Source organism: Gasterosteus aculeatus, chromosome 21 (genome assembly GCF_964276395.1).
Source record: "Gasterosteus aculeatus chromosome 21, fGasAcu3.hap1.1, whole genome shotgun sequence".
In the NCBI taxonomy this organism is placed as follows: Eukaryota; Metazoa; Chordata; class Actinopteri; order Perciformes; family Gasterosteidae; genus Gasterosteus; species Gasterosteus aculeatus.
In genome coordinates, this window is record NC_135708.1 from 3,728,704 (window position 1) to 4,827,317 (window position 1,098,614).

The 1,098,614-nt window shown below is 45.4% G+C and overlaps 22 protein-coding genes, 31 long non-coding RNA genes and 2 pseudogenes across 88 annotated transcripts; 35 read left to right on the forward strand and 20 right to left on the reverse strand.

Annotated features, from left to right (window-relative positions):
- Positions 1-835: 835 nt before the first annotated feature.
- On the forward strand, positions 836-15,347 carry LOC144390263 (protein NLRC3-like). The gene is made up of 9 exons (XM_078096730.1): positions 836-1,367; positions 5,310-5,904; positions 7,497-7,575; positions 7,690-7,900; positions 8,580-10,392; positions 10,480-10,653; positions 11,009-11,182; positions 13,931-13,977; positions 14,114-15,347. The coding sequence occupies exons 2-9, from the start codon at positions 5,837-5,839 to the stop codon at positions 14,698-14,700; spliced, it is 3,153 nt and encodes a 1,050-aa protein (XP_077952856.1). The 5' UTR covers positions 836-1,367; positions 5,310-5,836; the 3' UTR covers positions 14,701-15,347.
- A 20,620-nt stretch (positions 15,348-35,967) lies between these two features.
- LOC144390331 (protein NLRC3-like) lies at positions 35,968-114,112 on the forward strand (annotated as a pseudogene). Its single transcript, XR_013454353.1, has 13 exons — positions 35,968-37,255; positions 100,120-100,242; positions 100,331-100,444; positions 100,812-100,925; positions 103,542-103,589; positions 103,944-103,984; positions 104,142-105,945; positions 106,037-106,210; positions 106,913-107,086; positions 107,440-107,613; positions 112,696-112,742; positions 112,887-113,099; positions 113,383-114,112. The product of XR_013454353.1 is annotated as a protein NLRC3-like (transcript).
- Positions 39,450-54,920, forward strand: LOC144390280 (protein NLRC3-like). Its single transcript, XM_078096762.1, has 8 exons — positions 39,450-41,137; positions 41,513-41,626; positions 42,643-42,792; positions 45,113-45,191; positions 45,345-45,555; positions 45,713-47,513; positions 47,604-47,777; positions 48,133-54,920. The coding sequence occupies exons 1-8, from the start codon at positions 41,070-41,072 to the stop codon at positions 48,404-48,406; spliced, it is 2,871 nt and encodes a 956-aa protein (XP_077952888.1). The 5' UTR covers positions 39,450-41,069; the 3' UTR covers positions 48,407-54,920.
- LOC144390372 (uncharacterized) lies at positions 68,389-70,088 on the reverse strand. Its single transcript, XR_013454405.1, has 3 exons — positions 69,047-70,088; positions 68,803-68,905; positions 68,389-68,708 (listed from the first exon to the last, which is right to left on the reverse strand). It is a non-coding gene; the product is annotated as an uncharacterized LOC144390372 (long non-coding RNA).
- On the forward strand, positions 73,805-76,396 carry LOC120815136 (C-C chemokine receptor type 3-like; annotated as a pseudogene).
- Positions 77,550-80,368, reverse strand: LOC120815135 (ladderlectin-like). 2 transcript variants are annotated; one of them, XM_040170148.2, is made up of 7 exons: positions 80,189-80,368; positions 79,980-80,084; positions 79,865-79,900; positions 79,609-79,715; positions 78,294-78,428; positions 78,027-78,138; positions 77,550-77,885 (listed from the first exon to the last, which is right to left on the reverse strand). In XM_040170148.2, the coding sequence occupies exons 2-7, from the start codon at positions 80,038-80,040 to the stop codon at positions 77,824-77,826; spliced, it is 513 nt and encodes a 170-aa protein (XP_040026082.2). In that variant the 5' UTR covers positions 80,041-80,084; positions 80,189-80,368; the 3' UTR covers positions 77,550-77,823. The 2 variants fall into 2 exon arrangements, with proteins under 2 accessions (XP_040026082.2, XP_040026083.2); XM_040170149.2 differs by having other exon boundaries at positions 80,200-80,248.
- LOC144390402 (uncharacterized) lies at positions 86,383-86,826 on the reverse strand. Its single transcript, XR_013454440.1, has 3 exons — positions 86,765-86,826; positions 86,594-86,671; positions 86,383-86,497 (listed from the first exon to the last, which is right to left on the reverse strand). It is a non-coding gene; the product is annotated as an uncharacterized LOC144390402 (long non-coding RNA).
- A 12,896-nt stretch (positions 114,113-127,008) lies between the features above and the next one.
- Positions 127,009-207,027, forward strand: LOC144390253 (protein NLRC3-like). 2 transcript variants are annotated; one of them, XM_078096712.1, is made up of 11 exons: positions 127,028-127,197; positions 131,387-131,512; positions 131,592-131,699; positions 132,072-132,185; positions 134,790-134,868; positions 135,022-135,232; positions 135,390-137,193; positions 137,285-137,458; positions 137,817-137,990; positions 144,866-144,912; positions 145,057-146,310. In XM_078096712.1, the coding sequence occupies exons 2-11, from the start codon at positions 131,424-131,426 to the stop codon at positions 145,659-145,661; spliced, it is 3,405 nt and encodes a 1,134-aa protein (XP_077952838.1). In that variant the 5' UTR covers positions 127,028-127,197; positions 131,387-131,423; the 3' UTR covers positions 145,662-146,310. The 2 variants fall into 2 exon arrangements, with proteins under 2 accessions (XP_077952839.1, XP_077952838.1); XM_078096713.1 differs by lacking the exons at positions 135,390-137,193; positions 137,285-137,458; positions 137,817-137,990; positions 144,866-144,912; positions 145,057-146,310 and adding exons at positions 192,413-194,216; positions 194,308-194,481; positions 194,833-195,006; positions 205,913-207,027 and having other exon boundaries at positions 127,009-127,197.
- On the forward strand, positions 187,699-190,136 carry LOC144390367 (uncharacterized). Its single transcript, XR_013454401.1, has 2 exons — positions 187,699-189,243; positions 189,332-190,136. It is a non-coding gene; the product is annotated as an uncharacterized LOC144390367 (long non-coding RNA).
- On the reverse strand, positions 206,104-237,280 carry LOC144390410 (uncharacterized). Its single transcript, XR_013454448.1, has 2 exons — positions 233,916-237,280; positions 206,104-206,446 (listed from the first exon to the last, which is right to left on the reverse strand). It is a non-coding gene; the product is annotated as an uncharacterized LOC144390410 (long non-coding RNA).
- Positions 214,669-221,595, reverse strand: LOC120815461 (uncharacterized). 3 transcript variants are annotated; one of them, XR_013454383.1, is made up of 4 exons: positions 221,430-221,595; positions 217,919-217,969; positions 216,650-217,429; positions 214,669-216,553 (listed from the first exon to the last, which is right to left on the reverse strand). It is a non-coding gene; the product is annotated as an uncharacterized LOC120815461 (long non-coding RNA). The 3 variants fall into 3 exon arrangements; XR_013454385.1 differs by having other exon boundaries at positions 214,669-215,852; positions 216,394-216,553; positions 216,650-217,969; XR_013454382.1 differs by having other exon boundaries at positions 216,650-217,969.
- Positions 221,645-263,351, forward strand: LOC144390255 (NLR family CARD domain-containing protein 3-like). 4 transcript variants are annotated; one of them, XM_078096718.1, is made up of 11 exons: positions 221,645-221,739; positions 252,495-252,620; positions 252,709-252,822; positions 253,198-253,311; positions 255,507-255,585; positions 255,739-255,949; positions 256,107-257,910; positions 258,000-258,173; positions 258,863-259,036; positions 261,927-261,973; positions 262,118-263,351. In XM_078096718.1, the coding sequence occupies exons 2-11, from the start codon at positions 252,532-252,534 to the stop codon at positions 262,702-262,704; spliced, it is 3,393 nt and encodes a 1,130-aa protein (XP_077952844.1). In that variant the 5' UTR covers positions 221,645-221,739; positions 252,495-252,531; the 3' UTR covers positions 262,705-263,351. The 4 variants fall into 4 exon arrangements, with proteins under 4 accessions (XP_077952844.1, XP_077952842.1, XP_077952841.1 ...); XM_078096716.1 differs by having other exon boundaries at positions 252,498-252,620; XM_078096715.1 differs by lacking the exon at positions 221,645-221,739 and adding an exon at positions 248,864-248,966 and having other exon boundaries at positions 252,498-252,620.
- LOC144390358 (uncharacterized) lies at positions 243,578-417,114 on the reverse strand. Of its 3 annotated transcripts, XR_013454391.1 has the most exons (5): positions 416,811-417,114; positions 245,163-245,213; positions 244,529-244,673; positions 243,868-243,976; positions 243,578-243,771 (listed from the first exon to the last, which is right to left on the reverse strand). It is a non-coding gene; the product is annotated as an uncharacterized LOC144390358 (long non-coding RNA). The 3 variants fall into 3 exon arrangements; XR_013454390.1 differs by lacking the exons at positions 243,578-243,771; positions 243,868-243,976 and having other exon boundaries at positions 244,004-244,673; positions 416,811-417,113; XR_013454392.1 differs by lacking the exons at positions 243,578-243,771; positions 243,868-243,976; positions 416,811-417,114 and adding an exon at positions 248,632-248,857 and having other exon boundaries at positions 244,004-244,673.
- LOC144390385 (uncharacterized) lies at positions 283,432-284,225 on the forward strand. The gene is made up of 2 exons (XR_013454421.1): positions 283,432-283,908; positions 284,009-284,225. It is a non-coding gene; the product is annotated as an uncharacterized LOC144390385 (long non-coding RNA).
- Positions 284,232-378,461, forward strand: LOC144390350 (uncharacterized). The gene is made up of 2 exons (XR_013454376.1): positions 284,232-284,993; positions 374,055-378,461. It is a non-coding gene; the product is annotated as an uncharacterized LOC144390350 (long non-coding RNA).
- Positions 286,445-332,361, forward strand: LOC144390257 (protein NLRC3-like). The gene is made up of 10 exons (XM_078096719.1): positions 286,445-287,883; positions 287,972-288,085; positions 317,416-317,529; positions 321,127-321,205; positions 321,359-321,569; positions 321,727-323,530; positions 323,622-323,795; positions 325,010-325,183; positions 330,946-330,992; positions 331,137-332,361. The coding sequence occupies exons 1-10, from the start codon at positions 287,795-287,797 to the stop codon at positions 331,712-331,714; spliced, it is 3,384 nt and encodes a 1,127-aa protein (XP_077952845.1). The 5' UTR covers positions 286,445-287,794; the 3' UTR covers positions 331,715-332,361.
- On the forward strand, positions 290,443-293,749 carry LOC144390301 (protein NLRC3-like). Its single transcript, XM_078096790.1, has 4 exons — positions 290,443-290,620; positions 290,774-290,984; positions 291,142-293,210; positions 293,576-293,749. The coding sequence occupies exons 1-3, from the start codon at positions 290,528-290,530 to the stop codon at positions 292,947-292,949; spliced, it is 2,112 nt and encodes a 703-aa protein (XP_077952916.1). The 5' UTR covers positions 290,443-290,527; the 3' UTR covers positions 292,950-293,210; positions 293,576-293,749.
- Positions 354,978-368,792, forward strand: LOC144390258 (protein NLRC3-like). Its single transcript, XM_078096720.1, has 10 exons — positions 354,978-355,118; positions 355,494-355,607; positions 356,065-356,178; positions 357,326-357,404; positions 357,558-357,768; positions 357,924-359,727; positions 359,819-359,992; positions 361,070-361,243; positions 367,296-367,342; positions 367,487-368,792. Exons 1-10 carry the CDS (start codon positions 355,051-355,053, stop codon positions 368,074-368,076), a joined length of 3,375 nt encoding a protein of 1,124 aa, XP_077952846.1. The 5' UTR covers positions 354,978-355,050; the 3' UTR covers positions 368,077-368,792.
- Positions 377,986-381,308, reverse strand: LOC144390368 (uncharacterized). Its single transcript, XR_013454402.1, has 2 exons — positions 380,580-381,308; positions 377,986-379,613 (listed from the first exon to the last, which is right to left on the reverse strand). It is a non-coding gene; the product is annotated as an uncharacterized LOC144390368 (long non-coding RNA).
- On the forward strand, positions 386,519-402,928 carry LOC144390291 (NLR family CARD domain-containing protein 3-like). Its single transcript, XM_078096780.1, has 10 exons — positions 386,519-386,804; positions 386,893-387,006; positions 387,382-387,495; positions 389,453-389,531; positions 389,685-389,895; positions 390,052-391,855; positions 391,946-394,044; positions 394,381-394,554; positions 401,507-401,553; positions 401,698-402,928. Exons 1-7 carry the CDS (start codon positions 386,716-386,718, stop codon positions 392,127-392,129), a joined length of 2,595 nt encoding a protein of 864 aa, XP_077952906.1. The 5' UTR covers positions 386,519-386,715; the 3' UTR covers positions 392,130-394,044; positions 394,381-394,554; positions 401,507-401,553; positions 401,698-402,928.
- Positions 417,115-421,601: 4,487 nt separating the features above from the next.
- On the forward strand, positions 421,602-441,506 carry LOC144390296 (protein NLRC3-like). The gene is made up of 6 exons (XM_078096784.1): positions 421,602-421,954; positions 424,471-424,549; positions 424,703-424,913; positions 425,071-426,874; positions 426,966-427,139; positions 430,052-441,506. Exons 1-6 carry the CDS (start codon positions 421,887-421,889, stop codon positions 430,257-430,259), a joined length of 2,544 nt encoding a protein of 847 aa, XP_077952910.1. The 5' UTR covers positions 421,602-421,886; the 3' UTR covers positions 430,260-441,506.
- Positions 441,507-450,719: 9,213 nt separating this feature from the next.
- On the reverse strand, positions 450,720-561,817 carry LOC144390403 (uncharacterized). The gene is made up of 2 exons (XR_013454442.1): positions 558,819-561,817; positions 450,720-451,065 (listed from the first exon to the last, which is right to left on the reverse strand). It is a non-coding gene; the product is annotated as an uncharacterized LOC144390403 (long non-coding RNA).
- On the forward strand, positions 475,530-487,156 carry LOC144390272 (protein NLRC3-like). 3 transcript variants are annotated; one of them, XM_078096747.1, is made up of 10 exons: positions 475,530-477,186; positions 478,700-478,825; positions 478,914-479,027; positions 479,403-479,516; positions 480,527-480,676; positions 483,124-483,202; positions 483,356-483,566; positions 483,724-485,524; positions 485,615-485,788; positions 486,144-487,156. In XM_078096747.1, the coding sequence occupies exons 2-10, from the start codon at positions 478,737-478,739 to the stop codon at positions 486,415-486,417; spliced, it is 3,006 nt and encodes a 1,001-aa protein (XP_077952873.1). In that variant the 5' UTR covers positions 475,530-477,186; positions 478,700-478,736; the 3' UTR covers positions 486,418-487,156. The 3 variants fall into 3 exon arrangements, with proteins under 3 accessions (XP_077952873.1, XP_077952874.1, XP_077952875.1); XM_078096748.1 differs by having other exon boundaries at positions 475,530-476,058; XM_078096749.1 differs by lacking the exon at positions 480,527-480,676 and having other exon boundaries at positions 475,534-477,186.
- Positions 498,760-507,468, forward strand: LOC120811359 (collagen alpha-1(XXI) chain-like). 4 transcript variants are annotated; one of them, XM_078096808.1, is made up of 11 exons: positions 498,760-498,813; positions 501,611-501,694; positions 502,941-503,058; positions 503,218-503,354; positions 503,600-503,719; positions 504,629-504,745; positions 504,973-505,159; positions 505,660-505,825; positions 505,903-506,122; positions 506,782-506,955; positions 507,259-507,468. In XM_078096808.1, the coding sequence occupies exons 3-11, from the start codon at positions 502,980-502,982 to the stop codon at positions 507,466-507,468; spliced, it is 1,410 nt and encodes a 469-aa protein (XP_077952934.1). In that variant the 5' UTR covers positions 498,760-498,813; positions 501,611-501,694; positions 502,941-502,979. The 4 variants fall into 4 exon arrangements, with proteins under 4 accessions (XP_077952934.1, XP_077952935.1, XP_077952933.1 ...); XM_078096807.1 differs by lacking the exon at positions 498,760-498,813 and adding an exon at positions 501,402-501,462; XM_078096809.1 differs by lacking the exon at positions 501,611-501,694 and having other exon boundaries at positions 498,782-498,813.
- LOC144390317 (uncharacterized) lies at positions 508,352-532,239 on the forward strand. 4 transcript variants are annotated; one of them, XM_078096825.1, is made up of 14 exons: positions 508,352-508,666; positions 514,457-514,510; positions 514,627-514,680; positions 515,208-515,261; positions 515,354-515,407; positions 517,018-517,062; positions 517,242-517,295; positions 524,905-524,940; positions 525,658-525,702; positions 525,780-525,833; positions 527,223-527,285; positions 527,962-528,015; positions 529,161-529,232; positions 529,450-529,581. In XM_078096825.1, the coding sequence occupies exons 1-14, from the start codon at positions 508,664-508,666 to the stop codon at positions 529,471-529,473; spliced, it is 666 nt and encodes a 221-aa protein (XP_077952951.1). In that variant the 5' UTR covers positions 508,352-508,663; the 3' UTR covers positions 529,474-529,581. The 4 variants fall into 4 exon arrangements, with proteins under 4 accessions (XP_077952951.1, XP_077952948.1, XP_077952949.1 ...); XM_078096822.1 differs by lacking the exon at positions 529,450-529,581 and adding an exon at positions 530,118-532,228 and having other exon boundaries at positions 508,526-508,666; XM_078096823.1 differs by lacking the exons at positions 524,905-524,940; positions 529,450-529,581 and adding an exon at positions 530,118-532,239 and having other exon boundaries at positions 508,526-508,666.
- Positions 509,734-512,281, reverse strand: LOC144390345 (uncharacterized). Its single transcript, XR_013454369.1, has 3 exons — positions 511,263-512,281; positions 510,022-510,053; positions 509,734-509,883 (listed from the first exon to the last, which is right to left on the reverse strand). It is a non-coding gene; the product is annotated as an uncharacterized LOC144390345 (long non-coding RNA).
- Positions 543,330-742,728, forward strand: LOC144390270 (protein NLRC3-like). Of its 6 annotated transcripts, none has more exons than XM_078096745.1 (9): positions 543,330-543,636; positions 543,725-543,838; positions 544,214-544,327; positions 546,288-546,366; positions 546,520-546,730; positions 546,887-548,690; positions 548,781-548,954; positions 591,884-592,057; positions 741,850-742,728. In XM_078096745.1, the coding sequence occupies exons 1-9, from the start codon at positions 543,548-543,550 to the stop codon at positions 742,109-742,111; spliced, it is 3,021 nt and encodes a 1,006-aa protein (XP_077952871.1). In that variant the 5' UTR covers positions 543,330-543,547; the 3' UTR covers positions 742,112-742,728. The 6 variants fall into 6 exon arrangements, 2 of the variants coding, with proteins under 2 accessions (XP_077952871.1, XP_077952872.1); XM_078096746.1 differs by lacking the exons at positions 543,330-543,636; positions 543,725-543,838; positions 544,214-544,327; ... (3 more) ...; positions 548,781-548,954; positions 741,850-742,728 and adding exons at positions 575,463-575,636; positions 579,819-580,131; positions 580,507-580,620; ... (3 more) ...; positions 589,991-591,794; positions 592,946-593,145; XR_013454327.1 differs by lacking the exons at positions 543,330-543,636; positions 543,725-543,838; positions 544,214-544,327; ... (3 more) ...; positions 548,781-548,954; positions 591,884-592,057 and adding exons at positions 729,093-729,300; positions 734,138-734,263; positions 734,352-734,471; ... (3 more) ...; positions 737,522-739,325; positions 739,416-741,513 and having other exon boundaries at positions 741,850-742,023.
- LOC144390355 (uncharacterized) lies at positions 566,452-670,692 on the reverse strand. Its single transcript, XR_013454380.1, has 4 exons — positions 670,528-670,692; positions 569,075-569,125; positions 567,811-568,586; positions 566,452-567,714 (listed from the first exon to the last, which is right to left on the reverse strand). It is a non-coding gene; the product is annotated as an uncharacterized LOC144390355 (long non-coding RNA).
- On the forward strand, positions 573,260-575,133 carry LOC144390384 (uncharacterized). The gene is made up of 2 exons (XR_013454419.1): positions 573,260-573,926; positions 574,015-575,133. It is a non-coding gene; the product is annotated as an uncharacterized LOC144390384 (long non-coding RNA).
- On the forward strand, positions 593,494-602,165 carry LOC144390338 (uncharacterized). Of its 2 annotated transcripts, XR_013454361.1 has the most exons (3): positions 593,555-599,698; positions 600,035-600,782; positions 600,927-602,165. It is a non-coding gene; the product is annotated as an uncharacterized LOC144390338 (long non-coding RNA). The 2 variants fall into 2 exon arrangements; XR_013454359.1 differs by having other exon boundaries at positions 593,494-600,782.
- Positions 600,926-657,931, reverse strand: LOC144390413 (uncharacterized). Its single transcript, XR_013454452.1, has 2 exons — positions 657,842-657,931; positions 600,926-601,272 (listed from the first exon to the last, which is right to left on the reverse strand). It is a non-coding gene; the product is annotated as an uncharacterized LOC144390413 (long non-coding RNA).
- On the forward strand, positions 628,724-658,739 carry LOC144390232 (protein NLRC3-like). 5 transcript variants are annotated; one of them, XM_078096670.1, is made up of 13 exons: positions 628,724-629,040; positions 629,129-629,242; positions 629,618-629,731; positions 633,193-633,271; positions 633,425-633,635; positions 633,793-635,596; positions 635,688-635,861; positions 637,950-638,123; positions 638,479-638,652; positions 651,417-651,590; positions 651,945-652,118; positions 657,308-657,354; positions 657,499-658,739. In XM_078096670.1, exons 1-13 carry the CDS (start codon positions 628,952-628,954, stop codon positions 658,086-658,088), a joined length of 3,918 nt encoding a protein of 1,305 aa, XP_077952796.1. In that variant the 5' UTR covers positions 628,724-628,951; the 3' UTR covers positions 658,089-658,739. The 5 variants fall into 5 exon arrangements, with proteins under 5 accessions (XP_077952796.1, XP_077952798.1, XP_077952797.1 ...); XM_078096671.1 differs by lacking the exons at positions 628,724-629,040; positions 629,129-629,242; positions 629,618-629,731 and adding an exon at positions 630,621-630,863; XM_078096672.1 differs by lacking the exons at positions 628,724-629,040; positions 629,129-629,242; positions 629,618-629,731; positions 637,950-638,123 and adding an exon at positions 630,620-630,863.
- LOC144390366 (uncharacterized) lies at positions 644,226-649,063 on the reverse strand. The gene is made up of 2 exons (XR_013454400.1): positions 648,965-649,063; positions 644,226-648,888 (listed from the first exon to the last, which is right to left on the reverse strand). It is a non-coding gene; the product is annotated as an uncharacterized LOC144390366 (long non-coding RNA).
- LOC120813134 (uncharacterized) lies at positions 672,922-673,878 on the reverse strand. The gene is made up of 3 exons (XR_013454425.1): positions 673,354-673,878; positions 673,153-673,270; positions 672,922-673,045 (listed from the first exon to the last, which is right to left on the reverse strand). It is a non-coding gene; the product is annotated as an uncharacterized LOC120813134 (long non-coding RNA).
- LOC120814292 (uncharacterized) lies at positions 683,785-690,717 on the reverse strand. Its single transcript, XR_013454406.1, has 4 exons — positions 687,151-690,717; positions 686,851-686,999; positions 686,667-686,772; positions 683,785-686,529 (listed from the first exon to the last, which is right to left on the reverse strand). It is a non-coding gene; the product is annotated as an uncharacterized LOC120814292 (long non-coding RNA).
- Positions 694,240-700,647, reverse strand: LOC144390342 (uncharacterized). 2 transcript variants are annotated; one of them, XR_013454366.1, is made up of 4 exons: positions 700,343-700,647; positions 698,796-698,831; positions 698,025-698,296; positions 694,240-697,430 (listed from the first exon to the last, which is right to left on the reverse strand). It is a non-coding gene; the product is annotated as an uncharacterized LOC144390342 (long non-coding RNA). The 2 variants fall into 2 exon arrangements; XR_013454365.1 differs by lacking the exons at positions 698,796-698,831; positions 700,343-700,647 and having other exon boundaries at positions 698,025-698,048; positions 698,283-698,769.
- Positions 742,729-743,274: 546 nt separating the features above from the next.
- Positions 743,275-748,395, forward strand: LOC144390363 (uncharacterized). The gene is made up of 2 exons (XR_013454396.1): positions 743,275-747,023; positions 747,168-748,395. It is a non-coding gene; the product is annotated as an uncharacterized LOC144390363 (long non-coding RNA).
- A 7,142-nt stretch (positions 748,396-755,537) lies between these two features.
- LOC144390362 (uncharacterized) lies at positions 755,538-757,659 on the forward strand. The gene is made up of 3 exons (XR_013454395.1): positions 755,538-756,141; positions 757,340-757,371; positions 757,510-757,659. It is a non-coding gene; the product is annotated as an uncharacterized LOC144390362 (long non-coding RNA).
- Positions 757,660-765,403: 7,744 nt separating this feature from the next.
- Positions 765,404-766,301, forward strand: LOC144390390 (uncharacterized). Its single transcript, XR_013454428.1, has 2 exons — positions 765,404-765,722; positions 765,979-766,301. It is a non-coding gene; the product is annotated as an uncharacterized LOC144390390 (long non-coding RNA).
- A 345-nt stretch (positions 766,302-766,646) lies between these two features.
- LOC144390360 (uncharacterized) lies at positions 766,647-767,749 on the reverse strand. Its single transcript, XR_013454393.1, has 2 exons — positions 767,026-767,749; positions 766,647-766,946 (listed from the first exon to the last, which is right to left on the reverse strand). It is a non-coding gene; the product is annotated as an uncharacterized LOC144390360 (long non-coding RNA).
- Positions 767,750-769,763: 2,014 nt separating this feature from the next.
- LOC144390237 (protein NLRC3-like) lies at positions 769,764-788,251 on the forward strand. Of its 5 annotated transcripts, XM_078096679.1 has the most exons (13): positions 771,189-771,676; positions 773,451-773,576; positions 773,657-773,770; positions 775,039-775,158; positions 775,533-775,646; positions 776,348-776,426; positions 776,580-776,790; positions 776,948-778,751; positions 778,842-779,015; positions 779,720-779,893; positions 780,249-780,422; positions 786,821-786,867; positions 787,012-788,251. In XM_078096679.1, the coding sequence occupies exons 2-13, from the start codon at positions 773,488-773,490 to the stop codon at positions 787,602-787,604; spliced, it is 3,693 nt and encodes a 1,230-aa protein (XP_077952805.1). In that variant the 5' UTR covers positions 771,189-771,676; positions 773,451-773,487; the 3' UTR covers positions 787,605-788,251. The 5 variants fall into 5 exon arrangements, with proteins under 5 accessions (XP_077952809.1, XP_077952805.1, XP_077952807.1 ...); XM_078096681.1 differs by lacking the exon at positions 779,720-779,893; XM_078096680.1 differs by lacking the exon at positions 778,842-779,015.
- A 19,219-nt stretch (positions 788,252-807,470) lies between these two features.
- Positions 807,471-813,087, forward strand: LOC144390356 (uncharacterized). The gene is made up of 2 exons (XR_013454381.1): positions 807,471-809,330; positions 812,400-813,087. It is a non-coding gene; the product is annotated as an uncharacterized LOC144390356 (long non-coding RNA).
- Positions 813,088-813,771: 684 nt separating this feature from the next.
- Positions 813,772-824,866, forward strand: LOC144390260 (protein NLRC3-like). The gene is made up of 11 exons (XM_078096725.1): positions 813,772-813,854; positions 816,427-816,552; positions 816,641-816,754; positions 817,130-817,243; positions 819,163-819,241; positions 819,392-819,602; positions 819,760-821,560; positions 821,651-821,824; positions 822,527-822,700; positions 823,428-823,601; positions 823,957-824,866. Exons 2-11 carry the CDS (start codon positions 816,464-816,466, stop codon positions 824,228-824,230), a joined length of 3,204 nt encoding a protein of 1,067 aa, XP_077952851.1. The 5' UTR covers positions 813,772-813,854; positions 816,427-816,463; the 3' UTR covers positions 824,231-824,866.
- Positions 824,867-826,536: 1,670 nt separating this feature from the next.
- Positions 826,537-829,719, forward strand: LOC144390354 (uncharacterized). Its single transcript, XR_013454379.1, has 2 exons — positions 826,537-828,645; positions 828,790-829,719. It is a non-coding gene; the product is annotated as an uncharacterized LOC144390354 (long non-coding RNA).
- Positions 829,720-848,756: 19,037 nt separating this feature from the next.
- On the reverse strand, positions 848,757-849,281 carry LOC144390490 (uncharacterized). The gene is made up of 2 exons (XR_013454531.1): positions 849,177-849,281; positions 848,757-849,085 (listed from the first exon to the last, which is right to left on the reverse strand). It is a non-coding gene; the product is annotated as an uncharacterized LOC144390490 (long non-coding RNA).
- A 28,637-nt stretch (positions 849,282-877,918) lies between these two features.
- On the forward strand, positions 877,919-947,810 carry LOC144390247 (protein NLRC3-like). Of its 2 annotated transcripts, XM_078096705.1 has the most exons (12): positions 877,919-878,218; positions 881,187-881,312; positions 881,401-881,502; positions 881,875-881,988; positions 882,689-882,767; positions 882,921-883,131; positions 883,289-885,092; positions 885,183-885,356; positions 885,732-885,905; positions 919,153-919,326; positions 923,710-923,756; positions 946,796-947,810. In XM_078096705.1, exons 2-12 carry the CDS (start codon positions 881,224-881,226, stop codon positions 947,386-947,388), a joined length of 3,561 nt encoding a protein of 1,186 aa, XP_077952831.1. In that variant the 5' UTR covers positions 877,919-878,218; positions 881,187-881,223; the 3' UTR covers positions 947,389-947,810. The 2 variants fall into 2 exon arrangements, with proteins under 2 accessions (XP_077952831.1, XP_077952832.1); XM_078096706.1 differs by lacking the exons at positions 881,401-881,502; positions 881,875-881,988; positions 882,689-882,767; ... (5 more) ...; positions 923,710-923,756; positions 946,796-947,810 and adding exons at positions 936,640-936,753; positions 937,129-937,242; positions 938,232-938,381; ... (3 more) ...; positions 941,577-941,750; positions 942,102-943,324 and having other exon boundaries at positions 877,946-878,218.
- LOC144390337 (uncharacterized) lies at positions 885,993-913,513 on the forward strand. Of its 2 annotated transcripts, XR_013454357.1 has the most exons (4): positions 885,993-890,861; positions 912,690-912,815; positions 912,904-913,017; positions 913,381-913,513. It is a non-coding gene; the product is annotated as an uncharacterized LOC144390337 (long non-coding RNA). The 2 variants fall into 2 exon arrangements; XR_013454358.1 differs by lacking the exons at positions 912,690-912,815; positions 912,904-913,017; positions 913,381-913,513 and adding an exon at positions 890,942-891,895.
- On the forward strand, positions 892,867-895,736 carry LOC144390378 (uncharacterized). Its single transcript, XR_013454414.1, has 2 exons — positions 892,867-894,328; positions 894,473-895,736. It is a non-coding gene; the product is annotated as an uncharacterized LOC144390378 (long non-coding RNA).
- Positions 947,811-956,392: 8,582 nt separating the features above from the next.
- On the forward strand, positions 956,393-987,876 carry LOC144390236 (uncharacterized). Its single transcript, XM_078096678.1, has 14 exons — positions 956,393-957,412; positions 957,531-957,661; positions 972,134-972,259; positions 972,348-972,461; positions 972,837-972,941; positions 973,947-974,096; positions 976,720-976,798; positions 976,952-977,162; positions 977,320-979,123; positions 979,215-979,388; positions 980,091-980,264; positions 980,621-980,794; positions 986,443-986,489; positions 986,634-987,876. The coding sequence occupies exons 3-14, from the start codon at positions 972,171-972,173 to the stop codon at positions 987,227-987,229; spliced, it is 3,717 nt and encodes a 1,238-aa protein (XP_077952804.1). The 5' UTR covers positions 956,393-957,412; positions 957,531-957,661; positions 972,134-972,170; the 3' UTR covers positions 987,230-987,876.
- On the reverse strand, positions 986,634-1,078,139 carry LOC144390375 (uncharacterized). The gene is made up of 2 exons (XR_013454411.1): positions 1,078,008-1,078,139; positions 986,634-986,985 (listed from the first exon to the last, which is right to left on the reverse strand). It is a non-coding gene; the product is annotated as an uncharacterized LOC144390375 (long non-coding RNA).
- Positions 1,004,760-1,012,431, reverse strand: LOC144390320 (dual specificity calcium/calmodulin-dependent 3',5'-cyclic nucleotide phosphodiesterase 1C-like). The gene is made up of 4 exons (XM_078096830.1): positions 1,011,172-1,012,431; positions 1,009,302-1,009,368; positions 1,006,184-1,006,300; positions 1,004,760-1,006,022 (listed from the first exon to the last, which is right to left on the reverse strand). The coding sequence occupies exons 1-4, from the start codon at positions 1,011,246-1,011,248 to the stop codon at positions 1,005,750-1,005,752; spliced, it is 534 nt and encodes a 177-aa protein (XP_077952956.1). The 5' UTR covers positions 1,011,249-1,012,431; the 3' UTR covers positions 1,004,760-1,005,749.
- On the forward strand, positions 1,025,053-1,044,162 carry LOC144390330 (NACHT, LRR and PYD domains-containing protein 3-like). The gene is made up of 12 exons (XM_078096838.1): positions 1,025,053-1,025,226; positions 1,028,275-1,028,400; positions 1,028,489-1,028,602; positions 1,028,978-1,029,091; positions 1,030,103-1,030,252; positions 1,032,688-1,032,766; positions 1,032,920-1,033,130; positions 1,033,288-1,035,091; positions 1,035,183-1,035,356; positions 1,037,397-1,037,570; positions 1,043,054-1,043,100; positions 1,043,245-1,044,162. Exons 2-12 carry the CDS (start codon positions 1,028,312-1,028,314, stop codon positions 1,043,826-1,043,828), a joined length of 3,540 nt encoding a protein of 1,179 aa, XP_077952964.1. The 5' UTR covers positions 1,025,053-1,025,226; positions 1,028,275-1,028,311; the 3' UTR covers positions 1,043,829-1,044,162.
- LOC144390302 (protein NLRC3-like) lies at positions 1,067,828-1,078,913 on the forward strand. The gene is made up of 7 exons (XM_078096791.1): positions 1,067,828-1,068,420; positions 1,069,123-1,069,201; positions 1,069,355-1,071,526; positions 1,071,617-1,071,790; positions 1,072,160-1,072,333; positions 1,077,477-1,077,523; positions 1,077,668-1,078,913. Exons 3-7 carry the CDS (start codon positions 1,070,430-1,070,432, stop codon positions 1,078,264-1,078,266), a joined length of 2,091 nt encoding a protein of 696 aa, XP_077952917.1. The 5' UTR covers positions 1,067,828-1,068,420; positions 1,069,123-1,069,201; positions 1,069,355-1,070,429; the 3' UTR covers positions 1,078,267-1,078,913.
- A 12,094-nt stretch (positions 1,078,914-1,091,007) lies between these two features.
- On the forward strand, positions 1,091,008-1,092,531 carry LOC120812924 (uncharacterized). Its single transcript, XR_005710765.2, has 2 exons — positions 1,091,008-1,091,274; positions 1,091,472-1,092,531. It is a non-coding gene; the product is annotated as an uncharacterized LOC120812924 (long non-coding RNA).
- Positions 1,092,532-1,093,073: 542 nt separating this feature from the next.
- LOC144390380 (uncharacterized) lies at positions 1,093,074-1,094,220 on the reverse strand. The gene is made up of 2 exons (XR_013454415.1): positions 1,093,966-1,094,220; positions 1,093,074-1,093,381 (listed from the first exon to the last, which is right to left on the reverse strand). It is a non-coding gene; the product is annotated as an uncharacterized LOC144390380 (long non-coding RNA).
- Positions 1,094,221-1,098,614: the final 4,394 nt, after the last annotated feature.

Sequence of the window (1,098,614 nt, forward strand, 5' to 3'; positions counted from 1 at the left end):
GGGGGTCTGAAGAGCTGCAGGGGTCCTGTTATCAGCCCCTGGCATCAGGCCACGGGGGACCCCTATATGTTTGTGTTCTTCCTTTGTCCTCAGTGAAGAAACACGTGGTGAGGTTCATTAGCAGGGTGGAGGCCCAACATCCCCTTTGCATTAAAAGGTCACAGACATTTGTTTGTTTCTGATAACACATGTTACTAATTATGTGAATATTGTGCACGCGCATCCGCCCATCCCCCATCAAGCCACCATACTTATTCTACTCATTTCCAAGACAGGAGGACATCAGCATACTTCATCTATAAACAGAGACTCTGGGGAACCGGAGGAGCAAATCCTCTCTGAGCTCGTTTGAAGGTTTAAAAGTGAGATTTGAGTTTAGTGTCAAACAACAACTCTGCTTCTCTTCGTCTTTTTACCTCCATAAAAAGATCAGATGTTTTTATTACTACATGGAATAAATGAGTCTCTGAAGGAGGTGAAGACCTCTGTAGAACCTCTGGATCACCACTTCATCACTACATTAAGAGGAGCATCGTGGTGCAATGAGGTAGCACACTGGATGGTGCGTTCAATGTCACTGGGGTTTTCATCATTGAACTGAACACGATCATAGCTGTGCATTGGTGTTTATCTATTGATTAGTGTCAACGTGACAGCGGTGTCACACTATTCTCATGTCTTTATTGATCACATAGTGTCAGAATCAGGGCTGTATCCTGGTGTACACTAAATGCATTTTATTCATTGGTCTAATTCATGAAGCGTCGTCAGTCTGACTACTGTAACTCTCTCCTGCAGGTCTCCTGCTACCACCATTCCACCTCTGCAGCTCATCCACAATGCAGCAGCTCCACTGCTCTTTAACCTTCCTAAGTCCTCTAAACATGGTGCTCACGTACCGTGCTGTGAATGGATGGGGTCCAGCTTACATCCAGGACCTGGTCCAACCCGACATCCCGACCCGCACTCTCCGCTCTGCATGTGATAAACTGCTTGTTCCTCCTCACTGAGAGCAAAACACTCGACTAGATCTCCACTCTTTGCTGTCCTGCTCCTAAATGGTAGAAGGAGGTCTCTGAAGACATCAGGACCACAGAGAGCTTTCACATCTTCAGACTAAAGACACACCTCTTCAGACTCTACCTCCACTAACACACTAACTGTAGCACTTACATTGGACTTATAATGGTTCTTATCTACAGCAAGTTGTAAAGCGGCTTATTAGCGTCAGCTAATTGACATGTGATGTAATGAAGGTGTGAAGGTGTGGACTCTGCTATGAATCAGACTGAGGACCCAGAGGACGGAGTCCCTCCCTCTGAAGCCCCTCTGTGTGGGGAACATGACAGCCAGACCAAAGCTCAGAGGTGAGAGGACCATCTCCAACTGTCCTCCACTCGTCTCCATGTCCCAACGTCTCTGACTCACTGACTCTGCTTCTACATGTGTGACCAGGACCCATCAGAGACCAGGACCTGGACCTGGACCCAGCTGTGTGTCCATGAAGAGTGATCGGTCTAAAGGTCGACTGACTTCAAAGATGCACGTGGTTCTTATGAGCCTCACTAAGCTCTTGAACAGATGAAACAGATGAAGAACATGATCATTGGTTGTATTGTAACATTAAGTGAATATGGATTGGTGATGTCAGTGAGGGATTTCACATTCATTTGTGGTGTGAAAACATGCCAGGTCTCCCTGCTCGATGTCGCACCGTCTCATTCATTCACTTGGCTGATGACGTCCACATGAATGTTCCTCTTTGGCTAAAAAGTGTCCTAAATCGGTTGGGAAAGCTCGCATTGCCTGAAACTGCTCATTAGCGGCGTTTCCGGGCTGTTTTTAGTCGATCGGCAACGAGATAAAGACTGAAATGACAACCAAAGGTCGCACAAAGTCCAGCTGTTATTTAGATCACCGCACTGATATGAACGCTCAGGTCGATGTAAACAGGTAACATTACATTATGGCTCAATTCAGTGCACCTCGTGACTCACTCTCCACCAATCAGAACGCTTGATTTCACCCGTATTATAAAAGAATATACGATACGGGACATGAAACATAACCAGTAGTCCAAGTGCAAGCAGCCAGTTGATGGTGAATTTATGCTACTTTGTTGAATTCATATGTTTGTGAATGTGACTTTGAAAGCGTCAGAGCCTCCAGCCGCCAACCTCACCGGACGTCACTGCCAGCAGCTCTGTGAAAGGTCCAACCTCTAGTTTCAGAAGATCTAAGGAGACTTCTACAGGTCAGAGGACCGTCTGAAGAGCTTTGCAGTACTTTCATTAGACTTTGTATTTTCGATGCAGAGGTCTGCAGACGTTGTTTTTCTGACCCACAGTAAGGAGTAAAAACAGATGAAACTGATGACTAACTGTCACTCAACTAACAAACTGTCCATCGACAGTCTTCAGCATCTGGTTTTCATGATGATCAATGACAGAAGCTGGAGGAATTACAGTTTGTGTTCTACATTCAGTCACATCTTACTGTGTGCAAGCAGGCTGCTTTACTGGCTGTTCTTACCCACAATCCTTTGCACAGCAGGTATATGAGCCAGAGGGTTCAAGGTGCCATGTGATGAGGAAGTAGAACACTGCATGTAACAACATGTCCTTTGTGATTTGGCAGGCGGCTTCAGACTGATACGTGGGGAAGTTGTTCCGCCCCAACAGGTTCAACCTGATCATCAAAGTGGAGTGAAGAATAAAAACACTCTCAGCTCAGACTCTGTTGTCTTAGTGGATGTTTTTATTCAATATAAACTCTTCACTACATTTGTTACAAAGGTTTCTGCTTCATCACGTGTTCCCTACTAGTCTACATGTAGAAGAAGACCAGGTGACAAAGAGGGGCGTGCACGGGTCCTCTGAACCATCTGGTCCAACAACAGCATCCAGTCTGTTGTCATAGCAACTCTTTACAAGGTGGAAGGATCGTTCCACAGATGCTGGTTTTGATCATGAAAGACTCTTATTGAGCCGTGAGGAGGATTCTGTTCATGAGGACCTTTGACCCTGTGAACAGCACAGACTGAGACTCAGTCAACCAGTCCGACTGCATACTTTGATGGTGACGTGAGGACACACCCTCTCTGATGAAGAACAGCAAGCTGCAACACTTCACTCCGTCTGATGGAAGCTGAAGTGAAGCACGGAGCTCCTTTTCTACACGGACCTGCTGAGGACAGAAGAGAGCTGCTCACTGAGGAAGTTCATGTCTACGAGCTCAGTAAGTGCAGCTGTGATTGGTTGAATGACATCATTGATGGTCGTGAAGGTGTGATTGTTTAAAGCTGGGAAACAAGATGGCGCCTGTGTGAGCAGGCAGAGAGAAGCTGCTGTTAGTCTGAATGATGACGCTGTGATGAAGAAGAGGAGCTCAGTCTGATCTGGGGTCTGTGAGGACTGTTACTGATGAGGAGGGGAAGGTAGCAGACGGAGGGGCACTAGGACCCAGCAGGGACCACAGAGCTCACCTGGGCCTTTGTTCCTGAAACACACCTGAGAGACGCTCTGTTTGTCTCACCTGCTGCTTCAGTCCTTTAAGTCCACAAAGCTTCATGTTCATTTCTTCATCTGCTTTAAACACATTTAGTCACTTTTTAGTGTTTGACTGTGTTTGTTTTCTTTAGTCTTCAGTTTTTCTCTCATTGATCAGCAGGTTGTAGTCGACCTTTTACTAACTGATCACATGGTGAAGTGAAGCATCCCATCAGGAGAAAGCTTCCCCGTGTTACCGTGGTAACCACAGTGTTTCCATCAGGACAGCTACAGGTCACCTTACCGGTCTGTGTTTTACTGACTTCTGGACTCTAAAGAGGAGAAACAGCACAGCTCCATCTGCTGGAAGAAGAGTGATAACATTCATCTTGTAAAACACGACATTTATAGGATGAGCATTTTAACAGTTTAAGAGTTTAAAAAGGTAAAAGAAAGTTTGTCTTTCTCCAGAAGTCTAAACTTGAACAGACAACAAACTGAAACGCAGAAGCATAAACTAGGCTTAAGTGTGCGTGTTTATATTTTAATACTAAGCAGAACTGTCGGGAGGCGGATCAAAGTCAGGGAGGGTGCAGAGGCACATGGAGCAGAACATACAGATGCAATAGTCTTCTGGTCAGCGAGAGGTTTCATCTTTTTCTTAGGTGGCATTTTTGCCTTCTACTTTTCCTGCTGAAGGAAAAACGGGATCACGTGGGAAGCGGCATGTATGCGCAGACGGCGTGTGCGCATAACAAAATGGCGGCCGCCGTTCAGAGTGTTGTTCGTTGCCACACAGCCACCACCGGAATATGTTTTATTTATTCCACTACACACGTTAAAACATCACCGACCTGAGTAAACACCGCATAGAGCAGTTGAAACGTGAATTCATTTACTACTGAGAAGTTTGTATCTTTATTGTTGAAATGGAATCTGCGGTTACTGGCTAGTTGTTGTTGTAGCGGCTAAACTAGCATCTCGTTGAGAAATTGCCAATACTGGTTCAATAAAGAGAGAAGAACTTTTCAATCGCTACTAATCACGATAACTACGTAATAAATACCACCCGGAACGTATTTTATCTCCCTAGAAGTTCAATTTATTTCGGACTCGGAAATACGGAAGATAATTTAGACTCCGCTAAAAGTCGGACGTCTGTTTGTTATGAGAGAGGAGTGAGCGGGTATCGAACGTACGACGTTTACACTTCGCTAAAGTTGGAAATATATAAATATAATATATAAATAAATATATTATATAATATATACATATTATATAATATGTATATAAATATACACATTCACACTTCCTGGTTTAATAGCTGCTCAGTGAGACGTTGTTAAACTCTGTGTGACCGTATATATATATATATATATATATATATATATATATATACACACACACAAGGTCAATGATAGAAATATTACTAATATAAAATATGTTGTATGGTTTGAGTATAAACAACCTTTTGTTTGGTTTTACAGGACTGATCTTTGCACCACACTTTTGGTTCCCTTCCACCTATACTTACTTATAATATTGATATTATAAAACTATACATATCTCATGTTGTCATTCTGCATGCTGAGTTTTAGTAGCCTATATAGTGATTTAACATAAATAACGTCCTGATGGGCTGCTATGAATCAGGCTGAGGACCCAGAGGACGGAGTCCCTCCCTCTGAAGCCCCTCTGTGTGGGGAACATGACAGCCAGACCAAAGCTCAGAGGTGAGAGGACCATCTCCAACTGTCCTCCACTCATCTCCATGTCCCAACGTCTCTGACTCACTGACTCTGCTTCTACATGTGTGACCAGGATCCATCAGAGACCAGGACCTGGACCCAGCTGTGTGTCCATGAAGAGTAACCAGTCTATGGGTCCTCCTCCAGTCTTCAAAGATGTTGGTCCCTCTGTTGATGCAAGGTGAGGGTCTCAGGCTGATGATGAGGTGTTTCTACCAGACTCTCTGGTGGAGGTTCTGGGTTTCTTGCTCCAGGGCCCTTCAGCAGTGTCCAGTGAGGGAAGGAGAGCTCCATGGAGGACTTGGTGAGACCTGTTGGGACGAAACCAAACTAAACGGTGAAGAAAACAGTGAGCTGAAAGAGAGCTGTTGATTCTCAGTGGGACCAGCAGGACCAGTAGACCTAAACCACTACAGGGAGTCATGTGGTCCACATCCAGACCTCACGTCATGGACCTTTACCTTGTTTTGGTCTCTGTGAGGACGGACACCATGTGAGCTGATGCTTCATGATTAGATGATGATGTGATGATGTAATCTCAGTGTTTCTTTCAGTTCACATCAGCAGAGAGGAAAGTCTCCTGAACCCAGATGTTTGTCCATGAAGAGTGATCAGTCTATTGGTCGATGGATTGACTTAAAAGATGGACGCCGTTCTTATGACCCAGAGTAAGTTCTTAAACAGATGAAGAACTGTTCTGATCCTGGAAGGATTGGCGCTGTAGCTCAGCGCACCATCGGCCTGTTTAAGGGCAGATGGCGCTGCCTCGACTGCACTGGAGGGAGGTTATTGTTTACTCCTGAAAAGGTGTGAAACATTGTGCTGCGTGTGCTGTGCTACATGATGTGGCACAGCTTCCAAACGTGCCTCGACCCCCTGACGCCGATGTTGGCCCAGACCCTGTCCCCGATCCCCAATCACTGCCCCCAGTCTCTCATCAGGAGGGGACAGCTCCGGTGTCCCTTTCCCCCCCGTGGGGACACACTTTGGCGATGGCGCGCTAAACGCTTTTTTGCTTCCACTTTGATGTCAGACTATTTTTTCTTTGTCCGAGGTCGTGAGGCTGCAGCGTTGCTCTGCAACCTTTTGCCCCTCAGGTGTCTTGTTGGCATCAGTGATGTCCACACTGTGTCCTCCAAAGAGCATCTTACTTCTCCTTCCCACCTCCCAATGATCATTTCCACTTCACACTGAGTGAAGTTACGTTTCTTCGTTTTCCTCTCAGTGTTTGTCATGATTTCGCAATCGATGAATATTCTAATATTCATTTGTGGGCGTTCCACAGACTATATATGGGCAACTATGGGGGTGACATGAAGCCGCACAAGCTGGGCTGCATTTAGAAGTGATTGTGATTTATTAAGGGAAAACTGCGTAGGACGTTTTATAAGTCTGAATGTTTCTGTGCGTACGCACATCCTACGTTTCATCCGTACGCCACTTCTGGAGCAAATCCTACGCAAGCTTTTATAAATGAGGCCCCTGGTCCCCCTGGTCTAACACATGCGCTCACTCACAGAGTGCGACCCCCAGTGGACTGATTAGGAATTGCAGCTACTTTTATAGAAAAGCTATTTGTGTCTTTCTGTAATTCTCACAATAGTAAAGTCATCCAGCGGGCTGCATTGGACCCCCAGCAGACCAGATTTGGCCCTCGGGCCTTGAGTTAGACACCCATCATCTAACTGGTCTGTGTGTGTTTAAGTGTGAATCATTAACAGTAAACATCCTCAGATGTAAACACAATGTGAGCTAGTTCCTCCACATCAGGATCAGCAGAGGTCACATCTGGAGACAGCTGCAGGTTTCTGGAGACCGATGACTGGGACTGAACATGTGATAATAAACTCAGTGCTCTGTGGACCAGCTGACGTGGTCTCTGGACTCCATGCAGAGGTTTGGACAAAGTAATGTCAGTAGACTCTGTGAAAAGGTCCAAAGACTAGTTTCAGAAGAGCTAAGGAGACTTCTAGAGGTCAGGGGACGGACTAAAGAGGTTTGGAGTAGTTCCATAGGACTTTGGACCAAATGCAGACGAAGACGCAGACGTTGTTTTTATGACCCACAGTAAGAACTAAAACCAGATGAAACTGATGACTAACTGTTACTCAACTAATAAACTGTCCGTCATCATCGACAGTCTTCAGCATCTGGTTTTCATCATGACCAATCATGACAGAAGCCAATATCTTTAACTAATGTTGTATTGGTGTTGATGGTCCAAACACCATGTGAGCTGATGGTTCATGTTCCTCCTCAGAGAGGACCAGGAGAGCTCAGAGGTTCCCACAGGTCCGTCTGCCCAGCAGCATCAAACACACCTGGACTCCATCTTCATGGTGGGTACCATTGGATTTTCTGTCTGTCTATCCAATCTGGATGTCTGTCCAACATGGACCTGATGGTGGCTTCCATGTTCTAGTTTGTGTCATTCATAGAATGTTCTGTTCCAGCTGCTGGAGGAGAACATCCTCACTTTTGTGAAGAACGAGCTGAAGAAGATCCAGAAGGTTTTGAGTTCAGATTACCCAGAATGCTTAGAGAAAGAGGATGAGGAGGTGCTGGATGAGGAGCAGAGGAGGAGCAGAGAGGCCTTTGTGAAGATCTCAGTGCACTTCCTGAGGAGAATGAAGCAGGAGGAGCTGGCTGAGCGTCTGCAGAGCAGTAAGAGGATTTCTCTACAGACTTACCATGCTGATAAATGAGACCTTCACTAATGTCTCAAGAGATGGACAGAATATATTCATAGTCATTCTCTGAGGAAAGCACATTTTACAATCTATTCTTTGACTCATTGATCTTCTTTGTTGTCTGTGGTGGAAATTTGTGGATTTAGCCCATGTGAGAAATCAAAAGTATCTTGAGCTTGCTTTGTGATTAAGTATTTATTACTAACTAGAATATAGGAAAAAGATAAAGAATACAGAAATCATCAGCACAAGTCGTAAGCACAGACAGAAGTCAAATGACTACAATTCAGCTGAAAAGGGACAGATGTTCCTTCCCCCAAAAGGAGCAGGAAGATCTGACAAAGTTGAAGAGGAGAACAGGAGCTTATATACACTTCAGAGAGGTTTGTGGTGCCTCAGGACAGGACAGCCCACCCCTCAAAGAGGAGTGTTGGAAAAGTACCAGATGATGTAGGGGTGACCCTGTGACCCTCCCTTTATGGACCCAGACAATCAACAACATCTAAAAGGTCAGCCAGGGCACGTATGGTTTCATCTGTGTCTTATCTCACCCTGGACTGCCTTAAGTCACCGACTCACATCAAAGGTCACATTCCTGAGAGCCTCACCCCACGCAGGCTCAACAATTTTCCACCAACATTGTCTTCATTCAGGACTCCTTCCTGCAGATTGTCAGCGTGAACTCAAATCCAACCTGAAGAAGAAGTTCCAGTGTGTGTTTGAGGGGATCGCTAAAGCAGGAAACACAACCCTTCTGAATGAGATCTACACAGAGCTCTACATCACAGAGGGAGGGACTGCAGAGGTCAATGAAGAACATGAGGTCAGACAGATTGAAACAGTATCCAGGAGACCAGCCAGACCAGAAACAACCATCAGACAAGAAGACCTCTTCAAAGCCTCAGCTGGAGGAGAGGAACCAATAAGAACAGTGATGACTAAGGGAGTGGCTGGCATTGGGAAAACAGTCTTAACACAGAAGTTCACTCTGGACTGGGCTGAAGACAAAGACCACCAGGACATACAGTTCACATTTCCATTCACCTTCAGAGAGCTGAATGTGCTGAGAGAGAAGAAGTTCAGCTTGGTGGGACTTGTTCATCACTTCTTCAGTGAAACCAGAGCAGCAGGAATCTGCAGATTTGAAGAGTTCCAGGTTGTGTTCATCTTTGACGGTCTGGATGAGTGTCGACTTCCTCTGGACTTCCACAACAATGAGATCCTGACTGATGTCACAGAGTCGGCCTCAGTGGATGTGCTCCTCACAAACCTCATCAGGGGGAAGCTGCTTCCCTCTGCTCGCCTCTGGATAACCACACGACCTGCAGCAGCCAATCAGATCCCTCCTGAGTGTGTTGGCATGGTGACAGAGGTCAGAGGGTTCACTGACCCCCAGAAGGAGGAGTACTTCAGCAAGAGGTTCACAGATGAGGAGCAGGCCAGCAGGATCATCTCTCACATCAAGACCTCACAAAGCCTCCACATCATGTGCCACATCCCAGTCTTCTGCTGGATCACTGCTACAGTTCTGGAGGAGGTGTTGAAGACCAGAGAGGGAGGAGAGTTGCCCAAGACCCTGACGGAGATGTACATCCACTTCCTGGTGGTCCAGTCCAAAGTGAAGAAGGTCAAGTACGATGGAGGAGCTGAGACGGATCCACCATGGAGTCCAGAGAGCAGGAAGATGATCGAGTCTCTGGGAAAACTGGCCTTTGATCAGCTGCAGAAAGGCAACCTGATCTTCTATGAATCTGACCTGACAGAGTGTGGCATCGATATCAGAGCAGCCTCAGTGTACTCAGGAGTGTTCACTCAGATCTTCAGAGAGGAGAGAGGACTGTACCAGGACAAGGTGTTCTGCTTCGTCCATCTGAGTGTTCAGGAGTTTCTGGCTGCTCTTCATGTCCATCTGACCTTCTTCAGCTCTGGTGTCAATCTGCTGTCAGAAGAACAAACAACCTCCCAGCGGTCTAAACGCTTTAAACGCTCTAAACCCAATCCTGAACCACAGCATCTCTACCAGAGTGCTGTGGACAAGGCCTTACAGAGTCCTAATGGACACCTGGACTTGTTCCTCCGCTTCCTCCTGGGTCTTTCCCTGGAGACCAATCAGACTCTCCTACGAGGTCTGCTGACAGAGACAGGAAGTCAATCACAGACCAATCAGAGAACAGTCCAGTACATCAAGGAGAAGATCAGTGAGGATGTGTCTCCAGAGAAAAGCATCAATCTGTTCCACTGTCTGAATGAACTGAATGATGGTTCTCTAGTGGAGGAGATCCAACAGTCCCTTAGATCAGGACGTCTCTCTACAGATGAACTGTCTCCTGCTCATTGGTCAGCTCTGGTCTTCATCTTACTGTCATCAGAAGAAGATCTGGAGGTGTTTGACCTGAAGAAATACTCTGCTTCAGAGGAGGCTCTTCTGAGGCTGCTGCCAGTGGTCAAAGCCTCCAACAAAGTTCTGTAAGTACAGAGAGAGTTAATTCATACATCATAACGTAAATATGCCGCCATCTATTATACTCACTGCTTCTTCATCCCTCTCTTCAGACTGAGTGGCTGTAACCTCTCAGAGAGAAGCTGTGACGCTCTGTCCTCAGTTCTCAGCTCCCAGTCCTCTAGTCTGAGAGAGCTGGATCTGAGTAACAACCACCTGCAGGATTCAGGAGTGAAGCTGCTGTCTGCTGGATTGAAGAGTCCACACTGTGAACTGGAGACTCTCAGGTCAGGATTCAATTAATGTCCACTTGGTGTCTTTATTTTCATCCATGGTACATTTCCGACTTTCATAAGATTCTTTCCGCTTCCATGATTTAAATCAAACATGCATTTTCCAACTATTTCCATTAAATGTGTTTATTTTCAATAGAATGTAAATATTTGACATTCTAGAGTTAGTAGAAATGTAATCAGATTGTTGATGTATATTAGTGGGTGTTTAGTTGTGACTGGAAACCAGTCAGTAACTATGTTAATGTGACCCCTCTCTACCTGATAGTATCTCAGTACTGCAGTGACCTTCCAGCCCTCACAGCTCCCTCACATCATGTGACATGTGTTTTATTCTGTGTGTCTGCAGGCTGTCAGGCTGTCTGATCACAGAGGAAGGCTGTGCTTCTCTGGCCTCAGCTCTGAGCTCCAACCCCTCCCATCTGAGAGAGCTGGACCTGGGCTACAATCATCCAGGAGACTCAGGAGTGAAGCTCCTGTCTGCTGGACTGGAGGATCCTCACTGGAGACTGGAGACTCTCAGGTATGAAGAGGCTGAAGCCACAGACCAACAAGCTGGAAAACTTTTCTCTCCCTCACACTGTGAGTCTGGTTAATAAGACCCTGGCAAAATATGCTGCGCGCTTCTACTCCATTTGTGCGTCAGTAGATCTGTGATGGACACCGTGGTCCACTTAAGAAAGCCGTGGACGTGCACTTATCCCAGCTGTGTCCACCTGGAATGACACTTTTCTCCTTTTCCTTTAAATAATCCTCCGTCTTCAGAGCTTTGGCCTCAACGCTGCCCCCCCTTTACAGCTTCTTATGCCATCGTCACTGACGCCCAACATGTCCGTGTTTGTCCACTCGGTTTTGATGATCAATGGATGAGAGAGTCTCTGAGGACACCGTCCTTGTCTCTTCACAGTGTGTGTGTGTGTGTGTGTGAGCGTTGGCCTTGTAGTGTCTTTTTTTTTCCTTCACTAGTGTTTTTCACACTTTTCTTTTCCGTCTCCGTATTCTTTTTGTTTGTCTTTACTCTTCAGCCAAACGGAAGAAACACCAGTAATTGTTCTAATGGACCTCTAATGACGAGATGCTCAAACCAAAGTCAATCCGCAATACATTTTTCTCTCCACAACCAACAAAACCCACTATTTCATCACACTTGTTGGGTTAAACCAAATCTACTCCAACCGTGCTCCCACAGAGCAGCCTGCAAAATACCTTTCATTTATTTTATAATGACTGACGTGTTTTTTAGACCGTGACACCCTGTGGACTCTGGGAAAAGTCCCCAGTAACAAGACTTAGTCTGACACTAGAATTAAACTCTCATGGTCGCGTCCTTATTGTCCACAAACAATGTCCACTAAGGCCGTTAAAATGCTCAAAAATGACCTTTGAATATTCCCTTTAAAAAAACACATATATTTGAATATCTGGTTGCACATTAGACACGTCAATAACAGGACAAATGAATACGAGACAGAACTAGTTAATTTATTTAAGTTAAAACATATTTAACAACACATTACCTACACAAAATTAAGTAAATGAACTAATGGCCAAGACCTTGTCCTCTCTCTCTCTCTTTGCCGTCCACATTTGAAGGGGCCAGTGCTGACCTCTTTTTATTGACTATATTCCAGCGTTCAGAGCGGACTGCGGATCCGGGGATGGAGAGATATTTCTTTCCATCTGGGCGACGTGAGGGGATCTCCCATGTTTTAAAGGCAGTTGGACATTTGTCAGTTAAAAGTGCTTCTGTGGCCCCTTTAAAGGGTTGGAGGACCTCTTGTACCTGCAATGAATAAGTGAATATAATATGCGTTGATATTAGATTGACAGGTTTGCATTTATCCATGTGTTAATAATATTGAAACACAGTAAATACATGGGGGCCGTCCTTCTACCTATTGTTAGGACCGTTTGCATTTGTCCAGCCTGTCACGGTACATATTTCATACACTCTGCTCACCTTTTCCATTAGGGACCGTTGGCTTGTGCTCAGCTCCATTCTTGACAGTTTCTTCTCAAAGATGACAGCAGACACAGCTGCTTGCTGCTCCGATGCGCCGCAGATTGTTTCATATGTGCCGTTCCATCGCGTTGGACAGTCGTTGATCAGCTTCTCCCTTTTCAATCCTAGAGGTTGTTCCTGCTGGAGGAGGTATCTGTCGCCGGGACATTTGCTGCCACTTTCAGCCCACTAACAGGGATTTCAATGGCTCTGACCCCGAGCCCTTTACGCACAGCCAGGTCATTGTGTGCTCACACATGGTATATTTCCCCTGTGAAGACGTCACATAATCAGTGGCATCGTCCGTTGTGATGACAATCACTGAGCAGCATTACTCGTACTTACGTCTTTGGGGTCACAAACAGTTACTTTACACAAACACCGTCCTTCACTTCCATGGTCCTCTGGAAGGTTCCTGTGGGACAACGTCCACCCTCAGCAGCTCTCCTCGTCCCTCACAGACCGACAGCACCACTGCAGAGGACTAGAAAAGGTCTCCCTGCTTCCCTCTGATGACGTCTTGGCGTTGGGTCAGTGAGAGGAGAGGAGCAGCAGCTCTGGTGTCGGTCCGGCTCGTGGTCACTGGTAGCTCGCCAGATGTGGTGGATTCATTTCTTCCTAGTTTGAACTATTAACTGTGACTTTATCTGACTGGTGATGAGGACCCACGCGTCCTCACAGGGACTCTCAGTAACACACAGAACACACTGCACATCTCATCCTTCACTAAAGGATCCAAAAGGTCCAAAGCTTTGTGGTGCTGTAGTGATCTCAGGATACTTTCACCTTTACTTCAGAGAGACAACAGTCATTATTAAACCAACACAAGAGGTCCAACAATCAATACTTCTACACTGACCACAGATCAGCTGACTGTGGTGGAGATGAACCACAGAGAATAGTGGACTTCATCCATCAGGAGACACAGAGACTCCTGATGGACCATCATGTGGACGTGAACCTGCTGGATGTGGAAGCAGCTGCTTGATCTCATGTTCCACAGAACTACTGTAGAAGATGATCACATGTCACATGTTGTGTTTAAGCACAAGTGGACAAAGAAACCACTTGATGCAGGTTGAAACATTTGATTGACTGACTGCTGAAGGAAGCTGAGTGTGAAATGAAGATGATGGTCAGTATGATGCTGATGATGAATGAGTGAACAGGATGAGCTGTGGAAGAAGAAGAGGTGAAGGACAAAGCTGTGTGTGAGAGTGATGTAATGTCCATGTCTCCATGCTGCTCTGACCCCCCTCCTCCTTTCAGGGTGGAGCCTGATGGAGTCCTATGGTTGAGACCAGGTCTGAGAAAGTGTAAGTGTGCTTTGATTCATGACGATTCAACCATCTTCACATCACTCATTCACCTCTGTGACGTCATCATCAACGTGTCAGTAGATGAACACATGATTAATAACTGCAGCTGTATTGTGTCTTGTTCTCTCATCAGATTCCTGTGAACTCACAATCGACCCAAACACAGTAAACAAACACCTCAAACTGTCTGACAACAACAGGAAGGTGACACGTGTGGAGGAGGATCAGTCATATCCTGATCATCCAGACAGATTTGACTTCTGGTCTCAGCTGCTGTGTAGAACTGGTCTGACTGGTCGCTGTTACTGGGAGGTCGAATGGAGAGGATACGTTAATGTATCAGTGAGTTACAGAGGAATCAGGAGGAAAGGAGACAGTAGAGACTGTTTGTTTGGATGCAATGATCAGTCCTGGAGTCTGATGTGCTCTGATGGAGGCTACTCTGTCCTTCACAATAAGACAGTAACACGCATCACCTCCTCCTCCTCCTCCTCCTCTCATAGAGTAGCAGTGTATGTGGACTGTCCTGCTGGCTCTCTGTCCTTCTACAGAGTCTCCTCTGACACACTGATCCACCTCCACACCTTCAGCACCACATTCACTGAACCTCTTTATCCTGGGTTTGGATTCTGGTCTTATGGTTCCTCAGTGTCTCTGTGTCCTCTTCAGGAGGGAGAGTCTCCTCCTGGTGGAGAACCTTCCTCTCTGCTCACCACATAGTTCAGTCTGTAGAGCTGATGGTGGTTCATGTAGGTGTAGATGCAGGTGGAGCAGGTGAGGGGTACCTGAGCTGGTCTGGACTCTGGGGGGTCCACAGCTCTCTGGGACTCAGATGGAAGTGTGAAAGAGCTCAGCTTAATGCTGCTGTGCTCCTTCAATCAATAGATGATCATTTAGATATTGGCTCCTAATTAGGCTTTAATCTTCATCTTTATGTGTTCAAGAAGACATTTTATAAGACGCTCTTTCATCTGTCCCCCCATATGAGACAAATGTGTCCTTATGTGTGTGTGCGCTTCATCAGCAATAATAAAAACAAGGTGAAGAAGGAAAATATGAATGTGTAATTCTTTTTGAGCCCATTTTAACTTCAAATCTTTCTAAATCTGTTGAGTGAAATCAAATCTAATTTCACATAATCAGGTTTGTTTTGAACAAGAAGCTTTTTAATGGTTCAGCAAACCTCTCAAGGAAATATTGAATATGCGTTACTTGTGTTTTTATTCCCTATAATGTCATTTACAACATTTACTCCATGTGTTACTTTAACAGAAATAGAATTGTTTGGCTCTAATGTTAATAAATGACTTTTATTGGAAACAACTGTACATGTTTAAACAGGCCATCAAATAAAGATGCTTTCAACACGCTGTATTATTTCTTTTGACATGAAATACTCTGATCCTTTTTAAAGATGCTGTACTATTGACTTTTGTACTATTTCCTCCATAATATCTGTATTTATTCTACAGCCCTATTGCTGTGTCAATAGCACAGAGGAAACATTGGTGGTGCCGCATGTTGAAGAAGGAAGTGAGTAAATAAAGAAATGAGTAATGAATAAGTTGCTTTATTAACCTTATTAACCTTCACGCAGAGCCGTCTCACAACAACACAAACTACTGAGCTCGCTACTTCAGGTGCAACTTGAAGCTTTCATTCTGCACCAAATATCACACTTAAGTCACCAACAAAAACACACAAAGCACAAGCACACATTTGATAACAGGCTGGAGTTTATCTCCTCACAAAGTGGAGTATTGAAAGTGTGTGTTGGACAGAAATATATATATATATAAATAAAAGTGATCAAATCTGCTGGGTGTAAAATATACATACAGCAACATGAATTAGCAATTTTGGTGCCTTAGAACGTTGTGTCAATGCAATGAGCTTCATGGCCTCTTAACCTCTTGTGAGTGCTTATGAGTGACTACAGCTGGTGACTCTGAGGCTTTTAAATAGAGCTCATTGGATACAAACGCCCACAAACGCTACAATGGGAAAGTCAAAGGAGCTCAGCATGGATCTGACAAAGCGAATCATCGACTTGAACAAGTCTGGAAAGTGACTTGGAGCCATTTCAAAGCAGCTGCAGGTCCCAAGAGCAACAGTGCAAACAGTAGTTTGTAAGTATAAAGAGCACGACGCTGTTTTGTCACCATCAGGAAGAAAACACAAGCTATCACCTGCTGCTGAGAGAACATTGGTCAGGAGGGGGAAGAGTCAACAGAGAACCACCAAAATGCAGATCTGCCAAGAAGTAGAAGCTGCTGGAACACAGTGTCCATGTCCACAGTCGTGTTTGGCATCTCCATGGACTGAGAGGCTGCCGTGCAGGAAGGAAGCTCTTGCTCCAAAAGCGGCACCTTAAGGCTCGACTGAAGTTTGCTGCTGATCACGTGGACCAAGATGAGACCTTCTGGAGGAAAGTTCTGTGGTCAGACGAAACCAAAAAATGAATGAACTAACGCAGATCAGCTGTTCTGGAAGCGGATACTCAGAGTAAGTCAACTCGGAGTTCAGGGATAGACTCAGAGTTTGTTGAACCTCCTTTCTGGAATACCCCCCATGTCCACCGCCAAGCACGGTGGTGGTAGTATTATGCTGCCAATGGATCTGGTGCTGGTGGATGTGAACAATGCTGAAGAAACAAGTCCATGTCAGAGAGCCATCACATTTAACTGAACAGCACCAATTCTGTTGTCCAGAGGAGCGGTCAAAGATTCAACGAGAAGCTTGTGGACGGCCACCAAAAGCGCCTAATAGAAGTGAAAATGGCCAAAGGACAAATATTATCACTGCTGTATGTATATTTATGACCCAGCAGATTCTGTCATGTTCTCTGTTAACCCATAATTAAGTCCTAAAAGAACCAAACCTCATGAATGTTGTTGTGACAGAGTGATTGGAACAGATTCTTCTATCAGAGGAAAATCAGACTTGTAGGAATAAGGGGAAACTCAAGGAGAGCCATGACATCATGTTCTTTACAAGTGTATGTAAACGTTTGACCACAGCTGTAGTGGGTAGATATGTGTGTTTAGCTCTACAGGCTTCATGCTGTCCTGATATCCACATGTGAGGCCGTTGATGAGCGTAGCTGATTTCCTGTCACGCCACCTCATCACTGGCTCTGTCACAGGCACTTTGCTGGAGGCCCACTGGCACAGTTCTTGTTATCATCTCCTATTCTACATTCTCTCTCTACATAATAAATCACATCACAGTTTTTAAATACAATTAGCAGAGCCAGCTGTTTCCTGACACATTGTGTACAACTACAGGATCTTTACAGTAAACTGATGGAGATCAGATGTAAACATTTGATTATCATATAACCACAAAATACTCAATGTTAACATTGTAATGAGTTATTTAGACAAGATGATTTCAGACAATATCAGGAGAGAAGATTCAGCAGTGACACAAAATGAGAATATTACTGAACAGGAAAAACAATAGGAAAGCCTACTATATACAGAATAATATGTACAGTATTATACGTTAATTTCATCAACGTACATTTAAATAATAAAACCAAAAACACATAAGGAAATGATGTGAGAAGTCATTTAAGAGTAGCAGGTCCCCAAAAGGGAAAAAAGGAGAGGGACGTCAGCAGAACAAAGTGGGTGATGCAGAAACAGTTAAGGATACGTGTTTGAAATGAAGGAGACCCGTTGGATTGAGGACTTTATACCGTGGGCTCATTTCCGGCGACGCAGAGAGATGCGCTGCAGTCTCCTAGCTTTCCCCCTGGCATCAATGGGCCGCATCTCATTGACCTTTGACCTGACCATCCGGGAGTAGCTGGGTCTCTTGGCGTAATGCATCAGAGGGCGGTCAGGCTGAGGCCCTGCTGGGACGGAGAAATGGAAGTTATATTCTACTGCAAAGGCAGGGCACATGCATTCTGGTAGCTCTCCAAATTTTGATGCATTTGTTTGTATTCTTGTCATTACGTTTCATTTTTCTATTCTGTACATTGGGGCAAATGTCTTGCCATAGCTGCTCCACTAATCTGTAGGTACTGTTGGTCATTAATGTCAAAGTCATTTCTGGTTAGGCTAAGCTTGTCATGACGGGCGGCGATAACGCAGACCCGAACACCTTCCCGGGACGCTAGGAGAGCCGACTGCGTCTGCCAGGAAGCCAGCTGGCGTTCTCCCACGAGTTCCCCACAACTGGTTCTGGGGAACAAACTCTGCTGAGTCCTTGAAAGGTCGCGTCATTCTGTCAGGATGGCGGGAAAGGCAGGACTCAAACGCAGAGTTTCAAAAAACAAAGAGACATTATTGGTCAAAAAAATCCAAAAGCAAAAAAGGGGCAAAAACGGCGACAGGAACCAGGGAAACTCAGACATGGACTTCCGGACATTCAACAATGACGCGACAAGTGACACACACGGCTTAAATACACTAGGGAGGTGCAGGTCATTGGACACAGGTGGAAACAATCACATGGCTGCTTCAGCACTTCAGACTACATGTACAATCATCCTGTTGTTGTAATGTTTCCTCGCTGAGTGTATTCGGACTGTCGACATGTTTTCAGCCACAGTTCATCTCCTCCCCTCCCTACACGCCTTCCTCCTAAGTCATTGTCTCACATGAACAACCACTGACTGCCTGCTACTGGAGGACAAGTCCACCAGAAGGTGCTGAGCGTCTTCTACTACCTCATTACTAATTCACATGTACAAAGACTAAACCTTATTCTAATGAATGTATACAATCAACTATTGTTAGCAGGCGGTGAGCTGCGAGCGGCAGCGCTGGTTTATCTGATGTTACACCCAGAGTACTCGTCTGCTTATTTTACCTCTGAAAACAAACTAGGTCCAAACTTTGTCTTCTTCTTATTCGTCACTAGTGCAGAGCCATGTGGAGTACTGCATAAATGAAAAGGCCGCTCATTGATTCAAAGTGGTCACCTGTCTAAAGAACTCCTCCAGAAGGGATGTGGTCCAGCGATGATGGAGGTCCCAGCGTTTGGCAGGGTGGCTGATGTCAGCAGTGTGCAGTAGCAGGGACGAGGCCTTTGCTTTGTCGGGCCTGCAAGTCCAGTCCAGTCAGTGGACGCGGCGCGTGAAGGGTTGTAAAGCAGAAACAATCATGGTTTGATAGTTTCAGCATTGTGAAGGACTGGAGTGACTGGCAGCATGAGGCGGGACGGACCCAGACGTGAAACACTCACGCCTCATGTTGCTGCAGGTGGCTTTTCATCCCGTTGATCTGCTGGAAGTGGCAGGACATGTCTGTGGCCAACACCATCTCCACCACCAGAGCCCGAAGCTCTCTGAAAGAGGGCAGGCAGTAAAACATTCATGCTCCCTACAGAAGGAATCTTAGATGAAGCTTGGGGAAAGTTTAATCAGAGGAGACTGAGATGCTTTCATCCTGTTGCTGTCACTTCTATATTTCTGCAGCAATGCAGTGCCAGATCGATGCAACTCTGCCCCAAACTACTCAACTTGTCCCTAAAATGAGTCATTTGATTCTGCTTGACTGTAAAATAAGGTGATGTGTTACTCCCTGGTATCATCAGCTGTAGCTCCCTCTTAGCACCAGTAGGAGGCAGTATTTTAGAAGCAATGACTTGCACTGTAATCTGGGGGTTGTATTGTACAGTGAATTATTATTTCAAGTCATTGAATGGAAACAGCGGTAAAAAAGGACGTCCCTTCAGCTGCAGCGCTCTTCTCTTACCTCCACTCGTCTTTGGAGAGATTAGACAGAATGTTCATGTCATCACTGTGCTGTAGAAGGCGATATGCAGCACTGACGTGGTAGTTCTCCAGAACAGCTCGGTCATTGTACAACATGGCGGTGTCTGACCTGCGAATGCGACACGGCTACTTCAGGAATGATCACCCTCACCGTCATCGTGATAATGCCAACAATGTATGAGGTAAAGCTGCTATCATTCATAGTAGGCTTTTTATTAGGTCACCTGTTAGATCTCTCTTCATGCTCCAGTGTTGTCCACTGTCCTCAGAGACTGCAGGGATTGAAATGCTACAAACGATGCTACGTGGGAATTACCTTGTCTGAATATGGAAGTTATTGGTGGTCCCTGTGTAATCGTAGTCATGAATGGCAGCTGCAAAAATGATGGCATAGATCTCCAACTCACTGAGCCAGTGCTGAAGGAGAGAGGCAGACAGACGAGGAGGAACGTGTCAATCGGGAGATGAAGATTAAAAAAACGTCCTGCTTAACGTTGTGCGGTTCTCCTGCTGGAAGTGAACCAGCACAGAGTCTCTTTGCCAGTTGTCAGTGTGCCTGAACCACCTCGGTTGTTTTCCAGTAGCACCTCAACTCAAATGAAAGCAAATAGAGCTCTTCACCAAGAGGATCTGCTGCAAAGTGCCTCACTGAGTGCTGGAGGTCACTGTGCGAGGAGGCCAACAGGACAACATCACATCAGCACCAGCAGAGAGGAGATGGAGACCCCCGACCCGAGGTCCTCCACCCCCGGGTGCGCCTAGATATCCTGTCCATGAAAGTCACCAACTGGAGAGTCAAAAGCCTTCTAAAGCAGCAGAAAGAGAAGGAAGAGGACAGATAAGTGAGTTTAGCAGGATGTCACTCCAAGACAGAGTCAGAAAACTGATTTTTGAAGGTTGTTCAATTGGAGAAAAACTTTGATGCTAATTGAATTCCTTCAGAAAAAAATGCGTAATGCCGCATCTGTCAGCAGAGGATGAAGTTGACAAAGAAGGAGGACAGAGACCATTACAGCTGGTAATAACCTTTTAACTATTTTTATAAAACAGCGCCGTTGACTGAGCAGTTTTGTGCTTATTCTCTCTTTATTTAGCAGCCATTATAAGGGATGCAAATGGATTTGGAAGACGGATCCTAAACCAACATATTTGTTGGATGCATTTAGTTCACACAATTAAACCAGCGATCAGCCAAATGCTGGTGAAATATGCAAGTGACATTTCCTTCACTTACCAGCCAAAAACACAGTCATCTATTCAATGCCTTGTACAATGTGAACATCCACTTGCCGTATGTGTGTGTAACATTTACAGTGATTGATGCACAGTAATGATATTCTCTCAATCAGATCAATAACCTGTTTATTTACCGTGTGCTCTTATTAAGGACCAAGACAGTGAAATCAATTAGGGACAAATCTCTTTTCAGCAAGTCCAGACTTTCACTCTCTCAGTGGATGCAGTTTATTTATAGGTGATACATTTCAAAGTGCTACATTACTTAGGAAAAGCTTTGTTGAAAACAATGTAAGTAAACTCATGATGTGTGTGTGATGTATTCTATAGATTTGCACAGGGCCTTCGTCTCAGACAGGTTGATATGGTGGAGGACGATATTGCTGCAACCCTCTCCAAGATGGGCACAAAACTAAGGAAGGTCTGCAGACGGGCTGTTGAGAGGACGAGACGACAAAAAGGACAAAAAGGACGGCTCATCGGTGGACGGCGGCAATTTGTTGTAATTGATGAGTCATTTCCGCCATAAGAGAAAGGTGTGTAGAGCTGCAATAAAAGGCTTGCTGTAAATGGTTTGTGATGCTAAGTGATAAAACACCATCTCAATTAGTGGCTGGACAGCATTTTCATTAAAATGAATGTTTTTGGTTTCTTGTACCATAAAGCTTTCGCTCTCAGTCTACTTTCAGTCTGCATGTATAAGTATTCTCATATGGTTTTTCATATATGAAAAACTAAACAACCTTTGTCGTTATCATGTAATTTGTATATGATGACACTGCAAAAAGTAAAAATACTTTGATTTCTTACATTTAGTTCATCATAGGTCATCATGTTGTTGGTCAATACACCACATGAGCTATTTATGTTTCTTTCCATTGTTTTTAACAGTGTGGTAGAGGAAGAATGGGTGGCATGGAGAAGACGGAAATGGGTCTTCGGCGTGCTTGGTGTGCAGCAGCAGAGGAGCAAGAGAGCGAAGCCGGTGCTGCGCCTTGTAGAAAGAAGAGGACCTTGTCCCACTGAATGCACATCATGTCAGGATAGGATCAAACATCATTAGTGATGAATGGCGTGCTTATCGTTCCCTGCATGCACTTGGCTACAATCATATGACTGAATCATGCAAGGTGGCATGTAGATGCCCAAACAGGTGCCCACACACAGCACATAGAAAGAGGCGTAGCATTAAGGAGCAAGTGTGGAGGCAAAGAGGTAATCAAAGCGAATGCTTTGTGTCTGACCATCTTTGTCTTATAGAGGGACTCAATGGCTAAGCAGGAACACAGAGACGGTCCTCTTGGTAGGACACTACATGATGTAGCTAACAGGGTGGAGGCTACAATGGAGGCTAAATAGTGGGAGTGGATCACAGTTTCATTTCCATTGCTGCCCCTGAAAAGGTTTGCTGAGTTTAGAGATCAGAATACAGGAAAGCACATGGTGATTTTACTGGGAAACATCTAGATGCCGTCCATGACATGATGTTGTGCTGATGGACCATGTTTTAAAGAAAAGTTAAACCGTTAAATGTTCAGAGGAATTATATAATGATAATCTACCTCAGTTTTATCATGCACTTTATATGCCTCAATTTTTACAGATCCTGAGAGTGTTTTTATTTTTTACATTTGTAGTCCACAGCAATAAATAAAACTATTTTGGCCGTCACAGTTGAAACACTTGTACTATGTTTTTTTTTCTTCCCATTAAGTGAGGGACTGTAATGAAGCCATTTGTACTGCCTAAACCAAGTGTCCTGAAATCTGAGTGTCTTTTTTTTCAGGGACTGAGTTTCAATAAAGTGGGTATTGGGCTGGTGTGGGCAGGTACCGAGCTCCTCCTCTCGCTGATCTAAACCACTGCCTCCTGTGCCTGGTTCTGTCTCTCTTTCCCTGTCACTCTCCTGAAATATATGTATGTAACATGTAGCGTTGGAAAAACCACCAAGAAATCATACACAAGATGCAGGTCCCTGCAATGCCTTACTTAGCTACATACTTAAAATGACTGTCTATGTGCAACACTAAATTGCATTCATTTCACATTAATTTCTCACCTGATCATCTGCATGTCCAGAGCTTGTCCCTGTGTGGCCACTGCTTTTAACTTGCCTGTCTCTTTTCCCGTCTCTGTGACGCCTGCATTGTGACCACATGTCATTTTATCAGAAAAACAGCGACTCGTGCTGCCCACTTCGACCGAACGCGGGCCAAACCATTAACATGATAGGGAAGGGTGGCGGTGACGATCCGACCGGCCGGCGGTACGGTCGATGTATGTACATAGGTATATTTTACATATTGTCTGCTGTATATTGGGGGGGACAGATTGGTACCTTTTCAATATTGGGGGGGGGCACGACCCCCCCAAAGAATGCGTGGTTACGCCTATGGACCATCACATGTCCATCACATCCGGACTCCTGTCCATCAAACCACTTGTGCAGAGAACCCATCCAAACCACGGCGAAGGAGGAGAAGCTGCTGTTGGAGGACGTCCTCCTCATAGACATCCTCAGATATCTGCAGCAGCAGAAGCAAACAAGAGACAGCAAGACAGGAGACGACTGCAGGTGAGAGACAAACAGCCCCAATACCCCGTCCCCCCCAGAGGACAAATATCCAGCAGGTAGAGACCGTTCAATGGGTCTCCAGCAGACAACGTGGGGACAATAGAGGACATGGATGTTATATATGTGGACAGGAGGACCATTGGTGCAGAGAGTGTCCCAGGAGTTATGAAAGGGACATGCGACCAAACGCTCCACCACGGCTGTTCTATACAACACAGCCCGGCAGAACCAGAGGACGGGTCCACCTCCCCCCCCCCCTCATACAACCCCCATAACAACTAACTGGTGACACACCGACGCCCACTGCTTCCCAACAGCCCAGATAAGCAGCCTTAGTCTCCCCAGTTTACGACTCACATTCCAGGTAGAAGAAGGGAGAATAGAGAGTACAGACTATTGAGAGTGTCAGAAAATAGATTTACAACCAGTACGAAACATTGATTTACTAATAGAGGGAAACTGTCAGTAACAATGAGACACGGTTGTGAAAGATTTAAATGAGGAATGAAGGTGATGAGAATTGTTGTTCATAGTGTCAGTTTTTTGTAATAATGTTTGTAGTTTTTTAGTCTCCTCCTAAACTCAGAGATGGGCTGTAAATTGTTGAGTGCTGCTATTGAGTGTAAAGTGCACGATACACTTGATACAGTATCTGGATGATGGAAGCAAACGTCTGATCAAAGGAACATTGATAGCAGCAGTACATGAAATAGGGAAACTTGTTAGACGGTCATCCTGTAATGGTACAACAAGTAGTACACACTGGAAGCGAATGGCGTAAACAAACAGATGGTCGTCCTTGTTTCAGCCCACTCAGCTCTCTTTCCCTTTCTCACTCCGTTGAGACTTGGTCGAAAGTCTTTCGGAGACCCTTTTTAAAATCCTGGATGGAATTTGTTCCGAGCAGTAAGAGTTTTTATACACACATGTGAAGGCCATCCTCAGTGGCAGGTGCAAATTATAATTAATAGACCAAAAAAGAAGAAACGCGGATATGAATACCAAACAAGATGTGAACCGTCTATGAGATCGAGTCGACCGCCCTCCCTTCTCAGGACACAGCTAGTGGTGTGAATCTTGTGGTCTGAAAGCATTGCTGTGTGCTCACAAACCATGCGATCGTAGGCCGGCTCTTGATCTTGTAACCGGCGGCACATATTGGCCTCAGTGTCAATGAAGGCGCGCAGCTCGCTCACTGGCCTTTTCAGGTAGTGCACTTCATTGGGGGCACGAGAAAGTGCCATATTCACGTTGTATCCTGTCGGAGGAGTCCAGAGCAGTGAAGCGCCAGCTCCGGGTCTCCGGTTGTTTCCGTGGTACATGGTGAATATCAATAAAAAGACTTGTGGAAAGCCTGTAAAAAGGCGTTTGATAGACGGTAAACGACTCAGTGTAGTCTTTAAAAAGACCGGTGGAAAGCCTGTAAAAAGGCTCAAATCCTTGAAAAAGGTTTTTGTTTTGATGGTAAATGACTGACTGAATGTGGTCTGTGAAAAAGGGTGTTGAATCTTTCAAAAGGCTACTTAACTCTGTAACGGACAGATGTCGCTTATAAATTCTCTGGAGAAAATATCTGAACTGCTCCCTCTGAACTCAGTAAGACAATGAACAGAAACATCGGATTCCGTTTGCAAATATTCTGATTCCGTATGCAAATGAATGTTGGAATAATACGCACTCATGTGGGGCGAGCATTCCGTCACCATGGAGACGGGGTACAAACACGGCGCACAGTAAAATATGTATATATACACATCTCATAAGCAGCACGTTCAACAACGTCTCTAAAATTTCAGCCAATAACAAAGACTTTAATACAAGACATTGAATGACATTGTTCTGTATCACTATTGGTCAGAAAGTCACCTGTATTTAATTTGCCTACCTGAAACCCTTTGATGCTCACCTCAGAGTTCAGGGCCACCGTGATAGAGAGGGGGAGCTGCTGCTGTTCGGCTGTGCAGGAACCACTTCCTGTTGACCTGCAGACCACCGAGCCGCCACGCTGGAACACAGAAACCTGAGAGGAAAACACAAGTTTCATATAGAATATGACATAGGAAGTAACCCTCGCTGTGTGAATTGAGACTTTAACACTAACTGTGTCCAGGGTGACGGGCAGACCCAGAGTCCGGCCTCCTTTATGCGCCTTTGCAGTGAGGACGTCGTACCAAACCTAAAACACAAGCAGCCCTTCATGTAACAGGCGCCATGAGGTGACTTGTGAGTCACTAGAAGACGTTTGTTACCTGCTGCTTGATTTACCTCACCAGATCCAGGAAGAAGGACTCGCACAGCTTGAACACGCGGCTTGGTTACAGGACTGGCCAGCAGTGCTCCACCTACATACAATCAAAGACAGTTAAGATCATAAAAGTGAGAACTTCACCCAGTAAAAAAAGGTATTTATCACCAATCATATACTGGTGGTCCACAGCGAAGGTGCTCTGTTCTCCTGGGAACTCCACCCAGAGAGGTCTGTGCGCGTTTGAATAAAACAAGCATTTCCATAAGCTCTTCTTAAAAAGTGCATCTACTGATGTTTTAATGACCAACTTAAAACATGACAAACATGGACCTCTAGTGTCAGAAAGCAGAAGGTAAAGTGGACAAACAGCCTGCAGTACTTCCACTGGGCAGCAGAGGGAGGCAGACGGAGGTGTGAGCCAGGTGGAACAGAGTGAACCAGTAAGGCAGCAAACAGGACCTGAGGGCACAAGAGGCAACACTCGGATCATTACACACTGAACAAAGAGGACTGTGCACGTCCACGCTGATATTTAACAAGGCCACCTCCTCTTTGTCCACTAAGACACATTTTGACGATTCGTCCTGTTTATTGTTTTTTCACGCTAATTGAAAAAAGACCTAGGAGATGATATTCATTAAGGGAAAGCAGTCTTTCCTGGTGGATCCAAATGGCTGTGACTCATTTGACTGAAACAGTCAGAGAAGCTCTGTTGGATCGCAGTGCGGATGGCGGCGGTGACTTTCTCCCCAAACAGCTTCGTCCCCTTTGCAGAGTGACCTCTGAAGAACGGCTGCAGGGCGGCCGCCTGCTTCCAGCGCGGCAGCATCTCCGGCTCCGGGTCACGTTGCACGCCAGGTGAGGCATCGGCCCAAGACCAGCGCCCCCCTCAGGCCGCAAAGAGAGAGCGCTTTGCTGTGTTACCTCGACAATATCGCATGTAGAATCGTCAGGGTTTATTGTATATTCTTTCCTGCCTGATTAGGCTCTCGCCTCACAAGAAGAGAATGTATTTACTTGTTTATATCCTCTTTGTTGATCTGTCCTCATCGGTCTCCGGCTTAGATGAATGAACCTGTGTTTAATGTCACATTGCTGCAGTTCCCTGAGACCACGTCTGCAGAAATGCAGATGTCACGGTGTATGTTCTTTGGGGTACAGGCAGGACACAGCAGGTTTGGTAGACAATACTTTTATTTCGTTGCTTCAGTTGTCAACGCAGCGAGAGCTCCCGGCGTCTCGCTCGCTCTGCGGCTCTCTCCTCCTGATCGCCCTTACTGCATTTTAAAACCAGACCAACGCCATCAAAACACATTCAGCTCAGCTGAGGCCGATTGCCTCCACCTGCCACGTTCCCTGAGCCCCTCCCCTTCTCTCTCCCCCCTCTGCAGACGAGCAAAAACCACGGCCACCACCACAGCAGAGTTCTGGAACGTTTTTATAAAGGGCCTAAAATGTCTGCAAGAGAGAGGCCTCAACCACTCAACAGTTTGACACCGGGACAGAACATTCCAGTTCAATGTTACAGCACCAAAGTCCCTCATTGGGAGCAACTCTACTTCCATTTGACCATTTTAGACATAAACTCTATTCAGTCAGAGAAACATTACCAGGCCAACGAGACCCCTCATAGATCTGCCCGTCTCTGTTCTTGATGAAGTGCCCCCCATCTCTGGCCTCATTAGACAAACACCAACCGGGGTCGATCTTGATGTGAGGATCGGTTATCACGACCAGCTGACAGAGAAGAAAAAAATGCACCATAATGATTCGTGACACCCAAAAACAAACAAGGCCGACAATGTACGCTAAAAACTCACCTTCCTCTTCCTCTCCTCCAGGTGGCGCTGCAGGTTGGCCGGTTGGGGGGAAAAGCGCGGCGTCCCAGGTGAAGTAACGCTTCCCCTCCGTGTGCTCGATATCCATCCAGATAACGTCGCACGGGATGTCGTGGCGGTCGAATGCAGCGTCCACAGCCTTCACGTCAGCCTCTTCGTCGTAGATCCAGCGGCTCTGGTGGTACCCGAGAGGAAACAAAGGGGGCGGGGCTTGATATCCCGAGAGAGGGAGGAGAGACGAGTAGCCGTGACTTATGGATCATGTGAATATTGTCAACATGTGCAGAAACAAACTAAGAGGGGAAGTGATACAGAAAGCATCGTGTTCCTTCTCATTAATGTGTGTAATTTGCAACATACAAGACACAATAAACAGTAAACAACCTGATATCTGACGCTGCATCCTTATCATCCTTATCTAATCCTGTTGTGGGGGGTTTCTTTCCAAATGCAAATAGTCCAATATATTGTGTGCTGCACACTGGTACTGGGTGAACAGCTGCTGTGGACCGGGCCCGAGCAGAACCACGCTGTCCATCACACCTCTTTCTGTCAGTCTGTGGCTCCATGCGCCTCGTCTTCAGTGGGGGAGTTTGGCCGTGCTTAGAGAGGGAGGGGTTTGTAAAGTGGTTAAATGTGCATTTCTATATGTTTTCCAACATAAATGTAGTAATAAACGGGTTTATTGGCTGTTTGCCAGCAGGAGGACAAAAAGCAGCAGCAAAGTCTGCAGGACGGATCAATCGTTCCCAGTCACACAAACGGGATGAACTACGCAGCTGAAAGAAGAAGCTCTCTGACCGAGGACCAGATACTGTATGAGAAGCACACAGGAACAATACTCGCCCGAGGAGCCGACACGCTGTGACCCACGTTAACAAGCGTCTCAGGCGTTCAGCCAGAACACCCAAAGTCCGGTCTGGTTTGTGGGCCACTAACAGCGGAACAGAGGCGTACGGGCCGAGGCGGCTGTACAAGTCGTACGCAAAGACATCCGGCTCATACAGCCGGTGAGGGTCCCCGTCACTGCCACGGCACATGAACTAAAGATCATCAAGGGATTGTGAAAATGAAACATGGATGTTCCTGCTCGTGTCGTCTGCTTGTAGTTCATGTGTGTACCTGGTGTCTCTGGGCTGAAGGCCGTCGGCGTGCTCTGGTACACGAGGCTGAACTCGTGGAGACAGAGGTCGGACCCGATGCTGCTGGGACCTGGAGACGGACAACACGTTCATTTATACTTTAACTAAATATAGAAGGTATTTTAGCGAAGATCATGCTGGTGTTCCTCTCCGGTCCGATGCATCAGACGAGTGAAGATCTGTGGGAACTAAACTGTAAATATCTACAAGGCACAAGAGGAGTTTCAGTATCCGCCTCCATCAGAGAGCAGTGCAGCGCTACTCACATGAAAGGAGGAAGAACTTCTTTGCAGCTACAGAGACTTTAAGACATTTTGTCTCTCAGGTTTCATGTATTTTATTTCTTGTTTAGAGCGATAAACGGTTACGTTCATGCATTGTATCATTTTCCTATGATTCAGGAACACTGGAGTAAGATGGACTGTTGCACATATGTTGCTTATTACTTTGAGCTGGTGTGATTGTGTCATATTTTCTGATCATGTCATTGTGAGGAGTTGTGTGTTGTGAGTCTTGCCGTGTTCGTCCTGTGATGTTGTATGTGGGATGAATGCAGCGTCACTTCTTCTTCTTCTTATTCTTATTATTACTTTGGCCACAACACAAATGTAGGATGGAGAAAAGTGCATCACTGGGTTTTTGGGCCACAGTGTGACGAGCTGTAAAGAAAACATTGATAGGTATGAAAGCCAAACGGTTGCCAGTCAGTACACACCTGAGCCAAAGAGCAACACCAACACTAAGTGTCCACTAGTGTCCTGTTCCAGTCAACCGGATGCTTTGTCCAATATTCACTCTGCTTTTTGTTCTGTCTCTCTAGCTGCTAAATGCTCCACTTTGGTCCCCACGCAGTAATAAACGTTGTCTCTGGTGTGGGAACTTCTCAACTCTAAGATGCAAAAACCTGCTGCATTGATTCAGTGACATCACCTCATCTGGATGTCAGTTTCAGCTCGCTGTGTCTTTACTGTAGTTTCCTGTCACGCTTCCTCCTCTCCTCTTCCTCCCCCCTTGATCCCTCTGTCTTTGAGCTGATGTGTGAAAACCTTATTTGTTGATCACGGCACGTATGTGATGCTCCACAGAAGGATCGCACCAAGTATGTGCTACATTTCACCACCTCAGTTATGAGTTACACACAAATGATGCATTTTTCTATTTTGTTTATAAATGTCTTCATTTCTAAATTTTAATATCTTGGTTTTTTGTGAGATGTTTGCAATATGTATAATAACACGTTTTAGTTAACATAATTCAAAGGTAACCAAAGACATGGTATTATTTATTTGCAGCTTAACTGTGGCTATTTTCATCAATAACTTGTGCATTATTCTGCCAGCAGATCAAATTTAGCATCTCCTGAAAATGAGAATGCAAAGGAAGTTGTAGCGTGTGTATAAAGGCTCAGTGTTCAATGTGGGGGTTCAGGGTCCCTGCAGAGTCAGAATACAGCAGATGGACTCTACTACCCTTTCCACCACAGAGGGATGCTGCTGAGCCTTTGTTGTGGCTGTGCACTCGTGTCTTTCATCAGGACCTGACGTTTCATCATTCATCATTTTACCATAACATTTGTTGTCTTGGCCAAAGTCCGACAGTCTTGTGCATCATGATGTTCAGGGCAATGGGTCGACCACAGCAGGCAGTTGGATTTGAATCTTCTCATCTGCTGATGCAAAGATACTTAGAACATAAACACTGACAAACGCTTTTCACACGAGCTGGGAACCTTCAGGAGCCCCCAGTGACCCCCAGTGACTCTCAGTGACGCACCGCACCCACTTGTGTTCAAAAAATGAAGAAACTCCGGACAGACAGAAGACATATTGGACTGAAAAGTTCAAATGAAAAGCCTTTAATAAAAGAAAAGGTGTTGTGCTGAAAAGAAGATCTCAGCTGAGGATCCGCTGGTTTGTGCATCAACAGGCCACAGAGGAGCTCATTGACTATCACATAGTGACCGTCTCTTGCTTCCACCAACCAATCAAGAACAATGGGTGCTTACAGATATTTATAGAGTTCAGTAAAGGTGTGAGAAGCCGTGTCCACACCCCTGGACACGTGACGCCTCCTGGTGCGTTCAAGTTGACTAGTTATTTACAGAATATAGTGGTGCAATGAGGTATTACATTGGATGGCGCGTTCACTGTAACTCTCTGGGTCAATATAAGTGGTGCAAAGTATTACATGAATGCATTTTGATTGGTTACATTACATTGAACACAATCATAGCTGTGCATTGGTGTTATTCTATTGATTAGTGTCAACATGACAGCGGTGTCACACTATTCTCATGTCTTTATTGATCACATAGTGTCAGAATCAGGGCTGTATCCTGGTGGACACAAAATGCATTTTATCCATTGGTCTAATTCATGAAGCGTCGTAAGTCTGACTACTGTAACTCTCTCCTGCAGGTCTCCTGCTACCACCATTCCACCTCTGCAGCTCATCCACAATGCAGCAGCTCCACTGCTCTTTAACCTTCCTAAGTCCTCTAAACATGGTGCTCACGTACCGTGCTGTGAATGGATGGGGTCCAGCTTACATCCAGGACCTGGTCCAACCCGACACCCCGACCCGCACTCTCCGCTCTGCATGTGATAAACTGCTTGTTCCTCCTCACTGAGAGCAAAGGAACTCAAACAGTGAGTGTGATCCAGAATGCAACGACGTAACGGTGATCCTACAACACTGTTCTCCTCATCTGGAAACTTTCTTCATCCACTGCAAACCCTTTTATTCCCCCCGTGAGTTCGCTTCATTCATCCTGGTCGGTGTTTACATGCCGCCGGCGGGCAACGTGCACGAGGCTCAGCGGACACTCGCCAACCAGATACGGCGTGTGGAGCGGACCAACCCGGACTCTTTAGTTATTGTCCTCGGGGACTTTAACAAAGGAAATCTCACCCATGAACTTCCTAAATACAGACAGTTTATTAAATGCCCACCAGAGAGGAGAACACGCTGGATCACTGTTACACCACAGTAAGCAGGGCTCATCACGCCGTCCCTCGTGCTGCACTGGGACACTCTGACCACGTCATGGTCCATCTGATTCCTGCATACAGGCAGAAACTAAAGCTCTGCAAACCTGTGGTGAGGGAATTCAAGAAGTGGACCAGTGAGGCGCTGGAGGATCTTCAGCGTGCTTTGACTGCACAGACTGGGATGTTTTCAGCTACTGACAGTCTGGATGAGTTCACAGAGGCTGTAACTTCCTACATCGGCTTCTGTGAGGACAGCTGTGTACCATCATGCACCAGGGTGAGTTACAACAACGACAAACCCTGGTTCACAGCGGAGCTCTGAACACTACGCCTGCAGAAGGATCAGGCATTTAGGAGCGGGGACAAAGACTTGTACACAGAGGCAAAATACAAGTTTAGCAAGGCGGTGAGAGACGCTAAACGACTGTACTCTGAGAAACTCCGACAACAGTTCTCAGCAAGTGACTCTGCTTCGGTTTGGAGAGGCCTCAAACACCTCACTAATGTAATGGGAAAATGATATGTGACCCTTTTAAATGCTTCATTTGTATAACCAGTTTATTAGTTGCAAGTGCTTAGGTCACAAAGGCCCTGACATAAGAACTGATGTCTCCCACTTGGATTAGATGTTTCCAGCGTCATAGCTGTAGAGACTGAACAAAGTGTTTGTTATGTCTATGACCACCTTTGTTTTAGCATGTTGGGAGAGCAAGGACACGGTCAAAGAGCTGACGTGTCTCACATGGACAAGATGTTCCCAGTACCCTGGCTGTAGAGACTCAACAAGATGGTCAAAGGTTTCTGTTGACGCCACCGATATCTAAACTTAGGTATAAGAACTGCCTCGATGTGTGGGGGGAAAAAGGAGGTTCTTGACAGTCTACTGACCACGTAGCTGTTGTGACTCTTTTTCCCTTGCAAGGAAATAAACGGAGAAAAGACATACTTGACTCAGAGCCTTTGTTTCTTACTTAACGATTGTCTGTGCAAAATCTTCCACCACACCCTGGACAGAAGCTTGTAATCCACGCACAGTAGAGACACAGGGCGCCAGTTGCCGATGTCCTGTAGGTTCCCCTTCTTCGGCAGTAGCGTTATGACCGCTCTGCGGCAGGACATCGCCATGGAACCAGAGGCCAGACTCTCATTAAAAACCTCCAGGACATCAGGTGCAAATATATCCCAGAATGTCTTAAAAAATTCTGCGGCAAGGCCGTCGATGCCAGGAGCACGCCGTCCCTGCATGCCCTGCAAGGCGGCCTTCAGCTCCTGCACCGTTATGGGTCGGTCAAGCGCTTTGTTGGTCTCCTCAGAGACTTGAGGTAGTCCGCTCACGAACTCCTCCGTCAGTGCTTCCTCCTCCCTGTACTCACTGGTGTAGAGGGAGGAGTAAAAGCTGACCGCTCACCTCCTAATCTGGTTCCACCACCGGCAACCCTGTGTCTGCCAACAGCGCGTGGATCACCCTCCCCTGCCCACTCCTCCTCTCCAGGCCGAAGAAGAAGCTAGAGGGAGTGTCCATCTCCGTGATGGTCTGGAATCGGGACCTGACCAGTGCACCCTGAGCTTTAACGTCTAACAGGTCGGCCAGAGCCATTTTTTTGATCTTGAGGATTTCAAAATGTCCTCGCTCTCCTGTGGACTCGTTTAAACGCTCTAGTTCCACTATATCAGTCTCCAGGTCCTTCATAGATCTGGTGATGTCACGTTGAGAGTGTGCTGCTGACAAAGAAGCCTAATCTCGATCTTACCGCGGTCCCACCACTGCCTAAGACTACTAAAATCACTCTTCCTCAGCCTAAAAACACTCCAAAAATATGAAAGGACCGCTCTAAAATTCCTATCAAATGTTAAACCGGAGTTAAAATGCCAGTACGCGCCTTTTGGCAAAATGTTCCTAATAAAAACATTACACACTAGCAGGGAATGATCTGAAAAAACAGCAGGTACAATGGTACACATTTTGAAAATATTAAAATGGTGCTTAAAAACATAAAACCGATCAAGCCTGGCTGAGGAGATTCTACCTTCTCTGAGGTGGGACCACGTGTACTGTCGGCAGTCTGCATGCATCCTTCTCCACACATGAGGCCATGAGACCGGACCAGCTGCCTCAGAGCGTGCTGGGAAGCTGGATGTGGCTCTGCGTGGTTGCGGTCTATGGTCGCATCTTCTGTGCAGTTAAAATCCCCCCCCCAAGAATAAAAAATCCTCCGGGGCACAGCCATCTAAAAGATCATTAACTTTTGTTAAAAACAGCTTCCTCTCTGCACCGATTGTTGGAGCACATTGATAAAAACAACAGTAAAAAGGTGGAACCGTGCCTTGACTAAGAACAACCTCCCCTCGATGATGTGTTTGACCTCCAGGGAGACTGGCTTAGAGGACCTGGAGAAGAGGAAGCCCACTCCTCCACTGAGGTTGGTGTTGTGGCTCAGCAGGACTTCCCTCCGCCAGTCGGCCTCGTTGGTGCTGTCGCTGTGCGTCTCTTGCACGAAGAGAACATCAAGACGTTTCATTTTTTTTAATTCATGAATAGATGCCCTCTTCTTGGCATCTCTGGCTCCGTTCACATTCAGGCTTCCCACTTTTAAAGTATCCATGATAAAAATAAATAAAAATAAAACCAATAAATCAATTAAAATACACATTGGGGCTTTTTTCGTGATCATCGATTGCTCGTTTTGCTTTTAGCACAATTTTTTTTAGTCTAAAACCCTCTTGATCTGTGAAGCCAGACTCCTCTCGCTGGCTCATGCGGAGTCTGGCTGACTTATAAAAACACACCAGGTCGGGAAAAACTCCTCAATTTTCAGATTCCTCCTATTTTTGACTTTTTGTAGAAACATTTTGATTTGCTCTGCGGAGTAGAGCTTTTCCCGCTGGCTGCGTGTCAGACAGGCGCTGTGGATGTCGCTGCTGTCCGACACACAGCCCTCACTCTCGCTGCCGTCAGATGGCCCCTGACCCCCCATGGCCTCCTCTTCCTCCCCCACCTTGCTGGCTTTTGCCTCGCTGCCTGTATCTTGCCTCTTTTTTTTTCTTTTTGTCGCAGCTTTTTGTTCTCCTGCTTCCTCCTCCATCATCTCAACCTCCTCTGCCTGTTCCACCCCCCCATTCAGTCCTCCCCCCAACTGTGCCTCTATGGCACCTGACTCCTGTTCCACACTAACCCCCCCCTCACCCTTTTCCTTTCCTTCGTCTCCATCCTCACCCTGTGCCACCTCACCCAAAGCTCCTCTCTCACCCACCAAAACACCCTCATTCACACTGTGCACATCTTCCATACTCACCCCGTGTAGGTCAGGCACAGCAGCGCAACGGCCCGCGGCACCGGAACCGTAAACGGCCTCACGGACGCCGCAGCCACCTCCGCGGCTGGAGACCCCCCCGCAAGAACCGCGGCCGGAGGCTCCCCCGCAAGCGCCGCACCAGGCGGAGTCGGGTCCCCGCGCCTCGGGCAGGCACCCACGGTGTGCCCCTCCTCGCCGCAACCGAAACATTTCATCGCCGACGATGATGCTAAAATCACGTGTTCATAATCATCCACCTTCACGTGGAAGCGGAGGTTGAGCTCCACATTCCGGTTGTTAAGGATCATATTCAGGTGTCTGCGGTGAGACACCACGTGCTTCAGTAACTGAGACGTCCAGACAAGATCTTTTTGATCGGTGACACCACCTTTCCGTGTCTGGACAGCTCTCTGCTGAGGAACTCGTCGCTGATGAACGGAGGGACGTTCGATAGAACCACCTTCGTGGCCGGTTGCGTCAGTGGCAACACCTGCACAAACATTTCATTCACCGTGAGGCGCCTCGACGACTCGGTTCACCTTCTCCACCTGGTCCAGGAAGATGACCTCGCGCCGTTCATGCGCGAGGCCGACTTAACGCTGCCGTGCCCGACCTTCTCCCCCACAGCCCGATGTCCTCCACGCTGCACGGGAAGCCCGCGGCGATCTTGATGCCGTGCTTCCTCGTGAGCTGGGAGAACGTGTCTCCATTTACCATGGCGTCTAGAGACGCCGACCGGCGAGACACCGGCAGGAGAAAAGAAAAACCCCAACGACTAAAGTGAGAAACAACCACTAAACCACATTAAATTAATATATATGACTAAGGGAAAAAAAACAAATAGAGAAAACCGCTCAAAGACGCTCACACACGCTCACTCCCAGCATGCACCGAGAGAGAGAGAGAGAGAGAGAGAGAGAGAGAGAGAGAGAGAGAGAGAGAGGTTTGAGGTTTAAAGAATCCTTTATTCCACTTTTACAAAGGAGCCAGAACACAAAACATGAAAGAAAAACCAACAATAAACACACACAGTCCAACAAGCAGAAACAAAAGAGACAGAGTAAACAAACATCTGCATTCTAGCCTGAACAGTTGTTCCCCCCCAGGCTAAAGGCCGCCGCGTGTTTCTGCGTCTGCGTCGACGCGCTGGTTTCACTTCCTGCTTGTAAAGTCCTGCGTGTGTTGCAGAGCGATTCACCTCCAGAACAACAGGTGGAGTCACGTGTTTTGTTGAAGACGACCTGGAGAGTCACGTCTTTGTGTGTGGAAGTCGCTGGTGGCTTTATTTATTGATCATAGACTTTATTGCCCCGTGCATCCACACTGCTGCTTTTCATCAAGGACACGTTTGTCCCGTATTTTCCTCCACGACTTTGTTCCCTCGTTTGTGGAGATCTCCCTCCATGAATCAGAGGCCATCCGGCGTCCTCATAGTCCGCCAATGACGGCTCATATTTACGCATTTCTTCCCACAAAAGCTCTTGAGTCTGATCCGTTACCCTGGACCAAGACGTCGGAGCCCAAAGTGTAGCTGCAGATGAACACACACTGCGTTACGCCGCGTATCACACAGTGTGTGATGAGTCTGCTGCAAGGGGCCCTTTGTTTCCTTCTACTGCGCCTCGCCAGTATTCATCTGTGATTGGACGCCTTCTCCTTCCAGCTTTTCTCCTCCCTCCACTGCGGGAGATTCTGACTCTTGACTTGTTGTTGTTGTTTTCTCTGGGGGGGTTGTCTGCATAGTCTGTCAATCATGAATTAGTCGACATCTCATCACTATTAGATTGGATTGGTTTGTCAGGTAGGTGAGGGAGGAAAATCCACTTTGGCAAAGATAAGTTGTTGCAAAGGGCAAAAGGCTCATCGTTGCTTTTGGTTGTGGAAAGTCTTTGTGGCCAGAGATCCAGAACTGTGTGGTTTGGTTTGGTAAATGTTTCTGAACGTACGGTCAGTGGATAGTTGGATGAGCTGATCCTCCTCTGTCACTGTCAGGCGTGTGCCGTCTGCTGCGTTGTCTCTGGATGGAAACTGTCTCCAAGCCTTGTCCCTGCGCCGGGAGTCAGCCTCAGAAAAGTACTTCCCACATTGTCCTTCCAGCGCCTCTAAAGAACTGCGCGTGTTGCGGGAGGCGAGAGCACAGCAGCACAAACCGGAAGAAGACGTGAGGGAGACGCGTAGAAAGTCACCAAGCTTCACTTTAACGTCTTAAAGTGTCACATCGTGTGAGTATGTCCCGTGACACACAGCGTGTGTTTACTGTGTGTTTGTGTGTTAACGGGCCGTCAACCTTTGCAAAGTTCCTTTACCGTTTAGACGAAAAATACGGAAATAAAACGAAAATACGGAAATAACACCGTTTTATTTTAGTTTTTTCGCTTTAAACCAAAAGAGTAAATGTCCTTTTCTGTCCAAATCCAAACACGAAAAAACGACCGATCTGTTTTTCTGTAAATCCCTTTTTGTTTGTTCCTTTTAAAACGAAACCGAAGCGCAGCCGCTAAACCGGAAGTGCGCACATTTTAACAGTAAAACGCAATAGAACGTTTGTACGATAGAAATCCGTCTGTGACGCAACAATATCTATAATATAGCAGAGTAACATTAGAAGAATGAATATGAAACGTCATCGTGTGTTAACAACAGCAGTTGACTACACGCAGACACATTTACATTCATCCATGTACACAGATACTCGTTCATCTGTGCGCTGTTTGATGCAATATAGTTATTAATATAGTAACAACACATTTATTACTGTAGGTAATAACACAGTTTGTGGTGGCAGACTCGTTGCTGTTGGCTCTGATATTTATTTCCAGTATTGTTGTGTTGCTTCAGTGCTCAGAGACACTTTAAGGAGAGTAAACGTGTTCACATCTCCACCACTAGGGGGCAGAATACGACTATTTAAAGCAGTGGTTCTCAGCTGGTCTGGTGGCTCCGGGACCCACCATCACCCCTCAATGACAACCGACCCAAATCGAGGGACATCCTTCACTTCTCAGATGTATTTAATGAAAATATGGTGCAGTTTGAACCTGAGAGAGTGTGGAGACAGAACACGTATGACCACACAAAAACAAGTTTAATGAGAAAACAGCCAGCTGGTAGCGACGCTAGAGAGGGAACTATTCCCTTTACACTAAATGAGCTAAAACCCCAAAGTGCATCTTAAGGACACGAGGTATAACAACATACAACAATTAAGAATCTTCAGCCATTTCAAACAAAAAAGACTCAAATGACTTTAACAGATACGACAAACACTGTGTCTTGAGGAGCTTTTGCACAAATGCAAAATAAATTAAATTAAAAGTGCAATTCAAAAGGATTCAGATATAGAAAATGAGCGTTTCTTGTGATTACCTCATCAGGAGGTAAATCCTGAAAAACTTTGTGCTTTACAGAAATTAAGCAGCACTCACTTCAACCTGAGGTGAAAACTGACTTGAGTCTGGAGGAATTTCTACTGGGAGAACTGGGCATGTTTTTTGCTCTTGGCAAGAGTCTCAAAGTCTGGAGTTCTAGTGGACAAGGCCAGTCTGAGGTCAAGCTCGATGTCCAGTCTCTTCCTGTGTTTAGTCTCCAGCTGAACCAGAGCTGAGACGCACTCACAGAGACAGGCAGTGCTGAAGGGTAGCAGCACTTTGACTGCTCGAGTGGCGAGGGAAGGACACTCGCTGATCACGCTGCTGCACCACAACTGGGAGGGGCTCACCTCCGCCTACGGTCACATGACCGCTCCATCAGCTGACTCTCCGTTGCTTGGCAACGTGACACTTTCTATGTGGATTCCAAGCGGGTCACGTATCCAGTGGTCGTCCCTCTGTTTCTGGGGAAAGTATTCGTTAAACGGCTCCAGAAGTTTATTCAGATGCGCCGTGATTGTTTCTCCAGTACGTTCTTGTCTGCCGCGTCCAGCTGCTGTCCCTCATGACAGGCATTGGGGAACACGTCGAGTCGGCTTCTGGAAGCATGACTTGCCCACACAGAGATCTTTTTTCTGGAAGCATTGATTTTGTCCTGCTGTTGATGAATGTTGTTCCCCTTCCGCTGCAGAGACAGATTTAATCCGTTTAAAGGGCTCCACAGGTCTCTTTGTGAGAAGAGCGCTTACTTTCCAAATGCCGCTTCAGTTTGGACGGCTTCATGCTTCTTGTGCCAGAACCTCGCTGCACAAAACGCGCTGAGGTTTTTGCCCTCTTTTGTCCTCAATATAAGAAAACCCACATCTAACGTAGTCGGTGTCGTACTTCCGTTTCGCCATGTTTAATTAGAAAACTAAGTAGGAGGTTTAATTATCCCAAAAACCCAAAGTCTCCCCCAATTTTCTTTTTAATTATAATTTTTATTTTCCCAGGCAAAGGGGAAAACGCGAATTCCCAGGCCATTAAAAAGGGGTCCGCGACCCACCAGTTGAGAACCACTGATTCAAATCACAGATTGAATCATATTGAACGGTTGTTGTTTCTGGGACAGATGCATTGAATGCTTGTGTTTCCTTCATTTGATATTCATGCTTAGTTGTAAACATCATGTATGTTGATGTCGTGGAGGAGTGAACACGTGTTGTTCATGGATCAATAAATAAGAATAGAGACGTTTCTTTGTTTGTCACACTTCCATCCTAAATCAAGCTGTAGACCAAAGAGCTCAAAGGTCCAAGATGAGAAGATATAATGTTGGTCTGAAGAAAATGACTCGTGTGACTTTACGGCCTTCAGACATTTGGACTCTAGAACATTTGACACATTTTCCCAAATGTCACGAGACGAGAGCAGAAAAGAGAAGGATTGGTTCTCTTTCCTTCTTTGCTGCCATGTGACCTGTGACCTCAGAGGGACCTCTGGAGCTGTGGGCGGATGCACAGCGTACTTTTGATTAGTTTCCTCTCATCAGCAGTCAAAGGTCCATTTGTCCTGAGAACACTGTGGTGGCCTTAATAGAGGCTTCAATGATCCGATCCCCTTCCAGGTAGTGAGTGCTTGTGCTTCTATGAAAGCAGAATCATTCCCCTCCTTTAGCTTCAAGGTAACAAAGTCAAATCCACCTCTATGAGTTTCATATGGCAAATGTTTTACAGCTACAAATACTTGTAGAGCACCACGAGTGTCTCCACACTAGCTGAGCGTAACATCCTCTTTCCCTCAACATGTTCGGTTCCTCCACAGAGCAGTTGGGTCTGACACCCCCTGCTCCTCAACACCTGTAGAACTTCTTTAGCTTTCAAGTCCATGAAGGATTAAACAGCCACAAACCTGCCAAGAGGAGGAAGTCCACCCAAACTGACAAGCAGGACCAGGAGACAATGAATGAGGGGAAGATGGACGGAGCCAAATAGAGGACAAGAGGACAATGAGCCTAAACATGCAGCCTGGGCTACAGTGGAATAGTTCACATCAAAGCGTTCATGTTGTAAAACGGCCCAAAGCCCAAACCTCAACCACACCGATTGGTTCTTAAATGAGATGAACAGTCAAACGTTTGGACACGTTTACTCATTCGATTCAATGAGAAAGTGTCCAAACCTTTGGACTGAATTGGGCTACAAAAACATCTGTAATAACCGAGATCCATTTATATTCACTAGCTAACGTTTCTTCATATGCTACCCTGCTATACGCTTGATCACTGACGCATTTATACCCTACAAACCTTCCATTCCAGGACTTTTACTGTGAAAATGTGCACTTCTGGTTTAGCTGCTGCGCTTCCATTTGGTTTCATAGGAAAAACCCAAATTGGTGGTTTGTCAATAACGTGTGAGCTCTGCCAGCAGGTTGGTGTGAAGGTGTGAAGGTGTGGACTCTGCTATGAATCAGGCTGAGGACCCAGAGGACGGAGTCCCTCCCTCTGAAGCCCCTCTGTGTGGGGAACATGACAGCCAGACCAAAGCTCAGAGGTGAGAGGACCATCTCCAACTGTCCTCCACTCGTCTCCATGTCCCAACGTCTCTGACTCACTGACTCTGCTTCTACATGTGTGACCAGGACCCATCAGAGACCAGGACCTGGACCTGGACCCAGCTGTGTGTCCATGAAGAGTAACCGGTCTATGAATCATCCTATAGTCTTCAAAGACGTTGGTCCCCCTGTTGATGCAAGGTGAGGGTCTCAGGCTGATGATGAGATGTTTCTACCAGACTCTCTGGTGGAGGTTCTGGGTTTCTTGCTCCAGGGCCCTTCAGTAGTGTCCAGTGAGGGAGGGAGAGCTCCATGGAGGACTTGGTGAGACCTGTTGGGACTAAACCAAACTGACTGGTGAAGAAAACAGTGAGCTGAAAGACTGAGCTGTTGATTCTCAGTGGGACCAGCAGCACCAGTAGACCTAAACCACTACAGGGAGTCATGTGGTCCACATCCAGACCTCACGTCATGGACCTTTACCTTGTTTTGGTCTCTGTGAGGACGGACACCATGTGAGCTGATGCTTCATGATTAGATGATGATGTGATGATGTAATCTCAGTGTTTCTTTCAGTTCACATCAGCAGAGAGGAAAGTCTCCTGAACCCAGATGTTTGTCCATGAAGAGTGATCGGTCTAAAGGTCGTCTGATTAACTTCAAAGATGGACGCCGTTCTTATGACACAGAGTAAGTAGGGCCCTATAAAATCTGTTTCATTTTTTCTCAAGTTCCGGTTTAATTTTTCCCACAATTTTTTTTGGTCTTTTAATATTTGAGAATTCGGTTTTTAACATTTTACGCAGAGACAGTGAATTAAGAACTGAAATGTAGACAATATATTCAGTTAAAACTGAAAACTTCCATACATAGAACCTTATTTCAGGCAAAAACATGCTGCTTGATAAAAACATGGCAATATCTTTTCTTGTGTGTCCAAACAGAACAGTTATTCAAAAAAAAATTCAGATTTGTTGGTTTAAATTAAACAAAATACATGACTAAACAAAACATGCCGTTAGTTCTTTGTAAGATCAAACTAAGTAAGAATAGTCCTGTCAATATCTACTAACAAAGGTACATAAGAATTGCAACAGCCCGTGCAGTAAACAATAAAACATTTTGGAAATTCAACTTAACTTTGGTGGAAATATCAAAAACATTGTAAACTTCAATTCCAAGTGCAACTCGGAGCCTTAGCTTGCACAAACTCCTTGCTGATGAGGAAGCAGCATCTTCTCTTTCTAGCAGGCAGATCTCATCCATGTCACAATGGAGAATGATATGCAGAGCTGCCAGGTCTCACCCACCAGCGTGATGACATGGCAGAGGCAGGTTACATGTACGCTGTTGGGCAACACTCCTCTCAGAGCCTCCTGTATTCCTTCAGACAGTGAGCAGCATTATCAGTCACCACGGCCCAGACATCATCACGCTCACATTGTTGTGATTGACAGAGAATAGAATGGCTTTGGAAGTATTCGCATCTGTCCACGAAGACAACATCAATCAGAAAGTACTGTTGTCCAACGCCTACGATGAAAGATAGAAAATAATAATAACCATGATTAGTATTGTGTCACAACAAAAGGGTGAGATACAGCTAGACATAGACAGACGCTTTATTTGCTTTAATTCTTAATTCCCGATGTGAGAGTAGCTTTAATCTTGTGATCAATACATTTAATACATACATGTGTAACCAGGATCCATCAGAGACCAGGACCTGGAGCTGGACCTGATCCTGAACCTGGTCTGCAATCTGGACCTGAACCCAGATGTGTGTCCATGAAGAGTGATCAGTCTATTGGTCGATGGTTTAACTTCAAAGATGGACGCCGTTCTTATGACCCAGAGTAAGTTCTTAAACAGATGAAGAACTGTTCTGATCCTCAGTCATGAATTACATAAATGTTTGTTCATTGTTTAACGTGTTGTTTCCATGACGATCCATCATGACAGAACTCATTATCTTCATCTAACTCCAGGGTGTCAAACTCATCTTAGGTTTGGGTCAGATACTGTCCACTTTGATCTCAAGTGGGCCGGACCAGTAAAATCTTAGGCGATGGTCCGGTCGACGGGGGGCCGTCATTTCCAAGCGGGCGCTGCTGCCTGGAGGAACGCTGTGGTCTAAAAGGTCTAACACAGGGGAGCCCACACTTTATCACCTCGCAAGCTACTTGTCATCAACGCTTCAATCCAAGTCATGGCGATCGCCCGAATAATAACAACGAGCAGCAGCGGTAACCAAGGGAACAACAGCGCTGCAGACCGGGAGCACAAAACGAATCCATGTAAAGAAACAAGCAACAATAAGTTACTGCAGACGTTCTTGGTCGTTACCTCACTCCATGACTTGCACTGATGCATGCGTGGTGACCTGACGTGGTTCTTTCTTCAATGTTAGGTGATCTACCAGCACTGCGTTGGTGAAGGACCAGGGGCCTCATTTATAAACGTTGCGTACGCACAAAAGAAGGCGTACGCCGCTCTCTACGCAATAATTGGTATTTATAAAAAGCAAACTTGACGGAAAAATGTCCTTCACGCAAGCTCGGACCCCTGCGTACGCACAAAAACGGGTGAAATGAGAACCGTCGGCAAATGCAAGAAACACGCAAACGTGTGTGAAAGTGTGTAAAACTAGACTGTTGTAAAAGAAATGACGGACGGTAATAAAACGCCATGATGCCGTCACAATGTCACGTAATGACGCTGATGGCTGATCTTCGCTCTTAGAAGACGTGGCACATGGAAGGATTGGCGCTGTAGTGCAGCGCACCATCGGCCTGTTTAAGGGCAGATGGCGCTGCCTCGACTGCGCTGGAGGGAGGTTGTTGTTTACTCCTGAAAAGGTGTGAAACATCGTGCTGCATGTGCTGTGCTACATGATGTGGCAAAGCTTCCAAACGCGCCTTGACCCCCTGACGCCGATGTTGGCCCAGACCCTGTCCCCGATCCCCAATCACTGCCGCCAGTCTCTCATCAGGAGGGGACAGCTCCGGTGTCCCTTTCCCCCCCGGGCAGACACACTTTGGCGATGGCGCGCTAAACGCTTTTTTGCATCCACTTTGATGTCAGACCATTTTTTCTTTATTTGGATCCGAGGTTGTGAGGCTGCAGCGTTGCTCTGCAACCTTTTGCCCCTCAGGTGCCTTGTTGGCATCATTGATGTCCACACTGTGTCCTCCAAAGAGCATCTTACTTCTCCTTCCCACCTCCCAATGATCATTTCCACTTCACACTGAGTGAAGTTACGTTTCTTCGTTTTCCTCTCAGTGTTTGTCATGATTTCGCAATCGATAAATATTAATTTGTGGGCGTTCCACAGACTATATAAGGGCAACTATGGGCGTGACATGAAGCCGCAAAAGCTGCGCTGCATTTAAAAGTGATTGTGATTTATTAAGGGAAAACTGCGTAGGACGTTTTATAAGTCTGAAGATTTCTGTGCGTCCGCACGTCCTACGTTTCATCCGTATGACACTTCTGGCGCAAATCCTACGCAAGTTTTATAAATGAGGCCCCTGGTCCCCCTGGTCTAACACATGCGCTCACTCACAGAGTGCGACCCCCAGTGGACTGATTAGGAATAGCAGATACTTTTATAGAAAAGCTATTTGTGTCTTTCTGTAATTCTCACAATTGTAAAGTCATCCAGCGGGCTGCACTGGACCCCCCGGCAGACCAGATTTGGCCCTCGGGCCTTGAGTTAGACACCCATCATCTAACTGGTCTGTGTGTGTTTAAGTGTGAATCATTAACTGTAAACATCCTCAGATGTAAACACAATGTGAGCTAGTTCCTCCACATCAGGATCAGCAGAGGTCAGTAGACTCTGTGAAAAGGTCCAAAGACTAGTTTCAGAAGATCTAAAGAGACTTCTAGAGGTCAGGGGACGGACTAAAGAGGTTTGGAGTAGTTCCATAGGACTATGTACCAGATGCAGAGGTCTGCAGACGTTGTTTTTATGATCCGCAGTAAGAACTAAAACCAGATGAAACTGATGACTAACTGTCACTCAATTAATAAACTATCCGTCATCTTTGACAGTCTTCAGCATCTGGTTTCCATCATGATCCATCATGACAAAAGCCAATATCTTTACCTAATGTTGTATTGGTGTTGATGGTCCAAACACCATGTGGGCTGATGGTTCATGTTCCTCCACAGAGAGGACCAGGAGAGCTCAGAGGTTCCCACAGGTCCGTCTGCCCAGCAGCATCAAACACACCTGGACTCCATCTTCATGGTGTGTACATGTACAACTACTTTAACATCTCTCAGTTCACCATCATCTCCATGCTGCACTTTGTAGACCAGTGGATTGTCCGTCTGTCCAACATGGACCTGATGGTGGCTTCCATCTTCTAGTTGGTGTCATTCATAGAATGTTCTGTTCCAGCTGCTGGAGGAGAACATCCTCACTTTTGTGAAGAACGAGCTGAAGAAGATCCAGAAGTTTATGAGTTCAGATTACCCAGAATGCTTAGAGAAAGAGGATGAGGAGGTGCTGGATGAAGAGCAGAGGAGGAGCAGAGAGGCCTTTTTGAAGATCCCAGTGCACTTCCTGAGGAGAATGAAGCAGGAGGAGCTGGCTGAGCGTCTGCAGAGCAGTAAGAGGATTTCTCTACAGACTTACCATGCTGATAAATGAGACCTTTACTAATGTCTCCAGAGACGGACAGAATATATTCATAGTCTTTCTCTGAGGAGAGGAAATGTTGAAATCTATTCTGTGACTCATTGATCTTCTTTATTGTCTTCATTCAGGACTTCTTGCTGCAGTTTGTCAGCGTGAACTCAAATCCGACCTGAAGAAGAAGTTCCAGTGTGTGTTTGAGGGGATCGCTAAAGCAGGAAACCCAACCCTTCTGAATGAGATCTACACAGAGCTCTACATCACAGAGGGAGGGACTGCAGAGGTCAATGAAGAACATGAGGTCAGACAGATTGAAACAGCATCCAGGAAACCAGCCAGACCAGAAACAACCATCAGACAAGAAGACCTCCTCAAAGCCTCAGCTGGAGGAGAGGAACCAATCAGAACAGTGATGACTAAGGGAGTGGCTGGCATTGGGAAAACAGTCTTAACACAGAAGTTCACTCTGGACTGGGCTGAAGACAAAGACCACCAGGACATACAGTTCACATTTCCATTCACCTCCAGAGAGCTGAATGTGCTGAGAGAGAAGAAGTACAGCTTGGTGGGACTTGTTCATCACTTCTTCAGTAAAACCAGAGCAGCAGGAATCTGCAGGTTTGAAGAGTTCCAGGTTGTGTTCATCTTTGACGGTCTGGATGAGTGTCGACTTCCTCTGGACTTCCACAACAATGAAATCCTGACTGATGTCACAGAGTCGGCCTCAGTGGATGTGCTCCTCACAAACCTCATCAGGGGGAAGCTGCTTCCCTCTGCTCGCCTCTGGATAACCACACGACCTGCAGCAGCCAAACAGATCCCTCCTGAGTGTGTTGGCATGGTGACAGAGGTCAGAGGGTTCACTGACCCCCAGAAGGAGGAGTACTTCAGGAAGAGGTTCAGAGACAAGAAGCAGGCCAGAAGCATCATCTCTCACATCAAGACCTCACGAAGCCTCCACATCATGTGCCACATCCCAGTCTTCTGCTGGATCACTGCTACAGTTCTGGAGGAGGTGTTGAACACCAGAGAGGGAGGAGAGCTGCCCAAGACCCTGACTGAGATGTACATCCACTTCCTGGTGGTTCAGTCCAAAGTGAAGAAGGTCAAGTACGATGGAGGAGCTGAGACGGATCCAGTGTGGAGTCCACAGAGCAGGAAGATGATCGAGTCTCTGGGAAAACTGGCCTTTGATCAGCTGCAGAAAGGCAACCTGATCTTCTATGAATCCGACCTGACAGAGTGTGGCATCGATATCAGAGCAGCCTCAGTGTACTCAGGAGTGTTCACTCAGATCTTCAGAGAGGAGAGAGGACTGTACCAGGACAAGGTGTTCTGCTTCGTCCATCTGAGTGTTCAGGAGTTTCTGGCTGCTCTTCATGTCCATCTGACCTTCTTCAGCTCTGGTGTCAATCTGCTGTCAGAAGAACAAACTACCTGCCTGTGGTCTAAAGTCTTTAGAGACAAACCTAAACCAAAGTGTCTCTACCAGAGTGCTGTGGACGAGGCCTTACAGAGTCCTAATGGACACCTGGACTTGTTCCTCCGCTTCCTCCTGGGTCTTTCCCTGGAGACCAATCAGACTCTCCTACGAGGTCTGCTTATACAGACAGGAGGTCGCTCACAGACCAATCAGGAGACAGTCCAGTACATCAAGAAGAAGATCAGTGAAGATGTGTCTCCAGAGAAAAGCATCAATCTGTTCCACTGTCTGAATGAACTGAATGATGGATCTCTAGTGGAGGAGATCCAACAGTCCCTTAGATCAGGACTTCTCTCCACAGAGGAACTGTCTCCTTCTCAGTGGTCAGCTCTGGTCTTCATCTTACTGTCATCAGAAGATCTAGAGGTGTTTGACCTGAAGAAATACTCTGCTTCAGAGGAGGCTCTTCTGAGGCTTCTGCCAGTGGTCAAAGCCTCCAACAAAGTTCTGTAAGTACAGAGAGACTTAATTCATACATCAGAACTTAAATATGCTGCCATCTTTTATACTTACTGCTTCTTCTTCATCCCTCTCTTCAGACTGAGTTACTGTAACCTCTCAGAGAGAAGCTGTGACGCTCTGTCCTCAGTCCTCAGCTCCCAGTCCTCTAGTCTGAGAGAGCTGGATCTGAGTAACAACCACCTGCAAGATTTAGGAGTGAAGCTGCTGTCTGCTGGATTGAAGAGTCCACACTGTGAACTGGAGACTCTCAGGTCAGGATTCAATTAAAGTCCACTTGGTGTCTTTATTTACATCCATGGTACATTTCTGACTTTCATAAGATTCTTTCTGCTTGCATGATTTAAATCAAATATGCATTATCCAACTATTTCCATAAAATGTGTTTATTTTCAATATAATGTAAATATTTGACATTATAGAGTTAGTAGTAATGTCATCAGATTGTTGATCTACATTAGTGGGTGTTTAGTTGTGACTGGAAACCAGTCAGTAACCATGTGAATGTGACCCCTCTGTACCTGATAGTATCTCAGTACTGCAGTGCCTTTCCAGCCCTCACAGCTCCCTCACATCATGTGACATGTGTCTTATTCTGTGTGTCTGCAGGCTGTCAGGCTGTCTGATCACAGAGGAAGGCTGTGCTTCTCTGGCCTCAGCTCTGAGCTCCAACCCCTCCTATCTGAGAGAGCTGGACCTGAGCTACAATCATCCAGGAGACTCAGGAGTGAAGCTGCTGTCTGCTGGACTGGAGGACCCTCACTGGAGACTGGAGACTCTCAGGTATGAAGAGGCTGCAGCCACAGACCATCAGTCTGGTAGAGGAGGTAGAGCTGGAAACCTTTTCTCTGTCCCACTGTCAGCCTGGTTAATAAGACCCTGACACACCGAGCTGACCTCAAACTACCAGAGACTCATCAAAGTGTTTGTGTCCCACATGAGACCATCAACACAGACAGAAGTATTACATTACATTACATGTCATTTAGCTGACGCTTTCATCCAAAGCGACGTACAATAAGTGCATTCAACCATAGGGTACAAACTCAGGAGAACAAGAAACGAGAAAGTGCAATTTCCTCAAATAAGCCAATTTACAATTTGCTATAGATGAGTGACGTTACAAGTACAATTTAAGTGCTACAATTTGTTAGTCTTTAGTCGAGGTAGAGTCTGAAGAGGTGTGTCTTTAGTTTGCGGCGGAAGATGTGAAGGCTCTCTGCGGTCCTGATGTCTTCAGAGAGCTCGTTCCACCATTTCGGCGCAAGGACAGCGAAGAGTCGAGACCTAGTCGAGTGTTTTGCTCTCAGTGAGGGAGGGACGAGTAGCTTTGCAGATGCAGAGCGGAGAGTGCGGGTTGGGATGTAGGGTTTGACCATGTCCTGGATGTAAGCTGGACCCGATCCATTCACAGCATGGTACGTGAGCACCAGTGTTTTGAACTGGATGCGGGCGGCCACCGGTAGCCAGTGAAGAGAGCGGAGGAGTGGAGTAGTGTGGGAGAATTTCGGAAGGTTGAAGACCAGTCGAGCTGCTGCATTCTGAATGAGCTGCAGAGGTCGAATGGCGGTGGCAGGGAGACCTGCCAGGAGGGAGTTGCAGTAGTCCAGGCGGGAGATGACAAGAGCCTGAATCAGTACCTGCGCTGCCTTCTGAGTGAGAAGGGGACGGGAGAAGTAGTGAGGAACAGTAGCCAGGATGAGCCTGAACAGGGAGGAAGGTGATGAAAACCTTGTTTCTCTGGAGCTTTGTCTTGTCTCCAGGTTATAAGAGAGGACAGTGTCTCCTGACACGTTGACGCCATCATGGTGGGTTGATATGAGTCAACGTGGTCACGCTACAGGTGACAGTCGGCCACAGACGCTCAGTGAAGAACCAACAGCTGATGGTGGACCTGGAATTAGTTTCAACTATATCGTAGAAATGAACGGAACATACCAAAAACACCCTATCCAGATAAATGTTGACATCCGGATGGAGTGAATGTGATTGTGGTTGGATGGGAATTGTTGGGAGCGGCTAGGGGGTCGTATTAGGTTACAAGCAAATGAGGAACTAACTTATGGACATTAATAGAATTATTAATAATTACTAAGATACTTCTCAGAATGAATAAATAACGGAGCACCACCCTGAGCCAACAGGGACCAATAACCAATACTATAAATCAAGTCTCATAATTGATATTTACTCCTTAAGAGTGAAGATGTTGGAAGGAGTTAAGTTCGAGCACTGGCAATGTATGTCAACGGTTTAGGAGTGAAGACATGTTTCTTATTCTGTGTGAGAGGGGGGGGAGACGAGGGGGGTGCAGGGAAGGACGGCGGTGGGGTTGCGCGCAACAACAAGCGGAGTGCCGGTTATCACACTAGGGGGCGAGCGAGAGCAGCGGGGCGGAAGTGAGACCGTTAAATCAAACCACCGAGGAAGACGGGAACGTTAAACAGTGTAATACGACTACTGGACGCGAGGGGCGAGCGAGAGCGAGATGCAGGAAGTGTTCCACGTATTAAAGCAGGGGGGTCCAAACTTTTTTCACTGAGGGCCACAGACAGAAAAATATGTGAAAGGTTGAGCCGCTCACTAAAGTTAAGGTATATCACCTCTAGTGTATTAACAGTAATACAAATCAATCAATCAAATGTAGGTAAATTATGCTTGATAATGTATTATACTTACAGAAAAAACTGCATACATCACATCTTTCTATGTATGGGTTTTCATTTTTTTTACAAAAAGGGTTGGCAGCTCATCCTCAGATTGCTTCTTCGTCAGGATGGGGACCCCCTTCACAGCCCTGTATAAAGAGGGAAGGCTTTATTTAACCTACTTATGCAAATCATTCATCAGCTAACGTGTTTTAGAAAATGTTATCAACTTTAATTGACTGCATTTATTAAGTAATTGGGCTTTTGAACACATGAATACTGAGTAATATATTTGAACTCGCCTACAATGGGAACAGTGTTGCACTTAATGGGAGCAGTGATGCTGCTCTGGACTGAAGGACGGCTGGCAGGTCACGAGTAAGTTTGCTGGTTGAGATGTGAAGGACATCACAGAGATGGCTGTCGCTCATTTTGGTTCTCAATCTGCTTTTGTTCAGAGTTAACAGAGAAAATGTTTGCTCGCATATGTATGTTGTGCCAAACAGACTGGTCATTCTTTTTGCGTGGCGTCGCATCAGAGGAAACTTGGCCTTTTCCAAGCTCCGGTAGAAGTCGGGTAGGGAGAGGAGCTGCATCTCGACGAGTTCTAGTTGCAGACTCTCTTCCACTTCTTCTGCATCCAGCAGGAAGGGAGTTGAGAACAGCTTGATTTCTTTCTCAATGACAGAAACATCTTGGAAGCGCTGATTGAATTGTGTCATAAGAGTTGTGATCACAGAAACATATTTCCCCTTTTTAGCAGAGAGGTCGGCCTTTGGATGAGCACGTTTGATTTCGGACAGCGTAGGGAAGTGCGCAAGGTTGAAGTTGCGTAGTTGTGTCTCAAAAAGACGAAGCTTCGCACAGAAAGTTGTGGTACAAGCTGGTCTTTGCCTTGTAGGCTCTTGTTCAGTGAGTTCAGATGACCAGTAAGATCAACTAAAAAGGCAATAAGGGAATAAAACCGCTTCAGCACGGAGCCGCGACTAAGCCAGCGCACGTCACAATGATAGAGTACGTCCCCGTATTCAGCATCGACATCAGATAGGAAAGCTTAGTTCTCTGTGGTAGAGCCCTCGTGCTCGAATTATGTTGACAGTTTTCACAACTGTGGTCATCACATCGCCAAGCTGGACTGTCTTGGCACAGAGAGCTTCTTGGTGGATGATACAGTGCAATTTTACAGCCTCGCCTCCACTCTCTGGCACCTTGGCGCACACCATAGATGCCATTCCTTTGGGCTCGCCTGTCATAGCGGGAGCCCCGTTCGTTGCAACTCCACACAGCTCGTCCCATTTAAGTTCCATCTTGTCAATTGCACCTGACGCGGCTTCAAAAATGTCCTCACCCGTTGTTGTGCCCTTTAGACTCCGAAGATCAAGCAGCTCCTCCGTGATGCAAAAGTCATCGTCAACTCCCCGCAAAGAAATGAACAGTTGTGCGGCGTCTGTTGCATCGTTCATCACATGCAATGGAGTAAAAGTCAAAAGCACAAGCTTTATGTGACACTTGATTCTGTATGTTAGCTGACAAGTCTTCCATTCAACGCACAATTGTGTTTGTGGACATGCTCACGTTGTTGAATTCCTGCATCTTTTCCGGGCACATTATTCCAGCGACTTTAATGAGGCACTGTTTAACCAAGTCAGCGTCTGAGAAAGCTTTCCCGCGGCGCGCTATGAGTTGAGCTACCTCATAGCTAGCTATTGTAGCGTTTTCTTGTGTGTTGTTAGCAGGGTAAAAGTACTGTTGTTGAGCCTGTAGGTTAGCTGCCATGTGCTGGACTTTGTCCTCTCGCTCAGCAGCAGTGTAGGACGTGAAGGTCGGATGCTTGGTTTCGTAGTGTCGTCGTACATTGGACTCTTTCATCACTGCAACCGTTTCATTGCAAATCAAACAGACGCACTTCTCCTTGACTTCTTTGAAGAAATATTCATTTTCCCACCGTGTTTGAAATGTTCTGCATTCACTTGCTATCTTGCGTTTCTTTGGTTCTGCCATTTTGTCGTCGCGGAAATTTTTTATTTAAACATTTTTTTTGTGGAAAAGCTGCATTAGGACTGCAGCTAGTGAGTAGCTCCACCTACTGGTCAAACTAAGAACTACAATACAGTCAAGGGCAAGTTTCATGTGTGGGCCACATTCCATTCTATTTTTATAATTTGCTGCGGGCCAATAAAAAATGGATCCCGGGCCGCAGTTGGCCCGGGGGCCATACTTTGGACACCCCTGTATTAAAGCAACGAGGAAGACGACAGTTGCACTGCTATGGCAACGCTATCTGTTGCTAGGGACTACGGCTTGGACGAAGGAGGGGGGGGATACTTAGACGCGGCGCGAGGAGATTCTGTCCCGCGACCAGCGGAACGTAGATCAGCAACGTGAATCAGGATGGTCGGATCCATGTGTGTGCAGTTACAGAACCAACGATGTGGCTGGCGATACGAAATGAAACCACAGGCAAACGGATCTCACGGCGGAGACCCGGGAAAAGAAAAGAAAATAAGGAACTATTCTGACCATGAGACATCATTCAGCAGCGTAACACAGTTGGCGCTTTCACTCTCTTACAGCAAACGTATCACAGCATCAGATCAACAGGGGACATTACGACATTTGCAGGTACACATTCAAACATAAATCAAAGGTAGCGGATTCGTTGATCCGGACTCTATCGTACCACGTTATGACTGAACAAATCAAATAAACATCAAGTTCTTATCAACACGCTAAATTAGTCTGCCCAGAAAACCAGTCTTACTGTTTGATGGGCGTTGGTCATCAGCTTCCAGCTGACTGAGGACAGTTGAGCTCCGCGTAGGGAAACTCAGTGGATGAAGGCGATTTCGGCCGTGGGGTCCGAACTTCTCGTTGGGAACAGAGGCGGCGGGGGGTCAGAGAGCAGCTGTCTCTCCGGTCCTTTGGAGTCAACAGGAATGAAATCAAAAGGGAAAAGGAAGCGGGACGTAGTGGAGCGGGAGTCTTGAGTTCGTCCAGCGAGATTAAGACTGAAACTTGGGAAAACTTCTTTTCTGCTACACGTCTGTTCTGCCCTCAGGACGGGGGAAGTGGCGCCCCCTCCTGGCCCCTTCAACTTGGGTTGCTAGTTTGCATATATTTGTGACATGAAGTGGAAGTTTTAGATAGATGGTCTCAGGAAAATCATCCGCTGCCGTCCTTCATGTGTTCAACAGAACAAAAGGGAAAAGGAAGCGGGACGTAGTGGAGCGCGAGTCTTGAGTTCGTCCAGCGAGATTAAGACTGAAACTTGGGAATTGGAGGGAAAGAAAAGAAACCAAACAACGTTGTGTTGTCTCGATCCGTCACTAACGGTGACGGGACGGTTCACGTCCCATGAAGCTTGATCTGTAGCATGACGTCATTTCTCCCGTTTGAATTCACATCTGGTGAAAGTACAGTGACAGGTCCATTTCTTATTTGTTATCCATTCATCTTCTTCATGAATATATTCCAGCACCTCGTCGCTGTGTGACGCCTGACTGACAGTCTGTGGTCGTCTGTAAGTAGTGGTAGAAGAAGAAGAGGTGCTCCATGTGGACATGAAGGACAAAGCTGTGTGTGAGAGTGATGTAATGTCCATGTCTCCATGCTGCTCTGACCCCCCTCCTCCTTTCAGGGTGGAGCCTGATGGAGTCCGATGGTTGAGACCAGGTCTGAGGAAGTGTAAGTGTGCTTTGATTCATGAAGATTCAACCATCTTCACACTGTGACATCACTCATTCACCTCTGTGACGTCATCATCAACGTGTCAGTAGATGAACACATGATTAATAACTGCAGCTGTATTGTGTCTTGTTCTCTCATCAGATTCCTGTGAACTCACAATCGACACAAACACAGTAAACAAACAACTCAAACTGTCTGACAACAACAGGAAGGTGACACGTGTGGAGGAGTATCAGTCATATCCTGATCATCCAGACAGATTTGACTTCTGGCCTCAGCTGCTGTGTAGAACTGGTCTGACTGGTTGCTGTTACTGGGAGGTCGAGTGGAGAGGAGAAGTTACTGTATCAGTGAGTTACAGAGGAATCAGGAGGAAGGGAGACAGTTTAGACTGTGTGTTTGGATACAATGATCAGTCCTGGAGTCTGATCTGCTCTGATGTAGGTTACTCTGTCTGTCACAATAAGACAGAAACACGCATCACCTCCTCCTCCTCCTCCTCCTCTGGTAGAGTAGCAGTGTATGTGGACTGTCCTGCTGGCTCTCTGTCCTTCTACAGAGTCTCCTCTGACACACTGATCCACCTCCACACCTTCAGCACCACATTCACTGAACCTCTTTATCCTGGGTTCAGGTTCTGGTCTTATGGTTCCTCAGTGTCTCTGCGTCCTCTTCAGGAGGGAGAGTCTCCTCCTGGTGGAGAACCTTCCTCTCTGCTCACCACATAGTTCAGTCTGTACAGCTGATGGTGGTTCATGTGGGTGTAGATGCAGGTGGAGCAGGTGAGGGGTACCTGAGCTGGTCTGGACTCTGGGGGGTCCACAGCTCTCTGGGACTCAGATGGAAGTGTGAAAGAGCTCAGCTTAATGCTGCTGTGCTCCTTCAATCAATAGATGATCATTTAGATATTGGCTCCTAATTAGGCTTTAATCTTCATCTTTATGTGTTCAAGAAGACATTTTATAAGACGCTCTTTCATCTGTCCCCCCATATGAGACAAATGTGTCCTTATGTGTGTGTGCGCTTCATCAGCAATAATAAAAACAAGGTGAAGAAGGAAAATATGAATGTGTAATTCTTTTTGAGCCCATTTTAACTTTAACTTCAAATCTTTCTAAATCAAATCTAATTTCACATAATCAGGTTTGTTTTGAACAAGAAGCTTTTTAATGGTTCAGCAAACCTCTCAAGGAAATATTGAATATGCGTTACTTGTGTTTTTATTCACTATAATGTCATTTACAACATTTACTCCATGTGTTACTTTAACAGAAATAGAATTGTTTGGCTCTAACGTTAATAAATGACTTTTATTGGAAACAACTGTACATGTTTAAACAGGCCATCAAATAAAGATGCTTTCAACACGCTGTATTATTTCTTTTGACATGAAATACTCTGATCCTTTTTAAAGATGCTGTACTATTGACTTTTGTACTATTTCCTCCATAATATCTGTATTTATTCTACAGCCCTGTTGCTGTGTCAATAGCACAGAGGAAACATTGGTGGTGCAGCATGTTGAAGAAGGAAGTGAGTAAATAAAGAAATGAGTAATGAATAAGTTGCTTTATTAACCTTATTAACCTTCACGCAGAGCCGTCTCACAACAACACAAACTACTGAGCTCGCTACTTCAGGTGCAACTTGAAGCTTTCATTCTGCACCAAATATCACACTTAGGTCACCAACAAAAACACACAAAGCACAAGCACACATTTGATAACAGGGTGGAGTTTATCTCCTCACAAAGTGGAGTATTGAAAGTGTTAAACGGGATTTCCCGCCAAAATAAAAGACAAACAGCAGCAGCATTGCCACTAAATGCAATAAAACACGCGTTGTGCAGCGTGGACAGAAAGAGGAACGGCTTTAACTTTCCATCTCTTAATAACATGGTTATTGTAGCTGAAAGAAATGATTACAATAAAGTACATCCTCATTCTGCTCTAAAGCAGGTGTGTCAAACTCATCGTAGGTCACTTTGATCTCCAGCCATGTCCAGGGCTGATATGAAGGTCCAAGGTGATTCTATGTGGACGTTTCTCCAGGTTTCATGGCTCGGCTTCACCTCCTCACGCACAAACGCATGAGGACCGTCACCGACTACTTCCTGGCTCCCTGATGGGAAGCTTCCGGATGCTTCTCTTTTTGAGGTGAATGCTTTTAATTTGTGTCGTCAGTGAGATGGATTCATGAAGATGATTCAATGAGAGGACGATCGGGATCAATCTCTCTATGAATAAATGCTACTGACTGATTAATGCTCAAAACAAGCTCACATGGGACAGTATTACATATTATATTTGGACTTCCGTGACACTAATGCACACTTTATATGTATTTGTGTCATATGTATGTATATAACAGAGTTTGGGTAACCTTCAATATTTATCTCCATAAGATATTTCTGGGCTTTTTAGGAGCAAAGAACAAGTTCCTGTTGTCATGCAGAAGGAAGTATTAGAATGTGACTCCAAAGCTGAAGTCATTTAGTGAGTGTTACACACTAAATGAAGACATGTCCAGGGGGCCACATGTGAATTGAGTAGATGCATCTGATTGTTAGTGTTCATCTATTTTCATTTCAGGATGTTGCATTAATGCTCATTCAGGTTTATCGTCAGCTTGATGTGGGAGCTATTATTTAGTTACTTATTCTTGAATATAGTTGGATTAATTGTTTGGGTAATTGGATCACTAATTGCACCTGGAGGTTACTTAGGGGCACAGCCAGGTGGGACCAGCATGCACCTGGGTGACTAATAGTGTTTAGCAGTGAGACAGTGAGACAGAGCACTGCATAGGAAGGCAGACAAGTTGTATCGTATGTGTTGTGGATCCTGTGGAATAAAGGCGAAACAAAGGAAAAGATCGGCCAGACAATCCGCTTTCTTACTGCGTGACAGAAAACAAAAACTAGGTGCAGCAGTGACCCTTTGATTCACAGATGTGTTGGGAACAAGGACAAATGGCCACTACAATTAGCATGTTTAATAAAACAGTTGTAATATGAATCAAACACAATTCATAGTCATTTATGTGATATAATTACTGTACACATGAACAGCCACAATGTAACGTTAAGACCTGAGCAGCACAGCATTTCTACCTCCCATGTGCTCAGAGTGAGTTACTTCCTCTGTGGGGAAAAACTGTTAGATCATCAGCTGTTAACAGCCTCATATGGTTTGGAGGAGTAAGAACATGATGTAGAGTCAAAGGGAGAGAGAACAGTTTCATTTTCTCTTTAGTTCAACACTGATATACAGAGTGAAGGTAAAAGATGCAACTTACATTTTAAAATCAGAGTTTGTTGTGATTTCCATCATTGTGACCGTGGCACATGGAGTACAGAGGGTGTGCTGCAAACCGCAGGGTTGGTGGTTCAAATCCCAAGTCAAAACGTCCCTAAGCAAGACGGCCAAACCCCTAACTGCTCCCCAGGCGCCCTTATGTTGATTTGATTAAGGAAGTTATTATTGGATCATGCTTTGAGTTAAGGTTACATCATCACTACTAGTTAACGTTTGAATGGTATTCAACGTTTAAACATATCAGGATTTAATTCCTGATCGATTATCATTACAGGCTTAGACTTTTACTTTCTTAATTGGCTTTTTAGTTTGAATTTAATTATGACTTTAGGTATTTTACCTTAAGATGATCGGGTTTTGGGGGTTTCCTCTTCTCTCTCCTGTGGAAGCGTTTACGCCGTTTTGTATAAATTTAATCTCAGGTTTCATTGAGTTGGACTTTTATTTAGAATTTGCTCAAGTCATAACTGGTTTGATTTTCTTGGAGCAGTTTGAGATTTTTTTGGATAATTTGACCTGTATTGATAGTGTTTTGACCTGTATTGTAGTTATTACTTTGACTCAGCGTTTTCATTGACTGTCTCACTTTCAGATCCAGTAGTTTACTTTGCATTGCTGATTTCAGTTGTCAATCTGATTCAACATGTTTTGTAGGTTTCATTAGTTTAGACTTTACATCATTTGTCTCCTCATAGTCAGTGACACAATAGCTCCTGGGACAAAAGGGACAGCTCAGGGTTCTTTAGATACACCAGGTTGCATCATGGTTACTTTTACAAGGACCAGAGAGCAGATGAAGATCAGATGGAGCCCAGAGAAAGAGAAAGGGAGTGGAGGAGGATGAAGAGATGCTTGAGAAGATGGCAGAAGAATGGGTGGTTCCCAACCAGGTCACCACCTGTGGGTGAAGACAGGCGCAAGGTGTGGAGGGAGACTGTAGCAGCAGGAAACCAAGCCACTACGGCTTATGTGGGAGCCGGCCGCTTAGATAAGTAAGAAGAGACGTGTCTGCACCAAGCGGCTGCTCGCCTACTGGAGGGCAGTCCACCCAAACACCCCCAAACCTGCTGTTGGACTGGCAGAAGAAGAAGCAGATTGTGAGCCCGGTCAAGATGTCACCCCTCTCAGTGCAGACACCCATGCCCCCCCTCAGCTGTACCCAGAAATGACAGCAGCTGCACAGGAGAGGCCAGGTCCTTCCCGCCACATGCAGAGAAAAGGAGAACTTCAAACAGTCCCTTTGTGAAACCGAGCATCCAGAACAAGAACCTCTGTTCCATCTGAGAGGAGGAACGGGGGAAGTCGTGAGCAATGGAGAAGATGAGCCTGAGGGAAACAAGAAAAGATGACATCGTCACATGAGGGTCACGAGAGCGTGGTGGTGGAAATAGGAGAAGAGGAAGCAGGTAGCTGTGAACATGAACACCAGGGGGCCACAGAAGAGCTGTCCATCACATCAGGACTCCTGTCCATCAAACCACATGTGCAGAGAACCCATCCAAACCACAGCGAAGGAGGAGAAGCTGCTGTTGGAGGACGTCCTCCTCAGACATTCTCAGATATCTGCAGCAGCAGAAGCAAACAAGAGACAGCAAGACAAGAGACGACTGCAGGTGAGAGACAAACAGCCCCAATACCCCGTCCCCCCAGAGGACAAATATCCAGCAGGTAGAGACCGTTCAATGGGTCTCCAGCAGACAACGTGGGGACAATAGAGGACATGGATGTTATATATGTGGACAGGAGGACCATTGGTGCAGAGTGTCCCAGGAGTTATGAAAGGGACATGCGACCAAACGCTCCACCACGGCTGTTCTATACAACGCAGCCCGGCAGAACCAGAGGACGGGTCCACCCCCCCCCCCCCTCATACAACCCCCATAACAACTAACTGGTGACACACCGACGCCCACTGCTTCCCAACAGCCCAGATAAGCAGCCTTAGTCTCCCCAGTTTACGACTCACATTCCAGGTAGAAGAAGGGAGAATAGAGAGTACAGACTATTGAGAGTGTCAGAAAATAGATTTACAACCAGTACGAAACATTGATTTACTAATAGAGGGAAACTGTCAGTAACAATGAGACACGGTTGTGAAAGATTTAAATGAGGAATGAAGGTGATGAGAATTGTACATAGTGTCAGTTTTTGTATTAATGTTTGTAGTTTTTTAGTCTCCTCCTAAACTCAGAGATGGGCTGTAAATTGTTGAGTGCTGCTATTGAGTGTAAAGTGCACGATACACTTGATACAGTATCTGGATGATGGAAGCAAACGTCTGATCAAAGGAACATTGATAGCAGCAGTACATGAAATAGGGAAACTTGTTAGACGGTCATCCTGTAATGGTACAACAAGTAGTACACACTGGAAGCGAATGGCGTAAACAAACAGATGGTCGTCCTTGTTTCAGCCCACTCAGCTCTCTTTCCCTTTCTCACTCCGTTGAGACTTGGTCGAAAGTCTTTCGGAGACCCTTTTTAAAATCCTGGATGGAATTTGTTCCGAGCAGTAAAAGTTTTTATACACACATGTGAAGGCCATCCTCAGTGGCAGGTGCAAATTATAATTAATAGACCAAAAAAGAAGAAACGCGGATATGAATACCAAACAAGATGTGAACCGTCTATGAGATCGAGTCGACCGCCCTCCCTTCTCAGGACACAGCTAGTGGTGTGAATCTTGTGGTCTGAAAGCGTTGTTGTGTGCTCACAAACCATGCGATCGTAGGCCGGCTCTTGATCTTGTAACCGGCGGCACATATTGGCCTCAGTGTCAATGAAGGCATGCAGCTCGCTCACTGGCCTTTTCAGGTAGTGCACTTCATTGGGGGCACGAGAAAGTGCCATATTCACGTTGTATCCTGTCGGAGGAGTCCAGAGCAGTGAAGCGCCAGCTCCGGGTCTCCGGTTGTTTCCGTGGTACATGGTGAATATCAATAAAAAGACTTGTGGAAAGCCTGTAAAAAGGCGTTTGATAGACGGTAAACGACTCAGTGTAGTCTTTAAAAAGACCGGTGGAAAGCCTGTAAAAAGGCTCAAATCCTTGAAAAGGGTTTTTGTTTTGATGGTAAATGACTGACTGAATGTGGTCTGTGAAAAAGGGTGTTGAATCTTTCAAAAGGCTACTTAACTCTGTAACGGACAGATGTCGCTGATAAATTCTCTGGAGAAAATATCTGAACTGCTCCCTCTGAACTCAGTAAGACAATGAACAGAAACATCTGATTCCGTTTGCAAATATTCTGATTCCGTATGCAAATGAATGTTGGAATAATACACACTCATGTGGGGCGAGCATTCCGTCACCATGGAGACGGGGTACAAACACGCCGCACAGTAAAATATGTATATACACACATCTCATAAGCAGCACGTTCAACAACGTCTCTAAAATGTCAGCCATTAACAAAGACTTTAATACAAGACATTGAAGACATTGTTCTGTATCACTAATGGTCAGAAAGTCACCTGTATTTAATTTGCCTACCTGAAACCTTTGATTCTCACCTCAGAGTTCAGGGCCACCGTGATAGAGAGGGGGAGCTGCTGCTGTTCGGCTGTGCAGGAACCACTTCCTGTTGACCTGCAGACCACCGAGCCGCCACGCTGGAACACAGAAACCTGAGAGGAAAACACACGTTTCATATAGAATATGACATAGGAAGTAACCCTCGCTGTGTGAATTGAGACTTTAACACTAACTGTGTCCAGGGTGACGGGCAGACCCAGAGTCCCGCCTCCTTTATGCGCCTTTGCAGTGAGGACGTCGTACCAAACCTAAAACACAAACAGCCCTTCATGTAACAGGCGCCATGAGGTGACTTGTGAGTCACTAGAAGACGTTTGTTACCTGCTGCTTGATTTACCTCACCAGATCCAGGAAGAAGGACTCGCACAGCTTGAACACGCGGCTTGGTTACAGGACTGGCCAGCAGTGCTCCACCTACATACAATCAAAGACAGTTAAGATCATAAAAGTGAGAACTTCACCCAGTAAAAAAAGGTATTTATCACCAATCATATACTGGTGGTCCACAGCGAAGGTGCTCTGTTCTCCTGGGAACTCCACCCAGAGAGGTCTGTGCGCGTTTGAATAAAACAAGCATTTCCATAAGCTCTTCTTAAAAAGTGGATCTACTGATGTTTTAATGACTAACTTAAAACATGACAAACATGGACCTCTAGTGTCAGAAAGCAGAAGGTAAAGTGGACAAACAGCCTGCAGTACTTCCACTGGGCAGCAGAGGGAGGCAGACGGAGGTGTGAGCCAGGTGGAACAGAGTGAACCAGTAAGGCAGCAAACAGGACCTGAGGGCACAAGAGGCAACACTCGGATCATTACACACTGAACAAAGAGGACTGTGCACGTCCACGCTGATATTTAACAAGGCCACCTCCTCTTTGTCCACTAAGACACATTTTGACGATTCGTCCTGTTTATTGTTTTTTCACGCTAATTGAAAAAAGACCTAGGAGATGATATTCATTAAGGGAAAGCAGTCGTTCCTGGTGGATCCAAATGGCTGTGACTCATTTGACTGAAACAGACAGAGAAGCTCTGTTGGATCGCAGTGCGGATGGCGGCGGTGACTTTCTCCCCAAACAGCTTCGTCCCCTTTGCAGAGTGACCTCTGAAGAACGGCTGCAGGGCGGCCGCCTGCTTCCAGCGCGGCAGCATCTCCGGCTCCGGGTCACGTTGCACGCCAGGTGAGGCATCGGCCCAAGACCAGCGCCCCCCTCAGGCCGCAAAGAGAGAGCACTTTTCTGTGTTACCTCGACAATATCGCATGTAGAATCGTCAGGGTTTATTGTATATTCTTTCCTGCCTGATTAGGCTCTCGCCTCACAAGAAGAGAATGTATTTACTTGTTTATATCCTCTTTGTTGATCTGTCCTCATCGGTCTCCGGCTTAGATGAATGAACCTGTGTTTAATGTCACATTGCTGCAGTTCCCTGAGACCACGTCTGCAGAAATGCAGATGTCACGGTGCATGTTCTTTGGGGTACAGGCAGGACACAGCAGGTTTGGTAGACAATCCTTTTATTTCGTTGCTTCAGTTGTCAACGCAGCGAGAGCTCCCGGCGTCTCGCTCGCTCTGCGGCTCTCTCCTCCTGATCGCCCTTACTGCATTTTAAAACCAGACCAACGCCATCAAAACACATTCAGCTCAGCTGAGGCCGATTGCCTCCACCTGCCACGTTCCCTGAGCCCCTCCCCCTCTCTCCCCCCCCTCTGCAGACGAGCAAAAACCACGGCCACCACCACAGCAGAGTTCTGGAACGTTTTTATAAAGGGCCTAAAATGTCTGCAAGAGAGAGGCCTCAACCACTCAACAGTTTGACACCGGGACAGAACATTCCAGTTCAATGTTACAGCACCAAAGTCCCTCATTGGTAGCAACTCTACTTCCATTTGACCATTTTAGACATAAACTCTATTCAGTCAGAGAAACATTACCAGGCCAACGAGACCCCTCATAGATCTGCCCGTCTCTGTTCTTGATGAAGTGCCCCCCATCTCTGGCCTCATTAGACAAACACCAACCGGGGTCGATCTTGATGTGAGGATCGGTTATCACGACCAACTGACAGAGAAGAAAAAATGCACGATAATGATTCGTGACACCCAAAAACAAACAAGGCCGACAATGTACGCTAGAAACTCACCTTCCTCTTCCTCTCCTCCAGGTGGCGCTGCAGGTTGGCCCGTTGGGGGGAAAAGCGCGGCGTCCCAGGTGAAGTAATGCTTCCCCTCCGTGTGCTCGATATCCATCCAGATAACGTCGCACGGGATGTCGTGGCGGTCGAATCCAGCGTCCACAGCCTTCACCTCAGCCTCTTCGTCGTAGATCCAGCGGCTCTGGTGGTACCCGAGAGGAAACAAAGGGGGCGGGGCTTGATATCCCGAGAGAGGGAGGAGAGACGAGTAGCCGTGACTTATGGATCATGTGAATATTGTCAACATGTGCAGAAACAAACTAAGAGGGGAAGTGATACAGAAAGCATCGTGTTCCTTCTCATTAATGTGTGTAATTTGCAACATACAAGACACAATAAACAGTAAACAACCTGATATCTGACGCTGCATCCTTATCATCCTTATCTAATCCTGTTGTGGGGGGTTTCTTTCCACATGCAAATAGTCCAATATATTGTGTGCTGCACACTGGTACTGGGTGAACAGCTGCTGTGGACCGGGCCCGAGCAGAACCACGCTGTCCATCACACCTCTTTCTGTCAGTCTGTGGCTCCATGCGCCTCGTCTTCAGTGGGGGAGTTTGGCCGTGCTTAGAGAGGGAGGGGTTTGTAAAGTGGTTAAATGTGCATTTCTATATGTTTTCCAACATAAATGTGGTAATAAACGGGTTTATTGGCTGTTTGCCAGCAGGAGGACAAAAAGCAGCAGCAAAGTCTGCAGGACGGATCAATCGTTCCCAGTCACACAAACGGGATGAACTACGCAGCTGAAAGAAGAAGCTCTCTGACCGAGGACCAGATACTGTATGAGAAGCACACAGGAACAATACTCGCCCGAGGAGCCGACACGCTGTGACCCACGTTAACAAGCGTCTCAGGCGTTCAGCCAGAACACCCAAAGTCCGGTCTGGTTTGTGGGCCACTAACAGCGGAACAGAGGCGTACGGGCCGAGGCGGCTGTACAAGTCGTACGCAAAGACATCCGGCTCATACAGCCGGTGAGGGTCCCCATCACTGCCACGGCACATGAACTAAAGATCATCAAGGGATCGTGAAAATGAAACATGGATGTTCCTGCTCGTGTCGTCTGCTTGTAGTTCATGTGTGTACCTGGTGTCTCTGGGCTGAAGGCCGTCGGCGTGCTCTGGTACACGAGGCTGAACCCGTGGAGACAGAGGTCGGACCCGATGCTGCTGGGACCTGGAGACGGACAACACGTTCATTTATACTTTAACTAAATATAGAAGGTATTTTAGCGAAGATCATGCTGGTGTTCCTCTCCGGTCCGATGCATCAGACGAGTGAAGATCTGTGGGAACTAAACTGTAAATATCTACAAGGCACAAGAGGAGTTTCAGTATCCGCCTCCATCAGAGAGCAGTGCAGCGCTACTCACATGAAAGGAGGAACAACTTCTTTGCAGCTACAGAGACTTTAAGACATTTTGTCTCTCAGGTTTCATGTATTTTATTTCTGGTTTAGAGCGATAAACGGTTACGTTCATGCATTGTATCATTTTCCTATGATTCAAGGACACTGGAGTAAGATGGACTGTTGCACATATGTTGCTTATTACTTTGAGCTGGTGTGATTGTGTCATATTTTCTGATCATGTCATTGTGAGGAGTTGTGTGTTGTGTGTCTTGCCGTGTTCGTCCTGTGATGTTGTATGTGGGATGAATGCAGCGTCACTTCTTCTTCTTCTTATTATTATTATTACTTTGGCCACAACACAAATGTAGGATGGAGAAAAGTGCATCACTGGGTTTTTGGGCCACAGTGTGACGAGCTGTAAAGAAAACATTGATAGGTATGAAAGCCAAACGGTTGCCAGTCAGTACACACCTGAGCCAAAGAGCAACACCAACACTAAGTGTCCACTAGTGTCCTGTTCCAGTCAACCGGATGCTTTGTCCAATATTCACTCTGCTTTTTGTTCTGTCTCTCTAGCTGCTAAATGCTCCACTTTGGTCGCCACGCAGTAATAAACGTTGTCTCTGGTGTGGGAACTTCTCAACTCTAAGATGCAAAAACCTGCTGCATTGATTCAGTGACATCACCTCATCTGGACGTCAGTTTCAGCTCGCTGTGTCTTTACTGTAGTTTCCTGTCACGCTTCCTCCTCTCCTCTTCCTCCCCCCTTGATCCCTCTGTCTTTGAGCTGGTGTGAAAACCTTATTTGTTGATCACGGCACGTATGTGATGCTCCACAGAAGGAAAGCACCAAGTATGTGCTACATTTCAACACCTCAGTTATGAGTTACACACAAATGATGCATTTTTCTATTTTCTTTATAAATGTCTTCATTTCTAAATTTTAATATCTTGGCTTTTTGTGAGATGTTTGCAATATGTATAATAACACGTTTTAGTTAACATAAATCAAAGGTAACTAAAGACATGGTATTATTTATTTGCAGCTTAACTGTGGCTATTTTCATCAATAACTTGTGCATTATTCTGCCAGCAGATCAAATTTAGCATCTCCTGAAAATGAGAATGCAAAGGAAGTTGTAGCGTGTGTATAAAGGCTCAGTGTTCAATGTGGGGGTTCAGGGTCCCTGCAGAGTCAGAATACAGCAGATGGACTCTACTACCCTTTCCACCACAGAGGGATGCTGCTGAGCCTTTGTTGTGGCTGTGCACTCGTGTCTTTCATCAGGACCTGACGTTTCATCATTCATCATTTTACCATAACATTTGTTGTCTTGGCCAAAGTTCGACAGTCTTGTGCATCATGATGTTCAGGGCAATGGGTCGACCACAGCAGGCAGTTGGATTTGAATCTTCTCATCTGCTGATGCAAAGATACTTAGAACATAAACACTGACAAAGGAACTAGACAGTGATGTAGACGTTTTTCACTTTTTCACACGAGCTGGGAACCATCAGGAGCCCCCAGTGACCCCCAGTGACCCCCAGTGACCCCCAGTGACCCCCAGTGACTCCCAGTGACTCCCAGTGACCCCCAGTGACCCCCAGTGACTCCCAGTGACGCACCGCACCCACTTGTGTTCAAAAAATGAAGAAACTCCGGACAGACAGAAGACATGTTGGACTGAAAAGTTCAAATGAAAAGCCTTTAATAAAAGAAAAGGTGTTGTGCTAAAAAGAAGATCTCAGCTGAGGATCCGCTGGTTTGTGCATCAACAGGCCACAGAGGAGCTCATTGACTATCACATAGTGACCGTCTCTTGCTTCCACCAACCAATCAAGAACAATGGGTGCTTACAGATATTTATAGAGTTCAGTAAAGGTGTGAGAAGCAGTGTCCACACCCCTGGACACGTGACGCCTCCTGGTGCGTTCAAGTTGAGTAGTTATTTACAGAATATAGTGGTGCAATGAGGTATTACATTGGATGGCGCGTTCACTGTAACTCTCTGGGTCAATATAAGTGGTGCAAAGTATTACATGAATGCATTTTGATTGGTTACATTACATTGAACACGATCATAGCTGTGCATTGGTGTTATTCTATTGATTAGTGTCAACATGACAGCGGTGTCCCACTATTCTCATGTCTTTATTGATCACATAGTGTCAGAATCAGGGCTGTATCCTGGTGGACACTAAATGCATTTTATCCATTGGTCTAATTCATGAAGCGTCGTCAGTCTGACTACTGTAACTCTCTCCTGCAGGTCTCCTGCTACCACCATTCCACCTCTGCAGCTCATCCACAATGCAGCAGCTCCACTGCTCTTCAACCTTCCTAAGTCCTCTAAACATGGTGCTCACGTACCGTGCTGTGAATGGATGGGGTCCAGCTTACATCCAGGACCTGGTCCAACCCGACATCCCGACCCGCACTCTCCGCTCTGCATGTGATAAACTGCTTGTTCCTCCTCACTGAGAGCAAAGGAACTCAAACAGTGAGTGTGATCCAGAATGCAACGACGTAACGGTGATCCTACAACACTGTTCTCCTGATCTGGAAACTTTTTTCATCCACTGCAAACCCTTTTATTCCCCCCGTGAGTTTGCTTCATTCATCCTGGTCGGTGTTTACATGCCGCCGGCGGGCAACGTGCACGAGGCTCAGCGGACACTCGCCGACCAGATACGGCGTGTGGAGCGGACCAACCCGGACTCTTTAGTTATTGTCCTCGGGGACTTTAACAAAGAAAATCTCACCCATGAACTTCCTAAATACAGACAGTTTATTAAATGCCCACCAGAGAGGAGAACACGCTGGATCACTGTTACACCACAGTCAGCAGGGCTTATCACGCCGTCCCTCGTGCTGCACTGGGACACTCTGACCACGTCATGGTCCATCTGATTCCTGCATACAGGCAGAAACTAAAGCTCTGCAAACCTGTGGTGAGGGAATTCAAGAAGTGGACCAGTGAGGCGCTGGAGGATCTTCGGGCGTGCTTTGACTGCACAGACTGGGATGTTTTCAGGACGGCTACTGACAGTCTGGATGAGTTCACAGAGGCTGTAACTTCCTACATCGGCTTCTGTGAGGACAGCTGTGTACCATCATGCACCAGGGTGAGTTACAACAACGACAAACCCTGGTTCACAGCGGAGCTCAGAACACTACGCCTGCAGAAGGATCAGGCATTTAGGAGTGGGGACAAAGACTTGTACACAGAGGCAAAATACAAGTTTAGCAAGGCGGTGAGAGACGCTAAACGACTGTACTCTGAGAAACTCCAACAACAGTTCTCAGCAAGTGACTCTGCTTCGGTCTGGAGACAAACACCTCACCAACTACAAGCCAAAAACCCCCCACTCCATGAATGACCTCCGCCTGGCAGACGAGCTCAATGAGTTCTACTGCAGATTCAAAAGACACTCAGTGTGTTTACATGATGCTATAATTGGAATCTTTGCTTAGTCGGACTATGCTATCTTTCTGGGGGAGGTGCTATTATCCCAATATACATGGCAGTGAATAAATCGAATTATTGGCCAAAAGCATGTCATATATACGATACGATAGATGGCGATGTTTTCATTACAGCTAGTTGTGATACACACTGCATGAAAAGTGAGATTTTCGTCCCCGTAAACGCCCGGAAATCTCCCTAATTTCCGACAATTTGCAACCCGCGCACGTCGCGTTTGTCTGTGCCACAAATTGTCGGAAACGAACCATGACGTAGGTGGAGAGCTGGCGGAGGTGCGAATGGCCCAAATTAGCATATGAATGCAGCGAAGCCGCGGGTGGCCGAGCCGAGCGGGCTTGAATATCCTTACTCCTTATTGGAGGAAACCACAACTTACTAACAAATAAAATCACTCGTGATTGGCAGCAAAACCACACGTGGGCAGACCAGGCTTGAGTTTCTTTGTCTGTGATTGGATGAAACCACAACTTTCAATCACTCGTGATTGGTTGGCAGATCTGTCGCTATTGGTCACCCGCCTCATTTTATTTATATATTCATATTATGCTGTATATTCATTTCATGGTTATCATATGTAGGCTACTACACTATTATCAGGATACCAACCAGGACATCAATGAATTTATAGAGAAAACGAACATTTGCCTCATGTTTATGCAAAGAAAGAGCTTTATTAACAACACACAAACAACAACTACATACAAAGTGAGGATCTGCCCACACTTGGGTAACGGCGGTTTAAAAACTACAGCTCAGTAAACTGTCCGTTTGCCTCCTCGGGGTTGTAGACCGTCACTGGCGCCGTGTTTTCCGAGGCAGGTCTGTTGTGCAGGCGCCTCGTGTGCGTGTGGCGACCGTACAATCCATCCGAGACCCCGCCAACAACGCCGTCCCCTCCATCCGACGTGAGCTCTACGGTGGCGGATTTCCACCTCGTCATCAGCCAGCACACTTTGTCTCGATTCTAGCAGCTGTAAAAACAACACTGAATCAGTACTGTGCGATGCGTACGGACACAACACATCGATCAATGCACCTGAAACAAGTCAGCAAATAAACTCTGACCCGCTTTCTTCTCGCTCGACTCCGCGCTGAATCCTTCGCAGCTTCCGCCCGCAATGAGTGTTCCGGCTGAACCTGAAGCTCCTGCGTCCCGTCTCACAGGCGGCTGGAAAACAATTAAATGAGTGTGGTATGAATACAAAAAAAATCAAACGCAAGTCACAGTAACATTTAACAAGGAAGGAGAAACAGTGTCACCGCCTCATTATGAGGCGAGAAAACAAAATGTCATCGAACGTATTCTTACCGCTATCGTGGGATCGTGCGCCCGTCTCCTCTTCTTTGAGTCGGTTCCTCTCCTCCATGGACAGAAACCCGCAGAGTCCCGAACGCTCCAGTGGAGCGAACCGCTCGTTGATATCGGCAGTTTGTTGTTGGAGTTGACGAGACGATCCACTGAGAGCGTTCAGCAGCTTCTTCTCGTCTGTCTGTGGACTGGCCGAAAGTTGGTGACCGCGGAGAGGAGTTGAAGGCGAGTTGAATGCGAGACGTCGTCCAGCCATTATTCACGAAGCAGCAAAAACCAAACAAAGGAACTGGAGATACAGTTCTTCTGAATATAGTAACACACGTGTCTGTTTGTATGCTCGTCTTGCAAGTACTGCTGTATCAGTCATGCCTATGACCTCACACGTGATTGGACGAGGAGTCTAAGGGTTCTCCAATCACATACGAGGTTATTGTTATACGGAAGGACCAGTATTTTAGGAAGACAATTGGTTGGGACTTTGAAACAGCTGATATGCTTTATGTAAAGCAGTGTTTTGGTGTCAGCAGAACGACTTTCCCTAGAAAACTGTACAGTGGTGCCTCTTTCTCCATTCCACCAGACACTCTTGGATGAGTCTGACAGACATGCAATGTTGACAATGTATCATCAGATGTACCCGTGTGTCACTGAGGTTGAATGTTTTGCCGTGACATGTAAACGGGTAACATATATGAATGTAACTTACTCAATCGATAGATGCAGAGCATAAAGGTCAGCATGTGTTTATGCTAAGTGGTGTGGAAACACTAACAGTTTTGAGGAACCCGTCCTTGACCCTCTAGCAGAACTACAACCAGCCATTATAAAGCAGTTTATAGTTGTTAATGTTGTGTCAAAGGGTACGGCATTTAAACATGTTCTTGCACAAGTTTCATGGCTTCATCTCCACCCGGACAGACATTTTTATGGAAAGCCAATAGAAGTTTGGGGCTTGCAGGGAACAGACACGTCATACAGCATCATTTCTGCCAGTTGAGCGCATTGCTAGAAGATGTGTGGTTAATACATCCTCTGTGCATTTAAGCAAGACCAAAGAAAAGGTCACTGTAGTCCTGCCACTATGCACTGTAGTTGAGCTCTAGGAGACTGTGATCTCTGCAGACCCCTCATGCTGATTCAAATTTTGTTTGCATGGAATTTACGGCAGTTTTCGGCGTTGCCCGCAAATTGCCGCAAACCTGAAATTCCACGACAATTTACAGTGCCGCATACTGCCAAAAATCCCACTTTTCATGCAGTGCGATGAAGTGACAATGGGCTTAGAACCCCCCCAACAGGACATGATGGTGGGACACGTGGGGTGAAATGGGCCAGTTTGAGGAACACAGCAGAACAGAACAACTGTGGTTTCTTCGATGGCAGCCATTGATTTACACTCTCACTTCTACAGGGCTCGGCAGGGGAGTCGGGGTTTCCAGGGCTGCCGGGTGCCACGGGACTGTCTGGGTTCAAAGGTCACAAGGTGAAAGTCATCTATTATGGTACATGCACCATTTCAAATAACACCTGTATGGTTTGGTTTAGAACGAATGGTAACAGACGACACTATGAATGATTTATAGCCTTCGTTTGCCTGTTGGACTGTAGATAGTAATGGCTGCTATGATATATACTTGTTCATACGTTGCTTAGATGACATGATTCATTTCAATGGTGCTGAAGGTCGTCCTTCTCACTTCAAAAGCCGTGCGTGAAAGCTGATAAATAGGAGGCGCCCTGATCCTGATCAGTGGCTTTGCCGGCGTCCTGTGCGTCTCTGGTCACTCCCCATGCGGCTGACAGAGCGGACTCCTCCACCAGCCTCTATTTGGATGTGACACTTCCTGTAAGTTGGACGTCTTCTAATGTCCAACGTATCTGTAGGGGGGGAGAGGAGAGACGGGCCCTGGAGGACGCCAGGTATTACACCTCACACTCACGCTTCACTGTTCAACACACAAACTCACAACACTGGAGGAGTTATGGCATCAAGACCTCAGGTGACCTGCACAGGCTAGAAGTTCTGGTGTCGTCCTGAGATCAGTCCTACGGTATCTAAGCCCTTAGAGCGCAACCGGGTACAGTAGTCTCCCCCCCGATGGAGGGTCAAACTGGGACAGCTGGATAGGTTGGTTGGCAGCGGGCGTGCCGGCCCCTTTGAGCGAAAAGCTGTAGTCGGCCACAAGGTGACATCCGAGCCGACCGGGCTGGCGTCAAAACGGCAGCTTCAAGCTCCCAGCCCCGTGTCACGTGGCGGGGAAGGCAGGACCCAGACGCAGAGCTTTGGGAAACTAAAAGACTGATAGTCAAGACTTCAAATCAAAAAAAGGCCAAGGGATAAAAATGCTGACAGGAACCAGGAACCCTCAGACCCCGTTTACACGATGGGGAAACGTTTGGGCCTTTCATTTACACAAAAACTGAGGTTTTATCACGGAAAACGATCGTTTCTAAAAGTGGAGATTTCTGAAAAGTTTTTGTGTTTGCGTGTGAACTCGGTCCAACGGAGCTTTAGGTTGTCAAACGTCACAGTATGCGACTTGTTGTTGGTTTTGAGAATTCTGATTGGTTTGTCTTTATCCTTCTCGTTACACTGCCGACTACAGGTTTGGCGTAGTTATGATGGCGCCCGGGGACGTATTTTTGCGGGTTCATATAAACAGAAACTTTTTTGAAAACGGAGGGGCAGAAATATTTGTTTCTGTAAATACTGTAAAAACTGTAAATATGTGTAAATGTGGCCTCAGACTTGAACTTCCAGAACATTCATCAATGACGTGACACAAGACGCACACGGCTTGAATACACTGGGAGGTGCAGGTGATTGGACACAGGTGGAAACAATCATGACACGGCAGCCAATCATAGGACAAGGCAGGAAGTGAAGTTAACCAGGGACACAAGAGGCCAGAAACTACAAAATAAAACAGAACCCAAACCGTGACACCCTGCCTCGATTAGGTGAGGTGCGGCCTTCTGCAGAAGGATGTATTATTCCTGCAACATGGCAACAAATTACCTTTTTGTTGATGACATAATCAAAAAAAATCAAAAAAATCAAATCACTATTTGGTGATGAGGAAGCCAAGCTTCAAGCCAAGCTTTATGAAATCCATCTATCCATCGTCAAACCGCTTATCCTGCACACAGGGTCGCGGGGGGGCTGGAGTCCATCCCAGCCAACTTCAGGCAATAGACAGGGTACACCCTGGATTGGTCGCCAGCCAATCGCAGGGCAACACAGAGACACACAACCATTCACATTCACACAACTACGGGCAATTTAAAGTCCCCAATTAACCTGATCCCCAGAGCATGTCTTTGGACTGTGGGAGGAAGCCGGAGAACCCGGAGAGAACCCACGCAGACACGGGGAGAACATGCAGACTCCACACAGAAAGGCCACTGGGCGGAATCAAACCCAGGACCTTCTTGCTGTGAGGCGACAGTGCTAACCACCACGCCACCGTGGCGCCCTCAAGAACCTGCACCTCCCAGTGTATTTAAGCCCTGTGTGTCATGTGTCCTTTGTCGCGTCATTGAATGTTCAATCCTGAATGTCTTACGTTGAGTGTCTTGCCTGTTCTCGGTTCCCGTCTGCGGTTGACCCTTTTTGGAATTATATGTGAAGCATCATAATGAGCACAGAGTTAATATTGTTGGAATTTGGTTCTGGCACTTTTTTGGGGGGGGGTTTAAGTAATTAAAAGCTTTTTAATCTCATTGGGTGAAGTTATGGACCAATGAAGTTGGAAAAAATCAATCAAGAGTTTTCGTGCATTTACCTGTCTTTGGCCTGCCATCCATTTGTCGATTTTGTCTTTTTTTTTTTACCTAAGGAATGTTCTCAATTCTGGCCAATATTTGTTATTCATGATGATAGTGTAGGCCTTAAAGTGATTTTCAAAAAATTATAGCACAACCTATTGGCATAGGGAAATGCAAATGTTTTACACTTTGATGTCCTACTCCTAGCCATTTAATCTGATAAGACTTATTTTCACAAATTTGAGGTTGAAGACTATGGTGATAATTCGCCATAAATATTGTTTTTGAAAGACTGAAAAATGGTCACATGAAAGATCAAGCTGAAAAGTTAGGTCAGTGTCCTAGGTGACAAGTGCTGATGGGGAGTTTTTGCTCAAAAGAGGTGAAAATATTTGGACATATGTATAACGGGAAGACTTTAAAAAAGTATCCTGGAACTAGAATGAAAAAAGGTCAGCATGTGGATGTCCTGGGTTCAAATCCCATACTATAATTTTTTGTCCGTCTGTCGGGCACCCTCCCCCTTCGTCACGAAAGGGGAGGCTAAGGACCGTTCATCACGGCTCGCAGCTCTGATTCTTCTTAATTCTTCATTTTGAGGCAAGCCCATCTATCTATAGAGGTTTGTTCACATGTCGGACCCAAAATAATTGATGCAGGCTCCTGGCAAAATGCTCCTTTGGCAGATTTCTAACCACTAAATACATGGTCTGCAATACAATTAATACTAAAATGTGGTATAACTGTTTATTAATTCAACTTAGAAATTCTTCAGATTCAAAAATGTATATCATGTTGCTGTATTTTAAACTGTTATATCAATTTGACAAGTATCGGGTGATCATTGATACTCTTTGAAGCCACCTCAAGTCAGTGTGAAACATCAGTTTCAAAAGTGCTTATGAGACCGTTTAAGCATGTAGTCTTTGCTTTTACTTAAGTTAAGTTACAAATTTTACTTAATTTTAGTTCAAACCTAAAAACTAACTATTTTTTAGGTTTGAGAAGCTGACTACTGTGACCAACATCTTGCTGGTCAACCTGGTGATGTCCTCCTTGATCTTCATGAGCAGTCTCCCCTTCATGGGAGTCTACTTGCAGCTCTCCAACTGGATCTTCGGCAATGTCATGTGCAAGATTCATGGCACCGTGTACTATCTGGGCTCCTACAGCTCCGTCCTGTTTCTAACCCTTTTGACCTTCGATCGACACCTTGCAGTTGTTCACTCCCTGACCGCGTCGCGATTGAGAAGTCAAAGGTATGTGGCAGTATCCTGCGTGGTGGTGTGGTTGGTCAGCTGCCTGGCATGCATCAAGCCCATGATTCTACACAAGGCGTTTGTTGATTTCGAGAACACAACGTACTGTCAGGAGTATCCTAATGAAATACCTGGCATAGAAGGGAAGCTGCTGAGTGACTTTGGATTCTACATTCTTCTTATCCTTTTCTTGATCGTTCCTCTTGCTGTTACCATCTACTGCTATGTCAGGATTGCTATCACTGTCGTTTCATCCAAGATCGTCACCAAATTCAAGACAGTCAGGTTGATATTTGTCATTGTACTTCTATTTTTCACAAGCTGGACCCCATTTAACATTCTAATGCTGATGAATGATGAAGACGCTGACTGTGAAACAAGGCAGAAAATGGATTATGCTCTTGAAGTCACTCGTGTCATGGCCTACGCTTACTTTTGTATCAGTCTGTCTTTTACAAATTTGTTGGGAAAAAGTTTCAGAAGTATTTCCGACAGTTGCTGGTAAAAACCTTCCCAGGGTTTAAGAGGGATGTTTCTATCTGTCTGCAGAATAGGAGCAAGATGTCTACACAAAGCACACAAAATTAGCTCTAGGAATCAGAAGCCTTTTGATTTTAAGGACCTCTATGTGGCCAATATTAGGAATTTAAGCAAAAGAGCAACGTTAGAAATTATAATATCTGATCATAACTATTGTTAGAATTATAGTTTGTGTTCTTAGATATTATATTAGTATGTTATAAATAACTAATGCGAACACATTTTATAAGGCCTTTAATTACTGTACACATGAAATCCAGCCATAATGTAATGTTCAGCCTGCTAGAAGGACGCTTAAACTTTCCGCTATGGATTTCTGCCATATTTACTTCCAATGAAGGGTTTTAGCAAAAGAACGGATGAAGGAAAGCACTGACAGGCAATTGTTCTGATTTCTCATCATAAAATGTTATAAACTGTGATGATTTAAGATATCTTATGTAGAGTGTATTAGCTATTGGATGAGGATTATATTATGTTATGTTTACATGAAGAAGTTGTAGGCCAAAGGTTTATTCATTGAATGTGTTGAAATGTAGAAATAACAAGGGACAGTCCGGAGAGGGAGATTTCTGGTTCGGTTCCAGATTGGGTGGAGAGAAATGTCACAAAAACAACGTGGGAGGAGCTACGTTTGAATGTGCAGCCAATCACATCCGGCTGTGAAATGATGGACACACCACTAGAGATTTGAATCTAGTCATTAGGGTCACCAGATACACACCTGTCTCAAGAGTAAAGGAGGAATCATTGTTGTGCCATTGCCAAGCGGTATTTAATGTGCGCCGCCTCATATGTGAAAATACATTGCAGCTACATCGGGTACAGAGGGACCACATCGACAGCTTTAAATGATCAGATCGAGCCGATTGTGTATATCCTGAAGGTTCCATTTGCAATGGAGCTTATCAGGTCCGAAATTAAACTCATTTAAATGTACTAAATGTGCTTATGTGACGCCTTATCGTCCTTTTGACCTGGAACCTACACATGTCTGCTTGTCACTATAATTGCTTTGATTATTTCATTTGAATCCAAATATTTTGCTGTATATTAATACGTTGAGAATCAATCATGTCCTTTGTTAAACAGTTTTTGAATTTTGTAAAAACTTTGATTCATGTCTATTCAATTGTTGGCTTACAGTATATGAGGCAAATTTTTACATGGAAAAGGAGTCAAACTTTGTTGGTTGGTTTTTCTTTGAGTTGGCTCCTGCATTAAGCGGAGCAAATCAGTGGTGTTTGGTTGAATTAAACCTTTGAAATAATAGACTACATGTTTCTGTTTTTAGCATAACGTCAACTTCTTTGTTGAGGACACTCATTTTAGAAAACACAGTGACTAAAGGGCTGTAGTAGAAAGTAATTTTCATGTTTCATGGTCATGGTGAAAAGAGGAAGTTGCAGTTCTTATCTGCACAGTTTACCACATGAAAGTGAGAATTGTTCTCGAGTCATTGACATTGCTTCATCTATTTTCAACATACAACCTACAACACTATTTTTAGTTGTAATTCTAAAGAATTTGTTCATCCATTTCAAAAGTACGTTGTAGTTTTAAGATTTCAAAGGTTTAAAGGACGGGATAATATACCAAGACAGGTTAGTTTATCATTTCACCATTGATGGTTTAAACGCCATAATTGTATAGTGATTGTGTTATGTCTCTGGCACATCCGCTGTCAGATGAACTCTGCTTCACGCCTAATTCGTCCTTCTCTGTCAATGCTATATATTATTATATTGTACCTTGTGATAAATGATATCCCACACTTAAATTCCTGCTATTATTTCCACTGAAAGAACAAATCAAGCTGTCATAATAGTCTTCCATATTGTCTTCCCTCAATTTTCTTTCAGTTTGTTCTGTTGAGGTCAGGTTAAATTTAGTCTGACAGTTATATATATATATATATAATCCCAGTAATTATGTTGAGAATTGCAGGTTTGCAACTGAGTGCAACCTGCATATGAACAACAAGCTACCAGCTCACTGTTCATATCAAAACACATGCAAAAGTGCAACCAGAAAAATGTATTGCAAGTAAGACGTTTGTGAAATGTGGCAAAAGGTTTTTTTCAGGGGAAAAAAAAGGAAACATTTCTTACATTCTGAATATTTCATAACAACTTGGGACTAACTCATTTATGACTGAAAGCAAGATACTTTGATAGGCACAGTGTGGGAAAGGAAGTAAAGAATTACACTTACTTAGACTTACTAAGACAAAGTAAGTGCACTATAGCAAGATGATGACCAGCATGGATATGACTTGTTTGGGGGATCTGGCCAGGTACATTCTTATAGAGTCACTTTTAGAATGTTTCTACCTCCCTCTTTCACATAGTTGTGCTGTTAAATAACTAGTAAGCCCCTCAGCAACACGTGTACGGTGTACGGTGATGATGCTTTTGATCAAGAGTATATTTGCTGTATGTAAACTTTATCCTCTCAAATAGTTCATCTGAGGGATTTTAAGCACGTTGGTGCATCTCAGGTCGGACGGCACATAACAAGTCAACGGATCAGGAAGACAAATTACTGGCTAAACACAAATCAGTATACTGCATTATTTTTATGATTAGACTGCATTATTGCAGCTGGGCAGCTGTTACATTTACAGTTACTTTGAATTGTTTTAAGCAATGTTCTACTTTTTAATGGGATTGATTGAATTATTTTAAGCTCTACATGTAATGTAGTGTTTGCAATAGCACTTTACGGATATAACATTATATAGGAGAAACATGACCAAATCACTTATGTTGACACTCTCTTGGATAAATGAATACAAAAAAAAAATAATGAAATGTCACCATTTAACATATTAAGGTTGACTACTTTTATTTACTAAAAACCTCTGTATTGTAACAAACTAATGAGCTGTTTTCACTGCAAAGATTCATTCAGATTAACGACAGACCAGCTTGTTTCAATGCTCTAGCTTTTTATTAATGCATAAAGAAAGAAAGAATATGTGTAGAATATATGTAAGGTTGTGCTAGAAGCATTTTTTCCTCTTATTGAGGCTCAAGGCCTCAAACACCGTCCAGCTCGTGTCAGTTGTCGTATCTTATGTAGCGTTACAGCGACAGAAAAGAAAAGTATAAATGTGAAATACAATCGGATGTGTTTGAAAGCTTGCACCCCCTTTTTCCTAATCAAGGGGCACCTGAGGCTTCACTGCCAGTGAAGGGATCAGGTTCACTTGGCACAAATAGATGGAAGTTTAGTCAAGCAGTCCACGTCATCCCAGGCCTTCGCATCTGCCAGTACACAAACAAGTAGGGGAGTTAGTGAATTGAACACAAACCAATCAAACTTGTCAAAACGACTAAACAGCACCAACACCAGTATGAAGTGGATGTAATGGCTCAACACCTACAAGAAACACTGTGTTCTTTTACCTCCAAAATTCATTTGAATGCAATGCTGGTTACCCCCTAAGTTGTTAGGCTCTCCATTGGCCCAATTCGTGTAGTCAAATCTTATCCCATCACTCCAGAACCATTGCTTCTCCTGGAGGAAAACATTTGAGTTAGTATGAAATAATATATAATACAAGGTGATTAAAGCAAAAAAATGTAGATATGAGTAGATGTTGCACGATTAAAAGGAATTCAAATGTAAAACAGAATGAGTGCAATATTTGTAAGTAATGGTGAATAAAATACCTCTTGTGCATCAGAGCCTCCAATCCATGTGTTTGGATGATTGGAACTGGAGCTCAAAATGGCTGTCTGAATACCATGGTACTCCAGGACGCTGTGAACGGATGCAAGGTGTCCACCCAGAGAAAGACAGTTTTTCTACAGAGAGGAGACAGACCGATGTATTGGGGAGGGTTTGAACCAATTTACTCTTCAATTTAAAATCAGTGATACATTATGAGTAGTGATGGGCAAAGATAAAAAAATGTAAATGTGATTAACAGCGATTAATCGCAATGTAAGCAAAATCCATTAATACATTATAAATGTGTATTGCACGGTTTTATTTTAAAGTAACAGTATCAGAACAATATAAGAGCCACTCTCGGAGATCCTTTTCTTTCTGAACAGGTACCAGAAGAAAAATTATTCTTTTATCAAGGATCAACATAATGCAGAATATGTTCAGTAGTACGAGTCCCTGTTAGTGAGGTAAAGTGCTCTAGCATAAAAATGACACTTGAGTCAAATAAAAAAGCAACTTGTTTGATGTTGGTTGAGCAGTTACACAATGAGACAATTGACTTTTAATCTCCTCTTTTTGATCCGTTCCTCCGACTTTACATTTTCTTACTCCTCTGCACCGAGCCAGCTGCTAAGACACACAAGGTCATTTACGTTTCCAGATGATGAAGAACCTCTCTTCTTCTAAACAGTACGACCAGCAAGAGGGAACCAGCTTCCTCAGGTGCAGATGTTGTCCTTCAGACTGCTGTGAGTCTGCATGTCCTCAGTGAGAGAAGCAGCCGGTGCTCGTTGTGACGACGTCACTGCGTTTCAACTCCTGTGTTCTCCTCACGGCGTGCGTGATGCTGGAGGTTCGTACGCGCCTCAATCGTTTCTGTTCTAAGGACACTTTATTCTTCATGTGTTGGTTTAAAAATGCTGGTAACCCATGATAAAATCATTGTCAGCGTTAATGGATTGCTTCGTTAACTCATTTATAATGTGTTAACGCGCCCAACCCTTATTTTGAGATGAGTTTATTCATTTTTCTACATCTCAATGTAGTTGGTTTCCAAAATTTGTGTCATATTTAGTGTTAAAAGACTAACTAGATATGTAAACAGAGAGAGTCTGAGTACAGCGTATACATATATTTTGGTAGACTTCCATTTCTGTTCATATAAAAGTGCAGACATTTAGCTTTACCGAAGTTAAGTAGCAGTAAAGATTCTGAGAGCGATCCCAGTTAGTTGGCTGCAACTTTATGTCTGTTTTTAATATTTACAAAAACTACAGTCAACTGCAAACATTTTATCAAAGTCACCAGCATTACCTCAGCGTTAGTCCAAGTCATCGCTCTTGGAATGAAGCGGAAACAGCGACCGTTATAGCGAGTCCAACCGTGCCAACAAAAGAAAGACCGCTTGACCAGATGTCGCTCTGCAGAGAGAAATAAAGTTTCTGTATAACTTTTATATTACTGTATTAAACTGATTTTGATGGTGGGTAAATGTCATTACGCAATGCAAAACAAAGGATTATGTCCTTAAACAACAGTGAATCCAAATATCTCAGTGGAAGCTACTCACCATTGGGTTCTTCTCCAGACATTTCCTCTGGGAGAGCTGTGAAGTTATTGACCTGGATTATTGATATTCAATGACAACAAATGGATGCGTACCAGTAACTACATCTAATACTCACCAGCAGCTCCAGTCAGAGCCATGATGGCACACAGAAGGGCAGTCACAGTCAGCATCTTCATGGTGAAGGCAAAGAGATGATGCAGATGCTGGAGATGAAGACCACCTGTAATACAAAGACAGATATGATTACTCATACTTGTGAAGAGGACAGAGAAACATGCAAACAGTCAGACCTTAAAGTCAAAGGTGAGGACGTTTGCAGCAAACCTGATACTGACGTGTGTCAATCAGCCGTCCTGTGATGAGGTGAAGAAGGAGAGGAAGCCATAAATACTCTCCGTTATCTCCTCATCTCTCACAGAAGAGGGAAGTGAGGACAGATGTGTGAGGTGGTTAACCACGCCCCTTGAGTGAACAACATGGCGGACCATGTTGGATTCTTGAGTGAACGTCTCTCCTTCATGTTGGGTCTTTTGAGGGGGTTAGTGTTTAGTGAGAATAGTATTCTATTCTCACAATTTAACATTGATTTCTCGTTAAAAATGCAATCACGTTTATTTTACATCGTTAGACTTCACAAAGTGTGTTTACGGGGTGGAGGTCCCCATTCACTTTGAATAGGGTGACGTCATCAGTTGCAGTCCGTATTTATTTAGTATGTATCACTACGAATTTGTTTTTCAAGGAAAAATACAACTTGGAAAAGTAAATTTTTTTCAGATACTTGTGTACAGCAGAACTTTAAAAAAGTAATTAATTAATGGGTAACAATAGAACCTAATGAATGAAGATAAAATAACCGTGATCAGTGAAACTATGTGCAACACCGCGTTTTCTACTTCCTGTTCCACGTACCAGGGTGAATTTGGCTGCAAGAACCTTGTTCATTTCTTCATCACCCCAAAAATTAAGAGGTACTTCCCTACAATGAACCAATCATGCTGGACAAGATGTGGGGAAGAAAGAGCAAATCACTGCCATATACAGTACGTTGGGGCTGCCCCAAGATGCAAATATTCTGGGGGATATTTGGAGATCTATGCAGCATATCCCTGGGCAGCAGATCCTATATGTATATAATAAACAAAAACAATCAATCCATTAAACGCTCTAAACTAAAGTGAGGAGCTGTGGAGCTGTAAACAGCACAAGGACAACTAAGGCGACCACAAGGTGGCAAGCCCAGAGCAAAAACAGTGACCTGGGCATCCTGGGGCGGGTGTACAAGGCAAAAAGTACATGACACACTGGCACAGGACAAGGGGAGACGCAGGACACGATCAGGAATCAGGGGAGACAATCAGACTGGTGACACAAGAGGAAGAGCAAGGAACCTGAAACGAGAGGAGAGTTCATTTCCAAAATAAAACAGGAAGTCACAAAACAACCATGGAGACAGAACAGAAACCCAACTTGACCTACAGGATATATGGAGATAGTGTCATACCTGTATGTTTCTTCTAGTATCAAATCTTCTCCCTGCAGTTTAGAGTTTCTGAAATATTGTGTATTCTATCGAATCCTTACATTTTCTGAAGATGATATCTGTTAACATGATATGTACCATATAGGGCACATTTGGACAATAATGTCTGACTTACAGCTTAAGAAAGTATTACATGTTATCTATGTTGTTTTACTCTGGTAAATCTCAAGCGGCGCAGAAAAAACTAGTTGCAAATATGGTAAAAATACAGCATTTGATTCAAGCATAGATTAAGGAATAATATATGAATAACATACCATCTCCTTTTTAGGGTATGAGGAAATGAGTTTGTTTCATTTCTTTGTTGAATGTTGCTTCATTTGACTTGGGGGGGTATGACTCACCAATAAGAACTGTGTCATGAAGATGTGGTACAGGTTAACAGCCAGTCATCGGTCAAGACTCGTGATACATCAGTCAATGCCCATATAAAAGGCATAAAGCCTTAGAATGAAAATCCATTTGCCACATGTCTGGTTTGAATTTATCTCTTAACTGAAGATAAAGGTTTTTTGGGAGTGAAAAACAAATTTTTGTCTTTCATTCGTTCATTATATTAGTTATTTTGATTAAAGTTAAATGACTTTCCAGATGTGGAAGTAAATCAGTATTGATCTTATTAGTTTGTTAGAATGTAATAAACGTTGTTATACTTTAAAGAGCAGTTTGCATGATTACTTTGTTCGTGTATAATATGTCTATAATGCATACAGTGCTGCAAGTAGTACAATGGTGGTGGAGTCTGATGGTGATGTAGTCTGAAGAAACCGCAGCTTGACTTCTTTTTAAGGCTTCCTCAGAGTCTTGTGGCTCTCGAGGAGCTCTGGGGCAGCGAGATACAGCGGCTGTGGTGATGTGACAGTCATGCTGGCAACATTCAGCGCAACAGAAGGTCTTTCTAGCTCTTTGATGCAGACAAGATAAAGAATACTGACTAGCTAAATGAGCCCCTTTACACAATAAACCGTTGTTATGCAACAGCACAGGCTGAGTTCTTTTTTGGTAACAGCATCTTTGTTCAGAGATCAAAACAAACGGCTCAACTTCAGTATTTGGAAATCTGCTGAAATAAAAAATGTAGCCGGGCGTTTATTCATTATTTATTTATTAAAAGGTTAATAATGAAACAATCAAACACGGTGCTCCGTTTCTGTGCCAAAGTGGCAGCCACTTTATTTTCACTCAAACTCCTCCTAAATACCCTTTTCCCATTCCTCTCATTAAAATAACAGTTAGATTTATCAAGTTAATTTCCTATGACCGTGATTTCATTTTTTGGCCGTTTTTGGTAATTTTCGGTGGCAATCGCTGAAAAAAGAGCGTAAATGCCGCTAATGACCGGTTTCGGGCAATGCGAGCTTCCGCAACCAATTTGGACCGCCATTTAGCTAAAGACAAAATCAGGTGGACGTCATGAGCAACGTCAATGAATGATATCATGCAAGGAGATCTGGGATGTTGTTTGATAACGACATGAGACATATTCATGGCTCGTACTGACATGACTGTTAAGCTGAATCTTGACTAGGCTTCCCAGAGTGCACCAGCAGAAATCACTAACTGTGGAGCACCTGTGTAGAGGTCTTCATTCCCTTTTTAAACAGGCACAGCGGAGAAGAGACAAGTTACTCTACGGTTCGGTCCAAAGACGCCAATGGTCGGTGAGATTTCATTTACTTTTGTTAAAAATGCCGATTTATGTTTAAAGCATGGGAAACTGAGTAGATTACGGTGAATCATTGCAGCATCAAAATGTCAGAATTTGCTATATATATTATTTATATTTCATTAAATTTGAAAGTATAAGAAGTTTATTTAAGTGTAAACCCAGTTATAAACTTTTTGGGAATGTTTAATGTGAATGTTTAAGTTTAGAGGTAATTAATGTTCTTTGTTTTTAAAGGTTTACAACCTAACTCTGAACTGGCAAATCAATGGACAAAGGCAAAAGAAAAACTAAATAAAAGTGATTAAGCCAGAAACTTTGAGTTGTCCTCGTGTCCTTTGGATTGTGAGCTGGAGATAACTTGACAATGACCCTTCATCTGGGCTGTAAATAACTTATAATATTAATATTGTCCTCTTTTTTCAAGCTTTCTACAGTCCCCAGTCAGTAGTTAAACGTTATTACAAAATAGCTTTGTCCATAATTGTATGATTCATGTCCTACATCCTTTTAATGAGAAAGGAGGATGACGATTTGCATACAAATGAAGGCACTTTTCTACTTTTCAATCTTGCTTTTTGGATGGTAAGATCGAACTAGGGATATGAAGATTTGGAACATCTTGTGAGCTGATCGCAAAACCTGAAAGCAGCCGGAGTCCTCTGAACAATGTTGTTCATCTGGATTCACCCCGAGAGGTAAATGCGGAGCCCAAAACGACAGCTTATAAAGGCTGAGCAGCTCAAAAGACAGGAAGGACATATGCTATGTGTTCAGTCTGATTGTGTATCAAACTGTGGAAAATGCTCTGCAGGGCTATGACGATATGACCAAGTCTCTGACTCCAGGAATGTTGCATTTACAAGACTATGTGGGTTTAAGGGCCGAGCGAGGCTTCCGAGGCACTAGGACACTCAGCCCGTCTTCAAAGGGCCATGAAGCACAGTAAAAAGTGAACTGCACATAGGAAGTGCACAGGGAAGACTGTCACGGGATGCAGACCACAGGATCCAATATCGGGTAACATCATTTATTAGAGCACCAAACAGACGGATCACTCTGAGTCCCGTGGCTCGACACGGCAGGCGGGCAGGTAGGTGACAGTGTAAGTGCCGTGGCTTGAGACCGGAGGCGGGCAGGTAGGTGACGGTGTAAGTGCCGTGGCTCGACACCGGAGGCGGGCAGGTAGGTGACGGTGTAAGTGCCGTGGCTCGACACCGGAGGCGGGCAGGTAGGTGACGGTGTCATGATCTGACTGGCTTTGGAGGTGTTGTTTCAGGCTGGGAGAGCAGGTTTCCGTGGTTACCTGGGCGGAGTCTGGTGGCTGCCTGCTGTCACAGCTGTCCTGCATTTACCATCGTCAGGAACCCCTCTTAAGGAACAGCAGGAGCACCAGTCTTCGCCAGATCGTTTTGCCTTCCCAGTGGTAACTCGGCCAGCTCTCACCCGAGATCGATTCTCTAAGGAAAGAGTTTTTTGCATTGACCCCTTTTTTATGTTTTGGTCCCATCCCAGCCTGCTTCCCGGAACCTGACGGCTTCCCCTCTTGCCCTCCCCGGCTTGGGGGAACTCCTCCAGCCAGCCGGATCTTTTCCTCTCCCTCGAGCGTGGATTCTATCTACCGTACCGCTCCTGCCGCCTGGACCCCTGTGCCTCTCTGCCTCTCCAGCATCTTCTCCGGCCACGGATCCCGAACCAAGTCCCTCTGCTGGCAAAATAAAATCTTTTATTTTCTCTGAATCCCGCTTTTGAGTCCAACCCTCTTTCTGGCGACCACCCCCACAAACAACTCCAAGTTGCTTAAGACTGTGCCTTTGGTGGATGCTTAGGCAGTCGTGATGATGGTTTGGTAGCTTGTAGTCAGTACATGAATAAGCGAGGATGACGTGTTGAAGCGCTTTAGTGTCTGGGATATTATTATGGCAACGTTTAAGCACAGGTCGTTTCCCAGGTACATTCTCACCATCTCAATCTCCAAACAGGTCGCCTGATCTTCCTCCGGGCCACTTGCCGTTCCTTGGGCTGCCCGACCCCCTGCAGCCGGCACCCCCGAGCCCGGCTCCCATCCGCCCACGGGGCCGACCCCCGTGGACCGCCCAACGGAGTTCCCTAGGCTGCCTGACCTTCGTCCGCTGGTCCTCTGCGCCTCATCCTGTGGTCCGTTTTCTGCCCATCCCGCCCGCCCTTGTGTGTTTTAGTCTGTCTAGGATCTGTCCCTTGAAGGGGGGAGTGGGGGGGTACTATCACGGTTTGGGTTTGTTTTCTGTTTTATTTTGTAGTTTCCTGCCCCTTCTGTCCAACTTCACTTGTCCTGCCTTGTCCTGTCATCCGTGATTGTCTGATTGTTTCCACCTGTGTCCAAGAACCTGCACCACCGCCCAGTGTATTTAAGCCTTGTGTGTCATGTGTCCTTTGTCGCCACTGCATGAAAAGTGAGATTTTCGTCCCCGTAAACGCCCGAAAATCTCCCTAATTTCCGACAATTTCCGACAATTTGCAACCTGCGCACGTCGCGTTTGTCTGTGCCACAAATTGTCGGAAATGAACCATGACGTAGGACGAGAGCTGGCGGAGGTGCGAATGGCCCGAATTAGCATATGAACGCAGCGAAGCCGCGGGTGGCCGAGCCGAGCGGGCTTGAATATCCTTACTCCTTATTGGATGAAACCACAACTTACGAACAAATAAAATCACTCGTGATTGGCATCAAAACCACATGTGGGCAGACCAGGCTTGAGTTTCCTTGTTCATGATTGGATGAAACCACAACTTTCAATCACTCGTGATTGGTTGGCAGATCTGTCGCTATTGGTCACCCGCCTCATTTTATTTATATATTCATATTATGATGTATATTCATTTCATGGTTATCCTATGTAGGCTACTACACTATTATTAGGATACCAACCAGGACATCAATGAATTTATAGAGAAAATGAACATTTGCCACATGTTTATGCAAAGAAAGAGCTTTATTAACAACACACAAACAACAACTACATACAAAGTGAGGATCTGCCCACACTTGGGTAACGGCGGTGTTTTCCGAGGCAGGTCTGTTGTGCAGGCGCCTCGTATGTGTGTGGCGACCGTACAATCCACCCCGAGACCCCGCCAACAACGCCGTCCCCTCCGTCCGACGTGAGCTCCACGGTGGTGGAGTTCCAGAGTTCCACCTCGTCATCAGCCAGCACACTTTGTCTCGATTACAGCAGCTGTAAAAACACCAATGAATCAGTACTGTGCGATGCGTACGGACACAACACATCGATCAATGCACCTGAAACAAGTCAGCAAATAAACTCTGACCCTCTTTCTTCTCGCTTGACTCCGCGCTGAATCCTTCGCAGCTTCCGCTCGCAATGAGTGTTCCGGCTGAACCTGAAGCTCCTGCGTCCCGTCTCACAATACGTCTCACAGGGAGCTGGAAAACAATTAAATGAGTGTGGTATGAATACAAAAAAAATCAAACGCAAGTCACAGTAACATTTAACAAGGAAGGAGAAACAGTGTCACTTACACACAATGACGTTGTCTAAATCTGGACTTTTCCCGGAGCAAATACGAGGTCACCGCCTCATTATGAGGCGAGATTAGTCTGTGAAAACAAAATGTACAGTTATGATCGGTATCTATACGTATATATTCCCTTATACCGCAGAATGCTAAAGAAAGCATCTTTAAATCTGACCCTTGCTCCGGTTCGTAGCGCCTATAATTCGTCTCAGAGTTGTGAAGACGACGCAGCGCTTCCTGTAAACGACACGGCAAAGAAAATACACTTTAATAAAGCTGTTTCTGCTCACTCGTAAGGCTACTAGGCTACTCTTAGCTTAGCTTGAGGCTATGCTACTTTTAGCTTAGCTTGCAGTCATCGAACGTATTCTTACCGCTATCGTGGGATTGTGCTCCCGTCTCCTCTTCTTTGAGTCGGTTCCTCTCCTCCATGGACAGAAACCCGCAGAGTCCCGAACGCTCCAGTGGAGCGAACCGCTCGTTGATATCAGCAGTTTGTTGTTGGCGTTGACGAGACGATCCACTGAGAGCATTCAGCAGCTTCTTCTTGTCTGTCTGCGGATAGGCCGAAAGTTGGTGACCGCGGAGAGGAGTTGAAGGCGAGTTGAACGCGAGACGTCGTCCCGCCATTATTCACGAAGCAGCAAAAACCAAACAAAGGAACTGGAGATACAGTTCTTCTGAATATAGTAACACACTGTTTGTATGCTCGTCTTGCAAGTACTGCTGTCTGAGTCATGCCTATGACCTCACACGTGATTGGACGAGGAGTCTAAGGGTCCTCCAATCACATACGAGGTTATTGTTAAACGGAAGGACCAGTATTTTAGGAACAGACACGTCATATAGCATCATTTCTGCCAGTTGAGCGCATTGCTAGAAGATGTGTGGTTAATACATCCTCTGTGCATTTAAGTAAGACCAAAGAAAAGGTCACTGCCCCGTGTCACGTGGCGGGGAAGGCAGGACCCAGACGCAGAGCTTTGGCAAACTAAAAGACTGGTAGTCAAGACTTCAAATCAAAAAAAGGCCAAGGGAGAAAAATGCTGACAGGAACCAGGAACCCTCAGACCCCGTTGACACGATGGGGAAACCTTTTGGCCTTTCATTTACACAAAAACGGAGGTTTTATCACGGAAAACGATCATTTCTAAAAACTCCGGCCAAAGTGGAGATTTCTGAAAACTCAGATTTTGTGTTTGCGTGTGAACTCGGTCCAACGGAGTTTTAGGTTGTCAAACGTCACAGTATGCGACTTGTTGTTGGTTTTGAGAATTCTGATTGGTTTGTCTTTATCCTTCTCGTTACACTGCTGACTACAAGTTTGGCGTAGTTATGATGGCGCTTGGAGACGTATTTATGAGGGTTCATATGAACAGAAACTTTTTTTGAAAACAGAGGGGCAGAAATATTTGTTTCTGTAAATACTGTAAATATGTGTAAATGTGGCCTCAGACTTGAACTTCCAGAACATTCATCAATGACGTGACACGAGACGCACACGGCTTAAATACACTGGGAGGTGCAGGTGATTGGACACAGGGGGAAACAATCATGACACGGCAGCCAATCATAGGACAAGGCAGGAAGTGAAGTTACAGTGTTCATTTTGGCAGCTATTTTTGATTTAGTCTTAGTTTTAGACGAAAAATGCATATTAGTTTTAGTCACATTTAGTCATTTTAATCCTTCTTAGTTTTAGTCTAGTTTTCGTTGACGAAAACTAGACTAAAATGTAAGTAGTTTTAGTCCCATTTAATAGCTTTATTAAACTCCTTTTCTTCCCTTCTCAGGCCCAGGGACCCTGTGTTGTGTCTACAGCTGCATAATAGTCTAGCTTGCAGTACTTGGTTGTCCATTAGATGTCCCTCCTCTAGGACAGGTCTATAGATGTCCCTCCTAGGACAGGTCTATAGCAGGTCGGCAAACGTTTTGACTCGCGGCCACAATGGGCTGTAAAATGTGACGGAGGAGCCGGGCCAAGAACAAGTGGTGGAAGTGAAAAGATTTGGATTTTAACAAATAGCAAAGCATTTATTTGCAAGACAATTTAACAAATTGGCAAAGGTGTAACAACTTCATGAGGACCAGGGACCTAAACGTGTCAAGAGCAGCTCAGCCTACATGAGACACACTGTCAGGTCCAAATGCATCAGCAGTGAATTGAAAAGTGAAGTGAAAGTATTTTACTGCTGGAATGACATATTTTCGTCTCCATACAGACTTCCTAATACTTACTGGGTAAAATAAATATGAGCGTTTGCTCTACAGTGCGTTCTGTTCTCCCGGTGTCCTTCCTCATTCTCTGTGTGTTCTCCTCCGATCCGTTACGTCCACGTTAGGGGGAGTAGTAGGTCGACCCAAATGCACAAGCACAGCAGTTTGATTTGTAGCCAATGATTGTATTTCCCATACGACCTGGGAAGGGAAAAAGAAAAAAACAAACAAGGCAAATAGTCAAAAGGGGAACAGAAAGTGCTCTTCGGGCTCAACTGGAGTCGGGAGGGAAACTCCACCGACGTCTGTCAGGGGATAAAGCAGTTCCGGTGTGGAAACCCGAGGCCCGACACCATAACCAGAGTCTGATTAAAACGAGTCACGTGTACTCCGTGGGTCTGACACTGCAGGACATTAACATGCAAACTGGTGCGCTACATCTGACAAAATAAATACGAGGTGCCCTGATCCTGATCAGTGGCAAAAAAACAACAAAACAACAAAAAAACAACAAAACAAAAGCACAGACGGGTAAAAACTGCTAAGCAGATAGAGACCCTAACAGTCCGATCTTCAGCTCCTGCTGTCCATATTGGACAGTGTCCTCTGGCAGGATACGGACCCCCAGATTACTCTGAATGTTTCCCCGTTGGGGATTATTTCTGCTCCTGACGGGCAGGTGGCATCTGGAATGGCAGCAGGTGTCGACATGCACTTTGAGCTTTGAGTGGTGGAGACTGGAAAGGCGAAACCCAAACATACAGGGAAGGTGTTGACTTCCACGTTGTGGTGCATGGCTCAGAACGCTGCACACTCGGGGCCTCGTGGACCAGCGCTTTTGTGCCCACGCATATTTGTTCCGCAATGTGCGCGTTAAAGCGCGGCGAGGTACAAACAAGGCGCACGGAGGTAAAAGCGCAGACTGCCTGTCGCAGGAAGTGAAAAAGGCAAATTCTGCTTTTCCGTGTCATTTGTGACGCGTGTGGATTTTAGGATTCTGGAAGGACCACCGCAGGTTTGTTCAGCACACGTTTCTTTTATTTTCTGTTTCCGTCCACACATTTACATTTACACACTCGCGGCGTCCAGTTCGTGGTTTCTAACTACAACCTAACAAGAACCCATCTGAGGCTCACTGAGAGAATGAGCTGCCAACCTTTCAGTAAAAAATAAAATGAGATCTACTGATGGAGAGCTATGATGGAGGCTGTTTTTCTTCACACATGTTCAACTATCAAACCTAATTTACCTGCATTTGATTGATTTTTCCGATATCGGTGCATTAGAAGTGAGGCAGTATACATCACATCTAGTGAGGGGCCCAGTCCTTTGGATATTTTTCTGTATGTGGCCCTCGGGAAAACAGTTTGGACTACCCTGCTATGGACCCGGCGGTGCTGGCGGTCCGACCGGCAAACAATACAGCCGTCGAAGTGGGGGGGGGGGGCGCTGACGGTACGCCAAAGTCGGCCCACTCCTCGCCGTTGGCGGCGGGCGGCACCGGACGCTGGACTTTCAGACCCCTAATTCAATTCATTTCTTTTTTTTTTTGTACAGCCCAAAATCGCAAATTACAAATTAGCCTCAGAGGGCTTTACTGTCTGTACACATACAACATCCTCTGTCCCGAAACCCACCATCGGAACAGGAAACACTCCCCAAAAAAGGAAAAAACCCGTCCAAGAGGGAAAAGGGAAGAAACCTTAGGGAGAACGTCAGAGGAGGATCCCACTCCCGGGATGGACAGACTACAATGGATGCCATGTTTACAGAATGAACAATGTATAATACATGAGACTATATGACAGAAATGATTCAAGTAATTGTGAGTAGTAAGCCAGGCGCACAGCAGGACCACTGCAGGGACCACCACCATCAGATAGAACCACCATCAGATAGAACCACCATCCACAGAAGCCTGTGGGGAGGGAGAGCACAGAGACTTAAGGAGAGGGTAATGTTGGTTTACGAGTACAGTAATATGATTAATATGTAAAATAAGAAGCTGAATTAGTCAATTATGGTAGAACGTGAGCGTGAGAGAGGAGCACGGTGTGTCCTAAGAAGTCCCCCGCCAGTCTAAGCCTATAGCAGCTTAACTAAGGGCTGGTCCGGACTAACCTCAGCCAGCCCTAACTATAGGCACAATCAAAGAGGAACGTTTTAAGTTTTACTTTAAAAGAGCTGACCGAATCTGCCCCCCGGACTGAAAGTGGAACCTGGGTCCACAAAAGCGGAGCTTGATAACTGAAGGCTCTGGCCCCCAGCCTACTTTTTAAAACCATAGGAACAACAAGTAACCAGCATCTATGGAGCGCAGCTGCCTCGTAGGGCAGCAAGGTGTTACAAGCTCTTGAAGATACAACGGTGCCTCACCAGCAAGTGCCTTGTAGATGAGAAGAAGTACCTTAAAATCTATTCTTGATTTAACAGGGAGCCAGTGCAGAGAAGTTAATACAGGAGTGATATGATCCCTTTTCTTAGTTCTTGTTAATACACGTGCTGCAGCATTCTGAATCAACTGGAGAGGCTTAAGAGATTTATAAGAGCAGCCTGATAACAAAGAATTACAGTAGTCCAGGCTGGAAGTGACAAACGCATGAACTAATTTTTCTGCATCACTTTGAGACAGGAAGTTCCTGATTTTTGATATGTTACGTAGATGAAAATAGGTAGTGCTTGAAGTCTTCTTTATATGCGAGTTGAAGGTCATATCCTGGTCGAAGAGAACTCCCAGATTCCTGACGGTGCTGCTGGGTACCAGAGCAATTCCATCCATAAAAACTGTATCACTTCGAAGGCTCTCTGGGCCTATCAGGATAACTTCCGTTTTTTCTGAGTTTAGCATCAGGAAGTTGCCGGTCATCCAAGTTTTGATGTCTCCAAGACATTCTTGAAGTCTTAACTAGCTGGTCCGTCTCTTCTGGCTTGATCGACAGATACAGTTGAGTATCGTCTGCATAACAATGGAAGTTTATGCGGTGTTTCCTGATAAGATCGCCCAAAGGAAGCATATAGAGGGTAAATAAAATCAGTCCAAGTACAGAACCTTGTGGGACTCCGTGACCAACATTGGTGGTCTTTGAGGATTCACCGTTTACAAGCACAAACTGGGATCGGTCCGATAGGTAGGATTTAAATCAGCCGAGTGCAGTTCCTTTGATACCAATTAAATGTTCTAGTCTCTGCAACAGGATACAATGGTCTATGGTATCAAATGCGGCACTGAGGTCCAGCAAGACAAGAAAAGAGATGAGTCCTTGGTCCGATGCAAGTAGAAGATCATTCGTAATTTTCACCAGTGCTGTTTCTGTACTGTGATGCACTCGAAATCCTGACTGGAAATCCTCAACAAAGCATTGTTTTGTAGAAAGTCACATAATGGATTTGCGACGGATTTCTCAAGGATCTTAGAGAGGAAGGGAAGATTAGAGAGGTCTGTAGTTAGCCAACACCTCTGGAGCAAGAGTAGGTTTCTTAAGAAGAGGTTTAATTACAGCTACCTTGAAGGACTGTGGTACATGTCCTGTCAACAAAGACAGATTCATAATATCTAATAAGGATGTGCTATGGAAAAACTTCCTTAAGCAGCTTGGTCGGAATCGGATCCAAGAGACAAGTAGATGAAGAAGTCAGTTGATTTGGGTTGATGGAAGAGAAGGCCTCCAAACAGGCATCAGGGCCCACTGCTGCATCCAAGGTTCCTACATCGGAGGACAGGTTGGCACTGGTTGAAGGCAGGAGACCATCAATTTTCTCTTTGATAGTCAGAATCTTATCATTGAAGAAGTTCATGAAGTCGTTACTAGTGAGGTCCAAAGAGATACACGGCTCGACAGAGCTGTGACTCTCTGTCAGTCTGGCTACAGTGCTGAAGAGAAACCTGGAGTTGTTTTTATTTTTCTCTATTAATGATGAGTAATAAGATGCTCTTGCGTTACGGAGAGCCTTCTTATACGTTTTAAGGCTGTCTTGCCAAACTAGCCTAGATCCTTCTGATTTGGTGGAACGCCATAATCGTTCAAGTTTCCGCACAGTTTGCTTTAGGTTCCGTGTTTGAGGGTTATACCACGGAGCAGAATTCCTTCTTGTTGCTATTCTTCTTTCCAGAGGAGCAATAGCGTCCAGCGCCACTCTCAAAGAGCCTGTAGCAGAATCGACAAAATGATCGATCTGGGACGGACTGAGGTTCTCACAGGAGTCTTCTTGATCTATACAATGATAACTGCAATGTTCTATTCTCCACTGAACTGAAGAGCATTGCAGTTGTGTATATGAGCACATTTCACATGTGTGTGTGTGAGAGGGTATTGTGACTAATGTCCCTCACGGCCCCTCATACGTTCCTCTCTGGTTTTAAACACTGGAGCAGCGGCTTTCCTGATGCTTATTCGATGTAGTGTGTCTGCTGTGCTGAAGGGGGACGATGGAGTCGCGTTGCAGCAAACCAAAGTCTGCAGACTGAGTTGTTTGAGTCAAGTCTGCGCTCCTGCGTAAGGAACTATAATATTTAATGAAAACAAAAGTCACCCAGAAACCTAAAAATAAAAAAAGAGCCGAGCCGACGTAGAGGAAGTTGTTGTGAGTCACATGGCGTTTTTGGAGCATTCGTTTTTCATTCTGTTGTCTTGTATTTCGTAATTTGTCCCATTTTGGTTATTCTTGACAAATATATGTGTGTTTGTTGTACTTTTTAATGCTGTCATATACAGTAGTCTAATGAGCTGGCGCACATACGGTGTGTTAAACGGTAGTTAATGTTATGCCTGTAAAGGGAAACACAGTGATCCATTAAACCAGCGCGGAAAACCAAGAAGCCTCTAATGGATTTATATGGATGGATTTAAAGTCCCATTTTAAATTCATCTCATAGCACTTGGTTATTTCATTAGCTGTACTTAGATGTGGTGTATAGATTTACTTACATAATAACATAATTATTACATCATTTAATGGATAAGCTTTAAGTGAACATGGGGGCGTTTGTGAGCACAGAGTAGAGAACAAGTTCTGACAACAAATCCTGTTAAACTTTCTGATTTGTACTTTTCTTTATTTATAAATTATTACTTTCAAGGAGCAACCTGTGGATGTTTTGAAGCATTTTTGCAATGTGAAATTGCAGTTCTGTTTTAGAATAAAGGGTTGTGAATTAAATCTTTTTAATGCTGCTTTTTATCAGATTCATCGATTAATCAGAAATAATCGACCAATTAATCGATTATCAAAATAATCGTTAGCTGCAGCCCTAACTCACACCCAGTCATAGTATAGTTATATCTCATGTATAACCGTTAACTACACCTCACAGGGCTCCACAGTGGGACCAATTTCACCTGAATTTGTACGACTAAAATGTTTCCCAGGTCGCTCTGGTGCACCCGTCCTCACATCCGCTGCCTCTCCACGAACGAAGCCTTTGTTCTCCTTTGATGGAACTCACTCCTGGTTGGATCGTATGGTGGTCTAAACCAATCAGAGGCAGAGATGCGGCGGGTCTTTGCCTCTGATTGGCTGTGGTCCAGATACTCCTGCAGGCCTACGCTGCTCCGTGCTGTGTAATTAAAATTGTGACCTGAACACCAGCGAACCAGACGAGGAACAATGAAAAGAAATGGAGCCATGGATGTTATTAAAGAAAAGTAGGCCTGTTCCCCCCAACACTCTCCCGGTCAATGCTGCGACAATCGCCCAGACATGGAGCCACCAGTCTCCCCAGTTCCCGGTAAAGTCCCACGCCCTGGCCCTTCGTCAGAGATGGCATCCGACTCAGAGACGGAGGTAGAGCCGACCGAGCCTGAGCTAGCGACGCAAAATGAAAAGGAAAGAACATATTCCTTTAGTAACCAGCGCGCTTTTCACCTCAGTTTGGGTGACGGATCAAGTATATGGATATTTGCAGCAGGGGCGAAGGCTTTAATCACCTCTCGCTCTTTTGACCATACATGTGTTTGCCTTCACTGTGCATGTGGACAGAGCCCGGCAGGGAACAGTGCATGTGTGAAAGGATCAAAAACGTTTGGAACTGAAACGCTGAAAAACACAACATTTCCAAAACGCACACTTCATGCCGCGATACGTGTGTGACAATAAAGAAAGACGCACCAGTGCAACCTGGTACACAGTCCGTCTGGAGCCCTGCGTCACATCTCCCACATCCTGGAGCTTGTCGGGATCTCCGATCCCCCCGAGTTGGTTGATGAGAAGAATCGCAGCACGTTGATCAATTAAAGTCAAAAAGTTAACATTTATTTAGAAGAGAAAAAGATTACATGAGCAATTCTCCGCAGACATCTGGCTCTAACTGTTGCTTGCAAGCAGGAGGTCCAAAACTCCAGCACGTATCTCAGCGCTCGGCGTAATGACGTCTCCGAGCAGTAAAAACGCTGAGTTTTTATACACATGTGAAGAACATTCTCCGTGCCAGTTACGAGAAGCTACAAAGCAGGTTGAGATAAGAACCCAGGTGAAGCTGAGGGCAGCACACACACACACAAGATCCTCCTCAGTGGCCGCTGCAAATCATTATTAATTGACATAAAGCAAAAACGTGGATCCGGAACTTTCGTACCGAATAAGATATGAACCAAGGTCATGAACAGAAGTCCTTTGCTTTGAAGCGTCTATGACAGCGGTTCCCAAACTCAAGAATGCCGCGGCCCAATTTGAAATCTGAAAATCTGAAAATCTTTTGCGGCCCACCCAAACCTTTAATCACAACTCTGATCAAAACATAATGATTAATTGACCGTAAGAATTCAACCAAAATGAAACATCTGCGAGATATTTGCTCGCTTGCGAATCGAGACCTTCGTTGCTCGCGAGGAGAATCTCTGCTCGCGCTCGAAGGAGTTTTCTACGCGCTCGCTGTTGTTCTTTCTGACAGTAAGGGGGCGGAGCCAGTCACCATGGTCTCTACACCTGATTGGTTACAAACCCCGTCTTTGGATTGGCTGGAGTGATGCATTCACACAACTATAGAAGCCCATTTCCGCACTGAAGAAAGGGGATAGAAAGTCTAAATTATGAGATAAAACGTTGTGAAAACACAAACGCCACCTTTATGTAACCGTAGTGGAGCGTAGATGACAACCAGCTACAAGCATCATTTACCATCATTACCGGCACATTAAGACCGATGCGTCCAGCTCGCAGACCGGCTGGTGATTTGCCGCCATAGCCGTCAAACGTTTGGCGTCGGGGCGGGTGGATGGGGAGGTGGAGACGGTGCTTTCAGGGTCCGATCGATGCCGCGAGGTGCGTCCGCTCCCGCCGCCCCCCTCGCCAACCACGCCTTAAATCTTCGGCTGCTTTTAGAATAACTTATTTCCCCGTTAAGATGGTTCAGCTGCTGTAGAGAAAAGGGCGCCGTCTCTCGCTCTTTAATCTCATGAAGTGCTCGGCGAGAACGACGGCTTTGTTTCTCCAACGCGCCCTGAAAGCAGCTCCATATCTCACGCGCTTGAGCGCCGCTCAGCATCTCGCCGTCGTAGACGAGCTTTGGCGTGTTTGGCAGAGCACCTTGAGCGCCGTGTACAACCAGTATGGATCAACCGATTAACCAATTGATCCATATATATAAGGCGCTCCGGACTATAAGGCACTGTCGCTTTGTGAGGAAATTAAAGTCTTTTAAGTGCGCCTTGAAAATGCGGTATATTGACTTTAATACCACAAGAGGGCGCCGCGTTTGTTGAACAACGACAGGCGGACAAGAGCAGCCGTTTCCAGCGAGAGCCTTATTGTTTTATTATTATTTCTGTCCGTTTAAATTGTTTGTGCTTCATCAACTAATGTTTCACATAACTAATGTGCCGCATCATAAATATTTTTATAATAATTTCAAACTTTTCAAAATTGAAAATTACATTTTTTATTTATTTATTGTAAATGACCTCTCGCGGCCCACCTGCAGTACCTTTGCGACACACTTTGGGAATCGCTGGTCTATGAGATCGAGTCGACCACGCTCCCTTCTCAGGACACAGCTGCAAACTATCGTTCTGTAACATGTTGTTCGTTGCACATCAGGGTCAAATACAGGACACTGGAGACACGGCTTTAACGCAAAACAATGTTATAATATATTTTACCAGTTCATGCATCTCACAAGCTCTAGTTCTCAATGTGGACAAACTGACTACAGACGAGTCGCTCAAACAACTGACTCGTTGCCTGAAAAGTCCCAAAGTCACATCACGTGGATTAAATATAACGTTGTATTATTTCCCTCTGGCGTCGCTGCCTGTTGCTGAGGTGAAATGCATTCTGGGATATTTGGCTCTCACAAGTGTCTGCTCCGATGCATTGTGGGTGAAATGGGCGGGGCGAGTCACATCCGGGTAGTATGACCGTTCTCGCCCAGATGCGGACTTCCTGTGAGACTCTGAGGACAGAAACTGCAGAACAACACGAGCTTTCACGTCAGACGCCACAAAAGTCTCCAGTGAAACCAGATAAGGTCGCTGGTCGCTTTGACAAGAAGACACCGACAGGGTTCATGACGTCACTGCACCAAACGACCAGGGAGCCTGCGCATGCGCACACCTCAAGAAGTCAACATAACTTCCACTCTTCATGAGAAAGAGGCGGTTTCACGTCTCACACATGAAGCAGGAAGTGAAGCGGCTCGGGGACTTTCCTCACTGCAGAAACAGCAGATTAAATCCATAATTCCCGTGAGAAGCGGCAGAGGTAAGACGTGTGTGTGTGTGTGTGTGTGTGTGTGTGTGTGTGTGTGTGTGTGTGTGTGTGTGTGTGTGTGTGTGTGTGTGTGTGTCTTTGCTGGCTCGCTGTGTGTTTCACAGTAACTCTGCAGGCTTTGTCTCACTCAATGATTCATAATCCACCGATTCGCTGCTGTTCTTTGGCTCCAACGTCCGCGAGCTTCAAGCACCGACAAAATGTCCCACTCGGTCCAAAGGTTGTGGACAAACCTGCACGTCATATGTGACTCTTCCCCACCAGCTAAAGGTGTGTTTGGAGTATTTTAATGTGGATTCCAGCTTATTGTAGTCAGGACTCTGCCGAATAAAAAAAAGATAACGCGTTGATGTATTTTATCATGATATAAACCCTAAATAATGGTTTCCGGTACTGGTTCTGGTCCGGTTTTACGTCCACATGTCGAGCCCACCATCACGTGTTTTGGTTCTGTGAGATTAAACGTTCTTCTCTTTCCTCACATCTGTTTAAAAAGGTCGTGTTTATCAAAGTTAAAATGTGAACATGGTGGATAGAAAGTGTGGATTCATAGTTCTCACAGTGCCGACGTTTCCTGAAAGCAACACAGTTGAGGACACGCCCCTCACGTGATGCCACGCCCTCTAAGCAGATCAGGGCCAGAAGTCTGAGACAAAGCAGACGTCCTCTTTTACCCGGTAGTGATGGGAATTACGCCTCTTTTTAGAGAACCGGCTCTTTCGGCTCCCAAATGGCTCTTCTGATTTTTTGGTGCTTAAATTAATTTATCACCAACAATAATGTAAAATTATGCGCAATATGAATTACTAATGTAAAAAAACCACTGTCAAATGTTTTTATATAAATACTTTTATTTATACATTCTACAGAGTGATAAAAAAATGAATTAGTGCAAAAACAAACGTTTAACTATTTAAAAATGAACTTAACTAACTTTGAATTATTTTAAACTGTTTAATACTTAACAAATTTAAAGTGAAACAACATACAGAAGCTTACAGATTCACACAACAAAATATAAATTAAAATGTGTAAAACAAAAAGAAAAAAAATCAGCATGCAGAGTTTTGTCCTTCAGGGAAGATTTACATTGAGACCAAGTGGCTCCGCTTTGAGGGGCTGATCCTGTTTCTTCTCTCTGAAATTATCTGCCCTGTTTTGGAGAAGATAGAGATTTTAGTCTTGCAGACTCTACATTCTGCATTAGATGGATCAATGTCATTGACATGTGTCCAGATTTTGCTGCGTTTCCTGTTGACACTCACTTTCGTAACTTTCGCTCTGTTTCTCTCTTGACTCCTCCCTCCTGTTCGCTGCTGCTGTGCGTGTAAGTCCCGCCCCTCCGCCCTGTGCTCAACGCAGACACGCCCCCACACATACTGACCAATCAAATGCGGCTTGAGAGGGAGACACGCCCCCACACATATTGACCAATCAAATGCGGCTTGAGAGAGAGACACACCCCCACACATATTGACCAATCAAATGCGGCTTGAGAGAGAGACACACCCCCACACATATTGACCAATCAAATGCGGCTTGAGAGAGAGACACGCCCCCACACATATTGACCAATCAAATGCGGCTTGAGAGAGAGAGAGAAACAAAGCGGCTCCCGTCGTTCGCGTCAAAGAGTCGCTCTCAGAGCCGGTTCGTTGGCGACCGACACGTCGCTAGTATTTCTAGTACCGGTACACCGAGCAACACTCTTGTGGAATATTTCATTGTAACTAGTTCGGGAGAAGAGAATCATTTATTTCTATGTTATCTAATAAAAACAAAGTCTTGATGAATGATCAAAGTTGTAAAAGTCAATTGATTTCTTGCTAGCAGGAGGCCACTTTACAACTTGCTGTAGATAAGAACCATTATAAGTCCAATGTAAGTGCGGGATGTCGGGTTGGACCAGGTCCTGGATGTAAGCTGGACCCCATCCATTCACAGCACGGTACGTGAGTACCATGTTTAGAGGACTTAGGAAGGTTAAAGAGCAGTGGAGCTGCTGCATTGTGGATGAGCTGCAGAGGTGGAATGGTGGTATCAGGAGACCTGCAGGAGAGAGTTACAGTAGTCCCGGAGGGAGATGACAAGAGCCTGAATCAGTACCTTCTGAGTGAGAAGAGGACGTGTTCTCCTGATGTTGTAGAGCGTATCTACAGGATGGTGTTGTCAGTGATGATGGGAGTCAGGGAGAGTCGAGTGTCACGCCGAGGTTCACGCCTCACGACAAGAACTCACGAGTGTCACGAGTCACCTCACGAGTGTCACGCCTTTTTTACCTGGCATCTGTTTGACTGTCTGTGGGATAAACAATGCTTCATTTACTTGCATATAGAGTTTGATATTCTTAATATTGATATTCAGCATGTCAATTCATGAAATAATTATTTTTTTAACATAAATAACGTCCTGATGGATCGCTGCCTCCTGCCAAAGGAAAGCGCTTAAAAGAAACACAACATTTATAGAATGAGAATTTAAAATGACGTCTCTTGACACGTTGTCTCAAGACAACAACACAAAGTGTCCCATGAGAGTTTTAGTGTTGAGGTGAATGAGCTCTGTGTGTTTGTCCTGATGAAGATAATAACGTGTGAGCTCTCCCAGCAGGTTGTTGTGAAGGTGTGAAGGTGTGGACTCTGCTATGAATCAGGCTGAGGACCCAGAGGACGGAGTCCCTCCCTCTGAAGCCCCTCTGTGTGGGGAACATGACAGCCAGACCAAAGCTCAGAGGTGAGAGGACCATCTCCAACTGTCCTCCACTCGTCTCCTTGTCCCAACGTCTCTGACTCACTGACTCTGCTTCTACATGTGTGACCAGGATCCATCAGAGACCAGGACCTGGACCTGGACCCAGCTGTGTGTCCATGAAGAGTAACCAGTCTATGAATCCTCCTCTACTCTTCAAAGACGTTGGTCCCTCTGTTGATGCAAGGTGAGGGTCTCAGGCTGATGATGAGGTGTTTCTACCAGACTCTCTGGTGGAGGTTCTGGGTTTCTTGCTCCAGGGCCCTTCAGCAGAGTCCAGTGAGGGAGGGAGAGCTCCATGGAGGACTTGGTGAGACCTGTTGGGACTAAACCAAACTGACTGGTGAAGAAAACAATGAGCTGAAAGCCTGAGCTGTTGATTCTCAGTGGGACCAGCAGGACCAGTAGACCTAAACCACTACAGGGAGTCATGTGGTCCACATCCAGACCTCACGTCATGGACCTTTACCTTGTTTTGGTCTCTGTGAAGACGGACACCATGTGAGCTGATGCTTCATGATTAGATGATGATGTAATCTCAGTGTTTCTTTCAGTTCACATCAGCAGAGAGGAAAGTCTCCTGAACCCAGATGTTTGTCCATGAAGAGTGATCAGTCTAATAATCGATGGATTGACTTCAAAGATGGACGCCGTTCTTATGACCCAGAGTAAGTTCTTAAACAGACGAAGAACTGTTCTGATCCTCAGTCATGAATTACATAAATGTTTGTTCATTGTTTAACGTGTTGTTTCCATGACGATCCATCATGACAGAACTCATTATCTTCATGTAACTCCAGGGTGTCAAACTCATCTTAGGTTTGGGTCAGATACTGTCCACTTTGATCTCAAGTGGGCCGGACCAGTAAAATCTTAGACGATGGTCCGGTCGACGGGGGGGCCGTCATTTCCAAGTGGGCGCTGCTGCCTGGAGGAACGCTGTGGTCTAAAAGGTCTAACACAGGGGAGCCCACACTTTATCAGCTCGCAAGCTACTTGTCATCAACGCTTCAATCCAAGTCATGGCGATCGCCCGAATAATGACAACAAGCAGCAGCGGTAACCAAGGGAACAACAGCGCTGCAGACCGGGAGCACAAAACGAATCCATGTAAAGAAACAAGCAACAATAAGTTACTGCAGACGTTCTTGGTCGTTACCTCACTCCATGACTTGCACTGATGCATGCGTGGTGACCTGACGTGCTTCTTTCTTCAATGTTAGGTGATCTACCAGCACTGCGTTGGTGAAGGACCAGGGGCCTCATTTATAAACGTTGCGTACGCACAAAAGAAGGCGTACGCCGCTCTCTACGCAATAATTGGTATTTATAAAAAGCAAACTTGACGGAAAAATGTCCTTCACGCAAGCTCGGACCCACGCGTACGCACAAAAACGGGTGAAATGAGAACCGTCGGCAAATGCAAGAAACACGCAAACGTGTGTGAAAGTGTGTAAAACTAGACTGTTGTAAAAGAAATGCCAATACTGCCTCTCATAAATAACACGAACACCCGTTTGATCTGCAGCGTAAAACAAACAGAAATACAAATTAACACATTTTCAAAAAGAAAAGTGAAATATGTTCTGCAATAATATCGGCATGTTATTAAATTCATCCTCTAAACAGCTGTTGCTTGTCAGATGCAATCAGATGGACGGTATTAAAACGCCATGATGCCGTCACAATGCGTAATGACGCTGATGGCTGATCTTCGCTCTTAGGAGACGTGGCACATGGAAGGATTGGCGCTGTAGTGCAGCGCACCATCGGCCTGTTTAAGGGCCGATGGCGCTGCCTCGACTGCACTGGAGGGAGGTTGTTGTTTACTCCTGAAAAGGTGTGAAACATCGTGCTGCATGTGCTGTGCTACATAATGTGGCACAGCTTCCAAACGTGCCTCGACCCCCTGACGCCGATGTTGGCCCAGACCCTGTCCCCGATCCCCAATCACTGCCCCCAGTCTCTCATCAGGAGGGGACAGCTCCGGTGTCCCTTTCCCCCCCGTGGAGACACACGTTGGCGATGGCGCACTAAACGATTCTTTGCTTCCACTTTGATGTCAGACCAGTTTTTCTTTATTTGGGTCCGAGGTCGTGAGGCTGCAGCGTTGCTCTGCAACCTTTTGCCCCTCAGGTGCCTTGTTGGCATCAGTGATGTCCACACTGTGTCCTCCAAAGAGCATCTTACTTCTCCTTCCCACCTCCCAATGATCATTTCCACTTCACACTGAGTGAAGTTACGTTTATTCGTTTTCCTCTCAGTGTTTGTCATGATTTCGCAATCGATGAATATTAATTTGTGGGCGTTCCACAGACTATATATGGGCAACTGTGGGCGTGACATGAAGCCGCAAAAGCTGCGCTGCATTTAGAAGTGATTGTGATTTATTAAGGGAAAACTGCGTAGGACGTTTTATAAGTCTGAATATTTCTGTGCGTCCGCACGTCCTACGTTTCATCCGTACGACACTTCTGGAGCAAATCCTACGCAAGCTTTTATAAATGAGGCCCCTGGTCCCCCTGGTCTAACACATGCGCTCACTCACAGAGTGCGACCCCCAGTGGACTGATTAGGAATAGCAGCTACTTTTATAGAAAAGCTATTTGTGTCTTTGTAATTCTCACAATAGTAAAGTCATCCAGCGGGCTGCATTGGACCCCCGGCAGACCAGATTTGGCCCTCGGGCCTTGAGTTAGACACCCATCATCTAACTGGTCTGTGTGTGTTTAAGTGTGCATCATTAACTGTAAACATCCTCAGATGTAAACACAATGTGAGCTAGTTCCTCCACATCAGGATCAGCAGAGGTCACATCTGGAGACAGCCTCAGGTTTCTGGAGACAGATGACTGGGACTGAACATGTGATTAGAATAAGCTCAGTGCTCTGTGGACCAGCTGACGTGGTCTCTGGACTCCATGCAGAGGTTTGGACAAAGTATCGTCAGTAGACTCTGTGAAAAGGTCCAAAGACTAGTTTCAGAAGATCTAAGGAGACTTCTAGAGATCAGGGGACGGACTAAAGAGGTTTGGAGTAGTTCCATAGGACTTTGTACCAGATGCAGAGGTCTGCAGACGTTGTTTTTATGACCCACAGTAAGAACTAAAACCAGATGAAACTGATGACTAACTGTCACTCAACTAATAAACTGTCCGTCATCATCGACAGTCTTCAGCATCTGGTTTTCATCATGATCCATCATGACAGAAGCCAATATCTTTAACTAATGTTGTGTTGATGGTCCAAACACCATGTGAGCTGATGGTTCATGTTCCTCCACAGAGAGGACCAGGAGAGCTCAGAGGTTCCCACAGGTCCGTCTGCCCAGCAGCATCAAACACACCTGGACTCCATCTTCATGGTGTGTACATGTACAACTACTTTAACATCTCTCAGTTCACCATCATCTCCATGCTGCACTTTGTAGACCAGTGGATTGTCCGTCTGTCCAACATGGACCTGATGGTGGCTTCCATGTTCTAGTTGGTGTCATTCATAGAATGTTCTGTTCCAGCTGCTGGAGGAGAACATCCTCACTTTTGTGAAGAACGAGCTGAAGAAGATCCAGAAGGTTTTGAGTATAGATTACCCAGAATGCTTAGAGAAAGAGGATGAGGAGGTGCAGGATGAAGAGCAGAAGAGGAGCAGAGAGGCCTTTATGAAGATCTCAGTGCACTTCCTGAGGAGAATGAAGCAGGAGGAGCTGGCTGAGCGTCTGCAGAGCAGTAAGAGGATTTCTCTACAGACTTACCATGCTGATTAATGAGACCTTCACTGATGTTTCAAGAGACGGACAGAATATATTCATAGTCATTCTCTGAGGAAAGGACATGATGAAATCTGTTCTTTGACTCATGGATCTTCTTTGTTGTCTTCATCCAGGACTTCCTGCTGCAGTTTGTCAGCGTGAACTCAAATCCAACCTGAAGAAGAAGTTCCAGTGTGTGTTTGAGGGGATCACTAAAGCAGGAAACCCAACCCTTCTGAATGAGATCTACACAGAGCTCTACATCACAGAGGGAGGGACTGCAGAGGTCAATGAAGAACATGAGGTCAGACAGATTGAAACAGCATCCAGGAGACCAGCCAGACCAGAAACAACCATCAGACAAGAAGACCTCCTCAAAGCCTCAGCTGGAGGAGAGGAACCAATCAGAACCGTGATGACTAAGGGAGTGGCTGGCATTGGGAAAACAGTCTTAACACAGAAGTTCACTCTGGACTGGGCTGAAGACAAAGACCACCAGGACATACAGTTCACATTTCCATTCACCTTCAGAGAGCTGAATGTGCTGAGAGAGAAGAAGTTCAGCTTGGTGGAACTTGTTCATCACTTCTTCAGTGAAACCAGAGCAGCAAGAATCTGCAGGTTTGAAGAGTTCCAGGTTGTGTTCATCTTTGACGGTCTGGATGAGTGTCGACTTCCTCTGGACTTCCACAACAATGAGATCCTGACTGATGTCACAGAGTCGGCCTCAGTGGATGTGCTCCTCACAAATCTCATCAGGGGGAAGCTGCTTCCCTCTGCTCGCCTCTGGATAACCACACGACCTGCAGCAGCCAATCAGATCCCTCCTGAGTGTGTTGGCATGGTGACAGAGGTCAGAGGGTTCACTGACCCCCAGAAGGAGGAGTACTTCAGGAAGAGGTTCAGAGATGAGGAGCAGGCCAGCAAGATCATCTCTCACATCAAGACCTCACGAAGCCTCCACATCATGTGCCACATCCCAGTCTTCTGCTGGATCACTGCTACAGTTCTGGAGGAGGTGTTGAAGACCAGAGAGGGAGGAGAGCTGCCCAAGACCCTGACTGAGATGTACATCCACTTCCTGGTGGTTCAGTCCAAAGTGAAGAAGGTCAAGTACGATGGAGGAGCTGAGACGGATCCACACTGGAGTCCAGAGAGCAGGAAGATGATCGAGTCTCTGGGAAAACTGGCCTTTGATCAGCTGCAGAAAGGCAACCTGATCTTCTATGAATCCGACCTGACAGAGTGTGGCATCGATATCAGAGCAGCCTCAGTGTACTCAGGAGTGTTCACTCAGATCTTCAGAGAGGAGAGAGGACTGTACCAGGACAAGGTGTTCTGCTTCGTCCATCTGAGTGTTCAGGAGTTTCTGGCTGCTCTTCATGTCCATCTGACCTTCTTCAGCTCTGGTGTCAATCTGCTGTCAGAACAACAAATAACCTCCCTGGTGTCTAAAGCCTCTAAAGACGAACCTGAACCAATGTGTCTCTACCAAAGTGCTGTGGACGAGGCCTTACAGAGTCCTAATGGACACCTGGACTTATTCCTCCGCTTCCTCCTGGGTCTTTCCCTGGAGACCAATCATACTCTCCTACGAGGTCTGCTGACACAGACAGGAAATCACCCACAGAACAATCAGGAGACAGTCCACTACATCAAGGAGAAGATCAGTGAGAATGTGTCTCCAGAGAAAAGCATCAATCTGTTCCACTGTCTGAATGAACTGAATGATGTTTCTCTAGTGGAGGAGATCCAATGGTTTCTTAGATCAGGACCTCTCTCCACAGATGAACTGTCTCCTTCTCAGTGGTCAGCTCTGGTCTTCATCTTACTGTCATCAGAAGAAGATCTGGAGGTGTTTGACCTGAAGAAATTCTCTGCTTCAGAGGAGGCTCTTCTGAGGCTGCTGCCAGTGGTCAAAGCCTCCAACAAAGTTCTGTAAGTACAGAGAGAATCAGATTCATACATCAGGACTTAAACACGCTGCCGTCTTTTCTACTTACTGCTTCTTCTTCATCCCTCTCTTCAGACTGAGTGGCTGTAACCTCTCAGAGAGAAGCTGTGACGTTCTGTCCTCAGTCCTCAGCTCTCAGTCCTCTAGTCTGAGAGAGCTGGATCTGAGTAACAACCACCTCCAGGATTCAGGAGTGAAGCTGCTTTCTGCTGGACTGAAGAGTCCACACTGTGAACTGGAGACGCTCAGGTTAGATTAAGTTAGGTTGTCTTCAATGTTGCGTCTAGGGAACTCTGGAACCAGAGCATCTAATCTTAGAGACAAAACTTGGGGCTAAACGTCTTTTTTGTGAATTAATATCTGTGTTTCCATCACATCACGAGAACCTTGTAGACAAGACATATTTACCACATAGTAGCTTGAAAATAGACCGTCTGAAACACAATGTTCTTTCACAATAAAACATCACATGTTCATCATGTTGTTCCTGTTATTCAGGCTTTATGATGTCCTATTTCATATAATGAATGAATGAAAAGCAGAGGTGTGAAGAGACTGAAGATTTTAATGTGTGTCTCTACAGTGATGATCTGCTGAGTGATGGTTGATTATTTCTGATTTGATGAAGATTCATTCCACATTTACACTCACTTTGTTCTCTCTTTCTTTCTATGGAAGGAGTCAGAAGGAGGATAGAGAAGCCTAACTTTGAATTTAACTAATAAACAACAATAAATATCCCTGCTTCATCCTGATATTAATACCACAGTAATTCCTGTAAACAGAGCACAATAAACCTCCTTGTTCTATGTAGAACAAAATCAATTGTAAACACTTTCACTGAACATGTTTTTTCATGTTCTAACTGATCGTATTTTAGTCCAAACTCATCATCAGAGGATTCAATATGAATACAAATGTTATTTTTCTTGTTTATTGTTGTCTCTTCAGACTGAGTGTCTGTAACCTCTCAGAGAGAAGCTGTGACGCTCTGTCCTCAGTTCTCAGCTCCCAGTCCTCTAGTCTGAGAGAGCTGGACCTGAGTAACAACCACCTGCAGGATTCAGGAGTGAAGCTGCTTTCTGCTGGATTGAAGAGTCCACACTGTGAACTGGAGACTCTCAGGTCAGGATTCAATTAAAGTCCACTTGGTGTCTTTATTTACATCCATGGTACATTTCGGACTTTCATAAGATTCTTTCTGCTTCCATGATTTAAATCAAATATGTATTTTCCAACTATTTCCATAAAATGTTTATTTTCAATATATTGTAAATATTTTACATTATAGAGTTAGTAGTAATGTTATCAGGTTGTTGATGTACATTAGTGGGTGTTTAGTTGTGACTGGAAACCAGTCAGTAACCATGTTAATGTGACCCCTCTGTACCTGATAGTATCTCAGTACTGCAGTGACCTTCCAGCCCTCACAGCTCCCTCAGATCATGTGACATGTGTCTTATTCTGTGTGTCTCCAGGCTGTCAGGCTGTCTGATCACAGAGGAAGGCTGTGCTTCTCTGGCCTCAGCTCTGAGCTCCAACCCCTCCCATCTGAGAGAGCTGGACCTGAGCTACAATCATCCAGGAGACTCAGGAGTGAAGCTGCTGTCTGCTGGACTAGCGGATCCTCACTGGAGACTGGAGACTCTCAGGTATGAAGAGGCTGCAGCCACAGACCATCAGTCTGGTAGAGGAGGTAGGGCTGGAAACCTTTTCTCTGTCCCACTGTCAGCCTGGTTAATAAGACCCTGACACACCAAGCTGACCTCAAACTACCAGAGACTCATCAAACTGTTTGTGTCCCACATGAGACCATCGACACAGACAGAAGTAGTGAGGAACAGTAGCCAGGATGAGCCTGAACAGGGAGGAAGGTGATGAAAGCCTTGTTTCTCTGGAGCTTTGTCTTGTCTCCACGTTATAAGAGAGGACAGTGTCTCCTGACACGTTGACGGCATCATGGTGGGTTGATATGAGTCAACGTGGTCACGCTGCAGGTTTGTGGGCTCTTAACAACTCAAACAACACTTGGATATTTAGATGCTGGTCCTCTGCCTCCAGTGTGTGTTTGTCCTTTAGTCCAGACATTATTATTAAGAGACAAACAGTCAGAGAAACAATCTGTTCAAAGCGTCTTGATGGATCATCACAGGAGGAACGTTTGGTGTTTTAAAGGAGTTCAGCTTCACCTGCTTTTGGTGCTTTGCACTGAGAGACGGTTCCCTGGATGATAAGAGTGGACTTGTTGAAGCTACAGGTGACAGTCGGCCACAGACGCTCAGTGAAGAACCAACAGCTGATGGTGGACCTGGAATTAGTATCAACTATATCGTAGAAATGAACAGAACATACCAAAAACACCCTATCCAGATAAATGTTGCCATCCGGATGGAGTGAATGTGATTGTGGTTGGATGAGAAGTGTTGGGAGCGGCTAGGGGGTCGTATTAGGTTACTAGCAAATGAGGAACTAACTTATGGACATTAATAGAATTATTAGTAATCACTAAGATACTTCTCAGAATGAATAAATAACGGGGCACCACCCTGAGCTAACAGGGACCAATAACCAATACTATAAATCAAGTCTCATAATTAATATTCACTCCTTGAGAGTGAAGATGTTGGAAGGAGTTAAGTTCGAGCACTGGCGATGTATGTCAACGGTCACCATATAAATGCACAAGTAAACACAGGAAAACGGTTCTTTAAAGTATAACAGGGTTTATTAACTCACAGGAACACCGATCAAGATCACCTATAACTGCAACCAACAATCCCCATAACACTTATTTTAAACCTACTCACTAAACAAGCAATCAAAACCTGTGTGTGTGTGTGTGTGTGTGTGTGTGTGTGTGTGTGTGTGTGTGTGTGTGTGTGTGTGTGTGTGTGTGTGTGTGTGTGTGTGTGTGTGTGTGTGTGTGTGTGTGTGAGCACAGAGGGGGGTGAGGGAGAGAGGGGGGGAGACGAGGGGGGTGCAGGGAAGGAACGGCGGTGCGGTTGCGCAACAACAAGCGGAGTGCCGGTTATCACACTAGGGGGCGAGCGAGAGCAGCGGGGCGGAAGTGAGACCGTTAAATCAAACCACCGAGGAAGACGGGAACGTTAAACAGTGTAATACGACTACTGGACGCGAGGGGCGAGCGAGAGCGAGATGCAGGAAGTGTTCCACGTATTAAAGCAGGAGGGTCCAAACTTTTTTCACTGAGGGCCACAGACAGAAAAATATGCGAAAGGTTGAGCCGCTCACTAAAGTTAAGGTATATCACCTCTAGTGTATTAACAGTAATACAAATCAATCAATCAAATGTAGGTCAATTATGCTTGATAATTTATTATACTTACAGAAAAAACTGCATAAATCACATCTCTCCATTAATGGGTTTTCATTTTTTTTTTACAAAAAGCGTTGGCAGCTCATCCTCAGATTGCTTCTTCGTCAGGATGGGGACCCCCTTCACAGCCCTGTATAAAGAGGGAAGGCTTTATTTAACCTACTTATGCAAATGATTCATCAGCTAACGTGTTTTAGAAAATGTGATCAACTTTAATTGACTGCATTTATTAAGTAATTGGGCTTTTGAACACATGAATACTGTGTAATATATTTGAACTCGCCTACAATGGGAACAGTGTTGCACTTAATGGGAGCAGTGATGCTGCTCTGGACTGAAGGACGGCTGGCAGGTCACGAGTAAGTTTGCTGGTTGAGATGTGAAGGACATCACAGAGATGGCTGTCGCTCATTTTGGTTCTCAATCTGCTTTTGTTCAGAGTTCACAGAGAAAATGTTTGCTCGCATATGTATGTTGTGCCAAACAGACTGGTCATTCTTTTTGCGTGGCGTCGCATCAGAGGAAACTTGGCCTTTTCCAAGCTCCGGTAGAAGTCGGGTAGGGAGAGGAGCTGCATCTCGATGAGTTCTAATTGCAGACTCTCTTCCACTTCTTCTGCATCCAGCAGGAAGGGAGTTGAGAACAGCTTGATTTCTTTCTCAATGACAGAAACATCTTGGAAGCGCTGATTGAATTGTGTCATAAGAGTTGTGATCACAGAAACATATTTCCCCTTTTTAGCAGAGAGGTCGGCCTTTGGATGAGCACGTTTGATTTCGGACAGCGTAGGGAAGTGCGCAAGGTTGAAGTTGCGTAGTTGTGTCTCAAAAAGACGAAGCTTCGCACAGAAAGTTGTGGTACAAGCTGGTCTTTGCCTTGTAGGCTCTTGTTCAGTGAGTTCAGATGACCAGTAAGATCAACTAGAAAGGCAATAAGGGAATAAAACCGCTTCAGCACGGAGCCGCGACTAAGCCAGCGCACGTCACAATGATAGAGTACGTCCCCGTATTCAGCATCGACATCAGATAGGAAAGCTTAATTCTCTGTGGTAGAGCCCTCGTGCTCGAATTATGTTGACAGTTTTCACAACTGTGGTCATCACATCGCCAAGCTGGACTGTCTTGGCACAGAGAGCTTCTTGGTGGATGATACAGTGCAATTTTACAGCCTCGCCTCCACTCTCTGGCACCTTGGCGCACACCATAGATGCCATTCCTTTGCGCTTGCCTGTCATAGCGGGAGCCCCGTCCGTTGCAACTCCACACAGCTCGTCCCATTTAAGTTCCATCTTGTCAATTGCACCTGACACGGCTTCAAAAATGTCCTCACCCGTTGTTGTGCCCTTTAGACTCCGAAGATCAAGCAGCTCCTCCGTGATGCAAAAGTCATCGTCAACTCCCCGCAAAGAAATGAACAGTTGTGCGGCGTCTGTTGCATCTTTCATCACATGCAATGGAGTAAAAGTCAAAAGCACAAGCTTTATGTGACACTTGATTCTGTATGTTAGCTGACAAGTCTTCCATTCAACGCACAATTGTGTTTGTGGACATGCTCACGTTGTTGAATTCCTGCATCTTTTCCGGGCACATTATTCCAGCGACTTTAATGAGGCACTGTTTAACCAAGTCAGCGTCTGAGAAAGCTTTCCCGCGGCGCGCTATGAGTTGAGCTACCTCATAGCTAGCTATTGTAGCGTTTTCTTGTGTGTTGTTAGCAGGGTAAAAGTACTGTTGTTGAGCCTGCAGGTTAGCTGCCATGTGCTGGACTTTGTCCTCTCGCTCAGCAGCAGTGTAGGACGTGAAGGTCGGATGCTTGGTTTCGTAGTGTCGTCGTACATTGGACTCTTTCATCACTGCAACCGTTTCATTGCAAATCAAACAGACACACTTCTCCTTGACTTCTTTGAAGAAATATTCATTTTCCCACCGTGTTTGAAATGTTCTGCATTCACTTGCTATCTTGCGTTTCTTTGGTTCTGCCATTTTGTCGTCGCAGAATTTTTTTATTTAAACATTTTTTTTGTGGAAAAGCTGCATTAGGACTGCAGCTAGTGAGTAGCTCCACCTACTGGTCAAACTAAGAACTACAATACAGTCAAGTGCAAGTTTCATGTGTGGGCCACATTCCATTCTATTTTTATAATTTGCTGCGGGCCAATAAAAAATGGATCCCGGGCCGCAGTTGGCCCGCGGGCCGTACTTTGGACACCCCTGTATTAAAGCAACGAGGAAGACGACAGTTGCACTGCTATGGCAACGCTATCTTTTGCTAGGGACTACGGCTTGGACGAAGGAGGGGGGGGGATACTTAGACGCGGCGCGAAGAGATTCTGTCCCGCGACCAGCGGAACGTAGATCAGCAACGTGAATCAGGATGGTCGGATCCATGTGTGTGCAGTTACAGAACCAACAATGTGGCTGGCGATACGAAATGAAACCACAGGCAAACGGATCTCACGGCGGAGACCCGGGAAAAGAAAAGAAAATAAGGAACTATTCTGACCATGAGACATCATTCAACAGCGTAACACAGTCGGCGCTTTCACTCTCTTACAGCAAACGTATCACAGCATCAGATCAACAGGGGACATTACGACATTTGCAGGTACACATTCAAACATAAATCAAAGGTAGCGGATTCGTTGATCCGGACTCTATCGTACCACCTTATGACTGAACAAATCAAATAAACATCAAGTTCATATCAACACGCTAAATTAGTCTGCCCAGAAAACCAGTCTTACTGTTTGATGGGCGTTGGTCATCAGCTTCCAGCTGACTGAGGACAGTTGAGCTCCGCGTAGGGAAACTCAGTGGATGAAGGCGATTTCGGCCGTGGGGTCCGAACTTCTCGTTGGGAACAGAGGCGGCGGGGGGTCAGAGAGCAGCTGTCTCTCCGCTCCTCTGGAGTCAACAGGAATGAAATCAAAAGGGAAAAGGAAGCGGGACGTAGTGGAGCGCGAGTCTTGAGTTCGTCCAGCGAGATTAAGACTGAAACTGAAGGGAGGGAAAGAAAAGAAACCAAACAACGTTGTGTTGTCTCGATCTCGAATGGTCTGTATCTGCTTTATCTTTATGAAACAGTTTAATGTGAATGTTCCTTTGCACACGTCCCATGAAGCTTGATCTGTAGCATGACGTCATTTCTCCCGTTTGAATTCACATCTGGTGAAAGTACAGTGACAGGTCCATTTCTTATTTGTTATCCATTCATCTTCTTCATGAATATATTCCAGCACCTCGTCGCTGTGTGACGCCTGACTGACAGTCTGTGGTCGTCTGTAAGTAGTGGTAGAAGAAGAAGAGGTGCTCCATGTGGACATGAAGGACAAAGCTGTGTGTGAGAGTGATGTAATGTCCATGTCTCCATGCTGCTCTGACCCCCCTCCTCCTTTCAGGGTGGAGCCTGATGGAGTCCGATGGTTGAGACCAGGTCTGAGGAAGTGTAAGTGTGCTTTGATTCATGAAGATTCAACCATCTTCACACTGTGACATCACTCATTCACCTCTGTGATGTCATCATCAACGTGTCAGTAGATGAACACATGATTAATAACTGCAGCTGTATTGTGTCTTGTTCTCTCATCAGATTCCTGTGAACTCACAATCGACACAAACACAGTAAACAAACACCTCAAACTGTCTGACAACAACAGGAAGGTGACACGTGTGGAGGAGGATCAGTCACATCCTGATCATCCAGACAGATTTGACTACTGGCCTCAGCTGCAGTGTAGAACTGGTCTGACTGGTCGCTGTTACTGGGAGGTCGAGTGGAGAGGATACGTTTATGTATCAGTGAGTTACAGAGGAATCAGGAGGAAAGGAGACAGTGATGACTGTTGGTTTGGATGCAATGATCAGTCCTGGAGTCTGATCTGCTCTGATGAAGGTTACTATGTCTGTCACAATAAGACAGAAACACACATCACCTCCTCCTCCTCCTCCTCTGGTAGAGTAGCAGTGTATGTGGACTGTCCTGCTGGCTCTCTGTCCTTCTACAGAGTCTCCTCTGACACACTGATCCACCTCCACACCTTCAGCACCACATTCACTGAACCTCTTTATCCTGGGTTCTGGTTCAGTTCTGGTTCCTCAGTGTCTCTGTGTCCTCTTCAGGAGGGAGAGTCTCCTCCTGGTGGAGAACCTTCCTCTCTGCTCACCACATTGTTCAGTCTGTACAGCTGATGGTGGTTCATGTGGGTGTAGATGCAGGTGGAGCAGGTGAGGGGTACCTGAGCTGGTCTGGACTCTGGGGGGTCCACAGCTCTCTGGGACTCAGATGGAAGTGTGAAAGAGCTCAGCTTAATGCTGCTGTGCTCCTTCAATCAATAGATGATCATTTAGATATTGGCTCCTAATTAGGCTTTAATCTTCATCTTTGTGTTCAAGAAGACATTTTATAAGACGCTCTTTCATCTGTCCCCCCATATGAGACAAATGTGTCCTTATGTGTGTGTGCGCTTCATCAGCAATAATAAAAACAAGGTGAAGAAGGAAAATATGAACGTGTAATTCTTTTTGAGCCCATTTTAACTTCAAATCTTTCTAAATCTGTTGAGTGAAATCAAATCTAATTTCACATAATCAGGTTTGTTTTGAACAAGAAGCTTTTTAATGGTTCAGCAAACCTCTCAAGGAAATATTGAATATGCGTTACTTGTGTTTTTATTCCCTATAATGTAATTTACAACATTTACTCCATGTGTTACTTTAACAGAAATAGAATTGTTTGGCTCTAATGTTAATAAATGACTTTTATTGGAAACAACTGTACATGTTTAAACAGGCCATCAAATAAAGATGCTTTCAACACGCTGTATTATTTCTTTTGACATGAAATACTCTGATCCTTTTTAAAGATGCTGTACTATTGACTTTTGTACTATTTCCTCCATAATATCTGTATTTATTCTACAGCCCTGTTGCTGTGTCAATAGCACAGAGGAAACATTGGTGGTGCAGCATGTTGAAGAAGGAAGTGAGTAAATAAAGAAATGAGTAATGAATAAGTTGCTTTATTAACCTTATTAACCTTCACGCAGAGCCGTCTCACAACAACACAAACTACTGAGCTCGCTACTTCAGGTGCAACTTGAAGCTTTCATTCTGCACCAAATATCACACTTAAGTCACCAACAAAAACACACAAAGCACAAGCACACATTTGATAACAGGGTGGAGTTTATCTCCTCACAAAGTGGAGCATTGAAAGTGTTAAATGGGATTTCCCGCCAAAATAAAAGACAAACAGCAGCAGCATTGCCACTAAATGCAATAAAACACGCGTTGTGCAGCGTGGACAGAAAGAGGAACGGCTTTAACTTTCCATCTCTTAACAACATGGTTATTGTAGCTGAAAGAAATGATTACAATAAAGTACATCCTCATTCTGCTCTAAAGCAGGTGTGTCAAACTCATCGTAGGTCACTTTGATCTCCAGCCATGTCCAGGGCTGATATGAAGGTCCAAGGTGATTCTATGTGGACGTTTCTCCAGGTTTCATGGCTCGGCTCGACCTCCTCACGCACAAACGCATGAGGACCGTCACCGACTACTTCCTGGCTCCCTGATGGGAAGCTTCCGGATGCTTCTCTTTTTGAGGTGAATGCTTTTAATTTTTTGTCGTCAGTGAAATGGATTCATGAAGATGATTCAATGAGAGGACGATCGGGATCAATCTCTCTATGAATAAATGCTACTGACTGATTAATGCTCAAAACAAGCTCACATGGGACGGTATCACATATTATATTTGGACGTCCGTGACACTAATGCACACTTCATATGTATTTGTGTCGTATCTATGTATATAACAGAGTTTGGGTAACCTTCAATATTTATCTCCATAAGATATTTCTGGGCTTTTTAAGAGCAAAGAACAAGTTCCTGTTGTCATGCAGAAGGAAGTATTAGAATGTGACTCCAAAGCTGAAGTCATTTAGTGAGTGTTACACACTAAATGAAGACATGTCCAGGGGGCCACATGTGAATTGAGTAGATGCATCTGATTGTTAGTGTTCATTTATTTTCATTTCAGGATGTTGCATTAATGCTCATTCAGGTTTATCGTCAGCTTGATGTGGGAGCTATTATTTAGTTACTTATTCTTGAATATAGTTGGATTAATTGTTTGGGTAATTGGATCACTAATTGCACCTGGAGGTTACTTAGGGGCACAGCCAGGTGGGACCAGCATGCACCTGGGTGACTCATAGTGTTTAGCAGTGAGACAGTGAGCACTGCATAGGAAGGCAGACAAGTTGTATCGTATGTGTTGTGGATCCTGTGGAATAAAGGCAAAACAAAAAGATCGGCCAGACAATCCGCCAGACAATCCGCTTTCTTACTGCGTGACAGAAAACAAAAACTAGGTGCAGCAGTGACCCTTTGATTCAAAGATGTGTTGGTAACAAGGACAAATGGCCACTACAATTAGCATGTTTAATAAAATAGTTGTAATATGAATCAAACACAATTCATAGTCATTTATGTGATATAATTACTGTACACATGAACAGCCACAATGTTACGACCTAACGTTAAGACCTGAGCAGCACAGCATTTCTACCTCCCATGTGCTCAGAGTGAGTTACTTCCCCTGTGGGGAAACACTGTTAGATCATCAGCTGTTAACAGCCTCATATGGTTTGGAGGAGTAAGAACATGATGTAGAGTCAAAGGGAGAGAGAACAGTTTCATTTTCTCTTTAGTTCAACACTGATTTACAGAGTGAAGGTAAAAGATACAACTTACATTTTAAAATCAGAGTTTGTTGTGATTTCCATCCTTGTGACCGTGGCACATGGAGTACAGAGGGTGTGCTGCAAACCGCAGGGTTGGTGGTTCAAATCCCAAGTCAAAACGTCCCTAAGCAAGACGGCCAAACCCCTAACTGCTCCCCAGGCGCCCTTATGTTGATTTGATCTAAGGAAGTTATTATTGCATCATGCTTTGAGTTAAGGTTACATCATCACTACTAGTTAACGTTTGAATGGTATTCAACATTTAAACATATAAGAATTTAATTCCTGATCGATTATCATTACAGGCTTAGACTTTTACTTTCTTAATTGGCTTTTGAGTTTGAATTTAATTATGACTGTTACGTTCCCCAGTTTCTGTGTTTGGTGGTTTTGTGCCTTGACAGGTGATTGATTCCAGGAGCAGCAGTCCCCAGACTGGAGATCTGGCCCCACCCACTCGTCAGTGGCTGCACCTGGATTCCTTCCCTCGCAACACATAAAGTGGTGCCATTTTGTTGTGAAGCTCTCGCTCGTTGGGTGTGACTTGGAGTCTCGGTTAAATCTTGTTCTGTGTGCTTGTGAAATTTGTCATTTGTGTTTAATCCTGTTTTGTTTGTCTTTTGTTCCCAGGGAAAAGGGGAAGCACCTTGGGAGTGCGTAGGCAAGCTGCCCATGGGTCTACACCACCCGTAGTCATCCTCCTGTCTAGAAACACTAGGCAAGACCTGGGCGGACCACCCCCTGTATTTGGTTAGTGAGCCTTGCTAGTGCTCAAGGTAGGTTAGGGGGGGGGTGTTTCAGGTCAGATAGGCAAGAGGGACTATTTTGTTTTGTTCATTGTTTTGGTTCCGCCCAGCCCCTTTTCCCAAGCAACCCGTATTTATATATATATTAATAAACATTCCTTTTTACGGGCTATATGTGTTCTGGTCGTCCGTGTACCTACACGCACCACACCTCCTTCCCCCATACCACATTGAGATGACGAGCGGCGGGTCGTTGCGTTCCCTCCTCCACGAGGCGTGCGTAACAATGACTTTAGGTATTTTACCTTAAGATGATCGGGTTTTTGGGGGGTTTCCTCTTCTCTCTCCTGTGGAAGTGTTTACGCCGTATTGTATAAATTTAATCTCAGGTTTCATTGAGTTGGACTTTTATTTTGAATTTGCTCAAGTCATAACTGGTTTGATTTTCTTGGAGCAGTTTGAGATTTTTTGGGATAATTTGACCTGTATTGATAGCGTTTTGACCTGTATTGTAGTTATTACTTTGACTCAGCGTTTTCATTGACTGTCTCACTTTCAGATCCAGTAGTTTACTTTGCATTGCTGATTTCAGTTGTCAATCTGATTCAACATGTTTTGTAGGTTTCATTAGTTTAGACTTTACATCATTTGTCTCCTCATAGTCAGTGACACAATAGCTCCTGGGACAAAAGGGACAGCTCAGGGTTCTTTAGATACACCAGGTTGCATCATGGTTACTTTTACAAGGACCAGAGAGCAGATGAAGATCAGATGGAGCCCAAAGAAAGAGAAAGGGAGTGGAGGAGGATGAAGAGATGCTTGAGAAGATGGCAGAAGAATGGGTGGTTCCCAACCAGGTCACCACCTGTGGGTGAAGACAGGCGCAAGGTGTGGAGGGAGACTGTAGCAGCAGGGAACCAAGCCACTACGGCTTATGTGGGAGCCGGCCGCTTAGATAAGTAAGAAGAGACGTGTCTGCACCAAGCGGCTGCTCGCCTACTGGAGGGCAGTCCACCCAAACACACCCAAACACCCCCAAACCTGCTGTTGGACTGGCAGAATAAGAAGAAGCAGATTGTGAGGGGTCGGGTGCGCTGCTACAAGGGTGGCAGTGACAGTGGGGGTCTAGACGGAACAGACCTGGGCGGCAGATGCTGGCTCTGGGGACGTGGGACGTAACCTCTCTGGGGGGGAAGGAGCCGGAGCTTGTGGATAGGGGGTGGACTCTATTCTACTCCGGAGTGGCCCATGGTGTGAGGCGCCAGGCGGGTGTGGGGATACTCATAAGTCCCCGGCTAAGTGCTGCTACATTGGAGTTTACCCCAGTGGACAAAAGGGTCGCCTCCCTACGCCTTCGGGTGGTGGGGGGGGAAAACTCTGACTGTTGTCTGTGCATATGCACCAAACAGCAGCTCAGAGTATTCGGCCTTTTTGGAGACCCTGAATGGAGTCCTGCATGGGGCTCCTGTAGGGGACTCCATAGTCCTACTGGGAGACTTCAATGCGCACGTGGGCGACGATGGAGATAACTGGAGAGGCGTGATTGGGAGGAATGGCCTCCCTGATCTGAACCCGAGCGGGTGTTTGTTACTGGACTTCTGTGCTAGTCACGGATTGTCCATAACAAACACCATGTTCGAACATAAGGATGTTTATAAGTGTACGTGGTACCAGAGCACCCTAGGCCAAAGATCAATGATCGATTTTGTAATCGTATCGTCTGATCTGAGGCCGCATGTTCTGGACACTCGGGTAAAGAGAGGGGCAGAGTTGTCAACTGATCACCATCTGGTTGTGAGCTGGGTCAGAGGATGGGGGAAGACTCGGGACAGACCCGGTAAACCCAAGCGTGGAGTGAGGGTGAACTGGGAACGTCTGGAGGAGGCCCCGGTCCAAAAGATTTTCAACTCACACCTCCGGCGGAGCTTCTCTCACATTCCTGTGGAGGTAGGGGACATTGAACCAGAGTGGTCTATGTTCAAAACCTCCATTGCTGAAGCCGCGGCGGTGAGTTGTGGCCTCAAGGTCTTAGGTGCATCAAGGGGCGGTAACCCTCGAACTCCGTGGTGGACACCGGTGGTCAGGGAAGCCGTCCGACTAAAGAAGGAGGCCTTCCGGGTTATGATATCCGGTGGGACTCCAGAGGCAGTTGCAGTGTACCGACAGGCTCGAAGGGCAGCAGCCTCTGCCGTGATGGAGGCAAAGCAGCGAGTATGGGAGGAGTTCGGGGTAACTATGGAGAAGGACTTTCGGTCGGCACCAAAGTGTTTTTGGAAGACCATCCGGCACCTCAGGAGGGGGAAACGGGGAACCATCCAAGCTGTGTACAGTAAGGATGGGACCCTGTTGACCGCGACTGAGGAGGTTATCGGGCGGTGGAAGGAACACTTTGAGGAACTCCTGAATCCAACTACTACGCCCTCTTTGGTGGAGGCGGAGCTGGAGGCGGAGGAGGGATCATCGTCAATTAGCCTGGTGGAAGTCACTTAGGTAGTCAAACAACTCCGCAGTGGCAAAGCCCCGGGGATTGATGAGATCCGTCCAGAGATGCTAAAAGCAATGGGTGTTGGGGGGTTGTCTTGGATGACACGCCTCTTCAACATTGCGTGGAAGTCTGGGACAGTGCCAAAAGAGTGGCAGATCGGGGTGGTGGTACCCCTCTTCAAAAAGGGGGACCAGAGAGTATGTGCCAATTACAGGGGTACCACACTACTCAGCCTCCCGGGTAAAGTCTACTCTAAGGTGCTGGAAAGGAGGGTTCGGCCGATAGTCGAACCAAGGATTGAAGAGGAACAATGCGGTTTTCGTCCTGGTCGTGGAACAACGGACCAGCTCTTCACTCTTTCCAGGATCATAGAGGGGGCTTGGGAGTATGCTCAACCAGTCTACATGTGTTTTGTGGACTTGGAGAAGGCGTATGACCGGGTCCCCCGAGAGATACTGTGGGAGGTGCTGCGGGAGTACGGGGTGAGGGGGTCCTTGCTTGGGGCCATCCAATCCTTGTACGCCCAAAGCGAGAGCTGTGTTCGGGTGCTCGGCAGTAAGTCGAAGGCGTTTCCGGTGGGGGTTGGCCTTCGCCAGGGCTGCGCCTTGTCACCAATCTTGTTTGTGGTCTTCATGGACAGGATATCGAGGCGTAGTCGGGGGGAGGAGGGTCTACAGTTCGGGGGGCTGCGGATCTCATCGCTGCTTTTTGCAGATGATGTGGTCCTGATGGCATCTTCCGTCTGTGACCTCCAACTCTCACTGGAGCGTTTCGCAGTCGAGTGTGAAGCGGTCGGGATGAGGATTAGCACCTCTAAATCTGAGGCCATGGTTCTCAGCAGGAAACCGATGGATTGCCTACTCCAGGTAGGGAATGTGTCCTTACCCCAAGTGAAGGAGTTCAAGTACCTCGGGGTCTTGTTCACGAGTGAGGGGAAGATGGAGTGTGAGTTTGGCCGGAGAATCGGAGCAGCGGGGGCGGTATTGCACTCGCTTTACCGCACCGTTGTGACGAAAAGAGAGCTGAGCCGGAAGGCAAAGCTCTCGATCTACCGGTCAATCTTCGTTCCTACCCTCACCTATGGTCATGAAGGATGGGTCATGACCAAAAGAACTAGGTCTAGGGTACAAGCGGCCGAAATGGGTTTCCTCAGGAGAGTGGCTGGCGTCTCCCTTAGGGATAGGGTGAGAAGCTCAGCCATTCGCGAGGAGCTCGGAGTAGAGCCGCTGCTAATTGCGTCGAAAGGAGCCAGTTGAGGTGGTTTGGGCATCTGGTGAGGATGCCCCCTGGGCGCCTCCCTAGGGAGGTGTTTCAGGCACGGCCAGCTGGGAAGAGGCCCCGGGGAAGACCCAGGACTAGGTGGAGAGATTATGTCTCTGCACTGGCCTGGGAACGCCTTGGGATCCCCCAGTCAGAGCTGGTAGGTGTGGCCCGGGAAAGGGAAGTTTGGGGTCCCCTGCTGGAGCTGTTGCCCCCGCGACCCGACCCCGGATAAGCGGTTGAAGATGGATGGATGGAAGATTGTGAGCCCGCTCAAGATGTCACCCCTCTCAGTGCAGACACCCATGCCCCCCCTCAGCTGTACCCAGAAATGACAGCAGCTGCACTGGAGAGGCCAGGTCCTTCCCGCCACATGCAGAGAAAAGGAGAACTTCAAACAGTCCCTTTGTGAAACCCAGCATCCAGAACAAGAACCTCTGTTCCATCTGAGAGGAGGAACGGGGGAAGTCGTGAGCGATGGAGAAGATGAGCCTGAGGGAAACAACAAAAGATGACATCGTCACATGAGGGTCACGAGGGCGTGGTGGTGGAAATAGAAGAGGAAGCAGGTAGCTGTGAACATGAACACCAGGGGGCCACAGAAGAGCTGTCCATCCCATCAGGACTCCTGTCCATCAAACCACATGTGCAGAGAACCCATCCAAACCACGGCGAAGGAGGAGAAGCTGCTGTTGGAGGACGTCCTCCTCAGACATTCTCAGATATCTGCAGCAGCAGAAGCAAACAAGAGACAGCGAGACAGGAGACGACTGCAGGTGAGAGACAAACAGCCCCAATAGCCCGTCCCCCCAGAGGACAAATATCCAGCAGGGGGAGACCGTTCAATGGGTCTCCAGCAGACAACGTGGGGACAATAGAGGACATGGATGTTATATATGTGGACAGGAGGACCATTGGTGCAGAGAGTGTCCCAGGAGTTATGAAAGGGACATGCGACCAAACGCTCCACCACGGCTGTTCTATACAACGCAGCCCGGCAGAACCAGAGGACGGGTCCACCCCCCCCTTATACAACCCCCATAACAACTAACTGGTGACACACCGACGCCCACTGCTTCCCAACAGCCCAGATAAGCAGCCTTAGTCTCCCCAGTTTACGACTCACATTCCAGGTAGAAGAAGGGAGAATAGAGAGTACAGACTATTGAGAGTGTCAGAAAATAGATTTACAACCAGTACGAAACATTGATTTACTAATAGAGGGAAACTGTCAGTAACAATGAGACACGGTTGTGAAAGATTTAAATGAGGAATGAAGGTGATGAGAATTGTAGTACATAGTGTCAGTTTTTTGTATTAATGTTTGTAGTTTTTTAGTCTCCTCCTAAACTCAGAGATGGGCTGTAAATTGTTGAGTGCTGCTATTGAGTGTAAAGTGCACGATACACTTGATACAGTATCTGGATGATGGAAGCAAACGTCTGATCAAAGGCACATTGATAGCAGCAGTACATGAAATAGGGAAACTTGTTAGACGGTCATCCTGTAATGGTACAACAAGTAGTACACACTGGAAGCGAATGGCGTAAACAAACAGATGGTCGTCCTTGTTTCAGCCCACTCAGCTCTCTTTCCCTTTCTCACTCCGTTGAGACTTGGTCGAAAGTCTTTCGGAGACCCTTTTTAAAATCCTGGATGGAATTTGTTCCGAGCAGTAAGAGTTTTTATACACACATGTGAAGGCCATCCTCAGTCGCAGGTGCAAATTATAATTAATAGACCAAAAAAGAAGAAACGCGGATATGAATACCAAACAAGATGTGAACCGTCTATGAGATCGAGTCGACCGCCCTCCCTTCTCAGGACACAGCTAGTGGTGTGAATCTTGTGGTCTGAAAGCATTGTTGTGTGCTCACAAACCATGCGATCGTAGGCCGGCTCTTGATCTTGTAACCGGCGGCACATATTGGCCTCAGTGTCAATGAAGGCGTGCAGCTCGCTCACTGGCCTTTTCAGGTAGTGCACTTCATTGGGGGCACGAGAAAGTGCCATATTCACGTTGTATCCTGTCGGAGGAGTCCAGAGCAGTGAAGCGCCAGCTCCGGGTCTCCGGTTGTTTCCGTGGTACATGGTGAATATCAATAAAAAGACTTGTGGAAAGCCTGTAAAAAGGCGTTTGATAGACGGTAAACGACTCAGTGTAGTCTTTAAAAAGACCGGTGGAAAGCCTGTAAAAAGGCTCAAAGCCTGTAAAAAGGTTTTTGTTTTGATGGTAAATGACTGACTGAATGTGGTCTGTGAAAAAGGGTGTTGAATCTTTCAAAAGGCTACTTAACTCTGTAACGGACAGATGTCGCTGATAAATTCTCTGGAGAAAATATCTGAACTGCTCCCTCTGAACTCAGTAAGACAATGAACAGAAACATCTGATTCCGTTTGCAAATATTCTGATTCCGTATGCAAATGAATGTTGGAATAATACGCACTCATGTGGGGCGAGCATTCCGTCACCATGGAGACGGGGTACAAACACGGCGCACAGTAAAATATGTATATACACACATCTCATAAGCAGCACGTTCAACAACGTCTCTAAAATGTCAGCCATTAACAAAGACTTTAATACAAGACATTGAATGACATTGTTCTGTATCACTATTGGTCAGAAAGTCACCTGTATTTAATTTGCCTACCTGAAACCCTTTGATGCTCACCTCAGAGTTCAGGGCCACCGTGATAGAGAGGGGGAGCTGCTGCTGTTCGGCTGTGCAGGAACCACTTCCTGTTGACCTGCAGACCACCGAGCCGCCACGCTGGAACACAGAAACCTGAGAGGAAAACACACGTTTCATATAGAATATGACAGAGGAAGTAACCCTCGCTGTGTGAATTGAGACTTTAACACTAACTGTGTCCAGGGTGACGGGCAGACCCAGAGTCCCGCCTCCTTTATGCGCCTTTGCAGTGAGGACGTCGTACCAAACCTAAAACACAAACAGCCCTTCATGTAACAGGCGCCATGAGGTGACTTGTGAGTCACTAGAGGACGTTTGTTACCTGCTGCTTGATTTACCTCACCAGATCCAGGAAGAAGGACTCGCACAGCTTGAACACGCGGCTTGGTTACAGGACTGGCCAGCAGTGCTCCACCTACATACAATCAAAGACAGTTAAGATCATAAAAGTGAGAACTTCACCCAGTAAAAAAAGGTATTTATCACCAATCATATACTGGTGGTCCACAGCGAAGGTGCTCTGTTCTCCTGGGAACTCCACCCAGAGAGGTCTGTGCGCGTTTGAATAAAACAAGCATTTCCATAAGCTCTTCTTAAAAAGTGGATCTACTGATGTTTTAATGACCAACTTAAAACATGACAAACATGGACCTCTAGTGTCAGAAAGCAGAAGGTAAAGTGGACAAACAGCCTGCAGTACTTCCACTGGGCAGCAGAGGGAGGCAGACGGAGGTGTGAGCCAGGTGGAACAGAGTGAACCAGTAAGGCAGCAAACAGGACCTGAGGGCACAAGAGGCAACACTCGGATCATTACACACTGAACAAAGAGGACTGTGCACGTCGACGCTGATATTTAACAAGGCCACCTCTTCTTTGTCCACTAAGACACATTTTGACGATTCGTCCTGTTTATTGTTTTTTCACGCTAATTGAAAAAAGACCTAGGAGACGATATTCATTAAGGGAAAGCAGTCGTTCCTGGTGGATCCAAATGGCTGTGACTCATTTGACTGAAACAGTCAGAGAAGCTCTGTTGGATCGCAGTGCGGATGGCGGCGGTGACTTTCTCCCCAAACAGCTTCGTCCCCTTTGCAGAGTGACCTCTGAAGAACGGCTGCAGGGCGGCCGCCTGCTTCCAGCGCGGCAGCATCTCCGGCTCCGGGTCACGTTGCACGCCAGGTGAGGCATCGGCCCGAGACCAGCGCCCCCCTCAGGCCGCAAAGAGAGAGCACTTTGCTGTGTTACCTCGACAACATCGCATGTAGAATCGTCAGGGTTTATTATATATTCTTTCCTGCCTGATTAGGCTCTCGCCTCACAAGAAGAGAATGTATTTACTTGTTTATATCCTCTTTGTTGATCTGTCCTCATCGGTCTCCGGCTTAGATGAATGAACCTGTGTTCAATGTCACATTGCTGCAGTTCCCTGAGACCACGTCTGCAGAAATGCAGATGTCACGGTGTATGTTCTTTGGGGTACAGGCAGGACACAGCAGGTTTGGTAGACAATCCTTTTATTTCGTTGCTTCAGTTGTCAACGCAGCGAGAGCTCCCGGCGTCTCGCTCGCTCTGCGGCTCTCTCCTCCTGATCGCCCTTACTGCATTTTAAAACCAGACCAACACCATCAAAACACATTCAGCTCAGCTGAGGCCGATTGCCTCCACCTGCCACGTTCCCTGAGCCCCTCCCCCCCTCTCTCCCCCCTCTGCAGACGAGCAAAAACCACGGCCACCACCACAGCAGAGTTCTGGAACGTTTTTATAAAGGGCCTAAAATGTCTGCAAGAGAGAGGCCTCAACCACTCAACAGTTTGACACCGGGACAGAACATTCCAGTCCAATGTTACAGCACCAAAGTCCCTCATTGGTAGCAACTCTACTTCCATTTGACCATTTTAGACATAAACTCTATTCAGTCAGAGAAACATTACCAGGCCAACAAGACCCCTCATAGATCTGCCCGTCTCTGTTCTTGATGAAGTGCCCCCCATCTCTGGCCTCATTAGACAAACACCAACCGGGGTCGATCTTGATGTGAGGATCGGTTATCACGACCAGCTGACAGAGAAGAAAAAAATGCACCATATTGATTCGTGACACCCAAAAACAAACAAGGCCGACAATGTACGCTAGAAACTCACCTTCCTCTTCCTCTCCTCCAGGTGGCGCTGCAGGTTGGCCGGTTGGGGGGGAAAGCGCGGCGTCCCAGGTGAAGTAACGCTTCCCCTCCGTGTGCTCGATATCCATCCAGATGACGTCGCACGGGATGTCGTGGCGGTCGAATCCAGCGTCCACAGCCTTCACGTCAGCCTCTTCGTCGTAGATCCAGCGGCTCTGGTGGTACCCGAGAGGAAACAAAGGGGGCGGGGCTTGATATCCTGAGAGAGGGAGGAGAGACGAGTAGCCGTGACTTATGGATCATGTGCGGGAATATTGTCAACATGTGCAGAAACAAACTAAGAGGGGAAGTGATACAGAAAGCATCGTGTTCCTTCTCATTAATGTGTGTAATTTGCAACATACAAGACACAATAAACAGTAAACAACCTGATATCTGACGCTGCATCCTTATCATCCTTATCTAATCCTGTTGTGGGGGGTTTCTTTCCACATGCAAATAGTCCAATATATTGTGTGCTGCACACTGGTACTGGGTGAACAGCTGCTGTGGACCGGGCCCGAGCAGAACCACGCTGTCCATCACACCTCTTTCTGTCAGTCTGTGGCTCCATGCGCTTGATTTCACCCGTATCATAAAAGAATATACGATACGGGACATGAAACATAACCAGTAGTCCAAGTGCAAGCAGCCAGTTGATGGTGAATTTATGCTACTTTGTTGAATTCATATGTTTGTGAATGTGACTTTGAAAGAGTCAGAGCCTCCAGCCGCCAACCTCACCGCACGCCACTGCCAGCAGCTCTGTGAAAGGTCCAACGTCTAGTTTCAAAAGACCTAAGGAGACTTCTACAGGTCAGAGGACCGTCTGAAGAGCTTTGCAGTACTTACATTACAATTTGTATTTTCGATGCAGAGGTCTGCAGACGTTGTTTTTCTGACCCACAGTAAGAAGTAAAACCAGATGAAACTGATGACTAACTGTCACTCAACTAATAAACTGTCCATCGACAGTCTTCAGCATCTGGTTTTCATGATGATCAATGACAGAAGCTGGAGGAATTACAGTTTGTGTTCTACATTCAGTCACATCTTACTGTGTGCAAGCAGGCTGCTTTACTGGCTGTTCTTACCCACAATCCTTTGCACAGCAGGTATATGAGCCAGAGGGTTCAAGGTGCCATGTGATGAGGAAGTAGAACACTGCATGTAACAACATGTCCTTTGTGATTTGGCAGGCGGCTTCAGACTGATACGTGGGGAAGTTGTTCCGCCCCAACAGGTTCAACCTGATCATCAAAGTGGAGTGAAGAATAAAAACACTCTCAGCTCAGACTCTGTTGTCTTAGTGGATGTTTTTATTCAATATAAACTCTTCACTACATTTGTTACAAAGGTTTCTGCTTCATCACGTGTTCCCTACTAGTCTACATGTAGAAGAAGACCAGGTGACAAAGAGGGGCGTGCACGGGTCCACTGAAACATCTGGTCCAACAACAGCATCCAGTCTGTTGTCATAGCAACTCTTTACAAGGTGAAAGGATCGTTCCACAGATGCTGGTTTTGATCCTGAAAGACTCTTGTTGAGCCGTGAGGAGGATTCTGTTCACGAGGACCTTTGACCCTGTTAACAGCTCAGACTGAGACTCAGTCAACCAGTCAGACTGCATACTTTGATGGTGACGTGAGGACACACCCTCTCTGATGAAGGACAACAAGCTCTAACAAGCTGCAACACTTCACTCCGTCTGATGGAAGCTGAAGTGAAGCACGGAGCTCCTTTTCTACACGGACCTGCTGAGGACAGAAGAGAGCTGCTCACTGAGGAAGTTCATGTCTACGAGCTCAGTAAGTGCAGCTGTGATTTGTTGAATGACATCATTGATGGTCGTGAAGGTGTGATTGTTTAAAGCTGGGAAACAAGATGGCGCCTGTGTGAGCAGGCAGAGAGAAGCTGCTGTTAGTCTGAATGATGACGCTGTGATGAAGAAGAGGAGCTCAGTCTGATCTGGGGTCTGTGAGGACTGTTACTGATGAGGAGGGGAAGGTATCAAGCGGAGGGGCACTAGGACCCAGCAGGGACCACAGAGCTCACCTGGGCCTTTGTTCCTGAAACACACCTGAGAGACGCTCTGTTTGTCTCACCTGCTGCTTCAGTCCTTTAAGGCAAGGCAAGGCAATTTTATTTGTATAGCACTTTTCATACACAAGGCAGACTCAAAGTGCTTCACATCATAACATTTCATACAATAAAGTGAAATAAAATGCAGGAATTAAAAGAATTAAAAACAGCAAATAAAATTATAGATTAAAATCTTATTGAAATTGTTCAATTAAAGGCAGAGGTAAAAAGTGCAATGTAGGTCAAATTTAGCAGAAAGCGAAGCTGAACATAAAAGTTTTCAGTCTTGTTTTAAACGTGGTCAGAGTTGGGGCAAGTCTTAAATCTTCAGGAAGTTTATTCCAGCTGTTTGTTGCGTAGTAACTAAATGATGCTTTCCCATGATTTGTATTTACTCTGGGAATCACTAACAGATTGGTGTCAGAAGATCTTAGTGATCTTGAAGGCTTATGTAGTGGAAGCATATCAGTGATATACTTTGGGGGACTCCACACGTTACGTCGGTTGTTTCTGATACGAAGTCACCAATGGAAACAAAATAGTTCCTGTCTTGTAGATATGACCTGAACCAGCTTAAGACTGTGCCTGAGATCCCCACCCAGTTTTCCAACCTGTCCAAAAGTATTGAGTGGTCGACAGTATCAAATGCAGCACTGAGGTCTAATAGCATTAATATGGAAGTTTTGCCAGAGTCTGTGTTAAGACGGATGTCATTTACTACTTTAATAAGGGCCGTCTAGGTGCTATGAAGAGGTCGAAATCCTGACTGGAAGTTGTCGTGGCAGCCAGTTAAAGCCAGGAAGTGATTAAGTTGTTGTAGGACAACTTTCTCAATTATTTTACTTATAAAAGGTAAATTTGAAATTGGTCTGTAGTTGTTGATAATAGAGGCATCTAGGCTCCGCTTTTTTAGGAGAGGTTTAATAACTGCAGTTTTGAAAGCTTTTGGGAAATGGCCTGTCTGAATAGAGTTATTAACTATTTGCAATACTATATATTACTATAATAATATAATATATATATAATATATAATAATAATATAATAATAATAATAATAATAATAATATAATAATATATAATATAATACTATATATATATAATAATGTATAATTCTGCAATATACACTTTATTTCTATATTAAAAGCAGTAACTACTTTACTTTACTTTACTTTACTTTACTTTCCTCACTGCAGAAACAGCAGATTAAATCCATAATTCCCGTGAGAAGCGGCAGAGGTAAGACGTGTGTGTGTGTGTGTGTGTGTGTGTGTGTGTGTGTGTGTGTGTGTCTTTGCTGGCTCGCTGTGTGTTTCACAGTAACTCTGCAGGCTTTGTCTCACTCAATGATTCATAATCCACCGATTCGCTGCTGTCCTTTGGCTCCAACGTCCGCGAGCTTCAAGCACCGACAAAATGTCCCACTCGGTCCAAAGGTTGTGGACAAACCTGCACGTCATATGTGACTCTTCCCCACCAGCTAAAGGTGTGTTTGGAGTATTTTAATGTGGATTCCAGCTTATTGTAGTCAGGACTCTGCCGAATAAAAAAAAGATAATGCGTTGATGTATTTTATCATGATATGTACCCTAAATAATGGTTTCCGGTACTGGTTCTGGTCCGGTTTTACGTCCACATGTCGAGCCCACCATCACGTGTTTTGGTTCTGTGAGATTAAACGTTCTTCTCTTTCCTCACATCTGTTTAAAAAGGTCGTGTTTATCAAAGTTGAAATGTGAATATGGTGGATAGAAAGTGTGGATTCATAGTTCTCACAGTGCCGACGTTTCCTGAAAGCAACACAGTTGAGGACACGCCCCTCACGTGACGCCACGCCCTCTAAGCAGATCAGGGCCAGAAGTCAGAGACAAAGCAGACGTCCTCTTTTACCCGGTAGTGATGGGAATTACGCCTCTTTTTAGAGAACCGGCTCTTTCGGCTCCCAAATGGCTCTTCTGATTTTTTGGTGTTTAAATTAATTAATCACCAACAATAATGTAAAATTATTATGCGCAATATGAATTACTAATGTAAAAAAACACTGTCAAATGTTTTTATATAAATACAACTTTTAATTATTTTAAACTTTTTGATACTTAACGCGTAGACAAACCAGTAGGTTCAAAAACCAGTAGGCACGTAACACCGGTACACCGAGCAACACTCTTGTGGAATATTTCATTGTAACTAGTTCGGGAGAAGAGAATCATTTATTTCTATGGTTTTCTAATAAAAACAAAGTCTTGATGAATGATCAAAGTCGTAAAAGTCAATTGATTTCTTGCTAGCAGGAGGTCAAATACACGCGCACGTATTACAGAGCTCTGTGGAGACGCGTCTCCGAGCAGCGCTGAGCTTTTATACACACACATGAAGGTCGTCTCCAGTGGCCAGTATGACAAATTGCGAAGTGAGATATGAAGGTTGAGATGAAGTAACAGACAGTTCCTTTGTTCCAGCGTTTGTGTGAGAGCAAGTTGACTCGCCCTCCTTTCTTTAGACTCCGCTGCAAATGGAAACGTTGGGTCATTCTGCTTTTCACACGTCAAGCTTCAATATAGACAATCTTATGCTAAAAGTGATCATTATGTTCTAACATATTTGACCATGACACATGTCATGTGATACTGGACTCTTTTACTGACTTCTGGACTCTGAAGGAGATGAAGAGGAGAAACAGCACAGCTCCATCTGCTGGAAGATGAGTGCTAATGTTCATCTTTTAAATCATTACATGTCATTTAGCTGACGCTTTTATCCAAAGCCACTTACAATAAGAGCGTTTCAACCATAAGGACACAAACCCAGAAGAACAAGAAACAACAAAGTGCACTTTCATCAAATAAGCCGCTTTACAACTTGCTGTAGATAAGAACCATTATAAGTCCAATGTAAGTGCTACAGTTAGTGTGTTAGTGGAGGTAGAGTCTGAAGAGGTGTGTCTTTAGTCTGAAGATGTGAAGGCTCTCTGTGGTCCTGATGTCTTCAGAGACCTCCTTCCACCATTTAGGAGCAGGACAGCAAAGAGTGGAGATCTAGTCGAGTGTTTTGCTCTCAGTGAGGAGGAACAAGCAGTTTATCACATGCAGAGCGGAGAGTGCGGGTCGGGGTGTCGGGTTGGACCAGGTCCTGGATGTAAAATGGACCCCATCCATTCACAGCACGGTACGTGAGCACCAGAGGACTTAGGAAGGTTAAAGAGCAGTGGAGCTGCTGCATTGTGGATGAGCTGCAGAGGTGGAATGGTGGTAGCAGGAGACCTGCAGGAGAGAGTTACAGTAGTCCAGGAGGGAGACGACGAGAGCCTGAATCAGTACCTTCTGAGTGAGAAGAGGACGTGTTCTCCTGATGTTGTAGAGCGTATCTACATGATGGTGTTGTCAGTGATGGTGGGAGTCAGGGAGAGTCGGCTGTCGAGTGTCACGCCGAGGTTTCTAGCGGTTAAAGTGGGCGTCAACTAGATTTGTCACGACACCAAAATGATGACTTCGATACTATACCTGCCAAAATATTACGGTAACTGATACTTACGATACCACAAATACAATACTGAAATATTTATCTATGATAGTAATAAATAAAACATCTGTACAGTACCCTTTTTTACCTGGCATCTGTTTGACTGTCTGTAGGATAAACAATATAGAGTTTGATATTCTTAATATTGATATTCAGCATGTCAATTCATGAAATAATGATTTTTTTAACATAAATAACGTCCTGATGAACCGCTGCCTCCTGCCAAACGAAAGCGCTTAAAAGAAACACGACATTTATCGGATGAGGATTTAAAATGACGTCTCTTGACACGTTGTCTCAAGACAGCAACACAAAGTGTCCCATGAGAGTTTTAGTGTTGAGGTGAATGAGCTCTGTGTGTTTGTCCTGATGAAGATAATAATGTGTGAGCTCTCCCAGCAGGTTGGTGTCAAGGTGTGAAGGTGTGGACTCTGCTATGAATCAGGCTGAGGACCCAGAGGACGGAGTCCCTCCCTCTGAAGCCCCTCTGTGTGGGGAACATGACAGCCAGACCAAAGCTCAGAGGTGAGAGGAACTGTCCTCCACTCGTCTCTATGTCCCAACGTCTCTGACTCACTGACTCTGCTTCTACATGTGTGACCAGGACCCATCAGAGACCAGGACCTGGACCCAGCTGTGTGTCCATGAAGAGTAACCGGTCTATGAGTCTTCCTCTAAACTTCAAAGACGTTGGTCCCTCTGTTGATGCAAGGTGAGGGTCTCAGGCTGATGATGAGGTGTTTCTACCAGACTCTCTGGTGGAGGTTCTGGGTTTCTTGCTCCAGGGCCCTTCAGCAGTGTCCAGTGAGGGAGGGAGAGCTCCATGGAGGACTTGGTGAGACCTGTTGGGACTAAACCAAACTGACTGGTGAAGAAAACAGTGAGCTGAAAGACTGAGCTGTTGATTCTCAGTGGGACCAGCAGGACCAGTAGACCTAAACCACTACAGGGAGTCATGTGGTCCACATCCAGACCTCACGTCATGGAACTTTACCTTGTTTTGGTCTCTGTGAGGACGGACACCATGTGAGCTGATGCTTCATGATTAGATGATGATGTGATGTAATCTCAGTGTTTCTTTCAGTTCACATCAGCAGAGAGGAACGTCTCCTGAACCCAGATGTTTGTCCATGAAGAGTGATCAGTCTATTGATCGATATTTTGACTTCAAAGATGGACACCGTTCTAATGACCCAGAGTAAGTAGGGCCCGATAAAATCTGTTACATTTTTTCTCAAATTCCGGTTTATTTTTTCCCACAATTTTTTTTTTTTAAATTTTTTGAGAATTCGGTTTTTAACATTTTACGCAGAGACAGTGAATTAAGAACTGAAATGTAGAAAATATATTCAGTTAAAACTGAAAACTTCCATACATAGAACCTTATTTCAGGCAAAAACATGCTGCATGATAAAAACATGGCAATATCTTTTCTTGTGTGTCCAAACAGAACAGTCACTCAAAAAAAATTGTTAGTTTAAATTAAACAAAATACATGACTGAACAAAAAATGCCGTTAGTTCCATGTAAGATCAAACTAAGTAAGAATAGTCCTGTCAATATCTACTAACAAAGGTGCATAACAATTGCAACAGCCCGTGCAGTAAACAATAAAACATTTTGGAAATTCAACTTAACTTTGGTGGAAATATCAAAAACATTGTAAACTTCAATTCCAAGTGCAACTCGGAGCCGTAGCTTGCACAAACTCCTTGCTGATGAGGAAGCGCACCCATCTTCTCTTTCTAGCAGGCAGATCTCATCCATGTCACAATGGAGAATGATTTGCAGAGCTGCCAGGTCTCACCCACCAGCGTGATGACATGGCAGAGGCAGGTTACATGTACGCTGTTGGGCAACACTCCTCTCAGAGCCTCCTGTATTCCTTCAGACAGTGAGCAGCATTATCAGTCACCACGGCCCAGACATCATCACGCTCACATCGTTGTGATTGACAGAGAATAGAATGGCTTTGGAAGTTTTCGCATCTGTCCATGAAGACAACATCAATCAGAAAGTACTGTTGTCCAACGCCTACAATGAAAGATAAAAAATAATAATAACCATGATTAGTATTGTGTCACAACAAAAGGGTGAGATACAGCTAGACATAGACAGACGCTTTATTGGCTTTAATTCTTAATTCTTGATGGGAGAGTAGCGTTAACGTTGTGATCAATACATTTAATACATACATGTGTAACCAGGGACGCTGTTGTGATGATGATGCTGATGGCTGATCTTGCGCTCTTAGAAGACGTGGCACATGGAAGGATTGGCGCTGTAGTGCAGCGCACCATCGGCCTGTTTAAGGGCAGATGGCGCTGCCTCGACTGCACTGGAGGGAGGTTGTTGTTTACTCCTGAAAAGGTGTGAAACATCGTGCTGCATGTGCTGTGCTACATGATGTGGCACAGCTTCCAAACGCGCCTCGACCCCCTGACGCTGATGTTGGCCCCGACCCTGTCCCCGATCCCCAATCATTGCCGCCAGTCTCTCATCAGGAGGGGACAGCTCCGGTGTCCCTTTCCCCCCCGTGGAGACACACCTTGGCTTTTTTGCATCCACTTTGATGTCAGACCAGTTTTTCTTTATTTGGGTCCGAGGTCGTGAGGCTGCAGCGTTGCTCTGCAACCTTTTGCCCCTCAGGTGCCTTGTTGGCATCAGTGATGTCCACACTGTGTCCTCCAAAGAGCATCTTACTTCTCCTTCCCACCTCCCAATGATCATTTCCACTTCACACTGAGTGAAGTTACGTTTCTTCGTTTTCCTCTCAGTGTCATGATTTCGCAATCGATGAATATTAATTTGTGGGCGTTCCACAGACTATATATGGGCAACTATGGGCGTGACACGAAGCCGCACAAGCTGGGCTGCATTTAGAAGTGATTGTGATTTATTAAGGGAAAACTGCGTAGGACGTTTTATAAGTCTGAATGTTTCTGTGCGTACGCACGTCCTACGTTTCATCCGTACGCCACTTCTGGAGCAAATCCTACGCAAGCTTTTATAAATGAGGCCCCTGGTCCCCCTGGTCTAACACATGCGCTCACTCACAGAGTGCGACCCCTGGTGGACTGATTAGGAATAGCAGCTACTTTTATAGAAAAGCTATTTGTGTCTTTCTGTAATTCTCACAATAGTAAAGTCATCCAGCGGGCTGCACTGGACCCCCCAGCAGACCAGATTTGGCCCTCGGGCCTTGAGTTAGACACCCATGATCTAACTGGTCTGTGTGTGTTTAAGTGTGACTCATTAACAGTAAACATCCTCAGATGTAAACACAATCTGAGCTAGTTCCTCCACATCAGGATCAGCAGAGGTCACATCTGGAGACAGCTGCAGGTTTCTGGAGTCAGATCACTGGGACTGAACATGTGATTAGAATAAACTCAGTGCTCTGTGGACCAGCTGACGTGGTCTCTGGACTCCATGCAGAGGTTTGGACAAAGTATCGTCAGTAGACTCTGTGAAAAGGTCCAAAGACTAGTTTCAGAAGATCTAAGGAGACTTCTAGAGGTCAGGGGACGGACTAAAGAGGTTTGGAGTAGTTCCATAGGACTTTCTACCAGATGCAGAGGTCTGCACACGTTGTTTTTATGACCCACAGTAAGAACTAAAACCAGATGAAACTGATGACTAACTGTCACTCAACTAATAAACTGTCCGTCATCATCGACAGTCTTCAGCATCTGGTTTCCATCATGATCAATCATGACAGAAGCCAATATCTTTACCTAATGTTGTATTGGTGTTGATGGTCCAAACACCATGTGAGCTGATGGTTCATGTTCCTCCACAGAGAGGACCAGGAGAGCTCAGAGGTTCCCACAAGTCCGTCTGCCCAGCAGCATCAAACACACCTGGACTCCATCTTCATGGTGTGTACATGAAAAACTACTTTTACATCTCTCAGTTCACCATCATCTCCATGCTGCACTTTGTAGACTAGTGGATTGTCCGTCTTTCCAACATGGACCTGATGGTGGCTTCCATGTTCTAGTTGGTGTCATTCATAGAATGTTCTGTTCCAGCTGCTGGAGGAGAACATCCTCACTTTTGTGAAGAACGAGCTGAAGAAGATCCAGAAGGTTGTGAGTTCAGATTACCCAGAATGCTTAGAGAAAGAGGATGTGGAGGTGCTGGATGAAGAGCAGAGGAGGAGCAGAAAGGCATTTGTGAAGATCTCAGTGCACTTCCTGAGGAGAATGAAGCAGGAGGAGCTGGCTGACCGTCTGCAGAGCAGTAAGAGGATTTCTCTACAGACTTACCATGCTGATAAATGAGACCTTCGATGATGTCTCCAGAGATGGACAGAATATATTCATAGTCATTCTCTGAGGAAAGGACATAGTGAAATATGTTCTTTGACTCATGGATCTTCTTTGTTGTCTTCATCCAGGACTTCATGCTGAAGTTTGTCAGCGTGAACTCAAATCCGACCTGAAGAAGAAGTTCCAGTGTGTGTTTGAGGGGATCGCTAAAGCAGGAAACCCAACCCTTCTGAATGAGATCTACACAGAGCTCTACATCACAGAGGGAGGGACTGCAGAGGTCAATGAAGAACATGAGGTCAGACAGATTGAAACAGCATCCAGAAGACCAGCCAGACCAGAAACAACCATCAGACAAGAAGACCTCCTCAAAGCCTCAGCTGGAGGAGAGGAACCAATCAGAACAGTGATGACTAAGGGAGTGGCTGGCATCGGGAAAACAGTCTTAACACAGAAGTTCACTCTGGACTGGGCTGAAGACAAAGACCACCAGGACATACAGTTCACATTTCCATTCACCTTCAGGGAGCTGAATGTGCTGAGAGAGAAGAAGTTCAGCTTGGTGGGACTTGTTCATCACTTCTTCAGTGAAACCAGAGCAGCAGGAATCTGCAGGTTTGAAGAGTTCCAGGTTGTGTTCATCTTTGACGGTCTGGATGAGTGTCGACTTTCTCTGGACTTCCACAACAATGAGATCCTGACTGATGTCACAGAGTCGGCCTCAGTGGATGTGCTCCTCACAAACCTCATCAGGGGGAAGCTGCTTCCCTCTGCTCGCCTCTGGATAACCACACGACCTGCAGCGGCCAATCAGATCCCTCCTGAGTGTGTTGGCATGGTGACAGAGGTCAGAGGGTTCACTGACCCCCAGAAGGAAGAGTACTTCAGGAAGAGGTCCAGAGATGAGGAGCAGGCCAGCAGGATCATCTCTCACATCAAGACCTCACGAAGCCTCCACATCATGTGCCACATCCCAGTCTTCTGCTGGATCACTGCTACAGTTCTGGAGGAGGTGTTGAAGACCAGAGAGGGAGGAGAGCTGCCCAAGACCCTGACTGAGATGTACATCCACTTCCTGGTGGTTCAGTCCAAAGTGAAGAAGGTCAAGTACGATGGAGGAGCTGAGACGGATCCACACTGGAGTCCAAAGAGCAGGAAGATGATCGAGTCTCTGGGAAAACTGGCCTTTCATCAGCTGCAGAAAGGCAACCTGATCTTCTATGAATCCGACCTGACAGAGTGTGGCATCGATATCAGAGCAGCCTCAGTGTACTCAGGAGTGTTCACTCAGATCTTTAGAGAGGAGAGAGGACTGTACCAGGACAATGTGTTCTGCTTTGTCCATCTGAGTGTTCAGGAGTTTCTGGCTGCTCTTCATGTGCATCTGACCTTCTTCAGCTCTGGTGTCAATCTGCTGTCAGAAGAACAAACAACCTCCCTGTTGTCTAAAGTCTTTAGAGACAAACCTAAACCAAAGCGTCTCTACCAGAGTGCTGTGGACAAGGCCTTACAGAGTCCTAATGGACACCTGGACTTGTTCCTCCGCTTCCTCCTGGGTCTTTCCCTGGAGGCCAATCAGACTCTCTTACGAGGTCTGCTGACGCAGACAGGAAGTCGCTCAAAGACCAATCAGAGAACAGTTCAGTACATCAAGGAGAAGATCAGTGAGAATGTGTCTCCAGAGAAAAGCATCAATCTGTTCCACTGTCTGAATGAACTGAATGATGGTTCTCTAGTGGAGGGGATCCAACAGTCCCTTAGATCAGGACGTCTCTCTACAGAAGAACTGTCTCCTTCTCAGTGGTCCGCTCTGGTCTTCATCTTACTGTCATCAGAAGAAGATCCGGAGGTGTTTGACCTGAGGAAATACTCTGCTTCAGAGAAGGCTCTTCTGAGGCTGCTGCCAGTGGTCAAAGCCTCCAACAAAGTTCTGTAAGTACACAGAGAGTTAGATTCATGCATCATAACTTAAATATGCTGCAATCTTTTATACTTACTGCTTCTTCTTCATCCCTCTCTTCAGACTGAGTGGCTGTAACCTCTCAGAGAGAAGCTGTGACGCTCTGTCCTCAGTTCTCAGCTCCCAGTCCTCTAGTCTGAGAGAGCTGGATCTGAGTAACAACCACCTGCAAGATTCAGGAGTGAAGCTGCTGTCTGCTGGATTGAAGAGTCCGCACTGTGATCTGGAGACTCTCAGGTCAGGATTCAATTAATGTCCACTTGGTGTCTTTATTTACATCAATGGTACATTTCTGACTTTCATAGCTTTCTGCTTCCATGATTTAAATCAAATATGTATTTTCCAAATATTTTCAGGGAAATGTGTTTAATTTTTTTTGACAATTTTCCAATGTAAATATTTGAAATTATAGAGTTAGTAGTAATGTTATCAGGTTGTTGACATTAGTGGGTGTTTAGTTGTGACTGGAAACCAGTCAGTAACCATGTTAATGTGACCCCTCTGTACCTGATAGTATCTCAGTACTGCAGTGACCTTTCAGTCCTCACAGCTCCCTCAGATCATGTGACATGTGTCTTATTCTGTGGGTCTGCAGGCTGTCAGGCTGTCTGATCACAGAGGAAGGCTGTGCTTCTCTGGCCTCAGCTCTGAGCTCCAACCCCTCCCACCTGAGAGAGCTGGACCTGAGCTACAATCATCCAGGAGACTCAGGAGTGAAGCTGCTGTCTGCTGGTCTGGAGGATCCTCATTGGAGACTGGAGACTCTCAGGTATGAAGAGGCGTCAGTCTGATAGAGGAGGTAGAGCTGGAAACCTTTTCTCTGTCCCACTGTCAGCCTGGTTAATAAGACCCTGACACACCAAGCTGACCTCAAACTACCAGAGACTCATTAAACTGTTTGTGTCCCACATGAGACCATCGCCACAGACAGAAGTAGTGAGGAACAGTAGCCAGGATGAGCCTGAACAGGGAGGAAGGTGATGAAAGCCTTGTTTCTCTGGAGCTTTGTCTTGTCTCCACGTTATAAGAGAGGACAGTGTCTCCTGACACGTTGACGGCATCATGGTGGGTTGATATGAGTCAACGTGGTCACGCTGCAGGTTTGTGGGCTCTTAACAACTCAAACAACACTTGGATGTTTAGATGCTGGTCCCCTGCCTCCAGTGTGTGTTTGTCCTTTAGTCCAGACATTATTATTAAGAGACAAACAGTCAAAGAAACAATCTGTTCAAAGCGTCTTGATGGATCATCACAGGAGGAACGTTTGGTGTTTTAAAGGAGATCAGCTTCACCTGCTTTTGGTGCTTTGCACTGAGAGACGGTTCCCTGGATGATAAGAGTGGACTTGTTGAAGCTACAGGGGACAGTCGGCCACAGACGCTCAGTGAAGAACCAACAGCTGATGGTGGACCTGGAATTAGTATCAACTATATCGTAGAAATGAACAGAACATACCAAAAACACCCTATCCAGATATATGTTGCCATCCGGATGGAGTGAATGTGATTGTTGTTGGATGAGAAGTGTTGGGAGCGGCTAGGGGGTCGTATTAGGTTACTAGCAAATGAGGAACTAACTTATGGACATTAATAGAATTATTAATAATCACTAAGATACTTATCAGAATGAATAAATAACGGGGCACCACCCTGAGCTAACAGGGACCAATAACCAAAACTATAAATCAAGTCTCATAATTGATATTCACTCCTTGAGAGTGAAGATGTTGGAAGGATTTAAGTTCGAGCACTGGCGATGTATGTCAACGGTCACCACCATATAAATGCACAAGTAAACACAGGAAAACGGTTCTTTAAAGTATAACAGGGTTTATTAACTCACAGGAACACCGATCAAGATCACCTATAACTGCAACCAACAATCCCCATAACACTTATTTTAAACCTACTCACTAAACAAGCAATCAAAACCAGAGTGTGTGTGTGTGTGTGTGTGTGTGTGTGTGTGTGTGTGTGTGAGCACAGAGGGGGGTGAGAGAGAGAGAGGGGGGGAGACGAGGGGGGTGCAGGGAAGGAACGGCGGTGCGGTTGCGCGCAACAACAAGCGGAGTGCCGGTTATCACACTAGGGGGCGAGCGAGAGCAGCGGGGCGGAAGTGAGACCGTTAAATCAAACCACCGAGGAAGACGGGAACGTTAAACAGTGTAATACGACTACTGGACGCGAGGGGCGAGCGAGAGCGAAATGCAGGAAGTGTTCCACGTATTAAAGCAGGGGGGTCCAAACTTTTTTCACTGAGGGCCACAGACAGAAAAATATGTGAAAGGTTGAGCCGCTCACTAAAGTTAAGGTATATCACCTCTAGTGTATTAACAGTAATACAAATCAATCAATCAAATGTAGGTAAATTATTATTAATAATTGAATAAACTTAAAGAAAAAAAAGTGCATAAATCACATCTCTCCATTAATGGGTTTTCATTTTTTTTACAAAAAGGGTTGGCAGCTCATCCTCAGATTGCTTCTTCGTCAGGATGGGGACCCCCTTCACAGCCCTGTATAAAAAGGGAAGGCTTTATTTAACCTACTTATGCAAATAATTCATCAGCTAACGTGTTTTAGAAAATCAACTTTAATTGACTGCATTCATTAAGTAATTGGGCTTTTGAACACATGAATACTGTGTAATATATTTGAACTCGCCTACAATGGGAACAGTGTTGCACTTAATGGGAGCAGTGATGCTGCTCTGGACTGAAGGACGGCTGGCAGGTCACGAGTAAGTTTGCTGGTTGAGATGTGAAGGACATCACAGAGACGGCTGTCGCTCATTTTGGTTCTCAATCTGCTTTTGTTCAGAGTTAACAGAGAAAATGTTTGCTCGCATATGTATGTTGTGCCAAACAGACTGGTCATTCTTTTTGCGTGGCGTCGCATCAGAGGAAACTTGGCCTTTTCCAAGCTCCGGTAGAAGTCGGGTAGGAGAGGAGCTGCATCTCGATGAGTTCTAATTGCAGACTCTCTTCCACTTCTTCTGCATCCAGCAGGAAGGGAGTTGAGAACAGCTTGATTTCTTTCTCAATGACAGAAACATCTTGGAAGCGCTGATTGAATTGTGTCATAAGAGTTGTGATCACAGAAACATATTTCCCCTTTTTAGCAGAGAGGTCGGCCTTTGGATGAGCACGTTTGATTTTGGACAGCGTAGGGAAGTGCGCAAGGTTGAAGTTGCGTAGTTGTGTCTCAAAAAGACGAAGCTTCGCACAGAAAGTTGTGGTACAAGCTGGTCTTTGCCTTGTAGGCTCTTGTTCAGTGAGTTCAGATGAGCAGTAAGATCAACTAGAAAGGCAATAAGGGAATAAAACCGCTTCAGCACGGAGCCGCGACTAAGCCAGCGCACGTCACAATGATAGAGTACGTCCCCGTATTCAGCATCGACATCAGATAGGAAAGCTTAATTCTCTGTGGTAGAGCCCTCGTGCTCGAATTATGTTGACAGTTTTCACAACTGTGGTCATCAAATCGCCAAGCTGGACTGTCTTGGCACAGAGAGCTTCTTGGTGGATGATACAGTGCAATTTTACAGCCTCGCCTCCACTCTCTGGCACCTTGGCGCACACCATAGATGCCATTCCTTTGGGCTCGCCTGTCATAGCGGGAGCCCCGTCTGTTGCAACTCCACACAGCTCGTCCCATTTAAGTTCCATCTTCTCAATTGCACCTGACGCGGCTTCAAAAATGTCCTCACCCGTTGTTGTGCCCTTTAGACTCCGAAGATCAAGCAACTCCTCCGTGATGCAAAAGTCATCGTCAACTCCCCGCAAAGAAATGAACAGTTGTGCGGCGTCTGTTGCATCTTTCATCACATGCAATGGAGTAAAAGTCAAAAGCACAAGCTTTATGTGACACTTGATTCTGTACGTTAGCTGACAAGTCTTCGATTCAACGCACAATTGTGTTTGTGGACATGCTCACGTTGTTGAATTCCTGCATCTTTTCCGGGCACATTATTCCAGCGACTTTAATGAGGCACTGTTTGACCAAGTCAGCGTCTGAGAAAGCTTTCCCGCGGCGCGCTATGAGTTGAGCTACCTCATAGCTAGCTATTGTAGCGTTTTCTTGTGTGTTGTTAGCAGGGTAAAAGTACTGTTGTTGAGCCTGCAGGTTAGCTGCCATGTGCTGGACTTTGTCCTCTCGCTCAGCAGCAGTGTAGGACGTGAAGGTCGGATGCTTGGTTTCGTAGTGTCGTCGTACATTGGACTCTTTCATCACTGCAACCGTTTCATTGCAAATCAAACAGACACACTTCTCCTTGACTTCTTTGAAGAAATATTCATTTTCCCACCGTGTTTGAAATGTTCTGCATTCACTTGCTATCTTGCGTTTCTTTGCTTCTGCCATTTTGTTCTTCGCGGAAATTTTTTATTTAATATTTTTTTTTTTGGAAAAGCTGCATTAGGACTGCAGCTAGTGAGTAATGCTACGCTATCTGTTGCTAGGGACTACGGCTTGGACGAAGGAGGGGGGGGATACTTAGACGCGGCGCGAGGAGATTCTGTCCCGCGACCAGCGGAACGTAGATCAGCAACGTGAATCAGGATGGTCGGATCCATGTGTGTGCAGTTACAGAACCAACGATGTGGCTGGCGATACGAAATGAAACCACAGGCAAACGGATCTCACGGCGGAGACCCGGGAAAAGAAAAGAAAATAAGGAACTATTCTGACCATGAAATCATTCAGCAGCGTAACACAGTTGGCGCTTTCACTCTCTTACAGCAAACGTATCACAGCATCAGATCAACAGGGGACATTACGACATTTGCAGGTACACATTCAAACATAAATCAAAGGTAGCGGATTCGTTGATCCGGACTCTATCGTACCACGTTATGACTGAACAAATCAAATAAACATCAAGTTCATATCAACACGCTAAATTAGTCTGCCCAGAAAACCAGTGTTACTGTTTGATGGGCGTTGGTCATCAGCTTCCAGCTGACTGAGGACAGTTGAGCTCCGCGTAGGGAAACTCAGTGGATGAAGGCGATTTCGGCCGTGGGGTCCGAACTTCTCGTTGGGAACAGAGGCGGCGGGGGGTCAGAGAGCAGCTGTCTCTCCGGTCCTCTGGAGTCAACAGGAATGAAATCAAAAGGGAAAAGGAAGCGGGACGTAGTGGAGCGCGAGTCTTGAGTTCGTCCAGCGAGATTAAGACTGAAACTTGGGAATTGGAGGGAAAGAAACCAAACAACGTTGTGTTGTCTCAATCTGTCACTAACGGGACGTCAGGCGAAAGAGATCGATCCTTTGGCGCAATCTCTTCTTATGACCTTGAGGTCCATAAATAAATGTCACTGTCCTCGGCCAATGGGAGCGCTCGGTGTTCTTTGGTACGTCCTCTTTTTATGGCCAAGAGGGTCTGGAGAGCTGCAGGGGTCCTGTTACCAGCCCCTGGCATCAGGCCATGGGGGACCCCTATATGTTTGTGTTCTTCCTTTGTCCTCAGTGAAGAAACACGTGGTGAGGTTCATTAGCAGGGTGGAGGCCCAACAGAAGTATGAACATTTAGCATCCAGACACCCGATTGGTTTTCTCCGCCATGCGCCTGCAGATCAGAGCGACGGCGGGTGTGAAAAGTGGTCGGTGGAAGGATCCTTTGTCAGAAGCCACAAGCCGATCTCAGTTGGTATTTAGCGACATGGACCCTCCTCCTCCTCCTCATGCAGATTCCATGTAACGTTACATGAAGACCTTCATGACCATGAGTTTGTTGTTTTCTACCTTTATGGAGAATCTGCCACAACACAGCGACTTGCAAGTAGCGCAGCGCCTTAAATAAAGTCGCGTGTGTCTTTATGCGGCTTTAGAAATTAACACAAAGGGATTCTGTATTTGCTCATAAAGTCTGAAAAACGGCTTATTTGGCCGATGTTTTGATAAGCGACCGAAGCCAGTTCAGTGTTTCCATCATTATAACAGGGGTGCCCCCCCATGAAGTAGTACAACGGGGAGACACTGCAGTCCACCTGATCAATGGGACAACGTGGACGTCCTCCGACTCGCCTCATTCAGCCTCACTGGAAAATGGCTTCTGCTTTTATGTGTTACAGTTGTGTGATAAAGTGTTTGCTGCCTTCCTGATTCCTCATTTCTTTCATGTTCAGGCATGAAAATCCCTCACCTTTTTTGGGGGGGGGGTATGGCAGCAAATCACTGTCAAAATTCCAGAGCGCAAATCAGGTTGATGCGCGTAAATCAAACATCCGCGAGCAAATAAATAAATATATAAATACATAAATATCTCTCGTGAGACGGACTTTTGAACGTGAACTTCGTTGCTCGCGAGGAGAATCTCTGCTCGTGCTCGAAGGAGTTTTCTACGCGCTCGCTGTTGTTCTTTCTGACAGTAAGGGGGCGGAGCCAGTCACCATGGTCTCTACACCTGATTGGTTACAAACCCTGTCTTTGGATTGGCTGGAGTGATGCATTCACACAACTATAGAAGCCCATTTCCGCACTGAAGAAAGGGGATAGAAAGTCTAAATTATGAGATAAAACGTTGTGAAAACACAAACGCCACCTTTATGTAACCGTAGTGGAGCGTAGATGACAACCAGCTACAAGCATCATTTACCATCATTACCGGCACATTAAGACCGATGCGTCCAGCTGAAGACATTCAGTCACTTGAATATCCAGAAGAATATGGAAGAGATTCCACTGACAAGTGCTACAGGCGGAATATGTGGGGGGACGGTTACAGGCCAGTGGCTTTCTATTCAGAATGTTGGTCCCTGGGACAAAACCAGCTGAAAACCCCTAGAGGGGAAACATCCTTCTCACCTTTTTCACCCGTGACCCGTTTTCATGCCTGCATGTCACACTTAAATGTTTCAGATCATCAAACTAATGTAAATATTAGACACAGATAACGCAAGTAAACACAAAATGCAGTTTGTATTATTAAGGGGAGAAAAGAATCCAAACCTAAATGGCCCTGTGTGAAAAAGTGATGAAAACATAAATGAAGTGAGGTTCATCACATCTTTGGAAAGCCCAGTTCCATTTCTCCAGCCACAGCCGTTCTCAATCTAGAAATCACTTAAATAGGAGCTGCCTGACAAAGTGAAGTAGACCACAAGATCCTCACAAGCGAGACATCAGGCTGCGATCCAAAGACATTCAGGAACAAATGAGGAACAAAGTCATTGAGATCCATCAGTGTGGAAAAGGTGACAAAGCCATTTGTAAAGTTTTGGGACTCCAGCGAACCACAGGGAGAGACATTGTCCACAAATGGGGACAACATGGAAACATGCACATTGTGTGAATACTGAATGGTCTGTATCTGCTTTATCTTTATGAAACAGTTTAATGTGAATGTTCCTTTGCACACGTCCCATGAAGCTTGATCTGTAGCATGACGTCATTTCTCCCGTTTGAATTCACATCTGGTGAAAGTACAGTGACAGGTCCATTTCTTATTTGTTATCCATTCATCTTCTTCATGAATATATTCCAGCACCTCGTCGCTGTGTGACGCCTGACTGACAGTCTGTGGTCGTCTGTAAGTAGTGGTAGAAGAAGAAGAGGTGCTCCATGTGGACATGAAGGACAAAGCTGTGTGTGAGAGTGATGTAATGTCCATGTCTCCATGCTGCTCTGACCCCCCTCCTCCTTTCAGGGTGGAGCCTGATGGAGTCCGATGGTTGAGACCAGGTCTGAGGAAGTGTAAGTGTGCTTTGATTCATGAAGATTCAACCATCTTCACACTGTGACATCACTCATTCACCTCTGTGACGTCATCATCAACGTGTCAGTAGATGAACACATGATTAATAACTGCAGCTGTATTGTGTCTTGTTCTCTCATCAGATTCCTGTGAACTCACAATCGACACAAACACAGCAAACAAAAGACTCAAACTGTCTGACAACAACAGTAAGGTGATACATGTGATGGAGGATCAGTCATATCCTGATCATCCAGACAGATTTGACTCCGATCCTCAGCTGCTGTGTAGAACTGGTCTGACTGGTCGCTGTTACTGGGAGGTCGAGTGGAGAGGAGACGTTGATGTATCAGTGAGTTACAGAGGAATCAGGAGGAAAGGAGACAGTAGAGACTGTGTGTTTGGATGCAATGATCAGTCCTGGAGTCTGAGATGCTCTGATGGAGGTTACTATGTCCTTCACAATAAGACAGTAACACCCATCATCACCTCCTCCTCCTCCTCCTCCTCCTCCTCCTCCCCCTCTGGTAGAGTAGCAGTGTATGTGGACTGTCCTGCTGGCTCTCTGTCCTTCTACAGAGTCTCCTCTGACACACTGATCCACCTCCACACCTTCAGCACCACATTCACTGAACCTCTTTATCCTGGGTTCTTGTTCTGGTCTTATGGTTCCTCAGTGTCTCTGTGTCCTCTTCAGGAGGGAGAGTCTCCTCCTGGTGGAGAACCTTCCTCTCTGCTCACCACATAGTTCAGTCTGTACAGCTGATGGTGGTTCATGTGGGTGTAGATGCAGGTGGAGCAGGTGAGGGGTACCTGAGCTGGTCTGGACTCTGGGGGGTCCACAGCTCTCTGGGACTCAGATGGAAGTGTGAAAGAGCTCAGCTTAATGCTGCTGTGCTCCTTCAATCAATAGATGATCATTTAGATATTGGCTCCTAATTAGGCTTTAATCTTCATCTTTATGTGTTCAAGAAGACATTTTATAAGACGCTCTTTCATCTGTCCCCCCATATGAGACAAATGTGTCCTTATGTGTGTGTGTGCGCTTCATCAGCAATAATAAAAACAAGGTGAAGAAGGAAAATATGAACGTGTAATTCTTTTTGAGCCCATTTTAACTTCAAATCTTTCTAAATCTGTTGAGTGAAATCAAATCTAATTTCACATAATCAGGTTTGTTTTGAACAAGAAGCTTTTTAATGGTTCAGCAAACCTCTCAAGGAAATATTGAATATGCGTTACTTGTGTTTTTATTCCCTATAATGTCATTTACAACATTTACTCCATGTGTTACTTTAACAGAAATAGAATTGTTTGACTCTAATGTTAATAAATGACTTTTATTGGAAACAACTGTACATGTTTAAACAGGCCATCAAATAAAGATGCTTTCAACACGCTGTATTATTTCTTTTGACATGAAATACTCTGATCCTTTTTAAAGATGCTGTACTATTGACTTTGTACTATTTCCTCCATAATATCTGTATTTATTCTACAGCCCTGTTGCTGTGTCAATAGCACAGAGGAAACATTGGTGGTGCAGCATGTTGAAGAAGGAAGTGAGTAAATAAAGAAATGAGTAATGAATAAGTTGCTTTATTAACCTTATTAACCTTCACGCAGAGCCGTCTCACAACAACACAAACTACTGAGCTCGCTACTTCAGGTGCAACTTGAAGCTTTCATTCTGCACCAAATATCACACTTAAGTCACCAACAAAAACACACAAAGCACAAGCACACATTTGATAACAGGGTGGAGTTTATCTCCTCACAAAGTGGAGTATTGAAAGTGTTAAATGGGATTTCCCGCCAAAATAAAAGACAAACAGCAGCAAACGCATGAGGACCGTCACCGACTACTTCCTGGCTCCCTGATGGGAAGCTTCCGGATGCTGGTTTGCAACGTTCTTTAAGAGTTAAAGGTAACTGACCTTTAAAGGCCGACTAACCTGTGGGATCCATCTCTCATGGATATGTAGGTTTGTGCATCCTGCTGCTCCTTCACTGCACTATATTCTGTAGTGATGCTTTTACACTGATTATCCAACTTGATGTAATGCCTTTGGTACATCTGCTCATCCAGATGTGCAACGGCAGGGAAAGGCCAATCTATGGATGTAAACCAAAGTCGGTGTCTGGTGAGGCTGTGGTGCAGAACTTCAGCCTGTGCATCACGGCTCAGCTAACCGGCTCTCTGCTGTTTCCTGTCAATAAGCATCCAAACTGAAAGAACTCATTCCCCATGTGGGCCTGAGTTCCACAGTGAGTCCGTGCATCTGAAGCTCAGTCAATCAGCAAGTGTGACATGTGGGGAACAAAGAAGTTAGTGACAATACTACAGGCAGCCTGAATGTAGAACTTCTGGATGATCCTCCTTCCTCCAGCACATGAAGCAGCTGCAGAGTTACAAACATGAGTGTGAAAGGAAGGCCACACGTGTGCCTGTTTGCTGTGAAGGAGAGATGTTCAGGCCAGGAGATAACGTACAATATGGGGATTCTTGTTGGCCGTGGCGCTCAATGGTGCCTTTATGTTCCCTTTTATTCCCCATATGTGTGTTTTTACAAGTTAACCGGCCCTTAAAGTCCCAGTAAAAGTGAAGCAGAGCCATTTGACCTTCTGTATTTAGCTGCTCCAACAGCAGAAGATGCTTTGGGTGCATTTTGTGTCAATCATGTGAGTTAGAAAGTATTCTTCTTTCACACACGAGACGCTACATGTGGCTCATTGGGAGAATACAGTAGTACACGACTGTCTCACATTCACTTTATACTTCTCCACACTGGAGGACAAACAGAAGCTGATGGCGTGTTTCTACCCGTCAGAGGACACTTCTGTCTTTTCAGGGTGTCTCAGAAAAAGTCAAAAATCTCAAAGCTTTTCCTGGCAATGGAGAAAGGATCTCTTGGAAGAAGGAAAATCTCTTGAGGAGATTGAGATTGAAGGCATCTACCAGATTTATGAACTTTATTGGTTATTTTAAAAATGGTTACAAAGAGAATTACAGGAAGATAAATTCAACAACCAAGCAGTGTGACGGGGTGAGAGTGCTCATCAAACATGCTTTTCTTTAGATGAAGTGGAACCAGACGTCCAAGAGTTGGAGACGAATTGGAGATGATGAAGATCGAGACGATGACGACGATGATGTTGATGAAGATGGAAATGGTGAAACGTCTCATCCTGTCCATGGATTAAGAGCTATGTAATGAACATGTGGTCTTCTAGTGTCCATTAGTACAACATGTGAGATTGGACTCTGGAGCATACATACCAGACCATACTGGAGAAGATGGTGCTTCTCTGTCAAGCCATCGTTGGTAACATCAGAATAATGAAGTGAATTCTTATTCAGCTCCACCATGAGATGTTTTGTTGAGGGACACATGAGTAAAGGGCGACAGGGAGAAAGACCAGGCCATGTCCATCTCTGAGACCTGGTATGCCGTTAAAGACCACGGCACCAACTACTGCAACATCTACGAGCTCATCCAAGGTACTACAGAGTTATTAGACCCCTTGGGGGTGATAAAGGATGACTTTACCTGATATGAAGTGAACACTGCAAACACAAGCTTCTTTGATCGTAGCATTGTCCCAGTCTGCCCGTTTAAAGCCACAGACGTCGTCTATTTTTTTGAAAAGGATGAGATCCTGCAGGAATCCTAAAAAACTTGAGTCCACAACTGGTGCGATTTGCAGTCCACGACGCAACAAGTCGGCATTTTGAAGAGACAATGTTTCGTTTACACACGATCGCTGGAAGTTCACGGAACTTTCTGACCCCGACATGCGCACTACGCACATTTTCCTGTGACATCATCCGTGAAGGGGTCTATAAATACCTAATGAATATACTGTATAACTGTACCCAATATGCTCTATGTTGTCTTTGCTACGGTGTAGCAACCGCGGCTATTCAACTAGCTAAACTCTTCCTCCAAATGACGCGTTGAGTCGTAGTAGCTTCTCAAGCTGTTTACTGTGGCTCTTTATATCATGTCACAGACAGAAGAGTGAAAACTGTAACAAACACCAGGTACACAATAGTTTAGTCCTACGTAAACATATGTGAATAAAACGTTTTTAATTACAGTCATCAAATCCCCTTTTACTGTAAATATGCATCTTAACTTTTACATTACAATTAAAACAATGAAATGATCAACTTACGACGTTGCTTCTGCAGCATTTACGATGTGGATTGCCATGGATGACCAAAGCGTGTTGGCTAATTCTACCATCTTTCTCTAACCACTAACAGGAAACTAACCCCGGAACTCCTACGGCATGAAACCGTTTCAAAATAAAAGCTTGTACAAAATAAAAGCCTATTGCCTAAAAGGCAGCACATGCTCATGTCATGTATTTGTACACACTGATCACACATCATTCAGTAAGGACTCCCATGCACCTATTCCTCCCATGACATGAGATCTGCTGATGAGAGGATGAGAGGCATTTATAATGGGCCCTTATACCTTCAATTGACTCAGACAGAACAAATAGTAATTAACCAGTTGTGGGTTTGCAGCAGGTTCTGGTAACACAACGTAGTGTTTGACCTCATAGAAGACAAGACATTTTTTAGAGACTAAATAGAAACACGTTCAGGTTCTCCTGAAGTAAAATGCATCCCTTTGGATTCCTGTTGTTAAGCTCTAAACCTCTAGCAGCTTGTAGCATATTATAATACGGGTAGATGAAATGCAGCGCTCTGATTGGTTGAGAGTGAGTCACGGTGCATTATTGACCCATAATGTACAGTTGCTGGTCACATTGACCCGAGCGTTCCGTATCACTGCACACAAAGTAACGGGTCAGATTTTGTGCCGTTCGTTGACATTTCAGTGTTCAGCTCAGTGGCGATCGCCGAGAAGAGACCAGAAATCCCACAAATGATCAGTTTGGGTCAACGCGAGCTTCCACAACCGGACAATGAAGGTGGACGTCATGAGCGATGTGAATGAAGGAGACGCTGCAGCACCCGATGCTGTTTACCTGCACGTACGGGGACTATTTTGTCTCTAGACTCCTGAAATGAGACACACAACGTTTGTTGGCTACAACTGTTTAGTGCTGAAAGCAGCTATTTACTTACTATTCATAATGTGGCTGGTAACCGTATTATAAAAGCAGCACTTTATCTTCAATAATGTAAGAGTTGGGGGGCGTTGTTAGGCCCGACGCGCAGCGGAGAACTGCTCCGTCATTGGAGGATAAAGTACAGCCTATAAGGCGATGGGTTAGTTTAAACATAAAGGAATAAAAGTTACATTTCAACTTTAAGATAAAGTACAAATAAAGTACTCATGGTAAATAATAAAGCCTCATGGCTTTGTGTCCACAAAGCCATGAGGAGCTGTAACAAACTCTCTGTGGGGCCGGTTGAGCATGAGGAGTAACATGTCAGCTGATCACACTGGGCTGATCAGCTCCATCACCAAGAAGGCTCAGCAGAGGTTGTTCTTCCTGAGGCAGCTGAAGAAACTCAACCTGCCAAAGACGATGTTGGTCCACTTCTACAAGGCCATCATGCAGTCCATCCTCTGCTCCTCCATCACCGTCTGGTACGCTGCAGCCACAGCCAAGGACAAGGGCAGGCTGCAGCGTGTCCTCCGCTCTGCAGAGAGGCTGATCGGCTGCAATCTGCCGTCCCTGCAGGACTTGTTCGCTTCCAGGTCTCTGAAGCGAGCTAAAAAGATCGCGGCCGACCCCTCTCACCCCGGACAAAAACTGTTTGTGCCCCTTCCATCTGGCAGGAGGCTGAGGTCCATCAGGACTAAGACCTCCCGCCACACCAACAGTTTCTTCCCGTCAGCAGTCGGGCTCATTAACAGAGCCCGGTCCCCCACTGACTGACTATAACACTCCACCAGTCACTCCCCCTCACACTGCACATGTCACTTTAACTGCAATTCATCACTTTGTCACTTGTCACTTTGTCTCTTGTCTGTTACTTGTTTGTTAGTGCACTTTATGCTTAATATTTTTCTTTTTAACTTTTTAATATTTAAAATTTTTTCACTTTATTCCCTTGTTTTATACTAACCCATAGCCTTAGCCTTATTCTACTAACCCATTGCATTAGCATTTCATTCCACTTTATTTTATTACCTGTGCACTGTTGTCTTGTCTGTCTACTGTCGCGCACTAACCGCCAAGACAAATTCCTTGTATGTTTGACATATTTTGGCTAATAAATGTTTCCTGATTCCTGATTCCTGATGTTCACGACCAGTTTGATGTGAGACAATTCTGTTTGATCCCAGATGAGGCGGCTTTGGTGCAGTGGCGTCATGCAGACAGCAGCAACTCTGGTGTAAGAGACGTAAATGTCTTCACAGGAGCCATGACAACGGCCCACGCCAGGTTGATGCTTTACGACTTGCTCGATAAGCTGCAGGAGAGGCTGTTGTACTGCGACACAGACAGCGTTGTCTTTACATCAGGGGCCGGCGATCGGGTTCCCCCCCTTGGGCCACATCTTGGTGACTGACCAACTAAACATGTGATGTGTGTGTCCGGGCCGAAGAAGATGACGTCACACAGTTTGTATGTTACGCACACGACACGCTACAAGGTAAAACCAGCGTCGGATGCAAAGGCGTCGCGTTAAATGGCCGTAATGCGGCTGTTGTCCCGCCCCACGCGCTGATTGGTCTCGTTCCATCTGCTGTAGCCAATCACAGCACACATACGTTGACTGTCTGAAACCATCAAACGGGACAAGAAGAGGTTCCGTCTTAAAAAGGAAAGTCCAAGTGGTGAACAATAAGCGGCGGGTGTTGCCCGATTACACCACGCTGCCCTCTGGCTACTAATGGGGATCAAGGGTTTGATGCGCGGCTACAACATCCCTTTAGTTTGGTAGTGAGGACCATCGAATCCAGCAAAGACTCTTTATCAAGAATATTTCACAGCGTTTTGATAACATGGTGCACATTTATTCATGTTGGCAGCCTTTATATACGTTGTAGAGGGCTTACCAGAGTCTCTGTGATGATGTTTTACTACCACAGGACAAAGACAACCTACTCATCAGAGACCATTTAATGAATGCCAGCAGTAATGATATAGAAGTTATCAATGTTTTTACGAAATACGTACATCATAGAAATCTCAGCTGTATGTATTTAGTGCAGAATGTATTTATTCAGGGTAAAACTAGCCGCACTATTAGTTTAAACACTAACTATCTAATTTTGTCGCTCAGACACAGAATGTGGTCACGCATGTGGAGGAATGTGACTCTGTTAGAATCCATGTATGAATCCTCTCCCCATGTAAGGAGAGTCATTGTGGCTGATGCAAACAGAGATTGGATTAATGCACTGTGTGAGATCAACGTGTTAAGAGGTCAGATCCCGTTGACCGACAAACAGTTTGTGCTTTTAAAGAAGAAGAAGAATCTCATCAGACTGGTAGCCGATAAAAAGATCAGACTCAACAAGAAGGAAAAGAGGCTCAATCAGACGGGGGGATTTTTATTACCGTTACTTTTATAATTAACCTCGTCAACCAGGGGGAAGTCAAATGGAGCACGCTCAAATAATGTCTCTGGTCCCCTGCAGCAGATTGAATGGATGAAGCAGCAGCAACATGAGCAGCGCAGCTCTATAAGACCGGCCGTGCAAAATGAACCGATGTGTTGAAGCAACCTGACGCCGACATGTATGAAAAGGCCCAAACACATGGTGGTATTTTACAGAGACACTTGTCTGTGGTGCGACAGGGCGAGCGGGAGACGGGCGTATTGTCTCCATCACTACCACCCCATGAAAGCAGCTGTGCCTCAACAGATGTTGATGAAGGGCTCAGAAGAGATGTGATTTGGAGTAATGTCATCCGACACATGCCTAAAAAAAGTAGGAAACATGCTGAATGCACATAATGGACAGACGAGGGCGAGATTATCATCAGTGATCAAATGATCAAAGGCACACAGAAGTACGATGCACGTGAAGCTACAGAGGCTGCACCACATCTCCTGTCACCTGAAGAACCTCAGGGACAAAGGCAGGGACCGAGTCGGGTGATGGACAGATCCTCAGTGCAAACTGAAAGGGCCAGACGTGCCCTCATGTCACTGAGACAGTTAAATGTCTCATCAGTCTGGTTTTTATCCTGATGGCAGCAGTGCAATCAACTGTCCTGTAATTGAGCATTTCCTCCTAGAACTTCTGCTGTGTCCAACTATTCATTTAATTGATGGAAAGTTTAGATTTCCACCCTGATTCTACAGCATATGACTGTCGCAATGAGCATTATATTTAACTGTTTGCATAAAATGACTGGAGAGGTTTTTATTTCTCTTCCAGATGCACAACCTGATGGGGACAGAAGAGGCTTTGACTGTAGCCTCAGTAATCCAGCAGATGACGGTGAAGCTCACACACATCTGCTTCTGGAAGATGGGCAAGCATTCAGACTCACTGTGAAATGGTCTCATTTGTGTCTGAACATCATGCGTAACCACACTGTGTGTTACCCACGTGTCACTGCGTGCACACACACCATCACGTTCCAAGTACACACACATTATGAATATTTTAAACACTCCTGCAAACTGACATTACGTATGCTGCAGGACTCGATAGGAGTGTGATGAATAAGTGAAATAGTTGTTGGCAAGAGCATCGTTCTGTGATGTAATGTGTTTAACTTGTGCTCATTCTTTGTTTGTCTATTCTTTAGTAAAACAATGTTCCAGAATCATTTTATATTACAGCTTTTTATGCCACCTCATTATAACGTGAATAAACACACAACTATCTATTCACTGTGCTTTAATGTGATTATTTAAGAGTCCGCACGTGTTGAAGAATCAACACATGAGATGTGCATCAAGTATGTCAATTGGAAACGTCATCCAAACAGTGAAGCCAGTTGAGGGACATGCATGTAGATGTCCCGTCCAGAAGAAGAGGACTCTACGGCACTGCAGCAGGACCTTCATGGCCTTCTGCTACAGTGAGCCAGGCTGTGAGTCAGCAGTCAGGTTCCTCATGGTGTTCTGCCTGCAGGATCTGAGATGGACCAAACACATTCATCCATTATGACTATAGCAACATGCTAATATGTCTTCATTCAGGTCGGAGTGATATGGCAAATGATTGCATTGCATTTCTTTGTTATCGTGCTATATGTAGAGTACACACAGAAACTCCTGATTTAGGATATATATGTTTGGTCTCTCTCTGTTTGAGACAGAAGATGAAGACAATGAATGTTCCCACATCACTAGCAGGTCAACATTAAGCACGAGGATGATGACTGTTTGCAAATATGCAAACCAGAGCTACAAGACAAAGAGTCACAAGGTCAGTTGGTAGTTTAACTGTTATCCTGCATTAGAATTAGGTCACATTACAATATTCTCTTGGCGTTTTGAGAGGGAGAACCAATCCAGCCCAGTCTGCTCATTGCTGAATGCTCACTTCCTATAGTTTGAATTCCTCCACTATTGCTGTAGGCGGTAAAGTGTATTTCCCTCGTTGTTTTTCCTTATACTCCGTGTGATGCTCTGTATCTGACAGTAAAACCCTTGAGGACCTCGAGATGTCAAAGGCACCTCTGCTTGACTTGACTTTCATTGCCTCTCACCTCAAAGAATAAAGTTTGGATGAGGAGGATCAGGTGAACATGCATTGTGGTTGAAGTACTACTTCAAATCCAGTAAAAGCACATGCACTTCCTGGTGTGGACTTCCTGTTTCCTGCAGTTGAAAGGAAGTCCTTCCTTTTTAATTGTAATGTTCGTATTCTCCACTGAACCGTTATATTCCACATTATCATGCGAGAGCATTGCAGTTGTGTGTATGAGCACATTTCACATGTGTGAAACTTGAAATACATGAAGCGGCCTTCACACATTATTACTCTGCATTTATAGTTCAAGTGTCATTTCATTCTAGCGTAAACGTGCATGTTTATATTTAATACTCAACAGTAGAGTCGCGTTGCAGCAGACCAAAGTCTGCAGACTGAGTTGTGTGAGTCACCTTAGCTACAGCTGTGCTGTGTGTAGGTGAAGCGAACCCGGACATTGTCTCCAAGTACTTTGTGTAACTCGTCTTCAATGAGACCAACAAGCCCATTTCTGATTAATCACATTTTACAGATGTTTTCAAGCACTAACTTAATTCTCATCCTCCTGCCTATAGAGCAGGGGTGGGCAATTATTTTTCCCAGGGGGCCAAATGGGAAACTAAAAATAATTCGGAGGGCCGGGCCAAGATGCAGAACTCTTTTTATAATGTATAATTATGCAATATACACTTTATTTCTATATTAAAAGCAGTAAATGGCATTGTTTTGACTGCTGGTAAGAGTGTATGTTATTATTTGGAAATTAAAAGGTGAGGTTAGCTTTCAAAAAAATAATTTAGTCAAATATAATTTCCAAAATGATGAACAAAATATGAAATATTTGACTACTTTTTAGTCACGTTAATAACAAAGGGCATTTTGAGTGTCATATACTATTGAAACAAGGATGTTCCTTGTTTCAATAGTCATCACATCATCTTTGTAGCCAAAATAAACAAGACATGTCACTGAACTGTGTAACGCACACGATCACCAGCTTCCCCAGGCAGGAAAAACCGGTCACATGACGCTCAAGCTTTCTGATTGGCTCAAAAAACACCTGCCAGACTCCTGAGGCGGTTTCACGTCTCACACCTGAAGCAGGAAGTGAAGCGGCTCGGGGACTTTCCTCACTGCAGAAACAGCAGATTAAATCCATAATTCCCGTGAGAAGCGGCAGAGGTAAGACGTGTGTGTGTGTGTGTGTGTGTGTGTGTGTGTGTGTGTGTGTCTCTGCTGGCTCGCTGTGTGTTTCACAGTAACTCTGCAGGCTTTGTCTCACTCAATGATTCATAATCCACCGATTCGCTGCTGTTCTTTGGCTCCAACGTCCGCGAGCTTCAAGCACAGACAAAATGTCCCACTCGGTCCAAAGGTTGTGGACAAACCTGCACGTCATATGTGACTCTTCCCCACCAGCTAAAGGTGTGTTTGGAGTATTTTAATGTGGATTCCAGCTTATTGTAGTCAGGACTCTGCCGAATAAAAAAAAGATAATGCGTTGATGTATTTTATCATGATATATACCCTAAATAATGGTTTCCGGTACTGGTTCTGGTCCGGTTTTAGGTCCACATGTCGAGCCCACCATCACGTGTTTTGGTTCTGTGAGATTAAACGTTGCTAACGTAGCGACACGTCGCTAGTATTTCTAGTACCGGTACACCGAGCAACACTCTGGTGGAATATTTCATTGTAACTAGTTCGGGAGAAGAGAATCATTTATTTCTATGGTTATCTAATAAAAACAAAGTCTTGATGAATGATCAAAGTTGTAAAAGTCAATTGATTTCTTGCTAGCAGGAGGTCAAATACACGCGCACGTATTACAGAGCTCTGTGGAGACGCGTCTCCGAGCAGCGCTGAGCTTTTATACACACACATGAAGGTCGTCTCCAGTGGCCAGTATGACAAATTGCGAAGTGAGATATGAAGGTTGAGATGAAGTAACAGACAGTTCCTTTGTTCCAGCGTTTGTGTGAGAGCAAGTTGACTCGCCCTCCTTTCTTTAGACTCCGCTGCAAATGGAAACGTTGGGTCATTCTGCTTTTCACACGTCAAGCTTCAATATAGACAATCTTATGCTAAACGTGATCATTATGTTCTAACATATTTGACCATGACACATGTCATGTGATACTGGACTGTTTTACTGACTTCTGGACTCTTAAGGAGATGAAGAGGAGAAACAGCACAGCTCCATCTGCTGGAAGATGAGTGCTAATGTTCATCTTTTAAATCATTACATGTCATTTAGCTGACGCTTTTATCCAAAGCCACTTACAATAAGAGCGTTTCAACCATAAGGACACAAACCCAGAAGAACAAGAAACAACAAAGTGCACTTTCATCAAATAAGCCGCTTTACAACTTGCTGTAGATAAGAACCATTATAAGTCCAATGTAAGTGGTACAGTTAGTTTGTTAGTGGAGGTAGAGTCTGAAGAGGTGTGTCTGTAGTCTGAAGATGTGAAGGCTCTCTGTGGTCCTGATGTCTTCAGAGAGCTCCTTCCACCATTTAGGAGCAGGACAGCAAAGAGTGGAGATCTAGTCGCTTGTAGCTTATTGCATCAGGTGTGTATTTGGTACAATTGTGTGCATTCTGACCTCATGATCATAAAGGCCCACATGAGTGAGATTGTAGGTTGTTTTGCATGTTTATGTTTCTGCTGTCGGCTGCAGCTTCATCCCTGACAACATCTCACTCCAAGGTTTAGTGAAAAAGTCAAGTCAAGTCATTTTATTTTGTATAGCCCATTATCGCAAATTACAAATTTGCCTCAGAGGGCTTTACAGTCTGTACACATACAACATCCTCTGCCCCGAAACCCACCATTGGCACAGGAAAAACTCCCCAAAAAATGAAAAAACCCTTACAAGAGGGAAAAAAGGGAAGAAACCTTAGGAGAACGTCAGAGGAGGGATCCCACTCCCGGGATGGACAAACTACAATGATGCCATGTGTACAGAATGAACAATGTATAATACATGCAATTCCTATGACAGAAATGATAGTAATGAAGTAGTTGTGAGTAGTAAGCCAGGCGCACAGCAGGACCACTGCAGGGGCAACCACCATCACATAGAACCACCATCACATAGAACCACCATCCACAGAAGCCTGTGGGGAGGGAGAGCACAGAGATTTTAGGAGAGGGTAATGTCGGTTTATGAGTAAAGTAATATGATTAATATCTAAAATAATGATGATGATGATGATGGCAGCAGCAGGCGTCAGCATGGCCACGGTAGGTGTCAGGACCAGGGTCCCGAAGGAACCACGATCTACGGAGACCTGATAGGGAAGAAAGCACAAAAAAAACTCCCGGAAAGAAGCTGAATTAGTCATGTGCATTAATAAAATGTGAAGTATGGTAGAACAAGAGCGTGCAAGAGGAGCTTGGTGTGTCCTAAGAATTCCCCCGGCATTCTAAGCCTATAGCAGCTTAACTAAGGGCTGGTCCGGACTAACCTGAACCAGCCCTAACTATAGGCAGAATCAAAGAGGAACGTTTTAAGTTTTACTTTAAAAGAGCTGACCGAATCTGCCCCCCGGACTGAAAGTGGAACCTGGTTCCACAAAAGAGGAGCTTGATAACTGAAGGCTCTGGCCCCCAGCCTACTTTTTAAAACCATAGGAACAACAAGTAACCCAGCATCTATGGAGCGCAGTTGCCTTGTAGGGCAATACGGTGTTGCAAGCTCTTGAAGATACAACGGTGCCTCACCATCAAGTGCCTTGTAGGTGAGAAGAAGTACCTTAAAATCTATTCTTGAGTTAACAGGGAGCCAGTGCAGAGAAGTTAATACAGGAGTGATATGATCCCTTTTCTCAGTTCTTGTTAATACACGTGCTGCAGCATTCTGAATCAACTGGAGAGGCTTAAGAGATTTACAAGAGCAGCCTGATAACAAAGAATTACAGTAGTCCAGTCTGGAAGTGACAAACGCATGAACTAATTTTTCTGCATCACTTTGAGACAGGAAGGTCCTGATTTTTGATATGTTACGTAGATGAAAATAGGCTGTCCTTGAAGTCTTCTTTATATGCGAGTTGAAGGTCATATCCTTGTCGAAGAGAACTCCCAGATTCCTGACGGTGCTGCTGGGTACCAGAGCAATTCCATCCATAAAAACTGTATCACGTGACAGCTGGCTTCGAAGGCGCTCTGGGCCTATCAGGATAACTTCCGTTTTTTCAGAGTTTAGCATCAGGAAGTTGCCGGTCATCCAAGTTTTGATGTCTCCAAGACATTCTTGAAGTCTAACTAACTGGTCTGTCTCTTCTGGCTTGATCGACAGATACAGTTGAGTATCGTCTGCATAACAATGGAAGTTTATGCGGTGTTTCCTGATAAGATCGCCCAAAGGAAGCATATAGAGGGTAAATAAGATCGGTCCAAGTACAGAACCTTGTGGGACTCCGTGACCAACATTGGTGGTCTTTGAGGATTCACCGTTTACAAGCACAAACTGGGATCGGTCCGATAGGTAGGATTTAAACCAGCTGAGTGCAGTTCCTTTGATACCAATTAAATGTTCTAGTCTCTGCAACAGGATACAATGGTCTATGGTATCAAATGCGGCACTGAGGTCCAGCAAGACAAGAAAAGAGATGAGTCCTTGGTCCGATGCAAGTAAAAGATCATTCGTAATTTTCACCAGTGCTGTTTCTGTACTGTGATGCACTCGAAATCCTGACTGGAAATCCTCGAACAAAGCATTGTTTTGTAGAAAGTCGCATAATTGATTTGCGACGGATTTCTCAATGATCTTAGAGAGGAAGGGAAGATTAGAGATAGGTCTGTTGTTAGCCAACACCTCTGGAGCAAGAGCAGGTTTCTTAAGAAGAGGTTTAATTACAGCTACCTTGAAGGACTGTGGTACATGTCCTGTCAACAAAGACCGATTCATAATATCTAATAAGGATGTGCTAACTAAAGGAAAAACTTCCTTAAGCAGTTTGGTCGGAATCGGATCCAAGAGACAGGTAGAAGATTTAGACTTTGAAAATAAAGAAGTCAGTTGATCAAGGTTGATGGAAGAGAAGGCATCCAAACAGGCATCAGGGCCCACTGCTGCATCCAAGGTTCCTACATCGGAGGACAGGTCGGCACTGGTTGAAGGCAGGAGACCATCAATTTTCTCTTTGATAGTCAGAATCTTATCATTGAAGAAGTTCATGAAGTCGTTACTAGTGAGGTCCAAAGGAATACACGGCTCGACAGAGCATACAGACAGAGTATACAGAATGGAGATGCCGTCCCTCCTAAAAAACACTCTCAGCTCAGACTCTGTTGTCTCAGTGGATGTTTTTATTCAATATTAACTCTTCACTACATTTGTTACAAAGGTTTCTGCTTCATCACGTGTTCCCTACTAGTCTACATGTAGAAGAAGACCAGGTGACAAAGAAGGGGCGTGCACGGGTCCTCTGAACCATCTGGTCCAACAACAGCATCCAGTCTGTTGTCATAGCAACTCTTTACAAGGTGGAAGGATCGTTCCACAGATGCTGGTTTTGATCCTGAAAGACTCTTGTTGAGCCATGAGGAGGATTCTGTTCACGAGGACCTTTGACCCTGTTAACAGCTCAGACTGAGACTCAGTCAACCAGTCAGACTGCATACTTTGATGGTGACGTGAGGACACACCCTCTCTGATGAAGGACAACAAGCTGCGTCACTTCACTCCGTCTGATGGAAGCTGAAGTGAAGCACGGAGCTCCTTTTCTACACGGACCGTCTGAGGACAGAAGAGAGCTGCTCACTGAGGAAGTTCATGTCTACGAGCTCAGTAAGTGCAGCTGTGATTGGTTGAATGACATCATTGATGGTTGTGAAGGTGTGATTGTTTAAAGCTGGGAAACAAGATGGTGCCTGTGTGAGCAGGCAGAGAGAAGCTGCTGTTAGTCTGAATGATGACGCTGTGATGAAGAAGAGGAGCTCAGTCTGATCTGGGGTCTGTGAGGACTGTTACTGATGAGGAGGGGAAGGTAGCAGACGGAGGGGCACTAGGACCCAGCAGGGACCACAGAGCTCACCTGGGCCTTTGTTCCTGAAACACACCTGAGAGACGCTCTGTTTGTCTCACCTGCTGCTTCAGTCCTTTAAGTCCACAAAGCTTCATGTTCATTTCTTCATCTGCTTTAAACACATTTAGTCACTTTTTAGTGTTTGACTGTGTTTGTTTTCTTTAGTCTTCAGTTTTTCTCTCATTGATCAGCAGGTTGTAGTCGACCTTTTACTAACTGATCACATGGTGAAGTGAAGCATCCCATCAGGAGAAAGCTTCCCCATGTTACCATGGTAACCACAGTGTTTCCATCAGGACAGCTACAGGTCACCTTACTGGTCTGTGTTTTACTGACTTCTTTGACTCTGAAGAGGAGAAACAGCACAGCTCCATCTGCTGGAAGAAGAGTGATAACATTCATCTTGTAACACTACATTTATAGGAGGAGCATTTTAACAGAGTTTAAAAAGGTAAAAGGAAGTTTGTCTTTCTCCAGAAGTCTAAACTTGAACAGACAACAAACTGAAACGCAGAAGCATAAACTAGGCTTAAGTGTGCGTGTTTATATTTTAATACTAAGCAGAACTGTCGGGAGGCGGATCAAAGTCAGGGAGGGTGCAGAGGCACATGGAGCAGAACATACAGATGCAATAGTCTTCTGGTCAGCGAGAGGTTTCATCTTTTTCTTAGGTGGCATTTTTGCCTTCTACTTTTCCTGCTGGAGGAAAAACGGGATCACGTGGGAAGCGGCATGTATGCGCAGACGGCGTGTGCGCATAACAAAATGGCGGCCGCCGTTCAGAGTGTTGTTCGTTGCCACACAGCCACCACCGGAATATGTTTTATTTATTCCACTACACACGTTAAAACATCACCGACCTGAGTAAACACCGCATAGAGCAGTTGAAACGTGAATTCATTTACTACTGAGAAGTTTGTATCTTTATTGTTGAAATGGAATCTGCGGTTACTGGCTAGTTGTTGTTGTAGCGGCTAAACTAGCACGTCGCGATACTCAAGGGGATCATGTCTGCGCAGAGTTAATGCGCAAAGGCTTGAAGCGGCGCTTGTCAGGTCCGCTGACAGGTTTCTTTCTGCTAGTTACGGTGATTTTTATGGAAGTCCATTTCCGCCACAAAAAAAGAGTTAGAAAGTCGAAATTGTGACTTGAGATATGCGCATGCGCAGGCTCCTTCGTTGTTTGGTACATTGACTTTATAAACCCTCTTGGCGACTTCTGGTCAAAAGCGACCAGCGACCTTATCTGTTTTTATTGGAGACTTCTGTGGTGTCTGACGTGGCGTGACGTCACTGAAGCAGGAACCTGGCGGCTCGCAGCAGTCCAGCTGCAGTCAGAGGAGACACACGTCACGTGCAGGCTGAAATCAACGCGCGCATGCGCAAAGCCGCCGCCGATTCTGCAGCGTCTTTCCTCGTTGAGAAATTGCCAATACTGGTTCAATAAAGAGAGAAGAACTTTTCAATCGTTACTAATCACGACAACTACGTAATAAATACCACCCGGGACGTATTTTATCTCCCTAGAAGTTCGATTTATTTCGGACTCGGAAATACGGAAGATAATTTAGACTCCGCTAAAAGTCGGACGTCCCTGTTTGTTATGAGAGAGGAGTGAGCGGGTATCGAACGTACGACGTTTACACTTCGCTAAAGTTGGAAATATATTCACACATTCACACTTCCTGGTTTAATAGCTGCTCAGTGAGACGTTGTTAAACTCTGTGTGACCATATACATATATATATATATATATATATATATATATATATACAAGGTCTATAATAGAAATATTACTAATATAAAATATGTTGTATGGTTTGAGTATAAACAACCTTTTGTTTGGTTTTACAGGACTGATCTTTGCACCACACTTTTGGTTCCCTTCCACCTATACTTACTTATAATATTGATATTATAAAACTATACATATCTCGTGTTGTCATTCTGCATGCTGAGTTTTAGTAGCCTATATAGTGATTTAACATAAATAACGTCCTGATGGACCGCTGCCTCCTGCCAAAGGAAAGCGCTTAAAAGAAACACGACATTTATAGGATGAGGATTTAAAATGACGTCTCTTGACACGTTGTCTCAAGACAACAACACAAAGTGTCCCATGAGAGTTTTAGTGTTGAGGTGAATGAGCTCTGTGTGTTTGTCCTGATGAAGATAATAACGTGTGAGCTCTGCCAGCAGGTTGGTGTGAAGGTGTGAAGGTGTGGACTCTGCTATGAATCAGGCTGAGGACCCAGAGGACGGAGTCCCTCCCTCTGAAGCCCCTCTGTGTGGGGAACATGACAGCCAGACCAAAGCTCAGAGGTGAGAGGACCATCTCCAACTGTCCTCCACTCGTCTCCATGTCCCAACGTCTCTGACTCACTGACTCTGCTTCTATGTGTGTGACCAGGACCCATCAGAGACCAGGACCTGGACCTGGACCCAGCTGTGTGTCCATGAAGAGTAACCAGTCTATGGATCATCCTATGACCATCAAAGATGTTGGTCCCCCTGTTGATGCAAGGTGAGGGTCTCAGGCTGATGATGAGGTGTTTCTACCAGACTCTCTGGTGGAGGTTCTGGGTTTCTTGCTCCAGGGCCCTTCAGCAGTGTCCAGTGAGGGAGGGAGAGCTCCATGGAGGACTTGGTGAGACCTGTTGGGACTAAACCAAACTGACTGGTGAAGAAAACAGTGAGCTGAAAGACTGAGCTGTTGATTCTCAGTGGGACCAGCAGGACCAGTAGACCTAAACCACTACAGGGAGTCATGTGGTCCACATCCAGACCTCACGTCATGGACCTTTACCTTGTTTTGGTCTCTGTGAGGACAGACACCATGTGAGCTGATGCTTCATGATTAGGTGATGATGTGATGATGTAATCTCAGTGTTTCTTTCAGTTCACATCAGCAGAGAGGAAAGTCTCCTGAACCCAGATGTGTGTCCATGAAGAGTGATCAGTCTATTGGTCGATATATTGACTTCAAAGATGGACCCCGTTCTTATGACCCAGAGTGAGTAGGGCCCCATGAAATCTGATTCATTTTTCTCAAATTCCAGTTTAATTTTTCCCACAAATTCTCTTTGTTTTTTAATTTTTGAGAATCTGTTTTTTAACATTTTACGCAGAGACAGTGAATTAAGAACTGAAATGTAGACAATATATTCAGTTGAAACTGAAAACTTCCATACATAGAACCTTATTTCAGGCAAAAACATGCTGCATGATAAAAACATGGCAATATCTTTTCTTGTGTGTCCAAACAGAACAGTCATTCAAAAAATTCAGATTTGTTGGTTTAAATTAAACAAAATACATGACTCAACAAAAAATGCCGTTAGTTCTTTGTAAGATCAAACTAAGTAAGAATAGTCCTGTCAATATCTACTAACAAAGGTGCATAACAATTGCAACAGCCCGTGCAGTAAACAATAAAACATTTGGTGTAAATATCAAAAACATTGTAAACTTCAATTCCAAGTGCAACTCGGAGCCTTAGCTTGCACAAACTCCTTGCTGATGAGGAAGCGCACCCATCTTCTCTTTCTGGCAGGAAGATCTCATCCATGTCCCAATGGAGAATGATTTGCAGAGCTGCCAGGTCTCACCCACCAGCGTGATGACATGGCAGAGGCAGGTTACATGTACGCTGTTGGGCAACACTCCTCTCAGAGCCTCCTGTATTCCTTCAGACAGTGAGCAGCATTATCAGTCACCACGGCCCAGACGTCATCACGCTCACATTGTTGTGATTGACAGAGAATAGAATGGCTTGGGAAGTATTCACATCTGTCCATGAAGACAACATCAATCAGAAAGTACTGTTGCCCAACGCCTACGATGAAAGATAAAAAATAATAATAACCATGATTAGTATTGTGCGGCACGGTGGCGTGGTGGTTAGCACTGTCGCCTCACAGCAAGAAGGTCCTGGGTTTGATTCTGCCAAGTGGCCTTTCTGTGTGGAGTCTGCATGTTCTCCCCGTGTCTACGTGGGTTCCCTCCGGGTTCTCCGGCTTCCTCCCTGCGATTGGCTGGCGACCAGTGCAACCCCCAGTGGACTGATTAGGAATAGCAGCTACTTTTATAGAAAAGCTATTTGTGTCTTTGTGTAATTCTCACAATAGTAAAGTCATCCAGCGGGCTGCACTGGACCCCCGGCAGACCAGATTTGGCCCTCGGGCCTTGAGTTAGACACCCATCATCTAACTGGTCTGTGTGTGTTTAAGTGTGAATCATTAACTGTAAACACCCTAAGATGTAAACACAATGTGAGCTAGTTCCTCCACATCAGGATCAGCAGAGGTCACATCTGGAGACAGCTGCAGGTTTCTGGAGACAGATGACTGGGACTGAACATGTGATTAGAATAAACTCAGTGCTCTGTGGACCAGCTGACGTGGTCTCTGGACTCCATGCAGAGGTTTGGACAAAGTATCGTCAGTAGACTCTGTGAAAAGGTCCAAAGACTAGTTTCAGAAGATCTAAGGAGACTTCTAGAGGTCAGGGGGCGGACTAAAGAGGTTTGGAGTAGTTCCATAGGACTTTGGACCAGATGCAGAGAGCTGCACACGTTGTTTTTATGACCCACAGTAAGAACTAAAACCAGATGAAACTGATGACTAACTGTCACTCAACTAATAAACTGTCCGTCATGATCGACAGTCTTCAGCATCTGGTTTTCATCATGATCAATCATGACAGAAGCCAATATCTTTAACTAATGTTGTATTGGTGTTGATGGTCCAAACACCATGTGAGCTGATGGTTCATGTTCCTCCACAGAGAGGACCAGGAGAGCTCAGAGGTTCCCACAGGTCCGTCTGCCCAGCAGCATCAAACACACCTGGACTCCATCTTCATGGTCTGTACATGAACAACTACTTTAACATCTCTCAGGTCACCATCATCTCCACGCTGCACTTTGTAGACCAGTGGATTGTCCGTCTGTCCAACAAGGACCTGATGGTGGCTTCCATGTTCTAGTTAGTGTCATTCATAGAATGTTCTGTTCCAGCTGCTGGAGGAGAACATTCTCACTTTTGTGAAGAACGAGCTGAAGAAACTCCAGAAGGTTGTGAGTTCAGATTACCCAGAATGCTTAGAGAAAGAGGATGAGGAGGTGCTGGATGAAGAGCAGAGGAGGAGCAGAGAGGCCTTTGTGAAGATCTCAGTGCACTTCCTGAGGAGAATGAAGCAGGAGGAGCTGGCTGAGCGTCTGCAGAGCAGTAAGAGGATTTCTCTACAGACTTACCATGCTGATACATGAGACCTTCACTAATGTCTCCAGAGATGGACAGAATATATTCATAGTCATTCTCTGAGGAAAGACATGTTTAAATCTATTCTGTGACTCATGGATCTTCTTTGTTGTCTTCATTCAGGACTTCTTGCTCCAGTTTGTCAGCGTGAACTCAAATCCGACCTGAAGAGGAAGTTCCAGTGTGTGTTTGAGGGGATCGCTAAAGCAGGAAACACAACCCTTCTGAATGAGATCTACACAGAGCTCTACATCACAGAGGGAGGGACTGCAGAGGTCAATGAAGAACATGAGGTCAGACAGATTGAAACAGCATCCAGAAGACCAGCCAGACCAGAAACAACCATCAGACAAGAAGACCTCCTCAAAGCCTCAGCTGGAGGAGAGGAACCAATCAGAACAGTGATGACTAAGGGAGTGGCTGGCATTGGGAAAACAGTCTTAACACAGAAGTTCACTCTGGACTGGGCTGAAGACAAAGACCACCAGGACATACAGTTCACATTTCCATTCACCTTCAGAGAGCTGAATGTGCTGAGAGAGAAGAAGTTCAGCTTGGTGGAACTTGTTCATCACTTCTTCAGTGAAACCAGAGCAGCACGAATCTGCAGGTTTGAAGAGTTCCAGGTCGTGTTCATCTTTGACGGTCTGGATGAGTGTCGACTTCCTCTGGACTTCCACAACAATGAGATCCTGACTGATGTCACAGAGTCGGCCTCAGTGGATGTGCTCCTCACAAACCTCATCAGGGGGAAGCTGCTTCCCTCTGCTCGCCTCTGGATCACCACACGACCTGCAGCAGCCAATCAGATCCCTCCTGAGTGTGTTGGCATGGTGACAGAGGTCAGAGGGTTCACTGACCCCCAGAAGGAGGAGTACTTCAGGAAGAGGTTCAGAGATGAGGAGCAGGCCAGCAAGATCATCTCTCACATCAAGACCTCACGAAGCCTCCACATCATGTGCCACATCCCAGTCTTCTGCTGGATCACTGCTACAGTTCTGGAGGAGGTGTTGAAGACCAGAGAGGGAGGAGAGCTGCCCAAGACCCTGACTGAGATGTACATCCACTTCCTGGTGGTTCAGTCCAAAGTGAAGAAGGTCAAGTACGGTGGAGGAGCTGAGACGGATCCAGTGTGGAGTCCAGAGAGCAGGAAGATGATAGAGTCTCTGGGAAAACTGGCCTTTGATCAGCTGCAGAAAGGCAACCTGATCTTCTATGAATCCGACCTGACAGAGTGTGGCATCGATATCAGAGCAGCCTCAGTGTACTCAGGAGTGTTCACTCAGATCTTCAGAGAGGAGAGAGGACTGTACCAGGACAACGTGTTCTGCTTTGTCCATCTGAGTGTTCAGGAGTTTCTGGCTGGTCTTCATGTCCATCTGACCTTCTTCAGCTCTGGTGTCAATCTGCTGTCAGAAGAACAACAACAAACAACCTCCCTGTGGTCTAAAGTCTTTGGAGACAAACCTGAACCAAAGCGTCTCTACCAGAGTGCTGTGGACAAGGCCTTACAGAGTCGCAATGGACACCTGGACTTGTTCCTCCGCTTCCTCCTGGGTCTTTCCCTGGAGACCAATCAGACTCTCCTACGAGGTCTGCTGACACAGACAGGAAGTCGCTCACAGACCAATCAGGAGACAGTCCAGTACATCAAGAAGACGATCAGTGAGAATGTGTCTCCAGAGAAAAGCATCAATCTGTTCCACTGCCTGAATGAACTGAATGATGTTTCTCTAGTGGAGGAGATCCAACAGTCCCTTAGATCAGGACTTCTCTCCACAGAAGAACTGTCTCCTGCTCAGTGGTCAGCTCTGGTCTTTATCTTACTGTCATCAGAAGAAGATCTGGAGGTGTTTGACCTGAAGAAATACTCTGCTTCAGAGGAGGCTCTTCTGAGGCTGCTGCCAGTGGTCAAAGCCTCCAACAAAGTTCTGTAAGTACAGAGAGAGTTAGATTCATACATCAGAACTTAAATATTCTGCCATCTTTTATACTTACTGCTTCTTCTTCATCCCTCTCTTCAGACTGAGTGTCTGTAACCTCTCAGAGAGAAGCTGTGACGCTCTGTCCTCAGTTCTCAGCTCCCAGTCCTCTAGTCTGAGAGAGCTGGATCTGAGTAACAACCACCTGCAGGATTCAGGAGTGAAGCTGCTTTCTGCTGGACTGAAGAGTCCACATTGTAACCTGGAGACTCTCAGGTAAGATTAAGTTAGTTTGTCTTCAATGATGCGTCTAGGGAACTCTGGAACCAGAGGATCTAATCTTAGAGACAAAACATGGGGCTAAACGTCCTTTTTGTGAATTAATATCTGTGTTTCCATCACATCACGAGAACCTTGTAGACAAGACATATTTACCACATAGTAGCTTGAAAATAGACCGTCTGAAACACAATGTTCTTTCACGATAAAACATCACATGTTCATCCTGTTGTTCCTGTTATTCAGGCTTTATGATGTCCTGTTTCATATAATGAATGAATGAAAAGCAGAGGTGGGAAGAGACTGAAAATTATATTGTGTGTCTCTACAGTGATGATCTGCTGAGTGATGGTTGATTATTTCTGATTTGATGAAGATTCATTCCACATTTACACTCACTTTGTTCTCTTTCTTTCTATGGAAGGAGTCAGAAGGAGGATAGAGAAGCCTAACTTTGAATTTAACTAATAAACAACAATAAATATCCCTGCCTCATCCTGATATTAATACCACAGTAATTTCTGTAAACAGTAGAGCACAATAAACCTTGTTCTATGTAGCTTATTATAACTTATTATTTATTATTATAACAAAAATAATTGTAAACACTTTCATGTTTTTTCATGTTCTAACTGATCGTATTTTAGTCCAAACTCATCATCAGAGGATTCAATATGAATACAAATGTTATTTTTCTTGTTTATTGTTGTCTCTTCAGACTGAGTGTCTGTAACCTCTCAGAGAGAAGCTGTGACGCTCTGTCCTCAGTTCTCAGCTCCCAGTCCTCTAGTCTGAGAGAGCTGGATCTGAGTAACAACCACCTGCAGGATTCAGGAGTGAAGCTGCTGTCTGCTGGAGTGAAGAGTCCACACTGTGAACTGGAGACTCTCAGGTCAGATTAAGTTAAAGTCCACTTGGTGTCTTTATTTATATCCATGGTACATTTCTGACTTTCATAAGATTCTTTCTGCTTGCATGATTTAAATCAAATATGTATTTTCCAACTATTTCCATAAAATGTGTTTTTTTTCAATATAATGTAAATATTTGACATTATAGAGTTAGTAGTAATGTTATCAGGTTGTTGATGTACATTAGTGGGTGTTTAGTTGTGACTGGAAACCAGTCAGTAACCATGTGAATGTGACCCCTCTGTACCTGATAGTATCTCAGTACTGCAGTGACCTTCCAGCCCTCACAGCTCCCTCACATCATGTGACATGTGTCTTATTCTGTGTGTCTGCAGGCTGTCAGGCTGTCTGATCACAGAGGAAGGCTGTGCTTCTCTGGCCTCAGCTCTGAGCTCCAACCCCTCCCATCTGAGAGAGCTGGACCTGAGCTACAATCATCCAGGAGACTCAGGAGTGAAGCTCCTGTCCGCTGGACTAAAGGATCCTCACTGGAGACTGGAGACTCTCAGGTATGAAGAGGCTGCAGCCACAGACCATCAGTCTGGTAGAGGAGGTAGAGCTGGAAACCTTTTCTCTGTCCCACTGTCAGCCTGGTTAATAAGACCCTGACACACCAAGCTGACCTCAAACTACTCATCAGAGACTCATCAAACTGTTTGTGTCCCACATGAGGCCATCAACACAGACAGAGGTATTGAGGAACAGTAGCCAGGATGAGCCTGAACAGGGAGGAAGGTGATGAAAGCCTTGTTTCTCTGGAGCTTTGTCTTGTCTCCACGTTATAAGAGAGGACAGTGTCTCCTGACACGTTGACGGCATCATGGTGGGTTGATATGAGTCAACGTGGTCACGCTGCAGGTTTGTGGGCTCTTAACAACTCAAACAACACTTGGATGTTTAGATGCTGGTGCCTCCAGTGTGTGTTTGTCCTTTAGTCCAGATATTATTATTAAGAGACAAACAGTCAAGAGAAACAATCTGTTCAAAGCGTCTTGATGGATCATCACAGGAGGAACGTTTGGTGTTTTAAAGGAGTTCAGCTTCACCTGCTTTTGGTGCTTTGCACTGAGAGACGGTTCCCTGGATGATAAGAGTGGACTTGTTGAAGCTACAGGTGACAGTCGGCCACAGACGCTCAGTGAAGAACCAACAGCTGATGGTGGACCTTGAATTAGTATCAACTATATCGTAGAAATGAACAGAACATACCAAAAAAAAACCCTATCCAGATAAATGTTGCCATCCGGATGGAGTGAATGTGATTGTGTTTGGATGAGAAGTGTTGTGAGCGGCTAGGGGGTCGTATTAGGTTACTAGCAAATGGGGAACTAACTTATGGACATTAATAGAATTATTAATAATCACTAAGATACTTCTCAGAATGAATAAATAATGGGGCACCACCCTGAGCTTACAGGGACCAATAACCAATACTATAAATCAAGTCTCATAATTGATATTCACTCCTTGAGAGTGAAGATGTTGGAAGGAGTTACGTTCGAGCACTGTCGATGTATGTCAACGGTCACCACCATATAAATGCACAAGTAAACACAGGAAAACGGTTCTTTAAAGTATAACAGGGTTTATTAACTCACAGGAACACCGATCAAGATCACCTATAACTGCAACCAACAAGGGGGGTGAGAGGGAGAGGGGGGGGGGGGCGAGGGGGGTGCAGGGAAGGAACGGCGGTGCGGTTGCGTAACAACAAGCGGAGTGCCGGTTATCACACTAGGGGGCGAGCGAGAGCAGCGGGGCGGAAGTGAGACCGTTAAATCAAACCACCGAGGAAGACGGGAACGTTAAACAGTGTAATACGACTACTGGACGCGAGGGGCGAGCGAGAGCGAGATGCAGGAAGTGTTCCACGTATTAAAGCAGGGGGGTCCAAACTTTTTTCACTGAGGGCCACAGACAGAAAAATATGTGAAAGGTTGGGCCGCTCACTAAAGTTAAGGTATATCACCTCTAGTGTATTAACAGTCATACAAATCAATCAATCAAATGTAGGTCAATTATGTTAATTTATTATACGTACAGAAAAAACTGCATAAATCACATCTCTCCATTAATGGGTTTTCATTTTTTTTACAAAAAGGGTTGGCAGCTCATCCTCAGATTGCTTCTTCGTCAGCATGGGGACCCCCTTCACAGCCCTGTATAAAGAGGGAAGGCTTTATTTAACCTACTTATGCAAATCATTTATCAGCTAACGTGTTTTAGAAAATGTTATCAACTTTAATTGACTGCATTTATTAAGTAATTGGGCTTTTGAACACATGAATACTGTGTAATATATTTGAACTCGCCTACAATGGGAACAGTGTTGCACTTAATGGGAGCAGTGATGCTGCTCTGGACTGAAGGACGGCTGGCAGGTCACGAGTAAGTTTGCTGGTTGAGATGTGAAGGACATCACAGAGACGGCTGTCGCTCATTTTGGTTCTCAATCTGCTTTTGTTCAGAGTTAACAGAGAAAATGTTTGCTCGCATATGTATGTTGTGCCAAACAGACTGGTCATTCTTTTTGCGTGGCGTCGCATCAGAGGAAACTTGGCCTTTTCCAAGCTCCGGTAGAAGTCGGGTAGGGAGAGGAGCTGCATCTCGATGAGTTCTAATTGCAGACTCTCTTCCACTTCTTCTGCATCCAGCAGGAAGGGAGTTGAGAACAGCTTGATTTCTTTCTCAATGACAGAAACATCTTGGAAGCGCTGATTGAATTGTGTCATAAGAGTTGTGATCACAGAAACATATTTCCCCTTTTTAGCAGAGAGGTCGGCCTTTGGATGAGCACGTTTGATTTCGGACAGCGTAGGGAAGTGCGCAAGGTTGAAGTTGCGTAGTTGTGTCTCAAAAAGACGAAGCTTCGCACAGAAAGTTGTGGTACAAGCTGGTCTTTGCCTTGTAGGCTCTTGTTCAGTGAGTTCAGATGACCAGTAAGTAAGTTAGATCAACTAGAAAGGCAATAAGGGAATAAAACCGCTTCAGCACAGAGCCGCCACTAAGCCAGCGCACGTCACAATGATAGAGTACGTCCCTGTATTCAGCATCGACATCAGATAGGAAAGCTTAATTCTCTGTGGTAGAGCCCTCGTGCTCGAATTATGTTGACAGTTTTCACAACTGTGGTCATCACATCGCCAAGCTGGACTGTCTTGGCACAGAGAGCTTCTTGGTGGATGATACAGTGCAATTTTACAGCCTCGCCTCCACTCTCTGGCACCTTGGCGCACACCATAGATGCCATTCCTTTGCGCTCGCCTGTCATAGCGGGAGCCCCGTCCGTTGCAACTCCACACAGCTCGTCCCATTTAAGTTCCATCTTGTCAATTGCACCTGACGCGGCTTCAAAAATGTGCTCACCCGTTGTTGTGCCCTTTAGACTTCGAAGATCAAGCAGCTCCTCCGTAATGCAAAAGTTATCGTCAACTCCCCGCAAAGAAATGAACAGTTGTGCGGCGTCTGTTGCATCTTTCATCACATGCAATGGAGTAAAAGTCAAAAGCACAAGCTTTATGTGACACTTGATTCTGTATGTTAGCTGACAAGTCTTCCATTCAACGCACAATTGTGTTTGTGGACATGCTCACGTTGTTGAATTCCTGCATCTTTTCCGGGCACATTATTCCAGCGACTTTAATGAGGCACTGTTTAACCAAGTCAGCGTCTGAGAAAGCTTTCCCGCGGCGCGCTATGAGTTGAGCTACCTCATAGCTAGCTACTGTAGCGTTTTCTTGTGTGTTGTTAGCAGGGTAAAAGTACTGTTGTTGAGCCTGCAGGTTAGCTGCCATGTGCTGGACTTTGTCCTCTCGCTCAGCAGCAGTGTAGGACGTGAAGGTCGGATGCTTGGTTTCGTAGTGTCGTCGTACATTGGACTCTTTCATCACTGCAACCGTTTCATTGCAAATCAAACAGACACACTTCTCCTTGACTTCTTTGAAGAAATATTCATTTTCCCACCGTGTTTGAAATGTTATGCATTCACTTGCGTTTCTTTGCTTCTGCCATTTTGTCGTCGCAGAAATTTTTCATTTGAAACCTTTTTTTTGTGGAAAAGCTGCATTAGGACTGCAGCTAGTGAGTAGCTCCACCTACTGGTCAAACTAAGAACTACAATACAGTCATGTGCAAGTTTCATGTGTGGGCCACATTCCATTCTATTTTTATAATTTGCTGCGGGCCAAAAATGGATCCCGGGCCGCAGTTGGCCCGCGGGCCGTACTTTGGACACCCCTGTATTAAAGCAACGAGGAAGACGACAGTTGCACTGCTATGGCAACGCCATCTGTTGCTAGGGACTACGGCTTGGACGAAGGAGGGGGGGATACTTAGACGCGGCGCGAGGAGATTCTGTCCCGCGACCAGCGGAACGTAGATCAGCAACGTGAATCAGGATGGTCGGATCCATGTGTGTGCAGTTACAGAACCAACGATGTGGCTGGCGATACGAAATGAAACCACAGGCAAACGGATCTCACGGCGGAGACCCGGGAAAAGAAAAGAAAATAAGGAACTATTCTGACCATGAGACATCATTCAACAGCGTAACACAGTCGGCGCTTTCACTCTCTTACAGCAAACGTATCACAGCATCAGATCAACAGGGGACATTACGACATTTGCAGGTACACATTCAAACATAAATCAAAGGTAGCGGATTCGTTGATCCGGACTCTATCGTACCACGTTATGACTGAACAAATCAAATAAACATCTAGTTCATATCAACACGCTAAATTAGTCTGCCCAGAAAACCAGTCTTACTGTTTGATGGGCGTTGGTCATCAGCTTCCAGCTGACTGAGGACAGTTGAGCTCCGCGTAGGGAAACTCAGTGGATGAAGGCGATCTCGGCCGTGGGGTCCAAACTTCTCGTTGGGAACAGAGGCGGCGGGGGGTCAGAGAGCAGCTTTCTCTCCGCTCCTCTGGAGTCAACAGGAATGAAATCAAAAGGGAAAAGGAAGCGGGACGTAGTGGAGCGCGAGTCTTGAGTTCGTCCAGCGAGATTAAGACTGAAACTTGGGAATTGGAGGGAAAGAAAAGAAACAAAACAACGTTGTGTTGTCTCGATCTGTCACTAACGGGAAGTCAGGCGAAAGAGATCGATCCTTTGGCGCAATCTCTTCTTATGACCTTGAGGTCCATAAATAAATGTCACTGTCCTCGGCCAATGGGAGCGCTCGGTGTTCTTTGGTACGTCCTCTTTTTATGGCCAAGGGGGTCTGGAGAGCTGCAGGGGTCCTGTTATCAGCCCCTGGCATCAGGCCACGGGGGACCCCTATATGTTTGTGTTCTTCCTTTGTCCTCAGTGAAGAAACACGTGGTGAGGTTCATTAGCAGGGTGGAGGCCCAACAGAAGTATGAACATTTAGCATCCAGACACCCGATTGGTTTTCTCCGACATGCGCCTGCAGATCAGAGCGACGGCGGGTGTGAAAAGTGGTCGGTGGAAGGATCCTTTGTCAGAAGCCACAAGCCGATCTCAGTTGGTATTTAGCGACATGGACCCTCCTCCTCCTCCTCCTCATGCAGATTCCATGTAACGTTACATGAGGACCTTCATGACCATGAGTTTGTTGTTTTCTACTTTTATAGAGAATCTGCCACAACACAGCGACTTGCAAGTAGCGCAGCGCCTTAAATAATGTCACGTGTGTCTTTATGGGGCTTTAGAAATGAACACAAAGGGATTCAAGATGGCGCCGTCGATGGCCGCCTCGGTGCTTCGGTGCGCTTCGTTTTTTGTTGTTTTTGTTGTTAATTACGTTTGCTGCTGCGATTCCCAGAGCTCTTTCACCAGAGATGAGCTCTTGAACATCCGTGGAACAACTCCAGCGGAGTTACTTCCAACTTTCCTGCTTTCATCCGTGGAATTACTGGACATTCTAGTCAAAGGTGCGCTCACCTTTCGTCACGCGGTGAGACCCCGTAGGAGAGGAAAACGGGCCGGCTCGCTGGTGAGACTCCGCAGCGGGGGGTGCTAGTCCTGACCCGCCTGAAGTCCCTCACCGACCCCTCCTGGACCCCCTGCAGTTCGCCTACAGAGCCAACAGGTCTGTGGACGATGCTTACAACATGGCCCTCCACTACATCCTCCAGCATCTGGACTCCCCAGGAACCTACGCCAGGATCCTGTTTGTGGACTTCAGCTCTGCTTTTAACACTATCATCCCGTCTCTGCTGCAGGACAAACTCTCCCAGCTGCACGTGCCCGACTCCACCTGCAAGTGGATCACAGACTTCCTGTCAGACAGGAAGCAGCACGTGAAGCTGGGGAAACATGTCTCAGCCTCTCGGACCATCAGCACCGGTTCCCCCCAAGGCTGCGTTCTTTCCCCTCTGCTCTTCTCCCTGTACACCAACAGCTGCACCTCCAGTCACCAGTCCGTCAAGCTCCTGAAGTTTGCGGATGACACCACCCTCATTGGACTGATCTCTGGTGGGGATGAGTCCGCCTACAGGTGGGAGTCTGACCATCTGGTGTCGTGGTGCAGCCAGAACAACCTGGAGCTCAACGCTCTAAAGACAGTGGAGATGGTTGTGGATTTCAGGAGGAACAGAGCCCCACCCTCCCCCATCACCCTGTGTGACTCCCCCGTCACTATTGTGGATTCCTTCCGTTTCCTGGGCTCCATCATCACCCAGGACCTCAAGTGGGAGCTGAACATCAGCTCCATCACCAAGAAGGCTCAGCAGAGGTTGTTCTTCCTGAGGCAGCTGAAGAAACTCAACCTGCCAAAGACGATGATGGTCCACTTCTACACGGCCATCATCGAGTCCATCCTCTGCTCCTCCATCACCGTCTGGTACGCTGCAGCCACAGCCAAGGACAAGGGCAGGCTGCAGCGTGTCATCCGCTCTGCAGAGAGGGTGATCGGCTGCAATCTGCCGTCCCTGGAGGACTTGTTCGCTTTCAGGTCTCTGAAGCGAGCTAAAAAGATCGCGGCCCACCCCGGACATAAACTGTTTGTGCCCCTTCCATCTGGCAGGAGGATGAGGTCCATCAGGACTACGACCTAACTGCAATTCATCACTTTGTCACTTGTCACTTTGTCTCTTGTCTGTTAGTGCACTTTATGCTTAATATTTTTCAACTTCCATCCATCCATTGTCAAACCGCTTATCCTGCACACAGGGTCGCGGGGGGGCTGGAGTCCATCCCAGCCAACTTCGGGCGATAGACAGGGTACATCCTGGATTGGTCGCCAGCCAATCGCAGGGCAACACAGAGACATACAACCATTCACACTCACATTCACACATCTACGGGCAATTTAGAGTCCCCAATTAACCTGATCCCCAGAGCATGTCTTTGGACTGTGGGAGGAAGCCGGAGAACCCGGAGAGAACCCACGCAGACTCCACACAGAAAGGCCACTGGGTGGAATCGAACCCAGGACCTTCTTGCTGTGAGGCGACAGTGCTAACCACCACGCCACCGTGCCGCCCTATTTTTCAACTTTTTATATTTAAAATTTGTTGAACTTTATTCCCCTGTTTTATACTAACCCATAACCCTTAGCCTTATTCTTACTAACCCATTGCATTAGCATTTCATTCCACTTTATTTTATTACCTGTGCACTGTTGTCTTGTCTGTCTACTGTCGCGCACTAACCGCCAAGACAAATTCCTTGTATGTTTGACATATTTTGGCTAATAAATGTTTCCTGATTTCCTGATTCTGTATTTGCTCATAAAGTCTGAAAAACGGGTTATTTGGCCGATATTTTGATAAGCGACCGAAGCCAGTTCAGTGTTTCCATCATTATAACAGGGGTGCCCCCGCATGAAGTAGTACAACGGGGAGACACTGCAGTCCACCTGATCAATGGGACAACGTGGACGTCCTCCGACTCGCGACCCGTTTTCATGCCTGCATGTCACACTTAAATGTTTCAGATCATGAAACAAATGTAAATATTAGACACAGATAACGCAAGTAAACACAAAATGCAGTTTTTATCTTTAAGGGGAGAAAAGAATCCAAACCTAAATGGCCCTGTGTGAAAAAGTTATGAAAACATAAATGAAGTGAGGTTCATCACATCTTTGGAAAGCCCAGTTCCATTTCTCCAGCCACAGCCGTTCTCAATCTAGAAATCACTTAAATAGGAGCTGCCTGACAAAGTGAAGTAGACCACAAGATCCTCACAAGCGAGACATCAGGCTGCGATCCAAAGACATTCAGGAACAAATGAGGAACAAAGTCATTGAGATCCATCAGTGTGGAAAAGGTGACAAAGCCATTTGTAAAGTTTTGGGACTCCAGCGAACCACAGGGAGAGACATTGTCCACAAATGGGGACAACATGGAAACATGCACATTGTGTGAACACTGAATGGTCTGTATCTGCTTTATCTTTATGAAACAGTTTAATGTGAATGTTCCTTTGCACACGTCCCATGAAGCTTGATCTGTAGCACGACGTCATTTCTCCCGTTTGAATTCACATCTGGTGAAAGTACAGTGACAGGTCCATTTCTTATCTGTTATCCATTCATCTTCTTCATGAATATATTCCAGCACCTCGTCGCTGTGTGACGCCTGACTGACAGTCTGTGGTCGTCTGTAAGTAGTGGTAGAAGAAGAAGAGGTGCTCCATGTGGACATGAAGGACAAAGCTGTGTGTGAGAGTGATGTAATGTCCATGTCTCCATGCTGCTCTGACCCCCCTCCTCCTTTCAGGGTGGAGCCTGATGGAGTCCGATGGTTGAGACCAGGTCTGAGGAAGTGTAAGTGTGCTTTGATTCATGAAGATTCAACCATCTTCACACTGTGACATCACTCATTCACCTCTGTGACGTCATCATCAACGTGTCAGTAGATGAACACATGATTAATAACTGCAGCTGTATTGTGTCTTGTTCTCTCATCAGATTCCTGTGAACTCACAATCGACACAAACACAGTAAACAAACACATCAAACTGTCTGACAACAACAGGAAGGTGACACGTGTGATGGAGGATCAGTCATATCCTGATCATCCAGACAGATTTTACTGCTGGCATCAGCTGCTGTGTAGAACTGGTCTGACTGGTCGCTGTTACTGGGAGGTCGAGTGGAGAGGAGACGTTTATGTATCAGTGAGTTACAGAGGAATCAGGAGGAAAGGAGGCAGTAGAGACTGTTGGTTTGGACACAATGATCAGTCCTGGAGTCTGATCTGCTCATATGGAGGTTACTCTGTCTATCACAAGAAGACGGTAACACGCATCACCTCCTCCTCCTCCTCCTCCTCCTCCTCCTCCTCCTCTGGTAGAGTAGCAGTGTATGTGGACTGTCCTGCTGGCTCTCTGTCCTTCTACAGAGTCTCCTCTGACACACTGATCCACCTCCACACCTTCAGCACCACATTCACTGAACCTCTTTATCCTGGGTTTGGGTTCAAGTCTGGTTCTGGTTCCTCAGTGTCTCTGTGTCCTCTTCAGGAGGGAGAGTCTCCTCCTGGTGGAGAACCTTCCTCTCTGCTCACCACATAGTTCAGTCTGTACAGCTGATGGTGGTTCATGTGGGTGTAGATGCAGGTGGAGCAGGTGAGGGGTACCTGAGCTGGTCTGGACTCTGGGGGGTCCACAGCTCTCTGGGACTCAGATGGAAGTGTGAAAGAGCTCAGCTTAATGCTGCTGTGCTCCTTCAATCAATAGATGATCATTTAGATATTGGCTCCTAATTAGGCTTTAATCTTCATCTTTATGTGTTCAAGAAGACATTTTATAAGACGCTCTTTCATCTGTCCCCCCATATGAGACAAATGTGTCCTTATGTGTGTGTGCGCTTCATCAGCAATAATAAAAACAAGATGAATGAGGAAAATATGAATGTGTAATTCTTTTTGAGCCCATTTTAACTTCAAATCTTTCTAAATCTGTTGAGTGAAATCAAATCTAATTTCACATAATCAGGTTTGTTTTGAACAAGAAGCTTTTTAATGGTTCAGCAAACCTCTCAAGGAAATATTGAATATGCGTTACTTGTGTTTTTATTCCCTATAATGTCATTTACAACATTTACTCCATGTGTTACTTTAACAGAAATAGAATTGTTTGGCTCTAATGTTAATAAATGACTTTTATTGGAAACAACTGTAAATGTTTAAACAGGCCATCAAATAAAGATGCTTTCAACACGCTGTATTATTTCTTTTGACATGAAATACTCTGATCCTTTTTAAAGATGCTGTACTATTGACTTTTGTACTATTTCCTCCATAATATCTGTATTTATTCTACAGCCCTGTTGCTGTGTCAACAGCACAGAGGAAACATTGGTGGTGCAGCATGTTGAAGAAGGAAGTGAGTAAATAAAGAAATGAGTAATGAATAAGTTGCTTTATTAACCTTATTAACCTTCACGCAGAGCCGTCTCACAACAACACAAACTACTGAGCTCGCTACTTCAGGTGCAACTTGAAGCTTTCATTCTGCACCAAATATCACACTTAAGTCACCAACAAAAACACACAAAGCACAAGCACACATTTGATAACAGGGTGGAGTTTATCTTCTCACAAAGTGGAGTATTGAAAGTGTTAAACGGGATTTCCCGCCAAAATAAAAGACAAACAGCAGCAGCATTGCCACTAAATGCAATAAAACACGCGTTGTGCAGCGTGGACAGAAAGAGGAACGGCTTTAACTTTCCATCTCTTAATAACATGGTTATTGTTATGGAATGCCGTTTTAGTCTAAATTAAATAAATGAATAAACACATAAATACATGAAATATTCATTTGAAATACATCATGAAATAAATACATGAGGCAATAAATACATACATATTAAATACATTTAATTATTTCATGGTACTCTTATTTCATAATGACGTTTTACATTTCACGTTCTTATATGCAAATCAGGGGGCGTGGCTACATCTAACATTTAGAACAGACAACAGAGCCGTGTGCAGAAGAAGGCTGGCTGAGGGACGTGAGTGGAAGACATCGGTGGGCTCCGAGGTAGCATGCTAGCATTAGCAGATCAAATCGATCAACATGGGTTTTCTGCAGATACGATTCTGACACATATTGAGGGTTTTTTGGAAATACTAGGGCGGATAAGTGCTCTTTAAGATGTATACATAGACAACGAAGTTTTAAATAGTTTAATACTGATTGAGCACCGCGTGCGTGTGGAAGAGGTCCAAGTTGATGAAGTCAATATTTGCTGATACTACAAGCACAGGTGCTGGACGCCCGCCTCTGGATATTCCTGGCGACAAGCTGGCTAACTTTGTGTTGTCCGGTTTATCAACCCGAGAAATCGCAGATCTGTCTCGTGTGTCATCCAGCACGAGTCAGAGGAGATTGGCCGAAGAAGGCCTTGGGTAAGTTAACTTACTTATTGAGCTAAAGAGTAGGCTATGTTGGGCAGTGTGCAGTAAATGCAAACATTTAGGGATGTTTAAAGGTTTTAGAATATATGGGAAAGTATATAGTCTAGGATCCACAGCTCGTAAAGGGGGGCAACAAGCGCCAGTATTATAAATGTTTTTGCCCACCATCGGGCTGACTGAAGGGCAACGGCCATGTTGGAAGTGTTTTCCTAGCTTGCTCACAAGTGGAAGGTCAAGCTAAGTGTGTCCAGTGTTCAGGTTGTCTCTGGATGCTGGCGTGTGAGCTGAGCCCTCATATTTGGAGTATTCCCACAGCATACAACACTGCCTGCACATTGTGTCGTATCCATGTCCCTGTTAACCGCTCCCAAACAAGTCCAGATGTTTGATTTAAACGTGGTGAGTGTGGGACTGAAAGTGTGAAGAGGAGCCTGGAAACTGGAGGCTCTGGTTCCCATCCTGCTTTGGAGGCCTCTAGGAAGCACAAGGAAGCCAGCGTTCAGGAAGCGCTGCTCTTTATTCACATAATAAGGTACTATAAGCTTCATAAGACATGACTGTGCCTGAGAACTAGTGCTGAGGAGTTCATATTGTAGTTCATTCAACAGGGGCCAGTGCAGAGAAGCTAATACAGGAGTAGTATCGTCCCTCTCCTTGGTTTTCTCCTGTACACGAGCTGCAGCCTTGTGGATGCATGTTGTCTCTAAGACTTGGGACATACAATACAAAATGTACAGACATTCATTGTCTATTACAAAGCTAATCTCTAACTGACAGAATATCACTGAACTGTTGCTTATGTTTCCCATCTGTGTGTTGACGTGATGGACAGTTGTCCCCACTTTGGACTCTTTGGGGACGTCTGCTGGGTGGAAGCTGTCGCTGCTCTGTATGACATCACTGAACCATCGGGGATCCTGATCCTTCATGAGCGTAACTGCAGCGGCACAAATGCTGCAGGTGGGACGTGGACATTCTGTCCAGGGGGTCTTCACCACGAGGGGGAGGACATGAGGAACCTACACTCACATCCTCCTGGGAGGGCTGCGCTTGTCGGCCCCTGATGTGTCCCCAGCCTCCATGTCACTCCACCCCCTTACCTTATTTACTGTTCCCTTTCAGTCCAACCCCGTCTCCTCCACTCACTCACTGCCTCCACCCACCGTTACCTCCTCGTCCTCCTCGTCCTCCTCCCATTTACAGCTCCATGTGTTACTTTTCTCCATAACGGTTGATTCATTTCTGTACGAGGAGAAACAGCTGCCTGTTCATCTTTCCACAGACTGAGACGTGGGAGGAAGGTGGAGGAGGTCTGGATTTCTTATTTGTTGGTGAGGAACCGCTGACGCTCCGGCCTCCAACACTTTTACATGTGTGGTTGAGTATCAAAGACGAGTGTCTTTCATTTATTAACTCTGAGCAAGAGACAACTTCTCAGCCAGTCAGCAGTCAATGGTTTGTGTCTTCTGACTGCTGCTGTTAAATGACTGATAATTATTGCTATTTTATCCGCTGGGCGTAGACTGGTCTGATCCACATCCTCTCATCATATTCATGATGGTGCAGCTGTCCTACTTAAGGAAGGCGTCCATGTTTGGGACATTGTCTTTCTGTGAGTGTGTATGTATGAGCCCCCTCTGTCTCTCTCTCTAACCCGGTAATTAGACTCTCGCCCCATTCCTTGTCCATCAGTGTGGAGGCTTAAGGCGCTCGTCTATCGGCTTATCGTCCATCCAATCAGACAGTCTGTCTCCTGCCAGCAGTCCCTGAGTCCTGTTCTCCTGGTCTCCAGGATCACCTGCCTGCTCATCCAGCCTCTCCGGTCTGCCAAGTCCCCCAGCCAGCTCATTACACGGGTCTCCCTGTGCCAGGCCCCAACCCCCCTGTGCCCCCCTGAGGACTCCTTCTCACTCAGCTGCTGCTCTGCTGCTGGCGTTTGGGTCCAAGTGTCTCACAGGACGGCTCGTGTGACATCTGGAGAGATTTCTCCTTCTAAAGTCTGCAACACTTTGTCACGTCATTAGCTGACGTTAGCTTGTTTTTGCTGCTGTCCATCAACAAAAAACCCCAAAGGATTCTGGTCTATGAGCCTCGATCCAGCCCTCAGCGCATTGGAGAGCGCCGCATGGCGAGCCTCTATAGTGCTCCAGTCTTAAATAGGCCGTAAACACAACAGGACATGTGAAGCATACGATAAAAGGCCATCAAACCGCTGTACACAATGGCTACACAACCACACAACCTCTAGCCTGCTACACAAAGCTGAGTCTATCCAGGCGCTGTACTTCTTCATTCAAAGTAAAGGCTCTCTGGGCCTAAAACGCTGCTCCAGAACCTTCAGCCTTTGGACCCAGTTTGACTCCAGTAGATGCTTTGTTTGCAGAGCAGCGAGTCAGCTCCACATCTTTGAAAAGGCCCGTGAGACGCTGTTCAGCCTCCTTCATCAATGTCCAACCAGCGCTGTACCTGGCTGTCCAACATAAGCGTTTCGTTGGACCAAGTGTGGTGTCTCTTCTCTGCAGCTGGTGAAGTTCCAGACCAGGGAAATCTCTTCATCCAGCGTTTACAGTATTCTGGCTCCTGGAGACCCATCTGATGGAGAAAATATGGTCCAGCCTTCAATATCTGCACGTTGAGCTCAGCCGCTGCTTCCTGAAGCCACTTCTCTGAGAGCATCTGACTGCCAGTTCCAATCCATGGGCCGCTGCATGTTCCTCACGTGGTCTTGGAATCTGCCAAGTAGTCCACTTGTTTCCCCGGAGATGCGTCTTCAAAGCCCATCATGCATTCCTGCAGCATGTAGACTCCCTGTAGCGTGTTATACGATGGCCTCTCCTTTGCGCTGTGTGTGTGCTGCTAAAGTGTATTCTTGCTTCGTGTGAGTATTAAAGTCTGTAACTCAGTGAAGCTGCCACTGAAAAGTAGTCGTTTTCTCCAGAGGAGTCGCCCCCTGCTGGCCAGTAGAGAGTAAGGCCTTTATCCACTGGCTCAACGTTTCAGCCCGTCTGCCTTTTCTCTCATTGAGGTATTTTTGTGGTCGATGTCGTCATGGTGACACCAGTTCTTCTGGTAATAAACCATATTCACCAGTAGTCAGACATCACACACCACTTTTTGCTAATGAAGTATTTTGCTATCAGAATTCCCCTGTGGCTCCACGGGACGCCACCATTGTTTCTTCATTCAGCTCTGGGCTGTGGATGCAAAGCCCCGTGGAGACAAATCCAAACGCAGTCCCTCCTCCTCATTGGAGATGGTGATGAGAATAGTACATAGTGTCAGTTTTTTGTATTAATGTTTGTAGTTTTTTAGTCTCCTCCTAAACTCAGAGATGGGCTGTAAATTGTTGAGTGCTGCTATTGAGTGTAAAGTGCACGATACACTTGATACAGTATCTGGATGATGGAAGCAAACGTCAGATCAAAGGAACATTGATAGCAGCAGTACATGAAATAGGGAAACTTGTTAGACGGTCATCCTGTAATGGTACAACAAGTAGTACACACTGGAAGCGAATGGCGTAAACAAACAGATGGTCGTCCTTGTTTCAGCCCACTCAGCTCTCTTTCCCTTTCTCACTCCGTTGAGACTTGGTCGAAAGTCTTTCGGAGACCCTTTTTAAAATCCTGGATGGAATTTGTTCCGAGCAGTAAGAGTTTTTATACACACATGTGAAGGCCATCCTCAGTGGCAGGTGCAAATTATAATTAATAGACCAAAAAAGAAGAAACGCGGATATGAAAACCAAACAAGATGTGAACCGTCTATGAGATCGAGTCGACCGCCCTCCCTTCTCAGGACACAGCTAGTGGTGTGAATCTTGTGGTCTGAAAGCGTTGTTGTGTGCTCACAAACCATGCGATCGTAGGCCGGCTCTTGATCTTGTAACCGGCGGCACATATTGGCCTCAGTGTCAATGAAGGCATGCAGCTCGCTCACTGGCCTTTTCAGGTAGTGCACTTCATTGGGGGCACGAGAAAGTGCCATATTCACGTTGTATCCTGTCGGAGGAGTCCAGAGCAGTGAAGGGCCAGCTCCGGGTCTCCGGTTGTTTCCGTTGTACATGGTGAATATCAACACAAAAAACGGTTTCATATAGAATACAAGTTTCATATAGAATGTGACAGAGGAAGTAACCCTCGCTGTGTGAATTGAGACTTTGACACTAACTGTGTCCAGGGTGACGGGCAGACCCAGAGTCCGGCCTCCTTTATGCGCCTTTGCAGTGAGGACGTCGTACCAAACCTAAAACACAAGCAGCCCTTCATGTAACAGGCGCCATGAGGTGACTTGTGAGTCACTAGAAGACGTTTGTTACCTGCTGCTTGATTTACCTCACCAGATCCAGGAAGAAGGACTCGCACAGCTTGAACACGCGGCTTGGTTACAGGACTGGCCAGCAGTGCTCCACCTACATACAATCAAAGACAGTTAAGATCATAAAAGTGAGAACTTCACCCAGTAAAAAAAGGTATTTATCACCAATCATATAGTGGTGGTCCACAGCGAAGGTGCTCTGTTCTCCTGGGAACTCCACCCAGAGAGGTCTGTGCGCGTTTGAATAAAACAAGCATTTCCATAAGCTCTTCTTAAAAAGTGGATCTACTGATGTTTTAATGACCAACTTAAAACATGACAAACATGGACCTCTAGTGTCAGAAAGCAGAAGGTAAAGTGGACAAACAGCCTGCAGTACTTCCACTGGGCAGCAGAGGGAGGCAGACGGAGGTGTGAGCCAGGTGGAACAGAGTAAACCAGTAAGGCAGCAAACAGGACCTGAGGGACACAAGAGGCAACACTCGGATCATTACACACTGAACAAAGAGGACTGTGCACGTCGACGCTGATATTTAACAAGGCCACCTCCTCTTTGTCCACTAAGACACATTTTGACGATTCGTCCTGTTTATTGTTTTTTCACGCTAATTGAAAAAAGACCTAGGAGATGATATTCATTAAGGGAAAGCAGTCGTTCCTGGTGGATCCAAATGGCTGTGACTCATTTGACTGAAACAGTCAGAGAAGCTCTGTTGGATCGCAGTGCGGATGGCGGCGGTGACTTTCTCCCCAAACAGCTTCGTCCCCTTTGCAGAGTGACCTCTGAAGAACGGCTGCAGGGCGGCCGCCTGCTTCCAGCGCGGCAGCATCTCCGGCTCCGGGTCACGTTGCACGCCAGGTGAGGCCTCGGCCCAAGACCAGCGCCCCCCTCAGGCCGCAAAGAGAGAGCACTTTGCTGTGTTACCTCGACAATATTGCATGTAGAATCGTCAGGGTTTATTGTTGGAATGCATTAACGATGCATTCCAAGTATTGTTCTTCGAATCTTTATTTCTTCATCTTCATCTTCTTCTTCTATTTCTTCCGCGCCACCTTTCAACTCCTTCACACTTTCAGCTATTAAAATCCTTCAAATATTAAAATGTTCAGCTTCTTTCTGGCTTGGGGGCTATGACTTTTCAGCTTTCTACCTCTTAAGCTTGAATTTATATAAATCAATAATCGTTAATATTTTAACATGGTTTTCAAATGGAGTTTGCTTTTCAAATCCTCTTCAACTTCTTCAACTTTCAGATTTTTCAGCTTCGCCAATCTTTCAGCTACAGACACCATTTCAACTCTCAAATGTTCACACAAGTCTCAACTATTTTATGAAAAAAACTGCTTCTTGATATCTATTGTACTTTTTTCATAATCACTGATTATGTTTCACTAGTTTTTCGCTCCGTTTCTGACTTTTACATGAGTGTGTGTTGCGTCTGCTAGAGTGGAGAGCTCGAGGCTAGAGTGTGGGGCATCGCAGGAATCTGGTTAAAAAAGTATGGAACTTCTGTCCTTGCAGCCAAAGTATACACTCTAGAGGCTTCATTTCTTCAGATTAATGAGGGTATGGTTGTGCTGATTGGATTAATGTGTTCATGGAATCCCAGAGTTCTTTAGTTTTGGCGCAAGGAGTGTTTGAGTGACACAACCTCTGCCAAAAGCCCCATAGGCTCCAATACAAATCTGCCGACATATTTCTCACAAAAATCCACAAGGTACACGTTTTGTCAACGGCCATAGGAGCCGTATTTATTACCGGACAGACATAAAAAGCACATCCACGCGTTCGGTAGAGTCTTGGGTCTCATACAAACGCCGTATTTTTTAGATAGCTGTTATAGTTTTGCGCTGGTTCCCATTTGTTTGAGGTGTGGATTCTGTGTAACTTGCTGCCATGTCTCTGTCTTTTGCAGCAGATCGTTAATGATCACAGGTGCGTCGTTGTCGTGGTTACGAGCACTCACATGCTGCAGGATCTGTGTCTGTGACTCACAGCTGCTCCTTGTGACCTGATTAGTGGAGTCACATGACGCAGCTATGCTTTCTGTCAACAGACCAATATGATAAAGACACTCGCCCCCCCTCCCCCCTCCACCCTGACCTCTTCTCACTGTTTATCACTCAGTCAGTCAGTATGTCTGTCTATCTCTCCTCTCTCTCTCTCCCTCTATCTCTTCCTCACCACCCCTCCCTTCCTCACCCTCTCACCCTCCCTCCCTCTATCTACACCCCCCCACCCCACCCAATCCAATAATTTCAAAATAAAAGCCCCATGGAGGGAATTTTTACTGTAATGTTAGTGATGAGGCCTATTAATTAAAAACTTCTTAGTTTGAATAACAAACATTCTGTCTCCCAACCCCCCCTCACCCAATTCCATCATTACAAACTAAAAGCCTCAATGATTATCTGTACCTTAACCATGAAGCGGTTTCGTTGAAATACGCATTGCTCTTTCAAATACTACTATAACCACTACGAATATTACTAGTACCTCAGTAGAACTACAACTGATACTTCTACTACCATACTACTAGTATTTCTACTGCTATTAATACAACTACTACTAATGTTATTAAAAATACTACTATGGCTAATAGTATCAGTATTCCAGCTGTTTCTACTGCTATTGATACTAAACCGACTTCTACTGCTAGTACTGATACCCAAATTACAACTAACATTACTACAAACAATTTTAAACCTCTTTTTATTCATCTCAGCTTTTGTTATTTCTGTACTTTTTAAAATTCATTTAAGCTCCTGCAACTTCTGTTTTGCAATATTTCACATTTATTTCAGCTGTTTTCATTTCTGCTTTTTCAGCAAATCTATTCAAATTCCTTTCAGCTTCTCCCATTTCTGTATTTTCAGCTATTTCAAATTAATTTCAGCTTTTCTAATATCTTTTATTTCAGCAAATGTATTCAAATTCCCTTCAACTTTCTGTATTTTCAGCTATTTTTAAATATTCAGCAAATGTATTCAAATTCCCTTCAACTTTCTGTATTTTCAGCTATTTTTAAATATTCAGTGCAGCTTTCAGCTTTTTGCATTCCAACGCATTTTCAGCAGGAAATGCCTTTTCTAGTTGTAACTAGTTCGGGAGAAGAGAATCATTTATTTCTATGGTTATCTAATAAAAACAAAGTCTTGATGAATGATCAAAGTTGTAAAAGTCAATTGATTTCTTGCTAGCAGGAGGTCAAATACACGCGCACGTATTACAGAGCTCTGTGGAGACGCGTCTCCGAGCAGCGCTGAGCTTTTATACACACACATGAAGGTCGTCTCCAGTGGCCAGTATGACAAATTGCGAAGTGAGATATGAAGGTTGAGATGAAGTAACAGACAGTTCCTTTGTTCCAGCGTTTGTGTGAGAGCAAGTTGACTCGCCCTCCTTTCTTTAGACTCCGCTGCAAATGGAAACGTTGGGTCATTCTGCTTTTCACACGTCAAGCTTCAATATAGACAATCTTATGCTAAAAGTGATCATTATGTTCTAACATATTTGACCATGACACATGTCATGTGATACTGGACTGTTTTACTGACTTCTGGACTCTGAAGGAGATGAAGAGGAGAAACAGCACAGCTCCATCGGCTGGAAGATGAGTGCTAATGTTCATCTTTTAAATCATTACATGTCATTTAGCTGACGCTTTTATCCAAAGCCACTTACAATAAGAGCGTTTCAACCATAAGGACACAAACCCAGAAGAACAAGAAACAACAAAGTGCACTTTCATCAAATAAGCCGCTTTACAACTTGCTGTAGATAAGAACCATTATAAGTCCAATGTAAGTGGTACAGTTAGTTAGTGTGTTAGTGGAGGTAGAGTCTGAAGAGGTGTGTCTTTAGTCTGAAGATGTGAAGGCTCTCTGTGGTCCTGATGTCTTCAGAGACCTCCTTCCACCATTTAGGAGCAGGACAGCAAAGAGTGGAGATCTAGTCGCTTGTAGCCTATTGCATCAGGTGTGTATTTGGTACAATTGTGTGCATTCTGACCTCATGATCATAAAGGCCCACATGAGTGAGATTGTAGGTTGTTTTGCATGTTCATGTTTCTGCTGTCGGCTGCAGCTTCATCCCTGACAACATCTCACTCCAAGGTTTAGTGAAAAAGTGGCAGCTCTGTAGCTCACAGTAACATTACGAAGAAGCCATCGCGAGAGCCCTTAATACTAGCATCAATGTACGAGCGTGCTATAACAAGCTTATTAACATTGCTAACGAGGTGTCTTGCTAGCGGCTAAACGTAGCGATATATGATACACATCTCATGTTGTCATCCTGCATGCTGAGTTTTAGTAGCCTATATAGTGATTTAACATAAATAACGTCCTGATGGACCGCTGCCTCCTGCCAAAGGAAAGCGCTTAAAAGAAACACAACATTTATAGGATGAGGATTTAAAATGACGTCTCTTGACACGTTGTCTCAAGACAACAACACAAAGTGTCCCATGAGAGTTTTAGTGTTGAGGTGAATGAGCTCTGTGTGTTTGTCCTGATGAAGATAATAATGTGTGAGCTCTCCCAGCAGGTTGGTGCGAAGGTGTGAAGGTGTGGACTCTGCTATGAATCAGGCTGAGGACCCAGAGGACGGAGTCCCTCCCTCTGAAGCCCCTCTGTGTGGGGAACATGACAGCCAGACCAAAGCTCAGAGGTGGGAGGACCATCTCCAACTGTCCTCCACTCGTCTCCATGTCCCAACGTCTCTGACTCACTGACTCTGCTTCTACATGTGTGACCAGGACCCATCAGAGACCAGGACCTGGACCTGGACCCAGCTGTGTGTCCATGAAGAGTAACCGGTCTATGGATTGTCCTATAGCCTTCAAAGACGTTGGTCCCTCTGTTGATGCAAGGTGAGGGTCTCAGGCTGATGATGAGGTGTTTCTACCAGACTCTCTGGTGGAGGTTCTGGGTTTCTTGCTCCAGGGCCCTTCAGCAGTGTCCAGTGAGGGAGGGAGAGCTCCATGGAGGACTTGGTGAGACCTGTTGGGACTAAACCAAACTGACTGGTGAAGAAAACAGTGAGCTGAAAGACTGAGCTGTTGATTCTCAGTGGGACCAGCAGGACCAGTAGACCTAAACCACTACAGGGAGTCATGTGGTCCACATCCAGACCTCACGTCATGGACCTTTACCTTGTTTTGGTCTCTGTGAGGACGGACACCATGTGAGCTGATGCTTCATGATTAGATGATGATGTGATGATGTAATCTCAGTGTTTCTTTCAGTTCACATCAGCAGAGAGGAAAGTCTCCTGAACCCAGATGTTTGTCCATGAAGAGTGATCAGTCTAATGGTCGTCTGCTTAACTTCAAAGATGGACGCCGTTCTTATGACACAGAGTAAGTAGGGCCCTATAAAATCTGTTTCATTTTTCTCAAATTCCAGTTTAATTTTTCCCACAAATTCTCTTTGTTTTTTAATTTTTGAGAATTTGTTTTTTAACATTTTACGCAGAGACAGTGAATTAAGAACTGAAATGTAGACAATATATTCAGTTAAAACTGAAAACTTCCATACATAGAACCTTATTTCAGGCAAAAACATGCTGCATGATAAAAACATGGCAATATCTTTTCTTGTGTCCAAACAGAACAGTCATTCAAAAAAAAATTCAGGTTTATTGGTTTAAATTAAACAAAATACATGACTAAACAAAAAATGGCGTTAGTTCTTTGTAAGATCAAACTAAGTAAGAATAGTCCTGTCAATATCTACTAACAAAGGTGCATAACAATTGCAACAGCCTGTGCAGTAAACAATAAAACATTTTGGAAATGCAACTTAACTTTGGTGTAAATATCAAAAACATTGTAAACTTCAATTCCAAGTGCAACTCGGAGCCTTAGCTTGCACAAACTCCTTGCTGATGAGGAAGCGCACCCATCTTCTCTTTCTAGCAGGCAGATCTCATCCATGTCACAATTGAGAATGATTTGCAGAGCTGCCAGGTCTCACCCACCAGCGTGATGACATGGCAGAGGCAGGTTACATGTACGCTGTTGGGCAACACTCCTCTCAGAGCCTCCTGTATTCCTTCAGACAGTGAGCAGCATTATCAGTCACCACGGCCCAGACATCATCACGCTCACATCGTTGTGATTGACAGAGAATAGAATGGCTTTGGAAGTATTCGCATCTGTCCATGAAGACAACATCAATCAGAAAGTACTGTTGTCCAACGCCTACGATGAAAGATAGAAAATAATAATAACCATTATTAGTATTGTGCGGCAAGGTGGTGTGGTGGTTAGCACTGTCGCCTCACAGCAGAAGGTCCTGGGTTCGATTCCGCCAAGTGGCCTTTCTGTGTGGAGTCTGCATGTTCTCCCCGTGTCTGCGTGGGTTCTCTCCGGGTTCTCCGGCTTCCTCCCACAATCCAAAGACATGCTCTGGGATTAATTGGGGACTCTAAATTTCCCGTAGATGTGTGAATGTGAGTGTGAATGGTTGTGTGTCTCCGTGTTGGCCCTGCGATTGGCTGGCGACCAGTGGACTGATTAGGAATAGCAGCTACTTTTATAGAAAAGCTATTTGTGTCTTTGTGTAATTCTCACAATAGTAAAGTCATCCAGCGGGCTGCACTGGACCCCCCGCAGACCAGATTTGGCCCTCGGGCCTTGAGTTAGACACCCATCATCTAACTGGTCTGTGTGTGTTTAAGTGTGAATCATTAACTGTAAACATCCTCAGATGTAAACACAATGTGAGCTAGTTCCTCCACATCAGGATCAGCAGAGGTCACATCTGGAGACAGCTGCAGGTTTCTGGAGACAGATGACTGAGACTGAACATGTGATTAGAATAAGCTCAGTGCTCTGTGGACCAGCTGACGTGGTCTCTGGACTCCATGCAGAGGTTTGGACAAAGTATCGTCAGTAGACTCTGTGACAAGGTCCAAAGACTAGTTTCAGAAGATCTAAGGAGACTTCTAGAGGTCAGGGGACGGACTAAAGAGGTTTGGAGTAGTTCCATAGGACTTTGGACCAGATGCAGAGGTCTGCACACGTTGTTTTTATGACCCACAGTAAGAACTAAAACCAGATGAAACTGATGACTAACTGTCACTCAACTAATAAACTGTCCGTCATCATCGACAGTCTTCAGAATCTGGTTTCCATCATGATCCATCATGACAGAAGCCAATATCTTTAACTAATGTTGTATTGGTGTTGATGGTCCAAACATCATGTGAGCTGATGGTTCATGTTCCTCCACAGAGAGGACCAGGAGAGCTCAGAGGTTCCCACAGGTCCGTCTGCCCAGCAGCATCAAACACACCTGGACTCCATCTTCATGGTGTGTACATGAACAACTACTTTAACATCTCTCAGTTCATCATCATCTCCATGCTGCACTTTGTAGACCAGTGGATTGTCCGTCTGTCCAACATGGACCTGATGGTGGCTTCCATGTTCTAGTTGGTGTCATTCATAGAATGTTCTGTTCCAGCTGCTGGAGGAGAACATTCTCACTTTTGTGAAGAACGAGCTGAAGAAACTCCAGAAGGTTGTGAGTTCAGATTACCCAGAATGCTTAGAGAAAGAGGATGAGGAGGTGCTGGATGAAGAGCAGAGGAGGAGCAGAGAGGCCTTTGTGAAGATCTCAGTGCACTTCCTGAGGAGAATGAAGCAGGAGGAGCTGGCTGAGCGTCTGCAGAGCAGTAAGAGGATTTCTCTACAGACTTACCATGCTGATAAATGAGACCTTCACTAATGTCTCCAGAGATGGACAGAATATATTCATAGTCATTCTCTAAGGTAAGGACATGTTGAAATCTATTCTGTGACTCATTGATCTTCTTTGTTGTCTTCATTCAGGACTTCTTGCTCCAGTTTGTCAGCGTGAACTCAAATCCGACCTGAAGAAGAAGTTCCAGTGTGTGTTTGAGGGGATCACTAAAGCAGGAAACAGAACCCTTCTGAATGAGATCTACACAGAGCTCTACATCACAGAGGGAGGGACTGCAGAGGTCAATGAAGAACATGAGGTCAGACAGATTGAAACAGCATCCAGGAGACCAGCCAGACCAGAAACCACCATCAGACAAGAAGACCTCCTCAAAGCCTCAGCTGGAGGAGAGGAACCAATCAGAACAGTGATGACTAAGGGTGTGGCTGGCATTGGGAAAACAGTCTTAACACAGAAGTTCACTCTGGACTGGGCTGAAGACAAAGACCACCAGGACATACAGTTCACATTTCCATTCACCTTCAGGGAGCTGAATGTGCTGAGAGAGAAGAAGTTCAGCTTGGTGGAACTTGTTTATCACTTCTTCAGTGAAACCAGAGCAGCAGGAATCTGCAGGTTTGAAGAGTTCCAGGTTGTGTTCATCTTTGACGGTCTGGATGAGTGTCGACATCCTCTGGACTTCCACAACAATGAGATCCTGACTGACGTCACAGAGTCGGCCTCAGTGGATGTGCTCCTCACAAACCTCATCAGGGGGAAGCTGCTTCCCTCTGCTCGCCTCTGGATAACCACACGACCTGCAGCAGCCAATCAGATCCCTCCTGAGTGCGTTGGCATGGTGACAGAGGTCAGAGGGTTCACCGACCCCCAGAAGGAGGAGTACTTCAGGAAGAGGTTCAAAGATGAGGAGCAGGCCAGTAGGATCATCTCTCACGTCAAGACCTCACGAAGTCTCCACATCATGTGCCACATCCCAGTCTTCTGCTGGATCACTGCTACAGTTCTGGAGGAGGTGTTGAAGACCAGAGAGGGAGGAGAGCTGCCCAAGACCCTTACTGAGATGTACATCCACTTCCTGGTGGTTCAGTCCAAAGTGAAGAAGGTCAAGTACGACGGAGGAGCTGAGACGGATCCACACTGGAGCCCAGAGAGCAGGAAGATGATCAAATCTCTGGGAAAACTGTCCTTTGATCAGCTGCAGAAAGGCAACCTGATCTTCTATGAATCCGACCTGACAGGGTGTGGCATCGATATCAGAGCAGCCTCAGTGTACTCAGGAGTGTTCAATCAGATCTTCAGAGAGGAGAGAGGACTGTACCAGGACATGGTCTTCTGCTTCGTCCATCTGAGTGTTCAGGAGTTTCTGGCTGCTCTTCATGTCCATCTGACCTTCTTCAGCTCTGGTGTCAATCTGCTGTCAGAAGTACTAACAACCTCGCCGGTGTCTAAAGTCTCTAAAGACCAACCTGAACCAATGAGTCTCTACCAGAGTGCTGTGGACAAGGCCTTACAGAGTCCTAATGGACACCTGGACTTGTTCCTCCGCTTCCTCCTTGGTCTTTCCCTGGAGACCAATCAGACTCTCCTACGAGGTCTGCTGACACAGAAAGGAAGTCGCTCACAGACCAATCAGGAGACAGTCCAGTACATCAAGGAGAAGATCAGTGAGGATGTGTCTCCAGAGAAAAGCATCAATCTGTTCCACTGTCTGAATGAACTGAATGATTGTTCTCTAGTGGAGGAGATCCAACAGTCCCTTAGATCAGGACGTCTCTCCAAAAAGAAACTGTCTCCTGCTCAGTGGTCAGCTCTGGTCTTCATCTTACTGTCATCAGAAGAAGATCTGGAGGTGTTTGACCTGAAAAATTACTTTGCTTCAGAGGAGGCTCTTCTGAGGCTGCTGCCAGTGGTCAAAGCCTCCAAGAAAGTTCTGTAAGTAGAGAGAGAGTTAGATTCCTACATCAGAACTTAAATATGCTGCCATCTTTAATGTTTACTGCTTCTTCTTCATCCCTCTCTTCAGACTGAGTGGCTGTAACCTCTCAGAGAGAAGCTGTGACGCTCTGTCCTCAGTTCTCAGCTCCCAGTCCTCTAGTCTGAGAGAGCTGGATCTGAGTAACAACCACCTGCAGGATTCAGGAGTGAAGCTGCTTTCTGCTGGACTGAAGAGTCCACACTGTGAACTGGAGACTCTCAGGTCAGGATTCAAAGTCCACTTGGTGTCTTTATTTATATCCATGGTACATTTCTGACTTTCATAAGATTCTTTCTGCTTGCATGATTTAAATCAAATATGTATTTTCCAACTATTTCCATAAAATGTGTTTATTTTCAATATAATGTAAATATTTGACATTATGGAGTTAGTGGTAATGTTATAAGGTTGTTGATGTACATTAGTGGGTGTTTAGTTGTGACTGGAAACCAGTCAGTAACCATGTTAATGTGACCCCTCTGTACCTGATAGTATCTCAGTAATGCAGTGACCTTCCAGCCCTCACAGCTCCCTCAGATCATGTGACATGTGTCTTATTCTGTGTGTCTGCAGGCTATCAGGCTGTCTGATCAAAGATGAAGGCTGTGCTTCTCTGGTCTCGGCTCTGAGCTCCAACCCCTCCCATCTGAGAGAGCTGGACCTGAGCTACAATCATCCAGGAGACTCAGGAGTGAAGCTGCTGTCTGCTGCACTGGAGGATCCTCACTGGAGACTGGAGACTCTCAGGTATGAAGAGGCTGCAGCCACAGACCATCAGTCTGGTAGAGGAGGTAGAGCTGGAAACCTTTTCTCTGTCCCACTGTCAGCCTGGTTAATAAGACCCTGACACACCAAGCTGACCTCAAACTACCAGAGACTCATCAAACTGTTTGTGTCCCACATGAGACCATCAACACAGACAGAAGTAGTGAGGAACAGTAGCCAGGATGAGCCTGAACAGGGAGGAAGGTGATGAAAGCCTTGTTTCTCTGGAGCTTTGTCTCCACGTTATTAGAGAGGACAGTGTCTCCTGACACGTTGACGGCATCATGGTGGGTTGATATGAGTCAACGTGGTCACGCTGCAGGTTTGTGGGCTCTTAACAACTCAAACAACACTTGGATGTTTAGATGCTGGTCCTCTGCCTCCAGTGTGTGTTTGTCCTTTAGTCCAGACATTATTATTAAGAGACAAACAGTCAGAGAAACAATCTGTTCAAAGCGTCTTGATGGATCATCACAGGAGGAACGTTTGGTGTTTTAAAGGAGTTCAGCTTCACCTGCTTTTGGTGCTTTGCACTGAGAGACGGTTCCCTGGATGATAAGAGTGGACTTGTTGAAGCTAGAGGTGACAGTCGGCCACAGACGCTCAGTGAAGAACCAACAGCTGATGGTGGACCTGGAATTAGTATCAACTATATCGTAGAAATGAACAGAACATACCAAAAACACCCTATCCAGATAAATGTTGCCATCCGGATGGAGTGAATGTGATTGTGGTTGGATGAGAAGTGTTGGGAGCGGCTAGGGGGTCGTATTAGGTTACTAGCAAATGAGGAACTAACTTATGGACATTAATAGAATTATTAATAATCACTAAGATACTTCTCAGAATGAATAAATAACGGGGCACCACCCTGAGCTAACAGGGACCAATAACCAATACTATAAATCAAGTCTCATAATTGATATTCACTCCTTGAGAGTGAAGATGTTGGAAGGATTTAAGTTCGAGCACTGGCGATGTATGTCAACGGTCACCACCATATAAATGCACAAGTAAACACAGGAAAACGGTTCTTTAAAGTATAACAGGGTTTATTAACTCACAGGAACACCGATCAAGATCACCTATAACTGCAACCAACAATCCCCATAACACTTATTTTAAACCAACTCACTGAACAAACAATCAAAACCAGAGTGTGTGTGTGTGTGTGTGTGTGTGTGTGTGTGTGTGTGTGTGAGAGAGAGCGAGCACAGAGGGGGTGAGAGAGAGAGGGGGGGAGACGAGGGGGGTGCAGGGAAGGAACGGCGGTGCGGTTGCGCGCAACAACAAGCGGAGTGCCGGTTGTCACACTAGGGGGCGAGCGAGAGCAGCGGGGCGGAAGTGAGACCGTTAAATCAAACCACCGAGGAAGACGGGAACGTTAAACAGTGTAATACGACTACTGGACGCGAGGGGCGAGCGAGAGCGAGATGCAGGAAGTGTTCCACGTATTAAAGCAGGGGGGTCCAAACTTTTTTCACTGAGGGCCACAGACAGAAAAATATGCGAAAGGTTGAGCCGCTCACTAAAGTTAAGGTATATCACCTCTAGTGTATTAACAGTAATACAAATTAATCAATCAAATGTAGGTAAATTATGCTTGATAATTTATTATACTTACAGAAAAAACTGCATAAATCACATCTCTCCATTAATGGGTTTTCATTTTTTTTACAAAAAGGGTTGGCAGCTCATCCTCAGATTGCTTCTTCGTCAGGATGGGGACCCCCTTCACAGCCCTGTATAAAGAGGGAAGGCTTTATTTAACCTACTTATGCAAATCATTCATCAGCTAACGTGTTTTAGAAAATGTTATCAACTTTAATTGACTGCATTTATTAAGTAATTGGGCTTTTGAACACATGAATACTGTGTAATATATTTGAACTCGCCTACAATGGGAACAGTGTTGCACTTAATGGGAGCAGTGATGCTGCTCTGGACTGAAGGACGGCTGGCAGGTCACGAGTAAGTTTGCTGGTTGAGATGTGAAGGACATCACAGAGATGGCTGTCGCTCATTTTGGTTCTCAATCTGCTTTTGTTCAGAGTTAACAGAGAAAATGTTTGCTCGCATATGTATGTTGTGCCAAACAGACTGGTCATTCTTTTTGCGTGGCGTCGCATCAGAGGAAACTTGGCCTTTTCCAAGCTCCGGTAGAAGTCGGGTAGGGAGAGGAGCTGCATCTCGATGAGTTCTAATTGCAGACTCTCTTCCACTTCTTCTGCATCCAGCAGGAAGGGAGTTGAGAACAGCTTGATTTCTTTCTCAATGACAGAAACATCTTGGAAGCGCTGATTGAATTGTGTCATAAGAGTTGTGATCACAGAAACATATTTCCCCTTTTTAGCAGCGAGGTCGGCCTTTGGATGAGCACGTTTGATTTCGGACAGCGTAGGGAAGTGCGCAAGGTTGAAGTTGCGTAGTTGTGTCTCAAAAACACGAAGCTTCGCACAGAAAGTTGTGGTACAAGCTGGTCTTTGCCTTGTAGGCTCTTGTTCAGTGAGTTCAGATGACCAGTAAGATCAACTAGAAAGGCAATAAGGGAATAAAACCGCTTCAGCACGGAGCCGCGACTAAGCCAGCGCACGTCACAATGATAGAGTACGTCCCCGTATTCAGCATCGACATCAGATAGGAAAGCTTAATTCTCTGTGGTAGAGCCCTCGTGCTCGAATTATGTTGACAGTTTTCACAACTGTGGTCATCACATCGCCAAGCTGGACTGTCTTGGCACAGAGAGCTTCTTGGTGGATGATACAGTGCAATTTTACAGCCTCGCCTCCACTCTCTGGCACCTTGGCGCACACCATAGATGCCATTCCTTTGGGCTCGCCTGTCATAGCGGGAGCCCCGTCTGTTGCAACTCCACGCAGCTCGTCCCATTTAAGTTCCATCTTGTCAATTGCACCTGACGCGGCTTCAAAAATGTCCTCACCCGTTGTTGTGCCCTTTAGACTCCGAAGATCAAGCAGCTCCTCCGTGATGCAAAAGTTATCGTCAACTCCCCGCAAAGAAAGGAACAGCTGTGCGGCGTCTGTTGCATCTTTCATCACATGCAATGGAGTAAAAGTCAAAAGCACAAGCTTTATGTGACACTTGATTCTGTATGTTAGCTGACAAGTCTTCCATTCAACGCACAATTGTGTTTGTGGACATGCTCACGTTGTTGAATTCCTGCATCTTTTCCGGGCACATTATTCCAGCGACTTTAATGAGGCACTGTTTAACCAAGTCAGCGTCTGAGAAAGCTTTCCCGCGGCGCGCTATGAGTTGAGCTACCTCATAGCTAGCTATTGTAGCGTTTCTTGTGTGTTGTTAGCAGGGTAAAAGTACTGTTGTTGAGCCTGCAGGTTAGCTGCCATGTGCTGGACTTTGTCCTCTCGCTCAGCAGCAGTGTAGGACGTGAAGGTCGGATGCTTGGTTTCGTAGTGTCGTCGTACATTGGACTCTTTCATCACTGCAACCGTTTCATTGCAAATCAAACAGACACACTTCTCCTTGACTTCTTTGAAGAAATATTCATTTTCCCACCGTGTTTGAAATGTTCTGCATTCACTTGCTATCTTGCGTTTCTTTGCTTCTGCCATTTTGTCGTCGCGGAAATTTTTTATTTAAACATTTTTTTTGTGGAAAAGCTGCATTAGGACTGCAGCTAGTGAGTAGCTCCACCTACTGGTCAAACTAAGAACTACAATACAGTCAAGGGCAAGTTTCATGTGTGGGCCACATTCCATTCTATTTTTATAATTTGCTGCGGGCCAATAAAAAATGGATCCCGGGCCGCAGTTGGCCCGCGCGCCGTACTTTGGACACCCCTGTATTAAAGCAACGAGGAAGACGACAGTTGCACTGCTATGGCAACGCCATCTGTTGCTAGGGACTACGGCTTGGACGAAGGAGGGGGGGGATACTTAGACGCGGCGCGAGGAGATTCTGTCCCGCGACCAGCGGAACGTAGATCAGCAACGTGAATCAGGATGGTCGGATCCATGTGTGTGCAGTTACAGAACCAACGATGTGGCTGGCGATACGAAATGAAACCACAGGCAAACGGATCTCACGGCGGAGACCCGGGAAAAGAAAAGAAAATAAGGAACTATTCTGACCATGAGACATCATTCAGCAGCGTAACACAGTCGGCGCTTTCACTCTCTTACAGCAAACGTATCACAGCATCAGATCAACAGGGGACATTACGACATTTGCAGGTACACATTCAAACATAAATCAAAGGTAGCGGATTCGTTGATCCGGACTCTATCGTACCACGTTATGACTGAACAAATCAAATAAACATCAACTTCATATCAACACGCTAAATTAGTCTGCCCAGAAAACCAGTGTTACTGTTTGATGGGCGTTGGTCATCAGCTTCCAGCTGACTGAGGACAGTTGAGCTCCGCGTAGGGAAACTCAGTGGATGAAGGCGATTTCGGCCGTGGGGTCCGAACTTCTCGTTGGGAACAGAGGCGGCGGGGGGTCAGAGAGCAGCTGTCTCTCCGCTCCTCTGGAGTCAACAGGAATGAAATCAAAAGGGAAAAGGAAGCGGGACGTAGTGGAGCGCGAGTCTTGAGTTCGTCCAGCGAGATTAAGACTGAAACTTGGGAATTGGAGGGAAAGAAAAGAAACCAAACAACGTTGTGTTGTCTCGATCTGTCACTAACGGGAAGACAGGCGAAAGAGATCGATCCTTTGGCGCAATCTCTTCTTATGAACTTGAGGTCCATAAATAAATGTCACTGTCCTCGGCCAATGGGAGCGCTCGGTGTTCTTTGGTACGTCCTCTTTTTATGGCCAAGGGGGTCTGGAGAGCTGCAGGGGTCCTGTTATCAGCCCCTGGCATCAGGCCACGGGGACCCCTATATGTTTGTGTTCTTCCTTTGTCCTCAGTGAAGAAACACGTGGTGAGGTTCATTAGCAGGGTGGAGGCCCAACAGAAGTATGAACATTTAGCATCCAGACACCCGATTGGTTTTCTCCGCCATGCGCCTGCAGATCAGAGCGACGGCGGGTGTGAAAAGTGGTCGGTGGAAGGATCCTTTGTCAGAAGCTACAAGCCGATCTCAGTTGGTATTTAGCGACATGGACCCTCCTCCTCCTCCTCATGCAGATTCCATGTAACGTTACATGAGGACCTTCATGACCATGAGTTTGTTGTTTTCTACCTTTATAGAGAATCTGCCACAACACAGCGACTTGCAAGTAGCGCAGCGCCTTAAATAAAGTCACGTGTGTCTTTATGCGGCTTTAGAAATGAACACAAAGGGATTCTGTATTTGCTCATGAAGTCTGAAAAACGGCTTATTTGGCCGATGTTTAGATAAGCGACCGAAGCCAGTTCAGTGTTTCCATCATTATAACAGGGGTGCCCCCCCATGAAGTAGTACAACGGGGAGACACTGCAGTCCACCTGATCAATGGGACAACGTGGACGTCCTCCGACTCGCCTCATTCAGCCTCACTGGAAAATGGCTTCTGCTTTTATGTGTTACAGTTGTGTGATAAAGTGTTTGCTGCCTTCCTGATTCCTCATTTCTTTCATGTTCAGGCATGAAAATCCCTCACCTTTTTTTGGGGGGGGGTATGGCAGCAAATCACTGTCAATATTCCAGAGCGCAAATCAGGTTGATGCGCGTAAATCAAACATCCGCGAGCAAATAAATAAATAAATAAATAAATATCTCTCGTGAGACGGACTTTTGAACGTGAGCTTCGTTGCTCGCGAGGAGAATCTCTGCTCGCGCTCGAAGGAGTTTTCTTCGCGCTCGCTGTTGTTCTTTTTGACAGTAAGGGGGCGGAGCCAGTCACCATGGTCTCTACACCTGATTGGTTACAAACCCCGTCTTTGGATTGGCTGGAGTGATGCATTCACACAACTATAGAAGCCCATTTCCGCACTGAAGAAAGGGGATAGAAAGTCTAAATTATGAGATAAAACGTTGTGAAAACACAAACGCCACCTTTATGTAACCGTAGTGGAGCGTAGATGACAACCAGCTACAAGCATCATTTACCATCATTACCGCCACATTAAGACCGATTGGTCCAGCTCGCAGACCGGCTGGTGATTTGCCGCCGTAGCAGTCAAACGTTTGGCGTCGGGGCGGGTGGATGGGGGGGTGGGGAGGGGGAGACGGTGCTTTCAGGGTCCGATGGATGCTGCGAGGTGCGTCCGCTCCCGCCGCCCCCCTCGCCATCCACTCCTTAAATCTTCGGCTGCTTTTAGAATAACTTATGTTCCCCGTTAAGATGGTTGAGCTACTGTAGAGAAAAGGGCGCCGTCTCTCGCTCTTTAATCTCATGAAGTGCTCGGCGAGAACGACAGCTTTGTTTCTCCGACGCGCCCTGAAAGCAGCTCCATATCTCACGCGCTTGAGCGCCGCTCAGCATCTCGCCGTCGTAGACGAGCTTTGGCGTGTTTGGCAGAGCGCCTTGAGCGCCGTGTACAACCAGTATGGATCAACCGATTAACCAATTGATCCATATATATAAGGCGCTCCGGATTATAAGGCACTGTCTTTTTGTGAGGAAATAAAAGCCTTTTAAGTGCGCCTTGGAGTGCGGACAATGCGGTATATTGACTTTAATACCACAAGAGGGCGCCGCGTTTGTTGACCAACGACAGGGGGACAAGAGCAGCCGTTTCCAGCGAGAGCCTTATTGTTTTATTAATCTGTCCGTTTAAATTGTTTGTGCTTCATCAATTAATGTTTCACATAACTAATGTGCCGCATCTTAAATATTTTTATATTAATTTCAAACTTTTCAAAATTGAAAATTAAAAACGTTTTATTTATTTACTGTAAATAACCTCTCGTGGCCCACCAGGGGGCCGCGGCCCACACTTTGGGAATCACTGTCTTAAACTATCTACTCCACAGCATGAACATCATCATTGTTCATCAGGATTTCAGACTTCATAAAAACCTTTTTCCACCAGAAGATGAACCTTATCTATGGAGCCAGAAGATCTAATCTAAGAGACTAAACTAGGGACAAAAATCGGTTTATGTTTCCATCACATCATCGGATCCTCGTGGAACCAACACATTTGATACGGAGGGAATTAAAACATAATGTTGGCTCATGATAAATCATCACAGGGTCGTCCTATTAATCCTCTTATTCATGCTGTGTGATGTCATTTTAATATGGTTCATTGAGGAAAATGGGAAAAGCAGAGGTGTAAAAGAGACTGAAACTTGCATTTCTGGCGTACCTGATAGTATCTCAGTACTGCAGTGACCTTCCAGCCCTCACAGCTCCCTCAGATCATGTGACGTGTTATTCTGTGTGTCTGCAGGCTGTCAGGCTGTCTGATCACAGAGGAAGGCTGTGCTTCTCTGGCCTCAGCTCTGAGCTCCAACCCCTCCCATCTGAGAGAGCTGGACCTGAGCTACAATCATCCAGGACACTCAGGAGTGAAGCTGCTGTCTGCTGGACTGGAGGACCCTCACTGGAGACTGGAGACTCTCAGGTATGAAGAGGCTGCAGCCACAGACCATCAGTCTGGTAGAGGAGGTAGAGCTGGAAACCTTTTCTCTGTCCCACTGTCAGCCTGGTTAATAAGACCCTGACACACCAAGCTGACCTGAAACTACCAGAGACTCATCAAACTGTGTCCCACATGAGGCCATCAACACAGACAGAAGTAGTGAGGAACAGTAGCCAGGATGAGCCTGAACAGGGAGGAAGGTGATGAAAACCTTGTTTCTCTGGAGCTTTGTCTTGTCTCCACGTTATAAGAGAGGACGGTGTCTCCTGACGCGTTGACGGCATCATGGTGGGTTGATATGAGTCAACGTGGTCACGCTGCAGGTTTGTGGGCTCTTAACAACTCAAACAACACTTGGATGTTTAGATGCTGGTCCTCTGCCTCCAGTGTGTGTTTGTCCTTTAGTCCAGACATTATTATTAAGAGACAAACAGTCAGAAAAACAATCTGTTCAAAGCGTCTTGATGGATCATCACAGGAGGAACGTTTGGTGTTTTAAAGGAGTTCAGCTTCACCTGCTTTTGGTTCTTTGCACTGAGAGACGGTTCCCTGGATGATAAGAGTGGACTTGTTGAAGCTACAGGTGACAGTCGGCCACAGACGCTCAGTGAAGAACCAACAGCTGATGGTGGACCTGGAATTAGTATCAACTATATCGTAGAAATGAACAGAACATACCAAAAAAACCCTATCCAGATAAATGTTGCCATCCTGATGGAGTGAATGTGATTGTGGTTGGATGAGAAGTGTTGGGAGCGGCTAGGGGGTCGTATTAGGTTACTAGCAAATGAGGAACTACCTTATGGACATTAATAGAATTATTAATAATCACTAAGATACTTCTCAGAATGAATAAATAACGGGGCACCACCCTGAGCTAACAGGGACCAATAACCAATACTATAAATCAAGTCTCATAATTGATATTCACTCCTTGAGGGTGAAGATGTTGGAAGGAGTTAAGTTCGAGCACTGGCGATGTATGTCAACGGTCACCACCATATAAATGCACAAGTAAACACAGGAAAACGGTTCTTTAAAGTATAACAGGGTTTATTAACTCACAGGAACACCGATCAAGATCACCTATAACTGCAACCAACAATCCCCATAACACTTATTTTAAACCTACTCACTAAACAAGCAATCAAAACCAGAGTGTGTGTGTGTGTGTGTGTGTGTGTGTGTGTGTGTGAGCACAGAGGGGGTGAGAGAGAGAGGGGGGGAGACGAGGGGGGTGCAGGGAAGGAACGGCGGTGCGGTTGCGCGCAACAACAAGCGGAGTGCCGGTTATCACACTAGGGGGCGAGCGAGAGCAGCGGGGCGGAAGTGAGACCGTTAAATCAAACCACCGAGGAAGACGGGAACGTTAAACAGTGTAATACGACTACTGGACGCGAGGGGCGAGCGAGAGCGAAATGCAGGAAGTGTTCCACGTATTAAAGCAGGAGGGTCCAAACCTTTTTCACTGAGGGCCACAGACAGAAAAATATGCGAAAGGTTGAGCCGCTCACTAAAGTTAAGGTATATCACCTCTAGTGTATTAACAGTAATACAAATCAATCAATCAAATGTAGGTAAATTATGCTTCATAATTGAATGAACTTAAAGAAAAAACTGCATAAATCACATGTCTCCATTAATGGATTTTCATTTTTTTTACAAAAAGCGTTGGCAGCTCATCCTCAGATTGCTTCTTCGTCAGGATGGGGACCCCCTTCACAGCCCTGTATAAAGAGGGAAGGCTTTATTTAACCTACTTATGCAAATCATTCATCAGCTAACGTGTTTTAGAAAATCAACTTTAATTGACCTCATTTATTAAGTAATTGGGCTTTTGAACACATGAATACTGTGTAATATATTTGAACTCGCCTACAATGGGAACAGTGTTGCACTTAATGGGAGCAGTGATGCTGCTCTGGACTGAAGGACGGCTGGCAGGTCACAAGTAAGTTTGCTGGTTGAGATGTGAAGGACATCACAGAGATGGCTGTCGCTCATTTTGGTTCTCAATCTGCTTTTGTTCAGAGTTAACAGAGAAAATGTTTGCTCGCATATGTATGTTGTGCCAAACAGACTGGTCATTCTTTTTGCGTGGCGTCGCATCAGAGGAAACTTGGCCTTTTCCAAGCTCCGGTAGAAGTCGGGTAGGGAGAGGAGCTGCATCTCGATGAGTTCTAATTGCAGACTCTCTTCCACTTCTTCTGCATCCAGCAGGAAGGGAGTTGAGAACAGCTTGATTTCTTTCTCAATGACAGAAACATCTTGGAAGCGCTGATTGAATTGTGTCATAAGAGTTGTGATCACAGAAACATATTTCCCCTTTTTAGCAGAGAGGTCGGCCTTTGGATGAGCACGTTTGATTTCGGACAGCGTAGGGAAGTGCGCAAGGTTGAAGTTGCGTAGTTGTGTCTCAAAAAGACAAAGCTTCGCACAGAAAGTTGTGGTACAAGCTGGTCTTTGCCTTGTAGGCTCTTGTTCAGTGAGTTCAGATGACCAGTAAGATCAACTAGAAAGGCAATAAGGGAATAAAACCGCTTCAGCACGGAGCCGCGACTAAGCCAGCGCACGTCACAATGATAGAGTACGTCCCCGTATTCAGCATCGACATCAGATAGGAAAGCTTAGTTCTCTGTGGTAGAGCCCTCGTGCTCGAATTATGTTGACAGTTTTTACAACTGTGGTCATCACATGTCACTGTGTGAAAACGTGATGAAAACATAAATGAAGTGAGGTTCATCACATCTTTGGAAAGCCCAGTTCCATTTCTCCAGCCACAGCCGTTCTCAATCTAGAAATCACTTAAATAGGAGCTGCCTGACAAAGTGAAGTAGACCACAAGATCCTCACAAGCGAGACATCAGGCTGCGATCCAAAGACATTCAGGAACAAATGAGGAACAAAGTCATTGAGATCCATCAGTGTGGAAAAGGTGACAAAGCCATTTGTAAAGTTTTGGGACTCCAGCGAACCACAGGGAGAGACATTGTCCACAAATGGGGACAACATGGAAACATGCACATTGTGTGAATACTGAATGGTCTGTATCTGCTTTATCTTTATGAAACAGTTTAATGTGAATGTTCCTTTGCACACGTCCCATGAAGCTTGATCTGTAGCATGACGTCATTTCTCCCGTTTGAATTCACATCTGGTGAAAGTACAGTGACAGGTCCATTTCTTATTTGTTATCCATTCATCTTCTTCATGAATATATTCCAGCACCTCGTCGCTGTGTGACGCCTGACTGACAGTCTGTGGTCGTCTGTAAGTAGTGGTAGAAGAAGAAGAGGTGCTCCATGTGGACATGAAGGACAAAGCTGTGTGTGAGAGTGATGTCATGTCCATGTCTCCATGCTGCTCTGACCCCCCTCCTCCTTTCAGGGTGGAGCCTGATGGAGTCCGATGGTTGAGACCAGGTCTGAGGAAGTGTAAGTGTGCTTTGATTCATGAAGATTCAACCATCTTCACACTGTGACATCACTCATTCACCTCTGTGACGTCATCATCAACGTGTCAGTAGATGAACACATGATTAATAACTGCAGCTGTATTGTGTCTTGTTCTCTCATCAGATTCCTGTGAACTCACAATCGACACAAACACAGTAAACAAACACCTCAAACTGTCTGACAACAACAGGAAGGTGACAGATGTGAAGGAGGATCAGTCATATCCTGATCATCCAGACAGATTTGACTCCTGTCCTCAGCTGCTGTGTAGAACTGGTCTGACTGGTCGCTGTTACTGGGAGGTCGAGTGGAGAGGAAGAGTTAATGTATCAGTGAGTTACAGAGGAATCAGGAGGAAAGGATACAGTGATGACTGTTTGTTTGGATACAAGGATCAGTCCTGGAGTCTGATCTGCTCTGATAAAGGTTACTCTGTCTATCACAATAAGACAGAAACACGCATCACCTCCTCCTCCTCCTCCTCCTCTGGTAGAGTAGCAGTGTATGTGGACTGTCCTGCTGGCTCTCTGTCCTTCTACAGAGTCTCCTCTGACACACTGATCCACCTCCACACCTTCAGCACCACATTCACTGAACCTCTTTATCCTGGGTTCAGGTTCTGGTTTGGTTCTGGTTCATCAGTGTCTCTGTGTCCTCTTCAGGAGGGAGAGTCTCCTCCTGGTGGAGAACCTTCCTCTCTGCTCACCACATAGTTCAGTCTGTACAGCTGATGGTGGTTCATGTGGGTGTAGATGCAGGTGGAGCAGGTGAGGGGTACCTGAGCTGGTCTGGACTCTGGGGGGTCCACAGCTCTCTGGGACTCAGATGGAAGTGTGAAAGAGCTCAGCTTAATGCTGCTGTGCTCCTTCAATCAATAGATGATCATTTAGATGTTGGCTCCTAATTAGGCTTTAATCTTCATCTTTATGTGTTCAAGAAGACATTTTATAAGACGCTCTTTCATCTGTCCCCCCATATGAGACAAATGTGTCCTTATGTGTGTGTGCGCTTCATCAGCAATAATAAAAACAAGGTGAAGAAGGAAAATATGAATGTGTAATTCTTTTTGAGCCCATTTTAACTTCAAATCTTTCTAAATCTGTTGAGTGAAATCAAATCTTATTTCACATAATCAGGTTTGTTTTGAACAAGAAGCTTTTTAATGGTTCAGCAAACCTCTCAAGGAAATATTGAATCTGCGTTACTTGTGTTTTTATTCCCTATAATGTCATTTACAACATTTACTCCATGTGTTACTTTAACAGAAATAGAATTGTTTGGCTCTAATGTTAATAAATAGACTTTTATTGGAAACAACTGTACATGTTTAAACAGGCCATCAAATAAAGATGCTTTCAACACGCTGTATTATTTCTTTTGACATGAAATACTCTGATCCTTTTTAAAGATGCTGTACTATTGACTTTTGTACTGTTTCCTGCATAATATCTGTATTTATTCTACAGCCCTGTTGCTGTGTCAATAGCACAGAGGAAACATTGGTGGTGCAGCATGTTGAAGAAGGAAGTGAGTAAATAAAGAAATGAGTAATGAATAAGTTGCTTTATTAACCTTATTAACCTTCACGCAGAGCCGTCTCACAACAACACAAACTACTGAGCTCGCTACTTCAGGTGCAACTTGAAGCTTTCATTCTGCACCAAATATCACACTTAAGTCACCAACAAAAACACACAAAGCACTAGCACACATTTGATAACAGGGTGGAGTTTATCTCCTCACAAAGTGGAGTATTGAAAGTGTGTGTTGGACAGAAATATATATATAAATAAAAGTGATCAAATCTGCTGGGTGTAAAATATACATACAGCAACATGAATTAGCAGTTTTGGTGCCTTAGAACGTTGTGTCAATGCAATGAGCTTCATGGCCTCTTAACCTCTTGTGAGTGCTTATGAGTGACTACAGCTGGTGACTCTGAGGCATTTAAATAGAGCTCATTGGATACAAACGCCCACAAACGCTACAATGGGAAAGTCAAAGGAGCTCAGCATGGATCTGACAAAGCGAATCATCGACTTGACAAGTCAATGATTTTTATTTTAAATCCAAATATAGATAAATATTTATTGTCGCACCCAAAGCAGTTTCACCGTGATGATAAAGACACACAACTATTCACTGGAAATAAAAGAAAGAAAATAAATCATTTGCAACGTAGGCTATTTGCCATTTTATTTTGTTAATATATAGGCTATTTAATATGAACGAAATAAAACATACAGACACATTTAATAAAAAATTAAATGCATTGTATGCCTACTCACCAAAGACTGAGTATCTGACTGCTGCGCCATCAAAACACTGCCACAACTTTATCCACACTACATTCATTTCCCTCCAAGAAACGGAAAATAAGAGCGGCAATGTCATCAGCCCGCTGGCCGCTGGTCGCATCTTGAAATGGGATGAATCGCTCCTTGACTCCTGTGTCCGTCACATAACGCAGGACGAGTGGGAGCTGTGCTGCATTTCTCACATCTGTTGTCTGGTCCTCCATAACAGCAACAAAGGGAGCTTTTTAATCCCCATTCTGATCTCTTCTCCCATCACTTCAGCAATAGCATGAATTAGGTCATTTTGTATTTTGCCTGACGTCCCAATGAAGACTTGCTTAGTGGACAGGTGCTATCGTAAATCTGTGTTGCTTTCAGAAAAGAAAGAAAGAAGCTCCACGTAGTTCCCTTTGTTTGTGGAGTCAAACTTTCCTCGTGTCCCCTAAATGAACGTCACGATCAATGAGTCTTTTCAATATTTCCCTATTTTTCTTCACCTCTTCATGGTGCAGCTCCGTTGCCCTGCGCGCTGGTTCGTTGAGCTGTACATCCACTCGGGTGTCCCTAAAGGTTTTGAAAAGCACCGTTGCTTGTAAGTGTCCAGCCGTACTTTGGTGTCTGGTTGCTGCCTTGGTTAGACAACTCAAGTTAGCAAAGCCAGTGTGGCTCCAAACACCAACTCCATCACTGGCAAATAACAGGCATTCCCAGCAGTCCAGTTTGCAGAGCTTCTCGGGGCCTGTGAGCCGTTGATGGCGCTCGTAGTTGGAACGAAGAAAGTGGCGAACGAACCCCTTTCCCGCCTGTGACGGGCTTTGTAGCGTCGACCTCGGGCGACCTCTCGGTATCAAATCGGTATCTTCTCCTCCTTCTGCCATTGTGGGTTAGAAAAACAGCTTAGTAGACTACTAAGCTGTTCATTGGAATTAAGATTTAATAGTAGTACACAAATTAATTCAGTTTCCTAGTTCTGAGGTTCTGCATGGACCAGCTCATATAGGACCCGCCTCTCAATATTGGTAATCCAATCAAAAGACGTGCACGCACTACGAGGCCGACATACAAAACACATTCAACGTAACGACAAGAGACACACGTGCTTTAAACACACAGGGAAGGCGCAGGTGATTGGACACAGGTGGAAATACAGGTGGACACAATCAGGGACACGGCGGACAATCGCAGGGCAGGAAGTGAAGCTAACCCAGGGACACAAGAGGCAGGAAACTACAAACCCACACAAAGTCCTCTCTGGTAGAACGGGAGAGGAGGCCCTCATCCGGCCCAGTGGGATTAGGATATTTTCTAATGTCCCTTATCGCTTTCAGACCCAGTTGGGTCTCTACGTTGGTGTAGAGAGAATCAACGTCGATGGAGAAAAGCATAACACTAGATTAATAAAATGTTCCTAATCACTTCATAGGTGTCTTTTTATATATCTTTCATGCTTTTGGGACAAGCGGTTATTATGGATATCAATAAACTCTTCTACGAGACACAGTCTCTGCCGGTGGGAATCCGATGTGGGACCGTCCAGGTCTCTGGTCTAATTAAGGTGGTTCATGGGTTCTGGGGTAAGATTCCTTCAGGTGGATGAAGGGCTGGCGAGAGAACTCTGTGCTATAGTTGAAATGGTTCATCAGTTTAGATTTTCTGTGATAACTATAAAGGTCTCTGCAGAGCATCTATTTGTCCATCACTAGTGGAGCAGGAATGAAGTAGAAGCTCTTCTCCAGCAGTCCTTCATCCCCCTGATATAATAATCATCTTTTATCAGCATGTGGCTTGAATTAAATTGCACTGTTCTGATGACCATCTGGTGCTCGAATTCAAACCTTCAAACAGAACTTTGACTATTGACACATTGGGTGAACACCAACTCATTTATAGTCTGGTTATTGGCCCCTGATCCCAGGGTGGTGCCCCGTTATTATTTGTTAAATACTATTAATTTGAATAGTTTAATGTTTCTACCTGCTGATAAACAGGAACCTGCCAGATGTCAACAGGTGCCATTGCTTTTTAACTTTAATAATGTGTGATAGTTTGATAACAAATAAGCTTATTACACTTTTATTCACCACATTTGTGTGTAAATGTTGAATATTGAACCACAAATTAGTTTGATACCTTTTTACAGTATTTTTTACTAATTTCCTGAATGAACAAATACATACTGTGAAAATGAGTCAAAGTATAGTCCTACTAGTTTTAGTGTACCTGAGCACAGTACTACTAAGTACATTGTGGGGATGCTGACCACTGTGGCACGGCTGCTTCTCAGTGTGCTCCTCAGGCTTTGCCTCTGTGTTCTTTGGGCCTGATGCTGAAGGTCCACCTGGATTATTTCCTCCTTCCTCCTCTTTGGGCGTTTGTACCTCCTGCTGCACCCTGCTCTCCAACACCACCTGACCCTCCACATTTGTCTTCATCTCCTGTCCTGAATTGTGTCTCTTTGGCTGTGTCTCCTCTGCTGTGTCCTTCTCTTGCCAGCCACTCTCCCCTGCCTCCTTCTGGACCTTTTCCTCCAGGTCTTCCAGAACACCAACATGCATTAACAAAAGCAATATTCTCTATGATGTTGCTTCATTTGACATCACTGCAGCACTCAGAAGACGTTAGGATGAAGCTGCTGCTGCTCACAGGCTGATTCACATGATTATCAGAAGGAAGTAAAACCCAGACTGTACCTGTATTTGTCAGAAGGTAATTAGTCCATGGACATGCATTTATTAAATAAGGACATGATAAGGTAAGCAGTGCTACAATGTCTTCTCACAGCTAATACGCTTAGCTGCTTCTCACATGTGTGTTTGATAATGTGGCCCCCCGGACTGGAAGGAGCCCTGTAGAGAGTGACAGATGATACCAGGTGGTAAGTATGGGCACCTTTGGTTGCCTGGTTCTTCCACGTCTCCCTGTTGTGGTGAATCTCCTTGTTCCATGTGACCTTGAAGCCCTTGAAGTCCACCGTGGTCAGAGAGCAGCGGCCCTCTGAGCCTGTACTCTTCACACTGGACCTCTTTCCATCACTGCCACTGACACTGTGGTCACTGTGGACAGTGTAGACACGTGCACACAAACACACATCCTGTCAGACGTGTTGAGGTAGAAAGCTGGTGCCTCTTATTGGACAAAGCAACGCCGTCAACGTTACCCTTCAAAGTAAAAGCATCAACGTGTTGACATGTAAATGGATGTAAATATTGTTTCCTAGCGTGTTTAGATGATAATGCAGCCGTGCTCTTCATGCTTAAGGTTATAGTGTATTAAAGTACTAGTTTCCTTAAATAAACAGTGTGTAGCGTATCGGGGATCTGTTGATGGAAATTGAATAGATTCTTACTATATGCTGGTTTTTAATAGTGTTAAAACTATCTAGGGAGGGTGGTCATGTTCCTACGGTGGCCCAGAATGGACACATGGAAACAATTGAAATTGGGCCTTTTGAAGGTCTGTTTTAGTTTCTATCTGTGACTTCCTGTCTTGGTAGTAGCGATCTGATGAGATGAGGACGTCAGCCGATGGTCCGTGAGGGGAAGACGGGAGCAGGTTGGGGACGGCTGATCTACACCACAGGATCATCTAAAATAAGTGTTTGTAATCTTCTGTTTGTCACCTCCAGCGTCTGAAGGCAGCCGTTCCAGATCGCGATGCCTCCTCAACAAGCGGAGTCACAGTTTTCTCCATCATTTCTGTCAGCACTGTAAATGTTGGTTCCACCATGAAGTCAATGAATCCTGCCGGATACGGAAGACACGCCCACTTAACAGATTCACTTCACCTTGTTGATTCTAATTTGTGTCGACATGTTTTTACTATTTGATAGTAACTAAATAATCACTTAGTTTTCAAGCTACTTCCACACGCACAACAACTAGATACGAATGTTGGTCCAGCGTATAAACATCTGAACTTTTCTCCCAAATGAATCGATATACTGGGACAACGGTTTCCATAACAGAGGTACACTGGAGCAGACTGTTCATTAGATAGCAGATAAACAAACAAGCAGCTTTGTGGTGTAAATGATTCTTATTCGTCACTAGTGCAGAGCCATGTGGAGTACTGCATAAATGAAAAGGCCGCTCATTGATTCAAAGCGGTCACCTGTCTAAAGAACTCCTCCAGAAGGGATGTGGTCCAGCGATGATGGAGGTCCCAGCGTTTGGCAGGGTGGCTGATGTCAGCAGTGTGCAGTAGCAGGGACGAGGCCTTTGCTTTGTCGGGCCTGCAAGTCCAGTCCAGTTAGTGGACGCGGCGCGTGAAGGGTTGTAAAGCAGAAACAATCATGGTTTGATAGTTTCAGCATTGTGAAGGACTGGAGTGACTGGCAGCATGAGGCGGGACGGACCCAGACGTGAAACACTCACGCCTCATGTTGCTGCAGGTGGCTTTTCATCGCGTTGATCTGCTGGAAGTGGCAGGACATGTCTGTGGCCAACACCATCTCCACCACCAGAGCCCGAAGCTCTCTGAAAGAGGGCAGGCAGTAAAACATTCATGCTCCTACAGAAGGAATCTTAGATGAAGCTTGGGGAAAGTTTAATCAGAGGAGACTGAGATGCTTTCATCCTGTTGCTGTCACTTCTATATTTCTGCAGCAATGCAGTGCCAGATCGATGCAACTCTGCCCCAAACTACTCAACTTGTCCCTAAAATGAGTCATTTGATTCTGCTTGACTGTAAAATAAGGTGACGTGTTTCTCCCTGGTATCATCAGCTGTAGCTCCCTCTAAGCACCAGTAGGAGGCAGTATTTTAGAAGCAATGACTTGCACTGTAATCTGGGGGTTGTATTGTGCAGTGAATTATTATTTGAAGTCATTGAATGGAAACAGCGGTAAAAAAGGACGTCCCTTCAGCTGCAGCGCTCTTCTCTTACCTCCACTCGTCTTTGGAGAGATTAGACAGAATGTTCATGTCATCACTGTGCTGTAGAAGGAGATATGCAGCACTGACGTGGTAGTTCTCCAGAACAGCTCGGTCATTGTACAACATGGCGGTGTCTGACCTGCAAATGGGACACGGCTACTTCAGGAATGATCACCCTCACCGTCGTCGTGATAATGCCAACAATGTATGAGGTAAAGCTGCTATCATTCATAGTAGGCTTTTTATTAGGTCACCTGTTAGATATCTCTTGACTGCAGGGATTGAAATGCTACAAACGATGCTACGTGGGAATTACCTTGTCTGAATATGGAAGTTATTGGTGGTCCCTGTGTGCTCGTAGTCATGAATGGCAGCTGCAAAAATGATCAGGCAAAGATCTCCAACTCACTGAGCCAGTGCTGAAGGAGAGAGGCAGACAGACGAGGAGGAACGTGTCAATCGGGAGATGAAGATTAAAAACCATCCTGCTTAACGTTGTGCGGTTCTCCTGCTGGAAGTGAACCAGCACAGAGTCTCTTTGCCAGTTGTCAGTGTGCCTGAAACACCTCGGTTGTTTTCCAGTAGCACCTCAACTCAAATGAAAGCAAATAGAGCTCTTCACCAAGAGGATCTGGTGCAAAGTGCCTCACTGAGTGCTGGAGGTCACTGTGCGAGGAGGCCAACAGGACAACATCACATCAGCACCAGCAGAGAGGAGATGGAGACCCCCGACCCGAGGTCCTCCACCCCCGGGTGCGCCTAGATATCCTGTCCATGAAAGTCACCAACTGGAGAGTCAAAAGCCTTCTCCGTCCACAAAGCACATGTAGACTGGTTGGGCAAACTGCCAGGACCCCCCCAGTAGTCTTGGGAGGGTAAAGAGCTGGTCCACTGGTCCAAGACCGGGACGGAATGAGCACTACTCTGCTTGAGTCCAAGGTTCCATATGCTGTGATATGAGTCACTGCCTCCCCAGCATAGTCTTTCCCCAGAAAGGTGAAAGTGTGATATCCCCTTCAGCAACTCACGGCGAGTCCCATCCAGCCCCGGCCTTGCCCCCATGCAGCTTTCTGACCCCCGTAGTGACCCACAGGCACGTGGAGGCGGGGCTTGTACCTTTCAATAACACAATGTCTGCATTGTACATGTGGTGCTGCTATAGTCCCTAGACAGCCGGCATGAGGGATTGTTGATGCATTATTTCAACACAAATTAAGTTGGGTGGTGCTTGTGTTTGGGGGAGGGGCTTGAAAAAGGCCCCGTGGGCCTCTGTTTATTGCGGACTTGGTTACCTGAGAAGGAGTCTCATTTAGGTTTTAACCAAGATTTAAATCTATGTTTTGTCTTTACTTTACTGATTCACTGAACTCTTTCTTCAGTTGTTCTTTCTTTGCTGTAACAACCTACATGAATAAAAGTCACCAAAGTCACTTAAAGCTCCAGTTTGTCATGCAGCCTTTCATCCATTTACAGTCAGAGACACTAACTTTGCTATTGCATCATTATTATCTACCTGTCAGTCATCATTCATCCCGTTATCATCTTTATAGAATATGATTAAGGTGGACTCATGATAAGAATAGAGGGAATACACACATACATGCTGATTCACACACACATATTCAAACTCCTGGTTCTATATGGTGCGTTCATGATCCCCTCCTGCTCGTCAGCGGAGAAAAAAGAGCCTCTTCCTTTGAGTTGATTTGATCGACTCTTCCCCCTTTTGAAGTAGGACGCGGACACACAATTATCCTGATGACTGACGTCTGGTTCCAGTTGATGACATTAAGCTGGATCAGCTAGCATGGTTTCAGTCAGCGGGTTAGTTTGAGCTAAGAGGACATTTGATTGGCTTAGTTGCACCACGTACAAGTAACGCGTGTCCCTGCTGGCTTTGACCATCAACAGCAAACAATCACCCAGTGGAGTCCACCATGTTTGTACCCTATTCAGCTACGAGGATAATGCAGAGTTTTATTATTATTTCCAATGAACCCTTTATGTTATCTGTGTTATATCATTCATGTTAAATGGGAAAACCTTGAAACAAACATCACACATCATGACTAAACAACTATGAAGGGCCTAATATTCCACATGACTGTTGCATCAAATACACCAAACAAGCCAAACCTCTCCACAAAGATGCCGGCCTGCACTGCATGAACGATGCTGCGGAAGCGTGGCTTGTCCTCGTTACGGCGCAGCATCACAACCGTCTGCCGGGTGAAAGTGGAAGCCAGCCAGTCCCGAACCTCTGACGGCACCGAGTCCGACCGGATGTCACCCAGCTGGTCCTCTGGATCCACCAGCCGCCTGCAAGGAGACACGCATCAGACTAAAAGCCAGAAAAAAGATCACACCTTCTCGCCAAAGCTGCTGATTGATGATCTTCATCAACAAATTGAAGGATTGTCTTATTCACTACTCGATGAGCACACAATTCAATTATTGTGTAGAACGCGGCTTGTCAGATTTTCCCAACCGATTGTGTCACACGTCCACGTGGCTGATGGGACGCGTATTTACCAGCGTTCAGACACATTCACATTTAACTGAAACGTCCTGCCGTCATTTTGTTACAACTTCCACAAGACGAGAGTTGACTACTGGTTTACCTTCAGGTCGGCCATCTTTTGTGTAACTAACTAGTAACTGCCTGCTGGTCTTCTGTATTCATGTGCAGGGTCCCACTGTCCTATAAGGAATAAGGCTCGCAACATTGTGCAGAAATAATTTAAACAATTCTGGGTTAGAAACTTGGAAACCGTATTAAGCCATGAGTTACTCATTAAATTAAATATATTACTAACATACACATAGACTTAATGGAATCATTTAAATACTAATTAGTAGTAAAATAATATGAATGAATGATGATGTATGTAGTAATTGTCATGTATTTATCATCCATGGACGATCTTACTTACTAACATATAATATTTAATTCCCTTTCACCAATTTACGGGGTATTGCAGTTAATATAGTCTTAAGATGTTTAGAGTGCTTTACTTTAGCTTCAAAATGCTTAAGACGACGTAGCTTGTGTGTAAATGATCCCGTTGTGATTTATAAATGAGTGAGGAAGCCACCGTGCTACTGGAATGGCCCAGTACCGTGTGCCATTAAAACGCTGGGGGAGCCGCGCTCTGTTGATGAGCCGACTGCCGACGGGAAGAAACCCTTTGTGTCCATAAAGTCCTGCGTGCATGAGGATGATGTGTCAACCTGAACCTCACCTGCTTTCTGCTTTTACACTTCAATGTTTCCCCTTGGATTCTTTGGATTGTTGTACCTTTTGTGGACTCCTCTGCTCCACAGGTTGGTTTTTTAAGACAAACGTTTGCGTTTGGCCATTTCTCTACGTGCTCCTCCACCTCTGCTCAAAGGTCTATTTAGCTGCCGATCGTGAAAGAATTGAAGAAAATCATTTTAAAATCCCTTTTTCTTCATGTTCATGGATTATTTGAGAAAAGCAGAAGTGAAATCTCTCGCCTGGCTTCCTCAATGCACAGAGCTTCTAGGACTGAGGCGGCGTAGTCCAGGTTTCTCTTCAGCTCCACCACAGATGCCTCCCCCCTTTCCAGCTGCTTCACAGCGCGACCTGCAACACATAGAGGCCCAGCAGCATCTGCCCTCCATTCAGACCGTCCCAAACGCTGGATTGGGGAGCTGTACAATCTATAGATAGAATATATCTCCCACAGATGGTTTGGGAGTGATTAGCACAATCTGGGCTGTATAATACGTGCGCCCATATTACATGGCAGTGCAGTTGGTAATGTCAAAGTCAAATCAGCAGTTTCACAGTTAATGTCACTGCAAAGAAAGCTGCAGCGCTCTTTTCTAACTGGGTTCTGTCTCACTCAGTGGACGTAGATTGTGGGTTGAAGTCCCGTCTCAAAGCACATTCTAAACAATTGGCTAGAACGCCATGAAAGGAAGCGTAAAGCCTGTTCTATGTGTGGCGAGTAAAACTTAAAGTAAAGGACACCATCTGTTTAGCAAAGGCAGCAAGCAAAGCTCCTCTTCCACGTTTCCCTTCATCACAGCTTCATTTGGCATGTGAATGATACATTTACATGAAGCAAAGGCCGCTGTGTGTGTGTGTGTGTGTGTGTGTGTGTGACCTGCTGGCAGTCTTCTCCATGGTGTCCGGGGCACCAAGGACCGGCAGCTCATCCTTCAGGATCTCTTCATTCTGAACTCCTTTGTATTCAGTGATGCCAACAGCCGCTGGGACGGCAGTGCGCAGTGCATTCTGGGACCGTGAGCCTGAACGATGGACACAAAAGCGCCTGCTAGCATTTCCACGTGTGCAGCGTCCATGTTTTAATCCATCAAGGACAAAAGTGATTGACGCAGTCGGCCGTAAGACGGAGAGACGAGGACGTGTTTGAATGGACACGGAGGAGTGAACACAGTTGAAGGAAAAAGATGTGTCAACTACAAAGGAGGCTTAGACCCACTGCTGGAAAACACACACGTCAGAGGAGCAAATCCTGATGCTGCACAAAGAAAGTGGGGATAGTTAAAGAATGAAGTCTGAACAGAATCAGTAGAGTTTTCTGGCCGACTTGTTGTTGCCTCCAGTTGTGCGACTGTTTGGACTGACAGCCGGCTCAGTGTCCCCTTCTGCAGGGGACGTATTCATGGCGGGTCACATGTGCATGTGCCCCTCACGTGTGGACAGAAGCCCCCGTCACATGGTATTTACCTGCATTACAGAGGTCACTGTTTGAAACACAAGTTGGATGAACTCACGTGCCAAGTGGGCCGGTGGAAAGCGGGAGCTCGGCGCCGCCTCGTTGGCAACTGGACAAAAGAAGGAGAATTTCTGTCCTTTGACATTCTTACTGGTCATTTGGGTCCAATAAGCATGACTCCTATTGTCCAATGACAGCGCGGTGCTGGGGACACACACTGTGCTTACTCTCCTGGTCCACCTGGTACAGTGTGGGGACATTCGTCTCTAAAGTCACGTCCACTTTAGTGACCTCGTTCATTCCCAGGATACTTCTACCCAACCTGTGTTTAGTCACAGACGCCAACCTGCAGCCCCACGTTTTGTTTGTGTTGTTCAGCCGCTCGTGGAAGTAAACTTGCTTGTGTGTGAAACGTGTTTCCAACCAAGTGATAAGAACAAGAATAGAATCAGTAAAAGGAAACATAACACGTGACCTTCCCAACCCAGAGCCACTGGTCAGAGGATCAGAGTGTGTGTGTGTGTGTGTGTGTGTGTGTGTGTGTGTGTGTGTGTGTGTGTGTGTGTGTGTGTGTGTGTGTGTGTGTGTGTGTGCGTCATGGGGGTGCAGCTGGAATCAGGAAGTGAAGGAGGACATCAAGAAGCAGCCTCTTCATTAGTGACAATGACTCCCTGAGCTCCGCTGCCCAACAACTGACGACACACCAGTCGACATGACGTCACCTCCCAGTCTCCTGGTTGCCATGGAGACAGCAGCCTGTAAACACCACGCTGTGTGCTGTTCTCCGTACTCATCACATGGACTCCATCAGACAGTAACTACGCCCTCTTCACAGTGGGCCGGGCTACGTCGGCTGTTATGAGGCCGGCTGTGGACTTCAGTCCATCCCGATGTCTCCTGGAGCAGTTCCTACTGCGGCCGTGCCATCGGGGACAAACAAGGAGACACAAAGTGGGGAAGCGTTTCCTCTTGGAGCTGCTGTCAGCTGGTTGCAGGAGGAAAAGACGACTTGTCAACAAGGCAAAAGTGATGCTGATCAGGATGCTCGGCCTGCGCTTAGTGCTCCTAATGGCCTTTGGCACGTTTCACTGCGCCCAAAGGAAAGCCACCAATCAGAGCCTGGAGTCTCCAACACAGCTGTCAATCACTGCCAGTGACACGTTGACAATCAAACCGTCTGATCTAAACATCCTATTAGCTGTTTCAGAGGCATGTTTCAGCTACTGATGAGCAGTAAAACATGTTGGGACAGAAAGCAGTCGAGCCAGGACGTGTCTCCTTGTGGACGTGTAGATTATGTCTCGTGTTCTACAGTCAAGAGACAGTGAGACGTTTCATCGAAGTCACTAAATGTTGCTTTAAAGCCGTCATCACAAAGACATAGTTTCACTTTGTGTGTTTGTCTTGAAGGACACGCTACATCCAGACGGAGGAAGATGAAGCAGGTAAACGGCTACAAATAGAACACAATGAAGCTGAGTAACACACACACACTGAAACACAGAGCATCTCACCAATGGTGAAGCTGAAGCGTCCGTGCAGAAAGTAGCACTGCCGCCCTTTTTAAACGCCTGTTTGTTGGACGTTGGTCGTGTCGTTGGGCTCCTGATGTGCACGGTGTCCCTCAGTGGGTGAGGGGGGGCCGTTCTCTCTGTGCTGCTGTGGACGGGTGTTCAGGGTAAACACCGCCCTTTTCCTCTTTGCTCTTCGCCCCTCGAGGCTCTAACAACTCTGATCTGCTCCATTGAGACACTTTCATGTCTGATATTTATATTTACTGTGAATTAGTTTCCTCTGCTGCTCCGTCACACACAGCGTTTCTATTTGAAATGAGAAGCAAACTAAAGCGTGATAGTTAAACACCCGACAGTCAAGAAGCGTATTCAAATGTTTCAGAGCAGCTGACGTCATCGAGGCAGCTGCTGTCCCATGAAATGAGCGTCCTCTGTTGTCCCCGTGAGTCAGGACCCCCGAGTCTGTTCTCCCCAGAACGCAAGTCCGTCCTCTGCGTCCTATCGTTGAGAAAGGGCCCCACGTTGGGAGGTTAATACGAGCAGCGTGGAGATCAGGACCTTCAGCTGCTTCCACGTGTCGTCCAGTCAACAGGGGACACGAGGACAGAGGTCCCTCATGATGCAGCTGTGGACAGTCTTCTCGTATGTTTCTGTTGCTGCTTATTACCCGTCCATGACCAGCCGTTCTCCTGAAGCTTCCCCTGGACCGAGGCGCTAATGGAACCACTGAGCTCCACCACCGGGGCTCCCTGAAGACCTTTACTGGTGCTCTGAGTTCTCTCCGTTCTTCCTGCTGCAGGAACGTCTCCGCGCCCCTCAGCTGCTGTTCATACAGCTGTCAATCATGTTGAATGACACGTGAATGAAGGCGGCACGATGCAGCGCGCTGAGGCCATGCAGAGAAGCTCAAGTAGCGGTGAGCCTTCTAGTGACGTCATTGTCTTAACTCAGGTAGTGACGTGATGCCACCTGTCAATCACAGGTCAGTGGAGCCACGATAATGAAGTAACTGTTGTTCTTTGGTGACTAAAGAGCCTCTTCTTGTTCACAACAACGGGTTCAGTCATCGAGCAGCAGCACATGTGGGATTAGTTCACTTCCTGCTTGTAGTTCACTGAGAACGTCAGCGCCTCTGGACACGATGGACTAACATCTGGAGGGACAACGTCCCCTTGCTGGACATCAACACGAGTTCCCTCGTTGTCCTCTTACAGGACGTTGTCCCACACACGTCTCTGGTTTAGTTCAGTGTGTTGTGTTCTAGTGTCTTTTAAACACTTAAAACGCACTTATGTGACGTCACAGAACTAACCGGTGGCTCTGTGGGCCACAGCGCCCCCACGTGGGCAAACCAAGCAGCTGCTTATAAGCGCTCAGCCTGACGGTGACGTGTGCTGCAGAACTCTGTTCAGAAAGGGTTGAATTAAACAAACGCTGCTGCCTAACCGGCCCAAACATCACCACTAACATCAAGTAGAAGAGCCTTTGTGAACCACGCGGAGCTCATCTGTTATTCGGCAACACGAAATCACCTGAAGAACCAACGTGTCTGATAACAATCACACTCTGAGCCCTTTGGACATGTTGTCTCATCAGGAGACCGTAGCGGTTTATCGGCTCTCACGTTGAACTAACTTACATCCGGAAGACGTTTACAGCAACACGAGCCTTCGGAGTCTTTTCGCTTCCGTTTCTGTGTGTTTCTCCTCCATATTCCGGTGAACGGAGCTGCTAAAACGAGATGTTTCTACAAGGAGGTCTGGTGGAGAGGACAGAGACTCTCATTATGAAGGGATGAGGACAGACACGTTTATTATTCAGAGGACAAACGTAATTGTAATATTACTATAATATCATGATTAATGACATGTTTATGGATGCTGGAAGAGATGTTGGATCCCTGCTGTACGCGGAGAGAGGAGGTCATCATATCACGACTCAGTCACACAGGTCTGAACTCAACTCTGTTCGTAATGGCAACGAAACTGAAGATGTGGAGCGCGTCGTTACGAAGGGTCAAAATACAATAACGAAAGAAACCGATTGGAGGCTCACATTGTCCACCGGGGACGGAAGTGGAGTGTGGAGGGAGTCGTGTCAGTGGAGCAGGGTGGGCCCGACTGCTTTAGACCCCTGATGCGTCTCATAGAAGAGACGGGACCAGGTCGTAGGATCCAGGTAACAGCGGCAGGCTGAGCAATAAACCCTGAACCTGCACACTCCGGTACAGCAGGTCACGTGACGCTGGTTGCGACCCGCCAGAACAAACCGGAAGAAGAAGAAGAAGAAGAAGAAGAAGAAGACGTGAGGGAGACGCGTAGAAAGTCACCAAGCTTCACTTTAACGTCTTAAAGTGTCACATCGTGTGAGTATGTCCCGTGACACACAGCGTGTGTTTACTGTGTGTTTGTGTGTTAACGGGCCGTCAACCTTTGCAAAGTTCCTTTACCGTTTAGACGAAAAATACGGAAATAATACGGAAATAACACAATAACATTTAAACCAAAAGAGTAAATGTCCTTTTCTGTCCAAATCCAAACACGAAAAAACGACCAATCTGTTTTTCTGTAAATCCCTTTTTGTTTGTTCCTTTTAAAACGAAACCGAAGCGCAGCCGCTAAACCGGAAGTGCGCACATTTTAACAGTAAAACGCAATAGAACGTTTGTACGATAGAAATCCGTCTGTGACGCAACAATATCTATAATATAGCAGAGTAACATTAGAAGAATGAATATGAAACGTCATCGTGTGTTAACAACAGCAGTTGACTACACGCAGACACATTTACATTCATCCACGTACACAGATACTCATTCATCTGTGCGCTGTTTGATGCAATATAGTTATTAATATAGTAACAACACATTTATTACTGTAGGTAATAACACAGTTTGTGGTGGCAGACTCGTTGCTGTTGGCTCTGATATTTATTTCCAGTATTGTTGTGTTGCTTCAGTGCTCAGAGACACTTTAAGGAGAGTAAACGTGTTCACATCTCCACCACTAGGGGGCAGAATACGACTATTTAAAGCAGTGGTTCTCAGCTGGTCTGGTGGCTCCGGGACCCACCATCACCCCTCAATGACAACCGACCCAAATCGAGGGACATCCTTCACTTCTCAGATGTATTTAATGAAAATATGGTGCAGTTTGAACCTGAGAGCGTGTGGAGACAGAACACGTATGACCACACAAAAACAAGTTTAATGAGAAAACAGCCAGCTGGTAGCGACGCTAGAGAGGGAACTATTCCCTTACCGCTGCCTCCTGCCAAAGGAAAGCGCTTAAAAGAAACACGACATTTATAGGATGAGGATTTAAAATGACGTCTCTTGACACGTTGTCTCAAGACAACAACACAAAGTGTCCCATGAGAGTTTTAGTGTTGAGGTGAATGAGCTCTGTGTGTTTGTCCTGATGAAGATAATAATGTGTGAGCTCTCCCAGCAGGTTGGTGTGAAGGTGTGAAGGTGTGGACTCTGCTATGAATCAGGCTGAGGACCCAGAGGACGGAGTCCCTCCCTCTGAAGCCCCTCTGTGTGGGGAACATGACAGCCAGACCAAAGCTCAGAGGTGAGAGGACCATCTCCAACTGTCCTCCACTCGTCTCCATGTCCCAACGTCTCTGACTCACTGACTCTGCTTCTATGTGTGTGACCAGGACCCATCAGAGACCAGGACCTGGACCTGGACCCAGCTGTGTGTCCATGAAGAGTAACCGGTCTATGGAGCCTCCTCTAAACTTCCAAGACGTTGGTCCCTCTGTTGATGCAAGGTGAGGGTCTCAGGCTGATGATGAGGTGTTTCTACCAGACTCTCTGGTGGAGGTTCTTGGTTTCTTGCTCCAGGGCCCTTCAGCAGAGTCCAGTGAGGGAGGGAGAGCTCCATGGAGGACTTGGTGAGACCTGTTGGGACTAAACCAAACTGAACTGGTGAAGAAAGCAGTGAGCTGAAAGACTGAGCTGTTGATTCTCAGTGGGACCAGCAGGACCAGTAGACCTAAACCACTACAGGGAGTCATGTGGTCCACATCCAGACCTCACGCCATGGACCTTTACCTTGTTTTGGTCTCTGTGAGGACGGACACCATGTGAGCTGATGCTTCATGATTAGATGATGATGTGATGATGTAATCTCAGTGTTTCTTTCAGTTCACATCAGCAGAGAGGAAAGTCTCCTGAACCCAGATGTTTGTCCATGAAGAGTGATTATTCTATGGGTCGATATATTGACTTCAAAGATGGACGCCGTTCTTATGACACAGAGTAAGTAGGTCCCTATAAAATCTGTTTCATTTTTCTCAAATTCCAGTTTAATTTTTCCCACAAATTCTCTTTGTTTTTTTAATTTTTGAGAATTAGGTTTTTAACATTTCACGCAGAGACAGTGAATTAAGAACTGAAATGTAGACAATATATTCAGTTAAAACTGAAAACTTCCATACATAGAACCTTATTTCAGGCAAAAACATGCTGCATGATAAAAACATGGCAATATCTTTTCTTGTGTGTCCAAACAGAACAGTTATTCCAAAAAAAATTCAGGTTTATTGGTTTAAATTAAACAAAATACATGACTCAACAAAAAATGCCGTTAGTTCTTTGTAAGATCAAACTAAGTAAGAATAGTCCTGTCAATATCTACTAACAAAGGTGCATAACAATTGCAACAGCCCGTGCAGTAAACAATAAAACATTTTGGAAATTCAACTTAACTTTGGTGGAAATATCAAAAACATTGTAAACTTCAATTCCAAGTGCAACTCGGAGCCTTAGCTTGCACAAACTCCTTGCTGATGAGGAAGCGCACCCATCTTCTCTTTCTAGCAGGCAGATCTCATCCATGTCACAATTGAGAATGATTTGCAGAGCTGCCAGGTCTCACCCACCAGCGTGATGACATGGCAGAGGCAGGTTACATGTACGCTGTTGGGCAACACTCCTCTCAGAGCCTCCTGTATTCCTTCAGACAGTGAGCAGCATTATCAGTCACCACGGCCCAGACGTCATCACGCTCACATCGTTGTGATTGACAGAGAATAGAATGGCTTTGGAAGTATTCGCATCTGTCCATGAAGACAACATCAATCAGAAAGTACTGTTGTCCAACGCCTACGATGAAAGATAAAAAATAATAATAACCATGATTAGTATTGTGTCACAACAAAAGGGTGAGATACAGCTAGACATAGACAGACGCTTTATTTGCTTTAATTCTTAATTCCCGATGTGAGAGTAGCTTTAATGTTGTGATCAATACATTTAATACATACATGTGTAACCAGGATCCATCAGAGACCAGGACCTGGAGCTGGACCTGATCCTGAACCTGGTCTGCAATCTGGACCTGAACCCAGATGTTTGTCCATGAAGAGTGATCAGTCTATTGGTCGATGGATTACCTTCAAAGATGGACGCCGTTCTTATGACCCAGAGTAAGTTCTTAAACAGATGAAGAACTGTTCTGATCCTCAGTCATAAATTACATAAATGTTTGTTCATTGTTTAACGTGTTGTTTCCATGACGATCCATCAGGACAGAACTCATTATCTTCATCTAACTCCAGGGTGTCAAACTCATCTTAGGTTTGGGTCAGATACTGTCCACTTTGATCTCAAGTGGGCCGGACCAGTAAAATCTTAGGCGATGGTCCGGTCGACGGGGGGCCGTCATTTCCAAGCGGGCGCTGCTGCCTGGAGGAACGCTGTGGTCTAAAAGGTCTAACACAGGGGAGCCCACACTTTATCAGCTCGCAAGCTACTTGTCATCAACGCTTCTATCCAAGTCATGGCGATCGCCCGAATAATAACAACGAGCAGCAGCGGTAACCAAGGGAACAACAGCGCTGCAGACCGGGAGCACAAAACGAATCCATGTAAAGAAACAAGCAACAATAAGTTACTGCAGACGTTCTTGGTCGTTACCTCACTCCATGGCACTGATGCATGCGTGGTGACCTGACGTGGTTCTTTCTTCAATGTTAGGTGATCTACCAGCACTGCGTTGGTGAAGGACCAGGGGCCTCATTTATAAACGTTGCGTAGGCACAAAAGAAGGCGTACGCCGCTCTCTACGCAATAATTGGTATTTATAAAAAGCAAACTTGACGGAAAAATGTCCTTCACGCAAGCTCGGACCCATGCGTACGCACAAAAACGGGTGAAATGAGAACCGTCGGCAAACGCAAGAAACACGCAAACGTGTGTGAAAGTGTGTAAAACTAGACTGTTGTAAAAGAAATGCCAATACTGCCTCTCATAAATAACACGAACTCCCGTTTGATCTGCAGCGTAAAACAAACAGAAATACGAATTAACACATTTTCAAAAAGAAAAGTGAAATATGTTCTGCAATAATATCGGCATGTTATTAAATTCATCCTCTAAACACAGCTGTTGCTTGTCAGATGCAATCAGATGGACGGTAATAAAACGCCATGATGCCGTCACAATGCGTAATGACGCTGATGGCTGATCTTCGCTCTTAGAAGACGTGGCACATGGAAGGATTGGCGCTGTAGTGCAGCGCACCATCGGCCTGTTTAAGGGCAGATGGCGCTGCCTCGACTGCACTGGAGGGAGGTTGTTGTTTACTCCTGAAAAGGTGTGAAACATCGTGCTGCGTGTGCTGTGCTACATGATGTGGCACAGCTTCCAAACGTGCCTCGACCCCCTGACGCCGATGTTGGCCCAGACCCTGTCCCCGATCCCCAATCACTGCCGCCAGTCTCTCATCAGGAGGGGACAGCTCCGGTGTCCCTTTCCCCTCTGTGGAGACACACCTTGGCGATGGCGCGCTAAACGCTTTTTTGCATCCACTTTGATGTCAGACCAGTTTTTCTTTATTTGGGTCCGAGGTTGTGAGGCTGATGGTCCAAACACCATGTGAGCTGATGGTTCATGTTCCTCCACAGAGAAGACCAGGAGAGCTCAGAGGTTCCCACAGGTCCGTCTGCCCAGCAGCATCAAACACACCTGGACTCCATCTTCATGGTGTGTACATGAACAACTACTTTAACATCTCTCAGGTCACCATCATCTCCATGCTGCACTTTGTAGACCAGTGGATTGTCCGTCTGTCCAACATGGACCTGATGGTGGCTTCCATGTTCTAGTTGGTGTCATTCATAGAATGTTCTGTTCCAGCTGCTGGAGGAGAACATCCTCACTTTTGTGAAGAACGAGCTGAAGAAGATCCAGAAGGTAGTGAGTTCAAATTACACAGAATGCTTTGAGAAGGAGGACGAGGAGGTGGTGGATGAAGAGCAGAGGAGGAGCAGAGAGGCATTTGTGAAGATCTCAGTGCACTTCCTGAGGAGAATGAAGCAGGAGGAGCTGGCTGAGCGTCTGCAGAGCAGTAAGAGGATTTCTCTACAGACTTACCATGCTGATAAATGAGACCTTCACTAATGTCTCCAGAGATGGACAGAATATATTCATAGTCATTCTCTGAGGAAAGGACATGTTTAAATTGATTATGTGACTCATTGATCTTCTTTGTTGTCTTCATTCAGGACTTCTTGCTGCAGTTTGTCAGCGTGAACTCAAATCCAACCTGAAGAAGAAGTTCCAGCATGTGTTTGAGGGGATCGCTAAACCAGGAAACCCAACCCTTCTGAATGAGATCTACACAGAGCTCTACATCACAGAGGGAGGGACTGCAGAGGTTAATGAAGAGCATGAGGTCAGACAGATTGAAACAGCATCCAGAAGACCAGCCAGACCAGAAACAACCATCAGACAAGAAGACCTCCTCAAAGCCTCAGCTGGAGGAGAGGAACCAATCAGAACAGTGATGACTAAGGGAGTGGCTGGCATTGGCAAAACAGTCCTAACACAGAAGTTCACTCTGAACTGGGCTGAAGACAAAGACCACCAAAACATACAGTTCACATTTCCATTCACCTTCAGAGAGCTGAATGTGCTGAGAGAGAAGAAGTTCAGCTTGGTGGGACTTGTTCATCACTTCTTCAGTGAAACCAGAGCAGCAGGAATCTGCAGGTTTAAAGAGTTCCAGGTTGTGTTCATCTTTGACGGTCTGGATGAGTGTCGACTTCCTCTGGACTTCCACAACAATGAGATCCTTAATGACGTCACAGTGTCGGCCTCAGTGGATGTGCTCCTCACAAACCTCATCAGGGGGAAGCTGCTTCCCTCTGCTCGCCTCTGGATAACCACACGACCTGCAGCAGCCAATCAGATCCCTCCTGAGTGTGTTGGCATGGTGACAGAGGTCAGAGGGTTCACTGACCCCCAGAAGGGGGAGTACTTTAGGAAGAGGTTCACAGATGAGGAGCAGGCCAGCAGGATCATCTCTCACATCAAGACCTCACGAAGCCTCCACATCATGTGTCACATCCCAGTCTTCTGCTGGATCACTGCTGGAGTTCTGGAGGAGGTGTTGAAGACCAGAGAGGGAGGAGAGCTGCCCAAGACCCTGACTGAGATTTACATCCACTTCCTGGTGGTTCAGTCCAAAGTGAAGAAGGTCAAGTACGATGGAGGAGCTGAGACGGATCCACACTGGAGTCCAGAGAGCAGGAAGATGATCGAGTCTCTGGGAAAACTGGCCTTTGATCAGCTGCAGAAAGGCAACCTGATCTTCTATGAATCCGACCTGACAGAGTGTGGCATCGATATCGGAGCAGCCTCAGTGTACTCAGGAGTGTTCACTCAGATCTTCAGAGAGGAGAGAGGACTGTACCAGGACAAGGTCTTCTGCTTCATCCATCTGAGTGTTCAGGAGTTTCTGGCTGCTCTTCATGTCCATCTGACCTTCTTCAGCTCTGGTGTCAATCTGCTGTCAGAAGAACAAACAACCTACCTGTGGTCTAAAGTCTTTAGAGACAAATCTGAACCAAAGCGTCTCTACCAGCGTGCTGTGGACGAGGCCTTACAGAGTCCTAATGGACACCTGGACTTATTCCTCCGCTTCCTCCTGGGTCTTTCCCTGGAGACCAATCAGACTCTCCTACGAGGTCTGTTGACACAGACAGGAAATCGCCCACAGACCAATCAGGAGACAGTCCACTACATCAAGGAGAAGATCAGTAAGAATGTGTCTCCAGAGAAAAGCATCAATCTGTTCCACTGTCTGAATGAACTGAATGATGGTTCTCTAGTGGGGGAGATTCAACGGTTCCTTAGATCAGGACGTCTCTCCACAGAAGAACTGTCTCCTGCTCAGTGGTCAGCTCTGGTCTTCATCTTACTGTCATCAGAAGAAGATCTGGAGGTGTTTGACCTGAAGAAATACTCTGCTTCAGAGGAGGCTCTTTTGAGGCTGCTGCCAGTGGTCAAAGCCTCCAACAAAGCTCTGTAAGTACAGAGAGAGTTAGATTCATACATCGGAACTTAAATATGCTGCCATCTTTTATACTTACTGCTTCTTCTTCATCCTTCTCTTCAGACTGAGTGTCTGTAACCTCTCAGAGAGAAGCTGTGACGCTCTGTCCTCAGTTCTCAGCGCCCAGTCCTCTAGTCTGAGAGAGCTGGATCTGAGTAACAACCACCTGCAGGATTCAGGAGTGAAGCTGCTGTCTGCTGGAGTGAAGAGTCCACACTGTGAACTGGAGACTCTCAGGTCAGGATTCAATTAAAGTCCACTTGGTGTCTTTATTTACATCCATGGTACATTTCTGACCTTCATAAGATTCTTTCTGCTTCGATGATTTAAATCAAATATGTATTTTCCATGTATTTCCATAAAATGTTTATTTTCAATATAATGTAAATATTTGACATTATAGAGTTAGTAGTAATGTTATCAGAGTGTTGATGCACATTAGTGGGTGTTTAGTTGTGACTGGAAACCAGTCAGTAACCATGTTAATGTGACCCCTCTGTACCTGATAGGATCTCAGTACTGCAGTGACCTTCCAGCCCTCACAGTTCCCTCAGATCATGTGACATGTGTTTTATTCCGTGTGTCTGCAGGCTGTCAGGCTGTCTGATCACAGAGGAAGGCTGTGCTTCTCTGGCCTCAGCTCTGAGCTCCAACCCCTCCCATCTGAGAGAGCTGGACCTGAGCTACAATCATCCAGGAGACTCAGGGGTGAAGCTGCTGTCTGCTGGACTTGAGGACCCTCACTGGAGACTGGAGACTCTCAGGTATGAAGAGGCTGCAGCCACAGACCATCAGTCTGGTAGAGGAGGTAGAGCTGGAAACCTTTTCTCTGTCCCACTGTCAGCCTGGTTAATAAGACCCTGACACACCAAGCTGACCTCAAACTACCAGAGACTCATCAAACTGTTTGTGTCCCACATGAGACCATCGACACAGACAGAAGTAGTGAGGAACAGTAGCCAGGATGAGCCTGAACAGGGAGGAAGGTGATGAAAACCTTGTTTCTCTGGAGCTTTGTCTTGTCTCCACGTTATAAGAGAGGACAGTGTCTCCTGACACGTTGACGGCATCATGGTGGGTTGATATGAGTCAACGTGGTCACGCTGCAGGTTTGTGCGCTCTTAACAACTAAAACAACACTTGGATGTTTAGATGCTGGTCCTCTGCCTCCAGTGTGTGTTTGTCCTTTAGTCCAGACATTATTATTAAGAGACAAACAGTCAGAGAAACAATCTGTTCAAAGCATCTTGATGGATCATCACAGGAGGAACGTTTGGTGTTTTAAAGGAGTTCAGCTTCACCTGCTTTTGGTGCTTTGCACTGAGAGACGGTTCCCTGGATGATGAGAGTGGACTTGTTGATGCTACAGGTGACAGTCGGCCACAGACGCTCAGTGAAGAACCAACAGCTGATGGTGGACCTGGAATCAGTATCAACTATATCGTAGAAATGAACAGAACATACCAAAAAAAACCTATCCAGATAAATGTTGCCATCTGGATGGAGTGAATGTGATTGTGGTTGATAGGTCAAGATCACCTATAACTGCAACCAACAATCCCCATAACACTTATTTTAAACCTACTCACTAAACAAGCAATCAAAACCAGAGTGTGTGTGTGTGTGTGTGTGTGTGTGTGTGTGTGTGTGTGTGTGTGTGTGTGTGTGTGTGTGTGTGTGTGAGCACAGAGGGGGGTGAGAGAGAGAGGGGGGGAGACGAGGGGGGTGCAGGGAAGGAACAGCGGTGCGGTTGCGCGCAACAACAAGCGGAGTGCCGGTTATCACACTAGGGGGCGAGCGAGAGCAGCGGGGCGGAAGTGAGACCGTTAAATCAAACCACCGAGGAAGACGGGAACGTTAAACAGTGTAGTACGACTACTGGACGCGAGGGGCGAGCGAGAGCGAAATGCAGGAAGTGTTCCACGTATTAAAGCAGGGGGGTCCAAACTTTTTTCACTGAGGGCCACAGACAGAAAAATATGCAAAAGGTTGAGCCGCTCACTAAAGTTAAGGTATCTCACCTCTAGTGTATTAACAGTAATACAAATCAATCAATCAAATGTAGGTAAATTAAGCTTGATAATTGAATAAACTTAAAGAAAAAAACTGCATAAATCACATCTCTCCATTAATGGGTTTTAATTTTTTTTACAAAAAGGGTTGGCAGCTCATCCTCAGATTGCTTCTTCGTCAGGATGGGGACCCCCTTCACAGCCCTGTATAAAGAGGGAAGGCTTTATTTAACCTACTTATGCAAATCATTCATCAGCTAACGTGTTTTAGAAAATGTTATCAACTTTAATTGACTGCATTTATTAAGTAATTGGGCTTTTGAACACATGAAGGCAATAAGGGAATAAAACCGCTTCAGCACGGAGCCGCGACTAAGCCAGCGCACGTCACAATGATAGAGTACGTCCCCGTATTCAGCATCGACATCAGATAGGAAAGCTTAATTCTCTGTGGTAGAGCCCTCGTGCTCGAATTATGTTGACAGTTTTCACAACTATGGTCATCACATCGCCAAGCTGGACTGTCTTGGCACAGAGAGCTTCTTGGTGGATGATACAGTGCAATTTTACAGCCTCGCCTCCACTCTCTGGCACCTTGGCGCACACCATAGATGCCATTCCTTTGGGCTCGCCTGTCATAGCGGGAGCCCCGTCCGTTGCAACTCCACACAGCTCGTCCCATTTAAGTTCCATCTTGTCAATTGCACCTGACGCGGCTTCAAAAATGTCCTCACCCGTTGTTGTGCCCTTTAGACTCCGAAGATCAAGCAGCTCCTCCGTGATGCAAAAGTTATCGTCAACTCCCCGCAAAGAAATCAACACTTGTGCGGCGTCTGTTGCATCTTTCATCACATGCAATGGAGTAAAAGTCAAAAGCACAAGCTTTATGTGACACTTGATTCTGTATGTTAGCTGACAAGTCTTCCATTCAACGCACAATTGTGTTTGTGGACATGCTCACGTTGTTGAATTCCTGCATCTTTTCCGGGCACATTATTCCAGCGACTTTAATGAGGCACTGTTTAACCAAGTCAGCGTCTGAGAAAGCTTTCCCGCGGCGCGCTATGAGTTGAGCTACCTCATAGCTAGCTATTGTAGCGTTTTCTTGTGTGTTGTTAGCAGGGTAAAAGTACTGTTGTTGAGCCTGCAGGTTAGCTGCCATGTGCTGGACTTTGTCCTCTCGCTCAGCAGCAGTGTAGGACGTGAAGGTCGGATGCTTGGTTTCGTAGTGTCGTCGTACATTGGACTCTTTCATCACTGCAACCGTTTCATTGCAAATCAAACAGACACACTTCTCCTTGACTTCTTTGAAGAAATATTCATTTTCCCACCGTGTTTGAAATGTTCTGCATTCACTTGCTATCTTGCGTTTCTTTGGTTCTGCCATTTTGTCGTCGCGGAGATTTTTTATTTGAAACATTTTTTTTGTGGAAAAGCTGCATTAGGACTGCAGCTAGTGAGTAGCTCCACCTACTGGTCAAACTAAGAACTACATTACAGTCAAGGGCAAGTTTCATGTGTGGGCCACATTCCATTCTATTTTTATAATTTGCTGGGCCAATAAAAAATGGATCCCGGGCCGCAGTTGGCCCGGGGGCCGTACTTTGGACACCCCTGTATTAAAGCAACGAGGAAGACGACAGTTGCACTGCTATGGCAACGCTATCTGTTGCTAGGGACTACGGCTTGGACGAAGGAGGGGGGGGATACTTAGACGCGGCGCGAGGAGATTCTGTCCCGCGACCAGCGGAACGTAGACCAGCAACGTGAATCAGGATGGTCGGATCCATGTGTGTGCAGTTACAGAACCAACGATGTGGCTGGCGATACGAAATGAAACCACAGGCAAACGGATCTCACGGCGGAGACCCGGGAAAAGAAAAGAAAATAAGGAACTATTCCGACCATGAGACATCATTCAACAGCGTAACACAGTTACGAACCACAGTTATGAAACGAACCACAGTTTTGAAAAAGTGATGAAAACATAAATGAAGTGAGGTTCATCACATCTTTGGAAAGCCCAGTTCCATTTCTCCAGCCACAGCCGTTCTCAATCTAGAAATCCCTTAAATAGGAGCTGCCTGACAAAGTGAAGTAGACCACAAGATCCTCACAAGCGAGACATCAGGCTGCGATCCAAAGACATTCAGGAACAAATGAGGAACAAAGTCATTGAGATCCATCAGTGTGGAAAAGGTGACAAAGCCATTTGTAAAGTTTTGGGACTCCAGCGAACCACAGGGAGAGACATTGTCCACAAATGGGGACAACATGGAAACATGCACATTGTGTGAATACTGAATGGTCTGTATCTGCTTTATCTTTATGAAACAGTTTAATGTGAATGTTCCTTTGCACACGTCCCATGAAGCTTGATCTGTAGCATGACGTCATTTCTCCCGTTTGAATTCACATCTGGTGAAAGTACAGTGACAGGTCCATTTCTTATTTGTTATCCATTCATCTTCTTCATGAATATATTCCAGCACCTCGTCGCTGTGTGACGCCTGACTGACAGTCTGTGGTCGTCTGTAAGTAGTGGTAGAAGAAGAGGTGCTCCATGTGGACATGAAGGACAAAGCTGTGTGTGAGAGTGATGTAATGTCCATGTCTCCATGCTGCTCTGACCCCCCTCCTCCTTTCAGGGTGGAGCCTGATGGAGTCCGATGGTTGAGACCAGGTCTGAGGAAGTGTAAGTGAGCTTTGATTCATGAAGATTCAACCATCTTCACACTGTGACATCACTCATTCACCTCTGTGACGTCATCATCAACGTGTCAGTAGATGAACACATGATTAATAACTGCAGCTGTATTGTGTCTTGTTCTCTCATCAGATTCCTGTGAACTCACAATCGACACAAACACAGTAAACAAACACCTCAAACTGTCTGACAACAACAGGAAGGTGACACGTGTGGAGGAGGATCAGTCATATCCTGATCATCCAGACAGATTTGACTACTATCATCAGCTGCTGTGTAGAACTGGTCTGACTGGTCGCTGTTACTGGGAGGTCGAGTGGAGAGGAGGAGTTGATGTATCAGTGAGTTACAGAGGAATCAGGAGGAAAGGAGACAGTGAAGACTGTTTGTTTGGATCCAATGATCAGTCCTGGAGTCTAGACTGCTCTGGTGGAGTTTACCATGTCTGTCACAATAAGACAGTAACACGCATCACCTCCTCCTCCTCCTCCTCTGGTAGAGTAGCAGTGTATGTGGACTGTCCTGCTGGCTCTCTGTCCTTCTACAGAGTCTCCTCTGACACACTGATCCACCTCCACACCTTCAGCACCACATTCACTGAACCTCTTTATCCTGGGTTCAGGTTCTGGTCTTATGGTTCCTCAGTGTCTCTGTGTCCTCTTCAGGAGGGAGAGTCTCCTCCTGGTGGAGAACCTTCCTCTCTGCTCACCACATAGTTCAGTCTGTACAGCTGATGGTGGTTCATGTGGGTGTAGATGCAGGTGGAGCAGGTGAGGGGTACCTGAGCTGGTCTGGACTCTGGGGGGTCCACAGCTCTCTGGGACTCAGATGGAAGTGTGAAAGAGCTCAGCTTAATGCTGCTGTGCTCCTTCAATCAATAGATGATCATTTAGATATTGGCTCCTAATTAGGCTTTAATCTTCATCTTTATGTGTTCAAGAAGACATTTTATAAGACGCTCTTTCATCTGTCCCCCCATATGAGACACATGTGTCCTTATGTGTGTGTGCGCTTCATCAGCAATAATAAAAACAAGGTGAAGAAGGAAAATATGAATGTGTAATTCTTTTTGAGCCCATTTTAACTTCAAATCTTTCTAAATCTGTTGAGTGAAATCAAATCTAATTTCACATAATCAGGTTTGTTTTGAACAAGAAGCTTTTTAATGGTTCAGCAAACCTCTCAAGGAAATATTGAATATGCGTTACTTGTGTTTTTATTCCCTATAATGTCATTTACAACATTTACTCCATGTGTTACTTTAACAGAAATAGAATTGTTTGGCTCTAATGTTAATAAATGACTTTTATTGGAAACAACTGTACATGTTTAAACAGGCCATCAAATAAAGATGCTTTCAACACGCTGTATTATTTCTTTTGACATGAAATACTCTGATCCTTTTTAAAGATGCTGTACTATTGACTTTTGTACTATTTCCTCCATAATATCTGTATTTATTCTCCAGCCCTGTTGCTGTGTCAATAGCACAGAGGAAACATTGGTGGTGCAGCATGTTGAAGAAGGAAGTGAGTAAATAAAGAAATGAGTAATGAATAAGTTGCTTTATTAACCTTATTAACCTTCACGCAGAGCCGTCTCACAACAACACAAACTACTGAGCTCGCTACTTCAGGTGCAACTTGAAGCTTTCATTCTGCACCAAATATCACACTTAAGTCACCAACAAAAACACACAAAGCACAAGCACACATTTGATAACAGGCTGCAGTTTATCTCCTCACAAAGTGGAGTATTGAAAGTGTGTGTTGGACAGAAATATATATATAAATAAAAGTGATCAAATCTGCTGGGTGTAAAATATACATACAGCAACATGAATTAGCAGTTTTGGTGCCTTAGAACGTTGTGTCAATGCAATGAGCTTCATGGCCTCTTAACCTCTTGTGAGTGCTTATGAGTGACTACAGCTGGTGACTCTGAGGCATTTAAATAGAGCTCATTGGATACAAACGCCCACAAACGCTACAATGGGAAAGTCAAAGGAGCTCAGCATGGATCTGACAAAGCGAATCATCGACTTGAACAAGTCTGGAAAGTGACTTGGAGCCATTTCAAAGCAGCTGCAGGTCCCAAGAGCAACAGTGCAAACAGTAGTTTGTAAGTATAAAGTGCACGACGCTGTTTTGTCACCATCAGGAAGAAAACACAAGCTATCACCTGCTGCTGAGAGAACATTGGTCAGGAGGGGGAAGAGTCAACAGAGAACCACCAAAATGCAGATCTGCCAAGAAGTAGAAGCTGCTGGAACACAGTGTCCATGTCCACAGTCGTGTTTGGCATCTCCATGGACGGAGAGGCTGCCGTGCAGGAAGGAAGCTCTTGCTCCAAAAGCGCCACCTTAAGGCTCGACTGAAGTTTGCTGCTGATCACGTGGACCAAGATGAGACCTTCTGGAGGAAAGTTCTGTGGTCAGACGAAACCAAAAAATGAATGAACTAACGCAGATCAGCTGTTCTGGAAGCGGATACTCAGAGTAAGTCAACTCGGAGTTCAGGGATGGACTCAGAGTTTGTTGAACCTCCTTTCTGGAATACCCCCCATGTCTACCGCCAAGCACGGTGGTGGTAGTATCATGCTGCCAATGGATCTGGTGCTGGTGGATGTGAACAATGCTGAAGAAACAAGTCCATGTCAGAGAGCCATCACATTTAACTGAACAGCACCAATTCTGTTGTCCAGAGGAGCGGTCAAAGATTCAACGAGAAGCTTGTGGACGGCCACCAAAAGCGCCTAATAGAAGTGAAAATGGCCAAAGGACAAATATTATCACTGCTGTATGTATATTTATGACCCAGCGGATTCTGTCATGTTCTCTGTTAACCCATAATTAAGTCCTAAAAGAACCAAACCTCATGAATGTTGTTGTGACAGAGTGATTGGAACAGATTCTTCTATCAGAGGAAAATCAGACTTGTAGGAATAAGGGGAAACTCAAGGAGAGCCATGACATCATGTTCTTTACAAGTGTATGTAAACGTTTGACCACAGCTGTAGTGGGTAGATATGTGTGTTTAGCTCTACAGGCTTCATGCTGTCCTGATATCCACATGTGAGGCCGTTGATGAGCGTAGCTGATTTCCTGTCACGCCACCTCATCACTGGCTCTGTCACAGGCACTTTGCTGGAGGCCCACTGGCACAGTTCTTGTTATCATCTCCTATTCTACATTCTCTCTCTACATCATAAATCACATCACAGTTTTTAAATACAATTAGCAGAGCCAGCTGTTTTCTGACACATTGTGTACAACTACAGGATCTTTACAGTAAACTGATGGAGATCAGATGTAAACATTTGATTATCATATAACCACAAAATACTCAATGTTAACATTGTAATGAGTTAAAGATGATTTCAGACAATATCAGGAGAGAAGATTCAGCAGTGACACAAAATGAGAATATTACTGAATAGGAAAAACAATAGGAAAGCCTACTATATACAGAATAACATGTACAGTATTATACGTTAATTTCATCAACGTACATTTAAATAATAAAACCAAAAACACATAAGGAAATGATGTGAGAAGTCATTTAAGAGCAGCAGGTCCCCAAAAGGGAAAAAAGGAGAGGGACGTCAGCAGAACAAAGTGGGTGATGCAGAAACAGTTAGGGATACGTGTTTGAAATGAAGGAGACCCGTTGGATTGAGGACTTTATACCATGGGCTCATTTCCGGCGACGCAGAGTGATGCGCTGCAGTCTCCTAGCTTTCCCCCTGGCATCAATGGGCCGCATCTCATTGACCTTTGACCTGACCATCCGGGAGTAGCTGGGTCTCTTGGTGTAATGCATCAGAGGGCGGTCAGGCTGAGGCCCTGCTGGGACAGAGAAATGGAAGTTATATTCTACTGCAAAGGCAGGGCACATGCATTCTGGTAGCTCTCCTAATTTTGATGCATTTTTGTTTGTATTCTTGTCATTACGTTTCATTTTTCTATTCTGTACATTCTGTCTCTTTCGATCCAGTTCTGCATACTTAATGCTGTAGACTCATTGAGGACACAACATTTACCCGGAAGAGGATCCTTGTGGCCAACTCGACATCCGCCGCTACTGAACAAATCCTGTTCAATCTAATCAATAGTAATTTAACAATTTCCATGGTAATTATGTTTTGGGTGATAACTCGCGCCCCCAGAGGCTCAACGTGTTCCCGAGCGTCTTTAGAAGACCCCCAGATTTAGGCCATGTGAGTGGACCGAAAGCAGGTAAGCTATCCGCTGACGTTCCATCCTTCTTTCAGATGTGGACTAGTTGGGTCGGTTTGCCGGGCCCTGGAGGAATAGTTTGTGCACCCCATGCCTCGTGAAGTGTGACACCAGGAGTTGAGGACTTGTACCGGTGTGGTGACAGCCATCTGTCACCACACCGGTACAACCGATCTGTTAAAACCAGTTTTTGTGTCGCAACATGATGTCCTTTGGGATTTTGATCAATGGGTTCCTGGTGGTGACTTGCGGTTCTGGAAGAGGTGTACCAATGCATCCTGCATCCAGTTTGGGTTTCTTCCGTGGGCCGAGACAATGTCCAACAACGGAAACAGTGATGTGGGACCCAAGAGCCGGTCAAAGCTCCTTCTGGTGTTCCCGGTCGCCCATGCTGAAAAGTGGCTGTAAGTTTTAATGAAGCGGATCAAAGTGTTGTCCTGCCCCCCTGGGAGAGCGGCGGTTCAAAGGCGGAGATATCGCATAAACCTCCTTTCTAACTTTTCTAAGAAGGGATCGGGGGTAGCCCCTCTCTCCTCAGGCCTTGAATAAGATCTGTGTGGCCGGGCCTCAGTCCTGCGCCCGTGAGCAGATCCGTTCAAACCTCAATAATTGGGACTTCAGAATGAAGTCGTGAGGGTGATGGTTACCGGTGCGATATAGCAATAAGTGTGAATCTGTTGGTTTAAAAAAAACAAAAAACTTTAATTTAAAAGGGAGACAATGAGAAGTTGAGGCCCTTGAAGTGAAAAAGTCCAAAAAGCTCCCATTAGTTGGTGACAGCTGTAAGTTTAATGACCGGTGGTGTGAATTGAAGGTCTGGAGGAAGAAGTCAAACTCCTTTCCTGAGTGAGGCCAGACCCAGACTTCATCCAAATAGCTGTAGTAATGACTGGGACGTTTGGCGCACAAAGGGAGAATGGATTCTTCCCAAGTGGCCATGTAAATATCTGCATAGGCCGGGGCAAATTTCTTGCCATGGCTGCTCCACTAATCTGTAGGTACTGTTGGCCATTAATGTCAAAGTCATTTCTGGTTAGGCTAAGCTTGTCATGACGGGCGGCGAGAATGGCGACCCGAACACCTTCCCAGGACGCTAGGAGAGCCGACTGCGTCTGCCAGGAAGCCAGCTGGCGTTCTCCCACGAGTTCCCCACAACTGGTTCTGGGGAAAAAACTCTGCTGAGTCCTTGAAAGGTCGCGTCATTCTGTCAGGATGGCGGGAAAGGCAGGACTCAAACGCAGAGTTTCAAAAAACAAAGAGACATTATTGGTCAAAAAAATCCAAAAGCAAAAAAGGGGCAAAAACGGCGACAGGAACCAGGGAAACTCAGACATGGACTTCCGGACATTCAACAATGACGCGACAAGTGACACACATGGCTTAAATACACTAGGCAGGTGCAGGTCATTGGACACAGGTGGAAACAATCAGACAATCACATGGCTGCTTCAGCACTTCAGACTACATGTACAATCATCCTGTTGTTGTAATGTTTCCTCGCTGAGTGGATTCGGACTGTCGACATGTTTTCAGCCACAGTTCATCTCCTCCCCTCCCTACACGCCTTCCTCCTAAGTCATTGTCTCACATGAACAACCACTGACTGCCTGCTACTGGAGGACAAGTCCACCAGAAGGTGCTGAGCGTCTTCTACTACCTCATTACTAATTCACATGTACAAAGACTAAACCTTATTCTAATGAATGTATACAATCAACTATTGTTAGCAGGCGGTGAGCTGCGAGCGGCAGCGCTGGTTTATCTGATGTTACACCCAGAGTACTCATCTGCTTATTTTACCTCTGAAAACAAACTTTGTCTTCTTCTTATTCGTCACTAGTGCAGAGCCATGTGGAGTACTGCATAAATGAAAAGGCCGCTCATTGATTCAAAGTGGTCACCTGTCTAAAGAACTCCTCCAGAAGGGATGTGGTCCAGCGATGATGGAGGTCCCAGCGTTTGGCAGGGTGGCTGATGTCAGCAGTGTGCAGTAGCAGGGACGAGGCCTTTGCTTTGTCGGGCCTGCAAGTCCAGTCCAGTTAGTGGACGCGGCGCGTGAAGGGTTGTAAAGCAGAAACAATCATGGTTTGATAGTTTCAGCATTGTGAAGGACTGGAGTGACTGGCAGCATGAGGCGGGACGGACCCAGACGTGAAACACTCACGCCTCATGTTGCTGCAGGTGGCTTTTCATCCCGTTGATCTGCTGGAAGTGGCAGGACATGTCTGTGGCCAACACCATCTCCACCACCAGAGCCCGAAGCTCTCTGAAAGAGGGCAGGCAGTAAAACATTCATGCTCCCTACAGAAGGAATCTTAGATGAAGCTTGGGGAAAGTTTAATCAGAGGAGACTGAGATGCTTTCATCCTGTTGCTGTCACTTCTATATTTCTGCAGCAATGCAGTGCCAGATTGATGCAACTCTGCCCCAAACTACTCAACTTGTCCCTAAAATGAGAATCATATGATTCTGCTTGACTGTAAAATAAGGTGATGTGTTACCCCCTGGTATCATCAGCTGTAGCTCCCTCTAAGCACCAGTAGGAGGCAGTATTTTAGAAGCAATGACTTGCACTGTAATCTGGGGGTTGTATTGTACAGTGAATTATTATTTGAAGTCATTGAATGGAAACAGCGGTAAAAAAGGACGTCCCTTCAGCTGCAGCGCTCTTCTCTTACCTCCACTCGTCTTTGGAGAGATTAGACAGAATGTTCATGTCATCACTGTGCTGTAGAAGGCGATATGCAGCACTGACGTGGTAGTTCTCCAGAACAGCTCGGTCATTGTACAACATGGCGGTGTCTGACCTGCAAATGCGACACGGCTACTTCAGGAATGATCACCCTCACCGTCATTGTGATAATGCCAACAATGTATGAGGTAAAGCTGCTATCATTCATAGTAGGCTTTTTATTAGGTCACCTGTTAGATATCTCTTCATGCTCCAGTGTTGTCCACTGTCCTCAGAGACTGCAGGGATTGAAATGCTACAAACGATGCTACGTGGGACTTACCTTGTCTGAATATGGAAGCTATTGGTGGTCCCTGTGTGCTCGTAGTCATGAATGGCAGCTGCAAAAATGAGGGCAAAGATCTCCAACTCACTGAGCCAGTGCTGAAGGAGAGAGGCAGACAGACGAGGAGGAACGTGTCAATCGGGAGATGAAGATTAAAAACCCGTCCTGCTTAACGTTGTGCGGTTCTCCTGCTGGAAGTGAACCAGTACAGAGTCTCTTTGCCAGTTGTCAGTGTGTCTGAAACACCTCGGTTGTTTTCCAGTAGCACCTCAACTCAAATGAAAGCAAATAGAGCTCTTCACCAAGAGGATCTGGTGCAAAGTGCCTCACTGAGTGCTGGAGGTCACTGTGCGAGGAGGCCAACAGGACAACATCACATCAGCACCAGCAGAGAGGAGATGGAGACCCCCGACCCGAGGTCCTCCACCCCCGGGTGGGCCTAGACATCCTGTCCATGAAAGTCACCAACTGGAGAGTCAAAAGCCTTCTCCGTCCACAAAGCACATGTAGACTGGTTGGGCAAACTGCCAGGACCCCCCCAGTAGTCTCGGGAGGGTAAAGAGCTGGTCCACTGGTCCAAGACCGGGACGGAATGAGCACTACTCTGCTTGAGTCCAAGGTTCCATATGCTGTGATATGAGTCACTGCCTCCCCAGCATAGTCTTTCCCCAGAAAGGTGAAAGTGTGATATCCCCTTCAGCAACTCACGGCGAGTCCCATCCAGCCCCGGCCTTGCCCCCATGCAGCTTTCTGACCCCCGTAGTGACCCACAGGCACGTGGAGGCGGGGCTTGTACCTTTTAACAACACAGTGTCTGCATTGTACATGTGGTGCTGCTATAGTCCCTAGACAGCCGTCATGAGGGATTGTTGATGCATTATTTCAACGCAAATTAAGTTGGGTGGTGCTTGTGTTTGGGGGAGGGGCTTGAAAAAGGCCCCGTGGGCCTCTGTTTATTGCGGCCTTGGTTACCTGAGAAGGAGTCTCATTTAGGTTTTAACCATGATGTAAATCTATGTTTTGTCTTTACTTTACTGATTGACTGAACTCTTTCTTCAGTTGTTCTTTCTTTGCTGTAACAACCTACATCAATAAAAGTCACCAAAGTCACTTAAAGCTCCAGTTTGTCATGCAGCCTTTCATCCATTTACAGTCAGAGACAACACTAACTTTGCTATTGCATCATTATTATCTACCTGTCAGTCATCATTCATCCCGTTATCATCTTCATAGAAAATGATTAAGGTGGACTCATGATAAGAATAGAGGGAATACACACATACATGCTGATTCACACACACATATTCAAACTCCTGGTTCTATATGGTGCGTTCATGATCCCCTCCTGCTCGTCAGCGGAGAAAAAAGAGCCTCTTCCTTTGAGTTGATTTGATCGACTCTTCCCCCTTTTGAAGTAGGACGCGGACACACAATTATCCTGATGACTGACGTCTGGTTCCAGTTGATGACATTAAGCTGGATCAGCTAGCATGGTTTCAGTCAGCGGGTTAGTTTGAGCTAAGAGGACATTTGATTGGCTTAGTTGCACCACGTACAAGTAACACGTATCCCTGCTGGCTTTGACCATCAACAGCAAACAATCACCCAGTGGAGTCCACCATGTTTGGACCCTATTCAACTACGAGGATAATGCAGAGTTTTATTATTATTACCAATGAACCCTTTATGTTATCTGTGTTATATTATTCATGTTAAATGGGAAAACCTTGAAACAAACATCACACATCATGACTAAACAACTATGAAGGGCCTAATATTCCACATGACTGTTGCATCAAATACACCAAACAAGCCAAACCTCTCCACAAAGATGCCGGCCTGCACTGCATGAACGATGCTGCGGAAGCGTGGCTTGTCCTCGTTACGGCGCAGCATCACAACCGTCTGCCGGGTGAAAGTGGAAGCCAGCCAGTCCCGAACCTCTGACGGCACCGAGTCCGACCGGATGTCACCCAGCTGGTCCTCTGGATCCACCAGCCGCCTGCAAGGAGACACGCATCAGACTAAAAGCCAGAAAAAAGATCACACCTTCTCGCCAAAGCTGCTGATTGATGATCTTCATCAACAAATTGAAGGATTGTCTTATTCACAACTCGATGAGCACACAATTCAATTATTGTGTAGAACGCGGCTTGTCAGATTTTCCCAACCGATTGTGTCACACGTCCACGTGGCTGATGTGACGCGTATTTACCAGCGTTCAGACACATTCACATTTAACTGAAACGTCCTGCCGTCATTTTGTTACAACTTCCACAAGACGAGAGTTGACTACTGGTTTACCTTCAGGTCAGCCATCGTTTGTGTAACTAACTAGTAACTGCCGGCTGGTCTCCTGTATTCATGTGCAGGGTCCCACTGTCCTATAAGGAATAAGGCTCGCAACATTGTGCAGCAAGAATTTAAACAACTCTGGGTTAGAAACTTGGAAACCGTATTGAGCCACGAGTTACTCATTAAATTAAATATATTACTAACATACACATAGACTTAATGGAATCATTTAAATACTAATTAGTAGTAAAATAATATGAATGAATGATAATGTAATTGTAATTTATTTATCATCCATGAACGATCTTACTTACTAACATACAATATTTAATTGCCTTTCACCAATTTACGGGGTATTGCAGTTAATATAGTCTTAAGATATTTAGAGTGCTTTACTTTAGCTTCAAAATGCTTAAGACGACGTAGCTTGTGTGTAAATGATCCCGTTGTGATTTATGAATGAGTGAGGAAGCCACCGTGCTACTGGAATGGCCCAGTACCGTGTGCCATTAAAACGCTGGGGGAGCCGCGCTCTGTTGATGAGCGACTGCCGACGGGAAGAAACCCTTTGTGTCCATAAAGTCCTGCGTGCATGAGGACGATGTGTTAACCTGAACCTCACCTGCTTTCTGCTTTTACACTTCAATGTCTCCCCTTGGATTCTTTGGATTGTTGTACCTTTTGTGGACTCCTCTGCTCCACAGGTTGGTTTTTTAAGACAAACGTTTGCGTTTGGCCATTTCTCTACGTGCTCCTCCACCTCTGCTCAAAGGTCTATTTAGCTGCCGATCGTGAAAGAATTCAAGAAAATCCTTTTAAAATCCCTTTTTCTTCATGTTCATGGATTATTTGAGAAAAGCAGAAGTGAAATCTCTCGCCTGGCTTCCTCAATGCACAGAGCTTCTAGGACTGAGGCGGCGTAGTCCAGGTTTCTCTTCAGCTCCACCACAGATGCCTCCCCCCTTTCCAGCTGCTTCACAAGACAACCTGCAACACATAGAGGCCCAGCAGCATCGGCCCTCCATTCAGACCGTCCCAAACGCTGGATTGGGGAGCTGTACAATCTATAGATAGAATATATCTCCCACAGATGGTTTGGGAGTGATTAGCACAATCTGGGCTGTATAATACGTGCGCCCATATTACATGGCAGTGCAGTTGGTAATGTCAAAGTCAAATCAGCAGTTTCACTGTTAATGTCACTGCAAAGAAAGCTGCAGCGCTCTTTTCTAACTGGGTTCTGTCTCACTCAGTGGACGTAGATTGTGGGTTGAAGTCCCGTCTCAAAGCACCTTCTAAACAATTGGCTAGAACGCCATGAAAGGAAGTGTAAAGCCTGTTCTATGTGTGGCGAGTAAAACTTAAAGTAAAGGACACCATCTGTTTAGCAAAGGCAGCAAGCAAAGCTCCTCTTCCACGTTTCCCTTCATCACAGCTTCATTTGGCATGTGAATGATACATTTACATGAAGCAAAGGCCGCTGTGTGTGTGTGTGTGTGTGTGTGTGTGTGTGTGTGTGTGTGTGTGTGTGTGTGTGACCTGCTGGCAGTCTTCTCCATGGTGTCCGGGGCACCAAGGACCGGCAGCTCATCCTTCAGGATCTCTTCATTCTGAACTCCTTTGTATTCAGTGATGCCAACAGCCGCTGGGACGGCAGTGCGCAGTGCATTCTGGGACCGTGAGCCTGAACGATGGACACAAAAGCGCCTGCTAGCATTTCCACGTGTGCAGCGTCCATGTTTTAATCCATCAGGGACCAAAGTGATTGACGCAGTCGGCCGTAAGACGGAGAGACGAGGACGTGTTTGAATGGACACGGAGGAGTGAACACAGTTGAAGGAAAAAGATGTGTCAACTACAAAGGAGGCTTAGACCCACTGCTGGAAAACACACACGTCAGAGGAGCAAATCCTGATGCTGCACAAAGAAAGTGGGGATAGTTAAAGAATGAAGTCTGAACAGAATCAGTAGAGTTTTCTGGCCGACTTGTTGTTGCCTCCAGTTGTGCGACTGTTTGGACTGACAGCCGGCTCAGTGTCCCCTTCTGCAGGGGACGTATTCATGGCGGGTCACATGTGCATGTGCCCCTCACGTGTGGACAGAAGCCCCCGTCACACGGTATTTACCCGCATTACAGAGGTCGCTGTTTGAAACACAAGTTGGATGAACTCACGTGCCAAGTGGGCCGGTGGAAAGCGGGAGCTCGGCGCCGCCTCGTTGGCAACTGGACAAAAGAAGGAGAATTTCTGTCCTTTGACATTCTTACTGGTCATTTGGGTCCAATAAGCATGACTTCTATTGTCCAATGACAGCGCGGTGCTGGGGACACACACTGTGCTTACTCTCCTGGTCCACCTGGTACAGTGTGGGGACATTCGTCTCTAAAGTCACGTCCACTTTAGTGACCTCGTTCATTCCCAGGATACTTGTACCCAACCTGTGTTTGGTCACAGACGCCAACCTGCAGCCCCACGTTTTGTTTGTGTTGTTCAGCCGCTCGTGGAAGTAAACTTGCTTGTGTGTGAAACGTGTTTCCAACCAGGTGATAAGAACAAGAATAGAATCAGTAAAAGGAAACATAACACCTGACCTTCCCAACCCAGAGCCACTGGTCAGAGGATCAGAGTGTGTGTGTGTGTGTGTGTGTGTGTGTGTGTGTGTGTGTGCGTCATGGGGGTGCAGCTGGAATCAGGAAGTGAAGGAGGACATCAAGAAGCAGCCTCTTCATTAGTGACAATGACTCCCTGAGCTCCGCTGCCCAACAACTGACGACACACCAGTCGACATGACGTCACCTCCCAGTCTCCTGGTTGCCATGGAGACAGCAGCCTGTAAACACCACGCTGTGTGCTGTTCTCCGTACTCATCACATGGACTCCATCAGACAGTAACTACGCCCTCTTCACAGTGGGCCGGGCTACGTCGGCTGTTATGAGGCCGGCTGTGGACTTCAGTCCATCCCGATGTCTCCTGGAGCAGTTCCTACTGCGGCCGTGCCATCGGGGACAAACAAGGAGACACAAAGTGGGGAAGCGTTTCCTCTTGGAGCTGCTGTCAGCTGGTTGCAGGAGGAAAAGACGACTTGTCAACAAGGCAAAAGTGATGGTGATCAGGATGCTCGGCCTGCGCTTAGTGCTCCTAATGGCCTTTGGCGCGTTTCACTGCGCCCAAAGGAAAGCCACCAATCAGAGCCTGGAGTCTCCAACACAGCTGTCAATCACTGCCAGTGACACGTTGACAATCAAACCGTCTGATCTAAACGTCCTATGAGCTGTTTCAGAGGCATGTTTCAGCTACTGATGAGCAGTAAAACATGTTGGGACAGAAAGCAGTCGAGCCAGGACGTGTCTCCTTGTGGACGTGTAGATTATGTCTCGTGTTCTACAGTCAAGAGACAGTGAGACGTTTCATTGAAGTCACTAAATGTTGCTTTAAAGCCGTCATCACAAAGACATAGTTTCACTTTGTGTGTTTGTCTTGAAGGACACGCTACATCCAGACGGAGGAAGATGAAGCAGGTAAACGGCTACAAATAGAACACAATGAAGCTGAGTAACACACACACACTGAAACACAGAGCATCTCACCAATGGTGAAGCTGAAGCGTCCGTGCAGAAAGTAGCACTGCCGCCCTTTTTAAACGCCTGTTTGTTGGACGTTGGTCGTGTCGTTGGGCTCCTGATGTGCACGGTGTCCCTCAGTGGGTGAGGGGGGGCCGTTCTCTCTGTGCTGCTGTGGACGGGTGTTCAGGGTAAACGCCGCCCTTTTCCTCTTTGCTCTTCGCCCCTCGAGGCTCCAACAACTCTGATCTGCTCCATTGAGACACTTTCATGTCTGATATTTATATTTACTGTGAATTAGTTTCCTCTGCTGCTCCGTCACACACAGCGTTTCTATTTGAAATGAGAAGCAAACAAAAGCGCGATAGTTAAACACCCGACAGTCAAGAAGCGTATTCAAATGTTTCAGAGCAGCTGACGTCATCGAGGCAGCTGCTGTCCCATGAAACGAGCGTCCTCTGTTGTCCCCGTGAGTCAGGACCCCCGAGTCTGTTCTCCCCAGAACGCAAGTCCGTCCTCTGCGTCCCATCGTTGAGAAAGGGCCCCACGTTGGGAGGTTAATACGAGCAGCGTGGAGATCAGGACCTTCAGCTGCTTCCACGTGTCGTCCAGTCAACAGGGGACACGAGGACAGAGGTCCCTCATGATGCAGCTGTGGACAGTCTTCTCGTATGTTTCTGTTGCTGCTTATTACCCGTCCATGACCAGCCGTTCTCCTGAAGCTTCCCCTGGACCGAGGCGCTAATGGAACCACTGAGCTCCACCACCGGGGCTCCCTGAAGACCTTTACTGGTGCTCTGAGTTCTCTCCGTTCTTCCTGCTGCAGGAACGTCTCCGCGCCCCTCAGCTGCTGTTCATACAGCTGTCAATCATGTTGAATGACACGTGAATGAAGGCGGCACGATGCAGCGCGCTGAGGCCATGCAGAGAAGCTCAAGTAGCGGTGAGCCTTGTAGTGACGTCATTGTCTTAACTCAGGTAGTGACGTGATGTCACCTGTCAATCACAGGTCAGTGGAGCCACGATAATGAAGTAACTGTTGTTCTTTGGTGACTAAAGAGCCTCTTCTTGTTCACAACAACGGGTTCAGTCATCGAGCAGCAGCACATGTGGGATTAGTTCACTTCCTGCTTGTAGTTCACTGAGAACGTCAGCGCCTCTGAACACGATGGACTAACATCTGGAGGGACAACGTCCCCTTGCTGGACATCAACACGAGTTCCCTCGTTGTCCTCTTACAGGACGTTGTCCCACACACGTCTCTGGTTTAGTTCAGTGTGTTGTGTTCTAGTGTCTTTTAAACACTTAAAACGCACTTATGTGACGTCACAGAACTAACCGGTGACTCTGTGGGCCACAGCGCCCCCACGTGGGCAAACCAAGCAGCTGCTTATAAGCGCTCAGCCTGACGGTGACGTGTGCTGCAGAACTCTGTTCAGAAAGGGTTGAATTAAACAAACGCTGCTGCCTAACCGGCCCAAACATCACCACTAACATCAAGTAGAAGAGCCTTTGTGAACCACGCGGAGCTCATCTGTTATTCGGCAACACGGAATCACCTGAAGAACCAACGTGTCTGATAACAATCCCACTCTGAGCCCTTTGGACATGTTGTCTCATCAGGAGACCGTAGCGGTTTATCGGCTCTCACGTTGAACTAACTTACATCCGGAAGACGTTTACAGCAACACGAGCCTTCGGAGTCTTTTCGCTTCCGTTTCTGTGTGTTTCTCCTCCATGTTCCGGTGAACGGAGCTGCTAAAACGAGATGTTTCTACAAGGAGGTCTGGTGGAGAGGACAGAGACTCTCATTATGAAGGGATGAGGACAGACACGTTTATTATTCAGAGGACAAACGTAATTGTAATATTACTATAATATCATGATTAATGACATGTTTATGGATGCTGGAAGAGATATTGGATCCCTGCTGTACGCGGAGAGAGGAGGTCATCATATCACGACTCAGTCACACAGGTCTGAACTCAACTCTGTTCGTAATGGCAACGAAACTGAAGATGTGGAGCGCGTCGTTACGAAGGGTCAAAATACAATAACGAAAGAAACCGATTGGAGGCTCACATTGTCCACCGGGGACGGAAGTGGAGTGTGGAGGGAGTCGTGTCAGTGGAGCAGGGTGGGCCCGACTGCTTTAGACCCCTGATGCGTCTCATAGAAGAGACGGGACCAGGTCGTAGGATCCAGGTAACAGCGGCAGGCTGAGCAATAAACCCTGAACCTGCACACTCCGGTCCAGCAGGTGGCGCGATGCACCTGGTCACGTGACGCTGGTTGCGACCCGCCAGCACAAACCGGAAGAAGACGAAGAAGAAGAAGAAGAAGAAGAAGAAGAAGACGTGAGGAGACGCGTAGAAAGTCACCAAGCTTCACTTTAACGTCTTAAAGTGTCACATCGTGTGAGTATGTCCCGTGACACACAGCGTGTGTTTACTGTGTGTTTGTGTGTTAACGGGCCGTCAACCTTTGCAAAGTTCCTTCACCGTTTAGACGAAAAATACGGAAATAAAACGAAAAGACGGAAATAACACCGTTTTATTTGAGTTTTTTCGCTTTAAACCAAAAGAGTAAATGTCCTTTTCTGTCCAAATCCAAACACGAAAAAACGACCGATCTGTTTTTCTGTAAATCCCTTTTTGTTTGTTCCTTTTAAAAGAAACCGAAGCGCAGCCGCTAAACCGGAAGTGCGCACATTTTAACAGTAAAACGCAATAGAACGTTTGTAGGATAGAAATCCGTCTGTGACGCAACAATATCTATAATATAGCAGAGTAACATTAGAAGAATGAATATGAAACGTCATCGTGTGTTAACAACAGCAGTTGACTACACGCAGACACATTTACATTCATCCATGTACACAGATACTCATTCATCTGTGCGCTGTTTGATGCAATATAGTTATTAATATAGTAACAACACATTTATTACTGTAGGTAATAACACAGTTTGTGGTGGCAGACTCGTTGCTGTTGGCTCTGATATTTATTTCCAGTATTGTTGTGTTGCTTCAGTGCTCAGAGACACTTTAAGGAGAGTAAACGTGTTCACATCTCCACCACTAGGGGGCAGAATACGACTATTTAAAGCAGTGGTTCTCAGCTGGTCTGGTGGCTCCGGGACCCACCATCACCCCTCAATGACAACCGACCCAAATCGAGGGACATCCTTCACTTCTCACATGTATTAAATGAAAATATGGTGCAGTTTGAACCTGAGAGCGTGTGGAGACAGAACACGTATGACCACACAAAAACAAGTTTAATGAGATAACAGCCAGCTGGTAGCGACGCTAGAGAGGGAACTATTCCCTTTACACTAAATGAGCTAAAACCCCAAAGTGCATCTTAAGGACACGAGGTATTACAACATACAACAATTAAGAATCTTCAGCCATTTCAAACAAAAAAGACTCAAATGACTTTAACAGATACGACAAACACTGTGTCTTGAGGAGCTTTTGCACTAATGCAAAATAAATTAAATAGAAAGTTTATTCAAAAGGATTCGGATATAGAAAATGAGCGTTTCTTGTGATTACCTCATCAGGAGGTAAATCCTGAAAAACTTTGTGCTTTACAGAAATTAAGCAGCACTCACTTCAACCTGAGGTGAAAACTGACTTGAGTCTGGAGGAATTTCTACTGGGAGAACTGGGCATGTTTTTTGCTCTTGGCAAGAGTCTCCAAGTTTGGAGTTCTAGTGGACAAGGCCAGTCTGAGGTCAAGCTCGATGTCCAGTCTCTTCCTGTGTTTAGTCTCCAGCTGAACCAGAGCTGAGACGCACTCACAGAGACAGGCAGTGCTGAAGGGTAGCAGCACTTTGACTGCTCGAGTGGCGAGGGAAGGACACTCGCTGATCACGCTGCTGCACCACAACTGGGAGGGGCTCACCTCCGCGTACGGTCACATGACCATCAGCTGACTCTCCGTTGCTTGGCAACGTGACACTTTCTATGTGGATTCCAAGCGGGTCACGTATCCAGTGGTCGTCCCTCTGTTTCTGGGGAAAGTATTCGTTAAACGGCTCCAGTTTGATTGTTCCTCCAGTACGTTCTTGTCTGCCGTGTCCAGCTGCTGTCCCTCATGACAGGCATTGGGGAACACGTCGAGTCGGCTTCTGGAAGCATGACTTGCCCACACAGAGATCTTTTTTCTGGAAGCATTGATTTTGTCCTGCTGTTGATGAATGTTGTTCCCCTTCCGCTGCAGAGACAGATTTAATCCGTTTAAAGGGCTCCACAGGTCTCTTTGTGAGAAGAGCGCTTACTTTCCAAATGCCGCTTCAGTTTGGACGGCTTCATGCTTCTTGTGCCAGAACCTCGCTGCACAAAACGCGCTGAGGTTTTTGCCCTCTTTTGTCCTCAATATAAGAAAACCCACATCTAACGTAGTCGGTGTCGTACTTCCGTTTCGCCATGTTTAATTAGAAAACTAAGTAGGAGGTTTAATTAACCCAAAAACCCAAAGTCTCCCCAATTTTCTTTTTAATTATAATTTTTATTTTCCCAGGCAAAGGGGAAAACGCCAATTCCCAGGCCATTAAAAAGGGGTCCGCGACCCACCAGTTGAGAACCACTGATTCAAACCACAGATTGAATCATATTGAACTGTTGTTGTTTCTGGGACAGATGCATTGAATGCTTGTGTTTCCTTCATTTGATATTCATGCTTAGTTGTAAACATCATGTATGTTGATGTCATGGAGGAGTGAACACGTGTTGTTCATGGATCAATAAATAAGAATAGAGACGTCTCTTTGTTTGTCACACTTCCATCCTAAATCAAGCTGTAGACCAAAGAGCTCAAAGGTCCAAGATGAGAAGATATAATGTTGGTCTAAAGAAAATGACTCGTGTGACTTTACGGCCTTCAGACATTTGGACTCTAGAACATTTGACACATTTTCCCAAATGTCACGAGACGAGAGCAGAAAAGAGAAGGATTGGTTCTCTTTCCTTCTGTGCTGCCATGTGACCTGTGACCTCAGAGGGACCTCTGGAGCTGTGGGCGGATGCACAGCGTACTTTTGATTAGTTTCCTCTCATCAGCAGTCAAAGGTCCATTTATCCTGAGAACACTGTGGTGGCCTTAATAGAGGCTTCAATGATCCAATCCCCTTCCAGGTAGTGAGTGCTTGTGCTTCTATGAAAGCAGAATCATTCCCCTCCTTTAGCTTCAAGGTAACAAAGTCAAATCCACCTCTATGAGTTTCATATGGCAAATGTTTTACAGCTACAAATACTTGTAGAGCACCACGAGTGTCTCCACACTAGCTGAGCGTAACATCCTCTTTCCCTCAACATGTTCGGTTCCTCCACAGAGCAGTTGGGTCTGACACCCCCTGCTCCTCAACACCTGCAGAACTTCTTTAGCTTTCAAGTCCATGAAGGATTAAACAGCCACAAACCTGCCAAGAGGAGGAAGTCCACCCGAACTGACAAGCAGCACCAGGAGACAATGAATGAGGGGAAGATGGACGGAGCCAAATAGAGGACAAGAGGACAATGAGCCTAAACATACAGCCTGGGCTACAATGGAATAGTTCACATCAAAGCATTCATGTTGTAAAACGGCCCAAAGCCCAAACCTCAACCACACCGATTGGTTCTTAAATGAGATGAACAGTCAAACGTTTGGACACGTTTACTCATTCGATTCAATGAGAAAGTGTCCAAACCTTTGGACTGAATTGGGCTACAAAAACATCTGTAATAACCGAGATCCATTTATATTCACTAGCTAACGTTTCTTCATATGCTACCCTGCTATACGCTGGATCACTGACGCATTTATACCCTACAAACCTTCCATTCCAGGACTTTTACTGTGAAAATGTGCACTTCTGGTTTAGCTGCTGCGCTTCCATTTGGCTTCATAGGAAAAACCCAAATTGGTGGTTTGTCAATAACGTGTGAGCTCTGCCAGCAGGTTGGTGTGAAGGTGTGAAGGTGTGGACTCTGCTATGAATCAGGCTGAGGACCCAGAAGACGGAGTCCCTCCCTCTGAAGCCCCTCTGTGTGGGGAACATGACAGCCAGACCAAAGCTCAGAGGTGAGAGGACCATCTCCAACTGTCCTCCACTCGTCTCCATGTCCCAACGTCTCTGACTCACTGACTCTGCTTCTACATGTGTGACCAGGACCCACCAGAGACCAGGACCTGGACCTGGACCCAGCTGTGTGTCCATGAAGAGTAACCGGTCTATGGGTCATCCTCTAAACTTCAAAGATGTTGGTCCCTCTGTAGATGCAAGGTGAGGGTCTCAGGCTGATGATGAGGTGTTTCTACCAGACTCTCTGGTGGAGGTTCTGGGTGTCTTGCTCCAGGGCCCTTCAGCAGTGTCCAGTGAGGGAGGGAGAGCTCCATGGAGGACTTGGTGAGACCTGTTGGGACTAAACCAAACTGACTGGTGAAGAAAACAGTGAGCTGAAAGACTGAGCTGTTGATTCTCAGTAGGACCAGCAGGACCAGTAGACCTAAACCACTACAGGGAGTCATGTGGTCCACATCCAGACCTCACGTCATGGACCTTTACCTTGTTTTGGTCTCTGTGAGGACGGACACCATGTGAGCTGATGCTTCATGATTAGATGATGATGTGATGATGTAATCTCAGTGTTTCTTTCAGTTCACATCAGCAGAGAGGAAAGTCTCCTGAACCCAAATGTGTGTCCATGAAGAGTGATCAGTCTAATGATCGATGGATTGACTTCAAAGATGGACGCCGTTCTTATGACCCAGAGTAAGTTCTTAAACAGATGAAGAACTGTTCTGATCCTCAGTCATGAATTACATAAATGTTTGTTCATTGTTTAAAGTGTTGTTTCCATGACGATCCATCATGACAGAACTCATTATCTTCATCTAACTCCAGGGTGTCAAACTCATCTTAGGTTTGGGTCAGATACTGTCCACTTTGATCTCAAGTGGGCCGGACCAGTAAAATCTTATGTGATGGTCCGGTCGACGGGGGGCCGTCATTTCCAAGTGGGCGCTGCTGCCAAGCAACAAGCAACAATAAGTTACTGCAGACGTTCTTGGTCGTTACCTCACTCCATGACTTGCACTGATGCATGCGTGGTGACCTGACGTGGTTCTTTCTTCAATGTTAGGTGATCTACCAGCACTGCGTTGGTGAAGGACCAGGGGCCTCATTTATAAACGTTGCGTACGCACAAAAGAAGGCGTACGCCGCTCTCTACGCAATAATTGGTATTTATAAAAAGCAAACTTGACGGAAAAATGTCCTTCACGCAAGCTCGGACCCACGCGTACGCACAAAAACGGGTGAAATGAGAACCGTCGGCAAACGCAAGAAACACGCAAACGTGTGTGAAAGTGTGTAAAACTAGACTGTTGTAAAAGAAATGCCAATACTGCCTCTCATAAATAACACAAACACCCGTTTGATCTGCAGCGTAAAACAAACAGAAATACAAATTAACACATTTTCAAAAAGAAAAGTGAAATATGTTCTGCAATAATATCGGCATGTTATTAAATTCATCCTCTAAACACAGCTGTTGCTTGTCAGATGCAATCAGATGGACGGTAATAAAACGCCATGATGCCGTCACAATGCGTGATGACGCTGATGGCTGATCTTCGCTCTTAGAAGACGTGGCACATGGAAGGATTGGCGCTGTAGTGCAGCGCACCATCGGCCTGTTTAAGGGCAGATGGCGCTGCCTCGACTGCACTGGAGGGAGGTTGTTGTTGTTGGACCCTGTCCCCGATTCCCAATCACTGCCGCCAGTCTCTCATCAGGAGGGGACAGCTCCGGTGTCCCTTACCCCCCGTGGAGACACACTTTGGCGATGGCGCGCTAAACGCTTTTTTGCATTCACTTTGATGTCAGACCAGTTTTTCTTTATTTGGGTCCTGATGTCGTGAGGCTGCAGCGTTGCTCTGCAACCTTTTGCCTCTCAGGAGCCTTGTTGGCATCAGTGATGTCCACACTGTGTCCTCCAAAGAGCATCTTACTTCTTCTTCCCACCTCCCAATGATCATTTCCACTTCACACTGAGTGAAGTTACGTTTCTTCGTTTTCCTCTCAGTGTTTGTCATGATTTCGCAATCGATGAATATTAATTTGTGGGCGTTCCACAGACTATATATGGGCAACTGTGGGCGTGACATGAACCCGCAAAAGCTGCGCTGCATTTAGAAGTGATTGTGATTTATTAAGGGAAAACTGCGTAGGACGTTTTATAAGTCTGAATGTTTCTGTGCGTACACACGTCCTACGTTTCATCCGTACGCCACTTCTGGAGCAAATCCTACGCAAGCTTTTATAAATGAGGCCCCTGGTCCCCCTGGTCTAACACATGCGCTCACTCACAGAGTGCGACCCCCAGTGGACTGATTAGGAATAGCAGCTACTTTTATAGAAAAGCAATTTGTGTCTTTGTGTAATTCTCACAATAGTAAAGTCATCCAGCGGGCTGCACTGGACCCCCCAGCAGACCAGATTTGGTCCTCGGGCCTTGAGTTAGACAACCCAGATCTAACTGGTCTGTGTGTGTTTAGGTGTGAACCATTAACTGTAAACACCCTAAGATGTAAACACAATGTGAGCTAGTTCCTCCACATCCGGATCAGCAGAGGTCACATCTGGAGACAGCTGCAGGTTTCTGGAGTGAGATGACTGGGACTGAACATGTGATTAGAATAAACTCAGTGCTCTGTGGACCAGCTGACGTGGTCTCTGGACTCCACGCAGAGGTTTGTACAAAGTATCGTCAGTAGACTCTGTGAAAAGATGAAACTGATGACTAACTGTCACTCAACTAATAAACTGTCCGTCATCATCGACAGTCTTCAGCATCTGGTTTCCATCATGATCCATCATGACAGAAGCCAATATCTTTAACTAATGTTGTGATGGTTTTGATGGTCCAAACACCATGTGAGATGATGGTTCATGTTCCTCCACAGAGAGGACCAGGAGAGCTCAGAGGTTCCCACAGGTCCGTCTGCCCAGCAGCATCAAACACACCTGGACTCCATCTTCATGGTGTGTACATGAACAACTACTTTAACATCTCTCAGGTTACCATCATCTCCATGCTGCACTTTGTAGACCAGTGGATTGTCCGTCTGTACAACATGGACCTGATGGTGGCTTCCATGTTCTAGTTGGTGTCATTCATAGAATGTTCTGTTCCAGCTGCTGGAGGAGAACATCCTCACTTTTGTGAAGAACGAGCTGAAGAAGATCCAGAAGGTAGTGAGTTCAAATTACCCAGAATGCTTAGAGAAGGAGGATGAGGAGGAGCTGGATGAAGAGCAGAGGAGGAGCAGAGAGGCCTTTGTGAAGATCTCAGTGCACTTCCTGAGGAGAATGAAGCAGGAGGAGCTGGCTGAGCGTCTGCAGAGCAGTAAGAGGATTTCTCTACAGACTTACCATGCTGATAATTGAGACCTTCGCTAATGTCTCCAGAGACGGACAGAATATATTCATAGTCATTCTCTGAGGAAAGGACATGTTGAAATCTATTCTTTGACTCATTGATCTTCTTTGTCGTCTTCATTCAGGACTTCTTGCTGCAGTTTGTCAGCGTGAACTCAAATCCAACCTGAAGAAGAAGTTCCAGTGTGTGTTTGAGGGGATCGCTAAAGCAGGAAACCCAACCCTTCTGAATGAGATCTACACAGAGCTCTACATCACAGAGGGAGGGACTGCAGAGGTCAATGAAGAACATGAGGTCAGACTGATTGAAACAGCATCCAGGAAACCAGCCAGACCAGAAACAACCATCAGACTAGAAGACCTCCTCAAAGCCTCAGCTGGAGGAGAGGAACCAATCAGAACCGTGATGACTAAGGGAGTGGCTGGCATTGGGAAAACAGTCTTAACACAGAAGTTCACTCTGGACTGGGCTGAAGACAAAGACCACCAGGACATACAGTTCACATTTCCATTCACCTTCAGAGAGCTGAATGTGCTGAGAGAGAAGAAGTTCAGCTTGGTGGAACTTGTTCATCACTTCTTCAGTGAAACCAGAGCAGCAAGAATCTGCAGGTTTGAAGAGTTCCAGGTTGTGTTCATCTTTGACGGTCTGGATGAGTGTCGACTTCCTTTGGACTTCCACAACAATGAGATCCTGACTGATGTCACAGAGTCGGCCTCAGTGGATGTGCTCCTCTCAAACCTCATCAGGGGGAAGCTGCTTCCCTCTGCTCGCCTCTGGATCACCACACGACCTGCAGCAGCATATCAGATCCCTCCTGAGTGTGTTGGCATGGTGACAGAGGTCAGAGGGTTCACTGACCCCCAGAAGGAGGAGTACTTCAAGAAGAGGTTCAGAGATGAGGAGCAGGCCAGCAGGATCATCTCTCACATCAAGACCTCGCGAAGCCTCCACATCATGTGCCACATCCCAGTCTTCTGCTGGATCACTGCTACAGTTCTGGAGGAGGTGTTGAAGACCAGACAGGGAGGAGAGCTGCCCAAGACCCTGACTGAGATGTACATCCACTTCCTGGTGGTTCAGTCCAAAGTGAAGAAGGTCAAGTACGATGGAGGAGCTGAGACGGATCCACACTGGAGTCCAGAGAGCAGGAAGATGATCGAGTCTCTGGGAAAACTGGCCTTTGATCAGCTGCAGAAAGGCAACCTGATCTTCTATGAATCCGACCTGACAGAGTGTGGCATCGATATCAGAGCAGCCTCAGTGTACTCAGGAGTGTTCACTCAATTCTTCAGAGAGGAGAGAGGACTGTACCAGGACAAGGTGTTCTGCTTCGTCCATCTGAGTGTTCAGGAGTTTCTGGCTGCTCTTCATGTCCATCTGACCTTCTTCAGCTCTGGTGTCAATCTGCTGTCAGAAGAACAAACCACCTCCCTGGTGTCTAACGTCTTTAGAGACAAACCTAAACCAAAGCGTCTCTACCAGAGTGCTGTGGACGAGGCCTTACAGAGTCCTAATGGACACCTGGACTTGTTCCTCCGCTTCCTCCTGGGTCTTTCTCTGCAGACCAATCAGACTCTCCTACGAGGTCTGCTGACACAGACAGGAAGTCGCTCACAGACCAATCAGAGAACAGTCCAGTACATCAAGGAGAAGATCAGTGAGGATGTGTCTCCAGAGAAAAGCATCAATCTGTTCCACTGTCTGAATGAACTGAATGATGGTTCTCTAGTGGAGGAAATCCAACAGTCCCTTAGATCAGGACGTCTCTCCACAGATAAACTGTCTCCTGCTCAGTGGTCAGCTCTGGTCTTCATCTTACTGTCATCAGAAGAAGATCTGGAGGTGTTTGACCTGAAGAAATACTCTGCTTCAGAGGAGGCTCTTCTGAGGCTGCTGCCAGTGGTCAAAGCCTCCAACAAAGTTCTGTAAGTACAGAGAGTCAGATTCATACATCAGAACTTAAATATGCTGCCGTCTTTTCTACTTACTGCTTCTTCTTCATCCCTCTCTTCAGACTGAGTATCTGTAACCTCTCAGAGAGAAGCTGTGACGCTCTGTCCTCAGTTCTCAGCTCCCAGTCATCTAGTCTGAGAGAGCTGGATCTGAGTAACAACCACCTGCAGGATTCAGGAGTGAAGCTGCTTTCTGCTGGATTGAAGAGTCCACACTGTGAACTGGAGACGCTCAGGTAAGATTAAGTTAGTTTGTCTTCAATGATGCGTCTAGGGAACTCTGGAACCAGAGGATCTAATCTTAGAGACAAAACTTGGGGCTAAACGTCTTTTTTGTGAATTATTATCTGTGTTTCCATCACATCACGAGAACCTTGTAGACAAGACATATTTACCACATAGTAGCTTGAAAATAGACCGTCTGAAACACAATATTCTTTCACGATAAAACATCACATGTTCATCTTGTTGTTCCTGTTATTCAGGCTTTATGATGTCCTGTTTCATATAATGAATGAATGAAAAGCAGAGATGGGAAGAGACTGAAGATTTTAATGTGTGTCTCTACAGTGATGATCTGCTGAGTGATGGTTTATTTACATCCATGGTACATTTCTGACTTTTATAAGATTATTTCTGCTTGCATGATTTAAATCAAATATGTATTTTCCAAATATTTTCAGGGAAATGTGTTTAATTTTTTTTGACATGTTTCCAGTGTAAATATTTGAAATTATAGAGTTAGTAGTAATGTTATCAGGTTGTTGATGTACATTAGTGGGTGTTTAGTTGTGACTGGAAACCAGTCAGTAACCATGTTAATGTGACCCCTCTGTACCTGATAGTGTCTCAGTACTGCAGTGACCTTCCAGCCCTCACAGCTCCCTCAGATCATGTGACATGTGTCTTATTCTGTATGTTGCAGGCTGTCAGGCTGTCTGATCACAGAGGAAGGCTGTGCTTCTCTGGCCTCAGCTCTGAGCTCCAACCCCTCCCATCTGAGAGAGCTGGACCTGAGCTACAATCATCCAGGAGACTCAGGAGTGAAGCTGCTGTCTGCTGGACTGGAGGATCCTCACTGGAGACTGGAGACTCTCAGGTATGAAGAGGCTGCAGCCACAGACCATCAGTCTGGTAGAGGAGGTAGAGCTGGAAACCTTTTCTCTGTCCCACTGTCAGCCTGGTTAATAAGACCCTGACACACCAAGCTGACCTCAAACTACCAGAGACTCATCAAACTGTTTGTGTCCCACATGAGACCATCAACACAGACAGAAGTAGTGAGGAACAGTAGCCAGGATGAGCCTGAACAGGGAGGAAGGTGATGAAAACCTTGTTTCTCTGGAGCTTTGTCTTGTCTCCACGTTATAAGAGAGGACAGTGTCTCCTGACACGTTGACGGCATCATGGTGGGTTGATATGAGTCAACGTGGTCACGCTGGAGGTTTGTTGGCTCTTAACAACTCAAACAACACTTGGATGTTTAGATGCTGGTCCTCTGCCTCCAGTGTGGGTTTGTCCATTAGTCCTGACATTATTATTAAGAGACAAACAGTCAGAAACAATCTGTTCAAAGCGTCTTGATGGATCATCACAGGAGGAACGTTTGGTGTTTTAAAGGAGTTCAGCTTCATCTTCTTTTGGTGCTTTGCACTGAGAGACGGTTCCCTGGATGATAAGAGTGGACTTGTTGAAGCTACAGGTGACAGTCGGCCACAGACGCTCAGTGAAGAACCAGCAGCTGATGGTGAACCTGGAATTAGTATCAACCATATCGTAGAAATGAACAGAACATACCAAAAACACCCTATCCAGATAAATGTTAGCATCCGGATGGAGTGAATGTGATTGTGGTCGGATGAGAAGTATGAACATTTAGCATCCAGACACCCGATTGGTTTTCTGCGCCATGCGCCTGCAGATCAGAGCGACGGCGGGTGTGAAAAGTGGTCGGTGGAAGGATCCTTTGTCAGAAGCCACAAGCCGATCTCAGTTGGTATTTAGCGACATGGACCCTCCTCCTCCTCCTCATGCAGATTCCATGTAACGTTACATGAGGACCTTCATGACCATGAGTTTGTTGTTTTCTACCTTTATGGAGAATCTGCCACAACACAGCGACTTGCAAGTAGCGCAGCGCCTTAAATAAAGTGACGTGTGTCTTTATGCGGCTTTAGAAATGAACACAAAGGGATTCTGTATTTGCTCATAAAGTCTGAAAAACGGCTTATTTGGCCGATGTTTTGATAAGCGACCGAAGCCAGTTCAGTGTTTCCATCATTATAACAGGGGTGCCCCCCCATGAAGTAGTACAACGGGGAGACACTGCAGTCCACCTGATCAATGGGACAACGTGGACGTCCTTCGACTCGCCTCATTCAGCCTCACTGGAAAATGGCTTCTGCTTTTATGTGTTACAGTTGTGTGATAAAGTGTTTGCTGCCTTCCTGATTCCTCATTTCTTTCATGTTCAGGCATGAAAATCCCTCACCTTTTTTTGGGGGGGGGGGGTATGGCAGCAAATCACTGTCAAAATTCCAGAGCGTAAATCAGGTTGATGCTCGTAAATCAAACATCCGCGAGCAAATAAATAAATAAATAAATATCTATTGTGAGACGGACTTTTGAACGTGAACTTCGTTGCTCGCGAGGAGAATCTCTGCTCGCGCTCGAAGGAGTTTTCTACGCGCTCGCTGTTGTTCTTTTTGACAGTAAGGGGGCGGAGCCAGTCACCATGGTCTCTACACCTGATTGGTTACAAACCCCGTCTTTGGATTGGCTGGAGTGATGCATTCACACAACTATAGAAGCCCATTTCCGCACTGAAGAAAGGGGATAGAAAGTCTAAATTATGAGATAAAACGTTGTGAAAACACAAACGCCACCTTTATGTAACCGTAGTGGAGCGTAGATGACAACCAGCTACAAGCATCATTTACCATCATTACCGGCACATTAAGACCGATGCGTCCAGCTGAAGAGATTCAGTCACTTGAATATCCAGAAGAATATGGAAGAGATTCCACTGACAAGTGCTACAGGCGGAATATGTGGGGGGACGGTTACAGGCCAGTGACTTTCTATCCAGAATGTTGGTCCCTGGGACAAAACCAGCTGAAAACCCCTAGAGGGGAAACATCCGTCTCACCTTTTTCACCCGTGACCCGTTTTCATGCCTGCATGTCACACTTAAATGTTTCAGATCATCAAACTAATGTAAATATTAGACACAGATAACGCAAGTAAACACAAAATGCAGTTTTTATCATTAAGGGGAGAAAAGAATCCAAACCTAAATGGCCCTGTGTGAAAAAGTGATGAAAACATAAATGAAGTGAGGTTCATCACATCTTTGGAAAGCCCAGTTCCATTTCTCCAGCCACAGCCGTTCTCAATCTAGAAATCACTTAAATAGGAGCTGCCTGACAAAGTGAAGTAGACCACAAGATCCTCACAAGCGAGACATCAGGCTGCGATCCAAAGACATTCAGGAACAAATGAGGAACAAAGTCATTGAGATCCATCAGTGTGGAAAAGGTGACAAAGCCATTTGTAAAGTTTTGGGACTCCAGCGAACCACAGGGAGAGACATTGTCCACAAATGGGGACAACATGGAAACATGCACATTGTGTGAATACTGAATGGTCTGTATCTGCTTTATCTTTATGAAACAGTTTAATGTGAATGTTCCTTTGCACACGTCCCATGAAGCTTGATCTGTAGCATGACGTCATTTCTCCCGTTTGAATTCACATCTGGTGAAAGTACAGTGACAGGTCCATTTCTTATTTGTTATCCATTCATCTTCTTCATGAATATATTCCAGCACCTCGTCGCTGTGTGACGCCTGACTGACAGTCTGTGGTCGTCTGTAAGTAGTGGTAGAAGAAGAAGAGGTGCTCCATGTGGACATGAAGGACAAAGCTGTGTGTGAGAGTGATGTAATGTCCATGTCTCCATGCTGCTCTGACCCCCCTCCTCCTTTCAGGGTGGAGCCTGATGGAGTCCGATGGTTGAGACCAGGTCTGAGGAAGTGTAAGTGTGCTTTGATTCATGAAGATTCAACCATCTTCACACTGTGACATCACTCATTCACCTCTGTGATGTCATCATCAACGTGTCAGTAGATGAACACATGATTAATAACTGCAGCTGTATTGTGTCTTGTTCTCTCATCAGATTCCTGTGAACTCACAATCGACACAAACACAGCAAACAAACACCTCAAACTGTCTGACAACAACAGGAAGGTGACATATGTGATGGAGGAGGATCAGTCATATCCTGATCATCCAGACAGATTTGACTACAGGCCTCAGCTGCTGTGTAGAACTGGTCTGACTGGTCGCTGTTACTGGGAGGTCGAGTGGAGAGGAAGAGTTAATGTATCAGTGAGTTACAGAGGAATCAGGAGGAAAGGAAACAGTGATGACTGTTGGTTTGGATGCAATGATCAGTCCTGGAGTCTGAGCTGCTCTGATGAAGGTTACTATGTCTGTCACAATGAGACAGTAACACGCACCTCCTCCTCCTCCTCCTCTGGTAGAGTAGCAGTGTATGTGGACTGTCCTGCTGGCTCTCTGTCCTTCTACAGAGTCTCCTCTGACACACTGATCCACCTCCACACCTTCAGCACCACATTCACTGAACTTCTTTATCCTGGGTTTGGGTTCTGGTCTGGTTCTGGTTCCTCAGTGTCTCTGTGTCCTCTTCAGGAGGGAGAGTCTCCTCCTGGTGGAGAACCTTCCTCTCTGCTCACCACATAGTTCAGTCTGTACAGCTGATGGTGGTTCATGTGGGTGTAGATGCAGGTGGAGCAGGTGAGGGGTACCTGAGCTGGTCTGGACTCTGGGGGGTCCACAGCTCTCTGGGACTCAGATGGAAGTGTGAAAGAGCTCAGCTTAATGCTGCTGTGCTCCTTCAATCAATAGATGATCATTTAGATATTGGCTCCTAATTAGGCTTTAATCTTCATCTTTATGTGTTCAAGAAGACATTTTATAAGACAGTCTTTCATCTGTCCCCCCATATGAGACAAATGTGTCCTTATGTGTGTGTGCGCTTCATCAGCAATAATAAAAACAAGGTGAAGAAGGAAAATATGAATGTGTAATTCTTTTTGAGCCCATTTTAACTTCAAATCTTTCTAAATCTGTTGAGTGAAATCAAATCTAATTTCACATAATCAGGTTTGTTTTGAACAAGAAGCTTTTTAATGGTTCAGCAAACCTCTCAAGGAAATATTGAATATGCGTTACTTGTGTTTTTATTCCCTATAATGTCATTTACAACATTTACTCCATGTGTTACTTTAACAGAAATAGAATTGTTTGGCTCTAATGTTAATAAATGACTTTTATTGGAAACAACTGTACATGTTTAAACAGGCCATCAAATAAAGATGCTTTCAACACGCTGTATTATTTCTTTTGACATGAAATACTCTGATCCTTTTTAAAGATGCTGTACTATTGACTTTTGTACTATTTCCTCCATAATATCTGTATTTATTCTACAGCCCTGTTGCTGTGTCAATAGCACAGAGGAAACATTGGTGGTGCAGCTTGTTGAAGAAGGAAGTGAGTAAATAAAGAAATGAGTAATGAATAAGTTGCTTTATTAACCTTATTAACCTTCACGCAGAGCCGTCTCACAACAACACAAACTACTGAGCTCGCTACTTCAGGTGCAACTTGAAGCTTTCATTCTGCACCAAATATCACACTTAAGTCACCAACAAAAACACACAAAGCACAAGCACACATTTGATAACAGGGTGGAGTTTATCTCCTCACAAAGTGGAGTATTCAAAGTGTTAAACGGGATTTCCCGCCAAAATAAAAGACAAACAGCAGCAGCATTGCCACTAAATGCAATAAAACACGCGTTGTGCAGCGTGGACAGAAAGAGGAACGGCTTTAACTTTCCATCTCTTAATAACATGGTTATTGTGGCTGAAAGAAATGATTACAATAAAGTACATCCTCATTCTGCTCTAAAGCAGGTGTGTCAAACTCATTGTACGTCACTTTGATCTCCAGCCATGTCCAGGGCTGATATGAAGGTCCAAGGTGATTCTATGTGGACGTTTCTCCAGGTTTCATGGCTCGGCTTGACCTCCTCACGCACAAACGCATGAGGACCGTCACCGACTACTTCCTGGCTCCCTGATGGGAAGCTTCCGGATGCTGGTTTGCAACGTTCTTGAAGAGTTAAAGGTAACTGACCTTTAAAGGCCGACTAACCTGTGAGATCCATCTCTCATGGATATGTAGGTTTGTGCATCCTGCTGCTCCTTCACTGCACTATAGTCTGTAGTGATGCTTTTACAGTGATTATCCAACTTGATGTAATGCCTTTGGTACATCTGCTCATCCAGATGTGCAATGGCAGGGAAAGGCCAATCTATGGATGTAAACCAAAGTCGGTGTCTGGTGAGGCTGTGGTACAGAACTTCAGCCTCTGCATCACGGCTCAGCTAACTGGCTCTCTGCTGTTTCCTGTCAATAAGCATCCAAACTGAAAGAACTCATTCCCCATGTGGGCCTGAGTTCCACAGTGAGTCCGTGCATCTGAAGCTCAGTCAATCAGCAAGTGTGACATGTGGGGAACAAAGAAGTTAGTGACAATACTACAGGCAGCCTGAATGTAGAACTTCTGGATGATCCTCCTTCCTCCAGCACATGAAGCAGCTGCAGAGTTACAAACATGAGTGTGAAAGGAAGGCCACACGTGTGCCTGTTTGCTGTGAAGGAGAGATGTTCAGGCCAGGAGATAACGTACAATATGGGGATTCTTGTTGGCCGTGGCGCTCAATGGTGCCTTTATGTTCCCTTTTATTCCCCATGTGTGTGTTTTTACAAGTTAACCGGCCCTTAAAGTCCCAGTAAAAGTGAAGCAGAGCCATTTGACCTTCTGTATTTAGCTGCTCCAACAGCAGAAGATGCTTTGGGTGCATTTTGTGTCAATCATGTGAGTTAGAAAGTATTCTTCTTTCACACAGTGAGACGCTACATGTGGCTCATTGGGAGAATACAGTAGTACACGACTGTCTCAATGGGTGTTGGGGGGTTGTCTTGGATTACACGCCTCTTCAACATTGCTTGGAAGTCTGGGACAGTGCCAAAAGAGTGGCAGATCGGGGTACCCCTCTTCAAAAAGGGGGACCAGAGAGTGTGTGCCAATTACAGGGGTATCACACTACTCAGCCTCCCGGGTAAAGTCTACTCTAAGGTGCTGGAAAGGAGGGTTCGGCCGATAGTCGAACCAAGGATTGAAGAGGAACAATGCGGTTTTCGCCCTGGTCGTGGAACAACGGACCAGCTCTTCACTCTTTCCAGGATCATAGAGGGGGCTTGGGAGTATGCTCAACCAGTCTACATGTGTTTTGTGGACTTGGAGAAGGCGTATGACCGGGTCCCCCGAGAGATACTGTGGGAGGTGCTGCGGGAGTACGGGCTGAGGGGGTCCTTGCTTGGGGCCATCCAATCCTTGTACGCCCAAAGCGAGAGCTGTGTTCGGGTGCTCGGCAGTAAGTCGAAGGCGTTTCCGGTGGGGGTTGGCCTTCGCCAGGGCTGCGCCTTGTCACCAATCTTGTTTGTGGTCTTCATGGACAGGATATCGAGGCGTAGTCGGGGGGAGGAGGGTCTACAGTTCGGGGGGCTGCGGATCTCATCGCTGCTTTTTGCAGATGATGTGGTCCTGATGGCATCTTCCGTCTGTGACCTCCAACTCTCACTGGAGCGTTTCGCAGTGGAGTGTGAAGCGGTCGGGATGAGGATTAGCACCTCTAAATCTGAGGCCATGGTTCTCAGCAGGAAACCGATGGATTGCCTACTCCAGGTAGGGAATGTGTCCTTACCCCAAGTGAAGGAGTTCAAGTACCTCGGGGTCTTGTTCACGAGTGAGGGGAAGATGGAGTGTGAGTTTGGCCGGAGAATCGGAGCAGCGGGGGCGGTATTGCACTCGCTTTACCGCACCGTTGTGACGAAAAGAGAGCTGAGCCGGAAGGCAAAGCTCTCGATCTACCGGTCAATCTTCGTTCCTACCCTCACCTATGGTCATGAAGGATGGGTCATGACCGAAAGAACTAGGTCACGGGTACAAGCGGCCGAAATGGGTTTCCTCAGGAGCGTGGCTGGCGTCTCCCTTAGGGATAGGGTGAGAAGCTCAGCCATTCGCGAGGAGCTCGGAGTAGAGCCGCTGCTCCTTTGCGTCGAAAGGAGCCAGTTGAGGTGGTTTGGGCATCTGGTGAGGATGCCCCCTGGGCGCCTCCCTAGGGAGGTGTTTCAGGCACGGCCAGCTGGGAAGAGGCCCCGGGGAAGACCCAGGACTAGGTGGAGAGATTATATCTCTGCACTGGCCTGGGACGCCTTGGGATCCTCCAGTCAGAGCTGGTAGATGTGGCCCGGGAAAGGGAAGTTTGGGGTCCCCTGCTGGAGCTGTTGCCCCCGCGACCCGACCCCGGATAAGCGGTTGAAGATGGATGGATGGATGGACAAACACAAGCTGATGGCGTGTTTCTACCCGTCAGAGGACACTTCTGTCTTTTCAGGGTGTCTCAGAAAAAGTCAAAAATCTCAAAGCTTCTCCTGGCAATGGAGAAAAGATCTCTTGGAAGAAGGAAATCTCTTGAGGAGATTGAGATTGAAGGCATCTACCAGATTTATGAACTTTATTGGTTATTTTAAAAATGGTTACAAAGAGAATTACAGGAAGATAAATTCAACAACCAAGCAGTGTGACGGGGTGAGTGTGCTCATCAAACATGCTTTTCTTTAGATGAAGTGGAACCAGACTGGAGCATACATACCAGACCATACTGGAGAAGATGGTGCTTCTCTGTCAAGCCATCGTTGGTAACATCAGAATAATGAAGTGAATTCTTATTCAGCTCCACCATGAGATGTTTTGTTGAGGGACACATGAGTGAAGGGCGACAGGGAGAAAGAGTTTATCTGTGATCTTCATTCTTCTTACAGTCCCTGAGACAGAAGGGACATGTGGTGGGACATGTCGTCTTCTGTTGACACTCATTGGCTGACAGTTTGGAAGCCAAACAGAATTGAACATATATATATACATATATGTTGTGTTGTGACTAGAATGTGACCTGTAGCCTTTAAAGGCTTCCTAATAAAGATGAGACACAGTTGTCATGAAGCCTCAGACCAACATGTACAGCTAATGTCCACTAGATGGCGCCGTTTCATTTGCAAGCTGCAGTGTTGCGTGTTGACAAGCCGAGTGGTCCCGTGCACCTAAACACACGTTCAGTGAGCACGGTGCTGTATTTTCTCACGCAGGTACTTTGGGACACCTTGCAGAGTGGTTTATGAATCCCTGCTGTCACAGACTAACATGTGGAGAACCATGGCTGGCTGCACCATGGGAGGACACAGGTGTCTGTACCAGGTGTGTGTGGATGACGACGATAGTCCCAATTATTGGTCCCCACCAAAACAACCAGACACTGTCACATGACACAAACCATCTGTGAGAACAAGGCTGTTGCCTGGCAACGCTAATGACTGAACGTCCACAAACTCTTCTTGTGGTGCCGTCACAAGGTCTACATTCATGGTTCATATATTCAGGGTCACTACAGACTGAACTCCCAAGGCTTTCATGCTACTTTAATGGATTTCTAGGGGAGAACATATAGTAGCTAGTAAGAAAAGAGGAGAGCAGGCCAAGGATGGGCTTTATAAATACTAATGTGCCCCAAGTATCCAGAGACTAATGAAGGCCACTAAATGGTCCCCAACCATTGGTCAACTTGTGTTATTAAGTTGACAGAGGCTGACAAACACCAACCGATGAACTGCAGAGGATTTGATTACAATAAATAACGTGTAGAAGGTAGAAATTGAAGCGCTTCTCTTAAATAGTTTGAACAGGTCACTTTGTTTAAATAATGTGATTAAGGTGGTTGACCGTCAGCGACCTTGTGAAAACATGTGAGACCGTTGCTGTCTGTCTGTGACACACATACGTATTTCAGCTGAAAGTGTATTTAGTTCATGTCTTTTCAGTCTTTTATATGAAAGTGTAAGTGAGTGAAATGACTTTTAGTTAACTAGTACGTGTTCTCTGTGCAGCTGCAGTCTGCTTGTGTCCACTTCATAGCAGCCAAACACACCACTCCCTTCACACGCTACGTGGAGCACATCAACTACCGGCTGGCCTCCTGTCACTTCTTCTCCTGCTGTCACCTTTCCGTAGCTTTTCACTCCCAACTAAAGTGCTGACTCAGGTAATGATGCATGGCTGACGGGGAGATCACAGCGTTTTTACTGCAAAGCAGACACACCGAGCCAGACCAGGAAGCCAAGTCACATCACGTTGTTTTGTCATTTGTGAAGAGTCATAAACGGGAACATCAGCCAAAGAGACCAAAGACCTGCAATGTCTTTGTGAAAGGGAGTAAGGAAGAGGATCTTCTCCTGCAGCCAGCCGAGTGGCTGCAGGAGAAGCACAGTGTCTCTTTCTCTTTCATTTAACACAGAGCTGTAACTGTCTGCAGGCCATGTCCATCTCTGAGACCTGGTATGCCGTTAAAGACCACGGCACCAACTACTGCAACATCTACGAGCTCATCCAAGGTACTACAGAGTTATTAGTATTATGCTCAGAGGAAATCACATCACATTCATACATGGACTGATGGAGGTTGTTGCACCTCATGTCCCATTTTACAAAAGCAACATTAAACAATAATGTTAATAATAAATCAATGTGAATGAATGAGAGTGGTGATTAGCAGCATTAACCACACAGTCTGATGATCCTCATACCGCCGTCTCCTCTGTTGAACAGGAAGTGGTCTAACCCAAGCCAGAGGTCACAGAGAGGTCACCAGTGACTTCCTGTGTCCCCAACGCTCCTCTGCTAACTGATATTCAGCTTATACATCAACATGCTGCTTGTTACTGTTGTATTTGGGAGTTTGTTCTGTTTCCATTGAGGAATAAATACCTAATGAATATACTGTATAACTGTACCCAGTATGCTCATTTCATGTATTTGTACACACTGATCATACATCATTCAGTGAGGACTCCCATGCACCTATTCCTCCCATGACATGAGATCTGCTGATGAGAGGATGAGAGGCATTTATAATGGGCCCTTATACCTTCAATTGACTCAGACAGAACAAATAGTAATTAACCAGTTGTGGGTTTGCAGCAGGTTCTGGTAACACAACGTAGTGTTTGACCTCATAGAAGACGAGACATTTTTTAGAGACTAAATAGAAACACGTTCAGGTTCTCCTGAAGTAAAATGCATCCCTTTGGATTCCTGTTGTTAAGCTCTAAACCTCTAGCAGCTTGTAGCATATTATAACACGGGTAGATGAAATGCAGCGCTCTGATTGGTTGAGAGTGAGTCACGGTGCATTATTGAGCCATAATGTACAGTTGCTGGTCACATTGACCCGAGCGTTCCGTATCACTGCACACAAAGTAACAGGTCAGATTTTGTGCCGTTAGTTGACATTTCAGTGTTCAGCTCAGTGGCGATCGCCGAGAAGAGACCAGAAATCCCACAAATGATCAGTTTGGGTCAACGCGAGCTTCCACAACCGGACAATGAAGGTGGCCGTTGTAATATTTGTAGGTGAAGGAAGGGCACACAAAGACGTCTGTTTGCCGTTTACTTATAACTCGAATGCCGGTATACAGATAGTGAAGTGGCTCATACAGATACCGTAATTACCTTAATACTATGGCCAACATTACCGTAGTATATGTGAACTACTACACTCCTCCGTCCTAGATTATAACATATATAGCCAGACTACATACTTCATTGCATTAGTCATTCCTTAAACTACATATGCAGGGTTCAATTAACAGTAACATACCCTAAACTTCATAATCATAACAGTAAGCAGTCTGAACATAATTACTGACTAAATAAAGTCATTATCTCTACATGAACATTTAGAGATTCAGTCTTTCTGGTGCTGTTCGCTGTCTTTCAGGATAGCTGCGCTCCGGTTGAGCTTCCGGAGATGCACCAGCAGCTGCATCTTCTTGCTCCGTGCTTTCTGCTTGGTCCTCAGAGCTTGCTGTGCAGTCCAGGAAATCGCTGTCATCCATTCTGCTTGGACGTGTTGAAGCTTTAGATGCCCGAAGGTGATCCACATGCACCTTGACTACATAGGTCAGAGGTCCTTTCCGTTGCAGAATTTCCCCTGGAATCCACAGTTTCTTAGGATGTCTGAAATCTCGAACTAGCACCCTCTCTCCCAGATTAAACATCCGGAGAGGCTTTGCCCGCTTGTCATGAGCCTTTTTTTGTTGTAGCTGATGCTTGACCACCACTTCGGATATGTCCGGCTTCAGTAATGACAGGCGAGTGCGTGGTTGTCTTTTCAGCAAGCCGTAGATGGGGTGACACAGACTGTGCTTCCAGTCGCGTCCAGGCTTTCTTGAAAGTCTGTACCGCTCGTTCCGCTGCTCTGTTAGACGCAGGATGGTAAGGTGGTGTGAGAACATGGCGTACTCCGTTATTCTTGAGAAACTGCTCAAACTCTGTCGATGTAAAGGGAGGGCCATTGTCTGACACAAGCACCTTTGGCAGACCATATGACGCAAAGAGGTTCCTGAGAAGATTTGCAGTCTTCTCTGCTGTTGTTAGTTGTGTAGGCAGGACTTCTAGCCATTTGGAATAGACATCTACTACCACCAGGTAGTGCTGCTTGTTGATTTCAGCGAAGTCCACATGTATTCTTTCCCACGGTGTTGTAGCCCATGACCAAGGATGAAGAGGTGCTGCAGCAGGTCTGTTCAGTGTAGTCTCACACGCTGCACACTGACTCACGTGATTCTCTATCTCTTGGTCTAGTGCAGGCCACCACAGGAAACTTCTGGCTAATGCCTTCATCCGTGTCATTCCTGGATGTCCCTCATGCACATCTGACAGAAGACGTATAATTACCCTTGACCCCCAAATAATACATCCCTGGTCTGTAGACAACTGGTCCTTCCTCAAGTAAAATGGCTTGAGCTCTGGATTGGGCACAAACCTTGGCCATCCTGACAATGTCAGATCCAGGACCTTAGAGAGGATTGGGTCAAGTCTAGTCTCCTCTGCTATGTCTCTGGCAGACACGGGCAACTGCTCAACATGGGACACACAGAAGGCTTCATTCTCATCTGTGCTTTCATCAACGTCATGCTTGCATGGAAGACGTGACAACGCATCTGCATTGGCGTGGTCACTGGAACGTCTATACTGGATGTCATAGTCATATGCCAGTAGGATTAAGGCCCAGCGTTGCATGCGGAGTGCAGCAAGAGTTGGAACTGCTGATTTGGGGCCTAATATGGTCAAAAGTGGCTTGTGGTCGGTCAAAAGCACAAACTTCCTTCCATACAGGTACTTATGGAATTTCTTGACACCGAATATTATGCTCAATGCTTCTTTTTCAATTTGAGCATAATTCCGCTCACTTGATGAAAGAGTCCTTGATGCAAAAGCAATTGGTTGCTCTTCACCTGAGGGTAGCACTTGCGAAATTACTGCACCAACACCATATGGACTGGCGTCACATGCTAGCCTAAGAGGCTTCTCTGGGTCATAGTGTGCAAGACACTTACTGTTCAGGAGACGCTGTTTGCAGGCTTTGAATGCGTCTTCACATTTCTCTGACCATGTCCATGGTGTGTCTAGGTGTAGCAGCTGGTGAAGTGGATGCAGTAATGTAGATACATTTGCCAAGAACTTTCCATAATAATTAAGCAATCCCAGGAATGATATTAGCTCTGTCACATTCTGTGGAGCTGGTTCGTTTACTATGGCTTCTACCTTGCTTGCTGTTGGGTGAAGTCCTTGTGCATCAATTCTGTATCCGAGGTACTCCACTGAATCTTGCAAGAATGCACACTTTGATTTCTTGATCCTTATTCCATGCTTTTCCAGCCTTTTCATGACTTCATCTAATATTGCTAAATGTCTTTCTTTTGTAGGCGCTGAGACAAGAATGTCATCCATAAAGCACACTACATTTTCCATTCCATGAAGGATTTGGTCCATTGTGTGTTGGAACACTGCCGGAGCTGTGGAGACACCGTAGGCCAGACGGTGGTATCTGAAGAGGCCCTTGTGTGTGTGTATCGTCAGATACTGCTCTGATTCTAGATCAAGCTGCAATTGTTGATAAGCGAAGGACAGGTCAAGTTTACTGAAAACTATTCCGCCAACCAAAGTAGCAAATAAGTCCTCAGCGTTTGGTAGAGGATATTCCTCTGGGAGTATGCATCTATTCACAGTCACTTTGTAGTCACCGCACATCTCACAGTCTTGTCTTTCTTTGGTACTACGACGATAGGTGCAGCCCAATCACTCCTTTCCACTTGTGTAATGATTCCGTTCTTCTGTAAGCGCTCAAGTTCTTTTTCCACTGCTTCCCTCAACGCATACGGTACTGGTCGTGACTTGTGGAAGATGGGTTTGGCATTGCTCTGCACTCTAATCTTTGCTCGGAAGTCTTTAATCTTCCCATATCCATCCTTGAACAAGTCTTTGTGCTTTTCAAGCATGTCTTGCAGTGTGAGTGGTTCAGTTCTCTGAAGGCTGAAGATCTTGCCCCAGTTCAGCTTTATCTTCTGCAACCAATTTCTTCCCAGCAATGGCGGTTAACTGCCTTTAACCACCACAAGTGGCAACTTCCACTCTTGTTCCCCATACTTCACCGGCACCAGGACCTTCCCCAGCACAGGTATGATATCTCCTGTGTCTGAAGACAGGTGAATGGCAGCTGGTTTTAGTGGGCAATTCTTCAGTTGCTCCTGATAAAGGGACTCTGGAATCAAAGATACTGAAGCACCCGTATCCACTTGCATTTTCACTGGTTTCCCAGATAACTCCATGCTGACAAAAATGCCGTCTTTCTTTCCTTGTGCAGTGTATACTGTAAACAATTCCAGCTCATCGTCATCACCATCTTCCGAGTCATCCGTTTCCCTGGTTGCTATGACCATTGGCGCTTTGTCCCTCTGTCTTATTTTCTTGCAGACTCTTTTCAAATGTCCAACCTTCCCGCATCCATGGCGTGTTTCAGTGCGGTAGTGGCATTCAGTTGGTTGATGGTTATCTTTGCCACATCGATAGCACTGCCATTTCTCTGACACCCGTTGTTTTCCTCTAGAACAGGGGTCTCAAACTCGCGGCCCGCGGGCCAATTGCGGCCCTCGGGACGATATTTTGTGGCCCCATCCTTAATATGAAAGTGTAATGTTAGTGCGGCCCGCAAGTTGTATACTGTAACCCCACTGTCAGCTGCTGTGTGGGACATGTTATAATGTTCTGGTTTCCTACTGTGTGCTTGTCCAGTGAACGTGGCATGCATGTGACTGACATGGGGGGCGGGTTGTGTGTGTCGGCCGAGAGCAGGAGGGTGAAATTCAGTTTCCTGCCCTCTTTCGCGCAGGTGATCATGTGACTAACCGTTAGCATCGCTCGTTTAATAAAGTTTTCCTTTACGACTCACACTAACAACACATGAAGCATCTGACGTCACCGACGAGCGTCTCCGTCCATTACTACGCAGCTTCGATTCACGTAACTTCACGTTTGGCTATAAAGGAATTCCACGGTCACATGACCTTAGGTCTCCCCCGCTGAGTTAAAGGAGGACTAGTGTTCTAGTCTCATTCGGACCGATCCCCCAGGGTGGGGTTCAATGACTGCTTTTGAAAGTGAGTGTTAAGTCGTGTTATTGTCGACCATGCCGTTCGGACGCTAGTCTGGCCCGCGTTCGGTTGAAGTGGGCTGCATCTGGCCCGCAGCTGATTTGAGTTTGAGACCCCTGCTCTAGAACCATCCTGCCGGTCGTAACGTGAACTTTGACCTTTCATGTGATGTCGTCTTTCACTTGAAGTATTGAAGACTTTGTTAACTGCACCTTTTGGTTTCTCAGCATGTTCTCTCAATTCTTCTGTGTCCTTGTAGGCCGATTCTAGAGCAAGTGTAATTTCACAGGTCTTTTGGAAAGTGAGTTCTTTTGTAGTAGTGGAGTAGTAGTAGTAGAGTAGCCTTTTGCGATACCGCTCCCCTAAGAGGCCACATACAAACGTATCCCTGAGTGCATCATTGAGAAATTGTCCAAAGTCACAAGTGCTCGCAAGTTTCTTCAGTGCAAAGATATATTCAGAGACTGATTCATCTTGCTTTTGCTGTCATTTGTAGAATCTGAATCGCTCTGCTATCAAGATAGGCTTCGGCTTGAAATGCAGTGACATGGCTTTCGTGAGGCTATCGTAAATCTGACTTTTTTTGGTGCAACCAAATTTTTTAGTAATCCATATTCAGTCGGACCCAAAACACTCACGAATACATCAGCATTCTTCCCTGCATCAATGTCATTTGCAGACAGCCATCTTTCAAACCTTTTCAAATATGAATCAAAATCCTCTTTCTTATTGTCAAATTCCGGAACCTTTCCGATATTTGCCATTTCTGCAGTTGTAGTCTTATTTGAATGTCTCTGCAACTTTATAATTCCCCCTCTTTCAAGAAATCCTTCAGTTGACTTCCCTTTCAGTTAATCTCCGTTTTTCTTTGTCAATTTAAACCACTTTCTTTTTGTCTTGAACACAATTTTCCCTTTTTGTTACAGTCCCTCACCACAGGAGGGCGCTCTTGCACTTTCAAATGTTGTTCCCTGCTTAGCATCGATTCCAGCAGCTAGCATTTACAGTTTCTTCCGAAACAGAAAACATGGGAAATCTTGCATTTAGGAGAAGTTATACTCATCAAACACCTTTAGTTTTCATCACTGATGTGGATTCACTTTGTTACCTCGTCGCCACTGTAATATTTGTAGGTGAAGGAAGGGCACACGGAGACAGGGAGAAGATACGTCTGTTTGCCGTTTACTTATAACTCGAATCCCGGTATACAGATAGTGAAGTGGCTCATACAGATACCGTAATTACCTTAATACTATGGCCAACATTACCGTAGTATATGTGAACTACTACAGCCGTCATGAGCGATGTGAATGAAGGAGACGCTGCAGCACCCGATGCTGTTTACCTGCACGTACGGGGACTATTTTGTCTCTAGACTCCTGAAATGAGACACACAACGTTTGTTGGCTACAACTATTTAGTGCTGAAAGCAGCTATTTACTTACTGTTCATAATGTGGCTGGTAACCGTATTATAAAAGCAGCACTTTATCTCCAATAATGTAAGAGTTGGGGGGCGTTGTTAGGCCCGACGCGCAGCGGAGAACTGCTCCATCATTGGAGGATAAAGTACAGCCTATAAGGCGATGGGTTAGTTTAAACATAAAGGAATAAAAGTTACATTTCAACTTTAAGATAAAGTACACCAGCCAACAGAAAGTGACGAGTGAGGTGAGAAATAAAGTGAGCGGTGGAACGTCAGAGTCAGTCCGTGTTGATGAAGGCGGCGTTCTCCATGTTGTGTCACATGGAGCGTCGTTGGCCAGCGGCGTGCAAACCGTTCTCCACGCAGACGACTCGTACCATGTAGATCTGTTCATGTGCCGCAAAGTGACGATGACTCTGTAACGGACCATGAACTGGACATCGTGGTCTCCGTGGCAGGAAATGGAAGCGGAGGCGATGGGGCCCGTTTAAAACTAGGAAACATCCCCTATGATCAGATATTGTCTTCTGTACGCAGCAAACAACAGGGATAACAATCTGTGTTTAGCACGTTTCATCCGCCCAGACAAGGACGCTCCTTCTAAATGAACACATGCCGATGTAGCGGCTTTTGAAAGGTATCTGGGGCTGAAGGTCATCATCTTCCACCATGTGACAGGTCGTAAACGCCTGCAGGGCTTCAGAACACACGACACACCCCACCTGCAGACAGTGTGGCTCCATCTATACAATGAGCACCAGCACAGGATTGGAAATAAGACCGGATTGTTTGGGCTACATGTGTATGTCAGTATTGGTACCAGACATATGAGACCCGGCTCACTGGAAACAGCTGTTATACAACACAATGTCCAACACACACAACCAACACACAGAAACGCAGCGACTGTGAACGCAGATGTGAATCTAAATATGGTTTTGATCAGCACAAGCGTCCAGAAGCAATACACGCCGTCGTACCGTGTGACGCTATGAAATACTGTGAGGTGTGTGGAGAAACACACAGAGGCGGTAAAAAGCGCACACATGCAAGCCGACGTGTGTTTCCACTGTGGAGCCACAAATGGAGGGTGAGGACGAGCATGAATGCTTCATTCAACCCAGTGAAAAGAAAGAGCCTCAAACAGCACACATGTTGTATGACTGTGAGACACGCGTTCATAACGGTAAGCACCTTGTGAGGAACGACACAAGACCAGAACACACAGCTTATACATCCATAGCCCACAATGCATCTGGTTTGACAACTCTATCATCCTGGAGTATCGTGTAAAACAGAAGATCCGGCCCACGGTGGTCATGAGTGGGAGTCACGCTGATGTATGACAACGCAGACCAGCAGACATCAGAAGACTCACTTAGTTTTCTACGCATGCGTTTGGCACAAACACCCGCGGCGTTGGGGTTTGAGGATGTGGAAAAAGGTTATTTTCCACACAAGTTCAACAGGAGGGTGAGTGAATACTACGTTGGCAGAGACCCCGACCCGTCTCACTACGGGTACGAGACGTGTGACACTGAACAAACTTCATTCATGAGGTGGTGCAGCACAGTTTGTGGAGAGAAATGTGATTTCCAGGCAGAGCTCAGCCTGCTGTGTCAATGATGTAGAGGCGTTGTGGAGCGCGTGCTCCATTCATGGTGGAACATTCCTAGAACGCACGCAGCTCCACCCTGTTCCTCTCACCACTTTGCCATCCAGCTGTTTGGGTGTGTTCAGAACCTTGTTCCTCCCGCGGGACACGGTGGCTCTGACACACGAGGGGCTCCACAAGACACAAGAAGACGTATTGTGATGTTTCCATGCAGTGGCCTGAATACGTGTCCCACACGGAGAATATTGACATCAGACATGCACTCAACCACGGGGAGCACCAGTCTGCTCCGTTCTATGTGGACGGTTAGAATTCGCTTGTTATGAATCGGCCGGTTGTTTTTTTCCCGGATGTGTCAAATGTCGCGTACAGAGCGACATGAACCCCGTCACCAAAGTCCCGTATGGTAACAACACAAGGCGCTTATGGAGAGAACAGATGCCCTGCAGAAACAACAGGGTTTGAACGTTGTGCTGATGTGGGAGTGTGAGTGGGCCTCATCAGAACCATCCAGCTGTGGTGATTCTGATTTCTTGGCCTTCACTCATTTGGTATATTTTGATCCTGGGTGCTGGCTGGCGCTGCTGTGTTTTCAGGCTGGGCGGGACGGCCAAGAGGAGCGCTCTCTCACCACCCTCACCTCTGGCCAATCAGCGATCTGAACCCTCTCGTGTGCCGGATCCAGCCTTGACAACTCTCCACACTCATGTCACCACAGGCCAATTCCATTGCCTGTAAAAGATGTACCCTTGTATACGGGTTACGGTCATAGACCTTCCATCGCCACGCAGAGAAAAACTCTTCTATTGGGTTGAGGAAAGGGCTGCATGGTGGAAGGCAAACATTTAAGAATTGCTGGTTGATGTTGAACCACTCACGTACTCTGACACTACGGTGAAAGCTGACATTGTCCCAAACCACAACATAGACAGGATGCACTGCCTGCTGATGATCCTGCTGCTCACGTTCAAACCAAACATCCCGAAGACCACCCAGAAATGTAAGAAGATGGTCAGTGTTATACGGCCCCAGGGTTGCGTGATGGTGGAGACCCCCCCATTGCTTATGGCTGCACATAGGGGGACAATTATGTTCCGGCCTCTCCTTCTCCTCTTCGCCAGATTGAACCCTGCTTCATCTACAAAAATGTATTCATGAGGCCTTTCCATGGAATCCATTTCAAATACCCTCTATACGGTCCCTATAGGACACTGTTGATTGGTTCAAAGTTTACATTGTCTTCTACAACTCTTTGCTGTATTTCACGCAGTCGGATGGCATTGTGTTGACGAACCATATCAACAATGAGAAGCTCTTGCTGTTGGGTGAACAAAGGAGTCCTTCCACCCTCATTTGGTAGTCTTGCAATTCTACAAAAGGGAAAATGCTCTTACAAATGTATACATACAGTAACAATAGAAATGGACATGTATTGTAAATCTTTTTTTTCTCTAGTCAAAAACTTATGTACTGTATCAAATGTATACAGTAAACTTTTAGTCGCAGAAATGAGAAAAACAATACATTTACCTGTTCTCTTCCCTGAAGGTCCTGATCATGGTGGCCACAGAGCATCTGCTCAAATTGGGTTGTACTCTTTGTCCTGCTTCCCTCATTGTCATTCCATGAACAAGAACATGGTCGATCACAGTTAGACCATGAATATGATCTGAAATGACTATTCTTTGTCTTGCTCTTCGTTGTCCTTCTACTCCTCCTCTTTGCCCACCACCTCTTACACAAACTATTCCTCTTCCTCCTGCCTAGAGGCTGCACCACATGTCCCGTCACCTGAAGAACCTCAGGGACAAAGGCAGGGACCGAGTCGGGTGATGGACAGATCCTCAGTGCAAACTGAAAGGGCCAGACGTGCCCTCATGTCACTGAGCCAGTTAAATGTCTCATCAGTCTGGTTTTTATCCTGGTGGCAGCAGTGCAATCAACTGTCCTGTAATTGAGCATCTCCTCCTAGAACTTCTGCTGTGTCCAACTATTCATTTCATTGATGGAAAGTTTAGATTTCCACCCTGATTCTACAGCATATGACTGTCGCAATGAGCATTATATTTAACTGTTTGCATAAAATGACTGGAGAGGTTTTTATTTCTCTTCCAGATGCAACCTGATGGGGACAGAAGAGGCTTTGACTGTAGCCTCAGTAATCCAGCAGATGACGGTGAAGCTCACACACATCTGCTTTTGGAAGATGGGCAAGCATTCAGACTCACTGTGAAATGGTCTCATTTGTGTCTGAACATCATGCGTAACCACACTGTGTGTTACCCACGTGTCACTGCGTGCACACACACCGTCACGTTCCAAGTACACACACATTATGAATATGTTAAACACTCCTGCAAACTGACATTACGTATGCTGCAGGACTCGATAGGAGTGTGATAAATAAGTGAAATAGTTGTTGGCAAGAGCATCGTTCTGTGATGTAATGTGTTTAACATGTGCTCATTCTTTGTTTGTCTATTCTTTAGTGAAACAATGTTCCAGCATCATTTTATATCACAGCTTTTTATGCCACCTCATTATAACGTGAATAAACACACAACTATCTATTCACTGTGCTTTAATGTGATTATTTAAGAGTCCGCACGTGTTTAAGAATCAACACATGAGATGTGCATCAAGTATGTCAATACTTGTGGAGATTTACAGACTGTTTATAGACGCTGTTCACCAGACGTGGGGTTTTTGCTGCTGGAAGGCCGTCCCTACTATCTACCGAGGGAATTCACTGCTGTGTCTCAGGCTGCTGTTTACGTCCCCCGCGAGCCGACGCCACAGCTGCGCTCAGCAAACCCCATGACGTCATCAGCGCGGTAGAAACCGCTCACCCCGAGGTCGTCCTTATCGCCGCTGGAGACTTCAACCAGTGTAATTTACGGACTGTATTTCCCAAATATTACCAACACATCCACATCCCCACGCTGGATCACGTGTACAGCAACATACGCGGTGCATACAGGGCAGCTCCCCGCCCACACGTCGGACACTCTGACCACATCTCACTGTTCCTGTATCCAGCCTACAAACAAAAACTGAAACAATCCAACCCTGTCACCAAGTCAGTTAAGCTTCGGACCACAGAGACTGAGGGAATCCTGCAGGACGGTTTGGCTCAAACAGACTGGGATGTGTTCAAAGCTGCAGCCACAAGGGAGGACTCTTCTGTTAGCGTACAGGACTACGCAGAGTATGTGACCGGGTACATCTACACTTGTGTAGACAACATTGTGCCCACCATACAGGTCAGGAAGTTCCCCAACCAGAAGCCCTGGATTAACAGTCAGGTACGTCTCGCTCTGCTGCATTCAGATCAGGCATTGAGACGGAGTACAAAGCTGCTAAGTACCGACTGAGAAAAGCCGTCACAGCGGCAAAGAGGCAGTACAGAGAGAAGCTGGATGGCTTCTACTCCACTGCTGACTGCAGGCAGATGTGGCCTACAGCACACCACCGACTACAGGACCACCACCAGCTCCATCAGCACCACAGACAGCCTGCTGGAGGACCAGCTCTCAGGAAGATCAACCCCCGAAAGGCAGCAGGGCCAGACAACACCCCTGGGCGTGCCCTGAGAGCATGTGCAAATGAGCTGACTGATGTTCTCACCTCCATCTTCAACCTCTCCCTCAGCATGAGCACCGTCCCCACCTGCTTCAAGACCACGACCATCATTCCCCTCCCCCAAAAGAGCCCACCCACCTGCCTGAATGACTACAGGCCAGTAGCACTCACTCCAATCCTCATGAAGTGCTTTGAGAGAGTGATTCTGTCCCACATTCAGAGCAGCATACCGGACACCCTGGACCCCCAGCAGTACGCCTACAGGCGCAACAGGTCCACCTCAGACGCCCCAGCTGCTGCCCTCCACTACTCCCTCTCCCACCTAGGAAACAAGGACTCCTACATTAGGAGGCTCTTTGTCGACTACAGCTCCGCTTTCAACACGGTCGTCCCCCACAAACTCATCCATGAACTCTCCACACTCGGTCTGCACCCCACCCTCTGTGACTGGCTGTCTGACTTTGACTGGCAGGCCTCAGTGTGTCAGGATTGGAAACAGGACTTCATGTCATGTTGGTGCCTTTGTAATGTTGTAATGACTTACCTTGGCTGGGTGAAGCTCCAGGTTCCTCCTTATTCTCATGCAAGGCACGGTGAGGCCTCAGCATGGAGGAGGTGCTGTTATTGCACCCAAACTCCTCGGAGCACAATAAACACCTCACCTTTGAATCAAATAAGAAACTGAAAAGTACAGTTCTTGATAAGCAAATGTGTCTGAAATAGAGTGAGATTCAGCTCACCTTATTAGGAGTGATCTAATCACAGAGGAAGTCCTCCTCTTCCTAGCTGGCTCCATCTTATCACCTGACCTTCTCTCCTCACTCTCAACTATCTCTCTCTAAACTCTCCAAACGATGTAAACTATCCGAACCATCCAAACTCTAACTGACCAACTCTCCACCAACAACCCACATCTTGAATGGAGCCTGAGGGGTTTATACATGGAAGTAAATCTGAAGCCCTTCCCGAAGCGTCACGTGGTCCCGCCGGGCAGCGAGGCTTCGGATGCCATCGTTTATGGCTCCTCCCCTAAATGAAGCGAGCCTCGGTACGCGCTGCGAGGACACGCCCCCTCAGTTACTCGACACGCGCGAGGCGTCGGCACATCTGGTAACGTCACTAATTTTGACTATTAAAGTCTTTTTGTTTTCAAGCTCTGCGTCTGGGTGCTGCCTCTGCCTTCCCCCATCACCAACTGAGTAATATATGAACATATAGAAACATATAGATTATTAGTGTTAAACATAAATACAACAAACACGTAAACAGAATTACTTGTCAGTTGTAAAAAGGTCACAGCAGCTATATAATAAATAGCTGCTGTGACCTTTGACAGATAATATGAGGACTTTGGAAATGTGAAAAAAGACGTTCATGCCCCAACAAAATGGTCCATGTTGAATTTTGTGGCTCCTCCATCTATGTTTTTTCAAACAAAGAAACAAAAACATAATTCAAGTAAGCAGATGGCTCCATCAGCTAAAAACAAATGAAACGTACAACCATATTTTTTAGAGCAATGCAAATAAAGTTATACCTCTCCATGAAATAACTCACTCTGAATGGTCATTTGCATATTCCAGAAGGCCTGACTGACTCTCCACGTTCCACCTTCCGTGTTCTAACTTCCATGTCCATGTTCCGTTCTCCACAGCTTAAGAACACTCGCGGGTCAGGTAGTTAGCAGCCTTGGAACTGCACACAGGTTTTTTGCAGTGGGCGAACATTGAGAAAAGGCCACAATGACTCTGGGGCCCTAAAAGGACTCGAGGTAAGTGGGGAATCCAGACAGACGTCTGCATTAACTGGTGTTGGTGCTTTACTGGACTTGTCAGGTGGAGAAGTGGGTACCTGGAGATAAACCTCTGATTCACGCTGTTGGGACCTTTTTCTTACGGTGTCTTTAGTGTCTGAGCCGTGAAAGGATGAAATAAGACCATTTAACGCAGCCGGTGGCTTTAGTTCACTACAAATGTTCCCTTCTGTTTTTCCTCGTGTGTAGATGACGATGAAAGCTCTTGGGACAAAACGTCCTCATCCAAAGGGCGCATCCCAAAGAAGAGGGTCCGACGCCGTCAGAGACTTGACACCGGCGTCAGAGCGCCATTGCTCGCCCGATACGAAAGGCCCGAAAGCTCCGGGCAGCGTGTCAGCGTGACTCGAGCAATGAGGAAAGACCAAGAGGAAAGGAAGCACAATCAGAGGAGGCGAGAAGAGGATTAGCGTTTTGTTTACGCTAATTGTAGCCTCGGCTATTTTGGTGTTCTCCTAGTCCGGTAGTAGTTAAGCGCTATTTGGTGACTCTCTGGTGGGTCTTGTGCTTTCTGTACTTCGGGTAAAGGTTTGTATATATATATATATATATATATATATATATTGTTTGTATATATTAGTATGTATACGATGCACAAAGGTGCAGAAAGACATAGATAAGTGTGTGTTCCACTTCTTGGTAATGTACAGAGAATTGAAATACACAAACAAGGACACAAGTCAAACCTGAAAACAATAGTTTTATTCATATAGGAATCCATGTGTTTATTAGATGATTTATTGGTTCAACTTTTCATAATCAGAGATTGGGCCAAAATATACTGGTGGGCTGTTCGATACATTTGCACTACAAGTTTTCAACAGCAGACGTCATCATAGAGTTTGAGATGCATTGAATGAATGAACCTTTTTACGATACGATTGGCTGGAAAGCTTCACTGCTTCATAAAGCTTCATAAAGCTTCATCTGGCTTCATCTGGCCGTCACTAGTAAACAGCAGAATCAGAGGAACTGAAGTCACACAGAAAGAACTACAGAACAGGAGTTTGCTGGACAACACGAGCAGAGCTACTGAGCCACGTTACCACGTAGGAGTATTAACAAGGTGCCACTGGAGAGGTGAACAGCCCGGCTCTAAATACTGCAGGGGTGGATCATGGAATGTGGATCAGCTGTGTAGGAATGGAGCAGGATGAACGGCCACGCCTCCTCACCTGCTTCCTCTAGACACGCCCCTTTTCTCTTCTGGTTGATGCTTCAGCAAAACCAGAGCTACAAGACAAAGAGTCACAAGGTCAGTTGGTAGTTTAACTGTTATCCGCTATGTAGCGAACTAGCTGCTGTGTTTGTGATACTTGCTGCATTTCACTGTGTAGCAGCTTGGCAGAGTAACTTATCGCTTAGCTGAGTTCAATGTGAAAACAACTTGCCAACACAGTGTATTATTCACATGTAATTCAACAAAAGTAAGATACCTCTCGTATCTCATATCCCGCTTACTTACAATAAAGGCAACAGAACATCTGACCTTAGAATGGTTTGCAAACAAGCTTATTTACAATTTCAGCAACTTTGGTTCATCATCAACAATATTCATCAACATCGGAGTTTTGTTTAAGAAAGGTTATAAGAAATGTGAAGAAAGGAAATAAGCTTGAACTTCTTTGTGAAATGTTTTTTGTGTAGACTCTCCCAAATCTTCCGTTTTCATTTTGAATGTGAGGAAGAAGTGGCCTTGAGGAGAGATGGATTTACAGCGAGTGATTCATCAGTGCTTTGCTGTGAACACTTTGATGAGACAGGTCAGATTGTCCCACTCCGAGATGGTGTTATTCCATCAGTCTTCAGCTTCCCGGTTCACCTCCAAAAAGTAGGCTATTAGCATTAGCATTCATAAATGTACATATTCTATTATCGTCACAGGGCAGGGTGAGATACTTATATATATGTATTATGCTTCTTCATATCAGTTGGAGAAGGGCAGGTCTACCTCCAGAAGAGCTGATGAACGTCTGTCTGTGGCCTCTCAGGATTCCCAAGCAATGGCAACCTCACACCCACAGCCTCAGCCTAATGATGTGCATATTTCTACTTTAAACATCATATAATAATGTTTTGGACATATTAGAATCTCACTTGTTTGCTGCCACTCATATTAAACACACTTACAAATAAACCTTTTTTAAAATCCAACAACACAAGCTCCTGAGGCGTCGACAGTCACACACATCGTCCGAGAGGAGATTGGAACGGATGATGGTTTTTTGCTTGGGGAACACATGAAGAGACACAGTTTGGCATCGACAACCATCACTCAGACTTGTTGTCATTGGTTGTCAAGAAGCTCTGCAAGACAGTCCTATTCCAGGGGTGGGTGTGTGTGTGTGTGTGTGTGTGTGTGTGTGTGTGTGTGTGTGTGTGTGTGTGTGTGTGTGTGTGTGTGTGTGTGTGTGTGTGTGTGTGTGTGTGTGTGTGTGATAGTTAGTTAGACGCTCTTTTGGTGCAAACACCCGGCGTTCTGTTGAAGTTATTTGTGTGCGTGTGTGTGTGCTTGCAAATATTCAATTCATTTTATTTCTAATTCTATATTGTTTTTTAACGTATTAAATGTCTGACTTTACTGCTACTATCAAAATTATATTGTGTGATTTTCAAAATACCTCTCATAGTCTACATCACATCATATATCAGAATATAACATTACTGTTAAGTCCACAATGAATATTAAAATACGCCGAACTATGTGCCCTGTGTCATAGCTGCATGTATGAGCTTTGCAGCAAAAAAAACCCACGTGAAAATCCGTCGGGTATTCAGTGAGGTGTGTTACGTTATGTTATCTTATGTTAGTAGTTACGTTGGTTGCGACCCGCCAGAACAAACCGGAAGTAGACGTGAGGGAGACGCGTAGAAAGTCACCAAGCTTCACTTTAACGTCTTAAAGTGTCACATCGTGTGAGTATGTCCCGTGACACACAGCGTGTGTTTACTGTGTGTTTGTGTGTTAACGGGCCGTCAACCTTTGCAAAGTTCCTTTACCGTTTAGACGAAAAATACGGAAATGAAACGAAAATACGGAAATAACACCGTTTTATTTGAGTTTTTTTGCTTTAAACCAAAAGAGTAAATGTCCTTTTCTGTCCAAATCCAAACACGAAAAAACGACCGATCTGTTTTTCTGTAAATCCCTTTTTGTTTGTTCCTTTTAAAACGAAACCGAAGCGCAGCCGCTGAACCGGAAGTGCGCACATTTTAACAGTAAAACGCAATAGAACGTTTGTACGATAGAAATCCGTCTGTGACGCAACAATATCTATAATATAGCAGAGTAACATTAGAAGAATGAATATGAAACGTCATCGTGTGTTAACAACAGCAGTTGACTACACGCAGACACATTTACATTCATCCACGTACACAGATACTCATTCATCTGTGCGCTGTTTGATGCAATATAGTTATAATATAGTAACAACACATTTATTACTGTAGGTAATGACACAGTTTGTGGTGGCAGACTCGTTGCTGTTGGCTCTGATATTTATTTCCAGTATTGTTGTGTTGCTTCAGTGCTCAGAGACACTTTAAGGAGAGTAAACGTGTTCACATCTCCACCACTAGGGGGCAGAATACGACTATTTAAAGCAGTGGTTCTCAGCTGGTCTGGTGGCTCCGGGACCCACCATCACCCCTCAATGACAACCGACCCAAATCGAGGGACATCCTTCACTTCTCAGATGTATTTAATGAAAATATGGTGCAGTTTGAACCTGAGAGCGTGTGGAGACAGAACACGTATGACCACACAAAAACAAGTTTAATGAGAAAACAGCCAGCTGGTAGCGACGCTAGAGAGGGAACTATTCCCTTTACACTAAATGAGCTAAAACCCCAAAGTGCATCTTGAGGACACGAGGTATTACAACATACAACAATTAAGAATCTTCAGCCATTTCAAACAAAAAAGACTCAAATGACTTTAACAGATACGACAAACACTGTGTCTTGAGGAGCTTTTGCACAAATGCAAAATAAATTAAATAGAAAGTTTATTCAAAAGGATTCGGATATAGAAAATGAGCGTTTCTTGTGATTACCTCATCAGGAGGTAAATCCTGAAAAACTTTGTGCTTTACAGAAATTAAGCAGCACTCCCTTCAGCCTGAGGTGAAAACTGACTTGAGTCTGGAGGAATTTCTACTGGGAGAACTGGGCATGTTTTTTGCTCTTGGCAAGAGTCTCAAAGTCTGGAGTTCTAGTGGACAAGGCCAGTCTGAGGTCAAGCTCGATGTCCAGTCTCTTCCTGTGTTTAGTCTCCAGCTGAACCAGAGCTGAGACGCACTCACAGAGACAGGCAGTGCTGAAAGGTAGCAGCACTTTGTACACACAGTACTTCCGTTTCGCCATGTTTAATTAGAAAACTAAGTAGGAGGTTTAATTATCCCAAAAACCCAAAGTCTCCCCAATTTTCTTTTAATTATAATTTTTATTTCCCAGTCAAAGGGGAAAACGCCAATTCCCAGGCCATTAAAAAGGGGTCCGCGACCCACCAGTTGAGAACCACTGATTCAAACCACAGATTGAATCATATTGAACGGTTGTTGTTTCTGGGACAGATGCATTGAATGCTTGTGTTTCCTTCATTTGATATTCATGCTTAGTTGTAAACATCATGTATGTTGATGTCGTGGAGGAGTGAACACGTGTTGTTCATGGATCAATAAATAAGAATAGAGACGTCTCTTTGTTTGTCACACTTCCATCCTAAATCAAGCTGTAGACCAAAGAGCTCAAAGGTCCAAGATGAGAAGATATAATGTTGGTCTAAAGAAAATGACTCGTGTGACTTTACGGCCTTCAGACATTTGGACTCTAGAACATTTGACACATTTTCCCAAATGTCACGAGACGAGAGCAGAAAAGAGAAGGATTGCTTCTCTTTCCTTCTTTGCTGCCATGTGACCTGTGACCTCAGAGGGACCTCTGGAGCTGTGGGCGGATGCACAGCGTACTTTTGATTAGTTTCCTCTCATCAGCAGTCAAAGGTCCATTTATCCTGAGAACACTGTGGTGGCCTTAATAGAGGCTTCAATGATCCGATCCCCTTCCAGGTAGTGAGTGCTTGTGCTTCTATGAAAGCAGAATCATTCCCCTCCTTTAGCTTCAAGGTAACAAAGTCAAATCCACCTCTATGAGTTTCATATGGCAAATGTTTTACAGCTACAAATACTTGTAGAGCACCACGAGTGTCTCCACACTAGCTGAGCGTAACATCCTCTTTCCCTCAACATGTTCCGTTCCTCCACAGAGCAGTTGGGTCTGACACCCCCTGCTCCTCAACACCTGCAGAACTTCTTTAGCTTTCAAGTCCATGAAGGATTAAACAGCCACAAACCTGCCAAGAGGAGGAAGTCCACCCAAACTGACAAGCAGGACCAGGAGACATCGATTCAATGAGAAAGTGTCCAAACCTTTGGACTGAATTGGGCTACAAAAACATCAGTAATAACCGAGATCCATTTATATTCACTAGCTAACGTTTCTTCATATGCTACCCTGCTATACGCTGGATCACTGACGCATTTATACCCTACAAACCTTCCCTTCCAGGACTTTTACTGTGAAAATGTGCACTTCTGGTTTAGCTGCTGCGCTTCCATTTGGCTTCATAGGAAAAACCCAAATTGGTGGTTTGTCAATGACGTGTGAGCTCTGCCAGCAGGTTGGTGTGAAGGTGTGAAGGTGTGGACTCTGCTATGAATCAGGCTGAGGACCCAGAGGACGGAGTCCCTCCCTCTGAAGCCCCTCTGTGTGGGGAACATGACAGCCAGACCAAAGCTCAGAGGTGAGAGGACCATCTCCAACTGTCCTCCACTCGTCTCCATGTCCCAACGTCTCTGACTCACTGACTCTGCTTCTATGTGTGTGACCAGGACCCATCAGAGACCAGGACCTGGACATGGACCCAGCTGTGTGTCCATGAAGAGTAACCGGTCTATGAATCATCCTATAGACATCAAAGATGTTGGTCCCTCTGTTGATGCAAGGTGAGGGTCTCAGGCTGATGATGAGGTGTTTCTACCAGACTCTCTGGTGGAGGTTCTTGGTTTCTTGCTCCAGGGCCCTTCAGCAGTGTCCAGTGAGGGAGGGAGAGCTCCATGGAGGACTTGGTGAGACCTGTTGGGACTAAACCAAACTGACTGGTGAAGAAAACAGTGAGCTGAAAGACTGAGCTGTTGATTCTCAGTGGGACCAGCAGGACCAGTAGACCTAAACCACTACAGGGAGTCATGTGGTCCACATCCAGACCTCACGTCATGGACCTTTACCTTGTTTTGGTCTCTGTGAGGACGGACACCATGTGAGCTGATGCTTCATAATTAGATGATGATGTGATGATGTAATCTCAGTGTTTCTTTCAGTTCACATCAGCAGAGAGGAAAGTCTCCTGAACCCAGATGTTTGTCCATGAAGAGTCATCAGTCTAAAGGTTGTCCGATTAACTTCAAAGATGGACGCCGTTCTTATGACACAGAGTAAGTTCTTAAACAGATGAAGAACTGTTCTGATCCTCAGTCATGAATTACATAAATGTTTGTTCAGTGTTTAACGTGTTGTTTCCATGACGATCCATCAGGACAGAACTCATTATCTTCATCTAACTGGTCTGTGTGTGTTTAAGTGTGAATCATTAACTGTAAACATCCTCAGATGTAAACACAATGTGAGCCAGTTCCTCCACATCTGGATCAGCAGAGGTCACATCTGGTTATATAATAAAGGTGGTAATATGTTCTGCAATAATATCGGCATGTTATTAAATTCATCCTCTAAACACAGCTGTTGCTTGTCAGATGCAATCAGATGGACGGTAATAAAACGCCATGATGCCGTCACAATGCGTAATGACGCTGATGGCTGATCTTCGCTCTTAGAAGACGTGGCACATGGAAGGATTGGCGCTGTAGTGCAGCGCACCATCGGCCTGTTTAAGGGCAGATGGCGCTGCCTCGACTGCACTGGAGGGAGGTTGTTGTTTACACCTGAAAAGGTGTGAAACATCGTGCTGCATGTGCTGTGCTACATGATGTGGCACAGCTTCCAAACGTGCCTCGACCCCCTGACGCCGATGTTGGCCCAGACCCTGTCCCCGATCCCCAATCACTGCCGCCAGTCTCTCATCGGGAGGGGACAGCTCCGGTGTCCCTTCCCCCCCGTGGAGACACACCTTGGCGATGGCGCGCTAAACGCTTTTTTGCTTCCACTTTGATGTCAGACCAGTTTTTCTTTATTTGGGTCCGAGGTCGTGAGGCTGCAGCGTTGCTCTGCAACCTTTTGCCCCTCAGGTGCCTTGTTGGCATCAGTGATGTCCACACTGTGTCCTCCAAAGAGCATCTTACTTCTCCTTCCCACCTCCCAATGATCATTTCCACTTCACACTGAGTGAAGTTACGTTTCTTCGTTTTCCTCTTAGTGTTTGTCATGATTTTGCAAACGATGAATATTAATTTGTGGGCGTTCCACAGACAATATATGGGCAACTATGGGCGTGACATGAAGCCGCAAAAGCTGCGCTGCATTTAGAAGTGATTGTGATTTATTTAGGGAAAACTGCGTAGGACGTTTTATAAGTCTGAATATTTCTGTGCGTACGCACGTCCTACGTTTCATCCGTACGACACTTCTGGAGCAAATCCTACGCAAGCTTTTATAAATGAGGCCCCTGGTCCCCCTGGTCTAACACATGCGCTCACTCACAGAGTGCGACCCCCAGTGGACTGATTAGGAATAGCAGCTACTTTTATAGAAAAGCTATTTGTGTCTTTCTGTAATTCTCACAATAGTAAAGTCATCCAGCGGGCTGCACTGGACCCCCCGGCAGACCAGATTTGGCCCTCGGGCCTTGAGTTAGACACCCATCATCTAACTGGTCTGTTTGTGTTTAAGTGTGAATCTTTAACTGTAAACATCCTCAGATGTAAACACAATGTGAGCTAGTTCCTCCACATCAGGATCAGCAGAGGTCACATCTGGAGACAGCTGCAGGTTTCTGGAGACAGATGACTGGGACTGAACATGTGATTAGTATAAACTCAGTGCTCTGTGGACAAGCTGACGTGGTCTCTGGACTCCACGCAGAGGTTTGGACAAAGTATCGTCAGTAGACTCTGTGAAAAGGTCCAAAGATTAGTTACAGAAGATCTAAGGAGACTTCTGGAGGTCAGGGGACGGACTAAAGAGGTTTGGAGTAGTTCCATAGGACTTTGTACCAGATGCAGAGGTCTGCAGACGTTGTTTTTTTGACCCACAGTAAGAACTAAAACCAGATGAAACTGATGACTAACTGTCACTCAACTAATAAACTGTCCGTCATCATCGACAGTCTTCAGCATCTGGTTTCCATCATGATCCATCATGACAGAAGCCAATATCTTTAACTAATGTTGTATTGGTGTTGATGGTCCAAACACCATGTGAGCTGATGGTTCATGTTCCTCCACAGAGAGGACCAGGAGAGCTCAGAGGTTCCCACAGGTCCGTCTGCCCAGCAGCATCAAACACACCTGGACTCCATCTTCATGGTGTGTACATGTACAACTACTTTAACATCTCTCAGTTCACCATCATCCCCACGCTGCACTTTGTAGACCAGTGGATTGTCCGTCTGTCCAACAAGGACCTGATGGTGGCTTCCATGTTCTAGTTGGTGTCATTCATAGAATGTTCTGTTCCAGCTGCTGGAGGAGAACATCCTCACTTTTGTGAAGAACGAGCTGAAGAAGATCCAGAAGGTTGTGAGTTCAGATTACCCAGAATGCTTAGAGAAGGAGGATGAGGAGGAGCTGGATGAAGAGCAGAGGAGGAGCAGAGAGGCCTTTGTGAAGATCTCAGTGCACTTCCTGAGGAGAATGAAGCAGGAGGAGCTGGCTGAGCGTCTGCAGAGCAGTAAGAGGATTTCTCTACAGACTTACCATGCTGATAAATGAGACCTTCACTAATGTCTCCAGAGATGAACAGAATATATTCATAGTCATTCTCTGAGGAAAGGACATGATGAAATCTATTCTGTGACTCATTGATCTTCTTTGTTGTCTTCATTCAGGACTTCTTCCTACAGATTGTCAGCGTGAACTCAAATCCAACCTGAAGAAGAAGTTCCAGTTTGTGTTTGAGGGGATCGCTAAAGCAGGAAACCCAACCCTTCTGAATGAGATCTACACAGAGCTCTACATCACAGAGGGAGGGACTGCAGAGGTCAATGAAGAACATGAGGTCAGACAGATTGAAACAGCATCCAGAAGACCAGCCAGACCAGAAACAACCATCAGACTAGAAGACCTCCTCAAAGCCTCAGCTGGAGGAGAGGAACCAATCAGAACCGTGATGACTAAGGGAGTGGCTGGCATTGGGAAAACAGTCTTAACACAGAAGTTCACTCTGGACTGGGCTGAAGACAAAGACCACCAGGACATACAGTTCACATTTCCATTCACCTTCAGAGAGCTGAATGTGCTGAGAGGGAAGAAGTTCAGCTTGGTGGGACTTGTTCATCATTTCTTCAGTGAAACCAGAGCAGCAGGAATCTCCAGGTTTGAAGAGTTCCAGGTTGTGTTCATCTTTGACGGTCTGGATGAGTGTCGACTTCCTCTGGACTTCCACAACAATGAGATCCTGACTGATGTCACAGAGTCGGCCTCAGTGGATGTGCTCCTCACAAACCTCATCAGGGGGAAGCTGCTTCCCTCTGCTCGCCTCTGGATCACCACACGACCTGCAGCAGCCAATCAGATCCCTCCTGAGTGTGTTGGCATGGTGACAGAGGTCAGAGGGTTCACCGACCCCCAGAAGGAGGAGCACTTAAGGAAGAGGTTCAGAGACAAGAAGCAGGCCAGCAGGATCATCTCTCACATCAAGACCTCGCGAAGCCTCCACATCATGTGCCACATCCCAGTCTTCTGCTGGATCACTGCTACAGTTCTGGATGAGGTGTTTAAGACCAGAGAGGGAGGAGAGCTGCCCAAAACCCTGACTGAGATGTACATCCACTTCCTGGTGGTTCAGTCCAAAGTGAAGAAGGTCAAGTACGATGGAGGAGCTGAGACGGATCCACACTGGAGTCCAGAGAGCAGGAAGATGATCGAGTCTCTGGGAAAACTGGCCTTTGATCAGCTGCAGAAAGGCAACCTGATCTTCTATGAATCCGACCTGACAGAGTGTGGCATCGATATCAGAGCAGCCTCAGTGTACTCAGGAGTGTTCACTCAGATCTTTAGAGAGGAGAGAGGACTGTACCAGGACAAGGTGTTCTGCTTCGTCCATCTGAGTGTTCAGGAGTTTCTGGCTGGTCTTCATGTCCATCTGACCTTCTTCAGCTCTGGTGTCAATCTGCTGTCAGAACAACAAACAACCTCCCTGGTGTCTAAACGCTTTAAACCTAATCCTGACCCAAAGCGTCTCTACCAGAATGCTGTGGACGAGGCCTTAAAGAGTCCTAATGGACACCTGGACTTGTTCCTCCGCTTCCTCCTGGGTCTTTCCCTGGAGACTAATCAGACTCTCCTACGAGGTCTGCTGACACAGACAGGAAGTCGCTCCCAGACCAATCAGGAGACAGTCCAGTACATCAAGGTGAAGATCAATGAGGATGTGTCTCCAGAGAAAAGCATCAATCTGTTCCACTGTCTGAATGAACTGAATGATGGTTCTCTAGTGGAGGAGATCCAACAGTCCCTTAGATCAGGACCTCTCTCCACAGAAGAACTGTCTCCTTCTCAGTGGTCAGCTCTGGTCTTCATCTTACTGTCATCAGAAGAAGATCTGGAGGTGTTTGACCTGAAGAAATACTCTGCTTCAGAGGAGGCTCTTCTGAGGCTGCTGCCAGTGGTCAAAGCCTCCAACAAAGTTCTGTAAGTAAAGAGAGAATAAGATTCATACATCAGAACTTAAATATGCTGCCATCTTTTATACTTACTGCTTCTTCTTCATCCTTCTCTTCAGACTGAGTGTCTGTAACCTCTCAGAGAGAAGCTGTGACGCTCTGTCCTCAGTTCTCAGCTCCCAGTCCTCTAGTCTGAGAGAGCTGGATCTGAGTAACAACCACCTGCAGGATTCAGGAGTGAAGCTGCTTTCTGCTGGACTGAAGAGTTCACACTGTGAACTGGAGACTCTCAGGTCAGGATTCAATTAAAGTCCACTTGGTGTCTTTATTTACATCCATGGTACATTAATGACTTTCATAAGATTCTTTCTGCTTCCATGATTTAAATCAAATATGTATTTTCAAAATATTTTCAGGTAAATGTGTGTCTTTCTTTTTACAATTTTCCAATGTAAATATTTGACATTATAGAGTTAGTAGTAATGTTATCAGGTTGTTGATGTACATTAGTGGGTGTTTAGTTGTGACTGGAAACCAGTCAGTAACCATGTGAATGTTACCCCTCTGTACCTGATAGTATCTCAGTACTGCAGTGACCTTCCAGCCCTCACAGCTCCCTCAGATCATGTGACATGTGTCTTATTCTGTGTGTCCGCAGGCTGTCAGGCTGTCTGATCAAAGAGGAAGGCTGTGCTTCTCTGGCCTCAGCTCTGAGCTCCAACCCCTCCCATCTGAGAGAGCTGGACCTGAGCTACAATCATCCAGGAGACTCAGGAGTGAAGCTGCTGTCTGCTGGACTAGCGGATCCTCACTGGAGACTGGAGACTCTCAGGTATGAAGAGGCTGCAGCCACAGACCATCAGTCTGGTAGAGGAGATAGAGCTGGAAACCTTTTCTCTGTCCCACTGTCAGCCTGGTTAATAAGACCCTGACACACCAAGCTGACCTCAAACTACCAGAGACTCATCAAACTGTTTGTGTCCCATATGAGGCCATCAACACAGACAGAAGTAGTGAGGAACAGTAGCCAGGATGAGCCTGAACAGGGAGGAAGTTGATGAAAGCCTTGTTTCTCTGGAGCTTTGTCTTGTCTCCACGTTATAAGAGAGGACAGTGTCTCCTGACACGTTGACGGCATCATGGTGGGTCGTATTAGGTTACTAGCAAATGAGGAACTAACTTATGGACATAAATAGAATTATTAATAATCACTAAGATACTTCTCAGAATGAATAAATAACGGGGCACCACCCTGAGCTAACAGGGACCAATAACCAATACTATAAATCAAGTCTCATAATTGATATTCACTCCTTGAGGGTGAAGATGTTGGAAGGAGTTAAGTTCGAGCACTGGCGATGTATGTCAACGGTCACCACCATAAATGCACAAGTAAACACAGGAAAACGGTTCTTTAAAGTATAACAGGGTTTATTAACTCACAGGAACACCGATCAAGATCACCTCTTACTGCAACCAACAATCCCCATAACACTTATTTTAAACCTGCTCACTAAACAAGCAATCAAAACCAGAGTGTGTGTGTGTGTGTGTGTGTGTGTGTGTGTGTGTGTGAGCACAGAGGGGGGTGAGAGAGAGAGAGAGGGGGGGAGACGAGGGGGGTGCAGGGAAGGACCGGCGGTGCGGTTGCGCAACAACAAGCGGAGTGCCGGTTATCACACTAGGGGGCGAGCGAGAGCAGCGGGGCGGAAGTGAGACCGTTAAATCAAACCACCGAGGAAGACGGGAACGTTAAACAGTGTAATACGACTACTGGACGCGAGGGGCGAGCGAGAGCGAAATGCAGGAAGTGTTCCACGTATTAAAGCTGGGGGGTCCAAACTTTTTTCACTGAGGGCCACAGACAGAAAAATATGCGAAAGATTGAGCCGCTCACTAAAGTTAAGGTATATCACCTCTAGTGTATTAACAGTAATACAAATCAATCAATCAAATGTAGGTCAATTATGCTTGATAATTTATTATACTTACAGAAAAAACTGCATACATCACATCTTTCTATGTATGGGTTTTCATTTATCTATTTTCAAATAAAATCAATCAAATGTAGGTAAAATATGCTTGATAATTGAATAAACTTAAAGAAAAAAAAATGCATAAATCTGCATAAATCACATCTCTCCATTAACCAAAAGGGAGAGAAAATGTTTGCTCGCATATGTATGTTGTGCCAAACAGACTGGTCATTCTTTTTGCGTGGCGTCGCATCAGAGGAAACTTGGCCTTTTCCAAGCTCCGGTAGAAGTCGGGTAGGGAGAGGAGCTGCATCTCGATGAGTTCTAATTGCAGACTCTCTTCCACTTCTTCTGCATCCAGCAGGAAGGGAGTTGAGAACAGCTTGATTTCTTTCTCAATGACAGAAACATCTTGGAAGCGCTGATTGAATTGTGTCATAAGAGTTGTGATCACAGAAACATATTTCCCCTTTTTAGCAGAGAGGTCGGCCTTTGGATGCGCACGTTTGATTTCGGACAGCGTAGGGAAGTGCGCAAGGTTGAAGTTGCGTAGTTGTGTCTCAAAAAGACGAAGCTTCGCACAGAAAGTTGTGGTACAAGCTGGTCTTTGCCTTGTAGGCTCTTGTTCAGTGAGTTCAGATGACCAGTAAGATCAACTAGAAAGGCAATAAGGGAATAAAACCGCTTCAGCACGGAGCCGCGACTAAGCCAGCGCACGTCACAATGATAGAGTACGTCCCCGTATTCAGCATCGACATCAGATAGGAAAGCTTAATTCTCTGTGGTAGAGCCCTCGTGCTCGAATTATGTTGATAATTTTCACAACTGTGGTCATCACATCGCCAAGCTGGACTGTCTTGGCACAGAGAGCTTCTTGGTGGATGATACAGTGCAATTTTACAGCCTCGCCTCCACTCTCTGGCACCTTGGCGCACACCATAGATGCCATTCCTTTGGGCTCGCCTGTTATAGCGGGAGCCCCGTCCGTTGCAACTCCACACAGCTCGTCCCATTTAAGTTCCATCTTGTCAATTGCACCTGACACGGCTTCAAAAATGTCCTCACCCGTTGTTGTGCCCTTTAGACTCCGAAGATCAAGCAGCTCCTCCGTGATGCAAAAGTCATCGTCAACTCCCCACAAAGAAATGAACAGTTGTGCGGCGTCTGTTGCATCTTTCATCACATGCAATGGAGTAAAAGTCAAAAGCACAAGCTTTATGTGACACTTGATTCTGTATGTTAGCTGACAAGTCTTCCATTCAACGCACAATTGTGTTTGTGGACATGCTCACGTTGTTGAATTCCTGCATCTTTTCCGGGCACATTATTCCAGCGACTTTAATGAGGCACTGTTTAACCAAGTCACCGTCTGAGAAAGCTTTCCCGCGGCGCGCTATGAGTTGAGCTACCTCATAGCTAGCTATTGTAGCGTTTTCTTGTGTGTTGTTAGCAGGGTAAAAGTACTGTTGTTGAGCCTGCAGGTTAGCTGCCATGTGCTGGACTTTGTCCTCTCGCTCAGCAGCAGTGTAGGACGTGAAGGTCGGATGCTTGGTTTCGTAGTGTCGTCGTACATTGGACTCTTTCATCACTGCAACCGTTTCATTGCAAATCAAACAGACACACTTCTCCTTGACTTCTTTGAAGAAATATTCATTTTCCCACCGTGTTTGAAATGTTCTGCATTCACTTGCTATCTTGCGTTTCTTTGCTTCTGCCATTTTGTCGTCGCAGAAATTTTTTATTTGAAACATTTTTTTTGTGGAAAAGCTGCATTAGGACTGCAGCTAGTGAGTAGCTCCACCTACTGGTCAAACTAAGAACTACAATACAGTCAAGTTTCATGTGTGGGCCACATTCCATTCTATTTCTATAATTTGCAGCGGGCCAATAAAAAATGGATCCCGGGCCGCAGTTGGCCCGCGGGCCGTACTTTGGACACCCCTGTATTAAAGCAACGAGGAAGACGACAGTTGCACTGCTATGGCAACGCTATCTGTTGCTAGGGACTACGGCTTGGACGAAGGAGGGGGGGTTACTTAGACGCGGCGCGAGGAGATTCTGTCCCGCGACCTTATTTGGCCGATGTTTTGATAAGCGACCGAAGCCAGTTCAGTGTTTCCATCATTATAACAGGGGTGCCCCCCCATGAAGTAGTACAACGGGGAGACACTGCAGTCCACCTGATCAATGGGACAACGTGGACGTCCTCCGACTCGCCTCATTCAGCCTCACTGGAAAATGGCTTCTGCTTTTATGTGTTACAGTTGTGTGATAAAGTGTTTGCTGCCTTCCTGATTCCTCATTTCTTTCATGTTCAGGCATGAAAATCCCTCACCTTTTTTGGGGGGGGGTATGGCAGCAAATCACTGCCAAAATTCCAGAGCGCAAATCAGGTTGATGAGCGTAAATCAAACATCCGCGAGCAAATAAACAAATAAATAAATGAATAAATAAATATCTCTCGTGAGACGGACTTTTGAACGTGACCTTCGATGCTCGCCAGGAGAATCTCTGCTCGCGCTCGAAGGAGTTTTCTACGCGCTCGCTGTTGTTCTTTCTGACAGTAAGGGGGCGGAGCCAGTCTCCATGGTCTCTACACCTGATTGGTTACAAACCCCGTCTTTGGATTGGCTGGAGTGATGCATTCACACAACTATAGAAGCCCATTTCCGCACGGAAGAAAGGGGATAGAAAGTCTAAATTATGAGATAAAACGTTGTGAAAACACAAACGCCACCTTTATGTAACCGTAGTGGAGCGTAGATGACAACCAGCTACAAGCATCATTTACCATCATTACCGGCACATTAAGACCGATGCGTCCAGCTGAAGACATTCAGTCACTTGAATATCCAGAAGAATATGGAAGAGATTCCACTGACAAGTGCTACAGGCGGAATATGTGGGGGGGCGGTTACAGGCCAGTGGCTTTCTATCCAGAATGTTGGTCCCTGGGACAAAACCAGCTGAAAACCCCTAGAGGGGAAACATACGTCTCACCTTTTCCACCCGTGACCCGTTTTCATGCCTGCATGTCACACTTAAATGTTTCAGATCATCAAACTAATGTAAATATTAGACACAGATAACGCAAGTAAACACAAAATGCAGTTTTTATCATTAAGGGGAGAACAGAATCCAAACCTAAATGGCCCTGTGTGAAAAAGTGATGAAAACATAAATGAAGTGAGCTTCATCACATCTTTGGAAAGCCCAGTTCCATTTCTCCAGCCACAGCCGTTCTCAATCTAGAAATCACTTAAATAGGAGCTGCCTGACAAAGTGAAGTAGACCACAAGATCCTCACAAGCGAGACATCAGGCTGCGATCCAAAGACATTCAGGAACAAATGAGGAACAAAGTCATTGAGATCCATCAGTGTGGAAAAGGTGACAAAGCCATTTGTAAAGTTTTGGGACTCCAGCGAACCACAGGGAGAGACATTGTCCACAAATGGGGACAACATGGAAACATGCACATTGTGTGAATACTGAATGGTCTGTATCTGCTTTATCTTTATGAAACAGTTTAATGTGAATGTTCCTTTGCACACGTCCCATGAAGCTTGATCTGTAGCATGACGTCATTTCTCCCGTTTGAATTCACATCTGGTGAAAGTACAGTGACAGGTCCATTTCTTATTTGTTATCCATTCATCTTCTTCATGAATATATTCCAGCACCTCGTCGCTGTGTGACGCCTGACTGACAGTCTGTGGTCGTCTGTAAGTAGTGGTAGAAGAAGAAGAGGTGCTCCATGTGGACATGAAGGACAAAGCTGTGTGTGAGAGTGATGTAATGTCCATGTCTCCATGCTGCTCTGACCCCCCTCCTCCTTTCAGGGTGGAGCCTGATGGAGTCCGATGGTTGAGACCAGGTCTGAGGAAGTGTAAGTGTGCTTTGATTCATGAAGATTCAACCATCTTCACACTGTGACATCACTCATTCACCTCTGTGACGTCATCATCAACGTGTCAGTAGATGAACACATGATTAATAACTGCAGCTGTATTGTGTCTTGTTCTCTCATCAGATTCCTGTGAAGTCACAATCGACACAAACACAGTAAACAGACAACTCAAACTGTCTGACAACAACAGGAAGGTGACACGTGTGAAGGAGGAGTATCAGTCATATCCTGATCATCCAGACAGATTTGACTACTGTCCTCAGCTGCTGTGTAGAACTGGTCTGACTGGTCGCTGTTACTGGGAGGTCGAGTGGAGCGGAAGAGTTAATGTATCAGTGAGTTACAGAGGAATCAGGAGGAAAGGAAACAGTGATGACTGTTTGTTTGGATACAATGATCAGTCCTGGAGTCTGAGCTCCTCTGATGGAGGTTACTCTGTCTATCACAATGAGACAAGAACACGCATCACCTCCTCCTCCTCCTCCTCTGGTAGAGTAGCAGTGTATGTGGACTGTCCTGCTGGCTCTCTGTCCTTCTACAGAGTCTCCTCTGACACACTGATCCACCTCCACACCTTCAGCACCACATTCACTAAACCTCTTTATCCTGGGTTCTGGTCCGGTTCTGGTTCCTCATTGTCTCTGTGTCCTCTTCAGGAGGGAGAGTCTCCTCCTGGTGGAGAACCTTCCTCTCTGCTCACCACATAGTTCAGTCTGTACAGCTGATGGTGGTTCATGTGGGTGTAGATGCAGGTGGAGCAGGTGAGGGGTACCTGAGCTGGTCTGGACTCTGGGGGGTCCACAGCTCTCTGGGACTCAGATGGAAGTGTGAAAGAGCTCAGCTTAATGCTGCTGTGCTCCTTCAATCAATAGATGATCATTTAGATATTGGCTCCTAATTAGGGTTTAATCTTAATCTTTGTGTTCAAGAAGACATTTTATAAGACTGTCTTTCATCTGTCCCCCCATATAAGATAAATGTGTCCTTATGTGTGTGTGCGCTTCATCAGCAATAATAAAAACAAGGCGAATAAGGAAAATATGAATTTCACATAATCAGGTTTGTTTTGAAAAATATCCTTTTTAATGGTTCAGCAAACCTCTCAAGGAAATATTGAATATCCGTTACTTTTATTCACTATAATGTCATTTACAACATTTACTCCATGTATTACTTTAACAGAAATAGAATTGTTTGGGTCTAATGTTAATAAATGACTTTTATTGGAAACAACTGTACATTTTTAAACATGCCATAAAATAAACATGCCTTCAACATGCTGTATTATTTCTTTTGACATGAAATACTATGATCCTTTTTAAAGATGCTGTACTATTGACTTTTGTACTATCCATCCATCCATTTTCAACCACCTATCCGGGGTCGGGTCACGGGGGCAACAGCTCCAGCAGGGGACCCCAAACTTCCCTTTCCCGGGCCACATCTACCAGCTCTGACTGGGGGATCCCAAGGCGTTCCCAGGCCCGTGCAGAGATACAATGTATCCACCTAGTCCTGGGTCTTCCCCCGGAGCCTCTTCCCAGCTGGCCGTGCCTGGAACACCTCCCTAGGGAGGCGCCCAGGGGGCATCCTCACCAGATGCCCAAACCACCTCAACTGGCTCCTTTTGACGCAAAGGAGCAGCGGCTCTACTCCGAGCTCCTCGCGAATGGCTGAGCTTCTCCCCCTATCTCTAAGGGAGACGCCAGCCACTCTCCTGAGGAAACCCATTTCGGCCGCTTGTACCCGAGACCTAGTTCTTTCGGTCATGACCCATCCTTCATGACCAGAGGTGAGGGTAGGAACAAAGATTGACCGGTAGATCGAGAGCTTTGCGTTCCGGCTCAGCTCTCTCTTCGTCACAACGGTGCGGTAAAGCGAGTGCAATACTGCCCCCGCTGCTCCCATTCTCTGGCTAAACTCACACTCCATCTTCCCCTCACTCGTGAACAAGACCCCGAGGTACTTGAACTTCTTCACTTGGGGTAAGGACACATTCCCTACCTGGAGTAGGCAATCCATCGGTTTCCTGCTGAGAACCATGGCCTCAGATTTAGAGGTGCTAATCCTCATCCCGACCGCTTCACACTCGACTGCGAAACGCTCCAGTGAGAGTTGGAGGTCACAGACGGAAGATGCCATCAGGACCACATCATCTGCAAAAAGCAGCGATGAGATCCGCAGCCCCCCGAACTGTAGACCCTCCTCCCCCCGACTACACCTCGATATCCTGTCCATGAAAACCACAAACAAGATTGGTGACAAGGCGCAGCCCTGGCGAAGGCCAACCCCCACCGGAAACGCCTTCGACTTACTGCCGAGCACCCGAACACAGCTCTCGCTTTGGCCGTACAAGGATCGGATGGCCCCAAGCAAGGACCCCCTCACCCCATACTCCCGCAGCACCTCCCACAGTTTCTCTCGGGGGACCCGGTCATACGCCTTCTCCAAGTCATGAAAACACATGGAGACTGGATGAGCATACTCCCAAGCCCCATCTATGATCCTGGAAAGAGTGAAGAGCTGGTCCGTTGTTCCACGACCAAGACCGCATTGTTCCTCTTCAATCCATGGTTCGACTATCGACTTTTGTACTATTTCCTCCATAATATATGTATTTATTCTACAGCCCTATTGCTGTGTCAATAGCACAGAGGAAACATTGGTGGTGCAGCATGTTGAAGGAAGTGAAACGTTAGTGAGTAAATAAAGAAATGAGTAATGAATACGTTGCTTTATTGAAGAACTATTGTTCTTCGAATCTTTATTCAACTTATTCTATTTCTTCCGCGCCACCTTTACACTCCTTCACACTTTCAGCTATTAAAACCGTTCAAATGTTAAAATATTCAGCTCTTTCCCAGGAGGGGTGCTATGACTTTTCAGTTTTCTGGCTCTTAAGCTTGAATTTATATAAATCAGTAATCATTAATATTTTAACATGGTTTTCCAATGGAGATCGTTTTTCAAATCCTCTTAAACTTCTTCAACTTTCAGATTCGCCAATCTTTCAGCTACAGACACCATTTCAACTTTCAAATGTTGACACAAGTCTCAACTATTTTATGAAAATGAAACTGCTTGTTGATATCTATTGTACTTTTTTCATAATCACTGATTATGTTTCACTAGTTCTTCACTCCGTTTCTGAGTTTTACATGCGTGTGTATTGCGGTTGCTAGAGTGAGACCTCGAGGGCTAGAGTGTGGGGCAGCGTCAGAATCTGGTTAAAAAAATATGGAACTTCTGTCCTTGCAGCCAAAGTATACACTCTTGAGGCTTCATTTCTTCAGATTAATGAGGGCATGGATTGCTGATTGGATTCATGTGTTCATGGAATCCCAGAGTTCTTTAGTTTTGGCTTCCGGAGTGTTAAAGTGACACAACCTCTGCCAATAGCCCCATAGGCTCCAATACAAATCTGCCGACATATTTCTCAAAAAATCCAGAAGGTACACGTTTTGTAAACTGCGACAGGAGCCGTATTTATTACCGGACAGACATAAAAAACGCATCCATGCGTTCGGTAGAGTCTTGGGTCTCGCAGAAATGTCTAATTTTTTAGATAGCTGTTATAGTTTTGCGCTAAAGGACACTTGTTTGAGGTGTGGATTCTGTGTAACTCGCTGTCCTGTCTCAGCAGCTCGTTAATGAACCCAGGTGCGCCGTTGCCGTGGTTACTCGCACACACATGCTGCAGTATCTCTGTCTGTGACTCACAGCTGCTCCTATTACCTTATTAGTGGAGTCACATGACGCAGCTATGCTTTCTGTCAACAGACCAACATGATGAAGATACTCACCCCCCCCTCCACCCTCCACCCTGACCTCTTTTCACTGTTAATCACTCACTCCGTCTGTCTGTTTCTCCTCCCCTCTCTATCTCTTCCTCACCACTCCTCCCTTCCTCACCCTCCCTCCCTCTATCTACACCCCCCCCCCCCCCACCCCACCCAATCCAATAATTTCAATAATTTCAAAAAGCCCCATGGAGGGAATTTTTACTGTAATGTTTGTGATGAGGCCTATTAATTGAAAACTTCTTAATTTGAATAACAAACATTCTGTCTCCCAACCCCTCCTCACCCAATTCCATCATTTCAAAATAAAAGCCTCAATGATTATCTGTACCTTAACCATGAAGCTCAGAATGACTGAATGGTTTTCAGAATGAATGGTTTTGTTGAAATACGTATTGCTTTCAAATACTACTACAACCACTACGAATATTACTAGTACTTCTAGTACTACAACTGATACTTCTACTACCATACTACTAGTATTTCTACTGCTATTAATACTACAACTACTACTAATGTTATTACAAATACTACTATGGCTAATAGTATTAGTATTTCATCTGTTTCTACCGCTATTGATACTAAACCGACTTCTACTGCTAGTACTACTAATACCACAATTACAACTATAACTAATACTAAAATTACTACAAACAATTTAAAACCTCTTTATTCATTTCAGCTTTTGTTATTCCTGTATTTTTTTTAAATCCATTTAAGCTCCTTAAACTTTTGTATTTTTTAGAAATTCTATTGAAATTCAGCTTCCCCACTTCCTGTATTTTCAGCAGTTCTTTAAAATAATTTCAGCTTTTCTCATGCCTCTATTAAAAGCAATGTTTTAATATTAATTTCTGTATTTGTTTTGCAATATTTCACATTCATTTCAGCTTTTTTTTATTTCTGCTTTTTCAGCAAATCTTGTCAGGGTTGGGGGTGGAAGGCAGGACTCAAACGCAGACTTGTCAGGAAATCAAAAGACTTTAATAGTCAAAAGCCAAAAACACAGGAACCGGGAGGAAAAACAGCAGGCAAGAAACTACGGGGATAGCTCGGGGACACTGGAAACCTCCGGTGTAGTCGGCGGTAGCTCGGGGACACTGGAAACCTCCGGTGTAGTCGGCGGTAGCTCGGGGACACTGGAAACCTCCGGTGTAGTCGGCGGTAGCTCGGGGACACTGGAACGCCTCCGGGGTGGTCGGCGGCGGCTCGGGGACACGGAACGCCTCCGGGGTAGTCGGCGGCGGCTCGGGGACACGGAACGCCTCCGGGGTAGTCGGCGGCGGCTCGGGGACACGGAACGCCTCCGGGGTAGTCGGCGGCGGCTCGGGGACAGGGAACACCTCCGCAGTCGGCGGCTCAGCCCCCCCCCTCAAGGGCCGGATCCCAGACGGCCCTCAAATCACCAACGGGAGGGTGGGAGAGGACCATGGGATGGGAGGGAGGGAGCCTGAGTCTCGGAGCGGGGACTGGCCGAGACGGGGGCCGGTACCGGGGGCATGGAACGTGGGGCCGGTACTGGTCGGGTAGGGGGCATGGATCGTGGGGCCGGTACCGGGGTCGGACTGAGAGTCTCGGAGCGGGGACTGGCCGAGTCGGGGTCGGGACTGAGAGTCTCGGAGCGGGGACTGGCCGAGTCGGGGTCGGGACTGAGATCACTGCGGCGGCCCAGCGGGAGATCGCTGCGGCGGCCCAGGGGGGGGGAAGTCTGTTCTTCCTCTTGCCAGGGCTCCTCTTAGGATTAAGGAGGTCCCGGAGCTCGAGGCAGGCGAGCTGATAGCTCCTGGGACCAAAAACACAATTTGTTTTCCGCTGCCAGAAGGGACTTCTTACGTCCAGGTAGTCCGGACCGTAGTCTGGCAGCGGGTCTGCCGAGCCCTTCTTTGGTCGCGTCATTCTGTCAGGGTTGGGGGTGCAAGGCAGGACTCAAACGCAGACTTGTCAGGAAATCAAAAGACTTTAATAGTCAAAAGCCAAAAACACAGGAACCGGGAGGAAAAACAGCAGGCAAGAAACTACGGGGATCCACAACAGGAGACAAGAACATGCGTGACGAAAGACAATGACGCGACAAGTGACACAAGAGACACACGGCTTAAATACACAAGGGAGGTGCAGGTGATTGGACACAGGTGGAAACAATTAGACGATCACAGGGGATGACGGGACAAGGCAGGAAGTGAAGTTACCCGGGGACACGAGCGGCAGAAAACTACAAAATACAACAGGAAGTGAACCACACCGTGACAAAGCTATTGAAATTCCATGCAGCTTCTCCCTTATCTGTATTTTCAGCAATTTCAACTTTTCTAATATCTGTAATTTCAGCAAATGTATTCAAATTCCCTTCAACTTTCTGTATTTTCAGCTATTTTAAAAAACGCTTTTTGCATTCCAACGCATTTTCAGCAGGAAATGCATTTTCTAGTTAACCATATTAACCTTCACACAGAGCCGTCTCAAAACAACATAAACTACTGAGCTCGCTACTTCAGGTGCAACTTGAAGCACTAAATATCACCACTGCGGATATTTTGGCAACAAAAACACAAGCACACATTTGATAACAGGGTGGAGTTTATTTCCTCAGAAAATGGAGTATTGAAAGTGTTAAATGTGATGTAGTCTCTCAATGCACCCGCCAAAATAAAACAAACAGCAGCAGCATTCCCAAAAAATGCAATAAAACACGTGTTGTGCAGCCTGGACAGAAAGAGGAACGGCTATAACTTTCCATCTCTTAATAACATGGTTATTGTAGCTGAAAGAAATGATTACAATAGTAATCCTCATTCTGCTCTAAAGCAGGTGTGTCAAACTCATTGTAGGTCACTTTGATCTCAAGCCATGTCCAGGGCTGATATGAAGGTCCAAGGTGATTCTATGTGGACATTTCTCCAGGTTTCATGGCTCGGCCTCCTCACGCACAAACGCATGAGGACCGTCACCGACTATTTCCTGGCCCACTGATGGGAAGCTTCCGGATGCTGGTTCGCAAAGTTTTGAGAGTTAAAGGTAACTGAGCTGAGCTTAGTTTGGTGAAAGAGAATCCTAAGCTCAGAAGATGTAGGTTGTATGATTGTGTTTACTATGGAAAACATATGAACGTTAAAGTGAAGGCTGCTGCTTCTATTGATGATCCACTGGAGCTCAGTGCATCTGTGTAGATTCACAACTTCATGATCAGAAGTTATTTTTCCTTTTTCTCTGGTTTGTGCAGCAGGATGCAGCACTGTTACATTAAAGTAAGGCTGAGGACAAACAAGTGATCCAGTCATGAATAGACCTTTAAAGGCCGACTAACCTAATCCATCTCTCATGGATATGTAGGTTTGTGCATCCTGCTGCTCCTTCAATGCACTATATTCTGTAGTGATGAAAATAAACTGGTGAAGTGTGAAAGTGGGCATATGAGGGGTGTTATGCAAATGCATGGATGCATATAAGAAGTGTAGGTGTTGAGAGGTGTACTTAAACAAAACGCATACTCTTGAAGACACTCAAGCATCCGGATTCGGATCTCCTTCGCTGAGGTGAACATGCTCTTCAACTTCCTGAAGGCCCGGTCGGCCGCATCATTCCAACAGAGCCTCTTTGTGGCCCCTTTTAACAGAGACGTTAGGGGTGCGGCAACTGAACTAAAAGTGCGAACAAAGAGTCTGTATAAATTAGTAAAGCCCAGAAAACGCTGAAGCTCCTTAACGGTCTGGGGCTCGGGCCAGTTTACCACTTCCTTGACTTTACCCTCATCCATCTGGACCCCCTGGGAGGATATTCTGTACCCCAGAAACTATAATTCGGTCTTGTGGAACTCATACTTCTCCAGTTTGACAGACGGTTTTCAAGGAGCTTGTTGAGGACTTGGCGTACATGCTCACCCAGATCTGAGGAGTACACCAAAATTTCATCAATGTACACGTCAAACATTTGCAAATGTATTCAGAGAGAACTTGGTTAACAACAGCCTGGAACACTGGGGGCGTTGGATAATCCAAAGAGCATCACCAGATACTTATAATGGCCTGTCGTGTGAAAAGCCATCTTCCATTCATCACCGTCCCTGATGCGAATGAGGTTTTGTGTATATTTGTTCTAATGCTGCAGGCACCAAAGGCAAGGGATAGTGATACTTTACAGTAACAGAATTCACATCTCGATAGTCTATATATGGCCTGAGACCACCGTCCTGCTTTCCAACAAAAAAGAAACTCGAGGCTGCGGGGGATGTGGATGGGATAAAACCATTGGCGAGAGCCTCCTCTACATAGGATTCCATAGCTTGGGATTCAGGCAATGATTATGGATAGATCCTACCTCTGGGTGGAGTAGCTCCAGACACTAAGTCTATGGCACAGTCCCACGGCCTGTGTGGTGGCAGGTAGGTGGCGCTCCTCTTGCTGAAGACCGCTGCCAGGTCTAAATAGGCTGAGGGGACATCTGGTGTGACAGCAACTCGATGGTGGTTGCTCTGATGGGTGTAGCCAGACACTGGGAAACACACTTGCTACCCCAACGGAGCAGTTTGTTAGACCAGGAAATATGTGGTTCATGGTGAGAGAGTCAAGGTAACCCTAAAATGACATTATTCGTTATGTGATCTATAACTAAGATAATTTCTCAGAGTGAAGAACACCCAAAACCAGAGTAACCGGGACTGCAGCCTGGGTAATGAAGCCAGAACCACGGGGCTGATTGTCAACGGATGTAATCGGTAGTGGAGGAGAACAGGGTGACGTAGGCAGTTGAAGTTGTTGAACCAGGCGTTGACTTATGAAGTTTCCTGCAGACCCAGAGTCGATCAAGGCTGAAACTGTTGCCTGACCCATACTCCCAGAGACAGTGACAGGTAAAAGGCATTGGTGCTGAGAAATGTTCGGACAGAGAAGCGTACTCCCTCGTAGAGGCTGTTCTGATCCAGTCATCCGACGTGAGCAGGTGATCCGAAAGAGTCCGTCGTTCACGCTCCACAAGAGACAATCAGTTCCTCCTCCGGGACGGGGGCCGAAATAGAGACGGGATGTGAAGAGACCCTGGGACAATAGATATTGCTGCGCCTGGAACTCTTTTCCAGCTGTTGTTCTCTCATGCGGCGGTCCAGTTGAGCAGCCAGGTCGATGAGGTCCTCAAGGTTACCCCATTCCCGATTAACCAGCTCATCCTTAATGATGTCGTTGAGGCCGTAATAGAAGGTTGTCAGCAGAATCCTCCCACCTACTCTCTGCAGCCAGGGTCCTGAAATCTATGGCAAAGTCAGAAACTGACTGTTGTCCCTGGCGTAGATTCAGGAGGCGTTTAGCCGCTTCCTGCATGTTAGTGGGATGATCAATCACATGTTTTAACTGTTACATGAACATCACTGTCTGAACAAACTGGGTTCTGTTGATCCCACACTGCTGTGGCCCACTCCAGGGCTCTTCCTGTTAGTCTAGAGATAAGAAAAGCCACTTTAGCACGACCTGAGGCAAACTGTGGGTTACAGTTCAAAAACCAAAGAGCACCAAAGGAGGTTAGAAAACCTCTACAGGATTCAGGGCTGCCATCTTATCGCTGAGGTGGAGTTAGATGGAGTGCAGAGTGGCTTGTGCCGGGGGGGCTACGGCACCAGAATCCCCAGCTGAAACAGCAGGGGCACGGGTCTGAGCAGAAAGGTTAGGTTAGGATCACGAGATGTATGAAATCTTGAAAGACTGCTGCTAAATTAATGAGGGAGTCCCCGACTTGGCTGAGTCTATGACTGTCACGGAGCTACGTGGGGAAAACGTTTTTTGAGGGAAACAAAAAGGGACTTCAATCGTCAAAAAAACCCTCCTTAAACTCAAAACTCCAACAGGGCAAAAACGAGGTCAGGGAACAAGAACAAGGACACAGACCGGGGCTTCTGACATTTACCCGGGTGTCAAACTCTGGCCCGCGGGCCAAATTTGGCGAGGCAATATCAAATTACTATTAGAGCTGGCCCGCCGGTATTCCAGCGCATTCACCGCTAATACTACAAATCCCATAATGCTCGGCTGTTCTGTCAATCAGGTCAGTCATCTCCTCTGTGTCAGTAGCGATCCATAAAGCCCCGCCTCCCTCCCACACTGTCACGTTCCCTAAAAGGGCGATAAGAAAGTATATTTGTTTACCGGTTTTTCTTGTTGTCTTGCGCTGGGTAAAAAGGCAGGACTCAAATGCAGAGTTTGCGGGAAACAAAAAGGGACTTTAATTGTCAAAAAACTCCAACAGAACAAGAACAAGAACAAGAACAAGAACAAGAACAAGAACAAGAACAAGAACAAGAACAAGAACAAGAACAAGAACAAGAACAAGAACAAGAACAAGAACAAGAACACAGACCTGCACTTCTGACATTCAATAATGACACCACAAGTGACAACAGACACACATGGCTTAAATACACTAGAGAGGTGCAGGTGATTGGACACAGGTGGAAACGATTAGACGATCCCAGGGGACGACAGGACAAGGCAGGAAGTGACGTGACCCAGGGAGAACAAAGGCAAGAAACTACAAAATAAAACCAGACATGAACCCAAACCGTGACAGACTGTTTTGTTTGCAGGAAACCTCAGTCAAAAATAGCTCGTCACCTAAAGAATCACGAAAAAGAAGAGTCTGATGTTGCTCAAGCATTCTTGCTCCCTAAACATTCTAAAGAGAGAAATAAATTCACGGAATTCAAGGAATGATATGTTTATGTATTCTACATTCTTTGATACCAGATGTGTTGTATCAGGTTTTCATAGCAAAACGACTTCATATTGTAGAAGTCACATCTCAAGTATCTCTTCCACATGCACAATGAGTTTTAAATGGATTATTATTTATTGAAAGTATTAAATATGAGTTAGAATTAGAATTGACCCACTATTGACAATTATTTAGTAGCAGTATGTTCTCTACTCAGTAGTTTAGTTTACAATTGGGGGGTAAAAACATTCCTATTCATATTGGTGTGAAGGAAACAGGTTTATGCTCTGTGTAAAATGACGTGGGGAGAAATGAGGAAGGGATTGATTCAGGACGGCCAAGGAGGGAATTCTTGACGCTGCTGATGGAAACCATGGCCAGGTCACCCATGTTTGAGGGAGAAGAAAACAGCAAGAAGTCTTGACAGTGCTGGTAATGACCATTTTCATTCATGGGAACAACTTTTAGCCTTTGAACTGATTTACAATTTATTTAATAGCCCAATGTGTCGTGACTGTACATATGAGCCAGCACACAGAGACACCACACAGGACACAGAATATCAGGTCAAGTCATGTAATAAGAGTGAATCCTCAGAGGGAGACGAACAGTTGAGGCTGAGCTTGGAGGTCCTGGGAAGGGGCTGAAGCCTGAGGGAATCAGGCAGTGGCAGATCCGACGGAGTTCCACAGTGGAATCCAGGTGAAGCAGGTGGGGGTGTGTGAGTGGCGTGAGGCAGGTAAGAAACAGGTAAACAGCAGCGATGTGGCGAAGCTGGTGTCCAGTAATCCAGGAAGCTTTCTATGAAGCGCGTGTCGAGGCTCGTGGTGATGACGTATAACCCCTAACGCAGGCGTGTCAAACTCACATAATGTGGAATTAAACCAACAAACCTTTTAATATGAACCCAAACAAGTTTTACTTTAACATTGAATCAACCGTTTAGAAAACATTATTATTGCTCAGTTTGCGACATACGGATCTAATCTGAAGCCAGATACCTGGCATCTGTTCTTGGATGATAGTTCATCGATGTCTGGGCTCAGGCTCTGAGCTAAGGAAACCCTCACCAAGGTGCTCATCAGCCAGACGTCTCCTGTGAGATGTTTCTATCTTCATCCAGGAGAAACGTTGCTCACATAGATCAGTGCTGCCGAACATGGAGAGCGATTGAGCAGCTCGGATGCGGAGCTGAGGCGTTGTGTCGGGGATGAACTGTGCAAACTGTGCCAACAGCGTCATACTTTGACTTCAGCGTGTCGTTACACTGGAGCTCAATCAGCTCCATTTGGAGGCTGGTTGCTGCGTTTTCCACATCAACTGCGAAGGGATTGCTAAGCAGTTTCAAATCTACATTTCTAGACATGAAAGTTGGCAAATCGCCGGTAAACTCAACGCCGAGTACACGGAGTTGTTCAGCAAACTGTGCGCACACGGCGGCAGATATCTGTGTTTTTATGGTTTGGCAGCAGGGAAACTGGCCACGGTTTCCTTGCAGCATCTGATTCTCCCTCAGACACAGTTTAGTCTTAGAAGCTCTCACTGCTGCGTGCACGTCTGTGACCATGCAGCTGCAGGTTCAGAGCATCGAGATGCTTGAGATGTCCCTCAGAAACGTTTGGTCCCGGAGCTCTGCTGTGTCCTTCCCTTTGCTTTGCAGAAACTGACACGCAGCTCCAAACATCTGTTCAGTACTTTTAACTACTTAACCATCTCACCTGTGTGTGATGCGGCACGTCTGCGTATTCAGAACCACACCCGCCCAGAAAAGACTTAAACCGGCGGTGATTCAGAGCTTTGGCTCTTATGAAGTTAGCTTGTGTTACTGTGGTCATAACGTGTTCCATCTTTAGGGCTTCACCACACAGGGATTCTTCATGTATGATGCAGTGATGAACAGATTTCTCTTCCTGCCCACCATGTGGTGACGTTGGGAACCTTCCTGTCTGGGAACATTTTGAGCTGATCCTCATAATAAGGTGTGCACACGGTAACTAAATAACTAGCGTAAATAAATGTGACGTATCGCTTGTTCTAATGTCGTCTTATTCCTGGTGTTTTAAAAGGTGAAGTGTCTGTTGTGTTAAAGGAGCTTGGATACAACAGCTCATCTATGCTGAGGCATCATAGAGGCCTGCATGAGAACAAGGAGACCAACCAAGGTGGACCAAACCTTGGACGTTTGGAGAAGCTAAGAACATAAGAAGTGTATCCTCACTTGTATGAACTTGCTGTGACTTTGTTCCCCAGCTTCATCTGCTCCCTGTGAAAGTCTCTAAAGGTGAAACACTCTCAGGAAAAGAAACCGCCTGAAGCCCTGTGGACAGGTTGCTAGTTTTAAATGGAAATGAATGAAATGTTCTGCGTGTTACATGTTGTCACTAGTAACATAAGCACAGTCACAAACAAGTAGAATAAGTAGAGTCACAAACCTTTATCTTTATCAATATCACATTTCCTTTTATCCTGTTTGAAGCTCTAAGAGAGGACGGTACGACACAGCTGGCAGAGCCATTGCTGTAAGCTTGGTACATGGCGCTCCGCCAACAAACCTCCTCTCACCAACAGGGTTTTCTCTTCTGGTTGATGCTTCAGCAAAACCAGAGCTACAAGACAAAGAGTCACAAGGTCAGTGGGTAGTTTAACTGTTATCCTGCATTAGAATTAGGTCACATTACAATATTCTCTTGGCGTTTTGAGAGGGAGAACCAATCCAGCCCAGTCTGCTCATTGCTGAATGCTCACTTCCTATAGTTTGAATTCCTCCACTATTGCTGTAGACGGTAAAGTGTATTTCCCTCGTTGTTTTTCCTTATACTCCGTGTGACGCTCGGTATCTGACAGTAAAACCCTTGAGGACCTCGAGATGTCAAAGGCACCTCTGCTTGACTTGACTTTCATTGCCTCTCACCTCAAAGAATAAAGTTTGGATGAGGAGGATCAGGTGAACATGCATTGTGGTTGAAGTACTACTTCAAATCCAGTAAAAGCACATGCACTTCCTGGTGTGGACTTCCTGTTTCCTGCAGTTGAAAGGAAGTCCTTCCTTTTTAATCATAATGTTCGTATTCTCCACTGAACCGTTATATTCCACATTATCATGCGAGAGCATTGCAGTTGTGTGTATGAGCACATTTCACATGTGTGTTTGTGTGAGAGGATATTGTGACTAATGTCCCCCACGGCCCCTCATACGTTCCTCTCTGGTTTTAAACACTGGAGAGTGACGCCGGGTGCGAAAGTGGTCGGTGGAAGCTTCCTTTGTCCGGACGGCAGGTTCTGGTGGTCGGTGGCAGGTTCCCTTTTCAGAGCGGCAGGTTGCATTGGTCGGTTCTTCCGTTGGTCGGTGGAAGGATCCTTCTTCAGTAGAGACATGGACCCGCCTCCTCCTCATGCAAATGACATGTTAATGAGTATCTTCACGACCATGGGTTTGCCGTAAGTCATTTTCTCTAACTAACTTTAGGAGGCGGGTCCATGTCTCTACTGAAAAAGGATCCTTCCACGACCACCGGAAGAACCGACCACCGACCAATGAAACCTGCCGATCCGAAAAGGGAACCTTCCACCGACCACTTTTTGCACCCGGCCTCACTGACCCTGAAGCAGCGGCTTTCCTGATGCTTATTGCGTAGTGTGTCTGCTGTGCTGAAGGGGGACGGTAGTGTTGAGACGGACAAAAACAACTACAGCTGAATGTTTAAAGTCAAAGCGGATACTTTATTTTAACCCAAGGAGTATTGTGTCCTGCAGTCATACGTGCACGGACCTGTTTCAGGCAGTTCAACAACGACATGAAAAAAGGCGCATAATACAAAGTGCGCTCGTATTATATGGTCTCTAAGAGCATTTTGATTGGTTAGTAAGATGGAGGCGGCTCCTGCTTAGAACCTTCAGAGAGCCTCATTGGAGCACAGGGACGTCCATCCCTCTGGGCTCTCGGATCATCACGCCTCCGTTGTTCATGAGTTCTTCTTATCAGGATGTTTGGCAGATGTGTGCATGATGATTTGCATATGAGCGCTAGGCGTAGTTCTAGGTGTGGACATGTTATTCTTAGAAAGGGGAACAGGTGGTTCCAGTTGGACTGCATTTGACCCAGATAGTGCTGCATCTCTTTTCAACATGTTCGTGTGCTGGTTTTGTAACTTGAAATACATGTTGTTCGTGCCATCCGGCCTTTAAGCGGCCTTCACCCATTATTACTATGCATTTTTTTGAACTCTTTTTGTAATGTTTAATTATGCAATATACACTTTATTTCTATATTAAAAGCAGTAAATGGCTTTGTTTTGACCGCTGGTAAGAGTGTATGTTATTATTTGGAAAATAAAAGGTGAGGTTAGCTTTTAAAAATATAATTTAGTCAAATATAATTTTCAAAATGATGAACAAAATATGAAACATTTGACTAATTTTCAGTCACGTTAATAACAAAGGGCATTTTGAGTTTCATATACTATTGAAACAAGGATTTTCCTTGTTTCAATAGTCATCACATCATCTTTGTAGCCAAAATAAACAAGACATGTCACTGAACTGTGTAACACACACGATCGCCAGCTTCCCCAGGCAGGAAAAACCGGTCACATGACGCTCAAGCTTTCTGATTGGCTCAAAAAACACCTGCCAGACTCCTGAGGCGGTTTCACGTGTCACACCTGAAGCAGGAGGTGAAGCGGCTCGGGGACTTTCCTCACTGCAGAAACAGCAGATTAAATCCATAATTCCCGTGAGAAGCGGCAGAGGTAAGACGTGTGTGTGTGTGTGTGTGTGTGTGTGTGTGTGTGTGTGTGTGTCTTTGCTGGCTCGCTGTGTGTTTCACAGTAACTCTGCAGGCTTTGTCTCACTCAATGATTCATAATCCACCGATTCGCTGCTGTTCTTTGGCTCCAACGTCCGCGAGCTTCAAGCACCGACAAAATGTCGCACTCGGTCCAAAGGTTGTGGACAAACCTGCACGTCATATGTGACTCTTCCCCACCAGCTAAAGGTGTGTTTGGAGTATTTTAATGTGGATTCCAGCTTATTGTAGTCAGGACTCTGCCGAATAAAGAAAAAAAGATAATGCGTTGATGTATTTTATCATGATATATACCCTAAATAATGGTTTCCGGTACTGGTTCTGGTCCGGTTTTACGTCCACATGTCGAGCCCACCATCATGTGTTTTGGTTCTGTGAGATTAAACGTTCTTCTCTTTCCTCACATCTGTTTAAAAAGGTCGTGTTTATCAAAGTTGAAATGTGAACATGGTGGATAGAAAGTGTGGATTCATAGTTCTCACAGTGCCGACGTTTCCTGAAAGCAACACAGTTGAGGACACGCCCCTCACGTGATGCCACGCCCTCTAAGCAGATCAGGGCCAGAAGTCTGAGACAAAGCAGACGTCCTCTTTTACCCGGTAGTGATGGGAATTACGCCTCTTTTTAGAGAACCGGCTCTTTCGGCTCCGAAATGGCTCCTCTGATTTTTTGGTGCTTAAATTAATTTATCACCAACAATAATGTAAAATTATGCGCAATATGAATTACTAATGTAAAAAAAACACTCTCAAATGTTTTTATATAAATACACTTTTATTTATACACTCTACAAAGTGATCAAAAAAAAAAAATAGTGCAAAAACAAATGAATATACATACAAATGAACTTAACAAACTTTTATTTTAAACTTTTTAATACTTAACAAATTTAAAGTGAAACAACATACAGAAGCTTACAGAATCACACAACAAAATATAAATTAAAATGTGTAAAACAAAAAGAAAAAAAGTCAGCATGCAGAGTTTTGTCCTTCAGCGAAGATTTACATTGAGACCAAGTGGCTCCGCTTTGAGGGGCTGATCCTGTTTCTTCTCTCTGAAATTATCTGCCCTGTTTTGGAGAAGATAGGAGATTTTAGTCTTGCAGACTCTACATTCTGCATTAGATGGATCAATGTCATTGACATGTGTCCAGATTTTGCTGAGTTTCCTGTTGACACTCACTTTCGTAACTTTTATTTTACACACTGTGTGTGTGTCATCAAAGTCTTGATGAATGATCAAAGTTGTAAAAGTCAATTGATTTCTTGCTAGCAGGAGGTCAAATACACGCGCACGTATTACAGAGCTCTGTGGAGACGCGTCTCCGAGCAGCGCTGAGCTTTTATACACACACATGAAGGTCGTCTCCAGTGGCCAGTATGACAAATTGCGAAGTGAGATATGAAGGTTGAGATGAAGTAACAGACAGTTCCTTTGTTCCAGCGTTTGTGTGAGAGCAAGTTGACTCGCCCTCCTTTCTTTAGACTCCGCTGCAAATGGAAACGTTGGGTCATTCTGCTTTTCACACGTCAAGCTTCAATATAGACAATCTTATGCTAAAAGTGATCATTATGTTCTAACATATTTGACCATGACACATGTCATGTGATACTGGACTGTTTTACTGACTTCTGGACTCTGAAGGAGATGAAGAGGAGAAACAGCACAGCTCCATCGGCTGGAAGATGAGTGCTAATGTTCATCTTTTAAATCATTACATGTCATTTAGCTGACGCTTTTATCCAAAGCCACTTACAATAAGAGCGTTTCAACCATAAGGACACAAACCCAGAAGAACAAGAAACAACAAAGTGCACTTTCATCAAATAAGCCGCTTTACAACTTGCTGTAGATAAGAACCATTATAAGTCCAATGTAAGTGGTACAGTTAGTTAGTGTGTTAGTGGAGGTAGAGTCTGAAGAGGTGTGTCTGTAGTCTGAAGATGTGAAGGCTCTCTGTGGTCCTGATGTCTTCAGTGACCTCCTTCCACCATTTAGGAGCAGGACAGCAAAGAGTGGAGATCTAGTCGCTTGTAGCCTATTGCATCAGGTGTGTATTTGGTACAATTGTGTGCATTCTGACCTCATGATCATAAAGGCCCACATGAGTGAGATTGTAGGTTGTTTTGCATGTTCATGTTTCTGCTGTCGGCTGCAGCTTCATCCCTGACAACATCTCACTCCAAGGTTTAGTGAAAAAGTGTCAGCTCTGTAGCTCACAGTAACATTACAAAGAAGCCATCGCGAGAGCCCTTAATACTAGCATCAATGTACGAGCGTGCTATAACAAGCTTATTAACATTGCTAACGAGGTGTCTTGCTAGCGGCTAAACGTAGCGATATATGATACACATCTCATGTTGTCATTCTGCATGCTGAGTTTTAGTGGCCTATATAGTGATTTAACATAAATAACGTCCTGATGGACCGCTGCCTCCTGCCAAAGGAAAGCGCTTAAAAGAAACACGACATTTATAGGATGAGAATTTAAAATGAAGTCTCTTGACACGTTGTCTCAAGACAACAACACAAAGTGTCCCATGAGAGTTTTAGTGTTGAGGTGAATGAGCTCTGTGTGTTTGTCCTGATGAAGATAATAACGTGTGAGCTCTGCCAGCAGGTTGGTGTGAAGGTGTGAAGGTGTGGACTCTGCTATGAATCAGGCTGAGGACCCAGAGGACGGAGTCCCTCCCTCTGAAGCCCCTCTGTGTGGGGAACATGACAGCCAGACCAAAGCTCAGAGGTGAGAGGACCATCTCCAACTGTCCTCCACTCGTCTCCATGTCCCAACGTCTCTGACTCACTGACTCTGCTTCTACATGTGTGACCAGGACCCATCAGAGACCAGGACCTGGACCTGGACCCAGCTGTGTGTCCATGAAGAGTAACCGGTCTATGAATCTTCCTATAGAATTCAAAGATGTTGGTGCCTCTGTTGATGCAAGGTGAGGGTCTCAGGCTGATGATGAGGTGTTTCTACCAGACTCTCTGGTGGAGGTTCTGGGTTTCTTGCTCCAGGGCCCTTCAGCAGTGTCCAGTGAGGGAGGGAGAGCTCCATGGAGGACTTGGTGAGACCTGTTGGGACTAAACCAAACTGACTGGTGAAGAAAACAGTGAGCTGAAAGACGGAGCTGTTGATTCTCAGTGGGACCAGCAGGACCAGTAGACCTAAACCACTACAGGGAGTCATGTGGTCCACATCCAGACCTCACGTCATGGACCTTTACCTTTGGTCTTTGTGAGGACGGACACCATGTGAGCTGATGCTTCATGATTAGATGATGTGATGATGTAATCTCAGTGTTTCTTTCAGGTCACATCAGCAGAGAGGAAAGTCTCCTGAACCCAGATGTTTGTCCATGAAGAGTGATCAGTCTAATGATCATCTGTTTAACTTCAAAGATGGACGCCGTTCTTATGACACAGAGTAAGTAGGGCCCTATGAAATCTGTTTCATTTTTCTCAAATTCCAGTTTAATTTTTCCCACAAATTCTCTTTGTTTTTTAATTTTTGAGAATTTGTTTTTTAACATTTTACGCAGAAACAGTGAATTAAGAGCTGAAATGTAGACAATATATTCAGTTAAAACTGAAAACTTCCACACATAGAACCTTATTTCAGGCAAAAACATGCTGCATGATAAAAACATGGCAATATCTTTTCTTGTGTGTCCAAACAGAACAGTCATTCAAAAAAAAATTCAGGTTTATTGGTTTAAATTAAACAAAATACATGACTCAACAAAAAATGCCGTTAGTTCTTTGTAAGATCAAACTAAGTAAGAATAGTCCTGTCAATATCTACTAACAAAGGTGCATAACAATTGCAACAGCCCGTGCAGTAAACAATAAAACATTTGGTGTAAATATCAAAAACATTGTAAACTTCAATTCCAAGTGCAACTCGGAGCCTTAGCTTGCACAAACTCCTTGCTGATGAGGAAGCAGCATCTTCTCTTTCTAGCAGGCAGATCTCATCCATGTCACAATTGAGAATGATTTGCAGAGCTGCCAGGTCTCACCCACCAGCGTGATGACATGGCAGAGGCAGGTTACATGTACGCTGTTGGGCAACACTCCTCTCAGAGCCTCCTGTATTCCTTCAGACAGTGAGCAGCATTATCAGTCACCACGGCCCAGACATAATCACGCTCACATTGTTGTGATTGAGAGAGAATAGAATGGCTTTGGAAGTATTCACATCTGTCCATGAAGACAACATCAATCAGAAAGTACTCTTGTCCAACGCCTACGATGAAAGATAGAAAATAATAATAACCATGATTAGTATTGTGTCACAACAAAAGGGTGAGATACAGCTGGACATAGACAGACGCTTTATTTGCTTTAATTCTTAATTCCCGATGTGAGAGTAGCTTTAATGTTGTGATCAATACATTTAATACATACATGTGTAACCAGGATCCATCAGAGACCAGGACCTGGAGCTGGACCTGATCCTGAACCTGGTCTTCAATCTGGACCTGAACCCAGATGTGTGTCCATGAAGAGTGATCAGTCTATTGGTCGTCTCATTGACTTCAAAGATGGATGCCGTTCTAATGACCCAGAGTAAGTTCTTAAACAGATGAAGAACTGTTCTGATCCTCAGTCATGAATTACATAAATGTTTGTTCATTGTTTAACGTGTTGTTTCCATGACGATCCATCATGACAGAACTCATTATCTTCATCTATCTCCACGGTGTCAAACTCATCTTAGGTTTGGGTCAGATACTGTCCACTTTGATCTCAAGTGGGCCGGACCAGTAAAATCTTAGGCGATGGTCCGGTCGACGGGGGGGCGTTATTTACAAGCGGGCGCTGCTGCCTGGAGGAACGCTGTGGTCTAAAAGGTCTAACACAGGGGAGCCCACACTTTATCAGCTCGCAAGCTACTTGTCATCAACGCTTCAATCCAAGTCATGGCGATCGCCCGAATAATGACAACGAGCAGCAGCGGTAACCAAGGGAACAACAGCGCTGCAGACCGGGAGCACAAAACGAATCCATGTAAAGAAACAAGCAACAATAAGTTACTGCAGACGTTCTTGGTCGTTACCTCACTCCATGACTTGCACTGATGCATGCGTGGTGACCTGACGTGGTTCTTTCTTCAATGTTAGGTGATCTACCAGCACTGCGTTGGTGAAGGACCAGGGGCCTCATTTATGAACGTTGCGTACGCACAAAAGAAGGCGTACGCCGCTCTCTACGCAATAATTGGTATTTATAAAGAGCAAACTTGACGGAAAAATGTCCTTCACGCAAGCTCGGACCCACGCGTACGCACAAAAACGGGTGAAATGAGAACCGTCGGCAAATGCAAGAAACACGCAAACGTGTGTGAAAGTGTGTAAAACTAGACTGTTGTAAAAGAAATGATGGACGGTAATAAAACGCCATGATGCCGTCACAATGCGTAATGACGCTGATGGCTGATCTCGCGCTCTTAGAAGACGTGGCACATGGAAGGATTGGCGCTGTAGTGCAGCGCACCATCGGCCTGTTTAAGGGCAGATGGCGCTGCCTCGACTGCACTGGAGGGAGGTTGTTGTTTACTCCTGAAAAGGTGTGAAACATCGTGCTGCATGTGCTGTGCTACATGATGTGGCACAGCTTCCAAACGTGCCTCGACCCCCTGACGCCGATGTTGGCCCAGACCCTGTCCCTGATCCCCAACCACTGCCGCCAGTCTCTCATCAGGAGGGGACAGCTCCGGTGTCCCTTTCCCCCCCGTGGAGACACACCTTGGCGATGGCGCGCTAAACACTTTTTTGCTTCCACTTTGATGTCAGACCAGTTTTTCTTTATTTCGGTCCGAGGTCGTGAGGCTGCAGCGTTGCTCTGCAACCTTTTGCCCCTCAGGTGCCTTGTTGGCATCAGTGATGTCCACACTGTGTCCTCCAAAGAGCATCTTACTTCTCCTTCCCACCTCCCAATGTTCATCTCCACTTCACACTGAGTGAAGTTACGTTTATTCGTTTTCCTCTCAGTGTTTGTCATGATTTCGCAATCGATGAATATTAATTTGTGGGCGTTCCACAGACTATATTTGGGCAACTGTGGGCGTGACATAAAGCCGCAAAAGCTGCGCTGCATTTAGAAGTGATTGTGATTTATTAAGGGAAAACTGCGTAGGACGTTTTATAAGTCTGAATATTTCTGTGCGTACGCACGTCCTACGTTTCATCCGTACGCCACTTCTGGAGCAAATCCTACGCAAGCTTTTATAAATGAGGCCCCTGGTCCCCCTGGTCTAACACATGCGCTCACTCACAGAGTGCGACCCCCAGTGGACTGATTACGAATAGCAGCTACTTTTATAGAAAAGCTATTTGTGTCTTTCTGTAATTCTCACAATAGTAAAGTCATCCAGCGGGCTGCACTGGACCCCCCGCAGACCAGATTTGGCCCTCGGGCCTTGAGTTAGACACCCATCATCTAACTGGTCTGTGTGTGTTTAAGTGTGCATCATTAACTGTAAACATCCTCAGATGTAAACACAATGTGAGCTAGTTCCTCCACATCAGGATCAGCAGAGGTCACATCTGGAGACAGCCTCAGGTTTCTGGAGACAGATGACTGGGACTGAACATGTGATTAGAATAAACTCAGTGCTCTGTGGACCAGCCGACGTGGTCTCTGGACTCCATGCAGAGGTTTGGACAAAGTATCGTCAGTAGACTCTGTGAAAAGGTCCAAAGACTAGTTTCAGAAGATCTAAGGAGACTTCTAGAGGTCAGGGGACGGACTAAAGAGGTTTGGAGTAGTTCCATAGGACTTTGTACCAGATGCAGAGGTCTGCAGACGTTGTTTTTATGACCCACATTAAGAACTAAAAACAGATGAAACTGATGACTAACTGTCACTCAACTAATAAACTGTCCGTCATCATCGACAGTCTTCAGCATCTGGTTTTCATCATGATCCATCATGACAGAAGCCAATATCTTTAACTAATGTTGTATTGGTGTTGATGGTCCAAACACCATGTGAGCTGATGGTTCATGTTCCTCCACAGAGAGGACCAGGAGAGCTCAGAGGTTCCCACAGGTCCATCTACCCAGCAGCATCAAACACACCTGGACTCCATCTTCATGGTGTGTACATGTACAACTACTTTAACATCTCTCAGTTCACCATCATCTCCATGCTGCACTTTGTAGACCAGTGGATTGTCCGTCTGTCCAACATGGACCTGATGGTGGCTCCCATGTTCTAGTTGGTGTCATTCATAGAATGTTCTGTTCCAGCTGCTGGAGGAGAACATCCTCACTTTTGTGAAGAACGAGCTGAAGAAGATCCAGAAGGTTGTGAGTTCAGATTACCCAGAATGCTTAGAGAAAGAGGATGAGGAGGTGCAGGATGAAGAGCAGAAGAGGAGCAGAGAGGCCTTTATGAAGATCTCAGTGCACTTCCTGAGGAGAATGAAGCAGGAGGAGCTGGCTGAGCGTCTGCAGAGCAGTAAGAGGATTTCTCTACAGACTTACCATGCTGATAAATGAGACCTTCACTAATGTTTCAAGAGACGGACAGAATATATTCATAGTCATTCTCTGAGGAAAGGACATGATGAAATCTGTTCTTTGACTCATGGATCTTCTTTGTTGTCTTCATCCAGGACTTCTTCCTACAGATTGTCAGCGTGAACTCAAATCCAACCTGAAGAAGAAGTTCCAGTGTGTGTTTGAGGGGATCACTAAAGCAGGAAACCCAACCCTTCTGAATGAGATCTACACAGAGCTCTACATCACAGAGGGAGGGACTGCAGAGGTCAATGAAGAACATGAGGTCAGACAGATTGAAACAGCATCCAGGAGACCAGCCAGACCAGAAACAACCATCAGACAAGAAGACCTCCTCAAAGCCTCAGCTGGAGGAGAGGAACCAATCAGAACCGTGATGACTAAGGGAGTGGCTGGCATTGGGAAAACAATCTTAACACAGAAGTTCACTCTGGACTGGGCTGAAGACAAAGACCACCAGGACATACAGTTCACATTTCCATTCACCTTCAGAGAGCTGAATGTGCTGAGAGAGAAGAAGTTCAGCTTGGTGGAACTTGTTCATCACTTCTTCAGTGAAACCAGAGCAGCAAGAATCTGCAGGTTTGAAGAGTTCCAGGTTGTGTTCATCTTTGACGGTCTGGATGAGTGTCGACTTCCTCTGGACTTCCACAACAATGAGATCCTGACTGATGTCACAGAGTCGGCCTCAGTGGATGTGCTCCTCACAAATCTCATCAGGGGGAAGCTGCTTCCCTCTGCTCGCCTCTGGATCACCACACGACCTGCAGCAGCCAATCAGATCCCTCCTGAGTGTGTTGGCATGGTGACAGAGGTCAGAGGGTTCACTGACCCCCAGAAGGAGGAGTACTTCAGGAAGAGGTTCAGAGATGAGGAGCAGGCCAGCAAGATCATCTCTCACATCAAGACCTCACGAAGCCTCCACATCATGTGCCACATCCCAGTCTTCTGCTGGATCACTGCTACAGTTCTGGAGGAGGTGTTGAAGACCAGAGAGGGAGGAGAGCTGCCCAAGACCCTGACTGAGATGTACATCCACTTCCTGGTGGTTCAGTCCAAAGTGAAGAAGGTCAAGTACGATGGAGGAGCTGAGACGGATCCACACTGGAGTCCAGAGAGCAGGAAGATGATCGAGTCTCTGGGAAAACTGGCCTTTGATCAGCTGCAGAAAGGCAACCTGATCTTCTATGAATCCGACCTGACAGAGTGTGGCATCGATATCAGAGCAGCCTCAGTGTACTCAGGAGTGTTCACTCAGATCTTCAGAGAGGAGAGAGGACTGTACCAGGACAAGGTGTTCTGCTTCGTCCATCTGAGTGTTCAGGAGTTTCTGGCTGCTCTTCATGTCCATCTGACCTTCTTCAGCTCTGGTGTCAATCTGCTGTCAGAACAACAAATAACCTCCCTGGTGTCTAAAGCCTCTAAAGACGAACCTGAACCAATGTGTCTCTACCAAAGTGCTGTGGACGAGGCCTTACAGAGTCCTAATGGACACCTGGACTTATTCCTCCGCTTCCTCCTGGGTCTTTCCCTGGAGACCAATCATACTCTCCTACGAGGTCTGCTGACACAGACAGGAAATCACCCACAGACCAATCAGGAGACAGTCCACTACATCAAGGAGAAGATCAGTGAGAATGTGTCTCCAGAGAAAAGCATCAATCTGTTCCACTGTCTGAATGAACTGAATGATGTTTCTCTAGTGGAGGAGATCCAATGGTTTCTTAGATCAGAACCTCTCTCCACAGATGAACTGTCTCCTTCTCAGTGGTCAGCTCTGGTCTTCATCTTACTGTCATCAGAAGAAGATCTGGAGGTGTTTGACCTGAAGAAATTCTCTGCTTCAGAGGAGGCTCTTCTGAGGCTGCTGCCAGTGGTCAAAGCCTCCAACAAAGTTCTGTAAGTACAGAGAGAATCAGATTCATACATCAGGACTTAAACACGCTGCCGTCTTTTCTACTTACTGCTTCTTCTTCATCCCTCTCTTCAGACTGAGTGGCTGTAACCTCTCAGAGAGAAGCTGTGACGCTCTGTCCTCAGTTCTCAGCTCCCAGTCCTCTAGTCTGAGAGAGCTGGACCTGAGTAACAACCACCTCCAGGATTCAGGAGTGAAGCTGCTGTCTGCTGGACTGAAGAGTCCACACTGTGAACTGGAGACGCTCAGGTTAGATTAAGTTAGGTTGTCTTCAATGTTGCGTCTAGGGAACTCTGGAACCAGAGGATCTAATCTTAGAGACAAAACTTGGGGCTAAACGTCTTTTTTGTGAATTAATATCTGTGTTTCCATCACATCACGAGAACCTTGTAGACAAGACATATTTACCACATAGTAGCTTGAAAATAGACCGTCTGAAACACAATGTTCTTTCACAATAAAACATCACATGTTCATCATGTTGTTCCTGTTATTCAGGCTTTATGATGTCCTATTTCATATAATGAATGAATGAAAAGCAGAGGTGTGAAGAGACTGAAGATTTTAATGTGTGTCTCTACAGTGATGATCTGCTGAGTGATGGTTGATTATTTCTGATTTGATGAAGATTCATTCCACATTTACACTCACTTTGTTCTCTCTTTCTTTCTATGGAAGGAGTCAGAAGGAGGATAGAGAAGCCTAACTTTGAATTTAACTAATAAACAACAATAAATATCCCTGCTTCATCCTGATATTAATACCACAGTAATTCCTGTAAACAGAGCACAATAAACCTCCCTGTTCTATGTAGAACAAAATCAATTGTAAACACTTTCACTGAACATGTTTTTTCATGTTCTAACTGATCGTATTCTAGTCCAAACTCATCATCAGAGGATTCAATATGAATACAAATGTTATTTTTCTTGTTTATTGTTGTCTCTTCAGACTGAGTGTCTGTAACCTCTCAGAGAGAAGCTGTGACGCTCTGTCCTCAGTTCTCAGCTCCCAGTCCTCTAGTCTGAGAGAGCTGGACCTGAGTAACAACCACCTGCAGGATTCAGGAGTGAAGCTGCTTTCTGCTGGATTGAAGAGTCCACACTGTGAACTGGAGACTCTCAGGTCAGGATTCAATTTTTATTTACATCCATGGTACATTTCGGACTTTCATAAGATTCTTTCTGCTTCCATGATTTAAATCAAATATGTATTTTCCAACTATTTCCATAAAATGTGTTTATTTTCAATATAATGTAAATATTTGACATTATAGAGTTAGTAGTAATGTTATCAGGTTGTTGATGTACATTAGTGGGTGTTTAGTTGTGACTGGAAACCAGTCAGTAACCATGTTAATGTGACCCCTCTGTACCTGATAGTATCTCAGTACTGCAGTGACCTTCCAGCCCTCACAGCTCCCTCAGATCATGTGACATGTGTCTTATTATGTGTGTCTGCAGTCTGTCAGGCTGTCTGATCACAGAGGGAGGCTGTGCTTCTCTGGCCTCAGCTCTGAGCTCCAACCCCTCCCATCTGAGAGAGCTGGACCTGAGCTACAATCATCCAGGAGACTCAGGAGTGAAGCTGCTGTCTGCTGCACTGGAGGACCCTCACTGGAGACTGGAGACTCTCAGGTATGAAGAGGCTGCAGCCACAGACCATCAGTCTGGTAGAGGAGGTAGAGCTGGAAACCTTTTCTTTGTCCCACTGTCAGCCTGGTTAATAAGACCCTGACACACCAAGCTGACCTCAAACTACCAGAGACTCATCAAACTGTTTGTGTCCCACATGAGACCATCGACACAGACAGAAGTAGTGAGGAACAGTAGCCAGGATGAGCCTGAACAGGGGGGAAGGTGATGAAAGCCTTGTTTCTCTGGAGCTTTGTCTTGTCTCCACGTTATAAGAGAGGACAGTGTCTCCTGACACGTTGACGGCATCATGGTGGGTTGATATGAGTCAACGTGGTCACGCTGCAGGTTTGTGGGCTCTTAACAACTCAAACAACACTTGGATGTTTAGATGCTGGTCCTCTGCCTCCAGTGTGTGTTTGTCCTTTAGTCCAGACATTATGATTAAGAGACAAACAGTCAGAGAAACAATCTGTTCAAAGCGTCTTGATGGATCATCACAGGAGGAACGTTTGGTGTTTTAAAGGAGTTCAGCTTCACCTGCTTTTGGTGCTTTGCACTGAGAGAGGGTTCCCTGGATGATAAGAGTGGACTTGTTGAAGCTACAGGTGACAGTCGGCCACAGACGCTCAGTGAAGAACCAACAGCTGATGGTGGACCTGGAATTAGTATCAACTATATCGTAGAAATGAACAGAACATACCAAAAAAACCCTATCCAGATAAATGTTGCCATCCGGATGGAGTGAATGTGATTGTGGTTGGATGAGAAGTGTTGGGAGCGGCTAGGGGGTTGTATTAGGTTACTAGCAAATGAGGAACTAACTTATGGACATTAATAGAATTATTAATAATCACTAAGATACTTCTCAGAATGAATAAATAACGGGGCACCACCCTGAGCTAACAGGGACCAATAACCAATACTATAAATCAAGTCTCATAATTGATCTTCACTCCTTGAGAGTGAAGATGTTGGAAGGAGTTAAGTTCGAGCACTGGCGATGTATGTCAACGGTCACCACCATATAAATGCACAAGTAAACACAGGAAAACGGTTCTTTAAAGTATAACAGGGTTTATTAACTCACAGGAACACCGATCAAGATCACCTATAACTGCAACCAACAATCCCCATAACACTTATTTTAAACCTACTCACTAAACAAGCAATCAAAACCAGAGTGTGTATTTGTGTGTGTGTGTGTGTGTGTGTGTGTGTGTGTGTGTGTGTGTGTGTGAGCACAGAGGGGGTGAGAGAGAGAGAGAGAGGGGGAGACGAGGGGGGTGCAGGGAAGGAACGGCGGTGGGGTTGCGCGCAACAACAAGCGGAGTGCCGGTTATCACACTAGGGGGCGAGCGAGAGCAGCGGGGCGGAAGTGAGACCGTTAAATCAAACCACAGAGGAAGACGGGAACGTTAAACAGTGTAATACGACTACTGGACGCGAGGGGCGAGCGAGAGCGAAATGCAGGAAGTGTTCCACGTATTAAAGCAGGGGGGGCCAAACTTTTTTCACTGAGGGCCACAGACAGAAAAATATGCGAAAGGTTGAGCCGCTCACTAAAGTTAAGGTATATGACCTCTAGTGTATTAACAGTAATACAAATCAATCAATCAAATGTAGGTAAATTATGCTTGATAATTTATTATACTTACAGAAAAAACTGCATAAATCACATGTCTCCATTAATGGGTTTTCAATTTTTTTTTACCAAAAGGGTTGGCAGCTCATCCTCAGATTGCTTCTTCGTCAGGATGGGGACCCCCTTCACAGCCCTGTATAAAGAGCGAAGGCTTTATTTAACCTACTCATGCAAATCATTTATCAGCTAACGTGTTTTAGAAAATGTTATCAACTTTAATTGACTGCATTTATTAAGTAATTGGGCTTTTGAACACATGAATACTGTGTAATATATTTGAACTCGCCTACAATGGGAACAGTGTTGCACTTAATGGGAGCAGTGATGCTGCTCTGGACTGAAGGACGGCTGGCAGGTCACGAGTAAGTTTGCTGGTTGAGATGTGAAGGACATCACAGAGATGGCTGTCGCTCATTTTGGTTCTCAATCTGCTTTTGTTCAGAGTTCACAGAGAAAATGTTTGCTCGCATATGTATGTTGTGCCAAACAGACTGGTCATTCTTTTTGCGTGGCGTCGCATCAGAGGAAACTTGGCCTTTTCCAAGCTCCGGTAGAAGTCGGGTAGGGAGAGGAGCTGCATCTCGATGAGTTCTAATTGCAGACTCTCTTCCACTTCTTCTGCATCCAGCAGGAAGGGAGTTGAGAACAGCTTGATTTCTTTCTCAATGACAGAAACATCTTGGAAGCGCTGATTGAATTGTGTCATAAGAGTTGTGATCACAGAAACATATTTCCCCTTTTTAGCAGAGAGGTCGGCCTTTGGATGAGCACGTTTGATTTCGGACAGCGTAGGGAAGTGCCCAAGGTTGAAGTTGCGTAGTTGTGTCTCAAAAAGACGAAGCTTCGCACAGAAAGTTGTGGTACAAGCTGGTCTTTGCCTTGTAGGCTCTTGTTCAGTGAGTTCAGATGACCAGTAAGATCAACTAGAAAGGCAATAAGGGAATAAAACCGCTTCAGCACGGAGCCGCGACTAAGCCAGCGCACGTCACAATGATAGAGTACGTCCCCGTATTCAGCATCGACATCAGATAGGAAAGCTTAATTCTCTGTGGTAGAGCCCTCGTGCTCGAATTATGTTGACAGTTTTCACAACTGTGGTCATCACATCGCCAAGCTGGACTGTCTTGGCACAGAGAGCTTCTTGGTGGATGATACAGTGCAATTTTACAGCCTCGCCTCCACTCTCTGGCACCTTGGCGCACACCATAGATGCCATTCCTTTGGGCTCGCCTGTCATAGCGGGAGCCCCGTCCGTTGCAACTCCACACAGCTCGTCCCATTTAAGTTCCATCTTGTCAATTGCACCTGACGCGGCTTCAAAAATGTCCTCACCCGTTGTTGTGCCCTTTAGACTCCGAAGATCAAGCAGCTCCTCCGTGATGCAAAAGTCATCGTCAACTCCCCGCAAAGAAATGAACAGTTGTGCGGCGTCTGTTGCATCTTTCATCACATGCAATCGAGTAAAAGTCAAAAGCACAAGCTTTATGTGACACTTGATTCTGTATGTTAGCTGACAAGTCTTCCATTCAACGCACAATTGTGTTTGTGGACATGCTCACGTTGTTGAATTCCTGCATCTTTTCCGGGCACATTATTCCAGCGACTTTAATGAGGCACTTTTTAACCAAGTCACCGTCTGAGAAAGCTTTCCCGCGGCGCGCTATGAGTTGAGCTAGCTCATAGCTAGCTATTGTAGCGTTTTCTTGTGTGTTGTTAGCAGGGTAAAAGTACTGTTGTTGAGCCTGCAGGTTAGCTGCCATGTGCTGGACTTTGTCCTCTCGCTCAGCAGCAGTGTAGGACGTGAAGGTCGGATGCTTGGTTTCGTAGTGTCGTCGTACATTGGACTCTTTCATCACTGCAACCGTTTCATTGCAAATCAAAGAGACACACTTCTCCTTGACTTCTTTGAAGAAATATTCATTTTCCCACCGTGTTTGAAATGTTCTGCATTCACTTGCTATCTTGCGTTTCTTTGGTTCTGCCATTTTGTCGTCGCGGAATTTTTTTATTTAAACATTTTTTTTGTGGAAAGTTTCATGTGTGGGCCACATTCCATTCTATTTTTATAATTTGCTGGGCCAATAAAAAATGGATCCCGGGCCGCAGTTGGCCCGCGCGCCGTACTTTGGACACCCCTGTATTAAAGCAACGAGGAAGACGACAGTTGCACTGCTATGGCAACGCTATCTGTTGCTAGGGACTACGGCTTGGACAAAGGAGGGGGGGGATACTTAGACGCGGCGCGAGGAGATTCTGTCCCGCGACCAGCGGAACGTAGATCAGCAACGTGAATCAGGATGGTCGGATCCATGTGTGTGCAGTTACAGAACCAACGATGTGGCTGGCGATACGAAATGAAACCACAGGCAAACGGATCTCACGGCGGAGACCCGGGAAAAGAAAAGAAAATAAGGAACTATTCTGACCATGAGACTTCATTCAACAGCGTAACACAGTCGGCGCTTTCACTCTCTTACAGCAAACGTATCACAGCATCAGATCAACAGGGGACATTACGACATTTGCAGGTACACATTCAAACATAAATCAAAGGTAGCGGATTCGTTGATCCGGACTCTATCGTACCACGTTATGACTGAACAAATCAAATAAACATCAAGTTCATATCAACACGCTAAATTACTCTGCCCAGAAAACCAGTGTTACTGTTTGATGGGCGTTGGTCATCAGCTTCCAGCTGACTGAGGACAGTTGAGCTCCGCGTAGGGAAACTCAGTGGATGAAGGCGATTTCGGCCGTGGGGTCCGAACTTCTCGTTGGGAACAGAGGCGGCGGGGGGTCAGAGAGCAGCTGTCTCTCCGGTCCTCTGGAGTCAACAGGAATGAAATCAAAAGGGAAAAGGAAGCGGGACGTAGTGGAGCGCGAGTCTTGAGTTCGTCCAGCGAGATTAAGACTGAAACTTGGGAATTGGAGGGAAAGAAAAGAAACCAAACAACGTTGTGTTGTCTCGATCTGTCACTAACGGGAAGTCAGGCGAAAGAGATCGATCCTTTGGCGCAATCTCTTCTTATGAACTTGAGGTCCATAAATAAATGTCACTGTCCTCGGCCAATGGGAGCGCTCGGTGTTCTTTGGTACGTCCTCTTTTTATGGCCAAGGGGGTCTGGAGAGCTGCAGGGGTCCTGTTATCAGCCCCTGGCATCAGGCCACGGGGGACCCCTATATGTTGGTGTTCTTCCTTTGTCCTCAGTGAAGAAACACGTGGTGAGGTTCATTAGCAGGGTGGAGGCCCAACAGAAGTATGAACATTTAGCATCCAGACACCCGATTGGTTTTCTCCGCCATGCGCCTGCAGATCAGAGCGACGGCGGGTGTGAAAAGTGGTCGGTGGAAGGATCCTTTGTCAGAAGCCACAAGCCGATCTCAGTTGGTATTTAGCGACATGGACCCTCCTCCTCCTCCTCATGCAGATTCCATGTAACGTTACATGAGGACCTTCATGACCATGAGTTTGTTGTTTTCTACCTTTATGGAGAATCTGCCACAACACAGCGACTTGCAAGTAGCGCAGCGCCTTAAATAAAGTCACGTGTGTCTTTATGCGGCTTTAGAAATGAACACAAAGGGATTCTGTATTTGCTCATAAAGTCTGAAAAACGGCTTATTTGGCCGATGTTTTGATAAGCGACCGAAGCCAGTTCAGTGTTTCCATCATTATAACAGGGGTGCCCCCCCATGAAGTAGTACAACGGGGAGACACTGCAGTCCACCTGATCAATGGGACAACGTGGACGTCCTCCGACTCGCCTCATTCAGCCTCACTGGAAAATGGCTTCTGCTTTTATGTGTTACAGTTGTGTGATAAAGTGTTTGCTGCCTTCCTGATTCCTCATTTCTTTCATGTTCAGGCATGAAAATCCCTCACCTTTTTTGGGGGGGGGGTATGGCAGCAAATCACTGCCAAAATTCAGAGCGCAAATCAGGTTGATGCGTAAATCAAACATTCGCGAGCAAATAAATAAATAAATGAATATCTCTGGTGAGACGGACTTTTGAACGTGAACTTCGTTGCTCGCGAGGAGAATCTCTGCTGACACTCCTGTGAGAGTGATGTAATGTCCATGTCTCCATGCTGCTCTGACCCCCCTCCTCCTTTCAGGGTGGAGCCTGATGGAGTCCGATGGTTGACACCAGGTCTGAGGAAGTGTAAGTGTGCTTTGATTCATGAAGATTCAACCATCTTCACACTGTGACATCACTCATTCACCTCTGTGATGTCATCATCAACGTGTCAGTAGATGAACACATGATTAATAACTGCAGCTGTATTGTGTCTTGTTCTCTCATCAGATTCCTGTGAACTCACAATCGACACAAACACAGTAAACACACACCTCAAACTGTCTGACAACAACAGGAAGGTGACACGTTTGGAGGAGGATCAGTCACATCCTGATCATCCAGACAGATTTGACTTCTGTCCTCAGCTGCTGTGTAGAACTGGTCTGACTGGTCGCTGTTACTGGGAGGTCGAGTGGAGAGGAAGAGTTATTGTATCAGTGAGTTACAGAGGAATCAGGAGGAAAGGAGACAGTTTAGACTGTGTGTTTGGATGCAATGATCAGTCCTGGAGTCTGATCTGCTCTGATGGAGATTACTTTGTCTGGCACAATGGGACAGTAACACCCATCACCTCCTCCTCCTCCTCTGGTAGAGTAGCAGTGTATGTGGACTGTCCTGCTGGCTCTCTGTCCTTCTACAGAGTCTCCTCTGACACACTGATCCACCTCCACACCTTCAGCACCACATTCACTGAACCTCTTTATCCTGGGTTCTGGTTTGGTTCTGATTCCTCAGTGTCTCTGTGTCCTCTTCAGGAGGGAGAGTCTCCTCCTGGTGGAGAACCTTCCTCTCTGCTCACCACATAGTTCAGTCTGTACAGCTGATGGTGGTTCATGTGGGTGTAGATGCAGGTGGAGCAGGTGAGGGGTACCTGAGCTGGTCTGGACTCTGGGGGGTCCACAGCTCTCTGGGACTCAGATGGAAGTGTGAAAGAGCTCAGCTTAATGCTGCTGTGCTCCTTCAATCAATAGATGATCATTTAGATATTGGCTCCTAATTAGGCTTTAATCTTCATCTTTATGTGTTCAAGAAGACATTTTATAAGACGCTCTTTCATCTGTCCCCCCATATGAGACAAATGTGTCCTTATGTGTGTGTGCGCTTCATCAGCAATAATAAAAACGAGGTGAAGAAGGAAAATATGAATGTGTAATTCTTTTTGAGCCCATTTTAACTTCAAATCTTTCTAAATCTGTTGAGTGAAATCAAATCTAATTTCACATAATCAGGTTTGTTTTGAACAAGAAGCTTTTTAATGGTTCAGCAAACCTCTCAAGGAAATATTGAATATGCGTTACTTGTGTTTTTATTCCCTATAATGTCATTTACAACATTTACTCCATGTGTTACTTTAACAGAAATAGAATTGTTTGGCTCTAATGTTAATAAATGACTTTTATTGGAAACAACTGTACATGTTTAAACAGGCCATCAAATAAAGATGCTTTCAACACGCTGTATTATTTCTTTTGACATGAAATACTCTGATCCTTTTTAAAGATGCTGTACTATTGACTTTTGTACTGTTTCCTCCATAATATCTGTATTTATTCTACAGCCCTGTTGCTGTGTCAATAGCACAGAGGAAACATTGGTGGTGCAGCATGTTGAAGAAGGAAGTGAGTAAATAAAGAAATGAGTAATGAATAAGTTGCTTTATTAACCTTATTAACCTTCACGCAGAGCCGTCTCACAACAACACAAACTACTGAGCTCGCTACTTCAGGTGCAACTTGAAGCTTTCATTCTGCACCAAATATCACACTTAAGTCACCAACAAAAACACACAAAGCACAAGCACACATTTGATAACAGGGTGGAGTTTATCTCCTCACAAAGTGGAGTATTGAAAGTGTTAAATGGGATTTCCCGCCAAAATAAAAAACAGCAGCAGCATTGCCACTAAATGCAATAAAACACGCGTTGTGCAGCGTGGACAGAAAGAGGAACGGCTTTAACTTTCCATCTCTTAATAACATGGTTATTGTAGCTGAAAGAAATGATTACAATAAAGTACATCCTCATTCTGCTCTAAAGCAGGTGTGTCAAACTCATCGTAGGTCACTTTGATCTCCAGCCATGTCCAGGGCTGATATGAAGGTCCAAGGTGATTCTATGTGGACGTTTCTCCAGGTTTCATGGCTCGGCTTGACCTCCTCACGCACAAACGCATGAGGACCGTCACCGACTACTTCCTGGCTCCCTGATGGGAAGCTTCCGGATGCTTCTCTTTTTGAGGTGAATGCTTTTAATTTGTGTCGTCAGTGAAATGGATTCATGAAGATGATTCAATGAGAGGACGATCGGGATCAATCTCTCTATGAATAAATGCTACTGACTGATTAATGCTCAAAACAAGCTCACATGGGACAGTATTACATATTATATTTGGACTTCCGTGACACTAATGCACACTTCATATGTATTTGTGTCATATGTATGTATATAACAGAGTTTGGGTGACCTTCAATATTTATCTCCATAAGATATTTCTGGGCTTTTTAGGAGCAAAGAACAAGTTCCTGTTGTCATGCAGAAGGAAGTATTAGAATGTGACTCCAGAGCTGAAGTCATTTAGTGAGTGTTACACACTAAATGAAGACATGTCCAGGGGGCCACATGTGAATTGAGTAGATGCATCTGATTGTTAGTGTTCATCTATTTTCATTTCAGGATGTTGCATTAATGCTCATTCAGGTTTATCGTCAGCTTGATGTGGGAGTTATTATTTAGTTACTTATTCTTGAATATAGTTTGATTAATTGTTTGGGTAATTGGATCACTAATTGCACCTGGAGGTTACTTGGGGGCACAGCCAGGTGGGACCAGCATGCACCTGGGTGACTAATAGTGTTTAGCAGTGAGACAGTGAGACAGAGCACTGCATAGGAAGGCAGACAAGTTGTATCGTATGTGTTGTGGATCCTGTGGAATAAAGGCGAAACAAAGGAAAAGATCGGCCAGACAATCCGCTTTCTTACTGCGTGACAGAAAACAAAAACTAGGTGCAGCAGTGACCCTTTGATTCAAAGATGTGTTGGTAACAAGGACAAACGGCCACTACAATTAGCATGTTTAATAAAATAGTTGTAATATGAATCAAACACAATAGTCATTTATGTCATATAATCACTGTACACATGAACAGCCACAATGTAACGTTAAGACCTGAGCAGCACAGCATTTCTACCTCCCATGTGCTCAGAGTGAGTTACTTCCTCTGTGGGGAAAAACTGTTAGATCATCAGCTGTTAACAGCCTCATATGGTTTGGAGGAGTAAGAACATGATGTAGAGTCAAAGGGAGAGAGAACAGTTTCACTTTCTCTTTAGTTCAACACTGACATACAGAGTGAAGGTAAAAAATACAACTTACATTTTAAAATCAGAGTTTGTTGTGATTTCCATCATTGTGACCGTGGCACATGGAGTACAGAGGGTGTGCTGCAAACCGCAGGGTTTGTGGTTCAAATCCCAAGTCAAAACGTCCCTAAGCAAGACGGCCAAACCCCTCACTGCTCCCCAGGCGCCCTTATGTTGATTTGATCTAAGGAAGTTATTATTGCATCATGCTTTGAGTTAAGGTTACATCATCACTACTAGTTAACGTTTGAATGGTATTCAACGTTTAAACATATAAGGATTTAATTCCTGATCGATTATCATTACAGGCTTAGACTTTTACTTTCTTAATTGGCTTTTTAGTTTTAATTTAATTATGACTTTAGGGAATTTACTTTAAGATAATCGGGTTTTTGGGGTTTCCTCTTCTCTCTCCTGTGGAAGTGTTTACGCTGTATTGTATAAGTTTAATCTCAGGTTTCATTGAGTTGGACTTTTATTTTGAATTTGCTCAAGTCATAACTGGTTGAATTTTCTTGGAGCAGTTTGAGATTTTTTTGGATAATTTGACCTGTGTTGATAGCGTTTTGACCTGTATTGTAGTTATTACTTTGACTCAGCGTTTTCATTGACTGTCTCACTTTCAGATCCAGTAGTTTACTTTGCATTGCTGATTTCAGTTGTCGATCTGATTCAACATGTTTTGTAGGTTTCATTAGTTTAGACTTTACATCATTTGTCTCCTCATAGTCAGTGACACAATAGCTCCTGGGACAAAAGGGACAGCTCAGGGTTCTTTAGATACACCAGGTTGCATCATGGTTACTTTTACAAGGACCAGAGAGCAGATGAAGATCAGATGGAGCCCAAAGAAAGAGAAAGGGAGTGGAGGAGGATGAAGAGATGCTTGAGAAGATGGCAGAAGAATGGGTGGTTCCCAACCAGTTCACCACCTGTGGGTGAAGACAGGCGCAAGGTGTGGAGGGAGACTGTAGCAGCAGGAAACCAAGCCACTACGGCTTATGTGGGAGCCGGCCGCTTAGATAAGTAAGAAGAGACGTGTCTGCACCAAGCGGCTGCTCGCCTACTGGAGGGCAGTCCACCCAAACACCCCCAAACCTGCTGTTGGACTGGCAGAGGAAGAAGAAGCAGATTGTGAGTCCGGTCAAGATGTCACCCCTCTCAGTGCAGACACCCATGCCCCCCCTCAGCTGTACCCAGAAATGACAGCAGCTGCACAGGAGAGGCCAGGTCCTTCCCGCCACATGCAGAGAAAAGGAGAACTTCAAACAGTCCCTTTGTGAAACCCAGCATCCAGAACAAGAACCTCTGTTCCATCTGAGAGGAGGAACGGGGGAAGTCGTGAGCGATGGAGAAGATGAGCCTGAGGGAAACAACAAAAGATGACATCGTCACATGAGGGTCACGAGAGCGTGGTGGTGGAAATAGAAGAGGAAGAGGAAGCAGGTAGCTGCGAACATGAACACCAGGGGGCCGCAGAAGAGCTGTCCATCACATCAGGACTCCTGTCCATCAAACCACTTGTGCAGAGAACCCATCCAAACCACGGCGAAGGAGGAGAAGCTGCTGTTGGAGGACGTCCTCCTCATAGACATTCTCAGATATCTGCAGCAGCAGAAGCAAACAAGAGACAGCGAGACAGGAGACGACTGCAGGTGAGAGACAAACAGCCCCAATACCCCGTCCCCCCCAGAGGACAAATATCCAGCAGGTAGAGACCGTTCAATGGGTCTCCAGCAGACAACGTGGGGACAATAGAGGACATGGATGTTATATATGTGGACAGGAGGACCATTGGTGCAGAGAGTGTCCCAGGAGTTATGAAAGGGACATGCGACCAAACGCTCCAACACGGCTGTTCTATACAACGCAGCCCGGCAGAACCAGAGGACGGGTCCACCTCCCCCCCCTCATACAACCCCCATAACAACTAACTGGTGACACACCGACGCCCACTGCTTCCCAACAGCCCAGATAAGCAGCCTTAGTCTCCCCAGTTTACGACTCACATTCCAGGTAGAAGAAGGGAGAATAGAGAGTACAGACTATTGAGAGTGTCGGAAAATAGATTTACAACCAGTACGAAACATTGATTTACTAATAGAGGGAAACTGTCAGTAACAATGAGACACGGTTGTGAAAGATTTAAATGAGGAATAAAGGTGATGATAATTGTTCATAGTGTCAGTTTTTTGTATCAATGTTTGTAGTTTTTTAGTCTCCTCCTAAACTCAGAGATGGGCTGTAAATTGTTGAGTGCTGCTATTGAGTGTAAAGTGCACGATACACTTGATACAGTATCTGGATGATGGAAGCAAACGTCTGATCAAAGGAACATTGATAGCAGCAGTACATGAAATAGGGAAACTTGTTAGACGGTCATCCTGTAATGGTACAACAAGTAGTACACACTGGAAGCGAATGGCGTAAACAAACAGATGGTCGTCCTTGTTTCAGCCCACTCAGCTCTCTTTCCCTTTCTCACTCCGTTGAGACTTGGTCGAAAGTCTTTCGGAGACCATTTTTAAAATCCTGGATGGAATTGGTTCCGAGCAGTAAGAGTTTTTATACACACATGTGAAGGCCATCCTCAGTGGCAGGTGCAATTTATAATTAATAGACCAAAAAAGAAGAAACGCGGATATGAATACCAAACAAGATGTGAACCGTCTATGAGATCGAGTCGACCGCCCTCCCTTCTCAGGACACAGCTAGTGGTGTGAATCTTGTGGTCTGAAAGCATTGTTGTGTGCTCACAAACCATGCGATCGTAGGCCGGCTCTTGATCTTGTAACCGGCGGCACATATTGGCCTCAGTGTCAATGAAGGCGTGCAGCTCGCTCACTGGCCTTTTCAGGTAGTGCACTTCATTGGGGACACGAGAAAGTGCCATATTCACGTTGTATCCTGTCGGAGGAGTCCAGAGCAGTGAAGCGCCAGCTCCGGGTCTCCGGTTGTTTCCGTGGTACATGGTGAATATCAATAAAAAGACTTGTGGAAAGCCTGTAAAAAGGCGTTTGATAGACGGTAAACGACTCAGTGTGGTCTTTAAAAAGACCGGTGGAAAGCCTGTAAAAAGGCTGAAATCCTTGAAAAAGGTTTTTGTTTTGATGGTAAATGACTGACTGAATGTGGTCTGTGAAAAAGGGTGTTGAATCTTTCAAAAGGCTACTTAACTCTGTAACGGACAGATGTCGCTGATAAATTCTCTGGAGAAAATATCTGAACTGCTCCCTCTGAACTCAGTAAGACAATGAACAGAAACATCTGATTCCCTTTGCAAATATTCTGATTCCGTATGCAAATGAATGTTGGAATAATACGCACTCATGTGGGGCGAGCATTCCGTCACCATGGAGACGGGGTACAAACACGGCGCACAGTAAAATATGTATATACACACATCTCATAAGCAGCACGTTCAACAACGTCTCTAAAATGTCAGCCATTAACAAAGACTTTAATACAAGACATTGAATGACATTGTTCTGTATCACTATTGGTCAGAAAGTCACCTGTATTTAATTTGCCTACCTGAAACCCTTTGATGCTCACCTCAGAGTTCAGGGCCACCGTGATAGAGAGGGGGAGCTGCTGCTGTTCGGCTGTGCAGGAACCACTTCCTGTTGACCTGCAGACCACCGAGCCGCCACGCTGGAACACAGAAACCTGAGAGGAAAACACACGTTTCATATAGAATATGACATAGGAAGTAACCCTCGCTGTGTGAATTGAGACTTTAACACTAACTGTGTCCAGGGTGACGGGCAGACCCAGAGTCCCGCCTCCTTTATGCGCCTTTGCAGTGAGGACGTCGTACCAAACCTAAAACACAAACAGCCCTTCATGTAACAGGCGCCATGAGGTGACTTGTGAGTCACTAGAGGACGTTTGTTACCTGCTGCTTGATTTACCTCAACAGATCCAGGAAGAAGGACTCGCACAGCTTGAACACGCGGCTTGGTTACAGGACTGGCCAGCAGTGCTCCACCTACATACAATCAAAGACAGTTAAGATCATAAAAGTGAGAACTTCACCCAGTAAAAAAAGGTATTTATCACCAATCATATACTGGTGGTCCACAGCGAAGGTGCTCTGTTCTCCTGGGAACTCCACCCAGAGAGGTCTGTGCACGTTTGAATAAAACAAGCATTTCCATAAGCTCTTCTTAAAAAGTGGATCTACTGATGTTTTAATGACCAACTTAAAACATGACAAACATGGACCTCTAGTGTCAGAAAGCAGAAGGTAAAGTGGACAAACAGCCTGCAGTACTTCCACTGGGCAGCAGAGGGAGGCAGACGGAGGTGTGAGCCAGGTGGAACAGAGTGAACCAGTAAGGCAGCAAACAGGACCTGAGGGCACAAGAGGCAACACTCGGATCATTACACACTGAACAAAGAGGACTGTGCACGTCGACGCTGATATTTAACAAGGCCACCTCCTCTTTGTCCACTAAGACACATTTTGACGATTCGTCCTGTTTATTGTTTTTTCACGCTAATTGAAAAAAGACCTAGGAGATGATATTCATTAAGGGAAAGCAGTCGTTCCTGGTGGATCCAAATGGCTGTGACTCATTTGACTGAAACAGTCAGAGAAGCTCTGTTGGATCGCAGTGCGGATGGCGGCGGTGACTTTCTCCCCAAACAGCTTCGTCCCCTTTGCAGACTGAGAGCTCCCGGCGTCTCGCTCGCTCTGCGGCTCTCTCCTCCTGATCGCCCTTACTGCATTTTAAAACCAGACCAACACCATGAAAACACATTCAGCTCAGCTGAGGCCGATTGCCTCCACCTGCCACGTTCCCTGAGCCCCTCCCCCTCTCTCTCCCCCCTCTGCAGACGAGCAAAAACCACGGCCACCACCACAGCAGAGTTCTGGAACGTTTTTATAAAGGGCCTAAAATGTCTGCAAGAGAGAGGCCTCAACCACTCAACAGTTTGACACCGGGACAGAACATTCCAGTCCAATGTTACAGCACCAAAGTCCCTCATTGGGAGCAACTCTACTTCCATTTGACCATTTTAGACATAAACTCTATTCAGTCAGAGAAACATTACCAGGCCAACGAGACCCCTCATAGATCTGCCCGTCTCTGTTCTTGATGAAGTGCCCCCCATCTCTGGCCTCATTAGACAAACACCAACCGGGGTCGATCTTGATGTGAGGATCGGTTATCACGACCAACTGACAGAGAAGAAAAAAATGCACCATAATGATTCGTGACACCCAAAAACAAACAAGGCCGACAATGTACGCTAGAAACTCACCTTCCTCTTCCTCTCCTCCAGGTGGCGCTGCAGGTTGGCCGGTTGGGGGGAAAAGCGCGGCGTCCCAGGTGAAGTAACGCTTCCCCTCCGTGTGCTCGATGTCCATCCAGATAACGTGGCACGGGATGTCGTGGCGGTCGAATCCAGCGTCCACAGCCTTCACGTCAGCCTCTTCGTCGTAGATCCAGCGGCTCTGGTGGTACCCGAGAGGAAACAAAGGGGGCGGGGCTTGATATCCTGAGAGAGGGAGGAGAGACGAGTAGCCGTGACTTATGGATCATGTGAATATTGTCAACATGTGCAGAAACAAACTAAGAGGGGAAGTGATACAGAAAGCATCGTGTTCCTTCTCATTAATGTGTGTAATTTGCAACATACAAGACACAATAAACAGTAAACAACCTGATATCTGACGCTGCATCCTTATCATCCTTATCTAATCCTGTTGTGGGGGGTTTCTTTCCACATGCAAATAGTCCAATATATTGTGTGCTGCACACTGGTACTGGGTGAACAGCTGCTGTGGACCGGGCCCGAGCAGAACCACGCTGTCCATCACACCTCTTTCTGTCAGTCTGTGGCTCCATGCGCCTCGTCTTCAGTGGGGGAGTTTGGCCGTGCTTAGAGAGGGAGGGGTTTGTAAAGTGGTTAAATGTGCATTTCTATATGTTTTCCAACATAAATGTGGTAATAAACGGGTTTATTGGCTGTTTGCCAGCAGGAGGACAAAAAGCAGCAGCAACGTCTGCAGGACGGATCAATCGTTCCCAGTCACACAAACGGGATGAACTACGCAGCTGAAAGAAGAAGCTCTCTGACCGAGGACCAGATACTGTATGAGAAGCACACAGGAACAATACTCGCCCGAGGAGCCGACACGCTGTGACCCACGTTAACAAGCGTCTCAGGCGTTCAGCCAGAACACCCAAAGTCCGGTCTGGTTTGTGGGCCACTAACAGCGGAACAGAGGCGTACGGGCCGAGGCGGCTGTACAAGTCGTACGCAAAGACATCCAGCTCATACAGCCGGTGAGGGTCCCCGTCACTGCCACGGCACATGAACTAAAGATCATCAAGGGATTGTGAGAATGAAACATGGATGTTCCTGCTCGTGTCGTCTGCTTGTAGTTCATGTGTGTACCTGGTGTCTCTGGGCTGAAGGCCGTCGGCGTGCTCTGGTACACGAGGCTGAACCCGTGGAGACAGAGGTCGGACCCGATGCTGCTGGGACCTGGAGACGGACAACACGTTCATTTATACTTTAACTAAATATAGAAGGTATTTTAGCGAAGATCATGCTGGTGTTCCTCTCCGGTCCGATGCATCAGACGAGTGAAGATCTGTGGGAACTAAACTGTAAATATCTACAAGGCACAAGAGGAGTTTCAGTATCCGCCTCCATCAGAGAGCAGTGCAGCGCTACTCACATGAAAGGAGGAAGAACTTCTTTGCAGCTACAGAGACTTTAAGACATTTTGTCTCTCAGGTTTCATGTATTTTATTTCTTGTTTAGAGCGATAAACGGTTACGTTCATGCATTGTATCGTTTTCCTATGATTCAGGGACACTGGAGTAAGATGGACTGTTGCACATATGTTGCTTATTACTTTGAGCTGGTGTGATTGTGTCATATTTTCTGATCATGTCATTGTGAGGAGTTGTGTGTTGTGAGTCTTGCCGTGTTCGTCCTGTGATGTTGTATGTGGGATGAATGCAGCGTCAGTTCTTCTTCTCATTATTCTTATTATTACTTTGGCCACAACACAAATGTAGGATGGAGAAAAGTGCATCACTGGGTTTTTGGGCCACAGTGTGACGAGCTGTAAAGAAAACATTGATAGGTATGAAAGCCAAACGGTTGCCAGTCAGTACACACCTGAGCCAAAGAGCAACACCAACACTAAGTGTCCACTAGTGTCCTGTTCCAGTCAACCGGATGCTTTGTCCAATATTCACTCTGCTTTTTGTTCTGTCTCTCTAGCTGCTAAATGCTCCACTTTGGTCCCCACGCAGTAATAAACGTTGTCTCTGGTGTGGGAACTTCTCAACTCTAAGATGCAACAACCTGCTGCATTGATTCAGTGACATCACCTCGTCTGGATGTCAGTTTCATCTCGCTGTGTCTTTACTGTAGTTTCCTGTCACGCTTCCTCCTCTCCTCTTCCTCCCCCCTTGATCCCTCTGTCCTTGAGCTGATGTGTGAAAACCTTATTTGTTGATCACGGCACGTATGTGATGCTCCACAGAAGGATCGCACCAAGTATGTGCTACATTTCAACACCTCAGTTATGAGTTACACACAAATGATGCATTTTTCTATTTTGTTTATAAATGTCTTCATTTCTAAATTTTAATATCTTGGTTTTTTGTGAGATGTTTGCAATATTTATAATAACACGTTTTAGTTAACATAATTCAAAGGTAACCAAAGACATGGTATTATTTATTTGCAGCTTAACTGTGGCTATTTTCATCAATAACTTGTGCATTATTCTGCCAGCAGATCAAATTTAGCATCTCCTGAAAATGAGAATGCAAAGGAAGTTGTAGCGTGTGTATAAAGGCTCAGTGTTCAATGTGGGGGTTCAGGGTCCCTGCAGAGTCAGAATACAGCAGATGGACTCTACTACCCTTTCCACCACAGAGGGATGCTGCTGAGCCTTTGTTGTGGCTGTGCACTCGTGTCTTTCATCAGGACCTGACATTTCATCATTCATCATTTTACCATAACATTTGTTGTCTTGGCCAAAGTCCGACAGTCTTGTGCATCATGATGTTCAGGGCAATGGGTCGACCACAGCAGGCAGTTGGATTTGAATCTTCTCATCTGCTGATGCAAAGATACTTAGAACATAAACGCTGACAAAGGAACTAGACAGTGTTGTAGACGTTTTTCACTTTTTCACACGAGCTGGGAACCTCCAGGAGCCCCGAGTGACCCCCAGTGACTCCCAGTGACCCCCAGTGACCCCCAGTGACCCCCAGTGACTCCCAGTGACTCCCAGTGACGCACCGCACCCACTTGTGTTCAAAAAATGAAGAAACTCCGGACAGACAGAAGACATGTTGGACTGAAAAGTTCAAATGAAAAGCCTTTAATAAAAGAAAAGGTGTTGTGCTAAAAAGAAGATCTCAGCTGAGGATCCGCTGGTTTGTGCATCAACAGGCCACAGAGGAGCTCATTGACTATCACATAGTGACCGTCTCTTGCTTCCACCAACCAATCAAGAACAAAGGGTGCTTACAGATATTTATAGAGGTCAGTAAAGGTGTGAGAAGCAGTGTCCACACCCCTGGACACGTGACGCCTCCTGGTGCGTTCAAGTTGACTAGTTATTTACAGAATATAGTGGTGCAATGAGGTATTACATTGGATGGCGCGTTCACTGTAACTCTCTGGGTCAATATAAGTGGTGCAAAGTATTACATGAATGCATTTTGATTGGTTACATTACATTGAACACAATCATAGCTGTGCATTGGTGTTATTCTATTGATTAGTGTCAACATGACAGCGGTGTCACACTATTCTCATGTCTTTATTGATCACATAGTGTCAGAATCAGGGCTGTATCCTGGTGGACACTAAATGCATTTTATCCATTGGTCTAATTCATGAAGCGTCGTCAGTCTGACTACTGTAACTCTCTCCTGCAGGTCTCCTGCTACCACCATTCCACCTCTGCAGCTCATCCACAATGCAGCAGCTCCACTGCTCTTTAACCTTCCTAAGTCCTCTAAACATGGTGCTCACGTACCGTGCTGTGAATGGATGGGGTCCAGCTTACATCCAGGACCTGGTCCAACCCGACATCCCGACCCGCACTCTCCGCTCTGCATGTGATAAACTGCTTGTTCCTCCTCACTGAGAGCAAAGGAACTCAAACAGTGAGTGTGATCCAGAATGCAACGACGTAACGGTGATCCTACAACACTGTTCTCCTGATCTGGAAACTTTCTTCATCCACTGCAAACCCTTTTATTCCCCCCGCGAGTTCGCTTCATTCATCCTGGTCGGTGTTTACATGCCGCCGGCGGGCAACGTGCACGAGGCTCAGCGGACACTCGCCGACCAGATACGGCGTGTGGAGCGGACCAACCCGGACTCTTTAGTTATTGTCCTCTGGGACTTTAACAAAGGAAATCTCACCCATGAACTTCCTAAATACAGACAGTTTATTAAATGCCCACCAGAGAGGAGAACACGCTGGATCACTGTTACACCACAGTAAGCAGGGCTTATCACGCCGTCCCTCGTGCTGCACTGGGACACTCTGACCACGTCATGGTCCATCTGATTCCTGCATACAGGCAGAAACTAAAGCTCTGCAAACCTGTGGTGAGGGAATTCAAGAAGTGGACCAGTAAGGCTCTGGAGGATCTTCGGGCGTGCTTTGACTGCACAGACTGGGATGTTTTCAGGACGGCTACTGACAGTCTGGATGAGTTCACAGAGGCTGTAACTTCCTACATCGGCTTCTGTGAGGACAGCTGTGTACCATCATGCACCAGGGTGAGTTACAACAACGACAAACCCTGGTTCACAGCGGAGCTCAGAACACTACGCCTGCAGAAGGATCAGGCATTTAGGAGCGGGGTCAAAGACTTGTACACAGAGGCAAAATACAAGTTTAGAAAGGCGGTGAGAGACGCTAAACGACTGTACTCTGAGAAACTCCAACAACAGTTCTCAGCAAGTGACTCTGCTTCGGTCTGGAGAGGCCTCAAACACCTCACCAACTACAGGCCAAAAACCCCCCACTCCATGAATGACCTCCGCCTGGCAGACGAGCTGAATGAGTTCTACTGCAGATTCGAAAGACACTCAGTGTGTTTACATGATGGTATAATTATAATCTTTGCTTAGTCGGACTATGCTCTCTTTTGGGGGGAGGTGCTATTATCCCAATATACATGGCAGTGAATAAATCGAATCATTGGCCGAAAGCATGTCATATCCGATACGATAGGTGACGCTGTTTTCATTACAGCTAGTTGTGATACAGCCATTTCCGGTTGACCGCTTCACCACTACCAACAACAACAAAAACAACATCAACATTACGAGAAAGATGGCGAACATAGAGCGAGGTGAAGCTACATCCCTCTACTATCTGCATGATGTTAACAGGAGCACAGCGAATGCGAATGGCGCTATTGGCTGATTTGATAACGGAGAGAAGACGCCGTCAGGATCTCAAGGATGCGCAAAGACGCAAATTCCAGTTCCTCATCCGATTCACCGTTACATGCCGCAATAGTCGAACTATCACCTGGATCGGATCGAGTTATCCAGGGGTGTCAGTCGGATCGTAGTCGGACCGCACATAGTCGGACAAAGGTGTTTACATGAAACGGATAATTTGATTTCAGTCCGACTAAGCCAGTTATTCGAATCCATGTAACCACACTGAATGTCCTGATCCCATCCCCCACAGCTCCACCAACCTGCTGCAGTCCCCCACCCCTCCCTCCCCCAGCCCATCAGGGGCTCACGCCTCTTCATCTATATCACCTTCCCCTTCCCTCAGCCTCTCGGACCATCAGCACCGGTTCCCCCCAAGGCTGCGTTCTTTCCCCTCTGCTCTTCTCCCTGTACACCAACAGCTGCACCTCCAGTCACCAGTCCGTCAAGCTCCTGAAGTTTGCGGAATGTGGTGGAAATTGTGGACTTAGGCCTTGTGAGAAATCAAAAGTATCAGAGACTCGCTTATGATTAAGTATTTTACTAATTAGGATATAGGAAAAATCATAAGTATACAAGAATCATCAACACAAGCCGTAAGTACAGACAGAAGTCAAATGACTACAATTCAGCTGAAAAGGGACAGAATGTTCCTTCCCCCAAAAGGAGCAGGAAGATCTGACAAAGTTTCTGGGGGGAACCAGGAGCTTTTATACATCTCTGAAGGTCCGAGGAATGGTAACCAGATGTTGTTTCGAGAACCTCCGCGACACTCCCTTAGTGGGACCAAATCAATCATTTAGACAGAGAGGAAAACACAGGAGAAAGGTAAATAGAAGAACATGATATGGTCTGTCCAAGCCACATATGGATTTCATCGTAGACTAGGTCAGGTCACGAGTTTCCCAAGAAAGGTCACATACGAGTTCTTGAGACTCTCACAATATGCACCTCAACAAATTCTCCCCCGACACGGAATACACCACCCTCATTGGACTGATCTCTGGTGGGGACGAGTCCGCCTACAGGTGGAGTCTGACCATCTGGTGTCGTGGTGCAGCAAGAACAACCTGGAGCTCAACGCTTTAAAGACAGTGGAGATGGTTGTGGATTTCCGGCGGAACAGAGCCCCACCCTCCCCCATCACCCTGTGTGACTCCCCAGTCACTATTGTGGATTCCTTCCGTTTCCTGGGCTCCATCATCACCCAGGACCTCAAGTGGGAGCTGAACATCAGCCCCATCACCAAGAAGGCTCAGCAGAGGTTGTTCTTCCTGAGGCAGCTGAAGAAATTCAACCTGCCAAAGACGATGATGGTCCACTTCTACACGGCCATCATCGAGTGCATCCTCTGCTCCTCCATCAGCGTCTGGTACGCTGCAGCCACAGCCAAGGACAAGGGCAGGCTGCAGCGTGTCCTCCGCTCTGCAGAGAGGGTGATCGGCTGCAATCTGCCGTCCCTGCAGGACTTGTTCGCTTCTAGGACCCTGAAGCGAGCTAAAAAGATCGTAGCCGACCCCTCTCACTAACCCATAGCATTATTTTTTATTTCATTCCTCGTGCACTCTTGTCTTGTTGTCCATTGTTACACTGTCCACTGTCACGCACCAACCGCCAAGTCAAATTCCTTGTATGTCTGACATATTATGGCAATAAATCCTGTTTCTTATGAGCCTCACTAAGCTCTTGAACAGAAGAACCAGATGAAGAACATGATGATTGGTTGTGTTGTAAAATTAAGTGAATATGGATTGATGTCAGTGAGGGATTTCACATTCATTTGTGGTGTGAAAACATGCCAGGTCTCCCTGCTCGATGTCGCACCGTCTCATTCATTCACTTGGCTCATGACGTCCACATGAATGTTCCTCTTTGGCTAAAAAGTGCCCTAAATCGGTTGGGAAAGCTCGCATTGCCTGAAACTGCTCATTAGCGGTGTTTCCGCGGTGTCGATTTAGTCGATCGCCACCGACCTAAAGACTGAAATGACAACCAACGGTCGCACAAAGTCCAGCTGTTATTTAGATCACCTTACTGATATGAACGCTCAGGTCGATGTAACATCACATTATGGCTCAATTCAGTGCACTTCGTGACTCACTCTCCACCAATCAGAGCGCTTGATTTCACCCGTATTATAAAAGAATATACGATACGGGACATGAAACATAACCAGTAGTCCAAGTGCAAGCAGCCAGTTGATGGTGAATTTATGCTACTTTGTTGAATTCATATGTTTGTGAATGTGACTTTGAAAGAGTCAGAGCCTCCAGCCACCAACCTCACCGCACGTCACTGCCAGCAGCTCTGTGAAAGGTCCAACGTCTAGTTTCAGAAGATCTAAGGAGACTTCTACAGGTCAGAGGACCGTCTGAAGAGCTTTGCAGTACTTTCATTAGAATTTGTATTTTCGATGCAGAGGTCGGCAGACGTTGTTTTTCTGACCCACAGTAAGAAGTAAAAACAGATGAAACTGATGACTAACTGTCACTCAACTAATAAACTGTCCATCGACAGTCTTCAGCATCTGGTTTTCATGATGATCAATGACAGAAGCTGGAGGAATTACAGTTTGTGTTCTACATTCAGTCACATCTTACTGTGTGCAAGCAGGCTGCTTTACTGGCTGTTCTTACCCACAATCCTTTGCCCAGCAGGTATATGAGCCAGAGGGTTCAAGGTGCCATGTGATGAGGAAGTAGAACACTGCATGTAACAACATGTCCTTTGTGATTTGGCAGGCGGCTTCAGACTGATACGTGGGGAAGTTGTTCCGCCCCAACAGGTTCAACCTGATCATCAAAGTGGAGAGAAGAATAAAAACACTCTCAGCTCAGACTCTGTTGTCTTAGTGGATGTTTTTATTCAATATAAACTCTTCACTACATTTGTTACAAAGGTTTCTGCTTCATCACGTGTTCCCTACTAGTCTACATGTAGAAGAAGACCAGGTGACAAAGAGGGGCGTGCACGGGTCCTCTGAACCATCTGGTCCAACAACAGCATCCAGTCTGTTGTCATAGCAACTCTTTACAAGGTGGAAGGATCGTTCCACAGATGCTGGTTTTGATCCTGAAAGACTCTTGTTGAGCCGTGAGGAGGATTCTGTTCACGAGGACCTTTGACCCTGTTGACAGCTCAGACTGAGAATCAGTAAACCAGTCAGACTTTGGACTTGACGTGAGGACCCACCCTCTGTGATAAAAGATAAGAAGCTGATAAGAAGTCACTTCATTCCGTCTGATGGAAGCTGAAGTGAAGCACGGAGCTCCTTTTCTACACGGACCTGCTGAGGACAGAAGAGAGCTGCTCACTGAGGAAGTTCATGTCTACAAGCTCAGTAAGTGCAGCTGTGATTGGTTGAATGACATCATTGATGGTCGTGAAGGTGTGATTGTTTAAAGCTGGGAAACAAGATGGCGCCTGTGTGAGCAGGCAGAGAGGAGCTGCTGTTGGTCTGAATGATGACGCTGTGATGAAGAAGAGGAGCTCAGTCTGATCTGGGGTCTGTGAGGACTGTTACTGATGAGGAGGGGAAGGTAGCAGACGGAGGGGCACTAGGACCCAGCAGGGACCACAGAGCTCACCTGGGCCTTTGTTCCTGAAACACACCTGAGAGACGCTCTGTTTGTCTCACCTGCTGCTTCAGTCCTTTAAGTCCACAAAGCTTCATGTTCATTTCTTCATCTGCTTTAAACACATTTAGTCACTTTTTAGTGTTTGACTGTGTTTGTTTTCTTTAGTGTTCAGTTTTTCTCTCATTGATCAGCAGGTTGTAGTCGACCTTTTACTAACTGATCACATGGTGAAGTGAAGCATCCCATCAGGAGAAAGCTTCCCCATGTTACCATGGTAACCACAGTGTTTCCATCAGGACAGCTACAGGTCACCTTACTGGTCTGTGTTTTACTGACTTCTGGACTCTGACGAGGAGAAACAGCACAGCTCCACCTGCTGGAAGAAGAGTGATGACATTCATCTTGTAAAACACTAAATTTATAGGATGAGCATTTTAACAGAGTTTAAAAAGGTAAAAGGAAGTTTGTCTTTCTCCAGAAGTCTAAACTTGAACAGACAACAAACTGAAAACGCAGAAGCATAAACTAGGCTTAAGTGTGCGTGTTTATATTTTAATACTAAGCAGAACTGTCGGGAGGCGGATCAAAGTCAGGGAGGGTGCAGAGGCACATGGAGCAGAACATACAGATGCAATAGTCTTCTGGTCAGCGAGAGGTTTCATCTTTTTCTTAGGTGGCATTTTTGCCTTCTACTTTTCCTGCTGAAGGAAAAACGGGATCACGTGGGAAGCGGCATGTATGCGCAGACGGCGTGTGCGCATAACAAAATGGCGGCCGCCGTTCAGAGTGTTGTTCGTTACCACACAGCCACCACCGGAATATGTTTTATTTATTCCACTACACACGTTAAAACATCACCGACCTGAGTAAACACCGCATAGAGCAGTTGAAACGTGAATTCATTTACTACTGAGAAGTTTGTATCTTTATTGTTGAAATGGAATCTGCGGTTACTGGCTAGTTGTTGTTGTAGCGGCTAAACTAGCACGTCGCGATACTCAAGGGGATCATGTCTGCGCAGAGTTAATGCGCAAAGGCTTGAAGCGGCGCTTGTCAGGTCCGCTGACAGGTTTCTTTCTGCTAGTTACGGTGATTTTCATGGAAGTCCATTTCCGCCACAAAAAAAAGAAAGTCGAAATTATGACTTGAGATATGCGCATGCGCAGGCTCCTTCGTTGTTTGATACATTGACTTTATAAACCCTCTTGGCGACTTCTGGTCAAAAGCGACCAGCGACCTTATCTGGTTTTATTGGAGACTTCTGTGGTGTCTGACGTGTCGTGACGTCACTGAAGCAGGAACCCTGCGGCTCGCAGCAGTCCAGCTGCAGTCAGAGGAGACACACGTCACGTGCAGGCTGAAATCAACGCGCGCATGCGCAAAGCCGCCGCCAATTCTGTGCGAGAAATTGCCAATACTGGTTCAATAAAGAGAGAATAACTTTTCAATCGTTACTAATCACGATAACTACGTAATAAATACCACCCGGAACGTATTTTATCTCCCTAGAAGACTCGGAAATACGGAAGATAATTTAGACTCCGCTAAAAGTCGGACGTCCCTGTTTGTTATGAGAGAGGAGTGAGCGGGTATCGAACGTACGACGTTTACACTTCGCTAAAGTTGGAAATATATTCACACATTCACACTTCCTGGTTTAATAGCTGCTCAGTGAGACTTTGTTAAACTCTGTGTGACCGTAGTCACCAACCAAGTCATCATTTCTTATCACTTTTTATCTCATAATTTCCACTTTCTTAAGTCATCTTTTCACTATCCTATTTTCATTATTCATGCGTTCAGGACGCATGGATACCTAGCAATATATATATATATATATATACAAGGTCTATAATAAGAAATATTACTAATACAAAATATGTATAAACAACCTTGACTGATCTTTGCACCACACTTTTGGTTCCCTTCCACCTATACTTACTTATAATATTAGTTATAAGTACTAATATTAAACTATACATATCTCATGTTGTCATTCTGCATGCTGAGTTTTAGTAGCCTATATAGTGATTTAACATAAATAACGTCCTGATGGACCGCTGCCTCCTGCCAAAGGAAAGCGCTTAAAAGAAACACAACATTTATAGGATGAGAATTTAAAATGACGTCTCTTGACACGTTGTCTCAAGACAACAACACAAAGTGTCCCATGAGAGTTTTAGTGTTGAGGTGAATGAGCTCTGTGTGTTTGTCCTGATGAAGATAATAATGTGTGAGCTCTGCCAGCAGGTTGGTGTGAAGGTGTGAAGGTGTGGACTCTGCTATGAATCAGGCTGAGGACCCAGAGGACGGAGTCCCTCCCTCTGAAGCCCCTCTGTGTGGGGAACATGACAGCCAGACCAAAGCTCAGAGGTGAGAGGACCATCTCCAACTGTCCTCCACTCGTCTCCATGTCCAAACGTCTCTGACTCACTGACTCTGCTTCTATGTGTGTGACCAGGATCCATCAGAGACCAGGACCTGGACCTGGACCCAGCTGTGTGTCCATGAAGAGTCACCGGTCTATGAATCCTCCTCTACTCTTCAAAGATGTTGGTTCCTCTGTTGATGCAAGGTGAGGGTCTCAGGCTGATGATGAGGTGTTTCTACCAGACTCTCTGGTGGAGGTTCTGGGTTTCTTGCTCCAGGGCCCTTCAGCAGTGTCCAGTGAGGGAGGGAGAGCTCCATGGAGGACTTGGTGAGACCTGTTGGGACTAAACCAAACTGACTGGTGAAGAAAACAGTGAGCTGAAAGACTGAGCTGTTGATTGTCAGTGGGACCAGCAGGACCAGTAGACCTAAACCACTATAGGGAGTCATGTGGTCCACATCCAGACCTCACGTCATGGACCTTTACCTTGTTTTGGTCTCTGTGAGGACGGACACCATGTGAGCTGATGCTTCATGATTAGATGATGATGTGATGATGTAATCTCAGTGTTTCTTTCAGTTCACATCAGCAGAGAGGAAAGTCTCCTGAACCCAGATGTTTGTCCATGAAGAGTGATCAGTCTAATGATCGATGGATTGACTTCAAAGATGGACGCCCTTCTTATGACCCAGAGTAAGTTCTTAAACAGATGAAGAACTGAAGATCCTCCGTCATGAATTACATAAATGTTTGTTCCTTGTTTAAAGTGTTGTTTCCATGACGATCCATCACGACAGAAATCATTATCTTCATCTAACTCCAGGGTGTCAAACTCATCTTAGGTTTGGGTCAGATACTGTCCACTTTGATCTCAAGTGGGTCGGACCAGTAAAATCTTAGGCGATGGTCCGGTCGACGGGGGGGCGTTATTTACAAGCGGGCGCTGCTGCCTGGAGGAACGCTGTGGTCTAAAAGGTCTAACACAGGGGAGCCCACACTTTATCAGCTCGCAAGCTACTTGTCATCAACGCTTCAATCCAAGTCATGGCGATCGCCAGAATAATGACAACGAGCAGCAGCGGTAACCAAGGGAACAACAGCGCTGCAGACCGGGAGCACTCACTTACTCTGTTTCTACATGTGTGACTAGGATCCATCAGAGACCAGGACCTGGACCTGGACCCAGCTGTGTGTCCATGAAGAGTAACCGGTCTATGAATCCTCTTCTACTCTTCAAAGATGTTGGTTCCTCTGTTGATGCAAGGTGAGGGTCTCAGGCTGATGATGAGGTGTTTCTACCAGACTCTCTGGTGGAGGTTCTGGGTTTCTTGCTCCAGGGCCCTTCAGCAGTGTCCAGTGAGGGAGGGAGAGCTCCATGGAGGACTTGGTGAGACCTGTTGGGACTAAACCAAACTGACTGGTGAAGAAAACAGTGAGCTGAAAGACTGAGCTGTTGATTGTCAGTGGGACCAGCAGGACCAGTAGACCTAAACCACTATAGGGAGTCATGTGGTCCACATCCAGACCTCACGTCATGGACCTTTACCTTGTTTTGGTCTCTGTGAGGACGGACACCATGTGAGCTGATGCTTCATGATTAGATGATGATGTGATGATGTAATCTCAGTGTTTCTTTCAGTTCACATCAGCAGAGAGGAAAGTCTCCTGAACCCAGATGTTTGTCCATGAAGAGTGATCAGTCTAATGATCGATGGATTGACTTCAAAGATGGACGCCCTTCTTATGACCCAGAGTAAGTTCTTAAACAGATGAAGAACTGAAGATCCTCCGTCATGAATTACATAAATGTTTGTTCCTTGTTTAAAGTGTTGTTTCCATGACGATCCATCACGACAGAAATCATTATCTTCATCTAACTCCAGGGTGTCAAACTCATCTTAGGTTTGGGTCAGATACTGTCCAATTTGATCTCAAGTGGGTCGGACCAGTAAAATCTTAGGCGATGGTCCGGTCGACGGGGGGGCGTTATTTACAAGCGGGCGCTGCTGCCTGGAGGAACGCTGTGGTCTAAAAGGTCTAACACAGGGGAGCCCACACTTTATCAGCTCGCAAGCTACTTGTCATCAACGCTTCAATCCAAGTCATGGCGATCGCCAGAATAATGACAACGAGCAGCAGCGGTAACCAAGGGAACAACAGCGCTGCAGACCGGGAGCACTCACTTACTCTGTTTCTACATGTGTGACTAGGATCCATCAGAGACCAGGACCTGGACCTGGACCCAGCTGTGTGTCCATGAAGAGTAACCGGTCTATGAATCCTCCTCTACTCTTCAAAGATGTTGGTTCCTCTGTTGATGCAAGGTGAGGGTCTCAGGCTGATGATGAGGTGTTTCTACCAGACTCTCTGGTGGAGGTTCTGGGTTTCTTGCTCCAGGGCCCTTCAGCAGTGTCCAGTGAGGGAGGGAGAGCTCCATGGAGGACTTGGTGAGACCTGTTGGGACTAAACCAAACTGACTGGTGAAGAAAACAGTGAGCTGAAAGACTGAGCTGTTGATTGTCAGTGGGACCAGCAGGACCAGTAGACCTAAACCACTATAGGGAGTCATGTGGTCCACATCCAGACCTCACGTCATGGACCTTTACCTTGTTTTGGTCTCTGTGAGGACGGACACCATGTGAGCTGATGCTTCATGATTAGATGATGATGTGATGATGTAATCTCAGTGTTTCTTTCAGTTCACATCAGCAGAGAGGAAAGTCTCCTGAACCCAGATGTTTGTCCATGAAGAGTGATCAGTCTAATGATCGATGGATTGACTTCAAAGATGGACGCCCTTCTTATGACCCAGAGTAAGTTCTTAAACAGATGAAGAACTGAAGATCCTCCGTCATGAATTACATAAATGTTTGTTCCTTGTTTAAAGTGTTGTTTCCATGACGATCCATCACGACAGAAATCATTATCTTCATCTAACTCCAGGGTGTCAAACTCATCTTAGGTTTGGGTCAGATACTGTCCACTTTGATCTCAAGTGGGTCGGACCAGTAAAATCTTAGGCGATGGTCCGGTCGACGGGGGGGCGTTATTTACAAGCGGGCGCTGCTGCCTGGAGGAACGCTGTGGTCTAAAAGGTCTAACACAGGGGAGCCCACACTTTATCAGCTCGCAAGCTACTTGTCATCAACGCTTCAATCCAAGTCATGGCGATCGCCAGAATAATGACAACGAGCAGCAGCGGTAACCAAGGGAACAACAGCGCTGCAGACCGGGAGCACTCACTTACTCTGTTTCTACATGTGTGACTAGGATCCATCAGAGACCAGGACCTGGACCTGGACCCAGCTGTGTGTCCATGAAGAGTAACCGGTCTATGAATCCTCCTCTACTCTTCAAAGATGTTGGTTCCTCTGTTGATGCAAGGTGAGGGTCTCAGGCTGATGATGAGGTGTTTCTACCAGACTCTCTGGTGGAGGTTCTGGGTTTCTTGCTCCAGGGCCCTTCAGCAGTGTCCAGTGAGGGAGGGAGAGCTCCATGGAGGACTTGGTGAGACCTGTTGGGACTAAACCAAACTGACTGGTGAAGAAAACAGTGAGCTGAAAGACTGAGCTGTTGATTGTCAGTGGGACCAGCAGGACCAGTAGACCTAAACCACTATAGGGAGTCATGTGGTCCACATCCAGACCTCACGTCATGGACCTTTACCTTGTTTTGGTCTCTGTGAGGACGGACACCATGTGAGCTGATGCTTCATGATTAGATGATGATGTGATGATTTAATCCCAGTGTTTCTTTCAGTTCACATCAGCAGAGAGGAAAGTCTCCTGAACCCAGATGTTTGTCCATGAAGAGTGATCAGTCTAATGATCGATGGATTGACTTCAAAGATGGACGCCCTTCTTATGACCCAGAGTAAGTTCTTAAACAGATGAAGAACTGAAGATCCTCCGTCATGAATTACATAAATGTTTGTTCCTTGTTTAAAGTGTTGTTTCCATGACGATCCATCACGACAGAAATCATTATCTTCATCTAACTCCAGGGTGTCAAACTCATCTTAGGTTTGGGTAAGATACTGTCCACTTTGATCTCAAGTGGGTCGGACCAGTAAAATCGTAGGCGATGGTCCGGTCGACGGGGGGGCGTTATTTACAAGCGGGCGCTGCTGCCTGGAGGAACGCTGTGGTCTAAAAGGTCTAACACAGGGGAGCCCACACTTTATCAGCTCGCAAGCTACTTGTCATCAACGCTTCAATCCAAGTCATGGCGATCGCCAGAATAATGACAACGAGCAGCAGCGGTAACCAAGGGAACAACAGCGCTGCAGACCGGGAGCACTCACTTACTCTGTTTCTACATGTGTGACTAGGATCCATCAGAGACCAGGACCTGGACCTGGACCCAGCTGTGTGTCCATGAAGAGTAACCGGTCTATGAATCCTCCTCTACTCTTCAAAGATGTTGGTTCCTCTGTTGATGCAAGGTGAGGGTCTCAGGCTGATGATGAGGTGTTTCTACCAGACTCTCTGGTGGAGGTTCTGGGTTTCTTGCTCCAGGGCCCTTCAGCAGTGTCCAGTGAGGGAGGGAGAGCTCCATGGAGGACTTGGTGAGACCTGTTGGGACTAAACCAAACTGACTGGTGAAGAAAACAGTGAGCTGAAAGACTGAGCTGTTGATTGTCAGTGGGACCAGCAGGACCAGTAGACCTAAACCACTATAGGGAGTCATGTGGTCCACATCCAGACCTCACGTCATGGACCTTTACCTTGTTTTGGTCTCTGTGAGGACGGACACCATGTGAGCTGATGCTTCATGATTAGATGATGATGTGATGATGTAATCTCAGTGTTTCTTTCAGTTCACATCAGCAGAGAGGAAAGTCTCCTGAACCCAGATGTTTGTCCATGAAGAGTGATCAGTCTAATGATCGATGGATTGACTTCAAAGATGGACGCCCTTCTTATGACCCAGAGTAAGTTCTTAAACAGATGAAGAACTGAAGATCCTCCGTCATAAATTACATAAATGTTTGTTCCTTGTTTAAAGTGTTGTTTCCATGACGATCCATCACGACAGAAATCATTATCTTCATCTAACTCCAGGGTGTCAAACTCATCTTAGGTTTGGGTCAGATACTGTCCACTTTGATCTCAAGTGGGTCGGACCAGTAAAATCTTAGGCGATGGTCCGGTCGACGGGGGGCCGTTATTTACAAGCGGGCGCTGCTGCCTGGAGGAACGCTGTGGTCTAAAAGGTCTAACACAGGGGAGCCCACACTTTATCAGCTCGCAAGCTACTTGTCATCAACGCTTCAATCCAAGTCATGGCGATCGCCCGAATAATGACAACGAGCAGCAGCGGTAACCAAGGGAACAACAGCGCTGCAGACCGGGAGCACTCACTTACTCTGTTTCTACATGTGTGACTAGGATCCATCAGAGACCAGGACCTGGACCTGGACCCAGCTGTGTGTCCATGAAGAGTAACCGGTCTATGAATCCTCCTCTACTCTTCAAAGATGTTGGTTCCTCTGTTGATGCAAGGTGAGGGTCTCAGGCTGATGATGAGGTGTTTCTACCAGACTCTCTGGTGGAGGTTCTGGGTTTCTTGCTCCAGGGCCCTTCAGCAGTGTCCAGTGAGGGAGGGAGAGCTCCATGGAGGACTTGGTGAGACCTGTTGGGACTAAACCAAACTGACTGGTGAAGAAAACAGTGAGCTGAAAGACTGAGCATTTGACTTCTCCTTCCCAATTATCATTTCCACTTAACACTGAGTGAAGTTACGTTTCTTGGTTTTCCTCTCAGTGTTCGTCATGATTTCGCAATCGATGAAAATTAGTTTGTGGGCGTTCCACAGACTATATATGGGCAACTATGGGCGTGGCATGAAGCTGCAAAAGCTGCGCTGCATTTAGAAGTGATTGTGATTTATTAAGGGAAAACTGCGTAGGACGTTTTATAAGTCTGAATATTTCTGTGCGTACGCACGTCCTACGTTTCATCCGTACGCCACTTCTGGCGCAAATCCTACACAAGCTTTTATAAATGAGGCCCCTGGTCCCCCTGATCTAACACATGCGCTGACTCACAGAGTGCGACACCCAGTGGACTGATTAGGAATAGCAGCTTCTTTAATAGAAAAGCAATTTGTGTCTTTCTGTAATTTTCACAATAGTAAAATCCTCCAGGGGGCTGCAATGGACCCCCCGGCAGACCAGATTTAGACACCCATCATCTAACTGGTCTGTGTGTGTTTAAGTGTGAATCATTAACCGTAAACATCCTCAGATGTAAACACAATGTGAGCTAGTTCCTCCACATCAAAATCAGCATAGGTCACATCTGGAGACAGCTGCAGGTTTCTGGAGACAGATGACTGGGACTGAACATGTGATTAGAATGAACTCAGTGCTCTGTGGACCAGCTGACGTGGTCTCTGGACTCCATGCAGAGGTTTGGACAAAGTATCGTCAGTAGACTCTGTGAAAAGGTCCAAAGACTAGTTTCACAAGATCTAAGGAGACTTTGGAGACTGTCACTCAACTAATAAACTGTCCGTCATCATCGACAGTCTTCAGCATCTGGTTTTCATCATGATCAATCATGACAGAAGCCAATATCTTTAACTAATGTTGTATTGGTGTTGATGGTCCAAACACCATGTGAGCTTATGGTTCATGTTCCTCCACAGAGAGGACCAGGAGAGCTCAGAGGTTCCCACAGGTCCGTCTGCCCAGCAGCATCAAACACACCTGGACTCCATCTTCATGGTGTGTACATGTACAACTACTTTAACATCTCTCAGGTCACCATCATCTCCATGCTGCACTTTGTAGACCAGTGGATTGTCCGTCTGTCCAACATGGACCTGATGGTGGCTTCCATGTTCTAGTTTGTGTCATTCATAGAATGTTCTGTTCCAGCTGCTGGAGGAGAACATCCTCACTTTTGTGAAGAACGAGCTGAAGAAGATCCAGAAGGTTCTGAGTTCAGATTACCCAGAATGCTTAGAGAAAGAGGATGAGGAGGAGCTGGATGAAGAGCAGAGGAGGAGCAGAGAGGCATTTGTGAAGATCTCAGTACACTTCCTGAGGAGAATGAAGCAGGAGGAGCTGGCTGAGCGTCTGCAGAGCAGTAAGAGGATTTCTCTACAGACTTACCATACTGATAAATGAGACCTTCACTAATGTCTCAAGAGATGGACAGAATATATACATAGTCATTCTGAGGAAAGGACATGTTTAAATCTATTCTGTGACTCATTGATCTTCTTTGTTGTCTTCATTCAGGACTTCTTGCTGCAGTTTGTCAGCGTGAAATGAAATCCAACCTGAAGAAGAAGTTCCAGTGTGTGTTTGAGGGGATTGCTAAAGCAGGAAACACAACCCTTCTGAATGAGATCTACACAGAGCTCTACATCATAGAGGGAGGGACTGCAGAGGTCAATGAAGAACATGAGGTCAGACAGATTGAAACAGCATCCAGGAAACCAGCCAGACCAGAAACAACCATCAGACAAGAAGACCTCCTCAAAGCCTCAGCTGGAAGAGAGGAACCAATCAGAACAGTGATGACTAAGGGAGTGGCTGGCATTGGGAAAACAGTCCTAACACAGAAGTTCACTCTGGACTGGGCTGAAGACAAAGACCACCAGGACATACAGTTCACATTTCCATTCACCTTCAGAGAGCTGAATGTGCTGAAAGAGAAGAAGTTTAGCTTGGTGGAACTTGTTCATCACTTCTTCAGTGAAACCAGAGCAGCAGGAATCTGCAGGTTTGAAGAGTTCCAGGTTGTGTTCATCTTTGACGGTCTGGATGAGTGTCGACTTCCTCTGGACTTCCACAAGAACGAGATCCTGACTGATGTCACAGAAACAGCCTCAGTGGATGTGCTCCTCACAAACCTCATCAGGGGGAAGCTGCTTCCCTCTGCTCGCCTCTGGATAACCACACGACCTGCAGCAGCCAATCAGATCCCTCCTGAGTGTGTTGGCATGGTGACAGAGGTCAGAGGGTTCACTGACCCCCAGAAGGAGGAGTACTTCAGGAAGAGGTTCACAGATGAGGAGCAGGCCAGCAGGATCATCTCTCACATCAAGACCTCCCGAAGCCTCCACATCATGTGCCACATCCCAGTCTTCTGCTGGATCACTGCTACAGTTCTAGAGGAGGTGTTGAAGACCAGAGAGGGAAGAGAGCTGCCCAAGACCCTGACTGAGATGTACATCTACTTCCTGGTGGTTCAGTCCAAAGTGAAGAAGGTCAAGTACGATGGAGGACCTGAAACGGATCCACACTGGAGTCCAGAGAGCAGGAAGATGATCGAGTCTCTGGGAAAACTGGCCTTTGATCAGCTAAAGAAAGGCAACCTGATCTTCTATGAATCCGACCTGACAGAGTGTGGCATCGATATCAGATCAGCCTCAGTGTACTCAGGAGTGTTCACTCAGATCTTCAGAGAGGAGAGAGGACTGTACCAGGACAAGATGTTCTGCTTTGTCCATCTGAGTGTTCAGGAGTTTCTGGCTGCTCTTCATGTCCATCTGACCTTCTTCAGCTCTGGTGTCAATCTGCTGTCAGAAGAACAAACTACCTCCCTGTGGTCTAAAGTCTTTGGAGACAAACCTGAACCAAAGCGTCTCTACCAGCGTGCTGTGGACGAGGCCTTACAGAGTCCTAATGGACACCTGGACTTGTTCCTCCGCTTCCTCCTGGGTCTTTCCTTGGAGACCAATCAGACTCTCCTACGAGGTCTGCTCACACAGACAGGAAGTCGCTCACAGACCAATCAGGAAACAGTCCAGTACATCAAGGAGAAGATCAGTGAGGATGTGTCTCCAGAGAAAAGCATCAATCTGTTTCACTGTCTGAATGAACTGAATGATGTTTCTCTAGTGGAGGAGATCCAACAGTTCCTTAGATCAGGACTTCTCTCCACAGAAGAACTGTCTCCTGCTCAGTGGTCAGCTCTGGTCTTCATCTTATTGTCAACAGAAGAAGATTTGGAGGTGTTTGACCTGAAGAAATACTCTGCTTCAGAGGAGGCTCTTCTGAGGCTGCTGCCAGTGGTCAAAGCCTCCAACAAAGTTCTGTAAGTTCAGAGAGAGTTATTTTTATACATCAGAACTTCAATATGCTGCCATCTTCTATACTTACTGCTTCTTCTTCATCCCTCTCTTCAGACTGAGTGGCTGTAACCTCTCAGAGAGAAGCTGTGACGCTCTGTCCTCAGTTCTCAGCTCCCAGTCCTCTAGTCTGAGAGAGCTGGATCTGAGTAACAACCACCTGCAGGATTCAGGAGTGAAGGTGCTGTCTGCTGGACTGAAGAGTCCACACTGTGAACTGGAGACGCTCAGGTTAGATTAAGTTAGTTTGTCTTCAATGATGCTTCTAGGGAACTCTCCAGAGGATCCAGAGGATCTTATCTTAGAGACAAAACTTGGCGCTAAACGTCTTTTTTGTGAATTAATATCTGTGTTTCCGTCACATCACGAGAACCTTGTAGACAAGACATATTTACCACATAGTAGCTTCAAAATAGACCGTCTGAAACACAATGTTCTTTCACGATAAAACATCACATGTTCATCCTGTTGTTCCTGTTATTCAGGATTTATGATGTCCTGTTTCATATAATGAATGAATGAAAAGCAAAGGTGGGAAGAGACTGAAGATTTTAGTGTGTGTCTCTACAGTGATGATCTGCTGAGTGATGGTTGATTATTTCTGATTTGATGAAGATTCATTCCACATTTACACTCACTTTGTTCTCTCTTTCTTTCTATGGAAGGAGTCAGAAGGAGGAAAGGGAAGCCTAACTTTGAATTTAACTAATAAACAACAATAAATATCCCTGCCTCATCCTGATAAACAGTAGAGCACAAACCTCCTTGTTCTATGTAGAACAAAATCAATTGTAAACACTTTGACTGAATATGTTTGTTCATGTTCTAACTGATCGTTTTTTAGTCTAAACTCATCATCAGAGGATTCAATATGAATACAAATGTTATTTTTCTTGTTTATTGTTGTGTCTGTGTCTGTAACCTCTCAGTCCACACAGTGAACTGGAGACTCTCAGGTCAGGATTCAATTAAAGTCCACTTGGTGTCTTTATTTATATCCATGGTACATTTCTGACCTTCATAAGATTCTTTCTGCTTGCATGATTTAAATCAAATATTTCCATAAACAAAGAGAATAAACATAGAATTTTCAATACAATGTTTCAAAGTGAAATATGTCAGACTAATCATAGAGTTAGTAGTAATGTTATCAGGTTGTTGATGAACATTAGTGGGCGTTTAGTTGTGACTGGAAACGATGTTAATGTGACCCCTCTGTACCTGATAGTATCTCAGTACTGTAGTGACCTTCCAGCCCTCACAGCTCCCTCAGATCATGTGACATGTGTCTTATTCCGTGTGTTGCAGGCTGTCAGGCTGTCTGATCACAGAGGAAGGCTGTGCTTCTCTGGCCTCAGCTCTAAGCTCCAACCCCTCCCATCTGAGAGAGCTGGACCTGAGCTACAATCATCCAGGAGACTCAGGGGTGAAGCTGCTGTCTGCTGGACTGGAGGATCCTCACTGGAGACTGGAGACTCTCAGGTATAAAGAGGCTGCAGCCACAGACCAACAAGCTGGAAACCTTTTCTTTCCCTCACACTGTGAGCCTGGTTAGACCCTGACAAAATAGGCTGCGCGCTTCTTCTCCATTTGTGCGTCAGTAGATCTGTGATGGACACCGTGGTCCACTTTAGAAAGCCGTGGACGTGCACTTATCCCAGCTGTGTCCACCTGGAATGACGCTTTTCCCCTTTTCCTTTAGATAATCCTCCGTCTTCAGAGCTTTGGCCTTAATGCTGCCCCCCCTTTACAGCTTCTTATGCCGTCGTCACTGACGCCCAACATGTCCGTGTTTTTTTCCACTCGATTTTGATGATCAATGGATGAGAGAGTCTCTGAGGACACCTTCCTTGTCTCTCCACTGTGTGTGTGTGTGTGTGTGTGTGTGTGTGCGCGCGTTGGCCTTGTAGTGTCTTTTTTTTCCCTTCAATAGTGTTTTTCACACTTTTCTTTTCCGTCTCCGTAATCTGTTTGTCTTTATTCTTCAGCCAAACAGGAGAAACACCAGAAATTGTTCTAATGGACCTCTAATGACGAGATGCTTTAACCAAAGTCAATTCGCAATCCATTTTTATCCCCACAACCAACAACACCCATTATTTCATCACACTTGTTGGGTTAAACCAAATCTACTCCAACCGTGCTCCCACAGGGCAGCCTGCAAAATACCTTTCATTTATTTTATAATGATGGCTTGTTCACAACATGTTTTAAAGGCAGTTGGACATTTGTCAGTTAAAAGTGCTTCTGTTGCCACTTTAAAGGGTTGAAGGACCTCTTGTACCTGCAATGAATAAGTGAATATAATTTGCGTTATTAGATTGACAGGTTTGCATTTATCCATGTGTTAATAATATTGACACACAGTAAATAAATGGGGGCCGTCCTTCTACCTATTGTTAGGACCGTTTGCATTTGTCCAGCCTGTCACGGTACATATTTCATACACTCTGCTCACCTTTTCCATTAGGGACCATTAGCTTGTGCTCAGCTCCATTCTTGACAGTTTCTTCTCAAAGATGACAGCAGACACAGCTACTTGCTGCTCCGATGCGCCGCAGATCGTTTCATATGTGCTGTTCCATCGCGTTGGACAGTCGTTTATCAGCTACTCCCTTTTCAATTAAATTAAATTCATTTTATTTTGTATAGCCCATAATCGCAAATTACAAATTTGCCTCAGAGGGCTTCACAGTCTGTACACATACGACATCCTCTGTCCCGAAACCCACCATCGGCACAGGAAAATCTCCCCAAAAAATGAAAAAGCCTTTCCCAGAGGGAAAAAAGAAACCTTAGGGAGAACGCAGAGGAGGGATCCCACTCCCGGGATGGACAGACTATAATGGATGCCATGTGTACAGAATGAACAATGTATAATACATGCAATTCCTATGACAGAAATGATTCAAGTAACTGTGTGTAGTAAGCCAGGCGCACAGCAGGACCACTGCAGGGACCACCACCATCAGATAGAACAACCATCAGGTAGAACCACCATCCACAGAAGCCTGTGGGGAGGGAGAACACAGAGACTTAAGGAGAGGGTAATGTTGGTTTACGAGTATAGTAATATGATTAATATCTAAAATGATATTGATGATGATGGCAGCAGCAGGCGTCAGCATGGCCACAGTAGGTGTCAGGACCAGGGTCCCAAAGGAACCACAATCTACGGAGACCTGATAGGGGAGAAAGCAAAAAAAAAAACCTCCCGGAAAAAAGCTGAATTAGTCATGTGCATTAATAAAACGTGAATTATGGTAGAACGAGAGCGTGAGAGAAGAGCTTGGTGTGTCCTAAGAATTCCCCCGGCATTCTAAGCCTATAGCAGCTTAACTAAGGGCTGGTCCGGACTAACCTGAGCCAGCCCTAACTATAGGCACAATCAAAGAGGAATATTTTAAGTTTTACTTTAAAAGGGCTGACGTAATCTGCCCCCCGGACTGAAAGTGGAACCTGGTTCCACAAAAGAGGAGCTTGATAACTGAAGGCTCTGGCCCCCAGCCTACTTTTTAAAACCATAGGAACAAGAAGTAACCCAGCATCTATGGAGCGCAGCTGCCTTGTAGGGCAATAAGGTGTTACAAGCTCTTTAAGATACAACGGTGCCTCACCAGCAAGTGCCTTGTAGGTGAGGAGAAGTACCTTAAAATCTATTGTAGATTTAACCGGGAGCCAGTGCAGAGAAGTTAATACAGGAGTGATATGATCCCTTTTCTTAGTTCTTGTTAATACACGTGCTGCAGCATTCTGAATCAACTGGAGAGGCTTAAGAGATTGTCAAGTGTCTCACTTTTGTGAGGTTCAAACTGCAGCTCCCCACTTGAAAGGGCAGCTTGCTAAGAAGTGTAGACTAGATTCCCCTCAATGACCAAGATTCGGACTTCTTTGTTTTCTTGCTTTTTATTTTTAAAATTGTCCAGGTCAAACCAGGTGAAAAACCTTTAAATACAAACATGAATGTAAGGTCAAAGAAATATAACCCAAGAAACCATAATCAATTCACATACCCAAAATCACATACTTAATTTATAATCTACTGGAAATTAACCTCAAAATAAGTAGAAAGACAACCCAAATTGAAAGTATCCCAATACTAAATTAAATACATTTTTAAAACACTATTTAATGATGATTTTAACCGTTAAACTTTAGCAGATTTTAACTCCGCTGAGTACACACAAATCAATTTTTATCCAATTACTTTTAGCTTGAATACTTTTTAAAACACACACTAAATATATGAACATTTGATCTTGCATTTGATGCCATAAGTAGTCAGCCACTCAAAAGCTCACCGGCTCCTCCTTCAGTCTTTGCAAGCTTTATTCCTGCAGTCTCCTCTTTCCAAGCTCTTCAATCTCGCTTTCTCACACTGCTCGCTCTTCACTGTCCTGTGAGTGAGTGACTCCAACCCCCCTGATCGCCAGATCCTCTCCACCTAGTGCATTAAAATCTCCGCCTCCAGCCTGAGCGACACACCTAAACCTACCTCCCAGCCAGAGAGGGGCTCGGTCTGCAACTCAACTCAACAGAGATTTACAAGAGCAGTCTGATAACAAAGAATTACAGTAGTCCAGTCTGGAAGTGACAAACGCATGAACTAATTTTTCTGCATCACTTTGAGACAGGAAGTTCCTGATTTTTGATATGTTACGTAGATGAAAATAGGCAGTCCTTGAAGTCTTCTTTATATGCGAGTTGAAGGTCATATCCTGGTCGAAGATAACTCCCAGATTCCTGACGGTGCTGCTGGGTACCAGAGCAATTCCATCCATAAAAACTGTATCACGTGACAGCTGGCTTCGAAGGCGCTCTGGGCCTATCAGGATAACTTCCGTTTTTTCTGAGTTTAGCATCAGGAAGTTGCCGGTCATCCACGTTTTGATGTCTCCAAGACATTCTTGAAGTCTAACTAGCTGGTCCGTCTCTTCTGGCTTGATCGACAGATACAGTTGAGTATCGTCTGCATAACAGTGGAAGTTCATGCGGTGTTTCCTGATAAGATCGCCCAAAGGAAGATAGATAGAAATTTTGGAATCACAGCAGCATGTACAGGGAAGAAAATAGAATAAAAAGATACACATTATATACAATATAATAAGAGAAATATTAAATTATTAAATTAAATAAACTGAAACAAAAGAATAACCTTCCAAACGAGACAATAATAATAATTTGTAAAAGGAGAAGAGGAAGAGGAAAGAGCAGCAACATCACAGCAGTACAGGGTTATTATTGTCATTATTTAGCCAGGGATGATTTATTGTAAAGTGTTATTGCACTGGGCAGGAAAGATCTCCTGTAACGGTCCTTGTGACAGCGGAGCTTAAGGAGTCTGTCGGAGAACGTGCTCCGCTGTCCCTGTAGCAGGTGGTGGAAGGGGTGGTCAGGATTATCCAATATGGATAACAGCATATAGCATATAAAGGGTAAATAAAATCGGTCCAAGTACAGAACCTTGTGGGACTCCGTGACCAACATTGGTGGTCTTTGAGGATTCACCGTTTACAAGCACAAACTGGGATTGATCCGATAAGTAGGATTTAAACCAGGTGAGTGCAGTTCCTTTGGTACCAATTAAATGTTCTAGTCTCTGCAACAGGATACAATGGTCTATGGTATCAAATGCGGCACTGAGGTCCAGCAAGACAAGAAAAGAGATGAGTCCTTGGTCCGATGCAAGTAGAAGATCATTCGTAATTTTCACCAGTGTCGTTTCTGTACTGTGATGCGCTCGATATCCTGACTGGAAATCCTCGAACAAAGCATTGTTTTGTAGAAAGTCACATAATTGATTTGCGACTGATTTCTCAAGGATCTTAGAGAGGAAGGGAAGATTAGAGATAGGTCTATAGTTAGCCAACACCTCTGGAGCAAGAGTAGGTTTCTTAAGAAGAGGTTTAATTACAGCTACCTTGAAGGACTGTGGTACATGTCCTGTCAACAAAGACAGATTCATAATATCTAATAAGGATGTGCTAACTAAAGGAAAAACTTCCTTAAGCAGTTTGGTCGTAGAAGTAGAAGATTCAGACTTTGAAAATAAAGAAGTCAGTTGATCAAGGTTGATGGAAGAGAAGGCATCCAAACAGGCATCAGGGCATCAGAAGTTCATGAAGTCGTTACTAGTGAGGTCCAAAGGAATACACGGCTCGACAGAGCTGTGACTCTCTGTCAGTCGGGCTACAGTGCTGAAGAGAAACCTGGAGTTGTTTTTATTTTTCTCTATTAATCCACAACTTCTAGGATTGAAAATCTAGGATTGAAAATCCTGGAAGTTGTTGTTCCTGCTGGAGGAGGTATCTGTCGCCGGGACATTTGCTGCCACTTTCAGCCCACTAACGGGGATTTCAATGGCTCTGACCCCAAGCCCTTTACGCACAGCCAGGTCATTGTGTGCTCACACATGGTATATTTTCCCTGTGAAGATGTCACGTAATCAGTGGCATCGTCCGTTGTGATGACAATCACTGAGCAGCATTACTCGTACTTACGTCTTTGGGGTCACAAACAGTTACTTCCCACAAACACCGTCCTTCACTTCCATGGTCCTCTGGAAGGTTCCTGTGGGACAACGTCCACCCTCAGTAGCACTCCTCGTACCTCACAGACCGACAGCACCACTGCAGAGGACTAGAAAAGGTCTCCCTGCTTCCCTCTGATGACGTCTTGGCGTTGGGTCAGTGAGAGGAGAGGAGCAGCAGCTCCGGTGTCGGTCCGGCTCGTGGTCGCTGGTAGCTCGCCAGATGTGGTGGATTCATTTCTTCCTTGTTTGAACTATTTAACTGTGACTTTATCTGACTGGTGATGAGGACCCACACGTCCTCACAGTGACTCTCAGTAACACACAGAACACGCTGGACATCTCATCACGTTCACGTCAGACACTTATTGGAGCAACAGCACTCGAATAAACCCACTTCTTTCCTGAAAGACACCACCTGTCAACACCTGGATGTTTAGATGCTGGTCATCTGCCTCCAGTGTGTCTTTGTCTTTTAGTCCAAACCTTTGTGGTGCTGTAGTGATCTCAGGATACTTTCTCCTTTACTTCAGAGAGACAACAGTCATTATTAAACCAACACAAGAGGTCCAACAATCAATACTTCTACACTGACCACGGATCAGCTGACTGTGGTGGAGATGAACCACAGAGAATAGTGGACTTCATCCATCCGGAGACACAGAGACTCCTGATGGACCATCATGTGGACGTGAACCTGCTGGATGTGGAAGCAGCTGCTTGATCTCACGTTACACAGAACTACTGTAGAAGATGATCACATGTCACATGTTGTGTTTAAGCACAAGTGGACAAAGAAACCACTTGATGCAGGTTGAAACATTTGATTGACTGACTGCTGAAGGAAGCTGAGAGTGAAATGAAGATGATGGTTAGTATGATGCTGATGATGAATGAGTGAACATGATGAGCTGTGGAAGAAGAAGAGGTGAAGGACAAAGCTGTGTGTGAGAGTGATGTAATGTCCATGTCTCCATGCTGCTCTGACCCCCCTCCTCCTTTCAGGGTGGAGCCTGATGGAGTCCGATGGTTCAGACCAGCTGTGAGGAAGTGTAAGTGTGCTTTGATTCATGAAGATTCAACCATCTTCACACTGTGACATCACTCATTCACCTCTGTGACGTCATCATCAACGTGTCAGTAGATGAACACATGATTAATAACTGCAGCTGTATTGTGTCTTGTTCTCTCATCAGATTCCTGTGAACTCACAATCGACACAAACACAGTAAACAAACAACTCAAACTGTCTGACAACAACAGGAAGGTGACACATGTGGAGGAGGATCAGTCATATCCTGATCATCCAGACAGATTTGACTCCTGTTATCAGCTGCTGTGTAGAACTGGTCTGACTGGTCGCTGTTACTGGGAGGTCGAGTGGAGAGGAAGAGTTTATGTATCAGTGAGTTACAGAGGAATCAGGAGGAAAGGAGGCAGTGATGACTGTTTGTTTGGATGGAATGATCAGTCCTGGTGTCTGATGTGCTCTGATGGAGGTTACTCTGTCCGTCACAATAAGACAGTAACACGCATCACCTCCTCCTCCTCCTCCTCCTCTGGTAGAGTAGCAGTGTATGTGGACTGTCCTGCTGGCTCTCTGTCCTTCTATAGAGTCTCCTCTGACACACTGATCCACCTCCACACCTTCAGCACCACATTCACTGAACCTCTTTATCCTGGCTTCAGGTCCTGGTTCAGTTCTGGTTCCTCAGTGTCTCTGTGTCCTCTTCAGGAGGGAGAGTCTCCTCCTGGTGGAGAACCTTCCTCTCTGCTCACCACATAGTTCGCTCTGTACAACTGATGGTGGTTCATGTGGGTGTAGATGCAGGTGGAGCAGGTGAGGGGTACCTGAGCTGGTCTGGACTCTGGGGGGTCCACAGCTCTCTGGGACTCAGATGGAAGTGTGAAAGAGCTCAGCTTAATGCTGCTGTGGTCCTTCAATCAATAGATGATCATTTAGATATTGGCTCCTAATTAGGCTTTAATCTTAATCTTTATGTGTTCAAGAAGACATTTTATAAGACGCTCTTTCATCTGTCCCCCCATGTGAGACAAATGTCTCTGATAATAAATTGTCCTTATCTGTGTGTGTGCTTCATTAGCGTTCATGCTAATAAAATCAAGGCGTTGCTTTTTCAAGGATTGTTGGTGTGAAATCTAATTCCACGTAATCAGGTTTGTTGTGAACAAAAAGCTTTTGAAAGCTTCAGCAAACCTCTGAAGAAGGTTTAATGACAGATAATATCAGGTACTTGTGTTTTTATTACCGTTAGTATATAATAGTACAACGTTTAGTGCCTCCATGTGTTACTTTGGCTTCACAGGAATATAATTGTATGTTTGTAATGTGAATAAATGACTTTTATTGGAAACAACATGTGGTGCAGTGACTGGTCCTGGCCAGCAGGGGGACGTCAGCAATGGGATTAAACCAGTAAACATGATTCATATTCCCAACATGTATCACAGTGTGAATATAATAAAGACCAAATAACACCACCAGAGACGTTCGTGTTCATTTCTTTGTGATAATAACATGTTGATGTCGTACTGAACACAAACAGGAACAAGTGCTTTCACACGACTCTCCCTCTTTTCTCTCTCAACCTTTAACCAAACGTGACGCCCTTTGACCTCACAGCGTCTATTTAAGGAAGTTCTCCCAAGCTTCAAATCCACAGGAATCTGAATGTGTCAGTGAATTCTTCATCGCAACATCAAATAAAATAGACTCACAACAATCGTTCAGTTTGTCATGAAATAAATATGAAGCAACATCTCAGTCAGAATGCTGCACATGAACCTCACATGGTGATTTAAACCAAACAGGTAAAGGTGGATTATACTTTAATCCAATAAAAAATAAAACATACACAAAAACATGTAAATATACATTAGATTTACCAACCAAAAGATTAAAAACATAAGTTAAAAAAGAAAATCAAGTTTCAAACAAATCCAAAAGATTATTTAAATAAAGTCCAGATGAATGAAGAAATGTCAGGTTTCTAAAAGGTGCTGCACTTTATTGTGTGATTAATTGAAACAAATGTTGATGTTGATAATGTAGGAGACAGATAACAGGTCTGATGGACCAAACATAATGTGCAGAGGTGTCCTCTCTCCAGTAGTGATGGTGACTCTAGATGAAGACAACTTGTGGGAAACCAGTCAGAGATCCAGAGGGAGAAACCAGTCCTGTTTGGGGGGTCGTCTCATTGTTGATCCTCTAGTGACCTTGTTGTTGTTTGTTCCATCAACACCTGAAGCTGATGAACAGCCCCTCTGCTGCTCACCTGACCGACAAGAAGCTCATTCTGCTTCTACTTCTTACATCTCTCACTCTCACCAGTAGAGTGGTTACCATGGCGACGCACGCTAGCATCCGCCTGTTGCCAGGGGTGTTTATGAGAACCCCCCGTGACGCATGACCGTCGTGTGTGTGTTTAAACCTGCAGTGCGACCAGAAGGTGGAGCTAGAGGACCTTTGTGATGTCATCAGGGTGGAGACAAACAGAAAGATAAGTGTGTGTGTGTCTCAAAGGCTGCATCCTTGTAGCCTGCAGCCTTCAGCAGTCTTCTGGTCTACCTGGTCTGGTCCTCCAACAACTGCGTGGGCTGAACCGAGCGGCCTCTGAGATGGGACAGTCTGTCCTACGGGGGACTTCCTGCTTGCATCCTCTAAAAGTTGAAAGAATCAACCAACTGTCCTCTTCATTTTGATACCAGGCACAAGTGACGAATGTGCAAGAACTTTAATGGATTTGCTCCACCATTGATAGAAAACGTTTCACTCAACGCCGGTAAAATCATTGAACATGACGTTCATTAAACGCTTGCAGAGTTGACACGTACAAGTCTTCAAGTTATATAGTCTAAGGTGACAAACATCTCTGTCCTTGGGGGAGGTGTGGGGGTGCTGGATCAGCTCCTACTGGTCACCTCCACATTAAAAGGGGGGACAGCATTGTCATGCATGATTAAAGGAGACGTAAGAGACACCTAGTCAATAAAATATTACACTACAATACTCCTGTATTTATTTATACATTTATTTAATTATACTTAAGTCATTCTTGGTCCTCCATAGGACAGGACCCCCCTGGGAAATATATTCCCAATTGCATGGCACCATCCAAACGTCAAAGTATTCCATGAGATCAAATGAGTAGCTGACAGAGGAACCGACACACTGACAAAAGAGCCAAAAGCAAGGAGATGTTCCACCTGTAGGTGCAAACCACTGTGTCCTGTATCTCCTCCTCATCCCTTATGTGCGGTTGGCTCGTGTTGATCGTACTTACAGAGCTCACACTGACTCGCTGAGCAGCTCCAGCAGGGGGCGCCTTGTCCCTGTGCTCACACGTCATTGAGACAATGATGGAACGAGAACATCTGGAGGAGTGCTGTACGAAGAACATATCTCACACATAAGAAACACACAACTCTTGCTGGTAGGACACGTTCATCATTTTGTGTCTTCTCTTGAGATTAGTTTGTCAAGAAGACATTTGTAAAATAACGCCTCCATAATTCTCCCAATTTACCTGGATGGTGACCAGGCTCATGACAGTTTATTGCCTGAATGAAGTCCCTCAGCAGAAGATACAAACAATAGAAGACAATATGGAGCTGTGAACATCCTTTCTGCTGGTTAGACGATGCAGAGAAGTTTCATTTAGTTGAAGCGTGTTCTACGTGCAGGCAGGACCATCTCACCTGTCACTGCAAACGCTGGTGTTTCAGTCAAGGCTTCATCCTGGAGTGTGTCAGAGGTCCAACGTGTGCGACAGATGCTCTGTCGGGTGTCGCCGCGTTAGTTAAACTCCTGCAGTGCCGCTTGACCATGTGACTGCTATTCCTGTGTGTTGGGATAATTAAAGGGCTCAAATGCACAGTGACCGAAAAGGCTGAAAACTCTTTAAAAGCCTTTTGCATTTCAACGCTGTGCTCCGCCCACACATTGGACGTGTGTGTCCACATGAGGTGCTACTCTCAGTGGCGTCCCCTCCACCATTTGTAATGCTTGGCTTGAGCCTCCCACCCCTCCCACTGCCAACCAGAGGCAGGACTTCACCCTCCTCACTCTCCCTCATGGTTGCTGCTGCGGGCTGACAGAGGAAGGTAAGGCTTTGCCATCCTTTACTTCACTGTATGTGCTGCTGTGAAGACCTAGATGTTATATAAACTGTACGCATGTATCCAGCACAAAATAACATCTCAGGCTCGTCAGTAGCAAAGTTATATGGCTAATACAGAGTTTGGACACTTGTGTGTTACGTCGGTTGTTGTTTGATTTGCTGCTGCTGCATGTATGACGTGTATGACGCGTGTGACATGTATGTGCTTAGTAGCCTGTTCCGGACTTCATGTCAGCGCGCCATTGGTCTGTCCACCAGGGACTGTCCATCAGCACAAAGAGAAGGCTAAATATACAGTATAGGGCCAGTGATTATGGGTCAGCGAGTTGTCTGCCTCCGTGTCTCTCTGTGTGTTTTGGCATTTTCAAGCTCTGCTGTTCCTTAAGTGTGTGGTCTGAAATGACTGTTCAACGACTGAACCAGTTGGAGAGGATGGAGACGATGTTAGAAGATGGAGTGGACCTGTTTTTGCTACAGGACGCATAGTTCTGTCTGGCCAATAGGATGTCGCATGTGTACAGGATGTACTTTGTCATTCTGAGCTTGATGAAATGAATGGAAGACAGACAGAAAGTACGATGGAGCCACTTCTTACCCCTCTGGCATCAGTTATAGGTGATGTGCGTCAACATGTTACGTGCATATCGTCACACGGTTTAAGGACAGAACATTTCACTCACCCTTCAAACTGTCATCTGTGACAAATACAAGTTGTGAAATCACAGCATCATCTAAAGAACGGTGTAAATGACAGTAAACAAGCTTCAACGTGGAACAACACGGATCTTTTGAAAAGGTATTGGACTCAATTTGACTACGATCACACAGTAATATCCGGACGGACCGTACATCTTCTAATCTACCACAAGGACCAAAGGATCTTCTCAGGCGTCAGTCAGAAATACATGTGAGGAATAAATGTTTAGTCCTCTTTGTTCTGTGAAGCCACCAAAGGCGTTGAGCAATCCCACCAACATGTGTGCAGGAGGAACGCTGTGTGGTGCTGCAGCCAGCGGGGATGCTGGATGTGGTTGCTGTGCTGCACTTGTGGTTTGGAAGAACTTGGGTTCACTACCTGCAGATCCCCACTGTGTGTATTTAGAAAAGCAGCCTGCTTTAAAATGAAAGAGTGGGGCGCTGAGGAGAGGACGTGGAGATGGATCAAAGCAAGGATCCTGCTGGAGACATTTGTAGAAAAGGTTCTCCTGTGTTGTCTCGGTGTTGTTCTTTGGGCCTCCTGCTGCTTTACACCATGTTCTTCTCTCACACTGGGACCCATCTGTCCTGCAACAAACACCTGTAGGAGACACTGGATACCAACCAGAGGACATGTGACTTTTCAGGAGCACAAGTTCTGGTTTCCAAGCTCTCATGTGACACTTGGAGGACGGTGTGTTGCACTGAGACCTAAAGAAGTCAAGAAGAAGAAGAAAACCACAAACACGCCACGACAACCACGTCCATTTCTCACACACGGTTTATAGTTTTAGAGTGTGTCATTGGGGCCAATTCAGAGGGCAAGCTAAATGCTAAATGCTACTCAACCAAAGACACAAAGTGTGTTTCCATCCACCTGCGACACACACGCATGGAAAAGACCCGAGAGAAAATGATATGGACTCAGAAATAACGCTTGGCTGAGGTAGAGAGTCAAAGGAACTGATCATGTGACTTCAACATCCACTGAGGTTTGTGCTCTGCTCATGTCATCTCAAATAGTGGTGGATTCAAATGGCTCATCTCAAAGGACCTACTGCAAATAATTGCATGACGGTACTGGAGGGATAGAAACATACATGTGGAAGATTTCTTCACAGCTTTATTTGAATTTTAGGGGCAGTAACAAGTGGGTGGAAACCGAGTAACTGTCAATCATCTTCCAACACGTCCTTAAAACACATAAAACCCAGTAGGGGTCCATTCAATCATCCCATTTTGAGCACATATGGTCCCTCAGTCGTGCACACAAGCTGCAGTTCGGCCCTGTGGGGGCCTCACTGTTCACCTGTGTAAAGCCCATCTTAGCGACATGCAATTTGTGAGGGAGCAGGTTGACTGTGCATTTAGACACTACAATGACAAAGATAGTTGGTGTTATAGATTTATTCACCACATCTAGGCAGTGATCAACAACATTACCTGATATCATTCATAAATTCATTTATTTACTTTCTTAATGCACTTATAAGCAGGATACCATTCTCAACAGGTTTTGTATTATTTCAACTGTAGTCTTTTCCCATCGCGACGTTTACTTTATGCTGTTAACTAATTGTTTTGGAGGAAACAAATGAATTCAGAAATAGAAGCAGCTTGGTGTAAGAGAGAGAGAGACAATAGGCCGTGTCCTCCATCGTAACAGGCTGTGAATGAAATAAGTACATAAAGTACCTTTTGAGCGCAACTGAAAGAACTGCAAGCTCAGTATGTGCAAGAAAGTGTACAATCAGACACGTTTACTGTAATTCAGATTGTCTACAGTACCACATACTATGTACTCTTCAGTACATACAATGCATGTGAATCAGAAGTGGATACAGTCGGCCCAATTGAACTTTACAATATAGAGTCTCTGTACAACTTGCTGAATTCTACACACATTTGATTGTATTCCTAACAGACAATGTTTGACTTGGAATCCTTGGACAGACCCCATTTGTTGATGAAGCAGGCTTCAATCTCACAGAGGAGAAGGAGAGTAAGAAACGTGGTTGGACAGCGGGCCATTGTTGAAGTCCCTGGTCAATGAGGTGGCAATGTGACAATCTGTGCTGCTATCGGCAACCATGGTGTTGTACATCACCATGTTACACTCGGGCCATATAACACCCAGCATCTTCTACGATCTCTGCCCAATACAAGGCATTTTATTTGAGCAGCAGGTTCAAGAGCTAAACGAGAATCCCATTCCCACCCATGTGCTGGTGTTGGACAATGTTAGTTTCCACCGAGCTGCTCAGGTAAGGGAACGGTTTAACATCCACGGTCAGTTCATGACCTTGTACCTCCCTCCATACTCGCCTTTCCTGAATGCGATTGAGGAGTTTTTCTCCTCATGGAGATGGACAGTGTATGATAGACAACCCTGCACCAGAGTAGATCTGCTGCAAGCCATGGAATCAGCCTGTGGTGATGAGGAATCATGTCAGGGCTGGATCCATCACACAAGAGGCTTCTTCCCCCGTTGCCCAAGGAGAGAAAATATTGCTTGTGATGGCGACAAAGTGCTCTGGCCTGACTGAGCCCAAAGAGCAGAAGAAGCACATTGATGACATGTTGACTCCTTTGATTTGTGTCCCTTTTTCTGTAGTATTGTATACTGTAGTAGGCCTGCAGTGCATTGTAGGCTGTATAATGTACTATAAACACATTGTATGGCTTTGAACGCGGGGCTTTCTGTGGTGATTTTGTTTTGCTTGTTCTCCCCTTTCCCTTCGGTGTTCTCCTGTGTGTTTGTGTGTGGCTGACTGGTGGTTGTGTAGCAGTATAGAGCTGCCACCCTTTTGGCAATTAACGCCAGGTGGCTGCAATTAGGTGGGCCGGTTTAAAAGTGGCACGCCTCCACTAGCTCTTCCTCTTGCCCTCTATTCTGTGAGGTGCGTCAGTTCCGGGCGACGGGACGCGTGCCGCTCTGCGCGTTAACCTCTTGGTTTACTGCATGCTCAAAACATCACAGCATTGTTTATTAAGGCTGCTCACCTCGCATTTATCTTTTTATTTACAGGCCAAAGAAAAAGCCCCTCAAAACGTTTTAACACAAAGACGGGAAATTTGTGCAATAGAATTAGACATGTTTTTGTAAATGAGAGTAGAGTTTTTAAAAACCATTTTAATTCTTTAAGGGAGCAAAGATGTCTCGTAAAAGACCTTTGCCAGGCTCAGGACAAAAGGGAAGTCTGTTATTATATTTAAAGAACCAGCCAAGTCAGAAAAGACAGACCGACACTGTCAGACCAAATTATAGAAACAACAGGGCAACAGATAGAGGAGCAACACACAGGAGAAACTGACCAACAGTGCAGATGGAAGAAGACCCAGAGGGACAGAGGAGACTCCCCCAATCCAACAACCGGGCCATAAGAGCAACATATAGAACCCTCTTTAAAGTGAGTGGACCTCCACATGTCCCTTTATTACAAGAGGGAGCCTCAACACGCACTGCTGGTGTGCAGTGTGCCGTATTGAGAACTCATGTTGCCACCAGGGTGCGACCGAAGTAGTGCGCCACATACAAACTAAAGGCCTCCAAGAAAAGCAACGAGCTCTTCACTCCACAGCCAAAATATACAATGTTGGAGGGATGTCTGCACAAGAGGTCAAGGTATGATGTGTGTAATAGTGCTGTCCAGGTTCAGTCAAGAGTTTTGTGTCCTAGTTGAATACGGTAAATTCATGGTTGATAGTTTTGACTAATTTGTGGTTTGTATTTCAGTGTATTACAGTCCAACTTTCTTAATTTAAGATCTTTGTTGCTGAATGTGTTTTTTACCTGTGCCTTATTATGACAGGTGTCTATTTGAAATAAACTATGGTCTTTTGGGAAGATTAATAATTTTTATTTTCTTACAGACAAGAAGGGCTGAGGTCCAAATGACAGCTGGGTTGGTGGTGCATGATATTCCTCTAGCCTTTGCAGACCACCTGGGGCCTCTCCTTAAAGTTTGTTTTGGAGATTCTAAGACGGCGCAGGACTACAGGTGTGCCAGGACTAAATCATCCTGCATAGTTAATGAAGCTCTGGCGCCTTATTTCACCAAAGAGCTTGTGAAGGAGCTCAAAAACGGCGCATGCACCCTTGTTACGGATGGGTCAAATGACACGGGTATATCCCAAACTATTTATCTCCTACAAAACATTTGCTTTGTGTAAACATCAAACATGTACATTTGTATAATTCTAACTCGTCATTATAGGAGCGCAAAAGATGAACCCGCTCACTGTCTGGGTCTTCATGGGAGGCAAAGTTGTCGACCAATGTTTGGGCATGTGTACAACAAGTGGGAAGGTATGTGGAACAGCAAGCGAGATCTTCGCCATAATTAAGTCCACCCTAGAGGAGCATTGTATCCCTTGGGAGAACTGCGTGGCTATCAAGTCTAGAAGGCCCCTCAAGTCATGAGCAGATGAACATGAATCAGAATAAGTTCAGGCATACCACCCAAATCTACTGGAATGCATGAAATAACATCTACTTAAACCAACATGTCCTGGGGGTGGACCATCAGCTGTGTCTGCTTCACAGAATGTAACCAATGTTGTCCATCTCCAGTAGGCCGCCCCGATCAACCACTTTGGGCCCCACAAACCACCAGAATGCAGCGTACAACATGGGTACTACGCCAAATGAATGGTCAACAAAATTTTGGTCACCCCCGACAAGATCTCACTCCAAGGTTTTTTGAAGGTTTTTTGGCAGCTCTGTAAATGCCAGTGTCCTAGAACAGGAGTTGTGTTGATCAGCAGGGTGGGGTCGCTGCTGTTTTGTGCGTCCATGCACTCTTCTCCGCTGAAGCTCCACCTCCACGGAAGCTTAATCTCCGTGGCGTTCTCCTGACAGCCTTTACCCCCCCCCCCCCCCGGAAGCGTTGTCCTACCACACTGCGCTGTGTAGGACTGCGTGCGGTCTGTCTGCAGCTTGGCGTGCTGAATATCGGTCGCCACGCCTGGCATCCCCGCTTCATACCGGGCGCCAGATCAGTTCCTTTTTAAACCCTCATCACGTCTGTGTTTTAACCAGGGCCGTGTCCCTTTTGTATTGTTAGCTGGATGATATTTTATTGTAATTTTGTAAATTGTTTTTGTCTTTTTTTTAGTTGCTGGAGACTGGTGGTGCTGGTGGCCGGGTGGTGGTGTCCTACCCATTAGTTTACGGTGTCCTGGGAAGTGGGTTCCTCACTACGTCGAGGGGTTTTGAGTTGTTTTGAGTTTGTTTTCTTGATTTGGTGGGTTCCCCCCACCGCCTCTACACCTAGCGTTGTCCGCCCACCCAGCTCCAGCCCTCAAATTGTTCTAATGGATTTTCTTTTGATTTGAATTAAACTGGACTGATTTTAAAAGTATTTAAAATAAAGTTGTACTTGTTCTAAAACCGTGAACTGCGTCTCCTGCCTAATAAGAGTAAACTTACCTGTGGGCCTTGTACTGTCCAGGTTATTTCTCGGGGTGAAATTCCGGGTGGAGTTGTTGGTTTTTCTTTATTTAGTTGCATTCCCCTTTTTCACCCTATCCTCGCCACAGGACAAGGCACACCGGCATCCAATCCTTCTAATCATCCTCCTCCATATAAGCCTGGGCGTCTCATCACTTCGACGCCAGATTATTCCGTCCGCTACGGTAGCAAGGGATTAGCAGGATACTCGACCTCGTTGTCTTTTTGGATGTACACTAACCTTGTTGCTTCCTTCACTCAGAACTCTCGTGTGCCCCCTCGCTCGGCTCTTCATCCTCCCCGTTGCCAGGATCCACCAGCCAGCCAATAAACTGTTCGTATACCCTACTACAAACCACTGTCTGCTTTGGGGTCCGAACCTTCACTTCAACGTAACTATTTATTGGTGAATAGTTTACTGACTGCTCGATAGTGTATTATTTTGATCACTTTGTTTAAGGTAAAAAGGTTTTCAGGCAAGTTTGATTTTGCAAGAGGATTCAGAGGTTTTGTAAATAGTGCTTGAAGATGAGGTTTTGAGAAAAAGGGTTTAGTTTCAAGAAGTCTTAGTAATCAAAACTGTCATTTACAAATATTACAGGGTACATAATTCACGTTTCAAAAACACAAATACTGACTATTTGTAAAATGTATTTTGATATATATAATGAATAAATACTTTTCTTTTCCTCGCTCAAGGTGGCCCTTTATGTACCAGCTGCCACTGGTTGTTGTTGTATCCAATGTCCTTACTTTATGGAACCATTATGAAGCTAATGCAGTGTGATGTAACCACAGCCCTGAGTTAAATGGGTTATTTGTTTAATGACACGTGTACCAGGGACCTTTTTACAAATAAAAACCCTTCTGATTTCTGGACCAAGTGTTGCTTGTCTGCCTGCTACCGATCCGGAAGTCACTGTCTTGTATCCTCACATGTGGATGGAACCAGGGTTTAAAATATGTTACTGTTCATATGTCATTAGGTTCTCACATTTTCCCTGTTTACAGTTTTATTCCATCTGCTTAAGCACAATTTTGAAAACTGGGCTCAAGTTGTCAAAACACAACACGATTCACACAACTAGACACACAAGAAGCAGAACACCTCAAGTCTTTTGCAAAATGAAACACTTTGTTCAAAATGATACAATCATGTATAAAACCCCATTTCTGTCACCGTATGACACACACATGGTTCATAAAACTGGACTCTATTTGAACCAGTTACACACTGCTGTGCAAAATTTAAACGACTTCTAATGCAATAACCTGCTTGATTTTGTCAGATATTGTTACAGTAGAGTATGTAAAAGTACATGAATATGTTGACCAAACACAACACCAGTACTGCACACTAATGAAAATATATATTGTGATCTTCCACATTGTATGCATGTCTGCGTACACTACGTAAAGGTTGCATTTTGTACAGAAAATACAGATTTCAAGTTAAATACTGTAAACACAGCAAATCCATTTGTGGACACAAAAGAAAGCATACAGCTAATGAAATACAGAAAAAATCATTCCATCATCTCTTCGCCTGGCTGGATCGGGCCGTCGTCCACATCGCAGGCTACGTTCTCTCTCGCCAGACAGCGAGGGAAGAATCTTCTTGAATGGCGAATCCATCCTTGCACTGACCCTGCATCAGTCTGGTTGCACGCCTCCTCCATGGCTTGAATGAGGGGTATCCTGACATGGGGCTGGAGATCGTAAACCTTCCACCACCATGCAGAGAGAAACTCCTCAATGGGGTTAAGGAAGGGAGAGTTTGGTGGAAGGTACGGAACTGAAAATGACGGGTGCTGTTGAAACTAGTTTTGGACCTGAGCAGATCAGTGAAAAGATACATGGTCCCCGATGACAACGTATCTCATCTGCTCTGCCTCTATCTGGTCTTCTGGTGTGACAATGCCATGTGGCCGATGAGGTTTCTCCCTCTTCTTCTAACCTTTGTCAGGTTAAACTCAGCCTCATCTAAGAGTATGAATTCATGCCGGATTGCATCAGCATCCATTTGCAAAACTGTGAAAAAAACAGAACACAGCACGTTGTAGTTTACAGTAGGCCTCTGTAATGCGTATAGGCCTGTTGATGTATCAATGTACATGGAGGTTTAGTGTGAAGTGTCTTTGCACTTTACATATACAGTCAATACTGTAGTACAGCGGTTCCCAAACTGAAGAATGCCGCGGCCGAATTTGAAATCTGAAAATCTTTTGCGTCCCACTCAAACCTTTAATCACAACTCTGATCAAAACATAATGATTAATTGACCTTAAGAATTTAACCAAAATGAAACATCCGCGAGATATTTGCTCGCTTGCGAAACGTGAAAAAAGAATCTCTGCTCGCGCTGGAAGGAGTTTTCTACGCGCTCGCTGTTGTTCTTTCTGACAGGTGGAGACGGTGCATTCAGGGTCCGATCGATGCCGCGAGGTGCGTCCGCTCCCGCCGCCCCCCTCCCCATCCACGCCTTAAATCTCCGGCTGCTTTTAGAATAACTTATTTCCCCGTTAAGATGGTTCAGCTACTGTAGAGAAAAGGGCGCCGTCTCTCGCTCTTTAATCTCATAAAGTGCTCGGTGAGAACGACAACTTTGTTTCTCCGACGCGCCCTGAAAGCAGCTCCATATCTCACGCGCTTGAGCGCCGCTCAGCGTCTCGCCGTCGTAGACGAGCTTTGGCGTGTTTGGCAGAGCGCCTTGAGCGCCGTGTACAACCAGTATGGATCAACCCATTAACCAATTGATCCATATATATAAGGCGCTCCGGATTATAAGACACTGTCGCTTTGTGAGGAAATTAAAGGCTTTTAAGTGCGCCTTGGAGTGCGGACAATGCGGTATGTTGACTTTAATACCACAAGAGGGCGCCGCGTTTGTTGAACAACGACAGGCGGACATTGTACAATGGGTACAAACAATACTGATGTAGTGCCTATAGGCTGCATTTTACTGTACTGTAGACGGTAGAGAAAAGTGATTCTCACCTGTGCTCTTGGCGAAATGTCCGTATTACTGATGTTGGACAGTTTATCGGCTGAGGTTGAGCTGAACTCTCTGTCCAGCCTCTCAATGTCGCCCGAGTTTGATCAGTGTGTTCACATTTGTGGCGTTTTTTAAGGCAGTGTCTAAAAAGGCAATTAAGTGACATAATCTAAAATGTCTGTGTCTAATGTAGAAAAGTGTGTTGAGGGATACGGGACACACGGAAACACTGTGTAGTATTTTGCAAATAGTGTGAGTCTGAGAATGTGCTTATAGTTGTGCAGGTCTGGGCTTGTGTTTTGCTCCTTGAGTGTCAGGTTTCGTCCAAGCAGTCGTAAGAAAACAGGGGTGGACATTTTAGGACAATACTTCTTTTAGATATTTTTTCCCAATTGAACTTCTGAGACTGAGATCTTTGAGTTTTTTATATTAGGGGCCATTATGTGTTGTTGTTGGCAAAGTATATTTTGTTTGTTAGACTGTAATTTATTGCAGGCAATTGTATAAACAGATGAACATACCGGTTGAACGTGCTCCTATTGATGGTGGTCTGTCTTCGTGGTCTGGTGAGAACTGTCTGGTGCTCCCCTACCTGTCCCTCGCTTCCTGTCACCTACGTCCCTTATGTACACCCAGGTGCACCTAATCACCGCCACCTAGTGTCCAAAGTGTCAATATAAATACAGTCTAACAAACAAAATATACTTTGCCAACAACAACACATAATGGCCCCTACAAGCTGCTTGGACACTTTTGATGTGTGGAATCGGCCATTTGTTGCAGTATTGGTCGTCTAATTGTGTTCTAAATAAACCTGTCGTGTTAAGCGTAATTCGGGTGGACGTTTCTTGTCAGACGACTGAACTATTTACCAGTCTGAGTCTCCTCATGGAATATTCCCCTTTATTCTGTATATTCTGCACTGTCTCTAAGCGACAGCTGCAGGGGGTTACACGGACTGCAGAACTGGACCAGTACTCGGGCTGCGACGGGTGACGTTTGCTTCCACACTAGAAGGCCTATAGAGAAGGGCGAGTGGACTCCAGGGTGGATGTGGTGGACGGACGCTGGATCCGTCCTGAAGCCCACTGCTGTCTGGCTGCTATGAGAGCTCTATGACTCTGGGCCAGGAGAAGACGGGAATGAAATGAAAATGAATGTTCCAACATCACTAGCAGGTCAACCTTAAGCACAAGGATGATGACTGTTGAAGGTCCACAAATCCTCACTGGCCGTCCCACCACCAGGGTTGCTTCACGTGGTGGAGCAGTGAGAAGTAAGGATGAGCCCTGTACTAGTGTTGTTACCTCCCACCCTCCTGCTTCGAAGCTTGTGTTGAAATATGAACCAGTGCAGGCGAAGCAAACGTGTCGGTGCTCGATTTGTTCGCTGCTGATCACGTGATCAGTGACGTCCGAAGCTTCGTTCCTGCGTCACGTGACCGCTTCGATTTGATTCAATGGGCTGGAAACAGGGTTCGGGCTTGTCGGTTTGATACAGTCAAAGTCAGTGTTGTAGTAGTAGTAGTAGTACAACTAGTAGTTGTAGTAGTAGTAGCAAAGACCTGTGGCAGAGAGAGGTCGCTCCGAGATGTGGGAGCACTTTAATTTGATTTCCTCTAACAAGATTTGTAATAGGCAGACAAAGTCTGTCATTTGTATTGTGTAATTATGGATGTTTATTTTTATTGTGGAGACCACCCGATATTTGGCTGAATCAAACATTCATCGGAGTGAAGAACCGCTAAAATATTGGATCAAACACAAACACGTGTACCCACATCTATTTGTATTCAGCACGTGATCTTTTGAGTATTCCTGCCTCATCGGGCCGTGTGAGCGCCTTTTTTCAAAAGCTGGGGAAACAGTATCTAAGAAACCGACTCAACCCCAATACTGTGGAGAAATTGTGTTTCTCCATAAAAATCAATATCCTGTCATAAGAAACCTGTCAGCACAATCACTGCCCCTCTGACCTTTCCTCTGTGATCACTTCCCACATTCAAACAATTCACAGAAGTCCCTGTGACTGAACTGCACATGCAGTAGGAAGCACTTGCTGGTGTTTTAAATTATATTACCTACATATAACTCTATACTATATATAATCTATCTTCTATTAATTATTCTGCTAGTATGATCACAAACATACATGCACAAAGGTGCAGAAAGACATAGATAAGTGTGTGTTCCACTTCTTGTTAATGTACAGAGAATTGAAATACACAAACAAGGACACAAGTCAAACCTGAAAACAATAGTTTTATTCATAAAGGAATCCATGTGTTTATTAGATGATTTATTGGTTCAACTTTTCATAATCAGAGATTGGGCCAAAATATACTGGTGGGCTGTTCGATACATTTGCACTACAAGTTTTCAACAGCAGACGTCATCATAGAGTTTGAGATGCATTGAATGAATGAACCTTTTTACGATACGATTGGCTGGAAAGCTTCACTTTGCCATCAGTACATACAAGTCACATTGTGTATTGGTATTATTGTTTTTGTTGTTTCTTGTTCTTCTGGGTTTGTATCCTTATGGTTGAAATGCACTTATTGTAAGTCGCTTTGCATAAAAGCGTCAGCTAATTGACATGTGATGTAATGAAGGTGTGAAGGTGTGGACTCTGCTATGAATCCGGCTGAGGACCCAGAGGACGGAGTCCCTCCCTCTGAAGCCCCTCTGTGTGGGGAACATGACAGCCAGACCAAAGCTCAGAGGTGAGAGGACCATCTCCAACTGTCCTCCACTCGTCTCCATGTCCCAACGTCTCTGACTCACTGACTCTGCTTCTATGTGTGTGACCAGGATCCATCAGAGACCAGGAGAAGATCTAAGGAGACTTCTACAGGTCAGAGGACCGTCTAAAGAGATTTGCAGTACTTTCATTACAATTTGTATTGTCGATGCAGAGGTCTGCAGACGTTGTTTTTCTGACCCACAGTAAGAAGTAAAACCAGATGAAACTGATGACTAACTGTCACTCAACTAATAAACTGTCCATCGACAGTCTTCAGCATCTGGTTTTCATGATGATCAATGACAGAAGATGGAGGAATTACAGTTTGTGTTCTACATTCAGTCACATCTTACTGTGTGCAAGCAGGCTGCTTTACTGGCTGTTCTTACCCACAATCCTTTGCACAGCAGGTATATGAGCCAGAGGGTTCAAGGTGCCATGTGATGAGGAAGTAGAACACTGCATGTAACAACATGTCCTTTGTGATTTGGCAGGCGGCTTCAGACTGATACGTGGGGAAGTTGTTCCGCCCCAACAGGTTCAAGCTGATCATCAAAGTGGAGAGAAGAATAAAAACACTCTCAGCTCAGACTCTGTTGTCTTAGTGGATGTTTTTATTCTATATAAACTCTTCACTACATTTGTTACAAAGGTTTCTGCTTCATCACGTGTTCCCTACTAGTCTACATGTAGAAGAAGACCAGGTGACAAAGAGGGGCGTGCACGGGTCCTCTGAACCATCTGGTCCAACAACAGCATCAAGTCTGTTGTCATAGCAACTCTTTACAAGGTGGAAGGATCGTTCCACAGATGCTGGTTTTGATCCTGAAAGACTCTTGTTGAGCCGTGAGGAGGATTCTGTTCACGAGGACCTTTGACCCTGTTAACAGCTCACACTGAGACTCAGTCAACCAGTCAGACTGCATACTTTGATGGTGACGTGAGGACACACCCTCTCTGATGAAGGACAGCAAGCTGCGTCACTTCACTCCGTCTGATGGAAGCTGAAGTGAAGCACGGAGCTCCTTTTCTACACGGACCTGCTGAGGACAGAAGAGAGCTGCTCACTGAGGAAGTTCATGTCTACGAGCTCAGTAAGTGCAGCTGTGATTGGTTGAATGACATCATTGATGGTCATGAAGGTGTGATTGTTTAAAGCTGGGAAACAAGATGGCGCCTGTGTGAGCAGGCAGAGAGAAGCTGCTGTTAGTCTGAATGATGACGCTGTGATGAAGAAGAGGAGCTCAGTCTGATCTGGGGTCTGTGAGGACTGTTACTAATGAGGAGGGGAAGGTAGCAGACGGAGGGGCACTAGGACCCAGCAGGGACCACAGAGCTCACCTGGGCCTTTGTTCCTGAAACACACCTGAGAGACGCTCTGTTTGTCTCACCTGCTGCTTCAGTCCTTTAAGTCCACAAAGCTTCATGTTCATTTCTTCATCTGCTTTAAACACATTTAGTCACTTTTTAGTGTTTGACTGTGTTTGTTTTCTTTAGTCTTCAGTTTTTCTCTCATTGATCAGCAGGTTGTAGTCGACCTTTTACTAACTGATCACATGGTGAAGTGAAGCATCCCATCAGGAGAAAGCTTCCCCATGTTACCATGGTAACCACAGTGTTTCCATCAGGACAGCTACAGGTCACCTTACTGGTCTGTGTTTTACTGACTTCTGGACTCTGAAGAGGAGAAACAGCACAGCTCCACCTGCTGGAAGAAGAGTGATAACATTCATCTTGTAAAACACTACATTTATAGGATGAGCATTTTAACAGAGTTTAAAAAGGTAAAAGGAAGTTTATCTTTCTCCAGAAGTCTAAACTTGAACAGACAACAAACTGAAACGCAGAAGCATGAACTAGGCTTAAGTGTGCGTGTTTATATTTTAATACTAAGCAGAACTGTCGGGAGGCGGATCAAAGTCAGGGAGGGTGCAGAGGCACATGGAGCAGAACATACAGATGCAAGAGTCTTCTGGTCAGCGAGAGGTTTCATCTTTTTCTTAGGTGGCATTTTTGCCTTCTACTTTTCCTGCTGAAGGAAAAACGGGATCACGTGGGAAGCGGCATGTATGCGCAGACGGCGTGTGCGCATAACAAAATGGCGGCCGCCGTTCAGAGTGTTGTTCGTTGCCACACAGCCACCACCGGAATATGTTTTATTTATTCCACCACACACGTTAAAACATCACCGACCTGAGTAAACACAGCATAGAGCAGTTGAAACGTGAATTCATTTACTACTGAGAAGTTTGTATCTTTATTGTTGAAATGGAATCTGCGGTTACTGGCTAGTTGTTGTTGTAGCGGCTAAACTAGCACGTCGCGATACTCAAGGGGATCATGTCTGCGCAGAGTTAATGCGCAAAGGCTTGAAGCGGCGCTTGTCAGGTCCGCTGACAGGTTTCTTTCTGCTAGTTACGGTGATTTTTATGGAAGTCCATTTCCGCCACAAAAAAAAGAAAGTCGACATTATGGCTTGAGATGTGCGCATGCGCAGGCTCCTTCGTTGTTTGGTACATTGACTTTATAAACCCTCTTGGCGACTTCTGGTCAAAAGCGACCAGCGACCTTATCTGGTTTTATTGGAGACTTCTGTGGTGTCTGACGTGGCGTGACGTCACTGAAGCAGGAACCCGGCGGCTCGCAGCAGTCCAGCTGCAGTCAGAGGAGACACACGTCACGTGCAGGCTGAAATCAACGCGCGCATGCGCAAAGCCGCCGCCGATTCTGCAGCGTCTCTCCTCGTTGAGAAATTGCCAATACTGGTTCAATAAAGAGAGAAGAACTTTTCAATCGTTACTAATCACGATAACTACGTAATAAATACCACCCGGAACGTATTTTATCTCCCTAGAAGTTCGATTTATTTCGGACTCGGAAATACGGAAGATAATTTAGACTCCGCTAAAAGTCGGACGTCCCTTGTATATACACAAGGTCTATAATATAAATCTTACTAATATAAAATATGTTGTATGGTTTGAGTATAAACAACCTTTTGTTTGGTTTTACAGGACTGATCTTTGCTCCACACTTTTGGTTCCCTTCCACCTATACTTACTTATAATATTGATATTATAAAACTATACATATCTCATGTTGTCATTCTGCATGCTGAGTTTTAGTGGCCTATATAGTGATTTAACATAAATAACGTCCTGATGGACCGCTGCCTCCTGCCAAAGGAGAGCGCTTAAAAGAAACACGACATTTATAGGATGAGAATTTAAAATGACGTCTCTTGACACGTTGTCTCAAGACAACAACACAAAGTGTCCCATGAGAGTTTTAGTGTTGAGGTGAATGAGCTCTGTGTGTTTGTCCTGATGAAGATAATAATGTGTGAGCTCTGCCAGCAGGTTGGTGTGAAGGTGTGAAGGTGTGGACTCTGCTATGAATCAGGCTGAGGACCCAGAGGACGGAGTCCCTCCCTCTGAAGCCCCTCTGTGTGGGGAACATGACAGCCAGACCAAAGCTCAGAGGTGAGAGGACCATCTCCAACTGTCCTCCACTCGTCTCCATGTCCCAACGTCTCTGACTCACTGACTCTGCTTCTACATGTGTGACCAGGACCCATCAGAGACCAGGACCTGGACCTGGACCCAGCTGTGTGTCCATGAAGAGTAACCGGTCTATGGAGCCTCCTCTACTCTTCAAAGATGTTGGTCCCTCTGTAGATGCAAGGTGAGGGTCTCAGGCTGATGATGAGGTGTTTCTACCAGACTCTCTGGTGGAGGTTCTGGGTTTCTTGCTCCAGGGCCCTTCAGCAGTGTCCAGTGAGGGAGGGAGAGCTCCATGGAGGACTTGGTGAGACCTGTTGGGACTAAACCAAACTGACTGGTGAAGAAAACAGTGAGCTGAAAGACTGAGCTGTTGATTCTCAGTGGGACCAGCAGGACCAGTAGACCTAAACCACTACAGGGAGTCATGTGGTCCACATCCAGACCTCACGTCATGGACCTTTACCTTGTTTTGGTCTCTGTGAGGACAGACACCATGTGAGCTGATGCTTCATGATTAGATGATGATGTGATGATGTAATCTCAATGTTTCTTTCAGTTCACATCAGCAGAGAGGAAAGTCTCCTGAACCCAGATGTTTGTCCATGAAGAGTGATCGGTCTATGGGTCATCGGATTGACTTCAAAGATGGACGCCGTTCTTATGACCCAGAGTAAGTTCTTAAACAGATGAAGAACTGTTCTGATCCTCAGTCATGAATTACATAAATGTTTGTTCAGTGTTTAACGTGTTGTTTCCATGACGATCCATCATGACAGAACTCATTATCTTCATCTAACTGGTCTGTGTGTGTTTAAGTGTGAATCATTAACTGTAAACATCCTCAGATGTAAACACAATGTGAGCCAGTTCCTCCACATCAGGATCAGCAGAGGTCACATCTGGTTATATAATAAAGGTGGCAATATGTTCTGCAATAATATCGGCATGTTATTAAATTCATCCTCTAAACACAGCTGTTGCTTGTCAGATGCAATCAGATGGACGGTAATAAAACGCCATGATGCCGTCACAATGCGTAATGACGCTGATGGCTGATCTTCGCTCTTAGAAGACGTGGCACATGGAAGGATTGGCGCTGTAGTGCAGCGCACCATCGGCCTGTTAAAGGGCAGATGGCGCTGCCTCGACTGCACTGGAGGGAGGTTGTTGTTTACTCCTGAAAAGGTGTGAAACATCGTGCTGCGTGTGCTGTGCTACATGATGTGGCTCAGCTTCCAAACGTGCCTCGACCCCCTGACGCCGATGTTGGCCCAGACCCTGTCCCCGATCCCCAATCACTGCCGCCAGTCTCTCATCAGAAGGGGACAGCTCCGGTGTCCCTTTCCCACCCGGGCAGACACACCTTGGCGATGGCTAAGCGCTTTTTTGCATCCACTTTGATGTCAGACCAGTTTTTCTTTATTTGGGTCCGAGGTCGTGAGGCTGCAGCGTTGCTCTGCAACCTTTTGCCCCTCAGGTGCCTTGTTGGCATCAGTGATGTCCACACTGTGTCCTCCAAAGAGCATCTTACTTCTCCTTCCCACCTCCCAATGATCATTTCCACATCACGCTGAGTGAAGTTACGTTTCTTCGTTTTCCTCTCAGTGTTTGTCATGATTTCCCAATCGATGAATATTAATTTGTGGGCGTTCCACAGACTATATATGGGCAACTATGGGCGTGACATGAAGCCGCAAAAGCTGCGCTGCATTTAGAAGTGATTGTGATTTATTAAGGGAAAACTGCGTAGGACGTTTTATAAGTCTGAATATTTCTGTGCGTACGCACGTCCTACGTTTCATCCGTACGCCACTTCTGGCGCAAATCCTACGCAAGCTTTTATGAATGAGGCCCCTGGTCCCCCTGGTCCAACACATGCGCTCACTCACAGAGTGCGACCCCCAGTGGACTGATTAGGAATAGCAGCTACTTTTATAGAAAAGCAATTTGTGTCTTTCTGTAATTCTCACAATAGTAAAGTCATCCAGCGGGCTGCACTGGACCCCCGCAGACCAGATTTGGCCCTCGGGCCTTGAGTTAGACACCCATCATCTAACTGGTCTGTGTGTTTAAGTGTGAATCATTGACTGTAAACATCCTCAGATGTGAACACAATGTGAGCTGGTTCCTCCACATCAGGATCAGCAAAGGTCACATCTGGAGACAGCTGCAGGTTTCTGGAGACAGATGACTGGGACTGAACATGTGATTAGAATAAACTCAGTGCTCTGTGGACCAGCTGACGTGGTCTCTGGACTCCATGCAGAGGTTTGGACAAAGTATCGTCAGTAGACTCTGTGAAAAGGTCCAAAGACTAGTTTCAGAAGGTCTAAGGAGACTTCTAGAGGTCAGGGGACGTTTTAAAGAGGTTTGGAGTAGTTCCATAGGACTTTGGACCAGATGCAGAGATCTGCAGACGTTGTTATGACCCACAGTAAGAACTAAAACCAGATGAAACTGATGACTAACTGTCACTCAACTAATAAACTGTCCGTCATCATCGACAGTCTTTAGCATCTGGTTTTCATCATGATCAATCATGACAGAAGCCAATATCTTTAACTAATGTTGTATTGGTGTTGATGGTCCAAACACCATGTGAGCTGATGGTTCATGTTCCTCCACAGAGAGGACCAGGAGAGCTCAGAGGTTCCCACAGGTCCGTCTGCCCAGCAGCATCAAACACACCTGGACTCCATCTTCATGGTGTGTACATGTACAACTACTTTAACATCCCTCAGTTCACCATCATCCCCACGCTGCACTTTGTAGACCAGTGGATTGTCCGCCTGTCCAACATGGACCTGATGGTGGCTTCCATGTTCTAGTTGGTGTCATTCATAGAATGTTCTTTTCCAGCTGCTGGAGGAGAACATCCTCACATTTGTGAAGAACGAGCTGAAGAAGATCCAGAAGTTCATGAGTTCAGATTACCCAGAATGCTTAGAGAAAGAGGATGAGGAGGTGCTAGATGAAGAGCAGAGGAGGAGCAGAGAGGCCTTTGTGAAGATCTCAGTGCACTTCCTGAGGAGAATGAAGCAGGAGGAGCTGGCTGAGCGTCTGCAGAGCAGTAAGAGGATTTCTCTACAGACTTACCATGCTGATACATGAGACCTTCACTAATGTCTCCAGAGATGGACAGAATATATTCATAGTCATTCTCTGAGGAAAGACATGTTGAAATCTATTCTGTGACTCATTGATCTTCTTTGTTGTCTTCATTCAGGAATTCCTGCTGCAGTTTGTCAGCGTGAACTCAAATCCAACCTGAAGAAGAAGTTCCAGTGTGTGTTTGAGGGGATCGCTAAAGCAGGAAACCCAACCCTTCTGAATGAGATCTACACAGAGCTCTACATCACAGAGGGAGGGACTGCAGAGGTCAATGAAGAACATGAGGTCAGACAGATTGAAACAGCATCCAGGAAACCAGCCAGACCAGAAACAACCATCAGACAAGAATACCTCCTCAAAGCCTCAACTGGAGGAGAGGAACCAATCAGAACCGTGATGACTAAGGGAGTGGCTGGCATTGGGAAAACAGTCTTAACACAGAAGTTCACTCTGGACTGGGCTGAAGACAAAGACCACCAGGACATACAGTTCACATTTCCATTCACCTTCAGAGAGCTGAATGTGCTGAAAGAGAAGAAGTTCAGCTTGGTGGGACTTGTTCATCACTTCTTCAGTGAAACCAGAGCAGCAGGAATCTGCAGGTTTGAAGAGTTTCAGGTCGTGTTCATCTTTGACGGTCTGGATGAGTGTCGACTTCCTCTGGACTTCCACAACAATGAGATCCTGACTGATGTCACAGAGATCTCCTCAGTGGATGTGCTCCTCACAAACCTCATCAGGGGGAAGCTGCTTCCCTCTGCTCGCCTCTGGATAACCACACGACCTGCAGCAGCCAATCAGATCCCTCCTGAGTGTGTTGGCATGGTGACAGAGGTCAGAGGGTTCACTGACCCCCAGAAGGAGGAGTACTTCAGGAAGAGGTTCAGAGATGAGGAGCAGGCCAGCAAGATCATCTCTCACATCAAGACCTCACGAAGCCTCCACATCATGTGCCACATCCCAGTCTTCTGCTGGATCACTGCTACAGTTCTGGAGGAGGTGTTGAAGACCAGAGAGGGAGGAGAGCTGCCCAAGACCCTGACTGAGATGTACATCCACTTCCTGGTGGTTCAGTCCAAAGTGAAGAAGGTCAAGTACGGTGGAGGAGCTGAGACGGATCCAGTGTGGAGTCCAGAGAGCAGGATGATGATCGAGTCTCTGGGAAAACTGGCCTTTGATCAGCTGCAGAAAGGAAACCTGATCTTCTATGAAACCGACCTGACAGAGTGTGGCATCGATATCAGAGCAGCCTCAGTGTACTCAGGAGTGTTCACTCAGATCTTCAGAGAGGAGAGAGGACTGTACCAGGACAACGTGTTCTGCTTCGTCCATCTGAGTGTTCAGGAGTTTCTGGCTGGTCTTCATGTCCATCTGACCTTCTTCAGCTCTGGTGTCAATCTGCTGTCAAAAGAACAAACAACCTCGGCGGTGTCTAAAGTCTCTAAAGACGAACCTGAACCAAAGCGTCTCTACCAGAGTGCTGTGGACAAGGCCTTACAGAGTCCTAATGGACACCTGGACTTGTTCCTCCGCTTCCTCCTGGGTCTTTCCCTAGAGACCAATCAGAGTCTCCTACGAGGTCTGCTGACACAGACAGGAAGTCGCTCACAGACCAATCAGGAGACAGTCCAGTACATCAAGGAGAAGATCAGTGAGGATGTGTCTCCAGAGAAAAGCATCAATCTGTTTCACTGTCTGAATGAACTGAATGATGCTTCTCTAGTGAAGGAGATCCAATGGTTCCTTAGTTCAGGACGTCTCTCCACAGAAGAACTGTCTCCTGCTCAGTGGTCAGCTCTGGTCTTCATCTTACTGTCATCAGAAGAAGATCTGGAGGTGTTTGACCTGAAGAAATACTCTGCTTCAGAGGAGGCTCTTCTGAGGCTGCTGCCAGTGGTCAAAGCCTCCAAAAAAGTTCTGTAAGTACAGAGAGAGTAAATTCATACATCAGAACTTAAATATGCTGCCATCTTTTATACTTACTGCTTCTTCTTCATCCTTCTCTTCAGACTGAGTGGCTTTAACCTCTCAGAGAGAAGCTGTGACGCTCTGTCCTCAGTTCTCAGCTCCCAGTCCTCTAGTCTGAGAGAGCTGGATCTGAGTAACAACCACCTGCAGGATTCAAGAGTGAAGCTGCTGTCTGCTGGATTGAAGAGTCCACACTGTGAACTGGAGACTCTGAGGTCAAATTAATTTAGTTTGTCTGAATGTCTTAAACCAGCGCTTCCCAACCTCCAGAATGCCGTGACCCAATTTGAAAATCTTTTGCGGGCCACCTAAACCTTTAATTACAACTCTGATCAAAACATAATGATTAAATGACCTTAATAATTTAACCAAACGTAAATGTTTTAACCGACAATGTATGTTTTGTATACCATTTTCTCCGGAGCTCATGTGCCGTGTTTTCCGCACAATAAGGCGCATAAGATACTGCAGTTTATGGCGGCAAGTCATCGACTGACACAAAATTCGAGAGCGCAAATCAGGTCGATGCGCTCGAGTAAATCAGACATCCGCAGTCAAAAGTCTGTCTCGCGTGAGATATTTGCTCTCTCGCGGAGCGTGAACTTCCTCGCTCGCAAGGTTAGTCTCTGCTCGCGCTCGCTGTTGTTCTTTCTGACAGTAAGGGGGCGGAGCCAGTCACCATGGTCTCTACACCTGATTGGTTACAAACCCCGTCTTTGGATTGGCTGGAGTGATGCATTCACACAACTATAGAAGCCTATTTCCGCACTGAAGAAAGGGGATAGAAAGTGCATTCAGGGTCCGATCGATGCTGCGAGGTGCGTCCGCTCCCGCTGCCCCCCTCGCCATCCACGCCTTAAATCTTCGGCTGCTTTTAGAATAACTTATTTGCCCCGTTAAGATGGTTCAGCTACTGTAGAGAAAAGGGCGCCGTCTCTCGCTCTTTAATCTCATAAAGTGCTCGGTGAGAACGACAGCTTTGTTTCTCCGACGCGCCCTGAAAGCAGCTCCATATCTCACGCGCTTGAGCGCCGCTTAGCATCTCGCCGTCGTAGACGAGCTTTGGCGTGTTTGGCAAAGCGTCTTGAGCGCCGTGTATGGATCAACCGATTAACCAATTGATCCATATATATATAAGGCGCTCCGGATTATAAGGCACTGTCGTTTGTGAGGAAATTAAAGCCTTTTAACTGCCCCTTGGAGTGCGGACAATGCGGTATATTGACTTTAATACTAGAAGAGGGCGCCCCGTTTGTTGACCAACGACAGGCGGACAAGAGCAGCCGTTTCCAGCGAGAGCCTTATTGTTTTATTAATCTGTCCGTTTAAATTGTTTGTGCTTCATCAATTAATGTTTCACATAACTAATGTGCCGCATCATAAATATTTTTATATTAATTTCAAAGTCAATTACTCCACAGCATAAACATCATCATTGTTCATCAGGATTTCCGACTTCATAAAAACCTTTTTCCACCAGAAGATGAACCTTATCTATGGAGCCATAAGCTAAGAGACTAAACTATGGACAACAATCTGTTTATGTTTCCATCACATCATCGGATCCTTGTGGAACCAACACATTTGATACGGAGGGAATTAAAACACAATGTTGGCTCACGATAAATCATCACAGGGCCGTCCTATTAATCCTCTTATTCATGCTGCGTGATGTTATTTTAATATGGTTCATTGAGGAAAATGGGAAAAGCAGAGGTGTAAAAGAGACTGAAACTTGGATTTCTGGCGCTTCGGTGACAATCTGCTTGGAGTTTGATGGTTGCTCATTTAAGGTGTAGATGGTAACTGACATTAAATTAGCAAATAAAGATCCTTTTTAATCACTTTCCTGTTTTAATAGTCTATTCTACACTAGTACTTGTATAAACACTTAACTGATTTTATATGAAATAGGATTTAATTTTAACATCAATGTTATTTTTCTTGTTGATTGTTGTCTCTTCAGACTGAGTGTCTGTAACCTCTCAGAGAGAAGCTGTGACGCTCTGTCCTCAGTTCTCAGCTCCCAGTCCTCTAGTCTGAGAGAGCTGGATCTGAGTAACAACAACCTGCAGGATTCAAGAGTGAAGCTGCTGTCTGCTGGATTGAAGAGTCCACACTGTGAACTGGAGACTCTCAGGTCAGGATTCAATTAAAGTCCACTTGGTGTCTTTATTTACATCCATAAGATTCTTTCTGCTTGCATGATTTAAATCAAATATGTATTTTCCAACTCTTTCCATAAAATGTGTTTATATTCAATATAATGTAAATATTTGACATTATAGAGTTAGTAGTAATGTTATCAGGTTGTTGATGTACATTAGTGGGTGTTTAGTTGTGACTGGAAACCAGTCAGTAACCATGTTAATGTGACCCCTCTGTACCTGATAGTATCTCAGTACTGCAGTGACCTTCCAGCCCTCACAGCTCCCTCAGATCATGTGACATGTGTTCTTATTCTGTGTGTCTGCAGGCTGTCAGGCTGTCTGATCACAGAGGAAGGCTGTGCTTCTCTGGCCTCAGCTCTGAGCTCCAACCCCTCCCATCTGAGAGAGCTGGACCTGAGCTACAATCATCCAGGAGACTCAGGAGTGAAGCTGCTGTCTGTTGGACTGGAGGACCCTCACTGGAGACTGGACACTCTCAGGTATGAAGAGGCTGCAGCCACAGACCATCAGTCTGTAGAGGAGGTAGAGCTGGAAACCTTTTCTCTGTCCCACTGTCAGCTTGGTTAATAAGACCCTGACACACCAAGCTGACCTCAAACTACCAGAGACTCATCAAACTGTTTGTGTCCCACATGAGACCATCAACACAGACAGAAGTAGTGAGGAACAGTAGCCAGGATGAGCCTGAACAGGGAGGAAGGTGATGAAAACCTTGTTTCTCTGGAGCTTTGTCTTGTCTCCACGTTATAAGAGAGGACAGTGTCTCCTGACACGTTGACGGCATCATGGTGGGTTGATATGAGTCAACGTGGTCACCCTGCAGGTTTGTGGGCTCTTAACAACTCAAACAACACTTGGATGTTTAGATGCTGGTCCTCTGCCTCCAGTGTGTGTTTGTCCTTTAGTCCAGACATTATTATTAAGAGACAAACAGTCAGAGAAACAATCTGTTCAAAGCGTCTTGATGGATCATCACAGGAGGAACGTTTGGTGTTTTAAAGGAGTTCAGCTTCACCTGCTTTTGGTGCTTTGCACTGAGAGACGGTTCCCTGGATGATAAGAGTGGACTTGTTGAAGCTACAGGTGACAGTCGGCCACAGATGCTCAGTGAAGAACCAACAGCTGATGGTGGACCTGGAATTAGTATCAACTATATCGTAGAAATGAACAGAACATACCAAAAACACCCTATCCAGATAAATGTTGCCATCCGGATGGAGTGAATGTGATTGTGGTTGGATGAGAAGTGTTGGGAGCGGCTAGGGGGTCGTATTAGGTTACTAGCAAATGAGGAACTAACTTATGGACATTAATAGAATTATTAATAATCACTAAGATACTTCTCAGAATGAATAAATAACGGGGCACCACCCTGAGCTAACAGGGACCAATAACCAAAACTATAAATCAAGTCTCATAATTGATATTCACTCCTTGAGAGTGAAGATGTTGGAAGGAGTTAAGTTCGAGCACTGGCGATGTATGTCAACGGTCACCACCATATAAATGCACAAGTAAACACAGGAAAACGGTTCTTTAAAGTATAACAGGGTTTATTAACTCACAGGAACACCGATCAAGATCACCTATAACTGCAACCAACAATCCCCACAACACTTATTTTAAACCTACTCACTAAACAAGCAATCAAAACCAGAGTGTGTGTGTGTGTGTGTGTGTGTGTGTGTGTGTGTGTGTGTGTGTGTGTGTGTGTGTGTGTGTGTGTGTGTGTGTGTGAGCACAGAGGGGGAGAGAGAGAGGGGGGGGGAGGCGAGGGGGGTGCAGGGAAGGAACGGCGGTGCGGTTGCGCGCAACAACAAGCGGAGTGCCGGTTATCACACTAGGGGGCGAGCGAGAGCAGCGGGGCGGAAGTGAGACCGTTAAATCAAACCACCGAGGAAGACGGGAACGTTAAACACAGGCCGTTTCTCAATACCTAAGACGGCGAGAACGGACTCGCGTTCCCGCGAGAATAGACTCGGGAGACAGACTCGGGAGTCCTGACTCACGGGTACGGGAGAACGGAGAACGGACATTTCCGCAATCGGAACAGCAGCTGACTTGATGACGTCACCACAGTAGGCGGTCTTTGTTTACGCACGCAAGTAGAAATGTATAAAAAGCCAGCAGCGTGTTAACGGTTGTGGAAGGTGTTTGTTGAAATTGCAAAAGTATTCTGACTGAGTAGCTGGCAACGAAGAGCACAATAAAAACATATTGGTATTATTATATTTAATAATTCATTAATTTGAGTAGTAACTACATGGATCCGATACATATTGCTGTTGCGGTCGGCAAACTGTATATAGAAGCTGAAGAGGAGGCTGCCCAACTCAGGAGAAACATACGCAAGCGAAAATCCAAGATGAGGCGAAGGATGGCGAGGAGACGTGCCATAATAGCATGTCTCGCTTTCTTTGTAAGTTTAATTCGGTATAAAGCATTGATGATATGTAATCATTTATATTAATGTCAGCTGTGGTTTTCTCTGCTGTTTGACTGTTGTGGCTGATACTGCAAGGTGGTTGTAATACAGATTGTTTGGAGCAATGCCCTCAAAGGCACATTACAGAAAAGATACCTTCTACATACGAAACCTACAGATGTTATTAATGATAGGGCAGTTGTTATGTGTATCAAGGTTAGCTTAATCCAGGACTAATAAACCACCAGGTACAGAGGAGGTTTGATACAGTAACAGCATCTGACCATCGATTAGCCTACTAAAGCATACACACCTAATGGTCGTCTTGGTATTCAAACATTAAGAGGTTGGTATTCAGATGGACAGAGGCATAAACATCATTATGCGTTACTGCAAAACACAGCAAGACCTCATTCATTATGGAATCCATGGAAACGTTTTTATTAACTATATGAAATAGTCAAAGCATAATCGTAAAATGCAGCATTTCTTTAATATTACGAACTGAATAACCAATTTAACAATATTATCACAGTTGTTGCATTTGTTTATTACAGAACAAACATCCTGTTACTAAATATGCTGTGATGAAGAATGATGTCCCCATCAATATTTCAGATGGAGATGGCCCAAGACCCTGGCCCTCCTCATAATTACACACTGATAGAAGCTCAATACTCACTCCCATCCAGTCTTGCTGGAGTTTCGTTGGCCTGTGAACAGGCTTTCGTTGCCCGCACGCCACTCTATGAGGGCTTGGGTTTCCTCAGTTGTCCCTTATTGGAGATATCACGGTCATATTAGTTCAAATGCACAATGACACCCATTATTACAAGCCTGCACAATATGGATAGACAGCCAAACAATTTGGTCTAAGATATAAAGACCATGAAGTTCAATTTAAACATGCCGCTATGAATCTAAACTCCGTACTTTAACATATTTAACTAACGTTAAATGACCGAAAAATAAACTAACAGTAGACGTCATACAAAGCAAAACGAATTGTATGTGTCATGTTTAACTGCTACTTTAATACCAGCATCACATTAGAAGATGATTCTCGAGAATAGGCGGCTGGAATGAGCGCTGACCGCCCGGTGCGCGAGAGGTTACGTTATAACGGCTCCGTTAGATTTGGAGGCTTTTTTTTTAAATAGGCTGAATGTTGACCACACATTTGTTGCTTAAACCGCTAACTTGTATCCTTAAAAAGTGTTCACATCACATTCCGTTAATTAACAAAAGTGGTATTTAATAAAAGACGACTTACAGTTGTGCGTTTTCTCATCTGCCATCGCAGCTTGCTGAGGTGAAATGCATTCTGGGATATATGTCTCTCACAAGAACAGACGAGCCTGCTTCGATGCATGCCCGGTAAAATGGGCGGGGCGAGTCACATCCGGGTATTATGACCGTTCTCGGCCAGATGCGGACTTGAGAATTGGAACAGTACTCGGGCTGTGACTGATGACGTTTCACGAGTCCACGAGAACAAAAGTCCACACAAGAACGCATATTGAGAAACGGCCAGTGTATTACGACTACTGGACGCGAGGGGCGAGCGAGAGCGAGATGCAGGAAGTGTTCCACGTATTAAAGCAGGAGGGTCCAAACTTTTTTCACTGAGGGCCACAAACAGAAAAATATGTGAAAGGTTGAGCCGCTCACTAAAGTTAAGGTATATCACCTCTAGTGTATTAACAGTAATATCAATCAATCAAATGTAGGTAAATTATGCTTGATAATTTATTATACTTACAGAAAAAACTGCATAAATCACATGTCTCCATTATTGGGTTTTCATTTTTTTTACAAAAAGGGTTGGCAGCTCATCCTCAGATTGCTTCTTCGTCAGGATGGGGACCCCCTTCACAGCCCTGTATAAAGAGGGAAGGCTTTATTTAACCTACTTATGCAAATCATTTATCAGCTAACGTGTTTTAGAAAATGTGATCAACTTTAATTGACTGCATTTATTAAGTAATTGGGCTTTTGAACACATGAATACTGTGTAATATATTTGAACTCGCCTACAATGGGAACAGTGTTGCACTTAATGGGAGCAGTGATGCTGCTCTGGACTGAAGGACGGCTGGCAGGTCACGAGTAAGTTTGCTGGTTGAGATGTGAAGGACATCACAGAGATGGCTGTCGCTCATTTTGGTTCTCAATCTGCTTTTGTTCAGAGTTCACAGAGAAAATGTTTGCTCGCATATGTATGTTGTGCCAAACAGACTGGTCATTCTTTTTGCGTGGCGTCGCATCAGAGGAAACTTGGCCTTTTCCAAGCTCCGGTAGAAGTCGGGTAGGAGAGGAGCTGCATCTCGATGAGTTCTAGTTGCAGACTCTCTTCCACTTCTTCTGCATCCAGCAGGAAGGGAGTTGAGAACAGCTTGATTTCTTTCTCAATGACAGAAACATCTTGGAAGCGCTGATTGAATTGTGTCCTAAGAGTTGTGATCACAGAAACATATTTCCCCTTTTTAGCAGAGAGGTCGGCCTTTGGATGAGCACGTTTGATTTCGGACAGCGTAGGGAAGTGCGCAAGGTTGAAGTTGCGTAGTTGTGTCTCAAAAAGACGAAGCTTCGCACAGAAAGTTGTGGTACAAGCTGGTCTTTGCCTTGCAGGCTCTTGTTCAGTGAGTTCAGATGACCAGTAAGATCAACTAGAAAGGCAGTAAGGGAATAAAACCGCTTCAGCACGGAGCCGCGACTAAGCCAGCGCACGTCACAATGATAGAGTACGTCCCCGTATTCAGCTTCGACATCAGATAGGAAAGCTTAATTCTCTGTGGTAGAGCCCTCGTGCTCGAATTATGTTGACAGTTTTCACAACTGTGGTCATCACATCGCCAAGCTGGACTGTCTTGGCACAGAGAGCTTCTTGGTGGATGATACAGTGCAATTTTACAGCCTCGCCTCCACTCTCTGGCACCTTGGCGCACACCATGGATGCCATTCACTGTTTAACCAAGTCAGCGTCTGAGAAAGCTTTCCCGCGGCGCGCTATGAGTTGAGCTACCTCATAGCTAGCTATTGTAGCGTTTTCTTGTGTGTTGTTAGCAGGGTAAAAGTACTGTTGTTGAGCCTGCAGGTTAGCTGCCATGTGCTGGACTTTGTCCTCTCGCTCAGCAGCAGTGTAGGACGTGAAGGTCGGATGCTTGGTTTCGTAGTGTCGTCGTACATTGGACTCTTTCATCACTGCAACCGTTTCATTGCAAATCAAACAGACACACTTCTCCTTGACTTCTTTGAAGAAATATTCATTTTCCCACCGTGTTTGAAATGTTCTGCATTCACTTGCTATCTTGCGTTTCTTTGCTTCTGCCATTTTGTCGTCGCAGAAATTTTTTATTTGAAACATTTTTTTTGTGGAAACGCTGCATTAGGACTGCAGCTAGTGAGTAGCTCCACCTACTGGTCAAACTAAGAACTCCAATACAGTCAAGTTTCATGTGTGGGCCACATTCCATTCTATTTCTATAATTTGCTGCGGGCCAATAAAAATGGATCCCGGGCCGCAGTTGGCCCGCGGGCCGTACTTTGGACACCCCTGTATTAAAGCAACGAGGAAGACGACAGTTGCACTGCTATGCCAACGCTATCTGTTGCTAGGGACTACGGCTTGGACGAAGGAGGGGGGGGGATACTTAGACGCGGCGCGAGGAGATTCTGTCCCGAGACCAGCGGAACGTAGATCAGCAACGTGAATCAGGATGGTCGGATCCATGTGTGTGCAGTTACAGAACCAACGATCTGGCTGGCGATACGAAATGAAACCACAGGCAAACGGATCCGGTCTGAACTTGTCGTTGGGAACAGAGGCGGCGGGGGGTCAGAGAGCAGCTGTCTCTCCGGTCCTCTGGAGTCAACAGGAATGAAATCAAAAGGGAAAAGGAAGCGGGACGTAGTGGAGCTCGAGTCTTGAGTTCGTCCAGCGACATTAAGACTGAAACTTGGGAATTGGAGGGAAAGAAAAGAAACCAAACAACGTTGTGTTGTCTCGATCTGTCACTAACGGGAAGTCAGGCGAAAGAGATCGATCCTTTGGCGCAATCTCTTCTTATGAACTTGAGGTCCAGGTTACAGGCCAGTGGCTTTCTATTCAGAATGTTGGTCCCTGGGACAAAACCAGCTGAAAACCCCTAGAGGGGAAACATCCTTCTCACCTTTTTCACCCGTGACCCGTTTTCATGCCTGCATGTCACACTTAAATGTTTCAGATCATCAAACTAATGTAAATATTAGACACAGATAACGCAAGTAAACACAAAATGCAGTTTGTATCATTAAGGGGAGAAAAGAATCCAAACCTAAATGGCCCTGTGTGAAAAAGTGATGAAAACATAAATGAAGTGAGGTTCATCACATCTTTGGAAAGCCCAGTTCCATTTCTCCAGCCACAGCCGTTCTCAATCTAGAAATCACTTAAATAGGAGCTGCCTGACAAAGTGAAGTAGACCACAAGATCCTCACAAGCGAGACATCAGGCTGCGATCCAAAGACATTCAGGAACAAATGAGGAACAAAGTCATTGAGATCCATCAGTGTGGAAAAGGTGACAAAGCCATTTGTAAAGACTCCAGCGAACCACAGGGAGAGACATTGTCCACAAATGGGGACAACATGGAAACATGCACATTGTGTGAATACTGAATGGTCTGTATCTGCTTTATCTTTATGAAACCGTTTAATGTGAATGTTCCTTTGCACACGTCCCATGAAGCTTGATCTGTAGCATGACGTCATTTCTCCCGTTTGAATTCACATCTGGTGAAAGTACAGTGACAGGTCCATTTCTTATTTGTTATCCATTCATCTTCTTCATGAATATATTCCAGCACCTCGTCGCTGTGTGACGCCTGACTGACAGTCTGTGGTCGTCTGTAAGTAGTGGTAGAAGAAGAAGAGGTGCTCCATGTGGACATGAAGGACAAAGCTGTGTGTGAGAGTGATGTAATGTCCATGTCTCCATGCTGCTCTGACCCCCCTCCTCCTTTCAGGGTGGAGCCTGATGGAGTCCGATGGTTGAGACCAGGTCTGAGGAAGTGTAAGTGTGCTTTGATTCATGAAGATTCAACCATCTTCACACTGTGACATCACTCATTCACCTCTGTGACGTCATCATCAACGTGTCAGTAGATGAACACATGATTAATAACTGCAGCTGTATTGTGTCTTGTTGTCTCATCAGATTCCTGTGAACTCACAATCGACACAAACACAGTAAACAAACAACTCAAACTGTCTGACAACAACAGGAAGGTGACATGTGTGGAGGAGGATCAGTCATATCCTGATCATCCAGACAGATTTGACTACGATCCTCAGCTGCTGTGTAGAACTGGTCTCACTGGTCGCTGTTACTGGGAGGTCGAGTGGAGAGGAAGAGTTTTTGTATCAGTGAGTTACAGAGGAATCAGGAGGAAAGGAGACAGTGATGACTGTTGGTTTGGATTCAATGATCAGTCCTGGAGTCTGATCTGCTCTAATGAAGGTTACTCTGTCCGTCACAATAAGACAGAAACACGCATCTCCTCCTCCTCCTCCTCCTCTGGTAGAGTAGCAGTGTATGTGGACTGTCCTGCTGGCTCTCTGTCCTTCTACAGAGTCTCCTCTGACACACTGATCCACCTCCACACCTTCAGCACCACATTCACTGAACCTCTTTATCCTGGGTTCTGGTTCAGGTCTTATGGTTCCTCAGTGTCTCTGTGTCCTCTTCAGGAGGGAGAGTCTCCTCCTGGTGGAGAACCTTCCTCTCTGCTCACCACATAGTTCAGTCTGTACAGCTGATGGTGGTTCATGTGGGTGTAGATGCAGGTGGAGCAGGTGAGGGGTACCTGAGCTGGTCTGGACTCTGGGGGGTCCACAGCTCTCTGGGACTCAGATGGAAGTGTGAAAGAGCTCAGCTTAATGCTGCTGTGCTCCTTCAATCAATAGATGATCATTTAGATATTGGCTCCTAATTAGGCTTTAATCTTCATCTTTATGTGTTCAAGAAGACATTTTATAAGACGCTCTTTCATCTGTCCCCCCATATGAGACAAATGTGTCCTTATGTGTGTGTGCGCTTCATCAGCAATAATAAAAACAAGGTGAAGAAGGAAAATATGAATGTGTAATTCTTTTTGAGCCCATTTTAACTTCAAATCTTTCTAAATCTGTTGAGTGAAATCAAATCTAATTTCACATAATCAGGTTTGTTTTGAACAAGAAGCTTTTTAATGGTTCAGCAAACCTCTCAAGGAAATATTGAATATGCGTTACTTGTGTTTTTATTCCCTATAATGTCATTTACAACATTTACTCCATGTGTTACTTTAACAGAAATAGAATTGTTTGGCTCTAATGTTAATAAATGACTTTTATTGGAAACAACTGTACATGTTTAAACAGGCCATCAAATAAAGATGCTTTCAACACGCTGTATTATTTCTTTTGACATGAAATACTCTGATCCTTTTTAAAGATGCTGTACTATTGACTTTTGTACTATTTCCTCCATAATATCTGTATTTATTCTACAGCCCTGTTGCTGTGTCAATAGCACAGAGGAAACATTGGTGGTGCAGCATGTTGAAGAAGGAAGTGAGTAAATAAAGAAATGAGTAATGAATAAGTTGCTTTATTAACCTTATTAACCTTCACGCAGAGCCGTCTCACAACAACACAAACTACTGAGCTCGCTACTTCAGGTGCAACTTGAAGCTTTCATTCTGCACCAAATATCACACTTAAGTCACCAACAAAAACACACAAAGCACAAGCACACATTTGATAACAGGGTGGAGTTTATCTCCTCACAAAGTGGAGTATTGAAAGTGTGTGTTGGACAGAAATATATATACAAATAAAAGTGATCAAATCTGCTGGGTGTAAAATATACATACAGCAACATGAATTAGCAGTTTTGGTGCCTTAGAACGTTGTGTCAATGCAATGAGCTTCATGGCCTCTTAACCTCTTGTGAGTGCTTATGAGTGACTACAGCTGGTGACTCTGAGGCATTTAAATAGAGCTCATTGGATACAAACGCCCACAAACGCTACAATGGGAAAGGCAAAGGAGCTCAGCATGGATCTGACATTGACTTGAACAAGTCAATGATTTATATTTTAAATCCAAATATAGATAAATATTTATTGTCGCACCCAAAGAAGTTTCACCGTGATGATAGACACACAACTATTCACTGGAAATAAAAGAAAGAAAATAAATCATTTGCAACGTAGGCTATTTGCCATTTTATTTTGTTAATATATAGGCTATTTAATATGAACGAAATAAAACATACAGACACATTTAATAATAAATAAAATGCATTGTATGCCTACTCACCAAAGACTGAGTATTTGAACACAAAATCCATCCTCCTTTCTTTCCTCAAGAAGACTTCAATGACTCTATCAGTGCGTTTAGTTCCACCAATAAGTCCTTTTCTCTCGACATGGAGGCTGATGCTGAAAGCCCAGTCTGTCCAGTAGCATTTCTGGAATACGGTTTGATTTGCTTTGAGGCGGAGAATGAGCGCTCGACAGAAGCCGTGGACACAGATAGTCACTGTCACACATGCCAGTGTGTGAAGTCGCCCCGTGTCCTCATTCAGATGTTTCTGCTTAAGGAAATCAAGGAGATCAGACGGACTTTTCCCTTCAAAATGAGTAACAGCGCACATTACAGTCACTTCTGTTTTTAGCTTGGACAGGTCGAACAGTGTTCCGTGTCTCCCTGTTAAGCTGGAGGAGGCCGTTTGGGGGGATTTCTTCCGGTAGGTCTGGAAGTGCTGGGGGTCCAGGAGGGAGAGGAACATTCATTTTTCGTGGTCTTGAAACCGGTTTCGTATAAGAATGTTGTCCAGAATATTGCTGTGGAGTTGTTGGCGGTACGTGCGGTCTCCTTGTGCTGGGTGAACTGGAGACGCTGTGTCTTCGTAGATCGGACTGAACCTGCGCCTCTCTCGCTCAATCGTGTCACAAAACTCCTTCACCTTGTCGGGCAGAATTGTACATCCACAGTTTGTTTCTGTAGGATTCCAAAAAGCACATCCGAATAATGAAAAATCCCATTGAATGTTTCAAGCAAGAAACAAAACTCAAACTCATCCAGACGTTAAATCCATCAGGCATAAGCACAGTATTTACATTACAGGTCATTGAGCAGACGCTTTTACCCAAAGCGACTTACGTTACACTTTCTTTTTTACATTTGGCCCGGGGAGCAATGAGGGGTCAGGTGTCTTGCTCAGGGACACTTTGACTTGAGACACGGGGCAGCCGGGACTCAAACCTCCAACCTTGCGCTTCCCAGCACTCCTGCTGTACCCCCTGCACCACGAGGACCCGTCCCCGTCGTGGTCGTCATGGTGTTCCAGTAAGTGGGTAAAGGGCTCCTTTAGGGCAGCTCTCTTTTCAAAGACGGCATTGACCAGTCTAGATGTACATTGCCACCTCGTTGGTGCAGCCTTAGGAAGACGGCGCTTGCAGATGTCATCCAGCAGCTGTGTGCGCTTAGGGGATCGTGAGAGAAAGGCTGCAAGGCCGTTGAGGTTGGCCAAGAAGACCTTCTTTAAGCTCTGAGGCTCCGTGAGTCAGTACTAAATGGAATCGATGTGCATAGCAGTGAATGAATAAGGCCATCGGTGCCCTCTCCTTAACTTTAGCCTGCACCCCATTAAGGCCAGATGCCACGACTGCTGCGCCATCAAAACACTGCCACAACTTTATCCACACGACATTCATTTCCCTCCAAGAAACGGAAAATAAGAGCGGCAATGTCATCAGCCCGCTGGCCGCTTGTCACATCTTGAAATGGGATGAATCGCTCCTTGACTCCTGTGTCCGTCACATAACGCAGGACGAGTGGGAGCTGTGCTGCATTTCTCACATCTGTTGTCTGGTCCTCCATAACAGCAACAAAGGGAGCTTTTTAATCCCCATTCTGATCTCTTCTCCCATCACTTCAGCAATAGCATGAATTAGGTCATTTTGTATTTTGCCTGACGTCCCAATGAAGACTTGCTTAGTGGACAGGTGCTATCGTAAATCTGTGTTGCTTTCAGAAAAGAAAGAAAGAAGCTCCACGTAGTTCCCTTTGTTTGTGGAGTCACACTTTCATCGTGTCCCCTAAATGAACGTCACAATCAACGAGTCTTTTCAATATTTCCCTATTTTTCTTCCCCTCTTCATGGTGCAGCTCCGTTGCCCTGCGCGCTGGTTCGTTGAGCTGTACATCCACTCGGGTGTCCCTAAAGGTTTTGAAAAGCACCGTTGCTTGTAAGTGTCCAGCCGTACTTTGGTGTCTGGTTGCTGCCTTGGTTAGACAACTCAAGTTAGCAAAGCCAGTGTGGCTCCAAACACCAACTCCATCACTGGCAAATAACAGGCATTCCCAGCAGTCCAGTTTGCAGAGCTTCTCGGGGCCTGTGAGCCGTTGATGGCGCTCGTAGTTGGAACGAAGAAAGTGGCGAACGAACCCCTTTCCCGCCTGTGACGGGCTTTGTAGCGTCGGCCTCGGGCGACCTCTCGGTATCAAATCGGTATCTTCTCCTCCTTCTGCCATTGTGGGTTATAAAAACAGCTTAGTAGACTACTAAGATGTTCATTGGAATTAAGATTTAATAGTAGTACACAAATTAATTCAGTTTCCTAGTTCTGAGGTTCTGCATGGACCTGCTCATATAGGACCCGCCTCTCAATATTGGTAATCCAATCAAAAGACGTGCACGCACTACGAGGCCGACATACAAAACACATTCAACGTAACGACAAGAGACACACGTGCTTTAAACACACAGGGAAGGCGCAGGTGATTGGACACAGGTGGAAATACAGGTGGACACAATCAGGGACACGGCGGACAATCGCAGGGCAGGAAGTGAAGCTAACCCAGGGACACAAGAGGCAGGAAACTACAAACCCACACAAAGTCCTCTCTGGTAGAACGGGTGAGGAGGCCCTCATCCGGCCCAGTGGGATGAGGATATTTTCTAATGTCCCTTATCGCTTTCAGACCCAGTTGGGTCTCTACGTTGGTGTAGAGAGAATCAACGTCGATGGAGAAAAGCATAACACTAGATTAATAAAATGTTCCTAATCACTTCATAGGTTTCTTTTTATATGTCTTTCATGCTTTTGGGACAAGCGGTTATTATGGATATCAATAAACTCTTCTACGAGACACAGTCTCTGCCGGTGGGAATCCGATGTGGGACCGTCCAGGTCTCTGGTCTAATTAAGGTGGTTAATGGGTTCTGGGGTAAGATTCCTTCAGGTGGATGAAGGGCTGGCGAGAGAACTCTGTGCTATAGTTGAAATGGTTCATCAGTTTAGATTTTCTGTGATAACTATAAATGTCTCTGCAGAGCATCTATTTGTCCATCACTAGTGGAGCAGGAATGAAGTAGAAGCTCTTCTCCAGCAGTCCTTCATCCCCCTGATATAATAATCATCTTTTATCAGGATGTGGCTTGAATTAAGTTGCACTGTTCTGATGACGATCTGGTGCTCGAATTCAAACCTTCAAACAGAACTTTGACTATTGACACATTGGGTGAACACCAACAGTGAGACAACTCATTTATAGTCTGGTTATTGGCCCCTGATCCCAGGGTGGTGCCCCGTTATTATTTATTAAATACTATTAATTTGAATAGTTTAATGTTTCTACCTGCTGATAAACAGGAACCGGCCAGATGTCAACAGGTGCCATTGCTTTTTAACTTTAATAATGTGTGATAATTTGATAACAAATAAGATTGTTACACTTTTATTCACCACATTTTTGTGTAAATGTTGAATATTGAACTACAAATTAGTTTGATACCTTTTTACAGTATTTTTTACTAATTTCCTGAATGAACAAATACATACTGTGAAAATGAGTCAAAGTATAGTCCTACTAGTTTTAGTGTACCTGAGCACAGTACTACTAAGTACACTGTGGGGATGCTGACCATTGTGGCACGGCTGCTTCTCAGTCTGCTCCTCAGGCTTTGCCTCTGTGTTCTTTGGGCCTGATGCTGAAGGTCCACCTGGATTATTTCCTCCTTCCTCCTCTTTGGGCGTTTGTACCTCCTGCTGCACCCTGCTCTCCAACACCACCTGACCCTCCACCTCTGTCTTCATCTCCTGTCCTGAATTGTGTCTCTTTGGCTGTGTCTCCTCTGCTGTGTCCTTCTCTTGCCGGCCACTCTCCCCTGCCTCCTTCTGGACCTTTTCCTCCAGGTCTTCCAGAACACCAACACGCATTAACAAAAGCAATATTCTCTATGATGTTGCTTCATTTGACATCACTGCAGCACTCAGAAGACGTTAGGATGAAGCTGCTGCTGCTCACAGGCTGATTCACATGATTATCAGAAGGAAGTAAAACCCAGACTGTACCTGTATTTGTCAGAAGGTAATTAGTCCATGGACATGCGTGTATTAAATAAGGACATGATAAAGTAAGCAGTGCTACAATGTCTTCTCACAGCTAATACGCTTAGCTGCTTCTCACATGTGTGTTTGATAATGTGGCCCCCCGGACTGGAAGGAGCCCTGTAGAGAGTGACAGATGATACCAGGTGGTAAGTATGGGCACCTTTGGTTGCCTGGTTCTTCCACGTCTCCCTGTTGTGGTGAATCTCCTTGTTCCATGTGACCTTGAAGCCCTTGAAGTCCACCGTGGTCAGAGAGCAGCTGCCCTCTGAGCCTGTACTCTTCACACTGGACCTCTTTGCATCACTGCCACTGACACTGTGGTCACTGTGGACAGTGTAGACATGTGCACACAAACACACATCCTGTCAGACGTGTTGAGGTAGAAAGCTGGTGCCTCTTATTGGACAAAGCAACGCCGTCAACGTTACCCTTCAAAGTAAAAGCATCAACGTGTTGACATGTAAACGGATGTAAATATTGTTTCCTAGCGTGTTTAGATGATAATGCAGCTGTGCTGTTCATGCTTAAGGTTATAGTGTATTAAAGTACTAGTTTCCTTGAATAAACAGTGTGTAGCGTATCGGGGATCTGTTGATGGAAATTGAATAGATTCTTACTATATGCTGGTTTTTAATAGTGTTAAAACTATCTAGGGAGGGTGGTCATGTTCCTACGGTGGCCCAGAATGGACACATGGAAACAATTGAAATTGGGCCTTTTGAAGGTCTGTTTTAGTTTCTATCTGTGACTTCCTGTCTTGGTGGTAGCGATCTGATGCGATGAGGACGTCAGCCGATGGTCCGTGAGGGGAAGACGGGAGCAGGTTGGGGACGGCTGATCTACACCACAGGATCATCTAAAATAAGTGTTTGTAATCTTCTGTTTGTCACCTCCAGCGTCTGAAGGCAGCCGTTCCAGATCGCGATGCCTCCTCAACAAGCGGAGTCACAGTTTTCTCCATCATTTCTGTCAGCACTGTAAATGTTGGTTCCACCATGAAGTCAATGAATCCTGCCGGATACGGACGACACGCCCACTTAACAGATTCACTTCACCTTGTTGATTAGTAACTAAATAATCACTTAGTTTTCATGCTACTTCCACACGCACAACAACTAGATACGAATGTTGGTCCAGCGTATAAACATCTGAACTTTTCTCCCAAATGAATCGATATACTGGGACAACGGTTTCCATAACAGAGGTACACTGGAGCAGACTGTTCATTAGATAGCAGATAAACAAACAAGCAGCTTTGTGGTGTAAATGATTCTTATTCTATTTTACCAATCTGAGACTGTGCCACCGTGGTGGGTTTGTGGTCACAGAGAGGAGAGAACGGTAGACCCAGCTCCGCTTCTTTATCCCCCTAAAAACGAGTAGACAAAGCAGCGTTACAAGGTGCTGCCATCAAGGCTCACCAACACAACACGTCACCATCTGTTTGCTCGTTTCTCATTCCTTTCTTACACTAGTGTGTCATTTGTAGGTAGAATGTGGATTTGCCTTTACATGTAGTACATATTACTTCAGTAGCACTTCCGCAGCGTTATTAGTTAGTATCTCTTCCTTTTGTACTTAAGATGGTCTCAGTGTGACCAATGATCTTATCTGGACCCACATGGCTGCTTCAGCACTTCAGACTACATGTACAATCATCCTGTTGTTGTAATGTTTCCTCGCTGAGTGGATTCGGACTGTCGACATGTTTTCAGCCACAGTTCATCTCCTCCCCTCCCTACACGCCTTCCTCCTAAGTCATTGTCTCACATGAACAACCACTGACTGCCTGCTACTGGAGGACAAGTCCACCAGAAGGTGCTGAGTGTCTTCTACTACCTCATTACTAATTCACATGTACAAAGACTAAACCTTATTCTAATGAATGTATACAATCAACTATTGTTAGCAGGCGGTGAGCTGCGAGCGGCAGCGCTGGTTTATCTGAGGTTACACCCAGAGTACTCATCTGCTTATTTTACCTCTGAAAACAAACTAGGTCCAAACTTTGTCGTCTTCTTATTGGTCACTAGTGCAGAGCCATGTGGAGTACTGCATAAATGAAAAGGCCGCTCATTGATTCAAAGCGGTCACCTGTCTAAAGAACTCCTCCAGAAGGGATGTGGTCCAGCGATGATGGAGGTCCCAGCATTTGGCAGGGTGGCTGATGTCAGCAGTGTGCAGTAGCAGGGACGAGGCCTTTGCTTTGTCGGGCCTGCAAGTCCAGTCCAGTTAGTGGACGCGGCGCGTGAAGGGTTGTAAAGCAGAAACAATCATGGTTTGATAGTTTCAGCATTGTGAAGGACTGGAGTGACTGGCAGCATGAGGCGGGACGGACCCAGACGTGAAACACTCACGCCTCATGTTGCTGCAGGTGGCTTTTCATCCCGTTGATCTGCTGGAAGTGGCAGGACATGTCTGTGGCCAACACCATCTCCACCACCAGAGCCCGAAGCTCTCTGAAAGAGGGCAGGCAGTAAAACATTCATGCTCCCTACAGAAGGAATCTTAGATGAAGCTTGGGGAAAGTTTAATCAGAGGAGACTGAGATGCTTTCATCCTGTTGCTGTCACTTCTATATTTCTGCAGCAATGCAGTGCCAGATCGATGCAACTCTGCCCCAAACTGCTCAACTTGTCCCTAAAATGAGTCATTTGATTCTGCTTGACTGTAAAATAAGGTGACGTGTTTCTCCCTGGTATCATCAGCTGTAGCTCCCTCTAAGCACCAGTAGGAGGCAGTATTTTAGAAGCAATGACTTGCACTGTAATCTGGGGGTTGTATTGTACAGTGAATTATTATTTGAAGTCATTGAATGGAAACAGCGGTAAAAAAGGACGTCCCTTCAGCTGCAGCGCTCTTCTCTTACCTCCACTCGTCTTTGGAGAGATTAGACAGAATGTTCATGTCATCACTGTGCTGTAGAAGGCGATATGCAGCACTGACGTGGTAGTTCTCCAGAACACCTCGGTCGTTGTACAACATGGCGGTGTCTGACCTGCAAATGCGACACGGCTACTTCAGGAATGATCACCCTCACCGTCATCGTGATAATGCCAACAATGTATGAGGTAAAGCTGCTATCATTCATAGTAGGCTTTTTATTAGGTCACCTGTTAGATATCTCTTCATGCTCCAGTGTTGTCCACTGTCCTCAGAGACTGCAGGGATTGAAATGCTACAAACGATGCTACGTGGGAATTACCTTGTCTGAATATGGAAGTTATTGGTGGTCCCTGTGTGCTCGTAGTCATGAATGGCAGCTGCAAAAATGATGGCAAAGATCTCCAACTCACTGAGCCAGTGCTGAAGGAGAGAGGCAGACAGACGAGGAGGAACGTGTCAATCGGGAGATGAAGATTAAAACCCGTCCTGCTTAACGTTGTGCGGTTCTCCTGCTGGAAGTGAAACAGCACAGAGTCTCTTTGCCAGTTGTCAGTGTGCCTGAACCACCTCGGTTGTTTTCCAGTAGCACCTCAACTCAAATGAAAGCAAATAGAGCTCTTCACCAAGAGGATCTGGTGCAAAGTGCCTCACTGAGTGCTGGAGGTCACTGTGCGAGGAGGCCAACAGGACAACATCACATCAGCACCAGCAGAGAGGAGATGGAGACCCCCGACCCGAGGTCCTCCACCCCCGGGTGCGCCTAGATATCCTGTCCATGAAAGTCACCAACTGGAGAGTCAAAAGCCTTCTCCGTCCACAAAGCACATGTAGACTCACGGCGAGTCCCATCCAGCCCCGGCCTTGCCCCCATGCAGCTTTCTGACCCCCGTAGTGACCCACAGGCACGTGGAGGCGGGGCTTGTACCTTTTAATAACACAATGTCTGCATTGTACATGTGGTGCTGCTATAGTCCCTAGACAGCCGTCATGAGGGATTGTTGATGCATTATTTCAACGCAAATTAAGTTGGGTGGTGCTTGTGTTTGGGGGAGGGGCTTGAAAAAGGCCCCGTGGCCCTCTGTTTATTGCGGCCTTGTTTACCTGAGAGGGAGTCTCATTTAGGTTTTAACCATGATTTAAATCTATGTTTTGTCTTTACTTTACTGATTCACTGAACTCTTTCTTCTGTTGTTCTTTCTTTGCTGTAACAACCTACATCAATAAAAGTCAAAGTCACTTAAAGCTCCAGTTTGTCATGCAGCCTTTCATCCATTTACAGTAAGAGACAACACTAACTTTGCTATTGCATCATTATTATCTACCTGTCAGTCATCATTCATCCCGTCCCGATTGGATTTCGAGGTAGGAAAGCTGTGATGAGTGACTTGTAAGATCCACTGAGGGGGTCTGCAGGCACTTTTGAAAAGCGTATCGCATTGTGCTTTTACCCAACCCTGAACGTACCACCATGCCGGTCTTGAGGAGCAGGTAATGAATGGTCTGTGTGACATCAGCCGCATGCGTCAGGTTCTGATAGGGATTCTTGTGTTTGCTGTAGCCCACTTCCAACGAGTCCACGAAGGATATGAGGGCACAAACAGGGACCTTCAACAGAAGACAAGGAACAACCAGTTGCTTTGCAGAATTGTAGAAGCAATACAGAGAAGTTGTTCTGTTGAACCCAGTACGTCCCCATCAATACTTAGTTCTGCTGTCACTGACATTGTGCTCATTACATACACAGCGTCTTGTCAAAATGGACATACCTTGAAACGGTTGATCAAGTCATATCTGGTGAATAGCTCATAGAAGACAAATTTCAGAGCGTGGTCCCCACTAGCATCGTTCAGTGCAAACACATCAAAAGACCACATGTCCACATGCTAGAAAAGACACACAGAAGCTTTATTAGCACGTGAATGTCCACATAACGGTTCAACTGTTCATTGATGTGGGACCATTCATCCTGGTCCCACATCAAGTCCCTTCACGCTACCAGCAACCGGGAATCAATTAAGCATGTGGATTTTTTATTATCTTCTATTTGTGACTAAATAATTCATATCGTATCAATAAGGAACCTGACCGATAAGCAGTATGGACAGTAGCTGATAAAATCCTAACAAGTGTCCCTCGCCATTATGTCCAGAGTTAAGTCGTCCCACGTGATACCAATCGACCAATCGAGTCCTTGCATTCCAGGCAGGACGATGTGTCTCAACGGTGCATTTGTGTACATTGTTGGGATGCGGAGAACATGGGGAAAGCCGCTGCACGCCGCGCTGTTCCTGAAGTTTATTTGGCGCTTGAGAAACTTCTGGATGGTTCATTACATTCCCTGCCGATGTCCCAGTAAATGCAATCAAAGAGGGCTTTTATGGAACTGCAGGTAAATGAGTCATTCAGTGTTTCATCACTTATTGAAAAGGCGTTCCTATCACTATTCATTACGGAGCTTATCATCTTTATAGAATATGATTAAGGTGGACTCATGATAAGAATAGAGGGAATACACACACACATGCTGATTCACACACACATATTCAAACTCCTGGTTCTATATGGTGCGTTCATGATCCCCTCCTGCTCGTCAGCGGAGAAAAAAGAGCCTCTTCCTTTGAGTTGATTTGATCGACTCTTCCCCCTTTTGAAGTAGGACGCGGACACACAATTATCCTGATGACTGACGTCTGGTTCCAGTTGATGACATTAAGCTGGATCAGCTAGCATGGTTTCAGTCAGCGGGTTAGTTTGAGCTGGCTAAGAGGACATTTGATTGGCTTAGTTGCACCACGTACAAGTAACGCGTATCCCTGCTGGCTTTGACCATCAACAGCAAACAATCACCCAGTGGAGTCCACCATGTTTGTACCCTATTCAGCTACGAGGATAATGCAGAGTTTTATTATTATTACCAATGAACCCTTTATGTTATCTGTGTTATATTATTCATGTTAAATGGGAAAACCTTGAAACAAACATCACACATCATGACTAAACAACTATGAAGGGCCAAATATTCCACATGACTGTTGCATCAAATACACCAAACAAGCCAAACCTCTCCACAAAGATGCCGGCCTGCACTGCATGAACGATGCTGCGGAAGCGTGGCTTGTCCTCGTTACGGCGCAGCATCACAACCGTCTGCCGGGTGAAAGTGGAAGCCAGCCAGTCCCGAACCTCGGACGGCACCGAGTCCGACCGGATGTCACCCAGCTGGTCCTCTGGATCCACCAGCCGCCTGCAAGGAGACACGCATCAGACTAAAGATGTGGCTCTGCGTGATTACGGTCTTTCAAATCATTTTCCATACAGTTAAAATCCCCCCCAAAAATAAAAAATCCTCCGGGGCACAGCCATTAAAATCATTATCACTTTTTTGTAAAAACAGCTTCCTCTCTGCACCGATTGTTGGAGCACATTGATAAAAACAACAGTAAAAAGGTGGAACCGTGCCTTGACTAAGAACAACCTCCCCTCGATGATGTGTTTGACCTCCAGTGACGGTGGATTAAAGGACCTGGAGAAGAGGAAGCCCACTCCTCCACTGAGGTTGGTGTTGTGGCTCCACAACATTAAGATCGGGGAAGAAATCTATGACCTTTACCCCCTTTTTCCCTTTTGTTTTCTTTAAAAATATACTTATTTTCTCAGCACCGTACATTTTTTGTTGTTGGCTGTTACTTAAAAACCCCGTCGGGGCATCGCTGCAGTCCGACAAGCCCTCCTCACTGTCGCTGTCCTCTGACGGCCTCGGCCCCCGACCAGTCTGCGTGTCCTCCCCGCCCTGCTGGCCTTGGCTTCACTGCCTACGCTTTTCGCCTTATTTTTTCTTTTGGGGCAAATTTTTGCCCCCCGGCCCCACAGTCGTCGTCCTCCTCCTCCTCCATCTCTGCTTCTTCCACCTGCTCACCCCCCCCCACTCGTACTTTTATATCCCCCCCTCCCCTCCGCCACCCTGTTCTGCCTCTTCTACAGGCTTCCTACTTTGACCCGCTCCTATCTGACCCCCTCCCTCCTCACCATTTCCCCCTGTAGCCAAAGCCCCCCCCTACTGCCCTGGACACCATCACCATCACCGTTCACATTCATACTCACCCCGTGCAGGTCAGGCCCAGCAGCACCACTACCGTGCCCCCCGGGCCAGGCGGAGCAGGGACCCCGCGCCCCGGACAGGCTCTCACGGTGTGCCCCTCCTCACCGCAGCTGAAACATTTCATCGACGAGGATGCTGCAAAAATCACGTATTCATAATCATCCACCTTCACGTGGAAGCGGAGGTTGAGCTCCACATTCCGGTTGTTAAGGATCATATTCAGGTGTCTGCGGTGAGACACCACGTGCTTCAGTAACTGAGACGTCCAGACAAGATCTTTGATCGGTGACACCACCTTTCCGTGTCTGGACAGCTCTCTGCTGAGGAACTCGTCGCTGATGAACGGAGGGACGTTTGATAGAACGATTTTTGTTGCCAGTTGCGTCAACGGCAACACCTGCACAAACAATTCATTCACCGTGAGGCCCGCCTCCACGACACGGTTCACCTTCTCCACCTGGTCCAGGAAGATGACCACGGCCCCGTTCATGCGCGAGGCCGACTTAACGCTGCCGTGCCCGACCTTCTCCCCCACAGCCCGATGTCCTCCACGCTGCACGGGAAGCCCGCGGCGATCTTAATGCCGTGCTTCCTCGTGAGCTGGGAGAACGTGTCTCCATTTACCGTCTAGAGACGCCGACCGGCGAGACACCGGCAGGAGAAAAGAAACCCAAAGAAAAAACCCCAACGACTAAAGTGAGAAACAACCACTAAACCACATTAAATTAATATATATAACTAAGGGAAAAAAAACAAATAGAGAAAACCGCTCAAAGACGCTCACACACGCTCACACACGCTCACTCCCAGCATGCACCGAGAGAGAGAGAGAGAGAGAGAGAGAGAGAGAGAGAGAGAGGGGGAGAGAGAGAGAGAGAGAGAGAGAGAGGTTTGAGGTTTGAGGTTTAAAGAATCCTTTATTCCACTTTTACAAAGGAGCCAGAACACAAAACATGAAAGAAAAACCAACAATAAACACACACAGTCCAACAAGCAGAAACAAAAGAGACAGAGTAAACAAACATCTGCATTCTAGCCTGAACAGTTGTTCCCCCCAGGCTAAAGGCCGCCGCGTGTTTCTGCGTCTGCGTCGACGCGCTGGTTTCACTTCCTGGTTGTAAAGTCCTGCGTGTGTTGCAGAGCGATTCACCTCCAGAACAACAGGTGGAGTCACGTGTTTTGTTGAAGACGACCTGGAGAGTCACGTCTTTGTGTGTGGAAGTCGCTGGTGGCTTTATTTATTGATCATAGACTTTATTGCCCCGTGCATCCACACTGCTGCTTTTCATCAAGGACACGTTTGTCCCGTATTTTCCTCCACGACTTTGTTCCCTCGTTGGTGGAGATCTCCCTCCATGAATCAGAGGCCATCCGGCGTCCTCATAGTCCGCCAATGACGGCTCATATTTACGCATTTCTTCCCACAAAAGCTCTTGAGTCTGATCCGTTACCCTGGACCAAGACGTGGGAGCCCAAAGTGTAGCTGCAGATGAACACACACTGCGTTACGCCGCGTATCACACAGTGTGTTATGAGTCTGCTGCAAGGGGCCCTTTGTTTCCTTCTACTGCGCCTTGCCAGTATTCATCTGTGATTGGACGCCTTCTCCTTCCAGCTTTTCTCCTCCCTCCACTGCGGGAGATTCTGACTCTTGACTTGTTGTTGTTGTTTTCTCTGGGGGGGGTTGTCTGCATAGTCTGTCAATCATGAATTAGTCGACATCTCATCACTATTAGATTGGATTGGTTTGTCAGGTAGGTGAGGGAGGAAAATCCACTTTGGCAAAGATAAGTTGTTGCAAAGGGCAAAAGGCTCATCCTTGCTTTTGGTTGTGGAAAGTCTTTGTGGCCAGAGATCCAGAACTGTGTGGTTTGGTTTGGTAAATGTTTCTGAACGTACGGTCAGTGGATAGTTGGATGAGCTGATCCTCCTCTGTCACTGTCAGGCGTGTGCCGTCTGCTGCGTTGTCTCTGGATGGAAACTGTCTCCAAGCCTTGTCCCTGCGCCGGGAGTCAGCCTCAGAAAAGTACTTCCCACATTGTCCTTCCAGCGCCTCCACAAGAATTGCGCGTGTTGCGGGAGGCGAGAGCACAGCAGAATCCCCCAGCTCATCCACTGACAGAAACATGGAAGATATTCCCTCCCCGATGAGAAAGCCTTCCATTCTGTCACACAGCTGATGCCGTGTGTATTGCCACCTTGCATGGAACTGTTTAGTTGGTTCAACTCGGCGAAAACGTCAGCAAGATATGAAAGTTTGGTGACACATTGTCAGTGAAAAGTGCAGCCAGCTCTGTGCGCTTTTGGAAAAGTCAAAACTCCCCAATAGATTTGCGTAGTTCCCCGTGAAAGCCGTCGCACCTCAGAATGGTCCAGTAGCCCAGTGTGTTCTTCTCCCTCAGCAGCACGGAGATTAGAGAACAGACGCCTTTGCAAAGCACTCTTCTTGACTATATTTACAAGTTTACAACATAAGCAGAATGTTCAGGCTTCACGAGCAAATACAGAATCCCTTTGTGTTCATTTCCAAAGCCGCATTAAGACACACGTCACTTTATTTAATACGCTGCTTGCAAGTCGCTGTGTTGTGCCGGACTCTCAATCAAACATTTAGGACAAACCCACGGTCATGAAGATGCTCATCTAACGTTACATGGACTCTGCGTGAGGAAGAGGAGGAGGAAGAGGAGGAGGCGAAAACCAACCGGGTGTCTGGATGCTAAATGTTTATATTCTCATCCAACCACAATCACACTCACTGTCCGCATAGCGACGTTTATCTGGATTTATCTCGTTTTTTTGTCTTTGTGTTGTTGAACTGCGACAAGCCGGAAGTAACGAGGCTGTTTTTAAAATGTGAGGAGTAGAAAGTACAGATATTTGCGTGAAAGTGTAAAGAGTTGAAGTAAAAAGTGGTCTGAAAAAGAAATACTGCAGTAAAGTATAGATACCCAACATTTCTACTTGAGTACAGTAACAAAGTATTTGTACTTGGTTACTTGACACCTCTGTTGATGATGCTAATGCATGAACCCATGAATCCTTTAAACCATATAATGGTTAATATAAAACAGAAGGAGGTTTGCTTGGAATTGAACGCAGATGTGATGTGAATCCAGACGGGCTCGAGGCAGCAGCACAAATTCACCTCCTATTCCAACAGGGCTTCCACTGTTGAGGTCTAAAAAGCTGGATTTGTATGTCATCCTGCTGTGTGTGTGAGTGAGCGCAGGGAGGGAAGCTGCCTCCCTGTTTCTATAGAAACCAGTATTGTGTGATGGAACGCAGCGTTTGTGATGCGTAACCATGTGTGTGCTGTTCCATGTTGAAGTCCGGTCCTTCCTGGTCGTTTCAGGGCTGCTGTTGTTGTGGTGGTGTGTGATGATGATCAATGACAGAAGCTGGCGGAATTACAGTTTGTGTTCTACATTCAGTCACATCTTACTGTGTGCAAGCAGGCTGCTTTACTGGCTGTTCTTACCCACAATCCTTTGCACAGCAGGTATATGAGCCAGAGGGTTCAAGGTGCCATTTGATGAGGAAGTAGAACACTGCATGTAACAACATGTCCTTTGTGATTTGGCAGGCGGCTTCAGACTGATACGTGGGGAAGTTGTTCCGCCCCAACAGGTTCAACCTGATCATCAAAGTGGAGTGAAGAATAAAAACACTCTCAGCTCAGACTCTGTTGTCTTAGTGGATGTTTTTATTCAATATAAACTCTTCACTACATTTGTTACAAAGGTTTCTGCTTCATCACGTGTTCCCTACTAGTCTACATGTAGAAGAAGACCAGGTGACAAAGAGGGGCGTGCACGGGTCCTCTGAACCATCTGGTCCAACAACAGCATCCAGTCTGTTGTCATAGCAACTCTTTACAAGGTGAAAGGATCGTTCCACAGATGCTGGTTTAGATCCTGAAAGACTCTTGTTGAGCCGTGAGGAGGATTCTGTTCACGAGGACCTTTGACCCTGTTAACAGCTCAGACTGAGAATCAGTCAACCAGTCAGACTTTGGACTTGACGTGAGGACCCACCCTCTGTGATAAAAGATAAGAAGCTGATAAGAAGTCACTTCACTCCGTCTGATGGAAGCTGAAGTGAAGCACGGAGCTCCTTTTCTAACCCGGACCTGCTGAGGACAGAAGAGAGCTGCTCACTGAGGAAGTTCATGTCTACAAGCTCAGTAAGTGCAGCTGTGATTGGTTGAATGACATCATTGATGCTTGTGAAGGTGTGATGGTTTAAAGCTGGGAAACAAGATGGCGCCTGTGTGAGCAGGCAGAGAGAAGCTGCTGTTAGTCTGAATGATGACGCTGTGATGAAGAAGAGGAGCTCAGTCTGATCTGGGGTCTGTGAGGACTGTTACTGATGAGGAGGGGAAGGTAGCAGACGGAGGGGCACTAGGACCCAGCAGGGACCACAGAGCTCACCTGGGCCTTTGTTCCTGAAACACACCTGAGAGACGCTCTGTTTGTCTCACCTGCTGCTTCAGTCCTTTAAGTCCACAAAGCTTCATGTTCATTTCTTCATCTGCTTTAAACACATTTAGTCACTTTTTATTGTTTGACTGTGTTTGTTTTCTTTAGTCTTCAGTTTTTCTCTCATTGATCAGCAGGTTGTAGTCAACCTTTTACTAACTGATCACATGGTGAACCACCATCACATCAATAGAAAGCTTTCCCATGTTACCATGGTAACCACAGTGTTTCCCATCAGGGCAGCTACATGTCCCCTAACTGGTCTGTGTTTTACTGACTTCTGGACTCTGAAGGAGATCAAGAGGAGAAACAGCACAGCTCCATCTGCTGGATGAAGAGTGATAACATTCATCTTGAAAAACACTACGTTGAAAGGATGAGCATTTAAAATGACGTCTCTTGACATGTTAACAGGGTTTAAAGAAGGTAAAAGACAGTTTGTCTTTCTCCAGAAGTCTAAACTTTAACAGAAGACAATAACACAAAGTGTCCCATGAGAGTTTTAGTGTTGAGGTGAATGAGCTCTGTGTGTTTGTCCTGATGAAGATAATAATGTGTGAGCTCTCCCAGCAGGTTGTTGTGAAGGTGTGAAGGTGTGGACTCTGCTATGAATCAGGCTGAGGACCCAGATGACGGAGTCCCTCCCTCTGAAGCCCCTCTGTGTGGGGAACATGACAGCCAGACCAAAGCTCAGAGGTGAGAGGACCATCTCCAACTGTCCTCCACTCCTCTCCATGTCCCAACGTCTCTGACTCACTGACTCTGCTTCTATGTGTGTGACCAGGACCCATCAGAGACCCGGACCTGGACCTGGACCCAGCTGTGTGTCCATGAAGAGTAACCGGTCTATGGAGCCTCCTCCATTCTTCAAAGACGTTCGTCCCTCTGTTGATGCAAGGTGAGGGTCTCAGGCTGATGATGAGGTGTTTCTACCAGACTCTCTGGTGGAGGTTCTGGATTTCTTGCTCCAGGGCCCTTCAGCAGTGTCCAGTGAGGGAGGGAGAGCTCCATGGAGGACTTGGTGAGACCTGTTGGGACTAAACCAAACTGACTGGTGAAGAAAACAGTGAGCTGAAAGACTGAGCTGTTGATTCTCAGTGGGACCAGCAGGACCAGTAGACCTAAACCACTACAGGGAGTCATGTGGTCCACATCCAGACCTCACGTCATGGACTTTTACCTTATTTTGGTCTCTGTGAGGACGGACACCATGTGAGCTGATGCTTCATGATTAGATGATGATGTGATGATGTAATCTCAGTGTTTCTTTCAGTTCACATCAGCAGAGAGGAAAGTCTCCTGAACCCAGATGTTTGTCCATGAAGAGTGATCATTCTATTGGTCGTCTGTTTAACTTCAAAGATGGACGCCGTTCTTATGACACAGAGTAAGTAGGGCCCTATAAAATCTGTCTCATTTTTTCTCAAATTCCGGTTTAATTTTTCCCACAATTCTTTTTGTTTTTTAATTTTTGAGAATTCGGTTTTGAACATTTTACGCAGAGAAAATGAATTAAAAACTGAAATGTAGACAATATATTCAGTTAAAACTGAAAACGTCCATACATAGAACCTTATTTCAGGCCAAAACATGCTGCATGATAAAGACATGGCAATATCTTTTCTTTTGTGTCCAAACAGAACAGTCATTCAAAAAAAATTTGTTGGTTCAGATTTGTTGGTTTAAATTAAACAAAATACATGACTGAACAAAAAATGCCGTTAGTTCTTTGTAAGATCAAACTAAGTAAGAATAGTCCTGTCAATATCCACTAACAAAGGTGCATAACAATTGCAACAGCCCGTGCAGTAAACAATAAAACATTTTGGAAATTCAACTTAACTTTGGTGGAAATATCAAAAACATTGTAAACTTCAATTCCAAGTGCAACTCGGAGCCTTAGCTTGCACAAACTCCTTGCTGATGAGGAAGCGCACCCATCTTCTCTTTCTAGCAGGCAGATCTCATCCATGTCACAATGGAGAATGATTTGCAGAGCTGCCAGGTCTCACCCACCAGCGTGATGACATGGCAGAGGCAGGTTACATGTACGCTGTTGGGCAACACTCCTCTCAGAGCCTCCTGTATTCCTTCAGACAGTGAGCAGCATTATCAGTCACCACGGCCCAGACGTCATCACGCTCACATTGTTGTGATTGACAGAGAATAGAATGGCTTTGGAAGTATTCGCATCTGTCCATGAAGACAACATCAATCAGAAAGTACTGTTGTCCAACGCCTACGATGAAAGATAGAAAATAATAATAACCATGATTAGTATTGTGTCACAACAAAAGGGTGAGATACAGCTAGACATAGACAGACGCTTTATTTGCTTTAATTCTTAATTCCCGATGTGAGAGTAGCTTTAATGTTGTGATCAATACATTTAATACATACATGTGTAACCAGGATCCATCAGAGACCAGGACCTGGAGCTGGACCTGATCCTGAACCTGGTCTGCAATCTGGACCTGACCCCAAATGTGTGTCCATGAAGAGTGATCAGTCTATTGGTCGATGGATTACCTTCAAAGGTGGATGCCGTTCTTATGACCCAGAGTAAGTTCTTAAACAGATGAAAAATCATCCTCAGTTTTGAATTACAGAAATGTTTGTTCATTGTTTAAAGTGTTGTTTCCATGACGATCCATCATGACAAAACTCATTATCTTCATCTAACTCCAGGGTGTCAAACTCATCTTAGGTTTGGGTCAGATACTGTCCACTTTGATCTCAAGTGGGCCGGACCAGTATGATCTTAGGCAATGGTCCGGTCGACGGGGGCCGTCATTTCCAAGCGGGCGCTGCTGCCTGGAGGAACGCTGTGGTCTAAAAGGTCTAACACAGGGGAGCCCACACTTTATCAGCTCGCAAGCTACTTGTCATTCAACGCTTCAATCCAAGTCATGGCGATCGCCCGAATAATAACAACGAGCAGCAGCGGTAACCAAGGGAACAACAGCGCTGCAGACCGGGAGCACAAAACGAATCCATGTAAAGAAACAAGCAACAATAAGTTACTGCAGACGTTCTTGGTGGTTACCTCACTCCATGACTTGCACTGATGCATGCGTGGTGACCTGACGTGGTTCTTTCTTCAATGTTAGGTGATCTACCAGCACTGCGTTGGTGAAGGACCAGGGGCCTCATTTATAAACGTTGCGTACGCACAAAAGAAGGCGTATGCCGCTCTCTACGCAATAATTGGTTTTTATAAAAAGCAAACTTGACGGAAAAATGTCCTTCACACAAGCTCGGACCCACGCGTACGCACAAAAACGGGTGAAATGAGAACCGTCGGCAAACGCAAGAAACACGTAAACGTGTGTGAAAGTGTGTAAAACTAGACTGTTGTAAAAGAAATGACAATACTGCCTCTCATTAATAACACGAACACCCGATTGATCGATCTGCAGCGTAAAACAAACAGAAATACAAATTAACACATTTTCAAAAAGAAAAGTGAAATATGTTCTGCAATAATATCGGCATGTTATTAAATTCATCCTCTAAACACAGCTGTTGCTTGTCAGATGCAATCAGATGGACGGTAATAAAATGCCATGATGCCGTCACAATGCGTAATAATGCTGATGGCTGATCTCGCGCTCTTAGAAGACATGGCACATGGAAGGATTGGCGCTGTAGTGCAGCGCACCATCGGCCTGTTTAAGGGCAGATGGCGCTGCCTCGACTGCACTGGAGGAGGTTGTTGTTTACTCTTGAAAAGGTGTGAAACATCGTGCTGCATGTGCTGTGCTACATAATGTGGCACAGCTTCCAAACGCGCCTCGACCCCCTGACGCCGATGTTGGCCCAGACCCTGTCCCCGATCCCCAATCACTGCCGCCAGTCTCTCATCAGGAGGGGACAGCTCCGGTGTCCCCTTTCCCCCCCATGGAGACACACTTTGGCGATGGCGCACTAAACGCTTTTTTGCATCCACTTTGATGTCAGACCAGTTTTTCTTTATTTGGGTCCGAGGTCGTGAGGCTGCAGCGTTGCTCTGCAACCTTTTGCCACTCAGGTGCCTTGTTGGCATCAGTGATGTCCGACCTGTGTCCTCCAAAGAGCATCTTACTTCTCCTTTCAACCTCCCAATGATCATTTCCACTGAAGCCGCAAAAGCGGCGCTGCCTTTAGAAGTGATTATGATTTATTAAGGGAAAACTGCGTAGGTTGTTTTATAAGTCTGAATATTTCTGTGCGTACGCACGTCCTACGTTTCATCCGTACGCCACTTCTGGAGCAAATCCTACGCAAGCTTTTATAAATGAGGCCCCTGGTCCCCCTGGTCCCCCTGGTCTAACACTTGCGCTCACTCACAGACTGCGATCCCCAGTGGACTCATTAGGAATAGCAGCTACTTTTATAGAAAAGCAATTTGTGTCTTTCTGTAATTCTCACAATAGTAAAATCATCCAGCGGGCTGCACTGGACCCACAAGCAGACCAGATTTGGCCCTTGGGCCTTAAGTTAGACACCCATCATCTAACTGGTCTGTGTGTGTTTAAGTGTGAATCATTGACTGTAAACATCCTCAAATGTGAACACAATGTGAGCTAGTTCCTCCAAATCAGGATCAGCATAGGTCACATCTGGAGACAGCTGCAGGTTTCTGGAGACGACTGGGACTGAACATGTGATTAGAATAAACTCAGTGCTCTGTGGACCAGCTGATGTGGTCTCTGGACTCCATGCAGAGGTTTGGACAAAGTATCGTCAGTAGACTCTGTCAAAAGGCATCATCAGTAGACTCTGTGAAAAGGTCCAAAGACTAGTTTCAGAAGATCTAAGGAGACTTCTAGAGGTCAGGGGACGGACTAAAGAGGTTTGGAGGAGTTTCATAGGACTTTGTACCAGATGCAGAGGTCTGCAGACGTTGTTTTTATGACCCACAGTAAGAACTAAAACCAGATGAAACTGATGACTAACTGTTACTCAACTAATAAACTGTCCATCATCGATAATCTTCAGCATCTGGTTTCCATCATGATCAATCATGACAGAAGCCAGTTGTATTGGTGTTGATGGTCCAAACACCATGTGAGCTGATGGTTCATGTTCCTCCACAGAGAGGACCAGGAGAGCTCAGAGGCTCCCACAGGTCCGTCTGCCCAGCAGCATCAAACACACCTGGACTCCATCTTCATGGTGTGTACATGTACAACTACTTTAACATCTCTCAGGTCAACATCATCTCCATGCTGCACTTTGTAGACCAGAGGATTGTCCGTCTGTCCAACATGGACCTGATGGTGGCTTCCATGTTCTAGTTGGTGTCATTCATAGAATGTTCTGTTCCAGCTGCTGGAGGAGAACATCCTCACTTTTGTGAAGAACGAGCTGAAGAAGATCCAGAAGGTTGTGAGTTCAGATTACCCAGAATGCTTAGAGAAGGAGGATGAGGAGGAGCTGGATGAAGAGCAGAGGAGGAGCAGAGAGGCCTTTGTGAAGATCTCAGTGCACTTTCTGAGGAGAATGAAGCAGGAGGAGCTGGCTGAGCGTCTGCAGAGCAGTAAGAGGATTTCTCTACAGACTTACAATGCTGATACATGAGACCTTCACTAATGTCTCCAGAGATGGACAGAATATATTCATAGTCATTCTCTGAGGAAAGGACATGTTGAAATCTATTCTTTGACTCATTGATCTTCTTTGTTGTCTTCATTCAGGACTTCTTATTGCAGTTTGTCAGCGTGAACTCAAATCCAACCTGAAGAAGAAGTTCCAGTGTGTGTTTGAGGGGATCGCTAAAGCAGGAAACCCAACCCTTCTGAATGAGATCTACACAGAGCTCTACATCACAGAGGGAGGGACTGCAGAGGTCAATAAAGAACATGAGGTCAGACAGATTGAAACAGCATCCAGGAAACCAGCCAGACCAGAAACAACCATCAGACAAGAAGACCTCCTCAAAGCCTCAGCTGGAGGAGAGGAACCAATCAGAACAGTGATGACTAAGGGAGTGGCTGGCATTGGGAAAACAGTCTTAACACAGAAGTTCACTCTGGACTGGGCTGAAGACAAAGACCACCAGGACATACAGTTCACATTTCCATTCACCTTCAGAGAGCTGAATGTGCTGAGAGAGAAGAAGTTCAGCTTGGTGGAACTTGTTCATCACTTCTTCAGTAAAACCAGAGCAGCAGGAATCTGCAGGTTTGAAGAGTTCCAGGTTGTGTTCATCTTTGACGGTCTGGATGAGTGTCGACTTCCTCTGGACTTCCACAACAATGAGATCCTGACTGATGTCACAGAGTCGGCCTCAGTGGATGTGCTCCTCACAAACCTCATCAGGGGGAAGCTGCTTCCCTCTGCTCGCCTCTGGATAACCACACGACCTGCAGCAGCCAATCAGATCCCTCCTGAGTGTGTTGGCATGGTGACAGAAGTCAGAGGGTTCACTGACCCCCAGAAGGAGGAGTACTTCAGGAAGAGGTTCAGAGATGAGGAGCAGGCCAGCAGGATCATCTCTCACATCAAGACCTCACGAAGCCTCCACATCATGTGCCACATCCCAGTCTTCTGCTGGATCACTGCTACAGTTCTGGAGGACGTGTTGAATACCAGAGAGGGAGGAGAGCTGCCCAAGACCCTGACTGAGATGTACATCCACTTCCTGGTGGTTCAGTCCAAAGTGAAGAAGGTCAAGTACGATGGAGGAGCTGAGACGGATCCACACTGGAGTCCAGAGAGCAGGAAGATGATCGAGTCTCTGGGAAAACTGGCCTTCGATCAGTTGCAGAAAGGCAACCTGATCTTCTATGAATCCGACCTGACAGAGTGTGGCATCGATATCAGAGCAGCCTCAGTGTACTCAGGAGTGTTCACTCAGATCTTTAGAGAGGAGAGAGGACTGTACCAGGACAATGTGTTCTGCTTCGTCCATCTGAGTGTTCAGGAGTTTCTCGCTGCTCTTCATGTCCATCTGACCTTCTTCAGCTCTGGTGTCAATCTGCTGTCAGAAGAACAAAAAAACTCCCTGGTGTCTAAAGTCTTTAGAGTCAAACCTGAACCAAAGCATCTCTACCAGAGTGCTGTTGACAAGGCCTTACAGAGTCCTAATGGACACCTGGACTTGTTCCTCCGCTTCCTCCTGGGTCTTTCCCTGGAGACTAATCAGACTCTCCTACGAGGTCTGCTGACACAGACAGGAAGTCGCTCACAGACCAATCAGAGAACAGTCCAGTACATCAAGAAGAAGATCAGTAAGAATGTGTCTCCAGAGAAAAGCATCAATCTGTTCCACTGTCTGAATGAACTGAATGATGGTTCTCTAGTGGAGGAGATCCAACAGTCCCTTACATCAGGACGTCTCTCTACAGAAGAACTGTCTCCTGCTCAGTGGTCAGCTCTGGTCTTCATCTTACTGTCATCAGAAGAAGATCTGGAGGTGTTTGACCTGAAGAAATACTCTGCTTCAGAGGAGGCTCTTCTGAGGCTGCTGCCAGTGGTCAAAGCCTCCAACAAAGTTCTGTAAGTACAGAGAGAGTTAGATTCCTACATCAGAACTTAAACATGCTGCCATCTTTTATACTTACTGCTTCTTCTTCATCCCTCTCTTCAGACTGAGTGGTTGTAACCTCTCAGAGAGAAGCTGTGACGCTCTGTCCTTAGTTCTCAGCTCCCAGTCCTCTAGTCTGAGAGAGCTGGATCTGAGTAGCAACCACCTGCAGGATTCAGGAGTGAAGCTGCTGTCTGCTGGATTGAAGAGTCCACACTGTGAACTGGAGACGCTCAGGTCAGGATCCAATTAATGTCCACTTGGTGTCTTTATTTACAGCCATGCTACATGGAATTGAAACACAATGTTCATTCACAATAAAACATAACAGTGTCATCCTATTAATCTTCTTATTTATGCTACGTGATAATATCACTAATTGAGGAAAATGGGTTTGTCTTCAATGATTTAAATGTGTGTCTAAACTATCAGCTCCCTTCTTAAAATTATTTGTTTAAGATTTCAGGTTTCATAAAAATCTTTTTCACCAGGAAATAAACCAGAACTTTGTAAACAGAGGAAGTAATCTCAGGGACAAAACTTTGGCCCTTTTGTGAATGTATGTTTGTTTCCCTGACATTACAAGAACCTTTTAGACAAAACAAATTCAGTAGCTTAAAAAATAGACATTGCTGAAGCCGCGGCGGTGAGTTGTGGCCTCAAGGTCTTAGGTGCATCAAGGGGCGGTAACCCTCGAACTCCGTGGTGGACACCGGTGGTCAGGGAAGCCGTCCGACTGAAGAAGGAGGCCTTCCGGGTTATGATATCCGGTGGGACTCCAGAGGCAGTTGCAGTGTACCGACAGGCTCGAAGGGCAGCAGCCTCTGCCGTGATGGAGGCAAAGCAGCGAGTATGGGAGGAGTTCGGGGTAACTATGGAGAAGGACTTTCGGTCGGCACCAAAGTGTTTTTGGAAGACCATCCGGCACCTCAGGAGGGGGAAACGGGGAACCATCCAAGCTGTGTACAGTAAGGATGGGACCCTGTTGACCGCGACTGAGGAGGTTATCGGGCGGTGGAAGGAACACTTTGAGGAACTCCTGAATCCAACTACTACGCCCTCTTTGGTGGAGGCGGAGCTGGAGGCGGAGGAGGGATCATCGTCAATTAGCTTGGTGGAAGTCACTGAGGTAGTCAAACAACTCCACAGTGGCAAAGCCCCGGGGATTGATGAGATCCGTCCAGAGATGCTAAAAGCAATGGGTGTTGGGGGGTTGTCTTGGATGACACGCCTCTTCAACATTGCGTGGAAGTCTGGGACAGTGCCAAAAGAGTGGCAGATCGGGGTGGTGGTACCCCTCTTTAAAAAGGGGGACCAGAGAGTGTGTGCCAATTACAGGGGTATCACACTACTCAGCCTCCCGGGTAAAGTCTACTCTAAGGTGCTGGAAAGGAGGGTTCGGCCGATAGTCGAACCAAGGATTGAAGAGGAACAATGCGGTTTTCGTCCTGGTCGTGGAACAACGGACCAGCTCTTCACTCTTTCCAGGATCATAGAGGGGGCTTGGGAGTATGCTCAACCAGTCTACATGTGTTTTGTGGACTTGGAGAAGGCGTATGACCGGGTCCCCCGAGAGATACTGTGGGAGGTGCTGCGGGAGTACGGGGTGAGGGGGTCCTTGCTTGGGGCCATCCAATCCTTGTACGCCCAAAGCGAGAGCTGTGTTCGGGTGCTCGGCAGTAAGTCGAAGGCGTTTCCGGTGGGGGTTGGCCTTCGCCAGGGCTGCGCCTTGTCACCAATCTTGTTTGTGGTCTTCATGGACAGGATATCGAGGCGTAGTCGGGGGGAGGAGGGTCTACAGTTCAGGGGGCTGCGGATCTCATCGCTGCTTTTTGCAGATGATGTGGTCCTGATGGCATCTTCCGTCTGTGACCTCCAACTCTCACTGGAGCGTTTCGCAGTCGAGTGTGAAGCGGTCGGGATGAGGATTAGCACCTCTAAATCTGAGGCCATGGTTCTCAGCAGGAAACCGATGGATTGCCTACTCCAGGTAGGGAATGTGTCCTTACCCCAAGTGAAGGAGTTCAAGTACCTCGGGGTCTTGTTCACGAGTGAGGGGAAGATGGAGTGTGAGTTTGGCCGGAGAATCGGAGCAGCGGGGGCGGTATTGCACTCGCTTTACCGCACCGTTGTGACGAAAAGAGAGCTGAGCCGGAAGGCAAAGCTCTCGATCTACCGGTCAATCTTCGTTCCTACCCTCACCTATGGTCATGAAGGATGGGTCATGACCGAAAGAACTAGGTCACGGGTACAAGCGGCCGAAATGGGTTTCCTCAGGAGAGTGGCTGGCGTCTCCCTTAGGGATAGGGTGAGAAGCTCAGCCATTCGCGAGGAGCTCGGAGTAGAGCCGCTGCTCCTTTGCGTCGAAAGGAGCCAGTTGAGGTGGTTTGGGCATCTGGTGAGGATGCCCCCTGGGCGCCTCCCTAGGGAGGTGTTTCAGGCACGGCCAGCTGGGAAGAGGCCCCGGGGAAGACCCAGGACTAGGTGGAGAGATTATATCTCTGCACTGGCCTGGGAACGCCTTGGGATCCCCCAGTCAGAGCTGGTAGATGTGGCCCGGGAAAGGGAAGTTTGGGGTCCCCTGCTGGAGCTGTTGCCCCCGCGACCCGACCCCGGATAAGCGGTTGAAGATGGAGATGGAAAAAATAGACAGTCTGAAACACAATGTTCCTTCACAAAAAAACATCACAGGTACATCCTGTTGTTCCTCTCAAGCTTTGTTATGTTTTGTTTTGATGTATTTAATGGATGAAAAGGATAATAGAGTAGGAAAAGAGACTCAATACTTTTTTGTCTGATGGTTGTTTATTTGTCATTCAGGATGTAAAAAACACAAGATCACACAAAAAAGATTAATTTCTCATTAACACTCACTTTGTTCTCTCTCTTCATCTTTCTTTAAAATAAGTCAAATAGAGGATAGAGAAGCCTAATTCTGTATTTAGGTCTAATAAACAACATTAACTATCCCTGCCTCATCCTGATATTGATACTACAGTACTTACTATAAATTGTTCCTCTTGTTTAATATGGAGCTAAATACATTTTCTTTGGTCCTACTGATTTTATTTTAGTTCAAATACATCAAAGAAGATTTCATTTCATAACAATAATGTTATCTTTCTTCTTGTTGATTGTTCTCTCTTCAGACTGGATGGCTGTAACCTCTCAGAGAGAAGCTGTGACACTCTGTCCTCAGTTCTCAGCTCCCAGTCCTCTAGTCTGAGAGAGCTGGATCTGAGTAACAACCACCTGCAGGATTCAGGAGTGAAGCTGCTGTCTGCTGGATTGAAGAGTCCACACTGCACACTGGAGACTCTCAGGTATGAAGAGGCCTGCTGCAGTCACATACCATGAGTGTGTTAAAGGAGGTAGAGCTGGAAACCTTTTCTCTGTCAAACTCTCAGCCTGGTTAATGTGACACACCAAGCTGACCTCAAACTACCAGAGACTCATCAAACTGTTTGTGTCCCACATCAGACCTTAAATACAGACAGAGTAGATAGGGAACATTAGCCTTAATGAGCCTAATCAATGATGTTGATTCATTTATTCGTAGTTTTTAACCATTCACATCACATTCTCACAGACCAGGGACATTTAGTAACACACACCCATAGAACACAAATTATTACTACCTGGATATATAAATATAGCTATATCCCTACTTGCAAAATTCCCCAGACATGATTATAACATGAGCATATGGTGGACAATAAGAAACATTTTGATGAAAGGCTATTGGACGGTTAGTTGCTCGTCATCTGCCCCCAGTGTGTGTTGTCCTATTAATTAACAGTAACAACAATCAAACAGACAGCATGTTGGTTAATAAACAACAAAAAGAAACAATCTGTTCAAAGCGTCTTGAAGGATCATCACAGTAGGAATGTAGCACACATGGACAGACGTGAGGCGTGCGTTAGTTTTTAAGAAGTGCTTTATTCCTCCGTTAGAACAGGTAAGAAGTGCGCATCAGATACACAGGTACACTTTAGCTCACTATTTTCCTTCTTTCCTTACTTCTCCCAAGCGTGCAAAATCATCTCCCGCTTGACTCCTAAAACAATGACCCCTTTGGTGACCTCAGTGCTTGTTTGAGCATAACTCATTCTCACTTACCAACAGATTTACAGAGTATCTCTTCGCAAAAGAACATATGCTAGTTTAATGAACAAATAATTAGAAAATCAAATACATAAATAATGGAATATAGGTGGGTCTCCATTTACTGTAGCATCTCAACACTGTGGACTCCACACTGTCCCTTTCAAAATGAATGTTGAACCAACATTGGCTCTAAAGAGGAAGTTCTCAGGAAATTTATCTGCTGCCGTCCTTCATGTGTTAAAGCCTTCAAAAGTCTGCAAGTATTTGTTTAGCATAGAAGTCCTATTTTAGTCCTATTTTCTCCATTAGTATATTCTGTCAAAGTTCAGTGCATCTGGAGCTTGGACGCTACGTCCTGACTCCCGTATTCGTTTAAAAGGAGTTTGTCTTACTGCTGAATTGTGTAGCGAGCTAAATACGCACAAGGAGAGCAGAACCGCGTCTATGATGGTCTCACTGTGCAGCATCTGCAGAACATCTGTCTGAGTATCAGCAGGAGAAGGTGCTGCTGAGAGAGTGATTCTGATATTTATATTTCATAAAGCTTTGCCTCCATGTTGGATTTCCCTCTTTACAGCTTCCACCATGGATAGCGTGCTCATCGATTGTCACCAAGTGACTGCGGCTGACATGTTGAATTACATCATCTCCATGACGACGATATTTGACCGGATCACTACGGTCTCAATGTTGGGCATTTAGCTAGCTAACGTTAGCTCGGCTAGCTCGTAGGGAACGTTACCTCATCTGTGAAGAGCAAGCTAACATCGGCCGAGTTAACGGCACAACTTCCATCACACCACCATTCTCCCTGAGCTTCACTTTCACTTTAGAGGATTCACGTCTTAGGATTCAGTTTTAGCGAGTTGTTAGAGCAGTGTCAGGATCTCCGATCCCCCCGAGTTGGCTGATAAGAAGGATCGCAACACGTTGATCAATTAAAGTCAAAAAGTTAAAATTTATTTATCCTGTTTGCTTGCAAGCAGGAGGTCCAACACACCAGCACGTATCTCAGCGCTCGGCGTAATGACGTCTCCGAGCATTAAAAACGCTGAGTTTTTATACACATGTGGAGGACATTCTCCGTGCCAGTTACGAGAAGCTGCAAAGCAGGTTGAGATAAGAACCCAGGTGAAGCTGAGGGTAGCATTACATTACATTACATGTCATTTAGCGGACGTTTTTATCCAAAGCGACGTACAATAAGTGCATAGTGTGCATAGCACACACACACACACACACACACACACACACACACACACAAGATCCTCCTCAGTGGCCGGTGCAAATTATAATTAATTGACATAAAGTAAAAACATGGATCCGGAACTTTCGTACCGAATAAGATATGTACAGAAGTCCTTTGTTTTGAAGAGTCTATGAGCTCGAGTTCACCGTCCTCCCTTCTCAGGACACAGCTAACGAAACAAACTAACATTTTGTATCATGCTGCTTATTGCGCGTCAGGGTCAAAGACACTAGAGACACGGCTTTAGCACAAAACATTGTTATAATATATTTTATCAGTACATGCATCTCACAATTCCCCCTTCTGATCTCTTCAGAGATCACCCCAGCTGTTGGAGAACGTCTCCTGGATCAGCCTCCTCATCTTGCCTCCTTTCCAGGCCAATAATGGGATCGTGTCTTGTCCTTTCTTTTTTTCTTTTTGCTAAACTAAAGCGGAGAATTGAGAAAGATAGAACAGAGGAGAGGATAGTTATACACTTATTCTTGGTCTTCTTGGTTGTAGACAATCGACACAGATCACCATGCTCTGGGTGTCTGTCAGTCAACTACTGTTAAGGTTTCGGAAGCTCTCGAGGGAGGACTCAATCCTTTGTTCTCGTCCCGGCCGGAAACGAGGACACGAATGAGTCAATTCGTTTAAATTCAAAAATCAAAAGTTATTTAATAACTGAACAACGTAATAGGGATTACAATTACAAAGTGAAATACTAAGCGAACAGTGGAATATTTCGCGAAATAGAGAATCCTCTGAGCAAGTCTGAAGTGACTTATCAACGCGGCTGCAGGAGAAGTTCTAACAGTCTTTTCCCCGCCATGGTCCTTTGAAACCTCTTGAGGTGTGTCTTCTTTGGTGCATTTGAATGTCATTGGCCTCTTCTCCAAAGGGTCACCTCCTCCATTGTCCCCTTCACGTCGAGGTGTGAAGCTGCAGCTGTAACCTGAAACCTCTCTGTCCTAGCTGTCCCTCAAATTCCAATGCACTCAATGTAGATACAGTGGCTTTATGCCTCAATGAGTGAACCCAACAAAGCATACATCGTTTAAGTCTTCATCTTATAACTAGTATACTTTCATTACAACAACCCATCATTAATGATCACCGTTCATCACACTTCATCATAAGATCTAAGACAGTTCATGTGGTTCCATTCTCAAGACATTTGCCTCAGTTGGCTGCCTCGCAATAAGTTGTTCATTTTATTACCTGACAGGAGAAAAAACTCCCAAAAAACCCTCCTTGGGGATAAAATTGGGAGAAATCCATAAAGAACGGCAATTGGCATCCGTCCCCAGGTTTTAACATCACATTGTAACAGAATGTTAATGTGTGCAGTGTGTATATGATTTAAATGACTATGAATTGTGTTTGATTGAAATTGCATTCACTTCATCTAACATGTTAATGTAATAACTAATATCTAACATCACACAAACTATAATTCTAACACTAAACATTATTACACGTACTATAATTTCCTGACTAGGGGTGCACTTCTGGCTTAAATCCCTAACAATTCCCTCCTTGCTCACAGTTCACTGTGAGCATCCCTCAAAGACAGAAAAATTATCATACAGTCACATCCGTCAACAGTGATTGTCCCTCATCATCTACTCGCTACCGATTTCCCTGTATGCTAGTCTCACTAAACACAATATCGATCAATCCCTGCAGGAATCCAAGGATGCAGGAGATGCAGCTTCATCCGTAGTGGACTAGATCATGACTGTAACACAAGAAGGGTTAACGCAGACAGGAATGCACTTTTCCGTTGTGCTATAATACTGACAAACCCGTTGGTGAGAGGATTGTCGTCGCCTTAGTTGTCTGCCAGCTGCTGGTTCGAGCTGTCAGTCCAGCCAGTGCTTTGGACACCGATCCGTCAGACGCTGTATTATTGGGAATGAAAGTACAACAGGCAGATCCAAACATTCTACAGACTCCTCCCTTCTCTGCCAAGATCATGTCCAGTGCCATTCTATTTCGCCATGCCATCAAACTAGTCTTATCCAACTGCTCGTGGAGCCCTGTCTTGGCATCCCGGGTGAAATTTATGAATCGCTGCTGGTTGTAGTATATGTAATTAATCCAGTCTACATTTTTATTGATTGTCACCCACCAGAAGAAAAAGGATTCTATGCCGCTCGCAATTTGATTCCTGGCTTTAAACTCATCAGGCACCCCTCTGGGCACCCCAATGGCATCTAAGTACACATGACTATCAAATGAGCCCGCAGGACTAGTGGATCTCTTCGCTCTCCTGGCGACGTGAGGATGTGGTGAAATCAAGTCTTGAAATGTGGTCTCCTTCACTGGAAAGACATAGAATGGCATGATAAGCTGCACTAATGCACAAGTACCCGTCCAATTAGCTGGCAGCGTTGGATAAATAACCTTAGTTCCACACCACCACCAGAGGTCAGCTCTGGGAATCGTCTGATTCAACACACTTGAATATCGAGTGACATTAGCAAACTGAACTGTGGTACAGTTTACTCCTGCAATGTCACCTACTTTTATCCCTCCCGTTATCTCTGATACTATGCAATCAAATGTACCATCTGGAACCATAAATTGAGGTGGCGTGCTCAAGGTAGCTGGCGGATAATCCCATTGGAACTCTAGACAAGTATGGTGGACAGGCTGAGTCTGCAGGACAAAGAGCTCCAGTATACATTTGAATATAGGACTTATTGGTCTGAATCTGGAACGTACAGGAGTGGGCATAGGCCTAGGTTGAGAACACACTATACAATCTGTACTGTGCATGTTTGTGGCAGTATACTGTACCCATTGGAGCCATAGATTAGACTCCGAGAATCCAGTTTCCCGTCTTACCACACCCTCCCAAGAAGTGTCAGCTTCAGCTCCAACCTGATCAGCAGTGGATTCCTGTTTGTTAGCAGAGGGTTTAACAACAATCTTAAACAACCCTTGTGGGCTTTCAATATCGTATGTCCCTCCTTTCAACACGTATAGTCCACTGTCCCCCAATTCTGGATTTTTCAATGTGATTATTAGTGAATTGCACAACCCTCCCCCACATTTAGCCAAATCTGGATACCGGTTTTTCCGCATCGTTAAACGGGTTTGCAGCCCAGGTTTAGGACCAGTTTTAGATGACTTCATCTACCAGTGTGTGCGAACTTCCATTCTGCCTCCTCGCAGTCACAGCCGTACTGCTCCACTGGCTTACCAAACCTGACTCCTGGTCCACATCGGTTGGTGGTGGAACACAAGTATTGGTCCGACCTCCAAAACCTGAGGTCTCGGACTCCGCAGGCTGCAATATCACAATAATCAAATTGAACAGATGCAGATATATTTTCCTTGAATGTCAACGTGAGAGCAATTGCTGGTTGGATGTTAGGTGGTAAGGAAACATCTTGTCGACTGGGATGGGATAGATCACTTACAGACGTCATGTCATCGTCACCTGTGTGAACAGCTGCACTTCCCCGAGCTGAACTTGAACCCCCTACTACCAACTGATACTTACGCTGTGGGCGAGACATTTTCTGCTGCTTTGTTCCCTCCTGTGTCTTTTGGCTCTGAATTAACTTGCCTGGTATTTAATCGGGTCTCCGCAAGGGTTTGGCTTGGTGCCTTAGCAGGTGCACAATGTGTGAGATGATGCCAAGTGGCTCCCGCTTTACCTTTCACCTTTACCGAGTGTGACGTTGCCAATACTACCTCCCAAGGACCGGTCCACCTTGGATCACTCCACTTGCGTTTATGGGCCTTAATCCACACCCAGCTTCCTGGCGGTATGACTGGAACCTGCTTCCCTTGGCTGGCGGCTGTCTCTGCGTTCGTCACCTTCGTCTCCTTCCTAGCTACTTCTGCACAGTCATGACCACCCTCAGTAGGTGGCAATCCAGATGTCATATTCACACCTTCTGATGTGAAAGAGAGATGGGGCTGGGTCAATATACCAGATATCCTAGCCCCTCTCATAGCTGTCAGAGTGAAAGCTTGTGTGTCTAGATAAGCTACAACACCGTGGTCTGTGTGGACCTTCAAAGGATGACACATTACCAAGTATGCAGTCTTCTGTACCGCTCGAGCTATTGCGGCCAAATGTCTGGTGCAGCCTACTTGTCCTAGTTCTATGGGATCTAATTTAGAACTGTGATAAGCCAAAACCGCTCTCCCCTCCTTCTGTCCAAATGTTCCCCCGTGAATGTGTCTAATGCTGCTTAGTTTTATCTTGGTGATGCTTGGTCATTGCAACCGAATAGCCGCTCTGAATTCAAAATCCTCAAGTTCTGTTACTGTAATATCGTTGGCGTATGTTTGTTTGAACATTCTTATCATATGTGTTTATCAAGTGTCCCAGCAGTTCCCGTTCCTTCTCTAATCTGGAAATGGTGTGCCACATTAGCTCAGTGTTTGTGGATTCCTTCGTTGTATGTGTGTGCCTATACTTCTCCTCCTTGATGTTCCTCTGTTGGAACATCTGTTGTTGTCAGCGGTTTGGTCAGATGACACGTAGCTGTCATCCTAGACGTGTGATTAAGCTTCACGCTCCCTCCTTGAACCTCGGATCACCTCAGTTCCTGTGAGCAGACTACTCTGCTAACCGGAGGTCCCATTAGGACAAGATTCCTCAATCGGCTGTTGAATAGAGAAGCACAAGTGGTGCAGCTATGTGTGTGCGTGTGTGTAGGTGTGTCTAGATGTGCGTGTGAGTGTGTGTGTGTGCGTGTGTGTGTGTTCTCCCAATTCATGTTGCTCTTTCTTCTGGTTTACCAAACTCTTCAAGCAAACAAGTTCTACCATCTAGTGTGTGCATATTTAAACATAACTGGAACTCAACCTTTTACCCACTTATTTCCCAGGTTTAGCTATTTCTTTTAATGTGGAGTAATTGTATCATCTGTGTGTCTCATCAGTCCTTGTGCCTGTGAATGAGAAGAGCAATGTCATTACACATTCGTTCCAGGAAGAAAAGTTCAGGTTGGATATCCCTGCGTTGGCCATCGTCTGCTGTTATCCGTAAAATGCCACTTGAGTAGCTAAACTCTAACATCTAGTGTTTTCCTAAAAACATTCCAATCAATTCGTGAGAAGTTTCATTGATAGAAAGACTGATTGTTCTTCTTAACACCTTAAATCAATGTCATCTACACATCTCTGTTGTTTAGAATCTTATGATTGTGTTTTCACTGCATGCAATAATGTTCCCAAATCGGCAGATACTCTAGTTATATTCTGTTCTCCCCCAGTCCCTCATGTTGAGGTAGGTGTAAAAGCATCCCTTCACATAGCCTTTGGTGATGCTAATCAACCCCAGGCCACCTCCTGGCTTATCTAACAACGTCGTAAAACTCCCACAACGCCGTTTCTACTGGGTGTCGTTGCCGATCTGGACCGTCTCGCATTGGAGTCGCCTGTTCCTACTGAAAAGCAAAACATAGTTAACAATTGCCATGCACATGTATTCGAGGAAAAATGTGTCAGTAAATTTATCCTAGTGAAATAATTCCCCCCATACCAACCGTGTGTGATTCTTAAATGACTCTTAGATGACATACAACCTGTGGATGGATTTTATGGCTCCGACACTTCCCCAGGATTCCTCCTCTTATCAGTTGTTGTTTTAGGGAGGTCTGCTCACTCCCTCCTCGACCATGAGTCGCCATCACCTTTCAACCTCTGCATCCCCTCTGGAATCTATCCTCGTCCCTAATTCACTCCCATCTCAGCATCTGCCTATTGTTTCTCCTACTGGGAGCTAAACTCCCAACAAAGTCATCATTTGTCCTGACACCTGATGTTCACCTGATGGTGGAAGGAGTTCCCTAATGAACATAATAAACACACATACCTACCTACTACTACAACTGAAGAATTAGCACCTGGATGATACTCATAAATGTTGTTTTCTTAGAAGGAGAAATCCCTTCTTTGTTCTTGCTGTTCTGGTTCTGTTCCCTCTTGTTCAAATTCACTTCCTGCAAGTCACTTTGGATTAGAGCCTCAGCTGAATGAAGAATGTGATGCGTTGACGTAAAGAATGCCTCTGCATATCTTTATCTGCTCCTAGAGTATTTACACACTGTTTTGAAAAATTGCCTTTCTCAAACGGCCTTGTTTCCAACCGATTTGAGGAGCCATTCATATATAGAAATTTGGAATCTTTGACATAACTGATTATTGACCCCCATAGTCAACTCATGAAAAATTAACACCAATATTGCCTTCGCGTCCCCGTTCAATGATCTCTTTGAGTTTTTGCTTGTAGGTCTCACCCTCATGGTGTATGACTGTTCCATGTCTTCATCAACTAATTGACCAACCCAGTTATCTTTGTTCATTCTAACCTCGAAGCAATCTGCTCATTCCAAGTATACACAAAAATGTTACCTCACATTCTCACCTTCACAGTCAATTTCTTCTCCTTTTACCTTCAGCCTGTTTGCTCGGTCATGATGACCTTTGAAAACCTATGCATTACTGCATAACTCTTCAACCTGTTTTCCCATTTTTACCACTTCCCCATTAAAATAAACCATTCGATGGCCTCACTGAAGGCCTCCATCATTATAGTCAATTTGCTGACCTTTGTGACCACTTTCACAAGTGGTCGAGCATTTGCAGTATCAGTCTCTAAAACTTCAATCAATGTATCAGAATGTGAACCTCAAACCCCGGTGATATCAACAAAAGTTCTCCAAACCCTTCAGGGTCATAAAACAACAATGAAGAGTGTGAGTCCCTCGATCCCAAATAGTACCAGGAGATAATAAATCCACTTAGCATCAGACCCATCTGTTCCAGACCCCCCTCTTGTGTTAATCTCCACTTTTATTGCTCTTCAGCCCAACAGCAAAGCAGAGGGTGGGAGACGTGTCTGTTACCTGCAAACACAAACTCAGCTCATGCTTAGTTTGATCCAATCTATTCATTCATTACTGATAGATCACCAACCTCTCGTGGTTAGCGTATCCAAATGTAAGGGTGTACTACTTGTTGAACATTACAGGATGACCGTCTGTAACAAACTTTCATATTTCGTGATCTGGTGCTATAAATGTTCCTTTGATCAGACATTTGCTTCAATCATCAAGATACTGTATCAAGTGTATCGTGCACTATACACTCAATAGCAGCACTCAACAATTTACCGCCCATCTCTGAATTCAGGAGAAAACTCAAAAAACTACAAACATTAATCCAAAAAATTGACAATATATACAACAACTCTCCTAATTCCTTATCACCTTCATTCCTCATTTAAATCTTACACAACCTTGTATCTTAATTTTCAATGACTGATTTCCTCTTTTTAAAATCAATCTTCCCTACAGGTTTAAGTCTAGTTTCAGCTGACACTCTCAGCAGTGTATAATCTCTAGTCTCCTCTACCTGGAATGTGAGTCGTAAACCGTAGAGACTGAGGGTGCTTATCTGAGCTGTTGGAAAGCAGCGGGGGTCGGTGTGTCACCAGTTAGTTGTTTAGGGCTCGTCTGCTTTGTCTCCATCAAAGCAAGTGGCATCTGTTGCTGTGGTCACCACATATGGGGAGGTGGAGGCTGGGGTGTGCCCAACCTCTGGTTCTGCCTGGACTGCAGTGGGTTGGAAAACCTTCCTGGAGGAGCATTTGACCGTGTGTTCCCTTCATATTTCACTGGACACGTTCTCGACCAATGTCCCACCTGCCCACATATAAAACACACATCAACCCCATACCCTCCTTGGTAGTATCCACTCCCTCGGTTAGGTTCACGGCCTCTGTCTCTCCCTCTGTACTGTGATGGTTGCTGGTATCCTCTCAATTGGTTTCTCACTGCTGGACCTACGGTTGGATATGTGGCTTCTGGAGGAACAGGGCATTGAGGTTGTTCATCTCTCACCGACAGTTGTTTCCTGACTCTCTGTTTTTTCGTTGCTTCTGCATCTGCTGCTGCCAGTTGGATCTTCAGGAGTCGATGCGTCATCGTCCCCAGTTCTTCTTGCCTCCTTGTCTCCGCAGCTCTCTGTATTTTGTAAAAGTGGGTTAGATGGTCTCTCCATGTGCTTTCATCCATGTCGTCCAGTCCCACTACTCCCTCCAACGCTGTTTGAACAGCCTGGGGCAAGCCTTGCTGCACAGTGTGTCGCCAGGTTACTGCAGTAGATTTGTTATTGTCGTGTCTTTCTCTTGTGGTCAAATGCCATTCTGTTTCTGCTCTCCTCAGATATTGAGACATGTCTTCACCTTGTTTCATACTCAGACCCATCAGGATGGACATGCTTGGCTTTGTAGGCCAGATGTTTCGCATTGTGGCCCAAAATACTCCTCTGACCTTATCAAATGGAGCCTCATCCTCTTGGTTGGTGGTTCCCGCTCTTGCTTCTAAGGCTCTTAGGTTGACTGTTCCCTCTAGACGGGCTATTAAGGCTCTCATATCTCCAAGTGCCAACTTATCACCTATTGTGTATTTTTCAAAGAGCCGGATCCATGGGTTAGCTCCTTCTCCCAATGGCGGCAGTCCCTTTTCCAGCGCTTCCATGTCCCGATGACTCCAGGGCACAAACTCGCTCTGACCGTTGGCTTTTCTCAGTAGTGGGCACTGTGGGACAGGGGAGGCTGCAGGTGGCTCATTTCTTATAGGGAGAATATAGTCTGCATAGTGGTTTGGAGCCTTCTTCACCAGGATACAATGTCTATTGTGATGACGTCCTCCATCAGCAACCTCTCCTTCTTTGTCGTTGTTTGGATGGGTCCTCTGCACGTATATTTTGATAGACAGGAGTCCTGAAGTAATATACAGCTCCTCTGCGGCCTCCTGGTATTCACTTGGTGTTTTACGGCCATGTTCACAGCTACCTGCTTCCTCCTCTCTGGCCCTGACAAGCAGTTCCTGAGTCATAAGCGCAGCCATCATGCAACCTGGAATACTCTAAACAACCGCTATGCTGTCCCTTCTGTCCTAGGTGTTACTCTGTCACTAACTGTAAGAAAAACCCAAACTAAGTCACCCCTAGCAGCTGTCCGAGGAAATGTCAAATTGAACTATCGACCAGAATCGATACAGTAAAACAAATAACCAAATCTAAAAAGTAAGGAGGACAATTTACAACATCAAATCAGTTCAATAACTGCTGTGTAATTTACTAAACTATCTTGTTAGACCACTAGGTTAAATCAACTTATCAGTACCTCTAACCTCAAAATCAAATCAATCACGGAACTGTAAAAATTAGTATAATCAATGATCCACGCCAAAGACTATGATTACAATTAAACAGAGGAAAAAGAGAAAGAATTAACTATATCTCAAATCAAAACTCAATCTTCATTCAAAATTCAAAAGTCTAAAAATTAAACTTCAATAAAGTTAATCTTGATGTCTAAAAATGAATTACTCCAAATTATTAATCAAGGTTACAAAATTAATCAAAGTTATGATGATACAGTCAAACTGCCGGCAATATTAATCAGGAAGTATAGCAGAAGCACTCCCCCACAAATGTCGCCAGAGATTATACCACAATATAAACAATGATCCACCCCCAACCCAGAGACAATGCAATGACAGTCAATCCGGTTTCAGCTAAACATTGGAGATCGAAATCAAACAATTCACAACAGCTTCTCAAAAGCACCACATCAAAATTAAATCAACCTCCAATTCCAATCCAAAATCGATGCAGAACTATAGTACAAACCAAATTCAACGTAACATTACAGCACTTTAATGTTTCAAATAAACGTCAACACCAATCCAGATATCCGTCAAGTTGTCGTATCAATCTTTGCACTGTCCTATTAAGCAAAGGCAAATGTGCATCAAAGTCAACGTCCGAACACGGCAAGTGAAGAAATTGAACTCCCCCTCTTGTAATTCCCTCTTACACCCACCAGATGGCACACTCAGGGGCTTTCCCCTCACGATGTGCACTTACTCCAACCACATGAGGCGCTGTTCAGCCGATAGCTGAAGATCGAACACAGAACTACCAAAGAGGAAATGCCTCGACGCTTCCGGTCATGGATCGTAAAACGCCGTGTGCCGGCGTAGCGAAGAACAATGGGCTCAAGCTAACTGCTAACCCACAACGTGGTCAAGCTATCAGCACCCCGCAAGCCCCGCTATTACCCCAGTGGAATTACCAATGAGACCCCGTTAGCCGCTAGCAAGGCAGCCCACGTGGTCCGGGTTGGACTACTCACCAACACCTTAATATGCTACGGTTTTACAACCCGACGCCGGAGATGATCAGTCTCCAGTTCGGATTCTATACATATATATACACTGTTAAACAATCACATACACATAGTAAAACATAATTTGGAACATCCATACATCAATCAAGCACATGCACCCCGCAACTCAAACACTCACGCACCACGTACTAACACTCACTCACACTCACACCAGCATTCAGATGTATATACACTATCATTTACACTAAAGCGCATATCCGCCACCCACCCCCTTCTAGACAACCTATATACCTAATTCATAGGATTTCTAGGGAGTGGAAAATGTTAAGCAGATCTTACCAGTCGATGCTGGATTTCTCCTTTACTATAACCTCCACCAGTCGCCGCTGGATTATAACTTTACCAGTCGATGCTGGATTATCACTTTACCAGTCGATGCTAGATTATCACTTTACCAGTCGATGCTGGATTATCACTTTACCAGTCGATGCTGGATTATCCCGTATGCCAATCCCGTAGAGCAAGCTCCCCCCCCCCAATCTATTAAATCCTGCAATACCTAATTGTGAAGGACTTTATGCACAGAGAGGGGAAATGAAGAGAAGAGTCTTCCCTAAAGACGCCGTAATTATTGTGGGAAACCTAGTGGACAACATGCGCATCGTCACACCTCATGCGAACCCCCTAACCAATCCCATACGGGTCTACTTGTATGATTTTATCCTGCTGGTCTTTATGTCTCAGCAGACCAGTTCGCCGCCTGGATTTTTCTAACGCTCTAAGTGTGTACCTGAACGCACCAAACGCGCGTGTTTGGAATTTCTAAAAGCCGGCTCCCATTCGCATTCACTTTGCAAAAGTATGCCCCCACTGTCATTCAATATCAGCTTATTATATTCACCCAAGTCATTAATGTACTAGCCTTTAGTCTTTAGCATCTAAGGCCTTGCCTCATGGCCGACTGCCAGCACCACTCTAAGTCTTCCTAAACCTACCTATCACAGAATTCATGAAAAAGGTGGTTTTACCTTGTTTGTACCCGTGGTACTTGCAGTCAAACCTCTCAGCAACGCCTTCCCCCAACGAGAGCCCCACGTTGGGCGCCAACTGTTAAGGTTTCGGAAGCTCTCGAGGGAGGACTCAATCCTTTGTTCTCGTCCCGGCCGGAAACGAGGACACGAATGAGTCAATTCGTTTAAATTCAAAAATCAAAAGTTATTTAATAACTGAACAACGTAATAGGGATTACTATTACAAAGTGAAATACTAAGCGAACAGTGGAATATTTCGCGAAATAGAGAATCCTCTGAGCAAGTCTGAAGTGACTTATCAACGCGGCTGCAGGAGAAGTTCTAACAGTCTTTTCCCCGCCATGGTCCTTTGAAACCTCTTGAGGTGTGTCTTCTTTGGTGCATTTGAATGTCATTGGCCTCTTCTCCAAAGGGTCACCTCCTCCATTGTCCCCTTCACGTCGAGGTGTGAAGCTGCAGCTGTAACCTGAAACCTCTCTGTCCTAGCTGTCCCTCAAATTCCAATGCACTCAATGTAGATACAGTGGCTTTATGCCTCAATGAGTGAACCCAACAAAGCATACATCGTTTAAGTCTTCATCTTATAACTAGTATACTTTCATTACAACAACCCATCATTAATGATCACCGTTCATCACACTTCATCATAAGATCTAAGACAGTTCATGTGGTTCCATTCTCAAGACATTTGCCTCAGTTGGCTGCCTCGCAATAAGTTGTTCATTTTATTACCTGACAGGAGAAAAAACTCCCAAAAAACCCTCCTTGGGGATAAAATTGGGAGAAATCCATAAAGAACGGCAATTGGCATCCGTCCCCAGGTTTTAACATCACATTGTAACAGAATGTTAATGTGTGCAGTGTGTATATGATTTAAATGACTATGAATTGTGTTTGATTGAAATTGCATTCACTTCATCTAACATGTTAATGTAATAACTAATATCTAACATCACACAAACTATAATTCTAACACTAAACATTATTACACGTACTATAATTTCCTGACTAGGGGTGCACTTCTGGCTTAAATCCCTAACACTGCCCGTTGAGAGTGCGTTTGGGGACCTCCGGTGCCCGTTGCCGCCTCTTTCTCCTGATCCTTCAGGACGTCCTGGAGAGTGCGAGCAGGTTCCTCTGCGGTGGCGCACTGGCTCCAGTGGTACCAGGTATCACCTTTCCCTCTCAGCCTCACTGCATGTGAGGATCTCTCCTCCCCCTGGTATGGTCCGGTCCACCGCGGCTCCGACCACTTCCTCTTAATGACCCTAAGGAGGACCCAGGCTTCCGTGTGGGGGTTGTGGGCGTTCTGATCTCCCGTTTTGTCTCACACCTGGTCTGCAAAATCTGAAACGAGAGCTCGTACATCGTTATACGACATGCATACTCACCTGGTGGAGCTTCCGGGTTGGGCCTAAGCTTCAGGCCGGCACTGGGTCCAGGGAACTGTCTCTCGGTGGTCAGTTCGTACCCTGATTTACTGAGCTTCTAAGGACCATTAACAGATTTTAGCCAATTTTTGTTTGTGCCCCACATGAGCCATCCCATGTGCCTCCTGTAAACACTTGTTTCTGATGCCCGGCGGCATTACTGGGCGACCATCAGGGGACCTCCAGAGGCCTCCAACCTCTGTAGCCCCTCTTTGCTTCCACACCGTTTTCTCCTGAGGACACGCCCCCTTTTGGACTTCCTTAATTTGTTCCTCGTTAAGTTGTGGCCCCAACTGTCCCTCATCTTCTGCACTTACCATTTGGAGCCCAATTTGGTAACCTGCAGCCTGTTTTGCAGCTTGGTCCGCTGCCTGGTTTCCCTTGGCCACCATACTGTTGGAGTTCTCAAGTCTCGTGGCTGCACCACCCACTGACCATTTGTTTGTCCATTGTCATTGCAATGCAGAACCGTTCCATCCATTTTGGGTTTTTTGCAGTTGTTGTTGTAGTACCGTGAGTGACAGCATGGGGTCTGCCCTGCTCGGGGGTGTGTCACTGAGAGGCATCTGCCTCATAGCCCCAGTCCTCCAGTGTGGGGTACTGTCCTCCAGGGGGCGGTGCAGCATGTGCGTTGGGAGCCCATGCTTCCTGGGGTGGGACACCTCTACCCCTCCCCTGTCTTCTTTTACCAGGACACTCCTTAACCTGGTGCCAACAACCTCTTCCCCATCTGCGTCTGCCTCTTCCTCCTCCCCCTGCATATGGACCTCCTCAACACGCTCCTCCCCAGCAGTTACCTCCATAGCCTCCCCTGTAACCACCCCCTTGGGCTGTCCCATACGACGTCTCCTCCCATGGTGGGAGTGGATACAAATCAGGGGCGTTACCTCCAGCTGGGGCAGCCTGTGCAACCATCTATCGCTCGTCTTTCCCTTTCTGCTCCTTGTCGCTCACTTCCTGTCTTACTTTGGCGAGCTGGAGCTTCAGCAGTCGAGCCTGCAGCTCCTTTAACTGTTTATCTTCCCCTTTCGCTTCTTCTGTCGCGTCTTGTAAATGGTGTAACAAATGTCTCTCCCACACAGCAGAGTCACTACCTGGCAGGTCTGTGTTAGTCATCATTTTAGCTTTCACACTCTCTGGTACGCCCTCCAGTACCGCCTGTCTAAACCATTCCCTGTGCACTCCCGCAGTGCCTGGGTGATGACCTGTGTGTTTCACCCATGTTTCCTTACATTCGTTCAAATAAGCGCGCTGTGTTTTTCCCCAAAACAAATTTCTTTCCTGCTGCGCTGAATTGGTTTTCATGTTTATTTCTATTTGTTCTAATAATTTTTCATCATATTTTAAATCCTTGATTCAAGTGTTACACTTAAAAAGAAAGTAGTTCAGCGAAACTAAAAGTTGCAATGTCTCATCAACCTGTTAGTTGATTTCATAAAATCTACAACCCGCTTGTTCATGTAAAGGTTTTTGGCCGACCTTTGACAGCCCAGTAATGATGAGCTTATTCTTCTAAACTGAAAAGAAAACGGAACATTTATCCTCTTTATTCTTTATATATCATGGTATTCAAGAAAGATGCATAAACCTAATTATATCACTAAATGATGGCACTCAGGATTAACTTTATTCAACAGTATGTGTGTGCGCTTCTTAAAGTGAGGAGGTATAAAACCTTGTTGGCCTCCACCGTTGCTCCCACACATCTTCTCACTGCTGTGACCTTTTTACTCCCATAAAACCCCCGCTGCTTCAACAGAGATTTATTACGCTTATTCTAGCCGTTGTTGCTTTAAAGACTTTAAATCTTCTTTTTCTTTCTTCAATGCATGTCTACAATTCTACTACTTTTAAATCAAAAGTGTAGTAATAGCTTGGAGAGCTTAAAAAAAAGGCTCTGCAGCAGCAGACTTGTTGTTTGAGAATCAGTCTCTCCTTTTTTTTTTTTTTTCTACCCTCGTATGGAGGCGGTTTATCTGAATTACACCGTTCTCGGTTGTGTGACGTCACGAGAGGCGCCGCCGCTCTCTCCGGGGTAGTTCAAATAGTGCGAGGACACCGGGTTCAAAATGTAAACAAAGGTTTTAATTTACGTCCTTCAGATTCAACAGAAAACAGTCAAAACAGGGAGTAACTCAGGCTTCGGTCGATCTTTGCCGGTAAAACTTAACTAATGTCTTGTCTTTGGAGGGGAAACGGAAAACCTCTCGGTCTCTCCTGCATTCGGGAATCCTTCTGTCTTGGTCTGCTCTTCTGCAGCTCGTCTCTCCTCCCTCAGCGGTGTGTCTTCCGCCCTCATGGAGGCCTCCAGGTCGTCACACCCTGGTGGGTTTCAGGCATGAGGGGAATGCTCTTTCGGGGTTTCTGGGTGGAGTTCCTACCTCCACCAGCAGATGGAGCCATAGTAGTTACAGCCATCGCCGGTGAACGCGTCTCCCTTCCAAGACCGAGCCTCTCGTGACATCACAGTTGTTTTTGTCTACAGCTTTACTTTTTATCCAACACGAAAACCATACGGACCTGAAGTCCTCTATTTTGTCAATTTCTTTGTAAAGTTTCCTTTTTCCCCAAACATTCACCTTCTCACATTTTGCTATCAATGTTCCTTTGATCAGACGTTTGCTCCCATCATCCAGATACTGTATCAAGTGTATCGTGCACTTTACACTCAATAAGCAGCACTCAACAATTTACAGCCCATCTCTGAGTTTAGGAGGAGACTCAAAAAACTACAAACATTAATACAGAAATCGGACCCTATATACAACAATTCTCCTTATTTCTCATCTCTTCATTTTCAATGCCTGTTTCCCCTCTTTTTAGTAAATCAATCTCTCCGCCGCCGTCCTCCACTTCTCCATCGAATTCACCTTCCATTTATCAGCAGTCAACCAGTTTGGATGTATTTTACCGGAGCAGACAGCTGTGTTCTGAAAGTTTATACTAACCTAGAGTCAACGCGTCTGTGAGTTAATGTTAACCTCTCAGACTCAATTATTAAAGCCGCAAGTTTATGCTTTAACCTTTCGGTCTGTCTGCGTTCTCAATTCCTTAGAACGTACTTCCAAAACTTATTTCTTTAAGTGCATTTCTCCACACATTTATTTATTTATTAAATCACTCCTCTCTCTCCCCCTCCACACAAAGCGCGCTGTTTATTTTACTGTATCCCAGCACCTCTCCAAGGGCTGCACAAGTCTAGGAATCAAACATACGGTTTTTAAGGAACTCTCTAAACCTGGGTGACCAGCCCCCAGACCTTCGGGGGTCCCCAGATCCCCAGGAGTCCACACCTAGCAAAATCAGCCCTCGTCAGGGTTTGAAGGGGGGTTACCAAACCGGGGACCAGACCTTCGGGGGTCCCCAGATCCCCAGGAGCCCACACCTAGTGAAATCGGCCCTCGTCAGGGTCTGAGGGGGGTTACCAAACCAGGGACCAGACCTCCGGGGGTCCCCAGATCCCCAGGAGTCCACACCTAGCGAAATCAGCCCTCGTCAGGGTCTGAAGGGGGGTTACCAAACCAGGGACCAGACCTTCGGGGGTCCCCAGATCCCCAGGAGCCCACACCTAGTGAAATCGGCCCTCGTCAGGGTCTGAGGGGGGTTACCAAACCAGGGACCAGACCTTCGGGGGTCCCCAGATCCCCAGGAGCCCACACCTAGTGAAATCAGCCCTTGTCAGGGTCTGAAGGGGGGTTACCAAACCAGGGACCAGACCTTCGGGGGTCCCCAGATCCCCAGGAGCCCACACCTAGTGAAATCGGCCCTCGTCAGGGTCTGAGGGGGGTTACCAAACCAGGGACCAGACCTTCGGGGGTCCCCAGATCCCCAGGAGCCCACACCTAGTGAAATCAGCCCTTGTCAGGATCTGAGGGGGTTGCCAAACCAGAGACCAGGATATTGACTCTGAATCAATTCCCTTAATTTATGTCGGATTTACGATCCCGTGAAACCCGCAGGTATCCACTAAACCATAGTTAATTTATTTATTCCCAATCTTCAGCGCCCTTCGATTCCTTTCCTTTGATGGTACACCCAGGTACCCACTAAACAACAGTAATCACTTCTTTTCTGATTCCAGACCTTAAGCACTGCAGTACTTTTCCCGTACCCGGCAACACGCAAACAAACACTCGGCGGTGTTCAACCCATCGATGCATTTTTAAAATTCTTTTCTTTTTTCTTTTTAGAGAATAATATTAATTTGGCTCGTACACCACCAATCCACAACGTACTCCTTACTTCAGCTTATGCAATATGCAGAATTAGATGTAACAGGTTTCTGCTTACCTTGTTTTGAGGCCGACCTGGGAGTACGTTGCGTTCAGCAGGTGTAAGCGTTTTAGATCGAATCTGCCTGTGCACGAAAACCTCTCATCCCGGACGAGCCCCCAAATTGTCAGAGTCTCCGATCCCCCCGAGTTGGTTGATGAGACGAATCGCAGCACGTTGATCAATTAAAGTCAAAATTTAACATTTATTTAGAAGAGAGAAAGATTACATGAGCAATTCTCCGCAGACATCTGTCTCTAACTGTTGCTTGCAAGCAGGAGGTCCAACACACCAGCACGTATCTCAGCGCTCGGCGTAATGACGTCTCCGAGCAGTGAAAACGCTGAGTTTTTATACACATGTGAAGAACATTCTCCGTGCCAGTTACGAGAAGCTACAAAGCAGGTTGAGATAAGAACCCAGGTGAAGCTGAGGGCAGCACACACACACACAAGATCCTCCTCAGTGGCCGCTGCAAATCATTATTAATTGACATAAAGTAAAAACGTGGATACGGAACTTTCGTACCGAATAAGATATGAACCAAGGTCATGAACAGAAGTTCTTTGTTTTGAAGCGTCTATGAGATCGAGTTGACCGTCCTCCCTTCTCAGGACACAGCTGCAAAGCAACATTTTGTATCATGCTGCTCTTTGCACATCAGGGTCAAATACAGGACACGTGAGACACGGCTTTAGCACAAAACAATGTTATAACATATTTTATAGTACATGCATCTCACAGCAGCGATGAGGATCACAGAGCTTCATGGATTAGAGTCTCATGATGAAAACAACAGGGATCCATTTGAAGATGGTTGAATGCATTTACATAAGGATGTTCTGTAATATCACAGTAATAATGCAGAACGTGACGTCAGCAGTCGGTGCCTCTGTGGTGTGAAAAACCAAACAGGGAACTAAATAAACTAACTAGTGTGTTTCTTCTGTTTGTTTGTGTTCATAGTACATGTGTTGTTGGTTCATTGTTCATTTTGAAACATGGAAACATGCACATTGTGTGAATACTGAATGGTCTGTATCTGCTTTATCTTTATGAAACAGTTTAATGTGAATGTTCCTTTGCACACGTCCCATGAAGCTTGATCTGTAGCATGACGTCATTTCTCCCGTTTGAATTCACATCTGGTGAAAGTACAGTGACAGGTCCATTTCTTATTTGTTATCCATTCATCTTCTTCATGAATATATTCCAGCACCTCGTCGCTGTGTGACGCCTGACTGACAGTCTGTGGTCGTCTGTAAGTAGTGGTAGAAGAAGAAGAGGTGCTCCATGTGGACATGAAGGACAAAGCTGTGTGTGAGAGTGATGTAATGTCCATGTCTCCATGCTGCTCTGACCCCCCTCCTCCTTTCAGGGTGGAGCCTGATGGAGTCCGATGGTTGAGACCAGGTCTGAGGAAGTGTAAGTGTGCTTTGATTCATGAAGATTCAACCATCTTCACACTGTGACATCACTCATTCACCTCTGTGACGTCATCATCAACGTGTCAGTAGATGAACACATGATTAATAACTGCAGCTGTATTGTGTCTTGTTCTCTCATCAGATTCCTGTGAACTCACAATCGACACAAACACAGTAAACAAACACCTCAAACTGTCTGACAACAACAGGAAGGTGACACGTGTGGAGGAGTATCAGTCATATCCTGATCATCCAGACAGATTTGACTACTGGCCTCAGCTGCTGTGTAGAACTGGTCTGACTGGTCGCTGTTACTGGGAGGTCGAGTGGAGAGGAAGTGTTCATGTATCAGTGAGTTACAGAGGAATCAGGAGGAAAGGAAACAGTGATGACTGTTTGTTTGGACACAATGATCAGTCCTGGTGTCTGAGCTGCTCTAATGGAGGTTACTATGTCCGTCACAATGAGACAGGAACACCCATCACCACCTCCTCCTCCTCCTCCTCCTCCTCCTCCTCCTCCTCCTCCTCTGGTAGAGTAGCAGTGTATGTGGACTGTCCTGCTGGCTCTCTGTCCTTCTACAGAGTCTCCTCTGACACACTGATCCACCTCCACACCTTCAGCACCACATTCACTGAACCTCTTTATCCTGGGTTCAGGTTCTGGTCTTATGGTTCCTCAGTGTCTCTGTGTCCTCTGTAGGAGGGAGAGTCTCCTCCTGGTGGAGAACCTTCCTCTCTGCTCACCACATAGTTCAGTCTGTACAGCTGATGGTGGTTCATGTGGGTGTAGATGCAGGTGGAGCAGGTGAGGGGTACCTGAGCTGGTCTGGACTCTGGGGGGTCCACAGCTCTCTGGGACTCAGATGGAAGTGTGAAAGAGCTCAGCTTAATGCTGCTGTGCTCCTTCAATCAATAGATGATCATTTAGATATTGGCTCCAAATTAGGCTTTAATCTTCATCTTTATGTGTTCAAGAAGACATTTTATAAGACGCTCTTTCATCTGTCCCCCCATATGAGACACATGTGTCCTTATGTGTGTGTGCGCTTCATCAGCAATAATAAAAACAAGGTGAAGAAGGAAAATATGAATGTGTAATTCTTTTTGAGCCCATTTTAACTTCAAATCTCTCTAAATCTGTTGAGTGAAATCAAATCTAATTTCACATAATCAGGTTTGTTTTGAACAAGAAGCTTTTTAATGGTTCAGCAAACCTCTCAAGGAAATATTGAATATGCGTTACTTGTGTTTTTATTCCCTATAATGTCATTTACAACATTTACTCCATGTGTTACTTTAACAAAAATAGAATTGTTTGGCTCTAATGTTAATAAATGACTTTTATTGGAAACAACTGTACATGTTTAAACAGGCCATCAAATAAAGATGCTTTCAACACGCTGTATTATTTCTTTTGACATGAAATACTCTGATCCTTTTTAAAGATGCTGTACTATTGACTTTTGTACTATTTCCTCCATAAGATCTGTATTTATTCTACAGCCCTGTTGCTGTGTCAATAGCACAGAGGAAACATTGGTGGTGCAGCATGTTGAAGAAGGAAGTGAGTAAATAAAGAAATGAGTAATGAATAAGTTGCTTTATTAACCTTATTAACCTTCACGCAGAGCCGTCTCACAACAACACAAACTACTGAGCTCGCTACTTCAGGTGCAACTTGAAGCTTTCATTCTGCACCAAATATCACACTTAAGTCACCAACAAAAACACACAAAGCACAAGCACACATTTGATAACAGGGTGGAGTTTATCTCCTCACAAAGTGGAGTATTGAAAGTGTTAAATGGGATTTCCCGCCAAAATAAAAGACAAGCAGCAGCAGCGTTGCCACTAAATGCAATAAAACACGCGTTGTGCAGCGTGGACAGAAAGAGGAACGGCTTTAACTTTCCATCTCTTAATAACATGGTTATTGTAGCTGAAAGAAATGATTACAATAAAGTACATCCTCATTCTGCTCTAAAGCAGGTGTGTCAAACTCATCGTAGGTCACTTTGATCTCCAGCCATGTCCAGGGCTGATATGAAGGTCCAAGGTGATTCTATGTGGACGTTTCTCCAGGTTTCATGGCTCGGCTTGACCTCCTCACGCACAAACGCATGAGGACCGTCACCGACTACTTCCTGGCTCCCTGATGGGAAGCTTCCGGATGCTTCTCTTTTTGAGGTGAATGCTTTTAATTTGTGTCGTCAGTGAAATGGATTCATGAAGATGATTCAATGAGAGGACGATCGGGATCAATCTCTCTATGAATAAATGCTACTGACTGATTAATGCTCAAAACAAGCTCACATGGGACAGTATTACATATTATATTTGGACTTCCGTGACACTAATGCACACTTCATATGTATTTGTGTCATATGTATGTATATTACAGAGTTTGGGTAACCTTCAATATTTTTCTCCATAAGATATTTCTGGGCTTTTTAGGAGAAAAGAACAAGTTCCTGTTGTCATGCAGAAGGAAGTATTAGAATGTGACTCCAGAGCTGAAGTCATTTAGTGAGTGTTACACACTAAATGAAGACATGTCCAGGGGGCCACATGTGAATTGAGTAGATGCATCTGATTGTTAGTGTTCATCTATTTTCATTTCAGGATGTTGCATTAATGCTCATTCAGGTTTATCGTCAGCTTGATGTGGGAGCTATTATTTAGTTACTTATTCTTGAATATAGTTGGATTAATTGTTTGGGTAATTGGATCACTAATTGGCTGATGCTGTGCGCACCTGGAGGTTACTTGGGGGCACAGCCAGGTGGGACCAGCATGCACCTGGGTGACTAATAGTGTTTAGCAGTGAGACAGTGAGACAGAGCACTGCATAGGAAGGCAGACAAGTTGTATCGTATGTGTTGTGGATCCTGTGGAATAAAGGCGAAACAAAGGAAAAGATCGGCCAGACAATCCGCTTTCTTACTGCGTGACAGAAAACAAAAACTAGGTGCAGCAGTGACCCTTTGATTCAAATTGTTTGATTAGGATGATTTTTATGTGAATTATTTTCTTTTTCTGTTTTGTGTTGTACATTTTTGGTTTAATCCTCTTGTAACCTTCTTTTTTTGTCATCCTTCCTAGCGGCTGTAGGCTGGTGGTGGCGCCGGTGGTGTGGGTGGTGGTGGTCTTCCTCGTGTGTCGTGTCCCATTGGATTTTTGTGCGATCACTGGGTGAACTCTGGTTTGGTTTTCTCTAAGTTTGTTCTATTCATTTTCCTTCCCCTTCACCGGCGCTTCTCACCATTAGGCCTTAGCGATTAGTTTTCTTTTCTTATTTTGTGATGTTAGATTTTACGGTAATGTATATTTATAGAATAAAAATGTTTTTGTAAACTGGGAACCACGAGCCCTTGCCTGTTGAGTGGAACGAACCAGTGTGCTTTAAAAGCTCTTGGGCCAATCCCAAGTGGCGTTGCCGGTAGAATAGGAAACCATTTCACCACATTACTTTTACTTTCTTAATTGGCTTTATAGTTTGAATTTAATTATGACTTTAGGGATTTTACCTTAAGATGATCGGGTTTTGGGGGTTTCCTCTTCTCTCTCCTGTGGAAGTGTTTATGCCGTATTGTATAAGTTTAATCTCAGGTTTCATTGAGTTGGACTTTTATTTTGAATTTGCTCAAGTCATAACTGGTTTGATTTTCTTGGAGCAGTTTGAGATTTTTTTGGATAATTTGACCTGTATTGATAGCGTTTTGACCTGTATTGTAGTTATTACTTTGACTCAGCGTTTTCATTGACTGTCTCACTTTCAGATCCTGTAGTTTACTTTGCATTGCTGATTTCAGTTGTCGATCTGATTCAACATGTTTTGTAGGTTTCATTAGTTTAGACTTTACATCATTTGTCTCCTCATAGTCAGTGACACAATAGCTCCTGGGACAAAAGGGACAGCTCAGGGTTCTTTAGATACACCAGGTTGCATCATGGTTACTTTTACAAGGACCAGAGAGCAGATGAAGAGCAGATGGAGCCCAAAGAAAGAGAAAGGGAGTGGAGGAGGATGAAGAGATGCTTGAGAAGATGGCAGAAGAATGGGTGGTTCCCAACCAGGTCACCACCTGTGGGTGAAGACAGGCGCAAGGTGTGGAGGGAGACTGTAGCAGCAGGAAACCAAGCCACTACGACTTATGTGGGAGCCGGCCGCTTAGAAAAGTAAGAAGAGACGTGTCTGCACCAAGCGGCTGCTCGCCTACTGGAGGGCAGTCCACCCAAACACCCCCAAACCTGCTGTTGGACTGGCAGAAGAAGAAGCAGATTGTGAGCCCGGTCAAGATGTCACCCCTCTCAGTGCAGACACCCATGCCCCCCCTCAGCTGTACCCAGAAATGACAGCAGCTGCACAGGAGAGGCCAGGTCCTTCCCGCCACATGCAGAGAAAAGGAGAACTTCAAACAGTCCCTTTGTGAAACCCAGCAGCCAGAACAAGAACCTCTGTTCCATCTGAGAGGAGGAACGGGGGAAGTCGTGAGCGATGGAGAAGATGAGCCTGAGGGAAACAAAAGATGACGTCACATGAGGGTCACGAGAGCGTGGTGGTGGAAATAGAAGAGGAAGCAGGTAGCTGTGAACATGAACACCAGGGGGCCACAGAAGAGCTGTCCATCACATCAGGACTCCTGTCCATCAAACCACATGTGCAGAGAACCCATCCAAACCACGGCGAAGGAGGAGAAGCTGCTGTTGGAGGACGTCCTCCTCATAGACATTCTCAGATATCTGCAGCAGCAGAAGCAAACAAGAGACAGCAAGACAGGAGACGAGTGCAGGTGAGAGACAAACGGCCCCAATACCCCGTCCCCCCAGAGGACAAATATCCAGCAGGTAGAGACCGTTCAATGGGTCTCCAGCAGACAACGTGGGGGACAATAGAGGACATGGATGTTATATATGTGGACAGGAGGACCATTGGTGCAGAGAGTGTCCCAGGAGTTATGAAAGGGACATGCGACCAAACGCTCCACCACGGCTGTTCTATACAACGCAGCCCGGCAGAACCAGAGGACGGGTCCACCCCCCCCTCATACAACCCCCATAACTACTAACTGGTGACACACCGACGCCCACTGCTTCCCAACAGCCCAGATAAGCAGCCTTAGTCTCCCCAGTTTACGACTCACATTCCAGGTAGAAGAAGGGAGAATAGAGAGTACAGACTATTGAGAGTGTCAGAAAATAGATTTACAACCAGTACGAAACATTGATTTACTAATAGAGGGAAACTGTCAGTAACAATGACACACGGTTGTGAAAGATTTAAATGAGGAATGAAGGTGATGAGAATTGTACATAGTGTCAGTTTTTTGTATTAATGTTTGTAGTTTTTTAGTCTCCTCCTAAACTCAGAGATGGGCTGTAAATTGTTGAGTGCTGCTATTGAGTGTAAAGTGCACGATACACTTGATACAAGTCTTTCGGAGACCCTTTTTAAAATCCTGGATGGAATTTGTTCCGAGCAGTAAAAGTTTTTATACACACATGTGAAGGCCATCCTCAGTGGCAGGTGCAATTTATAATTAATAGACCAAAAAAGAAGAAACGCGGATATGAATACCAAACAAGATGTGAACCGTCTATGAGATCGAGTCGACCGCCCTCCCTTCTCAGGACACAGCTAGTGGTGTGAATCTTGTGGTCTGAAAGCATTGTTGTGTGCTCACAAACCATGCGATCGTAGGCCGGCTCTTGATCTTGTAACCGGCGGCACATATTGGCCTCAGTGTCAATGAAGGCATGCAGCTCGCTCACTGGCCTTTTCAGGTAGTGCACTTCATTGGGGGCACGAGAAAGTGCCATATTCACGTTGTATCCTGTCGGAGGAGTCCAGAGCAGTGAAGCGCCAGCTCCGGGTCTCCGGTTGTTTCCGTGGTACATGGTGAATATCAATAAAAAGACTTGTGGAAAGCCTGTAAAAAGGCGTTTGATAGACGGTAAACGACTCAGTGTAGTCTTTAAAAAGACCGGTGGAAAGCCTGTAAAAAGGCTCAAATCCTTGAAAAAGGTTTTTGTTTTGATGGTAAATGACTGACTGAATGTGGTCTGTGAAAAAGGGTGTTGAATCTTTCAAAAGGCTACTTAACTCTGTAACGGACAGATGTCGCTGATAAATTCTCTGGAGAAAATATCTGAACTGCTCCCTCTGAACTCAGTAAGACAATGAACAGAAACATCTGATTCCGTTTGCAAATATTCTGATTCCGTATGCAAATGAATGTTGGAATAATACGCACTCATGTGGGGCGAGCATTCCGTCACCATGGAGACGGGGTACAAACACGGCGCACAGTAAAATATGTATACACACATCTCATAAGCAGCACGTTCAACAACGTCTCTAAAATTTCAGCCATTAACAAAGACTTTAATACAAGACATTGAATGACATTGTTCTGTATCACTATTGGTCAGAAAGTAACCTGTATTTAATTTGCCTACCTGAAACCCTTTGATGCTCACCTCAGAGTTCAGGGCCACCGTGATAGAGAGGGGGAGCTGCTGCTGTTCGGCTGTGCAGGAACCACTTCCTGTTGACCTGCAGACCACCGAGCCGCCACGCTGGAACACAGAAACCTGAGAGGAAAACACACGTTTCATATAGAATATGACATAGGAAGTAACCCTCGCTGTGTGAATTGAGACTTTAACACTAACTGTGTCCAGGGTGACGGGCAGACCCAGAGTCCCGCCTCCTTTATGCGCCTTTGCAGTGAGGACGTCATACCAAACCTAAAACACAAGCAGCCCTTCATGTAACAGGCGCCATGAGGTGACTTGTGAGTCGCTAGAAGACGTTTGTTACCTGCTGCTTGATTTACCTCACCAGATCCAGGAAGAAGGACTCGCACAGCTTGAACACGCGGCTTGGTTACAGGACTGGCCAGCAGTGCTCCACCTACATACAATCAAAGACAGTTAAGATCATAAAAGTGAGAACTTCACCCAGTAAAAAAAGGTATTTATCACCAATCATATACTGGTGGTCCACAGCGAAGGTGCTCTGTTCTCCTGGGAACTCCACCCAGAGAGGTCTGTGCGCGTTTGAATAAAACAAGCATTTCCATAAGCTCTTCTTAAAAAGTGGATCTACTGATGTTTTAATGACCAACTTAAAACATGACAAACATGGACCTCTAGTGTCAGAAAGCAGAAGGTAAAGTGGACAAACAGCCTGCAGTACTTCCACTGGGCAGCAGAGGGAGGCAGACGGAGGTGTGAGCCAGGTGGAACAGAGTAAACCAGTAAGGCAGCAAACAGGACCTGAGGGCACAAGAGGCAACACTCGGATCATTACACACTGAACAAAGAGGACTGTGCACGTCCACGCTGATATTTAACAAGGCCACCTCCTCTTTGTCCACTAAGACACATTTTGACGATTCGTCCTGTTTATTGTTTTTTCACGCTAATTGAAAAAAGACCTAGGAGATGATATTCATTAAGGGAAAGCAGTCGTTCCTGGTGGATCCAAATGGCTGTGACTCATTTGACTGAAACAGTCAGAGAAGCTCTGTTGGATCGCAGTGCGGACGGCGGCGGTGACTTTCTCCCCAAACAGCTTCGTCCCCTTTGCAGAGTGACCTCTGAAGAACGGCTGCAGGGCGGCCGCCTGCTTCCAGCGCGGCAGCATCTCCGGCTCCGGGTCACGTTGCACGCCAGGTGAGGCATCGGCCCAAGACCAGCGCCCCCCTCAGGCCGCAAAGAGAGAGCACTTTGCTGTGTTACCTCGACAATATCGCATGTAGAATCGTCAGGGTTTATTGTATATTCTTTCCTGCCTGATTAGGCTCTCGCCTCACAAGAAGAGAATGTATTTACTTGTTTATATCCTCTTTGTCGATCTGTCCTCATCGGTCTCCGGCTTAGATGAATGAACCTGTGTTTAATGTCACATTGCTGCAGTTCCCTGAGACCACGTCTGCAGAAATGCAGATGTCACGGTGTATGTTCTTTGGGGTACAGGCAGGACACAGCAGGTTTGGTAGACGATCCTTTTATTTCGTTGCTTCAGTTGTCAACGCAGCGAGAGCTCCCGGCGTCTCGCTCGCTCTGCGGCTCTCTCCTCCTGATCGCCCTTACTGCATTTTAAAACCAGACCAACACCATCAAAACACATTCAGCTCAGCTGAGGCCAATTGCCTCCACCTGCCACGTTCCCTGAGCCCCTCCCCCTCTCTCCCCCCCCCTCTGCAGACGAGCAAAAACCACGGCCACCACCACAGCAGAGTTCTGGAACGTTTTTATAAAGGGCCTAAAATGTCTGCAAGAGAGAGGCCTCAACCACTCAACAGTTTGACACCGGGACAGAACATTCCAGTCCAATGTTACAGCACCAAAGTCCCTCATTGGGAGCAACTCTACTTTCATTTGACCATTTTAGACATAAACTCTATTCAGTCAGAGAAACATTACCAGGCCAACGAGACCCCTCATAGATCTGCCCGTCTCTGTTCTTGATGAAGTGCCCCCCATCTCTGGCCTCATTAGACAAACACCAACTGGGGTCGATCTTGATGTGAGGATCGGTTATCACGACCAGCTGACAGAGAAGAAAAAAATGCACCATAATGATTCATGACAACCAAAAACAAACAAGGCCGACAATGTACGCTAGAAACTCACCTTCCTCTTCCTCTCCTCCAGGTGGCGCTGCAGGTTGGCCGGTTGGGGGGAAAAGCGCGGCGTCCCAGGTGAAGTAACGCTTCCCCTCCGCGTGCTCGATATCCATCCAGATAACGTCCCACGGGATGTCGTGGCGGTCGAATCCAGCGTCCACAGCCTTCACGTCAGCCTCTTCGTCGTAGATCCAGCGGCTCTGGTACCCGAGAGGAAACAAAGGGGGCGGGACTTGATATCCTGAGAGAGGGAGGAGAGACGAGTAGCCGTGACTTATGGATCATGTGAATATTGTCAACATGTGCAGAAACAAACTAAGAGGGGAAGTGATACAGAAAGCATCGTGTTCCTTCTCATTAATGTGTGTAATTTGCAACATACAAGACACAATAAACAGTAAACAACCTGATATCTGACGCTGCATCCTTATCATCCTTATCTAATCCTGTTGTGGGGGGTTTCTTTCCACATGCAAATAGTCCAATATATTGTGTGCTGCACACTGGTACTGGGTGAACAGCTGCTGTGGACCGGGCCCGAGCAGAACCACGCTGTCCATCACACATCTTTCTGTCAGTCTGTGGCTCCATGCGCCTCGTCTTCAGTGGGGGAGTTTGGCCGTGCTTAGAGAGGGAGGGGTTTGTAAAGTGGTTAAATGTGCATTTCTATATGTTTTCCAACATAAATGTAGTAATAAACGGGTTTATTGGCTGTTTGCCAGCAGGAGGACAAAAAGCAGCAGCAAAGTCTGCAGGACGGATCAATCGTTCCCAGTCACACAAACGGGATGAACTACGCAGCTGAAAGAAGAAGCTCTCTGACCGAGGACCAGATACTGTATGAGAAGCACACAGGAACAATACTCGCCCGAGGAGCCGACACGCTGTGACCCACGTTAACAAGCGTCTCAGGCGTTCAGCCAGAACACCCAAAGTCCGGTCTGGTTTGTGGGCCACTAACAGCGGAACAGAGGCGTACGGGCCGAGGCGGCTGTACAAGTCGTACGCAAAGACATCCGGCTCATACAGCCGGTGAGGGTCCCCGTCACTGCCACGGCACATGAACTAAAGATCATCAAGGGATTGTGAAAATGAAACATGGATGTTCCTGCTCGTGTCGTCTGCTTGTAGTTCATGTGTGTACCTGGTGTCTCTGGGCTGAAGGCCGTCGGCGTGCTCTGGTACACGAGGCTGAACCCGTGGAGACAGAGGTCGGACCCGATGCTGCTGGGACCTGGAGACGGACAACACGTTCATTTATACTTTAACTAAATATAGAAGGTATTTTAGCGAAGATCATGCTGGTGTTCCTCTCCGGTCCGATGCATCAGACGAGTGAAGATCTGTGGGAACTAAACTGTAAATATCTACAAGGCACAAGAGGAGTTTCAGTATCCGCCTCCATCAGAGAGCAGTGCAGCGCTACTCACATGAAAGGAGGAAGAACTTCTTTGCAGCTACAGAGACTTTAAGACATTTTGTCTCTCAGGTTTCATGTATTTTATTTCTTGTTTAGAGCGATAAACGGTTACGTTCATGCATTGTATCATTTTCCTATGATTCAGGGACACTGGAGTAAGATGGACTGTTGCACATATGTTGCTTATTACTTTGAGCTGGTGTGATTGTGTCATATTTTCTGATCATGTCATTGTGAGGAGTTGTGTGTTGTGAGTCTTGCCGTGTTCGTCCTGTGATGTTGTATGTGGGATGAATGCAGCGTCACTTCTTCTTCTTCTTATTCTTATTATTACTTTGGCCACAACACAAATGTAGGATGGAGAAAAGTGCATTACTGGGTTTTTGGGCCACAGTGTGACGAGCTGTAAAGAAAACATTGATAGGTATGAAAGCCAAACGGTTGCCAGTCAGTACACACCTGAGCCAAAGAGCAACACCAACACTAAGTGTCCACTAGTGTCCTGTTCCAGTCAACCGGATGCTTTGTCCAATATTCACTCTGCTTTTTGTTCTGTCTCTCTAGCTGCTAAATGCTCCACTTTGGTCCCCACGCAGTAATAAACCTTGTCTCTGGTGTGGGAACTTCTCAACTCTAAGATGCAAAGACCTGCTGCATTGATTCAGTGACATCACCTCATCTGGACGTCAGTTTCAGCTCGCTGTGTCTTTACTGTAGTTTCCTGTCACGCTTCCTCCTCTCCTCTTCCTCCCCCCTTGATCCCTCTGTCCTTGAGCTGATGTGTGAAAACCTTATTTGTTGATCACGGCACGTATGTGATGCTCCACAGAAGGAAAGCACCAAGTATGTGCTACATTTCAACACCTCAGTTATGAGTTACACACAAATGATGCATTTTTATATTTTGTTTATAAAGTCATTTCTAAATTTTAATATCTTGGCTTTTTGTGAGATGTTTGCAATATGTATAATAACACGTTTTAGTTAACATAATTCAAAGGTAACCAAAGACATGGTTTTATTTATTTGCAGCTTAACTGTGGCTATTTTCATCAATAACTTGTGCATTATTCTGCCAGCAGATCAAATTTAGCATCTCCTGAAAATGAGAATGCAAAGGAAGTTGTAGCGTGTGTATAAAGGCTCAGTGTTCAATGTGGGGGTTCAGGGTCCCTGCAGAGTCAGAATACAGCAGATGGACTCTACTACCCTTTCCACCACAGAGGGATGCTGCTGAGCCTTTGTTGTGGCTGTGCACTCGTGTCTTTCATCAGGACCTGACATTTCATCATTCATCATTTTACCATAACATTTGTTGTCTTGGCCAAAGTCCGACAGTCTTGTGCATCATGATGTTCAGGGCAATGGGTCGACCACAGCAGGCAGTTGGATTTGAATCTTCTCATCTGCTGATGCAAAGATACTTAGAACATAAACGCTGACCAAGGTTACTAGACAGTGTTGTAGACGTTTTTCACTTTTTCACACGAGCTGGGAACCTTCAGGAGCCCCCAGTGACCCCCAGTGACCCCCAGTGACCCCCAGTGACGCACCGCACTCACTTGTGTTCAAACTCCGGACAGACAGAAGACATGTTGGACTGAAAAGTTCAAATGAAAAGCCTTTAATAAAAGAAAAGGTGTTGTGCTAAAAAGAAGATCTGAGCTGAGGATCCGCTGGTTTGTGCATCAACAGGCCACAGAGGAGCTCATTGACTATCACATAGTGACCGTCTCTTGCTTCCACCAACCAATCAAGAACAATGGGTGCTTATAGATAGTTATAGAGTTCAGTAAAGGTGTGAGAAGCAGTGTCCACACCCCTAGTCACGTGACGCCTCCTGGTGCGTTCAAGTTGATAGTTATTTACAGAATATAGTGGTGCAATGAGGTATTACATTGGATGGCGCGTTCACTGTAACTCTCTGGGTCAATATAAGTGGTGCAAAGTATTACATGAAGGCATTTTGATTGGTTACATTACATTGAACACAATCATAGCTGTGCATTGGTGTTATTCTATTGATTAGTGTCAACATGACAGCGGTGTCACACTATTCTCATGTCTTTATTGATCACATAGTGTCAGAATCAGGGCTGTATCCTGGTGGACACTAAATGCATTTGATCCATTGGTCTAATTCATGAAGCGTCGTCAGTCTGACTACTGTAACTCTCTCCTGCAGGTCTCCTGCTACCACCATTCCACCTCTGCAGCTCATCCACAATGCAGGCAACGAGCACGAGGCACAGCGGACACTCGCCGACCAGATACGGCGTGTGGAGCGGACCAACCCGGACTCTTTAGTTATTGTCCTCGGGGACTTTAACAAAGGAAATCTCACCCATGAACTTCCTAAATACAGACAGTTTATTAAATGCCCACCAGAGAGGAGAACACGCTGGATCACTGTTACACCACAGTAAGCAGGGCTCATCACGCCGTCCCTCGTGCTGCACTGGGACACTCTGACCACGTCATGGTCCATCTGATTCCTGCATACAGGCAGAAACTAAAGCTCTGCAAACCTGTGCTGAGGGAATTCAAGAAGTGGACCAGTGAGGCGCTGGAGGATCTTCGGCCGTGCTTTGACTGCACAGACTGGGATGTTTTCAGGACGGCTACTGACAGTCTGGATGAGTTCACAGAGGCTGTAACTTCCTACATCGGCTTCTGTGAGGACAGCTGTGTACCATCATGCACCAGGGTGAGTTACAACAACGACAAACCCTGGTTCACAGCGGAGCTCAGAACACTACGCCTGCAGAAGGATCAGGCATTTAGGAGTGGGGACAAAGACTTGTACACAGAGGCAAAATACAAGTTTAGCAAGGCGGTGAGAGATGCTAAACGACTGTACTCTGAGAAACTCCAACAACAGTTCTCAGCAAGTGACTCTGCTTCGGTCTGGAGACAAACACCTCACCAACTACAAGCCAAAAACCCCCCACTCCATGAATGACCTCCGCCTGGCAGACGAGCTCAATGAGTTCTACTGCAGATTCAAAAGACACTCAGTGTGTTTACATGATGGTATAATTGGAAGCTTTGCTTAGTCGGACTATGCTATCTTTCTGGGGGAGGTGCTATTATCCCAATATACATGGCAGTGAATAAATCGAATTATTGGCCGAAAGCATGTCATATCCGATACGATAGGTGGCGATGTTTTCATTACAGCTAGTTGTGATACACACTGCATTAAGAGTGAGATTTTCGTCCCCGTAAACGCCCGGAAATCTCCCTAATTTCCGACAATTTCCGACAATTTGCAACCCGCGCACGTCGCGTTTGTCTGTGCCACAAATTGTCGGAAACGAACCATGACGTAGGGGGAGAGCTGTCGGAGGTGCGAATGGTCCGAATTAGCATATGAATGCAGCGAAGCCGCGGGTGGCCGAGCCGAGCGGGCTTGAATATCCTTACTCCTTATTGGAGGAAACAACTTACTAACAAATAAAATCACTCGTGATTGGCAGCAAAACCACACGTGGGCAGACCAGGCTTGAGTTTCCTTGTTCATGATTGGATGAAACCACAACTTTCAATCACTCGTGATTGGTTGGCAGATCTGTCGCTATTGGTCACCCGCCTCATTTTATTTATATATATTTATATATTTATATTATGCTGTATATTCATTTCATGGTTATCCTATGTAGGCTACAACACTATTATTAGGATACCAACCAGGACATCAATGAATTTTACGGAGAAAATGAACATTTGACACATGTTTATGCAAAGAAAGAGCTTTATTAACAACACACAAACAACAACTACATACAAAGTGAGGATCTGCCCACACTTGGGTAACTACAGCTCAGTAAACTGTCCGTTTGCCTCCTCGGGGTTGTTGACCGTCACTGGCGGCGTGTTTTCCGAGGCAGGTCTGTTGTGCAGGCGGCTCGTGTGCGTGTGGCGACCGTACGATCCACCCGAGACCCCGCCAACAACGCCGTCCCCTCCGCCCGACGTGAGCTCTACGGTGGCGGAGTTCCATAGTTCCACCTCGTCATCAGCCAGCACACTTTGTCTCGATTCCAGCAGCTGTAAAAACAACAATGAATCAGTACTGTGCGATGCGTACGGACACAACACATCGATCAATGCACCTGAAACTAGTCAGCAAATAAACTCTGACCGTGTTTCTTCTCGCTCGACTCCGCGCTGAATCCTTCGCAGCTTCCGCCCGCAATGAGTGTTCCGCCTGAACCTGAAGCTCCTGCGTACGTCTCAAAATACGTCTCACAGGCGGCTGGAAAACAATTAAATGAGTGTGGTATGAATTTAAAAAAACCAAACGCAAGTCACAGTAACATTTAACAAGGAAGGAGAAACAGTGTCACTTACACAAATCTGGACTTTTCCCGGAGCAAATACGAGGTCACCGCCTCATTATGAGGCGAGATTAGTCTGTGAAAACAAAATGTAAAGTTATGATCGGTATCTATACGTATATATTTCCTTATACCGCAGAATGAAAGCATATTCTTTAAATCTGACCCTCGCTCCGGTTCGTAGCGCCTGTAGTTCGTCTCGTAGTTGTGACGACGGCGCAGCGCTTCCTGTAAACGACACGGCAAAGAAAACACACTTTAATAAAGCTGTTTCTGCTCACTTGTAAGGCTACTAGCAGAGCTGCCAACTTTTCAAAGAACCTTGGAGTGAGATTTTGTCGGGGGTGACCAAAATCTTGCCGCGCGCGCAGCCACACACGTTGGTGGCTCAAATATCAGGAAATTGGAATTCATTTGGCGTAGTACCCATGTTGTACCCTGCATTCTGGTGGTTTGTGGGGCCCAAAGTCTTGATAGGGGCGGCCTACTGGAGATGGACAACATCCTGTGAAGCAAAGACATAGCTGAAGGTCCACCCCCAGGACATTTGGGTTTAAGTAGATGTTATTTCATGCATTCTAGTGGATTTTGGGGTGGTATGCCTGAACTTATTCTGATTCATGTTCATCTCCTCATGACTTGTGGGGCCTTCTAGACTTGAGCTGGACATTCAACCAGAAAACTATTGCTGTGCCTCAATGACTGTCTATGTACCACAATATAGCCTAATTAATAGACCTGTGTTTAAGATTAGACCAATTTAGGTTGATTGACATTTGGATTACAATGGTATTCAACCAATTCTTAACTGAAAACTAACCTATATTGTTAATAATTGTATTCTTAAGAGCACTTAATGATTTATGTTCAGCAAAAAATGACAAGTTTAGTTAGGGAAAAATATTTTTCATTATCAAACAAAAAAGTGCAACAAATAAAGTGCTTAAAGTGCTTAAACAGTAGCCTTTCAAAGCAAAACAATGTATACACATAATATAAATACACATAAATAAAACAAAAATGAGGTATTAAGAAGGAGATCAGAAGCTGGTTAGTAATTTATTTATTAAGCATTGTTTATTAAGGCTGCTCACAGTGAGCAATTATGTTTTGAGCGTGCAGTATACCAAGAGGCTTGTTATGCCAGCTTACATTCACCACTCAAAATCACACTCACAAACACAACTAATAATTTCTTTCCAGATTTAAAGTTTAAGAGAGTGAGTACTTAATTGAACCACATGTCATTAACGTACCTTAGTCTTTGCTCCTCCTGAGTGTCTGTTTGAAAACCTTCTTCTGTTGCTGACTTCGGGACTCTTTGGGGTAAATAGGATGTCTATGCAGCGAATAGGTTCACAGACGCGCTCCTTAGCGCCATCTATTGTCGGGGAGTTTGAAAAGGAACGAACGCGCTTCGGCCCAAAATCAGAATTTTTTTTTTTGCCGTGAGAAATTGGTTGTGTGGCGTGAGTGCGTGTGAAAACATGCAAAAGCGTGTGTCACACGGCGAAACCGTGAGAGTTGGTAGCTCTGTACTAGGCTACTCTTAGCTTAGCTTGAGGCTACGCTACTTTTAGCTTAGCTTGCAGTCATCGAACGTATTCTTACCGCTATCGTGGGATCGTGCGCCCGTCTCCTCTTCTTTGAGTCGGTTCCTCTCCTCCATGGACAGAAACCCGCAGAGTCCCGAACGCTCCAGTGGAGCGAACCGCTCGTTGATATCGGCAGTTTGTTGTTGGAGTTGACGAGACGATCCACTGAGAGCATCAGCAGCTTCTTCTCGTCTGTCTGCGGACTGGCCGAACGTTGGTGACCGCGGAGAGGAGTTGAAGGCGAGTTGAACGCGAGACGTCGTCCCGCCATTATTCACGAAGCAGGAAAAACCAAACAAAGGAACTGGAGATACAGTTCTTCTGAATATAGTAACACACACGTGTCTGTTTGTATGCTCGTCTTGCAAGTACTGCAAGACGAGTCTGAGTCATGCCTATGACCTCACACGTGATTGGACGAAGGGTCCTCCAATCACATAAGAGGTTATTGTTATACGGAAGGACCAGTATTTTAGGAAGACAAATGGTTGGGACTTTGAAACAGCTGATATACTTTATGTAAAGCAGTGTTTTGGTGTCAGCAGAACGACTTTCCCTAGAAATCTGTACAGTGGTGCCTCTTTCTCCATTCCACCAGACAATCTTGAGTCTGACAGACATGCAATGTTGACAATGTATCATCACATGTACCCTTGTGTCACTGAGGTTGAATGTTTTGCCATGACATGTAAACGGGTAACATATATGAATGTAACTTACTCAATCGATAGATGCAGAGCAGAAAGGTCAGCATATGTTCATGCTAAGTGGTGTGGAAACACCAACAGTTTTGAGGAACCCGTCCTTGACCCTCTAGCAGAACTACGACCAGCCATTATAAAGCAGTTTATAGTTGTTAATGTTGTGTCAAAGGGTACGGCATTTAAACTTGTTCTTGCACAAGTTTCCTGGCTTCATCTCCACCCGGACAGACATTTTTATGGAAAGCCAATAGAAGTTTGGGGCTTGCAGGGAACAGATACGTCATACCCAGCATCATTTCTGCCAGTTGAGCGCATTGCTAGAAGATGTGTGGTTAATACATCCTCTGTGCATTTAAGTAAGACCAAAGAAAAGGTCACTGTAGTCCTGCCACTATGCACTGTAGTTGAGCTCTAGGAGACTGTGATCTCTGCAGACCCCTCATTCTGATTCAAATGTTGTTTGCATGGAATGCTCATTTTACCTTGATTAAAACTAATTTTTTAAAGAAGTTATTTTGTGTATCTTTTTTACATAACATTTGCCATTGCTAATGGCGTACACAGTAATCTAGCATATTTAAATTAAATAAATCAATTCAAGCCAAAATGTAAGAGTGTATAATTAGGCTCCTGAGCCTGATCTATTTGTACCAGAGATTTTCTTACCTTTTAAAAAAATGTCACCTGGGCTAAAACTCCCTCTGCGACCCTGATTTGCATTTGTATAGCTCACAGCATTTTCATTTACATGTCAAAGCCTCCCCTAGAATTAGGAGGAGGGGAGTGATGGGGGGACAACTGCCAAGGGAGGCCCACGTCAATTTCTGACAATTTACGGCAGTTTTCGGCATTGCCCGCAAATTCCACGACAATTTACAGTGCCGCATACTGCCGAAAATCCCACTTTTCATGCAGTGCGATGAAGTGACAATGGGCTTAGAACCCCCCCAACGCCGTACAGCTGCATTCAGCGTCGTCTGTGCTACCGATTGGTTTTGGGGTTTTGGGTTTTTAGCTTCTAGCTTCGATGGAAAAAGTTATCTGGACTCATTTGCAGAACATACGTTTACTAACGAACAGTGTGAAGCGTTCCTGTATCTGTTGGTGACGGGTACAGATTGTTCCTGTTGGAAGTCGCTTCTGGCTCGGTGACCTTTAGGGCGACCCCTGACCCTGAAGCAGCTGGCAAGTTTCTACACACAATAGGAGAGACACACCTGGAAAGAACTCCAGCGTTATTTTCCCCTGTAGGTGCTTCCTCTTTGGACATGATGGTGGGACACGTGGGGTGAAATGGGCCAGTTTGAGGAACACAGCAGAACAGCACCACTGTGGTTTCTTCGATGGCAGCCATTGATTTACACTCTCACTTCTATAGGGCTCGGCAGGGGAGTCGGGGTTTCCAGGGCTGCCGGGTGCCACGGGACTGTCTGGGTTCAAAGGTCACAAGGTGAAAGTCATCTATTATGGTACATGCACCATTTCAAATAACACCTGGATGGTTTGGTTTAGAACGAATGGTAACAGACGACACTATGAATGATTTGTAGCCTTCGTTTGCATGTTGGACTGTAGATAGTAATGGCTGCTATGATATGTACTTGTTCATACGTTGCTTAGATGACATGATTCATTTCAATGGTGCTGAAGGTCGTCCTTCTCACTTCAAAAGCCGTGCGTGAAAGCTGATAAATAGGAGGCGCCCTGATCCTGATCGGTGGCTTTGCCGGCGTCCTGTGCGTCTCTGGTCACTCCCCATGCGGCTGACAGGGCGGACTCCTCCACCAGCCTCTATTTGGATGTGACACTTCCTGTAAGTTGGACGTCTTCTAATGTCCAACGTATCTGTAGGGGGGGAGAGGAGAGACGGGCCCTGGAGGACGCCAGGTATTACACCTCACACTCACGCTTCACTGTTCAACACACAAACTCACAACACTGGAGGAGTTGTGGCATCAAACCAATGTTGGTAAAGACCTCAGGTGACCTCCACAGGCTAGAAGTTCTGGTGTCGTCCTGAGATCAGTCCTACGGTATCTAAGCCCTTAGAGCGCAACCGGGTACAGTAGTCTCCCCCCCCGATGGAGGGTCAAACGGAGGTTTTATCAAGGAAAACGATCGTTTCTAAAAACTCCGGGCAAAGTGGAGATTTCTGAAAACTCAGATTTTGTGTTTGCGTGTGAACTCGGTCCAACAGAGTTTTAGGTTGTCAAACGTCACAGTGTGCGACTTGTTGTTGGTTTTGAGAATTCTGATTGGTTTGCACGTCTTTATCCTTCTCGTTACACTGCCGACTACAGGTTTGGCGTAGTTATGATGGCGCCCGGGGACGTATTTATGCGGGTTCACATAAACAGAAACTTTTTTTGAAAACAGAGGGGCAGAAATATTTGTTTCTGTAAATACTGTAAATATGTGTAAATGTGGCCTCAGACTTGAACTTCCAGAACATTCATCAATGACGTGACACGAGACGCACACGGCTTAAATACCCTGGGAGGTGCAGGTGATTGGACACAGGGGGAAACAATCATGACACGCAGCCAATCACAGGACAAGGCAGGAAGTGAAGTTACAGTGTTCATTTTGGCAGCTATTTTTGATTTAGTCTTAGTCTTTAGACGAAAAATGCATATTAGTTTTAGTCACATTTAGTCATTTTAATCCTTCTTAGTTTTAGTCTAGTTTTCGTTGACGAAAACTAGACTAAAATGTAATTAGTTTTAGTCTAGTTTTAGTCCCATTTAATAGCTTTATTAAACTCCTTTTCTTCCCTTCTCAGGCCCAGGGACCCCTGTGTTGTGTCTACAGCTGCATAATAGTCCAGCTTGCAGTACTTGGTTGTCCATTAGATGTCCCTCCTAGGACAGGCCTAGAGATGTCCCTGTTAACATATATGAGTATATGCCCTCCATTGTCACAATCTGTTGTATTTACTTTCCTATACATTATATACAGTATTGTGTGTTAAGCGGTGGCCAATAGGATGCCCCTGAATGGACATGTGACCTAGGAGAGGTCAAATGGATCTGCGTTCAATAAAGACGACTCAGTTCAAGTCAAACAGCCATGATGCTCCACTTGTGTTACTTGTACTGCGATAATATTCGGCCTAGCATTGGGTATGAACGCCGGGACCGTTGAGCGAACCATCTCTGCTAACAGTCCCTCCTCCCGCCACAATGGGTTGTAAAATGTGACGGAGGAGCCGGGCCAAGAACAAATGGTGGAAGTGAAAAGATTTGGATTTTAACAAATAGCAAAGCATTTATTTGAAAGGCAATTTAACAAATTGGCAAAGATGTGACAACTTCATGAGGACCAGGGATCTAAACACAACACTTTGTTGTCTTTGTTTACTTGCAATGCTTTTGACACGGCCACCTGTCACGTGTGTGCGCGCCTCTATGTTGCTTAGTAACGAGCGTACGGTGGCCGAGACGGTTTAACCGTCTTCTCACGATGTGGCGCGTGAACTACAGTAGAAATGCGTGAGGCTTCAGAACCTGCAATGAGTTTATTACGTTAGACGCGTTTGTGACGGAGCGTCTCATCCAGCGAGGAAACGCTGCCTGCCGTCGCCAGAGACCAGAGCAGAAAAGTTCCGACAGTCTTTAAACGCGTCTTCATGTTTCTGTGAAGCAGCGCGGCTTCAGCCTGCTAACAGGCAGCTAACAGGCAGCTAACAGCCTGCTAACAGGCAGCTAACCCGAGACAGCCGAGCTAAACTAACGAAGCCACATTCAAACTCGCCGCAGCGTAAAATAGTCGTCGCGGTCCGTAGTCGGTGCACAAGAACCACCGCTGCGCCGCTGCGCGCGTTCTGGGTTGGTGGATGACGTCATCGTGACGCGTTAATAACCGCCGTACTTTTTCTGTCTGTTGTCTGTCGGCTGCGTGAGAATTTAGGGGGAAAAAGTATCGTGACTTCGTCAACCACCAACATGTTCGTCTCGTCTCGTTAACGAAAGTTAGAATAGATTTAGTCATAGTTTTTATTTTTTAAGATCGTTTTCGTCTCGTCTTAGTCTCGTTTTAGTCGTGGAAAAAAGCTTCGTTAACGAAAAATTTTTGTCATAGTTTTCGTCGACGAAATTCACACTGGAAGTTACCCAGAGGCCAAAAACTACAAAATAAAACAGAACCCAAACCGTGACACCCTGCCTCGATGAGGTGACACCTCCAGGTGGGTGAGTGCTGAAGCCTTCTGCAGAAGGATGTATTATTCCTTGAAATCCACAATTTGATAACAACACCACCACATGAGGAGCATTCAAGGAATAGATTAGCAAGAAGTGCTCACTGAGGCGTGCATCTTCTCCTATCCTAATAGGGTTTAGACAATGCGCGTGTGTGTTGAGGCCGAGTTGTGTAGTCTTGTTTGTGACACTTGAGACAGATAAAAGTGGATTTCTCAGTTTGCAGTCTAATGTTCCCACTCTGTACTTCCACAGTGTCAAGAGCAGCTCAGCCTACATGAGACACACTGTCAGGTCCAAATGCATCAGCAGTGAATTGAAAAGTGAAGTGAAAGTATTTTACTGCTGGAATGACAAATTTTCGTCTCCAGACAGACTTCCTAATACTTACTGGGTAAAATAAATATGAGCGTTTGCTCTACAGTGCGTTCTGTTCTCCTGGTGTCCTTCCTCATTCTCTGTGTGTTCTCCTCCGATCCGTTACGTCCACGTTAGGGGGAGTAGGAGGTCGACCCAAATGCACAAGCACAACAGTTTGATTTGTAGCCAATGATTGTATTTCCCATACGACCTGGGAAGGGAAAAAGAAAAAAACAAACAAGGCAAATAGTCAAAAGGGGAACAGAAAGTGCTCTTCGGGCTCAACTGGAGTCGGGAGGGAAACTCCACCGACGTCTGTCAGGGGATAAAGCAGTTCTGGTGTGGAAACCCGAGGCCCGACACCATAACCAGAGTCTGATTAAAAGGAGTCACGTGTACTCCGTGGGTCTGACACTGCAGGACATAAATATGCAAACTGGTGCGCTACATCTGACAAAATAAATACGAGGCGCCCTGATCCTGATCAGTGGCAAAAAAACAACAAAACACCAAAAAAACAACAAAAGCACAGACGGGGAAAAACTGCTAAGCAGATAGAGACCCTAACAGTCCGATCTTCAGCTCCTGCTGTCCATATTGGACAGTGTCCTCTGGCAGGATACGGACCCCCAGATTACTCTGAATGTTTCTCCGTTGGGGATTATTTCTGCTCCTGATGGGCAGGTGGCATCTGGAATGGCAGCAGGTGTTGACATGCACTTTGAGCTTTGAGTGGTGGAGACTGGAAAAGCGAAACCCAAACATACAGGGAAGGTGTTGACTTCCACGTTGTGGTGCATGGCTCAGAACGCTGCACACTCGGGGCCTCGTGGACCAGCGCTTTTGTGCCCACGCATGTTTGTTCCGTTTTAGGGTTCTGGAAGGACCACCGCAGGTTTGTTCAGCACACGTTTCTTTTATTTTCTGTTTCTGTCCACACATTTACATTTACACACTCACGGCGTCCAGTTCGTGGTTTCTAACTACAACCTAACAAGAACCCATCTGAGGCTCACTGAGAGAATGAGCTGCCAACCTTTCAGTCAAAAATAAAATGAAATCTACTGATGGAGAGCTATGATGGAGGCTGTTTTTCTTCACACATGTTCAACTATCAAACATAATTTACCTGCATTTGATTGATTTTTTTGCATTAGAAGTGAGGCAGTATACATCACATCTAGTGAGGGGCCCAGTCCTTTGGATATTTTTCGGTATGTGGCCCTCGGAAAAACAGTTTGGACTACCCTGCTATGGACCCGGCGGAGCTGACGGTCCGACCGGCAAACAGTACAGCCGTTGAGGGGGGGGGGGGCGCTGACGGTACGCCAAAGTCGGCCCACTCCTCGCCGTTGGCGGCGGGCGGCACCGGACGCTGGAGTTTGAGACCCGATTCAATTCAATTCATTTTATATTGTAGAGCCCAAAATCGCAAATTACAAATTAGCCTCAGAGGGCTTTACAGTCTGTACACACACGACATCCTCTGTCCCGAAACCCTCCATCGGCACAGGAAAAACTCCCCAAAAAATGAAAAAAACTTCCAAGAGGGAAAAAGGGAAGAAACCTTAGGGAGAACGTCAGAGGAGGGATCCCACTCCCGGGATGGACAGACTACAATGATGTCATGTGTACAGAATGAACAATGTATAATACATGAGACTATATGACAGAAATGATTCATGTAATTGTGAGTAGTAAGCCAGGCGCACAGCAGGACCACTGCAGGCACCACCACCATCCACAGAAGCCTGTGGGGAGGGAGAGCACAGACACTTAAGGAGAGGGTAATATTGGTTTACGAGTACAGTAATATGATTAATATGTAAAATAAGAAGCTGAATTAGTCATGTGCATTAATAAAACGTGAATTATGGTAGAACGAGAGCGTGGGAGAGGAGCTCGGTGTGTCCTAAGAAGTCCCCCGCCAGTCTAAGCCTATAGCAGCTTAACTAAGGGCTGGTCCGGACTAACCTGAGCCAGCCCTAACTATAGGCAAAATCAAAGAGGAACGTTTTAAGTTTTACTTTAAAAGAGCTGACCGAATCCGCCCCCCGGACTTAAAGTGGAACCTGGGTCCACAAAATAGCAGCTTGATAAATGAAGGCTCTGGCCCCCAGCCAACTTTTTAAAACCATAGGAACAACAAGTAACCCAGCATCTATGGAGCGCAGCTGCCTTGTAGGGCAGCAAGGTGTTACAAGCTCTTTAAGATACGACGGTGCCTCACCAGCAAGTGCCTTGTAGGTGAGGAGAAGTACCTTAAAATCTATTCATGATTTAACAGGGAGCCAGTGCAGAGAAGTTAGTTCTTGTTAATACACGTGCTGCAGCATTCTGAATCAACTGGAGAGGCTTCAGAGATTTACAAGAGCAGCCTGATAACAAAGAATTACAGTAGTCCAGTCTGGAAGTGACAAACGCATGAACTAATTTTTCTGCATCACTTTGAGACAGGAAGTTCCTGATTTTTGATATGTTACGTAGATGAAAATAGGCAGTCCTTGAAGTCTTCTTTATATGCGAGTTGAAGGTCATATCCTGGTCCTCCCAGATTCCTGACGGTGCTGCTGGGTACCAGAGCAATTCCATCCATAAAAACTGTATCACGCGACAGCTGGCTTCGAAGGCGCTCTGGGCCTATCAGGATAACTTCCGTTTTTTCTGAGTTTAGCATCAGGAAGTTGCCGGTCATCCAAGTTTTGATGTCTCCAAGACATTCTTGAAGTCTAACTAGCTGGTCCGTCTCTTCTGGCTTGATCGACAGATACAGTTGAGTATCGTCTGCACAACAATGGAAGTTTATGCGGTGTTTCCTGATAAGATCGCCCAAAGGAAGCATATAGAGGGTAAATAAAATCGGTCCAAGTACAGAACCTTGTGGGACTCCGTGACCAACATTGGTGGTCTTTGAGGATTCACCGTTTACAAGCACAAACTGGGATCGGTCCGATAAGTAGGATTTAAACCAGCTGAGTGCAGTTCGTTTGATACCAATCAAATGTTCTAGTCTCTGCAACAGGATACAATGGTCTATGGTATCAAATGCGGCACTGAGGTCCAGCAAGACAAGAAAAGAGATGAGTCCTTGGTCCGATGCAAGTAGAAGATCATTCGTAATTTTCACCAGTGCTGTTTCTGTACTGTGATGCACTCGGAATCCTGACTGGAAATCCTCGAACAAAGCATTGTTTTGTAGAAAGTCACATGATTGATTTGCGACGGATTTCTCAAGGATCTTAGAGAGGAAGGGAAGATTAGAGATAGGTCTGTAGTTAGCCAACACCTCTGGAGCAAGAGTAGGTTTCTTAAGAAGAGGTTTACAGCTACCTTGAAGGACTGTGGTACATGTCCTGTCAACAAAGACAGATTCATAATATCTAATAAGGATGTGCTAACTAAAGGAAAAACTTCCTCAAGCAGCTTGGTCGGAATCGGATCCAAGAGACAAGTAGAAGATTTAGACTTTGAAAATAAAGAAGTCAGTTGATTTGGGTTGATGGAAGAGAAGGCATCCAAACAGGCATCAGGGCCCACTGCTGCATCCAAGGTTCCTACATCGGAGCCAGGTTGGCACTGGTTGAAGGCAGGAGACCATCAATTTTCTCTTTGATAGTCAGAATCTTATCATTGAAGAACTTCATGAAGTCGTTACTAGTGAGGTCCAAAGGAATACACGGCTCGACAGAGCTGTGACTCTCTGTCAGTCTGGCTACAGTGCTGAGGAGAAACCTGGAGTTGTTTTTATTTTTCTCTATTAATGATGAGTAATAAGATGCTCTTGCGTTACGGAGAGCAGACTTCCTTCTTGTTGCTATTCTTCTTTCCATAGGAGCAATAGCATCCAGCGCCACTCTCAAAGAGCCTGTAGCAGAATCAACAAAATGATCGATCTGGGACGGACTGAGGTTCTCACAGGAGTCTTCTTGATCTATACAAGATAACAGCAATGTTCTATTCTCCACTGTTGTGTTTTCTGTGGAGTTTTTAATTCATGACGTTTTGTTATTTTGTATTTACATGTGTGATCAAATGTTTACCTGCCAGAGCTATACATATAAATGCCAGTAACATATGGAGAAACTTTGAGGTAGCAGCGCAATAGTGTAGTGTCCCTTTAAGAGAGGAGTGTGCTGTGAGGTCACGTGACCAGTGTTTACTGAGTGAAAAGAAAGCGCATTTCACTTAGTTGGTAACGACTTCCAACCCGGTGTGCAGCCACTTGGTAAGCTCTCTTAATTTCCAATGTTGTCTTGTCTCCTTTATAATGTACGCTTCATGTTGTCTGATGTCACCTTAATGTGTTGCTGCTGTGTTTACTTTCTTTGGCTTATATGTTTAAAGTATGAAACACGGACTGGTATGTGACGTGGGTACTGCATTTTGGGAGTTGTAGTTTCCTGCTAAGGAAAGACTGCATGCATTGTGAATGTGGTGCATAATGTTTGAATGTGTACATGCAAATAACGAAACTGATGATGGTGGATTATAGTATGTTAATAATGTTTATTTGTATTTTTGTTATTAAGATAAAGAACTGGGGAGCTGTGTTGGTTGTGGTGTGCACATGGAAATTGAAGCATTGCATTTCTTATTATTCCAGGTTTTTTACCTGATTCCCCTTTTTTTAGAAATAAACAAACAAATGAGGAATCTTGAGTAAAGTCTATGTATGCCGGGTTGCCCTTTCCGTGGGGAGAAAACGGAACATCCACTGAACTGAAGAGCATTGCAGTTGTGTGTATGAGCACATTTCACATGTGTGTGTGTGAGAGGGTATTGTGACTAATGTCCCTCACGGCCCCTCATACGTTCCTCTCTGGTTTTAAACACTGGAGCAGCAGCTTTCCTCATGCTTATTCGATGTAGTGTGTCTGCTGTGCTGAAGGGGGACGGTGGAGTCGCGTTGCAGCAAACCAAAGTCTGCAGACTGAGTTGTTTGAGTCAAGTCTGTGCTCCTGCGTAAGGAACTGTAATATTTAATGAAAGCAATTTGAAGTCACCCAGAAACCTAAAAATAAAAAAAGAGCCGAGCCGACGTAGAGGAAGTTGTTGTGAGTCACATGGCGTTTTTGGAGCATTCATTTTTCATTCTGTTGTCTTTTATTTCGTAATTTGTCCCATTTTGGTTATTCTTGACAGATATATGTGTGTTTGTTGTACTTTTTAATGCTGTCATGTACGGGAGTCTAATGAGCTTGCGCACTACGGTGTGTTAAACGGTAGTTAATGTTATGCCTGTAAAGGGAAACACGGTGATCCATTAAACCAGCAGGAGGTGAAGCGGCTCGGGGACTTTCCTCACTGCAGAAACAGCAGATTAAATCCATAATTCCCGTGAGAAGCGGCAGAGGTAAGACGTGTGTGTGTGTGTGTGTGTGTGTGTGTGTGTGTGTGTGTGTGTGTCTGTGTCTTTGCTGGCTCGCTGTGTGTTTCACAGTAACTCTGCAGGCTTTGTCTCACTCAATGATTCATAATCCACCGATTCGCTGCTGTTCTTTGGCTCCAACGTCCGCGAGCTTCAAGCACCGACAAAATGTCCCACTCGGTCCAAAGGTTGTGGACAAACCTGCACGTCATATGTGACTCTTCCCCACCAGCTAAAGGTGTGTTTGGAGTATTTTAATGTGGATTCCAGCTTATTGTAGTCAGGACTCTGCCGAATAAAAACAAGATAATGCGTTGATGTATTTTATCATGATATATACCCTAAACAATGGTTTCCGGTACTGGTTCTGGTCCGGTTTTACGTCCACATGTCGAGCCCACCATCACGTGTTTTGGTTCTGTGAGATTAAACGTTCTTCTCTTTCCTCACATCTGTTTAAAAAGGTCGTGTTTATCAAAGTTGAAATGTGAATATGGTGGATAGAAAGTGTGGATTCATAGTTCTCACAGTGCCGACGTTTCCTGAAAGCAACACAGTTGAGGACACGCCCCTCACGTGACGCCACGCCCTCTAAGCAGATCAGGGCCAGAAGTCAGAGACAAAGCAGACGTCCTCTTTTACCCGGTAGTGATGGGAATTACGGCTCTTTTTAGAGAACCGGCTCTTTCGGCTCCCAAATGGCTCTTCTGATTTTTTGGTGCTTAAATTAATTTATCACCAACAATAATGTAAAATTATGCGCAATATGAATTACTAATGTAAAAAAAACACTATCAAATGTTTTTATATAAATACACTTTTATTTATACACTCTACAGAGTGATAAAAAAAAGAGAATTAGTGCAAAAACAAACGTTTAACTATTTAAAAGTGAACTTAACTAACTTTTAATTATTTTAAACTTTTTAATACTTAACAAATTTAAAGTGAAACAACATACAGAAGCTTACAGATTCACACAACACAATTAAATTAAAATGTGTAAAACAAAAAAAAAAAAATCAGCATGCAGAGTTTTGTCCTTCAGCGAAGATCTACATTGAGACCAAGTGGCTCCGCTTTGAGGGGCTGATCCTGTTTCTTCTCTCTGAAATTATCTGCCCTGTTTTGGAGAAGATAGAGATTTTAGTCTTCCAGACTCTACATTCTGCATTAGATAGATCAATGTCATTGACATGTGTCCAGATTTTGCTGCGTTTCCTGTTGACACTCACTTTCTTAACTTTTACGAGTTAACGAGTTTTAGTAGCCTATATAGTGATTTAACATAAATAACGTCCTGATGGACCGCTGCCTCCTGCCAAAGGAAAGCGCTTAGAAGAAACACAACATTTATTGGATGAGAATTTAAAATGACGTCTCTTGACACGTTGTCTCAAGACAACAACACAAAGTGTCCCATGAGAGTTTTAGTGTTGAGGTGAATGAGCTCTGTGTGTTTGTCCTGATGAAGATAATAACGTGTGATCTCTGCCAGCAGGTTGGTGTGAAGGTGTGAAGGTGTGGACTCTGCTATGAATCAGGCTGAGGACCCAGAGGACGGAGTCCCTCCCTCTGAAGCCCCTCTGTGTGGGGAACATGACAGCCAGACCAAAGCTCAGAGGTGAGAGGACCATCTCCAACTGTCCTCCACTCGTCTCCATGTCCCAACGTCTCTCACTCACTGACTCTGCTTCTATGTGTGTGACCAGGATCCATCAGAGACCTGGACCTGGACCTGGACCCAGCTGTGTGTCCATGAAGAGTAACCGGTCTATGGAGCCTCCTCTAGTCTTCAAAGACGTTGGTCCCTCTGTTGATGCAAGGTGAGGGTCTCAGGCTGATGATGAGGTGTTTCTACCAGACTCTCTGGTGGAGGTTCTGGGTTTCTTGCTCCAGGGCCCTTCAGCAGTGTCCAGTGAGGGAGGGAGAGCTCCATGGAGGACTTGGTGAGACCTGTTGGGACTAAACCAAACTGACTGGTGAAGAAAACAGTGAGCTGAAAGACTGAGCTGTTGATTCTCAGTGGGACCAGCAGGACCAGTAGACCTAAAGCACTACACGGAGTCATGTGGTCCACATCCAGACCTCACGTCATGGACCTTTACCTTGTTTTGGTCTCTGTGAGGACGGACACCATGTGAGCTGATGCTTCATGATTAGATGATGATGTGATGATGTAATCTCAGTGTTTCTTTCAGTTCACATCAGCAGAGAGGAAAGTCTCCTGAACCCAGATGTTTGTCCATGAAGAGTGATCGGTCAAAAGGTCATATGATTAACTTCAAAGATGGACGCCGTTCTAATGACACAGAGTAAGTAGGGCCCGATAAAATCTGTTTCATTTTTTCTCAAATTCCGGTTTATTTTTTCCCACAATTTTTTTTTTTTAAATTTTTTGAGAATTCGGTTTTTAACATTTTACGCAGAGACAGTGAATTAAGAACTGAAATGTAGAAAATATATTCAGTTAAAACTGAAAACTTCCATACATAGAACCTTATTTCAGGCAAAAACATGCTGCATGATAAAAACATGGCAATATCTTTTCTTGTGTGTCCAAACAGAACAGTCACTCAAAAAAAAATTGTTAGTTTAAATTAAACAAAATACATGACTGAACAAAAAATGCCGTTAGTTCCATGTAAGATCAAACTAAGTAAGAATAGTCCTGTCAATATCTACTAACAAAGGTGCATAACAATTGCAACAGCCCGTGCAGTAAACAATAAAACACTTTGGAAATTCAACTTAACTTTGGTGGAAATATCAAAAACATTGTAAACTTCAATTCCAAGTGCAACTCGGGGCCTTAGCTTGCACAAACTCCTCGCTGATGAGGAAGCGCACCCATCTTCTCTTTCTAGCAGGCAGATCTCATCCATGTCACAATGGAGAATGATTTGCAGAGCTGCCAGGTCTCACCCACCAGCGTGATGACATGGCAGAGGCAGGTTACATGTACGCTGTTGGGCAACACTCCTCTCAGAGCCTCCTGTATTCCTTCAGACAGTGAGCAGCATTATCAGTCACCACGGCCCAGACATCATCACGCTCACATCGTTGTGATTGACAGAGAATAGAATGGCTTTGGAAGTATTCACATCTGTCCATGAAGACAACATCAATCAGAAAGTACTGTTGTCCAACGCCTACGATGAAAGATAGAAAATAATAATAACCATGATTAGTATTGTGTCACAACAAAAGGGTGAGATACAGCTAGACATAGACAGACGCTTTATTTGCTTTAATTCTTAATTCCCGATGTGAGAGTAGCTTTAATGTTGTGATCAATACATTTAATACATACATGTGTAACCAGGATCCATCAGAGACCAGGACCTGGAGCTGGACCTGATCCTGAACCTGGTCTGCAATCTGGACCTGAACCCAGATGTGTGTCCATGAAGAGTGATCGGTCTAAAGATGCTGTGATTAACTTCAAAGATGGACGCCGTTCTTATGACCCAGAGTAAGTTCTTAAACAGATGAAGAACTGTTCTGATCCTCAGTCATGAATTACATAAATGTTTGTTCATTGTTTAACGTGTTGTTTCCATGACGATCCATCATGACAGAACTCATTATCTTCATCTAACTCCAGGGTGTCAAACTCATCTTAGGTTTGAGTCAGATACTGTCCACTTTGATCTCAAGTGGGCCGGACCAGTAAAATCTTAGGCGATGGTCCGGTCGACGGGGGGCCGTCATTTCCAAGCGGGCGCTGCTGCCTGGAGGAACGCTGTGGTCTAAAAGGTCTAACACAGGGGAGCCCACACTTTATCACCTCGCAAGCTACTTGTCATCAACGCTTCAATCCAAGTCATGGCGATCGCCCGAATAATAACAACGAGCAGCAGCGGTAACCAAGGGAACAACAGCGCTGCAGACCGGGAGCACAAAATGAATCCATGTAGAGAAACAAGCAACAATAAGTTACTGCAGACGTTCTTGGTCGTTACCTCACTCCATGACTTGCACTGATGCATGCGTGGCGACCTGACCTGGTTCTTTCTTCAATGTTAGGTGATCTACCAGCACTGCGTTGGTGGAGGACCAGGGGCCTCATTTATAAACGTTGCGTTCGCACAAAAGAAGGCGTACGCCGCTCTCTACGCAATAATTGGTATTTATAAAAAGCAAACTTGACGGAAAAATGTCCTTCACGCAAGCTCGGACCCATGCGTACGCACAAAAACGGGTGAAATGAGAACCGTCGGCAAATGCAAGAAACACGCAAACGTGTGTGAAAGTGTGTAAAACTAGACTGTTGTAAAAGAAATGACGGACGGTAATAAAACGCCATGATGCCGTCACAATGCGTAATGACGCTGATGGCTGATCTTGCGCTCTTAGAAGACGTGGCACATGGAAGGATTGGCGCTGTAGTGCAGCGCACCATCGGCCTGTTTAAGGGCAGATGGCGCTGCCTCGACTGCACTGGAGGGAGGTTATTGTTTACTCCTGAAAAGGTGTGAAACATCGTGCTGCATGTGCTGTGCTACATGATGTGGCACAGCTTCCAAACGAGCCTCGACCCCCTGACGCCGATGTTGGCCCAGACCCTGTCCCCGATCCCCAATCACTGCCGCCAGTCTCTCATCAGGAGGGGACAGCTCCGGTGTCCCTTTCCCCCCCGTGGAGACACACTTTGGCGATGGCGCGCTAAACGCTTTTTTGCATCCACTTTGATGTCAGACCAGTTTTTCTTTATTTGGGTCCGAGGTCGTGAGGCTGCAGCGTTGCTCTGCAACCTTTTGCCCCTCAGGTGCCTTGTTGGCATCATTGATGTCCACACTGTGTCCTCCAAAGAGCATCTTACTTCTCCTTCCCACCTCCCAATGATCATTTCCACTTCACACTGAGTGAAGTTACGTTTCTTCGTTTTCCTCTCAGTGTTTGTCATGATTTCGCAATCGATAAATATTGTGGGCGTTCCACAGACTATATAAGGGCAACTATGGGCGTGACATGAAGCCGCAAAAGCTGCGCTGCATTTAGAAGTGATTGTGATTTATTAAGGGAAAACTGCGTAGGACGTTTTATAAGTCTGAAGATTTCTGTGCGTCCGCACGTCCTACGTTTCATCCGTATGACACTTCTGGCGCAAATCCTACGCAAGCTTTTATAAATGAGGCCCCTGGTCCCCCTGGTCTAACACATGCGCTCACTCACAGAGTGCGACCCCCAGTGGACTGATTAGGAATAGCAGATACTTTTATAGAAAAGCTATTTGTGTCTTTCTGTAATTCTCACAATAGTAAAGTCATCCAGCGGGCTGCACTGGACCCCCAGCAGACCAGATTTGGCCCTCGGGCCTTGAGTTAGACACCCATCATCTAACTGGTCTGTGTGTGTTTAAGTGTGAATCATTAACTGTAAACATCCTCAGATGTAAACACAATGTGAGCTAGTTCCTCCACATCAGGATCAGCAGAGGTCACATCTGGAGACAGCTGCAGGTTTCTGGAAACAGATGACTGGGACTGAACATGTGATTAGAATAAACTCAGTGCTCTGTAGACCAGCTGACGTGGTCTCTGGACTCCATGCAGAGGTTTCGACAAAGTATCGTCAGTAGACTCTGTGAAAAGGTCCAAAGACTAGTTTCAGAAGATCTAAAGAGACTTCTAGAGGTCAGGGGACGGACTAAAGAGGTTTGGAGTAGTTCCATAGGACTTTGTACCAGATGCAGAGGTCTGCAGACGTTGTTTTTATGATCCGCAGTAAGAACTAAAACCAGATGAAACTGATGACTAACTGTCACTCAATTAATAAACTATCCGTCATCATCGACAGTCTTCAGCATCTGGTTTCCATCATGATCCATCATGACAAAAGCCAATATCTTTACCTAATGTTGTATTGGTGTTGATGGTCCAAACACCATGTGAGCTGATGGTTCATGTTCCTCCACAGAGAGGACCAGGAGAGCTCAGAGGTTCCCACAGGTCCGTCTGCCCAGCAGCATCAAACACACCTGGACTCCATCTTCATGGTGTGTACATGTACAACTACTTTAACATCTCTCAGTTCACCATCATCTCCATGCTGCACTTTGTAGACCAGTGGATTGTCCGTCTGTCCAACATGGACCTGATGGTGGCTTCCATCTTCTAGTTGGTGTCATTCATAGAATGTTCTGTTCCAGCTGCTGGAGGAGAACATCCTCACTTTTGTGAAGAACGAGCTGAAGAAGATCCAGAAGTTTATGAGTTCAGATTACCCAGAATGCTTAGAGAAAGAGGATGAGGAGGTGCTGGATGAAGAGCAGAGGATGAGCAGAGAGGCCTTTTTGAAGATCTCAGTGCACTTCCTGAGGAGAATGAAGCAGGAGGAGCTGGCTGAGCGTCTGCAGAGCAGTAAGAGGATTTCTCTACAGACTTACCATGCTGATAAATGAGACCTTTACTAATGTCTCCAGAGACGGACAGAATATATTCATAGTCTTTCTCTGAGGAGAGGAAATGTTGAAATCTATTCTGTGACTCATTGATCTTCTTTATTGTCTTCATTCAGGACTTCTTGCTGCAGTTTGTCAGCGTGAACTCAAATCCAACCTGAAGAAGAAGATCCAGTGTGTGTTTGAGGGGATCGCTAAAGCAGGAAACCCAACCCTTCTGAAAGAGATCTACACAGAGCTCTACATCACAGAGGGAGGGACTGCAGAGGTCAATGAAGAACATGAGGTCAGACAGATTGAAACAGCATCCAGGAAACCAGCCAGACCAGAAACAACCATCAGACAAGAAGACCTCCTCAAAGCCTCAGCTGGAGGAGAGGAACCAATCAGAACAGTGATGACTAAGGGAGTGGCTGGCATTGGGAAAACAGTCTTAACACAGAAGTTCACTCTGGACTGGGCTGAAGACAAAGACCACCAGGACATACAGTTCACATTTCCATTCACCTTCAGAGAGCTGAATGTGCTGAGAGAGAAGAAGTACAGCTTGGTGGGACTTGTTCATCACTTCTTCAGTAAAACCAGAGCAGCAGGAATCTGCAGGTTTGAAGAGTTCCAGGTTGTGTTCATCTTTGACGGTCTGGATGAGTGTCGACTTCCTCTGGACTTCCACAACAATGAGATCCTGACTGATGTCACAGAGTCGGCCTCAGTGGATGTGCTCCTCACAAACCTCATCAGGGGGAAGCTGCTTCCCTCTGCTCGCCTCTGGATAACCACACGACCTGCAGCAGCCAAACAGATCCCTCCTGAGTGTGTTGGCATGGTGACAGAGGTCAGAGGGTTCACTGACCCCCAGAAGGAGGAGTACTTCAGGAAGAGGTTCAGAGACGAGAAGCAGGCCAGAAGCATCATCTCTCACATCAAGACCTCACGAAGCCTCCACATCATGTGCCACATCCCAGTCTTCTGCTGGATCACTGCTACAGTTCTGGAGGAGGTGTTGAAGACCATAAAGAGAGGAAAGCTGCCCAAGACCCTGACTGAGATGTACATCCACTTCCTGGTGGTTCAGTCCAAAGTGAAGAAGGTCAAGTACGATGGAGGAGCTGAGACGGATCCACACTGGAGTCCAGAGAGCAGGAAGATGATCGAGTCTCTGGGAAAACTGGCCTTTGATCAGCTGCAGAAAGGCAACCTGATCTTCTATGAATCCGACCTGACAGAGTGTGGCATCGATATCAGAGCAGCCTCAGTGTACTCAGGAGTGTTCACTCAGATCTTCAGAAAGGAGAGAGGACTGTACCAGGACATGGTGTTCTGCTTCGTCCATCTGAGTGTTCAGGAGTTTCTGGCTGCTCTTCATGTCCATCTGACCTTCTTCAGCTCTGGTGTCAATCTGCTGTCAGAAGAACAAACTACCTGCCTGTGGTCTAAAGTCTTTAGAGACAAACCTAAACCAAAGTGTCTCTACCAGAGTGCTGTGGACGAGGCCTTACAGAGTCCTAATGGACACCTGGACTTGTTCCTCCGCTTCCTCCTGGGTCTTTCCCTGGAGACCAATCAGACTCTCCTGCGAGGTCTGCTGACACAGACAGGAAGTCATTCACAGACCAATCAGGAGACAGTCCAGTACATCAAGAAGAAGATCAGTGAAGATGTGTCTCCAGAGAAAAGCATCAATCTGTTCCACTGTCTGAATGAACTGAATGATGGATCTCTAGTGGAGGAGATCCAACAGTCCCTTAGATCAGGACTTCTCTCCACAGAGGAACTGTCTCCTTCTCAGTGGTCAGCTCTGGTCTTCATCTTACTGTCATCAGAAGATCTAGAGGTGTTTGACCTGAAGAAATACTCTGCTTCAGAGGAGGCTCTTCTGAGGCTTCTGCCAGTGGTCAAAGCCTCCAACAAAGTTCTGTAAGTACAGAGAGAGTTAATTCATACATCAGAACTTAAATATGCTGCCATCTTTTATACTTACTGCTTCTTCTTCATCCCTCTCTTCAGACTGAGTGACTGTAACCTCTCAGAGAGAAGCTGTGACGCTCTGTCCTCAGTCCTCAGCTCCCAGTCCTCTAGTCTGAGAGAGCTGGATCTGAGTAACAACCACCTGCAGGATTTAGGAGTGAAGCTGCTGTCTGCTGGATTGAAGAGTCGATACTGTGAACTGGAGACTCTCAGGTCAGGATTCAATTAAAGTCCACTTGGTGTCTTTATTTACATCCATGGTTCATTTCTGACTTTCATAAGATTCTTTCTGCTTGCATGATTTAAATCAAATATGCATTATCCAACTATTTCCATAAAATGTGTTTATTTTCAATATAATGTAAATATTTGACATTATAGAGTTAGTAGTAATGTCATCAGATTGTTGATCTACATTAGTGGGTGTTTAGTTGTGACTGGAAACCAGTCAGTAACCATGTGAATGTGACCCCTCTGTACCTGATAGTATCTCAGTACTGCAGTGCCTTTCCAGCCCTCACAGCTCCCTCAGATCATGTGACATGTGTCTTATTCTGTGTGTCTGCAGGCTGTCAGGCTGTCTGATCACAGAGGAAGGCTGTGCTTCTCTGGCCTCAGCTCTGAGCTCCAACCCCTCCTATCTGAGAGAGCTGGACCTGAGCTACAATCATCCAGGAGACTCAGGAGTGAAGCTGCTGTCTGCTGGACTGGAGGACCCTCACTGGAGACTGGAGACTCTCAGGTATGAAGAGGCTGCAGCCACAGACCATCAGTCTGGTAGAGGAGGTAGAGCTGGAAACCTTTTCTCTGTCCCACTGTCAGCCTGGTTAATAAGACCCTGACACACCGAGCTGACCTCAAACTACCAGACACTCATCAAAGTGTTTGTGTCCCACATGAGACCATCAACACAGACAGAAGTATTACATTACATGTCATTTAGCTGACGCTTTTATCCAAAGCGACGTACAATAAGTGCATTCAACCATAGGGTACAAACTCAGGAGAACAAGAAACATGAAAGTGCAATTTCCTCAAATAAGCCAATTTACAATTTGCTATAGATGAGTGACGTTACAAGTACAATTTAAGTGCTACAATTTGTTAGTCTTTAGTCGAGGTAGAGTCTGAAGAGGTGTGTCTTTAGTTTGCGGCGGAAGATGTGAAGGCTCTCTGCGGTCCTGATGTCTTCAGAGAGCTCGTTCCACCATTTCGGCGCAAGGACAGTCGAGACCTAGTCGAGTGTTTTGCTCTCAGTGAGGGAGGGACGAGTAGTTTTGCAGATGCAGAGCGGAGAGTGCGGGTTGGGATGTAGGGTTTGACCATGTCCTGGATGTAAGCTGGACCCGATCCATTCACAGCATGGTACGTGAGCACCAGTGTTTTGAACTGGATGCGGGCGGCCACCGGTAGCCAGTGAAGAGAGCGGAGGAGTGGAGTAGTGTGGGAGAATTTCGGAAGGTTAAAGACCAGTCGAGCTGCTGCATTCTGAATGAGCTGCAGAGGTCGAATGGCGGTGGCAGGGAGACCAGCCAGGAGGGAGTTGCAGTAGTCCAGGCGGGAGATGACAAGAGCCTGAATCAGTACCTGCGCTGCCTTCTGAGTGAGAAGGGGACGGGAGAAGTAGTGAGGAACAGTAGCCAGGATGAGCCTGAACAGGGAGGAAGGTGATGAAAACCTTGTTTCTCTGGAGCTTTGTCTTGTCTCCAGGTTATAAGAGAGGACAGTGTCTCCTGACACGTTGACGGCATCATGGTGGGTTGATATGAGGCAACGTGGTCACGCTAAAGGTGACAGTCGGCCACAGACGCTCAGTGAAGAACCAACAGCTGATGGTGGACCTGGAATTAGTTTCAACTATATCGTAGAAATGAACGGAACATACCAAAAACACCCTATCCAGATAAATGTTGACATCCGGATGGAGTGAATGTGATTGTGGTTGGATGGGAATTGTTGGGAGTGGCTAGGGGGTCGTATTAGGTTACAAGCAAATGAGGAACTAACTTATGGACATTAATAGAATTATTAATAATTACTAAGATACTTCTCAGAATGAATAAATAACGGGGCACCACCCTGAACTAACAGGGACCAATAACCAATACCAATTGATATTTACTCCTTGAGAGTGAAGATGTTGGAAGGAGTTAACGTTCGAGCACTGGCAATGTATGTCAACGGTTTAGGAGTGAAGACATGTTTCTTATTCTGTGTGAGAGGGGGGGGGAGACGAGGGGGGTGCAGGGAAGGACGGCGGTGGGGTTGCGCGCAACAACAAGCGGAGTGCCGGTTATCACACTAGGGGGCGAGCGAGAGCAGCGCTGCTACAAGGGTGGCAGTGACAGTGGGGGGTCTAGACGGAACAGACCTGGGCGGCAGATGCTGGCTCTGGGGACGTGGAACGTAACCTCTCTGGGGGGGAAGGAGCCGGAGCTTGTGCGGGAGGTGGAGCGTTATCAGTTGGATCTGGTGGGGCTTACCTCTACGCACAGCCTCGGCTCTGGAACCAAACTCCTGGATAGGGGGTGGACTCTATTCTACTCCGGAGTGGCCCATGGTGTGAGGCGCCAGGCGGGTGTGGGGATACTCATAAGTCCCCGGCTGAGTGCTGCTACATTGGAGTTTACCCCAGTGGACAAAAGGGTCGCCTCCCTACGCCTTCGGGTGGTGGGGGGGGAAACTCTGACTGTTGTCTGTGCATATGCACCAAACAGCAGCTCAGAGTATTCGGCCTTTTTGGAGACCCTGAATGGAGTCCTGCATGGGGCTCCTGTAGGGGACTCCATAGTCCTACTGGGAGACTTCAATGCGCACGTGGGCGACGATGGAGATAACTGGAGAGGCGTGATTGGGAGGAATGGCCTCCCTGATCTGAACCCGAGCGGGTGTTTGTTACTGGACTTCTGTGCTAGCCACGGATTGTCCATAACAAACACCATGTTCGAACATAAGGATGTTCATAAGTGTACGTGGTACCAGAGCACCCTAGGCCAAAGATCAATGATCGATTTTGTAATCGTATCGTCTGATCTGAGGCCGCATGTTCTGGACACTCGGGTAAAGAGAGGGGCAGAGCTGTCAACTGATCACCATCTGGTTGTGAGCTGGGTCAGAGGATGGGGGAAGACTCGGGACAGACCCGGTAAACCCAAGCGTGTAGTGAGGGTGAACTGGGAACGTCTGGAGGAGGCCCCGGTCCAAAAGATTTTCAACTCACACCTCCGGCGGAGCTTCTCTCACATTCCTGTGGAGGTAGGGGACATTGAACCAGAGTGGTCTATGTTCAAAACCTCCATTGCTGAAGCCGCGGCGGTGAGTTGTGGCCTCAAGGTCTTAGGTGCATCAAGGGGCGGTAACCCTCGAACTCCGTGGTGGACACCGGTGGTCAGGGAAGCCGTCCGACTGAAGAAGGAGGCCTTCCGGGTTATGATATCCGGTGGGACTCCAGAGGCAGTTGCAGTGTACCGACAGGCTCGAAGGGCAGCAGCCTCTGCCGTGATGGAGGCAAAGCAGCGAGTATGGGAGGAGTTCGGGGTAACTATGGAGAAGGACTTTCGGTCGGCACCAAAGTGTTTTTGGAAGACCATCCGGCACCTCAGGAGGGGGAAACGGGGAACCATCCAAGCTGTCTACAGTAAGGATGGCACCCTGTTGACCGCGACTGAGGAGGTTATCGGGCGGTGGAAGGAACACTTTGAGGAACTCCTGAATCCAACTACTACGCCCTCTGTGGTGGAGGCGGAGCTGGAGGCGGAGGAGGGATCATCGTCAATTAGCCTGGTGGAAGTCACTGAGGTAGTCAAACAACTCCGCAGTGGCAAAGCCCCGGGGATTGATGAGATCCGTCCAGAGATGCTAAAGGCAATGGGTGTTGGGGGGTTGTCTTGGATGACACGCCTCTTCAACATTGCGTGGAAGTCTGGGACAGTGCCAAAAGAGTGGCAGATCGGGGTGGTGGTACCCCTCTTTAAAAAGGGGGACCAGAGAGTGTGTGCCAATTACAGGGGTATCACACTACTCAGCCTCCCGGGTAAAGTCTACTCTAAGGTGCTGGAAAGGAGGGTTCGGCCGATAGTCGAACCAAGGATTGAAGAGGAACAATGCGGTTTTCGTCCTGGTCGTGGAACAACGGACCAGCTCTTCACTCTTTCCAGGATCATAGAGGGGGCTTGGGAGTATGCTCAACCAGTCTTTTGTTTTTGTGGTCAGTGTTTTGTGGACTTGGAGAAGGCGTATGACCGGGTCCCCCGAGAGATACTGTGGGAGGTGCTGCGGGAGTACGGGGTGAGGGGGTCCTTGCTTGGGGCCATCCAATCCTTGTACGCCCAAAGCGAGAGCTGTGTTCGGGTGCTCGGCAGTAAGTCGAAGGCGTTTCCGGTTGGGGTTGGCCTTCGCCAGGGCTGCGCCTTGTCACCAATCTTGTTTGTGGTCTTCATGGACAGGATATCGAGGCGTAGTCGGGGGGAGGAGGGTCTACAGTTCGGGGGAATGCGGATCTCATCGCTGCTTTTTGCAGATGATGTGGTCCTGATGGCATCTTCCGTCTGTGACCTCCAACTCTCACTGGAGCGTTTCGCAGTCGAGTGTGAAGCGGTCGGGATGAGGATTAGCACCTCTAAATCTGAGGCCATGGTTCTCAGCAGGAAACCGATGGATTGCCTACTCCAGGTAGGGAATGTGTCCTTACCCCAAGTGAAGGAGTTCAAGTACCTTGGGGTCTTGTTCACGAGTGAGGGGAAGATGGAGTGTGAGTTTGGCCGGAGAATCGGAGCAGCGGGGGCGGTATTGCACTCGCTTTACCGCACCGTTGTGACGAAAAGAGAGCTGAGCCGGAAGGCAAAGCTCTCGATCTACCGGTCAATCTTCGTTCCTACCCTCACCTATGGTCATGAAGGATGGGTCATGACCGAAAGAACTAGGTCACGGGTACAAGCGGCCGAAATGGGTTTCCTCAGGAGAGTGGCTGGCGTCTCCCTTAGGGATAGGGTGAGAAGCTCAGCCATTCGCGAGGAGCTCGGAGTAGAGCCGCTGCTCCTTTGCGTCGAAAGGAGCCAGTTGAGGTGGTTTGGGCATCTGGTGAGGATGCCCCCTGGGCGCCTCCCTAGGGAGGTGTTTCAGGCACGGCCAGCTGGGAAGAGGCCCCGGGGAAGACCCAGGACTAGGTGGAGAGATTATATCTCTGCACTGGCCTGGGAACGCCTTGGGATCCCCCAGTCAGAGCTGGTAGATGTGGCCCGGGAAAGGGAAGTTTGGGGTCCCCTGCTGGAGCTGTTGCCCCCGCGACCCGACCCCGGATAAGCGGTTGAAGATGGATGGATGGATGGACATGTTTCTTATTCTGTGTGAGAGGGGGGGGAGACGAGGGGGGTGCAGGGAAGGACGGCGGTGGGGTTGCGCGCAACAACAAGCGGAGTGCCGGTTATCACACTAGGGGGCGAGCGAGAGCAGCGGGGCGGAAGTGAGACCGTTAAATCAAACCACCGAGGAAGACGGGAACGTTAAACAGTGTAATACGACTACTGGACGCGAGGGGCGAGCGAGAGCGAGATGCAGGAAGTGTTCCACGTATTAAAGCAGGGGGGTCCAAACTTTTTTCACTGAGGGCCACAGACAGAAAAATATGTGAAAGGTTGAGCCGCTCACTAAAGTTAAGGTATATCACCTCTAGTGTATTAACAGTAATACAAATCAATCAATCAAATGTAGGTAAATTATTATTAATAATTGAATAAACTTAAAGAAAAAAAAGTGCATAAATCACATCTCTCCATTAATGGGTTTTCATTTTTTTTACAAAAAGGGTTGGCAGCTCATCCTCAGATTGCTTCTTCGTCAGGATGGGGACCCCCTTCACAGCCCTGTATAAAGAGGGAAGGCTTTATTTAACCTACTTATGATCATCATTTATCTGCTAATGTGTTTTAGAAAATGTTATCAACTTTAATTGACTGCATTTATTAAGTAATTGGGCTTTTGAACACATGAATACTGAGTAATATATTTGAACTCGCCTACAATGGGAACAGTGTTGCACTTAATGGGAGCAGTGATGCTGCTCTGGACTGAAGGACGGCTGGCAGGTCACGAGTAAGTTTGCTGGTTGAGATGTGAAGGACATCACAGAGATGGCTGTCGCTCATTTTGGTTCTCAATCTGCTTTTGTTCAGAGTTCACAGAGAAAATGTTTGCTCGCATATGTATGTTGTGCCAAACAGACTGGTCATTCTTTTTGCGTGGCTTCACATCAGTGGAAACTTGGCCTTTTCCAAGCTCCGGTAGAAGTCGGGTAGGGAGAGGAGCTGCATCTCGATGAGTTCTAATTGCAGACTCTCTTCCACTTCTTCTGCATCCAGCAGGAAGGGAGTTGAGAACAGCTTGATTTCTTTCTCAATGACAGAAACATCTTGGAAGCGCTGATTGAATTGTGTCATAAGAGTTGTGATCACAGAAACATATTTCCCCTTTTTAGCAGAGAGGTCGGCCTTTGGATGAGCACGTTTGATTTCGGACAGCGTAGGGAAGTGCGCAAGGTTGAAGTTGCGTAGTTGTGTCTCAAAAAGACGAAGCTTCGCACAGAAAGTTGTGGTACAAGCTGGTCTTTGCCTTGTATGCTCTTGTTCAGTGAGTTCAGATGACCAGTAAGATCAACTAGAAAGGCAATAAGGGAATAAAACCGCTTCAGCACGGAGCCGCGACTAAGCCAGCGCACGTCACAATGATAGAGTACGTCCCCGTATTCAGCATCGACATCAGATAGGAAAGCTTAATTCTCTGTGGTAGAGCCCTCGTGCTCGAATTATGTAGACAGTTTTCACAACTGTGGTCATCACATCGCCAAGCTGGACTGTCTTGGCACAGAGAGCTTCTTGGTGGATGATACAGTGCAATTTTACAGCCTCGCCTCCACTCTCTGGCACCTTGGCGCACACCATAGATGCCATTCCTTTGAGCTCGCCTGTCATAGCGGGAGCCCCGTCCGTTGCAACTCCACACAGCTCGTCCCATTTAAGTTCCATGTTGTCAATTGCACCTGACACGGCTTCAAAAATGTCCTCACCCGTTGTTGTGCCCTTTAGACTCCGAAGATCAAGCAGCTCCTCCGTGATGCAAAAGTCATCGTCAACTCCCCGCAAAGAAATGAACAGTTGTGCGGCGTCTGTTGCATCTTTCATCACATGCAATGGAGTAAAAGTCAAAAGCACAAGCTTTATGTGACACTTGATTCTGTATGTTAGCTGACAAGTCTTCCATTCAACGCACAATTGTGTTTGTGGACATGCTCACGTTGTTGAATTCCTGCATCTTTTCCGGGCACATTATTCCAGCGACTTTAATGAGGCACTGTTTAACCAAGTCACCGTCTGAGAAAGCTTTCCCGCGGCGCGCTATGAGTTGAGCTACCTCATAGCTAGCTATTGTAGCGTTTTCTTGTGTGTTGTTAGCAGGGTAAAAGTACTGTTGTTGAGCCTGCAGGTTAGCTGCCATGTGCTGGACTTTGTCCTCTCGCTCAGCAGCAGTGTAGGACGTGAAGGTCGGATGCTTGGTTTCGTAGTGTCGTCGTACATTGGACTCTTTCATCACTGCAACCGTTTCATTGCAAATCAAACAGACACACTTCTCCTTGACTTCTTTGAAGAAATATTCATTTTCCCACCGTGTTTGAAATGTTCTGCATTCACTTGCTATCTTGCGTTTCTTTGCTTCTGCCATTTTGTCGTCGCGGAATTTTTTTATTTAAACATTTTTTTTGTGGAAACGCTGCATTAGGACTGCAGCTAGTGAGTAGCTCCACCTACTGGTCAAACTAAGAACTACAATACAGTCAAGGGCAAGTTTCATGTGTGGGCCACATTCCATTCTATTTTTATAATTTGCTGCGGGCCAATAAAAAATGGATCCCGGGCCGCAGTTGGCCCGCGCGCCGTACTTTGGACACCCCTGTATTAAACCAACGAGGAAGACGACAGTTGCACTGCTATGGCAACGCCATCTGTTGCTAGGGACTACGGCTTGGACGAAGGAGGGGGGATACTTAGACGCGGCGCGAGGAGATTCTGTCCCGCGACCAGCGGAACGTAGATCAGCAACGTGAATCAGGATGGTCGGATCCATGTGTGTGCAGTTACAGAACCAACGATGTGGCTGGCGATACGAAATGAAACCACAGGCAAACGGATCTCACGGCGGAGACCCGGGAAAAGAAAAGAAAATAAGGAACTATTCTGACCATGAGACATCATTCAACAGCGTAACACAGTCGGCGCTTTCACTCTCTTACAGCAAACGTATCACAGCATCAGATCAACAGGGGACATTACGACATTTGCAGGTACACATTCAAACATAAATCAAAGGTAGCGGATTCGTTGATCCGGACTCTATCGTACCACGTTATGACTGAACAAATCAAATAAACATCAAGTTCATATCAACACGCTAAATTAGTCTGCCCAGAAAACCAGTCTTACTGTTTGATGGGCGTTGGTCATCAGCTTCCAGCTGACTGAGGACAGTTGAGCTCCGCGTAGGGAAACTCAGTGGATGAAGGCGATTTCGGCCGTGGGGTCCGAACTTCTCGTTGGGAACAGAGGCGGCGGGGGGTCAGAGAGCAGCTGTCTCTCCGCTCCTCTGGAGTCAACAGGAATGAAATCAAAAGGGAAAAGGAAGCGGGACGTAGTGGAGCGCGAGTCTTGAGTTCGTCCAGCGACATTAAGACTGAAACTTGGGAAAACTTCTTTTCTGCTACACGTCTGTTCTGCCCTCAGGACGGGGGAAGTGGTGCCCCCTCCTGGCCCCTTCAACTTGGGTTGCTAGTTTGCATATATTTGTGACATGAAGTGGAAGTTTTAGATAGATGGTCTCAGGAAAATCATCCGCTGCCGTCCTTCATGTGTTCAACAGAACAAAAGGGAAAAGGAAGCGGGACGTAGTGGAGCGCGAGTCTTGAGTTCGTCCAGCGAGATTAAGACTGAAACTTGGGAATTGGAGGGAAAGAAAAGAAACCAAACAACGTTGTGTTGTCTCGATCCGTCACTAACGGTGACGGGACGGTTCACGTCCCATGAAGCTTGATCTGTAGCATGACGTCATTTCTCCCGTTTGAATTCACATCTGGTGAAAGTACAGTGACAGGTCCATTTCTTATTTGTTATCCATTCATCTTCTTCATGAATATATTCCAGCACCTCGTCGCTGTGTGACGCCTGACTGACAGTCTGTGGTCGTCTGTAAGTAGTGGTAGAAGAAGAAGAGGTGCTCCATGTGGACATGAAGGACAAAGCTGTGTGTGAGAGTGATGTAATGTCCATGTCTCCATGCTGCTCTGACCCCCCTCCTCCTTTCAGGGTGGAGCCTGATGGAGTCCGATGGTTGACACCAGGTCTGAGGAAGTGTAAGTGTGCTTTGATTCATGAAGATTCAACCATCTTCACACTGTGACATCACTCATTCACCTCTGTGATGTCATCATCAACGTGTCAGTAGATGAACACATGATTAATAACTGCAGCTGTATTGTGTCTTGTTCTCTCATCAGATTCCTGTGAACTCACAATCGACACAAACACAGTAAACAAACAACTCAAACTGTCTGACAACAACAGGAAGGTGACACATGTGGAGGAGGATCAGTCACATCCTGATCATCCAGACAGATTTGACTACTGTTATCAGCTGCTGTGTAGAACTGGTCTGACTGGTCGCTGTTACTGGGAGGTCGAGTGGAGAGGAGTCATTCATGTATCAGTGAGTTACAGAGGAATCAGGAGGAAAGGAAACAGTAGAGACTCTGTGTTTGGATCCAATGATCAGTCCTGGAGTCTGATCTGCTCTGATGTAGGTTACTCTGTCTGTCACAATAAGACAGAAACACGCATCACCTCCTCGTCCTCCTCCTCCTCCTCCTCCTCTGGTAGAGTAGCAGTGTATGTGGACTGTCCTGCTGGCTCTCTGTCCTTCTACAGAGTCTCCTCTGACACACTGATCCACCTCCACACCTTCAGCACCACATTCACTGAACCTCTTTATCCTGGGTTCAGGTTCTGGTCTTATGGTTCCTCAGTGTCTCTGTGTCCTCTTCAGGAGGGAGAGTCTCCTCCTGGTGGAGAACCTTCCTCTCTGCTCACCACATAGTTCAGTCTGTACAGCTGATGGTGGTTCATGTGGGTGTAGATGCAGGTGGAGCAGGTGAGGGGTACCTGAGCTGGTCTGGACTCTGGGGGGTCCACAGCTCTCTGGGACTCAGATGGAAGTGTGAAAGAGCTCAGCTTAATGCTGCTGTGCTCCTTCAATCAATAGATGATCATTTAGATATTGGCTCCTAATTAGGCTTTAATCTTAATCTTTATGTGTTCAAGAAGACATTTTATAAGACGCTCTTTCATCTGTCCCCCCATATGAGACAAATGTCTCTGATGATAAATTGTCCTTATCTGTGTGTGTGCTTCATTAGCATTCATGCTAATAAAATCAAGGTGTTGCTTTTTCAAGGATTGTTGGTGTGAAATCTAATTCCACGTAATCAGGTTTGTTGTGAACAAAAAGCTTTTGAAAGCTTCAGCAAACCTCTGAAGAAGGTTTAATGACAGATAATATCAGGTACTTGTGTTTTTATTACCGTTAGTATATAATAGTACAACGTTTAGTGCCTCCATGTGTTACTTTGGCTTCACAGGAATATAATTGTATGTTTGTAATGTGAATAAATGACTTTTATTGGAAACAACATGTGGTGCAGTGACTGGTCCTGGCTAGCAGGGGGACGTCAGCGATGGGATTAAACCAGTAAACATGATTCATATTCCCAACACGTATCAGTGTGAATATAATAAAGACCAAATAACACCAACAGAGACGTTCATGTTCATTTCTTTGTGATAATAACATGTTGATGTCGTACTGAACACAAACAGGAACAAGTGCTTTCACACGACTCTCCCTCTTTTCTCTCTCAACCTTTAACCAAACGTGACGACCTTTGACCTCACAGCGTCTATTTAAGGAAGTTCTCCCAAGCTTCAAATCCACAGGAATCTGAATGTGTCAGTGAATTCTTCATCGCAACATCAAATAAAATAGACTCACAACAATCGTTCAGTTTGTCATGAAATAAATATGAAGCAACATCTCAGTCAGAATGCTGCACATGAACCTCAGGTAACAGGTAAAGGTGGATTATACTTTAATCCAACTAAAAAGTAAGAAAACATACACAAAAACATGTAAATATACATTAGATTTACCGACCAAAAGATTAAAAACATAAAAGTTAAAAAAAGAAAATCAAGTTTCAAACAAACCCAAAAGATTATTTAAATTAAGTCCAGATGAATGAAGAAATGTCAGATTTCTAAAAGGTGCTGCACTTTATTGTGTGATTAATTGAAACAAATGTTGATGTTGATAATGTAGGAGACAGATAACAGGTCTGATGGACCAAACATAATGTGCAGAGGTGTCCTCTCTCCAGTAGTGATGGTGACTCTAGATGAAGACAACTGGTGGGAAACCAGTCAGAGATCCAGAGGGAGAAACCAGTCCTGTTTGGGGGGTCGTCTCATTGTTGATCCTCTAGTGACCTTGTTGTTGTTTGTTCCATCAACACCTGAAGCTGATGAACAGCCCCTCTGCTGCTCACCTGACCGACAAGAAGCTCATTCTGCTTCTACTTCTTACATCTCTCACTCTCACCAGTAGAGTGGTTACCATGGCGACGCACGCTAGCATCCGCCTGTTGCCAGGGGTGTTTATGAGAACCCCCCGTGACGCATGACCGTCGTGTGTGTGTTTAAACCTGCAGTGCGACCACAAGGTGGAGCTAGAGGACCTTTGTGATGTCATCAAGGTGGAGACAAACAGAAAGAAAAGTGTGTGTGTGTCTCAAAGGCTGCATCCTTGTAGCCTGCAGCCTTCAGCAGTCTTCTGGTCTACCTGGTCTGGTCCTCCAACAACTGCGTGGGCTGAACCGAGCGGCCTCTGAGATGGGACAGTCTGTCCTACGGGGGACTTCCTGCTTGCATCCTCTAAAAGTTGAAAGAATCAACCAACTGTCCTCTTCATTTTGATACCAGGCACAAGTGACGAATGTGCAAGAACTTTAATGGATTTGCTCCACCAACGTTAGAAAACGTTTCACTCAACGCCGGTAAAATCATCGAACATGACGTTCATTAAACGCTTGCAGAGTTGACACATACAAGTCTTCAAGTTATATAGTCTAAGGTGACAAACATCTCTGTCCTTGGGGGAGGTGTGGGGGTGCTGGATCAGCTCCTACTGGTCACCTCCACATTAAAAGGGGGGACAGGATTGTCATGCATGATTAAAGGAGACGTAAGAGACACCTAGTCAATAAAATATTACAATACAATACTTGTGTATTTATTTATGCATCCATTTAATAATAATTAAGTCATTTTTGGTCCTCCATAGGACAGGACCCCCCTGGGAAATATATTCCCAATTGCATGGCACCATCCAAACGTCAAAGTATTCCATGAGATCAAATGAGGAGCTGACCGAGGAACCGAAACACTGACAAAAGAGCCAAAAGCAAGGAGATGTTCCACCTGCAGGTGCAAACCACTGTGTCCTGTATCTCCTCCTCATCCTTCATGTGCGGTCGGCTTTGTAAAATAACGCCTCCATAATTCTCCCAATTTGCCAGGATGGTGACCAGGCTCATGACAGTTCATTGCCTGAATGAAGTCCCTCAGCAGAAGATACAAACAATAGAAGACAATATGGAGCTGTGAACATCCTTTCTGCTGGTTAGACGATGCAGAGAAGTTTCATTTAGTTGAAGCGTGTTCTACGTGCAGGCAGGACCATCTCACCTGTCACTGCAAACGCTGGTGTTTCAGTCGAGGCTTCATCCTGGAGTGTGTCAGAGGTCCAACGTGTGCGACAGATGCTCTGTCGGGTGTCGCCGCGTTAGTTAAACTCCTGCAGTGCCACCTGACCATGTGACTGCTCCTGTGTGTTGGGATAATTAAAGGGCTCAAGTGAACAGTGACCGAAAAGGCTGAAAACTCTTTAAAAGCCTTTTGCATTTCGACACTGTGCTCCGCCCACACATTGGACGTGTGTGTCCACATGAGGTGCTACTCTCAGTGGCGTCCCCTCCACCATTTGTAATGCTTGGCTGGAGCCTCCCACCCCTCCCACTGCCAACCAGAGGCAGGACTTCACCCTCCTCACTCTCCCTCATGGTTGCTGCTGCGGGCTGACAGAGGAAGGTAAGGCTTTGCCATCCTTTACTTCACTGTATGTGCTGCTGTGAAGACCTAGATGTTATATAAACTGTACGCATGTATCCAGCACAAAATAACATCTCAGGCTCGTTAGTATCAAAGTTATCTGGCTGACACAGAGTTTGGACACTTGTGCGTTTCGTCGGTTGTTGTTTGATTTGCTGCTGCTGCATGTATGACGTGTATGACGCGTGTGACATGTATGTATTTAGTAGCCTGTTCTGGACTTCATGTCAGCGCGCCATTGGTCTGTCCACCAGTGACTGTCCATCAGCACAAAGAGAAGGCTAAATATACAGTATAGGGCCTGTGATTATGGGTCAGCGAGTTGTCTGCCTCAGTGTCTCTCTGTGTGTTTTGCCATTTTCAAGCTCTGCTGTTCCTTAAGTGTGTAGTCTGAAATAACTGTTCAACGACTGAACCAGTTGGAGAGGATGGAGACGATGTTAGAAGATGGAGTGGACCTGTTTTTGCTACAGGACGCATAGTTCTGTCTGGCCAATAGGATGTCGCATGTGTACAGGATGTACTTTGTCATTCTGAGCTTGATGAAATGAATGGAATACAGACAGAAAGTACGATGGAGCCACTTCTTACCCCTCTAGCATCAGTTATAGGTGATGTGCGTCAACATGTTACGTGCATATCGTCACACGGTTTAAGGACAGAACATTTCACTCACCCTGCAAACTGTCATCTGTGACAAATACAAGTTGTGAAATCACAGCATCATCTAAAGAACGGTGTAAATGACAGTAAACAAGCTTCAACGTGGAACAACACGGATCTTTTGAAAAGGTATTGGACTCAATTTGACTACGATCACACAGTAATATCCTGACGGACCGTACATCTTCGAATCTACCACAAGGACCAAAGGATCTTCTCAGGCGTCAGTCAGAAATACATGTGAGGAATAAATGTTTAGTCCTCTTTGTTCTGTGAAGCCACCAAAGGCGTTGAGCAATCCCACCAACATGTGTGCAGGAGGAACGCTGTGTGGTGCTGCAGCCAGCGGGGATGCTGGATGTGGTTGCTGTGCTGCACTTGTGGTTTGGAAGAACTTGGGTTCACTACCTGCAGATCCCCACTGTGTGTATTTAGAAAAGCAGCCTGCTTTAAAATGAAAGAGTGGGGCGCTGAGGAGAGGACGTGGAGATGGATCAAAGCAAGGATCCTGCTGGAGACATTTGTAGAAAAGGTTCTCCTGTGTTGTCTCAGTGTTGTTCTTTGGGCCTCCTGCTGCTTTACACCATGTTCTCCTCTCACACTGGGACCCATCTGTCCTGCAACAAACACCTGTAGGAGACACTGGATACCAACTAGAGGACATGTGACTTTTCAGGAGCACAAGTTCTGGTTTCCAAGCTCTCATGTGACACTTGGAGGACGGTGTGTTGCACTGAGACCTAAAGAAGTCAAGAAGAAGAAGAAAACCACAAACACGCCACGACAACCACGTCCATTTCTCACACACGGTTTATAGTTTTAGAGTGTGTCATTGGGGCCAATTCAGAGGGCGAGCTAAATGCTAAATGCTACTCAACCAAAGACACAAAGTGTGTTTCCATCCACCTGCGACACACACGCATGGAAAAGACCCGAGAGAAAATGATATGGACTCAGAAATAACGCTTGGCTGAGGTAGAGAGTCAAAGGAACTGATCATGTGACTTCAACATCCACTGAGGTTTGTGCTCTGCTCATGTCATCTCAAATAGTGGTGGATTAAAATGGCTCATCTCAAAGGACCTACTGCAAATAATTGCATGACGGTACTGGAGGGATAGAAACATACATGTGGAAGATTTCTTCACAGCTTTATTTGAATTTTAGGGGCAGTAACAAGTGGGTGGAAACCGAGTCACTGTCAATCATCTTCCAACACGTCCTTAAAACACATAAAACCCAGTAGGGGTCCATTCAATCATCCCATTTTGAGCACATATGGTCCCTCAGTCGTGCAAACAGGCTGCAGTTCGGCCCTGTGGGGGCCTCACTGTTCACCTGTTTAAAGCCCATCTTAGCCACATGCAATTTGTGAGGGAGCAGGTTGACTGTGCATTTAGACACTACAATGACAAAGATAGTTGGTGTTATAGATTTATTCACCACATCTAGGCAGTGATCAACAACATCACCTGATATCATTCATAAATTCATTTATTTAGTTTCTTAATGCACTTATAAGCAGGAAACCATTCTCAACAGGTTTTGTATTATTTCAACTGCAGTCTTTTCCCATTGAGACGTTTGCTTTATACTGTTAACTAATTGTTTTGGAGGAAACAAATGAATTCAGAAATAGAAGCAGCTTGGTGTAATGTGACTCTAGAGAGAGAGAGAGAGCTGGGAGGAGACTGTCACAGAAAGGTTGTGGTGGCTGTTCTCTCTTCAGCTGACTGATCCTCCCCTGTCTTTAAAGCCTTTGCCAGACACTGCAGCCCTCTCTGCATTGCTTATATTTTCCGTTTCCCATCCCGGCATAGTGCTCACGTTGGTATTTTCCGGCCTAACCTTGTGGTCTGTGGAACCATGTTTGTGCTTCAAAATGAACACAGGGAGAAAACGCACTACGCTGCTGACCATACGTTGCGTGGCACAATATGGAAGCTTGGAAAAGGCTTTTACAAGGTATTCCTATATTAAATGCGACAAGTCAAAGCTTCAACGCAGCGTATTCATTAGTTCTAGAGAACAAAGGGAGTGGCCACTTTCATGGAGAGGGAGGTGCTCTCTAGCGTCGCCCGCCGCTAACTGTCTCCTCTGCCTTCTTGCCCAGGCCCATCTCAGCACCACCGACCATCTGGGTCTTTGCAACTTTTCGGAGAGCCGGGCGTTGGGATGTGTCATCAAGACTAAGAAGGTGACAATCGATGGAGATACCAGATATAGGCCGACTTGGCTTGGCAAGTCCTATCGGGGTCATGGCCGTATGAACTGACCGTTGTATGTAGGAGAGAAAAGAAGTGACCCTCTTTTCGTGTCTATGACCCCCCCTACGGTAAGCTGACTGGCTATACCCTTCCAGGATAACGTTAGCCTAGCTAGGACTCTAACCGGCACTAGGAACTAGACCGGCCCTGAAGGAGAGCCTTCCAAGCCACTGAACGTTTTTTACCATTTTTCATGCTATTTCATTATCAAACGCACTTGATGATTTTAAAAGGCAAGAAACCAACTGTAATTTAAAATACAGGAAGTCTAACAAAAATGTAAGGCCACGAGAAATATCTGGGGAAAAATGTGTAGTTCTTCATAACTCCAGCAGACCCTGCAGACCTCCCTGTGGGACAGAGCCAGATGGCTGAGAGACAAGCCCAGACCCGCCCAAGACATGTTGGAGAACCAAAGGGAGAGCTGGAGCCAATGGACGACTGCCTACTATTGTTTGTCCTCTAGTGCCAACGCACTCCTGATGGGGGCCTGCCCCCCCCCTCCCTCTCTAACTATCAATACCTCTCAGTCGGGTCAGAGCAGAGACAGTTTATCACATCTCTATTGTCATGAAGAATAACTTGACACAAGCAGAGTACCTTGTTTTGTCTAACCGAACAACAGGGTACAGTTTTACATAGGTTAGGTTGGGTATCCACAAGTGTCGGCGTAGAAGGGACATTTCCATTCAAATCCACGTAGCAACACGGTCTGAGCCCATTTCATGTGTACCACCGCCAGTGTGACCGTTGTACGCTTACTTCCACACAACTCAACAGACTTGTAGCAAGTGGTGGAGTCACTCAGGTGAGGTTTGCTATGAGGTTTAAAACAAGCAGCTTTCAAATGTTCTGCAGACCAAACGAGTCTGAGACAGTCAGTGCACAGCAATAACCATATTTAATATATTTAACTAACCGGCCAGGTCTCTGAGAAGACGTGGGCACCGACCTCCTGTTCTCGGGGGCGCCCGAGTTGTCCTGTGACTGGATATTAGCCAGGAGCCGGCTGGCAGGGGGAGTCTGCTAAAGGACTCATTTGAAGTGATTGTATTTTATTTTGACCATTGGTCAAAGACATTATCAATGAAAGGTTTGGTCAGTTGGAAAGGTCAGCCTCATGGGGGCGGAATAAAACGTCTTAAGGCCATTTTTGAAATTCTTGTTTTTTGCAAGGTTGGACTGGACCAAGGTAGACGGCTGTCCTATGCAGTGATGTTGCTGTGGTCACTGTGGAGTGCGATATTGCTGCTGGTCCCCCTTGAAGCTGCAGAGGAGGACAATGTCCGAGCAGGTAGAGTTCACTTATTATTACGCGTTAGACACTCAACTCTTGAGTCTGAAATGTTGATCATCTGTCCCTGCATTGTTAAGATGTGTCTTTGATTACACTGTGTATGTGTGTGTGTGTGTGTGTGTGTGTGTGTGTGTGTGTGTGTGTGTGTGTGTGTAGGCTGTAGCACAGCTGTCAATGACCTGGTCTATATTGTCGATGGCTCATGGAGTGTCGGCTTCTCTGACTTTGACACGGCCAAGCAGTGGCTCATCAACATCACCAGGCGGTTTGACGTCAGCTCCCATTACACACAGGTCATTTAAACCATGTGGAAAACCTTGTGACAAGATTGTTATTGCAATTAACATTTAGCGGTAACCTTCCTTTAACTCTCAGTTTGCTTACGGTTGCTCAATGGATTGTCTTCTCCTGTCGAATCAGGAACACTGTCATTCTGTTTCGGTTGTTAGCTTTGATGGATAAAAACATTCCATTGCTCCGTCGTGGTCGCGTTCCAAGCGCCTCGGAGCAATATCGGGTTTGTTTGTGTCTGCTGCAGGTGGCTGTGATCCAGTACAGTGACACGCCTCGAATGGAGATTCCTCTGGGGCAACACCAGAGCGGAGCGAAGCTCATCCAGGCCATACAGAGCATCAGCTACCTGGGAGGAAACACACAGGCAGGACAGCATGCTCTCTCTGCACCTCTGTGCCCATCTGCATGCAGGTGTTAGAAGAATATTCTACAATCAGGAAGTGTTGGGCTCCAGTCTTCTGGATAAAAACAGATTTGACAAAGTGTTTAAGGGCTGATGAATAAATCACACTAAGGGATAAGAAAGGAAAAAACACAGCTGGACAGTGTTCATGGACTGTGAAACCGTTTTATTATCAAAACAATTATTAATTGTTTAAATAATTAAATAATTCGCACATTCGTTGCGACTTATGAGGTCGAGTCCTGAGGAGAAGTACGCGGCTTTGAAGCAAATTTGGACCTGGTGGCAAAATGGTACAATTTCTGGCTCTTTGGGGAATGGAAAGATTTACATGGTATGTAATTGTATGAAAAATATCACAATGGCTTTAAAAAATGCAATTATTACATTTAGATGATTAATATAATTAAAACATTTCATGACAATGAATAATACTACTTATTTCAATTGATATTTGACACTTGACGCAATATATGTGCATATGTCCTCAATGAGCTGGTAGCTGCAACAATTGCCTCCCCGGGTTGATCGGGGCCTCGCATGCAGAAGACGGACAGCGAGCTACTTGTAAAACATTCTAAAGAGGAGCGACTCCACTCGAGCAGGTCAAAGGGTGCAAACATTCAGTTACCACAGGTGCACCACACAGCGATACCACAAGCACTTGTTTACAGGTTGTGCTGTTCCTACGGAGACTTTTAAAAGCATTTTTGTGTCCTTATAATTGTATTTGTACTCTGATGTGATGCAGCTGTCAATGGGTGGGAACCGGTGAGCATACCAGTTTACACACACACACAATCCCTCACAGCGTTGTGGGTTTTTCCGTCGGTTCTACCAGGTCCTCACTGTTCTCTGACTGTCTCCCAGACTGGCAGGGCCATCAAGTTTGCCGTGGACCACGTCTTCGCCTCCTCCAACAGAGCCAGGCAGGTCAAAAATCGCATTGCCGTCGTGGTCACTGATGGCAAATCTCAGGACGACGTGGTAAATGTCCCATTGCTGCGTTCAGGTGCCTCAGTGAAACCAAGTCATGGTTATTTGGGTGACCCATATTTGTAAGCCATGGAACCTCAAGGAGGGAGCAGCTCCCAGCATGTTGGGGAAAGCTGTAATATTATTAATATTACATCTCTGGCACTGTTTTTCCAGCATCCACTCTACGGTCTAAATGGAAGCCTCTCCACCATTCACTGCTGCCTGTGTCTCCTTAGGTGGATGCCAGTGTGGAGGCCCGAGCTCAGGGCATTACAGTGTTTGCTGTTGGAGTCGGCAGTGAGATCACCACCTCAGAGCTGGTATCCATCGCCAACAGGCCGTCATCTGCCTATGTCCTATACGCCGAAGATTACACCACCATTGACCTCATTCAAGGTTCCATGGAGCAGAAGCTCTGTGAAGGTTGATATCTAGTCCCTCTCTGTACTTGACATGTCTATAAGGACTCTTCTCAATTCTCTGTGTTACAAGTTCACGCCTTTCTTCAAACAATAACCTCGATGTGACTTGACAGATACATTCCATCATGCAGGTTGAAGTTGTGTCAATGAGTTTAGTCATAAGGGACTTGAGGAGCGCTGGGTACCTGGTAGTTCCTCCCACTTCCCATTACACTACATTATTATGCGTGTGTTAATTCCTTTAACAAGCACTTAATCATGTACCTCGTCCGCTTGCATTAGGTCAACATGTTCTAAGTTCTCACTGACTTGAGGGAAGAGCAGAGGGAAGCAGAGAGTAGCTGCAGACATTGTGTCCCCATGTAGGAGAAGCAGGACTTGACATCAATAAGGGCTTCATCTTCTTGCTTTCCCTGGACGTTCCATGTTTGCGTCATGGGTTGAGCTCAGGCTTTGGCGTGAGGTTTGCGTAGCTGACCGAATGACCTCTCTTCTTTCTAGAGTCTGTTTGTCCAACACGAATCCCGGTGGCCTCTCGGGATGAGAAAGGCTTTGAGCTGCTGCTGGGCATGAACATTCAGAAGAAGGCCAAGAAGATCCCTGGCTCTTTGATTTCGGAGGCCGCTTACGCTCTGACGGCCTCCACCGACATTACTGAGGACACCAGGTAGAATTTACAAATCCATCTGTTTACTCCATCAACTGTTGTGTGTATTTAGTATGTCGACCTCTTCCTCGTACCAGGGACATCTTCCCAGAAGGCCTCCCTCCTTCCTACGTGTTCATAGCCACCCTGCGTCTAAAGGGGACTTCTAGCCGGCTGACCTTTGACCTTTGGAGGGTGCTGTCCAAGGATAAGGAGATACAGGTCGCAGTGACACTGAGTGGAAAGGACAAAAGTGTCATCTTTACCACCACTAGCTTAACTGCAGAGGAGCAGAGAGTCACCTTCAGAGGCGTCCAGGTTGGTGTCGGGTGGAGTTTATAAATACGACAAAATACCAGAAACACAAAACATGTTACTGAACGATGAAGTAATAAAGTATTGTAATATCCGTTGCATGTCATTTTTTTATTTTATGTCAACGGTCCTCTGACAAAATGTAGTAATATATTACGTCTTCCCCGAATATTCATTCGTCACATACGTGACCTTTGGGCAGCAGAAGCCTGTGATGAAGCTGTGGTTCCCTCTCCAGTCAGAGCTGGAGGAGGAAGGAAGAAAGCTACAGTTCCTCCAGCAAGGGAAGTTAAGCCAGGAACACAAGGCAGGGAAATAGTAACTAAAAAAGGAAAGCCCAAACACTGTGGCAGCATTGTGGTAGGATCCTTCAATCAGTATGTATTATGAGTCGTGCTGTATTATACGGTCTGTTTGATGTATGAATCAAACCTGATCGTCTAAATCACTCAAATTATTCTAATGTATTATTTCACAATGTACACAGTATTTTGGACGTAGCGCGTATGATTTTGAAGGGTCTTGTTAAGCCAGGTATCCCAGCATATTATGTCTCAGCTCCTTTCAGTCGTCAGATGAAATGACTCCCAGTTAAGGATTTGTTGTACTTGAGAGGACCTTAAGAAATAAAGTATTTATGAAATATCTGTGCCTCATCTCAGACTCTTTATGACGGAAAGTGGCATCAGCTCAAAGTCCTGGTGAGACCACGTCAGGTCAGCAGTTTCCTGGACGATCTGCTGATCCAGGAAGAACTGCTGGAGCCGGTGGAGCCCATCTACATCAATGGGGAGACCCAGGTTGCTAAGAGACGGGGAACCAACCTCCCTGTGGCCGTGAGTACAAACGAGCCAACGTTTTGACTCAAAGTGCAGGGGACACGTGTGTCTGACTCACGGAGGAGTCAATCAGAGGGACGGATTCAGGTGTATCAAGCAACATTTAAACTGAGGAAATGAGATAATATTATACAAAGTGAATAACTGACTAGTCTGTGATAAAATAGGTGAAATCTCTCATTTGTCCTTCTGTAGCTCATCTGTTTGGCTCTCATAATAATTAAGTCATTTCATTAATAATCCACTACTTCTTACCCAAACAACATTTCCATTTTTCTGACCACTTGTCTTTTTATTCAGGTGGAGATTCAGAAGCTTCGTCTGTACTGTGACCCTCATCAGAGCGAGAGAGAAACGGCGTGTGAGATCTACTCTGTGGTGAGACAACTATCACCTCCCACCACATGTAGGCCCCTCGGTGTGCAGCACACGGCCTTGCAGCGGTCCTCACCCACCTGCCGGCGTCCAATCCAGAGCCACACGGTCCACACAGCTGTCTCACAGTCGTGACTGACGGAAGTCATGTGACCCTCGTGGCTCATTAGTCAGTCAAGTTCACGCCCACCAAAAGCATTTGTCCTTTCACGACGCCATAACCGAATGTCCTCTGAAGAAGGACGTTTTCCCAGCCTTCACGGTAGACCTGGTCTGGTCCTCCAACGGCCGCATAGGCCGAACAGAGCGGCCCCTGAAACGGGACGGTCTGTCCTGAGGGGGGACTTTACCTCCACTGCCCCCGTTGCCTTGACAGTAAAAGCCTCATAACAAAAATGTATAACATGCAGATAGAGAAGGTGATCTTCGGTGACTGCTCGGTCCTCATGAGGACGCACCCGCTGAAGTGAGACCAGCTAAGGAGTGGACAGTGACGAGCTGTCCCTGTATCCTGCTGGAGGGGAACCAGAGCGCCACAGATCAAGAGATGAATGTGTTCTTATCCACTGTAATCTGCCCTGTAAAGGTCACATTGTGTACTTCTGCATGTATCTGCGTGTGAGAGGCTACAATGATGATAATGACAATCACCTTTTTCTCTTGTCCTCTGTCTCATGCAGGACGATGAAAGGGTAAGTGCAGTGTCTGTCCTCTGTTCTCCTTTTGCAAATTACTGACATGCTGGATAAAGAAAATGAGAAGAGCTCATTAATAATGATACGGGGAGGAATATGAATGTGTTCTTATGAAGGCTGGATGTCACCCACGTCAATCAGTATTGATGCGGGTTTTATATTTGATTTGATTGCATTAATGTTTCAATTGGGATGTAGAATAAATATTTGAGCTGCTACAGTGTAAAAGTAATACTGCTGTTTAAAACCAAATTATTCTATTAATTTCAACTTTTGTTCATAAACTAGTACTTTTTAAACAAAAGTGCACTACTTTTGAACTCATTTGAATTGTGTGCATAAAAATCGACCTGCACTAGTTCTTATATCAACAAATAAATCCTAATATAATACATCTAAAACTCTCCTCGGCAAAACAACAACACTGTTTTTCTGATCGTGTGAAGCAAAGGTGAGTGCAGAGTGGAAATGACTCCATAAGTCTTACTGTTGGTGTCCTCCTGATGCTTTATTGTCCTCACGATGAAGCTTAGACTGTGTCTCCTCAGTGTCCTCTGAATCGAACAGCCACCGCGGACGAAGAAGACTGCGACTGTGTGGTTGGACCACAAGGGCAGCGTGGGGCGCCCGGTCCCATGGTAAGACGTGCGCACACGTCCTCACTCGTGTACTCGTGCACCCACACGTGACCTGAAGGAGGTAATGGACAGTACTGATACAACCACAGCTATTGGAACGCAATGCAGTTCTTGCACAACGTGCACACATTTCTTTTGTGGCAATAATACATCCGCTCCTATTGGAGTCAATGCTGCATCATTCAAATGGAGGTTATCATAACCACTAGTGTTAATGTACAAACTGGAATGTACTGACGTACAGTATATGGAGAGGAAGACAGATCCTCAAATGGAACACTGGAAAATAGAAAACATGCTGCTTCATAGCAGAAAAGTACTTTTCCCAACCTCAACTTCTGTCCTCCAATGGCCTCTAAGGACATCTAGTTGCTGTGAGTGACGCACTTCTAATGTTCACCCAGAGAGGTATTTGGAATCTCCTGGTGTACTTTATGGTGAGTTCCTTAAATATGAAGTACTGAAACACACCGTCCATTTCAACAATTTAGCGTAATCAAGTGATGTTTATTGTATAAGCAGCTTTTAGGTAGAAATATCTATCTGCTCATCCAGGTCAGAGGTCATCATGTAGGCAGGTCGAGGATGCCGCTCACCTCTGCAACACTTTCCAGCTCTTCTGGGGATCTCTAAGTTGCTGCGTCTTGACCAGATACGTACACAGTAAAATCGCCAGTGTTAATACAACACTTAAAGAGTCAATTTTAACACTACCTCAGTGAACATATGGTCCCTATCTACAGAGTGTTAAATGTACACTGAACACAGAGTTACATTTCCAGAGTCAATTTTACTCTGGTAAGAGTTAAAATTTTACACTAGGTGCAGTGTAGTGTAATAATATTAACTCTAAGAAGTGTCAATCAAGTTTTACACTATGTAAGAAGTAACACCCATAGTGTTATTCACATGTAACACTAAAGAGTTATAAAAGAAATAACCTTTCCAGTGTTAAACCTACTTTACACTATGTTGATTATGAAATCACTCCAAAGAGTGTTGATTTTTAACCAACTCCTACCAGTGTTGCATATCTATGCAGGGGGAAAAACACACAGACAATTGTATCCATACTGTAATACATATTTATTCCAAGTAAACATGAAATATTGGCATCAAAAGTAAACCTAAAACATGTAAAGCTCACATCTTATCACAGTGGCAAAGATCTTGGTTGGTGCTGGATGACAGGAATGTTTTGATCAACATGATGGTATCTGCAAAGACAGCAAACTGAAATCAACATTATGATCTACAACCCCATACAAGCTGACAACCTGAAAATACCCTATTTCAGCTTTAAAAATCACAAACACAACTACATTTTCGGTCAAGTACATCAACTTATTACTTACCACCAGAGCACCACAGTACATTAAAGAACAATCTGAAAGAAAAAAGGAAAATATACATATTAAGTAACTACGTAACTACGTAGACCCCTCCGCCGTAGCCTGACGTGCACCTCCGAAAAAATCTAACTGCGAGTCGAGTTGACGTGGACCGCAAGTGCTGTGATTGGTCCGCTCAGAACGTAATTTGCGGCAGTTGCTGACATTTGAAAGTATCGAAAGTGCATTTGCTCATCCAGGTCCCTCAGTGGGTGAACCAGTGTTGTAAATTCACGTCTTCTACGTAGCCTGCGCTTCAATATGAGATTCGGCTCACCAAGGATTCGGCACCCGCAGAAACACACAGCCACACCCGCCGCCGCCGTAACGTGGAAGCATAAATTAAGCTTACAGCAGCTACAGCCATAGACATAAAGAATAGACATCGACCGCTGCTGCCTAGTGGTGCTGACGAGCCGCGGGGCCGCCAGCTTGGACCGGTCACCCGCTCCACTCAGTGCCAGCTGGCGCAACGAAGTGTCAGCGCATCACTCGCTGAATACAAAAGCGGATGTTCACGGGATTTTGTAGGCATGACACCGAAAACATGATTCGGCGTATTTTAATATTCATAGTAGGCGTAACAGTAATATTATTCTGGTATATAATATAATAAAAACTATTTGTTTGCGCCTCAGCAGCCAATGCAGCGTCTACTCTTTATATGTCTATGGCTACAGCAGCAGCTAACGTGAACCGAGCCTCTCGGAGCCGCGGCTCGGTTCACGTTAACTGGGTCGACTCGGTGCATTCCGCCGTCTGCCGGTGAACTAGCGGGTCCTATGAGCCCGTCCGCATGTCCGCGACATGTCCCGCTATGCTCAACCAAATTGTGACACGCTAAAGCGATTTGCGCCGGCTCAAATAGAAATAATAAATATGACTGCTTCAACGAATTTTTGTCGTCATTTTACTGAAATAAATGTGCAAGCATGACACATAACACACCAGGACAGCTCGTCCTCGCTGACATTAACGTTACCTCGTGTCGTTTTTGTTCAGTTTGGTGTTGGTGGTCAGACATGTGGCTGCTACATTTAAGCTAACCGCCGACCCGATATCACGTTAGCCATTTGAAATTCGGTATTTGAAGACACGTACCCAACATTGACTAGTGTGGTGAATGAATACGTCCCTTTATTCTTATACAGATTCTACTCGAATGAAGAAAAACAACGGGAATAGTTAATAGTAGAAAGACTTACCACAGTATTTCGATGCGAGGAAGATGGCGATGCCAGAATCCACATTCTCAGTTTGACCGGGAAAGTTGGTGGGCGGGGCTCTCCAGAGTATTTTTTGTGATACTCTGGAAGGTATCTTGCTCTAATCAGTGTTGAATCAGGGCCTGAGAGAGTCAATAACACTGACAGAGTAAAACCTCTGTTAACTCCGATTATTTTCACCAACACTGGAAGTTTTCTGGTTCAATTTTACTCTGTCCATTGTTGGAAGAACTCCGGAAGAATTAAAATAGTTTGACACTGCCTTTTTGACACTGGTAAATTTACTGTGTAGTTCCTCCAGTATGTTCTCGGCCCACCTCGGCCATCTTACCAGTTGGACTTGACCGTAAAAAGTCAAAAAGGAGGCGTTTCAAGGTGAAGCAGCAGTGGCTGCACTCTGACTTCCCTTCAGACGTCTGAGCTCTTTGACCTCTGTCTAAGTCCAACCATCCCACAAATGAAGCAAATTCTGGCAGCTTTTAACATTCATCACATTGATCACTACCGGATGCTCATGACTATAGATACCATGCAGGGCATGTGTAGTGGCCATTTGTCCTTGGGATGAATGAACATTTGTGTCAAAGGGCCACTGGTGCACCACTGGTTAGTTTCTTTGACGCAGCAGGAGAGCGGATTGTCAGAGCAGACTTTCCTTTGGTTCCGTATTCATTTTGCTTACAAAACAAGCCAACAAACACATAAACTTTGGCTGCCTTTCCTAATATGCTCTCATACGCTGTGGCTGCTCTCCTATGCTGGTAAAAACAATACGTCACCCAGGTGCATGCTGGTCCTATAACTGGCTATTACCCATTTAATTAGTCGTCCAATTAACCAAAACGATGTGTACTCAATAACAAAAAGTGAATCTACTAAGAGTTTGGCGTTTGTTGTGGCCGATGCACGACTAGCGCTGATGTCCAACAGCAAAGCACCATTTGGGGTAAGATTAGGGAGGCAGTCCCAATAATCTCACTCTAGGTCAGTTTCTCAATGGTTCGCCAAACAGAACCATAGAGGACCAAGGGCACCACCCAGTGAGTCCGAGAGGGCGGAGTATGCAGAGCTGCTGATTCGCTGCATGAGCACAAGCAGTAGTAACAGAGTTTCTGTGCATGGCTCCAAATCACGTGACCCAAACGCATCTCCCTGCATGGAGGGGCTACAGCAGGGGTGAGACAACATTTTCGAGTTTGACAGACGGGTCGGGCCAGTAGCTGATGGATGGAGAGTGTGTGTGTGTGAACAAATATGAATTAGAAGTAAAAGCGATTACCTAAAACGTATAAGGTAACGTACTCTTAATTTCAGTGGGAGCAGTGTAGCTGGTCCCTTTTCTGCCAGAGCGTCAACGTTTGGTGTGTTTGCTTGTGGCAATTCTGATTCTGAGGGCAGATCTGAGGTGTTGATCACGCTAAACGTCTGCTCTCAGCCAAACACAGAATCCTCTGTGTTGATCGTTTGTTTAAATTTGTCTTGAGAATAAAGTCAACTTGGCTTTTTTCTCCTGTAGCTTCACCTTCAGTTCATGCATGTGTGTCAGTATGTCCACAGCAAACTCAAAATCACAAAGCCAAAGGGCGTCGCTCAGCCGTGGAGAATCCTCAGCTTTCCCGTTTAACTACTAAAAAATCTCCCCTTTGAGCTCCCACACTCGCCGACATGAGTTTTACAACATCACCACGCGGTCGAGTTGCAGTGCAGACAGAACTTCCTGGTGTAGTAAAAGCACATCCAGCTCAGGGTTTTCCCCTTTGCTTTTATCCTGGATTCTCTTCAGCAGCCCAGTGTTTTTTCCTCTTAAGTTTGGCGATCCATCAGTGGTGAAGTGTGCACCGAGGTTCAGCCTCTCGATGACCGCGGACACGGTGAGTCACTGTCCTGCTGCTCTCTGGACACAAGAGACCTGCTGTCTCTCCATGCATCCTTTCAAAAACTCAAAAGCTCCCCTTGCTGGCTTTTGATAATTAGACTTGTAGTAAATGACGTGCCTTGGTTCTTGAATAGCTGTTTGCCGTACAGTAGCCGTCCGTTCTCGCCTTGTCTGTTCACCGTACTTTGGTGAAGACATATTGAGGTGTCCACTCCTCATCACACACCCGGCACTCAGACGACTTTCTCTTTCTTTGGTCCACTCGTTGTTGCAGAAGGGTTCAATGCGGGGGCAGAGGTCAATTAGTGGCAATAGACCAGACTCTGGCAAAGGTCAATTGTGTCCGGCACCAGTTTGTCTGGTCTCCTCAGTGGAGAGCACGGTTGTCCTTCGGTCAGAAGATCGACGATTTGATTCCCGACGCCGTTAGTCTGCTAGTCAACGTGTCCTTGGGCAAGGCACCCGATATTCAATTCCAGTCATTTTACACAAATGACAAATTTGCCTCTGAGGGCTTTACAGTCTGTACACATGCGACATCCTCTGTCCCAAAACCCTCACATCGGCCAGGAAAAACTCCCCAAAAGTGAGAAACCCTTCCATGGGGAACAAAGGGAAGAGACCTTAGGGAGAACGTCAGAGGAGGATCCCTCTCCCAGGACGGACAGATGTTGCTCCTGTGACTACGGTGTATGAATGGGTGAATGTTGGTTGCTGTTGGGCAGGTGGCTCTGTGTGCTCCTGTATGCGTATGAATGGGTGTGTTGCATATCCCTCCCGACAGGTGGTCTGACGCTTTACTGCTTCATTGGGTGATTTATTCATTTAAATCACCCAAACAACCTTAACAGCTTTTGCCTTTCGGGGGGAGGGGTGGCACTAATACCGCCCGTTAACTGATCACCATTCGTTCCTTTTCCTTTCGCGGTCTTTTGTCAACCATTCACTTCCAGTTTTTTACCCAAGCCCCGCCATCAAAATAAAAGCATCAAACTCTAAACAGGAAATGCACAACAAAATCAACCCAATATGTAATAAAGGCAAAACATTCATCAATACTCACAAACTGGGTAAGTTACAGGGTGAATGATGACATATAGTGTAAAAGCAGTTTGGTTGGAAGATTAGAAAAGCGCTACTCAAGTGAAGCCAATTCACCATTTACAAAAATGAAAAGTCAGGGAATCACAAACGTTTTGGCCTCCATTCATTTTAAAGATCATTTTAAGACACTCCAAAATGTGAGAGACCCGGAGATCAACACTGCCTACCTCAAAGTATGTCATTTTTGTCTCAGGGTGTCCGAGGGGAGACAGGGAGGGATGGACCACCAGGGCCTGATGGTGTGCCTGTAAGTGTCCCCCCCTTTTCCCACTTTTTTTTACCCTGTCTTCTTGCTGCAGATCATTTTCAGGATACAATTTGTATGCAAATGATATTATCAGCTTATGTTATAACTCTCACCAGGGTTATGACGGGAAACCTGGGGAGTCTGGTGCTTCTGGATCACCAGGAATGAAGGTAAGAAGTAGCTTCTATTACAACATCTTCAAGGTACCACAAAGCAAGTCTCAATTTCTACTTACTGCATTTCATAATGGACAAAGTGTCTGAATGCGCTCACCTCTCCCTGTTAAGTTCCTTCCACGCGGTGTTATTCTACATTTAGATCCGTTATCTATCAGTTTGTCCACCTTTCTTGTTCCACCCAAACTATTTTTATTAGTCACTATCATTGATCTGCAACTAATTAGTGCAAAACAACGTGAAAGTAAACTTTACTATGCTTTTTCTTTTGTGCTGATCCGATTCGTGAGTTCCAAACCATGAGTTTTAGCATCAGGGGATGGATAACCCCGGATATCTCTCAGGTCATGATAACAACATCTCCAGGTTTCGCCCTGTTAAAAGTTCACTACTTGTATGAGGTCATTGCACTTGACCGTTATTAATGCAGAGGTATGGAAGAAAATGCTGAATGGATTTCATAACGTACTTCTAAAATGACTTTGACTACATGCTCTTACTTACTGTCATGCCTCTGACAGGGAGAAGGTGGTCCAGCAGGACCAAGAGGGGAGCCTGGTCTAGAAGGCATCAAGGTAGATCTTTAAAGAAACACTTGTTTCAGTGTCGTGGCTTTTCTAACCTGCTGACAGTACTGATAATAACTGAGTCTGCTGCCACTGCCCAGGGAGAGCGAGGGGAACCAGGCTTATCAGGAGATCCAGGACCCCCGGGACCCAAGGTGGGACTCCCTTAATACCAGTTGAGACAGAAACTGATCAGATGTTGTGCTAACCAGAATAATAACGGACTTTGGAGAGGGAGCAGGTGTCTCCGGCCAGCCGCAGGTGGCCGTGTTTCCTGTCAATCTTCTTGGATGTCAAACATTGTGCATATTCATGTTTTATTAATATGCAATGTATGAATGTATGTAACAGTGGAAATGAACCCGTTTGTTGCTACCAAACCTAATATGTTCCCAAATGAAGGACACTACTCACAGGGACAGAGGGACCATTTTCGCCTTGAACTACTGGTTCAATCAACAGAGTTATTTCAACGTGCAGAGCACTCACTATGATCATCAGAAAGATAAAGAGATTTGTATTCGTAAGACATCAAGCCTCGTCTGGCATCTCACCTCGTCTCCAAGTGTCCTGATGATTTCCTTTATTCTTTCAACATATGAGGCCAGATTACTATAAAAAAGCCAGAATGCAGAAGATTCATGTTAATCTCACGTGGCAATCTAATTAAATATTCATAATGAATTTGTACATACAAAAGCCAAATGTTGCATTCAACCTGATTAGTGTTGTGATTGGATGTTAGCGGTGCAGAGTAAGAGATGAAAACAAACGGAATCCACTTTGCTGTTGATCGATTAATTGATTGATCGATTTGCCACCTCTAATACGGAAACGTTTCAGGGTTTGCAGGATGTCTCCGTGTCCTGAGGGCTCATTTGTAAAACTGTGCGAAGGATTAACAATATTTGTTGTGTTCAAATGAAGAGATGTGGGTTTGCCAAATGATTCTGGTTCAAGAAACCTTTTATAAATGTACAGCATAAAAACTGCTAGAACCCGTCGATGGAAAGCTAGATGCTAACAGAGGAACCGAGACGCCAAACAGCAAGTGCATTCCACCCTGATTACGATGATATCTGAGACAAACCTTCCCAGTTATGGGGAAACAAACACCAAGCCGCCGAATCACATGACTGCTTGTCATCATAAATGCTCCTTTACTTTTCCATTTTCCAAGACAGAAATGTGTTATTCCAGGGATTTTTCAAATGACTTCATGGTCGGGGGGGAACTTTCACACTTGAGCGTGAAACGTCATCCGTCGCTCTGCACTGGCTGAGGAAGCTGTCACTCTTCCCCATATGTGTCTGCCCTGATTCCATTGGCTGTCGGTTGCAACAAGGGGCTTCACTTGAACATCGGCTCATGATTCGCTCAGATGTGAAAAAACTGCACTTTACTCGTCTGCAGCGACTCTCCTGTGAGGCCTCCACTAAAGCCTCTCTAGATTTGTTCTGCTTGACTCACAGTAAAACCTCTACACCGATACTGTGCTATCACAAAGGAGAGGATTAGCCAAGGTCCTTTTAAGGGATACAGCCCATGCAAATACTTATTTTACTTGTTTTCTGTGTGCCATAAAGAACTGGTAGTTATGCAGAGATATGGGAGTCTTAGTGAGTGGACTCTGAGCAGAGGCCAAAAACGCCTCAGTGCTAGAGAAGTTCTCAAAAGAATACAAAAAAAGACAAAGACCACTGATAGATACACAATGTGAATATATTGAACATCAGGACCTAATGTCATCATTATTTTTTTACAGGGCGAGAGAGGGGATCAAGGACCAGCAGGAGAAGCTGGACCAATGGTAAGATCTATTCATTTAACTATTTCTGTGTAAAGATAAAGTGAAGTAAAGTCCACCTTTAGCTGAGAATGAAGGCGCTCTTCTCTGTGTGTGTGTTGTCCTTTGTCTACATGGACGGGACAGTAATAGTGTTGAATCTGGCTGCCACTGCTCTCAGAGTGTGCTGATCATCCACACAGGGGGAGCCGGGATTAACAGGCACCGCTGGACCTGCTGGGCACCCAGGACCAAAGGTCAGTGCAGGCTGCTCCTGCTGTGGAGACAGATCAGTGTGTTGGAATTAAAAAGTAAAGACATTACACTCATTGATGGTTTAGAACCTTCGGCATTATTACTGTGTGCTGCTACAGGCTCTTTGGGGAAAACCTTACACCAGATGTTGACACCTGGAGGCAGCGATTGGCTCCCATTCAGCCCAAAGAGCGTCTGTCCCTTTTCCACCAACAAGAACCAGGTGCTGGTTCGGAGCCAGAGCTAGAGCCGGTTCGGAGTTGGTTCAACTGACGAGCCTCCAAAGAACCGGTTTGCTTTTCCACCGGCTAAAGAGCCAGCGCACTGAGCGCAGAGCCAAGTCCTACGTCACAGTTACGTCTCATCTTTCCCAGCAACGTTAGCGCGGCTGCGCCAAACACAAACACATCATCAACAATGGCGGACGTTGCTTTGCTATGGATGTTCATGGCTTTGCGGACCTACATCGACATCCAAACACGGCGGATCAAACATGTTCGCGCGGCTCGCCTTTTTGCCTAGTAGCGTCCATTGTGTTGTTGTTAACTGGTTGGGAGCTGGTGCTTTGGTGGTGGAAAACCAAAGAACCCATTTGAAACTAGGCTCTGGCTCCCAACTAGCACCAGTTCTGCCTTGGTGGAAAAGGGGTATGTGAGGTCTCACACAGACGTGAACAGACGTTCATACAGTTTTTTAACTTGTCTGCCTCTAGCGAATTGCATATTGCAGTTGCAAACGGCTCGTCTTGTGTGAAACTCTGTCTCCCTACAAATGCATGTTTTCCAACAGGGAATTATCTACATCCAACCAGACGTCTCCTCCATGTTTAATCATCACATGAGGGCTCCCATTCCAGGGTTTACTCTTAGGTGGAGAGCGAAGGGAGCCAGTCAGTGTTGGAACCATTGGTTGGTTGCAAGGTGATACTTTGGACTTTGTCTAGAGTGTAGCCTTCCAAGCGTATCTTTAGCCACACTCGGGGATGAGTGCTAATGGTGCTAATGATGCACTGGCATCCCCCATTTGGGCTCCAGTTTCTATAGGTTATCAAACTTCTGTACTTTATTTTTTAACACCGGGTTCTGCAAATGAAAAGGGAGCTTTTTGTGTGAGGAAGGACACAAATAATCTTTTCCCACGTCAACAAAGAGATTATCAAACAGACAAATGCTAAATTCAGACTGCAGATGAATTCCATTCATTCCTCGATTCAGAGCTTTAAGAGAGACCGTCCACACTGTTATTTGCCAGTGATCAGATTGTATTTATAGTTCCAGAAATCATTCATCTGATGAGTTGCTGTGGTAAAATGTAGGCTGATGACGCAGCTTTACAAACGGAAAGTGGCAGCAGATGATTTATTTCAGCTTCCGTTAGTGCTCTGCTCAGAACGTCTGCACTTTAAAAATGTAATCTGAGCATCCATAGCATCGGGAGGAAAAGGGATGTGTAGGATTGGAAAGCATTTCAAACCACCCCCACATGTGGTTTGGATCCGATTTTTTCAGATCCAAACTTACTAAACTCAATGTGGATGTGTGAAACAATAACTGGGAGAAAACGCTCCCCTTGTGTCACCAGTGCAGGAGCACACACCACATTCACATTGTGGGTGGGATGTGTGGTAAAGTAACTGGAAAAGGACCAGTGGCTTGATGAAAGAGCCCATGCACACAAGTGCAAACATGTGGACACGCCCACCAGCTCCAAGTGTGCGATGCTATTTTCAGATTTCCCTGAACTCCTTTGAGTGTTCCACCAGTTGTACTCGCCTGCTCAGTAATTTGTTATCAAAATAAGCTTCTTTCTCCCACAAATGTGCTCTGCACCAACTGGAGGATGGTGGCCCACGGTTGGAGCCCATATGTGTGCATGTGGAGGTGGGGGTACGATGACTGGCTTCTCTGTGTTCATTCAATCACTCCCCACAATTTGGGGAAAACTAAATGCTGTCAGTATTGTTTATTCTTTTTAAACTCAACACATCTAGAAAAGTTTTAGTACAATAACACAACGACACCCAACTGACACCTGTCCTTCCACCGGTGGTTTGATCCTCCTGATCCATGTGGATGTTTCCTCGGTCCAGACATTCAACCCCACACGGTTACTGCAGGCTTCCCTGTGTGCGTGAATGGGTATAAATGGGCAGGTACACGTATGGCAGCTCCTGTCATCTCTGTGTGAACGGCTGGTGGACAACATGAAGTACTTTGAGCCGTTGGAATACTCCAAAACAGAAGTAGAGTCCATTCAGTGAGATATTGAAGGTCTACCCCCTTACCTAGATCTGCTCTAAATGAATATCAGAATAAGTCCTGCTTGAAATGAAACATGTCAGCTGTTGTGTTGTCTGTAGGACCTGTGTGTGTGTGTGTGTGTGTGTGTGTGTACCATAAGTAGCTGTCTCACTCTCTGTCTCTTTGCTGGTTACGTTTTGACAGCAGCTAGAAGCCCATTTATGACCCTCTGAGAGAGTTAGCGTTATGGAGCCACAGGAGAGGTGTGTGTCAGTGTAGAGCCACAGTCGTGTTGTTTATCATCCGGCTCTTTAGCTGCTAAATACTCCACCATGTTCAGCAGCTAATCTCAAAGTGTATCGGCATGCTGCTTGGTGGGTAGTCTCCCTCTCCTCCGCTTCACATCCATGAAAACAGCTGCCTGCTGCTACTGGGAACAGGTCTGATTAGATACGAGTGAACCGGAACAGTAAAGCTGTGAGAAACAAAGCAGGGAGCAGAAAGACGCTTCATTTGCTGAACTGTGGAGCCTGTGATGCTTCTCTGTGGGTCCAGCAACCCTGGTTCCTGCCAATGACACCGCCATGGAACCAAGCTGCATACTCAGTTACGTTTAGAGGGAGACATGTTTTCTATCGGCACGGTCGTCCTCCAATCAGAGTTGGCACTTCGAACCCCGACTGACCCGCATGTGTCCTTAAGCCAACATTGCTCCTGTAGCTGTGACTAGTGTGTGGATGTTAGTTACTGATGGGCAGGTGGCTCTGTGTGTGGTTCTCCTGTCATCAGGGTATGAATGGATGAATGATGTCATGGTGTTAAAGCGCTTTGAGTGGTTGGAAGACTAGAAAGTAATGTCCATTTACCATCCTGACCAACACTGAGGGAACGATGATCTGGTCATGCTTGGTAAAAACATTGTGGTTCAACACTTAAAACGGCTGTAAGCATTTCTGTTATCCGTCACAAAGAGGAAGTCCACATGACGGAGTCTCCTCCGGTCCTCGGTGGAAACTAAGGGGGAGGGTTTGCATTGACGATATTGTTTGGGCCTTCAGACTGCAACATTCAATACATGGGATGGTAATGGTTCACTTCTCACACATTCATGGAGCAATCTAGACCTGACCTGAGGCCACTAGACCAACAAGCACACATCCCTCCTTCCTGCAGCTCAAGGGATCATTGAACATTCTACTGGTGCTTCTGCTGATACGACACAGAGCCAGACGTATGGCATTAAGGATCTCATTGTCATAAACCAAATTCTCCACACCGATCAGCAAACATGAAGGACTTTAGGTGCACATGTTAGCTACTCTCTAATATTTGTCTTGGAGACCTGTGACCATGCTTACACCACAGGTGAGCTGAGAGCGTCACAGTCGTACCAACCTTTTGATTCCGCCCAGACACCAGACTCCTCCTCAGCTGGTGACAGTAAGTCAATGTGGAGTATTTGACGAAGCAGAAACCCACACGACTCGACCAAACAGCGACATGCTGAGCTTTGTGCTGCAGGAGACGACTTCCACTGCTGTGTAGTGTTTGTCAGGTCGACCCGTTGGTCGGTGATCGGGCTCAGAGTTGTACACCTGCTCTCAGTATTCACTGCGCTGCTACTTTTTAGAAGCAAACACGCTCTTTCTCAGGGATCGGAGCTGCCATCACACTTAGTTCACTTAACAGCAGGTGGTCATGTGTGCTGCTTTACGTCCATAGGGGCCAGGAAGTGTTTCCCCTCCAGGGTCCTGGACCATGACGTCTAAATGGTGCCACTAAGACACCATTTGGGGAACTGGGAACGTAACCAGGGTCCACTGGATTTCCTTCCCCATGACGCCTGTGAAAGCCTCAGGTCAGGACCAGCAAACACGGAAGTCATGTCCTCTGTATTGTTTCTGGGAGTTTACCGGCTTTAATGACAACTATCGCACGGGGGATTTTTTCCAGGCAGATTGTTTGAAACGGCATTTGGACCACCATGCAGCATTATGCCAGTTACCATAGAACGGACAGGAATAGAACTTCACAGCAAGGGAGTCAAAAGCAGATGTTATCTGCTGCACTAAATGAGCACACAATGTGGTCTCCGCCTGAGGTCTCCATTGACTGTAAATCATTTCTGTCCACCCATCCATGACAGCTCCATTGAATGTTAATGAGCCCTACAGAAGCCTTGAGGCTTTCAGCTTGCTCTTTAATCCCAAACAGCCCCCCATGTAACACTGCTCTCTTTCATCCACATTAGCTTTCAAGCTCCACTGTTGGATTTGATGTTTCACACTCAAGTCAAACAAATTAAAAATAATCAGCTTGGTGTCAGCCTCTTATTATCAGGCACTGATTTTCCTGCACCCACATTTATAGATTTTCAGATGCAGCCATGTTTGGTTTCCACGTCACAGGGAGATTAAAATACGTTCTATCACACATTGCTTCCCTATAATTACTAGTAGTTTAACTGTTGGCTGTAAGACGACTTTGTAAAAGATGTTTTACTGATCAAATGGGAACGTTGTACAAATCAGAGGGAAGCCTTTTGGGTTTAATTTAATATAAATTCAGAGTAACTTCCTAAATTCATGTGCAGGTTCCAGCTTCTCCAGCTGCTGGATTACAGATGTAGTTAAATAAATACAAATACTAAAGGATGTGTTCTGTCTCCAAACTTTTCCAACTTTCTGGGATTATTATTTTAACAAAGCAAGCCTTGACGCTCGCATTCAAACCCATCGGTACAAGTTTGTTTTTCAAGACAAACTGGGGCATAAATGGTGTAAGTAAGTCTTTCTTTTTTTAAATGAAGAAAGTGATACATTTAGAAATCACGTTGAGATTATTTCTGACTACAAATAATATGATAATAATAATATGACTTCAGCTTGAATTCAAGGTACTCTTCAATGTGCATTTAACACTTTTGGCAGCAGATAAACAGACCTTTACTTTAAGAATCCTCGATACCACAAAGAGGATTCCCAGAATAACAATGTACACAATATACACATGTTTAAATTGTTATTCTGGGAATCCTTCCTGTCATTACTCAGTAAGCTATTTGATGAGGTGATTAATCATGGAGACGTTGCCGGTGCTGTTTTACTCAAGTACTAACAAGACGTGCAACACAGAGGCTTCCAAAGACAACTCACACAAAGCAGGCAGATGAAGAACCTTCTAGACCCCCCCAAACACACAGGAGGGGCTATTCATAATGACAGTTTACAGACATGCTGTCTGTGGTGGTGACGTCATTTGAGGTCAGAGTTAACAGGCGCTTGTGTAGCAGCTGGCCGCTTGTCTTAAGCTTCTTGGTTTTTCTTTTCTCAGCAAATCGTTTGTCTGAACATTTTTATATTAAAAACGATTCTTCCCATGTCGGCATGCATAACACGTGTAGAGCAACTTCATCTACTGGGGGCCGAGCATCTGGCTCACCATGGCTCTGCAGGCAGCCAGTAGCAGCGTCTGCCACCGTGGGGGGGATTTTGGAGGTGGTGGGCGGGTCAGCTACTACGTAGCTAGCTTTGAGAGCTCTCTTGTGACAGTTACCCGTCTCTCAGTCTGTGCACGCCGGGGGCCCAATAGTTCCTGTTGGTAAATGAGCGTGTTTGCTTTGGAGGGAACCTTTAAGCTTACTTGTGACCACAACACTGTTTGTTAGCTTCTCCCGACACACCAAACAAACAAAGTTCACGGTTTTCTTCACATATTCACATACTTCTTGCTGACTGTCTCGTCCCCTTTACCTCTCCTGCCACCATTTCATTCAGGATTGCGCTGCCTACTGGCGCCTTTCCCACAGTTTTTGGAGGGAATTTGTTATTTGGTGGACGGTTGTAATTTGACACACAAACCAACCCTTTAACCATGGTTGTCTTTTTTTAATTATGATGGGCATTGTATCTGCCTGCATTCTCATCAGATGGCCAAACCACATCAACTGGAGGATTTCTCCGTCTCTTTGTCCGTTGAATCTCTTCCTCGTGGATGAAGATACTTAACAATGTCTCCTGTTCCGTCTCTGCCTGGTGACCAAGCTTGAGTTTGATATAAAATGGGTTTTTTTATTGCATGGTTGTGCCAACTGTCGGTCTTCTACGTCCCCATTCTAGTTAGTGAGGCTCTGAGTCTCCTCAGGCTCTACCAGGCCCAAGCAGCAGCGTAGGCTGCTCACAGGTCAGTCAGCTCGCCTGCTGCTTCTCTATTTCCTCTTGTCCAGTCGTCCACCAGTGTGTCATCTGCTCATTTATTGGGCTGTGGTGGGCTTGTGTAACTATGGGATATGTGGCCCGTATGGCTTCGTGTACGTAGTGCGGCGAGACACTTCAGAGGTAAACAGACTCATTCAGTTGTGGTACGTTCTGTGACTGCAGAGAGTGAAACAAAAAGAAACTGCCTTCAACCTCATGGTGACGTACTTAAAGAACTGAACCAGCGCTACAGTTATTCTTATTTATAGAGCACATTTTTCCTCAACCTAACTCGGCGTCGAGCGCGTTCTATCCGCTGGTGGGTGGAGCCGCCGCGTGCAGCGAGTAGCGGGTAAATGTATAAGGTGGGAAAACGCTTGGTGACGCTTGGCAAATATGTCAAGAGGGACAAGCGCACGGAAGCGGAGAGAATCTGGTCAGTTCTCAAAATACTAAGTTACAGAACATATTTTACAGCTAGTTTCACGTGTACATTGCCAGCGGGCGTGTGTTAGCGTGTTAGCATGTTAGCGTGGCCCCCGCTGGAACACGTGGATGTTGCAAACAGTGTAGAGGGCTTTGCGATCTCGAGGATGGTTAAAACTTTATTGCGTGCTTTGTTGTGTCTGTTTATCTAAAAATGAGTTTATTTGCTGCTGTTCATTTTGGTTTTAACAAGCTCCCGCCTCACAAGATCTCCTCACCACACAACGTGTGCGTCAAACCCCCAAACAGTAACACAAGTTCACGACGGTTCCCTTTGTGTGACGTAGCTGAGACGAGAGGGAAGTTCTACACTCGAGCAAAAGTAGTAAACTAATGTGCACCGATCCGAGGCCCTGCAGCGCAACAGATAGGACAACTTTTATATGGATATATAATTCTGTATATAGTGTTTATTTACAAATATGTCATTCTTTGATGAGCTAATGTCTGGACAAAAGGGTTGTTGTATTTTACATGTGTAATAATAATAACTATTAAATCACACAACACGGAATCAATCTTTTGCATTGTCGTTACAGTTTGATGAATTCTATAAATACGTGTGAATTATATTCCACATTTTATCTTCTCAGTCGTGTTTTCCACAGGAACATGTGAATGAGCGATGATGATCACATGGCAAACCGCCTGTAAGGGGAGAAATACTCACGTGTCTGTTGTGTCTTCAGGGAGTGCAGGGTGCTGCTGGAGCTCAAGGCGCCCCGGTGAGTTGATGTGGATTTGATGCCCTACAGAAGGCTGGATGCAATGAGTGACTAAAATGTGATCATGTGATGCATGTCAAGAGTTAAGCGTTGAGAGTTGAGCGTTCTGTCCATATTACAAGCTACTGCTTTTTAACGACATAAGAGAGAGCTCCTATTTCATTGGTGCTTTTATACATCTCTGTGTTCTAGTAAAGCCACTTCTAGCCCGCCTACGCACACACAAACACACACGTGCACACACTAAGACACACGACGGACAAGGCCGTCCTTCGTCTTCTGGTCTGCACATGGACGATGAGACATTCCATGGTGAGCTTTGAGGAGTGTCGGCCTGTCAGCGCCGGCCTTTACGTTAGAGCTTTTATCCAATCATATGTCAGCCGTCATGTGGTCCAAGAGATGTGCCCGAGGCCGTCAGAATCAACAGTGCGGTCAGTTATAGTGCATTGTTGTCTAAATGAGAAGTTTCTGCAGCCGTGGCGTCATGATGAAGGTATTAGCAGGTGGACGCATTGAGGCAGGACTGTGTGGAACATCACTGAAGGCCTGAAGACAGGAGCTATGCACCTCAATCCAGTTCATTATATTTACCAGCGTTTTGATGTGAATGACAAATGTTCCAAATGATTAAGGATGAGGATACATAATACATCCACTAGTTGAAAAGATGGAGACCTCATGTATGTATTCACACCTTTACTGTGTCGTCCACAGGGTGTCCAGGGTTCTCCTGGTGAAAAGGGCCCAGAGGGACTTCAGGTACAGTAGGACTCGACAAGACTTGTTAGAATTGTCTTGAAGCTTTAATGGATTGTTTCCCTTTGATGCCTTTTCAGGGCGCGGGCGGCTTGCCGGGTCCAAGAGGACGACCTGGAACAAACGGGGCGCTGGTTGGTTCAACATCACCATCCCTCTTTTCCCAACATGCTGAAACAATGCGCTGGCGTCTCCTAGTATTGACCCTTGTTCATAGCCAACGCGATTCCTGCAGGAATCACTCCCCACCTTACTGCACTAGAGGATTGTGCTCGTTTGTCAGGGAACACGTTCTCAGTGGTCCGCGGGGGCTCCTCCACTTCCAGCTTCGCTCAGCGTTGGAAGCATTCTTGTCAAAACAACCTTCGACTGGAAGTTCACGTAGGTTTAAGGTGTACGGTAGTTACAGGACAAATCTGTGTCAACCTGTAAAGTGGGCCGGTTATTAAGATCTTACTTACTTTGTCCACATTTGAATCCTAAGGGGTTACCTATGAGTGAGTAAGGGGCCCCCTGTTCACCCATTAGTCTTCCAGCAGCACAATTCCCTTCATAATGAGATGATTCATTCAGCCCAGGCACCATGTGAGCCCATTTGATTTACTTAGCAATGCCATTAAGGTGGTGAGTGGCTGTTAATTTAGAGCCAGAGTCAGATGAGTGTGTGTGGGTTTACAGCTGTACACACAGTCAGGGCCCCCCCCCCCCCCCCCCCTCTGGTAAACAAGATTACACGTGGACACACACAATCACAGCACAGCAGTGTGAGTACACGCCTCCATGTGGTCCCTGGAAAGTATGCCTGTAGCTCGGTGCCCTCTTGTGGGGGGAGTGAGACAGCACAGATGTGTAATGAAGAGTGCAGTGACCACTGGATGGGAATGCATGCACATTAGCATGAAGGAAACCTGTGTAGATGAACACCCAACATGGCTCCATTACAGATTTGGGCCTTTTTTAGACTGCATTTGCTTCAAACTCTTTCTGTGACACAAAAACAGCTGATTGGGATTGACGGTTCTCTGTCCACGTCTCATATGCAGTCTGTGAGTTCTGCACACCTTGACAAGAGGAGCATGACATCGTACTCACAAATATCTGAAGATGTCAGATGTGGAACGTTGGTTAGTTGGTTTTCTACAGTTGTGCCATCGCGTTTCATCGATGAGGAGTATATACATCGTTATCTTTAGCTTGTTATTGACCTGGAGCTCATATCATACTTTTTATTTTCCCTCACAGTCAATCCGATTACGCCACTGTGGATTCATCGGTTCCTCTGGGAAAGGCACAATGCTTTCTTCAATATGCAAACGTGTGGATGTGCATGGGTTTGTTTGGGAGTGTGTGTGTGTGCATTGTGAGTGGACTTAAGGCATCTCATCTCCCCTCAGTACCTTCTGACTAAGCCATCACAGACTCTGCCACATCCAGCCCAGAGCTCTGTGCCTGTCTCCCATCTCACTCTCTCACCCCTTCCTTCCTCCCTTTCCTCCTCTCCCTCCATATCTCTCTCCGTCCAGGGAATCCAGGGAGCCCAGGGGCCTCAGGGGCCGCCCGGAGATTTTGGCCCAGATGGTCCCAAGGTCCGTACCTTATAATGAGTCTTTATGCTAATGTGCTGCTGCAACCCCCCCCTCCCACTTCTCTTGATGTTCCCGTAGAGAAAACAGTGTTTTGCTGAGAGGGAGGCAACTCGTTTGGAATGAAATTGTTTCTAAATAGAAGTGCTACACTGCCAAAGACTGTTCACATTTAGACAAATTGATCTTTTCCCATAAAGAACTCAAGTCAGGGGTGTAGCCACAGACCCAAGGGGAACTCCCATCATGTGTTGTTGCACTGTCGTGTAGTTTGGGGATTTGCAACTTGGTCTGATGGTCCGAACAGAGATGGGATATCATAACTTTCAGCCCTGGAGCGCAGACGGTGCATCGCTGAAAGGTTGGGAAGCAGAATGCTGCCTTTTCATGCATATGATGGTGAACTGTGCCGACAAGCAGCTCCAACCTGCGATGCACCGACCAGCTCAAGATCTGTTCAAGCAGCTGTGAAGAGAATGGTGGTTTTAAAAGGAAAACATTGCAAAGTGTTTGACCGGTAACAAATGACATCGTATCTTTCCTGCTTTGTGCTGGTTTCCGGTGGTGGGAAGTAGCTGAGTACGTCGACCCGAGCAGCTACTCTGCCTGAGTACACATGGGAGGCCCATCTGTGTCACCAACAGAAGGCCCTCACAAGTGTGTTATGTGTTTCATTTAGGGGAGGTGTGGAGACCCAGGAGCCACCGGACCTGCTGGTCCACCAGGCCAGAAGGTGAGGTTAGCCAGCACAATGGTCCCCCTCCCCCTCTGTCTGTCAGTCTGTCTTCAACGCTTTCTTTTGCTTTGTGTTTTCTTTGAGACCTACTTAATCGTCTCATAATTACAGGCATTCTCTCTTATATATCTAGTGTCACAGTATCATCTTCAGCTAGGTGTGCTGTGTCCAGGGAAATAACAAAGCTGCTGTTGCCCTTGATCGTAGTCTTTAGTGCACAGAGTGAAATCAGGGGTAACAACTACACACTGAACCGATGTGTGAAAGGGGGGCGGCTTTCAGTGCACGTGAACGTGCCCCATCTACAGCTTTACATTTTCTCTTTTCTAAACCAACATCACTCTCTCATCGTGCCAGAAAGTTCCTACTTCCCTTGGGGTCCTGCTGATCATTGACAGCTGGACTTTTATTGGAATCAAGTGACGCGTTTTCAGCAATTAAAAAGTCAACTTTGTTTTTAATTGTGAATCTCTTTTGCTATTTAAAAATCACGGTATATTTTACGAGTGAAGAAATAAATCACACAAAAAAACTTTTGAATTTTGAGAATCGCCTGAAAAAAAGTGTCACTGAGAGGGTATCAAGGCCTATAAAACATGGCGATACTGGGCTAAACACACATGCATGTGGTCGCCTAGCGTGTGGACGGTAATTGTGGAACGTTTTACCACCACAGAGTGAAGATGAAGTGACAATGGGCTTAGAACCCCCCCAACGGCGTACAGCTGCATTCAGCGTCGTCTGTGCTACCGATTGGTTTTGGGGTTTTGCGTTTTTAGCTTCTAGCTTCGATGGAAAAAGTTATCTGGACTCATTTGCAGAACATACGTTTACTAACGAACAGTGTGAAGCGTTCCTGTATCTGTTGGTGACGGGTACAGATTGTTCCTGTTGGAAGTCGCTTCTGGCTCGGTGACCTTTAGGGCGACCCCTGACCCTGAAGCAGCTGGCAAGTTTCTACACACAATAGGAGAGACACACCTGGAAAGAACTCTAGCGTTATTTTCCCCTGTATGTGCTTCCTCTTTGGACATGATGGTGGGACACGTGGGGTGAAATGGGCCAGTTTGAGGAACACAGCAGAACAGCACCACTGTGGTTTCTTCGATGGCAGCCATTGATTTACACTCTCACTTCTACAGGGCTCGGCAGGGGAGTCGGGGTTTCCAGGGCTGCCGGGTGCCACGGGACTGTCTGGGTTCAAAGGTCACAAGGTGAAAGTCATCTATTATGGTACATGCACCATTTCAAATAACACCTGGATGGTTTAGAACGAATGGTAACAGACGACACTATGAATGATTTATAGCCTTCGTTTGCATGTTGGACTGTAGATAGTAATGGCTGCTATGATATGTACTTGTTCATACGTTGCTTAGATGACATGATTCATTTAAATGGTGCTGAAGGTCGTCCTTCTCACTTCAAAAGCCGTGCGTGAAAGCTGATAAATAGGAGGCGCCCTGATCCTGATCGGTGGCTTTGCCGGCGTCCTGTGCGTCTCTGGTCACTCCCCATGCGGCTGACAGGGTAGAATCCTGTCCTTTATTAAACCACAACTAAATCAGGTACAGTACACACACACACACACACACACACAATACAATCAAATAATACCTCCTCTGTAAACAGACACATTATGACACTCGGCCTGTTTAAACATAAGTACAGTAATCCTGTTACAGCTGTGTGGACTTAAGGGTCTCAATGGCTTTGTATAATCTTCCATTGTCATATCATACCTTATATTAAGAGACTGACAGTAAATATACTACATAAAGTCCATCTCACATCATTAAGACATCAAACGTCTGAGCATCAACACAGAGGAAGCAATGAGCTCCGTTACTCCGTCGCTTCCTTCTTACGCGCTGTAATTGAAAAGAGGCGTCAGGAGCAGAGGAAGGAGCGCTGTGTGACAGTGCTGCAGGAAAAGAGATGGAAAGTCCGGCTTGTTAAAGGTCACCAGTAGCCAATTCCCCCCCTGTCCCTCCCCGGGCCGCTCCTATTGGCTGATAGTAGTAATCATGACCTTTTCACACAAAGCCAAACCAGCACGTGTGCAAACAAACATCTAATCCTGATGTATGTCTCTGCAGGGGGAGCGAGGCACAGATGGAGATCCAGGGACTCCCGGTGTACCTGTGAGTGTAGATTTGCACTCCCCCCACTGGGTGGCAGTGAAGCTTTTTTCAATGTTGAGATTCAGTTCTGTGTTTGAAATATATGTGCAGGTGTGCAGTGAGTTACAAGGACCAATGGATGGCAAGAACATCTCCACCCATCACTTTCAAGCAGCTAAATAGTGGTCGGAACTCGAGTTGTATTTAATCTCAACATCTGTCAGTTGTTAATAACAGAAATCTTCTGATAAAATCACAACAACTGGAATGAAGATGATATCAATACAAAACAAAAGTTACGTGAGTAACTACGGTTCTCTGAATCCTGGATGACCACAGATCTTTTGTCTCGTGGCTGCGCAGGTTGAGTATTTTATATAACAGCAAAGTCACCTGTGACCTCAGGTGACCTCCACAGGCTAGAAGTTCTGGTGTCGTCCTGAGATCAGTCCTACAGTATCTAAGCCCTTAGAGCGCAACCGGGTACAGTAGTCTCCCCCCCGATGGAGGGTCAAACTGGGACAGCTGGATAGGTTGGTTGGCAGCGGGCGTGCCGCCCCCTTTGAGCGAAAAGCTGTAGTCGGCCACAAGGTGACATCCGAGCCGACCGGGCTGGCGTCCAAACGGCAGCTTCAAGCCTCCCAGCCCCGTGTCACGTGGCGGGGAAGGCAGGACCCAGACGCAGAGCTTTGGGAAACTAAAAGACTGATAGTCAAGACTTCAAATCAAAAAAAGGCCAAGGGATAAAAATGCAGACAGGAACCAGGAACCCTCAGACCCCGTTTACACGATGGGGAAACGTTTTGGCCTTTCATTTACACAAAAACAGAGGTTTTATCACGGAAAACGATCGTTTCTAAAATCTCCGGCCAAAGTGGAGATTTCTGAAAACTCAGTGTTTGTGTTTGCGTGTGAACTCGGTCCAACGGAGTTTTAGGTTGTCAAACGTCACAGTATGCGACTTGTTGTTGGTTTTGAGAATTCTGATTGGTTTGCACGTCTTTATCCTTCTCGTTACACTGCCGACTACAGGTTTGGCGTAGTTATGATGGCGCCCGGGGACGTATTTATGCGGGTTCATATAAACAGAAACTTTTTTGAAAACAGAGGGGCAGAAATATTTGTTTCTGTAAATACTGTAAATATGTGTAAATGTGGCCTCAGACTTGAACTTCCAGAACATTCATCAATGACGTGACAAGAGACGCACACGGCTTAAATACACTGGGAGGTGCAGGTGATTGGACACAGGTGGAAACAATCATGACACGGCAGCCAATCACAGGACAAGGCAGGAAGTGAAGTTACCAGTGTTCATTTTGGAAGCTATTTTTGATTTAGTCTTAGTCTTTAGACGAAAAATGCATATTAGTTTTAGTCACATTTAGTCATTTTAATCCTTCTTAGTTTTAGTCTAGTTTTCGTTGACGAAAACTAGACTAAAATGTAAGTAGTTTTAGTCCCATTTAATAGCTTTATTAAACTCCTTTTCTTCCCTTCTCAGGCCCAGGAACCCCCTGTGTTGTGTCCATAACTGCATAATAGTCCAGCTTGCAGTACTTGGTTGTCCATTAGATGTCCCTCCTAGGACAGGTCTATAGATGTCCCTCATAGGACAGGTCTATAGATGTCCCTCATAGGACAGGTCTATAGCAGGTCGGCAAACGTTTTGACTCGCGGCCACAATGGGCTGTAAAATGTGACGGAGGAGCCGGGCCAAGAACAAATGGTGGAAGTGAAAAGATTTGGATTTTAACAAATAGCAAAGCATTTATTTGCAAGGCAATTTAACAAATTGGCAAAGGTGTAACAACTTCATGAGGACCAGGGACCTAAACGTGTCAAGAGCAGCTCAGCCTACATAAGACACACTGTCAGGTCCAAATGCATCAGCAGTGAATTGAAAAGTGAAGTGAAAGTATTTTACTGCTGGAATGACATATTTTCGTCTCCAGACAGACTTCCTAATACTTACTGGGTAAAATAAATATGAGCGTTTGCTCTACAGTGCGTTCTGTTCTCCTGGTGTCCTTCCTCATTCTCTGTGTGTTCTCCTCCGATCCGTTACGTCCACGTTAGGGGGAGTAGTAGGTCGACCCAAATGCACAAGCACAGCAGTTTGATTTGTAGCCAATGATTGTATTTCCCATACGACCTGGGAAGGGAAAAAGAAAAAAACAAACAAGGCAAACAGTCAAAAGGGGAACAGAAAGTGCTCTTCGGGCTCAACTGGAGTCGGGAGGGAAACTCCACCGACGTCTGTCAGGGGATAAAGCAGTTCTGGTGTGGAAACCCGAGGCCCGACACCATAACCAGAGTCTGATTAAAACGAGTCACGTGTACTCCGTGGGTCTGACACTGCGGGACATTAACATACAAACTGGTGCGCTACATCTGACAAAATAAATACGAGGCGCCCTGATCCTGATCAGTGGCAAAAAAACAACAAAACAACAAAAAACAACAAAACAAAAGCACAGATGGGGAAAAACTGCTAAGCAGATAGAGACCCTAACAGTCCGATCTTCAGCTCCTGCTGTCCATATTGGACAGTGTCCTCTGGCGGGATACGGACCCCCAGATTACTCTGAATGTTTCCCCGTTGGGGATTATTTCTGCTCCTGACGGGCAGGTGGCATCTGGAATGGCAGCAGGTGTTGACATGCACTTTGAGCTTTGAGTGGTGGAGACTGGAAAGGCGAAACCCAAACATACAGGGAAGGTGTTGACTTCCACGTTGTGGTGCATGGCTCAGAACGCTGCACACTCGGGGCCTCGTGGACCAGCGCTTTTGTGCCCACGCATATTTGTTCCTCAATGTGCGCGTTAAAGCGCGGCGAGGTACAAACAAGGCGCACGGAGGTAAAAGCGCAGACTGCCTGTCGCAGGAAGTGAAAAAGGCAAATTGTGCTTTTTCGTGTCATGCGAATGCATTTGTGACGCGTGTGGATTTCAGGATTCTGGAAGGACCACCGCAGGTTTGTTCAGCACACGTTTCTTTTATTTTCTGTTTCCGTCCACACATTTACATTTACACACTCGCGGCGTCCAGTTCGTGGTTTCTAACTACAACCTAACAAGAACCCATCTGAGGCTCACTGAGAGAATGAGCTGCCAACCTTTCAGTAAAAAATAAAATGAGATCTACTGATGGAGAGCTATGATGGAGGCTGTTTTTCTTCACACATGTTCAACTATCAAACATAATTTACCTGCATTTGATTGATTTTTCCAATATCATTGCATTAGAAGTGAGGCAGTATACATCACATCTAGTGAGGGGCCCAGTCCTTTGGATATTTTTCCTGTATGTGGCCCTCGGGAAAACAGTTTGGACTACCCTGCTATGGACCCGGCGGCGCTGGCGGTCCGACCGGCAAACAGTACAGCCGTTGAGTGGGGGGGGGGATCCGTCTCCTGATGGACAGACTACAATGATGCCATGTGTACAGAATGAACAATGTATAATACATGAGACTATATGACAGAAATGATTGAAGTAACTGTGAGTAGTAAACCAGACGCACAGCAGGACCACTGCAGGGACAACCACCATCACATAGAACCACCATCATAGAACCACCATCAGATAGAACCACCATCAGATAGAACCACCATCATAGAACCACCATCAGATAGAACCACCATCATAGAACCACCATCAGATAGAACCACCATCAGATAGAACCACCATCACATAGAACCACCATCCACAGAGGCCTGTGGGGAGGGAGAGCACAGAGATTTTAGGAGAGGGTAATGTTGGTTTACGAGTACAGTAATATGATTAATATCTAAAATAATAATAATAATGATGATGATGATGATGGCAACAACACGCGTCAGCAGGGCCACGGTAGCTGTCAGGACCAGGGTCCAGAAGGAACTACGATCTACGGAGACCTGATAGGGGAGAAAGCACAAAAAACTCCCGGAAAGAAGCTGAATTAGTCATGTGCGAATCGTGACCTTCGTTGCTCGCGAGGAGAATCTCTGCTCGCGCTCGAAGGAGTTTTCTACGCGCTCGCTGTTGTTCTTTCTGACAGTAAGGGGGCGGAGCCAGTCACATGGTCTCTACACCTGATTGGTTACAAACCCCGTCTTTGGATTGGCTGGAGCGATGCATTCACACAACTATAGAAGCCCATTTCCACACATGTGTGAAAACACAAACGCCACCTTTATGTAACCGTAGTGGAGCGTAGATGACAACCAGCTACAAGCATCGTTTACCATCATTACCGGCACATTAAGACCGATGCGTCCAGCTCGCAGACTGGCTGGTGATTTGACGCCATAGCCGTCAAACGTTTGGCGTCGGGGCGGGTGGATGGGGGTGTGGGGAGGTGGAGACGGTGCGTTCAGGGTCCGATCGATCCCACCGCCCCCCTCGCCAACCACGCCTTAAATCTTCGGCTGCTTTTAGAATAACTTATTTTCCCCGTTAAGATGGTTCAGCTGCTGTAGAGAAAAGGGCGCCGTCTCTCGCTCTTTAATCTCATGAAGTGCTCGGCGAGAACGACAGCTTTGTTTCTCCGACGCGCCCTGAAAGCAGCTCCATATCTCACGCGCTTGAGCGCTGCTCAGCATCTCGCCGTCGTAGACGAGCTTTGCCGTGTTTGGCAGAGCGCCTTGAGCGCCGTGTACAACCAGTATGGATCAACCCATTAACCAATTGATCCATATATATAAGGCGCTCCGGATTATAAGGCACTGTCGTTGTGTGAGGAAATTAAAGGCTTTTAAGTGCGCCTTGGAGTGCGGACAATGCGGTATATTGACTTTAATACTTCAAGAGGGCGCCGCGTTTGTTGAACAACGACGTTTTGAGCGAGAGCCTTATTGTTTTATTAATCTGTCCATTTAAATCGTTTGTGCTTCATCAACTAATGTTTCAAATAACTAATGTGCCGCATCATAAATATTTTTATATTAATTTCAAACTTTTAAAAATTGAAAATTAAAAACAATTTATTTATTGTAAATGACCTCTCGCGGCCCACCTGCAGTACCTTCGCGGCCCCCTGGTGGGCTGCGGCCCACACTTTGGGAATCGCTGCTGTAGTAGTTAGTTTGAACAAAAACCATCTGTAACTGTACTGTATCCACATTGAACGCACTCGGTGAAAAACCCACACAAAGTGTACATTTCTGTACTGACCTCAACATCTTCACCACGCAGGTTTTTCACTCTCTGAATTTCTTTCAAATGGCACTTTGTACAATTGTTTCATCTGTACATGATGTTTCTTAAGGATTCAGTGTTGATGTGGAGACCTGGTTGACATTACTGAAAAGCGCTTCATCATTGTGGATGTTTGTCATTGGCTAAAACCATGTTTATGATCTCTGTCTCATGTTCGTCTGAGAATATCCGGCCCCTTCCTCCATGACGTTGTCGGGCCTCAGTCCTGTGTTGAACAATCAAAATGTCAAATGTCACAGGCCAGACTTCTAGGCATTGTTTCAATGATGGACTGCAGTGAATGGGTACAAACAATACTGATGTAGTGCCTATAGGCTGCATTTTACTGTACTGTAGACAGTAGAGAAAAGTGATTCTCACCTGTGCTCTTGGCGAAATGTCCGTATTACTGATGTTGAACAGTTTATCGGCTGAGGTTGAGCTGAACTCTCTGTCCAGCCTCTCAATGTCGCCCGAGTTTGATCAGTGTGTTCACATTTGTGGCATTTTTTAAGGCAGTGTCTAAAAAAGGCAATTAAGTGACATAATCTAAAATGTCTGTGTCTAATGTAGAAAAGTGTGTTGAGGGATACGGGACACACGGAAACACTGTGTAGTATTTTGCAAATAGTGTGAGTCTGAGAATGTGCTTATAGTTGTGCAGGTCTGGGCTTGTGTTTTGCTCCTTGAGTGTCAGGTTTCGTCCAAGCAGTCGTAAGAAAACAGGGGTGGACATTTTAGGACAATACTTCTTTTAGATATTTTTTCCCAATTGAACTTCTGAGACTGAGATCTTTGAGTTTTTTATATTAGGGGCCATTATGTGTTGTTGTTGGCAAAGTATATTTTGTTTGTTAGACTGTAATTTATTGCAGGCAATTGTATAAACAGATGAACATACCGGTTGAACGTGCTCCTATTGATGGTGGTCTGTCTTCGTGGTCTGGTGAGAACTGTCTGGTGCTCCCCTACCTGTCCCTCGCTTCCTGTCACCTACGTCCCTTATGTACACCCAGGTGCACCTAATCACCGCCACCTAGTGTCCAAAGTGTCAATATAAATACAGTGTAACAAACAAAATATACTTTGCCAACAACAACACATAATGGCCCCTACAAGCTGCTTGGACACTTTTGATGTGTGGAATCGACCATTTGTTGCAGTATTGGTCGTCTGATTGTGTTCTAAATAAACCTGTCGTGTTAAGCGTAATTCGGGTGGACGTTTCTCGTCAGACGATTGAACTATTTACCAGTCTGAGTGTTGTTGTGTTCAAAAATGAAGAAACGCCGGACGGACAGAGGTCATCGCTGTTTAAAAGGTTAAATCAAATGTATTTAATAAAGGAGATGGCGTTGTGGTAAAAAGAACATCTCAGCTGAGGAGCCGCTGGTCTCAGCAACCAACAGGCCCCAGGTCAGTCCTTTGACCATCCCTAGTGCCCGTCTGTCGCCTCCACCAGTGAACTCCAGAACAATGGTTCCTACAGGTATTTATAACAATGCTTAAAGGTGTGAATGTTAGTGTCCACACCTCTGGGAGTCTTCTGGTGTAAGAATACGTGTTCAAGATTTGGAGCCTGGTCGGGGTTATCAAAAATTCAGACGAAACGACTTCTCTGGTTCTGGGAAATTTATTTGTCAGATCACAGGTCAAGTATCAGCGCTGCGTTTGCAAAGGCAGGAGCAGTTCAGGCAGCACACAGGCCGGAAGAACAACTAACTAACATCAGCAAGAACATCATGTTTTATAACCCTTGAAAGACAGAGAAGGAAAGATTTCTATTGGCCCTAAACTGGCGTAGAGGAGGACCTTCCACCTCCCGCATCTAAGATCCGGTCACATCCAATGTCCAGACTCCTGACTTAACGTAAACATCGTAAACAGAGTGTGTATGTTGAACAGTGTTGGTGTGTCTCTAACCCCCCTTTGGCTGGTAAATCTTCTAGTTGACCCGCAGACCTTACATTCCTCAGCCAGGACAGAAACTGACTCCCCATCCTGTCAGACTCGTGTCTGCCTGCTTGGCACATCCTGCTGTGCGCTTTACCTAACTCTTAAATCAAGACAAGACAGCAAACCCCCAACTAAGACCATGAAAATAACTTTTGATTATCACTGGTGAGTTCAATGTAACTCAGATTTTGAATGACCCTTAGTCAATATCAGTTGTTGTGCAAGTATTACATGCATGCATTCCAGTTGATTACATTAAATCAAATACAATCATAACTGCATTGGTATTATTCTATTACAGTTGCAGAATTACAGTGGTTTTACAATATTGTCATTACTTTATTGATTACACAGTTTCAGAATCATGGCTGTATTCTGGTGTACACTATATGCATTTTATTCATTTCATGAACCGGACCGTCAATTTGTTTCTAATATCCTAAAGTATGTTTACCATTAAGCCCACCTGACGCCCGAGTTTGATCAGTGTGTTCACATTTGTGGCGTTTTTTAAGGCAGTGTCTAAAAAAGGCAATTAAGTGACATAATCTAAAATGTCTGTGTCTAATGTAGAAAAGTGTGTTGAGGGATACGGGACACACGGAAACACTGTGTAGTATTTTGCAAATAGTGTGAGTCTGAGAATGTGCTTATAGTTGTGCAGGTCTGGGCTTGTGTTTTGCTCCTTGAGTGTCAGGTTTCACTAACTGTGTTATTTGACATTTTTGTGTCAAAGCAGTCGTAAGAAAACAGGGGTGGACATTTTAGGACAAAACCCCTTTTAGATATTTTTTTTCCAATTGAACTTCTGAGACAGATCTTTAAGTTTTTTGTATTATATATTATTATTACATATTAGCTGCTTGGACACTTTTGATGTGTGGAATCGGCCATTTGTTGCAGTGTTGGTCGTCTAATTGTGTTCTAAATAAACCTGTCGTGTTAAGCGTAATTCGGGTGGACGTTTCTTGTCAGACGATTGAACTATTTACCAGTCTGAGTCCCTCATGGAATATTCCCCTTTATTGTGTATATTCTGCACTGTCTCTAAGCGACAGCTGCAGGGGGGTTACACGGACTGCAGAACTGGACCAGTACTCGGGCTGCGACGGGTGACGTTTGCTTCCACACTAGAAGGCCTATAGAGAAGGGCGAGTGGACTCCAGGGCGGATGTGGTGGACGGACGCTGGATCCGTCCTGAAGCCCACTGCTGTCTGGCTGCTGTGAGAGCTCTGTGACTCTGGGCCAGGAGAAGACGGGAATGAAATGAAAATGAATGTTCCCACATCACTAGCAGGTCAACATTAAGCACAAGGATGATGACTGTTGATGGTCCACAAATCCTCACTGGCCGTCCCACCACCAGGGTTGCTTCACGTGGTGGAGCAGTGAGAAGTAAGGATGAGCCCTGTACTAGTGTTGTTACCTCCGACCCTCCTGCTGTGAAGCTTGTGTCGAAATATGAACCAGTGCAGGCGAAGCAAACGTGTCGGTGCTCGATTTGTTCGCTGCTGATCACGTGATCAGTGACGTCCGAAGCTTCGTTCCTGCGTCACGTGACCGCTTCGATTTGATTCAATGGGCTGGAAACAGGGTTCGGGCTTGTCGGTTTGATACAGTCAAAGTCAGTGTTGTAGTAGTAGTAGTAGTACAACTAGTAGTTGTAGTAGTAGTAGCAAAGACCTGTGGCAGAGAGAGGTCGCTCCGAGATGTGGCAGCACTTTAATTTGATTTCCTCTAACAAGGTTTGTAATAGGCAGACAAAGTCTGTCATTTGTATTGTGTAATTATGGATGTTTATTTTTATTGTGGAGACCACCCGATATTTGGCTGAATCAAACATTCATCGGAGTGAAGAACCGCTAAAATATTGAATCAAACACAAACATGTGTACCCACATCTATTTGTATTAGCACGTGATCTTTTGAGTATTCCTGCCTCCTCGTGCCGCATGAGCGCCTTTTTTCAAAAGCTGGGGAAACAGTATCTAAGAAACCGACTCAACCCCAATACTGTGGAGAAATTGTGTTTCTCAATAAAAATCAATAATCAATATCCTGTCATAAGAAACCTGTCAGCACAATCACTGCCCCTCTGACCTTTCCTCTGTGATCACTTCCCACATTCAAACAATTCACAGAAGTCCCTGTGACTGAACTGCACATGCAGTAGGAAGCACTTGCTGGTGTTTTAAATTATATTACCTACATATAACTCTATACTATATATAATCTATCTTCTATTAATTCTTCTGCTAGTATGATCACAAACATACATGCACAAAGATGCAGAAAGACATAGATAAGTGTGTGTTCCACTTCTTGTTAATGTACAGAGAATTGAAATACACAAACAAGGACACAAGTCAAACCTGAAAACAATAGTTTTATTCATATAGGAATCCATGTGTTTATTAGATGATTTATTGGTTCAACTTTTCATAATCAGAGATTGGGCCAAAATATACTGGTGGGCTGTTCGATACATTTGCACTACAAGTTTTCAACAGCAGACGTCATCATAGAGTTTGAGATGCATTGAATGAATGAACCTTTTTACGGTACGATTGGCTGGAAAGCTTCACTTTGCCATCACTACATACAAGTCACATTGTGTATTGGTATTATTGTTTTTGTTGTTTCTTGTTCTTCTGGGTTTGTATCCTTATGGTTGAAATGCACTTATTGTAAGTCGCTTTGCATAAAAGCGTCAGCTAATTGACATGTGATGTAATGAAGGTGTAATGGTGTGGACTCTGCTATGAATCCGGCTGAGGACCCAGAGGACGGAGTCCCTCCCTCTGAAGCCCCTCTGTGTGGGGAACATGACAGCCAGACCAAAGCTCAGAGGTGAGAGGACCATCTCCAACTGTCCTCCACTCGTCTCCATGTCCCAACGTCTCTGACTCGCTGACTCTGCTTCTACGTGTGTGACCAGGATCCATCAGAAACCAGAAGAAGATCTAAGGAGACTTCTACAGGTCAGAGGACCGTCTGAAGAGCTTTGCAGTACTTTCATTAGAATTTGTATTTTCGATGCAGAGGTCTGCAGACGTTGTTTTTCTGACCCACAGTAAGAAGTAAAAACAGATGAAACTGATGACTAACTGTCACTCAACTAATAAACTGTCCATCGACAGTCTTCAGCATCTGGTTTTCATGATGATCAATGACAGAAGCTGGAGGAATTACAGTTTGTGTTCTACATTCAGTCACAAATTACTGTGTGCAAGCAGGCTGCTTTACTGGCTGTTCTTACCCACAATCCTTTGCACAGCAGGTATATGAGCCAGAGGGTTCAAGGTGCCATGTGATGAGGAAGTAGAACACTGCATGTAACGACATGTCCTTTGTGATTTGGCAGGCGGCTTCAGACTGATACGTGGGGAAGTTGTTCCGCCCCAACAGGTTCAACCTGATCACCAAAGTGGAGTGAAGAATAAAAACACTCTCAGCTCAGACTCTGTTGTCTTAGTGGATGTTTTTATTCAATATAAACTCTTCACTACGTTTGTTACAAAGGTTTCTGCTTCATCACGTGTTCCCTACTAGTCTACATGTAGAAGAAGACCAGGTGACAAAGAGGGGCGTGCACGGGTCCTCTGAACCATCTGGTCCAACAACAGCATCCAGTCTGTTGTCATAGCAACTCTTTACAAGGTGGAAGGATCGTTCCACAGATGCTGGTTTTGATCCTGAAAGACTCTTGTTGAGCCGTGAGGAGGATTCTGTTCACGAGGACCTTTGACCCTGTTAACAGCTCAGACTGAGACTCAGTCAACCAGTCAGACTGCATACTTTGATGGTGACGTGAGGACACACCCTCTCTGATGAAGGACAGCAAGCTGCGTCACTTCACTCCGTCTGATGGAAGCTGAAGTGAAGCACGGAGCTCCTTTTCTACACGGACCTGCTGAGGACAGAAGAGAGCTGCTCACTGAGGAAGTTCATGTCTACGAGCTCAGTAAGTGCAGCTGTGATTGGTTGAATGACATCATTGATGGTCGTGAAGGTGTGATTGTTTAAAGCTGGGAAACAAGATGGCGCCTGTGTGAGCAAGCAGAGAGAAGCTGCTGTTAGTCTGAATGATGACGTTGTGATGAAGAAGAGGAGCTCAGTCTGATCTGGGGTCTGTGAGGACTGTTACTGATGAGGAGGGGAAGGTAGCAGACGGAGGGGCACTAGGACCCAGCAGGGACCACAGAGCTCACCTGGGCCTTTGTTCCTGAAACACACCTGAGAGACGCTCTGTTTGTCTCACCTGCTGCTTCAGTCCTTTAAGTCCACAAAGCTTCATGTTCATTTCTTCATCTGCTTTAAACACATTTAGTCACTTTTTAGTGTTTGACTGTGTTTGTTTTCTTTAGTCTTCAGTTTTTCTCTCATTGATCAGCAGGTTGTAGTCGACCTTTTACTAACTGATCACATGGTGAAGTGAAGCATCCCATCAGGAGAAAGCTTCCCCATGTTACCATGGTAACCACAGTGTTTCCATCAGGACAGCTACAGGTCACCTTACTGGTCTGTGTTTTACTGACTTCTGGACTCTGAAGAGGAGAAACAGCACAGCTCCACCTGCTGGAAGAAGAGTGATAACATTCATCTTGTAAAACACTACATTTATAGGATGAGCATTTTAACAGAGTTTAAAAAGGTAAAAGAAAGTTTGTCTTTCTCCAGAAGTCTAAACTTGAACAGACAACAAACTGAAACGCAGAAGCATAAACTAGGCTTAAGTGTGCGTGTTTATATTTTAATACTAAGCAGAACTGTCGGGAGGCGGATCAAAGTCAGGGAGGGTGCAGAGGCACATGGAGCAGAACATACAGATGCAATAGTCTTCTGGTCAGCGAGAGGTTTCATCTTTTTCTTAGGTGGCATTTTTGCCTTCTACTTTTCCTGCTTAAGGAAAAACGGGATCACGTGGGAAGCGGGATGTATGCGCAGACGGCGTGTGCGCATAACAAAATGGCGGCCGCCGTTCAGAGTGTTGTTCGTTGCCACACAGCCACCACCGGAATATGTTTTATTTATTCCACTACACACGTTAAAACATCACCGACCTGAGTAAACACCGCATAGAGCAGTTGAAACGTGAATTCATTTACTACTGAGAAGTTTGTATCTTTATTGTTGAAATGGAATCTGCGGTTACTGGCTAGTTGTTGTTGTAGCGGCTAAACTAGCACGTCGCGATACTCAAGGGGATCATGTCTGCGCAGAGTTAATGCGCAAAGGCTTGAAGCGGCGCTTGTCAGGTCCGCTGACAGGTTTCTTTCTGCTAGTTACGGTGATTTTTATGGAAGTCCATTTCCGCCACAAAAAAAAAGAAAGTCGACATTATGGCTTGAGATGTGCGCATGCGCAGGCTCCTTCGTTGTTTGGTACATTGACTTTATAAACCCTCTTGGCGACTTCTGGTCAAAAGCGACCAGCGACCTTATCTGGTTTTATTGGAGACTTCTGTGGTGTCTGACGTGGCGTGACGTCACTGAAGCAGGAAGCTGGCGGCTCGCAGCAGTCCAGCTGCAGTCAGAGGAGACACACGTCACGTGCAGGCTGAAGTCAACGCGCGCATGCGCAAAGCCGCCGCCGATTCTGCAGCGTCTCTCCTCGTTGAGAAATTGCCAATACTGGTTCAATAAAGAGAGAAGAACTTTTCAATCGTTACTAATCACGATAACTACGTAATAAATACCACCCGGAACGTATTTTATCTCCCTAGAAGTTCGATTTATTTCGGACTCGGAAATACGGAAGATAATTTAGACTCCGCTAAAAGTCGGACGTCCCTTGTATATACACAAGGTCTATAATATAAATCTTACTAATATAAAATATGTTGTATGGTTTGAGTATAAACAACCTTTTGTTTGGTTTTACAGGACTGATCTTTGCACCACACTTTTGGTTCCCTTCCACCTATACTTACTTATAATATTGATATTATAAAACTATACATATCTCATGTTGTCATTCTGCATGGTGAGTTTTAGTGGCCTATATAGTGATTTAACATAAATAACGTCCTGATGGACCGCTGCCTCCTGCCAAAGGAAAGCGCTTAAAAGAAACACGACATTTATAGGATGAGAATTTAAAATGACGTCTCTTGACACGTTGTCTCAAGACAACAACACAAAGTGTCCCATGAGAGTTTTAGTGTTGAGGTGAATGAGCTCTGTGTGTTTGTCCTGATGAAGATAATAATGTGTGAGCTCTGCCAGCAGGTTGGTGTGAAGGTGTGAAGGTGTGGACTCTGCTATGAATCAGGCTGAGGACCCAGAGGACGGAGTCCCTCCCTCTGAAGCCCCTCTGTGTGGGGAACATGACAGCCAGACCAAAGCTCAGAGGTGAGAGGACCATCTCCAACTGTCCTCCACTCGTCTCCATGTCCCAACGTCTCTGACTCACTGACTCTGCTTCTACATGTGTGACCAGGACCCATCAGAGACCAGGACCTGGACCTGGACCCAGCTGTGTGTCCATGAAGAGTAAACGGTCTATGAGTCATCCTCTACTCTTCAAAGATGTTGGTCCCTCTGTAGATGCAAGGTGAGGGTCTCAGGCTGATGATGAGGTGTTTCTACCAGACTCTCTGGTGGAGGTTCTGGGTTTCTTGCTCCAGGGCCCTTCAGCAGTGTCCAGTGAGGGAGGGAGAGCTCCATGGAGGACTTGGTGAGACCTGTTGGGACTAAACCAAACTGACTGGTGAAGAAAACAGTGAGCTGAAAGACTGAGCTGTTGATTCTCAGTGGGACCAGCAGGACCAGTAGACCTAAACCACTACAGGGAGTCATGTGGTCCACATCCAGACCTCACGTCATGGACCTTTACCTTGTTTTGGTCTCTGTGAGGACGGACACCATGTGAGCTGATGCTTCATGATTAGATGATGATGTGATGATGTAATCTCAGTGTTTCTTTCAGTTCACATCAGCAGAGAGGAAAGTCTCCTGAACCCAGATGTTTGTCCATGAAGAGTGATCGGTCTATTGGTCGTCCGATTAACTTCAAAGATGGACGCCGTTCTTATGACCCAGAGTAAGTTCTTAAACAGATGAAGAACTGTTCTGATCCTCAGTCATGAATTACATAAATGTTTGTTCAGTGTTTAACGTGTTGTTTCCATGACGATCCATCATGACAGAACTCATTATCTTCATCTAACTGGTCTGTGTGTGTTTAAGTGTGAATCATTAACTGTAAACATCCTCAGATGTAAACACAATGTGAGCTAGTTCCTCCACATCAGGATCAGCAGAGGTCACATCTGGTTATATAACAAAGGTGGTAATATGTTCTGCAATAATATCGGCATGTTATTAAATTCATCCTCTAAACACAGCTGTTGCTTGTCAGATGCAATCAGATGGACGGTAATAAAACGCCATGATGCCGTCACAATGCGTGATGACGCTGATGGCTGATCTTGCGCTCTTAGAAGACGTGGCACATGGAAGGATTGGCGCTGTAGTGCAGCGCACCATCGGCCTGTTTAAGGGCAGATGATGCTGCCTCGACTGCACTGGAGGGAGGTTGTTGTTTACTCCTGAAAAGGTGTGAAACATCGTGCTGCGTGTGCTGTGCTACATGATGTGGCTCAGCTTCCAAACGTGCCTCGACCCCCTGACGCCGATGTTGGCCCAGACCCTGTCCCCGATCCCCAATCACTGCCGCCAGTCTCTCATCAGGAGGGGACAGCTCCGGTGTCCCTTTCCCACCCGGGCAGACACACCTTGGCGATGGCTAAACGCTTTTTTGCTTCCACTTTGATGTCAGACCAGTTTTTCTTTATTTGGGTCCGAGGTCGTGAAGCTGCAGCGTTGCTCTGCAACCTTTTGCCCCTCAGGTGCCTTGTTGGCATCAGTGATGTCCACACTGTGTCCTCCAAAGAGCATCTTACTTCTCCTTCCCACCTCCCAATGATCATTTCCACATCACACTGAGTGAAGTTACGTTTCTTCGTTTTCCTCTCAGTGTTTGTCATGATTTCCCAATCGATGAATATTCATTTGTGGGCGTTCCACAGACTATATATGGGCAACTATGGGCTTGACATGAAGCCGCAAAAGCTGCGCTGCATTTAGAAGTGATTGTGATTTATTAAGGGAAAACTGCGTAGGACGTTTAATAAGTCTGAATATTTCTGTGCGTACGCACGTCCTACGTTTCATCCGTACGCCACTTCTGGAGCAAATCCTACGCAAGCTTTTATAAATGAGGCCCCTGGTCCCCCTGGTCTAACACATGCGCTCACTCACAGAGTGCGACCCCCAGTGGACTGATTAGGAATAGCAGCTACTTTTATAGAAAAGCTATTTGTGTCTTTCTGTAATTCTCACAATAGTAAAGTCATCCAGCGGGCTGCACTGGACCCCCGCAGACCAGATTTGGCCTTCGGGCCTTGAGTTAGACACCCATCATCTAACTGGTCTGTGTGTGTTTAAGTGTGAATCAATAACTGTAAACATCCTCCGATGTAAACACAATGTGAGCTGGTTCCTCCACATCAGGATCAGCAAAGGTCACATCTGGAGACAGCTGCAGGTTTCTGGAGACAGATGACTGGGACTGAACATGTGATTAGAATAAACTCAGTGCTCTGTGGACCAGCTGACGTGGTCTCTGGACTCCATGCAGAGGCTTGGACAAAGTATCGTCAGTAGACTCTGTGAAAAGGTCCAAAGACTAGTTTCAGAAGGTCTAAGGAGACTTCTAGAGGTCAGGGGGCGTTTTAAAGAGGTTTGGAGTAGTTCCATAGGACTTTGGACCAGATGCAGAGATCTGCAGACGTTGTTATGACCCACAGTAAGAACTAAAACCAGATGAAACTGATGACTAACTGTCACTCAACTAATAAACTGTCCGTCATCATCGACAGTCTTTAGCATCTGGTTTTCATCATGATCAATCATGACAGAAGCCAATATCTTTAACTAATGTTGTATTGGTGTTGATGGTCCAAACACCATGTGAGCTGATGGTTCATGTTCCTCCACAGAGAGGACCAGGAGAGCTCAGAGGTTCCCACAGGTCCGTCTGCCCAGCAGCATCAAACACACCTGGACTCCATCTTCATGGTGTGTACATGTACAACTACTTTAACATCCCTCAGTTCACCATCATCCCCACGCTGCTCTTTGTAGACCAGTGGATTGTCCGCCTGTCCAACATGGACCTGATGGTGGCTTCCATGTTCTAGTTGGTGTCATTCATAGAATGTTCTTTTCCAGCTGCTGGAGGAGAACATCCTCACATTTGTGAAGAACGAGCTGAAGAAGATCCAGAAGTTCATGAGTTCAGATTACCCAGAATGCTTAGAGAAAGAGGATGAGGAGGTGCTAGATGAAGAGCAGAGGAGGAGCAGAGAGGCCTTTGTGAAGATCTCAGTGCACTTCCTGAGGAGAATGAAGCAGGAGGAGCTGGCTGAGCGTCTGCAGAGCAGTAAGAGGATTTCTCTACAGACTTACCATGCTGATACATGAGACCTTCACTAATGTCTCCAGAGATGGACAGAATATATTCATAGTCATTCTCTGAGGAAAGACATGTTGAAATCTATTCTGTGACTCATTGATCTTCTTTGTTGTCTTCATTCAGGAATTCCTGCTGCAGTTTGTCAGCGTGAACTCAAATCCAACCTGAAGAAGAAGTTCCAGTGTGTGTTTGAGGGGATCGCTAAAGCAGGAAACCCAACCCTTCTGAATGAGATCTACACAGAGCTCTACATCACAGAGGGAGGGACTGCAGAGGTCAATGAAGAACATGAGGTCAGACAGATTGAAACAGCATCCAGGAAACCAGCCAGACCAGAAACAACCATCAGACAAGAATACCTCCTCAAAGCCTCAACTGGAGGAGAGGAACCAATCAGAACCGTGATGACTAAGGGAGTGGCTGGCATTGGGAAAACAGTCTTAACACAGAAGTTCACTCTGGACTGGGCTGAAGACAAAGACCACCAGGACATACAGTTCACATTTCCATTCACCTTCAGAGAGCTGAATGTGCTGAAAGAGAAGAAGTTCAGCTTGGTGGGACTTGTTCATCACTTCTTCAGTGAAACCAGAGCAGCAGGAATCTGCAGGTTTGAAGAGTTTCAGGTCGTGTTCATCTTTGACGGTCTGGATGAGTGTCGACTTCCTCTGGACTTCCACAACAATGAGATCCTGACTGATGTCACAGAGATCTCCTCAGTGGATGTGCTCCTCACAAACCTCATCAGGGGGAAGCTGCTTCCCTCTGCTCGCCTCTGGATAACCACACGACCTGCAGCAGCCAATCAGATCCCTCCTGAGTGTGTTGGCATGGTGACAGAGGTCAGAGGGTTCACTGACCCCCAGAAGGAGGAGTACTTCAGGAAGAGGTTCAGAGATGAGGAGCAGGCCAGCAAGATCATCTCTCACATCAAGACCTCACGAAGCCTCCACATCATGTGCCACATCCCAGTCTTCTGCTGGATCACTGCTACAGTTCTGGAGGAGGTGTTGAAGACCAGAGAGGGAGGAGAGCTGCCCAAGACCCTGACTGAGATGTACATCCACTTCCTGGTGGTTCAGTCCAAAGTGAAGAAGGTCAAGTACGGTGGAGGAGCTGAGACGGATCCAGTGTGGAGTCCAGAGAGCAGGATGATGATCGAGTCTCTGGGAAAACTGGCCTTTGATCAGCTGCAGAAAGGAAACCTGATCTTCTATGAATCCGACCTGACAGAGTGTGGCATCGATATCAGAGCAGCCTCAGTGTACTCAGGAGTATTCACTCAGATCTTCAGAGAGGAGAGAGGACTGTACCAGGACAACGTGTTCTGCTTCGTCCATCTGAGTGTTCAGGAGTTTCTGGCTGGTCTTCATGTCCATCTGACCTTCTTCAGCTCTGGTGTCAATCTGCTGTCAGAAGAACAAACAACCTCGGCGGTGTCTAAAGTCTCTAAAGACGAACCTGAACCAAAGCGTCTCTACCAGAGTGCTGTGGACAAGGCCTTACAGAGTCCTAATGGACACCTGGACTTGTTCCTCCGCTTCCTCCTGGGTCTTTCCCTAGAGACCAATCAGAGTCTCCTACGAGGTCTGCTGACACAGACAGGAAGTCGCTCACAGACCAATCAGGAGACAGTCCAGTACATCAAGGAGAAGATCAGTGAGGATGTGTCTCCAGAGAAAAGCATCAATCTGTTTCACTGTCTGAATGAACTGAATGATGCTTCTCTAGTGAAGGAGATCCAATGGTTCCTTAGTTCAGGACGTCTCTCCACAGAAGAACTGTCTCCTGCTCAGTGGTCAGCTCTGGTCTTCATCTTACTGTCATCAGAAGAAGATCTGGAGGTGTTTGACCTGAAGAAATACTCTGCTTCAGAGGAGGCTCTTCTGAGGCTGCTGCCAGTGGTCAAAGCCTCCAAAAAAGTTCTGTAAGTACAGAGAGAGTAAATTCATACATCAGAACTTAAATATGCTGCCATCTTTTATACTTACTGCTTCTTCTTCATCCTTCTCTTCAGACTGAGTGGCTTTAACCTCTCAGAGAGAAGCTGTGACGCTCTGTCCTCAGTTCTCAGCTCCCAGTCCTCTAGTCTGAGAGAGCTGGATCTGGGTAACAACCACCTGCAGGATTCAAGAGTGAAGCTGCTGTCTGCTGGATTGAAGAGTCCACACTGTGAACTGGAGACTCTGAGGTCAAATTAATTTAGTTTGTCTGAATGTCTTAAACCAGCGCTTCCCAACCTCCAGAATGCCGTGACCCAATTTGAAAATCTTTTGCGGGCCACCTAAACCTTTAATTACAACTCTGATCAAAACATAATGATTAAATGACCTTAATAATTTAACCAAACGTAAATGTTTTAACCGACAATGTATGTTTTGTATACCATTTTCTCCGGAGCTCATGTGCCGTGTTTTCCGCACAATAAGGCGCATAAGATACTGCAGTTTATGGCTCATCGACTGACACAAAATTCGAGAGCGCAAATCAGGTCGATGCGCTCGAGTAAATCAGACATCCGCAGTCAAAAGTCTGTCTCGCGTGAGATATTTGCTCTCTCGCGGAGCGTGAACTTCCTCGCTCGCAAGGTTAGTCTCTGCTCGCGCTCGCTGTTGTTCTTTCTGACAGTAAGGGGGCGGAGCCAGTCACCATGGTCTCTACACCTGATTGGTTACAAACCCCGTCTTTGGATTGGCTGGAGTGATGCATTCACACAACTATAGAAGCCTATTTCCGCACTGAAGAAAGGGGATAGAAAGTGCATTCAGGGTCCGATCGATGCTGCGAGGTGCGTCCGCTCCCGCTGCCCCCCTCGCCATCCACGCCTTAAATCTTCGGCTGCTTTTAGAATAACTTATTTGCCCCGTTAAGATGGTTCAGCTGCTGTAGAGAAAAGGGCGCCGTCTCTCGCTCTTTAATCTCATAAAGTGCTCGGTGAGAACGACAGCTTTGTTTCTCCGACGCGCCCTGAAAGCAGCTCCATATCTCACGCGCTTGAGCGCCGCTCAGCATCTCGCCGTCGTAGACGAGCTTTGGCGTGTTTGGCAAAGCGTCTTGAGCGCCGTGTATGGATCAACCGATTAACCAATTGATCCATATATATATAAGGCGCTCCGGATTATAAGGCACTGTCGTTTGTGAGGAAATTAAAGCCTTTTAACTGCCCCTTGGAGTGCGGACAATGCGGTATATTGACTTTAATACTAGAAGAGGGCGCCCCGTTTGTTGACCAACGACAGGCGGACAAGAGCAGCCGTTTCCAGCGAGAGCCTTATTGTTTTATTAATCTGTCCGTTTAAATTGTTTGTGCTTCATCAATTAATGTTTCACATAACTAATGTGCCGCATCATAAATATTTTTATATTAATTTCAAAGTCAATTACTCCACAGCATAAACATCATCATTGTTCATCAGGATTTCCGACTTCAAAAAAACCTTTTTCCACCAGAAGATGAACCTTATCTATGGAGCCATAAGCTAAGAGACTAAACTATGGACAACAATCTGTTTATGTTTCCATCACATCATCGGATCCTTGTGGAACCAACACATTTGATACGGAGGGAATTAAAACACAATGTTGGCTCACGATAAATCATCACAGGGCCGTCCTATTAATCCTCTTATTCATGCTGCGTGATGTTATTTTAATATGGTTCATTGAGGAAAATGGGAAAAGCAGAGGTGTAAAAGAGACTGAAACTTGGATTTCTGGCGCTTCGGTGACAATCTGCTTGGAGTTTGATGGTTGCTCATTTAAGGTGTAGATGGTAACTGACATTAAATTAGCAAATAAAGATCCTTTTTAATCACTTTCCTGTTTTAATAGTCTATTCTACACTAGTACTTGTATAAACACTTAACTGATTTTATATGAAATAGGATTTAATTTTAACATCAATGTTATTTTTCTTGTTGATTGTTGTCTCTTCAGACTGAGTGTCTGTAACCTCTCAGAGAGAAGCTGTGACGCTCTGTCCTCAGTTCTCAGCTCCCAGTCCTCTAGTCTGAGAGAGCTGGATCTGAGTAACAACAACCTGCAGGATTCAAGAGTGAAGCTGCTGTCTGCTGGATTGAAGAGTCCACACTGTGAACTGGAGACTCTCAGGTCAGGATTCAATTAAAGTCCACTTGGTGTCTTTATTTACATCCATAAGATTCTTTCTGCTTGCATGATTTAAATCAAATATGTATTTTCCAACTCTTTCCATAAAATGTGTTTATATTCAATATAATGTAAATAGTTGACATTATAGAGTTAGTAGTAATGTTATCAGGTTGTTGATGTACATTAGTGGGTGTTTAGTTGTGACTGGAAACCAGTCAGTAACCATGTTAATGTGACCCCTCTGTACCTGATAGGATCTCAGTACTGCAGTGACCTTCCAGCCCTCACAGCTCCCTCAGATCATGTGACATGTGTTCTTATTCTGTGTGTCTGCAGGCTGTCAGGCTGTCTGATCACAGAGGAAGGCTGTGCTTCTCTGGCCTCAGCTCTGAGCTCCAACCCCTCCCATCTGAGAGAGCTGGACCTGAGCTACAATCATCCAGGAGACTCAGGACTGAAGCTGCTGTCTGTTGGACTGGAGGATCCTCACTGGAGACTGGACACTCTCAGGTATGAAGAGGCTGCAGCCACAGACCATCAGTCTGTAGAGGAGGTAGAGCTGGAAACCTTTTCTCTGTCCCACTGTCAGCTTGGTTAATAAGACCCTGACACACCAAGCTGACCTCAAACTACCAGAGACTCATCAAACTGTTTGTGTCCCACATGAGACCATCAACACAGACAGAAGTAGTGAGGAACAGTAGCCAGGATGAGCCTGAACAGGGAGGAAGGTGATGAAAACCTTGTTTCTCTGGAGCTTTGTCTTGTCTCCACGTTATAAGAGAGGACAGTGTCTCCTGACACGTTGACGGCATCATGGTGGGTTGATATGAGTCAACGTGGTCACCCTGCAGGTTTGTGGGCTCTTAACAACTCAAACAACACTTGGATGTTTAGATGCTGGTCTGCTGCCTCCAGTGTGTGTTTGTCCTTTAGTCCAGACATTATTATTAAGAGACAAACAGTCAGAGAAACAATCTGTTCAAAGCGTCTTGATGGATCATCACAGGAGGAACGTTTGGTGTTTTAAAGGAGTTCAGCTTCACCTGCTTTTGGTGCTTTGCACTGAGAGACGGTTCCCTGGATGATAAGAGTGGACTTGTTGAAGCTACAGGTGACAGTCGGCCACAGATGCTCAGTGAAGAACCAACAGCTGATGGTGGACCTGGAATTAGTATCAACTATATCGTAGAAATGAACAGAACATACCAAAAAAACCCTATCCAGATAAATGTTGCCATCCGGATGGAGTGAATGTGATTGTGGTTGGATGAGAAGTGTTGGGAGCGGCTAGGGGGTCGTATTAGGTTACTAGCAAATGAGGAACTAACTTATGGACATTAATAGAATTATTAATAATCACTAAGATACTTCTCAGAATGAATAAATAACAGGGCACCACCCTGAGCTAACAGGGACCAATAACCAATACTATAAATCAAGTCTCATAATTGATATTCACTCCTTGAGAGTGAAGATGTTAGAAGGAGTTAAGTTCGAGCACTGGCGATGTATGTCAACGGTCACCACCATATAAATGCACAAGTAAACACAGGAAAACGGTTCTTTAAAGTATAACAGGGTTTATTAACTCACAGGAACACCGATCAAGATCACCTATAACTGCAACCAACAATCCCCATAACACTTATTTTAAACCTACTCACTAAACAAGCAATCAAAACCAGTGTGTGTGTGTGTGTGTGTGTGTGTGTGTGTGTGTGTGTGTGAGCACAGAGGGGGTGAGAGAGAGAGGGGGGGAGACGAGGGGGGTGCAGGGAAGGAACGGCGGTGCGGTTGCGCGCAACAACAAGCGGAGTGCCGGTTATCACACTAGGGGGCGAGCGAGAGCAGCGGGGCGGAAGTGAGACCGTTAAATCAAACCACCGAGGAAGACGGGAACGTTAAACAGTGGCCGTTTCTCAATACCTAAGACGGCGAGAACGGACTCGCGTTCCCGCGAGAATAGACTCGGGAGACAGACTCGGGAGTCCTGACTCACGGGTACGGGAGAACGGAGAACGGACATTTCCGCAATTGGAACAGCAGCTGACTTGATGACGTCACCACAGTAGGCGGTCTTTGTTTACGCACGCAAGTGGAAATGTATAAAAAGCCAGCAGCGTGTTAACGGTTGTGGAAGGTGTTTGTTGAAATTGCAAAAGTATTCTGACTGAGTAGCTGGCAACGAAGAGCACAATAAAAACATATTGGTATTATTATATTTAATAATTAATTAATTTGAGTAGTAACTACATGGATCCGATACATATTGCTGTTGCGGTCGGCAAACTGTATATAGAAGCTGAAGAGGAGGCTGCCCAACTCAGGAGAAACGTACGCAAGCGAAAATCCAAGATGAGGCGAAGGATGGCGAGGAGACGTGCCATAATAGCATGTCTCGCTTTCTTTGTAAGTTTAATTCAGTATAAAGCATTGATGATATGTAATCATTTATATTAATGTCAGCTGTGGTTTTCTCTGCTGTTTGACTGTTGTGGCTGATACTGCAAGGTGGTTGTAATACAGATTGTTTGGAGCAATGCCCTCAAAGGCACATTACAGAAAAGATACCTTTTACATACGAAACCTACAGATGTTATTAATGATAGGGCAGTTGTTATGTGTATCAAGGTTAGCTTAATCCAGGCCTAATAAACCACCAGGTACAGAGGAGGTTTGATACAGTAACAGCATCTGACCATCGATTAGCCTACTAAAGCATACACACCTAATGGTCGTCTTGGTATTCAAACATTAAGAGGTTGGTATTCAGATGGACAGAGGCATAAACATCATTATGCGTTACTGCAAAACACAGCAAGACCTCATTCATTATGGAATCCATGGAAACGTTTTTATTAACTATATGAAATAGTCAAAGCATAATCGTAAAATGCAGCATTTCTTTAATATTACGAACTGAATAACCAATTTAACAATATTATCACAGTTGTTGCATTTGTTTATTACAGAACAAACATCCTGTTACTAAATATGCTGTGATGAAGAATGATGTCCCCATCAATATTTCAGATGGAGATGGCCCAAGACCCTGGCCCTCCTCATAATTACACACTGATAGAAGCTCAATACTCACTCCCATCCAGTCTTGCTGGAGTTTCGTTGGCCTGTGAACAGGCTTTCGTTGCCCGCACGCCACTCTATGAGGGCTTGGGTTTCCTCAGTTGTCCCTTATTGAAGATATCACGGTCATATTAGTTCAAATGCACAATGACACCCATTATTACAAGCCTGCACAATATGGTCTAAGATATAAAGACCATGAAGTTCAATTTAAACATGCTGCTATGAATCTAAACTCCGTACTTTAACATATTTAACTAACGTTAAATGACCGAAAAATAAACTAACAGATTAGACGTCATACAAAGCAAAACGAATTGTATGTGTCATGTTTAACTGCTACTTTAATACCAGCATCACATTAGAAGATGATTCTCGAGAATAGGCGGCTGGAATGAGCGCTGACCGCCCGGTGCGCGAGAGGTTACGTTATAACGGCTCCGTTAGATTTGGAGGCTTTTTTTTTAAATAGGCTGAATGTTGACCACACATTTGTTGCTTAAACCGCTAACTTGTATCCTTAAAAAGTGTTCACATCACATTCCGTTAATTAACAAAAGTGGTATTTAATAAAAGACGACTTACAGTTGTGCGTTTTCTCATCTGCCATCGCAGCTTGCTGAGGTGAAATGCATTCTGGGATATATGTCTCTCACAAGAACAGACGAGCCTGCTTCGATGCATGCCCGGGAAAATGGGCGGGGCGAGTCACATCCGGGTATTATGACCGTTCTCGGCCAGATGCGGACTTGAGAATTGGAACAGTACTCGGGCTGTGACTGATGACGTTTCACGAGTCCACGAGAACAAAAGTCCACACAAGAACGCATATTGAGAAACGGCCAGTGTAATACGACTACTGGACGCGAGGGGCGAGCGAGAGCGAGATGCAGGAAGTGTTCCACGTATTAAAGCAGGAGGGTCCAAACTTTTTTCACTGAGGGCCACAGACAGAAAAATATGTGAAAGGTTGAGCCGCTCACTAAAGTTAAGGTATATCACCTCTAGTGTATTAACAGTAATACAAATCAATCAAATGTAGGTAAATTATGCTTGATAATTTATTATACTTACAGAAAAAACTGCATAAATCACATGTCTCCATTATTGGGTTTTCATTTTTTTTACAAAAGGGTTGGCAGCTCATCCTCAGATTGCTTCTTCGTCAGGATGGGGACCCCCTTCACAGCCCTGTATAAAGAGGGAAGGCTTTATTTAACCTACTTATGAAAATCATTCATCAGCTAACGTGTTTTAGAAAATGTGATCAACTTTAATTGACTGCATTTATTAAGTAATTGGGCTTTTGAACACATGAATACTGTGTAATATATTTGAACTCGCCTACAATGGGAACAGTGTTGCACTTAATGGGAGCAGTGATGCTGCTCTGGACTGAAGGACGGCTGGCAGGTCACGAGTAAGTTTGCTGGTTGAGATGTGAAGGACATCACAGAGATGGCTGTCGCTCATTTTGGTTCTCAATCTGCTTTTGTTCAGAGTTCACAGAGAAAATGTTTGCTCGCATATGTATGTTGTGCCAAACAGACTGGTCGTTCTTTTTGCGTGGCGTCGCATCAGAGGAAACTTGGCCTTTTCCAAGCTCCGGTAGAAGTCGGGTAGGGAGAGGAGCTGCATCTCGATGAGTTCTAGTTGCAGACTCTCTTCCACTTCTTCTGCATCCAGCAGGAAGGGAGTTGAGAACAGCTTGATTTCTTTCTCAATGACAGAAACATCTTGGAAGCGCTGATTGAATTGTGTCCTAAGAGTTGTGATCACAGAAACATATTTCCCCTTTTTAGCAGAGAGGTCGGCCTTTGGATGAGCACGTTTGATTTCGGACAGCGTAGGGAAGTGCGCAAGGTTGAAGTTGCGTAGTTGTGTCTCAAAAAGACGAAGCTTCGCACAGAAAGTTGTGGTACAAGCTGGTCTTTGCCTTGTAGGCTCTTGTTCAGTGAGTTCAGATGACCAGTAAGATCAACTAGAAAGGCAATAAGGGAATAAAACCGCTTCAGCACGGAGCCGCGACTAAGCCAGCGCACGTCACAATGATAGAGTACGTCCCCGTATTCAGCATCGACATCAGATAGGAAAGCTTAATTCTCTGTGGTAGAGCCCTCGTGCTCGAATTATGTTGACAGTTTTCACAACTGTGGTCATCACATCGCCAAGCTGGACTGTCTTGGCACAGAGAGCTTCTTGGTGGATGATACAGTGCAATTTTACAGCCTCGCCTCCACTCTCTGGCACCTTGGCGCACACCATGGATGCCATTCACTGTTTAACCAAGTCAGCGTCTGAGAAAGCTTTCCCGCGGCGCGCTATGAGTTGAGCTACCTCATAGCTAGCTATTGTAGCGTTTTCTTGTGTGTTGTTAGCAGGGTAAAAGTACTGTTGTTGAGCCTGCAGGTTAGCTGCCATGTGCTGGACTTTGTCCTCTCGCTCAGCAGCAGTGTAGGACGTGAAGGTCGGATGCTTGGTTTCGTAGTGTCGTCTTACATTGGACTCTTTCATCACTGCAACCGTTTCATTGCAAATCAAACAGACACACTTCTCCTTGACTTCTTTGAAGAAATATTCATTTTCCCACCGTGTTTGAAATGTTCTGCATTCACTTGCTGTCTTGCGTTTCTTTGGTTCTGCCATTTTGTCGTCGTGGAAATTTTTTATTTGAAACATTTTTTTTGTGGAAACGCTGCATTAGGACTGCAGCTAGTGAGTAGCTCCACCTACTGGTCAAACTAAGAACTACAATACAGTCAAGGGCAAGTTTCATGTGTGGGCCACATTCCATTCTATTTCTATAATTTGCTGCGGGCCACTAAAAAATGGATCCCGGGCCGCAGTTGGCCCGCGGGCCGTACTTTGGACACCCCTGTATTAAAGCAACGAGGAAGACGACAGTTGCACTGCTATGGCAACGCTATCTGTTGCTAGGGACTACGGCTTGGACGAAGGAGGGGGGGGGATACTTAGACGCGGCGCGAGGAGATTCTGTCCCGCGACCAGCGGAACATAGACCAGCAACGTGAATCAGGATGGTCGGATCCACGTGTGTGCAGTTACAGAACCAACGATGTGGCTGGCGATACAAAATGAAACCACAGGCAAACGGATCCGGTCTGAACTTGTCGTTGGGAACAGAGGCGGTGGGGGGTCAGAGAGCAGCTGTCTCTCCGGTCCTCTGGAGTCAACAGGAATGAAATCAAAAGGGAAAAGGAAGCGGGACGTAGTGGAGCGCGAGTCTTGAGTTCGTCCAGCGAGATTAAGACTGAAACTTGGGAATTGGAGGGAAAGAAAAGAAACCAAACAACGTTGTGTTGTCTCGATCTGTCACTAACGGGAAGTCAGGCGAAAGAGATCGATCCTTTGGCGCAATCTCTTCTTATGAACTTGAGGTCCAGGTTACAGGCCGCAGTGACTTTCTATTCAGAATGTTGGTCCCTGGGACAAAACCAGCTGAAAACCCCTAGAGGGGAAACATCCTTCTCACCTTTTTCACCCGTGACCCGTTTTCATGCCTGCATGTCACACTTAAATGTTTCAGATCATCAAACTAATGTAAATATTAGACACAGATAACGCAAGTAAACACAAAATGCAGTTTGTATCATTAAGGGGAGAAAAGAATCCAAACCTAAATGGCCCCGTGTGAAAAAGTGATGAAAACATAAATGAAGTGAGGTTCATCACATCTTTGGAAAGCCCAGTTCCATTTCTCCAGCCACAGCCGTTCTCAATCTAGAAATCACTTAAATAGGAGCTGCCTGACAAAGTGAAGTAGACCACAAGATCCTCACAAGCGAGACATCAGGCTGCGATCCAAAGACATTCAGGAACAAATGAGGAACAAAGTCATTGAGATCCATCAGTGTGGAAAAGGTGACAAAGCCATTTGTAAAGACTCCAGCGAACCACAGGGAGAGACATTGTCCACAAATGGGGACAACATGGAAACATGCACATTGTGTGAATACTGAATGGTCTGTATCTGCTTTATCTTTATGAAACAGTTTAATGTGAATGTTCCTTTGCACACGTCCCATGAAGCTTGATCTGTAGCATGACGTCATTTCTCCCGTTTGAATTCACATCTGGTGAAAGTACAGTGACAGGTCCATTTCTTATTTGTTATCCATTCATCTTCTTCATGAATATATTCCAGCACCTCGTCGCTGTGTGACGCCTGACTGACAGTCTGTGGTCGTCTGTAAGTAGTGGTAGAAGAAGAAGAGGTGCTCCATTTGGACATGAAGGACAAAGCTGTGTGTGAGAGTGATGTAATGTCCATGTCTCCATGCTGCTCTGACCCCCCTCCTCCTTTCAGGGTGGAGCCTGATGGAGTCCGATGGTTGACACCAGGTCTGAGGAAGTGTAAGTGTGCTTTGATTCATGAAGATTCAACCATCTTCACACTGTGACATCACTCATTCACCTCTGTGATGTCATCATCAACGTGTCAGTAGATGAACACATGATTAATAACTGCAGCTGTATTGTGTCTTGTTCTCTCATCAGATTCCTGTGAACTCACAATCGACACAAACACAGTAAACAAACACCTCAAACTGTCTGACAACAACAGGAAGGTGACATGTGTGGAGGAGGATCAGTCACATCCTGATCATCCAGACAGATTTGACTGCAGGCCTCAGCTGCTGTGTAGAACTGGTCTGACTGGTCGCTGTTACTGGGAGGTCGAGTGGAGAGGAAGAGTTAATGTATCAGTGAGTTACAGAGGAATCAGGAGGAAAGGAAACAGTAGAGACTGTTTGTTTGGATACAATGATCAGTCCTGGAGTCTGAGATGCTCTGATGGAGGTTACTCTGTCCTTCACAATAAGACAGTAACACGCACCTCCTCCTCCTCCTCCTCCTCCTCCTCTGGTAGAGTAGCAGTGTATGTGGACTGTCCTGCTGGCTCTCTGTCCTTCTACAGAGTCTCCTCTGACACACTGATCCACCTCCACACCTTCAGCACCACATTCACTGAACCTCTTTATCCTGGGTTTGGGGTCTGGTTCTGGTCTGGTTCCTCAGTGTCTCTGTGTCCTCTTCAGGAGGGAGAGTCTCCTCCTGGTGGAGAACCTTCCTCTCTGCTCACCACATAGTTCAGTCTGTACAGCTGATGGTGGTTCATGTGGGTGTAGATGCAGGTGGAGCAGGTGAGGGGTACCTGAGCTGGTCTGGACTCTGGGGGGTCCACAGCTCTCTGGGACTCAGATGGAAGTGTGAAAGAGCTCAGCTTAATGCTGCTGTGCTCCTTCAATCAATAGATGATCATTTAGATATTGGCTCCTAATTAGGCTTTAATCTTCATCTTTATGTGTTCAAGAAGACATTTTATAAGACGCTCTTTCATCTGTCCCCCCATATGAGACAAATGTGTCCTTATGTGTGTGTGCGCTTCATCAGCAATAATAAAAACAAGGTGAAGAAGGAAAATATGAATGTGTAATTCTTTTTGAGCCCATTTTAACTTCAAATCTTTCTAAATCTGTTGAGTGAAATCAAATCTAATTTCACATAATCAGGTTTGTTTTGAACAAGAAGCTTTTTAATGGTTCAGCAAACCTCTCAAGGAAATATTGAATATGCGTTACTTGTGTTTTTATTCCCTATAATGTCATTTACAACATTTACTCCATGTGTTACTTTAACAGAAATAGAATTGTTTGGCTCTAATGTTAATAAATGACTTTTATTGGAAACAACTGTACATGTTTAAACAGGCCATCAAATAAAGATGCTTTCAACACGCTGTATTATTTCTTTTGACATGAAATACTCTGATCCTTTTTAAAGATGCTGTACTATTGACTTTTGTACTATTTCCTCCATAATATCTGTATTTATTCTACAGCCCTGTTGCTGTGTCAATAGCACAGAGGAAACATTGGTGGTGCAGCATGTTGAAGAAGGAAGTGAGTAAATAAAGAAATGAGTAATGAATAAGTTGCTTTATTAACCTTATTAACCTTCACGCAGAGCCGTCTCACAACAACACAAACTACTGAGCTCGCTACTTCAGGTGCAACTTGAAGCTTTCATTCTGCACCAAATATCACACTTAAGTCACCAACAAAAACACACAAAGCACAAGCACACATTTGATAACAGGGTGGAGTTTATCTCCTCACAAAGTGGAGTATTGAAAGTGTGTGTTGGACAGAAATATATATATAAATAAAAGTGATCAAATCTGCTGGGTGTAAAATATACATACAGCAACATGAATTAGCAGTTTTGGTGCCTTAGAACGTTGTGTCAATGCAATGAGCTTCATGGCCTCTTAACCTCTTGTGAGTGCATATGAGTGACTACAGCTGGTGACTCTGAGGCATTTAAATAGAGCTCATTGGATACAAACGCCCACAAACGCTACAATGGGAAAGTCAAAGGAGCTCAGCATGGATCTGACAAAGCGAATCATCGACTTGAACAAGTCTGGAAAGTGACTTGGAGCCATTTCAAAGCAGCTACAGGTCCCAAGAGCAACAGTGCAAACAGTAGTTTGTAAGTATAAAGTGCACGACGCTGTTTTGTCACCATCAGGAAGAAAACACAAGCTATCACCTGCTGCTGAGAGAACATTGGTCAGGAGGGGGAAGAGTCAACAGAGAACCACCAAAATGCAGATCTGCCAAGAAGTAGAAGCTGCTGGAACACAGTGTCCATGTCCACAGTCGTGTTTGGCATCTCCATGGACGGAGAGGCTGCCGTGCAGGAAGGAAGCTCTTGCTCCAAAAGCGCCACCTTAAGGCTCGACTGAAGTTTGCTGCTGATCACGTGGACCAAGATGAGACCTTCTGGAGGAAAGTTCTGTGGTCAGACGAAACCAAAAAATGAATGAACTAACGCAGATCAGCTGTTCTGGAAGCGGATACTCAGAGTAAGTCAACTCGGAGTTCAGGGATAGACTCAGAGTTTGTTGAACCTCCTTTCTGGAATACCCCCCATGTCTACCGCCAAGCACGGTGGTGGTAGTATCATGCTGCCAGTGGATCTGGTGCTGGTGGATGTGAACAATGCTGAAGAAACAAGTCCATGTCAGAGTCCATCACATTTAACTGAACAGCACCAATTCTGTTGTCCAGAGGAGCGGTCAAAGATTCAACGAGAAGCTTGTGGACGGCCACCAAAAGCACCTAATAGAAGTGAAAATGGCCAAAGGACATGTGACCAAATATTATCACTGCTGTATGTATATTTATGACCCATCAGATTCTGTCATGTTCTCTGTTAACCCATAATTAAGTCCTAAAATAACCAAACCTCATGAATGTTGTTGTGACAGAGTGATTGGAACAGATTCTTCTATCAGAGGAAAATCAGACTTGTAGGAATAAGGGGAAACTCAAGGAGAGCCATGACATCATGTTCTTTACAAGTGTATGTAAACGTGTGACCACAGCTGTAGTGGGTAGATATGTGTGTTTAGCTCTACAGGCTTCATGCTGTCCTGATATCCACATGTGAGGCCGTTGATGAGCGTAGCTGATTTCCTGTCACGCCACCTCATCACTGGCTCTGTCACAGGCACTTTGCTGGAGGCCCACTGGCACAGTTCTTGTTATCATCTCCTATTCTACATTCTCTCTCTACATCATAAATCACATCACAGTTTTTAAATACAATTAGCAGAGCCAGCTGTTTTCTGACACATTGTGTACAACTACAGGATCTTTACAGTAAACTGATGGAGATCAGATGTAAACATTTGATTATCATATAACCACAAAATACTCAATGTTAACATTGTAATGAGTTATTTAGACAAGATGATTTCAGACAATATCAGGAGAGAAGATTCAGCAGTGACACAAAATGAGAATATTACTGAACAGGAAAAACAATAGGAAAGCCTACTATATACAGAATAATATGTACAGTATTATACGTTAATTTCATCAATGTACATTTAAATAATAAAACCAAAAACACATAAGGAAATGATGTGAGAAGTTAAGAGTAGCAGGTCTCCAAAAGGGAAAAAAGGAGAGGGACGTCAGCAGAACAAAGTGGGTGATGCAGAAACAGTTAAGGATACGTGTTTGAAATGAAGGAGACCCGTTGGATTGAGGACTTTATACCATGGGCTCATTTCCGGGGACGCAGAGAGATGCGCTGCAGTCTCCTAGCTTTCCCCCTGGCACCAATGGGCCGCATCTCATTGACCTTTGACCTGACCATCCGGGAGTAGCTGGGTCTCTTGGTGTAATGCATCAGAGGGCGGTCAGGCTGAGAATAATTGGGACTTCAGAATGAAGTCGTGAGGGTGATGGTTACCGGTGCGATATAGCAATGTGTGAATCTGTTGGTTTAAAAAAAAAAAACACTTTAATTTAAAGGGAGACAATGAGAAGTTGGGCCCCTTGAAGTGAAAAAGTCCAAAAAGCTCCAATTAGTTGGTGACGGCTGTAAGTTTAATGACCGGGTGGTGTGAATTGAAGGTCTGGAGGAAGAAGTCAAACTCCTTTCCTGAGTGAGGCCAGACCCAGACTTCATCCAAATAGCTGTAGTAATGACTGGGACGTTTGGCGCACAAAGGGAGAATGGATTCTTCCCAAGTGGCCATGTAAATATCTGCATAGGCCGGGGCAAATGTCTTGCCATGGCTGCTCCACTAATCTGTAGGTACTGTTGGCCATTAATGTCAAAGTCATTTCTGGTTAGGCTAAGCTTGTCATGACGGGCGACGATAACGGCGACCCGAACACCTTCCCGGGACGCTAGGAGAGCCGACTGCGTCTGCCAGGAAGCCAGCTGGCGTTCTCCCACGAGTTCCCCACAACTGGTTCAGGGGAACAAACTCTGCTGAGTCCTTGAAAGGTCGCGTCATTCTGTCAGGATGGCGGGAAAGGCAGGACTCAAACGCAGAGTTTCAAAAAACAAAGAGACATTAATGTTCAAAAAAATCCAAAAGCAAAAAAGGGGCAAAAACGGCGACAGGAACCAGGGAAACTCAGACATGGACTTCCGGACATTCAACAATGACGCGACAAGTGACAAGTGACACACATGGCTTAAATACACTCGGGAGGTGCAGGTCATTGGACACAGGTGGAAACAATCAGACAATCACATGGCTGCTTCAGCACTTCAGACTACATGTACAATCATCCTGTTGTTGTAATGTTTCCTCGCTGAGTGGATTCGGACTGTCGACATGTTTTCAGCCACAGTTCATCTCCTCCCCTCCCTACACGTCTTCCTCCTAAGTCATTGTCTCACATGAACAACCACTGACTGCCTGCTACTGGAGGACAAGTCCACCAGAAGGTGCTGAGCGTCTTCTACTACCTCATTACTAATTCACATGTACAAAGACTAAACCTTATTCTAATGAATGTATACAATCAACTATTGTTAGCAGGTGGTGAGCTGCGAGCGGCAGCGCTGGTTTATCTGATGTTACACCCAGAGTACTCATCTGCTTATTTTACCTCTGAAAACAAACTAGGTCCAAACTTTGTCTTCTTCTTATTCGTCACTGGTGCAGAGCCATGTGGAGTACTGCATAAATGAAAAGGCCGCTCATTGATTCAAAGTGGTCACCTGTCTAAAGAACTCCTCCAGAAGGGATGTGGTCCAGCGATGATGGAGGTCCCAGCGTTTGGCAGGGTGGCTGATGTCAGCAGTGTGCAGTAGCAGGGACGAGGCCTTTGCTTTGTCGGGCCTGCAAGTCCAGTCCAGTTAGTGGACGCGGCGCGTGAAGGGTTGTAAAGCAGAAACAATCATGGTTTGATAGTTTCAGCATTGTGAAGGACTGGAGTGACTGGCAGCGTGAGGCGGGACGGACCCAGACGTGAAACACTCACGCCTCATGTTGCTGCAGGTGGCTTTTCATCCCGTTGATCTGCTGGAAGTGGCAGGACATGTCTGTGGCCAACACCATCTCCACCACCAGAGCCCGAAGCTCTCTGAAAGAGGGCAGGCAGTAAAACATTCATGCTCCTACAGAAGGAATCTTAGATGAAGCTTGGGGAAAGTTTAATCAGAGGAGACTGAGATGCTTTCATCCTGTTGCTGTCACTTCTATATTTCTGCAGCAATGCAGTGCCAGATCGATGCAACTCTGCCCCAAACTACTCAACTTGTCCCTAAAATGAGTCATTTGATTCTGCTTGACTGTAAAATAAGGTGACGTGTTTCTCCCTGGTATCATCAGCTGTAGCTCCCTCTAAGCACCAGTAGGAGGCAGTATTTTAGAAGCAATGACTTGCACTGTAATCTGGGGGTTGTATTGTACAGTGAATTATTATTTGAAGTCATTGAATGGAAACAGCGGTAAAAAAGGACGTCCCTTCAGCTGCAGCGCTCTTCTCTTACCTCCACTCGTCTTTGGAGAGATTAGACAGAATGTTCATGTCATCACTGTGCTGTAGAAGGAGATATGCAGCCATGACGTGATAGTTCTCCAGAACAGCTCGGTCATTGTACAACATGGCGGTGTCTGACCTGCGAATGCGACACGGCTACTTCAGGAATGATCACCCTCACCGTCATCGTGATAATGCCAACAATGTATGAGGTAAAGCTGCTATCATTCATAGTAGGCTTTTTATTAGGTCACCTGTTAGATATCTCTTCATGCTCCAGTGTTGTCCACTGTCCTCAGAGACTGCAGGGATTGAAATGCTACAAACGATGCTACGTGGGAATGACCTTGTCTGAATATGGAAGTTATTGGTGGTCCCTGTGTGCTCGTAGTCATGAATGGCAGCTGCAAAAATGATGGCAAAGATCTCCAACTCACTGAGCCAGTGCTGAAGGAGAGAGGCAGACAGACGAGGAGGAACGTGTCAATCGGGAGATGAAGATTAAAAAACCGTCCTGCTTAACGTTGTGCGGTTCTCCTGCTGGAAGTGAACCAGCACAGAGTCTCTTTGCCAGTTGTCAGTGTGCCTGAACCACCTCGGTTGTTTTCCAGTAGCACCTCAACTCAAATTAAAGCAAATAGAGCTCTTCACCAAGAGGATCTGGTGCAAAGTGCCTCACTCAGTGCTGGAGGACACTGTGCGAGGAGGCCAACAGGACAACATCACATCAGCACCAGCAGAGAGGAGATGGAGACCCCCGACCCGAGGTCCTCCACCCCCGGGTGCGCCTAGATATCCTGTCCATGAAAGTCACCAACTGGAGAGTCAAAAGACTTCTCCGTCCACAAAGCACATGTAGACTGGTTGGGCAAACTGCCAGGACCCCCCCAGTAGTCTCGGGAGGGTAAAGAGCTGGTCCACTGGTCCAAGACCGGGACGGAATGAGCACTACTCTGCTTGAGTCCAAGGTTCCATATGCTGTGATATGAGTCACTGCCTCCCCAGCATAGTCTTTCCCCAGAAAGGTGAAAGTGTGATATCCCCTTCAGCAACTCACGGCGAGTCCCATCCAGCCCCGGCCTTGCCCCCATGCAGCTTTCTGACCCCCGTAGTGACCCACGGGCACGTGGAGGCGGGGCTTGTACCTTTTAACAACACAGTGTCTGCATTGTACATGTGGTGCTGCTATAGTTTCTAGACAGCCGCCATGAGGGATTGTTGATGCATTATTTCAACGCAAATTAAGTTGGGTGGTGCTTGTGTTTGGGGGAGGGGCTTGAAAAAGGCCCCGTGGGCCTCTGTTTATTGCGGCCTTGGTTACCTGAGAAGGAGTCTCATTTAGGTTTTAACCATGATTTAAATCTATGTTTTGTCTTTACTTTACTGATTGACTGAACTCTTTATTCTGTTGTTCTTTCTTTGCTGTAACAACCTACATCAATAAAAGTCAGCAAAGTCACTTAAAGCTCCAGTTTGTCATGCAGCCTTTCATCCATTTACAGTCAGAGACAACACTAACTTTGCTATTGCATCATTATTATCTACCTGTCAGTCATCATTCATCCCGTTATCATCTTTATAGAATATGATTAAGGTGGACTCATGTTAAGAATAGAGGGAATACACACATACATGCTGATTCACACACACATATTCAAACTCCTGGTTCTATATGGTGCGTTCATGATCCCTCCTGCTCGTCAGCGGAGAAAAAAGAGCCTCTTCCTTTGAGTTGATTTGATCGACTCTTCCCCCTTTTGAAGTAGGACGCGGACACACAATTATCCTGATGACCGACGTCTGGTTCCAGTTAATGACATTAAGCTGGATCAGCTAGCATGGTTTCAGTCAGCGGGTTAGTTTGAGCTGGCTAAGAGGGCATTTGATTGGCTTAGTTGCACCACGTACAAGTAACGCGTATCCCTGCTGGCTTTGACCATCAACAGCAAACAATCACCCAGTGGAGTCCACCATGTTTGTACCCTATTCAGCTACGAGGATAATGCAGAGTTTTATTATTATTACCAATGAACCCTTTATATTATCTGTGTTATATCATTCATGTTAAATGGGAAAACCTTGAAACAAACATCACACATCATGACTAAACAACTATGAAGGGCCCAATATTCCACATGACGGTTGCATCAAATACACCAAACAAGCCAAACCTCTCCACAAAGATGCCGGCCTGCACTGCATGAACGATGCTGCGGAAGCGTGGCTTGTCCTCGTTACGGCGCAGCATCACAACCGTCTGCCGGGTAAAAGTGGAAGCCAGCCAGTCCCGAACCTCTGACGGCACCGAGTCCGACCGGATGTCACCCAGCTGGTCCTCTGGATCCACCAGCCGCCTGCAAGGAGACACGCATCAGACTAAAAGCCAGAAAAAAGATCACACCTTCTCGCCAAAGCTGCTGATTGATGATCTTCATCAACAAATTGAAGGATTGTCTTATTCACTACTCGATGAGCACACAATTCAATTATTGTGTAGAACGCGGCTTGTCAGATTTTCCCAACCGATTGTGTCACACGTTGACCACGTGGCTGATGTGACGCGTATTTACCAGCGTTCAGACACATTCACATTTAACTGAAACGTCCTGCCGTCATTTTGTTACAACTTCCACAAGACGAGAGTTGACTACTGGTTTACCTTCAGGTCGGCCATCTTTTGTGTAACTAACTAGTAACTGCCTGCTGGTCTCCTGTATTCATGTGCAGGGTCCCACTGTCCTATAAGGAATAAGGCTCGCAACATTGTGCAGCAACAATTTAAACAATTCTGGGTTAGAAACTTGGAAACCGTATTGAGCCACGAGTTACTCATTAAATTAAATATATTACTAACATACACATAGACTTAATGGTATCATTTAAATACTAATTAGTAGTAAAATAATATGAATGAATGATAATGTAATTGTAATTTATTTATCATCCATGGACGATCTTACTTACTAACATACAATATTTAATTGCCTTTCACCAATTTACGGGGTATTGCAGTTAATATAGTCTTAAGATATTTAGAGTGCTTTACTTTAGCTTCAAAATGCTTAAGGCGACGTAGCTTGTGTGTAAATGATCCCGTTGTGGTTTATAAATGAGTGAGGAAGCCACCGTGCTACTGGAATGGCCCAGTACCGTGTGCCATTAAACGCTGGGGGAGCCGCGCTCTGTTGATGAGCCGACTGCCGACGGGAAGAAACCCTTTGTGTCCATAAAGTCCTGCGTGCATGAGGATGATGTGTTAACCTGAACCTCACCTGCTTTCTGCTTTTACACTTCAATGTTTCCCCTTGGATTTTTTGGATTGTTGTACCTTTTGTGGACTCCTCTGCTCCACAGGTTTGTTTTTTAGGACAAACGTTTGCGTTTGGCCATTTCTCTACGTGCTCCTCCACCTCTGCTCAAAGGTCTATTTAGCTGCCGATCGTGAAATAATTCAAGAAAATCATTTTAAAATCCCTTTTTCTTCATGTTCATGGATTATTTGAGAAAAGCAGAAGTGAAATCTCTCGCCTGGCTTCCTCAATGCACAGAGCTTCTAGGACTGAGGCGGCGTAGTCCAGGTTTCTCTTCAGCTCCACCACAGATGCCTCCCCCCTTTCCAGCTGCTTCACAAGACAACCTGCAACACATAGAGGCCCAGCAGCATCTGCCCTCCATTCAGACCGTCCCAAACGCTGGACTGGGGAGCTGTACAATCTACAGATAGAATATATCTCCCACAGATGGTTTGGGAGTGATTAGCACAATCTGGGCTGTATAATACGTGCGCCCATATTACATGGCAGTGCAGTTGGTAATGTCAAAGTCTAATCAGCAGTTTCACAGTTAATGTCACTGCAAAGAAAGCTGCAGCGCTCTTTTCTAACTGGGTTCTGTCTCACTCAGTGGACGTAGATTGTGGGTTGAAGTCCCGTCTCAAAGCACATTCTAAACAATTGGCTAGAACGCCATGAAAGGAAGTGTAAAGCCTGTTCTATGTGTGGCGAGTAAAACTTAAAGTAAAGGACACCATCTGTTTAGCAAAGGCAGCAAGCAAAGCTCCTCTTCCACGTTTCCCTTCATCACAGCTTCATTTGGCATGTGAATGATACATTTACATGAAGCAAAGGCCGCTGTGTGTGTGTGTGTGTGTGTGTGTGACCTGCTGGCAGTCTTCTCCATGGTGTCCGGGGCACCAAGGACCGGCAGCTCATCCTTCAGGATCTCTTCATTCTGAACTCCTTTGTATTCAGTGATGCCAACAGCCGCTGGGACGGCAGTGCGCAGTGCATTCTGGGACCGTGAGCCTGAACGATGGACACAAAAGCGCCTGCTAGCATTTCCACGTGTGCAGCGTCCATGTTTTAATCCATCAGGGACCAAAGTGATTGACGCAGTCGGCCGTAAGACGGAGAGACGAGGACGTGTTTGAATGGACACGGAGGAGTGAACACAGTTGAAGGAAAAAGATGTGTCAACTACAAAGGAGGCTTAGACGCACTGCTGGAAAACACACACGTCAGAGGAGCAAATCCTGATGCTGCACAAAGAAAGTGGGGATAGTTAAAGAATGAAGTCTGAACAGAATCAGTAGAGTTTTCTGGCCGACTGGTTGTTGCCTCCAGTTGTGCGACTGTTTGGACTGACAGCCGGCTCAGTGTCCCCTTCTGCAGGGGACGTATTCATGGCGGGTCACATGTCCATGTGCCCCTCACGTGTGGACAGAAGCCCAGTCACATGGTATTTACCTGCATTACAGAGGTCACTGTTTGAAACACAAGTTGGATGAACTCACGTGCCAAGTGGGCCGGTGGAAAGCGGGAGCTCGGCGCCGCCTCGTTGGCAACTGGACAAAAGAAGGAGAATTTCTGTCATTTGACATTCTTACTGGTCATTTGGGTCCAATAAGCATGACTTCTATTGTCCAATGACAGCGCGGTGCTGGGGACACACACTGTGCTTACTCTCCTGGTCCACCTGGTACAGTGTGGGGACATTCGTCTCTAAAGTCACGTCCACTTTAGTGACCTCGTTCATTCCCAGGATACTTGTACCCAACCTGTGTTTAGTCACAGACGCCAACCTGCAGCCCCACGTTTTGTTTGTGTTGTTCAGCCGCTCGTGGAAGTAAACTTGCTTGTGTGTGAAACGTGTTTCCAACCAAGTGATAAGAACAAGAATAGAATCAGTAAAAGGAAACATAACACCTGACCTTCCCAACCCAGAGCCACTGGTCAGAGGATCAGAGTGTGTGTGTGTGTGTGTGTGTGTGTGTGTGTGCGTGTGTGTGTGTGTGTGCGTCATGGGGGTGCAGCTGGAATCAGGAAGTGAAGGAGGACATCAAGAAGCAGCCTCTTCATTAGTGACAATGACTCCCTGAGCTCCGCTGCCCAACAACTGACGACACACCAGTCGACATGACGTCACCTCCCAGTCTCCTGGTTGCCATGGAGACAGCAGCCTGTGAACACGACGCTGTGTGCTGTTCTCCGTACTCATCACATGGACTCCATCAGACAGTAACTACGCCCTCTTCACAGGGGGCCGGGCTACGTCGGCTGTTATGAGGCCGGCTGTGGACTTCAGTCCATCCCGATGTCTCCTGGAGCAGTTCCTACTGCGGCCGTGCCATCGGGGACAAACAAGGAGACACAAAGTGGGGAAGCGTTTCCTCTTGGAGCTGCTGTCAGCTGGTTGGAGGAGGAAAAGACGACTTGTCAACAAGGCCAAAGTGATGGTGATCAGGATCAGCAGCTGACGTCATCGAGGCAGCTGCTGTCCCATGAAACGAGCGTCCTCTGTTGTCCCCGTGAGTCAGGACCCCCGAGTCTGTTCTCCCCAGAACGCAAGTCCGTCCTCTGCGTCCCATCGTTGAGAAAGGGCCCCACGTTGGGAGGTTAATACGAGCAGCGTGGAGATCAGGACCTTCAGCTGCTTCCACGTGTCGTCCAGTCAACAGGGGACACGAGGACAGAGGTCCCTCATGATGCAGCTGTGGACAGTCTTCTCGTATGTTTCTGTTGCTGCTTATTACCCGTCCATGACCAGCCGTTCTCCTGAAGCTTCCCCTGGACCGAGGCGCTAATGGAACCACTGAGCTCCACCACCGGGGCTCCCTGAAGACCTTTACTGGTGCTCTGAGTTCTCTCCGTTCTTCCTGCTGCAGGAACGTCTCCGCGCCCCTCAGCTGCTGTTCATACAGCTGTCAATCATGTTGAATGACACGTGAATGAAGGCGGCACGATGCAGCGCGCTGAGGCCATGCAGAGAAGCTCAAGTAGCGGTGAGCCTTGTAGTGACGTCATTGTCTTAACTCAGGTAGTGACGTGATGTCACCTGTCAATCACAGGTCAGTGGAGCCACGATAATGAAGTAACTGTTGTTCTTTGGTGACTAAAGAGCCTCTTCTTGTTCACAACAACGGGTTCAGTCATCGAGCAGCAGCACATGTGGGATTAGTTCACTTCCTGCTTGTAGTTCACTGAGAACGTCAGCGCCTCTGGACACGATGGACTAACATCTGGAGGGACAACGTCCCCTTGCTGGACATCGACACGAGTTCCCTCGTTGTCCTCTTACAGGACGTTGTCCCACACACGTCTCTGGTTTAGTTCAGTGTGTTGTGTTCTAGTGTCTTTTAAACACTTAAAACGCACTTGTGTGACGTCACAGAACTAACCGGTGGCTCTGTGGGCCACAGCGCCCCCACGTGGGCAAACCAAGCAGCTGCTTATAAGCGCTCAGCCTGACGGTGACGTGTGCTGCAGAACTCTGTTCAGAAAGGGTTGAATTAAACAAACGCTGCTGCCTAACCGGCCCAAACATCACCACTAACATCAAGTAGAAGAGCCTTTGTGAACCACGCGGAGCTCATCTGTTATTCGGCAACACGGAATCACCTGAAGAACCAACGTGTCTGATAACAATCCCACTCTGAGCCCTTTGGACATGTTGTCTCATCAGGAGACCGTAGCGGTTTATCGGCTCTCACGTTGAACTAACTTACATCCGGAAGACGTTTACAGCAACACGAGCCTTCGGAGTCTTTTCGCTTCCGTTTCTGTGTGTTTCTCCTCCATGTTCCGGTGAACGGAGCTGCTAAAACGAGATGTTTCTACAAGGAGGTCTGGTGGAGAGGACAGAGACTCTCATTATGAAGGGATGAGGACAGACATGTTTATTATTCAGAGGACAGTGGTGTCCGTTGAGGTTGGACAGGTTTAATAAAGACTTGAACTCACAGGGAGACGCCGCTCTGCTGCTGCAGTACCGACAGCGGCCGCGGTGGCGCCGTTTCACCACAAGTCACAACGTCTTTAATGGTTTAATAACCATAGAAAATCATAATTAATAACTAAAGACAATGAGGAACGCTTCACGGGTTTGCGTGTCCTCCTCTAGCTGGGACTTTGCTGCGTCACGATTGGCTGCTTCTCATTAATTGGAACGTGACACAATCTTACAGGTTTTATTCATCAGATAATCTTCACAGCTTCAAACGTTCACGTTCTCACCCTTTTCCTTTCATGCATCACTTATATAATATTTAACTAAGAAACTAAGACATATGCTCCATGTATCAGAGAGCTGGAGAAAAGATCTGCTTCATTCTTCCATTATTCCTCACTTCACACAATGAACATTTGGTACTAAAACAATAAAATGAAGGTGCTGTTGGTGAAAGCGTCCTCATGTTTGGTCCTGGGGAGGAAACAGTTTTAACAATGTGACCTACAGCTGATATCCGTATCTGAATAAAGATTATTAATATACGTTACGTACAAGTCACAAGTCATTAGAACAAGAGTCCTTTCTGCCGGTAATCGATTAGTTTGTGCTGTTAATCAGGACGCGTGTGATTGATTACTTTGATCCTCAAATGATCAGGCAGCAAAGTTCATGAGAAATAATAATACTTTACTTTTTATAGCACTTTTCTTGGTACCCAAAGACGCTTAAGAAGAAGAAGAGGAGAAGAAGAAGAGGACGATCTTGTGATGGATTACATAAACGTCACTATGACATCATCAGTGTGCAGCGCAGAAATATCAACATCTGTAAAAACGCAGGAAGAAATGTGACGTTTCTTCATGAGATCTCAGCGGCTGCAAAAACTAAAGGTTTCCTGAATGAAATCATTCTATTGTTTAATGCAGTAAAAGAAATGGACGTATTCACAAGGCTCTTATTGTCCAAGCAGCTAAAAGCAGCTATGAACCAACAGATTGAGATGGATGAAGCGATTGATTGATTGATGGATGGATTGATTGATTGATTGATTGATTGATTGATTGATGGATGGATCGATTGATTGATTGATAGATTGATTGATGGATGGATTGATTGATTGATTGATGGATTGACTGCGTAGGAGACGGACTTGGGACCTACAGGGTTGTCTTCTCCTGAGAACGTCATGGTCACATGTGAACAAGCCCTCTGCAAACACAAAGCATCAAAAACACATTTTTGCCATTTCAACAATCACACAAAAGGACGAACAAACAGCACTGAAGGTCAAACTAAGACAGGAAGTGGTCTCTGATGTCTCAGGAGGAAGACGATGCAGGAGGAAGCTGCGAGACTCTGGGGAACCGGAGGAGGAAATCCTCTCTGAGCTCGTTTGAAGGTTTAAACGTGAGATTTGAGTTTAGTGTCAAACAACAACTCTGCTTCTCTTCCGTCTTTTTACCTCCATAAAAAGATCAGATGTTTTTATTACTACATGTAATAAATGAGTCTCTGAAGGAGGTGAAGACCTCTGTAGAACCTCTGGATCACCACTTCATCACTTCATTAAGAGGAGCATCGTGGTGCAATGAGGTGTCACACTGGATGGTGCGTTCAATGTCACTGGGGTTTTCATCATTGAATTGAACACGATCATAGCTGTGCATTGGTGTTATTCTATTGATTAGTGTCAACATGACAGCGGTGTCACACTATTCTCATGTCTTTACTGATCACATAGTGTCAGAATCAGGGCTGTATCCTGGTGAACACTAAATGCATTTTATCCATTGGTCTAATTCATGAAGCGTCGTCAGTCTGACTACTGTAACTCTCTCCTGCAGGTCTCCTGCTACCACCATTCCACCTCTGCAGATCATCCACAATGCAGCAGCTCCACTGCTCTTCAACCTTCCTAAGTCCTCTAAACATGGTGCTCACGTACCGTGCTGTGAATGGATGGGGTCCAGCTTACATCCAGGACCTGGTCCAACCCGACATCCCGACCCGCACTCTCCGCTCTGCATGTGATAAACTGCTTGTTCCTCCTCACTGAGAGCAAAACACTCGACTAGATCTCCACTCTCTGCTGTCCTGCTCCTAAATGGTGGAAGGAGGTCTCTGAAGACATCAGGACCACAGAGAGCCTTCACATCTTCAGACTAAAGACACACCTCTTCAGACTCTACCTCCACTAACACACTAACTAACTGTAGCACTTACATTGGACTCATAATGGTTCTTTTCCACAGCAAGTTGTAAAGCGGCTTATTAGCGTCAGCTAATTGACATGTGATGTAATGAAGGTGTGAAGGTGTGGACTCTGCTATGAATCAGGCTGAGGACCCAGAGGACGGAGTCCCTCCCTCTGAAGCCCCTCTGTGTGGGGAACATGACAGCCAGACCAAAGCTCAGAGGTGAGAGGACCATCTCCAACTGTCCTCCACTCGTCTCCATGTCCCAACGTCTCTGACTCACTGACTCTGCTTCTACATGTGTGACCAGGACCCATCAGAGACCAGGACCTGGACCTGGACCCAGCTGTGTGTCCATGAAGAGTGATCGGTCTAAAGGTCGACTGACTTCAAAGATGGACGTGGTTCTTATGAGCCTCACTAAGCTCTTGAACAGAAGAACCAGATGAAGAACATGATGATTGGTTGTATTGTAACATTAAGTGAATATGGATTGATGTCAGTGAGGGATTTCACATTCATTTGTGGTGTGAAAACATGGCAGGTCTCCCTGCTCGATGTCGCACCGTCTCATTCATTCACTTGGCTCATGACGTCCACCTGAATGTTCCTCTTTGGCTAAAAAGTGACCTAAATCACTTGAGACAGGTAACATTACATTATGGCTCAATTCAGTGCACCTCGTGACTCACTCTCCACCAATCAGAGCGCTTGATTTCACCCGTATTATAAAAGAATATACGAAACGGGACATGAAACATAACCAGTAGTCCAAGTGCAAGCAGCCAGTTGATGGTGAATTTATGCTACTTTGTTGAATTCATATGTTTGTGAATGTGACTTTGAAAGAGTCAGAGCCTCCAGCCACCAACCTCACCGCACGTCACTGCCAGCAGCTCTGTGAAAGGTCCAACGTCTAGTTTCAGAAGATCTAAGGAGACTTCTACAGGTCAGAGGACCGTCTGAAGAGCTTTGCAGTACTTTCATTAGAATTTGTATTGTCGATGCAGAGGTCTGCAGACGTTGTTTTTCTGACCCACAGTAAGAAGTAAAACCAGATGAAACTGATGACTAACTGTCACTCAACTAATACACTGTCCATCGACAGTCTTCAGCATCTGGTTTTCATGATGATCAATGACAGAAGCTGGAGGAATTACAGTTTGTGTTCTACATTCAGTCACATCTTACTGTGTGCAAGCAGGCTGCTTTACTGGCTGTTCTTACCCACAATCCTTTGCACAGCAGGTATATGAGCCAGAGGGTTCAAGGTGCCATGTGATGAGGAAGTAGAACACTGCATGTAACAACATGTCCTTTGTGATTTGGCAGGCGGCTTCAGACTGATACGTGGGGAAGTTGTTCCGCCCCAACAGGTTCAACCTGATCATCAAAGTGGAGTGAAGAATAAAAACACTCTCAGCTCAGACTCTGTTGTCTTAGTGGATGTTTTTATTCAATATAAACTCTTCACTACATGTGTTACAAAGGTTTCTGCTTCATCACGTGTTCCCTACTAGTCTACATGTAGAAGAAGACCAGGTGACAAAGAGGGGCGTGCACGGGTCCACTGAAACATCTGGTCCAACAACAGCATCCAGTCTGTTGTCATAGCAACTCTTTACAAGGTGAAAGGATCGTTCCACAGATGCTGGTTTTGATCCTGAAAGACTCTTGTTGAGCCGTGAGGAGGATTCTGTTCACGAGGACCTTTGACCTTGTGAACAGCTCAGACTGAGACTCAGTCAACCAGTCAGACTGCATACTTTGATGGTGACGTGAGGACACACCCTCTGTGATGAAGGACAGCAAGCTGCGTCACTTCACTCCGTCTGATGGAAGCTGAAGTGAAGCACGGAGCTCCTTTTCTACACGGACCTGCTGAGGACAGAAGAGAGCTGCTCACTGAGGAAGTTCATGTCTACAAGCTCAGTAAGTGCAGCTGTGATTGGTTGAATGACATCATTGATGGTTGTGAAGGTGTGATTGTTTAAAGCTGGGAAACAAGATGGCGCCTGTGTGAGCAGGCAGAGAGAAGCTGCTGTTAGTCTGAATGATGACGCTGTGATGAAGAAGAGGAGCTCACTCTGATCTGAGGTCTGTGAGGACTGTTACTGATGAGGAGGGGAAGGTAGCAGACGGAGGGGCACTAGGACCCAGCAGGGACCACAGAGCTCACCTGGGCCTTTGTTCCTGAAACACACCTGAGAGACGCTCTGTTTGTCTCAACTGCTGCTTCAGTCCTTTAAGGCAAGGCGAGGCAATTTTATTTGTATAGCGCTTTTCATACACAAGGCAGACTCAAAGTGCTTCACATCATAACATTTCATACAATAAAGTGAAATAAAATGCAGGAATTAAAAGAATTAAAAACAGCAAATAAAATTATAGATTAAAATCATATTTAAATTGTTCAATTAAAGGCAGAGGTAAAAAGTGCAATGTAGGTCAAATTTATCAGAAGGCGAAGCTGAACATAAAAGTTTTACTGTCTTGTTTTAAACGTGGTCAGAGTTGGGGCAAGTCTTAAATCTTCAGGAAGTTTATTCCAGCTGTTTGTTGCGTAGTAACTAAATGATGCTTTCCCATGATTTGTATTTACTCTGGGAATCACTAACAGATTGGTGTCAGAAGATCTTAGTGATCTTGAAGGCTTATGTAGTGGAAGCATATCAGTGATATACTTTGGGGACTCCACACGTTACGTCGGTTGTTTCTGATACGAAGTCACCAATGGAAACAAAATAGTTCCTGTCTTGTAGATATGACCTGAACCAGCTTAAGACTGTGCCTGAGAGCCCCACCCAGTTTTCCAACCTGTCCAAAAGTATTGACTGGTCGACAGTATCAAATGCAGCACTGAGGTCTAATAGCATTAATATTGAAGTTTTGCCAGAGTCTGTGTTAAGACGGAGGTCATTTACTACTTTAATAAGGGCCGTCTCGGTGCTATGAAGAGGTCGAAATCCTGACTGGAAGTTGTCGTGGCAGCCAGTTGAAGCCAGGAAGTGATTAAGTTGTTGTAGGACAACTTTCTCAATTATTTTACTTATAAAAGGTAAATTTGAAATTGGTCTGTAGTTGTTGATAATAGAGGCATCTAGGCTCCGCTTTTTTAGGAGAGGTTTAATAACTGCAGTTTTGAAAGCTTTTGGGAAATGGCCTGTCTGAATAGAGTTATTAACTATTTGCAATACTATATATTACTATAATAATATAATATATATATATATATAATATATAATAATAATATAATAATAATACTAATAATATAATAATATATAATATAATACTATATATATATATATATATATAATAATGTATAATTCTGCAATATACACTTTATTTCTATATTAAAAGCAGTAAATGGCTTTGAAACAGCAGATTAAATCCATAATTCCCGTGAGAAGCGGCAGAGGTAAGACGTGTGTGTGTGTGTGTGTGTGTGTGTGTGTGTGTGTGTGTGTGTGTGTGTGTCTCTGCTGGCTCGCTGTGTGTTTCACAGTAACTCTGCAGGCTTTGTCTCACTCAATGATTCATAATCCACCGATTCGCTGCTGTTCTTTGGCTCCAACGTCCGCGAGCTTCAAGCACCGACAAAATGTCCCACTCGGTCCAAAGGTTGTGGACAAACCTGCACGTCATATGTGACTCTTCCCCACCAGCTAAAGGTGTGTTTGGAGTATTTTAATGTGGATTCCAGCTTATTGTAGTCAGGACTCTGCCGAATTAAAAAAAGATAATGCGTTGATGTATTTTATCATGATATGTACCCTAAATAATGGTTTCCGGTACTGGTTCTGGTCCGGTTTTACGTCCACATGTCGAGCCCACCATCACGTGTTTTGGTTCTGTGAGATTAAACGTTCTTCTCTTTCCTCACATCTGTTTAAAAAGGTCGTGTTTATCAAAGTTGAAATGTGAATATGGTGGATAGAAAGTGTGGATTCATAGTTCTCACAGTGCCGACGTTTCCTGAAAGCAACACAGTTGAGGACACGCCCCTCACGTGATGCCACGCCCTCTAAGCAGATCAGGGCCAGAAGTCAGAGACAAAGCAGACGTCCTCTTTTACCCGGTAGTGATGGGAATTACGCCTCTTTTTAGAGAACCGGCTCTTTCAGCTCCCAAATGGCTCTTCTGATTTTTTGGTGTTTAAATTAATTTATCACCAACAATAATGTAAAATTATGCGCAATATGAATTACTAATGTAAAAAAACACTGTCAAATGTTTTTATATAAATACAACTTTTAATTATTTTAAACTTTTTGATACTTAACGCGTAGACAAACCAGTAGGTTCAAAAACCAGTAGGCACGTAACACCGGTACACCGAGCAACACTCTTGTGGAAAATTTCATTGTAACTAGTTCGGGAGAAGAGAATCATTTATTTCTATGTTATCTAATAAAAACAAAGTCTTGATGAATGATCAAAGTTGTAAAAGTCAATTGATTTCTTGCTAGCAGGAGGTCAAATACACGCGCACGTATTACAGAGCTCTGTGGAGACGCGTCTCCGAGCAGCGCTGAGCTTTTATACACACACATGAAGGTCGTCTCCAGTGGCCAGTATGACAAATTGCGAAGTGAGATATGAAGGTTGAGATGAAGTAACAGACAGTTCCTTTGTTCCAGCGTTTGTGTGAGAGCAAGTTGACTCGCCCTCCTTTCTTTAGACTCCGCTGCAAATGGAAACGTTGGGTCATTCTGCTTTTCACACGTCAAGCTTCAATATAGACAATCTTATGCTAAAAGTGATCATTATGTTCTAACATATTTGACCATGACACATGTCATGTGATACTGGACTGTTTTACTGACTTCTGGACTCTGAAGGAGATGAAGAGGAGAAACAGCACAGCTCCATCTGCTGGAAGATGAGTGCTAATGTTCATCTTTTAAATCATTACAGGTCATTTAGCAGACGCTTTTATCCAAAGCCACTTACAATAAGAGCGTTTCAACCATAAGGACACAAACCCAGAAGAACAAGAAACAACAAAGTGCACTTTCATCAAATAAGCCGCTTTACAACTTGCTGTAGATAAGAACCATTATAAGTCCAATGTAAGTGCTGCAGTTAGTGTGTTAGTGGAGGTAGAGTCTGAAGAGCTGTGTCTTTAGTCTGAAGATGTGAAGGCTCTCTGTGGTCCTGATGTCTTCAGAGACCTCCTTCCACCATTTAGGAGCAGGACAGCAAAGAGTGGAGATCTAGTCGAGTGTTTTGCTCTCAGTGAGGAGGAACAAGCAGTTTATCACATGCAGAGCGGAGAGTGCGGGTCGGGATGTCGAGTTGGACCAGGTCCTGGATGTAAAATGGACCCCATCCATTCACAGCACGGTACGTGAGCACCAGAGGACTTAGGAAGGTTAAAGAGCAGTGGAGCTGCTGCATTGTGGATGAGCTGCAGAGGTGGAATGGTGGTAGCAGGAGACCTGCAGGAGAGAGTTACAGTAGTCCAGGAGGGAGACGACAAGAGCCTGAATCAGTACCTCCTGAGTGAGAAGAGGACGTTCTCCTGATGTTTTAGAGCGTATCTACAGGATGGTGTTGTCAGTGATGGTGGGAGTCAGGGAGAGTCGGCTGTCGAGTGTCACGCCGAGGTTTCTAGCGGTTAAAGTGGGCGTCAACTAGATTTGTCACGACACCAAAATGATGACTTCGATACTATACCTGCCAAAATATTACGGTAACTGATACTTACGATACCACAAATACAATACTGGAATATTTATCTATGATAGTAATAAATAAAACATCTGTACAGTACCCTTTTTTACCTGCCATCTGTTTGACTGTCTGTGGGATAAACAATGCTTCATTTACTTGCATATAGAGTTTGATATTCTTAATATTGATATTCAGCATGTCAATTCATGAAATAATTATTTTTTTAACATAAATAACGTCCTGATGAACCGCTGCCTCCTGCCAAAGGAAAGCGCTTAAAAGAAACACGACATTTATCGGATGAGGATTTAAAATGACGTCTCTTGACACGTTGTCTCAAGACAACAACACAAAGTGTCCCATGAGAGTTTTAGTGTTGAGGTGAATGAGCTCTGTGTGTTTGTCCTGATGAAGATAATAACGTGTGAGCTCTGCCAGCAGGTTGGTGTGAAGGTGTGAAGGTGTGGACTCTGCTATGAATCAGGCTGAGGACCCAGAGGACGGAGTCCCTCCCTCTGAAGCCCCTCTGTGTGGGGAACATGACAGCCAGACCAAAGCTCAGAGGTGAGAGGAACTGTCCTCCACTCGTCTCCATGTCCCAACGTCTCTGACTCACTGACTCTGCTTCTACATGTGTGACCAGGACCCATCAGAGACCAGGACCTGGACCCAGCTGTGTGTCCATGAAGAGTAACCGGTCTATGAGTCTTCCTCTAAACTTCAAAGATGTTGGTCCCTCTGTTGATGCAAGGTGAGGGTCTCAGGCTGATGATGAGGTGTTTCTACCAGACTCTCTGGTGGAGGTTCTGGGTTTCTTGCTCCAGGGCCCTTCAGCAGTGTCCAGTGAGGGAGGGAGAGCTCCATGGAGGACTTGGTGAGACCTGTTGGGACTAAACCAAACTGACTGGTGAAGAAAACAGTGAGCTGAAAGACTGAGCTGTTGATTGTCAGTGGGACCAGCAGGACCAGTAGACCTAAACCACTACAGGGAGTCATGTGGTCCACATCCAGACCTCACGTCATGGACCTTTACCTTGTTTTGGTCTCTGTGAGGACGGACACCATGTGGGCTGATGCTTCATGATTAGATGATGACGTGATGATGTAATCTCAGTGTTTCTTTCAGTTCACATCAGCAGAGAGGAAAGTCTCCTGAACCCAGATGTTTGTCCATGAAGAGTGATCGGTCTAATGATCGTCTGCTTAACTTCAAAGATGGACGCCGTTCTTATGACACAGAGTAAGTAGGGCCCTATGAAATCTGTTTCATTTTTTCTCAAATTCTGGTTTAATTTTTCCCACAATTCTTTTTTTTTTTTTATATTTGAGAATTCGGTTTTTAACATTTTACGCAGAGACAGTGAATTAAGAACTGAAATGTAGACAATATATTCAGTTAAAACTGAAAACTTCCATACATAGAACCTTATTTCAGGCAAAAACATGCTGCATGATAAAAACATGGCAATATCTTTTCTTGTGTGTCCAAACAGAACAGTCATTCAAAAAAAAAAATCAGATTTGTTGGTTTAAATTAAACAAAATACATGACTCAACAAAACATGCCGTTAGTTCTTTGTAAGATCAAACTAAGTAAGAATAGTCCTGTCAATATCTACTAACAAAGGTGCATAACAATTGCAACAGCCCGTGCAGTAAACAATAAAACATTTGGGAAATTCAACTTAACTTTGGTGGAAATATCAAAAACATTGTAAACTTCAATTCCAAGTGCAACTCGGAGCCTTAGCTTGCACAAACTCCTTGCTGATGAGGAAGCGCACCCATCTTCTCTTTCTAGCAGGCAGATCTCATCCATGTCACAATTGAGAATGATTTGCAGAGCTGGCAGGTCTCACCCACCAGCGTGATGACATGGCAGAGGCAGGTTACATGTACGCTGTTGGGCAACACTCCTCTCAGAGCCTCCTGTATTCCTTCAGACAGTGAGCAGCATTATCAGTCACCACGGCCCAGACATCATCACGCTCACATTGTTGTGATTGACAGTGAATAGAATGGCTTTGGAAGTATTCGCATCTGTCCATGAAGACAACATCAATCAGAAAGTACTGTTGTCCAACGCCTACGATGAAAGATAGAAAATAATAATAACCATGATTAGTATTGTGTCACAACAAAAGGGTGAGATACAGCTAGACATAGACAGACGCTTTATTTGCTTTAATTCTTAATTCCAGATGTGAGAGTAGCTTTAACGTTGTGATCAATACATTTAATACATACATGTGTAACCAGGATCCATCAGAGACCAGGACCTGGAGCTGGACCTGATCCTGAACCTGGTCTGCAATCTGGACCTGAACCCAGATGTGTGTCCATGAAGAGTGATCAGTCTAAAGGTCGTCTGATTAACTTCAAAGATGGACGCCGTTCTTATGACCCAGAGTAAGTTCTTAAACAGATGAAGAACTGTTCTGATCCTCAGTCATGAATTACATAAATGTTTGTTTATTGTTTAACTTGTTGTTTCCATGACGATCCATCATGACAGAACTCATTATCTTCATCTAACTGGTCTGTGTGTGTTTAAGGGTGAATCATTAACTGTAAACATCCTCAGATGTAAACACAATGTGAGCTAGTTCCTCCACATCAGGATCAGCAGAGCTCACATCTGGTTATATAATAAAGGTGGTAATATGTTATGCAATAATACTGGCATGTTATTAAATTCATCCTCTAAACACAGCTGTTGCTTGTCAGATGCAATCAGATGGACGGTAATAAAACGCCATGATGCCGTCACAATGCGTAATGACGCTGATGGCTGATCTTCGCTCTTAGGAGACGTGGCACATGGAAGGATTGGCGCTGTAGTGCAGCGCACCATCGGCCTGTTTAAGGGCAGATGGCGCTGCCTCGACTGCACTGGAGGGAGGTTGTTGTTTACTCCTGAAAAGGTGTGAAACATCGTGCTGCATGTGCTGTGCTACATGATGTGGCACAGCTTCCAAACGTGCCTCGACCCCTGACGGCGATGTTGGCCCAGACCCTGTCCCCGATCCCCAATCACTGCCACCAGTCTCTCATCAGGAGGGGACAGCTCCGGTGTCCCTTTCCCCCCCGTGGAGACACACCTTGGCGATGGCGATGGACCAACTATCGTCAGTAGACTCTGTGAAAAGGTCCAAAGACTAGTTTCAGAAGATCTAAGGAGACTTCTAGAGGTCAGGGGACGGACTAAAGAGGTTTGGAGTAGTTCCATAGGACTTTGTACCAGATGCAGAGGTCTGCAGACGTTGTTTTTATGACCCACAGTAAGAACCAGGGCTGTAGTGGAGGGTAAACGCACGTAAACGCCGTTTACGCATCTCTAGAATTAGGAAATAGCGTTTACGCACCTCTAAGTGGCGTTAACGCACCTCAAAGTTCCCTGCGCCTTGTATTCTTCCGTTGGAATAATCCGAAATAAACTTGGTGTAATTTTAAAACAGCTAAGACTACATTTCCTATTGTTGAACATATAAACGCCGTAGTCTGAATCATTTTCATCTGCGCTGTATTACGGTCTGTGAGCATCCAACCAGTGCCCTGCGGCTGCTGCAGCGACCAATCAGGATCCCGGAGGCAGATACACGTTGTGGATCAACCCAGAGGTCCCCAACCTTTTTTACCTCACGGACCGGTTTCATGTCAGACAATATTTCGCGGACCGGTCGAGAAGGTCCGACGGGGGGGGGTGTAGTAGTCGTTGGGGCGGAACGACTGACGGGGGGGGGGTAGTCGTCGTTGCGGGCGGAACGACCGACGGGGGAGGGTTAGTAGTCGCGCGCTCTGTGTTCGCCGGTCGTGCACGGTAAAAGGACAAGAAAAACGCCTGGTGACGCGTAGATTAGAAAACAAGTCAGTTCTCAATGTGAAAAAAACCATGCTGTATAGGCTATTTCCGATGACATAGGTAGTAAATGAGTGTTCCTTTAGCTTATGTTGTCAGTGTAATTGACAGGCTGCTTAACTGGTTAACTCTTAAATTCAACATATTTTTTCAGGCAGTGAGAGGACAGGCAATGATGCAGAGAGCACAGGGAGAGGAGAAACACCAGGTCCAATAGAGAGAGGAGAAGCACAGAGGAGCCATGGCTCATGGTTCATGGCTCTTCTGTGCAAGGCAGGACCTGACGTGGAGGACAGGGAGGCCCTCTGGGCACTACTGTAAAAAGGAGACTCCATATGTAGACAGTTCTTTATCTGCAATTGTGTTGTTGTGTTGTGTTGACATACTTTTCTTTACTGTTTTCTTAAATTTAATAAACTACAAACTACTAACACATGTATTCATTGTCATTGATTGTATATGACTTTTACTGATAACATAATGCAATATAGCCAGGACAGCCTTACAGAGTCGCGACGCTTTGTGTTGCGTTGCTTCGCATCGCGTCGAGGTCTGTATGATCACAAAATTCAGAGTTTACTCACCTCTAATTTTACCACTACAGCACTGGTAAGAACTAAAACCAGATGAAACTGATGACTAACTGTCACTGAACTAATAAACTGTCCGTCATGATCAACAATCTTCAGCATCTGGTTTCCATCATGATCAATCATGACAGAAGCCAATATATTTAACTAATGTTGTATTGGTGTTGATGCTCCAAACACCATGTGAACTGATGGTTCATGTTCCTCCACAGAGAGGACCAGGAGAGCTCAGAGGTTCCCACAGGTCCGTCTGCCCAGCAGCATCAAACACACCTGGACTCCATCTTCATGGTGTGTACATGAACAACTACTTTGGTGGCTTCCATGTTCTAGTTGGTGTCATTCATAGAATGTTCTGTTCCAGCTGCTGGAGGAGAACATCCTCACTTTTGTGAAGAACGAGCTGAAGAAGATCCAGAAGGTTGTGAGTTCAGATAACCCAGAATGCTTAGAGAAGGAGGATCAGGAGGAGCTGGATGAAGAGCAGAGGAGGAGCAGAGAGGCCTTTGTGAAGATCTCAGTGCACTTCCTGAGGAGAATGAAGCAGGAGGAGCTGGCTGAGCGTCTGCAGAGCAGTAAGAGGATTTCTCTACAGACTTACCATGCTGATACATGAGACCTTCACTGATGTCTCAAGAGATGGACAGAATATATTCATAGTCATTCTCTGAGGAAAGGACATGTTGAAATCTATTCTTTGTGTCACACATACGTCCACATCATAGTTTATTTTTCATCTTCACTGGGTGTTCACATCATAGTCTATTCATCTCCACTGCATGTTCACTAACTCTCCTGTCATTTCAGATCCTCCCACCTCGTCACCTGATTTCCTGCACCTGGTTCTCCTCACCCTCACCTGTGGTGCCTTCCCTCGTCAGTCACTCACTATTTAAGCCAGTCACATTCTGTTGCTCACTGCCAGATTGTCTTGTGTGTTCTACCAAGTTTTCCAGCGTTTCCCGAAACCATCCTGTTTTTCTCGATTCCGACCTCGTCTGTTCCTCGACCCCGATTTACCTGCCTGCCCCGTTTTGGATTTGTCTGCCTGTCTGTGTGCCCTCCTGATTCTGACCCTGCCTGTCCTCGTCTACGGATTACCTGCCTGCCCCTCTGGACTTGTTTGCCTCCTGACGGATCTCCCGGTTTTGACCCTGCCTGAACCTTGATTAAAACCCTCCTGTCTTGTCCATCGTGTACGAGTCGTGCATTTGGGTTCTCCCGTACTCCGGTATCAGTAACCGTGACAGTACAATCTGGCCAAACATGAACCCAGCCGACCAAGAACGTACCGAGCCCGAAACCCCGAATCCAAGCAACATGTTGCAGCGCCATGAGCAGCAGCTCCACTTCATGGCTGAGGCCATGCAGTCTATGTCGGCCCGCCATGAGAGCAGCATGGAGTCCCTCCGCGACCACCTGCGGAACCTCGCCGTGGTGACGCGTACTCCGGACGTCACCCCCGCTGCTGCCCAAGCACCCACCTCCGCTCCAATGTCCGACGCACGTCTTCCTCCACCCGAGCGTTGTTCCGGCGCTCCCGGTTCCTGTCGACCGTTCCTGGTACAGTGTTCGCTCGCCTTCGAGCTCCAGCCGTCCGCGTTTCCCACCGAGAGGTCCCGGGTAGCGTACATTGTTTCCTTGCTCACAGGGAGAGCAAGGGATTGGGGAACGGCCGAATGGGCTAAACAGACTTCTATCTGTTCCTCCGTCGCGTCGTTTTCCGAGGCGATGCAGAGGGTTTTTGACCATGCCACTCCCGGACGAGAGGCGGCCCGGGGACTGTTTGGTCTGCAGCAGGGAATACGATCCGTTTCCGACTATTCCATTGACTTTCACACCATGGCAGCGGAGAGTGACTGGAACCAAGCCTCGCTTCGCGATGCCTTCTACCACGGATTATCCAGCCGCGTAAAGGACGAATTGGCAGCTCGGGATCTCCCTGCTGGTTTAGACGAGCTGGTCGCCCTCGCCATTCGGATCGACGGGCGTCTGCGGGAGCGGAGAAGAGAGAGGGTCGCTTGCGCAGCTTCAGGATCACCGCCGCGCCAGTGGCCGGAACCGCGACGGGCACCAACCGAGGGTGGACCTTCTGAGTCTATCGCGGGGCCAGAGGCAATGCAGCTGGGACGGGCTCGACTCGCTCCGGCTGAAAGGCACCGCCGCCTGCAGGCCAACCAATGCATGTACTGCGGTCAAAGCGGTCATTATGTGAACGCTTGTCCAGTAAAAGACAGGGCTCACCAGTCAACCAGAGGGCGCTGGTGAGCCGGGAAGTTAGATTAGAAATGCCCTCTCGACCCCAAATCCATGCCCAGTTGTTTTTCCAGGATAAGAGCTACACTGTTCCGGTTCTGATTGACTCGGGTGCAGACGCCAATCTCCTCGACCAAGACCTGGCCTTCAAGATGGGGATTGAGCAAATCGCTTTGGAAAGACCCATCCGGGCCACGGCGTTGGACGGTCGGCTACTCTGCAGGGTGACTCATCAAACCACCCCGCTGCGCTTGGAGATGTCAGGTAACCACAGTGAAGCACTCACCTTTCATGTACTTCATGCACCTCAACAACCAGTCATTTTGGGGTTTCCATGGCTTAGGAGGCATAATCCGCACATTGACTGGGCTACTGGGACTATATTTGGGTGGAGTCCTCACTGTCACGCGGTTTGTTTAAAGCCGGCGTCTGCCATTAGCCGCTCCGTGTCTCCTGAGTCCCCAGATCTCACGGGCGTACCCGAGGATTACCACGATGTAAAGGAGGTGTTCAACAAGGCTCGGGCCACCTCACTACCGCCTCACCGCCCGTACGATTGTGCTATAGACCTCCTTCCGGGCACCTCGCCCCCAAGAGGGCGACTATTCTCTCTGTCGGCCCCTGAGACTAGGACTATGGAGAAGTACATCAGCGACTCCTTGGCTGCCGGTCTCATTAGACCGTCGTCATCCCCGGCCGGCGCGGGGTTCTTTTTTGTGAGCAAGAAGGACGGATCCCTGCGACCTTGTATTGATTACCGGGGACTCAATAACATCACCATCAAAAACAGGTATCCACTTCCACTCATCTCATCTGCTTTTGAGTTGCTACAAGGGGCAACCGTATTTTCCAAACTAGATCTACGCAACGCTTATCATTTGGTCAGGATCAGAGAGGGGGATGAGTGGAAGACGGCCTTCAACACTCCCAGTGGACATTATGAATATTTGGTCATGCCATTTGGCCTCACTAATGCCCCAGCTGTTTTCCAGGGGCTGGTAAACGACGTTCTCCGCGATCTGCTCAATGTCTGTGTTTTTGTCTATCTGGACGATATTTTGATTTTTTCCAAGTCTACACAGGAGCATGTGATACATGTACGGCAAGTCCTCAAGAGACTCCTTGAGAATCACCTCTTCGTTAAGGCAGAGAAATGCAGTTTCCACACCTCGGAAGTATCTTTTCTGGGCTTCGTCATCAAAGCCGGCAATATTCAGATGGACCCTGCGAAGACCAGGGCGGTGGCAGACTGGCCCCAACCCTCCACCCGCAAAGAACTGCAGCGTTTTTTGGGCTTCGCCAATTTCTATCGGCGGTTCATTCGGAACTACAGTGCTGTGGCTGCTCCTCTCACCGCTCTAACCTCCCCACAAGTGCCCTTTCAGTGGACCTCGGTAGCGGCCAGGGCATTCGGGGAATTGAAAACACGTTTTACCTCTGCCCCTATCCTTGTTTTCCCAGACCCTGCTCGCCAGTTTGTGGTGGAGGTGGATGCGTCGGACACCGGTGTAGGAGCAGTTCTCTCGCAGCGGTCGTCTACAGATCAGAAGGTTCATCCATGCGCCTTCTTCTCCCGGAAACTGTCTGCCACGGAGAGGAACTATGACATCGGGGATCGGGAGTTATTGGCGGTAAAGCTTGCACTGGAGGAGTGGAGACACTGGCTGGAGGGAGCTGACCAGCCGTTTATGGTATGGACTGACCACAAAAACTTAGAGTACATTCGCTCTGCCAAGCGGTTGAACTCCAGACAGGCAAGGTGGGCTCTATTTTTTAACCGTTTCGAGTTTACTCTAACTTACCGGCCGGGCACGAAGAATGCCAAACCTGATGCCCTGTCCCGTCAGTACCAGTCCAGGAGCTGCGTTCAGAGTCCGGAGAACATTCTCCCCCCTGAATGTGTTGTTGGGGCAGTGGCCTGGGAGGTGGAAGAGGAAGTAAAACAGTCTCATACAGCGCAACCGGCACCGAGTGCCTGCCCCGATAACCTTCTGTTTGTCCCAGCGAATCTGCGCTCAAAGGTCCTGCAGTGGGGTCACTCTTCCCGCCTGGCTTGTCACCCGGGAGTGATCCGCACGCTAGCTCTGCTGAAACAACGGTTTTGGTGGCCCACCATGGAGAAGGACGCTAGAGAATTCGTCAGTGCCTGCATTATCTGCGCTCAGCATAAGCCCTCTCACAAGGCTCCATCCGGCCTTCTTCACCCCCTGCCCATCCCTCATCGTCCCTGGTCCCACATTGCCTTGGATTTTGTAACCGGCCTACCCCCATCTGACGGTAACACAGTTATTCTAACGGTAATTGATCGCTTCTCCAAGTCTGCTCAACTCATCCCTCTACCTAAGCTGCCTTCTGCTAAAGAGACAGCAGAATTGCTATTACAGAAGGTGTTCCGCCTGCATGGTCTGCCCGTCGATGTGGTCTCCGATCGGGGGCCACAATTCACTTCTCATTTTTGGTCTGAGTTTTGCAGGCTACTGGGGGCCACAGTCAGCTTATCGTCTGGATTTCACCCACAGTCCAACGGTCAGGCAGAGCGGATGAACCAGGAGATGGAGACTTCTCTACGCTGCATCTCTTCCCGCAACCCCCGCTCTTGGTCCCAGCAACTCCTATGGGTCGAGTATGCCCACAACACACTCCCCAGTTCGGCTACCGGGCTCTCACCTTTCCAATGTTCTAGAGGATACCAACCTCCGCTGTTTCCGGAGCAGGAACTGGAGGCAAGCGTCCCTTCTGTCCAGGCGTTCATTCAGCGGTGTCGGCGCACCTGGAAGCAAGCCCGCTCCACGCTCCTGCGTACCTCGGACCGGTATCAACGGTCGGCTAATAGACGTCGCACCCCGGCACCCTGCTACGTCCCGGGACAACGTGTCTGGTTGTCCGCCCGGGACCTTCCACTCAGAGTGGAGTCCAAGAAGTTGGCGGCTCGATTTGTGGGTCCCTTTCCAGTCTCCAGGGTCGTCAACCCTGCAGCAGTCAGACTCCAGTTGCCGCGGGCCATGAAGGTCCACCCCACCTTTCATGTCTCCAGGCTAAAACCTGTCCTGGAGAGTCCACTTCAACCCTCCTCCAGACCCCCTCCGCCCCCCCAGCTCATTGACGGGGGCCCAACTTACACGGTCCGGCGCCTACTCAAGTCTCGTCGACGGGGTAGGGGGCTGCAGTATCTGGTGGATTGGGAGGGATACGGCCCAGAGGAGCGCTTGTGGGTCCCGTCACGCCACATACTAGACCCTTCCCTGATCAGGGACTTCCACAGAGCACACCCGGACCAGCCCAGTGGGACGTCGAGAGCCGTCCCTAGAGGGGGGAGTTCTGTCACACATACGTCCACATCATAGTTTATTTTTCATCTTCACTGGGTGTTCACATCATAGTCTATTCATCTCCACTGCATGTTCACTAACTCTCCTGTCATTTCAGATCCTCCCACCTCGTCACCTGATTTCCTGCACCTGGTTCTCCTCACCCTCACCTGTGGTGCCTTCCCTCGTCAGTCACTCACCATTTAAGCCAGTCACATTCTGTTGCTCACTGCCAGATTGTCTTGTGTGTTCTACCAAGTTTTCCAGCGTTTCCCGAAACCATCCTGTTTTTCTCGATTCCGACCTCGTCTGTTCCTCGACCCCGATTTACCTGCCTGCCCCGTTTTGGATTTGTCTGCCTGTCTGTGTGCCCTCCTGATTCTGACCCTGCCTGTCCTCGTCTACGGATTACCTGCCTGCCCCTCTGGACTTGTTTGCCTCCTGACGGATCTCCCGGTTTTGACCCTGCCTGAACCTTGATTAAAACCCTCCTGTCTTGTCCATCGTGTACGAGTCGTGCATTTGGGTTCTCCCGTACTCCGGTATCAGTAACCGTGACACTTTGACTCATTGATCTTCTTTGTTGTCTTCATTCAGGACTTCATGCTGCAGTTTGTCAGCGTGAACTCAAATCCAACCTGAAGAAGAAGTTCCAGTGTGTGTTTGAGGGGATCGCTAAAGCAGGGAACCCAACCCTTCTGAGTGAGATCTACACAGAGCTCTACATCACAGAGGGAGGGACTGCAGAGGTCAATGAAGAACATGAGGTCAGACAGATTGAAACAGCATCCAGGAACCCAGCGAGACCAGAAACAACCATCAGACAAGAAGACCTCCTCAAAGCCTCAGCTGGAGGAGAGGAACCAATCAGAACCGTGATGACTAAGGGAGTGGCTGGCATTGGGAAAACAGTATTAACACAGAAGTTCACTCTGGACTGGGCTGAAGACAAAGACCACCAGGACATACAGTTCACATTTCCATTCACCTTCAGAGAGCTGAATGTGCTGAGAGAGAAGAAGTTCAGCTTGGTGGAACTTGTTCATCACTTCTTCAGTGAAACCAGAGCAGCAGGAATCTGCAGGTTTGAAGAGTTCCAGGTTGTGTTCATCTTTGACGGTCTGGATGAGTGTCGACTTCCTCTGGACTTCCACAACAATGAGATCCTGACTGATGTCACAGAGACCTCCTCAGTAGATGTGCTCCTCACAAACCTCATCAGGGGGAAGCTGTTTCCCTCTGCTCGCCTCTGGATAACCACACGACCTGCAGCAGCCAATCAGATCCCTCCTGAGTGTGTTGGCATGGTGACAGAGGTCAGAGGGTTCACCGACCCCCAGAAGGAGGAGTACTTCAGGAAGAGGTTCAGAGATGAGGAGCAGGCCAGCAGGATCATCTCTCACATCAAGACCTCACGGAGCCTCCACATCATGTGCCACATCCCAGTCTTCTGCTGGATCACTGCTACAGTTCTGGAGAAGGTGTTGAAGACCAGAGAGGGAGGAGAGCTGCCCAAGACCCTGACTGAGATGTACATCCACTTCCTGGTGGTTCAGTCCAAAGTGAAGAAGGTCAAGTACGATGGAGGAGCTGAGACGGATCCACACTGGAGTCCAGAGAGCAGGAAGATGATCGAGTCTCTGGGAAAACTGGCCTTCGATCAGCTGCAGAAAGGCAACCTGATCTTCTATGAATCCGACCTGACAGAGTGTGGCATCAAAATTAGAGCAGCCTCAGTGTACTCAGGAGTGTTCACTCAGATCTTCAGAGAGGAGAGAGGACTGTACCAGGACAAGGTGTTCTGCTTCGTCCATCTGAGTGTTCAGGAGTTTCTGGCTGCTCTTCATGTCCATCTGACCTTCTTCAGCTCTGGTGTCAATCTGCTGTCAGAAGAAAAAAAAAACTCCCTGTTGTCTAAAGTCTTTAGAAACAAACCTAAACCAAAGCGCCTCTACCAGAGTGCTGTGGACGAGGCCATACAGAGTCCTAATGGGCACCTGGACATGTTCCTCCGCTTCCTCCTGGGTCTTTCCCTGGAGAGCAATCAGACTCTCCTACGAGGTCTGCTGACACAGACAGGAAGTCGCTCACAGACCAATCAGGAGTCCGTCCAGTACATCAAGGGGAAGATCAGTGAGAATGTGTCTCCAGAGAAAAGCATCAATCTGTTCCACTGTCTGAATGAACTGAATGATGGTTCTCTAGTGGAGGAGATCCAACAGTCCCTTAGATCAGGACGTCTCTCCACAGAAGAACTGTCTCCTGCTCAGTGGTCAGCTCTGGTCTTCATCTTACTGTCATCAGAAGAAGATCTGGAGGTGTTTGACCTGAAGAAATACTCTGCTTCAGAGGAGGCTCTTCTGAGGCTGCTGCCAGTGGTCAAAGCCTCCAACAAAGTTCTGTAAGTACAGAGAGTTAGATTCCTACATCAGAACTTAAACATGCTGCCATCTTTTATACTTACTGCTTCTTTTTCATCCCTCTCTTCAGACTGAGTGGCTGTAACCTCTCAGAGAGAAGCTGTGACGCTTTGTCCTCAGTTCTCAGCTCCCAGTCCTCTAGTCTGAGGGAGCTGGATCTGAGTAACAACCACCTGCAGGATTCAGGAGTGAAGCTGCTGTCTCCTGGATTGAAGAGTCCACACTGTGAACTGGAGACTCTCAGGTCAGGATCCAATTAATGTCCACATGGTGTCTTTATTTACATCCATGCTACATGGAATTGAAGCACAATGTTCATTCACAATAAAACATAACAGGGTCATCCTATTAATCTTCTTTTTTATGCTACGTGATAATATCACTAATTGAGAAAAATGGGTTTGTCTTCAATGATTTAAATGTGTGTCTAAACTATCAACTCCCTTCTTAAAATTGTTTGTTTAAGATTTCAGGTTTCATAAAAATCTTTTTCACCAGGAAATAAACCAGAACTTTGTAAACAGAGGAAGTAATCTCAGGGACAAAACTTCGGCCCTTTTTGTGAATGTATGTTTGTTTCCCTGACATTACAAGAACCTTTTAGACAAAACAAATTCAGTAGCTCAAAAAATAGACAGTCTGAAAGACAATTTTCCTTCACAAAAAAACATCACAGGTACATTCTGTTGTTCCTCTTAAGCTTTGTTATGTTTTGTTTTGATGTATTTAATGGATGAAAAGGATAATAGAGACTCAATACTTTTTTGTCTGATGGTTGTTTATTTGTAATTCAGGATGTAAAAAACACAAGATCACACAAAAAAGATTAATTTCTCATTAACCCTCACTTTGTTCTCTCTCTTCATCTTTCTTTAAAAGAAGTCAAATAGAGGATAGAGAAGCCTAATTCTGTATTTAGGTCTAATAAACATTAACAACAACATTAACTATCCCTGCCTCATCCTGATATTGATACTACAGTACTTACTGTAAATTGTTCTTCTTGTTTAATATGGAGCTAATTACATTTTCTTTGGTCCTACTGATTTTATTTTAGTTCAAATACATCAAAGAAGATTTCATTTCATAACATTAATGTTATCTTTCTTCTTGTTGATTGTTCTCTCTTCAGACTGAGTGGCTGTAACCTCTCAGAGAGAAGCTGTGACGCTCTGTCCTCAGTTCTCAGCTCCCAGTCCTCTAGTCTGAGAGAGCTGGATCTGAGTAACAACCACCTGCAGGATTCAGGAGTGAAGCTGCTGTCTGCTGGATTGAAGAGTCCACACTGTGAACTGGAGACTCTCAGGTCAGGATCCAATTAATGTCCACTTGGTGTCTTTATTTACATCCATGCTACATGGAATTGAAACACAATGTTCATTCACAATAAAACATAACAGGGTCATCCTATTAATCTCCTTATTTATGCTACGTGATAATATCACTAATTGAGGAAAATGGGTTTGTCTTCAATGATTTAAATGTGTGTCTAAACTATCAACTCCCTTCTTAAAATTGTTTGTTTAAGATTTCAGGTTTCATAAAAATCTTTTTCACCAGGAAATAAACCAGAACTTTGTAAACAGAGGAAGTAATCGCAGGGACAAAACTTTGGCCCTTTTTGTGAATGAATGTTTGTTTCCCTGACATTACAAGAACCTTTTAGACAAAACAAATTCAGTAGCTCAAAAAATAGACAGTCTGAAAGACAATGTTCCTTCACAAAAAAACATCACAGGTACATCCTGTTGTTCCTCTTAAGCTTTGTTATGTTTTGTTTTGATGTATTTAATGGATGAAAAGGATAATAGAGACTCAATACGTTTTTGTCTGATGGTTGTTTATTTGTAATTCAGGATGTAAAAAACACAAGATCACACAAAAAATATTAATTTCTCATTAACACTCACTTTGTTCTCTCTCTTCATCTTTCTTTAAAAGAAGTCAAATAGAGGATAGAGAAGCCTAATTCTGTATTTAGGTCTAATAAACATCAACAACAACATTAACTATCCCTGCCTCATCCTGATATTGATAATACAGTACTTACTGTAAATTGTTCCTCTTGTTTAATATGGAGCTAATTACATTTTCTTTGGTCCTACTGATTTTATTTTAGTTCAAATACATCAAAGAAGATTTCATTTCATAACAATAATGTTATCTTTCTTCTTGTTGATTGTTCTCTCTTCAGACTGGATGGCTGTAACCTCTCAGAGAGAAGCTGTGACGCTCTGTCCTCAGTTCTCAGCTCCCAGTCCTCTAGTCTGAGAGAGCTGGATCTGAGTAACAACGACCTGCAGCATTCAGGAGTGAAGCTGCTGTCTGCTGGACTGGAGAGTCCACACTGCACACTGGAGACTCTCAGGTATGAAGAGGCCTGCTGCAGTCACATACCATGAGTGTGTTAAAGGAGGTAGAGCTGGAAACCTTTTCTCTGTCAAACTCTCAGCCTGGTTAATGTGACCCTGACACACCAAGCTGACCTCAAACTACCAGAGACTCATCAAACTGTTTGTGTCCCACATCAGACCTTAAATACAGACAGAAGTAGATAGGGAACATTAGCCTTAATGAGCCTAATCAATGATGTTGATTCATTTATTCGTAGTTTTTAACCATTCACATCACATCCTCACAGACCAGGGACATTTAGTAACACACACCCATAGAACACAAATTGTTACTACCTGGATATATAAATATAGCTATATCCCTACTTGCAAAATTCCCTAGACATGATTATAACATGAGCATATGGAGAACAATAAGAAACATTTTGATGAAAGGCTATTGGATGGTTAGTTGCTCGTCATCTGCCCCCAGTGTGTGTTGTCCTATTAATTAACAGTAACAACAATCAAACAGACAGCATGTTGGTTAATAAACAACAAAAAGAAACAATCTGTTCAAAGCGTCTTGAAGGATCATCACAGTAGGAATGTAGCACACATGGACAGACGTGAGGCGTGCGTTAGTTTTTAAGAAGTGCTTTATTCCTCCGTTAGAACAGGTAAGAAGTGCGCATCAGATACACAGGTAAACTTTAGCTCACTATTTTCCTTCTTTCCTTACTTCTCCCAAGCGTGCGAAATCATCTCCCGCTTGACTCCTAAAACAAGGACCCCTTAGGTGACCTCTGTGCTTGTTTGAGCATAACTCATTTTCACTTACCAACAGATTTACTGAGTATCTCTTTGCAAAAGAACACATGCTAGTTTAATGAACAAATAATTAGAAAATAAAATACATAAATAATGGAATATAGGTGGGTGTCCATTTACTGTAGCATCTCAACACTGTGGACTCCACACTGTCCCTTTCAAAATGAATGTTGACCCGACATTGGCTCTAAAGAGGAAGTTCTCAGGAAATCCATCTGCTGCCGTCCTTCATGTGTTAAAGCCTTCAAAAGTCTGCAAGTATTTGTTTAGCATAGAAGTCCTATTTTAGTCCTATTTTCTCCATTAGTATATTCTGTCAAAGTTCAGTGCATCTGGAGCTTGGACGCTACGTCCTGACTCCCGTATTCGTTTAAAAGGAGTTTGTCTTACTGCTGAATTGTGTAGCGAGCTAAATACGCACAAGGAGAGCAGAACAGCGTCTATGATGGTCTCACTGTGCAGAATCTGCAGAACATCTGTCTGAGTATCAGCAGGAGAAGATGCTGCTGAGAGAGTGATCTCCTGAGCCTGATTCTGATATTTATATTTCATAAAGCTTTGCCTGCATGTTAGATTTCCCTCTTTACAGCTTCCACCATGGATAGCGTGCTCATCGATTGTCACCAAGTGACTGCGGCTGACATGTTGAATTACATCATCTCCATGACGACGATATTTGACTCATACGGTCTCAATGTTGGGCATTTAGCTAGCTAACGTTAGCTCGGCTAGCTCGTAGGGAACGTTACCTCATCTGTGAAGAGCAAGCTAACATCGGCCGAGTTAACGGCACAACTTCCATCACACCACCATTCTCCCTGAGCTTCACTTCCACTTTCGAGGATTCACGTCTTAGTGCCGTGCTGCTGGCTCACTGGCACATAACGGTTGGTCTTTGGCACCTTAGTGGCACCTTGGTGCCAGTTGGCGTCACAGCAGCTCAGAGAGAGAAAACAGCAGAGAGAAAGTCGACATTCTGCGACGCAGTTTGAGCGAGTTGTTAGAGCAGTGTCAGGATCTCCGATCCCCCCGAGTTGGCTGATGAGAAGGATCGCAACACGTTGATCAATTAAAGTCAAAAAGTTAACATTTATTTATCCTGTTTGCTTGCAAGCAGGAGGTCCAACACACCAGCACGTATCTCAGCGCTCGGCGTAATGACGTCTCCGAGCAGTAAAAACGCTGAGTTTTTATACACATGTGAAGAACATTCTCAGTGCCAGTTACGAGAAGCTACAAAGCAGGTTGAGATAAGAACCCAGGTGAAGCTGAGGGTAGCATTACATTACATTACATGTCATTTAGCGGACGCTTTTATCCAAAGCGACGTACAATAAGTGCATAGTGTGCGTAGCACACACACACACACACACACACACACTCACACAAGATCCTCCTCAGTGGCCGGTGCAAATCATAATTAATTGACATAAAGTAAAAACGTGGATCCAGAACTTTCGTACCGAATAAGATATGAACCAAGGCCATGAACAGAAGTCCTTTGTTTTGAAGAGTCTATGAGATCGAGCTGACCGTCCTCCCTTCTCAGGACACAGCTAACTAAACAAACTAACATTTTGTATCATGCTGCTCTTTGCACATCAGGGTCAAATACAGGACACTTGAGACACGGCTTTAGCACAAAACATTGTTATAATATATTTTATCAGTACATGCATCTCACAATTCCCCCTTTTGATCTCTTCAGAGATCACCCCAGCTGTTGGAGAACGTCTCCTGGATCAGCCTCCTCATCTTGCCTCCTTTCCAGGCCAATAATGGGATCGTGTCTTGTTCTTGGGGTTTTTTTTTTTTTGCTAAACTAAAGCGGAGAATTGAGAAAGATAGAACAGTTACCTCCATAGCCTCCCCTGTAACCACCCCCGTGGGCTGTCCCATACGACGTCTCCTCCTATGGTGGGAGTGGATACAAATCAGGGGCGTTCTTGTCGCTCACTTTCTGTCTTACTTTGGCGAGCTGGAGCTTCAGCAGTCGAGCCTGCAGCTCCTTTAACTGTTTATCTTCCCCTTTCGCTTCTTCTGTCGCGTCTTGTAAATGGTGTAACAAATGTCTCTCCCACACAGCAGAGTCACTACCTGGCAGGTCTGTGTTAGTCATCATTTTAGCTTTCACACTCTCTGGTACGCCCTCCAGGACCGCCTGTCTAAACCCTTCCCTGTGCACTCCCGCAGTGCCTGGGTGACGACCTGTGTGTTTCACCCATGTTTCCTTACATTCGTCCAAATAAGCGCGCTGTGTTTTTCCCCAAAACAAATTTCTTTCCTGCTGCGCTGAATTGGTTTTCATGTTTATTTCTATTTCTTCTAATAATTTTTCATCATATTTTAAATCCTTGATTCAAGTGTTACACTTAACAAGAAAGTAGTTCAGCGAAACTAAAAGTTGCAATGTCTCATCAACCTGTTAGTTGATTTCATAAAATCCCCTCTACAACCCGCTTGTTCATGTAAAGGTGTTTGGCCGACCTTTGACAGCCCAGTAATGATGAGCTTATTCTTCTAAACTGAAAAGCAAAAGGACCATTTATCCTCTTTATTCTTTATATATCATGGTATTCAAGAAAGATGCATAAACCTAATTATATCACTAAATGATGGCACTCAGGATTAACTTTATTCAACAGTATGTGTGTGCGCTTCTTAAAGTGAGGAGGTATAAAACCTTGTTGGCCTCCACCGTTGCTCCCACACATCTTCTCACTGCTGTGACCTTTTTACTCCCATAAAACCCCCGCTGCTTCAACAGAGATAAATTACGCTTATTCTAGCCGTTGTTGCTTTCAAGACTTTAAATCTTCTTTTTCTTTCTTCAATGCATGTCTACAATTCTACTATTTTTAAATCAAAAGCTTAGTAATAGCTTGGAGAGCTTAAAAAAAAAGGCTCTGCAGCAGCAGACTTGTTGTTTGAGAATCAGTCTCTCCTTTTTTTTTTTTTCTACCCTCGTATGGAGGTGGTTTTTCAGAATTACACCGTTCTTGGTTGTGTGACGTCACGAGAGGCGCCGCCGCTCTCTCCGGGGTAGTTCAAATAGTGCGAGGACACTTCTTTAAAGAGAGAACACCGTCCTCTCGGTCTCTCCTGCATTCGGGAATCCTTCTGTCTTGGTCTGCTCTTCTGCCGTGGGCCCAATCTGCAGCTCGTCTCTCCTCCCTCAGCGGTGTGTCTTCCGCCCTCATGGAGGCCTCCAGGTCGTCACACCCTGATGGGTTTCAGGTGTGAGGGGAATGCTCTGAGTTTCGGGGTGGAGTTCCTACCTCCACCAGCAGATGGAGCCATAGTAGTTACAGCCATCGCCGGTGAACGCATCTCCCTTCCAGACCGAGCCTCTCGTGACATCACAGTTGTTTTTGTCTACGCTTTACTTTTTATCCAACACGAAAACCATACGGACCTGAAGTCCTCTATTTTGTCAATTTCTTTGTGAAGTTTCCTTTTTCCCCAAACATTCACCTTCTCACATCTTGCTATCAATGTTCCTTTGATCAGACATTTGCTTCCATCATCAAGATACTGTATCAAGTGTATCGTGCACTTTACACTCAATAAGCAGCACTCGACAATTTACAGCCCATCTGAGTTTAGGAGAAGACTCAAAAACTACAAACATTAATACAGAAATTGGACCCTATATACAACAATTCTCCTTATTTCTCATCTCTTCATTTTCAATGCCTGTTTCCCCTCTTTTTACTAAATCAATCTCTCCTACGGTTTTAAGTCTAATTTCAGCTGACACTCTCAGCAGTCTATAATCTCTGGTCTCAGTGACGCTCTATCTGCCAAACCAGCGCCTTTCTCACCTCGTGTCCCGTGTGCTCCACAACATCATGGTTCTTTATCTCAGTGGTGTCTCCGCTCACCGCCACCAACACATCCTCAGTTGGTCATTTATTATTTTCCATCGATACCGCGGCGCTGGCTCCCAGCCGCCGTCCTCCACTTCTCCATCAAATTCACCTTCCATTTAACAGCCGTCAACCAGTTTGGATGTATTTTACCGGAGCAGACAGCTGTGATCTGAAAGTTATGTTAGTCTCGCAGAATGAATTTATGCCAAAAGTTTATACTAACCTTCTGGAGTCAATGCGTCTATGAGTTTATGTTAACCTCTCAGACTCAATTATCAAAGCCGCAAGTTTATGCTTTAACCGTGCGGTCTGTCTGCGTTCTCAATTCCTTAGAACGTACTTCCAAAACTTATTTCTTTAAGTGCATTTCTCCACACATTTATTTATTTATTAAATCACTCCTCTCTCTTACAACTCTCACAACGTACTCCTTACTTTAGCTTATTCAAAATGCAGAATTAGATGTAACAGCTTTCTGCTTACCTTGTTTTGAGGCCGACCTGGGAGTACGTCGCGTTCAGCAGGTGTAAGCGTTTTAGATCGAATTCGCCTGTGCAGGAAAACCTCTCATCCCGGACGAGCCCCCAAATTGTCGGGATCTCCGATCCCCCCGAGTCGGTTGATGAGACGAATCTCAGCACGTTGATCAATTAAAGTCAAAAAGTTAACATTTATTTAGAAGAGAAAAAGATTACATGAGCAATTCTCCGCAGACATCTGGCTCTAACTATTGCTTGCAAGCAGGAGGTCCAACACACCAGCACGTATCTCAGCGCTCGGTGTAATGACGTCTCCGAGCAGTGAAAACGCTGAGTTTTTATACACATGTGAAGAACATTCTCCGTGCCAGTTACGAGAAGCTACAAAGCAGGTTGAGATAAGAACCCAGGTGAAGCTGAGGGCAACACACACACACACACACACACACACACACACACACACACACACACACACACACAAGATCCTCCTCAGTGGTCGGTGCACATCATTATTAATTGACATAAAGTAAAAACGTGGATCCGGAACGAAAGCTCCGAATAAGATATGAACCAAGGCCATGAACAGAAGTCCTTTGTTTTGAAGCGTCTATGAGATCGAGTTGACCGTCCTCCCTTCTCAGGACACAGCTGCAAACAACTAACATTTTGTATCATGCTGCTCTTTGCACATCAGGGTCAAATACAGGACACTTGAGACACGGCTTTAGCACAAACAATGTTATAACATATTTTATAGTACATGCATCTCACAGCAGCGATGAGGATCACAGAGCTTCATGGATTAGAGTCTCATGATGAAAACAACAGGGATCCATTTGAAGGTGGTTGAATGCATTTACATAAGGATGTTCTGTAATATCACAGTAATAATGCAGAACGTGACGTCAGCAGTCGGTGCCTCTGTGGTGTGAAAAACCAAACAGGGAACTAAATAAACTAACTAGTGTGTTTCTTCTGTTTGTTTGTGTTCATAGTACATGTGTTGTTGGTTCATTGTTCATTTTGAAACATGGAAACATGCACATTGTGTGAATACTGAATGGTCTGTATCTGCTTTATCTTTATGAACCAGTTTAATGTGAATGTTCCTTTGCACACGTCCCATGAAGCTTGATCTGTAGCATGACGTCATTTCTCCCGTTTGAATTCACATCTGGTGAAAGTACAGTGACAGGTCCATTTCTTATTTGTTATCCATTCATCTTCTTCATGAATATATTCCAGCACCTCGTCGCTGTGTGACGCCTGACTGACAGTCTGTGGTCGTCTGTAAGTAGTGGTAGAAGAAGAAGAGGTGCTCCATGTGGACATGAAGGACAAAGCTGTGTGTGAGAGTGATGTAATGTCCATGTCTCCATGCTGCTCTGACCCCCCTCCTCCTTTCAGGGTGGAGCCTGATGGAGTCCGATGGTTGAGACCAGGTCTGAGGAAGTGTAAGTGTGCTTTGATTCATGAAGATTCAACCATCTTCACACTGTGACATCACTCATTCACCTCTGTGACGTCATCATCAACGTGTCAGTAGATGAACACATGATTAATAACTGCAGCTGTATTGTGTCTTGTTCTCTCATCAGATTCCTGTGAACTCACAATCGACACAAACACAGTAAACAAACAACTCAAACTGTCTGACAACAACAGGAAGGTGACATATGTGAAGGAGGATCAGTCACATCCTGATCATCCAGACAGATTTGACTTCTGTCCTCAGCTGCTGTGTAGAACTGGTCTGACTGGTCGCTGTTACTGGGAGGTCGAGTGGAGAAGAAGAGTTGATGTATCAGTGAGTTACAGAGGAATCAAGAGGAAAGGAGACAGTGAAGACTGTTTGTTTGGATACAATGATCAGTCCTGGAGTCTGATGTGCTCTGATGGAGGTTACTCTGTCTGTCACAATAAGACAGTATCACTCATCACCACCTCCTCCTCCTCCTCCTCCTCCTCTGGTAGAGTAGCAGTGTATGTGGACTGTCCTGCTGGCTCTCTGTCCTTCTACAGAGTCTCCTCTGACACACTGATCCACCTCCACACCTTCAGCACCACATTCACTGAACCTCTTTATCCTGGGTTCGGGTTCTGGTCTTCTGGTTCCTCAGTGTCTCTGTGTCCTCTTCAGGAGGGAGAGTCTCCTCCTGGTGGAGAACCTTCCTCTCTGCTCACCACATAGTTCAGTCTGTACAGCTGATGGTGGTTCATGTGGGTGTAGATGCAGGTGGAGCAGGTGAGGGGTACCTGAGCTGGTCTGGACTCTGGGGGGTCCACAGCTCTCTGGGACTCAGATGGAAGTGTGAAAGAGCTCAGCTTAATGCTGCTGTGCTCCTTCAATAATAGATGATCATTTAGATATTGGCTCCTAATTAGGCTTTAATCTTCATCTTTATGTGTTCAAGAAGACATTTTATAAGACGCTCTTTCATCTGTCCCCCCATATGAGACAAATGTGTCCTTATGTGTGTGTGCGCTTCATCAGCAATAATAAAAACAAGGTGAAGAAGGAAAATATGAATGTGTAATTCTTTTTGAGCCCATTTTAACTTCAAATCTCTCTAAATCTGTTGAGTGAAATCAAATCTAATTTCACATAATCAGGTTTGTTTTGAACAAGAAGCTTTTTAATGGTTCAGCAAACCTCTCAAGGAAATATTGAATATGCGTTACTTGTGTTTTTATTCCCTATAATGTCATTTACAACATTTACTCCATGTGTTACTTTAACAAAAATAGAATTGTTTGGCTCTAATGTTAATAAATGACTTTTATTGGAAACAACTGTACATGTTTAAACAGGCCATCAAATAAAGATGCTTTCAACACGCTGTATTATTTCTTTTGACATGAAATACTCTGATCCTTTTTAAAGATGCTGTACTATTGACTTTTGTACTATTTCCTCCATAATATCTGTATTTATTCTACAGCCCTGTTGCTGTGTCAATAGCACAGAGGAAACATTGGTGGTGCAGCATGTTGAAGAAGGAAGTGAGTAAATAAAGAAATGAGTAATGAATAAGTTGCTTTATTAACCTTATTAACCTTCACGCAGAGCCGTCTCACAACAACACAAACTACTGAGCTCGCTACTTCAGGTGCAACTTGAAGCTTTCATTCTGCACCAAATATCACACTTAAGTCACCAACAAAAACACACAAAGCACAAGCACACATTTGATAACAGGGTGGAGTTTATCTCCTCACAAAGTGGAGTATTGAAAGTGTTAAATGGGATTTCCCGCCAAAATAAAAGACAAGCAGCAGCAGCATTGCCACTAAATGCAATAAAACACGCGTTGTGCAGCGTGGACAGAAAGAGGAACGGCTTTAACTTTCCATCTCTTAATAACATGGTTATTGTAGCTGAAAGAAATGATTACAATAAAGTACATCCTCATTCTGCTCTAAAGCAGGTGTGTCAAACTCATCGTAGGTCACTTTGATCTCCAGCCATGTCCAGGGCTGATATGAAGGTCCAAGGTGATTCTATGTGGACGTTTCTCCAGGTTTCATGGCTCAGCTTGACCTCCTCACGCACAAACGCATGAGGACCGTCACCGACTACTTCCTGGCTCCCTGATGGGAAGCTTCCGGATGCTTCTCTGTTTGAGGTGAATGCTTTTAATTTGTGTCGTCAGTGAAATGGATTCATGAAGATGATTCAATGAGAGGACGATCGGGATCAATCTCTCTATGAATAAATGCTACTGACTGATTAATCCTCAAAACAAGCTCACATGGGACAGTATTACATATTATATTTGGACTTCCGTGACACTAATGCACACTTCATATGTATTTGTGTCATATGTATGTATATAACAGAGTTTGGGTAACCTTCAATATTTATCTCCATAAGATATTTCTGGGCTTTTTAGGAGCAAAGAACAAGTTCCTGTTGTCATGCAGAAGGAAGTATTAGAATGTGACTCCAGAGCTGAAGTCATTTAGTGAGTGTTACACACTAAATGAAGACATGTCCAGGGGGCCACATGTGAATTGAGTAGATGCATCTGATTGTTAGTGTTCATCTATTTTCATTTCAGGATGTTGCATTAATGCTCATTCAGGTTTATCGTCAGCTTGATGTGGGAGCTATTATTTAGTTACTTATTCTTGAATATAGTTGGATTAATTGTTTGGGTAATTGGATCACTAATTGCACCTGGAGGTTACTTAGGGGCACAGCCAGGTGGGACCAGCATGCACCTGGGTGACTAATAGTGTTTAGCAGTGAGACAGTGAGACAGAGCACTGCATAGGAAGGCAGACAAGTTGTATCGTATGTGTTGTGGATCCTGTGGAATAAAGGCGAAACAAAGGAAAAGATCGGCCAGACAATCCGCTTTCTTACTGCGTGACAGAAAACAAAAACTAGGTGCAGCAGTGACCCTTTGATTCAAAGATGTGTTGGTAACAAGGACAAACGGCCACTACAATTAGCATGTTTAATAAAACAGTTGTAATATGAATCAAACACAATAGTCATTTATGTGATATAATTACTGTACACATGAACAGCCACAATGTAACGTTAAGACCTGAGCAGCACAGCATTTCTACCTCCCATGTGCTCAGAGTGAGTTACTTCCTCTGTGGGGAAAAACTGTTAGATCATCAGCTGTTAACAGCCTCATATGGTTTGGAGGAGTAAGAACATGATGTAGAGTCAAAGGGAGAGAGAACAGTTTCATTTTCTCTTTAGTTCAACACTGATATACAGAGTGAAGGTAAAAGATACAACTTACATTTTAAAATCAGAGTCTGTTGTGATTTCCATCATTGTGACCGTGGCACATGGAGTACAGAGGGTGTGCTGCAAACCGCAGGGTTGGTGGTTCAAATCCCAAGTCAAAACGTCCCTAAGCAAGACGGCCAAACCCCTAACTGCTCCCCAGGCGCCCTTATGTTGATTTGATCTAAGGTAGTTATTATTGCATCATGCTTTGAGTTAAGGTTACATCATCACTACTAGTTAACGTTTGAATGGTATTCAACGTTTAAACATATAAGGATTTAATTCCTGATCGATTATCATTACAGGCTTAGTGTAGCAGTATGGAAATAGGATTGTCCTGCTACAGTTAACTGCGCCTGCCGACCACTAGGGCGGCGGTAGTATATAAAGGCTGCCCCCCTTCTCGCGCCCCACTGATGCATCATTTCCGGGTCAGGTGTCTGTCTGCGCAGAGTGGCGACAGAGTGCCCCGTGCTCCTTTTTGCTCTTGGGTCCTCTCAACCGGTGGTAGATGTCTTCCTGCCGTGTGGGTCTTTCTCTCCCTCCCTGTGCAGGTTGGACCTGGGAAACAGGGGATGCTCATCAGCTGGCCGAAATCCACAGGAGGTGATTGATGTGACAACGCTCAGTTGATTGGGGCCACTGCTGCTTAGTCTGCTGCTACATGTAACCTTGTCTGTAACTGTCTGCCCTGTTAAAAGCTGTTAAGTGCAGTTTGGTCTCCGGCGCGACGTACCTAGCAGGTCTACTGCCGGCACCAGACTTGGACCTGTGTAGTTGTTGATTCTAGCTTGACTGAGTAGTTAATCCTTTAGTTTGTATTTCTTTTGGTTTGTTTCACTTATTTTCTTTTTGTTTGGGTTACGTGAATTGTTTGATTAGGATGATTTTTATGTGAATTATTTTCTTATTCTGTTTTGTGTTGTAAATTTTTGGTTTAATCCTCTTGTAACCTTTTTTTGTCATCCTTCCTAGCGGCTGTAGGCTGGTGGGGGCGCCGGTGGTGTGTGTGGTGGTGGTCTTCCTCGTGTGTCGTGTCCCATTGGATGTTTGTGTGATCACTGGGTGAACTCTGGTTTGGTTTTCTCTAAGTTTGTTCTATTCATTTTCCTTCCCCTTCACCGCCGCTTCTCACCATTAGGCCTTAGCGATTAGTTTTTTCTTATTTTGTGATGTTAGATTTTACGGTAATGTATATTTATTGAATAAAAATGTTTTTGTAAACTGGGAACCACGAGCCCTTGCCTATTGAGTGGAACGAACCAGTGTGCTTTAAAAGCTCTTGGGCCGATCCCAAGTGGCGTTGCCGGTAGAATAGGAAACCATTTCGCCACATTAGACTTTTACTTTCTTAATTGGCTTTTTAGTTTGAATTTAATTATGACTGTAGGGATTTTACCTTAAGATGATGGGTTTTTGGGGTTTCCTCTTCTCTCTCCTGTGGAAGTGTTTACGCCGTATTGTATAAGTTTAATCTCAGGTTTCATTGAGTTGGACTTTTATTTTGAATTTGCTCAAGTCAAAACTGGTTTGATTTTCTTGGAGCAGTTTGAGATTTTTTTGGATAATTTGACCTGTATTGATAGCGTTTTGACCTGTATTGTAGTTATTACTTTGACTCAGCGTTTTCATTGACTGTCTCACTTTCAGATCCAGTAGTTTACTTTGCATTGCTGATTTCAGTTGTCAATCTGATTCAACATGTTTTGTAGGTTTCATTAGTTTAGACTTTACATCATTTGTCTCCTCATAGTCAGTGACACAATAGCTCCTGGGACAATAGGGACAGCTCAGGGTTCTTTAGATACACCAGGTTGCATCATGGTTACTTTTACAAGGACCAGAGAGCAGATGAAGATCAGATGGAGCCCAAAGAAAGAGAAAGGGAGTGGAGGAGGATGAAGAGATGCTTGAGAAGATGGCAGAAGAATGGGTGGTTCCCAACCAGGTCACCACCTGTGGGTGAAGACAGGCGCAAGGTGTGGAGGGAGACTGTAGCAGCAGGAAACCAAGCCACTACGGCTTATGTGGGAGCCGGCCGCTTAGATAAGTAAGAAGAGATGTGTCTGCACCAAGCGGCTGCTCGCCTACTGGAGGGCAGTCCACCCAAACACCCCCAAACCTCCTGTTGGACTGGCAGAAGAAGAAGCAGCAGATTGTGAGCCCCTCTCAGTGCAGACACCCATGCCCCCCCTCAGCTGTACCCAGAAATGACAGCAGCTGCACAGGAGAGGCCAGGTCCTTCCCGCCACATGCAGAGAAGAGGAGAACTTCAAAAAGTCCCTTTGTGAAACCCAGCATCCAGAACAAGAACCTCTGTTCCATCTAAGAGGAGGAACGGGGGAAGTCGTGAGCGATGGAGAAGATGAGCCTGAGGGAAACAACAAAAGATGACATCGTCACATGAGGGTCACGAGAGCGTGGTGGTGGAAATAGGAGAAGAAGAAGAGGAAGCAGGTAGCTGTGAACATGAACACCAGGGGGCCACAGAAGAGCTGTCCATCACATCAGGACTCCTGTCCATCAAACCACATGTGCAGAGAACCCATCCAAACCACGGCGAAGGAGGAGAAGCTGCTGTTGGAGGACGTCCTCCTCATAGACATCCTCAGATATCTGCAGCAGCAGAAGCAAACAAGAGACAGCAAGACAGGAGACCACTGCAGGTGAGAGACAAACAGCCCCAATACCCCGTCCCCCCCAGAGGACAAATATCCAGCAGGTAGAGACCGTTCAATGGGTCTCCAGCAGACAACGTGGGGACAATAGAGGACATGGATGTTATATATGTGGACAGGAGGACCATTGGTGCAGAGAGTGTCCCAGGAGTTATGAAAGGGACATGCGACCAAACGCTCCACCACGGCTGTTCTATACAACGCAGCCCGGCAGAACCAGAGGACGGGTCCACCTCCCCCCTCATACAACCCCCATAACAACTAACTGGTGACACCCCGACGCCCACTGCTTCCCAACAGCCCAGATAAGCAGCCTTAGTCTCCCCAGTTTACGACTCACATTCCAGGTAGAAGAAGGGAGAATAGAGAGTACAGACTATTGAGAGTGTCAGAAAATAGATTTACAACCAGTACGAAACATTGATTTACTAATAGAGGGAAACTGTCAGTAACAATGAGACACGGTTGTGAAAGATTTAAATGAGGAATGAAGGTGATGAGAATAGTACATAGTGTCAGTTTTTTGTATTAATGTTTGTAGTTTTTTAGTCTCCTCCTAAACTCAGAGATGGGCTGTAAATTGTTGAGTGCTGCTATTGAGTGTAAAGTGCACGATACACTTGATACAGTATCTGGATGATGGAAGCAAACGTCAGATCAAAGGAACATTGATAGCAGCAGTACATGAAATAGGGAAACTTGTTAGACGGTCATCCTGTAATGGTACAACAAGTAGTACACACTGGAAGCGAATGGCGTAAACAAACAGATGGTCGTCCTTGTTTCAGCCCACTCAGCTCTCTTTCCCTTTCTCACTCCGTTGAGACTTGGTCGAAAGTCTCTCGGAGACCCTTTTTAAAATCCTGGATGGAATTTGTTCCGAGCAGTAAGAGTTTTTATACACACATGTGAAGGCCATCCTCAGTGGCAGGTGCAATTTATAATTAATAGACCAAAAAAGAAGAAACGCGGATATGAATACCAAACAAGATGTGAAGCGTCTATGAGATCGAGTCGACCGCCCTCCCTTCTCAGGACACAGCTAGTGGTGTGAATCTTGTGGTCTGAAAGCATTGTTGTGTGCTCACAAACCATGCGATCGTAGGCCGGCTCTTGATCTTGTAACCGGCGGCACATATTGGCCTCAGTGTCAATGAAGGCGTGCAGCTCGCTCACTGGCCTTTTCAGGTAGTGCACTTCATTGGGGGCACGAGAAAGTGCCATATTCACGTTGTATCCTGTCGGAGGAGTCCAGAGCAGTGAAGCGCCAGCTCCGGGTCTCCGGTTGTTTCCGTGGTACATGGTGAATATCAATAAAAAGACTTGTGGAAAGCCTGTAAAAAGGCGTTTGATAGACGGTAAACGACTCAGTGTAGTCTTTAAAAAGACCGGTGGAAAGCCTGTAAAAAGGCTCAAATCCTGTAAAAAGGTTTTTGTTTTGATGGTAAATGACTGACTGAATGTGGTCTGTGAAAAAGGGTGTTGAATCTTTCAAAAGGCTACTTAACTCTGTAACGGACAGATGTCGCTGATAAATTCTCTGGAGAAAATATCTGAACTGCTCCCTCTGAACTCAGTAAGACAATGAACAGAAACATCTGATTCCGTTTGCAAATATTCTAATTCCGTATGCAAATGAATGTTGGAATAATACGCACTCATGTGGGGCGAGCATTCCGTCACCATGGAGACGGGGTACAAACACGGCGCACAGTAAAATATGTATATATACACATCTCATAAGCAGCACGTTCAACAACGTCTCTAAAATTTCAGCCATTAACAAAGACTTTAATACAAGACATTGAATGACATTGTTCTGTATCACTATTGGTCAGAAAGTCACCTGTATTTAATTTGCCTACCTGAAACCCTTTGATGCTCACCTCAGAGTTCAGGGCCACCGTGATAGAGAGGGGGAGCTGCTGCTGTTCGGCTGTGCAGGAACCACTTCCTGTTGACCTGCAGACCACCGAGCCGCCACGCTGGAACACAGAAACCTGAGAGGAAAACACAAGTTTCATATAGAATATGACAGAGGAAGTAACCCTCGCTGTGTGAATTGAGACTTTAACACTAACTGTGTCCAGGGTGACGGGCAGACCCAGAGTCCCGCCTCCTTTATGCGCCTTTGCAGTGAGGACGTCGTACCAAACCTAAAACACAAGCAGCCCTTCATGTAACAGGCGCCATGAGGTGACTTGTGAGTCACTAGAAGACGTTTGTTACCTGCTGCTTGATTTACCTCACCAGATCCAGGAAGAAGGACTCGCACAGCTTGAACACGCGGCTTGGTTACAGGACTGGCCAGCAGTGCTCCACCTACATACAATCACAGACAGTTAAGATCATAAAAGTGAGAACTTCACCCAGTAAAAAAAGGTATTTATCACCAATCATATACTGGTGGTCCACAGCGAAGGTGCTCTGTTCTCCTGGGAACTCCACCCAGAGAGGTCTGTGCGCGTTTGAATAAAACAAGCATTTCCATAAGCTCTTCTTAAAAAGTGGATCTACTGATGTTTTAATGACCAACTTAAAACATGACAAACATGGACCTCTAGTGTCAGAAAGCAGAAGGTAAAGTGGACAAACAGCCTGCAGTACTTCCACTGGGCAGCAGAGGGAGGCAGACGGAGGTGTGAGCCAGGTGGAACAGAGTGAACCAGTAAGGCAGCAAACAGGACCTGAGGGCACAAGAGGCAACGCTCGGATCACTACACACTGAACAAAGAGGACTGTGCACGTCGACGCTGATATTTAACAAGGCCACCTCCTCTTTGTCCACTAAGACACATTTTGACGATTCGTCCTGTTTATTGTTTTTTCACGCTAATTGAAAAAAGACCTAGGAGATGATATTCATTAAGGGAAAGCAGTCGTTCCTGGTGGATCCAAATGGCTGTGACTCATTTGACTGAAACAGTCAGAGAAGCTCTGTTGGATCGCAGTGCGGATGGCGGCGGTGACTTTCTCCCCAAACAGCTTCGTCCCCTTTGCAGAGTGAGAGCTCCCGGCGTCTCGCTCGCTCTGCGGCTCTCTCCTCCTGATCGCCCTTACTGCATTTTAAAACCAGACCAACACCATCAAAACACATTCAGCTCAGCTGAGGCCGATTGCCTCCACCTGCCACGTTCCCTGAGCCCCTCCCCCTCTCTCTCCCCCCTCTGCAGACGAGCAAAAACCACGGCCACCACCACAGCAGAGTTCTGGAACGTTTTTATAAAGGGCCTAAAATGTCTGCAAGAGAGAGGCCTCAACCACTCAACAGTTTGACACCGGGACAGAACATTCCAGTCCAATGTTACAGCACCAAAGTCCCTCATTGGGAGCAACTCTACTTCCATTTGACCATTTTAGACATAAACTCTATTCAGTCAGAGAAACATTACCAGGCCAACGAGACCCCTCATAGATCTGCCCGTCTCTGTTCTTGATGAAGTGCCCCCCATCTCTGGCCTCATTAGACAAACACCAACCGGGGTCGATCTTGATGTGAGGATCGGTTATCACGACCAACTGACAGAGAAGAAAAAAATACACCATAATGATTCGTTACACCCAAAAACAAACAAGGCCGACAATGTACGCTAGAAACTCACCTTCCTCTTCCTCTCCTCCAGGTGGCGCTGCAGGTTGGCCGGTTGGGGGGAAAAGCGCGGCGTCCCAGGTGAAGTAACGCTTCCCCTCCGCGTGCTCGATATCCATCCAGATAACGTCGCACGGGATGTCGTGGCGGTCGAATCCAGCGTCCACAGCCTTCACGTCAGCCTCTTCGTCGTAGATCCAGCGGCTCTGGTGGTACCCGAGAGGAAACAAAGGGGGCGGGGCTTGATATCCTGAGAGAGGGAGGAGAGACGAGTAGCCGTGACTTATGGATCATGTGAATATTGTCAACATGTGCAGAAACAAACTAAGAGGGGAAGTGATACAGAAAGCATCGTGTTCCTTCTCATTAATGTGTGTAATTTGCAACATACAAGACACAATAAACAGTAAACAACCTGATATCTGACGCTGCGTCCTTATCATCCTTATCTAATCCTGTTGTGGGGGGTTTCTTTCCACATGCAAATAGTCCAATATATTGTGTGCTGCACACTGGTACTGGGTGAACAGCTGCTGTGGACCGGGCCCGAGCAGAACCACGCTGTCCATCACACCTCTTTCTGTCAGTCTGTGGCTCCATGCGCCTCGTCTTCAGTGGGGGAGTTTGGCCGTGCTTAGAGAGGGAGGGGTTTGTAAAGTGGTTAAATGTGCATTTCTATATGTTTTCCAACATAAATGTAGTAATAAACGGGTTTATTGGCTGTTTGCCAGCAGGAGGACAAAAAGCAGCAGCAAAGTCTGCAGGACGGATCAATCGTTCCCAGTCACACAAACGGGATGAACTACGCAGCTGAAAGAAGAAGCTCTCTGACCGAGGACCAGATACTGTATGAGAAGCACACAGGAGACGTTACAACCTTGAACCAAAACAACACAACCCAGATACACACAGGGGGACCAGACATATCCGGACCAGAAAATCCCCAGAACCCCCCACAGGTTTTCTACTTTACTGGATGTAAAATGGTGCGTAAACACACACATGCATGTGTTCAGGTATTTGGAAGCATTTGGTCAGTTTTCAAACAACTTCTTTGCAGCTACAGAGACTTTAAGACATTTTGTCTCTCAGGTTTCATGTATTTTATTTCTTGTTTAGAGCGATAAACGGTTACGTTCATGCATTGTATCATTTTCCTACGATTCAGGGACACTGGAGTAAGATGGACTGTTGCACGTATGTTGCTTATTACTTTGAGCTGGTGTGATTGTGTCATATATCATGTCATTGTGAGGAGTTGTGTGTTGTGAGTCTTGCCGTGTTCGTCCTGTGATGTTGTATGTGGGATGAATGCAGCGTCACTTCTTCTTCTTCTTATTCTTCTTATTACTTTGGCCACAACACAAATGTAGGATGGAGAAAAGTGCATCACTGGGTTTTTGGGCCACAGTGTGACGAGCTGTAAAGAAAACATTGATAGGTATGAAAGCCAAACGGTTGCCAGTCAGTACACACCTGAGCCAAAGAGCAACACCAACACTAAGTGTCCACTAGTGTCCTGTTCCAGTCAACCGGATGCTTTGTCCAATATTCACTCTGCTTTTTGTTCTGTCTCTCTAGCTGCTAAATGCTCCACTTTGGTCCCCACGCAGTAATAAACGTTGTCTCTGCTGTGGGAACTTCTCAACTCTAAGATGCAAAAACCTGCTGCATTGATTCAGTGACATCACCTCATCTGGACGTCAGTTTCAGCTCGTTGTGTCTTTACTGTAGTTTCCTGTCACGCTTCCTCCTCTCCTCTTCCTCCCCCCTTGATCCCTCTGTCCTTGAGCTGATGTGTGAAAACCTTATTTGTTGATCACGGCACGTATGTGATGCTCCACAGAAGGATTGCACCAAGTATGTGCTACATTTCAACACCTCAGTTATGAGTTACACACAAATGATGCATTTTTATATTTTGTTTATAAATGTCTTCATTTCTAAATTGTAATATCTTGGCTTTTTGTGAGATGTTTGCAATATGTATAATAACACGTTTTAGTTAACATAATTCAAAGGTAACTAAAGACATGGTATTATTTATTTGCAGCTTAACTGTGGCTATTTTCATCAATAACTTGTGCATTATTCTGCCAGCAGATCAAATTTAGCATCTCCTGAAAATGAGAATGCAAAGGAAGTTGTAGCGTGTGTATAAAGGCTCAGTGTTCAATGTGGGGGTTCAGGGTCCCTGCAGAGTCAGAATACAGCAGATGGACTCTACTACCCTTTCCACCACAGAGGGATGCTGCTGAGCCTTTGTTGTGGCTGTGCACTCGTGTCTTTCATCAGGACCTGACATTTCATCATTCATCATTTTACCATAACATTTGTTGTCTTGGCCAAAGTTCGACAGTCTTGTGCATCATGATGTTCAGGGCAATGGGTCGACCACAGCAGGCAGTTGGATTTGAATCTTCTCATCTGCTGATGCAAAGATACTTAGAACATGAACGCTGACAAAGGAACTAGACAGTGTTGTAGACGTTTTTCACTTTTTCACACGAGCTGGGAACCTTCAGGAGCCCCCAGTGACCCCCAGTGACCCCCAGTGACTCCCAGTGACCCCCAGTGACCCCCAGTGACTCCCAGGGACGCACCGCACCCACTTGTGTTCAAAAAATGAAGAAACTCCGGACAGACAGAAGACATGTTGGACTGAAAAGTTCAAATGAAAAGCCTTTAATAAAAGAAAAGGTGTTAAAAAGAAGATCTCAGCTGAGGATCCGCTGGTTTGTGCATCAACAGGCCACAGAGGAGCTCATTGACTATCACATAGTGACCGTCTCTTGCTTCCACCAACCAATCAAGAACAATGGGTGCTTACAGATATTTATAGAGTTCAGTAAAGGTGTGAGAAGCAGTGTCCACACCCCTGGACACGTGACGCCTCCTGGTGCGTTCAAGTTGACTAGTTGTTTACAGAATATGGTGGTGCAATGAGGTATTACATTGGATGGCGCGTTCACTGTAACTCTCTGGGTCAATATAAGTGGTGCAAAGTATTACATGAATGCATTTTGATTGGTTACATTACATTGAACACGATCATAGCTGTGCATTGGTGTTATTCTATTGATTAGTGTCAACATGACAGCGGTGTCCCACTATTCTCATGTCTTTATTGATCACATAGTGTCAGAATCAGGGCTGTATCCTGGTGGACACTAAATGCATTTTATTCATTGGTCTAATTCATGAAGCGTCGTCAGTCTGACTACTGTAACTCTCTCCTGCAGGTCTCCTGCTACCACCATTCCACCTCTGCAGCTCATCCACAATGCAGCAGCTCCACTGCTCTTTAACCTTCCTAAGTCCTCTAAACATGGTGTTCACGTACCGTGCTGTGAATGGATGGGGTCCAGCTTACATCCAGGACCTGGTCCAACCCGACATCCCGACCCGCACTCTCCGCTCTGCATGTGATAAACTGCTTGTTCCTCCTCACTGAGAGCAAAGGAACTCAAACTCAAACAGAATGCAACGACGTAACGGTGATCCTACAACACTGTTCTCCTGATCTGGAAACTTTCTTCATCCACTGCAAACCCTTTTATTCCCCCCGTGAGTTTGCTTCATTCATCCTGGTCGGTGTTTACATGCCGCCGGCGGGCAACGTGCACGAGGCTCAGCGGACACTCGCCGACCAGATACAGCGTGTGGAGCGGACCAAGTCCAGTTCCTCATCCAATTCACCGTCACATGCCGCAATAGTCGAACTATCACCTGGATCGGATCGAGTTATCCAGGGGTGTCAGTCGGATCGTAGTCGGACCGCACATAGTCGGACAAAGGTGTTTACATGAAACGGATAATTTGATTTCAGTCCGACTAAGCCAGTTATTCGAATCCATGTAACCACGCTGAATGTCCTGATCCCATCCCCCACAGCTCCACCAACCTGCTGCAGTCCCCCCTCCCTCCCTCCCCCAGCCCATCAGGGGCTCACCCCTCTTCATCTATATCACCTTCCCCTTCCCTCAGCCTCTCGGACCATCAGCACCGTTTCCCCCCAAGGCTGCGTTCTTTCCCCTCTGCTCTTCTCCCTGTACACCAACAGCTGCACCTCCAACCACCAGTCCGTCAAGCTCCTGAAGTTTGCGGATGACACCACCCTCATTGGATTGATCTCTGGTGGGGACGAGTCCGCCTACAGGTGGGAGTCTGACCATCTGGTGTCGTGGTGCAGCCACAACAACCTGGAGCTCAACGCTCTAAAGACAGTGGAGATGGTTGTGGATTTCCGGCGGAACAGAGCCCCAACCTCCCCCATCACCCTGTGTGACTCCCCCGTCACTATTGTGGATTCCTTCCGTTTCCTGGGCTCCATCATCACCCAGGACCTCAAGTGGGAGCTGAACATTGTAATGGGAAAATGATATGTGACCCTTTTAAATGCTTCATTTGTATAACCAGTTTATTATTTGCAAGTGCTTAGGTCACAAAGGCCCTGACATAAGAACTGATGTCTCCCTCTTGGATTAGATGTTTCCAGCGTCATAGCTGTAGAGACTGAACAAAGTGTTTGTTATGTCTATGACCACCTTTGTTTTAGCATGTTGGGAGAGCAGGGACACGGTCAAAGAGCTGACGTGTCTCACATGGACAAGATGTTCCCAGTACCCTGGCTGTAGAGACTCAACAAGATGGTCAAAGGTTTCGGTTGACGCCACCGATATCTAAATTTAGGTATAAGAACTGCCTCGATGTGTTGGGGAAAAAAGGAGGTTCTTGACAGTCTACTGACCACGTAGCTGTTGTGACCCTTTTTCCCTTGCAAGGAAATAAACGGAGAAAAGACATACTTGACTCAGAGCCTTTGATTCTTACTTAACGATTGTCTGTGCAAAATCTTCCACCACAACATCAGCTCCATCACCAAGACGGCACAGCAGATGTTGTTCTTCCTGAGGCAGCTGAACAAATTCAAGCTGCCAAAGACGATGATGGTGCACTTCTACACGGCCATCATCGAGTCCATCCTCTGCTCCTCCATCACCGTCTCGTACACTGCAGCCACAGCCAAGGACAAGGGCAGGCTGCAGCGTGTCCTCCGCTCTGATTGATCTCTGGTGGGGACGAGTCCGCCTACAGGTGGGAGTCTGACCATCTGGTGTCCTGGTGCACTCTTGTCTTGTTGTCCATTGTTACACTGTCCACTGTCACGCACCAACCGCCAAGTCAAATTCCTTGTATGTCTGACATATTATGGCAATAAATGTTTCCTGTTTCTTATGAGCCTCACTAAGCTCTTGAACAGATGAACGAGATGAAGAACATGATCATTGGTTGTATTGTAACATTAAGTGAATATGGATTGGTGATGTCAGTGAGGGATTTCACATTCATTTGTGGTGTGAAAACATGGCAGGTCTCCCTGCTCGATGTCGCACCGTCTCATTCATTCACTTGGCTCATGACGTCCACATGAATGTTCCTCTTTGGTTAAAAAGTGCCCTAAATCGGTTGGGAAATCTCGCATTGCCTGAAACTGCTCATTAGCGGCGTTTCCGTGCTGTTTTTAGTCGATCGCCACCGAGCTAAAGACTGAAATGACAACCAACGGTCGCACAAAGTCCAGCTGTTATTTAGATCACCGCACTGATATGAACGCTCAGGTCGATGTAAACAGGTAACATCACGGCTCAATTCAGTGCACCTCGTGACTCACTCTCCACCAATCAGAGCGCTTGATTTCAGCCGTATTATAAAAGAATATACGATACGGGACATGAAACATAACCAGTAGTCCAAGTGCAAGCAGCCAGTTGATGGTGAATTTATGCTACTTTGTTGAATTCATATGTTTGTGAATGTGACTTTGAAAGAGTCAGAGCCTCCAGCCACCAACCTCACCGCACGTCACTGCCAGCAGCTCTGTGAAAGGTCCAACGTCTAGTTTCAGAAGATCTAAGGAGACTTCTACAGGTCAGAGGACCGTCTGAAGAGCTTTGCAGTACTTTCATTAGAATTTGTATTCCCGATGCAGAGGTCTGCAGACGTTGTTTTTCTGACCCACAGTAAGAAGTAAAAACAGATAAAACTGATGACTAACTGTCACTCAACTAATAAACTGTCCATCGACAGTCTTCAGCATCTGGTTTTCATGATGATCAATGACAGAAGCTGGAGGAATTACAGTTTGTGTTCTACATTCAGTCACATCTTACTGTGTGCAAGCAGGCTGCTTTACTGGCTGTTCTTACCCACAATCCTTTGCACAGCAGGTATATGAGCCAGAGGGTTCAAGGTGCCATGTGATGAGGAAGTAGAACACTGCATGTAACAACATGTCCTTTGTGATTTGGCAGGCGGCTTCAGACTGATACGTGGGGACGTTGTTCCGCCCCAACAGGTTCAACCTGATCATCAAAGTGGAGTGAAGAATAAAAACACTCTCAGCTCAGACTCTGTTGTCTTAGTGGATGTTTTTATTCAATATAAACTCTTCACTACATTTGTTACAAAGGTTTCTGCTTCATCACGTGTTCCCTACCAGTCTACATGTAGAAGACCAGGTGACAAAGAGGGACGTGCACGGGTCCTCTGAACCATCTGGTCCAACAACAGCATCCAGTCTGTTGTCATAGCAACTCTTTACAAGGTGGAAGGATCGTTCCACAGATGCTGGTTTTATCCTGAAAGACTCTTGTTGAGCCGTGAGGGGGATTCTGTTCACGAGGACCTTTGACCCGGTTAACATATCTCACACTGAGAATCAGTAAACCAGTCAGACTTTGGACTTGACTTGAGGACCCACCCTCTGTGATAAAAGATAAGAAGCTGATAAGAAGTCACTTCACTCCGTCTGATGGAAGCTGAAGTGAAGCACGGAGCTCCTTTTCTACACGGACCTGCTGAGGACAGAAGAGAGCTGCTCACTGAGGAAGTTCATGTCTACGAGCTCAGTAAGTGCAGCTGTGATTGGTTGAATGACATCATTGATGGTCGTGAAGGTGTGATTGTTTAAAGCTGGGAAACAAGGTGGCGCCTGTGTGAGCAGGCAGAGAGAAGCTGCTGTTAGTCTGAATGATGACGCTGTGATGAAGAAGAGGAGCTCAGTCTGATCTGGGGTCTGTGAGGACTGTTACTGATGAGGAGGGGAAGGTTTGCAGACGGAGGGGCACTAGGACCCAGCAGGGACCACAGAGCTCACCTGGGCCTTTGTTCCTGAAACACACCTGAGAGACGCTCTGTTTGTCTCACCTGCTGCTTCAGTCCTTTAAGTCCACAAAGCTTCATGTTCATTTCTTCATCTGCTTTAAACACATTTAGTCACTTTTTAGTGTTTGACTGTGTTTGTTTTCGAAACGCTCCGCTCCACTCCATCGAGTGTGAAGCGGTCGGGATGAGGATTAGCACCTCTAAATCTGAGGCCATGGTTCTCAGCAGGAAACCGATGGATTGCCTACTCCAGGTAGGGAATGTGTCCTTACCCCAAGTGAAGGAGTTCAAGTACCTCGGGGTCTTGTTCACGAGTGAGGGGAAGATGGAGTGTGAGTTTGGCCGGAGAATCGGAGCAGCGGGGGCGGTATTGCACTCGCTTTACCGCACCGTTGTGACGAAAAGAGAGCTGAGCCGGAAGGCAAAGCTCTCGATCTACCGGTCAATCTTCGTTCCTACCCTCACCTATGGTCATGAAGGATGGGTCATGACCGAAAGAACTAGGTCACGGGTACAAGCGGCCGAAATGGGTTTCCTCAGGAGAGTGGCTGGCGTCTCCCTTAGGGATAGGGTGAGAAGCTCAGCCATTCGCGAGGAGCTCGGAGTAGAGCCGCTGCTCCTTTGCGTCGAAAGGAGCCAGTTGAGGTGGTTTGGGCATCTGGTGAGGATGCCCCCTGGGCGCCTCCCTAGGGAGGTGTTTCAGGCACGGCCAGCTGGGAAGAGGCCCCGGGGAAGACCCAGGACTAGGTGGAGAGATTATATCTCTGCACTGGCCTGGGAACGCCTTGGGATCCCCCAGTCAGAGCTGGTAGATGTGGCCCGGGAAAGGGAAGTTTGGGGTCCCCTGCTGGAGCTGTTGCCCCTGCGACCCGACCCCGGATATGCGGTTGAAGATGGATGGATGGATGGATGTGTTTGTTTTCTTTAGTCTTCAGTTTTTCTCTCATTGATCAGCAGGTTGTAGTCGACCTTTTACTAACTGATCACATGGTGAAGTGAAGCATCCCATCAGGAGAAAGCTTCCCCATGTTACCATGGTAACCACAGTGTTTCCATCAGGACAGCTACAGGTCACCTTACTGGTCTGTGTTTTACTGACTTCTGGACTCTGAAGAGGAGAAACAGCACAGCTCCATCTGCTGGAAGAAGAGTGATAACATTCATCTTGAAAAACACTACATTTATAGGAGGAGCATTTTAACAGAGTTTAAAAAGGTAAAAGGAAGTTTGTCTTTCTCCAGAAGTCTAAACTTGAACAGACAACAAACTGAAACGCAGAAGCATAAACTAGGCTTAAGTGTGCGTGTTTATATTTTAATACTAAGCAGAACTGTCGGGAGGCGGATCAAAGTCAGGGAGGGTGCAGAGGCACATGGAGCAGAACATACAGATGCAATAGTCTTCTGGTCAGCGAGAGGTTTCATCTTTTTCTTAGGTGGCATTTTTGCCTCCTACTTTTCCTGCTGAAGGAAAAACGGGATCACGTGGGAAGCGGCATGTATGCGCAGACGGCGTGTGCGCATAACAAAATGGCGGCCGCCGTTCAGAGTGTTGTTCGTTGCCACACAGCCACCACCGGAATATGTTTTATTTATTCCACTACACACGTTAAAACATCACCGACCTGAGTAAACACAGCATAGAGCAGTTGAAACGTGAATTCATTTACTACTGAGAAGTTTGTATCTTTATTGTTGAAATGGAATCTGCGGTTACTGGCTAGTTGTTGTTGTAGCGGCTAAACTAGCACGTCGCGATACTCAAGGGGATCATGTCTGCGCAGAGTTAATGCGCAAAGGCTTGAAGCGGCGCTTGTCAGGTCCGCTGACAGGTTTCTTTCTGCTAGTTACGGTGATTTTTATGGAAGTCCATTTCCGCCACAAAAAAAAAGAAAGTCGAAATGATGGCTTGAGATATGCGCATGCGCAGGCTCCTTCGTTGTTTGGTACATTGACTTTATAAACCCTCTTGGCGACTTCTGGTCAAAAGCGACTAGCGACCTTATCTGGTTTTATTGGAGACTTCTGTGGTGTCTGACGTGGCGTGACGTCACTGAAGCAGGAACCTGGCGGCTCGCAGCAGTCCAGCTGCAGTCAGAGGAGACACACGTCACGTGCAGGCTGAAATCAACGCGCGCATGCGCAAAGCCGCCGCCGATTCTGCAGCGTCTGTCCTGGTTGATAAATTGCCAATACTGGTTCAATAAAGAGAGAATAACTTTTCAATCGCTACTAATCACGATAACTACGTAATAAATACCACCCGGAACGTATTTTATCTCCCTAGAAGTTTGATTTATTTCGGACTCGTAAATCCATCCATCCATCGTCAAACTGCTTATCCTGCACACAGGGTCGCGGGGGGGCTGGAGTCCATCCCAGCCAACTTCGGGCGATAGACAGGGTACACCCTGGATTGGTCACCAGCCAATCGCAGGGCCACACAGAGACACACAACCATCCACACTCACATTCACACCTCTACGGGCAATTTAAAGTCCCCAATGAACCTGATCCTCAGAGCATGTCTTTGGACTGTGGGAGGAAGCCGGCGAACCCGGAGAGAACCCACACATACATGGGGAGAACATGTAGACTCCACACAGAAAGGCCACTGGGCGGAATCGAACCCAGTACCTTCTTGCTGTGAGGCAACAGTGCTGACCACCACGCCACCGTGCCGCCGGACTCGTATATACGGAAGATAATTTAGACTCCGCTAAAAGTCGGACGTCCCTGTTTGTTATGAGAGAGGAGTGAGCGGGTATCGAACGTACAACGTTTACACTTCGCTAAAGTTGGAAATATATTCACACATTCACACTTCCTGGTTTAATAGCTGCTCAGTGAGACGTTGTTAAACTCTGTGTGACCGTATACATATATATATATATATATATATATATACACACAAGGTCAATAATAGAAATATTACTAATATAAAATATGTTGTATGGTTTGAGTATTAACAACCTTTTGTTTGGTTTTACAGGACTGATCTTTGCACCACACTTTTTGTTCCCTTCCACCTATACTTACTTATTATATTATTATAATAATTGAAAAGTTGGTCCACGTCCTCAGTGCAGACACCCATGCCCCCCCTCAGCTGTACCCAGAAAAGACAGCAGCTGCACAGGAGAGGCCAGGTCCTTCCCGCCACATGCAGAGAAAAGGAGAACTTCAAACAGTCCCTTTGTGAAACCCAGCATCCAGAACAAGAACCTCTGTTCCATCTGAGAGGAGGAACGGGGGAAGTCGTGAGCGATGGAGAAGATGAGCCTGAGGGAAACAACAAAAGATGACATCGTCACATGAGGGTCACGAGGGCGTGGTGGTGGAAATAGAAGAGGAAGAGGAAGCAGGTAGCTGTGAACATGAACACCAGGGGGCCGCAGAAGAGCTGTCCATCACATCAGGACTCCTGTCCATCAAACCACATGTGCAGAGAACCCATCCAAACCACGGCGAAGGAGGAGAAGCTGCTGTTGGAGGACGTCCTCCTCATAGACATTCTCAGATATCTGCAGCAGCAAACCAAAGACAGCGAGACGGGAGACGACTGCAGGTGAGAGACAAACAGCCCCAATACCCCGTCCCCACCAGAGGACAAATATCCAGCAGGTAGAAACCGTTCAATGGGTCTCCAGTAGCCCCCACCGCCCAGAGGCAGACGACCAAAACAGTACTAAACATTGATTTACTAATAGAGGGAAACTGTCAGTAAAAATGAAACAAGGTTGTGAAAGATTTAAATGAGGAATGAAGGTGATGAGAATTGTTGTACAAAGTGTTACGACCCCCGGATGGTCTAGGGGTGAGGGGACCATAAACATATGGGCAGAACCTGGTCGCTTGTAAAAGGTACTGTTTATTGCGAACCAGAGGTAGACAGGCAGGTAACAACAAACAAAAGGAGGGTGGATGAGGGTGCTGTGAAAAAGACAAACCAAGTTAAATAAAAGAGATCCCCAAAAGGAGGACTATGCCCGAATATACATTTAAACAAACAGAAGGCGCTTACCAAAAAACACAAAGAGCACAGCACCCACTACACCTATGACACTAACAGGCACAGAAACTACGTGTGGTGAATCAGTACAGACTCTTGCCCTAACTCCCCCCTTTTGTCAGCCCCGTGCTGGTAAAAACACACGAGGACCAAAACGCAGTACTTCACTCAGTTGCACACAAATACACACACAGAAGGCACACGAGTCAACTGGCCATGCGAGCCACTGGTGGGCTCTCCTTAAGAGCTGGAGGTAAGGCTGAGGTGGTGACGAGCCATTGGGTGCGCTGGGACAGGGTGGACCAATGGGTGGAGCTGGAGTGAACCTGACAGAGCTCCACCGAAACCAGGAAGTAGGCGGGGCTTCAGTCCACAGGGCCAGACAGCCTACTTGGTACAGACAAGACAAGACAGAAAAATACAAACCACGGTGACAATCGTGATAATAGTGTCAGTTTTTTGTGTTAATGTTTGTAGTTTTTTAGTCTCCTCCTAAACTCAGAGATGGGCTGTAAATTGTTGAGTGCTGCTATTGAGTGTAAAGTGCACGATACACTTGATACAGTATCTGGATGATGGAAGCAAACGTCTGATCAAAGGAACATTGATAGCAGCAGTACATGAAATAGGAAACTTGTTACAGACGGTCATCTTGTGATGGTTCAACAAGTAGTACACACATTTGTATACTCTAAACATGAGAGGTTGGTGATCTATCAGTGTTGTTATGAATGAATGTACTAGATCATAAGTTAAACATGAGAGGTTGGTGATCTATCAGTGTTGTTATGAATGAATGAATGTACTAGATCATAAGTTAAACATGAGAGGTTGGTGATCTATCAGTGTTGTTATGAATGAATGAATGAATGTACTTGATCATAAGTTAAACATGAGCTGAGTTTGTGTTGGCAGCTAACAGAACTTTGCTTTTGGGCTAAAGAGCAATAAAAGTGGAGATTAACACTCAGGCGGACGGGGAAAGAAGTGGGGTTTAATTTATTATCTTCTGGTTGTGTTCAGGATCAACGGACTCTCACTCTTCATTGTTGCTTTATGAGCCCTTACTTAGTGTTTGGAGAAGCTTTTGTTTACATCAGCGGGTTTGAGGTTAACATTCTGATCTACTGTTTAAAGCTGTAGCTTTCAGTCTATGATGACTGACACAACTTGGGACGGTACTTTACAAAGGTCAGCATGAAGTGACTGTAGTGACGGAGGCCCTCAGAGAGGCCATCAGATGGTTTATTTTGATGGGAAAGGAACAGAGAAGTAAGCAAAGAAGTGAAAAGAAAGTGTTTAAAAGTATGACAGAGGGTAAGTGGAAGTGTAAAGATGGAAAAAGAGGTTGAAGAGTCAAACAGTGACATGCAGATGATCACATATTATGACAGCGCAGACAGCCTGAAGGCAAAAGGAGAAAGAATTAACTGTACGGGTGGAGAAATGTGAGGGCGTATTTGTGTGTAATCCCGGCGTGAGCGGATCTATTACTTATATATCTTATATATATATATATTACTTATATCTCTATAACAAAGAGAACTTGATGAATTAGTTGATGAAGACATGGAACCGTCATATGACACCATGAGGATGAGACTTACAAGTGAGAACGCACAGAGAACATCGGGACATCAAGACAACATCTGTGTTCCCTGTTTGTGATTTGACAGGAATGAATGGCTCCTCAAACCCGTTGGAAACGAGTCTGGTTGAGAATTTACAAAGCAGTAGGTAAATACTGTAGGGGCAGATAAAGATATGCAGAGGCATTCTTTATATCACATGCATCACATTTTTCTAGATGTTCTAATATAAAGCGACTTGCAGTAAGTGAATTCAAACAAGAGGGAACAGAAGCAGCAGAAGGGATTTTTCTTTTGAGAAAGCAACATTCATGAGTGTCATCCACGTGCTAATTACTTCAGCTATAGTGGGTAGATATGTGTGTTTAGCTCTACAGGCTTCATTCTAACTGATATCATTAGGGAACTCCTTCCACCATTTGGGAGCCAGGACAAAGGAGGACTTTGTGGAGTGTTTAGCTCTCTGTGAAGGAACAATAAGCAGATGCAGGAGATACAGAGGTCAAAGGTGAAGACGAGTCGTGGTCGAGGAGGGAGTAAGCAGGACTCCCTAAAACAACAACTGGTATCTTGGGGACGTGTTGGAGCCAATAAATCCATCCACAGGTTGTATTTCCTCTCCACCAAGTTTAAGAATCGCATACGGTTTGAATGAAAGCATCATTTCACGATGAGACAATTCGCTTCAACATTTTCTCTCACATATATGTGCATGACAATTGTTAACTCTGTTTTGCTATTCAAAGGAACAGGCGATTCCAGGCGAGAAAGTCCAGGTCGGCAGCGACACCCAGTAGAAACTGTTGAGAGGTTTTAGGACGTTGTGGGATCAGGCAGGAGGAGGCTGCTGGGGATTCACTTTACTCCTTTTACACCTTTACTCACGCGGTGAGGAGAGGAACACGGCCTCGTTGGTGCGACTCCACAAGCGTGTGTCCTCGACGCAACAGCAGCTGGTGCAACGTAACGGTGATCCTACAACACTGTTCTCCTGATGTGGAATCCTTCAACATCAACTGTAAACCCTTTTACTCCCCGTGAGTTTGCTTCATTCATCCTGGTCGGTGTTTACAACGTGCACGAGGCACAGCGGACACTCGCCGACCAGATGCGGCGTGTGGAGCGAACCGACCTGGACTCCACAAAAACCAGACTATGTAGAGACACAAGGTCCACTCACCAAATCAAAAGCAAGGCGAGACTATTGAATCCTACATCAGTGACGTGAGGATCACAGCTAAAAGTTGTCACTTTGGAGATCTGACAGATGAACTGATTTGTGACAGAATAGTGTGGTATCAGAAATGACTGTATGAGAAAGGCTTTGCTGCAGTGAATTAACCCTGAACAAAGCTACTACAATCTCTGCATATGTGAAATGCCTGAGGAGAGTAACAAGGCTCTAGTCCAGCCCCAAACAGCTGCCGCTGTTGAGCAATTCAGCCAAACTCCAGTGGTTGGCACAACAGGTCGAGACTTGAACCTCAAGCAGGCCAACGTGATGCAAAATCCATTACAAACTGTGGAGGCAGCCACGCCACAAATGTCCTGCTTTCTGGCAGCAGTGCCACATCTGCAGGAAATTCAATCACTACACAAAATGCTGCAAGTACATGTCATACGGTCAAAGGAGAAGGGCTACATAAAGAGGAGGGACAGAGAAAGATCGGTGCACCAGCTAGAGCTACAAGAAGATCGCACAAACATTTAAACATCTCATGTTGGTCTCTGAGAGGATCCTCAGAGTAACTTTACTGTGGTTTTTAGAAGCAGGCAGGACATGTGTGTGTGTTCTGAAACCACATCAACAGACTTTACATTACCCAGAATAATATTAATATTTCACTATTGTCACAGTGAGTGGACACTCTAAAGATATGGATCATGGTAAAAAAAAAAGACCACCACTTTAGTAAATTAGATCATCCGACTTTTAGTCACAACTGATGATGCACAGAATCAGAGTCGGCATCAGAAAGGATCTTTTACTGTAAAGTTTATTTTTAAAACCCTTAGTGTATTTAATGATTTGTTGGACTTTTGTACAAAATTGCACATAAAGTGAAGAATACCTCTTTGTAAGATATCTGTTGGTTTCTTGGTTATTGTTAAAAGGATCGTAGGCTCCAGCCTTCTGGTCCTTCAACAGCCGCATAGGCTGAACCCAGCGGCCTCTGAAAGGGGACAGAGTGTCCTACGGGGGACTTCCTGCCTGCGTCATCAGCTGTACCTCCACCGCTCCCGTTGCCTAGCAACCTGCTGCGCTCAACAGTAAAAGCCTTACTAATAAAGGCTTCTTTTATTGTCTCTGAATTCTGATTTGGGCATTGCGATCTTTTACATTACAGGTCATTTAGCTGACGCTTTTATCCAAAGCGCCTTACGATACATTTTTAACCCATGGCTTTTAACATTTTGCCCAGGGAACAATTAGAGGTTATGTGTCTTGCTCAGGAACACTTTCGACATGGAACATGAGGCAGTCAGGACTCGAACCACCAACCTTGTGCTTCCCAGCACCTTCTCTACCCCCTGCGCCACGATAACCTTCTCTTTAATGGGAAAGTTCCCTGTCGTCTTGGTTAAAGTCATTCTTGCTTTACAGTTTTTAGAAACCCTGTCTGGAGCCTCACAGGAGACGACACTGAACTTTCAGACACATCTGACTGAAAAATGTTCTGCGGGGGTCTTCACTTTTTGACCCTCTGCTGACCCGAAGGCAGCGACAAAACCAAGCGCTCCTCACCTCTTGGGCTCCTAGAAGCAGTCTGGGGGGAACAGTCGGGCTCTATTAAGTCTCGACAACGAGGCTAACATCGCGACTTTTGTTGCAGATATTGTTGTGTTTCAAAAGTAAAGTCAGATTTAATTCAACAGCGATAAATGTCTGGGAAGAGTTGTGTTATTTTACTGTGAACACATATTTACATTTTACTTCCTAGGGTGAGATTACAGAGTACAGCACGCACCGCGAGTCCCTGAAGGGGAAGACCTTTGACCCTGTTTAAACAGCTCAGACTGAGTCAAGCAGTCGGAGTGCATACTTTGATGGTGACGTGAGGACACACCCTCTCTGATGAAGGACAACCAGCTCTAACAAGCTGCAACACTTCACTCCGTCTGATGGAAGCTGAAGTGAAGCACGGAGCTCCTTTTCTACACGGACCTGCTGAGGACAGAAGAGAGCTGCTCACTGAGGAAGTTCATGTCTACGAGCTCAGTAAGTGCAGCTGTGATTGGTTGAATGACATCATTGATGGTTGTGACGGTGTGATTGTTTAAAGCTGGGAAACAAGATGGCGCCTGTGTGAGCAGGCAGAGAGAAGCTGCTGTTAGTCTGAATGATGACGCTGTGATGAAGAAGAGGAGCTCAGTCTGATCTGGGGTCTGTGAGGACTGTTACTGATGAGGAGGGGAAGGTAGCAGACGGAGGGGCACTAGGACCCAGCAGGGACCACAGAGCTCACCTGGGCCTTTGTTCCTGAAACACACCTGAGAGACGCTCTGTTTGTCTCACCTGCTGCTTCAGTCCTTCAAGTCCACAAAGCTTCATGTTCATTTCTTCAGCTGCTTTAAACACATTTAGTCACTTTTTAGTGTTTGACTGTGTTTGTTTTCTTTAGTCTTCAGTTTTTCTCTCATTGATCAGCAGGTTGTAGTCGACCTTTTACTAACTGATCACATGGTGAAGTGAAGCGTCCCATCAGGAGAAAGCTTCCCCATGTTACCATGGTAACCACAGTGTTTCCATCAGGACAGCTACAGGTCACCTTACTGGTCTGTGTTTTACTGACTTCTGGACTCTGAAGAGGAGAAACAGCACAGCTCCATCTGCTGGAAGAAGAGTGATAACATTCATCTTGAAAAACACTACATTTATAGGATGAGCATTTTAAAAGAGTTTAAAAAGGTAAAAGGAAGTTTGTCTTTCTCCAGAAGTCTAAACTTGAACAGACAACAAACTGAAACGCAGAAGCATAAACTAGGCTTAAGTGTGCGTGTTTATATTTTAATACTAAGCAGAACTGTCGGGAGGCGGATCAAAGTCAGGGAGGGTGCAGAGGCACATGGAGCAGAACATACAGATGCAATAGTCTTCTGGTCAGCGAGAGGTTTCATCTTTTTCTTAGGTGGCATTTTTGCCTTCTACTTTTCCTGCTGGAGGAAAAACGGGATCACGTGGGAAGCGGCATGTATGCGCAGACGGCGTGTGCGCATAACAAAATGGCGGCCGCCGTTCAGAGTGTTGTTGGTTGCCACACAGCCACCACCGGAATATGTTTTATTTATTCCACTACACACGTTAAAACATCACCGACCTGAGTAAACACAGCATAGAGCAGTTGAAACGTGAATTCATTTACTACTGAGAAGTTTGTATCTTTATTGTTGAAATGGAATCTGCGGTTACTGGCTAGTTGTTGTTGTAGCGGCTAAACTAGCACGTCGCGATACTCAAGGGGATCATGTCTGCGCAGAGTTAATGCGCAAAGGCTTGAAGCGGCGCTTGTCAGGTCCGCTGACAGGTTTCTTTCTGCTTGTTACGGTGATTTTTATGGAAGTCCATTTCCGCCACAAAAAAAGAGTTAGAAAGTCGAAATGATGACTTGAGATGTGCGCATGCGCAGTCTCCTGCGTTGTTTGGTACATTGACTTTATAAACCCTCTTGGCGACTTCTGGTCAAAAGCGACCAGCGACCTTATCTGGTTTTATTGGAGACTTCTGTGGTGTCTGACGTGGCGTGACGTCACTGAAGCAGGAACCTGGCGGCTCGCAGCAGTCCAGCTGCAGTCAGAGGAGACACACGTCACGTGCAGCCTGAAATCAACGCGCGCATGCGCAAAGCCGCCGCCGATTCTGCAGCGTCTCTCCTCGTTGAGAAATTGCCAATACTGGTTCAATAAAGAGAGAAGAACTTTTCAATCGTTACTAATCACGATAACTACGTAATAAATACCACCCGGAACGTATTTTATCTCCCTAGAAGTTCGATTTATTTCGGACTCGGAAATACGGAAGATAATTTAGACTCCGCTAAAAGTCGGACGTCCCTGTTTGTTATGAGAGAGGAGTGAGCGGGTATCGAACGTACGACGTTTACACTTCGCTAAAGTTGGAAATATATTCACACATTCACACTTCCTGGTTTAATAGCTGCTCAGTGAGACGTTGTTCAACTCTGTGAACGTATACATACATATATATATATATATATATATATATAGGAGGTATATATATATAGAAGGTGTATATATATATGTATATATATATATATATATATATATATATATATATATATATATATATATATGTATGTATATATATATATATATATATATATATATATATATATGTATGTATATATATGTATATACAAGGTCTATAATAGAAATATGACTAATATAAAATATGTTGTATGGTTTGAGTATAAACAACCTTTTGTTTGGTTTTACAGGACTGATCTTTGCTCCACACTTTTGGTTCCTTTCCACCTATACTTACTTATAATATTGATATTATAAAACTATACATATCTCGTGTTGTCATTCTGCATGCTGAGTTTTAGTAGCCTATATAGTGATTTAACATAAATAACGTCCTGATGGACCGCTGCCTCCTGCCAAAGGAAAGCGCTTAAAAGAAACACGACATTTATAGGATGAGAATTTAAAATGACGTCTCTTGACACGTTGTCTCAAGACAACAACACAAAGTGTCCCATGAGAGTTTTAGTGTTGAGGTGAATGAGCTCTGTGTGTTTGTCCTGATGAAGATAATAACGTGTGAGCTCTGCCAGCAGGTTGGTGCTGAAGGTGTGAAGGTGTGGACTCTGCTATGAATCAGGCTGAGGACCCAGAGGACGGAGTCCCTCCCTCTGAAGCCCCTCTGTGTGGGGAACATGACAGCCAGACCAAAGCTCAGAGGTGAGAGGACCATCTCCAACTGTCCTCCACTCGTCTCCATGTCCCAACGTCTCTGACTCACTGACTCTGCTTCTACATGTGTGACCAGGACCCATCAGAGACCAGGACCTGGACCTGGACCCAGCTGTGTGTCCATGAAGAGTAACCAGTCTATGGATCCTCCTCTAAAATTCAAAGATGTTGGTCCCTCTGTTGATGCAAGGTGAGGGTCTTAGGCTGATGATGAGGTGTTTCTACCAGACTCTCTGGTGGAGGTTCTGGGTTTCTTGCTCCAGGGCCCTTCAGCAGTGTCCAGTGAGGGAGGGAGAGCTCCATGGAGGACTTGGTGAGACCTGTTGGGACTAAACCAAACTGACTGGTGAAGAAAACAGTGAGCTGAAAGACTGAGCTGTTGATTCTCAGTGGGACCAGCAGGACCAGTAGACCTAAACCACTACAGGGAGCCATGTGGTCCACATCCAGACCTCACGTCATGGACCTTTACCTTGTTTTGGTCTCTGTGAGGACGGACACCATGTGAGCTGATGCTTCATGATTAGATGATGATGTGATGATGTAATCTCAGTGTTTCTGTCAGTTCACATCAGCAGAGAGGAAAGTCTCCTGAACCCAGATGTTTGTCCATGAAGAGTGATCAGTCTATTGATCGATATTTTGACTTCAAAGATGGGCGCCGTTCTTATGACACAGAGTAAGTAGGGCCCTATAAAATCTGTTTCATTTTTTTGTCAAATTCTGGTTTAATTTTTCCCACAATTTTGTTTTGTTTTTTAATTTTTGAGAATTCTGTTTTTAACATTTTATGCAGAGACAGTGAATTAAGAACTGAAATGTAGACAATATATTCAGTTAAAACTGAAAACTTCCATACATAGAACCTTATTTCAGGCAAAAACATGCTGCATGATAAAAACATGGCAATATCTTTTCTTGTGTCCAAACAGAACAGTCATTCAAAAAAAATTCTGATTTGTTGGTTTAAATTAAACAAAATACATGACTGAACAAAAAATGCCGTTAGTTCTTTGTAAGATCAAACTAAGTAGGAATAGTCCTGTCAATATCTACTAACAAAGGTGCATAACAATTGCAACAGCCCGTGCAGTAAACAATAAAATATTTGGTGGAAATATCAAAAACATTGTAAACATCAATTCCAAGTGCAACTCGGAGCCTTAGCTTGCACAAACTCCTTGCTGATGAGGAAGCAGCATCTTCTCTTTCTAGCAGGCAGATCTCATCCATGTCACAATGGAGAATGATTTGCAGAGCTGCCAGGTCTCACCCACCAGCGTGATGACATGGCAGAGGCAGGTTACATGTACGCTGTTGGGCAACACTCCTCTCAGAGCCTCCTGTATTCCTTCAGACAGTGAGCAGCATTATCAGTCACCACGGCCCAGACATCATCACGCTTACATCGTTGTGATTGACAGAGAATAGAAAGGCTTTGGAAGTATTCGCATCTGTCCATGAAGACAACATCAATCAGAAAGTACTGTTGTCCAACGCCTACGATGACAGATAAAAAATAATAATAACCATGATTAGTATTGTGTCACAACAAAAGGGTGAGATACAGCTAGACATAGACAGACACTTTATTTGCTTTAATTCTTAATTCCCGATGTGAGAGTAGCTTTAATGTTGTGATCAATACATTTAATACATACATGTGTAACCAGGATCCATCAGAGACCAGGACCTGGAGCTGGACCTGGTCTGCAATCTGGACCTGAACCCAGATGTGTGTCCATGAAGAGTGATCGGTCTAAAGATGCTGTGCTTAACTTCAAAGATGGACGCCGTTCTTATGACCCAGAGTAAGTTCTTAAACAGTTGAAGAACTGTTCTGATCCTCAGTCATGAATTACATAAATGTTTGTTCATTGTTTAACGTGTTGTTTCCATGACGATCCATCATGACAGAACTCATTATCTTCATCTAACTCCAGGGTGTCAAACTCATCTTAGGTTTGGGTCAGATACTGTCCACTTTGATCTCAAGTGGGCCGGACCAGTAAAATCTTAGGCGATGGTCCGGTCGACGGGGGGCCGTCATTTCCAAGCGGGCGCTGCTGCCTGGAGGAACGCTGTGGTCTAAAAGGTCTAACACAGGGGAGCCCACACTTTATCAGCTCGCAAGCTACTTGTCATCAACGCTTCAATCCAAGTCATGGCGATCGCCCGAATAATAACAACAAGCAGCAGCGGTAACCAAGGGAACAACAGCGCTGCAGACCGGGAGCACAAAACGAATCCATGTAAAGAAACAAGCAACAATAAGTTACTGCAGACGTTCTTGGTCGTTACCTCACTCCATGACTTGCACTGATGCATGCGTGGTGACCTGACGTGGTTCTTTCTTCAATGTTAGGTGATCTACCAGCACTGCGTTGGTGAAGGACCAGGGGCCTCATTTATAAACGTTGCGTACGCACAAAAGAAGGCGTACGCCGCTCTCTACGCAATAATTGGTATTTATAAAAAGCAAACTTGACGGAAAAATGTCCTTCACGCAAGCTCGGACCCACGCGTACGCACAAAAACAGGTGAAATGAGAACCGTCGGCAAATGCAAGAAACACGCAAACGTGTGTGAAAGTGTGTAAAACTGACTGTTGTAAAAGAAATGCCAAGACTGGCTCTCATAAATAACACAAACACCCGTTTGATCTGCAGCGTAAAACAAACAGAAATACAAATTAACACATTTTCAAAAAGAAAAGTGAAATATGTTCTGCAATAATATCGGCATGTTATTAAATTCATCCTCTAAACACAGCTGTTGCTTGTCAGATGCAATCAGACGGACGGTAATAAAACGCCATGATGCCGTCACAATGCGTAATGGCGCGGATGGCTGATCTTCGCTCTTAGAAGACGTGGCACATGGAAGGATTGGCGCTGTAGTGCAGCGCACCATTGGCCTGTTTAAGGGCAGATGGCGCTGCCTCGACTGCAACAGCGTTGCTCTGCAACCTTTTGCCCCTCAGGTGCCTTGTTGGCATCAGTGATGTCCATACTGTGTCCTCCAAAGAGCATCTTACTTCTCCTTCCCACCTCCCAATGATCATTTCCACTTCACACTGAGTGAAGTTACGTTTCTTCGTTTTCCTCTCAGTGTTTGTCATGATTTCGCAATCGATGAATATTAATTTGTGGGCGTTCCACGGACTATATATGGGCAACTATGGCCGTGACATGAAGCCGCAAAAGCTGCGCTGCATTTAGAAGTGATTGTGATTTATTAAGGGAAAACTGCGTAGGACGTTTTATAAGTCTGAATATTTCTGTGCGTACGCACGTCCTACGTTTCATCCGTACGCCACTTCTGACGCAAATCCTACGCAAGCTTTTATAAATGTGGCCCCTGGTCCCCCTGGTCTAACACATGCGCTCACTCACAGAGTGCGACCCCCAATGGACTGATTAGGAATAGCAGCTACTTTTATAGAAAAGCTATTTGTGTCTTTCTGTAATTCTCACAATGGTAAAGTCATCCAGCGGGCTGCACTGGACCCCCCGCAGACCAGATTTGGCCCTCGGGCCTTGAGTTAGACACCCATCATCTAACTGGTCTGTGTGTGTTTAATTGTGAATCATTAACTGTAAACATCCTCAGATAGAAACACAATGTGAGTTAGTTCCTCCACATCAGGATCAGCAGAGGTCACATCTGGAGACAGCTGCAGGTTTCTGGAGACAGATGACTGGGACTGAACTTGTGATTAGAATAAACTCAGTGCTCTGTGGACCAGCTGTCGTGGTCTCTGGACTCCATGCAGAGGTTTGGACAAAGTATCGTCAGTAGACTCTGTGAAAAGGTCCAAAGATTAGTTTCAGAAGATCTAAGGAGACTTCTAGAGGTCAGGGGACGGACTAAAGAGGTTTGGAGTAGTTCCATAGGACTTTGTATCAGATGCAGAGGTCTGCAGACGTTGTTTTTATGACCCACAGTAAGAACTAAAACCAGATGAAACTGATGGCTAACTGTCACTCAACTAATAAACTGTCCGTCATCATCGACAGTCTTCAGCATCTGGTTTTCATCATGATCCATCATGACAGAAGCCAATATCTTTAACTAATGTTGTATTGGTGTTGATGGTTCCAAACACCATGTGGGCTGATGGTTCATGTTCCTCCACAGAGAGGACCAGGAGAGCTCAGAGGTTCCCACAGGTCCGTCTGCCCAGCAGCATCAAAAACACCTGGACTCTATCTTCATGGTGTGTACATGTACAACTACTTTAACATTTCTCAGGTCACCATCATCTCCATGCTGCACTTTGTAGACCAGTGGATTGTCCGTCTGTCCAACATGGACGTGATGGTGGCTTCCATGTTCTAGTTGGTGTCATTCATAGAATGTTCTGTTCCAGCTGCTGGAGGAGAACATCCTCACTTTTGTGAAGAACGAGCTGAAGAAGATCCAGAAGGTTGTGAGTTCAGATTACCCAGAATGCTTAGAGAAGGAGGATGAGGAGGAGCTGGATGAAGAGCAGAGGAGGAGCAGAGAGGCCTTTGTGAAGATCTCAGTGCACTTCCTGAGGAGAATGAAGCAGGAGGAGCTGGCTGAATATCTGCAGAGCAGTAAGAGGATTTCTCTACAGACTCACCATGCTGATACATGAGACCTTCACTGATGTCTCAAGAGATGGACAGAATATATTCATAGTCATTCTCTGAGGAAAGGACATGTTGACGTCTATTCTTTTACTCATTGATCTTCTTTGTTGTCTTCATTCAGGACTTCATGCTGCAGTTTGTCAGCGTAAACTCAAATCCAACCTGAAGAAGAAGTTCCAGTGTGTGTTTGAGGGGATCGCTAAAGCAGGAAACCCAACCCTTCTGAATGAGATCTACACAGAGCTCCACATCACAGAGGGAGGGACTGCAGAGGTCAATGAAGAACATGAGGTCAGACAGATTGAAACAGCATCCTGGAAACCAGCCAAACCGGAAAAAAACATCAGACAAGAAGACCTCTTCCAAGTCTCAGCTGGAGGAGAGGAACCAATCAGAACAGTGATGACTAAGGGAGTGGCTGGCATTGGGAAAACAGTCTTAACACAGAAGTTCACTCTGGACTGGGCTGAAGACAAAGACCACCAGGACATACAGTTCACATTTCCATTCACCTTCAGAGAGCTGAATGTGCTGAGAGAGAAGAAGTTCAGCTTGGTGGAACTTGTTCATCACTTCTTCAGTGAAACCAGAGCAGCAGGAATCTGCAGGTTTGAAGAGTTCCAGGTTGTGTTCATCTTTGACGGTCTGGATGAGTGTCGACCTCCTCTGGACTTCCACAACAATGAGATCCTGACTGATGTCACAGAGTCGGCCTCAGTGGATGTGCTCCTCACAAACCTCATCAGGGGGAAGCTGCTTCCTTCTGCTCGCCTCTGGATAACCACACGACCTGCAGCAGCCAATCAGATCCCTCCTGAGTGTGTTGGCATGGTGACAGAGGTCAGAGGGTTCACCGACCCTCAGAAGGAGGAGTACTTCAGGAAGAGGTTCAGAGATGAGGAGCAGGCCAGCAGGATCATCTCTCACATCAAGACCTCACGAAGCCTCCACATCATGTGCCACATCCCAGTCTTCTGCTGGATCACTGCTACAGTTCTGGAGGAGGTGTTGAAGACCAGAGAGGTAGGAGACCTGCCCAAGACCCTGACTGAGATGTACATCCACTTCCTGGTGGTTCAGTCCAAAGTGAAGAAGGTCAAGTACGATGGAGGAGCTGAGACGGATCCACACTGGAGTCCGGAGAGCAGGAAGATGATCGAGTCTCTGGGAAAACTGGCCTTTGATCAGCTGCAGAAAGGCAACCTGATCTTCTATGAATCCGACCTGACAGAGTGTGGCATCGATATCAGAGCAGCCTCAGTGTACTCAGGAGTGTTCACTCAGATCTTCAGAGAGGAGAGAGGACTGTACCAGGACAAGGTGTTCTGCTTCGTCCATCTGAGTGTTCAGGAGTTTCTGGCTGCTCTTCATGTCCATCTGACCTTCTTCAGCTCTGGTGTCAATCTGCTGTCAGAAGAACAAACAACCTCCCTGGTGTCTAAAACCTCTAAAGACGAACCTGAACCAATGCGTCTCTACCAAAGTGCTGTGGACAAGGCCGTACAGAGTCCTAATGGACACCTGGACTTGTTCCTCCGCTTCCTCCTGGGTCTTTCCCTGGAGACCAATCAGACTCTCCTACGAGGTCTGCTGACACAGACAGGAAGTCGCTCACAGACCAATCAGGAGACAGTCCAGTACATCAAGGAGAAGATCAGTGAGGATGTGTCTCCAGAGAAAAGCATCAATCTGTTCCACTGTCTGAATGAACTGAATGATGTTTCTCTAGTGGAGGAGATCCAACAGTCCCTTAGATCAGGACGGCTCTCCAAAAAGAAACTGTCTCCTGCTCAGTGGTCAGCTCTGGTCTTCATCTTACTGTCATCAGAAGAAGATCTGGAGGTATTTGACCTCAAGAAATTCTTTGCTTCAGAGGAGGCTCTTCTGAGGCTGCTGCCTGTGGTCAAAGCCTCCAACAAAGTTCTGTAAGTACAGAGAGAGTTAGATTCATACATCAGAACTTATTCATGCTGCCATCTTTAATACTTACTGCTTCTTCTTCATCCCTCTCTTCAGACTGAGTGTCTGTAACCTCTCAGAGAGAAGCTGTGACGCTCTGTCCTCAGTTTTCAGCTCCCAGTCCTCTAGTCTGAGAGAGCTGGATATGAGTAACAACCACCTGCAGGATTCAGGAGTGAAGCTGCTGTCTGCTGGAATGAAGAGTCCACACTGTGAACTGGAGACTCTGAGGTCAGATTAAGTTAGTTTGTCTGAATGTCTTAAACTAGCGGTTCCCAACCTCCCGAATGCCGTGACCCAATTTGAAAATCCTTTGCGGCCCACCTAAACGTTTAATTACAACTCTGAACAATACATAATGATTAAATGACCTTAATAATTTAACCGATTAAAATGTATTAAGCGACGATGTATGTTTTGTATACCATTTTCTCCGGAGCTCATGTGCCGTGTTTTCCGCAAAATAAGGCGCATAAGATACTGCAGTTTATGGCGGCAAATCACTGACTGACACAAAATTCGAGAGCGCAAATCAGGTTGATGCGCTCGCGTAAATCGAACATCCGCAGTCAAAAGTCTGTCTCGCGCGAGATATTCGCTCCCTCGCGGAGCGTGAACTTACTCGCTCGCGAGGTTAGTCTCTGCTCGCGCTGGAAGGAGTTTTCTACGCGCTCGCTGTTGTTCTTTCTGACAGTAAGGGGGCGGAGCCAGTCACCGTGGTCTCTACACCTGATTGGTTACAAACCCCATCTTTGGATTGGCTGGAGTGATGCATTCACACAACTATAGAAGCCCATTTCCGCACTGAAGAAAGGGGATAGAAAGTCTAAATTATGAGATAAAACGTTGTGAAAACACAAACGCCACCTTCATAACCGTAACCGTAGTGGAGCGTAGATGACAACCAGCTACAAGCATCATTTACCATCATTACCGGCACATTAAGACCGATGTGTCCAGCTCGCAGGCTGGTGATTTGCCGCCACAGCAGTCAAACGTTTGGCGTCGGGGTGGGTGGATGGGGGGATGTGGGGAGGTGGAGACGGCGCATTTAGGGTCCGATCGATGCGTCCGCTCCCGCCGCCCCCCTTGCCATCCACGCCTTAAATCTTCGGCTGCTTTTAGAATAAGTTATGTTCCCCGTTAAGATGGTTGAGCTACTGTAGAGAAAAGGGCACCATCTCTCGCTCTTTAATCTCATGAAGTGCTCGGCGAGAACGACAGCTTTGTTTCTCCGACACGCCCTGAAAGCAGCTCCGTATCTCACGCGCTTGAGCGCCGCTCAGCATCTCGCCGTCGTAGACGAGGTTTGGCGTGTTTGGCAGAGCGCCTTGAGCGCCGTGTACAACCATTATGGATCAACCGATTAACCAATTGATCCATATATATAAGGCGCTCCGGATTATAAGGCACTGTCGTTTTGTGAGGAAATTAAAGCCTTTTAAGTGCGCCTTGGAGTGCGGACAATGCGGTATATTGACTTTAATACTACAAGAGGGCGCCCCAATTGTTGAACAACGACAGGCGAACAAGAGCAGCCGTTTCGAGCGAGAGCCTTATTGTTTTATTAATCTGTCCATTCAAATTGTTTGTGCTTCATCAAGTAATGTTTCAAATAACTAGTGTGCCACATCATAAATATTTTTATATCTATTTCAAACTTTTCAAAATTGAAAATTAAAAACTTTTTATTTATTTACTGTAAATGACCTGGGGGCCGCAGCCCACACTTTGGTAATCACTGACTTAAACTATCTACTCCACAGCATGAACATCATCATTGTTCATCAGGATTTCAGACCTTATAAAAACCTTTTTTTCACCAGAAGATGAACCTCATCTATGGAGCCAGAAGATCTAATCGAAGAGACTAAACTAGGGACAAAAATCTGTTTATGTTTCCATCACATCATCGGATCCTTGTGGAACCAACACATTTGATACGGAGGGAATTAAAACACAATGTTGGCTCACGATAAATCATCACAGGGTCATCCTATTAATCCTCTTATTCATGCTGTGTGATGTTATTTTAATATGGTTCATTGAGGAAAATGGGAAAAGCAGAGGTGTAAAAGAGACTGAAACTTGGATTTCTGGCGTTTCAGTGACAATCTGCCTAGAGTTTGATGGTTGCTCATTTAAGGTGTAGATGGTAACTGACAATAAATTATCAAATAAAGATCCTTTTTAATCACTGTGCTTTTTTAGTAGTGTAGTCTACACTAGTACTTGTATAAACACTTAACTGATTTTATATGAAATAGGATTTCATTTTAACACAAATGTTATTTTTCTTGTTGATTGTTGTCTCTTCAGACTGAGTGTCTGTAACCTCTCAGAGAGAAGCTGTGACGCTCTGTCCTCAGTTCTCAGCTCCCAGTCCTCTAGTCTGAGAGAGCTGGATCTGAGTAACAACCACCTGCAGGATTCAGGAGTGAAGCTGCTGTCTGCTGGACTGAAGAGTCCACACTGTGAACTGGAAACTCTCAGGTCAGGATTCCATTAAAGTCCACTTGGTGTCTTTATTTGCATCCATGGTACATTTCTGACCTTCAAAAGATTCTTTCTGCTTCCATGATTTAAATCAAATATTTATTTTCCAACTATTTCCATAAAATGTTTTTATTTTCAATATAATGTAAATATTTGACATTATAGAGTTAGTAGTAATGTTATCAGGTTGTTGATGTACATAAGTGGGTGTTTAGTTGTGACTAGAAACCAGTCAGTAACCATGTTAATGTGACCCCTCTGTACCTGATAGGATCTCAGTACTGCAGTGACCTTCCAGCCCTCACAGCTCCCTCAGATCATGTGACATGTGTCTTATTTTGTGTGTCTGCAGGCTGTCAGGCTGTCTGATCACAGAGGAAGGCTGTGCTACTCTGGCCTCAGCTCTGAGCTCCAACCCCTCCCGTCTGAGAGAGCTGGACCTGAGCTACGATCATCCAGGAGACTCAGGAGTGAAGCTGCTGTCTGCTGGACTGGAGGATCCTCACTGGAGACTGGAGACTCTCAGGTATGAAGGGGCTGCAGCCACAGACCATCAGTCTGGTAAAGGAGGTAGAGCTGGAAACCTTTTCTCTGTCCCACTATTAGCCTGGTAAATGAGACCCTGACACACCAAGCTGACCTCAAACTACCAGAGACTCATCAAACTGTTTGTGTCCCACATGAGACCATCAACACAGACAGAAGTAGTGAGGAACAGTAGCCAGGATGAGCCTAAACAGGAAGGAAGGTGATGAAAGCCTTGTTTCTCTGGAGCTTTGTCTTGTCTCCACGAAATGTTGCCATCCGAATGGAGTGAATGTGATTGTGGTTGGATGAGAAGTGTTGGGAGCGGCTAGGGGGTCGTATTAGGTTACTAGCAAATGAGGAACTAACTTATGGACATTAATAGAATTATTAATAATCACTAAGATACTTCTCAGAATGAATAAATAACGGGGCACCACCCTGAGCTAACGGGGACCAATAACCAATACTATAAATCAAGTCTCATAATTGATATTCACTCCTTGAGATTGAAGATGTTGGAAGGAGTTAAGTTCGAGCACTGGCGATTGTGGTGGAAATTTGTGGATTTAGCCCATGTGAGAAATCAAAAGTATCATGAGCTTGCTTTGTGATTAAGTATTTATTACTAACTAGAATATATGAAAAAGATAAAGAATACAGAAATCATCAGCACAAGTCGTAAGCACAGACAGAAGTCAAATGACTACAATTCAGCTGAAAAGGGACAGATGTTCCTTCCCCCAAAAGGAGCAGGAAGATCTGACAAAGTTGAAGAGGAGAACAGGAGCTTATATACACTTCAGGGAGGTTTGTAGTGCCTCAGGAAAGGACAGCCCACCCCTCAAAGAGGAGTGTTGGAAAAGTACCAGATGATGTAGGGGTGACCCTGTGACCCTCCCTTTATGGACCCAGACAATCAACAACATCTAAAAGGTCAACCAGGGCACGTATGGTTTCATCTGTGTCTTATCTCACCCTGGACTGCCTTAAGTCACCGGCTCACATCAAAGGTCACATTCCTGAGAGCCTCACCCCCCGCAGGCTCAACAATTTTCCCCCAACAGCGATGTATGTCAACGGTCACCATATAAATGCACAAGTAAACACAGGAAAACGGTTCTTTAAAGTATAACAGGGTTCATTAACTCACAGGAACACCGACACTGGTTGTGTGTGCGTGAGCACAGAGGGGGGTGAGAGAGAGGGGGGGGAGACGAGGGGGGTGCAGGGAAGGAACGGCGGTGCGGTTGCGCGCAACAACAAGCGGAGTGCCGGTTATCACACTAGGGGGCGAGCGAGAGCAGTGGGGCGGAAGTGAGACCGTTAAATCAAACCACCGAGGAAGACGGGAACGTTAAACAGTGTAATACGACTACTGGACGCGAGGGGCGAGCGAGAGCGAAATGCAGGAAGTGTTCCACGTATTAAAGCAGGGGGGGCCAAACTTTTTTCACTGAGGGCCACAGACAGAAAAATATGCGAAAGGTTGAGCCGCTCACTAAAGTTAAGGTATATCACCTCTAGTGTATTAACAGTAATACAAATCAATCAATCAAATGTAGGTCAATTATGCTTGATAATTTATTATACTTACAGAAAAAACTGCATACATCACATCTTTCTACGTTTTGGTTTTCATTTATCTATTTTCAAATAAAATCAATCAAATGTAGGTAAATTATGCTTGATAATTGAATAAGCTTAAAGAAAAATAACTGCATAAATCACATCTCCATTAATGGGTTTGTGTCTCAAAAAGACGAAGCTTCGCACAGAAAGTTGTGGTACAAGCTGGTCTTTGCCTTGTAGGCTCTTGTTCAGTGAGTTCAGATGACCAGTAAGATCAACTAGAAAGGCAATAAGGGAATAAAACCGCTTCAGCACGGAGCCGCGACTAAGCCAGCGCACGTCACAATGATAGAGTACGTCCCCGTATTCAGCATCGATAGGAAAGCTTAATTCTCTGTGGTAGAGCCCTCGTGCTCAAATTATGTTGACAGTTTTCACAACTGTGGTCATCACATCGCCAAGCTGGACTGTCTTGGCACAGAGAGCTTCTTGGTGGATGATACAGTGCAATTTTACAGCCTCGCCTCCACTCTCTGGCACCTTGGCGCACACCATAGATGCCATTCCTTTGGGCTCGCCTGTCATAGCGGGAGCCCTGTCCGTTGCAACTCCACACAGCTCGTCCCATTTAAGTTCCATCTTGTCAATTGCACCTGACGCGGCTTCAAAAATGTTCAAGCCCCCATTGTTGTGCCCTTTAGACTCCGAAGATCAAGCAGCTCCTCCGTAATGCAAAAGTTATCGTCAACTCCCCGCAAAGAAATGAACAGTTGTGCGGCGTCTGTTGCATCTTTCATCACATGCAATGGAGTAAAAGTCAAAAGCACAAGCTTTATGTGACACTTGATTCTGTATGTTAGCTGACAAGTCTTACATTCAACGCACAATTGTGTTTGTGGACATGCTCACGTTGTTGAATTCCTGCATCTTTTCCGGGCACATTATTCCAGCGACTTTAATGAGGCACTGTTTAACCAAGTCACCGTCTGAGAAAGCTTTCCCGCGGCGCGCTATGAGTTGAGCTACCTCATAGCTAGCTATTGTAGCGTTTTCTTGTCTTTGTTAGCAGGGTAAAAGTACTGTTGTTGAGCCTGCAGGTTAGCTGCCATGTGCTGGACTTTGTCCTCTCGCTCAGCAGCAGTGTAGGACGTGAAGGTCGGATGCTTGGTTTCGTAGTGTCGTCGCACATTGGACTCTTTCATCACTGCAACCGTTTCATTGCAAATCAAACAGACACACTTCTCCTTGACCTCTTTGAAGAAATATTCATTTTCCCACCGTGTTTGAAATGTTCTGCATTCACTTGCTATCTTGCGTTCCTTTGCTTCTGCCATTTTGTCGTCGTGGAAATTTTTTATTTTAAAAACATTTTTTTTGTGGAAAAGCTGCATTAGGACTGCAGCTAGTGAGTAGCTCCACCTACTGGTCAAACTAAGAACTATAATACAGTCAAGGGCAAGTTTCATGTCAGGAATCAGGAATCAGGAAACATTTATTAGCCAAAATATGTCAAACATACAAGGAATTTGTCTTGGCGGTTAGTGCGCGACAGTAGACAGACAAGACAACAGTGCACAAGTAATAAAATAAAGTGGAATGAAATGCTGATGCAATGGGTTAGTAGAATTAGGCTAAGGCTATGGATTAGTATAAAACAAGGGAATAAAGTTAAAAAATTTTAAATATTAAAAAGTTAAAAAGAAAAATATTAAGCATAAAAGTGCACTAACGAACAAGTAACAGACAAGAGACAAAGTGACAAGTGACAAAGTGATGAATTGCAGTTAAAGTGGCATGTGCAGTATGAGGGGGAGTGACCGGTGGAGTGTTATAGTCAGGCAGTGGGGGACCGGGCTCTGTTGATGAGCCCGACTGCCGACGGGAAGAAACTGTTGGTCTGGCGGGAGGTCGTAGTCCTGATGGACCTCAGCCTCCTGCCAGATGGAAGGGGCACAAACAGTTTTTGTCCGGGGTGGGAGGGGTCGGCCGCGATCTTTTTAGCTCGCTTCAGAGACCTGGAAGCGAACAAGTCCTGCAGGGACGGCAGATTGCAGCCGATCACCCTCTCTGCGGAGCGGATGACCCGCTGCAGCCTGTCCTTGTCCTTGGCTGTGGCTGCAGCGTACCAGACGGTGATGGAGGAGCAGAAGATGGACTCGATGATGGCCGTGTAGAAGTGGACCATCATCGTCTTTGGCAGGTTGAGTTTCTTCAGCTGCCTCAGGAAGAACAACCTCTGCTGAGCCTTCTTGGTAATGGAGCTGATGTTCAGCTCCCACTTGAGGTCCTGGGTGATGATGGAGCCCAGGAAACGTCAGTGAACACCGGAGACAGCTGGTCAGCACAATGCTTCAGGGAGTGAGGGGAAAAGGAGTCCGGACCGGCTGCCTTACGGGGATTTAGTCTTCTAAAGAGCCGGTTAACGTCTCTCTCCAGAATAGAGAGGGTCGAATAGAGAGGGGGACTGCAGCAGGTTGGTGGAGCTGTGGGGGATGGGATCAGGACATTGTCTTTCAAATCTGCAGTAGAACTCATTGAGCTCGTCTGCCAGGCGGAGGTCCTTCATGGAGTGGGGGGTTTTTGGCTTGTAGTTGGTGAGGTGTTTGAGGCCTCTCCAGACCGAAGCAGAGTCACTTGCTGAGAACTGTTGTTGGAGTTTCTCAGAGTACAGTCGTTTTTTTTTTTACCACATTTTTTTTGTGGAAACGCTGCATTAGGACTGCAGCTAGTGAGTAGCTCCACCTACTGGTCAAACTAAGAACTACAATACAGTCAAGGGCAAGTTTCATGTGTGGGCCACATTCCATTCTATTTTTATAATTTGCTGCGGGCCAACAAAAAAATTGGATCCCGGGCCGCAGTTGGCCCGCGGGCCATACTTTGGACACCCCTGTATTAAAGCAACGAGGAAGACGACAGTCGCACTGCTATGGCAACGCCATCTGTTGCTAGGGACTACGGCTTGGACGAAGGAGGGGGGGGATACTTAGATGCGGCGCGAGGAGTTTCTGTCCCGCGACCAGCGGAACGTAGATCAGCAACGTGAATCAGGATGGTCGGATCCATGTGTGTGCAGTTACAGAACCAACGATGTGGCTGGCGATACAAAATGAAACCCCAGGCAAACGGATCTCACGGCGGAGACCCGGGAAAAGAAAAGAAAATAAGGAACTATTCTGACCATGAGACATCATTCAGCAGCGTAACACAGTCGGCGCTTTCACTCTCTTACAGCAAACGTATCACAGCATCAGATCAACAGGGGACATTACGACATTTGCAGGTACACATTCTAACATAAATCAAAGGTAGCGGATTCGTTGATCCGGACTCTATCGTACCACGTTATGACTGAACAAATCAAATAAACATCAAGTTTATATCAACACGCTAAATTAGTCTGCCCAGAAAACCAGTCTTACTGTTTGATGGGCGTTGGCCATCAGCTTCCAGCTGACTGAGGACAGTTGAGCTCCGCGTCGGGAAACTCAGTGGATGAAGGCGATTTCGGCCGTGGGGTCCGAACTTCTCGTTGGGAACAGAGGCGGCGGAGGTTCAGAGAGCAGCTGTCTCTCCGGTCCTCTGGAGTCAACAGGAATGAAATCAAAAGGGAAAAGGAAGCGGGACGTAGTGGAGCGCGAGTCTTGAGTTCGTCCAGCGAGATTAAGACTGAAACTTGGGAATTGGAGGGAAAGAAAAGAAACAACGTTGTGTTGTCTCGATCTGTCACTAACGGGAAGTCAGGAGAAAGAGATCGATCCTTTGGCACATCCTGAGTCTCCTGGATGATTGTAGCATCCAGACACCCGATTGGTTTTCTCCGTCATGCGCCTGCAGATCAGAGCGACGGCGGGTGTGAAAAGTGGTCGGTGGAAGGATCCTTTGTCAGAAGCCACAAGCCGATCTCAGTTGGTATTTAGCGACATGGACCCTCCTCCTCCTGTGGTGGAAGATTTTGCACAGTCAATCGTTAAGTAAGAAACAAAGGCTCTGAGTCAAGTATGTCTTTTCTCCGTTTATTTCCTTGCAAGGGAAAAAGGGTCACAACAGCTACGTGGTCAGTAGACTGTCAAGAACCTCCTTTTTTCCTCTCAACACATCGAGGCAGTTCTTATACCTAAACTTAGATATCGGTGGCGTCAACAGAGACCGTTAACCATCTTGTTGAGTCTCTACAGCCAGGGTACTGGGAACACCTCGTCCATGTGAGACACGTCAGTTCTTTGACCGTATCCTTGCTCTCCCAACATGCTTAAACAAAGGTGGTCATAGACATAACAAACACTTTGTTCAATCTCTACAGCTATGACGCTGGAAACATCTAATCCAAGGGGGAGACATCAGTTTTTATGTCAGGGCCTTTGTGACCTAAGCACTTGCAACTAATAAACTGGTTATACAAATGAAGCATTTAAAAGGGTCACATATCATTTTCCCATTACATTCCACTCTTTTGATTACATAATAATCACAAACTATGCAATCAATTTAGAATGACTACTCTAAAAATTTACCATCTGATATCTACCACATCAAATATCACAAAACATGAACATCCGGACATCGCTCACAAAACTTTTCCTGCCACAGAACAAAAACTCCCTACAAAAACCCTCCGAAATGGGAAAATAGGAAGAAATCTGTTAGGAGAAGATAAAGACTGGAAACCTTCTCACAGGATTTGAGCGTTACACCCCAGATGTCATGTGTACAGTATTGAAATAAAAAAGAAATGAGAACATGTTTAAATCACAATACCAGAACTTGATCCCCTTTCACACAATACAGATATAGAATATTGTGGAAAGGTCATTATATCAATCATATTTACGTTACATACTAATAAATGCAGGGATAAAAGCTGTTTTTGTGAGAATGTTATTTCTCATTGTTTTAGCAAGCTACTGTGAAACCAAAAACATTTAGAACACCAGGAATGCACACAGACAGTGTGTCACTATGTCACTATGCGTATGTGTCGAGGTCGTAAGTGTTCAGCTCGTCAAGGGAGTCCGAGTCACTGTTGGGGTTATTGTCAGAGTCGCGTCTAGGGAACAAGTTTGGTGGTGAGTCATCAGGTGACCCCAGGCTGTACATAGCCATTTGTTTCGCCAGGAGTTGGGCAATCGTATGACAGATCAATGGGATACCGCAAATTACGAATGCGAAGAGAACACAGAGGATAGTAGCTGCTTGTATTAGTGTTCCTTTCCATGAATACCACACCCGTGTGAGCCAATCTGGGGAGGGAGATTCATCTCTTGTCATAGATTCCCGAAGTTTTGTCATGTTTTGTATCGCCTGATGGATTATGCCTTCGTCTTTGTCATTCTCAGGGATAAACGTACAGCAATATTCTCCTACGATAGCACAAACACCTCCTTGGGCAGCGGTCAATTGGTCTAGTACCATGCGGTTCTGCATAATCATTAAACGCATGGCGGTCATTTCCTCGCGAATACCCTTAAGGCCAGCTAGAGTCATGTTTACAAAGCTTTTGAAACGGTAATCAACGGTTTCAAGTCGTAGCGTGTTTTTTCCCACTCCTGTCCATGGAAACAGTCCCCACAAAACTTTAACTGACGTACTGCCGTGTTTGAACTCGTCAGGCACATCGCTGCCCCAGATTGAGTCGTGTGGCGCAAAATTGACTTCCGGGTTAAGGCCAGTGTCCAATGCGGCCATTCGTTTTGTTCGTTTGCTTGTCCCTGTTGTAGCTGTGAGAATAAAAGTATGATCAGTAACGCGGACAGGAGTACATATTCCGCTCCACTGAGGGGGGAGAGACACGCGGAGGGTGGTGCCACACAGCCACCATCCCTCGGTCACTGGATAAGTACCGTTCTTCCCAGGGAGGAAAGTGAAATGGAAAACAGAACAATTAACATTGGGCGGGCAATCTCGTGGATTTACTGGAGTGAAAGTCCAGCCAGAACACGACCATTTTTGGAGATCAATGGGCACTTTTGCGGCCCTTTCTGCAGTGCCCTTAGCTTGGCAAAAGCTCCTGTTGTGGTTTTTGGCGCAGTCGTTTCGGAAAGTTGGGAAATGGTCTTTATTGCAATTTAAATCATTAAACGCATGGTTTCCTGCAATGAGGATCGTGTCACACCTTGCAGGGTCTGTTTTCCCCACTGGATGTGTCCCATCACGAGCATAGCAGAGAGGAAACCGTGTTCGGCTTTCCTGAGCCTGGAGTGCGAATGTAGACGTTTGGCTAGCCGTGTATCGTTTGATATCGTGAGATTGTGCACAGTCCAAATCATCTATTGTTTCCCATGGGGATAACTCATAAATAAACAAAGAATCTTTGTCGCTATCGTTGGATATATACAGGACTATGGGGGGCACATACCACCCACTAACCGAGAGCCCGCAGAAACATCCTTAAGACTTCCCCAGGGGGGCTACGGCTAGCCGTGGTTGATTAGTGCTGATGGGTAGCGGAGAACATACGTAACAGTCGGAAGCATTTTCTTTTGTCGCTACGTGTTGAGCATAGCGCCACCACATATTTGCAGAATATTTGTTCAATGGGTTCATCCCATTTTCGAACCGGTTGTCTAGGCGGGTCAGTGCTCGCTTGGTGCGGTTGCGAATGGTCGAGTTAGAGTGAGTTGAGTTGTTGCGTCGGTCAAGTAAGTCGTCTAAATGTTTCTGGTGGAGGACAAAATATGGAATCAACACAAATAAAGTGACACCTGCAAATAAACACATGGTTACACGAGTCCCCCCCAGTCGTCTGAGGGGGTTCCATGAACGCTGTCGTTCCATGATAAGAGAGACCCACTCTTTAGATAGCTGACTACGGAATCACAAAAAGATGCTGAGATATAATGAAACTGAAGCAAGCAATAATATGAATAAAACTGTCGTGGCACAAACGACTACTGTGTCTATGTGGAGGGGTCCTGGCCGTGTTCTTCTTCTTGTGTTGGTCCGCAGGTACACGTTGGGATGTGGAGTCTGCCAACCTTCTTTCTTGTGAGGCATCCGCGTTGTAGACAGTCAACACAGATCACAATGCACTGTGTGTCTGTCGGTCAACTGCCCGTCCGTGGTCACTGGATCGGTGGTGTCGGTTGATTGACACTTTTTGTGGAGGTAGGGTCGCCTGAGCCCAGTGCTGGTACTGGATCTGGAACCTTCTTGCAATGGGATGCGTGGACCCAAGTTGCTCTTTCAGCTACTTTGACCGCTGTTTGGGTGACCAGGAGAATCTGGAATGGACCCTGCCACCGTTTAGCTTTCCAACTTTTCCTCCTGAAGTCCTTCACCACCACGAAGTCACCTGGTTGCAGTCGGTGTAGTGGACCCGTTGCTTCTCTTGGAAGTGCAGCTACAACCTGTTTTCTTACATCAGACAAAGTGGAAGACAGTCGAATGCAATAGGTTAACATGTCATTCTCGCACATTGTGGTGGAAGGGAGTGGTGTTCCTGGAGCTTCCACACCTATATGGGGAGGAACTGCGAAAAGGATTTCAAATGGGCTTAGGTTGCTGCGTGTTCGTTTCCTCATCCGCATGTACATCAGAACCAAGGGCAGTGCTTTTGTCCACGGTAGACCTGTGTCTGTGCAACATTTGGCCAGTTTTGTTTTCAATGTTCCATTCTCTCTCTCTACCGCTCCTCCACTAGCTGGGTGGTATGCGCAGTGTGTTTTTAAGTCAATACCCAGGTATGCACTTAATTCTGTGATTGCTTGGTTGACAAAATGTGAACCATTGTCGCTAGATATTTTGCTTGGGATTCCCCAGCGGGGAATGATCTCTGAAATCAAGGCTTTAGCCACTGTGGAGGCTGTCTGCTTACTGGAGGGAAACACCTCAACCCATTTGGACCACATGTCTACCATTACAAGACAGTGTTTCTTACCTTCCGATGGGGAGAGTTCCACAAAATCCATCATTACATGTTCAAATGGTCTTGCAGGCGGTGGATGTGCTGCATGATGTGACACCTGTACTGAACGACCTACATTGTGAGTTGCACATGTTATGCATGCTTGGCAGAACCTTTGTGCGTAAGCTGCAAAACCTTTTGTGAACCATGTTGCATCAATGATACTTAACATTCCCCCTTTTGACACATGGTCTAACCCATGAGTCAATTTCGCATAGTGAGGGAAGAAATGTTTAGGTAAGCATGGATTACCATTCGGACCATACCAGATGCCGTCTATGAATTTGGAGCCTGAGGAGGACCCAAAACGTCTCTCATCTGAAGTAGAGAGGGACTGCACGGCTGCAAGAGAGGAGGGAAGAGAACACATGGCAGGAACTGGGCGTGATGGTTTGGGAAGAGGACGTCTAGCAGCCGCTTTTGCAGCTAAGTCTGCTCGCTCATTCCCCTTTGCGATGTCGCCTGTGCCGGATGTGTGCGCTGCACATTTACAAACGGCAATAGCTGTGGGCAACAAAATGGCATCCAATAGTTCTGCTATCAGAGTGTGGTGTAACACTGGTTTGCCATCCGATTTGAGAAAATTTCTGTGTCTCCACAGCGCGCCGAAATCATGAACCACGCCAAAAGCGTATCTGGAATCAGTGTGAATGGTTGTCGTTTTATCCTTAGCTAGTTTACAAGCTTCTGTTAGTGCGATTAATTCTGCTGCTTGGGCTGAGAGGTGACATGGAAGAGGGCCGGAACACAGAACAGCTGAGTCTGAAACAACAGAGAAACCCACAAGATTAGAACCAGTCAGGGGATCCCGTGTAGCAGATCCGTCAACATACATTACCATGTCACTGTTGAGCAGAGGTGTATCTGCGAGGTCTGGTCGAGGTGTGCACTGAGCTTCCAGCTCAGCCAAACAATTATGCTCCTCTCCATCCTCCGGAGTGGGATCATGCAGATTCCATGTAACGTTACATGAGGACCTTCATGACCATGAGTTTGTTGTTTTCTACCTTTATGGAGAATCTGCCACAACACAGCGACTTGCAAGTAGCGCAGCGCCTTAAATAAAGTCACGTGTGTCTTTATCCGGCTTTAGAAATGAACACAAAGGGATTCTGTATTTGCTCATAAAGTCTGAAAAACGGCTTATTTGGCCGATGTTTTGATAAGCGACTGAAGCCAGTTCAGTGTTTCCATCATTATAACAGGGGTGCCCCCCCATGAAGTAGTACAACGGGGAGATACTGCAGTCCACCTGATCAATGGGACAACGTGGACGTCCTCCGACTCACGTCATTCAGCCTCACTGGAAAATGGCTTCTGCTTTTATGTGTTACAGTTGTGTGATAAAGTGTTTGCTGCCTTCCTGATTCCTCATTTTGTTCATGTTCAGGCATGAAAATCCCTCACCTTTTTTGGGGGGGGGGTATGGCAGCAAATCACTGCCAAAATTCCAGAGCGCAAATCAGGTTGATGCGCGTAAATCAAACATCCGCGAGCAAATAAATAATTAAATAAATGAATGAATAAATAAATAAATATCTCTCGTGAGACGGACTTTTGAACGTGAACTTCGTTGCTCGCGAGGAGAATCTCTGCTCGCGCTCGAAGGAGTTTTCTACGCGCTTGCTGTTGTTCTTTCTGACAGTGAGGGGGCGGAGCCAGTCACCATGGTCTCTACACCTGATTGGTTACAAACCCCGTCTTTGGATTGGCTGGAGTGATGCATTCACACAACTATAGAAGCCCATTTCCGCACTGAAGAAAGGGGATAGAAAGTCTAAATTATGAGATAAAACGTTGTGAAAACACAAACGCCACCTTTATGTAACCGTAGTGGAGCGTAGATGACAACCAGCTACAAGCATCATTTACCATCATTACCGGCACATTAAGATCAATGCGTCCAGCTCGCAGACCTGCTGGTGATTTGCCGCCATAGCAGTCAAACGTTTGGCGTCGGGGGGGGGGTGGATGGGGGGTGGGGAGGTGGAGACGGTGCTTTCAGGGTCCGATCGATGCTGCGAGGTGCGTCCGCTCCCGCCGCCCCCCTCGCCATCCACGCTTTAAATCTTCGGCTGCTTTTAGAATAACTTATTTTCCCCATTAAGACGGTTCAGCTACTGTAGAGAAAAGGGCGCCGTCTCTCGCTCTTTAATCTCATGAAGTGCTCGGCGAGAACGACAGCTTTGTTTCTCCGACGCGCCCTGAAAGCAGCTCCATATCTCACGCGCTTGAGCGCCGCTCAGCATCTCGCCGTTGTAGACGAGCTTTGGCGTGTTTGGCAGAGCGCCTTGAGCACCGTGTACAACCAGTATGGATCAACCGATTAACCAATTGATCCATATATATAAGGCGCTCCGGATTATAAGGCACTGTCATTTTGTGAGGAAATTAAAGCCTTTTAAGTGCGCCTTAGCGTGCGGGCAATGCGGTATATTGACTTTAATACTTCAAGAGGGCGCCGCGTTTGTTGAATGACGACAGGCGGACAAGAGCAGCCGTTTCCAGTGAGAGCCTTATTGTTTTATCAATCTGTCAGTTTAAATTGTTTGTGCTTCATCAATTAATGTTTCACATAACTAATGTGCCGCATCATGAATATTTTTATGTTAATTTCAAACTTTTCAAAATTGAAAATTAAAAACGTTTTATTTACTTACTGTAAATGACCTCTCGCGGCCCACCAGGGGGCCGCGGCCCACACTTTGGGAATCACTGTCTTAAACTATCTACTCCACAGCATGAACATCATCATTGTTCATCAGGATTTCAGACTTCATAAAAACATTTTTTCACCAGAAGATGAACCTTATCTATGGAGCCAGAAGATCTAATCTAAGAGACTAAACTAGGGACAAAAATCTGTTTGTTTCTATCACATCATCGGATCCTTGTGGAACCAACACATTTGATACGGAGGAAATTAAAACACAATGTTGGCTCACGATAAATCATCACAGGGTCGTCCTATTAATCCTCTTATTCATGCTGTGTGATGTCATTTTAATATGGTTCATTGAGGAAAATGGGAAAAGCAGAGGTGTAAAAGAGACTGAAACTTGGATTTCTGGCGTTTCAGTGACAATCTGCTTGGAGTTTGATGGTTCCTCATTTAAGGTGTAGATGGTAACTGACATTAAATTAGCAAATAAAGATCATTTTTAATCTTTTTCCTTTTTTAGTAGTCTATTCTACACTAGTACTTGTATAAACACTTAACTGGTTTCATATGAAATAGGATTTCATTTTAACACCAATGTTTTTTTTCTTGTTGATTGTTGTCTCTTCAGACTGAGTGACTGTAACCTCTCAGAGAGAAGCTATGACGCTCTGTCCTCAGTTCTCAGCTCCCAGTCCTCTAGTCTGAGAGAGCTGGATCTGAGTAACAACCACCTGCAGGATTCAGGAGTGAAGCTGCTGTCTGCTGGATTGAAGAGTCCACACTGTGAACTGGAGACTCTCAGGTCAGATTAAGTTAAAGTCTACTTGGTGTCTTTATTTATATCCATGGTACATTTCTGACCTTCATAAGATTCTTTCTGCTTGCATGATTTAAATCAAATATGTATTTTCCAACTATTTCCATAAAATGTGTTTATTTTCAATATAATGTAAATATTTGACATTATAGAGTTAGTGGTAATGTTATCAGGTTGTTGATGTACATTAGTGGGTGTTTCGTTGTGACTGGAAACCAGTCAGTAACCATATTAATGTGACCCCTCTGTACCTGATAGGATCTCAGTACTGCAGTGACCTTCCAGCCCTCACAGCTCCCTCACATCATGTGACATGTGTCTTATTCTGTGTGTCTGCAGGCTGTCAGGCTGTCTGATCACAGGGGAAGGTTGTGCTTCTCTGGTCTCGGCTCTGAGCTCCAACCCCTCCCATCTGAGAGAGCTGGACCTGAGCTACAATCATCCAGGAGACTCAGGAGTGAAGCTGCTGTCTGCTGGACTGGAGGATCCTCACTGGAGACTGGAGACTCTCAGGTATGAAGAGGCTGCAGCCACAGACCATCAGTCTGGTAGAGGAGGTAGAGCTGGAAACCGTTTCTTTGTCCCACTGTCAGCCTGGTTAATAAGACCCTGACACACCAAGCTGACCTCAAACTACCAGAGACTCATCAAAGTGTTTGTGTCCCACATGAGACCATCGACACAGACAGAAGTAGTGAGGAACAGTAGCCAGGATGAGCCTGAACAGGGAGGAAGGTGATGAAAACCTTGTTTCTCTGGAGCTTTGTCTCCACGTTATAAGAGAGGACAGTGTCTCCTGACACGTTGACGGCATCATGGTGGGTTGATATGAGTCAACGTGGTCACGCTGCAGCTTTGTGGGCTCTTAACAACTCAAACAACACTTGGATGTTTAGATGCTGGTCATCTGCCTCCAGTTTGTGTTTGTCCTTTAGTCCAGACATTATTATTAAGAGACAAACAGTCAGAGAAACAATCTGTTCAAAGCGTCTTGATGGATCATCACAGGAGGAACGTTTGGTGTTTTAAAGGAGTTCAGCTTCACCTGCTTTTGGTGCTTTGCACTGAGAGACGGTTCCCTGGATGATAAGAGTGGACTTGTTGAAGCTACAGGTGACAGTCGGCCACAGACGCTCAGTGAAGAACCAACAGCTGATGGTGGACCTGGAATTAGTATCAACTATATCGTAGAAATGAACAGAACATACCAAAAACCCTATCCAGATAAATGTTGCCATCCGGATGGAGTGAATGTGATTGTGGTTGGATGAGAAGTGTTGGGAGCGGCTAGGGGGTCGTATTAGGTTACTAGCAAATGAGGAACTAACTTATGGACATTAATAGAATCATTAATAATCACTAAGATACTTCTCAGAATGAATAAATAACGGGGCACCACCCTGAGCTAACAGGGACCAATAACCAATACTATAAATCAAGTCTCATAATTGATATTCACTCCTTGAGAGTGAAGATGTTGGAAGGAGTTAAGTTCGAGCACTGGCGATGTATGTCAACGGTCACCACCATATAAATGCACAAGTAAACACAGGAAAACGGTTCTTTAAAGTATAACAGGGTTTATTAACTCACAGGAACACCGATCAAGATCACCTATAACTGAAACCAACAAGGGGGGTGAGAGGGAGAGGGGGGGGGGAGGGGGGACGAGGGGGTGCAGGGAAGGAACGGCGGTGCGGTTGCGCGCAACAACAAGCGGCGTGCCGGTTATCACACTAGGGGGCGAGCGAGAGCAGCGGGGCGGAAGTGAGACCGTTAAATCAAACCACCGAGGAAGACGGGAACGTTAAACAGTGTAATACGACTACTGGACGCGAGGGGCGAGCGAGAGCGAAAGGCAGGAAGTGTTCCACGTATTAAAGCAGGGGGGTCCAAACTTTTTTCACTGAGGGCCACAGACAGAAAAATATGCGAAAGGTTGAGCCGCTCACTAAAGTTAAGGTATATCACCTCTAGTGTATTAACAGTAATACAAATCAATCAATCAAATGTAGGTCAATTATGCTTGATAATTTATTATACTTACAGAAAAAACTGCATACATCACATCTTTCTACGTTTTGGTTTTCATTTATCTATTTTCAAATAAAATCAATCAAATGTAGGTAAATTATGCTTGAAAATTGAATAAACTTAAAGAAAAATAACTGCATAAATCACATCTCCATTAATGGGTTTTCATTTTTTTTACAAAAAGGGTTGGCAGCTCATCCTCAGATTGCTTCTTCGTCAGGATGGGGACCCCCTTCACAGCCCTGTATAAAGAGGGAAGGCTTTATTTAACCTTCTTATGCAAATCATTTATCAGCTAACGTGTTTTAGAAAATGTTATCAACTTTAATTGACTGCATTTATTAAGTAATTGGGCTTTTGAACACATGAATACTGTGTAATATATTGGAACTCGCCTACAATGGGAACAGTGTTGCACTTAATGGGAGCAGTGATGCTGCTCTGGACTGAAGGACGGCTGGCAGGTCACGAGTAAGTTTGCTGGTTGAGATGTGAAGGACATCACAGAGATGGCTGTCGCTCATTTTGGTTCTCAATCTGCTTTTGTTCAGAGTTAACAGAGAAAATGTTTGCTCGCATATGTATGTTGTGCCAAACAGACTGGTCATTCTTTTTGCGTGGCGTCGCATCAGAGGAAACTTGGCCTTTTCCAAGCTCCGGTAGAAGTCGGGTAGGGAGAGGAGCTGCATCTCGATGAGTTCTAATTGCAGACTCTCTTCCACTTCTTCTGCATCCAGCAGGAAGGGAGTTGAGAACAGCTTGATTTCTTTCTCAATGACAGAAACATCTTGGAAGCGCTGATTGAATTGTGTCATAAGAGTTGTGATCACAGAAACATATTTCCCCTTTTTAGCAGAGAGGTCGGCCTTTGGATGAGCACGTTTGATTTCGGACAGCGTAGGGAAGTGCGCAAGGTTGAAGTTGCGTAGTTGTGTCTCAAAAAGACGAAGCTTCGCACAGAAAGTTGTGGTACAAGCTGGTCTTTGCCTTGTAGGCTCTTGTTCAGTGAGTTCAGATGACCAGTAAGATCAACTAGAAAGGCAATAAGGGAATAAAACAGTTTCAGCACGGAGCCGCGACTAAGCCAGCGCACGTCACAATGATAGAGTACGTCCCCGTATTCAGCATCGACATCAGATAGGAAAGCTTAATTCTCTGTGGTAGAGCCCTCGTGCTCAAATTATGTTGACAGTTTTCACAACTGTGGTCATCACATCGCCAAGCTGGACTGTCTTGGCACAGAGAGCTTCTTGGTGGATGATACAGTGCAATTTTACAGCCTCGCCTCCACTCTCTGGCACCTTGGCGCACACCATAGATGCCATTCCTTTGGGCTCGCCTGTCATAGCGGGAGCCCCGTCCGTTACAACTCCACACTGTTGTGGAATATTTCAATAAAAGCTCGGTAGAAGAGAATGATTTGTCTGATAAAACAGAGTCTTGATGAATGATCAAAGTTGCAAAAAGTCTATTTATTGCTTGCAAGCAGGAGGTCAAATACACAGGCACGTATCACGGTGCTCTGTGGAAATGGCGTCTCCGAGCACAAAAGACGCTGAGTTTTTATACACATGTGAAGAACATTCTCCGTGCCAGCTACGAGAAGCTGCAAAGCAGGTTGAGATAAGAACCCAGGTGAAGCTGAGGGTAGCACACACACACAAGATCCTCCTCAATGCCTCAATACCCGCTGCAAATCATTGTTACTTGACATGAAAGTAAAACTTGGATCCAGAACTTTCGTGCAGAATAAGATATCAACCAAGGCCATGAAGAGGAGTCCTTTGCTTTGAAGCTTCTATGAGATCGAGTCAACCGTCCTCCCTTCTCAGAGCACAGCTGCAAACCAACATTTTGTATCATACTGCTCTTTGCACATCGGGGTCAAATACAGGACACTTGAGACACGGCTTTAGCACAAAACAATGTTATAACATATTTTACCATTACAACACAGCTCGTCCCATTTAAGTTCCATCTTGTCAATTGCACCTGACGCGGCTTCAAAAATGTCCTCACCCGTTGTTGTGCCCTTTAGACTCCGAAGATCAAGCAGCTCCTCCGTGATGCAAAAGTTATCGTCAACTCCCCACAAAGAAAGGAACAGTTGTGCGGCGTCTGTTGCATCTTTCATCACATGCAATGGAGTAAAAGTCAAGAGCACAAGCTTTATGTGACACTTGATTCTGTATGTTAGCTGACAAGTCTTCCATTCAACGCACAATTGTGTTTGTGGACATGCTCATGTTGTTGAATTCCTGCATCTTTTCCGGGCACATTATTCCAGCGACTTTAATGAGGCGCTGTTTAACCAAGTCAGCGTCTGACAAAGTTTTCCCGCGGCGCGCTATGAGTTGAGCTACCTCATAGCTAGCTATTGTAGCGTTTTCTTGTGTGTTGTTAGCAGGGTAAAAGTACTGTTGTTGAGCCTGCAGGTTAGCTGCCATGTGCTGGACCTCTCGCTCAGCAGCAGTGTAGGACGTGAAGGTCGGATGCTTGGTTTCGTAGCGTCGTCGTACATTGGACTCTTTCATCACTGCAACCGTTTCATTGCAAATCAAACAGACACACTTCTCCTTGACTTCTTTGAAGAAATATTCATTTTCCCACCGTGTTTGAAATGTTCTGCATTCACTTGCTATCTTGCGTTTCTTTGCTTCTGCCATTTTGTCGTTGCGGAAAATTTTTATTTGAAACATTTTTTTTGTGGAAACGCTGCATTAGGACTGCAGCTAGTGAGTAGCTCCACCTACTGGTCAAACTAAGAACTACAATACAGTCAAGGGCAAGTTTCATGTGTGGGCCACATTCCATTCTATTTTTATAATTTGCTGCGGGCCAATAAAAAATGGATCCCGGGCCGCAGTTGGCCCGCGGGCCGTACTTTGGACACCCCTGTATTAAAGCAACGAGGAAGACGACAGTTGCACTGCTTTGGCAACGCTATCTGTTGCTACCGACTACGGCTTGGACGAAGGGGGGGGGGATACTTAGACGCGGCGCGAGGAGATTCTGTCCCGCGACCAGCGGAACGTAGATCAGCAACGTGAACCAGGATGGTCGGATCCATGTGTGTGCAGTTACAGAACCAACGATGTGGCTGGCGATACGAAATGAAACCACAGGCAAACGGATCTCACGGCGGAGACCCGGGAAAAGAAAAGAAAATAAGGAACTATTCTGACCATGAGACATCATTCAACAGCGTAACACAGTCGGCGCTTTCACTCTCTTACAGCAAACGTATCACAGCATCAGATCAACAGGGGACATTACGACATTTGCAGGTACACATTCAAACATCAATCAAAGGTAGCGGATTCGTTGATCCGGACTCTATCGTACCACGTTATGACTGAACAAATCAAATAAACATCAAGTTCATATCAACACGCTAAATTAGTCTGCCCAGAAAACCAGTGCTACTGTTTGATGGGCGTTGGTCATCAGCTTCCAGCTGACTGAGGACAGTTGAGCTCCGCGTAGGGAAACTCAGTGGATGAAGGCGATTTCGGCCGTGGGGTCCGAACTTCTCGTTGGGAACAGAGGCGGCGGGGGGTCAGAGAGCAGCTGTCTCTCCGGTCCTCTGGAGTCAACAGGAAAGCTGTGTGTGAGAGTGATGTAATATCCATGTCTCCATGCTGCTCTGACCCCCCTCCTCCTTTCAGGGTGGAGCCTGATGGAGTCCGATGGTTGAGACCAGGTCTGAGGAAGTGTAAGTGTTCTTTGATTCATGAAGATTCAACCATCTTCACACTGTGACATCACTCATTCACCTCTGTGACGTCATCATCAACCTGTCAGTAGATGAACACATGATTAATAACTGCAGCTGTATTGTGTCTTGTTCTCTCATCAGATTCCTGTGAACTCACAATCGACACAAACACAGTAAACAAAAGACTCAAACTGTCTGACAACAACAGGAAGGTGACATGTGTGAAGGAGGATCAGTCATATCCTGATCATCCAGACAGATTTGACTGCAGGCCTCAGCTGCTGTGTAGGACTGGTCTGACTGGTCGCTGTTACTGGGAGGTCGAGTGGAGAGGAGGAGTTGATGTATCAGTGAGTTACAGAGGAATCAGGAGGAAAGGAAACAGTTATGACTGTGTGTTTGGATACAATGATCAGTCCTGGTGTCTGAGATGCTCTGATGAAGGTTACTCTGTCTGTCACAATAAGACAGTAACACGCATCACCTCCTCCTCCTCCTCCTCCTCTGGTAGACTAGCAGTGTATGTGGACTGTCCTGCTGGCTCTCTGTCCTTCTACAGAGTCTCCTCTGACACACTGATCCACCTCCACACCTTCAGCACCACATTCACTGAACCTCTTTATCCTGGGTTCTTGTTCTGGTTCAGTCCTGGTTCCTCAGTGTCTCTGTGTCCTCTTCAGGAGGGAGAGTCTCCTCCTGGTGGAGAACCTTCCTCTCTGCTCACCACATAGTTCAGTCTGTACAGCTGATGGTGGTTCATGTGGGTGTAGATGCAGGTGGAGCAGGTGAGGGGTAACTGAGCTGGTCTGGACTCTGGGGGGTCCACAGCTCTCTGGGACTCAGATGGAAGTGTGAAAGAGCTCAGCTTAATGCTGCTGTGCTCCTTCAATCAATAGATGATCATTTAGATGTTGGCTCCTAATTAGGCTTTAATCTTAATCTTTATGTGTTCAAGAAGACATTTTATAAGACGCTCTTTCATCTGTCCCCCCATATGAGACAAATGTGTCCTTATGTGTGTGTGCGCTTCATCAGCAATAATAAAAACAAGGTGAAGAAGGAGAATATGAATGTGTAATTCTTTCTGAGCCCATTTTAACTTCAAATCTTTCTAAATCTGTTGAGTGAAATCAAATAAATCTAATTTCACATAATCAGGTTTGTTTTGAACAAGAAGCTTTTTAATGGTTCAGCAAACCTCTCAAGGAAATATTGAATATGCGTTACTTGTGTTTTTATTCACTATAATGTAATTTACAACATTTACTCCATGTGTTACTTTAACAGAAATAGAATTGTTTGGCTCTAATGTTAATAAATGACTTTTATTGGAAACAACTGTACATGTTTAAACAGGCCATCAAATAAAGATGCTTTCAACACGCTGTATTATTTCTCTTGACATGAAATACTCTGATCCTTTTTAAAGATGCTGTACTATTGACTTTTGTACTATTTCCTCCATAATATCTGTATTTATTCTACAGCCCTGTTGCTGTGTCAATAGCACAGAGGAAACATTGGTGGTGCAGCATGTTGAAGAAGGAAGTGAGTAAATAAAGAAATGAGTAATGAATAAGTTGCTTTATTAACCTTATTAACCTTCACGCAGAGCCGTCTCACAACAACACAAACTACTGAGCTCGCTACTTCAGGTGCAACTTGAAGCTTTCATTCTGCACCAAATATCACACTTAAGTCACCAACAAAAACACACAAAGCACAAGCACACATTTGATAACAGGGTGGAGTTTATCTCCTCACAAAGTGGAGTATTGAAAGTGTGTGTTGGACAGAAATATATATATAAATAAAAGTGATCAAATCTGCTGGGTGTAAAATATACATACAGCAACATGAATTAGCAATTTTGGTGCCTTAGAACGTTGTGTCAATGCAATGAGCTTCATGGCCTCTTAACCTCTTGTGAGTGCTTATGAGTGACTACAGCTGGTGACTCTGAGGCATTTAAATAGAGCTCATTGGATACAAACGCCCACAAACGCTACAATGGGAAAGTCAAAGGAGCTCAGCATGGATCTGACAAAGCGAATCATTGACTTGAACAAGTCTGGAAAGTGACTTGGAGCCATTTCAAAGCAGCTGCAGGTCCCAAGAGCAACAGTGCAAACAATAGTTTGTGAGTATAAAGTGCACGACGCTGTTTTGTCACCATCAGGAAGAAAACACAAGCTATCACCTGCTGCTGAGAGAACATTGGTCAGGAGGGGGAAGAGTCAACAGAGAACCACCAAAATGCAGATCTGCCAAGAAGTAGAAGCTGCTGGAACACAGTGTCCATGTCCACAGTCGTGTTTGGTATCTCCATGGACGGAGAGGCTGCCGTGCAGGAAGGAAGCTCTTGCTCCAAAAGCGCCACCTTAAGGCTCGACTGAAGTTTGCTGCTGATCACGTGGACAAAGATGAGACCTTCTGGAGGAAAGTTCTGTGGTCAGACGAAACCAAAAAATGAATGAACTAACGCAGATCAGCTGTTCTGGAAGCGGATACTCAGAGTAAGTCAACTCGGAGTTCAGGGATAGACTCAGAGTTTGTTGAACCTCCTTTCTCGAATACCCCCCATGTCTACCGCCAAGCACGGTGGTGGTAGTATTATGCTGCCAGTGGATCTGGTGCTGGTGGATGTGAACAATGCTGAAGAAACAAGTCCATGTCAGAGAGCCATCACATTTAACTGAACAGCACCAATTCTGTTGTCCAGAGGAGCGGTCAAAGATTCAACGAGAAGCTTGTGGACGGCCACCAAAAGCGCCTAATAGAAGTGAAAATGGCCAAAGGACATGTGACCAAATATTATCACTGCTGTATGTATATTTATGACCCAGCAGATTCTGTCATGTTCTCTGTTAACCCATAATTAAGTCCTAAAAGAACCAAACCTCATGAATGTTTTTGTGACAGAGTGATTGGAACAGATTCTTCTATCAGAGGAAAATCAGACTTGTAGGAATAAGAGGAAACTCAAGGAGAGCCATGACATTATGTTCTTTACAAGTGTATGTAAACGTGTGACCACAGCTGTAGTGGGTAGATATGTGTGTTTAGCTCTACAGGCTTCATGCTGTCCTGATATCCACATGTGAGGCCGTTGATGAGCGTAGCTGATTTCCTGTCACGCCACCTCATCACTGGCTCTGTCACAGGCACTTTGCTGGAGGCCCACTGGCACAGTTCTTGTTATCATCTCCTATTCTACATTCTCTCTCTACATAATAAATCACATCACAGTTTTTAAATACAATTAGCAGAGCCAGCTGTTTTCTGACACATTGTGTACAACTACAGGATCTTTACAGTAAACTGATGGAGATCAGATGTAAACATTTGATTATCATATAACCACAAAATACTCAATGTTAACATTGTAATGAGTTATTTAGACAATATGATTTCAGACAATATCAGGAGAGAAGATTCAGCAGTGACACAAAATGAGAATATAACTTTATTATTTTTTCATGCCCAGCTGTCTTTCAGCAGTTTGAGCCAGTTTCACTAAACCTTCTTTCTGACATAGTCAAACAGCTTCGTCCAGCTAACTGCCTACTGGATAGTATCCCTGCACGCTTACTTAAAGATGTTTTTAACACTGTTGGGTCCAGTATTTTATCCTTGGTTAACTCATCTCTCAGCTCAGGGTGTGTTCCAGCCGCTTTTAAACATGCTGTTGTGCAACCACTCTTAAAAAAGAAAAATCTGGATCCGTTAGTTTTGTCTAACTTTAGACCTATTTCTAAATTACCTTTTTTATCCAAGGTCTTGAGAAGGTGGTTTTTGATCAACTTCAATCATTTTTAGATGATTTTAGTATTCATGAAAAGTTTCAGTCTGGCTTTAAGCCCCGCCACAGCACTGAAACTGCCCTTCTAAGAGTCTACAACGACCTCCTCTTAGCTGTAGATTCAGGAAATTCTGCTGTTTTAGTGCTCTTAGATTTGACTGCTGCCTTTGACACTGTCAACCACTCTATCCTTTTATCCCGACTCAAGCAAAGTGTTGGCATTACAGGTATAGCCTTAAAATGGTTTGAATCCTACTTGACAGATAGGAGTTTTTCTGTCCACATTGGTAACTGCTCTTCATCTGTTGCCCCTCTGTCCTGTGGGGTCCCCCAAGGTTCCATTTTGGGACCAATGCTATTTTCTCTGTATATGCTGCCCTTAGGGTCCATTTTTAAAAAACACAACATCTCTTTCCATTGTTTTGCTGATGATGTGCAAATTTACTTGCCTGTAAAAAACAATAAGAAGGACACTATCAAGCCGCTGATAAACTGCTTGAGTGATCTCAAAGTATGGATGGATCAGAATTTTCTCTGTCTTAATGACAGTAAGACTGAGGTTGTTGTGTTTGGACGTGCTGAACATCTCAGTGCCTGTGTAGATACTCTCAGTATTTTAGGCTCCCAAATTCGTCCTTTTACCAGAAATCTGGGAGTGATTTTTGACAGTGCTTTTAAACTTGACAAACAGATTAGTTCTGTTGTCAAAACTAGCTTCTTCCAGCTGAGACTTCTGGCTAAAGTCAAGCCCTACCTGCTACGCAAAGACTTTGAGAGGGTCATACATGCATTCATTACGTCCCGCTTAGACTACTGCAATTCACTGTATGTTGGGTTGGATCAGTCATCCCTTCGTCGCTTGCAGTTAGTCCAGAACGCAGCAGCTCGACTTTTGACCAGGACAAAAAAACGCGACCACATTACACCGGCTTTGGCCACCCTCCACTGGCTTCCTGTTTGTTTCAGGATTGAATTTAAAATTGTATTAATTGTTTTTAAAATTTTAAATGGGTTGTCGCCTTCCTACTTGTCGGAGCTCTTACATGTCCACACACCTATCAAAGCACTGAGGTCGTCTAATCAGATGCTCCTCGATGTGCCTGGATCCCGGTTAAAAACCAGAGGTGACCGAGCCTTTTCAGTGGCTGCTCCAAACCTCTGGAATAGTTTACCTATCCATGTAAGAACAGCTCGGACCATTGCAACGTTCAAGTCCCTCCTTAAGACCCACTATTATTCATTGGCTTTTAATTCTAGTTGAGCTTTGATATTTTGACTTTGTTCTTCTCTACTGTCAGATATTTTGTATTGTACATTGTGCTCTGTCTGTGTTTTATTGTATCGCTGCTTTTCGAACTTGTCAAGCACTTTGGTCAACTGAGGTTGTTTTTAAATGTGCTATATAAATAAAACTACTATACTATAACTATAACTGAATAGGAAAAACAATAGGAAAGCCTATTATATACAGAATAATATGTACAGTATAATACGTTAATTTCATCAATGTACATTTAAATAATAAAAACAAAAATACATAAGGAAATGATGTGAGAAGTCATTTAAGAGTGGCAGGTCTCCAGAAGGGAAAAAAGGAGAGGGACGTCAGCAGAACAAAGTGGGTGATGCAGAAACAGTTAAGGATACGTGTTTGAAATGAAGGAGACCCGTTGGATTGAGGACTTTATACCATGGGCTCATTTCCGGCGACGCAGAGAGATGCGCTGCAGTCTCCTAGCTTTCCCCCTGGCATCAATGGGCCGCATCTCATTGACCTTTGACCTGACCATCCGGGAGTAGCTGGGTCTCTTGGTGTAATGCATCAGAGGGCGGTCAGGCTGAGGCCCTGCTGGGACGGAGAAATGGAAGTTATATTCTCCTGCAGAGGCAGGGCACATGCATTCTGGTAGCTCTCCAAATTTTGATGCATTTTTGTTAATATTCTTGTCATTACATTTCATTTTTCTATTCCGTACATTTTGTCTCTTTCAATCCAGTTCTGCATACTTAATGCTGTAGACTTATTGAGGACACAACATTTACCCGGAAGAGGATCCTTGTGGCCAACTCGACATCCGCCGCTACTGAACAAATCCTGTTCAATCTAATCAATAGTAATTTAACAATTCCCATGGTAATTATGTTTTGGGTGATAACTCGCGCCCCCAGAGGCTCAACGTGTTCCCGAGCGTCTTTAGAAGACCCCCAGATTGAGGCCATGTGGGTGGACCAAAAGCAGGTAAGCTATCCGCTGACGTTCCATCCTTCTTTCAGATGTGGACTAGTTGGGTCGGTTTGCCGGGCCCTGGAGGAATAGTTTGTGCACCCCATGCCTCGTGAAGTGTGACACCAGGAGTTGAGGACTTGTACCGGTGTGGTGACAGCCATCTGTCACCACACCGGTACAACCGATCTGTTAAAACCAGTTTTTGTGTCGCAACATGATGTCCTTTGGGATTTTGATCAATGGGTTCCTGGTGGTTACTTGCAGAACCAGGGAAAACTCAGACATGGACTTCCGGACATTCAACAATGACGCGATAAGTGACACACGTGGCTTAAATATACTAGGGAGGTGCAGGTCATTGGACACAGGTGGAAACAATCAGACAATCACAGGGGATGACAGGACAAGGCAGGAAGTGAAGTTACCCACGGATACAAGAGGCAGAAAACTACAAAATAAAACAGGACGTGAACCCAAACCCTGAAAAAGCTTCAGGATCTCCTGGTCTGGTTTGGATTGTTCAGGGAATTGTAGCAGAATCTTAACTGCTGCCAGCCACATTGTTGTGTCGATGTTTGTATAGAGACTGTGCATATCCATGGTGAAGGGACGTGCCGTCCAAAGAGATGTTACGGACATTCTGGAGGAAATCATAAGTGTCCTTGAGGTAGCCGGCATGGAGGTTATATGGGGGGGTTTAGGTAGGGATCCAGGCATTACGCCACACAATAGCTTTCATCGTTACAGTCAGAGACTACAGGCGGCCTGGAGGCATTCTGTGGGGAACGGGCCCTGATTTCGGTGGTTTGTGAATCTTAGGTAAAAAATAAAAGTGTCTTACGAGGGGTGTGCGTAGTAGACAGGTAAGAGCCTTGTTTGGTAGCTGAGGTTCCTTTACGCACAACGGAGTTGAGAATGGTGCCGACCCAAACATAAATAGGTCATTTGTTGCACTTCAAAATAATTGGTTCCCAGTCCGCCATATAAATATTTGCTTAGGCTGGGCAAACTTTTAGCCCATGGTAGTCCCGTGGATCTGGAGGTACAATTCCAAATAGGCTGTCACGACGGGGTAGCGGAAGCAGGACTCAATAGCAGGTTTAGATCACAAAAATACTGAAATCCAAATGCCTAGGTCAATCAAATGTCCCATTATCCATCTCAAATTAACGAGATGATTGATGTCAGGCTATCTCGGTTCCTCAAAGGCTGATCGGCGCACAAACAGTCTCGGTGGTTTGAACCAGATGCCAGTCATCAGGATAATCGCCCGTGCACGTCCTACGTCAGAAGGATCGATCACCAAAACCAGGATATTTTAACAGTATAACGGCAAATAAACGCAAAGGAAGAGCGTCTTTTTACTATTAAAGTTTCTGATAATGATCTGGTGCTCGAAGTCAAAACTTTGACTATTGACGACACATTGGGTGAACACCAAAAGTGAGACAATTCATTTATAGTCTGGTTATTGGCCCCTGATCCCAGGATGGTGCCCCGTTATTATTTGTTAAATACTATTAATTTGAACAATTTAATGTTTCTACCTGCTGATAAACAGGAACCTGCCAGATGCCAACAGGTGCCATTGCTTTTTAACTTTTGATTGATATACGAGGGTGAAACAATAAACAATAAGATTGTTACTTTTATTAACCAAGTTTGGGTGTAAATGTTGAATATTGAACTACAAATTAGTATTTTAGCCGTTTATGATACCTTTTTACAGTATTTTTTACTGAATTTTTACTAATTTAGTGAATGAACAAATACATACTGTGAAAATTAGTCAAAGTATAGTCATACAAGTTTTAGTGTACCTGAGCACAGTACTACTAAGTACACTGTGGGGATGCTGACCATTGTGGCACGGCTGCTTCTCAGTGTGCTCCTCAGGCTTTGCCTCTGTGTTCTTTGGGCCTGATGCTGAAGGTCCACCTGGATTATTTCCTCCTTCCTCCTCTTTGGGCGTTTGTACCTCCTGCTGCACCCTGCTCTCCAACACCACCTGACCCTCCACCTCTGTCTTCATCTCCTGTCCTGAATTGTGTCTCTTTGGCTGTGTCTCCTCTGCTGTGTCCTTCTCTTGCCGGCCACTCTCCCCTGCCTCCTTCTGGACCTTTTCCTCCAGGTCTTCCAGAACACCAACACGCATTAACAAAAGCAATATTCTCTATGATGTCGCTTCATTTGACATCACTGCAGCACTCAGAAGACGTTAGGATGAAGCTGCTGCTGCTCACAGGCTGATTCACATGATTATCAAAAGGAAGTAAAACCCAGACTGTACCTGTATTTGTCAGAAGGTAATTACTCCATGGACATGCATGTATTAAATAAGGACATGATAAAGTAAGCAGTGCTACAATGTCTTCTCACAGCTAATACGCTTAGCTGCTTCTCAGATGTGTGTTTGATAATGTGGCCCCCCGGACTGGAAGGAGCCCTGTAGAGAGTGACAGATGATACCAGGTGGTAAGTATGGGCACCATTGGTTGCCTGGTTCTTCCACGTCTCCCTGTTGTGGTGAATCTCCTTGTTCCATGTGACCTTGAAGCCCTTGAAGTCCACCGTGGTCAGAGAGCAGCTGCCCTCTGAGCCTGTACTCTTCACACTGGACCTCTTTCCATCACTGCCACTGACACTGTGGTCACTGTGGACAGTGTAGACATGTGCACACAAACACACATCCTGTCAGACGTGTTGAGGTAGAAAGCTGGTGCCTCTTATTGGACAAAGCAACGCAGTCAACGTTACCCTTCAAAGTAAAAGCATCAACGTGTTGTAAATATTGTTTCCTAGCGTGTTTAGATGATAATGCAGCCGTGCTGTTCATGCTTAAGGTTATAGTGTATTAAAGTACTAGTTTCCTTAAATAAACAGTGTGTAGCGTATCGGGGATCTGTTGATGGAAATTGAATAGATTCTTACTATATGCTGGTTTTTAATAGTGTTAAAACTATCTAGGGAGGGGTGGTCATGTTCCTACGGTGGCCCAGAATGGACACAAGGAAACAATTGAAATTGGGCCTTTTGAAGGTCTGTTTTAGTTTCTATCTGTGACTTCCTGTCTTGGTAGTAGCGATCTGATGAGATGAGGACGTCAGCCGATGGTCCCTGAGTCCAGTCCAGTTAGTGGACGCGGCGCGTGAAGGGTTGTAAAGCAGAAACAATCATGGTTTGATAGTTTCAGCATTGTGAAGGACTGGAGTGACTTGCAGCATGAGGCGGGACGGACCCAGACGTGAAACACTCACGCCTCATATTGCTGCAGGTGGCTTTTCATCCCGTTGATCTGCTGGAAGTGGCAGGACATGTCTGTGGCCAACACCATCTCCACCACCAGAGCCCGAAGCTCTCTGAAAGAGGGCAGGCAGTAAAACATTCATGCTCCCTACAGAAGGAATCTTAGATGAAGCTTGGGGAAAGTTTAATCAGAGGAGACTGAGATGCTTTCATCCTGTTGCTGTCACTTCTATATTTCTGCAGCAATGCAGTGCCAGATCGATGCAACTCTGCCCCAAACTACTCACCTTGTCCCTAAAATGAGTCATTTGATTCTGCTTGACTGTAAAATAAGGTGATGTGTTACTCCCTGGTATCATCAGCTGTAGCTCCCTCTAAGCACCAGTAGGAGGCAGTATTTTAGAAGCAATGACCTGCACTGTAATCTGGGGGTTGTATTGTACAGTGAATTATTATTCGAAGTCATTGAATGGAAACAGCGGTAAAAAAGGACGTCCCTTCAGCTGCAGCGCTCTTCTCTTACCTCCACTCGTCTTTGGAGAGATTAGACAGAATGTTCATGTCATCACTGTGCTGTAGAAGGCGATATGCAGCACTGACGTGGTAGTTCTCCAGAACAGCTCGGTACAACATGGCGGTGTCTGACCTGCAAATGCGACACGGCTACTTCAGGAATGATCACCCTCACCGTCATCGTGATAATGCCAACAATGTATGAGGTAAAGCTGCAATCATTCATAGTAGGCTACAAACGATGCTACGTGGGAATTACCTTGTCTGAATATGGAAGTTATTGGTGGTCCCTGTGTGCTCGTAGTCATGAATGGCAGCTGCAAAAATGATGGCAAAGATCTCCAACTCACTGAGCCAGTGCTGGAGGAGAGAGGCAGACAGACGAGGAGGAACGTGTCAATCAGGAGATGAAAATTAAAAACCCGTCCTGCTTAACGTTGTGCGGTTCTCCTGCTGGAAGTGAACCAGCACAGAGTCTCTTTGCCAGTTGTCAGTGTGCCTGAACCACCTCGGTTGTTTTCCAGTAGCACCTCAATTCAAATGAAAGCAAATAGAGCTCTTCACCGACAGGATCTGCTGCAAAGTGCCTCACTGAGTGCTGGAGGTCACTGTGCGAGGAGGCCAACAGGACAACATCACATCAGCACCAGCAGAGAGGAGATGGAGACCCCCCGACCCGAGGTCCTCCACCCCCGGGTGCGCCTAGATATCCTGTCCATGAAAGTCACCAACTGGAGAGTCAAAAGCCTTCTCCGTCCACAAAGCACATGTAGACTCACGGCGAGTCCCATCCAGCCCCGGCCTTGCCCCCATGCAGCTTTCTGACCCCCGTAGTGACCCAAAGGCACGTGGAGGCGGGGCTTGTACCTTTTAACAACACAATGTCTGCATTGTACATGTGGTGCTGCTATAGTCCCTAGACAGCCGTCATGAGGGATTGTTGATGCATTATTTCAACACAAATTAAGTTGGGTGGTGCTTGTGCTTGGGGGAGGATCCTCTGTTTATTGCGGCCTTGGTTACCTGAGAAGGAGTCTCATTTAGGTTTTAACCATGATTTAAATCTATGTTTTGTCTTTACTTTACTGATTCACTGAACTCTTTCTTCTGTTGTTCTTTCTTTGCTGTAACAACCTACATCAATAAAAGTCATCAAAGTCACTTAAAGCTCCAGTTTGTCATGCAGCCTTTCATCCATTTACAGTAAGAGACAACACTAACTTTGCTATTGCATCATTATTATCTACCTGTCAGTCATCATTCATCCCGTCCCGATTGGATTTTGTGGTAGGAAAGCTGTGATGAGTGACTTGTAAGATCCACTGAGGAAGTCTGCAGGCACTTTTGAAAAGCGTATTGCATTGTGCTTTTACCCAACCCTGAACGTACCACCATGCCGGTCTTGAGGAGCAGGTAATGAATGGTCTGTGTGACATCAGCCGCATGCGTCAGGTTGTGATAGGGATTCTTGTGTTTGCTGTAGCCCACTTCCAACGAGTCCACGAAGGATATGAGGGCACAAACAGGGACCTTCAACAGAAGACAAGGAACAACCAGTTGCTTTGCAGAATTGTAGAAGCAATACAGAGAAGTTTGTTCTGTTGAACCCAGTACGTTCCCATCAATACTTAGTTCTGCTGTCACTGACATTGTGCTCATTACATACACAGCGTCTTGTCAAAATGAACATACCTTGAAAAGGTTGATCAAGTCATATCTGGTAAATAGCTCATAGAAGACAAATTTCAGAGCGTGGTCCCCACTAGCATCGTTCAGTGCAAACACATCAAAAGACCACATGTCCACATTCTAGAAAAGACACACAGAAGCTTTATTAGCATGTGAATGTCCACATATCGGTTCAACTGTTCATTTCTAGGATTCCTTTGTTAAGGTACCATCGAAAAGAAAACATAAACACACCAGTTACAATTTAGTCTGGAGGATTTTGTACTGATATAGATTTTAACAACTGGGAACTCGTTATTGAATTCTAGCTTCTTTTGTTATCCTGCACCTGCAAAATCTATGGATTTGTGTGTTGAGATCAGTTTATATGTTACTGAAACCTTGATGACGACCAATGTTGATCACGGAGTCCCACAGGGTTTTGTACTTGGACCAATTTTATTTCCCTTGTATGTTCTTTCTTTAGGCAGAAAACACTGCATACACTTCCATTGTTATGCTGACGATACTCAATTGTATCTATCTTGTATGTAAGTGAGACGAGTCCAGCCAGCTTGTTAGACTTTAAGTGTTTTTGAGTGACAGCATAGACTGCAAGCAGAAATCCCAAACAAATCCAAGTGGCAGCAGTGACTGTTTGAGTGTGAGGACAGAGATTCTAGGCAGACCATTACACCCTCAGAGATATAATCAGCGAGTCATGCTTTTAAATCAAAACAACATACTCTTGGTCATGTGATCTTCCACCTCTAAACTTGTGGATTGATCTTAAAACTCATCATTAATGTGTATAAAAACATATTTTAAACATGTATGAGTACATTTTATGTCATGAATTGATGAATAAGTGATCATAACCTTTCTACTTTAAACAAACACAAATGAATACCTTAAGTACCTTAAGCAAGTGGATCACAGACTTCCTGTCTGACAGGAAGCAGCACGTGAAGCTGGGGAAACATGTCTCAGCCTCTCGGACCATCAGTACCGGTTCCCCTCAAGGCTGCGTTCTTTCCCCTCTACTCTTCTCCCAGTACACCAACAGCTGCACCTCCAGCCACCAGTCCGTCGAGCTCCTGAAGTTTGCGGATGACACCACCCTCATTGGACTAATCTCTGGTGGGGACGAGTCCGCCTACAGGTGGGAGTCTGACCATCTGGTGTCGTGGTGCAGCCAGAACAACCTGGAGCTCAACGCTCTAAAGACAGTGGAGATGGTTGTGGATTTCCGGCGGAACAGAGCCCTGGACCAAGACGTCGGAGCCCAAAGTGTAGCTGCAGATGAACACACACTGCGTTACGCCGCGTATCACACAGTGTGTTATGAGTCTGCTGCAAGGGGCCCTTTGTTTCCTTCTACTGCGCCTCGCCAGTATTCATCTGTGATTGGACGCCTTCTCCTTCCAGCTTTTCTCCTCCCTCCACTGCGGGAGATTCTGACTCTTGACTTGTTGTTGTTGTTTTCTCTGGGGGGGGGGGTGTCTGCATAGTCTGTCAATCATGAATTAGTCGACATCTCATCACTATTAGATTGGATTGGTTTGTCAGGTAGGTGAGGGAGGAAAATCCACTTTGGCAAAGATAAGTTGTTGCAAAGGGCAAAAGGCTCATCATTGCTTTTGGTTGTGGAAAGTCTTTGTGGCCAGAGATCCAGAACTGTGTGGTTTGGTTTGGTAAATGTTTCTGAACGTACGGTCAGTGGATAGTTGGATGAGCTGATCCTCCTCTGTCACTGTCAGGCGTGTGCCGTCTGCTGCGTTGTCTCTGGATGGAAACTGTCTCCAAGCCTTGTCCCTGCGCCGGGAGTCAGCCTCAGAAAAGTACTTCCCACATTGTCCTTCCAGCGCCTCTAAAGAAGTGCGCGTGTTGCGGGAGGCGAGAGCACAGCAGAATCCCCCAGCTCATCCACTGACAGAAACATGGAAGATATTCCCTCCCCGATGAGAAAGCCTTCCATTCTGTCACACAGCTGATGCCGTGTGTATTGCCACCTTGCACGGAACTGTTTAGTTGGTTCAACTCAGCGAAAACGTCAGCAAGATATGAAAGTTTGGTGACACATTGTCAGTGAAAAGTGCAGCCAGCTCTGTGCGCTTTTGGAAAAGTCAAAACTCCCCAATAGATTTGCGTAGTTCCCCGTGAAAGACGTCGCACCTCAGAATGGTCCAGTAGCCCAGTGTGTTCTTCTCCCTCAGCAGCACAGAGATTAGAGAACAGACGCCTTTGCAAAGCACTCTTCTTGACTATATTTACAACTTTACAACATAAGCAGAATGTTCAGGCTTCACGAGCAAATACAGAATCCCTTTGTGTTCATTTCCAAAGCCGCATTAAGACACACGTCACTTTATTTAACACTTCCACTGTTGAGGTCTAAAAAGCTGGATTTGTACGTCATCCTGCTGTGTGTGTGAGTGAGCGCAGGGAGGGAAGCTGCCTCCCTGTTTCCATAGAAACCAGTATTGTGTGATGGAACGCAGCGTTTGTGATGCGTAACCATGTGTGTGCTGTTCCATGTTGAAGTCCGGTCCTTCCTGGTCGTTTCAGGGCTGCAGAAGGTTCACTTGAAGGCCTTGGACGGGCAGCGGTACTCCACCCTGGAGAGGCAGTGCTTGCAGAGTGGCCTGCTCTTTGAGACCCCCGCTTCCCCGCCATCGACCACTCGCCGTTCCACCACGCCAACAGGATGGGACGCGTGGTGTGGAAGAGGCCTCGGTGAGTGGGAACGTAGATTCAGGGTTTGAGGCTCCCTGTGGGTCTTTCTGATCAGTCATCAGGACCCAAACGCTTGAAATGATCCATTTAGGGGTCTCCTAACGTACAGTATCTGCCCAGGAACATATTATGAGAATGGGGTACGTAAGGGCACCGTGCTAAAGCTGCTTCGCCCCCAGCAGGAGCACCGTGTCTGTCTTGCCCGTTAGAGCGTCCCCCCCCCCGATGAGTTCTTCACGCCTGGTCAGCGGCCATCAAGCGCTTCTCCTCTCCCTTCTGTGGTCCTCTGGTGCAGGCCGGGCGACCGGACATATATTTCAGTGGCAGATGATACCGGATGCAGGGCCTCAGGACTCAGTGAGCCGACCCCCCCTGACATGATGCTCATGGACTACAAAGTGTACAGCTTCTCCCGGAGTGGCCTGATGAGCTGGTCTCACACTTCCAATGCTGCTGCAGGTGCCGGCTTTGTTATTTCTGAAGGGTGTGCTCCAGCATCTTCACGGGGGGGACGACTTTGGAGACAGACACATTGTCCTCTGCCGACAGCTCTACAGTGGATCATAGAAGGGAGACAGCAAAGAAAGGCACCCGCCAACAATGTGGAACCCTTCTGCTGTTAGGAAGGTGATGTCATGTTGCTCCTACTGGCTCCCTTTGCTCCACCAAACGCTGCAGCATCCAACATGTGCTGCTCCATCTGGCCTCCACTTCTTGCATTAGCTTCATGTTTGCCGTCCCCAGATGAAGTTGTGTCAGCTTCTCCTTTAAAGATACAGATGAGTAGCCATTGACTCACTGCAGTAGGAACACAGACAAACTCTCAGCGATATTAGAAAGTGGGATGAAGGGAAAGAGCAAACCTTAGCAGTGGTGCTGCTCCTAAAGAAGCCAACCAGCTTCCGTGCTTTGGCCCGGATGCCAGAGAGCACCGGCTGCTGCTCAGGTCCCTTCTTCACTGTCAGATTCAGTGTGCAACATAAAATATGGTGCCGAAGCTTCAGCTCTCACACAGGAAACCATATTGGGAGCACCATCAGTGACCACACACGTCACCTTATGATCGATTCCCCATTCCTCCATCAGGGAGGCTTTCACACGAGCTATATGTTCAGCAGTGTGTGATCGGGGGAAGCACTGAACCCAGTGTGGTTTTCTCCCCCACAAAGTGGCACCTTACAGCCAGGTAGGCATCCATACTGATGGATGTCCACATGTCAGAAGTAAGGCTAACAGCAGCCACCTTTTCCACTTTAGCCTTCTCCTTAGCCGACTCCTACTCAGCCTCCACCACGGCCTGCAGAGCCTAAAGGAAAACACATCTAGTGCTGAACTGTGAGACAATGAAGTGCTCATGTGTTTCATGCACCCACACATACCTGCCTTGTAGGGAGAACATGATGAGGATCCAGTTTGGACACAAATGCCCTGAATCATCCACAATACTGAAGGGCTGCGTGTCCTTCGCTGTCATGGAGACGAGGCTTCATCCAGCTCTTGTTTTAAAAGACAATGAACACAGTGTCTGTTACCTGTCTTTATTTGCACAATGAACAACAGTGAATAATTGTGTTGGTGCATTTGTAATATTGTAATGACTTACCTTGGCTGGGTGAAGCTCCAGTTTCCTCCTTATTCTCATGCAAGGCACGGTGAGGCCTCAGCATGGAGGAGGTGCTGTTATTGCACCCAAACTCCTCGGAGCACAATAAACACCTCACCTTTGAATCAAATAAGAAACTGAAAAATACAGTTCTTGATAAGCAAACCTAATGTGTCTGAAATAGAGTGAGATTCAGCTCACCTTATTAGGAGTGATCTAATCACAGAGGAAGTCCTCCTCTTCCTAGCTGGCTCCATCTTATCACCTGTCCTTCTCTCCTCACTCTCAACTATCTCTCTCTAAATTCTCCAAACGATATAAACTATCCGAACCATCCAAACTCTAACTGACCAACTCTCCACCAACAGCCCACATCTTGAATGGAGCCTGAGGGGTTTATACATGGAAGTAAATCTGAAGCCCTTCCCGAAGCGTCACGTGGTCCCGCCGGGCAGCGAGGCTTCGGACGCCATCATTTATGGCTCCTCCCCTAAATGAAGCGAGCCTCGGTACGCGCTGCGAGGACACGCCCCCTCAGTTACTCGACACGCGCGAGGCGTCGGCACATCTGGTAACGTCACTAATTTTGACTATTAAAGTCTTTTTGTTTTCAAGCTCTGCGTCTGGGTGCTGCCTCTGCCTTCCCCCATCACCAACTGAGTAATATATGAACATATAGAAACATACAGATTATTAGTGTTAAACATAAATACAACAAACACGTAAACAGAATTACTTGTCAGTCGTAAAAAGGTCACAGCAGCTATATAATAAATAGCTGCTGTGACCTTTGACAGATAATATGAGGACTTTGGAAATGTGAAAAAAGACGTTCATGCCCCAACAAAATGGTCCATGTTGAATTTTGTGGCTCCTCCATCTATGTTTTTTCAAATAGAGAAACAAAAACATAATTCAAGTAAGCAGATGGCTCCATCAGCTAAAAACAAATGAAACGTACAACCATATTTTTTAGAGCAATGCAAATAAAGTTATAGCTCTCCATAAAATAACTCACTCTGAATGGTCATTTGCATATTCCAGAAGGCCTCACTGACTCTCCACGTTCCACCTTCCGTGTTCTAACTTCCATGTCCATGTTCCGTTCTCCACAGCTTAAGAACACTCGCGGGTCAGGTAGTTAGCAGCCTTGGAACTGCACACAGGTTTTTTGCAGTGGCCGAACATTGAGAAAAGGCCACAATGACTCTGTGGCCCTAAAAGGACTCGAGGTAAGTGGGGAATCCAGACAGACGTCTGCATTAACTGGTGTTGGTGGTTTACTGGACTTGTCAGGTGGAGAAGTGGGTACCTGGAGATAAACCTCTGATTCACGCTGTTGGGACCTTTTTCTTACGGTGTCTTTTGTGTCTGAGCCGTGAAAGGATGAAATAAGACCATTTAACGCAGCCGGTGGCTTTAGTTCACTACAAATGTTCCCTTCTGTTTTTCCTCATGTGTAGATGACGATGAAAGCTCTTGCGACAAAACGTCCTCATCCAAAGGGCGCATCCCAAAGAAGAGGGTCCGACGCCGTCAGAGACTTGACACCGGCGTCAGAGCGCCATTGCTCGCCCGATACGAAAGGCCCGAAAGCTCCGGGCAGCGTGTCAGCGTGACTCGAGCAATGAGGAAAGACCAAGAGGAAAGGAAGCACAATCAGAGGAGGCGAGAAGAGGATTAGCGTTTTGTTTACGCTAATTGTAGCCTCGGCTATTTTGGTGTTCTCCTAGTCCGGTAGTAGTTAAGCGCTATTTGGTGACTCTCTGGTGGGTCTTGTGCTTCCTGTACTTCGGGTAAAGGTTTGTATATATATATTGTTTGTATATATTAGTATGTATATGATGCACAAAGGTGCAGAAAGACATAGATAAGTGTGTGTTCCACTTCTTGTTAATGTACAGAGAATTGAAATACACAAACAAGGACACAAGTCAAACCTGAAACCAATAGTTTTTTTCATATAGGAATCCATGTGTTTATTAGATGATTTATTGGTTCAACTTTTCATAATCAGAGATTGGGCCAAAATATACTGGTGGGCTGTTCGATACATTTGCACTACAAGTTTTCAACAGCAGACGTCATCATAGAGTTTGAGATGCATTGAATGAATGAACCTTTTTACGATACGATTGGCTGGAAAGCTTCACTGCTTCATAAAGCTTCACTGCTTCATCTGGCCGTCACTAGTAAACAGCAGAATGTGCACAGAGGAACTGAAGTCACACAGAAAGAACTACAGAACAGGAGTTTGCTGGACAACACGAGCAGAGCTACTGAGCCACGTTACCACGTAGGAGTATTAACAAGGTGCCACTGGAGAGGTGAACAGCCCGGCTCTAAATACTGCAGGGGTGGATCATGGAATGTGGATCAGCTGTGTAGGAATGGAGCAGGATGAACGGCCACGCCTCCTCACCTGCTTCCTCTAGACACGCCCCTTTTCTCTTCTGGTTGATGCTTCAGCAAAACCAGAGCTACAAGACAAAGAGTTTGGCGGCAAATCCGGTTGATGCGCGTGAATCAAACATCGTGGACGTGAACTTCCTCGCTCGCGAGGTTAGTCTCTGCTCGCGCTCGAAGGTGTTGTTATTGACAGCAAGGGGGCGGAGCCAGTCACCGGCATCTCCACGTCTGATTGGTTCCACTTTTCGTCCTTGGATTGGCTGGATTTCGTCCCTGTTGACCGTTGTGAATCCCCAGAACTGATGGAGCAGGATGAACGGATCGGATTAACGGTACCTGAGGTGTGCAAGTGGTACATGAAGACAGACAATGTCCCTCTCTGTCTTCTTCACAAATGGCTGTGGAAACCCCTCACGTGAGATCTATGTCACTTCCGTTTTACTTTCACTATGAGTCATTGCTGTAAATCACCGTTAGCTGAGTAGCACATTAGCTGCCATTAGATAGCTGGTATCAGCGTTTTCTGTCAACAACCTTTAAAAAACACTGCAGAGTCCAATCAAAGTTCTGATGAGATAATAATAATAATAATGCTATGATGTCATAACTGAATAAACTCATCATAGGAAAATATTTAAAAGTTAGCTAAATATCTACTGAATTAAACTTTCTTTACAAATACATGTAATATTAAAAGCAGCATCAAGGGTTTGCAGTCAAAATGATTCAGTTTTGATTTGACACAAGATTGAAAGAACTATCTTCACATGTTGTTGTTTTTATAAGCTAATATCCCCCACAACACGCTAGAGAGACGTTTTACAGCAGTCAATGAATATCTTTTTCCTAAAGTGGACATCATGGTTCTCCACAGCGTGTCCTCCGGCCTCAAACGTTGGAGCGTCTCCTGTCAAAACTGGAGCTCGCACTCATTCCAACACACTCCATATGGATTTCCTGCAGGAGGAAAAGACGACTTGTCAACAAGGCAAAAGTGATGCTGATCAGGATGCTCGGCCTGCGCTTAGTGCTCCGAATGGCCTTTGGCACGTTTCACTGCGCCCAAAGGAAAGCCACCAATCAGAGCCTGGAGTCTCCAACACAGCTGTCAATCACTGCCAGTGACACGTTGACAATCAAACCGTCTGATCTAAACGTCCTATTAGCTGTTTCAGAGGCATGTTTCAGCTACTGATGAGCAGTAAAACATGTCGGGACAGAAAGCAGTCGAGCCAGGACGTGTCTCCTTGTGGACGTGTAGATTATGTCTCGTGTTCTACAGTCAAGAGACAGTGAGACGTTTCATTGAAGTCACTAAATGTTGCTTTAAAGCCGTCATCACAAAGACATAGTTTCACTTTGTGTGTTTGTCTTGAAGGACACGCTACATCCAGACGGAGGAAGATGAAGCAGGTAAACGGCTACAAATAGAACACAATGAAGCTGAGTAACACACACACACTGAAACACAGAGCATCTCACCAATGGTGAAGCTGAAGCGTCCGTGCAGAAAGTAGCACTGCCGCCCTTTTTAAACGCCTGTTTGTTGGACGTTGGTCGTGTCGTTGGGCTCCTGATGTGCACGGTGTCCCTCAGTGGGTGAGGGGGGGCCGTTCTCTCTGTGCTGCTGTGGACGGGTGTTCAGGGTAAACGCCGCCCTTTTCCTCTTTGCTCTTCGCCCCTCGAGGCTCCAACAACTCTGATCTGCTCCATTGAGACACTTTCATGTCTGATATTTATATTTACTGTGAATTAGTTTCCTCTGCTGCTCCGTCACACACAGCGTTTCTATTTGAAATGAGAAGCAAACAAAAGCGTGATAGTTAAACACCCGACAGTCAAGAAGCGTATTCAAATGTTTCAGAGCAGCTGACGTCATCGAGGCAGCTGCTGTCCCATGAAATGAGCGTCCTCTGTTGTCCCCGTGAGTCAGGACCCCCGAGTCTGTTCTCCCCAGAACGCAAGTCCGTCCTCTGCGTCCCATCGTTGAGAAAGGGCCCCACGTTGGGAGGTTAATACGAGCAGCGTGGAGATCAGGACCTTCAGCTGCTTCCACGTGTCGTCCAGTCAACAGGGGACACGAGGACAGAGGTCCCTCATGATGCGGCTGTGGACAGTCTTCTCGTATGTTTCTGTTGCTGCTTATTACCCGTCCATGACCAGCCGTTCTCCTGAAGCTTCCCCTGGACCGAGGCGCTAATGGAACCACTGAGCTCCACCACCGGGGCTCCCTGAAGACCTTTACTGGTGCTCTGAGTTCTCTCCGTTCTTCCTGCTGCAGGAACGTCTCCGCGCCCCTCAGCTGCTGTTCATACAGCTGTCAATCATGTTGAATGACACGTGAATGAAGGCGGCACGATGCAGCGCGCTGAGGCCATGCAGAGAAGCTCAAGTAGCGGTGAGCCTTGTAGTGACGTCATTGTCTTAACTCAGGTAGTGACGTGATGTCACCTGTCAATCACAGGTCAGTGGAGCCACGATAATGAAGTAACTGTTGTTCTTTGGTGACTAAAGAGCCTCTTCTTGTTCACAACAACGGGTTCAGTCATCGAGCAGCAGCACATGTGGGATTAGTTCACTTCCTGCTTGTAGTTCACTGAAAACGTCAGCGCCTCTGAACACGATGGACTAACATCTGGAGGGACAACGTCCCCTTGCTGGACATCAGCACGAGTTCCCTCGTTGTCCTCTTACAGGACGTTGTCCCACACACGTCTCTGGTTTAGTTCAGTGTGTTGTGTTCTAGTGTCTTTTAAACACTTAAAACGCACTTATGTGACGTCACAGAACTAACCGGCGGCTCTGTGGGCCACAGCGCCCCCACGTGGGCAAACCAAGCAGCTGCTTATAAGCGCTCAGCCTGACGGTGACGTGTGCTGCAGAACTCTGTTCAGAAAGGGTTGAATTAAACAAACGCTGCTGCCTAACCGGCCCAAACATCACCACTAACATCAAGTAGAAGAGCCTTTGTGAACCACGCGGATCTCATCTGTTATTCAGCAACACGGAATCACCTGAAGAACCAACGTGTCTGATAACAATCCCACTCTGAGCCCTTTGGACATGTTGTCTCATCAGGAGACCGTAGCGGTTTATCGGCTCTCACGTTGAACTAACTTACATCCGGAAGACGTTTACAGCAACACGAGCCTTCGGAGTCTTTTCGCTTCCGTTTCTGTGTGTTTCTCCTCCATGTTCCGGTGAACGGAGCTGCTAAAACGAGATGTTTCTACAAGGAGGTCTGGTGGAGAGGACAGAGACGCTCATTATGAAGGGATGAGGACAGACACGTTCATTATTCAGAGGACAGTCGTAATTGTAATATTACTATAATATCATGATTAATGACATGTTTATGGATGCTGGAAGAGATGTTGGATCCCTGCTGTACGCGGAGAGAGGAGGTCATCATATCACGACTCAGTCACACAGGTCTGAACTACGAAGGGACAAAAATACAATAACGAAAGAAACCGATTGGAGGCTCAAATTGTCCACCGGGGACGGAAGTGGAGTGTGGAGGGAGTCGTGTCAGTGGAGCAGGGTGGGCCCGACTGCTTTAGACCCCTGATGCGTCTCATAGAAGAGACGGGACCAGGTCGTAGGATCCAGGTAACAGCGGCAGGCTGAGCAATAAACCCTGAACCTGCACACTCCGGTACAGCAGGTGGCGCAATGCACCTGGTCACGTGACGCTGGTTGCGACCCGCCAGAACAAACCGGAAGAAGACGAAGAAGAAGAAGAAGAAGAAGAAGAAGACGTGAGGGAGACGCGTAGAAAGTCACCAAGCTTCACTTTAACGTCTTAAAGTGTCACATCGTGTGAGTATGTCCCGTGACACACAGCGTGTGTTTACTGTGTGTTTGTGTGTTAACGGGCCGTCAACCTTTGCAAAGTTCCTTTACCGTTTAGACGAAAAATACGGAAATAAAACGAAAATACGGAAATAAAACGAAAATACGGAAATAACACCGTTTTATTTTAGTTTTTTTGCTTCAAACCAAAGGAGTAAATGTCCTTTTCTGTCCAAATCCAAACACGAAAAAACGACCGATCTGTTTGTCTGTAAATCCCTTTTTGTTTGTTCCTTTTAAAACGAAACCGAAGCGCAGCCGCTAAACCGGAAGTGCGCACATTTTAACAGTAAAACGCAATAGAACGTTTGTACGATAGAAATCCGTCTGTGACGCAACAATATCTATAATATAGCAGAGTAACATTAGAAGAATGAATATGAAACGTCATCGTGTGTTAACAACAGCAGTTGACTACACGCAGACACATTTACATTCATCCATGTACACAGATACTCATTCATCTGTGCGCTGTTTGATGCAATATAGTTATTAATATAGTAACAACACATTTATTACTGTAGGTAATAACACAGTTTGTGGTGGCAGACTCGTTGCTGTTGGCTCTGATATTTATTTCCAGTATTGTTGTGTTGCTTCAGTGCTCAGAGACACTTTAAGGAGAGTAAACGTGTTCACATCTCCACCACTAGGGGGCAGAATACGACTATTTAAAGCAGTGGTTCTCAGCTGGTCTGGTGGCTCCGGGACCCACCATCACCCCTCAATGACAACCGACCCAAATCGAGGGACATCCTTCACTTCTCAGATGTATTTAATGAAAATATGGTGCAGTTTGAACCTGAGAGAGTGTGGAGACAGAACACGTATGACCACACAAAAACAAGTTTAATGAGAAAACAGCCAGCTGGTAGCGACGCTAGAGAGGGAACTATTCCCTTACCGCTGCCTCCTGCCAAAGGAAAGCGCTTAAAAGAAACACGACATTTATAGGATGAGAATTTAAAACTAGAAAAGGCATTTCCTGCTGAAAATGCGTTGGAATGCAAAAAGCTGAAAGCTGCACTGAATATTTAAAAATAGCTGAAAATACAGAAAGTTGAAGGGAATTTGAATACATTTGCTGAATATTTAAAAATAGCTGAAAATACAGAAAGTTGAAGGGAATTTGAGTACATTTGCTGAATATTTGAAAATAGCTGAAAATACAGAAAGTTGAAGGGAATTTGAATACATTTGCTGAAATAAAAGATATTAGAAAAGCTGAAATTAATTTGAAATAGAAAATGCATTTCCTGCTGAAAATGCGTTGGAATGCAAAAAGCTGAAAGCTGCACTGAATATTTAAAAATAGCTGAAAATACAGAAAGTTGAAGGGAATTTGAATACATTTGCTGAATATTTAAAAATAGCTGAAAATACAGAAAGTTGAAGGGAATTTGAGTACATTTGCTGAAAAGATTAGAAAAGCTGAAATGAATTTGAAATTGCTGAAAATACAGAAATGGGAGAAGCTGAAAGGAATTTCAATAGATTTGCTGAAAAAGCAGAAATGAAAACAGCTGAAATAAATTTGAAATATTGCAAAAAAATACAGAAATGAAAATTAAAAAATTGCTGTTGATAGAGGCATAAGAATAGCTGAAATTATTTTAAAGAACTGCTGAAAATACAGGAAGTGGGGAAGCTGAATTTCAATAGATTTTCTAAAAACAGAAGTTGCAGGAGCTTAAATTTGTTTAAAATTGTTTGTAGTAATATTAGTAGTAGTATTAGTTATAATTGTGGTATTAGTAGTACTAGCAGTAATAGTAGGTTTAGTATCAATAGCAGTAGAAACAGCTGTAATACTATTAGCCATAGTCGTATTTGTAATAACATTAGTAGTAGTTGTAGTATTAATAGCAGTAGAAATACTAGTAGTATGGTAGTAGAAGTATCAGTTGTAGTACTAGAAGTACGAGTAATATTCGTAGTGGGAGACAGAATGTTTGTTATTCAAACTAAGAAGTTTTTAATTAATAGACCTCATCACAAACATTACAGTAAAAATTCCCTCCATGTGGCTTTTATTTTGAAATTATTGGATTGGGTGGGTTGGGGGGGTGTAGATAGAGGGAGGGAGGGTGAGAGGGTGAGGAAGGGAGGGGTGGTGAGGAAGAGATAGAGGGAGAGAGAGAGGAGGAGAAATAGACAGACATACTGACTGACTGAGTGATTAACAGTGAGAAGAGGTCAGGGTGGAGGGGGGAGGGGGGGCGAGTGTCTTTATCATATTGGTCTGTTGACAGAAAGCATAGCTGCGTCATGTGACTCCACTAATCACGTCATTGGAGCAGCTGTGAGTCACACACAGAGATACTGCAGCGTGTTTACGAGTAACCACGGCAACAGCGCACCTATTGGATTGGGTGGGGTGGGGGGGTGTAGATAGAGGGAGGGAGGGTGAGAGGGTGAGGAAGGGAATGGTGGTGAGGAAGAGAGGGAGAGGGGAGGAGAATTAGACTGACTGACTGACTGAGAGTGATTAACAGTAAGTAGAGGTCAGGGGGGAGGGGGGAGGGGGGGCTAGTGTCTTTATCATATTGGTCTGTTGACAGAAAGCATAGCTGCGTCATGTGACTCCACTAATCAGGTCGTAGGAGCAGCTGTGAGTCACAGACAGATCCTGCAGCATGTGAGTGCTCGTAACCACGACAACGCCGCACCTGTGCGGCTGCAAAAGAGCAGACACAGGACAGCGAGTTACACAGAATCCACACCTCAAACAAATGAGAACCAGCGCAAAACTATAACAGCTATCTAAAAAATACGGCGTTTGTATGAGACCCAAGACTCTACCGAACGCGTGGATGTGTTTTTATGTCTGTCCGGTAATAAATACGGCTCATATGGCCGTTGACAAAACGTGTACCTTGTGGATTTTTGTGAGAAATATGTCGGCAGATTTGTATTGGAGCCTATGGGGCTTTTGGCAGAGGTTGTGTCACTCAAACACTCCTTGCGCCAAAACTAAAAAACTCTGGGATTCCATGAACACATTAATCCAATCAGCACAACCATACCCTCATTAATCTGAAGAAATGAAGCCTCTAGAGTGTATACTTTGGCTGCAAGGACAGAAGTTCCATACTTTTTTAACCAGATTTCTGCGCTGCCCCACACTCTAGCCTCGAGCTCTCCACTCTAGCAGACGCAATACACACTCATGTAAAAGTCAGAAACGGAGCGAAGAACTAGTGAAACATAATCAGTGATTATGAAAAAAGTACAATAGATATCAAGAAGCAGTTTTTTTCATAAAATAGTTGAGACTTGTGTGAACATTTGAGAGTTGAAATGGTGTCTGTAGCTGAAAGATTGGCGAAGCTGAAAAATCTGAAAGTTGAAGAAGTTGAAGAGGATTTGAAAAGCAAACTCCATTTGAAAATATATTTAATAATAATAATAATAATATTTAAAATATTAACGATTATTGATTTATATAAATTCAAGCATAAGAGGTAGAAAGCTGAAAAGTCATAGCCCTCAAGCCAGAAAGGAGCTGAACATTTTAATATTTGAACGGTTTTAATAGCTGAAAGTGTGAAGGAGTTGAAAGGTGGCGCGGAAGAAATAGAAGAAGAAGATGAAGATGAAGAAATAAAGATTCGAAGAACAATACTTGGAATGCATCGTTAATGCATTCCAACAACTAGAAAATGCAACAATGAAGTCTCTTGACACGTTGTCTCAAGACAACAACACAAAGTGTCCCATGAGAGTTTTAGTGTTGAGGTGAATGAGCTCTGTGTGTTTGTCCTGATGAAGATAATAACGTGTGAGCTCTGCCAGCAGGTTGGTGTGAAGGTGTGAAGGTGTGGACTCTGCTATGAATCAGGCTGAGGACCCAGAGGACGGAGTCCCTCCCTCTGAAGCCCCTCTGTGTGGGGAACATGACAGCCAGACCAAAGCTCAGAGGTGAGAGGACCATCTCCAACTGTCCTCCACTCGTCTCCATGTCCCAACGTCTCTGACTCACTGACTCTGCTTCTATGTGTGTGACCAGGATCCATCAGAGACCAGGACCTGGACCTGGACCCAGCTGTGTGTCCATGAAGAGTAACCGGTCTATGAATCATCCTATAGACATCAAAGATGTTGGTCCCTCTGTAGATGCAAGGTGAGGGTCTCAGGCTGATGATGAGGTGTTTCTACCAGACTCTCTGGTGGAGGTTCTGGGTTTCTTGCTCCAGGGCCCTTCAGCAGTGTCCGGTGAGGGAGGGAGAGCTCCATGGAGGACTTGGTGAGACCTGTTGGGACTAAACCAAACTGACTGGTGAAGAAAACAGTGAGCTGAAAGACTGAGCTGTTGATTCTCAGTGGGACCAGCAGGACCAGTAGACCTAAACCACTACAGGGAGTCATGTGGTCCACATCCAGACCTCACGTCATGGACCTTTACCTTGTTTTGCTCTCTGTGAGGACGGACACCATGTGAGCTGATGCTTCATGATTAGATGATGATGTGATGATGTAATCTCAGTGTTTCTTTCAGGTCACATCAGCAGAGAGGAAAGTCTCCTGAACCCAGATGTTTGTCCATGAAGAGTGATTGGTCTAATGAGCATCTGATTAACTTCAAAGATGGACGGCGTTCTTATGACACAGAGTAAGTAGGGCCCAATAAAATCTGTTTCATTTTTTCTCGAATTCCGGTTTAATTTTTCCCACAATACTTATTGTCTTTTAATTTTTGAGAATTTGTTTTTTAACATTTTACGCAGAGACAGTGAATTAAGAACTGAAATGTAGACAATATATTCAGTTAAAACTGAAAACTTCCATACATAGAACCTTATTTCAGGCAAAAACATGCTGCATGATAAAAACATGGCAATATTTTTTCTTGTGTGTCCAAACAGAACAGTCATTCAAAAAAAAAAAATCTGATTTGTTGGTTTAAATTAAACAAAATACATGACTGAACAAAAAATGCCGTTAGTTCCATGTAAGATCAAACTAAGTAAGAATAGTCCTGTCAATATCTACTAACAAAGGTGCATAACAATTGCAACAGCCCGTGCAGTAAACAATAAAACATTTTGGAAATTCAACTTAACTTTGGTGGAAATATCAAAAACATTGTAAACTTCAATTCCAAGTGCAACTCGGAGCCTTAGCTTGCACAAACTCCTTGCTGATGAGGAAGCAGCATCTTCTCTTTCTAGCAGGCAGATCTCATCCATGTCACAATGGAGAATGATTTGCAGAGCTGCCAGGTCTCACCCACCAGCGTGATGACATGGCAGAGGCAGGTTACATGTACGCTGTTGGGCAACACTCCTCTCAGAGCCTCCTGTATTCCTTCAGACAGTGAGCAGCATTATCAGTCACCACGGCCCAGACATCATCACGCTCACATCGTTGTGATTGACAGAGAATAGAATGGCTTTGGAAGTATTCGCATCTGTCCATGAAGACAACATCAATCAGAAAGTACTGTTGTCCAACGCTTACGATGAAAGATAAAAAATAATAACTAGAAAATGCATTTCCTGCTGAAAATGCGTTGGAATGCAAAAAGCTGAAAGCTGAAATGAATATTTAAAAATAGCTGAAAATACAGAAAGTTGAAGGGAATTTGAATACATCTGAAATTACACATATTAGAAAAGCTGAAATGAATTTGAAATTGCTGAAAATACAGAAATGGGAGAAGCTGAAAGGAATTTCAATAGATTTGCTGAAAAAGCAGAAATGAAAACAGCTGAAATAAATGTGAAATATTGCAAAAAATAGCTAAAACAAATTTCAAAGACGGCTGAAAATACAGAAATCCAAAAATTTACCAACAAGCCGAAAAACTGAAATTAATTTAAAAAATGCTCATGATATAGAAATGACAATGTACCAGCAAGCTCAAAGATGAAATTAAGTTCAATTTCTGAAAATATTAAAATTTCCAATGGCTTTGCTGAATAAGTGTTAATGCCAAAAAGTGAAGACCAGCACAGCAAGAAAGCATAATATTTTAATTTCAAAATTGGCAGTGTGGAAAATGAAGTGCAGCATTTATCAAAGCTAAGAGTTGAAATACAACACAAAAGAAGATCCCGTCTTTACATCCTTTTTTGACTCATTATCTTCTATGGAAATATAATGAAATAATATAGATGAGTACAGTGCACAAGTACTGTTGTATTGGTCATAATTATTTTGAGTATTTCATGAAAGATAAAATCTTAGAGTGAGAAATGTATCAACACAGTTTTGTGAACATTGGTCCCTGTGTTATTCATGAATAAATGTACTATAGTTTCAATAGTTAACAATATGGTTCATTTCCTACAATCAAAGGTTTTTCACATCGTTTCCAGACTTAGGTTAATACTCAGTTCAAGACTTCAAGGTCCAGGAGCCCTGGACAGATAAGTCTTGTCAACATTGTCGTTTAGACTATCCCAGCGTTAAGCTCAGTTTACTGAGGCTCACAGACACACTGGGTTCTCCTTACTTTGATGGAACATTAGAGGTTAGAGTCACTTGTTGACTCAAGGTTAGGACCCAAGCTTTGTAGGATTTGTTTTCCTATTAAATCTTTTGACAAGGCTCTTTGCGCCAAGTCATGTTTTAGCCATCTGAAGATAAAACACTTGATGGATTTCACAGTCTTACAATTTAACACTGGGCAGCCTCAGTAGAGTTTAGGTTATCCTAAGGATCGGTGTACACATGTGAAAAACCTTGAATATACCTACCAGCTGAAACCCCATACTGATGACTCATTGTGATACAAATATGTCATTTCTTCAAGGTTAATTTGTCCATATGCACGAGGCAATCAAACAAACATTTTCATCCTTAATTTTCTCATAAATCTGACTGAAAAGGGACGGATGACAAATAAATAATAAATACATAAATAAATACAATCAACAACAAAAAAATGCGATGAAACATAAGGAAAACGTATATTGTTAGATCAAATACGGTAGAGATTAAACAAACGAAATAGACAGGTGTCCTGTAGTAATACTGTTCATGAGTTAGTAGTGTATGCTTTGAAGACTTGTAACATTATGACCTTTGACCTGTGCAGCGGCTGTAGATCCACTGCTCCAGTCATCACGTCAGGATAGTGTTACTATAGCTACATGGAGGAGGAGAGGCCTTAAAGACAGAAACAGGAGAAAATGTATTCATGTTGTTAAAAATGTAAACAGCACATGCAAGTAGTAAGACTACCAGGGGATTGTTTTGTTGTGGTCAGAGATATATTTTTAAAAAGATCTAATCCCAGTTGTTACCTTTACAGCTGGTTTAGGGAGGAGCTTGAAGCTGCATAAAGGTGGGGCTGTCACTGGGACAGTGATGACTGACTGATGACTCTTCCTTGCAGTCACACACCTGATCCTGACAAAAATAAAACAGGAAGTTATTGTTAGAAACTAAACTTTCTAAAAAGGTTTATAATTCACAGTAATGAAATACCTTGAACTCTGAGAGCAGTGCAGAGCAGATCAACATGTAGTCCAGTGAAACTGAATACGCTGCATGTTCAGCTTCTTTTATGTGTTCAGCGCTCTCTGCAGTCCTGAGTGTCTTCACTGTGAAGTGGAGGAATCACAAAGGAGGAAGACCTGAAGGAAGAAGTGGATATAAAATTAGAATGTTATATTGGATGAACAATTAGTGTTATTAAGAACACGCATTCATACAAAAGTAATACATGAATGATAACAAAATTAAAACAAAACATTAGAAATCACATATGAAATAAGAAAACAATACCTTATTATCTGTTGTGAAGAAACCTCAACACTGGCAGGGAGAACACACGTCTCTGTGGTCCAGCAAGTGTCCACTGATGATGAACAGTTAACACGGTGCTTCAACATCTGCTCTGCTGCTGCAGTGGTGGCAGGATGTCCTGGTCGTTATGAGCTGATCCAGAATCTCAGAGCCAGACAGGAAGTGAGGCAAAGACAGGCAGGTGTTTTCTCGTCCTTTGCTTTGAAGAAGGACGGGGACAGGCAGGAAGTCAAATGTGTCCCTATGAGGTCTAACTGTGATGGGTCCTCGGTTGATTGACAGTTCAGTTGGTGCTGCAGTCTTTGGCATGTCTTAGATGCTGTGAGCTGATCCTCACAGTGCAGAAGGAGGTGAGGCCAAGACTGGAAGGTGTCTTTACAGAGGACAAGGGAGGACTGTGTCTCCTGTCCATCAGAACGGAAACTTAACACTACATAGGAAACACGACAATTGTGTCTCCTGTCCAATACAAAGGAAACTTAACAGTACATAGGAAACACGACAATTGTGTCTCCTGTCCAATACAAAGGAAGCTTAACAGTACATAGGAAACATGACAATTGTGTCTCCTGTCCAATACAAAGGAAACTTAACAGTACATAGGAAACATGACAATTGTGTCTCCTGTCCAGTACAAAGGAAACTTAACAGTACATAGGAAACATGACAATTGTGTCTCCTGTCCAATACAAAGGAAACTTAACACTACAGAGAACACAGGATAATTAAAATGAAATTAATAGGGATGGAAGTGTGGGGTTTCAGCTGGTAGGTACATCAGAAAGTATGTGTTACACCTAGAACACATACTTTCTGATGTGCGTCTGCTACACTAAATGTCAGCAGCTATGTACAATGCATTTTACATTGTACACAGCTGCTGAAAGAGTTTTGGCCTGTGCATTTATCAACCCTGAACCAAACCCACCCTGATAAATGCACAGGCCAAAGTGTGTTAGAAATATTGCTAGAAAAAAACATGGTTACCTGGAAAACTATATGACCCATAATATTATCCAATATTGTGAACACTTAAAATTAGCCCATTCTACAATCTTATTACAGTGCAACAACTAGTTTGACCAGATGATTCAGTTTTCTTTACATTGACATAATCCCAGACTAACAACAATGTGGTATTGTTAAAAAAAAAGTACACGATTCTCAGTAGATTTTGGTCTTACCTGACAATTTTAAGACCTGTTGGAGGAATGTAGACAGAAAACATGATTGTGACAAGTGACATGTTTTTTACTGTACCAGAGTGGAGCCCCTGCTGTGGTGGAAAGATGGAAACGGCTGTATGGCGGATCCCCCTCCTCTGTATAATCATGCATAATTGTATTAAATCAATTTATATACAAGTACATTGCATTTTTCTTTAAAACTCACCTGATACCTTCATGGACTGATCGAGGACATGACACAATAGACAGGGTTGTGATAACTGTAATAGGTTCTCATCACACCAGAGAGGAGACAGCGTTGTGGTTGAGAGATGAAAATGAGGTCCAGCAGTGTGTTCTTGTCAGTGGTTGCATTAGTGATGACTTGTGCAAATCCTCTGGACTGGAAGAGCTCAAGGATTGGCTTACCAGTGTTGGAGAAGAGATTCTCGTTGAAATCACCACAGACAATGATGGGCTGACAGTCCATGATCTCCAATGAGTCCAGCAGGCTCCCCAGGTTGGACAGGAATGATCTCACACTGTAGTCTGGAGGTCTGTACACAGCTGCAATCAGGGCTCTCACTGGGGCTTCTACCTTCAGAGCCACAAACTCAAGATCGGTCACATTATGTACGTACTGTTTCTCACGCACCTGAATGTGGCTTTTCACATAAACAGCAACTCCACCACCACCTCTGTTGGCTATTTGTGGAACATTTGTGTAGGACAGGTGTCTGTTGCGTTTGAACATGTTGTAGCCCTCTAAATGGAGACTCTCTGCAACAAAGGAGCCTTGAAGGTGAGTTTCTGTGAGACACAAAACATCTGCAAGACACAGTTCATGATGGCTCCTGATGTCATTGATGTGAGATGGCAAACCTTCCGTGTTATGGTGAACAATGGTCAGAGTGTCATGTCTGCTCGATGTCTGTGTGATACGAAGAAGAGGCATCATGTCTTCCAAGTTGACTTGTCTCATGGTCTCGAGGGCTCCAGTGATTTCTGGGTTGGCATAGATTTTACTCTCATCCAGATCCAGCATGTGCAGTCCACTGAGAGAGGTCACTCTACTGATGGCTACGTAAGCCATGCCAGGTTCAAAAATGTGTTTCAGTGACACTACAGCTGATGTCCTCGTCATACCCTGAACCTTGTGTATCGTGCAGGCAAAGGCAAGTCTAACAGGAAACTGTCTGCGTACAACTCCTTTCTGTTTCAGATTGTCCTCTGCTCTCTCTATGTACACCACATCATCAGGGCCGCCCGGTGCTCTATTACGGTAATTCCTTCCAGCAGTTTGATCATCCATCTTGAGCCCGAGCATAGTGACATGTGCAACACCACTCTGTTCTGCGGTTATTACCCTGACTAGTGTAGCAAACGATCCATTCACCAATCCCTGAGACACGTCTATGTTTCTGGTGAGCATGACTCGAGCACCTTCAGCTACGTTTAGTGTGTCTGGTAACTCATTTCTGGTTCCTTTGTATGGTTGGGCTTGTCGAGCCATTCTTCCAGTTCGTGGGTCCTTCTTGTAGTCATCTGCATCGATCTTGGTGATATTAGAATGGAGCAGAGCTAATGTTACTGAGTTGTGTGAATCAACCTGTTTATTAGTTGCAAAGATGTGCAGGACATCAGGTGGACAAAGTGATGGTTCAGTGATGGTCTGTGACAACAAGGCTCTGTCTGCTAGAGACAACTCATCTGACTTTCCTTTCACACGGATCCGGTTCAACATCTCTGCAAAGGCAACATCATCCTTCTGCCGCATAATCTCAGTCAGGGTGATTGTCTGAAAGTGTTCCTGCCATAGGTCAATCTCACATGGCTCGTACACACAGAGGGTCTTTGACTGTCGCACTGGTGGTAGCTGATAAAAGTCTCCAACAGCTATTACTGACATTCCTCCAAAGGGTTTGGGACTACCTTTGATCTGTTTCAGTCTTGCATCCACATAAGCAAACAGGGGCTTTGATACCATAGACACTTCATCAATGATGAGGATTTCAGCATTTAAAAGTTCTGATCGGACTTCATCCAGTTGGTTACCAAGTCCTTGAAATGGAGGTTTCAGACTTCGTGGAAGCTTGAGCAGAGAGTGCAGTGTTGATCCTGATATATTGAAGGCTGCAGTTCCAGTGAAAGCTGTCAACAGGACCGTGGGGTTTGCTATGTCGACCTCCTCAGAATGGCTGGGCAGTTTGCACAGTATCTTAGATGCTTCTGAGTAGATGCATTTAATGAGATGTGACTTTCCTGTTCCAGCACCACCATTGACATAAAAGAAAAACTGCTCAGGATTTAGGCCACAAACACGCTTTACGCACCAGTCTCTAACTGCATAGAACACACATGCTTGTTTCTGGTTCAGGTTCTGATACATTTGTCGTAGCAGTGTGGGATCAAAGGCCGGAGGCTCTCTGATGGCTCTGGCTTCTGTTGCAGCATTACCTTGATTAGTGTATTCTGGAACATTTTCTTGAACATTTTCATGATCTGGCTCTCTTGCCTCGAGTTCTTCTATACATTCCAACCTTTCCACTTCAGATTCTGGAGCCAGATTGCACCATTCATCAATCACTCCTCTGTTTTGTTCAAATTCTTCCACTGCATTCTCAATGTCCTCACTGTTTTTCTCATATTTGTCTTTGTTTCGTTTCACAATGTGACGGACATACTCAGGATGGTCAGAACCTGGTAGTTGGACACAACCACTCTTGTAGAAGGACTCGTACGTGGGGAAATGCCGTCTTTTCAGTTCCAGGTCTGATCGGTGAGGAATGTACAGTTTCAGTAATGTGCCATAGAACTTCTCTGGATATTTTTCCTGTGAGCAGCGGTAAAATCTGATGATGGCAGGCTTATCGTTTTTACGCTTTTGCACAAATCCCATGTCATTGAGGAGAGGCAACACATCTTTTCCTTTTTTCTGCTGGCCGTAGACAATTCTGCAAGTAGCTGCGAAATCAGCCAAACACATTTGCTCAAACTCTGGTGTTTCTGGTCTGGATTTGTATTTGTCAGTCAAAGACGTCATCCACACATTTACACTTTCTAATGTTGTGTTCTCCAGGTAAGACATGGGGCGACTCATTTTCAGTGCGTTGTCATCTGTTGGTACGAATATGACACCACGTGAACACTTCTTCATGTTTATTCCACATGCGCGAGTCACACACTCCTGAGCACTGACCTCTCTCTTTTTAGAGTACGCCTGCATGATTTCCCTCATTTCATCACATTCATTGACGTGGTCTTTGGTGGAGTTTTCAATGACTGTTTTGAGGTACTCAGAAAGTCCAGATTCCTTTTTGGTGATGTAGCTGGTGAGATACATGATGCACGAATATGCATTGAGAATATAACTGACATCAATATTGGCATCCCAGGCTTCCAGTAGATGTACATTATATCCATTTACCCAGCAGTCCTTTGGCTCACGTTTCAGGATCACCGCACTGGATTTGTTGATGACATTGAGGCATCCTTCATACTCTTGGAGTGTTAAGTTGCATTTAGCAAGGAGCTGCTGCAAACTAAGTGAGGCAGTTTCAGGTTCATTCAGCAACAGGTTCAGTGGTTGGAGCTTGGACTTTGCTATTTGCAGTTGCAGTGGAGCAACGCCCTCACCAGGTCTCGATATTATTGTCTTTCTGGAAGGTGGTTTAGGAAATCCAAATCTGCAACCCGAGCTGGGGCTTCTGAAACATGTCCGTGAGTGTTTTTTGCTGTGTATTTGCACCTCTGTGACCTTCTTGTACAGTTCAGGTTGTGTGAGTTGGTCAGGTAGCTGAGCTGTGATGTATTTAGACACAAAATCCGAAACAGTCTTATCATCATCCTCCTCAAACACAGGCGCACCTTCTACCCATATGAGACAGTGAATGTGTGGACTTCCTCTGTGCTGAAACTCAACTCGGTAAAAGTAGTCAACGACTTTGCCAAGAGGCTGTGCAGGAGATAAGAGCACATCTCTGAATAAGGCCTCAACACGCTTATCAAACATGCGCATTGTTGTCACGGGATTGCTTCTCAGAATGTCACACTTTGCTGACCAGTCGAGTCCTTCAAAGTTCACCTCCTCACCTTGCTGTCTTTTTATTGCCTCAATCACTTCAGGCCAACGCATCTCAGCTGCAGAAAATGTACAAAAGAATGTGGGAGTTCCCAACTGTCTGATCATGGCAAAAAGGTCTCGTGTGGTTTTCTCCCAGTAGGCTGGTGTTCCTCTCAGCGGCTGCATGAATCTGACTGCATCTTTGTTCCTCACCAGTTTCTCTACCTCTCGTTTGTTTTGCAGCATACCAGACGTTATTTTTCGTCCATCTCGAGTCATTGGCTTTCCTTTCCTCAACTGTATCGTCATGCTGGATGTGGCCAAGTGTATTTCAGTCACAAACTGTGCAAAGAACAAGTAGTTTGTATCTCTGGCAAAACGATCATCAACACAGAAAAGCCTCGCTTTGAAATAACTGCTGGGTGTTACTTTCATACGTCTCCCTTCATCCAGTGTGTTTTGGCCTGTAGGGAACTGCACAGGGAAAGCCATCGCCTCAAGTTTAGGAGTTTTGAAGAAACCAACTGGACTGTTACTTTCTGCAGGGGCAACCGAGTAGATTCCTTCACTGAAACATAAGATCTCCTCTGAAACATCACACGGCTGAAGACATGATTCTAGAGCAAAACCACCGTTAGGCATTTCACCTTCCTGTTCTTCATCATCTCTCTGCTGCTCTGGCTGTTCACCATCACAAGACAACATGTCGACATCCTGCTCTACATCAAGCTCAGTTTCTGTCTCACACAGTGCACTTTTCTCACACATGTCAATTTCCTTTAAATCAGCATCATCATAGTCGTTGTCATCCATAGTGGCATCCTCATCATCATCATCATCATCTTCATCAGGAAGTGTTGGGTCACAAAGCTCGGCCTCATCTCTGATAGTGATGTCCTGATATTGTGGATGAATGCGTTTGAGTTTATGCAGCGCCTGCACTAGTTTAGACCAGGTGACAGTCTGGAACAGCTGATGTCCTCTGTAACACAATCGTCTCTTCAGCTTTACTCTCATCACTTGGGACTCACTTCTCAGTCTGGGTAACGCTTCCACTGTTTCCTGCACCTCAGACGGGACACAAACCACGTTGCCATGTATCGCTCTCTGTCGTCCTTTGGGAAGAGGAATAATCTTTGCAAACGCTATGCACTTGGCTATGAGATGTCTCTCCAATATGTTGAGGTCACACAGTTCAGGTGGAATGTCAGCGAGCTCCAAGTTGTTGGCTACAGCGAGTGTCGGCATGACTCCATCTTTAAGATGATTGTGGCAGGTGTGACAGATCCACTCTTCCTTTCTCTCATCAGGCACATTGCACTGTTGTTCATCTCTGCACTCATCATCACACACATGGACGTACTTTCCTGTCAGGCATGCTGCAACCACGTCTGGATTTCGTACATAGTTTAACCGTTTACAGGGTTTCACTTGGTTTGGAAATGCTGCTTTGTGACAGACGGTGCAAACATAAGTGGGACCGGACTTTATTTGTGACCTGAAAACAGATAAGGCCTCTTTGATCAAACTGTTGTCACTTTCTTCTGTTGGTTTATGTATCCCTCTGTACTTCCTTTTTATTTTCATGGCACATCTCATGTTCCGCATACTCTTATATGTAGGATTGTTTTTGTATCTGTCTTTCATTCGTTGTTTCATTAGTTGCTTGTGTCTCAGCCTGAACGCCTGGTCATGAGCGTAACGCTGAATAATGTGAGATCTCTCTTTCTCTCTCTTCTTTTGTCTAAAATTAATGCTGTTTTTATAAAAAGCAGTGAAGTACAGTTTTTTTTCCTTTCTAAACTCAGCACTGTCTCGGTAGCGGTCCGTATAGTGCTGTTTTTGTTTCTCTCTAAATTCTGGATTATTTCTGTAACGAGAGACCAAGATTTGTTTTTTTTTCTCTCTAAATTCAGGATTATTTCTGTAACGAGAGACAAAGATTTCTTTTTGTTTCTCTCTAAAATCAGGATTATTTCTGTAACGAGAGACCAAGATTTCTTTTTGTTTCTCTCTGAAATCAGGATTATTTCTGTAACGAGAGACCAAGATTTTTCTTTTGTTTTCTCTAAATTCAGGACTATTTCTGTAACGAGAGACAAAGATGTGTTTTTTTTTCTGTCTAAAATCAGCATTTTCTGTGTACCGGGAGGAAATGTACTCTTTCCATTTTTGCTTCAAGTCAACATTGTCTCTTGTATTATTTATTTTCTTTTGTCTAAATTCAGGGTTGTTCTGATATTGGCTTTTTGCATGAGATATCTTGTCTGCTTTATACGCTTTATTTGAAGCATATTTTTCCCTTTCCTTCCTTTTCTGAATCTCTTTTCTTTGTTGAGTTTTCACTGAGATCAGCAGTCTTCTCTTCATTTTTCTCCTTTCGTTTTTATCACACTTTGTTAGTTTGCATGAGATTCCGTGTAGTAGAACATCAGATAGATCACTGGCAACAGTATTTTCTACTGAGGAAGAAATACTTGGTTTATTGAGAGATGCATCATGTGATGGAAGGAAAGTGGATTGAATTGACAGTTCTGGTTCATTGGAGGCATCGGGGAATATGGCCTTTTGTCTCACCGATGATGTAAAAATGATGTCACTGGACTCTGCTGTCAATATGTCGTCAGATGGATCACTGAGAACAGGGTTTATCACTTGAGCGGTTGATTCTGATTCATTGTGAGGAGCATCATGTGATGATGTTGTGATGAAGACCTCTGGTTGATTTACAGCTGGAGTGTGAGGAGTCATTTCTGGTGAAGTAGTCTGATCAGTGGCTGTAGGTGAGTTTGATTCATCCACAGGGACAGCTGTAGGTCTGCAGTCTGTGTTTGGGAGACCACCGTTCAGGTTGACTGTGTTCACATTGTAGAACTCCACAGGCTTTAACTCGTAGTTACAGGAGGACTGTGTGTCCATCATTCTGTGGGACTTCTTGAGCCTGTCAATCATGTCACTGAGACGTGAGAATGTCACCATGACAGCAGTACCTGGTGTGCGTGAACCGGCTGGTAGGGGCAAACCTCTGGCTGTTCTGGAGTGTGGGTCAAAGAAACCGTATCTGCCCGACTTGGTTCTGAACACTGCGATACACAAGAGTCTCATCAACAGCAGAGCGTACTTCACATCTGACAACAAGCAGCTGAGTCCTGACTCCAGGTCCAGAAAGCTGTCCACAGCTCCAGGTAAAGGTTCTCCTAATGTGCCGTACCTTGAAAGCTGAGTCATGTCTGCATGGTGTGTAGCGCTGCGTGCAGGAACTTCATCAGTGAGCTCATCGGTGGTCAGATAGATGTGATTAGTGACTTGTTTCCTGGTTTCTCTATACATCGTGTTACCTTTATCCAAAACATGGTCCAGGTCTGCTCTGGTGATGCTTTCATTCTCATGGAGGAATGCAAGAAAGGTCAGTGAGTTACAGGTGCACTGCCGATTTCTGGATCTGCCGTATCTGATAGAAGCCTGGCTGTGGGATGCACGGACATGTTGTTCAGAAGGCTGATCTCCAGGGTCTACACGGTCTGCATTAGAAGGTCCTGCTGCACATGGTTCTTTACTGGGTTGTCCTCTCTTTACAGTATCAGATACCTGTGGTACACATGACTCATCACCTTGACCTCTAAGGTTTACCTGCCTGACATTAGAAGGTCCTGCTGCACATGGATCCTCACTGTGACGTCCACTCTTTACTGCGTCTGCATATGATACCTGTGACTCACTTGGAACTCCGTTTCACACTTCCAGCATGAGACTCTGCAGACATCTTTACCTCTTCACTGCTCTCAGGACCAACACATTCTGCTCCTTCAGTCGTTGTTGCACAGGGATTCTCTTTGGTCCGCTGAAAGCGCAGCCTCTGAGCTTGTGACCTCTTACTCTTTCTGGGCATTGTTGTGTTTCAAAACCACAAATGTTATTGTTTTACTTGTATTGTACACAACCAAGGTACTAAACACAATATTAATGGTAAAAGTAACTTAACAAAGCAGAATGTGAAAATAGATTAAACCTTTGTCTGCTTTTACTGATCAAGAACACCAAGAGAACAACTTATAATACTTGGGTTTATATTAAATCAGGAAGCGTTGTCGTGGCAACGTGATGATGGATGAAAGCTTCTGAACGTCGGGCCTGCAGACAGAAGGCAGCAACTCCCAATGAATCCACTTCCTCCTTATAGATGGCTTTGTTTTATTTCAATATGAACAAAGTGAAACAACTAAACACACAAATACACTGAATGTTTGAAATAATGTACGTTTATACAGGAAATTGTTATTACAGATTTCTAGAGTACTGCTACCAAAACAAAGCTTTGGGTACAAACCAGCGGAGCTCCAAAGCAACAACGATCAGGAAATTAACTATTCCTTTTATATGATATAGACTTTTACTACAATTGTTTTTATGTAAAGCAACAAGGGAGCAACTTTCTTGAATTATGTTAATGTAATGATTTACTCGAAATATATATTTGAAAATGTACCATTCAATTCTAAATGATAAAAGGTACTTTTTATCAATTACAACAAAATATGTAGGTTATGTGTGGTTTCTTTCAGTTTCTGAATTAACTTTTCAGTTTTGTTTAACCAATGTGTTGGGAAAAAGTCTCGGAAATAGTATAAATGCTTTGTCCGAGTTGCAAAAACAGCAATAGTGTTCTAGAGATAAGTGTATAAGTTGTAGATAGGAGAGGTAAGAGGTGAGGGTGAGAGAAGAGAGTCTCTCAGAGTATTCAAGTCAGATAGATTAGGTACCAGTAACCCAAGTCGAGCCAACAGAGCTTAGTCCAAAATTCAGTTCAGTTCAGAGAAAGGTTTCCAGAGTTTGTTCCATTCCATTGCCAAAGATTACCAACGTGAGAGTGGGATAGAGGGGGACACAAAGTGTGAGTTGCCATATGCAAAAGACAGAGCGGTAGATGTGACAGGATAGATAGAGAGCCAACTTGTAGACAGAGTGGATACAAGGTATAGGAGAGATAGAGAGCCAACGTGATAGAGGAGAGATGCTGCACAGCAGGACACCTGGAAGACACAATACAAAGACACTTTAGACAGCAGTTTGAAGATCAATTTAAGGAACATCTAAATGACCAGAATATCAACCATTCTACCTCGATAATACCTCACTTATTTATATGAAAAACAATGTTGACCATAAATGGATCATTGAGTAGACTGGTTCAGATGTCTCACAGCTTGCGTCTCTTTCCCAAGTTGTTTCACAGCGTCGCTGCTGCCACCTCTCCTTTTACAGGGTTTGCCTTTCATGATTACCAGTTTTCATTTTATTCTGAAGTATTGTTTATATAAATCATCTTATTTATTTTAAATATAAAATGTTTAAGAAGCATTGGAGTTTGTTCATAAGATGTTAACAATCCACAATTAAAAGATGATACTCTGAATTCATGGAGCCGTGAGAGTCACTGCCTTTTCCTGTTCACTGTTCTGAAACTATTTCAGAATAAAAGCCTTTTGTTAATAAGGGGATTCCTGGACAGGAATCTCGAAAAGAGACTCGGACTCACACAGGCAGTGCGGCTTGGAGTTTTTCATAACAACTTCACCATGTGTTTTAACAAAGTGTATTCGGTTTTCACTCATGTGTGAACTTACTGTGAAGTCACCAGCAGTGATGGTCTGTAGTTAAAGACAGAGAGGAAACAGGAAGAGTCGGGAGAGAAATACATTACATTTACATTCTTCTCAGAAAACCAGTGCATCACATCCCATTTGACTCCAGAACTGTTCTTACGGTCGGGTGATTATTGTTACGTACAGATAAGACAGATTATTATGATGGGAGGACATTTAAAAGCCAATGTAATATCAATTTACTTATAGCATTAACATTAACAATGTGTGTGAACTTACACTTCAGAGTCAGCCTGCAGGAGAGGAAGGAGGTGAGGGATGAAAAGAGAGAAAAAGACATTTTCAATTCACTTCAGAAAACCAACCTGAAGCTCATTTTAAATACTTTCAGGTTCCTTATTTATTATCAATGTATAATTTAAAATGGACATAGAAGTGTGTGTGTGACTGTGGGGATACCGACTGTTGTCAACAACATACAATCGTATCCCTTCAATATGCGTTATTGCCTGTCAAGGACTTTAAGAAATGCAGCTGGTTCTATAGCATAGGACACAACATTAACGCTGCCACCATCAATTATTCGTTACAGATTATGCAAGCTTTTTAAATGTTAATGTTTTCTGATTGAACAGATCTGATTTCTGGCTAAAACAGTACATCCACAATAGAAAGAAATACATATTGAAACTCATATTTTTTTAACAAAAAAGATCTACATATGCTAAACAGTGATTCACATTGAAGTTCTGTGGTCTGTTTTCAATTTAATGACAGCATTTCTAGACTTACCAACCAAAATGGAGATATGGATCGATGTTCTGTTGTCTGCCAGAGGAAACAATATGAAAAAAAGACAGTAAGCGGGTTAAAGCTTCAAGCCAAACACACACAAAAAAAACCTGTCTATTCAATATATTATCTATTCAATACATACATTACAGAGGTAGAATACTACTCTTTATTACTACCAGCATCATATGGGAAATCAAGAATTAACTCAACCGTTGTCATGCATTGTTTAAGTCTTCATTAGTTTGTGTGTGTGTAGCCTCTGGTTAAAAGAAACAAGCCAGGATTTCAAATGCAAAATACATCATAATAATAATTATAATAATATCTAGCCTCTTGCTCATCATATATACCACTATTCTTGCCATAAATGTTACTACATGCTGGTAACAGCTTAAACTGCTGGTAAACGACCTAAGGAGCATTAACAGTATTCATGTTAGAAATTAGCTTGTTCCTACTGACGTTTTTACTAATGTGTTGGCGGTTTAAAAGGCATGACATTGGTGTGTAACTCCTTCCTGTAACTACATAACATGACCGGAGGAGCTGGATATTCTCTGTGGGAATATTTGTGGGTTTTGGCGTCATGACGCACTGGAGGGGGATCAGCTATGGACAAATTAACTAAATTTCTGCGTTTTACGTGGTGTGGAAGGCCCACATTTGCCAGGTCTTTACGGATGGTAACGACATCCGTAGACGATCGAGCTGCACTATCACACGTAAGCACGGTATAGATCATGGCGACTGGTTACAGTGCAGCAGTAGGAGCCCAGAATAAAGAGATTTTACTTAATTGCAATAAACGAATAACATGCGAAATAACAGAATTATGTCGATTTTTTTTGTTCATGTTTTGTTACTTCTGTCGGCAAGACGGAAGAGCACCGAACTTTAAAATGCTCGTTTTCTGAATGGAGCCTGGATGGAGCAGTGCTAGCCTAAGCTAACATTGTAGCAGCTCCACCAACACTCGTACGGCGTCATTATATACACCATAGTGGTATGTACATAGTTTAATTCGTTCTGTACCAACATGTCTCATAGAGCTCTATGTGAACAAAGAAGCTACAATATAGTAAGAACAAGAGCAGCCTATAAACGCGTCATGTTGTAGGTTACGCTTTAACAATAGCACAAGAAATTTGCGCCACGTTGGGTGTGAACATGGCGTCATGACGTTAACGGTAAGCTAACACTAGCATATCGGCTAGCACTGACTTTAGCCACGTTAACTGATAATAGTAACGTTAGCTAGCTAACCGGTGACTTAGTTAGCTAACTACCGCGTCAGTTAACGTTAACTAAAAACGTGGCATACCCCCAACTCATATGTAACGTTAACTTAACATGCTAAAGTCACAATAGCTGCTATGCTAGTGTTAAGCAAGCGTCAGCATATGCAATACATGGGTAATATTTCACTTTCATCCATGTAGTTATACACTCTATGAGTTACCAACTAACCTCAACGGCTTTTTAAAACCTTATATTGTATTTATATCGATTAAATCATTCTCCGTTAGCGGATCACAATTACTTACCAGAGATGACGGCAGGACCGAAGGGTGCGCATGCGCAGTTCAGTTGTAGTGTTCACTGAGGCGTTCAGGGGGCACTCGGAAATTCAGAAGTCGAACGCAAAAGAAAATCATGTCTATTTCTGCAACAATCAATCAATGTCACACCAAGCACAAAGTGGAATTCAGTCAGAAAGCTCAATGGATTATTAATAAAAACATCATCTAGATAATATAAATCCAGTAAATAGATCCAATAAATAAATAAAGTAAAACTCAACCTTTGCATTTGTTTATTTGAACAGGCATTCATATTACACTCACATCTTCAAAATACTGGGGACGGGAGAAGGACATTTTTTGAGGGGGGTTGGGGGGAAAGAAAAGGGTTAGAAAGGGGGGGGTTGAGGAATGGAGAAGGCATCTCTTATGGGGGGGAGGCAGAGTTGAGAAGGAGGGGGCAGGGGGGGTGGCACTTAAATAACAAAAGCTGAGATGAATGGATAGAAGTCTTAAATTGTTTGTAGTAATATTAGTAGTAGTATTAGTTATGGTTGTAATTGTTGTATTATAGTACGAGCAGTAGAAGAAGTACTAGTAGGTTTAGCAGTAGCAGCAGTAGAAACAGCTGTAATACTAATACTATTAGCCATAGTAGTATTTGTAATAACATTAGTAGTAGTTGTACTGGGTGAGGGGGGTTGGGAGACAAAATGTTTGTTATTCAAGCTAAAAAGTTTTTAATTAATAGGCCTCATCACAAACATTACAGTAAAAATTCCCTCTATGGGGCTTTTATTTTTAAATTATTGGATTGGATGGGGTGGGGGGGTGTAGATGGAGAGAGGGAGGGTGAGGAAGGGAGGGGTGGTGAGGAAGAGATAGAGGTAGAGAGAGAGGAGGAGAAATAGACAGACATACTGACTGACTGAGTGATTAACATTGAGAAGAGGTCAGGGTGGAGGGGGGAGGGGGGGCCAGTGTCTTTATCATATTGGTCTGTTGACAGAAAGCATAGCTGCGTCATGTGACTCCACTAATCAGGTCATAGGAGCAGCTGTGAGCCACAGACAGATCCTGCAGCATGTGAGTGCTCGTAACCACGACAACGGCGCACCTGTGCTCATTAACGATCTGCTGCAAAAGGCAGAGACATGGCAGCAAGTTACACAGAATCCACACCTCAAACAAATGAGAACCAGCGCAAAACTATAACAGCTATCTAAAAAATACGGCGTTTGTATGAGACCCAAGACTCTACCGAACGCGTGGATGTGTTTTTATGTCTGTCCGGTAATAAATACGGCTCATATGGCCGTTTACAAAACGTGTACCTTGTGGATTTTTGTGAGAAATATGTCGGCAGATTTGTATTGGAGCCTATGGGGCTTTTGGCAGAGGTTGTGTCACTCAAACACTCCTTGCGCCAAAACTAAAAAACTCTGGGATTCCATGAACACATTAATCCAATCAGCACAACCATATCCTCATTAATCTGAAGAAATGAAGCCTCTAGAGTGTATACTTTGGCTGCAAGGACAGAAGTTCCATATTTTTTTAACCAGATTCCTGCGATGCCCCACACTCTAGCCTCGAGCTCTCCACTCTAGCAGACGCAATACACACTCATGTAAAAGTCAGAAACGGAGCGAAAAACTAGTGAAACATAATCAGTGATTATGAAAAAAGTACAATAGATATCAAGAAGCAGTTTTTTTCATAAAATAGTTGAGACTTGTGAACATTTGAGAGTTGAAATGGTGTCTGTAGCTGAAAGATTGGCGAAGCTGAAAAATCTGAAAGTTGAAGAAGTTGAAGAGGATTTGAAAAGCAAACTCCATTTGAAAACCATGTTAAAATATTAATGATATACAGCTGATGATACCTGGTATCATCAGCTGTAGCTCCCTCTAAGCATCAGTAGGAGGCAGTATTTTAGAAGCAATGACTTGCACTGTAATCTGGGGGTTGTATTGTACAGTGAATTATTATTTCAAGTCATTGAATGAAAACAGCGGTAAAAAAGGACGTCCCTTCAGCTGCAGCGCTCTTCTCTTACCTCCACTCGTCTTTGGAGAGATTAGTCAGAATGTTCATGTCATCACTGTGCTGTAGAAGGTGATATGCAGCACTGACGTGGTAGTTCTCCAGAACAGCTCGGTCGTTGTACAACATGGCGGTGTCTGACCTGCGAATGCGACACGGCTACTTCAGGAATGATCTCCCTCACCGTCATCGTGATAATGCCAACAATGTATGAGGTAAAGCTGCTATCATTCATAGCAGGCTTTTTATTAGGTCACCTGTTAGATCTCTCTTCATGCTCCAGTGTTGTCCACTGTCCTCAGAGACTGCAGGGATTGAAATGCTACAAACGATGCTACGTGGGAATTACCTTGTCTGAATATGGAAGTTATTGGTGGTCCCTGTGTGCTCGTAGTCATGAATGGCAGCTGCAAAAATGATGGCAAAGATCTCCAACTCACTGAGCCAGTGCTGAAGGAGAGAGGCAGTCAGACGAGGAGGAACGTGTCAATCGGGAGATGAAGATTAAAAAACCGTCCTGCTTAACGTTGTGCGGTTCTCCTGCTGGAAGTGAACCATCACAGAGTCTCTTTGCCAGTTGTCAGTGTGCCTGAACCACCTCGGTTGTTTTCCAGTAGCACCTCAACTCAAATGAAAGCAAATAGAGCTCTTCACCAAGAGGATCTGGTGCAAAGTGCCTCACTGAGTGCTGGAGGTCACTGTGCGAGGAGGCCAACAGGACAACATCACATCAGCACCAGCAGAGAGGAGATGGAGACCCCCGACCCGAGGTCCTCCACCCCCGGGTGGGCCTAGATATCCTGTCCATGAAAGTCACCAACTGGAGAGTCAAAAGCCTTCTCCGTCCACAAAGCACATGTAGACTGGTTGGGCAAACTGCCAGGACCCCCCCAGTAGTCTCGGGAGGGTAAAGAGATGGTCCACTGGTCCAAGACCGGGACGGAATGAGCACTACTCTGCTTGAGTCCAAGGTTCCATATGCTGTGATATGAGTCACTGCCTCTCCAGCATAGTCTTTCCCCAGAAAGGTGAAAGTGTGATATCCCCTTCAGCAACTCACGGCGAGTCCCATCCAGCCCCGGCCTTGCCCCCATGCAACTTTGTGACCCCCGTAGTGACCCACAGGCACGTGGAGGCGGGGCTTGTACCTTTCAATAACACAATGTCTGCATTGTACATGTGGTGCTGCTATAGTCCCTAGACAGCCGGCATGAGGGATTGTTGATGCACTATTTCAACACAAATTAAGTTGGGTGGTGCTTGTGTTTGGGGGAGGGGCCTCTGTTTATTGAGGCCTTGTTTACCTGAGAAGGAGTCTCATTTAGGTTTTAACCATGATTTAAATCTATGTTTTGTCTTTACTTTACTGAACTCTTTCTTCTGTTCTTTCTTTGCTGTAACAACCTACATCAATAAAAGTCACCAAAGTCACTTAAAGCTCCAGTTTGTCATGCAGCCTTTCATCCATTTACAGTCAGAGACAACACTAACTTTGCTATTGCAACATTATTATCTACCGGTCAGTCATCATTCATCCCGTCCCGATTGGATTTTGAGGTAGGAAAGCTGTGATGAGTGACTTGTGAGATCCACTGAGGAAGTCTGCAGGCACTTTTGAAAAGCGTGTTGCATTGTGCTTTTACCCAACCCTGAACGTACCACCATGCCGGTCTTGAGGAGCAGGTAATGAATGGTCTGTGTGACATCAGCCGCATGCGTCAGGTTGTGATAGGGATTCTTGTGTTTGCTGTAGCCCACTTCCAACGAGTCCACGAAGGATATGAGGACACAAACAGGGACCTTCAACAGAAGACAAGGAACAACCAGTTGCTTTGCAGAATTGTAGAAGCAATACAGAGAGGTTGTTCTGTTGAACCCAGTACGTTCCCATCAATACTTAGTTCTGCTGTCACTGACATTGTGCTCATTACATACACAGCGTCTTGTCAAAATGAACATACCTTGAAACGGTTGATCAAGTCATATCTGGTGAATAGAAGACACATAGAAGACACATTTCAGAGCGTGGTCCCCACTAGCATCGTTCAGTGCAAACACATCAAAAGACCACATGTCCACATGCTAGAAAAGACACACAGAAGCTTTATTAGCACGCGAATGTCCACATAACGGTTCAACTGTTCATTTCTAGGATTCCTTTGTTAAGGTACCATCGATAAGAAAACATAAAAACACCCGTTACAATTTAGTCTGGAGGATTTTGTACTGATATAGAATTTAACAACTGGGAAATGGTTATTGAATTCTAGCTTCTTTTGTTATCCTGCATCTGCAAAATCTATGGATTTGTGTGTTGAGATCAGTTTATATGTTACTGCTGAAGAAATATAGCAATATTCCACACAAATGGAACCACATTCAGCTGGTTCATGTCGTATTTATCAGATCGATCCCAGTTTGTGTTTGCTTATTACTGGTCAGATAGCGATGCTTCCTTAGTGTGTTAGAGGAAGCCTAAAATGATGATGCTTTAAGTTCCTTTGAGCATCGGTTTTGGACGGTTCAATGTTTAACGTTTAATTGACTGATTCTAAACTCTCAAGACTTCTAACCATCCACCACCACTTCCACTGACTCCAGTGGAATATCGCCCACTGGGGCTTTTAATATAATCTGAATATCTATGTTTGTGCATTATGTCCTTGACTCCGTGTCCTTACAGCGTCTCACAACTTGTCCCTTTTTTGCTGAACTGGATACAGTTTTCTTAATATTTTTGTGGACATGCTTTAAAAGGTGGACGGCTGAGTTCAAGGGAAGAGTTCTCTGTATAAGACAAAAAACTTAGAGAGGAACTTAAGATAATGGCTTTGGTGATGGAGAGTTTTTGGGCTGAGGCTGCAGCTGTGACCCAGCACGTCCAACCCCCCCTCTACCGTTCCTGGTCCCACATCAAGTCCCTTCACGCTACCAGCAACAGGGAATCAATTAAGCATGTGGATTTTTTATTATCTTCTATTTGTGACTAAATAATTCATATAGTATCAATAAGGAACCTGACCGATAAGCAGTATGGACAGTAGCTGATAAAATCCTAACAAGTGTCCCCCGCCATTATGTCCAGAGTTAAGTCGTCCCACGTGATACCAATCGACCAATCGAGTCCTTGCATTCCAGGCAGGACGATGTGTCTCAACGGTGCATTTGTGTACATTGTTGGGATGCGGAGAACATGGGGAAAGCCGCTGCACGCCGCGCTGTTCCTGAAGTTTATTTGGCGCTTGAGAAACTTCTGGATGGTTCATTACATTCCCTGCCGATGTCCCAGTAAATGCAATCAAAGAGGGCTTTTATGGAACTGCAGGTAATTGAGTCATTCAGTGTTTCATCACTTATTGAAAGGGCGTTCCTATCACTATTCATTACGGAGCTTATCATCTTTATAGAATATGATTAAGGTGGACTCATGATAAGAATAGAGGGAATACACACATACATGCTGATTCACACACACATATTCAAACTCCTGGTTCTATATGGTGCGTTCATGATCCCCTCCGGCTCGTCAGCGGAGAAAAAAGAGCCTCTTCCTTTGAGTTGATTTGATCGACTCTTCCCCCTTTTGAAGTAGGACGCGGACACACAATTATCCTGATGACTGACGTCTGGTTCCAGTTAATGACATTAAGCTGGATCAGCTAGCATGGTTTCAGTCAGCGGGTTAGTTTGAGCTAAGAGGACATTTGATTGGCTTAGTTGCACCACGTACAAGTAACGCGTGTCCCTGCTGGCTTTGACCATCAACAGCAAACAATCACCCAGTGGAGTCCACCATGTTTGTACCCTATTCAGCTACGAGGATAATGCAGAGTTTTATTATTATTACCAATGAACCCTTTATGTTATCTGTGTTATATTATTCATGTTAAATGGGAAAACCTTGAAACAAACATCACACATCATGACTAAACAACTATGAAGGGCCAAATATTCCACATGACTGTTGCATCAAATACACCAAACAAGCCAAACCTCTCCACAAAGATGCCGGCCTGCACTGCATGAACGATGCTGCGGAAGCGTGGCTTGTCCTCGTTACGGCGCAGCATCACAACCGTCTGCCGGGTGAAAGTGGAAGCCAGCCAGTCCCGAACCTCTGACGGCACCGAGTCCGACCGGATGTCACCCAGCTGGTCCTCTGGATCCACCAGCCGCCTGCAAGGAGACACGCATCAGACTAAAGATGTGGCTCTGCGTTATTACGGTCTTTCAAATCATTTTCCGTACAGTTAAAATCCCCCCCAAAAATAAAAACCCTCCGGGGCACAACCATTTAAAACATTATCACTTTTTTCGTAGAAACAGCTTCCTCTCTGCACCGATTGTTGGAGCACATTGATAAAAACAACAGTAAAAAGGTGGAACCGTGCCTTGACTAAGAACAACCTCCCCTCGATGATGTGTTTGACCTCCAGTGACGGTGGATTAGAGGACCTGGAGAAGAGGAAGCCCACTCCTCCACTGAGGTTGGTGTTGTGGCTCAGCAGGACTTCCCTCCTCCAGTCGGCCTCGTTGGTGCTGTCGCTGTGAGTTTCTTGTAAGAAGAGAACATCAATACACTTCAATTTTTTTAACTCATAAATAGATGCTCTCTTCTTCTCATCTCTGGCTCCGTTCACATTTAAACTCCCCAATGAAAAGAATTCATTGTGAGTAAGTTTGCACCAAAAATAAAAACCAATAAACTAATAAAAACCCACATTGGAGATTTGGACATTGTCCTTGTTGATTGCTCTGCGTACTTTCCCTATAGCAGCTTCTTTAGTCTGTAGCCCTCCTGCTCAGTGAGGCCGGACTCTTCCCTCCGGCTCATGTGGTGTCTGGCAGAAATATAAAACAAGTTAAGATCGGGGAAGAAATCTGTGACCTTTACCCCCTTTTTCCCTTTTGTTTTCTTTAAAAACACACTTATTTTCTCAGCACCGTACATTTTTTGTTGTTGGCTGTTACTTAAAAACCCCGTTGGGGCATCGCTGCAGTCCGACAAGCCCTCCTCACTGTCGCTGTCCTCTGACGGCCTCGGCCCCCGACCAGTCTGCGTGTCCTCCCCGCCCTGCTGGTCTTGGCTTCACTGCCTACGCTTTTCGCCTTATTTTTTCTTTTGGGGGCAAATTTTTGCCCCCCCGCCCCACAGTCGTCCTCCTCCTCCTCCTCCATCTCTGCTTCTTCCACCTGCTCAGCCCCCCCCCCCACTCGTACTTTTATATCCCCCCTCCCCTCCGCCACCCTGTTCTGCCTCTTCTACAGGCTTCCTACTTTGACCCGCTCCTATCTGACCCCCTCCCTCCTCACCATTTCCCCCTGTAGCCAAAGCCCCCCCCTACTGCCCTGGACACCATCACCATCACCGTTCACATTCATACTCACCCCGTGCAGGTCAGGCCCAGCAGCACCACTACCGTGCCCCCCGGGCCAGGCGGAGCAGGGACCCCGCGCCCCGGACAGGCTCTCACGGAATGCCCCTCCTCACCGCAGCTGAAACATTTCATCGACGAGGATGCTGCAAAAATCACGTATTCATAATCATCCACCTTCACGTGGAAGCGGAGGTTGAGCTCCACATTCCGGTTGTTAAGGATCATATTCAGGTGTCTGCGGTGAGACACCACGTGCTTCAGTAACTGAGACGTCCAGACAAGATCTTTGATCGGTGACACCACCTTTCCGTGTCTGGACAGCTCTCTGCTGAGGAACTCGTCGCTGATGAACGGAGGGACGTTTGATAGAACGATGTCCGGCAACACCTGCACAAACATTTCATTCACCGTGAGGCGCCTCCACAACTCGGTTTACCTTCTCCACCTGGTCCAGGAAGATGACCACGGCGCCGTTCATGCGCGAGGCCGACTTAATGCTGCCGTGCCCGACCTTCTCCCCCACAGCCCGATGTCCTCCACGCTGCACGGGAAGCCCGCGGCCATCTTGATGCCGTGCTTCCTCGTGAGCTGGGAGAACGTGTCTCCATTTACCGTCTAGAGACGCCGACCGGCGAGACACCGGCAGGAGAAAAGAAACCCAAAGAAAAACCCCAACGACTAAAGTGAGAAACAACCACTAAACCACATTAAATTAATATATATAACTAAGGGAAAAAACAAAGAGAGAAAACCGCTCAAAGACGCTCACACACGCTCACACACACTCACTCCCAGCATGCACCGAGAGAGAGAGAGAGAGAGAGAGGTTTTTTGATTTTTTTGAAAAACCTTTATTTTATACAAAACAACAAACATAATATACTCCGTCAATAGGCCGCCCCCCGCTCAGGATCCTCCTCAGCTGGAAGGACGCCTCACTCGGTCCCAGTACTGTTCCCTCTTTCCTTGGTGATCTTTAGGAGGAGCTTCCTCAGTCGGAAGACCTCCTGCTGGGTGTACTCCCCAGCTCCCTTTTTGGTGCTGCCACGCCGAGCAGAGCGAGTGAACATCTCCAAGTCGGAGAAGTATTCCTCCAGCTTCACTCCTCTCTCGTTCTTCGTGGCCTGCAGGAACTCCTTCACCTGCCTGCCCCGTACCTGCTGGTGACCGTCCGGCCCGAGGAGATGCTGACGGTAGAGCCCCATCCTGAAGAGGACCCTGACTCCCCACTTTCCACCTCCCCTCTGCTCGCCGCCCCCCCCCCCCCCTTTGCCTGAGAGCCTCCCCTGCTGGCCCCCGTCTTCCTCTTCAGGTGGGGGACCTTAAAGACCCCCCCCTCCTCCATATCCTCCTCGCTGTCCGAGCTTCCACCTCGGGCAGGACCCCCACCAACGAGCGCCCCCCGAGCTCCTCCACCTTCCAGTGTGACCCCCATCCCCTCTTTCACTCTGTCACACACACCTGCCCGCTGGGCTACATTCAACCCCCCATCCACTCCGACATTCATTCCCTCTGACCCCTCACCCCCCTGACCGACCGGCTGGGCCTCAGAGCCTGAGAGCCTGGTGATTAAGGTGAGGACCATGTGGGTCTGTCTCCTGTGAGAGACCACATGTCTCAGCAAAGGTGATTTGCCCCCTGAGGACGTCTTCCTTAGCGGGGACACCACCTTCCCGTGTTTCGCCAGTTCCTCTACCAGCGCTTCGTCCGGGACGAACGGCGGAACGTTCGCCGCCGTCACCCTGACGGCCGGCACCGCGAGCGGAAAAACGGGCACGTGCGCCCCGCGGACCACCATGCCGCTCGCCACCACCTCGCGCGCCTTCTCCACGCTGTCCACAAAAATGACCGCCGCGCGGTTCATCCACGCGGCGGACTTGACGCTCCCGTGAACCACCAACCCCCCCACGGCCAGACCGCAGTCCTCCACGGAGCACAATAAACACACACAGTCCAACAAGCAGAAACAAAAGAGACAGAGTAAACAAACATCTGCATTCTAGCCTGAACAGTTGTTCCCCCCCAGGCTAAAGGCCGCCGCGTGTTTCTGCGTCTGCGTCGACGCGCTGGTTTCACTTCCTGGTTGTAAAGTCCTGCGTGTGTTGCAGAGCGATTCACCTCCAGAACAACAGGTGGAGTCACGTGTTTTGTTGAAGACGACCTGGAGAGTCACGTCTTTGTGTGTGGAAGTCGCTGGTGGCTTTATTTATTGATCATAGACTTTATTGCCCCGTGCATCCACACTGCTGCTTTTCATCAAGGACACATTTGTCCCGTATTTTCCTCCACGACTTTGTTCCCTCGTTTGTGGAGATCTCCCTCCATGAATCAGAGGCCATCCGGCGTCCTCATAGTCCGCCAATGACGGCTCATATTTACGCATTTCTTCCCACAAAAGCTCTTCAGTCTGATCCGTTACCCTGGACCAAGACGTCGGAGCCCAAAGTGTAGCTGCAGATGAACACACACTGCGTTACGCCGCGTATCACACAGTGTGTTATGAGTCTGCTGCAAGGGGCCCTTTGTTTCCTTCTACTGCGCCTCGCCAGTATTCATCTGTGATTGGACGCCTTCTCCTTCCAGCTTTTCTCCTCCTCCACTGCGGGAGATTCTGACTCTTGACTTGTTGTTGTTGTTTTCTCTGGGGGGGGTTGTCTGCATAGTCTGTCAATCATGAATTAGTCGACATCTCATCACTATTAGATTGGATTGGTTTGTCAGGTAGGTGAGGGAGGAAAATCCACTTTGGCAAAGATAAGTTGTTGCAAAGGGCAAAAGGCTCATCATTGCTTTTGGTTGTGGAAAGTCTTTGTGGCCAGAGATCCAGAACTGTGTGGTTTGGTTTGGTAAATGTTTCTGAACGTACGGTCAGTGGATAGTTGGATGAGCTGATCCTCCTCTGTCACTGTCAGGCGTGTGCCGTCTGCTGCGTTGTCTCTGGATGGAAACTGTCTCCAAGCCTTGTCCCTGCGCCGGGAGTCAGCCTCAGAAAAGTACTTCCCACATTGTCCTTCCAGCGCCTCCACAACAATTGCACGTGTTGCGGGAGGCGAGAGCACAGCAGAATCCCCCAGCTCATCCACTGACAGAAACATGGAAGATATTCCCTCCCCGATGAGAAAGCCTTCCATTCTGTCACACAGCTGATGGCGTGTGTATTGCCACCTTGCATGGAACTGTTTAGTTGGTTCAACTCAGCGAAAACGTCAGCAAGATATGAAAGTTTGGTGACACATTGTCAGTGAAAAGTGCAGCCAGCTCTGTGCGCTTTTGGAAAAGTAAAAACTCCCCAATAGATTTGCGTAGTTCCCCGTGAAAGCCGTCGCCCCTCAGAATGGTCCAGTAGCCCAGTGTGTTCTTCTCCCTCAGCAGCACAGAGATTAGAGAACAGACGCCTTTGCAAAGCACTCTTCTTGACTATATTTACAACTTTACAACATAAGCAGAATGTTCAGGCTTCACGAGCAAATACAGAATCCCTTTGTGTTCATTTCCAAAGCCGCATTAAGACACACGTCACTTTATTTAATACGCTGCTTGCAAGTCGCTGTGTTGTGCCGGACTCTCAATCAAACATTTAGGACAAACCCACGGTCATGAAGATGCTCATCTAACGTTACATGGACTCTGCGTGAGGAAGAGGAGGAGGAAGAGGAGGAGGCGAAAACCAACCGGGTGTCTGGATGCTAAATGTTTATATTCTCATCCAACCACAATCACACTCACTGTCCGCATAGCGACGTTTATCTGGATTTATCTCGTTTTTTTGTCTTTGTGTTGTTGAACTGCGACAAGCCGGAAGTAACGAGGCTGTTTTTAAAATGTGAGGAGTAGAAAGTACAGATATTTGCGTATTTCCACTCCAACAATGTGGAACCCTTCTGCTGTAGGAAGGTGATGTCATGTTGCTCCTACTGGCTCCCTTTGCTCCACCAAACGCTGCAGCATCCAACATGTGCTGCTCCATCTGGCCTCCACTTCTTGCATTAGCTTCATGTTTGCCTTCCCCAGATGAAGTTGTGTCAGCTTCTCCTTTAAAGATACAGATGAGTAGCCATTAACTCACTGCAGTAGGAACACAGACAAACTCTCAGCGTTATTAGAAAGTGGGATAAAGGGAAAGAGCAAACCTTAGCAGTGGTGCTGCTCCTAAAGAAGCCAACCAGCTTCCGTGCTTTGGCCCGGATGCCAGAGAGCACCGGCTGCTGCTCAGGTCCCTTCTTCACTGTCAGATTCAGTGTGCAACATAAAATATGGTGCCGAACACAGGAAACCATATTGGGAGCACCATCAGTGACCACACACGTCACCTTATGATCGATTCCCCATTCCTCCATCAGGGAGGCTTTCACACGAGCTACATGTTCAGCAGTGTGTGATCGGGGGAAGCACTGAACCCAGTGTGGTTTTCTCCCCCACAAAGTGGCACCTTACAGCCAGGTAGGCATCCATACTGATGGATGTCCACATGTCAGAAGTAAGGCTAACAGCAGCCACCTTTTCCACTTTAGCCTTCTCCTTAGCTGACTCCTACTCAGCCTCCACCACGGCCTGCAGAGCCTAAAGGAAAACACATCTAGTGCTGAACTGTGAGACAATGAAGTTCTCATGTGTTTCATGCACCCACACATACCTGCCTTGTAGGGAGAACATGATGAGGATCCAGTTTGGACACAAATGCCCTGAATCATCCACAATACTGAAGGGCTGCGTGTCCATGAGTACTTTGGAAATGTGAAAAAAGACGTTCATGCCCCAACAAAATGGTCCATGTTGAATTTTGTGGCTCCTCCATCTATGTTTTTTCAAAGAAAGAAACAAAAGCATAATTCAAGTAAGCAGATGGCTCCATCAGCTAAAAACAAATGAAACGTACAACCATATTTTTTAGAGCAATGCAAATAAAGTTATACCTCTCCATAAAATAACTCACTCTGAATGGTCATTTGCATATTCCAGAAGGCCTCACTGACTCTCCACGTTCCACCTTCCGTGTTCTAACTTCCATGTCCATGTTCCGTTCTCCACAGCTTAAGAACACTCGCGGGTCAGGTAGTTAGCAGCCTTGGAACTGCACACAGGTTTTTTGCAGTGGGCGAACATTGAGAAAAGGCCACAATGACTCTGTGGCCCTAAAAGGACTCGAGGTAAGTGGGGAATCCAGACAGACGTCTGCATTAACTGGTGTTGGTGGTTTACTGGACTTGTCAGGTGGAGAAGTGGGTACCTGGAGATAAACCTCTGATTCACGCTGTTGGGACCTTTTTCTTACGGTGTCTTTTGTGTCTGAGCCGTGAAAGGATGAAATAAGACCATTTAACGCAGCCGGTGGCTTTAGTTCACTACAAATGTTCCCTTCTGTTTTTCCTCATGTGTAGATGACGATGAAAGCTCTTGGGACAAAACGTCCTCATCCAAAGGGCGCATCCCAAAGAAGAGGGTCCGACGCCGTCAGAGACTTGACACCGGCGTCAGAGCGCCATTGCTCGCCCGATACGAAAGGCCCGAAAGCTCCGGGCAGCGTGTCAGCGTGACTCGAGCAATGAGGAAAGACCAAGAGGAAAGGAAGCACAATCAGAGGAGGCGAGAAGAGGATTAGCGTTTTGTTTACGCTAATTGTAGCCTCGGCTATTTTGGTGTTCTCCTAGTCCGGTAGTAGTTAAGAGCTATTGTAAGGATGATAAGAATGATGTATTATTGTTGCATTGAATGGGTTAATATAAGGTAAAATATACTTAAAATGTTCATAAAAAGGTAAAAGTTAAAAGGCACTAATGGTCTGTAGATCAGTGATTCATTGTTCGGTGGTTTAAGTTTAGGTATCAGTGCAATCAGATTGATTGCTAATGCCTCATTCAGGGACGATCTGTGAGCGATTGCTAATGCCTCGTTTTGCCTATGAACGGAGCGTGTGGCGTACGGTCGTTCATTACAACTATGGCCGACACTGAGCTGCATCGTGTCCGTGTCGTTTGTCATATTTCCTCTTTTACAGAGGCGTAACATTTGGAGGCACCGCTGGGATAGTGTGCAGCGTGGTTTAGCGTCTTCAACAGATGTCCCCCGCCGTCACACATCCCCTTTAAACAACCCGGAACATCAGAAGCAGGTGGCGAATCAGCGATAGTGGAAGTCCGATTGTCTGGGGCAGCTTGCATGTGATCTGAGGTATTTCTGCATACCAGGAGAGCTGCTATTACTACCCGAAGATTAAAAGGTACCACTTCACTGCTAGCACCTACATCTGGCTGGGAAGATGGAGTCGACCGGATTAGAGGAGTTACAGCTTGAAGTAATAAGGGCATTGTGTCTGTTGCCCCGAGAGAGTTTGGTGGAGCTGTGTGACTATCTAATCATTGCCGGAGCAGAGTTTGAGCATGTTACCAACAAGGGCCGAACTGCTCTCATCACACTAATTTCAAACCACATACAGAGAGTAGAGCTAGAAGAGCTCGAGGATGAAGGTATGGCTGGCTTACTCCATCTTCAAGACAAAATTTCTGAGCTCCAGATAGCTGGTAAAGCTGGCCCATCAAAACCAGTAGGTGAGCAACAGGATGGAGAGGAGAAAAGAATATTGGAGGAAATTGAGGCCTTGCAGCTTCAGTTAGCAAGCACACAGAAACAGAGTCAGGAAAACAAGCCAGAAATGAAAGGAATTAAAAGCATTACCCCCACCAGACAATCACCACAGAGTGTAGTCCACAGTCCTGCACCTCACCCATGGCAAAAGGATTTTAAGATTGCTGGCCAAATCGGTGAGCCCGGTCAGAGAGACAAGCTGACTTTTTCGAGCCTAGCACGTCAAATTGAACATGGCTTAAGCAAGGGGTTTCTGGAACTCGAGATAGCAGATGCAGTGATAAGAGCGATATCTCCAGGCATGCAACTCCGCAGCTATTAAGAGGGCAAAACCAACCTAACCTTACCCATGCTGAGGCGAATACTCCGAAGTCATTATCAAGAGAAAAGTGCAACCGACCTTTATAAGCAGCTGACCTCAGAGGTGCAGGGCATCAAAGAAACCCCACAGAACTTCCTAATTCGCACTTTCGACCTGAGACAAAAAATTTTGTTCGCTTCGCAGGAATCTGAGTCAGGTCTCCAATATGACCCTGGGTTAGTGCAGAAGATGTTTCTTCACACTGTGCTAACTGGCCTGCAGAATGACAACATCAGGCGGGATCTTCAGCCTTACTTGGAGCAAACTGACATTGCTGATGAACTGTTGCTTGAGCGAGTGAATACAGCATGTGCTTATGAGACCGAGAGGCAGAACAAGAAAAAATTATCAGGACAACAAAGACCTGTTACCATCCATTCAGTGCAGTCCAGCGAAGCTTCTGCTGAAAAGAATGAAAATATACCAACTCAACAAAAGTCTAAAGTTTCCCCATCTGTTCTTTCCCAGCTTGAGGAAATTAAATCTGAGATGGCTCTGTTGAAAGATCTTAGAGCTGAAGTGTCTCACATTAGGGAGTCCATACAACCACCGCCAGCAGGGGGGGCCGATGGCGCATTAGGACTGCAATTCTCAGGTCAGCAGATGCAGGATCCGCCACAGGGCTACTGGTTTTCTGCGGGCTCCAGACACAGAGGAGGAACTGCTCAGTATCAGCAAAGGTTTGCCCCACAGCCCAACTTCCCCGCATCACGTCGTGATCAAAGGAGAAAATGTTTTAGTTGCCAACAGAGTGGCGCTGAAGATTATTGCACGCACTGTTATAGGTGTGGCAGTAGCGAGCACTTTCTGGCTGGTTGTCGAGCAAGGGGACAGAGACAGTTCGGAGGTGAGGCTTTAAACGGGGGAAGGTCACTCGCACAGGACAGGGAGTGACTAGTAATGTAGCAATGTCCCAGCAATGTGCATCCTGTAAGAAAGTGTTTTGCGAGTCTACGCCATGTCAAGTTGATAATTTGGCAGCACACAAAAGAGAATGTCAAGCACTCCCATGTATGACTACAAACACCGCTCCAAAGAAGGACAAAAGGGCAAAAAGGGCGCCATTGGTAGGAGGAAAACACATTGTTGATTGCTTCATCCAAGGCCAAAGTGTTCAGGCTCTGTGGGACTCAGGCTCCCAAGTGACCATAATTGATGAGAGATGGAAAGAAACACACCTGCCAAATGCAAGACTAAGAGGCATAACCGAAATTCTAGATACAACACAGACTTTTGACATACAGGCAGCAAATGGGGAGAGTATGCCATACACTGGTTGGGTCGAGGTAACTTTTAGATTAGCTTCAGGAGCTGCATCCAACACAGAAGTTATTGTCCCCACACTTGTAATGAAGGGTGGTAAGCTTGTCCAACCTATCATTGGGTCTAATGTGATTAGGATTATTATAGACAGTGAACTGAAACAGTCAAACACCACTGACAGGGAAGGGTTAAGTAGAACAGTAAGGGCAGCCTTTCCAGGACAAGCAGCAGCCTTTGTGGAGCAGGTAACTGCTGCGGTAGAACAAGTCAGCACCACACTAGGGGATGAGTATATTGTCAGGACAAAAAGGGGGAGGATTAACATACCAAAACGCACATCAGTCAGAGTTGAGTGTCATGTAAACATGGATTCTCCACATGAAGACAACATATTTCTCTTCGAGCCAGATGTGAACCCCCGCTGGGCAGAGGGACTTGAACTATGTGACATGCTGGTGAAAGTAGATAAGGACAGAAAAAAACCCTCTATTAGTGTAAGTGTGCAGAATATTACAGACCATGACATGATGTTACCAGGGAAAACTGTAGTCGGGACTGTCCAGCAGGTCCAAACAGTCTACCCCGCCTCCATACTAGAGGGGTCACGCCCTCCGCCTTCAGCTACAACAAATCACATCAGCGCTGAAAAGGATCTGACTACAGGCAATGTTTGGGATCCACCTGTGGATTTGGGCCACCTCAGTGAGCCAGAACGTGAGATAGTTAGCAAGATGTTACGAGAGGAGTGTGCCTCCTTTTCAAGAACAGAGGATGATATCGGTTGTATCGAAAAACTTCAACTCAGCATTTCCCTGAAAGACACGGAGCCTGTCGCAAAAGCATACCTCTCGGTGCCTAAGCCACTTTATCGGGAAATGAAAGACTACTTGAATGATCTCATCGCTCAGGGTTGGGTGGAGAAGTCTAATTCACCGTATGCATCACCAGTCGTGTGCGTTCGAAAGAAGGATGGGGGTCTCCGACTGTGCATAGACTTTCGCGAAGTGAACAGAAAGACCCTCCCTGACCGCCAGCCTATCCCCAGAGTGCAAGACATAATGGATGGCCTCGGAGGAAACTGTTGGTTCTCTCTGTTAGATCAAGGGAAAGCGTACCATCAGGGCTTTATGACGAAGGAGAGCAGACCCATAACCGCTTTTGTCACACCATGGGGTCTTTATGAGTGGATCAGAATTCCCTTTGGCCTGATGAATGCCCCAGCTGCCTTTCAACGTTGTATGGAAGAATGCTTGGAGGGGCTGAGGGATGAGATTTGTATCCCATATTTAGATGACACCTTGGTCTTTAGTAGAACCTTTGAGGAACACGTTGAGAATGTGAGAACAGTGCTACAGCGGCTACGGCAGTACGGTATAAAGTTGAAACCAAGCAAGTGTGTAGTGTTCAAGCGTGAGGTCCGCTACTTGGGGCGCATCGTGTCTGCTGAGGGTAGTAAGATGGATCCAGCTGATACTGCGGCTGTTAGGGCTCTAGAGGAAAAGAGGCCACGGACGGTGGGAGAACTGAGAGCAGTCATGGGGCTACTGAGTTATTACAGACAGTATATCAGAGACTTCTCCCGCATAGCCAACCCTCTTTATGCCCTAATGGAATTAGACCCTGGCCCAGACAAGCAGAAAGACCGGAACACCAAGACAAAAGCAGTGAAAGGAAAGTTTAAAGGGACACCGTCACACAAACCAATCACATGGACTGAAAAACATCAAGACATATTAGAGGGATTAATTGACTGCCTGGTTGAGCCACCAATACTTGGATTCCCAGACTTCAACAAATCGTTCATCCTACATACAGACGCTTCACAGCAAGGCTTGGGTGCAGTGCTATATCAAAAGCAAGAGGGTAAGCTTTGTGTAATAGCCTATGCATCTCGAACACTGACAAAAGCAGAAAGAAACTACCATCTACATTCAGGGAAACTTGAATTTCTGGCTTTGAAGTGGGCCGTTACAGAGCGATTTCGAGACTACCTAATCAGCTCATCTTGCACTGTGTATACGGACAACAACCCACTAACCTATGTGTTATCGACAGCCAAGCTGAACGCAACCGGACAGAGGTGGGTTGCTGAATTAGCCGACTTCGACATAACAATAACATATCGCCCAGGCAGAGAAAATGGTGATGCGGATGGCCTTTCACGAATGCCCTGTGACATAGAGACAATGATTGAAGAGTGTTCAGAGGAAATGTCCTCCCCTTCTGTGCAAACTACAGTACAAGCTGTGGAAGTGAATGTTTCACACACTGTTTGGTCCATTATGGCTGCTGAGTGTATAGAAACGGATGAGGACATGCCTACGCCCCTTTCAAGAGCAGCTCTCCGTCAAGCTCAAAAAGATGACAAAGATATTGGCCCCATCATCGCCTGTAAACAGTCAAATGAAAGACCTGTAGGACAGCAGTTAAAAGCATTCGGTGCACTGAGCAGGTGTCTCCTCCGTGACTGGGAGAAACTCGGCTTTGATGGAGATGGAATACTTCATAGAAAGACTGCAACCAGGACCCAACTGGTCCTCCCTGAAATATTCAAGTCAACAGTTCTGAGACAGCTCCACAATGACATGGGACATCAAGGTGTGGAACGCACAACGTCACTCGTCCGGGATCGCTTCTTTTGGCCACACATGCAGAGAGAGATTGAACACTATGTCACCCAAAACTGTACCTGCCTTAAACAAAAAAAACCCTGTCGAGAAACAAAAGCTCCACTCTCACCGATTGTCACCACTCAACCATTCGAGCTTGTATCCATTGACTTTCTCCATCTAGATAAGTGCAAAGGTGGATATGAATATATATTGGTAATCGTGGATCATTACACACGCTTTGCACAAGCTTACCCCACCATGTCGAAATCTGCCAAAACTGTAGCGGAAAAGATATTTAATGATTATGCAATGAAGTTCGGGTTCCCCCTGAGGATCCATCATGACCAGGGGGGAGAATTCGAAAACCAGTTGTTTGCACAGCTGAAGAAGAATTGTGGAGTGATGGGCTCAAGAACAACACCGTACCACCCACAAGGCAACGGACAGGTGGAACGCCTGAACAGAACACTGCTGCAAATGCTTAGAACGCTCACAGAAAGGCAGAAGTCAAATTGGAGAGAGTCACTGCCCAAGCTCATCTACGCATACAACAGCACTCGATGTGAAGTCACAGGTTTCTCCCCCTTCTACCTCTTGTTTGGAAGATCACCGAGGTTACCTGTGGACTTACTATTTGGCTTGACACAAGAGGCTGGAACCGCCGATCATCAGGAGTACATGAGAAGGTGGAAACAACAGATGCAAGAGGCATATGAGATTACAACGGCAAACGCAAAAAAATGTGCTGAAAAGAGTAAGAGAAACTACGACAGCAAAGTGAGGAGTTCTGTACTGCACGAGGGTGACCGGGTTCTCGTCAGAAACTTGACACCCAGGGGCGGAACAGGGAAGCTCCGAAATCACTGGGAAGATTGCGTTCACAAAGTTATCCGTCAGGTGGGAAAAGACATGCCCATATATGAAGTAATATCAGAACAAGGCAAGGCGAGAGGACGTAGGGTACTGCATCGTAACCTGCTTTTGCCGTGTGACCATTTGCCACTGGAAATACAATTGAAACCAGCTAAAGCAAAAAGACAAATCACAGCAGGGACCCGCAAGGGAAGGGAGCAACAACACCAAGATGCAGATGTTGAGGATAGTGATGAAGAGGACTATGGATACTATCCATCCAGAGATCAGCCTTTCCCTGTGATACAGCCCGAAGAAGATTCAGCCGGTCAGGAAGCTGAACAACTTTCACAGGATGCTGAACCTCAGCAACAGGAAAACCAGTTGGAACAGGATAGTGGAGATACACTGACAGAGAGGGACACATCGGAACAGCAGGAGATTATTGCTCACGAGGACACTGCTCTGGAGGAGAGACCGTCCGTAGTGCAGTCACCTGTTCAGAGTGGAACTCACTGGGGACATGAACAGCGATATCAGCGTCCGGTCAGGGACAGACGGCCTCCAAGATTCTTCACGTATGACCAGTTGGGCACTCCTGGTTGTTACAGCACTGGACTCACAGGTGAAGCCATGCAGTGGTACCCACCAGCACCTTATAGAGCCATGCAAGCAGCAGGTGCATGGATGACTCCAGTACAGCACTTTGGCTACCAGCCTGTCGTGGTACCAGGGTACTGACTTTGAAACACACTTGCACATTTGCTACACACGCATTGATGGACTGGGGAACAAGCCAAGCGCTAACACTTACACTATGCACTCCTGGACTTTTGAATAAGCTGTGTGCCTGTGTACGAACCGTTACAAGGGTGATCTGGAAATAATGTGTACTGTTTAACCTGCCTTCATCATTACCCATCTTTTGGTTGGGATGTCGGGGACGACATCTGTGTTGAAGGGGAGTATGTAAGGATGATAAGAATGATGTATTATTGTTGCATTGAATGGGTTAATATAAGGTCAAATATACTTAAAATGTTCATAAAAAGGTAAAAGTTAAAATGCACTAATGGTCTGTAGATCAGTGATTCATTGTTCGGTGGTTTAAGTTTAGGTATCAGTGCAATCAGATTGATTGCTAATGCCTCATTCAGGGACGATCTGTGAGCGATTGCTAATGCCTCGTTTTGCCTATGAACGGAGCGTGTGGCGTACGGTCGTTCATTACAACTATGGCCGACACTGAGCTGCATCGTGTCCGTGTCGTTTGTCATATTTCCTCTTTTACAGGTAAGAACGAGTGTTGTATTAGGGTTGATCAATGTATATATGTGTTTCAATGTGATTCAATGTGTTCAATCTGTTTAATGTGAAAAGGAAAGAGTCTTGTACTTTTTTTTCAAGGTTATTTTCCCATGTTGTTTTACGATGTTGCAAACATATTTGATATTTTGGTAACTCACTTTAAAGACTGGTTCAGGTCATTTGAGTAATATGGAGCCATAACTGATCGAATTGTATTTGTCTTAATTGTATAAGCTCTTATAAAGACATTACCGCAAAGGGAAAATAACATGTTTAAGTGCGATACTGAGTGTATAAATGTGTTATTATGCTTTTCATGTTCATTACAACTATGGCCGACACTGAGCTGCATCGTGTCCGTGTCGTTTGTCATATTTCCTCTTTTACAGGGGCGTAACACTATTTGGTGACTCTCTGGTGGGTCTTGTGCTTTCTGTACTTCGGGTAAAGCTTTGTATATATATATATATATATATATATATATATATATATATATATATATATATATATATATATATATATATATATATATATATATTGTTTGTATATAATAGTATGTATATAAGGCACGAAGGTGCAGAAAGACATAGATAAGTGTGTGTTCCACTTCTTGTTAATGTACAGAGAATTGAAATACACAAACAAGGACACAAGTCAAACCTGAAAACAATAGTTTTATTCATACAGGAATCCATGTGTTTATTAGATGATTTATTGGTTCAACTTTTCATAATCAGAGATTGGGCCAAAATATACTGGTGGGCTGTTTGATACATTTGCACTACAAGTTTTCAACAGCAGACGTCATCATAGAGTTTGAGATGCATTGAATGAATGAACCTTTTTACGATACGATTGGCTGGAAAGCTTCACTGCTTCATAAAGCTTCATAAAGCTTCACTGCTTCATAAAGCTTCATAGAGCTTCACTGCTTCATAAAGCTTCATGAAGCTTCACTGCTTCATCTGGCTTCATCTGTCCGTCACTAGTAAACAGCAGAATGTGCACAGAGGAACTGAAGTCACACAGAAAGAACTACAGAACAGGAGTTTGCTGGACAACACGAGCAGAGCTACTGAGCCACGTTACCACGTAGGAGTATTAACAAGGTGCCACTGGAGAGGTGAACAGCCCGGCTCTAAATACTGCAGGGGTGGATCATGGAATGTGGATCAGCTGTGTAGGAATGGAGCAGGATGAACGGCCACGCCTCCTCACCTGCTTCCTCTAGACACGCCCCTTTTCTCTTCTGGTTGATGCTTCAGCAAAACCAGAGCTACAAGACAAAGAGTTTGGCGGCAAATCCGGTTGATGCGCGTGAATCAAACATTGTGGACGTGAACTTCGGAAGGTGTTGTTATTGACAGCTAGGGGGCGGAGCCAGTCACCGGCATCTCCACGTCTGATTGGTTCCACTTTTCGTCCTTGGATTGGCTGGATTTCGTCCCTGTTGACCGTTGTGAATCCCCAGAACTGATGGAGCAGGATGAACGGATCGGATTAACGGTACCTGAGGTGTGCAAGTGGTACATGAAGACAGACAATGTCCCTCTCTGTCTTCTTCACAAATGGCTGTGGAAACCCCTCACGTGAGATCTATGTCACTTCCGTTTTACTTTCACTATGAGTCATTGCTGTAAATCACCGTTAGCTGAGTAGCACATTAGCTGCCATTAGATAGCTGGTATCAGCGTTTTCTGTTAACAACCTTTAAAAAACACTGCAGAGTCCAATCAAAGTTCTGATGAGATAATAATAATAATAATGCTATGATGTCATAACTGAATGAACTCATCATAGGAAAATATTTAAAAGTTAGCTAAATATCTACTGAATTAAACTTTCTTTACAAATACATGTAATATTAAAAGCAGCATCAAGGGTTTGCAGTCAAAATGATTCAGTTTTGATTTGACACAAGATTCAAAGAACTATCTTCACATGTTGTTGTTTTTATAAGCTGATATCCCCCACAACACGCTAGAGAGACGTTTTACAGCAGTCAATGAATATCTTTTTCCTAAAGTGGACATCATGGTTCTCCACAGCATGTCCTTCGGCCTCAAACGTTGGAGCGTCTCCTGTCAAAACTGGAGCTCGCACTCATTCCAACACACTCCATATGGATTTCCTGCAGGAGGAAAAGACGACTTGTCAACAAGGCCAAAGTGATGCTGATCAGGATGCTCGGCCTGCGCTTAGTGCTCCTAATGGCCTTTGGCACGTTTCACTGCGCCCAAAGGAAAGCCACCAATCAGAGCCTGGAGTCTCCAACACAGCTGTCAATCACTGCCAGTGACACGTTGACAATCAAACCGTCTGATCTAAACATCCTATGAGCTGTTTCAGAGGCATGTTTCAGCTACTGATTAGCAGTAAAACATGTTGGGACAGAAAGCAGTCGAGCCAGGACGTGTCTCCTTGTGGACGTGTAGATTATGTCTCGTGTTCTACAGTCAAGAGACAGTGAGACGTTTCATCGAAGTCACTAAATGTTGCTTTAAAGCCGTCATCACAAAGACATAGTTTCAGTTTGTGTGTTTGTCTTGAAGGACACGCTACATCCAGACGGAGGAAGATGAAGCAGGTAAACGGCTACAAATAGAACACGATGAAGCTGAGTAACACACACACACTGAAACACAGAGCATCTCACCAATGGTGAAGCTGAAGCGTCCGTGCAGAAAGTAGCACTGCCGCCCTTTTTAAACTGTTTGTTGGACGTTGGTCGTGTCGTTGGGCTCCTGATGTGCACGGTGTCCCTCAGTGGGTGAGGGGGGGCCGTTCTCTCTGTGCTGCTGTGGACGGGTGTTCAGGGTAAACGCCGCCCTTTTCCTCTTTGCTCTTCGCCCCTCGAGGCTCCAACAACTCTGATCTGCTCCATTGAGACACTTTCATGTCTGATATTTATATTTACTGTGAATTAGTTTCCTCTGCTGCTCCGTCACACACAGCGTTTCTATTTGAAATGAGAAGCAAACAAAAGCGTGATAGTTAAACACCCGACAGTCAAGAAGCGTATTCAAATGTTTCAGAGCAGCTGACGTCATCGAGGCAGCTGCTGTCCCATGAAACGAGCGTCCTCTGTTGTCCCCGTGAGTCAGGACCCCCGAGTCTGTTCTCCCCAGAACGCAAGTCCGTCCTCTGCGTCCCATCGTTGAGAAAGGGCCCCACGTTGGGAGGTTAATACGAGCAGCGTGGAGATCAGGACCTTCAGCTGCTTCCACGTGTCGTCCAGTCGACAGGGGACACGAGGACAGAGGTCCCTCATGATGCAGCTGTGGACAGTCTTCTCGTATGTTTCTGTTGCTGCTTATTACCCGTCCATGACCAGCCGTTCTCCTGAAGCTTCCCCTGGACCGAGGCGCTAATGGAACCACTGAGCTCCACCACCGGGGCTCCCTGAAGACCTTTACTGGTGCTCTGAGTTCTCTCCGTTCTTCCTGCTGCAGGAACGTCTCCACGCCCCTCAGCTGCTGTTCATACAGCTGTCAATCATGTTGAATGACACGTGAGTGAAGGCGGCACGATGCAGCGCGCTGAGGCCATGCAGAGAAGCTCAAGTAGCGGTGAGCCTTGTGGTGACGTCATTGTCTTAACTCAGGTAGTGACGTGATGTCACCTGTCAATCACAGGTCAGTGGAGCCACGATAATGAAGTAACTGTTGTTCTTTGGTGACTAAAGAGCCTCTTCTTGTTCACAACAACGGGTTCAGTCATCGAGCAGCAGCACATGTGGGATTAGTTCACTTCCTGCTTGTAGTTCACTGAGAACGTCAGCGCCTCTGGACACGATGGACTAACATCTGGAGGGACAACGTCCCCTTGCTGGACATCAACACGAGTTCCCTCGTTGTCCTCTTACAGGACGTTGTCCCACACACGTCTCTGGTTTAGTTCAGTGTGTTGTGTTCTAGTGTCTTTTGAACACTTAAAACGCACTTATGTGACGTCACAGAACTAACCGGTGACTCTGTGGGCCACAGCGCCCCCACGTGGGCAAACCAAGCAGCTGCTTATAAGCGCTCAGCCTGACGGTGACGTGTGCTGCAGAACTCTGTTCAGAAAGGGTTGAATTAAACAAACGCTGCTGCCTAACGGGCCCAAACATCACCACTAACATCAAGTAGAAGAGCCTTTGTGAACCACGCGGAGCTCATCTGTTATTCGGCAACACGAAATCACCTGAAGAACCAACGTGTCTGATAACAATCCCACTCTGAGCCCTTTGGACATGTTGTCTCATCAGGAGACCGTAGCGGTTTATCGGCTCTCACGTTGAACTAACTTACATCCGGAAGACGTTTACAGCAACACGAGCCTTCGGAGTCTTTTCGCTTCCGTTTCTGTGAGTTTCTCCTCCATATTCCGGTGAACGGAGCTGCTAAAACGAGATGTTTCTACAAGGAGGTCTGGTGGAGAGGACAGAGACTCTCGTTATGAAGGGATGAGGACAGACACGTTTATTATTCAGAGGACAGTGGTGTCCGTTGAGGTTGGACAGGTTTAATAAAGACTTTAACTCACAGGGAGACGCCGCTCTGCTGCTGCAGTACCGACAGCGGCCGCGGTGGCGCCGTTTCACCACAAGTCACAACGTCTTTAATGGTTTAATAACCATAGAAAATGATAATTAATAACTAAAGACAATGAGGAACGCTTCACGGGTTTGCGTGTCCTCCTCTAGCTGGGACTTTGCTGCGTCACGATTGGCTGCTTCTCATTAATTGGAACGTGACACAATCTTACAGGTTTTATTCATCAGATAATCTTCACAGCTTCAAACGTTCACGTTCTCACCCTTTTCCTTTCATGCATCACTTATATAATATTTAACTAAGAAACTAAGACATATGCTCCATGTATCAGAGAGCTGGAGAAAAGATCTGGTTCATTCTTCCATTATTCCTCACTTCACACAATGAACATTTGGTAGTAAAACAATAAAATGAAGGTGCTGTTGGTGGAAGCGTCCTCATGTTTGGTCCTGGGGGGGAAACAGTTTTAACAATGTGACCTACAGCTGATATCCGTATCTGAATAAAGATTATTAATATACGTTACGTACAAGTCACAAGTCATTAGAACAAGAGTCCTTTCTGCCGGTAATCGATTAGTTTGTGCTGTTAATCAGGACGCGTGTGATTGATTACTTTGATCATCAAATGATCAGGCAGCAAAGTTCATGAGAAATAATAATACTTTACTTTTTATAGCACTTTTCTTGGTACCCAAAGACGCTTAAGAAGAAGAAGAGGAGAAGAAGAAGAGGACGAGCTTGTGATGGATTAAATAAACGTCACTATGACATCATCAGTGTGCAGCGCAGAAACATCAACATCTGTAAAAACGCAGGAAGAAGTGTAACGTTTCTTCATGAGATCTCAGCGGCTGCAAAAACTAAAGGTTTCCTGAATGAAATCATTCTATTGTTTAATGCAGTAAAAGAAATGGACGTATTCACAAGGCTCTTATTGTCCAAGCAGCTAAAAGCAGCTATAAACCAACAGATTGAGATGGATGGATGGATTGATTGATTGATTGATTGATGGATGGATTGATTGATTGATTGATTGACTGCGTAGGAGACGGACTTGGGACCTACAGGGTTGTCTTCTCCTGAGAACGTCATGGTCACATGTGAACAAGCCCTCTGCAAACACAAAGCATCAAAAACACATTTTTGCCATTTCAACAATCACACAAAAGGACGAACAAACAGCACTGAAGGTCAAACTAAGACAGGAAGTGGTCTCTGATGTCTCACGAGGAAGACGATGCAGGAGGAAGCTGCGAGACTCTGGGGAACCGGAGGAGGAAATCCTCTCTGAGCTCGTTTGAAGGTTTAAACGTGAGATTTGAGTTTAGTGTCAAACAACAACTCTGCTTCTCTTCGTCTTTTTACCTCCATAAAAAGATCAGATGTTTTTATTACTACATGTAATAAATGAGTTTCTGAAGGAGGTGAAGACCTCTGTAGAACCTCTGGATCACCACTTCATCACTACATTAAGAGGAGCATCGTGGTGCAATGAGGTGTCACACTGGATGGTGCGTTCAATGTCACTGGGGTTTTCATCATTGAATTGAACACAATCATAGCTGTGCATTGGTGTTATTCTATTGATTAGTGTCAACATGACAGCGGTGTCACACTATTCTCATGTCTTTATTGATCACACAGTGTCAGAATCAGGGCTGTATCCTGGTGGACACTAAATGCATTTTATTCATTGGTCTAATTCATGAAGCGTCGTCAGTCTGACTACTGTAACTCTCTCCTGCAGGTCTCCTGCTACCACCATTCCACCTCTGCAGCTCATCCACAATGCAGCAGCTCCACTGCTCTTTAACCTTCCTAAGTCCTCTAAACATGGTGCTCACGTACCGTGCTGTGAATGGATGGGGTCCAGCTTACATCCAGGACCTGGTCCGACCCGACATCCCGACCCGCACTCTCCGCTCTGCATGTGATAAACTGCTTGTTCCTCCTCACTGAGAGCAAAACACTCGACTAGATCTCCACTCTTTGCTGTCCTGCTCCTAAATGGTGGAAGGAGGTCTCTGAAGACACCAGGACCACAGAGAGTCTTCACATCTTCAGACTAAAGACACACCTCTTCAGACTCTACCTCCACTAACACACTAACTAACTGTAGCACTTACATTGGACTTATAATGGTTCTTATCTACAGCAAGTTGTAAAGCGGCTTATTAGCGTCAGCTTATTGACATGTGATGTAATGAAGGTGTAAAGGTGTGGACTCTGCTATGAATCAGGCTGAGGACCCAGAGCACCGAGTCCCTCCCTCTGAAGCCCCTCTGTGTGGGGAACATGACAGCCAGACCAAAGCTCAGAGGTGAGAGGACCATCTCCAACTGTCCTCCACTCGTCTCCATGTCCCAACGTCTCTGACTCACTGACTCTGCTTCTACATGTGTGACCAGGATCCATCAGAGACCAGGACCTGGACCTGGACCCAGCTGTGTGTCCATGAAGAGTAACCGGTCTAAAGGTCGACTGACTTCAAAGATGGACGTGGTTCTTATGAGCCTCACTAAGCTCTTGAACAGATGAACCAGATGAAGAACATGATCATTGGTTGTATTGTAACATTAAGTGAAGATGGATTGATGTCAGTGAGGGATTTCACATTCATTTGTGGTGTGAAAACATGGCAGGTCTCCCTGCTCGATGTCGCACCGTCTCATTCATTCACTTGGCTCATGACGTCCACCTGAATGTTCCTCTTTGGCTAATAAGTGACCTAAATCGCTTGAGACAGGTAACATCACATTATGGCTCAATTCAGTGCAGCTCGTGACTCACTCTCCACCAATCAGAGCGCTTGATTTCACCCGTATTATAAAATAATATACGATACGGGACATGAAACATAACCAGTAGTCCAAGTGCAAGCAGCCAGTTGATGGTGAATTTATGCTACTTTGTTGAATTCATATGTTTGTGAATGTGACTTTGAAAGAGTCAGAGCCTCCAGCCACCAACCTCACCGCACGTCACTGCCAGCAGCTCTGTGAAAGGTCCAACGTCTAGTTTCAGAAGATCTAAGGAGACTTCTACAGGTCAGAGGACCGTCTGAAGAGCTTTGCAGTACTTTCATTAGAATTTGTATTTTCGATGCAGAGGTCTGCAGACGTTGTTTTTCTGACCCGCAGTAAGAAGTAAAACCAGATGAAACTGATGACTAACTGTCACTCAACTAATAAACTGTCCATCGACAGTCTTCAGCATCTGGTTTTCATGATGATCAATGACAGAAGCTGGAGGAATTACAGTTTGTCTTCTACATTCAGTCACATCTTACTGTGTGCAAGCAGGCTGCTTTACTGGCTGTTCTTACCCACAATCCTTTGCACAGCAGGTATATGAGCCAGAGGGTTCAAGGTGCCATGTGATGAGGAAGTAGAACACTGCATGTAACAACATGTCCTTTGTGATTTGGCAGGCGGCTTCAGACTGATACGTGGGGAAGTTGTTCCGCCCCAACAGGTTCAACCTGATCATCAAAGTGGAGTGAAGAATAAAAACACTCTCAGCTCAGACTCTGTTGTCTTAGTGGATGTTTTTATTCAATATAAACTCTTCACTACATTTGTTACAAAGGTTTCTGCTTCATCACGTGTTCCCTACTAGTCTACATGTAGAAGAAGACCAGGTGACAAAGAGGGGCGTGCACGGGTCCTCTGAACCATCTGGTCCAACAACAGCATCCAGTCTGTTGTCATAGCAACTCTTTACAAGGTGGAAGGATCGTTCCACAGATGCTGGTTTTGATCCTGAAAGACTCTTGTTGAGCCGTGAGGAGGATTCTGTTCACGAGGACCTTTGACCCTGTTAACAGCTCAGACTGAGACTCAGTCAACCAGTCAGACCGCATACTTTGATGGTGACGTGAGGACACACCCTCTCTGATGAAGGACAACAAGCTCTAACAAGCTGCAACACTTCACTCCGTCTGATGGAAGCTGAAGTGAAGCACGGAGCTCCTTTTCTACACGGACCTGCTGAGGACAGAAGAGAGCTGCTCACTGAGGAAGTTCACGTCTACGAGCTCAGTAAGTGCAGCTGTGATTGGTTGAATGACATCATTGATGGTTGTGAAGGTGTGATTGTTTAAAGCTGGGAAACAAGATGGCGCCTGTGTGAGCAGGCAGAGAGAAGCTGCTGTTAGTCTGAATGATGACGCTGTGATGAAGAAGAGGAGCTCAGTCTGATCTGGGGTCTGTGAGGACTGTTACTGATGAGGAGGGGAAGGTAGCAGACGGAGGGGCACTAGGACTCAGCAGGGACTACAGAGCTCACCTGGGCCTTTGTTCCTGAAACACACCTGAGAGACTCTGTTTGTCTCACCTGCTGCTTCAGTCCTTTAAGGCAAGGCAAGGCAATTTTATTTGTATAGCTCTTTTCATATACAAGGCAGACTCAAAGTGCTTCACATCATAACATTTCATACAATAAAGTGAAATAAAATGCAGGAATTAAAATAATTAAAAACAGCAAATAAAAGTATAGATTAAAATCTTATTTAAATTGTTCAATTAAAGGCAGAGGTAAAAAGTGCAATGTAGGTCAAATTTATCAGAAGGCGAAGCTGAACATAAAAGTTTTCAGTCTTGTTTTAAACGTGGTCAGAGTTGGGGCAAGTCTTAAATCTTCAGGAAGTTAATTCCAGCTGTTTGTTGCGTAGTAACTAAATGATGCTTTCCCATGATGTGTATTTACTCTGGGAATCACTAACAGATTGGTGTCAGAAGATCTTGAAGGCTTATGTAGTGGAAGCATATCAGTGATATACTTTGGGGACTCCACACGTTACGTCGGTTGTTTCTGATACGAAGTCACCAATGGAAACAAAATAGTTCCTGTCTTGTAGATCTGACCTGAACCAGCTTAAGACTGTGCCTGAGAGCCCCACCCAGTTTTCCAACCTGTCCAAAAGTATTGAGTGGTCGACAGTATCAAATGCAGCACTGAGGTCTAATACCAATAATGTTGAAGTTTTGCCAGAGTGTGTTAAGACGGATGTCATTTACTACTTTAATAAGGGCCGTCTCGGTGCTATGAAGAGGTCGAAATCCTGACTGGAAATTGTCGTGGCAGCCAGTTGAAGCCAGGAAGTGATTAAGTTGTTGTAGGACAACTTTCTCAATTATTTTACTTATAAAAGGTACATTTGAAATTGGTCTGTAGTTGTTGATAATAGAGGCATCTAGGCTCCGCTTTTTTAGGAGAGGTTTAATAACTGCAGTTTTGAAATCTTTTGGGAAATGGCCTGTCTGAACAGAGTTATTAACTATTTGCAATACGTCTGTTGCTAGGCAGTCAAAAACATTCTTAAAGAAGTTGGTAGGTAGAGCATCAAGACAGCAGCTGGATGGTTTTAAATTTGTCACCGTTTCCACTAGAGTTTGAGAGTCTATGGCATTAAAGCTTGTCATCATTGCTGTGTTACTTTTGCCTAAATAGGGTGGTGATCCAACATTTTTGTTTGAGATATTAATGGCGCGTCTGATGCCTTCAATTTTATCAGTATAAAAGAACACAAACTCGTGGCATTTCTGTGTGGAATGGAGTTCAGGTGGTATTTGTGTCGGGGGGTTGGTCAGTCTGTCAACAGTTTCAAACAGGGTTTTTGCCTTATTAGTGTTGTTGTTGATGATGTTGGAGAAGAATGTTTCCCTGGCACTTTTTAAGTCTAAATTGTAGGCCCGGAGGCGCTCTTCATAGATGTCATGGTGAATGTGAAGTTTTGTATTCCGCCAGATTCGTTCAGCCTTCCTGCGCTCTCTTCTCTGGGCTGTTACAACAGCAGCTTTTCTCCAAGGTGCCTTTTACTCACTAGAACTGGTTTTAACCGTAACAGGTGCAATGTCATCTATAACATTGTTTACAAGATTATCAGCATGACATGGGATTAGAGGTGGTAACGAGGAGATGACATTTTTAAGGGAAAGGGAACCTTCCAACGACCACTTTTCGCACCCAAGGAGTATTGTGTCCTGCAGTCATACGTGCACGGACCTGTTTCAGGCAGTTTAACAACGACATGAAAAAAGGCGCATAATACAAAGTGCGCTCGTATTATATGGTCTCTAAGAGCATTTTGATTGGTTAGTAAGATGGAGGCGGCTCCTGCTTAGAACCTTCAGAGAGCCTCATTGGAGCACAGGGACGTCCATCCCTCTGGGCTCTCGGATCATCACGCCTCCGTTGTTCATGAGTTCTTCTTATCAGGATGTTTGGCAGATGTGTGCATGATGATTTGCATATGAGCGCTAGGCGTAGTTCTAGGTGTGGACATGTTATTCTTAGAAAGGGGAACAGGTGGTTCCAGTTGGACTGCATTTGATCCAGATAGTGCTGCATCTCTTTCAACATGTTCGTGTGCTGGTTTTGTGACTTGAAATACATGTTGTTCGTGCCATCCGGCCTTTAAGCGGCCTTCACCCATTATTACTCTGCATTTATAGTTCAAGTGTCATTTCATTCTAGCGTAAACGTGCATGTTTATATTTAATACTCAACAGTAGAGTCGCGTTGCAGCAAACCAAAGTCTGCAGACTGAGTTGTGTGAGTCACCTTAGCTACAGCTGTGCTGTGTGTAGGTGAAGCTAACCCGGACATTGTCTCCAAGTACTTTGTGTAACTCGTCTCCAATGAGGACAACAAGCCCATTTCTGTTTAATCACATTTTACAGATGTTTTCAAGCACTAACTTAACTCTCATCTTCCTGCCTATAGAGCAGGGAATAATTTGGAGGGCCGGGCCAAAATGCAGAACTCTTTTTATAATGTATAATTATGCAATATACACTTTATTTCTATATTAAAAGCAGTAAATGGCATTGTTTTGACCGCTGGTAAGAGTGTATGTTATTATTTGGAAATTAAAAGGTGAGGTTAGCTTTCAAAAATATAATTTAGTCAAGTATAATTTTCAAAATGATGAACAAAATATGAAACATTTGACTAATTTTCAGTCACGTTAGTAACAAAGGGCATTTTGAGTTTCATATACTTTTGAAACAAGGATGTTCCTTGTTTAAAGTCAAAGCGGATACTTTATTTTAACCCAAAGAGTATTGTGTCCTGCAGTCATACGTGCACAGACCTGTTTCAGGCAGTTTAACAACAACATGAAAAGAGGCGCATAATACAAAGTGCGCTCGTATTATATGGTCTCTAAGAGCATTTTGATTGGTTAGAAACAAGGATGTTCCTTGTTTCAATAGTCATCACATCATCTTTGTAGCCAAAATAAACAAGACATGTCACTGAACTGTGTAACACACACCATCGCCAGCTTCCCCAGGCAGGAAAAACCGGTCACATGACGCTCAAGACGTGTGTGTGTGTGTGTGTGTGTGTGTGTGTGTGTGTGTGTGTGTGTGTGTGTGTGTGTGTGTGTGTGTGTGTGTGTGTGTGTCTTTGCTGGCTCGCTGTGTGTTTCACAGTAACTCTGCAGGCTTTGTCTCACTCAATGATTCATAATCCACCGATTCGCTGCTGTTCTTTGGCTCCAACGTCCGCGAGCTTCAAGCACCGACAAAATGTCCCACTCGGTCCAAAGGTTGTGGACAAACCTGCACGTCATATGTGACTCTTCCCCACCAGCTAAAGGTGTGTTTGGAGTATTTTAATGTGGATTCCAGCTTATTGTAGTCAGGACTCTGCCGAATAAAAAAAAGATAATGCGTTGATGTATTTTATCATGATATATACCCTAAATAATGGTTTCCGGTACTGGTTCTGGTCCGGTTTTACGTCCACATGTCGAGCCCACCATCACGTGTTTTGGTTCTGTGAGATTAAACGTTCTTCTCTTTCCTCACATCTGTTTAAAAAGGTCGTGTTTATCAAAGTCGAAATGTGAATATGGTGGATAGAAAGTGTGGATTCATAGTTCTCACAGCGCCGACGTTTCCTGAAAGCAACACAGTTGAGGACACGCCCCTCACGTGATGCCACGCCCTCTAAGCAGATCAGGGCCAGAAGTCTGAGACAAAGCAGACGTCCTCTTTTACCCGGTAGTGATGGGAATTACACCTCTTTTTAGAGAACCGGCTCTTTCGGCTCTCAAATGGCTCTTCTGATTTTTTGGTGCTTAAATTAATTTATCACCAACAATAATGTAAAATTATGCGCAATATGAATTACTAATGTAAAAAAAACACTGTCAAATGTTTTTATATAAATACACTTTTATTTATACATTCTACAGAGTGATAAAAAAATTAATTAGTGCAAAAACAAACGTTTAACTATTTACAAAAGAACTTAACTAACTTTTAATTATTTTAAACTTTTTAATACTTAACAAATTTAAAGTGAAACAACATACAGAAGCTTACAGATTCACACAACAAAATATAAATTAAAATGTGTAAAACAAAAAGAAAAAAAATCAGCATGCAGAGTTTTGTCCTTCAGGGAAGATTTACATTGAGACCAAGTGGCTCCGCTTTGAGGGGCTGATCCTGTTTCTTCTCTCTGAAATTATCTGCCCTGTTTTGGAGAAGATAGAGATTTTAGTCTTGCAGACTCTACATTCTGCATTAGATGGATCAATGTCATTGACATGTGTCCAGATTTTGCTGCGTTTCCTGTTGACACTCACTTTCGTAACTTTTTCGTGTTGTCATTCTGCATGCTGAGTTTTAGTAGCCTATATGGTGATTTAACATAAATAACGTCCTGATGGACCGCTGCCTCCTGCCAAAGGAAAGCGCTTAAAAGAAACACGACATTTATAGGATGAGGATTTAAAATGACGTCTCTTGACACGTTGTCTCAAGACAACAACACAAAGTGTCCCATGAGAGTTTTAGTGTTGAGGTGAATGAGCTCTGTGTGTTTGTCCTGATGAAGATAATAACGTGTGAGCTCTCCCAGCAGGTTGGTGTGAAGGTGTGAAGGTGTGGACTCTGCTATGAATCAGGCTGAGGACCCAGAGGACGGAGTCCCTCCCTCTGAAGCCCCTCTGTGTGGGGAACATGACAGCCAGACCAAAGCTCAGAGGTGAGAGGACCATCTCCAACTGTCCTCCACTCGTCTCCATGTCCCAACGTCTCTCACTCACTGACTCTGCTTCTATGTGTGTGACCAGGATCCATCAGAGACCAGGACCTGGACCTGGACCTGGACCCAGCTGTGTGTCCATGAAGAGTAACCGGTCTATGAGTCCTCCTCTAGACTTCAAAGACGTTGGTCCCTCTGTTGATGCAAGGTGAGGGTCTCAGGCTGATGATGAGGTGTTTCTACCAGACTCTCTGGTGGAGGTTCTGGGTTTCTTGCTCCAGGGCCCTTCAGCAGTGTCCAGTGAGGGAGGGAGAGCTCCATGGAGGACTTGGTGAGACCTGTTGGGACTAAACCAAACTGACTGGTGAAGAAAACAGTGAGCTGAAAGACTGAGCTGTTGATTCTCAGTGGGACCAGCAGGACCAGTAGACCTAAACCACTACAGGGAGTCATGTGGTCCACATCCAGACCTCACGTCATGGACCTTTACCTTGTTTTGGTCTCTGTGAGGACGGACACCATGTGAGCTGATGCTTCATGATTAGATGATGACGTGATGATGTAATCTCAGTGTTTCTTTCAGTTCACATCAGCAGAGAGGAAAGTCTCCTGAACCCAGATGTTTGTCCATGAAGAGTGATCAGTCTATTGATCATCTGATTAACTTCAAAGATGGACGGCGTTCTTATGACACAGAGTAAGTTCTTAAACAGATGAAGAACTGTTCTGATCCTCAGTCATGAATTACATAAATGTTTGTTCATTGTTTAAAGTGTTGTTTCCATGACGATCCATCATGACAGAACTCATTATCTTCATCTAACTGGTCTGTGTGTGTTTAAGTGTGAATCATTAATTGTAAACATCCTCAGATGTAAACACAATGTGAGCTATTTCCTCCACATCAGGATCAGCAGAGGTCACATCTGGTTATATAATAAAGGTGGTAATATGTTCTGCAATAATATCGGCATGTTATTAAATTCATCCTCAAAACACAGCTGTTGCTTGTCAGATGCAATCAGATGGACGGTAATAAAACGCCATGATGCCGTCACAATGCGTAATGACGCTGATGGCTGATCTTGCGCTCTTAGAAGACGTGGCACATGGAAGGATTGGCGCTGTAGTGCAGCGCACCGTCGGCCTGTTTAAGGGCAGATGGCGCTGCCTCGACTGCACTGGAGGGAGGTTGTTGTTTACTCCTGAAAAGGTGTGAAACATCGTGCTGCATGTGCTGTGCTACATGATGTGGCTCAGCTTCCAAACGTGCCTCGACCCCCTGACGCCGATGTTGGCCCAGACCCTGTCCCCGATCCCCAATCACTGCCGCCAGTCTCTCATCAGGAGGGGACAGCTCCGGTGTCCCTTTCCCACCCGGGCAGACACACCTTGGCGATGGCTAAACGCTTTTTTGCATCCACTTTGATGTCAGACCAGTTTTTCTTTATTTGGATCCGAGGTCGTGAGGCTGCAGCGTTGCTCTGCAACCTTTTGCCCCTCAGGTGCCTTGTTGGCATCAGTGATGTCCACACTGTGTCCTCCAAAGAGCATCTTACTTCTCCTTCCCACCTCCCAATGATCATTTCCACATCACACTGAGTGAAGTTACGTTTCTTCGTTTTCCTCTCAGTGTTTGTCATGATTTCGCAATCGATGAATATTAATTTGTGGGCGTTCCACAGACTATATATGGGCAACTATGGGCGTGACACGAAGCCGCAACAGCTGCGCTGCATTTAGAAGTGATTGTGATTTATTAAGGGAAAACTGCGTAGGACGTTTTATAAGTCTGAATATTTCTGTGCGTCCGCACGTCCTACGTTTCATCCGTACGCCACTTCTGGAGCAAATCCTACGCAAGCTTTTATAAATGAGGCCCCTGGTCCCCCTGGTCTAACACATGCGCTCACTCACAGAGTGCGACCCCCAGTGGACTGATTAGGAATAGCAGCTACTTTTATAGAAAAGCTATTTGTGTCTTTGTGTAATTCTCACAATAGTAAAGTCATCCAGCGGGCTGCACTGGACCCCCCGGCAGACCAGATTTGGCCCTTGGGCCTTAAGTTAGACACCCATGATCTAACTGGTCTGTGTGTGTTTAAGTGTGACTCATTAACTGTAAACATCCTCAGATGTAAACACAATGTGAGCTAGTTCCTCCACATCAGGATCAGCAGAGGTCACATCTGGAGACAGCTGCAGGTTTCTGGAGACAGATGACTGGGACTGAACATGTGATTAGAATAAACTCAGTGCTCTGTGGACCAGCTGACGTGGTCTCTGGACTCCATGCAGAGGTTTGGACAAAGTATCGTCAGTAGACTCTGTGAAAAGGTCCAAAGACTAGTTTCAGAAGGTCTAAGGAGACTTCTAGAGGTCAGGGTACGTTTTAAAGAGGTTTGGAGTAGTTCCATAGGACTTTGGACCAGATGCAGAGATCTGCAGACGTTGTTATGACCCACAGTAAGAACTAAAACCAGATGAAACTGATGACTAACTGTCACTCAACTAATAAACTGTCCGTCATCATCGACAGTCTTTAGCATCTGGTTTTCATCATGATCAATCATGACAGAAGCCAATATCTTTAACTAATGTTGTATTGGTGTTGATGGTCCAAACACCATGTGAGCTGATGGTTCATGTTCCTCCACAGAGAGGACCAGGAGAGCTCAGAGGTTCCCACAGGTCCGTCTGCCCAGCAGCATCAAACACACCTGGACTCCATCTTCATGGTGTGTACATGTACAACTACTTTAACATCCCTCAGTTCACCATCATCCCCACGCTGCACTTTGTAGACCAGTGGATTGTCCGCCTGTCCAACATGGACCTGATGGTGGCTTCCATGTTCTAGTTGGTGTCATTCATAGAATGTTCTTTTCCAGCTGCTGGAGGAGAACATCCTCACATTTGTGAAGAACGAGCTGAAGAAGATCCAGAAGTTCATGAGTTCAGATTACCCAGAATGCTTAGAGAAAGAGGATGAGGAGGTGCTAGATGAAGAGCAGAGGAGGAGCAGAGAGGCCTTTGTGAAGATCTCAGTGCACTTCCTGAGGAGAATGAAGCAGGAGGAGCTGGCTGAGCGTCTGCAGAGCAGTAAGAGGATTTCTCTACAGACTTACCATGCTGATACATGAGACCTTCACTAATGTCTCCAGAGATGGACAGAATATATTCATAGTCATTCTCTGAGGAAAGACATGTTGAAATCTATTCTGTGACTCATTGATCTTCTTTGTTGTCTTCATTCAGGAATTCCTGCTGCAGTTTGTCAGCGTGAACTCAAATCCAACCTGAAGAAGAAGTTCCAGTGTGTGTTTGAGGGGATCGCTAAAGCAGGAAACCCAACCCTTCTGAATGAGATCTACACAGAGCTCTACATCACAGAGGGAGGGACTGCAGAGGTCAATGAAGAACATGAGGTCAGACAGATTGAAACAGCATCCAGGAAACCAGCCAGACCAGAAACAACCATCAGACAAGAATACCTCCTCAAAGCCTCAACTGGAGGAGAGGAACCAATCAGAACCGTGATGACTAAGGGAGTGGCTGGCATTGGGAAAACAGTCTTAACACAGAAGTTCACTCTGGACTGGGCTGAAGACAAAGACCACCAGGACATACAGTTCACATTTCCATTCACCTTCAGAGAGCTGAATGTGCTGAAAGAGAAGAAGTTCAGCTTGGTGGGACTTGTTCATCACTTCTTCAGTGAAACCAGAGCAGCAGGAATCTGCAGGTTTGAAGAGTTTCAGGTCGTGTTCATCTTTGACGGTCTGGATGAGTGTCGACTTCCTCTGGACTTCCACAACAATGAGATCCTGACTGATGTCACAGAGATCTCCTCAGTGGATGTGCTCCTCACAAACCTCATCAGGGGGAAGCTGCTTCCCTCTGCTCGCCTCTGGATAACCACACGACCTGCAGCAGCCAATCAGATCCCTCCTGAGTGTGTTGGCATGGTGACAGAGGTCAGAGGGTTCACTGACCCCCAGAAGGAGGAGTACTTCAGGAAGAGGTTCAGAGATGAGGAGCAGGCCAGCAAGATCATCTCTCACATCAAGACCTCACGAAGCCTCCACATCATGTGCCACATCCCAGTCTTCTGCTGGATCACTGCTACAGTTCTGGAGGAGGTGTTGAAGACCAGAGAGGGAGGAGAGCTGCCCAAGACCCTGACTGAGATGTACATCCACTTCCTGGTGGTTCAGTCCAAAGTGAAGAAGGTCAAGTACGGTGGAGGAGCTGAGACGGATCCAGTGTGGAGTCCAGAGAGCAGGAAGATGATCAAGTCTCTGGGAAAACTGGCCTTTGATCAGCTGCAGAAAGGCAACCTGATCTTCTATGAATCCGACCTGACAGAGTGTGGCATCGATATCAGAGCAGCCTCAGTGTACTCAGGAGTGTTCACTCAGATCTTCAGAGAGGAGAGAGGACTGTACCAGGACAACGTGTTCTGCTTCGTCCATCTGAGTGTTCAGGAGTTTCTGGCTGGTCTTCATGTCCATCTGACCTTCTTCAGCTCTGGTGTCAATCTGCTGTCAGAAGAACAAACAACCTCGGCGGTGTCTAAAGTCTCTAAAGACGAACCTGAACCAAAGCGTCTCTACCAGAGTGCTGTGGACAAGGCCTTACAGAGTCCTAATGGACACCTGGACTTGTTCCTCCGCTTCCTCCTGGGTCTTTCCCTAGAGACCAATCAGAGTCTCCTACGAGGTCTGCTGACACAGACAGGAAGTCGCTCACAGACCAATCAGGAGACAGTCCAGTACATCAAGGAGAAGATCAGTGAGGATGTGTCTCCAGAGAAAAGCATCAATCTGTTTCACTGTCTGAATGAACTGAATGATGCTTCTCTAGTGAAGGAGATCCAATGGTTCCTTAGTTCAGGACGTCTCTCCACAGAAGAACTGTCTCCTGCTCAGTGGTCAGCTCTGGTCTTCATCTTACTGTCATCAGAAGAAGATCTGGAGGTGTTTGACCTGAAGAAATACTCTGCTTCAGAGGAGGCTCTTCTGAGGCTGCTGCCAGTGGTCAAAGCCTCCAAAAAAGTTCTGTAAGTACAGAGAGAGTAAATTCATACATCAGAACTTAAATATGCTGCCATCTTTTATACTTACTGCTTCTTCTTCATCCTTCTCTTCAGACTGAGTGGCTTTAACCTCTCAGAGAGAAGCTGTGACGCTCTGTCCTCAGTTCTCAGCTCCCAGTCCTCTAGTCTGAGAGAGCTGGATCTGAGTAACAACCACCTGCAGGATTCAAGGGTGAAGCTGCTGTCTGCTGGATTGAAGAGTCCACACTGTGAACTGGAGACTCTGAGGTCAAATTAATTTAGTTTGTCTGAATGTCTTAAACCAGCGCTTCCCAACCTCCAGAATGCCGTGACCCAATTTGAAAATCTTTTGCGGGCCACCTAAACCTTTAATTACAACTCTGATCAAAACATAATGATTAAATGACCTTAATAATTTAACCAAACGTAAATGTTTTAACCGACAATGTATGTTTTGTATACCATTTTCTCCGGAGCTCATGTGCCGTGTTTTCCGCACAATAAGGCGCATAAGATACTGCAGTTTATGGCGGCAAGTCATCGACTGACACAAAATTCGAGAGCGCAAATCAGGTCGATGCGCTCGAGTAAATCAGACATCCGCAGTCAAAAGTCTGTCTCGCGTGAGATATTTGCTCTCTCGCGGAGCGTGAACTTCCTCGCTCGCAAGGTTAGTCTCTGCTCGCGCTCGCTGTTGTTCTTTCTGACAGTAAGGGGGCGGAGCCAGTCACCATGGTCTCTACACCTGATTGGTTACAAACCCCGTCTTTGGATTGGCTGGAGTGATGCATTCACACAACTATAGAAGCCTATTTCCGCACTGAAGAAAGGGGATAGAAAGTGCATTCAGGGTCCGATCGATGCTGCGAGGTGCGTCCGCTCCCGCTGCCCCCTCGCCATCCACGCCTTAAATCTTCGGCTGCTTTTAGAATAACTTATTTGCCCCGTTAAGATGGTTCAGCTACTGTAGAGAAAAGGGCGCCGTCTCTCGCTCTTTAATCTCATAAAGTGCTCGGTGAGAACGACAGCTTTGTTTCTCCGACGCGCCCTGAAAGCAGCTCCATATCTCACGCGCTTGAGCGCCGCTCAGCATCTCGCCGTCGTAGACGAGCTTTGGCGTGTTTGGCAAAGCGTCTTGAGCGCCGTGTATGGATCAACCGATTAACCAATTGATCCATATATATATAAGGCGCTCCGGATTATAAGGCACTGTCGTTTGTGAGGAAATTAAAGCCTTTTAACTGCCCCTTGGAGTGCGGACAATGCGGTATATTGACTTTAATACTAGTAGAGGGCGCCCCGTTTGTTGACCAACGACAGGCGGACAAGAGCAGCCGTTTCCAGCGAGAGCCTTATTGTTTTATTAATCTGTCCGTTTAAATTGTTTGTGCTTCATCAATTAATGTTTCACATAACTAATGTGCCGCATCATAAATATTTTTATATTAATTTCAAAGTCAATTACTCCACAGCATAAACATCATCATTGTTCATCAGGATTTCCGACTTCATAAAAACCTTTTTCCACCAGAAGATGAACCTTATCTATGGAGCCATAAGCTAAGAGACTAAACTATGGACAACAATCTGTTTATGTTTCCATCACATCATCGGATCCTTGTGGAACCAACACATTTGATACGGAGGGAATTAAAACACAATGTTGGCTCACGATAAATCATCACAGGGTCGTCCTATTAATCCTCTTATTCATGCTGCGTGATGTTATTTTAATATGGTTCATTGAGGAAAATGGGAAAAGCAGAGGTGTAAAAGAGACTGAAACTTGGATTTCTGGCGCTTCGGTGACAATCTGCTTGGAGTTTGATGGTTGCTCATTTAAGGTGTAGATGGTAACTGACATTAAATTAGCAAATAAAGATCCTTTTTAATCACTTTCCTGTTTTAATAGTCTATTCTACACTAGTACTTGTATAAACACTTAACTGATTTTATATGAAATAGGATTTAATTTTAACATCAATGTTATTTTTCTTGTTGATTGTTGTCTCTTCAGACTGAGTGTCTGTAACCTCTCAGAGAGAAGCTGTGACGCTCTGTCCTCAGTTCTCAGCTCCCAGTCCTCTAGTCTGAGAGAGCTGGATCTGAGTAACAACAACCTGCAGGATTCAAGAGTGAAGCTGCTGTCTGCTGGATTGAAGAGTCCACACTGTGAACTGGAGAATCTCAGGTCAGGATTCAATTAAAGTCCACTTGGTGTCTTTATTTACATCCATAAGATTCTTTCTGCTTGCATGATTTAAATCAAATATGTATTTTCCAACTCTTTCCATAAAATGTGTTTATATTCAATATAATGTAAATATTTGACATTATAGAGTTAGTAGTAATGTTATCAGGTTGTTGATGTACATTAGTGGGTGTTTAGTTGTGACTGGAAACCAGTCAGTAACCATGTTAATGTGACCCCTCTGTACCTGATAGGATCTCAGTACTGCAGTGACCTTCCAGCCCTCACAGCTCCCTCAGATCATGTGACATGTGTTCTTATTCTGTGTGTCTGCAGGCTGTCAGGCTGTCTGATCACAGAGGAAGGCTGTGCTTCTCTGGCCTCAGCTCTGAGCTCCAACCCCTCCCATCTGAGAGAGCTGGACCTGAGCTACAATCATCCAGGAGACTCAGGAGTGAAGCTGCTGTCTGTTGGACTGGAGGACCCTCACTGGAGACTGGACACTCTCAGGTATGAAGAGGCTGCAGCCACAGACCATCAGTCTGTAGAGGAGGTAGAGCTGGAAACCTTTTCTCTGTCCCACTGTCAGCTTGGTTAATAAGACCCTGACACACCAAGCTGACCTCAAACTACCAGAGACTCATCAAACTGTTTGTGTCCCACATGAGACCATCAACACAGACAGAAGTAGTGAGGAACAGTAGCCAGGATGAGCCTGAACAGGGAGGAAGGTGATGAAAACCTTGTTTCTCTGGAGCTTTGTCTTGTCTCCACGTTATAAGAGAGGACAGTGTCTCCTGACACGTTGACGGCATCATGGTGGGTTGATATGAGTCAACGTGGTCACCCTGCAGGTTTGTGGGCTCTTAACAACTCAAACAACACTTGGATGTTTAGATGCTGGTCCTCTGCCTCCAGTGTGTGTTTGTCCTTTAGTCCAGACATTATTATTAAGAGACAAACAGTCAGAGAAACAGTCTGTTCAAAGCGTCTTGATGGATCATCACAGGAGGAACGTTTGGTGTTTTAAAGGAGTTCAGCTTCACCTGCTTTTGGTGCTTTGCACTGAGAGACGGTTCCCTGGATGATAAGAGTGGACTTGTTGAAGCTACAGGTGACAGTCGGCCACAGACGCTCAGTGAAGAACCAACAGCTGATGGTGGACCTGGAATTAGTATCAACTATATCGTAGAAATGAACAGAACATACCAAAAACACCATCCAGATAAATGTTGCCATCCGGATGGAGTAAATGTGATTGTGGTTGGATGAGAAGTGTTGGGAGCGGCTAGGGGGTCGTATTAGGTTACTAGCAAATGAGGAACTAACTTATGGACATTAATAGAATTATTAATAATCACTAAGATACTTCTCAGAATGAATAAATAACGGGGCACCACCCTGAGCTAACAGGGACCAATAACCAATACTATAAATCAAGTCTCATAATTGATATTCACTCCTTGAGAATGAAGATGTTGGAAGGAGTTAAGTTCGAGCACTGGCGATGTATGTCAACGGTCACCATATAAATGCGCAAGTGAACACAGGAAAACGGTTCTTTAAAGTATAACAGGGTTTATTAACTCACAGGAACACCGATCAAGATCACCTATAACTGCAACCAACAATCCACATAACACTTATTTTAAACCTACTCACTAAACAAGCAATCAAAACCAGAGTGTGTGTGTGTGTGTGTGTGTGTGTGTGTGTGTGTGTGTGTGTGAGCACAGAGGGGGTGAGAGAGAGAGGGGGGAGGCGAGGGGGGTGCAGGGAAGGAACGGCGGTGCGGTTGCGCGCAACAACAAGCGGAGTGCCGGTTATCACACTAGGGGGCGAGCGAGAGCAGCGGGGCGGAAGTGAGACCGTTAAATCAAACCACCGAGGAAGACGGGAACGTTAAACAGTGGCCGTTTCTCAATACCTAAGACGGCGAGAACGGACTCGCGTTCCCGCGAGAATAGACTCGGGAGACAGACTCGGGAGTCCTGACTCACGGGTACGGGAGAACGGAGAACGGACATTTCCGCAATTGGAACAGCAGCTGACTTGATGACGTCACCACAGTAGGCGGTCTTTGTTTACGCACGCAAGTGGAAATGTATAAAAAGCCAGCAGCGTGTTAACGGTTGTGGAAGGTGTTTGTTGAAATTGCAAAAGTATTCTGATTGAGTAGCTGGCAACGAAGAGCACAATAAAAACATATTGGTATTATTATATTTAATAATTAATTAATTTGAGTAGTAACTACATGGATCCGATACATATTGCTGTTGCGGTCGGCAAACTGTATACAGAAGCTGAAGAGGAGGCTGCCCAACTCAGGAGAAACATACGCAAGCGAAAATCCAAGATGAGGCGAAGGATGGCGAGGAGACGTGCCATAATAGCATGTCTCGCTTTCTCTGTAAGTTTAATTCAGTATAAAGCATTGATGATATGTAATCATTTATATTAATGTCAGCTGTGGTTTTCTCTGCTGTTTGACTGTTGTGGCTGATACTGCAAGGTGGTTGTAATACAGATTGTTTGGAGCAATGCCCTCAAAGGCACATTACAGAAAAGATACCTTCTACATACGAAACCTACAGATGTTATTAATGATAGGGCAGTTGTTATGTGTATCAAGGTTAGCTTAATCCAGGCCTAATAAACCACCAGGTACAGAGGAGGTTCGATACGGTAACAGCATCTGACCATCGATTAGCCTACTAAAGCATACACACCCAATGGTCGTCTTGGTATTCAAACATTAAGAGGTTGGTATTCAGATGGACAGAGGCATAAACATCATTATGAGTTACTGCAAAACGCAGCAAGACCTCATTCATTATGGAATCCATGGAAACGTTTTTATTAACTATATGAAATAGTCAAAGCATAATCGTAAAATGCAGCATTTCTTTAATATTACGAACTGAATAACCAATTTAACAATATTAATACAGTTGTTGCATTTGGTTATTACAGAACAAACATCCTGTTACTAAATATGCTGTGATGAAGAATGATGTCCCCATCAATATTTCAGATGGAGATGGCCCAAGACCCTGGCCCTCCTCATAATTACACACTGATAGAAGCTCAATACTCACTCCCATCCAGTCTTGCTGGAGTTTCGTTGGCCTGTGAACAGGCTTTCGTTGCCCGCACGCCACTCTATGAGGGCTTGGGTTTCCTCAGTTGTCCCTTATTGGAGATATCACGGTCATATTAGTTCAAATGCACAATGACACCCATTATTACAAGCCTGCACAATATGGATAGACAGCCAAACAATTTGGTCTAAGATATAAAGACCATGACGTTCAATTTAAACATGCCACAGAAATATTCATTTTCCCACCGTGTTTGAAATGTTCTGCATTCACTTGCTATCTTGCGTTTCTTTGCTTCTGCCATTTTGTCGTCGCGGAATTTTTTTATTTAAACCTTTTTTTTGTGGAAAAGCTGCATTAGGACTGCAGCTAGTGAGTAGCTCCACCTACTGGTCAAACTAAGAACTACAATACAGTCAAGGGCAAGTTTCATGTGTGGGCCACATTCCATTCTATTTTTATAATTTGCTGCGGGCCAATAAAAAATAGATCCCGGGCCGCAGTTGGCCCGCGGGCCGTACTTTGGACACCCCTGTATTAAAGCAACGAGGAAGACGACAGTCGCACTGCTATGGCAACGCTATCTGTTGCTAGGGACTACGGCTTGGACGAAGGAGGGGGGGGATACTTAGACGCGGCGCGAGGAGATTCTGTCCCGCGACCAGCGGAACGTAGATCAGCAACGTGAATCAGGATGGTCGGATCCATGTGTGTGCAGTTACAGAACCAACGATGTGGCTGGCGATACGAAATGAAACCACAGGCAAACGGATCTCACGGCGGAGACCCGGGAAAAGAAAAGAAAATAAGGAACTATTCTGACCATGAGACATCATTCAGCAGCGTAACACAGTCGGCGCTTTCACTCTCTTACAGCAAACGTATCACAGCATCAGATCAACAGGGGACATTACGACATTTGCAGGTACACATTCAAACATAAATCAAAGGTAGCGGATTCGTTGATCCGGACTCTATCGTACCACGTTATGACTGAACAAATCAAATAAACATCAAGTTCATATCAACACGCTAAATTAGTCTGCCCAGAAAACCAGTGTTACTGTTTGATGGGCGTTGGTCATCAGCTTCCAGCTGACTGAGGACAGTTGAGCTCCGCGTAGGGAAACTCAGTGGATGAAGGCGATTTCGGCCGTGGGGTCCGAACTTCTCGTTGGGAACAGAGGCGGCGGGGGGTCAGAGAGCAGCTGTCTCTCCGGTCCTCTGGAGTCAACAGGAATGAAATCAAAAGGGAAAAGGAAGCGGGACGTAGTGGAGCGCGAGTCTTGAGTTCGTCCAGCGACATTAAGACTGAAACTTGGGAATTGGAGGGAAAGAAAAGAAACCAAACAACGTTGTGTTGTCTCGATCTGTCACTAACGGGAAGTCAGGCGAAAGAGATCGATCCTTTGGCGCGATCTCTTCTTATGAACTTGAGGTCCAGGTTACAGGCCAGTGACTTTCTATTCAGAATGTTGGTCCCTGGGACAAAACCAGCTGAAAACCCCTAGAGGGGAAACATCCTTCTCACCTTTTCACCCGTGACCCGTTTTCATGCCTGCATGTCACACTTAAATGTTTCAGATCATCAAACTAATGTAAATATTAGACACAGATAACGCAAGTAAACACAAAATGCAGTTTGTATCATTAAGGGGAGAAAAGAATCCAAACCTAAATGGCCCTGTGTGAAAAAGTGATGAAAACATAAATGAAGTGAGGTTCATCACATCTTTGGAAAGCCCAGTTCCATTTCTCCAGCCACAGCCGTTCTCAATCTAGAAATCACTTAAATAGGAGCTGCCTGACAAAGTGAAGTAGACCACAAGATCCTCACAAGCGAGACATCAGGCTGCGATCCAAAGACATTCAGGAACAAATGAGGAACAAAGTCATTGAGATCCATCAGTGTGGAAAAGGTGACAAAGCCATTTGTAAAGTTTTGCGAACCACAGGGAGAGACATTGTCCACAAATGGGGACAACATGGAAACATGCACATTGTGTGAATACTGAATGGTCTGTATCTGCTTTATCTTTATGAAACAGTTTAATGTGAATGTTCCTTTGCACACGTCCCATGAAGCTTGATCTGTAGCATGACGTCATTTCTCCCGTTTGAATTCACATCTGGTGAAAGTACAGTGACAGGTCCATTTCTTATTTGTTATCCATTCATCTTCTTCATGAATATATTCCAGCACCTCGTCGCTGTGTGACGCCTGACTGACAGTCTGTGGTCGTCTGTAAGTAGTGGTAGAAGAAGAAGAGGTGCTCCATGTGGACATGAAGGACAAAGCTGTGTGTGAGAGTGATGTAATGTCCATGTCTCCATGCTGCTCTGACCCCCCTCCTCCTTTCAGGGTGAAGCCTGATGGAGTCCGATGGTTGAGACCAGGTCTGAGGAAGTGTAAGTGTGCTTTGATTCATGAAGATTCAACCATCTTCACACTGTGACATCACTCATTCACCTCTGTGACGTCATCATCAACGTGTCAGTAGATGAACACATGATTAATAACTGCAGCTGTATTGTGTCTTGTTCTCTCATCAGATTCCTGTGAACTCACAATCGACACAAACACAGTAAACAAACAACTCAAACTGTCTGACAACAACAGGAAGGTGACATGTGTGATAGAGGATCAGTCATATCCTGATCATCCAGACAGATTTGACTACTACAATCAGCTGCTGTGTAGAACTGGTCTGACTGGTCGCTGTTACTGGGAGGTCGAGTGGAGAGGAGGAGTTTATGTATCAGTGAGTTACAGAGGAATCAGGAGGAAAGGAGACAGTAGAGACCGTTTGTTTGGATTCAATGATCAGTCCTGGAGTCTGATCTGCTCTGATGAAGGTTACTCTGTCCGTCACAATAAGACAGTAAGATTCATCACCTCCTCCTCCTCCTCCTCTGGTAGAGTAGCAGTGTATGTGGACTGTCCTGCTGGCTCTCTGTCCTTCTACAGAGTCTCCTCTGACACACTGATCCACCTCCACACCTTCAGCACCACATTCACTGAACCTCTTTATCCTGGGTTCTGGTCTGGTTCTGGTTCCTCAGTGTCTCTGTGTCCTCTTCAGGAGGGAGAGTCTCCTCCTGGTGGAGAACCTTCCTCTCTGCTCACCACATAGTTCAGTCTGTACAGCTGATGGTGGTTCATGTGGGTGTAGATGCAGGTGGAGCAGGTGAGGGGTACCTGAGCTGGTCTGGACTCTGGGGGGTCCACAGCTCTCTGGGACTCAGATGGAAGTGTGAAAGAGCTCAGCTTAATGCTGCTGTGCTCCTTCAATCAATAGATGATCATTTAGATATTGGCTCCTAATTAGGCTTTAATCTTCATCTTTATGTGTTCAAGAAGACATTTTATAAGACGCTCTTTCATCTGTCCCCCCATATGAGACAAATGTGTCCTTACGTGTGTGTGCGCTTCATCAGCAATAATAAAAACAAGGTGAAGAAGGAAAATATGAATGTGTAATTCTTTTTGAGCCCATTTTAACTTCAAATCTTTCTAAATCTGTTGAGTGAAATCAAATCTAATTTCACATAATCAGGTTTGTTTTGAACAAGAAGCTTTTTAATGGTTCAGCAAACCTCTCAAGGAAATATTGAATATGCGTTACTTGTGTTTTTATTCCCTATAATGTCATTTACAACATTTACTCCATGTGTTACTTTAACAGAAATAGAATTGTTTGGCTCTAATGTTAATAAATGACTTTTATTGGAAACAACTGTACATGTTTAAACAGGCCATCAAATAAAGATGCTTTCAACACGCTGTATTATTTCTTTTGACATGAAATACTCTGATCCTTTTTAAAGATGCTGTACTATTGACTTTTGTACTATTTCCTCCATAATATCTGTATTTATTCTACAGCCCTGTTGCTGTGTCAATAGCACAGAGGAAACATTGGTGGTGCAGCATGTTGAAGAAGGAAGTGAGTAAATAAAGAAATGAGTAATGAATAAGTTGCTTTATTAACCTTATTAACCTTCACGCAGAGTTGTCTCACAACAACACAAACTACTGAGCTCGCTACTTCAGGTGCAACTTGAAGCTTTCATTCTGCACCAAATATCACACTTAAGTCACCAACAAAAACACACAAAGCACAAGCACACATTTGATAACAGGGTGGAGTTTATCTCCTCACAAAGTGGAGTATTGAAAGTGTTAAACGTGATTTCCCGCCAAAATAAAAGACAAACAGCAGCAGCATTGCCACTAAATGCAATAAAACACGCGTTGTGCAGCGTGGACAGAAAGAGGAACGGCTTTAACTTTCCATCTCTTAATAACATGGTTATTGTAGCTGAAAGAAATGATTACAATAAAGTACATCCTCATTCTGCTCTAAAGCAGGTGTGTCAAACTCATCGTAGGTCACTTTGATCTCCAGCCATGTCCAGGGCTGATATGAAGGTCCAAGGTGATTCTATGTGGACGTTTCTCCAGGTTTCATGGCTCGGCTTGACCTCCTCACGCACAAACGCATGAGGACCGTCACCGACTACTTCCTGGCTCCCTGATGGGAAGCTTCCGGATGCTTCTCTTTTTGAGGTGAATGCTTTTAATTTGTGTCGTCAGTGAAATGGATTCATGAAGATGATTCAATGAGAGGACGATCGGGATCAATCTCTCTATGAATAAATGCTACTGACTGATTAATGCTCAAAACAAGCTCACATGGGACAGTATTACATATTATATTTGGACTTCCGTGACACTAATGCACACTTCATATGTATTTGTGTCATATGTATGTATATAACAGAGTTTCGGTGACCTTCAATATTTATCTCCATAAGATATTTCTGGGCTTTTTAGGAGCAAAGAACAAGTTCCTGTTGTCATGCAGAAGGAAGTATTAGAATGTGACTCCAAAGCTGAAGTCATTTAGTGAGTGTTACACACTAAATGAAGACATGTCCAGGGGGCCACATGTGAATTGAGTAGATGCATCTGATTGTTAGTGTTCATCTATTTTCATTTCAGGGTGTTGCATTAATGCTCATTCAGGTTTATCGTCAGCTTGATGTGGGAGCTATTATTTAGTTACTTATTCTTGAATATAGTTGGATTAATTGTTTGGGTAATTGGATCACTAATTGGCTGATGCTGTGCGCACCTGGAGGTTACTTAGGGGCACAGCCAGGTGGGACCAGCATGCACCTGGGTGACTAATAGTGTTTAGCAGTGAGACAGTGAGACAGAGCACTGCATAGGAAGGCAGACAAGTTGTATCGTATGTGTTGTGGATCCTGTGGAATAAAGGCGAAACAAAGGAAAAGATCGGCCAGACAATCCGCTTTCTTACTGCGTGACAGAAAACAAAAACTAGGTGCAGCAGTGACCCTTTGATTCAAAGATGTGTTGGTAACAAGGACAAACGGCCACTACAATTAGCATGTTTAATAAAATAGTTGTAATATGAATCAAACACAATTCATAGTCATTTATGTCATATAATTACTGTACACATGAACAGCCACAATGTAACGTTAAGACCTGAGCAGCACAGCATTTCTACCTCCCATGTGCTCAGAGTGAGTTACTTCCTCTGTGGGGAAAAACTGTTAGATCATCAGCTGTTAACAGCCTCATATGGTTTGGAGGAGTAAGAACATGATGTAGAGTCAAAGGGAGAGAGAACAGTTTCATTTTCTCTTTAGTTCAACACTGATATACAGAGTGAAGGTAAAAGATACAACTTACATTTTAAAATCAGACTTTGTTGTGATTTCCATCATTGTGACCGTGGCACATGGAGTACAGAGGGTGTGCTGCAAACCGCAGGGTTGGTGGTTCAAATCCCAAGTCAAAACGTCCCTAAGCAAGACGGCCAAACCCCTAACTGCTCCCCAGGCGCCCTTATGTTGATTTGATCTAAGGAAGTTATTATTGCATCATGCTTTGAGTTAAGGTTACATCATCACTACTAGTTAACTTTTGAATGGTATTCAACGTTTAAACATATAAGGATTTAATTCCTGATCGATTATCATTACAGGCTTAGACTTTTACTTTCTTAATTGGCTTTTTAGTTTGAATTTAATTATGACTTTAGGGATTTTACCTTAAGATGATTGGGTTTTTGGGGTTTCCTCTTCTCTCTCCTGTGGAAGTGTTTACGCCGTATTGTATAAGTTTAATCTCAGGTTTCATTGAGTTGGACTTTTATTTTGAATTTGCTCAAGTCAAAACTGGTTTGATTTTCTTGGAGCAGTTTGAGATTTTTTTGGATAATTTGACCTGTATTGATGGCGTTTTGACCTGTATTGTAGTTATTACTTTGACTCAGCGTTTTCATTGACTGTCTCACTTTCAGATCCAGTAGTTTACTTTGCATTGCTGATTTCAGTTGTCAATCTGATTCAACATGTTTTGTACGTTTCATTAGTTTAGACTTTACATCATTTGTCTCCTCATAGTCAGTGACACAATAGCTCCTGGGACAAAAGGGACAGCTCAGGGTTCTTTAGATACACCAGGTTGCATCATGGTTACTTTTACAAGGACCAGAGAGCAGATGAAGATCAGATGGAGCCCAAAGAAAGAGAAAGGGAGTGGAGGAGGATGAAGAGATGCTTGAGAAGATGGCAGAAGAATGGGTGGTTCCCAACCAGGTCACCACCTGTGGGTGAAGACAGGCGCAAGGTGTGGAGGGAGACTGTAGCAGCAGGAAACCAAGCCACTACGGCTTATGTGGGAGCCGGCCGCTTGGATAAGTAAGAAGAGACGTGTCTGCACCAAGCGGCTGCTCGCCTACTGGAGGGCAGTCCACCCAAACACCCCCAAACCTGCGGTTGGACTGGCAGGAGAAGAAGAAGCAGATTGTGAGTCCGGTCAAGATGTCACCCCTCTCAGTGCAGACACCCATGCCCCCCCTCAGCTGTACCCAGAAATGACAGCAGCTGCACAGGAGAGGCCAGGTCCTTCCCGCCACATGCAGAGAAAAGGAGAACTTCAAACAGTCCCTTTGTGAAACCCAGCATCCAGAACAAGAACCTCTGTTCCATCTGAGAGGAGGAACGGGGAAAGTCGTGAGCGATGGAGAAGATGAGCCTGAGGGAAACAACAAAAGATGACATCGTCACATGAGGGTCACGAGGGCGTGGTGGTGGAAATAGGAGAAGAGGAAGCAGGTAGCTGTGAACATGAACACCAGGGGGCCGCAGAAGAGCTGTCCATCACATCAGGACTCCTGTCCATCAAACCACATGTGCAGAGAACCCATCCAAACCACGGCGAAGGAGGAGAAGCTGGTGTTGGAGGACGTCCTCCTCATAGACATTCTCAGATTGTCATGGGGTGATAGCCAGAACGAGGGTTGGACTCAAAAGCGGGATTCAGAGAAATAAACATATTTTATTTTTGGCAGCAGAGGGACTTCGGGATCCGTGGCCGGGGAAGATGCTGGAGAGGCAGAGAGGCACAGGGGTCCAGGCGGCAGGAGCGGTGCGGTAGATAGAATCCACGCTTGAGGGAGAGGTAAAGATCCGGCTGGCTGGAGGAGTTCTCCCAAGCCGCGGAGGGCGAGAGGGGAAGCCGGGGAATCCGTCAGGTTCCGGGAAGCAGGCTGGGATGGGACCGAAACATGAAAAAAAAAAAAAAAGGTCAATGCAAAAAAACTCTTTCCTTAGAGAATTGATCTCGGGTGAGAGCTGGCCAGGTTACCACTAGGCAAAACGATCTGGCGAAGACTGGTGCTCCTGCTGTTCCTTAAGAGGGGTTCCTGACGATGGTAAATGCAGGACAGCTGTGACAGCAGGCAGCCACCAGACTCCGCCCAGGTAACCACGGAAACCTGCTCTCCCAGCCTGAAACAACACCTCCAAAGCCAGTCAGATCATGACACAGATATCTGCAGCAGCAGAAACAAACCAAAGACAGCGAGACAGGAGACGACTGCAGGTGAGAGACAAACAGCCCCAATACCCCGTCCCCCCCAGAGGACAAATATCCAGCAGGTAGAGACCGTTCAATGGGTCTCCAGCAGCCCCCACCGCGCAGAGGCAGTTGACAAAAACAGTACGAAACATTGATTTACTAATAGAGGGAAACTGTCAGTAACAATGAGACACGGTTGTGAAAGATTTAAATGAGGAATGAAGGTGATGAGAATAGTACCTAGTGTCAGTTTTTTGTATTAATGTTTGTAGTTTTTTAGTCTCCTCCTAAACTCAGAGATGGGCTGTAAATTGTTGAGTGCTGCTATTGAGTGTAAAGTGCACGATACACTTGATACAGTATCTGGATGATGGAAGCAAACGTCAGATCAAAGGAACATTGATAGCAGCAGTACATGAAATAGGGAAACTTGTTAGACGGTCAACCTGTAATGGTACAACAAGTAGTACACACTGGAAGCGAATGGCGTAAACAAACAGATGGTCGTCCTTGTTTCAGCCCACTCAGCTCTCTTTCCCTTTCTCACTCCGTTGAGACTTGGTCGAAAGTCTCTCGGAGACCCTTTTTAAAATCCTGGATGGAATTTGTTCCGAGCAGTAAGAGTTTTTATACACACATGTGAAGGCCATCCTCAGTGGCAGGTGCAAATTATAATTAATAGACCAAAAAAGAAGAAACGCGGATATGAATACCAAACAAGATGTGAACCGTCTATGAGATCGAGTCGACCGCCCTCCCTTCTCAGGACACAGCTAGTGGTGTGAATCTTGTGGTCTGAAAGCATTGTTGTGTGCTCACAAACCATGCGATCGTAGGCCGGCTCTTGATCTTGTAACCGGCGGCACATATTGGCCTCAGTGTCAATGAAGGCGTGCAGCTCGCTCACTGGCCTTTTCAGGTAGTGCACTTCATTGGGGGCACGAGAAAGTGCCATATTCACGTTGTATCCTGTCGGAGGAGTCCAGAGAAGTGAAGCGCCAGCTCCGGGTCTCCGGTTGTTTCCGTGGTACATGGTGAATATCAATAAAAAGACTTGTGGAAAGCCTGTAAAAAGGCGTTTGATAGACGGTAAACGACTCAGTGTAGTCTTTAAAAAGACCGGTGGAAAGCCTGTAAAAAGGCTCAAATCCTTGAAAAGGGTTTTTGTTTTGATGGTAAATGACTGACTGAATGTGGTCTGTGAAAAAGGGTGTTGAATCTTTCAAAAGGCTACTTAACTCTGTAACGGACAGATGTCGCTGATAAATTCTCTGGAGAAAATATCTGAACTGCTCCCTCTGAACTCAGTAAGACAATGAACAGAAACATCTGATTCCGTTTGCAAATATTCTGATTCCGTATGCAAATGAATGTTGGAATAATACGCACTCATGTGGGGCGAGCATTCCGTCACCATGGAGACGGGGTACAAACACGGCGCACAGTAAAATATGTATATATACACATCTCATAAGCAGCACGTTCAACAACGTCTCTAAAATTTCAGCCATTAACAAAGACTTTAATACAAGACATTGAAGACATTGTTCTGTATCACTATTGGTCAGAAAGTAACCTGTATTTAATTTGCCTACCTGAAACCCTTTGATGCTCACCTCAGAGTTCAGGGCCACCGTGATAGAGAGGGGGAGCTGCTGCTGTTCGGCTGTGCAGGAACCACTTCCTGTTGACCTGCAGACCACCGAGCCGCCACGCTGGAACACAGAAACCTGAGAGGAAAACACACGTTTCATATAGAATATGACATAGGAAGTAACCCTCGCTGTGTGAATTGAGACTTTAACACTAACTGTGTCCAGGGTGACGGGCAGACCCAGAGTCCGGCCTCCTTTATGCGCCTTTGCAGTGAGGACGTCGTACCAAACCTAAAACACAAACAGCCCTTCATGTAACAGGCGCCATGAGGTGACTTGTGAGTCACTAGAAGACGTTTGTTACCTGCTGCTTGATTTACCTCACCAGATCCAGGAAGAAGGACTCGCACAGCTTGAACACGCGGCTTGGTTACAGGACTGGCCAGCAGTGCTCCACCTACATACAATCAAAGACAGTTAAGATCATAAAAGTGAGAACTTCACCCAGTAAAAAAAGGTATTTATCACCAATCATATACTGGTGGTCCACAGCGAAGGTGCTCTGTTCTCCTGGGAACTCCACCCAGAGAGGTCTGTGCGCGTTTGAATAAAACAAGCATTTCCATAAGCTCTTCTTAAAAAGTGGATCTACTGATGTTTTAATGACCAACTTAAAACATGACAAACATGGACCTCTAGTGTCAGAAAGCAGACGGTAAAGTGGACAAACAGCCTGCAGTACTTCCACTGGGCAGCAGAGGGAGGCAGACGGAGGTGTGAGCCAGGTGGAACAGAGTAAACCAGTAAGGCAGCAAACAGGACCTGAGGGCACAAGAGGCAACACTCGGATCATTACACACTGAACAAAGAGGACTGTGCACGTCGACGCTGATATTTAACAAGGCCACCTCCTCTTTGTCCACTAAGACACATTTTGACCATTCGTCCTGTTTATTGTTTTTTCACGCTAATTGAAAAAAGACCTAGGAGATGATATTCATTAAGGGAAAGCAGTCGTTCCTGGTGGATCCAAATGGCTGTGACTCATTTGACTGAAACAGTCAGAGAAGCTCTGTTGGATCGCAGTGCGGATGGCGGCGGTGACTTTCTCCCCAAACAGCTTCGTCCCCTTTGCAGAGTGACCTCTGAAGAACGGCTGCAGGGCGGCCGCCTGCTTCCAGCGCGGCAGCATCTCCGGCTCCGGGTCACGTTGCACGCCAGGTGAGGCATCGGCCACAGACCACCGCCCCCCTCAGGCCGCAAAGAGAGAGCACTTTGCTGTGTTACCTCGACAATATCGCATGTAGAATCGTCAGGGTTTATTGTATATTCTTTCCGGCCTGATTAGGCTCTCGCCTCACAAGAAGAGAATGTATTTACTTGTTTATATCCTCTTTGTTGATCTGTCCTCATCGGTCTCCGGCTTAGATGAATGAACCTGTGTTTAATGTCGCATTGCTGCAGTTCCCTGAGACCACGTCTGCAGAAATGCAGATGTCACGGTGTATGTTCTTTGGGGTACAGGCAGGACACAGCAGGTTTGGTGGACGATCCTTTTATTTCGTTGCTTCAGTTGTCAACGCAGCGAGAGCTCCCGGCGTCTCGCTCGCTCTGCGGCTCTCTCCTCCTGATCGCCCTTACTGCATTTTAAAACCAGACCAACACCATCAAAACACATTCAGCTCAGCTGAGGCCGATTGCCTCCACCTGCCACCGTTCACAGTATATTTGCCAGTGTCAAAAAGGCAGTGTCAAACTATTTTAATTCTTCCGGAGTTCTTCCAACAATGGACAGAGTAAAATTGAACCAGAAAACTTCCAGTGTTGGTGAAAATAATCTATTAGAGTTAACAGAGGTTTTACTCTGTCAGTGTTATTGACTCTCTCAGGCCCTGATTCAACACTGATTAGAGCAAGATGCCTTCCAGAGTATCACAAAGAATACTCTGGAGAGCCCCGCCCACCAACTTTCCCGGTCAAACTGAGAATGTGGATTCTGGCATCGCCATCTTCCTCGCATCGAAATACTGTGGTAAGTCTTTCTACTATAAACTATTCCCGTTGTTTTTCTTCATTCTAGTAGAATCTGTATAAGAATAAAGGAACGTATTCATTCACCACACTAGTCAATGTTGGGTTCGTGTCTTCAAATACCGAATTTCAAATGGCTAACGTGATATCGGGTCGGCGGTTAGCTTAAATGTAGCAGCCACATGTCTGACCGCAACACCAAACTGAACAAAAACGACACGAGGTAACGTTAATGTCAGCGAGGACGAGCTGTCCTGGTGTGTTATGTGTCATGCTTGCACATTTATTTCAGTAAAATGACGACAAAAATTCGTTGAAGCAGTCATATTTATTATTTCTATTTGAGCCGGAGCAAATCGCTTTAGCGTCACGTCACAATTTGGTCGAGCATAGCGGGACATGTCGCGGACATGCGGACGTGCTCATAGGACCCGCTAGTTCACCGGCAGACGGCGGAATGCACCGAGTCGACCCAGTTAACGTGAACGGAGCCGCGGCTCCGAGAGGCTCGGTTCACGTTAGCTGCTGCTGTAGCCATAGATATATAAAGAGTAGACGCTGCACTGGCTGCTGAGGCGCAAACAAATATTTTTTATTATATTATATACCAGAATATTATTACTGTTACGCCTACTATGAATATTAAAATACGCCGAATCATGTTTTCGGTGTCATGCCTACAAAATCCCGTGAACATCCGCTTTTGTATTCAGCGAGTGACGCGCTGACACTTCGTTGCGCCAGCTGGCACTGAGTGGAGCGGGTGACCGGTCCAAGCTGGCGGCCCCGCGGCTCGTCAGCACCACTAGGCAGCAGCGGTCGATGTCTATTCTTTATGTCTATGGCCGTAGCTGCTGCTTAATTTATGCTTCCACGTTACGGCGGCGGCGGGTGTGGCTGTGTGTTTCTGCGGGTGCCGAATCCTTGGTGAGCCGAAGCTCATATTGAAGCGCAGGCTACGGAGAAGCGTGAATTTACAACACTGGTTCACCCACTGAGGGACCTGGACGAGCAAGTGCACTTTCGATACTTTCAAATGTCAGCAACTGCCGCAAATTACGTTCTGAGCGGACCAATCACAGCACTTGCGATCCACGTCAACTCGACTCGCAGTTAGATCTTTTCGGAGGTGCACGTCAGGCTACGGCGGAGGGGTCTACGTAGTTACTTATTATGTATATTTTCCTTTTTTCTTTCAGGTTGTTCTTTAATGTACTGTGGTGCTCTGGTGGTAAGTAATAAGTTGATGTACTTGACCGAAAATGTAGTTGTGTTTGTTATTTTTAAAGCTGAAATAGGGTATTTTCAGGTTGTCAGCTTGTATGGTGTTGTAGATCATATTGTTGATTTCAGTTTGCTGTCTTTGCAGATACCATCATGTTGATCAAAACAGTCCTGTCATCCAGCACCAACCAAGATCTTTGCCACTGTGATAAGATGTGAGCTTTACATGTTTTAGGTTTACTTTTGATGCCAATATTTCATGTTTACTTGGAATAAATATGTATTACAGTATGGATACAATTGTCTGTGTGTTTTTCCCCCTGCATAGATATGCAACACTGGTAGGAGTTGGTTAAAAATCAACACTCTTTGGAGTGATTTCATAATCAACATAGTGTAAAGTAGGTTTAACACTGGAAAGGTTATTTCTTTTATAACTCTTTAGTGTTACATGTGAATAACACTATGGGTGTTACTTCTTACATAGTGTAAAACTTGATTGACACTCAGAGTTAATATTATTACACTACACTGCACCTAGTGTAAAATTTTAACTCTTACCAGAGTAAAATTGACTCTGGAAATTTAACTCTGTGTTCAGTGTACATTTAACACTCTGTAGATGGGGACCATATGTTCACTGAGGTAGTGTTAAAATTGACTCTTTAAGTGTTGTATTGACACTGGCGATTTTACTGTGTGTGAACGCAGATGTGAATCTAAATATGGTTTTGATCAGCACAAGCGTCCAGAAGCAGTACACGCCGTCGTACCGTGTGACGAAATACTGTGAGGCGTGTGGAGAAACACACAGAGGCGGTAAAAAGCGCACACATGCAAGCATGTTTCCACTGTGGAGCCACAAATGGAGGGTGAGGACGAGCATGAATGCTTCATTCAACCCAGTGAAAAGAAAGAGCCTCAAACAGCACACATGTTGTATGACTGTGAGACACGCGTTCATAACGGTAAGCACCTAGTGAGGAACGACACAAGACCAGAACACACAGCTTATACATCCACAGCCCACAATGCATCTGGTTTGACAACTCTATCATCCTGGAGTATCTTGTAAAACAGAAGATCCGGCCCACGGTGGTCATGAGTGGGCGTCACGCTGATGTATGACAACGCAGACCAGCAGACATCAGAAGACTCACTTAGTTTTCTACGCATGCGTTTGGCACAAACACCCGCGGCGTTGGGGTTTGAGGATCTGGAAAAAGGTTATTTTCCACACAAGTTCAACACGAGGGCGAATGAATACTACGTTGGCAGAGACCCCGACCCGTCTTACTACGGGTACGAGACGTGTGACACTGAACAAACTTCATCCATGAGGTGGTGCAGCACAGTTTGTGGAGAGAAATGTGATTTCCAGGCAGAGCTCAGCCTGCTGTGTCAATGATGTAGAGGCGTTGTGGAGCGCGTGCTCCATTCATGGTGGAACATTCCTAGAACGCACGCAGCTCCACCCTGTTCCTCTCACCACTTTGCCATCCAGCTGTTTGGGTGTGTTCAGAACCTTGTTCCTCCCGCGGGACACGGTGGCTCTGACACACGAGGGGCTCCACAAGACACAAGAAGACGTATTCTGATGTTTCCATGCAGTGGCCTGAATACGTGTCCCACACGGAGAATATTGACGTCAGACATGCACTCAACCACGGGGAGCACCAGTCTGCTCCGTTCTATGTGGACGGTTAGAATTCGCTTGTTATGAATCGGCCGGTTGTTTTTTTCCCGGATGTGTCAAATGTTGCGTACAGAGCGACATGAACCCCGTCACCAAAGTCCCGTATGGTAACAACACAAGGCGCTTATGGAGAGAACAGATGCCCTGCAGAAACAACAGGGTTTGAACGTTGTGCTGATGTGGGAGTGTGAGTGGGCCTCATCAGAACCATCCAGCGCTTCTGTACAGGCCTTTATGGCCACGTACAAACAGCACAAACGTCTGGATCCTACAAAGGCTCTTTGGCCGGCGTACAGATGCTATGAAGTTGTACCACAAGGTCTGCGATGATGAAAAAATCAGATACTAGGACTTTACAAGTCTGCATCCAACTGTACAGAGAAACAAACAGCATCCCGTTGGCCACCTCCAGATTATCGTCAGGGATTCTGAGTCCATGGATAATTACTACGGCTTCATAAAGTGCACAGTGCCCCCCCCCGAGGGCTGTTTCTCCCCGTCTTGCCGTACAGATGTCATGGAAAGCTCATGTTCCCGCTGTGCGGGTTGTGTGCTGACACTTTGAACCAACCTTGTGAGTGTGTTCACAGTGAGAGAGAGAGGCAGCTGTCTGGGGTTCGGGTCCCTGGAGCTACAGACGTCTGTGGAAAAGGGTCAGCGGATTGTGTCCACCCATGAAGTCTGGCATTCTCCCAACAAAACAAGCACATTGTTTAGTGGACATGTGAAGACGTTCATGAAATGCAAGCAGGAGGCATCAGGCTATCGGGGCCACGTCAAAACACAGGCTGATGGGGAGAAATAAAAGGAGGACATTCAGCTAAACCCAGACTAAATGTGTGTCCACAAAGCCATGAGGAGCTGTAACAAACTCTCTGTGGGGCCGGTTTAGCATGAGGAGTAACATGTGAGCTGATCACAGTTCATGTTCACGACCAGTTTGATGTGAGACAATTCTGTTTGATCCCAGATGAGGCGGCTTTGGTGCAGCGGCGTCATGCAGACAGCAGCAACTCTGGTGTAAGAGACGTAAATGTCTTCACAGGAGCCATGACAACGGCCCACGCCAGGTTGATGCTTTACGACTTGCTAGATAAGCTGCAGGAGAGGCTGTTGTACTGCGACACAGACAGCGTTGTCTTTACATCAGGGGCCGGCGATCGGGTTCCCCCCCTCGGGCCACATCTTGGTGACTGACCAACTAAACATGTGATGTGTGTGTCCGGGCCGAAGAAGACGCCGTCACACAGTTTGTATGTTACGCACACGACACGCTACAAGGTAAAACCAGCGTCACATGCAAAGGCGTCGCGTTAAATGGCCGTGACGCGGCTGTTGTCCCGCCCCACGCGCTGATTGGTCTCGTTCCATCTGCTGTAGCCAATCACAGCACACATACGTTGACTGTCTGAAACCATCAAACGGGACAAGAAGAGGTTCCGTCTTAAAAAGGAAAGTCCAAGTGGTGAACAATAAGCGGCGGGTGTTGCCCGATTACACCACGCTGCCCTCTGGCTACTAATGGGGATCAAGGGTTTGATGCGCGGCTACAACATCCCTTTAGTTTGGTAGTGAGGACCATCGAATCCAGCAAAGACTCTTTATCAAGAATATTTCCCAGCGTTTTGATAACATGGTGCACATTTATTCATGTTGGCAGCCTTTATATACGTTGTCGAGGGCTTACCAGAGTCTCTGTGATGATGTTTTACTACCACAGGACAAAGACAACCTACTCATCAGAGACCATTTAATGAATGCCAGCAGTAATGATATAGAAGTTATCAATGTTTCTATCAAATACGTACATCATAGAAATCTCAGCTGTATGTATTTAGTGCAGAATGTATTTATTCAGGGTAAAGTTAGCCGCACTATTAGTTTAAACACTAACTATCTCATTTTGTCGCTCAGACACAGAATGTGGTCACGCATGTGGAGGAATGTGACTCTGGTAGAATCCATGTATGAATCCTCTCCCCGTGTGAGGAGAGTCATTGTGGCTGATGCAAACAGAGATTGGATTAATGCACTGTGTGAGATCAACGTGTTAAGAGGTCAGATCCCGTTGACCGACAAACAGTTTGTGCTTTTAAAGAAGAAGAAGAATCTCATCAGACTGGTAGCCGATAAAAAGATCAGACTCAACAAGAAGGAAAAGAGGCTCAATCAGACGGGGGGATTTTTATTACCGTTACTTTTATAATTAACCTGGTCAACCGGGGGAAGTCAAATGGAGCACGCTCAAATAATGTCTCTGGTCCCCTGCAGCAGATTGAATGGATGAAGCAGCAGCAACATGAGCAGCGCAGCTCTATAAGACCGGCCGTGCAAAATGAACCGATGTATTGAAGCAACCTGACGCCGACATGTATGAAAAGGCCCAAACACATGGTGGTATTTTACAGAGATACTTGTCTGTGGTGCGACAGGGCGAGCGGGAGACGGGCGTATTGTCTCCATCACTACCACCCCATGAAAGCAGCTGTGCCTCAACAGATGTTGATGAAGGACTCAGAAGAGATGTGATTTGGAGTAATGTCATCCGACACATGCCTAAAGAAAGTAGGAAACATGGTGAATGCACATAATGGACAGACGAGGGCGAGATTATCATCAGTGATCAAACGATCAAAGGCACACGTTTGTATGACCTGGTGAAAAGTGTCACTGTATAACGTTTTAGACCCTTCTACACCCATCGGGTGGAGGTTTTGTATAAAAACACCCCTTCAGGCCTCATTCAGTCCATCTCTAGATAGCAGAACCTTTAAGACCCCAAAGGCCAAAAAGGCTAAATCTCATTGGCTGATGGATTATTCATGGTTAAACCTTTAAGATTTCATGTACACAGAGGCAAAATACAAGTTTAGCAAGGCGGTGAGAGACGCTAAACGACTGTACTCTGAGAAACTCCAACAACAGTTCTCAGCAAGTGACTCTGCTTCGGTCTGGAGAGGCCTCAAACACCTCACCAACTACAGGCCAAAAACCCCCCACTCCATGAATGACCTCCGCCTGGCAGACGAGCTCAATGAGTTCTACTGCAGATTTGAAAGACAATGTCCTGTTCCCATCCCCCACAGCTCCACCAACCTGCTGCAGTCCCCCTCCCCTCCCTCCCCCAGCCCATCAGGTGCTCACGCCTCTTCATCATTATCACCTTCCCCTCCCCCACCAGCATCGACCCTCTCTATTCTGGAGAGAGACGTTAACCGGCTCTTTAGAAGACTAAATCCCCGTAAGGCAGCCGGTCCGGACTCCGTTTCCCCTCACTCCCTGAAGCATTGTGCTGACCAGCTGTCTCCGGTGTTCACTGACATCTTCAACACCTCCCTGGAGACATGCCACGTACCAGCCTGCTTCAAGGCCTCCACCATCATCCCTGTCCCCAAGAAGCCCAGGATCACAGGACTCAATGACTACAGGCCCGTCGCCCTGACCTCTGTAGTCATGAAGTCTTTTGAACGGCTAGTCCTGTCCCACCTGAAGTCCCTCACCGACCCCCTCCTGGACCCCCTGCAGTTCGCCTACAGAGCCAACAGGTCTGTGGACGATGCTGTCAACATGGCCCTCCACTACATCCCCCAGCATCTGGACTCCCCAGGAACCTACGCCAGGATCCTGTTTGTGGACTTCAGCTCTGCTTTTAACACTATCATCCCGTCTCTGCTGCAGGACAAACTCTCCCAGCTGCACGTGCCCGACTCCACCTGCAAGTGGATCACAGACTTCCTGTCTGACAGGAAGCAGCACGTGAAGCTGGGGAAACATGTCTCAGCCTCTCGGACCATCAGCACCGGTTCCCCCCAAGGCTGCGTTCTTTCCCCTCTGCTCTTCTCCCTGTACACCAACAGCTGCACCTCCAGCCACCAGTCCGTCAAGCTCCTGAAGTTTGCGGATGACACCACCCTCATTGGACTGATCTCTGGTGGGGACGAGTCCGCCTACAGGTGGGAGTCTGACCATCTGGTGTCGTGGTGCAGCCAGAACAACCTGGAGCTCAACGCTCTAAAGACAGTGGAGATGGTTGTGGATTTCCGGCGGAACAGAGCCCCAACCTCCCCCATCACCCTGTGTGACTCCCCCGTCACTATTGTGGATTCCTTCCATTTCCTGGGCTCCATCATCACCCAGGACCTCAAGTGGGAGCTGAACATCAGCTCCATCACCAAGAAGCTCAGCAGAGGTTGTTCTTCCTGAGGCAGCTGAAGAAACTCAACCTGCCAAAGACGATGATGGTCCACTTCTACACGGCCATCATGGAGTCCATCCTCTGCTCCTCCATCACCGTCTGGTACGCTGCAGCCACAGCCAAGGACAAGGGCAGGCTGCAGCGTGTCCTCCGCTCTGCAGAGAGGGTGATCGGCTGCAATCTGCCGTCCCTGGAGGACTTGTTCGCTTCCAGGTCTCTGAAGCGAGCTAAAAAGATCGCGGCCGACCCCTCCCACCCGGACATAAACTGTTTGTGCCCCTTCCATCTGGCAGGAGGCTGAGGTCCATCAGGACTACGACCTCCCGCCACACCAACAGTTTCTTCCCGTCGGCAGTCGGGCTCATCAACAGAGCCGGTCCCCCACTGCCTGACTATAACACTCCACCGGTCACTCCCCCTCACACTGCACATGCCACTTTAACTGCAATTCATCACTTTGTCACTTGTCACTTTGTCTCTTGTCTGTTACTTGTTTGTTAGTGCACTTTATGCTTAATACTTTTCTTTTTAACTTTTTAATATTTAAAATTTGTTTAACTTTATTCCCTTGTTTTTTTTACTAACCCATAGCCTTAGCCTTATTCTACTAACCCATTGCATTAGCATTTCATTCCACTTTATTTTATTACCTGTGCACTGTTGTCTTGTCTGTCTACTGTCGCGCACTAACCGCCAAGACAAATTCCTTGTATGTTTGACATATTTTGGCCAATAAATGTTTCCTGATTCCTGATTCCTGATTATTCTTTGACATGTAATTGTGTTGTTTTTTTATAACAAATGTAGTGAATGCCTATTATTTTGTTTTATGTCACTTTTGAATATACTAAATCCACATTTTTTTGTTTTATGTATTGTATTATATCGGCAACAAGACTGATAAAATGAATAAAATTATATTTCGACATTAGATCGCACATTGTACACATGAAAAAGTATCCCCACAGCACACAGAGGGGTGTATTTTGTGAACAAAATGACAGACCATTGCATCGTTATTAACTAAATTATGTCCGTACAAGATTCCGTAGCAAGATTATTCTAGAATAAGACACGTCTGTGCAGTTATAATTGAGAAAATTAACAATTTCATGCGGGAATGCTTCATAATTTGGAGGGTTTCCAAAACTATCAAAGAAAAACCGTGCTTGTGCTTTGTGATATAAAGAGCCAACCTGGTGCGTGTTTACAATCATCATAGCCGGATACTTGTGCAATGCACGTTTAGGAAGTGGATCACAAGCTAGAACTCCCATAAAATCTGTGCCATTACCAACGCTTGTCAACTCTACGGTGTTCGTTGGGTTTTTTAGAAGTTATCTATCAACACTGGTCGCTGGTTTAATATCTCCATGAGTCAAAAACAGAATAACAAATGAGATTTATAGTCCGGGGCAGAGCTGTTCTCAAACGGACCTCCAATGGAACATTTCCTGTCTTAATTAGTGACCCGTTCCCCGAGTGGCCGTCGCCAGGCTCCAGATTAAAACAGAACAGGGAGTATCGGTGGCCAAAGTCATTCCGTGTTACTGCCAGCCGTCTGTCTTTCTAGTGTGCAGCTGCCACAGTCATCAGAGAGAATACGTATAAAGTGTAACAAGCTGCATGAATGTCTGCTGGGAATGGGGCAAAAAGGGATTTGGTATTTGAGGGTAATGGAAAAGGTTCCCTATGTTTAAAGCCCAGTATTGCCGCCAGATGTCCTTCAAAGGTCATAGTTGACTCCGACGCCACTCGCAGGAAGTAGATGGGATTTATAACACGGCTATAATGCATCGATACACCCGCCAGAGGAGGGTAACTACTAAGTGGTAAATGAATCGCTTTAGTTATTGCCTGTATAGAGTCACAAACCCCCACCCCACCTATAATTCCATATCTCATTCTTAGGATATACCTGGAATGAGGCGTTACTTGGTAGCGTGACATAAAGAGTGACCTCTTACGGTGTGTGCGTTTGTCTTTTTAATCACACGTCCACAATGTCTTTTTCTAAGACACACGTATTAAACTTATCCGGCCAGCCTCTCCATTTTACCATCACCTGCTTCTTAACTTCTGTCCAGGTTTTTTTTTTATTTTAAAGACTTTGTTTTTACCTATAATTACCTTTTGCAGCTCCCTCTCGTAAAACGCCCCTTTCACAGACTCACCCGCACAGTGTGTGAGCTTATAAACTGGTGCATCTCTGGCCATACACTGGTATTATAAAATGCTCATCGGGGAATGTTAGTTTATAACCCTTCCTAAACACCTCAGAGTTTTGATATTCTCACGGTGTCCCCCTTTAATTTGAAGCTAACAACCTTTTTATTGTCTTTGTTTACAGCCGATGGAGCCATTTCTATAGATCTGTGATGAGAGTTGTTCTACACGTCTACAAGATCTTGAACCACGTCCACATATCTGAGTGAACAGATGTTAAATATCTCCACATTCGTGTCTTGTATGTCCACCACACTTGCTTTGGTCTCGTTTGAGGTTGAAAAATGTGTCATTTTATGTGGATCCAACAGTCTCCTAAACGGCTTATTATAAGACTCTGTCCCTTGGTCAGTTTGCAGTTTCACTGGTATACGGCCCTCACTCAGAATGTCTTTAGAGGCTCTGGCGACAGTGGAGCCCGATTTGTTAGAAAGACATCTAACTCACACGTATTTGGAAAATACATCGATACTCTGCATATTCTCCCATATCAACAGGATCCATCTGAAACTGCCTGTCGATACCGCTGACCAACACCCTGTTCCTCGGACAATGTACGGCTGCCTCAGCGTGCAGCGGATACGCGTCCTGCTCCAATAAAAATGAATTCACCGCGGACATTGACGGCGTCGCCCCGGTTCCTTCGCTAACGGCAGTTCGGCCACACTGCCCAATCCTTCGGGATGTGCTGGATCATAATACATCTGCAGCGTCCCTTCCATGATAGTGTCAAAGTACCAATGAGCACAAATGTGTTTTATTTCTGTTATACAAAACATATCAGCGGTAGTCTGAAGAATAACCTTCGTTTTTAAAATCACGTTACAGGACACTCAAGATGTTCACTTCATTTTTTCTCTCAGCATGTTTGGTTTTTACACGTCAACGTCAGTCTCATCATCATCGGGTACCTCCCACTCCTCATTCTGCTCTCGTACTTCTTACCACCACTTGTCAAGCTTTGTTAGTTGATTCATTTTGTCTGACTTCCCCGTCCATTGTCTCATACAATTTTTGCATGGTATCATTGTCCACATAATTCAGATGGTTTAAAAGAACTTCCACAGCCTCCTGGATGTGGTACCAGTCGACATGAAGATGATCCACAGCCATAAACAGGGAGACGGCGGATATGAAGTTCTCATTCCACAAACTTTTCATTATCGGTTCAAAGTGTAGTTGGTAGAAGCAGTCGCATTGCTCCAAACAAGGATGTTTTTTCTGACTGGGATCATTTGTCTGACAGCCATAACCAATCTCTACATTGTATTTAAGCCAGACCTTGTTCAGCAGATGTAGCGCCCAGATTCTAACATATTCCAGAATCCTTAAACGCCTGGTGAGGTTCACAGGCCTTCTCTTCCTGTGTGTTCATAGGCCCTGGCTGTGGGAGTGTGTGAATCAGAGATGGAGGTGGTGGAGAAGAGGGGGGAGTTCATTGGAGGGACGCTGACGTTTTAAGCGTCTGAAAGTAAAAACATTTTTAGGATTCTGCATGATTGAACCCCGGTTACAGATCCACACAGAACAATTGAACAACCCACCTGTCGTTCTTTTAGATGATCAAGGGTTGGATGATTGTCGGTCTACACAAGGTAGCAGGCATACCAAGTTGCATAGCAACCGGTGTATTGTCGTAAACAAGACGTTTTCTAACAACCCCGTAAGCCTGACTCTGTCTCTCTTGATCGCTTCGTCAATTTGACTAAACCCTTTTAGCAAAGCGGGCCAGTCACACCACTGAACAAAGGAAATGAGCGGGAACCACGTGTTCTACGCTTTGTCTTGTGCCGTCACGAGAGGCGCCGCCGCTCTCTCCGGGGTAGTTCAAATAGCGCGAGGACAGAGTTCAAAAATGCAAACAAAGGTTTTAATTTACGTCCTTCAGATTCAACAGAAAACAGTCAAAACAGGGGGTAACTCAGGCTTCGGTCGATCTTCGCCGGTAAAACTTAACTAATGTCTTGTCTTTGGAGGGGAAACGGAAATCCACTTCTTTAAAGAGAGAACGCCGTCCTCTCGGTCTCTCCTGCATTCGGGAATCCTTCTGTCTTGGTCTGCTCTTCTGCCGCGGGCCCAATCTGCAGCTCGTCTCTCCTCCCTCAGCGGTGTGTCTTCCGCCCTCATGGAGGCCTCCAGGTCGTCACACCCTGATGGGTTTCAGGTGTGAGGGGAATGCTCTGAGTTTCGGGGTGGAGTTCCTACCTCCACCAGCAGATGGAGCCGTAGTAGTTACAGCCATCTCCGGTGAACGTAGCTCCCTTCCAAGACCGAGCCTCTCGTGACGTCACAGTCTGTAAGAGGGTACGGCTGTTCTCTCCTGCTCTTACGGCCTCTATTAGCCACCATTTGCTCGCGGTCTTCGCGGGCAGTCATAGAAATCATCCTGTCGTCTGTTGTGGTGTATTTTCTGTAGGGGGGTGCTCTGCCACACTCTCGCCCCCCCATTGTAAACTACTTTCTGATAACAGTTATATGTCTGGGCATCCTTCCAGAATGAATAAATAACGGGGCACCACCCTGAGCTAACAGGGACCAATAACCAATACTATAAATCAAGTCTCATAATTGATATTCACTCCTTGAGAGTGAAGATGTTGGAAGGAGTTAAGTTCGAGCACTGGCAATGTATGTCAACGGTCACCACCATATAAATGCACAAGTAAACACAGGAAAACGGTTCTTTAAAGTATAACAGGGTTTATTAACTCACAGGAACACCGATCAAGATCACCTATAACTGCAACCAACAATCCCCATAACACTTATTTTAAACCTACTCACTAAACAAGCAATCAAAACCAGAGTGTAGAGCAGCTGTCTCTCCGGTCCTCTGGAGTCAACAGGAATGAAATCAAAAGGGAAAAGGAAGCGGGACGTAGTGGAGCGCGAGTCTTGAGTTCGTCCAGCGAGATTAAGACTGAAACTTGGGAATTGGAGGGAAAGAAAAGAAACCAAACAACGTTGTGTTGTCTCGATCTGTCACTGACGGGAAGTCAGGCGAAAGAGATCGATCCTTTGGCGCAATCTCTTCTTATGAACTCGAGGTCCATAAATAAATGTCACTGTCCTCGGCCAATGAGAGCGCTCGCTGTTCTTTGGTACGTCCTCTTTTTATGGCCAAGGGGGTCTGGAGAGCTGCAGGGGTCCTGTTATCAGCCCCTGGCATCAGGCCACGGGGGACCCCTATATGTTGGTGTTCTTCCTTCAGTGAAGAAACACGTGGTGAGGTTCATTAGCAGGGTGGAGGCCCAACATCCCCTTTGCATTAAAAGGTCACAGACATTTGTTTGTTTCTGATAACACATGTTACTAACTATGTGAATATTGTGCACGCGCATCCGCCCATCCCCCATCAAGCCACCATACTTATTCTACTCATTTCCAAGACAGGAGGACATCAGCATACTTCATCTATAAACAGAGACTCTGGGGAACCGGAGGAGGAAATTCTCTCTGAGCTCGTTTGAAGGTTTAAAAGTGAGATTTGAGTTTAGTGTCAAACAACAACTCTGCTTCTCTTCCGTCTTTTTACCTCCATAAAAAGATCAGATGTTTTTATTACTACATGTAATAAATGAGTCTCTGAAGGAGGTGAAGACCTCTGTAGAACCTCTGGATCACCACTTCATCACTACATTAAGAGGAGCATCGTGGTGCAATGAGGTATCACACTGGATGGTGCGTTCAATGTCACTCAGGTTTTCATCATTGAATTGAACACAATCATAGCTGTGCATTGGTGTTATTCTATTGATTAGTGTCAACATGACAGCGGTGTCACACTATTCTCATGTCTTTATTGATCACATAGTGTCAGAATCAGGGCTGTATCCTGGTGGACACTAAATGCATTTTATTCATTGGTCTAATTCATGAAGCGTCGTCAGTCTGACTACTGTAACTCTCTCCTGCAGGTCTCCTGCTACCACCATTCCACCTCTGCAGCTCATCCACAATGCAGCAGCTCCACTGCTCTTCAACCTTCCTAAGTCCTCTAAACATGGTGCTCACGTACCGTGCTGTGAATGGATGGGGTCCAGCTTACATCCAGGACCTGGTCCAACCCGACATCCCGACCCGCACTCTCCGCTCTGCATGTGATAAACTGCTTGTTCCTCCTCACTGAGAGCAAAACACTCGACTAGATCTCCACTCTTTGCTGTCCTGCTCCTAAATGGTGAAAGGAGGTCTCTGAAGACATCAGGACCACAGAGAGCCTTCACATCTTCAGACTAAAGACACACCTCTTCAGACTCTACCTCCACTAACACACTAACTGTAGCACTTACATTGTTCTTATAATGGTTCTTATCTACAGCAAGTTGTAAAGCGGCTTATTAGCGTCAGCTAATTGACATGTGATGTAATGAAGGTGTGAAGGTGTGGACTCTGCTATGAATCAGGCTGAGGACCCAGAGGACGGAGTCCCTCCCTCTGAAGCCCCTCTGTGTGGGGAACATGACAGCCAGACCAAAGCTCAGAGGTGAGAGGACCATCTCCAACTGTCCTCCACTCGTCTCCATGTCCCAACGTCTCTGACTCACTGACTCTGCTTCTACATGTGTGACCAGGACCCATCAGAGACCAGGACCTGGACCTGGACCCAGCTGTGTGTCCATGAAGAGTGATCGGTCTAAAGGTCGACTGACTTCAAAGATGGACGTGGTTCTTATGAGCCTCACTAAGCTCTTGAACAGATGAACCAGATGAAGAACATGATCATTGGTTGTGTTGTAACATTAAGTGAATATGGATTGATGTCAGTGAGGGATTTCACATTCATTTGTGGTGTGAAAACATGGCAGGTCTCCCTGCTCGATGTCGCACCGTCTCATTCATTCACTTGGCTCATGACGTCCACCTGAATGTTCCTCTTTGGCTAAAAAGTGACCTAAATCGCTTGAGACAGGTTACATCACATTATGGCTCAATTCAGTGCACCTCGTGACTCAGTCTCCACCAATCAGAGCGCTTGATTTCACCCGTATTATAAAAGCATATACGATACGGGACATGAAACATAACCAGTAGTCCAAGTGCAAGCAGCCAGTCGATGGTGAATTTATGCTACTTTGTTGAATTCATATGTTTGTGAATGTGACTTTGAAAGAGTCAGAGCCTCCAGCCACCAACCTCACCGCACGTCACTGCCAGCAGCTCTGTGAAAGGTCCAACGTCTAGTTTCAGAAGATCTAAGGAGACTTCTACAGGTCAGAGGACCGTCTGAAGAGCTTTGCAGTACTTTCATTACAATTTGTATTTTCGATGCAGAGGTCTGCAGACGTTGTTTTTCTGACCCACAGTAAGAAGTAAAACCAGATGAAACTGATGACTAACTGTCACTCAACTAATAAACTGTCCATCGACAGTCTTCAGCATCTGGTTTTCATGATGATCAATGACAGAAGCTGGAGGAATTACAGTTTGTGTTCTACATTCAGTCACATCTTACTGTGTGCAAGCAGCCTGCTTTACTGGCTGTTCTTACCCACAATCCTTTGCACAGCAGGTATATGAGCCAGAGGGTTCAAGGTGCCCTGTGATGAGGAAGTAGAACACTGCATGTAACAACATGTCCTTTGTGATTTGGCAGGCGGCTTCAGACTGATACTGGGGAAGTTGTTCCGCCCCAACAGGTTCAACCTGATCATCAAAGTGGAGAGAAGAATAAAAACACTCTCAGCTCAGACTCTGTTGTCTTAGTGGATGTTTTTATTCAATATAAACTCTTCACTACATTTGTTACAAAGGTTTCTGCTTCCTCACGTGTTCCCTACTAGTCTACATGTAGAAGAAGACCAGGTGACAAAGAGGGGCGTGCACGGGTCCTCTGAACCATCTGGTCCAACAACAGCATCCAGTCTGTTGTCATAGCAACTCTTTACAAGGTGGAAGGATCGTTCCACAGATGCTGGTTTTCATCCTGAAAGACTCTTGTTGAGCCGTGAGGAGGATTCTGTTCACGAGGACCTTTGACCCTGTTAACAGCTCAGACTGAGACTCAGTCAACCAGTCAGACTGCATACTTTGATGGTGACGTGAGGACACACCCTCTCTGATGAAGGACAGCAAGCTGCGTCACTTCACTCCGTCTGATGGAAGCTGAAGTGAAGCACGGAGCTCCTTTTCTACACGGACCTGCTGAGGACAGAAGAGAGCTGCTCACTGAGGAAGTTCATGTCTACGAGCTCAGTAAGTGCAGCTGTGATTGGTTGAATGACATCATTGATGGTTGTGAAGGTGTGATTGTTTAAAGCTGGGAAACAAGATGGCGCCTGTGTGAGCAGGCAGAGAGAAGCTGCTGTTAGTCTGAATGATGAAGCTGTGATGAAGAAGAGGAGCTCAGTCTGATCTGGGGTCTGTGAGGACTGTTACTGATGAGGAGGGGAAGGTAGCAGACGGAGGGGCACTAGGACCCAGCAGGGACCACAGAGCTCACCTGGGCCTTTGTTCCTGAAACACACCTGAGAGACGCTCTGTTTGTCTCACCTGCTGCTTCAGTCCTTTAAGTCCACAAAGCTTCATGTTCATTTCTTCATCTGCTTTAAACACATTTAGTCACTTTTAGTGTTTGACTGTGTTTGTTTTCTTTAGTCTTCAGTTTTTCTCTCATTGATCAGCAGGTTGTAGTCGACCTTTTACTAACTGATCACACGGTGAAGCGAAGCATCCCATCAGGAGAAAGCTTCCCCATGTTACCATGGTAACCACAGTGTTTCCATCAGGACAGCTACATGTCACCTTACTGGTCTGTGTTTTACTGACTTCTGGACTCTGAAGAGGAGAAACAGCACAGCTCCACCTGGTTTCTTTCTGCTAGTTACGGTGATTTTTGTGGAAGTCCATTTCCGCCACAAAAAAAGTGTTAAAAAGTCGAAAGTGTTAAAAAAGAGTTAAAAAGTCGAAGTTATGACTTGAGATGTGCGCATGCGCAGGCTCCTGCGTTGTTTGGTACATTGACTTTATAAACCCTCTTGGCGACTTCTGGTCAAAAGCGACCAGCGACCTTATCTGGTTTTATTGGAGACTTCTGTGGTGTCTGACGTGGCGTGACGTCACTGAAGCAGGAAGCTGGCGGCTCGCACAGTCCAGCTGCAGTCAGAGGAGACACACGTCACGTGCAGGCTGAAATCAACGCGCGCATGCGCAAAGCCGCCGCCGATTCTGCAGCGTCTTTCCTCGTTGAGAAATTGCCAATACTGGTTCAATAAAGAGAGAAGAACTTTTCAATCGTTTCTAATCACGATAACTACGTAATAAATACCACCCGGAACGTATTTTATCTCCCTAGAAGTTCGATTTATTTCGGACTCGGAAATACGGAAGATAATTTAGACTCCGCTAAAAGTCGGACGTCCCTGTTTGTTATGAGAGAGGAGTGAGCGGGTATCGAACGTACGACGTTTACACTTCGCTAAAGTTGGAAATATATTCACACATTCACACTTCCTGGTTTAATAGCTGCTCAGTGAGACGTTGTTAAACTCTGTGTGACCGTATATATATATATATATATATATATATATATATATATATATATATACAAGGTCTATAATAGAAATATTACTAATATAAAATATGTTGTATGGTTTGAGTATAAACAACCTTTTGTTTGGTTTTACAGGACTGATCTTTGCACCACACTTTTGGTTCCCTTCCACCTATACTTACTTATAATATTGATATTATAAAACTATACATATCTCGTGTTGTCATTCTGCATGCTGAGTTTTAGTGGCCTATATAGTGATTTAACATAAATAACGTCCTGATGGACCGCTGCCTCCTGCCAAAGGAAAGCGCTTAAAATAAACACAACATTTATAGGATGAGAATTTAAAATGACGTCTCTTGACACGTTGTCTCAAGACAACAACACAAAGTGTCCCATGAGAGTTTTAGTTTTGAGGTGAATGAGCTCTGTGTGTTTGTCCTGATGAAGTTAATAATGTGTGAGCTCTGCCAGCAGGTTGGTGTGAAGGTGTGAAGGTGTGGACTCGGCTATGAATCAGGCTGAGGACCCAGAGGACGGAGTCCCTCCCTCTGAAGCCCCTCTGTGTGGGGAACATGACAGCCAGACCACAGCTCAGAGGTGAGAGGACCATCTCCAACTGTCCTCCACTCGTCTCCATGTCCCAACGTCTCTGACTCTGCTTCTACATGTGTGACCAGGACCCATCAGAGACCAGGACCTGGACCTGGACCCAGCTGTGTGTCCATGAAGAGTAACCGGTCTATGGATCATCCTCTACTCTTCAAAGATGTTGGTCCCTCTGTTGATGCAAGGTGAGGGTCTCAGGCTGATGATGAGGTTCCTTCCTCAATACCTGAGACGGAGAGAACGGACTCACAGGTACAAGAGAACGTTCATTTCCACATGTGGAACAGCAGCTGAGTTGTTTATTGATTGGACAGCAAGTCTGATCTGATAACTGAGATATTTGAGCCAATTGTATGTCTGATTGTGTATATACATATATATATACATATATCTATATAGATATATATATATATATATATATATATATATATATATATAGATATATGTATATATCCAATCGAACATCTTCCTAATGATGAAGAGGAGCAGCTGCAGTTTGTGGTGCTGCTGAACGTTACTGGATCACTCTGACAGGTGTAGATCTAATATATTATTGGATGGAAGAAACCCATCAAAACGTTACTGAGGTAAACATTTAATTGAGGGATGATGTATCACATCACACTGCATCAGCTTTATAAATGTTTCATAAAGTACAGAGACGGTTTGAGCAACAACAATGAATCAATTAATGTTCTTTTAGTTAATATAACCTACAGTTCAAACATGAAGAGGGTGATAATCAGTGTCCTCGTCCAGTTAAATGCACAAACACACAACTGTAAATGAATGTAAGTTTTATTTAAATTGTAGCTGAACCTCATCTGTGTGTCCACATCAATAGTGATTAACCTCATAGTATTTAATGTCTATGATACAGTGATCAATGAGGCTGCAGTAAGATGGGGGACATCATTAGTGATTAACCTCAGGGGAACACTTACACGCTCAAACAAGGAAACAACTAGAAACATTTTCACTTCATTGCATGTAGATGACCACACGTGAAAGATCTTATGGAGAAATACGCAATAATTCATATTTGGAAAATATGCGTTTATTATTATTACAGCTCAGAGTCCCTTTGAATGCACAATAATAGACAATAACAAGCTGCATACAGACAAGTTGTTAAAGTTTAATTTACAGATATGAATCTAAACTCTGATCTCAAAGAGACGAAACGTTACTGGTGAACGAACATCAGTCTGACAACAGATTAAACGTTATGAACACGCAACCTATTTATAGTCTATATCTCATGTGTATATATACATATATACTGTATGTGTATAAGCTGAATTATAGTATAGTTTCACCTCATGTATAACTTGAATACCAGCGGGTCATTTCAAGAAGACTCCCCGAGAACAGGCCGCACATTGAGAAAGAGCCCAGATGTTTCTATCAGACTTTCTGTTGGACAGACTCTGACTCTTTATGTGTGACCCAGGACTCATCAGAGACCAGGACCTGGACCTGGACCTGGACCCAGCTGTGTGTCCATGAAGAGTCCCCAGTCTATGGATCATCCTCTACTCTTCAAAGATGTTGGTCCCCCTGTTGATGCAAGGTGAGGGTCTCAGGCTGATGATGAGGTGTTTCTACCAGACTCTCTGGTGGAGGTTCTGGGTTTCTTGCTCCAGGGCCCTTCAGCAGTGTCCACTGAGGGAGGGAGAGCTCCATGGAGGACTTGGTGAGACCTGTTGGGACTAAACCAAACTGACTGGTGAAGAAAACAGTGAGCTGAAAGACTGAGCTGTTGATTCTCAGTGGGACCAGCAGGACCAGTAGACCTAAACCACTACAGGGACTCATGTCGTCCACATCAGACCTCACGTCATGGACCTTTACCTTTTTTTGGTCTCTGTGAGGACAGACACCATGTGAGCTGATGCTTCATGATTAGATGATGATGTAATGATGTAATCTCAGTGTTTCTTTCAGTTCGCATCAGCAGAGAGGAAAGTCTCCTGAACCCAGATGTCTGTCCATGAAGAGTGATCGGTCTAAAGGACAACCGATTGACTTCAAAGATGGACGCCATTCTTATGACCCAGAGTAAGTTCTTAAACAGATGAAGAACTGTTCTGATCCTCAGTCATGAATTACATAAACGTTTGTTCATTGTTTAAAGTGTTGTTTCCATGACGATCCATCATGACAGAACTCATTATCTTCATCTAACTGGTCTGTGTGTGTTTAAATTTGAATCATTAACTGTAAACATCCTCAGATGTAAACACAATGTGAGCTAGTTCCTCCACATCAGGATCAGCAGAGGTCACATCTGGAGACAGCCTCAGGTTTCTGGAGACAGATGACTGGGACTGAACATGTGATTAGAATAAACTCAGTGCTCTGTGGACCAGCTGACGTGGTCTCTGGACTCCATGCAGAGGTTTGGACAAAGTATCATCAGTAGACTCTGTGAAAAGGTCCAAAGACTAGTTTCAGAAGATCTAAGGAGACTTCTGGAGGTCAGGGGACGGACTAAAGAGGTTTGGAGTAGTTCCATAGGACTTTGGACCAGATGCAGAGGTCTGCAGACGTTGTTTTTATGACCCACAGTAAGAACTAAAACCAGATGAAACTGATGACTAACTGTCACTCAACTATAAACTGTCCGTCATCATCGATAGTCTTCAGCATCTGGTTTTCATCATGATCCATCATGACAGAAGCCAATATCTTTAACTGATGTTGTATTGGTGTTGATGGTCCAAACACCATGTGAGCTGATGGTTCATGTTCCTCCACAGAGAGGACCAGGAGAGCTCAGAGGTTCCCACAGGTCCGTCTGCCCAGCAGCATCAAAAACACCTGGACTCTATCTTCATGGTGTGTACATGTACAACTACTTTAACATCTCTCAGTTCACCATCATCTCCATACTGCACTTTGTAGACCAGTGGATTGTCCGTCTGTCCAACATGGACCTGATGATGGCTTCCATGTTCTAGTTGGTGTCATTCATAGAATGTTCTGTTCCAGCTGCTGGAGGAGAACATCCTCACTTTTGTGAAGAACGAGCTGAAGAAGATCCAGAAGTTTATGAGTTCAGATTACCCAGAATGCTTAGAGAAAGATGATGAGGAAGAGCTGGATGAAGAGCAGAGGAGGAGCAGAGAGGCATTTGTGAAGATCTCAGTTCACTTCCTGAGGAGAATGAAGCAGGAGGAGCTGGCTGAGCGTCTGCAGAGCAGTAAGAGGATTTCTCTACAGACTTACCATGCTGATAAATGAGACCTTCACTAATGTCTCCAGAGATGGACAGAATATATTCATAGTCATTCTCTGAGGAGAGGACATGTTGAAATCTATTCTGTGACTCATTGATCTTCTTTGTTGTCTTCATTCAGGACTTCATGCTGCAGTTTGTCAGCGTGAAATCAAATCCAACCTGAAGAAGAAGTTCCAGTGTGTGTTTGAGGGGATCGCTAAAGCAGGAAACCCAACCCTTCTGAATGAGATCTACACAGAGCTCTACATCACAGAGGGAGGGACTGCAGAGGTCAATGAAGAGCATGAGGTCAGACAGATTGAAACAGCATCCAGGAAACCAGCCAGACCAGAAACAACCATCAGACAAGAAGACCTCCTCAAAGCCTCAGCTGGAGGAGAGGAACCAATCAGAACCGTGATGACTAAGGGAGTGGCTGGCATTGGGAAAACAGTCTTAACACAGAAGTTCACTCTGGACTGGGCTGAAGACAAAGACCACCAGGACATACAGTTCACATTTCCATTCACCTTCAGAGAGCTGAATGTGCTGAGAGAGAAGAAGTTCAGCTTGGTGGGACTTGTTCATCACTTCTTCAGTGAAACCAGAGCAGCAGGAATCTGCAGGTTTGAAGAGTTCCAGGTTGTGTTCATCTTTGACGGTCTGGATGAGTGTCGACTTCCTCTGGACTTTTACAACAATGAGATCCTGACTGATGTCACAGAGTCGGCCTCAGTGGATGTGCTCCTCACAAACCTCATCAGGGGGAAGCTGCTTCCCTCTGCTCGCCTCTGGATCACCACACGACCTGCCGCAGCCAATCAGATCCCTCCTGAGTGTGTTGGCATGGTGACAGAGGTCAGAGGGTTCACTGACCCCCAGAAGGAGGAGTACTTCAGGAAGAGGTTCACAGATGAGGAGCAGGCCAAAAGGATCATCTCTCACATCAAGACCTCACGAAGCCTCCACATCATGTGCCACATCCCAGTCTTCTCCTGGATCACTGCTACAGTTGTGGAGGAGGTGTTGAAGACCAGAGAGGGAGGAGAGCTGCCCAAGACCCTTACTGAGATGTACATCCACTTCCTGGTGGTTCAGTCCAAAGTGAAGAAGGTCAAGTATGATGGAGGAGCTGAGACGGATCCACACTGGAGTCCAGAGAGCAGGAAGATAATCAAGTCTCTGGGAAAACTGGCCTTTGATCAGCTGCAGAAAGGCAACCTGATCTTCTATGAATCCGACCTGACAGAGTGTGGCATCGATATCAGAGCAGCCTCAGTGTACTCAGGAGTGTTCACTCAGATCTTCAGAGAGGAGAGAGGACTGTACCAGGACATGGTGTTCTGCTTCGTCCATCTGAGTGTTCAGGAGTTTCTGGCTGCTCTTCATGTCCATCTGACCTTCTTCAGCTCTGGTGTCAATCTGCTGTCAGAAGAACAAACAACCTCCCCGGTGTCTAAAGTCTCTAGAGACGAACCTAAACCAATGCGTCTCTACCAGAGTGCTGTGGACGAGGCCTTACAGAGTCCTAATGGACACCTGGACTTGTTCCTCCGCTTCCTCCTGGGTCTTTCCCTGGAGACCAATCAGACTCTCCTACGAGGTTTGCTGACACAGACAGGAAGTCGCTCACAGACCAATCAGGAGACAGTCCAGTACATCAAGAAGACGATCAGTGAGGATGTGTCTCCAGAGAAAAGCATCAATCTGTTCCACTGTCTGAATGAACTGAATGATGTTTCTCTAGTGGAGGAGATCCAACAGTCCCTTAGATCAGGACGTCTCTCTACAGAAGAACTGTCTCCTGCTCAGTGGTCAGCTCTGGTCTTCATCTTACTGTCATCAGAAGAAGATCTGGAGGTGTTTGACCTGAAGAAATTCTCTGCTTCAGAGGAAGCTCTTCTGAGGCTGCTGCCAGTGGTCAAAGCCTCCAACAAAGTTCTGTAAGTACAGAGAGAGTTAATTCATACATCAGAACTTAAATATGATGCCATCTTTTATACTTACTGCTTCTTCTTCATCCCTCTCTTCAGACTGAGTGGCTGTAACCTCTCAGAGAGAAGCTGTGACGCTCTGTCCTCAGTTCTCAGCTCCCAGTCCTCTAGTCTGAGAGAGCTGGATCTGAGTAACAACCACCTGCAGGATTCAGGAGTGAAGCTGCTGTCTGCTGGATTGAAGAGTCCACACTGTAAACTGGAGACTCTCAGGTCAGATTAAGTTAGTTTGTCTTCAATGATGCGTCTAGGGAACTCTGGAACCAGAGGATCTAATCTTAGAGACAAAACTTGGGGCTAAACGTCTTTTTTGTCAATTAATATCTGTGTTTCCATCACATCACGAGAACCTTGTAGACAAGACATATTTACCACATAGTAGCTTGAAAATAGACCGTCTGAAACACATTGTTCTTTCACGATAAAACTTCACATGTTCATCCTGTTGTTCCTGTTGTTCAGGCTTTATGATCTCCTGTTTCATATAATGAATGAATGAAAAGCAGAGATGGGAAGAGACTGAAGATTTTAATGTGTGCCTCTACAGTGATGATCTGCTGAGTGATGGTTGATTTTTTCTGATTGATGAAGATTCATTCCACATTTACACTCACTTTGTTCTCTCTTTCTTTCTATGGAAGGAGTCATATGGAGGATAGAGAAGCCTAACTTTGAATTTAACTAATAAAAAACAACAAATATCCCTGCCTCATTCTGATATTAATACCACAGTAATTCCTGTAAACAGTAGAGCACAATAAACCTCCTTGTTCTATGTAGAACAAAATCAATTGTAAACACTTTCACTGAACATGTTTTTTCATGTTCTAACTGATCGTATTTTAGTCCAAACTCATCATCAGAGGATTCAATATGAATACAAATGTTATTTTTCTTGTTTATTGTTGTCTCTTCAGACTGAGTGTCTGTAACCTCTCAGAGAGAAGCTGTGACGCTCTGTCCTCAGTTCTCAGCTCGCAGTCCTCTAGTCTGAGAGAGCTGGATCTGAGTAACAACCACCTGCAGGATTCAGGAGTGAAGCTGCTTTCTGCTGGACTGAAGAGTCCACACTGTGAACTGGAGACTCTCAGGTCAGGATTCAATTAAAGTCCACTTGGTGTCTTTATTTACATCCATGGTACATTTCTGACTTTCATAAGATTCTTTCTGCTTCCATAATTTAAATCAAATATTTATTTTCCAACTATTTCCATGAAATGTGTTTATTTTCAATATATTGTAAATACTTGACATTATAGAGTTAGTAGTAATGTTATCAGAGTGTTGATGTACATTAGTGGGTGTTTAGTTGTGACTGGAAACCAGTCAGTAACCATGTTAATGTGACCCCTCTGTACCTGATAGTATCTCAGTACTGCAGTGACCTTCCAGCCCTCACAGCTCCCTCAGATCATGTGACATGTGTCTTATTCTGTGTGTTTGCAGGCTGTCAGGCTGTCTGATCACAGAGGAAGGCTGTGCTTCTCTGGCCTCAGCTCTGAGCTCCAACCCCTCCCATCTGAGAGAGCTGGACCTGAGCTACAATCATCCAGGAGACTCAGGAGTGAAGCTGCTGTCTGCTGGACTGGAGGATCCTCACTGGAGACTGGAGACTCTCAGGTATGAAGAGGCTGCAGCCACAGACCATCAGTCTGGTAGAGGAGGTATAGCTGGAAACCTTTTCTCTGTCCCACTGTCAGCCTGGTTAATAAGACCCTGACACAGCAAGCTGACCTCAAACTACCAGAGACTCATCAAACTGTTTGTGTCCCACATGAGACAATCAACACAGACAGAAGTAGTGAGGAACAGTAGCCAGGATGAGCCTGAACAGGGAATAAGGTGATGAAAACCTTGTTTCTCTGGAGCTTTGTCTTGTCTCCACATTATAAGAGAGGACTTTGTCTCCTGACACGTTGACGGCACCATGGTGGGTCGTATTAGGTTACTAGCAAATGAGGAACAAACTTATGGACATTAATAGAATTATTAATAATCACTAAAATACTTCTCAGAATGAATAAATAACGGGGCACCACCCTGAGCTAACAGGGACCAATAACCAACACTATCAATCAATTCTCATAATTGATATTCACTCCTTGAGAGTGAAGATGTTGGAAGGAGTTAAGTTCGAGCACTGGCGATGTATGTCAACGGTCACCACCATATAAATGCACAAGTAAACACAGGAAAACGGTTCTTTAAAGTATAACAGGGTTTATTAACTCACAGGAACACCGATCAAGATCACCTATAAATGCAACCAACAATCCCCATAACACTTATTTTAAACCTACTCACTAAACAAGCAATCTGTGTGTGTGTGTGTGTGTGTGTGTGTGTGTGAACACAGAGGGGGGTGAGAGAGAGGGGGGGGAGACGAGGGGGGTGCAGGGAAGCAACGGCGGTGCGGTTGCGCGCAACAATAAGCGGAGTGCCGGTTATCACACTAGGGGGCGAGCGAGAGCAGCGGGGCGGAAGTGAGACCGTTAAATCAAACCACCGAGGAAGACGGGAACGTTAAACAGTGTAATACGACTACTGGACGCGAGGGGCGAGCGAGAGCGAAATGCAGGAAGTGTTCCACGTATTAAAGCAGGGGGTCCAAACTTTTTCACTGAGGACCACAGACAGAAAAATATGCGAAAGGTTGAGCCGCTCACTAAAGTTAAGGTATATCACCTCTAGTGTATTAACAGTAACACAAATCAATCAATCAAATGTAGGTAAATTATGCTTGATAATTGAATAAACTTAAAGAAAAAAAACTGCATAAATCACATCTCTCCATTAATGGGTTTTCATTTTTTTTACAACAAGGGTTGGCAGCTCATCCTCAGATTGCTTCTTCGTCAGGATGGGGACCCCCTTCACAGCCCTGTATAAAGAGGGAAGGCTTTATTTAACCTACTTATGCAAATCATTTATCATCTAACGTGTTTTAGAAAATGTTATCAACTTTAATTGACTGCATTTATTAAGTAATTGGGCTTTTGAACACATGAATACTGTGTAATATATTTGAACTCGCCTACAATGGGAACAGTGTTGCACTTAATGGGAGCGGTGATGCTGCTCTGGACTGAAGGACGGCTGGCAGGTCACGAGTAAGTTTGCTGGTTGAGATGTGAAGGACATCACAGAGATGGCTGTCGCTCATTTTGGTTCTCAATCTGCTTTTGTTCAGAGTTCACAGAGAAAATGTTTGCTCGCATATGTATGTTGTGCCAAACAGACTGGTCATTCTTTTTGCGTGGCGTCGCATCAGAGGAAACTTGGCCTTTTCCAAGCTCCGGTAGAAGTCGGGTAGGGAGAGGAGCTGCATCTCGATGAGTTCTAATTGCAGACTCTCTTCCACTTCTTCTGCATCCAGCAGGAAGGGAGTTGAGAACAGCTTGATTTCTTTCTCAATGACAGAAACATCTTGGAAGCGCTGATTGAATTGTGTCATAAGAGTTGTGATCACAGAAACATATTTCCCCTTTTTAGCAGAGAGGTCGGCCTTTGGATGAGCACCTTTGATTTCGGACAGCGTAGGGAAGTGCGCAAGGTTGAAGTTGCGTAGTTGTGTCTCAAAAAGACGAAGCTTCGCACAGAAAGTTGTGGTACAAGCTGGTCTTTGCCTTGTAGGCTCTTGTTCAGTGAGTTCAGATGACCAGTAAGATCAACTAGAAAGGCAATAAGGGAATAAAACCGCTTCAGCACGGAGCCGCGACTAAGCGCACGTCACAATGATAGAGTACGTCCCCGTATTCAGCATCGACATCAGATAGGAAAGCTTGATTCTCTGTGGTAGAGCCCTCGTGCTCGAATTATGTTGACAGTTTTCACAACTGTGGTCATCACATCGCCAAGCTGAACTGTCTTGGCACAGAGAGCTTCTTGGTGGATGATACAGTGCAATTTTACAGCCTCGCCTCCACTCTCTGGCACCTTGGCGCACACCATAGATGCCATTCCTTTGCGCTCGCCTGTCATAGCGGGAGCCCCGTCCGTTGCAACTCCACACAGCTCGTCCCATTTAAGTTCCATCTTGTCATTTGCACCTGATGCGGCTTCAAAAATGTCCTCACCCGTTGTTGTGCCCTTTAGACTCCGAAGATCAAGCAGCTCCTCCGTGATGCAAAAGTCATCGTCAACTCCCCGCAAAGAAATGAACAGTTGTGCGGCGTCTGTTGCATCTTTCATCACATGCAATGGAGTAAAAGTCAAAAGCACAAGCTTTATGTGACACTTGATTCTGTATGTTAGCTGACAAGTCTTCCATTCTATTCTACTCATTACGCTATGAGTTGAGCTACCTCATAGCTAGCTATTGTAGCGTTTTCTTGTGTGTTGTTAGCAGGGTAAAAGTACTGTTGTTGAGCCTGCAGGTTAGCTGCCATGTGCTGGACTTTGTCCTCTCGCTCAGCAGCAGTGTAGGACGTGAAGGTCGGATGCTTGGTTTCGTAGTGTCGTCGTACATTGGACTCTTTCATCACTGCAACCGTTTCATTGCAAATCAAACAGACACACTTCTCCTTGACTTCTTTGAAGAAATATTCATTTTCCCACCGTGTTTGAAATGTTCTGCATTCTTTTGCTATCTTGCGTTTCTTTGGTTCTGCCATTTTGTCGTCGCGGAATTTTTTTATTTAAACATTTTTTTTGTGGAAAGTTTCATGTGTGGGCCACATTCCATTCTATTTTTATAATTTGCTGGGCCAATAAAAAATGGATCCCGGGCCGCAGTTGGCCCGCGCGCCGTACTTTGGACACCCCTGTATTAAACCAACAAGGAAGACGACAGTTGCACTGCTTTGGCAACGCTATCTGTGGCTAGGGACTACGGCTTGGACGAAGGAGGGGGGGGATACTTAGACGCGGCGCGAGGAGATTCTGTCCCGCGACCAGCGGAACGTAGATCAGCAACGTGAATCAGGATGGTCGGATCCATGTGTGTGCAGTTACAGAACCAACGATGTGGCTGGCGATACGAAATGAAACCACAGGCAAACGGATCTCACGGCGGAGACCCGGGAAAAGAAAAGAAAATAAGGAACTATTCTGACCATGAGACATCATTCAGCAGCGTAACACAGTCGGCGCTTTCACTCTCTTACAGCAAACGTATCACAGCATCAGATCAACAGGGGACATTACGACATTTGCAGGTACACATTCAAACATAAATCAAAGGTAGCGGATTCGTTGATCCGGACTCTATCGTACCACGTTATGACTGAACAAATCAAATAAACATCAAGTTCATATCAACACGCTAAATTACTCTGCCCAGAAAACCAGTGTTACTGATTGATGGGCGTTGGTCATCAGCTTCCAGCTGACTGAGGACAGTTGAGCTCCGCGTAGGGAAACTCAGTGGATGAAGGCGATTTCGGCCGTGGGGTCCGAACTTCTCGTTGGGAACAGAGGCGGCGGGGGGTCAGAGAGCAGCTGTCTCTCCGCTCCTCTGGAGTCAACAGGAATGAAATCAAAAGGGAAAAGGAAGCGGGACGTAGTGGAGCGCGAGTCTTGAGTTCGTCCAGCGAGATTAAGACTGAAACTTGGGAATTGGAGGGAAAGAAAAGTAACCAAACAACGTTGTGTTGTCTCGATCTGTCACTGACGGGAAGTCAGGCGAAAGAGATCGATCCTTTGGCGCAATCTCTTCTTATGAACTTGAGGTCCATAAATAAATGTCACTGTCCTCGGCCAATGGGAGCGCTCGGTGTTCTTTGGTACGTCCTCTTTTTATGGCCAAGGGGGTCTGGAGAGCTGCAGGGGTCCTGTTATCAGCCCCTGGCATCAGGCCACGGGGGACCCCTATATGTTTGTTTTCTTCCTTTGTCCTCAGTGAAGAAACACGTGGTGAGGTTCATTAGCAGGGTGGAGGCCCAACAGAAGTATGAACATTTAGCATCCAGACACCCGATTGGTTTTCTCCGCCATGCGCCTGCAGATCAGAGCGACGGCGGGTGTGAAAAGTGGTCGGTGGAAGGATCCTTTGTCAGAAGCCACAAGCCGATCTCAGTTGGTATTTAGCGACATGGACCCTCCTCCTCCTCCTCATGCAGATTCCATGTAACGTTACATGAGGACCTTCATGACCATGAGTTTGTTGTTTTCTACCTTTATGGGGAATCTGCCACAACACAGCGACTTGCAAGTAGCGCAGCGCCTTAAATAAAGTCACGTGTGTCTTTATGCGGCTTTAGAAATGAACACAAAGGGATTCTGTATTTGCTCATAAAGTCTGAAAAACGGCTTATTTGGCCGATGTTTTGATAAGCGACCGAAGCCAGTTCAGTGTTTCCATCATTATAACAGGGGTGCCCCCCCATGAAGTAGTACAACGGGGAGACACTGCAGTCCACCTGATCAATGGGACAACGTGGACGTCCTCCGACTCGCCTCATTCAGCCTCACTGGAAAATGGCTTCTGCTTTTATGTGTTACAGTTGTGTGATAAAGTGTTTGCTGCCTTCCTGATTCCTCATTTCTTTCATGTTCAGGCATGAAAATCCCTCACCTTTTTTTGGGGGGGGGTATGGCAGCAAATCACTGTCAAAATTCCAGAGCGCAAATCAGGATGATGCGCGTAAATCAAACATCCGCGAGCAAATAAATAAATGAATAAATAAATAAATATCTCTCGTGAGACGGACTTTTGAACGTGAACTTCGTTGCTCGCGAGGAGAATCTCTGCTCGCGCTCGAAGGAGTTTTCTACGCGCTCGCTGTTGTTCTTTCTGACAGTAAGGGGGCGGAGCCAGTCACCATGGTCTCTACACCTGATTGGTTACAATCCCCGTCTTTGGATTGGCTGGAGTGATGCATTCACACAACTATAGAAGCCCATTTCCGCACTGAAGACAGGGGATAGAAAGTCTAAATTATGAGATAAAACGTTGTGAAAACACAAACGCCACCTTTATGTAACCGTAGTGGAGCGTAGATGACAACCAGCTACAAGCATCATTTACCATCATTACCGGCACATTAAGACCGATGCGTCCAGCTGAAGAGATTCAGTCACTTGAATATCCAGAAGAATATGGAAGAGATTCCACTGACAAGTGCTACAGGATGAATATGTGGGGGGGACGGTTACAGGCCAGTGACTTTCTATTCAGAATGTTGGTCCCTGGGACAAAACCAGCTGAAAACCCCTAGAGGGGAAACATCCTTCTCACCTTTTTCACCCGTGACCCGTTTTCATGCCTGCATGTCACACTTAAATGTTTCAGATCATCAAACTAATGTAAATATTAGACACAGATAACGCAAGTAAACACAAAATGCAGTTTGTATCATTAAGGGGAGAAAAGAATCCAAACCTAAATGGCCCTGTGTGAAAAAGTGATGAAAACATAAATGAAGTGAGGTTCATCACATCTTTGGAAAGCCCAGTTCCATTTCTCCAGCCACAGCCGTTCTCAATCTAGAAATCACTTAAATAGGAGCTGCCTGACAAAGTGAAGTAGACCACAAGATCCTCACAAGCGAGACATCAGGCTGCGATCCAAAGACATTCAGGAACAAATGAGGAACAAAGTCATTGAGATCCATCAGTGTGGAAAAGGTGACAAAGCCATTTGTAAAGTTTTGGGACTCCAGCGAACCACAGGGAGAGACATTGTCCACAAATGGGGACAACATGGAAACATGCACATTGTGTGAATACTGAATGGTCTGTATCTGCTTTATCTTTATGAAACAGTTTAATGTGAATGTTCCTTTGCACACGTCCCATGAAGCTTGATCTGTAGCATGACGTCATTTCTCCCGTTTGAATTCACATCTGGTGAAAGTACAGTGACAGGTCCATTTCTTATTTGTTATCCATTCATCTTCTTCATGAATATATTCCAGCACCTCGTCGCTGTGTGACGCCTGACTGACAGTCTGTGGTCGTCTGTAAGTAGTGGTAGAAGAAGAAGAGGTGCTCCATGTGGACATGAAGGACAAAGCTGTGTGTGAGAGTGATGTAATGTCCATGTCTCCATGCTGCTCTGACCCCCCTCCTCCTTTCAGGGTGGAGCCTGATGGAGTCCGATGGTTGAGACCAGGTCTGAGGAAGTGTAAGTGTGCTTTGATTCATGAAGATTCAACCATCTTCACACTGTGACATCACTCATTCACCTCTGTGATGTCATCATCAACGTGTCAGTAGATGAACACATGATTAATAACTGCAGCTGTATTGTATCTTGTTCTCTCATCAGATTCCTGTGAACTCACAATCGACACAAACACAGTAAACAAACAACTCAAACTGTCTGACAACAACAGGAAGGTGACACATGTGATGGAGGATCAGTCACATCCTGATCATCCAGACAGATTTGACTGTCATCAGCTGCAGTGTAGAACTGGTCTGACTGGTCGCTGTTACTGGGAGGTCGAGTGGAGAGGAGGAGTTGATGTATCAGTGAGTTACAGAGGAATCAGGAGGAAAGGAAACAGTTATGACTGTGTGTTTGGACACAATGATCAGTCCTGGAGTCTGAGCTACTATGATGATGATTACTATGTCTGTCACAATAAGACAGAAACACGCATCACCTCCTCCTCCTCCTCCTCCTCCTCCTCCTCTGGTAGAGTAGCAGTGTATGTGGACTGTCCTGCTGGCTCTCTGTCCTTCTACAGAGTCTCCTCTGACACACTGATCCACCTCCACACCTTCAGCACCACATTCACTGAACCTCTTTATCCTGGGTTCGGGTTCTGGTCTTCTGGTTCTTCAGTGTCTCTGTGTCCTCTTCAGGAGGGAGAGTCTCCTCCTGGTGGAGAACCTTCCTCTCTGCTCACCACATAGTTCAGTCTGTACAGCTGATGGTGGTTCATGTGGGTGTAGATGCAGGTGGAGCAGGTGAGGGGTACCTGAGCTGGTCTGGACTCTGGGGGGTCCACAGCTCTCTGGGACTCAGATGGAAGTGTGAAAGAGCTCAGCTTAATGCTGCTGTGCTCCTTCAATCAATAGATGATCATTTAGATATTGGCTCCTAATTAGGCTTTAATCTTCATCTTTATGTGTTCAAGAAGACATTTTATAAGACGCTCTTTCATCTGTCCCCCCATATGAGACAAATGTGTCCTTATGTGTGTGTGCGCTTCATCAGCAATAATAAAAACAAGGTGAAGAAGGAAAATATGAATGTGTAATTCTTTTTGAGCCCATTTTAACTTCAAATCTTTCTAAATCTGTTGAGTGAAATCAAATCTAATTTCACATAATCAGGTTTGTTTTGAACAAGAAGCTTTTTAATGGTTCAGCAAACCTCTCAAGGAAATATTGAATATGCGTTACTTGTGTTTTTATTCCCTATAATGTCATTTACAACATTTACTCCATGTGTTACTTTAACAGAAATAGAATTGTTTGGCTCTAATGTTAATAAATGACTTTTATTGGAAACAACTGTACATGTTTAAACAGACCATCAAATAAAGATGCTTTCAACACGCTGTATTATTTCTTTTGACATGAAATACTCTGATCCTTTTTAAAGATGCTGTACTATTGACTTTTGTACTATTTCCTCCATAATATCTGTATTTATTCTACAGCCCTGTTGCTGTGTCAATAGCACAGAGGAAACATTGGTGGTGCAGCATGTTGAAGAAGGAAGTGAGTAAATAAAGAAATGAGTAATGAATAAGTTGCTTTATTAACCTTATTAACCTTCACGCAGAGCCGTCTCACAACAACACAAACTACTGAGCTCGCTACTTCAGGTGCAACTTGAAGCTTTCATTCTGCACCAAATATCACACTTAAGTCACCAACAAAAACACACAAAGCACAAGCACACATTTGATAACAGGGTGGAGTTTATCTCCTCACAAAGTGGAGTATTGAAAGTGTTAAATGGGATTTCCCGCCAAAATAAAAGACAAACAGCAGCAGCGTTGCCACTAAATGCAATAAAACATGCGTTGTGCAGCGTGGACAGAAAGAGGAACGGCTTTAACTTTCCATCTCTTAATAACATGGTTATTGTAGCTGAAAGAAATGATTACAATAAAGTACATCCTCATTCTGCTCTAAAGCAGGTGTGTCAAACTCATCGTAGGTCACTTTGATCTCCAGCCATGTCCAGGGCTGATATGAAGGTCCAAGGTGATTCTATGTGGACGTTTCTCCAGGTTTCATGGCTCGGCTTCACCTCCTCACGCACAAACGCATGAGGACCGTCACCGACTACTTCCTGGCTCCCTGATGGGAAGCTTCCGGATGCTTCTCTTTTTGAGGTGAATGCTTTTAATTTGTGTCGTCAGTGAAATGGATTCATGAAGATGATTCAATGAGAGGACGATCGGGATCAATCTCTCTATGAATAAATGCTACTGACTGATTAATGCTCAAAACAAGCTCACATGGGACAGTATTACATATTATATTTGGACGTCCGTGACACTAATGCACACTTCATATGTATTTGTGTCATATGTGTGTATATAACAGAGTTTGGGTAACCTTCAATATTTATCTCCATAAGATATTTCTGGGCTTTTTAAGAGCAAAGAACAAGTTCCTGTTGTCATGCAGAAGGAAGCACTGCATAGGAAGGCAGAAAAGTTGTATCGTATGTGTTGTGGATCCTGTGGAATAAAGGCGAAACAAAGGAAAAGATCGGCCAGACAATCCGCTTTCTTACTGCGTGACAGAAAACAAAAACTAGGTGCAGCAGTGACCCTTTGATTCAAAGATGTGTTGGTAACAAGGACAAACGGCCACTACAATTAGCATGTTTAATAAAATAGTTGTAATATGAATCAAACACAATTCATAGTCATTCATGTCATATAATTACTGTACACATGAACAGCCACAATGTAACGTTAAGACCTGAGCAGCACAGCATTTCTACCTCCCATGTGCTCAGAGTGAGTTACTTCCTCTGTGGGGAAAAACTGTTAGATCATCAGCTGTTAACAGCCTCATATGGTTTGGAGGAGTAAGAACATGATGTAGAGTCAAAGGGAGAGAGAACAGTTTCATTTTCTCTTTAGTTCAACACTGATATACAGAGTGAAGGTAAAAGATACAACTTACATTTTAAAATCAGAGTTTGTTGTGATTTCCATCATTGTGACCGTGGCACATGGAGTACAGAGGGTGTGCTGCAAACCGCAGGGTTGGTGGTTCAAATCCCAAGTCAAAACGTCCCTAAGCAAGACGGCCAAACCCCTAACTGCTCCCCAGGCGCCCTTATGTTGATTTGATCTAAGGAAGTTATTATTGCATCATGCTTTGAGTTAAGGTTACATCATCACTACTAGTTAACGTTTGAATGGTATTCAACGTTTAAACATAAGGATTTAATTCCTGATCGATTATCAATACAGGCTTAGACTTTTACTTTCTTAATTGGCTTTTTAGTTTGAATTTAATTATGACTTTAGGGATTTTACCTTAAGATGATCGGGTTTTTGGGGTTTCCTCTTCTCTCTCCTGTGGAAGTGTTTACGCCGTATTGTATAAGTTTAATCTCAGGTTTCATTGAGTTGGACTTTTATTTTGAATTTGCTCAAGTCATAACTGGTTTGATTTTCTTGGAGCAGTTTGAGATTTTTTGGGATACTTTGACCTGTATTGATAGCGTTTTGACCTGTATTGTAGTTATTACTTTGACTCAGCGTTTTCATTGACTGTCTCACTTTCAGATCCAGTAGTTTACTTTGCATTGCTGATTTCAGTTGTCAATCTGATTCAACATGTTTTGTAGGTCATTAGTTTAGACTTTACTTCATTTGTTAATGGTAAATGGCCTGTAATTGTATAGCGCTTTTCTAGTCTTCTGACCACTCAAAGCGCTTTTACACTACATGACATCATTCACCCATTCACACCCATTCATACACTGATGACATGAGAACCATACACAGTGACACCTGCCATCAGTAACTAACATTCACACACTGTAGTCGCAGCTACAGGAGCAATGTTGGGTTAAGTGTCTTGCCCAAGGACACATCAACATGCAGGTTTGCTGGGCCTGGGATCGAACCGACAACCCTGTGATTGGAGGACGACCATGCTCCCCACTCACCCACAGTCGCCATTTGTCTCCTCATAGTCAGTGACAATAGCTCCTGGGACAAAAGGGACAGCTCAGGGTTCTTTAGATACACCAGGTTGCATCATGGTTACTTTTACAAGGACCAGAGAGCAGATGAAGATCAGATGGAGCCCAAAGAAAGAGAAAGGGAGTGGAGGAGGATGAAGAGATGCCTGAGAAGATGGCAGAAGAATGGGTGGTTCCCAACCAGGTCACCACCTGTGGGTGAAGACAGGCGCAAGGTGTGGAGGGAGACTGTAGCAGCAGGAAACCAAGCCACTACGGCTTATGTGGGAGCCGGCGGCTTAGATAAGTAAGAAGAGACGTGTCTGCACCAAGCGGCTGCTCGCCTACTGGAGGGCAGTCCACCCAAACACCCCCAAACCTGCTGTTGGACTGGCAGAGGAAGAAGAAGCAGATTGTGAGCCCGGTCAAGATGTCACCCCTCTCAGTGCAGACACCCATGCCCCCCCTCAGCTGTACCCAGAAATGACAGCAGCTGCACAGGAGAGGCCAGGTCCTTCCCGCCACATGCAGAGAAAAGGAGAACTTCAAACAGTCCCTTTGTGAAACCCAGCATCCAGAACAAGAACCTCTGTTCCATCTGAGAGGAGGAACGGGGGAAGTCGTGAGCGATGGAGAAGATGAGCCTGAGGGAAACAACAAAAGATGACATCGTCACATGAGGGTCACGAGGGCGTGGTGGTGGAAATAGGAGAGGAAGAGGAAGCAGGTAGCTGTGAACATGAACACCAGGGGGCCACAGAAGAGCTGTCCATCACATCAGGACTCCTGTCCATCAAACCACATGTGCAGAGAACCCATCCAAACCACGGCGAAGGAGGAGAAGCTGCTGTTGGAGGACGTCCTCCTCATAGACAGTCTCAGATATCTGCAGCAGCAGAAGCAAACAGACAGCAAGACGGGAGACGACTGCAGGTGAGAGACAAACAGCCCCAATACCCCGTCCCCCCCAGAGGACAAATATCCAGCAGGTAGAGACCGTTCAATGGGTCCACCCCCCCCCCATAACAACTAACTGGTGACACACCGACGCCCACTGCTTCCCAACAGCCCAGATAAGCAGCCTTAGTCTCCCCAGTTTACGACTCACATTCCAGGTAGAAGGGACAATAGACAATAGACAATAGAGTACAGACTATTGAGAGCGTCAGAAAATAGATTTACAACCAGTACGAAACATTGATTTACTAATAGAGGGAAACTGTCAGTAACAATGAGACACGGTTGTGAAAGATTTAAATGAAGAATGAAGGTGATGAGAATTGTTGTTCATAGTGTCAGTTTTTTGTATTAATGTTTGTAGTTTTTTAGTCTCCTCCTAAACTCAGAGATGGGCTGTAAATTGTTGAGTGCTGCTATTGAGTGTAAAGTGCACGATACACTTGATACAGTATCTGGATGATGGAAGCAAACGTCAGATCAAAGGAACATTGATAGCAGCAGTACATGAAATAGGGAAACTTGTTAGACGGTCATCCTGTAATGGTACAACAAGTAGTACACACTGGAAGCGAATGGCGTAAACAAACAGATGGTCGTCCTTGTTTCAGCCCACTCAGCTCTCTTTCCCTTTCTCACTCCGTTGAGACTTGGTCGAAAGTCTTTCGGAGACCCTTTTTAAAATCCTGGATGGAATTTGTTCCGAGCAGTAAGAGTTTTTATACACACACGTGAAGGCCATCCTCAGTGGCAGGTGCAAATTATAATTAATAGACCAAAAAAGAAGAAACGCGGATATGAATACCAAACAAGATGTGGCCTTTTCAGGTAGTGCACTTCATTGGGGGCACGAGAAAGTGCCATATTCACGTTGTATCCTGTCGGAGGAGTCCAGAGCAGTGAAGCGCCAGCTCCGGGTCTCCGGTTGTTTCCGTGGTACATGGTGAATATCAATAAAAAGACTTGTGGAAAGCCTGTAAAAAGGCGTTTGATAGACGGTAAACGACTCAGTGTAGTCTTTAAAAAGACCGGTGGAAAGCCTGTAAAAAGGCTCAAATCCTGTAAAAAGGTTTTTGTTTTGATGGTAAATGACTGACTGAATGTGGTCTGTGAAAAAGGGTGTTGAATCTTTCAAAAGGCTACTTAACTCTGTAACGGACAGATGTCGCTGATAAATTCTCTGGAGAAAATATCTGAACTGCTCCCTCTGAACTCAGTAAGACAATGAACAGAAACATCTGATTCCGTTTGCAAATATTCTGATTCCGTATGCAAATGAATGTTGGAATAATACGCACTCATGTGGGGCGAGCATTCCGTCACCATGGAGACGGGGTACAAACACGGCGCACAGTAAAATATGTATATACACACATCTCATAAGCAGCACGTTCAACAACGTCTCTAAAATTTCAGCCATTAACAAAGACTTTAATACAAGACATTGAATGACATTGTTCTGTATCACTATTGGTCAGAAAGTAACCTGTATTTAATTTGCCTACCTGAAACCCTTTGATGCTCACCTCAGAGTTCAGGGCCACCGTGATAGAGAGGGGGAGCTGCTGCTGTTCGGCTGTGCAGGAACCACTTCCTGTTGACCTGCAGACCACCGAGCCGCCACGCTGGAACACAGAAACCTGAGAGGAAAACACACGTTTCATATAGAATATGACAGAGGAAGTAACCCTCGCTGTGTGAATTGAGACTTTAACACTAACTGTGTCCAGGGTGACGGGCAGACCCAGAGTCCGGCCTCCTTTATGCGCCTTTGCAGTGAGGACGTCGTACCAAACCTAAAACACAAGCAGCCCTTCATGTAACAGGCGCCATGAGGTGACTTGTGAGTCGCTAGAAGACGTTTGTTACCTGCTGCTTGATTTACCTCACCAGATCCAGGAAGAAGGACTCGCACAGCTTGAACACGCGGCTTGGTTACAGGACTGGCCAGCAGTGCTCCACCTACATACAATCAAAGACAGTTAAGATCATAAAAGTGAGAACTTCACCCAGTAAAAAAAGGTATTTATCACCAATCATATACTGGTGGTCCACAGCGAAGGTGCTCTGTTCTCCTGGGAACTCCACCCAGAGAGGTCTGTGCGCGTTTGAATAAAACAAGCATTTCCATAAGCTCTTCTTAAAAAGTGCATCTACTGATGTTTTAATGACCAACTTAAAACATGACAAACATGGACCTCTAGTGTCAGAAAGCAGAAGGTAAAGTGGACAAACAGCCTGCAGTACTTCCACTGGGCAGCAGAGGGAGGCAGACGGAGGTGTGAGCCAGGTGGAACAGAGTAAACCAGTAAGGCAGCAAACAGGACCTGAGGGCACAAGAGGCAACACTCGGATCATTACACACTGAACAAAGAGGACTGTGCACGTCCACGCTGATATTTAACAAGGCCACCTCCTCTTTGTCCACTAAGACACATTTTGACGATTCGTCCTGTTTATTGTTTTTTCACGCTAATTGAAAAAAGACCTAGGAGATGATATTCATTAAGGGAAAGCAGTCGTTCCTGGTGGATCCAAATGTCTGTGACTCATTTGACTGAAACAGTCAGAGAAGCTCTGTTGGATCGCAGTGCGGATGGCGGCGGTGACTTTCTCCCCAAACAGCTTCGTCCCCTTTGCAGACTGAGAGCTCCCGGCGTCTCGCTCGCTCTGCGGCTCTCTCCTCCTGATCGCCCTTACTGCATTTTAAAACCAGACCAACGCCATCAAAACACATCCAGCTCATACAGCCGGTGAGGGTCCCCGTCACTGCCACGGCACATGAACTAAAGATCATCAAGGGATTGTGAAAATGAAACATGGATGTTCCTGCTCGTGTCGTCTGCTTGTAGTTCATGTGTGTACCTGGTGTCTCTGGGCTGAAGGCCGTCGGCGTGCTCTGGTACACGAGGCTGAACCCGTGGAGACAGAGGTCGGACCCGATGCTGCTGGGACCTGGAGACGGACAACACGTTCATTTATACTTTAACTAAATATAGAAGGTATTTTAGCGAAGATCATGCTGGTGTTCCTCTCCGGTCCGATGCATTAGACGAGTGAAGATCTGTGGGAACTAAACTGTAAATATCTACAAGGCACAAGAGGAGTTTCAGTATCCGCCTCCATCAGAGAGCAGTGCAGCGCTACTCACATGAAAGGAGGAAGAACTTCTTTGCAGCTACAGAGACTTTAAGACATTTTGTCTCTCAGGTTTCATGTATTTTACTTCTTGTTTAGAGCGATAAACGGGTACGTTCATGCATTGTATCATTTTCCTATGATTCAGGGACACTGGAGTAAGATGGACTGTTGCACATATGTTGCTTATTACTTTGAGCTGGTGTGATTGTGTCATATTTTCTGATCATGTCATTGTGAGGAGTTGTGTGTTGTGAGTCTTGCCGTGTTCGTCCTGTGATGTTGTATGTGGGATGAATGCAGCGTCACTTCTTCTTCTTCTTGTTCTTATTATTACTTTGGCCACAACACAAATGTAGGATGGAGAAAAGTGCATCACTGGGTTTTTGGGCCACAGTGTGACGAGCTGTAAAGAAAACATTGATAGGTATGAAAGCCAAACGGTTGCCAGTCAGTACACACCTGAGCCAAAGAGCAACACCAACACTAAGTGTCCACTAGTGTCCTGTTCCAGTCAACCGGATGCTTTGTCCAATATTCACTCTGCTTTTTGTTCTGTCTCTCTAGCTGCTAAATGCTCCACTTTGGTCCCCACGCAGTAATACACGTTGTCTCTGGTGTGGGAACTTCTCAACTCTAAGATGCAAAAACCTGCTGCATTGATTCAGTGACATCACCTCATCTGGACGTCAGTTTCAGCTCGCTGTGTCTTTACTGTAGTTTCCTGTCACGCTTCCTCCTCTCCTCTTCCTCCCCCCTTGATCCCTCTGTCCTTGAGCTGATGTGTGAAAACCTTATTTGTTGATCACGGCACGTATGTGATGCTCCACAGAAGGAAAGCGCCAAGTATGTGCTACATTTCAACACCTCAGTTATGAGTTACACACAAATGATGCATTTTTATATTTTGTTTATAAATGTCTTCATTTCTACATTTTAATATCTTGGTTTTTGTGAGATGTTTGCAATATGTATAATAACACGTTTTAGTTAACATAATTCAAAGGTAACCAAAGACATGGTATTATTTATTTGCAGCTTAACTGTGGCTATTTTCATCAATAACTTGTGCATTATTCTGCCAGCAGATCAAATTTAGCATCTCCTGAAAATGAGAATGCAAAGGAAGTTGTAGCGTGTGTATAAAGGCTCAGTGTTCAATGTGGGGGTTCAGGGTCCCTGCAGAGTCAGAATACAGCAGATGGACTCTACTACCCTTTCCACCACAGAGGGATGCTGCTGAGCCTTTGTTGTGGCTGTGCACTCGTGTCTTTCATCAGGACCTGACGTTTCATCGTTCATCATTTTACCATAACATTTGTTGTCTTGGCCAAAGTCCGACAGTCTTGTGCATCATGATGTTCAGGGCAATGGGTCGACCACAGCAGGCAGTTGGATTTGAATCTTCTCATCTGCTGATGCAAAGATACTTAGAACATAAACGCTGACAAACGAACTAGACAGTGTTGTAGACGTTTTTCACTTTTTCACACGAGCTGGGAACCTTCAGGAGCCCCCAGTGACCCCCAGTGACTCCCAGTGACCCCCAGTGACTCCCAGTGACGCACCGCACCCACTTGTGTTCAAAAAATGAAGAAACTCCGGACAGACAGAAGACATGTTGGACTGAAAAGTTCAAATGAAAAGCCTTTAATAAAAGAAAAGGTGTTGTGCTAAAAAGAAGATCTCAGCTGAGGATCCGCTGGTTTGTGCATCAACAGGCCACAGAGGAGCTCATTGACTATCACATAGTGACCGTCTCTTGCTTCCACCAACCAATCAAGAACAATGGGTGCTTACAGATATTTATAGAGGTCAGTAAAGGTGTGAGAAGCAGTGTCCACACCCCTGGTCACGTGACGCCTCCTGGTGCGTTCAAGTTGAGTAGTTATTTACAGAATATAGTGGTGCAATGAGGTATTACATTGGATGGCGCGTTCACTGTAACTCTCTGGGTCAATATAAGTGGTGCAAAGTATTACATGAATGCATTTTGATTGGTTACATTACATTGAATACAATCATAGCTGTGCATTGGTGTTATTCTATTGATTAGTGTCAACATGACAGCGGTGTCCCACTATTCTCATGTCTTTATTGATCACATAGTGTCAGAATCAGGGCTGTATCCTGGTGGACACTAAATGCATTTTATCCATTGGTCTAATTCATGAAGCGTCGTCAGTCTGACTACTGTAACTCTCTCCTGCAGGTCTCCTGCTACCACCATTCCACCTCTGCAGCTCATCCACAATGCAGCAGCTCCACTGCTCTTTAACCTTCCTAAGTCCTCTAAACATGGTGCGCACGTACCGTGCTGTGAATGGATGGGGTCCAGCTTACATCCAGGACCTGGTCCAACCCGACATCCCGACCCGCACTCTCCGCTCTGCATGTGATAAACTGCTTGTTCCTCCTCACTGAGAGCAAAGGAACTCAAACAGTGAGTGTGATCCAGAACGCAACGACGTAACGGTGATCCTACAACACTGTTCTCCTGATCTGGAAACTTTCTTCATCCACTGCAAACCCTTTTATTCCCCCCGTGAGTTCGCTTCATTCATCCTGGTCGGTGTTTACATGCCGCCGGCGGGCAACGTGCACGAGGCTCAGCGGACACTCGCCGACCAGATACGGCGTGTGGAGCGGACCAACCCGGACTCTTTAGTTATTGTCCTCGGGGACTTTAACAAAGGAAATCTCACCCATGAACTTCCTAAATACAGACAGTTTATTAAATGCCCACCAGAGAGGAGAACACGCTGGATCACTGTTACACCACAGTAAGCAGGGCTTATCACGCCGTCCCTCGTGCTGCACTGGGTCACTCTGACCACCTCATGGTCCATCTGATTCCTGCATACAGGCAGAAACTAAAGCTCTGCAAACCTGTGGTGAGGGAATTCAAGAAGTGGACCAGTGAGGCGCTGGAGGATCTTCGGGCGTGCTTTGACTGCACAGACTGGGATGTTTTCAGGACGGCTACTGACAGTCTGGATGAGTTCACAGAGGCTGTAACTTCCTACATCGGCTTCTGTGAGGACAGCTGTGTACCATCATGCACCAGGGTGAGTTACAACAACGACAAACCCTGGTTCACAGCGGAACTCAGAACACTACGTCTGCAGAAGGATCAGGCATTTAGGAGTGGGGACAAAGACTTGTACACAGAGGCAAAATACAAGTTTAGCAAGGCGGTGAGATGCTAAACGACTGTACTCTGAGAAACTCCAACAACAGTTCTCAGCAAGTGACTCTGCTTTCGTTTGGAGAGGCCTCAAACACCTCACTAATGTAATGGGAAAATGATATGTGACCCTTTTAAATGCTTCATTTGTATAACCAGTTTATTAGTTGCAAGTGGTTAGATCACAAAGGCCCTGACATAAGAACTGATGTCTCCCTCCTGGATTAGATGTTTCCAGCGTCATAGCTGTAGAGACTGAACAAAGTGTTTGTTATGTCTATGACCACCTTTGTTTAAGCATGTTGGGAGAGCAAGGACACGGTCAAAGAACTGACGTGTCTCACATGGACAAGATGTTCCCAGTACCCTGGCTGTAGATACTCAACAAGATGGTCAAAGGTTTCTGTTGACGCCACCGATATCTAAACTTATGTATAAGAACTGCCTCGATGTGTTCGGGCGAAAAGGAGGTTCTTGACAGTCTACTGACCACGTAGCTGTTGTGACCCTTTTTCCCTTGCAAGGAAATAAACGGAGAAAAGACATACTTGACTCAGAGCCTTTGTTTCTTACTTAACGATTGTCTGTGCAAAGTCTTCCTCCACACCCTGGACAGAAGCTTGTAATCCACGCACAGTAGAGACACAGGGCGCCAGTTGCCGATGTCCTGCAGGTTCCCCTTCTTCGGCAGTAGCGTTATGACCGCTCTGCGGCAGGACATCGGCATGGAAGACAGAGGCCAGACTCTCATTAAAAACCTCCAGGACATCAGGTGCAAATATGTCCCAGAATGTCTTAAAAAATTCTGCGGGGAGGCCGTCGATGCCAGGAGCACGCCGTCCCTGCATGCCCTGCAAGGCGGCCTTCAGCTCCTGCACCGTTATGGGCCTGTTGAGCGCTTTGTTGGTCTCCTCAGAGACTTGAGGTAGTCCGCTCACGAACTCCTCCGTCAGTGCTTCCTCCTCCCTGTACTCACTGGTGTAGAGGGAGGAGTAAAAGCTGACCGCTCGCCTCCTAATCTGGCATGGTTCCACCACCGGCAACCCTGTGTCTGCCAACAGCGCGTGGATCACCCTCCCCTGCCCACTCTTCCTCTCCAGGCCGAAGAAGAAGCTAGAGGGAGTGTCCATCTCCGTGATGGTCTGGAATCGGGACCTGACCAGTGCACCCTGAGCTTTAACGTCTAACAGGTCGGCCAGAGCCATTTTTTTGATCTTGAGGATTTCAAAATGTCCTCGCTCTCCTGTGGACTCGTTTAAACGCTCTAGTTCCACTATATCAGTCTCCAGGTCCTTCATAGATCTGGTGATGTCTCTGGTCACGTTGAGAGTGTGCTGCTGACAAAGAAGCCTAATCTCGATCTTACCGCGGTCCCACCACTGCCTAAGACTACTAAAATCACTCTTCCTCAGCCTAAAAACACTCCAAAAATATGAAAGGACCGCTCTAAAATTCCCATCAAATGTTAAACCGGAGTTAAAATGCCAGTACGCGCTTTTTGGCAAAATGTTCCTAATAAAAACATTACACACTAGCAGGGAATGATCTGAAAAAACAGCCGGTACAATGGTACACATTTTGAAAATATTAAAATGGTGCTTAAAAACATAAAACCGATCAAGCCTGGCTGAGGAGATTCTACCTTCTCTGAGGTGGGACCACGTGTACTGTCGGCAGTCTGCATGCATCCTTCTCCACATGAGACCGGACCAGCTGCCTCAGAGCGCGCTGGGAAGCTGGATGTGGCTCTGCGTGGTTGCGGTCTATGGCCGCATCTTCTGTGCAGTTAAAATCCCCCCCCAAGAATAAAAAATCCTCCGGGGCACAGCCATCTAAAAGATCATTAACTGTTGTTAAAAACAGCTTCCTCTCTGTACCGATTGTTGGAGCACATTGATAAAAACAACAGTAAAAAGGTGGAACCGTGCCTTGACTAAGAACAACCTCCCCTCGATGATGTGTTTGACCTCCAGGGAGACTGGCTTAGAGGACCTGGAGAAGAGGAAGCCCACTCCTCCACTGAGGTTGGTGTTGTGGCTCAGCAGGACTTCCCTCCTCCAGTCGGCCTCGTTGGTGCTGTCGCTGTGCGTCTCTTGCACGAAGAGAACATCAAGACGTTTTATTTTTTTTAATTCATAAATAGATGCCCTCTTCTTGGCATCTCTGGCTCCGTTCACATTCAGGCTTCCCACTTTTAAAGTATCCATGATAAAAATAAATAAAAATGAAACCAATAAATCAATTAAAACACACATTGGGGCTTTTCTCGTGATCATCGATTGCTCGTTTTGCTTTTAGCACAATTTTTTTTAGTCTAAAACCCTCTTGATCTGTGAAGCCAGACTCCTCTCGCTGGCTCATGCGGAGTCTGGCTGACTTATAAAAACACACCAGGTCTGGGAAAAACTCCTCGATTTTAAGATTCCTCCTATTTTTGACTTTTTGTAAAAACATTTTGATTTGCTGTGCGGAGTAGAGCTTTTCCCGCTGGCTGTGTGTCAGACAGGCGCTGTGGATGTCGCTGCTGTCCGACACACAGCCCTCACTCTCACTGCCGTCAGATGGCCCCTGACCCCCCATGGCCTCCTCTTCCTCCCCCACCTTGCTGGCTTTTGCCTCGCTGCCTGTATCTTGCCTCTTTTTTTTTCTTTTTGTTGCAGCTTTTTGTTCTCCTGCTTCCTCCTCCACCATCTTAACCTCCTCTGCCTGTTCCACCCCCCCATTCAGTCCTCCCCCCAACTGTGCCTCTCTGGCAGCTGACTCCTGTTCCACACTAACCCCCCCCTCACCCTTTTCCTTTCCTTCCCCTCCATCCTCACCCTGTGCCACCTCACCCAAAGCTCCTCTCTCACCCACCAAAACACCCTCATTTACACTGTGCACATCTTCCATACTCACCCCGTGTGGGTCAGGCACAGCAGCGCAACGGCCCGCGGAACTGGAAACGGCCTCACGGACGCCGCAGCCACCTCCGCGGCCGGAGGCTCCCCGCCGCAGCCGCGGCAGGCGGAGTCGGGTCCCCGCGCCTCGGGCAGGCCCCCACCGTGTGCCCCTGTTAAGGATCATATGCAGGTGTCTGCGGTGAGACACCAAGTGCTTCAGTAACTGAGACATCCAGACAAGATCTTTGATCGGTGACACCACCTTTCCGTGTCTGGAGAGTTCTCTGCTGAGGAACTCGTCGCTGATGAACGGAGGGACGTTTGATAGAACCACCTTCGTGGCCGGTTGCGTCAGTGGCAACACCTGCACAAACATTTCATTCACCGTGAGGCGTCTCCACGACTCGGTTCACCTTCTCCACCTGGTCCAGGAAAATGACCACGGCGCCGTTCATCCGAGCGGCCGACTTAACGCTGCCGTGCCCGACCTTCTCCCCCACAGTCCGATGTCCTCCACGCTGCACGGGAAGCCCGCGGCGATCTTGATGCCGTGCTTCCTCGTGAGCTGGGAGAACGTGTCTCCATTTACCGTCTAGAGACGCCGACCGGCGAGACACCGGCAGGAGAAAAGAAACCCAAAGAAAAACCCAACGACTAAAGTGAGAAACAACCACTAAACCACATTAAATTAATATATATAACTAAGGGAAAAAAACAAAGAGAGAAAACCGCTCAAAGACGCTCACACACGCTCACTCCCAGCATGCACCGAGAGAGAGAGAGAGACAGAGAGAGAGAGAGAGAGAGAGAGATTTTTTTGATTTTTTAGAAAAACAATTTATTTTACATATTTCAACAACTTTGTCAATGTGTTAAAAAAAGGTCACAGATTTCCTTCCTTTGTTAAAAAAAACAAGACAAAGCAACAACAAAACAAAACAAACAAAAGCAAAATTATATTTCATGCCATAAAAACGGGAGCAAACACCAATTTGTTCTTTTCCACTGAGCACACAACATTTTTAAAACACCAGCGTTGTTTAAAAGTGTCTACGTCCCCAATGTGTTTATAAAAGCGGAACTCTAGCCAGAGCCTGGCCCTGATGTTCACCAGCCACACTGCTCTGGCCTCCTGCCCCTCTCCGTCCTTCACTCTGGTCTTCCTGCTTAAATAAATGGCCATTTTGGCTTCCCCTGAAAGATAGTTGAGGAGCTGCCATTTTTCTTTTTCTGCTTTTTTGTAGGCAGCTCCCATGATAAAAATCTTTTCAGTAAAAACCACATTAAAAAGACTAAAAACCGATGTTAAAAGAGAGAAGAAACTCGTAAGTCTCTTGCACTCTGTAAAAACATGATAAATAGTCTCTCGGAGGTCACAGAAGGGGCATTTGCTCAGAACAGTGGGATTAATAACAGAAATAAAAGCGTTGGAGGCGACAGCACCGTGTAAAATTCTCCACTGGAGGTCGGCAGTCCGTTTCTTGAGGGGAGGTTTGTATAAAATCCTCCACTGTGGGCCCAGTCCATTTTGTCCCAGTCTGTTGGACCACACAGTGGGGAGCCTGTCGCACAGTCCGGACCGGTTTATGCTCTTCACACAGTTAAAATACAGAGTCTTCTTGTCTGCTTCGTGCAATGTCAGCGCTTCGGGGCGTGTTGTGGCGAGCAGGGGGCCGGTGAGTTCCCCTAGTCCTGGGCTCAGGTAGATCTCGGGGAAGGGGTCTGCAGGGTCCGGCTCCACATCTTTCTGGCTGTAGTCTGTGAGGTGGCTCCTTTCCTCCTCAGTCAGCCTCTGGTTCCACAGCTCCAGGAGCCTCCTCGCCATCCGGACGGAGTGCAGCCCCAGCAGAGAGCCCAGGGCCGGGGCGTCGCTCAGCGTCGGCCCCACTGCGTCCACCAGCTGCTGCAGGCACAGGACTCGTGCTTTCAGCAGCGCCCCCATCAGGCCTGGGGTACCACTGCTGCTGATGTCCAGCCTTGCTCTGTAGATCAAAGGTTCTCTCAACAACCAGTACAGAGAGAAAGACTGTGGGCACCTTTTATGATTAAAAAGGGCCCAAGACTTAAAAACACCCTGATAAAACGGAGGTAGCCCATTTAACTTTAAAAATTTAGAATCAATTAAAAACAGAGCAGTATCCAGCCCCAGGTTGTTTGCACGTCTAAAAATGCAGCTGGCCACGTCCCTCCATACTAAAAACTCCGGACCTGTGAGATATTTCTGTAAAAACTGGAGTCTAAAAGTGGTCGTCCGGCTGGCCAGGTGGACGAGGCCCTGTCCCCCCTCCTCTCTTGGTAAAAACAGCACCCCTTGTGGCACCCAGTGTAGACCCCCCCAAAAGAAATCCACCATTTTCTTCTGTAAGTTGGCAAGGAAGCCTGAGGGAGGGTCTAGGCAGGTAAGACGGTGCCACAGCTGGGATGCAATCAGGTTGTTTAAAACCAAAACTCTACCTTTAAAAGACATTTGAGGGAGCAGCCATTTCCATTTGGAAAGTTTCCCCTCTATCTTCTCTGTGACGCCCTCCCAGTTCTTCTGGACGATGCTCTCTTGTCCTAGATAAATCCCCAGATATTTAAAACCATCTTTCCTCCACACTAGGCTTTGGGGAAGAACCGGGAGGCCGCCACGCCATTCACCGACAGCGAGGGCTTCACTTTTTTTCCAGTTCACCCTCGCTGCCGATGCCTTACTAAAACTTTCCACGATGTTATTTAAAAGGTCTGCATCCCTCTGGTCTTTAATAAAAACAACAACATCGTCGGCATACGCCGATAAAATCATTCTTCTACTAAAACCAGGTAAAACCAGGCCCTCCAGGCTAGAGCGTATTTTGCCGAGAAGGGGTTCCAGGGAGAGTGCATAGAGCATCCCGGACAGAGCACAACCCTGCCGGACCCCTCTATACACTCTAAAAGGAGCACACAGACTGCCGTTTATCTTCAGCACACTCTCAACCTCGCTGTACAACACTTTGATCTTAGCTATGAAACCAGCGCTGAACCCAAACCTCCCCATGACCTTCCAGAGGAAGCTGTGCTCAACGCGGTCAAAAGCCTTTTCCTGGTCTAGGGAAATCAGACCAGTATTAATGCCTAACGAGCTGGCGACCTCCAAAACATCACGAATGAGGTAGACATTGTCTACCATGGACCTGCCGGGCACACAGTAGGTCTGGTCCCGATGGATGACCTGCTCCATAGCTTCCCTCAGCCTGGAGGCAAAGACCCTGGACAGAAGCTTGTAATCCACGCACAGTAGAGACACAGGGCGCCAGTTGCCGATGTCCTGCAGGTTCCCCTTCTTCGGCAGTAGCGTTATGACCGCTCTGCGGCAGGACATCGGCATGGAACCAGAGGCCAGACTCTCGTTAAAAACCTCCAGGACATCAGGTGCAAATATGTCCCAGAATGCCTTAAAAAATTCTGCGGGGAGGCCGTCGATGCCAGGAGCACGCCGTCCCTGCATGCCCTGCAAGGCGGCCTTCAGCTCCTGCACCGTTATGGGCCTGTTGAGCGCTTTGTTGGTCTCCTCAGAGACTTGAGGTAGCCCGCTCACGAACTCCTCCGTCAGTGCTTCCTCCTCCCTGTACTCACTGGTGTAGAGGGAGGAGTAAAAGCTGACCGCTCGCCTCCTAATCTGGCATGGTTCCACCACCGGCAACCCTGTGTCTGCCAACAGCGCGTGGATCACCCTCCCCTGCCCACTCTTCCTCTCCAGGCCGAAGAAAAAACTAGAGGGAGTGTCCATCTCCGTGATGGTCTGGAATCGGGACCTGACCAGTGCACCCTGAGCTTTGACGTCTAACAGGTCGGCCAGAGCCATTTTTTTGATCTTGAGGATTTCAAAATGTCCTCGCTCTCCTGTGGACTCGTTTAAACGCTCTAGTTCCACTATATCAGTCTCCAGGTCCTTCATAGATCTGGTGATGTCTCTGGTCACGTTGAGAGTGTGCTGCTGACAAAGAAGCCTAATCTCGATCTTAACGCGGTCCCACCACTGCCTAAGACTACTAAAATCACTCTTCCTCAGCCTAAAAACACTCCAAAAATATGAAAGGGCCGCTCTAAAATTCCTATCAAATGTTAAACCGGAGTTAAAATGCCAGTACGCGCTTTTTGGCAAAATGTTCCTAATAAAAACATTACACACTAGCAGGGAATGATCTGAAAAAACAGCCGGTACAATGGTACACATTTTGAAAATATTAAAATGGTGCTTAAAAACATAAAACCGATCAAGCCTGGCTGAGGAGATTCTACCTTCTCTGAGGTGGGACCACGTGTACTGTCGGCAGTCTGCATGCATCCTTCTCCACACATGAGGCCATGAGACCGGACCAGCTGCCTCAGAGCGCGCTGGGAAGCTGGATGTGGCTCTGCGTGGTTGCGGTCTATGGCCGCATCTTCTGTGCAGTTAAACCCCCCCCCAAGAATAAAAAATCCTCCGGGGCACAGCCATCTAAAAGATCATTAACTTTTGTTAAAAAAAGCTTCCTCTCTGTACCGATTGTTGGAGCACATTGATAAAAACAACAGTAAAAAGGTCGAACCGTGCCTTGACTAAAAACAACCTCCCCTCGATGATGTGTTTGACCTCCAGGGAGACTGGCTTAGAGGACCTGGAGAAGAGGAAGCCCACTCCTCCACTGAGGTTGGTGTTGTGGCTCAGCAGGACTTCCCTCCTCCAGTCGGCCTCGTTGGTGCTGTCGCTGTGCGTCTCTTGCACGAAGAGAACATCAAGACGTTTTATTTTTTTAAATTCATAAATAGATGCCCTCTTCTTGGCATCTCTGGCTCCGTTCACATTCAGGCTTCCCACTTTTAAAGTATCCATGATAAAAATAAATAAAAATAAAACCAATAAATCAATTAAAACACACATTGGGGCTTTTCTCGTGATCATCGATTGCTCGTTTTGCTTTTAGCACAATTTTTTTTAGTCTAAAACCCTCTTGATCTGTGAAGCCAGACTCCTCTCGCTGGCTCATGCGGAGTCTGGCTGACTTATAAAAACACACCAGGTCTGGGAAAAACTCCTCGATTTTAAGATTCCTCCTATTTTTGACTTTTTGTAAAAACATTTTGATTTGCTCTGCGGAGTAGAGCTTTTCCCGCTGGCTGTGTGTCAGACAGGCGCTGTGGATGTCGCTGCTGTCCGACACACAGCCCTCACTCTCGCTGCCGTCAGATGGCCCCTGACCCCCCATGGCCTCCTCTTCCTCCCCCACCTTGCTGGCTTTTGCCTCGCTGCCTGTATCTTGCCTCTTTTTTTTTCTTTTTGTCGCAGCTTTTTGTTCTCCTGCTTCCTCCTCCACCATCTTAACCTCCTCTGCCTGTTCCACCCCCCCATTCAGTCCTCCCCCCAACTGTGCCTCTATGGCACCTGACTCCTGTTCCACACTAACCCCCCCCTCACCCTTTTCCTTTCCTTCCCCTCCATCCTCACCCTGTGCCACCTCACCCAAAGCTCCTCTCTCACCCACCAAAACACCCTCATTTATACTGTGCACATCTTCCATACTCACCCCGTGTGGGTCAGGCACAGCAGCGCAACGGCCCGCGGCCCGCGGAACTGGAAACGGCCTCACGGACGCCGCAGCCACCTCCGCGGCTGGAGACTCCCCCGCAAGCGCCGCGGCCGGAGGATCCCCCGCCGCAGCCCCGCCAGGCGGAGTCGGGTCCCCGCGCCTCGGGCAGGCACCCACGGTGTGCCCCTCCTCGCCGCAACCGAAACATTTCATCGCCGACGATGATGCAAAAATCACGTACTCGTAATCATCTTCTTAACATGGAAGCGGAGGTTGAGCTCCACATTCCGGTTGTTAAGGATCATATTCAGGTGTCTGCGGTGAGACACCACGTGCTTCAGTAACTGAGACCTGCATCCAGACAAGATCTTTTTGATCGGTGACACCACCTTTCCGTGTCTGGACAGCTCTCTGCTGAGGAACTCGTCGCTGATGAACGGAGGGACGTTCGATAGAACCACCTTCGTGGCCGGTTGCGTCAGTGGCAACACCTGCACAAACATTTCATTCACCGTGAGGCGCCTCGACGACTCGGTTCACCTTCTCCACCTGGTCCAGGAAAATGACCACGGCGCTGTTCATCCGAGCGGCCGACTTAACGCTGCCGTGCCCGACCTTCTCCCCCACAGCCCGATGTCCTCCACGCTGCACGGGAAGCCCGCGGCCATCTTAATGCCGTGCTTCCTCGTGAGCTGGGAGAACGTGTCCCCATTTACCGTCTAGAGACGCCGACCGGCGAGACACCGGCAGGAGAAAAGGAGAAAAGAAACCCAAAGAAAAACCCCAACGACTAAAGTGAGAAACAACCACTAAACCACATTAAATTAATATATATAACTAAGGGAAAAAAACAAATAGAGAAAACCGCTCAAAGACGCTCACACACGCTCACTCCCAGCATGCACAGAGAGAGAGAGAGAGAGAGAGAGAGAGAGAGAGAGAGAGAGAGAGGTTTGAGGTTTAAAGAATCCTTTATTCCACTTTTACAAAGGAGCCAGAACACAAAACATGAAAGAAAAACCAACAATAAACACACACAGTCCAACAAGCAGAAACAAAAGAGACAGAGTAAACAAACATCTGCATTCTAGCCTGAACAGTTGTTCCCCCCCAGGCTAAAGGCCGCCGCGTGTTTCTGCGTCTGCGTCGACGCGCTGGTTTCACTTCCTGCTTGTAAAGTCCTGCGTGTGTTGCAGAGCGATTCACCTCCAGAACAACAGGTGGAGTCACGTGTTTTGTTGAAGACGACCTGGAGAGTCACGTCTTTGTGTGTGGACGTCGCTGGTGGCTTTATTTATGGATCATAGACTTTATTGCCCCGTGCGTCCACACTGCTGCTTTTCATCAAGGACACATTTGTCCCGTATTTTCCTCCACGACTTTGTTCCCTCGTTTGTGGAGATCTCCCTCCATGAATCAGAGGCCATCCGGCGTCCTCATAGTCCGCCAATGACGGCTCATATTTACGCATTTCTTCCCACAAAAGCTCTTGAGTCTGATCCGTTACCCTGGACCAAGACGTCGGAGCCCAAAGTGTAGCTGCAGATGAACACACACTGCGTTACGCCGCGTATCACACAGTGTGTTCTGAGTCTGCTGCAAGGGGCCCTTTGTTTCCTTCTACTGCGCCTCGCCAGTATTCATCTGTGATTGGACGCCTTCTCCTTCCAGCTTTTCTCCTCCCTCCACTGCGGGAGATTCTGACTCTTGACTTGTTGTTGTTTTCTCTGGGGGGGGTTGTCTGCATAGTCTGTCAGTCATGAATTAGTCGACATCTCATCACTATTTCATCCTCAGCGGAGGTTTTGTTCCTCCTCCACATGTTATTTCTCACCTTGTAGGAATGCTTTACACCAGGGGTCTTCAACGTTTTTCAGGCCAAGGCCCCCAAACTGATGGCGAGATGGAGCAGGGATTATTATATACTGGGCCTAGTGCCACATAAACATAGCCTGTTATTGTGCATCCAATACTAAGCTATTCAAATAATACACAGCTTCATATGTTCATTAAGATTTTTATTTAACATTGAATTGAACTTAACATTTAACATGAAAGGTACAGGGTGGCCGTGCCGCTGCCATTTAAAAACAGACATCTTGCAAACAACTCTGAGCTAAATATTAATAACAACTTATTACGATAGTTCACAGATTTCTGTTGTTATTTTAACACACATGAAGAAGGGACAGTGAATCCTCGAGCATCGGTGGATGGCACACATACTCCCTCATCAGTGAGCTGTCTGACCCTGATGTGCAGCACACGACTTATGTGACCTGGGACGGATGCACGTTGTCAGGCAGAGGGTTGTATCAGCCTCAGGCTGCAGCCTCGACCTGGATTGGTTTGTCAGGCAGGTGAGGGAGGAAAATCCACTTTGGCAAAGATAAGTTGTTGCAAAGGGCAAAAGGCTCATCATTGCTTTTGGTTGTGGAAAGTCTTTGTGGCCAGAGATCCAGAACTGTGTGGTTTGGTTTGGTAAATGTTTCTGAACGTACGGTCAGTGGATAGTTGGATGAGCTGATCCTCCTCTGTCACTGTCAGGCGTGTGCCGTCTGCTGCCTTGTCTCTGGATGGAAACTGTCTCCAAGCCTTGTCCCTGCGCCGGGAGTCAGCCTCAGAAAAGTACTTCCCACATTGTCCTTCCAGCGCCTCCGCAAGAACTGCGCGTGTTGCGGGAGGCGAGAGCACAGCAGCACAAACCGGAAGAAGACGTGAGGGAGACGCGTAGAAAGTCACCAAGCTTCACTTTAACGTCTTAAAGTGTCACATCGTGTGAGTATGTCCCGTGACACACAGCGTGTGTTTACTGTGTGTTTGTGTGTTAACGGGCCGTCAACCTTTGCAAAGTTCCTTTACCGTTTAGACGAAAAATACGGAAATAAAACGAAAATACGGAAATCAAACGAAAATACGGAAATCAAACGAAAATACGGAAATAAAACGAAAATACGGAAATAACACCGTTTTATTTGAGTTTTTTCGCTCTAAACCAAAAGAGTAAATGTCCTTTTCTGTCCGAATCCAAACACGAAAAAACGACCGATCTGTTTTTCTGTAAATCCCTTTTTGTTTGTTCCTTTTAAAACGAAACCGAAGCGCAGCCGCTAAACCGGAAGTGCGCACATTTTAACAGTAAAACGCAATAGAACGTTTGTACGATAGAAATCCGTCTGTGACGCAACAATATCTATAATATAGCAGAGTAACATTAGAAGAATGAATATGAAACGTCATTGTGTGTTAACAACAGCAGTTGACTACACGCAGACACATTTACATTCATCCACGTACACAGATACTCATTCATCTGTGCGCTGTTTGATGCAATATAGTTATTAATATAGTAACAACACATTTATTACTGTAGGTAATAACACAGTTTGTGGTGGCAGACTCGTTGCTGTTGGCTCTGATATTTATTTCCAGTATTGTTGTGTTGCTTCAGTGCTCAGAGACACTTTAAGGAGAGTAAACGTGTTCACATCTCCACCACTAGGGGGCAGAATACGACTATTTAAAGCAGTGGTTCTCAGCTGGTCTGGTGGCTCCGGGACCCACCATCACCCCTCAATGACAACCGACCCAAATCGAGGGACATCCTTCACTTCTCAGATGTATTTAATGAAAATATGGTGCAGTTTGAACCTGAGAGCGTGTGGAGACAGAACACGTATGACCACACAAAAACAAGTTTAATGAGAAAACAGCCAGCTGGTAGCGACGCTAGAGAGGGAACTATTCCCTTTACACTAAATGAGCTGAAACCCCAAAGTGCATCTTAAGGACACGAGGTATTACAACATACAACAATTAAGAATCTTCAGCCATTTCAAACAAAAAAGACTCAAATGACTTTAACAGATACGACAAACACTGTGTCTTGAGGAGCAGCTTTTGCACAAATGCAAAATAAATTAAATAAAAAGTTTATTCAAAAGGATTCAGATATAGAAAATGAGCGTTTCTTGTGATTACCTCATCAGGAGGTAAATCCTGAAAAACTTTGTGCTTTACAGAAAATTAAGCAGCACTCACTTCAACCTGAGGTGAAAACTGACTTGAGTCTGGAGGAATTTCTACTGGGAGAACTGGGCATGTTTTTTGCTCTTGGCAAGAGTCTCAAAGTCTGGAGTTCTAGTGGACAAGGCCAGTCTGAGGTCAAGCTCGATGTCCAGTCTCTTCCTGTGTTTAGTCTCCAGCTGAACCAGAGCTGAGACGCACTCACAGAGACAGGCAGTGCTGAAGGGTAGCAGCACTTTGACTGCTCGAGTGGCGAGGGAAGGACACTCGCTGATCACGCTGCTGCACCACAACTGGGAGGGGCTCACCTCCGCCTACGGTCACATGACCATCAGCTGACTCTCCGTTGCTTGGCAACGTGACACTTTCTATGTGGATTCCAAGCGGGTCACGTATCCAGTGGTCGTCCCTCTGTTTCTGGGGAAAGTATTCGTTAAACGGCTCCAGAAGTTTATTCAGATGCGCCGTGATTGTTTCTCCAGTACGTTCTTGTCTGCCGTGTCCAGCTGCTGTCCCTCATGACAGGCATTGGGGAACACGTCGAGCCGGCTTCTGGAAGCATGACTTGCCCACACAGAGATCTTTTTTCTGAAAGCATTGATTTTGTCCTGCTGTTGATGAATGTTGTTGGAAAACCGCCAATTTCCAGGCCATTAAAAAGGGGTCCGCGACCCACCAGTTGAGAACCACTGATTCAAACCACAGATTGAATCAAATTGAACTGTTGTTGTTTCTGGGACAGATGCATTGAATGCTTGTGTTTCCTTCATTTGATATTCATGCTTAGTTGTAAACATCATGTATGTTGATGTCGTGGAGGAGTGAACACGTGTTGTTCATGGATATATAAATAAGAATAGAGACGTTTCTTTCTCCTCCTCCTCCTCCTCTGGTAGAGTAGCAGTGTATGTGGACTGTCCTGCTGGCTCTCTGTCCTTCTACAGAGTCTCCTCTGACACACTGATCCACCTCCACACCTTCAGCACCACATTCACTGAACCTCTTTATCCTGGGTTCAGGTTCTGGTCTCCTAGTTCCTCAGTGTCTCTGTGTCCTCTTCAGGAGGGAGAGTCTCCTCCTGGTGGAGAACCTTCCTCTCTGCTCACCACATAGTTCAGTCTGTACAGCTGATGGTGGTTCATGTGGGTGTAGATGCAGGTGGAGCAGGTGAGGGGTACCTGAGCTGGTCTGGACTCTGGGGGGTCCACAGCTCTCTGGGACTCAGATGGAAGTGTGAAAGAGCTCAGCTTAATGCTGCTGTGCTCCTTCAATCAATAGATGATCATTTAGATATTGGCTCCTAATTAGGCTTTAATCTTCATCTTTATGTGTTCAAGAAGACATTTTATAAGACGCTCTTTCATCTGTCCCCCCATATGAGACACATGTGTCCTTATGTGTGTGTGCGCTTCATCATGCTTCATCAGGCATCATCATTGGTGTTACTAATGCGTTAGATTGTTGCTGTACCCATAAATATTATTGCATTTCACACTGAAGATACGTTTTTAAAGCAATGGGGGCTAAATACAGATTGCAAGGGTGAAGGGCTGAATTCAACAAGTTGTGGTCTGTAAACAAGAGGCCAACACATTGTAAGTTACTGCTGCATTAAAGCATGATACTGTGTAATATACCTGGACATGTTACTCTAGAAATACCATAAGTTGCAGATGAATTGTTATCTTGTTTATAATGTAATAAGTAAACCATCTATAAATGAGTGTTCTAACACACCTGCTGCTGTTATTATTATCAGTTTATTACTGTCATCATAAACCCAAATGACCAACTTTGCCTTTGTGCTTTCCCACCTCACAGGTTTCTGCGGGTGGTGGTTGCATCTGACGGAGGTTACATCTGACGGAGGTTACATCTGATGGAGGTTACATCTGATGGAGGTTACATCTGATGGAGGTTGTCCCTGCACTGGTCCTGCCTTACACCTGGTTTACTACTCTCAATATTAGAATAATTTCTGTCAAAGGATTTGAAAGCACTACATCTTTAAGTTGTTCATACACACCTCTACATTCCCTGCTGTTTTCTCCTCAGGTTTCTCCAGGTTGAAGGTTTTTTACATTTTGGGGTTTAGGGGACAGGATGTTGCATGTTTACAGATTGCAAAGATGAACAAAATAAAATGATTTGAATTGAATAAACATGTTGACCAGAAGAATCTGCAATTGAGGGCTGTTCTCTGCACTCTGACTCCCTTTACACAAAGAATCCTCAAGTGAGGATGAGGGAGATGATTTCAGGTATACTATCCCAACTCAAGTGACTCACAGCCACATCTTGTTACAGAATCTGAAAATTAAGATCCAATAATTCAGAAAAATGGGCTAGAAATACGAATTCTAAACTAACCTGTCCATGTTGTTTCTGCACTTTTAATTCCATAGTTTATTTCCCTGAAATATATATTTTATTTTTGTATTGTTTTTAATTAGGAAAAGTGTTGTTATATGTATAGTGTTATATTTATAATAAATACAAATTAATAAAATAATGGGGTTGTCCTTGTTAAGGGCTGTTAACATGACAACTGTGACTAAGTCTGTAACTTGTAAGTTTCCAGCGAGCAATTTATCCGTTGAAACACCGTTTAAAAGACGTCTGTGGCCCGACGTTGAAAACGCGTTGCAAATTGGTTCAAAAGTGAAAGTTGATTCAACGTCTATTCGTAGACGTTGAAAAGACGTTTGTTTAGACCCGTTTTCAACGTGATTTATAATATCGGTGGTAAACTTACAAATGTGGACGTAGTTTCTTTTTAAACCTCCAAAATAATAATATAGCACACAAGAGAGGACGAAATATTACCGTATAAAACATCACGTTGAAATGTGGTCTAAACAATGTGGTCTACGAATAGACGTTGAAACAACTTTCACTTTTAAACCATTTTGCAACGTCTTTTCAACGTCGGGCACAGACGTCTTTTCAACGTCTTTTCAACCAAAAAACGCTCACTGGGAAAGACCTGACGTGTACTGCATCCTCGTCTCCGTGCATTTGTATCGATTTAGATAACCCGCGTACAGGATACGACTATAACAGTGATTGTACATGTCGCATAAAGTCACAGCATGCAGCATCCTGCGCTCTTTCATCATGAGCGACGCGATGCGGTTTACGTGCACGTACGCGGCTTTTCTGTGACACACAACGTTTGGTGGCCACAACTTTTGGCAGGAAGTGAAGCGGCTCGGGGACTTTCCTCACTGCAGAAACAGCAGATTAAATCCATAATTCCCGTGAGAAGCGGCAGAGGTAAGACGTGTGTGTGTGTGTGTGTGTGTGTGTGTGTGTGTGTGTGTGTGTGTGTGTGTGTGTGTGTGTGTGTGTGTCTGCTGGCTCGCTGTGTGTTTCACAGTAACTCTGCAGGCTTTGTCTCACTCAATGATTCATAATCCACCGATTCGCTGCTGTTCTTTGGCTCCAACGTCCGCGAGCTTCAAGCACCGACAAAATGTCCCACTCGGTCCAAAGGTTGTGGACAAACCTGCACGTCATATGTGACTCTTCCCCACCAGCTAAAGGTGTGTTTGGAGTATTTTAATGTGGATTCCAGCTTATTGTAGTCAGGACTCTGCCGAATAAAGAAAAAAAGATAATGCGTTGATGTATTTTATCATGATATATACCCTAAATAATGGTTTCCGGTACTGGTTCTGGTCCGGTTTTACGTCCACATGTCGAGCCCACCATCACGTGTTTTGGTTCTGTGAGATTAAACGTTCTTCTCTTTCCTCACATCTGTTTAAAAAGGTCGTGTTTATCAAAGTTGAAATGTGAACATGGTGGATAGAAAGTGTGGATTCATAGTTCTCACAGTGCCGACGTTTCCTGAAAGCAACACAGTTGAGGACACGCCCCTCACGTGACGCCACGCCCTCTAAGCAGATCAGGGCCAGAAGTCAGAGACAAAGCAGACGTCCTCTTTTACCCGGTGGTGATGGGAATTACGCCTCTTTTTAGAGAATCGGCTCTTTCGGCTCCCAAATGGCTCTTCTGATTTTTTGGTGCTTAAATTAATTTATCACCAACAATAATGTAAAATTATGCGCAATATGAATTACTAATGTAAAAAAAACACTATCAAATGTTTTTATATAAATACACTTTTATTTATACACTCTACAAAGTGATAAAAATAAACGCCCCCACATATTGACCAATCAAATGCGGCTTGAGAGAGAGAGACACGCCCGCACGCATATCAACCAATCAAATGCGGCTTGAGAGAGAGAAACACGCCCCCACACATATTGACCAATCAAATGCGGCTTGAGAGAGAGAGAAACAAAGCGGCTCCCGTCGTTCGCGTCAAAGAGTCGCTCTCAGAGCCGGTTCGTTGGCGACCGACACGTCGCTAGTATTTCTAGTACCGGTACACCGAGCAACACTCTGGTGGAATATTTCATTGTAACTAGTTCGGGAGAAGAGAATCATTTATTTCTATGGTTATCTAATAAAAACAAAGTCTTGATGAATGATCAAAGTTGTAAAAGTCAATTGCTTTCTTGCTAGCCGGAGGTCAAATACACGCGCACGTATTACAGAGCTCTGTGGAGACGCGTCTCCGAGCAGCGCTGAGCTTTTATACACACACATGAAGGTCGTCTCCAGTGGCCAGTATGACAAATTGCGAAGTGAGATATGAAGGTTGAGATGAAGTAACAGACAGTTCCTTTGTTCCAGCGTTTGTGTGAGAGCAAGTTGACTCGCCCTCCTTTCTTTAGACTCCGCTGCAAATGGAAACGTTGGGTCATTCTGCTTTTCACACGTCAAGCTTCAATATAGACAATCTTATGCTAAAAGTGATCATTATGTTCTAACATATTTGACCATGACACATGTCATGTGATACTGGACTGTTTTACTGACTTCTGGACTCTGAAGGAGATGAAGAGGAGAAACAGCACAGCTCCATCTGCTGGAAGATGAGTGCTAATGTTCATCTTTTAAATCATTACATGTCATTTAGCTGACGCTTTTATCCAAAGCTCTGTAGCTCACTGTTGGAGCTATATTTTTATTTTTGTTTATTTTGGGTTTAAGTTAATTTATAGCCTTACTTATTTCTTTTTCTTTTCCTGTTAAAGTTAATTTGGTGTATTTTGTATTTATGCTTTACTCGTATTGTCGTTTATTGGTCACATGGTGTTATGTTCATTTGCATAAGTAGGTCAAGGTGGGAGGTACTTCAGGCACGAGGGCATATGGTTTTTTACCAGCGTGAGAGAGGCAGCAGAAATGTCTGTGAGCTTGCTTATGTGTGTGAATAAACCGCCTCAAACTCAATCTTGTTATGGACATTACTTTGCTTTGGTACCTCTGAACCTGCGTAAAGCCTAACCATGACGTAGCCTCGAGTGGCCATTTGAGAAGTTTGTTATTATTTGTTTTTGTTTAAGTTTATGGACAAATAGCCACTACACTCACAGTAACATTACAAAGAAGCCATCGCGAGAGCCCTTAATACTCGCATCAATGTACGAGCGTGCTATAACAAGCTTATTAACATTGCTAACGAGGTGTCTTGCTAGCGGCTAAACGTAGCGACATATGATACACATCTCATGTTGTCATTCTGCATGCTGAGTTTTAGTAGCCTATATAGTGATTTAACATAAATAACGTCCTGATGGACCGCTGCCTCCTGCCAAAGGAAAGCGCTTAAAAGAAACACAACATTTATAGGATGAGAATTTAAAATGACGTCTCTTGACACGTTGTCTCAAGACAACAACACAAAGTGTCCCATGAGAGTTTTAGTGTTGAGGTGAATGAGCTCTGTGTGTTTGTCCTGATGAAGATTATAATGTGTGAGCTCTCCCAGCAGGTTGGTGTGAAGGTGTGAAGGTGTGGACTCTGCTATGAATCAGGCTGAGGACCCAGAGGACGGAGTCCCTCCCTCTGAAGCCCCTCTGTGTGGGGAACATGACAGCCAGACCAAAGCTCAGAGGTGAGAGGACCATCTCCAACTGTCCTCCACTCGTCTCCATGTCCCAACGTCTCTGACTCACTGACTCTGCTTCTATGTGTGTGACCAGGACCCATCAGAGACCAGGACCTGGACCTGGACCCAGCTGTGTTTCCATGAAGAGTAACCAGTCTATGGATCCTCCTATATACTTCAAAGATGTTGGTCCCTCTGTTGATGCAAGGTGAGGGTCTCAGGCTGATGATGAGGTGTTTCTACCAGACTCTCTGGTGGAGGTTCTGGGTTTCTTGCTCCAGGGCCCTTCAGCAGTGTCCAGTGAGGGAGGGAGAGCTCCATGGAGGACTAGGTGAGACCTGTTGGGACTAAACCAAACTGACTGGTGAAGAAAACAGTGAGCTAAAAGACTGAGCTGTTGATTTTCAGTGGGACCAGCAGGACAAGTAGACCTAAACCACTATAGGGAGTCATGTGGTCCACATCCAGACCTCACGTCATGGACCTTTACCTCGTTTTGGTCTCTGTGAGGACGGACACCATGTTAGCTGATGCTTCATGATTAGATGATGATGTGATTATGTAATCTCAGTGTTTCTTTCAGTTCAAATCAGCAGAGAGGAAAGTCTCCTGAACCCAGATGTTTGTCCATGAAGAGTGATCAGTCTAATGATCGTCTGCTTAACTTCAAAGATGGACGCCGTTCTTATGACCCAGAGTAAGTTCTTAAACAGATGAAGAACTGTTCTGATCCTCAGTCATGAATTACATAAATGTTTGTTCATTGTTTAAAGTGTTGTTTCCATGACGATCCATCATGACAGAACTCATTATCTTCATCTAACTGGTCTGTGTGTGTTTAAGTGTGAATCATTAACCGTAAACATCCTCAGATGTAAACACAATGTGATCTAGTTCCTCCAAATCAGGATCAGCAGAGGTCACATCTCGTTATATAATAAAAGTGAAATATGTTCTGCAATAATATCGGCATGTTATTAAATTCATCCTCTAAACACAGCTGTTGCTTGTCAGATGCAATCAGATGGACGGTAATAAAACGCCATGATGCCGTCACAATGCGTAATGACGCTGATGGCTGATCTTCGCTCTTAGAAGACGTGGCACATGGAAGGATTGGCGCTGTAGTGCAGCGCACCATCGGCCTGTTTAAGGGCAGATGGCGCTGCCTCGACTGCACTGGAGGGAGGTTGTTGTTTACTCCTGAAAAGGTGTGAAACATCGTGCTGCGTGTGCTGTGCTACATAATGTGGCACAGCTTCCAAACATGCCTCGACCCCCTGACGCCGATGTTGGCCCAGACCCTGTCCCCGATCCCCAATCACTGCCCCCAGTCTCTCATCAGGAGGGGACAGCTCCGGTGTCCCCTTTCCCCCCCGTGGAGACACACCTTGGCGATGGCGCGCTAAACGCTTTTTTGCATCCACTTTGATGTCAGACCAGTTTCTCTTTAGAAACTCAGGTGCCTTGTTGGCATCAGTGATGTCCACACTGTGTCCTCCAAAGAGCATCTTACTTCTCCTTCCCACCTCCCAATGATCATTTCCACTTCACACTGAGTGAAGTTACGTTTCTTCGTTTTCCTCTCAGCGTCATGATTTCGCAATCGATGAATATTAATTTGTGGGCGTTCCACAGACTATATAAGGGCAACTATGGGCGTGACATGAAGCCGCAAAAGCTGCGCTGCATTTAGAAGTGATTGTGATTTATTAAGGGAAAACTGCGGAGGACGTTTTATAAGTCTGAATATTTCTGTGCGTCCGCACGTCCTACGTTTCATCCGTACGCCACTTCTGGAGCAAATCCTACGCAAGCTTTTATAAATGAGGCCCCTGGTCCCCCTGGTCTAACACATGCGCTCACTCACAGAGTGCGACCCCCAGTGGACTGATTTGGAATAGCAGCTACTTTTATAGAAAAGCTATTTGTGTCTTTCTGTAATTCTCACAATAGTAAAGTCATCCAGCGGGCTGCACTGGACCCCCGGCAGACCAGATTTGGCCCTCGGGCCTTAAGTTAGACACCCATCATCTAACTGGTCTGTGTGTGTTTAAGTGTGAATCATTAACTGTAAACATCCTCAGATGTAAACACAATGTGAGCTAGTTCCTCCACATCAGGATCAGCAGAGGTCACATCTGGAGACAGCTGCAGGTTTCTGGAGACAGATGACTGGGACTGAACATGTGATTAGAATAAGCTCAGTGCTCTGTGTGGACCAGCCGACGTGGTCTCTGGACTCCATGCAGAGGTTTGGACAAAGTATCGTCAGTAGACTCTGTGAAAAGGTCCAAAGACTAGTTTCAGAAGATCTAAGGAGACTTCTAGAGGTCAGGGGACGGACTAAAGAGGTTTGGAGTAGTTCCATAGGACTTTGTACCAGATGCAGAGGTCTGCAGACGTTGTTTTTATGACCCACAGTAAGAACTAAAACCAGATGAAACTGATGACTAACTGTCACTCAACTAATAAACTGTCCGTCATCATCGACAGTCTTCAGCATCTGGTTTTCATCATGATCAATCATGACAGAAGCCAATATCTTTAACTAATGTTGTATTGGTGTTGATGGTCCAAACACCATGTGAGCTGATGGTTCATGTTCCTCCACAGAGAGGATCAGGAGAGCTCAGAGGTTCCCACAGGTCCGTCTGCCCAGCAGCATCAAACACACCTGGACGCCATCTTCATGGTGTGTACATGAACTACTTTAACATCTCTCAGTTCACCATCATCTCCATGCTGCACTTTGTAGACCAGTGGATTGTCCGTCCGTCCAACATGGACCTGATGGTGGCTTCCATGTTCTAGTTGGTGTCATTCATAGAATGTTCTGTTCCAGCTGCTGGAGGAGAACATCCTCACTTTTGTGAAGAACGAGCTGAAGAAGATCCAGAAGGTTGTGAGTTCAGATTACCCAGAATGCTTAAAAAAAAAGGATGAGGAGGTGCTGGATGAAGAGCAGAGGAGGAGCAGAGAGGCCTTTGTGAAGATCTCAGTGCACTTCCTGAGGAGAATGAAGCAGGAGGAGCTGGCTGAGCGTCTGCAGAGCAGTAAGAGGATTTCTCTACAGACTTACCATGCTGATACATGAGACCTTCACTGATGTCTCAAGAGACAGACAGAATATATTCATAGTCATTCTCTGAGGAAAGGACATGTTGAAATCTATTCTGTGACTCATTGATCTTCTTTGTTGTCTTCATCCAGGACTTCCTGCTGCAGTTTGTCAGCGTGAACTCAAATCCAACCTGAAGAAGAAGTTCCAGTGTGTGTTTGAGGGGATCGCTAAAGCAGGAAACCCAACCCTTCTGAATGAGATCTACACAGAGCTCTACATCACAGAGGGAGGGACTGCAGAGGTCAATGAAGAACATGAGGTCAGACAGATTGAAACAGCATCCAGGAAACCAGCCAGACCAGAAACAACCATCAGACAAGAAGACCTCTTCAAAGCCTCAGCTGGAGGAGAGGAACCAATCAGAACAGTGATGACTAAGGGAGTGGCTGGCATTGGGAAAACAGTCTTAACACAGAAGTTCACTCTGGACTGGGCTGAAGACAAAGACCACCAGGACATACAGTTCACATTTCCATTCACCTTCAGAGAGCTGAATGTGCTGAGAGAGAAGAAGTTCAGCTTGGTGGAACTTGTTCATCACTTCTTCAGTGAAACCAGAGCAGCAAGAATCTGCAAGTTTGAAGAGTTCCAGGTTGTGTTCATCTTTGACGGTCTGGATGAGTGTCGACTTCCTCTGGACTTCCACAACAATGAGATCCTGACTGATGTCACAGAGTTGGCCTCAGTGGATGTGCTCCTCACAAACCTCATCAGGGGGAAGCTGCTTCCCTCTGCTCGCCTCTGGATCACCACACGACCTGCAGCAGCCAATCAGATCCCTCCTGAGTGTGTCAGCATGGTGACAGAGGTCAGAGGGTTCACTGACCGCCAGAAGGAGGAGTACTTCAGGAAGAGGTTCAGAGATGAGGAGCAGGCCAGCAGCATCATCTCCCACATCAAGACCTCACGAAGCCTCCACATCATGTGCCACATCCCAGTTTTCTGCTGGATCACTGCTACAGTTCTGGAGGACGTGTTGAAGACCAGAGAGGGAGGAGAGCTGCCCAAGACCCTGACTGAGATGTACATCCACTTCCTGGTGGTTCAGTCCAAAGTGAAGAAGGTCAAGTACGATGGAGGAGCTGAGACGGATCCACACTGGAGTCCAGAGAGCAGGAAGATGATCGAGTCTCTGGGAAAACTGGCCTTTGATCAGCTGCAGAAAGGCAACCTGATCTTCTATGAATCCGACCTGACAGAGTGTGGCATCGATATCAGAGCAGCCTCAGTGTACTCAGGACTGTTCACTCAGATCTTTAGAGAGGAGAGAGGACTGTACCAGGACAAGGTGTTCTGCTTCATCCATCTGAGTGTTCAGGAGTTTCTGGCTGCTCTTCATGTCCATCTGACCTTCTTCAGCTCTGGTGTCAATCTGCTGTCAGAAGAACAAACAACCTCCCCGGTGTCTAAAGTCTCTAAAGACGAACCTGAACCAAAGCGTCTCTACCAGCGTGCTGTGGACGAGGCCTTACAGAGTCCTAATGGACACCTGGACTTATTCCTCCGCTTCCTCCTGGGTCTTTCCCTGGAGACCAATCAGACTCTCCTACGAGGTCTGCTGACACAGACAGGAAGTCACTCACAGACCAATCGGAGAACAGTCCACTACATCAAGGAGAAGATCAGTGAGAATGTGTCTCCAGAGAAAAGCATCAATCTGTTCCACTGTCTGAATGAACTGAATGAAGTTTCTCTAGTGGAGGAGATCCAACAGTCCCTTACATCGGGACGTCTCTCCACAGATAAACTGTCTCCTGCTCAGTGGTCAGCTCTGGTCTTCATCTTACTGTCATCAGAAGATCTGGAGGTGTTTGACCTGAAGAAATTCTCTGCTTCAGAGAAAGCTCTTCTGAGGCTGCTGCCAGTGGTCAAAGCCTCCAACAAAGTTCTGTAAGTACAGAGAGAGTTCATTCATACATCAGAACTTAAATATGCTGCCATCTTTTATACTTACTGCTTCTTCTTCATCCCTCTCTTCAGACTGAGTGGCTGTAACCTCTCAGAGAGAAGCTGTGACGCTCTGTCCTCAGTTCTCAGCTCCCAGTCCTCTAGTCTGAGAGAGCTGGATCTGAGTAACAACCGCCTGCAGGATTCAGGAGTGAAGCTGCTGTCTGCTGGATTGAAGAGTCCACACTGTAAACTGGAGACTCTCAGGTCAGATTAAGTTAGTTTGTCTTCAATAATGCGTCTAGAGAACTCTGGAACCAGAGGATCTAATCTTAGAGACAAAACTTGGGGCTAAACGTCTTTTTTGTGAATTAATATCTGTGTTTCCATCACATCACGAGAACCTTGTAGACAAGACTTATTTACCACATAGTAGCTTGAAAATAGACCGTCTGAAACACAATGTTCTTTCACGATAAAACTTCACATGTTAATCCTGTTGTTGCTGTTATTCAGGCTTTATGATGTCCTGTTTCATATAATGAATGAATGAAAAGCAGAGATGGGAAGAGACTGAAGATTTTAATGTGTGTCTCTACAGTGATGATCTGCTGAGTGATGGTTGATTATTTCTGATTTGATGAAGATTCATTCCACATTTCCACTCACTTTGTTCTCTCTTTCTTTCTATGGAAGGAGTCAGATGGAGGATAGAGAAGCCTAAGTTTGAATTTAACTAATAAACAACAATAAATATCCCTGCCTCATCCTGATATTAATACCACAGTAATTCCTGTAAACAGAGCACAATAAACTTCCTTGTTCTATGTAGAACAAAAATAATTGTAAACACTTTCACTGAACATGTTTTTTCATGTTCTAACTGATGATATTTTAGTCCAAACTCATCATCAGAGGATTCAATATAAATACAAATGTTATTTTTCTTGTTTATTGTTGTCTCTTCAGACTGAGTGTCTGTAACCTCTCAGAGAGAAGCTGTGACGCTCTGTCCTCAGTTCTCAGCTCCCAGTCCTCTAGTCTGAGAGAGCTGGATCTGAGTAACAACCGCCTGCAGGATTCAGGAGTGAAGCTGCTGTCTGCTGGATTGAAGAGTCCACACTGTAAACTGGAGACTCTCAGGTCAGATTAAGTTAGTTTGTCTTCAATAATGCGTCACGGAACTCTGGAACCAGAGGATCTAATCTTAGAGACAAAACCTGGGGCTAAACGTCTTTTTGTGAATTGATATCTGTGTTTCCATCACATCACGAGAACCTTGTAGACAAGACTTATTTACCACATAGTAGCTTGAAAATAGACCGTCTGAAACACAATGTTCTTTCACGATAAAACTTCACATGTTAATCCTGTTGTTGCTGTTATTCAGGCTTTATGATGTCCTGTTTCATATAATGAATGAATGAAAAGCAGAGATGGGAAGAGACTGAAGATTTTAATGTGTGTCTCTACAGTGATGATCTGCTGAGAGATGGTTGATTATTTCTGATTTGATGAAGATTCATTCCACATTTCCACTCACTTTGTTCTCTATCCTCAATCTGACTCCTTCCATAGAAAGAAAGTTCTATGGAAAGAGTCAGATGGAGGATAGAGAAGCCTAAGTTTGAATTTAACTAATAAACAACAATAAATATCCCTGCCTCATCCTGATATTAATACCACAGTAATTCCTGTAAACAGAGCACAATAAACTTCCTTGTTCTATGTAGAACAAAAATAATTGTAAACACTTTCACTGAACATGTTTTTTCATGTTCTAACTGATGATATTTTAGTCCAAACTCATCATCAGAGGATTCAATATAAATACAAATGTTATTTTTCTTGTTTATTGTTGTCTCTTCAGACTGAGTGTCTGTAACCTCTCAGAGAGCAGCTGTGACGCTCTGTCCTCAGTTCTCAGTTCCCACTCCTCTAGTCTGAGAGAGCTTGATCTGAGTAACAACCACCTGCAGGATTCAGGAGTGAAGCTGCTGTCTGCTGGACTGAAGAGTCCACACTGTGAACTGGAAACTCTCAGGTCAGGATTCAATTGAAGTCCACTTGGTGTCTTTATTTACATCCATGGTACATTTCTGACTTTCATAAGATTCTTTCTGCTTGCATGATTTAAATCAAATATGTATTTTCCAACTATTTCCATAAAATGTGTTTATTTTCAATATAATGTAAATATTTGATATTATAGAGTTAGTAGTAATGTTATCAGAGTGTTGATGTACATTAGTGGGTGTTTAGTTGTGACTGGAAACCAGTCAGTAACCATGTGAATGTGACCCCTCTGTACCTGATAGTATCTCAGTACTGCAGTGACCTTCCAGCCCTCACAGCTCCCTCAGATCATGTGACATGTGTCTTATTCTGTGTGTCTGCAGGCTGTCAGGCTGTCTGATCACAGAGGAAGGCTGTGCTTCTCTGGCCTCAGCTCTAAGCTCCAACCCCTCCCATCTGAGAGAGCTGGACCTGAGCTACAATCATCCAGGAGACTCAGGAGTGAAGCTGCTTTCTGCTGGACTGGAGGATCCTCACTGGAGACTGGAGACTCTCAGGTATGAAGAGGCTGCAGCCACAGACCATCAGTCTGGTAGAGGAGGTAGAGCTGGAAACCTTTTCTCTGTCCCACTGTCAGCCTGGTTAATAAGACCCTGACACACCAAGCTGACCTCAAACTACCAGAGACTCATCAAACTGTTTGTGGTCCACATGAGACCATCAACACAGACAGAAGTAGTGAGGAACAGTAGCCAGGATGAGCCTGAACAGGAAGGTGATGAAAGCCTTGTTTCTCTGGAGCTTTGTCTTGTCTCCACGTTATAAGAGAGGACAGTGTCTCCTGACACGTTGACGGCATCATGGTGGGTCGTATTAGGTTACTAGCAAATGAGGAACTAACTTATGGACATTAATAGAATTATTAATAATCACTAAGATACTTCTCAGAATGAATAAATAACGGGGCACCACCCTGAGCTAACAGGGACCAATAACCAATACTATAAATCAAGTCTCATAATTGATCTTCACTCCTTGAGAGTGAAGATGTTGGAAGGAGTTAAGTTCGAGCACTGGCGATGTATGTCAACGGTCACCATATAAATGCACAAGTAAACACAGGAAAACGGTTCTTTAAAGTATAACAGGGTTTATTAACTCACAGGAACACCGATCAAGATCACCTATAACTGCAACCAACAATCCCCATAACACTTATTTTAAACCTACTCACTAAACAAGCAATCAAAACCAGAGTGTGTGTGTGTGTGTGTGTGTGTGTGTGTGTGTGTGAGCACAGAGGGGGTGCGAGGGAGAGAGGGGGGAGACGAGGGGGGTGCAGGGAAGGAACGGCGGTGGGGTTGCGCGCAACAACAAGCGGAGTGCCGGTTATCACACTAGGGGGCGAGCGAGAGCAGCGGGGCGGAAGTGAGACCGTTAAATCAAACCACCGAGGAAGACGGGAACGTTAAACAGTGTAATACGACTACTGGACGCGAGGGGCGAGCGAGAGCGAAATGCAGGAAGTGTTCCACGTATTAAAGCAGGGGGGTCCAAACTTTTTTCACTGAGGGCCACAGACAGAAAAATATGTGAAAGGTTGAGCCGCTCACTAAAGTTAAGGTATATCACCTCTAGTGTATTAACAGTAATACAAATCAATCAATCAAATGTAGGTAAATTATGCTTGATAATTTATTATACTTACAGAAAAAACTGCATGAATCACATCTCTCCATTAATGGCTTTTCATTTTTTTTACAAAAAGGGTTGGCAGCTCATCCTCAGATTGCTTCTTCGTCAGGATGGGGACCCCCTTCACAGCCCTGTATAAAGAGGGAAGGCTTTATTTAACCTACTTATGCAAATCATTCATCAGCTAACGTGTTTTAGAAAATGTTATCAACTTTAATTGAGTGCATTTATTAAGTAATTGGGCTTTTGAACACATGAATACTGTGTAATATATTTGAACTCGCCTACAATGGGAACAGTGTTGCACTTAATGGGAGCAGTGATGCTGCTCTGGACTGAAGGACGGCTGGCAGGTCACGAGTAAGTTTGCTGGTTGAGATGTGAAGGACATCACAGAGACGGCTGTCGCTCATTTTGGTTCTCAATCTGCTTTTGTTCAGAGTTCACAGAGAAAATGTTTGCTCGCATATGTATGTTGTGCCAAACAGACTGGTCATTCTTTTTGCGTGGTGTCGCATCAGAGGAAACTTGGCCTTTTCCAAGCTCCGGTAGAAGTCGGGTAGGGAGAGGAGCTGCATCTCGATGAGTTCTAATTGCAGACTCTCTTCCACTTCTTCTGCATCCAGCAGGAAGGGAGTTGAGAACAGCTTGATTTCTTTCTCAATGACAGAAACATCTTGGAAGCGCTGATTGAATTGTGTCATAAGAGTTGTGATCACAGAAACATATTTCCCCTTTTTAGCAGAGAGGTCGGCCTTTGGATGAGCACGTTTGATTTCGGACAGCGTAGGGAAGTGCGCAAGGTTGAAGTTGCGTAGTTGTGTCTCAAAAAGACGAAGCTTCGCACAGAAAGTTGTGGTACAAGCTGGTCTTTGAACTTCCATCCATCCATCCATTGTCAAACCGCTTATCCTGCACACAGGGTCGCGGGGGGGCTGGAGTCCATCCCAGCCAACTTCGGGCGATAGACAGGGTACATCCTGGATTGGTCGCCAGCCAATCGCAGGGCCACACAGAGACAGACAACCATTCACACTCACATTCACACAACTACGGGCAATTTAAAGTCCCCAATTAACCTGATCCCCAGAGCATGTCTTTGGACTGTGGGAGGAAGCCGGAGAACCCGGAGAGAACCCACGCAGACATGGGGAGAACATGCAGACTCCACACAGAAAGGCCACTGGGCGGAATCGAACCCAGGACCTTCTTGCTGTGAGGCGACAGTGCTAACCACCACGCCACCGTGCCGCCCTGGTCTTTGGTCTTTGAACTTGAGGTCCATAAATAAATGTCACTGTCCTCGGCCAATGGGAGCCACAAGCCGATCTCAGTTGGTATTTAGCGACATGGACCCTCCTCCTCCTCCTCATGCAGATTCCATGTAACATTACATGAGGACCTTCATGACCATGAGTTTGTTGTTTTCTACCTTTATAGAGAATCTGCCACAACACAGCGACTTGCAAGTAGCGCAGCGCCTTAAATAAAGTCACGTGTGTCTTTATGCGGCTTTAGAAATGAACACAAAGGGATTCTGTATTTGCTCATAAGTCTGAAAAACGGCTTATTTGGCCGATGTTTTGATAAGCGACCGAAGCCAGTTCAGTGTTTCCATCATTATAACAGGGGTGCCCCCCCATGAAGTAGTACAACGGGGAGACACTGCAGTCCACCTGATCAATGGGACAACGTGGACGTCCTCCGACTCGCCTCATTCAGCCTCACTGGAAAATGGCTTCTGCTTTTATGTGTTACAGTTGTGTGATAAAGTGTTTGCTGCCTTCCTGATTCCTCATTTCTTTCATGTTCAGGCATGAAAATCCCTCACTTTTTTTTGGGGGGGGGGTATGGCAGCAAATCACTGCCAAAATTCCAGAGCGCAAATCAGGTTGATGCGTAAATCAAACATCCGCGAGCAAATAAATAAATAAATAAATAAATATCTCTGGTGAGACGGACTTTTGAACGTGTACTTCGTTGCTCGCGAGGAGAATCTCTGCTCGCGCTCGAAGGAGTTTTCTACGCGCTCGCTGTTGTTCTTTCTGACAGTAAGGGGGCGGAGCCAGTCACCATGGTCTCTACACCTGATTGGTTACAAACCCCGTCTGTGGATTGGCTGGAGTGATGCATTCACACAACTATAGAAGCCCATTTCCGCACTGAAGAAAGGGGATAGAAAGTCTAAATTATGAGATAAAACGTTGTGAAAACACAAACGCCACCTTTATGTAACCGTAGTGGAGCGTAGATGACAACCAGCTACAAGCATCATTTACCATCATTACCGGCACATTAAGACCGATGCGTCCAGCTGAAGAGATTCAGTCACTTGAATATCCAAAAGAATATCGAAGAGATTCCACTGACAAGTGCTACAGGCGGAATATGTGGGGGGGCGGTTACAGGCCAGTGACTTTCTATTCAGAATGGTGGTCCCTGGGACAAAACCAGCTGAAAACCCCCTAGAGGGGAAACATCCTTCTCACCTTTTTCACCCGTGACCCGTTTTCATGCCTGCATGTCACACTTAAATGTTTCAGATCATCAAACTAATGTAAATATTAGACACAGATAACGCAAGTAAACACAAAATGCAGTTTTTATCATTAAGGGGAGAAAAGAATCCAAACCTAAATGGCCCTGTGTGAAAAAGTGATGAAAACATAAATGAAGTGAGGTTCATCACATCTTTGGAAAGCCCAGTTCCATTTCTCCAGCCACAGCCGTTCTCAATCTAGAAATCACTTAAATAGGAGCTGCCTGACAAAGTGAAGTAGACCACAAGATCCTCACAAGCGAGACATCAGGCTGCGATCCAAAGACATTCAGGAACAAATGAGCAACAAAGTCATTGAGATCCATCAGTGTGGAAAAGGTGACAAAGCCATTTGTAAAGTTTTGGGACTCCAGCGAACCACAGGGAGAGACATTGTCCACAAATGGGGACAACATGGAAACATGCACATTGTGTGAATACTGAATGGTCTGTATGTGCTTTATCTTTATGAAACAGTTTAATGTGAATGTTCCTTTGCACACGTCCCATGAAGCTTGATCTGTAGCATGACGTCATTTCTCCCGTTTGAATTCACATCTGGTGAAAGTACAGTGACAGGTCCATTTCTTATTTGTTATCCATTCATCTTCTTCAAGAATATATTCCAGCACCTCGTCGCTGTGTGACGCCTGACTGACAGTCTGTGGTCGTCTGTAAGTAGTGGTAGAAGAAGAAGAGGTGCTCCATGTGGACATGAAGGACAAAGCTGTGTGTGAGAGTGATGTAATGTCCATGTCTCCATGCTGCTCTGACCCCCCTCCTCCTTTCAGGGTGGAGCCTGATGGAGTCCGATGGTTGACACCAGGTCTGAGGAAGTGTAAGTGTGCTTTGATTCATGAAGATTCAACCATCTTCACACTGTGACATCACTCATTCACCTCTGTGACGTCATCATCAACGTGTCAGTAGATGAACACATGATTAATAACTGCAGCTGTATTGTGTCTTGTTCTCTCATCAGATTCCTGTGAACTCACAATCGACACAAACACAGTAAACAAACACCTCAAACTGTCTGACAACAACAGGAAGGTGACAGATGTGAAGGAGGATCAGTCACATCCTGATCATCCAGACAGATTTGACTCCTGCAATCAGCTGCTGTGTAGAACTGGTCTGACTGGTCGCTGTTACTGGGAGGTCGAGTGGAGAGGATACATTGATGTATCAGTGAGTTACAGAGGAATCAGGAGGAAAGGAGACAGTGGAGACTGTCTGTTTGGATACAATGATCAGTCCTGGAGTCTGGACTGCTCTGGTGGAGTTTACCATGTCTGTCACAATAAGACAGTAACACGCATCATCACCTCCTCCTCCTCCTCCTCCAGTAGACTAGCAGTGTATGTGGACTGTCCTGCTGGCTCTCTGTCCTTCTACAGAGTCTCCTCTGACACACTGATCCACCTCCACACCTTCAGCACCACATTCACTGAAACTCTTTATCCTGGGTTTGGGTTCAGGTCCTGGTCTGGTTCTGTATCCTCAGTGTCTCTGTGTCCTCTTCAGGAGGGAGAGTCTCCTCCTGGTGGAGAACCTTCCTCTCTGCTCACCACATAGTTCAGTCTGTACAGCTGATGGTGGTTCATGTGGGTGTAGATGCAGGTGGAGCAGGTGAGGGGTACCTGAGCTGGTCTGGACTCTGGGGGGTCCACAGCTCTCTGGGACTCAGATGGAAGTGTGAAAGAGCTCAGCTTAATGCTGCTGTGCTCCTTCAATCAATAGATGATCATTTAGATATTGGCTCCTAATTAGGCTTTAATCTTCATCTTTATGTGTTCAAGAAGACATTTTATAAGACGCTCTTTCATCTGTCCCCCCATATGAGACAAATGTGTCCTTATGTGTGTGTGCGCTTCATCAGCAATGATAAAAACAAGGTGAAGAAGGAAAATATGAATGTGTAATTCTTTTTGAGCCCATTTTAACTTCAAATCTTTCTAAATCTGTTGAGTGAAGTCAAATCTAATTTCACATAATCAGGTTTGTTTTGAACAAGAAGCTTTTTAATGGTTCAGCAAACCTCTCAAGGAAATATTGAATATGCGTTACTTGTGTTTTTATTCCCTATAATGTCATTTACAACATTTACTCCATGTGTTACTTTAACAGAAATAGAATTGTTTGGCTCTAATGTTAATAAATTACTTTTATTGGAAACAACTGTATATGTTTATACAGGCCATCAAATAAAGATGCTTTCAACACGCTGTATTATTTCTTTTGACATGAAATACTCTGATCCTTTTTAAAGATGCTGTACTATTGACTTTTGTACTATTTCCTCCATAATATCTGTATTTATTCTACAGCCCTGTTGCTGTGTCAATAGCACAGAGGAAACATTGGTGGTGCAGCATGTTGAAGAAGGAAGTGAGTAAATAAAGAAATGAGTAATGAATAAGTTGCTTTATTAACCTTATTAACCTTCACGCAGAGCCGTCTCACAACAACACAAACTACTGAGCTCGCTACTTCAGGTGCAACTTGAAGCTTTCATTCTGCACCAAATATCACACTTAAGTCACCAACAAAAACACACAAAGCACAAGCACACATTTGATAACAGGGTGGAGTTTATCTCCTCACAAAGTGGAGTATTGAAAGTGTGTGTTGGACAGAAATATATATATAAATAAAAGTGATCAAATCTGCTGGGTGTAAAATATACATACAGCAACATGAATTAGCAATTTTGGTTTGGGGGGATTTCTTCCGGTAGGTCTGGAAGTGCTGAGGGTCCAGGAGGGAGAGGAACATTCATTTTTCGTGGTCTTGAAACCGGTTTCGTATAAGAATGTTGTCCAGAATATTGCTGTGGAGTTGTTGGTGGTACGTGCGGTCTCCTTGTGCTGGGTGAACTGGAGACGCTGTGTCATCGTCGATCGGACTGAACCTGCGCCTCTCTCGCTCAATCGTGTCACAAAACTCCTTCACCTTGTCGGGCAGAATTGTACATCCACAGTTTGTTTCTGTAGGATTCCAAAAAGCACATCCGAATAATGAAAAATCCCATTGAATGTTTCAAGCAAGAAACAAAACTCAAACTCATCCAGACGTTAAATCCATCAGCCATAAGCACAGTATTTACATTACAGGTCATTTAGCAGACGCTTTTACCCAAAGCCACTTACGTTACACTTTCTTTTTTACATTTGTCCCGGGGAGCAATGAGGGGTTAGGTGTCTTGCTCAGGGACACTTCGACTTGAGACACGGGGCAGCCGGGACTCAAACCTCCAACCTTGCGCTTCCCAGCACTCCCGCTGTACCCCCTGCACCACGAGGACCCGTCCCCGTCGTGGTCGTCATGGTGTTCCAGTAAGTGGGTAAAGGGCTCCTTTAGGGCAGCTCTCTTTTCAAAGACGGCATTGACCAATCTAGATGTACATTGCCACCTCGTTGGTGCAGCCTTAGGAAGACGGCGCTTGCAGATGTCATCCAGCAGCTGTGTGCGCTTAGGGGATCGTGAGAGAAAGGCTGCAAGGCCGTTGAGGTTGGCCAAGAAGACCTTCTTTAAGCTCTGAGGCTCCTTGAGTCAGTACTAAATGGAATCGATGTGCATAGCAGTGAATGAATAAGGCCATCGGTGCCCTCTCCTTAACTTTAGCCTGCACCCCATTGAGGCCAGATGCCACGACTGCTGCGCCATCAAAACACTGCCACAACTTTATCCACACGACATTCATTTCCCTCCAAGAAACGGAAAATAAGAGCGGCAATGTCATCAGCCCGCTGGCCGCTTGTCACATCTTGAAATGGGATGAATCGCTCCTTGACTCCTGTGTCCGTCACATAACGCAGGACGAGTGGGAGCTGTGCTGCATTTCTCACATCTGTTGTCTGGTCCCCCATAACAGCAACAAAGGGAGCTTTTTAATCCCCATTCTGATCTCTTCTCCCATCACTTCAGCAATAGCATGAATTAGGCCATTTTGTATTTTGCCTGACGTCCCAATGAAGACTTGCTTAGTGGACAGGTGCTATCGTAAATCTGTGTTGCTTTCAGAAAAGAAAGAAAGAAGCTTCACGTAGTTCCCTTTGTTTGTGGAGTCACACTTTCATTGTGTCCCCTAAATGAACGTCATGATCAACGAGTCTTTTCAATATTTCCCTATTTTTCTTCCCCTCTTCATAGTGCAGCTCCGTTGCCCTGCGCGCTGGTTCGTTGAGCTGTACATCCACTCGGGTGTCCCTAAAGGTTTTGAAAAGCACCGTTGCTTGTAAGTGTCCAGCCGTACTTTGGTGTCTGGTTGCTGCCTTGGTTAGACAACTCAAGATAGCAAAGCCAGTGTGGCTCCAAACACCAACTCCATCACTGGCAAATAACAGGCATTCCCAGCAGTCCAGTTTGCAGAGCTTCTCGGGGCCTGTGAGCCGTTGATGGCGCTCGTAGTTGGAACGAAGAAAGTGGCGAACGAACCCCTTTCCCGCCTGTGACGGGCTTTGTAGCGTCGACCTCGGGCGACCTCTCGGTATCAAATCGGTATCTTCTCCTCCTTCTGCCATTGTGGGTTAGAAAAACAGCTTAGTAGACTACTAAGCTGTTCATTGGAATTAAGATTTAATAGTAATACACAAATTAATTCAGTTTCCTAGTTCTGAGGTTCTGCATGGACCTGCTCATATAGGACCCGCCTCTCAATATTGGTAATCCAATCAAAAGACGTGCACGCACTACGAGGCCGACATACAAAACACATTCAACGTAACGACAAGAGACACACGTGCTTTAAACACACAGGGAAGGCGCAGGTGATTGGACACAGGTGGAAATACAGGTGGACACAATCAGGGACACGGCGGACAATCGCAGGGCAGGAAGTGAAGCTAACCCAGGGACACAAGAGGCAGGAAACTACAAACCCACACAAAGTCCTCTCTGGTAGAACGGGTGAGGAGGCCCTCATCCGGCCCAGTGGGATAAGGGTATTTTCTAATGTCCCTTATCGCTTTCAGACCCAGTTGGGTCTCTACGTTGGTGTAGAGAGAATCAACGTCGATGGAGAAAAGCATAACACTAGATTAATAAAATGTTCCTAATCACTTCATAGGTGTCTTTTTATATGTCTTTCATGCTTTTGGGACAAGCGGTTATTATGGATATCAATAAACTCTTCTACGAGACACAGTCTCTGCCGGTGGGAATCCGATGTGGGACCGTCCAGGTCTCTGGTCTAATTAAGGTGGTTCATGGGTTCTGGGGTAAGATTCCTTCAGGTGGATGAAGGGCTGGCGAGAGAACTCTGTGCTATAGTTGAAATGGTTTATCAGTTTAGATTTTCTGTGATAACTATAAAGGTCTCTGCAGAGCATCTATTTGTCCATCACTAGTGGAGCAGGAATGAAGTAGAAGCTCTTCTCCAGCAGTCCTTCATCCCCCTGATATAATAATCATCTTTTATCAGGATGTGGCTTGAATTAAATTGCACTGTTCTGATGACGATCTGGTGCTCGAATTCAAACCTTCAAACAGAACTTTGACTATTGACACATTGGGTGAACACCAACAGTGAGACAACTCATTTATAGTCTGGTTATTGGCCCCTGATCCCAGGGTGGTGCCCTGTTATTATTTATTAAATACTATTAATTTGAATAGTTTAATGTTTCTACCTGCTGATAAACAGGAACCTGCCAGATGTCAACAGGTGCCATTGCTTTTTAACTTTAATAATGTGTGATAATTTGATAACAAATAAGATTGTTACACTTTTATTCACCACATTTGTGTGTAAATGTTGAATATTGAGCTACAAATTAGTTTGATACCTTTTTACAGTATTTTTTACTAATTTCCTGAATGAACAAATACATACTGTGAAAATGAGTCAAAGTATAGTCCTACTAGTTTTAGTGTACCTGAGCACAGTACTACTAAGTACACTGTGGGGATGCTGACCATTGTGGCACGGCTGCTTCTCAGTGTGCTCCTCAGGCTTTGCCTCTGTGTTCTTTGGGCCTGATGCTGAAGGTCCACCTGGATTATTTCCTCCTTCCTCCTCTTTGGGCGTTTGTACCTCCTGCTGCACCCTGCTCTCCAACACCACCTGACCCTCCACATCTGTCTTCATCTCCTGTCCTGAATTGTGTCTCTTTGGCTGTGTCTCCTCTGCTGTGTCCTTCTCTTGCCGGCCACTCTCCCCTGCCTCCTTCTGGACCTTTTCCTCCAGGTCTCCCAGAACACCAACACGCATTAACAAAAGCAATATTCTCTATGATGTTGCTTCATCTGACATCACTGCAGCACTCAGAAGACGTTAGGATGAAGCTGCTGCTGCTCACAGGCTGATTCACATGATTATCAGAAGGAAGTAAAACCCAGACTGTACCTGTATTTGTCAGAAGGTAATTAGTCCATGGACATGCGTGTATTAAATAAGGACATGATAAAGTAAGCAGTGCTACAATGTCTTCTCACAGCTAATACGCTTAGCTGCTTCTCAGATGTGTGTTTGATAATGTGGCCCCCCGGACTGGAAGGAGCCCTGTAGAGAGTGACAGATGATACCAGGTGGTAAGTATGGGCACCTTTGGTTGCCTGGTTCTTCCACGTCTCCCTGTTGTGGTGAATCTCCTTGTTTCATGTGACCTTGAAGCCCTTGAAGTCCACCGTGGTCAGAGAGCAGCTGCCCTCTGAGCCTGTACTCTTCACACTGGACCTCTTTCCATCACTGCCACTGACACTGTGGTCACTGTGGACAGTGTAGACATGTGCACACAAACACACATCCTGTCAGACGTGTTGAGGTAGAAAGCTGGTGCCTCTTATTGGACAAAGCAACGCCGTCAACGTTACCCTTCAAAGTAAAAGCATCAACGTGTTGTAAATATTGTTTCCTAGCGTGTTTAGATGATAATGCAGCCGTGCTGTTCATGCTTGAGGTTATAGTGTATTAAAGTACTAGTTTCCTTAAATAAACAGTGTGTAGCGTTTCGGGGGATCTGTTGATGGAAATTGAATAGATTCTTACTATATAATGGTTTTTAATAGTGTTAAAACTATCTAGGGAGGGGTGGTCATGTTCCTACGGTGGCCCAAAATGGACACATGGAAACAATTGAAATTGGGCCTTTTGAAGGTCTGTTTTAGTTTCTATCTGTGACTTCCTGTCTTGGTAGTAGCGATCTGATGAGATGAGGACGTCAGCCGATGGTCCGTGAGGGGAAGACGGGAGCAGGTTGGGGACGGCTGATCTACACCACAGGATCATCTAAAATAAGTGTTTGTAATCTTCTGTTAGTCACCTCCAGCGTCTGAAGGCAGCCGTTCCAGATCGCGATGCCTCCTCAACAAGCGGAGTCACAGTTTTCTCCATCATTTCTGTCAGCACTGTAAATGTTGGTTCCACCATGAAGTCAATGAATCCTGCCGGATACGGAAGACACGCCCACTTAACAGATTCACTTCACCTTGTTGATTCTAATTTGTGTCGACATGTTTTTACTATTTGATAGTAACTGAATAATCACTTAGTTTTCATGCTACTTCCACACGCACAACAACTAGATACGAATGTTGGTCCAGCGTATAAACATCTGAACTTTTCTCCCAGATGAATCGATATACTGGGACAACGGTTTCCATAACAGAGGTACACTGGAGCAGACTGTTCATTAGATAGCAGATAAACAAACAAGCAGCTTTGTGGTGTAAATGATTCTTATTCTATCTTACCAATCTGAGACTGTGCCACCGTGGTGGGTTTGCGGTCACAGAGAGGAGAGAACGGTAGACCCAGCTCCGCTTCTTTATCCCCCTAAAAACGAGTAGACAAAGCAGCGTTACAAGGTGCTGCCATCAAGGCTCACCAACACAACATGTCACCATCTGTTTGCTCATTTCTCATTCCTGTGTCATTTGTACATAGAATGTGGATTTGCCTTTACATGTAGTACATGTTACTTCAGTAGCAGCGTTATTAGTTAGTATCTCTTCCTTTTGTACTTAAGATGGTCTCAGTGTGACCAATGATCTTATCTGGACCCACATGGCTGCTTCAGCACTTCAGACTACATGTACAATCATCCTGTTGTTGTAATGTTTCCTCGCTGAGTGTATTCGGACTGTCGACATGTTTTCAGCCACAGTTCATCTCCTCCCCTCCCTACACGCCTTCCTCCTAAGTCATTGTCTCACATGAACAACCACTGACTGCCTGCTACTGGAGGACAAGTCCACCAGAAGGTGCTGAGCGTCTTCTACTACCTCATTACTAATTCACATGTACAAAGACTAAACCTTATTCTAATGAATGTATACAATCAACTATTGTTAGCAGGTGGTGAACTGCGAGAGGCAGCGCTGGTTTATCTGATGTTACACCCAGAGTACTCGTCTGCTTATTTTACCTCTGAAAACAAACTAGGTCCAAACTTTGTCTTCTTCTTATTCGTCACTAGTGCAGAGCCATGTGGAGTACTGCATAAATGAAAAGGCCGCTCATTGATTCAAAGCGGTCACCTGTCTAAAGAACTCCTCCAGAAGGGATGTGGTCCAGCGATGATGGAGGTCCCAGCGTTTGGCAGGGTGGCTGATGTCAGCAGTGTGCAGTAGCAGGGACGAGGCCTTTGCTTTGTCGGGCCTGCAAGTCCAGTCCAGTTAGTGGAAACAATCATGGTTTGTATTGTACAGTGAAGTATTATTTGAAGTCATTGAATGGAAACAGCGGTAAAAAAGGACGTCCCTTCAGCTGCAGCGCTCTTCTCTTACCTCCACTCGTCTTTGGAGAGATTAGACAGAATGTTCATGTCATCACTGTGCTGTAGAAGGCGACATGCAGCACTGACGTGGTAGTTCTCCAGAACAGCTCGGTCATTGTACAACATGGCGGTGTCTGACCTGCAAATGCGACACGGCTACTTCAGGAATGATCTCCCTCACCGTCATCGTCAACGACCCCCGGTCTTGTCTGTGTGTGTGTGTGTGTGTGTGTGTGTGTGTGTGTGTGTGTGTGTGTGTGTGTGTGGGTGTGTGGGTGTGTATGTGTGTGTGTAAGCAGGTGTAAGCTGTCAGCCGCCCGCTACCTTAAACCGGATTCTTCGGTTTTACTGTCTGCCTTCAAAGTAAAAGCTCAGTAGCGGGAAAAGAAGCGGAAAGAGAAGGAAGAGGACAAATAAGTGAGTTTAGCAGGATGACGTGTGTGTGACGTATTCTATAGATTTGCACAGGGCCTTCGTCTCAGACAGGTTGATATGGTGGAGGACGATATTGCTGCAACCCTCTCCAAGATGGGCACAAAACTAAGGAAGGTCTGCAGACGGGCTGTTGAGAGGACGAGACGACAAAAAGGACAAAAAGGACGGCTCATCGGTGGACGGCGGCAATTTGTTGTAATTGATAAGTCCTTTCCGTCATAAGAGAAAGGTGTGTAGAGCTGCAATAAAAGGCTTGCTGTAAATGGTTTGTGATGCTAAGTGATAAAACACCATCTCAATTAGTGGCTGGACAGAATTTTCATTAAAATGAATGTTTTTGGTTTCTTGTACCATAAAGCTTTCGCTCTCAGTCTACTTTCAGTCTGCATGTATAAGTATTCTCATATTGTTTTTCATATATGAAAAACTAAACAACCCTTGTCGTTAACATGTAATTTGTATATGATGACACTGTAAAAAGTAAAAATACATTGATTTCTTACATTTAGTTCATCACAGGTCATCATGTAGTTGGTCAATACACCACATGAGCTATTTATGTTTCTTTCCATTGTTTTTTAACAGTGTGGGAGAGGAAGAATGGGTGGCATGGAGAAGACGGAAATGGGTCTTCGGCGTGCTTGGTGTGCAGCAGCAGAGGAGCAAGAGAGCGAAGCCGGTGCTGCGCCTTGTAGAAAGAAGAGGACCTTGTGCCACTGAATGCACATCATGTCAGGATAGGATCAAACATCATTAGTGATGAATGGCGTGCTTATCGTTCCCTGCATGCACTTGGCTACAATCATATGACTGAATCATGCAAGGTGGCATGTAGATGCCCAAACAGGTGCCCACACACAGCACATAGAAAGAGGCGTAGCATTACGGAGCAAGTGTGGAGGCAAAGAGGTAATCAAAGCGAATGCTTTGTGTCTGACCATCTTTGTCTTATAGAGGGACTCAATGGCTAAGCAGGAACACAGAGACGGTCCTCTTGGTAGGACACTACATGATGTAGCTAACAGGTACAGGGTGGAGGCTACAATGGAGGCTAAATAGTGGGAGTGGATCACAGTTTCATTTCCATTGCTGCCCCTGAAAAGGTTTGCTGAGTTTAGAGATCAGAATACAGGAAAGCACATGGTGATTTTACTGGGAAACATCTAGATGCCGTCCATGACTTGATGTTGTGCTGATGGACCATGTTTTAAAAAAAAGTTAAACCGTTAAATGTTCAGAGGAATTATATAATGATAATCTACCTCAGTTTTATCATGCACTTTATATGCCTCAATTTTTACAGATCCTGAGAGTGTTTTTATTTTTTACATTTGTAGTCCACAGCAATAAATAAAACTATTTTGGCCGTCACAGTTGAAACACTTGTACTATGTTTTTTTTCTTCCCATTAAGTGAGGGACTGTAATGAAGCCATTTGTACTGCCTAAACCAAGTGTCCTGAAATCTGAGTGTCTTTTTTTTCAGGGACTGAGTTTCAATAAAGTGGGTATTGGGCTGGTGTGGGCAGGTACCGAGCTCCTCCTCACGCTGATCTAAACCACTGCCTCCTGGGCCTGGTTCTGTCTCTCTTTCCCTGTCAGTCTCCTGAAATATATGTATATAACATGTAGCGTTGGAAAAACCACCAAGAAATCATACACAAGATGCAGGTACCTGCAATGCCTTACTTAGCTACATACTTAAAATGACTGTCTATGTGCAACACTAAATTGCATTCATTTCACATTGATTTCTCACCTGATCATCTGCATGTCCAGAGCTTGTCCCTGTGTGGCCACTGCTTTTAACTTGCCTGTCTCTTTCCCCGTCTCTCTGTGACGCCTGCATTGTGACCACATGTCATTTTATCAGAAAAACAGCGACTCGTGCTGCCCACTTCGACCGAACGCGGGCCAAACCATTAACATGATAGGGAAGGGTGGCGGTGACATTTTGTCTGCTGTATATTGGGGGGGACAGATTGGTACCTTTTCAATATTGGGGGGGACACGACCCCCCAAAAGAATGCGTGGTTACGCCTATGGACCATCACATGTCCATGACATCAGGACTCCTGTCCATCAAACCACATGTGCAGAGAACCCATCCAAACCACGGCGAAGGAGGAGAAGCTGCTGTTGGAGGACGTCCTCCTCATAGACATTCTCAGATATCTGCAGCAGCAGAAGCAAACAAGAGACAGCAAGACAGGAGACCACTGCAGGTGAGAGACAAACAGCCCCAATACCCCGTCCCCCCCAGAGGACAAATATCCAGCAGGTAGAGACCGTTCAATGAGTCTCCAGCAGACAACGTGGGGACAATAGAGGACATGGATGTTATATATGTGGACAGGAGGACCATTGGTGCAGAGAGTGTCCCAGGAGTTATGAAAGGGACATGCGACCAAACGCTCCACCACGGCTGTTCTATACAACGCAGCCCGGCAGAACCAGAGGACGGGTCCACCTCCCCCCCCCTCATACAACCCCCATAACAACTAACTGGTGACACACCGACGCCCACTGCTTCCCAACAGCCCAGATAAGCAGCCTTAGTCTCCCCAGTTTACGACTCACATTCCAGGTAGAAGAAGGGAGAATAGAGAGTACAGACTATTGAGAGTGTCAGAAAATAGATTTACAACCAGTACGAAACATTGATTTACTAATAGAGGGAAACTGTCAGTAACAATGAGACACGGTTGTGAAAGATTTAAATGAGGAATGAAGGTGATGAGAATTGTACATAGTGTCAGTTTTTTGTATTAATGTTTGTAGTTTTTTAGTCTCCTCCTAAACTCAGAGATGGGCTGTAAATTGTTGAGTGCTGCTATTGAGTGTAAAGTGCACGATACACTTGATACAGTATCTGGATGATGGAAGCAAACGTCAGATCAAAGGAACATTGATAGCAGCAGTACATGAAATAGGGAAACTTGTTAGACGGTCATCCTGTAATGGTACAACAAGTAGTACACACTGGAAGCGAATGGCGTAAACATACAGATGGTCGTCCTTGTTTCAGCCCACTCAGCTCTCTTTCCCTTTCTCACTCCGTTGAGGTCGAAAGTCTTTCGGAGACCCTTTTTAAAATCCTGGATGGAATTTGTTCCGAGCAGTAAGAGTTTTTATACACACATGTGAAGGCCATCCTCAGTGGCAGGTGCAAATTATAATTAATAGACCAAAAAAGAAGAAACGCGGATATGAATACCAAACAAGATGTGAACCGTCTATGAGATCGAGTCGACCGCCCTCCCTTCTCAGGACGCAGCTAGTGGTGTGAATCTTGTGGTCTGAAAGCATTGTTGTGTGCTCACAAACCATGCGATCGTAGGCCGGCTCTTGATCTTGTAACCGGCGGCACATATTGGCCTCAGTGTCAATGAAGGCATGCAGCTCGCTCACTGGCCTTTTCAGGTAGTGCACTTCATTGGGGGCACGAGAAAGTGCCATATTCACGTTGTATCCTGTCGGAGGAGTCCAGAGCAGTGAAGCGCCAGCTCCGGGTCTCCGGTTGTTTCCGTGGTACATGGTGAATATCAATAAAAAGACTTGTGGAAAGCCTGTAAAAAGGCGTTTGATAGACGGTAAACGACTCAGTGTAGTCTTTAAAAAGACCGGTGGAAAGCCTGTAAAAAGGCTCAAATCCTGTAAAAAGGTTTTTGTTTTGATGGTAAATGACTGACTGAATGTGGTCTGTGAAAAAGGGTGTTGAATCTTTCAAAAGGCTACTTAACTCTGTAACGGACAGATGTCGCTGATAAATTCTCTGGAGAAAATATCTGAACTGCTCCCTCTGAACTCAGTAAGACAATGAACAGAAACATCTGATTCCGTTTGCAAATATTCTGATTCCGTATGCAAATGAATGTTGGAATAATACGCACTCATGTGGGGCGAGCATTCCGTCACCATGGAGACGGGGTACAAACACGGCGCACAGTAAAATATGTATATATACACATCTCATAAGCAGCACGTTCAACAACGTCTAAAATGTCAGCCATTAACAAAGACTTTAATACAAGACATTGAATGACATTGTTCTGTATCACTATTGGTCAGAAAGTAACCTGTATTTAATTTGCCTACCTGAAACCCTTTGATGCTCACCTCAGAGTCCAGGGCCACCGTGATAGAGAGGGGGAGCTGCTGCTGTTCGGCTGTGCAGGAACCACTTCCTGTTGACCTGCAGACCACCGAGCCGCCACGCTGGAACACAGAACCCTGAGAGGAAAACACACGTTTCATATAGAATATGACATAGGAAGTAACCCTCGCTGTGTGAATTGAGACTTTAACACTAACTGTGTCCAGGGTGACGGGCAGACCCAGAGTCCGGCCTCCTTTATGCGCCTTTGCAGTGAGGACGTCGTACCAAACCTAAAACACAAACAGCCCTTCATGTAACAGGCGCCATGAGGTGACTTGTGAGCCACTAGAAGACGTTTGTTACCTGCTGCTTGATTTACCTCACCAGATCCAGGAAGAAGGACTCGCACAGCTTGAACACGCGGCTTGGTTACAGGACTGGCCAGCAGTGCTCCACCTACATACAATCAAAGACAGTTAAGATCATAAAAGTGAGAACTTCACCCAGTAAAAAAAGGTATTAATCACCAATCATATACTGGTGGTCCACAGCGAAGGTGCTCTGTTCTCCTGGGAACTCCACCCAGAGAGGTCTGTGCGCGTTTGAATAAAACAAGCATTTCCATAAGCTCTTCTTAAAAAGTGGATCTACTGATGTTTTAATGACCAACTTAAAACATGACAAACATGGACCTCTAGTGTCAGAAAGCAGAAGGTAAAGTGGACAAACAGCCTGCAGTACTTCCACTGGGCAGCAGAGGGAGGCAGACGGAGGTGTGAGCCAGGTGGAACAGAGTGAACCAGTAAGGCAGCAAACAGGACCTGAGGGCACAAGAGGCAACACTCGGATCATTACACACTGAACAAAGAGGACTGTGCACGTCCACGCTGATATTTAACAAGGCCACCTCCTCTTTGTCCACTAAGACACATTTTGACGATTCGTCCTGTTTATTGTTTTTTCACGCTAATTGAAAAAAGACCTAGGAGATGATATTCATTAAGGGAAAGCAGTCGTTCCTGGTGGATCCAAATGGCTGTGACTCATTTGACTGAAACAGTCAGAGAAGCTCTGTTGGATCGCAGTGCGAACGGCGGCGGTGACTTTCTCCCCAAACAGCTTCGTCCCCTTTGCAGAGTGACCTCTGAAGAACGGCTGCAGGGCGGCCGCCTGCTTCCAGCGCGGCAGCATCTCCGGCTCCGGGTCACGTTGCACGCCAGGTGAGGCATCGGCCCAAGACCAGCGCCCCCCTCAGGCCGCAAAGAGAGAGCACTTTGCTGTGTTACCTCGACAATATCGCATGTAGAACCGTCAGGGTTTATTGTATATTCTTTCCTGCCTGATTAGGCTCTCGCCTCACAAGAAGAGAATGTATTTACTTGTTTATATCCTCTTTGTTGATCTGTCCTCATCGGTCTCCGGCTTAGATGAATGAACCTGTGTTCAATGTCACATTGCTGCAGTTCCCTGAGACCACGTCTGCAGAAATGCAGATGTCACGGTGTATGTTCTTTGGGGTGCAGGCAGGACACAGCAGGTTTGGTAGACAATCCTTTTATTTCGTTGCTTCAGTTGTCAACGCAGCGAGAGCTCCCGGCGTCTCGCTCGCTCTGCGGCTCTCTCCTCCTGATCGCCCTTACTGCATTTTAAAACCAGACCAACGCCATCAAAACACATTCAGCTCAGCTGAGGCCGATTGCCTCCACCTGCCACGTTCCCTGAGCCCCTCCCCCTCTCCCCCCCCTCTGCAGACGAGCAAAAACCACGGCCACCACCACAGCAGAGTTCTGGAACGTTTTTATAAAGGGCCTAAAATGTCTGCAAGAGAGAGGCCTCAACCACTCAACAGTTTGACACCGGGACAGAACATTCCAGTCCAATGTTACAGCACCAAAGTCCCTCATTGGTAGCAACTCTACTTCCATTTGACCATTTTAGACATAAACTCTATTCAGTCAGAGAAACATTACCAGGCCAACGAGACCCCTCATAGATCTGCCCGTCTCTGTTCTTGATGAAGTGCCCCCCATCTCTGGCCTCATTAGACAAACACCAACCGGGGTCGATCTTGATGTGAGGATCGGTTATCACGACCAACTGACAGAGAAGAAAAAAATGCACCATAATGATTCGTGACACCCAAAAACAAACAAGGCCGACAATGTACGCTAGAAACTCACCTTCCTCTTCCTCTCCTCCAGGTGGCGCTGCAGGTTGGCCGGTTGGGGGGAAAAGCGCGGCGTCCCAGGTGAAGTAACGCTTCCCCTCCGCGTGCTCGATATCCATCCAGATAACGTCGCACGGGATGTCGTGGCGGTCGAATCCAGCGTCCACAGCCTTCACGTCAGCCTCTTCGTCGTAGATCCAGCGGCTCTGGTGGTACCCGAGAGGAAACAAAGGGGGCGGGGCTTGATATCCTGAGAGAGGGAGGAGAGACGAGTAGCCGTGACTTATGGATCATGTGAATATTGTCAACATGTGCAGAAACAAACTAAGAGGGGAAGTGATACAGAAAGCATCGTGTTCCTTCTCATTAATGTGTGTAATTTGCAACATACAAGACACAATAAACAGTAAACAACCTGATATCTGACGCCGCATCCTTATCATCCTTATCTAATCCTGTTGTGGGGGGTTTCTTTCCACATGCAAATAGTCCAATATATTGTGTGCTGCACACTGGTACTGGGTGAACAGCTGCTGTGGACCGGGCCCGAGCAGAACCACGCTGTCCATCACACCTCTTTCTGTCAGTCTGTGGCTCCATGCGCCTCGTCTTCAGTGGGGGAGTTTGGCCGTGCTTAGAGAGGGAGGGGTTTGTAAAGTGGTTAAATGTGCATTTCTATATGTTTTCCAACATACATGTAGTAATAAACGGGTTTATTGGCTGTTTGCCAGCAGGAGGACAAAAAGCAGCAGCAAAGTCTGCAGGACGGATCAATCGTTCCCAGTCACACAAACGGGATGAACTACGCAGCTGAAAGAAGAAGCTCTCTGACCGAGGACCAGATACTGTATGAGAAGCACACAGGAACAATACTCGCCCGAGGAGCCGACACGCTGTGACCCACGTTAACAAGCGTCTCAGGCGTTCAGCCAGAACACCCAAAGTCCGGTCTGGTTTGTGGGCCACTAACAGCGGAACAGAGGCGTACGGGCCGAGGCGGCTGTACAAGTCGTACGCAAAGACATCCGGCTCATACAGCCGGTGAGGGTCCCCGTCACTGCCACGGCACATGAACTAAAGATCATCAAGGGATTGTGAAAATGAAACATGGATGTTCCTGCTCGTGTCGTCTGCTTGTAGTTCATGTGTGTACCTGGTGTCTCTGGGCTGAAGGCCGTCGGCGTGCTCTGGTACACGAGGCTGAACCCGTGGAGACAGAGGTCGGACCCGATGCTGCTGGGACCTGGAGACGGACAACACATCCATTTATACTTTAACTAAATAGAGAAGGTATTTTAGCGAAGATCATGCTGGTGTTCCTCTCCGGTCCGATGCATCAGACGAGTGAAGATCTGTGGGAACTAAACTGTAAATATCTACAAGGCACAAGAGGAGTTTCAGTATCCGCCTCCATCAGAGAGCAGTGCAGCGCTACTCACATGAAAGGAGGAACAACTTCTTTGCAGCTACAGAGACTTTAAGACATTTTGTCTCTCAGGTTTCATGTGTTTTATTTCTTGTTTAGAGCGATAAACGGTTACGTTCATGCATTGTATCATTTTCCTATGATTCAGGGACACTGGAGTAAGATGGACTGTTGCACATATGTTGCTTATTACTTTGAGCTGGTGTGATTGTGTCATATTTTCTGATCATGTCATTGTGAGGAGTTGTGTGTTGTGAGTCTTGCCGTGTTCGTCCTGTGATGTTGTATGTGGGATGAATGCAGCGTCACTTCTTCTTCTTCTTATTCTTATTATTACTTTGGCCACAACACAAATGTAGGATGGAGAAAAGTGCATCACTGGGTTTTTGGGCCACAGTGTGACGAGCTGTAAAGAAAACATTGATAGGTATGAAAGCCAAACGGTTGCCAGTCAGTACACACCTGAGCCAAAGAGCAACACCAACACTAAGTGTCCACTAGTGTCCTGTTCCAGTCAACCGGATGCTTTGTCCAATATTCACTCTGCTTTTTGTTCTGTCTCTCTAGCTGCTAAATGCTCCACTTTGGTCCCCACGCAGTAATAAACGTTGTCTCTGGTGTGGGAACTTCTCAACTCTAAGATGCAAAAACCTGCTGCATTGATTCAGTGACATCACCTCATCTGGACGTCAGTTTCAGTTCGCTGTGTCTTTACTGTAGTTTCCTGTCACGCTTCCTCCTCTCCTCTTCCTCCCCCCTTGATCCCTCTGTCTTTGAGCTGATGTGTGAAAACCTTATTTGTTGATCACGGCACGTATGTGATGCTCCACAGAAGGAAAGCACCAAGTATGTGCTACATTTCAACACCTCAGTTATGAGTTACACACAAATGATGCATTTTTCTATTTTGTTTATAAATGTCTTAATTTCTAAATTTTAATATCTTGGCTTTTTGTGAGATGTTTGCAATATGTATAATAACACGTTTTTAGTTAACATAATTCAAAGGTAACCAAAGACATGGTATTATTTATTTGCAGCTTAATTGTGGCTATTTTCATCAATAACTTGTGCATTATTCTGCCAGCAGATCAAATTTAGCATCTCCTGAAAATGAGAATGCAAAGGAAGTTGTAGCGTGTGTATAAAGGCTCAGTGTTCAATGTGGGGGTTCAGGGTCCCTGCAGAGTCAGAATACAGCAGATGGACTCTACTACCCTTTCCACCACAGAGGGATGCTGCTGAGCCTTTGTTGTGGCTGTGCACTCGTGTCTTTCATCAGGACCTGACGTTTCATCATTCATCATTTTACCATAACATTTGTTGTCTTTGTGGCCAAAGTTCGACAGTCTTGTGCATCATGATGTTCAGGGCAATGGGTCGACCACAGCAGGCAGTTGGATTTGAATCTTCTCATCTGCTGATGCAAAGATACTTAGAACATAAACGCTCACAAAGGAACTAGACAGTGTTGTAGACGTTTTTCACTTTTTCACACAAGCTGGGAACCTTCAGGAGCCCCCAGTGACCCCCAGTGACCCCCAGTGACTCCCAGTGACCCCCAGTGACTCCCAGTGACGCGCCGCACCCACTTGTGTTCGAAAAAATGAAGAAACTCCGGACAGACAGAAGACATGTTGGACTGAAAAGTTCAAATGAAAAGCCTTTAATAAAAGAAAAGGCGTTGTGCTAAAAAGAAGATCTCAGCTGAGGATCCGCTGGTTTGTGCATCAACAGGCCACAGAGGAGCTCATTGACTATCACATAGTGACCGTCTCTTGCTTCCACCAACCAATCAAGAACAATGGGTGCTTACAGATATTTATAGAGTTCAGTAAAGGTGTGAGAAGCAGTGTCCACACCCCTGGTCACGTGACGCCTCCTGGTGCGTTCAAGTTGAGTAGTTATTTACAGAATATAGTGGTGCAATGAGGTATTACATTGGATGGCGCGTTCACTGTAACTCTCTGGGTCAATATAAGTGGTGCAAAGTATTACATGAATGCATTTTGATTGGTTACATTACATTGAACACAATCATAGCTGTGCATTGGTGTTATTCTATTGATTAGTGTCAACATGACAGCGGTGTCACACTATTCTCATGTCTTTATTGATCACATAGTGTCAGAATCAGGGCTGTATCCTGGTGGACACTAAATGCATTTTATCCATTGGTCTCATTCATGAAGCGTCGTCAGTCTGACTACTGTAACTCTCTCCTGCAGGTCTCCTGCTACCACCATTCCACCTCTGCAGCTCATCCACAATGCAGCAGCTCCACTGCTCTTTAACCTTCCTAAGTCCTCTAAACATGGTGCTCACGTACCGTGCTGTGAATGGATGGGGTCCAGCTTACATCCAGGACCTGGTCCAACCCGACATCCCGACCCGCACTCTCCGCTCTGCATGTGATAAACTGCTTGTTCCTCCTCACTGAGAGCAAAGGAACTCAAACAGTGAGTGTGATCCAGAACGCAACGACGTAACGGTGATCCTACAACACTGTTCTCCTGATCTGGGAACTTTCTTCATCCACTGCAAACCCTTTTATTCCCCCCGTGAGTTCGCTTCATTCATCCTGGTCGGTGTTTACATGCCGCCGGCGGGCAACGAGCACGAGGCTCAGCGGACACTCGCCGACCAGATACGGCGTGTGGAGCAGACCAACCCGGACTCTTTAGTTATTGTCCTCGGGGACTTTAACAAAGAAAATCTCACCCATGAACTTCCTAAATACAGACAGTTTATTAAATGCCCACCAGAGAGGAGAACACGCTGGATCACTGTTACACCACAGTAAGCAGGGCTCATCACGCCGTCCCTCGTGCTGCACTGGGACACTCTGACCACGTCATGGTCCATCTGATTCCTGCATACAGGCAGAAACTAAAGCTCTGCAAACCTGTGCTGAGGGAATTCAAGAAGTGGACCAGTGAGGCGCTGGAGGATCTTCGGGCGTGCTTTGACTGCACAGACTGGGATGTTTTCAGGACGGCTACTGACAGTCTGGATGAGTTCACAGAGGCTGTAACTTCCTACATCGGCTTCTGTGAGGACAGCTGTGTACCATCATGCACCAGGGTGAGTTACAACAACGACAAACCCTGGTTCACAGCGGAACTCAGAACACTACGCCTGCAGAAGGATCAGGCATTTAGGAGCGGGGACAAAGACTTGTACACAGAGGCAAAATACAAGTTTAGCAAGGCGGTGAGAGACGCTAAACGACTGTACTCTGAGAAACTCCAACAACAGTTCTCAGCAAGTGACTCTGCTTCGGTCTGGAGAGGCCTCAAACACCTCACCAACTACAAGCCAAAAACCCCCCACTCCATGAATGACCTCCGCCTGGCAGACGAGCTCAATGAGTTCTACTGCAGACACTCAGTGTGTTTACATGATGGTATAATTATAATCTTTGCTTAGTCGGACTATGCTATCTTTCTGGGGAAGGTGCTATTATCCCAATATACATGGCAGTGAATAAATCGAATTATTGGCCGAAAGCATGTCATATATACGATACGATAGGTGGCGATGTTTTCATTACAGCTAGTTGTGATACACACTGCATGAAAAGTGAGATTTTCGTCCCCGTAAACGCCCGGAAATCTCCCTAATTTCCGACAATTTCCGACAATTTGCAACCCGCGCACGTCGCGTTTGTCTGTGCCACAAATTGTCGGAAACGAACCATGACGTAGGCGGAGAGCTGGCGGAGGTGCGAATGGCCCGAATTAGCATATGAATGCAGCGAAACCGCGGGTGGCCGAGCCGAGCGGGCTTGAATATCCTTACTCCTTATTGGATGAAACCACAACTTACTAACAAATAAAATCACTCGTGATTGGCAGCAAAACCACACCTGGGCAGACCAGGCTTGAGTTTCCTCGTTCATGATTGGATGAAACCACAACTTTCAATCACTCGTGATTGGTTGGCAGATCTGTCGCTATTGGTCACTCGCCTCATTTTATTTATATATTCATATTATGCTGTATATTCATTTCATGGTTATCATATGCAGGCTACTACACTATTATTAGGATACCAACCAGGACATCAATGAATTAATAGAGAAAATGAACATTTGACACATGTTTATGCAAAGAAAGAGCTTTATTAACAACACACAAACAACAACTACATACAAAGTGAGGATCTGCCCACACTTGGGTAACGGCGGTTTAAAAACTACAGCTCAGTAAACTGTCCGTTTGCCTCCTCGGGGCTGTAGACCGTCACTGGCGCCGTGTTTTCCGAGGCAGGTCTGTTGTGCAGGCGGCTTGTGTGTGTGTGGCGACCGTACGATCCACCCCGAGACCCCGCCAACAACGCCGTCCCCTCCGTCCGACATGAGCTCTACGGTGGCGGATTTCCAGAGTTCCACCTCGTCATCAGCCAGCGCACTTTGTCTCGATTCCAGCAGCTGTAAAAACAACAATGAATCAGTACTGTGCGACGCGTACGGACACAACACATCGATCAATGCACCTGAAAGTCAGCAAATAAACTCTGACCCGCTTTCTTCTCGCTCGACTCCGCGCTGAATCCTTCGCAGCTTCCGCCCGCAATGAGTGTTCCGCCTGAACCTGAAGCTCCTGCGTCCCGTCTCACAATACGTCTCACAGGCAGCTGGAAAACAATTAAATGAGTGTGATATGAATACAAAAAAAATCAAACGCAAGTCACAGTAACATTTAACAAGGAAGGAGACACAGTGTCACGGTGTGGTTCACTTCCTGTCTTATTTTGTAGTTTTCTGCCACTCGTGTCCCCGGGTAACTTCACTTCCTGCCTTGTCTCGTCATCCCCTGTGTTCGTCTAATAGTTTCCACCTGTGTCCAATCACCTGCACCTCCCTTGTGTATTTAAGCCATGTGTCTCTTGTGTCACTTGTCGCGTCATTGTCTTTCGTCTTGGATCGTCGTAGTCTCTTGCCTGTGTGCGTTTGCCCCCAGTTCCGGTGTTTTTTGATCCTTGTGACTATTCAAGTCTTTTTGTATTGGAAAACTCTGCGTCTGAGTCCTGCCTCCCACCCGCTCCCGTGACAGAATGACGCGACCAAAGAAGGGCTCAGCAGACCCGCTGCCAGACTACGGTCCGGACTACCTGGACGTAAGGAGTCCCTTCTGGCAGCGGAAAACAAACTGTGTTTTTGGTCCCAGGAGCTATCAGCTCGCCTGCCTCGAGCTCCGGGACCTCCTTAACCCTAGGAGGAGCAAGCGGAAGAAGCGATCTCCCGTTCCCGCTGGGCCGCCGCAGCGATCTCCCGTTCCCGCTGGGCCGCCGCAGCGATCTCCCGTTCCCGCTGGGCCGCCGCAGCGATCTCCCGTTCCCGCTGGGCCGCCGCAGCGATCTCCCGTTCCCGCTGGGCCGCCGCAGCGATCTCCCGTTCCCGCTGGGCCGCCCCGACTCTCACCCATGCCCCCGACCCGACCAGTTCCGGCCCCACGCTCCATGCCCCCGACCCGACCAGTTCCGGCCCCACGCTCCATGCCCCCGACCCGACCAGTTCCGGCCCCACGCTCCATGCCCCCGACCCGACCAGTTCCGGCCCCACGCTCCATGCCCCCGACCCGACCAGTTCCGGCCCCACGCTCCATGCCCCCGACCCGACCAGTTCCGGCCCCACGCTCCATGCCCCCGACCCGACCAGTTCCGGCCCCACGCTCCATGCCCCCGACCCGACCAGTACCGGCCCCACGCTCCATGCCCCCGACCCGACCAGTACCGGCCCCACGCTCCATGCCCCCGACCCGACCAGTACCGGCCCCACGCTCCATGCCCCCGACCCGACCAGTACCGGCCCCACGCTCCATGCCCCCGACCCGACCAGTACCGGCCCCACGCTCCATGCCCCCGACGCCCCCAGTCCCCGCTCCGAGACTCATGACCCCGACGCCCCCAGTCCCCGCTCCGAGACTCATGACCCCGACGCCCCCAGTCCCCGCTCCGAGACTCAGGCTCCCTCCCTCCCATCCCATGGTCCTCTCCCACCCTCCCGTTGGTGATTTGAGGGCCGTCTGGGATCCGGCCCTTGAGGGGGGGGCTACGGGGTGGGTTATGGGGGGGGCTGAGCCGCCGCAGACTGCGGAGTTGTTCCATGTCCCCGAGCTGGAGCAGACTGCGGAGGTGTTCCGTGTCCCCGAGCTGGAGCAGACTGCGGAGGTGTTCCGTGTCCCCGAGCTGGAGCAGACTGCGGAGGTGTTCCGTGTCCCCGAGCTGGAGCAGACTGCGGAGGTGTTCCGTGTCCCCGAGCTGGAGCAGACTGCGGAGGTGTTCCGTGTCCCCGAGCTGGAGCAGACTGCGGAGGTGTTCCGTGTCCCCGAGCTGGAGCAGACTGCGGAGGTGTTCCGTGTCCCCGAGCTGGAGCAGACTGCGGAGGTGTTCCGTGTCCCCGAGCTGGAGCAGACTGCGGAGGTGTTCCGTGTCCCCGAGCTGGACCTCACTACGGAGGTGTTCCGTGTCCCCGAGCTGGACCTCACTACGGAGGTGTTCCGTGTCCCCGAGCTGGACCTCACTACGGAGGTGTTCCGTGTCCCCGAGCTGGACCTCACTACGGAGGTGTTCCGTGTCCCCGAGCTGGACCTCACTACGGAGGTGTTCCGTGTCCCCGAGCTGGACCTCACTACGGAGGTGTTCCGTGTCCCCGAGCTGCGGACGACGACTACTACCCCGGACGTTTCCCGTGTCCCCGAGCTGCCGACGACGACTACAACCACGGACGTTTCCCGTGTCCCCGAGCTGCCGACGACGACTACTACCCCGGACGTTTCCCGTGTCCCCGAGCTGCCGACGACGACTACTACACCGGACGTTTCCCGTGTCCCCGAGCTGCCGACGACGACTACTACCCCAGACGTTTCCCGTGTCTCCGAGTCTGCCATTCTAGAGACGTTCCGTGCCCTGCAGTCGCCGCTCCGGAGCCGGATTGGTGACCGCCCGCCGGGCCGACCCCCAGAGGCTCCCCGCTCGTCTGGCCGCCCGCCGGGCCGACCCCCAGAGTTTCCAGGGTGGTCCGACCAACGTCTCTGGTTTCCCTCCCCACCCACCCCTTGTTCGCTCTAGTGTTGGCCGTCTGGAATTCGGCCCTTAAGGGGGGGGTACTGTCACGGTGTGGTTCACTTCCTGTCTTATTTTGTAGTTTTCTGCCACTCGTGTCCCCGGGTAACTTCACTTCCTGCCTTGTCTCGTCATCCCCTGTGTTCGTCTAATAGTTTCCACCTGTGTCCAATCACCTGCACCTCCCTTGTGTATTTAAGCCATGTGTCTCTTGTGTCACTTGTCGCGTCATTGTCTTTCGTCTTGGATCGTCGTAGTCTCTTGCCTGTGTGCGTTTGCCCCCTCATTATGAGGCGAGATTAGTCTGTGAAAACAAAATGTACAGTTATGATCGGTATCTATACGTATATATTCCCTTATACCGCAGAATGAAAGCATATTCTGTAAATCTGACCCTTGCTCCGGTTCGTAGCACCTGTAGTTCGTCTCGGAGTTGTGAAGACGGCGCACCGCTTCCTGTAAACGACACGGCAAAGAAAACACACTTTAATAAAGCTGTTTCTGCTCACTTGTAAGGCTACTAGGCTACTCTTAGCTTAGTTTGAGGCTACGCTACTTTTAGCTTAGCTAGCAGTCATCGAACGTATTCTTACCGCCATCTTGGGATCGTGCGCCCGTCTCCTCTTCTTTGAGTCGGTTCCTCTCCTCCATGGACAGAAACCCGCAGAGTCCCGAACGCTCCAGTGGAGCGAACCGCTCGCTGATATCGGCAGTTTGTTGTTGGAGTTGACGAGACGATCCACTGAGAGCATTCAGCAGCTTCTTCTCGTCTGTCTGCGGACTGGCCGAAAGTTGGTGACCGCGGAGAGGAGTTGAAGGCGAGTTGAACGCGAGACGTCGTCCCGCCATTATTCACGAAGCAGCAAAAACCAAACCAAGGAACTGGAGATACAGTTCTTCTGAATATAGTAACACACGTGTCTGTTTGTATGCTCGTCTTGCAAGTACTGCTGTATCAGTCATGCCTATGACCTCACACGTGATTGGACGAGGAGTCTAAGGGTCCTCCAATCACATACGAGGTTATTGTTATACGGAAGGACCAGTATTTTAGGAAGACAAATGGTTGGGACTTTGAAACAGCTGATATGCTTTATGTGAAGCAGTGTTTTGGTGTCAGCGGAACGACTTTCCCTATAAACCTGTACAGTGGTGCCTCTTTCTCCATTCCACCAGACAATCTTGAGTGTGACAGACATGCAATGTTGACAATGTATCATCAGATGTACCCTTGTGTCACTGAGGTTGAATGTTTTGCCATGTAAACGGGTAACATATATGAATGTAACTTACTCAATCGATAGATGCAGAGCAGAAAGGTCAGCATGTGTTCATGCTAAGTGGTGTGGAAACACTAACAGTTTTGAGGAACCCGTCCTTGACCCTCTAGTGATAATCAAAAGTTACTTTCATGGGCTTAGTTGGGGGTTTGCTGTCTTGTCTTGATTTAAGAGTTAGGTAAGGGGGAAGCAGGATCTGCCAAGCAGGCAGACACGAGTCTGACAGGATGGGGAGTCAGTTCATGTCCTGGCTGAGGAATGTAAGGTCTGCGGGTCAACTAGAAGATTTACCAGCCAAAGGGGGTTAGAGACACACCAACACTATTCAACATACACACTCTGTTTACGATGTTTACGTTAAGTCAGGAGTCTGGATATTGGATGTAACCGGATCTTAGATGCGGGAGGTGGAAGGTCCTCCTCTACGCCAGTTTAGGGCCAATAGAAATATTTCCTTCTCTGTCTTTCAAGGGTTATAAAACATGATGTTCTTGCTGATGTTAGTTAGTTGTTCTTCCGGCCTGTGTGCTGCCTGAACTGCTCCTGCCTTTGCAAACGCAGCGCTGATACTTGACCTGTGATCTGACAAATAAATTTTCCCAGAACGAGAGAAGTCATTCGGCTGAATTTTTGATAACCCCGACCAGGCTCCAAATCTTGAACACGTATTCTTACAATTTGGTGACCCCGACGTGATTTGCTGACCTGGACAAAGAAAGACGGGGACGTCCGTTTTCCGGACCGAGCCGAAAGGACCGGCGGCGTGGTTCAGCATTGACAACAGGCGCGCAAACAGAATCAGGTGAGCAGACAACCTTTTGTTCTAAATGAATAAAATGTCTGTGATTGGATACTTCTAAAAAGATTTGTTGTCAACTGCAGAATTCGTCTCTGTCCATTGACTGAATAAGGTCGTTATAAGACCATTAAATTTAAAACTAAATTTGAAAATTTCCTGTTGATCACATGTAAAGTATAAGCACATACTCACACTGAATTCAACGTTAGGGAAAGTGAATAAGTGTCCATAGGTTTAGGGATTTAGGTAAAAATATATATAATCTTAGTCGGTAGAAATCCAAGTTGCAATCCGTGTGGTACGTAGATACCTCTGGTAACTGCAGTCCCACGTTTGCATGCAGTGGACTGGCAGTTTAGAATAGTGTAGGGGTTTAGGTTTAGGTTTAGGTTTAGGTTTAGGGACTTAGGTAAATACATGAAGAGTTTAAAAAGGAATGACGGGGCTCACTTGAGTTCCCTGAGGTCGACTCTTAGTCTGTAGAAATCCAAGTTACAATCCGTGTGGTACGTAGATACCTCTGGTGACTGGGGTCCCACGTTTGCATGCAGTGGGCTGGCAGTTTAGAATAGAGCAGGGATTTATGTTAATCTTAGTCTGTAGAAATCCAAGTTGCAATCCGTGTGGTACGTAGATACCTCTGGTCCTGCAGTCCTACTCGTGTGATTCTTGGACTGGCAGGTTAGAATATTAGATGAAGAAATAAGGACACAGGGAAAGATTTGTTGTTTTTCATACTGGGAAATGTGTGGGTGGTTGGTGTAACTCCTGGTGTTTTACCGAACCTGGAAGCTGTGCGTATCAGGACTTGAAAAAGGACTGAGAATCCGACAGTGAAAAGTGTTTGACCGGATTACACATCTGTGGGGATATGTATTAAAGGGTAAAAGGGAAAATCATAGTTAAATGATGGTGGTATAAATACGAGAGAAATAAAACAATACGAGTGAACTGGTGTTATAAGCCTCAACAATCGAGCGCTGTATTCCTCTAATACAGTAGAAGGTTCTTGATTGGGTTCACAGTATTGGGCATTGAGTCCTTTCTCTTGTGTTCAAAAACCACGTGTGAATAAATAAATAACCTGTGATGAAAATGGAGGAAACCATAACGATATGGGAGAGGTGTAAAGAAGGACCATCTTAGGATGGCGAGAAGAGGAAAAGACCAAGCGCATGCGCTCCTTGCCGGTAAGGGGAGATTTTGTGGAAAAGAGAAGGAAAGTGCAGAAAAGGCAGATGAGTTCTTAGTGGACTGTAGAACATTTCTGGGAGAAATAAATGCGGTATTCGTGAGTAAGACGGCAATGCAGTTGCCGCAAACCAAAGCAGGAGAAGAGAAAGTGCATGAGACCGGTTGTAAATCTAGTGCGCCTCCTCCCTACTCGACAGGCCCATATGCGGAGGCTAATCGGTTGTTAAATGAACCACATCAGATGCCACTGAGGCAAGGGAAAGCTACTAATCCAGGAGAATCTCAGGTTTTGGTAGTTCAAAAAGGGTTGTTACAGGTAACTCCATATCCACATGAAGAGAATGATGGGGTGGAGAAGGTTTCTGCTTTTCTCTCAGAGACGCTACAATATTTGGAGGACAGGCCCCAGTTGGAACCTGTCGATTGGAGTAATCCTAACACACCACAGAGTCACTCGACAGTCGTAAAGAAGCGGCAACCCGAGCACAGACCTATGACCTCATTTAATGTAGGGGGAGGAAGAGTTGCAGGAGAAGAAACTTTGTTAGTCATAGCCCAGGCAGAGCGGCAATCAATCACCCGGCGTGGATAGGATGAGCGGGGGAGGCAGGTTGAGTCAGAGGAAGATGAGCCTGGCCCTGCAGATGATTGGGACGAGGAATTTCAGGAGCATGGAGCAGCGCTCGAGTCACAAAAAACACAGTCATCTACTCCGATGGAGCGCCATGAGACAGGGGTTAAGAGGTAATAGGAACAGATATTATCAGGGGAATGCAGCCAGAGCATATGTGCATCAATGTAATGATTTGAAGTCAAAAATCAGACGGGATGCTCAGGCCTCTCATCAACTACCACTGTTAACGGCTATTTGTAGAGACGGAAGTGAAAAAACAACATATGCGCCACTCGCATTGTCAGACCTAAGCATGATGGAGCTCGCATTACCTAAAATAGAGAAGGGTGGTGCAGCGTGGATTCGTGGGTTCCTTGCTCAGTGTGCGGGTAGTGTTCCCGGTTTGGGGGATCTTAGAAGAATTTTTCTGGCGTGTGCCTCACTAGCTGACCTCCAGAAGTTAGAGGGGGAAGCCGGGACCTCTGACCTCCCTGACGGGGAGCCTCTGGCAAATTGGGTGTCAGTGCTCTGGCCAAAGCTCAGACTCCAATATCCTGTGAAGGTGGCTACCACAGAACTCACTTATGTTCCCCCACACGACAGTGAGGGTGGAAATAGTTATTTAAGGAGAGTCGGAGAATTATGGGACAACAAGTTAGGGGAAGGTGTCATGGATGATCACAGAACCGAGCTTCTTTTTCGCGGCGCCATAGAGTCATCTGTCTCGGAGACAATGAAGAACCAACTAAGAGGAATAGTGGGGTTGTCTGACATGAATTTTGATGCTTGGTCCTCACAGATTAAACACTATGTGGACCGGAGCAAAGAAAAATATGATAAGGAAAAGGGTGAATTAAACAATATTCAGTTACAATTGGCGAAAGCACAGCTGGAGTAAAGCAGAGAGAAGGTGAACCAGGGCAAGAGTGAAGCCAAACAGATGACCCAAACAACAGCGCCATCTCAGGGGGAAGGGCCACCTCAATATGACCCTTATCCAGACCCCCCTCCCTTCCCATGTGCGCCAGCCTGCCAGCAGCCACAACAGGCCGTGTACACTCCTCCACAGGCTTACTATCCCCAACCTTATGCCCCGCAACCACAACACATGATGGGGGCCCCACTGTACGGTGGCTTCAGGCAACCGAAAAGACAGTGGGTAGGGGGAAATCGTGGCCGAGTTCCAAACAATTTAGGGCAGTTTAGACAACGACAGAATACTTGTTTCAGCTGTGGGCAGCTTGGACATTGGTCCGACGCATGCCCCCATCCACCTCAGGGTCAGAGGCCTCAGTCCAACCCAGCTCAATACCCTTATGATATCTACCCACCACAAGCACCACATACACTACAACAGGGTAATAGCCTGCGGCATCAGGCCCCAGGTCATCAGCAAATGCCATAGGGGTGCCCAGATCCGACGGCTGACGGTAACCTGTTCCCAGAACCCATGGTGACTCTGACAATCAACGGAAGAGACATTTTGTGTTCCCAAAATATCATTATGCAAATGACGAAGGGATGTATCACTGTAACATTCCCGGATGGGACACAGCAACGATGTGCCACACCCCACTCTTATGGCCACCAGTTGCTGCAAGCTGAAGTTCAACAGACGCTGAATGCAGAGGTCTGGTGGGGGAGAGTGGAGGACTATGATGGAACTGTTCTGCATGAGACTGTCCGCCGTTGGGGCCCATGGTTCAAGGTATTACACCCGACTGAACCACCTGCGGATCCTCCTCATTGCACGATGAACTATTCGCTGTCTCCGGATGAGAACTATGACACCCTGTGGAGTGGACTTGAGTTTGAAAGCAAGGTCCATGGACATCCTGCTGTTAAGGTCCGAGAGATCTATGTGGGGAAACAAGGTGTGGCAGCTGCGGTGGAACTAACCTCAGAGTTACAAGTTCTATATGCGCTACAAGAGACCTCTGCTCCTCACATCACCTTGCTCATCCAAAGCGGAGGAGAAGCCAAGAACATGGGGCCGATGGTTAAAGCGGGGGTTGATGCCACGGACTGGGTGCCCACTCAAGATGTTAACTTACATTACTCTCAGGCTAATGACATGTACCGTATTGCACATACCTCAGAAGTAAAACCTATACCAGAGAAACACCTGCTAAGCCGCACACATGGTAGGGAAAATACTGACCATGAGAACACACAGCTCATGCTAGATGATTTTCCTGATACATTTTGGACAAAAGGGGGAGCTGATGTGGGATTGATTCCAATGGCCCCAGTGGTAATTGAATTAAAAACCGGAACGGTCCCAATTTACCGTCCTCAGTACCCCTTAAGGGAGGAACAAATCGCAGGGATAGAAAAAACAATTGAAGGGTTGCTGCAGGCAGGTGTATTGGGGAGGACGGGGTCCCCCTGGAATACCCCGATTAACCCGGTCCCTAAACCCGGAAAGCCTGACTATAGAATGGTGCATGATTTGAGGCTCGTCAACAAAGTTGTAGTACCAACTCACTATGACACCCCAAATCCTTATACAATGTTAAATGCAATAGGCCCTGATAAAAGATGGTTCACCTGCATTGACCTGGCGAATGCTTTTTTCTGTGTCCCTCTAGCTGTGCGCTCGAGACAAATATTTGCGTTTACGTATAAGGGGCGCCAATATATATATATACGCGGTTACCACAGGGTTATGTGGACTCACCATTGATTTTTAACCATGTTCTGAAGACCATTTTGGCAGAGTTGGAACTACCAGAAGGAGTTGTTTTACTACAATATCTGGATGACATCCTGCTAGCAGGGACTAGTTCAGAAACGATAATGTCCGCTACCAGAACGGTTCTGCAGTGGTTACAGGAAAACGGCTTCAAAGTGTCTAAATTGAAATTGCAGATTGGGAGACAGAAGGTGAATTTTCTGTGGAGAATTGTGTCACCATCAGGGCAAGCTATGACTGACGCACAGAAGTCGTCCATTTTGCAACATCCTCGGCCCACGACGGTTAGAGAAATGATGAAATTCTTAGGACTTGTAACATGGAGCTAGAATATTATACCTGATTTCTTGGTGCAGGTGGCTCCCTTGAGGGCGCTAATATTGGGTGCAGGCTATAAAAACTACTCAAAGCCTTTGGTGTGGACCCGGGAGGCGGAGGCTGCATTTATTGCCACCAAGCAGGCCATGACCAGCGCAGCCACGTTTCACCCCCCTGACTACTCGAGACCCTTCCATCTGGATGTTGATGAAAAGAACGGATTTGTGAATTCCGTTCTGTTTCAAAAGGGGGAGGGTAACACAGATCGTAAGGTTTTGATGTCCTATAGTGGTAAGCTGGATAACGTGGAAATAGGGCATCCCTCGTGTGTCAGAAACGTAGCTGCTATTGGAAGAGCGTTGATTAAAACGGCCCATATAACAATGGAACACCAGACTGTTGTGCACACATCGCATGGAATAGTTGCGTTCTTACAGTCAAACGCGTTCACACTTTCCACAGCAAGACAATCAGTCATTAAAAATTAAGAGATAAGGTTGTGTAAGATTTAAATGAGGAATGAAGGTCATAAGGAATTAGGAGAGTTGTTGTATATATTGTCCATTTTTTGGATTAATGTTTGTAGTTTTTCGAGTTTTCTCCTAAATTCAGAGATGGGCGGTAAATTGTTGAGTGCTGCTATTGAGTGTATAGTGCACGATACACTTGATACAGTATCTTGATGATGGAAGCAAATGTCTGATCAAAGGAACATTTATAGCACCAGTACACGAAATATGGAAACTTGTTACAGACGGTCATCCTGTAATGTTCAACAAGTAGTACACCCTTACATTTGGATACGCTAACCATGAGAGGTTGGTGATCTATCAGTAATGAATGAATGGATTGGATCAAACTGAGCATGAGCTGAGTTGTATCTGCAAGTTACAGACATGTCTCCCACCCTCTGCTTTGCTTTTGGGCTGAAGAGCAATAAAAGTGGACATTAACACTGAAGGCTGGACTTGGAAGTTTCCCTGCCCCTATGGCACCATGGAAAGAGGTGGTAATTGACTTCACAGACATGGGAATGAAGAATCGAGTTGAGGGCAAGAGGTATTTGTTGGTATGCGTTGATCCTTTTTCTAGGTGGGTGGAGGCGATCCCCACGAAATCAGAAAGAGCAGCAGACGTAGTAAAATGGCTGACCAGAGAACTAATACCCAGATTTGTTATTCCAGTAGTCATACAATCGGATAATGGTTCACACTTCTCGAACGCTGAACTACAAGAAATAGAGAAAACGTTTGGGATCAAGCATAAATTTGGGGCAGTTTATCATCCTCAGTCTCAAGGGCTAGTTGAGAGAGCTAACAGAACCATAAAGGAAGGTTTGGCTAAAGTCTGTGCTGAAACGAAGCTGACGTGGGTGGCAGCCCTGCCGATAGTGCTGTATGGGATAAGATCATGTCCTAACTCTAAGTTAGGGATAAGCCCCCATGAGGTATGAACGGGAAGAAAGATGCTTTGTCCGTTAACAACCACTTTGCCTACCACTGTCAGCCCATTGCAGTACCAACATGTGGAAATATCTGACTATATGAATGTGTAATAATACTGTGATGAGTATCTCTCAACAGGTGACAGAGATCCTTTCTGAAGAAGAAGGAGAGTGTGCACCAGTGGAGGTGGATGACTGGGAACTACGTAAAGTAGCCAGATTCAGTTGGACTGATCCCCGCTAGGAAGGTCCATACAAAGTTGCAGAAGTAACCACGCACTGTGTGATAGTGTGCCGAGAGGGGTACCTGATCAATACAAGTTAACGGATCAGATAACGGCCGGATGGGAATCATTGTTCCCTTTTATAACTATAAACAAAAATGTGGATTGACTAAATTATGTACATTTCAATATCCAGCGGCTCACCAATATGACGAGAGATGCTCTGGAAGGGGTGCACAGCCAACTATCGGCCACCTCATTGATGACTTACCAGAACCGGGTGGCTTTGGATATGTTATTAGCTGAGAAAGGAGGAGTGTGTGCGATGTTTGGCCAAGCGTGCTGCACTTTTATCCCCAATAACACCGCCCCAGATGAATCCTTTACTAGAGCATTACACGGACTAAGAGCCATGTCTGTTGAATTAGCTGAACACTCTGGTATAGACGGCACCGTCGGTAATTGGTTTGGTAAATACTTTGGACAATGGAAGGGCTTCTTCCTGTCAGTTTTTCTGACCTTAGTAATCGCAATAGTGGTTTTTGCCCTTTGTGGATGCTGCTGCATCCCCTTTATCAGACAACTATGTCTCCGATGCATCACCTCTGCAATAGATGCTAAAATACCCCTGCCATACCAGATGGCTTTGTTACATGAAAGGATCCAATTGTTAGGGCCGGAGGAGATTGGAGAGGAGATAGGTATGGTAAGAACCGACTTCGAGGGACCTGAAGAAGAAATCCTTTTAGGTTCAACATTCCTGTCCGCGTGATCTGCTAACTGTTGCACACATCATATATAGTGGATGCATACACGTAGATGGTGTGATATTTCTAGGCTAGGATGTATTCTGTGTCTATTATACTCGGTTTAGATGTGGTGTAGTTTTTTGTACTGTTTAGGGATTTCCATGACTGCTGCATTCACCCGTATTCACTGATATAGATATTTAGCGTTTAGATTGGTGGTTTCTTTTGATTTTCTTTGGTTTACATAATGAATTATGTAAAAAGGGGGAATTGATGATCCAAAGTTATTTTCATGGGCTTAGTTGGGGGTTTGCTGTCTTGTCTTGATTTAAGAGTTAGGTAAGGGGGTAAGCAGGATCTGCCAAGCAGGCAGACACGAGTCTGACAGAATGGGGAGTCAGTTTATGTCCTGGCTGAGGAATGTAAGGTCTGCGGGTCAACTAGAAGATTTACCAGCCAAAGGGGGGTTAGAGACACACCAACACTATTCAACATCAGTCCTGGAGTCTGATGTGCGATGATGAAGGTTACTCTGTCTGTCACAATGAGACAGAAACATTCATCACCACCTCCTCCTCCTCCTCCTCTGGTAGAGTAGCAGTGTATGTGGACTGTCCTGCTGGCTCTCTGTCCTTCTACAGAGTCTCCTCTGACACTCTGATCCACCTCCACACCTTCAGCACCACATTCACTGAACCTCTTTATCCTGGGTTCTGGTTCCGGTTCGGGTCTTATGGTTCCTCAGTGTCTCTGTGTCCTCTTCAGAAGGGAGAGTCTCCTCCTGGTGGAGAACCTTCCTCTCTGCTCACCACATAGTTCAGTCTGTACAGCTGATGGTGGTTCATGTGGGTGTAGATGCAGGTGGAGCAGGTGAGGGGTACCTGAGCTGGTCTGGACTCTGGGGGGTCCACAGCTCTCTGGGACTCAGATGGAAGTGTGAAAGAGCTCAGCTTAATGCTGCTGTGCTCCTTCAATCAATAGATGATCATTTAGATATTGGCTCCTAATTAGGCTTTAATCTTCATCTTTATGTGTTCAAGAAGACATTTTATAAGACGCTCTTTCATCTGTCCCCCCATATGAGACAAATGTGTCCTTATGTGTGTGTGCGCTTCATCAGCAATAATAAAAACAAGGTGAAGAAGGAAAATATGAATGTGTAATTCTTTTTGAGCCCATTTTAACTTCAAATCTTTCTAAATCTGTTGAGTGAAATCAAATCTAATTTCACATAATCAGGTTTGTTTTGAACAAGAAGCTTTTTAATGGTTCAGCAAACCTCTCAAGGAAATATTGAATATGCGTTACTTGTGTTTTTATTCCCTATAATGTCATTTACAACATTTACTCCATGTGTTACTTTAACAGAAATAGAATTGTTTGGCTCTAATGTTAATAAATGACTTTTATTGGAAACAACTGTACATGTTTAAACAGGCCATCAAATAAAGATGCTTTCAACACGCTGTATTATTTCTTTTGACATGAAATACTCTGATCCTTTTTAAAGATGCTGTACTATTGACTTTTGTACTATTTCCTCCATAATATCTGTATTTATTCTACAGCCCTGTTGCTGTGTCAATAGCACAGAGGAAACATTGGTGGTGCAGCATGTTGAAGAAGGAAGTGAGTAAATAAAGAAATGAGTAATGAAGAAGTTGCTTTATTAACCTTATTAACCTTCACGCAGAGCCGTCTCACAACAACACAAACTACTGAGCTCGCTACTTCAGGTGCAACTTGAAGCTTTCATTCTGCACCAAATATCACACTTAAGTCACCAACAAAAACACACAAAGCACAAGCACACATTTGATAACAGGGTGGAGTTTATCTCCTCACAAAGTGGAGTATTGAAAGTGTGTTGGACAGAAATATATATATAAATAAAAGTGATCAAATCTGCTGGGTGTAAAATATACATACAGCAACATGAATTAGCAGTTTTGGTGCCTTAGAACGTTGTGTCAATGCAATGAGCTTCATGGCCTCTTAACCTCTTGTGAGTGCTTATGAGTGACTACAGCTGGTGACTCTGAGGCATTTAAATAGAGCTCATTGGATACAAACGCCCACAAACGCTACAATGGGAAAGTCAAAGGAGCTCAGCATGGATCTGACAAAGCGAATCATCGACTTGAACAAGTCTGGAAAGTGACTTGGAGCCATTTCAAAGCAGCTGCAGGTCCCAAGAGCAACAGTGCAAACAGTAGTTTGTAAGTATAAAGTGCACGACGCTGTTTTGTCACCATCAGGAAGAAAACACAAGCTATCACCTGCTGCTGAGAGAACATTGGTCAGGAGGGGGAAGAGTCAACAGAGAACCACCAACATGCAGATCTGCCAAGAAGTAGAAGCTGCTGGAACACAGTGTCCATGTCCACAGTCGTGTTTGGCATCTCCATGGACGGAGAGGCTGCCGTGCAGGAAGGAAGCTCTTGCTCCAAAAGCGCCACCTTAAGGCTCGACTGAAGTTTGCTGCTGATCACGTGGACCAAGATGAGACCTTCTGGAGGAAAGTTCTGTGGTCAGACGAAACCAAAAAATGAATGAACTAACGCAGATCAGCTGTTCTGGAAGCGGATACTCAGAGTAAGTCAACTCGGAGTTCAGGGATAGACTCAGAGTTTGTTGAACCTCCTTTCTGGAATACCCCCCATGTCTACCGCCAAGCACGGTGGTGGTAGTATTATGCTGCCAGTGGATCTGGTGCTGGTGGATGTGAACAATGCTGAAGAAACAAGTCCATGTCAGAGAGCCATCACATTTAACTGAACAGCACCAATTCTGTTGTCCAGAGGAGCGGTCAAAGATTCAACGAGAAGCTTGTGGACGGCCACCAAAAGCGCCTAATAGAAGTGAAAATGGCCAAAGGACATGTGACCAAATATTATCACTGCTGTATGTATATTTATGACCCAGCAGATTCTGTCATGTTCTCTGTTAATCCATAATTAAGTCCTAAAAGAACCAAACCTCATGAATGTTTTTGTGACAGAGTGATTGGAACAGATACTTCTATCAGAGGAAAATCAGACTTGTAGGAATAAGGGGAAACTCAAGGAGAGCCATGACATCATGTTCTTTACAAGTGTATGTAAACGTTTGACCACAGCTGTAGTGGGTAGATATGTGTGTTTAGCTCTACAGGCTTCATGCTGTCCTGATATCCACATGTGAGGCCGTTGATGAGCGTAGCTGATTTCCTGTCACGCCACCTCATCACTGGCTCTGTCACAGGCACTTTGCTGGAGGCCCACTGGCACAGTTCTTGTTATCATCTCCTATTCTACATTCTCTCTCTACATAAAAAATCACATCACAGTTTTTAAATACAATTAGCAGAGCCAGCTGTTTTCTGACACATTCTGTACAACTACAGGATCTTTACAGTAAACTGATGGAGATCAGATGTAAACATTTGATTATCATATAACCACAAAATACTCAATGTTAACATTGTAATGAGTTATTTAGACAAGATGATTTCAGACAATATCAGGAGAGAAGATTCAGCAGTGACACAAAATGAGAATATTACTGAATAGGAAAAACAATAGGAAAGCCTACTATATACAGAATAATATGTACAGTATTATACGTTAATTTCATCAACGTACATTTAAATAATAAAACCAAAAACACATAAGGAAATGATGTGAGAAGTCATTTAGGAGTAGCAGGTCCCCAAAGGGGAAAAAAGGAGAGGGACGTCAGCAGAACAAAGTGGGTGATGCAGAAACAGTTAAGGATACGTGTTTGAAATGAAGGAGACCCGTTGGATTGAGGACTTTATACCATGGGCTCATTTCCGGCGACGCAGAGAGATGCGCTGCAGTCTCCTAGCTTTCCCCCTGGCATCAATGGGCCGCATCTCATTGACCTTTGACCTGATCATCCGGGAGTAGCTGGTCTCTTGGTGTAATGCATCAGAGGGCGGTCAGGCTGAGGCCCTGATGGGACGGAGAAATGGAAGTTATATTCTACTGCAGAGGCATTCAAACCTCAATAATTGGGACTTCAGAAGGAAGTTGTGAGGGTGATGGTTACCGGTGCGATATAGCAATAAGTGTGAATCTGTTGGTTTAAAAAACAAAAACACTTTCATTTAAAGGGAGACAATGAGAAGTTGGGGCCCTTGAAGTGAAAAAGTCCAAAAAGCTCCCATTAGTTGGTGACGGCTGTAAGTTTAATGACCGGGTGGTGTGAATTGAAGGTCTGGAGGAAGAAGTCAAACTCCTTTCCTGAGTGAGGCCCGACCCAGACTTCATCCAAATAGCTGTAGTAATGACTGGGACGTTTGGCGCACAAAGGGAGAATGGATTCTTCCCAAGTGGCCATGTAAATATCTGCATAGGCTGGGGCAAATGTCTTGCCATGGCTGCTCCACTAATCTGTAGGTACTGTTGGCCATTAATGTCAAAGTCATTTCTGGTTAGGCTAAGCTTGTCATGACGGGCGGCGATAACGGCGACCCGAACACCTTCCCGGGACGCTAGGAGAGCCGACTGCGTCTGCCAGGAAGCCAGCTGGCGTTCTCCCACGAGTTCCCCACAACTGGTTCTGGGGAACAAACTCTGTCCTTGAAAGGTCACGTCATTCTGTCAGGATGGCGGGAAAGGCAGGACTCAAACGCAGAGTTTCAAAAAACAAAGAGACATTAATGGTCAAAAATTCCAAAAGCAAAAAATGGCAAAACCGGCGACAGGAACCAGGGAAACTCAGACATGGACTTCCGGACATTCAACAATGACGCGACAAGTGACACACATGGCTTAAATACACTCGGGAGGTGCAGGTCATTGGACACAGGTGGAAACAATCAGACAATGACATGGCTGCTTCAGCACTTCAGACTACATGTACAATCATCCTGTTGTTGTAATGTTTCCTCGCTGAGTGGATTCGGACTGTCGACATGTTTTCAGCCACAGTTCATCTCCTCCCCTCCCTACACGCCTTCCTCCTAAGTCATTGTCTCACATGAACAACCACTGACTGCCTGCTACTGGAGGACAAGTCCACCAGAAGGTGCTGAGCGTCTTCTACTACCTCATTACTAATTCACATGTACAAAGACTAAACCTTATTCTAATGAATGTATACAATCAACTATTGTTAGCAGGCGGTGAGCTGCGAGCGGCAGCGCTGGTTTATCTGATGTTACACCCAGAGTACTCGTCTGCTTATTTTACCTCTGAAAACAAACTAGGTCCAAACTTTGTCTTCTTCTTATTCGTCACTAGTGCAGAGCCACGTGGAGTACTGCATAAATGAAAAGGCCGCTCATTGATTCAAAGTGGTCACCTGTCTAAAGAACTCCTCCAGAAGGGATGTGGTCCAGCGATGATGGAGGTCCCAGCGTTTGGCAGGGTGGCTGATGTCAGCAGTGTGCAGTAGCAGGGACGAGGCCTTTGCTTTGTCGGGCCTGCAAGTCCAGTCCAGTTAGTGGACGCGGCGCGTGAAGGGTTGTAAAGCAGAAACAATCATGGTTTGATAGTTTCAGCATTGTGAAGGACTGGAGTGACTGGCAGCATGAGGCGGGACGGACCCAGACGTGAAACACTCACGCCTCATGTTGCTGCAGGTGGCTTTTCATCCCGGTGATCTGCTGGAAGTGGCAGGACATGTCTGTGGCCAACACCATCTCCACCACCAGAGCCCGAAGCTCTCTGAAAGAGGGCAGGCAGTAAAACATTCATGCTCCCTACAGAAGGAATCTTAGATGAAGCTTGGGGAAAGTTTAATCAGAGGAGACTGAGATGCTTTCATCCTGTTGCTGTCACTTCTATATTTCTGCAGCAATGCAGTGCCAGATCGATGCAACTCTGCCCCAAACTGCTCAACTTGTCCCTAAAATGAGTCATTTGATTCTGCTTGACTGTAAAATAAGGTGACGTGTTTCTCCCTGGTATCATCAGCTGTAGCTCCCTCTAAGCACCAGTAGGAGGCAGTATTTTAGAAGCAATGACTTGCACTGTAATCTGGGGGTTGTATTGTACAGTGAATTATTATTTGAAGTCATTGAATGGAAACAGCGTTAAAAAAGGACGTCCCTTCAGCTGCAGCGCTCTTCTCTTACCTCCACTCGTCTTTGGAGAGATTAGACAGAATGTTCATGTCATCACTGTGCTGTAGAAGGAGATATGCAGCACTGACGTGGTAGTTCTCCAGAACAGCTCGGTCATTGTACAACATGGCGGTGTCCGACCTGCAAATGCGACACGGCTACTTCAGGAATGATCTCCCTCCCCGACATCGTCAACGACCCCCGGTCTTGTCTGTGTTCTGTGTGTGTGTGTGTGTGTGTGTGTGTGTGTGTCGGTGTGTGGGTGTGTATGTGTGCGTGTAAGCAGGTGTAAGCTGTCAGCCGCCCGCTACCTTAAACCGGATTCTTCGGTTTTACTGTCTGCCTTCAAAGTAAAAGCTCAGTAGCGGGAAAATAAGCGGAAAGAGAAAGAAGAGGACAGATAAGTGAGTTTAGCAGGATGATGTGTGTGTGACGTATTCTATAGATTTGCACAGGGCCTTCGTCTCAGACAGGTTGATATGGTGGAGGACGATATTGCTGCAACCCTCTCCAAGATGGGCACAAAACTAAGGAAGGTCTGCAGACCTTTTCATTAAAATGAATGTTTTTGGTTTCTTGTACCATAAAGCTTTCGCTCTCAGTCTACTTTCAGTCTGCATGTATAAGTATTCTCATATTGTTTTTCATATATGAAAAACTAAACAACCTTTGTCGTTATTATGTAATTTGTATATGATGACACTGTAAAAAGTAAAAATACATTGATTTCTTACATTTAGTTCATCATAGGTCATCATGTAGTTGGTCAATACACCACATGAGCTATTTATGTTTCTTTCCATTGTTTTTAACAGTATGGGAGAGGAAGAATGGGCGGCATGGAGAAGACGGAAATGGGTCTTCGGCGTGCTTGGTGTGCAGCAGCAGAGGAGCAAGAGAGCGAAGCCGGTGCTGCGCCTTGTAGAAAGAAGAGGACCTTGTCCCACTGAATGCACATCATGTCAGGATAGGATCAAACATCATTAGTGATGAATGGCGTGCTTATCGTTCCCTGCATGCACTTGGCTACAATCATATGACTGAATCATGCAAGGTGGCCTGTAGATGCCCAAACAGGTGCTGAATCAACTGAATCATTCTGCCCTTTTCGATGCTCCTTTTCTCTTCTCATTTAAGTACCAGGAGGAGCTCTTCTTTCTGAGGGTGAACAAGATCCTCTGATTCCTCCACCTCGCGGTGCCTTTTGGAGAGTGACTTCTTTGTTGCTGCTGGCTGAATGATTGCTCATTCGTTCCTCCATGATGGGCCGGGCCTTGGAGGACTCAGCCCAGCTGTTCTGCATGTGCTCTTTGGTGGAAGCCCAGAAGAAGTCATGATGAAAATATCAAGGACTGTGCTGACCTCGATATCCGCAAGACAGTCAAAGTGGTAATGTACATTTTTACAGAAAGATTGGAATGATACCGATTTGGGGCAAGTAATACCTGATGTCAGATATATAACACTAAAAGCACACTGTTTGCTCATTTAAACCAGCGTGCTGAAGCAATATTTAAAGCATGTAATTATAGTGACTGATAATTAAGTAAAATGGGTTTTTGAGGATGTGACGAGAAATGAGATTATTTTACATGTGGTTTAAGATCTCAGGCTGTTGTCAGCCGTGTAATTGAATGTTATTGACAAGTTGTTCTATCGCAATTTATTCTATAGATTCTGAATATAATGCAAATCTTGAGAAATGAGACAATCTATTCTAATGGTCCTTATTAGCTGGAGGGTACAGAAGAATTGTCATCTGAAGGAAAGAACAATACTAATGAGTTGTCACTGTCTTGGGATTTGCCTCAAGTCACATGTGAGAACAGAAGATGCTGCTGGACAAGCTGATGCTCCACGCAGTGAGTATTCTCATCTGTACTTTAACAGATCATTTCAACCAGACAGACAAATGAGCGTTGAAGTTCACACTCACAATGTTCACATTGTGTCTTTTTTGTGCTTCACACAGATGTTGGTGAGTTGATTGTTTCGCGCTAGTTAAGTAGTTAAAGATTAGTAAGGCGGCTTTCCTTTTCGTAATGCAAATGCTTTGCAGGAACTTGGAAGAAGCTCAAGACGGGTTAAACAGTTACGAAGGGGCTTAAAAGAGACGCTGATCTGGCCTTTGCTAACTGAGAGGAAAGACACAATTCCCCTCCTCTTTCCAAGAGCATGTGATGTACAGCGCACACCACAGGTCAGTGACCCCGTGAACTCACACTAGTGACTTTCTCAGAAATGACATGCGTTTTCTACTCTCATGCAGACTTTGGTTAAAGTGAAGTTACTTACAATAAACAGGAACCTTTTGGGATCTGAAACGGGTTGCAGGGAAATAATCACATTCAGCTTTTGATCACTGGTTTCCTCCCTTTAAGTTAAACCTACATCACTGCATAAGCAAGTACTGCTCAGACATGGTTGTCCTGAAGTCTTTGCAAGTTGTGTTTCATAGAAATGAACTGACAGTAATTGCTGCCTCAAAGGAAGGAAACCAATTAAAGTGTTACCGTGTAAAAACCTCCACTGTTACATTACAGGTCATTTAGCAGACGCTTTTATCCAAAGCCACTTACATTACACTTTCTTTTTTACATTTGGCCCGGGGAGCAATGAGGGGTTAGGTGTCTTGCTCAGGGACACTTCGACTTGAGACATCACATCACATCACATGTCATTTAGCTGACGCTTTTATCCAAAGCGACTTACAATAAGTGCGTTTCAACCATAAGGACACAAATTCAGAAGAACAAGAAAGTGCAATTTCATCAAATAAGCCAATTTCCAACTTGCTGTAGATAAGAACCATTATAAGTACAATGTAAGTGCTACAGTTAGTGTGTTAGTAGAGGTAGAGTCTGAAGACGTGTGTCTTTAGTCTGAAGATGTGAAGGCTCTCTGTGGTCTTGATGTCTTCAGAGACCTCCGTCTGAGTAAGAAGAGGACGTGTTCTCCTGATGTTGTAGAGCGTATCTACAGGATGGTGTTGTCAGTGATGATGGGAGTCAGGGAGAGTGTCACGTCGAGGTTCCTAGCAGTCAAAGTGGGCGTTAACACGGAGCTGCTGAAAGTCAAGTCCTGGGTCGGAGAGTCTTTTCAGTCATGGGGCAGCCGGGACTCGAACCACCAACCTTGCGGTTCCCAGCACACCCGCTCTACCCCCCTGCGCCACGACGACTCCACTATGCTTCTTTAAAATAACAACAATGTCCTAATTGAATAAAAGTTGTACTATTATAATTGAAAATGTCTCAATGACCTTTCCGCTGTTATATTGTGCTTTCAATTCTCTTGTTTGGAAACAAGTGTCAACTCTTAGTATAAAATCAATCCGTCAGATGGTCTTGGAGAAGATAAAGTGTCCAACACAGGATGACGACGAAGACAGTGACGTCTCTTTGGAGGATACATGTCGGACCACAGGATTCCTTCGCTCATTTATTGAGTAAATGAATAGAACCTTTTGAAAGGTCTCCATAGGTTATTTAGCGGATACTCTACTTTTCTTTTTAACTATGAATTCTGAACAACTCAAAGCAGAAATGAACCTTTTTCCCCAATTAAAGTCCTTCTCTGCAGTAAAATAAATATTGTCTTTTCTGTTTAGCATCTGTCAGCATCCTTGAGAAACTCCTACAGTTGTGGATAGGATGGAATGTGCTCCCCAGACACCAGCTGGATATCAGCGTGGTGGAGAGCAACTTCTCCACTTCCTCCACCTGCTTCCACCAGCTGAAGCTTCCAGTACAAAGACTACTGCCACTCTGAAATGGACCTTCTTGCTGCTACTTGTAGGACACTGTGTTTGGGTTGGTCTAAGGACACTGTCCATCAAGATAACACTTTCGTGTCATATATTTTATGTCAGAGCTGCCGGTCATTTTCATTCAGCATTGCAATGCACTACCGTAAGTGCAGGGGGCAGTATGGCTTACATTGTCTATATGCACCAAGGCATAGACATACTTACACCAAGGCAAAGAAGAAGAACGATTTTGAATCACGGCGGAACAGAGCTCGACCGAGAGCTTCAAAAGTCTGGGAATATTTTACCAGCAAACAAAATAAAAAGTATTTGAGTAAAAATCTGCAAAATGAAATTAGCATTTCATTCCAGCACCACGGCAACGCATGATTTCATATCAACACAATTACGAGAGATCTACTCTAGCATTATACAAAACTGTGATACTATAGCCGACAACGTGATAATTAAAGCTTTGTGGTGTTTTCTCTTTCTCTTTTAGCACTAAGCAAAGGCGTGTGGACGAGTTTGTCCTGAAGAGGCGCTCATGAACCCCTCAGATGGCAGCAGTCTTGACGGAGAGCATCCTCAACATGCTTGTCAATGACATGAGACCTTTATCAATGGTAGAGGATGAGGGCTGTATGCAGATGGTCAACACATTTCATCCAGGTTACACCTTACCTTCCAGAACTCATTTTACAAAGCTCATGGAGCAAAAGTATGAAACTTCACTTGCCAAGGTTAAAGATGCTCTGAAAGCAACTGAGAACAAGATTGCCCTCACAACTGATGCTTGGACCAGTGTTGCCACGGAGGCATATCTTGGCATCACATGTCACTTTATAAGTGATGGCTGGGAGCTCACTAGCTTCTGCCTCACCACCATGCCACTTGAAGAGAGGCACACTGGACCCAACATTGCTGCATGGGTTGAGCAGGCTGTGGAAAGATTTGAGATCCCTACAAGCAAAATCGTGGCGGTAGTTCATGACAAGGGCTCCAATGTTGCGCTGGCTGCAAACATCTTCCAAGAAAAAAATGGGTGGGTGTCTGTCCGCTGCGCAGGCCACACTTCGCAATTAGTAATAAATCATGCGCTGAAAAACCCACTGATCAGCAAAGCACTTGGAGCTTCAAGAAGTCTCGTTGAGCACTTTAAAAGAAGTGAACTGGCTGCAAGCGACCTAAAATTGAAGCAAAAACAAATGGGGACTCCTGAACACAAACTTGTCCAAGATGTCGTACCAGGTGGAACAGCACCTATCACATGATTAGTCGCCTACTGGAACAGAGGTGGCCAGTCACTGCAGCCCTTTCTGACCCGGCCACACAGAGAGGGAAACAAAACCTGGACCTCAAAGCGATCAGTGGACCTTCTCGAAGAACTGGCCCAAGCTCTCCAGGCCTTTGAATGTGCCACTGTGTACTTGAGTGGTGAGAGTTATGTGACAGTCTCTGCACTGCCTCCTCTGGTCAAAGGGCTTCTGAAGTCCACCCACACTTCTTATGAGACCTGTGCAGGCCTTCCAGGCAGCTGCTTCAAAGGAAACCACTGCACGGTGGTCAGGAGAGGTCACCTTCACCGATGACAAACAGAGCAAACAGATCATTGCAGCCGCACTTGACCCACGATTTCTACAACTGAAATTCCTGACACCAGAGGAGAGGTTCAGTGTTCAAAACAAGGTACAAGCTCTGGCACTACAGCACATGGATAGGAGTACTGGGAACCAAGATGCCACAGCATCAGCTGAAAAGGGATCTCCAAATAGGAGGACTGTTTCAGTACTGGATTCACTGCTTGGATCAGACTCCACAGACAGTGACAATGACGACAGTGAAGAGGACGCGCACAACCAAAAGATCCGTAATGAGGTGCTGATGTATTTTGGAGAGCAGCCTCTGTCAAAGACAGAAAGTCCCCTGTCTTGGTGGAAGTCGAATGAGATTAGATTAGATTCAACTTTATTGTCATTGCACAGGGTACAAGTACTGAGGCAACGAAATGCAGTTTAACATCCAACCAGAAGTGCAAAATGGCAAAAAGTGCAGAGTATGTGCATATGTAAAGTGTAATAAGTGAATAGATAGATATGAACAGTAAGAAATAGTTATGCATAATGAACAGTAAGAAATGGATATGCAATAACAGTCAAATGTTCAGTGGCTGGCGGAGGGTGTGGCAGTCAAGCCAGGGTGGAGGGGGGAGAATGAGGCAAGGTTTCCAGCTCTGGCATCACTAGCCAAATCATTCTTGTGCATTCCAGCTACGTCTACTCCCTCTGAGCGGCTCTTCTCAGCAGCTGGGAACATCGCCTCCAAGAAGAGAGCCAGCCTCAGTCCAGAGCACGTCAATATGCTCACCTGTTACATTGCAATTTGAAACGTGTATGAATGGTGTGTTCCCCTGAAGTCATTTGGATTTACTTTTAAACCCTTACTTGCACTTTAATTGTCGGGAAAGATGGACTATTTTTTTTAGTTTTGGACTTTGAATGTTAGAGTTATTTTGCACTTGCAGAGGCTTGATTGTTATTTTGAGTTATTTTTAAAACTTTATTTGCACTTTACTTTTAAAAGCATATTTGCACTTTAATTTGTATTACTATTTTGTTTATTTATAATGATGTTTACACAACTTGTTACTCAAATACATTTGAATTCAAATTTCTACATTGAAGTCAATATTTTTTGGGGGGGGAAATAATCATTAGATTAGTCGATTATTAATTAATAGTCGATTACCAAAATAATCGTTCGTTGCAGCCCTAATGTGGGTACTGTGAAACCTTCAGTTTCAATCACTGAATGAAGCCTGACGCATGAGGGACCAGAATCACGACTCTTGATCAGCGCGTTTGTGAGAGATCTGCGGTCTTCAGTTCATTTACTTATTTTTGTGTAGGTAATATGTTTCAACTTAAATGACCTTTACAAGTAGTTGTGTCCCGTTGTTTTCATGTGCATGTCATTTCATTTCATGTTTTCAGTGTCTGAGGCATTGCGCAGCCAAAAGGCATCAGGTGGGACAGAAGCAGAGACGTCAGAAGCTCTGGACGTAAGAGGGACCTGCCAGTGTCCCTTCAGCAGGTCCAGCGTTGTGACGTAGGTAGCTGCACCCATACGGTCTGCACCGTCCTCCATACGAGGCCACGGAAACGGCTCTGCTACGTGACGGCCTTCACTTACGTTGGTCTGTGCAGAAACGCGGGGAACCATCCGACTCGGGTCAATGGGCCCAAACACGAGGTTTATTTTAGTGGTAAAGTTCAGTCACACGTGACTCAATGACATATAAGGCTGAACAAATAGAACTACATGCATTCATTCACCCTCAACAGCTCAATCAGTTTAGACCAGAAATAGTTCTCATGAAGAAAAACCGACGCACAGCAGTGACGTTGCACGCGCCCAATTTATTGTGTTAATATCCGACACATTGAACCCAGACAGCAAGGGGGGACCTGCAGTAAGACATGAGATGTTAGCTCTCAGCTCAGGGAAGCACTTTGAAATGTGTCATTTGGGGTAAAATGTTTTACTTTGGCAGCAGTGAAGCACTTTAAACATTTTTCATTAGATTTTAATATACAGGACTGTCTCAGAAAATTAGAATATTGTGATAAAGTTCTTTATTTTCTGTGATGCAATTAAAAAAAAAAAACATGTCATGCATTCTGGATTCATTACAAATCAACTAAAATATTGCAAGCCTTTTATTCTTTTAATATTGCTGATTATGACTTACAGCTTAAGAAAACTCAAATATCCTATCTCTAAATATTAGAATATTTCCTCAGACCAAGTAAAAAAAAAGATTTATAACAGCAAAACAAAATCAAACATTTGAAAATGTCCATTAATGCACTCAGTACTTGGTTGGGGATCCTTTTGCACGGATTACTGCATCAATGCGGCGTGGCATGGAGGCAATCAGCCTGTGGCATTGCTGAGGTTTTATGGATGCTTCAACAGCGGCCTTCAGCTCATTTGCATTGTTGGGTCTGGTGTCTTTCAGCTTCTTCTTCACAAAACCCCACAAATTCTCTATGGGGTTCAGGTCAGGGGAATTGGCAGGCCAATCGAGGGCAGTAATGCCACGGTCAGTACACCAGTTACTGGTGGTTTCGGCACTGTGGGCAGGTGCCAGATCATGCTGGAAAATGAAATCCTCATCTCCACAGAGCTTCTCAGCAGACGGAAGCATGTAGTGCTCTAAAATCTCTTGGTACACAGCTGCATTTACTCTGGACTTGATGAAACACAGTGGACCAACACCAGCAGCTGACATGGCTCCCAAACCATCACTGACTGTGGGAACTTCACACTGGATTTCAAGCAACTTGGATTTTGCTCCTCTCCAGCCTTTCTCCAGCCTCTGGCGCCTTGACTTCCAAATGAACACTTGCTTTCGTCTGAAAAGAGGACTTGACCACTCTGCAACTGTCCGGTGCTTTTCCACAGCCCAAGTCAGACGCTTCTTCCGTTGTCTTGAGTTCAGAGGTGGCTTGACCACGGGAACACGGCTATTGGAGCCCATTTCCCCGACACGTCTGTGAACAGTGGCTTTTGATACCTGGACTCCAGCTTCAGTCTTTGAAGCTCCCCCAAATTCTGGAAGCGACTCTTCTTCACAATGTTCTTAAGGCTGCGGTCGTCTCTCTTGGTTGTGCAGCGTTTCCTGCCACATTTCACCTTCCAACAGACGTTTGTGGATGTGCTTTGAAACTGCACTCTGTGAACAGCTTGCTCTTTGAGAAATGTCTTTTGTGTCTTACCCTCCTGATGGAGGGTGTCAATGATGGTCCTCTGGACAGCAGTCAGATCAGCAGTCTTCCCCATACTTGTGATTTAGTTTACTGAACCAAGCTGAGTGTTTTTCAAGGCTCAGGAAACCCTTGCAGGTGTTGAGTTAATTAGACGATTCAAGTGATTAGTTGAATACCCTACTAGTATACTTTTGCATGATATTCTAATATTTAGAGATAGGATATTTGAGTTTTCTTAAGCTGTAAGCCATAATCAGCAATATTAAAAGAATAAAAGGCTTGCAATATTTCAGTTGATTTGTAATGAATCCAGAATGCATGACATTTTTGTTTTTTTAATTGCATTACAGAAAATAAAGAACTTTATCACAATATCCTAATTTCCTGAGACAGTCCTGTACAGTATAGTTGTGCTTCAACTATAAACTGTATTATTCACCGACACCTCATGCTTGTTTTAAATGATTTACATAGTATATATATATGAATGAATATGGCGCGTGATCAACAAATGACCGTGACATTGTGTCGTTAAAGGCGGCGCGAGGGAGAACGTGTGTGCGGCTGAATGAAGACGCACCAGTCAGCTGGTAGACGGTCCGTCTGGAGCCGCGCGTCACATCTCCCACCTGCTGGAGGTCATAGTTCTCAATGTGGACAAACTGACTACAGACGAGTCGCTCAAACAACTGACTCGCTGCCTGAAAAGTCCCAACGTCACATCACGTGGATTAAATATAACGTTGTATTATTTCCCTCTGGCGTCGCTGCCTGTTGCTGAGGTGAAATGCATTCTGGGATATTTGGCGCTCACAAGAGCGGACAAGCCTGCCGCGATGCATTGTGGGTGAAATGGGCGGGGCGAGTCACATCCGGGTAGTAAGACCGTTCTCGGCCACATGCGGACTTCCTGTGAGACTCTGAGGACAGAAACTGCAGAACAACACGAGCTTTCACGTCAGACGCCACAAAAGTCTCCAGTGAAACCAGATAAGGTCGCTGGTCGCTTTGACAAGAAGACACCGACAGGGTTCATGACGTCACTGCACCAAACGACCAGGGAGCCTGCGCATGCGCACACCTCAAGAAGTCAACATGACTTCCACTCTTTATCTCATCATTGGGGCTTTGACCCTTCTTGTTTGTGCTGTTTGCTGTTGCTGTTATTATTACTAGTTTATTACTGTCATCATAAACCCAAATGACCAACTTTGCCTTTTCCTTGAAGTCTTTGTGCTTTCCCACCTCACAGGTTTCTGTGGGTGGTGGTTGCATCTGACGGAGGTTACATCTGATGGAGGTTGTGCCTGCACTGGTCCTGCCTTACACCTGGTTTACTACTCTCAATATTAGAATAATTTCTGTCAAAGGATTTGAAAGCACTGTACATCTTTAAGTTGTTCATACACACCTCTACACACCTACTTCTCTGCTGTTTTCCCCTCAGGTTTCTCCAGGTTGAAGGTTTTTTACATTTTGGGGTTTAGGGGACAGGATGTTGCATGTTTACAGATTGCAAAGCTGAACAAAATAAAATGATTTGAATTGAATAAACATGATGACCAGAGGAATCTGCAATTGAGGGCTGTTCTCTGCACTCTGACTCCCTTTACACAAAGAATCCTCAAGTGCGGATGAGGGAGATGATTTCAGGTATACTATCCCAACTCAAGTGACTCACAGCCACATCTTGTTACAGAATCTGAAAATTAAGTTCAAATAATCCAGAAAAAGGGGCAAGAAACACGAATTCTAAACTAACCTGTTCATGTTTTTTCTGCACTTTTAATTCCATAGTTTATTTCCCTGAAATATATATTTTATTTTTGTATTGTTTTTAATTAGCAAAAGTGTTGTTATATGTATAGTGTTATATTTATAATAAATACTAATTAATAAAATAATGGGTTTGTCCTTGTTAAGGGCTGTTAACATGATAACTGTGACTAAGTCTGTAACTTGTAAGTTTCCAGCGAGCAATTTATCCGTTGAAACAACGTTTAAAAGACGTCTGTGGCCCGACGTTGAAAACACGTTGCAAAGTTGTTTCAACGTCTATTCGTAGACGTTGAAAAGACGTTTGTTTAGACCCGTTTTCAACGTGATTTATAATATCGGTGGTAAACTTACAAATGTGGACGTAGTTTCTTTTTAAACCTCCAAAATAATAATATAGCACACAAGAGAGGACGAAATATTAGCGTATAAAAAATCACGTTGAAATGTGGTCTAAACAAACGTCTTTTCAACGTCGGGCAAAGACGTCTTTTCAACCAAAAAACGCTCACTGGGAAAGACCTGACGTGTACTGCATCCTCGTCTCCGTGCATTTGTATCGATTTAGATAACCCGCGTATAGGATACGACTATAACAGTGATTGTACATGTCGCATAAAGTCACAACATGCAGCATCCTGCGCGCTTTCATCATGAGCGACGCGATGCGGTTTACGTGCACGTACGCGGCTTTTCTGTGACACACAACGTTTGGTGGCCACAACTTTTTGCAGGAAGTGAAGCGACTCGGGGACTTTCCTCACTGCAGAAACAGCAGATTAAATCCATAATTCCTGTGAGAAGCGGCAGAGGTAAGACGTGTGTGTGTGTGTGTGTGTGTGTGTGTGTGTGTGTGTGTGTGTGTGTGTGTGTCTTTGCTGGCTCGCTGTGTATTTCACAGTAACTCTGCAGGCTTTGTCTCACTCAATGATTCATAATCCACCGATTCGCTGCTGTTCTTTGGCTCCAACGTCCGCGAGCTTCAAGCACCGACAAAATGTCCCACTCGGTCCAAAGGTTGTGGACAAACCTGCACGTCATATGTGACTCTTCCCCACCAGCTAAAGGTGTGTTTGGAGTATTTTAATGTGGATTCCAGCTTATTGTAGTCAGGACTCTGCCGAATAAAAAAAAGATAATGCGTTGATGTATTTTATCATGATATATACCCTAAATAATGGTTTCCGGTACTGGTTCTGGTCCGGTTTTACGTCCACATGTCGAGCCCACCATCACGTGTTTTGGTTCTGTGAGATTAAACGTTCTTCTCTTTCCTCACGTCTGTTTAAAAAGGTCGTGTTTATCAAAGTTGAAATGTGAATATGGTGGATAGAAAGTGTGTTTCATAGTTCTCACAGTGCCGACGTTTCCTGAAAGCAACACAGTTGAGGACACGCCCCTCACGTGACGCCACGCCCTCTAAGCAGATCAGGGCCAGAAGTCTGAGACAAAGCAGACGTCCTCTTTTACCCGGTAGTGATGGGAATTACGCCTCTTTTTAGAGAACCGGCTCTTTCGGCTCCCAAATGGCTCTTCTGATTTTTTTGGTGCTTAAATTAATTTATCACCAACAATAATGTACTAATGTAAAAAACCCACTGTGAAATGTTTTTATATAAATACACTTTTACACTTTTATTTATACATTCTAAAGAGTGATAAAAAAAAATAGTGCAAAAACAAACGTTTAACTATTTACAAATGAACTTAACTAACTTTTAATTATTTTAAACGTTTTAATACTCAACACATTTAAAGTGAAACAACATACAGAAGCTTACAGAATCACACAACAACATATAAATTAAAATGTGTAAAACAAAAAAAAGTCAGCATGCAGAGTTTTGTCCTTCAGGGAAGATTTACATTGAGACCAAGTGGCTCCGCTTTGAGGGGCTGATCCGGTTTCTTCTCTCTGAAATTATCTGCCCTGTTTTGGAGAAGATAGAGATTTTAGTCTTGCAGACTCTACATTCTGCATTAGATAGATCAATGTCATTGACATGTGTCCAGATTTTGCTGCGTTTCCTGTTGACACTCACTTTCGTAACTTTTATTTTACCGCTCTGTTTCTCTCTTGACTCCTCCCTCCTGTTCGCTGCTGCTGTGTGTGTAAGTCCCGCCCCTCCGCCCTGTGCTCAGCGCAGACACGCCCCCACACATATTGACCAATCAAATGTGGCTTGAGAGAGAGAGAGAAACAAAGCGGCTCCCGTCGTTCGCGTCAAAGAGTCGCTCTCAGAGCCGGTTCGTTGGCGACCGACACGTCGCTAGTATTTCTAGTACCGGTACACCGAGCAACACTCTGGTGGAATATTTCATTGTAACTAGTTCGGGAGAAGAGAATCATTTATTTCTATGTTATCTAATAAAAACAAAGTCTTGCTGAATGATCAAAGTTGTAAAAGTCAATTGATTTCTTGCTAGCAGGAGGTCAAATACACGCGCACGTATTACAGAGCTCTGTGGAGACGCGTCTCCGAGCAGCGCTGAGCTTTTATACACACACATGAAGGTCGTCTCCAGTGGCCAGTATGACAAATTGCGAAGTGAGATATGAAGGTTGAGATGAAGTAACAGACAGACAGTTCCTTTGTTCCATCGTTTGTGTGAGAGCAAGTTGACTCGCCCTCCTTTCTTTAGACTCCGCTGCAAATGGAAACGTTGGGTCATTCTGCTTTTCACACGTCAAGCTTCAATATAGACAATCTTATGCTAAAAGTGATCATTATGTTCTAACATATTTGACCATGACACATGTCATGTGATACTGGACTGTTTTACTGACTTCTGGACTCTGAAGGAGATGAAGAGGAGAAACAGCACAGCTCCATCTGCTGGAAGATGAGTGCTAATGTTCATCTTTTAAATCATTACATGTCATTTAGCTGACGCTTTTATCCAAAGCTACTTACAATAAGAGCGTTTCAACCATAAGGACACAAACCCAGAAGAACAAGAAACAACAAAGTGCACTTTCATCAAATAAGCCACTTTACAACTTTACAGCTGTAGATAAGAACCATTATAAGTCCAATGTCAGTGCTGCAGTTAGTTAGTGTGTTAGTGGAGGTAGAGTCTGAAGAGGTGTGTCTTTAGTCTGAAGATGTGAAGGCTCTCTGTGGTCCTGATGTCTTCAGAGACCTCCTTCCACCATTTAGGAGCAGGACAGCAAAGAGTGGAGATCTAGTCGCTTGTAGCCTATTGCATCAGGTGTGTATTTGGTACAATTGTGTGCATTCTGACCTCATGATCATAAAGGCCCACATGAGTGAGATTGTAGGTTGTTTTGCATGTTCATGTTTCTGCTGTCGGCTGCAGCTTCATCCCTGACAACATCTCACTCCAAGGTTTAGTGAAAAAGTGTCAGCTCTGTAGCTCACAGTAACATTACAAAGAAGCCATTGCGAGAGCCCTTAATACTAGCATCAATGTACGAGCGTGCTATAACAAGCTTATTACCATTGCTAACGAGGTGTCTTGCTAGCGGCTAAACGTAGCGATATATGGTACATATCTCGTGTTGTGATTCTGCATGCTGAGTTTTAGTAGCCTATATAGTGATTTAACATAAATAACGTCCTGATGGACCGCTGCCTCCTGCCAAAGGAAAGCGCTTAAAAGAAACACGACATTTATAGGATGAGAATTTAAAATGACGTCTCTTGACACGTTGTCTCAAGACAACAACACAAAGTGTCCCATGAGAGTTTTAGTGTTGAGGTGAATGAGCTCTGTGTGTTTGTCCTGATGAAGATAATAACGTGTGAGCTCTGCCAGCAGGTTGGTGTGAAGGTGTGAAGGTGTGGACTCTGCTATGAATCAGGCTGAGGACCCAGAGGACGGAGTCCCTCCCTCTGAAGCCCCTCTGTGTGGGGAACATGACAGCCAGACCAAAGCTCAGAGGTGAGAGGACCATCTCCAACTGTCCTCCACTCGTCTCCATGTCACAACGTCTCTGACTCACTGACTCTGCTTCTACATGTGTGACCAGGATCCATCAGAGACCTGGACCCAGCTGTGTGTCCATGAAGAGTAACCGGTCTATGGATCGTCCTCCACTCTTCAAAGACGTTGGTCCCTCTGTTGATGCAAGGTGAGGGTCTCAGGCTGATGAGGTGTTTCTACCAGACTCTCTGGTGGAGGTTCTGGGTTTCTTGCTCCAGGGCCCTTCAGCAGTGTCCAGTGAGGGAGGGAGAGCTCCATGGAGGACTTGGTGAGACCTGTTGGGACTAAACCAAACTGACTGGTGAAGAAAACAGTGAGCTGAAAGACTGAGCTGTTGATTCTCAGTGGGACCAGCAGGACCAGTAGACCTAAACCACTACAGGGAGTCATGTGGTCCACATCCAGAACTCACGTCATGGACCTTTACCTTGTTTTGGTCTCTGTGAGGACGGACACCATGTGAGCTGATGCTTCATGATTAGATGATGACGTGATGATGTAATCTCAGTGTTTCTTTCAGTTCACATCAGCAGAGAGGAAAGTCTCCTGAACCCAGATGTTTGTCCATGAAGAGTGATCGGTCTAATAATCGATGGATTGACTTCAAAGATGGACGCCGTTCTTATGACCCAGAGTAAGTTCTTAAACAGATGAAGAACTGTTCTGATCCTCAGTCATGAATCACATAAATGTTTGTTCATTGTTTAAAGTGTTGTTTCCATGACGATCCATCATGACAGAACTCATTATCTTCATCTAACTGGTCTGTGTGTGTTTAAGTGTGAATCATTAACTGTAAACATCCTCAGATGTAAACACAATGTGAGCTAGTTCATCCACATCAGGATCAGCAGAGGTCACATCTGGAGACAGCTGCAGGCTTCTGGAGACAGATGACTGGGACTGAACATGTGATTAGAATAAACTCAGTGCTCTGTGGACCAGCTGACGTGGTCTCTGGACTCCATGCAGAGGTTTGGAGAAAGTATCGTCAGTAGACTCTGTGAAAAGGTCCAAAGACTAGTTTCAGAAGATCTAAGGAGACTTCTAGAGGTCAGGGGACGGACTAAAGAGGTTTGGAGTAGTTCCATAGGACTTTGGACCAGATGCAGAGGTCTGCAGACGTTGTTTTTATGACCCACAGTAAGAACTAAAACCAGATGAAACGGATGACTAACTGTCACTCAACTAATAATGTTTGTCATCATCGACAGTCTTCAGCATCTGGTTTCCATCATGATCCATCATGACAGAAGCCAATATCTTTAACTAATGTTGTATTGGTGTTGATGATCCAAACACCATGTGAGCTGATGGTTCATGTTCCTCCACAGAGAGGACCAGGAGAGCTCAGAGGTTCCCACAGGTCCGTCTGCCCAGCAGCATCAAACACACCTGGACTCCATCTTCATGGTGTGTACATGAACAACTACTTTTACATCTCTCACTTCACCATCATCTCCATGCTGCACTTTGTAGACCAGTGGATTGTCCATCTGTCCAACATGGACCTGATGGTGGCTTCCATGTTCTAGTTGGTGTCATTCATAGAATGTTCTGTTCCAGCTGCTGGAGGAGAACATCCTCACTTTTGTGAAGAACGAGCTGAAGAAGATCCAGAAGGTTGTGAGTTCAGATTACCCAGGATGCTTAGAGAAAGAGAATGAGGAGGAGCTGGATGAAGAGCAGAGGAGGAGCAGAGAGGCCTTTGTGAAGATCTCAGTGCAGTTCCTGAGGAGAATGAAGCAGGAGGAGCTGGCTGAGCGTCTGCAGAGCAGTAAGAGGATTTCTCTACAGACTTACCATGCTGATACATGAGACCTTCACTTATGTCTCAAGAGATGGACAGAATATATTCATAGTCATTCTCTGAGGACAGGACATGTTGAAATCTGTTCTTTGACTCATGGATCTTCTTTGTTGTCTTCATCCAGGACTTCATGCTGCAGTTTGTCAGCGTGAACTCAAATCCAACCTGAAGAAGAAGTTCCAGTGTGTGTTTGAGGGGATCGCTAAAGCAGGAAACCCAACCCTTCTGAATGAGATCTACACAGAGCTCTACATCACAGAGGGAGGGACTGCAGAGGTCAATGAAGAACATGAGATCAGACAGATTGAAACAGCATCCAGGAAACCAGCCAGACCAGAAACAACCATCAGACAAGAAGACCTCCTCAAAGCCTCAGCTGGAGGAGAGGAACCAATCAGAACAGTGATGACTAAGGGAGTGGCTGGCATTGGGAAAACAGTCTTAACACAGAAGTTCACTCTGGACTGGGCTGAAGACAAAGACCACCAGGACATACAGTTCACATTTCCATTCACCTTCAGAGAGCTGAATGTGCTGAGAGGGAAGAAGTTCAGCTTGGTGGAACTTGTTCATCACTTCTTCAGTGAAACCAGAGCAGCAGGAATCTGCAGGTTTGAAGAGTTCCAGGTTGTGTTCATCTTTGACGGTCTGGATGAGTGTCGACTTCCTCTGGACTTCCACAACAAGGAGATCCTGACTGATGTCACAGAGTCGGCCTCAGTGGATGTGCTCCTCACAAACCTCATCAGGGGAAAGCTGCTTCCCTCTGCTCGCCTCTGGATCACCACACGACCTGCAGCAGCCAATCAGATCCCTCCTGAGTGTGTTGGCATGGTGACAGAGGTCAGAGGGTTCACTGACCGCCAGAAGGAGGAGTACTTCAGGAAGAGGTTCACAGATGAGGAGCAGGCCAGCAGCATCATCACCCACATCAAGACCTCACGAAGCCTCCACATCATGTGCCACATCCCAGTCTTCTGCTGGATCACTGCTACAGTTCTGGAGGAGATGTTGAAGACCAGAGAGGGAGGAGAGCTGCCCAAGACCCTGACTGAGATGTACATCCACTTCCTGGTGGTTCAGTCCAAAGTGAAGAAGGTCAAGTACGATGGAGGAGCTGAGACGGATCCACACTGGAGTCCAGAGAGCAGGAAGATGATCGAGTCTCTGGGAAAACTGGCCTTTGATCAGCTGCAGAAAGGCAACCTGATCTTCTATGCACCCGACCTGACAGGGTGTGGCATCGATATCAGAGCAGCCTCAGTGTACTCAGGAGTGTTCACTCAGATCTTTAGAGAGGAGAGAGGACTGTACCAAGACAAGGTCTTCTGCTTCATCCATCTGAGTGTTCAGGAGTTTCTGGCTGCTCTTCATGTCCATCTGACCTTCTTCAGCTCTGGTGTCAATCTGCTGTCAGAAGAACAAAAAACCTCCCTGTGGTCTAAAGTCTTTAGAGACAAACCTGAACCAAAGCGTCTCTACCAGAGTGCTGTGGACAAGGCCTTACAGAGTCCTAATGGACACCTGGACTTGTTCCTCCGCTTCCTCCTGGGTCTTTCCCTGGAGACCCATCAGACTCTCCTACGAGGTCTGCTGAGACAGACAGGAAATCGCCCACAGACCAATCAGGAGACAGTCCACTACATCAAGGAGAAGATCAGTGAGAATGTGTCTCCAGAGAAAAGCATCAATCTGTTCCACTGTCTGAATGAACTGAATGATGGTTCTCTAGTGGAGGCGATCCAACAGTCCCTTAGATCAGGACGTCTCTCCACAGAAGAACTGTCTCCTTCTCAGTGGTCAGCTCTGGTCTTCATCTTACTGTCATCAGAAGAAGATCTGGAGTTGTTTGACCTGAAGAAATACTCTGCTTCAGAGGAGGCTCTTCTGAGGCTGCTGCCAGTGGTCAAAGCCTCCAACAAAACTCTGTAAGTACAGAGAGAGTTCATTCATACATCAGAACTTAAATATGCTGCCATCTTTTATACTTACTGCTTCTTCTTCATCCTTCTCTTCAGGCTGAGTGTCTGTAACCTCTCAGAGAGAAGCTGTGACGCTCTGTCCTCAGTTGTCAGCTCCAAGTCCTCTAGTCTGAGAGAGCTGGATCTGAGTAACAACCACCTGCAGGATTCAGGAGTGAAGCTGCTTTGTGCTGGACTGGAGAGTCCACACTGTGAACTGGAGACTCTCAGGTCAGGATTCAATTAAAGTCCACTTGGTGTCTTTATTTACATCCATGGTACAATAATGACTTTCATAAGATTCTTTCTGCTTCCATGATTTAAATCAAATATGTATTTTCCAAATATTTTCAGGGAAATGTTTTTTTTTTTGACAATTTTCTTTGACAATTTTCCAATGTAAATATTTGACATTATGGAGTTAGTAGTAATGTTATCAGGTTGTTGATGTACATTAGTGGGTGTTCAGTCGTGACTGGAAACCAGTCAGTAACCATGTTAATGTGACCCCTCTGTACCTCATAGTATCTCAGTACTGCAGTGACCTTCCAGCCCTCACAGCTCCCTCAGATCATGTGACATGTGTCTTATTCTGTGTGTCTGCAGGCTGTCAGGCTGTCTGATCACTGAGGAAGGCTGTGCTTCTCTGGCCTCAGCTCTGAGCTCCAACCCCTCCCATCTAAGAGAGCTGGACCTGACCTACAATCATCCAGGAGACTCAGGAGTGAAGCTGCTGTCTGCTGTACTGGAGGATCCTCACTGGAGACTGGAGACTCTCAGGTATGAAGGGGCTGCAGCCACTGACCATCAGTCTCTGGTAGAGGAGGTAGATTTGGAAACCTTTTCTCTGTCCCACTGTCAGCCTGGTTAATAAGACCCTGACACACCAAGCTGACCTCAAACTACCAGAGACTCATCAAACTGTTTGTGTCCCACATGAGACCATCAACACAGACAGAAGTAGTGAGGAACAGTAGCCAGGATGAGCCTGAACAGGGAGGAAGGTGATGAAAACCTTGTTTCTCTGGAGCTTTGTCTCCGTGTTATAAGAGAGGACAGTGTCTCCTGACACGTTGACGGCATCATGGTGGGTTGATATGAGTCAACGTGGTCACGCTGCAGGTTTGTGGGCTCTTAACAAGTCAAACACCACTTGGATGTTTAGATGCTGGTCCTCTGCCTCCAGTGTGTGTTTGTCCTTTAGTCCAGACATTATTATTAAGAGACAAACAGTCAGAGAAACAATCTGTTCAAAGCGTCTTGATGGATCATCACAGGAGGAACGTTTGGTGTTTTAAAGGAGTTCAGCTTCACCTGCTTTTGGTGCTTTGCACTGAGAGACGGTTCCCTGGATGATAAGAGTGGACTTGTTGAAGCTACAGGTGACAGTCGCCCACAGACGCTCAGTGAAGAACCAACAGCGGATGGTGGACCTGGAATTAGTATCAACTATATCGTAGAAATGAACAGAACATACCAAAAAAACACCCTATCCAGATAAATGTTGCCATCCGGATGGAGTGAATGTGATTGTGGTTGGATGAGAAGTGTTGGGAGCGGCTAGGGGGTCGTATTAGGTTACTAGCAAATGAGGAACTAACTTATGGACATTAATAGAATTATTAATAATCACTAAGATACTTCTCAGAATGAATAAATAACGGGGCACCACCCTGAGCTAACAGGGACCAATAACCAATACTATAAATCAAGTCTCATAATTGATATTCACTCCTTGAGAGTGAAGATGTTGGAAGGAGTTAAGTTCGAGCACTGGCGATGTATGTCAACGGTCACCACCATATAAATGCACAAGTAAACACAGGAAAACGGTTCTTTAAAGTATAACAGGGTTTATTAACTCACAGGAACACCGATCAAGATCACCTATAACTGCAACCAACAATCCCCATAACACTTATTTTAAACCTACTCACTAAACAAGCAATCAAAACCAGAGTGTGTGTGTGTGTGTGTGTGTGTGTGTGAGCACAGAGGGGGTGAGAGAGAGAGAGAGGGGGGGAGACGAGGGGGGTGCAGTGAAGGAACGGCGGTGCGGTTGCGCGCAACAACAAGCGGAGTGCCGGTTATCACACTAGGGGGCGAGCGAGAGCAGCGGGGCGGAAGTGAGACCGTTAAATCAAACCACCGAGGAAGACGGGAACGTTAAACAGTGTAATACGACTACTGGACGCGAGGGGCGAGCGAGAGCGAGATGCAGGAAGTGTTCCACGTATTAAAGCAGGGGGGCCAAACTTTTTTCACTGACGGCCACATACAGAAAAATATGTGAAAGGTTGAGCCGCTCACTAAAGTTAAGGTATATCACCTCTAGTGTATTAACAGTAATACAAATCAATCAATCAAATGTAGGTCAATTATGCTTGATAATTTATTATACTTACAGAAAAAACTGCATACATCACATCTTTCTACGTATGGGTTTTCATTTATCTATTTTCAAATAAAATCAATCAAATGTAGGTAAATTATTCTTGATAATTGAATGAACTTAAAGAAAAAAAACTGCATAAATCACATCTCTCCATTAACCAAAAGGGAGAGAAAATGTTTGCTCGCATATGTATGTTGTGCCAAACAGACTGGTCATTCTTTTTGCGTGGCGTCGCATCAGAGGAAACTTGGCCTTTTCCAAGCTCCGGTAGAAGTCGGGTAGGGAGAGGAGCTGCATCTCGATGAGTTCTAATTGCAGACTCTCTTCCACTTCTTCTGCATCCAGCAGGAAGGGAGTTGAGAACAGCTTGATGTCTTTCTCAATGACAGAAACATCTTGGAAGCGCTGATTGAATTGTGTCATAAGAGTTGTGATCACAGAAACATATTTCCCCTTTTTAGCAGAGAGGTCGGCCTTTGGATGAGCACGTTTGATTTCGGACAGCGTAGGGAAGTGCGCAAGGTTGAAGTTGCGTAGTTGTGTCTCAAAAAGACGAAGCTTCGCACAGAAAGTTGTGGTACAAGCTGGTCTTTGCCTTGTAGGCTCTTGTTCAGTGAGTTCAGATGACCAGTAAGATCAACTAGAAAGGCAATAAGGGAATAAAACCGCTTCAGCACGGAGCCGCGACTAAGCCAGCGCACGTCACAATGATAGAGTACGTCCCCGTATTCAGCATCGACATCAGATAGGAAAGCTTAATTCTCTGTGGTAGAGCCCTCGTGCTCGAATTATGTTGATAATTTTCACAACTGTGGTCATCACATCGCCAAGCTGGACTGTCTTGGCACAGAGAGCTTCTTGGTGGATGATACAGTGCAATTTTACAGCCTCGCCTCCACTCTCTGGCACCTTGGCGCACACCATAGATGCCATTCCTTTGGGCTCGCCTGTCATAGCGGGAGCCCCGTCCGTTGCAACTCCACACAGCTCGTCCCATTTAAGTTCCATCTTGTCAATTGCACCTGACGCAGCTTCAAAAATGTCCTCACCCGTTGTTGTGCCTTTTAGACTCCGAAGATCAAGCAGCTCCTCCGTGATGCAAAAGTTATCGTCAACTCCCCGCAAAGAAATGAACAGTTTTGCGGCGTCTGTTGCATCTTTCATCACATGCAATGGAGTAAAAGTCAAAAGCACAAGCTTTATGTGACACTTGATTCTGTATGTTAGCTGACAAGTCTTCCATTCAACGCACAATTGTGTTTGTGGACATGCTCACGTTGTTGAATTCCTGCATCTTTTCCGGGCACATTATTCCAGCGACTTTAATGAGGCACTGTTTAACCAAGTCAGCGTCTGAGAAAGCTTTCCCGCGGCGCGCTATGAGTTGAGCTACCTCATAGCTAGCTATTGTAGCGTTTTCTTGTGTGTTGTTAGCAGGGTAAAAGTACTGTTGTTGAGCCTGCAGGTTAGCTGCCATGTGCTGGACTTTGTCCTCTCGCTCAGCAGCAGTGTAGGACGTGAAGGTCGGATGCTTGGTTTCGTAGTGTCGTCGTACATTGGACTCTTTCATCACTGCAACCGTTTCATTGCAAATCAAACAGACACACTTCTCCTTGACTTCTTTGAAGAAATATTCATTTTCCCACCGTGTTTGAAATGTTCTGCATTCACTTGCTATCTTGCGTTTCTTTGCTTCTGCCATTTTGTCGTCGCGGAAATTTGAAACATTTTTTTTGTGGAGAAGCTGCATTAGGACTGCAGCTAGTGAGTAGCTCCACCTACTGGTCAAACTAAGAACTACAATACAGTCAAGGGCAAGTTTCATGTGTGGGCCACATTCCATTCTATTTCTATAATTTGCAGCGGGCCAATAAAAAATGGATCCCGGGCCGCAGTTGGCCCGCGGGCCGTACTTTGGACACCCCTGTATTAAAGCAACGAGGAAGACGACAGTTGCACTGCTATGGCACCGCTATCTGTTGCTAGGGACTACGGCTTGGACGAAGGAGGGGGGGGATACTTAGACGCGGCGCGAGGAGATTCTGTCCCGCGACCTTATTTGGCCGATGTTTTGATAAGCGACCGAAGCCAGTTCAGTGTTTCCATCATTATAACAGGGGTGCCCCCCCATGAAGTAGTACAACGGGGAGACACTGCAGTCCACCTGATCAATGGGACAACGTGGACGTCCTCCGACTCGCCTCATTCAGCCTCACTGGAAAATGGCTTCTGCTTTTATGTGTTACAGTTGTGTGATAAAGGGCCGGTTTCGGAGACAGGGCTTAAATCAAGACTGAAGTAGGCCTAAATCAGACTAGTTAATCCTGGCTATTTAAGTGGCTTGCATGAACATGGCATAAATTTGGCTTAGTTAGTCTGAGACTATGGAGTCCTGGAGTAAGCTTAATGAGAACACCTGGTTCAAGCCTCATTAGACTAAGTGGAAGCACAGGCTGTTGGTCCAATTGTGCTCATGAAAACCTGAAATGGAGTATGAAACACCATTGTTGCAGTGAATTTTGAGACAACACAATGTCAGAGGCAAAGAGAATTCGCTCCAAAAATTATAGTGAGCATGAAAAAGCACTACTAAAACTAATTGTATCGAACCATCCAGTCATTGAAAGCAAAATCCATACTGCTGCTATTGAACATAAGAAAAGAAGTGCTTGGACTGCAATTGGCAAAGAATTCAATGCAAATGAAGATGTCACCACAAGAACAGTACAACAACTGCAGGTGAGTTAATCTTCATTATTAGGCACAAAAATATGTGTTTGTTTCCTGTTGCCTATACCCTGCTTATTTATGGCCTACCCAAATACAATACTCCTGCTGCTTGTAGCATTCACATTGAATGAATATCCTGTTTAAAAGGATAGTAACCTATTTTAAAGGGGCATATGCATGTTAAACATGGTGGTAGAGTAAGATATGTTGCACAAAGGAAAATCCATACCTATATGTGAGGGGGAAAGAAATATACAATCATTTCTCCACCATGACCTAAATTATCAGGAGACAAACTTATTTTTATTATGCCTTATCAGTACCAGTATTTCAGATTTCCCATATTACTATTTTTGTGACATCAAAAAAGAAAACTAATGAATGATATCTGCCTTCATAGGTTCTATGGAAGAACATTAAACTGGGATTAAAAAAAGAGAATGCAGCAAGCAGAAGAGAGCGATTTATTACAGGTGGTGGACCACCAATAAAGGACACATGTGATGAATTGGGTGACTTGCTGTCTGGTATAATAGAGCACCAGCAACCTCTGGATGGTATACCAGACAATGACCATTTGGACAGTGAACATGGAGAACTGAGCACAAATGGTAAATATACCTTAGGAAGTAAATTGGTTACAGGACCATATTAGTTGATTTGAGTTTGGAACAGTGGTCTTTTTTTCCAGAGGAAACCAATCAAGAGCCAGTTCACAACGAGCCTGAACCCTCCACATCTGCTATGGCACCCCTGGGAGATGAAGCGGCTACCATCCAACAGAGACCAAAAAAGATAACTATGCATGAAAAGTTAGCCAGAGAATTTCATGAGCGTAAAATTGAATATTTAAAAGAAGAACATGAAATGAAAATGAGAATTCTAGAGGTTGAACTGGATATGAAATTGGGAGAGAGGGCTATAAAAAGAATTCTGCATACTAGTAGCCATGGTGAATATGAGGAATTGTGAAAAATAAAAATAAATGTATTGTCATTTGGCGTGTGAGTGAGTATTAATCATCACAAACTACATTTTACCCGACTTGGTTCACTAGTTTAATTTTGCTACATTATTGTAATTTTGTACAGAAACAGTATGCAAGCACCACCATACCATAATGGATACATTCCATATTTAAATGCTGAAGTGCTGCACTGTGAAAGCAGCTCTGTGTGCAAGTCCTCGCTGGTCATTGGCTGCCTCTGCCACCATGGGCACATCTGCATCATCCTGATCTTCCATTGGCAGGTCAGGACAGCCATGCTGCTTCAGGTAGTTGTGCAGCACAGCTGTAGCAATGATCACTTTGCAGCATCTTCTTGGCTTGAAACGAATCGTATTTCGTAAGCACTGGAATCGAGTTTTCCATACTCCAAACATACGCTCGATCATCCCTCTAGTACGGATATGAGCTCTGTTGTACCTTTGCTGCTCAGCTGTTGTGGGATTTAGATGTGGTGTGAATAAATAGTTACTCTGACCATATCCACTATAACCAAGTAGTAGTCCACTATGTTGTCCACTCTCAAATTGTGCACACAATGAAGAGTTGAGAAAAATCCTTGAATCATGGGTTGCACCTTTCCAACGGGCAACAATGTTTGAAAACTCCAAATTAGGAGTGCATACACCCTGAACATTGATTGAAAAACAGTTCTTACGATTCCTGTATTCCTCTGCATCAGGAGTTGATGGACACTTGATGGGAACATGACATCCGTCTATACAGCCAATCACTCCTGGAAAGTGCCCATATTCATAGAATTGCACTTTATAGTTGGCTTGCCCAGCAGCATCAGGGAACTTGATGTAAAGACTCCTCAGTTCACAAATGGCACTGCAGACTTTGTGAACTATTCTACATACAGTTGGTTCACTGACACCACACAAATCACCAGTTTCACGATGAAAGATTCCACATGCCAAGAACCTCAAAGTGATCAGAACTTGCAGTTGATTGGACACAGGCCTTCCTCTTTGAGACAGAGAGGAAAGTCTAGGCTCAAGCAAAGTAATTATCTCCAATGCATTTTCCTTGTGCATACGAAAGCGGTCTCGAAAAGTTATTTCATCAAACTGATTCAATGGATCACTCCTATCCAGCAGTATTCGTCTGGCTGGCCTTTGTCGTGCATGTTGGTCCTCATTTAGATATTCCAAATAGTCCATGCTCCCAAACAATCCAAGCTCAGTTTCACAAACAGTAGCCTAGCCTACTAAGCGGGAGTTAAACCTGCCTCCTTGGCAGATTAGTTTAAGCTTCAATTCAGTCCAATTTAGTCCTGGAGTAGCTCTAATGCTCAATTTTGCAATCGGCTTTGTTTAATCCAGAACAGGCTTAATCCACGAGTATTTTAAGCTACGTCTGTGCAAGTGAATTTCAGTTAAGCCAGCTCAAACAGCATTTTAGTCTGGGACTAGGCTTGAGCCTTGTCTCCGAAACCGGCCCAAAGTGTTTGCTGCCTTCCTGATTCCTCATTTCTTTCATGTTCAGGCATGAAAATCCCTCACCTTTTTTTGGGGGGGGTATGGCAGCAAATCACTGCCAAAATTCCAGAGCGCAAATAGGGTTGATGCGCGTAAATCAAACATCCGCGAGCAAATAAACAAATAAATAAATAAATAAATATATAAATAAATAAATATCTCTCGTGAGACGGACTTTTGAACGTGACCTTCGTTGCTCGCGAGGAGAATCTCTGCTCGCGCTCGAAGGAGTTTTCTACGCGCTCGCTGTTGTTCTTTCTGACAGTAAGGGGGCGGAGCCAGTCACCATGGTCTCTACACCTGATTGGTTACAAACCCCGTCTTTGGATTGGCTGGAGTGATGCATTCACACAACTATAGAAGCCCATTTCCGCACTGAAGAAAGGGGATAGAAAGTCTAAATTATGAGATAAAACGTTGTGAAAACACAAACGCCACCTTTATGTAACCGTAGTGGAGCGTAGATGACAACCAGCTACAAGCATCATTTACCATCATTACCGGCACATTAAGACCGATGCGTCCAGCTGAAGAGATTCAGTCACTTGAATATCCAGAAGAATATGGAAGAGATTCCACTGACAAGTGCTACAGGCGGAATATGTGGGGGGGCGGTTACAGGCCAGTGACTTTCTATTCAGAATGTTGGTCCCTGGGACAAAACCAGCTGAAAACCCCTAGAGGGGAAACATCCTTCTCACCTTTTCACCCGTGACCCGTTTTCATGCCTGCATGTCACACTTAAATGTTTCAGATCATCAAACTAATGTAAATATTAGACACAGATAACGCAAGTAAACACAAAATGCAGTTTTTATCATTAAGGGGAGAAAAGAATCCAAACCTAAATGGCCCTGTGTGAAAAAGTGATGAAAACATAAATGAAGTGAGGTTCATCACATCTTTGGAAAGCCCAGTTCCATTTCTCCAGCCACAGCCGTTCTCAATCTAGAAATCACTTAAATAGGAGCTGCCTGACAAAGTGAAGTAGACCACAAGATCCTCACAAGCGAGACATCAGGCTGCGATCCAAAGACATTCAGGAACAAATGAGGAACAAAGTCATTGAGATCCATCAGTGTGGAAAAGGTGACAAAGCCATTTGTAAAGTTTTGGGACTCCAGCGAACCACAGGGAGAGACATTGTCCACAAATGGGGACAACATGGAAACGTGCACATTGTGTGAATACTGAATGGTCTGTATCTGCTTTATCTTTATGAAACAGTTTAATGTGAATGTTCCTTTGCACACGTCCCATGAAGCTTGATCTGTAGCATGACGTCATTTCTCCCGTTTGAATTCACATCTGGTGAAAGTACAGTGACAGGTCCATTTCTTATTTGTTATCCATTCATCTTCTTCATGAATATATTCCAGCACCTCGTCGCTGTGTGGCGCCTGACTGACAGTCTGTGGTCGTCTGTAAGTAGTGGTAGAAGAAGAAGAGGTGCTCCATGTGGACATGAAGGACAAAGCTGTGTGTGAGAGTGATGTAATGTCCATGTCTCCATGCTGCTCTGACCCCCCTCCTCCTTTCAGGGTGGAGCCTGATGGAGTCCGATGGTTGACACCAGGTCTGAGGAAGTGTAAGTGTGCTTTGATTCATGAAGATTCAACCATCTTCACACTGTGACATCACTCATTCACCTCTGTGACGTCATCATCAACGTGTCAGTAGATGAACACATGATTAATAACTGCAGCTGTATTGTGTCTTGTTCTCTCATCAGATTCCTGTGAACTCACAATCGACACAAACACAGTAAACAAACAACTCAAACTGTCTGACAACAACAGGAAGGTGACATGTGTGAAGGAGGATCAGTCATATCCTGATCATCCAGACAGATTTGACCGCTGGGATCAGCTGCTGTGTAGAACTGGTCTGACTGGTCGCTGTTACTGGGAGGTCAAGTGGAGAGGATACATTGATGTATCAGTGAGTTACAGAGGAATCAGGAGGAAAGGAAACCGTGATGACTGTATGTTTGGACACAATGATCAGTCCTGGAGTCTGATCTGCTCTGATGGATTTTACTATGTCCGTCACAATAAGACAGAAACATTCATCACCTCCTCCTCCTCCTTCTACTCCTCCCTCTTATCCTCCTCCTCCTCCCCCTCTGGTAGAGTAGCAGTGTATGTGGACTGTCCTGCTGGCTCTCTGTCCTTCTACAGAGTCTCTTCTGACACACTGATCCACCTCCACACCTTCAGCACCACATTCACTGAACCTCTTTATCCTGGGTTCAGTTTCAGGTCTTATGGTTCCTCAGTGTTTCTGTGTCCTCTTCAGGAGGGAGAGTCTCCTCCTGGTGGAGAACCTTCCTCTCTGCTCACCACATAGTTCAGTCTGTACAGCTGATGGTGGTTCATGTGGGTGTAGATGCAGGTGGAGCAGGTGAGGGGTACCTGAGCTGGTCTGGACTCTGGGGGGTCCACAGCTCTCTGGGACTCAGATGGAAGTGTGAAAGAGCTCAGCTTAATGCTGCTGTGCTCCTTCAATCAATAGATGATCATTTAGATATTGGCTCCTAATTAGGCTTTAATCTTCATCTTTATGTGTTCAAGGAGACATTTTATAAGACGCTCTTTCATCTGTCCCCCCATATGAGACAAATGTGTCCTTATGTGTGTGTGCGCTTCATCAGCAATAATAAAAACAAGGTGAAGAAGGAAAATATGAATGTGTAATTCTTTTTGAGCCCATTTTAACTTCAAATCTTTCTAAATCTGTTGAGTGAAATCAAATCTAATTTCACATAATCAGGTTTGTTTTGAACAAGAAGCTTTTTAATGGTTCAGCAAACCTCTCAAGGAAATATTGAATATGCGTTACTTGTGTTTTTATTCCCTATAATGTCATTTACAACATTTACTCCATGTGTTACTTTAACAGAAATAGAATTGTTTGGCTCTAATGTTAATAAATGACTTTTATTGGAAACAACTGTACATGTTTAAACAGGCCATCAAATAAAGATGCTTTCAACACGCTGTATTATTTCTTTTGACATGAAATACTCTGATCCTTTTTAAAGATGCTGTACTATTGACTTTTGTACTGTTTCCTCCATAATATCTGTATTTATTCTACAGCCCTGTTGCTGTGTCAATAGCACAGAGGAAACATTGGTGGTGCAGCATGTTGAAGAAGGAAGTGAGTAAGTAAAGAAATGAGTAATGAATAAGTTGCTTTATTAACCTTATTAACCTTCACGCAGAGCCGTCTCACAACAACACAAACTACTGAGCTCGCTACTTCAGGTGCAACTTGAAGCTTTCATTCTGCACCAAATATCACACTTAAGTCACCAACAAAAACACACAAAGCACAAGCACACATTTGATAACAGGGTGGAGTTTATCTCCTCACAAAGTGGAGTATTGAAAGTGTGTGTTGGACAGAAATATATATATAAATAAAAGTGATCAAATCTGCTGGGTGTAAAATCTACATACAGCAACATGAATTAGCAATTTTGGTGCCTTAGAACGTTGTGTCAATGCAATGAGCTTCATGGCCTCTTAACCTCTTGTGAGTGCTTATGAGTGACTACAGCTGGTGACTCTGAGGCATTTAAATAGAGCTCATTGGATACAAACGCCCACAAACGCTACAATGGGAAAGTCAAAGGAGCTCAGCATGGATCTGACAAAGCGAATCATTGACTTGAACAAGTCTGGAAAGTGACTTGGAGCCATTTCAAAGCAGCTGCAGGTCCCAAGAGCAACAGTGCAAACAGTAGTTTGTAAGTATAAAGAGCACGACGCTGTTTTGTCACCATCAGGAAGAAAACACAAGCTATCACCTGCTGCTGAGAGAACATTGGTCAGGAGGGGGAAGAGTCAACAGAGAACCACCAAAATGCAGATCTGCCAAGAAGTAGAAGCTGCTGGAACACAGTGTCCATGTCCACAGTCGTGTTTGGCATCTCCATGGACGGAGAGGCTGCCGTGCAGGAAGGAAGCTCTTGCTCCAAAAGCGCCACCTTAAGGCTCGACTGAAGTTTGCTGCTGATCACGTGGACCAAGATGAGACCTTCTGGAGGAAAGTTCTGTGGTCAGACGAAACCAAAAAATGAATGAACTAACGCAGATCAGCTGGTCTGGAAGCGGATACTCAGAGTAAGTCAACTCGGAGTTCAGGGATAGACTCAGAGTTTGTTGAACCTCCTTTCTGGAATACCCCCCATGTCCACCGCCAAGCACGGTGGTGGTAGTATTATGCTGCCAATGGATCTGGTGCTGGTGGATGTGAACAATGCTGAAGAAACAAGTCCATGTCAGAGAGCCTTCACATTTAACTGAACAGCACCAATTCTGTTGTCCAGAGGAGCGGTCAAAGATTCAACGAGAAGCTTGTGGACGGCCACCAAAAGCGCCTAATAGAAGTGAAAATGGCCAAAGGACAAATATTATCACTGCTGTATGTTTATTTATGACCCAGCTGATTGTGTCATGTTCTCTGTTAACCCATAATTAAGTCCTAAAAGAACCAAACCTCATGAATGTTGTTGTGACAGAGTGATTGGAACAGATTCTTCTATCAGAGGAAAATCAGACTTGTAGGAATAAGAGGAAACTCAAGGAGAGCCATGACATCATGTTCTTTACAAGTGTATGTAAACGTTTGACCACAGCTGTAGTGGGTAGATATGTGTGTTTAGCTCTACAGGCTTCATGCTGTCCTGATATCCACATGTGAGGCCGTTGATGAGCGTAGCTGATTTCCTGTCACGCCACCTCATCACTGGCTCTGTCACAGGCACTTTGCTGGAGGCCCACTGGCACAGTTCTTGTTATCATCTCCTATTCTACATTCTCTCTCTACATAATAAATCACATCACAGTTTTTAAATACAATTAGCAGAGCCAGCTGTTTTCTGACACATTGTGTACAACTACAGGATCTTTACAGTAAACTGATGGAGATCAGATGTAAACCTTTGATTATCATAGAACCACAAAATACTCAATGTTAACATTGTAATGAGTTATTTAGACAAGATGATTTCAGACAATATCAGGAGAGAAGATTCAGCAGTGACATAAAATGAGAATATTACTGAACAGGAAAAACAATAGGAAAGCCTACTATATACAGAATAATATGTACAGTATTATACGTTAATTTCATCAACGTACATTTAAATAATAAAACCAAAAACACATAAGGAAATGATGTGAGAAGTCATTTAAGAGTAGCAGGTCCCCAAAAGGGAAAAAAGGAGAGGGACGTCAGCAGAACAATGGGCCGCATCTCATTGACCTTTGACCTGACCATCCGGAGTAGCTGGGTCTCTTGGTGTAATGCATCAGAGGGCGGTCAGGCTGAGGCCCTGCTGGGACGGAGAAATGGAAGTTCTGTTCTCCTGCAGAGGGGCACAAGCATCTTTGGGGAGAGACAGATGGACTCTTCTCTATCGCAGAGGGACTTCGTCTGTCTCTCTAAAGCAGGGGTGTAAAACTCATTTCAGGTTCGGCCCACTTGGATGGAACGCTGGCCGGACCATTAAAATCATATGGAGGGGCTGACGTTCAATATAAAAGGAGCAGAAGTGGCTGCGCATGCGTGAGGACCGTTCTGTGATTCTCACAATAAGTCATCCGGCGGGAGACTTTGACATATGTGCTCTAAAGGTTTCTTCCCTTTGTTGATGCTTTTTCATCTTTCCTGAGCCGATGTGAGAGTTTCAGGACAGAGGATGTCGCATGTGTACAGACTGTGAAGCCTTCTGAGGCCAATTTGTGTTCTTGTGCTGTAGAAAACGATGTGAGTTGAGTAATCATGGCACAACCCCCCTGCAAGGACCACACGCCTGGCAAAGCATCGCAGACAAAGTAAATGCGTGAGTGTAATTCATAGGCTCATTTTAATGCGTCTGCTGGCAGAAGGCGTCATGGATGCATCATCATCCAATGAGATGTTGCTGGAGAAAATAATGATCTCAACTCTTTCAGAATAAGAAGATAAAAACAAGCCCAAAGACACAGTACGTACATCCTCATAACTATTCATTGGTATCGGCTCATGGGTCACATCCATCTGTATATATATATATATATATATCTATATCTATATATATATATATATATATATATATATATATATCTATATCTATATATATATATATATATATATATATATATATATATATATATCTATATATCTATATCTATCTATCCATATATCTATTATGTATATATATATATATATATATATATATATATATATCAGTGGCGTGCCGTGGGCCTTCAGTGAGGTCCTATGAATGAAGTAGAAGCTCTTCTCCAGCAGTCCTTCATCCCCCTTATATAATAATCATCTCAAAACTCTTCTATGAATTCAAACCGTCAAACAGAACTTTGACTATTGACGCATTGGGTGAACACCAACAGTGAGACAACTCATTTATAGTCTGGTTATTGGCCCCTGATCCCAGGGTGGTGCCCCGTTATTATTTATTAAATACTATTAATTTGAATAGTTTAATGTTTCTACCAGCTGATAAACAGGAACCTGCCAGATGTCAACAGGTGCCATTGCTTTTTAACTTTAATAATGTGTGATAATTTGATAACAAATAAGATTGTTACACTTTTATTCACCACATTTGTGTGTAAATGTTGAATATTGAACTACAAATTAGTTTGATACCTTTTTACAGTATTTTTTACTAATTTCCTGAATGAACAAATACATACTGTGAAAATGAGTCAAAGTATAGTCCTACTAGTTTTAGTGTACCTGAGCACAGTACTACTAAGTACACTCTGGGGATGCTGACCATTGTGGCACGGCTGCTTCTCAGTGTGCTCCTCAGGCTTTGCCTCTGTGTTCTTTGGGCCTGATGCTGAAGGTCCACCTGGATTATTTCCTCCTTCCTCCTCTTTGGGCGTTTGTACCTCCTGCTGCACCCTGCTCTCCAACACCACCTGACCCTCCACCTCTGTCTTCATCTCCTGTCCTGAATTGTGTCCCTTTGGCTGTGTCTCCTCTGCTGTGTCCTTCTCTTGCCGGCCACTCTCCCCTGCCTCCTTCTGGACCTTTTCCTCCAGGTCTTCCAGAACACCAACACGCATTAACAAAAGCAATATTCTCTATGATGTTGCTTCATTTGACATCACTGCAGCACTCAGAAGACGTTAGGATGAAGCTGCTGCTGCTCACAGGCTGATTCACATGATTATCAGAAGGAAGTAAAACCCAGACTGTACCTGTATTTGTCAGAAGGTAATTACTCCATGGACATGCGTGTATTAAATAAGGACATGATAAAGTAAGCAGTGCTACAATGTCTTCTCACAGCTAATACGCTTAGCTGCTTCTCAGATGTGTGTTTGATAATGTGGCCCCCCGGACTGGAAGGAGCCCTGTAGAGAGTGACAGATGATACCAGGTGGTAAGTATGGGCACCTTTGGTTGCCTGGTTCTTCCACGTCTCCCTGTTGTGGTGAATCTCCTTGTTCCATGTGACCTTGAAGCCCTTGAAGTCCACCGTGGTCAGAGAGCAGCTGCCCTCTGAGCCTGTACTCTTCACACTGGACCTCTTTCCATCACTGCCACTGACACTGTGGTCACTGTGGACAGTGTAGACACGTGCACACAAACACACATCCTGTCAGACGTGTTGAGGTAGAAAGCTGGTGCCTCTTATTGGACAAAGCAACGCAGTCAACGTTACCCTTCAAAGTAAAAGCATCAACGTGTTGACATGTAAACGGATGTAAATATTGTTTCCTAGCGTGTTTAGATGATAATGCAGCCGTGCTGTTCATGCTTAAGGTTTTAGTGTATTAAAGTACTAGTTTCCTTAAATAAACAGTGTGTAGCGTATCGGGGATCTGTTGATGGAACTTGAATAGATTCTTACTATATGCTGGTTTTTAATAGTGTGAAAACTATCTAGGGAGGGTGGTCATGTTCCTACGGTGGCCCAGAATGGACACATGGAAACAATTGAAATTGGGCCTTTTGAAGGTTTGTTTTAGTTTCTATCTGTGACTTCCTGTCTTGGTAGTAGCGATCTGATGAGATGAGGACGTCAGCCGATGGTCCGTGAGGGGAAGACGGGAGCAGGTTGGGGACGGCTGATCTACACCACAGGATCATCTAAAATAAGTGTTTGTAATCTTCTGTTTGTCACCTCCAGCGTCTGAAGGCAGCCGTTCCAGATCGCGATGCCTCCTCAACAAGCGGAGTCACAGTTTTCTCCATCATTTCTGTCAGCACTGTAAATGTTGGTTCCACCATGAAGTCAATGAATCCTGCCGGATACGGAAGACACGCCCACTTAACACATTCACTTCACCTTGTTGATTCTAATTTGTGTTGACATGTTTTTACTATTTGATAGTAACTAAATAATCACTTAGTTTTCATGCTACTTCCACACGCACAACAACTAGATACGAATGTTGGTCCAGCGTATAAACATCTGAACTTTTCTCCCAAATGAATCGATATACTGGGACAACGGTTTCCATAACAGAGGTACACTGGAGCAGACTGTTCATTAGATAGCAGATAAACAAACAAGCAGCTTCGTGGTGTAAATGATTCTTATTCTATGTTACCAATCTGAGACTGTGCCACCGTGGTGGGTTTGCGGTCACAGAGAGGAGAGAACGGTAGACCCAGCTCCGCTTCTTTATCCCCCTAAAAACGAGTAGACAAAGCAGCGTTACAAGGTGCTGCCATCAAGGCTCACCAACACAACACGTCACCATCTGTTTGCTCATTTCTCATTCCTGTGTCATTTGTACATAGAATGTGGATTTGCCTTTACATGTAGTACATGTTACTTCAGTAGCACTTCCGCAGCGTTATTAGTTAGTATCTCTTCCTTTTGTACTTAAGATTGTCTCAGTGTGACCAATGATCTTATCTGGACCCACATGGCTGCTTCAGCACTTCAGACTACATGTACAATCATCCTGTTGTTGTAATGTTTCCTCGCTGAGTGGATTCGGACTGTCGACATGTTTTCAGCCACAGTTCATCTCCTCCCCTCCCTACACGCCTTCCTCCTAAGTCATTGTCTCACATGAACAACCACTGACTGCCTGCTACTGGAGGACAAGTCCACCAGAAGGTGCTGAGCGTCTTCTACTACCTCATTACTAATTCACATGTACAAAGACTAAACCTTATTCTAATGAATGTATACAATCAACTATTGTTAGCAGGTGGTGAGCTGCGAGCGGCAGCGCTGGTTTATCTTATGTTACACCCAGAGTACTCGTCTGCTTATTTTACCTCTGAAAACAAACTAGGTCCAAACTTTGTCTTCTTCTTATTCGTCACTAGTGCAGAGCCATGTGGAGTACTGCATAAATGAAAAGGCCGCTCATTGATTCAAAGTGGTCACCTGTCTAAAGAACTCCTCCAGAAGGGATGTGGTCCAGCGATGATGGAGGTCCCAGCGTTTGGCAGGGTGGCTGATGTCAGCAGTGTGCAGTAGCAGGGACGAGGCCTTTGCTTTGTCGGGCCTGCAAGTCCAGTCCAGTTAGTGGACGCGGCGCGTGAAGGGTTGCAAAGCAGAAACAATCATGGTTTGATAGTTTCAGCATTGTGAAGGACTGGAGTGACTGGCAGCATGAGGCGGGACGGACCCAGACGTGAAACACTCACGCCTCATGTTGCTGCAGGTGGCTTTTCATCCCGTTGATCTGCTGGAAGTGGCAGGACATGTCTGTGGCCAACACCATCTCCACCACCAGAGCCCGAAGCTCTCTGAAAGAGGGCAGGCAGTAAAACATTCATGCTCCCTACAGAAGGAATCTTAGATGAAGCTTGGGGAAAGTTTAATCAGAGGAGACTGAGATGCTTTCATCCTGTTGCTGTCACTTCTATATTTCTGCAGCAATGCAGTGCCAGATCGATGCAACTCTGCCCCAAACTACTCAACTTGTCCCTAAAATGAGTCATGTGATTCTGCTTGACTGTAAAATAAGGTGACGTGTTACTCCCTGGTATCATCAGCTGTAGCTCCCTCTAAGCACCAGTAGGAGGCAGTATTTTAGAAGCAATGACTTGCACTGTAATCTGGGGGTTGTATTGTACAGTGAATTATTATTTGAAGTCATTGAATGGAAACAGCAGTAAAAAAGGACGTCCCTTCAGCTGCAGCGCTCTTCTCTTACCTCCACTCGTCTTTGGAGAGATTAGACAGAATGTTTGTGTCATCACTGTGCTGTAGAAGGCGATATGCAGCACTGACGTGGTAGTTCTCCAGAACAGCTCGGTCATTGTGCAACATGGCGGTGTCTGACCTGCAAATGCGACACGGCTACTTCAGGAATGATCACCCTCACCGTCATCGTCAACGACCCCCGGTCTTGTCTGTGTGTGTGTGTGTGTGTGGGTGTGTACGTGTGTGTGTAAGCAGGTGTAAGCTGTCAGCCGCCCGCTACCTTAAACCGGATTCTTCGGTTTTACTGTCTGCCTTCAAAATAAAAGCTCAGTAGCGGGAAAAGAAGCGGAAAGAGAAGGAAGAGGACAAATAAGTGAGTTTAGCAGGATGATGTGTGTGTGACGTATTCTATAGATTTGCACAGGGCCTTCGTCTCAGACAGGTTGATATGGTGGAGGACGATATTGCTGTAACCCTCTCCAAGATGGGCACAAAACTAAGGAAGGTCTGCAGACCTTTTCATTAAAATGAATGTTTTTGGTTTCTTGTACCATAAAGCTTTCGCTCTCAGTCTACTTTCAGTCTGCATGTATAAGTATTCTCATATGGTTTTTCATATATGAAAAACTAAACAACCTTTGTCGTTAACATGTAATTTGTATATGATGACACTGTAAAAAGTAAAAATACATTGATTTCTTACATTTAGTTCATCATAGGTCATCATGTAGTTGTTCAATACACCACATGAGCTATTTACGTTTCTTTCCATTGTTTTTTAACAGTATGGGAGAGGAAGAATGGGTGGCATGGAGAAGACGGAAATGGGTCTTCGGCGTGCTTGGTGTGCAGCAGCAGAGGAGCAAGAGAGCGAAGCCGGTGCTGCGCCTTGTAGAAAGAAGAGGACCTTGTGCCACTGAATGCGCATCATGTCAGGATAGGATCAAACATCATTAGTGATGAATGGCGTGCTTATCGTTCCCTGCATGCACTTGGCTACAATCATATGACTGAATCATGCAAGGTGGCATGTAGATGCCCAAACAGGTGCTGAATCAACTGAATCATTCTGCCCTTTTCGATGCTCCTTTTCTCTTCTCATTTAAGTACCAGGAGGAGCTCTTCTTTCTGAGGGTGAACAAGATCACCTGATTCCTCCACCTCGCGGTGCCTTTTGGAGAGTGACTTCTTTGTTGGTGCTGGCTGAATGATTGCTCATTCGTTCCTCCATGATGGGCCGGGCCTTGGAGGACTCAGCCCAGCTGTTCTGCATGTGCTCTTTGGTGGAAGCCCAGAAGAAGTCATGATGAACATATCAAGGACTGTGCTGACCTCGATATCCGCAAGACAGTCAAAGTGGTAATGTACATTTTTACAGAAAGATTGGAATGATACCGATTTGGGGCAAGTAATACCTGATGTCAGATATATAACACTAAAATCACACTGTTTGCTCATTTAAACCAGCGTGCTGAAGCAATATTTAAAGCATCTAATTATAGTGACTGATAATTAAGTAAAATGGTTTTTTTGAGGATGTGACGAGAAATGAGATTATTTTACATGTGGTTTAAGATCTCAGGCTGTTGTCAGCCGTGTAATTGAAGGTTATTGACAAGTTGTTCTATCGCAATTTATTCTATAGATTCTGAATATAATGCAAATCTTGAGAAATTAGACAATCTATTCTAATGGTCCTTATTAGCTGGAGGGTACAGAAGAATTGTCATCTGAAGGAAAGAACAATACCAATGAGTTGTCACTGTCTTGGGATTTGCCTCAAGTCACATGTGAGAACAGAAGATGCTGCTGGACAAGCTGGTGCTCCACGCAGTGAGTATTCTCATCTGTACTTTAACAGATCATTTAAACCAGACAGACAAATGAGCGTTGAGGTTCAGACTCACAATGTTCACATTGTGTCTTTTTTGTGCTGCACACAGATGTTGGTGAGTTGATTGTTTCGCGCTAGTTAAGTAGTTAAAGATTAGTAAGGCGGCTTTCCTTTTCGTAATGCAAATGATTTGCAGGAACTTGGAAGAAGCTCAAGACGGGTTAAACAGTTACGAAGGGGCTTAAAAGAGACGCTGATCTGGCCTTTGCTAACTGAGAGGAAAGACACAATTCCCCTTCTCTTTCCAAGAGCATGTGATGTACAGCGCACACCACAGGTCAGTGACCCCGTGAACTCACACTAGTGACTTTCTCAGAAATGACATGCGTTTTCTACTCTCATGCAGACTTTGGTTAAAGTGAAGTTACTTATTGATCACTGGTTTCCTCCCTTTAAGTTAAACCGACATCACTGCATAAGCAAGTACTGCTCAGACATGGTTGTCCTGAAGTCTTTGCAAGTTGTGTTTCATAGAAATGAACTGACAGTAATTGCTGCCTAAAAGGAAGGAAACCAATTAAAGTGTTACCGTGTAAAAACCTCCACTGTTACATTACAGGTCATTTAGCAGACGCTTTTACCCAAAGCCACTTACATTACACTTTCTTTTTTACATTTGGCCCGGGGAGCAATGAGGGGTTATGTGTCTTGCTCAGGGACACTTCGACTTGAGACATCACATCACATCACATGTCATTTAGCTGACGCTTTTATCCAAAGCCACTTACAATTTGACCTGATCTAATTAGATCAGGTCAAACCCTAGCAGAGTTAGGAGGGCACACTGGCAGTTAACTTAATAGTAGAATCTAGAACACAAACTGGCACTAAAAGACTGAAAGAGCTTGAGCAAACTAGCAACCAAGATAACTTCAAACAAAGAGAACTGGTCGTGAGACGACAAAAACTAAAGCAAATCAGCAATCAAATTAACTTAAGACACTAGAATCAACAGCAAGTTTAGCAGACTAGCTTGGTTTAAAGAAAGAGATACTTAGTCCGATTTCAGGTCGCCTGGATGTCTGGTGGCCTTGTAGAAGAGATGCACACTGGCTAACTAACCTGTCCATGTTTTTTCTGCACTTTTAATTCCATAGTTTATTTCCCTGAAATATATATTTTATTTTTGTATTGTTTTTAATTAGGAAAAGTGTTGTTATATGTATAGTGTTATATTTATAATAAATACAAATTAATAAAATAATGTGTTTGTCCTTGTTAAGGGCTAACATGACAACTGTGACTATGTATGTACAAGTATGTAACTTTTCCAGTTTCCAGCGAGCAATTTATCCGTTGAAACAACGTTTAAAAGACGTCTGTGGCCCGACGTTGAAAAGACGTTGCAAAATGGTTTAAAAGTGAAAGTTGTTTCAACGTCTATTTGTAGACGTTGAAAAGACGTTCACGTATAGACCCGTTTTCAACGTGATTTATAATATCGGTGGTAAACTTTGTCCTAAATAAAAACAATACAAAAGTAAAATATATATTTCAGAGAAATAAACTATGGATTTAAAAGTGCAGAAACAACATTTCTGTGTTCAACAACAACAATTCTGTGTTTGTAGACCATTTTTCTGAATTATTTGAACTTCATTTTTAGATTCTGTAACAAGATGTGGCTGTGAGTCACTTGAGTTGGGATAGTATACCTGAAATCAGCTGCGTCTCCCTCATCCTCACTTGAGGATTCTTTGTGTAAAGGGAGTCAGAGTGCAGAGAGCAGATTCCTCTGGTCAACATGTTTATTCAATTCAAATCATTTTATTTTGTTCAGCTTTGCAATCTGTAAACATGCAACATCCTAAACCCCAAAATGTAAAAAACCTTCAACCTGGAGAAACCTGAGGAGAAAACAGCAAGGCAGTAGGTGTGTAGAGTATGAACAACTTACAGATGTACAGAACATCCAATTCCTACAACAGAAATGATTCTAATATTGTGGATTACTAAGCCAGGGGTAAGGCAGGACCAGTGCAGGGACAACCATCATCAGACGTAACCTCCATCAGATACAACCACCACCCACAGAAACCTGTGAGGAGGGAAAGCACAAAGGCAAAGTTGGTCATTTGGGTTTATGATGACAGTAATAAACTAATAATAATAACAGCAGCAGGTGTTAGAACCCTCATTTATAGATGGTTTACTTATTACATTATAAACAAGGTAACAATTCATCTGCAACTTATGGTATTTCTGGAGTAACATTTCCAGGTATATTACACAGTATCATGCTTTAAGCAGCAGTAACTTACAATGTGTTGGCCTCTTGTTTACAGAGCACAACTTGTTGAATTCAGCCCTTCACCCTTGCAATCTGTATTTAGCCCCATTGCTTTAAAAACGTATTTTCAATGTGAAATGCAATAATATTTATGGGTACAGCAACAATCTAACGCATTAGTAACACCAAACACACGAAAAATATTCTGGGATGTTTACTTTTGGTCCAGGTCGTCATGCTGCACGCTAGCATGCTAACTAGCAAACTACCTGCGCTAACGCTAACTAGCTTAACAAAAAGGGATGTCCTTCCCGTATCGGGTGGGCAGCACAAGTAAAACACCCGGTTATAGTTCCATGTGTGCTTCATCCAAACACTCCCGTACTTACAGAGCAGTGGAGCCGGTAGTCGTGGTTCTATCAGCCCGTTCATGTCGCTCTGCTGCCGTAACTTCGCCTCGTGCTGCGTCCGCTCGGAGCTCTGCAGGCGTCTAAGAACTCGCGCATGCGCGTTACAGATGTGAGCGGAGTCACGTGTTTACAAGTAATGTTTGAACCTGCCCGCATTATTATGTCTTAAACGCATCTTATTAACAGCACGCAGTCCGTAGTTTCATATTTATGACGTTTTAAGTGAAATATTAAATACGTTGAAATTACACCTTCGCGTAGTCCAAATTTCGCCGTTATGACGTTTTAAGTGAAATATTAAATACGTTGAAATTACACCTTCGCGTAGTCCAAATTTCGCCGACCAGTTCATTAATTATTATGAAAATCTTAACGTTAATATCGTCCATATTTCAACCTTACGTTACATCATGACACATATGCAAACAAATTGACGTTTTCTGGCACGTTGATGTTTCATCCCATTTTTAGTCGGTTGAAAAGACGTTGAAATGAGGTCTTAGACGTTCAGACCTCATTTCAACCCGATTTCAACCATATTTCAACGTTGAAATTACGTCTTGTGCTCACCGGGCTAACTTGCACTGCATCCTCGTCTCCGTGCATTTGTATCGATTTAGATAACCCGCGTATAGGATACGACTATAACAGTGATTGTACATGTAGCATAAAGTCACAACATGCAGCATCCTGCGCTCTTTCATCATGAGCGACGCGATGCGGTTTACGTGCACGTACGCAACTTTTCTGTGACACACAACGTTTGGTGGCCACAACTATTTAGTGCTGACAGGCAGCTGTTTACTTACTATTCGCCCTCCGCTTCGCGTCACAAAACAGAGTAACGCGAGTAACGAACTCGTTTCAATCTCAGTAATTGTAACTCCGTTAATTTATTTATAAAAATACTTCGTTACATGCTCGTTACCTCTAAAAGTAGTGGAATTACAGTAAAGCGTTACTTTGTAACACGGCCAGGACCCCTCCACATAGACACAGTAGTCGTTTGTGCCACGACAGTTTTATTCATATTATTGCTTGCTTCAGTTTCATTGTATCTCAGCATCTTTTTGTGATTCCGTAGTCCGCTGCCTAAAGAGTGGTGCAAGGTGTGAAAGGGGATCAAGTTCCCGTATTGTGATTTAAACATGTTTTCATTTCTTTTTATTTCAATACTGTACACATGACATCTGGGGTGTAACGCTCAAATCCTGTGAGAAGGTTTCCAGTCTTCTTCTCCTAACAGATTTCTTCCTATTTTCCCATTTCGGAGGGTTTTTTTAGGGAGTTTTTGTTCTGTGGCAGGCAAAGTTTTGTGAGCGATTTCCAGATGTTCATGTTTGTGATATTTGATGTGGTAGATATCAGATGGTAAATTTTTAGAGTAGTCATTCTAAATTGATTGCATAGTTTGTGATTATTATGTAATCAAAAGAGTTGAATGTAATGGGAAAATGATATGTGACCCTTTTAAATGCTTCATTTGTATAACCAGTTTATTAGTTGCAAGTGGTTGGATCACAAAGGCCCTGACATAAGAACTGATGTCTCCCTCTTGGATTAGATGTTTCCAGCGGCATAGCTGTAGAGACTGAACAAAGTGTTTGTTATGTCTATGACCACCTTTGTTTTAGCATGTTGGGAGAGCAAGGACACGGTCAAAGAGCTGACGTGTCTCACATGGACAAGATGTTCCCAGTACCCTGGCTGTAGAGACTCAACAAGATGGTCAAAGGTTTCTGTTGACGCCACCGATATCTAAACTTAGGTATAAGAACTGCCTCGATGTGTTGGGGGCAAAAAGAAGGTTCTTGACAGTCTACTGACCACGTAGCTGTTGTGACCCTTTTTCCTTTGCAAGGAAATAAAAGGAGAAAAGACATACTTGACTCAGAGCCTTTGTTTCTTACTTAACGATTGTCTGTGCAAAGTCTTCCACCACATTATTACTGAACGAGATTCAAAAAACCGAGTCGGTAAAATGATCCGAACTTCCCATCACTACTGCGCATATCTCAAGTCATAACTTCCACTCTTTATCATTTGGACTTTGACCCTTCTTGTTTGTGTGGTAGAAATGGTTCCATTAGTCCACGAGGACAAAAGTCCACACATGAGCGCGTCATGAGAAAGAGGCGGTTTCACGTGTCACACCTGAAGCAGGAGGTGAAGCGGCTCGGGGACTTTCCTCACTGCAGAAACAGCTGATTAAATCCATAATTCCCGTGAGAAGCGGCAGAGGTAAGACGTGTGTGTGTGTGTGTGTGTGTGTGTGTGTGTCTTTGCTGGCTCGCTGTGTGTTTCACAGTAACTCTGCAGGCTTTGTCTCACTCAATGATTCATAATCCACCGATTCGCTGCTGTTCTTTGGCTTCAAGCACCGACAAAATGTCCCACTCGGTCCAAAGGTTGTGGACAAACCTGCACGTCATATGTGACTCTTCCCCACCAGCTAAAGGTGTGTTTGGAGTATTTTAATGTGGATTCCAGCTTATTGTAGTCAGGACTCTGCCGAATTAAAAAAAGATAATGCGTTGATGTATTTTATCATGATATATACCCTAAATAATGGTTTCCGGTACTGGTTCTGGTCCGGTTTTACGTCCACATGTCGACCATCACGTGTTTTAGTTCTGTGAGATTAAACGTTCTTCTCTTTCCTCACATCTGTTTTAAAAGGTCGTGTTTATCAAAGTTGAAATGTGAATATGGTGGATAGAAAGTGTGGATTCATAGTTCTCACAGCGCCGACGTTTCCTGAAAGCAACACAGTTGAGGACACGCCCCTCATGTGATGCCACGCCCTCTAAGCAGATCAGGGCCAGAAGTCTGAGACAAAGCAGACGTCCTCTTTTACCCGGTAGTGATGGGAATTACGCCTCTTTTTAGAGAACCGGCTCTTTCGGCTCCCAAATGGCTCTTCTGATTTTTTGGTGCTTAAATTAATTTATCACCAACAATAATGTAAAATTATGCGCAATATGAATTACTGATGTAAAAAAAACACTGTCAAATGTTTTTATATAAATACACTTTTATTTATACACTCTACAGAGTGATAAAAAAATAAATTAGTGCAAAAACAAACGTTTAACTATTTACAAATGAACTTAACTAACTTTTAATTATTTTAAACTTTTTAATACTTAACAAATTTAAAGTGAAACAACATACAGAAGCTTACAGAATCACACAACAAAATATAAATTAAAATGTGTAAAAAAAAAAGAAAAAAAATCAGCATGCAGAGTTTTGTCCTTCAGCGAAGATTTACATTGAGACCAAGTGGCTCCGCTTTGAGGGGCTGATCCTGTTTCTTCTCTCTGAAATTATCTGCCCTGTTTTGGAGAAGATAGAGATTTTAGTCTTGCAGACTCTACATTCTGCATTAGATAGATCAATGTCATTGACATGTGTCCAGATTTTGCTGCGTTTCCTGTTGACACTCACTTTCTTCACTTTTATTTTACCGCTCTGTTTCTCTCTTGACTCCTCCCTCCTGTTCGCTGCTGCTGTGTGTGTAAGTCCCGCCCCTCTGCCCTGTGCTCAGTGCAGACACGCCCCCACACATATTGACCAATCAAATGTGGCTTGAGAGAGAGACACGCCCCCACACATATTGGCCAATCAAATGCGGCTTGAGTGAGAGACACGCCCCCACACATATTGACCAATCAAATGCGGCTTGAGAGAGAGAGAAACAAAGCGGCTCCCGTCGTTCGCGTCAAAGAGTCGCTCTCAGAGCCGGTTCGTTGGCGACCGACACGTCGCTAGTATTTCTAGTACCGGTACACCGAGCAACACTCTGGTGGAATATTTCATTGTAACTAGTTCGGGAGAAGAGAATCATTTATTTCTATGGTTATCTAATAAAAACAAAGTCTTGCTGAATGATCAAAGTTGTAAAAGTCAATTGATTTCTTGCTAGCAGGAGGTCAAATACACGCGCACGTATTACAGAGCTCTGTGGAGACGCGTCTCCGAGCAGCGCTGAGCTTTTATACACACACATGAAGGTCGTCTCCAGTGGCCAGTATGACAAATTGCGAAGTGAGATATGAAGGTTGAGATGAAGTAACAGACAGTTCCTTTGTTCCAGCGTTTGTGTGAGAGCAAGTTGACTCGCCCTCCTTTCTTTAGACTCCGCTGCAAATGGAAACGTTGGGTCATTCTGCTTTTCACACGTCAAGCTTCAATATAGACAATCTTATGCTAAAAGTGATCATTATGTTCTAACATATTTGACCATGACACATGTCATGTGATACTGGACTGTTTTACTGACTTCTAGACTCTGAAGGAGATGAAGAGGAGAAACAGCACAGCTCCATCTGCTGGAAGATGAGTGCTAATGTTCATCTTTTAAATCATTACATGTCATTTAGCTGACGCTTTTATCCAAAGCCACTTACAATAAGAGCGTTTCAACCATAAGGACACAAACCCAGAAGAACAAGAAACAACCAAGGTGCACTTTCATCAAATAAGCCGCTTTACAACTTGCTGTAGATAAGAACCATTATAAGTCCAATGTAAGTGCGACAGTTAGTTAGTGTGTTAGTGGAGGTAGAGTCTGAAGAGGTGTGTCTTTAGTCTGAAGATGTGAAGGCTCTCTGTGGTCCTGATGTCTTCAGAGACCTCCTTCCACCATTTAGGAGCAGGACAGCAAAGAGTGGTGATCTAGTCGCTTGTAGCCTATTGCATCAGGTGTGTATTTGGTACAATTGTGTGCATTCTGACCTCATGATCATAAAGGCCCACATGAGTGAGATTGTAGGTTGTTTTGCATGTTCATGTTTCTGCTGTCGGCTGCAGCTTCATCCCTGACAACATATCACTCCAAGGTTTAGTGAAAAAGTGTCAGCTCTGTAGCTCACAGTAACATTACAAAGAAGCCATCGCGAGAGCCCTTAATACTAGCATCAATGTACGAGCGTGCTATAACAAGCTTATTAACATTGCTAACGAGGTGTCTTGCTAGCGGCTAAACGTAGCGATATATGATACACATCTCGTGTTGTCATTCTGCATGCTGAGTTTTAGTGGCCTATTTAGTGATTTAACATAAATAACGTCCTGATGGACCGCTGCCTCCTGCCAAAGGAAAGCGCTTAAAAGAAACACGACATTTATAGGATGAGAATTTAAAATGACGTCTCTTGACACGTTGTCTCAAGACAACAACACAAAGTGTCCCATGAGAGTTTTAGTGTTGAGGTGAATGAGCTTTGTGTGTTTGTCCTGATGAAGATAATAACGTGTGAGCTCTGCCAGCAGGTTGGTGTGAAGGTGTGAAGGTGTGGACTCTGCTATGAATCAGGCTGAGGACCCAGAGGACGGAGTCCCTCCCTCTGAAGCTCCTCTGTGTGGGGAACATGACAGCCAGACCAAAGCTCAGAGGTGAGAGGACCATCTCCAACTGTCCTCCACTCGTCTCCATGTCCCAACGTCTCTGACTCACTGACTCTGCTTCTACATGTGTGACTAGGATCCATCAGAGACCAGGACCTGGACCTGGACCCAGCTGTGTGTCCATGAAGAGTAACCGGTCTATGAAGCCTCCTATAGTCTTCAAAGACGTTGGTCCCTCTGTAGATGCAAGGTGAGGGTCTCAGGCTGATGATGAGGTGTTTCTACCAGACTCTCTGGTGGAGGTTCTGGGTTTCTTGCTCCAGGGCCCTTCAGCAGTGTCCAGTGAGGGAGGGAGAGCTCCATGGAGGACTTGGTGAGACCTGTTGGGACTAAACCAAACTGACTGGTGAAGAAAACAGTGAGCTGAAAGACTGAGCTGTTGATTCTCAGTGGGACCAGCAGGACCAGTAGACCTAAACCACTACAGGGAGTCATGTGGTCCACATCCAGACCTCACGTCATGGACCTTTACCTTGTTTTGGTCTCTGTGAGGACGGACACCATGTGAGCTGATGCTTCATGATTAGATAATGATGTAATCTCAGTGTTTCAGTTCACATCAGCAGAGAGGAAAGTCTCCTGAACCCAGATGTTTGTCCATGAAGAGTGATCGGTCTATTGAGCATTGGATTGACTTCAAAGATGGACGCCGTTCTTATGACACAGAGTAAGTAGGGCCCTATAAAATCTGTTTCATTTTTCTCAAATTCCAGTTTAATTTTTTCCACAAATTCTCTTTGTTTTTTAATTTTTGAGAATTCGGTTTTTAACATTTTACGCAGAGACAGTGAATTAAGAACTGAAATGTAGACAATATATTCAGTTAAAACTGAAAACTTCCGTACATAGAACCTTATTTCAGGCAAAAACATGCTGCATGATAAAAACATGGCAATATCTTTTCTTGTGTGTCCAAACAGAACAGTTATTCAAAAAAAAATTCAGGTTTATTGGTTTAAATTAAACAAAATACATGACTCAACAAAAAATGCCATTAGTTCTTTGTAAGATCAAACTAAGTAAGAATAGTCCTGTCAATATCTACTAACAAAAGGTGCATAACAATTGCAACAGCCCGTGCAGTAAACAATAAAACATTTTGGAAATTCAACTTAACTTTGGTGGAAATATCAAAAACATTGTAAACTTCAATTCCAAGTCTCACCCACCAGCGTGATGACATGGCAGAGGCAGGTTACATGTACGCTGTTGGGCAACACTCCTCTCAGAGCCTCCTGTATTCCTTCAGACAGTGAGCAGCATTATCAGTCACCACGGCCCAGACATCATCACGCTCACATTGTTGTGATTGACAGAGAATAGAATGGCTTTGGAAGTATTCGCATCTGTCCACGAAGACAACATCAATCAGAAAGTACTGTTGTCCAACGCCTACGACGAAAGATAAAAAATAATAATAACCATGATTAGTATTGTGCGGCAAGGTGGCGTTGTGGTAGCACTGTCGCCTCACAGCAAGAAGGTCCTGGGTTCGATTCCGCCAAGTGGCCTTTCTGTGTGGAGTCTGCATGTTCTCCCCGTGTCAGCGTGGGTTCTCTCCGGGTTCTCCGGCTTCTTCCCACAATCCAAAGACAGGCTCTGGGATTAATTGGGGACTCTAAATTTCCCGTAGATGTGTGGATGTGAGTGTGAATGGTTGTGTGTCTCTGTGTTGGACCTGCGATTGGCTGGCGACCAGTGCGACCCCCAGTGCACTGATTAGGAATAGCAGCTACTTTTATAGAAAAGCTATTTGTGTCTTTGTTTAATTCTCACAATAGTAAAGTCATCCAGCGGGCTGCACTGGACCCCCCGCAGACCAGATTTGGCCCTCGGGCCTTGAGTTAGACACCCATCATCTAACTGGTCTGTGTGTGTTTAAGTGTGACTCATTAACTGTAAACATCCTCAGATGTAAACACAATGTGAGCTAGTTCCTCCACATCAGGATCAGCAGAGGTCACATCTGGAGACAGCTGCAGGTTTCTGGAGTCAGATGACTGGGACTGAACATGTGATTAGAATAAACTCAATGCTCTGTGGACCAGCTGACGTGGTCTCTGGACTCCATGCAGAGGTTTGGACAAAGTATCGTCAGTAGACTCTGTGAAAAGGTCCAAAGACTAGTTTCAGAAGATCTAAGGAGACTTCTAGAGGTCAGGGGACGGACTAAAGAGTTTTGGAGTAGTTCCATAGGACTTTGTACCAGATGCAGAGGTCTGCACACGTTGTTTTTATGACCCACAGTAAAAACTAAAACCAGATGAAACTGATGACTAACTGTCACTCAACTAATAAACTGTCCGTCATCATCGACAGTCTTCAGCATCTGGTTTCCATCATGATCCATCATGACAGAAGCCAATATCTTTAACTTATGTTGTATTGGTGTTGATGGTCCAAACACCATGTGGGCTGATGGTTCATGTTCCTCCACAGAGAGGACCAGGAGAGCTCAGAGGTTCCCATAGGTCCGTCTGCCCAGCAGCATCAAACACACCTGGACTCCATCTTCCTGGTGTGTACATGAACAAATACTTTAACATCTCTCAGGTCACCATCATCTCCATGCTGCACTTTGTAGACCAGTGGATTGTCCGTCCGTCCAACATGGACCTGATGGTGGCTTCCATGTTCTAGTTGGTGTCATTCATAGAATGTTCTGTTCCAGCTGCTGGAGGAGAACATCCTCACTTTTGTGAAGAACGAGCTGAAGAAGATCCAGAAGTTTATGAGTTCAGATTATCCAGAATGCTTAGAGAAAGAGGATGAGAAGGTGCTGGATGAAGAGCAGAGGAGGAGCAGAGAGGCCTTTGTGAAGATCTCAGTGCACTTCCTGAGGAGAATGAAGCAGGAGGAGCTGGCTCAGCGTCTGCAGAGCAGTAAGAGGATTTCTCTACAGACTTACCATGCTGATAAATGAGACATTCACTAATGTGTCCAGAGACGGACAGAATATATTCATAGTCATTCTCTGAGGAAAGGACATGTTGAAATCTATTCTGTGACTCATGGATCTTCTTTGTTGTCTTCATTCAGGACTTCATGCTTCAGTTTGTCAGCGTGAACTCAAATCCAACCTGAAAAAGAAGTTCCAGTGTGTGTTTGAGGGGATCGCTAAAGCAGGAAACCCAACCCTTCTGAATGAGATCTACACAGAGCTCTACATCACAGAGGGAGGGACTGCAGAGGTCAATGAAGATCATGAGGTCAGACAGATTGAAACAGCATCCAGAAGACCAGCCAGACCAGAAACAACCATCAGACAAGAAGACCTCCTCAAAGCCTCAGCTGGAGGAGAGGAACCAATCAGAACAGTGATGACTAAGGGAGTGGCTGGCATTGGGAAAACAGTCCTAACACAGAAGTTCACACTGGACTGGGCCGAAGACAAAGACCACCAGGACATACAGTTCACATTTCCATTCACCTTCAGAGAGCTGAATGTGCTGAGAGAGAAGAAGTACAGCTTGGTGGGACTTGTTCATCACTTCTTCAGTGAAACCAGAGCAGCAGGAATCTGCAGGTTTGAAGAGTTCCAGGTTGTGTTCATCTTTGACGGTCTGGATGAGTGTCGATTTCCTCTGGACTTCCACAACAATGAGATCCTGACTGATGTCACAAAGTCAGCCTCAGTGGATGTGCTCCTCACAAACCTCATCAGGGGGAAGCTGCTTCCCTCTGCTCGCCTCTGGATAACCACACGACCTGCAGCAGCCAATCAGATCCCTCCTGAGTGTGTTGGCATGGTGACAGAGGTCAGAGGGTTCACTGACCCCCAGAAAAAGGAGTACTTCAGGAAGAGGTTCAGAGACAAGAAGCAGGCCAGAAGCATCATCTCTCACATCAAGACCTCACAAAGTCTCCACATCATGTGCCACATCCCAGTCTTCTGTTGGATCACTGCTACAGTTCTGGAGGAGGTGTTGAAGACCATAAAGAGAGGAAAGCTGCCCAAGACCCTGACTGAGATGTACATCCACTTCCTGGTGGTTCAGTCCAAAGTGAAGAAGGTCAAGTACGATGGAGGAGCTGAGACGGATCCACACTGGAGTCCAAAGAGCAGGAAGATGATCGAGTCTCTGGGAAAACTGGCCTTTGATCAGCTGCAGAAAGGCAACCTGATCTTCTATGAATCCGACCTGACAGAGTGTGGCATCGATATCAGAGCAGCCTCAGTGTACTCAGGAGTGTTCACTCAGATCTTCAGAGAGGAAAGAGGACTGTACCGGGACAAGGTGTTCTGCTTCGTCCATCTGAGTGTTCAGGAGTTTCTGGCTGCTCTTCATGTCCATCTGACCTTCTTCAGCTCTGGTGTCAATCTGCTGTCAGAAGAACAAACTACCTCCCTGTGGTCTAAAGTCTTTAGAGACAAACCTAAACCAAAGCGTCTCTACCATAGTGCTCTGGACAAGGCCTTACAGAGTCGTAATGGACACCTGGACTTGTTCCTCCGCTTCCTCCTGGGTCTTTCCCTGGAGACCAATCAGACTCTCCTACGAGGTCTGCTGATACAGACAAGAAGTCGCTCACAGACCAATCAGGAGACAGTCAAGTACATCAAGAAGAAGATCAGTGAGGATGTGTCTCCAGAGAAAAGCATCAATCTGTTCCACTGTCTGAATGAACTGAATGATGGTTCTCTAGTGGAGGAGATCAAACAGTCCCTTAGATCAGGACGTCTCTCCACAGATAAACTGTCTCCTGCTCAGTGGTCAGCTCTGGTCTTCATCTTACTGTCATCAGAAGAAGATCTGGAGGTGTTTGACCTGAAGAAATACTCTGCTTCAGAGGAGGCTCTTCTGAGGCTGCTGCCAGTGGTCAAAGCCTCCAACAAAGTTCTGTAAGTACAGAGAGAGTTAATTCATACATCAGAACTTAAATATGCTGCCATCTTTTATACTTACTGCTTATTCTTCTCTTCAGACTGAGTGGCTGTAACCTCTCAGAGAGAAGCTGTGACGCTCTGTCCTCAGTTCTCAGCTCCCAGTCCTCTAGTCTGAGAGAGCTGGATCTGAGTAACAACCACCTGCAGGATTCAGGAGTGAAGCTGCTTTCTGCTGGAGTGAAGAGTCCACATTGTAACCTGGAGACTCTCAGGTAAGATTAAGTTAGTTTGTCTTCAATGATGCATCTAGGGAACTCTGGAACCAGAGGATCTAATCTTAGAGACAAAACATGGGGCTAAACGTCCTTTTTGTGAATTAATATCTGTGTTTCCATCACATCACGAGAACCTTGTAGACAAGACATATTTACCACATAGTAGCTTGAAAATAGACCGTCTGAAACACAATGTTCTTTCACGATAAAACATCACATGTTCATCCTGTTGTTCCTGTTATTCAGGCTTTATGATGTCCTGTTTCATATAATGAATGAATGAAAAGCAGAGATGGGAAGAGACTGAAGATTTTAATGTGTGTCTCTACAGTGATGATCTGCTGAGTGATGGTTGATTATTTCTGATTTGATGAAGATTCATTCCTCATTTACACTCACTTTGTTCTCTTTCTTTCTATGGAAGGAGTCAGAAGGAGGATAGAGAAGCCTAACTTTGAATTTAACTAATAAACAACAATAAATATCCCTGCCTCATTCTGATATTAATACCACAGTAATTCCTGTAAACAGCAGAGCACAATAAACCTCCTTGTAGAACAAAAATAATTGTAAACACTTTCACTGAACATGTTTTTTCATGTTCTAACTGATCGTATTTTAGTCCAAACTCATCATCAGAGGATTCAATATGAATACAAATGTTATTTTTCTTGTTTATTGTTGTCTCTTCAGACTGAGTGGTTGTAACCTCTCAGAGAGAAGCTGTGACGCTCTGTCCTCAGTTATCAGCTCCCAGTCCTGTAGTCTGAGAGAGCTGGATCTGAGTAACAACCACCTGCAGGATTCAGGAGTGAAGCTGCTGTCTGCTGGACTGAAGAGTCCACACTGTGAACTGGAGACTCTCAGGTCAGGATTCAATTAAAGTCCACTTGGTGTCTTTATTTACATCCATGGTACATTTCTGACTTTCATAAGATTCTTTCTGCTTCCATGATTTAAATCAAATATGTATTTTCCAACTCTTTCCATAAACTATGTTTATTTTCAATATATTGTAAATATTTTAAATTATAGAGTTAGTAGTAATGTTATTAGGTTGTTGATGTACATTCGTGGGTGTTTAGTTGTGACTGGAAACTAGTCAGTAACCATGTTAATGTGACCCCTCTGTACCTGATAGTATCTTAGTACTGCAGTGTCCTTCCAGCCCTCACAGCTCCCTCAGATCATGTGACATGTGTCTTATTCTGTATGTCTGCAGGCTGTCAGGCTGTCTGATCACAGAGGAAGGCTGTGCTTCTCTGGCCTCAGCTCTGAGCTCCAACCCCTCCCATCTGAGAGAGCTGGACCTGAGCTACAATCATCCAGGAGACTCAGGAGTGAAACTGCTGTCTGCTGGACTGGAGGATCCTCACTGGAGACTGGAGACTCTCAGGTATGAAGAGGCTGCAGCCACAGACCATCAGTCTGGTAGAGGAGGTAGAGCTGGAAACCTTTTCTCTGTCCCACTGTCAGCCTGGTTAATAAGACCCTGACACACCAAGCTGACCTCAAACTACCAGAGACTCATCAAACTGTTTGTGTCCCACATGAGACCATCAACACAGACAAAAGTAGTGAGGAACAGTAGCCAGGATGAGCCTGAACAGGGAGGAAGGTGATGAAAACCTTGTTTCTCTGGAGCTTTGTCTTGTCTCCACGTTATAAGAGAGGACAGTCTCCTGACACGTTGACGGCATCATGGTGGGTTGATATGAGTCAACGTGGTCACGCTGCAGGTTTGTGGGCTCTTAACAACTCATACAACACTTGGATGTTTAGATGCTGGTCCTCTGCCTCCAGTGTGTGTTTGTCCTTTAGTCCAGACATTATTATTAAGAGACACACAGTCAGAGAAACAATCTGTTCAAAGCGTCTTGATGGATCATCACAGGAGGAACGTTTGGTGTTTTAAAGGAGTTCAGCTTCACCTGCTTTTGGTGCTTTGCATTGAGAGATGGTTCCCTGGATGATAAGAGTGGACTTGTTGAAGCTACAGGTGACAGTCGGCCACAGACGCTCAGTGAAGAACCAACAGCTGATGGTGGACCTGGAATTAGTATCAACTGTATCGTAGAAATGAACAGAACATACCAAAAAAAACCTATCCAGATAAATGTTGCCATCCGGATGGAGTGAATGTGATTGTGGTTGGATGAGAAGTGTTGGGAGCGGCTAGGGGGTCGTATTAGGTTACTAGCAAATGAGGAACTAACTTATGGACATTAATAGAATTATTAATAATCACTAAGATACTTCTCAGAATGAATAAATAACGGGGCACCACCCTGATCTAACAGGGACCAATAACCAATACTATAAATCAAGTCTCATAATTGATATTCACTCCTTGAGGGTGAAGATGTTGGCGATGTATGTCAACGGTCACCACCATATAAATGCACAAGTAAACACAGGAAAACGGTTCTTTAAAGTATAACAGGGTTTATTAACTCACAGGAACACCGATCAAGATCACCTATAACTGCAACCAACAATCCCCATAACACTTATTTTAAACCTACTCACTAAACAAGCTGTGTGTGTGTGTGTGTGTGTGTGTGTGTGTGTGTGTGTGTGTGTGAGCACAGAGGGGGGGGAGACGAGGGGGGTGCAGGGAAGGAACAGCGGTGCGGTTGCGCGTAACAACAAGCGGAGTGCCGGTTATCACACTAGGGGGCGAGCGAGAGCAGCGGGGCGGAAGTGAGACCGTTAAATCAAACCACCGAGGAAGACGGGAACGTTAAACAGTGTAATACGACTACTGGACGCGAGGGGCGAGCGAGAGCGAAATGCAGGAAGTGTTCCACGTATTAAAGCAGGGGGGGCCAAACTTTTTTCACTGAGGGCCACCGACAGAAAAATATGTGAAAGGTTGAGCCGCTCACTAAAGTTAAGGTATATCACCTCTAGTGTATTAACAGTAATACAAATCAATCAATCAAATGTAGGTCAATTATGCTTGATAATTTATTATACGTACAGAAAAAACTGCATAAATCACATGTCTCCATTAATGGGTTTTCATTTTTTTTACAAAAAGGGTTGGCAGCTCATCCTCAGATTGCTTCTTCGTCAGGATGGGGACCCCCTTCACAGCCCTGTATAAAGAGGGAAGGCTTTATTTAACCTACTTATGCAAATCATTCATCAGCTAACGTGTTTTAGAAAATGTTATCAACTCTCATTGACTGCATTTTATTAAGTAATTGGGCTTTTGAACACATGAATACCCGACTTCTACCGGAGCTTGGAAAAGGCCAAGTTTCCTCTGATGCGACGCCACGCAAAAAGAATGACCAGTCTGTTTGGCACAACATACATATGCGAGCAAACATTTTCTCTGTTAACTCTGAACAAAAGCAGATTGAGAACCAAAATGAGCGACAGCCATCTCTGTGATGTCCTTCACATCTCAACCAGCAAACTTACTCGTGACATGCCAGCCGTCCTTCAGTCCAGAGCAGCATCACTGCTCCCATTAAGTGCAACACTGTTCCCATTGTAGGCAAGTTCAAATATATTACACAGTATTCATGTCAGCCCCTGGCATCAGGCCACGGGGGACCCCGATATGTTTGTGTCCTTCCTTTGTCCTCAGTGAAGAAACACGTGGTGAGGTTCATTAGCAGGGTGGAGGCCCAACAGAAGTATGAACATTTAGCATCCAGACACCCGATTGGTTTTCTCCGCCATGCGCCTGCAGATCAGAGCGACGGCGGGTGTGAAAAGTGGTCGGTGGAAGGATCCTTTGTCAGAAGCCACAAGCCGATCTCAGTTGGTATTTAGCGACATGGACCCTCCTCCTCCTCCTCATGCAGATTCCATGTAACGTTACACGAGGACCTTCATGACCATGAGTTTGTTGTTTTCTACCTTTATGGAGAATCTGCCACAACACAGCGACTTGCAAGTAGCGCAGCGCCTTAAATAAAGTCACGTGTGTCTTTATGCGGCTTTAGAAATGAACACAAAGGGATTCTGTATTTGCTCATAAAGTCTGAAAAACGGCTTATTTGGCCGATGTTTTGATAAGCGACCGAAGCCAGTTCAGTGTTTCCATCATTATAACAGGGGTGCCCCCCCATGAAGTAGTACAACGGGGAGACACTGCAGTCCACCTGATCAATGGGACAACGTGGACGTCCTCCGACTCGCCTCATTCAGCCTCACTGGAAAATGGCTTCTGCTTTTATGTGTTACAGTTGTGTGATAAAGTGTTTGCTGCCTTCCTGATTCCTCATTTCTTTCATGTTCAGGCATGAAAATCCCTCACCTTTTTTTGGGGGGGGGTATGGCAGCAAATCACTGCCAAAATTCCAGAGCGCAAATCAGGTTGATGCGCGTAAATCAAACATCCGCGAGCAAATAAACAAATAAATAAATAAATATCTCTGGTGAGACGGACTTTTGAACGTGAGCTTCGTTGCTCGCGAGGAGAATCTCTGCTCGCGCTCGAAGGAGTTTTCTACGCGCTCGCTGTTGTTCTTTCTGACAGTAAGAGGGCGGAGCCAGTCACCATGGTCTCTACACCTGATTGGTTACAAACCCCGTCTTTGGATTGGCTGGAGTGATGCATTCACACAACTATAGAAGCCCATTTCCGCACTGAAGAAAGGGGATAGAAAGTCTAAATTATGAGATAAAACGTTGTGAAAACACAAACGCCACCTTTATGTAACCGTAGTGGAGCGTAGATGACAACCAGCTACAAGCATCATTTACCATCATTACCGGCACATTAAGACCGATGCGTCCAGCTGAAGACATTCAGTCACTTGAATATCCAGAAGAATATGGAAGAGATTCCACTGACAAGTGCTACAGGCGGAATATGTGGGGGGGCGGTTACAGGCCAGTGACTTTCTATTCAGAATGTTGGTCCCTGGGACAAAACCAGCTGAAAACCCCTAGAGGGGAAACATCCGTCTCACCTTTTTCACCCGTGACCCGTTTTCATGCCTGCATGTCACACTTAAATGTTTCAGATCATCAAACTAATGTAAATATTAGACACAGATAACGCAAGTAAACACAAAATGCAGTTTGTATCATTAAGGGGAGAAAAGAATCCAAACCTAAATGGCCCTGTGTGAAAAAGTGATGAAAACATAAATGAAGTGAGGTTCATCACATCTTTGGAAAGCCCAGTTCCATTTCTCCAGCCACAGCCGTTCTCAATCTAGAAATCACTTAAATAGGAGCTGCCTGACAAAGTAGACAAAGTAGACCACAAGATCCTCACAAGCGAGACATCAGGCTGCGATCCAAAGACATTCAGGAACAAATGAGGAACAAAGTCATTGAGATCCATCAGTGTGGAAAAGGTGACAAAGCCATTTGTAAAGTTTTGGGACTCCAGCGAACCACAGGGAGAGACATTGTCCACAAATGGGGACAACATGGAAACATGCACATTGTGTGAATACTGAATGGTCTGTATCTGCTTTATCTTTATGAAACAGTTTAATGTGAATGTTCCTTTGCACACGTCCCATGAAGCTTGATCTGTAGCATGACGTCATTTCTCCCGTTTGAATTCACATCTGGTGAAAGTACAGTGACAGGTCCATTTCTTATTTGTTATCCATTCATCTTCTTCATGAATATATTCCAGCACCTCGTCGCTGTGTGACGCCTGACTGACAGTCTGTGGTCGTCTGTAAGTAGTGGTAGAAGAAGAAGAGGTGCTCCATGTGGACATGAAGGACAAAGCTGTGTGTGAGAGTGATGTAATGTCCATGTCTCCATGCTGCTCTGACCCCCCTCCTCCTTTCAGGGTGGAGCCTGATGGAGTCCGATGGTTGAGACCAGGTCTGAGGAAGTGTAAGTGTGCTTTGATTCATGAAGATTCAACCATCTTCACACTGTGACATCACTCATTCACCTCTGTGATGTCATCATCAACGTGTCAGTAGATGAACACATGATTAATAACTGCAGCTGTATTGTGTCTTGTTGTCTCATCAGATTCCTGTGAACTCACAATCGACACAAACACAGTAAACAAACACCTCAAACTGTCTGACAACAACAGGAAGGTGACAGATGTGGAGGAGGATCAGTCATATCCTGATCATCCAGACAGATTTGACTTCCTTCATCAGCTGCTGTGTAGAACTGGTCTGACTGGTCGCTGTTACTGGGAGGTCGAGTGGAGAGGAAGAGTTCATGTATCAGTGAGTTACAGAGGAATCAGGAGGAAAGGAGACAGTGGAGACTGTGTGTTTGGATACAATGATCAGTCCTGGAGTCTGATCTGCTCTGATGAAGGTTACTCTGTCTGGCACAATAAGACAGTAACACGCATCACCTCCTCCTCCTCCTCCCCCTCTGGTAGAGTAGCAGTGTATGTGGACTGTCCTGCTGGCTCTCTGTCCTTCTACAGAGTCTCCTCTGACACACTGATCCACCTCCACACCTTCAGCGCCACATTCACTGGACCTCTTTATCCTGGATTCAGGTTCTGGCCTGGTTCTGGTTCCTCAGTGTGTCTGTGTCCTCTTCAGGAGGGAGAGTCTCCTCCTGGTGGAGAACCTTCCTCTCTGCTCACCACATAGTTCAGTCTGTACAGCTGATGGTGGTTCATGTGGGTGTAGATGCAGGTGGAGCAGGTGAGGGGTACCTGAGCTGGTCTGGACTCTGGGGGGTCCACAGCTCTCTGGGACTCAGATGGAAGTGTGAAAGAGCTCAGCTTAATGCTGCTGTGCTCCTTCAATCAATAGATGATCATTTAGATATTGGCTCCTAATTAGGCTTTAATCTTCATCTTTATGTGTTCAAGAAGACATTTTATAAGACGCTCTTTCATCTGTCCCCCCATATGAGACAAATGTGTCCTTATGTGTGTGTGTGCGCTTCATCAGCAATAATAAAAACAAGGTGAAGAAGGAAAATATGAATGTGTAATTCTTTCTGAGCCCATTTTAACTTCAAATCTTTCTAAATCTGTTGAGCGAAATCAAATCTAATTTCACATAATCAGGTTTGTTTTGAACAAGAAGCTTTTTGATGGTTCAGCAAACCTCTCAAGGAAATATTGAATATGCGTTACTTGTGTTTTTATTCCCTATAATGTCATTTACAACATTTACTCCATGTGTTACTTTAACAGAAATAGAATTGTTTGGCTCTAATGTTAATAAATGACTTTTATTGGAAACAACTGTAGATGTTTAAACAGGCCATCAAATAAAGATGCTTTCAACACGCTGTATTATTTCTTTTGACATGAAATACTCTGATCCTTTTTAAAGATGCTGTACTATTGACTTTTGTACTATTTCCTCCATAATATCTGTATTTATTCTACAGCCCTGTTGCTGTGTCAATAGCACAGAGGAAACATTGGTGGTGCAGCATGTTGAAGAAGGAAGTGAGTAAATAAAGAAATGAGTAATGAATAAGTTGCTTTATTAACCTTATTAACCTTCACGCAGAGCCGTCTCACAACAACACAAACTACTGAGCTCGCTACTTCAGGTGCAACTTGAAGCTTTCATTCTGCACCAAATATCACACTTAAGTCACCAACAAAAACACACAAAGCACAAGCACACATTTGATAACAGGGTGGAGTTTATCTCCTCACAAAGTGGAGTATTGAAAGTGTTAAACGTGATTTCCCGCCAAAATAAAAGACAAACAGCAGCAGCATTGCCACTAAATGCAATAAAACACGCGTTGTGCAGCGTGGACAGAAAGAGGAACGGCTTTAACTTTCCATCTCTTAATAACATGGTTATTGTAGCTGAAAGAAATGATTACAATAAAGTACATCCTCATTCTGCTCTAAAGCAGGTGTGTCAAACTCATCGTAGGTCACTTTGATCTCCAGCCATGTCCAGGGCTGATATGAAGGTCCAAGGTGATTCTATGTGGACGTTTCTCCAGGTTTCATGGCTCGGCTTGACCTCCTCACGCACAAACGCATGAGGACCGTCACCGACTACTTCCTGGCTCCCTGATGGGAAGCTTCCGGATGCTTCTCTTTTTGAGGTGAATGCTTTTAATTTGTGTCGTCAGTGAAATGGATTCATGAAGATGATTCAATGAGAGGACGATCGGGATCAATCTCTCTATGAATAAATGCTACTGACTGATTAATGCTCAAAACAAGCTCACATGGGACAGTATTACATATTATATTTGGACTTCCGTGACACTAATGCACACTTCATATGTATTTGTGTCATATGTATGTATGTATATAACAGAGTTTGGGTAACCTTCAATATTTATCTCCATAAGATATTTCTGGGCTTTTTAAGAGCAAAGAACAAGTTCCTGTTGTCAAGCAGAAGGAAGTATTAGAATGTGACTCGAGAGCTGAAGTCATTTAGTGAGTGTTACACACTAAATGAAGACATGTCCAGGGGGCCACATGTGAATTGAGTAGATGCATCTGATTGTTAGTGTTCATCTATTTTCATTTCAGGATGTTGCATTAATGCTCATTCAGGTTTATCGTCAGCTTGATGTGGGAGCTATTATTTAGTTACTTATTCTTGAATATAGTTGGATTAATTGTTTGGGTAATTGGATCACTAATTGCACCTGGAGGTTACTTAGGGGCACAGCCAGGTGGGACCAGCATGCACCTGGGTGACTCATAGTGTTTAGCAGTGAGACAGTGAGACAGAGCACTGCATAGGAAGGCAGACAAGTTGTATCGTATGTGTTGTGGATCCTGTGGAATAAAGGCGAAACAAAGGAAAAGATCGGCCAGACAATCCGCTTTCTTACTGCGTGACAGAAAACAAAAACTAGGTGCAGCAGTGACCCTTTGATTCAAAGATGTGTTGGTAACAAGGACAAATGGCCACTACAATTAGCATGTATTAATAAAATAGTTGTAATATGAATCAAACACAATAGTCATTTATGTCATATAATTACTGTACACATGAACAGCCACAATGTAACGTTAAGACCTGAGCAGCACAGCATTTCTACCTCCCATGTGCTCAGAGTGAGTTACTTCCTCTGTGGGGAAAAACTGTTAGATCATCAGCTGTTAACAGCCTCATATGGTTTGGAGGAGTAAGAACATGATGTAGAGTCAAAGGGAGAGAGAACAGTTTCATTTTCTCTTTAGTTCAACACTGATATACAGAGTGAAGGTAAAAGATACAACTTACATTTTAAAATCAGAGTTTGTTGTCATTTCCATCATTGTGACCGTGGCACATGGAGTACAGAGGGTGTGCTGCAAACCGCAGGGTTGGTGGTTCAAATCCCAAGTCAAAACGTCCCTAAGCAAGACGCTCAAACCCCTAACTGCTCCCCAGGCGCCCTTATGTTGATTTGATCTAAGGAAGTTATTATTGCATCATGCTTTGAGTTAAGGTTACATCATCACTACTAGTTAACGTTTGAATGGTATTCAACGTTTAAACATATAAGGATTTAATTCCTGATCGATTATCATTACAGGCTTAGACTTTACTTTCTTAATTGGCTTTTTAGTTTGAATTTAATTATGACTTTAGGGATTTTACCTTAAGATGATCGGGTTTTTGGGGTTTCCTCTTCTCTCTCCTGTGGAAGTGTTTACGCTGTATTGTATAAGTTTAATCTCAGGTTTCATTGAGTTGGACTTTTATTTTGAATTTGCTCAAGTCATAACTGGTTTGATTTTCTTGGAGCAGTTTGAGATTTTTTTGGATAATTTGACCTGTATTGATAGCGTTTTGACCTGTATTGTAGTTATTACTTTGACTCAGCGTTTTCATTGACTGTCTCACTTTCAGATCCAGTAGTTTACTTTGCATTGCTGATTTCAGTTGTCAATCTGATTCAACATGTTTTGTAGGTTTCATTAGTTTAGACTTTACATCATTTGTCTCCTCATAGTCAGTGACACAATAGCTCCTGGGACAAAAGGGACAGCTCAGGGTTCTTTAGATACACCAGGTTGCATCATGGTTACTTTTACAAGGACCAGAGAGCAGATGAAGAGCAGATGGAGCCCAAAGAAAGAGAAAGGGAGTGGAGGAGGATGAAGAGATGCTTGAGAAGATGGCAGAAGAATGGGTGGTTCCCAACCAGGTCACCACCTGTGGGTGAAGACAGGTGCAAGGTGTGGAGGGAGACTGTAGCAGCAGGAAACCAAGCCACTACGGCTTATGTGGGAGCCGGCCGCTTAGAGAAGTAAGAAGAGACGTGTCTGCACCAAGCGGCTGCTCGCCTACTGGAGGGCAGTCCACCCAAACACCCCCAAACCTGCTGTTGGACTGGCAGAAGAAGAAGAAGCAGATTGTGAGCCCGGTCAAGATGTCACCCCTCTCAGTGCAGACACCCATGCTGCCCCTCAGCTGTACCCAGAAATGACAGCAGCTGCACAGGAGAGGCCAGTACCTTCCCGCCACATGCAGAGAAAAGGAGAACTTCAAACAGTCCCTTTGTGAAACCGAGCATCCAGAACAAGAACCTCTGTTCCATCTGAGAGGAGGAACGGGGGAAGTCGTGAGCGATGGAGAAGATGAGCCTGAGGGAAACAACAAAAGATGACATCGTCACATGAGGGTCACGAGGGCGTGGTGGTGGAAATAGGAGAAGAGGAAGAGGAAGCAGGTAGCTGTGAACATGAACACCAGGGGGCCACAGAAGAGCTGTCCATCACATCAGGACTCCTGTCCATCAAACCACATGTGCAAACCACGGCGAAGGAGGAGAAGCTGCTGTTGGAGGACGTCCTCCTCATAGACATTCTCAGATATCTGCAGCAGAAAACCAAAGACAGCGAGACAGGAGACGACTGCAGGTGATGAGAATTGTTGTACATAGTGTTACGACCCCCGGATGGTCTAGGGGTGAGGGGACCATAAACATATGGGCAGAACCTGGTCGCTTGTAAAAGGTACTGTTTATTGCGAACCAGAGGTAGACAGGCAGGTAACAACAAACAAAAGGAGGGTGGATGAGGGTGCTGTGAAAAAGACAAACCAAGTTAAATAAAAGAGATCCCCAAAAGGAGGACTATGCCCGAATATACATTTAAACAAACAGTAGGCGCTTACCAAAAAACACAAAGAGCACAGCACCCACTACACCTATGAAGCTAACAGGCACAGAAACTACGTGTGGTGAATCAGTATCAACTCTTGCCCCAACTCCCCCCTTTTGTCAGCCCCGTGCTGGTAAAAACACACGAGGACCAAAACGCAGTACTTCACTCAGTTGCACACAAATACACACACAGAAGGCACACAAGTCAACTGGCCATGCGAGCCACTGGTGGGCTCTCCTTAAGAGCTGGAGGTAAGGCTGAGGTGGTGACGAGCCATTGGGTGCGCTGGGACAGGGTGGACCAATGGGTGGAGCTGGAGTGAACCTGACAGAGCTCCACCGAAACCAGGAAGTAGGCGGGGCTTCAGTCCACAGGGCCACACAGCCTACTTGGTACAGACAAGACAAGACAGAAAAATACAAACCACGGTGACAATCGTGATAATAGTGTCAGTTTTTTGTATTAATGTTTGTAGTTTTTTAGTCTCCTCCTAAACTCAGAGATGGGCTGTAAATTGTTGAGTGCTGCTATTGAGTGTAAAGTGCACGATACACTTGATACAGTATCTGGATGATGGAAGCAAACGTCAGATCAAAGGAACATTGATAGCAGCAGTACATGAAATAGGGAAACTTGTTACAGACGGTCATCTTGTGATGGTACAACAACTAGTACACACATACATTTGTATACGCTAAACATGAGAGGTTGGTGATCTATCAGTGTTGTTATGAATGAATGAATGAATGAATGTACTAGATCATAAGTTAAACATGAGAGGTTGGTGATCTATCAGTGTTGTTATGAATGAATGAATGAATGAATGTACTAGATCATAAGTTAAACATGAGAGGTTGGTGATCTATCAGTGTTGTTATGAATGAATGAATGAATGTACTAGATCATAAGTTAAACATGAGAGGTTGGTGATCTATCAGTGTTGTTATGAATGAATGAATGAATGTACTAGATCATAAGTTAAACATGAGAGGTTGGTGATCTATCAGTGTTGTTATGAATGAATGAATGAATGTACTAGATCATAAGTTAAACATGAGAGGTTGGTGATCTATCAGTGTTGTTATGAATGAATGAATGAATGTACTAGATCATAAGTTAAACATGAGCTGAGTTTGTGTTGGCAGCTAACAGAACTTTGCTTTTGGGCTGAAGAGCAATAAAAGTGGAGATTAACACTCAGGCCGACGGGGAAAGAAGTGGGGGTTTAATTTATTATCTTCTGGTTGTGTTCAGGATCAACGGACTCTCACTCTTCATTGTTGCTTTATGAGCCCTTACTTAGTGTTTGGAGAAGCTTTTGTTTACATCAGCGGGTTTGAGGTTAACATTCTGATCTACTGTTTAAAGCTGTAGCTTTCAGTCTATGATGACTGACACAACTTGGGACGGTACTTTACAAAGGTCAGCATGAAGTGACTGTAGTGATGGAGGCCCTCAGTGAGGCCATCAGATGGTTTATTTTGATGGGAAAGGAAGAGAGAAGTAAACAAAGAAGTGAAAAGAAAGTGTTTAAAAGTATGACAGAGGGTAAGTGGAAGTGTAAAGATGGAAAAAGAGGTTGAAGAGTCAAACAGTAATGCACAGTTTTCTAACAGATGATCACATATCATGACAGCGCAGACAGCCTGAAGGCAAAAGGAGAAAGAATTAACTGTACGGGTGGAGAAATGTGAGGGCGTATTTGTGTGTAATCCTGGCGTGAGCGGATCTATTACTTATATATCTTATATATATATATTACTTATATCTCTATAACAAAGAGAACTTGATGAATTAGTTGATGAAGACATTGAACCGTCATATGACACCATGAGGATGAGACCTACAAGTGAGAACGCACAGAGAACATCGATCGGGACATCAAGACAACATCTGTGTTCCCTGTTTGTGATTTGACAGGAATGAATGGCTCCTCAAACCCGTTGGAAACGAGGCTGGTTGAGAATTTACAAAGCAGTAGGTAAATACTGTAGGGGCAGATAAAGATATGCAGAGGCATTCTTTATATCACATGCATCACATTTTTCTAGATGTTCTAATATAAAGCGACTTGCAGTAAGTGAATTCAAACAAGAGGGAACAGAAGCAGCAGAAGGGATTTTTCTTTTGAGAAAGCAACATTCATGAGTGTCATCCACGTGCTAATTACTTCAGCTATAGTGGGTAGATATGTGTGTTTAGCTCTACAGGCTTCATTCTAACTGATATCATTAGGGAACTCCTCCCACCATTTGGGAGCCAGGACAAAGGAGGACTTTGTGGAGTGTTTAGCTCTCTGTGAAGAAACAATAAGCAGATGCAGGAGATGCAGAGGTCAAAGGTGAAGACGAGTTGTGGTCGAGGAGGGAGACAGCAACTGATATCTTGGGGACGTGTTGGAGCCAATAAATCCATCCACAGGTCGCATTTCCTCTCCACCAAGTTTAAGAATCGCATACGGTTTGAATGAAAGCATCGTTTCACGATGAGACAATTCGCTTCAACATTTTCTCTCACATATATGTGCATGACAATTGTGAACTCTGTTTTGCTTTTCAAAGGAACAGGCGATTCCAGGCGAGAAAGTCCAGGTCGGCAGCGACACCCAGTAGAAACTGTTGAGAGGTTTTAGGACGTTGTGGGATCAGGCAGGAGGAGGCTGCTGGGGATTCACTTTACTCCTTTTACACCTTTACTCACGCGGTGAGGAGAGGAACACGGCCTCGTTGGTGCGACTCCACAAGCGTGTGTCCTCGATGTCGGGCATCTTTCTCTCCAACGCAACAGCAGCTGGTGCAACGTAACGGTGATCCTACAACACTGTTCTCCTGATGTGGAATCCTTCCACATCAACCGTAAACCCTTTTACTCCCTGTGAGTTTGCTTCATTCATCCTGGTCGGTGTTTACAACGTGCACGAGGCACAGCGGACACTCGCCGACCAGATGTGGCGTGTGGAGCGAACCGACCTGGACTCCACAAAAACCAGACTACGTAGAGACACAAGGTCCACTCACCAAATCAAAAGCAAGGCGAGACTATTGAATCCTACATCAGTGACGTGAGGATCACAGCTAAAAGTTGTCACTTTGAAGATCTGACCGATGAACTGATTTGTGACAGAATAGTGTGGTATCAGAAATGACTGTATGAGAAAGGCTTTGCTGCAGTGAATTAACCCTGAACAAAGCTACTACAATCTCTGCATATATGAAATGCCTGAGGAGAGTAACAAGGCTCTAGTCCAGCCCCAAACAGCTGCCGCTGTTGAGCAATTCAGCCAAACTCCCGTGGTTGGCACAACAGGTCGAGACTTGAACCTCAAGCAGGCCAACGTGATGCAAAATCCATTACAAACTGTGGAGGCAGCCACGCCACAAATGTCCTGCTTTCTGGCAGCAGTGCCACATCTGCTGCATGTACATGTCATACGGTCACAGGAGAAGGGCTACATAAAGAGGAGAGAAAGATCGGTGCACCAGCTAGAGCTACAAGAAGATCGCACAAACATTTAAACATCTCATGTTGGTCTCTGAGAGGATCCTCAGAGTAACTTTACTGTGGTTTTTAGAAGCAGGCAGGATATGTGTGTGTTCTGAAACCACATCAACAGACTTTACATTACCCAGAATAATATTAATATATCACTATCGTCACAGTGAGTGGACACTCTAAAGATATGGATCATGGTAAAAAAAAGACCACCACTTTAGTAAATTAGATCATCCGACTTTTAGCCACAACTGATGATGCACAGAATCAGAGTCGGCATCAGAAAGGATCTTTTACTGTAAAGTTTATTTTTAAAACCCTTAGTGTATTTAATGATTTGTTGGACTTTTGTACAAAATTGCACATAAAGTGAAGAATACCTCTTTGTAAGATATCTGTTGGTTTCTTGGTTATTGTTAAAAGGATCGTAGGCTCCAGCCTTCTGGTCCTTCAACAGCCGCATAGGCTGAACCCAGCGGTCTCTGAAAGGGGACAGAGTGTCCTACGGGGGACTTCCTGCCTGCGTCATCAGCTGTACCTCCACCGCTCCCGTTGCCTAGCAACCTGCTGCGCTTAACAGTAAAAGCCTTACTAATAAAGGCTTCTTTTATTGTCTCTGAATTCTGATTTGGGCATTGCGATCTTTTACATTACAGGTCATTTAGCTGACGCTTTTATCCAAAGCGCCTTACGATACATTTTTAACCCATGGCTTTTAACATTTTGCCCAGGGAACAATTAGAGGTTATGTGTCTTGCTCAGGAACACTTTCGACATGGAACATGAGGCAGTCAGGACTCGATCCACCAACCTTGTGCTTCCCAGCACCTTCTCTACCCCCCCACGATAACCTTCTCTTTAATGGGAAAGTTTCCTGTCGTCTTGGTTGAAGTCATTCTTGCTTTACAGTTTTTAGAAACCCTGTCTGGAGCCTCACAGGAGACGACACTGAACTTTCAGACACATCTGACTGAAAAATGTTCTGCGGGGGTCTTCACTTTTTGACCCTCTGCTGACCCGAAGGCAGCGACAAAACCAAGCGCTCCTCACCTCTTGGGCTCCTAGAAGCACTTTTGGGGGGAACAGTCGGGCTCTATTAAGTCTCGACAACGAGGCTAACATCGCGACTTTTGTTGCAGATATTGTTGTGTTTCAAAAGTAAAGTCAGATTTAATTCAACAGCGATAAATGTCTGGGAAGAGTTGTGTTATTTTACTGTGAACACATATTTACATTTTACTTCCTAGGGTGTGATTACAGAGTACAGCACGCACCGCGAGTCCCTGAAGGGGAAGACCTTTGACCCTGTTTAAACAGCTCAGACTGAGTCAAGCAGTCAGACTGCATACTTTGATGGTGACGTGAGGACACACCCTCTCCGATGAAGGACAACAAGCTCTAACAAGCTGCAACACTTCACTCCGTCTGATGGAAGCTGAAGTGAAGCACGGAGCTCCTTTTCTACACGGACCTGCTGAGGACAGAAGAGAGCTGCTCACTGAGGAAGTTCATGTCTACAAGCTCAGTAAGTGCAGCTGTGATTGGTTGAATGACATCATTGATGGTTGTGAAGGTGTGATTGTTTAAAGCTGGGAAACAAGATGGCGCCTGTGTGAGCAGGCAGAGAGAAGCTGCTGTTAGTCTGAATGATGACGCTGTGATGAAGAAGAGGAGCTCAGTCTGATCTGGGGTCTGTGAGGACTGTTACTGATGAGGAGGGGAAGGTAGCAGACGGAGGGGCACTAGGACCCAGCAGGGACCACAGAGCTCACCTGGGCCTTTGTTCCTGAAACACACCTGAGAGACGCTCTGTTTGTCTCACCTGCTGCTTCAGTCCTTTAAGTCCACAAAGCTTCATGTTCATTTCTTCATCTGCTTTAAACACATTTAGTCACTTTTTAGTGTTTGACTGTGTTTGTTTTCTTTAGTCTTCAGTTTTTTCTCTCATTGATCAGCAGGTTGTAGTCGACCTTTTACTAACTAATCACATGGTGAAGTGAAGCATCCCATCAGGAGAAAGCTTCCCCATGTTACCATGGTAACCACAGTGTTTCCATCAGGACAGCTACAGGTCACCTTACTGGTCTGTGTTTTACTGACTTCTGGACTCTGAAGAGGAGAAACAGCACAGCTCCACCTGCTGGAAGAAGAGTGATAACATTCATCTTGTAAAACACTACATTTATAGGACGAGCATTTTAACAGAGTTTAAAAAGGTAAAAGGAAGTTTGTCTTTCTCCAGAAGTCTAAACTTGAACAGACAACAAACTGAAACGCAGAAGCATAAACTAGGCTTAAGTGTGCGTGTTTATATTTTAATACTAAGCAGAACTGTCGGGAGGCGGATCAAAGTCAGGGAGGGTGCAGAGGCACATGGAGCAGAACATACAGATGCAATAGTCTTCTGGTCAGCGAGAGGTTTCATCTTTTTCTTAGGTGGCATTTTTGCCTTCTACTTTTCCTGCTGAAGGAAAACGGGATCACGTGGGAAGCGGCATGTATGCGCAGACGGCGTGTGCGCATAACAAAATGGCGGCCGCCGTTCAGAGTGTTGTTCGTTGCCACACAGCCACCACCGGAATATGTTTTATTTATTCCACTACACACGTTAAAACATTACCGACCTGAGTAAACACAGCATAGAGCAGTTGAAACGTGAATTCATTTACTACTGAGAAGTTTGTATCTTTATTGTTGAAATGGAATCTGCGGTTACTGGCTAGTTGTTGTTGTAGCGGCTAAACTAGCACGTCGCGATACTCAAGGGGATCATGTCTGCGCAGAGTTAATGCGCAAAGGCTTGAAGCGGCGCTTGTCAGGTCCGCTGACAGGTTTCTTTCTGCTAGTTACGGTGATTTTTATGGAAGTCCATTTCCGCCACAAAAAAAAAGAGTTAGAAAGTCGAAATTATGACTTGGGATATGCGCATGCGCAGGCTCCTTCGTTGTTTGGTACATTGACTTTATAAACCCTCTTGGCGACTTCTGGTCAAAAGCGACCAGCGACCTTATCTGGTTTTATTGGAGACTTCTGTGGTGTCTGACGTGGCGTGACGTCACTGAAGCAGGAACCTGGCGGCTCGCAGCAGTCCAGCTGCAGTCAGAGGAGACACACGTCACGTGCAGCCTGAAATCAACGCGCGCATGCGCAAAGCCGCCGCCGATTCTGCAGCGTCTCTCCTCGTTGAGAAATTGCCAATACTGGTTCAATAAAGAGAGAAGAACTTTTCAATCGTTACTAATCACGATAACTACGTAATAAATACCACCCGGAACGTATTTTATCTCCCTAGAAGTTCGATTTATTTCGGACTCGGAAATACGGAAGATAATTTAGACTCCGCTAAAAGTCGGACGTCTGTTTGTTATGAGAGAGGAGTGAGCGGGTATCGAACGTACGACGTTTACACTTCGCTAAAGTTGGAAATATATTCACACATTCACACTTCCTGGTTTAATAGCTGCTCAGTTTAATAGCTGCTCAGTATATAGCTGAGCTCAGCTGCTCAGTATATATATATATATATATATATATATATATATATATATTATATACACACACACACCATACAAGGTCTATAATAGAAATATTACTAATATAAAATATGTTGTATGGTTTGAGTATAAACAACCTTTTGTTTAGTTTTACAGGACTGATCTTTGCACCACATTTTTGGTTCCCTTCCACCTATACTTACTTATAATATTGATATTATAAAACTATACATATCTCCTGTTGTCATTCTGCATGCTGAGTTTTAGTAGCCTATATAGTGATTTAACATAAATAACGTCCTGATGGGCCGCTGCCTCCTGCCAAAGGAAAGCGCTTAAAAGAAACACGACATTTATAGGATGAGAATTTAAAATGACGTCTCTTGACACGTTGTCTCAAGACAACAACACAAAGTGTCCCATGAGAGTTTTAGTGTTGAGGTGAATGAGCTCTGTGTGTTTGTCCTGATGAAGATAATAATGTGTGAGCTCTGCCAGCAGGTTGGTGTGAAGGTGTGAAGGTGTGGACTCTGCTATGAATCAGGCTGAGGACCCAGAGGACGGAGTCCCTCCCTCTGAAGCCCCTCTGTGTGGGGAACATGACAGTCAGACCAAAGCTCAGAGGTGAGAGGACCATCTCCAACTGTCCTCCACTCGTCTCCATGTCCCAACGTCTCTGACTCACTGACTCTGCTTCTATGTGTGTGACCAGGATCCATCAGAGACCAGGACCTGGACCTGGACCCAGCTGTGTGTCCATGAAGAGTAACCGGTCTATGAGTCCTCTTCGAAACTTCAAAGATGTTGGTCCCGCTGTTGATGCAAGGTGAGGGTCTCAGGCTGATGATGAGGTGTTTCTACCAGACTCTCTGGTGGAGGTTCTGGGTTTCTTGCTCCAGGGCCCTTCAGCAGTGTCCACTGAGGGAGGGAGAGCTCCATGGAGGACTTGGTGAGACCTGTTGGGACTAAACCAAACTGACTGGTGAAGAAAACAGTGAGCTGAAAGACTGAGCTGTTGATTCTCGGTGGGACCAGCAGGACCAGTAGACCTAAACCACTACATGGAGTCATGTGGTCCACATCCAGACCTCACGTCATGGACCTTTACCTTGTTTGGGTCTCTGTGAGGACGGACACCATGTGAGCTGATGCTTCATGATTAGATGATGACGTGATGATGTAATCTCAGTGTTTCTTTCAGGTCACATCAGCAGAGAGGAAAGTCTCCTGAACCCAGATGTTTGTCCATGAAGAGTGATCGGTCTATCGGTCGTCTGGATGACTTCAAAGATGGACGCCGTTCTTATGACACAGAGTAAGTAGGGCCCTATAAAATCTGTTTCATTTTTCTCAAATTCCGGTTTAATTTTTCCCACAAATTCTCTTTGTTTTTAAATTTTTGAGAATTTGTTTTTAACATTTTACGCAGAGACAGTGAATTAAGAACTGAAATGTAGACAATATATTCAGTTAAAACTGAAAACTTCCATACATAGAACCTTATTTCAGGCAAAAACATGCTGCATGATAAAAACATGGCAATATCTTTTCTTGTGTGTCCAAACAGAACAGTCATTCAAAAAAAAAATCAGGTTTATTGGTTTAAATTAAACAAAATACATGACTAAACAAAAAATGCCGTTAGTTCTTTGTAAGATCAAACTAAGTAAGAATAGTCCTGTCAATATCTACTAACAAAGATGCATAACAATTTCAACAGCCCGTGCAGTAAACAATAAAACATTTTGGAAATTCAACTTAACTTTGGTGGAAATATCAAAAACAATGTAAACTTCAATTCCAAGTGCAACTCGGAGCCTTAGCTTGCACAAACTCCTTGCTGATGAGGAAGCGCACCCATCTTCTCTTTCTAGCAGGCAGATCTCATCCATGTCACAATGGAGAATGATTTGCAGAGCTGCCAGGTCTCACCCACCAGCGTGATGACATGGCAGAGGCAGGTTACATGTACGCTGTTGGGCAACACTCCTCTCAGAGCCTCCTGTATTCCTTCAGACAATGGGCAGCATTATCAGTCACCACGGCCCAGACATCATCACGCTCACATTGTTGTGATTGACAGAGAATAGAATGGCTTTGGAAGTATTTGCATCTGTCCATGAAGACAACATCAATCAGAAAGTACTGTTGTCCAACGCCTACGATGAAAGATAGAAAATAATAATAACCATGATTAGTATTGTGTAACAACAAAAGGGTAAGATACAGCTAGACATAGACAGACGCTTTATTTGCTTTAATTCTTAATTCCCGATGTGAGAGTAGCTTTAATGTTGTAACCAGGATCCATCAGAGACCAAGACCTGGAGCTGGACCTGATCCTAAACCTGGTCTGCAATCTGGACCTGAACCCAGATGTGTGTCCATGAAGAGTGATCGGTCTATTGATCGATGGATTACCTTCAAAGATGGACGCCGTTCTAATGACCCAGAGTAAGTTCCTAAACAGATGAAGAACTGTTCTGATCCTCAGTCATGACTTACATAAATGTTTATTCATTGTTTAAAGTGTTGTTTCCATGACGATCCATCATGGCAGAACTCATTATCTTCATCTAACTGGTCTGTGTGTGTTTAAGTGTGAATCATTTACTGTAAACATCCTCAGATGTAAACACAATGTGAGCTAGTTCCTCCACATCAGGATCAGCAGAGGTCACATCTGGAGACAGCTGCAGGTTTCTGGCGACAGATGACTGGGACTAAACATGTGATTAGAATAAACTCAGTGCTCTGTGGACCAGTTGACGTGGTCTCTGGACTCCATGCAGAGGTTTGGACAAAGTATCGTCAGTAGACTCTGTGAAAAGGTCCAAAGACTAGTTTCAGAAGATCTAAGGAGACTTCTGGAGGTCAGGGGATGGACGAAAGAGGTTTGGAGTGGTTCCATAGGACTTTGGACCAGATGCAGAGGTCTGCAGACGTTGTTTTTATGACCCACAGTAAGAACTAAAACCAGATGAAACTGATGACTAACTGTCACTCAACTAATAAACTGTCCGTCATCATCGACAATCTTCAGCATCTGGTTTTTATCATGATCAATCATGACAGAAGCCAATATCTTTAACTAATGTTGTATTGGTGTTGATGGTCCAAACACCATGTGGGCTGATGGTTCATGTTCCTCCACAGAGAGGACCAGGAGAGCTCAGAGGTTCCCACAGGTCCGTATGCCCAGCAGCATCAAACACACCTGGACTCCATCTTCATGGTGTGTACATGTACAACTACTTTTACATCTATCAGCTCACCATCATCTCCATGCTGCACTTTGTAGACCAGTGCATTGTCCGTCTGTCCAACATGGACCTGATGGTGGCTGCCATGTTCTAGTTTGTGTCATTCATAGAATGTTCTGTTCCAGCTGCTGGAGGAGAACATCCTCACTTTTGTGAAGAACGAGCTGAAGACGATCCAGAAGGTTGTGTGTTCAGATTACCCAGAATGCGTAGAGAAAGAGCATGAGGAGGTGCTGGATGAGGAACAGAGGAGGTTCAGTGAGGCATTTGTGAAGATCTCAGTGCACTTCCTGAGGAGAATGAAGCAGGAGGAGCTGGCTGAGCGTCTGCAGAGCAGTAAGAGGATTTCTCTACAGACTTACCATGCTGATAAATGAGACCTTCACTAATGTCTCAACAGATGGACAGAATATATTCATAGTCATTCTGAGGAAAGGACAAGTTTAAATCTATTCTGTGACTCATTGATCTTCTTTGTTGTCTTCATCCAGGACTTCCTGCTGCAGTTTTTCAGCGTGAACTCAAATCCAACCTGAAGAAGAAGTTCCAGTGTGTGTTTGAGGGGATCGCTAAAGCAGGAAACCCAACCCTTCTGAATGAGATCTACACAGAGCTCTACATCACAGAGGGAGGGACTGCAGAGGTCAATAAAGAACATGAGGTCAGACAGATTGACACAGCATCCAGGAGACCAGCCAGACCAGAAACAACCATCAGACGACAAGACCTCCTCAAAGCCTCAACTGGAGGAGAGGAACCAATCAGAACAGTGATGACTAAGGGAGTGGCTGGCATTGGGAAAACAGTCTTAACACAGAAGTTTACTCTGGACTGGGCTGAAGACAAAGACCACCAGGACATACAGTTCACATTTCCATTCACCTTCAGAGAGCTGAATGTGCTGAGAGAGAAGAGGTTCAGCTTGGTGGGACTTGTTCATCACTTCTTCAGTGAAACCAGAGCAGCAAGAATGTGCAGGTTTGAAGAGTTCCAGGATGTATTCATTTTTGACGGTCTGGATGAGTGTCGACTTCCTCTGGACTTCCACAACAATGAGATCCTGACAGATGTCACAGAGATCTCCTCAGTGGATGTGCTCCTCACAAACCTCATCAGGGGGAAGCTGCTTCCCTCTGCTCGCCTCTGGATCACCACACGACCTGCAGCAGCCAATCAGATCCCTCCTGAGTGTGTTGGCATGGTGACAGAGGTCAGAGGGTTCACTGACCCCCAGAAGGAGGAGTACTTCAGGAAGAGGTTCACAGATGAAGAGCAGGCCAGCAGGATTATCTCTCACATCAAAAACTCACGAAGCCTCCACATCATGTGCCACATCCCAGTCTTCTGCTGGATCACTGCTACAGTTCTGGAGGAGGTGTTGAAGACCAGAGAGGGAGGAGAGCTGCCCAAGACCCTGACTGAGATGTACATCCACTTCCTGGTGGTTCAGTCCAAAGTGAAGAAGGTCAAGTACGATGGAGGAGCTGAGACGGATCCACACTGGAGTCCAGAGAGCAGGAAGATGATCGAGTCTCTGGGAAAACTGGCCTTTGATCAGCTGCAGAAAGGCAACCTGATCTTCTATGAATCCGACCTGACAGAGTGTGGCATCGATATCAGAGCAGCCTCAGTGTACTCAGGAGTGTTCACTCAGATCTTCAGAGAGGAGAGAGGACTGTACCAGGACAAGGTGTTCTGCTTCGTCCATCTGAGTGTTCAGGAGTTTCTGGCTGCTCTTCATGTCCATCTGACCTTCTTCAGCTCTGGTGTCAATCTGCTGTCAGAAGAACAAACAACCTCCCTGGTGTCTAAAGTTTCTAAAGACAAATCTGAGCCAATGCGTCTCTACCAGAGTGCTGTGGACGAGGCCTTACAGAGTCCTAATGGACACCTGGACTTGTTCCTCCGCTTCCTCCTGGGTCTTTCCCTGGAGACCAATCAGACTCTCCTACGAGGTCTGCTGACACAGACAGGACGTTGCTCACAGACCAATCAGGAGACGGTCCAGTACATCAAGAAGAAGATCAGTGAGGATGTGTCTCCAGAGAAAAGCATCAACCTGTTCCACTGTCTGAATGAACTGAATGATGTTTCTCTAGTGGAGGAGATCCAACAGTCCCTTAGATCAGGACGGCTCTCCACAGATAAACCGTCTCCTGCTCAGTGGTCAGCTCTGGTCTTCATCTTACTGTCATCAGAAGAAGATCTGGAAGTGTTTGACCTGAAGAAATACTCTGCTTCAGAGGAGGGTCTTCTGAGGCTGCTGCCGGTGGTCAAAGCCTCCAACAAAGTTCTGTAAGTACAAAGAGAGTTAGATTCCTACATCAGAACTTAAATATGCTGCCATCTTTTATACTTACTGCTTCTTCTTCATCCCTCTCTTCAGACTGAGTGACTGTAACCTCTCAAAGAGAAGCTGTGACGCTCTGTCCTCAGTTCTCAGCTCCCAGTCCTCTAGTCTGAGAGAGCTGGATCTGAGTAACAACCACCTGCAGGATTCAGGAGTGAAGCTGCTGTCTGCTGGACTGAAGAGTCCACACTGTGAACTGGAGACTCTCAGGTCAGGATTCAAAGTCCACTTGGTGTCTATATTTACATCCATGGTACATTTCTGACCTTCATAAGATTCTTTCTGCTTCCATGATTTAAATCAAATATGTATTTTCCAACTATTTCCATAAAATGTGTTTATTTTCAATATAATGTAAATATTTGACATTATAGAGTTAGTGGTAATGTTATCAGGTTGTTGATGTACATTAGTAGGTGTTCAGTTGTGACTGGAAACCAGTCAGTAACCATGTTAATGTGACCCCTCTGTACCTGATAGGATCTCAGTACTGCAGTGACCTTCCAGCCCTCACAGCTCCCTCAGATCATGTGACATGTGTCTTATTCTGTGGGTCTGCAGGCTGTCAGGCTGTCTGATCAAAGAGGAAGGCTGTGCTTCTCTGGCCTCAGCTCTGAGCTCCAACCCCTCCCATCTGAGAGAGCTGGACCTGAGCTACAATCATCCAGGAGACTCAGGAGTGAAGCTGCTGTCTGCTGGACTGGAGGATCCTCACTGGAGACTGGAGACTCTCAGGTATGAAGAGGCTGCAGCCACAGACCATCAGTCTGGTAGATGAGGTAGAGCTGGAAACCTTTTCTCTGTCCCACTGTCAGCCTGGTTAATAAGACCCTGACACACCAAGCTGACCTCAAACTACCAGAGACTCATCAAACTGTTTGGGTCCCACATAAGACCATCAACACAGACAGAAGTGGTGAGGAACAGTAGCCAGGATGAGCCTGAACAGGGAGGAAGGTGATGAAAACCTTGTTTCTCTGGAGCTTTGTCTTGTCTCCACGTTATAAGAGAGGACAGTGTCTCCTGACACGTTGACGCCATCATGGTGCGTTGATATGAGTCAACGTGGTCACGCTGCAGGTTTGTGGGCTCTTAACAACTCAAACAACACTTGGATGTTTAGATGCTGGTCCTCTGCCTCCAGTGTGTGTTTGTCCTTTAGTCCAGACATTATTATTAAGAGACAAACAGTCAGAGAAACAATCTGTTCAAAGCGTCTTGATGGATCATCACAGGAGGAACGTTTGGTGTTTTAAAGGAGTTCAGCTTCACCTGCTTTTGGTGCTTTGCACTGAGAGACGGTTCCCTGGATGATAAGAGTGGACTTGTTGAAGCTACAGGTGACAGTCGGCCACAGACCCTCAGTGAAGAACCAACAGCTGATGTTGGACCTGGAATTAGTATCAACTATATCGTAGAAATAAACAGAACATACCAAAAAAACCATCCAGATAAATGTTTCCATCCGGATGGAGTGAATGTGATTGTGGTTGGATGGGAAGTGTTGGGAGCGGCTAGGGGGTCGTATTAGGTTACTAGCAAATGAGGAACTAACTTATGGACATTAATAGAATTATTAATAATCACTAAGATACTTCTCAGAATGAATAAATAACGGGGCACCACCCTGAGCTAACAGGGACCAATAACCAATACTATAAATCAAGTCTCATAATTGATATTCACTCCTTGAGAGTGAAGATGTTGGAAGGAGTTAAGTTCGAGCACTGGCGATGTATGTCAACGGTCACCACCATATAAATGCAAAAGTAAACACAGGAAAACGGTTCTTTAAAGTATAACAGGGTTTATTAACTCACAGGAACACCGATCAAGATCATCTATAACTGCAACCAACAATCCCCATAACACTTATTTTAAACCTACTCACTAAACGAGCAATCAAAACCTGTGTGTGTGTGTGTGTGTGCGTGCGTGCGTGCGTGTGTGCGTGCGTGTGCGTGTGTGTGTGTGAGCACAGAGGGGGTGAGACAGGGGGGGGAGGCGAGGGGGGTGCAGGGAAGGAACGGCGGTGCGGTTGCGCGCAACAACAAGCGGAGTGCCGGTTATCACACCAGGGGGCGAGCGAGAGCAGCGGGGCGGAAGTGAGACCGTTAAATCAAACCACCGAGGAAGACGGGAACGTTAAACAGTGTAATACGACTACTGGACGCGAGGGGCGAGCGAGAGCGAAATGCAGGAAGTGTTCCACGTATTAAAGCAGGGGGGTCCAAACTTTTTTCACTGAGGGCCACAGACAGAAAAATATGCGAAAGGTTGAGCCGCTCACTAAAGTTAAGGTATATCACCTCTAGTGTATTAACAGTAATACAAATCAATCAATCAAATGTAGGTAAATTATGCTTGATAATTTATTATACTTACAGAAAAAACTGCATACATCACATCTTTCTATGTATGGGTTTCATTTATCTATTTTCAAATAAAATCAATCAAATGTAGGTAAATTATGCTTGATAATTGAATGAACTTAAAGAAAAAAAACTGCATAAATCACATCCCTCCATTAATGGGTTTTCATTTTTTTTACAAAAAGGGTTGGCAGCTCATCCTCAGATTGCTTCTTCGTTAGGATGGGGACCCCCTTCACAGCCTGTATAAAGAGGGAAGGCTTTATTTAACCTACTTATGCAAATCATTCATCAGCTAACGTGTTTTAGAAAATGTTATCAACTTTAATTGACTGCATTTATTAAGTAATTGGGCTTTTGAACACATGAATACTGTGTAATATATTTGAACTCGCCTACAATGGGAACAGTGTTGCACTTAATGGGAGCAGTGATGCTGCTCTGGACTGAAGGACGGCTGGCACGTCACGAGTAAGTTTGCTGGTTGAGATGTGAAGGACATCACAGAGATGGCTGTCGCGCATTTTGGTTCTCAATCTGCTTTTGTTCAGAGTTAACAGAGAAAATGTTTGCTCGCATATGTATGTTGTGCCAAACAGACTGGTCATTCTTTTTGCGTGGCGTCGCATCAGAGGAAACTTGGCCTTTTCCAAGCTCCGGTAAAAGTCGGGTAGGGAGAGGAGCTGCATCTCGATGAGTTCTAATTGCAGACTCTCTTCCACTTCTTCTGCATCCAGCAGGAAGGGAGTTGAGAACAGCTTGATTTCTTTCTCAATGACAGAAACATCTTGGAAGCGCTGATTGAATTGTGTCATAAGAGTTGTGATCACAGAAACATATTTCCCCTTTTTAGCAGAGAGGTCGGCCTTTGGATGAGCACGTTTGATTTCGGACAGCGTAGGGAAGTGCGCAAGGTTGAAGTTGCGTAGTTGTGTCTCAAAAAGACGAAGCTTCGCACAGAAAGTTGTGGTACAAGCTGGTCTTTGAACTTGAGGTCCATAAATAAATGTCACTGTCCTCGGCCAATGGGAGCGCTCGGTGTTCTTTGGTACGTCCTCTTTTTATGGCCAAGGGGGTCTGGAGAGCTGCAGGGGTCCTGTTATCAGCCCCTGGCATCAGGCCACGGGGGACCCCTATATGTTTGTGTTCTTCCTTTGTCCTCAGTGAAGAAACATGTGGTGAGGTTCATTAGCAGGGTGGAGGCCCAACAGAAGTATGAACATTTAGCATCCAGACACCCGATTGGTTTTCTCCGCCATGCGCCTGCAGATCAGAGCGACGGCGGGTGTGAAAAGTGGTGGATAAATATCTCTCGTGAGACGGACTTTTGAACGTGAACTTCGTTGCTCGTGAGGAGAATCTCTGCTCGCGCTCGAAGGAGTTTTCTACGCGCTCGCTGTTGTTCTTTCTGACAGTAAGGGGGCGGAGCCAGTCACCATGGTCTCTACACCTGATTGGTTACAAACCCTGTCTTTGGATTGGCTGGAGTGATGCATTCACACAACTATAGAAGCCCATTTCCACACTGAAGAAAGGGGATAGAAAGTCTAAATTATGAGATAAAACGTTGTGAAAACACAAACGCCACCTTTATGTAACCGTAGTGGAGCGTAGATGACGACCAGCTACAAGCATCATTTACCATCATTACCGGCACATTAAGACCGATGCGTCCAGCTGAAGAGATTCAGTCACTTGAATATCCAGAAGAATATGGAAGAGATTCCACTGACAAGTGCTACAGGCGGAATATGTGGGGGGACGGTTACAGGCCAGTGGCTTTCTATTCAGAATGTTGGTCCCTGGGACAAAACCAGCTGAAAACCCCTAGAGGGGAAACATCCGTCTCACCTTTTTCACCCGTGACCCGTTTTCATGCCTGCATGTCACACTTAAATGTTTCAGATCATCAAACTAATGTAAATATTAGACACAGATAACGCAAGTAAACACAAAATGCAGTTTGTATCATTAAGGGGAGAAAAGAATCCAAACCTAAATGGCCCTGTGTGAAAAAGTGATGAAAACATAAATGAAGTGAGGTTCATCACATCTTTGGAAAGCCCAGTTCCATTTTTCCAGCCACAGCCGTTCTCAATCTAGAAATCACTTAAATAGGAGCTGCCTGACAAAGTGAAGTAGACCACAAGATCCTCACAAGCGAGACATCAGGCTGCGATCCAAAGACATTCAGGAACAAATGAGGAACAAAGTCATTGAGATCCATCAGTGTGGAAAAGGTGACAAAGCCATTTGTAAAGTTTTGGGACTCCAGCGAACCACAGGGAGAGACATTGTCCACAAATGGGGACAACATGGAAACATGCACATTGTGTGAATACTGAATGGTCTGTATCTGCTTTATCTTTATGAACCAGTTTAATGTGAATGTTCCTTTGCACACGTCCCATGAAGCTTGATCTGTAGCATGACGTCATTTCTCCCGTTTGAATTCACATCTGGTGAAAGTACAGTGACAGGTCCATTTCTTATTTGTTATCCATTCATCTTCTTCATGAATATATTCCAGCACCTCGTCGCTGTGTGACGCCTGACTGACAGTCTGTGGTCGTCTGTAAGTAGTGGTAGAAGAAGAAGAGGTGCTCCATGTGGACATGAAGGACAAAGCTGTGTGTGAGAGTGATGTAATGTCCATGTCTCCATGCTGCTCTGACCCCCCTCCTCCTTTCAGGGTGGAGCCTGATGGAGTCCGATGGTTGACACCAGGTCTGAGGAAGTGTAAGTGTGCTTTGATTCATGAAGATTCAACCATCTTCACACTGTGACATCACTCATTCACCTCTGTGACGTCATCATCAACGTGTCAGTAGATGAACACATGATTAATAACTGCAGCTGTATTGTGTCTTGTTCTCTCATCAGATTCCTGTGAACTCACAATCGACACAAACACAGTAAACAAACACCTCAAACCGTCTGACAACAACAGGAAGGTGACATGTGTGATGGAGGATCAGTCATATCCTGATCATCCAGACAGATTTGACTACTGGGATCAGCTGCTGTGTAGAACTGGTCTGACTGGTCGCTGTTACTGGGAGGTCGAGTGGAGAGGAAGAGTTAATGTATCAGTGAGTTACAGAGGAATCAGGAGGAAAGGAGACAGTTTAGACTGTTGGTTTGGATCCAATGATCAGTCCTGGAGTCTGAGATGCTCTGATGAAGGTTACTCTGTCTATCACAATAAGACAGTAACACGCATCACCACCTCCTCCTCCTCCTCCTCCTCCTCTGGTAGAGTAGCAGTGTATGTGGACTGTCCTGCTGGCTCTCTGTCCTTCTACAGAGTCTCCTCTGACACACTGATCCACCTCCACACCTTCAGCACCACATTCACTGAACCTCTTTATCCTGGGTTCAGTTTCAGGTCTTATGGTTCCTCAGTGTTTCTGTGTCCTCTTCAGGAGGGAGAGTCTCCTCCTGGTGGAGAACCTTCCTCTCTGCTCACCACATAGTTCAGTCTGTACAGCTGATGGTGGTTCATGTGGGTGTAGATGCAGGTGGAGCAGGTGAGGGGTACCTGAGCTGGTCTGGACTCTGGGGGGTCCAGCTGAAGAAGGAAAATATGAATGTGTAATTCTTTTTGAGCCCATTTTAACTTCAAATCTTTCTAAATCTGTTGAGTGAAATCAAATCTAATTTCACATAATCAGGTTTGTTTTGAACAAGAAGCTTTTTAATGGTTCAGCAAACCTCTTAAGGAAATATTGAATATGCGTTACTTGTGTTTTTATTCCCTATAATGTCATTTACAACATTTACTCCATGTGTTACTTTAACAGAAATAGAATTGTTTGGCTCTAATGTTAATAAATGACTTTTATTGGAAACAACTGTACATGTTTAAACAGGCCATCAAATAAAGGTGCTTTCAACACGCTGTATTATTTCTTTTGACATGAAATACTCTGATCCTTTATAAAGATGCTGTACTATTGACTTTTGTACTATTTCCTCCATAATATCTGTATTTATTCTACAGCCCTGTTGCTGTGTCAATAGCACAGAGGAAACATTGGTGGTGCAGCATGTTGAAGAAGGAAGTGAGTAAATAAAGAAATGAGTAATGAATAAGTTGCTTTATTAACCTTATTAACCTTCACGCAGAGCCGTCTCACAACAACACAAACTACTGAGCTCGCTACTTCAGGTGCAACTTGAAGCTTTCATTCTGCACCAAATATCACACTTAAGTCACCAACAAAAACACACAAAGCACAAGCACACATTTGATAACAGGGTGGAGTTTATCTCCTCACAAAGTGGAGTATTGAAAGTGTTAAATGGGATTTCCCGCCAAAATAAAAGACAAACAGCAGCAGCGTTGCCTCTAAATGCAATAAAACACGCGTTGTGCAGCGTGGACAGAAAGAGGAACGGCTTTAACTTTCCATCTCTTAATAACATGGTTATTGTAGCTGAAAGAAATGATTACAATAAAGTACATCCTCATTCTGCTCTAAAGCAGGTGTGTCAAACTCATCGTAGGTCACTTTGATCTCCAGCCATGTCCAGGGCTGATATGAAGGTCCAAGGTGATTCTATGTGGGCGTTTCTCCAGGTTTCATGGCTCGGCTTGACCTCCTCACGCACAAACGCATGAGGACCGTCACCGACTACTTCCTGGCTCCCTGATGGGAAGCTTCCGGATGCTGGTTTGCAACGTTCTTGAAGAGTTAAAGGGAATAGACCTTTAAAGGGCGACTAACCTGTGAGATCCATCTCTCATGGATATGTAGGTTTGTGCATCCTGCTGCTCCTTCACTGCACTATATTCTGTAGTGATGCTTTTACACTGATTATCCAACTTGATGTAATGCCTTTGGTACATCTGCTCATCCAGATGTGCAATGGCAGGGAAAGGCCAATCTATGGATGTAAACCAAAGTCGGTGTCTGGTGAGGCTGTGGTACAGAACTTCAGCCTGTGCATCACGGCTCAGCTAACCGGCTCTCTGCTGTTTCCTGTCAATAAGCATCCAAACTGAAAGAACTCATTCCCCATGTGGGCCTGAGTTCCACAGTGAGTCCGTGCATCTGAAGCTCAGTCAATCAGCAAGTGTGACATGTGGGGAACAAAGAAGTTAGTGACAATACTACAGGCAGCCTGAATGTAGAACTTCTGGATGATCCTCCTTCCTCCAGCACATGAAGCAGCTGCAGAGTTACAAACATGAGTGTGAAAGGAAGGCCACACGTGTGCCTGTTTGCTGTGAAGGAGAGATGTTCAGGCCAGGAGATAACGTACAATATGGGGATTCTTGTTGGCCGTGGCGCTCAATGGTGCCTTTATGTTCCCTTTTATTCCCCATATGTGTGTTTTTACAAGTTAACCAGCCCTTAAAGTCCCAGTAAAAGTGAAGCAGAGCCATTTGACCTTCTGGATTTAGCTGCTCCAACAGCAGAAGATGCTTTGGGTGCATTTTGTGTCAATCATGTGAGTTAGAAAGTATTCTTCTTTCACACAGCGAGACGCTACATGTGGCTCATTGGGAGAATACAGTAGTACACGACTGTCTCACATTCACTTTATACTTCTCCACACTGGAGGACAAACACAAGCTGATGGCATGTTTCTACCCGTCAGAGGACACTTCTGTCTTTTCAGGGTGTCTCAGAAAAAGTCAAAAATCTCAAAGCTTTTCCTGGCAATGGAGAAAGGATCTCTTGGAAGAAGGAAAATCTCTTGAGGAGATTGAGATTGAAGGCATCTACCAGATTTATGAACTTTATTGGTTATTTTAAAAATGGTTACAAAGAGAATTACAGGAAGATAAATTCAACAACCAAGCAGTGTGACGGGGTGAGAGTGCTCATCAAACATGCTTTTCTTTAGATGAAGTGGAACCAGACGTCCAAGAGTTGGAGACGAATTGGAGATGATGAAGATCGAGACGATGACGACGATGATGTTGATGAAGATGGAAATGGTGAAACGTCTCATCCTGTCCATGGATTAAGAGCTATGTAATGGACATGTGGTCTTCTAGTGTCCATTAGTACAACATGTGAGATTGGACTCTGGAGCAAACATACCAGACCATACTGGAGAAGATGGTGCTTCTCTGTCAAGCCATCGTTGGTAACATCAGAATAATGAAGTGAATTCTTATTCAGCTCCACCATGAGATGTTTTGTTGAGGGACACATGAGTGAAGGGCGACAGGGAGAAAGACCAGGCCATGTCCATCTCTGAGACCTGGTATGCCGTTAAAGACCACGGCACCAACTACTGCAACATCTACGAGCTCATCCAAGGTACTACAGAGTTATTAGACCCCTTGGGGGTGATAAAGGATGACTTTACCTGATATGAAGTGAACACTGCAAACACAAGCTTCTTTGATCGTAGCATTGTCCCAGTCTGCCCGTTTAAAGCCACAGACGTCGTCTATTTTTTTGAAAAGGATGAGATCCTGCAGGAATCCTAAAAAACTTGAGTCCACAACTGGTGCGATTTGCAGTCCACGACGCAACAAGTTGGCATTTTGAAGAGACAATGTTTCGTTTACACACGATCGCTGGAAGTTCACGGAACTTTCTGACCCCGACATGCGCACTACGCACTTCGAATTTTCCTGTGACGTCATCCGTGAAGGGGTCTATAAATACCTAATGAATATACTGTATAACTGTACCCAATATGCTCTATGTTGTCTTTGCTACGGTGTAGCAACCGCGGCTATTCAACTAGCTAAACTCTTCCTCCAAATGACGCGTTGAGTCGTAGTAGCTTCTCAAGCTGTTTACTGTGGCTCTTTATATCATGTCACAGACAGAAGAGTGAAAACTGTAACAAACACCAGGTACACAATAGTTTAGTCCTACGTAAACATATGTGAATAAAACGTTTTTAATTACAGTCATCAAATCCCCTTTTACTGTAAATATGCATCTTAACTTTTACATTACAATTAAAACAATGAAATGATCAACTTACGACGTTGCTTCTGCAGCATTTACGATGTGGATTGCCATGGATGACCAAAGCGTGTTGGCTAATTCTACCATCTTTCTCTAACCACTAACAGGAAACTAACCCCGGAACTCCTACGGCATGAAACCGTTTCAAAATAAAAGCTTGTACAAAATAAAAGCCTATTGCCTAAAAGGCAGCACATGCTCATGTCATGTATTTGTACACACTGATCACACATCATTCAGTAAGGACTCCCATGCACCTATTCCTCCCATGACATGAGATCTGCTGATGAGAGGATGAGAGGCATTTATAATGGGCCCTTATACCTTCAATTGACTCAGACAGAACAAATAGTAATTAACCAGTTGTGGGTTTGCAGCAGGTTCTGGTAACACAACGTAGTGTTTGACCTCATAGAAGACAAGACATTTTTTAGAGACTAAATAGAAACACGTTCAGGTTCTCCTGAAGTAAAATGCATCCCTTTGGATTCCTGTTGTTAAGCTCTAAACCTCTAGCAGCTTGTAGCATATTATAATACGGGTAGATGAAATGCAGCGCTCTGATTGGTTGAGAGTGAGTCACGGTGCATTATTGACCCATAATGTACAGTTGCTGGTCACATTGACCCGAGCGTTCCGTATCACTGCACACAAAGTAACGGGTCAGATTTTGTGCCGTTAGTTGACATTTCAGTGTTCAGCTCAGTGGCGATCGCCGAGAAGAGACCAGAAATCCCACAAATGATCAGTTTGGGTCAACGCGAGCTTCCACAACCGGACAATGAAGGTGGACGTCATGAGCGATGTGAATGAAGGAGACGCTGCAGCACCCGATGCTGTTTACCTGCACGTACGGGGACTATTTTGTCTCTAGACTCCTGAAATGAGACACACAACGTTTGTTGGCTACAACTGTTTAGTGCTGAAAGCAGCTATTTACTTACTATTCATAATGTGGCTGGTAACCGTATTATAAAAGCAGCACTTTATCTCCAATAATGTAAGAGTTGGGGGGCGTTGTTAGGCCCGACGCGCAGCGGAGAACTGCTCCATCATTGGAGGATAAAGTACAGCCTATAAGGCGATGGGTTAGTTTAAACATAAAGGAATAGACGTTACATTTCAACTTTAAGATAAAGTACACCAGCCAACAGAAAGTGACAAGTGAGGTGAGAAATAAAGTGAGCGGTGGAACGTCAGAGTCAGTCCGTGTTGATGAAGGCGGCGTTCTCCATGTTGTGTCACGTGGAGCGTCGTTGGCCAGCGACGTGCAAACCGTTCTCCACGCAGACGACTCGTACCATGTAGATCTGTTCATGTGCTGCAAAGTGACGATGACTCTATAACGGACCATGAACTGGACATCGTGGTCTCCGTGGCAGGAAATGGAAGCGGAGGCGGTGGGGCCCGTTTAAAACTAGGAAACATCCCCTATGATCAGATATTGTCTTCTGTACGCAGCAAACAACAGGGATAACAATCTGTGTTTAGCACGTTTCATCCGCCCAGACAAGGACGCTCCTTCTAAATGAACACATGCCGATGTAGCGGCTTTTGAAAGGTATCTGGGGCTGAAGGTCATCATCTTCCACCATGTGACAGGTGGTAAACGCCTGCAGGGCTTCAGAACACACGACACACCCCACCTGCAGACAGTGTGGCTCCATCTATACAATGAGCACCAGCACAGGATTGGAAATAAGACCGGATTGTTTGGGCTACATGTGTATGTCAGTATTGGTACCAGACATATGAGACCCGGCTCACTGGAAACAGCTGTTATACAACACAATGTCCAACACACACAACCAACACACAGAAACGCAGCGACTGTGAACGCAGACGTGAATCTAAATATGGTTTTGCATTTGGCACAAACACCCGCGGCGTTGGGGTTTGAGGATCTGGAAAAAGGTTATTTTCCACACAAGTTCAACACGAGGGCGAATGAATACTACGTTGGCAGAGACCCCGACCCGTCTTACTACGGGTACGAGACGTGTGACACTGAACAAACTTCATTCATGAGGTGGTGCAGCACAGTTTGTGGAGAGAAATGTGATTTCCAGGCAGAGCTCAGCCTGCTGTGTCAATGATGTGGAGGCGTTGTGGAGCGCGTGCTCCATTCATGGTGGAACATTCCTAGAACGCACGCAGCTCCACCCTGTTCCTCTCACCACTTTGCCATCCAGCTGTTTGGGTGTGTTCAGAACCTTGTTCCTCCCGCGGGACACGGTGGCTCTGACACACGAGGGGCTCCACAAGACACAAGAAGACGTATTGTGATGTTTCCATGCAGTGGCCTGAATACGTGTCCCACACGGAGAATATTGACATCAGACATGCACTCAACCACGGGGAGCACCAGTCTGCTCCGTTCTATGTGGACGGTTAGAATTCGCTTGTTATGAATCGGCCGGTTGTTTTTTTCCCGGATGTGTCAAATGTCGCGTACAGAGCGACATGAACCCCGTCACCAAAGTCCCGTATGGTAACAACACAAGGCGCTTATGGAGAGAACAGATGCCCTGCAGAAACAACAGGGTTTGAACGTTGTGCTGATGTGGGAGTGTGAGTGGGCCTCATCAGAACCATCCAGCGCTTCTGTACAGGCCTTTATGGCCACGTACAAACAGCACAAACGTCTGGATCCTACAAAGGCTCTTTGGCCGGCGTACAGATGCTATGAAGTTGTACCACAAGGTCTGCGATGATGAAAAAATCAGATACTAGGACTTTACAAGTCTGTATCCAACTGTACAGAGAAACAAACAGCATCCCGTCGGCCACCTCCAGATTATCGTCAGGGATTCTGAGTCCATGGATAATTACTACGGCTTCATAAAGTGCACAGTGCCCCCCCCCCCCCGAGGGCTGTTTCTCCCCGTCTTGCCGTACAGATGTCATGGAAAGCTCATGTTCCCGCTGTGCGGGTTGTGTGCTGACACTTTGAACCAACCTTGTGAGTGTGTTCACAGTGAGAGAGAGAGGCAGCTGTCTGGGGTTCGGGTCCCTGGAGCTACAGACGTCTGTGGAAAAGGGTCAGCGGATTGTGTCCACCCATGAAGTCTGGCATTCTCCCAACAAAACAAGCACATTGTTTAGTGGACATGTGAAGACGTTCATGAAATGCAAGCAGGAGGCATCAGGCTATCGGGGCCACGTCAAAACACAGGCTGATGGGGAGAAATAAAAGGAGGACATTCAGCTAAACCCAGACTAAATGTGTGTCCACAAAGCCATGAGGAGCTGTAACAAACTCTCTGTGGGGCCGGTTTAGCATGAGGAGTAACATGTGAGCTGATCACAGTTCATGTTCACGACCAGTTGGATGTGAGACAATTCTGTTTGATCCCAGATGAGGCGGCTTTGGTGCAGCGGCGTCATGCAGACAGCAGCAACTCTGGTGTAAGAGACGTAAATGTCTTCACAGGAGCCATGACAACGGCCCACGCCAGGTTGATGCTTTACGACTTGCTAGATAAGCTGCAGGAGAGGCTGTTGTACTGCGACACAGACAGCGTTGTCTTTACATCAGGGGCCGGCGATCGGGTTCCCCCCCTTGGGCCACATCTTGGTGACTGACCAACTAAACATGTGATGTGTGTGTCCGGGCCGAAGAAGACGCCGTCACACAGTTTGTATGTTACGCACACGACACGCTACAAGGTAAAACCAGCGTCACATGCAAAGGCGTCGCGTTAAATGGCCGTGACGCGGCTGTTGTCCCGCCCCACGCGCTGATTGGTCTCGTTCCATCTGCTGTAGCCAATCGCAACACACATACGTTGACTGTCTGAAACCATCAAACGGGACAAGAAGAGGTTCCGTCTTAAAAAGGAAAGTCCAAGTGGTGAACAATAAGCGGCGGGTGTTGCCCGATTACACCACGCTGCCCTCTGGCTACTAATGGGGATCAAGGGTTTGATGCACGGCTACAACATCCCTTTAGTTTGGTAGTGAGGACCATCGAATCCAGCAAAGACTCTTTATCAAGAATATTTCACAGCGTTTTGATAACATGGTGCACATTTATTCATGTTGGCAGCCTTTATATACGTTGTAGAGGGCTTACCAGAGTCTCTGTGATGATGTTTTACTACCACAGGACAAAGACAACCGACTCATCAGAGACCATTTAATGAATGCCAGCAGTAATGATATAGAAGTTCAAAATGTTTTTACCAAATACGTACATCATAGAAATCTCAGCTGTATGTATTTAGTGCAGAATGTATTTATTCAGGGTAAAACTAGCCGCACTATTAGTTTAAACACTAACTATCTCATTTTGTCGCTCAGACACAGAATGTGGTCACGCATGTGGAGGAATGTGACTCTGTTAGAATCCATGTATGAATCCTCTCCCCGTGTGAGGAGAGTCATTGTGGCTGATGCAAACACAGATTGGATTAATGCACTGTGTGAGATCAACGTGTTAAGAGGTCAGATCCCGTTGACCGACAAACAGTTTGTACTTTTAAAGAAGAAGAAGAATCTCATCAGACTGGTAGCCGATAAAAAGATCCGACTCAACAAGAAGGAAAAGAGGCTCAATCAGACGGGGGGATTTTTATTACCGTTACTTTTATAATTAACCTCGTCAACCGGGGGAAGTCAAATGGAGCACGCTCAAATAATGTCTCTGGTCCCCTGCAGCAGATTGAATGGATGAAGCAGCAGCAACATGAGCAGCGCAGCTCTATAAGACCGGCCGTGCAAAATGAACCGATGTGTTGAAGCAACCTGACGCCGACATGTATGAAAAGGCCCAAACACATGGTGGTATTTTACAGAGACACTTGTCTGTGGTGCGACAGGGCGAGCGGGAGACGGGCGTATTGTCTCCATCACTACCACCCCATGAAAGCAGCTGTGCCTCAACAGATGTTGATGAAGGGCTCAGAAGAGATGTGATTTGGAGTAATGTCATCCGACACATGGCTAAAAAAAGTAGGAAACATGCTGAATGCACATAATGGACAGACGAGGGCGAGATTATCATCAGTGATCAAACGATCAAAGGCACACGTTTGTATGACCTGGTGAAAAGTGTCACCGTATAATGTTTTAGACCCTTCTACACCCATCGGGTGGAGGTTTTGTATAAAAACACCCCTTCAGGCCTCATTCAGTCCGAGGTCTTAGACTAGTCGGTCTCTAGATAGCAGAACCTTTAAGACCCCAAAGGCCAAAAAGGCTAAATCTCATTGGCTGATGGGTTATTCATGGTTAAACCTTTAAGATTTCATTATTCTTTGACGTGTAATTGTGTTTTTTTTTCATAACAAATGTAGTGAATGCCTATTATTTTGTTTTATGTCACTTTTGAATATACTTAATCCACATTTTTTTTATTTTATGTATTGTATTATATCGGCAACAAGACTGATAAAATGAATAAAATTATATTTCGACATCGCACATTGTAGACATGAAAAAGTATCCCCACAGCACACACCTTTTGCAGCTCCCTCTCGTAAAACGCCCCTTTCACAGACTCACCCGCACAGTGTGTGAGCTTATAAACTGGTGCATCTCTGGCCATACACTGGTATTATAAAATGCTCATCGGGGAATGTTAGTTTATAACCCTTCCTAAACACCTCAGAGTTTTGATATTCTCACGGTGTCCCCCTTTAATTTGAAGCTAACAACCTTTTCATTGTCTTTGTTTACAGCCGATAGAGCCATTTCTATAGATCTGTGATGAGAGTTGTTCTACACGTCTACAAGATCTTGAACCACGTCCACATATCTGAGTGAACAGATGTTAAATATCTCCACATTCGTGTCTTGTATGTCCACCACACTTGCTTTGGTCTCGTTTGAGGTTGAAAAATGTGTCATTTTATGTGGATCCAACAGTCTCCTAAACGGCTTATTATAAGACTCTGTCCCTTGGTCAGTTTGCAGTCTCACTGGTATACGGCCCTCACTCCGAATGTCTTTAAAGGCTCTGGCGACAGTGGAGCCTGATTTGTTAGAAAGACATCTAACTCACACGTATTTGGAAGATACATCGATACTCTGCATATTCTCCCATATCAACAGGATCCATCTGAAACTGTCTGTCGATACCGCTGACCAACACCCTGTTCCTCGGACAATGTACGGCTGCCTCAGCGTGCAGCGGATACGCGTCCTGCTCCAATAAAAATGAATTCACCGCGGACATTGACGGCGTCGCCCCGGTTCCTTCGCTAACGGCAGTTCGGCCACACTGCCCAATCCTTCGGGATGTGCTGGATCATAATACATCTGCAGCGTCCCTTCCATGATAGTGTCAAAGTACCAATGAGCACAAATGTGTTTTATTTCTGTTATACAAAACATATCAGCGGTAGTCTGAAGAATAACCTTCGTTTTTAAAATCACGTTACAGGACACTCAAGATTTTCATTTCATTTTTTCTCTCAGCATGTTTTGTTTTTACACGTCCACCTGTCGTTCTTTTAGATGATCAAGGGTTGGATGATTGTCGGTCTACACAAGGTAGCAGGCATACAAAGTTGCACAGCAACCGGTGTATTGTCGTAAACAAGACAGTGAAACAGTGAGTGTGATCCAGAATTATTTGAATGTCTTACATTCATGTTCTTGTTCTTTTTCTTTTCTATTTGTAATTGGCACATAAGTACTAACTAGACCTCGTGATCCACACTTCGTACCAGCTGGTGGCGGTAACGCGCCGATTACTGATCATCCACCGCCGAGAAGAAGAAGAAGAAGAAGAAGAAGACGTGAGGGAGACGCGTAGAAAGTCACCAGAGCTTCACTTTAACGTCTTAAAGTGTCACATGGTGTGAGTATGTCCCGTGACACACAGCGTGTGTTTACTGTGTGTTTGTGTGTTAACGGGCCGTCAACCTTTGCAAAGTTCCTTTACCGTTTAGACGAAAAATACGGAAATAAAACGAAAATACGGAAATAACACCGTTTTATTTGAGTTTTTTCGCTTTAAACCAAAAGAGTAAATGTCCTTTTCTGTCCAAATCCAAACACGAAAAAACGTTTTTTCGTGTCTGTTTTTCTGTAAATCCCTTTTTGTTTGTTCCTTTTAAAACGAAACCGAAGCGCAGCCGCTAAACCGGAAGTGCGCACATTTTAACAGTAAAACGCAATAGAACGTTTGTACGATAGAAATCCGTCTGTGACGCAACAATATCTATAATATAGCAGAGTAACATTAGAAGAATGAATATGAAACGTCATCGTGTGTTAACAACAGCAGTTGACTACACGCAGACACATTTACATTCATCCACGTACACAGATACTCATTCATCTGTGCGCTGTTTGATGCAATATAGTTATTAATATAGTAACAACACATTTATTACTGTAGGTAATAACACAGTTTGTGGTGGCAGACTCGTTGCTGTTGGCTCTGATATTTATTTCCAGTATTGTTGTGTTGCTTCAGTGCTCAGAGACACTTTAAGGAGAGTAAACGTGTTCACATCTCCACCACTAGGGGGCAGAATACGACTATTTAAAGCAGTGGTTCTCAGCTGGTCTGGTGGCTCGTTTGTGAGAGATCTGCGGTCTTCAGTTCATTTACTTATTTTTGTGTAGGTAATATGTTTCAACTTAAATGACCTTTACAAGTAGTTGTGTTCCGTTGTTTCCATTTGTCCAGTTATTGACGTGTCTGATGCTCAACCAGATATTTGAATATATTAGAATGTGTGTTTTTATGTCGTGTTTGAGCAGTTTTGGCCGCCCGAGCCAGTAGCAGGTTCATGAGTCTCTGAAAAGTGTCTGAGGCCTTGCGCAGCCAAAAGGCATCAGGTGGGACAGAAGCAGAGACGTCAGAAGCTCTGGACGTAAGAGGGACCTGCCAGTGTCCCTTCAGCAGGTCCAGCGTTGTGACGTAGGTAGCTGCACCCATACGGTCTGCACCGTCCTCCATACGAGGCCACGGAAACGGCTCTGCTACGTGACGGCCTTCACTTACGTTGGTCTGTGCAGAAACGCGGGGAACCATCCGACTCGGGTCAATGGGCCCAAACACGAGGTTTATTTTAGTGGTAAAGTTCAGTCACACGTGACTCAATGACATATAAGGCTGAACAAATAGAACTACATGCATTCATTCACCCTCAACAGCTCAATCAGTTTAGACCAGAAATAGTTCTCATGGAGAAAAACCGACGCACAGCAGTGACGTTGCACGCGCCCAGTTTATTGTGTTAATATCCGACACATTGAACCCAGACAGCAAGGGGGGACCTGCAGTAAGACATGAGATGTTAGCTCTCAGCTCAGGGAAGCACTTTGAAATGTGTCATTTGGGTAAAATGTTTTACTTTGGCAGCAGTGAAGCACTTTAAACATTTGTCATTAGATTTTAATATACAGGACTGTCTCAGAAAATTAGAATATTGTGATAAAGTTCTTAGATTTTAATATACAGGACTGTCTCAGAAAATTAGAATATTGTGATAAAGTTCTTTATTTTCTGTGATGCAATTAAAAAAAAAAACATGTCATGCATTCTGGATTCATTACAAATCAACTAAAATATTGCAAGCCTTTTATTCTTTTAATATTGCTGATTATGGCTTACAGCTTAAGAAAACTCAAATATCCTATCTCTAAATATTAGAATATTTCCTCAGACCAAGTGAAAAAAAAGATTTATAACAGCAAAACAAAATCAAACATTTGAAAATGTCCATTAATGCACTCAGTACTTGGTTGGGAATCCTTTTGCACGGATTACTGCATCAATGCGGCGTGGCATGGAGGCAATCAGCCTGTGGCATTGCTGAGGTTTTATGGATGCTTCAATAGAGGCCTTCAGCTCATTTGCATTGTTGGATCTGGTGTCTTTCAGCTTCTTCTTCACAAAACCCCACAAATTCTCTATGGGGTTCAGGTCAGGGGAATTGGCAGGCCAATCGAGGGCAGTAATGCCATGGTCAGTACACCAGTTACTGGTGGTTTTGGCACTGTGGGCAGGGGCCAGATCATGCTGGAAAATGAAATCCTCATCTCCATAGAGCTTCTCAGCAGACGGAAGCATGTAGTGCTCTAAAATCTCTTGGTACACAGCTGCATTTACTCTGGACTTGATGAAACACAGTGGACCAACACCAGCAGCTGACATGGCTCCCAAACCATCACTGACTGTGGGAACTTCACACTGGATTTCAAGCAACTTGGATTTTGCTCCTCTCCAGCCTTTCTCCAGCCTCTGGCGCCTTGACTTCCAAATGAACACTTGCTTTCGTCTGAAAAGAGGACTTGACCACTCTGCAACTGTCCGGTGCTTTTCCACAGCCCAAGTCAGACTCTTCTTCCGTTGTCTTGAGTTCAGAGGTGGCTTGACCACGGGAACACGGCTATTGGAGCCCATTTCCCCGACACGTCTGTGAACAGTGGCTTTTGATACCTGGACTCCAGCTTCAGTCTTTGAAGCTCCCCCAAATTCTGGAAGCGACTCTTCTTCACAATGTTCTTAAGGCTGCGGTCGTCTCTCTTGGTTGTGCAGCGTTTCCTGCCACATTTCACCTTCCAACAGACGTTTGTGGATGTGCTTTGAAACTGCACTCTGTGATCAGCTTGCTCTTTGAGAAATGTCTTTTTGTGTCTTACCCTCCTGATGGAGGGTGTCAATGATGGTCCTCTGGACAGCAGTCAGATCAGCAGTCTTCCCCATACTTGTGATTTAGTTTACTGAACCAAGCTGAGTGTTTTTCAAGGCTCAGGAAACCCTTGCAGGTGTTGAGTTAATTAGACGATTCAAGTGATTAGTTGAATACCCTACTAGTATACTTTTGCATGATATTCTAATATTTAGAGATAGGATATTTGAGTTTTCTTAAGCTGTAAGCCATAATCAGCAATATTAAAAGAATAAAAGGCTTGCAATATTTCAGTTGATTTGTAATGAATCCAGAATGCATGACATTTTTGTTTTTTTAATTGCATTACAGAAAATAAAGAACTTTATCACAATATCCTAATTTTCTGAGACAGTCCTGTACAGTATAATTGTGCTTCAACTATAAGCTGTATTATTCACCGACACCTCATGCTTGTTTTAAATGATTTACATAGTATATATATATGAATGAATATGGCGCGTGATCAACAAATGACCGTGACATTGTGTCGTTAAAGGCGGCGCGAGGGAGAACGTGTGTGCGGCTGAATGAAGACGCACCAGTCAGCTGGTGGACGGTCCGTCTGGAGCCGCGCGTCACATCTCCCACCTGCTGGAGGTCATAGTTCTCAATGTGGACAAACTGACCACAGACGAGTCGCTCAAACAACTGACTCGCTGCCTGAAAAGTCCCAAAGTCACATCACGAGGATTAAATATAACGTTGTATTATTTCCCTCTGGCGTCGCTGCCTGTTGCTGAGGTGAAATGCATTCTGGGATATTTGGCGCTCACAAGAGCGGACGAGCCTGCCGCGATGCATTGTGGGTGAAATGGGCGGGGCGAGTCACATCCGGGTAGTAAGACCGTTCTCGGCCAGATGCGGACTTCCTGTGAGACTCTGAGGACAGAAACTGCAGAACAACACGAGCTTTCACGTCAGACGCCACAAAAGTCTCCAGTGAAACCAGATAAGGTCGCTGGTCGCTTTGACAAGAAGACACCGACAGGGTTCATGACGTCACTGCACCAAACGACCAGGGAGCCTGCGCATGCGCACACTTCAAGAAGTCAACATGACTTCCACTCGTTATCTCATCATTGGGACTTTGACCCTTCTTGTTTGTGTGGCGGAAATGGTTCCATAAGTCCACGAGGACAAAAGTCCACACATGAGCTGTGTGGACTTTTGTGCTCAATAAACATATTTTATAGACCTATTTATTGTAATCAACGGGGCAACAGGCCTTCAAATCAAGCAGTAGTACAAAAGTCCTTTTTAATACTTAACTTAATACAAAATAACTGTTTGAGGCAACTGACTCGACAGTTGACAGGATGCATCACCCAGTGAGCACGACGTCATTTCAACGTTGAAATATGGTTGAAATCGGGTTGAAATGAGGTCTGAACGTCTAAGACCTCATTTCAACGTCTTTTGAACCGGCTAAAAATGGGATGAAACATCAACGTGCCAGAAAACGTCAATTTGTTGATAAATGTGTCATGATGTAACGTAAGGTTAACGATAGACGATATTAACGTCAAGATTTTGATAATAATTAATGAACTGGTCGGCGAAATTTGGACTACGCAAAGACGTAATTTCAACGTATTTAATATTTCACTTAAAACGTCATGAATATGAAACTACGGACTTCGTGCTGTTAATAAGATGCGTTTAAGACATAATAATGCGGGCAGGTTCAAACATTACTTGTAAACACGTGACTCCGCTCACATCTGTAACGCGCATGCGCGAGTTCTTAGACGCCTGCAGAGCTCCGAGAGGACGCAGCACGAGGCGAAGTTACGGCAGCAGAGCGACATGAACGGGCTGATAGAACCACGACTACCGGCTCCACTGCTCTGTAAGTACGCGAGTGTTTGAATTAAGCACACATGGAACTATAACCGGGTGTTTTACTTGTGCTGCCCACCCGATACAGGAAAGACGGCCCTTTTTGTTAAGCTAGTTAGCGTTAGCGCAGGTAGTTTGCTAGTTAGCATGCTAGCTTGCTAGCTTGCAGCATGCTAGCGTGCAGCATGATGACCTGGACCAAAAGTAAACATCCCAGAATATTTTCCGTGTGTTTGGTGTTACTAATGCGTTAGGTTGTTGCTGTACCCATAAATATTATTGCATTTCACATTGAAAATACGTTTTTAAAGCAATGGGGGCTAAATACAGATTGCAAGGGTGAAGGGCTGAATTCAACAAGTTGTGGTCTGTAAACAAGAGGCCAACACATTGTAAGTTACTGCTGCTTAAAGCATGATACTGTGTAATATACCTGGACATGTTACTCCAGAAATGCCATAAGTTGCAGATGAATTGTTATCTTGTTTATAATGTAATAAGTAAACCATCTATAAATGAGGGTTCTAACACACCTGCTGCTGTTATTATTATTAGTTTATTACTGTCATCATAAACCCAAATGACCAACTTTGCCTTTTCCTTGAAGTCTTTGTGCTTTCCCTCCTCACAGGTTTCTGCGGGTGGTGGTTGCATCTGACGGAGGTTACATCTGATGGAGGTTGTGCCTGCAGTGGTCCTGACTTACACCTGGCTTACTACTCTCAATATTAGAATAATTTCTGTCAAAGGATTTGAAAGCACTGTACATCTTTAAGTTGTTCATACTCTACACACCTACTTCCCTGCTGTTTTCCCCTCAGGTTTCTCCAGGTTGAAGGTTTTTTACATTTTGGGGTTTGGGGACAGGATGTTGCATGTTTACAGATTGCAAAGCTGAACAAAATAAAATGATTTGAATTGAATAAACATGTTGACCAGAGGAATCTGCAATTGAGGGCTGTTCTCTGCACTCTGAATCCCTTTACACAAAGAATCCCCAAGTGCGGATGAGGGAGACGCAGCTGATTTCAGGTATACTATCCCAACTCAAGTGACTCACAGCCACATCTTGTTACAGAATCTGAAAATTAAGTTCCAATAATCCAGAAAAATGGGCTAGAAACACAAATTCTAAACTAACATTACATTACATTACATGTCATTTAGCGGACGCTTTTATCCAAAGCGACGTACAATAAGTGCATTCAACTATAGGGTACAAACTCAGGAGAACAAGAAACAAGAAAGTGCAATTTCCTCAAATAAGCCAATTTACAATTTGCTATAGATGAGTGACGTTACAAGTACAATTTAAGTGCTACAATTTGTTAGTCTTTAGTCGAGGTAGAGTCTGAAGAGGTGTGTCTTTAGTTTGCGGCGGAAGATGTAAAGGCTCTCTGCGGTCCTGGTGTCTTCAGAGAGCTCGTTCCACCATTTCGGCGCAAGGACAGCGAAGAGTCGAGATCTAGTCGAGTGTTTTGCTCTCAGTGAGGGAGGGACAAGTAGTTTTGCAGATGCAGAGCGGAGAGTGCGGGTTGGGATGTAGGGTTTGACCATGTCCTGGATGTAAGCTGGACCCGATCCATTCACAGCATGGTACGTGAGCACCAATGTTTTGAACTGGATGCGGGCGACCACCGGTAGCCAGTGAAGAGAGCGGAGGAGTGGAGTAGTGTGGGAGAATTTCGGAAGGTTGAAGACCAGTCGAGCTGCTGCATTCTGAATGAGCTGCAGAGGTCGAATGGCGGTGGCAGGGAGACCAGCCAGGAGGGAGTTGCAGTAGTCCAGGCGGGAGATGACAAGAGCCTGAATCAGTACCTGCGCTGCCTTCTGAGTGAGAAGGGGACGTATTCTCCTGAGTTCTCAAAGTTGACTGTCAGGTCCTGGGTAAGCAAATCTTTTCCGAGAAAGAGAAGTATTTCAGTCTTGTCGGGGTTGATTTTCAGATGGTGGGCGGACATCCACTGAGAGATGTCAGTTAGACAGGCAGAGATCCGAGCCGCCACCTGGGTGTCCGAGTGAGGGAAGGAGAGAATTAGTTGGGTGTCATCGGCATAGCTGTGGTAAGAGAAGCCATGCGAGCGAATGACAGCGCCAAGAGAATTGGTGTAAAGCGAAAACAGGAGGGGACCCAGCACGGAACCCTGAGGAACTCCAGTAGTAAGAGGACAAGGTTCCGACACAGATCCTCGCCAGGTTACCCGGTAGGTGCGGAGGGGTGGAGGGGGTGTGGAGGGGGGGAGGAGGGGTAGGGGGTTCGAGGAGATTTTGGCAGCAGAGATAGAAGCAGAAAACGAGGAGAGGAGAGATTGAAATTTAAGCAGGTCGTCAGGTCGTTTATATTTACGCCATCTCGCATGGTGGCTCTCATGGCACGGACCGGTTGAGACAGCCACGCAGCCGGAGGGGATTTGCCAGTCCGTCGTGTTGTAAGAGGGCAGAGAGAGTCTAGAGAGGAGGAAAGAGTTGAGAGGAGAGTCTCTGCAGCAGCGTTCGGATGCAAGAGTGAGAAGGAATCAGTTGAAGGGAGGGCTGATAGAACAGAGGATGCTAGGGAGGAGGCAGAGAGGGAGCGAATATTGCGACGAGCCGGTATAGAGTTAGTCAATGAGGGAGGTTTGTTAGTTATAGAGAGTGGAAGGGAGTAAGAGATGAAGAAGTGATCAGACACATGAAGTGGAGTTACAGAGAGGTTAGTGGTAGAGCAATTTCTAGTAAAGATGTAGTCAAGGTGATTGCCGGCTTTGTGAGTAGGAGGAGAGGGACTGAGTGACAGAGCGAAGGAAGAAAGTAGGTGTAAGAGGTCAGATGACTTCTCTGTCTGGATGTTGAAGTCACCCAGGAGGATGAGCGGAGGTCCATTTTCGGTGAAATTAGACAGGAGAATGTCCAGTTCTTCCAAGAAATGACCTAAGGAGCCTGGCGGACGGTAGAGGACAACGATGGTTAATTGTACCGGGTGAGTGATTGTTACAGCATGGAATTCAAAGGACAATGGGGTGGATGGTGGAAGAGGGTAGAGAGAAAAGCTCCATTTGGGTGAAATGAGTAGACCTGTGCCACCACCCCTACCAGTGGGCCTGGGAGTGTGGCTGAAGGAGAAGGTGGAGGAGAGAGCGGCTGGGGTGGATGTGTTCTCAGGTGTGATCCAGGTCTCGGTCAGAGCGAGGAAGTCGAGTGACTGCTGGATAGCGAAGCCGAGATGAAGTCAGCCTTGCGAGTCGCTGACTGGCAGTTCCAGAGACCTCCTGTGACGAGGTGCTGGACATGTGTGGAGCGGGTGGGATAGGAGAGAGAGGAGAGGTTACGATAGAGAGCAGATCTAGCCCGAGGCCTGTAGTATCTGCGGGAAGAGATTCGAACAGGCACGGGTAAAGGGGTCAAACACATTATTAAAAATAGCAGAAGAAGGCGCCGCATTCAGCCGCCCCGAAGACCCCACGAAAGACTCCCTTGTCTTTGTTCCGCTCGTCTTGACTCCACGAAAGACTCCCTTGTCTTTGTTCCGCTCATCTTGACTCCACGAAAGACTCCCCGGTCTTTGTTCTGCTCGTCTTCGTGCTGCGAGGATAAGCTAACGCTTCCCACGATTTCTAGCTAAATACTCCCTCGTTAGTGGAAGTCGGCTGCGGCTGCGCTGGCCGCTCCCCCGAAACAACTTTCACTTTTAAACCATTTTGCAACGTCTTTTCAACGTCGGGCATAGACGTCTTTTAAACGTTGTTTCAACGGATAAATTGCTCGCTGGAAACTTACAAGTTACATACTTGTACATACATAGTCACAGTTGTCATGTTAACAGCCCTTAACAAGGACAAACACATTATTTTATTAATTTTCATTTTTTATAAATATAACACTATACATAAAACACTTTTCCTAATTAAAAACAATACAAAAATAAAATACATTATTCAGGGAAATGAACTATGGATTTAAAAGTGCAGAAACAACATTTCTGTGTTTGTAGACCATTTTTCTGGATTATTGGATCTTAATTTTCAGATTCTGTAACAAGATGTGTCTGTGAGTCACTTGAGTTGGGATAGTATACCTGAAATCATCTCCCTCATCCTCACTTGAGGATTCTTTGTGTAAAGGGAGTCAGAGTGCACAGAACACCCCTCAATTGCAGATTCCTCTGGTTAACGTGTTTATTCAATTCAAACCATTTTATTTTGTTCAGCTTTGCAATCTGTAAACATGCAACATCCTGTCCCAAAACCCCAAAATGTAAAAAACCTTCAACCGGGAGAAACCTGAGGGGAAAACAGCAGAGAAGTAGGTGTGTAGAGTATGAACAATTTAAAGATGTACAGTACATCCAATTCCTACGACAGAAATTATTCTAATATTGTGGATTACTAAGCCAGGGGTAAGGCAGGACCAGTGCAGGGACAACCATCATCAGACGTAACCTCCGTCAGATGCAACCACCACCCGCAGAAACCACTGTATGGGTACAGCAACAATCTAACGCATTAGCAACACCAAACACACGAAAAATATTCTGGGATGTTTACTTTTGGTCCAGGTCATCATGCTGCAAGCTAGCATGCTAACTAGAAAACTACCTGCGCTAACGCTAACTAGCTTAACAAAAAGGGCCGTCTTTCCCGTATCAGGTGGGCAGCAGAAGTAAAACACCCGGTTATAGTTCCGGGTGTGCCTCGTGCTGCGTCCGCTCGCGCATGCACGTTACAGATGTGAGCGGAGTCACGTGTTTACAAGTAATGTTTGAACCTGCCCGCATTATTGTGTCTTAAACGCATCTTATTGACAGCACGCAGTCCGTAGTTTCATATTTATGACGTTTTAAGTGAAATATTAAATACGTTGAAGTTACGTCTTCGCGTAGTCCAAATTTCGCCGACCAGTTCATTAATTATTATGAAAATCTTAACGTTAATATCGTCTATCTTACGTTACAACATGACACATGTATCAACAAATTGACGTTTTCTGGCACGTTGATGTTTCATCCCATTTTTAGCCGGTTGAAAAGACGTTGAAATGAGGTCTTAGACGTTCAGACCTCATTTCAACCCGATTTCAACCATATTTCAACGTTGAAATTACGTCTTGTGCTCACTGGGCTAACGTGTACTGCATCCTCGTCTCCGTGCATTTGTATCGATTTAGATAACCCGCGTATAGGATACGACTATAACAGTGATTGTACATGTAGCATAAAGTCACAACATGCAGCATCCTGCGCTCTTTCATCATGAGCGACGCGATGCGGTTTACGTGCACGTACGCGACTTTTCTGTGACACACAACGTTTGGTGGCCACAACTATTTAGTGCTGACAGGCAGCTGTTAACTTACTATTCGCCCTCCGCTTCGCGTCACAAAACAGAGTAACGCGAGTAACAAACTCGTTTCAATCTCAGTAATTGTAACTCCGTTAATTTATTTATAAAAATACTCCGTTACATGCTCGTTACCTCTAAAAGTAGTGGAATTACAGTAAAGCGTTACTTTGTAACACGGCCAGGACCCCTCCACATAGACACAGTAGTCGTTTGTGCCACGACAGTTTTATTCATATTATTGTTTGCTTCAGTTTCATTGTATCTCAGCATCTTTTTGTGATTCCGTAGTCCGCTGCCTAAAGAGTGGTGCAAGGTGTGAAAGGGAATCAAGTTCCCGTATTGTGATTTAAACATGTTTTCATTTCTTTTTTATTTCAATACTGTACACATGACATCTGGGGTGTAACGCTCAAATCCTGTGAGAAGGTTTCCAGTCTTCTTCTTCTCCTAACAGATTTCTTCCTATTTTCCCATTTCGGAGGTTTTTTTTAGGGAGTTTTTGTTCTGTGGCAGGCAAAGTTTTGTGAGCGATGTCCAGATGTTCATGTTTGTGATATTTGATGAGGTAAATATCAGATGGTACATTTTTAGAGTAGTCATTCTAAATTGATGCATAGTTTGTGATTATTATGTAATCAGAAGAGTGGAATGTAATGGGGAAATGATATGTGACCCTTTTAAATGCTTCATTCGTATAACCAGTTTATTAGTTGCAAGTGCTTAGGTCACAAAGGCCCTGACATAAGAACTGATGTCTCCCACTTGGATTAGATGTTTCCAGCGTCATAGCTGTAGAGAATGAACAGTGTTCATTCTCTACAGTGTGAACAAAAGTGTTTGTTATGTCTTGTTGCAAGCATGTTGGGAGAGCAAGGACACGGTCAAAGAGCTGACGTGTCTCACATGGACAAGGTGTTCCCAGTACCCTGGCTGTAGATACTCAACAAGATGGTCAAAGGTTTCTGTTGACGCCACCGATATCTAAACTTAGGTATAAGAACTGCCTCGATGTGTTGGGGGCAGAAGGAGGTTCTTGACAGTCTACTGACCACGTAGCTGTTGTGACCCTTTTTCCCTTGCAAGGAAATAAACGGAGAAAAGACATACTTGACTCAGAGCCTTTGATTCTTACTTAACGATTGTCTGTGCAAAATCTTCCACCACATTATTACTGAACGAGATTCAAAAAATCGAGTCAGTAAAATGATCCGAACTTCCCATCACTACTGCGCATATCTCAAGTCATAACTTCCACTCTTTATCATTTGGACTTTGACCCTTCTTGTTTGTGTGGTAGAAATGGTTCCATTAGTCCACGAGGACAAAAGTCCACACATAAGCGCGTCATGAGAAAGAGGCGGTTTCACGTCTCACACCTGAAGCAGGAGGTGAAGCGGCTCGGGGACTTTCCTCACTGCAGAAACAGCAGATTAAATCCATAATTCCCGTGAGAAGCGGCAGAGGTAAGACGTGTGTGTGTGTGTGTGTGTGTGTGTGTGTGTGTGTGTGTGTGTGTGTGTGTGTGTCTTTGCTGGCTCGCTGTGTGTTTCACAGTAACTCTGCAGGCTTTGTCTCACTCAATGATTCATAATCCACCGATTCGCTGCTGTTCTTTGGCTCCAACGTCCGCGAGCTTCAAGCACCGACAAAATGTCCCACTCGGTCCAAAGGTTGTGGACAAACCTGCACGTCATATGTGACTCTTCCCCACCAGCTAAAGGTGTGTTTGGAGTATTTTAATGTGGATTCCAGCTTATTGTAGTCAGGACTCTGCCGAATAAAAAAAAGATAATGCGTTGATGTATTTCATCATGATATATACCCTAAATAATGGTTTCCGGTACTGGTTCTGGTCCGGTTTTACGTCCACATGTCGAGCCCACCATCACGTGTTTTGGTTCTGTGAGATTAAACGTTCTTCTCTTTCCTCACATCTGTTTAAAAAGGTCGTGTTTATCAAGTTGAAATAGAACATGGTGGATAGAAAGTGTGGATTCATAGTTCTCACAGTGCCGACGTTTCCTGAAAGCAACACAGTTAAGGACACGCCCCCCACTTGATGCCACGCCCTCTAAGCAGATCAGGGCCAGAAGTCAGAGACAAAGCAGACGTCCTCTTTTACCCGGTAGTGATGGGAATTACGGCTCTTTTTAGAGAATCGGCTCTTTCGGCTCCCAAATGGCTCCTCTGATTTTTTTTGGTGCTTAAATTAATTTATCACCAACAATAATGTAAAATTATGCGCAATATGAATTACTAATGTAAAAAAAACACTGTCAAATGTTTTTATATAAATACACTTTTATTTATTCACTCTACAGAGTGATAAAAAAATAAATTAGTGCAAAAACAAACGTTTAACTATTTAAAAATGAACTTAACTAACTTTTAATTATTTTAAACTTTTTAATACTTAACAAATTTAAAGTGAAACAACATACAGAAGCTTACAGAATCACACAACAACATATAAATTAAAATGTGTAAAACAAAAAGAAAAAAAATCAGCATGCAGAGTTTTGTCCTTCAGGGAAGATTTACATTGAGACCAAGTGGCTCCGCTTTGAGGGGCTGATCCTGTTTCTTCTCTCTGAAATTATCTGCCCTGTTTTGGAGAAGATAGGAGATTTTAGTCTTGCAGACTCTACATTCTGCATTAGATAGATCAATGTCATTGACATGTGTCCAGATTTTGCTGCGTTTCCTGTTGACACTCACTTTATTAACTTTTTTTTACCGCTCTGTTTCTCTCTTGACTCCTCCCTCCTGTTCGCTGCTGCTGTGTGTAAGTCCCGCCCCTCCGCCCTGTGCTCAGCGCAGACACGCCCCCACACATATTGGCCAATCAAATGCGACTTGAGAGAGAGACACGCCCCCACACATATTGACCAATCAAATGCGGCTTGAGAGAGAGAGAAACAAAGCGGCTCCCGTCGTTCGCGTCAAAGAGTCGCTCTCAGAGCCGGTTCGTTGGCGACCGACACGTCGCTAGTATTTCTAGTACCGGTACACCGAGCAACACTCTTGTGGAATACGAACTGTAACTAGTTCGGGAGAAGAGAATCATTTATTTCTATGTTATCTAATAAAAACAAAGTCTTGATGAATGATCAAAGTTGTAAAAGTCAATTGATTTCTTGCTAGCAGGAGGTCAAATACACGCGCACGTATTACAGAGCTCTGTGGAGACGCGTCTCCGAGCAGCGCTGAGATTTTATACACACACATGAAGGTCGTCTCCAGTGGCACGTATGACAAATTGCGAAGTGAGATATGAAGGTTGAGATGAAGTAACAGACAGTTCCTTTGTTCCAGCGTTTGTGTGAGAGCAAGTTGACTCGCCCTCCTTTCTTTAGACTCCGCTGCAAATGGAAACGTTGGGTCATTCTGCTTTTCACACGTCAAGCTTCAATATAGACAATCTTATGCTAAAAGTGATCATTATGTTCTATCATATTTGACCATGACACATGTCATGTGATACTGGACTGTTTTACTGACTTCTGGACTCTGAAGGAGATGAAGAGGAGAAACAGCACAGCTCCATCTGCTGGAAGATGAGTGCTAATGTTCATCTTTTAAATCATTACCTGTCATTTAGCTGACGCTTTTATCCAAAGCCACTTACAATAAGAGCGTTTCAACCATAAGGACACAAACCCAGAAGAACAAGAAACAACAAAGTGCAATTTCATCAAATAAGCCGCTTTAAAACTTACTGTAGATAAGAACCATTATAAGTCCAGTGTAAGTGGTACAGTTAGTGTGTTAGTGGAGGTGGAGTCTGAAGAGGTGTGTCTTTAGTCTGAAGATGTGAAGGCTCTCTGTGGTCCTGATGTCTTCAGAGACCTCCTTCCACCGTTTAGGAGCAGGACAGCAAAGAGTGGTGATCTAGTCGCTTGTAGCCTATTGCATCAGTTGTGTATTTGGTACAATTGTGTGCATTCTGACCTCATGATCATAAAGGCCCACATGAGTGAGATTGTAGGTTGTTTTGCATGTTCATGTTTCTGCTGTCGGCTGCAGCTTCATCCCTGACAACATCTCACTCCAAGGTTTAGTGAAAAAGTGTCAGCTCTGTAGCTCACAGTAACATTACAAAGAAGCCATCGCGAGAGCCCTTAATACTAGCATCAATGTACGAGCACGCTATTACAAGCTTATTAACATTGCTAACGAGGTGTCTTGCTAGCGGCTAAACGTAGCGATATATGATACACATCTTATGTTGTCATCCTGCATGCTGAGTTTTAGTGGCCTATATAGTGATTTAACATAAATAACGTCCTGATGGACCGCTGCCTCCTGCCAAAGGAAAGCGCTTAAAAGAAACACGACATTTATAGGATGAGGATTTAAAATGACGTCTCTTGACACGTTGTCTCAAGACAACAACACAAAGTGTCCCATGAGAGTTTTAGTGTTGAGGTGAATGAGCTCTGTGTGTTTGTCCTGATGAAGATAATAATGTGTGAGCTCTCCCAGCAGGTTGTTGTGAAGGTGTGAAGGTGTGGACTCTGCTATGAATCAGGCTGAGGACCCAGAGGACGGAGTCCCTCCCTCTGAAGCCCCTCTGTGTGGGGAACATGACAGCCAGACCAAAGCTCAGAGGTGAGAGGACCATCTCCAACTGTCCTCCACTCGTCTCCATGTCCCAACGTCTCTGACTCACTGACTCTGCTTCTATGTGTGTGACCAGGATCCATCAGAGACCAGCACCTGGACCTGGACCCAGCTGTGTGTCCATGAAGAGTAACCGGTCTATGAAGCTTCCTCCAGACTTCAAAGATGTTGGTCCCTCTGTTGATGCAAGGTGAGGGTCTCAGGCTGATGATGAGGTGTTTCTACCAGACTCTCTGGTGGAGGTTCTGGGTTTCTTGCTCCAGGGCCCTTCAGCAGTGTCCAGTGAGGGAGGGAGAGCTCCATGGAGGACTTGGTGAGACCTGTTGGGACTAAACCAAACTGACTGGTGAAGAAAACAGTGAGCTGAAAGACTGAGCTGTTGATTCTCAGTGGGACCAGCAGGACCAGTAGACCTAAACCACTACAGGGAGTCATGTGGTCCACATCCAGACCTCACGTCATGGACCTTTACCTTGTTTTGGTCTCTGTGAGGACGGACACCATGTGAGCTGATGCTTCATGATTAGATGATGATGTGATGATGTAATCTCAGTGTTTCTTTCAGTTCACATCAGCAGAGAGGAAAGTCTCCTGAAACCAGATGTTTGTCCACGAAGAGTGATGGTCGATGGATTGACTTCAAAGATGGACGTCGTTCTTATGACACAGAGTAAGTAGGGCCCTATGAAATGTGTTTCATTTTTTCTCAAATTCCGGTTTAATTTTTCCCACAAATTCTTTGTTTTTTAATTTTTGAGAATTCGGTTTTTAACATTTTACGCAGAGACAATGAATTAAGAACTGAAATGTAGACAATATATTCAGTTAAAACTGAAAACTTCCATACATAGAACCTTATTTCAGGCAAAAACATGCTGCATGATAAAAACATGGCAATATCTTTTCTTGTGTGTCCAAACAGAACAGTCACTCAAAAAAAAAATTAGATTTGTTGGTTTAAATTAAACAAAATACACGACTAAACAAAAAATGCCGTTAGTTCTTTGTAAGATCAAACTAGGTAGGTAGAGGTAGAATAGTCCTGTCAATATCTACTAACAAAGGTGCATAACAATTGCAACAGCCCGTGCAGTAAACAATAAAACATTATGGAAATTCAACTTAACTTTGTAAACTTCAATTCCAAGTGCAACTCGGAGCCTTAGCTTGCACAAACTCCTTGCTGATGAGGAAGCGCACCCATCTTCTCTTTCTAGCAGGCAGATCTCATCCATGTCACAATGGAGAATGATTTGCAGAGCTGCCAGGTCTCACCCACCAGCGTGATGACATGGCAGAGGCAGGTTACATGTACGCTGTTGGGCAACACTCCTCTCAGAGCCTCCTGTATTCCTTCAGACAGTGAGCAGCATTATCAGTCACCACGGCCCAGACATCATCACGCTCACATTGTTGTGATTGACAGAGAATAGAATGGCTTTGGAAGTATTCCCATCTGTCCATGAAGACAACATCAATCAGAAAGTACTGTTGTCCAACGCCTACGATGAAAGATAGAAGATAATAATAACCATGATTAGTATTGTGTCACAACAAAAGGGTGAGATACAGCTAGACATAGACAGACGCTTTATTTGCTTTAATTCTTAATTCCCGATGTGAGAGTAGCTTTAATGTTGTGATCAATACATTTAATACATACATGTGTAACCAGGATCCATCAGAGACCAGGACCTGGAGCTGGACCTGATCCTGAACCTGGTCTGCAATCTGGACCTGAACCCACATGTGTGTCCATGAAGAGTGATCAGTCTATTGGTCGATGGATTACCTTCAAAGATGGACGCCGTTCTTATGACCCAGAGTAAGTTCTTAAACAGATGAAGAACTGTTCTGATCCTCAGTCATGAATTACATAAATGTTTGTTCATTGTTTAACGTGTTGTTTCCATGACGATCCATCATGACAGAACTCATTATCTTCGTCTAACTCCAGGGTGTCAAACTCATCTTAGGTTTGGGTCAGATACTGTCCACTTTGATCTCAAGTGGGCCGGACCAGTAAAATCTTAGGCGATGGTCCGGTCGACGGGGGGCCGTCATTTCCAAGCGGTTGCTGCTGCCTGGAGGAACGCTGTGGTCTAAAAGGTCTAACACAGGGGAGCCCACACTTTATCAGCTCGCAAGCTACTTGTCATCAACGCTTCAATCCAAGTCATGGCGATCGCCCGAATAATAACAACGAGCAGCAGCGGTAACCAAGGGAACAACAGCGCTGCAGACCGGGAGCACAAAACGAATCCATGTAAAGAAACAAGCAACAATAAGTTACTGCAGACGTTCTTGGTCGTTACCTCACTCCATGACTTGCACTGATGCATGCGTGGTGACCTGACGTGGTTCTTTCTTCAATGTTCGGTGATCTACCAGCACTGCGTTGGTGAAGGACCAGGGGCCTCATTTATAAACGTTGCGTACGCACAAAAGAAGGCGTACGCCGCTCTCTACGCAATAATTGGTATTTATAAAAAGCAAACTTGACGGAAAAATGTCCTTCACGCAAGCTCGGACCCACGCGTACGCACAAAAACGGGTGAAATGAGAACCGTCGGCAAACGCAAGAAACACGCAAACATGTGTGAAAGTGTGTAAAACTAGACTGTTGTAAAAGAAATGTCAATACTGCCTCTCATAAATAACACAAACACCCGTTTGATCTGCAGCGTAAAACAAACAGAAATACAAATTAACACATTTTCAAAAAGAAAAGTGAAATATGTTCTGCAATAATATCGGCATGTTATTGAATTCATCCTCTAAACACAGTGTTGCTTGTCAGATGCAATCAGATGGACGGTAATAAAACGCCATGATGCCGTCACAATGCGTAATGACGCTGATGGCTGATCTTCGCTCTTAGAAGACGTGGCACATGGAAGGATTGGCGCTGTAGTGCAGCGCACCATCGGCCTGTTTAAGGGCAGATGGCGCTGCCTCGACTGCGCTGGAGGGAGGTTGTTGTTTACTCCTGAAAAGGTGTGAAACATCGTGCTGCATGTGCTGTGCTACATGATGTGGCACAGCTTCCAAACGTGCCTCGACCCCCTGACGCCGATGTTGGCCCAGACCCTGTCCCCGATCCCCAATCACTGCCCCCAGTCTCTCATCAGGAGGGGACAGCTCCGGTGTCCCTTTCCCCCCCGTGGAGACACACCTTGGCGATGGCGCGCTAAACGCTTTTTTGCTTCCACTTTGATGTCAGACCAGTTTTTCTTTATTTGGGTCCGAGGTCGTGAGGCTGCAGCGTTGCTCTGCAACCTTTTGCCCCTCAGGTGCCTTGTTGGCATCAGTGATCCACACTGTGTCCTCCAAAGAGCATCTTACTTCTCCTTCCCACCTCCCAATGATCATCTCCACTTCACACTGAGTGAAGTTACGTTTCTTCGTTTTCCTCTCAGTGTTTGTCATGATTTCGCAATCGATGAATATTAATTTGTGGGCGTTCCACAGACTATATTTGGGCAACTGTGGGCGTGACATAAAGCCGCAAAAGCTGCGCTGCATTTAGAAGTGATTGTGATTTATTAAGGGAAAACTGCGTAGGACGTTTTATAAGTCTGAATATTTCTGTGCGTACGCACGTCCTACGTTTCATCCGTACGACACTTCTGGAGCAAATCCTACGCAAGCTTTTATAAATGAGGCCCCTGGTCCCCCTGGTCTAACACATGCGCTCACTCACAGAGTGCGACCCCCAGTGGACTGATTAGGAATAGCAGCTACTTTTATAGAAAAGCTATTTGTGTCTTTCTGTAATTCTCACAATAGTAAAGTCATCCAGCGGGCTGCACTGGACCCCCCGGCAGACCAGATTTGGCCCTCGGGCCTTGAGTTAGACACCCATCATCTAACTGGTCTGTGTGAGTTTAAGTGTGAATCCTTAACTGTAAACATCCTCAGATGTAAACACAATGTGAGCTAGTTCCTCCACATCAGGATCAGCAGAGGTCACATCTGGAGACAGCCTCAGGTTTCTGGAGACAGATGACTGGGACTGAACATGTGATTAGAATAAACTCAGTGCTCTGTGGACCAGCCGACGTGGTCTCTGGACTCCATGCAGAGGTTTGGACAAAGTATCGTCAGTAGACTCTGTGAAAAGGTCCAAAGACTAGTTTCAGAAGATCTAAGGAGACTTCTAGAGGTCAGGGGACGGACTAAAGAGGTTTGGAGTAGTTCCATAGGACTTTGTACCAGATAAAGAGGTCTGTAGACGTTGTTTTTATGACCCACATTAAGAACTAAAAACAGATGAAACTGATGACTAACTGTCACTCAACTAATAAACTGTCCGTCATCATCGACAGTCTTCAGCATCTGGTTTTCATCATGATCCATCATGACAGAAGCCAATATCTTTAACTAATGTTGTATTGGTGTTGATGGTCCAAACACTATGTGAGCTGATGGTTCATGTTCCTCCACAGAGAGGACCAGGAGAGCTCAGAGGTTCCCACAGGTCCATCTACCCAGCAGCATCAAACACACCTGGACTCCATCTTCATGGTGTGTACATGTACAACTACTTTAACATCTCTCAGTTCACCATCATCTCCATGCTGCACTTTGTAGACCAGTGGATTGTCCGTCTGTCCAACATGGACCTGATGGTGGCTTCCATGTTCTAGTTGGTGTCATTCATAGAATGTTCTGTTCCAGCTGCTGGAGGAGAACATCCTCACTTTTGTGAAGAACGAGCTGAAGAAGATCCAGAAGGTTTTGAGTATAGATTACCCAGAATGCTTAGAGAAAGAGGATGAGGAGGTGCAGGATGAAGAGCAGAAGAGGAGCAGAGAGGCCTTTATGAAGATCTCAGTGCACTTCCTGAGGAGAATGAAGCAGGAGGAGCTGGCTGAGCGTCTGCAGAGCAGTAAGAGGATTTCTCTACAGACTTACCATGCTGATTAATGAGACCTTCACTGATGTTTCAAGAGACGGACAGAATATATTCATAGTCATTCTCTGAGGAAAGGACATGATGAAATCTGTTCTTTGACTCATGGATCTTCTTTGTTGTCTTCATCCAGGACTTCTTCCTACAGATTGTCAGCGTGAACTCAAATCCAACCTGAAGAAGAAGTTCCAGTGTGTGTTTGAGGGGATCACTAAAGCAGGAAACCCAACCCTTCTGAATGAGATCTACACAGAGCTCTACATCACAGAGGGAGGGACTGCAGAGGTCAATGAAGAACATGAGGTCAGACAGATTGAAACAGCATCCAGGAGACCAGCCAGACCAGAAACAACCATCAGACAAGAAGACCTCCTCAAAGCCTCAGCTGGAGGAGAGGAACCAATCAGAACCGTGATGACTAAGGGAGTGGCTGGCATTGGGAAAACAATCTTAACACAGAAGTTCACTCTGGACTGGGCTGAAGACAAAGACCACCAGGACATACAGTTCACATTTCCATTCACCTTCAGAGAGCTGAATGTGCTGAGAGAGAAGAAGTTCAGCTTGGTGGAACTTGTTCATCACTTCTTCAGTGAAACCAGAGCAGCAAGAATCTGCAGGTTTGAAGAGTTCCAGGTTGTGTTCATCTTTGACGGTCTGGATGAGTGTCGACTTCCTCTGGACTTCCACAACAATGAGATCCTGACTGATGTCACAGAGTCGGCCTCAGTGGATGTGCTCCTCACAAATCTCATCAGGGGGAAGCTGCTTCCCTCTGCTCGCCTCTGGATCACCACACGACCTGCAGCAGCCAATCAGATCCCTCCTGAGTGTGTTGGCATGGTGACAGAGGTCAGAGGGTTCACTGACCCCCAGAAGGAGGAGTACTTCAGGAAGAGGTTCAGAGATGAGGAGCAGGCCAGTAGGATCATCTCTCACATCAAGACCTCACGAAGCCTCCACATCATGTGCCACATCCCAGTCTTCTGCTGGATCACTGCTACAGTTCTGGAGGAGGTGTTGAAGACCAGAAGGGGAGGAGAGCTGCCCAAGACCCTGACTGAGATGTACATCCACTTCCTGGTGGTTCAGTCCAAAGTGAAGAAGGTCAAGTACGATAGAGGAGCTGAGACGGATCCACACTGGAGTCCAGAGAGCAGGAAGATGATCGAGTCTCTGGGAAAACTGGCCTTTGATCAGCTGCAGAAAGGCAACCTGATCTTCTATGAATCCGACCTGACAGAGTGTGGCATCGATATCAGAGCAGCCTCAGTGTACTCAGGAGTGTTCACTCAGATCTTCAGAGAGGAGAGAGGACTGTACCAGGACAAGGTGTTCTGCTTCGTCCATCTGAGTGTTCAGGAGTTTCTGGCTGCTCTTCATGTCCATCTGACCTTCTTCAGCTCTGGTGTCAATCTGCTGTCAGAAGAACAAACAACCTCCCAGCGGTCTAAACGCTTTAAACCCAATCCTCACCCAAAGCGTCTTTACCAGAGTGCTGTGGACGAGGCCTTACAGAGTCCTAATGGACACCTGGACTTATTCCTCCGCTTCCTCCTGGGTCTTTCCCTGGAGACCAATCATACTCTCCTACGAGGTCTGCTGACACAGACAGGAAATCACCCACAGACCAATCAGGAGACAGTCCACTACATCAAGGAGAAGATCAGTGAGAATGTGTCTCCAGAGAAAAGCATCAATCTGTTCCACTGTCTGAATGAACTGAATGATGTTTCTCTAGTGGAGGAGATCCAATGGTTTCTTAGATCAGGACCTCTCTCCACAGATGAACTGTCTCCTTCTCAGTGGTCAGCTCTGGTCTTCATCTTACTGTCATCAGAAGAAGATCTGGAGGTGTTTGACCTGAAGAAATACTCTGCTTCAGAGGAGGCTCTTCTGAGGCTGCTGCCAGTGGTCAAAGCCTCCAACAAAGTTCTGTAAGTACAGAGAGAATCAGATTCATACATCAGGACTTAAACACGCTGCCGTCTTTTCTACTTACTGCTTCTTCTTCATCCCTCTCTTCAGACTGAGTGGCTGTAACCTCTCAGAGAGAAGCTGTGACGTTCTGTCCTCAGTCCTCAGCTCTCAGTCCTCTAGTCTGAGAGAGCTGGATCTGAGTAACAACCACCTCCAGGATTCAGGAGTGAAGCTGCTTTCTGCTGGACTGAAGAGTCCACACTGTGAACTGGAGACGCTCAGGTTAGATTAAGTTAGGTTGTCTTCAATGTTGCGTCTAGGGAACTCTGGAACCAGAGGATCTAATCTAAGAGACAAAACCTGGGGCTAAACGTCTTTTTTGTGAATTAATATCTGTGTTTCCATCACATCACGAGAACCTTGTAGACAAGACATATTTACCACATAGTAGCTTGAAAATAGACCGTCTGAAACACAATGTTCTTTCACAATAAAACATCACATGTTCATCATGTTGTTCCTGTTATTCAGGCTTTATGATGTCCTATTTCATATAATGAATGAATGAAAAGCAGAGGTGTGAAGAGACTGAAGATTTTAATGTGTGTCTCTACAGTGATGATCTGCTGAGTGATGGTTGATTATTTCTGATTTGATGAAGATTCATTCCACATTTACACTCACTTTGTTCTCTCTGTCTTTCTATGGAAGGAGTCAGAAGGAGGATAGAGAAGCCTAACTTTGAATTTAACTAATAAACAACAATAAATATCCCTGCTTCATCCTGATATTAATACCACAGTAATTCCTGTAAACAGAGCACAATAAACCTCCTTGTTCTATGTAGAACAAAATCAATTGTAAACAATTTCACTGAACATGTTTTTTCATGTTCTAACTGATCGTATTCTAGTCCAAACTCATCATCAGAGGATTCAATATGAATACAAATGTTATTTTTCTTGTTTATTGTTGTCTCTTCAGACTGAGTGTCTGTAATCTCTCAGAGAGAAGCTGTGACGCTCTGTCCTCAGTTCTCAGCTCCCAGTCCTCTAGTCTGAGAGAGCTGGACCTGAGTAACAACCACCTGCAGGATTCAGGAGTGAAGCTGCTTTCTGCTGGATTGAAGAGTCCACACTGTGAACTGGAGACTCTCAGGTCAGGATTCAATTAAAGTCCACTTGGTGTCTTTATTTACATCCATGGTACATTTCGGACTTTCATAAGATTCTTTCTGCTTCCATGATTTAAATCAAATATGTATTTTCCAACTATTTCCATAAAATGTGTTTATTTTCAATTATAATGTAAATATTTGACATTATAGAGTTAGTAGTAATGTTATCAGGTTGTTGATGTACATTAGTGGGTGTTTAGTTGTGACTGGAAACCAGTCAGTAACCATGTTAATGTGACCCCTCTGTACCTGATAGTATCTCAGTACTGCAGTGACCTTCCAGCCCTCACAGCTCCCTCAGATCATGTGACATGTGTCTTATTATGTGTGTCTGCAGGCTGTCAGGCTGTCTGATCACAGAGGGAGGCTGTGCTTCTATGGCCTCAGCTCTGAGCTCCAACCCCTTCCATCTGAGAGAGCTGGACCTGAGCCACAATCATCCAGGAGACTCAGGAGTGAAGCTGCTGTCTGCTGGACTAGAGGATCCTCACTGGAGACTGGAGACTCTCAGGTATGAAGAGGCTGCAGCCACAGACCATCAGTCTGGTAGAGGAGGTAGAGCTGGAAACCTTTTCTTTGTCCCACTGTCAGCCTGGTTAATAAGACCCTGACACACCAAGCTGACCTCAAACTACCAGAGACTCATCAAACTGTTGCCACATGAGACCATCGACACAGACAGAAGTAGTGAGGAACAGTAGCCAGGATGAGTCTGAACAGGGAGGAAGGTGATGAAAGCCTTGTTTCTCTGGAGCTTTGTCTTGTCTCCACGTTATAAGAGAGGACAGTGTCTCCTGACACGTTGACGGCATCATGGTGGGTTGATATGAGTCAACGTGGTCACGCTGCAGGTTTGTGGGCTCTTAACAACTCAAACAACACTTGGATGTTTAGATGCTGGTCCTCTGCCTCCAGTGTGTGTTTGTCCTTTAGTCCAGACATTATGATTAAGAGACAAACAGTCGGTGAAACAATCTGTTCAAACCGTCTTGATGGATCATCACAGGAGGAACGTTTGGTGTTTTAAAGGAGTTCAGCTTCACCTGCTTTTGGTGCTTTGCACTGAGAGACGGTTCCCTGGATGATAAGAGTGGACTTGTTGAAGCTACAGGTGACAGTCGGCCACAGACGCTCAGTGAAGAACCAACAGCTGATGGTGGACCTGGAATTAGTATCAACTATATCGTAGAAATGAACAGAACATACCAAAAAAACCCTATCCAGATAAATGTTGCCATCCGGATGGAGTAAATGTGATTGTGGTTGGATGAGAAGTGTTGGGAGCGGCTAGGGGGTCGTATTAGGTTACTAGCAAATGAGGAACTAACTTATGGACATTAATAGAATTATTAATAATCACTAAGATACTTCTCAGAATGAATAAATAACGGGGCACCACCCTGAGCTAACAGGGACCAATAACCAAAACTATAAATCAAGTCTCATAATTGATATTCACTCCTTGAGAGTGAAGATGTTGGAAGGAGTTAAGTTCGAGCACTGGCGATGTATGTCAACGGTCACCACCATATAAATGCACAAGTAAACACAGGAAAACGGTTCTTTAAAGTATAACAGGGTTTATTAACTCACAGGAACACCGATCAAGATCACCTATAACTGCAACCAACAATCCCCATAACACTTATTTTAAACCTACTCACTAAACAAGCAATCAAAACCAGAGTGTGTGTGTGTGTGTGTGTGTGTGTGAGAGCACAGAGGGGGTGAGAGAGAGGGGGGAGACGAGGGGGGTGAAGGGAAGGAACGGCGGTGCGGTTGCGCGCAACAACAAGCGGAGTGCCGGTTATCACACTAGGGGGCGAGCGAGAGCAGCGGGGCGGAAGTGAGACCGTTAAATCAAACCACCGAGGAAGACGGGAACGTTAAACAGTGTAATACGACTACTGGACGCGAGGGGCGAGCGAGAGCGAAATGCAGGAAGTGTTCCACGTATTAAAGCAGGGGGGTCCAAACTTTTTCCACTGAGGGCCACAGACAGAAAAATATGCGAAAGGTTGAGCCGCTCACTAAAGTTAAGGTATATCACCTCTAGTGTATTAACAGTAATACAAATCAATCAATCAAATGTAGGTAAATTATGCTTCATAATTTAATAAACTTAAAGAAAAAAAACTGCATAAATCACATGTCTCCATTAATGGGTTTTCCTTTTTTTTACAAAAAGGGTTGGCAGCTCATCCTCAGATTGCTTCTTCGTCAGGATGGGGACCCCCTTCACAGCCCTGTATAAAGAGGGAAGGCTTTATTTAACCTACTTATGCAAATCATTTATCAGCTAACGTGTTTTAGAAAATGTTATCAACTTTAATTGACTGCATTTATTAAGTAATTGGGCTTTTGAACACATGAATACTGTGTAATATATTTGAACTCGCCTACAATGGGAACAGTGTTGCACTTAATGGGAGCAGTGATGCTGCTCTGGACTGAAGGACGGCTGGCAGGTCACGAGTAAGTTTGCTGGTTGAGATGTGAAGGACATCACAGAGATGGCTGTCGCTCATTTTGGTTCTCAATCTGCTTTTGTTCAGAGTTCACAGAGAAAATGTTTGCTCGCATATGTATGTTGTGCCAAACAGACTGGTCATTCTTTTTGCGTGGCGTCGCATCAGAGGAAACTTGGCCTTTTCCAAGCTCTGGTAGAAGTCGGGTAGGGAGAGGAGCTGCATCTCGATGAGTTCTAATTGCAGACTCTCTTCCACTTCTTCTGCATCCAGCAGGAAGGGAGTTGAGAACAGCTTGATTTCTTTCTCAATGACAGAAACATCTTGGAAGCGCTGATTGAATTGTGTCATAAGAGTTGTGATCACAGAAACATATTTCCCCTTTTTAGCAGAGAGGTCGGCCTTTGGATGAGCACGTTTGATTTCGGACAGCGTAGGGAAGTGCGCAAGGTTGAAGTTGCGTAGTTGTGTCTCAAAAAGACGAAGCTTTGCACAGAAAGTTGTGGTACAAGCTGGTCTTTGCCTTGTAGGCTCTTGTTCAGTGAGTTCAGATGACCAGTAAGATCAACTAGAAAGGCAATAAGGGAATAAAACCGCTTCAGCACGGAGCCGCGACTAAGCCAGCGCACGTCACAATGATAGAGTACGTCCCCGTATTCAGCATCGACATCAGATAGGAAAGCTTAATTCTCTGTGGTAAAGCCCTCGTGCTCGAATTATGTTGACAGTTTTCACAACTGTGGTCATCACATCGCCAAGCTGGACTGTCTTGGCACAGAGAGCTTCTTGGTGGATGATACAGTGCAATTTTACAGCCTCGCCTCCACTCTCTGGCACCTTGGCGCACACCATAGATGCCATTCCTTTGGGCTCGCCTGTCATAGCGGGAGCCCCGTCCGTTGCAACTCCACACAGCTCGTCCCATTTAAGTTCCATCTTGTCAATTGCACCTGACGCGGCTTCAAAAATGTCCTCACCCGTTGTTGTGCCCTTTAGACTCCGAAGATCAAGCAGCTCCTCCGTGATGCAAAAGTTATCGTCAACTCCCCGCAAAGAAATGAACAGTTGTGCGGCGTCTGTTGCATCTTTCATCACATGCAATGGAGTAAAAGTCAAAAGCACAAGCTTTATGTGACACTTGATTCTGTATGTTAGCTGACAAGTCTTCCATTCAACGCACAATTGTGTTTGTGGACATGCTCACGTTGTTGAATTCCTGCATCTTTTCCGGGCACATTATTCCAGCGACTTTAATGAGGCACTGTTTAACCAAGTCAGCGTCTGAGAAAGCTTTCCCGCGGCGCGCTATGAGTTGAGCTACCTCATAGCTAGCTATTGTAGCGTTTTCTTGTGTGTTGTTAGCAGGGTAAAAGTACTGTTGTTGAGCCTGCAGGTTAGCTGCCATGTGCTGGACTTTGTCCTCTCGCTCAGCAGCAGTGTAGGACGTGAAGGTCGGATGCTTGGTTTCGTAGTGTCGTCGTACATTGGACTCTTTCATCACTGCAACCGTTTCATTGCAAATCAAACAGACACACTTCTCCTTGACTTCTTTGAAGAAATATTCATTTTCCCACCGTGTTTGAAATGTTCTGCATTCACTTGCTAACCTGCGTTTCTTTGCTTCTGCCATTTTGTCGTCGCGGAAATTTGAAACATTTTTTTTGTGGAAAAGCTGCATTAGGACTGCAGCTAGTGAGTAGCTCCACCTACTGGTCAAACTAAGAACTACAATACAGTCAAGGGCAAGTTTCATGTGTGGGCCACATTCCATTCTATTTTTATAATTTGCAGCGGGCCAATAAAAAATGGATCCCGGGCCGCAGTTGGCCCGCGGGCCGTACTTTGGACACCCCTGTATTAAAGCAACGAGGAAGACGACAGTCGCACTGCTATGGCAACGCCATCTGTTGCTAGGGACTACGGCTTGGACGAAGGAGGGGGGGGGATACTTAGACGCGGCGCGAGGAGATTCTGTCCCGCGACCAGCGGAACGTAGATCAGCAACGTGAATCAGGATGGTCGGATCCATGTGTGTGCAGTTACAGAACCAACGATGTGGCTGGCGATACGAAATGAAACCACAGGCAAACGGATCTCACGGCGGAGACCCTGAAAAGGAAAGAAAATAAGGAACTATTCTGACCATGAGACATCATTCAACAGCGTAACACAGTCGGCGCTTTCACTCTCTTACAGCAAACGTATCACAGCATCAGATCAACAGGGGACATTACGACATTTGCAGGTACACATTCAAACATAAATCAAAGGTAGCGGATTCGTTGATCCGGACTCTATCGTACCACGTTATGACTGAACAAATCAAATAAACATCAAGTTCATATCAACACGCTAAATTAGTCTGCCCAGAAAACCAGTGTTACTGTTTGATGGGCGTTGGTCATCAGCTTCCAGCTGACTGAGGACAGTTGAGCTCCGCGTAGGGAAACTCAGTGGATGAAGGCGATTTCGGCCGTGCGGTCCGAACTTCTCGTTGGGAACAGAGGCGGCGGGGGGTCAGAGAGCAGCTGTCTCTCCGGTCCTCTGGAGTCAACAGGAATGAAATCAAAAGGGAAAAGGAAGCGGGACGTAGTGGAGCGCGAGTCTTGAGTTCGTCCAGCGAGATTAAGACTGAAACTTGGGAATTGGAGGGAAAGAAAAGAAACCAAACAACGTTGTGTTGTCTCGATCTGTCACTAACGGGAAGTCAGGCGAAAGAGATCGATCCTTTGGCGCGATCTCTTCTTATGAACTTGAGGTCCAGGTTACAGGCCGCAGTGACTTTCTATTCAGAATGTTGGTCCCTGGGACAAAACCAGCTGAAAACCCCTAGAGGGGAAACATCCGTCTCACCTTTTTCACCCGTGACCCGTTTTCATGCCTGCATGTCATACTTAAATGTTTCAGATCAAACTAATGTAAATATTAGACACAGATAACACAAGTAAACACAAAATGCAGTTTTTATCATTAAGGGGAGAAAAGAATCCAAACCTAAATGGCCCTGTGTGAAAAAGTGATGAAAACATAAATGAAGTGAGGTTCATCACATCTTTGGAAAGCCCAGTTCCATTTCTCCAGCCACAGCCGTTCTCAATCTAGAAATCACTTAAATAGGAGCTGCCTGACAAAGTGAAGTAGACCACAAGATCCTCACAAGCGAGACATCAGGCTGCGATCCAAAGACATTCAGGAACAAACGAGGAACAAAGTCATTGAGATCCATCAGTGTGGAAAAGGTGACAAAGCCATTTGTAAAGTTTTGGGACTCCAGCGAACCACAGGGAGAGACATTGTCCACAAATGGGGACAACATGGAAACATGCACATTGTGTGAATACTGAATGGTCTGTATCTGCTTTATCTTTATGAAACAGTTTAATGTGAATGTTCCTTTGCACACGTCCCATGAAGCTTGATCTGTAGCATGACGTCATTTCTCCCGTTTGAATTCACATCTGGTGAAAGTACAGTGACGGGTCCATTTCTTATTTGTTATCCATTCATCTTCTTCATGAATATATTCCAGCACCTCGTCGCTGTGTGACGCCTGACTGACAGTCTGTGGTCGTCTGTAAGTAGTGGTAGAAGAAGAAGAGGTGCTCCATGTGGACATGAAGGACAAAGCTGTGTGTGAGAGTGATGTAATGTCCATGTCTCCATGCTGCTCTGACCCCCCTCCTCCTTTCAGGGTGGAGCCTGATGGAGTCCGATGGTTGAGACCAGGTCTGAGGAAGTGTAAGTGTGCTTTGATTCATGAAGATTCAACCATCTTCACACTGTGACATCACTCATTCACCTCTGTGATGTCATCATCAACGTGTCAGTAGATGAACACATGATTAATAACTGCAGCTGTATTGTGTCTTGTTCTCTCATCAGATTCCTGTCAACTCACAATCGACACAAACACAGTAAACAAACAACTCAAACTGTCTGACAACAACAGGAAGGTGACACGTGTGAAGGAGGATCAGTCATATCCTGATCATCCAGACAGATTTGACTACTGGCCTCAGCTGCTGTGTAGAACTGGTCTGACTGGTCGCTGTTACTGGGAGGTCGAGTGGAGAGGAAGAGTTCATGTATCAGTGAGTTACAGAGGAATCAGGAGGAAAGGAATCAGTAGAGACTGTTTGTTTGGATACAATGATCAGTCCTGGTGTCTGAGATGCTCTGATGAAGGTTACTATGTCCTTCACAATAAGACAGTAACACACATCACCTCCTCCTCCTCCTCCTCCTCCTCCTCCTCTGGTAGAGTAGCAGTGTATGTGGACTGTCCTGCTGGCTCTCTGTCCTTCTACAGAGTCTCCTCTGACACACTGATCCACCTCCACACCTTCAGCACCACATTCACTGAACCTCTTTATCCTGGGTTCTTGTTCAGGTCTTATGGTTCCTCAGTGTCTCTGTGTCCTCTTCAGGAGGGAGAGTCTCCTCCTGGTGGAGAACCTTCCTCTCTGCTCACCACATAGTTCAGTCTGTACAGCTGATGGTGGTTCATGTGGGTGTAGATGCAGGTGGAGCAGGTGAGGGGTACCTGAGCTGGTCTGGACTCTGGGGGGTCCACAGCTCTCTGGGACTCAGATGGAAGTGTGAAAGAGCTCAGCTTAATGCTGCTGTGCTCCTTCAATCAATAGATGATCATTTAGATATTGGCTCCTAATTAGGCTTTAATCTTCATCTTTATGTGTTCAAGAAGACATTTTATAAGACGCTCTTTCATCTGTCCCCCCATATGAGACAAATGTGTCCTTATGTGTGTGTGCGCTTCATCAGCAATAATAAAAACAAGGTGAAGAAGGAAAATATGAATGTGTAATTCTTTTTGAGCCCATTTTAACTTCAAATCTTTCTAAATCTGTTGAGTGAAATCAAATCTAATTTCACATAATCAGGTTTGTTTTGAACAAGAAGCTTTTTAATGGTTCAGCAAACCTCTCAAGGAAATATTGAATATGCGTTACTTGTGTTTTTATTCACTATAATGTCATTTACAACATTTACTCCATGTGTTACTTTAACAGAAATAGAATTGTTTGGCTGTAATGTTAATAAATGACTTTTATTGGAAACAACTGTACATGTTTAAACAGGCCATCAAATAAAGATGCTTTCAACACGCTGTATTATTTCTTTTGACATGAAATACTCTGATCCTTTTTAAAGATGCTGTACTATTGACTTTTGTACTATTTCCTCCATAATATCTGTATTTATTCTACAGCCCTGTTGCTGTGTCAATAGCACAGAGGAAACATTGGTGGTGCAGCATGTTGAAGAAGGAAGTGAGTAAATAAAGAAATGAGTAATGAATAAGTTGCTTTATTAACCTTATTAACCTTCACGCAGAGCCGTCTCACAACAACACAAACTACTGAGCTCGCTACTTCAGGTGCAACTTGAAGCTTTCATTCTGCACCAAATATCAAGTCAAGTCAAGTCATTTTATTTTGTATAGCCCAGAATCGCAAATTACAAATTTGCCTCAGAGGGCTTTACAGTCTGTACACATACAACATCCTCTGCCCCGAAACCCACCATCGGCACAGGAAAAACTCCCCAAAAAATGAAAAAACCCTTACAAGAGGGAAAAAAGGGAAGAAACCTTAGGGAGAACGTCAGAGGAGGGATCCCACTCCCGGGATGGACAGACTACAATGGATGCCATGTGTACAGAATGAACAATGTATAATACATGCAATTCCTATGACAGAAATGATTCAAGTAATTGTGAGTAGTAAGCCAGGCGCACAGCAGGACCCCTGCAGGGGCAACCACCATCCACAGAATCCTGTGGGGAGGGAGAGCACAGAGATTTTAGGAGAGGGTAATGTCGGTTTATGAGTAAAGTAATATGATTAATATCTAAAATAATGATGATGATGATGATGATGGCAGCAGCAGGCGTCAGCATGGCCACGGTAGGTGTCAGGACCAGGGTCCCGAAGGAACCGAGACCTGATAGGGGCGAAAGCACAAAGAAAACTCCCGGAAAGAAGCTGAATTAGTCATGTGCATTAATAAAACTTGAATTATGGTAGAACGAGAGCGTAAGAGAGGAGCTTGGTGTGTCCTAAGAATTCCCCCGGCATTCTAAGCCTATAGCAGCTTAACTAAGGGCTGGTCCGGACTAACCTGAGCCAGCCCTAACTATAGGCAGAATCAAAGAGGAACGTTTTAAGTTTTACTTTAAAAGAGCTGACCGAATCTGCCCCCCGGACTGAAAGTGGAACCTGGTTCCACAAAAGAGGAGCTTGATAACTGAAGGCTCTGGCCCCCAGCCTACTTTTTAAAACCCTAGGAACAACAAGTAACCCAGCATCTATGGAGCGCAGTTGCCTTGTAGGGCAATACGGTGTTACAAGCTCTTGAAGATACAACGGTGCCTCACCAGCAAGTGCCTTGTAGGTGAGGAGAAGTACCTTAAAATCTATTCTTGATTTAACAGGGAGCCAGTGCAGAGAAGTTAATACAGGAGTGATATGATCCCTTTTCTTAGTTCTTGTTAATACACATGCTGCAGCATTCTGAATCAGCTGGAGAGGCTTAAGAGATTTATAAGAGCAGCCTGATAACAAAGAATTACAGTAGTCCAGTCTGGAAGTGACAAACGCATGAACTAATTTTTCTGCATCACTTTGAGACAGGAAGTTCCTGATTTTTGATATGTTACGTAGATGAAAATAGGCAGTCCTTGAAGTCTTCTTTATATGCGAGTTGAAGGTCATATCCTGGTCGAAGAGAACTCCCAGATTCCTGACGGTGCTGCTGGGTACCAGAGCAATTCCATCCATAAAAACTGTATCACGCGACAGCTGGCTTCGAAGGCGCTCTGGGCCTATCAGGATAACTTCCGTTTTTTCTGAGTTTAGCATCAGGAAGTTGCCGGTCATCCAAGTTTTGATGTCTCCAAGACATTCTTGGAGTCTAACTAACTGGTCCGTCTCTTCTGGCTTGATCGACAGATACAGTTGAGTATCGTCTGCATAACAATGGAAGTTTATGCGGTGTTTCCTGATAAGATCGCCCAAAGGAAGCATATAGAGGGTAAATAAAATCGGTCCAAGTACAGAACCTTGTGGGACTCCATGACCAACATTGGTGGTCTTTGAGGATTCACCGTTTACAAGCACAAACTGGGATCGGTCCGATAGGTAGGATTTAAACCAGCTGAGTGCAGTTCCTTTGATACCAATTAAATGTTCTAGTCTCTGCAACAGGATACAATGGTCTATGGTATCAAATGCGGCACTGAGGTCCAGCAAGACAAAAAAAGAGATGAGTCCTTGGTCCGATGCAAGTATTAGATCATTCGTAATTTTCACCAGTGCTGTTTCTGTACTGTGATGCACTCGGAATCCTGACTGGAAATCCTCGAACAAAGCATTGTTTTGTAGAAAGTCACATAATTGATTTGCGACGGATTTCTCAAGGATCTTAGAGAGGAAGGGAAGATTAGAGATAGGTCTGTAGTTAGCCAACACCTCTGGAGCAAGAGTAGGTTTCTTAAGAAGAGGTTTAATTACAGCTACCTTGAAGGACTGTGGTACATGTCCTGTCAACAAAGACAGATTCAGAATATCTAATAAGGATGTGCTAACTAAAGGAAAAACTTCCTTAAGCAGTTTGGTCGGAATCGGATCCAAGAGACAAGTAGAAGATTTAGACTTTGAAAATAAGTCAGTCAGTTGATCAAGGTTGATGGAGGAGAAGGCATCCAAACAGGCATCAGGGCCCACTGCTGCATCCAAGGTTCCTACATCGGAGGACAGGTCGGCACTGGTTGAAGGCAGGAGACCATCAATTTTCTCTTTGATAGTCAGAATCTTATCATTGAAGAAGTTCATGAAGTCGTTACTAGTGAGGTCCAAAGGAATACACGGCTCAACAGAGCTGTGACTCTCTGTCAGTCTGGCTACAGTGCTGAAGAGAAACCTGGAGTTGTTTTTATTTTTCTCTATTAATGATGAGTAATAAGATGCTCTTGCGTTACGGAGAGCCTTCTTATACGTTTTAAGGCTGTCTTGCCAAACTAGCCTAGATCCTTCTGATTTGGTGGAACGCCATAATCGTTCAAGCTTCCGCACAGTTTGCTTTAGGTTCCGTGTTTGAGGGTCATACCACGGAGGAGACTTCCTTCTTGTTGCTATTCTTCTTTCCAGAGGAGCAATAGCGTCCAGCGCCACTCTCAAAGAGCCTGTAGCAGCATCGACAAAATTATCGATCTGAGACGGACTGAGGTTCTCACAGGAGTCTTCTTGTATCTTGAGGCAGGGCACTGAATTTAGAGCAGAAGAAATGGCTTCTTTAAATAAGGCTACAGCGGTATCCGATAAGCGTCGACTATAGAAACCTTTGGCAGGAGGAGGTGGTTCTGATAGTAGAAATTCAAAGGTTATCAGACAATGGTCCGACAGGAGAGGGTTCTGTGGAAAAATTGTTAAATGTTCAATCTCAATCCCATACACAAGAACCAAGTCGAGAGTGTGGTTAAAACAGTGAGTTGGTTTATTTACACACTGACAGAAACCAATTGAATCTAACAATGAAAGGAATGCAGTACTAAGGCTGTCGTTGTCCACATCCACATGAATGTTAAAGTCACCCACAATAATTACCTTGTCCGTTTATCACACTTATCACACTATATCACACTTAAGTCACCAACAAAAACACACAAGCACACATTTGATAACAGGGTGGAGTTTATCTCCTCACAAAGTGGAGTATTGAAAATGTGTTGGACAGTAATATATATATAAATAAAAGTGATCAAATCTGCTGGGTGTAAAATCTACATACAGCAACATGAATTAGCAATTTTGGTGCCTTAGAACGTTGTGTCAATGCAATGAGCTTCATGGCCTCTTAACCTCTTGTGAGTGCTTATGAGTGACTACAGCTGGTGACTCTGAGGCATTTAAATAGAGCTCATTGGATACAAACGCCCACAAACGCTACAATGGGAAAGTCAAAGGAGCTCAGCATGGATCTGACAAAGCAAATCATTGACTTGAACAAGTCTGGAAAGTGACTTGGAGCCATTTCAAAGCAGCTGCAGGTCCCAAGAGCAACAGTGCAAACAGTAGTTTGTAAGTATAAAGTGCACGACACTGTTTTGTCACCATCAGGAAGAAAACACAAGCTATCACCTGCTGCTGAGAGAACATTGGTCAGGAGGGGGAAGAGTCAACAGAGAACCACCAAAATGCAGATCTGCCAAGAAGTAGAAGCTGCTGGAACACAGTGTCCATGTCCACAGTCGTGTTTGGCATCTCCATGGACGGAGAGGCTGCCGTGCAGGAAGGAAGCTCTTGCTCCAAAAGCGCCACCTTAAGGCTCGACTGAAGTTTGCTGCTGATCACGTGGACCAAGATGAGACCTTCTGGAGGAAAGTTCTGTGGTCAGACGGAACCAAAAAATGAATGAACTAACGCAGATCAGCTGGTCTGGAAGCGGATACTCCGAGTAAGTCAACTCGGAGTTCAGGGATAGACTCAGAGTTTGTTGAACCTCCTTTCTGGAATACCCCCCATGTCTACCGCCAAGCACGGTGGTGGTAGTATTATGCTGCCAATGGATCTGGTGCTGGTGGATGTGAACAATGCTGAAGAAACAAGTCCATGTCAGAGAGCCATCACATTTAACTGAACAGCACCAATTCTGTTGTCCAGAGGAGCGGTCAAAGATTCAACGAGAAGCTTGTGGACGGCCACCAAAAGCGCCTAATAGAAGTGAAAATGGCCAAAGGACAAATGTTATCACTGCTGTATGTATATTTATGACCCAGCAGATTCTGTCATGTTCTCAGTTAACCCATAATTAAGTCCTAAAAGAACCAAACCTCATGAATGTTGTTGTGACAGAGTGATTGGAACAGATTCTTCTATCAGAGGAAAATCAGACTTGTAGGAATAAGGGGAAACTCAAGGAGAGCCATGACATCATGTTCTTTACAAGTGTATGTAAACGTTTGACCACAGCTGTAGTGGGTAGATATGTGTGTTTAGCTCTACAGGCTTCATGCTGTCCTGATATCCACATGTGAGGCCGTTGATGAGCGTAGCTGATTTCCTGTCACGCCACCTCATCACTGGCTCTGTCACAGGCACTTTGCTGGAGGCCCACTGGCACAGTTCTTGTTATCATCTCCTATTCTACATTCTCTCTCTACATCATAAATCACATCACAGTTCTTAAATACAATTAGCAGAGCCAGCTGTTTACTGACACATTGTGTACAACTACAGGATCTTTACAGTAAACCGATGGAGATCAGATGTAAACATTTGATTATCATATAACCACAAAATACTCAATGTTAACATAGTAAGGAGTTATTTAGACAAGATGATTTCAGATAATATCAGGAGAGAAGATTCAGCAGTGACACAAAATGAGAATATTACTGAATAGGAAAAACAATAGGAAAGCCTACTATATACAGAATAATATGTACAGTATTATACGTTAATTTCATCAATGTACATTTAAATAATAAAACCAAAAACACATAAGGAAATGATGTGAGAAGTCATTTAAGAGCAGCAGGTCCCCAAAAGGGAAAAAAGGAGAGGGACGTCAGCAGAACGATGGGCTGCATCTCATTGACCTTTGACCTGACCATCCGGAGTAGCTGGGTCTCTTGGTGTAATGCATCAGAGGGCGGTCAGGCTGAGGCCCTGCTGGGACGGAGAAATGGAAGTTCTGTTCTCCTGCAGAGGGGCACAAGCATCTTTGGGGAGAGACAGATGGACTCTTCTCTATCGCAGAGGGACTTCGTCTGTCTCTCTAAAGCAGGGGTGTAAAACTCATTTCAGGTTCGGCCCACTTGGATGGAACGCGGGCCGGACCATTAAAATCATATGGAGGGGTGGCGCTGACCTTCAATATAAAAGGAGCAGAAGTGGCTGCGCATGCGTGGGGACCGTTCTGTAATTCTCACAATAAGTCATCCGGCGGGAGACTTTGACATATGTGCTCTAAAGGTTTCTTCCCTTTATTGATGCTTTTTCATCTTTCCTGAGCCGATGTGAGAGTTTCAGGACAGAGGATGTCGCATGTGTACAGACTGTGAAGCCTTCTGAGGCCAATTTGTGTTCTTGTGCTGTAGAAAACGATGTGAATTGAGTAATCATGGCACAACCCCCCTGCAAGGACCACACGCCTGGCAAAGCATCGCAGACAAAGTAAATGCGTAAGTGTAATTCATAGGCTCATTTTAATGCGTCTGCTGGCAGAAGGCGTCATGGATGCATCATCATCCAATGAGATGTTGCTGGAGAAAATAATGATCTCAACTCTTTTAGAATAAGAAGATAAAAACAAGCCCAAAGACACAGTACGTACATCCTCATAACTGTTCATTGGTATCAGCTCATGGGTCACATCCATCTGTATATATATATATATATCAGTGGCGTGCCGTGGGCCTTCAGTGAGGTCCTACACAGTCCCACCGAATGAATCCACCTCTTATTACCATCATTATGATGCCATGGCTCTAGACACTGTACATTTGGACAGAAACGCAGTATAAACAGGCGTTGCGTCACCTTGAAATTGACATTTGTATTCATAGAATTGCAGGGGAAGAGTACAATACAGTACAGCTCATCTAATAGGCAAGAACATAGTCCAGTTATATTAATATTCTTCTTCTATCCATTTCTGGTCCACAAACTTTGAGCTTTAAGTCCAAATATAAATAAATATTTATTGTCGCACCCAAAGCAGTTTCACCGTGATGATAAAGACACACAACTATTCACTGGAAATAAAAGAAAGAAAATAAATCATTTGCAACGTAGGCTATTTGCCATTTTATTTTGTTAATATATAGGCTATTTAATATGAACAAAATAAAACATACATACACATTTAATAATAAATAAAATGCATTGTATGCCTACTCACCAAAGACTGAGTATTTGAACACAAAATCCATCCTCCTTTCTTTCGTCAAGAAGACTTCAATGACTCTATCAGTGCGTTTAGTTCCACCAATAAGTCCTTTTCTCTCGACATGGAGGCTGATGCTGAAAGCCCAGTCTGTCCAGTAGCATTTCTGGAATACGGTTTGATTTGCTTTGAGGCGGAGAATGAGCGCTCGACAGAAGCCGTGGACACAGATAGTCACTGTCACACATGCCAGTGTGTGAAGTCGCCCCGTGTCCTCATTCAGATGTTTCTGCTTAAGGAAATCAAGGAGATCAGACGGACTTTTCCCTTCAAAATGAGTAACAGCGCACATTACAGTCACTTCTGTTTTTAGCTTGGACAGGTCGAACAGTGTTCCGTGTCTCCCTGTTAAGCTGGAGGAGGCCGTTTGCGGGGATTTCTTCCGGTAGGTCTGGAAGTGCTGGGGGTCCAGGAGGGAGAGGAACATTCATTTTTCGTGGTCTTGAAACCGGTTTCGTATAAGAATGTTGTCCAGAATATTGCTGTGGAGTTGTTGGCGGTACGTGCGGTCTCCTTGTGCTGGGTGAACTGGAGACGCTGTGTCATCGTAGATCGGACTGAACCTGCGCCTCTCTCGCTCAATCGTGTCACAAAACTCCTTCACCTTGTCGGGCAGAATTGTACATCCACAGTTTGTTTCTGTAGGATTCCAAAAAGCACATCCGAATAATGAAAAATCCCATTGAATGTTTCAAGCAAGAAACAAAACTCAAACTCATCCAGACGTTAAATCCATCAGCCATAAGCACAGTATTTACATTACAGGTCATTTAGCAGACGCTTTTACCCAAAGCGACTTACGTTACACTTTCTTTTTTACATTTGTCCCGGGGAGCAATGAGGGGTCAGGTGTCTTGCTCAGGGACACTTTGCCTTGAGACACGGGGCAGCCGGGACTCAAACCTCCAACCTTGCGCTTCCCAGCACTCCCGCTGTACCCCCTGCACCACGACGCCCCGTCCCCGTCGTGGTCGTCATGGTGTTCCAGTAAGTGGGTAAAGGGCTCCTTTAGGGCAGCTCTCTTTTCAAAGACGGCATTGACCAGTCTAGATGTACATTGCCACCTCGTTGGTGCAGCCTTAGGAAGACGGCGCTTGCAGATGTCATCCAGCAGCTGTGTGCGCTTAGGGGATCGTGAGAGAAATGCTGCAAGGCCGTTGAGGTTGGCCAAGAAGACCTTCTTTAAGCTCTGAGGCTCCTTGAGTCAGTACTAAATGGAATCGATGTGCATAGCAGTGAATGAATAAGGCCATCGGTGCCCTCTCCTTAACTTCAGCCTGCACCCCATTGAGGCCAGATGCCACGACTGCTGCGCCATCAAAACACTGTGCCACAACTTTATCCACACTACATTCATTTCCCTCCAAGAAACGGAAAATAAGAGCGGCAATGTCATCAGCCCGCTGGCCGCTTGTCACATCTTGAAATGGGATGAATCGCTCCTTGACTCCTGTGTCCGTCACATAACGCAGGACGAGTGGGAGCTGTGCTGCATTTCTCACATCGGTTGTCTGGTCCTCCATAACAGCAACAAAGGGAGCTTTTTAATCCCCATTCTGATCTCTTCTCCCATCACTTCAGCAATAGCATGAATTAGGCCATTTTGTATTTTGCCTGACGTCCCAATGAAGACTTGCTTAGTGGACAGGTGCTATCGTAAATCTGTGTTGCTTTCAGAAAAGAAAGAAAGAAGCTCCACGTAGTTCCCTTTGTTTGTGGAGTCACACTTTCATCGTGTCCCCTAAATGAACGTCACGATCAACGAGTCTTTTCAATATTTACCTATTTTTCTTCACCTCTTCATGGTGCAGCTCCGTTGCCCTGCGCGCTGGTTCGTTGAGCTGTACATCCACTCGGGTGTCCCTAAAGGTTTTGAAAAGCACCGTTGCTTGTAAGTGTCCAGCCGTACTTTGGTGTCTGGTTGCTGCCTTGGTTAGACAACTCAAGTTAGCAAAGCCAGTGTGGCTCCAAACACCAACTCCATCACTGGCAAATAACAGGCATTCCCAGCAGTCCAGTTTGCAGAGCTTCTCGGGGCCTGTGAGCCGTTGATGGCGCTCGTAGTTGGAACGAAGAAAGTGGCGAACGAACCCCTTTCCCGCCTGTGACGGGCTTTGTAGCGTCGACATCGGGCGACCTCTCGGTATCAAATCGGTATCTTCTCCTCCTTCTGCCATTGTGGGTTAGAAAAACAGCTTAGTAGACTACTAAGCTGTTCATTGTTGGAATGCATTAACGATGCATTCCAAGTATTGTTCTTCGAATCTTTATTTCTTCATCTTCAACTTCTTCTATTTCTTCCGCGCCACCTTTCAACTCCTTCACACTTTCAGCTATTAAAACCGTTCAAATATTAAAATGTTCAGCTCCTTTCTGGCTTGAGGGCTATGACTTTTCAGCTTTCTACCTCTTATGCTTGAATTTATATAAATCAATAATCATTAATATTTTAACATGGTTTTCAAATGGAGTTTGCTTTCAAATCCTCCTAAACTTCTTCAACTTTCAGATTTTTCAGCTTTGCAAATCTTTCAGCTACAGACACCCTTTCAACTCTCAAATGTTCACACAAGTCTCAACTATTTTATGAAAAAAACTGCTTCTTGATATCTATTGTACTTTTTTCATAATCACTGATTATGTTTCACTAGTTCTTCGCTCCGTTTCTGACTTTTACATGAGTGTGTATTGCGTCTGCTAGAGTGGAGAGCTCGCGGGCTAGAGTGTGGGGCATCGCAGGAATCTGGTTAAAAAAATATGGAACTTCTGTCCTTGCAGCCAAAGTATACACTCTAGAGGCTTCATTTCTTCAGATTAATGAGGGTATGGTTGTGCTGATTGGATTAATGTGTTCATGGAATCCCAGAGTTTTTTAGTTTTGGCGCAAGGAGTGTTTGAGTGACACAACCTCTGCCAAAAGCCCCATAGGCTCCAATACAAATCTGCCGACATATTTCTCACAAAAATCCACAAGGTACACGTTTTGTAAACGGCCATAGGAGCCGTATTTATTACCGGACAGACATAAAAAGCACATCCACGCGTTAGGTAGAGTCTTGGGTCTCATACAAACGCCGTATTTTTTAGATAGCTGTTATAGTTTTGCGCTGGTTCTCATTTGTTTGAGGTGTGGATTCTGTGTAACTCGCTGTCCTGTGTCTGCACTTTTGCAGCCGCACAGGTGCGTCGTTGTCGTGGTTACGAGCACTCACATGCTGCAGGATCTGTCTGTGGCTCACAGCTGCTCCTTGTGACCTGATTAGTGGAGTCACATGACGCAGCTATGCTTTCTGTCAACAGACCAATATGATAAAGACACTCGCCCCCCCTCCCCCCTCCACCCTGACCTCTACTTACTGTTAATCACTGTCAGTCAGTCAGTCAGTCTAATTCTCCTCCTCTCTCCCTCTCTATCTCTTCCTCACCACCATTCCCTTCCTCACCCTCTCACCCTCCCTCCCTCTATCTACACCCCCCCACCCCACCCAATCCAATAGGTGCGCCGTTGCCGTGGTTACTCGTAAACACGCTGCAGTATCTCTGTGTGTGACTCACAGCTGCTCCAATGACGTGATTAGTGGAGTCACATGACGCAGCTATGCTTTCTGTCAACAGACCAATATGATAAAGACACTAGCCCCCCCTCCCCCCTCCACCCTGACCTCTACTTACTGTTAATCACTCTCAGTCAGTCAGTCAGTCTAATTCTCCTCCCCTCTCCCTCTCTTCCTCACCACCATTCCCTTCCTCACCCTCTCACCCTCCCTCCCTCTATCTACACCCCCCCACCCCACCCAATGCAATAGGTGCGCCGTTGCCGTGGTTACTCGTAAACACGCTGCAGTATCTCTGTGTGTGACTCACAGCTGCTCCAATGACGTGATTAGTGGAGTCACATGACGCAGCTATGCTTTCTGTCAACAGACCAATATGATAAAGACACTCGCCCCCCCTCCCCCCTCCACCCTGACCTCTTCTCACTGTTAATCACTCAGTCAGTCAGTATGTCTGTCTATTTCTCCTCCTCTCTCTCTCCCTCTATCTCTTCCTCACCACCCCTCCCTTCCTCACCCTCTCACCCTCCCTCCCTCTATCTACACCCCCCCAACCCACCCAATCCAATAATTTCAAAATAAAAGCCACATGGAGGGAATTTTTACTGTAATGTTTGTGATGAGGCCTATTAATTAAAAACTTCTTAGTTTGAATAACAAACATTCTGTCTCCCACTACGAATATTACTCGTACTTCTAGTACTACAACTGATACTTCTACTACCATACTACTAGTATTTCTACTGCTATTAATACTACAACTACTACTAATGTTATTACAAATACGACTATGGCTAATAGTATTACAGCTGTTTCTACTGCTATTGATACTAAACCTACTATTACTGCTAGTACTACTAATACCACAATTATAACTAATACTACTACTAATATTACTACAAACAATTTTAAACAAATTTAAGCTCCTGCAACTTCTGTTTTTAGAAAATCTATTGAAATTCAGCTTCCCCACTTCCTGTATTTTCAGCAGTTCTTTAAAATAATTTCAGCTATTCTTATGCCTCTATCAACAGCAATTTTTCAATATTCATTTCTGTATTTTTTTGCAATATTTCAAATTTATTTCAGCTGTTTTCATTTCTGCTTTTTCAGCAAATCTATTGAAATTCCTTTCAGCTTCTCCCATTTCTGTATTTTCAGCAATTTCAAATTCATTTCAGCTTTTCTAATATCTATAATTTCAGCAAATGTATTCAAATTCCCTTCAACTTTCTGTATTTTCAGCTATTTTAAAAAGTTCATTTCAGCTTTCAGCTTTTTGCATTCCAACGCATTTTCAGCAGGAAATGCATTTTCTAGTTGGAATTAAGATTTAATAGTAGTACACAAATTAATTCAGTTTCCTAGTTCTGAGGTTCTGCATGGACCTGCTCATATAGGACCCGCCTCTCAATATTGGTAATCCAATCAAAAGACGCGCACGCACTACGAGGCCGACATACAAAACACATTCAACGTAACAACAAGAGACACACGTGCTTTAAACACACAGGGAAGGCACAGGTGATTGGACACAGGTGGAAATACAGGTGGACACAATCAGGGACACGGCGGACAATCGCAGGGCAGGAAGTGAAGCTAACCCAGGGACACAAGAGGCAGGAAACTACAAACCCACACAAAGTCCTCTCTGGTAGAACGGGTGAGGAGGCCCTCATCCGGCCCAGTGGGATTAGGATATTTTCTAATGTCCCTTATCGCTTTCAGACCCAGTTGGGTCTCTACGTTGGTGTAGAGAGAATCAACGTCGATGGAGAAAAGCATAACACTAGATTAATAAAATGTTCCTAATCACTTCATAGGTGTCTTTTTATATGTCTTTCATGCTTTTGGGACAAGCGGTTATTATGGATATCAATAAACTCTTCTACGAGACACAGTCTCTGCCGGTGGGAATCCGATGTGGGACCGTCCAGGTCTCTGGTCTAATTAAGGTGGTTAATGGGTTCTGGGGTAAGATTCCTTCAGGTGGATGAAGGGCTGGCGAGAGAACTCTGTGCTATAGTTGAAATGGTTCATCGGTTTAGATTTTCTGTGAGAACTATAAAGGTCTCTGCAGAGCATCTATTTGTCCATCACTAGTGGAGCAGGAATGAAGTAGGAGCTCTTCTCCAGCAGTCCTTCATCCCCCTGATATAATAATCATCTTTTATCAGGATGTGGCTTGAATTAAATTGCACTGTTCTGATGACGATCTGGTGCTCGAATTCAAACCTTCAAACAGAACTTTGACTATTGACGCATTGGGTGAACACCAACAGTGAGACGATTCATTTATAGTCTGGTTATTGGCCCCTGATCCCAGGGTGGTGCCCCGTTATTATTTATTAAATACTATTAATTTGAATAGTTTAATGTTTCTACCTGCTGATAAACAGGAACCTGCCAGATGTCAACAGGTGCCATTGCTTTTTAACTTTAATAATGTGTAATAATTTAATAACAAATAAGATTGTTACACTTTTATTCACCACATTTGTGTGTAAATGTTGAATATTGAATTACAAATAGGTTTGATACCTTTTTACAGTATTTTTTACTAATTTCCTGAATGAACAAATACATACTGTGAAAATGAGTCAAAGTATAGTCCTACTAGTTTTAGTGTACCTGAGCACAGTACTACTAAGTACACTGTGGGGATGCTGACCATTGTGGCACGGCTGCTTCTCAGTGTGCTCCTCAGGCTTTGCCTCTGTGTTCTTTGGGCCTGATGCTGAAGGTCCACCTGGATTATTTCCTCCTTCCTCCTCTTTGGGCGTTTGTACCTCCTGCTGCACCCTGCTCTCCAACACCACCTGACCCTCCACCTCTGTCTTCATCTCCTGTCCTGAATTGTGTCCCTTTGGCTGTGTCTCCTCTGCTGTGTCCTTCTCTTGCCGGCCACTCTCCCCTGCCTCCTTCTGGACCTTTTCCTCCAGGTCTTCCAGAACACCAACACGCATTAACAAAAGCAATATTCTCTATGATGTTGCTTCATTTGACATCACTGCAGCACTCAGAAGACGTTAGGATGAAGCTGCTGCTGCTCACAGGCTGATTCACATGATTATCAGAAGGAAGTAAAACCCAGACTGTACCTGTATTTGTCAGAAGGTAATTAGTCCATGGACATGCGTGTATTAAATAAGGACATGATAAAGTAAGCAGTGCTACAATGTCTTCTCACAGCTAATACGCTTAGCTGCTTCTCAGATGTGTGTTTGATAATGTGGCCCCCCGGACTGGAAGGAGCCCTGTAGAGAGTGACAGATGATACCAGGTGGTAAGTATGGGCACCTTTGGTTGCCTGGTTCTTCCACGTCTCCCTGTTGTGGTGAATCTCCTTGTTCCATGTGACCTTGAAGCCCTTGAAGTCCACCGTGGTCAGAGAGCAGCTGCCCTCTGAGCCTGTACTCTTCACACTGGACCTCTTTCCATCACTGCCACTGACACTGTGGTCACTGTGGACAGTGTAGACATGTGCACACAAACACACATCCTGTCAGACGTGTTGAGGTAGAAAGCTGGTGCCTCTTATTGGACAAAGCAACGCCTTCAACATTACCCTTCAAAGTAAAAGCATCAACGTGTTGACATGTAAACGGATGTAAATATTGTTTCCTAGCGTGTTTAGATGATAATGCAGCTGTGCTGTTCATGCTTAAGGTAATAGTGTATTAAAGTACTAGTTTCCTTAAATAAACAGTGTGTAGCGTATCGGGGATCTGTTGATGGAAATTGAATAGATTCTTACTATATGCTGGTTTTTAATAGTGTTAAAACTATCTAGGGAGGGGTGGTCATGTTCCTACGGTGGCCCAGAATGGACACATGGAAACAATTGAAATTGGGCCTTTTGAAGGTCTGTTTTAGTTTCTATCTGTGACTTCCTGTCTTGGTAGTAGCGATCTGATGAGATGAGGACGTCATCCGATGGTCCGTGAGGGGAAGACGGGAGCAGGTTGGGGACGGCTGATCTACACCACAGGATCATCTAAAATAAGTGTTTGTAATCTTCTGTTTGTCACCTCCAGCGTCTGAAGGCAGCCGTTCCAGATCGCGATGCCTCCTCAACAAGCGGAGTCACAGTTTTCTCCATCATTTCTGTCAGCACTGTAAATGTTGGTTCCACCATGAAGTCAATGAATCCTGCCGGATACGGAAGACACGCCCACTTAACACATTCACTTCACCTTGTTGATTCTAATGTGTGTTGACATGTTTTTACTATTTGATAGTAACTAAATAATCACTTAGTTTTCATGCTACTTCCACACGCACAACAACTAGATACGAATGTTGGTCCAGCGTATAAACATCTGAACTTTTCTCCCAAATGAATCGACATACTGGGACAACGGTTTCCATAACAGAGGTACACTGGAGCAGACTGTTCATTAGATAGCAGATAAACAAACAAGCAGCTTCGTGGTGTAAATGATTCTTATTCTATTTTACCAATCTGAGACTGTGCCACCGTGGTGGGTTTGCGGTCACAGAGAGGAGAGAACGGTAGACCCAGCTCCGCTTCTTTATCCCCCTAAAAACGAGTAGACAAAGCAGCGTTACAAGGTGCTGCCATCAAGGCTCACCAACACAACATGTCACCATCTGTTTGCTCATTTCTCATTCCTGTGTCATTTGTACATAGAATGTGGATTTGCCTTTACATGTAGTACATGTTACTTCAGTAGCACTTCCGCAGCGTTATTAGTTAGTATCTCTTCCTTTTGTACTGAAGATGGTCTCAGTGTGACCAATGATCTTATCTGGACCCACATGGCTGCTTCAGCACTTCAGACTACATGTACAATCATCCTGTTGTTGTAATGTTTCCTCGCTGAGTGTATTCGGACTGTCGACATGTTTTCAGCCACAGTTCATCTCCTCCCCTCCCTACACGCCTTCCTCCTAAGTCATTGTCTCACATGAACAACCACTGACTGCCTGCTACTGGAGGACAAGTCCACCAGAAGGTGCTGAGCGTCTTCTACTACCTCATTACTAATTCACATGTACAAAGACTAAACCTTATTCTAATGAATGTATACAATCAACTATTGTTAGCAGGCGGTGAGCAGCGAGCGGCAGCGCTGGTTTATCTGATGTTACACCCAGAGTACTCGTCTGCTTATTTTACCTCTGAAAACAAACTTTGTCTTCTTCTTATTCGTCACTAGTGCAGAGCCATGTAGAGTACTGCATAAATGAAAAGGCCGCTCATTGATTCAAAGTGGTCACCTGTCTAAAGAACTCCTCCAGAGGGGATGTGGTCCAGCGATGATGGAGGTCCCAGCGTTTGGCAGGGTGGCTGATGTCAGCAGTGTGCAGTAGCAGGGACGAGGCCTTTGCTTTGTCGGGCCTGCAAGTCCAGTCCAGTTAGTGGACGCGGCGCGTGAAGGGTTGTAAAGCAGAAACAATCATGGTTTGATAGTTTCAGCATTGTGAAGGACTGGAGTGACTGGCAGCGTGAGGCGGGACGGACCCAGACGTGAAACACTCACGCCTCATGTTGCTGCAGGTGGCTTTTCATCCCGTTGAAAGAGGGCAGGCAGTAAAACATTCATGCTCCCTACAGAATGAATCTCAGATGAAGCTTGGGGAAAGTTTAATCAGAGGAGACTGAGATGCTTTCATCCTGTTGCTGTCACTTCTATATTTCTGCAGCAATGCAGTGCCAGATGCAACTCTGCCCCAAACTACTCAACTTGTCCCTAAAATGAGAGTCATTTGATTCTGCTTGACTGTAAAATAAGGTGATGTGTTACTCCCTGGTATCATCAGCTGTAGCTCCCTCTAAGCACCAGTAGGAGGCAGTATTTTAGAAGCAATGACTTGCACTGTAATCTGGGGGTTGTATTGTACAGTGAATTATTATTTGAAGTCATTGAATGGAAACAGCGGTAAAAAAGGACGTCCCTTCAGCTGCAGCGCTCTTCTCTCACCTCCACTCGTCTTTGGAGAGATTAAACAGAATGTTCATGTCATCACTGTGCTGTAGAAGGCGACATGCAGCACTGACGTGGTAGTTCTCCAGAACAGCTCGGTCATTGTACAACATGGCGGTGTCTGACCTGCAAATGCGACACGGCTACTTCAGGAATGATCACCCTCACCGTCATCGTGATAATGCCAACAATGTATGAGGTAAAGCTGCTATCATTCATAGTAGGCTTTTTATTAGGTCACCTGTTAGATATCTCTTCATGCTCCAGTGTTGTCCACTGTCCTCAGAGACTGCAGGGATTGAAATGCTACAAACGATGCTACGTGGGAATTACCTTGTCTGAATATGGAAGTTATTGGTGGTCCCTGTGTGCTCGTAGTCATGAATGGCATCTGCAAAAATGATGGCAAAGATCTCCAACTCACTGAGCCAGTGCTGAAGGAGAGAGGCAGACAGACGAGGAGGAACGTGTCAATCGGGAGATGAAGATTAAAAACCGTCCTGCTTAACGTTGTGCGGTTCTCCTGCTGGAAGTGAACCAGCACAGAGTCTCTTTGCCAGTTGTCAGTGTGCCTGAACCACCTCGGTTGTTTTCCAGTAGCACCTCAACTCAAATGAAAGCAAATAGAGCTCTTCACCAAGAGGATTTGGTGCAAAGTGCCTCACTGAGTGCTGGAGGTCACTGTGCGAGGAGGCCAACAGGACAACATCACATCAGCACCAGCAGAGAGGAGATGGAGACCCCCGACCCGAGGTCCTCCACCCCCGGGTGCGCCTAGATATCCTGTCCATGAAAGTCACCAACTGGAGAGTCAAAAGCCTTCTCCGTCCACAAAGCACATGTAGACTGGTTGGGCAAACTGCCAGGACCCCCCCCCAGTAGTCTCGGGAGGGTAAAGAGATGGTCCACTGGTCCAAGACCGGGACGGAATGAGCACTACTCTGCTTGAGTCCAAGGTTCCATATGCTGTGATATGAGTCACTGCCTCCCCAGCATAGTCTTTCCCCAGAAAGGTGAAAGTGTGATATCCCCTTCAGCAACTCACGGCGAGTCCCATCCAGCCCCGGCCTTGCCCACATGCAGCTTTCTGACCCCCGTAGTGACCCACAGGCACGTGGAGGCGGGGCTTGTACCTTTTAATAACACAATGTCTGCATTGTACATGTGGTGCTGCTATAGTCCCTAGACAGCCGTCATGAGGGATTGTTGATGCATTATTTCAACGCAAATTAAGTTGGGTGGTGCTTGTGCTTGGGGGAGGGGCTTGAAAAAGGCCCCGTGGGCCTCTGTTTATTGAGGCCTTGTTTACCTGAGAAGGAGTCTCATTTAGGTTTTAACCATGATTTAAATCTATGTTTTGTCTTTACTTTACTGATTCACTGAACTCTTTCTTCTGTTGTTCTTTCTTTGCTGTAACAACCTACATCAATAAAAGTCACCAAAGTCACTTTGGAGCCTTTCATCCATTTACAGTCAGAGATAACACTAACTTTGCTATTGCATCATTATTATCTACCTGTCAGTCATCATTCATCCCGTCCCGATTGGATTTTGAGGTAGGAAAGCTGTGATGAGTGACCTGTGAGATCCACTGAGGAAGTCTGCAGGCACTTTTGAAAAGCGTATTGCATTGTGCTTTTACCCAACCCTGAACGTACCACCATGCCGGTCTTGAGGAGCAGGTAATGAATGGTCTGTGTGACATCAGCCGCATGCGTCAGGTTGTGATAGGGATTCTTGTGTTTGCTGTAGCCCACTTCCAACGAGTCCACGAAGGATATGAGGACACAAACAGGGACCTTCAACAGAAGACAAGGAACAACCAGTTGCTTTGCAGAATTGTAGAAGCAATACAGAGAAGTTGTTCTGTTGAACCCAGTACGTTCCCATCAATACTTAGTTCTGCTGTCACTGACATTGTGCTCATTACATACACAGCGTCTTGTCAAAATGAACATACCTTGAAACGGTTGATCAAGTCATATCTGGTGAATAGCTCATAGAAGACAAATTTCAGAGCGTGGTCCCCACTAGCATCGTTCAGTGCAAACACATCAAAAGACCACATGTCCACATGCTAGAAAAGACACACAGAAGCTTTATTAGCACGTGAATGTCCACATAACGGTTCAACTCATTTCTAGCATTCCTTTGTTAAGGTACTATCGATAAGAAAACATAAAAACGCCCGTTACAATTTAGTCGAGGATTTTATACCGATATAGAATTTAACAACTGGGAACTCGTTATTGAATTCTAGCTTCTTTTGTTATCCTGCACCTGCAAAATCTGTGGATTTGTGTGTTGAGCCTCCTGACTGTTGCTTCTCCATGAATAAAACATATTACAGACAAGCAGATATTTTCAAGGTCTTATAACAACATCAGCCGTTTTAGGATCATAGCAGCATGTTAGTTCAATATAAAACAGGAATCCCAATGACAATCAATAAGGCTGCACACGGTACGCAGAGCCTCACTGACCAAACCACTGAGAGGTTTGGTCAGTGGTTTGGTCAGGGCGGTTGATAGGCAGGAACGAGACACATCCAGAGGGAGGGAGGGGCTGAAGACAAGAAACATCCACGACGATAGACAAAGTGACAAGTGACAGGAGACACACACAGCTTAAATACACTAGGGAGGTACAGGTGATTGGACACAGGTGGAAACAATCAGACAATCACAGACGATGACAGGACAAGGCAGCAGGAAGTGAAGTTCCCCAGGGAGACAAGAAGCATAAAACTACAAAATAAGACAGGAAATAAAACCACACCGTGACAAGCGCTGGGTCTTTCTCTGTAGTAAAGCATATAGTAGGCCTTCTCTTATCAACAGCAGAGTGGTTGGGTCTGTCTGTAGACCTATAATGCGGTCTGCCCGAGTGGATCCACTTTGCAATGATTCCTAACGAGTAGCGACAAAAGCCAGGAGCAGTGGTCCCAGCGGTGGTTGAGGCCCGAATGAAGTATTTTGGTGGTATTGCTGTGTACATATATATATTACATTACATTACATTACATGTCATTTACCTGACGCTTTTATCCAAAGCGACGTACAATAAGTGCATTCAACCATAGGGTACAAACTCAGGAGAACAAGAAACAAGAAAGTGCAATTTCCTCAAATAAGCCAATTTACAATTTGCTATAGATGAGTGACGTTACAAGTACAATTTAAGTGCTACAATTTGTTAGTCTTTAGTCGAGGTAGAGTCTGAAGAGGTGTGTCTTTAGTTTGCGGTGGAAGATGTGAAGGCTCTCTGCGGTCCTGATGTCTTCAGAGAGCTCGTTCCACCATTTCGGCGCAAGGACAGCGAAGAGTCGAGACCTAGTCGAGTGTTTTGCTCTCAGTGAGGGAGGGTATATATATATATATACCCCCCAATGACGTATTGTCTGCTAAACCTGTCTGTAGGGGGCACTGCATGAAAAGTGGGATTTTCGTCAGTATGCGGCACAGTAAATTGCCGTGGAATTTCAGGTTTGCGGCAATTTGCGGGCAACGCCGAAAACTGCCGTAAAGTGTCAGAAATTGACGTGGGCCTCCCTTGGCAGTTGTCCCCCCATGACCCCCCTCCTCCTAATTCTAGGGGAGGCTTTGACATGTAAATAAATGCTGTGAGCTATACAAACGCAAATCAGGGTCGCAGAGGGAGTTTTAGCCCAGGTGACATTTTTTTAAAAGGTAAAAAAATCTCTGGTACAAATAGATCAGGCTCAGTAGCCTAATTATACACTCTTACATTTGAGCTTGAATTGATTTATTTAATTCAAATATGCTAGATTACTGTGTACGCCATTAGCAATGGCAAATGTTATGTAAAAAAGATACACAAAATAACTTCTTTAAAAAATAACTTTTAATCAAGGTAAAATGAGCATTCCATGCAAACAACATTTGAATCAGCATGAGGGGTCCGCAGAGATCAGTCTCCTAGAGCTCAACTACAGTGCATAGTGGCAGGACTACAGTGACCTTTTCTTTGGTCTTACTTAAATGCACAGAGGATGTATTAACCACACATCTTCTAGCAATGCGCTCAACTGGCAGAAATGATGCTGGGTATGACGTGTCTGTTCCCTGCAAGCCCCAAACTTCTATTGGCTTTCCATAAAAATGTCTGTCCGGGTGGAGATGAAGCCAGGAAACTTGTGCAAGAACATGTTTAAATGCCGTACCCTTTGACACAACATTAACAAATATAAACTGCTTTATAATGGCTGGTCGTAGTTCTGCTAGAGGGTCAAGGACGGGTTCCTCAAAACTGTTAGTGTTTCCACACCACTTAGCATAAACACATGCTGACCTTTATGCTCTGCATCTATCGATTGAGTAAGTTACATTCATATATGTTACCCGTTTACATGTCATGGCAAAACATTCAACCTCAGTGACACAAGGGTACATGTGATGATACATTGGATTTGTGTGTTGAGATCAGTTTATATGTTACTGCTGAAGAAATATAGCAATATTCCACACAAATGGAACCACATTCAGCTGGTTTATGTCGTATTTATCAGATCGATCCCAGTTTGTGTTTGTAAACGGTGAAACCTTGATGACCACCGATGTTGGTCACGGAGCCCCACAAGGTTTTGTACTTGGACCAATTTTATTTCTCTTGTATGTTCTTTCTTTAGGCAGAAAACACTGCATACACTTCCATTGTTATGCAGACGATACTCAATTGTATCTATCTTGTATGTAAGTGAGACGAGTCCAGCCAGCTTGTTAGACTTTAAGCGTTTTTGAGTGACAGCATAGACTGCAAGCAGGAATCCCAAACAAATCCAAGTGGCAGCAGTGACTGTTTGAGTGTGAGGACAGAGATTCTAGGCAGACCATTACACCCTCAGAGATATAATCAGCGAGTCATGCTTTTAAATCAAAACAACATACTCTTGAATAAGGTCATGTGACCTTCCACCTCTAAACTTGTGGATTGATCTTAAAACTCATCATTAAATGTGTATAAAAACATATTTTAAACATGTATGAGTACATTTTATGTCATGAATTGATGAATAAGTGATTATAACCTTTCTACTTTAAACAAACACAAATGAATACCTTAAGAACAGTGATGACATCTTGTGGATAACTAAGACCGACGATGTTGGAGGTCCGTCTGTACATCCTGTCACAGAGATATAACACAGACACATTCCATAACACAGTGTCACAGTCTCCTCTGTGCAGACTTTACATTAGCAATAGGTTATACGTAAGCAGTGGGTCTTGTAACTTGGTCACATTTTCAGTCTTCTGAGTTTCTGGATGATTGTTTATTTCATGTCACAGTCCTATTTCTGTACAGCAAGAAGCTGGAGACAACATTGGCTGAGCTTTAAAATACACAGTGCACATATTCTTGCTTATTACTGGTCAAATAGCGATGCTTCCTTAGTGTGTTAGAGGAAGCCTAAAATGATGATGCTTTAAGTTCCTTTTGAGCATCGGTTTTGGACGGTTCAATGTTTAACGTTTAATTGGCTGATTGTAAACTCACAAGACTTCTAACCATCGACCACCACTTCCACTGACTCCAGTGGAATATCACCCACTAGGGCTTTTAATATAATCTGAATATCTATGTTTGTGCATTATGTCCTTGACTCTGTGTCCTTACAGCGTCTCACAACTTGTCCCTTTTTTGCTGAACTGGATACTGTTTTCTTATTATTTTTGTGGACATGCTTTAAAAGGTGGACGGCTGAGTTCAAGGGAAGAGTTCTCTGTATAAGACAAAAAACTTAGAGAGGAACTTAAGATAATGGCTTTGGTGATGGAGAGTTTTTGGGCTGAGGCTGCAGCTATGACCCAGCACGTCCAACCCCCCCTCTACCGTTCCTGGTCCCACATCAAGTCCCTTCACGCTACCAGCAACAGGGAATCAATTAAGCATGTGGATTTTTTATTATCTTCTATTTGTGACTTAATAATTCATATAGTATCAATAAGGAACCTGACCGATAAGCAGTATGGACAGTAGTTGATAAAATCCTAACAAGTGTCCCTCGCCATTATGTCCAGAGTTAAGTCGTCCCACGTGATACCAATCGACCAATCGAGTCCTTGCATTCCAGGCAGGACGATGTGTCTCAACGGTGCATCTGTGTACATTGTTGGGATGCGGAGAACAAGGGGAAAGCCGCTGCACGCCGCGCTGTTCCTGAAGTTTATTTGGCGCTTGAGAAACTTCTGGATGGTTCATTACATTCCCTGCCGATGTCCCAGTAAATGCAATCAAAGGGGCTTTTATGGAGCTGCAGGTAATTGAGTCAGTCAGTGTTTCATCACTTATTGAAAAGGCGTTCCTATCACTATTCATTACGCAGCTTATCATCTTTATAGAATATGATTAAGGTGGACTCATGATAAGAATAGAGGGAATACACACATACATGCTGATTCACACACACATATTCAAACTCCTGGTTCTATATGGTGCGTTCATGATCCCCTCCTGCTCGTCAGCGGAGAAAAAAGAGCCTCTTCCTTTGAGTTGATTTGATCGACTCTTCCCCCTTTTGAAGTAGGACGCGGACACACAATTATCCTGATGACTGACGTCTGGTTCCGGTTGATGACATTAAGCTGGATCAGCTAGCATGGTTTCAGTCAGCGGGTTAGTTTGAGCTAAGAGGACATTTGATTGGCTTAGTTGCACCACGTACAAGTAACACGTATCCCTGCTGGCTTTGACCATCAACAGCAAACAATCACCCAGTGGAGTCCACCATGTTTGTACCCTATTCAGCTACGAGGATAATGCAGAGTTTTATTATTATTACCAATGAACCCTTTATGTTATCTGTGTTATATCATTTATGTTAAATGGGAAAACCTTGAAACAAACATCACACATCATGACTAAACAACTATGAAGGGCCAAATATTCCACATGACGGTTGCATCAAATACACCAAACAAGCCAAACCTCTCCACAAAGATGCCGGCCTGCACTGCATGAACGATGCTGCGGAAGCGTGGCTTGTCCTCGTTACGGCGCAGCATCACAACCGTCTGCCGGGTGAAAGTGGAAGCCAGCCAGTCCCGAACCTCTGACGGCACCGAGTCCGACCGGATGTCACCCAGCTGGTCCTCTGGATCCACCAGCCGCCTGCAAGGAGACACGCATCAGACTAAAAGCCAGAAAAAAGATCACACCTTCTCGCCAAAGCTGCTGATTGATGATCTTCATCAACAAATTGAAGGATTGTCTTATTCACTACTCGATGAGCACACAATTCAATTATTGTGTAGAACGCGGCTTGTCAGATTTTCCCAACCGATTGTGTCACACGTTGACCACGTGGCTGATGTGACGCGTATTTACCAGCGTTCAGACACATTCACATTTAACTGAAACGTCCTGCCGTCATTTTGTTACAACTTCCACAAGACGAGAGTTGACTACTGGTTTACCTTTAGGTCGGCCATCTTTTGTGTAACTAACTAGTAACTGCCTGCTGGTCTCCTGTATTCATGTGCAGGGTCCCACTGTCCTATAAGGAATAAGGCTCGCAACATTGTGCAGCAATAATTTAAACAATTCTGGGTTAGAAACTTGGAAACTGTATTGAGCCACGAGTTACTCATTAAATTAAATATATTACTAAAACATACACATAGACTTAATGGAATAATTTAAATACTAATTAGTAGTACAATAATATGAATGAATGATAATGTAATTATCATTTATTTATCATCCATGGACAATCTTACTTACTAACATACAATATTTAATTGCCTTTCACCAATTTACGGGGTATTGCAGTTAATATAGTCTTAAGATATTTAGAGTGCTTTACTTTAGCTTCAAAATGCTTAAGACGATGTAGCTTGTGTGTAAATGATCCCGTTGTGATTTATAAATGAGTGAGGAAGCCACCGTGCTACTGGAATGGCCCAGTACCGTGTGCCATTAAAACGCTGGGGGAGCCGCGCTCTGTTGATGAGCCGACTGCCGACGGGAAGAAACCCTTTGTGTCCATAAAGTCCTGCGTGCATGGGGATGATGTGTTAACCTGAACCTCACGCTGCTTTCTGCTTTTACACTTCAATGTCTCCCCTTGGATTCTTTGGATTGTTGTACCTTTTGTGGACTCCTCTGCTCCACAGGTTTGTTTTTTAGGACAAACGTTTGCGTTTGGCCATTTCTCTACGTGCTCCTCCACCTCTGCTCAAAGGTCTATTTAGCTGCAGATTGTGAAAGAATTCAAGAAAATCATTTTATAATCCCTTTTTCTTCATGTTCATGGATTATTTGAGAAAAGCAGAAGTGAAATCTCTCGCCTGGCTTCCTCAATGCACAGAGCTTCTAGGACTGAGGCGGCGTAGTCCAGGTTTCTCTTCAGCTCCACCACAGATGCCTCCACCCTTTCCAGCTGCTTCACAAGACAACCTGCAACACATAGAGGCCCAGCAGCATCTGCCCTCCATTCAGACCGTCCCAAACGCTGGATTGGGGAGCCGTACAATCTATAGATAGAATATATCTCCCACAGATGGTTTGGGAGTGATTAGCACAATCTGGGCTGTATAATACGTGCGCCTATATTACATGGCAGTGCAGTTGGTAATGTCAAAGTCAAATCAGCAGTTTCACAGTTAATGTCACTGCAAAGAAAGCTGCAGCGCTCTTTTCTAACTGGGTTCTGTCTCACTCAGTGGACGTAGATTGTGGGTTGAAGTCCCGTCTCAAAGCACCTTCTAAACAATTGGCTAGAACGCCATGAAAGGAAGTGTAAAGCCTGTTCTATGTGTGGCGAGTAAAACCTAAAGTAAAGGACACCATCTGTTTAGCAAAGGCAGCAAGCAAAGCTCCTCTTCCACGTTTCCCTTCATCACAGCTTCATTTGGCATGTGACTGATACATTTACACGAAGCAAAGGCTGCTGTGTGTGTGTGTGTGTGTGTGTGTGTGTGTGTGTGAGACCTGCTGGCAGTCTTCTCCATGGTGTCCGGGGCACCAGGACCGGCAGCTCATCCTTCAGGATCTCTTCATTCTGAACTCCTTTGTATTCAGTGATGCCAACAGCCGCTGGGACGGCAGTGCGCAGTGCATTCTGGGACCGTGAGCCTGAACGATGGACAGAAAAGCGCCTGCTAGCATTTCCACGTGTGCAGCGTCCATGTTTTAATCCATCAGGGACCAAAGTGATTGACGCAGTCGGCCGTAAGACGGAGAGACGAGGACGTGTTTGAATGGACACGGAGGAGTGAACACAGTTGAAGGAAAAAGATGTGTCAACTACAAAGGAGGCTTAGACCCACTGCTGGAAAACACACACGTCAGAGGAGCAAATCCTGATGCTGCACAAAGAAAGTGGGGATAGTTAAAGAATGAAGTCTGAACAGAATCAGTAGAGTTTTCTGGCCGACTTGTTGTTGCCTCCAGTTGTGCGACTGTTTGGACTGACAGCCGGCTCAGTGTCCCCTTCTGCAGGGGACGTATTCATGGCGGGTCACATGTGCATGTGCCCCTCACGTGTGGACAGAAGCCCCGTCACATGGTATTTACCTGCATTACAGAGGTCGCTGTTTGAAACACAAGTCGGATGAACTCACGTGCCAAGTGGGCCGGTGGAAAGCGGGAGCTCGGCGCCGCCTCGTTGGCAACTGGACAAAAGAAGGAGAATTTCTGTCCTTTGACATTCTTACTGGTCATTTGGGTCCAATAAGCATGACTTCTATTGTCCAATGACAGCGCGGTGCTGGGGACACACACTGTGCTTACTCTCCTGGTCCACCTGGTACAGTGTGGGGACATTCGTCTCTAAAGTCACGTCCACTTTAGTGACCTCGTTCATTCCCAGGATACTTCTACCCAACCTGTGTTTAGTCACAGACGCCAACCTGCAGCCCCACGTTTTGTTTGTGTTGTTCAGCCGCTCGTGGAAGTAAACTTGCTTGTGTGTGAAACGTGTTTCCAACCAAGTGATAAGAACAAGAATAGAATCAGTAAAAGGAAACATAACACCTGACCTTCCCAACCCAGAGCCACTGGTCAGAGGATCAGAGTGTGTGTGTGTGTGTGTGTGTGTGTGTGTGTGTGTGTGTGTGTGTGTGTGTGTGTGTGTGTGTGTGTGTGTGTGTGTGTGTGTGTGTGTGTGTGCGTCATGGGGGTGCAGCTGGAATCAGGAAGTGAAGGAGGACATCAAGAAGCAGCCTCTTCATTAGTGACAATGACTCCCTGAGCTCCGCTGCCCAACAACTGACGACACACCAGTCGACATGACGTCACCTCCCAGTCTCCTGGTTGCCATGGAGACAGCAGCCTGTAAACACGGCGCTGTGTGCTGTTCTCCGTACTCATCACATGGACTCCATCAGACAGTAACTACGCCCTCTTCACAGTGGGCCGGGCTACGTCGGCTGTTATGAGGCCGGCTGTGGACTTCAGTCCATCCCGATGTCTCCTGGAGCAGTTCCTACTGCGGCCGTGCCATCGGGGACAAACAAGGAGACACAAAGTGGGGAAGCGTTTCCTCTCGGAGCTGCTGTCAGCTGGTTGCAGGAGGAAAAGACGACTTGTCAACAAGGCAAAAGTGATGGTGATCAGGATGCTCGGCCTGCGCTTAGTGCTCCTAATGGCCTTTGGCACGTTTCACTGCGCCCAAAGGAAAGCCACCAATCAGAGCCTGGAGTCTCCAACACAGCTGTCAATCACTGCCAGTGACACGTTGACAATCAAACCGTCTGATCTAAACATCCTATGAGCTGTTTCAGAGGCATGTTTCAGCTACTGATGAGCAGTAAAACATGTTGGGACAGAAAGCAGTCGAGCCAGGACGTGTCTCCTTGTGGACGTGTAGATTATGTCTCGTGTTCTACAGTCAAGAGACAGTGAGACGTTTCATTGAAGTCACTAAATGTTGCTTTAAAGCCGTCATCACAAAGACATAGTTTCACTTTGTGTGTTTGTCTTGAAGGACACGCTACATCCAGACGGAGGAAGATGAAGCAGGTAAACGGCTACAAATAGAACACGATGAAGCTGAGTAACACACACACACTGAAACACAGAGCATCTCACCAATGGTGAAGCTGAAGCGTCCGTGCAGAAAGTAGCACTGCCGCCCTTTTTAAACGCCTGTTTGTTGGACGTTGGTCGTGTCGTTGGGCTCCTGATGTGCACGGTGTCCCTCAGTGGGTGAGGGGGGGCCGTTCTCTCTGTGCTGCTGTGGACGGGTGTTCAGGGTAAACGCCGCCCTTTTCCTCTTTGCTCTTCGCCCCTCGAGGCTCCAACAACTCTGATCTGCTCCATTGAGACACTTTCATGTCTGATATTTATATTTACTGTGAATTAGTTTCCTCTGCTGCTCCGTCACACACAGCGTTTCTATTTGAAATGAGGAGCAAACAAAAGCCTGATAGTTAAACACCCGACAGTCAAGAAGCGTATTCAAATGTTTCAGAGCAGCTGACGTCATCGAGGCAGCTGCTGTCCCATGAAATGAGCGTCCTCTGTTGTCCCCGTGAGTCAGGACCCCCGAGTCTGTTCTCCCCAGAACGCAAGTCCGTCCTCTGCGTCCCATCGTTGAGAAAGGGCCCCACGTTGGGAGGTTAATACGAGCAGCGTGGAGATCAGGACCTTCAGCTGCTTCCACGTGTCGTCCAGTCAACAGGGGACACGAGGACAGAGGTCCCTCATGATGCAGCTGTGGACAGTCTTCTCGTATGTTTCTGTTGCTGCTTATTACCCGTCCATGACCAGCCGTTCTCCTGAAGCTTCCCCTGGACCGAGGCGGTAATGGAACCACTGAGCTCCACCACCGGGGCTCCCTGAAGACCTTTACTGGTGCTCTGAGTTCTCTCCGTTCTTCCTGCTGCAGGAACGTCTCCGCGCCCCTCAGCTGCTGTTCATACAGCTGTCAATCATGTTGAATGACACGTGAATGAAGGCGGCACGATGCAGCGCGCTGGGGCCATGCAGAGAAGCTCAAGTAGCGGTGAGCCTTGTAGTGACGTCATTGTCTTAACTCAGGCAGTGACGTGATGTCACCTGTCAATCACAGGTCAGTGGAGCCACGATAATGAAGTAACTGTTGTTCTTTGGTGACTAAAGAGCCTCTTCTTGTTCACAACAACGGGTTCAGTCATCGAGCAGCAGCACATGTGGGATTAGTTCACTTCCTGCTTGTAGTTCACTGAGAACGTCAGCGCCTCTGAACACGATGGACTAACATCTGGAGGGACAACGTCCCCTTGCTGGACATCAGCACGAGTTCCCTCGTTGTCCTCTTACAGGACGTTGTCCCACACACGTCTCTGGTTTAGTTCAGTGTGTTGTGTTCTAGTGTCTTTTAAACACTTAAAACGCACTTATGTGACGTCACAGAACTAACCGGTGACTCTGTGGGCCACAGCGCCCCCACGTGGGCAAACCAAGCAGCTGCTTATAAGCGCTCAGCCTGACGGTGACGTGTGCTGCAGAACTCTGTTCAGAAAGGGTTGAATTAAACAAACGCTGCTGCCTAACCGGCCCAAACATCACCACTAACATCAAGTAGAAGAGCCTTTGTGAACCACGCGGAGCTCATCTGTTATTCGGCAACACGAAATCACCTGAAGAACCAACGTGTCTGATAACAATCCCACTCTGAGCCCTTTGGACATGTTGTCTCATCAGGAGACCGTAGCGGTTTATCGGCTCTCACGTTGAACTAACTTACATCCGGAAGACGTTTACAGCAACACGAGCCTTCGGAGTCTTTTCGCTTCCGTTTCTGTGTGTTTCTCCTCCATATTCCGGTGAACGGAGCTGCTAAAACGAGATGTTTCTACAAGGAGGTCTGGTGGAGAGGACAGAGACTCTCATTATGAAGGGATGAGGACAGACATGTTTATCATTCAGAGGACAGTGGTGTCCGTTGAGGTTGGACAGGTTTAATAAAGACTTTAACTCACAGGGAGACGCCGCTCTGCTGCTGCAGTACCGACAGCGGCCGCGGTGGCGCCGTTTCACCACAAGTCACAACGTCTTTAATGGTTTAATAACCATAGAAAATCATAATTAATAACTAAGGACAATGAGGAACGCTTCACGGGTTTGCGTGTCCTCCTCTAGCTGGGACTTTGCTGCGTCACGATTGGCTGCTTCTCATTAATTGGAACGTGACACAATCTTACAGGTTTTATTCATCAGATAATCTTCACAGCTTCAAACGTTCACGTTCTCACCCTTTTCCTTTCATGCATCACTTATATAATATTTAACTAAGAAACTAAGACATATGCTCCATGTATCAGACAGCTGGAGAAAAGATCTGGTTCATTCTTCCATTATTCCTCACTTCACACAATGAACATTTGGTACTAAAACAATAAAATGAAGGTGCTGTTGGTGAAAGCGTCCTCATGTTTGGTCCTGGGGGGGAAACAGTTTTAACAATGTGACCTACAGCTGATATCCGTATCTGAATAAAGATTATTAATATACGTTACGTACAAGTCACAAGTCATTAGAACAAGAGTCCTTTCTGCCGGTAATCGATTAGTTTGGGCTGTTAATCAGGGCGCGTGCGATTGATTACTTTGATCATCAAATGATCAGGCAGCAAAGTTCATGAGAAATAATAATACTTTACTTTTTATAGCACTTTTCTTGGTACCCAAAGACGCTTAAGAAGAAGAAGAGAAGAAGGAGAAGAAGAGGACGAGCTTGTGATGGATTAAATAAACGTCACTATGACATCATCAGTGTGCAGCGCAGAAATATCAACATCTGTAAAAACGCAGGAAGAAATGTGACGTTTCTTCATGAGATCTCAGCGGCTGCAAAAACTAAAGGTTTCCTGAATGAAATCATTCTATTGTTTAATGCAGTAAAAGAAATGGACGTATTCACAAGGCTCTTATTGTCCAAGCAGCTAAAAGCAGCTATAAACCAACAGATTGAGATGGATGGATCGATTGATTGATTGATGGATTGATTGATTGATGGATTGACTGCGTAGGAGACGGACCTGGGACCTATAGGGTTGTCTTCTCCTGAGAACGTCATGGTCACATGTGAACAAGCCCTCTGCAAACACAAAGCATCAAAAACACATTTTTGCCATTTCAACAATCACACAAAAGGACGAACAAACAGCACTGAAGGTCAAACTAAGACAGGAAGTGGTCTCTGATGTCTCACGAGGAAGATGATGCAGGAGGAAGCTGCGAGACTCTGGGGAACCGGAGGAGGAAATCCTCTCTGAGCTCTTTTGAAGGTTTAAAAGTGAGATTTGAGTTTAGTGTCAAACAACAACTCTGCTTCTCTTCCGTCTTTTTACCTCCATAAAAAGATCAGATGTTTTTATCACTACATGTAATAAATGAGTCTCTGAAGGAGGTGAAGACCTCTGTAGAACCTCTGGATCACCACTTCATCACTACATTAAGAGGAGCATCGTGGTGCAATGAGGTATCACACTGGATGGTGCGTTCAATGTCACTCAGGTTTTCATCATTGAATTGAACACGATCATAGCTGTGCATTGGTGTTATTCTATTGATTAGTGTCAACATGACAGCGGTGTCACACTATTCTCATGTCTTTATTGATCACATAGTGTCAGAATCAGGGCTGTATCCTGGTGGACACTAAATGCATTTTATTCATTGGTCTAATTCATGAAGCGTCGTCAGTCTGACTACTGTAACTCTCTCCTGCAGGTCTCCTGCTACCACCATTCCACCTCTGCAGCTCATCCACAATGCAGCAGCTCCACTGCTCTTTAACCTTCCTAAGTCCTCTAAACATGGTGCTCACGTACCGTGCTGTGAATGGATGGGGTCCAGCTTACATCCAGGACCTGGTCCAACCCGACATCCCGACCCGCACTCTCCGGTCTGCATGTGATAAACTGCTTGTTCCTCCTCACTGAGAGCAAAGGAACTCAAACAGTGAGTGTGATCCAGAATGCAACGACGTAACGGTGATCCTACAACACTGTTCTCCTGATCTGGAAACTTTCTTCATCCACTGCAAACCCTTTTATTCCCCCCGTGAGTTTGCTTCATTCATCCTGGTCGGTGTTTACATGCCGCCGGCGGGCAACGTGCACGAGGCACAGCGGACACTCGCCGACCAGATACGGCGTGTGGAGCGGACCAACCCGGACTCTTTAGTTATTGTCCTCGGGGACTTTAACAAAGGAAATCTCACCCATGAACTTCCTAAATACAGACAGTTTATTAAATGCCCACCAGAGAGGAGAACACGCTGGATCACTGTTACACCACAGTAAGCAGGGCTTATCACGCCGTCCCTCGTGCTGCACTGGGACACTCTGACCACGTCATGGTCCATCTGATTCCTGCATACAGGCAGAAACTAAAGCTCTGCAAACCTGTGCTGAGGGAATTCAAGAAGTGGACCAGTGAGGCGCTGGAGGATCTCCGGGCGTGCTTTGACTGCACAGACTGGGATGTTTTCAGGACTGCTACTGACAGTCTGGATGAGTTCACAGAGGCTGTAACTTCCTACATCGGCTTCTGTGAGGACAGCTGTGTACCATCATGCACCAGGGTGAGTTACAACAACGACAAACCTGGTTCACAGCGGAGCTCAGAACACTACGTCTGCAGAAGGATCAGGCATTTAGGAGTGGGGACAAAGACTTGTACACAGAGGCAAAATACAAGTTTAGCAAGGCGGTGAGAGATGCTAAACGACTGTACTCTGAGAAACTCCAACAACAGTTCTCAGCAAGCTTCGGTTTGGAGAGGCCTCAAACACGTCACCAACTACAAGCCAAAAACCCCCCACTCCATGAATGACCTCTGCCTGGCAGACGAGCTGATTGAGTTCTACTGCAGATTCAAAAGACACTCAGTGTGTTTACATGATGGTATAATTGGAATCTTTGCTTAGTCGGACTATGCTATCTTTCGGGGCAAGTGCTATTATCCCAATATACATGGCAGTGAATAAATCAAATCATTGGCCGAAAGCATGTCATATCCGATACGATAGGTGGCGCTGTTTTCATTACATCTAGTTGTGATACAGCCATTTCCGGTTGACCGCTTCACCACTACCAACAACAACAACATCAACATTACGAGAAAGATGGCGAACAGAGAGCAAGGTGAAGCTACATCTCTCTACTATGTGTGCATGATGTTAACAGGAGCACAGCGAATGGCGCTATTGGCTGATTTGATAACGGAGAGAAGATGCCGTCGGGATCTCAAGCATGCGCAAAGACGCAAAGTCCAGTTCCTCATCCGAATCACCGTTACATGCCGCAATAGTCGAACTATCAGCTGGATCGAATCGAGTTATCCAGGGGTGTTAGTCGGATCGTAGTCGGACCGGACATAGTCGGACAAAGGTGTTTACATGAAACGGATAATTTGATTTCAGTCCAACTAAGCGAGTTATTCGAATCCATGTAACCACGCTGAATGTCCTGATCCCATCCCCCACAGCTCCACCAACCTGCTGCAGTCGCCCACCGCCCCCTCCCCCAGCCCATCAGGGGCTCACGCCTCTTCATCTATATCACCTTCCCCTTCCCTCAGCCTCTCGGACCATCAGCACCGGTTCCCCCCAAGGCTGCGTTCTTTCCCCTCTGCTCTTCTCCCTGTACACCAACAGCTGCACCTCCGGTCACCAGTCCGTCAAGCTCCTGAAGTTTGCGGATGACACCACCCTCATTGGACTGATCTCTGGTGGGGATGAGTCCGCCTACAGGTGGAGTCTGGCCATCTGGTGTCATGGTGCAGCCAAAACAACCTGGAGCTCAACACTCTAAAGACAGTGGAGATGGTTGTGGATTTCCGGCGGAACAGAGCCCCACCCTCCCCCGTCACTATTGTGGATTCCTTCCGTTTCCTGTGCTCCGTCATCACCCAGGACCTCAAGTGGGAGCTGAAAATCAGCTCCATCACCAAGAAGGCTCAGCAGAGGTTGTTCTTCCTGATGCAGCTGACGAAATTCAACCTGCCAAAGACGATGATGGTCCACTTCTACACGGCCATCATGGAGTCCATCCTCTGCTCCTCCATCACCGTCTGGTACGCTGCAGCCACAGCCAAGGACAAGGGCAGGCTGCAGCGTGTCCTCCGCTCTGCAGAGAGGGTGATCAGCTGCAATCTGCTGTCCCTGCAGGACTTGGTCGCTTCCAGGTCTCTGAAGCGAGCTAAAAAGATCGTGGCCGACCCCTCTCACTAACCCATAGCATTATTTTTTATTTCATTCCTCGTGCACTCTTGTCTTGTTGTCCATTGTTACACTGTCCACTGTCACGCACCAACCGCCAAGTCAAATTCCTTGTATGTCTGACATATTATGGCAATAAATCTTTTCTGTTTCTTATGAGCCTCACTAAGCTCTTGAACAGAAGAACCAGATGAAGAACATGATCATTGGTTGTATTGTAACATTAAGTGAATATGGATTGGTGATGTCAGTGAGGGATTTCACATTCATTTGTGGTGTGAAAACATGCCAGGTCTCCCTGCTCGATGTCGCACCGTCTCATTCATTCACTTGGCTCATGACGTCCACCTGAATGTTCCTCTTTGGCTAAAAAGTGCCCTAAATCGGTTGGGAAAGCTCGCATCACCTGAAACTGCTCATTAGCGGCGTTTCCGGGCTGTTTTTAGTCGATTGCCACCGAGCTAAAGACTGAAATGACAACCAACGGTCGCACAAAGTCCAGCTGTTATTTAGATCACCGCACTGATATGAACGCTCAGGTCGATGTAAACAGGTAACGTTACATTATGGCTCAGTTCAGTGCACCTCGTGACTCACTGTCCACCAATCAGAGCGTGTCACGGTGTGGTTCACTTCCTGTCTTATTTTGTAGTTTTCTGCCACTCGTGTCCCCGGGTAACTTCACTTCCTGCATGTCCCGTCATCCCCTGTGATCGTCTAATAGTTTCCACCTGTGTCCAATCACCTGCACCTCCGTTGTGTATTTAAGCCGTGTGTCTCTTGTGTCACTTGTCGCGTCATTGTCTTTAGCCACGCATGTCTTTGTCTTTCGTCGCGGAGTTTCCTGCCTGCTGTTTTTCCCCTGGATCCTGTGTTTTTGGCCTTTGGACTATTAAAGTCTTTTTGTTTTCGACAAGTCTGCGTTTGAGTCCTGCCTTCCACCCTCAACCCTGACAGAATGACGCGACCAAAGAAGGGCTCAGCAGACCCGCTGCCAGACTACGGTCCGGACTACCTGGACGTAAGGAGTCCCTTCTGGCAGCGGAAAACAAACTGTGTTTTTGGTCCCAGGAGCTATCAGCTCGCCTGCCTCGAGCTCCGGGACCTCCTTAACCCTAGGAGGAGCAAGCGGAAGAAGCGATCTCCCGTTCCCGCTGGGCCGCCGCAGCGATCTCCCGTTCCCGCTGGGCCGCCGCAGCGATCTCCCGTTCCCGCTGGGCCGCCGCAGCGATCTCCCGCTCCGAGACTCTCAGCCATGCCCCCGACCCCCGAGCCAGCGCCACGATCCATGCCCCCGGTACCGGCGCCACGTTCCATGCCCCCGACCCGACCAGTTCCGGCGCCACGTTCCATGCCCCCGACCCGACCAGTTCCGGCGCCACGTTCCATGCCCCCGACCCGATCAGTTCCGGCGCCACGCTCCATGCCCCCGACCCGACCAGTTCCGGCGCCACGCTCCATGCCCCCGACCCGACCAGTTCCGGCGCCACGCTCCATGCCCCCGACCCGACCAGTACCGGCCCCACGCTCCATGCCCCCGACCCGACCAGTACCGGCCCCACGCTCCATGCCCCCAACTCGGCCAGTCCCCGCTCCGAGACTCAGGCTCCCTCCCTCCCATCCCATGGTCCTCTCCCACCCTCCCGTTGGTGATTTGAGGGCCGTCTGGGATCCGGCCCTTGAGGGGGGGGCTGAGCCGCCGCCGACTGTGGAGGTGTTCCGTGTCCCCGAGCTGGAGCCGACTCCGGAGGTGTTCCGTGTCCCTGAGCCGCCACCGACTGCGGAGGTGTTCAGTGTCCCCGAGCCGGAGCAGACTGCGGAGGTGTTCCGTGTCCCCGAGCCGGAGCCGACTACGGAGGTGTTCCGTGTCCCCGAGCCGGAGCCGACTACGGAGGTGTTCCGTGTCCCCGAGCCGGAGCCGACTACGGAGGTGTCCCCGAGCCGGAGCCGACTACGGAGGTGTCCCCGAGCCGGAGCCGACTACGGAGGTGTCCCCGAGCCGGAGCCGACTACCCCGGACGTTTCCCGTGTCTCCGAGTCTGCCATTCTAGAGACGTTCCGTGCCCTGCAGTCGCCGCTCCGGAGCCGGATTGGTGACCGCCCGCCGGGCCGACCCCCAGAGGCTCCCCGCTCGTCTGGCCGCCCGCCGGGCCGCCCGCCAGAGTTTCCCGGGTGGTCCGACCAACGTCTCGGTTTCCCTCCCCCCCACCCCTTGTTTCGCTCTAGTGTGAGCCGCCTGGAAGTCGGCCCTTGAGGGGGGGGTACTGTCACGGTGTGGTTCACTTCCTGTCTTATTTTGTAGTTTTCTGCCACTCGTGTCCCCGGGTAACTTCACTTCCTGCCTTGTCCCGTCATCCCCTGTGATCGTCTAATAGTTTCCACCTGTGTCCAATCACCTGCACCTCCGTTGTGTATTTAAGCCGTGTGTCTCTTGTGTCACTTGTCGCGTCATTGTCTTTAGCCACGCATGTCTTTGTCTTTCGTCGCGGAGTTTCCTGCCTGCTGTTTTTCCCCTGGATCCTGTGTTTTTGGCCTTTTGGACTATTAAAGTCTTTTTGTTTTTCGACAAGTCTGCGTTTGAGTCCTGCCTTCCACCCTCAACCCTGACAGAGCGCTTGATTTCAGCCGTATTATAAAAGAATATACGATACGGGACATGAAACATGACCAGTAGTCCAAGTCCAAGCAGCCAGTTGATGGGGGATTTATGCTACTTTGTTGAAAACATATGTTTGTGAATGTGACTTTGAAAGAGTCAGAGCCTCCAGCCACCAACCTCACCGCACGTAACTCCCAGCAGCTCTGTGAAAGGTCCAACGTCTAGTTTCAGAAGATCTAAGGAGACTTCTACAGGTCAGAGGACCGTCTGAAGAGCTTTGCAGTACTTTCATTAGAACTTGTATTTCCGATGCAGAGGTCTGCAGATGTTGTTTTTCTGACCCACAGTAAGTAAAAACAGATGAATCTGATGACTAACTGTCACTCAACTAATAAACTGTCCATCGACAGTCTTCAGCATCTGGTTTTCATGATGATCAATGACAGAAGCTGGAGGAATTACAGTTTGTGTTCTACATTCAGTCACATCTTACTGTGTGCAAGCAGGCTGCTTTACTGGCTGTTCTTACCCACAATCCTTTGCACAGCAGGTATATGAGCCAGAGGGTTCAAGGTGCCATGTGATGAAGTAGAACACTGCATGTAACAACATGTCCTTTGTGATTTGGCAGGCGGCATTAGACTGATACGTGGGGAAGTTGTTCCGCCCCAACAGGTTCAACCTGATCATCAAAGTGGAGTGAAGAATAAAAACACTCTCAGCTCAGACTCTGTTGTCTTAGTGGATGTTTTTATTCAATATAAACTCTTCACTACATTTGTTACAAAGGTTTCTGCTTCATCACGTGTTCCCTACTAGTCTACATGTAGAAGAAGACCAGGTGACAAAGAGGGGCGTGCACGGGTCCTCTGAACCATCTGGTCCAACAACAGCATCCAGTCTGTTGTCATAGCAACTCTTTACAAGGTGGAAGGATTGTTCCACAGATGCTGGTTTTGATCCTGAAAGACTCTTGTTGAGCCGTGAGGAGGATTCTGTTCACGAGGACCTTTGACCCGGTTAACACATCTCACACTGAGAATCAGTAAACCAGTCAGACTTTGGACTTGACGTGAGGACCCACCCTCTGTGATAAAAGATAAGAAGCTGATAAGAAGTCACTTCACTCCGTCTGATGGAAGCTGAAGTGAAGCACGGAGCTCCTTTTCTACACGGACCTGCTGAGGACAGAAGAGAGCTGCTCACTGAGGAAGTTCATGTTTACGAGCTCAGTAAGTGCAGCTGTGATTGGTTGAATGACATCATTGATGGTCGTGAAGGTGTGATTGTTTAAAGCTGGGAAACAAGATGGCGCCTGTGTGAGCAGGCAGAGAGGAGCTGCTGTTAGTCTGAATGATGACGCTGTGATGAAGAAGAGGAGCTCAGTCTGATCTGGGGTCTGTGAGGACTGTTACTGATGAGGAGGGGAAGGTAGCAGACGGAGGGGCACTAGGACCCAGCAGGGACCACAGAGCTCACCTGGGCCTTTGTTCCTGAAACACACCTGAGAGACGCTCTGTTTGTCTCACCTGCTGCTTCAGTCCTTTAAGTCCACAAAGCTTCATGTTCATTTCTTCATCTGCTTTAAACACATTTAGTCACTTTTTAGTGTTTGACTGTGTTTGTTTTCTTTAGTCTTCAGTTTTTCTCTCATTGATCAGCAGGTTGTAGTCGACCTTTTACTAACTGATCACATGGTGAAGTGAAGCGTCCCATCAGGAGAAAGCTTCCCCATGTTACCATGGTAACCACAGTGTTTCCATCAGGACAGCTACAGGTCACCTTACTGGTCTGTGTTTTACTGACTTTTGGACTCTGACGAGGAGAAACAGCACAGCTCCATCTGCTGGAAGAAGAGTGATAACATTCATCTTGAAAAACACGACATTTATAGGATGAGCATTTTAACAAACCTAACCCTAACCCTGAGTTTAAAAGGGTAAAAGGAAGTTTGTCTTTCTCCAGAAGTCTAAACTGGAACAGACAACAAACTGAAACGCAGAAGCATAAACTAGGCTTAAGTGTGCGTGTTTATATTTTAATACTAAGCAGAACTGTCGGGAGGCGGATCAAAGTCAGGGAGGGTGCAGAGGCACATGGAGCAGAACATACAGATGCAATAGTCTTCTGGTCAGCGAGAGGTTTCATCTTTTTCTTAGGTGGCATTTTTGCCTTCTACTTTTCCTGCTGAAGGTAAAACGGGATCACGTGGGAAGCGGCATGTATGCGCAGACGGCGTGTACGCATAACAAAATGGCGGCCGCCGTTCAGAGTGTTGTTCGTTGCCACACAGCCACCACCGGAATATGTTTTATTTATTCCACTACACACGTTAAAACATCACCGACCTGAGTAAACACAGCATAGAGCAGTTGAAACGTGAATTCATTTACTACTGAGAAGTTTGTATCTTTATTGTTGAAATGGAATCTGCGGTTACTGGCTAGTTGTTGCTGTAGCGGCTAAACTAGCACGTCGCGATACTCAAGGGGATCATGTCTGCGCAGAGTTAATGCGCAAAGGCTTGAAGCGGCGCTTGTCAGGTCCGCCGACAGGTTTCTTTCTGCTAGTTACGGTGATTTTTATGGAAGTCCATTTCCGCCACAAAAAAAAAGAACGTCGAAATGATGACTTGAGATATGCGCATGCGCAGGCTCCTGCGTTGTTTGGTACATTGACTTTATAAACCCTCTTGGCGACTTCTGGTCAAAAGCGACCAGCGACCTTATCTGGTTTTATTGGAGACTTCTGTGGTGTCTGACGTGGCGTGACGTCACTGAAGCAGGAACCTGGCGGCTCGCAGCAGTCCAGCTGCAGTCAGAGGAGACACACGTCACGTGCAGGCTGAAATCAACGCGCGCATGCGCAAAGCCGCCGCCGATTCTGCAGCGTCTCTCCTCGTTGAGAAATTGCCAATACTGGTTCAATAAAGAGAGAAGAACTTTTCAATCGTTACTAATCACGATAACTACGTAATAAATACCACCCGGAATGTATTTTATCTCCCTAGAAGTTCTATTTATTTCGGACTCGGAAATACGGAAGATAATTTAGACTCCGCTAAAAGTCGGACGTCCCTGTTTGTTATGAGAGAGGAGTGAGCGGGTATCGAACGTACGACGTTTACAGTTCGCTAAAGTTGGAAATATATATATATATATATATATATATATATATATACATACAAGGTCCTCTCTGGGAACCGTCACCTTATCGTGGTGGAGAGGTTTGTGTGTCCCTATGAACCTGAGGGCTGTGTTGTCGGGAGCCTTGTGCTCCTGGTAGGGTTACCCTTGGCAAAGTGGTCTCAGGCGAGGGGCCAGACTAAGAATGGTTCAAGACCCCCATGAAAAAACGGAAGAGGGAAGGAGTTACCCGGCCCGGAGGAAGCCCGGGGCCCCCATTTGGAGCCAGGCCCAGATGGAGGGCCCGACAGCGAGCGTCTGGTGGCCGGGTTTACCGCGGAGCCCAGCCGGGCACAGCCCGAAGGAGTGACGCGGCAGCCCAACACTCTACTCCCCATGGGCTCACCACCTGTGGAGGAAACCGATGGGGTCGGGTGCGCTGCTACAAGGGTGGCAGTGACAGTGGGGGGTCTAGACGGAACAGACCTGGGCGGCAGATGCTGGCTCTGGGGACGTGGAACGTAACCTCTCTGGGGGGGAAGGAGCCGGAGCTTGTGCGGGAGGTGGAGCGTTATCAGTTGGATCTGGTGGGGCTTATCTCTACGCACAGCCTCGGCTCTGGAACCAAACTCCTGGATAGGGGGTGGACTCTATTCTACTCCGGGGAAGCTGTTCCCCCCGCGACCCGACCCCGGATAAGCGATTGAAGATGGATGGATGGATGGATGGATACAAGGTCCATAATAGAAATATTACTAATATAAAATATGTTGTATGGTTTGAGTATAAACAACCTTTTGTTTGGTTTTACAGGACTGATCTTTGCACCACACTTTTGGTTCCCTTCCACCTATACTTACTTATAATATTGATATTATAAAACTATACATATCTCATGTTGTCATTCTGCATGCTGAGTTTTAGTGGCCTATATAGTGATTTAACATAAATAACGTCCTGATGGACCGCTGCCTCCTGCCCAAGGAAAGCGCTTAAAAGAAACACAACATTTATAGGATGAGAATTTAAAATGACGTCTCTTGACACGTTGTCTCAAGACAACAACACAAAGTGTCCCATGAGAGTTTTAGTGTTGAGGTGAATGAGCTCTGTGTGTTTGTCCTGATGAAGATAATAACGTGTGAGCTCTCCCAGCAGGTTGGTGTGAAGGTGTGACGGTGTGGACTCTGCTATGAATCCCGCTGAGGACCCAGAGGACGGAGTCCCTCCCTCTGAAGCCCCTCTGTGTGGGGAACATGACAGCCAGACCAAAGCTCAGAGGTGAGAGGACCATCTCCAACTGTCCTCCACCCGTCTCCATGTCCCAACGTCTCTGACTCACTGACTCTGCTTCTATGTGTGTGACCAGGACCCATCAGAGACCAGGACCTGGACCTGGACCCAGCTGTGTGTCCATGAAGAGTAACCGGTCTATGCATCTTCCTATAGTCTTCAAAGACGTTGGTCCCTCTGTAGATGCAAGGTGAGGGTCTCAGGCTGATGATGAGGTGTTTCTACCAGACTCTCTGGTGGAGGTTCTGGGTTTCTTGCTCCAGGGCCCTTCAGCAGTGTCCAGTGAGGGAGGGAGAGCTCCATGGAGGACTTGGTGAGACCTGTTGGGACTAAACCAAACTGACTGGTGAAGAAAACAGTGAGCTGAAAGACTGAGCTGTTGATTGTCAGTGGGACCAGCAGGACCAGTAGACCTAAACCACTACAGGGAGTCATGTGGTCCACATCCAGACCTCACGTCATGGACCTTTACCTTGTTTTGGTCTCTGTGAGGACGGACACCATGTGAGCTGATGCTTCATGATTAGATGATGATGTGATGATGTAATCTCAGTGTTTCTTTCAGTTCACATCAGCAGAGAGGAAAGTCTCCTGAACCCAGATGTTTGTCCATGAAGAGTGATCGGTCTATTTATCGTCTGATTAACTTCTACGAAGGACGCCGTTCTTATGACACAGAGTAAGTAGGGCCCTATAAAATCTGTTTAATTTTTTCTCAAATTCCGGTTTACTTTTCTCCCCACAATTTTTTTTTGTCTTTTAATATTTGAGAATTCGGTTTTTAACATTTTACACAAATTTAACCCAGAGACAGTAAATTAAGAACTAAAATGTAGACAATATATTAAGTTAAAACTGAAAACTTCCGAACATAGAACCTTATTTCAGGCAAAAACATGCTGCATGATAAAAACATGGCAATATTTTTCTTGTGTGTCCAAACAGAACAGTTATTCAAAAAAAAATTCTGATTTGATGGTTTAAATTAAACAAAATACATGACTGAACAAAAAATGCCGTTAGTTCTTTGTAAGATCAAACTAAGTAAGAATACTCCTGTCAATATCTACTAACAAAGGTACATAACAATTGCAACAGCCCGTGCAGTAAACAATAAAACATGTGGTGTAAATATCAAAAACATTGTAAACTTCAATTCCAAGTGCAACTCGAAGCCTGAGCTTGCACAAACTCCTTGCTGATGAGGAAGCGCACCCATCTTGTCTTTCTAGCAGGCAGATCTCATCCATGTCACAATGGAGAATGATTTGCAGAGCTGCCAGGTCTCAGCCACCAGCGTGATGACATGGCAGAGGCAGGTTACATGTACGCTGTTGGGCAACACTCCTCTCAGAGCCTCCTGTATTCCTTCAGACAGTGAGCAGCATTATCAGTCACCACGGCCCAGACATCATCACGCTCACATTGTTGTGATTGAGAGACAATAGAATGGCTTTGGAAGTATTCGCATCTGTCCAAGAAGACAACATCAATCAGAAAGTACTGTTGTCCAACGCCTACGATGAAAGATAGAAGATAATAATAACCATGATTAGTATTGTGTCACAACAAAAGGGTGAGATACAGCTAGACATAGACAGACGCTTTATTTGCTTTAATTCTTAATTCCCGATGTGAGAGTAGCTTTAATGTTGTGATCAATACATTTAATACATACATGTGTAACCAGGATCCATCAGAGACCAGGACCTGGAGCTGGACCTGATCCTGAACCTGGTCTGCAATCTGGACCTGAACCCAGATGTGTGTCCATGAAGAGTGATCAGTCTATTGGTCGTCTGTTTAACTTCAAAGATGGACGCCGTTCTCATGACCCAGAGTAAGTTCTTAAACAGATGAAGAACTGTTCTGATCCTCAGTCATGAATTACATAAATTTGTTCATTGTTTAACGTGTCGTTTCCATGACGATCCATCATGACAGAACTCATTATCTTCATCTAACTCCAGGGTGTCAAACTCATCTTAGGTTTGGGTCAGATACTGTCCACTTTGATCTCAAGTGGGCCGGACCAGTAAAATCTTAATTGATGGTCCGGTCGACGGGGGGCCGTCATTTCCAAGCGGGCGCTGCTGCCTGGAGGAACGCTGTGGTCTAAAAGGTCTAACACAGGGGAGCCCACACTTTATCAGCTCGCAAGCTACTTGTCATCAACGCTTCAATCCAAGTCATGGCGATCGCCCGAATAATGACAACGAGCAGCAGCGGTAACCAAGGGAACAACAGCGCTGCAGACCGGGAGCACAAAACGAATCCATGTAAAGAAACAAGCTACAATAAGTTACTGCAGACGTTCTTGGTCGTTACCTCACTCCATGACTTGCACTGAGGCATGCGTGGTGACCTGACGTGCTTCTTTCTTCAATGTTAGGTGATCTACCAGCACTGCGTTGGTGAAGGACCAGGGGCCTCATTTATAAACGTTGCGTACGCACAAAAGAAGGCGTACACCGCTCTCCACGCAATAATTGGTATTTATAAAAAGCAAACTTGACGGAAAAATGTCCTTCATGCAAGCTCGGACCCACGCGTACGCACAAAAACGGGTGAAATGAGAACCGTCGGCAAATGCAAGAAACACGCAAACGTGTGTGAAAGTGTGTAAAACTAGACAGTTGTAAAAGAAATGACAATACTGCCTCTCATAAATAACACAAACACCCGTTTGATCTGCAGCGTAAAACAAACAGAAATACAAATTAACACATTTTCAAAAAGAAAAGTGAAATATGTTCTGCAATAATATCGGCACGTTATTAAATTCATTCTCTAAACACAGCTGTTGCTTGTCAGATGCAATCAGATGGACGGTAATAAAACGCCATGATGCCGTCACAATGCGTAATGACGCTGATGGCTGATCTTCGCTCTTAGAAGATGTGGCACATGGAAGGATTGGCGCTGTAGTGCAGCGCACCATCGGCCTGTTTAAGGGCAGATGGCGCTGCCTCGACTGCACTGGAGGGAGGTTGTTGTTTACTCCTGAAAAGGTGTGAAACATCGTGCTGCGTGTGCTGTGCTACATAATGTGGCACAGCTTCCAAACGTGCCTCGAACCCCTGACGCCGATGTTGGCCCAGACCCTGTCCCCGATCCCCAATCACTGCCACCAGTCTCTCATCAGGAGGGGACAGCTCCGGTGTCCCTTTCCCCCCCGGGCAGACACACGTTGGCGATGGCGCGCTAAACGCTTTTTTGCCTCCACTTTGATGTCAGACCAGTTTTTCTTTATTTCGGTCCGAGGTCGTGAGGCTGCAGCGTTGCTCTGCAACGTTTCGCCCCTCAGGTGCCTTGTTGGCATCAGTGATGTCCACACTGTGTCCTCCAAAGAGCATCTTACTTCTCATTCCCAGCTCCCAATGATCATTTCCACTTCACACTGAGTGAAGTTACGTTTCTTCGTTTTCCTCTCAGTGTCATGATTTCGCAATCGATGAATATTAATTTGTGGGCGTTCCACAGACTATATATGGGCAACTATGGGCGTGACATGAAGCCGCAAAAGCTGTGCTGCATTTAGAAGTGATTGTGATTTATTAAGGGAAAACGTAGTGTAGGACGTTTTATAAGTAAGAATGTTTCTGTGCGTACGCACGTCCTACGTTTCATCCGTACGCCACTTCTGGAGCAAATCTTACGCAAGCTTTTATAAATGAGGCCCCTGGTCCCCCTGGTCTAACACACGTGCTCACTCACAGAGTGCAACCCCCAGTGGACTGATTAGGAATAGCAGCTACTTTTATAGAAAAGCAATTTGTGTCTTTCTGTAATTCTCACAATAGTAAAGTCATCCAGCGCACTGGACCCCCCGCAGACCAGATTTGGCATGTGATAAGAATAAACTCAGTGCTCTGTGGACCAGCTGACGTGGTCTCTGGACTCCATGCAGAGGTTTGGACAAAGTATCGTCAGTAGACTCTGTGAAAAGGTCCAAGAAAGACCAGTTTCAGAAGATCTAAGGAGACTTCTAGAGGTCAGGGGACGTACCAAAGAGGTTTGGAGTAGTTCCATAGGACTTTGTACCAGATGCAGAGGTCTGCAGACGTTTTTTATGACCCACAGTAGGAACTAAAACCAGATGAAACTGATGACTAACTGTCACTCAACTAATAAACTGTCCGTCATCATCGACAGTCTTCAGCATCTTGTTTTCATCATGATCAATCATGACAGAAGCCAATATCTTTACCCAATGTTGTATTGGTGTTGATGGTCCAAACACCATGTGAGCTGATGGTTCATGTTCCTCCACAGAGAGGACCAGAAGAGCTCAGAGGTTCCCACAGGTCCGTCTGCCCAGCAGCATCAAACACACCTGGACTACATCTTCATGGTGTGTACATGAACAACTACTTTTACATCTCTCAGTTCACCATCATCTCCATGCTGCACTTTGTAGACCAGTGGATTGTCCGTCTGTCCAACATGGACCTGATGGTGGCTTCCATGTTCTAGTTGGTGTCATTCACAGAATGTTCTGTTCCAGCTGCTGGAGGAGAACATCCTCACTTTTGTGAAGAACGAGCTGAAGAAGATCCAGAAGTTTATGAGTTCAGATTACCCAGAATGCTTAGAGAAAGAGGATGAGGAGGTGCTGGATGAAGAGCAGAGGAGGAGCAGAGAGGCCTTTGTGAAGATCTCAGTGCACTTCCTGAGGAGAATGAAGCAGGAGGAGCTGGCTGAGCGTCTGCAGAGCAGTAAGAGGATTTCTCTACAGACTTACCATGCTGATACATGAGACCTTCACTAATGTCTCCAGAGATGGACAGAATATATTCATAGTTATTCTCTGAGGAAAGGGCATGTTGAAATCTATTCTGTGACTCATTGATCTTATTTGTTGTCTTCATCCAGGACTTCCTGCTGCAGTTTGTCAGCGTGAACTCAAATCCAACCTGAAGAAGAAGTTCCAGTGTGTGTTTGAGGGGATCGCTAAAGCAGGAAACCCAACCCTTCTGAATGAGATCTACACAGAGCTCTACATCACAGAGGGGGGGACTGCAGAGGTCAATGAAGAACATGAGGTCAGACAGATTGAAACAGCATCCAGGAAACCAGCCAGACCAGAAAAAACCATCAGACAAGAAGACCTCCTCAAAGCCTCAGCTGGAGGAGAGGAACCAATCAGAACCGTGATGACTAAGGGAGTGGCTGGCATTGGGAAAACAGTCTTAACACAGAAGTTCACTCTGGACTGGGCTGAAGACAAAGACCACCAGGACATACAGTTCACATTTCCATTCACCTTCAGAGAGCTGAATGTGCTGAGAGAAAAGAAGTTCAGCTTGGTGGGACTTGTTCATCACTTCTTCAGTGAAACCAGAGCAGCAGGAATCTGCAGTTTTGAAGAGTTCCAGGTTGTGTTCATCTTTGACGGTCTGGATGAGTGTCGACTTCCTCTGGACTTCCACAACAATGAGATCCTGACTGACGTCACAGAGTCGGCCTCAGTGGATGTGCTCCTCACAAACCTCATCAGGGGGAAGCTGCTTCCCTCTGCTCGCCTCTGGATCACCACACGACCTGCAGCAGCCAATCAGATCCCTCCTGAGTGTGTTGGCATGGTGACAGAGGTCAGAGGGTTCACCGACCCCCAGAAGGAGGAGTACTTCAGGAAGAGGTTCAGAGATGAGGAGCAGGCCAGCAAGATCATCTCTCACATCAAGACCTCACGAAGCCTTCACATCATGTGCCACATCCCAGTCTTCTGCTGGATCACTGCTACAGTTCTGGAGGAGGTGTTGAAGACCAGAGAGGGAGGAGAGCTGCCCAAGACCCTGACTGAGATGTACATCCACTTCCTGGTGGTTCAGTCCAAAGTGAAGAAGGTCAAGTACGATGGAGGAGCTGAGACGGATCCACACTGGAGTCCAGAGAGCAGGAAGATGATCGAGTCTCTGGGAAAACTGGCCTTTGATCAGCTGCAGAAAGGCAACCTGATCTTCTATGAATCCGACCTGACAGAGTGTGGCATCGATATCAGAGCAGCCTCAGTGTACTCAGGAGTGTTCACTCAGATCTTTAGAGTAGAGAGAGGACTGTACCAGCACAAGGTGTTCTGCTTCGTCCATCTGAGTGTTCAGGAGTTTCTGGCTGCTCTTCATGTCCATCTGACCTTCTTCAGCTCTGGTGTCAATCTGCTGTCAGAAGAACAAACAACCTCCCTGTGGTCTAAAGTCTTTGGAGACAAACCTGAACCAATGCGTCTCTACCAAAGTGCTGTGGACGAGGCCTTACAGAGTCCTAATGGACACCTGGACTTGTTCCTCCGCTTCCTCCTGGGTCTTTCCCTGGAGACCAATCAGACTCTCCTACGAGGTCTGCTGACACAGACAGGAAGTCGCTCACAGACCAATCAGGAGACAGTCCAGTACATCAAGGAGAATATCAGTGAGGATGTGTCTCCAGAGAAAAGCATTAATCTGTTCCACTGTCTGAATGAACTGAATGATGGTTCTCTAGTGAAGGAGATCCAAGAATCCCTTAGATCAGGACGTCTCTCCACAGATAAACTGTCTCCTGCTCAGTGGTCAGCTCTGGTCTTCATCTTACTGTCATCAGAAGAAGATCTGGAGGTGTTTGACCTGAAGAAATACTTTGCTTCAGAGGAGGCTCTTCTGAGGCTGCTGCCAGTGGTCAAAGCCTCCAACAAAGTTCTGTAAGTACAGAGAGAGTTAGATTCATACATCAGAACTGAAACATGCCGCCATCTTTTATACTTTCTGCTTCTTTTTCATCCTTCTCTTCAGACTGAGTGGCTGTAACCTCTCAGAGAGAAGCTGTGACGCTCTGTCCTCAGTTCTCAGCTCCCAGTCCTCTAGTCTGAGAGAGCTGGATCTGAGTAACAACCACCTGCAGGATTCAGGAGTGAAGCTGCTGTCTGCTGGATTGAAGAGTCCACACTGTGAACTGGAGACTCTGAGGTCAGATTAAGTTTTGTTTGTCTGAATGTCTTAAACCAGCGGTTCCCAACCTCCAGAATGCCGTGACCAAATTTGAAAATCTTTTGCGGCCCACCTAAACCTTTAATTACAACTCTGATGAAAACATAATGATTAAATGACCTTAATAATTTAACCGATTAAAATGTTTTAACCGACAATGTATGTTTTGTATACCATTTTCTCCGGAGCTCATGTGCCATGTTTTCCGCACAATAAGGCGCATAAGATACTGCAGTTTATGGCGGCAAATCATCGACTGACACAAAATTCGAGAGCGCAAATCAGGTTGATGCGCTCGCTTAAATCAAACATCCGCAGGCAAAAGTCTGCCTCGCGCGAGATACTTGCTCCCTCACGGAGCGTGAACTTCCTCGCTCGCGAGGTTAGTCTCTGCTCGCGGTCGAAGGAGTTTTCTACGCGCTCGCTGGGGACGGAGCCAGTCACCATGGTCTCTGCACCTGATTGGTTACAAACCCCGTCTTTGGATTGGCTGGAGTGATGCATTCACACAACTATAGAAGCCCATTTCCGCACTGAAGAAAGCGGATAGAAAGTCTAAATTATGAGATGAAACGTTGTCAAAACACAAACGCCACCTTTATGTAACCGTAGTGGAGCGTAGATGACAACCAGCTACAAGCTTTGTTTCTCCGACGCGCCCTGAAAGCAGCTCCATATCTCCAGCGCCCCGTTTGTTGAACAACGACAGGCGGACAAAAGCAGCCTTTTCCAGCGAGAGCCTTATTGTTTTATTAATCTGCCCGTTTAAATTGTTTGTGCTTCATCAACTAATGTTTCAAACAACTAGTGTGCCACATCATAAATATTTTTATATCTATTTCAAACTTTTCAAAATTTAAAATTTAAAACTTTTTATTTATGTACTGTAAATGACCTCTCGCGGCCCACCAGGGGGCCGCCGCCCACACTTTGGGAATCACTGACTAAAACTATCTACTCCACAGCATGAACATCATCATTGTTCATCAAGATTTCAGACCTTATAAAAACCTTTTTTTCACCAGAAGATGAACCTTGTCTATGGAGCCAGAAGATCTAATCTAAGAGACTAAACTAGGGACAAAAATCTGTTTATGTTTCCATCACATCATCGGATTCTTGTGGAACCAACACATTTGATACGGAGGGAATGAAAACACAATGTTGGCTCACAATAAATCATCACAGGGTCGTCCTATTAATCCTCTTATTCATGCTGTGTAATGTTATTTTAATATGGTTCATTGAGGAAAATCAGAGGTGTAAAAGAGACTGAAACTTGGATTTCTGGCGCTTCAGTGAAAATCTGCTTAGAGTTTCATGGTTGCTCATTTAAGTTGTAGATGGTAACTGACATTAAATTAGCAAATAAAGATCCTTTTTAATCACTTTCCTTTTTTAGTAGTGTAGTCTACACTAGTACTTGTATAAACACTTAACTGATTTTATATGAAATAGGATTTCATTTTAACATCAATGTTATTTTTCTTGTTGATTGTTTTCTCTTCAGACTTATTGGCTGTAACCTCTCAGAGAGAAGCTGTGACGTTCTGTCCTCAGTTCTCAGCTCCCAGTCCTCTAGTCTGAGAGAGCTGGATCTGAGTAACAACCACCTGCAGGATTCAGGGGTGAAGCTGCTTTCTGCTGGACTGGAGAGTCCACACTGTGAACTGGAGAGTCTCAGGTCAGGATTCAATTAAAGTCCACTTGGTGTCTTAATTTACATCCGGAAGATTCTTTCTGCTTGCATGATTTAAATCAAATATGTATTTTCCAACTATTTCCATAAAATTTGTTTATTTTCAATATAATGTAAATATTTGAAATTCTAGAGTTAGTAGTAATGTAATCAGATTGTTGATGTACATTAGTGGGTGTTTAGTTGTGACTGGAAACCAGTCAGTAACCATGTTAATGTGACCCCTCTGTACCTGATAGGATCTCAGTACTGCAGTGACCTTCCAGCCCTCACAGCTCCCTCAGATCATGTGACATGTGTCTTATTATGTGTGTCTGCAGGCTGTCAGGCTGTCTGATCACAGAGGAAGGCTGTGCTTCTCTGGCCTCAGCTCTGAGCTGCAACCCCTCCCATCTGAGAGAGCTGGACCTGAGCTACAATCATCCAGGAGAATCAGGAGTGAAGCCGCTGTCTGCTGGACTGGAGGATCCTCACTGGAGACTGGAGACTCTCAGGTATGAAGAGGCTGCAGCCACAGACCATCAATCTGTAGAGGAGCTGGAAACCTTTTCTCTGTCCCACTGTCAGCCTGGTTAATAAGACCCTGACACACCAAGCTGACCTCAAACTATCAGAGACTCATCAAAGTGTTTGTGTCCCACATGAGACCATCGACACAGACAGAAGTAGTGAGGATCAGTAGCCAGGATGAGCCTGAACAGGGAGGAAGGTGATGAAAACCTTGTTTCTCTGGAGCTTTGTCTCCACGTTATAAGAGAGGACAGTGTCTCCTGACACGTTGATGGCATCATGGTGGGTTGATATGAGTCAACGTGGTCACGCTGCAGGTTTGTGGGCTCTTAACAACTAAAAACAACAATTGGATGTTTAGATGCTGGTACCCTGCCTCCAGTGTGTGTTTGTCCTTTAGTCCAGACATTATTATTAAGAGACAAACAGTCAGAGAAACAATCTGTTCAAAGCGTCTTGATGGATCATCACAGGAGGAACGTTTGGTGTTTTAAAGGAGTTCAGCTTCACCTGCTTTTGGTGCTTTGCACTGAGAGACGGTTCCCTGGATGATAAGAGTGGACTTGTTGAAGCTACAGGTGACAGTCGGCCACACACGCTCAGTGAAGAACCAACAGCTGATGGTGGACCTGGAATTAGTATCAACTATATCGTAGAAATGAACAGAACATACCAAAAACACCCTATCCAGATAAATGTTTCCATCCGGATGGAGTGAATGTGATTGTGGTTGGATGAGAAGTGTTGGGAGCGGCTAGGGGGTCGTATTAGGTTACTAGCAAATGAGGAACTAACTTATGGACATTAATAGAATTATTAATAATCACTAAGATACTTCTCAGAATGAATAAATAACGGGGCACCACCCTGAGCTAACAGGGACCAATAACCAATACTATAAATCAAGTCTCATAATTTATATTCACTCCTTGAGAGTGAAGATGTTGGAAGGAGTTAAGTTCGAGCACTGGCAATGTATGTCAACGGTCACCACCATATAAATTCACAAGTAAACACAGGAAAACGGTTCTTTAAAGTATAACAGGGTTTATTAACTCACAGGAACACCGATCAAGATCACCTATAACTGCAACCAACAATCCCCATGACACTTATTTTAAACCTACTCACTAAACAAGCAATCAAAACCAGAGTGTGTGTGTGTGTGTGTGTGTGTGTGTGTGTGTGTGTGTGTGTGTGTGTGTGTGTGTGTGTGTGTGTGAGCACAGAGGGGGTGAGAGAGAGAGAGGGGGGGAGACGAGGGGGGTGCAGGGAAGGAACGGCGGTGCGGTTGCGCGCAACAACAAGCGGAGTGCCGGTTATCACACTAGGGGGCGAGCGAGAGCAGCGGGGCGGAAGTGAGACCGTTAAATCAAACCACCGAGGAAGACGGGAACGTTAAACAGTGTAATACGACTACTGGACGTGAGGGGCGAGCGAGAGCGAAATGCAGGAAGTGTTCCACGTATTAAAGCAGGGGGGTTCAAACTTTTTTCACTGAGGGCCACAGACTGAAAAATATGCGAAAGGTTGAGCCGCTCACTAAAGTTAAGGTATATCACCTCTAGTGTATTAACAGTAATACAAATCAATCAATCAAATGTAGGTAAATTATGCTTGATAATTTATTATACTTACAGAAAAAACTGCATAAATCACATGTCTCCATTATTGGGTTTTCATTTTTTTTACAAAAGGGTTGGCAGCTCATCCTCAGATTGCTTCTTCGTCAGGATGGGGACCCCCTTCACAGCCCTGTATAAAGAGGGAAGGCTTTATTTAACCTACTTATGGAAATCATTTATCAGCTAACGTGTTTAAGAAAATGTTATCAACTTTAATTGACTGCATTTATTAGGTAATTGGGCTTTTGAACACATGAATACTGTGTAATATATTTGAACTCGCCTACAATGGGAACAGTGTTGCACTTAATGGGAGCAGTGATGCTGCTCTGGACTGAAGGACGGCTGGCAGGTCACGAGTAAGTTTGCTGGTTGAGATGTGAAGGACATCACAGAGACGGCTGTCGCTCATTTTGGTTCTCAATCTGCTTTTGTTCAGAGTTCACAGAGAAAATGTTTGCTCGCATATGTATGTTGTGCCAAACAGACTGGTCATTCTTTTTGCGTGGCGTCGCATCAGAGGAAACTTGGCCTTTTCCAATCTCCGGTAGACGTCCGGTAGGGAGAGGAGCTGCATCTCGATGAGTTCTAATTGCAGACTCTCTTCCACTTCTTCTGCATCAAGCAGGAAGGGAGTTGAGAACAGCTTGATTTCTTTCTCAATGACAGAAACATCTTGGAAGCGCTGATTGAATTGTGTCATAAGAGTTGTGATCACAGAAACATATTTCCCCTTTTTAGCAGAGAGGTCGGCCTTTGGATGAGCACGTTTGATTTCGGACAGCGTAGGGAAGTGCGCAAGGTTGAAGTTGCGTAGTTGTGTCTCAAAAAGACGAAGCTTCGCACAGAAAGTTGTGGTACAAGCTGGTCTTTGCCTTGTAGGCTCTTGTTCAGTGAGTTCAGATGACCAGTAAGATCAACTAGAAAGGCAGTAAGGGAATAAAACCGCTTCAGCACGGAGCCGCGACTAAGCCAGCGCACGTCACAATGATAGAGTACGTCCCCGTATTCAGCATCGACATCAGATAGGAAAGCTTAATTCTCTGTGGTAGAGCCCTCGTGCTCGAATTATGTTGACAGTTTTCACAACTGTGGTCATCACATCGCCAAGCTGGACTGTCTTGGCACAGAGAGCTTCTCTGTGGATGATACAGTGCAATTTTACAGCCTCGCCTCCACTCTCTGGCACCTTGGCGCACACCATAGATGCCATTCCTTTGCGCTCGCCTGTCATAGCGGGAGCCCCGTCCGTTGCAACTCCACACAGCTCGTCCCATTTAAGTTCCATCTTGTCAATTGCACCTGACACGGCTTCAAAAATGTCCTCACCCGTTGTTGTGCCCTTTAGACTCCAAAGATCAAGCAGTTCCTCCGTGATGCAAAAGTTATCGTCAACTCCCCGCAAAGAAAGGAACAGTTGTGCGGCGTTCTGTTGCATCTTTCATCATATGCAATGGAGTAAAAGTCAAAAGCACAAGCTTTATGTGACACTTGATTCTGTATGTTAGCTGACAAGTCTTCCATTCAACGCACAATTGTGTTTGTGGACATGCTCATGTTGTTGAATTCCTGCATCTTTTCCGGGCACATTATTCCAGCGACTTTAATGAGGCACTGTTTAACCAAGTCACCGTCTCACCCGCGGCGCGCTATGAGTTGAGCTACCTCATAGCTAGCTATTGTAGCGTTTTCTTGTGTGTTGTTAGCAGGGTAAAAGTACTGTTGTTGAGCCTGCAGGTTAGCTGCCATGTGCTGGACTTTGTCCTCTCGCTCAGCAGCAGTGTAGGACGTGAAGGTCGGATGCTTGGTTTCGTAGTGTCGTCGTACATTGGACTCTTTTATCACTGCAACCGTTTCATTGCAAATCAAACAGACACACTTCTCCTTGACTTCTTTGAAGAAATATTCATTTTCCCACCATGTTTGAAATGTTCTGCATTCACTTGCTATTTTGCGTTTCTTTGGTTCTGCCATTTTGTCGTCGCGGAAATTTTTTATTTGAACATTATTTTTGTGGAAACGCTGCATTAGGACTGCAGCTAGTGAGTAGCTCCACCTACTGGTCAAACTAATAACTACAATAGAGTCAAGGGCAAGTTTCATGTGTGGGCCACATTCCATTCTATTTTTATAATTTGCTGCGGGCCAATAAAAAATGGATCCCAGGCCGCAAGTTGGCCCGCGGGCCGTACTTTGGACACCCCTGTATTAAAGCAACGAGGAAGACGACAATTTCACTGCTATGGCAACGCCATCTGTTGCTAGGGACTACGGCTTGGACGAAAAAGGGGGGGGGATACTTAGACGCGGCGCGAGGAGATTCTGTCCCGCGAACAGCGGAACGTAGATCAGCAACGTGAATCAGGATGGTCGGATCCATGTGTGTGCAGTTACAGAACCAACGATGTGGCTGGCGATACGAAATGAAACCACAGGCAAACGGATCTCACGGTGGAGACCCGGGAAAAGAAAAGAAAATAAGGAACTATTCTGATCAACACGCTAAATTAGTCTGCCCAGAAAACCAGTCTTACTGTTTGATGGGCGTTGGTCATCAGCTTCCAGCTGACTGAGGACAGTTGAGCTCCGCGTAGGGAAACTCAGTGGATGAAGGCGATTTCGGCCGTGGGGTCCGAACTTCTCGTTGGGAACAGAGGCGGCGGGGGGTCAGAGAGCAGCTGTCTCTCCGGTCCTCTGGAGTCAACAGGAATGAAATCAAAAGGGAAAAGGAAGCGGGACGTAGTGGAGCGCGAGTCTTGAGTTCGTCCAGCGAGATTAAGACTGAAATTTGGGAATTGGAGGGAAAGAAAAGAAACCAAACAACGTTGTGTTGTCTCGATCTGTCACTAACGGGAAGTCAGGCGAAAGAGATCGATCCTTTGGCGCAATCTCTTCTTATGAACTTGAGGTCCAGGTTACAGGCCAGTGGCTTTCTATTCAGAATGTTGGTCCCTGGGACAAAACCAGCTGAAAACCCCTGGAGGGGAAACATCCTTCTCACCTTTTTCACCCGTGACCCGTTTTCATGCCTGCATGTCACACTTAAATGTTTCAGATCATCAAACAAATGTAAATATTAGACACAGATAACGCAAGTAAACACAAAATGCAGTTTTTATCATTAAGGGGAGAAAAGAATCCAAACCTAAATGGCCCTGTGTGAAAAAGTGATGAAAACATAAATGAAGTGAGGTTCATCACATCTTTGGAAAGCCCAGTTCCATTTCTCCAGCCACAGCCGTTCTCAATCTAGAAATCACTTAAATAGGAGCTGCCTGACAAAGTGAAGTAGACCACAAGATCCTCACAAGCGAGACATCAGGCTGCGATCCAAAGACATTCAGGAACAAATGAGGAACAAAGTCATTAAGATCCATCAGTGTGGAAAAGGTGACAAAGCCATTTGTAAAGTTTTGGGACTCCAGCGAACCACAGGGAGAGACATTGTCCACAAATGGGGACAACATGGAAACATGCACATTGTGTGAATACTGAATGGTCTGTATCTGCTTTGTCTTTATGAAACAGTTTAATGTGAATGTTCCTTTGCACACGTCCCATGAAGCTTGATCTGTAGCATGACGTCATTTCTCCCGTTTGAATTCACATCTGGTGAAAGTACAGTGACAGGTCCATTTCTTATTTGTTATCCATTCATCTTCTTCATGAATATATTCCAGCACCTCGTCGCTGTGTGACGCCTGACTGACAGTCTGTGGTCGTCTGTAAGTAGTGGTAGAAGAAGAAGAGGTGCTCCATGTGGACATGAAGGACAAAGCTGTGTGTGAGAGTGATGTAATGTCCATGTCTCCATGCTGCTCTGACCCCCCTCCTCCTTTCAGGGTGGAGCCTGATGGAGTCCGATGGTTGAGACCAGGTCTGAGGAAGTGTAAGTGTGCTTTGATTCATGAAGATTCAACCATCTTCACACTGTGACATCACTCATTCACCTCTGTGACGTCATCATCAACGTGTCAGTAGATGAACACATGATTAATAACTGCAGCTGTATTGTGTCTTGTTCTCTCATCAGATTCCTGTGAACTCACAATCGACACAAACACAGTAAACAAACACCTCAAACTGTCTGACAACAACAGGAAAGTGACACATGTGAAGGAGGATCAGTCATATCCTGATCATCCAGACAGATTTGACGTCTATCATCAGCTGCTGTGTAGAACTGGTCTGACTGGTCGCTGTTACTGGGAGGTCGAGTGGAGAGGAGGAGTTTATGTATCAGTGAGTTACAGAGGAATCAGGAGGAAAGGACACAGTAAAGACTGTGTGTTTGGATCCAATGATCAGTCCTGGAGTCTGATCTGCTATGATGGAGGTTACTCTGTCTATCACAATAAGACAGAAACACGCATCACCTCCTCCTCCTCCTCCTCTGGTAGAGTAGCAGTGTATGTGGACTGTCCTGCTGGCTCTCTGTCCTTCTACAGAGTCTCCTCTGACACACTGATCCACCTCCACACCTTCAGCACCACATTCACTGAACCTCTTTATCCTGGGTTCAGGTTCTGGTCTCCTGGTTCCTCAGTGTCTCTGTGTCCTCTTCAGGAGGGAGAGTCTCCTCCTGGTGGAGAACCTTCCTCTCTGCTCACCACATAGTTCAGTCTGTACAGCTGATGGTGGTTCATGTGGGTGTAGATGCAGGTGGAGCAGGTGAGGGGTACCTGAGCTGGTCTGGACTCTGGGGGGTCCACAGCTCTCTGGGACTCAGATGGAAGTGTGAAAGAGCTCAGCTTAATGCTGCTGTGCTCCTTCAATCAATAGATGATCATTTAGATATTGGCTCCTAATTAGGCTTTAATCTTCATCTTTATGTGTTCAAGAAGACATTTTATAAGACGCTCTTTCATCTGTCCCCCCCTATGAGACAAATGTGTCCTTATGTGTGTGTGCGCTTCATCAGCAATAATAAAAACAAGGTGAAGAAGGAAAATATGAATGTGTAATTCTTTCTGAGCCCATTTTAACTTCAAATCTTTCTAAATCTGTTGAGTGAAATCAAATCTAATTTCACATAATCAGCTTTGTTTTGAACAAGAAGCTTTTTAATGGTTCAGCAAACCTCTCAAGGAAATATTGAATATGCGTTACTTGTGTTTTTATTCACTATAATGTCATTTACAACATTTACTCCATGTGTTACTTTAACAGAAATATAATTGTTTGTCTCTAATGTTAATAAATGACTTTTATTGGAAACAACTCTACATGTTTAAACAGGCCATCAAATAAAGATGCTTTCAACACGCTGTATTATTTCTTTTGACATGAAATACTCTGATCCTTTTTAAAGATGCTGTACTATTGACTTTTGTACTATTTCCTCCATAATATCTGTATTTATTCTACAGCCCTGTTGCTGTGTCAATAGCACAGAGGAAACATTGGTGGTGCAGCATGTTGAAGAAGGAAGTGAGTAAATAAAGAAATGAGTAATGAATAAGTTGCTTTATTAACCTTATTAACCTTCACGCAGAGCCGTCTCACAACAACACAAACTACTGAGCTCGCTACTTCAGGTGCAACTTGAAGCTTTCATTCTGCACCAAATATCACACTTAAGTCACCAACAAAAAGACACAAAGCACAAGCACACATTTGATAACAGGGTGGAGTTTATCTCCTCACAAAGTGGAGTATTGAAAGTGTTAAACGGGATTTCCCGCCAAAATAAAAGACAAACAGCAGCAGCATTGCCACTAAATGCAATAAAACACGCGTTGTGCAGCGTGGACAGAAAGAGGAACGGCTTTAACTTTCCATCTCTTAATAACATGGTTATTGTAGCTGAAAGAAATGATTACAATAAAGTACATCCTCATTCTGCTCTAAAGCAGGTGTGTCAAACTCATCGTAGGTCACTTTGATCTCCAGCCATGTCCAGGGCTGATATGAAGGTCCAAGGTGATTCTATGTGGACGTTTCTCCAGGTTTCATGGCTCGGCTTCACCTCCTCACGCACAAACGCATGAGGACCGTCACCGACTACTTCCTGGCTCCCTGATGGGAAGCTTCCGGATGCTTCTCTTTTTGAGGTGAATGCTTTTAATTTGTGTCGTCAGTGAAATGGATTCATGAAGATGATTCAATGAGAGGACGATCGGGATCAATCTCTCTATGAATAAATGCTACTGACTGATTAATGCTCAAAACAAGCTCACATGGGACAGTATTACATATTATATTTGGACTTCCGTGACACTAATGCACACTTCATATGTATTTGTGTCATATGTATGTATATAACAGAGTTAGGGTAACCTTCAATATTTATCTCCATAAGATATTTCTGGGCTTTTTAAGAGCAAAGAACAAGTTCCTGTTGTCATGCAGAAGGAAGTATTAGAATGTGACTCCAAAGCTGAAGTCACTTAGTGAGTGTTACACACTAAATGAAGACATGTCCAGGGGGCCACATGTGAATTGAGTAGATGCATCTGATTGTTAGTGTTCATCTATTTTCATTTCAGGATGTTGCATTAATGCTCACTCAGGTTTATCGTCAGCTTGATGTGGGAGCTATTATTTAGTTACTTATTCTTGAATATAGTTGGATTAATTGTTTGGGTAATTGGATCACTAATTGGCTGATGCTGTGCGCACCTGGAGGTTACTTGGGGGCACAGCCAGGTGGGACCAGCATGCACCTGGATGACTAATAGTGTTTAGCAGTGAGACAGTGAGACAGAGCACTGCATAGGAAGGCAGACAAGTTGTATCGTATGTGTTGTGGATCCTGTGGAATAAAGGCGAAACAAAGGAAAAGATCGGCCAGACAATCCGCTTTCTTACTGCGTGACAGAAAACAAAAACTAGGTGCAGCAGTGACCCTTTGATTCAAAGATGTGTTGGTAACAAGGACAAATGGCCACTACAATTAGCATGTTTAAAAAACAGTTGTAATATGAATCAAACACAATAGTCATTTATGTCATATAATTACTGTACACATGAACAGCCACAATGTAACGTTAAGACCTGAGCAGCACAGCATTTCTACCTCCCATGTGCTCAGAGTGAGTTACTTCCTCTGTGGGGAAACACTGTTAGATCATCAGCTGTTAACAGCCTCATATGGTTTGGAGGAGTAAGAACATGATGTAGAGTCAAAGGGAGAGAGAACAGTTTCATTTTCTCTTTAGTTCAACACTGATATACAGAGTGAAGGTAAAAGATACAACTTACATTTTAAAATCAGAGTTTGTTGTGATTTCCATCATTGTGACCGTGGCACATGGAGTACAGAGGGTGTGCTGCAAACCGCAGGGTTGGTGGTTCAAATCCCAAGTCAAACGTCCCTAAGCAAGACGGCCAAACCCCTAACTGCTCCCCAGGCGCCCTTATGTTGATTTGATCTAAGGAAGTTATTATTGCATCATGCTTTGAGTTAAGGTTACATCATCACTACTAGTTAACGTTTGAATGGTATTCAACGTTTAAACATATAAGGATTTAATTCCTGATCGATAATCATTACAGGCTTAGACTTTACTTTCTTAATTGGCTTTTTAGTTTTAATTTAATTATGACTTTAGGGATTTTACCTTAAGATGATGGGTTTTTGGGGTTTCCTCTTCTCTCTCCTGTGGAAGTGTTTACGCCGTATTGTATAAGTTTAATCTCAGGTTTCATTGAGTATGACTTTTATTTTGAATTTGCTCAAGTCATAACTGGTTTGATTTTCTTGGAGCAGTTTGAGATTTTTTTGGATAATTTGACCTGTATTGATGGCGTTTTGACCTGTATTGTAGTTATTACTTTGACTCAGCGTTTTCATTGACTGTCTCAGTTTCAGATCCAGTAGTTTACTTTGCATTGCTGATTTCAGTTGTCAATCTGATTCAACATGTTTTGTAGGTTTCATTAGTTTAGACTTTACATCATTTGTCTCCTCATAGTCAGTGACACAATAGCTCCTGGGACAAAAGGGACAGCTCAGGGTTCTTTAGATACACCAGGTTGCATCATGGTTACTTTTACAAGGACCAGAGAGCAGATGAAGATCAGATGGAGCCCAAAGAAAGAGAAAGGGAGTGGAGGATGATGAAGAGATGCTTGAGAAGATGGCAGAAGAATGGGTGGTTCCCAACCAGGTCACCACCTGTGGGTGAAGACAGGCGCAAGGTGTGGAGGGAGACTGTAGCAGCAGGAAACCAAGCCACTACGGCTTATGTGGGAGCCGGCCGCTTAGATAAGTAAGAAGAGACGTGTCTGCACCAAGCGGCTGCTCGCCTACTGGAGGGCAGTCCACCCAAACACCCCCAAACCTGCTGTTGGACTGGCAGAAGAAGAAGCAGCAGATTGTGAGCCCGGTCAACATGTCACCCCTCTCAGTGCAGACACCCATGCCCCCCCTCAGCTGTACCCAGAAATGACAGCAGCTGCACAGGAGAGGCCAGGTCCTTCCCGCCACATGCAGAGAAAAGGGGAACTTCAAACAGTCCCTTTGTGAAACCGAGCATCCAGAACAAGAACCTCTGTTCCATCTGAGAGGAGGAACGGAGGAAGTCGTGAGCGATGGAGAAGATGAGCCTGAGGGAAACAAAAGATGACATCGTCACATGAGGGTCACGAGAGCCTGGTGGTGGAAATAGAAGAAGAGGAAGAAGGTAGCTGTGAACATGAACACCAGGGGGCCACAGAAAAGCTGTCCATCACATCACGACTCCTGTCCATCAAACCACATGTGCAGAGAACCCATCCAAACCACGGCGAAGGAGGAGAAGCTGCTGTTGGAGGACGTCCTCCTCATAGACATTCTCAGATATCTGCAGCAGCAGAAGCAAACAAGAGACTGCAAGACGGGAGACGACTGCAGGTGAGAGACAAACAGCCCCAATACCCCGTCCCCCCCAGAGGACAAATATCCAGCAGGTAGAGACCGTTCAATGGGTCTCCAGCAGACAACGTGGGGACAATAGAGGACATGGATGTTATATATGTGGACAGGAGGACCATTGGTGCAGAGAGTGTCCCAGGAGTTATGAAAGGGACATGCGACCAAACGCTCCACCACGGCTGTTCTATACAACGCAGCCCGGCAGAACCAGAGGACGGGTCCACCTCCCCCCCCCCCCCTCATACAACCCCCATAACAACTAACTGGTGACACACCGACGCCCACTGCTTCCCAACAGCCCAGATAAGCAGCCTTAGTCTCCCCAGTTTACGACTCACATTCCAGGTAGAAGAAGGGAGAATAGAGAGTGCAGACTATTGAGAGTGTCAGAAAATAGATTTACAACCAGTACGAAACATTGATTTACTAATAGAGGGAAACTGTCAGTAACAATGAGACATGGTTGTGAAAGATTTAAATGAGGAATGAAGGTGATGAGAATTGTTGTACATAGTGTCAGTTTTTTGTATTAATGTTTGTAGTTTTTTAGTCTCCTCCTAAACTCAGAGATGGGCTGTAAATTGTTGAGTGCTGCTATCGAGTGTAAAGTGCACGATACACTTGATACAGTATCTGGATGATGGAAGCAAACGTCTGATCAAAGGAACATTGATAGCAGCAGTACATGAAATAGGGAAACTTGTTAGACGGTCATCCTGTAATGGTACAACAAGTAGTACACACTGGAAGCGAATGGCGTAAACAAACAGATGGTCGTCCTTGTTTCAGCCCACTCAGCTCTCTTTCCCTTTCTCACTCCGTTGAGACTTGGTCGAAAGTCTTTCGGAGACCCTTTTTAAAATCCTGGATGGAATTTGTTCCGAGCAGTAAGAGTTTTTATACACACATGTGAAGGCCATCCTCAGTGGCAGGTGCAATTTATAATTAATAGACCAAAAAAGAAGAAACGCGGATATGAATACCAAACAAGATGTGAACCGTCTATGAGATCGAGTCGACCGCCCTCCCTTCTCAGGACACAGCTAGTGGTGTGAATCTTGTGGTCTGAAAGCATTGTTGTGTGCTCACAAACCATGCGATCGTAGGCCGGCTCTTGATCTTGTAACCGGCGGCACATATTGGCCTCAGTGTCAATGAAGGCGTGCAGCTCGCTCACAGGCCTTTTCAGGTAGTGCACTTCATTGGGGGCACGAGAAAGTGCCATATTCACGTTGTATCCTGTCGGAGGAGTCCAGAGCAGTGAAGCGCCAGCTCCGGGTCTCCGGTTGTTTCTGTGGTACATGGTGAATATCAATAAAAAGACTTGTGGAAAGCCTGTAAAAAGGCGTTTGATAGACGGTAAACGACTCAGTGTAGTCTTTAAAAAGACCGGTGGAAAGCCTGTAAAAAGGCTCAAAGCCTGTAAAAAGGTTTTTGTTTTGATGGTAAATGACTGAATGTGGTCTGTGAAAAAGGGTGTTGAATCTTTCAAAAGGCTACTTAACTCTGTAACGGACAGATGTCGCTGATAAATTCTCTGGAGAAAATATCTGAACTGCTCCCTCTGAACTCAGTAAGACAATGAACAGAAACATCTGATTCCGTATGCAAATGAATGTTGGAATAATACGCACTCATGTGGGGCGAGCATTCCGTCACCATGGAGACGGGGTACAAACACGGCGCACAGTAAAATATGTATATACACATCTCATAAGCAGCACGTTCAACAACGTCTCTAAAATGTCAGCCATTAACAAAGACTTTAATACAAGACTTTGAATGACATTGTTCTGTATCACTATTGGTCAGAAAGTCACCTGTATTTAATTTGCCTACCTGAAACCCTTTGATGCTCACCTCAGAGTTCAGGGCCACCGTGATAGAGAGGGGGAGCTGCTGCTGTTCGGCTGTGCAGGAACCACTTCCTGTTGACCTGCAGACCACCGAGCCGCCACGCTGGAACACAGAAACCTGAGAGGAAAACACACGTTTCATATAGAATATGACATAGGAAGTAACCCACGCTGTGTGAATTGAGACTTTAACACTAACTGTGTCCAGGGTGACGGGCAGACCCAGAGTCCGGCCTCCTTTATGCGCCTTTGCAGTGAGGACGTCGTACCAAACCTAAAACACAAGCAGCCCTTCATGTAACCGGCGCCATGAGGTGACTTGTGAGTCACTAGAAGACGTTTGTTACCTGCTGCTTGATTTACCTCACCAGATCCAGGAAGAAGGACTCGCACAGCTTGAACACGCGGCTTGGTTACAGGACTGGCCAGCAGTGCTCCACCTACATACAATCACAGACAGTTAAGATCATAAAAGTGAGAACTTCACCCAGTAAAAAAAGGTATTTATCACCAATCATATACTGGTGGTCCACAGCGAAGGTGCTCTGTTCTCCTGGGAACTCCACCCAGAGAGGTCTGTGCGCGTTTGAATAAAACAAGCATTTCCATAAGCTCTTCTTAAAAAGTGCATCTACTGATGTTTTAATGACCAACTTAAAACATGACAAACATGGACCTCTAGTGTCAGAAAGCAGAAGGTAAAGTGGACAAACAGCCTGCAGTACTTCCACTGGGCAGCAGAGGGAGGCAGACGGAGGTGTGAGCCAGGTGGAACAGAGTGAACCAGTAAGGCAGCAAACAGGACCTGAGGGCACAAGAGGCAACACTCGGATCATTACACACTGAACAAAGAGGACTGTGCACGTCGACGCTGATATTTAACAAGGCCACCTCTTCTTTGTCCACTAAGACACATTTTGACGATTCGTCCTGTTTATTGTTTTTTCACGCTAATTGAAAAAAGACCTAGGAGACGATATTCATTAAGGGAAAGCAGTTGTTCCTGGTGGATCCAAATGGCTGTGACTCATTTGACTGAAACAGTCAGAGAAGCTCTGTTGGATCGCAGTGCGGATGGCGGCGGTGACTTTCTCCCCAAACAGCTTCGTCCCCTTTGCAGACTGAGAGCTCCCGGCGTCTCGCTCGCTCTGCGGCTCTCTCCTCCTGATCGCCCTTACTGCATTTTAAAACCAGACCAACACCATCAAAACACATTCAGCTCAGCTGAGGCCGATTGCCTCCACCTGCCACGTTCCCTGAGCCCCTCCCCCCCTCTCTCCCCCCTCTGCAGACGAGCAAAAACCACGGCCACCACCACAGCAGAGTTCTGGAACGTTTTTATAAAGGGCCTAAAATGTCTGCAAGAGAGAGGCCTCAACCACTCAACAGTTTGACACCGGGACAGAACATTCCAGTCCAATGTTACAGCACCAAAGTCCCTCATTGGTAGCAACTCTACTTCCATTTGACCATTTTAGACATAAACTCTATTCAGTCAGAGAAACATTACCAGGCCAACAAGACCCCTCATAGATCTGCCCGTCTCTGTTCTTGATGAAGTGCCCCCCATCTCTGGCCTCATTAGACAAACACCAACCGGGGTCGATCTTGATGTGAGGATCGGTTATCACGACCAGCTGACAGAGAAGAAAAAAATGCACCATATTGATTCGTGACACCCAAAAACAAACAAGGCCGACAATGTACGCTAGAAACTCACCTTCCTCTTCCTCTCCTCCAGGTGGCGCTGCAGGTTGGCCGGTTGGGGGGGAAAGCGCGGCGTCCCAGGTGAAGTAACGCTTCCCCTCCGTGTGCTCGATATCCATCCAGATGACGTCGCACGGGATGTCGTGGCGGTCGAATCCAGCGTCCACAGCCTTCACGTCAGCCTCTTCGTCGTAGATCCAGCGGCTCTGGTGGTACCCGAGAGGAAACAAAGGGGGCGGGGCTTGATATCCTGAGAGAGGGAGGAGAGACGAGTAGCCGTGACTTATGGATCATGTGCGGGAATATTGTCAACATGTGCAGAAACAAACTAAGAGGGGAAGTGATACAGAAAGCATCGTGTTCCTTCTCATTAATGTGTGTAATTTGCAACATACAAGACACAATAAACAGTAAACAACCTGATATCTGACGCTGCATCCTTATCATCCTTATCTAATCCTGTTGTGGGGGGTTTCTTTCCACATGCAAATAGTCCAATATATTGTGTGCTGCACACTGGTACTGGGTGAACAGCTGCTGTGGACCGGGCCCGAGCAGAACCACGCTGTCCATCACACCTCTTTCTGTCAGTCTGTGGCTCCATGCGCTTGATTTCACCCGTATCATAAAAGAATATACGATACGGGACATGAAACATAACCAGTAGTCCAAGTGCAAGCAGCCAGTTGATGGTGAATTTATGCTACTTTGTTGAATTCATATGTTTGTGAATGTGACTTTGAAAGAGTCAGAGCCTCCAGCCGCCAACCTCACCGCACGCCACTGCCAGCAGCTCTGTGAAAGGTCCAACGTCTAGTTTCAAAAGACCTAAGGAGACTTCTACAGGTCAGAGGACCGTCTGAAGAGCTTTGCAGTACTTACATTACAATTTGTATTTTCGATGCAGAGGTCTGCAGACGTTGTTTTTCTGACCCACAGTAAGAAGTAAAACCAGATGAAACTGATGACTAACTGTCACTCAACTAATAAACTGTCCATCGACAGTCTTCAGCATCTGGTTTTCATGATGATCAATGACAGAAGCTGGAGGAATTACAGTTTGTGTTCTACATTCAGTCACATCTTACTGTGTGCAAGCAGGCTGCTTTACTGGCTGTTCTTACCCACAATCCTTTGCACAGCAGGTATATGAGCCAGAGGGTTCAAGGTGCCATGTGATGAGGAAGTAGAACACTGCATGTAACAACATGTCCTTTGTGATTTGGCAGGCGGCTTCAGACTGATACGTGGGGAAGTTGTTCCGCCCCAACAGGTTCAACCTGATCATCAAAGTGGAGTGAAGAATAAAAACACTCTCAGCTCAGACTCTGTTGTCTTAGTGGATGTTTTTATTCAATATAAACTCTTCACTACATTTGTTACAAAGGTTTCTGCTTCATCACGTGTTCCCTACTAGTCTACATGTAGAAGAAGACCAGGTGACAAAGAGGGGCGTGCACGGGTCCACTGAAACATCTGGTCCAACAACAGCATCCAGTCTGTTGTCATAGCAACTCTTTACAAGGTGAAAGGATGGTTCCACAGATGCTGGTTTTGATCCTGAAAGACTCTTGTTGAGCCGTGAGGAGGATTCTGTTCACGAGGACCTTTGACCCTGTTAACAGCTCAGACTGAGACTCAGTCAACCAGTCAGACTGCATACTTTGATGGTGACGTGAGGACACACCCTCTCTGATGAAGGACAACAAGCTCTAACAAGCTGCAACACTTCACTCCGTCTGATGGAAGCTGAAGTGAAGCACGGAGCTCCTTTTCTACACGGACCTGCTGAGGACAGAAGAGAGCTGCTCACTGAGGAAGTTCATGTCTACGAGCTCAGTAAGTGCAGCTGTGATTTGTTGAATGACATCATTGATGGTCGTGAAGGTGTGATTGTTTAAAGCTGGGAAACAAGATGGCGCCTGTGTGAGCAGGCAGAGAGAAGCTGCTGTTAGTCTGAATGATGACGCTGTGATGAAGAAGAGGAGCTCAGTCTGATCTGGGGTCTGTGAGGACTGTTACTGATGAGGAGGGGAAGGTATCAAGCGGAGGGGCACTAGGACCCAGCAGGGACCACAGAGCTCACCTGGGCCTTTGTTCCTGAAACACACCTGAGAGACGCTCTGTTTGTCTCACCTGCTGCTTCAGTCCTTTAAGGCAAGGCAAGGCAATTTTATTTGTATAGCTCTTTTCATATACAAGGCAGACTCAAAGTGCTTCACATCATAACATTTCATACAATAAAGTGAAATAAAATGCAGGAATTAAAAGAATTAAAAACAGCAAATAAAATTATAGATTAAAATCTTATTGAAATTGTTCAATTAAAGGCAGAGGTAAAAAGTGCAATGTAGGTCAAATTTAGCAGAAAGCGAAGCTGAACATAAAAGTTTTCAGTCTTGTTTTAAACGTGGTCAGAGTTGGGGCAAGTCTTAAATCTTCAGGAAGTTTATTCCAGCTGTTTGTTGCGTAGTAACTAAATGATGCTTTCCCATGATTTGTATTTACTCTGGGAATCACTAACAGATTGGTGTCAGAAGATCTTAGTGATCTTGAAGGCTTATGTAGTGGAAGCATATCAGTGATATACTTTGGGGGACTCCACACGTTACGTCGGTTGTTTCTGATACGAAGTCACCAATGGAAACAAAATAGTTCCTGTCTTGTAGATATGACCTGAACCAGCTTAAGACTGTGCCTGAGAGCCCCACCCAGTTTTCCAACCTGTCCAAAAGTATTGAGTGGTCGACAGTATCAAATGCAACACTGAGGTCCAATAGCATTAATATTGAAGTTTTGCCAGAGTCTGTGTTAAGACGGATGTCATTTACAACTTTAATAAGGGCCGTCTCGGTGCTATGAAGAGGTTGAAATCCTGACTGGAAGTTGTCGTGGCAGCCAGTTGAAGCCAGGAAGTGATTAAGTTGTTGTAGGACAACTTTCTCAATTATTTTACTTATAAAAGGTCAATTTGAAATTGGTCTGTAGTTGTTGATAATAGAGGCATCTAGGCTCCGCTTTTTTAGGAGAGGTTTAATAACTGCAGTGCTGAAAGCTTTTGGGAAATGGCCTGTCTGAACAGAGTTATTAACTATTTGCAATACGTCTGTTGCTAGGCAGTCAAAAACATTCTTAAAGAAGTTGGTAGGTAGAGCATCAAGACAGCAGCTGGATGGTTTTAAATTTGTCACCGTTTCCACTAGAGTTTGGGAGTCTATGGCATTAAAGCTTGTCATCATTGCTGTGTTACTTTTGCCTAAATAGGGTGGTGATGCAACATTTTTTTTGAGATATTAATGGCGCGTCTGATGCCTTCAATTTTATCAGTATAAAAGAGCGCAAACTCGTTGCATTTCTGTGTGGAATGGAGTTGGTGGTATTTGTGTCGGGGGGTTGGTCAGTCTGTCAACAGTTTCAAACAGGGTTTTTGCCTTATTAGTGTTGTTGTTGATGATTTTGGAGAATAATGTTTCCCTGGCACTTTTTAAGTCTAAATTGTAGGCCCGGAGGCGCTCTTTATAGATGTCATGGTGAATGTGAAGTTTTGTATTCCGCTAGATTCGTTCAGCCTTCCTGCGCTCTCTTCTCTGGGCTGTTACAACAGCAGCTTTTCTCCAGGCGGCCTTTTGCTTACTAGAACTGGTTTTAACCGTAACAGGTGCAATGTCATCTATAACATTGTTTACAAGATTATCAGCATGACATGGGATTAGAGGTGGTAACGAGGAGATGACATTTTTAAAGAGTACATTAGTATGTTCATTGATGTACTGTTTTTTGACAGTATTTGAATCTGATTGTGTGTCAGGAATGAAAGAAATATTAAAGAAAACACAGAAGTGGTCAGACAATGAGGGATCAGTCACAAAAACATCCGAGACAATGAGACCTTTTGTGATAATCAGGTCCAGGGTGTGTCCCTTACAATGAGGAGCCTCTTTCACATGTTGAGACGGTTCAAATGTGTCTAAAATAGTCAAAAGTTCTTTTGCACCCTTGTCATTCGAGTCGTCAGTATGAAAATTAAAGTCACCAGTTATAACTAGACAGTCAAAGTCGGTAGAGATGCTAGAAAATAATTCAGTAAAATCATCGAAAAAATGTGCAGAATATTTAGGTGGCCTGTAAATAATTAACAGGAGAACTCTCACAACACAATGAAAGCCATGATGTGATGTGGTAGTGGGTCTTTATGTCTTTATCAATATGACATTTCCTTTTATCCTGTTTGAAGCTCTAAGAGAGGACGGTACGACACAGCTGGCAGAGCCATTGCTGTAAGCTTGGTACATGGCGCTCCGCCAACAAACCTCCTCTCACCAACAGGATTTTCTCTTCTGGTTGATGCTTCAGCAAAACCAGAGCTACAAGACAAAGAGTCACACGGTCAGTTGGTAGTTTAACTGTTATCCTGCATTAGAATTAGGTCACATTACAATATTCTCTTGGCGTTTTGAGAGGGAGAACCAATCCAGCCCAGTCTGCTCATTGCTGAATGCTCACTTCCTATAGTTTGGATTCCTCCACTATTGCTGTAGACGGTAAAGTGTATTTCCCTCGTTGTTTTTCCTTATACTCCGTGTGATGCTCGGTATCTGACAGTAAAACCCTTGAGGACCTCGAGATGTCAAAGGCACCTCTGCTTGACTTGACTTTCATTGCCTCTCACCTCAAAGAATAAAGTTTGGATGAGGAGGATCAGGTGAACACGCATTGTGGTTGAAGTACTACTTCAAATCCAGTAAAAGCACATGCACTTCCTGGTGTGGACTTCCTGTTTCCTGCAGTTGAAAGGAAGTCCTTCCTTTTTAATTGTAATGTTTGTATTCTCCACTGAACCGTTATATTCCACATTATCATGCGAGAGCATTGCAGTTGTGTGTATGAGCACATTTCACATGTGTGTGTGTGAGAGGGTATTGTGACTAATGTCCCCCACGGCCCCTCATACGTTCCTCTCTGGTTTTAAACACTGGAGAGTGACGGCGGGTGCGAAAGTGGTCGGTGGAAGGTTCCTTTGTCCGGACGGCAGGTTCTGGTGGTCGGTGGCAGGTTCCCTTTTCAGAGCGGCAGGTTGCATTGGTCGGTTCTTCCGGTGGTCGGTGGAAGGATCCTTCTTCAGTAGAGACATGGACCCGCCTCCTCCTCATGCAAATGACATGTTAATGAGTATCTTCACGACCATGGGTTTGCCGTAAGTCATTTTTACTAACTAACTTTAGGAGGCGGGTCCATGTCTCTACTGAAAAAGGATCCTTCCACCGACCACCGGAAGAAGCGACCACCGACCAATGAAACCTGCCGATCCGAAAAGGGAACCTTCCACCGACCACTTTTTGCACCCGGCCTCACTGACCCTGGAGCAGCGGCTTTCCTGATGCTTATTGCGTAGTGTGTCTGCTGTGCTGAAGGGGGACGGTAGTGTTGAGACGGACAAAAATAACTACAGCTGAATGTTTAAAGTCAAAGCGGATACTTTATTTTAACCCAAGGAGTATTGTGTCCTGCAGTCATACGCGCACGGACCTGTTTCAGGCAGTTTAACAACGACATGAAAAAAGGCGCATAATACAAAGTGCGCTCGTATTATATGGTCTCTAAGAGCATTTTGATTGGTTAGTAAGATGGAGGCGGCTCCTGCTTAGAACCTTCAGAGAGCCTCATTGGAGCACAGGGACGTCCATCCCTCTGGGCTCTCGGATCATCACGCCTCCGTTGTTCATGAGTTCTTCTTATCAGGATGTTTGGCAGATGTGTGCATGATGATTTGCATACGAGCGCTAGGCGTAGTTCTAGGTGTGGACATGTTATTCTTAGAAAGGGGAACAGGTGGTTCCAGTTGGACTGCATTTGATCCAGATAGTGCTGCATCTCTTTTCAACATGTTCGTGTGCTGGTGTTGTGACTTGAAATACATGTTGTTCGTGCCATCTGGCCTTTAAGCGGCCTTCACCCATTATTACTCTGCATTTATAGTTCCAGTGTCATTTCATTCTAGCGTAAACGTGCATGTTTATATTTAATACTCAACAGTAGAGTCGCGTTGCAGCAGACCAAAGTCTGCAGACTGAGTTGTGTGAGTCACCTTAGCTACAGCTGTGCTGTGTGTAGGTGAAGCGAACCCGGACATTGTCTCCAAGTACTTTGTGTAACTCGTCTTCAATGAGACCAACAAGCCCATTTCTGTTTAATCACATTTTACAGATGTTATCAGGCACTAACTTAATTCTCATCCTCCTGCCTATAGAGCAGGGGTGGGCAATTATTTTTCCCAGGGGGCCAAATGGGAAACTTAAAATCATTTGGAGGGCTGAGCCAAAATGCCAAAATCTTTTTGTAATGTATAATTATGCAATATACACTTTATTTCTATATTAAAAGCAGTAAATGGCATTGTTTTGACCGCTGGTAAGAGTGTATGTTATTATTTGTAAAATAAAAGGTGAGGTTAGCTTTCAAAAATATAATTTAGTCAAATATAATTTTCAAAATGATGAACAAAATATGAAACATTTGACTACTTTTTAGTCACGTTAATAACAAAGGGCATTTTGAGTTTCATATACTTTTGAAACAAGGATGTTCCTTGTTTCAATAGTCATCACATCATCTTTGTAGCCAAAATAAACAAGACATGTCACTGAACTGTGTAACACACACGATCGCCAGCTTCCCCAGGCAGGAAAAACCGGTCACATGACGCTCAAGCTTTCTGATTGGCTCAAAAAACACCTGCCAGATTCCTGAGGCGGTTTCACCTGTCACACCTGAAGCAGGAGGTGAAGCGGCTCGGGGACTTTCCTCACTGCAGAAACAGCAGATTAAATCCATAATTCCCGTGAGAAGCGGCAGAGGTAAGACGTGTGTGTGTGTGTGTGTGTGTGTGTGTGTGTGTGTGTGTGTGTGTGTGTGTGTGTGTGTGTCTTTGCTGGCTCGCTGTGTGTTTCACAGTAACTCTGCAGGCTTTGTCTCACTCAATGATTCATAATCCACCGATTCGCTGCTGTTCTTTGGCTCCAACGTCCGCGAGCTTCAAGCACCGACAAAATGTCCCACTCGGTCCAAAGGTTGTGGACAAACCTGCACGTCATATGTGACTCTTCCCCACCAGCTGAAGGTGTGTTTGGAGTATTTTAATGTGGATTCCAGCTTATTGTAGTCAGGACTCTGCCGAATAAAAAAAGATAATGCGTTGATGTATTTTATCATGATATATACCCTAAATAATGGTTTCCGGTACTGGTTCTGGTCCGGTTTTACGTCCACATGTCGAGCCCACCATCACGTGTTTTGGTTCTGTGAGATTAAACGTTCTTCTCTTTCCTCACATCTGTTTAAAAAGGTCGTGTTTATCAAAGTTGAAATGTGAATATGGTGGATAGAAAGTGTGGATTCATAGTTCTCACAGTGCCGACGTTTCCTGAAAGCAACACAGTTGAGGACACGCCCCTTACGTGATGCCACGCCCTCTAAGCAGATCAGGGCCAGTCAGAGACAAAGCAGACGTCCTCTTTTACCCGGTAGTGATGGGAATTACGGCTCTTTTTAGAGAACCGGCTCTTTCGGCTCCCAAATGGCTCTTCTGATTTTTTGGTGCTTAAATTAATTTATCACAACAATAATGTAAAATTATGCGTAATGTAAAAAAAACACTGTCAAATGTTTTTATATAAATACACTATTATTTATACACTCTACAGAGTGATAAAAAAAAATAGTGCAAAAACAAACGTTTAACTATTTACAATTTAACTTAACTTACTTTTAATTATTTAAACGTTTTAATACGTAACAAATTTAAAGTGAAACAACATACAGAAGCTTACAGATTTACACAACAAATATAAATTAAAATGTGTAAAACAAAAAGAAAAAAAATTAGCATGCAGAGTTTTGTCCTTCAGGGAAGATTTACATTGAGACCAAGTGGCTCCGCTTTGAGGGGCTGATCCTGTTTCTTCTCTCTGAAATTATCTGCCCTGTTTTGGAGAAGATAGAGATTTTAGTCTTGCAGACTCTACATTCTGCATTAGATAGATCAATGTCATTGACATGTGTCCAGATTTTGCTGCGTTTCCTGTTGACACTTTCGTAACTTTTTTTTTACCGCTCTGTTTCTCTCTTGACTCCTCCCTCCTGTTCGCTGCTGCTGTGTGTAAGTCCCGCCCCTCCGCCCCGTGCTCAGCGCAGACACGCCCCCACACATAGACCAATCAAATGCGGCTTGAGAGAGACACGCCCCCACACATATTGACCAATCAAATACGGCTTGAGAGAGAGAGAAAAACAAAGCGGCTCCCGTCGTTCGCGTCAAAGAGTCGCTCTCAGAGCCGGTTCGTTGGCGACCGACACGTCGCTAGTATTTCTAGTACCGGTACACCGAGCAACACTCTGGTGGAATATTTCATTGTAACTAGTTCGGGAGAAGAGAATCATTTATTTCTATGGTTATCTAATAAAAACAAAGTCTTGATGAATGATCAAAGTTGTAAAAGTCAATTGATTTCTTGCTAGTATGGCGTTATATTTGTGCCACAATCCTGAGCGCGTAATTGTAAGTTTTGAGCACAGAGAACTATGTTGTAGCAAAGAAAAACATCCCGTGCGCGCAGTTTACTCAGGTGATCTCTCCACAAACTGGTTTTCTGCGCGCAGGCAGCCGTTGCTGCGCTCTCTCTCTCCACCTCTTCACGCTGCGCTCGCTCGACGTTTCACTCACGCGCTCGCTCGACTTGCAGCAGCGTTACATTTGTGCCACAAAACCAACCAATCAGAGAATTAAAGAAGATCAGGAAATCAGGAAACATTTATTGGCCAAAATATGTCAAACATACAAGGAATTTGTCTTGGCGGTTAGTGCGCGACAGTAGACAGACAAGACAACAGTGCACAGGTAATAAAATAAAGTGGAATGAAATGCTAATGCAATGGGTTAGTAGAATAAGGCTAAGGCTATGGGTTAGTAAAAAAAAACAAGGGAATAAAGTTAAACAAATTTTAAATATTAAAAAGTTAAAAAGAATTAAGCATAAAGTGCCCTAACAAACAAGTAACAGAAAAGAGACAAAGTGACAAGTGACAAAGTGATGAATTGCAGTTAAAGTGACATGTGCAGTGTGAGGGGGAGTGACCGGTGGAGTGTTATAGTCAGTCAGTGGGGGACCGGGCTCTGTTGATGAGCCCGACTGCCGACGGGAAGAAACTGTTGGTGTGGCGGGAGGTCGTAGTCCTGATGGACCTCAGCCTCCTGCCAGATGGAAGGGGCACAAACAGTTTATGTCCGGGGTGGGAGGGGTCGGCCGCGATCTTTTTAGCTCGCTTCAGAGACCTGGAAGCGAACAAGTCCTCCAGGGACAGCAGATTGCAGCCGATCAGCCTCTCTGCAGAGCGGATGACACGCTGCAGCCTGCTCTTGTCCTTGGCTGTGGCTGCAGCGTACCAGACGGTGATGGACGAGCAGAGGATGGACTCGATGATGGCCGTGTAGAAGTGGACCATCATCGTCTTTGGCAGGTTGAGTTTCTTCAGCTGCCTCAGGAAGAACAACCTCTGCTGAGCCTTCTTGGTGATGGAGCTGATGTTCAGCTCCCACTTGAGGTCCTGGGTGATGATGGAGCCCAGGAAACGGAAGGAATCCACAATAGTGACGGGGGAGTCACACAGGGTGATGGGGGAGGGTGGGGCTCTGTTCCGCCGGAAATCCACAACCATCTCCACTGTCTTTAGAGCGTTGAGCTCCAGGTTGTTCTGGCTGCACCACGACACCAGATGGTCAGACTCCCACCTGTAGGCGGACTCGTCCCCACCAGAGATTAGTCCAATGAGGGTGGTGTCATCCGCAAACTTCAGGAGCTTGACGGACTGGTGGCTGGAGGTGCAGCTGTTGGTGTACAGGGAGAAGAGCAGAGGGGAAAGAACGCAGCCTTGGGGGGAACCGGTGCTGATGGTCCGAGAGGCTGAGACATGTTTCCCCAGCTTCACGTGCTGCTTCCTGTCAGACAGGAAGTCTGTGATCCACTTGCAGGTGGAGTCGGGCACGTGCAGCTGGGAGAGTTTGTCCTGCAGCAGAGACGGGATGATGGTGTTAAAAGCAGAGCTGAAGTCCACAAACAGGATCCTGGCGTAGGTTCCTGGGGAGTCCAGATGCTGGAGGATGTAGTGGAGGGCCATGTTGACAGCATCGTCCACAGACCTGTTGGCTCTGTAGGCGAACTGGAGGGGGTCGGTGAGGGACTTCAGGTGGGACAGGACTAGCCGTTCAAAATACTTCATGACTACAGAGGTCAGGGCGACGGGCCTGTAGTCATTGAGTCCTGTGATCCTGGGCTTCTTGGGGACAGGGATGATGGTGGAGGCCTTGAAGCAGGCTGGTACGTGGCATGTCTCCAGGGAGGTGTTGAAGATGTCAGTGAACACCGGAGACAGCTGGTCAGCACAATGCTTCAGGGAGTGAGGGGAAACGGAGTCCGGACCGGCTGCCTTACGGGGATTTAGTCTTCTAAAGAGCCGGTTAACGTCTCTCTCCAGAATAGAGAGGGTCGTTGCTGGTGGGGGAGGGGAAGGTGATATAGTTGAAGAGGCGTGAGCACCTGATGGGCTGGGGGAGGGAGGGGAGGGGGACTGCAGCAGGTTGGTGGAGCTGTGGGGGATGGGAACAGGACATTGTCTTTCAAATCTGCAGTAGAACTCATTGAGCTTGTCTGCCAGGCGGAGGTCATTCATGGAGTGGGGGGTTTTTTGGCTTGTAGTTGGTGAGGTGTTTGAGGCCTCTCCAAACCGAAGCAGAGTCACTTGCTGAGAACTGTTGTTGGAGTTTCTCAGAGTACAGTCGTTTAGCGTCTCTCACCGCCTTGCTAAACTTGTATTTTGCCTCTGTGTACAAGTCTTTGTCCCCGCTCCTAAATGCCTGATCCTTCTGCAGGCGTAGTGTTCTGAGCTCCGCTGTGAACCAGGGTTTGTCGTTGTTGTAACTCACCCTGGTGCATGATGGTACACAGGAAGTTACAGCCTCTGTGAACTCATCCAGACTGTCAGTAGCCGTCCTGAAAACATCCCAGTCTGTGCAGTCAAAGCACGCCCGAAGATCCTCCAGCGCCTCACTGGTCCACTTCTTGAATTCCCTCACCACAGGTTTGCAGAGCTTTAGTTTCTGCCTGTATGCAGGAATCAGATGGACCATGACGTGGTCAGAGTGTCCCAGTGCAGCACGAGGGACGGCGTGATAAGCCCTGCTTACTGTGGTGTAACAGTGATCCAGCGTCTTCTCCTCTCTGGTGGGCATTTAATAAACTGTCTGTATTTAGGAAGTTCATGGCTGAGATTACCTTTGTTAAAGTCCCCGAGGACAATAACTAAAGAGTCCGGGTTGGTCCGCTTTACACGCCGTATCTGGTCGGCGAGTGTCCGCTGTGCCTCGTGCACGTTGCCCGCCGGCGGCATGTAAACACCGACCAGGATGAATGAAGCGAACTCACGGGGGGAATAAAAGGGTTTGCAGTGGATGAAAAAAGTTTCCAGATCAGGAGAACAGTGTTGTAGGATCACCGTTACGTCGTTGCACCAGCTGTTGTTGAAGTAGAAGCAGATTCCTCCACCCTTCGTCTTGCCGGAGAGCTCCGTGTCGCGGTCCGCTCGGAGCAGCTGAAGCCCGCCAGCTGGAGCGCGGAGTCCGGTATCGATCCGCAGAGCCACGTCTCCGTGAAGCACAAGACGGAGGATGTAGAGAAGTTTCCGTCTCTCCTCATCAGCAGCTGAATTTCGTCCAGTTTGTTGCACAGTGAGCGCACGTTGGAGAGAAAGATGCCCGGCAGCGGAGTGCGAGAACCACGCCTGCGGAGTCTCACCAGCGAGCCGGCCCGTTTTCCTCTCCTACGGCGTCTCACCGCGTGACGAAAGGTGAGCGCACCTTTGACTAGAATGTCCAGTAATTCCACGGAAGAAAGCAGGAAAGTTGGAAGTAACTCCGCTGGAGTTGTTCCACGGATGTTCAAGAGCTCATCTCTGGTGAAAGAGCTCCGGGAATCGCAGCAGGAAACATAATTAACAACAAAAACAACAAAAAACGAAGCGCACCGAAGCACCGAGGCGGCCATCAACGGCGCCATCTTGGATCAAGAGTGGATCAACAGCCATTGTGATTGGCTGTTGGTCTTCAATCACAACGCTTCCTAAAGAAGACGAAAAAAAGTGATATTAGAAGTCCGGCTAGCCACCATCAGACATGACCGAAGCAAATGATGAGAACACCACGTGTTTTAATCATCTAATCATCATTGCAGCATTTAGCACAAATGCTGCAAACTTCAACAACTCGCTGAGCTTCCGCGATGCTGTAGGTAGTTCTACTAGTGTTGTGAGCCACAAGCTTCTCATTAAAGGAGAACCAGTCATGCTAGGGGGGAGGTAGAGCAGGTATGCAGGGATTTGGCATTTTTATGAATGACAGCACTTTGCACTGAAAAGAAATCTGGTTATTTATTTGTTTGCTTCAAAGTTTTTGTTGTTTAAGAAGATCTGTTATGCATTTGAGCATAAAATATATTAAGATGCTGTGATTATGTTGGTTCAATAAACATACAGACATATACACATTTGTTTATTATTGTTATTACAGCGTGTGTTTACTGTGTGTTTGTGTGTTAACGGGCCGTCAACCTTCGCAAAGTTCCTTTTACCGTTTAGACGAAAAATACGGAAATCAAACAAAAAATACGGAAATAACACCGTTTTATTTTAGTTTTTTCGCTTTAAACCAAAAGAGTAAATGTCCTTTTCTGTCCAAATCCAAACACGAAAAAACGACCGATCTGTTTTTCTGTAAATCCCTTTTTGTTTGTTCCTTTTAAAACGAAACCGAAGCGCAGCCGCTAAACCGGAAGTGCGCACATTTTAACAGTAAAACGCAATAGAACGTTTGTACGATAGAAATCCGTCTGTGACGCAACAATATCTATAATATAGCAGAGTAACATTAGAAGAATGAATATGAAACGTCATCGTGTGTTAACAACAGCAGTTGACTACACGCAGACACATTTACATTCATCCACGTACACAGATACTCATTCATCTGTGCGCTGTTTGATGCAATATAGTTATTAATATAGTAACAACACACTTATTACTGTAGGTAATAACACAGTTTGTGGTGGCAGACTCGTCGCTGTTGGCTCTGATATTTATTCCCAGTATTGTTGTGTTGCTTCAGTGCTCAGAGACACTTTAAGGAGAGTAAACGTGTTCACATCTCCACCACTAGGGGGCAGAATACGACTATTTAAAGCAGTGGTTCTCAGCTGGTCTGGTGGCTCCGGGACCCACCATCACCCCTCAATGACAACCGACCCAAATCGAGGGACATCCTTCACTTCTCAGATGTATTTAATGAAAATATGGTGCAGTTTGAACCTGAGAGAGTGTGGAGACAGAACACGTATGACCACACAAAAACAAGTTTAATGAGAAAACAGCCAGCTGGTAGCGACGCTAGAGAGGGAACTATTCCCTTTACACTAAATGAGCTAAAACCCCAAAGTGCATCTTAAGGACACGAGGTATTACAACATACAACAATTAAGAATCTTCAGCCATTTCAAACAAAAAAGACTCAAATGACTTTAACAGATACGACAAACACTGTGTCTTGAGGAGCTTTTGCACAAATGCAAAATAAATTAAATAAAAAGTGCAATTCAAAAGGATTCAGATGTAGAAAATGAACGTTTCTTGTGATTACCTCATCAGGAGGTAAATCCTGAAAAATTTTGTGCTTTACAGAAATTAAGCAGCACTCACTTCAACCTGAGGTGAAAACTGACTTGAGTCTGGAGGAATTTCTACTGGGAGAACTGGGCATGTTTTTTGCTCTTGGCAAGAGTCTCAAAGTCTGGAGTTCTAGTGGACAAGGCCAGTCTGAGGTCAAGCTCGATGTCCAGTCTCTTCCTGTGTTTAGTCTCCAGCTGAACCAGAGCTGAGACGCACTCACAGAGACAGGCAGTGCTGAAGGGTAGCAGCACTTTGACTGCTCGAGTGGCGAGGGAAGGACACTCGCTGATCACGCTGCTGCACCACAACTGGGAGGGGCTCACCTCCGCGTACGGTCACATGACCGCTCCATCAGCTGACTCTCCGTTGCTTGGCAACGTGACACTTTCTATGTGGATTCCAAGCGGGTCACGTATCCAGTGGTCGTCCCTCTGTTTCTGGGGAAAGTATTCGTTAAACGGCTCCAGAAGTTTATTCAGATGCGCCGTGATTGTTTCTCCAGTACGTTCTTGTCTGCCGTGTCCAGCTGCTGTCCCTCATGACAGGCATTGGGGAACACGTCGAGTCGGATTCTGGAAGCATGACTTGCCCACACAGAGATCTTTTTTCTGAAAGCATTGATTTTGTCCTGCTGTTGATGAATGTTGTTCCCCTTCCGCTGCAGAGACAGATTTCATCCGTTTAAAGGGCTCCACAGGTCTCTTTGTGAGAAGAGCGCTTACTTTCCAAATGCCGCTTCAGTTTGGACGGCTTCATGCTTCACGAGCTTTTAATTATAATTTTTATTTTCCTAGGCAAAGGGGAAAACGCCAATTCCCAGGCCATTAAAAAGGGGTCCGCAACCCACCAGTTGAGAACCACTGATTCAAACCACAGATTGAATCATATTGAACTGTTGTTGTTTCTGGGACAGATGCATTGAATGCTTGTGTTTCCTTCATTTGATATTCATGCGTAGTTGTAAACATCATGTATGTTGATGTCGTGGAGGAGTGAACACGTGTTGTTCATGGATCAATAAATAAGAATAGAGACGTCTCTTTGTTTGTCACACTTCCATCCTAAATCAAGCTGTAGACCAAAGAGCTCAAAGGTCCAAGATGAGAAGATATAATGTTGGTCTGAAGAAAATGACTCGTGTGACTTTACAGCCTTCAGACATTTGGACTCTAGAACATTTGACACATTTTCCCAAATGTCACGAGACGAGAGCAGAAAAGAGAAGGATTGGTTCTCTTTCCTTCTTTGCTGCCATGTGACCTGTGACCTCAGAGGGACCTCTGGAGCTGTGGGCGGATGCACAGCGTACTTTTGATTAGTTTCCTCTCATCAGCAGTCAAAGGTCCATTTATCCTGAGAACACTGTGGTGGCCTTAATAGAGGCTTCAATGATCCGATCCCCTTCCAGGTAGTGAGTGCTTGTGCTTCTATGAAAGCAGAATCATTCCCCTCCTTTAGCTTCAAGGTAACAAAGTCAAATCCACCTCTATGAGTTTCAAATGGCAAATGTTTTACAGCTACAAATACTTGTAGAGCACCACGAGTGTCTCCACACTAGCTGAGCGTAACATCCTCTTTCCCTCAACATGTTCGGTTCCTCCACAGAGCAGTTGGGTCTGACACCCCCTGCTCCTCAACACCTGCAGAACTTCTTTAGCTTTCAAGTCCATGAAGGATTAAACAGCCACAAACCTGCCAAGAGGAGGAAGTCCACCCAAACTGACAAGCAGGACCAGGAGACAATGAATGAGGGGAAGATGGACAGAGCCAAATAGAGGACAAGAGGACAATGAGCCTAAACATACAGCCTGGGCTACAATGGAATAGTTCACATCAACGCATTCATGTTGTAAAACGGCCCAAAGCCCAAACCTCAACCACACCGATTGGTTCTTAAATGAGATGAACAGTCAAACGTTTGGACACGTTTCCTCATTCGATTCAATGAGAAAGTGTTCAAACCTTTGGACTGAATTGGGCTACAAAAACATCAGTAATAACCGAGATCCATTTATATTCACTAGCTAACGTTTCTTCATATGCTACCCTGCTATACGCTGGATCACTGACGCATTTATACCCTACAAACCTTCCATTCCAGGACTTTTACTGTGAAAATGTGCACTTCTGGTTTAGCTGCTGCGCTTCCATTTGGCTTCATAGGAAAAACCCAAATTGGTGGTTTGTCAATAACGTGTGAGCTCTGCCAGCAGGTTGGTGTGAAGGTGTGAAGGTGTGGACTCTGCTATGAATCAGGCTGAGGACCCAGAGGACGGAGTCCCTCCCTCTGAAGCCCCTCTGTGTGGGGAACATGACAGCCAGACCAAAGCTCAGAGGTGAGAGGACCATCTCCAACTGTCCTCCACTCGTCTCCATGTCCCAACGTCTCTGACTCACTGACTCTGCTTCTACGTGTGTGACCAGGATCCATCAGAGACCAGGACCTGGACCTGGACCCAGCTGTGTGTCCATGAAGAGTAACCGGTCTATGGAGCTTCCTCTCTTCTTCAAAGATGTTGGTCCCCCTGTTGATGCAAGGTGAGGGTCTCAGGCTGATGATGAGGTGTTTCCACCAGACTCTCTGGTGGAGGTTCTGGGTTTCTTGCTCCAGGGCCCTTCAGCAGTGTCCAGTGAGGGAGGGAGAGCTCCATGGAGGACTTGGTGAGACCTGTTGGGACTAAACCAAAGTGACTGGTGAAGAAAACCGTGAGCTGAAAGACTGAGCTGTTGATTCTCCGTGGGACCAGCAGGACCAGTAGACCTAAACCACTACAGGGAGTCACGTGGTCCACATCCAGACCTCACGTCATGGACCTTTACCGTTTTTTGGTCTCTGTGGACGGACACCATGTGAGCTGATGCTTCATGATTAGATGATGATGTGATGATGTAATCTCAGTGTTTCTTTCAGTTCACATCAGCAGAGAGGAAAGTCTCCTGAACCCAGATGTTTGTCCATGAAGAGTGATCAGTCTAATGATCGATATATTAACTTCAAAGATGGACGCCGTTCTAATGACCCAGAGTAAGTTCTTAAACAGATGAAGAACTGTTCTGATCCTCAGTCATGAATTACATAAATGTTTGTTCATTGTTTAAAGTGTTGTTTCCATGACGATCCATCATGACAGAACTCATTATTTTCATCTAACTGGTCTGTGTGTGTTTTTGTGTGAATCATTAACTGTAAACATCCTCCGATGTAAACACAATGTGAGCTAGTTCCTCCACATCAGGATCAGCAGAGGTCACATCTGGAGACAGCTGCAGGTTTCTGGAGACAGATGACTGGGACTGAACATGTGATTAGAATAAACTCAGTGCTCTGTGGACCAGCTGACGTGGTCTCTGGACTCCATGCAGAGGTTTGGACAAAGTATCGTCAGTAGACTCTGTGAAAAGGTCCAAAGACTAGTTTCAGAAGATCTAAGGAGACTTCTAGAGGTCAGGGGACGGACTAAAGAGGTTTGGAGTAGTTCCATAGGACTTTGTACCAGATGCAGAGGTCTGCAGACGTTGTTTTTATGACCCATAGTAAGAACTATAACTAGATGAAACTGATGACTAACTGTCACTCAACTAATAAACTGTCCGTCATCATCGACAGTCTTCAGCATCTGGTTTCCATCATGATCCATCATGACAGAAGCCAATATCTTTAACTAATGTTGTATTGGTGTTGATGGTCCAAACACCATGTGAGCTGATGGTTCATGTTCCTCCATAGAGAAGACCAGGAGAGCTCAGAGGTTCCCACAGGTCCGTCTGCCCAGCAGCATCAAACACACCTGGACTCCATCTTCATGGTGTGTACATGTACAAGTACTTTTACATCTCTCAGTTCACCATCATCTCCATGCTGCACTTTGTAGACCAGTGGATTGTCCGTCTGTCCAACATGGACCTGATGGTGGCTTCCATGTTCTAGTTGGTGTCATTCATAGAATGTTGTGTTCCAGCTGCTGGAGGAGAACATCCTCACTTTTGTGAAGAACGAGCTGAAGAAGATCCAGAAGGTTGTGACTTCAGATTACCCAGAATGCTTAGAGAAGGAGGATGAGGAGGAGCTGGATGAAGAGCAGAGGAGGAGCAGAGAGGCCTTTGTGAAGATCTCAGTGCACTTCCTGAGGAGAATGAAGCAGGAGGAGCTGGCTGAGCGTCTGCAGAGCAGTAAGAGGATTTCTCTACAGACTTACCATGCTGATAAATGAGACCTTCACTAATGTCTCCAGAGATGAACAGAATATATTCATAGTCATTCTCTGAGGAAAGGACATGATGAAATCTATTCTGTGACTCATTGATCTTCTTTGTGTTCTTCATTCGGGACTTCTTCCTACAGATTGTCAGCGTGAACTCAAATCCAACCTGAAGAAGAAGTTCCAGTGTGTTTTTGAGGGGATCGCTAAAGCAGGAAACCCAACCCTTCTGAATGAGATCTACACAGAGCTCTACATCACAGAGGGAGGGACTGCAGAGGTCAATGAAGAACATGAGGTCAGACAGATTGAAACAGCATCCAGAAGACCAGCCAGACCAGAAACAACCATCAGACTAGAAGACCTCCTCAAAGCCTCAGCTGGAGGAGAGGAACCAATCAGAACCGTGATGACTAAGGGAGTGGCTGGCATTGGGAAAACAGTCTTAACACAGAAGTTCACTCTGGACTGGGCTGAAGACAAAGACCACCAGGACATACAGTTCACATTTCCATTCACCTTCAGAGAGCTGAATGTGCTGAGAGGGAAGAAGTTCAGCTTGGTGGGACTTGTTCATCATTTCTTCAGTGAAACCAGAGCAGCAGGAATCTCCAGGTTTGAGTAGTTCCAGGTTGTGTTCATCTTTGACGGTCTGGATGAGTGTCGACTTCCTCTGGACTTCCACAACAATGAGATCCTGACTGATGTCACAGAGTCGGCCTCAGTGGATGTGCTCCTCACAAACCTCATCAGGGGGAAGCTGCTTCCCTCTGCTCGCCTCTGGATCACCACACGACCTGCAGCAGCCAATCAGATCCCTCCTGAGTGTGTTGGCATGGTGACAGAGGTCAGAGGGTTCACCGACCCCCAGAAGGAGGAGCACTTCAGGAAGAGGTTCAGAGACAAGAAGCAGGCCAGCAGGATCATCTCTCACATCAAGACCTCGCGAAGCCTCCACATCATGTGCCACATTCCAGTCTTCTGCTGGATCACTGCTACAGTTCTGGAGGAGGTGTTGAAGACCAGAGAGGGAGGAGAGCTGCCCAAGACCCTGACTGAGATGTACATCCACTTCCTGGTGGTTCAGTCCAAAGTGAAGAAGGTCAAGTACGATGGAGGAGCTGAGACGGATCCACACTGGAGTCCAGAGAGCAGGAAGATGATCGAGTCTCTGGGAAAACTGGCCTTTGATCAGCTGCAGAAAGGCAACCTGATCTTCTATGAATCCGACCTGACAGAGTGTGGCATCGATATCAGAGCAGCCTCAGTGTACTCAGGAGTGTTCACTCAGATCTTTAGAGAGGAGAGAGGACTGTACCAGGACAAGGTGTTCTGCTTCGTCCATCTGAGTGTTCAGGAGTTTCTGGCTGGTCTTCATGTCCATCTGACCTTCTTCAGCTCTGGTGTCAATCTGCTGTCAGAACAACAAACAACCTCCCTGGTGTCTAAACGCTTTAAACCCAATCCTGACCCAAAGCGTCTCTACCAGAGTGCTGTGGACGAGGCCTTACAGAGTCCTAATGGACACCTGGACCTGTTCCTCCGCTTCCTCCTGGGTCTTTCCCTGGAGACTAATCAGACTCTCCTACGAGGTCTGCTGACACAGACAGGAAGTCGCTCACAGACCAATCAGGAGACAGTCCAGTACATCAAGGTTAAGATCAATGAGGATGTGTCTCCAGAGAAAAGCATCAATCTGTTCCACTGTCTGAATGAACTGAATGATGGTTCTCTAGTGGAGGAGATCCAACAGTCCCTTAGATCAGGACGTCTCTCCACAGAAGAACTGTCTCCTTCTCAGTGGTCAGCTCTGGTCTTCATCTTACTGTCATCAGAAGAAGATCTGGAGGTGTTTGACCTGAAGAAATACTCTGCTTCAGAGGAGGCTCTTCTGAGGCTGCTGCCAGTGGTCAAAGCCTCCAACAAAGTTCTGTAAGTACAGAGAGAGTTAATTCATACATCAGAACTTAAATATGCTGCCATCTTTTATACTTACTGCTTCTTCTTCATCCCTCTCTTCAGACTGAGTGGCTGTAACCTCTCAGAGAGAAGCTGTGACGCTCTGTCCTCAGTTCTCAGCTCCCAGTCCTCTAGTCTGAGAGAGCTGGATCTAAGTAACAACCACCTGCAGGATTCAGGAGTGAAGCTGCTTTCTGCTGGACTGAAGAGTCCACACTGTGAACTGGAGACTCTCAGGTCAGGATTCAATTAAAGTCCACTTGGTGTCTTTATTTACATCCATGGTACATTAATGACTTTCATAAGATTCTTTCTGCTTCCATGATTTAAATCAAATATGTATTTTCCAAATATTTTCACATTCAGGTAAATGTTTCTTTCTTTTTACAATTTTCCAATGTAAATATTCTACATTATAGAGTTAGTAGTAATGTTATCAGGTTGTTGATGTACATTATTGGGTGTTTATTTGTTACTGGAAACCAGTCAGTAACCATGTTAATGTGACCCCTCTGTACCTGATAGTATCTCAGTACTGCATTGACCTTCCAGCCCTCACAGCTCCCTCAGATCATGTGACATTTGTCTTATTCTGTGTGTCCGCAGGCTGTCAGGCTGTCTGATCAAAGAGGAAGGCTGTGCTTCTCTGGCCTCAGCTCTGAGCTCCAACCCCTCCCATCTGAGAGAGCTGGACCTGAGCTACAATCATCCAGGAGACTCAGGAGTGAAGCTGCTGTCTGCTGGACTAGCGGATCCTCACTGGAGACTGGAGACTCTCAGGTATGAAGAGGCTGCAGCCACAGACCATCAGTCTGGTAGAGGAGGTAGAGGTGGAAACCTTTTCTCTGTCCCACTGTCAGCCTGGTTAATAAGACCCTGACACACCAAGCTGACCTCAAACTACCAGAGACTCATCAAACTGTTTGTGTCCCACATGAGAACATCAACACAGACAGAAGTATTGAGGAACAGTAGCCAGGATGAGCCTGAACATGGAGGAAGGTGATGAAAGCCTTGTTTCTCTGGAGCTTTGTCTTGTCTCCACGTTATAAGAGAGGACAGTGTCTCCTGACACGTTGACGGCATCATGGTGGGTTGATATGAGTCAATGTGGTCACGCTGCAGGTTTGTGGGCTCTTAACAACTCAAACAACACTTGGATGTTTAGATGCTGGTCCTCTGCCTCCAGTGTGTGTTTGTCCTTTAGTCCAGACATTATTATTAAGAGACAAACAGTCAGAGAAACCATCTGTTCAAAGCGTCTTGATGGATCATCACAGGAGGAACGTTTGGTGTTTTGAAGGAGTTCAGCTTCACCTGCTTTTGGTGCTTTGCACTGAGAGACGGTTCCCTGGATGATAAGAGTGGACTTGTTGAAGCTACAGGTGACAGTCGGCCACAGACGCTCAGTGAAGAACCAACAGCTGATGGTGGACCTGGAATTAGTATCAACTATATCGCAGAAATGAACAGAACATACCAAAAAAAACATCCAGATAAATGTTGCCATCCGGATGGAGTGAATGTGATTGTGGTTGGATGAGAAGTGTTGGGAGCGGCTAGGGGGTCGTATTAGGTTACTAGCAAATGAGGAACTAACTTATGGACATTAATAGAATTATTAATAATCACTAAGATACTTCTCAGAATGAATAAATAACGGGGCACCACCCTGAGCTAGCGAGCGAGAGCAGCGGGGCGGAAGTGAGACCGTTAAATCAAACAAAAAGGGTTGGCAGCTCATCCTCAGATTGCTTCTTCGTCAGGATGGGGACCCCCTTCACAGCCCTGTATAAAGAGGGAAGGCTTTATTTAACAAAATTATGCAAATCATTCATCAGCTAACGTGTTTTAGAAAATGTTATCAACTTTAATTGACTGCATTGATTAAGTAATTGGGCTTTTGAACACATGAATACTGTGTCATCAAATCATTTATCAGCTAACGTAGAAGTCGAGTAGGGAGAGGAGCTGCATCTCAATGAGTTCTAATTGCAGACTCTCTTCCACTTCTTCTGCATCCAGCAGGAAGGGAGTTGAGAACAGCTTGATTTCTTTCTCAATGGCAGAAAAATCTTGGAAGCGCTGATTGAATTGTGTCATAAGAGTTGTGATCACAGAAACATATTTCCCCTTTTTAGCAGAGAGGTCGGCCTTTGGATGAGCACGTTTGATTTCAGACAGCGTAGGGAAGTGCGCATGGTTGAAGTTGCGTAGTTGTGTCTCAAAAAGACGAAGCTTCGCACAGAAAGTTGTGGTACAAGCTGGTCTTTGCCTTGTAGGCTCTTGTTCAGTGAGTTCAGATGACCAGTAAGATCAACTAGAAAGGCAATAAGGGAATAAAACCGCTTCAGCACGGAGCCACGACTAAGCCAGCGCACGTCACAATGATAGAGTACGTCCCCGTATTCAGCATCGACATCAGATAGGAAAGCTTAATTCTCTGTGGTAGAGCCCTCGTGCTCGAATTATGTTGACGGTTATACATATATATATATATATATATATATACGAAATGAAACCAAAGGCAAACGGATCTCACGGCGTGAGATCTATCGTACCACATCGTATTCATTTTCCCACCGTGTTTGAAATGTTCTGCATTCACTTGCTATCTTGCGTTTCTTTGGTTCTGCCATTTTGTTCTTCGCGGAAATTTTTTATTTAAACATTTTTTTTGTGGAAAAGCTGCATTAGGACTGCAGCTAGTGAGTAACGCTACGCTATCTGTTGCTAGGGACTACGGCTTGGACGAAGGAGGGGGGGGATACTTAGACGCGCCGCGAGGAGATTCTGTCCCGCGACCAGCAGAACGTAGATCAGCAACGTGAATCAGGATGGTCGGATCCATGTGTGTGCAGTTACAGAACCAACGATGTGGCTGGCGATACGAAATGAAACCACAGGCAAACGGATCTCACGGCGGAGACCCGGGAAAAGACAAGAAAATAAGGAACTATTCTGACCATGAGACATCATTCAGCAGCGTAACACAGTCGGCGCTTTCACTCTCTTACAGCAAACGTATCACAGCATCAGATCAACAGGGGACATTACGACATTTGCAGGTACACATTCAAACATAAATCAAAGGTAGCGGATTCGTTGATCCGGACTCTATCGTACCACGTTATGACTGAACAAATCAAATAAACATCAAGTTCATATCAACACGCTAAATTAGTCTGCCCAGAAAACCAGTGTTACTGTTTGATGGGCGTTGGTCATCAGCTTCCAGCTGACTGAGGACAGTTGAGCTCCGCGTAGGGAAACTCAGTGGATGAAGGCGATTTCGGCCGTGGGGTCCGAACTTCTCGTTGGGAACAGAGGCGGCGGGGGGTCAGGGAGCAGCTGTCTCTCCGGTCCTCTGGAGTCAACAGGAATGAAATCAAAAGGGAAAAGGAAGCGGGACGTAGTGGAGCGCGAGTCTTGAGTTCGTCCAGCGAGATTAAGACTGAAACTTGGGAATTGGAGGGAAAGAAAAGAAACCAAACAACGTTGTGTTGTCTCGATCTGTCACTAACGGGAAGTCAGGCGAAAGAGATCGATCCTTTGGCGCAATCTCTTCTTATGAACTTGAGGTCCATAAATAAATGTCACTGTCCTCGGCCAATGGGAGCGCTCGGTGTTCTTTGGTACGTCCTCTTTTTATGGCCAAGGGGGTCTGGAGAGCTGCAGGGGTCCTGTTATCAGCCCCTGGCATCAGGCCACGGGGGACCCCTATATGTTTGTGTTCTTCCTTTGTCCTCAGTGAAGAAACACGTGGTGAGGTTCATTAGCAGGGTGAAGGCCCAACAGAAGTATGAACATTTAGCATCCAGACACCCGATTGGTTTTCTCCGCCATGCGCCTGCAGATCAGAGCGACGGCGGGTGTGAAAAGTGGTCGGTGGAAGGATCCTTTGTCAGAAGCCACAAGCCGATCTCAGTTGGTATTTAGCGACATGGACCCTCCTCCTCCTCCTCATGCAGATTCCATGTAACGTTACATGAGGACCTTCATGACCATGAGTTTGTTGTTTTCTACCTTTATGGAGAATCTGCCACAACACAGCGACTTGCAAGTAGCGCAGCGCCTTAAATAAAGTCACGTGTGTCTTTATGCGGCTTTAGAAATGAACACAAAGGGATTCTGTATTTGCTCATAAAGTCTGAAAAACGGCTTATTTGGCCGATGTTTTGATAAGCGACCGAAGCCAGTTCAGTGTTTCCATCATTATAACAGGGGTGCCCCCCCATGAAGTAGTACAACGGGGAGACACTGCAGTCCACCTGATCAATGGGACAACGTGGACGTCCTCCGACTCGCCTCATTCAGCCTCACTGGAAAATGGCTTCTGCTTTTATGTGTTACAGTTGTGTGATAAAGTGTTTGCTGCCTTCCTGATTCCTCATTTCTTTCATGTTCAGGCATGAAAATCCCTCACCTTTTTTGGGGGGGGGTATGGCAGCAAATCACTGTCAATATTCCAGAGCGCAAATCAGGTTGATGCACGTAAATCAAACATCCGCGAGCAAATAAATAAATAAATAAATAAATATCTCTCTTGAGACGGACTTTTGAACGTGAACTTCGTTGCTCGTGAGGAGAATCTCTGCTCGTGCTCGAAGGAGTTTTCTACGCGCTCGCTGTTGTTCTTTCTGACAGTAAGGGGGCGGAGCCAGTCACCATGGTCTCTACACCTGATTGGTTACAAACCCCGTCTTTGGATTGGCTGAAGTGATGCATTCACACAACTATAGAAGCCCATTTCCGCACTGAAGAAAGGGGATAGAAAGTCTAAATTATGAGATAAAACGTTGTGAAAACACAAACGCCACCTTTATGTAACCGTAGTGGAGCGTAGATGACAACCAGCTACAAGCATCATTTACCATCATTACCGGCACATTAAGACCGATGCGTCCAGCTGAAGACATTCAGTCACTTGAATATCCAGAAGAATATGGATAAGATTCCACTGACAAGTGCTACAGGCGGAATATGTGGGGGGACGGTTACAGGCCAGTGACTTTCTATTCAGAATGGTGGTCCCTGGGACAAAACCAGCTGAAAACCCCTAGAGGGGAAACATCCGTCTCACCTTTTCACCCGTGACCCGTTTTCATGCCTGCATGTCACACTTAAATGTTTCAGATCATCAAACTAATGTAAATATTAGACACAGATAACGCAAGTAAACACAAAATGCAGTTTTTATCATTAAGGGGAGAAAAGAATCCAAACCTAAATGGCCCTGTGTGAAAAAGTGATGAAAACATAAATGAAGTGAGGTTCATCACATCTTTGGAAAGCCCAGTTCCATTTCTCCAGCCACAGCCGTTCTCAATCTAGAAGTCACTTAAATAGGAGCTGCCTGACAAAGTGAAGTAGACCACAAGATCCTCACAAGCGAGACATCAGGCTGCGATCCAAAGACATTCAGGAACAAATGAGGAACAAAGTCATTGAGATCCATCAGTGTGGAAAAGGTGACAAAGCCATTTGTAAAGTTTTGGGACTCCAGCGAACCACAGGGAGAGACATTGTCCACAAATGGGGACAACATGGAAACATGCACATTGTGTGAATACTGAATGGTCTGTATCTGCTTTATCTTTATGAAACAGTTTAATGTGAATGTTCCTTTGCACACGTCCCATGAAGCTTGATCTGTAGCATGACGTCATTTCTCCCGTTTGAATTCACATCTGGTGAAAGTACAGTGACAGGTCCATTTCTTATTTGTTATCCATTCATCTTCTTCATGAATATATTCCAGCACCTCGTCGCTGTGTGACGCCTGACTGACAGTCTGTGGTCGTCTGTAAGTAGTGGTAGAAGAAGAAGAGGTGCTCCATGTGGACATGAAGGACAAAGCTGTGTGTGAGAGTGATGTAATGTCCATGTCTCCATGCTGCTCTGACCCCCCTCCTCCTTTCAGGGTGGAGCCTGATGGAGTCCGATGGTTGAGACCAGGTCTGAGGAAGTGTAAGTGTGCTTTGATTCATGAAGATTCAACCATCTTCACACTGTGACATCACTCATTCACCTCTGTGACGTCATCATCAACGTGTCAGTAGATGAACACATGATTAATAACTGCAGCTGTATTGTGTCTTGTTCTCTCATCAGATTCCTGTCAACTCACAATCGACACAAACACAGTAAACAAACAACTCAAACTGTCTGACAACAACAGGAAGGTGACACGTGTGAAGAAGAATGAGTCATATCCTGATCATCCAGACAGATTTGACTCCTGTCCTCAGCTGCTTTGTAGAACTGGTCTGACTGGTCGCTGTTACTGGGAGGTCGAGTGGAGAGGAGGAGTTCATGTATCAGTGAGTTGCAGAGGAATCAGGAGGAAAGGAGACAGTGACTGTTGGTTTGGACACAATGATCAGTCCTGGAGTCTGATCTGCTCTTATAAAGGTTACTCTGTCCTTCACAATGAGACAGAAACACGCATCACCTCCTCTTCCTCCTCCTCCTCCTCTGGTAGAGTAGCAGTGTATGTGGACTGTCCTGCTGGCTCTCTGTCCTTCTACAGAGTCTCCTCTGACACACTGATCCACCTCCACACCTTCAGCACCACATTCACTGAACCTCTTTATCCTGGGTTCTGGTTCAGGTTCTGGTCCTGGTCTTCTGGTTCCTCAGTGTCTCTGTGTCCTCTTCAGGAGGGAGAGTCTCCTCCTGGTGGAGAACCTTCCTCTCTGCTCACCACATAGTTCAGTCTGTACAGCTGATGGTGGTTCATGTGGGTGTAGATGCAGGTGGAGCAGGTGAGGGGTACCTGAGCTGGTCTGGACTCTGGGGGGTCCACAGCTCTCTGGGACTCAGATGGAAGTGTGAAAGAGCTCAGCTTAATGCTGCTGTGCTCCTTCAATCAATAGATGATCATTTAGATATTGGCTCCTAATTAGGCTTTAATCTTCATCTTTATGTGTTCAAGAAGACATTTTATAAGACGCTCTTTCATCTGTCCCCCCATATGAGACAAATGTGTCCTTATGTGTGTGTGCGCTTCATCAGCAATAATAAAAACAAGGTGAAGAAGGAAAATATGAATGTGTAATTCTTTTTGAGCCCATTTTAACTTCAAATCTTTCTAAATCTGTTGAGTGAAATCAAATCTAATTTCACATAATCAGGTTTGTTTTGAACAAGAAGCTTTTTAATGGTTCAGCAAACCTCTCAAGGAAATATTGAATATGCGTTACTTGTGTTTTTATTCACTATAATGTCATTTACAACATTTACTCCATGTGTTACTTTAACAGAAATAGAATTGTTTGGCTCTAATGTTAATAAATTACTTTAATTGGAAACAACTGTACATGTTTAAACAGGCCATCAAATAAAGATGCTTTCAACACGCTGTATTATTTCTTTTGACATGAAATACTCTGATCCTTTTTAAAGATGCTGTACTATTGACTTTTGTACTATTTCCTCCATAATATCTGTATTTATTCTACAGCCCTATTGCTGTGTCAATAGCACAGAGGAAACATTGGTGGTGCCGCATGTTGAAGAAGGAAGTGAGTAAATAAAGAAATGAGTAATGAATAAGTTGCTTTATTAACCTTATTAACCTTCACGCAGAGCCGTCTCACAACAACACAAACTACTGAGCTCGCTACTTCAGGTGCAACTTGAAGCTTTCATTCTGCACCAAATATCACACTTAAGTCACCAACAAAAAGACACAAAGCACAAGCACACATTTGATAACAGGCTGGAGTTTATCTCCTCACAAAGTGGAGTATTGAAAGTGTGTGTTGGACAGAAATATATATATATAAATAAAAGTGATCAAATCTGCTGGGTGTAAAATATACATACAGCAACATGAATTAGCAGTTTTGGTGCCTTAGAACGTTGTGTCAATGCAATGAGCTTCATGGCCTCTTAACCTCTTGTGAGTGCTTATGAGTGACTACAGCTGGTGACTCTGAGGCATTTAAATAGAGCTCATTGGATACAAACGCCCACAAACGCTACAATGGGAAAGTCAAAGGAGCTCAGCATGGATCTGACAAAGCGAATCATCGACTTGAACAAGTCTGGAAAGTGACTTGGAGCCATTTCAAAGCAGCTGCAGGTCCCAAGAGCAACAGTGCAAACAGTAGTTTGTAAGTATAAAGTGCACGACGCTGTTTTGTCACCATCAGGAAGAAAACACAAGCTATCACCTGCTGCTGAGAGAACATTGGTCAGGAGGGGGAAGAGTCAACAGAGAACCACCAAAATGCAGATCTGCCAAGAAGTAGAAGCTGCTGGAACACAGTGTCCATGTCCACAGTCGTGTTTGGCATCTCCATGGACGGAGAGGCTGCCGTGCAGGAAGGAAGCTCTTGCTCCAAAAGCGGCACCTTAAGGCTCGACTGAAGTTTGCTGCTGATCACGTGGACCAAGATGAGACCTTCTGGAGGAAAGTTCTGTGGTCAGACGAAACCAAAAAATGAATGAACTAACGCAGATCAGCTGTTCTGGAAGCGGATACTCAGAGTAAGTCAACTCGGAGTTCAGGGATAGACTCAGAGTTTGTTGAACCTCCTTTCTGGAATACCCCCCATGTCCACCGCCAAGCACGGTGGTGGTAGTATTATGCTGCCAATGGATCTGGTGCTGGTGGATGTGAACAATGCTGAAGAAACAAGTCCATGTCAGAGAGCCATCACATTTAACTGAACAGCACCAATTCTGTTGTCCAGAGGAGCGGTCAAAGATCCAACGAGAAGCTTGTGGACGGCCACCAAAAGCTCCTAATAGAAGTGAAAATGGCCAAAGGACAAATATTATCACTGCTGTATGTATATTTATGACCCAGCAGATTCTGTCATGTTCTCTGTTAACCCATAATTAAGTCCTAAAAGAACCAAACCTCATGAATGTTGTTGTGACAGAGTGATTGGAACAGATTCTTCTATCAGAGGAAAATCAGACTTGTAGGAATAAGGGGAAACTCAAGGAGAGCCATGACATCATGTTCTTTACAAGTGTATGTAAACGTGTGACCACAGCTGTAGTGGGTAGATATGTGTGTTTAGCTCTACAGGCTTCATGCTGTCCTGATATCCACATGTGAGGCCGTTGATGAGCGTAGCTGATTTCCTGTCACGCCACCTCATCACTGGCTCTGTCACAGGCACTTTGCTGGAGGCCCACTGGCACAGTTCTTGTTATCATCTCCTATTCTACATTCTCTCTCTACATAATAAATCACATCAAAGTTCTTAAATACAATTAGCAGAGCCAGCTGTTTTCTGACACATTGTGTACAACTACAGGAGCTTTACAGTAAACTGATGGAGATCCGATGTAAACATTTGATTATCATATAACCACAAAATACTCAATGTTAACATTGTAATGAGTTATTTAGACAAGATGATTTCAGACAATATCAGGAGAGAAGATTCAGCAGTGACACAAAATGAGAATATTACTGAATAGGAAAAACAATAGGAAAGCCTACTATATACAGAATAATATGTACAGTATTATACGTTCATTTCATCAACGTACATTTAAATAATAAAACCAAAAACACATAAGGAAATGATGTGAGAAGTCATTTAAGAGTAGCAGGTCCCCAAAAGGGAAAAAAGCAGAGGGACGTCAGCAGAACGATGGGCTGCATCTCATTGACCTTTGACCTGACCATCCGGAGTAGCTGGTCTCTTGGTGTAATGCATCAGAGGGCGGTCAGGCTGAGGCCCTGCTGGGACGGAGAAATGGAAGTTCTGTTCTCCTGCAGAGGGGCACAAGCATCTCTGGGGAGAGACAGATGGACTCTTCTCTATCGCAGAGGGACTTCGTCTGTCTCTCTAAAGCAGGGGTGTAAAACTCATTTCAGGTTCGGCCCACTTGGATGGAACGCGGGCCGGACCATTAAAATCATATGGAGGGGTGGCGCTGACGTTCAATATAAAAGGAGCAGAAGTGGCTGCGCATGCGTGAGGACGTTCTGTGATTCTCACAATAAGTCATCCGGCGGGAGACTTTGACATATGTGCTCTAAAGGTTTCTTCCCTTTATTGATGCTTTTTCATCTTTCCTGAGCCGATGTGAGAGTTTCAGGACAGAGGATGTCGCATGTGTACAGACTGTGAAGCCTTCTGAGGCCAATTTGTGTTTTTGTGCTGTAGAAAACGATGTGAGTTGAGTAATCATGGCACAACCCCCCTGCAAGGACCACACGCCTGGCAAAGCATCGCAGACAAAGTAAATGCGTGAGTGTAATTCATAGGCTCATTTTAATGCGTCTGCTGGCAGAAGGCGTCATGGATGCATCATCATCCAATGAGATGTTGCTGGAGAAAATAATGATCTCAACTCTTTCAGAATAAGAAGATAAAAACAAGCCCAAAGACACAGTACGTACATCCTCATAACTATTCATTGGTATCAGCTCATGGGTCACATCCATATATATATATATATATCAGTGGCGTGCCGTGGGCCTTCAGTGAGGTCCTACACAGTCCCACCGAATGAATCCACCTCTTATTACCATCATTATGATGCCATGGCTCTAGACACTGTACATTTAGACAGAAACGCAGTATAAACAGGCGTTGCGTCACCTTGAAATTGACATTTGTATTCAGAGAATTGCAGGGGAAGAGTACAATACAGTACAGTTCAACTAATAGGCAAGAACATAGTCGAGTTATATTAATATTCTTCTTCTATCCATTTCTGGTCCACAAACTTTGAGCTTTAAGTCCAAATATAAATAAATAGTCGCACCCAAAGCAGTTTCACCGTGATGATAAAGACACACAACTATTCACTGGAAATAAAAGAAAGAAAATAAATCATTTGCAACGTAGGCTATTTGCTATTTTATGTTGTTAATATATAGGCTATTTAATATGAACGAAATAAAACATACATACACATTTAATAAAAAATAAAATGCATTGTATGCCTACTCACCAAAGACTGAGTATTTGAACACAAAATCCATCCTCCTTTCTTTCCTCAAGAAGACTTCAATGACTCTATCAGTGCGTTTAGTTCCACCAATAAGTCCTTTTCTCTTGACATGGAGGCTGATGCTGAAAGCCCAGTCTGTCCAGTAGCATTTCTGGAATACGGTTTGATTTGCTTTGAGGCGGAGAATGAGCGCTCGACAGAAGCCGTGGACACAGATAGTCACTGTCACACATGCCAGTGTGTGAAGTCGCCCCGTGTCCTTATTCAGATGTTTCTGCTTAAGGAAATCAAGATCAGACGGACTTTTCCCTTCAAAATGAGTAACAGCGCACATTACAGTCAGTTCTGTTTTTAGCTTGGACAGGTCGAACAGTGTTCCGTGTCTCCCTGTTAAGCTGGAGAAGGCCGTTTGCGGGGATTTCTTCCGGTAGGTCTGGAAGTGCTGGGGGTCCAGGAGGGAGAGGAACATTCATTTTTCGTGGTCTTGAAACCGGTTTCGTATAAGAATGTTGTCCAGAATATTGCTGTGGAGTTGTTGGCGGTACGTGCGGTCTCCTTGTGCTGGGTGAACTGGAGACGCTGTGTCATCGTAGATCGGACTGAACCTGCGCCTCTCTCGCTCAATCGTGTCACAAAACTCCGTCACCTTGTCGGGCAGAATTGTACATCCACAGTTTGTTTGATTCCAAAAAGCACATCCGAATAATGAAAAATCCCATTGAATGTTTCAAGCAAGGAACAAAACTCAAACTCATCCAGACGTTAAATCCATCAGCCATAAGCACAGTATTTACATTACAGGTCATTTAGCAGACGCTTTTATCCAAAGCGACTTACGTTACACTATTTTTTTTACATTTGGCCCGGGGAGCAATGAGGGGTCAGGTGTCTTGCTCAGGGACACTTTGCCTTGAGACACGGGGCAGCCGGGACTCAAACCTCCAACCTTGCGCTTCGCAGCACTCACGCTGTACCCCCTGCACCCCGAGGACCCGTCCCCGTCGTGGTCGTCATGGTGTTCCAGTAAGTGGGTAAAGGGCTCCTTTAGGGCAGCCCTCTTTTCAAAGACGGCATTGACCAGTCTAGATGTACATTGCCACCTCGTTGGTGCAGCCTTAGGAAGACGGCGCTTGCAGATGTCATCCAGCAGCTGTGTGCGCTTAGGGGATCGTGAGAGAAATGCTGCAAGGCCGTTGAGGTTGGCCAAGAAGACCTTCTTTAAGCTCTGAGGCTCCTTGAGTCAGTACTAAATGGAATCGATGTGCATAGCAGTGAATGAATAAGGCCATCGGTGCCCTCTCCTTAACTTTAGCCTGCACCCCATTGAGGCCAGATGCCACGACTGCTGCGCCATCAAAACACTGCCACAACTTTATCCACACTACATTCATTTCCCTCCAAGAAACGGAAAATAAGAGCGGCAATGTCATCAGCCCGCTGGCCGCTTGTCACATCTTGAAATGGGATGAATCGCTCCTTGACTCCTGTGTCCGTCACATAACGCAGGACGAGTGGGAGCTGTGCTGCATTTCTCACATCTGTTGTCTGGTCCTCCATAACAGCAACAAAGGGAGCTTTTTAATCCCCATTCTGATCTCTTCTCCCATCACTTCAGCAATAGCATGAATTAGGTCATTTTGTATTTTGCCTGACGTCCCAATGAAGACTTGCTTAGTGGACAGGTGCTATCGTAAATCTGTGTTGCTTTCAGAAATGAAAGAAAGAAGCTCCACGTAGTTCCCTTTGTTTGTGGAGTCACACTTTCATCGTGTCCCCTAAATGAACGTCACGATCAACGAGTCTTTTCAATATTTCCCTATTTTTCTTCACCTCTTCATGGTGCAGCTCCGTTGCCCTGCGCGCTGGTTCGTTGAGCTGTACATCCACTCGGGTGTCCCTAAAGGTTTTGAAAAGCGCCGTTGCTTGTAAGTGTCCAGCCGTACTTTGGTGTCTGGTTGCTGCCTTGGTTAGACAACTCAAGTTAGCAAAGCCAGTGTGGCTCCAAACACCAACTCCATCACTGGCAAATAACAGGCATTCCCAGCAGTCCAGTTTGCAGAGCTTCTCGGGGCCTGTGAGCCGTTGATGGCGCTCGTAGTTGGAACGAAGAAAGTGGCGAACGAACCCCTTTCCCGCCTGTGACGGGCTTTGTAGCGTCGGCCTCGGGCGACCTCTCGGTATCAAATCGGTATCTTCTCCTCCTTCTGCCATTGTGGGTTAGAAAAACAGCTTAGTAGACTACTAAGCTGTTCATTGGAATTAAGATTTAATAGTAGTACACAAATTAATTCAGTTTTCTAGTTCTGAGGTTCTGCATGGACCTGCTCATATAGGACCCGCCTCTCAATATTGGTAATCCAATCAAAAGACGTGCACGCACTACGAGGCCGACATACAAAACACATTGAACGTAACGACAAGAGACACACGTGCTTTAAACACACAGGGAATGCGCAGGTGATTGGACACAGGTGGAAATAGAGGTGGACACAATCAGGGACACGGCGGACAATCGCAGGGCAGGAAGTGAAGCTAACCCAGGGACACAAGAGGCAGGAAACTACAAACCCACACAAAGTCCTCTCTGGTAGAACGGGTGAGGAGGCCCTCATCCGGCCCAGTGGGATTAGGATATTTCATAATGTCCCTTATCGCTTTCAGACCCAGTTGGGTCTCTACGTTGGTGTAGAGAGAATCAACGTCGATGGAGAAAAGCATAACACTAGATTAATAAAATGTTCCTAATCACTTCATAGGTGTCTTTTTATATATCTTTCATGCTTTTGGGACAAGCGGTTATTATGGATATCAATAAACTCTTCTACGAGACACAGTCTCTGCCGGTGGGAATCCGATGTGGGACCGTCCAGGTCTCTGGTCTAATTAAGGTGGTTAATGGGTTCTGGGGTAAGATTCCTTCAGGTGGATGAAGGGCTGGCGAGAGAACTCTGTGCTATAGTTGAAATGGTTCATCAGTTTAGATTTTCTGTGATAACTATAAAGGTCTCTGCAGAGCATCTATTTGTCCATCACTAGTGGAGCAGGAATGAAGTAGAAGCTCTTCTCCAGCAGTCCTTCATCCCCCTGATATAATAATCATCTTTTATCAGGATGTGGCTTGAATTAAATTGCACTGTTCTGATGACGATCTGGTGCTCGAATTCAAACCTTCAAACAGAACTTTGACTATTGACACATTGGGTGAACACCAACAGTGAGACAACTCATTTATAGTCTGGTTATTGGCCCCTGATCCCAGGGTGGTGCCCCGTTATTATTTGTTAAATACTATTAATTTGAATAATTTAATGTTTCTACCTGCTGATAAACAGGAACCTGCCAGATGTCAACAGGTGCCGTTGCTTTTTAACTTTAATAATGTGTGATAATTTGATAACAAATAAGATTGTTACACTTTTATTCACCACATTTGTGTGTAAATCTTGAATATTGAACTACAAATTAGTTTGATACCTTTTTACAGTATTTTTTACTAATTTCCTGAATGAACAAATACGTACTATGAAAATGAGTCAAAGTATAGTCCTACTAGTTTTAGTGTACCTGAGCACAGTACTACTAAGTACACTGTGGGGATGCTGACCACTGTGGCACGGCTGCTTCTCAGTCTGCTCCTCAGGCTTTGCCTCTGTGTTCTTTGGGCCTGATGCTGAAGGTCCACCTGGATTATTTCCTCCTTCCTCCTCTTTGGGCGTTTGTACCTCCTGCTGCACCCTGCTCTCCAACACCACCTGACCCTCCACCTCTGTCTTCATCTCCTGTCCTGAATTGTGTCTCTTTGGCTGTGTCTCCTCTGCTGTGTCCTTCTCTTGCCGGTCACTCTCCCCTGCCTCCTTCTGGACCTTTTCCTCCAGGTCTTCCAGAACACCAACACGCATTAACAAAAGCAATATTCTCTATGATGTTGCTTCATTTGACATCACTGCAGCACTCAGAAGACGTTAGGATGAAGCTGCTGCTGCTCACAGGCTGATTCACATGATTATCAGAAGGAAGTAAAACCCAGACTGTACCTGTATTTGTCAGAAGGTAATTAGTCCATGGACATGCGTGTATTAAATAAGGACATGATAAAGTAAGCAGTGCTACAATGTCTTCTCACAGCTAATACGCTTAGCTGCTTCTCAGATGTGTGTTTGATAATGTGGCCCCCCGGACTGGAAGGAGCCCTGTAGAGAGTGACAGATGATACCAGGTGGTAAGTATGGGCACCTTTGGTTGCCTGGTTCTTCCACGTCTCCCTGTTGTGGTGAATCTCCTTGTTCCATGTGACCTTGATGCCCTTGAAGTCCACCGTGGTCAGAGAGCAGCTGCCCTCTGAGCCTGTACTCTTCACACTGGACCTCTTTCCATCACTGCCACTGACACTGTGGTCACTGTGGACAGTGTAGACATGTGCACACAAACACACATCCTGTCAGACGTGTTGAGGTAGAAAGCTGGTGCCTCTTATTGGACAAAGCCACGCCGTCAACGTTACCCTTCAAAGTAAAAGCATCAACGTGTTGACATGTAAATGTAAATGTAAATATTGTTTCCTAGCGTGTTTAGATGATAATGCAGCCGTGCTGTTCATGCTTAAGGTTATAGTGTATTAAAGTACTAGTTTCCTTAAATAAACAGTGTGTAGCGTATCGGGGATCTGTTGATGGAAATTTAATAGATTATTGCTATATGCTGGTTTTTAATAGTGTTAAAACTATCTACGGAGGGGTGGTCATGTTCCTACGGTGGCCCAGAATGGACACATGGAAACAATTGAAATTGGGCCTTTTGAAGGTCTGTTTTAGTTTCTATCTGTGACTTCCTGTCTTGGTAGTAGCGATCTGATGAGATGAGGATGTCAGCCGATGGTCCGTGAGGGGAAGACGGGAGCAGGTTGGGGACGGCTGATCTACACCACAGGATCATCTAAAATAAGTGTTTGTAATCTTCTGTTTGTCACCTCCAGCGTCTGAAGGCAGCCGTTCCAGATGGCGATGCCTCCTCAACAAGCGGAGTCACAGTTTTCTCCATCATTTCTGTCAGCACTGTAAATGTTGGTTCCACCATGAAGTCAATGAATCCTGCCGGATACGGAAGACACGCCCACTTAACAGATTCACTTCACCTTGTTGATTCTAATTTGTGTCGACATGTTTTTACTATTTGATAGTAACTAAATAATCACTTAGTTTTCATGCTACTTCCACACGCACAACAACTAGATACGAATGTTGGTCCAGCGTATAAACATCTGAACTTTTCTCCCAAATGAATCGATATACTGAGACAACGGTTTCCATAACAGAGGTACACTGGAGCAGACTGTTCATTAGATAGCAGATAAACAAACAAGCAGCTTTGTGGTGTAAATGATTCTTATTCTATTACCAATCTGAGACTGTGCCACCGTGGTGGGTTTGCGGTCACAGAGAGGAGAGAACGGTAGACCCAGCTCCGCTTCTTTATCCCCCTAAAAACGAGTAGACAAAGCAGCGTTACAAGGTGCTGCCATCAAGGCTCACCAACACAACACGTCACCATCTGTTTGCTCATTTCTCATTCCTGTGTCATTAGTACATAGAATGTGGATTTGCCTTTACATGTAGTACATGTTACTTCAGTAGCACTTCCGCAGCGTTATTAGTTAGTATCTCTTCCTTTTGTACTTAAGATGGTCTCAGTGTGACCAATGATCTTATCTGGACCCACATGGCTGCTTCAGCACTTCAGACTACATGTACAATCATCCTGTTGTTGTAATGTTTCCTCGCTGAGTGTATTCGGACTGTCGACATGTTTTCAGCCACAGTTCATCTCCTCCCCTCCCTACACGCCTTCCTCCTAAGTCATTGTCTCACATGAACAACCACTGACTGCCTGCTACTGGAGGACAAGTCCACCAGAAGGTGCTGAGCGTCTTCTACTACCTCATTACTAATTCACATGTACAAAGACTAAACCTTATTCTAATGAATGTATACAATCAACTATTGTTAGCAGGCGGTGAGCTGCGAGCGGCAGCGCTGGTTTATCTGATGTTACACCCAGAGTACTCGTCTGCTTATTTTACCTCTGAAAACAAACTAGGTCCAAACTTTGTCTTCTTATTCGTCACTAGTGCAGAGCCATGTGGAGTACTGCATAAATGAAAAGGCCGCTCATTGATTCAAAGCGGTCACCTGTCTAAAGAACTCCTCCAGAAGGGATGTGGTCCAGCGATGATGGAGGTCCCAGCGTTTGGCAGGGTGGCTGATGTCAGCAGTGTGCAGTAGCAGGGACGAGGCCTTTGCTTTGTCGGGCCTGCAAGTCCAGTCCAGTTAGTGGACGCGGCGCGTGAAGGGTTGTAAAGCAGAAACAATCATGGTTTGATAGTTTCAGCATTGTGAAGGACTGGAGTGACTGGCAGCATGAGGCGGGACGGACCCAGACGTGAAACACTCACGCCTCATGTTGCTGCAGGTGGCTTTTCATCCCGTTGATCTGCTGGAAGTGGCAGGACATGTCTGTGGCCAACACCATCTCCACCACCAGAGCCCGAAGCTCTCTGAAAGAGGGCAGGCAGTAAAACATTCATGCTCCCTACAGAAGGAATCTTAGATGAAGCTTGGGGAAAGTTTAATCAGAGGAGACTGAGATGCTTTCATCCTGTTGCTGTCACTTCTATATTTCTGCAGCAATGCAGTGCCAGATCGATGCAACTCTGCCCCAAACTACTCAACTTGTCCCTAAAATGAGTCATTTGATTCTGCTTGACTGTAAAATAAGGTGACGTGTTTCTCCCTGGTATCATCAGCTGTAGCTCCCTCTAAGCACCAGTAGGAGGCAGTATTTTAGAAGCAATGACTTGCACTGTAATCTGGGGGTTGTATTGTACAGTGAATTATTATTTGAAGTCATTGAATGGAAACAGCGGTAAAAAAGGACGTCCCTTCAGCTGCAGCGCTCTTCTCTTACCTCCACTCGTCTTTGGAGAGATTACACAGAATGTTCATGTCATCACTGTGCTGTAGAAGGAGATATGCAGCACTGACGTGGTAGTTCTCCAGAACAGCTCGGTCATTGTACAACATGGCGGTGTCTGACCTGCAAATGCGACACGGCTACTTCAGGAATGATCTCCCTCACCGTCATCGTCAACGACCCCCGGTCTTGTCTGTGTGTGTGTGTGTGTGTGTGTGTCGGTGTGTGGGTGTGTATGTGTGTGTGTAAGCAGGTGTAAGCTGTCAGCCGCCCGCTACCTTAAACCGGATTCTTCGGTTTTACTGTCTGCCTTCAAAGTAAAAGCTCAGTAGCGGGAAAAGAAGCGGAAAGAGAAGGAAGAGGACAAATAAGTGAGTTTAGAAGGATGATGTGTGTGTGACGTATTCTATAGATTTGCACAGGGCCTTCGTCTCAGACAGGTTGATATGGTGGAGGACGATATTGCTGCAACCCTCTCCAAGATGGGCACAAAACTAAGGAAGGTCTGCAGACCTTTTCGTTAAAATGAATGTTTTTGGTTTCTTGTACCATAAAGCTTTCGCTCTCAGTCTACTTTCAGTCTGCATGTATAAGTATTCTCATATGGTTTTTCATATATGAAAAAGAAAACCTTTGTCGTTATCATGCAATTTGTATATGATCGCACTGCAAAAAGTAAAAATACATTGATTTCTTACATTTAGTTCATCATAGGTCATCATGTAGTTGGTCAATACACCACATGAGCTATTTATGTTTCTTTCCATTGTTTTTTAACAGTGTGGGAGAGGAAGAATGGGTGGCATGGAGAAGACGGAAATGAGTCTTCGGCGTGCTTGGTGTGCAGCAGCAGAGGAGCAAGAGAGCGAAGCCGGTGCTGCGCCTTGTAGAAAGAAGAGGACCTTGTGCCACTGAATGCACATCATGTCAGGATAGGATCAAACATCATTAGTGATGAATGGCGTGCTTATCGTTCCCTGCATGCACTTGGCTACAATCATATGACTGAATCATGCAAGGTGGCATGTAGATGCCCAAACAGGTGCTGAATCAACTGAATCATTCTGCCCTTTTCGATGCTCCTTTTCTCTTCTCATTTAAGCACCAGGAGGAGCTCTTCTTTCTGAGGGTGAACAAGATCCTCTGATTCCTCCACCTCGCGGTGCCTTTTGGAGAGTGACTTCTTTGTTGGTGCTGGCTGAATGATTGCTCATTCATTCCTCCATGATGGGCCGGGCCTTGGAGGACTCAGCCCAGCTGTTCTGCATGTGCTCTTTGGTGGAAGCCCAGAAGAAGTCATGATGAAAATATCAAGGACTGTGCTGACCTCGATATCCGCAAGACAGTCAAAGTGGTACATTTTTACAGAAAGATTGGAATGATACCGATTTGGCGCAAGTAATACCTGATGTCAGATATATAACACTAAAATCACACTGTTTACTCATTTAAACCAGCGTGCTGAAGCAATATTTAAAGCATGTAATTATAGTGACTGATAATTAAGTAAAATGTGTTTTTTGAGGATGTGACGAGAAATGAGATTATTTTACATGTGGTTTAAGATCTCAGGCTGTTGTCAGCCGTGTAATTGTAGGTCATTGACAAGTTGTTCTATCGCAATTTATTGTATAGATTCTGAATATAATGCAAATCTTGAGAAATGAGACAATCTATTCTAATGGTCCTTATTAGCTGGAGGGTACAGAAGAATTGTCATCTGAAGGAAAGAACAATACTAATGAGTTGTCACTGTCTTGGGATTTGCCTCAAGTCACATGTGAGAACAGAAGATGCTGCTGGACAAGCTGATGCTCCACGCAGTGAGTATTCTCATCTGTACTTTAACAGATCAGTTCAACCAGACAGACAAATGAGCGTTGAAGTTCACACTCACAATGTTCACATTGTGTCTTTTTTGTGCTGCACACAGATGTTGGTGAGTTGATTGTTTCGCGCTAGTTAAGTAGTTAAAGATTAGTAAGGCGGCTTTCCTTTTCGTAATGCAAATGATTTGCAGGAACTTGGAAGAAGCTCAAGACGGGTTAAACAGTTACGAAGGGGCTTAAAAGAGACGCTGATCTGGCCTTTGCTACCTGAGAGGAAAGACACAATTCCCTCCTCTTTCCAAGAGCATGTGATGTACAGCGCACACCACAGGTCAGTGACCCCGTGAACTCACACTAGTGACTTTCTCAGAAATGACTTGCGTTTTCTACTCTCATGCAGACTTTGGTTAAAGTGAAGTTACTTATTGATCACTGGTTTCCTCCCTTTAAGTTAAACCGACATCACTGCATAAGCAAGTACTGCTCAGACATGGTTGTCCTGAAGTCTTTGCAAGTTGTGTTTCATAGAAATGAACTGACAGTAATTGCTGCCTAAAAGGAAGGAAACCAATTAAAGTGTTACCGTGTAAAAACCTCCACTGTTACATTACAGGTCATTTAGCAGACGCTTTTATCCAAAGCCACTTACGTTACACTTTCTTTTTTACATTTGGCCCGGGGAGCAATGAGGGGTTATGTGTCTTGCTCAGGGACACTTCGACTTGAGACATCACATCACATCACATGTCATTTAGCAGACGCTTTTATCCAAAGCCACTTACAATTTGACCTGATCTAATTAGATCAGGTCAAACCCAGAGTTAGGAGGGCACACTGGCAGTTAACTTAATAGTAGAATCTAGAACACAAACTGGCACTAAAAGACTGAAAGAGCTTGAGCAAACTAGCAACCAAGATAACTTCAAACAAAGAGAACTGGTCGTGAGACGACAAAAACTAAAGCAAATCAGCAATGAAATTAACTTAAGACACTAGAATCAACAACAAGTTTAGCAGACTAGCTTGGTTTAAAGAAACAGATACTTAGTCCGATTTCAGGTCGCCTGGATGTCTGGTGGCCTTGTAGAAGAGATGCACACTGGCTAACTAACCTGTCCATGTTTTTTCTGCACTTTTAATTCCATAGTTTATTTCCCTGAAATATATATTTTATTTTTGTATTGTTTTTAATTAGGAAAAGTGTTGTTATATGTATAGTGTTATATTTATAATAAATACAAATTAATAAAATAATGTGTTTGTCCTTGTTAAGGGCTAACATGACAACTGTGACTATGTATGTACAAGTATGTCACTTTTCCAGTTTCCAGCGAGCAATTTATCCGTTGAAACAACGTTTAAAAGACGTCTGTGGCCCGACGTTGAAAAGACGTTGCAAAATGGTTTAAAAGTGAAAGTTGTTTCAACGTCTATTTGTAGACGTTGAAAAGACGTTCACGTATAGACCCGTTTTCAACGTGATTTATAATATCGGTGGTAAACTTTGTCCTAAATAAAAACAATACAAAAGTAAAATATATATTTCAGAGAAATGAACTATGGATTTAAAAGTGCAGAAACAACAGTTCTGTGTTCAACAACAACAATTCTGTGTTTGTAGACCATTTTTCTGAATTATTTGAACTTCATTTTTAGATTCTGTAACAAGATGTGGCTGTGAGTCACTTGAGTTGGGATAGTATACCTGAAATCAGCTGCGTCTCCCTCATCCTCACTTGAGGATTCTTTGTGTAAAGGGAGTCAGAGTGCAGAGAACACCCCTCAATTGCAGATTCCTCTGGTCAACATGTTTATTCAATTCAAATCATTTTATTTTGTTCAGCTTTGCAATCTGTAAACATGCAACATCCTAAACCCCAAAATGTAAAAAACCTTCAACCGGGAGAAACCTGAGGAGAAAACAGCAAGGCAGTAGGTGTGTAGAGTATGAACAACTTACAGATGTACAGAACATCCAATTCCTACAACAGAAATGATTCTAATATTGTGGATTACTAAGACAGGGGTAAGGCAGGACCAGTGCAGGGACAACCATCATCAGACGTAACCTCCATCAGATGCAACCACCACCCGCAGAAACCTGTGAGGAGGGAAAGCACAAAGGCAAAGTTGGTCATTTGGGTTTATGATGACAGTAATAAACTAATAATAATAATAACAGCAGGTGTGTTAGAACCCTCATTTATAGATGGTTTACTTATTACATTATAAACAAGATAACAATTCATCTGCAACTTATGGTATTTCTGGAGTAACATGTCCAGGTATATTACACAGTATCATGCTTTAAGCAGCAGTAACTTACAATGTGTTGGCCTCTTGTTTACAGAGCACAACTTGTTGAGTTCAGCCCTTCACCCTTGCAATCTGTATTTAGCCCCCATTGCTTTAAAAACGTATCTTCAGTGTGAAATGCAATAATATTTATGGGTATAGCAACAACCTAACGCATTAGCAACACCAAACACACGAAAAATATTCTGGGATGTTTACTTTTGGTCCAGGTCATCATGCTGCACGCTAGCATGCTAACTAGCAAACTACCTGCGCTAACGCTAACTAGCTTAACAAAAAGGGCCGTCTTTCCCGTATCGGGTGGGCAGCACAAGTAAAACACCCGGTTATAGTTCCATGTGTGCTTCATCCAAACACTCCCGTACTTACAGAGCAGTGGAGCCGGTAGTCGTGGTTCTATCAGCCCGTTCATGTCGCTCTGCTGCCGTAACTTCGCCTCGTCCGCTCGGAGCTCTGCAGGCGTCTAAGAACTCGCGCATGCGCGTTACAGATGTGAGCGGAGTTACGTGTTTACAAGTAATGTTTGAACCTGCCCGCATTATTATGTCTTAAACGCATCTTATTAACAGCACGCAGTCCGTAGTTTCATATTTATGACGTTTTAAGTGAAATATTAAATACGTTGAAATTACACCTTCGCGTAGTCCAAATTTCGCCGACCAGTTCATTAATTATTATGAAAATCTTAACGTTAATATCGTCCATATTTCAACCTTACGTTACATCATGACACATTTGTCAACAAATTGACGTTTTCTGGCACGTTGATGTTTCATCCCATTTTTAGCCGGTTGAAAAGACGTTGAAATGAGGTCTTAGACGTTCAGACCTCATTTCAACCCGATTTTAACCATATTTCAACGTTGAAATTACGTCTTGTGCTCACTGGGCTAACTTGTACTGCATCCTCGTCTCCGTGCATTTGTATCCATTTAGATAACCCACGTATAGGATACGACTATAACAGTGATTGTACATGTAGCATAAAGTCACAACATGCAGCATCCTGCGCTCTTTCATCATGAGCGACGCGATGCGGTTTACGTGCACGTACGCAACTTTTCTGTGACACACAACGTTTGGTGGCCACAACTATTTAGTGCTGACAGGCAGCTGTTTACTTACTATTCGCCGGCCCTCCGCTTCGCGTCACAAAACAGAGTAACGCGAGTAACGAACTCGTTTCAATCTCAGTAATTGTAACTCCGTTAATTTATTTATAAAAATACTTTGTTACATGCTTGTTACCGCTAAAAGTAGTGGAATTACAGTAAAGCGTTACTTTGTAACACGGCCAGGACCCCTCCACATGGACACAGTAGTCGTTTGTGCCACGACAGTTTTATTCATATTATTGTTTGCTTCAGTTTCATTGTATCTCAGCATCTTTTTGTGATTCCGTAGTCAGCTGCCTAAAGAGTGGTGCAAGGTGTGAAAGGGAATCAAGTTCCGGTATTGTGATTTAAACATGTTTTCATTTCTTTTTTATTTCAATACTGTACACATGACATCTGGGGTGTAACGCTCAAATCCTGTGAGAAGGTTTCCAGTCTTCTTCTCCTAACAGATTTCTTCCTATTTTCCCATTTCGGAGGTTTTTTTTAGGGAGTTTTTGTTCTGTGGCAGGCAAAGTTTTGTGAGCGATGTCCAGATGTTCATGTTTGTGATATTTGATGGGGTAAATACCAGATGGTACATTTTTAGAGTAGTCATTCTAAATTGATGCATAGTTTGTGATTATTATGTAATCAGAAGAGTGGAATGTAATGGGAAATGATATGTGACCCTTTTAAATGCTTCATTTGTATAACCAGTTTATTAGTTGCAAGTGGTTAGATCACAAAGGCCCTGACATAAGAACTGATGTCTCCCACTTGGATTAGATGTTTCCAGCGTCATAGCTGTAGAGAATGAGTTCATTCTCTACAGTGTGAACAAAAGTGTTTGTTATGTCTTGTTGCAAGCATGTTGGGAGAGCAAGGACACGGTCAAAGAGCTGACGTGTCTTACATGGATAAGATGTTCCCAGTACCCTGGCTGTAGAGACACAACAAGATGGTTAACGGTTTCTGTTGACGCCACTGATATCTAAACTTAGGTATAAGAACTGCCTCGATGTGTTGGGGGCAGAAGGAGGTTCTTGACAGTCTACTGACCACGTAGCTGTTGTGACCCTTTTTCCCTTGCAAGGAAATAAACGGAGAAAAGACATACTTGACTCAGAGCCTTTGATTCTTACTTAACGATTGTCTGTGCAAAATCTTCCACCACATTATTACTGAACGAGATTCAAAAAATCGAGTCAGTAAAATGATCCGAACTTCCCATCACTACTGCGCATATCTCAAGTCATAACTTCCACTCTTTATCATTTGGACTTTGACCGTTCTTGTTTGTGTGGTAGAAATGGTTCCATTAGTCCACGAGGACAAAAGTCCACACATGAGCGCGTCATGAGAAAGGGGCGGTTTCACGTCTCACACCTGAAGCAGGAGGTGAAGCGGCTCGGGGACTTTCCTCACTGCAGAAACAGCAGATTAAATCCATAATTCCCGTGAGAAGCGGCAGAGGTAAGACGTGTGTGTGTGTGTGTGTGTGTGTGTGTGTGTGTGTGTGTGTGTGTGTGTGTGTGTGTGTGTGTGTGTGTGTGTGTGTGTCTTTGCTGGCTCGCTGTGTTTTTCACAGTAACTCTGCAGGCTTTGTCTCACTCAATGATTCATAATCCACCGATTCGCTGCTGTTCTTTGGCTCCAACGTCCGCGAGCTTCAAGCACCGACAAAATGTCCCACTCGGTCCAAAGGTTGTGGACAAACCTGCACGTCATATGTGACTCTTCCCCACCAGCTAAAGGTGTGTTTGGAGTATTTTAATGTGGATTCCAGCTTATTGTAGTCAGGACTCTGCCGAATAAAAAAAAGATAATGCGTTGATGTATTTTATCATGATATATACCCTAAATAATGGTTTCCGGTACCGGTTCTGGTCCGGTTTTACGTCCACATGTCGAGCCCACCATCACGTGTTTTGGTTCTGTGAGATTAAACGTTCTTCTCTTTCCTCACATCTGTTTAAAAAGGTCGTGTTTATCAAAGTTGAAATGTGAACATGGTGGATAGAAAGTGTGGATTCATAGTTCTCACAGTGACGACGTTTCCTGAAAGCAACACAGTTGAGGACACGCCCCTCACGTGATGCCACGCCCTCTAAGCAGATCAGGGCCAGAAGTCTGAGACAAAGCAGACGTCCTCTTTTACCCGGTAGTGATGGGAATTACGCCTCTTTTTAGAGAACCGGCTCTTTCGGCTCCCAAATGGCTCCTCTGATTTTTTTGGTGCTTAAATTAATTTATCACCAACAATAATGTAAAATTATGCGCAATATGATTTACTAATGTAAAAAAAACGCTGTCAAATGTTTTTATATAAATACACTTTTATTTATTCACTCTACAGAGTGATAAAAAAATAAACTAGTGCAAAAACAAACGTTTAACTATTTAAAAATGAACTTAACTAACTTTTAATTATTTTAAACTTTTTAATACTTAAAAAATTTAAAGTGAAACAACATACAGAGTTTTGTCCTTCAGGGAAGATTTACATTGAGACCAAGTGGCTCCGCTTTGAGGGGCTGATCCTGTTTCTTCTCTCTGAAATTATCTGCCCTGTTTTGGAGAAGATAGAGATTTTAGTCTTGCAGACTCTACATTCTGCATTAGATGGATCAATGTCATTGACATGTGTCCAGATTTTGCTGCGTTTCCTGTTGACACTCACTTTCGTAACTTTTTTTTACCGCTCTGTTTCTCTCCTGACTCCTCCCTCCTGTTCGCTGCTGCTGTGTGTAAGTCCCGCCCCTCTGCCCTGTGCTCAGCGCAGACACGCCCCCACACATATTGACCAATGCGGCTTGAGAGAGACACGCCCCACACATATTGACCAATCAAATGCGGCTTGAGAGAGAGAGAGAAACAAAGCGGCTCCCGTCGTTCGCGTCAAAGAGTCGCTCTCAGAGCCGGTTCGTTGGCGACCGACACGTCGCTAGTATTTCTAGTACCGGTACACCGAGCAACACTCTTGTGGAATATTTCATTGTAACTAGTTCGGGAGAAGAGAATCATTTATTTCTATGGTTATCTAATAAAAACAAAGTCTTGCTGAATGATCAAAGTTGTAAAAGTCAATTGATTTCTTGCTAGCAGGAGGTCAAATACACGCGCACGTATTACAGAGCTCTGTGGAGACGCGTCTCCGAGCAGCGCTGAGCGTTTATACACACACATGAAGGTCGTCTCCAGTGGCCAGTATGACAAATTGCGAAGTGAGATATGAAGGTTGAGATGAAGTAACAGACAGTTCCTTTGTTCCAGCGTTTGTGTGAGAGCAAGTTGACTCGCCCTCCTTTCTTTAGACTCCGCTGCAAATGGAAACGTTGGGTCATTCTGCTTTTCACACGTCGAGCTTCAATATAGACAATCTTATGCTAAAAGTGATCATTATGTTCTAACATATTTGACCATGATACATGTCATGTGATACTGGTCTGTTTTACTGACTTCTGGACTCTGAAGGAGATGAAGAGGAGAAACAGCACAGCTCCATCTGCTGGAAGATGAGTGCTAATGTTCATCTTTTAAATCATTACATGTCATTTAGCTGACGCTTTTATCCAAAGCCACTTACAATAAGAGCGTTTCAACCATGAGGACACAAACCCAGAAGAACAAGAAACAACAAAGTGCAATTTCATCAAATAAGCCGCTTTACAACTTGCTGTAGATAAGAACCATTATAAGTCCAATGTAAGTGCTACAGTTAGTTAGTGTGTTAGTGGAGGTAGAGTCTGAAGAATTGTGTCTTTAGTCTGAAGATGTGAAGGCTCTCTGTGGTCCTGATGTCTTCAGAGACCTCCTTCCACCATTTAGGAGCAGGACAGCAAAGAGTGGAGATCTAGTCGCTTGTAGCCTATTGCATCAGGTGTGTATTTGGTACAATTGTGTGCATTCTGACCTCATGAT

Excerpts from the sequence above, each read along its gene's own strand:
- LOC144390255 (XM_078096718.1), top strand. The coding sequence starts at position 252,532 with ATGAATCAGGCTGAGGACCCAGAAGACGGAGTCCCTCCCTCTGAAGCC. Across the intron at positions 255,586-255,738 it reads ACCTGGACTCCATCTTCATG|CTGCTGGAGGAGAACATCCT; the intron begins GTGTGTACATGA and ends GTTCTGTTCCAG. Across the intron at positions 261,974-262,117 it reads GAGACCAGGTCTGAGGAAGT|ATTCCTGTGAACTCACAATC; the intron begins GTAAGTGTGCTT and ends TTCTCTCATCAG.
- LOC144390232 (XM_078096670.1), top strand. The coding sequence starts at position 628,952 with ATGAATCAGGCTGAGGACCCAGAGGACGGAGTCCCTCCCTCTGAAGCC. Across the intron at positions 635,862-637,949 it reads TGTGAACTGGAGACTCTGAG|ACTGAGTGTCTGTAACCTCT; the intron begins GTCAGATTAAGT and ends TTGTCTCTTCAG. Across the intron at positions 652,119-657,307 it reads TGGAGACTGGAGACTCTCAG|GGTGGAGCCTGATGGAGTCC; the intron begins GTATGAAGAGGC and ends TCCTCCTTTCAG.
- LOC144390291 (XM_078096780.1), top strand. The coding sequence starts at position 386,716 with ATGAATCAGGCTGAGGACCCAGAGGACGGAGTCCCTCCCTCTGAAGCC. Across the intron at positions 387,007-387,381 it reads GGTCCCTCTGTAGATGCAAG|TTCACATCAGCAGAGAGGAA; the intron begins GTGAGGGTCTCA and ends TGTTTCTTTCAG. Across the intron at positions 391,856-391,945 it reads AAAGCCTCCAAAAAAGTTCT|ACTGAGTGGCTTTAACCTCT; the intron begins GTAAGTACAGAG and ends CCTTCTCTTCAG.
- LOC144390280 (XM_078096762.1), top strand. The coding sequence starts at position 41,070 with ATGAAGAGTAACCGGTCTATGAATCATCCTATAGTCTTCAAAGACGTT. Across the intron at positions 42,793-45,112 it reads CGCCGTTCTTATGACCCAGA|AGAGGACCAGGAGAGCTCAG; the intron begins GTAAGTTCTTAA and ends GTTCCTCCACAG. Across the intron at positions 47,514-47,603 it reads AAAGCCTCCAACAAAGTTCT|ACTGAGTTACTGTAACCTCT; the intron begins GTAAGTACAGAG and ends CCCTCTCTTCAG.
- LOC144390257 (XM_078096719.1), top strand. The coding sequence starts at position 287,795 with ATGAATCAGGCTGAGGACCCAGAGGACGGAGTCCCTCCCTCTGAAGCC. Across the intron at positions 317,530-321,126 it reads CGCCGTTCTTATGACACAGA|AGAGGACCAGGAGAGCTCAG; the intron begins GTAAGTAGGGCC and ends GTTCCTCCACAG. Across the intron at positions 323,531-323,621 it reads AAAGCCTCCAACAAAGTTCT|ACTGAGTGGCTGTAACCTCT; the intron begins GTAAGTACAGAG and ends CCCTCTCTTCAG.
- LOC144390258 (XM_078096720.1), top strand. The coding sequence starts at position 355,051 with ATGAAGAGTAACCGGTCTATGAATCCTCCTCTACTCTTCAAAGATGTT. Across the intron at positions 355,119-355,493 it reads GGTTCCTCTGTTGATGCAAG|TTCACATCAGCAGAGAGGAA; the intron begins GTGAGGGTCTCA and ends TGTTTCTTTCAG. Across the intron at positions 367,343-367,486 it reads CAGACCAGCTGTGAGGAAGT|ATTCCTGTGAACTCACAATC; the intron begins GTAAGTGTGCTT and ends TTCTCTCATCAG.
- LOC144390237 (XM_078096679.1), top strand. The coding sequence starts at position 773,488 with ATGAATCAGGCTGAGGACCCAGAGGACGGAGTCCCTCCCTCTGAAGCC. Across the intron at positions 773,577-773,656 it reads AGCCAGACCACAGCTCAGAG|GACCCATCAGAGACCAGGAC; the intron begins GTGAGAGGACCA and ends ATGTGTGACCAG. Across the intron at positions 773,771-775,038 it reads GGTCCCTCTGTTGATGCAAG|GACTCATCAGAGACCAGGAC; the intron begins GTGAGGGTCTCA and ends TGTGTGACCCAG.
- LOC120815135 (XM_040170148.2), bottom strand. The coding sequence starts at position 80,040 with ATGAAGATGCTGACTGTGACTGCCCTTCTGTGTGCCATCATGGCTCTG. Across the intron at positions 79,716-79,864 it reads GTCTGGAGAAGAACCCAATG|AGCGACATCTGGTCAAGCGG; the intron begins GTGAGTAGCTTC and ends TTCTCTCTGCAG. Across the intron at positions 78,429-79,608 it reads TGACTTGGACTAACGCTGAG|AAAAACTGTCTTTCTCTGGG; the intron begins GTAATGCTGGTG and ends TCCTCTCTGTAG.
- LOC144390296 (XM_078096784.1), top strand. The coding sequence starts at position 421,887 with ATGAAGAGTGATCAGTCTATTGGTCGATGGATTACCTTCAAAGGTGGA. Across the intron at positions 424,550-424,702 it reads ACCTGGACTCCATCTTCATG|CTGCTGGAGGAGAACATCCT; the intron begins GTGTGTACATGT and ends GTTCTGTTCCAG. Across the intron at positions 426,875-426,965 it reads AAAGCCTCCAACAAAGTTCT|ACTGAGTGGTTGTAACCTCT; the intron begins GTAAGTACAGAG and ends CCCTCTCTTCAG.
- LOC144390253 (XM_078096712.1), top strand. The coding sequence starts at position 131,424 with ATGAATCAGGCTGAGGACCCAGAGGACGGAGTCCCTCCCTCTGAAGCC. Across the intron at positions 131,513-131,591 it reads AGCCAGACCAAAGCTCAGAG|GACCCATCAGAGACCAGGAC; the intron begins GTGAGAGGAACT and ends ATGTGTGACCAG. Across the intron at positions 134,869-135,021 it reads ACCTGGACTCCATCTTCATG|CTGCTGGAGGAGAACATCCT; the intron begins GTGTGTACATGA and ends GTTCTGTTCCAG.
- LOC144390317 (XM_078096822.1), top strand. Across the intron at positions 524,941-525,657 it reads CTGGAGCTCAAGGCGCCCCG|GGTGTCCAGGGTTCTCCTGG; the intron begins GTGAGTTGATGT and ends TGTCGTCCACAG. Across the intron at positions 525,834-527,222 it reads CTGGAACAAACGGGGCGCTG|GGAATCCAGGGAGCCCAGGG; the intron begins GTTGGTTCAACA and ends CTCTCCGTCCAG.
- LOC144390263 (XM_078096730.1), top strand. The coding sequence starts at position 5,837 with ATGAAGAGTGATCAGTCTATTGGTCGATGGATTGACTTAAAAGATGGA. Across the intron at positions 5,905-7,496 it reads CGCCGTTCTTATGACCCAGA|AGAGGACCAGGAGAGCTCAG; the intron begins GTAAGTTCTTAA and ends GTTCCTCCTCAG. Across the intron at positions 7,901-8,579 it reads GGCTGAGCGTCTGCAGAGCA|GACTCCTTCCTGCAGATTGT; the intron begins GTAAGAGGATTT and ends GTCTTCATTCAG.
- LOC144390247 (XM_078096705.1), top strand. The coding sequence starts at position 881,224 with ATGAATCAGGCTGAGGACCCAGAGGACGGAGTCCCTCCCTCTGAAGCC. Across the intron at positions 881,989-882,688 it reads CGCCGTTCTTATGACCCAGA|AGAGGACCAGGAGAGCTCAG; the intron begins GTAAGTTCTTAA and ends GTTCCTCCACAG. Across the intron at positions 919,327-923,709 it reads TGGAGACTGGAGACTCTCAG|GGTGGAGCCTGATGGAGTCC; the intron begins GTATGAAGAGGC and ends TCCTCCTTTCAG.
- LOC144390330 (XM_078096838.1), top strand. The coding sequence starts at position 1,028,312 with ATGAATCCCGCTGAGGACCCAGAGGACGGAGTCCCTCCCTCTGAAGCC. Across the intron at positions 1,029,092-1,030,102 it reads CGCCGTTCTTATGACACAGA|GATCCATCAGAGACCAGGAC; the intron begins GTAAGTAGGGCC and ends ATGTGTAACCAG. Across the intron at positions 1,035,357-1,037,396 it reads TGTGAACTGGAGACTCTGAG|GCTGTCAGGCTGTCTGATCA; the intron begins GTCAGATTAAGT and ends GTGTGTCTGCAG.
- LOC144390236 (XM_078096678.1), top strand. The coding sequence starts at position 972,171 with ATGAATCAGGCTGAGGACCCAGAGGACGGAGTCCCTCCCTCTGAAGCC. Across the intron at positions 972,260-972,347 it reads AGCCAGACCAAAGCTCAGAG|GATCCATCAGAGACCAGCAC; the intron begins GTGAGAGGACCA and ends GTGTGTGACCAG. Across the intron at positions 972,942-973,946 it reads CGTCGTTCTTATGACACAGA|GATCCATCAGAGACCAGGAC; the intron begins GTAAGTAGGGCC and ends ATGTGTAACCAG.
- LOC120811359 (XM_078096806.1), top strand. Across the intron at positions 503,720-504,628 it reads ACCTGGGAGGAAACACACAG|ACTGGCAGGGCCATCAAGTT; the intron begins GCAGGACAGCAT and ends ACTGTCTCCCAG. Across the intron at positions 506,123-506,781 it reads TCACCTTCAGAGGCGTCCAG|ACTCTTTATGACGGAAAGTG; the intron begins GTTGGTGTCGGG and ends GCCTCATCTCAG.
- LOC144390272 (XM_078096747.1), top strand. The coding sequence starts at position 478,737 with ATGAATCAGGCTGAGGACCCAGAGGACGGAGTCCCTCCCTCTGAAGCC. Across the intron at positions 483,203-483,355 it reads ACCTGGACTCCATCTTCATG|CTGCTGGAGGAGAACATCCT; the intron begins GTGTGTACATGT and ends GTTCTGTTCCAG. Across the intron at positions 485,525-485,614 it reads AAAGCCTCCAACAAAGTTCT|ACTGAGTGACTGTAACCTCT; the intron begins GTAAGTACAGAG and ends CCCTCTCTTCAG.
- LOC144390302 (XM_078096791.1), top strand. The coding sequence starts at position 1,070,430 with ATGGTGACAGAGGTCAGAGGGTTCACCGACCCCCAGAAGGAGGAGCAC. Across the intron at positions 1,071,791-1,072,159 it reads TGTGAACTGGAGACTCTCAG|GCTGTCAGGCTGTCTGATCA; the intron begins GTCAGGATTCAA and ends GTGTGTCCGCAG. Across the intron at positions 1,072,334-1,077,476 it reads TGGAGACTGGAGACTCTCAG|GGTGGAGCCTGATGGAGTCC; the intron begins GTATGAAGAGGC and ends TCCTCCTTTCAG.
- LOC144390301 (XM_078096790.1), top strand. The coding sequence starts at position 290,528 with ATGTTCCTCCACAGAGAGGACCAGGAGAGCTCAGAGGTTCCCACAGGT. Across the intron at positions 290,621-290,773 it reads ACCTGGACTCCATCTTCATG|CTGCTGGAGGAGAACATCCT; the intron begins GTGTGTACATGT and ends GTTCTGTTCCAG. Across the intron at positions 290,985-291,141 it reads GGCTGAGCGTCTGCAGAGCA|GACTTCTTCCTACAGATTGT; the intron begins GTAAGAGGATTT and ends GTCTTCATTCAG.
- LOC144390270 (XM_078096745.1), top strand. The coding sequence starts at position 543,548 with ATGAATCAGGCTGAGGACCCAGAGGACGGAGTCCCTCCCTCTGAAGCC. Across the intron at positions 543,839-544,213 it reads GGTCCCTCTGTAGATGCAAG|TTCACATCAGCAGAGAGGAA; the intron begins GTGAGGGTCTCA and ends TGTTTCTTTCAG. Across the intron at positions 546,367-546,519 it reads ACCTGGACTCCATCTTCATG|CTGCTGGAGGAGAACATCCT; the intron begins GTGTGTACATGT and ends GTTCTTTTCCAG.
- LOC144390260 (XM_078096725.1), top strand. The coding sequence starts at position 816,464 with ATGAATCAGGCTGAGGACCCAGAGGACGGAGTCCCTCCCTCTGAAGCC. Across the intron at positions 819,603-819,759 it reads GGCTGAGCGTCTGCAGAGCA|GACTTCCTGCTGCAGTTTGT; the intron begins GTAAGAGGATTT and ends GTCTTCATCCAG. Across the intron at positions 822,701-823,427 it reads TGTAAACTGGAGACTCTCAG|ACTGAGTGTCTGTAACCTCT; the intron begins GTCAGATTAAGT and ends TTGTCTCTTCAG.
- LOC144390320 (XM_078096830.1), bottom strand. The coding sequence starts at position 1,011,248 with ATGCTGCGCCGTAACGAGGACAAGCCACGCTTCCGCAGCATCGTTCAT. Across the intron at positions 1,009,369-1,011,171 it reads GCCGGCATCTTTGTGGAGAG|GATGTACAGACGGACCTCCA; the intron begins GTTTGGCTTGTT and ends TCTCTGTGACAG. Across the intron at positions 1,006,023-1,006,183 it reads ACTTGATCAACCGTTTCAAG|GTCCCTGTTTGTGTCCTCAT; the intron begins GTATGTTCATTT and ends CTTCTGTTGAAG.